This window comes from Pleurodeles waltl, chromosome 3_1 (genome assembly GCF_031143425.1).
Source record: "Pleurodeles waltl isolate 20211129_DDA chromosome 3_1, aPleWal1.hap1.20221129, whole genome shotgun sequence".
NCBI classification, from domain to species: domain Eukaryota; kingdom Metazoa; phylum Chordata; class Amphibia; order Caudata; family Salamandridae; genus Pleurodeles; species Pleurodeles waltl.
The window spans coordinates 769,737,906-770,891,338 of record NC_090440.1 but is presented as its reverse complement, the minus strand read 5'-3'; the positions used below and the strand labels follow the sequence as shown (position 1 = coordinate 770,891,338).

At 44.1% G+C, this 1,153,433-nt stretch overlaps 1 protein-coding gene across 12 annotated transcripts; it reads left to right on the top strand.

Annotated features, from left to right (window-relative positions):
• Positions 1–307,172: 307,172 nt before the first annotated feature.
• MICAL2 (microtubule associated monooxygenase, calponin and LIM domain containing 2) lies at positions 307,173–1,083,844 on the top strand. 12 transcript variants are annotated; one of them, XM_069223586.1, is made up of 37 exons: positions 307,173–307,382; positions 413,730–414,087; positions 518,681–518,888; positions 523,204–523,320; positions 535,448–535,549; positions 538,650–538,805; positions 539,025–539,125; positions 541,794–542,051; positions 544,472–544,587; positions 547,832–547,958; positions 554,630–554,720; positions 554,817–554,964; positions 582,425–582,624; positions 598,993–599,105; positions 599,579–599,647; positions 612,188–612,337; positions 629,223–629,342; positions 629,675–629,923; positions 630,448–630,549; positions 635,123–635,269; positions 639,366–639,446; positions 657,651–657,758; positions 658,047–658,118; positions 662,155–662,341; positions 663,312–663,400; positions 666,880–666,979; positions 865,103–865,289; positions 867,168–867,340; positions 889,073–889,147; positions 946,064–946,158; positions 971,575–972,892; positions 992,782–992,876; positions 1,006,592–1,006,684; positions 1,014,154–1,014,247; positions 1,050,512–1,050,611; positions 1,067,492–1,067,565; positions 1,082,185–1,083,844. In XM_069223586.1, exons 2-37 carry the CDS (start codon positions 413,824–413,826, stop codon positions 1,082,385–1,082,387), a joined length of 5,982 nt encoding a protein of 1,993 aa, XP_069079687.1. In that variant the 5' UTR covers positions 307,173–307,382; positions 413,730–413,823; the 3' UTR covers positions 1,082,388–1,083,844. The 12 variants fall into 12 exon arrangements, 10 of the variants coding, with proteins under 10 accessions (XP_069079687.1, XP_069079688.1, XP_069079691.1 ...); XM_069223587.1 differs by having other exon boundaries at positions 307,173–307,400; XM_069223589.1 differs by lacking the exon at positions 307,173–307,382 and adding an exon at positions 307,533–307,642.
• Positions 1,083,845–1,153,433: the final 69,589 nt, after the last annotated feature.

Below are 1,153,433 nucleotides of genomic sequence, written 5' to 3'. Positions count from 1 at the left end.
TGTTCCATACTAAAACAGGCAGGTTAACTAACAAGTTACTACAATTACCAAACCAGACTGTCTTGAACATCTCCTACACTGATAGATAAGCATATGCAGTCAGGTCATATGTGAAGTGGACACAGGCAGACAACATGCATCTCCAGCACCACCGTTCATGTTATCACATATGACCAGACAGCAAGCACATATGCAAATATGGTATTTCAGGAGGAGTCTGGTACACCAACTCCACTAACCTTGTGCAACAGTCACAAGGTGGGTCATGGAATATACATCAAACACTCTCCACAGTGTCTCAGGACTCAATATCTGTCACCATACATAAGTACATGACCAGAAACTCATCCCATTCTATCACAACTTTGGCACCCTACAGACTTTAAGGAGACAATCAGTAAATTTGCCCATCAGCCTTTGCTTAGTATGATAAAGTATAGTTGTGATAATAATATATTGGTGCACATGGTGCACTTACCTGCTCCTCTGGTGCACCATAGAGGACCTTCTCCACCAGCTTCTCCAGCTCCTCGGGTGAGAAGGCAGGGGTCCTATCATCTGTACGATGTGGATGATTGGTCCCAGAGGCAGTACTCAGCAGCTGAGGTCATGGAGGTCTTGCTGACAGCAGTGTCAGAAGTCAAGTGAGAGATGAAGTATGAAATGTCTGTCACATCCACCACGTCAGAGACCGTCACTGATGGCGAACATCACCATTGGCCCAAGACCACCAAAGACAGCAATGTGTTCCAGTGGCAATGTCCATCGCAGTAGTATCCGCCTACCGCCATGACGACTTCCGCTGGCGGACGTAGGGCATTTCCTAATGCCCAGTACAGTAAGTCAGGCAGCTGCCATTTTTTTAATGTCCTTAGATGGTTGGAAATGTTTATTTAAAGATGCGTCAGGAGGTCAGAAACTTTCAACGCCAAATTTTCAGTGCTGGTTTTGAGCAACCATGTATAAAAACTTAAAATTCATAGGCATGCTGTAATAATGATGATATGTGAGTAATGTATCATTAGTGGCATACTTTGCACCCTCATGGCAATTCGATAGATGGCAGTTGGTGCCCATTATATGTGAAACATGGTAAGCATGACGTCATCACAGAGACCTTCAGTGACATGCACATCCCTTTCCAAGTCATAATTGATGTAAGGGTATGACATTGCAACAATAAGCCATTGTTTCCCTAGGTATGTCCTGTGTACCATGTTTAAAGTTTTGGATATGGCATGTCCTAGCATTATGTGTGACATATGTATGTTCATACTGACTGATAGACATTCCTTCTTATATTCCTTCATCTAGTTACCCTAGAATGAGAAGGGGCAGACAACCTCCAGTGTACTGTCCACTAGCAGACCTGCAGATCATGGAGGATCAACATGTCATCCAGATCTACTGCCTGGATAGTCAGTTGGAGCCAGATCTATTGCCTGCCTTTCGTTATCCCAGTAGTATCCCAACTATTGTAAAAGTCACGTCAGTGCTTCATTTCCTGGCCACAGGATCCTTTCATGGCCCTAACTGCGTGGATGTCACAGCCTGTGTTCAGTTTGGTCTTGAAGGTTGTCTTCTCAGCACTGTTGAAACACCTGGACAGCTACATCTGATTTCCACAATGCAAAGATTTGACCCATGTTAAGGCTGATTTCCATGCTTTGGCACACATTCTACATGTGGTGGGAGCAATTGATGGTACCCATGTAGCATTGGTTCCCCCAAAAAGGCAATGAACAGGTGTAACGGAACAGAAAACAATTCTGCTCCATTAATATCCAAGTAGTCTGTTTGATGGACCTCTACATTTCCCAAGTATGTGCAAAGTATCCTTGTTCAGTTCACAATGCAGTCATCATGGGGAACAGCAATATCCCACTGCTGATGACACAACAGTACACAGAGAGGGCCTGGCTGGTTGGTAAGTCATATATGTGATTTGTGTCAGTATCTTGTGTCTGCTGCCAAATGTAAGGAAGTCCAAGATTGATGCCTGTAGACATTTAACGATTCCTTACAGGGGATTCTGGCTACCTAAACCGTCCCTGGTTGTTGACACCAGTGAGGTACAAAACCATGCCAGGGGAAGTTAGCTTCAGTGATGCCCACAGAAGGACAAGGCGTGTCTTGGAGAGGATCTATGGGCTCCTAAAGGCTAGATTTTGTTGCATTTCTAATTCTGGAGGAGCCCTCCTCTACTCACCTGCCAAAGTGTGTCAAATCACTGTTGCCTGCTGTGTGCTCCACAACCTCACCCTGAGATGTCAGATCCCATATATAGCAGATGAGGGGGAGGCAGCAGTTCCAGTGGGTGGGAATGCAGAAATCCCAAATGAGTGTGACTGTGATGAGGAAGAAGGTGGAGGCATCCGTGCAGATCTCATAAATCAGTACTTTAACTGACTCTAGGTTTGTGCAATTCTGTATAAAAACTTGACTTAGTGGGTTGTTGGGGGGCTTAGAGATGTATGAGAAGGATCTTTGTATGACCATCAGACAGCTCATCAGTTGCTTAGCAGGGCATTTCTCAGGTGTGCATGAAAAGATTGTACATGGAGTTGAGACCATTGTGATGATCTCCTTTGTTCATATTTGTTACACTGCACAATCAGTGTTACCATTGTATTCGGGACATGTCTTCATTACCATTAACTGCCTATACCTTTTTTAATTACATTTTTACTTTGCAAATTTCTTCACAAGGTCATCCTCATGTATTCAATTCTGAATTGTGTCAGATGCTGGTGGGTTTTGCAGGTCTAAAATGTGAAGTGAACATGGATAGATACAGGTACTGTATGGCATCATATTGGTGGTGTGTGAGTTCCATGCCTAGACTGTCAGGACAGTGGAATGGTTGTGTTCTGGTCCACACAATAGACCTGTGTGCCATGTTATCTAGGTCCAATTGTGCCATGTGTGTGATCTTGTGTCTCTGACACATGTCATCCTTTGCAATCCATACCCTCAACCTTCTCTTTGGTTTGAAATATATAATATTTAACTGATATGTAGCTGGTATGTAGCTGTCACTGTGTTTCCTCATTGCAGGCCACTTTGCATGTGTTTCAAGACTGACGTTAGTGAGTAGCACGCCTACCGGTACATAACCATGGTAAGTGGAAGGTTCCATGACTGCGGACAGTTGTACTGACCTCTGCCTTTATTATGGGATATGGTAATTTGGGAGGTATGGTATGGGTATGTGATAAGGCATTAGTTAATAACACATTGAACCAATCTCTTTGGCCACTTGGATAGACAAAGACTGACATGTCCTGAACTTCATTAGTATTTGGGTTGCTTGTTATTCACCCCCATGCTGAAGCATTGAATTGTGAAGCTATTCTGCACTGTGTGATCTTTGGCATGTTGGTGACCTATGTGCATAAAGGTACAATAAATGGGAGTAGGAGTTTGTCCATTTGTATCATTGTACACTACGTATTAACCAAGATTCTAGAGTACATGGGAGATGGGACTTAATTGAATTGATACATATGTCTATATCATGTGTCAGCAAAAATATTTCAGAGTTAACTGTCCACCATAGCTGAAAAACGATTCCAAATATGATATGTGATTTAGTTGTATTTATTAACAAAAACATAGAAAAATAATAGGATTATGATAAAATCATACAGTGCACACAGTGAGGGGTTCAGTCATGATGGATGTAATCATCAGGATAGCCGGTACAGCATTTGGAGTCTCAAGTCCAGTGTCTTTGTACCATTGGAAATTGGAATGTGGTTGTAAGGGAGTCAACAGGGTTTATCTGTGACACACAAGCAGAACTAACAAGTAGAGGATGACTTCCTGGCTGTGTTTGAAGTCTTGGCATCTGCTCCACCTGGATTTTTGGTGGACATCTGCATTTGCGGGGGGTTCTTCAGCTATAAAGGCTGGGGTGTCTGAGGCATGTCCTTCACCTTGAAGAGCCTCTATTCCACTGGCTGCCACACATGTAGAATGGGCTGAAGTTAGATGAACAATGGAAGGGGTCCGCTGTTGTGGACATAGCCCACTCGGGTGGAATTAATGTCTCACAGCACCCCTGTTAGGGAGGGCATGTTGGCATTGTGAGCCTCCCACTTTTGCATGACTTCCGGGTGGTTGTCTGTAGCTGCTTTATCTCCCCCATTATGGCAAGTACCTGGCCCATCATGCCTTGGGACTGTTGGTAGGCTCCCAAGACTTGGGAGATGGTGTCCTGGCCAGTTGTATCCCTAGGAGCCTCTATCTGCTGGCCCACACCATCCCTCACACGCACCGTACCCCATGTGCCTGTCCCCATGGCACAGTGTGCCTACTCTCACTGATGCCAGTTCCTTTATTGTCAGGGTTTTCTAGTGGTGACTCTGGTACCTGTACTGGGGGGCACATGATGGTTGCACTTCTCTCTATAACACAGGTTTGGGGGTGACTGGTTGCTTGGGATGTAGGTGCAACAGTGTTGGGAGGAGTTAATGTAGACACAGGGAGGCTGACAGTTGTAAACTGACCAGGAGTCTCAGATGGGCTCCCAGTGTCCTCACATCCAGGGGTGTTCTCATCACTGAGGGCTTCATCCAGGGTAGAAGTGGCTGTCTCAGGTGTCCTCTCCATGGTCACAATGGGCAGGCGACCTGCTGAAGAAGTGGAACAGACAGTTACAGATTGTAATGCAACACGTGGTATCAAACCTTGACAGGTAGATATGCTTTGAGCCATGTACAAAGAGGCTTTTCTTGAGCCACTTATATGACAATGATACCTGTATTCATATCTGTGGTACAGCTATATAGGATACAAACATTTCCTATATCATGCACCTTGCTACAAGATATCAGATTAGCATGGCAGTTGGATGTCTGTTGATAGACACATCTTGTCTGCTGTGTAGCTTTATGTTGCACATTAACTCCCAGTTAGCAGTAGTTCAGTATTGACTCACCAGACAGGTGCAGGATGTGCTGTGGAAGCTGACCTGTCCATCAGCTTAGGAGTGACCATTTTACCTGCCCATATTTATCAGGTTACACCTAGTACAGCACACTGCAGATATGTGAATTCCCCCAAGGTGAGTTTATTTCAATGGATGATGGGAGGTAAAACGGCCATTTTAGCAGAGGACGCAGTTGTAGCTGTGTGTTGGTGGTATAGTACTGGCAGATGCCCATAGCATTGCTGTCATTGCCCTTGACTGTAAAATTAAGGTTCATTCACATGGGTCTAGTTGATTGTGTAGTTGACATTCAAGGCTATTTTTATTATGGTACACTGTTCTAGTTTTCTTAAAGGTAGAACAGTGCCTGCTGGGATTTGTAGTACTGTCATTCCCTGTACTACCCACGCCATTCACAGACACTGTGCCCCAGGTGAGTTAACTTTACATGTTGAATGCCAGGGAGAGATATTTGAACAGTTGGACACAGGGGTGGTGAGTGTGTTGGCTGTTAAGATGTCAAAAGGTGATCAGTGAGCATGCAAGACAGAATTTTGAGGTGACATTTTTAGTGTTCTGACTTACTCGACTCCCCTCCCCTCCCCCAGGTGTTCCTGTCAAGCCCTCAGGATGCAGGATGTCCAAACCTTCTCCTCCTATGATGTGAATGTTGAGGGAGGTGGTGGGGGCCCACCACCATTCTTGATGTGCCAGCTGGTGCCTGGGGGCCATGGAATGTACCTCCCACCTGAGGTTGTTCCATCTCTTCCTGATATCCTCCCTTGTGCGTGGATAGGTACATACAGAATTCACCCTGTTGATTCTTTGCCACATCTCCATTTTCCTGGCAGTAGAGGTTTGTTGGGCTTGGGCTACTATTAGGTGTGACGCTACTCTGATGATTTCTTCCACCATGATCCTCAACTCATCGTCTGCCAAGCGGATGTTTTGTGGGTACGTGGTACTGGTGGATGACACGAAAAGGTAATAAAAATGGGTGATGAGCTGTGAGTGCTTTGTTGTGAGTGGGTAACGGGTTTTGTCTGATGTGAGAAAAAATCAGTTCCTAAGCAATGCGTCCCAGCTGAGGAGAGAGCCTGAGCAATGTTGTGTTGCATAGTCAGCAGCATAATAGGCTGTAATTACTTAATAGCTATAGAGCTACCATCCCTTGTGAGGAATATGGGAGTTGGAAAAGATTTAGAAATCCTCAAACAACATTCAGTGTTTCCAGATGGCATCCATGCAAGATATGAAACCAAGATCAATTCCGTGTACCCTCGGCTGATGACTGGATTTGGAGTAAATCTTTGAGTTGTGGGACACATGGAAAGCTGTGCTAGAGATGATAAGAAAGCTCTGGATGCTTTAGGTGAAATTGAAGGAACCAGGACCCAGACTGGTCGCAATCTTACTGGTACAATGGCTTAACGAGGATGAGAATTGGAAATCCTGCAGGGAAGGCAAAGAGTTCCCTGGAACCAGTAAAACTATAGTATGCTAACCCTGCAGTTGTTTCCATATTGAGATTCAAAGCAATAAAATTTATAATGAGGTGGTTATCCCCAAAGTCTTCTGGGAGAGACATATAATTGAGTACTGTACCCTAATCCTTTTTTATGAAGGAAAGAAGAGAGGTGTTTCTCTTTCTCTGTAAAACATATGGGGCCAGATGAAGCAAAGGTTTGCGAGTCGCAAATGGCTCGCATCGCTATTTGCGACCCTGCAAACTCCGAAATGGGATGTAAAAATCCCATTTCCGAACACCAAATAGTGATGTGACCCATCTCTGACTCACTAAATTTGTGACCTGATTTTGCGACCTGCAATCAGGAAGTCGCAAATTGCGAGTCACAAACCATATGCAAAAGCCAGTCACAAATTGCGACTAGTTGCAAAAAGCCCGTTTTGCACACCCAGATTACCACTGATTCAGAGCAGGTGGTGACCAGAACCAAAGTATAAAAGGAGACCCAGAAGGCATCTTGGCTACTCAAAATGGCTGCACTTTATGTGATTGCACAGAGGAGGAGGAGGAGGCAGAGACAGGAGAGGATATACCGAACCAGGCAGACACTATTTCAACAAACTGAGGAGGAGATTTATGACAAATACAGACTGAGCAGTGCTGTTATTTTAGAGATTATTGAACTGCTGAAACCTCAGCTTGAACGACAGACAATGCGTGGCAGCGCCATCCCCACACATGTGCAAGTGCTATGCTCACTGCACCTCTTGGCCTCGGGTAGCTATTGGGTTGATTGCATTGGCAGGTGGGATATCCCAAAGTGCACTCTCATGATTCTTCAGATGTTTCCTAGATGGCATACTCACTCACATGTCTAGATATATATACCTACCCAGAAATGAGGTAGAAATGAACAGCACCAAGTTGGACTTCTACAGAATTGCCAACTTCCCCATGTAATAGGGTGTGTGGATGGGACACATATACAAATTTGCCCACCTGCAAATCTGCAATATGCGTTCCGCAAATGTACCCACTCATTAAACATCCAGGTGGTATGTGATGCCCATAATGTAATTACTGACATTGTAGCTAAATATCCAGGGAGTACACATGACTCATACATATTCAGGCACAGTGGGATACACCAACGCCTCGCACATGGGGAGTTTGGAGAAGGATATTTATTAGGTATTGGTGACTACACTCTGAAGCCTTACATACAGGTCACTGTCTAACCCTGTGATGCCCTGCTAAATTTGCCTCTTTTGTCAAACAGGTGAGTGCATATGCCCTGAGACCAAGGATACTCACCCCATACCTAACACCTGGCAATCAGAACGAGAGGCAATACAACATTGCACATCGGTGGACCAGAACTGTAGTCGAGAGGACATTTGGCTTGTTAAAGTCAAGATTCCGATGCCTCCACAAAAGTGGAGGAGCACTCCAGTATGCCCCACAACCAGCATGCAAGATAGTTGCCACCTGTGCCATCCTACACAACATTGTCACCAGACGTGGGCTACATCTCACCCCTGAAGACACAGACACGGAGAATGAGGAGAAAGAGCTACCACACCGACAGCTTGGGGATAGAAGCATCGCAAATGAGGGCAGACAGAGACGGAACCACATTGCAACCCAATACTTTGACAGGTACGTGGCAACCGTGACCACACTCACTAATGTCGGACACACATAGCCCAGTTGTGTAGTCAAACAAACCAAACCTTTTTATTGCATAACTATTATGTTGATATAAATGTCCACTATGCAAGAGTCTGGTAATGAAACATTCAAATCAGACACATTATGTTCATGTGCCTCTGCACCAGTACATGTCAGTGGCTCGCAGCCTCCTACGACTGCGGCCACCATGGCTCACTCCAGCTTGGTCTCCTGAACCCTGCCATGCACTGCTACTCCGCAGCACACGTGCATCAGTGGCAGACACACTGCTGACTGTTGAGCCCTCCTCACTGTCCTGTGGGGTATCCCCTGTGTCCCTTGCAGCCTGTCCGGTCTCCAGGATATCAACCACATGGCTGATGCGGCCAAGTCCCTGTGCCACAACTCCAGCAAAATGCCCCAGTTCTATTTGCAGGCTGACAGTGCGTCTTGACAGGCAGGTTGTGTTAGTTGCCAGGCACCCTATGGATGCGGCAAGTTTGTCTAAACAGGCTGCAGTGTTGCGCTCCCTGCGCTGTGCCTGTGCCCTGTCAGCCACCAGTTCCCTGACCAAATTGTCAATGGAGTTAGTCAGGTTCCCTAGATGCGTGTTCATTGTTGTGAACCGATTGTCCACATTAGCCAGCCCATGGGTCACAGTGGTCTGCAGTCTTGTGAGGTTCCGGTTCATTAACCTCAACTGTCTATTTTGCAGGTGCTGACCCTGCAATAAGGATGCCTCAAGTCCCACAAACTCGACATCTGGGACATCCTCACTGTGCACAGACTGCAATCTGCGGCAGAGTCTACGCACTGCGCCTGATGATGGCTGTGTGTGCCTTTCCGTAGGCATTGGCCCTGGTGTTTCTACTGCTGCCTCCATACCCAGCGCAGGATCATCCATGGACTCCGGTGCCAATTCCATGGGTGGTGTTGTCCTGCTGTCCCCTGCAGTGTCAGTGGCAGCCTCCTCCTGTGGGTCTGTGCCATGTTCCTCTCCCTGCACATTGGTGCTGATGGGGGGGCCTTGTGGGAGACCTGTGGGACATAGGGGATACACTGTCAGTCTCCCATATATGTTTTTTGCCTCAAAATAAACATTTGCCTATATTTGGACTACTGTACTACATTGCCCATAATGCACTATTCTAGAGTTTGCTAGACTGGAATGGAGCTAGTCTGGAGGTGCCTGCTGCTGTGTACTGGGATTGTGTGTATAGTGCATTTGTGGGTGTGAAAGCATATATTTTGGTACTTACTTTTTGATGTTCCAGGTGCTGAGCTGTCCACATCTCCAATGCCCAGTACAGCCTCCGGCTCCAGTGTTGTCTCCACCATGGTTTCTATTGCTGTAGGGGCTGGAACAGTGGATGGGCCTCCTCCAGTGCCCTGCATCTCCCTCATGCGCTCCGCAACCCTCTCCTTGGTCCTGGAGTGAAGGTCATACCACCTTTTCCTTATTTCATCCAGAGTGCGGTGGTTTACCCTAATGGCACTGATCTTATACTGGATGTCTTGCCATATCTTTTTTTTATGGGTGTCAGGGACACTCATTGCTGCCTTGCCAAATAATTGTTCATGGTGCAGGCAGCACTCCTCAGTTAGCACCTCCAACTCCTTGTCAGAAAACTTGATTTTTCTTTTCCTGCCACCACTGGGTGTCTCCTTCTCCTGTGTAGCCATTGTTGCTGCAGCTCCTCTCACCTGGGTGTGTCTCTGTAGTTTGGGCTGGGTGGGCTCCTCCCTCCTCCCTGTTCCATTTGGTGACTTCCTGGTTCTGATGTCATCACCGAGAACCAGGAAGTGGGTATTTCAACTGTTTTGTTCCACCTGCAGGCAATTTGTGAGTCAGTCACAAGTTGCGACATCGGATCACACCCTTGGCGCAATTTGCGACCTCGCTTTTCAGCGAGGTCGCAAATTGCGACCTCGCTAAAAACGGAGGTCGCCAAATGCGGTGCGGCTCCTCTGTGACTCGCTATTTGGAATGGCGAGTCTTTCTGGCATTTGCGAGTTGGAAATAGCGATTCGCATGGAGTCGCTATTTCCAAGTCGCAATTTTTTTCCTACCTACATCTGTCCCCATGGTTCCTCTCAGTAGGCCTCCCTTTTAACTCCCTTTTAGCTGCAGCTTTTGATCAAGGTGTTTGTGTGAGGTCCAATTCCTTGAGCAGGGTCAAAAACTTTATCTGTAAGCCCCTTTCGGTGCTGCTACCAACCCACTCATCTAGTAAGTGAGGGCAGATCTAAAGAAAGCAGTCCAATATTCACCTAACCAGAGAAACTGTGGAGGCATATAGGGAGCACTAAAGGGTTCCATTGGTGATTCCTGGAGCAATCCATCTTGAACACTGTATGCCAGTCTTAACGAAAGTGAATGATTTGGCAAACAGGGATTCTGTTTCCTTTCAAAAGGCAGGGTACACAAGTGGGCCTTATATGACTTATGCATCACGTTCTCCATATTGAGAAAATTGGCTGGATCCTACAGAAGGACTGGAGTTTTGTTTGGCTGAATTAAATTGACAAATTGGCTGAAACACACAGAAGTACTGGACTGTTGTACTTCAACATGTTATACTGATAAACTTAATCAAGATACGTGAATCTGGATACTGAGTATTTTCATAGAAGAACATTTATATACATATTGAGAACTTGTAATATAGGAGAGATTATGGGCCTGATTTTAACTTTGGCGGACGGCGGAGGCCGTCCGCCAAGGTTCCGCCGCCAAATGACCGCACCGCGGTCACAAGACCGCGGCGGCCATTCTAACATTTCCTCTGGGCCGGCGGGCGCTCTCCAAAAGAGCGCCCGCCGGCCCAGAGGAAATGCCCCTGCAACGAGGACGCCGGCTCAGAATTGAGCCGGCGTAGTTGCAGGGGTGCGACGGGTGCAGTTTGCACCCGTCGCGTATTTCAGTGTCTGCATGGCAGACACTGAAATACTTTGCGGGCCCTCTTACGGGGGCCCCTGCCGTGCCCATGCCATTGGCATGGGCACGGCAGGGGCCCCCAGGGGCCCCGCGGCACCCCCTACCGCCATCCTGTTCATGGCGGGTCAGAATCCGCCGCCATGAAGGATTCCCCTGAGAAGCGGTAAGTCGGCGGGAGCCCGCCGACTTGCTGCTTCTGACCGCGGCTGAACCGCCGCGGTCAGAATGCTCGTGGGAGCACCGCCAGCCTGTTGGCGGTGCTCCCGTGGTCGGTGGCCCTGGCGGCCACCGGCCGCCAGGGTCAGAATGACCCCCTATGTCTTACTATTGTTTTAAGTGTGTGCCTGAATGTGGATTCTTGTTAACAAAGGAGTCTGTTGGCATCTTGGGGAAACGCACTTTCTTTTTCTTCCATAAACTTGATGGCAAGCTGTGATCCAATCATGTTTTGACTGGGCAAAAGTTGTGTACTTCCAAAATGTGTTGCCATCCAAGCAACTGTGATCATGTTCTTTAGTCAGCTGCCTAACCTTGAACTTTTAGAGGCACACACATGACTTTAGGAGGCTATTAAATTGTCTAGGATCACTACATACTTTATGGTGTTTTTCTCCGGCAGCAGCACAGATGAGACGGGGGCAGCCATTAACCTACAGGGATTTTTAGGTCTGACTTGACAAATGCATGTCACCTGACTTTTTAACCTATACCAATTTTATTCTAAAGTTCTTTGCTTCCATGCAAATACATCTCTTTTCTCATGCAATTTACTTGTAATGTCCCACGCTACCATACAACATTCCTTTAACCCCTTGGGTGCCGTAGACAAGCTGGTCTCAGCCATGGTTGCCGTGTGCCGAGGACGAGACCAGCTCTTCCTTCACCTGGCTCATGGGCGAGGCGCTAGCGCTCCCCCCATGAGCCTGAGGGCTTGAATGGAAGGGACATCGCTTCCCCCTCCACCCCACCTCCCCCAGTGACGTCTGATGACGTCAGTGCGCCATCGCACGCAGACCTCATCAGAGGTCGCCTCCCGTTGCCGAGGAGAAACAAATTAGTTTCTCCTCTGTACGGGAGCAGGGGAGGTCAGGGGGGCATGAAAAGACAAGGAAAGGATTTTCCTTCCCTTTTCATGTCTCTCTGAGCATTCCTGTAGCACGAATGCAAGGCGATCGTGCTGCAGGAATGCCACCAGACACCAGGGATTTTTTTTTTAGGAAATTGTCATAAGGGGAGTGGCCCCTTGGGCAAGGGCAGCTCCCCAAGGGGGGGGGGGTTTATCTAAGCCAATTTTGCCCTCCTGGAGGCAGATCGGCCTATATTCATTAGGGGGGGGCAGAAGCCATTAGACACCAGGGATTCTTTTTCTTTTTGTTTTGTTGTAAGGTAAGCGACCCCTTAGGCAAGGGTTGTGCCCCTGGGGGGGGGGGGATTGTTTTTAAGCCATTTCTGCCACCCTTAGGCCAATGCAGAAACCACCAGACACCAAGGATTTTGTTTGCAACAATTTTAAAAATGGGGAGCGACCCATTAGTCAAGGGTTTCTCCCCTGGGGGCAAATTCATTTAAGGCCATTCCTGCCCACAGATCGGCCTATTTTAATTAGGCCTATATGCCCGAGCCCGGGCAGAAACCACTAGACATCAGTTTTTTTTTGGTACCTATTTCATGCAAGGGGTGCGACCCTTTAGGCAAGGGTCGCCCCCCCCGGGGGCAAATTCATTTTAGCCCATTTCTGCCCCCCTTGGGGCATATCAGCCTATTCTTGTAAGGCCCATCTGCCCCCAAGGGCGACAGAAAGCTCACCGGAGACCAGGGAAGATTTTGTTTCAAAAAAAGAGGGTGGGGGCATGGCCATACCCTCACCCAAAATTAATGGGGACAAAGTTGTTCTGCCCACCGGTGGGCAGATGGGACAAATACCCCTAATCCACTCCCTGGGGGGGGGGGGCAGAAAGCCTACTAGATGCCTTGGAATTGTTTTAAAAAAGTGGAGAGATAGCTACCAACCAGTATGTGCATGGTTATGCCCCAACCGCAACTGAAGGGGGTAACAGTCTTTCAGCTCTCCCTCCGCACACTAAAAGATCTTGTCCCAACAGCAAGCAAGAGGACATTTGATTAGTTTTAGGTTTTGGTTTTACATTTGGGCCATGAGAGCTTGTCTAGCTCTCAAAATCGTCCCACTTGGAATGGTGAGGGCTGCACTTTTTGGACTTTGGGACGCTGCCATGTAGAAAAATCTATGAGACCTAGACACATCTGAAAACTAAACGTCTGGGTGAATCCAGGGGTGTGTGCTTCACATGCACCCACACCATTTTCTTACCCACAATGCCCAGAAAACTTTCAGCTTTGCTGGAAATCACACATTTTCCCACATTTATGTGATGGAACCCTCCGGAATCTGCAGGAATCCACAAAATTCCTACCACCCAGCATTGTTGCATCTATACCGATAGATGTCCCCTGGGCATGGCCAATTGGGCAGCGCCATGCAGGGGGCCCCCAAATCAGGGCCCCCAAGCAGGAAAAAAAAATACTTACCAGGGCTTACCTGGAATGGGACCCCATCCTTTGGTGTCCCTCTTGTGTGGCTGAGTGTGTCACTGGGGCCAGGGAAGGGCACCTGTGGGCTCTTTCCATGGTCTCTGACCATGGAAAAAGGCCCACAGGTCCCCTAACGCCTGCCCTGATCCAGCCGTTAAATAATGGCGCTAAGCAAGCTGAACGTCACTATTTAAGACCCCCATCCCCACTATTGTCGTTTTCTGGACAGGAACGCCTACCTTGCATCTCATTGACGCAAGGTAGGTTTCCACGTCCAGAAAATGGCGTAAACTCCATAACTTTGGTGCTAGACGTGTCTGGCGCCAGAGTATAATTATGGAGTTGGGATTGCGCTGACTTAGCGTTAAAAAAAATGACGCTAATTAGGCTCAAACCGAGTATAAATATGGGCCTTTATTTATTTATTTATTTATTTATATCTACTCATGCCATGAGTTAAAAAGAGGCTTCCAGGTTACAACGAGCGGGGTCTGGTCAAAGTGCGGCTGCACAAATCAATTGCAAATTGTGCACCTGTTATTTTGCACAACTGCATGGTGTTTAATTTAAGAGGTCTGCAATCTGTGACAGCAGTGTCAGACTATCTTGACCTACGGAACAACTGAATGCTTATGCAAAATATTTGTCATCCCAAGATGCGCAAACATCATATATATGCTGTTTGCTCTCACAATCTGAACCCACATGGAAGTCCTATTTAGGATGCAAACACAAATCTTCTTTAATCTAGCTACATTGTGCAAGAAACATGTTGAAACGTCAGTGATAGGCTTCATTAAGCACAGAGGGCCTGAATATGAGGTGGCGGGACGGCTGTTAAGATGGAGGCCTCACCACCATCTTATTATGATGTTTGTGCCTTGCTGACTGGCAGAAACAATGATGTGGCATTAGCCTTTGCTCCCTCAGGGAGCCGAGGACAATCCCATCGCTGACGGGGGCCTCTGCATTGCCCACACATGGTCGTGGGCAGTGCAGGGGCCCCTTGTGGCCCCAACTCTGCCTTTCCACCAACCTTTTCAGGGCAGGGACCCCGCCATGAAAAGCTGGCGGAAAGGAAAGTCATGATCAGTACAGCAATGCCAAACTCGAAACCGGTGTGGTTGATCACGACTTTCACTGCTGCCAACACATTGGGATCAATGATCCTGATGGTGGCAGTCGTCTGACCACCAGAATCATAATCTGGTGGTCGGACCGCCAGGATTTCGGTGGTCAGACTGCCACTGCAGGATTGGGAGGCTTAGGACCCCCAAACTGGTAATCAGAACCCTAATTTGCTCTCAGGCTAAACTCTACAATTCCCCAACCACGCACTGATGTAATCCTGCAATGCCGTTGCATGACAAAAGAGTTTGCATGTGAAGCACGCCTTCCCCCCATGTGAATCAAATAAAAGGTTAACAAAATGAATAGCACTGTACTAAAAACGTACAATTTACTATGAATCATTTTGGTAGCGTGAAGGTTTTTGTTCACTTTTAACTTGTGCTCGCAGGAGTTAAAAGGGGTAGGGCGTAGCATGGCAGGGGAAGGTGGAGGAGGAGAATAATAAAATTTAAAAAATAGTAAAAAATAAAAACTTACCTGCCTCGCTGCTGCTGCACAGCCACTCCTTCTTCCTGTTAATAGGAGCCACTGGATCCCAGCCTTCCCTTTGACTGGTCCAAGCGCTACTCAGAGCAGCATTAGGATTGGCTGGAACGCCCTGCCAGGGTGCTCCCAGGCAGACTAGGAGCATGTGCCTGGAGAGCACAGTGCGCATGTGTGTTTGGTCAGCCCGAGACGGCCGGCCAAACACACGTGCGCACTAAGGGGCGTGCACAGTGAACTCCCCTTATCCCCGTCATCCCCCATGGCCCCACCCCTTTAACAACCAAACAATAATAAACGTAGTTTATTATCATTTGTTTGTTAATGGTTTGCAGCAGCTGCTGTTGACGGAGGGGTAACTCTTCTATGCCATAGCAGAGAAGCTGCTGCTGCTTTTGACCTTGAAAAATCCTAACTTCTTCTTCCCCATGTTTCTTCTGTATTTAAGGTAGGAGAGAGAGACTGACACTCCTCTCCACTGCTATTTGGTTCTTTCCATCCTCATCACACATAAACAACATAATAACTCTTTTGGTTTTCCATCCATAAGTGCTCCTTGCCAGATAGCTTCTGGAGTGAAGAGAAGCCTTTAAATGAAGAGTGCTGCCTTAGATTTGGTGAGGGTACTGTCCTTACTAATAACTTATTTCCAAGATAACACTATTGCTCTTCTTCTTATCCTACCTTTAGAGTCCCCTTGGCTGTTAATTAGTCCTTTCAATAAACAATTAACAGAATTTATCTTGAAACTATAGTTTTTTTTACACTACGCAAGGAAAATGTCAGCCTATCTCTGAATGTGTTACATCTCAATTTCATATTTCAAACAAGGATCTTTAACCTACTCCATTAATGGTACTCCTCTAGAATATGCCATAGAACTGGAATCTTGTATGTCAGACAAATGAAAAACTTACTTATGTAAAGAAAAATGAAAAAATAGCATTTATAAAGGATCAGTTAAAATCCCTTCCAGATCATCTGTAAAATATCACATGAGGTTAAGTGGACAGAAGTGTTTTGTAATGTAACGTGAAAGTTATGTTGATTTCATAGTCTGACAATCCAACATCTTGTTCTTTTTAAAGCAGCACATTTATTTTCAGATAAAGTTCAAGAACCTTTTGTGCAGTCTGCTCTTTTCTGTCACAAATTATTGATACAGACTCTTCAAGACTTTAAAAGAAATTAAGAGATTGACAATAACTATTTGGCCTTCTTCCTTGCAATGTGATGAGGAAATTACTAAAGTTATATAGGCATTTTCTGTTCAACAAGAGTTTGGTTAGAGAAACAACAGGCTATTTAAAAGATGCTATAAATGGGCAATAATATAAAGCAAACATTAGAAGAATGCAGACAAAATAATACAGCAAAAAAATAAGAATAGTTTAGTCCTGATAGCGATATAAGTATCTGTCAGGGAAACAATCCATACAGGAAGGGATGAGACTGCCTCAAGCTGCTAATGATGGGTACCCGGCTGATATTGACAGATTACATGCTAATGAGTGTTGTTTGACAGGATATTGAGAAGAACGACACTATCGTGTAAAACATATTTTATTCAAAAATGTTGAAGTTACATACTTTTTATGTCAACTACCAAAATATCGAGTCAAAAATATTATGGAAGAGAATATCACCAAAAAAACGAAGTATATTGAAAAATTCTTAAATAATCCATTATATTTAATTTATTTACAATATCAAAATACAAAATATTAATATAATTAGACATAGTTTTAATACATAAAGATATGTATACATATAATTTCTAAAAATACAAAAACTACTTTTACAAAACTTTACATTAAAGATATTACCAATAACCTAAAAATAAATATTAACAAACATCTATCTATCTATCTATCTATCTATCTATCTATCTATCTATCTATCTATCTATCTATCTATCTATCTATCTATCTTCTCTGAGGGAACTAAAGGTTACAGGAATGTTAAAGTTAGGTTGACAAAATCATAGAAATTCAGCAGTTTTAGTTATACTTAGAGTTATACTTATGTTAGGAAACTATAACTCATAGCCTAAAGTTACTTAACAGCATACGTTATAGTTTCCTCAGATAAATATAACTATAGGTATATCTATAACTGCTGAATTTCTATGATTTGACCCTTTATGTATGTTTTTCAATATTTTTTGTTCACCCTGGCCTGATGTGACAAACAAAATGGCAGGTGCAACGTTCCACTTAGGTTGTGGCCAGCTAATCAGAGTCCTGCTTTTTCCCAGGATCTGCTGGTCCCCCGCTGGTGAATCTGCCTACAGCTATTCAAATGTCTTTTTCTTTGATAACTCCAAAACTACTGAAAGGATTTACACTACAACACAAAAATAGATATTTCTGGATCAAGATCTAGCTTTCTGCCAAATTTGGTGCAATTCCGTTCAGCGGTTCAGGGTATAGTCATGTGAAAAATCGCTGTGGGAAATTGCATGGGGAAAACACTTTTTGAGCACCCCCCCACTTTTTCTCAGCTCTCACCTGACAAATGAATCGAAAACTTTCAAGACAGCAGCTGCAGTCATTAGGGTATTACTTTAGAAAATTCCGTAAAGATTCATCAAATGGCACCAAAATATTGGCAAAATAAAAAAACACTTTGGCCCTCGTTACATCATTGGCGGTAAATCCCGCTTACCGCTGTGCAGAAGACCGCCAACACAACGCTGCAGCGGCGGAATTCCGCTACAGCTATTACGACCCACAGCCCGGAATCCACCAAAATCCAGACACCCACACAAGTCCGCCACACCAAAGGTCAGTGATAACCTGGCGATAACAAAACCGACACCGTCACGCCAACAGGAATACGTCCACACTATCACGACCCACGAATCCACGCAGCAGTCTTTCAACCGTGGTATTCCATTGGTGGTACACACCGCTGCGCTCAAAATACACACACTCTTACAAAACACAACCACATTGGACAATTCGAAATACACACACCTGATACACATACACACACCACACCCACACACCCAAACCAACATAAAACACACACCCACATCACCCACAAACCCCTACGACAAAAATTGAGAAAGAAGCCCAGAGAGAGACACCACCAGAAACAACAACAGCATCCACAGGCACACAACACCATCACTCACACAACATCCACACGCCTCAGACAACACACACAAACACATCCCCTCACACATCACAACACACACCACCTCACACATGACCCACACCACACCATGGCACCGCAAAGACACCCCAGGTTCTCTGAGGAGGAGCTCAGGGTCATGGTAGAGGAAATCATCCGGGCTGAGCCACAGCTATTCGGATCACAGGTGCAGCACACCTCCAAAGCTAGAAAGATGGAGCTATGGCGCAGAATCGTAGACAGGGTCAACGCAGTGGGACAGCATCCAAGAACTAGGGATGACATCCGAAAGAGGTGGAACGACCTAGGGGGGAAAGTGCGTTCCGTGGTCTCAAGACACCAGATTGCAGTTCAGAGGACTGGCCGCAGACCCCCATCTCCTCCCCCTCAACTAACAACATGGGAGGAGCAGGTCTTGGCTATACTGCATCCTGAGGGCCTCGCAGGAGTAGCAGGAGGAATGGACTCCGGTAAGTCAATTCTTAACTATTACATCCCCCACCCTACCTGCATGCTATCACATACCCCACCCTCACCCCCATCACTCCAACACCTCACATATGCCCCACTATCACAACCCACACATCCCAATACCAAGCCCTGCATGCAACACCAAAGCATGGACACCCATCACCAAAGCATGTCCACTACAGATACCCACACAGATCCCAAAACCAAATATCACACAAGCTCCTACACAAGAATGTATGCACTGGGGTACAGGGTCACCCACCCATTGCACATGATGGCACACACAGATGCAATAATCATGCCTTTACACCCCTGCAGGACCCCTAACCAACATCACCGGACAGGAGGTTCCAGACATGTTCACTACCCCCACAGAAGAGGCCCACAGTGATGACAGCAGCTCTGTCCAACTGGATCTAGATGACCAGCCCGGCCCATCTGGGACCTCTGGACAGTCGGTTCCACACATACTGGTGCATGCCACCACAGAGCCTCCCCCCCCAGGAAACACCAGCACATAACCCACCCAGCGTGCTCATACCTCTGTCCCCAGGACGTGTCAAGCAGCAGTGTGTCCACCACTACAGGGAACCCAGGCAAACCCACAAACCCAAGAACATCAGGGACCTGGGGGCAGTAGCAGCGGGCACACGGCTCAGGGGACAGAGGAACAGGAAAACCGGGGAACTGGGAGGACTGCTGTGCGACAGGGGGAGGACAGGCCCAGGGAACCCACTCTCCACGAGGCCTTCTCCTACATCATGGGAGCGTGCCATCATTCCCAGGAGACTATGGCAACGGTACTGGCCAAGTTTCAGGAGACCCAGCGGCTGCAGGAGGAACAGTATTTGGGGATCAGGGAGGAACTCAAATCCATCAACACCACCCTGGTCACCATTGTAGGGGTGCTGAAGGACCTTGTGAACACCAAGAGGGACACTGTGGCACAACAAGGGGACCCCTGACACTAGCCTGGATGATGAATAGCCCACCACCTCCGCCGGCGCTAGTGGACAGGAGACACCGCCACAGGACCACAACATCAGCACCCCACTCCCTGCAGATGGAGAACCACCCTGCAAACGGTCCCTGAGATCCAGGACAAAGACAGAGAACAATGCTAAGACCCCCGCCAAGAAATGAGACCACCCTGAATGTCATCCTTCTGTCCCACTTCGTCACCCTGTCCATCCATCAACTGCCCTAGCTCCACTTCCTATGCCCCTTTGGACAATGCACCTGTGAAACAAATAGACTGGACTCTTCCATGGACATTTCTCCACCATCACCCCTGACCATTTCACAACCCCCTCCACTAATTTGCACTGAAATAAACACCCTTGAATAACAAAACAATCTGGAGTCAGTCTGTGCTTTCACAAATGTGTATTTGCTATAACTAAGGAAAATAGCAATGTCGATTGTATTGTCAACATACCTATGTCACATAGCTCCTGTCCATGAGGTAATATAGCAGAGGTCACACAGTGGGACCCACATCTGTGAAATGGAAATGCAAAGTGACAAGTCAGGGTCCATACACTGGGTGAAAGTGACAGACATATGATAGGTTTAACAATTGTATGAGATGTGGGAGGCAGTGATGTCTTCTTACCTGTGTCTCACTGGAAGTATTGCTGGATAACGTTGTTTCTGTTGTCTTCACTGTCCATAGGCTCCACAGCTGCCACAAGACCTCCTTCTGGACCATACTCCTGCAGAAAAGGCACCTGTCGTCGCAAAGCCAGGTTGTGCAACATACTGCACACCTTCTTTGGTGAATAGTAGAGAGAACCACCTGCCGTATGGAGACACCGGAACCTGGCCTTCAGGAGGCCGAAGGTCCTTTTGATCACTTTCCTAGTTCACCCATGTGCCTCATTGTAGCGTTCCTCTGCCCTTGTCTGGGGATTTCTCACTGGGGTCAGTAGCCATGACAGGTTGGGTACCCAGAGTCACCTGCAAATGTCGAGGGACAACTGTTAGACACACACTAACCCTTAGGGACAATCCCAGACCCAGACAATCATTCACACGGTATAGGGTCCTTGTCCTCACCTAGTAGCCACACACGGTGCCTCTGGAGTTGCCCCCATCACATAAGGGATGCTGCTATTCCTCAAAATGTAAGCGTCATGCACTGAGCCTGGAAACTTGGCATTCACATGGCAGATGTGCTGGTCTGCCAAACACACCATCTTCACATTCATAGAATGGTAGCTCTTCCGGTTTCTGTACACCTGTTCACGCCTGCGGGGGGGTACCAATGCCACATGTGTCCCATCAATGGCACCTATGATGTTGGGGATATGTTGGGGATATGTCCCAGGGCACAGAAGTCACCTTTCATTGTGGGCAAATCCTCCACCTGAGGGAAAACGATGTAGCTGCGCATGTGTTTCAACAGTGCAGACAACACTCTGGACAACACGTTTGAGAACATAGGCTAGGACATCCCTGACGCAGTGGCCACTGTTGTTTGAAAAGACCCCCTTGCCAGGAAATGGAGTACTGCCAGGACCTGCACTAGAGGAGGGATTCCTGGGGATGGCGGATAGCTGACATCAGGTGTGGCTCCAACTGGGCACACAGTTCCTGGATTGTGGCACGATCAAGTCTGTAAGTGATAATGATGTGTCTGTCTTCCGTTGTAGACAGGTCCACCGGCGGTCTGTACACTGGAGGATGCCGCCATCTCCTCACCTGCCCCAGCGGACGTGCCCTATGGACGAGAACAGCGAGCACAGAGTCAGCCAACACTGAGGTATCAAAAAAAAATATTTCTTGCACACATTTGTCAATCGCAATGTACCTGTCACTGTGTGTATGCAGGGCCTAGATAAGTGTGACGCATTTAAAATTAATGCCATGTGGCCCCATGAAATGGCGGCTGCCTGACCTGTAAAGTGGGACAAGGGGATATGAGGTAACTGCGCTGGCGTTGTACACCGTCACGGTAAGCGGTCGAAGACCGCGGCGCAATCCTGCATTGGTTAACATTGGACCCTATGGCTCCAAGGAGCCAATGACGATGTACGCCGGCGGTGACGGTACGCACCGCCGCAGACATGACCGCCATTTTCTGTCTGTTCACTCACTTGATACCTGACCTTCGACAGGAGAGGACCTACACTGCAAGTGCTGGTGTGACCTCAGTCTGGAAGCGACGATGGCTCATGTGTCTGGGGAAAGGGCCCATGCCTTCACTACAGAGGAGTTGGACAAGTTAGTGGATGGGGTCCTCCCCCAGTACACGCTACTCTACGGTCCTCCAGACAAACAGGTGAGTACACTGTGAGCATGCTGTATGGGCAATGCCTGTTTGGAGTGGTGTGGATGGAAGATACGGGGGGAACTGAGGCCTGCATGAGCGGAGGGTGAGTGTATGTGCGTCAGGGCAAGGGTGGGAATGTGGGTCAATGACTGTGACGGTCTGGACGGTTAAAGATTATCCTTTTCCCCTGTAATATTCCTCTAGGTCAGCGCCCACCAGAAGAAGGATTTTTGGTGTGCCACCGCCAAGGATGTCCGGACCCTGGGGCTCCACCACAGACAGAGCACCCACTGCCGGAAAAGATGGGAGGACATTCGCCGCTGGAGCAAGAAGACGGCGGAGGCCAAGCTGGGGATGGCCTCCCAACGTGGGAGGGGTGCCCGTCTCACCATGACCCCCCTGATGTTCCTGATCATGGCGATGGCGTATTTGGAGTTGGATGGGCGCTTGAGGGCATCACAGCAGCCACAAGGGGGTGAGTACAGTCACATCCATCTGACTCTGCGCGCATTACGAGGTGTCTGGGTGGGGGAGGTGGGCTGTGGGTTCCCCTAGGCCAGGCCTAGTTTTGTAGGCAAGGTCCCTTCATGAGGCAGGCTCTGTGGCACCCCAACCCCACCAGTGGTAAGAGCCAACTACACCTAGTCAGGCTCCTGTGACTTCCATGTGTGCAGTAATCGGGCATAGGCCTTTTACCCGTTGTCCCTGTGATTAACTAGGGAACTATAAGTGCATGGCATAGTGCAGAGGGCTGCTGTGTCTGTAGTGTCCGCCAACGGTAGCGGCGTCTCCCCTCCCCACTTTTTGTGGTCTCCCTGTTCTTGTGTGCATTAGCATCATCAGGCCGAGGAGCAGTGCCACCGGAGCAGGAGGGAGCTGCATCCCACATGACCCTGGAGGGCGAGACAACGGAGTATGAAGCCACCAGGGGAGCTCCACGGCGGGGACAGGAAGTGACATCAGCGACAGCGACTCCTCCTCTGATGGGAGCTCCCTTGCGGTGGGGGGCCCCTCTGTGCCCCCCGCATCAACAGGTACAGCTGCCACCCCCCCTACCAGTACCGCCCTCCCTGCAGCCCCTCAGTAGTGAAAGTGTGCTACTTTGGAAGGGTTAGATTTGCTAGTCCCACAGCAATATAAGCGAAATCAGGGAAAGTGCTGGATTTAGGAGGGACTGGATTTACTATTCCCACACCAACTTAAGCAAAATTAGGGACTGTGTTAGACTTTGTTGGGGTAGTTATACTATTTCAAGTCCTACTCAATCAATAAAATAAAATTATGATAAAACAATGTAAAATGTGATATTACTAAAATAGTTTCCCAAATATAAAACAAAATAAATACATTTACAATAAATACACTTCCCCCATTACCGAAAAACATCAACAAAAATGTTACTACATTAAAAATAAGACACTAGTAGCATTAAATTGTAACTAAATCATGCAAATAAAATCAGAACCATACAGTGAAGGCCTTGGAGGGGTGGTTACATGGCAGTAAAGTTTCTGACTATGAAAGCCTGTATAACTTAATCCTGAGAGAGCATATTCTTAATAACTGTGTGTCTGATTTGTTGCACCAATATCTAGTGGACTCAGATCTGACCTCTCCCCAAGAATTGGGAAAGAAGGCAGACAAATGGGTCAGAACAAGAGTGAACAGAAAAGTTCATACAAGTGGTGACAAGGATGGCAAGAAGAAAGATGGTGAGAAATCTCAAGATAAGCATTGGGATAAGGGTAAAACCAAAGATCCTTCATCAAATCTTAAACACTCTTCAGGGGGTGGGGATAAAACAAATTCTTCCTCTTCTTCTCAACCCACACACATTAAAAAGCCTTGGTGCTTTGTGTGTAAAAACAAAGGCCATAGGCCAGGGGATAAGTCCTGTCCAGGTAAACCCCCTGAGCCAACCACCACTAATACATCAAGCTCTAGTGCCCCTAGCAGTAGTGGTACTAGTGGTGGGACTGCTGGCAACAGTCAAACTAAGGGTGTAGTTGGGTTCACTTATGGGTCCATCATAGAAACTGGGGCAGTCAGTCCCAAGACAGTTTCTATCACATCTAGTGGCATTGGCCTTGCCACACTGGCTGCTTGTCCCCTTACAATGGATAAGTACAGGCAGACAGTTTTAATAAATGGTGTTGAGGCCCAGGCCTACAGGGACACAGGTGCCAGTATCACTTTGGTGACTGAAAACCTGGTGGCCCATGAACAACACATCATTGGACAACAGTATAAGATTATTGATGTCCATAACTCGACTAAGTTTCTTCCCTTAGCTATAGTTCAGCTTAGTTGGGGTGGAGTTCCTGGCCCTAAGCAGGTGGTGGTATCACCTAGCTTAGCTGTAGACTGTCTCTTAGGTAATGACCTAGAGGCCTCAGGTTGGGCTGATGTAGAGTTTTATACCCATGCAGCCATGCTGGGTATCCCTGAGGAATTGTTCCCTCTCATTTCTACTGAAATGAAAAAGCAAAGGAGAGAAGGCCTGAAAACTCAGGATCCCTCTCCAACAACAGGTAAAAAGGGTATCACAGTATCCCCTAACCACCTTACCATTCAGGATAGCATTCCTGTGGTGGGAGAAACCTCTCCTGGGGCGGCACATGTTCCAAGGGAATCATCAGCTGGCATAGCTGTACTCCCTGAGGTAAAAGTACCTCTCTGTGGGATAACTAATATTGGTGAGAAAAGGAACACCATTTTAGTTATCATGGAGCATCCCTCCAACCCTCCCAGAGAAACTTTAGTGCAGAAACCCTGCACTGCCTCACAACACTTAGGACAGCATCCCTGCCCTAGTGTGGAGCTCATAGGACAGCATCCCTGCCCTGCTCCAACTAAAGAGAAACAGCATCCCTGTTCCCTCTTCCAGCCATATGGACAAAGTTTTTGCCCAGCTATGGCTTTACTGAGACAGCATCCCTGTCTGGCATTCTCATCACTACAAATAGGTTCAGTGGATAATTCCCACTGCTCTAAACTAAAACTTAGTGATAGAAACTCTGAAAATATATCTTCACATTGTTGCTTAGCTAAAAAACTTCAAACAGGATGGTTTACATCCCCACAGGGAAGTAACCATATAGTGGATGATAAAGGGAGTAACCAGTCTATTGCAGAGCTACTCTCTACTTATCACCACTTAGACAATAAAGTCTCAACTGGCCAAGGTTAGCCTTATTGTCCTTCGTTTTGGGGGGGGGGTTGTGTGAGAAAGTAGCCTCTTTCTAGCCTTGTTACCCCCACTTTTGGCCTGTTTGTGAGTGTATGTCAGGGTGTTTTCACTGTCTCACTGGGATCCTGCTAGCCAGGGCCCAGTGCTCATAGTGAAAACCCTATGTTTTCAGTATGTTTGTTATGTGTCACTGGGACCCTGCTAGCCAGGACCCCAGTGCTCATAGGTTTGTGAGCTATATGTATGTTTTAACTGTGTGATGCCTAACTGTCTCACTGAGGCACTGCTAACCAGAACCTCAGTGGTTATGCTCTCTCATTTCTTTCCAAATTGTCACTAACACGCTAGTGACCAATTTCACCAATTTACATTGGCATACTGGAACACCCTTATAATTCCCTAGTATATGGTACTGAGGTACCCAGGGTATTGGGGTTCCAGGAGATCCCTATGGGCTGCAGCATTTCTTTTGCCACCCATAGGGAGCTCTGACAATTCTAACACAGGCCTACCTTTGCAGCCTGAGTGAAATAACGTCCACGTTATTTCACAGCCATTTACCACTGCACTTAAGTAACTTATAAGTCACCTATATGTCTAACCTTTACCTGGTAAAGGTTGGGTGCTAAGTTACTTAGTGTGTGGGCACCCTGGCACTAGCCAAGGTGCCCCCACATTGTTCAGGGCAAATTCCCCGGACTTTGTGAGTGCGGGAACACCATTACAAGCGTGCACAATACATATGTCACTACATATGTATAGCGTCACAATGGTAACTCCGAACATGGCCATTTAACATGTCTAAGATCATGGAATTGTCACCCCAATGCCATTCTGGCATTGGGGAGACAATTCCATGATCCCCCGAGTCTCTAGCACAGACCCGGGTACTGCCAAACTACCTTTCACAGGGTTTCACTGCAGCTGCTGCCAACCCCTCAGACAGGTTTCTGCCCTCCTGGGGTCCATCCAGGCTTGGCCCAGGAAGGCAGAACAAAGGACTTCCTCAGAGAGAGGGTGTTACACCCTCTCCCTTTGGAAAAAGGTGTCAGGGCTGGGGAGGAGTAGCCTCCCCCAGCCTCTGGAAATGCTTTGATGGGCACAGATGCTGCCCATCTCTGCATAAGCCAGTCTACACTGGTTCAGGGATCCCCCAGCCCTGCTCTGGCGTGAAACTGGACAAAGGAAAGGGGAGTGACCACTCCTCTGACCTGCACCTCCCCTGGGAGGTGCCCAGAGCTCCTCCAGTGTGCACCAGACCTCTGCCATCTTGGAAACAGAGGTGCTGCTGGCACACTGGACTGCTCTGAGTGGCCAGGGCCAGCAGGTGACGTCAGAGACTCCTTCTGATAGGCTCTTACCTGTGTTACTAGCCTATCCTCCTTCCTAGGTAGCCAAACCTCCTTTTCTGGCTATTTAGGGTCTCTGCTTTGGGGAATTCTTTAGATAACGAATGCAAGAGCTCATCAGAGTTCCTCTGCATCTCTCTCTTCACCTTCTGCCAAGGAATCGACCGCCGACTGCTCTGGACGCCTGCAAAACTGCAACAAAGTAGAAAAGACGACTACTACAACCTTGTATCGCTGATCCAGCCGCCTTCTCGACTGCTTTCCTGGTGGTGCATGCTGTGGGGGTAGTCTGCCTCCTCTCTGCACCAGAAGCTCCGAAGAAATCTCCCGTGGGACGACGGAATCCTCCCCCTGCAACCGCAGGCACCATAAGACTGCATCACCGGTCCTCTGGGTCCCCTCTCAGCACAACGAGAGTGGTCCCTGGAACTCAGCAACTCTGTCCAATTGACTCCCACAGTCCAGTGACTCTTCAGTCCAAGTTTGGTGGAGGTAAGTCCTTGCCTCCCCACACTAGACTGCATTGCTGGGTACCATGTGATTTGCAGCTGCTCTGGCTCCTGTGCACTCTTCCAGGATTTCCTTTGTGCACAGCCAACCCTGGGTCCCCAACACTCTAACCTGCAGTGCACGACCTCCTGAGTGTTCCTCCGGCGTCGTGGGACCTTCTTTTGTGACTTCGGGTGAGCTCCAGTTCACTCTTCTTTGTAGTGCCTGTTCTGGCACTTCTGCGGGCGCTGCTTGCTTCTGAGTGGGTTCTTTGTCTTGCTGGATGCCCCCTCTGTCTCCTCACACAATTGGCGACATCCTGGTCCCTCCTGGGCCACAGCAGCATCCAAAAACCCTAACTGCGACCCTTGCAACTAGCAAGGCTTGTTTGCAGTCTTTCTGCACTGAAACATCTCTGCAAGCTTCTTCACGACGTGGGACATCCATCCTCCAAAGGGGAAGTTTCTAGCCCTCTTCGTTCTTGCAGAATCCACAGCTTCTACCAACCAGTAGAAGCTTCTTTGCACCCACAGCTGGCATTTCCTGGGCATCTGCCCACTCCCGACTTGATCGTGACTCTTGGACTTGGTCCCCTTGTTCCACAGGTACTCTCGTCCGGAAATCCATTGTTGTTGCACTGCTGGTGTTGGTCTTCCTTGCAGAATTCCCCTATCACGACTTCTGTGCTCTCTGGGGAACTTAGGTGCACTTTGCACCCACTTTTCAGGGTCTTGGGGTGGGCTATTTTTCTAACCCTCACTGTTTTCTTACAGTCCCAGCGACCCTCTACAAGCTCACATAGGTTTGGGGTCCATTTGTGGTTCGCATTCCACTTCTAGAGTATATGGTTTGTGTTGCCCCTATACCTATGTGCTCTCATTGCAATCTATTGTGACTGTACATTGCTTGCATTGCTTTCTATTGCTATTACTGCATAATTTTGGTATTGTGTACATATATCTTGTGTATATTTGCTATCCTCATACTGAGGGTACTCACTGAGATACTTTTGGCATATTGTCATAAAAATAAAGTACCTTTATTTTTAGTATATCTGTGTATTGTGTTTTCTTATGATATTGTGCATATGACACCAGTGGTATAGTAGGAGCTTTACACGTCTCCTAGTTCAGCCTAAGCTGCCCTGCTAAGCTACCCTTTTCTATCACCCTAAGCTGCTAGACACCTCTTCTACACTAATAAGGGATAACTGGACCTGGTGCAGAGTGTAAGTACCCCTTGGTACCACTACAAACCAGGCCAGCCTCTGTGAGAAAGTAGCCTCTTTCTAGCCTTGTTACCCCCACTTTTGGCCTGTTTGTGAGTGTATGTCAGGGTGTTTTCACTGTCTCACTGGGATCCTGCTAGCCAGGGCCCAGTGCTCATAGTGAAAACCCTATGTTTTCAGTATGTTTGTTATGTGTCACTGGGACCCTGCTAGTCAGGACCCCAGTGCTCATAAGGTTGTGGCCTATATGTATGTGTTCCCTGTGTGGTGCCTAACTGTCTCACTGAGGCTCTGCTAACCAGAACCTCAGTGGTTATGCTCTCTCATTTCATTCAAATTGTCACTAACAGGCTAGTGACCAATTTTACCAATTTACATTGGCTTACTGGAACACCCTTATAATTCCCTAGTATATGGTACTGAGGTACCCAGGGTATTGGGGTTCCAGGAGATCCCTATGGGCTGCAGCATTTCTTTTGCCACCCATAGGGAGCTCTGACAATTCTTACACAGGCCTGCCACTGCAGCCTGAGTGAAATAACATCCACGTTATTTCACAGCCATTTTACACTGCACTTAAGTAACTTATAAGTCACCTATATGTCTAACCTTTACCTGGTAAAGGTTAGGTGCAAAGTTACTTAGTGTGAGGGCACCCTGGCACTAGCCAAGGTGCCCCCACATTGTTCAGAGCCAATTCCCTGAACTTTGTGAGTGCGGGGACACCATTACACGCGTGCACTACATATAGGTCACTACCTATATGTAGCTTCACAATGGCAACTCCGAATATGGCCATGTAACATGTCTATGATCATGGAATTGCCCCCTCTATGCCATCCTGGCAATGTTGGCACAATTCCATGATCCCAGTGGTCTGTAGCACAGACCCTGGTACTGCCAAACTGCCCTTCCTGGGGTTTCACTGCAGCTGCTGCTGCTGCCAACCCCTCAGACAGGCATCTGCCCTCCTGGGGTCCAGCCAGGCCTGGCCCAGGATGGCAGAACAAAGAACTTCCTCTGAGAGAGGGTGTGACACCCTCTCCCTTTGGAAAATGGTGTGAAGGCAGGGGAGGAGTAGCCTCCCCCAGCCTCTGGAAATGCTTTGTTGGGCACAGGTGTGCCCAATTCTGCATAAGCCAGTCTACACCGGTTCAGGGACCCCTTAGCCCCTGCTCTGGCGCGAAACTGGACAAAGGAAAGGGGAGTGACCACTCCCCTGACCTGCACCTCCCCTGGGAGGTGTCCAGAGCTCCTCCAGTGTGCTCCAGACCTCTGCCATCTTGGAAACAGAGGTGCTGCTGGCACACTGGACTGCTCTGAGTGGCCAGTGCCACCAGGTGACGTCAGAGACTCCTGCTGATAGGCTCCTTCAGGTGTTAGTAGCCTATCCTCTTTCCTAGGTAGCCAAACCCTCTTTTCTGGCTATTTAGGGTCTCTGTCTCTGGGGAAACTTTAGATAACGAATGCATGAGCTCAGCCGAGTTCCTCTGCATCTCTCTCTTCACCTTCTGATAAGGAATCGACTGCTGACCGCGCTGGAAGCCTGCAAACCTGCAACATAGTAGCAAAGACGACTACTGCAACTCTGTAACGCTGATCCTGCCGCCTTCTCGACTGTTTTCCTGCTTGTGCATGCTGTGGGGGTAGTCTGCCTCCTCTCTGCACCAGAAGCTCTGAAGAAATCTCCCGTGGGTCGACGGAATCTTCCCCCTGCAACCGCAGGCACCAAAAAGCTGCATTACCGGTCCCTTGGGTCTCCTCTCAGCACAACGAGCGAGGTCCCTCGAATCCAGCAACTCTGTCCAAGTGACCCCCACAGTCCAGTGACTCTTCAGTCCAAGTTTGGTGGAGGTAAGTCCTTGCCTCACCTCGCTGGGCTGCATTGCTGGGAACCGCGACTTTGCAGCTACTCCGGCCCCTGTGCACTTCCGGCAGAAATCCTTTGTGCACAGCCAAGCCTGGGTCCACGGCACTCTAACCTGCATTGCACGACTTTCTAAGTTGGTCTCCGGCGACGTGGGACTCCTTTGTGCAACTTCGGCAAGCACCGTTTCACGCATCCTTGTAGTGCCTGTTTCTGGCACTTCTCCGGGTGCTACCTGCTTCAGTGAGGGCTCTTTGTCTTGCTCGATGTCCCCTCTCTCTGCAGGTTCAATTTGCGACCTCCTGGTCCCTCCTGGGCCCCAGCAGCGTCCAAAAACGCCAAACGCATGATTTGCAACTAGCAAGGCTTGTTGGCGTCCTTTCGGCGGGAAAACACTTTTGCACAACTCTCCAAGGCGAGAGGGATCCGTCCACCAAAGGGGAAGTCTCTAGCCCTTTTCGTTCCTGCAGAAACCTCAGCTTCTTCTGTCCAGTAGAAGCTTCTTTGCACCCGCAGCTGGCATTTCCTGGGCATCTGCCCATCTCCGACTTGCTTGTAACTTTTGGACTTGGTCCCCTTGTTCCACAGGTACCCTAGATTGGAAATCCACAGTTGTTGCATTGCTGGTTTGTGTCTTTCCTGCATTATTCCTCTAACACGACTTCTTTGTCCTTAGGGGAACTTTAGTGCACTTTGCACTCACTTTTCAGGGTCTTGGGGAGGGTTATTTTTCTAACTCTCACTATTTTCTAATAGTCCCAGCGACCCTCTACAAGGTCACATAGGTTTGGGGTCCATTCGTGGTTCGCATTCCACTTTTGGAGTATATGGTTTGTGTTGCCCCTATCCCTATGTTTCCCCATTGCATCCTATTGTAACTATACATTGTTTGCACTGTTTTCTAAGACTATACTGCATATTTTTGCTATTGTGTATATATATCTTGTGTATATTTCCTATCCTCTCACTGAGGGTACACTCTAAGATACTTTGGCATAGTGTCATAAAAATAAAGTACCTTTATTTTTAGTATAACTGTGTATTGTGTTTTCTTATGATATTGTGCATATGACACTAAGTGGTACTGTAGTAGCTTCACACGTCTCCTAGTTCAGCCTAAGCTGCTCTGCTAAGCTACCATTATCTATCAGCCTAAGCTGCTAGACACCCTATACACTAATAAGGGATAACTGGGCCTGGTGCAAGGTGCAAGTACCCCTTGGTACTCACTACAAGCCAGTCCAGCCTCCTACAGCCTCCTACACTCAGCACAAAGAAATGCAGCTGCAAATAACTTGAGAAAAGATGGCGCACCAGCAGAAATGATACAGACCAAGCCACCTTCAGGACAGCCCTCAACAAATACCACTAATGATCCAAAGACATGAAAAAGGACACCCTTGCAGACTGCATCGATGCAAGCTCCAAAAACACCAAGGAACTCTTCACCATTGCCAGATAGTTCTTCTGCCCAACAGGCACCAAGAACAAAATCCCTCCCTCACAAGAACTCTGCAACACACTTGCAGATCACTTCCACAACAAGATAACCGCCATCTACAGGAACTTCGAGCCCCAACCAACCGACCTCCTCAGCCTCATCATTCCAATGGAAACATCCCCCAACCAACATCTCACCACGCCAGACAGCCCAGCCATCATGAACCTCATCTACTCGGGAGCACCTGCTAACCCCTGACCCATCATCTTTTCAACCTAGGAAGCAATGAGGTCAGCCACCAACTCACCACCATTCTCAATGCATCCATCACCGCAGCCAACTTCCCCGATGCTTGGAAACACACAGAGGTCAGACTTCTCCTCAAGAAACCCTCCGCAGACCCCAACGAACTCCAGAACTACCACCCCATCTCACTGCTCCCATTTCCTGCCAAAGTCCTGGAGAAGGACATCAACCAGCAGCTCACCGAACACCTTGGGAGAAACAACCTGCTAGACTCCTCCCAATCCGGTTTCCGAACCACCACAGCAACAAGACCACTCTGATTGCTACCACGGATGACATCCACACACTACTCGACAAAGGAGAATTGGCTGTCATAATCCTTCTTAACCTCTCCGCAGCCATCACCAACATTTCCCACCACAAACTCATCAAGAGACTGCACCACTTTGGATTCAAAAGAGACCAACTCAGATGGATTGCACCATTCCTCATGGGATGCACGCAGCGAATCCACCTACCCCCTTCACCTCGGAGCCCACGAGCACCATCTGCGGCATCCCTCAAGGATCATCCCTCAGCCTAACCCTCTTCAACACCTACAAGACACCCCTAGCTCACATAATGAGAACCCATGATATCAACATCATATCCTACGCCAATGACACCCAGCTCATCCTCTTGCTTTCAGCAGACCCCGCCACCACCAAGACCAACTTCCACAGCTGCATAAAGAACATCGCAGCCTTGATGAAGAAGAACTGTATGAAGCTCAACACGGACAAAACTAAAGTGCAGATCTTCAGCAACCATGCTTCCCTCTGGAACAACACCTGGTGGCTTGCTGAACTCAAACCCACCCCCACACCAAAATACCATACCCGCAACCTGGAATCATCCTGGACAACAGGCTCACCATGAAACGCCAGATAAACTCAGTCCCCTCTGCCTGCTTCCATGCTCACCGCATTCCCAGAAGAATCTTTAAATGGCTCCCATAAGCACAAGAAAAACTGCCATGCAAGCCCTTATCACTTGCTGCCTGGATTTGGCAACATACTTTATGCAGGAACCACCGCCCAACTCATGAAAGGCTCCAGACAATACAGAACTTGGCAGCCAGACTGATCCTCTACCTGCCCAAATGTATCCTCATTACCCAGCACCTGAAAAACCTCCACTGGCTCCCCATCCAGAAAAGATGGCAATTCAAACTACGCTTCGCTTCCCTCATCCTGGCACAGACACAGCACATCTGCTGGAACCACAGTGGAGGCTGCTCTTTCGCCCACCTCTCGGCCAAGTCCTGGAACACCCTGCCTCTTCACCTCCGAATATCACCCTTGCTGACAGACTTTAGGAAGAGAGTCAAGACCTGGCTTTTTGACTAAGCCCAGCAACCCAGCACCTAGATACCCTCACGAGTGATAAGTTGCGCTCTACAAGTACCCATTGATTGATTGATTAAAAGGGCTCTGCAAAAGAATGGCCAAGATTCAGAATGATGTGCACCTTCAAGAGTTCTGGCTCATGGTTGTAATAATAATAATTATCATCATCATCTATCATCATCTCTAAATTGTAAGTAACTATGGCCCTCATTTCAACCTCAGCTGTCTTTTCACAAGACCGCCGAGGTTCTGCCGGGCCGAAGACCACAAGTGTAGGCGGTCTTTTGCCAACCATATTATGACTGCTGGTAACCCTCTGCCCTGTTTTGGACGGCGAGCCGCCAGCAGCCATACTGGCGGTCGGCGGTGAACCGGAGGCTGCTCCACCGTCACCGCCACGTCATCAGAACACCGCCCACTGTAATACAACCCAGTATTTGGTGTGGCGGTGTTCTGGTGACGGGGTGCTGGCGGCGGAGCAGCCCCCATGGATCCCCGGAGGATCACCGGAACAGGTAAGGTGATCGTCTATTAGGGGAGGGCAGTGGGGGGTGTAGTGTGTTGTGTGCGTGCATGGGGGTGTGGGTGTGAGTGTGTAGAGGGGTTGTGTGAGCGTGTGTATGTATGCGGGGGTGTAATGTGTGTATGGATAATGTAACGTGGATGTATGTGTGCATGTGTGCATGTATGTGTGCGTGTATGTGTGTGAGTGGTGTGAGTGTGCGTGTAGGGGGGTGTGGGGAGTATGTGTGTGGGTTTCCATTGGGGTGGGTGTGGGGAGGGGGTCCTACCACCTTTGGTGGGTGGTAGAGGGGTCGTCGGTGTTGGGGGAGGACTCAGGGGAGGGGGATGGGGTAGGGGGAGACCCCCAATCAGTGCCAGGGAACGAATTCCCTGGCACTGATGGTACATACCGCCGTGGATTTCGTGACGGTAGAACACCCCATGAAATCTATGGTGGTATGCTGGGTCCTGATACCACCGGCGGTCTAGTGACAGCCACCGGGCTGGAGACCGTTGTCTCCAGCCTGGAGGTTGTTACCGCCATGGTGGGCAGTGCGGGACATTGGCGGTTTGGCATATGCCAAACCGCTAATGTCATAATGGGGCGGTAATAACCGCCGGCCTGTTTGCGGTCTTATCGCCCTTATTCCGCCGTCCGCCAGGGTTGTAAGGAGGGCCTATATCTGTTCCTACCCAGCTTGCTGGAAGTAATTGTTCTACCTCAGAAGGATGAATGACTGAGTCGGTCCTGGTGAGATTCAATTTTCTGACCTGCAAGGCTTACCAGGTGCCAACTTTCTATGAGACCTGGCCAGTTAAGGCTTTTTGGGTTAGGTGATAATCTAGCAAGGAGATTGTCAATTCCTTTGTGTCACTGCATTTGTCTCTGTAAATAACCAGCTAAACTTGGACACCTTCACAAAGTCTCTCTTGGCGAGTGCCTCCAACCACCATAAATTTGATGGAGCGACTCCCTGTTTTCCTATGGAAACTTCTCAAACTCTCTCCAATTTCCACATTTACTGTAATTTGCAAGGGCAGTAATATTCCTCCTCTAAAGCTGAGAAACTGAAACATAGTAGCTCTCATTTCACTGGCAGTTAAATGGCTGCATAAGGTCTGGTAGGCCATTTGTATCTTGCTGCGCCACTTGCGGCCTAGCTTCGTACGCCCTGGCTGATGTTATTCATATTGGGCGTTTCATGATAAAGATGATTTGCGTGATTTGCGTACCACTTGCAAATATTTATGAACTGCTATAAATCAACACTTGAACCCGCTGTGAATGTGTTTAACCACAGACAGCGAAACGCTGGGTTACAAGTGTTTGAAGAATTATTGCATACATCCCCACCATTCTAACTGGAATCTAAAATGTTGTTTACAACGGTATCTAAATCAACACTCGCTCTTTAAATGAGCAGTGTGTCTTCTTCTTGTAAAGGAGGCCCCCTGAGAATGCTGCAATATGATTATTGTTCAGTCCCAGGTGACTGGGGATCAGGTGTTGAAAAACACCCTAGAATCAGCCGCTGTTTACTTGACAGAGCAGGGCACGGAGCTGGACATTGATTCATTGTGATGAAGTATTCCCTATAAAACTGACTGACGCCTTTAGAGACGGGTTAATAATTTGTGTAGAAGATCAGTATTCGGTGTGGGAAGGTGGAGTGAGATAAAAACGGATTCATTTGGACCTTTCGGCTAGGACAACACTAGATAGTGGAGTAAAACAGGCGATTTCACCATGGTGGTGGTACTGCATGCTTTTGCACACATATGGCCCTGATCATGAGTTGGACAGGAATCGAGAAATGGCAAATTTGCATGGGAATTCTCCGTTACTGTGTGATAAGCCTCCCCAGTACAGCCTACTTGTGAGTTAAGCTCCATAGAATGGGGAATTACCAGTGGGACTAATTTTCTGTCAAAAAAGATATACACATTTTCAAGAGAGAGTCTTGGTTGCCGCAGCCAGAGCCTCAAACTATTTTATCCTGAGAAATTACTGCCTGGTAAAATTAGGTCCGATATTGCAACTCCCGGGAAAACCGGGTGCGAGAATATTAATCCACTCATGTTCAGGCTGAGAAAAGCCAATTGACCCTGGACACGGTGTTGCAGTTATCTTCAAATCGACTTTCACAATATCCAACCTATCCATAGGCAAGAGAGAGTATTCAGCAATCAATAGCAAAAACTGTTATATGAAATTGCTCTTTGAAGGAGTAACTCATGTATAGACCACCTGGTTTTGATGGAAAGCTTTCTTGCTTTGTTTCTAGAAACTATTTCCGCCTCTTGTCTGGAAATCAATAATGCAATTACCTTGGTCTATTTTGATCTGCATGCCAAGATGAATGTGACACAATTGATCAAGAGGTACTTAGCTCCTGCTTTACTTTCCAGCTCGACCAATTACTTACAGGATCTACCCATCCAGGGGGACATGCCAATAATCTTGTTGTTCCCAACAATCTTTAATTCAATATGTAGCTAAACCAAAAAGTCTGATCATATGGTCGTTTTCTTTTCCATCATTAGGCCTGTTATTTGTAAAATAAATGGCAGCCTCAACCAATGTACAATTCCATTGACCTAGGCCCAAATTAGGTGTCTCAAATTTGCCTCTCACCCAGAAGTTACCACAACGACTTTTGTTACAGATGGAAATACTAATTCTATGCTTTATAATAACTAGGTAGGTAATGCCTAGCAAAAGACATTTCATTGAAACCCTTCGGGCTTCCCCCTCTGCCCATGTTTTTTTTTTTTTTTGCGGAGATCTCCATGGCAAAATATGTTTAAAAAAATGGAAATTCAATGTTAACGTTCACATAGCACTGCTGACAAAGCTGTATATGAAAATAAGGGGAGAAAATACAAAAATCCAGGACAGGTCAAATCGAAATATTAACAACAGCAAATTACGCTGACAAAAATCTCTCCTAAAAGATTTTTTTCCATATTTAATACCTCCAGTCCACCTGCTGTAATTAATGTTTCAGGGGTACGTTCTGAACAGTTCAACATTTTTCCAAAACAAGGTGGTAAAGTTTCTTAATTCATTTTTTCTGACACTGATAACACCTTTTTAGAAAATAACCTCCTATTACCTGAGCAACAAGTTTCTGAGTTGACTAACTTTAAGCCTGCCAGTGTACCGGAGATCATTGGTAAATGTAATATGATCTCACAGGGCTCTCCCCTAGACCCATGTCAGTCCTTCCAATGTATTCAAGGCAATGAATGACATCATTTTCTGCTGCTTCCAGATGCTTTCTGCGATCTCCTTGAGATTTGGTGCTGTGCCAGCCGACCGGAGAAAAGCCCTGGTTATTCCTCTCCTGAAAAATGCACAACTGAGACCCATCCATCCAATTTAAATATCATCCTATCTCTTTACTGTCTCCAACAACTACGATTACTGAAACATTTGTAAACCAACAGCTCTCCAGACCTATTGAAGAGAACCATTTGCTAAGTGTATTAATCAGGCTTTAGCACTAACTTTAGCATGGAGACTGTATTAGTCACAACTAGTAAAATATCAGAATAATACTAGACACCAGAGGATCAACTGTCCTTATTTTATTAGATCTGTTAGTATCTTTTGATACTGTCTCCTATGACATCCTTTTAGATTAGCTTGCTAAGACCAGCTTTAATAGCTGGTTAAGGACTTTAAGGACAGCGTGAATAACTTTTGTTTTGTTAGATCTGACATACTTGACATTGTTTACCCGTAACTTTTTTCCTTCAGACCTCCTGTTTTGCTGACTTAGGGGGTCATTACGACATTGGCGGGCGGCGGTGGTAACTGCCGTGCGGCCGCCAATGCGGCTGCACTCCCGCGGCCCCCATTACGACATTCCTGCTGGGCCGGCGGGCGCAAACTAAGTTTGCGCCCGCCGGCCCAGTGGGAATGAAGCCGCAACATAGGAGCCGGCTCCTAATGGAGCTGGCGGTGTTGCGGCCGTGCGACGAGTGCAGTTGCACCCGTCGCACGGCCACAACACCGCCGGCTCCATTATGCTATGCAGACAGTGAAAAGCTGGCCGGGGCCCCCAGGGGCCCCAGGACACCCCTTACCGCCAGCCTCTTCCTGGCGGTGCAAACCGCCAGAAACAGGCTGGCGGTAGGGGTGTCATAATCCCCAGGGCAGCGCTGCTTGCAGCGCTGCCCTGGTGGATTATCACCGCCGGGGCTAAAACGGCGGGAAACCGCCAGCCCCGGCGGTGCGACCGCGGCGCTACCGCTGCGGTCGTAATAGGCCAGGAAGCACCGCCAGCCTGTTGGCAGTGCTTCCGTCATTTTAGCCCTGGCGGTCTCGGACCGCCAGGGTCAAAATGACCCCCTTGGTGTTTGCTGGTCTGAGGACTCTGCACACTTTACCACTGCTGACCAGTGATAAAGTGCTTTTATGTCCCTCTTTTACGCATGGGAAGAGGGGATTAAATGCAGTTGGCATATCTGATTAACTTGTACCTCCCTAGTAAAATGGCACTATCTCTGCCTAGGGCCTGTAAATTAAATGCTACTAGTGGGCCTACGGCACTGCATGCACCACCCATCTAAGTAGCACTTTAAACATGTCTCAGACCTGCAATTGCAGCCTGTGTGTGCAGCTTTGAAACTGCAATTTTAACCTATCAAAGTACACCTTTTGTGAGGCTCAAACCGTTTTTTAAACTATATATAAGTCACCCATAGGGTAGGCCCTGGACAGCTCAAAGGGGAGGGTGTAGTGTGTTTAAAATGTTTGACACATACTTTCAGTTTTACCTGTCCTGATAGTGAAAAACTCCTAAATTACTTTTTCAATACTGCAAGGCATACCTCTCCCATAGGATAGCATTGGATCGATTGCATTTCATTCAACAAGCTTTAATTTCCAAATGAGAGTAGGTAACCAGTTCATGTTTGGTGTCTTTGGAACAGTAATGAAAAATCCTAACTTATGGCAAGGTTAGATTTAATTATTTTGTTTTAAATGCCACTTTTAGAAAGTTGGCCTTTCCTGCCTTAGCCAGTTGATGCCTGCAGCCTGCCTCTGGTTCACATGACTGGGTGTAGTTGACAGTTGGGCTTTGTGTATTGCTCCTAAACAGCCACACACAATAATTGTGTGCCTGGATGACCCATCACTGGCAAGATTGGAGGGAGGAACTGGGCCCACCCCGACCTACGCTTAAATATGCTGTGTCATGTCACCACACAAAGGGTTGCATGTATTTAGTCTGGAGCCAGGGCCAGGAAGGCAGGGCACCTGTGCACATCAAAGGCATGGCCCTAGAAGCTTCTTCTCACTTTAAAGACATACTCTGCCAGGAAGAAGGACTGCTGTACTGCTGAAAGGACTGCCAATATATTGGACTTCTGGCCAGATGCTAACCTGATGAGTGTTGCCCTCTTGCCAGGGTGAGAATGACTAGGCCTGCATCTCTTAATCCAAGGAATCCAGAGTGACTCCAAGGGCTAGTTGCCTGGGGCTGGCCTCCTGACTTGAGCATCAGAGAGTGAAGGTTCCAGCAACCTCAACCCCAGCACCTTGACTCTGCCAACTGTGAGCCTTCTCTGACAAGTGGTGCCACCTCAGTCCTGAGAGTGGGCCTAAAGTGCTCTGCCAGCCTCTGGGGACCCAGTGCAACTGTTGCATCTACTCTGCTGTGCAGCGCAACCCCGAACAGAACAAATGCGTTGCCGCTGCTGCGTGGATTGTACCTCCCTAGTAAAATGACCAGCATCGCCTTCACAGCTTCTTTGGAACTGATGCTGTGTGATGTATCCTCGGTGCAGGCCCTTGCACCCCTCATCAATGGCAGCCTCAACAACGGAGCTAGACTATTTATCGCCTCCTCGCACATCCACTGAACCGATGCATCGGCCTAACTGGAGGACACATCCTTGGCGCATCGCAAACCCTAATCAACAGGATCCTCAACTATGACACAGGACCTCGCATCGCTGCACCTCCGAACTGATGCAACACTTTGACTGCACAATGCATCTTTGATGCACAGCCTCACAATGCACCACAAACCAAGATTCAACATAATTTGTTCTGCTTGCCTAACTGGGTCTCTGTAGCCGGCCCACACTCCATCGCGGTTAGCCTGAACTTGTGACTTTGTTCTGGTCTGACTAGATATCCACTGTTGGGGATTTATGCTTTTTGGCACTATTTTGACTCAAATCCTTTCTTGTGTGATGTTTTCTCTTTATTACTGTTTGAAGTGTTTGCACAAATACTTTACACATTGCCTCTGAGTTAAGCCTGACTGCTCCATGCCAAGCTACCAGGGGGTGAGCATAGGTTCATTTAGGGATGGCTTGTGCCTCACCTTGACAAGAATTGAGATTGCTGCTTGACCAGGGATCACACCCCAGTCAACCATAACTCAATTTTCTAACATTTTGCTTTTTCAAAGTTCATTCTCAAACTGTGTGGCTTCTTTTCGCTTGGCATTTAAGACCATCAATTGAGGGGGTCTGGAGGGGACTTTTCAGAGCCTGACACTTTCCAATGTATGTGTGCCCCACTTGCCAACCTTATTGCAGCCTACCCTCCTAAGTTCTTTACATTTACCAAAGATACTCAGATCATCCTGCGACTGTGTGGAGATAGGACTCATTTACAAGTTAATTTTAAAGGATGCCTTTGTGCTGTTGCTAGCTGGCTGAATCTTACTACTCTAAGGCTTAACATAGATAAGACTGGCGTAACTATTTTTGGAATTCCATCCTTCTTGTGAATGAATTGGTGGGTGATTAGCTCTCCTTCTGCTTTCCTGAGTCTTCAGAATCTAGACATTATCTTTGCTAACGACAATTCTGGAGCTTATTAATGAGGTCACTGTTACTTGCTGGTTTATGTTGAAAATAATCAGGAAAGTCACTCCGCAACTACCTAACTATTCTAGCAAAAATGTAACCAAGACCCTTTTTACCTCTTATTACTCTATGTTTTACTTCAAGCTTTTGAAATTCAGGAAAGCACACACAGGTGATCGTGCTTTCACTGTAGTGACTGCCCAGTGCTGGAACACTCTTCCTTTGAATATTCGTTCTGAAAGCAATCATATTAAAATTTTAAAACTTTTTAAAACTCACTTGTTCTTTATGTAGGTCTGCAAAATTTTAGCTTTGTTTCCTTTCAGTGACAGGACACCACATTGTGGGCTAATTGCCCGAATACAAATCAAATCTATATACTGGTAATACCGCATGCTTGTTTTTACCACATATGCAGCAATACTGTCATGTACTACGTAAGTAGATGCACTGATGTTTGGTGGTAACTTCAATTCTGCTATTGTTTAGAATTAAAACTGAGGTCTAAATGTGGAGCAAAATATACAAAGGCCATGGCCCAGATTTATACTCTGCGCTGAATTAGAGTAATTTTTTAACATTAATTCAGCGCAAACTTAACTCCTTATTTTTATTTTGATGCTAGACTAGTTTAGCGACAAAATGTTGGAGTTAAATTAATTTCTGGATGCGTGAAACCACCTTCCGTCAATGAGAGGCAAGGTAGGCGTTCCCATCCAAAAAATCACTTCTAAGGCCCTAGCACCTTATTTATCTTCCTGTGCAAAAATGGTGCACGGAAGGGAGAAGGGCCTAAATAATGGTGCTAAGCCTGCTTCGATTTGCCTCAGAACACAAAAGCTATACCCTTTCCTCCTAATCCAGATGGCTCAAATGCTGTGCAGTTTTGTAATCCCAAGGCAGTTACACTATTGAAACAGTTTGGCATTATGCACTATTTCTTCTAGCCCCTCTAAAGTGCTCTAAAATTAGTTACAGTATTCTGCTGATCCAATACTGTCACACTTTCATCCTCATTGTAACTTTACACGTATTCCCCACCCTTGCTACAGACTGGTGCTTGGCATGTTACCCCTTTATATCAGACTTTTTAACTTTAGATTTCAAGCCATCCCCTACACTTTAAACACCAGCACTGCTTAGCCACCAGCAAGCCACACTGTGCTTCTTTGTGCGACTTGTGTTGTGATTTTTAGGTTTTCACCAGGGCTGGTAATCGGATCGTAAACCATATTGCTTATGTGTGTGATGTTTCTTGTACAGGCAGCAGTGCTTAGTTAGCTATTGAGCATTTGATGTGTAGAAGATTTTTGCGTTTGCCTGTTTCAGCATACTTGTAACCTGCTACTACCTTGTTTTCTTCGCCTAATTGACGTGCCCATCTCTGAGCCTTGGATGTGATGCTTCCTGGCACTTTGAGTGTGAAGTGTGAAAACCAGCTTGCTCGGCTGAAAGTGTGTGCATTTCTGTTACTCGTGAAAATAAACTACCAATTCCTATGAGTTCTGTTCGGCACCTGCTTGTTCTAATGGTAAGAAATTTGTCATGTGATCAATTCTCAAACCAAGGCCTTGATTTATCAGTCCTTTAAGTTGTCCTTGAGTTGCACAAGGTCATGCAAGGATAGTGCTTAGGCTCTAATAATATTCACCAATCTAAGCAAGGGTGATTTGTTTTGCCTTGCATGCCTTTGTAAAGAAATGTAACGCAACTCAGTGGCTTGTGCTGCATTACGTTACATTTCAAGACGGGAGGTGCTCCATTGCTGGATCATTGGCATTCTCACGCATCCACCCATGGATCTGGCGCATTCCCAAATTTACTAAAGTTGGTAAACCTGGGAATGTGCAAAAATGCTGCACCTTCCCCAGTGAGGTGTAATGAGGCTAAATATTTTTTTTTCTCCATGTTCCTTTCACTGTCTATGTTTGATGCATTCCGCACCACACATAAAAAGAGGAAAATACCTCTAAGAGTTGTTTTTGTGCAGGAAGGTCTCTCTTCCTGGAAGTATATATTTACTGTTTTTAACTTCACATCTATGTACCTTGACGATATCTATATTGCAAAGGAAATTATTTGAGGAGTTAGGTATAGGAAATGTATACATACTTGTAGGAAGCTGGCTCAGTATATAATATAGCAAGATGAGATATAGGGGGTCATTCCGACCCTGGCGGTTGACTACCGCCAGGGCTGGGGACCGCGGATGCACCGCCAACAGGCTGGCGGTGCATCCATGGGCAGGGAATCCCCCATGGCGGCGCTGCAGGCAGCGCCGCCATGGGGATTCCGACCCCCTTACCGCCAGCCTGGTTCTGGCGGTTTTGACTGCCAGAACCTGGCTGGCGCTAACGGGTGTCGTGGGGCCCCCTAACAGGGCCCCACCAAGATTTTCAGTGTCTGCCAAGCAGACACTGAAAATCGCAACGGGTGCAACTGCACCCGTCGCACCCCTTCCACTCCGCCGGCTCCATTCGGAGCCGGCATCCTCATGGAAGGGGGTTTCCCGCTGGGCTGGCGGGCGGCCTTCTGGCGGTCGCCCGCCAGCCCAGCGGGAAACTCAGAATTACCGCAGCGGTCTTTTGACCGCGCAGCGGTATTCTGACGCCGGGACTTTATGACCGCTATAGTGTACACAGAGTCCTGGGGTTCCCCAGAGGCTTGACAGAGGCAATAATAGATAATATTAATGCTCTATTTGTGGTAGTGTGGTCGAGCAGTTATGCTTATCAGATGGTAGTGCTAAGCATTTGTTGTACTCGCACTAGCAATAGAAGAAACATACACTCAATGACAACTCAAGACCAATATGTTTTTATATAGAAAAATATATTTTGTTAATTTATTTCTACAACCACAAGATTCAGTTTGCAGGTAAGTACATAAAGTGTAAGGTACTTTGCATAGGTAAGTTCAGAACTTTGAATGAAATCAACAATACATACAGTTTTCGTAAAAATGGCAAAAAGCTATTTTAAAAGTGGACACTGCAATTTTTAATAGTTCCTGGGGGAGGTATGTAAAGTACCGTTTCTGAGGGAAGTAACAAACTTACAGGTTTAGTCTCTGGGGCACAGGTAGCCCACCATTGGGGGTTCAAGATAACCCCAAGCACCCAGCAGCATCTACACAGGGACGGTTAGGTGCAGAGGTCAAACAAGAGCCAAAATAATGTGGGCCCCTATGGAGAATGGGGGTACTCCGGTTCTGGTCTGCTTGCAGGTAAATACCCGTGTTATTGGAGGGCAGACCAGGGGGGCGTAGAAGAGCACTGGAGGGGCACCAATCCCACACCCTCAGCGGCACAGGGGTGGCTGGGTGCAGAGTGCAAACAGGGTGTTGGGTTTCCAAAGGGACTCTATGAGGGGACCCTGGGAGTCACTTAGGCGCTGCAGGCAAGGCACAGGAGGGCTTCTAGGGCAAGCCATCAACTGGATAGGGAGGAGGACCACCTGCAGGTCATAGCTGCACTGGTTGTTGGTTTCTCTTGAGTCTGGGGGCTGTGGGAGCAGTGCTTCTCCAGGTGTCGGATATCTTCGGCCCGGGTAGTTGCAGTCAGAGGGGATCGCGGGATTCCCTTTGCAGGTGTTGTCTTGAAGGGGTGGAGAGGTCAGCCCAGGGTGGACACTCAGTTGGAATCACTTGGGGATCCTCTCTGGCTAGTTGGGCCACCTGGACACAGGCCACGGGCATCAGGTGCAGTGTGGTTTAGTACTCACGCTTCTGGAGTGAGGTGGGAGTCCTTTAGAAGCAGTTTCTTCTTCCTTCTTGTTGAGCAGGTGCGCTGTCCACCGGAATTTCTTGGTCCTCTGTAATGCAGGCAGTCCCCTGGTGGCTATTCAGAGGTGGCTGGACCTTTAGAACGCGTTGCTCTTCTTTTGCAGCTTTTTAAAGCAGGAGAAGGGGCAGTAGGGCTGTGGCCGAGTCAGTTGTTGTCTCCTTCTGTTCTCTGCAGATTTTCAGCTCAGCAGTCCTTCCTGTTCTTGTGAGGTCATCAGGAATCTGAGTAACTTGGTTCAGGAGATCCCTTAAATACAAGATGTAAGGGTGTTTTAGGGGTCTGAGGGCAGTAGCCAATGGCTACTGTCCCTGAGGGCGGCTACACACTCCTTGTGTTCACTCCCTTTGGGGAGGGGGCACATTCCTATCCCCATTGGTCCCTGTCCTCCAAATCAAGATGGAGGATTCTGCAGGGAGGGGGGTCACTTCATCTCTGGACACCTTAGGGGTGGTCCCTGCTGAAGTGGTCTATCCTCCTTGTTTTTCTTAAGTTTACCACCGAACTTGCCCCCCCAAAGAGGGGGCTTGTCGGGGGTGGCCATCTCCACTAGCTGGAGTGCCCTGGGGCACTGTAACACGAGGCCTGAGCCTTTGAGGCTCACTGCCAGGTGTTACAATTCCTGCAGGGGGAGGTGTGAAGCACCTCCACCCAGAGCAGGCTTTGTTTCTGGCCTCAGAGAGTACAAAGGCTCTCACCCCAGGGGGTCAGAAACTCGTCTCTTAGTGGTAGGCTGGCACAGACCAGTCAGTCCTACACTACAGAATTGGGTAAAATACAGGGTGCATCTCTAAAATGCCCTCTGTATGAATGTTTTAATAAATCCAACACTGGCATGAGTGTGGGTTTATTGTGCTGAGAGGTTTGGTACCAGACTTCCCAGTATTCAGTGTAGCCATTATGAAACTCCCGGACCATATACTTAATATGGCCACACTGCACTTACAATGTCTAAGAATGGACTTAGACACTGTAGGGGCATATTGCTCATGCAGCTATGCCCTCACCTCTGTTTAGTGCATCCTGCCTCAGGGCTGTAAGGCCTGCTAGAGGGGTGACTTACCTCTGCCCCAGACAGTATTTTGTGGGCATGGCTTCCTGAGGGGGATGCCATATCGACTTTGCCTTTTTTCTCCTCACCAACACACCCAATCTGCACTGGCAGTCTGCATGTGTTGGGTGAGGGGTTCCTTAGGGTGGCACAACACACGCTGCAGCCGTTAGGACCTTCCCTGGTCACAGGGCCCTTGGCACCACTGTTACCTTTTACAAAGGACTTATCTGTATTCCAGAGGTGTGCCAGTTGTGGAAACAATGGTACATTTTTAGTGAAAGAACACCGGTCTGGGGTCTGGTTAGCAGGATCTGAGCACACTCTCAGTCAGGTCAGCATCACTATCGGGCAAAAAGTGGGGGGTTGGTGAGGGAAACTGCAACAAGTGCCAGTTTCCTCCAATACTTTATGCTGATCTTTTTATCCTCTATATTTTGGCTATAATTTTAGGGTATAACGATATTCCCTAGTCAGTATTCACGACCTTCTCAAAAGCATTGTTAGCTTTACAAAATGTTTTGAAAGAAAATAATAGTCTTCTCATTATCCTGACCCACTGGGCCAGTCACCGCTCCCCAGCTGCTCTATGGCCCTCCTTCCTGCTAATGACAGCTACACCCACATTCCTGAGCCTGATTGTGACAGCTCCGCTCGCATTTCAGAGCCTGATTGCGACAGCTCTGTCCACTTTCCTGAGCCTGATTCTGTCTGCTTATGCCCTTGCGGATGCCTCATTCGCCCCACTTCTGCTCAAGCCCTCCCACTTCCCACCCCAACCCCTCCCATCTCTGAGGACATTTAATGGAGGCTGCAGCACAGTTGTGCAGTGGACGCGTGCAGCTGCTGTTCAACCGGGGTGCCGGAGGTGGGCCACAGGCAAGCCTGTCTGCCCCTGTCTGAACCTGGACTACGCCCTGCGCCAGGACCCCTGGTTCTCCCACCCCCCACTGCTACACCACCAAGTAGCTCCAAGCCCTGAACTTCAACACCCCATCAACAGCTGTGCTGCTCCAGGGACTCCCCACTTTCAACAAAAGGACCCTTAACCTGCTTACACTGCCGTTTCTCCTGCAACACGGGCCCACCTGTGCAAACTAACACCAGCACTGCACCCACACAGAAGACTACAAACAGATAACCATCACTACAGTGCATCCTACTAAACACCCACTCCTTATGCAAACGTGCCATAGAAATATGGGGCACCATCACCACCCACAGCCTGGACGTCACCTTCATCACTGAAACATGGCTAACACCCTCCTCAAACCCCGACATTCCCACAGCCACCCTTGACGGCTAAAAGATAATACACTGAGATCGCACCAACAAACATGACGGGGGCATCGTCGTCATCTTCTAGGAAACCATCCAATGCACCATTACTGACGATGACCCCACACCCTTCAGGGACTCCAGACTAATGTCAATACCACAATATGAGGCAACCTTCCATAGGGACCCCCGGAACCAGGACCATTGTTCTGCGACACCATCGTCATCCACATCGCCCCCCTCGCCATCGACTGCCTCCACTACATCCTACTGGGCAATCTCAATTTCCACTCTTACAACCCCAATCACATCAACTCCACTTCTCTCATAGAGAACCTCCGCAACATCGGCCTCACCCTACTGGCCACCAAACCCACAAACAAAGCCAGACACACGCTGGACGCCATCTTCACTTCTAGAAACAGAATCAGTTTCACCCACATGTCCGAACTCACCTGAACCGACCACGTTATTGTGCACTTTACCATCTTCAATTCCCAGCACTCCACCTCCAAGCACCTCAGCATCCCCTACCGAAGCTGAGGAAAGGTAACTGAGACCCTATGGGCACAGGCCTTAGGCACCGCTAAACCCGAGCCTACAGAGGACCCCATCCTCAACCAGGTCATTCAAAACATCATCACCTGGGTCACCAAAGCACCTGACAGAGCCACCCCTCTGAAGCCAGCTAAAACCAACAACACCTCCAAGCCAGTGAGATGGTACACTCCGAAGCTCAGAAACTCCAAACGCGGCTGCCACCGACTCAAGAAACAATGGCACATGACCACGGACCCCTCTGACAGAGCCTCCTACAAGGCAGACCTCAGCAACTACCACCATCACATCAAGGCAGCAAAAAGAGCAGCAATCATTGCATGCATCGACACCGCAGCCAATCACACAAAAGAACTATTCAGAATCTTCAAAGAATTCTCTCACCCGATAGCCGCAGAGACTACCATCCACCCATCCCAGGAATTCTGTGACACCCTCCCAGACTATTTCCACAGCAAGATCACCACCATATTCAACAATTTCGATCCCCAAATCTCCATCCCCAGCCTGGACAACATCTCTCAAGCAGCAAACATTGGCCACATGATAGCTTCCTGGTCCTCCATTAGCACACAGACCACTGCAGCCATCATGTCATCCATCCACTCCGGAGCACCCACCGACCCCTGCCCCCACTGGCTTTTCAACCTCAGTGCCAACAATATTAGCACGGAACTAACTCACATCCACAATACCTCCATCTCCATGGCAACCTTTTCGGAGGAATGGAAGCACGCAGAGCTCAGACTCCTCCTAGAGCAACCCTCCACTGACCCCAGCAACCTCAAACACTACATACTGATCGTTCTGCTCTGCTTCCTGGCCAAAGTGCTCAAGAAAGTCATCAACCAACAGCTCACCAACTATCTTGAACGAAACCACCTTCTCGACACCTAACAATTAGGATTCCGGGCCAACCACAGCATGGAGACTGCACAGATTGCTGCCACGGATTACATCAGAACCCTCCTCGACTGATGGACCTCTTTGCAACATTCGATACAGTATCCCACCACTCTCTTCAACAGATTCCACAACATAGGCATTCAACAAAATGCCCTCAAGTGGGTCAACCCTTTCCTCTCAGACTGCATGCAGAGCATCCGCCTTCCTCCCTTCACCAAGAACATCACCTGCGGTGTACCCCAAGGGTCGTCCCTCAGCCCAACTCTGTTCAACATCTACATGACCCCCCCTCGCAGATATTGTCAGATCTTATGGACTCACTGTACTCTCCTGTGCTGATGACAATCAAATAATCCTCTCACTTACCGAAGACCCTATAACGCCAAAGCCAAGTTCCGCAACGCCATGACCAATGTAACAACATGGAGAAAAACAGCTGCCTCAAACTAAACACGGACAAAAGGGAAGTCCTGATCTTCAGGAATAACACCTCTCTATGGCACCACAGCTGGTGGCCAGCAGAACCCAGAGCAACGCCCTCCCCATAAGACCTCACATGAAAAACATTTTTATTGGGAGACTTGAGGGAATGGTGGGGTGACCTTTGACCTCTGGGGCCACTGGATCACTCCCCGCATGAACAGCGACACCCAGCTGTCCCAGTGTCCTCCCCCCGCCCTCGCTGCTCCCTACTGGCCATCCCTGGTGTCTAGTGGTAAGTGCCGTCCTGTATCCACTGTGTGTGTTTACTTGTTCAGAGTTATCGTGTCTCAGCTGTTTTCTCTCTCCGTGGTTTCCCTTGTCTCACCTGTCTGTTTCCTCTGTGTTTTGCCTGGTCTTAGCCTGTCTGTCTCTCCATGTGCCTTTGCCGTGTATCAGCTCTTCGTATTGTGCCGTGTCTTAACCTGTCTGTCTCTCCGTGTGCCTTGCCTTGCCTTGTCTTAGCTCTTTGTAGCCTTTGAAGCCTGTCTGTTTCTCCGTATTTTGCCTTCTCTTCGCCTGTTAAGTTTTACTTTTTTCTACCGCCCGTGTGACCCCCTGCCCTCCCCCAGCGCCTCGGCTCCCCCGAGCCGTCTCCTTTTCCTGCAGCTGCGTCCCTGCGGCCCCACCCCCCTCGAGCCCCCATTCGTCCACGTCTCCCGCCTCCCAGCTTCTCCTCCCTCCCTCCCTCCTCCCCTTCTTAATGGCGGTCACTGCACAACCGCGCCGCTGGCGCGCCAGAGGCAAGCCCGTCTGCGCCCATCCGCGCCTGGACCGCGCCCAGCGCCACCCCCCTGGTCCTCGTAACCCCGCACCTCCAGACACCACTACACTGCCAGCGACCTCAACGCACTCAATCCTGGCCGCTCCAAAGCATGCTTCCAGTCCTCACCAAGAAATAGCCAAGGCCCCTTCACCTGCCACGACTGCAGATTCACCTGCGACAGAACCACCAAACCTCCAACAACCAGAACCAACCACCTCCACTGCATACTCCTAAACACCCGCACACAAGCACGCCATCGAACTCTGGGACCTGCTCGACACCTCAGCCCCGGACATGGCCTTCCTTACCGAAACCTGGTGGAACGACTCCTCGGCACCAGACATCGCCATAGCCATCCCAGAGGGCTACAAAATCACCTGCAGGGATTGCACAAACGGAATCAGAGGAGGAATAGCCATTGCCCACAAAGCCACCCTCAAGGTCCTCACCCACACGGACGACAACCTCAAGACTGCCGAACATATGCACTTCCAAATACACACCGACCACAACACCACCCTCAGAGGAACACTCATCTACAGACCCCCTGGACCAGGTGCACCCTTCAGCGACTCCATCTCAGACCTCGCCAGCACCCATGCACTCGCCTCTATAGACTACATCCTCCTCGGGGACCTGAACTTCCACCTCGAGAACAACAACGACGTCAACTCCACCACCCTGATCGACAACCTCGCCAACCTCAGCCTCAGACAACTCGTCACCGCTCCCACCCACGCAGCCGGCCACACGCTTGACCCCATCTTCTCCACAGGCACCCACATCACCTTCGACCACACCACCAAACTCCACTGGACTGACCACCACTGCATCCACTTCACCTTCCAGAAAAAGGTCAAGCACCACCGTACCCCACAGCCACCCCGCCGCCACGGATCAAAGTCACCCAAGACTAGCTGACCAACGCCCTTGCTCAGAAGCCGCCTAACAACCCCACCGACCCAGACACCGCCGCCCACAACCTCAGGCAGTGGATCAATGAGTGCGCCAACTCCCTCGCACCATTCAAGAAGTCCACCCACAACCAAGTCACCAAGAAAGCCACCTGGTTCACCGAAGAGCTCCAGACCTCCAAGAGTATCTGCTAGAAACTCAAGAATAAATGGCTCGCCGAACACACACCTGACAGCCTCACAGGCCACAAAGACGCCACCCGCAGACACCACCAACTAATCAGACTAGCCAAAAGATCCTCCTTCAAAGACCGCCTAGATAACAACGCAGACGACAGCAAAGAGCTCTTCAGCATCGTGAAGGAACTGTCCAACCCCAGCGCCATCATCAACGACATTCCACCCTCACAAGAACTCTGCGACTCTCTTGCCACCTACTTCCACCAAAAGATTACCGGCATCCATGACAGCTTCAACACTACAGCCGCCCCCAATACGGCAGACACCACCCCGGCTAACACCACCCGCGCCAATCGCCTAACCGCCTGGACCAACGTCCGCGACACCGAGACATGCAAAATGATGAACTCCATACACTCCGGATCACCATCAGACCCATGCCCTCACCACGTGTACAACAAAGCAGACGCAGCCATCGCTCCCCAACTACGGAAGGTCATCAACATCTCCTTCGAAACAGCAACATTCCCTGAAAGCTGGAAACACGCCGAAATCAACCACTTTCTTAAGAAACCCAAAGCAGACCCCCAGGATCTAAAGAACTTCAGACCCATCTCGATACTCACGTTCCCTGCGAAGGTCATAGAAAAAATCGTCAAAGCACAACAGACTCGCCATCTCGAAGACAACACCATCCTGGACCCCTCCCAATCTGGCTTCCGACAAAATCACAGCACCGAGACCGCACTCCTCGTCGCCACAGACGACATCAGACGCCAAATAGACAACGGCGAAACATCAGCCCTCATCCTCCTGGACCTATCAGCCGCCTTCGACACGGTATGCCATCACACTCTGAGAACCCGCCTCCTCGAAGCCGGAATACAAGAGAAAGCTCTCAAATGGACTACATCCTTCGTCTCCGACAGAACTCAGAGAATCCCCCTCCCCCCCTTCCGCTCCAGAGCCACCAAAATCATCTGCGGCGTACCCCAGGGCTCATCCCTCAGCCCAACATTATTCAACATCTACATGGCACCCCTCGCCCAAGTAGCCCGCTGATACAACCTCAACATCATCTCCTACGCCGACGACACCCAGCTCATCCTCTCCCTCACCAAGGACCCAGACACCGCCAAGTCCAACCTCCATGAGGGAATGCGGGCCGTTTGCCGAATGGATGAGAAACAGCCGCCTGAAACTGAACTCAGACAAGACGGAGGTCCTCATTTCGGACCCAACCCTTCCGCCTGGGACGACTCCTGGTGGCCAACATCTCTAGGAACCCCACCTACACTGACCACGCACGGAATCTGGGCTTCATCCTCGACTCTTCCCTCTCCATGTCAAGACAGGTCAACGCAGTCTCCTCCTCCTGCTACAACACTCTTTGCATTCTCCGCAGGATCTACAAGTGGATCCCTACAGACACAAGAAAAACAGAAACACAGGCCCTCGTCAGCAGCAGGCTAGACCACGGCAACGCACTGTACACAGGCATCCCGACAAAACACCTACGACGCCTCCAATGCATCCATAACGCATCCGCCCGACTGATTCTTAACGTACCTCGCCGCAACCACATCACTCCCCACCTGATAAAACTCCAGTGGCTCCCCGTTGACAAGAGGATCACTTTCAAGCTCCTCACCCACGCACACAAAGCACTCCACCACACCGGACCCGCTTACCTCAACAACAGACTCAACTTCTACACCCCCACCCAACAGCTCCGCTCCGCAGATCTCGCACTCGCCACCGTCCCCTGCATCCACTGAAAGACATCCGGAGGCAGATCCTTCTCCTACCTCGCCGCCAAGACATGGAGCACCCTCCCTACCAACCTACGACTGACCCAGGACCTACTCACCTTCAGGAGAATCCTCAAGACCTGGCTCTTCGGCCAGTAGCAGCGCTCCCCCCCCTAGCGCCTTGAAACCCTAACAGGTACGTAGTGCGCTTTATAAATAGAGTGATTGATTGATTGATTGAGTGGGTGGAAGGAAATTGGTGGCTTCTCTCAGATTTGAGAACTTTCTGTCACCGAAAGGTGAGGAAAAAGTATTTTTTGCCAACGTTTTAGGTTTGCATAGGATTCTGGGTAAGAGAACCTGGTGAGAGTCCCAAGAGTCACCCCATCTTGGATTCCCTTAGGTGTCTAGTTTTGAAAAATGCACAGGTTTGATACGTTTCCCTAGGTGCCGGCTGAGCTAGAGGCAAAAATCCACAGCTATGCACTTTGCAAAAAACAGCTCTGTTTTCTTAGGGAAAATGTGATGTGTCCATGTTGTGTTTTGGGGCATTTCCTGTGGTGGGCACTAGGCCTACCCACACAATTGAGATACCATTTTTATTGGGAGACTTGGGGGAACGCTGGGTGAAAGGAAATTTGTGGCTCCTCTCAGATTCCAGAACTTTCTGTCACCAAAATGTGAGGAAAAGGTGCTAACGTGCATATATTCTCTGTGTAAATTGTACTGTTGATTGGTTTATCCATGATTGGCATATTTGATTTACTAGTAACTCCCTATTAAAGTGCACTAGAGGTGCCCAGGGCCTGTAAATCAAATGCTACTAGTGGGCCCACTTGCCAGGCCTAAACTTTCTATTTTCTTACATTGTCAGACACCCCTAAGGTAGGCCCTAGGTAGCCCCAAGGGTATGGTGCAGTGTATAGTTCAGGTAGGACATATAGGCCCTCATTCTGACCCTGGCGGTCGGCGGAGAGACGGCGGTCGGACCGCGAACAGACCGGCGGTATTAAAAATGGCATTCTGACCGCGGCGGTCCCCGCCGCGACCGACCGCCACTTCTCCACTCCGACCGCCGCGGCGGTCATGACCGCGGGGCTGGAGTTTGCGCACTCCGGCCCGGCGGTCGTCCCAAGACCGCCAAGGGTATTATGACCCTGCCTACCGCCGTGGTTTCTTGCGGGCGGGAACCGCCGTGCGAACCATGGCGGTAAGCACTATCGGGGCCAGGGAATTCCTTCCCTGGCACTGATAGGGGTCTCCCCCACCCCCCACTACCCACCCGAGTCCTCCCCCCACACCCTCCACCCCCCTGCCACCCCCCAGAGGTGGTACGAACCCCCTCCCCACCCCCACCCCGACATGCACATACATGCACCCCGACATGCACACACCCCCAACATGCACATATACACACCCCCTACACACACATACACAACGGGGACACATACCCGCACACATACATGCCGACATGCACACCCGCCGAACTAAACACATTGCCCATAGGCACAGCAGCACTCCCCGCCCGCATGCACGCACTCACACACCCCCTCTACACACTCACACGCACACCCCCATGCACGCACACATCACACAACACCCCCCCACCCCCTCCCCTCACGGACGATCAACTTACCTTGTGCGTTGGTCCTCCGGGAGGCGACGGGAGCCATAGGGACGTGACCGCCAACAGAAGACCGCCAACAGAAGACCGCCACACAGAAATGTGGGTCGTAATTCTGGGGGCGGTGTTCTGCTGGCGTGGCGGTGGAGGTTGACCAGTCTCCACTTTCCCGCCGACCGCCAGTGTGGCTGCTGGCGGTATTCCGGCGGAACGCTCCCAGCGGTCGGAATACGCGCAGCGGCATACCGCCGCGGTCGGCGGTCTTTACTGCGGCGGTAACTCGGCGGTCTTGCGAAAAGACCGCCAAGGTCAGAATGAGGGCCATAGTAATGTGTTTTATATGTCCTGACAGTGAAATATTGCTAAATTCGTTTTTCACTGTTGCAAGGCCTGTCCCTCTCATAGGTTAACATAGGGGTTACCTTTAAATCTGATTAAAGTATAGATTCCCTTTGGGAGCGGATGGACATGTGGAGTTTGGGGTCTCTGAGCTCACAATTTAAAAATACATCTTTTAGTAAAGTTGATTTTAAGATTCTGTGTTTGGAAATGCCACTTTAAGAAAATGAGATTTTCTTGCTTATACCATTTCTGTGACTCTGCCTGTTTGTGGATTCCCTGTCTGGGTCAGTTTGACATTTGGGCTGGTTGCACCTCACACTGGACAGTGACCCAAAGGGAGCTGGGGTGTAGTCTGCATTTCCTGATGAGCCATCTGTGCTAGGAGGGAGGAGAGGAGTGGTCACTCACACCTGAAAGGGCTGTGTCTGCCCTCACACAATGCATCCTCCAACCCCCGGGTGAGTGCCTGGGGCCTGGGCAAGGCAGGATTTCACATTCAAAAGAGACTCTACATTGAAAGAAGCCTACTTCAAAGGAGAAATTGTGTATAAGAAGGGCACCCAAAACCACAGACTAGAGAACACTTCTGGAAACCAAGAGGAACCTCTGCCTGGAGAAGAGCTGAATAGCTGAGGAAGAAGAGCTGCCCTGCCTGTGACTGTGCTTTGTGGAGCTATCCTGCAGTTGCTGCTTCTACCAGAGTAAGAGGGCAAAGACTGGACTTTGTGTGCCTTCCATCTTGAGAAGAAATCTCCAAGGGCTTAATTTAGAGCTTGCCTCCTGTTGTTTGAAGTCTCAGGGACAGCAAAGACTTCTGTCTGCCAGCACCTGGAGTCTCTGGAGAGACTCCTACTCTGCCCTGTGGTGCCCATTCAGTTCCTGGGATCCTGAAAGGAGAAGCTGGCAGCCTAAGAGGAGGAAATCCACGCACAGAGCGCTATGCGGGGAAAAGATCTACGTGACTCCGATCTGCGGCTGAAGAAATGACGCGCCACCGGCTTCGCGGCTGAAACTCGACGCTTGCCAGAAACGCGACCGAAGAATCGACGCACAGAGCTGGAGAAACGACGTGCAGCAACACGGAGGAGACTCGGAGATCGAAACTCACGATGCGTGTAAAAACAAAGCAAGGCCTGCCTGGTCCCGAGAGTGCTGACCGGATCCATGCATCGCTCTCCTGCGGAGAGAAGAAACTACGCGTCCTGACGAAAGGAGAAATGACGCAAGGTCTCATGAGTGAGTGAAATTTATGCATCGCAAGGTTATTTTTGATGTGCCCAAGGTGTTTTAAACTACATAAAGAGACTTTTTGCTTTTTAATTGATAACTTGACTTGTGTATTGTAGATTTTTGTCGTTTTGGTCTTGTTTTGTTTAGATCAATATTCTCTATTTTTCTAAACCTGTGTTGCTTCTTTTTGTAGTGTTTTCATTAAGTTACTGTGTGTGTTGGCACAAATACTTTACACCTAGCACTCTGAAATTAATCCTACTGCTCTGCCAAGCTACCAAGGGGGTAAGCAGCGGTTAGCTGAGGGTGATTCTCTTTTACCCTGACTAGAGTGAGGGTGCTTGCTTGAACAGGGGGTAAACCTGACTGTCAACCAAAGACCCTTTTTCTAACAGTGCCATTTTCAGGGGGAAAAACACAAGCCTTCTGATGCAGCCCTTTTTCCATTGTTTTTAGCATGGGTAGCTTATGGTGACCAAAATGTTATGTGGGCCTGAGCGCAAACTTCTCCAAATAGCCAAAAAAAGGCCTGGCACCTGACGGGGAAAAGGCCTGGCAGAGAACGGGTTAATATGTTTTTATTTATTTGTTTATAAGGGTTTGTTGGTTAACACTGTCATGTTCCCTAAAGGCTACTTCTTGTTTTTTTTTCCAGGCTTGTTTGCAATTGAGGTGACCCTAAATATCGAAACCACAATTTCGATGGGACACAATATTGAGGACAGAATTTCAATAATAAAATATCCACAGGTAAGTAAGTCTAGGTTATCTATACTCCACATTTATGTACCTTCGGAGTACATATATCTTCAGGGTACATAAATGTAGAGTGAGGGATAGCAAATCTATACTTCACTGTATGTCCTTATCTTTTAATATTTTATCCCTCGTTATTCTGTCCTCGATATTCTTGGTGTCGATATTCAGTAGATACAATCATGTGAATTCAGCTACTGTTTTTACCCAATCCTGCTGCAAGGAAGCAGATGCTTTCATTCACTGAACGTTTCTTGAAAGACTGTTGTCATGTATCACAAATCATCTGACTTTATTTTTCTTATATTGCACAGATTTAGGAAGAGCAAACAGAGGCCAAGGCTTGGAAGGCTATCCTGGACAAAACCTTGTTTAATTCTTTGATGCCCTATAGTAAATAAAAGGTTGTTAGGATGAAAGGTTGGTTTTGGTTTGGTTCTCTATCTTAGTACTGTTCTGTTTCGCAGCACTCTTCAGCTTTTATGTTTTCTTCTCGAGCATTCCTTTGTGGCTCTTACTTTTAGTAATCCTTTACTGAAACCACTGGAAATAGATTAAGGGACATATTTATACTCCGTTTGCACCATATTTGCGTCATTTTTTTTTACACAACTTCGCCGCAAACTTAACTCCATATTTATACTTTGGTGCTAGACCTGTCTAGTGCCAAATTAATGGAGTGAGAGTCATTTTTGTACAGTGGAAACCTACCTTGTGTTAATGACATGCAAGGTAGGCGTTCCTGGGCAAAACATGACTCAAAGGCATTTGCGCCTTATTTATACTCCCGTGCAAAAATGACACACGGGTGGGGGAGGGCCTTAAAAAATTACTCTAAACCGGTTCAGCGCCATTTTTTAACACCTGGGTCAGGGCAGGCGTTAAGGGGCCTGTGGGATCAATTCAGTGGTCTCCGACCATGAAAGCAGTCCACAGGTGGCGTTCCCTGCCCCCGGGGGCACCCCCTGCCATCCTTGCCCACCCCTGGATGACACCCATGGATGGGGGGACCCATCTACGGTAAGTAGAGGTAAGGAAAGGTAAATATTTCTTTTGATGTAGAAGTGGCATAGGGGGGCCTAACTTGGGCCCCCCTACATGCCACTGTGCCCAATGGCCATGCCCAGGGGACAGCAGTCCCCTGGGCATGGCCATTGGGCGTGGGACATGACTCCTGTCTTTGCTAAGACAGGAGTCATTTCCATGGGGGTTGTGCGTCAAAAAATGGCACTAATCAGGTTAGAGCCAATACTCTAACCATTTTTTGGCACACAACCCCCAGTCTTCCCTTAGCCTCCGCTGCCCGTATACTGTAATTTATTTTGACACTAACCAGGCCGCAGCACTGGCTACCGTCATTCCATAAATAAGGCGCCCGGCTGGCGCTTTGGAATGGCGGTAGCCGGCATTAAACTTTTTGACGCTAATCTGCGCAGATTTGCATCAAAAAGTATAAATGTGGGCCTAAGTACGCAGATTGTCTGTTCTCAGAACCAAAACTCTGGAACCAACTTGAAGTTCATTTAAGGGAAAAAAAAAAACTTTCTTTAGGAAGTAACTACATATATATCTCTGTTGCTAATTTATCCTGGGCTCGGGTTGCCTGCATATATTTCTTTGTGGGATGATACAGCTGAGCCTGTGGTGTGCCAGTACAAAATATAAAAAATAAATCAACAGAGTCTTAATCCTCGTGGAACTCGTGAATTTGTATCTTGATTCATTTAGGCATTCTCTTGTTAACAGTCTTTCACCTGTCTTTATCCTTCTTGCAGTCACAGTTGGACAAAACAACAAACAGATAAACATAATCTCAGAATAGCAAAGGTGTGCTGGTCAGAAACATGTGTACGTAGCCTGGACAACAGGTCATTTTTCACTCCGCCAAGAGTTGTGGCTGTGCAGCAGGGAAGTTTGTGCAGAGGTTTGACATTAGGAAAGTACAAATGGGGTTCAACTGCTAACTGAGGCCCACATTTATACTTTTGTAGCGCTGCATTTGTGCCATTTTTGACGCAAAATCGGCGCAAACTTACAAATACAGGGCCAGATGTAGCAAAAATAAAAATTGCGACTCGCATTTTGCGAGTTGATGCGACTCGCAAAATGCGAGTCGCAAATTGGAATGTCAGAAAAAAAAGCGATCCGATTTTGCGACTCGCAGCCGGACTCGCAACGCTGTGTGCGAGTCTGCAGTTTGCGAGGTCGCTGTTTGCGAGTGTGCAAAAAACGAACTCGCAATTAGCGAGTGGGTGTCGCAAATTGCGATTACCTTCAAAATTGCTTGCAGATGCAGCAGAACACTCCAGAAAGCATACCAGAACACTCTGGAAACACTTCCTGGCACATGATGATGACATCACAGCCAGGAAGTTAACAAATACACCTGGGAGGAGGGCTCAACAGTGAGCAGTGTCTCTGCCACTGACAGTAGGGTGCTGAGGAGTGGTAGGCACAGCACCATGGACGCAGCAGGGACCAGCCAGGCTGGCAGGAGGGGCAGGAGATCATAGATAACAGCCAGGATAGATTAATGTGGCACATGGCGTTAATGTGCCACATGACTGGTTGGCATTTTCCTGCCCATGGACAATTTCAACTTGTATATAGTATCTTCATGACATTAATAAAACAGTTATTCTTGTTCCACTTAACAAATGGTTAATAGGTGAGTATGGTGGGAGTTGACACGTACCGTCCAAAATATTGCGTTGCAATGTGGTCCCGTCTCAGTCTGCCTTGATTAGCTAGACTCCTATCCCCATGATGGCGATGTGGTTGTTCTTGCTCTTCATCATCAGGATCTGGGTCTGCAGGGGTGAGAGGTAGCCCACGTCGGGTGGCTATGTTGTGGAGGATGGCGCATGCGACCACAATTTTGAAAGCGGTAATGGGGGTGTATTGGAGGGCGCCTCCACTGCGGTGGAGGCATCTGAATCTTGCCTTCAGCAGTCCGAAGGTGCGCTCGATCAGGTTCCTGGTCCTCTTATGCGCACTGTTGTATTGCCTCTCTGATTCAGTTCTGGGTGTTAAAAACGGAGTCATGATCCAAGGCCTGAGAGCATATGCACTGTCACCTGTTGGGCACAAAAGTACACGGTTAGGAAGTCCAGATTGTCGTGCACAGTGACCTGTGTGTATGTCTGCAAGTGTCTGTGGCTCTACCTAGGAGGTAACCGTCTCCAAATTCCCCACGTTCCAGGCGTTGATGTATCCCACTATGCCTAAAAATGTATGAGTCATGGGTACTGCCAGGAAACTTAGCTACGATGTCCGTGATGACATAATGGGCATCACAAACAACCTGTATGTTGAGTGAGTGGGCACACTTCCTGTTGCGGAAAATGTGTTCCAGATTAGCAGGGGGGCATATTTGAATGTGTGTCCCATCTAAACACCCTATGACATGAGGAAAGTGGGCAATGCGGTAAAAGTCCAGCTTGGTGCTGTTCATTTCTGCCTCATTCCTTGGTAAGTATATGAAGTGAGACATGTGCGTGACTAAGGCATCTAGGAATGCCCTGAGGAACCTTGACACTGCACTTTGGGATACCCCATCTGCCACGGCAATGACCCCCTGATAGCTCCCTGAGGCCAAGAGGTGCAGTGCGCATAGTACTTGCACATGCGTAGGGATGGCGCAGCCACGCAGAGTCTTGTGTTCTAGCTGTGGTTTCAGTAAATCTATTAATTCTAGAATGGCTGCGCTGCTAAGGCGGTATTTGTCTTAGATCTCCTCTTCAGTTTGCTGAAAAAGAGTCTGCCTGGTTCTATATATCTTCTCCTGTCTGTGGCCCCTCCTCCTCCTCTGCTGGGCTGCGTAGACTCTCCTCCTCACTACTATCAGGTATATCTCCGCCATCTTGAGTAACCCAGATGCCTTCTGGGTCCCCTTTTATACTTTGGTAGTGGTTACCACCTGCTCTGAGTTAGTGGTAAATGGGACATGCAAACTGGGCTTTTTGCGACTAGTCGCAATTTGCGAGTTGCAATTGCATATGGGTTGCGACTCGCAAATTGCGACTTGCAATTTGCGGGTCGCAAAATGGGGTCGCACCGGATGCGACTCGCAAACGGGTCCCATCGCTTTTTGCGAGTCGGAAATTGGCTTTTTGCATCCCATTTCCGATTTTGCACTGTCGCAAATTGTGATTCGGCCCGTTTGCGAGTCGCAATCGTTTGCTACATCTGGCCCACAATTTTGGAAGTTTGCACTGCTTTTGCATAAAAAAATGACAGAAATGTAGCGCTAAAAATTTATAAATATGGGCCTGAATCTTCTGTCAGTCACTGAGGTAGAGGAAATGATTGATCCTGGATTGGTTAAGACCTGATATGCTCAGGTCAGTGGACTATCCATGTCCTCGGTAAGATCTCAGTAGGCTAATAAGAGAAGAGGATCCTTGTTCTGTACTCCGATAGGATTTGGGTTTTACAGATCCTTGGCCACTCTTTGCAGTTGGCTATATCGTTTTAGACTAACCATAATCATTAGTACTGCAAATATTTGTTCACCTATAACAAGAGGAAATTGTAGTGTAAAATCATGTGGAAGCAAGTGTCCTACCATTAAGACCCACATTTATATCAATAATAACGTATTATTCCTTTTGCATCTCTTTTAATACAATCTTGCAACCTCTAAGCACTTCAAACAACAGGTGTTACTGTTCTTAAAGGTAATGGTGTGCGTTTACTGTTCTTGGATGGGAATATGGGAGAGTTGCGCTTGTCAGGATTCAAACTCTTAACTGGCTAGTTACAGTCAGTGGTGAGTGCTTAACGCTTAGACCCATATTGCCAGCAGGGCAGTGGTATGCAAAGGAATACCGGCTATTTAATTTTGATTTCCTTCAGTTTTATGTGGCATGGCTTGGACCTATGAGGGTGTCACTACACTGATTTAGAGACTCAGGCAGCAGGCTGTGAATGAGTAATTAGCATATGGTCATCATCAATTGCATAGCTTAGTTCATAAATATTGGTCAGTTCAAACTTTCCACTGGAATGACTTATTTCAAATATCACAAAATCTTTGCGAGGTAAATATAGGGAATTTATTCAAAAAGAAAAATAGGTCGCTATATGGAAAAATAAGTCCAGAAAACACACTTGTTCGGAACTACAAAGTTTGCTGGCACTGTCCCAGTGATTGCATTTGTTGGGAAGAGAATGTCCACTGCTTGCCCTGGGGGTCCCACCTCACGCAAAATAGGTATCTTGACTCTTATTTTGGTACTGACATCATGATTAGGTAGCGTGTGTGCCTGTACCAGAGTAGGGAAGGTCAAGAACCTGTTCTATGACCTTAGGTGGAGCACCAAGCAGACCTTCGTAGTATGCAGTGAACTAAAGTAGTGGTTGTAGAATATACTGTATTTTGAATCTATGGTGTGACCAGACCTTTTTCTGTGACAGCAAGACTCTGGCATACTGATCGTTCTTGTGCAAATATCTACTGTGATGTGAAACCCTGAACCTTTTGCAGGCATCCTGTGTGCATGTGGAAATGTGAAAGTGAGTGTATGCAATATATATTCTGGAAGGGCTCTGTGTGGTGTATGAGTCTGAGTGCTGGGGTCTGTGGAATCCATTTTGGATACTCATGGTTTAGCATAGTGCAAGGTTGAGGATGAGGAATGGTCCACCCAGATAGTAATGCCTTAATTTCCAGAGCCAGATGCTGACCTAAGGGGGAATGGAGACAGGGTGACCTTTAGAAATTCTGTGAAGACCTTGTTAGCAAAAGGCTGCTGATCAGGTGTTCCTGAACATTGTCATTTGGTAGATTGTAGGGGTGATTGGTGGTACTACAGTTGTTCATGTGAAAAGTAAGGAAGTTTCTAGGCAGGCCCTGCACATTGTTTCAGGAAGACTGATGACAGCCAGGTGCAGCGAACTCACAGTTTATTGTACCCATGTTTTAGGTTTGCAAAATGGTTGCACCTGGAAAAAACATGGAAGTTACATTTGGAAGATAACCACCCCAGTGAGGGTTCTGAAGCCCTAGCCTGTGGATCCACAACCCCATATCGAAAATGTGTATAAAAGTGAGAGCCACACCACTCCACTTTAGTTTCAGTCACATGTTGTTCTTGTCCAACGCAGGGAATGCCACAGAGTGTTCAAAGGTCTACTGTGCATCCAAGACTGGTGTCTGCCCAGCAACCAGTATCCCAGAGGTAAGGAGACTCCTCCTGAATTCAAAACATACTGCTGTAGGACCTGAGGGTCTGTCTAAAGAACCTAAAAGCCTGCATGTCCAGGATGAAAAGGGTCAGTGTGTTCCCAATGTAAAGCCACCCAGAGATACCTGGGATAGTGAGCCAGTGGTGATTTGTTCTGTAGTTCATGAGTGAGCTATATTAAGGTGGTAACAGAATGTATATTCCTGTGTCACCTTGCAGCCTGCTGAGAGCTCAAGAGACTAGTGCTGGTGCCATTGACGAGGAGCTGACATGCAGAGTGATCGTCCCAGAGGCCGCAGATGCCCCAAAGACATCACCTCATGGGACCCAGCCTGGAGGGCACAACTATAACGTCTGACGGCTGCCACATACAATTCAGATTTACTGTGTCCTTTCCACGAACCTTGTCTGAAGAGACACTGCATCGGCAGTCCCTGTGAAAGATGAGTCACTGCTGGGTGGCAGGCTGCCATGAATGACCAGTAGGGATCCACTGGCCTTTTAATTCAGCTGGGAACACCGGGACGGAGGCATTCAGGTGTTTCTGCCATGCCCAGTTGAGAGTATTTGCTAAAAGCAATTAAAAGAAATAGAATTGAGTTGCTCCTGAACCAGTGATAACATTTGATCCACCTTCACCTGCCCCTAATCCTGCCTAAACTCATAGGGGGTCATTCTGACTCCCGCCGGGCGCGGTCACCGCGCGCCCGGCGGGAGCCACCAAAATACCGTACCACGGTCGGAAGACCGCGGCGGGTATTTTGAGTTTTCCCCTGGGCTGGCGGGCGGCCTCCAAAAGGCCGCCCGCCAGCCCAGGGGAAAACGACCTTCCCACCATGAAGCCGGCTCGTAATCGAGCCGGCGGAGTGGGAAGGTGCGACGGGTGCTACTGCACCCGTCGCGTATTTCACTGTCTGCTATGCAGACAGTGAAATACAAGCGGGGCCCTCTTACGGGGGCCCCTGCAGTGCCCATGCCATTGGCATGGGCACTGCAGGGGCCCCCAGGGGCCCCGCGACACCCCCTACCGCCATCCTGTTCCTGGCGGGCGAACCGCCAGGAACAGGATGGCGGTAGGGGGTGTCAGAATCCCCAAGGCGGCGCAGCGAGCTGCGCCGCCATGGGGGATTCTGACGGGCAGCGGAAAACCGGCGGGAGACCGCCGGTTTTCCTGCACTGACGCGGCCAAAGCGCCGCGGTCAGAATGCCCTGCGGGGCACCGCCGGTCTGTCGGCGGTGCTCCCGCCGACCCTGGCCCCGGCGGTCTGAGACCGCCGGGGTCAGAATGACCCCCATAGTGTATTGTGGATGGTAATAGTAAGATATGAACCATAACATGAGATAGAACGATTACAGGGAAGGATGGAGGTGCAGCAACTCACTGTTATAACACAACTTATGACATCCCTGTATAACTTACCCGGATCACTGACAGAATAATGGAACCAAAAATATTGTGTGGACAGAATATTATGGGGGTCATTCTGACTTTGGCGGGCGGCGGAGGCCGCCCGCCAAAGTCCCGCCGTCAGAATACCGCTGCGCGGTCAAAAGACCGCCGCAGTAATTCTGAGTTTCCCGCTGGGCTGGCGGGCGACCGCCAGAAGGCCGCCCGCCAGCCCAGCGGGAAACCCCCTTCCATGAGGATGCCGGCTCCGAATGGAGCCGGCGGAGTGGAAGGGGTGCGACGGGTGCAGTTGCACCCGTTGCGATTTTCAGTGTCTGCTTGGCAGACACTGAAAATCTTGGTGGGGCCCTGTTAGGGGGCCCCACGACACCCGTTACCGCCAGCCAGGTTCTGGCAGTCAAAACCGCCAGAACCAGGCTGGCGGTCAAAACCGCCAGAACCAGGCTGGCGGTAAGGGGGTCGGAATCCCCATGGCGGCGCTGCCTGCAGCGCCGCCATGGAGGATTCCCTAGGGCAGCGGGAAACCGGCGGGACACCGCCGGTTTCCCGTTTCTGACCGCGGCTGTACCCCCGCGGTCAGAATGCCCATGGATGCACCGCCAGCCTGTTGGCGGTGCATCCACGGTCCCCGGCCCTGGCGGTAGTCAACCGCCAGGGTCGGAATGACCCCCTATGTCAAAAAGTTCAAGGACCAAAATATTGAGAAGGCAAGTAAAAATAGAAAAGTATGGATTTACTATTCTTAACATCAACTCAGCATACCAAGGTACATATGTCTGGAGTTATATATAGTAAAACTTTGCTTACCTATGGAAACTTACCTTCACAATATTTTTGTCCTCGATATCCTTGACACAATACTTAGTCCAGTCGACATATTTTCCCTGATACTTTGTCTAAGTACCACTTACCCATTGGATTGTGTAGTATTTAGTTCTACTGTGAGATTAAAGTATTTATTTTCCATTGAAAAAGCAAGCTATTGCCTGGATATTATATTATAGGGATAGTTAGTTGGCTGTTGAGCTCTGAGGTCTTCCTTTCCACAACCTGAGACTGCTACCCTGAGAGCCAAGTGCAGAAAGGATGGTGCTTGCCACTTTTTGTAGACTCATAGCAGGATGTACCATAGAACACCATTGGCAAACTAACTCATCCACCATGTATGGAGCCTGGTGGCCTCTGCCTATTTTGTGGCTCCTCTACGTCTGAAAGTATGATTATGTGTAAAAAAAAAAAAAAAGAGCCTGGGTTAGCTCCAGTTTGATTTTTTAATTGTTTCTTGAATGTTATCACATTTGTTCCTGGCTCTGGGAATCAGTTTAAGCATTTTCTTGGTGACACTTTTTCAATATAAACGGAGTGTGCTATTTAGTTTAGCCATTAATTGATAACTTTTTAAATGCTATTAGGAGCTGCTGAAATTATAATAATTGCTTGAAGAGCAAAATAATTACCTGCGTCATGTAAAGTATTACTTGAATGTGCAGAAAAAGATGGGCCATGTTAAGAAACAGAGCTAGGCTTTCATTGGTTTGAAATATCGTTTTCTGAACTGTTAAAACAGGTTAACTAAACAGGAAAGGGGGAAACACACAGATTTTCCTTGGCTGAAAGCTTTGATGATATCATCTAGAACAATCTAGTGAAATAACAAATAGAGATGAAGTGTACAGGAGACACACAAAGCCACAAGGCATGTCCAGCCAAGATCTCCTTGTTAAAAAGAGCTGAGAAAGCAAATATGTGCTGCCCTCTTCTGTGAGCCAATTCCTTGATGTCCCAGAGATGAAAAGTTTAAAAGGTGCTCATCAATGTCCTGGCAATACCCAGAGGTAGACTATAGGCGCCTTATCTCTCTAATTGTTTTGAGGCGTAAAAAGCTCTGCTATTAGATGGAAAGGAAAATGCACATTCTCACTCTTATGCCCAGTAATACACTTTGGTGCCTTAGTGACAATGTAATTTATTTTAAAGTTTTCCCAGAGGGTGCAAATGCAGCAGTGAGTAGATGTCATGCAGCATTTAAAAGGGATGTAGTTTTGTTGTCTGGTAAGAAATAACATGCGGTAATCACAAAAATGTTACCGTTTTAGACTTCTGCATTATGACCTAAAGGTGGGTTTTAATACATTGTATTGTAGAGCCTTCATTAAGAGTTCAGTAAATTGCTTCTGTTTAAATCGATATTAGAACATTGGAATGCTGGGGGCTCCATTGAAAACAATGGAGTGCTGCGGGCTTTTAGCCGGTAAAAGCCCGCAGCGCCAACATTCCAATGTTCGCTTTGTTCACAGCAACAGCTGTGAACAATGCCTCACAGAGCCCGAGGGGATTTTAATCCCCTCGGGCTCCGTGATTTTTTTTTTTTTTAATAGAACATTCTGCCCTGTGTGGCAGAATGTTCTAATAGCCTTAGAACCCGCCGTAGCTGGCTCTACCGGCTATTAAAGTCCCTCTCCCTTGTTAAATGCCCTCGCCTTCGGCTCGGGCATTTAACGCGGGGAGCGGGCCTTTAATAGCCGGTAGAGCCTGCTACGGCGGGTTCTAAGGCTATAGTAGATAGCAAGCAAGGAAAACAGCGGGGGAAGAGCATAGAAAAGCTCCCCTGAATTACATTAAGGGACACAAGCAAGTTAGTCAAAACCCCAAAAAAATAATAAAGGTCTGAAATTACTGAAACAAAATATCTTAAATGAAATTACCCTAGCAAATCAAACAGATCTAACGCCAGATCCAAAAAAGAGTGTAAATGGAAACTGTATTAATATCAGTACATAGGGTGGACTAGAAAGTGTTTAGGTGTTAGTGCCATGACATGGCACTGTCAAGGCACTGTATAGCAGGATCGTGAATGTTAGAACCCTTAATTTAATTTAACTTCCAAAATAAGAATGAGGCGAGCAAAACTAAAGAAGGACAATTCAGTGGGGCCAGGTACAGCATGTACAATAATATAGAAAGTGCCAAAGAAGTATACAAATCTCTTCAGAGTCACTCTTCTCTTACTTCCTTTGAAATGTTTTCTTTGATTTGTAAGATGCAACAGATGGAAACCTGCAGTCCTCGGATCCTGGGTACCACACTTGGGGGGTTATTCTAACTTTGGAGGAGTGTTAATCCGTCCCAAAAGTGACGGTAAAGTGACGGATATACCACCAGCCGTATTACGAGTTCCATAGGATATAATGGACTCGTAATACGGCTGGTGGTAAATCCGTCACTTTTCCGTCACTTTTGGGACGGATTAACACCTCCTCCAAAGTTAGAATAACCCCCTTGGTGTCAGTATCATCAGAGGAGAAGTAACAATAATGTAAATCAAAGATATAGAATGAAGTATCTTCACAAAAACACAGTCATGCTCAATAACACCCTATATGTTCACAAACAGTAAATAATTCAGATTCCAAACTATTCAGATTTGCTGGTATGTATCAGCAGAGAAAAATCTGAGATATAGATACAGAGAATAGTTATTGAGACAAATAGCATATATACTCATTCATAACCTTTCTACCTGAAACCTGCTCCCCTACATTTAGAGAAGGGTCTGTGTTACTTTTTAAATACATGATTTTATTATCTCTATATGATCAAGGAGTTAAATACACACCTTGAAAAAAATATTAAAATAAGTTTGGTGCATAACAACTGCAACAATGATGAACTAAAGTGCATAATTATTTCTATGCGGGGTCTAATAATAGTAATACTATTGCATATATGTACATTTTTGGTCTATGGATTTTAGATTGATTCATTCATCTGGGAAGAAGTTATTGTAGCTTTAAAAGCCATCAAACTGTATTTGCATATAGCTGGATTAAATATACTACTGATTGATCCTTTCATTGTTCTGATCAACAATAAGAATTTTACTGTGGTGGTCTATTTTAAAAAAAGAACATGGATTGCGTTTTAGCTCGATTATGTCTTCTAGTGCTGAGCTATTTGCAGCATGCAGCATTTCACTCTTCTGCTAGTCAGTCACCCTTTAATTTGTATTTGCATAATGTAGGATTACATATATCATTGACTGATCAACCGACTGTCTAGATGAACAATAGGAATTGTATAATGGTATTGTATGTAGGACATGCAATTGTATAATCTTCCAACCTTTTTATCACATAATTATGTGGGATGAAATTCATATAGCATCTTGTTAGAACTTCATCTGTCAGATTGCGTTTCCCTGTTTTAATTTTTGATTTTCACTTATCACCTAATACTGCACAGGATGGCACATGTGACCAATTAAGCTATCCATGTTAAATGTGAGCCAATTATTGTGGTTTGTGGCCTTGGCAAAGCTTACGAAGGAGAAATAAATGGTGTGTGGGTAGCTGTCACCCACTCACATTTATACTTTTGTATGTAAGCACTAGCATTTTCAAGATACGTTTTCAATAACATGCATTTTTTATATTTTTACATGAACATTGCATCACAAGTCCTTTTCCAGTGAAGTTCACGGAGAAATGGTGAGGGATACCTCTGAAGGTATTGGAACACGGCTGTCGTTTGTTTTGTTTTATTAAACTTAATAGTAGTGGACCAAGGAGCTCTAAGGCTGTTTATAATGCAAATCCATCTTATGCTCCAAAGGCAGTCCAGAGAGTCAACATTACGTCCAGTGGCCTAACTAAACTGGAGGGCCCCCCTGCACAGAACATTGAGGGGGCCCCATCCAGACTCTTTCAGGCCAGGTTCTGTGCCTAGGGGCCATCTGGAGCTCAGGCCCTCCCCCCGCACTGTGAGGAATGCAGGGGCCTTTGTTACACCCCTGATTACAGCCTAATGATGTAAACCTATGGGGTGTTTTCATCATGAAAGGGCATTCAGAATACTCTGTGGCCCTCTTAATGAGTTGCATTATTACCACCCAGAGGCGTACCTTTGTGTGGTATAACACTTCATTTTGAGTAGCTGGGTGTTGTGAGAGCTGAGATTTTCTTGATAAATGTTCAGTTTTTACATAATTATACTTACAGATTACTAATAATAGTATTGTGTTTATGAGAATTGTGATCAACTAAATGGCCACCATCTTATGTAAGGCTTATATTATGTCCATGCTAACTTAAGCTGATGAAAGTATTTTAGGGGTCATTACAACATTGGCGGTAAAAGCCGATAATCGCCGTGCAGAAGACCGCCAACACACCGCCGTGCCGCGGAAATCCGACACAGCTATTATGACCCACATCCCAAAATCCGACAAAATTCAGACACCCACACAAGTCTGCCACACCAAAGGTCAGTGATAAACTGGCGAAAACAAAACCTCCACCATCACGCCAACAGAAATACGCCCATGCTATCACGACCCACGAATCCACGCGGCGGTCTTTCAACCGCGGTATTCCATTGGCGGTACACACCGCCGCGCTCAAAATACACACACATCTCCAAAACACCACCACATTGGACAATTCGAAAGACACACACCTGATACACATACACCCACCACTCCCACACTCTCAATACTCTATAAAACACACACCCACATCACCCACAAACCCCAACAACAACAAAATATGAAAGAAGGCCAGAGAGAGACACCAGCATCTACAAACTACCATCCACAGGCACTCAACACCATCACCCACACAACTTCCACGCACAAAACACCACACACCACTACATATCACCACACTTATCACCACATACACCACCCCACACTACACCACCCCATGGCACAGCAAAGACACCCCAGGTTCTCGGAGGAGGAGCTCAGGGTCATGGTGGAGGAAATCGTACGGGTAGAGCCACAGCTATTTGGATCACTGGTCCAGCACACCTCCATAGCTAGGAAGATGGAGCTATGGCGAAGGATAGTCAACAGGGTTAACGCAGTGGGACAGCACCCAAGAAATAGGGATGACATCAGGAAGAGGTGGAACGACCTACGGGGGAAGGTGCGTTCCGTGGTATCCAGACACAACATTGCGGTACAGCGGACTGGCGGCGGACCCCCACCTCCTCCCCCACAACTAACAACATGGGAGGAGCAGGTCTTGACTATTCTGCATCCTGAGGGCCTTGCAGGAGTCGGTGGAGGAATGGACTCTGGTAAGTCAAATCTTAACTATCATACCCCCCACCCTACCTGCATGCTATCACAGACCCCCACCCTCGCCCCATCCCCTATCACTCCAACTCCTCACTAATGTACTAATAACACTAACCACCCATCCCAATACCAAGCCCTGCATGACACAAAAAAGCATGGACACCCATCACAAAAGCATGCCCACTGCACATACCCATAACACCCCCCTCAACCATCATCACACAAGCCCCCACACAGGAACGCTAGCACTGGGGTACATGGTCACCCACCCATTGCACACCATGACACACACAGATGCAATAATCATGCTTTTACACCCCTGCAGGACCACTACCCAACGTCACCAGACAGGAGGGTCCAGACATCTCCACCCCACCCACAGAAGAGGCCCACAGTGATGACAGCAACTCTGTCCAACTGGATCCAGATGACCAGCCCGGACCATCGTGGGCCTCAGGACAGTTGGTTCCCCACAACCAGTCACAGGCCACCACAGACCTTCCACCCTCTGGTAACACCAGCACAGCACCCACCCAGCGGGCCAATACCTCCATCCCCAGGACACGTCAATCAGCTGTGTGTCCACCACTACAGGGAACCCAGGATAACCCACCACCCCAACAACAACAGGGACCTGGGGGCAGTGGTAGTGGGCACACAGTCCAGGGGACCGAGGCCCAGGAACACAGGGGAACTGGGAGGGCTGCTGTGCGACAGGGGGCGGACAGGCCTAGGGAACCCACTCTCCACGAGGCCCTCTCCTCCATCATGGGAGCATACCACCACTCCCAGGAGACGATGGCAACGGTACTGGCCAAGTTTCAGGAGACCCAGCGCCTGCAGGAGGAACAGTATTTGGGCTTCAGGGAGGAACTCAGAACCATCAGCACCGCCCTGGGCACCATCGTAGGGGTGCTGAAGGAGATATTAACACCAGGAGGGACACTGTGGCACTCCACGGGGCCCCTGACACTAGCATGGACTATGAACTGCCCACCACCTCTGCCGGCGCTAGTGGACAGGAGGCACTGCCACAGGACCACCACACCAGCACCCCACCCCCTGCAGATGGAGAACCACCCCGCAACCGGTCCCTGAGATCCAGGAACAAGACAGAGCACAATGCCAAGACCCCCGCCAAGAAATGAGACCACCCTGATTGTCATCCTACTGTCCCACTTTGTAACCCTGTCCATATTGGAACTGCCCCAGCTCCACTTCCTATGCCCATATGGGCAATGCACCTGTGAGACTAATAGACTGGACTCTGCCATGGACATTCCTCCACCATCACCCCTCACCATTTTACTACCCCCTCCAATATTTAGCACTTAAATAAACACACATAAAGCACAAAACAATCTGGAGTCTGTGATTTTGAAAATGTGTATTAGCAATGACAGTGACAAAATGCGTTCTCAAATGTAATTTCAACATACCTATGTCACACATCTCAAGTCCATGAGGAATCTAAGCAGATAACACATGTTGGAAACCACACCTGTGAAACCATAATGGAAATGTGCAACTCAGTTACCATATACTGGTTGAAATCGACAGACAGGATAGAGGTAGAAGTGTGAAAGTACTTGTAGTAGACAGGAATGTATTCTCACCTGCGTGTCTCTTGAAATATTGCTGGATAACTGAGTCCCTGTTGTCAATGCCTTCTTCCTCTGCTTCCTCCTCATCACTGTCCACAGGCTCCACAGCTGCCACAACACCGTGATCTAGACCATCATCCTGCAGAAAAGGCACCTGTCGTCGCAAAGCCAAATTGTGAAGCATACAGCAGGCCACGATGATCTGGCACACCTTACTTGGTGAGTAGAATAGGGAACCACCTGTCATATGGAGGCACCTGAACCTGGCCTTCAGGAGGCCGAAGGTGGGTTCGATCACCCTCCTAGTCCGCCCATGGGCCTCATTGTAGCGTTCCTCTGCCCTGGTCCTGGGATTCCTCACTGGGGTCAGTAACCATGACAGGTTGGAGTAACCAGAGTCCCCTAATAGCCACACCCGGTGCCTCTGGAGTTGACCCATCACATAAGGGATGCTGCTATTCCGCAGGATGTAGGCGTCATGCACTGAGCCAGGAAAATAGCATTTACCTGGGAGATGAACTGGTCGGCCAACCATACCATCTGTACATTCATCGAATTATAACTCTTCCGGTTCCTGTACACCTGTTCACTCCTGTGGGGGGGGACCAGAACTACATGGGTCCCATCAATGACACCTATGATGTTAGGGATATGTCCAAGGGCATAGAAGTCACCTTTCACTGTAGGCAAATCCTCCACCTGAGGGAAAATGATGTAGCTCCGCATGTGTTTCAGCAGGGCAGACAACACTCTGGACAACACGTTGGAAAACATAGGCTGGGACATCCCTGATGCCATGGCCACTGTTGTTTGAAATGACCCACTTGCAAGGAAATGGAGCACAGACAGCACCTGCACTTGAGGGGGGATCCCTGTGGGATGGCGGATTGCTGAAATCAGGTCTGGCTCCAACTGGGTACACAGTTCCTGGATTGTGGCACGATCAAACCTGTAGGTGATGATCAAATGTTGCTCCTCCATTGTCAACAGGTCCACCAGCGGTCGGTACACCGGAGGATTCCGCCATCTCCTCATATGTCCCAGCGGACGGTGCCTAGGAAGGACAACAGCAACCACAGAGTCAAACAACTCAGAGGTATGTACCCACAGTCTACACAGAACACCATTCATACACAAAATGTGGCCTGTATTTGTGTTGTGAGACAAGGACTAGGTATGTGTGACGCAGTTGGTAATTAGGCCATGTGGGCCCCTGAAATGGCGGCTGCCTGACCTGTAAAGTGGGACAATGGGATGTGAGGTAACTACGCTGGCGTTGTACACCATCGCGGTAGGCGGTCGAAGACCACGGCGAAATGCTGCATTGGTTAACATTGGACCCTATGGGTCCCAGGAGCCAATGATGATGTACGCCGGCGGTGATGGTATGCACCGTCGTGAGGTGACCCCCATTTTCTAGCTGTTCAATCACTTGATACCTGATTTTCAACGGGAGAGGACCTACACTGCAAGTGCTGCTGTGACCTTGATCTGGAAGAGACAATGGCTTGTGCGTCTGGGGAAAGGGCCCCTGCCTTCACTGCAGAGGAGTTGGAGAAGCTCGTGGACGGGGTCCTCCCCCAGTACACGCTACTCTACGGTCCTCCAGACCAACAGGTAAGTACACAGGGAGCACGTTGTATGGGCTATGTCTGTGTGGAGAGGGCTGGTTGTAAGAAGGAAGGGGGCACAGTTCTGCGTGCATGAAGGACTGTGAATGCATGTGCCACATGGCAAGGGTAGGGATGTGGGCCACTCACTTTGACGGTGCAGTTGCTAATGACTTCTCTTCTTACCCTGTACATTTCATGTAGGTCAGCGCCCACCAGAAGAAGAATATTTGGCGTGCCATCGCCACTGACGTCCGGACCCTGGGGGTCCACCACAGACGGGGCACCCACTGCCGGAAAAGATGGGAGGACATTCGCCGCTGGAGCAAGAAGACGGCGGAGGCTCAGCTGGGGATGGCCTCCCAACTTGGGAGGGGTGCCCGTCGAACCATGAATCCCCTGATGTTCCGGATCCTGGCGGTGGCCTACCCTGATTTGGATGGGCGCTTGAGGGCATCACAGCAGACTCAAGGGGGTGAGTACAACATCATTCAGCGGACTTTGCGCGCAGTGAAGGTGTCTGGGTGGGGAAGGAGGGATGTGGGTTTCCCTAGGCCAGGGCGAGTTCCGTAGGCTAGGCCCCTCTGTAATTCAGGCCATGTGGCACCCCACCCCACCTCTGTAGAGTGCCAAGTACAGGTATACATTCCCCTGTGTCATCTATGTGTTCAGATGTCGACCATAGCCATGTAGGCCATATCCCAGGAATTGCATCTGTAGAGCCCAACAGCGCGGCGTAGTGCAGGGGGCTGCTGTGTCTGTATTGTCCGCCAACGGTAGCGGTAAGCCATGCACTCAACCTGTCTTTCTTCTGTCACCCCCCCCCCCCTTTTTGTGGTCTCCCTGTACTTGTGTGCATCAGCATCATCAGGCAGAGGTACAGTGGCACCGGAGCACGAGGGAGCTGCATCCCACATGGCCATGAAGGGCCACACCATGGACTCGGAATACACCAGTGGGACGGAGGGCGAGGGGAGCTTCACGGCGGTCACAGGATCTGCAACCAGCGACACAGACTCGTCCTCCGATGGGAGCTCCCTTGTGGTGGCAGCAAAATCTGTGCCCCCCACTTCTACAGGTACAGCCGCCACCCCCCTACCAGCACCACCCTCCCAGCAGCCCCTCAGCCTTTGCCCCGTGCCCGCTCACCCCGGAGGGTGGGCATCACCTTCGCCCCAGACACCTCAGCCCCTGCCACCTCTGCTGCCCTCAGTGAGGAGGCCATTGACCTCCTCAGGTCACTCACTGTTGGGTAGTCTACCATTTTGAATGCCATCCAGGGTGTAGAAAGGGAATTGCAACACACAAATGCATTCCTGGAGGGCATTCATTCTGGTCAGGCTGCCCTTCATCGAACCCTGCAAACTCTGGCCTCAGCACTGATGGCACCCATTGTCCCTGTGTCTAGCCTCCCCCCTCCAACTTCCTCCACCCAGACCCAATCCCCTGTACCCCAGCCTATCCCAAGCACACCATCAGACCAACCTCGCCCATGCATTTTGGGCCCAGTGGTCCACGGACAATGAATGGTGCATTACCTGCACTACTAATAGTCGTGTGTATTTTGTTTAATGTGTATATATATATATATATATATATATATATATATATATATATATATATATATATATATATATATATGTGTGTATTTATTTGTTTACTTTATTTTGATATATTACAATGGTTCAACTAATTTCCTTTTGTCTTTGCATTCTTCCGGGGGGATTGGGGGTTGTTACTGTAATGTTTGGATATGCATTGGTGTGTGTGCTGTTGTGGGTGAGGGTCAGGGTGGGGGTGGGGGTGTTCCGTGGTTGTGTCCCTGTCTTTTGCCTCCCCCTCCCCTATGTCGCAGGTGCAGTACTCGCCGTTGTCTTCGCCGCCGGCGTTGATGATCGTCGTATAGGAGCAGGAAGACTGGTGCAGGAAGAATATGGAGTTCCAGCTCCATGGTGTCGTCGTTCCTCGTGGAGTGTGTAGAGGTGAGCGTTTTCCCTTTGAAATTTCTGTTTCCGTCGTATTTTTATCTGCGGTGAATCCGCCCCGGAAAAGGTGGCGGATTGGTAGGTTGTGATACTGTGGGCGGTACTTTGTCTTCCGCCTGTCTGTTGGTGGTGACCGCTGCGCTGTTTGTCTGTACCGCCGTGGCGGTCGGAGTGTTGAAGTGGCTGTCTTTGTTGGCGGTTTCCGCCACGGTCATAATTCCCATTTTTTTACCGCCGGCCTGTTGGCGGTCTTACCGCCGCTTTAACACTGTCCACCAGGGTTGTAATGACCACCTTTGTCTTTACAAGAGAGTGTGTTTCTTAACTAAAATAAATGTCAGAATTAAATGTGTATTTAGTGGCCTCTGGTGGACTGAAGTAGAAGCAGATGCAAGGTCACTGTCCAATGGAAGCTGTATAAAATGTTTCTAGTGTGTTCCGTAGTCTGGCTGACTTCATTGTTTGTAGTTATGTTTCTAACTCGTATGTCTTTCCTCGAGGGAAAAAGAATGGTGTGGTAACATATTTTGTAATCGTTTCCTGTGACTTCGTATTCCGGTGGAGTGAAAACAAAGGATCCACAGATAAAACTAGAGAAGAGGAAACTCAGGATTCAAATGTATTAGTTTAGATTTTGTCGATGAAATAACAGCAAATAGAAGAGCTTAGAGTAAACAAATTGTATAATTTTGATATCTGTTAATGTTCTGAATGGTCATAACCTTCTCACCCCATGCTTTATCCAATCATTTTCATTTAACAAGTTTAATGATCAGTCACCATTGATCGTGTTTCATGGTTCTTTGGGATTTTTCTGTATCCTGAGTTCTACAGATTCTATTCTGTATGATCTGTCACTTTGATATTTCATGTTTTCCAGGTAGTCCATTGACATTCTGGTACTTTATTAGTTTATGTCTTTTCAATACTGAACCTGTGCTTAGATGGTTTAGCGTATCTTATAGTCCAAATTCTAAATCATCACCCCTACCCTTATTCCTGTTCCTGTCCTGATGTTGGTGCCTGATGTTGCTTTCCCACTGACGAAGTAGACATTGTTGCTGATTACCGTAGCGATTGGTAAATGTATGAGCTGTAAATTATTATTTGTCTTTTGTTTCTCAGGTGCCAGCTGCAAATGTTTATTTACTGCTGCTTATTTTTGATAGTGCCGTAGTTAGATGTTTTCTAAATTTGTTTTATTAAAACCTTTACATGAAGCCCCCCGTGTTGATGCTAATTACTGGTTAGTGAGGTGAAATTCTAATGCTCATGAATAGTCATTGATATTTTTGTTTTATCATTATCAGATGTATTCAATTTCTCTTCCTCAGATTCTGTTACTATGGTTTTGTGTAATAACCATTGAGATCATTTGTCTTTTTGCATTGATTAAACTTAGATATATGCAGTGTTCGAATCAGTCATTATTGTTTCTCTAAATGTATCATTTGTGTTTGAGAATTATTTTCGTTACTTTAGTGTTGTTAGGATAGAGAAATAAACCATTACATTCTTAATAAACTGGTGTGGTCACTGAAATTGAATTGATTATCATATGTTCTATGTGATGTCTGTGATGTACTTCGAATGACATTTCCTTTAAAGGAGATTTGGTTTAGTTCATCGACATATGGTGGGAAATCCACTATCTAGTCCTTAGTGACTAAAATATAGCTAGGGTTTCTCCGCATCAACAGTGTCTCCAGGCCCAGTAAAATCCCAAGAGACCCGTCACTGTTTCACCAGGTGCAAACCCATACATGGTGAAAATGCTGCAGGTAGAGCTCCTCCATCCCCCGGCCTGCAGCACCACAAGGAAAAGCAGAAAAGCCTCTCCCCTTGCTGCCTCTATCTACCCTGCCCTGATCCCCAACCAGACCAAGTCACCTCCAAAACCCCCACTGACCTTCACGCTGTTACGTTCCATGTGCTTAAAGCAGGCAAAAAATGTGAACGTTTTTCTCCCTTGTAACCTTGGGAAACATATGTGGCTATACCCCATTGCGGGAAGAAATCTTTCAATCACCAGATTTTGTTGTGGTGATACTACCCAAAATCAGGAATTCATTTCTCTAGTATCACTGCTCCAAATCCGGCCAATTTATAATTCAGAGCTTATTTGTTGCTCATAAAGGGATAATAAATCTAAAATCGTATTAATGATAAAATATGCCTGTGAGACATGTATTATAAAGGTCGAAGCCACCCTGCAGCATTGGAGAGGTAAGATTTTGAAAGATGCTAGAGCTGCAGGAAGCAGGACGAGTCAGCTCTGATGTCCTAAGCAGTGTCTGACAAGAGTATGTTCCAGGCTGCTCATGGGCTGTCAAACGAATGCTTATTTGAGGTGTGGCTAAATTATAAAGGACACAAATCTAAGCGTAAAGGACCCTATATTTAGAGATGAGTGGAAAATATTGTAAAGAATTAAGGTACCTCTCGGCTTCAAGAATTCATAATAGTTAATGGATGTGTAATCAATCTTTTGTGGCTTATGTGGCACCATATTTGCCATTCTGCGGAATTAAAGTGGATCTTATTACTCCGATTTGGGGTTTCTGTGGCACATCCTGAGGAAGCAAAAAAAGGAGGAGCATGGACTTTCTATCCCACAATTCAGTTTTTACTTTGAAACTTGTGAGAATTTTTCTTGAATTTTAGAAAGTTATGTAGCTGGTACTTGAGTATTAAATTGAATATTTGAGAACTCAATTATTAGGCCGAATATTCAGGTGGGCACCAATCAATGGACATTGTTGTGTTCTTATAGTGTGTGTTTAGGTATATCTGTCTGGGGTGAATGTCTTTCACTGAAATCTAAAGTGTTCTTACAGTGTACATGGGGAGTGCATGTTGTGCCTGTTGCACTGCACTCTTTATTGTGAAAGTGCAGAATGTTCATCACCAACATATTTTCTTGCAACACCGCGTAACTCAACATTAAGTGGAAAATGTTTTTTGTGCACTGTGCAAAAGTATGTGGGACAAGCTCTCTGCTGAAAGTGAAACCTCCTTGTGCATTCATTGTTTAGGAGTAGTAGGGCAAATCTACTAAACTAGACATGAATGTGTTATTACATAAATTAATTTGAAGTGCCTGGTCCTGATTCACAAAGGTAACTTACACTTTTGAGTAACTTACAGTTTTAAGTACGTTTGCTATTTTTTTGGCTAGTCACAAAATCCAAGAGTAAATTTACGCAAAAATGTAACTTACACTAGGATTTTGTGAACAGCCAAAAAGTAGTAAACTTACTCAAAAGTGTAAATTATTCAAAAGTGAATAGCCCCCAGGCCCTTTAATTTGGTGGAGACATATCAGTTATACTCTTGGAGTAAATACGATTTTAGAAAGACATTGCTTTGGGGAAGGAGGGAGTGTGGTGGAGTAGGTGGCAGCTATTGCTCTGGGGTTGTGCCCCTCTGAAATTCCTATATGGTTACTGCAAAAAAAAAATATATATATATTGACCGATATGATTGTATCTCTAAACAAGTCCATGTATTTAAGTCTGGACTGGCATTACCAGGCTGCCTGCCCTACCTTTCTCTGAACAACTGGAAGCCAGGCAGTAAATCATCTTTCTGCAGCATGATGCATGGTGCAGAGCTTCCCTTTCTAAAGCCCTTCTGTGCCATGGTAGTCTATGGTGGTATCCACTGAAGGCCTGTGAGTATGCCCGTGTCAAGGTTTTGGGCGTTGCAAGCTGCATTCCTGCGTGATGCCAGATGTCCATAATTCACAATTATAGATACCACCCTTTCCCATTTGTCACAGGGTAGGACTAGATGGGAGCATCGTAAGTGAGATTTGGCGCCTTGTCCTCAGTAATTGTAAGTGTTCGTAGGAAGTTGGCTCTGTATGCACTATTTCAAAGTAAGGAATAGTATGCACAGAGTCCAAGGGTTCCCCTTAGAAGTAAGATAGTGGCAAAAAGAGATAATACTAATGCTCTATTTTGTGGTAGTGTGGTCGAGCAGTAGGCTTATCAAAGGAGTAGTGTTAAGCATTTGTTGTACACACACAAGCAATAAATGAGGAACACACACTCAGAAACAATTCCAGGCCAATAGGTTTTTGTATAGAAAAATATATTTTCTTAGTTTATTTTAAGAACCACAGGTTCAACTTTTACATGTAATACTTCAAATGAAAGGTATTGCAGGTAAGCACTTTAGGAACTTTGAATAATCACAATAGCATATATACTTTTCAAATAAATCACATATAGCTATTTTAAAACTAGACACACTGCAATTTTCAACAGTTCCTGGGGGGAGTAAGAGTTAGTTAGTTTTTGCAGGTAAGTAAACCACCTACGGGGTTCAAGTTTGGGTCCAAGGTAGCCCACCGTTGGGGGTTCAGAGCAACCCCAAAGTTACCACACCAGCAGCTCAGGGCCGGTCCGGTGCAGAGTTCAAAGTGGTGCCCAAAACGCATAGGCTTCCATGGAGAAGGGGGTGCCCCGGTTTCAGTCTGCCAGCAGGTAAGTACACGCGTCTTCGGAGGGCAGACCAGGGGGGTTTTGTAGGGCACCGGGGGGACACAAGTTAGCACAGAAAGTACACCCTCAGCAGCACGGGGGCGGCTGGGTGCAGTGTGCAAACACACGTCGGGTTTCCAATGTAAATCAATGGGAGACCAAGGGGTCTCTTCAGCGATGTAGGCAGGCAAGGGGGGGCTCCTCGGGGTAGCCACCACCTGGGCAAGGGAGAGGGCCTCCTGGGGGTCACTCCTGCACTGGAGTTCCGATCTTTCAGGTCCTGGGGGCTGCGGGTGCAGAGTCTTTACCAGGCGTCGGGATCTGGGAAGCAGGCCGTTGCGGTCAGGGGGAGCCTCGGGATTCCCTCTGCAGGCGTCGCTGTGGGGGCTCAGGGGGGGAAACTCTGGTTACTCACAGTCTCGTAGTCGCCGGGGAGTCCTCCCTGAAGTGTTGTTTCTCCACAAGTCGAGCCGGGGGCGTCGGGTGCAGAGTAGCAAGTCTTACGCTTCCGGCGGGAAACACAGTTGTCTTGAAGTTGCTTCTTTGGAAACAAAGTTGCAGTCTTGAGTGAACAGAGCCGCTGTCCTCTGGAGTTTCTTGGTCCTTCTAGAGCAGGGCAGTCCTCTGAGGATTCAGAGGTCGCTGGTCCTGGGGAAAGCGTCGCTGGAGCAGTGTCTTTTAGAAGTGGGGAGACAGGCCGGTAGAGCTGGGGACAAAGCAGTTGGTGTCTCCGTCTTCTCTGCAAGGTTTTTCAGCTTAGCAGTCCTCTTCTTCTTAGGTTGCAGGAATCTGAGTTCCTAGGTTCTGGGGAGCCCCTAAATACAGAATTTAGGGGTGTGTTTAGGTCTGGGAGGGCAGTAGCCAATGGCTACTAGCCCTGAGGGTGGCTACACCCTCTTTGTGCCTCCTCCCTGAGGGGAGGGGGGCACATCCATAGTCCTATTGAGGGAATCCTCCATCTGCAAGATGGAGGATTTCTAAAAGTCAGAGTCACCTCAGCTCAGGACACCTTAGGGGCTGTCCTGACTGGCCAGTGACTCCTCCTTGTTTTTCTCATTATCTCTCCTGGACTTGCCGCCAAAAGTGGGGGCTGTGTCCAGGGGGCGGGCATCTCCACTAGCTGGAGTGCCCTGGGGCATTGTAACACGAAGCCTGAGCCTTTGAGGCTCACTGCTAGGTATTACAGTTCCTGCAGGGGGGAGGTGTGAAGCACCTCCACCCAGAGCAGGCTTTTGTTTCTGTCCCCAGAGAGCACAAAGGCCCTCACCACATGGGGTCAGAAACTCGTCTCTCAGCAGCAGGCTGGCACAGACCAATCAGTCCTGCACGGAACAATTGGTTAAAATACAGGGGGCATCTCTAAGATGCACTCTGTGTGCATTTTTTAATAAATCCAACACTGGCATCAGTGTGGGTTTATTATTCTGAGAAGTTTGATACTAAACTTCCCAGTATTCAGTGTAGCCATTATGGAGCGGTGGAGTTCGTTTTTGACAGACTCCCAGACCATATACTCTTATGGCTACCCTGCACTTACAATGTCTAAGGTTTTGCTTAGACACGGTAGGTGCATAGTGCTCATGCACCTATGCCCTCACCTGTGGTATAGTGCACCCTGCCTTAGGGCTGTGAGGGTGACTTACCTATGCCACAGGCAGTGTGAGGTTGGCATGGCACCCTGAGGGGAGTGCCATGTCGACTTAGTCATTTTCTCCCCACCAGCACACACAAGCTGGCAAGCAGTGTGTCTGTGCTGAGTGAGGGGTCCCTAGGGTGGCATAAGACATGCTGCAGCCCTTAGAGACCTTCCCTGGCATCAGGGCCCTTGGTACCAGGGGTACCAGTTACAAGGGATTTACCTAGGTGGCAGGGTTGTGCCAATTGTGGAAACAATGGTACATTTTAGGTGAAAGAACACAGGTGCTGGGGCCTGGTTAGCAGGGTCCCAGCACACTTCTCAGTCAGGTTAGCATCAGTATCAGGCAAAAAGTGGGGGGTAACTGCAACAGGGAGCCATTTCTTTACAGTGTTATTTAATGCTAAACCTGTATTAAGTATATTGTGCTGAGATGTCTGGTCATGCTGACCTCCCCCACTGTAACACCCCAAGCTGTGGCTGTGGGTTGCTGGCCCCTTTATAAGTGAAGTTGCTATATTTGGTCCCTGGCAAAGTTGATCCAAACGATGAGCCGGGCTTTTGTTCCCTTGCGAAGCTGATTCAAATTCCTGAGGTAAGCGCAAAGGGAAAAATATGTGCTTCTAATATTTTATCCACTCTCTGGGCATGCTTGGATTTTAAAGACAATTACATTATGCAACATGCTTGATGTTGGAATTGCATCATTCTGGGAATCTAACTCTGTCACATGGAGTTAAAAAAGGTCCTATCTTCATTTCCTTAACATTAATGCATAAAACACAGATTGCTTTCCGAATGAATGTTAAAATGTTAAAGTAATGCATGTCAGTGATTTCTCTTTTATTTCAAGTGTTTTACTTAATCTTGCATTCCCCAAGAGTGTTAGCTATTTTCATCATGTTGTGTTCCTGAGTTTTTTGCATCCACTCTATTACCCTTCTATAGTGCATACTCTGAGTCGTGCGAGGTGTTTATGAGGTGGCCACAATAGACAGCTCTTCCATTGAGACTGATAACAGTGTGAGCATCTCACAGTGCCTATCTGTGGGTTGGCTTCTCTGCACAAGACACAGACCAATGGTCACGTATTCCGTGGTAAACAGTTGCCAAAATATTTTGCAAAGCAAAATTTAAAGAAAAGAGAGTGCTTACATGTGAGTGAGTTCAGTGCATGTTTGGGGCAGAGAAGTGAGGGAAATACGTGGAAATGCATTTGGGGAAGAGTGAAAAGAGGTGCTGAGGAGGAAAGACGTGGTTGGAGATGTGTAGATGGACGCGATGTGGAGACAAAAAAGGCTTACATGTCTAATATAAAGTGCACATAATTAAAGACCAATACTTCTTCCGCAGACCTCAATAATATTTAATTCACATGTTAATTATTTATGGCAAATCATTGCTGTTACTCATTTATCTTAATAAGCTACCAACCATTAACAAAGCCAATAGTCCTGGCAGGTTTTAGGTATATGCCAGCTGTTGTATTATATATCTGGGTGCCATAACAGTTCATAGATAAACCAAAATACTGATCCGAGTGCACCCTATGGCAATAGGAGAAATTTATTTTACATGTCCCGTTTAGAGATCTGTCTGCACATAATTCCATATACCTGATTGCAGCCAGCAGCTGTGGATGCTTCCTGAAGTCTGTCTGGTTAGAGCATATACTTCCAAAGTCGATGCCACATACTGTGTCAGACACTGGGCAAGTACACACGTTAAAGGACCTGAAGTTGTAATGCAGTAAGGTATGGTGCAGTTTTTAGTGTGTTTAAATATTTCAAGATTATGGCCCTCATTACAACCCTAGCGGTCGGTGTTAAAGCGGCGGTAATACTGCCAACAGGCCGGCGTAAAAAAAAATGGAATCACAACCATGGCGGAAACTGCCAACATAGACAACCACTTTAACACTCCTACCACCATGGTGGTAGAAACAAACACCGCGGCTGTAACCGCCAACAGACAGGCGGAGGACAAAGTACTGCCCACCCTATCACAACAGGCCTATCTGCCACCTTTTCCGGGGTGGAACCAACGCTATCAAAAGCAAGGCGGAAACAGTACACAGAAGGGAAAACACTCACCTCTCGACACCCAACGAGGAAACAGGACGCCATGGAGCCCGAACTACAGGTGTTACCAATGCTTCCTCCTGCTCTATCAGGAGCAGGACAGATGCCGTAGATGACCGCGGTGAGTACTGCACCTACAACACAGGGGAGGTGGGTGGAAAAAGAGAGTGACACAAACACGCAACACACAATACCCCCACCCCCACCCTCACCGACAACAACATACACACAAATACATGCAGTAACATTACACCTACACCCCATCACCCTCTGGAAGAACGCAAGGACAAAATTAAATGATTGTAACAATTGTAATCATGAAAAATCTGACAGTCAAAATTCAAAATTCAGTATATACAAATCTGTACATCAACTACACAAGTCCGGACAGTATACCAATCATTGTCTGTGGATCACTGGTCCCAAAATGCACGGGTGAAGCCCACACAAGATACCTGACTGGAAACGGTGAGAACACTGCTGGGGCATCAGATCGAAAATAAACAGGCACCTCAGGGGGAGGGGGAAGGGGGCACCTCAGCCAGATGAACGCACGATGCCACTGCTGCATGATGGGGCTCAATGCCCATTGCTCTATCCTGGGGAGTGCAAAGCCACAGTCTCTCAAGTCTCTCCAGTGGGTGGTTTGCCCACTGCTTTATCCTGGGGAGTGCAAAGCCACAGTCTCTCAAGTCTCTCCAGTGAATGGTTTGCCCACTGCTTTATCCTGGGGAGTGCAAAGCCACAGTCTCTCAAGTGGATGTCATTCTCCACTGGTTCTGGAGGGGGCCTGGTGCCCAGAGTGTTTCATCCTGCCAAGGACTGAGGTAGTGGATGTCATTCTCCACTGGTTCTGGAGGGGGCCTGGTGCCCAGGGTGCTTCATCCTGCCAAGAACTGAGGTGGTGGATGTCATTCTCCACTGGTTCTGGAGGAGACCTGGTGCCCAGAGTGCTCCACGTGCAGTGTGGCCGGTACCATTCCCTCACCTGGGTGTGTGTGCCACGAGATTGCTGAGGAACAGGTAGCATGATAAGCCATGGAGGCAGCGACATACCCAACACTGCTGCGGCTTCACCTTCCACCTGCAGGTGCAAACAGTGATGGAAGTCATGCCTCTTGGAAGTTGGCCAGGGTCCAGGAACTCTCCTCCAGCCTCGGACGACTGACCACTGTGGATGGTAGCCATGTCAGCGGTGGTGCCACTGTCTGAGCACGTCATGGGGCTGGTGGCGGTGCTTGCGGCAGTGTCTGTGGCGGCGGTGCTGGTGGTGGTGCATGGGTCAGCACCTGCTGAGGGAAACAGCAGGACGTCTCCTGCAGCCTCGGAAGGCTGCCCACTGGGGAAGATACTGGGGACTGTCGCTCAGGCTGTAGACATGCAGGTGGCTGTGTAGGTGGCTGTGCAGGTGGCGGTGCATGTGGCGGTGCAGGTGGCGGTGCTGGTGGCGGGGCAGCTTGCGGTGTTTGCCGCCATACAGGTTGGTGTTGTCGTGGACAGAAGGGGTGACACTGGTCCCTCAGTCGGTGCCACTGTGCCCTGTCCTGCTCTTCTGCTTTTGTCCCTTCCCCACCTTGGATGGTGCCGCAGGTGTCTTGCCACTATCCCCTTTTGTTTTTGCGGAGCCTTTGGTGGCTGGGAGGTGCGACTTCTCCCTCTGGGATGTGGGCACCTTCTTTACCTTGGCAGATGGTGGAATGTCCTTGCCCTCGCTATGTGGTACACTGGCAGCCCTGATGGGTGGTGCACTCGATGACCCCGCAGTTGTTGGCACCATTGTGCCTGGGGATTTGGTGGCTGAGGTGCTGGGTAGGGACCTGAGACCTGGAAAGCCTGGCCCTAGGGGAGGGAGGTGAAGGGAAGAGGTCAAGGCTTGCCAGGAAAAGTTTTTTAGACACACTGGGACGGGAAGATGGAGTGGGTTTGGGAGTGGAGAAAGAGGTAGTGGTTGAATGAGGTGTACGTCTGCTGAATTTGGGTGAAGGTGCATGGGCCGGAGGCTGTTGTGAGGTGGATGGCTGTTGGGTGGGTGTGTGCCTGCGTTTGTGTACTTTGGGAGGAGGGCTCACAGACACACTGGGAGAGGACACAGGGGATGTGTGAATGGTAGTGGGGGTGGTGCGTGCACATGAGCGGTGTATGGTGATGGGCGTGCTGGTGATGGAGGTAGTGGCTGAGGATGTAGTGCATGCAGGTGTGAGTGGAGATGAGACAAGGAGGGAGGAGGAGGACGTGGAGGAGGGGGACACAGTAGAGACAGTGGCTGTTGCTGTGTCTGCATGGGGATGGTGCTTGTGTGAGTGCTTGTGGGATGTGTGGTGCTTATGTTTGCCATGTCCACTCTTGTGTGTTGATGAGTGTGCATGCTGGTCTGATGGTGTGCTTGGGATAGGCTCAGGTACAGGGGATTGGGTCTGGGTAGTGGAAGTTGGAGGGGGTAGGTTGGACACAGGGACAATGGCTGCCATCAGTGCTGAGGCCAGAGCCTGAAATGCTCTCTGTTGGGCCACCTGCCCAGAATGAATGCCCTCCAGGTATGCATTTGTTTTTTGCAGTGAGGGATCTCAGGAGGTCAATAGCCTCCTCACTTAGGGCAGCAGGGCTGACTGGGGCAGGGCCTCAGGTGCCTGGGGCAAAGGAGGTGCCCGTACTCCTGGGTGAGCGGGCACGGGACACACGCTGAGGGGTTGCTGGGAGGGCAGTGCTGGTAGGGGGGGTGACGGCTGTACCTGTTAATGCGGTGGGCACAGAGGTGCCCGCCACCGCAAGGGAGCTCCCATCAGAGAAGAAGTCGCTGTCACTGGTGTATGCTCCTGTCCCCACTCCTGTTCCCGCCGTCTTCTTGCTCCAGCGGCGAATGTCCTCCCATCTTTTCCGGCAGTGGGTGCTCCGTTTGTGGTGAACCCCCATGGTCCGGACGTCCTTGGCGATGGCACGCCAAATATCCTTCTTCTGGTGGGTGCTAACCTACAGGAATAGTACAGGGGAAAAGCAAAAACTTTACCCGTCCGGACTGTCACAGTCATTGTCCCACGTTCCCACCCTTGCCCTGACGCACATACACTCACCTTCCGATCATGCAGGCCTCATCCCCCCCATATCTTCCATCCACACCACTCCAAACAGGCATTGCCCATACAGCATGCTCACAGTGTACTCACCTGTTTGTCTGGAGGACCGTAGAGTAGCGTGTACTGGGGAGGACCCCATCCACTAGTTTATCCAACTCCCCCAATGTGAAGGCAGGGGCCCTTTCCCCAGACACATGAGCCATGGTCGCTTCCAGATGGAGGTCACAGAAGCACTTGCAGTGTAGGTCCTCTCCTGTTGAAGATCAGGTATCAAGTGAGTGAACAGACAGAAAATGGCGGTCACGTCCACGGCAGTGTGTACCGTCACCACCGCCGTACATCGTCATTGGCTCCTGGGACCAATAGGGCGCAATGTTAACCAATGCAGGATTGCACCGCGGTCTTGGACCGCCTACCGCGACGGTGTACAACGCCAGCGCAGTTACCTTATATCCCCTTGTCCCACATTAAAGGTCAGGCCGCCGCCATTTCAGGGCACCACATGGCATTACTTTTAAATGCATCACACATATCTAGGCCTTGCATACACACAAAGACAGGCACATAGCGGATTGACAAATGTGTGCAATAAAATAGTTTTTTTACTACCTCAGTGTTGGCTGACTCTGTGCTCGCTGTTCTCATCCATAGGGCACGTCTGCTGGGGCAGGTGAGGAGATGGCTGCATCCTCCGGTGTACAGACCTCGGGTGGACCTGTTGACAATGGAAGAGAGACATGTAATAGTCACCTACAGACTTGATCATGCCACAATCCAGGAACTGTGTGCCCAGTTGGAGCCAGACCTGAAGTCAGCTATCCACCATCCCACAGGAATCCCCCCTCTAGTGCAGGTCCTGTTAGTGCTCCATTTCCTGGCAAGTGGGTCTTTTCAAAAAGCAGTGGCCATTGCATCAGGGATGTCCCAGCCTATGTTCTCAAACATGTTGTCCAGAGTGTTGTCTGTCCTGCTGAAACACATGCGCAGCTACATCGTGTTCCCTCAGGTGGAGGATTTGCCTACAGTGAAAGCTGACTTCTATGCCCTGGGACATATCCCCAACATCATAGGTGCCATTGATGGGACACGTGTGGCCTTGGTCCCCCCGCAGGAGTGAACAGGTGTACAGAAACCGGAAGAGCTACCATTCAATGAATGCGCAGATGGTGTGTTTGGCCGACCAGTACATCTCCCATATGAATGCCAAGTTTCCTGGCTCAGTGCATGACGCTTACATTCTGAGGAATAGCAGCATCCCTTATGTGATGGGGCAAGTCCAGAGGCACCGTGTGTGGCTAATAGGTGAGGACAAGGACCCTATACCCTGTGAATGGTTGTCTGGGTCTGGGGTTGTCCCTAAGGGTTAGTGTGTGTCTAACAGTTGTCCCTCGACATTTGCAGGTGACTCTGGTTACCCAAACCTGTCATGGCTACTGACCCCAGTGAGAAATCCCAGGACAAGGGCAGAGGAATGCTACAACGAGGCACATGGGCGAACTAGGAGAGTTATAGAAAGGACCTTCGGCCTCCTGAAGGCCAGGTTCCGGTGCCTCCATATGATAGGTGGTTCTCTGTAGTACTCACCAAAGAAGGTGTGCCAGATCATTGTGGCCTGCTGTATGCTGCACAACTTGGCTTTGTGATGACAGATGCCTTTTCTGCAGGAGGATGGTCCAGAAGGAGGTCTTGTGGCAGCTGTGGAGCCTGTGGACAGTGAAGAAGAGGAGGCAGAAGGAGAGGATATCGACAACAGAAACAACGTGATTCAGCAATACTTCCAGTGATACACAGGTAAGAAAACATCACTGCCTCCTACATCTGATAAAATTGTTAGACCTATCATATGTCTGTCACTTTCACCCAGTGTATGGACCCTGACCTGTCACTTTGCCTTTCCATTTCACAGATGTGGGTCCCACTGTGTGACCTCTGCTATGTTACCTCATGGACTAGAGCTGTGTGACATAGGTATGTTGACAGTACAATGGACATTGCTATTTTCCTCAGTTATTGCAAACACACATTTGTGAAAGCACAGACTGACTCCAGCTTGTTTTGTGATTTAAGGGTGTTTATTTAAGTGCATAATAGTGGAGGGGGTTGTAAAATGGTCAGGGGTGATGGTGGAGGAATGTCCATGGCAGAGTCCAGTTATTTGTCTCACAGGTGCATTGTCCAAAGGGGCATAGGAAGTGGAGCTAGGGCAGTTTAACGATGGACAGGGTGACAAAGTGTCGTGGAGAGTGGGTTCCCTGGGCCTGTCCTCACCCTGTCGCACAGCAGACCTCCCAGTTCCCCGGTTTTCCTGTGCCTCTGTCCCCTGAACTGTTTGCCCACTGCCACTGCCCCCAGGTCCCTCTGTTCTTGGGTTGATGGGCTTGCCTGGGTTCCTTGTAGTGGTGTACACACTGCTGCTAGATGTGTCCTGGGGACAGAGGTATGGGCCCGCTGGGTGTGTGCTGTGCTGGTGTTTCCTGAGGGGGGAGGCTCTGTGGTGGCTTGTGACTGTGTCAGGGGAACCAACTGTCCCGAGGTCCCAGATGGGCCGGGCTGGTCATCTAGATCCAGTTGAACAGAGCTGCTGTCATCACTGTGGGCCTCTTCTGTGGGGGGTGTGGACATGTCTGGAACCTCCTAACTGGTGACATTGGGTAGGGGTGCTGCAGGGGTGTAAAGGCATGATTATTGCATCTGTGTGTGCAATGTGTGGGTGACCCTGTACCCCAGTCTTACATTCTTGTGTAGGACCTTGTGTGATAATTGTTTTGGGGTCTGTGTGGGTATCTGTAGTGGACATGCTTTGGTGATGGGTGTCCATGCTTTGTTGTTGCATACAGGGCTAGGTGTTGGGATGGGTGGTTTGTGATAATGGGACATATGTGAGGTGTTGGAGTGATGGGGTGAGGGTGGGGGTATGTGATAGCATGCAGGTAGCGTAGGGGATATGGTAGTTAAGATTTGATTTGCCAGAGTCCATTCCTCCAGCTACTCCTGCAAGGCCCTCGGGATGCAGTATAGCCAAGGCCTGCTGCTCCCATGTTGTTAGTTGTGGGGGAGGAGGTGGGGGTCCGCCTCCAGTCCTCTGAACTACAATCTGGTGTCTTGAGACCACGGAATGCACCTTCCCCGTAGGTCGTTCCACCTCTTCCTGATGTCATCCTGTGTTCTTGGATGCTGTCCCACTGCGTTGACCCTGTCCATGATTCTGCGCCATAGCTCCATTTTCCTAGCTAGGGAGGTGTGCTGCTCCTGTGATCCGCATAGCTGTGGCTCTACCCGGATGATTTCCTCCACCATGACCCTGAGCTCCTCCTCAGAAAACCTGGGGTGTCTTTGCGGTGCCATGGGGTGGTGTGGGTGATGTGTGAGGTGGCGTGTGTTGTGATGTGTGAGGGGATGTGTTTGTGTGTGTTGTGTGAGGTGCATGGATGTTGTGTGAGTGATGGTGTTGAGCGCCTGTGGATGCTAGTTTGTTGATGGTGGTGTCTCTCTCTGGCCTTCTGTCGCAATTCTGGTTGTAAGGGTTTGTGGGTGATGTGGGTGGGTGTTTTATATTGTATTGGGTGTGTGGGAGTGGTGTGTGTATGTGTATCAGGTGTGTGTATTTCGAATTGTCCAATGTGGTTGTGTTTTGTAAGAGTGTGTGTATTTTGAGCGCGGTGGTGTGTACTGCCAATAGAATACCACGGTTGGAAGACCGCTGCGTGGATTTGTGGGTCGTGATAGTGTGGGTGCATTCCTGTTGGCGTGATGGTGTCGGTTTTGTTATCGCCAGTTTATCACTGACCTTTGGTGTGGCGGATTTGTGTGGGTGTCTGGATTTTGGCGGATTCCGAGCTGTGAGTCGTATTAGCTGTTGCGGAATTCCGCGGTCACAGCGGTGTGTTGGCGGTCTTCTGCACGGCGGTAAGCGGCATTTACCGCCAATGTTGTAATGAGGGCCTTACTGTTGTAATGTCACTGAGCCCATGTTAGACTTATTCAAGAAAAACATCATTCAAAAATAAACAAGCATGACTTTGTATGACTGTGTGCAGCAGAAATAATAATTTGTGAATGTACAGGTTGGGTCAACCATTTTGAACAAGATGGTGTTGAGACCTAACTGAAGCCTAGCTAGCATAAGCCAAGAAATGACACTTCAAGACGTCATAGCCAATTTGTGTCAAAGGCAATAGTGTCACATATGTATATACCTGTGAATTTGTATGTAGATTCATATTATGTACAACGTTAATAAAGCACAATTTTAATAAATGCACAGAAACTTCCACACAGTGCCAATCACCATTGACATCACTACTTTCATGCAGTTCAACGGATAGATATTACTGTGAGCTAATAAATGTTATTGTTGCAAAGAACGTACAGGGTTCAATTAAATAAATTTGGAAAAGTATGGATGGAGATCTCTGGCTCTGCCCAAATGTACTTCTCTAACTTGTCCCTTTTCATCAACATTCCAAGAGTGTGTCCTGATCCACCACAGATATACACTTCAAAAGCTCCCCAGGGGAGGCACTTGTAGACTCCCAGGTGTCAGGTAGAGGCCAACAGCAGGATCCAGTCCAGGCCAGGTTGCCAGTGGTCAGCTGGGCGCTTCCAGGGAAAGACCTCTTGCAGTTTGTTGTTTCCCTGTAGTCACACAGGAGGACAGTCAACTGACCCTTGGAGCTCATTTCTTTGTCCTGGGTAAAGGAACGTGCAGTCCTTCAGTGCTCCTCTCAGGTCACAGAAGGAGGATCCAGTCCTCTTCTAACCCTCCGCAGGTCCTCAAAGTCTTCTGAAGTGGGTGTCTGAGGTGCCACATTTATACCTGGCACAAGTTAGTGGGTGGCGGTGACTCCTAGACCCTCCCCCAAATGATGGGGGTAAAAGTTCCCAGGGCCACCCCTACCCACTTTTATGTAGTTCCTATTACCTTAATGTAAACAGGCCCACAATTCTGTGTGTGAGACCCTTTTCAAGATGGCTAAAGTCTGCAGTCACACTAACCTTGAGTTCTGAGTGCTGGGGTGTGTAGGCAGTGAGGTATGGTAATCCTAGTGTTTTCCTACATTTTAAACTAAATCCAGCTTGGTAATGTACCCACAACAAACCCAGAGACAGAGGTCTGGTTAGAACAACTCCTTCGGCAACCAGATAGGGGATCCACAAGAATTGTCTTGATAGCCTGGTCTCTCCATTTCAAGGCAGCTCACCAGAATTGTTGAGCTCAACAGGATTAGTGAGCTGGATTCTAGGCAGCTCAACAGAATTGTAACAGAATTGTAACAGAATTGTAACAGAATTGTCAACAGAACTGTTAAGCTGGATTTTACATTGTGCTGTCCAACGGAGACCCACAACCCCTATCTTGCATATTCTGCTAAACTCAAAGGAGCCTTCTAGGCCCTTTTAGGTCAGCCTATTGTTTGCTCCTGGAAGGCTTTCACACCCCTTTCACACCCATTCAAGGCTAATCACTGGCTGGGAAAAGCTGGATAACTAATGCAAATTAGCCTTCAGGAACTTTTGGAAGTTAAAAGGTAACTTTGAAAAGTTACTTTTCTTTAACATTGATAGAAACTGACTTCACATTCAAACGCATTGAGCTGATTGCATTGGAGTGGATTGGGTTGGGGTGGATTGGATTGGAGTGAGGTATATTGAATTGGATTGGAGTGGAACGGATTTGAGTGGGTGGACTGGGTGGGACTGGATTGGTGTGGGGGGGATTGGACTGGAATGGGGTGGATTGATTTGGAGTGGGTGGATTGTGGTGGATTGGATTGGAGTGGGGTCGGGTGGATTGAAATGGTGTGAGGTGGATTGGATTGAAGTGTTGTTGACAGCTTTGGGCTATATTGGATTGGTGTGAGGTGGATTGGAGTGGGGTGAAATGGGATGGAGAGGAGCGAATTGGATGGATTAGAGTGGGGGGATTAGAGTGAGTCAGATTGGCAGGGGGCAGACTGTTTTGGATTGCAGTGGGGCAGACTGGAGTGGGCGGATTGCAGTGAGGCAGATTGGAGTGGGGCAAATTGGAATGGGGCACACTGTTCAGGGGAGCAGATTTGAGTGGGGTAGATTGCTTTGGATTGGAATGGGGCAGATTGGACAGTGGCATATTTGAGTGGGGAAGATTGTTTTGGATTGGAGTAGGGCAGATTGTTTTTGATTGCAGTGGGGCAGATTGTTTTGGATTGAGTGGGAAAGATTGGAGAGGGGCAGACTGTTTTAGATTGGAGTGGAGTAGATTGTTTTGGAATGGATTGGGGCTGATTGGATTGGGACAAATGTTTTCTAGATTGGATTAGGGCAGATTGCTTTGGACTGGCGTGAGGACGACTGGAGTGGGGCATATTGTTTGGAATTATAGTAGGGCAGATTGTTTTGGATTGGAGTAAAACAGATTGTTTTGGATGGGAGTGGGGCAGATTGCTTTGGATTGGAGTGGGTAGATTGTTTTGGATTGATTGGAACAGATTGTTTTGGATTGAGTGGGGCAGATTGTTTTGGACTGGAGTGGGGGAGATTTTTGTAGACTGGAGGAAAGCAGATTGAAGTTGGGCAGATTCTTTTAGATTGGAGTGGGGCAGATTGTTTTGGATTGCATGTGGGCGGATTGGTGTGGGGAAGATTGTTTGGGACTGGAATGGGGCAGATTGTTTTGGATTGAAGTGGGGCAGATCAGAGTGGGGCAGACTCGAGCAGGACTGATTGTTTTGGACTGGCTTGGGCAGACTGGAGTGGGACAGGTTATTTTAGTTTAAAGTGGGAAAGAGGTTGGGTTGGGCAGATTATTTTTGGTTGGAGTGGGGCAATTTATTTTGGATTGGAGTGGGACAGACTGTTTTGGATTGGAGTGGGGCAGATTGGAGTGGGGCAGATTGTGTTAGATGGGAGTGAGGCAGATTGCTTCTGACCGGAGTGGTGCAGATTGGTGTGGGGCAGATTGTTTTGGATTGGAGTGGGGCAGATTGTTTTGGATTGGAGTGGAACAGATTGTTTTGGATTAAGGTGAGCAGACTGGAATGGGACAGATTGTTTTGGGTTAGAGTGGTACTGATTGGAGTAGGGCAGATTGTTTTGGATTGGAGTAGGGGCACATTGGAGTGGGGAAAACTATTTTGGATTAGAGAGGGGCAGATTGAATTGGGGCAGATTGTGTTGGATTGGAGTGGGGCCTATTGGAGTGGGGCAGATTGGAGTGGGGCAGATTGGAGTGGGGCAGACTGCCTTGGACTTGAATGATGCAGACTGGAGTTTGGCAGATTGTTTTGATTGGAGTGGGGTGGGCTGTTCTGGATTGGAGTGGGGCAGGTTGTTTAGACTGGAGTAGGGCAGATTGGAGTGGGGCAGATTGTTTTGGATTGGAGTGGGGCAGATTGTTTTGGATTGGAGTGGGGCAGACAGGAGTGGGACATATTGCTTTAGATTGGAATGGGTCAGATTACAGTGGATTGGTGTGGGGCAGAATGGAGTTGGGCAGATTATTTGGAACTGGAGTGGGGCAGATTTATTTGATTGGAGTGGGGCAGATTGTTTTGGATTGGAGTGGGCCAGATGGGGCAGATTGGAGTGGGTTGGGAGGATGAGAGCGTGGAGATTGGAGTGGATTGGTTTGGGGTTTATTGAGTGGGGTGGATTGTTGTGGGGTAAGGTGGGTGGATTCTTGTGGGGTGAGGTGGGTGGGTTGGTTTGGATTGGTTTGGATTGGAGTGGGGTGGATTTAACTGGGATGGGGTAGATTGGGATGTACTGCACATACATCTGTTAAAGCATAATAACACATTTAAAAGAAACAATGTTGCTTTGCAATATTTAAAACAAGATAATGGTCATCTTTTGAGAACAGCACCCACGAGGAATCACAAAACAAATATGAGTGAAAAATGTGAAAAGAAGACTTGACAAAATAAAAGAAAAGAGTTATCTATAGAAAAATAAAACTTTGCACTTGTGTTTGTTCTACTGGGCACGTTTTTGCCAGTCACATGTCTTCTGTTTGCAGGGCCCTAGAAGTTAAAAAGAAATACCTCAATCACGTCAGGAGCAGCGGACTGGCATTGATTAAGTTGAATCAATCAGTGCTTGGTCCCTGCTCCACACATGGTAAACAATGGGCGGGCTCCAAGCCCTTCTTAGATAACAAGAGAGTCTGGCAAGCGGCACTCATGCACAAGCACATGCTCTCACAGGCCCGACCCTAAAAAAGGATGAAAGTACACATTCACTAGCAATACATAAAAACAGATGTCTTTACAAGATTTGTAACGATCGTATAGGGTATGTCAATATCATGTACTATCCTAAAACATCAATATAGAAATTATAACAGCAATGTATCTATTAAATTCATGTATAAAAAATGTTTCTAAGTGTGTATTATTTCCATTCAATTCAATTTTGATTTCTATATATTCTCAAAATTAAAAATATGCTGATGTTACATTAAAAACATTTGCAAACGTACAAAAAATAAGGTTCACACGGATAAGACCATCTTAGTGAGCTCCTCATCCGAGTACCCAACTGTGATGCCGCGCTCAGATGAGGCGTCTCTTTCTGTCCTCGCGGATGGAACGCGCTATTGATACTCAGAGCGCCGTTTCCCGCGTTTTTTGACTGCACATTCTGGGAAGTATATATTTCGCTCCCGGTCGCAGTACACTTACCTGTAGCCCTTTTTATTTCTTTTTGTTGTTGGTGGTGGGTTTGTCTGGTCTTTTTTCCTGTCTCTATCCATGTTGTGTCCATCTTGCCTTCTTTGTGTTTTTGTCCCAGCATGCTCTGTTTTTCTTTTATACTACTTTCTTTTTCCTATACTGGTCCACGGGCTCTTCCCAATTCAAGATGGTGTTCTTTCCTTTTCCTGTGATGTCACTTCCCTTTTCTCAGTATATAAGTCAGTCAGTCTTGTTCCACCTTGCATTGCAAACACTTCCTTCTGGTTGTGCTGTTCGCTCCTGTTCTTTGTTCCTGCTTTTTGCCTTGGGAGATTTTTGCCTGTTCTTTGTTCCTGCTTTTTGCCTTGGGAGATTTTGCCTATTTTTGTTTCCTGTTGTCAAGCCCTTTTTTTTCTTGTTTATCTTCAGGAGTTCCTGTTTAAGGCTTTTCTGCAGTGTTGTTTTTTTTTTCCCTCTGGGACTCCTTCTGGAAGGTACGGTCTGCTTTGGCGTAGCCTGTCAAGCGACACCGTGGCTACTGGAAGGGGTCGCCCTTATCTGGGAGTATTCAGAACCTGTAGAAGACTTAGGGCCTCATTCCAACCCTGGCGGGTGGAGGTCGCCGGAAGCACCGCCAACAGGCTGGCGGTGCTTCATATGGCATTCCGACCGCGGGTGTAAAGCTGCGGTCGCCCAGCCGGGTCCGGCGGTTTCCCGCCGGATTACCCCCCGGCTGGGAGAATCCTCCATGGCGGCGCTGCAAGCAGCGCCGCCATGGGGATTCCGACCCCCTTCCCGCCAGCCTGTTTCTGGCGGTTTTCACTGCCAGAAACAGGATGGCGGGAACGGGTGTCATGGGGCCCCTGGGGGCCCCAGCAAGATTTTCACTGTCTGCATTGCAGACAGTGAAAATCGCGACGGGTGCAACTGCACCCGTCGCACCCCTGCAACACCGCCGGCTCCACTCGGAGCCGGCTTCAATGTTGCAGGGCCTTTCCCGCTGGGCCGGCGGGCACTTCATTGGCGGGCGCCCGCCGGCCCAGCGGGAAAGTCTCAATGGCCCCCGCGGTCTTATGACCGGGGAGCGGTCATTCGGCGGGGTAAGTTTGGCGGGCGTCGACCACCGCCCGCCAAACTCAGAATGACTCCCTTAGTGTATTTGCCAACCCGGTATCCAGAGGTGAGAAGTCCAGCGCAGTACGTAACACCAACAGGTGAATAGCAACATTCATGTACTTAACCAAGCTGTGTGACATTTGCATGTTTTGCCACTCAATGTAAACCCCACAGACACTTTTCAAAAAGAGTGGTCGTAACCATTTTCTTCTTTCACATAATAGGTTGGGACAGGTAAATATGATATGGGTTAGTGATTCTAACTTATAGCCACAGATGCAACAACTTTCTATTTGGTGTTTGTACACAGCCCAGGATTGTCGAAATTCCAAGTAAGGGATTAATAAAAAATATTGTGAATAAAAAGGTGACTAAGGACCTGATTTAGATCTCGGCAGATGGAATGACAAATATCCCATCCACTGTATCATGATCTCCATAGTATATAATGGGATTGTAATATGGCAGATTGGATATCCATCATGTTTGTGACAGAGTATTTCCCTCCACCAAGATCTAAAGCAGGCCCAAAGTGCCTTAGACATAGGGGCTAAAAGCAAGCTTTGTGTAACATTTTCTGAATATGTGCTGTGTGTGTAGACTGTATGTTATGAAAAAAAAAAACAGTTGATTTGGGGAATATGGGATCACCACAGACCATTGAATCTGACCTTAAGCCTAACAAAACTAAAAGCCTCACTATACACTGGATTACCTAAATTATCCTCTCCCCCCTTCAAATGTCCCTCCCTCCACAACCTTAACTGCAAAGCTATACCCCCTGTTTTGGGTTAAACTTCCTCCCTTGACGCTTTCAACCTTCCATCCCATTAAAACTGCAACTATTAAAGCTGTAACTAATTTAACTTGTTACTGCCTTGCCCAGGAGTGTTCTTGCCTACCTGTTCCCTTTCTGCTTTGATTGCCGCTGCTAACAACAATAAGCTTGGCTAAGCCATTCTAACTTATCTGACAAACCGCCACCCAGAAAAGGTGAAGCACCTGGTTCCCCTTTTTCTACCACCCCCCCAGAGCTGCCGCTTTCTAGGCTTTTAAAGAATCCATGATGTTCTCAACCAGTTGCGCCTGCTGTCTTCTAATGTGTGTTTAATGTTTGTGCCAACAAATCCTGGATCAGCAATAAGCATAGATCTGTACCGCAAAATGATAGGTGCACCTCATACCCCCAGAAGAATTCTACTGCTTCGTATGTTAGATCTCTGTGTTCTACTCTGCCTACCCCATGCTCCTACAAAAGGTCCTCATTTCCTTGTTAATCTTTCTTCATGATTTCTCTATGGCTTCTGGTTTAATTCTCTTCTCAATATAAATTTAGTCCAATTCACATGGATCCCTGACCACTGCCTCTGTATCTCTAGGAGGTTGTCCTTCATCCCCCACATGAGTGCCACTCCTTTTTCGATAACTTAATTGTGTTCCCCTATAATTGATGAGCAACAAAGTGGGACACTGAGCCTGAATCGTCAATCTATTCAGACATTGCAGCAGTTCTCTCCATCTCATGCCCCCTTTCCCATGCCACAGCACATTCAACAATGCTTGTTTGAATCCCCAATTGGCACCATGATTACTCCCCTTCACCTGTCTCTCTGCCCATTTAATGAACCTGTGTCCAATGATCCATACTGATAGGGATGGCACATCCAGGCCTGGCACCGCACCTGAAAAACACTAACAAGTGTAAGCCTTCCCTCTCTACTGACACTCTCCCTCCCCCCACACGTAGTGCGGAAAGCAGTCTAATGTCCACCTACCCATCCTCAGGATACTGTCTTTGTCCCAGCCTCTCCTAGCTGCCTCTATTGCAACCCCAATCCCAAATGTGTGTCATAGCATGTCGCCTCCACCCCTATGCGCGAAGGTGCTTTCCTTAAGACAGCTAACAACTGATACGCTGTTATCGGCTGGCCAGTTTGGTGTATAAATACCTCTGCCCCCTCTGCTACTCTTTTTGATCTCAGCAGGCTGGCCCCTCTTACTGGGCAAAATGCCTCTACTGGGTATGTGCTCAGGAAAATCTCCTTGCCCTGTCTTCTCTGGTCCAACTTGGACTTGTGCAGCCAGACACTCACAGCCCCATTACACTAATACACTTCCTCCCAGACCAATCCTCATCTCTTCTTATTGCCTAGCAATTCAGACACCCTAAAGGCCCCAAAGAACATCCACCTCATTAAGGTGGAAAATAACGTCACCTCGTTCTCCCACGACACGTCAATGGCAAACTTTTTATGACTGCACACAATAGTTCCAAGGACAAGGGCTTCCTTCTAGGTCCCTGGTGTCCCCTTTTCCGAGCCCAGCCTTTCAAGATTCACACCTGAGCTCGCCAGCTGAGGGCGTATAGCCCCAAAGTAATTTGCCCATGAAAGAAATCCCTGCTAATTTACCAACGATAGAAATTCTAGACTGCCCCTTCTCAATCAATGACATACTAAATTGCACCAAGTCCGATGTCCTGTCCCACGCCTCCCCCTCCAGTGGGTCCCACTCTCCAAGAACTCCAGCCAAGCCTGTCTGTAGGCTTGTCTTGCCCACACGGCCAGGGAGTCTACGACTAGTTGTAGCATCCTCTGTTACCAGCTGTCTATAGTTCAGGTGGCATCCTGCTTCTGGCCTTCTTTGTGTCTGTATCCAACCCATGGAACCTCTCCCACTGTGAACGAGACAAAGCATCCGTAATGTCATTGTCCACGCCTGCTATGTGTCGTGCCTTAAACATGACATCATGTTTCAAGCATTGCCAGACAAAAATCTGCAGTAACTTCAAGACTTGTGCATCCATGGCAGATTGCCTGTTGACTACTTGGATCTCTTATGTGATAATTGGTTCCCCCACAGCGTCATTGCCACTACCAGAGGAAAAAATGTCAAGAAGGCAATACTCCTCCCCTGTGCTTCCATTCCCTGGGCATTCCTCTGCACACCATTGCCCTTGCCAGTAAAGCCCAAAACCAGTCCCCCCAGCAGCATCTGAGTACACTTGTATTTCCCATTCCAGGGCTGTCAAAGCAAAAAGAGGTACGCTGTTAAAAGACTCTAGAGAGGCTCCCCACATTCTCAATTTCTCTCTAGTGCCCCTGACAGCCATATGTGATGGCGTGGTGCAGCCTGGCCTGACAATGCCAAGCCAAATCTCCTACAAAAGGTCTTACCTGCTCTGACCACTCTACCCGACAAATTTAGATGCCCCAGCAGCACCTGAACTTCTTTTATCGTCACTTTGTCTTTCATCAACATGGAGTCCAGTAGCAACTGCATCGTCATTTTTTTATCCAATGGTAAACTGGTTTCCATGGCCCCCAAATCAATCTCTATACCCAGGAAAGACAACACTGTACTGGGTCTGACTGTCATCCCTTGCACCACTGGAACCCCCAGGACCTCCAAAATCTCTTGGAAGCTAGTCAACATGGAAAAAGCTCTGAGGTGGCTGCTGGTGGATGCTCAAAGAACAATGATTCAGGGATTATTTCTTTCGCATTTGGATTATGGTAATTCACTGTATCTGGGAAGTCCACAGTTTGTCAGTGCAAGACTGCAAGTTATTCAGAATTCAGCCGCTCGATTACTGATGGATGTTCCAAAAACACATTCAGCAAGTCCAGCGCTTAAGGCTATGCATTGGCTCTCCATTAACTGTAGAATACAGTTCAAGGCCCCCTCCATTGTGAATCAAGCTAAATATATCTTGTCACGATCTATTCTGCAGCAACTGATTACCTCTCACCAACTGAATAGAGATCTTAAGTCCAATAACCTTGACCCCCTAGTAGATCCTAGATCAGGGGTCTTCAAACTGGGGGGCGGGCCACCCTAGGGGGGCCTCAAGTGATCCAACGGGGGGCGCCAGACTCTGCCCATAAGAAGCATTATACAGATAACAGGCCTTTGTTTTAAGCAGAAGCATGTTATTGCATTTTTAAAAAGGTAACATTACTTAACTGCAGTGTTTAAATAAGTCTAGACATATTTAAACACTGCCATCTTTATAAAATAATTGTGAAAAGTTCCGAAGGGGAGCCCAATGATTTTTATTTTTCAACTGGGGGGGCGCGGCATTAAGAAGTTTGAAGACCACTGTCCTAGATTCAGAAGAACTAGAGGTGGTGGTCAGTCATTTCGATTTTTGGGCCTAAAAATCTGGAACTCTTTACCCAGAAAGTAGACAAAAGAAAACAATTATATGAGTTTCAGAAAAACATTGAAAACCTTTTTATTTTCTAGGTATGTGAAAAAAAGGCCTGCTTTCTGGACTTAGCAGCAGCAATAGCACTGGGAAGCCCAAATGAGTAGCCATGCGCTTTATAAAATGATGATGATGAACATGTGTTGGCATTTGTCTGACCTCTTCCGTCATACAAAGAAAAATTCACCCAGGTAGTGTGACACCTGGGTATGACCCGTCGCCCAGGTGAAAGCCCACTTCAAGAATGTGCTAAGGTGGTTGAATAAAGGGCATGAAATGGAACACCACATCAGAAGCGCCTTATCAACGTACCATTGACCATCAGATTGTTTACCCAGTAACTGAAAGTCCCCTGGGTGCACTGGCAGGAGGCGGAAGGCTGACTTCATGTGGCTTTTTTCATCCAGACGTCCCTTTTTACGCTCTCCACAATGGTGAATGCTACATCCACCAACGAATATGTAATGGAAGAAAGCTCCTCTGCAATATGATTATTGACGGATTGCCCATTGGCCAAGAGAGATGTTGGATGAGACAAAATTTCCCCTTCTCTTTTTTGGGCACCATCCCAATCGGAGAAACTATTAATTTCCCATGGGCCAGACATTGAAGGGGCCCACCATCCTACCCTCCCTGACGTCCTTCATCAAGTCCTTAAAGGGCACTACTGACTTAAAATTGTTTGCCCCTTGTCTCCTTCTGGGTCCCTAATATCCTAAACGAAAACCCCAGGTAAAACCGTCCTCCAGAATTTTGCTGTCCTACGTTCTATCATAATGAGACAACTAAGCCCTTAACCTGTCTAATTTAGTGGGAATAAGAGCTTTTTCCTTCAGCCCCTTGTCTGCTGCAACCTTGCCTGAAGTCTGAGCGCTGTGGAGGTTGCTGAAGCATTCTTTCCCCGTGTGACTATGCCCACTGAGCCGACGGTGTAGATGACTGGCCTCCCACCCCATAGCAATGGACCAGGGTGTGCCTGCCTGCACACTTGGAGCATTCATGCCTAAACTTGCAACACTCCCTCATGGAGCGCCCTTTATTAAAGTCCCAGCAGGCCCTCACATGACCATTCTGTCCTTTGGCCATGTTCCCCACCCCTCCCCAAGTGGGGCACCCTTGAAAGGGCCTATACATAATCCACAGCCCACTGCCCATGAAGATAGCCTTTACAACTTGGCCGGGCCAATCATGTGGTACTACAGGTCAGAGTCCACCTCCCCCTATTGTGTCTCTTGGTCCACTGCCAGCCATGCGTGAACCTCGTCAACTTATTGAACCCATGCATATCCCCCGTAATTTATCTGAGCTTTTTGGATGGTATCCATGTATTTAAATAAGGCGACACACCTCTCGGGGTGTTTTTCGCAATACATGCTAGTGTAAATAAGGAAGACAGCTGTCCAATTTTTGATCATCAGGTACTTTCGGACGCTTGGCCAGCTCTAACTCTTCCTCCTTTGAGCCTTCCTTTGTCCTCAATTCCCCATGTAGGAGCGTCAACATCTCCACATACTTGCCATTCCATATTGTTAAGTTGAGCACGCAAGCACTCTGGCTAGTTGTATTCTATCTGTGGGTTTTAAACCACACCCACCGCACGCCCATCACTATGACTTGTTGATGGGTTTGCCTTTTAATTTTTTTTGTTATCTTAGGTGAATGCTTTACGTTTGTCCCTCCTTGGGTCAGTTTTGTTACCGCCTGTTTTGCTTTCACTAACGACTGATCTGAAAAAAACTTTGGAATTAACTTCTCAGTTCAAAGAAGACATTTATCATTATTTCACCACTATGTTCCTAAAAAGGAGGTTAGCATGTTGAAAGCACATGTTTAAAAATAGTCACAGCATTGAAAGGAAAATATACCAAAATGATTCTCAACTGCAATGTACACAGCGAATTTATGAATTTATAATTATATTATGCAAATCAAATAATGAAGTAAAAATGAATCACCATAGGGCCTGCCAAGCTCTTCATCTTTGTCATGCCAGCAAGACAATGACCCCTTTTGACTGCAAAAGAGAAAGAGATAACCACCCTCACTGGACAGATATCAGGCATCCGACGTCAAGAATCCTGATTGCGGCCACTCTCGCTGACGCACTGAGTCTTTTATACCTTAAAAAAACAGAAGGAGCTTTCTGGAAAAAACCCTCATTTAGCAATTCAAACATGCTGGCTAATTTAGGTCAGAGTTGAAAGAAACAGGTTGGAACTGGCCAGTTTCCCACATTGTCTCTCCCAGGCCTAAGCCGTTTCCTGCATTCCTTATCATGCTGACTGCCTAACTCCTCCATATTATGTACTAGCTGTTCGGTGATAATATGTCCTAGCTCTTCGGTGAGAAAGAGCATGAAAACAAGCACAGTTTACAATGTGGAAAAATACGATCAGCCTTTAACATGGCAGTGTCTAATGCTACGATAAAGTAATTAGGCTGGTAAACTGAATACAAAAAGTAGTCTGCAACTGGTGAACACTGGACAACTAATCCAGGTGCAAATTGGTGCAACACAAAGTCAGTGGTCAAAAATACATATTTCAACACATAGTTCACTACGCCGCCTTGACACTGGTGTTTCAGCTGATGCCCGAGCTGCCCCTTTCCTGGCATATACCTCTGTGGCCTAACCCTTAGTCCCTGTTCCTCCTTATCCTCCTCTTCCTCCTCCCTGAGTGTGGCTGCACTTGTCTGATTCCTCACCTGTAAGTCCTCATGCTCATCACACCACTCCAGGAGTCCCACTTGCCTGCTCACTAAACTGCCAGTATGCCCACCCCTGGGAACTCACAATATACTTTTTTCCATCTGCTGTCCTGCCTCCCCAGAACTCTAATTAATCATTCTTTCCTCTGCAACAGGCACTTCCCTTTTTGCAAGTCCATGTCTCTGATATCCTCCTTTGAGGTCCCACTCCACTCCCTGACACCATCCCCCCACATCTCCCAAGGCTGGTACTGTGAGTGCCATAGCAGCTCCACGTCAGTGCGGAATGGAGCGTTCTCCTGTCGATCTCTCCAACTTGCTGCTCTTTTTCTCTGCTCCCCACTGACCACCCTCCTGGCCACCTCCACTGCCCCCCTTTTATTGCCAGGGCTCTGGCATTCTCTTGTGCTCCCCTCCCCACTCACTCCTCCTGTGGAGCAAACTCAGCTCCCAAAGCGCTATTTGCGCTGCTCGCCATGTTTTGGTGCCCTTCTGGGCCTAGAGCTATACCTACTGTTTCTTCCTCACTTGGCCCTGCCCCCAAAGCCTCCCACCTCCCCACTCCCCACCACCTCTCTGCCCTGAACTGTTAGGCCACCTGTGGCTCCCCTGCTGACATTGCCCATGTGCCGCCCCACTCCCCGCCTCACTGATCACATATTCTGGGCCACCCGATGCACTCGGGAGTGGCCTGGCCACATACCTCTCTTTTTTAGGCAGGGGGTCGGCGAGGCGGAGCGCATGCTAGAACTGCTGCCACCACCCCTGCAGATGCTCTGTGCATTGGACGGCTAATGGTTACGCCGCCTTCCACCAATAAATGTAGCTGCCCGGCCTCCATGAGGAGCTTCAGGGCCTGCGCCATAATCGTCGCCTGACATTGACATATTAAGTAAGCCCTCATCTAGTATGATTCCCCGTGCTATCATTGCTCGCTACCCTCCGACTTACAATTAATGTTCTCACCTGCACTAAAACGATCCTGATACTACATCAAGCCACCATGCTAGTTACTAACAAAATGGTGTTTGGCGAGATCAGATGGCCGTATAAATGGACATGTAGCCCAATATAGCTCAACTATAGCCCATAGCTCAAGGAACAGTCCCATTCCCTAAATTGGCCCAGGGGTCAAACTTCACTGTCGTCCATATCATCCAAGTCCGCATTATAGCCACCTTCTTGAAGTTCTCAACTGAGGTGGTGCAACTGTTTTTTGTGATGTCAAAATAATCCAGCCAGGAGTCAACGTTTGTTGAGTTTATTGATAGAGCAGGCCAGATCACTACCTTAAGTGTTTTGTCCCCTACATTCCTCAGCCAGTGTCAATTAACTGTTTGGAAGAGGAAAATTATGCTCATCCTAATTAGACTGAGTTCTATTATATTAGGATGCCAACTTCTGTAGGAACGCCACCTGCCACAGTTGATCGAAGGGAGGAATTGTGCTCATATGAGAGTTAATAAAGGTGCTAGTGAATCAGATTTCAAATTATTGTAAAGTCATTCCATGGCATTGGCTACTGAAACATCTTTAGACTTTAAATGCGCCTTATAATATTCTTTTGGAGAACCTCCATCATCAAAACAGGCACCCCAATAACAGTACTTTCTGTGACTGTCTTCTGTAATGTCCCCAATTTGAAAGGTATTCACTTTACAGTGCTTGTTGCTAAAAACTAACACAGAAGATTTCTGGCGGAGTTAACACAATCCGTGGCATTGAGGGATTTCTGAAGGCCTGCAGCCATGTGATCTAAGATGACTGTGTCATCTGCATATTGCAGAGACTGAAGACTCAGAGAGGTAAACTTAGAGGGTTAGGACCCTTAAACATTAATAGAGTCGGGCTAAGCCGGTGGGCCAGCACACAGCCTATTTTAGATCTTTATTGTTTTTTATTTGCTGGAAATATGCCCATAGTGGTTGTGTTTTTACTTGAACCCAGGGTGGGCGAGTTTAAGTTGAACCCAGGTGTTCCAGTAAAGAGACTGAATGGCTCTCAATAGTGGGGGGCGAATTTTCCATCTTTGTAGTTTGGACCAAAGATCTGAATAGTCTACTCCATAACACCATTCCGTAATCTATAATGCAGGCAAATAGACTGCATCTTTTTGCTTTTAATGGTGCATGTGTTGGAGTGTAAAGTTTTAGTAATGCTTTTAGTGACTCAGACATCAGCATTAGGTGACATTTATATTCACGTTTTAAAAGCTTAACATAGAAAAAGCTCACTGATGTATTTTAAAATTGCTCATGTTTTATTTTGTGACAAACACCATTGTGCCTAGCAGAGCTAACAATGTGCCAACAAAATTAAAATAATGCTGAAGTATGTTTTATGCATTAGAGTGACTGTTAGTAGTGAAACGAATTTGATTTATAATGTTGAATGTGATTTATTAGTATAAAGTTATATGCGTAGAAAAAGAAATACACTTCTCTGTCATACATAATCTGATGCTATAACAAAGATTGCAGTTATTAGTGAAATGTTTTTACATATTCTGATGGTAAATTAATTAACGTTGAGTGTATAAATTTGAACATTATGCATGATTAATTAACTGCGATATTAATGTCTTCATATTTCTTGTGTTAGCGTAACTAGGCCTGCAGACTTCATATTTGCAGTCATGTAAAAGTGAATAATTTTTCTTTCTCAATTATGTATTTTTCCATTAGGTTGTTTATTATGAATAGTAAAGGTCCCATTGATCAATGTACACGAGTTGTTTCCGAATGGCCTTGATTCTGGAACATTTAGGCCTGTGTACTAAACATTAAAGCAGTTAATACTTGGGAACTGTTGAAATCGCCTTACACCCTAGGAAAAATGTGTATTGTATCAAATGATGTACAAAATTGTTATAGACTATTGGATTCACATGGAAGCAGGAGATGACTTCAAACCAAACCTGAGATTTCTCTGTCATGTTGCAAATTCAATTTGTGCTCAAAAACTGATTGCAAAGTGCCCCTTTTTGAGTGATGTGGAACCATTGAACTGTCGAATCAAAGGCATTTGTGAACTTTACTATAGGGATGGACTTTGTAAGTTTCAGTCAGAAATGCTCTCCTTTTGTCCTCAAGTTCCCCTATTTCCCCTTGAATGTTCCTTTCTAGTTGTTTCTCTGTTCAGTCCGTGTTCTGCACTTTCTCCGATGGTGCTCCTAATGGACTTTGCTGGTGATCTACATGCTTTGCTGACAAAACTGAATTGAATGCTGACCCTAGGAGAGGTATATTCCGTTGCAAATGCTGTGTTTTCCCCTGACCTGTGTTTTCCACTATTAGAAGTTAGCATGCTGACACCTGCCTATTTTAATTTTTAGTTAAACTTAGCCCGAGATAGATGATTTTCCAAATACATTTTGACTCACATTTTGACTTTTGCCCAATTATGTTAGCCCGTTCCCACACATGCTTGTCTTAATGTAGCTAGAAGCAGGGACAACATATATCCAAATCCTGATTTCTAAATCTTTGTAATTTGATTTGACTAATGTCTTTACAGTCTGATTTAAAGTATATTTCTGTTTTACAAGTTATTTCATTATTAATATGTATTATTCTTCTTGAATGTATAATGATGTTGATGTTGGATAGATTAAAATTGTTTTGTCGATTTGGCCAACCATGAGTTTCATTTATCTTTACAATTTGATTTTGTGCACATTTTACATGACTTTGTGGTTAAAAATAAAGCTTTGAAACTTATTGATTGGAGTTTTCCTCTGTGGTCACATTGGTCATGGTGTTTAAATTTGTTGTTGGGTTTGAAATGATTGTGTATGGTTAACCACACTCCTCACTGGGTCAAAAGGTCCCTCGACCTCAGTGGAGCATTTTCAAATGCTGAGAAGGATGACAAAAACGTTTTAGCACATGCATTAACATTGAGAGACTAAGGCTGTTACCTGGAGGGTCACAAGCTTCCCTGAAGCCTGTCTGTATGGGCGATAATAAATTGTTGGATTCTGTCAAAGATTCTAATTCTTTTAAGTGGATTTTGTCATACTATCTTGCTTCTATGTTAGAGTACTGCAATCAGCCTGTAATTTGATGGTATGGAAGTGTCACCTTTCTTAAAGATTAGATGACGGCTAGAACCTTGCCAGGATGAAGGAGCTATCTAGGTTTCAAGCGAGTAAGTGAATAGGCCTGTGAGAACTGATGTACAGTAATCAGAGTTGTGTTTGAATAGAGTATGTATAATAAACTTGTTGGGGCCAGGCACACCATCAGGTTTTGAGACTATAATTTCAATCTGCATGGGACAATAATCCATGATAGGGGCCTTGTGTGCAGGTATGAATAGACAGTCCCAGTCCTTGCTATGGTCAATATATAATATCTCAAAATGGGTCACCCAAGCTGATTCTGAGATGGTGTTACCCAAGTTTCAAATGTATTTATCAACTGCCAATTTATTTCTAAGACACCTACTTACTGGTTTCTACAATTTTTAACCATTGATTTTATGTGTAGGTTTTCCTGGCGTCCAATATTTTCTTTTTGTAGTACTTACAGAGTTTTTTCACCGCTATGATAATTGTTGAGTCAAGTGTAAGGGTTTTAATTTTTTTAGAAGCCTATTTAGGTTCTTCTTTAAAGATCTGAGCATGTGATTAAGCCAAGAGTTCTGATGTTCTGCACCTAAGGTGGAACAGGGAAGGGGTTTAGGTTTCAGGCTTTGAAGAGTCAATAAAGACTTTGACATACAAGTCCATTTATCTCACGAGTCCTGCTGCAGGAAATCAGGGCTGCACTGGTAATGTATTAGATTCTTTTTGTTCACTTAAGTAATACAATAATTTATTTTGTCACTTATTGTGGTAGCCCAGGAAAGGCACTTTAAATGTTGGCACCATGCAAGAGCTCCTAATGTTTGAAAGAATTGACATTGAGGTGGGGAATCGCAAGCTCTTGCCTGTTGAGCAGCATGATCACTCTCTTACTTTGGTAAAAGGAAGTGAAATAATGAATGTGCTCCGCTGAGAAAAAAGTGTAGTTTAATAAAGCTTTTGCGTAGACTTGAACAAAGAGTATTTCATTGGGATATCTCCTGGGAGAGTACCATTTAGCAAGCAAAGATTGAAAAAAATGTAAAGTGGATAATAGTTTGAGACTGTACAGATTCCTCTGTTGCGGGGAAGAGAGCGCAGGTGGAATGCTCCATATATAGTCTCTGTGGAAGTGCGAAGGACCATACCCTGTTACATGCTAAACTTAGATTGAAGTCACCTGTTAGCATGGTACACTAATTTGTCTGCCTGTGGTGAGTGTATTGATGACCACAAGCAAATTTTTATAGTAATTGATTTAGACTTATATTGGGATGCAACTAGACGTTTGAGAGTAGTAGACTGGGGATAGACCTCCCCAGGAACCCTTGCAGTTAATTGTATGTGAGATAACGACCCATAAGCCCACTTTTGTCCTTTTCTCTTTTGTGGCATTTATATGTTAATGTGGTAACCTGGGAGAGAGGATGGAAAATAATACCATGATTCTTGAATACAAATAACATTGTTCTTTGCTAAAAAGGAGCAGGAGTCTATATCTGCGAATAATTTTGACACACCTGAGAAGTTCCAGGAAAGCAAGGTAAACACTTGATTCTTATCGTCATATGTACTGATCATAAGTGTGAGCCCCTTCCTAAATTGGCCCTCTGATCATAAAGTGTTTCATTGGTACTTTAAAAGTGTCAAGTCTTGGGAGCAATCAATATGTCCGCCTGAGCGGATGTACCCCCTCTTAGCTCCGACCGATTAATGATTCAAGTGGTTTACACCCCATCCTTGGAACGAGTTGCTGGAGCGCTGTGCCCATACTGTGAAGTGTATGGCTCTGCGGGAGGATAGGGCAGGCCATGTCTGTGCAGGCTGGGAAGTCTTGTCTGGAGCTGGGGCGGCCTTGAAGGGTACTCTGGATGCCAGCGGGCTGAGAAATAGACAGCAGCTGCACCATGTCTTGAGTATCAGGTTGGAGTCGACTGGCCGGAGAGGAGAGATTTGGGAGCAGTGCTAGGTGTGCCCAGAGCCAGGATGCAGCTTTGCTGGGGACCAGAGGTGAGAGGCATAGCCTAGCATCTTCGGCGTGATTGGAGAAGGCCACGTGTGCAGGGCCTGGTGACTAGAGGCTCGGTGAGGCTTTTCATGGGAGGGGAGGTGATCGCCCCCCCATACACAGACCTCTCCCCAACAGCAGCAACCAGCATGTGGGGGCTGTCCCTTGCTGTCAGTGGAATGGGCTTCATACAGGGAACCTGGGGCTGAAACCCTAATGTGAACGCTCAAGGGGAGGAAGTAACTGTTCTGCTCTGTTTATCTGTCAATGTTGCACAGGAGAGGGGGGCAGAGGAAAGGAGTTTGCCTTTGGATACCCCCTGTAGGGAACAATGTACCCATGTAAGGATACACATGGGGGGCTCTCACTCCTCCCCTTCTTTACCTCTGTGGGGTAGAGGGGCTGCCCTCTGAACATTAGGAGCCCAGACTGGTGGCTGGTGTTTCAACTGCCCCAACAGTACCATCTTTGCATGTGTCCACGGGCTTGAAGTGAGGATAGAAGGGGCTTGCTTCGTTTGTTTTGGTGTGAAGTGTTGCGGAAGGGTGAACTAGAGTGCTTGGGCCCAGGACTTATAGTACCACCTCATGGACGACTAATTCCACCTAAACCCAGGAGAGGAACCAGGCACGGGCTTCAAAACATGCCATCCGATTGAGGAGGGGTTGGCCACTGTGGCTCAGAGTGGAACTTCTAGTGAGGAGCCCATACTGGGGGAGGCTGCACCCCCATCCAATCTGGATATTAAAAACTTGATTCTGGAGGGCAACAAGGCCATTACAGAAAAGATTGATGGGGTAATTATTATGGTGGTATTGTTGTGCAAAGATATGGACAAGATGAGAGAGCGTGTGCAAGACTTGGGGTCAATGGCTGATGGAACAGATGTGATATTGGGCACTCATACTAGCCAACTGGCAGACCAGGAGAGATGTTTGAAAATGCAGGATGCCAAATTGGAGGACTTGGAAGATAGGTCTTGCTTCAATAATGTGTGCATACTAGGTTTGCCAGAAGGGCCAGAGTCCACACCCTCAGAATAATTTTGGGAATCATGGTTTCCTACCATCCTGCTGGGATTAGAAGGTGAGGGGGGACTGTAGGTGGACCTGACCTACAGAACCCCAGGCAGCAAACCAAAGCCTGGCACACCGTTACGTATGCTAATTGCTCGGATGCTGAGATATAAGGACAAAATGGGCATATTGGCATCAGCTTGACAGCAGGGCGATGTGGAATTTAAAGGAAACAGGATCTCTTTTTACCCTGACTATGGTGTGGCAACCCAAAAGAAAAAAGAAACTTAGCGATTGTAGACTGGCCTTTACACTGTTTCCTCCAGCACGTCTTTGAGTAGACTTGCAGGGGAAGAGAATTTTTTTCGATCATGCTGAGGATACTATGCAGTTTATCGAGAACCATTGAACAGCGTGACGGAGGAGAGCGCACACATGTTGATAGCAGGCCTATGGTTTGAAGGGCGGGGGATGCCGAGTAAGATTTGTTCAAAACTGAGGGGGGTGAACTTTAGATGACTGAGTATATTGTGGAAGTCAGACATAGTACAGCAGGAGTATAGGTACCCCAGAGCTCCCCAGTGTACATGTGGAAACAGGTTGTATGGTTCACGAGGCACCCTATACATGGGGACCACAGGAGCAATGCACTATATGGGGAAAGTTTGACTGTTGACTTCATCAGTTGGAGTGTTATGACGGGTGGATACCAATATCTCCCTAATGGTGGATGGCCACTATATATGAGTAGTGTTTTCCTGACTGATGGTGTCCTGGGTACTGCTAACCAGTCCCAGTGCCTGTGCTTTGTATAAAATGAGTATGCAAATTAGGCTAATTTTAATTGGCTAAGTCAACCTACCTACAGGTCCCTAGTATATGGTAGGGCATGTGGGTTTAGGTACCCCAGCATAGGTGGTGCCCCCACAGGTGCACTGCTGAGGTGCCCGGTATCATTTTAGAGGCAGGCCTGCCTTGCTGGCTGCCTTTAAATTAAAATTTCATGCAAATTCGACTTTGGAATTGAAAGTAGTTCTAAAGTCTTAAACTTCCTTATTTTTATATATGTCACCCCTAAGGTGTGCCCTATGTGCCCCTAGGGCTGGATGTCATGTAAATATAAGCAGGGATCTTATCAAATAGTTTTGAAAAGCCTTGGTGAGGTAAAACAGACATAATTCATTTTTCCCTCATTGTAGTGAATGACCTCCATAGGCTAGAATGGGGAGACTTTATTTTAATTTTAAAAGTACCTGTAAGTAACAGATTCCTCAAGTTTGGTGTCAAATTAATTGTTATAATAAATCCCACAACTTTCAGTTGTGGGATTTAATATAACTTGTTCAGGTAAAGAGTTTTAAACTTTACCTGAAAAGTTGCCAACTTCAGCCCCGCAGTGTTTTTGCTGCTTTGCTCTGATTGGCCAGCCTCTGACAGCCTGGACAGGCTGCCTTGATGAGGTATGAAGTGGCCTGGAGCAACACAAAGGGATGTGCCTTGGGGAGGAGATCTTCCCCAGCAGATGGAGAGGCAGGAAAGGGGGGTGGGGTTGCCATACTGGTCTTCAAAGGCAGGGAAGGACATTTGGAGCAACCCAGCACCTCCCCCACATCCTGCACCCCCGACAATTAGGAGCTCACCTGATTAGATTAGGAGAGTGCAGGAGAAGGGTGTGTTTACAAATTTTAGCCACACCAGTGGGTGGGCTCAGCCAGATGTAACATCCAAAATTCAGTTTCAACCATGATGGATTTTTGAGGAATGTTGCTCCTTGGGACTGATTTTTGCCACACTTCCCAGGAAGTGGTCATCACAGAGGGAAGTACCCTGCACCTGATTGAAGAACCAGGAGCTCCCTGTTTTTCACCCAGGAGCAAGGATACAACTTGCACCCACATCTCAGATCCCTACCAGATTCCAACAAGGAAGAACTACAGACGAAGAAGAAGGACTGCCCTGCTGGACCCCTGACCTGCACCTGGACACTGCACTCTGGAGGACTGCACCAGCTGCCCACTTGGGCTTCACCACAAGAAGGACTTTGTCTGGCTTCAGCTGGTTCAAGGAGGGACTCCCTGTTCGCTACAGGCAAAAAATTGCTAACCAGAGTCCCGTGCACCAACTCCTGAAGAAACTGACCAGCTGACCACTGTCCAGTGACCAAAAAGAAGTTTGCGCCAGCTGCATTCTGGGAGTTGTAGTCCGCACCCTCAAGGAGCATCTCAGAGCTTCTGGAACCTTGGGGTGAGCTGTGAACCTCAAAATAACCTTAAAGGAACATCTGGAAGAAGATCCAGAAGTGTGGAGAAGTTTGGAGAACTTCTGGAAAAAAGCTCCATAAAGGGACCGACCCACTGTGGCAACTCTAGCCGGCATGCCTCAACAGCGATCTGGCCTGACTTGCAGGTTCGTCCCGGTAAAGAAAATCAAAATTCAAAATCTCGAATGTAGGAAGTTGACCCGGACCTCTCAGGCAGTGTATCCGAAGAGGGCTCCAGGGACGTCGGATCAAGATTCAGGTTTGCCTCGGTCGAAGGATTTTCATCTCAAAAAAGGCAAAAATCTCCACCTAGGGCTACCATGACACGTATCCGAGGAAGAGTTCCAGGAGGTCGGATTGGACTGGCGACTTGGTCCCACTGAAGAAAATCTCCAGAAAAACGACAAAGTCCGAAGTTAAACTTTTGACCGAGGCCTCCTGCGAGCTGTAGCCTAGCAGTGCTCCATCGCAGTTGGCCTCAAACTTTGACATTGCCCTAGTCGAGGTGCGACCAGATGACCAGATTGGCACTATTCGTTTCTAAGCACTAAAAAGCATTAATTCTTTAAAAAATCATATCTCCGTTTTCCCTTCTCCAATTTTAATTGTTTTGGTGTCATTTTTAAGATAAAAAATATTATCTATTGTTATAAAATGGTGTTGGGTTTTTATTTTGTTTTGTGTTTTACTTATTTACTGTTTTGTGATTTTTAAATGCTTTTCACATATGTCTATTAAGTTAACCCTTGTCGCTCATTGCCAAGCAACCAAGGGTTGAGCTGGGTTTAATTTATTGAGACCTAACTGGACCTAAGTGGAGGTTAGTGGCCTATTGCTAAGTGTAGGTACTTACCTGCCCTTACCAATAACCTATATTCCAACACACCTAACATAGATATTCTGGATTTTTTCAAGGGTGTGATGCACCTATTGACACCATACGCACATTACAACATTATATGGCTGGGAGACTGTAATTGTGTGTCAGAAATAAATCTGGGTAGCTGGAGGCCTATCCATTGCTCAGCCTTTGGGCAGGCCTTCTAGGGCGCTATTGGAGGGTATGGATATTTTGAATGTACTGGAGGTATGAAGGGCACACCATGGTCAGACAAGAGATTATTCCTTCCATTCCCCACCACATGGAACCCTTTCCAGAAATGACTATGTGTTGTGCACACAGAACAGGCTACACACTTTGGTGCACGCCGATATTTGGACCAAACTTTGTTGGACCATTCCCCACTTGTGGTGGAGCTACAGGGCCCGGCCTATGTGCCCCGGTGCCACAGTGGCAACCCCAGGCGCTGCATGACTGAGCGTTTAGGGAAAACATTACAAAGGGCAGTGTGGGAATTGTTTGCTGTAAACACAGGATTGATTTTCATCCCCAGGAGTGATATGGGAAGCCTTTAAGTTGACCGTATGTACGAAGTAGATGACCACAACATATGAGGTGAGGAAATCACTGGGGCACACAGTTACGAGACTGGAACAACAAGTAGCGAACATGGATAGGCAGGTCCCAACTACTGCCGCAACCTGCAAATTGCACCAGAGGTTATTGGATGAGTTGGATGAGGCCCAGGACACCCTGAAGAAAAATGATTATAGAACATACACAGAAACACAGCATGAGCAGGGAGATAAATGTGGTCAATTACCGGCATTGCTGGTTAATAGGCAAAAGGGGGAATGCAGTTATACCTCTCATGGATGTGAATGGGGTGGCCCTAATGGCACAGTATGATATTCTGGGTTGATTTGAAAACTTTTACTCAGCATTGTATGAGCAGCAGGGTCAGGGTGATGAGGAAGGCATAGCTGCAGTTGTGGATGAGGCGGCACTACCTAGGGTAGATGAGGAAATGAGGGCTCTCTTCACCATGCCAGTAGATGAAACAGACATCAGATGGGCCATCAAACATGTGAACACAGGGGAGGCGGCAGGTAATAATGGGTTATCAATTGAATTCTATTGAACATATGTTAATTTACTGTGCTCACCATTGCTGGCCATGTATGAGGAGGCGTTTGAGGTGTTCCTGACATCGCTCAGGAAGGCAAATATAGTAGTCCTACCTAAACCGGTGAGGGACCCCAATGACTGAATTCTATTGACTATTATCAATGATCAATGTTGATCCAAAGATCCTGGGGAAGAATACTGGACTGGTGCTTGGTAAAGGGGGCAGAGGGGTTCATACACACAGATCAAGTGGTATTTGTATGCGGAAGTACTACCTCTACCAATATACGGAAGGCGTTCATAATTGTAGATCAGGTGGTGAAAGGGGAGGAGCCCTGTGTTCTTGCCAGTTTAAATGCCCATAAAGCCTTCAAAGCACTGCAATGTTATGAACTGGGGGCAGACTACCTGAAATGGGTGAAATGACTTTACACAGACAGCAGGGCGAGAGTGAAAGTGGGTCATAGAGTATTGGACAGCTGGCGAGTGGAGAGAGGGACACGCCAGGGGTGTCCTCTCTCCCTTTACCCTGGTCAGGTTGGCTCAGGTTATTCGGTTATTCTGCCTCGACACCTGTACTGGTGGGAGGCAGATGGGAGGTCATCTTGCTGTATTCTGATGACATCCTACTGACCCTGAGGGTGGTGACAAGGTGTGCAGTTTACAGTACGATAGCTGAGGTGAGGGCAAACTCAGGGTTCCAGCTGAATGCTGACAAACTTGTGCTTTATCCCGTACCGGCAGCTCTGGCCAAGGGTGAGAGACTGCCTATTATAAAGGTTCAGATGACTCCATTTAAGTATTTGGGGGTGTATTTGAGCTCAGATTCGACTGAAAACTATGATTCTAATGTGGGAACCCAGATGGATGGCCTTGGGTGGAAGGTGTGTAAATGGCTGTGATTCCCAATGTCTTTGATCGGGCGCATAGCTATCAGTAAGATGATTATGCTATCGGCACATGCTAATCCAGCTTTTGCCAGCGGGGAGGACTACTCAGGTTGCTCTACTGGGAGCTCAGGAGGGCATGGATCAGCTTGGAAGTCCTGAAATTACTCTGAGATGGAGAAGGGAAAAAAGCACCAAACTTCAGGGCCTACTATTGGCCTGCCCATTTGCAACGCATAGTAGCATGGTTTCTGGGGGCAGGGACTGTGAACCTGTGGCTAGGATTCTGGCATGGTTAATCCATCTGCAAGCACTCACTCTGTTTACTAAGAAGCAAAGAGCAACCTTACCACTGCAGGTCAGGACCTTGCTGGATGTCTGGGTGCAGGCCTCTAAAAGAGACAAAATGAGTACAAATACTTGCAGTAACTGGTTTCCTGAAACAGAGGGATCAACAGTCCCACATTACCTATATTCTTCAGGTGGAGGGAAGAGGGAGGAGTTCCACAGAGTGTAAGATATAATCGACTAGTAGGAACTGCAGACTTCTGTGTCAGATGGGGGGGTCACTGGCGGATGCTTCCTGGCATATGCTGGTCTATCAGCAGTTATTCGAAGGGCCAGGGTGAGTCTTCTCGCAGGAGCTGGACACCCATGACCTAAACCAAACACTGCCATTTATGGGCGGAGAGCGCAAACTAAATACACACGTCTATGCATTATTGATACCGTGCACAGCTGCCTGCATGGCAATGTTGAAGCTACAGTGGAAAGGTGATCTAGGTGTGGAGTTGAGGGAACGCAAATGAGTATCCATATCGGGCAACTGTAGAAAAGTTGCATGCAATGTGCGCTTGAAACTGATTCACTGTAAGTGTGTTTATAGGGATTATGTCACACCAAAGTGGTTACACAGTTTAGACAACTCCAGGCCAGAGCAATGTTCTAAATGTAGGAACGCAGTGGGGATTTCTATACACATGTTGTGGACATGCACAGGGAGGTTGACTTTTGGAGTGAGGTGGTTCAGGCACTAAGGGAAAAGACCAAGCTGCCACTACACTCAATGATCCAACTTTGTTTGTTAGGCTTGGTGACCCATGCCAAACACACTAAGGGGGTCATTCTGACTCCCGCCGGGCGCGGTCACCGCGTGCCCGGCGGGAGCCGCCAAAATACCGTACCGCGGTCGGAAGACCGCGGCGGGTATTTTGAGTTTTCCCCTGGGCTGGCGGGCGGCCTCCAAAAGGCCGCCCGCCAGCCCAGGGGAAAACGACCTTCCCACCATGAAGCCGGCTCGTAATCGAGCCGGCGGAGTGGGAAGGTGCGACGGGTGCTACTGCACCCGTCGCGTATTTCACTGTCTGCTATGCAGACAGTGAAATACAAGCGGGCCCTCTTACGGGGGCCCCTGCAGTGCCCATGCCATTGGCATGGGCACTGCAGGGGCCCCCAGGGGCCCCGCGACACCCCCTACCGCCATCCTGTTCCTGGCGGGCGAACCGCCAGGAACAGGATGGCGGTAGGGGGTGTCAGAATCCCCAAGGCGGCGCAGCGAGCTGCGCCGCCATGGGGGATTCTGACGGGCAGCGGAAAACCGGCGGGAGACCGCCGGTTTTCCTGCACTGACCGCGGCCAAAGCGCCGCGGTCAGAATGCCCTGCGGGGCACCGCCGGTCTGTCGGCGGTGCTCCCGCCGACCCTGGCCCCGGCGGTCTGAGACCGCCGGGGTCAGAATGACCCCCTAAATATGTAGAGGAAGTACTGGAACTGGGACTGGCCGAGGCCAAGAAATGCATAGCTTTGAGGTGTTTGGCTAACCGTCTGCCCACCCAGAAACAATGGCTGTGGAAATTTGTGAGATGGGTGCGAGCTGAAAGCGGTGTACGACACAGATTGGTGTATCGTGGCATAGGCCACAGGGACAGAATGGAATGAGACTGGGTAGATGTTCATTTACAGCAAGAAATGGAGGACCCTGCAGTGGAACTGGACGTGGATATTACAGATGATTGTTAGAATGGTGCTGAAATGAAAATGATGAGGTGTGGGGTACACCCATGTTGCATCCAAATGTTATTGATACTGCCCAGATGCTGTATACAAACAGATGGTGAAATGTAATTGCTACAGCATGCTCCTCTTTTTTTTGGTTGAGAGGGTGGGGGGCAGGGAGAAGATGTGAAGTTGTATTGGTGTATTACTGCTGAAACTAATAAAAGAAATATGAAAAAAGTGTCAAGCCTTGATAAAGGTTGTTGCGAACCTGCTCCAATCCACTATCTTATATTGGGATTGGTGTGTGTGTTCATGAAAATGCACAGGCTTCCCTGTTTTCGAAGAGCATTCATTATTTGAATTCTTTATTGGAGGGTAGAGAGTCGTAGCACCTTGGTGGCCTTCTAGAACCAAACTAGAAGTGTTTTTGCCCTTCATGGACACAGTAACGCTGCTGGTAAAAGGTTTGACTTGGGTTAGCTTGGATATAATGATTCCCAATTAGCAGAATGTTTCCTTGTATTTCAAAACATGATATAAGACTTCACTGTTTGTCCAAGTGACCTTTGTAGACTCTTTGTCCTAAAGGACAGCCCAGCCTATAAACTCAATACTCCTAATATCCTCAGTATTTGACATATTCAACTCAGTAATGTGTTTGAGCAATTTGAGAATGTTCCCTCTATTTAAAACATCCCGTTGCCCGCTTGTCATATATGCTAGTGTCAGAAGAAGTATGGAAGATATTTAATCCATGGAGCCTGTTTCCTTTTTACAGTTATCTAGACAGTCTGGTAATTCAGATTTCTTGCAAGGGCTTTTGGAAAGAGAGAGATCTGGAGTGAGGGGAGTGCGGGCTTAAAAGGGGACGTAAGTTCTCGAAAACGACAAGTGTAATTTGATACAGCCTGCTTGAGTGGGTGAAGTGAATAATACATGTAGTGTGGACTCAATTTTCTTGATGCCCAAAGATGACTTTGTTTAAAGGGGCAGCCATCCTTGTAGAGTCCACCTTTCTCAGACATAGCAGTGAAGTAGAGTAAGCAGGAACAAATAAGCGTGTGTGTGTGTCTGAACTGTTGGTTCACTTGAATGAATGTCAATTGAGTGAGATGTTGTGACAGCAACCTTCTGGATTACCTGAGCCAGAACTGAGTAAACACGAAGCTCATTATGCAGAGATGTTGATGGGGAAACTATGGGCTACGGTGGGAACAAAGATGGAAATTTAAGAATATCTTTATTTTCAATAGGTATTGAGACCTTTGGGGCTTCTTGCTTGGGGAAAGAGGAAGAGGGATCAATGAGATCTTTGGTGCAGAGGGCATCAGAGCTGTGCACAATTTACAGCAAGTGAAAATTAGGTATATTTTAAGGTTTTTAACCAGGGTTTGTGAGAGAGTTTGATAAGGCTTTTGCGCACCTACTCTTTGTAATCTTGCAAATTGTTTTCTTTTGCTTACTAGTTAGTGGTGGAAACGTATCAGCAATTTCTGACGAGGAAGTTACCCTCTACATACTCCCCTGCCCCCAAAAGGAAAAATTCCTGGCTGCCACCCCTTCACCACCCTCTGCAAATCCCTCACTGCCGGCCCAAACTGAAACATAATTACCTGGTCTCCTCCCATCCAACCCCACCAGTCTTCATCCCCTGAACGTGAGCTCTGGATGGCATCATGCAAGTGTTGTAAATGTAGATACAAATTTCGCACTTCATTTGGGTTGTTACCACGTAAACTTATTGTGTACAATGTCCATTTCTGACACAAAAACAGCAAAAAGAGCACACAAATACAATGCAGAACAAAACAAACCACATTTCCAATACAAACGTAACACAAGAAATCCAATTGCATCACAACATTGAATTGGGAATGTTATTGGTTTTGTTCTGCATCACATGTGTATGTCTTTTTTGCTGCTTTGGTGCAGTATAAAGGAATATACCTGTCAGAAATGGGCATTGTACACAACAAATTTATTTCGTAACAACAAAAATATAGTGCGATATTTTAATCTGCATTTACAACACCTGCATGATCCTGTTCACAATTCACACTTCAGAGGATGAATATTTAGCATAAATGGATGGCAGCCGAAACTAGAGGATTTTCAACAGAGAATGAAAAACAACAGCGTTGAAAGAGCTTAGTATTGGGAAATTCTACAGAGGTATAGCATTGATAGGAAATAACAATATATCCTATTTTGGACAACGTTTTGATCTGTTTGAAGCCTTTAAAGTTCCCTGGAAATACCCGATGGTTGTTTGGCTATAAGATTTGCGACTGCATGTCAATGTTCTATATTTCAAAACGTATTTTACTGTACATCACACTGCAGCTAAATAAACTGCCTGAAACAAATCCCCTATCCAGTCTCCATTATTTTCAGCAAGCTACTTCAATAATTTATTATGGATGGCATTTGATAAAATTAAGTATCTCAAAAGGTTTAGGGGTTAAGAGAAGAATGACCATTATCGGGTGTTACCTCACATCATTTGCGAAATGTAACTTTTCCCAACATTTTTAAAATAGATAATGTGTTTTCATTCAAGATATATGGTAGATTGAATTAGCCATACCTCACAGTGTCCTAATGACGTGATGAATGCTGAGGAACCAGAACAAATATGTGGATGTGTTCTCAATGGAAACTGGGCAAGGAACGAAGGGTGCTGGAAAAATGTAAGAGATTGTGAGGTTTTCAGTTACATTACCATAGTAACTGTTAGGACTGGAAGGCTGGGAGTGGTGGCACGTTCATATGTACAGCCAGCACCATTCAAAGAGCAACAATGTGTGCTTACATCTGTTTTTTATGTAGTTTGACCACACCTAAAGACCAGATCCTGCATTTCATAACATCACAATGAATTACAGCGAACAGTGTGATTCACAGGGAAACGTTATTTCAGTGGTTATGTCGTATGCATGACACATTCACCATGCATGTGTGTAATTATGTGTCATTTGTACAACCCAGCCAAAAAAGCAGTGGAGTGCTGTACAGGATCAAAGACAAGTATACAGTCAACGAGGAGTAGGAGAGGTAGCTGGATTCTGGGAGCAAAAGTGTACTTTTACTGCCTGTGATGTAGTGTTCTTTAATGAGGTGCATCTTCAACTCTTTCCTAATCTGAAGCAGTGATGCATAGCATATCTGACCAGGGCTGGTTTTATGACATTAAAATAATTAAATAGGTATAACACTGTTGGTGCTGGTGACGAGACACAGTTACGTTAGAAGAGGCGTGATCGCAACTAGAGCAATATATAATCATAGATGAAACAGTGTGGGCCATGGGGAAGAGAATTTGGTATCACTGTACTTCGAGCACATTGTCTCTTGCTGTCATTTTCAAAGAGCGGGCAGAAGATATAAATTTAGCAGCACTTCTCAAAGTGTGAAAAGGATTCTCTCTTGAGATTTTATGGGGGTCGGATTGCATCCAGTTGACATTTAAGGTACTCGAATGTTGTTCTATGAGTCACTGCTGCTAATGGAGGGTTTTCCTATTTAGGTATTTATTTATGTATTTGTGCTCCTTGTTTAAAGCAAGCATGATCCTAGAACATTTTATATTAGTTGCGCATTTCCATGGATAGAGTACATGAATAAAACAATTTTCATCTGCAGAGATAAGAACACAATGTCCAAAATATCCAAGTAGAAATGTTAAGGATGAGATGGACCGGATATAGAGGGTGTTAGAAGTTGAGTATCTGCTTGGCAGAAATATGCACCCTGTCCAAGCAAAAACCATAATCCTAGCTAAATGAGTCAAATACATGCCCTAAATTAACCTGTGCTCACCCTCTGGTAGCTTGGCTCATAACTTAAAAGGCAATGTGTAAAGTATTTGTGAGACACTCAAACAGTAAAACTGTGAAAACACCATACAGTAATAATCCACACCAGGTTACACTAATAGAGCTTAATGTAATTAAGAAAACAAGACCAAAACCACAAAAATCCAATTCTGAGACTTTTTACCTCCTCCTTAGGCCGGGGCTGACTACCATGCATGCAGGCCAGTTAAGATCTAACCACCTAGAGGGGTTGTTTCCTACTACCAGCACTTCTGTTTTGTCTACATTTAATTTGAGACTGCTGGCCACCAGCTATTCAACTGCATGTTTCAGTATGTGTCTAGGAGGCTAGAGGGGCTTTCTATTTTTTGTAAGAGACTGAAAATGATTTGTGTATAATCTGCATATGATATCGCCGTAAAACCATATATTTGTTAATCTCAGCCAATGGGCAAACGTACATGTTAAATAATGGAGGGCTGAGAGAGGAGCCTTTTGGTACTCTGCAATCCAGATGAAAAACATTTGACTGCTTGTCTTCTTCATAGGCTTGAAAAGGTCCTTTATGAAAGAAGGAGGCCAGCCACTTAAGAGCTGTTTCCGACATCTCCACTTCTGCCAGCCTGTTAATCAGAGTGGAGTGGGATATGGTGTCAAAGGTCATGCCTGGATCTAACAGGATCAAGACTGCGGTGCTTCCTCTATCCAGAATCACCCTGAGCTCTTTCATGGCTGCTAAGAGGGCTGTTTCTGTGCTGTTACCTATTCTGAAACAGTTTTGGGAAGAGTGCAGAACCTAATTTTCCTCTAGATATCGTGTGAGGAATTTATTTATGTTTTTCTAGGACTTCACTTGAACCTGGCAACAATGATATTGGGTGGTAATTTTTACATATCAAAGGATCTGTGTGTGCCTTTTTTAGTAATGACCTTACTACCCCATGTTTCCACCCTGCTGGTACCATTCCCGAATTTAAGGAATGGTTAAAAAAAATTGTAAAGATTGAGATAATGGGTGTTCCCTCCCCTTTAAGCATAATGTCAGGTGGTATCGGGTCCCTGGGTGACCCTGATTTAAAGGATGCTAAAACCTCCTGAGTGTGATCGAATGTCATCATTTTCCCTGGTCCCTCTGAGGGATTTCTTTCACTTCTTCATTACTTCCCATAGTCTGGCAAATGTTATTGACTTTTCCAAATAAACTTTTTTCAAGCGCATTACAGTGTTCCTCTGATGGAGGACGGTAACTTTATTATTTTTCATCTTCAATAGGCTATTTACTATATTGTATAGTTCTTTTGAATTATTAGGATCATTATCAATTTTGGCAGCAAAATGATTGATTTATGGCATTATGATATTTTCTTACTACCATCTTATATGTAATTTTGCTACTCTTACAGTCTTTCCTTCATACTTTTTCTGATCACTTAGCCTCTTTTTTTAGTTGCAGAAGATCTGGAGAAAACCAGGGGCTTTCCCTCCATGGTGTGCGGACTTTGGTAGCTGAAGAGGGATTGCTATGTTCAAGGTGTCTTGAATCCGTTTTTCAAAACTGTTATAAAGTTTTGCCTAGTCACCATTCATTTCAGGAGTGGAATCAGTTAGCAGATTTTCCCATTCTATTAGGTTAAGCTTAGGCCAATTCTGCCGCAACCTGACCTTCTTGGATTCAGTAGCGGAGTGGTGAGGCCTGCTCAAATGAAAAGGGATTAATTTATAACCAGACAAAGTAATATCTATAGGATCTTCTGTAACTAGGTCTGACAAATTGGAGAAGATAGAATAAGGTAAATACCTCTGTTTGTGAGTGGGGGCATGTCCCCCTAGCATAAGTTGAATGGCCTCTAAATCAGTTATCAAGTTGTTAATAGTTTTACTCTTGTTGTTATCAAAATGTAGATTAAAGTCTCCAAGCACTAAACAGTGTGCTGTCTATAGACTATGTTATGAAATAGCCTCTGGAAAGGCCTGTATGAACTGTGTGGCTGGGCTGGGTGGTCAATAGCAGCCCATAGTAAGGATATGTTGGGGACAATTCCATAGAAAAGAACATGCATTCCTCATCCGGAAGTGTTAATGGTTCAAATTTCCCCTTAACTTCCTCGCTGAAAATGACCTCCATACCTCCTCCTTTTCTGTACCGCCTGACAATAGTGTAGTCTTTAGGGAAAGTCATGGTACATTGGAACAGCAGTCTCCTTCAACCAGGCTTCGGTAAGGAACAAGACTGCTGGTTTCCTTTCTTCAATAATAGTAAACAGGTCTAGACTGTGCTTGGGCGGGAACGACCTGCAATTTAGTAGATAAAGCTGCCACAGTTTGCTTTTCAGTTTAGCATGTTGTAGGCTGGCTGTGTCAGTGTTAATTGTAATCCCAATGAGGATCAAATTACATTCAGAACACCTGTAGCTTGTCATGTTAGAGTTAATTTTATCTGTGCGTGCTTTGTCTTTAAACTGATTGAGTGACTCTAGTTCATTGGCTGAATACTTAATTCTATTAATGTTTGGATGAGCAGGGCTCCTGGCCCCTGGTCTCAGCCGGGCGAGGCTGGGTGCAGAGGAGCTCGCCTTTGGTATGCCTTCAGTGCGTCCACTGGCTTCCACACAGCAGTGCACATTAAATAGCCGGGTCGGTGGAGCGCTAACAAAAATGGCGTCTGTCTTATGGGAGTCAGAGGAGGCACTAAACACGGCCCGACCTGAGAAGCTTCCTGAACCAACAAGTTCTGCCCACTGAAAAAAAAACGTAAAGAATGTGAGTAAAGTGCAAAGTAGATAGTGTTCTGCAAAAAATCAGCAGTCAAGTTTACAATAAAAATGTGGAGTGAGTCTATTAAAATAGCAATCACAGCTGGTAGAGCATACCTTGAGGTTCTCGCATCCGTGCACTGACGCACATTAAGTAGCCGGGCCGGAGAGAACAACTGGACTCTAACAAAAATGTTGCCCCCCTTCTGGGAGTCAGGTGAGGCACTAAACAGGGCCCAATATGAAAAGCTTCCTAAACCAAAGAGTTCGGTCCAGAGAAAATCTGGTTAAATCCAAAGGTTCTGCCAGGCCGCAATGGAGCACAGGTTGCATAGAGGCCAGATAAATCCCACTGAAGATTTACCTTCTCAACAATTGGGCCAACAGTCCTGTTCACAGGGGAGATGTTCACTGGGAGCAAGCAGAGTGTCAATGGCTGTAATCCACAGGTGTGAAGTGTCAGCTGGGTTTCGCAGTACTTATTGTGTGAAGAGACAAACTTGTGGCTGCCCACTCTGATACTTTGGACGAGCGGAGTGGTTCCGATGCGAGAGGGCCCATTCATGATCACGAAGAGCCTAAAAGCTTGATGAAAGGAACTAAAAAACAATCCCAAGGTCCCAGGACTAGAGAAGTGCCTCCTGGAGGGGCAGGAACTGTTTGAAGACAGGGGCAGGAGGAGGTTGAAGACAGGTCCAGGGGCTGTAGCAGGTGAGTTGGAAATCTTTGGGTCCCTGAGACTTCAGAAAACAGGAGGCAAGCCCTTGGATCCACTTTGGTTCTGGGATGTAGACATGCAGGTCTAGTCCTTCTCACTTCCAAGCAAGAGCGCAGCAAGTCAGCTCAGCGAAGCAGGAGTCCAGCAGAGTAGCAGCTCAGCAGAGTGCCAGTCCTTGACGCAGCAAAGCAGTCCTTATTACTAGCAGAGTATCCACAGGTCCAAAAGTGAACTAATTCGGTGGTGTCACAGGTCCAGTGCTTATACCCAGTTGCGCCTTTGAAGTGGGGTAGAAATCAAAGAAAGGTCTTTGAAGTGGACAGAGGTCCACCCTTCCTGCCCTGGCTCCAGACACACTACAAGGGGGTATGCAGCCCTTTGTGTGGGTAAGGACACTGCCCATTCAGGTATGTCAGCTCCTCCATCCAATCCTGCCCAGGATGGCCCATCAGGCTGTGGCTGGCCCAACAGTCACACCTAAGCTTCTCTTTGTGGCTTGCTGTCTAGAGGGAATGCACAAGCCTAGCTGTCACCTCCCCTCCGCCCCCCACCAGATGAGTATTGAAGACAGGCAGTAGGCACCAAATGGCTAAAGTAAGAAAATGCCAACTTTCTAAAAGTGGCGTTTTCAGAACTGCAATTTGAAATCCGACTGCATAATACATTGTGATTTGAAATTGTGAGTCCAAAGACCCCAAACTTGATAAACTTATCTCTTCCAGATTGTGAATTACACTTATAAGATGTAATAAAGTGATTCCAATGTTATCCTATGGTAGAGATATGGCTTGCTGTAGTGAAAAACGATTTTGCAAAGTATGGGGGTGATTCTAACCCTGACGGGCGGCGGAGGCCGCCCGCCAGAGTTCCCCCCTCCAGAACACCGCTCCGCGGTCATAAGACCGCTGCGGTGATTCTGGCTTTTGCACTGGGCTGGCGGGTGGCCGCCAAAAGGCCGCCCGCCAGCCCAGTGCAAAAGAGCCTTTCCACGAGGACGCCGGCTCAGAATTGAGCCGGCGGAGTGGGAAGGTGCGACGGGTGCAGTGGCACCCGTCGCGTATTTCAGTGTCTGCAAAGCAGACACTGAAATACAAAGTGGGGCCCTCTTACGGGGGCCCCATGACAACCCATACCACCATCCTGTTCCTGGCGGGAGAACCGCCAGGAACAGGATGGCGGTATGGGCTGTCAGAATCCCCATGGCGGCGCAGCTGAGGATTCTAAAGGGCAGCGGAAAACCGGCGGGAGACCGCCGGTTTTCCGTATCTGACTGCGGCCAAACCGCCGCGGTCAGAATGCCCTGCGGGGCACCGCCAGCCTGTTGGCGGTGCTCCCGCCAGCCCTGGCCCCGGCGGTCCATGACCGCCGGGGTCAGAATGACCCCCTATATGTCTTGCCTATTAAATACATTGCACCCTGCCCTGTGGGTAATATAGGGCCTACCTTAGGGGTGACGTATATGCATACAAAGGGAAAGTTCAGGCCTGGCAAGAGGTTTATCTTTCCAGGTTGAAGTGGCAATGTACACTGCACACACAGACTTTGCAGTGGCAGACCTGCGCATTGGTTAGAGGGTTACTTAGGTGGGTGGCACAATCAGTGCTGCAAGCCCTCTAGTAGCACTTAATTTGCAGGCCTTGGGCACATGTAGTGTACTTTACTAGGGACTTATAGGTAAATTAAATATGCCAATTGGGATTGAGCCAATGTTACAACGATTTAGAGGAGAGAGCACAAGCACTTCAGCACTGGATTGCAGTGGTTAAGTGCATAGAGTACTAAAGCCAGTAAAAACGAGGACAGAAAATGGAAGGAGGTAGGCAAGACGTTGGGGGGAAGACCACCCCAAGGCTGTCAGGTCTAACAGAGGGGATTTAGTTCAACATATAAGCAGATTTCAGAAACAAATAGAAGCACACCTTAGGTTGCATCTAATATGTTCTGCCTGTGGGTTTCAACATCAAGAATTAGGAAGACTCTTTTTGGCAAGTTCTTATTGTTAGAAACATCTATGGAAAGATCCTGTTTCAAAGATTATTAGATCAAGTTGAGAAGTGTTACTCACAAAAAAGCTTTTTTATTTCACTTTTGGAGATTTTGTAAGAAGACTTGTCCTAATGGCCAGTGAAATGGAGTTCAATAGTTTTGGTGCATTCCCTGATAAGAATTGTTTGATTGTTCTCTTTATTTGGTATTTTGGGAGTTGAAGTAGAAGAGTATCTGCACTATGTACACTATGTTGTCCACTTGAGACGGCTAATTTACTAGCTAGGTAGTTTAGATTCTTAGAGTAGAGGGTTTTGTGTATTATGCAGCTACTTTAAGAGTGTTCCTTGGTTTTGATAGAAAACCAGTTGAGTTGGATCAAGATTGGTGTGATGTTGTGATTGGTGTGATGAGTTCGAGATTGGGGAGACCTAGGGCCTGATTCAGACCCTGGCGGCCGGTGACCGCCAGGGTCACCGGCCACGGGAGCACCGCCGACAGACCGGCGGTGCTCCAAAGGGCATTCTGACCGCAGTGGTTCTGCCGCGGCCAGAAAGGGTAAACCGGCGGTCTCCCGCCGGTTTACCGCTGCCCTTGGAATCCCCCATGGCGGCGCAGCTTGCTGCGCCGCCATGGGGGATTCTGACACCCCCTACCGCCATCCTGTTCCTGGCGGTTCGGCCGCCAGGAACAGGATGGCGGTAGGGGGTGCCGCGGGCCCCTGGGGGCCCCTGCCGTGCCCATGCCAATGGCATGGGCACGGCAGGGGCCCCCGTAAGAGGGCCCTACTGTGTATTTCAGTGTCTGCCTAGCAGACACTGAAATACGCGACGAGTGCAAACTGCACCCGTCGCACATGCCCACTCCGCCGGCTCCATTCGGAGCCGGCTTCCTCGTGGGGAGGGGTTTCCCGCTGGGCTGGCGGGCGGCCTTCCCAGCGGGAAAGCCAGAATGGCCTCCGCGGTCTTTCGACCGCGGAGCGGCCATATGGCGGTTCCCTCCAGGCGGGCGGCGACCGCCGCCCGCCGGGGTCAAAATGACCCCCCTAGTGTCTCTTTATTTCAATCCGCACATTAAATACACAATGGTTTTTTGAACGACTAAGGGTCTATAAGGCACAGTTTGGGAAACATCAAAACAAACAACATTAGTAGTCCTTCCATGAATTAAGTGAGGTTGCCAATTATAGTTAAAGCAACAAATATTTTTAAAACTTTGTTCAATATTTGAAACTTTTACAAATCAGCCCGCAAAGGAAAGCATAGGCATCTCAGTAGTGTTTTGCATCAATCTATTAACATGTGTATGATTATGGTGCCTATTGTATTCTCCTACTGAAGGATAAATAGTAGAGGCCACCCTGCCAGGGTAGGAACATTTAGTTGCACGGAATTTACAGCTGTTGATTCTCATATTGAATAATACAGAGCAGAAAGGAACCTGTTCACCACTTTTTATGGTTACTGACCTTCGTGGATTCCAAAGGTGGGTTGCTTTAGAGACTTGGCAGCAGACATGAAGCTAATTATAGTACTCTGACAACTGTTATGTTAAAAGGAGTTTCATTGCACAGTCGGATTCAACGTATTATTTTACTGTCTTTCTTGATAGTTGTTGGACTTTTGCTTTTGCAGGGTCATCCCCAGACTTTTTTGCCTCCTGCCTCCTATATTTTTCTGACATGTTGCTGTTGGCTTTTCAACTCTGAGCACTTTACCACTGCTAACCAGTGCTAAAGTGCATATGCTCTCCTGTTTAAATTGTATGTAAGTGGTTTATCCATGATTGGCATATTTGATTTACTAGTAAGTCCCTAGTAAGGTGCACTAGAGGTGCCAGGGCCTGTAAATCAAATGCTACTAGTGGGCCTGCAGCACTGGTTGTGCCACCCACATAAGTAGCTCTGTAATCATGTCTCAGACCTGCCACTGCAGTGTCTGTATGTGTATTTTTACACTGTAAATTCGACTTGACAAGTGTACCCACTTGCCAGGCCTAAACCTTCCCTTTCCTTACATATAAGGCACCCTAAGGTATGCCCTAGGTAGCCCCAAGGGCAGGGTGCAGTGTATGGATAAGGTAGGACATATAGTAATGTGGTTTATATGTCCTGACAGTGAAATACTGCCAATTTCGTTTTCACTGTTGCAAGGTCTGTCTCTCTCTCATAGGATAATATGGGGGCTACCTTTAAATATGATTAAAGTGTAGATTCCCCTAGAGAGTAGATGGACATGTGGAGTTTGGGATCCCTGAACTCACAATTTAAAAATACATCTTTTAGTAAAGTTGATTTTAAGATTGTGAGTTTGGAAATGCCACTTTTAGAAAGTGAGCATTTTCTTGCTTAAACCATTCTGTGACTCTGCCTTGTTTGTGGATTCCCTGTCTGGGTCAGTTGACAGTTGGGTTGTTTTTCACCTCACACCAGACAGTGACACAAAGGGAGCTGGGGTGTGATCTGCATTCCTGATTAGCCATCTCTGCTAGGAGGGAGGGGTGGAGTGGTCACTCTCATCTGAAAGGACTGTGCCTGCCTCTGACAATGCTGTCTCCAGCCCCCTGGTGTGTGTCTGAGGCCTTGCCTGGGCAAGGCAGGATTTCACAAGAAGGTGTGAGTCCCCTTTGAAGGAAGGTGACTTCAAAGACTAAAATGGGTATAAGAAGGGCATCCAAACTTACAAACTTGAGAAACACTTCTGGAATCAAGGGGAACCTCTGCCTGGAGAAGAGCTGATCGCTGAGGAACAAGTGCTGCCCTGCCTGTGACTGTGCTTTGTGGAGCTTTCCTGCAGTGCTGCTTCTGCCAGAGTAAGAGGGCAAAGACTGGACTTTGTGTGCCTTCCATCTTGAAGAAGAAATCTCCAAGGGCTTGATGTAGAGCTTGCCTCCTGTTGTTGAAGTCTCAGGGATAGCAAAGACTTCTTCCTGCCAGCACCTGGAGTCTCTGGAGAGACCCCTACTCTGCTCTGTGGTGCCCTTCCAGTTCCTGGGACCCTGAAAGGAGAGGCTGGCAGCCTAAGGACAAAAATACACGCACCGAGCACCGTGCGGAGAAAAGATCGACGCGAATCCGATCGCGGCTGAGAAAACGACGCGACGCCGGTTCCGCAGCTGAGAAAGGACGCCGCAGGAAACGCGACCGAAAAACCGATGCCCGGAGCAGGAGAAACGACGCGCAGCATCGCTGACGGAGGCTGAGAGATCGCACCCTGCGCCGCGGGACTTTCGGATCGTCGTGTGGCTGACTTTTTCAACGCGCACCGCCGTGCCGAGTTGTTTTCGACGCACACAGCCGTGCAGGGTTACTTTCGACGCACACCGCCCGTGCGGGGTTATTTTTGACGCAAACCAGGTACATTTTCACGCTAGCAGCGCTAGTGTGGTGTTACAACTACCTAAAGACTCTTTTTATTTTAAACCTTTAAAAAATCATAACTTGACTTGTGTATGTTGGATTTTTGTCGTTTTGGTCTTGTTTTGTCTAGATAAATATTTCCTATTTTTCTAAACTGGTGTTGTGTCATTTTGTAGTGTTTTCATTAAGCTACTGTGTGTGTTGGTACAAATACTTTACGCCCAGCACTCTGAGGTTAAGCCTACTGCTCTGCCAAGCTACCAAGGGGGTAAGCAGGGGTTAGCTGAGGGTGATTCTCTTTTATCCTAACTAGAGTGAGGGTCCTTGCTTGAACAGGGGGTAACCTGACTGTCAACCAAAGACCCCATTTCTAACATTGGTGGCAGCGGTGGGATTTGGACTTGTATTTGTACTTGACATACAGTAATTAAGTGTACACTACTGTTTTGATCTCAGACCACTACGTGACCACATACTACTTGTCTTGTGATTCTGCTTTTTGTTCTCTGATGTCCTCCTGGAAGTATTGCTAATATTTTTGGACTTTGGTTTTTGGTTGTGAAGCCTTTGCAGAATGGAAGTCAATTTCTGGCACCTATTTATGTATAAAAAGTGGCAGCTTAAAGCATTCTGCATGGAAAGGGGACTGGCTGTGAACAAGAAATCCAGAAGGGAGGATCTTGAGTCAGCCCTGTTTCAGTATGAATTGAAACGTTGTCAGGCAACACCACCAAATGAGTCTGAGGAGGATGACTACTCCGAAGAGGAGGGAACAGAAAGAGATGAGTGGCTCCTAGCTCGAATCCGGAGTCTGGAAGAGCTAGATGCAGAGCTTGAGAGGGCTGAGGAGCAGAGAGCCTTAGTCCTGGAAAAAGAAAGGATTGCAGCTCAGGAGCTGAGCTGTGAAGAGCTGAAGCTGGAGGCCATGAGGGCTGAATCCAGTTCAGATGGTGGCAGCAAAAATCTTGTATCCAGTACTGCTGAAGAAGTGCACATGCCCAGAGAGGTGGTGCCCTACTTGAAGGAGGGAGTTAACACACGCCAGGAGGTTCAGGGGTATGAGGTAGCTCCAGTGATGCACAGGGTCTCTGAGGTAGATTGGGGAACTGGCATGGGGAGTCATATTCCTACTGGTGGGAGGGATACTCTACTGACTCTAGTTGAGAGTGACAGGGAGAGGGGTTCCCCCCAGGTAGAAGTCCTGGTTATGGAGTGTGAGAACATCCCAGAAGAGTGTGGGTTGAGTGTCAGGGACAGTCAGGTACTGTCTCACCAGTCTCAGGAGGGTGATGTGGGGTGCTTTTTCAAAGCAGAGTCACTGGATGGTTGGGTGAAGGGTACTTTGGTTAATTCATGTGAGGGGCTGAGTGATGTAATTGCTGGAGAGCATATGTCTAGTCCTTATTTTCCAGAGCTATGCCAACACCAGGTGGAGTGTGAGTTCTCTGACCCCAGGGAGCTTACAATGGAGGCAGACTTCTGGGTGAGTACCAGAGAGTCTGAAGAGGCATTTGGGGGTGCTCCTGAGAGGAGTGGTCAAGGTAGTTCCCAACCAGGTGAGGTAGGGAAGGATTGTAGTGTCCCAGGTAGGTCCCAGTGTAGTGGGATGGGTGAGGGACCCCATGTCCAGTCTCAGAGGAGAGGGAATGGGGATGGGTTGAGGCCCAAGGTGCCCGAGATCCGGTCCCAGGTCCTGGAGGGTTCCCTGCGGGAACACCAGGAGGGGAGCCTAGCCTGTACCATAGGGCCATCTGTTGAGGGAGACCCCACAGTGTCAGGAGAACTTGGGGGGGCGGCTGTAGCCAGCGTCCCACCAGTTCTGGTGTCTGGCAGTACCACTCCTAGTGAGGGGGTGCAGAAGTCCAGACAGAGGGTTGAGAGGGGGTTGCGGACCCCAGTGGAGAACCTGGAGGGTCAGGGGTCAGCTCTGAGAGCAGAGCCCCCCATGAATGACCTTGGTGAGACCATTTCTGGGTTGGGGGGAATCCAGACTCTGTCAGATGGGCAGAGGTCAGGAGACCTGCGCCAGCCAGACTCTTGTGTGGCCCTTCGGGACAGTGTGTCCCTTGAGGGGGGTAAGTGTGCCCCCCTGGAAGTCCTGGTGTGCCAGGCAATGGTTCAACCGCAGGGTGGTGACTCTGGGTTGAATGATCAGGTTCAGGGGGTAAACTCTGACCTGATGGGGGGTAAGTGTGCTCCCAAGGAAGTCCTGGTGTGCCAGGCAGTGGTTCAACCGCAGGGTGGTGACTCTGGGTTGAATAATCAGGTTCAGGGGGTAAACTCTGACCTGATGGGGGGTAAGTGGGCTCCCCAGGAAGTCCTGGTGTGCCAGGCAGTGGTTCAACCGCAGGGTGGTGACCCTAGGTTGGATGACCAGGTTCAGAGGGTAAACTCTGACCTGGTAGGGGGTAGGTATGCCCCCCAAGAAGTCCTGGTTTGCCAGGCAGTGATCCAGTCTGTGGGTACAGGCCCTGGATTGGGAGGCCAGGTTAAGGGTGTCCCCCCTGACCTGGAGGAAGGGGCTACTGCTAACAGTGCCCCTACCATGTTGTCTTCTGGGGGGGCCGCTCCTAGTTGGGTGGTTCAGGACCCCAGAAGAGAGGGCAGGGGGAGGGAAGCCTCACCCCTGGCCCTGGTCCAACCTGAAGGTACAGACCCCAGGTTGGAGGATCAGTTGCAGGTTAACATCCCTGCACTGATGGAAGAATTGTGCAGGACTGCTCCTACAAGCACCCTGACAGTTTTTGACTCTGGGGGTGCCGCTTCTGCAGGGAGGGTACAGAGCCCCAGAGGGGAGGACCAGGGTCAGGTTGTCATCCCTGACCTGGTGGAAGAGAGAGTGGTCAAAGGGTGCCAGGCACCTGGGGCTACCACCCCCCACTCTCCACAGTCACAGTGGTTAGAGAGGCCTGAGGTCGGGCTCTCATCCCTGACAGTTGTCTGGGGCCACTGTGGCTTGCTGTCCTGGTGGACAGAGTTGCCCCTGGGGGGGGAAGGACGAAAGTCACACCCCAGGGGTGGAGTGGGCAACACCATTGTGTTGGCCCTGGTGGTACTATCTGCCCATTGCAATACATCTGTGAGCAAAGTAAAGTTAGGTGTTGCACAGATGGTGTCTGTAGATGTGGAGAAGGGTTCCCCATGGGTTAGCTTAGTGGGCCCTGAGAGTATGGACAGAGGGATCCAACTGGAGTCAGGAAGGCGTAGAACTGGAACATGCCCCTGCTGTTGTGGGCCTGGGTCCCTGTTCTATCGCCCCAATCAGGGAAGTACATCAAGGTATTGATTGTTCTCCCCTGGCTTTAGGCTGGTAGGGGGTCGTGTTGGACTTTTGCTTTTGCAGGGTCATCCCCAGACTTTTTTGCCTCCTGCCTCCTATATTTTTCTGACATGTTGCTGTTGGCTTTTCAACTCTGAGCACTTTACCACTGCTAACCAGTGCTAAAGTGCATATGCTCTCCTGTTTAAATTGTATGTAAGTGGTTTATCCATGATTGGCATATTTGATTTACTAGTAAGTCCCTAGTAAGGTGCACTAGAGGTGCCAGGGCCTGTAAATCAAATGCTACTAGTGGGCCTGCAGCACTGGTTGTGCCACCCACATAAGTAGCTCTGTAATCATGTCTCAGACCTGCCACTGCAGTGTCTGTATGTGTATTTTTACACTGTAAATTCGACTTGACAAGTGTACCCACTTGCCAGGCCTAAACCTTCCCTTTCCTTACATATAAGGCACCCTAAGGTATGCCCTAGGTAGCCCCAAGGGCAGGGTGCAGTGTATGGATAAGGTAGGACATATAGTAATGTGGTTTATATGTCCTGACAGTGAAATACTGCCAATTTCGTTTTCACTGTTGCAAGGTCTGTCTCTCTCTCATAGGATAATATGGGGGCTACCTTTAAATATGATTAAAGTGTAGATTCCCCTAGAGAGTAGATGGACATGTGGAGTTTGGGATCCCTGAACTCACAATTTAAAAATACATCTTTTAGTAAAGTTGATTTTAAGATTGTGAGTTTGGAAATGCCACTTTTAGAAAGTGAGCATTTTCTTGCTTAAACCATTCTGTGACTCTGCCTTGTTTGTGGATTCCCTGTCTGGGTCAGTTGACAGTTGGGTTGTTTTTCACCTCACACCAGACAGTGACACAAAGGGAGCTGGGGTGTGATCTGCATTCCTGATTAGCCATCTCTGCTAGGAGGGAGGGGTGGAGTGGTCACTCTCATCTGAAAGGACTGTGCCTGCCTCTGACAATGCTGTCTCCAGCCCCCTGGTGTGTGTCTGAGGCCTTGCCTGGGCAAGGCAGGATTTCACAAGAAGGTGTGAGTCCCCTTTGAAGGAAGGTGACTTCAAAGACTAAAATGGGTATAAGAAGGGCATCCAAACTTACAAACTTGAGAAACACTTCTGGAATCAAGGGGAACCTCTGCCTGGAGAAGAGCTGATCGCTGAGGAACAAGTGCTGCCCTGCCTGTGACTGTGCTTTGTGGAGCTTTCCTGCAGTGCTGCTTCTGCCAGAGTAAGAGGGCAAAGACTGGACTTTGTGTGCCTTCCATCTTGAAGAAGAAATCTCCAAGGGCTTGATGTAGAGCTTGCCTCCTGTTGTTGAAGTCTCAGGGATAGCAAAGACTTCTTCCTGCCAGCACCTGGAGTCTCTGGAGAGACCCCTACTCTGCTCTGTGGTGCCCTTCCAGTTCCTGGGACCCTGAAAGGAGAGGCTGGCAGCCTAAGGACAAAAATACACGCACCGAGCACCGTGCGGAGAAAAGATCGACGCGAATCCGATCGCGGCTGAGAAAACGACGCGACGCCGGTTCCGCAGCTGAGAAACGACGCCGCAGGAAACGCGACCGAAAAACCGATGCCCGGAGCAGGAGAAACGACGCGCAGCATCGCTGACGGAGGCTGAGAGATCGCACCCTGCGCCGCGGGACTTTCGGATCGTCGTGTGGCTGACTTTTTCAACGCGCACCGCCGTGCCGAGTTGTTTTCGACGCACACAGCCGTGCAGGGTTACTTTCGACGCACACCGCCCGTGCGGGGTTATTTTTGACGCAAACCAGGTACATTTTCACGCTAGCAGCGCTAGTGTGGTGTTACAACTACCTAAAGACTCTTTTTATTTTAAACCTTTAAAAAATCATAACTTGACTTGTGTATGTTGGATTTTTGTCGTTTTGGTCTTGTTTTGTCTAGATAAATATTTCCTATTTTTCTAAACTGGTGTTGTGTCATTTTGTAGTGTTTTCATTAAGCTACTGTGTGTGTTGGTACAAATACTTTACGCCCAGCACTCTGAGGTTAAGCCTACTGCTCTGCCAAGCTACCAAGGGGGTAAGCAGGGGTTAGCTGAGGGTGATTCTCTTTTATCCTAACTAGAGTGAGGGTCCTTGCTTGAACAGGGGGTAACCTGACTGTCAACCAAAGACCCCATTTCTAACAATAGTGTTTAATGCAAACATGTAGCCTTGATTCTGTTATTGGTGGAAATGGACTTTGTGGTACTCAGTTTTTCTACAGCTTGATAAAGCACGCATGGGATAAATTTGATATATCTGGTTTCATGTTTGATCATTTTTGATTGAGGTGAGTGGTCGGCAGGAGAAAAAGTGGCTGTGGCTGAATATCTGATTGGTAGTGATGTAGCATAATACATCTTGAGTTGGGTATAAGACTATGGCCCATATTTAAGAAAAAGTGGCGCATCAAAGCTGATGCACCACTTTTTCTGCGCCCCGTACTGGCACCTAACGACAGCATGGTTGCGCTGTATTTATAATACAATGCACCATGGCGGTCGTTAGCACAATAGCATCAATATTTTTGGCGCCGTTGTTGTGCCTTGCTACACTAGCATAATTTTTGCTGGCCTCCTAGTGCTGGAATTTCACTGCATCATTTTTGCGGGCCTCCTAGCGCTGGAACGCCCCCCTTGCAATCATCATGCCTGGTGCAGGCATATTGTGGCGCAAGGGTTTACGAAGAGGCACAATGCATGCATTGCACCACCTTGTAAATATGGCATGGGGGTAAAAGCCACTTTATCAGCACCTTATCGTAAAAAAAAAGATGCTATGACTGCTCTAAGGTGGCAGTAGGGGCTCATAAATATGCCTCTAAGAGAGTAAAAACACTTATTCCCAACAATTCCAATGAAAAAACAAAAAAATAATATAAAATCATTTGTTGGCGAATTTTCTTACAACACTTTGTTTGAAGGTCTGTGAGATGGGCAGTGAAGGGTGTCAGATATAAGTATGGCTCATGTAACACACTATGGCCCTCATTCCAACCCTGGCGGTCATGGACCGCCAGGGTGGAGGGACACGGAAGCACCGCCAACAGGCTGGAGGTGCTTCCAGGGCCATTCTGACAGCGGCGGTAAAGCCGCGGTCAGAAAAGGGGATCCGTCGGTTTCCCGCCGGTTTTCCCCTGGCCCTGAGAATCCTCCATGGCGGCGCTGCAAGCAGCGCCGCCATGGGGATTCCGACCCCCTTCCCGCCAGCCTGTTTCTGGCGGTTTACACCGCCAGAAACAGGATGGCGGGAACGGGTGTCGTGGGGCCCCCTAACAGGGCCCCATAAAGATTTTCACTGTCTGCGCGACGGGTGCAACTGCACCCGTCGCACCCCTGCAACTCCGCCGGCTCCATTCGGAGCCGGCTTCCTTGTTGCGGGGTCTTTCCCGCTGGGCTGGCGGGCACCCTTTTGGCGGTCGCCCGCCGGCCCAGCGGGAAAGTCGTAATGACCCCCGCGGTCTTCCGACGGGGTTACTTTGGCGGGCGGCCTCCGCCGCCCGCCAAAGTCGGAATGATCCCCTATGTATTTTTGTTGTTGTTTTGAACCATGTTAAGGTTTACCTAAGGAAAATGCAAAGGATTAGCAAGGACACAAGTATTGACCATGATTGCAAGTGGACTACGATGTTCTCTGACTTTATCTTTTTTCAGATGTAAACCAGTGGCTGTCCCTTAGTCCTGCATCTTATCTATAGAGACCAACGATTAATTAACATCATAGTATTTTCAGTTGCTATGACACCCTTTCTCCACGTTTGTCTTTGGCAGTATTAATCAGGAGCCATAATAGCAATCAAGAGGAGTTGCTCAGGAATCTTAGTTTGTGACTGTGGGTGCCGGTGGGCATCAACGTAACATATTTCTGCTCACCCGAGACTCTAGAGGTGTCCTGCTGGCAGCAGACCTGATCCAAATCTATGCCTGTAGGGATGCCTTCTTCATTAGGCCGTGATGCATGTCTCAGTCTTAAGCAGAGAATGAACAAAAATCTGAGTGGCCTTCATGTGATGTCATAACAATAAACACTTGTGCAGCCTTCCTGACCCCGACCCAGAGCAGAGGCCTAAATAATGACTATGCAATGGACCCCTTCCTAAGATACTCCTCCTTCCTAAGGTACTCCTTGAAATAAAGTTAGTCTGCCATGCTCACATTTTTCTTATCCTCCTCCCTCATTACTTTAGCAGATCACCAAAGCACCCTAATCAGTAACTCTTTGTCCAGTCTTGGCCTCAATGTGTGTGTCTCTCTCCACACACTCCAGAGTAGGTCTTCAGGTGCTGCATTGCCCATAGTGAATAAGTCCACTCTGCCCAGGAATTCCCCTGCTGAAATTGCGGGATCAGTCCCACTCCACGTCATGTGCTGGCTCACAATGGTGCTGGTACAATTTTTATAGATGGGGTGTTGGCCAGTTGTGCCATGCCACTTCACCAGAGTCACTAAGAATTGAATGAATTATGGTGTTATCAAAACATTAAGTACAGAAGGTCTCAAACCCTGTCTGGAAGATAGTGGCGAGACCTTTGTCCTCTCCCTCTTGATATTTTTGGAACAACAGGGAACAGGTGGATCTTTTAGGGACATTTTTCCAAACATGAATTCAACTTGATTTGCTTTTCATTTGTATAGAGATTATGGCCCATATTTATACTTTTTGCCACAAAACTGCCCTTATGCAGTTTTGCGGCAAAAAGTTTAGCACCGGCTTGCATCATTTCACAACGCCAGCCGGGCGCTGTATTTATTAAATGGTGCAAGACGGCACTAAACCTGGGCTAGTGTCTTACAAAATGATGCCAGCCGGATGGGGTGGCGGTAGGGAAGGAGGGGGTTGTGCGTCAGAAAATTACACTACCCTGGTTAGAGGCAAAAAAACTGTGCATAACCACCAAAAACATGACTCCTGTCTTAGGAAAGACAGGAGTCATGCCCACTACCCCAATGGCAAGCACAAGGGACAGGTCCCCATCGGCATGGCCATTGCACCCTGTCCCCCAAGATAGGGCCCCGATGGCAAGATAAAATAAAAGTAAAACAAATACTTACCTGGACTTACCTAGGTTGGGGTCCTCCATCCTCTGGTGTCCCTTTGGTGGGGGTGGGGATGTTTCTGGGGCTTTGGGGAGGACACCTGTGGACCCATTCCATGGTATTTAACCATGGAAATGGGTCCACAAGTCCCCTAACGCCAGGTCTGACTTAGGCATTAAATAATAGTGCTAAGCAAGTTTAGCACCATTATTTAGCCCCTCCTCTCACCCGTGCATAATTTTAGCATGAGAGGATAAATATGGGGCTATAGGGATAGCACCATTTTTTGGATGGGAACGCCTACCTTGCATCTCATTGACGCACTGTAGGTTCACTCATCCAAAAAATGGTGCAAACTCCTATATTTTGACGTTAGATGTGTCTAACGTCAAAATATAAATATGGAGTTAGGTTTGTGCTGAATTTGTGCTAAAAAATTACGCAAATGGGGCGCAAAAAAAGTATAAATATGGGCCTTTGTTCTATATCTAAGTGGTTCTCAATGCTATAAAATTATCACAAACAACTAGTGGAAAGACAGCTCAAAGTGTTACTGGACTGACAACCAAATCTTTCTTAATTAAAGCAGTTTACAGTGTCTATCTTTTAAGGATAGATCTGATTAATCAGAAATTTGGATCCCAATTAAAACTTTGGATGCACTTGTTAACTCGTCCTTCTATGCCAATTTATACACATTAGGACTCGTTTTAGGCCGATGAATCTTTAGACCCAGTGGTGAGACACCGTAAGACGAGGTAACTGATCAATATATCAAGCAATATGTCAATAATATTATCAATATATATCACCACAATATATTTCAGTTTAGACATTGGCTAAAACTGTCGGCGCAACCATGACCTTTCAGTCCTGAATAACCACACCTTTATTGAAGTTTTGTGAATTTTATTCCCTATTGATTACAATCTAACAGCAAATGTATTAATCTCAAAACCAAGATGCAAAAGAGCATGGTCACAATATGGCAACTGTGATAAGATTTTGACAAAGTAAAGATCAGAACCATTAAGACACTAACATAAGAGATACACAAGTCAGAATACATAGAACATCATATAAGCCCAGTTCAGCATAGTACAATGTCAGTCATGTCCATTTGTCAGTCAAGGTGAATATCTACTCTAACCGCTAATTAGCATCAGCATGTTGGGCTTCATGCAAAAACAATTTAGAACACCGATTTGGAAAACATCTAACTAAGGTCTTCTAAACAAAAATACAGCAGTTGATACCTAGAAAGGAAAAGCAATTGGACAAATTACAAGAGCAACTGTCATAATTACCCTCCTCGGTATGAGTCAGCATACAGGTTCAGACTTCGTCTTCAGGACATCAGTTGGATCGTCGTCAGTCTATCTAGTTTAAGGACAAGGGACACTTCCCTCATAAGGAAGAAAGTGTAATGGGGCGACTAAGGGTGAGGATAGTTTATTAGGTCTCAAGTCACCAAACAGAGTGACAAAGTTTCTGGATGCAATCAATATCATTCCCTACCTAGATCTCTCGAGTCTCCTGTGTCATGAGTTTTTATCCCTTTTTCGTGATACCTTCCCCCAAAATTCTATTGGATAGTCATTACACCCCATTATCTGTAACCTATCAAATTATACATTAAGTAATTCACTTGTCATTTCATGATAATTCATAACATTTTGATTGGTCTTCATAATTGACGTTTTTGTAGGTGGCACATCCGGGGTTACTTCATTCTCTGGCACACTCTTCGGGTCAAAAGTTCTCTTTTCCATGGTAGAATGTCCTTGAAAGTTTCCATATTTGTTGCAAAGCGTATAAACTTATACTAAAGCAGCTAGAATGCGGATGGGAATATAACTATCATTGTTACACAAAACGGAGAAAAAGAACAAATGCTGGGTCATGGCCTTTTGCAAGTCAGCACACTGGAGAAACAGAAAAATATGCTTTAATATGAGAGCTACACGGCTAGCTCTTCGACTCGCTCTAACTTAAGGCTTATGGATTCTAATAAATGCGATCTTCGTACATGTTAACATATTCAATTAATCACAATACAAGTAATCATTTCTTATAGTTGATATTAGTATATGCATACAATAATTCTCCACATTTAAAACACGTTTCAATGAATAATATTATTAATGCAGCATTAGTATAAACATTTCACATCTAAATAGGTAATGTTTAGATTACGCTCTCTCAGTCCCTCCTCTGATGACGCTCGTCATCACACAAATCTTTCTTCGGTCTAGTTTTTCACCTTGCGCATGATGCGCATTTCAACATCTTGCCCTTTATGAGAACTTTCCCATATTTCATTGAACATTTTCTCTCTTTCACTTTCTTCATTTCGTCTGGCTCTTTTAGTCCAATTTCTTTTTACTTTGTCATTGATTTTACATGCCCCCCATAATCCTAATAGACAAACCAAAACAATTAATAGACCCATCAAAATTTTTGCAAGTACCCCATTCCAAATATTGGTAAACCAGCTTCCAACTCGGGCAATTCCCTTTCCAAATTTCTCCCAAACACCAAGTTCTTTCAGATCCTTCAAATCTGTACTATCTCTAGTAAGGTTAGTAAGCATGCTTCTAATCTTCTTACTGTTATCTGAAATAAATGAGCAACAATGACGCTCATTAAGCATTTTGCAGACACCTCCACTCTTTGCTAAAAGAATGTCTAAAGCAAGCCGATTTTGAAGAGTCATAGCTCTTTCTGCAGCAAGTTCAGTATCCATCAGGAGTATGGCTCCTGTAAAATTTGTCAACATGTTATCCACTATAGTAGACAACTTTTGAATTTTCATAGAATTCAAGCTAACCCCTACTGATGGGATTATGGCTCCAAATATATCACCAATGACAGCCGCCACTGATTCTCGTTTTTGTTTAGAATGTTGCAATTCATACGTCTTAGGTATTTGTTTCAAGTCATCAATCTGATATATCTTTGGGAATACTATCCCCAAATAACATGTTCCATACCATCCCTTAGGGAGACGGTAATAAGCATTTAGCCCACAGATGTAATAGAGTCCAGGAATCGCTGGATCTTGTCCATTCAACATAAAGGTCCATTTGCTACACTCACTCGTACCCACAAACAAATTGTCTTGATCAGACTTTGGCCTATATACACAAAGCCTACCTACATGTAATGCATCTATAGCTAATTTGCCTTGCGTTTTGATTGCAGTATAAGCATAATAATTTGCATAGGTACGTTTTTCTAATCCTTTCTCTAACCTTTCTTTTAATATTTTGCGCCTATCATCTGTATGATCTAGGAAGCTCTTTTCTACAGGCGACAGTAAGCAAGTCAAATTGTTGCGATGTGCATAAGCAGTCCCAAATGTAAGTGTTGGCTCAAAGAATCCTCTAACTATTTTTATATCATGCTCTTTAGCTAATTTATTCAAAAATTCAGTCACAGGCACAAAGGAAAACACAACATCCAAGTTCGAATCAAAGTATTGCACATGCTCTTGATTATAGAATCTTGTTAGTAGCAAGCTGCAACTAATTCCATAAGTGAGAGGGAGGCTGTGATAGGTAACTCCCTCCTGTACAGACGAAGGAATTTTTAGTACATACAGTACATAACAATCTTTCGCATCCATGGTTTCCACATATTTGTTTAGTAAGCGATAGAACACATTAGTAGAAAGTTCCCCTTTTGCATTCGTTCCCTCATGCATATGTCTGGCGTCTTGCTCAAATCTCTCCCATGGTGTTAGTTTAGTAGTAGTCTCAGGTTTTGAAGTTGCGTTAATAGTTTCTTTCTCTTTCCATGGCATTCCCACTATTACTCCCACAACCATTACTGCACACACAACACCTATTATAAGACGTAACCAACCACACACCTTACTTCCTTTGTTACTATTTCTATTGTAAGCCATGTTTGTATAGAATCAGTATAGCAGATCAACAATCAACTTGAGGATAAACTCTTTTTTTTTTTTTCTGCGTATATTACAGCGTCTTCACTCACTCCAGGACCCTTTTCGTCAATTCAGGTTAGCAGCTTGTCGTAATCTGGTTTCTTTAAAGTCAAGTCCGGTTTTAGTGTCACTTCCAGTAGTTTCTAAAGTCTCTTTCTTTTCAATTTTTCGGAATTTTATTTTTTAGCCAGGTTTTCTCCTTTGAATTCCTTTTCAGGTACCGTAGTATTGCCCTGGTACTTCTCGATCAAAACAGAAAGCTAGGAATTCTTGTTGCCATTCGGAGGTTGTGGCATACGCCCATTCAGGACCTGTATATCTTCTGTTCACGATTCTTTTTCTTTTTAATCTTCGTTCACCTTGTTGTTCTCCTTCACTCAAATCGTTTCCTTGTGAGGTATCACTCTCTTCTATTATTGTGTCATTTGATACCTCCCTTATCTTGGGGTGTTGCTCGTCTGACCAATTGTCACCTCTATGTGTCTTGGTTCGATGTTTTCCTTCAGGCCGCTGGACAGCGCCCTCCTCTTGTAATATGGTGTTTTCTCTTGACGAACCTGCAACAGGTTCAGGATACTCTGACACGTTTTGATTTGTATCTACAACTTCTCCTTCTCTTTCTTCTTCTGGTTCTATGTTGGGTTCAGATTCTAACCCGTATTCGTCTACTTCTGGGAGAACCTCTCCTTGGCTTAGTTCTCCTGCTGCTTCAACTGAGATGGCCACTCTGTCACCTCTCTCGAACTCATTGATAGCTTGAGGGACAAGGCTGTTCTCAGTGGGCTCTCCGGTAGTCTCAGTTCCTTCTCGATTATTTTCTGACTCTGAGACTTCTCTTCCTGAAGTTGCTGTACCGGAAACTTCAAGTTCCTCTTCAACAGGACACGTTACCTTTTTCGTGTGACTGGCATGTATCCAGTTGGGAACCCCGGCACACATCACAGCAGTGGTGGTCGTCAATATTACTTGATACGGTCCTTTCCAACGTGGCTCTAAACACGATTTTCTCACGTGCTTCTTGACAACCACCCAATCTCCAGCTTGCAGAGAGTGACCTGGATCGCCAATTGGTGGCAACGTGTTAGCTTCCACGTGGTGAGAAAAAGAGCGAATCACGTCAGCCAAACCTTTGCAGTAATCCAACACCATATCATCTGTAATATTCACTAGTGCATTTGCAGGTACTGCTGGTAATCTCATTGCTCTGCCCATGAGGATTTCATGGGGGGACAGTCCCGTTTTCTTGTCTGGGGTATTTCTCATAGACATCAGTACTAGAGGTAAGGCATCTGGCCATTTCATGTTTGTTGCTGCACACATTTTTGCCATTCTTGATTTCAGAGTACCATTCATCTGCTCAACTAGTCCTGATGCTTCAGGGCGGTAGCTACAATGCAGCTTTTGTTCAATGTTGAGTGCAGCACACAGGAGTTTAATCACCTCATTGTCAAAGTGTCTTCCCCTATCTGATTCTATAAAAACCGGAAACCCGAATCTTGGTATCAGTTCCCTAAGTAGTAGTTTTGCAACTGTAAGACTGTCATTCCTACGTGTGGGATATGCCTCAATCCAATGACTGAAAACACACACAATCACCAACACGTACTTCAATCCTCCACAAACAGGCATCTCGATAAAATCAATTTGCATTTTGTTGAATGGACCTCCAGCTCTCCCAATGTGGCTCAAAGTTACCACAGTTCCTTTTCCAGCATTCATCTGTTGACAGATGACGCACCTGTGGCAAGTGATTTCTGCGGCATGTCTGAATTTTGGATTGAACCAATCAATTTTAAAGGACCTGATCATGGCATCCCTTCCTAGATGTGCCTGCCCATGGTATTGCCGGGCAAACTGTGACAAAAGGCTATTTGGCAAAACCAATTTTCCTTCTTCTGAAACCCATAAGTCATCAGCTCTTTGTACACATTGCATTCTTTGCCAAGAGCGTTTCTCCTCTTTGCTCGCACGACCTTGTAATGTTTTCAGTTCATCTAAGGTGTCAACCACTCGTAATGCCATATTTAAATGTGTGCCGTTTTCAGATTGTGGTAACAATTCCAATTGTTCCTTAAACGATATACAGTTCAATGCACAAAATCTTGCGACTTGATCTGCATAGCCGTTTCCCATAGACACAAAATCTTGTAATCTGATGTGAGCATTGCACTTCACCACGGCAATTTCATGAGGTAACTGAATCGCATGCAACAAATCTCTTATTTGTTCACCGTTTTTCACAGGAGAACCAGAGGAAGTCATAAAACCTCTCTGTGACCAAAGTTGGCCAAAGTCATGCACAATTCCGAATCCGTATCTTCTATCAGTATAGATAGTGACTTTCAAATTTACAGCTGCTGTGGCATGCTTTAGTAAGGGCAATTAATTCTGCCACTTGTGCAGAGAACACTCTCTCGAGCCAGGAGGCTTCGACAATGCCAGTTATGGTACATACCGCGTAACCGGCTCTCAATGTTCCTGCTGAATCTCTTAGACAGGACCCATCAACAAACATATTGCAATCATTTTCTTTTAGTTGAGTGTCCTGAATATCGGGACGAGGCTTGGTGCACAACTCAGTCACCTCAAGACAATTGTGTTCAAATTCTTCCCCATCTTTGATTTCAACATTTTCATTAGGAAGTAAAGTTGCCGGGTTCAGTACAGTGCATCTTTTAAGAGTGACATTTGGCGACCCCAGTATGATCGTCTCATATCTAGTTAGACGTGCATTTGTCATGTGTTGTGTCTTAGTTCGTGTCAAGAGAATTTCAACTGAATGTGGAACCATTACTGTCAGAGGGTATCCCATGACTTTGCCTTCACATTGTAAAAGGCTCTGACCAACTGCTGCAACTGCCCGCAAACAACCCGGTAAAGCTGCTGCGACAGGGTCCAAAGTAGCTGAAAAATATGCTACAGGGCGATTTGCATCTCCGTGGACCTGTGTTAAGACAGACAAAGAACAAGCATCACGTTCATGACAAAACAACAGAAAAGGTTTTTCGTAGTCTGGCATTCCCAATGCTGGTGCCCTGCACATGCATTCTTTTAATTCTACGAATGACTCAAGCTCCTCTTTTGACAAAGTTATAGTGTATGGCTCATCCTTGACTTCCTTTCCTGTCAGTTCTATTAACGGTTTTGAGATGATTGAGAAGTTGGGTAGCCACTGATGACAGTAGCCCACCATTCTCAAAAACATCCTGACATCTCTTTTTGTTGTTGGAGGATTTATCTGCAAAACAGCTGTTATTCTCTCCTTGGATATTCTTCTGGACCCTTTCTCAATCAAATGTCCCATGTATTTTACTTCTTTCTGACAATATTGTAACTTTCTGGGCGACACCTTGTGTCCATTCTTTCCCAGATGATTCAGTAATGCAAAAGTGTCGTATTTACAACTGCCTCTGGTTTTGGATGCAATTAGTAAATCGTCGATGTACTGCACAAGAGTTGAATTAAAAGGCAGCACAAGAGGTTCCAAATCCTTTTTCAGTATCTGATTGAAGATGGATGGTGACTCTGAGAACCCCTGAGGAATTCTGCACCAACTGTACACTTTATCCAGGAATTTGAAACTGAACAAAAATTGTCTATCCTCATGAAGAGGTATCGAAAAGAAAGCTTGCGATAGGTCTACTACGGTAAACCATTCAGCATCACAGGGAACCTGAAACATTATTACCGCTGGGTTGGGTACCACAGGACAACATTTTATCACGATTTCATTTATTTTTCGCAAGTCTTGCACAATTCGAACTTTTCCACAGGGCTTCTTTAAACCCATGATGGGTGAGTTACATGGACTGCTCAAGACTTCTTTCAGAACTCCTTGTCTGAGAAAATCTGCAATTATTTGTGACACCTCAATGAGAACATCTTGGGTCATGTGATACTGTGATACTTGTGGGAACACTGCATTTGGTTTGATCTGAACTTTGACTGGTTCTACTCCTTTTATTAATCCCACTTCCTTTCCGGTCAAATCCCACACTTTCTCTGTCACTGTTCCCTGCAATTCAACAGGTAAGTCAATCAATGTATGCATTGGGAATAAAGTAATCAAAGAATAGTCTTCATTTGTTCCTGCTTCTTCCTCTACAAATTGACTCTCATCTCCCTCCTCGTCACTGTTTGTCTGTACCTCAATTCCATCATTGGAACAGGTAATCGAACATTTTGTCTTACACAGTAAGTCCCTTCCTAGTAAGGATACTGGACTTGAATCGCATACAACAAATCTATGCAGCCCTTGGAAGTTGCCAATTTCAACTTGCACCGGATCAGTAATCGGGTTAGTCACGTACTGATTTGCTACTCCAACCACTCGCATAGTACGCCCTGAGAGAGGTAATCGCGGGACTTCTGCACTTCGAACTGTAGAGCGTGTAGCTCCTGTGTCGACCAAAAATGAAACCTTATAGCCCATTACTTTTCCCTCTACGTATGGGCCTCTCTGATCCACCTCTAAGGATGCTGCAAGCCTGCACTCTTCACTGTCTGAGCTATCATCTGACCAATCCTCATTCATGCCATTTTCACCTCGTAATGGGAACTGTTGTACAGTGTTATTTTGATTTGTTACCTGACCTGTGACCTGCTGAGGAAGCATCACCTGTTGCTGTCTCATTGGAGCCATTGGTAATTGCATTTGCTGTCTAGGCACCATAGGAATCTGCTGTTGCAATGGTTGCATTTGTATTGACTGAAAACGCGGCATTTGCATCTGCTGCATGGGCTGTACCCCTTGAATTTGTACCAAATTATTCTGAAAATTCAGGTTTTGATGTCTCATCTTTGGACCTCGTGAATTCTGTAAGGTACCAACATTTGTGCTTTGCTGAACTGCACCATCCTGCACCAAATTCGGACATTCCCGTTTCCAATGCCCCACGCCCCCGCACGCGTGACATGGCGACATCTTTTTCACTCCTTGAACGTCATTTTGAATAATAACATTATTCATGTCCGAACCGCAGTTCACAAACCCTCGGCCTCGGCCTCTCGGCTGTGCTTGAAACACACCATTCATTTGCAGTTGTTGTTGTATCATCTGCTGAACTCCATTTCCCTGTATTCCAGCCTGTGCAGCCCTTATCTGCATCACCATCATCTTTTCCTTTAACTTTTTCTGCTTCAACTCGATCTCATCACTACAGTACTTTGCATACTGCAATACCTCATCAATCGGTTTAGCTTGCCAACAAATCAAATGATTCTTAATCATTTGACTGACCTCCGGTCTCAATCCTTCAACAAATCTAAACACAAGGTGGTTCATGTCCTTTGGTTCAATTGTCTCAGTACCACTGTAATGTTTGAACGCTTTCAACAATCTCTCGTAATAAGCATGTATTGACTCTTTAACCTCTTGAGAGGTTCGGTCGATTTTCTGCCAATCAGTCACTTTCTGCGACACCTTCTGTTTCAAAAACTCAATCACTTTATGATAATATTTCATCACCTCTTCTGAGGGTGCTCCGGTCACCTTATCTCTTGCTGGCTCCTTCGTCGGCCAATCTACCCCTCTCTTGCACTCGAGCCACAAGTCAGGCGGAACAATGATCTCAAACAAAGTATTCAAGTCTTCCCAGAGACACTTTGCAAGTTTCACAAACCTGTCTGTTTGTTGATACCACTCGATCGGCTTCTCCCTTAGCCTAGGATAATCATTTGTAAAAGATAGAATGTCTCCTCTAGTCCATGGCACATGTACTAAAACACCACCAGCTGTCTCTCTCATAGGTAATATTTTTACCGAATCCAAATCAGGTGAGGTCCTAGCTTGATTAGACCCTGTACTATCACTCTTTCCCTTATCTCTTTTCTTTGCCCATCGGCCTTCCCATTTCTCCAATGCATCCCAAATTTGTGCACTCTGCAACAATTCTCTTAAATGTGCTTTCATGCCTGCAGATCTCATGTGTTCAAAATCTTTTGAATCGAAATCTAATCTGTAACTTCTTTTCAAATGTTTAGTGTTTCCGATATCGATATTGTATTTGTCTGCTAGGTTTGCAAATCTCTGATGTACTTTGTCTACCTCCTTGGTGATTTTGGGAAACAGGTATCTTAATTCTGCTTCTGTGTATGATTCCAATCTATTTACTCCCATTGTCCCTTCTACTAACTCGGCAGCTTCTGCCCCTAGTCATACAAGGTTCAGGTATTCGTCTTGTTTCTCTTTCTCGGGTTCAACTGTGGTCACTGTAGTCTTTTGCGAAGTATAGGTTTTCTCCAACCATTCGTTTAACTGTTGTACCGTAAATCCCTGCAGTGAAATGTTCCCTGTATGTATCATTGGAGAATGCGAAGTATTTGTACTCATGGTTTGGGGAGTTAGAACTCCCAAACCTGCTTGACGCATTGCTTCGAGAGGTGCCCCCACTGGACTAAAGTCCATTAAAGGTCTCAGTGGCTCATTTACTTGTTCTCCAGGGGCCATTATCTGTGGAGTTCCCATAGGCCCTCCTCTTATCGCTTCTTGAGTCATCACTCCCTGATCACACACCCCTGCTTTACCTTGTGCATACAATGGTACGGGGGGACCAACAGAAATAGGTAATGATATAGCGGCAGGTGTCTGACCTGGACCCAGACCTCTTGGAGCCTCAACACCATAGGTCTGTTCCAATGTACCCGGAACAGGTGCTAATGGCGGTCCAGCTACAGGATTATACCCTGGTATCAATTGCGGGGGTTGGGACATTAACTTCAGAGTCGATTCAATCTGTATTAACTTTGGCTTTGTGTATATCGGGTCTGGTGGTACTATTAAATTCGTGGTAATTTCAAGCACCGGGACATCAGGATAGATTCTCTTTATCTGTGGTGGAGGTTGTAACTGTATCGGCATGTCGGGTGCAGTGGGTACACTGACACCATTCTGTATCAAAGCTGTATCGCTAGTCTGTACTGTATCAGTAACTCCCTTTTCCTGCGTCTGGTTCCCAGGATCTAAGCTAGTGCTGGGAGCACTGTCGCTCACCGCATATGGTGGCGGACGATCATGTAACAATCTATCCATAAATTCCTCATCGTCTGAATCATCGTCCTCTTCCCAGGATCTTTTATTTTCTTTAGATTTGCCTGAGTCTTTATCAGTTTTACAGGAGGCTTTCTTTCCCTGTGTTTCTTCTCCCTGAGTTATTGCTGGGAATAATTTCAACCAATCTACAATTCCCCTTCTCCACATTTTGCTCTCGTTGTCCCACTTGGCCTCTGCATAGGATTTTTCTGCCCTTCTCAGTCTTCTCTGAAACCTTTCTTGTCTATGTTTAAGAGCCATTAAGTCCCAAATCGTTAAAGCCTCATATTGTGCCGGTCTTGGAGGTGGCTCTTGTGTTCTGGGAATGCTAAACACCCTTCTTTCTCTGTTAATTTGCGCCACTGCTTCATCCATAAACAAGGCGCGACACCTTTCTCTTCCATAACTTTATAAGCTGGTGTTCCCTCAGGTGCTGTAGGTTCCCCATCAGTTGCTACAATATATACATCTCCCTTTAGAGCGCTCTTGAATGCTTTGACAAAATTCATTTTTGCGATTCTCTTATTTTATATTTGATCAGAAATGGCTTAGTTCCCAGGACACTCTTCACCCGCCCTTTCTCAACCTATGGCCTCTCACAGACGGCAGCCAATCCGTGCGTGACCCTTCTCGACATCCGACCTATCTCAGCGCGGCACCACTGACGTCACACTCACACACACAGCAGCTGACAAAGTCTTGCGGCTTGTCCGCTCCTCACTGACCCTTACAACTCACACAAACTAATGCAAATTATTGCGAGCACCTTTAAATGACAACACAAATCTGTCGGTTTACTACAGGAAGGGTAACACATTCGCTTCAGAACTTTACAGAGATTTCACTTGAAGCCTCAGCCGCTACTCTCTCCTTATCAGTTCCTGCATATGCAAGCAGAATTCTGTTGGTGATGCTTGTGATGCTCGGTCCTGTGCCATTGTCGAGGATACTTTTGACTGAGGCTTGCAATATGAAGTACAACTGGACTGGCAGAGCACCTTCAGACCCACTTCAAAGTGTCCAACTCTTGGAATTTTATGCCCTTGCACCAGCTTGTCTGGGGCACAAAAGAGTGGGGTGAAACTCGTTGTGAGTGCGCTGAGGTGGAGTGTTTTTGATATGTAGGTGTGGTAGGTGACAGCTCCTCCCCCTATCAGGTCAGAGATGGTCAATCCTGCCAATACCTATTCCACCTATGTCTCACTGTCTGGGAGTAATACATAAAGACGAACTACCAGCTGCACCTAGCCATGTGACCCAGGATGCAGACGGCATGCACAGAATAGTTTGGACAAGAAAATGCCAACTAAAAGTGGCAGTTTCAGAATTGTGACTTAAAATCTGAATTTTAAGTCACCTGAAAAAGAGGGTTTTAAATTACAGTTCTTTAGACACCAAACTTGACATTCCCACTTGCTCCCAATTGAAAGTTAGCACTTATTAAATGTCATAAGGTAGCCCAATGTTATCTAATGGGAGAGATAGGCCGTATAGTAGTGAAAAGCAAATTTAGAGTTTTTCAAATACACTGCACTCTGCTCTATGGACTGTATAGGGCCTACCTAAGAAGTGACTTATGTGTATTGAAAGTGAAGGTCTGGGCCTGGCAAAAGGATTATTTTGCCAGGTCAAAATGGCAGGTTAAAACTGCACACACATGCTTCAATAGCTGCAATTGCAGGCCTGAGACATGTTTAAATGGCACAATGAGTGCTGCCAGCCCACTGGTAGCATTTAACTTACAGCTCCTTGGTCTCATAGTACTACTTTACAAGGGGCTTAGAAGTAAATGAAATGTACCAATTGTGTATAAGTAATTTCACCATGTTTAAAGGAGACAAGAGCACAAGCTCTGGCTAGCAGTGGTAAAGTACAACGTGTCCTAAAGTGAACAAAAAAGAATTCAGCATAAACAGGAGTAATAAAACAAACAGTTTAGGGGAGGGCCATCCTAAGGCTGAAACAGTGACATCATGGTACATTCAATCAATTCCCTTTTCCCCACAGTACAACAGGTGCTTCTCCAAACTCTTTAATATGTCCATTGAAAAAACTGTGACCCATTAGAATCCTGAACAACTGACATGTGAATGTTTATATAAAAGTTGTTGAAAATAAACACTAAGGCGGTCATTCTGACCGCGGCGGTCGGCGGTCGCCGCCCGCCAAGCGGTTCCCGCCGAAAGACCGCTCCGCGGTCAAAAGACCACGGCGGCCATTCCGGCTTTCCCGCTGGGCCGGCGGGCGACCGCCAGAAGACCGCCGGCCGGCCCAGCGGGACAGCCCCTTCAACAATGAAGCCGGCTCGGAATGGAGCCGGCGGAGTTGAAGGGGTGCGACGGGTGCAGTGGCACCCGTCGCGATTTTCACTGTCTGCACAGCAGACAGTGAAAATCTTTGTGGGGCCCTGTTAGGGGGCCCCTGCACTGCCCATGCCAGTGGCATGGGCAGTGCAGGGGCCCCACGGCACCCGTTTCCGCCATCCTGGTTCTGGCGGTGGACACCGCCAGAAACAGGCTGGCGGGAAGGGGGTCGGAATCCCCATGGCGGTGCTGCAAGCAGCGCCGCCATGGCGGGTTCTCTGGGCCAGCGGGAAACCGGCGGGAAACCACCGGCTCCCCTTTTCCGACCGCGGCTTTACCGCCGCGGTCAGAATCGCCCAGGAAGCACCGCCAGCCTGTTGGCGGTGCTTCCGCCGCACTCCGCCATGGCGGTCATGGACCGCCAAGGTCAGAATGACCCCCTAAGTAACATTAAATATAATTACAATCATACATACTGTGAAAAGAACAATAATACTACATATTAGTGTTGGCCAGTGGTATAATGCAGGTTAAAGTAGTTTGAATTCCAAAAAAGTTATGGTTAGTACACTTGAATTAATCTGAGGCGCTGGTAATTAATAATTAAATATTATAGTATAGGATAGCATGCAATGCCTAGCACATAATGTATACATTAATGCATTGGAGCAGCTGTGATATCAATAAACATGAATTGTGCCATTTTCCACTAAGAAAGAATAAAATAAAAACGGAACCGTTTAACTGGGGTTGTGCAAAGGCCCATAATTGTTTTGTAAAACTAATGATACGTTATTGATATAAAGCGAAAGATGGTTTGCAGTACCTGGTCTGACTATTTTATGTAATGGTGTATTTTGTATAAAATTGCTTGAAAAGATTCTGGGGAAAAAATATTTGAGCAGGAAATGCCTATCAGCAAAATATTTTATGTTTAAAGCTGTCTCCCGTAGATAAAAATACACAAAAGTGCATAATGTGAAATTTGCACAGAATTCGGCAGCTCAGCGTATTTATTCAGCTTAATTAAAATTCCGCTGAGGCCTAGTTTTAGCCTGCAATGCGTCATACAAACTATAGCTTTTTACCTTGCTTTCTTCGTCCTTTCTAAAAATGTCCACTTCATACATTACAAAATAATTGTACACTCTTATAAAGAAGACGCAAATATAATTTACATATGTGTGATTTAAAAAAAAAAATGAAACAATGTTTTAGTTTCGATCTATCTATCCAAGGCCATGTTATTAGTTCCAAGTTACAAAGTACTACAATTTTGCTAGCAAAGGCAATAACATCAGGAACAATAGCAGTAATCATGGACATCATTTAGGGGTCGCCAGGGATCGCAGCTGCTGTAGTGTTGCATTTCGTGACATAACGAACGCGCACTATGTCAAAGTGATCATTATGTGCTTTCACCTCAGGGGTGCAGGACCAGCCATCCCTGCGTAACTGGGTGATGTGAGCGGCACTTCTGGTCAGGTGACCAGGGTAATAAAGGCGAGTGCCGAAGGGGCGGTGAGGTCAGTATCGGTCCGCCGGAATCGCACTAACATCTTCACTAGAGTATCTGTGGCCTTTTGGCTAAGATCAGTGTTTGGTTTTCAGCCGAGCACGTGGTTTTTTGCTAGAAGGTCGGAATCCGAGCCCGGAATTCCTTTTTACTGGGCCTGCGTTTCCCTGGCTTGTCCGGGGCCAGGCTGCGTGAGGGGGGAGGAAGGGGGAGGGTTTTTGCAGGAGGACGCTTTTGGGCGAACTTCCGGGGACACTGGGCCTTCGCTCCACGGCTTGTCCGTGGCAAGGCTGCGTGTGCCTGGGGGAGACCCCGAGGCTAATTCCTGTACCTGGAGGTGATCCCCCTGATCGCCGATAGAGGGAGGGGCTGAGGATTCCTGGCATGACCGGGACCCAGCTGATGCCCAGACATCGGTGAGCTTGGGGAAATCCCTCCAGGCATCCCAGGAATTTTTTGGAGCTCACGCACATAGCTGCGTGGAGCAGGAGGTGCTGACACCAGAGTCCTGGTGTCAGACTGAGAGTCCCTGGGCGCACTTTGATAGTGCACGGCCTAGGGACACTCAATTGAAAGATTTGGAGGTGCTGGCACCAGAGTCCTGGTGTCAGAGTGAGGGTCCCTGGGCGCACTGTGGTAGTGCTCGGCCTAGGGACACTCTTTTGAGAGATTTGGAGAGCTTGCAGAAGGAAATCTGCTCACGCACATAACTGCGTAGAGCTGGAGATGCTGGCACCAGAGTCCTGGTGTCAGAGTGAGAGTCCCTGGGCGCACTGTGCAGAGTGCTCGGCCTAGGGACAATCAAGTAGTTCAATTCAGCAGCCAAATTAACAGGTATTTCACACCACCCAGAAAGGAACACCTGACCCAGGTCAGGAAAACACAGTGTTTTAAATACTGGGTACCAGAGGGTGGTGGGAGACTCTGAGAAGAGGAGAAGAGTGGTGAGAGTCCCTGGGCGCACTTGGAAAGTGCTCGGCCCGGGGACATTCACAGACCAGTACGGACCCACGTCTGGGACACCCATAACAAGGCCTAGATGAATTATTTAACAAAGTGAGGAGCCACAAAAATCTAAACTAACCATGGCAGCCTCTAAGAGCTACGCAGCAGCCGCTGGCGGTAGCAGTAATGGAAATTATGGCAAAAACCAGAGGAATGGAAGCAACACATTTACAGGGATGAAATTCTCAGTCCGCTTTGAAATTTTGGAGGAAGCCAAACAAAAGAGGAGCATGAACCACCTTATGGACACCGTTTTTAAGCAGGTATTTGGCATTAAGCCGGAACAGATTAAATGTATGCAAGACTTTAGAGTCAGGGGGCTCTTCGATATTACATTTCAGAGCGAAAATATTTACCAAGATTTTACATATAAATTAAACCAAAATAGAGAAAACAAAGAGTTAGAAGGATATTTAATCACCCCACTTGCAGCACCACGAGAAATCCCAATGACGGTGCATATGTTTAACCCTTTTGCTGCACCGTCAGAAATAGAGCATTTTTTGCGCAGATAATGCCAAAGTGTTAGAGGAGGGAGTGAAGTCAGGAATGAATGGGGGGTATGGAATGGGAAGAGGAGATACATGGTGGTACTCCAAAGGGATGATGAAGGGATTGGAGGTACAAAACACCCACCTCTAAACTTCACCATAGGGCCAAATAGGGGTTTTCTGTACTACCTAGGGCAACCCATGTTCTGTAAAACTTGTTTTCAGTTTGGACACATCAAAGAACAATGTACAGGGGATATATGCAGGAATTGTGGCACCAAAGGGCATATGGCCCATGAATGTAAGGCCCCCAAAAAATGTAATTTATGTGGGGAATTGTCTCATCTTTATAAAAATTGCCCTGCAAGACAAAATCTCTCCTCGGACAAATCAAGAGTTGAGAGTTCAACCAATTTAGATCAAACAGGGCGAAACGAGATAAGCCCAACTTTTAAAGAAGCGGCAAATGGGGAAGGAACATCCACCCTACCTGATCCTACCGTTAGCAAAATTTTAGGCAAAACCTCACAACCCCAGACCCAAATTGTCATTCCAGAGACTCCAGAAGAAAACTTGGTACAAAATATAAAAAATAAGGAATCAGGTGCTGATGCCACAAATTCTCATCATAAAACAGAAAGGAGACCTGAAATAGATCTAGATTTAGAATATAGTCAAGATTGGCTTTTTGCAACTCCAACAACTGGGTCCACTCATTTAACCCAAGGGCCAGAAACTTTCTTTTCAACAGAAGAGAACATGGAAGAAGGAGAAGTAGACAGTAAGAAAAATGAACAACCTAAAACCCAAAAAGTTACCAAAAAAACAAAAAATATTGATCTCAAAGAAAGTTTAAAAGATAATTTTCTATCTGAATCTGAAGAGGAGATGCCAACTGAGCAGGCTTTAAATGAAAGGGATTCTGAAAGCTCCTCAAGACAATCAAAGAGGCAACTAGAAAGATTGCTTAAAAGGAAAGAGAAAAGGAACCAACAGTTTTCTGAAGAGGCGGTTCAAAAAAGAAATAAAAGGAAAGCAACATCACAAAAAAGCGATACAAATTCTAAAATAACCGTTGTTCCTGGATCCAGATACAGTGTACTCCAGGAGCAATCAGACCCAGAGGACCTTCTTCAAGATGGTCCGTCTGAATCCTTTTCCAATCCTTTAGAGGAAGGGAAGTAATTTAAAGATTTTCCCCCTTTTATGGGAAAAGAAGAGGAGATAACAATTAAGGAGAGCCAATCTTTGCTCCCTCAGGAGATAACTGAAATTGATCCAGTCGAATAATAATGCAAAAATATGTATGGTTTTTATTTTCTAATGGCTATTACTTTAGCCACCCTAAATGTCAGGGGTATTAGACAGCAGTCCAAAAGAGCTGCTGTCTTCAATTATTGTGAAAATTTGAAGGCTGACGTTATTTTTTTGCAGGAGTGTGGCATTCCATATGCTGAGGATTACTCCTTTCTACAAAGAGAATGGAGACAAGGTCCATCATCCTGGTCAGGAGGTGGAAACAAAAATGCGAGAGTAGGCATTTTATGTAAAAATAAAAAAAATTATATTTTGCAGGAAAATGTAATTTCCCCAGGGAGAGGTTTGTCCTGTAACTTAAAAGTAAATGAAACAGTTTTTAAAGTCATTAACATTTATGCACATACAGACAAACAGGAAAGAAATGATTTGTTCAATGACCTAACCTTTTTTGTTACAGGTTCACAACCCACTTTTATTGCAGGGGACTTTAACTGTATAAGAGCCCCCCAAGATAGAATAGGTTCAGCTACACACTATAAATTAAATATTTCTTCTAAAACTTTAAATGACATAATTGACAATTTTTCCTTACAAGACACTTTTAAATCATGTTATCCTAACAATACAGGGTTTACATGGTTATCAGGAGATGGGAATACCACCTCTAGGATAGACTACATTTTCACATCAGAACATATTAAATGTTTATCCTCAAAATTACAAGACAGTTGTTTAACTGATCACCAGACACTCATATCCAAATGTGAAATACCCACACACAACATAAAAGGTCCAAGTTATTGGAAGCTAAACACCACTACTTTACAGGACGAAGAGATCATTGCTTTATTTAAAGGCCAATACCAGATATGGCAAAAGAAAAAAGGAGATTTCCAAAGCTTGACTTTGTGGTGGGATTGCATTAAAAAACAGTGTAAATTATTTTTTACACACATGGGAAAGCAAAAAGCAAAAGAAAATAGGAAAGAACTTTTTGATTTAAATGAAAAACTGGCACTGTTGGGTGAAATGGAGGATGCTGGGGTAAATGTTAAAAAACATGTAATTGAGACAAAAAACGCAATACGGAAATGGTATCTGCAAAAAGGGAAAGAAACCATTTTCAATTCCAGAGTGAAAGAATTCGAAGAAAATGAAAAATGTAATGCTTTCTTTTTTTTAAAATCAAAACAAAATAACACCCTGTTTTCTTCTTTAGAAAATTATTAAGGTAAACAAACATCAGATATAAATGATATGTTACTTCATACTCATGCTTTTTATTCTAAAATGTATCAAGAAAAACAGATTGAAGAAAACATTTGTGAGGAATTCCTAGAGGACATCAATCAATCTCTCTCAAGAGAGTCACAATCCTTCTTGAGTAAACCCTTTGATGGACACGAATTTTTGGAAGTTTTGTCCAAAGCCCCTAAAAATTCATCCCCTGGCCTAGATGGGCTCCCGTGGGAATTCTATAAAGTTTTCTGGGGTACCATTGCACAGGATGTTATGAAAATGTTGACAGAGGCAATTTCAAACAATAATTTACCGGTGTCTTTTTTACAGGGAACAGTTACTCTTTTACACAAAAAGGGAGAAAAACACAATCTAAACAATTGGAGACCAATCACTCTGTTGAATGTAGACAGCAAAATATTCAGTAAGCTTTTAACCAATAGAGTTAAAAAAGTGTTATCCTCTGTTATACACCCAGACCAGACCTGTGCAGTACCAGGGAGGAAGGTCTGGGACAGCCTTATAACAATTCGGGACGCAATATGGATGTCGGTAAGAAATGACTCACATTGGGAGTTCTATCTTTAGATCTTCAAAAAGCCTTTGATAGCATCTCTCACTCCTACATGTTTAAGGTTTTAACAAGGATGGGCTTTCCACAACATTTTACACAAATGATTCAAATGCTTTACCATAATGCTGCAAGTTCTTTCCAAATCAATGGTTTTTTTACAGATGGAGTTCCAATTAAAACAGGGGTTAGACAAGGGTGTCCCCTCTCACCAGCACTCTTCATCTGTGCTTTGGAACCCTTGCTGTCCACTCTGAGGAAAGACAAAGTAATAAAAGGGATTTTTGTTCCAGGAGCAGGGGGAATACCTGCAAAATGCATTGCTTACATGGACGACATAACAGTCCTACGTCCAGACATTCAATCTGTAAGAAGAACAATTTTGCATGTAAACATTTTTTCTCAAGCTTCAGGACTGAAACTCAATATGGAGAAAAGCAACTGCCTAACAATAGGTAGATGGGACAATCTAGCACATATACAGGTAAACACAACAACACAACCTATTAAAGTGCTAGGCGTTCTCTTTTCAAAAGACACTTCAGGTTCAGTCAATTGGGATTCGGTTATAAAAAAAACACAGCAGAAGCTAGGGTTGTGGAAAACTAGATCTTTAACCCTAATTGGGAAAATTTTGGTAATAAAAGCAGTGATCTTACCTTTAATTCTATATTATGCAATGATTTTTCCTCCACAGAAGCAGATTTTAAATAAACTACAGAAACTGTTGTGCGTCTTTTTTGGGGCATCCAAAATGGAAAAAATAAAGAGAGAAATTGTTTTTAAATCATTAAACAATGGAGGGAAAGACTTACCAAATTTATACCATTTTACTATGACAAATTACGTTTTTCTTTGTTTGAATGCAATAAAAGATTAAAAGAAATATAACAGCATGTTTTGTAAAATATCATGTAAACAACATTTTTAGAAAATATAAACTTGTACCTCAAGATAATGCCATCCCAAATGCCTTTTTTATCCCAAAGATGTATAATGTGATCAATATTTTTTTTAAAAACCTAAGACATTTAAATTTGGACTTGGATGATTTTGCCAACAAAAAGACTTTCAAAGCAGCCATCAAGAGGACCGAGATTCTTTCCCCAGCAAACAATCTCAACGAGGAGCAGTCAAAGAAAACATGGAAGAAAGCCAACCACACTGAACTGACAAACAGCCAAAAGGACTTATGTTGGCTAACAATTCAAAAAGGACTTCCTTTAAAAAGTTTTCAGCATAACAGAGGCCTGTCAACAACACCAAGATGCCCACGGGAGAATTGCCACGCAGATGAGACGGTTTTACATTTTCTTTGGAACTGTTCCTTTGCACAAGAGACATGGAAAAAAATTGGACCCTTGATAAAAGGGATATCGGGACAAAGATCTATTGATTATGAACTCATTCTTTATGGAATCTCTTCTTCTTTGCCAAACACAAAAGACTTATTACTGTGGAAAATTGTGTCATGTATTAAAGAAGGGTTATGGATCACTAGAAATTTAGGGATATATCAACATAAACAGATTACAATTAAAGATTGTATTAAAATAAGTTTAGATAAACTAATGACTTACTACTGGGTAGATTATAAATCCTATGGTAAAGATGAAGCAGAAAAAAGATGGAAACAAAAAAATTGGAAGGATTGGGTTTCTTAAAAATTGAAATCACAGTTTTAGCCTTTTCAGATACTTTACTAAATTTGACTCATTATAAAAATGTTACTAACTGTATGTAAATAGAGAATTATGGAACACACGGATAATTTTGAAATGTGTATTTTGAATCTTTTTGTAAACTTGACATGGACCTAACAGATAAGGGCATGACAAGTCAAATGTATCACCACCCGTATGGTTCGGGATTGGTTAAAATGTAAATATGCACTAAAATTTTCAATAAAGACTATTTTTACAAAAAAAAAAAAAAATCTGTGTCTTCTGTAAGCCTCCAGCATATCAATAAATAACTCACGCTCTGTCGTACCGCCCCCATGTCAGCCGGCACAGTACTAGTGTGGTAATAGATGCAGCCTAGCCCTCCCGACACTACAGCTGTGACTCCCTGGCTTGCCCTATGCGACCCATGGCACTGCCTTTGCGCCCCCTGATTTCAGAGGTAGCAAATTCAGTGCCAGGAACACAGAGGTAGATGGTCCTTATGGACATCAGTTTGGCTACCACTCTGTTTGTTTTCTGGTAATTGTTAGCATCCTAATAGTGAATAATATAATAAAAATGGGGTACAGTTAGCTGGGAATATGCCCTTCCATGACAGCTGTGCGTGTTTGCGGTTGACAGTGTGTTTATGTGAGTGTGAATGTGTCTATATGTGTATGTGTCTATATGTGTAAATATATGTGTAAGTATATGTGTGTGAGTGAAAATAGACGTCAAAGGATACGTGATGTCACTTCCGCTACCCCTGGCATTTTGATGAATTGACGTCCACAGCAGCAATTTGTCTTATGCTTGAAAATTGATTTCCAACTAAATGTTTCCAGGTGTTGTAAAAGGCAGCGACGTCCGATTTTTTTCCTGAATTTCCGTTATTAATATCTCACGCTTCCCTGTCTGCAGCGCCACTGCTGGCTCACCTGTGTATTGCAGAGCCCCTCACCAACATGGCCCTCATCACCGACCTCTGATCACTTCCCATAGGCTACCGTAGGATCACTGCTGATCTGCCCTTTTTAACATGTCTCCTGGGACTTTGAGTGAAGTCTCTACCGCACTTGAGCCAAACCAAGCAATCAGCTGACCACCTCGGGGCACTGTTGTTGCCCCATCTTTTTTCCTTATATGTGAGTTTGATTATTTCCGCAGGCCTGCAGAGCCCCCATGCTGTAGCATAGCTCATAACACCACCGCCCCCCGTGGCAGAGATTGAAGTAACCAAAGATAAAGAAGCAGAGTTCAGAAAGCCATGGGGGCAAAGCGCAGGGTCGGCGCGAAGTATACGGGCGGAGCGCATAGAAGGGAGGTGATAGGAAAGTTCCCTGGAAAAGCTCAGTTGGTATTTGGCTGTATGATTTTGTGACTGCCCATCAATGCTCCATGCCTGAAAGAGTTTAACACTACAATACTGCACTACATTTTAATAATAAATTACCTGAAACAAATCTCCTATCCGGTCTCCTTTATTAACAGCAAACTAATTTAATAATTTATCCATATTCGTGTATGAAACTCGATACAATTAAACGTTACACATGTGTAATAGAAAACTGACCTACATTACTACAATGACCATCATTACTGTTGTCAAGAGACCACACATCATTGTTTTTTTCTGAATGTAGATTTCCCAACATTCTTTCAATAGCTGCACGTTTTTCTTTTAAAGGTGTACGGTAGTTTGAATATCCATAATTCACAGCGTCCTAATAAGGTGATGAACAGGTAAGTCAGAAAAAATGTGCATTTTCTGGAAATGTTAGGGCACACAGCAGAGTGTGTGTCTTCTCAATTGAGATAAGTCAGGAATCGAGGGGACCTGATCAAGTGCAAGAGTTTGTGAGATTTTCAGTTACAATACCGTGTTGATGTGTTAAGATTGGAAACAGGGGAGTGGCAGCATATTCACATGTACAGCCAGCACCAATCAAGGAGCCAATGCTTGTGCTTACTTCTGGTTTTTATGTAGCTTGACCACACCCAAAGACCAGATGCAACATTTTGCAACTGCATAATAAATTGCAGCAAACAGTGTGATTTACAGGGAGTACCTGTCCACATCTTATGTCATGTGCCCCATGCTTGTGTGTATTTATGCAGTATTTGTATAACCTAGCCAAAAAGGCAGCAGAGCATTGTGCTGGGTCCAAAACAAGTACAGCGTCAATGAGTGACAGGAGAGGTGAAATGTAATATGAGAGTAGAAGCATACTGTTACTTCCCTGTGATATAGTGGTTTTAAAGAGGTAGGTCTTCAACTCTTTCCTAAATCGTAGCAATAATGGGATGGTTCTGATGGAGCCTGGGACCTATCTTTTCATCTGGGGTCCAATGGGTCTTTTCTTCCCTGTTCCAAAGGATCAAGAGATAATTGTACCCAATGACTCAAATTCACTTTCAGTGTAACTCAATAGTCATACAATAAACCTAAGAGTCCAGTTGAAGTTTCAATTGGCTTTTTTACAGACTCATAGCCAAAGTTACATAAGTGAGTATCAAAACCATAGTATAAAGTTACAAAATCACCAACAGAGAGTTAAGGCGTTGTACAGTATTAACTCAAGGCAACATATAAAAGTCCAAAACTTCAATAGCAACAATGCAGAAAATCAAGAAAATAACTTGATGTCTGGATTCTGAAATTAAGTTCTCCTGCCTAACTATTGACTCTAGTTCCTCTATTTTCCTAATACTAAAAGACAACCTGAGAAAGGTTAGCAATGGAATTTCAGTAGAAGATTCTGTTCAAAAGAGGTGCAGTGGCATAAATCCACATAGAAAGTATGACGTCTGTACCTCAGAGAGGTCCGCTCTGAATAAGGAGCAGAGACAGCCTGAGACGTAAGCCAACTAACTATTCTTTACGTCTTTGTCTCTCCAAGGATAATGGCATCACATTTCAAAACTTCTTGTTTGAAAAACAAAACCTCCAATTAATTTAATTAGGATCTACAACTACAAAAACCTCGCACATCCGACCTTGGTGTATTCCTGCTCCGAGTGATTTCAAAGGAGTTACAGCTGCCAACTTCCAAGATACTCCTCTCATCCTTGCACCAATTGTCTCAGGCTTTCTTATTTCTCATGTACAATGGACTCCTTATAAACCTCCGTTTGAATTCTAACACCTGCAGCTGGGAAAAAAAACATTCAATAAGCAAATTCTATGTTGAAGATTAACTAAAAATATATGTGGCCTTCACTCCAGCCCAGTTAATGAAAACACAAGCATACTTTCAGATTAAATGAATTGTTACTTATAGGTGAACTACAAAATTATTATATAAAATATTACTTCTAAAACATTATATATAACATAACCTCAAATGATGATTATATATAGCTTACATAAAATGTTACATCCAACAATGTACTTTATTTGTATGTATTGCAGTGCACTGTTTAGACAAATGTGATTCCTTCCGTTATGCTGAAACGTGACCACCAAATTGTGACCACCAGAACAGTGACCACCATTATACGTTCATGTTTCAGAGATGTAGTGGCACAGCCAAGCTACGCTCTTTCAGTTCTAAGAATCCAGGAAAAATGTTCCAGATCCACATTGCATGGATGGAAAAGACCTGATGTCTTGTAATTTTGTTTACGCTTGTTTGTCTCCACTGTGATTGTTTTCTGGCTGCAGATGTTTCAATAACCACCATAGATGGTGAACTTGTCCTAGTCCTATATATCAGCCTACATTTCTGTTTATGAACACCATAACTGAATAGCTGTTGATTTGTATGACATAAAAATGGTTTAGTATTCATCACCCTGATGGTGTCTGCTGCTGGTGACCAGACACAAGCAGCAATGGAGTAGTGGGATTTTGAGCCCTCCATTAAAGACAATCGACTAGCTCCGGGTTATAATTGCTCCAATGTTCCAATGTTTTTGTTGGATTGTAGTGCAATTGGCTAGTAGTTCTAATAGTGCTTAGAAACTGGGTGGAATGCTGAAGTAGATTGTGAGGTAGACTCAGTTGCTCCTGAGATCTGCCAGGGTTGGATGTGTAAATCTTATCACAGAATAAAGAAGATATATATGTGAATCATTGTGTTCCTGGCTCCTTTAGTGGCAACGAGGATGGGATGCTGACTATGAGGATCAACCCTGGCAGTGTATTTGGTATTGACTAGTGTTTTTTTTTTTTTTAAACTGGCAAGTTGAACATATTTTCGTGTTGCGGAACGAAGATTATTTTTGGGAGCACAGACGCTTAGAGTGCAACCTATTGCTAGGAAGCTTTGTGTCGTTGGTTTGGACATTTATCCATTTCAAATTTCGGATTTGCCGAAAGAAGAGGAAAGGAAGCAAAAGGGGAAGTATATTTGAGGTGCCGCAGTACAAGATGTGTGGCACAAGATGTAGTGCCGCATTATATCACAGCGTATTTGGCAGAGCGTAGAATAAATTATAAATTTGGCCTGAACAGCGGCTCTTGCGCATTGCTGTTTTCGTTAATAGCCCTCGCGTGTTTACCGTTAACACGCGTTCGAGCTGGCTGTGGCCTTACCTTGCGTGCCGACAACTCTGTACGAGGTTCGCGGGGACATCTTGAGTGCGAGCGTCGTCAACGTTGTGCAGGCGTGGTGCGTGCTGCGTGAAACACATCACGGCGTTGGTGTAAGGGAAACCATTCGTAGAAACAAAACCATCGGTTTGTTTTCATGTGAAGACGTGGATCGTTTTTTTTTGGATGCGAGGACAGCGTCTTGAGGGAGTTCCTGAGAAGGAATAGGAGCTAAATTTCTGCCGATCGCGCACTGGAATCCAGAACTTAGATGTCACTAGACATTTTTTGAGAACATTGAATTAAAAAAAAAATATATATATTTTTTGGTTGTTGTTTCCAGGAGGATTTATTATTGATCGAAGGACGACCGTGACTACTTTTTTTTATGTCAGTTTGTTATTTTTAGAGAAATGTTGTAAATGTGAATGTTTTTATTTGCTATAAGAACATTATAACTTAAAAAAAATAAAAGAGGAAAGATGCAATCCATAGCGCCGCCACCCACGTTTTTGAGTGTACCGGGTGAACCTAACATGTCTTGGGAGGATTGGAGAGAGATATTTGAGACTTATTTGGAAGCTTTAGGGGGGGCTATTTTCACAGATAAGAGGAAGCTTGCCTTATTAAAACATAATTTGGGGGTGGAAGGTAGGAAGATTTTGAAAACATTGCCTCGTGCAAATTTGTTAACTAGTGAGGGTAGAGGTTCGGATGAGAATGAGAACGGTGATGAAGACGATGTTTATACAAAGGCTTTAGAAGCATTGGAGGAACATTTTGGTCGCAAGTTGAACATTGTTGTAGAGCGTCATAGATTTTTTTCTAGAGCCCAAGCTGCTCATGAATCTGTGGATCAGTTTGTGAGTGCATTACGCACAGTGAATACATGCAAGTTTAGAGACCTACATGAAGAGATTATCAGAGATCAGTTAATCAATTGTACGAAATGTTTAAAAATCCAAGAAAAGTTATTAAACTTGAAGAATCCATCTTTGGAAGAAGCAATAAGGGTTGCGAAACAGGTGGAGAGTACGTCAAAATATGTCAAAGAATTAAGTAAGAAGGATGCTGAGGATGAACTTATACAGGCTGTAAGTTCTGTTAAGATTACTAAGAATATGGGCAGGTTGGATGACAGGAGGAAGTGTTATAAGTGTGTTAGTACAAAACATTTGGCGTTTTCAACAAGTTGTCCTGCAAGAGATGCCAAATGTTTCACGTGTGACAAGAGGGGGCATTTTTCAAAGGTATGTAATCAGAAGAAAGGGATATATAAAAGGAAAAGTGTGAACTATTTATGTGACGGTGCCCAGACAAGAGGGGAACAAGGAAGTTTCAGTGGCGAGGAGGTAAAAGATGACCATATTGAGATATTAATGCTTAATGTCATGTCTATGAATGAACAAATTAATGTTTCTGTGTTGGAACAGAGCAAGTACAAACCTCCAAAGTGTGAAGTTAGTGTAAATGGTGGAATGGTACGCATGTGGGCTGACTCGTGTTCACCATGTACTCTCATAGATAAAGCGACATGGGAGAGAGTGGGTTGTAGGGAGTTGGTTAATGTTGAAGTGGAGTTGGTGGGCTATGGAGGCAACAAGATTCCTGTTTTGGGGTATTTCCAAGGGAATTTGATGTTTAATCATAGACAGACGGATTGTGATGTGTACGTGGTGGAAAGTGGACGATGTTTATTGGGCTGGAATGAACTGTCAACACCAGGGCAGTGCGTGCTCTATTGGCGACTAGAATGCAAAAACCCAGCACTCTCAAAGCAGCGTAATTTATGCATTGTGCTGATATGTTGTTGTTTAACCTTTTGCATTGCAGAGTTCAATCCTGAAGACTTATTTTTAATATGCTTACAAATGCTGTTCATTTGCAATGTATTGCTGCAGGCTTTCAGAGTGTGTTAGGGTGTGGTCCCTTTCCAGGGCCTTCTAGAGACTTTCCCTGCAACATGCCTGGGTGTGGTTGTGGGCTGGCCAAGACTCTATAAAAAGGAGTCAGCCCAGCTCCAAGTGCTCACTACTCAGAGGTCCCGGGGCAGAGCAGCAGCTACTTCCTGAGCTCCTGTCCCGGTGGCCTATTTGATCTTCCAGACATCTGACTTTCTTTCTTCATTTGGAGATCCTTGTTCTGGGCGGTAAGACGGTGGTTGGGCTGGCCTCCCGACGCCGTTATCGAGAACTCTCATGTTCTTGGGCCTAATTCTTTTATGATTTGACAGAGTACTTTGCGTGTATGAAATATGCGTGTGAGTGTTTGTGACATTTGCAGAGTGACTTGCGAATCGGCAAGACGCGCGATTCGTTTCATGATAATTTAATCTTGTTATTCATTGCACGCTACCATATCTTGACAGTTGCATGGTGGCTTAAGAATCGGAAAGACGCGCAATTCGTTTTAGGGTGTTTTAACTTTGTTGTTCATTGCGCGCTACCATTTCTTGACATTTACATGGTGGCTTAGGAATCTGCAAAAGACGCGCAATTCGTTTCATTTTACTTTGATCTTGTTATTCATTGTGAGCTGTTATTTCTTGGCATTTACATCGTGGTTTACGAATCGGCAAGACGCGTGATTCGATTAATGATGATTTGACTTTGATATTCATTGCGTACTACCATTTCTTGGCTTTTTGCATGGTGACACTCGAATCGGCAAGACGCACGATTCTCTCCTCGAGTTTAATTCATGTTGTTTATTGTATGCCACTATTGTAAGATACTTATCATGTAATATTCGAGTTGACAAGTTATGTGATTTGTTTTTCCTGAATCCATATTGTGTTATTCATGGTGCACAATCCTTTTATGGTGTTTACTATATATATATAAATCTACAATATGCACAATTTGTGTTGAAACATTTTTTAGAGTACACAGAAGATCAGAGTGTCTAGATGCAATATTGTATGGTCCTAGTATGCATTCTCAAAAAAGGATTTATATGACTGGTTTAAAATTTAGTCAGAATGTTTTTCTGATTCTCATGTAAAGGAAAGTACTTAAATAAGAAAGTTTTCCTTTAATCCATCTTGATTCCCTTACAAGTATCCGGCCACCTTGAAACTTAGTCATTTTAAACTTAATCCTTAGATTGTTCATGTTTTCAGAATGACTATGCCTAGAATCATAGTCTAGTATTGATTTCAGGAGATATAATTTTCATATTGTGAGTTCTAACCTTTTTCTTACTACAGGTCTCCTTCTCAGCTGTTTCCCTTCCTAATCCCCTCTTCCCCTCTTGAACTCTCTTAGCCTCTGTGATTTATCTATCAGAGTCTTGGAGCTGTTCAGTGGTGGACGTGTTGGGAACGTGCACAGACCCCGAGGATATGGTGACTCTGACATGAACAAAAAAAATGGAAGGTGGTGTTGGACCCGAACAGTGAGGAGCAAGTTCTATCAATTGTGCGAGAGGATACTGAGAAGTGGAGGAGGAAGCTTCCGAATCTTTTTAGTAGTAGGTTAGGGTGTCTAAAAAATTCCAACATCGCATTGTGTTGAAGGATGTGGCGGTTCCGAGTGTGCATAAGGTGAGGAGTGTGCCAATCATACTAAGAGATGCGCTGAGAGAGGAGTTATCAAGATTACTGGATTTAGGTGTGATTGAAAGAATAGAGGCATCTGAGTGGTTGAGCCCAGTAGTTTTGGCCCATAAACCTAATGGAAAAATAAGAATGTGTGTAGATTTAAGAGACCTAAATGATGATATTTGGGTTGACAGACACCTGATTCCAAATATTAATGAATTGTTGTATGGAATTCAAGGGGGTGAAGTGTATTTGACATTAGATCTATCTAATGCATATCACCAGATTATGTTACATCCTGAATCTCGTCATCTCACATCATTTATTACACCTGAAGGGCTTTTAGGTTTGTACGCATGCTTGGGCTTGCATCCGCTTCAGCAGTTTTTCAGAGAGTTATGCAAGATCTGCTGGGAGGTGTGAAATGTGTTAGGTTTTTTAGGATGATGTATTGGTTTGGGTAGAAAATATGCATGAGCATGATCGTGTGTTAGGAAATATATGTCATATTTTGGAGGATGCAGGTTTGACAGTTGAGCTTGACAAATGTAAATTTGCACGTTGAATACCTGGGACATACTATTTCAAGGAAGGGTATTAAGCCTAAAGTCACTCTGGTGGAGGCAATTGAAAGAGCACCAAGACCTGTCAATAAAGATCAACTGAGATATTTCCTTGGATTGGCAGAATATTATGCTAAGTTTGTGAGAAATTTTGCTGATATAGCACAACCGCTGAGGGTGTTAATGAAAAACAATCAAAGATACGTTTGGTCGGAAGAATGTCAACCAGCATTTGATAAATTGAAGAAGAGTATCATTGATGCAGTCAAATTAAATCCTTTTGTGACACATTACCACACGATTGTAGTAACTGATGCTAGTATGTTCGGACTGGGTGCTGTGTTGATGCAAGTGCACAAAGGAAGAGAAGGCATAATAGCTTTTGCTTCACGTGCGCAAAGGGGGGCTGAAACAACTTACTCTGCTGTAGAGAATGAGGCTCTTGCCTGTTGGTGGGGTATACAGTATTTTAAAAATTATGTGTGGGGAAGAAAATTTGAGTTGCATACTGATCATAAGCCGTTAGTAGATATTTTTACCACTTCAGGGGCGAGTCGTGCATCTTCAAGGATTGCAAAGTGGTTATATAGGTTGTAAGAATATACGTTTACTGTGAAATATGTTCCTGGCGTGATGAATGTTAACGCTGATTGTCTTTCTAGACTGCCATTAGAAGGAATATGTGTGGAAGAAGAGGAGGACTGGGTTGTGGCTGATATACAGGACATGAAGACGAAAGCTATCAGTGAAGAAGGGTTGAAAACAGCTGAGTTGGAGGATGTAGAATTGCAGGCAGTAAAAAGAAATTTGAATAGACGTTGGTCTGATATTGGTGACAAAGCGAATTTGGTGATTAATTTCAAGAGTGTGTGGTCGGAATTATCGGTGCAGAATGATTTGATCAGAAGAGGTGATAAATTGATTGTACCTCATGGATTGAGACAGAAGGTGCTGGAAATTTTGCACAATGGACATGGAGGCATGTCAGGTATGAAAAGGAAAGCCAGGGAGGATTTCTGGTGGCCAGGCATGGACAGGGAAGTTGAAAGATTTGTCAGAAATTGCGTAAGTTGTGCTTGCAGCAACAAAACTCATCTGTGTGAAAAAACACCTGTTGTTCCGATACCATTTCCTAAACAATCATGGCAAAAGGTAGGAATGGATGTGTGTGGGCCATTTGTATTTGGTGATGGGGGGAAAACAGTTTGCTTTGGTCATGATGGGTTATCACTTTAAGTGACCAGAGGTTAGTATGGTAAGGGACATAAAAACTGAAATGGTGATTGAATTTCGTGAAGAAATTTGGAAAAGGGAGGGTTGTCCCGAAGAGATTGTAACCGACAATGGAACACAGTTTACATCACACGAGTTTGAGAACTATTTAGCAGAGTGTGGTGTTAAGCATGTTAAGACTGCTGTGGCACACCCAAGGGAAAATGGATTAGCTGAAAGATTTAACAGAGTTTTGTGTGACAACATTCAACTTTCACTACAGAATAGTTTGAACTGGAGGTCTGATGTAAAAAAAATGTTGTGGAATTATCGCACTACTCCACATTCAACGACTTTAGAAACTCCATTTGTGTTGTTGAAAGGCAGGAAGCCTTGTACCAAAGCTGTTCCTGGTTGGATGGGTAGAGCAGGTAAAAACAGTGTTGTGTAAGAAAGGTGTTGTCACGTGTGGAGAAAAAACAACAAAAGTATGATGAGAGGAATTTGAGAAAATCAAGAGTATATGATTTTGTTGTTGGTGACTGGATGCGAACTAGGTTATGGCAAGGCACGAGGAAGGGTTTGTCTAAATGGTCGGAACCTAAACGAGTGGTCAAGGTGAAGATGTATAGTGTGATGTTGAGTGATGGTAAAAGATGGAACATAGATAATGTAGTTAAGTGCTGTAATAAGGAAATGGAGGAATGGAAGGAGCATGTGCAGGAGTGTGGTGCTTATGAGAATAAGGCCCTCATTCTGACCTTGGCGGGCGGCGGAGGCCGCCCGCCAAAGTCCCGCCGTCAGGTTACCGTTCCGCGGTCGAAAGACCGCGGCGGTAATTCTGACTTTCCCGCTGGGCTGGCGGGCGGTCGCCTTCAGGCCGCCCGCCAGCCCAGCGGGAAAGAGGCTTCCACGATGAAGCCGGCTCGGAATCGAGCCGGCGGAGTGGAAGCTGTGCGACGGGTGCAGTTGCACCCGTCGCGCATTTCACTGTCTGCGCAGCAGACAGTGAAATACATTTAGGGGCCCTCTTACGGGGGCCCCTGCAATGCCCATGCCAGTGGCATGGGCACTGCAGGGGCCCCCAGGGGCCCCGCGACCCCCCCTACCGCCATCCGGATCCCGGCGGTTGGACCGCCGGGATCTGGATGGCGGTAGGGGGGGTCAGAATCCCCTCGGCGGCGCAGCAAGCTGGGAGACCGCCAGTGTTGCCGGTCCGACCGCGGCTTTACCGCCGCAGTCGGAATCCCCATTGGAGCACCGCCGGCCTGTCGGCGGTGCTCCCGCGGTCCTCCGCCCTGGCGGTCTTTGACCGCCAGGGTCAGAATGACCGCCTAAGTGTCCTAGAGGCCACAAAGAGTGGTTAAGAGGCCTGAGTATCTGAACAATTACTATACAGAATAGGAAGGAAAAAAAAGAATACTATATTTTTGTTTAGATTTGAATGAAATATGTATATAGTTAATTTGGTTTTTAAAATTGTTCTTAATTGGTTGTTATTGTAAGGGGGAAGATTTGTTGGATTATAGTGGAATTGGCTAGTGGTTCTAATAGTGCTTAGCAACTGGGTGGAATGCTGAAGTAGATTGTAAGGTAGACTCAGTTGCTCCTGAGATCTGCCAGGGTTGGATGTTGTAGGAGGGAGAGAAGGACGCCAGAAAATCAGGAAATGTTTTTCTTAAAGAAAACAAGTTTATTCTCCGAGAAGAAAGACCCACGACAGCAGAGGCACGACCATCCGATCCGAGGGTCCGACGCCAACTGACAGGCTCGGAACCTCGAACACGGATTGTCAAGCAGAGCTGCCTGGAAGGAACACAAAAACAAAAGGAAACATTGCGCGAGAGAACGTGCGCGTGAGGCAGAATGGTGAATACGAAAAACAACTAACATAACAAGCATTTAAAATACAAATAGAAATACATAACCTATTACATCACCTCCCTCTCATAACTAAATGACAAAAAACAAAGTCAATTCATTATGAACTCATCAAATCTAGAAGGCATTTTGATGGTACGTTTGTGCTTTGTATTTTGTTATTTTTCTCCACATTCCCTTGTGCTAAACTCTACATCAGTCTCTTGAGTTATAGCATTGTCAGTTTGTATGACAGTACTTGTCAAAGTATCTGGAAAAGTCTGTTCCGAAGTAGATGGCATGGGGTCAACCCGCACACAATTTCCATTGATGAGAAAGTCTGATGAATTCGAGCTATTAGCACATGAAGGAATGCCTGAATCTGGCTCAGAGTAAACTTTACTAAATATTTCAGTTTGTTGTTTAGATACTGGAACAATGCTGTTCTTATTCCACCATCCCTTCCCTTCTAACAAAAGAGAATTTTTGTTAACCTTGATGACTTTAACAGGTAAAGAGAACTTGGATTCCCCTTTCAATGTCTTATAAGGTTTTCTGATTAGAACAAAGTCCTGAGCAGCTATATTAATATCTTTAACCTTGTGCCTGAAGTCATAATTTTCTTTCTGTACCATCTGTTTCTTTGCAACAGTAGATCTTAATTTATCCAAGTCTATCAAACAATCATTTCCTTCCTTATGCTTCCTGTTCTGTAATAGCCATGAGGGAGTCAAATTGGTAGTAGCTTCTCTCCCTCTGAGAAGTAAAAAAGGAGTAAGTTCCGTAGTAGAATGAGGGGTGGTATTGTATGCCCAGATTTTTTCCTGGAGGAAATGAGCAACATCAATGTTCATGGCAATAGCTGTTTGTATACCTTCTTTTAAGATGCGGTTGGCCCTCTCTACCAAACCATTAGATGAGGGACTATAGAGTGCCACTTGTGAGTGTCTAACACCAAATTTCCTGAAAAAAACTTCCATTTTATGAGATGAAAAATGCACCCCATTGTCAGAAACAATAGTAGTAGGAGTGCCTTCAACATGGAAGAGTTTCTCCAGGAACTTCATAACAGATTCAGAGTTAGCTGACTCAACAAAAGAGTAATATATCCACTTTGAATAGTAGTCAATAAGTACAATGAGAAACTTCATTTCCCTAGGTAAAATATGGAAAGGACCAGAAAAATCAATGGCTAAGCTATCCCATGCTTTCTTTGGAAAAGGAACAGGATGCAACGGTTTGGTAGTATTCCTCCAATGTTTGTCTGATACAACACAATGTTCACAATTATCAATAAAATGTTCAACTTGATCATATAAACCAGGCCACCAATAAGACAGTTTCATTTTTTTAAGTGTGGCGGAAACTCCTAGGTGACCTGCATGAGCAATTTTGATAATTTTATGGCGTAGATCAAAAGGTGGAATGAATAGGTTTCCCCTCATGCAAACCTCATTATTGTATGACAATTCCCCTGACACTTGTTTAAAAGACCTCATGACTTTATCAAGTGTTTTCTCTGCGGGCCAACCACATTTGATGAAATAAGCTACACGAGACAATGTTTTGTCTGAAAGCATGGCTGTTTTCCATTCATCCATAGTAACATTCCCAGCACAAGCTGAAACAGCTTCTATTAAACCAACTACACACTCATCCTCCTGACAATCCAGCTCATTACCAGAATTCTCTAGTGGCATGCGAGATAGACAATCAGCCCGAACATTCAAGCCCCCTTGGATGTACTTGACAGTTAAGTTGTATTCCTGTAATTTGGATAAGATACGCACTAAGCGGGCAGAAGCCTTTCCCAAGCCATTACCACTAAGTAAATAAACCAACGGTTTGTGATCAGTGAATATGTCACATTTCCTGCCCCATATATAAGTTTTAAACTTTTCAACAGACCACGCGCAAGCAAGGGCTTCCCCTTCTATGGTACTATAGTTTTTTTCTGCATCAGAAAGAGATCGAGAAGCAAACGCAACAGTATTCTCCCTACCATTGACAATCTGCCCAAAAACAGCTCCTAAACCTTTTAGACTGGCGTCTACTGTTATAAAAGACTCACCACCCGAAATAAAAGGTTTAAGTGATGGTGCTGATAACACTAAGGGCCTGATTACAACTTTGGAGGACGGTGTTAAACCGTCCCAAAAGTGGCGGATATACCACCTACCGTATTACGAGTTCCATAGGATATAATGGACTCGTAATACGGTAGGTGGTATATCCTCCACTTTTGGGACGGTTTAACACCGTCCTCCAAAGTTGTAATCAGGCCCTAAATCTTTGATTTTTTGAAAAGTAGTATGCACCTTGGTATCCCAGACAAATTTCTGTCCTTTCTTGAGTAAAGACCTCAATGGTTGTACAATCAAAGCATACCCGGACACAAAACGGGCATAGTATTCACAGAGACCCAGGAAAGAGCGTAAGGCATCTTTATCACAGGGTGGAGGAGCATTTTTAATAGCTTCTGGATTACAAAGTTTAGGTCTTATTCCTTCCGCTGAGATGGTGTGGCCAAGATATTCTACTTGTTCAGCTAGAATCCTGCACTTATCCGCTTTGACAGTCATACCATGAGATTGCAGAATGTCGAAAACTTTGCCTAAAAGAACAACATGCTTTTCTGATGTGACACTATGAACTAAAATATCATCCTGGAAAGCTACCACATTATTCATCCCACTGAACAAAGAATCCATCATTTTTTGGAAAACGGAGGCTGCGGACGCCAGGCCGAAAGGAAGTCTGCAATATTTATACGCCCCAAAAGGAGTAATAAAAGTAGTGAGAGCTTGAGATTCCTGACTTAAGGGTATCTGATGATATGCTGAATGTAGGTCAATGGTAGAAAAATACCTTGAATTCCCTATACTAGCTATGAGCTCCTGTATGTGGGGTAGAGGATGACAATCTACTAATATGTTTTTGTTGAGTGACCTCAAATCAACACATAATCTCAAGTCCCCTGATCTTTTCTTTGTGAGAACAATAGGTGAAACCCACTCAGAAGAATCTGTGGGAGTAATTATGCCCTCAACCATTAATTTGTCCAAAAGCTCTTTCAACTGTTCTCTAATACTTAAGGGTACTGGCCTGACTTTGTGAACCACAGGTAGAGCTTCTTTTTTTAACTTAATACTATGTTCAAATCCATTTACGTTTCCCACTTTGTCTTGAAATACCTTAGAAAATTTCAGTTTAAGATCACTGAAAACTGACTCAGAAGATACCACTGACAAAACAGAAGTGGAGTTCGTCGGTAAGTTAGCTAACATAATGGGTGTACAGTGACCCGGGCGTAGAATAATACCAAGCTTAGCTAAATCCCTCCAACCAACAATATCTCTACCATTGACGGCCACATAGATTTTAGTATGTATTAATCTCCCTAAAATAGACAAATTTGACCAAAAATACCCCAATAAGTCTATATCCTGATCACCAAAAGCCTTTGGATTAATATCCGGACACTGTAACTTAGGAGGATCTTGCCATAATGCATAATAAGTCCTGTCAGCAATGATGGTCACAGGTGCCCCAGAGTCTGCTATGATCATTAATTGCTTCTCACCTATACTGGCCTCACAAAGGGGTCCTTTGATTTTCCCTTCGTCAAAACTTTGATCCTTGTGGGTACCAACAGTCAACACAACATTGGAAAGTCTGTTCATGCATTCGGAAATATCATTTTCTGACTCTGCAGTGTAAACATTACTGACACGCATTTTGGATGTATTGATACTGGGATTAGATTTAAATTTACCCATTCTGCATACTTTTTGGAAATGACCAATTTTTCTACACTTCAGACATCTTTTGTTCAAAGCAGGACAGGAAGAGCAATTCCCTAAATGATTATAAGACCCACATCTAAAACAGGCAGGCATGCTCATATTTTGACTGAGATTTCTCTTACTTCTCTGGGATTTGTCAGAAACGGTGCAGACAGTATCTTCCTCTACCAGCGAGCTAACACCCATGTGATGATTCAAACTAGATAGAGCTTTGGAAGATACAATGGACCTTTCAATACTTTTTGCAATATCTATGGTCTCTAATAAGGTTGGGTTTCGGCACGCCAGAAGGCGTTCTTGTATTTTTTTTTTAAAACAATAGAAAACAAATTGATCTCTGATGTAAAGATCAACATTGGCACCAAAATCACATTTGGCTGCAAGAACACGCAAAGTAGCCACATACTCCTCTACTGACTCATCAGCAGCCTGCTTGCACATGGCAAAGTTAAACCTCTCTAATAAAACACTGGACTCATCTGCATACTGCTTCATCATTCTAGCTTTTCCCTCTTCATACTCATTCCACAACATACCATCGGAAAGAGGAGGAGGAACAGGTGGCAAATTGTCAAAGACACGTTGCCCTGCTACACCCAAGTGATTAAATAATAGGGCCATTTTCCTTGCAGGAGAGAACGCATGGGCATCAATGGCTACAAGGTAGTTCTCAAATATTCTTAACCACTCTGACCACTTCAACTCTGGCTTCCCATTTTTTTGTAAAAAGGACGGAGGTTGGACAACATTTTGATAGGAAGCCATCACAGGAAAATTTGATAAATCTAAAACACAGGCGTGGCTAAAACTATAGCTGTTTAGATAATAGGGCACAGAATACAACTGATGACAATTATAATAAAGCACATCTTCTACTTGCCAGCAACAAGTAAATCAAAAAAACTAAATTTCCCCATTTCTGGCAGTGACACAGACGGCAGGCAATAAATATAATACTTTCACAAAATAACAGCAGAGTTTAAGTACAGTTGCTATGAAAACAATGTCTTCTAGGTAAAGTGTAGAGATTCAGTGCCTGTGATACCAGGTTCACTTTTCCTGTAGTCTAGTCGTTGACAATCGATGACGCGCGACGGCACATTCATGCAAGTTGTTCCGGTGCCAACACGCGCACAGTTTGAATATTAATGCGGAAGATCACAAGCAGGACGACGTGCGCATGAAGAAACTTGGAGAAGCCTATTCCCTGTTAACATCAACAGCACCTTCAAAGTGAAGCTGAAAGACGTCCACGTTTCCTCTCACGACAGTTCACAGAAACAGAGCCAGCTTTTTCTTTGCGCTAACGCTCCGGTGGACAAAAATCTCCAGAAAATCCGCTACACTCCTCTGAGGTATGCCTTGCGCTAACTGCGCTAACGCTCCTGTCAGCAAAATTTCAAGGAGAACAAAAAAAACAAGAACTCTCACACTCTGAGAAGCCTCTGCGCTCCAGTCAGCAAAATATAGAAGGAGCATATAAGTCGGTGGGTCCCAAATACATCTTCTGCCCCACTCCTGGTACCAAAGAATGTAGGAGGGAGAGAAGGACGCCAGAAAATCAGGAAATGTTTTTCTTAAAGAAAACAAGTTTATTCTCCGAGAAGAAAGACCCACGACAGCAGAGGCACGACCATCCGATCCGAGGGTCCGACGCCAACTGACAGGCTCGGAACCTCGAACACGGATTGTCAAGCAGAGCTGCCTGGAAGGAACACAAAAACAAAAGGAAACATTGCGCGAGAGAACGTGCGCGTGAGGCAGAACGGTGAATACGAAAAACAACTAACATAACAAGCATTTAAAATATAAATAGAAATACATAACCTATTACAGATGTGTAAAACTTATAGCAGAATAAAGAAGATATATACGTGAATCATCGTGTTCCTGGCTCCTTTAGTTTTCAAGTTTCTCCTTTTATAATTTAGAAAATTCTACCCTAGTGCTCAGAATGTGGTAATATCCTTAAAGCCCTTCTGCCTTGGGCTGTACTGGTTATTGAAGGCCCTTTCCTACATTATAGGCCCTTGCCTGCGTCTCTGGCCTATTACTCGGTTTCAGGGCCTTCAACAACCAATATAGTCTCCCGAAGCTGGCTATAAGGCTATAAAAGAAGTGCGATCTCAACTAAATTCAAAGCTTAATCATACTCAAAAGGGCCTGCGATGGAAGGTCCTGTATTGTCATCAAGGAGGCCATTAAATGAGGGGACTTGAGGATGCCATCGGTGATGGGCTTGCGGTGCGAGGACCTCGCATCGCATCCTCACAGCTCCCTGGACACGATGCTGTTCGATGCATCTCTGACCCAGACCTCATTGCCTCGACTGCGTGATGCATACGCAATGTGGGGCCTTGCAATGCTCAGCAACTAGAATTTAAGGTGCTCTTGTTCAGCATGCCTAACTGGGTCCCTGTAGCTGGCTCGGGCACCATCGGGTCAGCCTGAACTTGTGACTTTGTCCCAGTTCAGCACAACCAGATAACCACAGTTGGCGCTTTGTGCTTTTTGGTGCTATTTTCACAAAAACTTTAATATCTCCAGTTCTACTAATTGGATTTTTGTCATTGTGATCCTCTTTTAGTAATTCAAATGTACTCTATTCTTCTGAACTGTTGTGGGATTTTTCTTGTGTTGTGCTTTCACTTTATTACTGCTTGTAGAAATACATAAATACTTTACACATTGCCTCTGAGTTAAGACTGGCTGCACTGTGCCAATCTCCCCAAGGGGAGGATAGGTTAATCTAGGGTTTGCTTGTGACTTAACCCTGATAATGACTGTGGTTTTAGCTTGAGTAGGGTTTCACCTCCTCACCACTAACCCAATTTCTTACAGATGATTTGAGTGTTCTCTTTCTTTGGCATTTCAGGAGTTCAAGTAGAAAGATATTAGCACTATCTATTATCTGTTGCCTGCTTGAGATGGCTAATTTATTAGCTAAGTAGTTTGGAGTCTCAAAGTGGGGGCTTTTTGTGTTATGCAGGCTACGTTAAAAGTGTTCCTTGCTTTGATTGAAGACCAGTCTAGTGAGTTCAAGATTGGTGTGCTGTGGTGATTGATGTGATGAGATCAAATATTGGTGAGAGCTGGTCTCCCTTTATTTTCACTCACACATTAGGTTACAGTGGCCTTTTGTTCAAGTTAATGTATATTAAGAAAAGTTATGGGAATGTCCAAACAAAGGGCATTGGCAGTCCTACCATGAATTATTTGAGGCTAAATATGATAGATAAAGTAACAAATACTTTTTAAAGAAATTGACCAATATGTGAAACATTTTCAAAATGCAGACCGAAAAGGAAAGCTTAAAATTATGAGTTGTATTTCACATCAATCTATGAAAGTGCATTTGATTATGGTACCTATATTATCTATACATAGCAGAGGCCACCTTTCCAAGGCAGGAACACATGACACACTAGCTTGAACAGATTTTACAGTTGTTGAGTCACATTTTGAATAATACAGGGCTGAAAAGAACCTGTTCACAATTGACTCTGCTTTTTTATTGTTGCTAACCTTAGTCTATTGCACAGGTGGTGCAATAATTTGAGTTGCCTTAGAGATTTGGCAGCAGACACGAAGTTAATGATAGTACTCTGACAGCTGTTACGTGAAAAGGAGTTTTATTGCACAATTTTATTTGATGTATTATTTTACAGCCTGTCTTGATAGTGTTTTCTACAAACATGTAGCCTGGATTCTATTAGTGGTGGAAATGGATTTTGTGTTAGTTTTTTTCTGATGTTAAAGCACTCATGGGATGCTTTTGATATACCTGGCTTCGTGTTTGATCATTTTTGATTGAGGTGAGTGGTCGGAAGGCCAAGAAGCGGCTGTGGTTCCATACTTGATGGGCAATGACGTAGCACAATAGACAGTGAGTCAGGCATTAGGCCAAGATTGTAAAAACACTTGTTGCCAAAAAATTCCACGAGAAAAAATATGAATCTATTCAATGCATCATTTGCTGGTGAACTTTCCTCAACCAGTTTTTGGAAGAAGTTCTGTGAGATGTGCACTGAAAGGTGTCAAATATATTTATGTATCATGTAATACACTATGCTTTTGTTTATTTTGTACCATGTTGAGGTTTACATAAGGATAATGTAAAACATTAACAAGCATTCAAATACTGACAGTGGTTCCACGTGTACTAGATAATCCTCTGACAATCTTCACTCAGATTTAAACCAGAAGGTGTCTAAAAGACATCCCTTATGGAGAGTAAGGCAACACAGCATGGATTCACAGATATGAGTTCAAGGTTTCCACCGCTGTTGCATCACAAAAAGAGGCAAAACAGCAGTGCAAGGGGCTCATACATAGGCCCCTCAGGCTCCAGTTTCTTCACTAGCGCAGTACTATTTCCCCCTCATTTGACCCATAGCTGAGCATGCTCTTTTTAGCAGGCCTGCAGGGCCACCATGCTGTATCATAGCTCATTCCAGATTCCTGAGATCAGATTACCACTGCAATGGGCCAAGCATAGGCAGGTGGTAGGGTGAGCCAATTGTTCTCTGACTGGAGACTTGCAATAGGCCAAGCATAGACAGATGGTAGGGTGAGCCAATTGTTGTCTGACTGGAGAGGCCGACAGAACAGACTGGTCAGGCATGACAGATGAGACAAGAGCATTCTGCAGAGATCACTGTATGCCCAGAAATGTTCAGGGGTAGTAATAAGTCATTACCTCTGAAGGTAAATGTGCTAGCTTGAATGACCTGTGTTTTATCTAGTCTCAGTTTTGATTAATCATAAAGTAGCACAAAAGGTAATGTGGTTGCTGCAAAGCACAAAGTGTAAAATACGGATCACAGATTTGTACTTCATATAGATATCTCAGTGGGTTACTATTTGTCACACAGATTCTTTTGTTACCTGCAATTCACAAGTTCCAATCCTTCTAATATAGTACAGTGCGCTGTGAATTCTGCATTACAGAGCCACATGCAAACCTACCTTCTTGTTTTATCCAATTCTTTCATTATTTTCAGGTTGCCAAAAAGGTTTCCATTGGTGAGTAATACATTATTTTCAATATAGAACACCCATATCACTATGTTAAAATTGAAATCTTGAATTTGTGTTTCTCCCGATTAAGCATTCTTAATATATAATTCCAAATAGTGTGGATGACATGAAACTACCACACCTTGTAAACCTCATTGTCTTATGTAACATTATCTATCATCTGTCCTTCTAGTCCCAGTCCTAATCACAGTGAGGACTCCTTCCTCCCACACAGAACAATCAAGGAAGCTAACTAAAGCTTCTAGTCCTCTTTCTATTATCACATTGCGGTAAGTGACATAAGATCTGCACTTCTCCTCCCAACCTGCTGTTTGTTTGCTGGCGGGTCACTTTAAGCACCAATCTACAATTCTTTAGTGCACTTTCCACTCATTTGCTGGGGAGTGGGTGAGTGTATCATGCTAAGAACTGGCCAGACAAGGCTGCTTTGTGTCAATACTCCTGCCTCAATTTGGGTGTCGTGTTTATTGCATGCACGATAGGGGAAGGCAGCCGAGTTTGTTTGGTGACCAAGATCTTGTGTGAATGAGATCCGGTCTCCAAGCAACATTTAAAAATGCTGTTTTAGCACTGTGTTGTTCTTCCTCCACTGTGGAGCCTCTCAAGTCAGGTGGCAAGCAGCACAATGTGGATCCTCCTGAGGAGGATCTCTACATTTCGAGAGTGACCAAGAGACCCTTATTAAGCAGTCAGCAGACTCTGTATTAACTGAGCCTCAGGCCATAAGGCATAGAGCCGGCACAGATGAGGAGCAGTACTCTGAGCCAAAGGGAATATATGTCCTGGGTCTTCATCTTCCTGAAATGTTGTCACATATTAGACGCATTCTGGGCTTTCAGTAAGACTTTCAAGAGAAAGATAAATGTTATACACAGTGGTCTGCAGTTCCTGCAGATAACCTGCCACAGCATGATGTCAGAAAGAATATGATTATCAAATAGTTTAAAGATGTCGATAAGGCTGGCATCCTTTGCTTTTTGAACAAAAGATACTTGATATGACAAATGGTCAGAACTAGTCTAGGATTTATGGATTCTCTCCTTCTCAGAGGAGTGGTACCAGATTCATTTTAAACAGAACCCTCCAACTATGTGGTTCAAGTATACACCATTACCAAGAGAACCAGTGAAAAAGAACTTAATGCTCCAAGATATTCAAGATCTTTTTTGCAAATAAACAGTGGTTCAGGTACCACGGAATTAACAAAAACAAGAATTCGACTTGACATCAAGGGTCATGTGGTGCTCCCGTCATGCTCTGTGACTAAGAGCCTGAATGGGTCTGCACGTGGCTGGTAGAGAGCGAGCGCGTCAATGAACTCAGCGGTATCGCTGTAATCTTCTCAGGGAGCAGCGCCAATATTGATTTATTGCATCGGGCTTGGGCTGCAACCCTGCTGCTGGTAACGTGCAAGGAGCCGCCGGATACGGCATGGTAATGCGCTTCCTACACGGAGCTGACAGAGCTGACGAGGCGGCGCGAGCGGTATGATTAAAGGTGGCGGAGAAAGCGGAGAAAGCGGAGCAAGCCATCAACAGTGCTTCTCATCTCTGCCTGATAGAAAGGCCACCTGGAGCATTAGGCAGACGATTTCGACACCAGGCTGTTCACGGTGGAGGCTCACAGTGTTGAGCGCGACGAGAGATGCAGGAATATGACCTTCAGGTGAGGAAGTGGCTCTGTTTGAGGGCTTATACTTCTTGTTTGAATGCGCCTGGAGGCAGCAGCAGGAAAGGCGTAATCTTCAGATATCCAGGCACCGGAGGACTACAGTAACCCTATGGGGGCCATACATAAGGTACACTATCACTTAGCCAAGCATCCTGGCAGCTCGGTAGCCAGCCCGTCAGAGCAAAATATATATAAGGTTTATGCCAGCAATAATTAAGCGCAGATAGAGGGGAGCGCTTTTATCCAGAATATTGACCCAGTCTCTTCCTCAAGGGAGGAAGAGGTAGAAGGAAGAGAGGAGAGAGGAGAGAAGGGAAAAAAAGAGAGAAGGTTAAAGATTGCGCTTTGCTTCTTTTTGTCTCTCTGAGTATCGCACAACTGACATTCTACCCCCCCCCCCCCAATGAGAAGCAGAGGGTGAGGAGAGAAGGAAGGAAGGGGTAGAAAAGAGAAGGGGGGTTGAAGGTAAAATAAGGAAGGCAACCAAAGAAAATAGACAAGAAGAAACTAGAAAGCGGCAAGAGCAAGTCGTAAGCCTCATCTGGCCTAAAATCCACTAGGCACAAGGAACTATTATCAAACGCCGGGGGTTAAGGGAAGGTGATCCATCTCAACAGCACCAGTTTATATAGCAAAAGGAAAGGGGTATCCATCTTTCGGCGCTTCCCAGAGAGGGCTGGATTCAGGCCTAAATTAGACTTTTGCAGGACATCTTGCGTGCAGCCCCTCCTAGGACAATCATCTCGAGATTACTGTGCGGTATATATAATGAAGTGTATGACTCACGATGCAAGTGGTAGGTCAAGGATTATGGGCAAAAATGTTAAGGGCCCCAAGATAAAAACCTTAACTCCGGCCCTCGAGCAGGTAGAGGTCCAGCTCGGAACAACAGCTGCAAAGAGAGGCGTCTAGAGTTGCTTCAATAATACAGGACGTATTACAGGCGTCATCAACTCCCCCATTACCCCCTCCTGGATCTTTGGTGGATAATGCAGGAGAAGGACATGTGCTGATATTAGGCCAATCATGGCAACTTATAGCGCAACCCCATGGCACACCATCCGGCCTCCCCCACAGTTGCCTCTTCTTTTATCACGATAGATCCCAACAGTCTCCCCCCTATGGCTCTTAACGTCAGCTGGCAAACCAAGGAGAGGTCAATGTATCCCTTGTTCTCCAATGTCACCAACTTAGCAAAGCTACTGTGAAAATTACTGGAAAAGGACAGTGCCAAAGATCCATGGCAAGATGCTACTTATCCAGGAGGAAAAGAGGGAGTGTTGGACAGCTCTTTAGTCCCAGTCATAGCCACCAATGTCAGTTTAGACAACTCTGAGTCTGTCTTCGAATTAGCATCACCAACTTTACAAGCATCTAGAGATCCAACTCCTAGCACCCCCAGCTTCAGCCCTGGTATCCATAGCTCAACATTCAAGCCCCCTCAGACCTTCTCAATGGAAGAATGGATGGGGCAGATCCTAGAATAGTTGCGATCAATTAAGGTATCTCAGGAGATGGCCCATAAGGAGACTAAGGACCAGCTTAGCCAGCTGAATTCTCACTTCACTCATCTTTCTACAAGATTAACGCAGGTGGAACAAAGGGTTTTGGATATCGAGGACAGGAGCAACCAATCAGAGTCGACCATACCTCGGATCCAATTAGAACGTGAGGATCTTCAGCTCAAACTAGACTATTGGAAAATAGATCACGCCGGCCAAATCTTAGATTCGTTGGGGTCCCAGAAGACTTAGAGGCTGCTTCATCAGTAAATAAGATAGTCTCAGATCTCATATGCAATTGCATTCTTCCAGACCAAGCTAAGTCCGAAGCAGATCTTTCTATAATGCACGCTCACAGCGTCCCCTTTTCACATCCAGTGAATTCAAAATGCCCTCATACTATCTTAGTCAATGTTGGAGATTTCAGGATTAAATAACAGATCCTTTCGCAAGCAATTAGTAGGAGGAATTTGAAATCTGGTGACCCGTTCAGCTTTCGTGTGTTTTCTGATATGTCGATTACAGCGGCTCATCGATGATGTAAATTCGTTGGACTGATTGATGATTTTAAAAAGCTAGGGGCGCCGGCGTGTATTGTTCAATTAGCCAAACTGAAAGTTCTGTGTAAAGGTCAAATGCATGTATTTCAGCGGGTACAGAGTGCAAAATATTTTCTTGCCTCTTTGAAATGATGTCTGCAGGCGTATAGAGGGAAATGTAGAGCAGGGGGGTAATGATGTGACAAGTGAAGACAAGACTAGAGTTTCTAGGGGTAAGAGGACAAAAAGGGTGTAGATAGGATAACAGATGGTTAAATGAGGGTCAGAAGTTTCTTTACATATTAGTCTAACATTTCAATACATGTTTCCCCCCACTTTTTTTTTACCCGCCGTTCTGCGGGTCCTGGGGAATCAGCTCTTGGAGTGCCACAACAATGCACTCATTTTTGGGAGGTTTGGGGAGGGATTACAGTGGAGGGGGAATCACAGGCAGGGAGGGTGGGGCCAGGGCAAGCAAGGCCCCTGATGAAGGTGTGGTGGGGGGAGGACACAGGGTGGAGTTCGAGCAAAAGAAAAAAATGCAGGTGGAGGTTAGTCAGCCATGTTCTGTATTCAAGGATAAGCTACAAGGCGAAAGCGCAGTGAAGAGTGTAACAGCAACACAATAGGCCATGGTGGTGATGGGGTGTAATATTAAGCAATGATCGGGTTCAAGCTAAGAGTAGCTTCATGTAATTTAAATGGGGCTGATAATAACGTTAAACACCTAGCAGCTCTCAACTGACTGGAAACAGCGCAAGTACAAGTTGTTCTTCTGCAGGAAACTCATCTGAGGGCCAATGTTAAGCTACCTAGACTCCCTGCATGTATTGCTCATTCCTTTTTTGCATCGGGCGACGCTGCGGTACGAGGTGTGGCAGTTTTGTTTTCCAGAAAATTTGCAGGGAAGTTAAAGAGAGTTTTTTTAGACCCGCAGGCAAGATGGATAGTAGTTACTGTTACACTGACAGACAAAGAGACAGTAAGTTTCTATGGCCCAATAGAGGACGATATAGCGTCAATGCAGGCACAATATGTACATTTATCTTCACTTCCAGGCTATTTCATAATAGGAGGAGACTTCAATATTATACCAAATATTCAATGGGACACATCACGGAAGAATAAAACGCAGAATAAACCAAGAGCTTACCAAATGCTTTTGAAACTGATCTCGGATCTAGTTTTAGTAGATGTGCGGCGAGCTGATCATCCCCAAAAGAAAGAATTCACATGTTATTCAAAAGGTATAATACTACATCAAGAATTGACTATATTCTAATCACATTTGCACTGAAGTGGCAGAGGTCAGGAATACTTGTGAATTCTTTTTCTGATCACTCTGTTCCCTGGGTGGATTTTAGCGAGCTGGGTAATTAACAGCGCCGTCCACAATGGCGATTGGATAAATCTCTCTTGGCAGATGAAGGTTGGGTAGCAAATCTTAAAGCATCGGTGACTGAATTCTTAGAGGTGAATAAGAAGTCAGCCTCTCTTTTCAATATTTGGGGAGTCACTAAAGCTTATGTACGAGGGGAGGCAATTTCCTTCAAGGCTCATCTAGGGAAAATAGTGAAAGAAGTGATTTAGTTCAAAGGGAACTAGAGCAGGCATTAAAAAGATATCAATTACTACCCAGTCCGGAGACGGAATTAAGATTGGAAAGGGCCCAGGCCAAATTAAGGAACTTTTATCTGTGTCGGGAGATACTTGAGAGACAGACAAATTTTCAGAGGCAATATGAAGAAAGCGAGCATGCAGGTTGATTTTTGGCCTAGTCAGCTAAAAAGAGGTGCACTACTAAATTGCGGTAAGGTCCCACTTTAAGAGCGTGTCTTTTCAAGCAACCAATTGCGATATAAGGTATGGTTCATAAGCAAGGACTGCAAAAGGGATATTTTGTTCCCAGTTCAAAATTTATTGATGAGAAGTGGATAATGCCAAGTAAAAGTACACAAGGCTGAGTCACAAAGTACAGCAAAGTTTCAGCCAGTTTTAGCCAACACGTGTTTCGCCCCACATGGCATATGCGCCAGGGCTTTCTCAAGGCACGTTATTTCAAAAGCATAATTCTTCAGGCAAATTGCTGTAATTGTGTCAAAAAATCTGTTTTTTCAGTGTCGGTAGAATTTAAGATCCTGACGCGTCCATCACCTCTTCAAAAAAGGAGGACTAGGGCCCATGTCCTCCGGTTTAAGCTCCCACAACTGCAGAATAAATTGGCATTTTACACAGGAAGTTATCTCGTTTGGACCTCTTTGATGTCAGCTAAAAAGAGATCTAATTCTAACTTTATAAAAGCTATTTTCAGTGAGGAGCTGGGTATAATGGCTACCCAGCCTAAAGAGATTGAAAAAGCATTCCTCTCATATCATCGCAAGCTGTATACTGAGACGATGCAAGTGAATAGCTTGCAAATTAAACAGTACTTGGATGAAGTGATACTACTAGACTTAGATTTAGTAGCACAGAATATTCTAACATCCCCTATTACTCTTAAGGAAGTACTAGATGCAATAAGGGGAGCTCCCAATAGAAAAGCTCCAGGAGAAGAAATATTAGAAGGTCAAATCATCCAAATATTAGTAGACCTGTTTAATGAAATACTAGAAGGAGCTGAGGTCCCTTCTGAATTCTCAAGAGCTGTAGTGGTTAGTTTTGTTAAAAGGATAAACCACCAGAATATCCAGGTTCATATCGTCAAATTAGCCTATTAAATCAGGACTATAAATTATTTACCAAGATACTTGCGATCCGTACGGCTTAGGTGGCGCAAGGATTGATACATGAGGATCAATGCGGATTTTTACCGGGAAGGTTGCTATCCACCAATACTAACTTTCTGGCACAGGCAATAATGCAACAATCTTCATCCGGCGGCAATCATAATGCTTGATGCTGAAAAGGCATTCGATCTAGTTCAATGGGAAGCATTGTTTATGGTTCTAGGCAAGTTTGGCTTCCCAGGGAAGTTTATCCAGATGCTACGTAGGCTGTAGGCAGGGGCCCAAGCTAAAGTTTCAGTATATGCACAAAAAGCAAGACTGGTACAGATATCACAGGGCACGTGACAGGGTTGTCCTCTTTCTCCAGTTTTGTTTGCACTCTTTATTGACCCACTGCCTGCAGCGATTCGACAAGATCCACATATACAGGCTCCGCTTCCCTTAGCACCTAAGGTGAAGCTATTCGCCGATGATATGATCTTGTACCTTCGTGCGGATATACGTAATATTGATAGAACTTTTGCAAAGATTAAATCTTTTTCAGATTTGGGAGGGGGTACAAAATCAATAAATCTAAATCAGAGGCTCTCTTGTATAATGTAGAAATATCGGCCCTGCCAAAAGATATCCGGGCAGTATCTTCATCGTCTAGTCCCATTAGATATCTAGGTGTTTATGTGTCTAAGAACCCGGCAGACTTGTTTCAGCTGAACTACATGAGGGTTTTTAAAAAGATCCAAGGGTTATTTTTGCAGTGGCAGGGATCTACTATGACGATTATAAAAAGGACCGCACTGGTCAAAATGATGATCCTGCCTTTGTTATTATTTGTTTTTTCTAGTGTAATTTTGAGAGCTCCCAAAATGTTTTTTAACAAGCTGGATTCATTAATTAGACAAATCATATAGAACCATGAGAAACCCCGGCTACAGATAGAGAAGCTAACTTTTACAGTGGAAGATGGGAGATTGGCACTCCCCAATATTGTGACTTATTATGAAGCTACTATATTTGATTGGGCTTCAAGAGCGGTGCAAAGACCAAATTTCAATTTCTACCTCACCCAGATGTTGGCAGAAACAAACATCCAGCCTTCACGATTTCTTAAAATTCCCCGCCTACCAAAAAGGGTAAGATACAAACTGCTGATAATGATACAGTATAGCATATTGCACATACAGGCAAAATATCAAATTCATAACACTTACTCGTTAATTCGAGTTAGGGATGTATGGATGATAGGCGTAGAACTTACTCAAAGAAATGCGCAGAAATGGGAAGAGCTAGGGATTAGGACCGAGCAGATTTCTATATAGGGGATCATATTAAAACATGGGCGCAGTGTGTAACGGGAAAAAGGGACATTCCAGAAAGCTTAATATTTTCTTACTGTCAAATCCAACATTTCTTACAATCAACAAAAAAAGTAATAGATGGCTCCAATGAAGTTATTGGCCAGGCTTTCTATGATAATCGATTAGGCATTGGTAAATGGTATCAGATACTCTAGGGTGGGTGATCAATCAAGGCAATCTCCCAACTTTTGGACAGAGTAGCAAATACCACTGGGTGTAAAATAGGGATACAGCAATGGCGAAAGCACAATGAGGTGTCTCAAAAAGCACTTAGAGGGGCAAACTTTAAAAGAATTGCTCTTTAGTCCAAATGGTTGCTTTATTACAGCCCGCTAGAATAAAGGAAATGTACCCGGAGGCATCAGGTCTGTGTCCGTGCTGTCAGAAGACCCAGGGGGATTGGATTCATATGTGTATTTGATGCATGTACTTGGCAGGGTACTGGGAGAAGATCTTCCAAAGGATAGCGTGATAGCGTACGATTTAGCCCCTAGCCCATTAGTGGCATTGTGGGGTATTACGCAAGATACAGATTTACCCATTTCTTCTAGACAAATAATATTTGTCGGTTCCCTAATAGCCAAATCATTGATTCTTCAGGCGTGGAAATCATCAGTCCCCTCTACATATGCGGCGTGGGAGGCAAAAATGGAGGCAACACAGGCAAAAGAAAAATGTTATGCTCAATGGGTAGAAGCATTGCGAATATGGGGAAGATGGGGAAGATGAGCAACTCGGTGAAAGATTAGGTTTGGGGAGGGGGGAAGTTGTGGTTAAGAATCTCCCTATGGATACAGTAGTTCTGATATTACTAAGATAAAGGTATAGGAAAGAATCGAAGCACATTAAGCAGATTTACAGTAAAAGTTATAAGATCAAGTTTCCATGTATGAGGTATGATGTACGATTGACTGATATATGAAATGCAAATTACACCTGCAGCAAAAAAAAAAAGAAAAAAAAAAAAAAAAAGAATTCTACTTGATTCTGTCTTTAGTTCCAAAGTGAGATGGAACTTCAACAGGTTAAATAAATTCCTGTTGTTCAAGAATTTCAGAATGGTATTGCTTCAGACCATTGTCCCTTTGGTGTCAAAAGATGACTTCTTAGCAATCTCAGACTTGCAGGAAGCTTACTTTCATGAGCCCGTTCATCCAGAAAGCCAGAACTATCTAAGGTTTGCAATTCAAGGGGATATTTATAAATTTCATGCACTCTTCTCCATATCACCAAGCGTATTCACAAAGGTATTGGCGCCAGTGGTAGCAGGATTACAGTTGAAATGGATATCTATATTTCCCTATGTTGATGATTGGCTTTTATGTATTTTTATGTGTTTCTTCCCTTTATAAGACCCAGCAGGGTGTGAATACAGTTTGCAGCACTATTCAGCAGTTGGGCCTAATTATCAACTAGAAGAAGTCTGAGTTGCTGCCAGCACAATCATGGCATCCATAGGGACAATCTTTGATATGCAGGTGGGCCCAGTGTATCTCCCTTAGAAGAAGGTGCCCTCTTTTCAAGCAGATCTGGTGCAGTTGCTCTCCAGAAAAAAAAGCTCCAGCCAGGACATGGTGAAATGTTCAGGGGGTCATGGAAGCATCATCTGCAGTGGTACCTTTTGGCTGCTTCCACTTGAAACCTTTTCTAAATCACCTGGAGGGCTGTAGCCCCCTGAGTGAGTGACAGTGCACCAGTTTAGTGGGTAGGCAACAGTGAGGATGGGAAGAAGAATGTACCATAGTATTTAAGTTATTTTTCTAAATATTCTTTTATTATTACCTTCTGCTGTTTTGTTGTTTGTTTTAGTTGGGTACCTACGGCTACACCACCAAAGTAAACTGATCGAAGTAGACTAGCAAGGTCATACTTTATAGAAGTGGTGTTCATGTTACTTTTCAAAAACTACTCTTAATTTCTATCGCTCTAAAGTACGATATAAATGTTGAGGAAAAGAAATGGAAGGGAGCAAGAACATTGAGAGACCAAAAGGTTCACTCTGACCTTGTCGAGAAATCATTTTGGATAACGTGAGTTTGGGTAAATACACAAAGCCCATGTTAGGGGTCGAAGACAGTGATAAATCCGAGACATAACAATATCCCAAATGATCTCCCTATACTTTGACAAGGAGATTTCAGACACCACCGATGATCTCTGAAAGATAAGGAGAGCTAACATTAAGAATTATTGTGTTTATTTATTCATCTTTTACCTACCCAGTTTCCATCTCTTCTTTTGAGGGATTGACGATGGCTGTCCTACCCGGAAGACCTAGAAGAGATTAAAAAAAAGATATAGTGAAGAACCACGAAGTCTTCAAGTCCCTATCTATTCAGCTGCACCACTACCACGAAGTTAAAAATACTTTATTTTCATAACCACTAATAAATCACCATTGCAAAACATTTACCTGAAAATTCTACCAGACCTTAGTCCCGACCTGATCTCCCTAGTTGGCTAAAGGAGTGCAATTTGTTAAGAAGGGTTCTATTCCACCATTATGCTTCCCATTCCAGTGTTGTTAACTGTGACCATCCGCTTAGAAAGAACAAACCCCACAGCCAAAAATGAAAGAAGAAACGTTTTTGGTGCTGTGGATCTTGAAGAAGGTGGTATGAAAATGATGTTATTACGGAAACACGCATGTTCCTTGAGCCACCAAACCACTATGCAACTATTGTCGAAGAAATAAGTGATAACCTCCTTGTTGTTGTTTCTATGGAAGTGTTGGTGACATGGGAATAAGTGTAATGAGTATGTTTGAGGCTGTCTGAATGGTATGTTTCTGAGTTTTTTATATGTGTTTGTGATTAGTGGATTATATTCATGAATTGCAGAATGAGAAAATGGACTGTATGATATGGATTGCCCATCGAGTGTTTAGTAATATTTTTTAATGCCATAACAATTGAAAGAACTTTATATTTGTAAACGAAAATAAAGAAATCACTAATTTTTTGATAATCCAAATGTTTATACGTCATTTAATATATTTTCATTGATTCTGGAATTGAAAGTACACAGGCTAAGAGGGAGGCTTTGTGGCATATTGTTATTCCTTTTTTCCCTGGCCTGAACTTAAAATACTGTCATTGGGGTTACCCTTTGTGTATAGCTTACAGTGCATACAGACACAATACCAGTAACATACATGCACAGCCATGCACCAAAAACAAGCCAAACATTTAGGCTCTGCCAATGAGTCTGACTTGTTTACAGTATCAGTTAAGTAAGAAACAACCATTATTTCAGCGTGAATAATTAAAAGTGAAAATGTTTCAATTCTGTAAATATGAGATTATGAGTTAAACATTACTAAGGTCAGGGGAAGCGGTAATGTTTTTTCAAGTGTCTCAAACAGTTTGTTATTTTGTTTCTTCCCTTCACAGCACTTTGCAGTTCCTAAGTTAGGTACTTACACTGTTTTTCTCCCCATATCTTTCTGAATGCCACCATCTGCAAATCTCACACTTATCTCTTTCCTCTTCAACACCATTTTCACTCTCTCTTGCATATACATCCTTTCATGTCTATCACTTCACTATCGTCCCTTCATAAACAATGTGCTTACTCATCCGTAGCACTGCAATTGTTCACTTTCTCTCTGTCAGTATTTCAACAGCTGTATACCTCCTTCAAACACTGTCAAATAAAACCACTACAGACAAATGTGACCATGGCTCTGTGCGCTCTGCAGAGGGACCAAGAATTGGATGAGCATTTATTATTTAACTATCTTTATGATCCACTGACAGGTATTGTGAGAACCTGGTACTGCCTTCAGCCTCAAATACAGAGCTCTCACATGTGGCCAGTTACAAACACCCATCCATAACCTGAACTCGGAAAGACATCCAGAAGTGACGTATTTCTTACTAAAATACAAAAGTAATATTCAGCATTGAAAAAAAATGCAAGATTGAAATGTAAACTACATCACTGACATGGGTTATTTTAACAATCTGTACATTGTTCAGAAATTGGTCAGTGGTTTTGCCTGTAAAGTGATGAATATAGGGCCCAAAAGGGACCAGTCTCAATGTCAGTTTTTAATTACTGATAGATCTGTGACACCTAAGGTACCCTGCCCTCTTAAAGCCCTGCATACAATGCATCAAACATGACACCTCTGTCCTGTCCCACACTGGAAAGGAAGCCTTGATTGTATATTAAGTCTATGACCTACAAAAAATCATGGACCACGTTCATCCTGAAAGATAGTTATAGCCTGAGTTAGACTTTGGCATGGGTTATTCAGTCACAAATGGCGTCTGTGGTGGAGTATCCGTCCGCCAAACTCTAAATCAGACTACACACAAATACAACATCATCATTCAGCTTAACTTGACAGAAAGTGTTGCAGAAACAGCCCGATTATGTGCTGTTTAAAAGTTGCACTTCTGCAGTACTGTACTTACTGTTGCCTAGTTGCACTGCTGTTCCCCATAGTATACACAAGCCAAAGAGTGGCAGTGACATTTGTTGTTGTGCCCCCTGCTCCGCGCATGTGATGTGCATGTGGGAAGGAAGCTTGTGATACCTCAGTCAGGCGGTCGCCCTTGAGTTGCCAGCACTGTGTATGTGATGTGTGTGTGTGTGTGGGTGGGTGGGTAGTAAGAGTATGCAGTTACTGCCTATAATGTGCATGCCTGTGGCGTGACCTTGAGTTGCCTCGGTTGTGCCCGTGATGTACATGTGGCATTGAAGCGTGTGCAGTTACTGTCTATAATGTGAATGCCCGTGTCTGAAACATGACCTTGAGTTGCCTGCATTGTGGCAATGAAGTGTGTGTGGGAAGAAAGCGTGTGCTTTTTCTGCCTATAATGTGCATGGCTGTGTATGAGGCGTGACCTTGAGTTGGCTGCACTTTGCCTGTGTTGTGTGTGTCGAATCGAAGCGTGTGCTGTTACTGCCTATAATGTGCATGTCTGTGTCTGAAACGTGACTTTGAGCGGCCTGCGCTGTGCATATTATATGTGTCTGGGAATTTAGCTTGTGCTACTAATAGCTATAAATGTACATGTCTGAAGCTTGACCTTGAGTTGTCTGCACTGTGCATGTGAAGTGTGTGTGTGTGGAAAAGAAGAGTGTGCTGTTACTGCCTATAATGTGTATGTCTGTATCTGAAGCTTGAACTTGAGGTGTCTACACTGTGCATGTGATGTGTGTGTGTGTGTGTGTGTGTGTGTAAAGGAAGCGTGTGCTGTTAATGCCTATAATGTGCATGTCTGTGTCTGAAGCTTGACCTTGAGTTGCCTGCACTGTGCATGTGATTTGTGTGTGGGAAGGAAGCGTGTGCTGCTAGTGAATATAAATGTACATCCCTGTGTCTGAAGCTTGCACTTAGGCTGCCTCTACAGGGCCTGTTTTGTGTTTGAACGAAGCCTGCAACATGAGGAATTGAACTATTGTATAGGTATGTTTTCATTATTTCCTTAAAAATCTAGAGCATTTTAAGCAATTACATTTGGAAAATGTGCCTTTGTAAAAATCATTGTCTTCCATTTTTCTACATTTTGTGGAGGATGTCTTTCAGAAGCCAAGCCATACCTGGCTACGTCAGCTGATACATATTGACAATAAATCTGCTATAATATAGCTGTAATAGTCCCCAGCAGTCATGCATTTGTTGAGAGCATGTAATTGGCGTATGTCTATTATATATAAAACATCGGGTATCTACCCTTTAAATCAAATGAACACTCCCTTGCCAATTCTTTAGAAACAAGTAATTCGTTGGGAAATAACGGTGCTAATGTGCGTTTATTTCTTGATATATTTCATGTAAATTAAGAGTTGAGAAACGCTCATCCATTGTGCTCCCTGAGGTGTTTCATTCTCATAGTAACATAGATGTCAGAGACTAATCCCCAATGTAACCCACAAATGTAACAGAGACATTTTTCTGGCTCTGTCATAAACAGAAAGGAAGTATTTGGGCATCCATCTTTACAGTTCAGGAGGTGTAGGTGAGACTGAAAGAACATAGAGTATGTGTACAGAGGCTGTAGTCTGAGACCCATTTGCTGTAGCATCGTCTTATGCTTTAGTGTCCCAGGCCAGCAGCCTTCACCTTGTGCCTGTTCACTACACATTGGAGGCTGAACACCTTTGCTGCTGTTTTGTTTTGTGCTTACTAGTATTTTCTTCTGTTATAAATGCTTAAAACATCACCTGTTCTAGTGCAAAGTAAAAGATCAGGCCCAGGTTCACATGGTGTTCAGTGGTAAATGTGAAATATGAGAGTGTGTAGGTCCTTGGTAGTGGAAATAAATTACCACTTGAAGCAATTGCCAATCGCTTCAAAATGATTAATACAATCTATGCGTAAATGAAAATTGCCCATTGGACAGATAGGCTGGTGCAACATCTTATAAATGACTATCCTCCCGAAATTCTTTATTTTTTTCGGATCAATATCACTGTATATTCCGGCTATTTTTTTTTTTTTTTAAGAAGGATTGAAGCAACATGGAGTAGTTTCATATAGGGATGTTGAAACTACACAGGACCCTAAGATATAGGCAGTTACTTAAGTCATGGAGACTGGACCATTCCTCATCTAAAATTTTATTACTGGACCACATTTGGTAATACACTTACTAGGGCTATGGGTATAAGAAAATATGGCCCTCATTATGACATTGGCGGTAAGTCCTGCTTACCGCCATGCTGACTGCCGGCAACATACCGATACCGCGGCGGTATACCGCTACCCATATTATGACTCTCACATAGCAATCCGTCACTATACAGACACACACACAAGTCCGTCAGCCCAAAGGTCAGTGAGAAACTGGCGGTACCAAAACCCACACCGTTACGCCAACAGAACTACCCCCACAACATTATGACCCCCGAATCACCGCGGTGGACATTCAACCGTGGTAAACCATTGGTGGTACATACCATTGCACTCAAAATTCACACACACTAACAAAACAACACCACATTGGACAACTCAAACCTGACACACATGCACATACCACACCCACATTACCCACATCCCTTTACAACTAACAAAAATTGCCACTAGAGTAAGGTACAGCCAGAGCACCCACACAACCGAAGCCACAGAACACCATCACCCATACACCATCCACGCACCTCACAGCACACACCCCCAACACATCACCCCACACACCCTCACACACACCACTCACACTACACCCAGGGCACGACAAAGACACCCCAGGTTCTCAGAGGAGGAGCTAAGGGTCATGGTGGAGGAAATCATCAGGGTAGAGCAACAGATGTTCGGATCACAGGTGCAGCAGACATCCATCGCTAGGAAGATGGAGCTATGGCGGAGAATCATGGACAGGGTCAATGCCATGGGACAGCACCCAAGAACAAGGGATGACATAAGGAAGAGGTGGAACGACCTACAGGGGAAGGTGCATTCCGTGGTAGCAAGACACCAGATAGCAGCACAGAGGACTGGCGGTGGACCCCCACAACTCCTCCCCCACAACTAACAACATGGGAGGAGCAAGTCTTGGCAATACTGCATCCTGAGGGCCTGGCAGGAGTAGCAGGAGGACTGGACTCTAGTAAGTTAACTCTCTATTACTTTCACCCCCCTACCTGCATGCCATCACATACCCCCACCCCTACCCTCACCCCGCCACCTCACATACACCCCACCCTCACAACCCACCCATCCCAGTGCCCAGCACTGCATGCACCACCAATGCATGGACACCTCTCACAGCCCTGCATGGACACCCATCACCACAGCATACACGCTAGAGAGAATCACCTAGCCCACAAAATAACTACTCACACAAGGCAAAGCTGACAGGGCACTCACAACCATAGATGCCAACACACCCATGCATAAGATGTTACATGCAGAAACAATAACACTGCATTTACATCCCTACAGGTCCCCCACACAATGTCACCGGAGAGGAGATGCCAGCAACACCCAGTTCCTCCCCAAAAGAGGCCCACAGTGATGACAGCAGCTCTGCTTGCCTGGATCAGGATGACCAACCTGGCCCATCAGGGACCTCCAGACAGTCGGCTATCCAGGCACAGTCCCCCACCACCACAGAGCCTCCCCCCTCAGGAAACACCAGCACAGCACCCACCCAGCAGGCCCATACCTCTGTCCCCAGGACACGTCGATCAGCAGTGTGTCCACCACTACAGGGACCCCAGGCCAACCCACAAACACAGGACAATCAGAGAAATGGGGTCAGTGGCAGTTGGCACACGGTTCAGGGGACAGAGGCACAGGATAACAGGGAAACTGGGAGGACTGCTGTGAAACATGAGGAGGACAGGCCCAGGGAACCGACTCTCCACGAGGCACTCAGCAACATCTTGGAAGCATACCTCCATTCCCAGGAGACGATGGGCCAGATACTGGCCAAGTTGCAGGAGACCAAGTGGTTGCAGGAGGGACAATACCTGGGGATCAAGGAGGACCTGAGGGACATCCAGACCACCCTGGTCACCATTGCAGGGGTGGTGGCAGACATGGCCAACACCATGAGGGAGGCAGTGGCACACGAACGGGGCCCTGGCACTAGCCAAACTGATGAACAGCCCTCTGCCTCCACTGACGCTAGTGGACAGGAGGCCCCGCCACAGGAACAACAGGCCACCAGAACCCCACCCCCTGCAGAAGGAGAACCACCCCGCACACGGTCCCTGCGATCCTGGCAGAAGCCAGAGAACATTGCCAAGACCCCCGTCAGGAAATAAGACTCTCCTGTCACCCTTGTGTCCCACTCTGTCACCCTGTCCCCCTTGAACTGCCATTTCTCCACTTCCTATGCCCCCTTGGACAAAGGTCCTGTGATGCAAATAGACTGGACTGTATCCTGGACTCTCCTCCACAACCCCCCAGCCTATAGCAATACCCCATCCACTTATTAGCAAATGAATAAACATCTTTGTAAAAAATACAAGTATTGAGTCTCCTGTCAAGTGATTGAACTATGTATTTGTTTCACAATCTGTAGACATTGCAATTCAACTGTACAGTAATGTATACTTAGGTATGAGCTGTAGTTTGCTGCAGTCAATACACCAGGAGCCAGAGTGGGGCACACATATCTGAAAATAGACATGTCAAAGGGTACAGTAAGTGGCCATAGTAGTGGGAATATTAGCCTGCCAGTTAAAAGTTACAACACAAAACTGCAATAGTAGGTGAAGCTACAGTTAGAGAGTTGGTGAACCTCATGGCCTCGTTTGATTGGATCCTTTCAGTCACCTTGGCAACCCATTTGGCAGGACATCTCCTTGATGGGATTTTTGCGCGCCCAGAGGATCTGGAGACCGTGTCCAACATTCCCTTGGCTTGGTCTGATCACCACCTATCTTGTTTAAAAGTACGAAGGGGTCCCCTAATCAACAGATAAAATCAGGTAATAAATCATTGAGATTATGGAATAAAATTACAGAGATCCAGTTGGGCCCGGCAGTGAAGGAAGGCTGGGAGACTGTAGGAAATCCTCATTTGTCTGCCCTGGAAGTTTTCAATTCTGGTTTGGTCCGGGCCATGGATAAATTGGCCCCGGTGCTATTAAAACCAGAGGGTAAACCTAAGAAAACGAGTTGGCCATGGTTTGAAAGTAACTTGAAGGTGCTTCAGAGGAAGTACCGTCAACAAGAAAGACGTTGGAAGCTTTACCCTAACGAAACAGAGGAGAAACTAAGAACTGTTTTAAAACTATATAAGGTAGCCTGTTTTGAGGTTAATCAGCTTTTTTTTCTACTAAGATTACAAATGCACCAAATGCACCTAAAGAGCTATTTCAGGTAGTTCGTTCGCTTATCACGCCTCCGGTTCCCCTTACCACCTCCCCGAATGAGCAGGCTCCTTGCAATCAAATTGCAGAATTTTTTAAAACTAAAATCAGACAAATACATGTAGATTTCCCGGTGTTGGATCCTTGGACAACCCCCCTGGATTCACCAAGTCAGGATATCATGCTGCTTACATCCTTCCCCCGGCTGCTGCCAGACAGGATTAAAGAAATCCTTATGGAGATCAAATCCGGCTCTCCGATGGACCCCTGCCCGCCCAGCATTCTGCAGATGATCTCGGATCTTATGGCTACAAAACTAGTTACTATTTTTAAGGATGTGCTATCCTCAGGTGTCTACCCTTCTTAATGGAAGCAGGCCACCGTTATTCACCTCAAAAAGAAGGACGATTTAGCTACCTTTGATCTAAGTAATCTTCGACCTCTTTCCTTGCTACCGACATTGGCTAAGATACTTGAAAAACATATTAATCATGAACTGTCTATGTTTCTTAACCAGACAGGAGGCTTTGATCAGTCTCAGCATGGTTTCAGACAGGCTCATAGCACGGTATCAGCGCTACTAACAACATCTGACTCCATCTGGAAACTTCTGGATGAGGGACACGGCGCAGTTCTTGTGCTATTGGATCTTTCTGCGGCATTCGATACCATTTTGCCTGATATCCTGGACTCCCGCCTCTACGATGCAGGAATGAGACATGTTGCACTTAAAATTCTGGAATCATTCTTAAGTGACAGATCCAACATTGTAAGCTGGGAAGGCTTTAAAGCACCAGCTTTCCATTTGCCTTGTGGAGTACCCCAGGGCTCGCATTGAGTCCTACGCTTTTTAATGTTTATGTGGCCCCCCTGGCAAGACTCATTCGTTCATATGGCTTTACTCCATCCTCCTATGCTGATGATACTCAGCTTATCATCCCTGTGTTGAGGAGCAACTGGGAGGAAGTGGCAGAACGGTTTAATAACTGCATGCAGGATATTAATCAGTGAATGAGACAGAATTGGCTCAAGCTTAATACCAACAAGACGGAGATTGTCCTGTATGGTTGCAGTAAAGACCTGTGGAGTCCGCGATGGTGGCCGGATGAATGTGGGCAATCACCGGTCCCGTGCGAAGCTACTAGAAATCTAGGAGTGATTTTTGACGAATCACTAAGCTTTAAACCACAGGTTAATGCCTTAGTTAAGTCCTGTTTTTGGACCCTGAAAATCTTGAGGAAAATTTTACCGTTCTTGAAGCAGGAGGAAAGAGTCACGGTTATGCTAGCACTGATCATGTCCAGAGTGGATTACTGCAACTCTCTGTTACTGGATATTGATGACTGCACTTTGAGGAAACTGCAGTTAATTCAGAATAATGCTGCTCGTAGTATTCTGGCACTTCCTCGTTCAGCGTCGGCTTCCCTCTGCCTAAAGTGTCTTCACTGGCTACCGGTGGGCAAGAGGATTATTTTAAAATCTCTCTGCCTTACCTTTAAAGCACTATTTGGGGTGGGGGCAGAACACCTGGTTGACAGACTCAGGTGGTACTGTCCTGGACGCGTTCTAAGATCGGAAAAGTCTTTTCTGATCCAGGTCTGTAGAACGCGTAAAGTGAGGTGGGGAGATAAAGCTTTCACAGTGGCGGCAGCCAGATATTGTAATGGTTTACCGCTTGAGATCAGGAAAGAGCAGAATCTTTCGATTTTTAGGAAAAGGTTGAAAACCTGGTTGTTTCCACGGTGGGGACTTAGGCTTCTCTGTCGTCTTCTTTCTTTATGTCCTCTAGCGCTTCGATGCTAAGGTCGGAATGCGCTTTAGAAATGCCCTTATACATACATACATACATACAGTGTCTTCCCAGTGTCACTGGAAGTACTGTCGAATGATTGCTGTTCTGTTGTCTACATCCTCATCCTCTGCCTCATCTTCGTCACTGCCACACGCCCATCTCCAGCCTCATCCTCCTGCAGAAAAGGCACGTGGTGACGTAAGGCGAGGTTGGGCAACATGCCACGATGATCTGGCACACCTTCTTGGGTGAGTAGCACAGGGAACACCTGTTAGATGGATTCACCGAAACCTGGCCTTCAGGAGGCCAAAGGTTTGCTCTATAATTCTTCTTGTTCGCCCATGTGCCTCGTTGTAACGTTCCTCTGCCCTTGTCCTGGCATTCCTCACAGGGCTCAGTAGCCATGAGAGGTTGGGGTAACCAGAGTCACCTGCAAATACCGAGGGATACCTGTTAGCCAGACTCTAACCCTTAGGGCGAACCCCATACCCGTACAACAACATCCACTGGGTGGTGACCGTGGGCTCACCCATTAGTCACACCTGGTGCCTCGGAGTTGACCCATCACATATGGGATGCTGCTATTCCTCAGGATAAAGGCATCATGCACAGACCCAGGACACTTTGCATTCACATGGGAGATGTACTGGTCTGCCAGGCACACTATCTGCACATTCATAGAGTGAAAGCTCTTTTGATTTCTGAACACCTGTTCATTTCTCCGGGGGGGGGACAAAGGCAGTTTGTGCATCATCTATTGCCCCATTAATGTTGGGGATATGTCCCATTGCATAGAAGTCAGCTTTCACTGTGGCCAAATCCTCCACCTGGGGGAAAACGATGTAGCTGCGCATGTGTTTCATCAGGGCAGACAACACTCTGGTCAGCACGTTTGAGAACATTGGCTGTGACATTCCTGCTGCCAAGCCCACTGTCACTTGGCAGGAGCCAGTTGCCAAGAAATGGAGCACAGATAGGACTTGCACAAGAGGGGGTATCCCAGTGGGGTGACGGTTAGCAGAGACCAGGTCTGGCTCCAATTGGGCACTCAGCTCTTGGACTGTGGCCCTATCAAGTCTGTAGGTGAGGATAATGTGCCTGTCCTCCATTGTTGCCAAGTCCACCAGGGGCCTGTACATGGGGGGACATCTCCATCTCCTATTCTTCCTCAGCGGTTGTAATCTAGGGGGCAAAACAATGAGCATGTGGTCAGTTTTCAACATTTCCTAAGTGTACAGAGCATTGCATGTTGTGACAGAAACAGTATGTTGATGTTTAGGCCCAAATTGTGCCTATGTGTGCTGTGACGCAGTTAGGTGCCATGGACTCCCCCCCCCCGAAATGGCGGCCGCCTGTCCTGTGTGGATGGATAGGTGGAATTGAGGTAATGCCGCTGACGTTGTGCGCCGTTGCGGGAGGCGGTCGAGTACCGCCGTGCATCTCCTCATTGGTTAACATTGGGCCCTATAGGTTACAGTAGCCAATGGTGATGTACGTCGGTGGTGACAATACGCACCGCCGCGGACGTGACCGCCATTTTCTATCTGTTCACTCACTAGCTACCTGACTTGAACAGGAGAGGACCTACGCTGCAAGTGCTGCTGTGACCTGTGTCTGGAACCAAACATGGCTCGAGTCACTGGGGAAAGGGCCCCTGCTTTCACTGCTGCGGAGTTGGAGAGACTGGTGGATGGGGTCCTACTCCAGTACCAAATGCTGTATGGGCCTCCAGACCAACAGGTGAGTACACAGTGAGCACAATGCATGGGGCATGAATGCATGGAGTGCTGTATGTGAGGGCCTTGTGTAAGAGGGGGTGGTTTAGGGGTGCTGGGCTGCGTGCTGCATGTATGGTGGGCAATGTATGTGCGTAAGGGGATGGGAGGTCTATGGTGGGCCATTAGTGTAACAGGCCGGACGGTATGACTGATACCCTTTTTCTATGTGTATTTCCTCTGCAGGTCAGTGCCAATCAAAAAAAGGGTATATGGCGTGCCATCGCAACGGACGTGTGGACCCTGGGGGTCTATGGCAGGCAGAGCACCCACTGTCGCAAACAGTGGTAGGACCTGAGACCCTGGGCATGGAAGACGGCGGAGGCCCAGCTGGGGATGGCCTCCCAATGAGGAAGGGGTGCCCGTCGAATCCTGACCCCCCTGATGTTCTGCATACTGGCGGTGGCCTATCTGGAGCTGGATGGGCGCTTGAGGGCATCACAGCAGCCACAAGGGTGTGAGTACAGTTCCCAATACACTACTTGCGCGTGGTGGAGTGGTCTCTGGGTGGGGGATGTGCGCATGTTTGTGCCCCTAGGGCAGGCCGGACATTGCAGGGTAGGTTCCATGTTGAGCAGGGGCTGATGAACTCCACCTCCAAACAAGCTAGTGGGCATCCACTACTGGGCAGGGCTCTGTGGGTCTCATGTATGCTGCAACTGGCGTTAGGTATTACTGTCCATAGCCTGGTGACTAGCATTGTGACTGGTAGTGCATTGCCTAGTGCGTAGGGCTGTTCCCTGTGTGTTGTGTACCCCAACGGTGGTGTTGTTGCTGCCATTGACCAACTGTATCCTCTGTCTCTTGCCCCTCTTTTTGTTTTGTCATCCTGTCCTTCTGTGCATTAGCATCATCTGGCGGAGAAGCAGAGGCACAGACGACGGAGGGAGTTGCATCCCACAGGGCCCCTGAGGCCGAATTCACCGAAGGTACGGGCACCAGTGGGACAGACGGCAAGGGGAGCACCACGGCGGAGACAGGAGGGGACAGTGCCGAAAGTGATACCTCCTCCGATGGAAGCTCCCTAGTGGTGGCGGACACCTCTGTGGCCACCCCAACTGCAGATACAGCTGCCACGCCCCGTACCAGCACCGCCCTCCCAGCAGCCCTCAGCGAGTTTCCCGTGCCCGCTCACCCAGGAGGGTGGGCACCTCCTTCGTCCCAGGCACCTCAGGCGCTGCCCAAGTTAGCCCTGCTGCCCTGAGTGAGGAGGTTATTGACCTCCTGCGATCCATCTCTGTTGGGCAGTCAACCTTTGTGAATGGTATCCAGGGGCTGGCAGCCCAAATGCAACAGACAAATGAATTCCTGGAGGGCAATCACACTGGCTTGGCGGCCCAACATAGATCAATCAAGGCTCTGGCCTCCTCCCTGATGGCAGCCATTGTTCCTGTCTCTAGCCCCCACTCCAACTTCCTCTGCCCAGTCCCATGTCCCTGAACCCCAACCTATCTCAAGCACACATTCAGACCAGCATGCACCCAAGACAACACACAGGAGTGCCTCAGACAAACACAAGCACCACACATCATCCCACAGGCACTCACACAAACACCATCCAGATGCTGACATACCAACATCCCCTGCCTCCACTGTGTCCCCCTCCTCCTCGTTGTCCACCTCCATCCCAGTAGCGTCTCCACTCACACCTGCATGCACTACATCCACACCCACTGCCTCCATCACCATCATGTCTATCACTACACGCCCCTCACTGGCAGTCACCACCTCCACATCCATGCACACATCTCCTGTGTCCTCTCCCACTGTGTCTGTGCCCGCTCCTCCCAAAGTACACAAACGCAAGCACTCAGACACCCAATAGCCATCCACCTCACAACAGCATCCAGCCCATGCACCTGCACCCAAACAAAGCAGACAGACACCTCCTACAACGACTCCCTCTTCCTACTCTCCCAAACCTTCACCCTCTCCCCCCCCCAGTGTTCCTAAGAAGCTTTTCCTCTCTGCCGTTGACCTCTTCCCTACCCCTCCCCCATCCTTCACATCTGGCCAGGGTGGGCAAAACCCAGGCTAGCACCTCAGCCACCCAGTCCACGGCCACTGTAGTTTCTGCAGCTACTGCAGGTGTAAGAGGCTCCAAGGAGACACCCATCATCACTGGAAGTGTGCCTGCAGCAGCTGCCAAGGGGAAGGGAAAGGATGTACCACCAGCTGCCAAGGGCAAGGAGGCACCACCACTTACAAGGGGAAGGGCAGGGTTGCACCATCAGCTTCCAAGGGGAAGGGCAAGGAGGCACCACCAGACGGCAAGGAGGCACCACCAGATGGCAAGGGCAAAGGGCCTGCCGCTGCAGGCAGGAGGGACAGGAGGACTGGTGCTGTGACAGAATCTGAGCCCCCAATACCAATCATGGTGCTTCAGGTGTCCGAGGCTGCACGGGAAGGGCTGGAGCCTCCCCCCACCACTGCCAGCACCGCCACCTGCACCGCCATCAGCACCGCCACCTGCACCGCCACCTGCACCACCACCAGCACCACCGCTAGCAGCAGCAGCCCCAGTGGGCAGCCATCCAAAGCTGCAGGTGAAGACCTGGAGCCTCCCCCCACCACTACCTGCACCTCCATCAGCACCACCACCTGTACCGCCACCAGCACCACTGCCAGCAGCAGCAGCCCCAGTGGGCAGCCGTCCGAGGCTGCAGGGGAAGGACTGGAGCCTCCCCCCACCACTGCCTGCACCACCACCTGCACAGGCACTGCCACCACTGAGCAGCCGTCGCCGCCGGCAGGCAGTGTGTAGTCCTGCCTCCATGGAGTGTAATGCATCCTGTCCACTGCAAATCCTGTGGGTATGACACCCAGGTGAGAGACTGTGACCTTGCACTCCGAAAGATCTGCATCACTGGGCACAAAGCCCCCTCCAGAACCAGTGGAAAGAGGCATCCACTCACCCCCTCCTTGCCAGGATGAAGCACACTGGGCACAAAGCCCCCTCCAGAACCAGTGGAAGAGACATCCATTCACCCTCACCTTGCCAGGATGAAGCACACTGAGCACCAGGCCCCCTCCAGAACCAGTGGAGGAGCCACCCACTTGACAGACTGTGGTATTGCACTCCCTTGGACCAAGCAGTGGGCCAACTACCCACTTGAGAGACTGTGGCTTTGCACTCCCCAGGACCAAGCAGTGGGCACACCACCCACTAGTGAGACTGTGGCTTTGCACTCCCCAGGAACAAGCAGTGGGAACACCACCCACTAGAGAGACTGTGGCTTTGCACTCCCAAGGACCAAGCATTGGGAAAACCATCCACTTGAGAGACTGTGGCTTTGCACTCCCCAGGACCAAGCAGTAGGCACACCACCCACTTGAGAGACTGTGGCTTTGCACTCACCAGAACCAAGCAGTGGGCAAACCACCCACTTGAGAGACTGTGGCTTTGTACTCCCCAGGACCAAGCAGTGGGCATACCACCCACTTGAGAGACTGTGGCTTTGCACTCCCCAGGACCAAGCAGTGGGCACACCACCCGCTTGAGAGACTGTGGCTTTGCACTCCCCAGGACCAAGCAGTGGGAAAACCACCCACTTGAGAGACTGTGGCTTTGCACTCCCCAGGACATCGCACAGGGCATGTTGCCCCCTCCAGGACAAGTGGTGTTGTACCATCTTCCGACTGAGGTGCCCCCCCAACCCCTGCCCCCCTGAGGTGCCTGTGTATTTTCAACCTGATGCCCCAGCAGTGTTCTCTCTGTGTTAATGCAGGAGTAAGATGGGGCGTTGGCCTATGTGAAGTGGCCCTGTGGCCCATGGACATTATGGACTGGGCAGTGTCCCTCCATTTGTATATCTGTAAATACTGTTTTGAATTTTGAGGAAGTATTCCTAGAATTTTATCTTATTACACTCACTTCAATCACTTTCTTTTGTCCTTGCATTATTCCTGGGGGGTACGGAGTGAATGTGTAATGTTGTTGCATCTGTTTGTGTGTATGTTGTTGGGGGTGTTGCGTGTGTGTGTCGCTCTCTTTTTCCTCCCCCTCCCCTGTGTGCTAGGCGGCAGTACTCACCGTGGTCGTCGTCACCGGTGTTGGTATTCCTGGTGTAGGAGGTAGACCAGCATGGGGAACACCTGCAGTTCTGGCTCCATGGTAGCGTGGTTCTTCCCTGAGTGTCCAAAGGTGAGTTCTTTGACTTCTGAGATCTGTTTCCGCTGTGCTTTTGTTGTCATTGGTACTGCCCCAGCAAAGGAGGCGGATAGGCCTGTTGTAATACAGTGGGCGGAACATTGTCTTGCGCCTGGCTGTTGGTGGTTACCGCTGCGGTGCTTGTTGCTACCGCCGTGGCGGTCGGTGTGATCAAGTGGCTGTCTGTGTTGGCAGTTTCCGCTGTGGTCATAATTTTTAAAAAATTACCGCCGGCTTGTTGGCGGTATTACCGCCGCTTTATCACCGACCGCCAGGGTTGGAATGAGGGCCTATGTGTCTAAAGAAGTATGTTTTATGAACCTCCATACTTCAAAATGACCCAGTAGAAGACAGATTCAGTATTTACAATTGCATGAATGGGTTTGCAAGAATGTCTGGAAATTCTTAAAGTAACTAAGTACACTCTTTTAGGGTATCATCCCATTCTCCACAGTTTTTTTGTGATACAGGCCCAAAGCCTGGCGGTGGACGTTAAAACAGTATGTGGGACCTTTGCATGTAGGAGGAGCATTTGTTACCTTTATATAAAGGTGGAAACATTTATTCTGGTGAAGAACTGCAGCATGAATTTGAGATTCCTGGATCTGGCTTTTTAAAATGTCGTCATATTCAATGTTACCTCCACCATCTGAATAGAGAAGGTTCGGTCGTTGAACATATTCCACTATTTGAATTATTCATATTAACTGGGGGAAAAGGTTTTATCAGACAGCTTATGTGTATTGCATGCATTTAGTGAACAGATTGTCAGAAAAATTGTGCGAATTACTTTTGATGAAGTCATAACTAGCATCATGCATAAACATAACTAATATAGTCAATTTACAATTTCAACATATCGAAAACAGAAAAAGATCTTCATTATACACTACATTTCAGCTCTGGGGCATAAGACAAAACTCGAAATGTTTACGATGTGGCATACCTGATGCAGTCCTGATCCACCTATTCACTTAATGTAGTCAAATTCACATGTTTTTGGAATCAAGTATTTTTTTTTTTAATGTATGAGTTGTTGGGATCTATACTTAAGCTCTCAAAAGAATGAATTCTGCTGGGTCATACATCAGACTTTCTAAAGGAACACAAAGGGGATTTGTTTAATTCAATCATAAAAGCCAAATTGTGAATGTCAAAAATTGCCTGAGAAACCCTCCAAACTCTCAGCTACAGATAGTGGTGAACATGTTTCATGGAAGATGTCGGCACGCAGATTGCCACACTGCTCACAAACAACTTATGGCCTAACCCTGTAACAGTTAAATTTTGGTATATGAGGTTTAATCTCTTAGCCTCCCTTTCTTCTCTATTTATCTTGGAAATAAGAATGTAAATATATCAATGTAAAATAGTGATTGTATGTTTCATAAAGGTAACTAATTTTGTACCGTCTTCTCTAATACACATTTAAAAAGGGTTTATATTACAAATCTCAATGCTAAGAAGGCTGACAATTGCCTTTTCAGAAAAAGCCTGAAATGGGAAAGGGCCTATTTAGATATTTGCAGATGCGAGACATCTGTCAAAAAGTGTGAGTTCCACTATCCATCCCGTTTGGCATGCCTAGATGCCCTTTAAACTCTCAATAGGACAGTGGGACACTCACCACTGCTTGATGGAGGCCCCCATCTACCAAACTCTAAATGAGGTCCAAAGAGTTTAAAGTTCAATGTCCATGGAATACAAGAAAATATCTTGGCGAGAGACTAAAGGGAGGTTTTCAAGGTAGTTTATAACGTCTTAGTCATCCATCCACGAGGTCCTGGATTCCAAGTGATCTGTGATTCTTGTCCCAGACTCCCAGCTTCGACAGAGGTGATGTTCTGTCAGGATCAATAGAAGGGTGAATACCCCCACTGACACCCGCTTGAAAGTACAATTATTTTGTCTGTCAATGTTACATTAAGTGCCTGGTGCTAGGAGTCTCCTTTAGGAAATAGTTGTAAAACCTCTAAGCTTGGGTGCCATAGCCCTGGTATTCAGAATTGCTGGCCTCTGCTTAATCGGCTTATCACCGCACTTTGAGATGGAACTCACTTTTCTTGACCTCAATGAATAGCCTCAATGTGTCATGCAGGGGATGTGGTGCGTTCCTTGGTTGTATTGTCTTTCATTTAATTCCTTGAAGGTTTTTATATTTTCAGTCTATAAGACTGTTATCAGTATGTATGGGTTTAAACCTATTTTACAGCCCCCCAACCCCTCTCCACACCTCCCATTTCACAGACCTCCTCTCTAACACTGACGTCTTGGGCAAGAGTGGAATAGGTTGTGGGGATCTGCCCCGCTGTTCAATGATGCCTCTCTGCAGAAAGTAACAATCCACTCCCCATTCCCACTGTGCACTAAGTAGTGCCAAGGGGGTATTGGTGGTCATTATGCTCAAGAGGCGTCTGCACTGGAATACTTTGGAGGCAGCCCTTTTTGGGAATCAGCCAACACAGCTCAGTCTAGTTCTGCCTGGACTAGTCCGAGTTTATATTTCCCCACCAGGCCCGAGGTTCTTGAACAACGGAAGGCCTCACAATTATAGTTGGAGGAAGTGTTTCAGAGCCCTGGCGGCGTGGGGTTGTTGAACTCAGCACATTATAAGTGGTAATGAAGAGGGTGCAAAGCTTTGTTGAAACATCAGCTTCTTGAAACGTTGCGAGGATATTAAAAATACATTTCTTAAGGTTTGCATCACAGCCCCAGCTGCTACTTTTTCTGCTAATGCCTCCTTGGCGGATTGCCTAGTTTTGGTCTTGCGATGAAGCCCTAATAGACAGAGTGGGAGCGCAAAACACGCAGCCTCAATGATGGCAGCATCACCCACTGAAAGGTCAGTGGCTTAGCACAGTGGCAAGCAGTGGCGGGCACTGAAGCAACAATGAGAACATCGGATCCTGTTCTAATCTAATTGATCCACAGACATAAATGTTACTGCCGAGGCATTCTGGGTAGAGAAATAGAGCATAAAAGGCAGCATGAGGCCAAGTCAAACCGAGAGAACCGCCATTTATAAAAGAAGCATTCCCGTGGAGGAAGGAGATATTAAGCCTTACATGGTACCCAAAACAGTTGGCCAACACGAAGGGCAGTAGAAGGGAGTTGGGGGGGGGGGCGTGGGGATCGTGTCAAAGACTGACGCAAAATACCTATAGATGGAAAATTACACGGCCATGGTTTCAAACTGGGGGTTCTAGGTCTGATGGCTAGAGACAGCCCCTGCAGCCAAAGGAGTAACACAAACAGTCCCTGCGGTACAGGGGGCTCCCACCCTTCATGCCGCCCCACCCCACCAAATAAACCTAAAAACTATGAAAATCATTGAGATACAGGAGTCTCATTACATTTTTCGGGTGTATCATTTTGTGTTACAGTACTGCCACGAGCAGCATCGGCCAAGAGATGAAATAATGACGTGCTACAAACCAGCAAAGCGCTGGATCGAGAGACGGGGGAAGGCAAAAGTCGGCAGCGGAGGCAGACAAGCAACTCACTGAATTAGGGCAGCATCTGGAATGAGAAATCAGCAGTAGCGGTGGTGCTGCATTGGAGAGTGAAATAAGGGCAATTGCTTAGTAAATTCAAATTAACATCATTATATATCATAAGTCAAAAGGAAAATCTAAGTACAGGATCACCAAGTGGACTGACATGAACTCTACCTCTAGAAAATAGAAGGAAAGCTTGGGCAAGCATCTCAAAAACACCACATTTTGGGGCAGTGACCGTGGTGTTGGGGGCCCTAGGCCCTAATGCTGCTAATGAAGGTGACACGGACATATAGTGAGGGTCTGCATAACTGGGCCTGCATAACTGGGCTCCGGCACGTTTGCCCGACCCTTTTTATTAGCAGGGTCACCTGGTGGGTGACGTCTGTGATGGATGGGTGTGGGGAGAGTGTGTAAGCCAGCCCTCAGCAGAGTGGCTGAGAGAAACACTAGAACATGTCCAGCAGGACACTACAGTGACCACCGCAACCATGGTGTGGACACATTAGAAGAGAGCTCCTGGCCAGCCCCAGGTAGGCACTAAAACAGACCTGCTGATATACCACCCCAACTGCTTCCCTAGGTGGCGGAGGTCATGCAGCAGCGGTGGGACTGCTGAAACCAGATCCAGTGAAGAAAGTTTCTTTCCGCCATAGAGATGCTCCACCCGACTCCAATGGGCGGCAGCCATCTTGGACCTGGATTAGGAAATGAAATGGCCTATAATGGCTCAGGATATAGTGCAAGAACGACTCATGCTCACGCACTACCAAACAGCAGATTCAAGAAACCCTTGATGTGCTCTCCAGAAATGCAACTGTCTGCCTCTAAAGAATAAATAGAAATAGAAGAGATAGAAATTTCAGATGGCTATAGGACACGGGGAAATTAACAACTTTAAGCACATATCGGACAGTAATCCTAAAGACTTCCCACTTTGCCAGCCCAACATGGAGGGCAGCCACCCTGTAGCATGTGACCAGCCAGCTGCTTTTTCCACCTGACTCCCAGAAACACCTTCACCGATCCTTCAAGAAGGCACTGCTACTTTAAAGCATGCAACAATTTCAGCACCCACTGGTACCGTACCAGAGCATACCACAGACACCAATTAGCAATAGTGGGAGCAGTGCCCACCCAGGGGGTGTGAGGTTGGCTCCCTAAGCACCAGGGATATCTTAAGGATTTTGGTGGCCCTGGGCCAAACGTATTTTGGGAGTACCTGTTGGGAACAGCTTTGAATTTATGATCTATTTTCATCTCTTTAATGCCCTCTTTCCCAGGCCACTGACAGTGCACAGGCACGCTGGTTCAAATTCTAAATGTATTTACATCTAATATTCAGGGATGGAGAGGAGTGTTTTCAATATTGTTACATAGCAGCAGCTCACCAATATTACTGCAAATAATCTCTGTGACACCCTCCCATTTCCCATATGTGACGTCCTGTTTTGGTCTAACAAAAAACTTTTTATGAATGTTGCATGAAACATAAATGCAACATTTCACTGCAAAATGTCTGTAATACACTTTCACCCATCTCCCACATTAAACAAAAATTAAAGGAAAACAGCATTTAAAACAGTCCGTTTAAGAATTATTCAAGGTCATCAGGGCAAGACTCTGCAGAACAGAGCTGACTCCACCAGAAGCCTTCTGTAGGGCTGGGTCCCGGGGCCAGAGCCCACTTTGTCCATGCCTTAAAACGTCTCTGCTAAGCACTCAGTTACAATCATTGTGAGGGTGGCAGCAAGACAGCCATGGTTCTAAGAATAGCTGCATACCACTAAAAAGGAAATCATTATTAAGGAAATCCTTGTATGGAAGAAAAGAGAGGTCTTGTGGAAGGTGCCCAGGAGATTTATTTCAGGATAACAGAGAACTGATAAGAGGGCCCCATAAACACTGGGGCAGTGGTTCCCAACCAGTGGTCCTGGGATCTCTGGGGCTCCACAAAGCCTCCTCAGGTGGTCCGCAAGTACTTAGAAAATTAAATAATATTAACAGATTAGATCCCCAGCATTTAGTAATGGCTCAGTGGGGGGGTCCCCCGATTGCAATAATGATTCAGTGTAGGTCCTGGGGTTCTAGTAATGATCACGTGGGGGTCCACAGAAGTCAAAAGGTTGGGAACCGCTTCACTAGAGTGTTCAATCAGGTATGGAGGCCCATACACAAAGAGGCACTTCTCCTGTAGGAAGCAACTAAAGGGGCTCTCCTGGAGGAGCTTACTGAGGATGAACACACGAGGTGCATACAACCCACGAGGAGGTGGTTTTAAGGGAAGCTCTACAGAAGATAGGGCGGTGAGGCCAGAAGCACTTGAGTCACCCCTGAGACATCGTGGATAGTGTGGCACTAACTATCACACTCCCTAAGGTGAAATATAAAGAAATCGTCAGGAACTAACAAGCAAGACTTCAATTCATGTTGGGAAATGACTGACAAAAACAGCCACGCTTGCAACCCCAATCTCCCCCAAAACAGATGGAGCTCACATTAATATGCAGCCCCTAGGCCACAGCATCCATTGGAATAATCAGGGCTCATTTGGTAGGACTACTCCACCCAGGACCTGGCCTCTGACCCAGAGACCTGGTAGCCAAGTTGGCATCAGCAGACATGAAGGACACAGACTTGAGGACTGGGCAGCAAATGGGGTCCTAGAATTCAAAGATTGCCTGGATCCACTTGTTTTAAAATGTATCTCAAGCCACATGGCAAATATGGAGGTCCCTAACTGAACTGGAATAACTATGGGCCAGATGTAAGAAAATGAAATTTTGCATTTCTTAAATAGCGACATCATAGAAATCGCTATTTGAGAAATGAAAAATGCTATGTACAAGGATACTGATTTCCTAATAGTGATTCCTACAAAGTTGGAATTGCTATTAGGAAATTAGTATTAAGAAATCCCATTGCATTTTAGTCAATGGGCCGGTTTTGCATTTCCTAATTAGCAATTTCTCAATGAGAAATCACAATTTAGGACATGCAAAACCTGGGATGGTAATGGGAATAAGGCCCCTCTTGGTGCACCTTAAAAATAGGGGTGCACCTGTAGAGCACACATATGCTTAAGTGGCATGTGTGTGCTCTATTGCAATTTAAAAAAAGCATTGGGGTGTTTTTTTTCCTAATTTGCACCTGGTGGCAATTGCAACTTCAAAATGCCCAAATTGCATTTTGGAAATGCATGGTACATCTGAATAGGGAATGTAAATAGGAAAACTCTATATGCGTTTCCTTTTTGGGAACCACAAACTGCGATTTCTACAGAGTATAAATCGCAATTTATGATTTCCTAAAGGCCTTTGTACATTAGAAAATGCAGTTTTGCATTTCTTAACACCCCGAAATACCGATTCAGACGTTAAGAAAAGCAAAATCATCTGGCCCTATGAAACTCCGAAACGGACAAATTGAATGCAAATGTTCCCTTTGTGAACTGGAAGGGAAAACTAGAATGAATAAATCCCTGGAAGAGGAGAGGGAAATGCTAAAAATGCATTTAGTGGTCTACATCACCACAAGAACAGAGCAGATTGGCCACAGATGGGAGGGAACAATAAGGAAATCCAACAAGATTGGAAGAAACAAACTAATGACAAAATATTTTAGCTGTTGAGCAACCGGAGGAATGGATAGATTAAAGAGAGCTCAGCCTCAGGGCAAGTGAGATCTTCAGCGAGGTGGCACAGCTAATGTACTGACGGGGGCCTGTGGGCCACTAGTGTGATTCTCTGACGCAACAGAAAATATGAAAATATGATATAACTGAATGTTTGTATTTATTTGAGTTATATTTAGTTAGTAGAATATATGCCTTTCTGATGGGTTACAGGGTCAAGGGAGGGCACGGGGAGGAGGCACTACCTGCTTGCAGCACCCAAACTGCAATCTCTGTTGCAGAGTTGTAATCTCAAATGATGCTCAAGGACCCAAATGAGCCTGCTACCCAGTAGTCGCACTGGCCTAAATTATGGGTAGACTCATAACATGGAATGTTTGGGGTCTTAATGCCCTGGTCAGAAGTCACAAAATACAGAGAGCTATTTCGAATGAGTCATCTGAAATAATTTGTCTCTAGGAGACACACTTGATGCACCAAAACACCAGACTCATATCTAATAGACTCTACCCCACGCAGTATTTTGCACCCCTTACAGGCAAAATAGCTAGATGGGTGATTGTGGAATTTCACAAACATCTCCCGATTGAGGAGGAAAAAAGTTAATCTTGATACACCAGAAGGGCATTCTACAATTATCATATGCTTGTTAAGAGGGGGAGGGATTTCAGTAGTGACTCCATACACCCCTAATACTAATCATAAAGTGTACATTATCCTAACACAGAACAAGAGTATAGAAACTATGAGGGAAGAGATAATGTTGGCAGGCAACTTCAATTAAGTCCCACACCCTAATAAGGACAAACCCAACAGATCATTTTTACGGGGTCAGGTGGGGATATGTCTCAAGCTTTTGGGTGGGGAGAAGGGAGTTCACAACCCTGGCGATTCAATCCAAATATCCTGAAAGACAAACTCCACACAAAAGTGCTGAAAGACCAAATCAAAGGAATACTTCATGAACCACTAAGATGTAGTTGATAAAGATCAAATTTTACTGATACATTGGTGGCACAGAAGTTAGCATATGGCGACTTACAAATCTTCATTTAAAGCCTAACAGAGAAATTGACATGAAATGTAAAAATTTTGCGTGTTTGAATTATGACAAACATTGCGACCTCCATTTCTTTTCTAGATTGCGTTTTGCCATGAAAGACATTGTGCATTTATATTTTAGGGAATTACTGACATGAATTAATATTAAAAGTATTATTTTTAGATAAACAGTAGAAATTAAAATATATTATGAGTATTAAACGAACATGAATCAATCATACTTATATTCTTTTAAATGAATTTATTAACATGAGTTACATGTATGCAGAAAAATAAATGCATGTTTAAACTGTTTCTTATATTATGCATGAATAATAATTGCAATTAAAAGATTTGCTTCACATATTTGATTCAATTTCTAATGTTCGCATTAGGATTTATATGTTTTAGTTGCAATAATATGTATTTAGGCTTTCTTAGCTAAACTAGACTTTAGGATTAATTTCTGCAGCAGTGGCGGAAAAGTGCTAAATCATCATGTTTCCTTTGACCTGAATTATTTCCTAGGTTGCTGACTTGTTGGTGAATATCCTATTGTATCAAAGACAGAGAACCTGTGTTAAATAATAATAAATTTAACAGTATTTGTTCTAGCTGTCAAACAAGACAGAAAGTTTAATTAAATTCACAGAGAACTATTTGAATCATCCTGTACACCCTGGAAAGGAATCACAAAGTTTTAATTGATAAACAAGTGTTATATTTTTGTGGAACTGTATGGATTCATCAAGATGACTTTGCATACTCCCTGAGAAAATCGAGAATAGTTGCAAACTTGATGTCATCAATGAATTTTCATTGGATATTGAATAATTTGAGCAGGATGAGTTCACATGCAAGACCAATTAGTAACTTGTGGACATTTCTAGTAAGAGAGAGGTTTTTGAAACGTTTAGTCAGTCAGTCGAATCTTGCTCATGACCTGCTGCTGCGAAGTGAATGTCTGTTCTCTTCGATCCCTGTATCCCTTAGATTTCTTCTGAAGAATTAAATTCCTCACTCCCATCTGTCCCATCTGTTTATGCTGTTCAGTACTAATATGCTCAATAGATTCTGAACTGCTGACCTGTCCTATGCGCAGCTCATGTTCTGCACTGCCCTTGATGCTGATGTCTACTAATGCTGAGAAGCTGTGAGCGCTCTGGACCGACAAATCTTTCTTCTCTGCTGTCCCATATGGAGAGGTATATCATCTGTAATGTGTTTTTTTGTTTCCTTTTCAGCTTAGATGATTACACAAGTGTATTTTTACAGTGAGATACCTTAGTTAGATGTTTTTCCAAATTATTTTTGTCTCTTCTTTTGTTTTGCCTGCGTGTGTTAGTCCATCCCCATACATGCAAGTCTAGATTTGTATTAGGGATAAGGATGACCAGCCTCGAAAACTGATTGTTGTTAATTGAATTTTGATGATTTACTGATGTCACCATCATTGGCTTTGAAATCTGATTTTGATTTGCATATTATAGTTCTATTAATTTGTGTTATTCTTTTGGATTGTTTGATGATATTGATGCTAAGTAGGCTAAATCTCTTTAGACATTTTGGTCATCCGCAGTTTTCATAGTTTTGCACACCATTTATGTGACTTTGGCTTTGTGGTTGTAAGTCTTGTTTCTGTGGCCAGATTGGTCATGGTGTTTAAAATTGTTTGTGTTTCTCAGGTTTTTGGTTTATGTTGAATAAATCTGATTACCACACTCCTCACTGAGTCCAAACATCTAATGGACCTCTGATGGAGGTGGGACGAGTTGTGGTGTCTCTCCAGAGCATGTGTGGTTTCTGAACCTGAGGTGGGAAGAAGACCTCTGCGTGTGCTCCAGCATAGTCCTACCCATGGCAGTAGTCTGGAATGACTTTAAGGCAGTTATTAGTGGAGAAGGAAATCACAATTAATACCCAACAACAACGGACAAATGACAAGTTGAATTGGAGCAAAAAGAAAGGGAAAAGCAATGTAAGGAAACAAGAATGGTCAATCCCCTGAGGGAGGTGACAAAACTAAAAGGGCAAATAAACCTCCTCTCAACTGAAAAGTCAGAAAAAGCCCTATACAGACTAAAACAAAGCTCTACAAAAATGCTAAAAACATTATCAACCTTTTGGCTGCCAGATTGTGGCACGAGAGGTACGTGACATGTTTACCTAATGTATGGCGCTTAAATGGGTTCCTAATGGAGCCAGAACACATAATTAGGGAGATCTTCCTTGGTTTCTATAGGTGAGTATATGAAAGTCAACCTCCCTCAACAACAGAAATCACAGATTTTATATCCAGCCACCTACCCTTTGTAAAATTACTATGCAAGAATTAGAGAAGGAAATCATGATGGAGGAGGTGGGGAGGGTGATCAAAGACCTACAGCCTTACAGCCTTACAAGCCTGCTCCTTGGAGGACTAACTAATGCTTTTTACAAAATCTTTGCACTCAACCTGATTCCTCATGAGGGAGTTATTCAACTCCTTCCTGGACATGGGGGAGGTGACAGACTTTATGAAGGAGGCCATCATTAACCTCCTCCATAAATCAGGCAAGGAGCAATTCACTGCATACCTACCTACCTCACTCCTTAATTTGGACTAAAAGAAATGTACAAAAACCCTGGCTAACAGATTAGAGGAGTGCGTACCATACTTCATAGACCCGGACCAATCTGACTTTATTAAGATTCACCAGACCTTCAATAACATTCATAGAGTTTTGCTTTTAATTGAGAAGATGAATATAAGAAATATCCTGCTGTTGATTTTGGTGATTGACTCTGAATAGGCCTTTGATACCTCTGAATGGCCATTATTGACTCAGGTGTTACAGAAGATAGGGATGGAATCCCACATGCGGAAATTCACCTGAGTGAATTACAAATCTCCAGTGCTGGAAGTATAGATGAATGGGTACGATTGAGTTGGTTCTCACTCTCATGTGGAAAGCGATGAGGATGTCCATTGTTGCCACTTCTGTTTGCCCTATTGGTCAAATGCTGGAGAGGATGCAATGTGTAGGGGAACAATGTTGCATGTATGATAGTCCTGCCCAGTATTTACTGTGTTTCAGAAGGAAGTACTTAGCCATGCAAAAAGGGCGATAGGCCTGCTTATCCACATGGATTCTGCTGTACCCATCCTGGGTCTGTTCCAAACAAACATGAAATATTTGAAGGGAGCTGAGTGGATGATAATAATGCACATGCTTTTAGCAGTGAGGCAAGACGTTGCTGTATGATGGAAAGATAAGCGCCCTCCTGATGTGACGAGCTGGACCACCGACTATGGAACATATTAGTGATGGAGATCTTGACATATGACATTCATGACGAATGCAAGGGGATTGATGCAGTATGGCAACCACCAATAGACTGTCTCCAGGGAGAAAATTGGGGCCAACGATGCTCAATTACACTGAGAACCATAAAACTAGATGCCCAATAAGAAACATTTGGGGGAGGAAAACCCAAAGGTTGGCAAAGCCTTTTCTTTTACCCCGTTGTCCCAGAACATACACTTAGCTTTGTTCACTAACACATAAGATGATAATGGCAAATGGGGGAGGGGTCAAACTTCGTTTTTTGTAATGTCCATTGTTTTTACTTCTGCATATTACTAATATCTATTGAAAACAATTCAAAAAGTTTACACTTCAAAACCTCACATTTTATAGTTTCACATGAGTAGATAATTATGCCTTTTGGATGGTGTGAAGTGACACCATAAGCTGCACAAATAAATGTTACTTGACAGAAACCAATCAACATTTTAGAAGTAGACTTAAATAAATCAGGCTCAATCTAGGCGCTCTCCCAAAGCTAATAGTCAACGAGAACCTTTAACCTACGTGTAAGGGGAAATGGCATTAAGTAATTGAACAATAAAGCACTAACTTGTGAATAGACAATATAGTTACCTGCAGGCTGCAGAAGCCTTAAACATTTGCAACATTATATGCAGGCTTTCTTTGAAGCACATTAGCTAATACAGTAGAAATAAATAACATCATGGAACAAATAACATTTTCAGTTATTTTATGAAAAAGGAAAAACACAGAATGACAGTGAGAAATCAGATATGCTGTGCAACCTTTAAATGCCATGTTTCTTCAATTGTCAGTTCAACCAGGTCAAGGCCCAGTAAATTAGCTTTTGTGGCCTACATATGGCAAATTACTCACACAAAATGAGCATTAATCTTGTTTAATAAATCTGCTGTAACGATGTCAATGAGAAGTGCTTTCTCTTATTAGTTCACTGCATCTGCAAAAAGCTGCAGTCCACTATTCATCATGAGTGACAGGATGGGTGTATGGCAAGAAGCTTCAGTATTCCAAATGTATTATGATACAAGGTAATGTAGTGACCCATTTATCCAAAATTGATGCATGACAAAAAGCTGAGTACTTCCAGCGTATCCACACGTATTACATGGCATTGAGCTGGGTGGCAGTGAGATGTACTAGGTACACCAGCATGAATGGCATTACTATTGGAAATGCTTGCTTCCCAGACTACTCCAACCTCCACCACAACCTGAGATTTGACACTAGCCAAGTTAGGCCACCATCTGGATCTAGAGACTTTATTACAAAGCCTGCTTTGGTATCAAAGCCATGCTACTTATTAATACCTTCTTATCCACACATCTCTACCCCAATATTCCTACCCTTAAAACCACTTCTAGGAAGGTAGTTACTATGACTGTGTAGTATGGGACCAGAGTCCTGACAAATTTCTAAGACTTTGTTAGGCTTTTCTTGGCAGAAACATGTTGATCACATTCTAAGGGTAGGAACATTCCCCTGAATATTTAAAGTTTACTTTGAGGAGACAATGAAAGTTTAGAGTCTACCATGTACAATCTTTATTTCTTTTTAGTCCCTCTAGCTCTCTACATTCTGTAAAGTCTGGACACAGTGTTCTAACACCCTTCTTGTGCTGGTACCATTACCACAACAATCTAAGTATCTCCATGTCATTGAGCCTTTTCGTATCATAAGAAAACCTCAATGTGGATGAGAAGCAGATCCAGGGTCAAGCTTGCCACCTTTCAGAGGGTGATGGTCTGGCGTCCTATTAAACAAGAAGCCATAACTGACTCTCTGTTTTAAGTTTGAACACATGCACATCATCTTCACGAGGGGGTATACTGCCAGTGTTGGAATCTTCATAATGGTTTGTCCTTTGATCAAGAGCACTGTTTGTTCAGTAAGGAACAGTCCACCATTACTTAGAATGTCAGAAAGGTTGTACGGCAATGAATCACAGTCCAACATTCACCCATTTCATTGTCTGGCAAGGACTTCTTCTATACCTCAAGCCCTCTGTTTGCCCACAGCTAATATATAGCAAAGGACGCAATATACCCCATTCATCAAGAATAAATGTGTGGAGACAAGCTACTTATGTCCCCATTCCCGCAGAATGGGAGTATGAGAAAAATGGGTGGATCTTCCACTGACTTTGGTGCTGCCCAGGCTGCACCTGTTTTCTCATGGCCCCTCGCTGACAGGTCAGCAGCTGTTCTTAGCTTAGGTTTCATGCTGACTGTTCCAGCAGAAGATCCAAAGAGAAGTCTTAAGCTAGTTACCCAGCATCTTTGCCTCTGTACTGTAGCTTCTCACCTGCCACTTGGATTCTATTGTTTGCATTACCTTCCAGAGTTCAAGGTCACACCAGCTTCCCTGAGAATTTATATAAGAAACACATATCACCATGGTTAACAAGCAACAGCTAGGAATCTAGGTTTGCATGAAACTAGGTGGCCAAATTCACAAACATGCATGGTAGCGTGCATTTGAGGTATTGTTGCTCTGTTTTTCCCAGATGTCTTTTTATCACTTAATTCTAGACTGACTTCACCTAATCATCTGGATGTGTGTTCATCACCTTTGGAACCTTACCAGGAAAGCCCTTTCCCTTTGAGGACAGCTATGCCTTTTACATTTCCATGCACCATTAGCTTCCAGACATCATTGACCTCTTTTACTTTGACGTTTACAAATCATAACTGTGAGGCTTCAAATACAGACCAAACTTTATGAAGAATTTATCATCCTTTGGACACACAATGCCTGGCTATAGTTGTCAACTTTTATAAAGTCCCGGAAAACAAAACACGTGTCAGCTGCCCTAGTTGTTCTATGTTCTTGGCTGCTCATTTGTCCATCGCAATAACTGTACTACTGTGGCAATCTTCGAAGAACAATAAATTGATTCTTTTGGTTTTAACCTCAAGCTTGGGACTTATCAAATACGGTCTTTGAACTTCTATTCTAATACTTGATGTGTGCTACAGGATCTTTGTATCCAAATTAACAAAGCCAAAGTTTATTGGGGGACTACAAGAATCCTTCATGTAGTCATTGGAGATTAATGAAAGTTCTGCTGCTCCTTGTCATTAACATTGACAATATGGGCATTCCACAGAAGCAAGAAGTAACAAGGGGGCCATATGCCCTAATGCAACCAATGACAAGCATTAGCAAAGACAATAGGTTTGGCTTTGGTCACCAGCATCTTGGCTTTGTAAGTGCTTGCTCTGATTTCCACTGAATTTTGCAAAACGTTATTATTGTAGAAGCTGCAGAGCCTCCATAGATCTAAAAAAACAGAAAGAAACATTGACTAAACGCAAATATGATTTGTTTTTAAAACACACACACACATAATCATAGGGGTCCCTGCTACTTAACCCCTTCGCTGCCAGGTCTTTTCCTCCTCAGGTGCCAAGTCTTTTTTTGGCTATTTGGGTTAGTTTGTGCTTAGACCCTAATAACTTTTTGTCCACATAAGCTACCCACTCCAAATTTGTGTACTTTTTTCCAACATCCTAGGACATCTAGAGGTAACCAGAGTTTGTGGGTCCCCATGGAGGAGACCAAAAATTAGTCAAAATACAGCAAAAAAATTGTTTTTTACAAACAAATGTGAAAAAGTGCTGCAGACATAGCATCAACAAAGTGTTTGCAGTGCTAAAATTACCATCTTACCAGCTTTCAGGAACAGGCAGACTTGAATCAGAAAACCACATTTTTCAACACAGTTTTGGCATTTTACTGTGACATACCCCATTTATACTATTTTGTGTGCTTTTAGCCTCCTTGCAGTTAGTGACAGAAATTGATGTAAACCCTATGCTGGATCCCAGACAGCTAAACATTTCGGAAAAGTAGACAAAGTTCTGAATTCAGCAAGGGATCATTTGTGTAGATCCTTCAATGTTTTCTTACAGAAAGTAACAGCTCAAATAAAATAATATTGAAATTGAGGTGATAAAAGAGCCATTTCTGTCCACGTTTTCTTCTATAACTTTTTCTAGCTATGGCAGATTTTTAAAAGCAATATACCATTACATCTACTAAACTCTTCTGGTTGTGGGGATATATAAGCCTTGTAGGTTCATCAAGAACCCTAGGTACCCAGAGCCAATAAATGAGCTGCACCTTGTAATGGGTTTTCGTTGTATACCGGGTATACAGCAATTCATTTGGTGAAACACAAAGAGTGAAAAATAGGTATCAAGGAAAACTTTGTATTTCCAAAATAAGCACAAGATAAGGTATTGAAAAGCAGTGGTTATTTGCACATCTCTGAATTCGGGATCCCCATACTAGCATGTGAATTACAGGGCATTTCTCAAATAAACTTTTTTTTTTTATACACGGTCTTACATTTGGAAGGACGAAATGCAGAGAAAGACAATCGGCAATAGCACTTGTTCTTCTATTGTGTGTTCCCCCTAGTCTCCCGATAAAAATGGTACCTCACTTGTGTGGGTAGGCCTAGTGCCCACGACAGGAAACACAACATGGACACATCACATTTTTACATTGAAATCTGACGTGTTTTTTGGAAAGTGCCTGGCTGTGGTTTTTGGCCTCTAGCTCAGCCGGCACCTATGGGAACATACCACACCTGTGCATTTTTTTAAACTAGACACTTAGGGGAATCCAGGATGGGGTGACTTGTGGGGCTCTCACCAGGTTCTGTTACCCAAAATCTTTTGCAAACCTCAAAATTTGGCAAAAAAACACTTTCCCCTCAACTTTCAGTGATGCAAAGTTCTGGAATCTGAGAGGAGCCACAAACTTCCTTCCACCCAGCATTTCCCCAAGTCTTCTTATAAAAATGGTACCTCACTTGTGTGGGTAGGCCTATTGCCCGTGACAGGAAATGCCCCAAAACACAACATGGACACATCAAATCTTTCTTTTGAAAACGGACCTGTTTTTTGCAAAGTGCCTTGCTGTGGATTTTGGCCTCTAGCTCATCCGGCACCTAGGAAAACCTAGCAAACGTGGATATTTTTGAAAACTAGACACCTAGGGGATGGGGTAACTTGTGGCACTCTCACCAGTTTCTATTACCCAGAATCCTTTGCAAACCTCAAAATGTGGCAAAAACACTTTTTCCTCATATTTTGGTGCTGCAAAGTTGTGGAATCCAAGGGAGCCACAAACTTCCATCTACCCAGCATCCCCCACACATTCAGATAAAAATGGTACCTCACTTGTGTGGGCAGGCCTAGTGCCTGTGACAGGAAATGCCCCAAAACACTACGAGGACACATCAAAATTATCAATTACAAAACTACCTGCTTTTGCAAGGAGGGGAGCACCTGCGTTTTTGGTCCTGGGCTCAGCAGCCATCTATGGAAACCTACCAAACCTAGACATTTCTGAAAACTAGACACCCGAAGGGAGTCCAGGAAAGTGTGACTTGTGTGGATCCCCCAGTGTTTTCTCACCCAGGATCCTCAGCAAACCTCAAATTTACCTAAAAAAATCACATTTTCCCCACATTCCTGTGTGAGATCACCGCACCAGCACAAACTTCCTACCACCCAATATTTCCCTCAATCTCCCGATAAAAATGATACCTCACTTGTGTAGGTGGGCCAAGTGCCTGTGACAGGGAAGATGCAAAAACATTTCAAAATTGAGGGGGAACCAAAGCGGGTCCAAAAGGGCAGTTTGAAAAAAAATAGTTTTTATGCTGACAAGTAGGGCAGAATTTTTATCGGTATAGATGTGACAGTGCTGGGTAGTAGGAATTTTGTGGATTGCTGCAGATTCCGGAAGATTCGATCACAAAAATGTGAGGAAAATGTGTGATTTCAAGCAAAGTTTGAGGTTTGCAGGGCATTGTGGGTAAGCAAATGGTGCGGGTGAACGTGAAGCATACCACCCTGGACTCACCCAGATGTTTAGTTTTCAGATATGTCTAAGTCTCGTAGATTTTTCTAGATGGCAGCGTCCCAAAGTCCAAAAAGTGCAGCCCTCACCATTCCAAGTGGGACGCTTTTGAGTGTTAGCCAAGCTCTCATGGCCCAAATGTAAAATCAAAACCTACAGTAATCAATTGTTCTCTTGCTTGCTGTTGGGATAAGATATTTTAGTGTGCGGTGGGAGAGCTGAAAGACTGTTACCCCCTTCAATTGGGGTGGGGGCATGACCATGCCTATACTGGTTGGTAGCTGCCACCCCACTATTTTTAATTTTTTTTAAATTGCCTGGCATCTAGTAGGCTTTCTCCCCCTCACCGGGGAGTGGATCGGGGGTAATTGCCCCATCTGCCCACCAGTGAGCAGAACAACTTTGCCCCCATTTCTTTGGGTTGGGGTTATGGCCAAAAAAAATCTTCCCTGGTGTCTAATGGGCTTTCTGCCCCCTATGGGGCAGATAAGCCTTACATAGATAGGCCGATCTGCCCCCAAGGGGGGCACAAATGGCCAACAGTAATGGGCCCCAATGGGGAGCGACCCTTGCTCAAGGGGCTGTCCCCCAAACAAAACACACTCACAGCAACTCCTGGTTCCTAAGTGGTTTCTGTCCCCCCTTGGGGGCAGATGGGCATAATAGAAATAGGCTGATCTACCCCAAGGGGGCAGAAATGGCCTAAAATATAATTGCCCCCCAGGGAAATAAAATTGCCCTCCTGGGGAGCGACCCTTGCCTAAGGGGTCGCTCCCCTTGCGTGGAATTGGCACAAAACAAAAATCCCTGGTGTCTAGTGGTTTCGACCTAATAAAAATAGGCCGATCTGCCCCCAAGGTGGGCAGAAGTGGGCTAAAATAAAATTGTACCCTAGGGGAGTGACTCTTGCCTAAGGGGTCACTCCCCATCTGTAATTTTTTTTTTTAAGAATCCCTGGTGCCTGGTGGTTTCTGTCCCCCTTGGGGCCAGATCAACCTAATTAAAATAGGCTGATCTGCCCCCAAGAGCAGAAAAGGCCTTGAAAAAATGTCCCCCTTGGGGAGCGACCCTTGCCCAAGGGGCCACTCCCCTCATGTATTTACTTGTGTAAACACTAATCCCTGGTGTCTAGTGTGCATTCCTGCTGCACGATTGCTTTACCATCATGCTGCAGGAATGCTCAGAGAGACATGAAAAGAAAGTAAAAGCCTTCCCTTTTCTTTCATGCCTCTCTGACCTCCCCTGCCACCGATCCGAAGAGAAACAAAAGCTTTTCTCTTCTGATTGCGCTGGAAGCTGAGCTTCCAGCGCGATGTGGGTGACCTCTGATGAGCATAATGCAACAAACATATAAGTTCTGACTTTCGGTAAGATTCAACAACCCACTACACTCCAGTATTAATGAACATGCTTATAAATTATTAGGCATCCCAACAATTTGTATTGTGCTGCTGACCTCACTCCACAATGAACAAACCTTGGAAAAGTGGTGGATCAAATATCTTAAGAGTCTATCTTTTGCAATCCAAAAACCAGCCCAACCACATATTTCTTCTTAAAATATTGTATTTGTGTCCAGACCTTTGACAAAATCCTAATGTGGAAATGCTTAGTAAGATTGCTTTGTTGCTGGGCTGACCAGTACAGCCTCATGCACAAGATTTCTAAAGATGAATGAACATGGGTGTTGATTCACCAAAATGCCATGGGTAGCAGAAGTAACATCACACACCCTTTGATCTTAATGACATCACAGGAAGCAACATCCTATGACCCAGGCTTACTAACACGTTGCACTTCTGTAGTTGAAACCTGTTTCCAAGTGTTAGGATGGGATTTACTAACCAACGCAAATCCTGATTTGCGATGGATAGTATCCCATAATTACGCGAAATTGCAGTATGCACTGCTTTGTGTTATTGTGTGAGCATTCTATGGGTGGGATATGGGCATCCCCATGCAACTATCCCTGGGTTTTGATACAAACTCCTAAACAAACAATGAAAGAGAGGATGTTTCCATCTTTGCATCTGTGCTGCATTGTACAGCACACATAAACAATTCAAACAAGTATGAGGGCAAATTTAGGTGCATATTTATACTCTGCCTGCGCAAATTTGGTGCAAACCTAACACCATATTTATACTATGACGCCGACCCCGTGAACGTCAAAATTCAGCAGTGTGCATCATTTTCTGGATGCAGGAAACTGCCTTGCATTAATGACATGCAAGGTAGACGTTCCCGTCCAAAAAATGACTTTAAGGCCTGTGTACCTTATTCATACTCATGCGTCATTTTGATGTGCAGGGGAGGGAGGGCCTTAAAAAAAGGCACCCAGCACGATTTGCGCTGCTTTTTAACGCCTGGGTGAGGGCAGGCGTTAAGGGACCTGTGGGCTCATTTCCATGGTCTCTTGCCATGGAAGGAGTCCACTGGTGCCCTTCCCTGCCCTCAGGGGCATCCCCTGCCTCCCTCGCTCACCCCTGGAGGACACCCATGGATGGGGGGACCCAAGTAGAGGTAAGTATAATTCTTTTATTTTTTTAAAGTGGCATGGGGGGCCTAACTTGGACAGAAGTTCCCCTTGGCATGGCCATTGGGCAGGGGGCATGACTCCTGTCTTTGCTTAGACAGGAGTAATTTCAGTGGGGGTTGTGCGTCACAAAATGGTGCAAGTCCGGTTAGAGCCATGATTTTTTACTCTAACCTGAATTGCACCATTTTTTGACGCACAACCCCCATTCTTCCCTATGCCGATGCTGCCTGGTTAAAGTGATTTTTTTTTACTCTGACCAGCCCGCAGCGCCGGCTAACATCAATCCATAAATAAGGCGCCCGTATGGCACATTGGAATGGCGTTAGCCGGCTGTAAATGTTTTGACACAAACCAGTGCTGGCGATAGTTTGCGTCAAAAATTATAAATATGGGCCTTAATTCCTTATTTATATAGGTGTGACACTGGTGAGGACGCCAACATGGACACAAGGAACGTGGTGTATTCTCTAATGAAGAAATTGGAAGGAATTCTTTTGAGCAAACAAAGGATAGATGAACTTACTTTAAAATTCTTAGAGATAGCCCTAATGAAATCACTGTTCACAGGACTAAACACGTTGGCTGGGTCTTTTTAGTGTTTGGAAAATTGGTGCTAATAAAGAAATTAGAGAAGCTTGGAGTTCTGATGACTGGATTTCATGACCAGACCATACTGGAAACATAGATATGGCCTGATTGACTTTACTTTACTCCCTGGTTTGCCTATGTAAGTGAGGATTGAAATTTGCCCTCTTATTTGTTTAGATTTTTCATGAAACTTTGGGGTACTGGGTGGTTAGACCCTTCGGAGTGGGCATACAAATCTATGATACTTGGGATTACTGACCTGTACATTGTCTAGATCCCATTGCTTTGTGTTGATTGAAGTATAGGGACACCTTCCCCTCGGCTGCCAAAAACTACATCAACTAAGATATGGTGCATTGTTTCTCTCTCCCTTTGATGCAGGGCAGTGCAGTATCATTGGCGCAGTATTCCCATGTGTCAAAGATAATAAATCTGGGCCACAATCTCACCCACTACCCGTCACTGACTCTTCCTCACTTTCACTCACACACTCATGCTTATTTATACACACTCTTTCTCTCACACATAAACACTCTTACCCTCAAGCACGCACACAACATACATTAAAAATAATTTATTTACCACAGCTGCGACCAAAGGACCCATTCAGGCTAAGTGTGCTCCATGTTTTACTACATTAATAGTGAATTGGGGTAGGTCCTAGCCTAAGAATGTTACCTATGTCATGATGGAAATATTTGTGAAGGCTTTGCATAGAAGTTCCACATGAGTCAGTTGGTTTGCTGGCTGGTGGCGAAGGATTGCATGAGACTGTTTTATCCAGAATAAACTCATCTACTCACAACTGTACTTCTGGAGAGTTTGATTGAACTTCAACATTTTGGTGTTGATTACTAGCTCAGCCCTTAAAAGGGCTTGCGGTTCAAGGAGCCCATTTATATGGAATTCATCTCACTTCGAGAACATTCTCTGAGGCATGGAAAATATATTTCTAAAGAATTTTAACTAGCTGCCCAAGTGCTCGTAACCGCTTTACTATTCCCCTTGTGACTGTAATTGCATAGCTGAGCCATTTAGAAGACTGAATACATGACAGCAAGCAAGAATCCGAAACATGGCGAACAAGACCTGTGCTCACTAAGCGGCACAAGACTACTCATCAGTAAGCTACAGCAGTGCATCATAAGACCTGTGCCAGATCCCTTAGGCCGGTCAGGCGGCAGAGCGCGACACATATGTAGGCTTGCAAGCAGTCTTGCACCAACGACTGGGCTGCAAAAGAGAACCTCTCACCCCAGAATCTCCACTGCACTGCCTCAATGATCTTTCACTTCGTTTTGACTCCTTGTTCTTCAAAAAAAAGAAAACAAGGGTATAAACAGCATGAAAGTCCTAGCAATTGAAGGAATTAACAGTCTACAGAGTGTAATAGGACTACTTATTACACCAAAATATATAAAGTGACTATTTAGGCTACCAGAAAGCATTTACGTGTTACTATGGATCCCACAACCTCTTCTGGCCTAATGCCCACACCTTTGTTTTTAAAACATATGGGGTCTCCATCAATTGAATGGGAAGAATGGATAGACATACTTGAAACTTATTTGGAAGCATTGGATGGTCAGGGTGTTCATCCATTGAGGAAACAGGCTATTCTGTTGAGCACATTAGGCAAAGAGGGTCAGCGTCAGCTTGTGTTTCAATACTTACCTGTTTGCTATGGATCAGGATGAGGGAGAAATCAGGGAGATCTACAAGGAAGCAAAAAAAGATTGGAAAATGGATTTGCCGAAGATACTAATGTGGTTATGAGCAGATTCAAGTTTTATATGCAACCACAAAAAACAGGTGAATCAGTGGATGACTTTGTTTCCAGACTGAGGTAGTGATCAATCAAATACATTTTGGTGGGATGACTGATGAGTTGATAAGCGATCATGGACATTAAAAAACAAAAAAATGCAAGCAAGATTACAGGCAGCTTCAAATCCATCATTAAAGGGTGCAATTTAAATAGATAAAGTGATGAAGCATTTAGAATTCTACATTGGGAAAATGGAAAAGAGAGACCATGGAACTTGTGAAGTCACATGCATAGAAAAGAACAATGGGACAGAGGTGTTATTAGCTTCCAATCGCAATAATCCTTCTAGTAAAACAACAGCTTTTCACATGTCAAATAAATCATGTTCTAGGTGTGGTAGTAACGTTCACAATTCAGAATTTAAAGGCTTTTTCGCGGTGGGAAAGGACTGCAGGAAGTGTGTTGACAAGTCACTTTATGCATATGTTCCGTTGCCGTGATACAAGAGGAGGGTACAGGCAGTGTGGGTGTGATGTGTGGAAAAGAGGAAAGAATTTTATACTTTGCTGATTCAAATGAATGTTCAGGTGGACTTGTTAGACCTAAAGTAGACTTCAGGATCAAAGGCAAAATTGCTCCGTTCATGGTAGACTCAGGCTCGCTATACACAATAATACCCAAAAGTGTGTTTGTATAAGAGTGGCCTAATGTGTGTCTGTTACCAAAGAATATAAATCCCAGGGAGGAGGGTACCACGGTGAAAAGATTGATATTGTTGGGCAAATGTTAACTAATATTGAATTCCGGGAGAGATCTGTGGAAGGCAAAGTATATGTAGCAAAAATTGGCTCCCTAGATTTAGGATGGCAGCACCAGTATGATAGTCACATAATCATCAACCCAGGAGCTGCCAATCAAGTTATGGTGGTAGATTACGTTTCAATTGATGACATTATTGAGGGGGCTAAATTGGTATTGCTGATAGATTGGGAGAATTACATAAGATTATAGTAAAAGCAAATGCTGTGCCACATAAATTGAGGGGAGTACACGTTGTGGCAAGGAGTGAGGTCAAGAAAATGATTGATGACATGGTGGTCAAGGGAACCATTGAACCGGTTCAGACCTCTGAGTGGGTTTCTCCTATTGTGGTTACTAAGAAAGCAGATGGTAGTTTGAGGTTCTGTGTTGATCTACTCAGTGTCCAGTGTCAATCTCAACATTGTAATCAACAATTTTCATCTCCCAAGCATAAATAAATTATTGTTGTTGCTTAAAGGTGGACTTTTTTCAGCAAGCTTGACCTGAAAAGCATGTGCCACCAGATCAAGTTACACAAAGATTCCAAAAAATTAACAACCTTCAGAACAATGGAAGACATCTTTCAGTTCACTAGGTTGCCTTTTGGGCTATCTTCAGCTGTGAGTGTTTTTCAGAGAATGATGGCTGAAGTGTTCAATGGTGTGAATAATATAATATGTTTTCAGGACGATATCTTGCTGTTTGGAGAGACCAGAGAAAGCCACAACATCATTTGCAAACAAGTGTTAGATACATTTACTTAAGCAGGTTAGACTCACAAAAAAGAGAATTGTAAATTTCCAGTAGAAGGGATAGAATATCTTGAGTACACACTTTCTAAAGGTGGAGTGAAACCAAAAAGAGATCTGTTGAAAGCCACCAAGGATGCTCCAATTCCATGCAATAAAGATCAGCTTAGGTCTCTTTGGATGTAATAGAATACTCCTCAAATTTTATTAAAAACACTGCTAGCAAAACAGAGGATTTGAGGAAGCTCCTGAGGAAGGGTTGCAAATAGGTTTGGGAGAAAGAGCAACATATAGCTTTTGATGTTGTTAAGGATGAAATGTGCAAGGCTAATGTGCTGGCTCTATTCAACACAGGCCTCAAACTATTTTTACAGTGGATGCAGGTGCTGTGGGAGACAGGGTCATATTATCTCAAGCCCATGCAAGTGGAGAAAGAACAGTGAGATTTGCTTCAAAATCTCTTAGTGAGAAGAATTACTCTGTCATTGAGAGGGAATTCTTTAGTGGTAGCATAGGAATGGGATATTTCTGTACATATATTTGGGGTATCCAAGTTACACTTTGCACAGATCATAAACCATTGGTTAAGGTACTGTTACCAGAAGGGGCAGGAAAAGGGTCTGCAAGATTGGCGAGACTGGCTTCCCACCTCTAGGAGTATTGTTATTCAATTGAACATATTCATGAATGTCGTAACGGCAGGCTGAGTGCTTGTCATGTCTACCATTGGAATGGCAGATGGTGGATAAGGTCAATGTGGAAATGTGGAAGAATGAAGGCGCAGTGGCAAGTGTGGAATATGTATTTGATTGCACTCACTGTGCTGTATGAAAGGAAGAGGTGTAATGGTGGAAGAGATCAATCTAAAGGAGGCTGTGTCAATGATTAACAAACAATTGCAATGCAATGGGTCTCATGTTTGCTTGAGTTAGAGCTATTAGCATTGTAAACTCCTAACCAGACTTGCCACATAAATTGAAAATGAAAAGTAAAACAGTTTCACATAACTAACACGACTTTTCTTACCACATTAACTGAAAAGTCAAAGTTTCACATAAGTGAACCAACGGCGCCATCAGCACAAAGCAGACACACAAAAGGAAACAGAAGTGCGCTTGCATTGAAACGCTCGCAGTGAAACATATCGGCAAAAGCGCAATTATCCATGTAAACGGCAAAAGTGCAAATATCCATGTAACAGGGTTGATGTCATGCAAAGCGCTCAACTACTGAGTCAGTTGGTTTGGGTGGCTGGTGGGGAAGGACTGCGTGACGCCGTTTTATCCAGAATAAATTAATTTACTCACAACCGTACTTGTGGAGAGTTTCATTGAAGTACAACAGAATACTAGAATATTATACACTATTAGTATGAAGAAAAACAAGCTGAAAAAAAGAAATGCGGATTCTCCCTTGTGTTCTTGGAACTGATTTTGTAATCCCTGAGGCTAGGGGTTGCAATGGCAGCACCAGGACTTGCTGTTTTATGGTCCACTGGTCCGGTTTTTACTCTTGATTTCCTAATATTGCCACAAACTTTGGTTGCAGCAATCACAAATGCATGCACCTATATTTACCTAGGAATTATTTCTAACATGAGGAAGAAAGTGCACGATCTTTTCATATAGTCCATGAATCGATAGGAAAGACTGAAGTCACTATGTTTTCACCGGAAACTTCTTCCTAAAACAATTCTAAAGGCAAAAATCAAATGTTATACATATGGAACGCAGTTAAAACATTTTAACAACAACCCATTATATATCGAAGCCACTTACTTGAAATCCTTAAACTACTTTTCACTTTTGTTCGATTGTCCCCATAGAAATGGACACCTCACTGTGACCTACTCCATGTCAACCCTGGAACATAAGAGGAGTAGGAGTATAATCTTCATGACTCCTAATTTCCTTCAACACTATTATTAAACAGCCTAACACCAATACATAGATAAATTGATGTAATCCGAAATCCGTGGTAGAAGCACAACCAGTTACAAACATTAGAATCAAATACAATGTTGGAGGAATCAATAAGTTATTTTAAGCTTTAGGATACTGGAAATACTATACTACATACCACAGTCCAGGCAGGCCCAAATGAAAGGCACCATCTTAAAGCGGATTTGGTTATTTGATAGTATCTACCAAAACCTATGCTTGACAGTGTTGGACACCATATTAAATGCATTGAACTCTTGAACACTATGGGATCAGATGTCAAACAGGTGACTGTTATTGTCATGCCATGTAGGAACGAGTGATTTTCACCCAAAACTCTGCAACGCACACCATCATTCATACCGGCCAAGTATTGAACACCATATTGATTGAATTTAACTCCCAAATGTTGCTACAAATCCAATTACCTACATAACGAGGCTCAACGTATCCAGCTGTGTTACCTCAAACCAATGACAAATGCTCACCCAATTATAATCCCTAGCCCTAAATACCATGTGGGAGGAAAATCCGACTATTTCCTGCTTGTTCAAATCTCATGATCATGTACGAACTCCACCACATACCATCATCCATGGTTACCCTAATGTCAGGCGTCATCTTAAGTGGATTCCATAATTTCATTAACATGTACCCAGTGGTGTCTGGCAGCAAAATAAATTGGAGGGGCACAAAAATTTACAACATACAACATAACACAACATGCATACATAACATAACATACATAACATGCACACATAACATAATATACACACATTACATACACACATAGCATGCAAACCAATACAAATATTTTAAAAAAACACCTTACTTGATGTCCTGCAGCAGGTCCTCCTTCCTCAGCACATCCTCGGAGAATGAAGCCCAAAGTCAACTCCCTCATCCAATCAAGACACTTTTTTCATGCTGCCAAGCGGCATGAAAAAAGTGTCTTTATTGTCTGGAGCGGGCTGGCTCCATGCTCCAAAAAGCATTGTATGCCTGTACCTTCACTCCAACCCGGCTGTCCAAGACAGCTGGGTTGAAGAGGTTTGAAATGTGCATGTTGTTTTGGCTGGAGCAAGGTACCCAGCCAAACCATTATGTGCACTTCAAACAAAGGGGCCACTCCTCACTGCTTCCAATCATTGGCAGCAGACACACACTGGCCTCGCCCTGCCCTCTTACTTTGTTTGCTGACATAAAGAGTAAAAAATATAATGGCAATTAAATCACTTTATTATCATTTTTATTTTTGATGCATTCTGCACAGCAGTGCAGGGGGACAACACCCATCCGCTCCCATGGAGGAACCATCACTGCATGTACCCTCTTAAGAAAATGTCATGAGCTTTAAAGCATGTACAATCTTAGTGTGAAGATGGTTTGAAAAACCCATTAATTGGATTGGAGAGATTAATGAAATCTGAATTGTTGAAGTGGTGGGATGTACCACCTTGAAAGTGCTTAGAAAATAAATGAGTAAGCCGGGGCCTTTGAATCTTAATATTCCCTACTTTGGGTGACTTGGAGGAAGCCCTTTTAATGATGGGTGGGAATAAATTAGAGTATTTCTCAATTACTTTCCAATGAATTGCATTCCCAGATTGCCCAGTCCATCCAGGATGATGTATTTCATGACAACAATCTCTACAGAGTGTGTTTTCCAGTACCTTCCCATCTAGCCACCTCTCCCCTCTCTGTCTGCTCTTTTTAATTGCTTCCTCTTGTTAATGCTCTTTGTGTACTTTGGATAGTTCTCCTTCTGTCAACCTCAGTGTGAGAAATTGGGTTACTGGTGTATTGGAGTGTGAGCCTTGGTCAAGCAGCAACCAAAATCCTCGTCAGAGTAAGCACAAGCAAACCCCAAATTAACCTATGTTCAACTCCAACGTAGCTTGGCAAAGAGCAGTCATGCTTAACTTGGAGGCAATGTGTAAAGTATTTGTTCAACACTTCAAACAGTAATACAGTGAATACACCTCACACAAAGTATCCCACAACAAGTTCAAAACCGTGGCTATCTTGTTGGGCTGGACCTGTTCAAAATCAAACGTTTAGGCCAACCACGATAGATGGCAGGTCGGATACAGTTACAGGTTAGTCCAGCTGAAGGTTTACATTCTCAGGTTCCTGCTAAGAGTCCTTTTCAAGTTGCAGAGGGCCACAAGGAGTAGGGAGTGTGTTGTGGTATGATGTCAGTGAAGCATGAGCACCCGTGAGCAACACCAAGGTACCAGGACCTGAAAGTCACCATTTGGGGGGTCAAGACCTTGCTGCAGCTGGATCCAGGAGTTGGTCGTGGAACATTTTTTGTCTCTGAGGCTCAGATCAGGAGGCCATAAAACTAGCCCTTAGAGTTACTCCGGGGTCCTGGGTTTAAGGTGAATTTGCAGGTCGAGTTCTTCTTCCCCAGGCAAGAGGGCAGCAGGCAGCAGATCAGCACAACAGGGCAGCAGTTTCTTTACAGCAGCAGTCCAGCAGAGCCGCAGTCCTTGTAGCAGCACAGCAGTCCTTTTTCCTGGCAGAGTATCTACAGGTCCAGAAGTGTACTGAAGAGTTGGTCTCTGAGGTCCTTCTTTTCTACACAATTGTGCCTTCGAAGAGGGGAGAAGCTTTTAGAGGCATGCCTTTGAAGTGCACAGGTGCCCTGCCTTCCTGGTCCTAGCTCCAGTCTAACTCCAGTGGGTATGCAGTCCTTTGTGTGGAGACAGGACACAGACTAATCAAGTGTAAGTGGGGCTGGGCCCAGCTCCTCCCACCTATCCTGCAGTGATTGCACATTCAGTCCCACCTAAGATCCCCATTGTGTGTGGCTGTTTAGGAAGCATACAGAAAGGCCAACTGTCAACTACACCCAGACATGTGATACAGGCAACCTACAAGCACCAAATGACTAATGCAAGACAATCCCAACTTGCTAAACTGGCCATTTTCAGAATTGCAATTTACATTTGACTTCACCATAAGCTAGGATTTTAAATTGTGCTTCCAGAGACATCAAGGATGAACTGCTTATCTCTTCTCATGTGGAAATTACACTTATAAACTGTAATAAGATAACACTAATATTATTCTGTGGGAGAGATAGGCTTTGCAGTAGTGAAAGATGATGCACCCTGCCCTCTGGGCTGTCAGAGCATACCCTAGAGGTGACTGATACATACTACAAAAAAAGGTTTTGGGCCCAGAATAAGTTTTATTTTGCCATGTTGAAATGTCAGTTGAAAACTGTACACAGAGGCCCTGCACTGGCATGCCTGAGACATGGTTAAAGTACTATTGCAGTAGGTGGCACAAACAGTGCTGCAGACCCACTGACAGCATTTAATTTACAGGCCCTGGGCACATGTAGTGCCACTTTACTAGGGTCTTACAAGAGAATTAAGTATGCCAATTGGGTTTAAGACAATTTAACATGTTTTAAGGGGAAAGCATGAGCACTTTAGCACTGGTTTGTAGTGGTAAAGGTCACAGAGTCTATACTCTCCTTTGCCACTAAACTGCCCCATGGGGAACCCGTCTTCTCACCTGTGGACCTCACCTGTGCAGCACCTAGCTTTAACTTGGTCACAGATTCATCTCAGAAGGCAGACAGTACCACCTTGGCCTATAAAGTGATGTGTCTTACTCCACCCCTTGGGCCTGATTTCTGTCCCCAACCCAAGGAAAACTCTATCCATAAGGACAGTAACCAACAGAGGCCAGTGACAGCTGTCAGTGTCAAGAGCCAGGCCCCAGGCCATCAAGGCTTCTCTGACCTCCGATGATTTCCAGAGTAGGGGCAGTAGCCATGGGTGATTGGCACCCTTCTTCTACTCTACCTCCCACTAGTTGAGGAATGGTATCCTGAAACTGGCCAATCAGCCCAGGGTCTGTACCCGGAGGCTGAACAGGGAGCAGGGTTGAGTCGTCCTTCACCCTGCCCCTACATCTGGGCTCCTGCACCCTCCTCTTGGGAGTGGTACCCCCACAAAACTAAACTATGTCAGGGCACCCTCGGCAACCATCCCTCCCAGTTTGCCTAACACTGGGGGTAAATCGTTCCCTAGAATGCATTCTTAGAGCATCTGGGGACTAACTATGACCCCCCCACTGGGTCACCGCCCCACCCCATTCCAGGAATAACAGGGCCATAAGGTGGAAAAAAGTCCTGCCTATGGGCCTGTGTCATCCTACACACCTGGCCAGTGTACTGCTCTGGAGAAACTGGCCTTTTCACTACCATGGTCTAACTAACCCCGGTGTCCCTTAAGGAAGTGACTTGGACCCCATTCACTTTCACCTGGTGGAAGTGATGACGTCCGCCCTTAGAGAACACCAGCTCACCCTCTGAACCTTTCTCCCAGCTAACGGAGACCATGGGATGGCCTATGACCTGCATCTGGGGACTACTTACTACTAAGGCCACATTGGCCACCCCTGTAGAGGTCCCTCCAGTGGGTGGCTTCTTAGGACAAACAGAGTCCCCCTGCTTGTGCCCTAGGTGAGAACAATCAATGCGGGGTAGTGAAATTTGGGCACCGTGGGCCACTGCTCACCAGAATCTCCTACCTGTTTCTCAGAAAGGGCATAGGAACTTTTCCCCCCTTATTCTGGGACCCGTTTGAGTATCGCTGGACCTCCCCCTCCCTCTGCTGGGGGAAACCTGAACCACTGTTCTTGGCGTCCCTCCCAGGTACTGTCTTATGGACTCCGGTGATGAGCCAATGGTCTGTCTCCTTAGCAAGCTACCGGGATAGTGACCTTACAATCAATAAGGTTTTGGTGCAGACCTGGGAAACAAAGAATAACCATGTGGTCTTTTGCATCAAATTGTGCAGCTCTTCATAATACTTGACTTCACTTCCCTTCACCCAACCATCCAGTGCCTTGCAAAAGTGCTCCACAAAATCTACCCAGGACTGCTGGGGCAGATTCTGGCTTTCCCTGAACTTCTGCCTGTACTTCACTGGGGTAAGGCATATTTCCTGACAAGTGCTTCCTTCAGGGGGGATGCCTCATCCTGTACCCCTTAACTAGGGCCAGTAGGGTCCCCTCCCCTTGCTAGGGGTATGCTAGGGATAAGCTGCAGGGCAGTCCTCTGACAGCTGAGCAGCCCATCGTCTATAGTATCAGCAGGTTCAAGACTGTACCAAAAAGTGGGTTCCAGGGTCAAACATGTATACCTGATTCCGGCTTTGAAGTAGGAGAAACTTGTAGAGTTCTCCTCACAGATGGTTCTCTGAATTTCCTTCTTCTATGCCCTAGTCCTAACATATTCAGGGTTATAAAATGCTGATGTAAAGCCCTTTGTGAGTGTGCTGAAACAGCTCCTTTGAAATGTAAGTATGGTAGTTGACAACTCTACCCCACACATCCTCTCAGGGTGGCAGTCAGCCTTTGTGACACTGTCTGGGAGGAATACAAATAGGCCAACTGGCAAAAACACCTAGTCATGTGACACAGGCTGCAGGCACCAAATGGTTAGGGCAAGAAAAGGCCAACTTTCTAAATGCGGTATTTTCAGAATTGTGACTTAAAATTCTACATTACTATTAAATAGGATTTTCCTTAGAGAGCATACATGGACTTTCTACCTGTTCCCAAGCAAAGGTTATTAGTAATTAAATGTAATAAGGTAATCCAATCATATTGTGTTGGAGAGGGAAGGTCTTGCCTTAGTGAAAATTAATTTGAGAGTTTTTCACTACCACGACATGTAAAACTTAAAAGTACGTACTCAACATATGAAATACATCCTGCTATGTGACCTGTTGAGGGCCTACCTTAGGAGTGACTTGTAAATATTAAAAAGAAAGGTTTCAGCCTGGCAAAAGGTTTATTTTGCCAGGTCGAAACATCAGTTTAAAACTGCACAGACACTGCAATAGCAGTGCTGAGACATGTCTTTAAAGGGCTACGTAAGTGGGTGCCTCAAAAAGTGCTGCTGGCCCACTAGTAACATTTAATTTACAGGCCCTGGGTACATATAGAGCCACTTTACTAGGGACTTATAAGTAAATTAAATGTGCAAGTTGGGTGTAGGACCAATTTTATCATGTTAAAAGTAGAGAGCACAAGCACTTTAGCACTGGTTAGCAGTGGTAAAGTGCATGGAGTCCTAAAAGCCAACAAAAACAGGTTCAGAAAACATAAGGGGGGAAGGCACAATGTTTGGTGTTGATCCTGCACAGAGGGCCAAGTCCAGCTTCCCATTTTTAAAATACAATACCCGCCACCTTGTAGTCTACAAGGGCTGTATATGGGTGACATTAATATTTAAAAGGAAGTTTTTCCCCTATTAAAAGCTGTATTTTGAGATGTCAAACTGCAGGTTTAAACGCTGATACTACTGAAGCCATCTTTTCTTTGTCACATAAGTAGATGGCACAATAAGGGGGTCATTCTGACCCTGGCGGTCGGTGATAAAGCGGCGGCCAACCCGCCAACAGGCCGGCGGTCAAAAAAATGCAATTCTGACCCTGGCGGGAACCGCCAACACAGCCCGCCACTATAACACTCCGACCGCCACGGCGGAACAAACAAACAGCGCGGCGGTCACCGCCAACAGCCAGGCGGCAGACAATGTACCGCCCACCCTATCACGACCCACCAATCCGCCACCTTTTCCGGGGCGGGAGCACCGCCGATAAAAACACGGCGGAAACAGACATTTCCAATGGAAAACGCTCACCTCGAGACACTCCACGCGGAATCCGGACAGCATGGAACCCGAATTGAACATCATACCTGCTCTCGTCTACCTGCTCATCTACCACGAGTACGAACTCCGGCGCAGACGTCAACGGTGAGTACTGCACCTACGACACACGGGAGGGGGGAGGAAGAAAGGTTACGGGCATACACATATGCGACCCCCCCACCCCCCCCAATATGTACACACCAATGCAGAGCAGGAAGTCACAGTGACACCACACAAAGACCCTTTAAAAATACAATGACACAACCAAATTTGGAATAAATTTTCATGTACAAAAAAAGCACCTGGAAATAATTGAGCAACCGTGAAAAATATTTACAAAAACCAAAAAGATATACACATCAGTGTATCACTGAAGTAACAAGTCCTGCACATCCTACGAATCTAACATGTCCGTGGGCCAAGGTTCTGCGAAACAAGGGCAAAGCCCACACACGAGACCTGAGTCCTTTGGAGAGAACACTGCAGGGGCATCCGATGTCAAAACTACAGGCACCTCAGGGGGAAGGGAAGGGGGGGCCACCACAGCCACATGAGTCCACGACGCCAGATCCACGAGGAGCCACCATGCCCACTGTACCATCCTGGGGAGTGCAAAGCCACAGTCTCTCAAGTCTCTGCAGTGGGTGGGTTGCCCACTGGACCATCCTGGGGAGTGCAAAGCCACAGTCTCTCAATGTCTCTACAGTGGGTGGGTTGCCCACTGTACCATCCTGGGGAGTGCAAAGCCACAGTCTCTCAAGTCTCTGCAGTGGGTGGGTTGCCCACTGGACCATCCTGGGGAGTGCAAAGCCACAGTCTCTCAAGTCTCTACAGTGGGTGGATTGCCCACTGTGCCATCCTGGGGAGTGCAAAGCCACAGTCTCTCAGGTGGATTACAGAGTCCACTGGTCAAGGAGGAGGCATGGTGGGCACAGTGAACCATAAACAGTGCCTGAGACGGCGGGACCCAGCACAGCGGTGCATGACATGGCGATGTCCAGCGGAGCGGTGCTTGACAGGAAGGGTCCAGCGGAGCGGTGCTTGACAGGAAGGGCCCAGCGGAGCGGTGCTTGACAGGAAGGGTCCAGCGGAGCGGTGCTTGACAGGAAGGACCCAGCGCAGCGGTGCATGACATGGCGATGTCCAGCGGAGCGGTGCTTGACAGGAAGGACCCAGCGGAGCGGTGCTTGACAGGAAGGGCCCAGCGGAGCGGTGCTTGACAGGAAGGGTCCAGCGGAGCGGTGCTTGACAGGAAGGACCCAGCGGAGCGGTGCTTGACAGGAAGGGCCCAGCGGAGCGGTGCTTGACAGGAAGGGCCCAGCGGAGCGGTGCTTGAGACGGCGGGGCCCTGTTCAGCGGTACCTGTCTTCACGGCGGGGCCCTGTTCAGCGGTACCTGTCTTCACGGCGGGGCCCTGTTCAGCGGTACCTGTCTTCACGGCGGGGCCCTGTTCAGCGGTACCTGTCTTCACGGCGGGGCCCTGTTCAGCGGTGCTCTTCTGCACGGCGGGGCCCTGTTCAGCGGTACCTGTCTTCACGGCGGGGCCCTGTTCAGCGGTGCTCTTCTGCACGGCGGGGCCCTGTTCAGCGGTACCTGTCTTCACGGCGGGGCCCTGTTCAGCGGTGCTCTTCTGCACGGCGGGGCCCTGTTCAGCGGTACCTGTCTTCACGGCGGGGCCCTGTTCAGCGGTACCTGTCTTCACGGCGGGGCCCTGTTCAGCGGTACCTGTCTTCACGGCGGGGCCCTGTTCAGCAGTGCTCTTCTGCACGGCGGGGCCCTGTTCAGCGGTACCTGTCTTCACGGCGGGGCCCTGTTCAGCGGTGCTCTTCTGCACGGCGGGGCCCTGTTCAGCGGTACCTGTCTTCACGGCGGGGCCCTGTTCAGCGGTGCTCTTCTGCACGGCGGGGCCCTGTTCAGCGGTACCTGTCTTCACGGCGGGGCCCTGTTCAGCGGTACCTGTCTTCACGGCGGGGCCCTGTTCAGCGGTGCTCTTCTGCACGGCGGGGCCCTGTTCAGCGGTACCTGTCTTCACGGCGGGGCCCTGTTCAGCGGTGCTCTTCTGCACGGCGGGGCCCTGTTCAGCGGTACCTGTCTTCACGGCGGGCCCTGTTCAGCGGTACCTGTCTTCACGGCGGGGCCCTGTTCAGCGGTGCTCTTCTGCACGGCGGGGCCCTGTTCAGCGGTACCTGTCTTCACGGCGGGGCCCTGTTCAGCGGTACCTGTCTTCACGGCGGGGCCCTGTTCAGCGGTACCTGTCTTCACGGCGGGGCCCTGTTCAGCAGTGCTCTTCTGCACGGCGGGGCCCTGTTCAGCGGTACCTGTCTTCACGGCGGGGCCCTGTTCAGCGGTACCTGTCTTCACGGCGGGGCCCTGTTCAGCGGTGCTCTTGCAGTATGTCAAGGGAGTCATACCTGGCCTGGACACCCTGCTCAGTCGCCCTCCAACCGTGCTGTGTCAGGCTCCTTCGGGGAGTGAGTCCTGGGCCCTTTGGTGTCGTCCCTTGCAGCCGGGATGGGGCTTGTGGGGCCCTCCTGCTCCGCGCTCCTGGTGGTTGTCCTCTCCGCCCTGCTGTCCTTCCGCTCCTTAGATGGGGCTCTCGGGCCCTTGCCTCCCCTGGCTGCTGTGGCCGGTGAAGTGGCCGGAGTCACCTCCTTGGGGGCAGCCGTCTCTGTCCGCTCACGGCGGCCCTTCAATTTCCGGGTCCTCTTGCCTGGGGGGGGGGCTGGCTGTCCCCTTGCTGCTCACCGAAGTGTTACTGCCGCCAAAGGGTGGACTCCACATGCCATGCACCACTTGCACTGTAGTAGTTGGGCTGGTGGTGGCTGAGGTGCCCTTGGGACTTTTCCCAGTTGGAGGGGGTGGGTCAGGGGAGGGAAAGAGGTCAAAACTGGAGAGGTAATTTTTCTTGGGACCAAGGTAAGGGGTAGGAGTAGTGGTGAGAGAAGTGGAGGAAGAGGATGTGGTTGTATGAGAGCCAGGTGTGCTGTCCTTGGGTGCAGGTGACTGGGACGTAGGCTGTGGTGAGGTGGTTGGCTGTTGTTTGGGTGTCTGCCTGCGTTTATGTGTCTTGGAAGAGGGGGTGACAGACACAGTGGGAGAGGACACAGGGGACGTGTAAATGCCAGTGGGGGTGGTGACTGCAGGTGTGCGGACTGTAGTGGAGGGTTTGCTGGTGGTGGAAGAACTGGCTGATGTTGGGGTGCATGCAGGTGTGAGTGTAGACGTCACAGGGAGGGAGGAGGGAGACGAGGAGGACGGGGACACAGAGGTGGTAGTGACTGTTGATATGTCTGCATCTGTGTGTTGCTTGGGTGAATGCTTGTGTTTTCTGTGGTGCTTATGTTTGGATGAGCTGGCCTTGGGTGTTGAGGTGTGTGCAGGCTGGTCTGATGGTGTGGATGGGATAGGTTGAGGTACAGGAGACAGAGAAAGGGTGGAGGCAGATAGAAGAGGGAGACTGGAGACAGGGACAATGGCTGCCGTCAGTGCTGAGGCCAGAGCAGTGAACGCTCGTTGATGGGCAGCCTGACCCGAATGAATGCCCTCCAGGTAGGCATTGCTCCGATGCACCTCCCTTTCCACCCCCTGGATGGCATTCAGAAGGGTAGTCTGCCCAACAATGACCGTCCTCACCAGGTCAATGAGCTCCGCACTGAGGGCAGCAGGGGTAACAGAGGCAGGGGCTGAGGTGCCTGGGGCGAAGGAGACGCGCGCCTTCCTGGCCGAGCGGCCACGGAGCGAAGACTGAGGGGCTGCTGGGAGGGCGGTGCTGGTGCACTGGGTGGCGGCTGTACCTGTTGTTGCGGGGGGCACAGATGGTGCCGCCACCGCTAGGGAGCTCCCAAACGAGGACGTGTCCGTGTCGCTGGTGTCTCCACCGGCCCCCGTTGTGGTGCTCCCCTCGCCCTCCGGATCACTGGTGCCCTCGGTGTCTGTGTCAGTGCCCACCGGGGCCTGGTGACCTGCAGCTCCCTCCTGCTCCGACGCCAAATCTCCTCCGCCTGATGATGCTAAAACACAAGAAGACAAAGATTTAGGGTGGGGGGAGAAATGAAACAAAGTTGAGTGCATGCCTTAGCAGTACCCTTTGCGAGAGGACAGACACAGGTGCCTCGTGCACTAAGTCGCGAACTTGGGGTACACTACTCAGTACTTCTGACTAGGCAAACAGGTCTAGGGACAACACACGCGCACATGTGTGATGCTGGAGCATGGGTAGCTGCACTTGGCACCCTACAGAGGTGGGGGGCACAGGGCCATGCCTAAGGGAACGGACTACACTACAGAGAGCGCCCGGGCCTAATGTCACCCACAGCCCTCCTCCCCCACCCAGACGCCTCCAATGCGCATACAGATAGGAGAATGTGCGGATACTCACCCCCTTGTGTCTGCTGTGCTGTCCTCAAGCGCCCATCCAAATTAGGGTAGGCCACCGCCAGGATCCGGGACATCAGGGGGGTCATGGTGCGACTGGCACCCCTCCTAGGTCGGGAGGCCATCCCCAGCAGTGTTTCTGCAATCTTCCTCGTTCCGCGGCGGATGTCCTCCCACCTCTTGCGGCAGTGGGTGCCCCGTCTGTTGTGGACCCCCAAGTTCCGGACTTCCTCGGCGATGGCACGCCAAATATCGATTTTCTAGTGGGCGCTCACCTGTTTGACATGTACAGGGTGGGAAAGAGAAACCGTCACATATCTGCATGTTTGGAGTACATGCCCCCCCCTCCCCAACCTTGTCATGGTTCCCATTCTCTCATCTGTCGTGCGTTGCACTCCCCATTCCCTCCACACCCCACCAACTTACATCCCCCCCCCTCCACACCGGCATAACCCATTCAATGTGCACTGAGTGTACTCACCTGTTGGTCTGGAGGACCGTAGAGTTGCGCATACTGGGGGAGGACCCCGTCCACGAGCTTCTCCAACTCTTCTGAACTGAAGGCGGGGCCCTTTCACCAGTAGCAGCAGCCATTGTCACTTCCAGACCGAGTTCACAGCAGCACTTGCAGTATAGGTCCTCTCCTGTGGATGATCAGGTCTCGAATGATTGAGCAGATAGAAAATGGCGGTCACGCCCGCGGCGGTGCGTACCGCGGCGGTGCGTACCGCGGCGGTGCGTCCCGCGACCGCCGGCGCACATCGTCATTGGCTCCTGAAACCCATAGGCTTCAATGTTAACCAATGCGTCTTCGCACAGCGGTCTTCGACCGCCTACCGCCACGGTGTGCCCCGCCAGCGCAGTGACCTCACATCCCATTGTCCCACTTCACAGGTCAGGCATCGGCCATTTCAAGGGCCCACATGGCTTAATTTCTAATGCGTCACACAGGCCTAGGCCTTGCAATGGCACACATACAAACATATCAAACCATACATTTACCTGTACTGTGCAAGCTGTGTTGTACGTACCTGTGAGTGGATTGACTCTGTACTCCATATTCTCCTTCCTAGGCACCGTCCGCTGGGACTAGCGATGAGAAGGAGGAATCCTCGCGTGTACCGGCCGCTGGTGGACCTGTCGACAATGGAAGAACGCCATATAATACTACGATACCGACTTGACCGTGCCTCCATCCATGAACTGTGTGCCCAGCTGGAGCCAGCCCTGATGTCCCCCATCCGCCAACCCACAGGAATTCCCCCTCTAGTGCAGGTTCTGTCTGTCCTCCATTTCTTTGCAACTGGCTCATTCCAGACAACAGTGGCCATGTCATCTGGGATGTCTCAGCCTATGTTTTCCAAGATCTTATCCAGAGTGTTGTCTGCCCTGATGAAACTCATGCGGAGCTACATCATTTTCCCAGAGGAGGGTGATTTGCCTACAGTGAAAGCTGATTTCTATGCCCTTGGACACATCCCCAACATCATTGGTGCAATTGATGGGACCCATGTGGCTTTAGTCCCCCCAAATGACGATGAACAGGTGTACAGGAACAGGAAGAATTACCATTCAATGAATATCCAGGTGGTCTGTTTGGCTGACCAGTACATCTCCCATGTAAATGCCAAGTTCCCAGGGTCAGTGCATGACGCGTATGTTATGCGAAATAGCAGCATTCCCTATGTGATGGAACAGCTAGAGAGACAGCGTGTGTGGCTAATAGGTGACTCTGGTTACCCCAACCTGCCGTGGCTACTGACCCCAGTGAGGAATCCCAGGACCAGGGCAGAGGAACGGTACAATGAGGCCCATGGGCGTACTAGGAGTGTGATTGAGCGAACCTTTGGGCTCCTGAAGGCCAGGTTTAGGTGCCTGCATATGACAGGTGGATCCCTAATGTACTCACCAAAGAAGGTGTGCCATATCATCGTGGCGTGCTGTATGCTCCACAACCTGGCTTTGCGACGCCAGGTGCCTTTCCTGCAGGAGGATGGTCCAGATGGTGGTGTTGTAGAAGCCGTGGAGCCTGTGGAGAGTGAAGAGGAGGAAGACTCTGAGGACGACACAGACAATAGGGACAGAGTGATACAACAGTATTTCCAGTAACACACAGGTAAGAATCACCCACGCCATTTCACAATTGCTTATAGCCTCCTGCATCTGTACTTTCTGTAGTTCCCCACAGATGTTTTTCATTAATTTTTGCCTTTCCATTCCCTTCTCAGTGCTGTCTGACTCAGTACCTGACTTCTGCTTGGTTCGCCCATGAAATACAGCGTATTGACATTGGTATGTTGTCATGACTAATTGACAGAACAGAAGTTGAACAGTAATATGTAATACATTTGTTAATAATACAGCATGACTCAAAACAGATTTGTGTGCAAAATGTGATTTATTTACAGTGCTAGATATCGGTACATGTGATTCTAAGGGTGATGGGTGGGGGTGGAGGAATATCCATGGCAGAGTCCAGTTCTCAGTCTCACAGGTGCATTGTCCTTTTGCCTGTGGAAGGATGGAGCATAGGCAGTTCATGGTTGGACAGGGTGGCAATGTGGGACAGTGGGAAGACTTGAGGGGGTATGTCCTGCTGGCGGGGGTCTTGACATCCTACTCTGTCTTTTTTTTTGGTCTCAGGCTCCTCTTACGGGGTGGTTGTTCTTCAGCAGGAGGTGGGGTTCTGGGGGGCTGTCGAGGTGTTGGGACCTCCTGTCCACTAGCGCCGGCGGAGGTGGTAGGCTGTTCCTGGTCCGGGCTAGTGACAGGGGCCCTGTGTGGTGCACCATGGTCCCGCAACGCGTCCTCTATCCTGTTGAGGGCCAGGACGATGGTCCCCATTGCGGTCCCGATGATTCTCAGCTCCTCCCTGAACCCCATGTAGCGTTCCTCCTGCTGTGCCTGGATCTCAGTGAACCTGGCCAGTACCGTCGCCATCGTTTCTTGGGAGTGGTGGTAGGCCCCCATGAGGGTGGTGAGGGCCTCTTGGAGATTGGGTTCCCTGGGCCTCTCCTCCCCCCCCTGTCGCACAGCAGCCCTCCGAGCTGCCCGGTTTCCCCCGGCCTCTGTCCCCTGGACGGTGTGCCCGCTACCACTGCCCCCAGGTCCCTGTTGTTGTTGGGGTGTTGGGTTAGCCTGGGTGCCCTGTAGTGGCAGACACACCGCTGATTGAGCTGTCCTAGAGACAGAGGCATGGGCCCGCTGGGTGGGAGCTGTGCTGGTGTTGGCAGAGGGGGTCGGGTCTGGTGTGGCCTGTGGCTGTCTGAGGGGAACCGACTGCCCAGAGGTCCCCGATGGTCCAGGCTGGTCATCAGGTTCACTGTCGACAGAGCTGCTATCCTCAGTGTGGGCCTGTTCCGGTGGTGGGATGGACACTTTGGACCCTCCTGGCTGGTGTGTTGTCGTTCGGGTCCTGCATGGGGTAAGAGAGTTTGGTTATTGTTTCTGTGTGTGCAATAGCGTGCGTGTTATGGGTGCCCTTGTCCCCCAGTGCAGGCATTCCCTTGAGGGAGGTGTTGTGAGGGTAGTTAGTGGGGGGGGGGGGGGGTTAGTGCAGTGGTCATGCTTAGGTGATGGGTGCCCATGATTTGTGTTGGCATGCAGGAGTTGGTGTTGGGATGGGTGGGTTGTGCTGGTGAGACATTGTCAGGGAGGATGTGTGCTGGGGGTTTGGGGGTGAGGGTGGGGGTGTGGGTTGGCATGCTGGTGGGGTGGGGGGATATAGTAGTTGAGATTGGACTTACCAGAGTCCATTCCTCCGGCTACTCCAGCGAGGCCCTGAGGATGCAGGATGTTCAAGACGTCTTGCTCCCACGATGTGAATTCGGGAGGGGTGGGTGGGGGTCCACCGCCAGTCTTCTGGACCGCGATGTTGTGCCTGGAGACCATCGATCGGACCTTCCCCCATAGGTCGTTCCATCTTTTGCGGATGTCCTCCCTATTCCTGGGATGCTGTCCCACCGTGTTGATCCGCTGCCATAGCTCCGCCTTCCTAGCTATACTGGTGTGCTGCACCTGCGAGCCGAAGAGCTGGGGTTCCACTCTTAGGATTTCCTCCACCATGACCCGGAGTTCTTGGTCCGAAAAGCGTGGGTGCCTTTGGGGTGCCATGGGGTGGTGTGGGTGAGGTGTGGGGTGGTGTATGTGATGATAAGTATGTTGGTGAGTGGTGCTTTGTGCTACTATGTGGTGTGTGTGATGGTGTAGTGTGCCTCAGTGTGTCTTGCTTTGGATTGTCTGCTGTGTCTCTCTCTCCTTCTCTCAGTAATTATGGTCGCAGGGGTTTGTGGGTGATGTGGGTGTGTGTTTTATAGTTGGTTGATTGTGTGGGAGTGGTGTGTGTATGTGTATCAGGTGTGTGTATTTCATATTGTCCAATGTGGCTGTGTTTTGGTGCTGTGTGTGTATTCTGACCGCGGCGGTGTGTAGCGCCAATGGAATACCGCGTTTGAATGACCGCCGTGTGGATTCGTGGGTCGTAATGGCATGGGCGTATTTCTGTTGGCGTGACGGTGGAGGTTTGGTCATCTCCAGTTTCTCGCTGCCCGCTGATGTGGCGGGCTGCAGTGGAGGACGGAATTTTGGAGGTTTGGCCGTTGTGGGTCAGAATGACCGTGGCGGTTAACCGCGGCTGCGGCGGTGTTATGGCGGTCTTCTGACCGGCGGTAAGGGCCTTTTACCGCCGAGGTCAGAATGACCCCCTAAGTGCTTCAGTCAACAGGTGACATTTAAAGAGTGTAATTTCTACACCATACGCTATGGCCTTTTAGGAGAGTTGAATATGTCAATCAGGGATTAGCCAATTTGTATGTTTCAATAATCAGAACACAAACTGGCCCATGGACAGCAATGCCTCAATTGTGTAGAACCTAAAACAGCAATAGAATTAATCACAAAATCGAACAGACCAGGCAAAAAGGGTCATTTTCTCACAAGAACATTATGGAAACCCAGGTGAAAATGCGTGGCCAGGGTGGTTACATCTGCACCTTGTTGTTACAATATTACACCTATATAAAGCACCCTTCATTGATTACCATTGTATTTAAAAAAATATTTTAAGTCAAGTAAATTTAAACTTAAAACCATCCATGGCTCTGCTTTACTGCACCTGAACAACAGGCTGCAAATCTATGCCTTTAAGGAACTTCTGGGTTGGTGGGTCGCAAGGTTAGCAGTTCAGGAGAATCACTGTAACTCAACAGTTCTCCTTTAAAAAAAAGCTTCTCCCTCGTTTGGATGCAAAGACTTAGCTTGCTTCAAACACCTTTGCCCATTGGGCCAGCCACCTTAGGGCCACTAAAACATTGTGTTGGATGGCCTGCCCTACTCAGGGTAGATTTTATGATGCAAGTTTTTCCTTCTCGTATCATGATGACACCAGACATGAAACGATCAGTGGAGGGTCCCATTTGTGCATCCTGAGTATGTATTTTCAGTCTGCAGAAACAAAACCCACTTGGGGTTTCCTTCTGCAGAACAAAAAAGTGTCAACTGGCCACCATGAGATGGAATTCAGCCATCATTACATTTTTTCTTAAAGTGCTCCTGCAGTGTTGGCTGACGTACTTTCAGCAAAACAATGCTAGTCAAGTAAATGGATACTCCAAATGTCCAAGCCAGTGTCAGCCAGGATGGTGGGTACACTGGCAGGCTTTAAATACCCCACAAAAGATTTGTGGTGCCATCTTAAGAATTTTTGGGGCAATGGGCAAGACATATTTTCAGGGCATCCTATCCAGGATAAAATTCTAAATTTATTTCCCAGGTCAAGGTCATTTTGTGCCGCTTGATGCCAAAAAACGTTGAATTATAAGTTAAACTGTCAGACACAGGGCATGCAAAAACACCCAAAAGCACAAGCTGCTAAGTGTCTGCTGGCAAATACAAGTTTAAACAAGCACTGACATAGCATTGGCAGATGAGCATCGCCCCTCTGGCTAAAAACCAGCAGCAGAAAAATAAAAACGATATTTAATTATTGTTTTGCTTTTCTGCTGTTGGTTCAGCCAGCATGTGAGGGGAGGGATGGGCTGGGCCATTCGAGCGGGGAGTGGAGAGAGGGGAGAAGGAGTGGAGTGCACTAAGTGCGCATGTGTGTTTGGCCGGCCATCTTAGATCAGCCAAACAGACATGTGCACTTAGTTTTCTCTAACCCAGCTGTGTTGCACGGGCTGGAGAAACTGCACAGACCCCAGTACTCTGTCTGAGCGGCAGACCAAGCCACTCAGACCAAACCTGACGCTGCTGCTATGCAAGGTATAGCATGAGAGCAGCACCCGGATTGCTGGGGAGCCTGTGCTGGTGCCCCAGTGAATGCTGGGACACCAGAAGAGCAGAGGAGCGAGGCAGCAGGAGGCGGCGGTGGGAACGGTATGTTTTTTTAATATTGTTTGTTTCCCCTATCCCCATCATCCCTACCACCCCCCTCTTGACATTTGCAGAGGCCGCCACTGCTAGTGACAACTATATTTTACATGGAATTCAGTATCTACCCAGTCTGTTGCATCCATCGGTGGAAAGACTCGATAATGGTGACATGGATGTTTAGCTGACTAGTGAAAATGTGAAAATTAGCACATAAGCACACAGCACTTGAAATTGGAGTGCTAATTGCTAGGTGTTCAAGGTGCAGGGATAGGTTTGTTGAACTACTCTAGCAGGCAAAGAACATAGGGGCATATTTATGAGCCAGTTTACATCGTGTTTGCATTACTCAACATGATACATGTGTAATTCAAACCTTGAATCTGATTTATGAAACCACGCAAGGCCACTTTGCTTGGCCCTCAGTGGCTCCATAATTTTGGAGTAAGGCAACGCAGTGCAAATCGCTGTGATGCCTTACTCTGCCCTGGGAAGGCGATCCATGGGTGTTGCGTGGCTGCCATGGTTTCTGACACATTCCCAGATTTACCAGAACTGGTAAGCATGGAAAGGCACCAAAATGCTGTATCTTCCCAGGAGCGGCCTAACAAGGAAAAATATCTTTATTTCTCCTGGTTACTGCGTCTTTCTATGTGTGCTGCGTTCTGTAGCACACATAGAGGAATATGCCTCAGGGGATTGTTTTTGTGCAGGAAGGTGTCCCTTCCTGCGCAAAAACAATCCTGCATGCAAAGTAGGAACCCTAGCACCATGGTAGAAGAGTGCCTGCATTGGCGCTAGACTGGCAAAAGGGCACCAGCCCATGGGCAAAGGCATGAATGTGGTGTAGTGATTTAAATATGGCGCATTCCTGCCCTTTCTCTGACACGCAGTTCAGCGCAGCAAGGTGATTTGCTCTGCTACACTGGCTGTGGGTGGTTTGGGATAGATAGATGGGTGTTCCTAAAGTACGAATGGAATAAACCAACAATATTAGATATTGACTGGATTGTTGTGACGGAAAATTTAGGATAAAAGTAAGAGAGAGAAAAGGGCTGGGGATGATGGAAAATCTATTGTTCTGTCAGTCTTTGTCATTTATGATGATCATTGTGGCCTTGATGCGTGAGTCAGTGGAGTCTGTTGAGGATGAGGGCAGTTATTAACAAAGTATTTTTGAGATTTAAAGGAGGGGATGGAGGTTATGAGTGAAATGGATGATAGCTGACAGATAGGTAGAGGGGGTGGAGGCACAGAGTAAAGGAGGGGAGAAGAAGGTGATGTGTAGACTAGCAGAGAACTGGGATTTGTTGGAGATTGGGTCGCCTAGGCTGGGAAGTAGAAAGGGGGCCTTTTGGGTGGCATGGCTGGGTGCAATTAATTTTGACTAAGCCAGTAGGGGTGGGTTGAATAGGAAGAAGGTACGGACAGAGAAGGGCGTTTAGGCAGGAGATTAGTGGGCGTGCAGTAAGACACAGAGAATGTAGCTCAAGTAGGGGTTTTCCCTTAGAATGGTGTTGTCAGTTTTGCATCCAAATGATACTTTGGCACCACGCTGCTATGAAACTGTGAATTCCACCCAGAACTGGGTAGGCAAGATTCCGCACTCAGAAAAGGCACTCGTTGGTTAAGGAGTGCTTAAACAAGTCTAGGCAGAGCGAAAACTGTAGGAGGCTGAGCACTCTAGGCGTTAGGATTCTTAATATATCTAATTCCATAAAACTCAGCTGTCAGAGCCACCTGGGGCCTCAGACGTTCATAGCTTCTGTTTTGATGTTTGTTCTGTGGTTCGGTTGCTCGTGATTTGGTAAATTGATCTGGGCAGTGGAAGCTAGCAACCAGACTATGAAATACCTAAGCTCTGTTATGTGTTCCATTACAGAGTGTTGTTTAGTTCGGCAGCGGTGGAAGCTCAGCTATTTGTGTTGTTTCGGTATCTAGTGGTTTGTAGTGTTATAATTTACAGTTATACATATATATAGGATATTAGTTTTTAAGCAGTGGAAGTTCAGCTACCAGGCTTTGGGATTCTCAGGATCTTTGAGGCCTATTCCCGCTGATCCTCAAACACTGTGGCATCTAGGTCTGTAGCTCAGTATCTTTTTAGATGAAGAACTTTAGCTATTGAAGTCGTTTGGTTATTTAATAGTTTGTAGTCCTTGTAAATTCCACATGTATTTATTCTGCAATTTGAGCTGGTGGCAGGGGCGCTCAGCTAGCAATACCGTACAATGGATATTACTGCTCGTCCTCAAATATGGTGGCTGTGGTGAGCACATTTATGAAATACTGAAAGAAATTCTGCATAGCAGCATTTGAACTTTTCCGTTCCAGTCAGCTGTGAATATTACCTAAATGGCAACATTTTCTTTTTTTAGGCCAGTCACTTGTCTCCACTGGTTAACCGTAATTATACATTTTATTGTATCTGGATCCCATATAATAAATAAAGAACTGCGGGATTATCAGGGGCCATTGTTTGATCACAAACTGACGCAGTTTTCTTTCTCCTTTGGAATGTCTGTCATTTGCTTTGAAATCACATTTGGGATGCCTTCTAAGCCGCTGGAGTAGCGCCAGGTGCAAGCAGTCTTGTAATGATTTCGTCTCACCTTTTAATCTTATTTGCTCATGCTTCCTGCTAAAATCGTTGCATGACATGAACTTTACTGGCAGTGCACTGGAAAGAAGCCAAAATTCCAATATGTTGGAACGAATTGTGCATTTTCATATTCTATTGTGTTGCTTTCTGTGAATTATCTAGTATTTCTGCTGCGTATTCCCAAGCTGCGGTCTATTCACGAACCCATAAGTGTTTACAGATTTTTGCGGATCAACTTTTGCTCGCCTCCCTGCTTTGAGGTTTTAAAGGAGCTCCCTCCCTGTCACGTGGAAGCAGAAACATGACTGCTTTAGTAAATTTTTCCTGTCCTGTGGAAGCCAGTAAAGAACCGACATAGGAAATTACGGTATCTCCCTTGCGACGTAACCCAGTTGCTGATGTGACTCCAGTGTTTCTGGATAGCATTCAATTGCCTGAGATGCATTTTTATGTTATTCCTGCTCTAGGGGTCTAACGTCTTCGGAACTGTGAGAGATGTTAAAGTATCGCGTTATTTTGTGAAATCCTTTCTACAGCCTAAGAGGTTTTAGCTTTTCAGAACCTCTAGTTTGAAATTATTTATTCCTCTTCGCCGTTTTTCAAACTGTTGTTAGTGGTGGGAAGCTCTTATTGCATTGGGTTGGCACCCTCTAAACGCTAGCTCTGTCCGTGTCTCAAGCTGATCTCAATTTGATTTTAGTGGCATTGCACCAGTGGCTACCTGACTGGCATTGCACCAGTGGATACCTAACACAAGAGAAACTCATTATGCATCCCATGTCACCCAGGAATTGAATGATGTACTATGGTGGTGTAAGCATTCCACTGATTACATATCCAGTGCCATTCCTAGGATGAATCATCTCTTCTGGAAGAGCGAGCATCAACTGCCCTTACATTTCATGTCCAACTAGTATTTTAACATGCACACTAGTAGACTAAGCTTTCCACTAGCTACTTAGGGATTGCAACATGCAGGAAAGTGGACGAACCGTTCCTTTGACCACAAAATCAATGTAGTTCGGGGACTGTAACAAGCGTAACAGTTGACTAAGTGGCGCACTGACCACACATTGTATTTCACTGAGGGATTGCATTATCCACACGGGTGGAGTATGCATTCTACTGACCACACCTTGCATGTCACCAAAGGGTGGCAATATGCATGCTGGTGGAGTAAGTTCTCGACTGACCATACATTCCATGGCATGCAGCATTGCACTCTCTTTCAGTCAGCCCTCTTCATCCATTAGTCATTCACATTTTTCTTCTGCCCACTACATACAGCATGGTGCATTGGGTCAGCACACTTCGGGTGCTGGCTACTTTCACGGTGAATGACAGCCTTATCACTTTTACAAGGAGCACATTCACAAATAAAGTAGTTCCCTTAAGTGACATGGACTATAATAGTAAAGTGTGCTTTTTGACACCAAAACATATTTGTGATTTTGGACATTTTTCTTTAGATAAATGAAGGTGGGCTGCTTCCACAACAACACAGTTTTGCAAAATATCATAACAGACAAAGCAAGCATCAAACAAAGCCAAAAGCTTGGTGGCAAATCCCAGACCTACTGGCTTTGCAAATGTTGTTTTCCAATGAAAAATATTCTGGTGTGGTTCTGTTTATGGAGCATGGTTTAGTACTGACCACAAAATTGAAGACTTTGGATGTTTTTGAGCAATGTTTAAAACAAAAAGATGACTGAAAGCTTGCAGTTCACTATTTGTAGGTCTGGCATTAGCCAAGACCATTTGATTTTATTAAGGTTATGCATAGAATATGATTACTTGTAGGGGATTCAGGCAGCCCTCTTCATCCATTGTCTGTTGTTGTGTCATTCATATTTCTCTTCCATCCCCTACAGCATGCATCATGGGCCGGGGGCACTCCACTTCAGCCGTTGGCTATCTTCACTGATACTGGCAGCAGTTTGATCTTTCACAAAGAGCACAGCCGCACAGCAAGTAGTCCCCTTCCATGAGATCAGCAGCTCATTCAACAACAACATTTTACCAAGGAATATAACAAAACAAAACAAGCATTGCAATGACAAAGTGAAAAGGCTGGCAGCCAAAGCAAGACCTAGCGGATTTGCTAATCCTTGTTTTTAATATAACACCGCTCATAATCGCTTTCCGGTTAACTAGAACTGCAAATAGAAAATGTTGCTAATCTCGATTGGCTGAATTTGAAAGGATGCTTTGCCTCAGCTGGCATTCAAACTTGTGAAAAGCAGGTCACAGAATCTCCAGATAGGAATATTTTAAAAGCAATCTAATTGCCTTTTGTAACTTCCATGTGGTTTCTGCTCTGATGGGACGTATAAAACCACACAGCCCTGTTTAGGGTCAAGCCTGCAAATGCATGTGCTAGTGCAAGCGTCTTGCTTGCGAGACTCTGTTGTGTTCAGTAAAGGCCTTGGAGCTCACCATTTGTTGGTTTGCATGGAAATCTTTTTTACAGCCTCGTAATTCGTCAAGGCACACTTGTCATCATTTCTGTTCCCCTGTGTGGAGCAGGGATCAATCACTAATTGATTCAATGTAATTACTGCCCCCGCTGCCCCCGAAGTGATCGAGGTACTATTGTATTCTTTTTACCTTCTAGTGCCTCGCAAAGAGAAGGCTTGTGACTGGCAAAAACATGCCCAGCAGGACAAACAAAATTGCAAAGTTTTATTTTTTAAAGCTAGCTTTCTTTTATTTTGCTATGTCATCTTTTCGCAGTCTCCACTCATGTTTTCTTTTGCTTTTGTTCGTCGGCCCAGTTCTCAAAAAATGACAATTAACTAGTTTGAAATATTGCAAAGCGACAGAGTTTCCTTATTATGTGTAATCTCTGATATGATGCTTTAACACACATTCATGCAATACACTCCAATCCACCCCACTCAAATCCGCCCACTACTATCCACTCTAATCCAACCCACTTTACCCCGCACCAATCCACCCTACCTCAATCCAGCTCACTCCAACCTACCTCACTTCATTCCTGAAAACCCACCCGATCTAATCTGCCCCAATTGAGTTCGCCCCCTCTAATAAAAAACAATCTACACCACTCCAAAGCAATCTGCCCCACTCCAATCCACAACAATATGCCCCACTCCAATCCAAAGCTATCTGCCCCACTCCAATCAAAATAATCTGCCCCTCACCAAGTTGCCTCACTCCAATCCAAAACAATATGCCCCACTCCAATCCAAAACAATTTGCCCCACTCCAATCTGCCCCAATCCAAAATAATCTTCCCCAAAGCAATCTGCTGCACTCCAGTCCAAAACAATCTGCCCCACTCCAATCTGCCCCTCTGCAATCCAAAACAATCTGTCCCACTCTAATCCGCCCCACTCTCACCTGATCCACTTCACTCCAAAACAGTCTGTCCCATTCAAATCCACCCCACTCAAATCTGCCCCACTCCAATCCAAAATAATCTGCCCCACTCCAATGTGTCACACTCCAAACCACCTTAATGTACCCCACTTCAATCCAGTACACCCCACTCCAATCCAATCCCACTCCAGTCCAATCCACCACAATCCACTCCAATCCAACCCAATCCAATCCAATCCAACCCACCCTAATCCAGTCCACTCCACCCCCACACCTATCTAATCCACCCCAATCCAATCCAATCCACCTCGTTCAATCCAATCCACCCCATCACACCCTAATCTACCCTACTCAGTCCAATCCACCTCACTCTACTCCTCTCTGATACACTACACTCCAGCCCACCCCACTCCAGTCCACCCCACTACAGTCCACTCCACCCCACCCCAACCCATGCCAATCCAATCTACCTCACCCCAATGCAATCCACCCCAGTCCAGTCCATCAAGTCCAGTCCACCTCACCTCACCTCACTCCACTCCAATCCACCACACTGTACCCCAATCCAGACCAACCCATCACAGTTCAATCCACCACACTCCAGTCCAATCCATGCAGCGTACCCCACTCCAACACAATCCACTCCAATCCACCCCACTCCAAAACATCCCAATCCACCCAAGCCTATCCCAGTTCGGTCCACCCCGCTCCAATCCAATCCATCTGCCCACTGCATCCAATCCACCCTACCTCGATGCAATCCACCTCATTCCAACCCAATACAGCCCAATCCAACACACCCCAACCCGATCCAATCTACCCCAGCCCACTCCAGTCCAATCTGCCCCAGTCCTATCACTCCAATCCAAACCACCCACCCAATCCACTCTAATCCACCCCACTCAAATCAACCCCAATCCCATACACTTCACCCAATTTCAATCCACCCACTCCACACCAATCCATTCACTCAACTCAAGCCACCCCAATCCACTCTAACCCACTCCACCCTATATCACCCCACTCCACTTCACTCTACAACACTCTCTGCCACTGAATCCTACTCCCCTCTACTCAACTCTTTGACACTTTAATCTTCCTACTCCATTCTACAACATTCAGAAAAATCCACTCTACGACACTGTACTCCTCCACTCCACTCTGACACTCCCTGTCACTAACCTTTAGCCATGCTGAACAGAAGCCACAGTGGTGTACAACATGGCAAAACAAAGTCAATAGGTCTTGTAAAGGTGAGAACTATTGGCTTTGCCAATGGCTGTTACTTTTGCCTCTGCAGTGGTCCCTTTTTAAATTCAAAACAAAAGAGAAAACTTCTGGAGTGTGTGTACCGGTTCATTACAAATCTCAGCTAGTGCCCCTGGCTTTTGTCAGTTCTAGCTCTTCAGGTGGTACTGCCTTTGTTTCCCTACCTTTTGAATCAATGTATTGTTTTAAAAATCCATAACAATGTCTATATCATAAGGACCAGTCTATTTCTTTCGTACATCGAGTGTGAAGATTCACCTTTCTAGCGCGATCTCAGCAAGGATCTTACTCAAGATCAGAACTGTTTTATACTCCATATCCTTTAGATGACGATGCTGCCACCGGTGTTGAGTACTGTGTCTCCTGTAAATGAGGAACCCATAAGAGAACATTTCTCTATTGATGTGTTTACTTGTATTACCCAAGACATGTGTCTCAGAGTCTATTGTGACCCTCCTTAAATTGAGAAGATGCTGCCTTCTTCAGCCTTTTCTCTCCTGCAAAATGTAAAAGCTTACCCTGAGTTACACATTTAGCCCAGTGTAATATACCTCCACTAAAAGAGGACATGGCAGACATTTCTGGAGGAAATACTTTATTCATTTTCCATAGCTTTGTTTGCAGTATGTGTGCCTAATACTTTCAAACACATGCTGCAAAAAGAGAGGCACCAGGTTACTTTCACTGCACTGTGTTCCTTACCAGGGATCTTACTGTGGAGACGGACAACGCATAATGGAATCAGAACATATTGTCCATCTTCACAGTAAAACCCTGACAAGGAACCTTTTGTAAATGTGGGCTGAATTTTAAGCCCTTATGTTTTTCCCAAAATGAATGTTTCATTTGTTGGCTTTCAAAAGTCGTACATATGTGCTCCATAGAGAGAAAAATGATGATATCATTATATGCATTTTTGATTTATCCCTTGACAATGGTATCTGAAATGTTTATGATTTGAAGCTTTATATCATTATGGGCACTTGGCCAGAGATATAGAATGTAAATTTAAGAAATCAAAATTAAAATGTAAGTTGGATTATGAAAAGTGAAGTGAGGCTACAACTAAATAAATTGAATTATTGTTAAATAGGAATGTGTAGAAATTATTGAAATAATTGAATGATATTATGGGATCATTAGTAAGTATTGGATACTTAATATTATATTTATGTTAAAGAATGGTTAATTCTGGCAAAATCACATTATATACTGATTACATATTTTTAATTTCTTTTAGTTTCCATTTTTTCTCTTTCTTTTTTTCTTTTCTCTCTTTTTTTTTTTTGTCTTCTCTTTTTGGCATTAAGAAGTATGATCGAATTGAAGGATGTTTCAAAGTATTTTTACTATGTTTATTAGCGGGTGGACTATGTCTATTTATAGAGAGTGGAGCGCTATGGTGTTTATGGGCTGTGAAGAAGATTGTTTGATCGAAAGTCGTCGCCATTAAATACATTTTTGCATCTAAGAACTTTGGAGTGCGGTCTTTTTTATGTCTAGGAGGAATGGCATACTTTCAGTTTTACAATAATGGTTGCCGGTGGCCGTGACCTGCACCGACCCGAGAGGTGGAAGAACCTTTCTGATATATATATATATGTATATATATATATCGACACACACCCCCAAGTAAACCCCAACTTAATCAAGACTGCACAGGGTCACTATTTGATTTCATGAGCATTCTACAAGCATTTTGTTCATAATATTCGTGAATCCCTCTCAGAGAGGCTCCAGGGGTACATTTTTCATTATATAACTATAATGGTACGCATTATTGTAATATACTGTAAAGATACCGAACAGCATGCATTTTGATGTGGCTTAAACATTTAGTTGTAGGAATTAAGGCTTCTTAATAATGCTGTAACATGTAGGATGAGAAGAAACCATCAAAAGCATTTGGTGTGAGAAGTACCAGATGGCACCAGCCACTCCTTACAAACTCTCGGAGCTGGTACACTACAAACATATCTAAGGCAGGGCTCTTTGGCTCACTCTTTGACCCACTGAATATGAACATCAAGTTGGGTTTCAGAATGTCCAACAAATCATCAGTAATCTGTATTGAACTTCTATGTAAATTCTTGTCATGTGCATTAATTGTGAATATCCTTACACACAGCTTGAATATAACACTTCAGTGGGTAAATAAGAATAGATATAATTAATTCCAACAGTTTTAGGAGCCAGAAATGCATCCAGCAGTTCTAACTTGCACCACTCACTGCCATATGTAGTTATAACTTACACTGGGGGCGTGAGGGACATGCTGAACACCACTGATGTAGCTTATTGTGAAAAGGGCATCTGCCCTTCAGCTGGTCTGAACTTAAACCAAGGGCTGGACTGGGGAGCCAAAAGCAGCCTTGGCAAAAATGCACCAAACAGCCCCGCTCCCTTTGTTACCTTGCAGAGTCTCTCTCTTTCAATCCAAACAACAATTTTTTCTATCACCTTCTCTCCACTCTCTTCTCCCTCTCTGAAGTTTTTCTTGCTACATTCCCCTTCCCTCTTTTTCTGTCTTCTGAAGCCTCATTGTTGTGCCTGCTACAGTTATCCTCAGGAGCTCAGTTAAGTGACAGAGGCACCAGGGGAGGGCCTGGGCTTTCCAAACTGGCCTTAAAAGGTTTCAGCCCACTTGAGAAATACCCAAAAGGATAAAAGGCCAAATTCATGAATACACCACTAACTGTTCCTACCTACCAGATTTAACAGTTGTATAATTGTATGCAAAGGTCCAACTCATCCAAACCAAATGTGTTCCAAATTTAAAAGTCCAGTTTCCAGTCTACTAGCCATTTTTCTAGAAATGATGGTCTTTATGACATCATCATCAACATCATCACTTCTTTATTCAGTAAAAAAGCCAACCATATAAGATGCAACCAGAGTTTAAAAACTGCAGTCATAAAATCTAACATGGCAGAAATGGTGGTATTGTCCCTCATTCACAGTGATCATCTATACGTGACAGTTTATGCATTATGCTAATCAAAGTACTAATAGTTTGATTGTAAAGTGATGAATTTAGAAGCCATATTAGTGTGCATACACTCTAGGCTAACTGATGAAACCCATGTGGTATCTCTTGTTTAATGAATTAATTTGTCATCATGTGAAAATTAATAGTTTGTATTAAAACAATATTAATTTTTTGACAGAAAATATTTTAATTCATATGGAAAATTGAAGAAATGTAGTTGTGGACCACATTAACAGAAATATATTAACAGAGTTATGAGTATGTAGATACCATGGATGTTAGAGACTGTTAGCTGTGTACACATTTGTCTTCATCAGTAGGTGAGGTCATCTATCATAATCTTCCCTTAACCTAAGGAAATTTCTGTAGGCTGTTGCTAACAATTTTGTATCCGCAAGAATATTATCAGTATTATTATTCTAACTATAATCTTGTTTTTTCAATTGTCCCATTCATGAAACATTTGAGCAACATTGCAAAACCGAAAAACATTGACACAGTGGGAGGTTTCTTCAAGCCTTTAATGGCATTTCCTGCAGTTTATGACCATAAACAAAATCTGACCTGTGTACTTGCCTCAGTAGTGAAGGAGTTTATTGGACAGGTCGGAGAAAGGAGTAGAGCTATGAAAACTAAAGTAGAAAAGCGAGTAGTTTTACAAAATTGGGGAAAAGATGGAACTCATCTATTAGCGGGAAGTCAAGAATCCCTTTCTTTAGATTGGCAGCATGTAGGGAAGTTATGTGTATAGAGACCCAGACCAAAGACTGACACACATTTTGTAGGGACTAGTGAATGTAGACATGTGTTTCTGTTTAAATGTGTTTGGACTTTTATGTTGAATGGATAAGCCCCCACCATACCAGGTATTTATTTCATTTGTGGAAAGAACCCCTATTACACGCTAACGAAAGCTGGTGTGGTACATGTTACATGGGAGTAGTTTTTTCTAAACCTTTATCATGTGGACCATTTCAATTATCCAGTCTGGGATGAGAAATCAAACATCAAAGTCAAGAGAGTTGCTAGTGCTTCAGAGATTGTAGGAGATAACTTTGGTGCCATAATTCCATCAGTAGGTGTTATCCTGAATGATAACAAGATAAGGAAGTTTTCCACTGCAGTAGATAAGTTATCTACAGATACAGTTGGTACCTTCTTGTTGATGGACACAGAAATTGTTGCTGTAAGATCAATGGTTTTGCAAAATCGTCTTGCGTTAGATATTCTTTTCACAAAGGAGGGCAGAGCTTGGAGGGCAGAGCTTGCGAAATAACCTAGTTAGAAGAGACAGATGTCTGGGAAGCAATAGGTAATGTTTTTGTCAGCAGTTGGAAAGTGGTTTGGAAATCTAGGAAGAGGAATAGTTGAAACCATTGTGAGAACCCTATTGATAATAGCTTTGTGTGCCCTTGTTGCAGATGGTCTATACAAATTGTTCAAGAAACCATAAAAAAGGAGAGCAAAGAGTAGAAGGAGACAGGAAGACACTGAGATGGAGTCTAGGAGGAGCATATATTATTGCAACATCAAGCAGCTGTAAGAGTCCAGAAGACCTTGCCTGGAATGACCTCTGAATTATTTAGCTGTCTCATTGAAAATGGAGTTTGTGCGATGACTTGATTTACCATCAGATGGGGGTCTGATGTAGCAGAAATGTTAGTTTTGTCCCTCATGTCACAGTATCATCTATATGTAACAGTTTATGCATTAGTTAATCAAAGTACTAATAGTTTGATTGTAAAGTGATGCACTGAGAAGCCACATTTGTGTGCCTACACTCTGGACTAATTGATGAAACCCATGTGATATTGTGTTTAAATCTCATGTTTAACAAATATATTTGTCATCATGTTATATTTTAGGGTGGAAATTAATAGTTTATATTAAAACGATATTACATTTTTGATTGGAAATATTTTCAATTCATATGCAAAGGTCGAGAAATTTTATTTTTGTTTAAATTTAGTGTAACATGAATGTCAATGAAAGTTTATTAATCTTGACATTATAATTTGAGTGCTCAATATTTTATTACTATGATTTAATGTGATGTTTTAATTCACTTGCGTTAGCCTAAGTGAGGCCTGTTAGGCCCTGTATTTGTGACTGTGCAGAATATGGGAAGTCATCCCGCTAATGTGAACCTTTCTTTCAGATTTTGTTCTCATGAGAATGCTAGCTTGGTAATGGATGTCTATTGTTCTACAAATAGTGAGTATATGTGAAGTTTTCTTTGAGTAAGGAACATCCAGGACCCTTCAACGTCATGCGGAATGATGACTGATTAATTATCTTTCCCTATGAACTTGAATATAGTGTTCCCCAGGTGAACTCCGGCCAGAAGAACCTGGTGCTGAAGATGAGCTGCCCCTCTCCACAGCCCATTGCAACTGTCTGCTCCAACCAAGTCTGCTGAACCCCTTGGACTCTGAGAAGTATTGTCCTCTCTTCCCTTGCCCCTTTGAAATGCTTTGCTGAGAATTAGAGATCTTTCCCCTGACCCAAATAAAAAGACTCTTGACTGTGCGTCTGAAATTCTAACCCTTCCCTTTTTATTTACCTTTTGCCCACTTTAGTTAGTGACCCTTTGCCCAAGATTTTCTTTTTCCAAACTAGGGTCCTGTGCACTACAAAGATTTATTTTTGAAGTTTGCCTACTTCAAAGACAGACATGGGATATAGGTACTGGACCTCTGACAGCACATAGTTAGAATCCTTCTGGACTGAGGAAAATATGCCAGGAAGAAGAGCTGGATGCTGTGGGAAGGACTGCCACTCTGCCTGTTGCTTTGTTGTGTTGGTCTGCTGCTTGCTGCTTCTGTCCTGGGAGTGAAATACTGGACTTGGCTTTCTACATACTGATTCTAAAGGTTCTCCAAGAGCTTGCACTGAGCTTGCCTCCTGTTAAAATGTTGAGGGACATCAAGGACTTCATCTGCCAGTAACTGGGCTCTTCTGCTGAGAGTCCTAACTTATCAAGTGGTGCCAGATCCCATCCCTGGGCCCTTGCATCCATGCATCAATGTGTTGGAAGAATCAACACAGTGACTATCTCATAGCTGAACAATCAATGCAGCGCCTGCCCAGTGGCTGATAAATTGACACAGTGCCTGTCTCACGGCTGAAGAATCAATGCAGCTCCTGTTTCACTATGGTTCCATCTGCACGCATGTCTGCATTTTCCACACATTGTTCCTGGATACAAATCTTTCATTGACCCCGCACTGCAGTAAGGAACCAAGGTCGTGTGTCTGGAAATTGATGCATCAATTTTCCTGTGAGGAAAGAATCGACACATCAACCCCCCTGCAGTAAGGAACCAACACATTGTCTCACCTGCGAGGAAAGAAGCAATGCATCACCTCACCTGCACAGTAAGGAGCCTGCTCATCGCTTTGCTTTTCCGGTGTCCCACCTCCCCTGTGTCCCTCATCGTCTTTATTTTCTATGCATCCCAGGTACTTTGTGCTAAAGAGATACATCCATTAATTCCTGTGGATTAAGACTTGCTTAAACCTTTGAAAAGAGATATTTTGACTTGTGTATGTTGGATTTCTGTTGTCTTGGTCTTGTTTTACTCAGATAAATATTGACTATGTTTCCAAACTGGTTTGGAGTCCTTTTGTAGTGTTTTGACTGTGTTACTGTGTGTGTGTACAAATACTGCACACATTGCCTGAGATAAGCTTAACTGCTTGAGTCAAGCAACCAAGGAGGTGAGCAGGGGTTGTCTTAACTGTGTGACTCCCTTGCCCTGAATAAAGTGAGGGTTCCTACTTGGACAGGGTTAAACCACTGCCAACTAGAGACCCCATTTCTAACATTAGTGATCAGCGGTGAAGGCAGGACTTGTATTTGCACTTTACATACCGTGATTGGAATACACTACTTCCATATCACAGACCATTCTGAAACCACACACTGTTTTTCCTTTTGGTCTTTTTGCCTTCTTGAAACTTTGCAACTTTTCAGTCTTCATCCACAATCATGTCTCAGGCTGGGGAGTCATCAGCAGTTGCTGCAGATTTGGTGTTTGAGCAGAAGAGGTTGGAACCCTGTAAGGTGCCTCAGCTCAAAAGGTTCTTCAAGGAGTTCAAATGTGCTTTAAAGGCCTCACTAAAAAGGAGGGGCTGCAAAAGGTCCTTAGGGCCTGGTTGGCAGCAAAGGAGGCTGGTGAGCCCACATAGGAGGAAAATAATATTGTGGATATAGAGGAACGACATCGGTCATGGTGGTACTGTCTGTCTACTGGGTTACATCTGTGAGCGAAGTAAGGTTAAATGCTGCACAGATGGGGTCCGCAGCTGAAGAGAAGGATCCCCCATGGGTTAGCTTAGTGGGCCCTGAGATTATGGACAAAGGAATCCAACTGGGTTCAGAAAGGCGTAGAACTGGAAAGCACCCCTGCTGTAGCAGGTCAGGGTCCGTGTTCTATTGCTCTAAGCAGGAAAGACCATCAAGGTATTGTTTCGTCTACCCTGTCTTTAGGCTGAAAGAGGGTTGTCTTGGACCTGGCTCTTTTTGATGGGTTATTCCCAAAACAATTCTTCTTCATCCTTCTATTTATTCTGAACTGTTTTTGTTGCTTTAGGACTTTGGGCATTTTACCACTGCTAACCAGTGCTAGTGCATATTGCCTAAAATGTATTGGTGATTGGTTTCTCCTTGATTGGCATATTTGATTTACTAGTAGGTCCCTAATACAGTGCACGTTGTATGCCCAAGACCTGTACATCTGATTGTGCTACATAGCCCTGTAAATATGGCTCAGGCCTGCCTTTGCAGTGTCTGTGAGTGCAGTTTTAAACTGCCATTTCGACCTGGAAAGTGCACCCAATTCCCAGGCACGAACCTTGCCTTTTATTAACTATAAGTCACCCCTAAGGTAGGCCCAAGGCAGCCCTCGGGCAGGGTGCAGTGTATTTAAAAGGTAGGACATGTGGTGGTGTATGTCCTCATAGTGAAATACTGCTAATTTTGTTTTTCACTATTGCAAGGCCTATCTCTCCCATAGGGTAACATGGGATTTGCCTTGAAATATTTAAATATTTTAAGTATAATTTCCATTGAAATATTTAAATATTTTAAGTGTAATTTCCCATTGGGAGCAGTTAGAAATTTGGTATTTAGGGTCTCTGAACACACAATTTGAAAATACATCTTTTAATGAAGTTGATTTTTAATTGTAAGTTTTAAAATGCCACTCTTAGAAAGTGTAATTTTCTTGCTTAACCATTCTCTGCCTCTGCGTGTCTGCAGAATAGATGTCTGGGCCAGGATGACAGTTGGGCTGTTTGTGCATTCACTCTAGACAGTCACACAAAGGGAGCTGAGGTGTGCCTTGCATATCCTGATGACCCATCATCAGGCTGGTAGGCCTTTTTGAGCTAGAGTGGTGGGAGAAGCTGACACTTTCACCTGCATAGGGCTCTGACCGTCATACAAAGCAGTTCCCGGTGGAGTGTACCTGGGGCCAGGGCAGGGAAAGGCAGATCCTGTGCACAACAAAGACTTCTCTTCGAAGTTAGCCTACTTCAAAGACAGAAATGGGTATAAGTACTGGACCTCTGACACCACATAGTTAGAATCCTTCCGGACTGAGGAAATTCTGCGAGGAAGAAGAGCTGGATGTTGTAGGAGCCATGCTGCCTTTTCCTTTGTTGTGCCAGCCTGCTGCTTGCAGCGTCTATCCTGGGAGTGAAAGGGCCCAACTTGGCTTTCTTTATCTTGCTTCCAACATTCTACAAGGGCTTGGACTGACTTTTCCTCCTGTTAAAAAGTCTCAGGGACATCAAAGACTTCATCTGCCAGTGCCTGGGCTCTGAGAGTCCTTACTTGCCAAGTGGTGCCAATTCCCTTCCTTGGGCCCTTGGAAGTGCAAGCTGGTGATCGGAAGGAAAAAATCCACGCATCAACACGCTGCACTGGAAGAATCGATGCAGAACCTATTTGCAGCTAAATAATCGACACAGCACCTACCTAGTGGCTGGAGAATTGACGCAGCACCTGTCTCATGGCTGAAGAATCGACACACCACCTTTTTCACTGCGGTTCCATCAATACGGCACATCTGGATTTTCCATGCATAATCCCTAGGTGTTAGTCTTTCATCGACCCAGCACTACAGTAAGGAGCCAAGGCCGCATGTCCGTAAATCAACACATTGCCTTTCCTGTGAGGAAAGAATAGAGCATTACTTCACCTGCTTGTAAGAAACCAACACATTGCTTGCTTTTCTGGCAGCTCACCTCCCTTGTGGCCCGCATTGTCTTTGCTTTCAATGCATCCTAGGTTCTTTGTGCTAAAAAGATACATCCATTGATTCTTATGGATTATGACTGGCTTAAACTTTAAAAAAAAGGTTATTTGAATTGTGTATTTTGGATTTTTGTTGTCTTCGTCTTGTTTTACTCAGATAAATATTGGCTATTTTTCCAAACTGGTGTGGAGTCCTTTTGTAGTGTTTCCACTGTGTTACTCTCTGTGTGTTTTTGTGTGTACACAAATACTTTAGTCTTTGTCTCTGACATAAGCCTTACTGCTTGAGCCAACGGGGTGAGTAGGGGTTATCTTAGCTGTGTGACTTCTTTACCCTGACTAGAGCAAGGGTCCCTATTTGGATAGGGGTTTAAACCATTGTCAAATAGAGACCCCATTTCTACCAACCCTTATGCAGGCCCCAAGCATTCATTGACTTCATCAGGCATTGATTCCTGTGAAAGAAGAAATGCTTCAGCAAATCCAACATCGCAATTTTTTTCCATCTCATTGCATAGATTGATGAAACATACACTAACAATGTCTACAACTTCAAGTAGATAAAAAAATCAATTAGTAAAAGTCAGAGAACAGGAAGTCGTCATAAGATATTTCTTATTCTAATAACACTTCAGTTACTTAATTGCTGCCCAATAAACACCAATAGAAGTCAAAGATTGAATAAAAAGCATGGTTTGCTTACATTATCAAAGGTTGGCGAGTCTCAAAATTGGGACCAGAAAGTGGCCTCTAAAAGGCACATAGGCCCTCATTACGATTCCGGCGGGCGGCGGAGGCCGCCCGCCAGAATTCCGCCCTCCATAATACCGCTCCACGGTCAGAAGACCGCGGAGGGTATTATGAGTTTTTCCCTGGGCTGGCGGGCGGTCTCCAAAAGACCGCCCGCCCGCCAGCCCAGGGAAAAACTCCCTTCCCACGAGGATGCCGGCTCGTAATAGAGCCGGCGGAGTGGGAAGGTGCGACGGGTGCTGTTGCACCCGTCGCGTATTTCACTGTCTGCAAGGCAGACAGTGAAATACATTTTGGGGCCCTCTTACGGGGGCCCCACGACTCCCCCTCCCGCCATCCGGTTCCCGGCGGGAGAACCGCCAGGAACTGGATGGCGGGAGGGGGAGTCGGAATCCCCAAGCCGGCGCAGAAAGCTGCGCCGGCTTGGAGGATTCCTTGGGGGCAGCGGGAAACTGGCGGGAGACCACCGGTTTCCCTTCTCTGACCGCGGCTAAGCCGCCGCGGTCAGAATGCCCCGCGGGGCACCGCCGGCCTGTCGGCGGTGCCACCGCGTCCCGAGGCCCTGGCGGACGTAATCCGCCAGGGTCGTAATGACCACCATAGTGTGCAGAACAGCAAAAAATGCATCGTCAGATGGGGAGAACCAGAATCAGAAGGACAAACTGGTAAAACCACATTATAAGAAACAGGTATGGAAAACCACTCATAAAGTGCACAGTGTTAAATCTTAATTTTCTCAACAAAGCTGTAATAGCTATTTGGAACCCAAGCTAATTTTAATTCCATCCCATGACTAGCTTTATTTGCAAGTGTTTCCTCACAGTATGTTTATGAAACTCAATTTCAATTCTGTGAGTTGTTGCACATAATTAAAATGTTAGCATTCATAACATTCTTGCAAGAGCAGACAAACCATCGAGATTGTAAAGCAATTCTGGCATATTCAGGCTACAGCTTAGTTTCTCTATATAAGCTCACCACCGGATCTTCATGGCCTTACCCAGGCTGATACAATCTTTCAATAACAACTGAGTAAAAGATGTTTGACTTTTAGTCCAAATGGACAACCAAAAGAGAACAGGACACAGCCTATGACAATTATTATCATCTATTACTAATTGTGAGTGATACAAAAAGGTGGATATGCATCAACTTTCTGAATAACATCATAGTCCTCTATGCCACATAACCACTTAGGTTGCAATTGAGAGACACTTTGAATTGTAAACCGTAAACATTTCTCTAATTATGTGATTACTGCTGTTCGTATAATAAAGATTAATTTGGGGGGAAACAATCCTACCCTGAGAGCATGGTTAGCAAGTGCGAACAGGCGCTCACTCTTGCTATTCCTGCATTTAGCGCTATTTCTAGTGAAAAATGCATATTCACATATTTACTGTGAAGGTGCAGTGTGTGTTAACAAAATAATGCTAAATTTCTGGGAGTAAGATGGGTGAAACCCTACCTCAAGAGCACATTTAGCCCTATTTATTAGAGGAAAATGCATTCTTGCAACCATTTTGGATGTGAAGGGGCATTTTGCGCAAAGAAAATACTTCTAAATGTCAGGAGTAAGCTGGAGGCAAATCCTATCCCAAGAGTACATTTAGAGAGCGGGAGCAGCTGCTCGCGCTTGCTACTCATGTTCTGTTATATTTAGCCCTACTTCTCAGTGCACAATGATTTCTTGCTCCCATTTTGGACACAAGAGGGCATTTTTGCCCCCTTGTGTATGTGGAATCTCACAGAATTCTTAAGCAAATTCGCATTATTACCCTACACTGAAATACATGAGTTATGTCCACCCCTGACAGCTACCTCGCTTCAAGGCAAAGTTCAATGGTGCTTTTTTTGCTTCTCCCAAAAGAACCTTCCCTGATATGACCTAATGGGGTCCACTCACAGGTGTCATAAAATAGGACCCCAAAATAAGAAAAGGTAGAAACTAGGCAAATGTTAGTTTGATGAATAACATAGGACATGTGTTTGTAATTTTTCAAAATAAAAACCATAATATTGGTCTTAGACTTGATTTATGGTAAAATTAAGCTTTCCATAAAAAGTGAAAATGTCTCTGCAGGCAAAGTGGAGTTCAGGCCATAAGCACCATGTCATCATGTAAAGAAGAGCAGCTATGAGGCAGTTGCCAATACACGGTACATCAATACCAGGGTTAATTTAAAACAATTTGAGTACGTTGATGAACAAAATAAACAAAAGAGAGCCATACACAACTCTGTCATACTTTCCTTGAGATATGAAATGGTTAAGTAATCTCACCGAGTGATATCTGACATTGGCCATCACCCCACTGTGCAGTTATCTTAGAAAATGTATAATGTCATTCTCCACCCCAAAGTTTACAACAATGTCCTGCATTATTGTGGTTAACATGGTCAAAGGCCAAACTGAGGTCCATAAATGCAGTGTAGTCACCCCCACATTTCACTGCTGATACTTATTAACTAAAAGATAAACGTTGAGGCAGTGCTCAACTGTCTCCACACCCGGTGTAAAACCAAATTATAAATCAGATATTATCTGATTTACTTTGACCCATGTCTCCAATCGATCTAGAAATCTGTCCATTAGCATAGCAGTAGTGTCTATCAATGATATAACTTTGGATCACATTTGTTGCCCTTTTTGAAGATCAGGACAATAGTGGGATGGGACCAGAAACGAGACCAGAAGTGAGATAGACTAGATCTAGCAATAGCCCTCAAGACAATAGTTAGGAGAGGTGTCCACAAATCAGTATTTATGTCATACCATGTCTTTATGTTATACTTGCTCTCAAAGGCTTTTGCTAACCTGTCTGTAATGGGGCTTCACTTGCTTAAAAAATGCCGAGAACAATTCTGAATAGCCAGCCACATGAGGCAGAACGCTGTGCTCCCAAACACAGAACAGCTTACCAGAATATTAGCAGCTATTGCATTGGTGTTCATACCCATCAAATGGTCCACGCTTTACCCTCCTTTCATACTTAACAGTAATACCCAAGAGAAGACCTAGAACACTGCTGCTGCTCAAGTATTGAATGTGCCATGCGAGGCACCTGGAAGCTTCCTGGGCACTTCCCTTCATTCCTCCCAGTCAGTAGAATGTGTGTGAAAGATGTTATGAAAAGATTGTGGCACCAATGCTTCATTTTTTGACGCAAAAGCAGCGCAAATTGACAAAATACAATTATATATTGTAAATTTGCACAGCTTTTACGTCAAAAAATGACGCAAAGGCGAAACTTTTCATAAATCAGGCCCTTCGTTATTAAACATTTTGTGACTGGCCAACTCTATTCCTAGAATTTAGGATTGATTGTTCTGAAGGGTCAGTCACCTCACACTCACACTTAGTGAATAGAGTTAGGTTTTCAGCCAGCATTAAACCAATCACTGAGAACAGTTGTGCCTCATCCCTGTACCGTTGCCAGCATTCCTGCCTTCTTGCTAAGCCTGTTGCCACTGCAGGCTTCGGTCACATAGTCTGTGTTTTCATGACAGTCATCGAGTCTAGGGAAACACTGAAAGTCTCACGAGATGTGTGTGGCCATGTTTATGGCCTGTAAAGTATACAGAACACCAATGACGTGTTACAGTGCGGAAAAACTACTTTAAGCTTTCATTAGAAAGTCAAAGGCTGCTGGCAAGGAAGGCAGAGATCAACGTGACACGGTCTCTAGTGCAAGCAAGGAAAATGGGACCTGTGGTTCCTATGCGGGTATTAAAATAGCTCAATAGTCAGGGTTGAGTGGGCCTTTCAAGCCTCTGGGCCCCTGACCCTATGCACCTGCTGTTCCATTGAGATCTACAACCCTATTCCTGCCTGAGATGGTTCTTTAACACTTTTTTTTTTTTTGCGTTTTCAAAGTAGTATGACACAAAACAAGAGACAGCACTGATGCATCCGGCAAAAAGGACAAAAGCCAAGGTATAAAATCACATCAACATTAGAATCTGATGAGCAGACACATCGTGGCCCAATAACAGGTAATACAAACAATACCTTGCCAATGCACACAAAGTGTAGTTGAACAAGTGGCAAATAGCCCACGTATACATGCCCCATCAGCATCAGAAAACAAAGGGAGGAAAAAGGATAGCCAGAAAAAAGAGAAAGAAAAGTAGGAAAATAGAGAGAAGTACTCGTATCTATCACAGCCAATCCGAGCCGGCCGAGCATATTCTCATGGTAATAAAGGGGGAAAGGGTGGAGAGGAAGAAGTCAGAGGGGCCACTAAGGCAGGCAACGCTAAACACTAGTTATCTACACATCATTCTGCTGCCAACATTCAAGGAAAGTCCGCATAGGGTACCACACATCCCTTGGTGGAGAGTTGGGCGGCATAAGCTCCCAATAAGCCGCTAATTGCTCCTGGCAGTACACAGCATCTCGCAACCAGTCCTGCAACGAGGGGCCAGCTTTCTACTCCAGCACATCGCCACTCTGCGCTTCGCCAGCACCAGGAGAAACCCCACCAATCTCCCTAATATAGCCCAAAAGAGCAAACGTAGGAGATCTCGGTAAGTTGAGCCCCACCATATCCTCCAGCGCATTCAGCACGTCTGTCCAGAATCTCACCAGAGCACCACAGCCCTACGCCAGGTGCAGGAAATCCGCTCCCAGCACCACACACCTATTGCAGCGGTCATCAGACCGAACACCCATCCTCTGGAGATTGCGCAGCATGTAAAATGAAACGGTGCAGAAATTTAAAATGCAGGAGGCTTAATCTATAATTGGGGGAGCGCTCCCGCATATGTGCACAGCAATACCTCCATAAATCATCTGACAGGGTCTCCCCCACATCCATTTCCCACTGCTCTCTTGCCCTAGAGGATACCTCAGTCGCTGTCACCTGCATACATACATACAAGCTTGTAATAAGGCCGTGGGGAGATGAGGACCTATACAATAACTCCAAGACGCGACTCACCCGAGGTGCCACAGGTAAAGTGGGGTACCTGGATCGCAGGGATTCCCTGATCTGAAGGTAAGTGAACCGATACTGCATGGTGTCACACGGCGCATGAAGCGACACCTTGGAAGAGATAAATAAGTTCTCAGGGTACCAGGAGCCCAAAGTCGTCAGTTGCGATTCAGATAGACACCCGTCTAATTGGCTGCCTCCTAATACAAGCCGGTGCACAACGTCTCTCATCTGTGCCAAGGGCGCGAACGGCACCCCGTCACCAGCCTACCGCAGCAGCCCCCGCCAGGCCCGCACCGTACACGCCACCGTATTCATGCCCACAACTCAGAGCGAGGCATATCATATAGCACCCCAGACAGTCAGGCAGGCCAAATCGAGTCTTGCTTCGGAGCCAAGTGCAGTAAGTATTTTATAGGGTGCATCCAAAAATGCGCATAGTGGGCCTGTGCGCAGGTATAATAAAGTTCCAAATCTGGAGCAGCCAAGCCGCCCAGCTCGAATGGCAGCACAAGTGTCTCCCACAATATCCTGGGTTGCTTACCAGTCCAGACCATGGAAATAAGTAAAGACTGAAGCCTCTTACAGAAGCTGGAAGTGAGCACAAGAGGGATGTTAATAAACAGATAGAGACATTTGGGCAGGATCACTATCTTCGCAATGGCTATACGGCTAGTCAGCGAGAGCGGTACGGAGCCCATGCCTGACCTTGTCTTCCAGCCATCCAATGGCAATACCGTAATTGGCTGACCATATTTCATCTAGTTCCCTGCACACCCAGATGCCCAGATATCGGACCGGACCGTCGGCCCAGCTCAGAGGATACCGCGAACAATACTGCACCGTGACAGCTGACAGAGGCAGGACCACAGACTTAGACCAATTGATAGTACTCCCAGAGATCCAACTAAAACGTGCAAACTCGTTTAGAAGTATATCGAGGTGAGCCCGCGGGTCCCATACATATAGAGCAACATCATCAGCAGACATAGAAACCAAGATAGGGTGTTGTCTAAACGCCAAACCTCTATGGTTATGGTGTTGCCTCAGCTGTGCAGCCAGCGGCTCCATCGCCACAGCAAAGTGCAGGGGCAAAAGGGGGCAGCCCTGTTGGGTACCCCTAGACACCGGGAAAGGATCCAGTGTCATCACATTGATTCTCAGTTGTGCCACTGGAGCCGAATATAAGAGGCAAATTAATTGAATAAATCTGGGGCTCAAGCCCACCCGCGCCAGTATCCCAAACAAATATGGCCATTCTAAACAGTCAAACGCCCAAAAAGACAGCTGTGACTTGGTCCTCAGGAGGCACCATTTGCACTATTGCAAAGATGGTACGAAGATTATACAAGGTTGAGCGACCTGGCACAAAGCCAGATTGATCTGGGAGCACCAAAGATGGGAGAAGAGGCTGCAGGCACATCACCAGACGCTTTGCTAAGATCTTGTTATCCAGATATATGAGCGACAATGGTCTATATGAATCGCAAGAGCGGATCTTTGCCCTGCTTCAGTATAGTGACTATAAGGGCTTCTCTCAGCGACGGCGGCAGGGTGCCGCATTCAAGTGCATCAGTGTACACATATAATCCAACAAGTCTGCATATTCCTTGTAAAAGCCCACCGTGATCCCGTCAAGGCCAGGGGCCTTATCCCCGGGCAAACCGCAGATGACCTGTACAATGTCCTCAACAGAGAACGGCGCATCCAAATATTGCCGGTCCTTGTTCTCCAGCAACAGCAAGCTAATATCCTCAAAATAATCTGTATAGGGCTATGAGTCTGAGCTGTCTGAGGCAGAATAGAGGGGAGCATAGAACTCAGCATGCACCCACCCGACCTCATCCGCACCTGCCCGATGGACGCCTACGGAGTCCAACAGCTTCACAATATAATTTCTAGCCCACGATTGACGCAGCATTTTTGCCAGCGTTCTACCAGTCCGCTCGCCCTCTCCATACCGTTGTGCTTTAGCCTCTTTACCCAGAAAGCAGCCGTCTGCTCATTTTCCAACAGCTTCCCCCAAAACTCCGCCAGGAGAGCATTCGACATACTGGAGTACGGTTGTTTCTCCAGTGCAATCAGCTGGGCCTCTAAATTTGCCAATCTCTGCGTATTTCCCTAAGCATGCCATGCTGTTTTGCTGAGCAAATACCCCGGCTCACCACCTTAAATGCCTCTCACAAGGTACCAGCTGACGAGACCGAGCCATTATTAATCGCAAAGTACTCCTTTATAGCCATACAGACCTCCTCTCTGAAAACTGAGGCCCTGATTCTAACCCCGGCGGTCGAAGGGTCGGCGGGAGCACCGCCGACAGGCCGGCGGTGCCCCGCAGGGCATTCTGACCGCGGCGCTTTGGCCGCGGTCAGAAAGGGTAAACCGGCGGTCTCCCGCCGGTTTACCGCCAAGCTGCGCCGCCATGGGGGATTCTGACCCCCCCTACCGCCATCCTGTTCATGGCGGGAAAGCCGCCATGAACAGGATGGCGGTAGGGGGGGTCGCGGGGCCCCTGGGGGCCCCTGCCGTGCCCATGCCAATGGCATGGGCACGGCAGGGGCCCCCGTAAGAGGGCCCCGCAAGGTATTTCAGTGTCTGCCTTGCAGACACTGAAATACGCGACGGGTGCTACTGCACCCGTCGCACCTTCCCACTCCGCCGGCTCTATTACGAGCCGGCATCCTCGTGGGAAGGGAGTTTTTCCCTGGGCTGGCGGGCGGTCTTTTGGAGACCGCCCGCCAGCCCAGGGAAAAACTCATAATACCCTCCGCGGTCTTCTGACCGCGGAGCGGTATTATGGGGGCGGAATTCTGGCGGGCGGCCTCCGCCGCCCGCCAGGATTAGAATCACCCCCTGAATCTTTTAAAGCATTGCAAAAAAAGTCCTGCCGTGCCCACCCTGGAATCCCCAGTCGCAACAAAACCGGAGAGAGTTATCCGACAAGGTTTGAGGCATGTGTTCGATAGTGTCCATCCAGAGCTCCACATCAATTGTATCAAGCCATTTGTCAAGTCGCGACATCTGCTATGGACAGTATTAACACAAGTACCTTGCCTATCAGTGCCATGTTTTGCCCTCTGTAGATCAACCACAGCACCTTCCGTCATGTAACGAGCAAATGTGGAGGCCGCGCCGGGCTCTCACGATCCGCCTCCATATCCAAAACTACGTTGAAGTTGCCACTCCATAATATTGACCCTGGCCCAGGGAACATATCAAATGCCACACCTCTTCAAAGAACTGCTGGTCATCCACACTGGGACAATATATTGACACCAGGCAAAACGGCCTGTCGTACAGTGTACCATGCAGAAGGACAAAACGACCTTATGGGTCTTTAATCACCTTCTCAGTGTGCCACTGCAGACCATTGTTGATCAAAATGGCAACCCCTCACGCATACCTCGAATAAGCAGCCACATGGCACTCCCCAATCCAGCCAGCTCTAAGCCTGTGTTTTGTGGCAGCCGTCAGGTGACTCTCTTGAAGCACATAAATATCTACCACATTGCGCTGCATTTATGCAGAGAGCAATTGCATCTTACGCCTGTCGGTCATACAATTCATATATGCCACCCCCTTAGGAATCATCATAGCAGGCACCTCAACTGCGCCACAGCCGTTACATACCTAGACACCATACGAAACAGCACCGAGGACAAGGAGTGACAGTGATACAGAGGTAAAAAGAAAGCATATAATGCAGTAAGCAACAAGATAACAATCATCCACCACCCACGCTGACCCCCCAGTTGGGGCCGCCCTGCCCACCCTGCAAACCCACCCCACCCAACCACATGTACCACAATACAGTAACAAACAACTTGATTGGACTCATCCAGTGGGGCGCTGGCATGGCCATCTGTTAACCACCCACTTGGGGATGGGTGGGCAGGAGCTCTTGCAGCACTGGTTATACTACAAGACAGGCTGCACCGAAAATAGAGTCTCAGTCAAAACTCAACAAGCCCTAAATCACAGTGCAGAACCATCGGTGGCCCACAACAACAAAACAATTTCAATCATTGTCGCTAAGAGTGTCGCTGCCACCGCCAGCAACCTGAGAACTATCGGGGGTCACCTTTTTAGGGACAGATTTAGCATAATTGATGGCCAGTTTCGCATCAGTGAAAAAGTGCAGCTTGCCCTTGTACTGCACTTGCAATTTGGCAGGATAGATGAGGGAGTATTTGGCATCTGTCTGGCTCAAAGTGCATTTAGCAGGTAGGAACGCCCTATGGGTCACCTGTACCCATGGGGTGTGGTCTGGGAAAATGGTCAGTTCGTTGTTGTTATAAATCACGGGATGATGCTCTGTAGCTAATCTAAGTATTGTGTCTCTATCCCAATAGTTCAATAAACGCACTGGCTGCGCCAGTGTCCCAGGCGGCGGTCTCGGCCCCAGAGACCTGTGGGCCCTCTCTACCACCAACACCTGGGATAGCTCACCAGGGAAGAGCGCAGATAGCATAGTCTCCACATAGTCCTCCATGTGCTGCATAGCCGTCGACTCCGGAAGACCCAAAATGCGGATATTATTGTGGCTGGAGCTTCAAGGTCCTCATTCTTGTTCTGGATTACCTCCAACACACGTTCAATTTGTAGTAACTTCTCTTCATCTCCACGTCGACCGTCCTCCAGATAAGAAGTGCGAGAGTCCTCCTGCTCAAGGCGTGTATCATGGCCATCCACCCGTTCTTTTAAACAATCCCTTTGTTCGGTTAAGTGGTCTAACTTGGCATCAATACTGGCCAAACTGTGCTTAAGATCCAAGAACATAGCGTTCACTGAGGTCGGCAGGCTGTCCTCCTCCTGTAGCAGATCATCCGCTGACCAGCTGGCCTGGCTGCACTTCTTTTTCCCTTCAAATGTGAGCTTAGATTGCCTCTGGTCCACCTTCCCCATCGTCTCAGGGGCACAAAAAAAAAAAAACAAAGGGAAAGCGGGGGGCAGGGAAGCGTGTCGACCAAAAAAGGGCAGCTGAAGTGCCTCCCAACGTTCTAACCACCACGCCGCTGTGACCAGCAACGCAAATCGGGGGGTGCTCAGCCCTCCCACGCACCCTCAGGCACATAACTACACACAGTGCTTCTCCCATCCACAAGCCACCAGAGGCCACTGGTACGCCCCATCAACCGCGGGCACCTGCCAGAAGTTAGGACCAGAAAAAAGGAGGGCAGGCGGTCATCCGTCGCCCACCTCGTCCCCCCAAAATAGCCACCAGGTAAGGAGGGGTTGCAAGGAACAGCGCCAAACCCGTGGCCCCCTCTGTCCGACCAGCTGAGCCCACCTCAGGAAGACGGGGGGTACACAGTGCAACGGGTGCGGGCCCCCCGCCAGCCGCCGCACAGGCAGAGCACACCGCCATAGGACCAGCACAGCAGCCCCAAGTGCACCAACTCACTCGCCTTGGGTCCATGCGGCCCGACCACCGCCGTTGATCAGGCCGTGTAGGCCTCCACCGCCAGGGGCCCCAGCATCCAGCCGCGGGAGCTCCAATTATCTCCCCGAAGAGGCTGCCTACCCCTCACTCGCTGTCAACGGCACCCTCGGCCAGGCACCAGGTCACCAACAACAATGGCCTCCGGCTAGGCTACGATTCACAAGGGGGGGCAGCCCCTACCACCATGCCGCCCGCAGGATCTCCGCGCCCCAAGCAGGAGGAGCACTGCCACGTCCCAGGTGAAGCGCGCACAAGGCCAGACACCTCTCTGACAGGCCGCGCAGGCCCAGCGTAGCTCTCACCACCGAGCCGGCTCCATTTCTGCACTCCGCGACTCCTCAGGGCTTCCCAGTGTTCAGCAATTGGAAAATGTCATTCCGGGCAGCTGATCCACCAGGATTATTGACGGATTTATGCCCTTGCCCTGCAGAGCCTCACATGTGATGGCCTTCTTGCAAGACGGCCAAGCCACGCCCCCACGGTTCTTTAAGGCTTAAACATATTGGTGCTGTGCATTACTAATGAGGCATTTATGCTCCTCCAGACAGTTTAGAAACATCTCCAGTAAAAAACCTTAAGCATACAAATGCCCTCTATGTGCAGGCAGATATAATCATGTCAGATCACTACAAACACACTGTTACATTTTGTTTTACTTGGATAGGGTGCAAGCTGGGTGCAGGGCACAGGCTGCGTTGATTTGTTTTCTGACCCATGATATCTGGAGCACTTAGGTCGTTGTTGAGCGAAGCTACTGAGGGGACTGCCTCTAAATGGAAATTAGGCAACTTGAAGGATCAGGGTGCAAGGTAAGTGGAGTGTTTGGGCAAGACAGCAAGGCTGTATAAGCTGGTTGCCCACCTCTCCTGCAATGGCAGGTGCAGGGCCTGAGCATGGGCTACAATGTGTCCTGCTGACGCACTGTCAGGGTGAAAGCGGCTCCAAACTCAATCGTGTGAGGTCTCCAGATGCATTTTGATGCTCGATTTGGTCAGTTGATCCCCTTTATCAATTGTGATTGCTATGGCTACTCAATAAAACTACATAAAGTATTTCCTTCTTAATTCTGTGACAGACCATGGAATGCAAAATAGTACTCAAGAAGAGGCATCTTTCTCCTGTGTATTGATCTCATGAACAAAGTGGGAGGGATACCAGGAGTAAATCCAGGCATTCTGCAACAGCATATGAGTTGAATATGCCTGGTATGTTGTCTTCTTCAGATATCCATTTACTAATTCAGAAAGCAGTTTCCAGTGCTGCAGAATCAGAGATGGCTAAAAGAAGGAGCAGATCATAGTCTGTCAAGACATCATTATGACTGCCTCATCCTCATTGGAGCAAGACCCAAGCACTCAGGTGCTGAAGTACACAAGGAGCGATTTGGGTTTCCCTGAGACTGTCGATCTAGATGAGGCAAAGGGTCTGTTTCTTCAATGCGATAAACCCTCAAGTCTATCTATGCCTTTTCATGAAAAGACCAGACATAATATTGAGAGAATAGAAGGGTTTAGAACATATCAACTTTCCATGTTTCCTTCAAAGGATGTATGTGTTGGAGGAGGCCAAAAAAATCTTCCTCATTCATTAACAACTGATGCCATAATAGCTACACTGATTTGTTGCACTTATGTTAATCCCGAAGACCGGTCGCCTAAGGATCCAGTGGATAACAGAACTGAAGAGGCACTAAAAAGTATTTTTTTTTAAAACATCGAGCTCTCAGAATTGGGTCTCATGCATTTTGTAATGCTAAATATTTAGTTAAAGATTTTGAATATCTATTCACAACCATGCAAAAATGGGAAGACTAATCTGAATTTCTGATCCAAAGGATACAGCAGGCTAGATTCCTATCAGATTTTTCATGAACAAAATCACAGCTTCAACTTTGCCTTCAAAAGTATCTGTTCTGGTCAGGTGCCATATGTGGCTCAGAGACTGGAAAGCTTATACATCCGAAAAAGCAGCTTTGTTGAAAACTCCTTTCTAAGAGAAAAAGCAGTTCTGAGAACAATGGAATCAGATAGTGACAAAGGCTTTTAAAGTACGAAAACATGCACTTCAATGTGAAGCAAAGAATTAATTTCAATTTTATGAGGATTCCAAAATGTATTTCTACCTAGATCTTCATGCAGAAGGCATTTCCAACTAAAGAAAAAGGAGAAGGAACCGGACATGTTTGCTCATGAACCAGGTCAGAAAAGCCAGAGGTACTGACTATCACAGAAGAAGTGAGTCATCTCTTCCAGTGCCAGGTCATATTCAGCATTTTCAAGAGATTTGGAAGCTGGAAATGTAAGATTAAAGGGATGTTAATATAATTTAGAGAGGTTGTGTCACTGAATTCTATTCCACACCTTCCGAGCTAGGAAGCATCCTTACTCCAAGGCAAGGGTCAAGGTAATAGGAGATGCGTTGAAAGCAGAAATTCCATCATTGTTGGAAAAACAAGCAATTGTCGAGTCACCTGGGAAGAAAGATAAAAAGGCTTTTGCTTCAGTTTTCTTTCTGGTGAAAGAGGTATCAGGAGTATTGAGACCAGTCTGTGATCTGAAAACAGTTAATCTCTGGACAAAGGTTACTCATTTCAAAGTGGACAATTTGCAGAAAGTAACTCCAATGATGATGCCAGGAGACTTTTTGGCAGCAATATATCTAATGGATGCATACCTCCGTGTCTAATATTTCAAGGTCACCAGAAAGATTTGAGATCTTCATTACCAGTTTGTAGTTCTCCCATTTGGACTGAAGTCAGCCCCAGATTATTCATAAAGGTGTTCTCACTTTGGTGGAAATTTCCCAAAAAGATGGAGTTTTTTGCATCCATATTGAGATGATTGGCTAGTACTTTCCAATTGGGAAGATCCAGTAATTAAAAGCAGGAAAACAGTTTTTAAAATCCTACACAAATATTACTTTCTAATAAATTGGACAAAATGCCGCTTACATCAATGTCTAGATCTAGAAAACATAGGAGCAAGGTTTCAGATGACAAAGGGATTGTCTGTCTTCTGGAAAGTCAATGGAGAACTATGGAGATTTATGGAATCCTGTAGCATAGAAAGCTCCAAAAGCAAGAGAAAGGCTAATGATGTGAGGACACATGAAATTATCCCCAGTCTTGACCTCTTGCTTAGGATTTCATCTGTGTATTTTGGTCAACCAGTTTCTCAAACTTTGATCTCCAGAACATCAGAGATACAATGTCACAGTGAAGATGAACAGACACGTCAGGAAGCAGATGTCAATTCCAGATTAGACTCAAGTTTGGAGAATAGAATGCTGCAGGCAAAGTGGCCTGCCTAGAAAAGAGACACTGAACTGACTGAAGGAAGCTGAATGCTATCCGGTTAGCCCTACTAGGATTTTCTCTTCTTTTAGAGTGCAAAGCATTCTTAAAAGGACAGAAAACCTGACTGCAAATGTTTTTGTGGATGCTCAGGGAGGAAGTCATTCAAAGTACCTTTTACAAACTGTAGTGGTAAAGTTTCATTGGACAGAAATGCATCTAAAACATTTGACGGCAGTATATATTGAGGTAATTCAAAATCTGAAAGCAGATCATTTGAGCAAGACTGTTCCTCCATATCAGGGCATTCAGCTAGATCCCTTCTGTTTTCTAAAGTATTTTAAAGAAGATGAAAAACAGTGATAGACTTGTCTGCAAATGAACAGAATGCTCTTCTACCTTTGTTTTGTTACAAAGTAACCAAAAAAGGAGCTTGTGACCTGGATATTGTGTTTGTCATTGGCCAAAGGAAATTCTGTATGCTTTCTCCCAATCCCACTGATCTTGAAATTTCTTATCAGGGTGAGATCTGAGAGCATTAGTGATTCTAAGTGCTCCTTTCTGGCCCTCTCATCATGATCTCCTTTGGTGATTTACATGAAAGAGAAGATTAAGTTAGCTCTTACAATACAGGCATTCAGAAAAAAAACAAATTTAAATCAAATTTTCATCATTGGAGTTCATTCAATCAATTATTTAGATCCCTTGTTTTGTGACAGTATTTATATGTTGACTTTTCTTCAGGGTGTTTTCTCTTTCGGTTTAAATCTAAAGTATATTTCAAATGTAAAAAAGATTGTATGGATTCTGTACTGAAGTAGCATATCAATGTGTCACACGCTACGTAGAAACCTATGCTGTTGAAGAAATTAAGAAAGATATTTTGTGGTGGATTAACAAATGACTTCTACAGCATAAGTAAATACACAGGCTATGCTACATTTCTAATCCACTTCAGTACAGAGCACAAACATTTTCACATTTGACTCCTAAATATCTCTTGTTATTTGAAGTCTGTTTTACCATTATGTAATTGTTTTTAAAAATATGCTAACTTTTACTTTAGGCAAAAATTGGTATAACCTCACAGTAAATATTACATACAATGATTCATATATAATTTGTCATCAAAGATTCACATGCAATTCACAATATGCTACAGATTACACCTTGATGCATTTCTACATTTTCAAAATGAGTCATGATTTGAGCCTGATATTGAGTTTTCCAGAGGGAATACTCCACCATATATGTAATGGAACCTTCCATCTGCCAAAGTCCCTTTAAGTATCCCATCTTTTTCCATCCTTGATTTTTCACCTTGATATAACAAAGGGCATTGTAAAATGGTTTACGGAATGTGGTACTCTGTCACCAATGTGTACACATTCCTATCTGTTTAAATTCAGCAAGCTTGCCTACTAAATTCATGTTTGTTGAAACACACTGGCCTACGTGCACATTTGTGAAGGAGTAAGGCTTCATGCTAATCTGCTACTGTCAACATGAACTGATTTGAATTTTGCAGTGAAAATATTTTTAGCAAAGGTCTTTGCTAAGAAATGTTGCCATTCCACTCATGTCCCAAGTCATTTTTAACTAGATGCTCAATATTGATTGGTCATAATAACAACTCACCAATGTGAAGTCAGAAACATACACGGTGTCATAAATGCATTGGATGTCATGTCACTTGTAACAGGGCCAACATTACCTACTCACAATTGTAATAGAACATCACACCTTACAGAATCCTCAATTAGGGCCTGTGTGGTACAGCTATGTCTCATAACATAGACAAAAAAACAGGTACCTTTTTGTTCTTAGGCAGGCATGTGTCTGCTCAAAACAGTGCTTTGTTTGTGATTAGTAATCTAGTCTCATCCTTTAACACAGTTTCCAGATATTCTCTTGTGCCTGGGATGTGTGTCAACCTTTATGTTGATCCCATAAATCATTGCTGTAATAAAAATAGTTAAGGGACAATAAGAACTCAATAGACTAACTTACCCTCTTGATGCTGCTGTTGGGCTCTCAACTGCCCATCAAAGTCCGGGTAGGCCCCCGCAAGAATGCGGACCATTAAGGTGGTCAAGGTGCAACACATGCACTTCCTATGTTGGGAGGACTGGTTGAGCTGGACCTCATTTGACTTGTGTGTCCTGCGTCATAGGTCCTCGCACCTATTGTGAGAATGAAGGGTGTGTCGCTAGTAGGGCTCCAGGGTCCGCACCTTCCTGGTGATGGCTTTCCAGATCTCCATCTTCTGCTGGACGTTGATCTCTATGGATTTGAAAAAAGAAAGAACAATATATTTTGTGAGGTTTAGTTTGTCTGTATTGCTGTGACACAATTTTGTAACAGCTCTCACAGGCATTTCTAAAACGTTAGTACAGATTATTTACCAACATTTTAATTTTCCTAAGAAACACTAATTTATAGTGACCTGTTGAGTACCTTCAACACTTCCATTGTCCTGATGTTACAAATCAGGGCCACAAACATCATCTAGACCAAGGGTCTGGAAGATTTCCTGTAGTGGGAACTACTTCTGAGCAGTACAGTTCACTATGAGCTACTGAAGGCTAAACAACTTGTATATGATCAGCACACACACCCATTCACAGCTACATTGGCTTAATGCATAATGCTTTAAGAGCCCGATACTATGGTTTGAACCTCATACAATGATTTAGGGCAGTATGGAAGGGCTGCCATGTGTGTCAGTGATAACACTTTTTGGTGATGTATGAACAAGTTTGTTTAGGAAAGGAGCATACTTGTATAGGTAATTAAGAGCAGGGGTATGCTGCATAGTACAAAGGAACCAGGTGTTGACCCTGGGAAATGGGCGCACACACTTGAGATGTACAAATCTGGGAAGCAGACAACTTGCACATTGACTGAATGGAAGTTCTTCCGATTGTGTTAGACCTGTTCCCTGATGTGTGGTGACACCAAGGCAATATGTGTGCTATCAATTGCTCCAACCACAAGTGGTATGCCACCCAAAGCATAAAAATCTCCCTTCACATTTGCCGAATCCTCATGTCGTGGAAACTGGATAAGGCTGTTGATGTCCCTCATTATTGAAGAAAGACCTTTTTGAAGCCCACCACTGAAAGTTGGTAATGAAATGCCTCCAGATACTGCCACAGTGTACTGAAATTATCCTGTGGCCACAAACTGTAGTACTGCCATGAGTTTGACTATTAGTGTAATTGATGTGGAATTCTTATTTTGAGGCAGGATGTCTGGCTCCAGCTGATGACATGAATCAATAATAGCTTTCCTATTTAATATCTTTATTTGGATTATTTCCCAATCTTCCATGGTGTCAAGGTCTTAGAGCATCAAATTTGGGTTATGCATGGGTTGTAAAAATTATCTAAAATGTTGGCAAAGAATTGTAACTCACAAATGTATAACACCAATACATTGAGATTTCTATTTTTTTAAAGCTTTTTTTAAACCCCTTTGCTGCCAGGCATTTTCCCCCTCCTGTGCCAAGCCTTTTTCTTGGCTATTTGGGGTGGTTTGGGCTTAGGCCCTCATAACATTTTGTCCACATAAGCTACCCATGCCAAATTTGTGTCTTTTTTTTTTTTTTACAACATCCTAGGGATTCTAGAGGTACCCAGGGTTTGTGGGTTCCCAAGAGGAGACCAAGACATTAGCCAAAATACAGCTAAAATGTTGTTTTGTTTTTTAAAAACAAAAAGGAAAAAAGTGCTGCAGAATAAAGCATGTGTTCTTTCCCTGAAAATGGCATCAACAAAGGGTTTGTGGTGCTAAAATCACCATCTTCCCTGACTTCAGGAATAGACAGACTTGAATCAGAAAACCAAATTTTCCAACACAATTTTGGCATTTTACTGGGACATACCCCATTTTTACTATTTTCTGGGCTTTTAGCCTGCTTCCAGTTAGTGACAGAAATAGGTGTAAAGCCAATGCTGGATCCTGGACAGCTAAAAATGTCTGACAAGTAGACAACATTCTGAATTCAGCAAGGGGTAATTTGTGTAGATCCTTCAAGGTTTTATCGCAGAAAGTAAAAGCTAAAATAAAAAGGTATTGAAATTGAGGTGAAAAAAAGAGCCTTTTCTGTCCACGTTTTCTTCTATAACTCTTTCCAGCTATGGCAAATTTTTGAAAGCAATATACTATTACGTCTGCTGGACTCTTCTGGTTGTGGGGATATAGAGGGCTTGTTGGGTTATCAAAAACCCTAGGTACCCAGAGCCAATAAATGAGCTGCACGTTGCAATGGGTTTTCATTGTAAACAGGGTATGCAGCTATTCATTTGGTGAAATATGAAGAGTGAAAAATAGGTATCAAGGAAACTTTTGTATTTCCAAAATGGGCACTAGATATGGTATTGGGAAGCAGTGGTTATTTGCACATCTCTGAATGACGGGGTCCCCAAACTAGCATGTGAGTTACAGGGCATTTCTCAAATAGATGTGTTTTTTACACACTGTCTTACATTTGGAAGGAAAAAATTTAGAGAAGGACAAGGGGCAATAACACTTGCTCTCCTATTCTGAGTTCTCCCAAGTCTCCCTATAAAAATGGTACCTCACTTGTGCGGGTAGGCATAGTGCCCGTGGCAGGAAATGCAACATGGCACATCACATTTTTATATTGAACTCTGATGTGTTTTTTGGAAGGTGCCTAGCTGTGGATTTTAGCCTCTAGCTCAGCAGGCACCATATCTGTATAGTTGCGACAATGCTGGGTGGTAGGAATTTTGTGGATTCCTGCAGATTCCAGAAGGTTCCATCACAAAAATGTGAGAAAATGTGTGATTTCAAGCAAAGTTGGAGGTTTGCAGGGCATTTTGGGTAAGAAAATTGTGCTGGATGCATGTGAAGCACAGCAGGCGGCTGGACTCACCCAGATGTTTAGTTTTCAGATGTGTCTAGGTCTCGTAGATTTTTCTAGATGGCAGCGTCCCAAAGTCCAAAAAGTACAGCCCTCACCATTCCAAGTGGGACGATTTTCAGAGTTAGCAATGCTCTCATGGCCCAAATGTGAAATCAAAACCCAAAGTAATCAAATGTGTGTGGGGAGAGCTGAAAGACTGTTACCCCCTTCAGTTGGGGTGGAGGCATAACCATGCCACTACTGGTTAGTAGCCACCAGCCCACAATTTTTTTTTTTTTATTCCCTGGCATCTAGTAGTCTTTTTGCACCCCTAGGGAGTGGATCAGGAGTAATTTCCCCAGAACAACTTTGTACCCATTTATTTGGGGTGGGGGTATGGCCTTACCTCCACCCTCTTTAAAAAAAAAAAAAATCTCCCCTGGTGTCTAGAGGGCTTTCTGCCCCCATTAGGGGCAGATGGGCCTTACAAAAATAGGGGGGCAGAAATGGTCAACAGTAGTGTGTCCCCATGGGGAGTGACTCTTGCCCAAGGGGCTCCTCCCCCCCAAAAAACAAAACACACACACCAATTCCTGGTGCCTAAGTCCTTTCTGCCCTCCTTGGTGACAGATTGGCCTAAGAAAAATAGGCTGATCTGCCCTCAAGGGGGGCAGAAATGGCCTAAAATAAAATTCCCATGCAGGGGAGAGACCCTTGCCTAAGGGATTGCTCCCCACCTGTAAAAAGAAAAAAATTATCCCTGGTGCCTAGTGGCTTCTGCCCCCTCCGGAGGCAGATCGGCCTAATTAAAATAGGCCGATCTGCCCCCAAGGGGGGGCAGAAAAGGCATAATAAAAAATGCCCCTCCTCTTGTTTGTTTATTAAAAGTAAACCAATGCCCTGGTGTCTATGCGATAGGGCTGCGGGAATGCTCAGAAAGACATCAAAGGAAAGGAAAAGCTTTTCCTTTCCTTTGATGCCTCTCTAATCTCCCCTACCTCCTGATTGGAAGAGAAATGCAAGCATTTCTCTTCCGAACGCGCTGGAAGCTGAGCTTTCATTGTGATGGGGACAACCTCTGATGATGTCAGCATGCGATCGCACGCTGATGTCATCAGATGTCACTGGTGGGGTCAGGGGTGAAAGGGGAAGCGATTCCCCTTCCATCCCTGACTAGAGGAGAGGGGTGGCTTGTGCTTCCCCGTGGGCTTGGTCCAGGACGTAACGGTTAAGTCCTTAGCACTCGAGGGGTTCAGCCGAGGACGTAACTGTTACGTCCTCGTCACCCATGGAGTTGAAGTGGGAAACACATAAACTAATTGTTATATCTTATTTTTGTTTGAATCTTATTGATCAATAGGTTTTTAAAATGATGGTGGAAGGAAGACATTAAAAAGAAATACCATACTATATACAACACCAGTCGTTGACTTTGTGTTATGTGAATATATTTTAAAAACACAGATTAACTAAAACGGTTTGAAACATAAAACTGATGGAAAAAGAAAAAAGATGTACAGTCTATCATGGTGGATGAAACTATTTATGGTGAGCTAAAATTGTTTGACGTCCAATATACAAAATACAACTGTCCTCAAAAAAGGTAAATGTGTCCATGAAATAGTTCACAGGATGAATGGTAGACACACACTGGAGGAAATTAGGTTTGTTGTCTCTTGGAGGGGATGGTGGAGGTCTTGCCATCCTCTTCTGGTGGTCTGGATTAACATCCCATCCTGCGGGGGCAAGGTTGCAGGGACTGGAGTGGGTGGAACGGTTTCCAGTTGGGGCAGGGTCTCTCTGTCTGTGGCTGAGGCAGGTGTATTTTGGCCTGATGTTGTAGGACCTCAGACAGGAGTAGATGCTACAGGAAAAGCCCTGCACATATGGTGATAAATGTTAAGCATCAGCCCAGCCAGGGAGCAATTTGAGTTGTGATTCTGCATCTCTACATTGCGGTCCGTCTGCACCTGCTTCATGTCCTGGAGCTCTGTAAGAAGATGGCCCAACATGCCATGGGACTGCTGTAGTGCGTCCAAGACTCATCAATGGTGGTCTGGGTGACAGTGTACCCAGTGTCCTCATCTTGCTGGTCCAGAGATCCACTCCCACGACCCTTACCTCCACTACCATGTACACTTGAGGCAGTGAGCCCCATCCCACTGGGTCCTGGTAGAACTGGAGGTGGTGATGGTGTTAACTCAACAGCAACCAGGACTTGGGGGCACAAGATGGTTGTGGAAATCCTCTGGACGCACGATGTGGCGGTGTCCTATGGCTGAGGTGTGGTTGCAGCTGGGGTGGGAGGTGTAGGTGTAGGCTGAGTTAGACTTACTGGAGCTGTCTGTCCAGACAGATCAGATGGACCAGGCAGCTTCACATCATCCGGACGTGCAGGAGTGGTGTCCTCACTGAGGGCTTGATTTTGGTCTGGAGTGGAGGTGTCTTCAGTTACAGATGGTGGTCCACTGGCCCTGGGTGTCAGACCAAATATGAATTACAAACATTGTGAAATTGAGGGGCATATTTATACTCTATTTGCGCCAAATTCGGCGCAAACCTTGCCCCATATTTATACTTTGACCCCCACCCCCGCAGACATAAAAAATCCTCAGTGTGAGTCATTTTTTGGATGCGGGAAACCGCCTTGCATTAATGACATGCAAGGTAGGCGTTCCCTTCCAAAAAATTATTTTAAGGCCTGTGCGCCTTATTTATACTTCTGCGTCATTTTGACACACAGGAGGGGGTGGGCCTTAAAAAACAGCGCCCAGCCTGATGTGCTCTGTTTTTTGATGCCTGGGTGAGGGCAGGCGTTAAGGGACCTGTGGGCTCACTTGCATGGTCTCTGACCATGGAAGCAGTCCAGAGGTGCCCTTCCCTGCCCCCAGGGACACCCCCTGCCACCCTCACCCACCCCTGGAGGACACCCCTGGATGGTAGGACCCATCCCAGGTACGTACAGGTAAGTTGAGGTAAGTATTTATTTTATTTTTTAAGTGGCATGGGGGGCCTAATTTGGGCCCCCCTACATGCCACTGTGCCTAATGACCATGCCCAGGGGACAAATGTCCCCTGGGCATGGCCATTGGGCAGTGGGGCATGACTCCTGTCTTTGCTAAGACAGGAGTAATTTCAGTGGGGGTTGTGCGTCAAAAAATGGCGCAAGTCAGGTTTGAGCCATGATTTGTGACTCAAACCTGACTTGCACGATTTTTTGATGCACAACCCCCATTTTCCCCTATGCCGGCGCTGCCTGGTTTGAGTCATTTTTTTTTTACTCTGACCAGCTCGCAGCACCGGCTAACGTCAATCCTTAAATAAGACGCCTGCATGGCACGTAGGAATGGCATTAACCCGCAGTAAAAGTTTTGACGCAAACCAGCGCTGGAGCTGGTTTGCGTCAAAAAGTTTAAATATGGCCCTAAAAGTCTGGGTTGTAGCTCAAATGTGTCTTCAGTTTCAAATGAAGCTAAAAGTAAAAATATGATCAGTGGAACGATTAAGCCTTTGTGTGAATTTTTTTTAAATTAAGACATGCAGTTGATTTACACAGCTACAAACTTCAGTAAAAATGTTGAAGAGATGTCCTGAAATGAGAAATGATATTTAGAAAGTGTACATTACATGTACCTGGCATTCAACCGAACCCAGTAGAGAGTTGAATTGAGAACTAAATCATTCCAAGGTCTGGCAACTTAAACACAGACTTATTAGAACTAATGGCACTGATCATCACATGAGCACTGCAAAGTAAATTGTGTATCAATACTACTTAAATTCCGCATGCCACAGAACATGATTGGAAATCTTTTATTCAACAGACTATGAAATATGTAAGCAAATACATCAATTCAATGGAATAAAAAGAAGGTAACAACATACTAGATCAACACAACAAATTACATTTTCATACAGAGCATGAAATGGTGGTAGCCAAATGCATAACAGTTTGACACCCGCATATTTGGAAGAAAAGAGAGGTTGAACATCACATTGCACTATTGTTATCCAGAGACAAAACATGGCATTATGGTAGTTGTAGTCAGTTGTAACCACCATTGACAATACTTATTAAAATGTGAGTTAAATATCTACAGTCAAAATGAACACACTTTAACAATACGTACACACACATATGTGAATGTAAATAAGCGAGAAAAACACTCACAAGCACTATTTCTTCATGTGCAAATACATGGAGTTTAGAGCCAGTTTATTTTTTAAGTACAGTAACATACATTGAACTAAAGCAAGTAACTAGGCAAATGCACTGGATGATCCATGGAGAACAACGCATATTCTGACAATACATATTTAGCATCGTTAAAAAGAAAGATATAATCATAATGCCAGTAATTTGGATAAAACAAGATATTTTTATGAATTAAGTTTAGATTTATGTTTTTATATAGGTTCATCTTACCAGTCTCCACTCCACCAGGGATTCCTGTCAAGTCTTCAGGATGCAGGATCAGCAAGTCCTTCTCCTCCCAGAGAAAGAGTTGTAAGGTGGGGGCTGGGAGAGCCACCATCAGTCCTCTGGGTCTTGAGGTGACATTTGGAGGCCAGGAAATACACTCTTCTCCGCAGGTCATTCCACCTCTTCCTAATTTCCTTCTGTGACCATGGATTGTTCGCTACAGCATTCACTCTATTCTGGTCTAAATTTCCCTTTGTAACCCAAGTATATTGTACTTGGGTTAGAAGCAATTGTGTCTATACTCTAATAATTTCATCCACCATGGCTGACAATACTCCCTCTGTGAAACATGGATTCCCCCTCCCTGCCATAGTGAGTAACTAAAAAAACTATCTAGTGCCCAAAAAGTTGTTGAAAAATCAACAAATGAGAGAAAAGGAAAATAAACAGAGGGAGAAAAAAACAGAATGAACCTGTCTCCTGAGAGGCTGACTGAGCATCAGAATGGTGTTCTGCAGTGAACTGGCACAGGACAATGGTCTGAAATGGAGTGTGTTTTATAGTGTGGTTCGCAGGTGTTCCCAATTGGCCAATATCCATCAGGTGTGTGCTGCTAGCACCCATCCAATAGCCACAGCTGTAGTACAATGCTGGACTGTCCCGTGATGGTCCCCTCACGGCGTCAGGGGACCACCGCTGGTACACCACCAGCACAACTGTGTTATCTAAATTTGGTATGGACAATCCCGCAATTCCGACAGCGATGGAGTACTATATGCCAGCACAGGAGTCCACTGCTTCAGCTGTGGGCTACTGCTCACGCGACAGAGTACACTCTGTCAACGAAGATGGAGATTGAACCTGCATAGTTCTAAATATGAAGGTCGGAACTCTGTCAGCTTGACAGAGTACTTGGAACTGTAGCGGGAACGTGGTAGTCCCATCAAAATCTAATTTAGGCCCTAAGTCTTCATCTTGTGCCTGATTTGCCACATCATCTGCCACTTAGTAAATTACACAATTCATTGTGTACAGCTTGTCACGACCGAACAAATTAACTGCACCTGTGTCACAAATTATCAACTGGTGATCCTTTTCTATAGCTAACATTTTTATTGGGACATTTGCTGACACCTTATTAGTGTTTTCCTTGTTTCTAATACCAACAACTTTGACTTCTTTTCCCCAATGGAGTAGGGTTGGAAACTCCATCAGCTGAATGGTGGAGCAGAAAGCACTTGTATCAATCAAAATGATAATGGGTGGCCAGTCACCTCGTCATCTACATATGGGCCATTCTGGTTTACCTCTATGACTGCACCAGGCATGCAATACTCGGTCCCCTTCCCCTTAGGCAACGTCATTGTGTCTAGGTTTGGCTCAGTCCAGTAGGAACTATACTAGGTGTTCTGTGAAATGTTTTAGAAAGCAAGGATTCTGTTGGAAATTCTGCGTTTTATTCTGCATATTATAACTCACTGTTGGGGCTGAATGCACATTTCCATTGAATTTCATATAATTCTGCATGTTCTGTACAGAGGCTGGTAAGACTGGGGATGGTAACCCATTCTGTGCCATTCGATTCAGGTTCCATTGCATCTGTAGATCCATTTGCAGACTAAAATTCAGAAATTCCAACAGAATAGAGTAATGATTTGGTGTTGAATCCCACAAAGGTAGATGTAGATTTCATCAGTCTTCTCCCAAATCCTGAAGTAAGACCTAGGGAGTTTGCGTTTCCCCTTAACTCAGTCTTGGTGCAATATATTGATAACCTGATGCTCACATACAAAATGATAAAACATTGCAAGCTTAGTATTTTTTTAACAACATAGCCAAGCATGGTCATAAAGTGTTCATGAAGAAATTGCAATACTGTTAGAAAGAAGGTGTTTATTTGGACCATAAAATTGAGAAAGTACATTATTACAACATAAAGAAAGTAACTTTGAAAAAGAGAGTGTACATTTCTTTTGTCAAAAATAGTTCAGATTTTGGAAGAGCTGAGAGTTTTACAGAATCTGTCTGATAAGGAGGATTAGAAATGTCGTACAGCTGGTTCTGCGATGGATCAGAGTAGTGGCATTTGGAAGTGACCAATGGGAAATATGTACTGCCAGGTGGCATTTTGAATCAGATTGTTAGGTGTTTCCAGGCCATACACTCATTGAATGTGATGCTATGTTGAGCACATTTGAAAAGTGCTGGTTCAATCCTCATTTTATAGGTGCAACTGAAATGTTTGTCAGTGTTGTGTTACTTGTCAGCAATTCAATGTTGGGAAGAAGACTGTGGTGACTCTGAATCATGTGGGATAGTCATAAGGCCCTTTTACCAGACAGCAGATTGACTTCATTGAAATACCCAAGTTCATTAAGTTAGGTTACATTCTGGTTATTGTATGTTTGTTCTCTGGGTGGGTTTGTTGCGTAAGTTACGACTATGGCTTTCCATGGGTGGCAAGGGAGAACTGTGAAAGATGATTGTAGCCCCACAAAACACTATTCAATGTATATTTGAGGTAGAGGCACAGCTTTTGGGTATCTAAAAATCCCATAAAGGGATCAGGGGCACCATGGAAACAGCATCAAACCTTATTTTGTTATTCAGAGTATCACACACACTGCACTAAGAAGAATTAACACTTTTAAGTAAAAGGATGTATTACTACAGAAACCATCTGTTTCTCTGTACACTTAAAACAACTACAGAACATTTTATAACAGCAAGAAGGCACATTATAAATAACAAGAATAAAATTAACATTTCTAACATTTCTTTTAATGCCATCTAAAACTTAACATCCTAGTGCTTACATCTATGTGCTACACTAAGCGAGCAGGGAAGGCAGAGCGACTTGCACTGTAGAGTTTCTTAGGGAGAAGACACGCATTGCATACCTTGTTGATGGTAAAGGCTGTTTTTATCAGCGGTGGCGTAAAGACAGTGTTCCCCGTGAAGGGCAAACACACGCTGCAGTAGCAGTCATGGTTGCTTGGAAGGATACGGTCGGAAAACATCTGCATCTACTGGGAGACATAACAATGATTCAGCAAAAATTAGGAAAGTGGGTGACTTACACTGTTTAAGAATGAGAAGATGGTGACCTTGATTAGCCAAGATGGAGTCAGTGCCTACATAAGATGGAGTTGGAACGCTGGGGCTTTATTCCTGGTTTAAGCCTTTCCAGCTAGGAAATGCAATCTAGGAAATGCAGTGATTTGCCCGTAGCTAAGCTCTTAATAAGGGACTGGGCCCCTAGATTTGTTTTGCCAATTTCTTAGGAATCAGTTATAGGAGAACATTTTATTAATTATTTAATGAGATTTCTGTGCAACATGTTGAAGATAGATAGGTATTTCCATTGCAGTTATTGGCCTTAAGCATCTGGAGTGGCTGAGAGATGGAACACCACTCTCAAATCAAAGATTTCAAAAGGTTGCAATCCACATCTGTAAAGTGGCCAGATGTTTTGTCATTAGCTTTGATGAGTTTGTGAAGCATCCCTAATAAACTGACTGGTTTCTCTCCCCATGAATTCCTGATGGGAAGAGTGATGCAAGTTCCCGGTTTCCCTGCTGCAACAATAAATGTTATTGATAAACTTGTGTTAGTCTACTGCAAGGATTTGTATCTGGTGAAAACAACCACACCATTATCAAGGGAGGAGTCTTGCCATGATCTGGTTCCTGGCAACTTGGTCATAGTGAAGAAGCATGTGAGAAAGAGCTGCCTTGATATTAAATGGCTTGGACCCTATCAGCTTATTATTGTGACAAATATTGTTGTGAAGTGTGCAGGCTTACCTCAGTATATTCATGCATCTCACACAAAGAGAGTGAAGACGGCAGATAAAGAAGTAGTCACACCAACCAGTAATTCACATTGTCAAACTCGAGTTTGCTATGTGAATCCAAAGGTAAGACAAGAAAAAGAAGAATAACTAGTGCACAGTGCAGAACAACAGCATATCAAGCAAACTGAGTCAGTAAGTGCGCATACAAAAGTGGTTCATTTTTTAAGAACCAATGTGATCTGTCTGTCAAATGAGATTGAAGAAATCAAAATTGAATGCCAATGCTGAAGTGCTGAAGAAATGATTTTTAAAATGTTGAGTTTTTGGAAAAGTTTTAAAAGTCCTTATATTTTTTGATAGTTAAAATTTGATTCTTGTTCACAGAAGTTTTATTTTGCACATTGTTTTAGGAATCAAGGTTAAGACGGTAGGTTTTCAATGAACATTGCCTGAACAGAATTACTTTTACATAATATATCAACTTTTGGAAATTTTTCATCATGGAGACAAGCCATTTTTCTTTCCAGAGCCAGCTGAGGCAGACATCACGTCAAAGCCTTTATTACTCTGCACTTAGAATTATTTCAGAGGATTTCCTTCCCGGCCTTGATGGGAGACTTCAAGCTTGTCTATTTGTCAATCTCCAATTAGAATATTTTCATGTTCTCTCTCTCCTGCCTTCATGAGCAGTCACTGTGACAAATGATTTTTGACTCTCCTTTGCCTTGTGCTAGACCATATGCGGTGATGGCTATTGACTAGATCAGGGCTTAATTTCCACTGACAATTATGTTTTACATATCTTTGGCAGCATTTGAGTATTTTGAGCATTTTGATTTTATTAACCAATGCATTTTGCTTTCTGTAATGATTTCTGAATATTTTAATAAATCTTAATGGTTTGTATCTTAAATCTTGTCCCATGTGTGGATTATCCATTGTGGATTATCTTGTGTGGAATTTTCAATTTAGGTTTCCTCTTATTTGACTATAATTTGTGTTTAGAGCTCTTGTCTTTCAAGACTCACACATTGCCTGTTACATCAATCAGCCCTTTCGATGTAAGAAGCCCCAACACCAACAAAGGTCCTGATTACGTTCAGGCTACCCGTCTGCCAAACTATAAATCTCATAAGAAATAATGGGATTTAGATTTCAGCAGACAGGATATCCGTAACTGTTGTGACATAGTAACCTGTACGCTAAAATCTAATTCAGGCCCATAGTGATTTCATCAACTCAATACATTTAAACATACCAATACTTTTTAATAAATTATAGAATTCACACTCTTCTCATGGATTACTCTCCAAGTGTGCATAAGTAGCATGTTTACTGACCACTTCAACCTGCCAAATAGTAATACTCCCAGAGCTATTTAGTATATTAACAAACAATATGTATGAGACAGATGTGTAAAGAATACATTTCACTAAAGATTACATGCTTATTTGTCAGATGTTCTAAAAATGTAATAGCATTTTACTGTTCCATAGTTTGACAAGTCCAGCCCAACCTATCCATGCCTGGAGCCTCTTTGGTTTTAATAGTTAATTTTCTTGATGACTGTCTCACTGGGTAGTCTGTATGGTACAAGCTAAATCTAAGAATTAACCTTGATCCAGGAAGGGATGGAAGAGTCTAGTTCACTAGTATAGTTCCTCCATATATTGGATTTCCTATAAAAATGGATTATCCCAGGTGCCATTTTGCATTTTGCAATCTACTGTATGTATGTTTTATGTTTGTATTAGGTAGTTATATAGCGCGTTCCGGGCGGAGCATCGAAGCACTCAGAAAAGGAGTAAGAAAAGACTGAGATTAATGTGGGAACAGACAGGTTTTGACAAGCCTCATGAAAGCCATCAAATTTTGTTCCTTCCTTATGTCCAAGGGGAGAGAATTCCAGCATCTGTCAGCTTCCACCGTAAATGCCTTGTCACCCCATCTAGCTTTGTAAGTACGAGGGACCTGAATCAAGAAAGATTCCATGGACCTGAGTTGACATTTAGGTCTGTACCAACAAAGTCTGGAGGATAAATAATCCGGACCCCTCCGTAGCCTTATAAGTCAAGCACAGGGTTTTAAACCTAATTCGACTCGCCACCGGCAGCCAGTGCGTTGTTTCAAACTGTCACTAGCAGAGGCTGAGCGTGGACGATCCAGTATAAAGTGAGGCGCTGTATTCTGAATTAGCTAAAGCTTCTTAAGAGATTACTTATCTAAGTTAAGCATTAAAGCATTACAGTAGTCTAGTTTAGACATCACCAATGCCTGCATAACAGTGCTTCTCCACTCCCTCTGCAAATAGGGGAGACTTTTTTTTAGCAATCTTAGAGTCCAAAAACTCGTTTTAATGACATGGTTAACCTGCAGCTTGAAGGAAAGAGTGTTATCAAAGATAACGCCCAGCTTTTTGGTGGCAACAATAGGAGTAGGCAAAGTACCGCAATCTTTCCGCCACCAGGAAGAATTCCACAGACCCTTAGCAGAACCAAAACATAAAATTTCCGTTTTAGCACTATTTAATTTGAACCAATTTGAGCCCATCGACCTATTAACCTCTTGCATATACTTTTTAAAATGATCTGCCACTTCCTCGCACTTCTTAGATAATGGAATAATCAGCTGTTTATCATCCGCATAGGAGGTAGGCAGAAAGCCAAAGGTCCTAATTAATTTAGCTAATCTAAATTTGCATGCTTTATATTGAGCCGTTTAATGATCTAAAAACCTTCAAGCATCGTACTCAAATTAGTTCCATTTATATAATGCTTTTTACCCCAGGAAAGGTGCCTAGGAGCACCAGCAAAAGGGAAGCAAACTACACCATAGGACATAGAAACTTCATGGTTGAGGTTAAAACACTTTGATTTGCATTATATGATGTTTTAGAAGTGTTTTGGTACTGTTCCTGATAACAAGATTGCTGCCTTCACCCTCACATTGAACAGTGCACTTACGTGAAGAGGAGTGTAGATTTATAAAAGTATTGATGTGTCTAGATAGAAGAGTGTAAGGTATGAGTCTGATGTAATTCGGAAATATTTGGTGTAGAGTAACAGAATGGCTTTTCATCTCACAAAGATCATGTTGTACCTGCGCTTATGCCTAGGTTGGAATGAAGTGGAGTGGTCACATGTGGCAATTCTTACCATGCTTAAGAGAGAAAAAGTTTAGGATTCTTGGACCCAGGCATCGTATAAGAATATTATAAAGGGACATATAACCTGTTTATTAGTTAATGAGCTTCTGTATTACTTTTTCAGGAAGAACCAGGTTTTTAGTTCCCTCCTGAAATCCAAGAGATCCTGGAGGTATCTTATTTGCTGAAAGGGAATTCCATTTTGTTTCAGCTAATACAGAAAAGGATCCAGCAGCATACTTCTTATAGATAGGTATGTTCAAAGGAGATTCCATTTTAGAACCAAGAATATCCTGGAGCTTTACCTTGATATTCATTGTCCCTTTGCTGTGGATGCCCTCTGGGCAATGCGTAGTGCCATGAAATGGAATACCTGGTCATATGGAGTCACTGAAGTGCTTGGTTCACTGGTGAGATGCTGTTACATTTTTACTGGGTGATGCAGAGAACAGTACCAAGAGCTCACCTGAAACTGCCTGGGTTCAGAAGGGGAAAAAAAAAATCATGCACTGTCCTTCAGTTCATAGCCAGATGCCGTGCTCAGGCTGATACTGGGCATCCTTGCTGCCTGAGTCATTCCGTCACTTCCACACTCAAGGAGACTTGGAGGGCTATTTCACAAATGGTAGTGAGCGCAGTGTGTGAAGGGCAGCAGCAGGACTCCAGATTTCTGCATTGCATGCAGGATGTAAAACTGGGGCTTCTTCAACATAGTTGAATGAACGCCGTGAGCCCTCAGATTGGGGCTTAACCAAATCATATGAATAGCTCTTTCCATGCCGGTGGTTGTTCCATTGAAAAATGCCAGAGACTCCCAATCTAAGTTATTGCAAAGACATAACGATCGTTGTATGAGAGGAAAATGCATTGGAACACATTTTGTTACGTGCTTCACCCCTTGCTACTATTTTCCTCCTTAGTTTTTTTTTCCATTGAGCATGTTGAATCATTTTCTTTCTAGAGAAGATCCTTCCCGGCATAAGGAGATGTTTGTTGCCTGCTGATTTTCTGGTGCCTCCTTCATCTTCCAACAAGAGTTACAAGATTTACGTGGGTTTTTCATCCTAACTGTAACCTTCAAAAATAGACACTTGACACCTTTCACTTATTTTATTCTGTACAGGGTGGCACTGTGTTTACTAGGTAGATGAGCCCTGTCCTCAGGCAGTCTAAAAGGGTACTCAACAGACTTTCGCAGGGTCCAATCCTTGACAGATGTGCTGCCTTTGGCAAACATACTGGAGCAGTCTTATCGCTACATTTTGTACCCTTTGAAGTATTCAATGTAGAAACACAGGGACCCATTTAGACAGCAACCACTTGCACGGTCAAGTGAAGACGTGACACTAGTAGTATTAGCTTCCAGTTTTTTCAGGGAAGCATAGAATATTGGAAGATATGTCACAGAGTTTGCATGGTGTGGATGGGGCATCTTGTAACCTGATTCACTTAAAGATAAGGGGAAAGTGATTATTCCCAGATTTCCTGCTTCAGTTGACGTAGCTAGGTTCGTTTCTTTGAGTAAGATATTTGTAGGTGGTGGATACTCGACTCTCCACAGGTTAGGATCTCTATTCATTATTGGCTCAGAAGCAGTGGTAAAGTACTGAGAAGTCTAGGTCTTTTATGGCTTCCAGTTCCCCACTTTTAGGATGTCCTGTGAGTCATCAGCCTAAGCGTAGCAGGTTAATTTGAATGTCTTGAAGACCCTAGCAGTCGAGTAAGATAAAAGGTGGCCAGGAGATGTGAGATGATCAAGCCTTGAGGTACACCAATGTCTGTGGTGAAATGAGGGAATCCAGTCCAGGATGTTTCCGCATACATCCAATTTCACTTGTCAGTTGTGGAGCCTGGTGGTATTGGACTATGTCAATTATAACAGCTACATCCCAGATGTATGTCAGGCTTTATTCAGTAGCTTGGCCTGGGCAGAAGCCCGTTTGATGAACAGGTATTCAATGGCGGCAGTTTTCCCAAGAATGGACCATTGGAAGCTGGTCCGCTGGTTGCTAAATTTGTTGGTTCACTGTTCCTTTTCTTGATGACTTGTGTAATGAAGGAGGTCCTGAGGGAGGAAGAAATGTGCCCAAAGACAGCGAGTTGTTGAGTATGATTGCTCTGCAAATCGGGTGACATCCTTGAAGATTTCTGTCTGACAGGCATCTGAAGGTGAGGCAGGTACCCCACTTTCCTTGACTAGTTCATTGAATTCAAAAACAGAGAAATTGTTTTAAAGAGGTCCGGAGAGGTTGCCTGCCTGTGTCATTTCTCTTTGTGGTGCTGGTCTCAAATGCCAATTGCATTTTGCTTCATGGATGTGCAATTTGTAGTGGAGTTTTTTCCATTCTTAATGCATGATTTGTTTATCCTGTTAAGTTCTTGAAAGCATGTCTTTTTATTTTGGTTAGTTGATTTTCTCCACTACTATTGAATAGGAGCTAAATCTGCATTTAGATTCTGTATCATTTTGTTGAGCCATTAAATCTTATTTGTTTGATAAAGATGTGTGAATGTCTTCTGGAATACTGGTCAAAAACTTCATTGAATTACTTGTAGATTTGTTACACTTCTGTTGTTGTTTGGTCTTAACCTTGTTGTGATATATGAGTCGATTTCAGGGAGAGTAAGTTGATTGTGCTTCCTGAAGCCAGTGCTATTGATCAATACTGCTATCTGGATTGTTCTTGTGGGGCAGTTCACAAAGGAGCTGATGTGGTGGTCACTAAAGTTTACAGGAAGGATTCTTGTTAGTGCGATGAGCCCTGGCAGAAGAAAGATTGCATCTAAGTAGGGCAGCAGAGTGTGAAAGAAAGGAGGGAAGGAAGAAAGAAAGGAAGTAAGAAAGAAAGGAAGAAAGAAAGGCAGTAAGAAAGAAAGAATGTTTTCAGTGATGGACAAAAGGTCCGGTTTTGAGTCTGAGATCTGGAAGTGGAGAGCAAAGAGGTGTGAAGGTGGTTAACGGTAGGGGACAGAGGGCAGGCATGTATGAGGGGTGCAAAAAACAGAGGAAGAGGAAGTGGAGGAATGCTCATCATCTGTCTCCAGAAGTTGGAAGAGGATATTCACAGGGTTATAAGTGGGGGTAGGAGCAGTGAAATATGGTTGGCTAATAATGGAAAAAGGAAAAAGGTTTTAAAAGGTGTGGGCCTGTAAATTGTGAAGAAGGCATAGTGATAAACAGAGGCTAGGAAAGAGAAGTGTACAAAGAGGAGGAGACGGAGGAGGGAGAGGCCATCATCTTCTTTTGTTAGGAAATGTATGGAGGCTGTAGTACATGTTGCTGGGGATTATGGGTTTGATATTTTATGAAGTGCCCAATAGATTGTAATAGTGGGACAGGGGAGAAAAAAGGGGGTCAGAAGGGTTAGACAGACCAGGAGGCTATTTGATTGGTAGTATCTAGTGGAAAGTGGGTGTAGAGGGATTTTAAGGGCTTAGGAATGTAGAGGTTGTAGTGGCTAAGAGGTGGATCAAGTTGTAATGCTAGAGGAGAATCATTGGGAAGGGCTAGAGGGAAACAAGTAGTTAGAAAAGTGACCATTTTTGGTCGGGAGGTTGGAAGGGGGGCAGGTGGGCTAGGCAAGGTCAGAGGGTTAGGGAGGAAGAAGAAAGGAGATTTTTTGGGTAGGAGTTGAGAAGAGTAAGAGGTATTGGGGAGTATATTAATAGGATGAAGCGGTTATTAGGGAAAGGAAGATTTGGGTATTTTATGAGGATGTGGACAGAGCAGTAGGAGGATAGAACAGTGAAAGATGAGAGGATAGATGTGGAGTTTTCAGAAGCAGAGTAATAGGAGGGCACAGGACTTTGTCAAGGAAGGAGCTCTTGGGGTTAGTGGAAGTAGCAATGAAATTCATTAGAAGGGAAGTTAACTATAGTACAGAAGGTAGGTAGGAGGTGCAGTACAGTGAACTGAATATGATTGTGAGTTGACATAGCGTGTCCAGTGGTGAAGAGGGGGTACTGGATAGAAAGACTTTCCTGTTAATCGTGCAAGGATGTTTGTACATGGAGGTAACATACAGAGTATAGACACCTTTAGATTTCAGCTGCTGTTAGATTACCTTTTTCTCTGGTAGTTGAGGCTGTTTGTGAAGGAGGGAGTTGTTGCAAGCTACCTGGTGGTGTTCACTAATGTCCCTGTAATTGTAAGAGTCTCTGAGTTCTACCAGCAAGGGCATTGCCACAATCCTCCAAGAAGAAATATCTTTTAATAACCAATGATGTAATTTAGGAATCTATGGCTCCACCTAGAAATGTCATAGACGCAGCATGCAGAAAGTCACAGCTTTCAAAACCACTAGTGAAATTAGCTCTCAATGAAGTGCACCTCTAAGTGGTTTAAGCATAAGCCACAAGAAAATGCAGCTTTCAAAATCACTGGCTATTTGTGTTTATGTTTCAAAATGATGATGCGGGCCTCTGGGACCACTTAGGAGTGGAACAGGTAGAACCTATTCTAAGATTCCCCTACCAAAGCATCAGACATTTAGGGCTGTGTTTCACAAGATAATTAGGAGACTATGAGGAGTCCGTGTGCAGGTGGTGTAGGCACAACCCATTGGCTGGCACAGCTTCAAAACCACCAGGAGAGTTACGAGTATATTGGGTCTTCCTAGAAGTGGAAGGCATCTTCCAAAAATTGCCAGATAGTTAAGAGTCTATGGAGTCCACCAAGTTGTGTAGGTGCATTCCACAGAAAAACAGAGCCTTCATGAAACAGCAGTTAACTTTCTGGATCTAATAGATGCAGGGACAGTGTCTGTGAATTAACTGGTTACCATTTAGGAATGGTGGTGAAAGGTTAGGGAGTGTACTTGAGGTAATTTAAAAAGAGCACCATAATACGCTTATGGTCAGTGAGGGACAAAGATTCTGTCGGGTTACAAGACATGTTAAAGCGCAGGATATTGGGAACTTGGAAGAGATGGCACACAGGACACTGGAAAATACAGAGTTATATCTATAAAACTACAGTTCCCAGATGGAGAGGCACAGCCCCAGCCACTAGAGGACCAGCGCAGTCAGGCACACTTCTGGGTCAATAGAGGCAAACCAGGTTTTTAGACCAAACCTGTACAGAACTTCCTTTTTTCAGTAAAAGCAGTTGTTGTGACTTGTTACTACTGGCTTTAGATCCCACTCTTCTTGTTCCATCTCATTACCCTTGTAGTTTTTAATTCTTTTTTGGCTCCCTTCTGTCCTCTTGTTATTTAATGTTACCTACCTTATGAACCTCTTGTCAGTTTCTCTGCTTGGACTGGCCTCCCACCACCCCTGCAGTTATAACGTGCATTCGCTTGCACTGGGTAAGATCTGAGCTCTCTTACCTTTAAGTATAATTCCCTTCCTATTGTATCAAACTCTTGGTAACTCATGTTCTCTCAGTCTAGTAGAGCCTTTGACATTCACAGTTTGGCCTTGAGACGCTGTGTCCTAGGAATACAGTGCAGATTTTCCAAACATCATCCTGCAGGAATGTGTATATATCTCTTTAGCCACGCCCCTTTTCCCAAAATTTGGATTTTCATTAACATTTCTGACCTAATACAAGGGGTTGAGTCGACCATTAGGGAGAGACTGAAGGACTGAACTCAACATTTGCATGCCAGCATAACGTTGGCCATGACAGGTTTTGGCCCTAGGCTCTAACATATACAAATAGGGAAGACCCCACAGAAGATGGCTTTAACCTTTCTGCATTCACTTGGACAGCGTGGGAGGAGGAGATGTATCATATATGAAAGCTCTCCTTAAAGGAAAGGGTGACAGCTGGAGATGGAATGTGAGGGGCCAAAACCGAGGAAGAATCCAGCTCTGCCTCTGGACTGGAGAAGGAGAAACCAGAAGGAAAAAAACAAAGCTCACAAGCTGAAGCACTGTGTAGGTTTCAAAAGCAAATAAACAAACACTACAACAATTGATAGATTCATACTTACAATCACAAGTGGGCAGTTGATGCTCTGTATGCAGTTAATTTAAAGAAGGGTAAATACCAGGAGATGAGTAAAGTGGTGGGTGCCTCTGCTCGAGAATGGGTTGGGAACTGAAGTTATGTTTAGGATCCGGGGCGGGGAAGGAGATCCTGCCTCTGATAGTATGTCTTTCCATGGAAAGATAGCAGGTGATTTAAGAGAGGTGGAGCGGGTTGTTTGCAAGAATGGGGCAGGCCTATTAGGTGGCATAAAGCTGGGGCCAGGACCAAAACCTAGAGGAGCCTGAGCCCAAGCCTGTGAACCGGTGCAGGAGAAACCTGAATGAAAGCAGCACAATCTGCAAGCATGAAAATCCTTTTTCGTAAATGAAGAATAATTGTTTACATTTTTTTCTGTCATATAACTTATTACTGTCTTTGACACCCATGTTACTTTGCTTATCAAAGTATAATATCAAATATTAGAACAAAGTAGATCTTAAAACAAAAAGATTGAAATTTAAAATGTGAAAAAATAGTTTAAATTATCATTTTTTAGAAAAAAAAAGGCAAACTAAAAAAGTTTAAAAATATTAAAAGTTTTAAATTGCACTAGTAGTAGGTGAAGGACTAGGTTAGCTTTTAGATGAGGTGTAAGGTTATGGGTAGGGTTGTATGATACGAGTATGGTTAAGGTAAAGGTCAGGTTTAGTGTTAAGCATAGGGATATGTGAGGGGGGTTAGTACTTCGGGTTAGGAGATTTGGGTAACTATAAAGGTACATAAGAAAAGGAAATAAGGGATGGGGTTACGTCAAGGGTTGATGGTTGTTTGGGTATCTTACAGTATGGGTAAGTATGTGTCAAAACAAAATATATTATTTGAATATTTCTATAAATTCAAGCTTTTAGCTTTTTAGCTCATTGACAGTTGCCTAGACACACTAACTTTCAAACATTTGTTTGATACAAACGCTTGACTTTTCTATCTTTCAAATTCGAACTCTAAACTAAGGTAAGTTTAGGGGCTAGTGTAGTGGCCGGTGATCTGTGGCTCATTAGGTCACAGCTGAGACAGTGCATGCGCTGTCGCTTGCTAGCTTGACAGTTTGTTAACTAACAAAGGCTTGGAGCCCACACATTGTTTACCACTCGTTGGATTTCACTGTCACTCCTATTTGCTGGCCCTTGATTGGTCAGAGCTTGCCAGTTTCATTTTTTCAATCTTCTTTTCTCCCTTTTGTGGTGTATGGATCAAGTACTGATTGATTCCTTTTGATCAGTGTTTTCTGTGGCTTACGCTGGGAATTTTTTTCTTCTTCAACATCATCCTTATAATTATGTCCCCTGTCCAGACTTCTGCTTCACTATGTGTACCACCCCTCCCTACTACTACCATACCCACCACCCCTACCATCAACACCCAGTCCCTTCAACCACCATCATACTACCATGCCACGCTACCTACACCACACCTCACTAGCATAACCACCACCCTACCACCTCTCTAATCCCCACCATCCCTACCCTAACCACTACCATCACCAGCCTAAACACCACCACCCTACCCTTAACATCACCACCCTTGCCACTGCCACTCTACCACAATCACCACCACCACAAACACCTTAACCACTATCACCATAACCACCACCACACTCTTATCACCACCTCTCTACGATCACCCTAAACACCACCCGAGCCAATAACCCTAACCTCCACCCTCCTACCAACATTACCACTCTACTACTTTAGTACTATCACCCACCCCCACCCTAAACAGCAGAATCTTAACCACCACCACCACCTTACTCACCACCACCCTTTCCTAACAACCACTCCCTACCCTAGTCACCACCACCACTCTTGCTAACCACAACCAACCCAAACCACCACCTTTATTAATATGACCTTTGCAACCACCACCCTCACCCTAAACATCACCAACACCGTACCCACCACCATGACCTGAACCTAACCACCACCATCCTTACGACCACCATAACACCACCACTGCCCAAACTATGATCCTAACCACATCATCCTAATCACTACTTAAACCACCATCCTCACCACCACAACCCTAACCACCAACATTCTAACCAGCCTACCATCACCCTACCCACACCACCCTAACCACCACCTTAATAACAAGCACCACCACCCTAAACACAACCATAGACAACATAACCACCACTGCCACCCTACCCTACCTAACACTACCCTCACATAAGCACCAGCACCCTACCCAGGCCTAACCATCACTCTACCCTAACCACCACCACCACCCTTCCCATAACCACCATCACCCTATTCTAACCACCACTACCCAACCCTAACCACCACAACCACCACCTACACCTTACCATAACCACCACCTTATTAACCACCACCACTATCCCCTCCACTACTCTACCACAACCACCATCCTAACTACTAGCACCACTCTCACCATCACCACCACCCTCACTAGCACCACCCTCACTACCAACCTCACCACCACAAGGCTCACCACCACCAACATTCTAACCACCACTACCCTCACCACCACCCTCTCACCATCCTCACCACTTATCACCACCACCCTAACCACCACCACCATACTACCACCACCTTCAGCACCACGATGCTCATAACCCTCATCACCACCATTCTCACCACTTTCACCAGCATCTCTCTCACCGTTCTCACCACCACCATCCTCACCACTGCCACCATCCTAACCTCCTTACCCTATCCAACACTACCCTTTCTCTCAACATGGCTCTCAATTTCTTTAGAAACTCTTCAATTTTCACAGCATTTTTAACTCATTATTTGATTGTTGTTTTCATGGAAAGTTGTGGCCTACATTACTGTTTGCTTACACTTGAGAGACTTGTTCTCTCTGAAAGTATGCATCTCGGTCGCCAGTAAAGATAAGTCATATCAAAGATTAAGAAACATTTCACATCATCTATAGCTATCTCATGACTTGTCCGCCTTATCCATGGAAATCAATTTGCAAATGTTTAGAGGGAACTCCATGATAGGATGTTGCTGTAAACCCTAGGGGGGAGGAGGGGTGCTCGCTGGGCACGTTCACATTTGCAAAAACATCTAAGTTGATTGCCTTGTACATTTTAATTGCTGTGCAGTGGGAATAAGAAAACATAGTCTTCATCAGATTATGTGGCACTCTTTTAATGAAGGAACTTTAAATGCATTCAGTCATGTTCGAAGACTGGATGCATGGGTTTTCCTTCCTCTTTTAGTGTTTTCCCTCCCCTGAAGCATGCCCTTGTGGTTTGTGTCCTTGCACTGCTTACTTTTCAGATACCTTTTTTTTCTTTTTGGTTAAGCACTCCATGACAGTGCATGTATTTTCCAGCTGTTTGCCTCCTGTACTTTTCTTCACCGATCTACCATGTTCCATGTTGCATTCACGCATGAGCTTCTCCCTCACTCACCCTTGTGTTGTGCTTGTTCTTGTGCTTCTCCCCCACTTGGATGTCACACTGGTGTGGTTCTCCTCCGTTCCATGCTGCACTCTCTGTCACCAGTGGGTTTTTTTCACCTAAGCTCCACATTGCTCTCTTTTGATCATGCTGGATACTTCTTTTGTCACCCTCCAAATTGTTTTGGAAGGTGACACCCGCAACCTCAGTGTTGCTTCCACCACACCTCTCCCTGTCCACCTCCCCCCCCAAACTATTTGTTTTTAAGAAGCTTTGGGGAATAACTTTTTTATTTAACATTCCAACTTGAATCAGTATATAAAAAGAAAGAAAAGCCCCCACATATTTGCACTTGCTGCATGGTGTGCATGCAGACAAAATGATACAGACACTGCAGCTGCATCATAGCACCTTTTTTTTGCTTTCTTCTTTAGCAATTGGGTAACAAAGGGCCACAGCCCCCGTGGGCTGGGGGCGAAGTCCCAGCACATTACCCTGGTCTGAGAGCTCCTGAGAGAGTTCGAAGCGGGGGGGGGTCCGTGTACTCTGCAGGGGAGACCCATCAAGTTTCGTTACGCCACTGCTCTTTAGCTGCAAAGCACAGCTAAAAAACATTTGCAAAGCTAATAGTTTCTAAAGGTCAGACCTTTTGGCCTTGCCAATGCTTGTTTTTCATGTATACCGCGAAGTCTTCACCAGTTCTCACTCTTTCACCAATACCTGTGGTCAGTTGATCGTATCATGTTTTCTAAAAGCAATTGCGCGTTTGGTTCCAAGATCCTCTGTTGTAGTAATTAGTAGTTGTGAGCAGTGAGTTTGATCTGAGCTGTCATCGGACTGGCAGCTTGCCCGTACTTGGACATATTTTCTACTCTATTCTCCGCCACCACAACATTCAATAGCCTGAGCCTCCAGGTGATAAAGCAGCCTGTCTATTTGCACAGGAACAGCAAAGGCCCAGTGGAAGCAGACAGTGTACACACACTTTGACAGTCAGGCAAACATACACTAAGGCAGAGGCACATGCTCACGACAAACGCACAGTGATAAACTTAGCCTGCCCCCACAGTATCTGCCTTTGTGAATGTTTTCTGAACTGCGCAGGGCCACGGATGCAAGCCTGAGAGGCCAACGCTTAATTTGAAGCAAGGCTGACACTATCAAGAGTGGCCAAACACACCACCAGAGAGTAGACAGGCTGATACAATACCAGGGTGGAGTGGCAGGCTGGCAAACCAGACAGCTGAAAATGAGTCAGGGTGATAAACTGTCAGAAGCATGTGGATAGCCAACGGAGGGGAATGTGCAGGTCGGCAGCACCCATCAGAGAGGAGGGAGGCTGGCACACCGTCGGAGGATGAAAACAATGCTGCCACTCCACCTGAGGAGCGATTGAGGGGACAAGCCGTCGCACTTTCACCGCGTGGACAGGCTGGTACGTCATTAAAGGGGCGAAGACAATTAACATACCCCGAAAGCAGGCAGGCCGATGATTCTCAGACAGTGGACAGGCTGGCGCGTAGTACAGCACAAAGGCTGGCAGACACACCGTTGATAAGGTGACGGGTTGACACCACGTGCGGATAGTGGAGAGAATGACACATGAGAACGTAAGCTGGAACAACATAAAAAAAAGGCCGACGCACTATCAAGGAGGGTTCACAGGGTAGACTGACAGTATCAGAAAGCACACAGGCTAGCAGGGTATCAACGAGGGGGCAAAGCGACTCTCCGAAGAAAGTGGACAGGCCGACATACTGTTAATGAGAGAGACATGCAGGTACTCCATCGGGAGAGTAGTCAGGCACGTAGACATAAGTTCCGGCAGTGGACAAACTTGTCCCACTGCGAGAGAGTAGACAGAAAGACTGATACACTATCAAAGAGCAAACTACCTTTCACACCATCAGCGAGTCGAGATGGGCACGATCTCGGGTGAGAATGGAAAAGCTGACACTATTAGTACGTTGACCTATTAAGAACAGGCAAATGCTCGGTTAGACATCAAATTAATACGGGCAATCATTCCCCTGGCAGTCTACTGTAAAAAGGACAGACGGACACTCCTCCACAGAACCGACCCACTAACATAACATCAGCAACATGAGAGGACAAACCAGCAGAAAACTGTTTGCAGAAAGCTGATTTGCTAGAACACCTGAAACGAGACTGCCTGACACTGTCGGAGAGCTGACACTGCCAATCCACCCGAGACCCAATGGCTGGTATGAGGACACTCCGTGAGGGAGCAGACAGACCACGATCGGACATTGCCAGAGAGGACTGTCTCAGCTCTCAGCCTGACTCTCAGAGAGACCAGGCTCTCTGCCGTTGATTGTACGAGCTGAGTGACTGACACCAGGCGGCTGACAGCCAGGCAGAGAGGTATCAGTAGGCACGGCGTGGGGCGGGCCCTGGGGAGTGTCGACCACGCCCGACTCTTGATTGGCCCCGCCCCACACTGCACGCCTGGGCTCGGCGGAGAGTGGAGTTTGGACGGCCCGGGACAGAGTGCAATGTGCGCTGAGCCTCCAGCCCCGGGGTCCAGGAGAGAGCGCGGGACAGGGGAACAGAAAGAAGTGACAGCTCCCCCCGGGGGCAGGACATGCCTGGGAACCCCATGCCGAACCCCCCTGATGCCACAGGTGTGTGTGTGTAGACTGGTAAGAAAGCGCGTGTACCGGGTGTTAGCTATCGCTGCTGTCAGCCTGTGAGCAGGAAGTGCTTCCCGTACCCTGCCTGCTGTGTGCTCCGTACAGCCGGGTGTGACCCGCGCCCCCTGCGGCCCGGTGTCCCGAGAGCAGCGGCGGGACGGGGTTCACTGAGCATCTGTTCCACCGTTGAGGGGGGCAGCCCACGCCCACCTGTGGAGCCGTGCATTTGGAGCTACGACTGCTAATTGCTGGTGACTGTTTAGACAGCTGACGCTGCGTGTGATCTTTGGTGGTTTGGGTTAGAGCCTTTGCTATCGCAAGTGTGTGCGCCATATAAAGTAATTCATTCAGTTGAGGGTACGTCTGTGTTTATGAGGTGCATTACGCTGTCTATTGCATTGTTTACTATACCTTGTTTTTTGTTATTCGTATGTATATATAATGTTTTCTCCTGGAGTGTTTCTTATCGTTAGTTGCACCTCCTAGCCTCCCTGCCCCGCACAGTAGTTCTCAACGTGTTCCGTATGAATGAGCTTTAAGTATTCTCCTTGTTCTCTGTGTCAGGTGTCTTCCCGGTGCATTGGCTGCAGGAGTACTGTTTTCTATATGTGCGGGACCTTCTTCAATAATCCAATGTTATTTTTTTCTTATGTATATTACATATAGATTGATACTGAGCGCGTTATATGTCATGGTTTCTCCCGAATTGCCTTTAGATGGTTGTTTTCTATATTTAGTATTTTATTTAATTGTTGGTAATAGTTCCCTGTTTTCTATATTCTCTGTGTGAGACATGTGAACTGCCTCTTTGTGATTCCTTAAACTCAGGGTGACCTTTTGGTTTGGGTGTATGGCATTTTCAGCTTCTTCTCCAACTGGCAGGTGTTACTTTCTTTCCTGAAGCCTCAATATGTTACTTATTGCAAGACCTGCCCTTTTCTACTTTGGAAAATCAGTGGCTACCGAACAGAGGGCCAGATGTACCAAAGGATTTGACCCATTCTGTGTCTATGGAAAAAAGCTTTCGTACATATGGCCCAGAATCCGTTGTGGGTTCTGTCATTTAACATTGTATCCCAAAGCCACGGATATTGAGACACATCTGGGTAACCAGTTTACTCTTTTTAGGTACTGGGTCCTCCAGGACTTTAGACAGTCAAAGATTACACTATGATCTTGAAACAAACATGACAAACGAAAAGCACCCTAACTAAATATCCCGTCAGAGTTTTTGCTTTCAAGAAGAATAGTTTTATTAATTTACAAGTAAATCAAATAACAATATTGGAAAAATAGAAAAAAAATGCAAACCGCAATAGCGCCTGCTGCGGCTAAGATACACGCCTGCTCAATTTGCAGCTTTTACGCACTAGGCACCATATTTATACAACATGTGCGCTTTGGTCAATTTTAATCCATGAAGCTAGAGGTTTGGGTGCTACTGGCAGCTTTTAAGGAACTTAATTACTCTCATTTATGTATATCCAGCAGTCAATTTATTTTTATTTCTTTATTTATTGAGCACACCTCTACCTTCAGGATTCCTAGCTCTAAACCGAAAAAAACTAAAAAGACCAACAGAAGAAAGCAAACCAAAAGCCATAGCTAGGCTTGACATAAAACAACCACCCTGCACGTGGTACTTGCTGATAAAAAGATGTAATTTAGCCCCCATGAAAGGGTAGCTAGATTTCCCGTGCTCTCAAATCGAGTGGAATTGAGTTCCAGAAGCTGGGAACTGGAAAGTGGATGGTGAAACCGCCTATGTGTGCACTCTTGATGCTGCAGGCAGCAGCCAGGCACGTTTTCTGGCTAGGTTATAAGTATTTAGCATTTTGGAGATATTTTATTTCTCACGATACAGGTGCCAGACAGAGAAATGCAATGTGCACACATTTTGTGCTAATTGTTGGTGCAGAGCGGGACAGTTCAGTGCCCTCTTGTATGAATGTCTGAGTTTCCTGCAAAAGTCCAAAAAATAGCAAAAGCCCAAGAGCCACGACCCAAACAGGTACTGGGAATCTTCCAAATACCAAAGAGTTAAGTTTGGGTGCTACAGGCGAGTTCACATAGTAGTTGTGGCTAGTTAAAAGGGCTGCTGGATATCCGCTAGATGAGGGGGAAGCTGTTGTGCTGCTGTTTAGGGTGGAGGCCAGTTAAGCTCCTAAGTAGTTTCACTTTCACAAAGGGGGAGTTCTGCAGGAATGAATTTAGAAACATAGAGGTGTCCCCCCTGAGGCATCTCTGTTTCAGGGACCCGTATTATGGTGATGGTAGCTGTGGTAAAAAAATCTTCTGCATGACCCTGGCCCTCTAAAATCAGGCAACAGTACCTCCAAAGTTGTGGTGGTATCGCAACATTTGAAGACAGTGTAGACTCACAGTTTCTGCAGTTCTTGAAAGGATCCTCCAGCTCTATGACCCTCAGGTTTAGTTTCAGGATTGTGGTCTGTTCTGCTCACCTGGGTAGAAACATCAATATTGGTGCTTTGGCTCATCCAATACGTTCTCCATGGGCCTTCAGTCAGATGGGCCTAGCAGTGATCCTCGTGGCTGAGTAGCAGCTTATCTCCGCAGGCATGGCAGATGACGTCCAGCTCCCTCTTCACTTGGGCCACAGAAGCAGGCTTTATCCCGTTCCTGAAGTTTGTTTAGAACAACAGCAGAAGTTCATCGTACATCGTAAACGTAACTAGGGTCTGGTATGCGTAATCTCCACAAAACCAGAATATGAATAATTTGCTTGCAGAGGCCAGAATTAATCCTACTCTGGGCACACTGGCAGAAAGCCTATGCCAACTAAAGTGCAAATCATGTTCAAAGTGTGAAGACTCCCTTCAAATAGAAGGAAGTACCTATTCTTGCTTAGCCACGGTATTCTTCAATTTTCCATATGCAGTAACGTACAGGCATTGTTTTCATTAATTTCTAAATTGTGGAATTAAAAGAAAGAGAGACATAAAGTAAAGGGAGTATTTTTTAGGGGTGGGCGAAGAATTCTGCTCCATTCGCGAAGTAATGCGGAGCAGAGTTTTTTTCTCTTGTGCGGCTCACCATTGTTAAGTTGGCGAGTGCGAGAAATTGCTATGTTGGCAAGCGTGAGTGAGAATTCTGAATGCATGTGGTCATGGCAGGTCACACACACCCGAGAAAGCTGCTGCTCTTGTTGAGGAAGCTGACGCTCGGCTAGAGAATCTACTTGAGCTGCAGAAAGAAGTTAGCGCCCCCTGGTGCTCCGTGTGATGCCATTCGCTTTGATTTACCGCATGGGACAAACCCCTGGAGCTGAAGATCAGTGCAAACAGGGCAACTTACCCAAACTCCACAGCTCGTGGAACTCTGCGTAGCACAGCAGAGTTTTTTGGCACGTTGCGGAGTTCCACATAGCAGAACTCCACAAACTCCACCCAGGCCTAGTATTCATTCCTCTTCAATCCACCTGACACCTTTATTTTCTGTCCAGTAAGATGAGGAACAAAGGACATGCAGGTTGTCACATCCCAAGAGGATGGGATCACTCTCTTGGAAGCTACCACCTACTGTAGACCCTTACATTGTCCTCTCTATATGCTAGCCACCTTGGTGCTACTTTGAACACCACCTCATGGTACCACACAATAGCATGTACCACAACACTCTGCGTGTTTGCTAAGGATGGCAAGCGTCCTGATTTTGAGGGTGCTGTTGATATTTTACATAGGGAGAGCTTGCATGGAGCTCCCTCACCAAAAGTGCTTGTGAAATGGCCTGTGCTCTTAATTGGCTGCACCAAGTGCCAATCACTTCACAAGCTGGAGTTAAATGATGTATCCACCCTTACCATTGGGCAATGGTACAGTTTGGGCGCACTATCTGACCAGTAGAGTCTGGGCTCTTCTGTTGACTTTCAAGGGAATCAGGACAGATCTCCAATTAATATGAAGGTTATCGAGTCCAGTGGAGAGGGGTCATTAAGCAGGCCCGAAAAAGACACAGTGCATAGCTGCTATTAATTATAGGTCATGCTAGGACTTCACTTCTTACACGTGTCGATTGGCTGTTAGTTAGTTTTTTCTTGTATTTACTTGTTGCATTGCACTAAATATTTTTTGTTTGTTAATGGCCCTCTTAAAACTGCGGTTATATTTTTTGCGAGTTTTGTATATGTTCTATATGTGATGTATAGACGAGTGTTATGTGTGGTTGTATATGCATTCACTGTTTCTGTTTCATTGAACCTGCTGTGTTATTTTCCAAGTTTTCTGTGCACACAGCCAGGACTGTCTTTTGATGTCTCTCTGTATATAAGCTGTCTTCTTGAGACGCCTCTTGCCATTTTTTATGTATTGTGTGTGCACACTGTGTTGCATTGTTTTGGTTGGTCCTTTGTGTGTTTTTATATATTCACAGGCTTTTTGAACTCGTGTGAATTCTTTTCTAGGTATTTTGTGTGTACAGTGCATTACATATTAACTTTCCCTTGGTATCTTATTTGTATTTGTATTGTCCAATTGAAACTGCTGTTTTTTATTTCTAAAATGTGTGTTACATATGGGCTGGCCCTTGGTGTGCATTATTCACCGTCGCTTTAAACTGGCTTCTGTTACTTTCTATGTAGGCTGAGTGCAAGCGTGTTACATAGTTACTGGTATTTGGTGCGTTCTTGTATATTCACTGTCTACTTGAATTGGCCGGCTTTTGTTTACTGAGTATTCCGTGAGTGTTGCATGTGGACCTGCCACTGTTGCGTTTTTGTATATCCAGTGACATATGTTATCATTTTCTTTATATTTTGTGCGCACACTCTGTTGCATGTGGAATTCAAGCTCCTCGTGTGTTTCTGCATAGTCAGCTTCCTCTTGCACGGTGTCTTGGTATTTTTAGTTAGTTTCTCCGGTTCCCTCCCTGGGGTTGGGTTTCACAGATGCCGCTGGAGAACTAACACCAGACAAATCACTAAATAATGTAGCCAGGAGTCGGTAGGGCCTGCAACTGCTCGCTGGCGGGAGCTCGCACTTCATGACGCTCTCAGCAGGGCTGGTGCATATGCGCCCCACTATCAGCACTGTTTAACGCAGCGCTGTATCTCCGCTGTCAAAGGCCACGTTGTGGTGCAGTGGGTGTTTTACTGTACAGACCGGGCGTGTGTGTTTATCTGCAGAGCTGCCTGCTGGCCTGAGGGCCACTGGCCGACGGAGTATACAGAAAACTACGTTTTTATCCTAACCTTGGGACGGGCACTTGGTGGACCCTCTCAGATACAAACATTTACGCTGGAGCCTCTTGCTGCCTCGTGTGGTAAAGCGCCGCCGAGAATGTTCAAGCAGATCCCTGTTGCGTCTTGAAACGGCTGTCACATTGAAATGTATGTAGCGCTTCATACCCGAAGCTCTTAAACCGATGGGGTGCGTGGATACCCCCCTCCCTCCCTAGGGGAGAGCGTGTTTGGCGGAGTCTTGTATTTCGTTTGATCCTATGTGGGAGGCTTTTTGTACTTGAGGTGACATGTGAGTTACTAAAGAGCGGCTCTTACCTTGTCTTGGGGCGCAGCGCCTAACAGCGTGTTGGAGGACGAGGCGTGACAGGTGGGCAAAATGTAGTTCTAATTAGCAGATGGTTACAGTTTACTCTAGGCAGCTACACGGCCTAGCCAGAGGGTAACGGGGTGCAGTGTGCATGCACTGAAAATGAGGGGTAAACTGAAAAGACCCAATAGTCCATATGACAACATGAACAAAGCAGGGATACAGTCGAATGAGTAAAATGATGCCAACAGGGTAAGAGTGGAAGATGTTGAGATGAGCGGTAGCCAGGCACCTTTTTAAAGGCCTGGATACTGCCTACAGCTTCACAAATACCCTTCGTGAGCAAGGTTGGAAGTAGAAGAGGAATCAAAGTTTCCAACTTGAGCAGAAACTAACTCGTCTTTAAAACCCCTGGATTTCACCTACTCCTGCGAGCTTGAGGGAAGCTAAAATGCTGATTCATGGTGTGCGGCCAAAGTCCCTCTTATGCCCCTGAAGGCTCCCAAAGGCTCATAGGCACCAGTCAAGCTCTAATCAGGTTGTGGCATAAACTCTAACTTCACTGGCGCACTGCGGGTTCAAAGTTATCCCAAAAAGTGGTTGCTGCCCTGACAGAAGAGGAGCCAGTCAGCTCATCCTGTGCTATCCTTCTGACCTTAAGCATTCTGTGCTAGCCCAATCCATGTTCTTAGATCCTGAACGGCCTTGCTCATACTAGTTTTCACAAGGAGGCATTCTCCTGCCCTCCTAGAATTTCCTTCCAGACAACTTACTTTTTTATTATCAATAGGGAATTGTATTTCCGGCTAAAAGGGAGTATGCATTTGGTATTACTATAGTGGAATCGTCGACTGGAATCAGCAAAATGTTGCTCATGATTAGAAGTAAGCATTAAGTCAACTAGAGGAGGAAGCTGTAGCTGGTTTGTAGACTGTTGATGTATTGTAATGTGGTGTTATTTAAAGTGGATGTCATTCCAGATCCAGTGTGTGTTGATGGAAAAGGCATACAGCCTTGATTTCTGCTTTGAACACTTCTTGTTCTGCAGTCGGATTGTGTCCTGGCTGTGACAAGATGGTGAATTTGTCTGCAAGATAAACAGGGGTGGTGGCCATGATGGATTTGTAAACAATTCAGCTGGTTTTGAAGATGGTGTGGACCGGCAAGGGAGTCAATGGAGTTCCATCAGGATAGGGGTGATGTGAACATATTTCATCCAACCCTGGCTTACTGTGGTGTGTAGGATGCCCTTAATCTATCACACGGTCTATGAGAGGTCAGTGAGGAGGGCGTTAACACCATCCAAATGTGAAAGTAGAGGGCTTTGATTAGCAGTTCTGAAGAAGTGGTTTCACCTTGTTTAGAACAGAGATGACTATGTTTATCTTGATGGTGAAATTAGTGTCCAGGGAGAATGCAAGTGATTTGGCAATCAGCAAAAGTTGGAGTTTCAAGGTTTATGGTGTTGAGGGTGGCTTGTATTATTTCTTCTTTGTTGTTCTTGGCAGATAACTAATTCTGTGTTGGCTGGGTTGAGCTTCACGAAGGCACTGGACATCCTGGTATTCATGATGAACAGGCAGTGTCTATGTGACTGGATGTCTGAAACAGAGGAGACTTTCATGAAGAGTTGTGTATCATTGGCATATTGGTCAATGTTGATATTTTTATCAGCGAGTAGACCACCAAGTGGCTTTATGTAGAGACTGAAGATGACAGGGGACAGTATGGAGCCCTTGGGGATTCTACATGCACTGGGTGCCCATGTGTGTCCAACTGGTGTTAGTTGGTAAGGAAGGAGGAGAATGAGTGAAGGATATTGGAGGTGAATCTCATTCAGGACTCCAGGGAGAGTATGAGGATGGGATTGCTGACAATGTAGAGGGCAGCAGAGAGGTACAGCAACATCATGTGACAGAGTCCGTCTTTCCATGCATTAAGTATGAAGAAAAGAGACTTAACCTGCTTCCATTTTTTTGGGTAGGACCTCACTGTGGTATGGCTGTGGTGAGCCTAATTTTTTCCAATCTTAACATACCTTTCTTTGGTCTGTAACTCTTGTAAATAGCAGCTTTTACATGTCTCCACGATATCTTTCATTCTGAACTACTTTGCCTGGTCCCTTCCCACTCACATGAGCGCTGCTCTCACTTCTTCCCAGAAACCTCTGTTTGGTGTCTCATGTTTCCATTGGAATATTAATTTAAGCAGCAATTTGATTTTTGCAACGTGACAAATATAGTTAACTGTCCAAAAACCTCTGATTCAAACAGGGACTGTTTGTAGCTGGTATAGTGGACTTTCTAGTAGGGTATAACTCCACTTTGCTGGGCCTGGTGAAGGATCAGTTATGTGCTCCATATGACTTCCGCAGTTTCAGAATCACTAAAAGTGCTGGAGCTACGCAGTTCCATCTAACTGTGAAATACAACATATGTTTATTTCCACCCAAGTACGATTGTCCTCTCTAACATAGATTTTTTTGTGAGTTAGTGGGACAGCTCTGGGTTGAGACATAGGCAGCCTTTTCTGCACAAAAGTTACATTGTTAGTAAATAAAGCCAATGCATGGCTTTGAGTTGTATTTGTGTTGAGTGTTGTGCTCTTGTTTCCCATGCACCTCTCTGGTGTAGCAGCAGTTCTACCATAGGATATGCCGCCCACCCAAACCTCCCCTCCCCTGCTTGTATGGCATATACCCAGGTGATAGTGACAACATTTAAAGAGCTTCTTGAAAGATAGGCTGTGTTGTCTGCCAGGCCTACTAGAAAAGTAAGTTATTCATTTCATTGGGTCTGACTATCGTAGTTGCCAACAGGCCCCCTATCATGAAGGTGCCCTTCAGCCACTCTGATAGCTGCAGCACGATGAACACTGTGGACCTGTCCTCCTTCCATGACAAGTGCAACTACAAGTCATAGAATTCAAATCCCTGTTAGATATAAAGCCAGGACTGACTGAAGGCTATTTCCTCCCTCCCAGACATTCCCACAGACCCCCATGGAACATGTCACTATTTTTAAATGTCTCCATCCTTTTCACATCTGACTTTCTCCCTCTTAATTGTTAGTATGCTGTTTGAGAGGAATGTCGAGTGCGGCCCATGCCTTAAAGTCGATTGGTCTCCAACTAACAAATACATCTGCACACTTATTCCAGCGCTCTGAAGTTACCGTGAGGTGACATATAGAGGTATATGAAATCCCGAGGTTAGGTGCTATTCTCTGAATAACGTCTGGAGAAGCAAGAATAGATTTTTTCCACCTGTAATTACCCAATTTAACCCTTTTCCGTTGGCCGTATCAAGTCGCAAGCACTCGTATGCCAGCAGCAGTGGTTTTATTGTCAGGATCAGAAAGGGCAGGCAGTAGCTGTATTATCTGTAGTTCTTAGTTTTCTTGCCAGTTATGTTAATGCCACAGTAGCTATTTCTGCTGAATTCATCGATAATAACTTGATATTGCTTAAAGGTCGCCCAGGTTGGTATGTTGCTTTAAGCCACCTGCATGGCTGGTAGATGGATTTCATAACCACACAGCCGCTGACATGTTGAAAACCGAGTGACTCACTTCCGCTTTCACGGCACAGCTCTGCTCTTGTGTGCCAAGCGCCAGGTTCAGCAGCCAGACGAGGAACGGCAGAGGAGTGGCGATGAACAGCAGAAGTTGTGGCCACCTGGGCATATGATGTCCCGGGCACAACGAACTTACATTTTTAGCACGTGGCATAATGAAAATATGTGCTGGGGCAAGCTGGAAAGAAATAATCACTTGAATGTTAGCTATGAGGAACATTTCTTTATTTTTATGTAAAGCGCCACACTACGCTTATATTTTCTTTACTTTTTTTCTCAGTTTTTTTTCCATATTAGAATTTTGCTTGGTTTTTTTGAAACACGTTTACAGCTTACCTTTGTTTAACAGGAAGCACTATTTTGCCCCCTAAAACTGTTGCTGATAGTCGATAAAGCGGTGACTAGGTGAGTCTTACAGGGCCACCAATAAGCATCTCTTTGTGTTACTATGAAATCTAATGAGATGCCTTTTCCAGTGTGGGTTTAAAATAAAGGCATTGTGGCTCCTCGGCATAGTGATGTAAAGAACCTTTATTCTGGGGGGGGTGGGGGTGGGGAGGGGGTTCTGTATATCTTGGATGCAACGGGAGGAGTTTGTGAAAGGACTGTATGACAATATCATTTGTCATACAGGTGTGTAATGTGTGCAGTCCAGATCAGTGCAGTTTCCACAGAATGCCCATTTCCCCCTATAATACAACCCCTCCACATTAGACAAGGGCATCTGCTTAGTAGTGTCACACAATGGACACTCATGCACATACATAGGCTAAGCATGTATCCTGATTTGACGTTAGTGCTAGTGGCCGCTTGGAGGAAGGCCTGTAAAGAATAGCTGACCTCTTTTCCAGAATACATTGAGATGCTTACAAAATCACAGGCCTTAGAGGTTCTATTTTTACCACCCAATCTAACAAGGTTTTACCATTCTTATTAATGCCATGATATAATTTGGCGGTCCCATGAGAAGATGGTGTTCAGAGGCACTGCCATATCGCCTCCGCATGTCTTTTCTTTACAAATATACAGACTCCATGAAACTGTGGCATGTAAGGAAACCCTAGTTCGCCTTTGACCTCCCAGTGGGCAGGGATAGGAGGCGACATATATACATAATCTTCTGGTTTATAGACCCGCATGTGATTTGGAGAGATGAGTGTTTTATTTCTATTGCATTCCTTTGTGTTGTGAAGAGCCAGGAGATCGGCATATTGTGCCTGAACACCCATAAGCGATATGAGAGAGTTGTGTTGTACCAAATCCCAATAGATGATGCAAAGTGTTGTGTCCCTGACCATGTAGATGGCTGGCGGTCTGATTCTGAACAGTGCTGACACACAGAAGTCCTTCATACCTAACTTCCTGTGCCTGACCTCTGCTAATCGGCCCTGAGGATTTCTACTTTGCCTGTTTGTGCTGCATGCACTAGCCTCCCTGGGTGTGTACTCGTGAACTCCACAGCGTCTGTCTTCTCCTGAGGTGTGAGATAGAAGCTGTCAGTACCCACACATGCACGGATAGGCAAAATGTTAATTGCTCCTCAACCTGAAAAAAGCAATGAGTGTGAAGACACAAAAATTTAGAAGTTCCCTCTCCCCAACCTTGTTACATTGGAGCGCAGTAATGCAACTGCACTCTGTGCTTGAATCCTGCTTTGCACTTGTGTGCTTACATTAATTCACATTATGCAGTGTCTAGACATTGTAGGAGGAGTTATAGCAGATCTAAAACAATGGGTGGTGTTTGAACAAGGATCTCTAAATATTGTTGTTTCTGTCCACTTCTTCCACTCGCACAAGACACACCAGACTCCCTCTTCAGAACTCTGCATTGTTAAATGTACACAACTGCCACTGACGCTGACATCCACCCTACTTAATTAAGCCTGTCTCCATGCTCAGTTGTGATGGTTGCTTGATTTTTTTTTTTTCTTTTTTTTGTACTTCGGTTGTAGATAGGCAGATTTTTTTCTGTTTCCCTCTTTGCCACCATGTCACTGTACACTGAAGCATTTTTTTACTCTAAAGATTGACAACTATGTGAATACCAACCCGACATAGTGGAGTCTGTGACTCTGCCTCCTTCTCGCACTCTCACAGCCTAAAAAAGCATCCACTCTAAGCTACCCACGGAGATGGCCATACATGACATCTACATATCTAGGGAAGTCTTCCTATATGAATGTCTCAGGTGCTTCGCATAGTTCAGAGTGTGGCACCTGCTTACTGTGAAATGTATTATTTTCCAGAAACTCAGACCTTCACCATCTGCTTTGGTTTGGAGATGTTTCCACGCATAGATTTATTTGACCACGGTAGCCTATCTATATATCTCTACAGGGAATTAACCTTTGTCCTGAGGACCTGGTTGATTCGCAGTATTATTGGAAGACTTTGTACCCAGGTTGCCGGAGAAGCAGTACTCGCCATAATGAAGGATCTCCTTACCACCGATGGTGGATAGGCCTCAGCTAGTGTACCGTCCTTGGAGAAGGCTTGCCACCTAGCAGAGACCCACGGCTCCTGGATTATCCACCTGACCAGGGCTCTCCATAAGTGTCTCTTTTTGTCTGATTCGAATATTCCTGACTTCATGGTTGGTAATACTGGTCACTCCTCTGTGATGTAAAAATGCCATGGACACAGGGCAGCTCTACTTGACTAGAACAATCAGCTGAGCTTTTTTTTTCCTTACATGTTCGGTAATATATCGATGACGCTTTGTAGTGCCGTAGGCTTCACTAGGGTTCTCCTCACTCAGATAAGAGCCAATGGCATTTTTTCCACTGATTGAGGCGACTGCAGCTTCTGGGAGTTTATGTTTTTATAGCCAAACCCCACGCTTTCATTGGCTTCAGATAACACGACTGTAAAACAGGATCTCTGTCGGGGATTGCCCTTTATTGTTCTAATCAAAGGTGGAATGGAATTTGTATGTCCCACAATAAGCGAGCTTACTTTCATGCGACACAATCATAATAGACACCGAGCACACAGAGTATACTGTCATGTAAAACATGGTGATTTATTAACACAATTTTAAAGCGGCTCGAAAACCCGGGAACAGCGCGGGTGTACAGTTGGCACACTGACTCGTGGCACTTGGTTTGCGTGACTTTGCTCGCCGAGTGCTACATATTCTGCAGTCAATACCGCGAGCCAGATCGGAAATGACATAATTTGCTTCTTGTCTTTCAAGTTCGCTCGAGTCTTTGGAGGCCAGCAGTGTGAAAAGGATGTGGTGTGTGGTCACGGAGCAGCTTTGATGTTGATGCACTGTTGAAACGTGGAGAACGCAGTCTTAAAACCTGCTTTTGTATTTAAACAGACGAGAGCATCTGTTGGAACGAGAGACAGTGTTTTTAAGGACAGGTGCTGAGTACCTGCCTCACTTATTTAGTCAAAAGGGAGAGTACCTGCACTTCACAGGAGGTGTGCAGTGCTTTGTGAAATACCGGCCCGCAACTTTTCTGTATCATACGTACTCTGTGACAGAACCTTCCTTCTATTCTGTACTTCCATTCCAAGCACCGATGACAGGGCAACTTTAAATAATGCAAATCAGGTTTTGCTACAAAGGTCAGAGGGTAGCGTCAGCCTCCAGAAGGCGCCACGGTCTCCACCCCGAGTCTCCTCAAGTCTTAGTTTTCTGGAGTACTAGTTCATTTGAACTAAATCTAGATAGACTGAAAGTCCCAGAATGCACTAGAGTGACAATGAAAGCCTAGGACTGGAAAGTTGATGATCTCATGACATTAGGGCCCCGTGGAGAGCAGGACACAGTCCAGTCTCTCCACAGGACCTTTCGGGCGGATGTAGATGGCCGAGTTAGGGATAGGCTGGGGAGGGTCTAAGGGGAGGTTTATATGGGGGGCTGGTTTAGGGATTGGCCTCTTCTGCGCCAGCTCGTCGCGCTGCGCTGAGGTTGCCCGCCCGCCCTACATGGAGGGAAAGGAAGAAGCGCTGGTTTAGGAGAGAGTGTGTCTAAGTTTTTTTATCAGGGGGTGGGGATTTCGTGGCCAGTTTTAGGGCAGGTTGCTAGGTGCGGGCAGGAGACGAGGGAGGGCAGAGAGTCAGATGTGGGCCTGTCCACCCTTCGGGGGGAAAAAGAAGCAGGTGAAGGATGACAGACTGGGCGAGGACCGTGTCAGACAGAGGATAAAAGGAAAAGGGGGATGTGTGGGAGAATGGAAGTGGAGGCTGGGTGAGCAAAGAATAAGTGGGGGATTGAAGTGAGAATGGAAGACGGAAGTTCCAAGGTTAAAAATGAAAAGCTGTTAATTTAAAGTTCCAGTTATGTTAATGTAGTATCAGGATAAGCAAGCCTGTCCTAATAATTGGCCGCCTACACTAGTCAAAGGGTTTCGGAGTCTATGTCCTGATAAACCATTAGGCAGCCTTAGCAGAGGAGAAATGGGTTTACAGCAATCCCATCAGTTTCGCTTTCGGTTAGGATTTTGAAACATGTTGCTGTGTAGAAGTCGACATTAGATGGTCCAAGTTTTGGACATGCGTATGAAATGCATAACGGTGGAAAGATAGCTGTGGTTCGCAATGTATTATTTTTTCTTTGATGTTTAAAATGTTAACATTGTGGACAACTCAAGATGTTCTGGAGCCGAGCGACAGGAGGGGGCAATGTCCAGCTTGTGAAATCTCACATAAAAACCCTAAAACGTTCAGGTTTTGAGGCAACACGCCAGAGATACCATTTGCACGATGAGTGATAATGGTCTGTTGGAAAGCGAGGTCCAAAGTCTCCACGAGGTTGGGGTTACGCCGAGGACATCATTAATTGCACAAGTTGTGTGTACTTGTGCCCCTGTCACTGATTGACTGGCTGTCCAGGACTGCATCGCAAACATTCTTTGCCCTTCTCAGAGTACAAATGGTTTGAGCTCAACTATGAACATCTGGGATGCAACATCCACGTGGTTTCTGGGCAGTTCATTTCTTTGAAACTACCTCAACACAGTTTTTAGCTTTGTGGAATTTTCCCTCCTGCTCAAGGGCCCACTCGTCCCCACTGCAGGGTGTATAGCTTCCTCTTCTCACAGGAGAAACACTTCTTCCAGAGTCCTACAATTGGTCCTGCCTAAAAGGAAACAGCAAAATGAGGAGGCCTATTCCTGTAAAACGTTCCTCTTGCTGGTGTTAAAGAGCCTCTCCTTGAGTCCAATTGCAATACAGCCGAATGGCACAAGCAGGATAGTATTGATTCTCATCTGGGGCACTGGTGCTAAAGTGTACCATATGTGAGCTTTATTTAATATTGGACTTTATCCCCTATCCTGGAAAAGTCGATCTCTGCAGCTTTCATCCCAGGCATCTGTAAAGAGGGAAGGAGGCAGTTACCATTTGGTTAGGAGGTGTGGTTTTCAGCAGTGGCCTCTTCAGGCCAGGTCTTTCCTTTGCTAGTGATAGTTAGCACCATATTTATAGAAGGGTCAATTGGGCCAGTTGCTGGTCTTGCGATTGGTAGTATAGTGATATTTCTGACACACCCCACTCAAACTTCTGCAGGGGCTCTGAAGAGGTGGCCCCAGTAACAGCAGGGTGTAGGCTGTCACATGTGCAGAGGCCAAAGAGAACCTCCTGGGGAAGCACCAATGGAGTAACTACACTAGAGGAGCCTGAAGAATGTTGACACGTGCACATTGATGAAGCTTTGGCATGCAATAACATTCGTCCCTTCATTTCCTGACCATGGCCTTTTAAAAAAAATGCTTCACATTCGGGCTCATCATCAAACCTAGCATTGCCACTTTAAATTCTACTTGCTGGTTAATTCACTTATAATTCACATTTCCTAATTGTGGTAACCATGCCATGTTTATAGCAAAGACACTTCTGCATTCCAGCACCACTGATCTCAGGTTCTCCATAGTGGGTTTCCCTACTCTGCCACCTCTTTCATCTGCGTACTGGGTTACTTCAGATTCTGGGTACATCTCTGTGGATGGCCAAGTTGATGGCATACACACCCATGAATGAACAACATGACAGGCTATGCAACAGTTCTTGGCTCTTGCTTCAGCATGTTTACCTTTTGCAGAATCACTATGGATAGCAGAGTAAGTCCACAATTGGAATGTATTTCCAATGTGTGGCTTCCATAGGAATTCATTCGGAGATTACCAGATTCAAAATCTGATTTAGATTCTCTGGCACCACAATAGTGAAGATCAAAACTTCTTTTCCACTGTTGTGCTACTTTCAAGGGAAGAGCTCACCTCCCATTGTGTTGCCCGATTCACTTGGACTCCAGACACGTGATCAAAGTGTGAAATGGCAGATGACAGTCTCACCCAGCTTCTACCACCTCACTTTGGCACTGGGGAGAGGAATGCAGCAGGCGCTGCCACCCCACCCACGGTCAAGTGAGGGACACCTCTCCACCGTGCTGATAGGAACTGTTTTCCTTGCTAATTGGCTTCTCTCCCAGAGCCTAGTTTTTGAGAGAATGTAGATCACTTCTGAGCCACTCTATGCCAGATGTGCTGTGGGGACTCTCCTAATGGAAGGTTGGAGATCCGTTTCTAGAGGTGACCTTTCTCTGCAGTGCTGTGCCTGCTGGTTTATGGAGTTATATGGATACTACTGCTCTCAAATCAGTGATGCATATGTTTCTTCAAACAAGATCTCTTTGCAGTGGTTTACGGTTTTAGTGCAGTTGTAGAGGTTTAATCCGTATATTGATGACTTCTTTCAGCGTTGAATGTTGTTTCAGTAAGTATGTTGATAAAACGAAATCCTGTGATGTGTGGGCAAGAGAATTGACCTATTCCAGGGTGGATTCACTAATATAGTAGTGTCGAGACAAAAATGACACACACAGTGAAAATAGGAGAAAAAGCCAATGGCCATGTGAGAACAACAATAAAAAGAACATGGTCAGAAAGAATGGTTGAAAACCCTGTAGCTCCTTTTACCACTACTCATACTCCTCCATGCACTATGAGTCACGGCTGTTCTGTCTCACTTTGGGTCCCACTGTCCTGAAGGAATCTGGTGAATCAAAGAAGCGCTCCCGAGGTTGGGGTGAAGGCGAGGAGACATGGGAAGAGAGTGCTGGTGTATTACAAACCGCTGTGCTATTTCCATGGGAGACTCTTTGATGCCATTGAAGTGACTGATTGTGGTAGCAAATGTGGCGTCTGCAACGGAGTTGTCTGTCTGAGCCCGTTCCACAGAATACCTCAAACCTTTTACAGTAATTGGCTCAATGCTTTTTGTCTGAGATGGAGCAAGGGAGTATTGTTCGTTTCGTTTGCATAGTCTGTATTAAAAATTCAAGTGCACAACTACTTCAGGTTTCTGTTTACCTTACAAACGAGTGTTGGCAATGACAAGTGCGGTGTGCATTTTTCTGAAACGGGCAGATAATCAAAGCACTAAATCTGTAGTAAAACAAAGTTTTAGGTCTTGCTTTTGCACAGATTAAGCTGCGTGTAGTTGAAACCCTATTGTCTCTGTTGCATTAAAATATATACATATTGTGGGCTTTGGTCTTCATTTGATGGCTTTCTTGTCTACAATTTCTTGCTTCTTCTTCATTGGCTTTACTCACTATTCTTTCTTTGTCCTGCCTCTGGTATAATTCTTTTTATATTTGTATTGGATGACTTGTGTTACTCCAATGCTTGCATCCAGGGAACTATATTTTTCTTTTTCTTTGAGCACTTCATGGTAGTTCCTGTGATTTCCTGCTCTCTCCTCCGTGTACTGATTCATCTCAAATCTAACCCCTTTTCTGCATGTTGCTTCCCTGGTCACTATCAGGCTATTCCATTGCTACCATGTGCCTATTTGTTCTGATTTTGTTTAACTCTTAACCACCCCCACACTCCTTTGTTGCTTCTCCTGTCCTGGGTGCTTGTGTCACTCAGCGGTGTGAACTTCCTTTCCTTATCCCTTCTCCATTACTTACATGTCCCTCGCTGTTGCAATGTTTAAAAAAAATGGTTATCTTTATTAAAGAGCCTGGCAGCTTAAATTTGCTACTGGGCAACTCTTTTCTTTTTTCATGCCTTATTACGCATCTTTTTTAAAATATACCTCTCCAAGATTGGCATCCTCCATCACTGAACAATAAATAAAAATAAAAAAAATAGCCACTGCATCTTGACATATGGATGTGTAATTTTACATGCACCTGTCATGTCATCACTGGGAGGCCCATAGCGACATGACATATATGCACATATGTGGTAATGCTCATTGTGCATGTGATCATACACTATTGCGCATATTATGCTCTGTCTTGACAACATAGCTGTTTCCATACAATTATGCGAAAATCACCAGGAAAGAAGCTTTGGCTCCGCCCACCTGTTGGGAGCCAGGAATACATATTTATGGGCATATACTGTGTGCTTCCACAAAAAAGTGCCTGCACTCCACAGAGATGTGATCATTTTATTTATCCAGCTGTTGGAGGGAAACACACATGACATTGTAATGCTATTACAGTGTCTTAGATAACTAGATAATTTCTGGTGTTTTTCTCTGGCAGCACACAGATGGAAGAAAGGCAATCATTAGCCTACATGAAGTTTTAGGTCTGGCTTGATAGTCACATGACCTTTAAACCTACACTAATATTATTCAACAGTTCTTTGCTTCCACACAAATACATATCCATTCTCATGCTATCTACATGCAATACTTCATATTACCACACAGCATTCTTTTATTGCCAGACCTATTGGCATTGAGGAAACACCCTTTATCACGAATGCTAAACAATGTAAGGCCTTTACAACAAAAGGTTTACAATGAAAATGCCTTTTCACGAAAGGCTTTTACAACAAAACTATTTACAACGATTATGCCTTACAGCGGTTGCCTTTTACAACAAAAATTGTGGTTAATGTAGGTATATTGCAGGTAAGTAAAATGCTTTAAAATATATATGTATGTGTGTGTGCATGTGTGTGTGTGTGTGTGTGTGTGTATATATATATATATATATATATATATATAATAGTATTTTTAGGATTTAGGTGGGTTTTTAGGTGGTAAGGGAATGTTTAGGGTGGGTATGTGTTTTTGGGTTGTTAGGGAAATTTTAGGGTCTAGGGTGGGTATGGGTTTGTGGGTGGTAAGGGAATTTTTAGTTTTTAAGAAGGGTATGGGCTTTTGGGTGGTAAGGGAATTTTGAGGGGTTAGGATGGGTATGGGCTTTTGGGTGGTAAGGGAATTTTTAGGGTTTAGTGTGGGTATGGATTTTTGGGTTGTAAGGGAAATTTTAGGGTTTAGGGTGGATATGGGTTTTTGGGTGGTAAGGGAATTTTTAGGGTTTAGTGTGGGTATTGATTTTTGGGTTGTAAGGGAAATTTTAGGGTTTAGGGTGGATATGGGTTTTTGGGTGGTAAGGGAAATCTTTTAGGGTTATGGGTGGGTATGTGTTTTTGGGTGGTAAGGGAATTTTTAGGGTTTTGGGTGGGTCTGGGCCTTTGGGTGTTAAGGGAATTGTGGGGTGGTAAGGGGTTTTTGGTTAATATATATAAATTAATATGAATTTATAATGTTAATATATAAATACCATTGGCGGCCGCCAGCTTTAGGAGGGAGGGGGTGGGCGGAAAGCACACACACTCACACTCATTCTTTCTCACACACACACACACACACACACGCACATCCATTAACAACACTCACAGCATTCAAGCATGCACACACCAAACATTCATTTTAAACGATCACACACACACTCATTCTTTCACACACACACGCACGCATGCATATCCGTTAACAAAACTCATAACATTCAAACATGCATGCATGCGCCAAACATTCATAGAGTGGGATGGGGTCAGTGAGACTGCTGACCCCACCCCACTCTGTGACGAAGTGTCACTGATTGACACTCGCCCTGGGCGCTTCAGGGCTTAAACCTGGAGCGCCCAGGTCGAAGTCTATGGGTGACGCTTTCCTCATCACCCTGGGAAGGGCCTTGAGGCACCTTTGCTGAGCAGAGGAGGTCACGCCTATAGGAGCTGTGACCTCCTTAGCCCAGCAAAGTTCAGCTCAGTCAGCCAGGAGTCTGCGCAAATTGCGCATGTCTGCTCCTGGCTGCCTGACCTGAACATGAAGAGTGTCTGTCAGGCTGACCTTTGTTCATCCTGACAGAGACTCTTCATGAGGGGCAAAAGGTGGGGGCATGGCCCTTCCGCCCTGAAGGACGGTGTGCGCCTGATAAATACATGCCCTTACCATATGTAAGTATTTTACATGTAAAATCAACCCATTATACATATAAAATATAAAGGGTTTATACTTTCTTGTTAAATACTTACATTTTGTTGGTAAAGGCTTTTGTTGTAAAGGCATTTTCATTGTAAAAATTAAGTCGTAAAAGCCTTTTGTTGTAATGGTATTTTCATTATAACGTTTGCATTGTAAAGCCATTCATTTTAATGGCATTAGTTATTCTGTCATACTTCCATTGGCATTGCCATGCTTTTTTTTTTTTTCTCTCAGTGCTGTTCAGCATCACCAGTGACCATGTCTTTCTGTTTGTGATGATGCTGTCCAGCTTTGCAAAAACAATTGGCGAAGCCTATATACGGCTGCATGGGCTTAGCCAAAAGATAGGACCCATTTGCTTTGCCAATGCTTGTTGGCTCTTGTGAATTCCTTCTTTTTCTGCAACTATAGATTCAGAAGGTCATTTAGAGTATTGTGGATGTAGGAAAGCCACTGCAAGCCAATCCATGCCCTTCATCTGCTATACTCTTGGTTCCCCCACATTATTTATAGGGGTACATTCTGCTCCACTGGTGGAGTTCATGGAGTTTTGGACTCTTTCCATGCGGTGGAATTTTTTCTCATGTGCGACTTATCAACGGTAAGTGAAAATGTGTGTTATAGCACATATTAACCTAATTAAGCTGATTGAGTTATGTTCACTACAGTATTGACCCAACACGTATAGAACAATTGGACATTTACATCGTAACTTATTAGATGAATAAATGCTGTCTAATTGGTTGCATTAACTTGCATTGAATATTGAATGTCTGCCAATTTTTGGTTCATATTCTTTGCATAATTGGCAGCAGTTGTAGCATTGCTATGCAGATGTGTGACCCGTTTCTTTGCCAAAGATGCCTTTAGGTGGCCAGGTTACACAGACCACATTACAAAGAACTGTGTTTTATTGAGGTAATACTTACTTATGAGGAAATATTTAAAAAGACTGTTTAGATGAACCGTTAATTATTCTCCACAATAGAGTTATGAACTAATCTTCAATATTCAAATTAGAAGAACACCATGGAGAAAGCTGCAAAAATAATAGCATACAAATTATACGTCGGTACATTGTTTTGTAGAATATATGCGGTAAATCAGAGAGAGCTCAAGCAAAACACACGTGCTCAGTGAGGAGTGATCACACAGTGCCATAAAATACGTGTTGAACATAAAGGGTGCGTCCTTTTAACTGGTGTCAGAAGAAACCAAGGTACAGAGCATTCTGGAAGGCGCAAGAATGGGCCGACCTACAGATCTATGCAAAAGATGAGTATCTTAGCCTAGATTGCCAAAGACATTTATGTCTTTCTGACCTATGAGTTACTGAAGGGTCGTCATCAGGACATATGCGAGTAGGGCAGGAGCACATATATTACTCTTGGAAGGTTGTGTAGTTATCAATTTTAAATAGATCGGGTCTCTTAAATACAAAGTCCGAAGCTAATTTCAGGTAGTTGGTCGAGATAATTTGCTCATAAAATCAAATGTAAAAAAACATAGAGGTCTGAAAGGGCCTATAATCTGTTGATATTCACTAAAAGTGATTCGTTTGATGAGCATTTAATTATATGTAAGGCACAGAACATTCCATGTTCAGTCTTGGTGTTAGGGTAAGTTAGAGGAACATAAAACAACAGACAGGGTAATAGCTAAATTAGCCTGTTATGCCTAGCTGTGGCATTTGCTCCGATCCCTGTTTTGTTTAGGAATATAGGCCTAATGTTTAGATTGCTTGATTATTCGGAAGTAGTATTAAAACCCAGAAATAAATTATGCACAGAATAGTTCAGTTGCTCTTCCACAGGATAATGGTTATTGACCTGTGGGTCTAGATCAAAATACGTGGCCTGTGCTGATGTCTTTACTGTATGTAAAGAGCAGGGAGAAAAGCAAGAAACAAAGCGACTCCAACAAAAGCAAAATCAACATGTGCAAAATCCCTTTACTTCTCAAGTAGTCAAACTAGAATGTTATTTTCAAGAAAGGTACGTATGCAACTGAATTAACAGTGGATATCCCATCCATTGCTGAAATGTTGTACGTATTTCTGAGTATAATTAGTGGGACTTGAAGCAAACAGTGATTTATGTTACAGTACTATAGGATGTCCAAGCCTCTGCTCCCTGTCTGTAAGGTACTCCATTCAAGGGGCATTAACTATTTCCACTTTAACTGGGTGCATTAATGATTTACAATGCTCAAGACTAAACGAAGAGGATGACTGTCTCATTTCATTCCTTCTTGTTGGTCTTTTTTAAGAATGTTTAAGGCTATGTCTGTTTGACTGATCATCCGAACATTTCCACACTGGACCTGCCCATCTCAGCCTTTCCATTTTTTAGCCATCAGCTGTCTTCCACTGAATATTCCTTCAGCATCTCGAACCCTTTCTGTTCTAAACACTGATTTGTTTATGAGCTAATGGTGTATCAACTGTTATAGATGACTTGTATTGGAATACAGTATACTGTTGGTCTGACTTGGAACAGGAACCCTGCTTGTTCTGCTCAACTTCCAGATGACCAAATGTCCATCGGTACAACTGTTTTCCCTTTTTGGCAAGGTTCTTGGACCAAGCCTGGGCAGTCTGGTGGGATCTGTTCTTTCAAATAATCCAGTTTGAGTATCAGTTTTTCTTCTTCCTTTAGTCTTTCAGAGGCCAGGTAATTGTTATGGGTTCAAAGGCCTTCCTATTGCTGTGCTGTAGATGAAAACAATCTTCTGTTTTTCTGTTCTCTCAAACGTAAGGAATCCACATATTAGTTTTGAGCCACCATGAAACATGGCGGCGTTCATGAGGCTATTTTTATTGCACTTTATCATGCCACTACCTAAAAGGGAAGAAAGTACTTGTCTTGCAGTGCATTTGTACCGTCTTCAATATTTAGCAACTGCCTCACATATGACCTGATTGTTTCAGAATTCCCAGTCTCGAGTATCTTTAAGTCTTGAGAAGCACCACTATCAGACAACAAGGAATTGGAGCAAGATTCTATGAAGGCCTTCATACCACCAAATCACCGTGTTTTTTCCTTCCAGAATATGTAATGAGACTTCTCCTCCAGGTGTTCTAGCTAGAACCATCTGTAGGAAGCCTTCCTCATTCAACTGAGGTTCCGGTTTCAGATCTCAGTCTGGAGGGCTATTTTCATTTCTGTTGTGTCCAAAAAAAAAGTACTTCTGATTCAGACTTCCTAAAGGGCTAACAAATTTTGTAGGCCCAGCACAGGCACTATTATTTGTTGCAGTTCAATAGGTAGGACTGAAACCACTTTATGGGGCAATGTTCCACTAGACATGGAGGCCAAAGTCCAGAACCAAGCCTGTAGGAACATTGGGCAGTCACACTTTCAAGCAAATGCATACACAAATCATTGCAATCTAAATGATGCCCCTTATGCACTTGCATTCATCTTGAGGTGCAGCAGCTGCAATAGCGTCTACCTTGTAAAACAGAGTTTCAGAACAGTAGGTTTGCCGCACAATGCATGCCACCGCCCTCACCTCCACTTCTCAGGACAATGTAGTGCAGAGCCACTAATGAGTTGGGGTATATTTATTAGTTGGCCGGGTGCACTGTAGAGCAGGAAATATGTTTGCCCATCTTTGGTCTAGCATATCAGATGTTGACCTTACTAAGAAGTAATTGACTTATAATTTCATCAAGTTACTTGACTTGTGAGTCCTGTGGAAATTTTCAAGCCCTGCCCCAGATAACAGGCCCCTTCATACTACCAGTAAAGACACTTCCTCTCTGGCTTCATGCTGTGGTCAAATTGTGCCTATAAAAGGATGTTTACCTTCTTGGAACTAATGGTGAAATACAGAAGATATGCGGAAGTGTTGGGTGCAGGGCGTTGATGGCATACTGTGCACTCATGTTTCTTTGCTCCACAAAGACTTTGACTTACAACCATTTGTGCACAAAAGTCTGAATTAGATGCGATTTGTGCTGGATTTATAGCTGCAAGGCAGTCACGAAAGGTGATCAACGCTTTTACTGATGCACGTTAAAAACACATGGATGTGTAATATCATGGCTGAGTAAATCTCACTGAAGAGGTCTGGAGCAGGCTTCCTAAGGAGAGGGTTGGGTGGAAAGTTTGTTAGCACACACAAACCTGTGGGCTTGTTGGTATTTACAAACTTCTCTCCGACACCTTCCCACCCTGGAAAGGTACTCCAGTCTCTCATGGCACACTTAAGTTCCTCTTCCCACACTGAAAAGAGTTTAACATCCTTAGGGAAAGGCGTTTATTAATAGCCAACATATTTTCCCACTGAAGGATAAAATATGTCACTGCATAAAACCCCTTCGTTTTTTACCATGCATAATTGTAAAATTCTTATAACTGTGAATTGGGGAAATGCCTGGACCAAGGAGGTAAAGGAAATTTCTCTTGCTGCCCCACTCAACGCGAATGAGTGGTGATAAAATGAAGGAGCATACAGTTGGGGAGTACAGTGACGAGTACCTCACCTGATATTTATTTGCCCCTATTTAAAACAAAATGAACCTGTATAATTAATAAGCTGTACAGTTGCTGCAGGTATTTTTGTCTTTGCACTTACACAATATCGGTGACGTTTTAATACGCTTTTGTTGTGGGATAAAGAAAAGGCTTTGTGCTAAAATGATTTAAATGGACAGGGTGCAGACCGAATGTAAACACCAGCAGGAAAGCAAGAACTCAACACGTTTCTTTCCTTATCTTTAAAGGGAAACAGCGGGCGAGATTCCCTATGACCTCAGCGCCTCTAATCACTGCTTATCTGCCGCCGACATGTGAGCCACACTTGAGCCTTGGCACATGCTTGATTGGGGTGGAATAAATTGGGGCGGGAGGTGGAGGGGTGGTAGAGAGTAAGTGGGGCGATAGAGGGGTGTGGGGAGAGTGATTAGCATTCACAATGACCGACTGCTTCTAATAAAACTCATTAGCAAACCGAGGTCCCTGGCTGTCCAGAAGTGGCAGATGACTTCACCAGTGGGTCATCGTGTTTTCAGGGGCGCTCGCCAGTGTCCAGGACTATATGTGCAGGAGCCTGAATTATTTTTGAACTGTTTCCTACGGCCGCTCGAGACATGTTCATTCATAACTCGAAGCCTGGTATCCGTTGACCAATCAGCGCGGGGCGGCACACAGGCCTTGCTGCGCGCTGTCCATGTTTAGTAGCACCACACACTGCTGATGCCAGCAGGACGGTATTTGCGTCAGAGGAGGACTGATTCAGCGCACATCCCTTACCAGAATGTCCCCTTTGCCGGCTTTACACTTTACAGCGTCCTCTCTGCCGGCTTTACAATTTATGATGTCAGTATGCTACATTGGGCTTTTTGAACTTTCTTGTGTACTTAAACGCCACAAGAGTAGTTTATATTTTTAACTACGGATATTTCAGTTTACCTTGGGACTATGTTCATGTAATATGATGCTTGAAACTCTGTTTTTTAATATGTTGGGCTAAAAGAAAATTGTTTTGGATTCTAGTGAAGCACTTTCTAGAATGTACTGTCCTAAAATCAGCATTACTGTTTAGTTAAAATAAAGCAACACCTTGGATGCCACGCGGAGCCCTTTTTTCTATCTTTGGAATTTGATCATAGTATTTTTTTGAAAGTATCAGCTTTTATGTATGTGTTTGTTTGGGGAATAAGGGATCACACTGAACTGTTTTGATTCGGTGTGTCGAGAACACACTCGCTTCTTTGGCGACACAAAGATTTTGTTTGGTTTGGAGTTCAGTGGTTGAACAATACGCTAGTGCAGACCAACAGTCCGAGCGGTGTTCCCGAGTTTCTATATCTAATTTCTGGCGACCACAGAAGATGGGAGGTCTCATGGTTTGGCATGACTGGCATAGGTCTCACCTCTTGTAACCTGAGCGATAGACGCATTGCTTAAACGTACAGCAGTCCTATTCCAGTGCTCTGGATTAAACGGGGTACATGGTTTATAAAACATGAGCACCAAAACTATTAGCATACCCACTGAGCTGCAACACGTTGCCTCATGAAGGGGCACCTTGTCACAGGTCACTTCAAAGCAGACTTGCAATGTGGTGCAAAAATAAGCCACCTTATTAAATAGCATACTTTAGAATGGGGAATAACTCACCACCAGCATGTTACTCCACATTCCGACGTGGAGAAAGCGAACTTGAGTACAAGTTGCATTTCTAATCAGTACTAATCCGTACTAATCCGTGTTCTCTTGGAATTGCATTCTATGCAGATGTTCATGTAAATTTTAAAAAAACGCAGCCTCGTTATTAAATCCAGCTTCAAGCAGCAAAGTATTTTAAGATCATACCTGGAGAAAGGGACAGTGAGTGAAAGTCAGCCTTTGAACTTTGTTATTGTATTTTTTATCAGTTGTGTGTTTAATTATCTGCCAGCACCCAGATCATTCTCAGTTTGCTGGTGTGCAATCTCTCCCTGGTTTCAGCTACTACACCCTTTTTAATGGGAGCACCTCCCTGCTTGCTTTCTGCTTCACCCTGGGTGATGGCGAAATTTGTTACATTGGTATGTACAATACAACAAGTGTTGAGGAAACGTGAACAGATGGGCCAAAAAGAGAAAATGCCTGTGCTTCACTGATGGTCAGTGTTAGAAATTGGTATTTAGTTGGCAGAGGTTTGCACTGTGTCCAAGTAGGGACCACAATCCTAGTCAAGGCAAGTAAGATACACAGTCAAAGTTTACCTGTGCTCACCCTCTGGTAGCTTGACACAGAGCAGTCAGGCTAAACTAAAGAGCCAATGTGTAAATTATCTGTGCACACACACAGTAAAAGAGTGAAAACACCACAAAAGCACTCCACAACAGTTTAGAAAAATAGACAAAATTTATCGGTGCCAAACAAGACCAAAACGACAAAAACCCAAAATACACAGGTCAAGTTATGATTTTTTAAAGGATAAATCCAAATGCAGTGCTTAGAAGACAGTAGCTCCAACCAGAGCTAGCTGGTAGCTCTGGACCGGGACAAATTTAAAAGTGCAGTCTGACCGCGATGGAACGCGGGATGAGTACAGGAGTTATGCAGACCAGCTGACAGTACTTTTGTTATGTTGAAGTTCAGTGATATGATGCATTGATCCAGAGGAGGGGATGTGTCGCGCATACAGGTGATGCATCGTTTCCTGATCGGACAACGTTGTGGATGCATTGATGTTCAGAAGCATTGAATACTGGTTCCGATGTGTAGGCACTGCATCGGCCAAGCTGGGGCTGCATTGTAAGTTGGGGTCTTTGCGTCGAGCAGTCAGAGAGTGGTGTCTGCGGCTTCGGTGCAGGAAGGGACAAAGCAGCATTTCTACAGTGTGATGCATCAGTCCCAAGTGACGCGCCGGTGTTGGTGCGTCAATTCTTGGGTTGAAGCACCACACTCTCCCCAAAGGGCCCAGGACTGGATTTGGCACAACTTGTCATAAAAGGACTCATAACAGAGGAGCCCAGTGTAGGAAAGTACCATCCTGCCTGGCATGTTACCCCCATATTTCACTGTATATATGTTGTTTTAGTTGTATGTGTCACTGGGACCCTGCCAGCCAGGGCCCCAGTGCTCATAAGTGTGCCCTGTATGTGTTACCTGTGTTATGACTAACTGTCTCACTGAGGCTCTGCTAATCAGAACCTCAGTGGTTATGCTCTCTCATTTCTTTCCAAATTGTCACTAACAGGCTAGTGACCAATTTTACCAATTTACATTGGCATACTGGAACACCCTTATAATTCCCTAGTATATGGTACTGAGGTACCCAGGGTATTGGGGTTCCAGGAGATCCCTATGGGCTGCAGCATTTCTTTTGCCACCCATAGGGAGCTCTGACAATTCTTACACAGGCCTGCCACTGCAGCCTGAGTGAAATAACGTCCAAGTTATTTCACAGCCATTTTACACTGCACTTAAGTAACTTATAAGTCACCCATATGTCTAACCTTTACCTGGTAAAGGTTGGGTGCTAAGTTACTTAGTGTGTGGGCACCCTGGCACTAGCCAAGGTGCCCCCACATTGTTCAGGGCCAATTCCCCGGACTTTGTGAGTGCGGGGACACCATTACACGCGTGCACTACATATAGGTCACTACCTATGTGTAGCTTCACAATGGTAACTCCGAATATGGCCATGTAACATGTCTAAGATCATGGAATTGCCCCACCAATGCCATCCTGGTATTGGGGAGACAATCCCATGATTCCCCGGGTCTCTAGCACAGACCCGGGTACTGCCAAACTGCCTTTCCCGAGGTTTCACTGCAGCTGCTGCTGCTGCCAACCCCTCAGACAGGTTTCTGCCCTCCTGGGGTCCAGCCAGGCTTGGCCCAGGAAGGCAGAACAAAGGACTTCCTCAGAGAGAGGGTGTTACACCCTCTCCCTTTGGAATAAGGTGTCAGGGCTGGGGAGGAGTAGCCTCCCCCAGCCTCTGGAAATGCTTTGATGGGCACAGATGGTGCCCATCTCTGCATAAGCCAGTCTACACCGGTTCAGGGATCCCTCAGCCCTGCTCTGGTGCGAAACTGGACAAAGGAAAGGGGAGTGACCACTCCCCTGACCTGCTCCTCCCCTGGGAGGTGCCCAGAGCTCCTCCAGTGTGCTCCAGACCTCTGCCATCTTGGAAACAGAGGTGCTGCTGGCACACTGGACTGCTCTGAGTGGCCAGGGCCAGCAGGTGACGTCAGAGACTCCTATTGATAGGCTCCTTCAGGTGTTGCTAGCCTATCCTCTCTCCTAAGTAGCCAAACCTCCTTTTCTGGCTATTTAGGGTCTCTGCTTTGGGGAATTCCTTAGATAACGAATGCAAGAGCTCATCAGAGTTCCTCTGCATCTCTCTCTTCACCTTCTGCCAAGGAATCGACTGCTGACCGCGCTGGAAGCCTGCAAAACTGCAACAAAGTAGCAAAGATGACTACTGCGACATTGTAAAGCTGATCCTGCCGCCTTCTCGACTGTTTTCCTGGTGGGGCATGCTGTGGGGGTAGTCTGCCTCCTCTCTGCACTAGAAGCTCCGAAGAAATCTCCTGTGGGTCGACGGAATCTTCCCCCTGCAACCACAGGCACCAAAGAACTGCATCACCGGTCCTCTGGGTCTCCTCTCAGCACGACAAGCGAGGTCCCTTGAACTCAGCAACTCTATCCAAGTGACTCCCACAGTCCAGTGACTCTTCAGTCCAAGTTTGGTGGAGGTAAGTCCTTGCCTCCCAACGCCAGACTGCATTGCTGGGAACCACGTATTTTGCAGCTACTCCGGCTCCTGTGCACTCACCGAGGATTTCCTTCATGCACAGCCAAGCCTGGGTCCCCGGCACTCTAACCTGCATTGCACGACCTCCTGAGTTGTCCTCCGGCGGCGTGGGACTCTCTTGTGCAACTTCGGGTGAGCACCGATTCACTCCACTTCGTAGTGCCTGTTCTGGCACTTCTGTGGGTGCTGCTTGCTTCTGAGTGGGCTCCTTCTCTTGCTGGACGCCCCCTCTGTCCCCTCACGCAATTGGTGACATCCTGGTCCCTCCTGGGCCACAGCAGCATTCAAAAACCCTAACCGCGACCCTTGCAGCTAGCAAGGCTTGTTTGTGGTCTTTTTGCGGGAAAACACTTCTGCACGACTCTCCACGACGTGGGACATCCATCCTCCAAAGGGGAAGTTTCTAGCCCTTGTCGTTCATGCAGAATCCTCAGCTTCTACCATCCGGTGGCAGCTTCTTTGCATCCACAGCTGGCATTTCCTGGGCATCTGCCCACTCCCGACTTGATCGTGACTTTTGGACTTGGTCCCCTTGTTCCACAGGTACTCTCATCTGGAAATCCATTGTTGTTGCATTGCTGGTGTTGGTCTTTCCTGCAGAATTCCCCTATCACGACTTCTGTGCTCTTTGGGGAACTTAGGTGCACTTTGCACCCACTTTTCAGGGTCTTGGGGTGGGCTAGTTTTCTAACCCTCACTGTTTTCTTACAGTCCCAGTGACCCTCTACAAGGTCACATAGGTTTGGGGTCCATTCGTGGTTCTCATTCCACTTCTAGAGTATATGGTTTGTGTTGCCCCTATCCCTATGTGCCCCCATTGCATTCTATTGTGACTATACATTGTTTGCACTGTTTTCTATTGCTATTACTGCATATTTTGGTATTGTGTACATATATCTTGTGTACATTTGCTATCCTCATACTTAGGGTACTCACTGAGATACTTTGGCATATTGTCATAAAAATAAAGTACCTTTATTTTTAGTATATCTGTGTATTGTGTTTTCTTATGATATTGTGCATATGACACTAGTAGTACTGTAGGAGCGTCACTCGTCTCCTAGTTCAGCCTAAGCTGCTCTGCTAAGCTACCTTTTCTATCAGCCTAAGCTGCTAGACACCCTATACACTAATAAGGGATACCTGGGCCTGGTGCAAGGTGTAAGTACCCCTTGGTACTCACTACAAGCCAGTCCAGCCTCCTACACCCAGGTGCTGGTCGAAAGATGCAGGTGAAGTCTTTGATATCCCTGAGACGTCAGAAACGGGAGGCAAGCTGCGTCAGGCACATAGAGAAAATTTAGATTGCAAGATGTAGAGAGTTAGATCCAGTCCTCTCACTTCCAAGCAAGAGGTAGCAGGCAGCAGGCCAACACAGCAGAGCAAACAGCAAAGGGCAGTCCCTCCTGACAGCATAGCGGTCTTTCTTCCTGGTAGAATGTCCTCAGTCCAGAAGTGTTCTGAATATATGGTGTCAGAGTCCCAGTACCTATACCCAAAAAGGCCTTTGATGTAGGGGTAGCTCCAAAGGAAATCTCTGAAGTGCACACGGATCCCTTTCAATTCAGCCCTGGCTCCAAACTACCAGGAGGGGTAATCAGAATGTGACCTCCTAAAGATGAGTAAAAGTAGGGAACAGTTGGGATATTAAAGGGTTGTGTAGGATCTGGTTGAACTGACTGGTTCTTCCACCTATCTCTCTCATTTGATGTAAATGTACAAAAGTAGGCCAACATTTCTCCCTTTAAAAGGTTGCAGCTCTACAGCTCATGTCACCAAATTTAACTGCTGCTCCAACAGGTATTTGTTTAGTATGTTGCTATAATCACTCATTTGGCCTTTAAAATACTCTGTTTAGCCTGCGTTACTTTGACCACATGAAATACTGGTTCTGCTGTGATTATAGTTATTGAGGTCAACACACACAGGCCTTCTCTGCAACGTTTGCTATATTGCTGCTATGTAGATGTCTACAAGCATGCAAGAAACCAAAGCCCTCCTACTTAGTGGTAGTGAATGCTTTGGTGCAAGTAGGAACAGACACTCAAACTTCCAGCAGAAGATATTAGATATATCACCTTGCATACATCCAGCACAGCAATGATATGCTATGTATTTCCTTGTCACCGTGCCTATAACATCACTTGCCACTATGACATTCCACACACTAACATCCAGCAGAACACATTGGACAAGAAGTTCGAGAACATTCCCTGCATAGCCCATAAATGCTACTTAGTTTGACTAATGTTATACCAAACAGAACTTTCCACTTCGACACAAAAATACTTGCCAAACAACACCTTGCTCATCACAGTTATATGCCTTTCATAAATGAAACACGTTAGAAATACCTCCAGATATCCTCAAATGCCAACACAGTACCAAAACCATATTATTGACAAAGATCTGCCACCTCAACAGGATTTCCCGCACCATACCAACAAATATCTTAGAAACACTTCAGGGAATGTTATGTTTAAGAAACTGTCCTCATGTATTCAACATTCCCTAACATTATCTACTGAGAGTGGGAGCTGTGAGGCTCACATAGAGGACACTTTGTTCCAGTCGAGCAATGGACAACTGACCACCCAACAAAACAGAAAAATAATTTGACATACCTACTTATCCACATAAGACTAATTTCTAAGCTAAACATTGAAACAACTCTCTACTAAACCTACTCAACCAAACACCAACAGACACATTTGATCGATAGCCTTGCCAGATCTGCATGAAAGGGCATCCAGATAGACAATAGGCTTCAATGTTATAGCAATGCTAGTTATAACATTGAATACAAAATATACAATACACAACACAATACATACAATATACAACGCAAATAACATAACATGTCTCCATACGTGGTCTGGTTTGTGTTATTTTGGTTAATCACAGGTTTGAGAAGCAGATTTTATACCCCCCATACAGTGACCATAGGTTCCATTGGTTAGGAACAGGATTAGCGTATTAGGATAGGAGTGTGAGAATTCTCTTACAGGTGACAATTTGTGTTTTCCAGCCTTCTCATATGTTACAGAAGACTGGAACTCCACTGGTTTACTTCTGTCTTTGACAAATAGCAGCACTAAGATGAATGCCCAAAGCTTTAACTTTCACAAGCCTATTAGCTCAATGCTTGTTGGAGGAGGATTAGATAGTGGTTTTGCCGTTTGCCACCTTATGCCTTCCAGACAGATTCTTTCTCAACACTAGATTATTCCTTGTTCACTTAATTTCCAGTTTTTACTTGTGCCGCTGGCATCGTTTATCGGTCCAGTCCTTGGGCTCACAGAAGAACCTATGTCTTTGATCATGGCTTTGTAACCATACGTTGTAGAATCTCATTACAACATTACACTAATAGTCATGGGCTGTCTGCTTCTGCAACTGAAGTAAGTCTCCAGCTAGAACCCATATCCTCAAGACGTACAAAGAGGCAAATCCATTTCTGTGCGAGGAGCTCATCTTTTCGCTTCAGCCTCCTCATATTCTGGGAGTATTAGAAGACTGCAGATGTTTTGCACCCAGAGGACCCTTCTGTGGAATGTGTGCTGTACAAACACACTAAACTAAACTGAAAGATTTTGCATTCTTATAAGTGGTGAGGATGAATTAATCGATGCTGAGCACCATCACTAGTGTCTTTAGAGATGTCTTCTTAGTTTATCAGGTATTGAATGCAAACCTGAATGCAAGTTTCTTTCTGAAATGCAATATAATTCTTGATGCTGCTTGAATGATAGTGGCAATAAATAATTTGTTGGTTTTCAAATGAGTTTGCATGTCAAAAAATAAAATAAAAAAATTAAAAAAGGGAATGCCTTGTTGGAGGTTAATATCAAGCCCTAATTTTTTAAAACGTGACCGACTGGTTCATTTTCTTTGGTCTAACCTGCTGTCTGGGTTGAGGACTGACGTTTTAATGAAATAGCCATTTCATGTAAAAGCGTTAACACCTTCTTCAAACATCCCCTTGCTTTCAGGAGCCTAATGCAGACCAGTGCAGCCCTTGAGGGGTGGGAGTGTGTGCATTCCTTTAGAGGTCCCCTCAGCACTTCAGGGAGCCCCCATTGAGACCAAGGCCAACGGATATCTGTGAGACATGGGAGACTCAAGAGGCTCTCACCATATTCTGCAGGGGGCCTTGTGTGTTACGCCACTGCTTGCTTTAGTTGGTGAGCTGGTATGTAGTAGTACATCTTTATACTACCTCAGCTTTTCACTTGGGAAAGCTTCTGGCCATACCTAAGAGGATGAAGGGGTTATTCTTACAGGCCATAGATTTCTGACCATACCTTTTTTCTGTGCTCTTATTCTTAAGTGCTGCGCCTGAGGCATAGTGGCGAGGGACTGGCCCGCGCAATGGTTAAGAGCTGACTCTGGTCTGAAATGCCCGACTCCATGCTGCAAATTTGTACTTCTGCCAGCAGCTTGTGCCCTCTGATTCAAGTAATTGTGTCCTTTATCCGCTCTGCTAAGGGCATTTCTAATAGCATTATCCTTTGATCCACCTTGGGGCTTTGCCGTTGTTCTTTTAATTATCTGCATGAGAGTAAGGGTCATAGATGTAACATTATAAATCCTTTCCTCCTGTGCATATGTTCACATCAGGACTGTGTCTACATATCCCTTTAGCCTCTCAGTTCGCTCCTCTCCCCACCACTTTGAGTGCTGCGCTGTCAACAAAATGCAAAAGTGTTGCTTATCCAAGACTTACCATTCTCTTCTAGCATCCATAGGCTTCTACAGAATGGTCAATTGGTCGTCTGCTCATTTGATGAAAGCATGGGTTCTCTGCGGGTCATCTACTTGCTGTCGTGAAAACGTGTCACTGTGTTGGTTGTTAAATTGCTCTAATGGCAGTACGTATCCCTATGCTGGTCATCACATCGCTCTAATGAATTAAGTCATATGTTCCTGTGTTGGCTAAAGTTGTTCTAATGAAGGTATATATCCTTATGGTGTTTTTTTTCTTTGTTCTGATAAAAGCAAGCCCTTCGTGTTGATTATCTGCTTGCTTAAGTCCAATCATAAGTTCAAGTATTGGTCTGTTTTTTGTCCCTATGGAATGTTTTACTTCTGGCTGCACTGTTATCTGCTTGTGAAGAATGTGTGGGTGGGATTCTCTGTCCATGCCAATGTACAGCTCGAATCCATTTATTAGCAGGTTCTTTCTTGGGCTCTTTGTAGAAGCAATATTCCCGTAAAATCTCATTAGTTGACTAATGTCAATAGAGACGTGTGCAATGAAGCAGTAATTAAATAGCCAAGGGAATGATGGACACCGCTTGGATTCAGTCACCTGAGCCCACACCCCTTTAGTAAATTCGGCCTTAATATCTTTTATGCAGATCTAGTAGGGCGTAGGCTGCAGTTTTCTCTCCACCCATATGATTTACATGCTCTGTCGGGTGAGCCGCGAACACTACTGCTGGTGGATGCATTGTGGGCTGTGGGGCATGCTGGTCTGCCAACACTGATTCACCGCTTGATGACAAACTTGATATGTAACTGAGAGAGAGCAGTTGAAGCTTCCTTTAAAGAAGGGATACCCTGGGCAGAAGCACAGGCGCTGCATAGCTACGTTGTATGTATTAAGAGAAAGTACGTGGGAAATTGTGACAAAGTGCCAGCTGCTTACCTCCAAAACAGGGCCGGCTTTAGCGTTGGTGGCGCCCGGTACGACAGTCTCTTTTGGCGCCCCCTCATTACTCCCTGTAAAAGTGCCCCTCATCTCTCCATCACTCCTCTCTCACATACACTTCATTTGCTTTAAAGCGCTGGTAAAGGCTGGCTTTGCTAATCCACACAGCTATCGAAATGTAATACAGATCTGTTTTTTTGCAGCAGGCATATTAACCCACTGGGCTAAATTATGGCGAGTCTACTGCCTCAAGACAAAACTCTGATCTCTGTCTCTAGCAGGAACATTAATCACAAGAGTTATTGTGAATTATTTATTGATGCCTGAAAGCAGAATGCAGAAGGAACTGTGGAGCAGGTGCTTTTAAATCGTAAGGTTTTGTTACACAGCAACCCTTCACCCCCCCGCCCCCCAGGTCATTGCCCCCACTCTAGGTCAGCGCCCTGTGCGACCGCACCAGTCGCAACTCCCTGCCCCAAAATATAGCCTAGTTCTTTTATATGTTAATGTTTGGTAACTAGAGGGCTTTACATGAGCACCAGGTTCCTATACACATGGTAGTGGTTCATTTTATTTAGATAGACACAGGAAGATTAGTGATTTTCTCAGAATGTTGAACCAACACCCAGACTCGAACCTGGATCTTCAGCTACAAAGGCGTCAGCTCTGGTTGTTGGGTTACATCTCCTTCCATGAGGATTAGTGGCATAACGAAACTTAAGGGGGGGCCCTGCAAAGTACCTGTGAGGCCCCCCCACCATCCGTAGGACCCAGTCAGGGGCCTGCCTCCCGTGTACTGTCCCGAGGGGGCCCGCTGAAGCTCACTCCCCCCTTGTTACCCCACTGTTTAAGATCTTGAGTACGATTCAGTAGTATTTATTATGATGACAAAATCCAGAACACAAAATATCCAACACACTGAAAAACGTATGTAAATAAGATAAAGACAATGAGGCTCAAAAGTGGAAACTTATGTTCAGAAAGGTGACCCAGGAAACGAAAAAACAAGCCACATTACGCGTTTATTTACTTGAGCAGTTTAATAAAGCCTGAATCTTGCTAGAATGGCTAATGGAGCGCTGTACGCCAACTAAAAATGTATTACCATATCACATTACAAAGAATAGTGCAAAAAACCAAAACAGATACAACAACATTCACCTATCACATCATAGGAGGCAGCCAAACAAAGAGTTACAGGAAAGGCGGGGGACAAAAGCTTGACCTGCCATGGAAAAATCCTACAGCGTGGTACTTACCTTACTGGTCCTTGGGTGTTCTAACTGGACAATCCTTACTGTGCATTAGGCCAGCTCCTGCCCCAGAAGCCCAACTTTACTTACCATTTGGTTTGGCACGTATAATGCATCACATTTCTATAATGGTTTAGTTAATAATGTCCAAGTACTATCTATGTATGCATGACTTTCACTGACACACATTTTGTGTGTTTCAAAGTGATGCATTGATAGGTTTTGTAATGTAAAATATTCTCGTTTTTATCTGATCCTTAATGTAATCTACTTTTATGGGAGTTTCCCATATTAATTTCATTTGCTGATGTGCATTGCTGTGTTAGTACCCTATGTTTCTTTAATATAAAGGTTAGGAGCATGCGAAACAAAGGAGAGATGTGAAATCATCAAGGGTCTGCGCTGTGCATTCGAGGCCTAGATTTGAAGACTCAGTATATTCCTTCATATTGCATCTGCTGATTTGCTCATTTTTCCTACTTTCTGTGTTTCCAATTGGTAAACGTTTGTTTTTGCTCCCTGTATGTATCTGTTAGTAGCTACCGTGTTCAGGGTCTCCAGATTTGTGTACTTGACCAATAAAGGTCAATGCTGAGTAGAGAAGAAATACAGAGAGTCCTTCCACTTTTTGTATGTTTTTGAGTTTTTGAGATAACCTTTCTGTTTACACGCATTTTGTATCGTTGATAGCTGTGCTCTTTCCAAGTTAAGGCTAGTTTTTTTTGTTGTTACATGTGATAGAAACAACAGCAGTATTTTTCCTAATCTCTTAGTTATTTCGCCTTTCTCTAAACAAACAATTGAGACTAGGAGTCCACCAGATTTTTTCAAAATAAATATCCTTTTGAAATAGCAACATTATTTCATTCTATTGCAACGAATGCACAAATTTGTCTGTTTTCGTCGGCAAGCTGAATATTTGTCTTAATTTCTCCTGGAACTGAGTGTACTATAACTATGTATTATTTTGGATGACGGCGAAAAAAATCTGATATTTACTATTATTTTGTTACACATTTCTGTTCCAGTAGGATATATTTAGTATGATTCCATGTTCTGTTTTAGTTTAGGCATTTTACGGACCTAGTTTCAAGGAGCAGCCAGAGAACGTTACTGCAGAATAGTTTATTATCTGCCTCTCAAACATGGTGTGTGTGTGGGGTCCGGTTGACGCTAGATTCCAAAAAGACTTTACCAAAGCCAAAATGCCACGCCTTTAACAGGTGAGTGTGAAATATTGACTTCGCCAGTTATTTTTTCAAGGGTGCTAATTGGTGCCAGGATGCTCGCTTTCTTTTTTACACCCCTTGCAATTTATTTTGTTTTTTTCTACTGTACCATTTATAGGGGCCTTTGGCCACTTGTAAAGGTAAATTACAAAAAATACATCCTGTGCTTTGCACGACATGTGCAGACAGGTACAAGGCAGCACATTTGAAATGGTTTGGTTCCAAGATGGCCGTCATGCGCCTGGTTGCATCTGCAGGTATCACAACGTACGCGCACTAAGCCTGTGTTGCCATGCAGCAGTAGAGATCATTTCCTTTTTTCCCTTTGCCGTTCCCACAACACTGATGACTATTTCAGGATGGTAAATAAAAATAACAAACAAAAGTGTGCAGGAGCTGAAAGATGGATCCTAGCAGCGTGAAAGCTTTCAGTAGCTGCCGGAACGTGAACGAAAAATTAAATAAAATACATGGAACTGGAGAGAGCTGGTGAAGAGGACACACATCAATGGATCAGCTGGCAGGAGGTAGAAATACCAGAAGTGACCTTGGGGCCGAAGTCCTTCCTTATTAATGCAAAAATAATACCAACATATAGTGCAATTGATGGCAGTGTGTGCAAGGACCACTTTTCGAAAGTGTTTGCTTCTGCAAAATTCATCGTGTTGGTACCAGTGGAACAGCCACTGGACAACACTGTAAACCAATGCTTAAAACTAGCTAAGCTACATTAGCCAGTGGCTATATGGGGCTTTTCAAAAGCCACTTTGGTGTATCAATACGTGTAAGTTGTGTGTTGTGTGATGACATGAGCTGTTGCCTGATAGCTACAGCTTTTTCTGTACTAGAAAGCTGTGAAAATGTACACATACCATAGCTCTAGGCGGTGCGTTTATTTTTGGATCTCACCTATTTATACATCACACACATATACATCATAATAGACATACTTGGAATTTGAAGGGACTTGTTTTTGTACTCCAGGTGTGTGAGAAGAGACCCCGCTTGACCTCAATGTGAATTTTCATGCTGAGTGTTTAACATGGGGTAGCCACTGATTATTTTATTTTTTCTGAACTTCTAGACAACATTTTCTGATTTTAGGTAATTAAGATGAAATGATTGTAGAACTAGAAAGTACATACCTGCATGTGGTCTGTACAGGCTCGGAACCATACACGAAGACCGTGGAACATACAGATATCATCCAATCTGCATCAAGTGCACTTGCTGTCAGCATTAAGGCACGTTTATTTCAAGTGTATTTTAACTAGTCACAAACCACTACGTACAAACAAATCCGATGATCGAGATGAAATCGGGGCCACACTGGGTAACTAATAGCATCCTTCAGTTATGTGATCTGTTCAGGCGTAGGACCATGTACAAAGCTTTTGAAACACACAGATGTACATTTGAACATTAATATATGCAGACTTGAGGTTTGCCACCCCATTGCCAGTTACCCTAGGGTTTACCCATAGGGATAGCATATTTGGTGTCCTGAGGAAGGTGTACAGCCCATTGTCTATTTTGCACCGAAACACGTGTCAGTACCTTACGACATTCTGGCAAACAAATGACACCTAAAGGCATTCTCACTGACATTAAGGATTACAGTTACAATATGTTGGTACTAATAGGTGCTTTTACTGATATCAAAGGTTGTAGTTGTTCTGTGTAGTTGCAGGTCTCATCATGTTTTCTAAGCACATTGAATATTATCAAGTCTAGAGGTGTATAGATATTTGTTCTAAATACTAGCATGTTTTGTAGTCTATAGAGGCCTATTTCAATGTCCTCACCTTTAGGATGTTGACTGTCTTTTTAAATGGTGACAATGTGAGTGATGGTGTTATGGATGTGAGTGAATGTTTGTGGAGGGGGTAGTTGGCATATATTTTTGTGTGAATGATGTACTGACATAGGTTTGCTCTATTATGACATTGAGAAAAAGTATACTAATAATATTATATGAAAGAGGGTTTCAGTATACAAATTTGTATTGGTGATTTAGTAATTATGTGTTATTTTGAGGTTTGCTTTTGGGCTCTGCATTTGGTGCTGTATGTATTATAATTTCTTGACCCATTGGCACGTGTAAATTATATGAGGTTGGTGATTTCCCATAGTATTATCCATTATGAATATGCTTTTTAATGGATCCTGCCTTTTTGGCGAAAGAGCTGCTTCTTGCCCTGTGGGGCTTCAAGGAAAGCTGACCATGGCACTTTCTCTGGGCCTTTTGATCCCTACCAGACAGTCTCCTTACTAGTTTTGAGCCTTCACAGGCTACTTCAGAGGTTTGGCATATAGGCAATGACAGGCCACCTTCCTTGTTTCAGTTACCTCTCTCCTTTTCGGTTGGGTTTCAGGCAGGCAGTATGCAGGTCACAAGGGACCCTGATCCTCCAAGTCCCCCTCCCCTGCAGCGTCAGCCTTCAAGTCACTCTAGTTGGCCCTTAGCAGCGCACAACCACCCTGTGGGAGGCAGGATCCAGCATTTTCTCCCAGGGTGGCAATCCAACACATCAGACAAATGGGTCCTTCAGATAGCTCAGAGAGCTATGACCTTCCATTTCTTTCTGACTCACCAGAGCTTCCTCCCACATACATAGAAGCGGCTTTCAGAGGAACACTTACTTACTGCAAAAGGTGTGAGTTCTACATTCCATAGGGGCTATGGAGAGGTTCCTACCTTAGAAATAGTGATGGATTTGTACTCACTATTTCCCTGTTAAATGAAGAATGTTGAAGGCCTTTGTCCTGTTTTCAGATCTTTGCCAGCTGAATGCCTTTCTGCAGAAGGTAGCCTAAGCTCTGTATTCCCTTGATCTGGGTAACTGGATGGTAGCCTGGGACCTGCAGGACACATACTTTCATGTGCCCATCCTGCAGTCCCACAGGGTTGCGGTTCAGGGGTTGACCAAGAGTATTTTCAGTTTGCTGTGCTCCCTTTTGGCCTTACCAGTTTCCCTCTGGAGTGATAGCAATGATTGTGGCCCCTCTTTGGAAGTTCAGGATATCAGTTTTCCCCACCTCAGTGACTGGCTATTGGTGGTGTGCTCGCCACAGTCAATCGTAGAACACTACCAGACAGCAGCGAACCTTCTGACATAGTTGAGGTGCTCGGTTGACAGGTCAAAGGCAAATCTGACTCTTTTGCAGAGGTTCCTTTTTTCAAAGCTGTTTTGGACATGGTACATTTCAAGGCCTTTACTTCATATCCAAGAGTCCAGGACATTCAGGCTATGATCCCAATGTTTCTGCTGTGGTCCAGGATCCAAGTGAGAGCAGCTCTTAGGTTTCTTAGCCTGTTGGCCTCATGAACCCTGCTTTTCTACTTCGCCAAGTGGTGTATGCGAGCTCTGCAGAGGGATCTGAAGTCTCAATGGTCCCAGCACCAAGGAAACCTGTTGGATGGCATCCAGGTTTTAGAGGAGACTCTAAAAATACTTGCCATTGCAGCTGCACGTATGCAACCTAACGAGCAGAAGACCCCTCTCCTTTCCTCACTCAGAGCTGAGGGTGGAGACAGATGGGTCAGTGTTAGGTTGGGAAGTTATATGAGAGTGGCGGTGATCAGAGGACTCTGGTCTTTGGTGGAACACTGCATAGATTTGAATCTTTTGGAGCTATTCACCTGGCGTTGAAGGCCTTCCTATTGGCCATCAAGGGGAGGCTGGTATAGGTTGTTACAGACAATACCACTGCCATGTGTTATTGCAACAAACAGGATGAAGTTCGGTTCCTGAGTGTTGTGCCAGGAGGCTGTATTCCTGTAGAGGTGGTTGGAATGTCTGAGCGCCACCCTGATTGTGAACCACCTGGTGGGATCATTGAATGCCAAGGTGTATGAGCTCAGATGGAGGTACCTGACGGATCAGTAATGGTAGCCACAACTCAAGGTTGTACACAGCTTTTTCCAACAGTTTTTCCGACTTGAACTTTTCACCATACTTGAGAACAAACCATGACCACAAACATTTGGGTTTTGGCATCCCCACAAAGGTCCTCCTAAAGAGATGCATTTCAACTGTGGTGGGACAAGGGACTCCTGGATGCCGTCCTGTCTTTGCCTGTCCAGCCCTGAGTTCTGAAGATGATTGCTAGTTGGAATGACCGGGCCTATGATATCCTAGTAGTCCCAGATTGCGCTTGGAGAATGAGGTTTCCAGAGCTGCTTAGCATGAACACCTCTGATTAGGAGCAGCAGCAGTGCAGGCTTCTCCACTTAAACCAGCACAATGTACACCTCAATGCGTGGAGATTGAGCAGTGACTGGGGACTGCGTTTGACTCGCCACCTAATGTTTTCAATATTGTCTTGGCTACCAGACGTCCTTCTACAAAATCTATTTACCCTCAGGACAAGACCCTGTGTAAGCCAAGTTGTTGGATATTTTTTTTCTGTCTCAGTCCCAGCAAGTCCTTGCAGTGGGCACTCTTAAAGGTTGTTTTTGAGCCCTTTCAGCTTTTCTGCATTTACTGGAACGACTGTCCTTCCGATCATGTGTTGTGATGCTGTTTCCGAAAGGTTTAACCACATGTTTCCTCCAAAACCAATTGTGAGGCCACAGTAGGAGCTAAACTTGGTCCAAGATGTTTTTCTTGGTGGTATGTACTTGTGGTGGTATGTACTCCTTTCAAGCTGTTGCAAAGCTCCTTTTTGCATCTGCTGACAGTAAAGACTGCTTTCCTTGTCACAATCACTTCAGCTCGTCACATAAGTGAACTCCAAACTTTATTGGTGCAGCTGCCCTACGTCACCTTTTTTCTGGACAAACTGGTGGTGAGGACCAGGGTGGCCTACTTGCTGAAGGTCATGATTCTATTCACAATAGCCAATCTACTATCCTCCCAATGTTCTTTGCCCTGTCTTGCACCTCAGAAGAGGAGAGACTCCTTTGGCTGGAACCCAAAAGAGCTTTAAGCTTTTACATCAATTGCACCAAAGACCATCGGGTGGATAATCTGCTTTTTGTGGGGTTGTCTGGGGCAAACAAAGTTAAGGTGGTGCAGAAAAGGGCTTTATCAAGGTGGATGGTCCTCTGCATTAAAGCCGGCTATGCAGTAGCCAAGAAGCAGCCACCAGACGTATTGAGGGCTTATTCAACCAGGCACAAGGAAGCTACCACTGCAGAGTGCTGTTCCTCACTCATATTAGGTGGCAATTTTGACATGATTGCATACGTTTGAAGCACTACTGCCTTAATAGCCAAGTCCAGTGTGAGGGGCATTTTGCCAGTTCCATCATGCAGGGCTTTTTTTTCAGAGCCAGCTCCACAGACTCTTCACCATGGGAGTTACTGCTTCGGTGTATATTCTAAAGCTGAAAAATCTGCAGATAGAGGTATCCATCATAAGAATAAGTTAAGTTAACTTACCTTTGTACCTTTGGTAACGTTGTTTTTCGTGGAAACTCTAAGTTCCGGTGCCCTCCCACCTCCCCGTTTTGTGGAGTGGTCTCCTTTTAGCATATAAAATGTCCCAAATAAGTTGTTTCGGACTCCGTATCATAGGGTGTGGAAAAAGTCAAACAATAAACAGACGGCCCACAGGTCTGGCACTTTTATGCATCTTTGCTCCTTCACTTCCACGGTGGAACAAAGTCAACATGGAGCCACAAGGCGTCACATAGTGGTACACAAGAGCACTGTGGTGAAAATCTCAGGATGTAGTCTGGCACATGGGGAACACTCTGAAGGTGAGGAATTTATGTTTAGGTAGAGCAGGCTTCTCCAATGAGTAGCTCGTGAGCTACTGGTAGCTCTCCAGCTACCCACAAGTAGCTCCCCGTGTACATCCCAGCCCAACAAATTAGAAGCTTTTGCTTGATTGAAAAAAAATACACATATGCCAAAATTGATATGGGCGTATTTGAGACAAAATTGTGTGTATTTTCAGAACTCAAAAGGTGGTTTTTGAAGGGACTTAATATTAACTTGGTGCCAGGGACACTGCAGCTTGGATTGTTGTGTATTATCCACGTAGGGGCATTCCACATTGACAAAGCATTTTTTTACATTAATGCTAGCAACCATGCCTGATGCACTAAGGTGATCACTGCTGGCAGGCCCTCATATGGTGGGTACTAATGTAATCTTTCCTGATTCTGTCAGCATTAAAACTCTAAAAATATTAGTAGTTCAGATTGATTTTTATGGGACATAAGTAGTTCTTATTACATAAAAGGCTGGAGACCCCTGAGGTAAAGTATCCACCAGAAAGAACATTCCTGAAAGTAAGTTACTTGTTTGTTGAGCATCGCTTGTCTCATGTTCGCCTTATGATACCTAGTTCATAAAATTCATAATTAGATATCCCTCAACAACTTTAGCTTCTGCACTAAAGTTGACAACTGGTATAGGACTTAAATAGTATTTGCTATTATGTTTTGGGTTCATGACACATCTGCAGAGTGCCTTGCTTGTAGACTTTAAGATACATGATGTGCTCCCATACAAATGTACTTAATTTCTTCGGTTGATAAAGAGGAACATAATAAGCTAACTTAATTCGAGCTATGGTTTCATAAAAATGCTATATTTTGCATAGTATGCCGTATTGGAAAAGCTGGTCTTGAACTTGGGTCTTGCTACTTTCATGTTTCGTTAAACAGTTTAACATGAGCATGGGCAAGGTCAGTATACCTCGGCTTTAAATGCCTGAGCTCTTGGCTTTGCTATTCCTTCTTTGCACTGACTTTGAGATGCATGCACCAATGCATATGAAAATGCATGCCCGGCAATCTTGGAATGGGTTTCTTTTTAATGGTAAAATAAAAAAAATAAAAAAAGAACAAAATGTGCATGAAAGTGCATTTTAAGAAAGAAGCTGCCCAGCAGCAAATTGCAGCTTTCGAGCCTTACAAAAAAGTAATATATATTTATAAATGGCACAGTGGGGAGGGGCAGGGAGCAATAGTGGAGTGACTGGAAAGGTAATCACGACTGTATGGAGGGAGCTTGAGGGGGAGTTGTATCTGGGTTAAAACAGTAGATGGAGGTGAGAGCTAGGAAATACATGCACACTCATGGAGTGTTTAAAGTGAAGCAAAAATAACTCCCCCCCTCCCCCCACACCCTCATCTGAGCAGTGGAAAGATACAATTCATCCAGTCAGAACAATGTGAGACCAAACTCCTTCTGGATATGTCACCCACAGGAACAGTGAGGAAAACCATTAAATGGGGAGCAGGCTAGTGAGAAAGACAACAATGCCGTCAAATCATGAGCAAGTGGCTGACCCAACCCATCCTGTGTACATTGGAAACAATAGATCTGGCCAAGAGACAATTAAAGCTTTCATAAGCCAAGACCTGAAAAAGAGCAGGTGGTCTGGCGGCCGACCTGTGCCAGGGCAATATCAGGAAATCTGCCTTCTTGGGAGCAAGCAGGCTGGCTGCAGAGTACATTTATCTTCTCTGCAGTATAGAATTACCTTCTCTGGAGCAGGTGTGTGGTGTGTCCGGAAGTCCTGATAGAAAACGGGAGCCTTTCAGATCTGCACATCTTCCTCAAACTGCCTCCAGCAATTTCTTTGTGTGATCTCCCCTGGGGTTTGGACAAGTGAACTCCAGTGATAAGATGGGGGAGTAGCAGTAGCTTTCACTAAAATGGATCTGTTATATCTGCTTGTCTATTACAGGAGCCAGCTATGACTAAATTACACTGGTTTTCAATATGCAGGCATTATGCTGATTACTGATTACTTAAGACTAAACCATAATGGAAGACATTAATAATAGCGCTTGTGGGATAACTAATAGTCATTAAAAGAAGAAAACATAACTCGTCGAGGAACTTTATCAGCAAAGAAATAAAGAACTCAGTTATTGCAATCATTAACCAGTAGTATAGCAAAACACCAGAATCTCTATCTGTTGGGTTTAATGCTAAGGAACTTTGAGGTGTCAGAAACTTCAGAAGGCACATCAATGAGATAACTGGTGATGTTGGGTAACGCAGGCATTGCATTACACTACCATGTAGAGGAATGGGCAATTTCTTACTGTGTGTTGGAAATGGCCCTTTCTTCAGGGTTTCCTCTTGCCTTTTTGCCTCGGACCTCCTGTTTTTTTTTTTATCCTGGGCTGAACTTCGTTTTTTGCTGGCTTTAGGACTCTGGGCCCTTTATCACTGCGGGCCACTGCTAACGTGTAAGTGCTACCTGTTTAAATTGTATTGGTGATTGGTTTATCCATGATTAGCATGTTTGATTTACCAGTAAGTCCCTCGTAAAGTGCACCAGGTGTGCCTAGAGCCTGTAAATCAAATGCTACTAGCAGGCCGGTAGCACTGATTGTGCCACCAACATGAGTAGCCCTGTAAACATGTCTCAGACCTGCCATTGCAGTGTCTGTGTGTGCAGTTTTAAGTGCCAGATTGACTGGCAAGTGCACCCCCATGCCAGGCCCAAACCTTCTCTTTTAGAACATGTAAGTCACCCCTAAGGTAGACTCAAAGCAGCCCCCTGGGCAGGGTACAGTGTATTTTAAAAAAGTAGGTCATGTCCTGGTGTGTTTTAAATGTCCTGGTAATGAAATACTGCTAAGTTTGGTTTTCACTATTGCAAGGCCTACCTCTCTCATAGGTTAACATGGGGATCACCTTGAAATATCTTTAACGTGTATTTTTCCATTGGGAGTAGATAGAGATGTGGAGTTTTGGGTTTCTGAACTCACAATTTAAAAATACATATTTTGGTGAAGCTGGTTTTTAAATTGTATGTTTGAAAATGCCACTTTTAGAAAGTGGGCATTTTCTTGCTTACCCATTCTGTGCCTCTGCCTGGCTGTGGGAGACACATCTGGGTCAGGATGACAGTTGGGCTGTTTGTGAACTTGTACTAGACAGTCACACAAAGGGAGCTGAGGTGTGTCCTGAATATCCTGATGGGTCTTTCTGGCCTAGAGTGGTGGGAGGAGCTGACACTTGCACCTGAATAGGGCTGTGCCTGTCCTTACACAAAGCAGTCTCCAACCCCTTGGGCTGTGCCTGGGGCCAGGGCAGGAAAGGCAGGGTCTTGTGCACTACAAAGACTTTATTTTGATGTGTGACTACTCAAAAGTCAGAAACAAGTATATGTAATGGGCCTCTGAGACCACAACTTTAGAATTTTTTTGGACTGAGGACATTCTGTGAGAAAGAAGAGCTAAATGCTGTAGGAGGAGCTGCCACTCTACCTGTTGCTTTGCTGGCCTGCTGCTTGCAGCATCTTCCTGGGAGTGAAAGGACTGGACCTTGCTTTCTACAGCCTGCTTTTCAAGGTTCTCCAAGGGTTTGAACTGAGCTTGCCACCTGTTAGAAGTCCCAGAGTATTAAAGGCTTCATCTGCCAGCACCGTGGCTCTCTTGCTGAGAGTTCTGACCTGCCAAGAGGTGCAAAATACAATCTCTGGGCCATTGGGAATGAATACTGGTGTAACCAAGAAGAAACCAAGTGCATTGATTCCAGAGCGACTTTGGAACTGGCGCTGCTGTCTGACGGTGCACCGCTGCCAGCACCAGGAGCCATGGTCCCGCTGAGTGCAAGAACCGCAACTGATGCTGCAGGTCGGACACTGCTGCAGTGCCTCCGAAGTCCTGCCACAGTGTGAGTCCTGAGTGCCATGTCCCGACATCCAGAACTCTCGACTTCGCTGCAGCACCTGTTACCCCGTGGTGTGATTGTGATACCATGAAGTTGACGACTCCTATCTTGAATTGCTGATTCATCAAACCCACTGTATCGTAAGGAACCGCCACCTCGCCACCAATGCCACATCACCTGCCCTGTTGCAGTAAGTAATCAACGTCTTACCTCCCTTGCCTGGCAGTAAGGAACCGATGCCTCACCCACCCCCGTTGCAGGATGGAACCGACGCCGCACCAGCTCTAAGGATGTCTCACCTCCCCGACTTCATGCAACATCTTTGTTTCATGGTTTACCAAAGGTACTGTGCCTAGGGTCCGTGTGACTCCATTAGCAGCCCACACTCCATTGCGAGTTGCGCCGGACTGTTGAGTCCGACTCAGTCACCAGTGTCGTGATAGCCCCAGTTGGAGCTATTGGGTTTCTAAGTGCTTTTATTGAGATTTACCCTTCAATAATTTGTTTCTTTGCTGGTAGATGTTGGATTTTTGTCGTTTTGGTCATGTTTTATTCAGATAAATATTCAGTATATTCTAAACTGGTGTGGAGTCCTTGGAGGGTGGGGGAGGTGTGTGTGTTTATTTGTTTTGCCACAGAGGTAAGCCTGACTGCTCATGCCAAACTACTAGGGGGTGAAGAGCAGGGGTTATTTTAGCTCTGTGGCTCCCTTGCTCTGTCTAGAGTGAGGGTAAGGGTGAAACCATTTCTAACACTGTGGAACAGATTGTGATTACAGCTGTGTATATAGAGACCGGTAACAGCAAAGTACATGTGAAATCTAGCTACATTAGAGATACTGACTCATTTCTTTGGCATAAAATGTATATACTTAGAAAGTGTGGGCGAAGCCTATAACAGTGTCTTGCCACAGTGGCATGCTACTTGCGGACAGTAGTGGGGCCCAGATATTAGCAATGATGAAAGAATGAAGACGGCAACAAAAAAAAAGCAATGCATGCCTTCAAACCAAGACACATTGCGTGTTAGAAGTGCTTAGAATTACAAGTAGCAAATTCAGAGGTACTGTATGCAACATATGAAGGTCTGAATGATTGAGTGATTGATTGCACTCGGATATCACATGGTAACGACAATTTAATTGTGCCATATTGCCTACACGGTCAGGTGAAATACACCTTATGCAATAGGGTAAGCCTAAACCAAAAGTTTTACCTATTTTGGCAAGGAGTTACAGAACTTAGTATCTAGGTAAGAAAACTCCTAGCCTCAAACCTCTGGCGATGGAAAATAATAGTAAGAAATTCATGAGTTAAATATAACCAACTCTCAAAATATGGGAAGTGCCATGAAACAGGTCTCCACAAATATCAAGACAGCAATAGCACGCACTTTTCTTTACTGTGTCTGTTCCATTTCTGCTCCACTGTTTTATTCTACTAAACTTGACAGTGTTTTTGGAACATCACAGCGAAGCTTGTGCCAATTGATCAGGCAGGTTGGAGTTCCCTGAAGAAATATGTTATGGAAAAGAGTTCCTTCCCTAGCACTGCAGTTTTTGCAGCCAATAGAAGCGTTAAACAGTGTGTAATATTTGAAATCTTCAATGAGACTGACTCCTATGTGCTCAATATATGTAGAATATTTTCCTTTCGTAAGTATCTCATGGATATCGCTTAGTTCCTAAGTGAGAACTGTCTCACAGTTGGGCGCTACACACATAGGGGGTCATTCTGACCCTGGCGGTCCATGACCGCCATGGCGGAGGGCGGCGGTAGCACCGCCAACAGGCTGGCGGTGCTTCCTGGGCGATTCTGACCGTGGCGGTAAAGCCGCGGTCAGAAAAGGGGAGCCGGCGGTTTCCCGCTGGCCCAGGGTATCCGCCATGGCGGCGCTGCTTGCAGCACCGCCATGGGGATTCCGACCGCCTTCCCGCCAGCCTGTTTCTGGCGGTGTCCAACGCCAGAACCAGGATGGCGGGAACGGGTGCCCTGGGGCCCCTGGGGGCCCCTGCACCGCCCATGCCACTGGCATGGGCAGTGCAGGGGCCCCCTAACAGGGCCCCACAAAGATTTTCACTGTCTGCTTTGCAGACAGTGAAAATTCCGACGGGTGCCACTGCACCCGTCGCACCCCTGCAACTCCGCCGGCTCCATTCCGAGCCGGCTTCATTGTTGAAGGGGCTTTCCCGCTGGGCCGGCTGGCGGTCGCCCGCCGGCCCCGCGGGAAAGCCAGAATGGCCGCCGCAGTCTTTTGACCATGGAGCGGTCTTTCGGCGGGAACCGCTTGGCGACCGCCGACCGCCGCGGTCAGAATGACCGCCATAATGTGGGTGAATCTGGCTGAGCCTAACATAGTTCTTTTTGTTACATTTGATTTTTGAATCTGTCAGTAATGTGGCTCTTCTTGTCAAGTAGCGCCCCCACTGCTAATGCTGTTCGTCTATAAAATGCAGCACATATGGTCAGTCAGCACTCATTCATTGCATCTGAATGCGTAGGCGATCTAGGCAATGGATGAGTGCATAGTGACCGGCGATTATTTTCCGTGTAACCATTATTTTCAGAACCATGTGTATTTGCGTACAAAGCATGATGCAGCTGATTCTTCACCAAATGGATGGCCACTTTTGTCACATTTCATCCCTAACCGGTTCTGATCCTTGCCTCCTCCTTCATTTACATATGGGTTTGTACTTGCAAGTGGTATTTTGACAACCTTGTGATGGGACACCATTAAGCCTTCATAATGCACCTGCTCAGTGCCAGGATCCGTGGGACTCCTTGCCTGATTACTCCCATCTCTTGGCCTGCCTCTGTCTTGGCACCTGTGATCTGTGGAAGTCTGGTTGCAACAGGATAGCGAATCCAGAGCCTATAGAATGAGTGACTGCAGATGTCCCCATTGCACGTTATAAATCGATTGTCTTTAGATGATGTAACCCATTTTGTGCAATGGACTTAACGAATGAATATACTTTTGTTAATTTTGATTCCAGCAGAAGTGTGATAGGCACTGGTGCAAGCCCATGAGGCTGTGGTGGTGCATCAACACTGCAACATTTTCCTGTTCCCATTGTCAAATCTGCAAAAATGTTCCTTGTTTGTAAAGTTTCTGGTTGTGAATTACTCTGGTCTCAATACTTTGTTGGTGTTGAAATATCAATCGTCATGTCCACTTTTCTTAAATGCTGCGGTGTTATTTAAGCCTCTTGCAAGTAATAGCTGTTCTCTTGCCCCAGCTGTTTTTCCCTCATATTTAGGTCATGCCTACAGAAAGCTTTACCTATCCCTTGGCAAACAGACCTATTGTACCAAGTGTAATCTTAGAGTAGGCTTTGGCTGTACACTTGGATCAAGATTCAATTTCTTTTTAGCCTGTGACAGTTCCCGTCTCCTGATCCAATTACTTTTCTCTCTGTTCTCGTACTTGTCTCACCCAAGCAGCATTGTGACCTCATTGTGTTTTCATTGGTTGAGTTGTATCCTTCCCCTACTAATTTCAGGACCTTACATTACAGTTCATGGGTATATTATCTCTACCTCTCTATATTGGCTCTCCTTGCTCTCCCTCCACTTTCACCCGACCCACAGTGTTTGTATGTTTAATTGTTGGTTCTCTTCCAGCATCCACTGACCTCACCCAGTACTTCACTATATTGGCAGGGGGGCTGTCTTTACGGATTTTTATACCATTCCAAGATGGCCGCCCATTGCGTGCATGTGTTCACGGGGACCGCTGATACCGTGAAATGCTTTTTCTTTATTAAAAACTATTTCCAGATGGCGTCATGTATGCGCTCTCCTTTTAATGCCAGGAATGGTTGCCATCATCAGTTATAGGCCGCTTTGGCATGCAGGCAGTTGATTGGCTGGTTAAAGATAATGTTTCTGTGTAAACCAGATATATATTATTGATTGCACTGTCTGACTCTATTTAAACGGAGTCAAGTGGGTTGTTTTTCATGCTTTTCTTTTTGTAAGTCAACTTTCATTAACAGCATGTAGTGTACTTATACGGATCCGCAGTCTGCATGGGTGCATAATGCTAATTGGCTGAATGAAAACAAACCAGGGCTGCATCTCCCAGGACTTTAGTATCAGTCATGGTGTCTTCTGGTAACCTTAAGCTTCACAGTCATCTGGATTTCAGAGCTGGGTACAATCCATCCTTACTCACCCGCGGGACACACTCGTTCTATCCTTACAGTGTACTAGCAATATTTCTGTGTTTCAAACGTATGAATCATAGTTTCCAAGTGTGTCCATGACTAACCTCGTAACTGCTGCCACACACCCTTGCCTGGAATCTGCCCTCCTAGGCACTCCTCATGTGAAGAGTATCTAGAGCACACTCTTATCGGTATCTTTGCATTACGTGGAGAACATCAAACTGGTATACATTTTTGAAGCAAAGTTCGCTGTATTATAGGTTATTTTTCCTAGTATTTTTTAGCAATTAGAGCAAGTTGCACTTATCCAGGCTGTTCACAGGAACCCCGATTTCTAAACACCCATCCGTTCCTTTAGAGAAAGGGAGTTTTTGGTATTTTGATATTCAACGATAACTTACTTTATTCAAACCTAAATATGTGAATTTTCTAAAAATGTTAAGCACTGGCTCAGACTTCCATGGCGATTCCCTGCCAATTGGCCTCGTGAAGGAGTTGTGCCAGCAGTCAGACGATACATTACACTGTCAATGCCATTCAATTGTTGACTTGTCTTACTGAGGAGAGTAGGGTGCCAGAGAAGACATTTTAGGATGAGGATTTCGGTGAAGTGACCCTGACACCCACCAACACGTCACCTAACCTGTTACTGCATGCAATTGATTTTTGTTATTAAGAAGTGCTGACAGGTCATGATTAAATAGTGAAAAAGGGAACATTGCATGAAAGCTCGCAGGTGGTGTCTGGCGATGATTGCTTTGAACCGAGACTCGGTCTAATGATATCTTGTGAAGATGGCATTTATACTGGCCTAAGCACATGTTATTTCGGGTGGAAGATGTTTCATACAGTGCCTCAGGCAGTGGTGCAATGCAAAATGATGGGTCCACCATGCATAATGTGACGAGGTGCCCTTGAGTCTCCTATAGCTCATAGATTTTCATTGCCTTTGCGCTTAATGGGTGCCCCTGGAAGATTTGGTAATCCCCTTAATTGTTGGGGCGCCACTGCACCACAGGCACTGCAGGGGCCAGCAATACACCCCTAGTCTGTGACAACATAAGCAAGGCAAATTACTTTTCCCCATTCTGCTACTGCTTGTTGTTCTGCACAATTATGTATTTTCTGCTCTTGCCCCATAATCCACCATCCGTTGCATAACTTGCAGATTTCAACAAAAATGTCTCTAGCCAAATGGACTGTAAGTTACTAAAAGATGTACCTATCGCAAGTGGTGCAGAGCAGTAGCACAATGTTTACCACTGTTAACTTGGCATCTTTCAGTCGTTCACTTCTGTATTCAGGTGTTAAACTGGCACTAATGATGTGATTTTGTTGCCTAGACAGCCATTATATGTATTCAAATGACAACATAATGCAATAATGCTGCCAGAGGTTGCACTGCCAGAGGTTGTGCTACATTCTTTCTATTTTTTAGCCTGGACCTGAACCTAAGTGATCTCTGGTAAAGATCAGTCTTCATACTGAGCCTTTGGCTGGAACCCATGTGATCATTCGTGATAATTGGACTTTATATTGGGCCTCTGTCTGGAACCCAAGGAATCTGTGAGGAAGCTCATCCTCCATACTGGGCCGACATGGACACTGCCTGAAATACAATGTAATTCTGGTAAAAATCACATTTTATACTGGGCTTCCATGCAGAATGCCTTTGATCCCCGGTGAAGACCAGTTTATAATGTGCATCTGTTCATTACAGAAATGATCTCTAGTTATCAGCACAGGTTTTACTTGGCTACTGTCTCTGGTGAAGATTGCACCTTGTATTGGGCCTCTGTCCTGAACACAAGTGGTCTCTGCACTGTCCTATGTTCAGAGTGCAAGCGATCTCAGGCCCCACACTTTCACTTTCCATCTCAGAGGAATTCCAGTGATTTCTGGTGAAGATCACATCGTGTAGTAAATGCAGAGGACAAGTCATCACTGGTGTAAATCACGCTTTATAGTAAGCCTCGGTGCAGAAGTTATTTCTGGTGAAGATCACACTTTAAGCCTTTGTGCAGAGGACAAGTCATCACTGGTGAAGATCATAACACATAGTAAACTTCAGTGCAGAGGACATGTGAACACTGGTGAAGATCATACTTTATAGTAATCTTCAGTGCAGAGGACAAGCCATCTCCGGTGAAGATCACAGTTTAAAGTAAGCCTCAGTGCAGAGGACAAGTCGTCACTGGTGAAGATCATAACACATAGTAAACCAGTGCAGAGGACAAGTCATTGCTGGTGAAGATCACACTGTATAGTAAGCTTCAGTGCAGAACAAGAGATCACTGGTGAAGATCACAATGTATTGTAAGCCTCAGTGCATTAGACAAGTCATCTCTGTTGAAGATCATACTTTATAGAATGCCTTAGTGCATTGGACAAGTCATCTTTGGGGAAGATTACACTTTGTAGAACGCCTCAGTGCAGACAACAAGTGATCGCTGGTGAAGATCACACTTTAAAGTGTGCCTTAGTGCATTGGACAAGTCATCTGTGGGGAAGATTACATTTTGTAATAAATCTCAGTGCAGAGAACAAGTGATCACTGGTGAAGGATCACACTTTATAGTTGTGAGAAAGTAACCTCTTTCTAGCATGGTTACCCCCACTTTTCGCCTGTTTGTGAGTATATGTCATTGTGTTTTTACTGTGTCACTGGGATCCTGCTAGCCAGGACCCCAGTGCTCATAGATAAAAACCTATATGTCAGTGTGTTTTGCCTGTCTCACTGGGATCCTGCTAGCCAGGACCCCAGTGCTCATAGTTTGTGGCCTAATGTGTGTGTCTGTATAGTGCTTGACTGTGTCACTGAGGCTCTGCTGATCAGAACCGCAGTGCTTATGCTCTCCCGGCTTTTAAATTTGTCACTGTAGGCTAGTGACTTCATTTACCAATTTCAATTGACACACTGGACCCCCCTTATAAGTCCCTAGTATATGGTACCTAGGTAACCAGGGCATTGGGGTTCCAGGAGATCCAAATGGGCTGCAGCATTTCTTTTGCCACCCATAGGGAGGCATTGCAGCCTGCGTGAAATAACACACACATTATTTCATAGCCATTTTCACTGCACTTAAGTAACTTATAAGTCACCTATATGTCTAACCTTCACTTGCTGAAGGTTAGGTGCAAAGTTACTAAGTGTGAGGGCACACTTGCACTAGCAAAGGTGCCCCCACATAGTTCAGGGCCATTTCCCGGGACTTTGTGAGTGTCGGGATGCCATTACACTCGTGCACTACATATAGGTCAATGCCTATATGTAGCTTCACAATGGTAACTCTGAATATGGCCATGTAACATGTCTAAGATCATGCAATTGTCCCCCCATTCCAAATATGGTTTTGGGGAGCCAATTCCATGCATCCTGGGGGCTCCAGCATGGACCCTCAGTACTGCCAAACCAGCTCTCTGAGGCTTGCACTGCAGCTACAGCTGCTGCCACCTCACAGACAGGGTTCTGCCCCCCTGGGGTCTGGGCAGCCCAGTCCAAGGAAGGCGGAACAAAGCATTTCCTCTGAGAACAGGGTGTTACACCCTCTCCCTTTGGAAATAGGTGTTACAGGCTGGGGAGGGGTAGCCTCCCCCAGCCTCTGGAAATGCTTTGAATGGCACAGATGGTGCTCTCCTTGCATAAGCCAGTCTACACTGGTTCAGGGACCCCTTGTCCCCTGCTCTGGCACGAAACTGGACAAAGGAAAGGGGAGTGACCACTCCCCTGTCCATCACCACCCTAGAGGTGGTGCCCAGAGCTCCTCCAGTGTGTCCCAGACTTCAGCCATCTTGCTTTGCAAGGTTAGGGGGCACTCTGGAGGGCCAGTACCAGCAGGTGACGTCAGAGACCCCTCCTGATAAGCCCATACCTGATAAGGTAGCCAATCCCCCTCGCAGGGCTATCTAGGGTCTCTCCTGTGGGTTCTCTTCAGATTCTGCTTGCACGTTTCCTTCAGGAATCCTCTGCAACTATTTTATCATCCTCTGACCTTGGATCAAATGCAGCTTGCTCCAGGAACCGCTGTAACAGCAACAAAGTATCCACAAGGGATACTTTTCCTCTGCAACTTCAGCTCCAGCCAGCAACTGCAACAGTTTCCATGGTGTGCATGCTCTGAGGACTCCCTGTTTTCATCCTGCACCAGAAGGACCAAAGAAATCTCCCGTGGGGTGACAGAGTCACTCCCATGCTCCAGCAGGCACCTTCTAAGGCGACGACCGGTACCCTTGGACTCCTCTCACAGCGACGAGCATGCTGCTAAGGACACAGATATTGGAACCCTTTGACATAGACTGTCCTGAGGTCCTGCTGACGCAATTTGGAGGGGGTAAGACCTTGCCTTCCCCGAGAGTGACGGTACCCATGTGTACTGCGTCTTCTTCACATCCTGAGGCCTCTGTGCACTACTTGCTACATTCCTTTGTGCGTAGCCTGGCCCAGGTCCCCAGCACTCCATCCTGTGATGCTCAACTTACTGAGTTGTTCCCGGCGCGTGGGACCTTCCTTTGTTGTGCTGCACAACCACGATTTGCACCTTCTTTGTCAGAGTGTCCTGGGACTCCCGTGGGTTCTGTCAGGCATCTTGAGGATCTATAAAGTGCTGAGAGCTCCCTCTTCCTCCTCACACAGAGTTGAGGCCCCCGAGTCCCTCCTGGGTCCAGTCAGCGACATTTTGATGCAAAACGCACTTTTGTCATAACCAAGGCTTGTTGGTGACTTCTAACACGAAATCACATCTGCATCCATCTTCACGTCGTGGGACATCCTTTGCATCATGCAGGGACCTGCTGGCATCTTCCTAGGGTGCATTTCTGCAGTCTTTGACTAACTGGGGACTCTTCTTTTACACCCTCTTCTTGGTTGGCAGGGGCTCCTGTCCTTCCTGGAACTTCTTTCAACTTCTGGACTTGGTCTCCTTCTTTTGCAGGTCTTCAGGTCCAGGAATCCAGCAGTTGTTGTTTGCAGACTTGGGTGGTTACTGCAATATCCCAATCACAAGGTGTAGTGTGTCCTAAGGAAACTTGCAGTACATTACTCCTGCTTTTCTGAGCTCTGCAGTGGGGTAATTTACTTACCCTTACTGTATTCTTACTCTCTTAGCGATTCTTGAAACACTACAATTGTCTAGGGCTGAATTCATGATTCGCATTCCACTTTCTTAGTATATGGTTTGTGTTGCCCCAGATCTATTTTCTCCCATTGTATTCTATAGCATTATCTATTGTTTGCATTGTTCTATGACTATTTACTTGTCTAATTTTGGTGTCTACTGTATATATTGTGTATAATACCTACCTCCAGAAGGAGTATTGCGTCTAAGATATTTTTGGTACTGTGTCACCCCCAAAAAAATACCTTTATTTTTGGTAACACTTAGTATTGTCTTTACTTGTATATAAGTACTGTGTAACTATAAGTGGTATTGCATGAGCTTTGCATGTCTCCTAGTTCAACCTAAGCTGCTCTGCTATAGCTACATCTATCAGCCTAAGCTGCTAGAACACTACTACTTTATTAATAAGGGATAAAGGTACCCACTACAAACCAGACCAGCCTCCTACAATAGTCAGCCTCTGTGCAGAGGACAAGTGATCACCGGTGAAAGATCACACTTTATAGTATGTCTTAGTGCATTGGTCAAGTCATCTTTGGGGAAGATTACACTTTGTAGTAATCCTTGGTGCAAAGGACAAGTTATCACTAGTGAAGATCATACTTTATAGTAAGCTTGTGATGAAGATTACACTTTACGCCTCAGTGCAGAGGACAAGTCATCCCTGGTGAAGGTCACACTTTATAGTAAGCTTCGGTGCAGAGGACAAGTCCTCTTTCTCTGGTGAAGATCACACTTTATAGTAAGCCTTGCTGCAGATGACAAGTTATCACTGGTGAAGATCACACTTTATAGTCAGCTTCTAGTGATGATTACACTTTACGCCTCAGTGCAGAGGACGGGTCATCCCTGGTGAAGATCACACTTTATAGTAAACTTCAGTCCAGAGAAAAAGTCATCTCTGGCGAAGATCACACTTTATCGTAAACTTCAGTCCAGAGAAAAAGTCATCTCTGGCGAAGATCACACTTTATCGTAAGCCTAAGTGCAGAGGACAAGTCATCGCTAGTGAAAATCACACTTTACATAAGCCTTGATGCAGAGGACAAGCCATCGCTGGCGAAGATCACACTTTCTAGTAAACCTCAGTACAGAGGAAAAGTGATCGCTGGCGAAGATGCCGTCATATACTGAGCCTCTGGTGGAACAGGAGGTTCAACACTTTGTATTCCACACACTTTTGCACAAGTAGGTACAACATAAGTATTTCCAATGAAGGGAAATACCGTTTATAAAGGGTAGACATGTATTCAGCAAAGAAAAATCAATGTTCTACTGACGGATCTATGTGGAATATTAGCGAATGGCCAAGGAAAAGAACGAAAGGTGAGAGAACGAAATCACTGTACTGTTGCGGTGCGAAACTTTATCCTGTAGTTAGAGAAAAGCCTGTCGTGAGGTACAGCCTACCACGTAAGAAAGATTATGGCAGCCAGGCGAAGTTAGAAGGCTGTAATCACGCGGTGGAGGGGATTTACTCCTGCCCCTCGATGAGTTGTATAATGGGAGCTTATTGAAAACGCGCTCTTTGTTTCCTGCTGAAGGAGGCAGAAAGGGCTCAGAAAATGGTTGGGACACGAAATCTCGCATCTACCAAATGAAAGAGGTTGAATCAGTAAGCAGTGTTTATTCGGGCAAAGACCTCGTAGAAGGCCAACATTTGTTTCTAAGTTTAAATTAAAAAGGCACGTGTTTAAAGAGATTGCTATCCGGAGCGCGGTTTGAGATGTGATAAACAACTCGAGCAGTGTACCTCAGCGTGATCACAGAGCCGAACTATTCCGATCCCATTTTCAAATGACCACGTCTAGAAAATTTGAAAAAGAAAGTGTGTGATTGTCAGCGTGATTGTTGTTTTGAGAATTCCTTGGTCTCCAGGCAGTAGCAGGCCGGTCTTCGGATGTGCATCAACCCATCTGCATCAAAAATTTAGGCTTTACATTCCTAGCCAGGGGGATAGCTACCATTGGTGCAGCAGGTGTAGCGGCACCGTAGCCCAGAGCCTCAGGTCCCCCGAGCCCTCATAATTGCTGTAGGCAATACTCCAAACGTAATCATAGGGGCCATTTTCCTTGTTCACACCAGGGTCCATGGCATGCTTGCTATGCTAATGTTCATATCGCTTAATTAGCGCCGGTGGTGGGCACTAATTTTTAGAAAAAGTTACATATTTTATAATCGGGCTGTGATACAAAGAAAAACAGAAGGATAAATAAAAAATAAAAAAATTAAAAAAGAGAAAAACAAACTTACCTATTCCCGTTGCCGCAGCTGCCTGCCCGTTGCTCCTCTGCTCTTCTTCTGGTGTCCCAGCATTCACTGGGACACCACCCCAGCACCCCAGCTCCCCAGCAATCCTGGCACTGCTTTCATGCTAAACTTAGCATGAAAGCAGCTTCAGGATTGGTCTGTGCGGCTTGTTTTGCTGCTCAGACACTACATGGGAGTTTGTGGAGAAGCCTAAGTGTGCATGTGTTTGGCTGGCCTGAGATGACTGGTCAAACAAACGTGCACTCAAGAGCACACACTCCACCCCTCTTCCCCTATTCCCCCTGCTGTGGCCCAGTCCCACCCCTCCCTGATCACGCTGATGGCTGAGCCAGGAACTGAAAGATAAAACAATAATGAAATATTGTTTTAGCTTTCTGCTCCTGGCTTAGCCAGTGGGGCTATGCTCCTTCACCATTGTGAAGGAGCAGCCTCTGCCAGAACAGCTGACATGGTAGTGCCAACTTGGGTCCAGTAGGGGACAATCCAGGGGCACGCCATACGATGTGAAAGAAATCTGCCTCCAGGGAGTGGCACCGTGTACAATTGGTGTCGGTGAAGATCTGTGTGTGGCCTAGTCTCTGGGGAGTTATATAGGTGTGGTGGAGATAGTGCAATTGAATTAGTCCTAGTATGGCGGATATTGCCAGCTCTCTGGGAGCCATACAGGCCTCTCACCAATCAGCTTCATCCAACTCCTAATCTCTGATACCGTGAGTCTAATAACCCAGGTACTTTACTTTCCAGGACCTGGTATAACAATAATCTGGCTTCAAGAGGATTAAAGTCTGGAAGATCGTGCAGATCCTCACTATAAGATTCAACGGCATGTCCTACTTGCAAGTACTAATGAAACTGGGTAATTGAAAGGAAGAACTGTGTTTGAAGTTCAACAAAAGAGCACATGGAGGACCCATTCAAAATGTCAGCCAAAGTTGAAATACCAATCAGATCTCAATAATGAAACCCATGGAGCTGCAACAATTCCACAAGGGGGTCTGCCCTGTCAGGTGCCTATTCCAGCCCATATATCGAAGGACCCCCCTCTATATCAAGAAGACCACTTTGATGACCTCCGGAAGTGAGAGGGGAAGCATTCAGACCTTAGCCACTGAGCTCCAGTTGATATGCTGGGTCACTCCAACCACCTGTCAACCAGTCGTTTGTATCCAGAAGATGGAAGGCCCAATAATATAGGTGAATATCCAGTGCCCCAGTCCCTCCCTCGTAGATTGAACAGCAACGGGTGCCTTGAACAATACAGGGGGGGCGTCTGCACCAGAGGAAGGAGCGAACCCTCAAAGCCACCTCCATAGACCAAGCATTGGGAATGTAGAGCGTAAATGTATGACGGGTGTAGAGAAAGTGGGATAGTATCATCATTTTCATCAATGCATTTCTACCGAGGAGATGTAACGTGAGGTCTCGCCATGCAGATAAACTGGCTTTAGTACTGCTCAAGAGAGGCAAGAAGTGGAGGGTTTGGAGGGAGAGTCGCCACGTGCACTCCCAAGTATTTGAGACTAAGCCGACGTAGGGGGATATCTGCCTTCAAGTTAGTCGATGCATTATCGCCCCACAGAGGAACAAGGAGGGATTTTGCCCTGTTGAGGTGTAGGTCGGACGCCTTCTCAAAAAGACAGAGGAGCTCAGGGACCTGAAACCGCTGGGTTCACAAGATAAAAGAGAACGTCATCAGCATATAACCCAATTTTGTCCTCAAAGGACGTCGCCTAACACCAATCCTCGAGCTGTAGATGATGAATTTTAGAGTGTATGTATTGTGGTGTTGGTAGCGCCCCTCCATGCACTTTTCAGAGTTGTCTAGCTGTTAGTTCAGTTTTGGTCACCCATTCTTGTTTGCCCACAGTTCACCAAAAACCTTCTTTTCTTGAGTTTTATTTGTACTCTTTTCTGGGAATTTATAGACTTTTTAGGACTTATAGGATTTCCATGATGCAAGAAGATACAAATTTGCTCCCATACCTGTAGGACTGATCAAAGCAAATCTAGACCACAAACAGCAGAACCAAGGAAAACTAAATAAAACGTACCAAGCATTTGGTACCAAAAGTGTACAGGTGTCCTTCAAATGAGTAGCATATTTATATGCACCATGTAAGTACAAAGCGATCCCCACAAGCCCTTTAAATCCAGTGGAATTCCTATCTGACCTATTATCCTAATGTAAGTAGTTTTCCCAATGTGACCGTGTATAGATGTCACTCATAATGCTTTTCTTTCCTGTAAACGGACCCTGATGAGGCCCCATGTTATATGAATTCACACAGTGCAGACATCGGAGTAGACAGGTAAATAGCTTGTAAGCAAGGGTGTACAATTTCAGGAGGCCCTGGGGTGCCGAACACTTGTTTTTGTCCTTTGCCTAATGCACAGCTTGCCACCGAACCCGTCTTCTCTGCTAAACTTGCTAGTCTGGAAGTTGCATGCTCCCCGACTGAGGGCATTGGTTCTGCAAAAGATTTACTTATGTACTGATGTATTGAACTAATTTGTGTTGCAAGCTCTGCAATCCCCAAAATGTTAGGGTCTGTGACCTCAGCATGTCCTGATTATACTCATACCGATCCATTAAGAAGTGTATAGAAAGTGTCAACCCCTCCTTGTGATTCAGTATGCTGTGTACCAGTGCTTTAACAGCTTTCCCTTTAGGAATCATGTCAGGAAACATCAGAGGGAGGGATGTCTTCCCAAATGGATGGGGGCGGGGGGGCATATTTTTTATGTAGCACTCGTTCCTTTAATAAACACAACCTTTTAAAAAAAAGTTTCCCCATTGGTAATGAAAACACATGGGTGGCGGTTCGCTATTCTCTGCAGGCCTCAGTCACTGTGTTTGCAGCTAATAACAGAAGGCCGCAAGTAGTGACTTGCATAATTATCATTTATTAGGAGCCCTACTGCATACAGAGTGCACTTTCTCTGTTTGTGCCATGGCTTGCCGTGATTACGAGGATTGTCTTCCTGGAGCCCTACTGCATACAGAGCGCACTTTCTCTGTTTGTGCCATGGCGTACCTTAAAACAGGTGTGCCAGGGGCAAACAGAAAAAGTCTGGCCTATTACATTGAATGTGCTGCCCCCAGGGCAGCCGCAAATTTACGTTGCACCCACCTGTACTTTTAAGGGGGATTAGAAGGTGCAGCGAGTGATAGAACCCCCTTTCCTTTCTCCAGAGGCTGCAATCAGGGGTCACACTGATAGTGCGCCTCCTGACCGCTTCTTTGCCTCTGCACCCCTGTCTATTATGTGGCATGGGTACAGAGGCAAAGGGATTCCCTTGTTTGCATGGGTGGCTGGAGTCGAGGCAAAGTGGCGGGCAGGCACAAAACAAAAAAGACATACAAAAAAACTCCCCAAAAACCTTGCCTGCTGCATTGCCACCAGATCGCCACTCTTCTGGGTCCCTTGCTGAAGGCACAGGCTCTCATCCTGCCCTGCAGCTAATCCTAACGCGTCTCTCATGCTCCGGGCAGCATGAGAGCAGCGTCAGGATTGGCCTAAGGGCTATGATTTGCGCTCCCAGGCAGACTGGGAGCCTGTGCCTGCTCTCTCCAACCTGGCAACACAGAGCTTGGCTGGAGACAGTTCAGTGCACATGTATGTTTGGCCGTCCTGGGACAGCCAGCCAAACACACATGCACACTGAGGGGAGTGCACCTACCACTCCCACTGGTGCCTGTCATCCCCATGGCCCCATCCCTGAGAAATCAAGTTTGCAGCTGCTGATGCTGGTGGGGGTGATGACGCTCCTCTACCATAGTGGAGGAGCCGCCCCTGACCACACCCCCATGCAAATGAGGGAACACCCTCTGGTGATGAGAAGCATGGTCTTTATTCTCGGAATAAGGAGATAAGTCAAGTATCTTGAATAAGGTTCTCTATTGCTTTCACTAAAAAAATTGCTTATAGGTGCTATATTTCAGAAATGCAACATAATTCATATTTTTCTCGTAAGAAGTTATCTGCTTCCCTTTTTGGTGCTCACTCTGTATGGTTCACATTTTCCCCCTTCCTCTGGGTTGGTGAGAGAACTCTTCCCCCATTTAAAGAATGGCATTATCTGGTGGCACGTTTTTTTGGTGCTCCGGTCGGTGTTTGCATGCACCTCAAAAACACCCACAATTTCGAAAGTGTATTCATCCCACCACCAGTTTTATAATACTTGCCTTAGGCCAGGATTTCAGTGCCACTGACAGGTCCTGGGCTTCTCATCAGCTTCGAGTCTCCATATGGTGTTCCTGCTTCCGTGCCAACTGGGCTGTAAAGTATACCAGCTTCCTCATCAGCCAAGCTGTCCTCCAGTGTTTTGGCATCCTCATTTGCTGGCTTCCCCTCTGTGATCCCACCTCTCTCTTCTCTTTTTACAATTAGTCTGTCCCCCTCTCTAAGTTGGGCTCTCACATGCATCTTATTTTCCATCGACAAACCCACGTCTAAGTCTAGTCCTTGTCTTCTGCATGTGGTCACTTGGAGTTCAGAGTTTAAAAAAAAACACCTCACACAGAGGTTGCCCACTGTTGGCAAGTAACACTTCTAGTCTTGGGTACGAGGACATAGATCAGAAATCCACAGAGCCCTGTCTTCTGAAGGAAACCGTGCCTCCATCTACAGTGTCTGGCTTAAAAGTCTGGCGGAAAGGTTTATGAAAGTTTATGGTTTATGAAAGAAAAGTCTACTGCCAATAATTCTCTTCTTAGTGAGGGATGTCCTGTCACATCTCCCTTTTGTATCCTTTGCTTCTTCTGCAAGCTTCCATTGCCTACGCCTTACTCTGCTTGCTTTGTCTGTTGCATTTTTCCTTCTGTTCTGCAGAGTGATACCATGCAAGGTAAAACTGTGCCTTCTCTTTTACTCTTCCCTGTAGAAGGTCTGTCTGCTTGTCTGTTGACCCAAGAGTCTTTGATTAGAGTCTAATTTGTTAGGCCATACACTTTGAAAAACAACTTCACAATTATCTTGCTTTTCTGGACACAGAAAATGGACTTTGTGATTGGCCCCACCTTTGTGGCTTCAAACTGTTTTTAACTTACTATGGTCATTGTTTAGCAGTAGTGTAGTATTCTTGTGGTTGTACTTTTTTAATGTGTTATGGATGACATAAACCCATTTCTGCTTGTATGAGCAGGTAAGTGTGCATGGATCAGGGTGCAGGAGGGAACCAAAGCAGGGATAATGGTAGGTGATGCAAGAAACACTGGTAAAATGGAAACGGAAAGGGAAATAATCAGAGCTAGGAACAAGCTTAGGCGGAAGAGAAGCAGGGAAAACAAGGTATATTGATATTAACAATAGATATAGTGAGAACTATATGAACGGTTATGCTAAGGGTTGAGGAAAGAATAGTAGAAGGTGGTTCAGGTGGAACGTGAATGGTAATATGATAAAGGAGAGACCAGGTAAAGAGTCATGGGAGGAGGCACATATAGGATCAGATGTATTACCATGAAAAGGAGATGAAGGGGAGACTAGTGGCATGTGCATGGGAAGGATGTTTCAAGGCAAATCAAGTACCTAAGGGTGTGGTGAATGGGTGGAGGGGCTACAGGAGAGAATTTCAGTGCTGTTTTAGTAAGACAGTTTTAATTTTTGGAACAGATTCAAAGTTTCAGAAGGGGCCTTGTTTGCATCATGTATGAGACCAAGGGAGAAACATTATCTGATTTCTCGAGCATGTTGGTTTGGGGGTAATGAAGAATATTATAGCATATTTTATTGCAAATTCTTGACTAAAATCTGTTTGATCATAGTTTTAGGCTACTTATGGAAACCTATGATTCTCCAGTGTGGGTCATCGGTTTTGTGAGTGACAACAGTCACTGATAATAGGCGGTGTTAGTTCCTGGCATGGTTTGAATGAGGTGCTGGCAATATGCCGAGGTCCTGCCTGCACACATCACAACATCTGGTACAGACCTAGACACACATCATTCAGTATCTACAAATAAACACTGACACGTGTACTTGCTCAGCCTCAGGTTTTGTGTCTTTCACTCCTGGATCCAGGTATCATCCAGGAGTTATTTTAACTCCTATTGTTTAGAAGAGAAAATCAGTTGACTAGCTGAATCTATGTACCTTACAATTAACAAGAGTTCAGAAATAGACACACCGCGTTAATGAGCAGCTTGTGGAACTGTTCACCTCTTAGCAGCTTAATGCGTGGTTAAATCTAACACAAGTTTCCCTCCTTTTCCCCCTTGCCAGCTTCATCACTATTTTATTTATTTCAATGTTTCGTAAGTGTCAACAAGTCACTGAGGCACCTTTTATAGTACTGTAAATAATTGATATGAAAGTTGTTGCCATTCTGCAAGGGAGGACATTTCCTGCCCAGTCTAAAGAAAATGTATACCAGACATAGAAAACGTATTTTCTTCTAGTTCATCAAGACTTTTTAAAAGTCCACTAAAAATATGAAACATAACCTCATATTAGGACAGCCGTAAACCAGTGCTCTATATATTGAAACGTACAGTATATTATCAGAGGCAATAAAATTAGAGGAAATGTTTCATTCAGTTGTGGAGCTGCCATGTTACCACTGGAAAGCACTCTCACCTGAGAATGTTGCTACAGAATGATCCACCTCAAAGACTTACGCCGAATTCATTGTGTATCCTTACATTGTACAGTCATTTCCTTGGTAGAGTCTATGGCACAAACATTTCCTGTGACTGGAACGAACCTCCGCAGACCATGAGTCACACCCATGTCTGTCTGCCACAATATGTACTACAGTAAACTGTGCCTTTAGCAAATCCTGAGCTTCTTTCTAGTAACAGTAGAGCGTTAACCAGTATACGCAGAGCAATATTTACTTACTTGCTCAATAAGTTTCATCTTGAGCGAACCCTTAATAACTGATAGATCACTGGATGGATTCGTAACTAATTGCACTTTATTTAGGAGGAGTTTATGCTGTAAAAATACTACGGGGGTACTGGAAACCAATAATTTGTGGGAAAACTGTTTTGCTATTGAGAGTTCAATACACTTGATAAGCGGGATGACAGTTTTATGTGGTTAGTAAAACTGTCTGTGTCTGGTTTGCTCCAGTTGCATGTTTGTACTTCCTGCATTACACTTAAGCAAGGCTATTTTCCCCTATATAGTAAAGTACAGCTTCCGTGTTAATGTAGGGCTATCACTGATTAAATTTGAAGCTGAGCAAAAAAATCATTTGCACAAGCATCCTCCTTCTCATAGGTTTGGATTGGCCTTAAACAAATTCAAAATTTTCCTTTTAGGGTGAGCTTTCGAGATCTTTTAGGTATATTTTAGTATATACTTCTTTGTGGGCTTAAAGCCAGACCACTGCTTTTCATTTGTTTGTGTCCTTTAAAAATCCTTACTTGCTAGTAGGCAATCCTTCCTCTTTCTCCCTCCTTTTTGTCTCTCCTTTTTGTCTTTCATTTCCTCTCTCGGAGCAGGGACCAAGTACTGTATCTTTACACTTTGTTCAATTGGGGGGGGCTATTTTTTCCATCTGTTTCTTCCTTGTGTTTTGGTGGGGGCGTGTTCAGCTTTGGCACCTGTAGCTGCTTTAATATCTAGCATATCTCTATGGCTGCATGTAAACCTGGTAGGATAGGCATGCGTCTTCCCATCCTGCATCACTCCTATGATGAAGAACTGCCAGCAATGATTCTTGTGCCTCCCCCTTGCTCTCTGTAAGCCGTTACATGTGGAGGTAAATCTGTGCACTTCAGGCAGCAACAGTAGGCGAGCACATTAGCTTCACATGCCACCTCCTCTTCTTAAGCTGTTTCTCATGCCTCCCCTGCTGCGATCCTTAAGCGGTTCCTTGTGCAGGTACACTTGTGTGCTTCAACCAGCAGCAGTCAGCGGGCATTAATGAATCGCCACGTGCATGGCAGGCACCCCAAACTTCTTTACAGTCACAAAGCACTATCTGTTGCCCCCCAGCAGCGGTACTCACGGTACTCTTCTATGTATAAGCAGTGAATAAGCAATCAGGCAGAAGTCCGTTAATGCCACTCAGAAGCTTCGAACTGCACACTTGTCATAAGTGTATTTTTTGTTTTAATAGACTTCTCAAATGATGCAGTGTATTATAAGCCGCCAAGACCCTGGCGTTCACCCCGACACTCTGTATGAGTATTCTGACCTGCAGCTGCCTCTGTGCTAGGTATGTAGTAACGCCTTCAGAGGCACCACTTTACCAGGAAAACCCCCCTTCTTTCCTAGTTGTTTTTTTCTTCAAACCTACACTCTTCCTGATTTCCCCCTCTGCTTCTCAGCTCCTCTGTTGCTTTCGAGCCCTTTCTTCTTGAGCTTTGTTTCTTTGCATTTCTTTGCTCCGCTGCCGTTCCAGTTTTTTTTTTTCTACAAAACTTAAAAACATTTGTTTTTATATTCTTTTTTGAGGTTCTGGCATTAGCAAGTTGATGTTGCTACTTCAGAAAGCAAGTCTCCACGTCTTTTGTTATGTTGTTTCATTTAGAGCTTCAACACAAGTGTGCACCATCTTGGGATAGTAATTCCAGAACGACTGCTAAAGCATGATGTCTTATACACTCACATGTCAAATGCTGCCTGTACATGTATATATCACTCTGTGTTGGCCATTTTGACTCTGCATCAGCAACCAGAGGATGTGGTGTAACCACTAAATCGGCCAACTTTGGGACTCTGGTACCGGCTTTGAGTCTCTGCGTTGGCTCAACATTCTCTGATTCTGCGCAAATCACTTAATCTGCCTAAAAACATGAATCTATCCTTTTTAGTTCTTGCAGCAGTATGATAACTGTTTAGGTATTTCTTGCATCCCTTTGTATTTCATTTTGTAGTGTTAACTTTGAGGGGAAAACTGAATCCTACATTGATTGTGAATTTCTGCTATATTTGACGGACTTTAATAATGTTATGGGTTTGCCTTGATTTCATCAGTGAAATTCAAATAGGCATTCATGAGAATACTCGTGAAACGGACCACTGAAAGTGTCACAAGAGCAAATCAAAACCTATCCTGCTTGCTTGTCAAAGACCAAGATCAAATGTCAAATGATGTTTTCGAGTGTGCCACCAGCTGCTCCTGGCTTTGCAGTTAGTGAAGGTATTATTTGAATGCTGAATGGCTAAACACCTATAGGGTCCCAAAAGCGAGACCTATTGGCTCTGCCAATGCTTGAGTTGGCAACATTTTCGTTGCCAGCTTAAGGACGACAGTATTGCTCTGCAGGTCTGTCCTCCATTAATCCACATTCCTGACACAACAAAGGTTGTGCCTACGATGTGAATGTGTAATCTTTTTTTTTATCATGTGTAAAACACTTTGTTTATTAATAAGCACACTATGTTCAAAGATATTTGTCACCATAAGGTATTTTTGCAATATGGATTTTATTTGTTAAATCATGTAACACTGAGTTTGGAAGGGGTACGCTTTAAAAAATAAAGTTCCCACCAACATACAGGGTGTTACCAATCACAATGTTGTGCAAATGAGTACAATGCTGTTTGTTTTTGACAATGGTGCACAAGACAATTGTAAAAACGTAGACTTGACCAGTTAGATAGTTCATGAGATATAGGACCAGTCCAGGATCTGATTGTAAGCCACAGATATTGATCCCACAGGGGCTGACTCAGTCTCCAGTTCATTAGACATTGAAAAAGTGCGTTTGGTGATGGTAGGACCTGTTAGTCAAATCCACAAGACAATTCAGTTTATAGAGTGTGTTTGATAGTGAGCTTGCTCTGCCCTGTAAATGCTCTAATTCCTAATTTGTAATCCATCAGTCTGATTTGTGGGTTACGTTTCCTAAAGTACCAGATCTCATTGTGACACAAAGTTCAAGCTTTATAGCTAACTTTAGTGTTCTTCATGCTTCAGATCATGATCAGTATTGTATGTGACAATGTCTGAAAAACAATGGAAATATTGTGGAGAAAAAAACGTAATCTGCCTCTCATGTCACTAAGTTTGGAAAAAGTGTGGTGTAGTGACCTAGAGAGTTTCTACTTGTTCATTCTGGTCGAATCTCCGCTTTCTGCTCAGGAAGTAATCTTGCTTAGGAAGTGGTTTAGTGCCCTTTCACTTGTCGGTACTAAGGAAGGCCAGCCACCTAGGACCAGCCTAACTTTACAGTGGGCGCCATATTTTGGTGATGTGTGCAGTCATGATTGACTTGTTTCTGCAGTAGCTTTGAGAACCCTTAAGAGCATTTTTGCTTGAGCAAACCTGGGATAAAGCTGCCATATCTTTATACTCTCATGGAATGCAAAAGGGTAAGTACATTTTTAAGGTTCATTTTACTGCCTTCGACTTCCCAAGGCTATGATTTTCTATTGGGTAAGACTCGTGTTCATAATTTTCAATGCCTGCATAAATGAGAATTTCACTATGGCCTCCACTAAGTTTGGATAGGAGTGTCTGATGATACTGGACGGACATAGGCTAGATTCCATTTCTGGTAATTGAAGTTTACAATCTGGTATAAAAGACACATTTGTTCGTTTATAGTGACCCTTCAGCTTTAGCCATGACATCCAATACTGGAAGTGCCAGTATAGTTCAACCCAGACAATGACGGATGGAGAAAAATTGAAATAGTCAATTTATAAATAACATTTCACCCCTCAAAAACAAAACTGCAAAAGCAGCGTCCGAAGAGAAGGAATTGAATGCAAACCGATTCAGATATTTGGACTTGGAAGTAGAGAAGTGACAGAACTGTCAGTTCCAAAAACATAAAAATACAGATAGCAAACACAGTGGTACGATTCTAGATTGCTGTACAATTAAGTGAGTTGGATAAACTCTTGAGAAGATATTTGCAGGTCACAGATTGTGTTCCCCGCTGGGCCTCAGAAGATAAAATGAGTATCATTGTGGTGTGTAATAACATATTGTTTTAATCACCTAGAGGCACATACAAATTTGTTGTATGTGCTCTGTGAATACCTATTGTTATTAATATTACTTTGATTATTACAATTCAGGCATGCTATGCAGGATGATTGTGATCCTTTGTGTGTACACAATAATTGCACCACAACTCATTTTGAAATAGGACAAGCTGTTGGCTAATTATATCTTGGTTGAATGAGTTTAGTTGCACTACATTTCTGATTCTGTATATATTTGCATACCTAACCTTCAAAGACATTTTATAGGTGTATAACCTTCACGATGAGTAATTTGCATATCCGGCCAAACTACATATGCACAGTATCTTTGAAAAGTGAAATGAGATCAACAACTTATATTTTTCAGAAAATGTCTAGAACGGTAAATCTTTGTACTCAATGTGTAAGGGCTCTTGCACTGGTCTTTTCTTGTATCAAATACTCTCCAGGATTATATTGACTTTGACTGTTTCCGGCATCTGGAGTTGCTGAAGCAAGAATGGGTATGGCATATTTCATGAAAAGAAACCATTTAACAAATAAGAACAAACAATCTTCTTATCAAGATGTCTCTGTTTTGAACTGACTGGATACCTGCTGTGAGAGTCAGCATGAATTGCATGATCTAGCTTAGAAAAGGCAATTAAGCCAGGCAGGGTTTTTCTAAGAAAACAAGCTGTTTAGGGTACTTGGAACCTGTGTTTCCTCTTGGCACACTCCTCAGTAGTTTCCTAAGAAAGGTTCTGCAGGTTATTATAAAACTGAGTGAGTGGATATTTTTCTTGAATGACATATTAAAAAGCCTCCATAAGGAAACGGAGTGTACTGTCAAATTGATCAGCTACTTACTTCATACATGCTTTGGGTTTCAGTGACATGATATGTGTATGTACTAAGGGGGGGGTGAAGAAATGACGGGGGGAAATAGAAGTACTATCATGCTCCGCATCCTGCATTCTGCTATGCCTGCTGTTTGGGTATCCTTTGCCTCAACAAGAGCCATGCCCCTCCTCCTCTGAGCTACAGAGGTGCTTCCCAGCTTTAATTTTTTATTTCACTTTTCTTCTGGTCTCTTTCTTTCACATTTCAGCACCCCCCCCCACAAATCCTTCCTGGTAAAAGATTGCAGTTGTTTGACCGATAACAAGTCCTAACCCCAGTTGTTTTAAAGCAACCCTCTCTGTATCATTTCTCGCCCTTAATTCCTTTCTCAATAACAACAAGTTCACTGACTTAGAGAAATTGGTAATTTCCCGTTGGCAGTCACTTTGAGGAGTTTGAGGTGCACAAACAATATATTGAACTCATAGCTCAGCTATAATTGTAAAGAGCTGAGGGCGACATGTACAATTGTCAGGTTTTGTGACTCGCAAATTGCGAGTCTTAGCAACTCGCAATTTGTATGACGCAAAACCTGATGTACATCAGTGTCTCAAACACTTTTAGCGATTCCCAAATGGGTCGCAAGGGACCTGCCTCATTAATATTTATTAGGCAGGTCGCAAATTGCACCCCATTTGGAAATGGTCGCACTCACATGGATGGTGGCCTGCTGTGGTCAGCAGACCACCATGTCTGTGACTGCTTTTATAAATAAAACAGTTTTTTTTATAAATGCAGCCCATTTTCCCTAAAGGAAATTGGGATGCTTTTAAAAAATCTGAATGAATAGTTTCAGTTTCATTTTTTCAGAGTAGGCAGTGGTCTGTGGGACCACTGCCTACTCTGAACATATGTTTGCGCCTCCATTCACAAAGAGGAAGTGGCCCCGTGGGGACTCCTTCCAGTTTGTGAATGGGTATACAGCCAATTTCAAATTGGTGTTAACTGCAGTTGTTTTGCTACTGCATTCACGGTCACAAAACAATCATACATACCACTGCGACTCACAATTAGGAAGGGATTCCCTTGGCACGCTCCTTCTTAATTGTGACTTGCAAACATATTTTGCAATTCGGTAAATAGATTACTGAATCGCAAAGTAGCATTTGTACATACCAAAATGCTTTTCTTCTGTGTGCAAACAGCCTGATTCTGCGACTTGGGCCGTTTGCACACAGAAAAAAGCTTTGTACATTTGGCCTCATACCTTGTTTGGTATTAGTGAATGTTACAGAACTATTTGTCAATTCAACAGTATAGTTGGCTGTATTATTAAGATGCTACCTCAAATAATAACAGAAAGTAACATTCCTAAGTTTAGAATTATTTATTCTAAATGATTTCCTTCTGATTACCAGCGCTTTACACTTTTTCTTATTTATCTTTAGTTTCCTATTACAAGAAATGATCCAAAATTGAGTTACCTGATGTTGAGTGCTCTTTCTGTATGTGAGTAAAGCACTGTCTCTTTGAAATAGAGGTGACTTGGTATTGGTGTACCACCTAGATGTGGAACATCACTTGAATCAGGATCAATATTTGCAACTTGATTGTTCATGAGTTTGAAATGTGTTGCAGGCGCCTGATTAGGATGGGGTGTGAGACCATGTTAAATTGAGAGGTCCAGGAGAAGGAGGGCTGCATTGTCTCCTCTGTCAAAGATCATACGGATGCCATCTGTGGGGGTGATAACTGCTATTTCTGTTCTGTGGTTGAGCCTGAATCAGGAAAGTGTGGCATCAAGGAGCTGGTGTATGATGAGATGTTGGTAGCTTAGTTTCTCTATGACCTTGGTCGGGTATGATAGGAATGGGATGGGTCTGTATTTGGGGAGCGTGGCTGGGTCATCCAGTGGTTTATTGAGCAGGGGCATGACAATGCATGTTTCTAAGTGTGTGGGAATGTGGCTGAGTTGATGGAGGCATTGAGGATGACTGATAGTGCTTGGCTGATCGTAGCAGTTCCTTGATGAAGATGTGGTGGGGGGCAAGGATTAGATGGGGCTCGAGTGTATGGTCATCTTGGTACAGGTGGTTTGGACGGTGGTGACTGTTATGGTTCGTACTTTGGCCATGATAGGAAGTTGCGATGATGAACTGATCTGGTTGACGGTCAGAGTTACCATATATGAAGGGGATTTTGTTGCAGAAGCATTCCGAGAGCTTATCGCAAAAGTCTTGTCAAGAGGAGATGTTGGTGGAGGCAGCAGGAAGTGCAGAAACATCTTAGATGATGGCAAAGATTTCCTTGCTTCTTGTACTGGCGACAAAGCAGTCTGCCTTAGCTATATGCTTGGTGTTTCAGTACCTGCTGGTGGTAGCGTTTTAGGGATGATTTGAAGATTTCTTTATTTGTGGTGTTTTGACTTGTTGGCCATTTTTGCTCCACTTGCTTGCAGTGTCGTTTCATCATCCTGAGTTTCTTTGTGTACCAGCTGGGCTAAGTTTGGGCTCTTGCAGTTGGGTTTCGCTTGAGGGGAGCCAGGAATTTGACATATGCAGCGAACTAGCTGATTTTTGATCTCTTTCAGCAAGTTGCAAGTGTGCTATGGCCAGTGCGCAGGGAGAGCAGAAGCCCAGTCTTTTCTGTGATGCTCAGGTTGCTGCGCTGTGAGGACAGAAACCCAGTTCTTTTCAATGATACTTTTCAAGCTGCAGTGGCTTGTCCGGTGGTGTGAGGTCTTTTGGGGTGCAGATTGAGTATGCTGAAACTGGCATGGGCATGGTTTGGCTAGGTCATATTTACTGTCTTTTCGACTGTGATGTTACTGTTTGAGGAGAAAATCTAGTTCAATAACTGTCCAGTGTGGTGGGTGAGTTCTGTAACATGCTAAGTAAGGTTAAGGTTTTCTAGAGGGGCTGGAGAGTTTGAGTCATTGCATTCTTCTAGGTGAAAATCAAGTTCTCTGAGGAGGATGGAGATGCTGGTGTTGATGGCGAGGGATGCGATGAAATCTGTGATGTTGCTGGAGAAATAGATTTGGGGTTCTGGTGGTCTATATATGAGAGTTCCGTGGAGGGAGTAGATGGCTGTGATGCGTATCTTGAACATGAGGTGTTTAAAGTGGCTGGTGGGGTGTCCATGTAGATGGTTTAGCTGATGGTGTCTTCAAATATGATGGCAGCTCTTGTTTTGGGCTTATGCTGATGGTCTTGTGATTTTGTAGCTGGCAGGACTGTAGCCATGTCCAGTGCAAAGGTTGTGTTTAGCCATGTTTCCATGAGGAAAGGGCATGGAGAAAAAAATATGATGAAGTCTGCAAGGATAACTACACGAAAGCAGTAAAAAGATAGAATTATGCAATTAGTAAAGGTATAGTTAGCTATTTGTCCACTAGAATTGATAATGCATCAAAGTTGTCCAAAGATCTTTTCAAAATGGTGAACAGTTTGATGAAGCCAGCTGAGAGTCAGTCTGGCTCTCCTTCTTACGAGGCTTATTGTAATATGTTCACCAGTTTCTTTCTAGAAGAGGTAAATTATAACCTCTTTACATTTGTAGTGGATTGTGCTTTAATCAAGCTTCCCCAGATGCAGCATGTAACTAGCCTGGCTAAGGAGAAATGAAAGGCCTTTCCAGAAAATAACAAGGAGGTTGTGAAAGAGATTTTGAAATCCAATAAATCAGGCTCACCGCCGGACCCATCTCCTCTGGATATAATGTTGAAAGGGGAAAGAGCAATGCAGTCTACTTTGATAGATATTTTCAACTACTCAATAGAGTCAGGGACTGTCCCACTAGCGTGGAAACACACTGTTTTGAAACCCCTGTTGAACAATCCCTCTGTTGACCCTGTACACTGTAAGAATTACAGGCCTGTCTCTCTCATGCCAGGGGCAAGTAAAGTCCTGGAGAAGTTTGTGAATAAAAATCGCTTCTTATTTCTCGAGACAATGGCATCTTTCATTCTTCCCAGACAAGTTTTAGACTTGGAAGCAGTACAGAAACCACTCTGCTTGCAGAGACCGAGGAATTGAGAGAAAACCTGGATCAAGATGGCACTGTGACACTGATCCTACTAGATCTGAGTGCAACCTTTGATACCGTCCCCCATCCTATCTTCATTCAAAGGTCGGAGGAGGCCGGTATCTCTGGGCTGGTGCTTAAATGGCTTTCCTCTGTTCTTGAAAAGAGAACTTTTCAAGAGTGCAAAAAAATCATACTGTCTGGAGCTGTCTCCTTAAAATGAGGGGTTCCTCATGGGTCATCATTAAGTCCCACTTTAACTTGTTTGTTCTACTGCTGGTGGAGATTGTGCGGGCTCATGGCCTTTCAATTAAGTCTTAAAGCAGGGAATAGACTGGATGTTTGCAAGCAGCCTAAAATTAAATGGAGAGAAGATGGAAGTGCTAGTGGTTGGAAATAATCCTGCTTGCTGGTTGAACTAGGCTTGTCTGACAATCTTGGCGCATAGCTTTCCCCTAAATCACAGGTCAAGACCTTAGGTTTTTGGATTGACAGCAAACTTTCTATGGAGATGCAGGTCAGGAAATTGGCATCAAACTGCCTCAGCCTACTCAAGATACTGAGAAAATTGTTTAGATGGTTGCCAGAACTATCATGTAAAGTAGTAGTGCAGGACCAGAGAATATCATGGTTAGATTATGAAAACTCTTTATATCAGGGGATTCCCAAATCTGTGGTGAAAAGACTACGGGCAGTTCAAAATGCTAAAGCCCAGATTCTGTTAATTCCTAAGCTTCAGTACACAAGAAAATCCAGTTTAAATCACTTTGTCTCGCTCACCGAGCAATGCATAAGAAGGGGCCACGGCTAATACAGGGATTGTTAAGGCCCTGCAGCCCAATGAGAACATTGTACTCCACTGACCAGAGGTTGTTTGCAGCAGCTAGGATCAAGAAGACTAGGGATGGGGCTGTTCATTTGCCATCTTAGCATTTAAGCTCTAGAATACTCTTCCAATGGAGCTGAGAAAGATTGAATCAGAAATTAGATTTAGAAATGACTTGAAAACTGATCTCTTTAACTTGTTTTGTGTGTCCAGGCTATGCGGGCAATACAATGTCGGTAGTGCTGGGAGGCCCTTCTCGGTAGCTATCTGGTTTAGAAATTCACAAGAAAAGGATAGCATAGGAAGAGCAGGTCCTTAGCGTGGTCATTCAGTAGGTCACATGTCTCTGGGGAGTATTTGGTGAGCAACCAGGTGTTGAGGAGAATGCTGGGTGCTATTGGTGGGCGTGTAGTGGATTTAGTGTGTGAGAGACTGCAAGAGAACTTGCAGGAGGTGCATGTGAATACTTCTTCCATGTTGTGTGGTGCAATGTGGCAGCAGTGGGCTGAGTGTTGGCCGGGGATGAGAGCCTGGTGGACACTGGCAGGGTAGTAATTGTAGTGGGAGGCCCTGGGTTTCTGGCACTGGATGCAATCAAGGAGTGGACGGGCTTGCCTTTGGTGCTCATTTGGCGCTCCAGCAGTGCATAAGCTGTGCACTACCCCTGCATGTCTATGCTGCATCTACCATTTAATAGGTTCTTCGAGAGAGATGCTGTGGGTGGCATGTAGAAGGATGATGGGAAATTAATTCCTCTTCCGTTGCTTCTTCTTATAAAGGCAGTTTTGGCGGGAAACACGTGATGCCACTTCCTTTGCAGATGCGTAATTGGAAATGCAGTGTTGTCACTTCCTGTGCAGATTGATGAGGGATGTGTCCTGTTTAAGATGCTAATGATGTTTTTATGTACAGGAAGCCCTGTTCCCCAATGTTACATATGTGATTGATTGTCCTCGTATAAACAGAAGAATGTCTGGACATGAAGCAGCTACTGCTTACCAGAGGTGTATAGGGCATTCAGGATATTCGTTTTTTAAAGTTGATTTTATGGAGCTCAATAAATAGGTGATTATAATGTTTGCATAGCGAGGGGAGGTCTGACTAATGAACCTCATTTATTCTATGATTTTGTAATGTTCTGTAATCCTCTTTAAACTACCAGTAAAAGGAGGTATTAGTGTTGGCGCATTATTGCATTTACAGATTTTCAGAAAGCAGCATGCATTCCTTAACTTGGTTTCCTAGAACACTCTAAGTAGCTTGAGAATAGCCTAGTTAAACTCCAGTAGGTCTAAGCAGGATGATCTCATGATGTACCCTTGACTGTAGCATGCTCTCTTACTTGAGGTGTAGAGGCTCTGAGAGAGTGCCCTCTGAAGGTAACACAAACTGCTTTGTGAAATGTTTGCTGACACAGAAGCCACTGTGTTCAGGTAAAGGAACTAGCGACCCGATTAAGCCTAGATTGCTGGTGCATGGTAAATCCTCCATTACATATACGTAAACCTAAGAATCTGGTGTTGTTTCTCAGATGTTCTTCTCAGATGCTCCACAATAGATCACCCCAGTGATGAACGTGGTTTTGAAAAGCTTTGCTTCATCTGTTCTGAAAATTCTTCTTAATCTCATGCTCTGAATTGGAAGATTACAACAGGATGTACATAGCAATCTTTAAGAAAATACTTTAATGCTTCAATTTGTTTAAAATCAAGCATTGAGATCAGGCATATGTATAAAGCAATGGAATTACATAACGCTTGCCATGAAGGCCCTGCCACTGTTGGTGGGGGAGCAAAGTTTATCTGTGAAGATGCTGTGATGGACAAACATGGCAACATGGCCAGAAATTCCCACATATCTTAAGGAAGCTAAAACTTCAGAGATGTACAAAAAGACTGATGTCTAATGTAATCTCTCTTTTGAAAATGTTTCCTGACTGATCCTTGGGAAGAGTAAGCCCAGAGACAATGAATAAGAAACGGTTAACAAGCTGGACGTAGTGCTTTCTTGACATCCGGACCATTTGAGGCTCAAAAATGAACTCTTCGGATGAACCTGTAAAGGCCAACTAATCTAAGTAAGAAGCAGCCACATGAACCTTTTAAAATTGAATCTGCTTTATAAAAGGACTTTTTAAGTTGTAAGTACCCTCCTCTATTTTGTATCTGTTAAAATGGGTTTCTGGTTGGCTGAAGTGTGCACCAAAGCCAGGCAGAACCCATCACTCTAGTCAGGGCAGGTAAGTTACACACCAAAGATAACCGGTGCTCATACCCTGTAGCTTGGCACAGAGCAATCAGGCTTATCCCCAGAAGTCATGTGTAAAGCGTTTGCACAACACACTCAACACCAGTATCACTCTGCACATACCACAAAAGAGACTCCACACAGGTTTATATACAAAATATAAGATATATTGTATATAAATCGTAGACCAGAAATGACATAAATCATAAGTACTGTGCGTTCTATGCGAATCCCAAATCAGTAAGCATTATCTTGGTAAGGCAAGAATCATGATAACATACATTAGACCATCAGTGCATAAAATGTGCCTACTATGAACTCCTGAATTAGTACTCTTATCCTGATAGGGTAAGAATGAAGACGATATATGTTAACATTTAGGGCATGTAATACAGCAGGTAATGTATGAAATGTATAAATCACCAATTATGCTCAAGAGGCCATTAAGATGGTAATTTAGGGCAGTTCAGAACACAGTGGACCTGGTCGCCTCTGTTGAGTCTTCATCCCATGATGCTAAAGGTCCAGTGTCCCAAAAATACAAGACCAATGCTCTCAGATGGCAGATTTCAATGGGGAGACCTAACTGGGTCTCCCCGTGTGTAGAGAAACAGAGTGCAGCAGCCCGGGATCACGAAGTGCTGCCTCATCACTACAAATGCCAATTTTGGTGGAGACCTTGCCAGTTTCCCATGACAAGATTGGAAGGTAGCTGCTTGCCCCCAACAGGTACCTTGGATGGGGGTTGGCAATCACAGTGAACCCTGCGGGCCTGTTCATGAAGCACAATACCCCCTTACTTGCAAGGTGAGGTCGCAGATGTGTGGCCCCTGGGGTGAGAGTGGCTGAACCGAACTCCATGAGCGGCATCCTCTCCTCAGCGCTGTGGCTCCCACAGGAGAGGCCTCTTGGGGGGGAACCCTCAGGCAATGTCACTGGTAAAGCGTAGTGCCTCGCTCACAGAGGACATACGTCATGATTTCCCCAGCTTGGGGGGGTGGGCGCTGCACGAGACAAAGTGTGCTAGAATTGACCCCGGCTTGTGCCCTGGGGGCACTACAAAGTGCACTCTTAGAACACTTAGGAAAATTACCCATAGTCTGGTCTCAGGTGCCTCTAAACGTGCTGGTCCTTTCCACTCTTGGAGGGGATGCAGAGTGCTTACCATACTTTGCAGTAAAACACCAGGAGCCATACCAAGGAATCCTTTGGTTGCTGGATTTCCAATAAACAGGCTCGGAGGAAGTAAGCCCACAAGGCCCTGGGGAGCACTTGGGCATGGGCAGGGCATTCAGGCAGCAGGCCAGAAAATAAGGCAGTGCAAAGTGGTGTTCCCTCCTGCCACCACAGCAGTCAGTAGACAGCAGGCCAACACAGCAAAGCAAATAATCAAAATGGTGGTCCCTCCTGGCAGCACAGCAATCCCTGGCAATGTGCAACATATGGAGCCAGCAGTGTCTGGTTTCAAGTCCCATGCAGTGTCTCAAATCATGGGATCACAGTCCCTGTGCTTATACTCAAAATGTCTTGATCTAGAGGGAACTTCAAAAGAACCTTTAAAAGTGAACAATACCACCTTTCAACTCAGCCCTGGCTCTAGGCGTACAGTAGGAGGTAAATCAGCCCTTTGTGTGAAGATAGGCCACAGCCTATACAAATGCAAGTGTGCCTTGCCTCCCTCTCTCTCAGCCCAGGAAGACTATCAGTACTTAGATGAAACCTTGCTACACCCAAGCCTTCCTGTGTGATGGCTGCCTGGAAAGTATGGCTGTCACCAAGACCCAGATGTGGATTGGAATCAGGCTGCAAACACAAAGAGCCATAAGCACAGGGAAATGCCCACTTTCCAAAAGTGGCATTTTTAAAATAGTAACAAAAAGTCCACCAACACCAGTAAGCATGATTCCAACATACCAAACATGCCCATGTTACTCCTCACAGATCAGAAATTACCACATAGACATATATAAGGGAATTCCTAATGCAAAACTGAGAGGAGCAGCACTCACAGTAGTGAAAAACAAAATAGGCTGTTTGTCACTTCTAGGACGAATGTATGATGGAACAACGAATGCTGGAACCACGCATGCCTGAACAACGACCGCAATGTTACCATGAATGCCTTTACCATGCATGCCTTTACAACGATTTTTCATTGTAAAAGCAGGCCTAGTAAAGGCATATGTGGAATGGCATGCATGGTTCTAGCATGCAACCCCCCACCTGCCCTAAGGCCCAGAAGTACCCACCCTTAATATTAAAACTACCCTGAACCCCCACCCCTAAAACAAAACTACCCCGGATACCTCCCCACCCACCCTGAGCCCTAAACCCTTCCCCGACCTCCCCCACCTGCCCTAAAAAAAGACCCCCCACCCAACCCCTAAAAACAAAACTACTCTGATGCCCACCCCCAAAAGCAAAAGTACCCCGATCCCCCCACTCCCACCCTTAAAATCCTAACTACCCCTATCCCCACACCCCCAAAAACCTAACTACCCCGATCCCATCACCCCCACCAAAAACAAAACTACCCCGATACCTGCAGCCCCAAAAACCAAACTATCCAGATCCCCCACCCCAAAGACCAAACTAACCCGATCCCCCTCTCCCCCGTAAACAAAACTACCCAGACTCCCAAAAACAAAGCTACCCTGATCCCCCACCCCTAAAAAAAAAAACTACCCCGATCCCCCCCACCCCACACCCCTGAAAACCAAACTACCTTACCCCCCACCACCAAAAACAAAAGTATCCTGACCCCCCGCCCCAAAAACAAAACTATCCTGACCTCCCGCCCCTAAAAACAGAACTGCCCTGATCCCCCGCCCCTGAAAAAACAAACTACCCTGACCCTCTTCCTACCTCTGCCTCAAGCCCTTAATCCACCCCACCCCTTAAAAACTACCCCCCAACCCTGCCCCACTTACCTGACTGTTGCCTCTATTGATGCACTCTCCCTTTTTCTCTGCTTTACGCACGCATGTGCGTTATTCAGCACATGAGTGGTTAAGGCAGAGAAAAAGGGAGTTGTTAACGCAAGCGTGGTTCCACTTGCGTTAACGTAATCGTTGTTCCGGAGTTGTCGTTCCGGATGCTTCCCTTCTAGGACATGTCACACACAAATGTATATGTCTTATCTTTTACATATATAGCACTGTGCCCATAGTGCTATTGAGGGCCTACCTTAAGGGGTATTAGGTGTAGTGAAAAGGGAGATTAGGCCTTGGCAAGTAGTTTAACTTCGCAATCAATGTGGCAGTATACTGTGCACGCAGGCACTGCAGTAGCAGACCTCAGACAAGTTTGAAAAGCTACTTCTGTGGGGGTGCAATCTGCGCTGCAGGCCCACTAATAGCATTAAATTGGCAGGCCCTGGTTATATGGTATATCACTTTACAAAGGGCGTACATGTAAATTAAGTAAGCCAAACAGGTGTAAGACAATTATACCAAGTTTTATGTCAGAGAGTGCATGCACTTTAGCACTGATTAGCAGTGGTAAAGTGCCCAGAGTCCTAAAACCAACAAAAAGAGGGTCATTAATATAGGAGAAAGGGGGCAAATCGTTTGGGGATAACCCTGCAAAAAAGCCAGGTCCAGCTGTATCTGTTGCCATTCAACTATTTTTGTGATGATGAAACCTTCGCTTATTTGAGAATGTTTAAAATAAAGAATACATGAAAATGCTTCTTCTAAGGAATGTAGTATAACATTAGGCATGAGACTTAAGGGCAAGGGGGAGTGGAGATTCTCGTGTGCAGAACAGCAGAGAAGACTGGGGAGCAAGACATCATACTATTTGTGTAGCGTACAATCTACAATTGATATGGTTTATCAGCGCTTTCATTGGTCCGAGGTGACTTTCCATATTGTCCATCATATTCCAGAGTCTCGTTCAGGTTGTGAATATGTGCCATCTGTGGTGTGGGTGGGTTAGGTTTCTTTGGACTACATGTTAACTAAAATGAGTTCTGGGTGAATGTTCTTGTTGCTTGATGGCTGAGACTGTAGGCGTTGCGCGTCTCATAGCTTGGTAGGTATACTCGTTGTGCAGCAGATGTGTGTGTGTACAACAATTCAGTGATGGACATAGCGCGGTTGGAGGTCACATGCGGGATATTTTTGATGTTCAAGAAGCTCACTTTTAACGTGTTATGTTTGTATGGTGGCACGTATCATGTTATAGTGGCGAGTGCTGTTGAAATGCCCAGCAGTGCGTCTGTGGTGCTTTGGATCTGTGTGGATCAGAGTCACTGTTGTATCTGAAGTGTGCTGTTAGACGATGTTGATGGGACAAATATTTAGACACGTGTGTTGTTGTGAGCACAGTGATTCCCAAGTAAATAGTGTGCGCGTGTCACGTAACGATGAATGTTATACTAAGGTGTATATTCGGAGAGCTATGCTGCTATTAGCGCAGCGATTTTAAACTAGCATATATGTGCTGGGTGAATGTAAATACAATGTTTTGTTTTTTGTGTTCTGTTGGAAGCCGAATCCCTCTGCTTCTTAGGGCCATTATTGCTATCCTAAAATTAACCCAGAGCGCCATTTGCTGTTGTAAAGCAAATGTGGCGAATCTGTCATGAGAGCATCTAATGTTGCAGTGCTTGTTTTAAGAACACATGTACTCTTTTCCTAATGCCCTAATTGTGCTGCTTGTCAAAAAAGATTGCAGGTAGCTAACCTCTGTGGAGTTCCACATTTTTCTGCAAAAAGAAGCAGCACATATGCATGCTATGTAATTATTAGTGACCCCCTTGTCACCCTAGGCATACACACAGTGACCATGTCTGAAATAGCTGCAGTTTTTTTTTACCACGATTGGTGTAAACACTGAAATCCTGCATTTAACTGTAAAATGTCATTGTTTTTAAAGAACTGTAACCAAGAAGACAGTGGATCGGAACGCCTGAGAAGTTAGAAGGGAAAAGTCCTGCATGTTAGCTGCAGAACCCGGGTGTGGGTTATAAACTGACATTTTGTTTCGGAGCATGATCAGTATTGAATTGTTTCTTTATAGTTCAGTATCACCTGATTTAGGTTACTATTCGGTTACTACAGAAACCAGTTATTCTATGTATGGACGGGAAGAGAAGGGACACTGGGTGTATACTTTCAGAATGACACGGGTATGATTGTCATCATTAGACAACTTGAAAGATATTTACACCTTCGTGGACCACTTCCAAAGAGGTGCCTTTCTTGGGGTGGTGGATACCTACTTATAATTTGTAAATCCATTATGTTGCAGATTGAATGAACTGGTACAAAAGTTGGCCAGCCTAAAAGCCCTGGTTCTATTTGCCTATCTTATGGTGAACTCTGTGGAACAGTTATTAGGTAATCAAAATTAAACTCTTTTCTTGTTTGTGTCTTGACATCTCGGTTGTATCCTCTAGGAAGAAAAATATGTGATGTCTCATGAAATGCTTACTCTTGACCAGTCAGTAGGATGCATTGGCCACAGTCAGATCCGTATTCAGTGTCTGTTACTTGATTAACCCCTTGAGTATATTTTTGCATCCGTAGTATGGGTCCGGATCTATAGTGCTCATAGATCAAATTTATGGCGTGTGCTTTGTGTTTCCTTGTGCACTACAGAAACACTATGTTTAGTTTATTTTGGCCAAGTTACATCTTGAAGGCAGATCTTTCATGACGTCAGAGTATTTCTGCGTCCCCTTGCAGGTCATTTAATAACTTGTCACTAGTGTGTTGAGTCGAGAGGGCAGACATTCTACAAATGAGACATAAATCACTTAGGTAGGAGGTAGGAATTTGTTTGCTACATGGACACATTCAGTTGCATAGCTCTACTTAGGACTTTGTCTTTCACATTCGGTCACTATGAAGCAAGCATACCATGGTTCTAAGAGTGGCTTTCATACCCAAGTAATGGAGTTCATTGTAATTTATGTTTTTTATGTAGTGCTTCTTACCACACCGCTGTCATTTGTAAGCACTACAATTACCAGTTTCTACTACAAATTTAATGGCACTCAATTTACTAACCTCGAAAGAAAAGGTACTGAATTGGACATGCTGTGATTGTTTTTACAGCCTACCCCTGTCAATAGCAAATGTTTACTCACTGAACCATCTTGCCAGTTTTACTCACTAAGGGCCTGATTTAGGTATTGGCAGACAGGTTACTCTGTCACAACAGTGACTGTTAGAAATGAGGTCTTTAGTTGGCAGTCCGTTTACCCCCTTCCAAAGAAGGACCCTCACTCTAGTCAGGGTGAAAGAGGATCACCCTCGGCTAACCCCCGCTCACTCCCTTGGTAGCTTGGCACGAGCAGCAGGCTTAACTTCAGAGTGCTAGGTGTAAAGTATTTGTGCCAACACACACAGTAACTTAATGAAAACACTACTAAATGACACAACACAGGTTTAGATAAATAGAAAATATTTATCTAAACAAAACAAGACCAAAACGACAAAAATCCACAATACACAAGTCAAGTTATCAATTAAAAACCAAAAGGAGTCTTTATGCAATTTGAAGCACAACACTAACGCTGTTAGTGTGAAAATTTACCTTATGTGCGTCAAAAATAACCCAGCATGGGTGAAAGTGCATCAAAAAGGGCTTGCGATGCATCGATTTCACTCATGAGCGAGACCTTGCATTGTTTCTCCTTTAGTTGGGTCGGTGTGGTTTGTTTCTTCTCCCCGCAGGAGAGCGATGCGTCAATCCGGTCAGCCTCTCTGGTCCGGGCAGGCCTTGTGTTGTTTTTACATGCCCTGTGCTGTTTGTGTCAGAAATTCAGCCGCACGATGGTCCGAAAACCACACAGCGCGGGTTGCGATCTCACCAGCCTCCATCAGCGAAGCAGTGAGTAGTTTCTCCAGCCGCAGGCGTCGATCTTCCAGTCGCGTTGCAGGTGAGTGATGATTTTCAGCAACAGATCAGAGTCTTGTCGATCTTTTCCCCGCACGGCGGTCGGTGCGTGGATTTCTCACTCTTGGGCTGACAGCTTCTCCTTTCAGGGTCCCAGGAACTGGATGGGCACCACTTGGCAGAGTATGAGTCTCTCCAGAGACTCCAGGTGCTGGCAGAGAGAAGTCTTTGTTGTCCCTGAGACTTCAAACAACAGGAGGCAAGCTCTAAATCAAGCCTTTGGAGAGTTCTTCACAAGAAGGAAGGCAACACAAAGTCCAGTCTTTGTCCTCTAGCACAGGCAGAAGCAGCAACTGCAGGAGGGCTCCACAAAGCACAGTCACAGACAGGGCAACTCTTCTTCCTCAGCTCTTCAGCTCTTCTCACGGCAGAGGTTCCTCTTGGTTTCCAGAAGTGTGCTAAAGTCTGTGGTTTTGGGTGCCCTTGGTATACCCATTTTGCCCTTTGAAGCAGGCTTACTTAAAAGAAAAGTCTCTCTTGTTTGTGGAATCTTGCTTTGCCCAGGCCGGGCCACAGACACACACCAGGGGGTTGGAGACTGCATTCTGTGAGGGCAGGCACAGCCTTTTCAGGTGTGAGTGACCACTCCTCCCCTCCCTCCTAGCACAGATGGCTCATCAGGATATGTAGGCTACATCCCAGCTCCTGTTTGTGTCACTGTCTAGAGAGAGGTGCAAACAGCCCAACTTTCAAACTGACCCAGACAGGGAATCCACAAACAGGCAGAGTCACAGAAATGGGTTAAGCAAGAAAATGCCCACTTTCTAAAAGTGGCATTTTCAAACACACAATCTTAAATCTTTACTAAGATATGCATTTTTAAAGTGTGAGCTCAGAGACCCCAAACTCCACATGTCTATCCGCTCCTAAAGGGAATCTACACTTTAATCATATTTAAAGGTACCCCCCCAAGTTAACCTATGAGAGGGACAGGCCTTGCAACAGTGAAAAATGAATTTAGCATTACTTCACTGTCAGGACACATTAAACAGATTACTACATGTCCTACCTTAACCATGCACTGCACCCTACCCTTGGGGCTACCTAGGGCCTACCTTAAGGGTGCCTTACATGTAAGAAAAGGGCAGGTTTAGGCCTGGCAAGTGGCTACACTTGCCAAGTCGAATTTACAGTTTAAAACTGCACACACGGACACTGCAGTGGCAGGTCTGAGACATGATTACAGGGCTCTTAACGTGGGTGGCACAACCAGGGCTGCAGGCCTACTAGTAGCATTTGATTTACAGGCCCTTGGCACCTCTAGTGCACTTTACTAGGGACTTACTAGTAAATCAAATATGCCAATCGTGGATAAGCCAATCAACCATACAATTTACACAGAGAGCATATGCACTTTAGCACTGGTTAGCAGTGGTAAAGTGCTCAGAGTTAAAAAGCCAACAGAAACAGGTGGGGAAAAATAGGAGGAAGGAGGCAAAAAGTCTGGGGATGACCCTGCAAAAGGGAAAATTCCAACAGTGACGGATACCCTTATCGCTGAAATCTAAACCCATTATGTCCTATTGGATTTATATTTTGTCAGATGGGATATCTGTCACCTTTGTGATGTGGCAACCCATCTGCCAGTGTCTAAATCAGGCGCTAAATCATTGTGCTGTGCTGTCTCCGTCTCCCTCATTTTCCTTCTCTGCAAAAACTGGGAGCGCCTAGTCGATTTAACCTTGATGTGAGTTCTGTTGAGGAAATATGGTGAAGAGGCCATGTTGCTGATAACTGGATGGCGGGGCTTGAGTTTTAAATCCCGCAGAATTAAAACTGTTGGATCTTTGATAAGGTACGTATAAAAGTAGTGTTAAACACTGGGCTTACTCTGGATAAAAGCACAAATTATTACTAAAAAAGACACTGTACTGTCCAGTCTGGAGCTAGATGGTCTTGCACTACACAAGTCTCCTCACTCATTTGCTATCAACTGAAATGGCACAAGGCTTATCGGCGCCAAAGACAAAACTTTATTTTTAATCATAGTGCTCCACATACAACAAATAATTTGCTGCTTCTAGCTGCCTCATGGGGCTCTTGGCTTCCCCCTACTAGTAGCACCATCAGGCTGGTGTGTACCTCGCCTTATGGAAGTGTGTTAATTGCTTATTTATATCCATGCCGTTAGCTTCCTCTCTTTCGTTGAACGTATTTGGATTATCCAAACGCTCCCTTTGGAAAAGGATCTGTTCAAACTTCCAACAAAGTGTACTCTACCATTCCTGGAAGCTGTGGTGAGGGGGCTACCCGGCTCCATTCTAAAGAATTGTGACCACAGACGGTCTGCGTGGCTGCTGCCTGGCTTTGTGGGAAGCTTCTTGAAAGTATCAGAAAAATGACATACTTTCTGGAAAAAAAACATGTTTTTGTACCTTTACAAAAATGTGTTTTGGAACAGCGTGGACGGGCCTAGTAGCCAAAATGTTTGCAACATTGTGAAACACAACGTCAGCCCCGGCATGGCTTTAAGCTTACTACATTTAGAACTACGTTTCAGTTTGAATCCGCTGTGTGCCAGCTGAGCCTAACGGTCTATTTTTTTAAATACTACATGATTTTACGTGTTTTGTCAAGACAGAAGAGTCGTGCACAGCAGGAAAGGTTGGCTGACAGAAACCTCTAATGTTATAAAGTGGGTGTTTATCGCAGATGACGCAGACTTACTTTATTGCTCAACTGTTCACCTTGGAAACGAGTCTACAATAGAATAACAAATAGTTTGGGATAAGGAACAATGTTCATAAAATAAAATTATAACGTTCAGAAGATATTTTCTGGCAATGCTAGGTGCCTCTGTCTTTCCTCTTTGCTAGAGTTATTTCTTGTTGCTCCAGAGTTGCGCTCACTGTTGAAAGCTGCAGCAAGGTGGCTGTTATGGGGAGTGGGCACAAATGGTTGGGGGCGAGGACACAAAGGTCTCCAGTGGGCTCCAGCCATCATGTGTGGTGATCAAGCAGGTAACATTCTTTCCTCTGGTGGTTGTTTTAAGTATTAGTTGTAATGTATGTCCATGGATGTCTATTCACTAGAAGTTCAGGACTTGTGGCTATAATATTACAAACCCTTCAGCATCCAAGGATCTCACAGGATAGGTTCTATGTACCACTCTTAGCCCCTCAACATCATTCTGGGTATCAATAGTGGTACTGTACCAGAGGACAAAGCTGGGAGAAGCAGCTGCTACCCCTGCTGTTGCAATGGTAACGTGCCCTGCATGGTGTACAGTTGAGTTTCCCGGCCCTGAGTGCTCAACTGTGAATATCTGATATCCTAATGTTTGATTTTGGCCTTACACTAATCCAGTGTGTGCACGGAAGCCTAGGCCTTCCTATCGACCTGAGTGAGGTTCTGGACCTGAGATATACATATATATATATATATATATATATATATATATATATATATATATATATAATTTCCGGCTGGGGTGGAGCTTTTTTGCGCTGCCGCCTCCCATGACCTCCTCGTTGGATTCCCGCACTATCACTGTGCAAAAGTGTCCCTCATCTCTCTATAGCCCCTCTCTCACATCCATTTTTTTTTTTTAAAGCAGTGGTAAAAGGTTAGCTTTATAAATCCACTCAGCTATCCACATAAAATGCAGATTTGGTCTTTGCTGCAGGCATATTAACCCTCTGCGCTACTTTATGGTTAGTCCAAACTGCCTCTAGACAAAGCTCCACTCTCTTTCTCTTGCAGGAACGTTAATCACAAGAGTTAGCTTGACATTTTTATTGTTTCCTGACAACTGGACGCACATGAAAATCTGTGTCAGGTGCTTTTAAACTGTAAGTTGTTGCTAAATACTGTGCCCCCACCCTAAGGTCAGTGCCCTGTCCGGTTGCACTCCCCTAAATCCAGACCCGTATGTGTGTGCATGTGTATATATATATATATATTTATATATATATTTATACACAGATTTATATATAATTTTCATATGAAATGGATATATCACGTATATATAATATTTGAGTATACTGGATGTGAAAAGTACATACATGTTTTCCGTTCTCCAAGATTTTTTTTAAACAAGTCCTGTGACAAACATATTTTTTTCCCTTTAGATGTACAGCAGGGGCACAGGATTGTATTGCCAAAGCTCATCTTGCAGAGGTCAGATCACCAACTCAAATTTTTACTGTGATCGTTTTACAAGTCCAGCTCACCATCTCTGGATCTCAGTACACCAGCAGCCAGGGCACTACCAGACTGCAGACTAAGAAGTGTAAAAAGCAAACAACAATGCTACCGTTTTTTTCCATTTATACACCCAGGATATGGGCTAACATCTCCATGTTTCCAGGACTTTTTGCAACATTGCTCCAATTTCGGAAAGAGACGAAAGTGCATGTCTTTAAAGAATACTATATCACAATGAATTAACTGTCCACAAACAGCCTCCCCTACCTTCCCTATCACTAGTTGACGTTATGAATGTTTCTTGACATTTACCGTGTTCTGATGCAGTTAGGCTAGGCTTGTTCTCTAGAATTGATTCCATCATTTACACTTGTCTGTTGTAAAGAGGTGGCTTACAAGACTGTAGAGAAATGCAATGTGTATACTTGCATGGGCCATAGGGTAATTTTGTATTCATCCAGAAGTGCAGAGGAATTACTACTGTGCTTTCTGCCCTTTTCTTAGCTCATAGATATACTAAAGTCAATTTTTGTAAGAAGGAGTAATGCTACGGTAATCCTGTATTATTCCCTATTGAACAGCGGTCCATCCATGAGTATTAACTTTTGAATTCCTCCCCCAGTGGGCTATTACATCTGCTTCTGTAGTATTTTTACCCTGGCCAATTAGAGGGGACATGATGGAGTTTATAAGGCCCTAGAACAATTGTCTGAAAGTATGAAATGTTAGTGTGCGTAGAGAAGATGCTGTTTAGGATAAAAGGCATCTGTTAATTCAAGGAGAAATATTAAAGTAAGCTATTGCCAATAAGTTAGAAATGAGAAAGCAGAGGCAGAAGACCATAGCAAAACCAATACTCATTGTATCTTTTCTTTAAAAGCTCTCTTTGTTTGCTGCTCAACTTTAGTCATACCGAAACCCTGTCTTTAACACAGGACAGGCGCACTGCCATTGAATGGCTCCTAAGGTCTAGTTGACAAAAACATTACCTCTGTTACAAATGGTAAATATAGCATTGAAATGCAACACTCAAAGGCAGCCATTACTGCAACTAATTGCTGGTTAGTTGTAGCTGACCACCTTGGTTTTTGCTCGACTTGTAATCGGGTAAACACGTGATTTCAGATTTCCTTTGAATTGCTGTTTAAAACAGACCTGCTCTGACTGTTATTCCTGTGGTTTGCAACCACTCCTACTTTCATACTTTTGAAGAGAGCTGGCGGTGAGCTAGCTTCAGCCACGAAGGGACTTACATCATTTTCTTTTTTCCAGAAGAGAGCAATGTAGAAACATACATCCAAATTACCAGTAATAAAAACATTTTCACTCGTATGCATTGTGGGCTTCACATGGAACTGTGTAATCCAAATTATATTTTTTAAATTATAAGAAACTGCCTGAATGCTTTTTTTCCTAAAACCTTTTGACAATCTCTATTATGAGAAAATAGGCAAGCGCTGAAGATGTGTTAATCACTAAACATTTCTTACAAATGTTCCAGGGATCCATACCCTTATATTACTGCTTCATTTGAAACGTAATACCACAGTGTGATGTTTTATCTAAATTGTTTGCTAACAAATTCCAGACCTGTGGGTAAGTGTGATGTGTATCACCGTCATCTCTAGAAGTGAATTTTGAGGTTTGGGGTGTGTGGTTTATACATTAGGCCACAGACAAATCTAGGTGTTCTGCCTGCAAAGATCAATTGCAAGAACTGTGATTATATGCTTAAGTAAAAAGACAAGGGTTATGTGACATTATAGTTGGTTGTTGAAATAAGTTAATAACTAACATTTAAAAAGCAAAGGAACTCTGAAATTCACCTCTTATAGTTTACTGAGCTAATTTTAACTTGTGCCCCCCATGAGGCATTGCAAATAACCTCACATAGTATATCACTCACATGTTAAATTACATCACTGATGATATCACGGATGATGTCTCAAATGACAATTGATGACATCACTGATGACATTTTCAAGCATTGTGACACTGTCCTATAGGATTTGTGGACTTAAGTAATTCAACATGCTACACCTGCGGACAATTTTCTGTTTGCCATAATGCAATTACCCTCTTAAATATGTCACATGAACTCCAATTTTAAGTCAGGAGATTGAAAGGTATACGTGACACACTATAAAGGCACCTTCTGCCAGGACCAATGAGAAACACTCCATAGTTTAGTAAAATACACTATATACATAACTGAGATGGGTATAATGGCATATAACCCCCGAGCCATGCTTTCAACTCCAGTATGATATCAACTACCTCTAAGTGGGACCACCATATATACTACATTATTCAGTAACCATTGATGCCCCAAAATCTTGCCACTGCATAAGAATTATTTAGCATGGGTGCATGCCCTAGATATCCACTAGTGAAAAAAGTATTGGCCACGCAAGTGGGTAAAGTGAGCGACTGCACCCACCTAAAAGAGGATGTGTGGGGGTCTAAAGGACCCCTTTCAGCCCCTTCAGAGGGCTGCCAACAGGGAGCACAGTGATAGTACACCACCTTTTTGTGCCACACTGTCCTGATGGCTTCTTTGCCTTTGCACCTGCACCTATAATACAGCTCAGGCGCAGAAGCAAAGAGATTCCCTCATTTGCATGGGGCCATGTCCCCATGCAAATGAAGGAATGCACTCAGATGTTAGTGCTGGCTCTTTATGTGCGCCAGCACTATCAGTATTACAGAAGAGGCTGCAGAAGTGTCTGCAGCCCCTTCTTTAATACCAATGTGCCACATGGGTGCAAAGGCCTGCTGCACACCCGGGGCACTTTGTGTAATAGGGCCTCACAATAGTGAGTTATAGAGGTTTTTAGTTTGTGTGTGTATGTGTATGTGTGTGTATATATATATATATATATATATATATATATATATATATATATATATATATAATCACTTTCACATTTTGGAGCTGTAATGTAACTGAAAAGATTGGTATGCTGAGTAAGCTTATGTGGCAAGGGAATGCTGTACTTATGCAGACGTCCCCCTCATTAACTATTTTTAGCATCTTTAAAAATACTTTATGCCTCAAATTGGTTTCATGCTTCTATTAACATCGCAATGCTCATTCACTTAAGCCTGCTCTTCCAGAAATCCTTTAAAATTCAACAGCTCCTATTCCAAGAAAATTGTGTTCAGGAGTGCCTCACTTTTGTCTTGAATACAAAATGTTAGCACTGTAGTTGTTCGTTAAACCTCTGTGGTGACTCTGTAGTTGATTACTAGGAAGTTAACTGACAGGCTGCTGCTGGAGTTAGAAATGCATGTTTGACTCAGCATGTCAGACTGTTGTACTGACATGGACAAGGACGATATGTGAGAACTAATAGAAAATGTGATCTAATTGTAACTTTATAGAGTATTTCCAAAATGTTCTGTGACAGAAACAATACCCTCATTTAGTTTATTTCTAAAAGAATTGCATTACATTTTACATCTTTTTTTTCCCAGAGGACTTCAGGTGTGTCACAGTTTTGTCAAAAATTCAAATTGCTAGCACCGTAGTTGTTCATTAGAACATTGGTGGAAGGTGCAAGAGAACACTGGGGAATTGACTAGGAAGCTGCTGTTGTTGGAAGTACATGTTTTACTCAGAATGTCAGACTTTATTCTCACGTAGCTCAGGAACATAGCATGAGAAAATGTGCTCTCATTTTAGTTTCTGGAGCACCTTCCATAACCACTTTGAGAAAATCATGAGAGAAAACAGTTTTTTCTCAAAGTGCACATGTGTGTAAACACTTACACAAATTAGCTGGACACAGGCTGTATAAAATTAGATAAATAAGTATTGTGATAGTTAAGCGCCACTATGTAAACTATAAATCAAACTAACACACTCAGTTGATGTCATCAGTTGTCATCAATTATGTCATTTGAGATGTTATCAGTGATGTCATTTGAGATGTCACAGAATATGTTGTGAGTGATGTGATGTGTGAGGTCATAAGCAGTGCATGGTGGGGGCACACAGTATAGTCAGCGCTACAAAGTATAACTGGTGAATTTCTGTTTATTTTAGTTCAAAACGTTAATGTTAGCGCTGACATATTCACCTAACTATAACATTACTTTAACCTTTGTTTTTTTATTTTGCAGTAAATATATATACACACACACATACATATCTGTGTGTGTGTGTATGTATTTATATATATATGTATATATATACATATATATATATTAATTTATAGATATCTATATATATTAATCTTAATGTATACATATACAGAATCAGAGTTAAACATGTTAAGCAAACAAAACTACTTTGCAGTTAAAGATAATTGGACAAATGATTGTGACTGGCAAGGTGCAATGTCTGTTTTTCTGAGTTGCTCACTGGCATATTCAGCAGCAGTGATGGGGGCACAAAGGAGGGGCAGGGCAAATACACCTGGGGCGACATGTGACTCCCCTCAAGAGACACCAGTTGCCCTTTGAGGCTGTGTACAACCTGCGCCTCTGCATGTTGCTATAACCTAGATTAAAAAATAATCACTGATACATTCTTCTTAGATGGACTTCAATAGAGAAGTGCAGTCTACATGACCATTTAGGTTCTGTCCATTATAGAGATTTGTACAGTGTGTAGCATGACCCTGATTCAAACAAGTCACTTTATGAATCTTGGTGGAATGTACGCTTGCAGTTCACGTACCCTTAGACTCTGTTATTTAGGATTGCATTACAGACCAGAGCCTGATTTCTAATTGTTTGAGTTGGATCCACAGTGGTGCAAATGGTGTTCTTGTGGTGTTTTTGTGTGAATGATTTGGTCCTATATATTTTATAGCTCCTGGCAGTGTCTAGTGTGACCACTGATTTTTTGCATGGTTCTTGTTGAGGGCTCATATTATTGATTACATTGGACTAACTGTGGGCTGTTGGGTTTAGCGTGTTATGTGTTGTTGCCGAAGGGTATTTTGTTTTGTGTGATGTATGTTTGATAAGATTCTAATGTTTGGTACTTTTAATCTATGATAGATTCATGTCTGTTTTTCTAACATGTCCTGTTAGCAGTGGTGATTGATTGTTTATTATGGGTAGTAAAGTTGAGAGTTCATTATACCAAGTTGGTGTGTTTTTTTGCCCAGTCTGTAAAAGTGATCTACACCATCCAGATGCAGGTGAAGCAGTGATTGATAAAAGTGGAGCTTATGTCATCAGAAAGGGATAGAAGATTCTACTGTTTTGCTGCAAAACTGTTGTTTTCTTGGACACAATGTGAAGAGCGTAAAACTATGAATACATATATGCCATCAAATACATTTGGTTGCTTTGCAAATTTAGTTGTAAGTTTTTTGTGTGGAGGCCAGTGAACTTAGGTATGTTTAACCTTTTTTTAACAGATTATAACTTTTTAAAAGATTCGGGGAATGTGTGTTCCTTGTAATGCATCAGTGGTAAGAAGAGATTCTTTTAAGTAGCCCTTTTGGTCACATCTACATAAATCAGAAGTTGTTTTTATGCAGGTAAAGCTAGATTCTTGTATTTCTGTAGTTTAGACATTTTGATGTATTACTGTTGCATGAATGCTCATTTGGATACAGTTCATGAAGGGGACCAATAATTATTGCTGTTTCTGAAACCCTGGTGCAACTTAACAATCTATTAATATTGAACACAATTTTTGCAGGTGTGCTGTCTAGCATTACCTACTTACAATAGATTAGTTTTAGCTATTCCAGTGAAATATGTGTTACATGGAGAACTGCGTTTGTGACCATATTTAATGAAATTGCTCTGTCGCCATTCCGGTTTGGTCTGAACCACATAATGCTCTTGATAAATGAAAATAAAATAAATGTTGCAATTATCCTATTTCACTATTGTTATGGCTGCATCTATTGTGTGGAGTGCTGTTCGATTCAGAATAATTTTGAGTTTTTTTTATTAGGGTTATGTAAATTGCATTTTGTTCAAGATTTTATATGGTGTCAAGAAACGCATGAGCCTTGCTGTTTAGGTCTGGTGTTAACCAACCCCTTTTGATTTTATTAACATTATTTGTGTAATGTGCTTATTTATTGGGGCTTTCAGTCTGTCCTTTTCATCCATTGGTCTGTTCTTGTGTCATTCACATTTTTGCTCCACTCATTACAGCATACAGCATGGGACAGTGGGTCAGCTCTCTTCAGCCATAGGCAGCTTCTCAGTGAATGGCTGCACTCTACTCTTTCACAAGGAGCATATACTAATACAAAGTTGTTCGCATCAGGGGAGAGGATTACAATGGCAATATGTGTCTTTTGAGACCAATAAGTACTTTTAGCCAGTGTTTTTATTAAAAGTTTGTCAAGAGCCTGACAGCTCCGCCCTAAAAACCCTTGATAAAACAGAACAAGCACGTACAAAGCCAAAGGTCTGACAACCAACACCAGACCTATTGGCTTTGGCAATGCTTGTTTTGTTTTTAGTTTGAGTCTTGCAGGTAAAGAAGGGAGGTGTTAAAGCTGGAATTAGTTGTTAGTAGGTTTTTATGATTTGTAGTTGACAGGTATCAGAACCCCGTCCAGAGGGCCACGGGTCAAGCAGGAGCTACTGGGCCCAAATGTGGGAGTTAAAGACTTTCACTCCTGATGTTCTGGGGACCAGCCTACTATGGATCCTGTGCTATTGGACCAAAGTCTCCTTCAGCACTTGATTCAAAGTGGTAGTGCGGGTCAAGCAGTTCAAGGTCCCTCAGAGGGGAGGGGAGGGAGCTAGACACTGTGTGAACACAGGTTCACAACTCAGAATGTGTTCATTAGTAGGAATAAAAGAGTGTCCAGTCTTTTTATGAAAAAAGGAGTATTTATATACCAACACAATGTAAAATATGATATGGCATTCACAGACAATACACACTGTTGCCTAAAGTCTGGGCTCTAGTGCTGTAACAGGCAGGTTCCTGAGTCCAAATCCAGTTGCGCTAGCGTTAGTAGTTATTTGCCATTCACTATATACGACATTGAGTTTAAGTCTCACTAGCAGTCCGAGTCTCTGGAGCCCTTTTCAACATTACCAAGTTAAAGGTGTTTCAGTGCAAAAGCACTATGTAGGAGGCAGGTCCTCTCGGGCCATCAGGCCTGCAAATCAGTCTTACCCTCACCAGCAGGACCTGCACAACCAGAGGCTCCAAGTGCACCACTTTCACGGATGCTGAAGCTACAGTGGCTGTCTCCAGTGAGTTATTCACACATGGTCCTGCAGAGGCAGTGGACAGGGGGTTCTCAGCGCTCCTCCAATGCTGATAGATTTCCATGGATCCTTCCCACATGTGGGGTAGTTGGGGATTCCACACTGCTGGTCCTCAGTCTAGGCTAAGGCCTGCATGGGTAACCACAGTGGCCTCTTGCTCTCAATGAGACCATGTTCCTTACCTTTTCCCTGTGGTCCCACTTGGCATACAGGGTCACTGTAATCACCCGGGCTACTTTCCCCTGACTTCTGAGATCCAATTGCCAGGGTCTCCCATTGGACCTCACTCCCTTCAGCAATCTTTCTCACAGGGGCAGACTGGTCTTGGCAGGCAGTGGTGCTCCAGGGGCAGGAGGTCTTGAATTCCCTGGGTAATATCCCTTGACCTAGCTGGAATACCTGCAGGCATTGTCCTCCAATCCTGGTCACAGTCAAAAGTCTTCTAGAACTTCTCCTTGCACAGCTTGCTGCTTGACAGTTGACAATTTTGGGGGCCTCAAACTTCTCTTCTTACAGCCTATTTCCAGATACCAAATGCAATTTAGAGTTTCACCTTTGAAGTTTATGTTGGGAGTCTGCTTCATTTTGAAGTTCCAACTCCTCTCCCCTGCCATTTCTCCAGAAAGCAGAATGTCACAGGAGGGGCAATGCCAAATCTAGTAGCCCTCAATACAGGCCAGGGGAGAGACTAGAGGTTCATACCTGGATGTAAGCCAGAGCGATATGTGTATGAAAAGGTCTCAAATATCCCATGATCTCATCCTTAGAATTCTTGTGTCAGCCCAATCTCCTTCCTGAGGTGTGCCCAGGGCACACTTTGAACTACACTTTAGACCCTGGCTCTCCATTCCTCCAGTGTGTCCCATCCAGCTCAAAGGAATTCAACAATCCACAAATCTGTCTGAGGTGAATTCCACTCATATCTCCTCTAGTTAGTCCTGGGTCTTAAAAATAAAACCCAGAACTTTCCATGTATTGCATCATTCACAGGTGCACATATAATCAGCACATGCAGAGCACTACATCTTCCATGTCATTCACAGGAACACATTCACCCAGAACATGTATATAAAACACACGCTGCACAGCACTACATGCTAATCTGATGTAGAGAAATGATGAGTCAAGCACACAGCAGTGGAACTTCAAATGAGTGAGCCTGTAGGCCTCGCTCCAGTACCACATGTTAAAAAGACCTGTTCACTCCTATTGATCACTGTGCTGTATGCCATCACCATTGCCCTAGTACTTCTTGCACCTGGAAAATGCAGTAGCCTTTCATCACATTGAGATTAGCACTTTGGGTGCACCTCCGGGTATAAAAAGATCCTAATCCAGGAGATAAACCTATGTCACATGATCCATGTTTGTCACTGACATTAATAATCAGCATCCAGGATTCAGACATCATTACGTTTCGGGCACCTTGTGAAGTGCTTTTCATTCTAAATACATGTTTTTTTAGGGTAGAGCATGATACTCTTATCCCATATGATACTACACATCTTATTCTTTGAAAATAAAACACATGTTTTGTGAAAGGAAGGATATTTTTCGCAAACCAGTGTTTATATATCGTTCTACTTGTTGTTTCAATAAAATATTCGACGTGTGTCAATATGAACCTGATTTAAAATGTTATTTAAATATTTTATTGTTGAATTTGTGCTAGGTTTCTCTGATGCATAGATTTTTAGTGTAGAAGTATTGATGGATATCATCATACTATTTCAGAGAAATGGTACACTAGGGTGTGGGTGGTCTGGGTAAATATTCAGTTTGTAGGTATTGATTGTACGTGAGATTGCAATACTGTTTTTTGAATCTATTAAACAAGATGGATCAGTGAGTAAAACACTGGTTTAGAGACCTTTAAGTAACTATTTGAGTCCTAGTGGGATGTACTAGGCTTTTCCTCCTTACATGGTCCTTAAAGAGGGTATCATTAAGTTGACTGATAATGTTTTCTTGAAGCATCGCATATGATATAGTCATTGGTCTGAGTGTTTGTACAATAAGTGTGATTGGAGGTGCGAATTTTTGGAATAAGATCCTGTTCGCTATTTTTTAGACACTTTTTTATGAAGATATCTTGAGCTCCTTTTTAAGATGTTTTAGTATTTGGCATAATGAAGCAGCCCACGGCACCCGTAGAAATCCATGAAATAAAAAAATATTTTATTTGAAGGGCTCGTCGTTTGCCAAACTGTGACTAAATATGCTGAGTTTAAATTCACAACTCTGGCTGGTAATATCACGAAAACTACTTTGAACTGGAGCTCCATTTCTTGTGAGTTACTGAAAATATTACGATTGGTGATTACCAGAATGCAATGGGCAATTAATGCTTATATGGCAGCAGTGCTGCTTCTCCCCCAGTATCGCATATGTAGAGGTGCCATGGGAAAAAGACGTTGGATACATCCATGCAATTAAAGTGCACCCCACCTTCCCAGTTGCGTCTTTTCTATGCCTGACCTAGTGTAGAAGGTGAGCAGCTGACAACGAGTGCAAGAATATGTAAATCTTTTGCCCCTTTTCTAGACCATCAGATATTTTTGAGATTTACTCCTTTATGGGAGTAAACCTTAAGTACATTAATTGTTTGTGGTCCCTGCTTGGTGGATGATCAAGGTGAATTCAGTGCCAGTAGTTCACTCTGAACTAGGAGTCATCCATCTTGTAATAAGGTGTTAGGGGCGAAGGTGTAACACCACCATTATTCCTCCGTAACATCTCATGTATACCTCTTGCCCCACCCCTATGAACACTCCTATCGAATTAACAAGACTGCTTTGTCTCCTAAATCCTGGACCACAATTTCAGAGAAAATGAGTTACAATGTACATTGTTCTGCCAACGTTCACATAAAAATTGATGAGCAATTGTCCTTTATTTTGTGGCTAATGCATAATCTGCCATTTTTTCATAGTTTTGTTATACTTATGAGAATTTGGGCATGCAATGAAAAGAATGGATTGTTGTTTCCCGGGGGTGTAATGCAATTGTATCTGTGTGGGTGCTGGAAACCTAGACATTAAAAATAGATTTGGAAGGAAACAAATATGATGTGTGAATGGAGTGCATAGCTTCTCTTCGTCTAAAATAATTTCCTATAGCAGGGTTGACAGGGAACTGCCACAGGAGGAGATTCCATTGGAAACAAGCTTTGTTGTTAGGTGGATTAGGCAGTGTTTTGTTTACTAGTGGGGAGAATCCTTTTGTGTTGGGGCTGTAGTTCAGTGAGGTAATGAAAGAAATTCTAGAATGTGTAGTTTGGCAGTTGGAGCCGGTACCAGGAGAATGGAAATTTGTTATGATATGCTGGGGGGCTGCAATAAATAAAATTTGTACTACAACTAACTACCTCTGTGAGGTGGTACTACATTACTATTTAAGACTTGTTGACGAGCAGCCCACAACCACCTTCGCCATATGCCACTAGACATTGATATTGAGAGCTCATGTGAACTCATAAATTTGCTGAAATCAATATCCTCCTTTGAACTTGACACTTACCAGTGGTAAGGTGTTGTGCGATCGATCAACCTGCACAATACTGACTCTGAACTTCATATTACTGAATTTTGACCCGAACGTGTCAGGTGCACAGCTGGCACTGGTTTGGAACATTGAGGACAATGGAATCCAGCGAACTACCTCTCTTCCTGCGAAATGCACATGTATGCTAATTATGTTTTGAAGCATCATGTGATTTGTCGTGTGCAGCATACATGCCTCCTATTTGAACTGGAAACACTTCTACAGTAAATTCTGCGATTTGCTCGCATACATGATCATTCTCCAGCTTTAAGTGAGTGATCGTGTCATTTACATGAAATTGTACATCTAGAAATGACATGTTTTATTCTAATAAATTTGCTTTCTTTATTGCAATGTGAGGTGAGAATTGGGTTATGTCTACTATCAATCTATTTGACTTTATCTCCTCCTCAACCATTCCTTACTGCCAGTAAAGAAGCCAGTATGAAACGTGAATTATTCAGGGTGTATTTAATGATTATGTTTCCACATTTGAAGATGAAGATTTAATGCCAGAATGAAAAAGATGATTTTACTACACTCCCTGGGATCCGGTTGTCTGAAAATCTATGATAGCATAGACAAGAAATCAAGAAACTGAGACTAGCGTATTCTGATGATGTGTACTCTTATGCTATGGAGGATTTTAATGTGTACTTCCTTCTTTTGTGTTGCTATAGATAGGTATACATGTTTTCGCCAGAAACAAGAAACTAATGAAAAAATTGAAGTCTGTATTTCTGCTTTCAAAAGATTAATAACCTTGTCATGTCGCTTTGGAAATTTACAGGATTAATTAATTAGAGGTCAGATTAGAGATCAGATTATTATGCACTCCAATAACCCCACTATTCAGGACGGACTATGGGTAAATGGGTATTCAGAATTGAAAGAAGTGCTTGCCATTGTCAAAAAATAATTATCTGGCAGATGTGCCAAAGTGGTTTTAGCTACCAGCAAACCACAAGGATGTTATCGACAAAATAAAACAAGGGATGTATAGTAGACAGAATACATCAACTTCGGAAAGTGTCAACAAAGATACGATTGAACAAATCTGACTCAGGTGCCAAAATTCCTAACCCTTGAAACGAATGCTATAGATGTGGTAGTCTATATCACTTGGTTTATAACAAATCTTGTCCAGCAAAGAACCAAAGATGTTCTGAGAGTGGAGGTATGGGGAACTTTGTAATGTGTTTCGGAAAAGAAACAAAAATGTTGTGCATTTTGTTTCTGATGAGGATGAATGTTTCTCTGTTCAGAGAGAAGGGGACAATGGTGTTTTGTGTGTGAATGTTAGTGTTTTGAGTGTGGATGCTGGAAATAGGAAGAAACCAGTATGCAACTTAATTACTGGAGGTGTCTGGCAGGTACAAGATCACATTAAATACATTTGTAATGAGAGGTCAGGTTAGACACGTTTGTTAACAAACTTTGAAGAGATTTGGAAATGTCTGATCTCAAACCAGAAAGTTTCAGTGCGGAAGCATTCTTGTTTTGAGGTTCTGAGAATTGTTGTTCCAGTTCAAAAATAGAGAAACCTTTTGCAATCTGTATGTTTCTTGTAAAGGTTCTTCAATTTTGGGGTGAATAGATCAGGGTGAATTGGAAATGAAGTTGGACCTCAAAAGTCCTGAGCCTGTAATGGTTGTTTAAGAACAAGATTATGTGGGTGCAGTGTTACATGTGTTTCCCAGTGTATTTTTAGAAGCCATTGGGGAATTGCATGTTTTGAAACATAAATAGTACTTAAGAGAAACAAAGCTCACTCTGCACACAAAGTAAGACTGATTCCCATCTCTATTAAAGATGAATAATAATGGAGTTGGACAAACTTCAGGAACCAGGAGTGATTGAACCTGTGGAATTTTTGGAATGGGTGGCGATATTGGTTGTTGCACGCCATGCCAGTGGCAAGGTGAGACTTTGTGTGGACCTTAGGAATCTTAATAAGAATATTTTTATTAGCAGATTTCCTAAACCCAGAATAACTGAACGTTTGGCAGTTTTTAAAGATATTAAATGGTTTTCTGCCATCAGTTTGTCTGCAGCATACTACCAGGTGCCATTGCATTCTGAAAGTAGGAACTTATCCACTGTTATTACTCCCGTCAGGTGTTTCCAATTCAAGACTGTTCCTATTGGGTTTGTGTCTGTTGCTTCAATATCTCTGAGATTGATGCATCAAATGTTTAAATGGTTATCAAATGTAGATTTTTTTTCTTCAGGGCGCCATCCTTGTTATGGGGAAGACAAAAAGAACACAATTTAAACTTATAGATGTGTTGAGCCTTTTACAGCGAAAAGGTTTCTCTGCTGAATATAAGTGTAGATTTTCAAAAGACAAGGTAACTTATTTGTGACATGAGGGCAGTGGAAAAGGTATATAACCAAAGAAGACCTGGTAAAAGCTGTGCACAGTGCCCCCAAACCACAGAACAACAATGATGTCAGGTGTTTTTTTTGGGGCTTGCAGAATATTATGCATACTATGTGGCAAATGATGAATGCAATCAATCTTTTGAGTTGCTGAAACAAAAATATCTTCTGCACTTGTTTTTTTTTTTTTTTTAAACAAGACTTTGACCCTAATTGTAGAAGTCATATTAGGAGTGATTCAAGTAACAAGGTTGTAGGGATAGGTTTGACACAAATTAGCATCTTTGGTGAAGAGGCTTTAATAGCTTTTGGTTCTCGATCTTTAACCCCACCTGACGGCAAATGTTCTGTAATATGGAAGGAAGCATTGGCTTGTAATTGGACTTTAGATTACTTTACACAATTCATATTGGGCATGCCTATTATTGTGCAGTGTGATCACAAACCCCTTACTAAAGTAATAACTACTAGGGGCATTAACAATACTTTGCCAAGGGGTGAATGTATTTCTTTGATGTCAGTGGAGTACAGTTAAGAGATTGTATAATGTGAGAAATAAAGTAATGGATTGCCTTAGTTGCATGCCTGTTCCTATTGAAGATATTTCTTCGTCTTATGTTGAGGATTGGCAGGATTTTTGTGTTACTAGTTTGTGAGGTGGATTGCCATAGTAATTGTCATGGTAACAGTGAAGAGTTGTAGAGGGAGGAGTTTCTTGATAAGACAGTATTGTTGAAGGTTTCTGTTTTTACCAACAAGGGGTGGACACTCAATAAGGAATTGGCTAATGAACTCAGAAATATTTTGGAAGTTTGGGATAAAATACGTATAGATAACAATTTGTTGTTTAGAAGTGGTAAGATTATTTCACCCACTACTCTAAGAGAAATTTTGAGATTTTCTATCAAGTACATCTAGGAATTTTGAGAACAAAGTGTAGATTGAGGATGATTTTATTGGTGGCAAGGGTTGGACAGGTGTGTGGAAGATGTAGTAAAAACTTGTATTGAGTGTAATAATTTTGATGAACCTCAGTTCACTTTATTAATCCTCCTCTGCATCCCAGTGAGAGTCCCAGTGTGAGTTTGGAAAGAATTGGAATTGATGTTATGATGCCCATTTTATGGAGAGTTGTGATATATTTTTGTTATAATTGATATTTCTCTAAGTACCAAAAAAAAACGATTGTTCAGAAGTCCGATACACATGCTAATACTCAATTTGTGGTGAAGTATGTGTATAGAAAGGAATCAGCAGTGATAATGATACTCAATTCACTTTCAATGTATTTCAGACATTTTTGAAAAGGAATGGTATTAAGTATAACACTAAATCTGTGGGTCATCCCAAAGGAAATAGGAGTGTAGAATGTTTTAACAGAGTACTACATGGTTTTATTCAACTTTCTACTAATAACAACCTTGACTGGAAGAAGCAGGTTTAAAAAATCATCTGTTTTATAGATCCACTCCTAGTAAAATTACGGGGAGATTGAACCTTAGCTCCTGCTTCTCTCACAAATTCTGGAGGCCACTCTGCAATTTGTGACTAGACAACCACTCAAGATTATTCTTAGCTATGGGTATCCAACCGTACCTGTCATGAAAACAAAGGGACTGAACCAAGTAAAGATTTACATTGAGAGATAATAAGGTTATGTGGTTATGAGCAGATATTATTGTTTGTTAGTGTAGGATCACAACATATGTTCATAGTCCACTTGGACACTGTTAATGTTTTTTTCTTTTTCTCTGGCCAAGAGGATATCACAAGAAGTTATAGTGGCTTATTATTTAGTGCATCACTCTTTGTTGATAACCTACTTGGGTGCTAGATGGTTTCCTTAGATCTTCTATATATATTATTTTTTTCTATAATTTTTTCCATATGTGCTTTATAATTTTTGGCCCACATGGGGCGCCCCTTGTTTATTTCAAATAAGGGCTATGTCAGGTTTGCCACTTAGATATCAATCATATATATCATGAACAGCTAGAGTAATATCACTTGACTTTATTTATGTTTGATCCTCGTAAGAGTAATAGGACTATTGTGATCAGATATTATTCAGTGAATGTACTATAATTTCCCTGCAGTGCCCACTGTGATTTATATTATTGTTATTGTTTTATGCAAGGTTGCATTTGCTCTGATCATAGATGTTCGAAGATGGTACTTATGTTTGCAACACTTCCACAATCCTTTGTTTATGTTTTATCACACATACACCTTATATAATATCTGTCTTCACTGTTTACCATGACTCGTGATCAAGAATCTCTGTGTCAAAACACTTTGAATGCGTTGCCTCAGTAAAGCCATTGGATTTAATCATGTCGAGTGTGCGTGATCGTCTATATATATATATATATATGGTCAATGTCAAGTTTGCTGCTCATAGTACCGTGATTGATTCGCAAAGTTATGGAAAACTAATTTGAAACTTATACACTCTATTCGGAGGACAGTATATTTCATTGAATGTAAGCAGATTGTCTTTTGTACTGAAAAGCAGGGCATGGCTCGTACTCCTGGTATGAGGAGTAGGGATGCAGAATAGGTGGGCAGTTGGGTTTATTCCTTTTCAAAATGGAAATATCCTATGTTCTACACCTGGTGACCAGGACACCCAATGTTCCCCCACTTTACTTCCTCTGAAATGTTCACCGTTATTCCTCTTGACAAAACAATATTGTCCCATTGTGCAAGAGAGCCCGATTTTGTGGAAAGCAGCTCACGTTGAAGCTTTCTTCCTCTTTTTGGAGCCCTGAATATTTTCGCTTAAGTGGGCATTGGAGTGGTTGTCTTTGCAGTGCACACTTGGCAGGTTTTCAGTTATAATTGTGTTTTGTCTGCGTCTGCTCGACTACACCCTTAATATCCATTGAACTCCTGCTGCACTTGCTTCTTTCCCACTGCCCATTATACAAGGCTGGACTGGGATTTGAGCCCAGTATTGGCTACACTGCTGTTTAGCATTCTTTAGTAAAAATATTTCAGTTTTCATAGCCGCAGTGGGCGGCGACTTGAAAATGAAAATATAACTTGGGAACTAAGTCTATTTTGTACTTGAACTATGTTTGTGGAAGGAGCGTCTGGGATCTGGAATGTAAGCCCTGGGAGTGACTGTCAGGAAATTTATTTTAGATTTTTGGAGGCTAAGCAGGAATTGTATGGATGTGTATTCCATTAGATGAGCAATTGTTTTGACATCCACAAACAGCTCTACAGATACCACAGCCTATCAGTTTATTCATAGGCACTTGTGTGCCACAGGGATATTGGACCAAAGATGCAATAACTAGTGAGATCTTCAGTTTAAATTTTACCCTTGAATCTTAAAAGGAATGTATACACTCTGTGCCCCAAGCAATCATTATTTACTTCCTCACCATAGCAATTTTTCCCAAATCTGCAGGTGCTGCCTCTCAGGTGAGGCATAAATACTTGCACCAGTCCAGCAGGCAGCCTTCAATGATCATTTTGACCCCCCCCACACCCCAAATGATAGTAACATACGTATATCTGATGAGAATAAGGGCAGTCCGGTGCCTCTCTTCTGGTAGTTTCCTAGGAAGGCTAGAGACAGCGTGCCATAGGACCGGTCTGGTTTTCCGCGCTTGACTAGTGCAACTAAACTTTGATATGAGGTGGACATATTTGATACAAGGCTAGTAATTGTTTCCGAAGAGCTTATTTACTTATCTGTGAGTCTTCTTTTAGGTGTTGTTTATTCCAGTAGATCACCCCCTTGACATGGCTTATTATGTTGCTAGACACATGCGAATTCATAATGTAGTAGTTCTAATTTGTGGGTGAACCAATAAGCGTTTCCCACAGCTCTACAAATGTGAAATATTAATTGCCAACCATGCCCCTCAATTGATTGTTTTTTTGTGAGGCCAGGCATCAAGCAGGCGGAATAGGAGTTATGGAAAGTGACTTGTAGTCTCTGGGCTGAATTGTGGGTTAACTGTTTTACTAGTGTTCGCCAAGCCCCACAAAAGGTCTGGAGTGACAAATCATCAATCACATTGTGAGCGAACAAACAGATTGTCCAAAGGTATCTAGGGAACTGCCCTGTTAATTTGTGAAAAAGGCCAGAGTGGAAAGTGTGTTGGCTTTACACTCAGGGTGCGTTTACTGCTTTTCAGTTGTGAAAATACTGTGCCTCATTCATTATTCAGCATTTTATTACCATCCGTTTTAAATTAAGTACATATATCATTTCTATTTTGCCAGGTGTATAGTATACTTTAAATTTGCTATTTTTGGAAATGGTGATGACATTTACAAGTGTGTGCTACTTTTAAGCATATGCCAATACTTTTGATAAGACTTATGAACGGAACTATGGCTTGGATAAACTACAGCTGGAAATAGTTACTATTAGTCTGAGACTGTTATGTAATAAATAAAAACTAGTTTCCCATCTTACTACAGAAATTCCATCTTAATTCCAGTGGCTACCACTTGGGCAAAATCTATTAAAAATATGTAACACTAGCCCAACATAGACCCACGGTGGTTGGCTGTATGCTATGTACTGAAGATGTATATACCAGATAAATGTGTATACAGTTAATCTAAATGGAACTGATTTACAGAGTCATTGGCTGTCATAAAAATTACGTTATGGGGTTGCTCTACCAGCACATGTCTTTGGACAAACTTTCTACTCTCTTTAACACTAACACTATTAGTATTATAGTTACATCATCGGAGTGAGACGTTATTTAACAAATGCCCTTGTGGACAATGACATAGTCTATGGTGAGCTGTTGATGTAATTATGGCAAGTCATTGGTTCCTGCCTATTCCACGTTACGTGTAATGGGGGAAATAATCCATGCATTAGATCGTGCATGCCACTTACACTTCAAGTGCATTGATAGGCTCACTAGATAATGTTGTCTAGTCGAGACTGGGGCCTCACTTACAGAAATTAGGTTTAATCTTTTGTAATCTGGTGTCTTGTGGCTCCAAGTCCTGGGATAATGGGGCAGTTCGCATTGACTGTCACACCCACTATCAAGTCCTGCAAAGTTTAGTTTTGGGAGCTCAATTTTTAGGGAACATCAATGTAGGTAAATTACAAGAGGACTGCTCTTAATATATATTCCAACAATTAAATGCCTATTGGGGAAACTGAAAAGGGCAACTTTGCACAGGCAATGAACATCCATTAGTTTGTTTTTAACCAATATTTGAAGATTAGTTTAAATAAAGTAACAAAGAGGCACAGGAATTGAAGGTGAATAGAAGAAAGTACCATACTTGAACTTTCAGGAACTACTACCACTACTATTACTACTACTACTACTACTACTACTATTATTATTATTATCCTTCCTAGAGTTATTAATATTAATTACTTTTAACAGTAGCATAAATTTCCCAATGTAATCTGACTTGCATTATTCACTTGTTATTAAATTACTGAGTTACCTGTTATTTGTTTTAGGTTTATCATGCCAGCAAGTATTTGGTAGCCCAATAATCTCCAGCTGCTGTACGACAACGCAAGCTTAGTGTGGCCTCTACTTTCTGCGAAGAACATGGGTGAAAATGATGTTGGAACGCAGAGCCAAGCTGGCCGGCTGTTCGAGAATTTTGTCCAAGCATCAACCTGCAAAGGAACGCTGCAAGCCTTTAATATCCTTACTCGGCAACTAGAACTTGACCCACTGGACTACAGAAACTTTTATACCAAACTTAAGACAAAGGTCAATACTTGGAAGGCCAAAGCGCTTTGGAACAAGCTTGATAAGAAAACCAGCCATAAAGAATACAAGAAAGGAAAAGCTGCTATTAACACTAAGGTAAGAACAGCCGGTATATGGTGAGTGCAAAGTTGAACTGTGATCTTTGCGTGATGGAAGTCTATAAGTATGTAGCATATGGAGTTTAATGAACCATCTGAATCCAATATGTGTTTAACCCTGATTCAGATCATTGAATCCAGAATAGTATAGACATATAAGGATAGTCTCCTCCTAGAAATGTACTCATCTGCTGAATATGCCGGCTACTTGCATTGCTGAAATAAGTGTAAATAAGATAGAAAGCAATTTCAAGCACAGTGTAATGCATCTAACTTCACATATAAGGGTGGTTAGGTGTCTGGCACCCACAGTCGTACCAGACCTTATACAAGTCAACTGAGGATTAGAAGTGACAGACAAAACCATGCTTGCTTCCTCATCAGGACCTGGACGTTGATTCACCAAAGTGCCCGGAGTAGTGCACTATTTGAACTCTGATGCCATTAGAGGGTTGACCCTCAGTAGCCCATTGGCTTCGGTGGCGAGTGCAAGTGGCAAGGAGGGGAAGTTACACAAAGTAACCACAACCCTTAATGTCTTATTTACTTAATGTTTCTGTCACTGCTTTCATGTGTCCTGAGACCAGGAGTAATCAGGTAGTGTCGGGGTAATACAAGGGCAAGCCAGTGATAGTTGTTACACATAATTGTGTTGCTCACCGTTTGTAATCTAGCCATGTTACTTGTCCCATAAAACACACGTGCATACTGTAATTTGGTTAAAATAGGTTATGGTGTTATCTATCCTCATGCAAAAATGAGGCCAATATGATCCTCCTGTACCAAATGGCGACCCAATACTGATAGTTTGCATTGAGAATGTTTAGAACTGCCGTGCATTTGCAAGTTAATTTTAGTAAATGTGTTTTGGAAAGTTACCTTTTCTGCAGAATATTGTCACAAAGAATTGCAATGCTGCAGGTGGGTGGATATAGTCTTTCTGAGCACTTTTTTGTCAGTGCATTATTTTTCGATTTTGATTATTGTTTTTGAATTATTTTGTAATATAACAACATAAGCAATAGTAGTTCTTTACATTGGAACTCTTTTACATATCGTTCGAAAGAGCATTCTTTTTCATGAACAGCTCCTTGCCAGGGCAAGGGATTCCGTTACCTACTATGTGAGCAATTACATTTCCCAAACTATTCCTTTCAGTGGTGCAAATGTCAATACAAAAAATAAGAGTTATAGTTATCCAACAATTCCACAATTATTCAGAGTGCATTTTTTGACATCTGCAAAGAATTGCAGGTATTGTAAGACAATTTGAAGTCCGTGTAAAATGGACAACCTGAGCAGTTCACGCCTTCACTCTGTTTCTACCCTTATTTCTCTTTCTTCATGCCCGGCCTTCGGCCCGCTCTCTGACGTTTGTCTGTCATCGAGATCCTGCAGGAGGTACCAGATCACCCAGGGAATGGTGGCCCAACTGATTCAAACGTATTCATTCCATTATTTCTAGGATTCACACTGATCAGCACCACGAATAGTGGTATATTCCTTCACCAGTGCAATATATGGCCCTTGCTTACACAATTGGCCTATAGCCTTGAAAGGCAAGAAGTTTACTCAGTTTACTCCTCCTTTCTGTAATGCCAATTGGCACTTACTCTGAAAAAACAAAACTACAAAAGTAAGAAAAACAAAAATCTCAGCTTTAAAAGTACACACCAGAAAAAGGTGAATGCTGTGCCTGTTTTATATATATATATATATATATATATATATATATATATATATATATATATCCTAGTGGCAGTCGCCACTAGGTAGTTATAGTTAGGAATTTTTATTTAACCATACACAGAGCGTTTTTGTTTTGCCAATAACTTTGGCACCGCTTGATGAATCTTCACGAAATTTTCAAAACATATACTTTGGTCATTTCAGCTGTTGTCGTGAAAGTTTTGGGGTGATCCATCAAGCGTGGGCTGAGAAAAAGGGGGATCCTCATAAAGAGATGGAATAGAGTGATAGAAAGACAGAGAGATTGTTATTGCACTGGACGCTCCATATAATGACTTCAAAGAGTCAGCCTAGCAAGATGTTTAGTAAGAATGTTATAGTTATGTTTGGATGCAGAGCAGAACAGAGTCACTTCTGGCCTAATAGTCATTCCTAGTGATGGAACATTGAACTCTTTTTCCCCTCAAAATCTGTGTGTTGAATGTCTGGACACTGCAAAGTAAGGATTCACCTCTGCCCTATTGGTTAAGGTCTCAGACATGCACACTAAAGGTTAATGGCTCTAGTCTGGTGAGTCTGTAGTCATTTCCTGCTTTAGTTTCTTTTGAACTATAAATATTTAAGTTACATACTGAAAGGTGATCTCACTTTTTAATTGACAAAAACAACTTTCTTTTAAATTTGTCTGTAAATATCTTATTCTAACTATATCGTTCATGAAAGACTAAATCACTCTCTCTCAATCTCTCACTTTCTCTCTCTCTCTCTCTCTCTCTCTTTCTCTCTCTCTCTCTCTCTCAGGGTTGAGTGGGTAGGGGGCTTGGCCAAAGGCCGTGCACGGTGCAAGGTTGGGTGGTTAAAGTGGGTTTGGCCCAGGAGCCTGGCCACAGGCGGTGGATGGATTAACATATAGTAATTTAAATTACTGAATATTAAAAAACATAGAAATTCACCAAAAAACAGAAAGTTACAGGGACATTATAGTTAGGCTCACCTGTTATAGTTAGTTATCGCAAGTAACTAAAACTCGTGCCCTAAGGTAACTATAAGTTGAGCCCTGGCCATGCCCTGCTAATTACCCAACAAATTACGTCACTTGTGACATCTTTGATTACATCATTGATAATATAAATAAATGTAATATTTGTAGTAAAATTTTGATGAAAAAGTGTGCATGGCAGGGGCCCAAGTTATAGTTTCCTTAGGGCATAAGTTATAGTTAGTGGAGAGAACTCTAACAGGTGAATTTCTATGGCGTTGTACATTTAAAATGTGAGCCTAACTATAATGTCCCTGTAACCTTTGTTTTTTAAGTGGAAAAAAATATATATATATATCGGATGACATTGACGCAGCGCACATTTGCAGCACACTGCTCACCACATCATTGTGGAATAGTTGTGTTACTTGCTACCTTTGGGTGTTGCCAGCTGGCTGATCTGCCATTTGGGTGCGCGGTTAAGGATGTCAAGGAACTTAATAAACTCACTATTGTGTGTTCTGTTGTGCCTCCCTCAGAGGGTGGGTGTGGATATGAACATGCGACTGTGTGACCAGAGTTGCAGTAACTGGCTCTGTTCATGTGCTATCCGGACACAGTTGTAACTGTGCTCCTATGGATAAAGAAAGATATTGTTTCTGAAACCCTACACGTACCGTTCCAAAGTCATCTATTTTCCTGGGGGTGTTACATCCCTCCCACTTGTGTGTCATAGATGTGGACTTTCTCTCTCTTGCGTCAGTGTGGTGCATGTTCAGCAATGTGTTGTGCACTTTCCTGAACAGATTTTAACTGGAACACCTTCAAATGTAGACAACCTTCTTTTTTGAGGATGTGGGTAACGGCAGCTCCTCCTCTATGGTGGAGGAGCATTATCACCCACCAGCAGCAACTTCTGCAAATCATTAACAACGAAAGGATAATAAACTAAGTTTATTATCCTTTTGTTGTTAAAGGGGCGGGGCATTTGGGATGATGCGCACTGTGGAAAGTGCACTGTGCACTCTCCTCAGTGCGCATGTGTGTTTGGCCGGCCAAACACATATGCACACTGTGCTCTCCTCCAGCCTGGCACTGTGTTGCTGGGCTGGAGAGGGCAGGCACAGGCTCACAGTCTGCCTGGGAGCATCCTGGCTCGGCACCCCCAGCTAATCCTGACGCTGCTCTGCGCAGCGTCGGGATTGGCCGCAGGGCAGGCTGGGAGCCAGTGCCTGCCTGCTGAGGAGACTGAGGAATGGCAGCACAAAGGTAACTTTTTATTTATTTATTTTTTAATGTTATTAATATTCCCTCCCACCCCTTCTGCCCCCCCCCACCCCTGCCGGCACGCTGCCACCCCGCCCCTTGTAATCCTGCAAGCCGCGACTGGATGTGGGAGTAGTTCCAGGACATGCCCATTCAGAATAACGTGTGTTACAAAGGAGCACGTGCTGAATCCCAAAAGCCAGAATGCCTTTTCGTAGTCGACGGTATATAACATGTTGCCGCGAGGCCTAATTTTCTATAGTGACCAAATAAGATTAGAGAGCATTTTTTCCATTGCATTGCCAAGGTGCATTGTTGCGCATCCATACATTCATCCATGCGCTTTCTACATGAGACGTCCATACTGAAAAATAATGTAACAATTGAATGAACGTGATGTCATGCATTGTGGTTCCTAGTTGCTCTGCTAATATTTTCCATCAAATTAACTTCTTTATTGGATGTTAAGAGGTTGGGTATTTCAGAATTAGGGACGTTAATCACTGAATTATTCCTGGAGTATGTTATGAGGCTGCAGGCATTCTTGGCACGTGAGCCACGGTGTCCTGCCCATGCCATTATGGGAGATGTTAAATGAATGACGGGGGAAGGCAAGCATTCCAGAGAGCAACGGAGCCGCTCTTATCACGAAGTGTTCTGGAACTTCCAATTGCTGATAGGAAAATAGACACAACATTTTCCAGTTACACCAAAGCACTTCGTTGCCCGAGCTGCCAAGATGAAGTTCACACTTTATTCAAACTCGAGGTTGACGTCTTTTTCAATAACTATTTGCAGCAAAGGAAAAATCTGTGGAATTGCTGTTTGGCCCCCAAGGACACTTTTTCTTTATAAAGTGAGTTCAGACGTGCCCATGGTGTGATAACTCTCTATTTAGATGATTTGTTTCACGGGGTCTGCTTGCCTTGCCTGCTGATTTGTTTGCATTCCAACTTCAGGCACCTGACAGATGAACAAGGAAAACCTTCACTAAAGTTGCCTTTAACATGTAAAATAGGGAGCTGCAGAGAAAATACAAAACATTATACTGCGTACTTAACCTAAAATAGTTTCATGTTTGACCATTCAGTGTACTTTTGAGATGCAAAATAATCCCTCTTGCATTGCAGTTCAAGTACACTGGTAGATGTCGAATGATACACCAGTTACACTAGGTGAGAAGGAAATATTGCACTGCGCGGAGTGAAAGGCGTTTACATATATATTTTTACGATTTGTTAACGATGGTTCAGCAGTGTTGTCAAGCCGACCCATCATCACCATCCCTCCTAGTGAGCCCCACATCACTAAAGATTCATGAACGCTGCCTGATAATTGTTTTTTCTACGGGGGAGACACTTTTTAGATTTTAACTATAGGATTTGCTTTTATTTTGGTCTGCACACAAATTCTAAATTCATTTTTGAAATTCAGAAATATTTCTTTAGAGTTATTTTCTAGTTGCTTGTGTTGCACGCTTGTCATTGATTCCATGCCGGCAGTGATTCATTTTAGCCAGTAGGTGCCACCTGCTCGCATTTTTGGGGACCGGCATTTAGTTTCCCTCATCAGACATTGACTGTGAGCAAGAGAGGGAAAACCATCCATAGGGTGAAGAAGTAGGAAGAGAAAGACTTAAACACGGTCTGTTGGAAAGTGGGGGGAGCAGGAACCTGTGCAAGCAAGATAAAGGGACGGGTAGTGCCAGATAGTGAATGGAAGAGGCAATAGGTCGATTCAAGACTACACAGTCTCGGTATTTGGTGCACCGACATTTAAAAAATACAGGCCGCAGGATTCTGAGCAGGACTTTGGGCACCAGTATTTATTCTGTTACAAATTAAGCACTGCATGTAGGGTTGTTCCTTAAGTTCCTTTAGCATATGGGAGGATATGGATTGGTAGCTGTCACCGGCAGGTTAGCTAAGTGTGATCAACTACCTGAGCTATCATAACCATCTAATTTAATAATGGAGGCTCTGAAAGGATTACAAACAAATGAAGGGGATGATAGCTGGGGACATTAGTTGCCCTGTCATCCCTTAATGATCAATGACATAGGTAGTTTTAATTTTTTAATCTTCATATCTCTAGTTGATGTGGAGTGCATACTTCACACTAAGAATATCAAAAAACCGTGCTTCCACTTTTGGTGATAGAGCCCACCATGGACTCATGTGGGTCCAGGGTGTGGGAAGCCCAATGATGAAGCATGCTTCATTTTGATGTGGGTGAGTGCCCTGCATTTCCCAGAGAGATCACTGTATAAGAAAAGGCAGCACTAGTAATAACTTCCAAATCTTTTGATGTGTGTTTGTAAATACCCCAGTACAAAAATTATGTGCCAGCATAAGCTTTTGATACCCTGTGAAGACTCACCGCTTGTCTGCAGTCATAGAATCTTCATGTAAATCACCTTGGTCCCAGCACATTTCTATTCCATGTAATATCCCCCTCTCCCTTAAACAAAGGGACCTGTAAATACAGTAACATGCACATCAGCACTCAATTGTACATGTATAGCAGTTGCTTCATTTCTCCGTTCTTCCGCAGCACCCAAGTTTTGGTGTCTTGGTACCATATGGCAGCTTAGTGGAGATTGAGTGAGGGCTGGTTCACCATCCTACATTGTTGCCTCTGCACTGGAATGAAGAGGCCAATCGGTCTACAGAGTACTGAATAAGTACCAGTACGAGAGCCCAGTGTCAGCCCTAGGGACTGTATGGGAAAGCAGAGGTGGTGAAAGGCCAGGTCATGGGTTGACTATCAACTTCTGCTTAGTCTAGTCTTGGATTACTCAGTATTTGCATGGATGGAATAAAAATATAATATACTCACTTTTCAAAGTTCGACACTTAGAAACAATCGGTTTTCTTTTTATTAGTGCAATGAATATATTTGTGCTGTGTAGGCTACACGTGGCCTTTAAATATGGCTACACAATGGTAATAGACCTCATGTAGCCCTTGAGCCAACAAATCTGCTTCAGATTTTCGGAAAAAAGCTAGTCATGTTTTGTACGGCGGTACAAGGCCCATCAATGGGGGAAATTATTGCCTATAAAGTAAATCAAGTATTATTTCTTCTTGTCCTGTGAGACTGAGATGTGTGGTGATGCTGGATCACTTGGAGTGGATGCGCAAGGGAGTATCCCTTCAGTGGCACATGGAGTATCTCAGAAGTAGGGTTGAGCTACTGGTGATGTATCTTGATGGAACCTGCCCCCTTTATTCCTGTAACATGGAACATGAATGAACTAACTTGTTTTGACATCTGTATGTAGTGGATATAACACTGTGAATACTGGACCAACAAGCTTCTTGGATGGGTAATTGTTTCAATCTCTTGTTGAGGAAGAAGGGTGGTGCCTTTAAACAACACCTGAGCCCTGTAATGACCTGATACTGCTACCAGATGTAATTAAAGTGTCCTGCCAGACACTTGATCTCATGAGGGCATGACTGCATTATCAGTGTGATTACACCAGGTGTCATGTGACCTGACAGCTGATGCACATCTGATCTTTAACAACAAGGGTGCCTTCATGGTAGGTGCTCTTGCCGGTTGTGATCTTCTTGCAGCTTACATAAGGACGCATGTAAAAAATATGGCATAAACGTGGAAGACCCACGTCAACTTCAACCCTTCGGCATTGAGGTAGAGATGCCTACAGCTCTTTGTGTTTTTCAGAGAGGTTGTAAGCAGACTCAGAATTGAGCGTTGAAAAGAACACATCCATGGTCATGGAGGGTGGAGCTAAGCCTATATGTGCCTTTTGATAGGGTGTGGCCGAGATTGAAAATTGGGGTGGTCTGGTCTTAGATATCTTGTGTATCTTGTATGCATTTAGAGATTAGGTGACAGGTACTGCAAACTCTTCAGCAGGAACTTATGACTCCCAATACTGCCTAAAAGCCATGTTTCATGAAAGTTGCTGCTTTGGACCTTTTCGGATAGCCTGTTACACAGTGAAGCTCCACTGCTGCAAATAGCCACCAAGAAGTCATGTTTTTTGGAGTTTGGCAGCGTTGTAGCTCATGTCTGTTCTGATCAAAGCACAGTTGGAAAGTGTGTGAAACTTGTTCCAGTGTAACTGAAATGTTCAGTAAAATCACCAGCAACTGGCCAGGCTAGCTGCCTTAATCTCAAACAGATTGGATTTATCTGTGGCCTTGCTTGTTACTCATAAGCGATCTGTATATTTTCTGCATTCCTAAGTGCAATTTATAAACTTAGCACTCCACCATTCCTTACTCTGCTATTCAAGGTGTGAGATTTATCTTCACAAAGAGTGTCTTTTGTGCATCTAAATTCCACAAAGGTGTGCAAAAATACTTGTGACGTGAGTCAAGCCCTTGAAGTTGAAAACAAACTTTAGGACTGCATTTTTTTCAGTGTTCAGTATTATATCATGACACACCTTGAGAAAGTACGATCAGTGCAATGTTAAGCAAAATAAGTCACAAGATAACACTATAAAAAGAAAGCCTCATTTAAAATATTTCCTCATCATACCTGGGGCCGTATTATGATGGTCAGCGCTAGCTCCCCGGAACCCAACGCCTGTTTTATGCGTCTCCAGTGTTTAGAGAGAATTCATTTAACCTGATATTTTTCCGAGATAGTGTATTCGTTTCTAACAATAAACAATAACAAATTCATATAATGAATGGACTTACTGTAACAGGAAAGAAGACACCTGAAGCAGTTACATTTTAACGAAGGCTTTCTCTAAATTCACCAAGCACAACATGTCAACAAATTATTTCATGTGTGCACATTCTACTGCTTCCAGAATAGAAGTATAAAAGGGAGTCAGGCCTGGTTTGGCCAATGCTAAGAAAACATGGCTATGTAAAGTGCAATATTTTCGTTTTCTGTCCAAAAACTTCATGGCGCTAAACGGACAGTATTTACTAATTAGAAATATTCTCAACAATGTCCACTCATGCTTTAAATGAAAAAGCCTTCTTTCCAATTTAAACCTTCCTCATTTATGAACCGTAGTCCATGAAGTTATGACAATAATTTAGCTTTGGACCAGGGTGAAACTCGGAGCCTAATAAATTTGGGGACTCTAAGTTAGTCATGTATCTGGGTGTTATTGATAACATCAGTCACTGTCGGTATTACATAAGCACTGGTTTTTATTAGAGGTGACAGTCACAGAATGAAAAAGTTGAGAATGCACGACACATTATCTCTGACAGTGCTCAAGGTTAGATAACTTGTTGGATTTCCAAGTGAGATTCTGGAGATTGTCTGGTACTTCTAGAACAGTGCTCTATGCACTATTGAGCAATAGGAGGCCTTAACTCCAGGTGTCTGGTTTTGTTAATATTCACATCAACTCATTCTTATTTCTCTTATAATCGTGTTTTGATAAAAGAACTTGAGGACTTTATTGAAAATTCTGAAACAATATGTTAAGAACCATTTGGACAGTTGCAAGTTGAGCTAATAAATGAACAGAGAGGTCCGTTTCCATCCGAGGCAAATAGAGTCTGAAATGAAGTCCAAGGTCGCCATTGCAGGCCACTGAGGGAAAGAGATGTTCAAAGAGGGACCCCGTCTGAATCCCTACCATAAAACTCTGCAAAGAGCCAGATACCAGGTTGTTTTCTTTGAAAGTTTTGCTGACTGGCAGAAATGTTTTATTCATCTTCTTATGACAGAAACTGAACAATGGCTCTTTCATGGGGTAGTCTGTGTGTCTTTGTCAACGGCCCTCTGCACTCTCCAATAATCTCGATAGAATAGGATTGTTATGACTCAAAGTTCTTTGAGTCTTTCCAAGGGACTACTGTAAGTTATCTGCAACACAGGGGAGTGGTGCCTCGGGTCCAGAGCTGTCTGCACCAAATGAAATACTAGATCTTCTCGTGGTAAACAACAATCTGCTCTATATGCCTCCTTATTCCCGGCACACCCAGCACACAGAGTTTGACACGAGAAGAGGCTGCTCATTCAAAGAACACACTCGGTGTTATGACCCCGTTTGAGGACTGCATGGTTGGTTCTGACAATACTTTACTATACCGTGGCAGAGTCGAAACTGCTTGAAACTCATTTCGCTCCTACGTTTTACATTATTGCACAAGAAGGTTCACAGAGATGTACGTTTCTACCTTTAACAGAGAAGTCTTCTGTAATTGTATTGCTTGTGTTTATCATCCGTGAAGTGGAGAAGGGTCATTTTATCCTTGGAGGAAGGTCTACTCACGCACACTGACCACTGTGCTTCTTTGATTCCTTCGTGCCTCTAATATAGAGGACAAAGGCAGCACATTTGGAGGTAGGCTCAAACAGTGCTTTCTGTGAGGGTGAGAACAAACACCATTTATAGATGCAAAGCAACTTGTCCACATGTTAGGTTTCCAATGAAATGTGAACCTGGTACGTCCCTTTCTGCTGTTCCGACTGGACTACTGCTATTGTGTGCTTGTGTACTATCATGCAAGAAAGCACTAAGTCTCATTTAAAGGCAGGCTAAAAATCGGTTGCGAAACACCTTAGTGCAAATATAATTAATGTTAAATATCAAGTATACTTTTTCACACAATCATAACTCATTGGGGCACTTTTGGGTATACTGTGTGCAAGCCAACTTTACACTAATTTTGTACAATTTATGTATCCAGTTGGTGCTTCCTTTTTCCCAAAGAAAAATGTTGTGCTACATGAAAGTACAGAACAGCGATCGAATACTGTTTGCACCCATTTTCTTTTACCACCTGGGTCTAAATTGCCCTGTAGGACATCTTAATCTCATGCAAAATTGGCACCCGATCTAGTCATGTTCTCAAAGGACAGAACATATTACACTAATCAGTCCCTACACTGGCTACCTAGGAGCTGAGGCTTCTCTTCAGAATATTTTCCATGACTCATTTAGGACTGGAAATCACTTGCCTGCAGTTCCTCTCTGCCTTCAACCAGATACCTAATGGGGATGGAAGTCTGGCCTCATTCAGATCGGACGCTCGGAACAAGCTAAAGCCCAGTCTTTGGGTTAGACACTTGATATATTTTCTGGATGGAGCTGAAAATCTTTCTATCCCACCTTTCAGAAATCTTGGAACTGGAATGGCTGAAGTGGAACTGTTGCGTCTATATAATACGTCTGTATTGAAAAGTGCACGACAGTTCCTTAAGTGATGCAATCCAGTGCACTCTATCTCTGTCTCATGCCATTTGCCACGGGGCACTCAGAAACTGCTTGAGAGATGACTCCACATGAACAAAGAAGTATTTTTGTTCGTTAAAACGATCCAGAGGAGGAGCTTGTATTGCAATGAAACACATTCGTGTGGGCACAGATACACTGTATTTTCTATGCACCCCTGTTTGCACTGCAGTTTCTGAAAAGGAATAATCTGTCTTCCACTAATTGTGATGGGACTTGAACTGGAATTAGGAAGACAATTTACGTTTACAAAGTACGAATCTTCCAAAGACTGGAGCACTATACACATTCAATCACTGTTGTATGTAGGTATGGGAAATTGTGTCATTGCCTGGGTGGGCTTTCCAATTGTCTGATGCCCACCTGGAGTGTCACTGGCATGTGCAAATTTTCTTCCATGTAACCATGCTAGTGTGCAAATATGACTTACATCTACACTACATGCTGTGCATGTATGTTGCAGAAACGTAATGTGCTTCCAAGAATAAATGTAAAGGATTAAGCACAATGACTTCTCAGGGCATGTATAATGTAAGGACACCACTTGCTTCTATAAATATAGGTATTCAATACAAGAAGCTTCAGACTGTCTTCAAGTACCTGCTCATTTGTAGATGACCCAGTGAGACGCATGATGCCAGTGTGAGTTGGGTGGTGAGGATCATCATTGGCATTCCCCCAAAGAATTAAGAAATGCCAGGGAGTGAAATATTTATTTTTAGACTGTGCAGTTGTTGTGCTCTATGTTGGCGGCTAATCACCCGCTTACAAAATCACACCAATCACCACACCTCTACCTTTGTCATGGCTGCTGTGCAACCCAAAGCAATACCGGCATGGGCAGGATTAAGTTGTCGAAATGGTTACATTGGTCGCCTTTTGAAGGTGTGCATGGATTGAATGTGAGAAGGGTTTATAGTTTTGTTTCTTCCGAGTACTTCAGGAGCACAAGTGAAACAATGAGCTTCAAAGAGAGTACCAAGAAACAATGTAAAATATAGTCAAGTAATGGCAAAGCCAAGTGGTCTAGGTTTAATGTGCTTACACATGCAGTATTTACACTTTAGAGCAAGAGACCTGCAAAAGAGCCAACACGAGCAGACAAAATGGGCTTTCATTGTAGAGTAGTACCACATGCAGCTCAATGCAAGCACTAGCCTGGAGGTGGAGGGATGTAGCCAAACAGTGAATAGCATTATGCAAGAGATGGATACTGGGCTGAGCTAAGATGTGATTAACGAAGTCTGAAGACAGTGGGTGAACGAAGCTGGTTGTAGAAAGTCATGTTGAAACAAGCAGACCCAAAGTCCACTCAGTATATACTGTTAACAATTGGTCATTTGATGGGTGTGCTGGCAACACTGAGACATAAAAAGGTATGCTTCAACTGCAGTATACAAGAGCAATGAAAGTAGTTTTAAGAAGAAGCAGAATTAGTTAATAGTAAAACAAGCTTTGTCAAAATCTAAAGGTCTCGCTTATGCAAGAGCTGTTGGCTTTGTCAATATATTTTAGCCATGTTCTAAACCAGCGTGGCTGCTGTTCAGCATAACTAAAGGATAGTGGCATAGAGGAGAGTACAGAAGAGTGGTGTGGAATAACATGAAGTAGATGTCGTGGAGTAGAGTGTAATAAAGTGTTGTGGATAGGAGTGGAATAAAGAGTTGTAGAGCGGAGTGGAATGACATAAAGTGAAGTAAAGTGCCAAAGAGTATAGTATTATAGAGTGGAGTGGAGTAGAGTGTCAAAGTGGAGTGGGGAAGAGTGGAGTGTTATAGGGTGGAGTACAGTGTTAGAGAATGAAGGGACGTATTGTGGAGGTACGTAGAGTTGAGTAAAGTGTTTTACAGTGGAGCAGAGTAGAGGGTCTTCGAGTAGAACGCTGCGGAGTGGAGTAGAGTAGCATGGAGTGGAGTATCGTAGAGTAGAGTGGTGTTGAGTAGAGTGGAGTAAAGTGGCATGCAGTGTTGTAGGGTGGAGTGTCATAGAGTGGAGTAAAGTGGCCTAGTGTGAAGTGGAGTAGAGTGTTGTAGAGTAGATTGACATAGTATGCACGGTGTGGTAGCGCAGTGCCATTCAGATAAATGATTTTCAATTGGAATGCCAATTACATTTCCACGTACAGTTTTACTGATAAAATTATAGAGGGCACAAACAATAATGTGTGGAAATGGCATCACCTAGTTTATTGGTGTGTTTTAATCGTACTAAAATATTTGTTTACACCGCACTTCCAAATGATAAAAAAGTGCTTCCTTTGTCCAGTCATAGTTCTGATATATTCTGAAATATAGCACAGTTCATTTACATACATTTTAATGTTGTTGTGTGTTAGAAAAACAACCTTTTCTTTCGCAGTACCTGACAAGATTGTCACATAAATCCTCTTGGAAATCAGAGAAAGAAAAGTAAACACTAAGCTCCCTCTGAAGACAGAACCTGTCATTTGGCCTCTGTCTTTGAACGCACAGCAAATGTGATAGGATAAGAACAAAAATTAAAGGCCCTGGTTACAGAAAGCAAGAACTTGTGGAAGACTACCAAGATAGGCGGTAAACAAGGTTTGTTCCTCAGGAGCAACAAATAAATGCTCTTGAGCCTAAAACAAATAAAGTCAGCAAATAGAAAGCCAGATTATTTGAGCTACAAAATGCAAAGCCAATGGTAAGCAATGGGCGGAATGCATTCCCAGGGAGGGTTTCAGAAAGCACACAAGATGTCTTTTCACACCAACGGCGCTGTGTGGTAGCCTCCGACCTAAAGAGAACTAGTGGAACTCAGATGCTTTAGTTCACTCTCACTCCTACTTCTGCTGTTCATAAAGTTTTGTTTGCTTAATTGCTTGTTTTGTGTGGCTTCAGTGCTGCTATGGTATATACTGCCCTGTTCCTGTCTTGGCATAAACCATGAACGTTCTTACGTAGAGAAAAACATGCAGCAAAACATTGATGATGCTAATCCAGTTCAGACAGCATGAAGTCTTTAAACACAAATGACAACAAACAAAAGTCTGCACCTACATTAATGCTTCTTCAGACTCGGGTACATACCATCCTATGTCAACATGCTCTTCTTATGAACCTTTGTCAGGACAGGGAGGCTGGAGCGCTTCCAGCCCTCTGTAGCCAGACTGTCTGCAGCCACAGGGAAGCACTTCAGCAATCTGCAATCTGCGCGTTGTCAGCCATTGGGCCAAAGGATGAGGAGCCACTCTGTTCTAATTTGTAGGGTTTGTTAGTTTCCCTGCTGTTTGAGAGTTAGGCAGCCGCAACTCCGTTGTGTTTGTGCTTTTGGGAACTATGGATTGTTGAATTCCCAGTTATAGTTCATCAGGTAGTGCTCCTGGGAGGGACGGGGTTAGATGGGGATAAGGTTCTCTCGGTGGTTTAATGTTGCTGTGAACAGTTTCCCCAAATAATGTATTAAATAGCGAACCGACTTACTTCGCAGCCAATTACAAGTGTAAAGACCTTGTTCTTGTTTGGTTGCATGCCATTACAGGTCGCAGTGAGCGCTGTAAAACAAGAACCTCTCAGTGATGCTCATTCTATCGACCTTGGAATGATGAAAGAAATAATTGCCTCTGCCTTGATTATAATCCGGACTTCCACACACAGAAAGTATCTAATGTGTTGCGCCATTCTATCGAGTGAGAGGATGGTTGTGTCAGAGATGTTTTATTTTACTTTAGGAATTCATGTTTATTTCTGTAGTTTGTGCAGTATAATCCATCTCCATTTCTGGAAATAATTCTACTTTAAACCTTCCTTTGTCACCCATAGACACAATGTAAAATTAAACTGAATAAAAGATGTAAGTAAATACCTTTATCTTAATAGAAATGTCGTAAAAAGGCCCACTGCTGTAAATGTATTCAATAAAAACTTTGTAATTGCATCAACGTGACGGTGCTAATTAATTACAGTCCTTTTCAGTAGCCTAGTTCACATGTTAGTCAGGAGATCATTGTTTTCGAGTGTTGGTGAGATATATTATCTGATTACAAAGTTACACCCTCTGCCAGTGTAGGAACGCACTCCCTCTTTCAAAGGATGATTGTGTGTGTTCTTGGAAGTAGAAACAACTCATTGTCTTGTTGCACGGACTGTGAAAACGTACGTTTATAATCTCCCCAGGGCCTAAGGACAACATAGTACCGAGGCAACATAAATCCCTGGAAAGAAACTAGCTCGAGCAACAATTGAACAAAGAAATATTGTGTGTAGCTATTTGAGTTTCTAATTTCAGAGTTTGCAATATATGTGTCTATCCATGTTCTTGAGAGATAAAGAGATATCTGTGCTTTGCACAGTGTGAGTTTTTTAAGAAGTGTTACATGTGTAAAATGTGAAAAGTATCCATTGTCCTGTTGAAATACTCTCCCCATGTCCAACTTGTTTTAAATTACCGTAGTTTCAAACTTAGAAATGTACATTTCAATAATTTGAGGAGGAAGTGCTTATGGAAAATGAGGAGTCTGGTGAGCCAAAGAGTTTTATGGTTTAAAAGTCTACGAACTGCTAATTTTCAGGCTTTGTGACAAAAAAAACAAAAGTTATACTGTAAGAAAGGTTCAGTGCGAGTCAGAAAAGTATTTGTAACTCATTACAAATCAATAGGACAAGGGGCGCGAAATAGGCACACACCCTTTTCTTTGTAATCTATGATGAGATATATTTCTGGTTTGCGACCCACAATGCTGATGCAAATTTAGTTTATAATGACACCTTAAAGAGTCTGCTTTGACCTGTTGTAAGTATTGTGGGCTTTTAACCACGCCCACTGTCCCCCCATGACTTTCACTCATTCGTGGGCTTGCCTTTAAAAAATCCTTTGTTGTCATTGGGACGGTTTTTTATCGCCTTGCAGACTTGCCCCTGTTACATGGATAATTGCACGATTGCCTATACGTTTGACTTCTTTTTCTTTTTGTTCTCTCCTTCGCCCTTATGCTCATGGCGGCCATGGCGCTTTGAATTGGCTTGCTTATGTTAACTGTTTTACTTTTCATATATAATTTAAGTGGCAAGAAAAGTCCAGTTAGGAATTTACAAAGCTAATAGCTCTAACTGGAGCAAACTAAAGACCCATTGCATTTCAAATGCTTGTAATACACATGCTGTCTCTGGTCCCCTGAATTGGGAGGGGCTGCAATTTAAACATTTTGCGAATCCAAATACAGGTATACAAAATTGCTGTTCCTCGGAGGCCTTCATTACTGCAATCAAATCACTCTTTAACATCTTCAATATTTATCGAGCCATGAAAAGGCAAAATCATAGGGAATACTTAGTAAATTTTAGAAGATATAAAAGGCGATAACTTTTAAACAGGTTGGCACTATGCTATCGTATATTCATTCGTATAGTTCAATCTCAGCCACTACTAATGTCTGTAGCAAGACAACCCTGTAGTAAACGAAACTAGGCGGCTGTGTAAATACCTAAAGTGATCGTTTGTATCACGTTATTTCAGGGCGACAGGTCCTCTTCTGAGGGGCACTGCCTCCATAATGCATCCTTGTGCAGTGCTATTCCAGTAGCACCCAGATTTTGTCACGCCCCCTTCAATAGGATTCACAAAGGAAATCCTGCCTCATTAATACCCATGCGGCTGCATTTTTTTGCGAATACTGCCAAAAGCCCACTTGTACTTGCTACATCCATCTCAGTGGAAAATACACTTAGGGTCAGAAAAATGGCTTGCAATCTGAGGCTTTGTACATCAGACACACAGGGTCGTGAAACAATTAATGCACGTTCCCCCTAACATTCTGTATTATTGTGAACATAATATTGTGCTGAGAAAGCAGTGCAGAGATTATTCCAGTGGATATTGCAGTAGCTTGACAGCGAACATGGCTGCTTCCATACTTCCTCTGTAGACTTCCTCAGTGCTATGGAAAGGAGGTATGAAGTATCCACTATTTTGTGCAGTAAAGCAGTGCAGTTTGTCTGCGATGTCTGTTTGCATCGCAGTATTTGAGTCTTCTTTCCAGATTAAGAAGCATGGGTATGATAGCTCAAAATCAGAATGGCCATTTTATAGCTTGCACAATAACAGTATCACTTGCTGTATTAATGAGATTGGTTGACATTACCCATCCCTCTACATTCATCATATTCACAGCTTGCTACCTGTATCACATTGAACCTCAGCAAAGCCAATGAGGCTATTTCTGTTGCCAACGTACTCACAGGGCAGGAGTGATATCAAGTTTAAAACACTTTACTCATACCCACGGGCTAATAACTAAAACCTTGTTAATAGGCCTTACTTGAGTTACCTTTTTTTTGGCTTGCTTTTTTTTTTTTTTTTTTTTGGCTTGCTGGCAGAAGTGTAGTGCTGGAATCCATAAGCACAGTTGCAGTTGGGGTAAAGCTGTAAAGGTCCGACCACTGTTGAATATAAAAAAGTACATTTATGAAATGAAACACACAAACCAGCTGCAACAGAAAGTGTGTGAAATATTAGTGAATAGTCCTTGATGATGTTGTCATATTGAGTGTAAGCCTGGGCGAGCACAGACTCTGCCAACACCGTTCAGAAGTATGCTTCTCCCCCTGATCGAAGCACAGGTCGGCAGGACCAATGGTTTTGTGTTAGTTACAATGTTCTGCCCACTGTTTCTAGATCTGGCTTTGGTCTGGATATTCATGCCGCTGTGACTAAAACTATCTTTGGGCGGGATGTTCATCCTTTTGTGACTGAACCTGGCTGTGGATGGGATATTCCTCCCACTGTGGCTGAACCTGGCTTTGATCAGGGTGCTTATCATGTTATAACAACACAATAGCTAGATTCTTCCATTGTCTTACTGCCTTGCAGTAGCTGCACCACACTAAAACCAGGCTTAGCACTTTGGCTTCTACATGGACAAAGTCCTGTATTGACTATGTCTTTCTCCCAGCAATTGACATCTCCACCACAACAGGAACCTCTATGCTCCCCCGTGGTATATCAGATCACTTGCCACAATTTCTTTGACTGGGATCCCCAGCACCCAGAAACATCCTCTGTGGCACCCTAACATGTGTTCCCTTTTGGATGATGAACTGGTTGAATACTTGTCTGAGGAGTTAAACTCCTACTTTTAGACTAACCCTGGGACCGTTAATAATGTTTGCACTCTTTAAGCAGCTGGTAATCTAAAAATCTAGAAAGTGGTGAAAGCCTACCTTAGACATAAGGAGAGAGATAGGCAACACAACTTTGTAGACCTCGAGAGCCATATACTTCATAATGAAACCGCAATCGCTATCCATGCCACTGAGGTGTTGAGTTGACAGCTCGACCTGGGTAGAGCAGATTTACATCAGCTGGTCTCTAGTGAGGCCCACCAATGTTGGCACGCGAGCACCCAGCACCTATCCGAACATCGCTCTAAGACCAGTGTGCTTCTCTATCGGCTGGTCACCAGAAATATTGGTTTACTATTTATCGCCGTGAATGACGGATCAAGGTCCTTAGTTAACACAGACAATGAGTTTGCAGCAGTATTTGCTACTTACTATGAACAAGGCTATGGTCGCTAACTGTATTCTCCCATTGAGTGCACTCAGTCGTTGCTTGCAGCCATACCCTTCCCTTGTATGACACAGGTACAACAAAGAGCCCAGAGTTGACCATTCGTGACTTGAAGTCTGGGAAGACTCAAGGCCCGAATGGATTGTCCCACAAATATTACTCCAAACTCTGCAACATAGTAGCCCCCCACTTACTCCAGCTCTGTTTGGAGGCCATTAAAAGGGGGGGGTCCTTCCCTCACGAGTTGGATCTGGCGACTATCGTCGTCATCCCCAAGACTGACTAGCTGCTTATGTACTGCTGGTCTTACAGTCCTGTTTCCTTGATTAATACTGACGTCAAAATCTATGCTAAGATCCTGGCTACTAGACTCCAGACAGCCATCAGCTGCTTGGTGCACTTAGATCAATTTGGTTTTAAGCCACAGCACCAGACATTGCATTTTACGTTTACATGTCACCCTTGCTCATGTCAGTGATATCAAAGAGGATGTGGCCTTACTAATAATCTATCTTGAAAAGGCATTCAGCACTGTAGACTGGGATTATCTTGGAGCTGTGCTGTGCAGAGGGGGATTTGTGGTCTGTTTTTGGGCGGGTGATATCTCCTCTAATCCCATCCGGTGACCCAAGTCATGATTTATGTGTATTATTCTGTGCGTTTCCTGTTGGGTGTGGCACTTGACAGAGCTGTCCCCTCCCCCCACTGCTCTTTGCTTTAGCCATTGAGCCCTTGGTATCTTTGACCTGGTGCGACACACAGATTTGGGGAGTAGTGGGTTGGGGCTTCTGAGGATAGAATCATATTATGTGTGGGCAGGGTTCTTCTATATCATGGGTACTCACAAACATTTTCCCAGGGGCCAAAAGGTGTGGTCTGTGATGTGTCTGAGGGCCGCATTGATGCCAGTGGGGGTGTGGTCAAGCCGGGGACTGGGATGTGGGGGGGGCATTGAGGGTACAGTGGGTGTAGGGGAAGCAAAGCATATACTTGTAGTTGCTGAATTGCACAATATGAAACCAGAAAACCTGGGATTAATCCTGGCTTCCCCACTTTACCAAAATGTGTGATCCTAAGCAATAGGTTTATTTCTCTTCCCTTCATTATCACATAAAGAGGACCTAAGAAAATACATGACTTTAGGATGTCCGATGAACAAAACCTTCTTCTATGTTTGATTTAAAAAACTATAATGTTTTAATAGGAACCCAGGTCATCTAAAGGGTGCACATGGCAACCTACTTGCCACATTTCACTATTGGCATTGTCGTCAGGGTAGGGGGAAGAATTGATGTTTCTAAATTCATGTTTGAAAACTATCACTTTTAAAATAATACTTCTCAATGCGCTGATATAAGAGACTTAATCATATGTTTACACTTCACTCCAAGCTGGCTTTAAGAATGAAGGTGCTCGTAAAGTTAAGTGATGCAGGACTTAACAGTTACTTCCTTTCTTTAACACAAATTATCCTTTAAATAAACACTAGCCTGTTTCTTTAACATCTTTTTTATTGATAGCATCTATCTGAGAAAACATCAGCAGAGTGCTACTGTACACCAGAGGGCCACATGTAAAGGTCAGGAGGGCCGCATGCGGCCCCCGGGCCGTACTTTGAGTATCAGGGTTCTATATCTTGCAAACTCATCAGTTTTGGGTCCACGCACCCTTGAGCTTCGTCATCTCTTTGAAGAGGCATCCGGTCTTTGCCTAAACAAAAAGAAATCTCCTTTTACTCCATTGAGAGGGGACAGTGCTTTGAGCACCTGCGAGTGGGCATCTCCATACATCTCCTCAGCTTTAAATATTTAGAGGTGCATGTCACAACCCTATCTGATCTCACTCATGCTCTTAACCTGACAACCCTCTTGAATATGACTAAGACCAGCCAGGTGGCATGGCAAAATCTCCCTCTCAATATTTTCGGTAGGGTTACACTAATAAAAATTATGATACTGACCCAATTCCTGTACATCATGTAAAACATACCACTCCACATTCCCAGTGTTTGGTTCAATGAGGTGTGAGCGATGTTCTGATCCTTTCTTTGGCTCAACTGCCTCCTTTGCATTTCCCAGAATAAATGTCATCACTTGGTTTACAATGGATGAGTTGGAGCGGTGGACATTTGCCTCTACTACTTGGCATCCCACCTGCTGTTTATAAACGACTGTCTGACAGGTGGCTGGGATGATCCAGTGAACCATCTGGAACTCAGTGACCTAGACCTCGATGGGGTGAGACACTGTCTATATGGCCGACCACTTCCCCTCACTCTTCCAGAGGATATTTTTCAATTGGAGGGGAGCACAGTGCTTCATGGGTTAGGATGGGCACCCGGCCAGGCAGACCCCCCCTTTGAAGAGATTGCTGGTTGGGACATCTGGCACAACTAGAGAATTCTTATCGCTGGGACCTTATGGGGATCACTACATTGGCAGATGTGTGGAATGGATCCACCATGGACTACTTTGGTGATCTTAAAACCCAGTTCTCTCTCTCTTTCTCTCTCTCTCATACCTAATTCCATAAATACTTACAGATGCATCATGCCCTAGACTGTTACAGTGAACGCATACATGATCTCCGAGAATTCAGTCCCTGTAGGCTAGATTGTTGATGAGGAAACTGGGACGTGTGGGTACTTGTGAACTGTCCCGTGCTCTTATAGGCAATGCCAAGGGGACACTGGAATCGTTACAACAGAAATGGGAGGGATGGGTGGAAGGGATGGGTTCAGGAACTGGATAAGATTGAGAGGCGGGAACCATGTATGTCTCCTAGAGAGCTAGCAATTTCAGCCCGTCTACATGACTCCCCATTGACTGGGTTACACTGGTATCCTTCCAAACCCCAGATGTGCCCGCTGTCAGTCACCGGTGGTGGTTTTTTTCTACCTGCTTTGGCAGTGTTCACAGATTATTACTTATTGGTCCCAGATTAGTGTTACTCTCTCAGCCACCCTCGGTTCCCCAATCCAGCTGACCCTAAAGGTGGCACTTCAGGGTGTAATGAATGACTTTGGGGAATCACTGGGTGACATGAGTCTGGTGGGTGTGGCGGCCCTTGTTACCAAAAGGGACATAGCACAACCTTGGAAGCAATCCAACCCACCAGAATTGAAGCAGTGGCGTGCTGGTATTGGTTGGTGTGCTAACCAGGAGGAACAAGTCTACGTTTCCCAGGGGTGTCCAAAGAAATTCTCCAAAAAAATGGTGGGAGTACTATGGGTTGTCCTTGACATTGGATTCTTAGCGTTTTTAATGTGATTTGATTTGCGGGGGCGGTGCGGGGGTGAGGGAGGAGACTGGGGCTAAACATGGGGAGCTTTATTTCCGTTCAAGATGCCTTACGTTATTTGTATTTCGTTTGTCAAAATCAACTAAAATGTATTTATTAAAAAAAATAGGATTAACATACATCAATGCAAGTACTTATTGTACATTCAAGGAACATTACTAAATCGAGTGTCAGACCTTTGTGAAATGTAAAGCACTTTTCATATGAACATTATTTTTGGTGTAATGGATGAGTGCTTAAATCTTTTTATTTCCTTTTTCGAAGAAAGAATACAAATACATTTCGTGTACATCAGTTATGGTATGGGGGTTAGAGTTACAACATCTGGGGTGTATCATTTCTGCGTTCCTTTGCGTTCCAGTTATTTTGGTTGATGGTAACTCCAATTGTTATCAACAGCTACAATGTACGTTTAGGGTTAAGGTGATGGCACAAAGGATAGCGATGTACAGTTGACAGGGCTGTTATGAGCATACGACAGATGATACGTCATTGCATTATTTCATTAAGTACTTGCCGTATAGCACACAGAGAAGGAGTTAGGATTCAGCATAAATTTCATAGTCAACAGCGTTTCAGTAACAGAACAAGAACTTTGGCTAGTGCCTGCACCTCAGTCTCCCATTCCACCCCCCCCACCCAACAAAGACCCCCGCGACTACTCTCAGACATTCAGTCAAGGTTTATCGGCGCGCCTTTCCAAGGTCCCATGTTTCTTATCACATCCAACCCCACCCCGTCATAGAGCGGAGTGTCTGCTTTCCCACCCAGTCGGGATGCTGTCAATCCACCCCTTCCAGCCAACTCAGCACCTCTCCGCTGGCCTAGTCACTGTATGTACCGTATCTGTGTCAATCATTACTCCCGCTCTTGGACTCCCTGCAACATCGCATTCCAGCTAGAGGCCAAGTGAAATGTCCAAAGTCCCAGATGATCTTCTCTCTGCAGTGCCACCCCTTCTGCCTCTGCCCATGTCACAAACGACCACCTCCATGCCTCTATCAAAGGGGGTGCTGCAGATTTCCATCTCTTGGTGATAAGCCGCTTAGCCGTCAAGAGACCTAGATGTAGAAACCTCATTAACGCTTTATGCTTTTTAGTTCTGGGAAAAAGACCCGAGAGACATTCCTCCCATGTGGTCAGCTGCGGGCGTGTCATGCATTCTGACAGCTGTGCCAATACTGCCCGCCAATAAGTACCTAATGAGGGACAGGACCACACCATGTGCAGCAGGTGAAAATGCACATTATTCAGCACATTAATGTGACTGTTCAACGCAGCTGCCCATTCTTTATCCATACAGGGCCTATCCATGTCACCCTGCCAGCCAGTCCACAGCGAAGCACAGGCATCTATTGTGTGTATGCGGAGTGCGTTTGTGAGCCAACATACTAAATGGCTACGATGTCCAATAACATGCAGGTATTGTATCTGAAGATGCATTGGTGGTTCCACGGATATGTCTCCCCAGTGTCAAGACAATAACGCTATCAGGTAATTATGTAATAGGAACTGTCCTGGTGGGAGGTTTGTCTCCTCTGCCAGTGTGTCAAATGGGATAAGCATTCCCTCAGTATACAGATCCCTCAGCGTGTGTAAATCTGCACCATGCCAGGGCTCCAGTTCTGCTGAAGTTGTACTGGTGTGCCCATTAGGGCTAGCGCCCACGCGTAAGGAGTAACTGCGTGGGTGAGAGGCAGACTGCAACGGTAACAGTGGTGAGCCACATCCATCAGGAGCAGGTTCGGTGCCGGGTGGAACAGATGCAATATCTCCGAGAGTGACCAGGGCTGTGTCCCTGCCCCCATGTCCGATAGCTGAAGCCCAGAAAGCCATTTGGCCACCCATTGCAGCTGGGAGGCAAGATAATAATGCTCCATGTTTGGTACCGCTAGTCCGCCTTTTTCCAGAGGCAAGTATAATTTAGTTAATGCCACTCTACAGCAGCTTTTGTTCCAAATGAATTCCCTAATTCTGGACTCCAGTTCTCAGAAAAATTTGGTTGAGACATACAATGGTAGGTTGGAGAAATAGTAAAGCAGATGGGAAAGGACCACCATTTTCAGGAGCGCTATACTCCCTATTTCAGAGAGCGGTAGGGTCTGTCAAAAGGTCATTTGGACATGAATAGAGGACGCTGCTCTCTTGAGATTTCCATCCCGCTGGTCATCCATTGTGTGATAGAGATTATTGCCCAAGTATCGAAATGTCCTGGGCTGCCAGGGTGTGAGCATTCCCAATAGAGTGAGACCCAGATCTGTCCGATCGGTACTAAAAGGGAAAAGGCAAAATTTTGCCCAGTTAACAGGTAACTTTGACAATGTGGCAAATCGCTGCAGTATATCTGCAACTTCCTCTTGAATATTATAGATGTCCTTGAAATACAGGAGGAGGTCTTCCATGTACAGGGACACGGTATGTTCACCATCCTCCAATGGGATATTCCAGGTTATTCCTAATCTGCAGAGTTCTGCAGCCAGAGGTTCTATCGCCAGCAAGAACAGCAGTGGGGAGAGGGGACAACCGTTCCGAGTTCCCCTGCCCACCTCAATCGGCTCCGAGATAATTAAGCGTGGCAACTGGTGGAGCATTGCAAATAGAAAGGGCCATTCCAGGGAGTCAAAGGCCTTCTCTAAGTCCAGTGCCAGGCAGCCCGCATTAGGCCATTCCTGCACGGAGTACCTCATCACCCGGAACAGGCGTCTGATGTTCAGGAAAGTGCTATGCTCCGGCACATAACCATTCTGGTCAGTATGGATCAGACGGGGCACCATTGACGATAGCCGCATCGCCAACAGTTTAGCCAGGATTTTGTAGTCTGTATTAAGCATCGCCAAGGGCCTGTACGATCCCAGCTCCATTGGGTTCCTGTCCGGCTTAGGAATGGAGATCAACAGTGCCTCCCATTGGGATGCTGTCAAGGATGCCGCCAACAAGGCCTCCTCAAAGAGCATCAGCAGGCAAGGTGCAATCAAAGAGGAGTATGCCTTGTAAAACTCTGGCGGCAGACCATCAGGGCCAGGGGTTTTGCCAGTGGCCGATGCATTTATGCCATCCTGCACCTCTGCTAAAGTTAACGGTTCATCTAATGCTGTCCGTTCCTTATCTGTGAGGCAGGGCAGTGTAAGTAGGGAGAAAAACTCTGTAATTTTTGCAAGTCCAGCAAGTGCCTTCAATTGGTATAGAGTGTTATAATAACGTGTCAGCTTATCATGTATCGCACCCTGCGTGTACAGTATGCCACCTATCACCGAACGTAGCTCTAGAATAGGGGTGCGTTCTTCCTTTTGGCGAATCAACAAGGCCATTAGTCTGCCCCATCTGTCAGCAGCAGCGTGCTTGCGTGAGTGACGAATGAGCCGCATAGCTAAGATAGTGCAACCTCTCTAACAGAGTTAAGTGCTCTGCCCTCTTTTCTGTTAGCTTTTGTGCTCCTAGAGAGTCCCGGAGGGTGCCTTTCTCGTATTGCAACAGGGTTTTTTCCACTCTGTTTAGGTTGGGTTCAATGGACATACGCATGTTCCCCTGTGAACACAGGCTGTGCCCTTGTATGTAAACCTTGAATGCATTCCATTCAATGAGGCGAGACCAGATGAGGCAGTACCGGTATTATGATCAAAGTATTTGGCAATGGCTGTGCCAAGGGACGCCCTGCAGTCTCCAGGTGGGAACAGCATGGGTGGGTATGTCCCATCCCATTTGTAGGATTTGGGGATTATAGTCGGAGTGTGTGTGGCCAAGGTAGTCTGTCTGTAACATCGAGGAGCACAGGTTTTCTGAACAGAGTATTCTATCGTACATGCAGTTGGTGCGGGCTGAAAAAAAATGAATAAACTCTTGCCGACGCATTTTGTGGTCACCATAGGTCTACCAGTTTTCAATGTGGGAGCCACTCACTCAGTGAACGTGCAACAGCCGCCGTAGTAGGTAGCGGGGGGAAGGACCGGTCAAGACCAGGGTCTAGGACGCTGTTAAAGTAACCTCCAACAAGCCACAGGAGGCTGCTCCAGCGGGAGAGGACTCCAGACAGTCTGTGGAGAAAAGAGGCCTAGTCCGTATTAAGCACGTAAACAGACCCCAGCAGCAGTGCACACCCCTTTAGGCACCCCCACACAAACATATCGGCCTTCTGTGTCTGCCTCCCATTCCTCCATCACAAACGGGGTGCCTGGCCTAATCCAAACAAGGGTCCTTCTGGCATATGAGGAGAAATGAGTCGTGAATAGTTGTCCCCCAACAGCGCCGCTGCAACCGGGTGCCCTACAACAGCGTGAGGTGAGTCTCCTGTAGTAGCGCTATTTGCATCTTATGTCGCTTAAGGTATGGATAGATGGAATACCTGCACACCAGCATGCGTATGCCTCTCACGTGCCACGTGATAATGTTAGTGGGAGCCACAGTCGAATAAGCAGAAGCAAATCTTTGAATCTACCACTTCTCAAAGCAGCGAGCACTGCAGGATGCTCCATGAAGCTCTGGAGGGGAGGGGTACAGCAGGGGCCCAGACACCAGCCAATAACCAATGAACACAGCAGAAAACAAACAACCACTGCAGTATTAACACAATGAAATATCATTCGAGCAGAGGGACAACAGGTATCTGCCCAAACCATCTAACTCGCCAATTCAGCACAACTTGCATGAGAAAAGAAGGTACCCACATGTGAAGGCATAAGAGGAGGGGTCTTTACTATATCCAATAGGCTCAGAGGCAACGCCCCTGTCACGTCTCATGTGTGGACAGAGGCCAGGCAGTCGAACGGCGCAATCCACAGTTGCTCCGCAGGCAACCCTGCAGGGGAGTGTATTGAGTGGGGGGGAGTCCAACCCAGTGACGCAGCACAGCCACAAGCGCGTACCTCATCCCAAGCCATCCACTCCACATTGCAAGAACAATAAGTGTCAGAGAAATCAGAGCACAGCATTATTACAAGTCTAAATCATGTCATCACCTGTCTGAGGCATAACAGTAGGTAAGCTCATGGACCCCGTGTCTGAAAGATTTCCGCTGAAAGGGTCACTGTCTGCATCTGAACCATTGAGTACTTTGTCAGTATCTGAGATAGTTATCTGCTCCCTGATAGACACAGCAGTCTGCAGTGCGCGTAGCTCCTGAATGATCTGCTCCAAGGTCAGGGCATGGCCCTGTTGTCCAGGGGATGGTTTGCGGAGTCGGCGTCTCCTACGTCTGTGAGGTTTCGGATTCCATTGTTCCACTCGCTCTGCCGTTAATTCTTGTTGGTTGACCAATCCCGCTGATTCTAACCATTCCCACACCACCTCGGGGGTATCTGAAAAACATGCCTTTCCTCTTACAGCTCTCAGTCTGGCAGGGAAGAGGAGGGAATATGTCAGGCCGAGTGCTCGTAGTTTACGTTTCACAGGCATGTAGGATCCCCTTTGTCTTTGCACTGTGAAAGTGTAATCTGGAAACATCATCACTTTAGCTTTGTCTACTTGGAGGACCAGGAGCGAGCACACCACTCGCAGAATGTTGTTTCTGTCTACGAAATGCAGCAAACAGAACAGGAATGGTCTGGGGTCTGCACCCTGCGGCGGGGTCTAGTCGGAGCACGATGGTCACGTTCAACTGAAAAGAATTGCGTAAATGTCTGCTGGGACCAGGTCGCATATCCATTTTTCTACATAGGAGACAGCATCCTCACCCTCTGTTCCCTCCAGAAGGCCCACCACGCGAATGTTGTTCTGCCTTGTGCGTCCCTCCACATCTTCTGCCCTGAGTTCCAGAGCCGTGTCCCTGTTGGTTAATTCTCACAGTGAGACATCCATTTGATAAGTCTTGGTGGCAAGATCAGTCAAGGTACCTTCTAGTAATTCAGTTTTGTCCACCAGTTTACTGTGGTCTGCATGTAATAGGTTGAGGTCACTTGCTACTTTGTCTGTTTTATTTTCCAGCGACGTTCATGTCTGATCAAGGGCTGCACCTATACGCTCCACAGCTGCCAGTACTGCATCTAGTTTGTGAACATTGGAGGCCAGGGCTTCAGGTCTCGATGCCTGTGAGCTGTTCCCCGACGCAGAACCGAGACAGGGGTCTGGTTGTCCCAGGCTGCAGTGTCAGATGGGCAGTGATGCAGCAGTTGTTATACCTCATTGGGTGTATAGCTTCTACTGCTCCAGCTGTCTCAGCCTGTCTCACTGGGGCCACCGCGCAATGGCGAGCTGTTCACGGGTGCCGTTCCACTACGGTGAACCTTGTCGGGGGTGCTCACTGTGCAGAAAGTCTAGTGCGTGGGGAGCCCACTTGTCTGCGCCACACGTTCGTTTGCAGGCACGACAGCATGAGTAGCTCCCCATTCCAATCGACCCCACCTCTGAGCGGCTTTGCTGTCTTTATGTTGCTCTCTCACGTCAAGGTGGGTGTGGGCCAAGGCCTACCTCTTGCTGCATTACCAGGTGTCTCTTTCAGGAATTGCCCTCACCCGGCTAGAGGCTTTTGTTGGGCTGCGGTCATTTCCTGGGGTATTTTGTGCATTTCAGCCGTTCCTAAATTTGCGTGGCTTGAGGTTCATTCTGCAGGGGGCATGTTGTGTTGATAAGGCTTCGCTGCGGCTAAGGCAGTTAACATCATCTTTATTGGCTACCCAGCCCCCAGGGGACTTCTTCTGCGGTAGTTCATAAGGAAATAGTAAGGGGGGAGGAGGGAGCAGAGGAACGGAGCTTGTGCACGGGGCCATGAGTGTTTTGTGGCTCCTTGGTCTGACAAGGCCCCAGCGCAAGTCCCCCCAGAGGCCCACACCTATCCCACACCACTGCACTCCCCCCAGGAGCCCACTCACTGACTCTTCATCGTCCTCGGGCTGCTCATATCACTGCTGCGGATCACGGGTAGGGACCCTGTCAAGTCTCCACCTCGCAGTCGCCCAGCACTCGTGTGGGCCGCCCCACTCCTCGCTGTCGGTGGCTGTATCCTGTGTCTCCCGTCTTCAGCCAGCCACGATCTGTTCCCTAGGGTGTCGGCATGCCCAACGTCTGTCCCGCAGTGCCTCTCCGCCCACCTAAATGCCAATAAATGTAAGATTAGCGGGGACGCTGCCGCGGAATTCCTCTAAACCTCGACCGACATCTTGGCCAGCCAGGCCACTCCCCCCCTCAGTGCAATGGATGAGCCCTTGATCAGGCATGGCAGAAAAGTGAAACATGCCTCGTGCAAACTTTTAAAACTGTAGGAAACAACAACCTGGTACAGTATCCCTCTATCAGGTCCTGGTGTTTGGCATACCTGAACATATGAAAGTCTAAATTAGATGTGGGCTTTAACTCTCATGGTAAATGATTTAGGACCCTGAAGCAAGTGTTTTCTGTGTTTTAACATGTCTCACAGTTCCACATCTGAGACTAATAATCAAGTTAGGGAGTCACCACCATCTAGACCCCAAGCCGGTAAACGTACAAGTAAGTAGATGAAGGATGCTGGGCGGAGTTCTAGCTTTTGAGAAGGGGTTGCTGTGAAGTGCATATTGGTTGTTCTAGGATCCATCCTTCTCCACATCAGTGACTTGCAGTGCAACTGGGAAGGAAAGGCAGCCTCAGTGGAGAGAACAATGAGATCAGCAGCAGAGTTAATGCCCTATGTAGATTGGGCAACATTGAATAGAGATTTAAGAATCAAAAGTGGTGTGAGATAGTTAGTACAATATAAAAATGTAGGGCCATTCTGAAAAAGACATAGGACACTAGAGATATGAAGGTTATATAACCAGAAAAGTTAGACCATCATATACACGAATGAACTACTAGTTATCATCTTCAGTGATCTTGCTGAAGGATTTGAAAGCATGTGGCAAGAGAGAGATAAAATCCAAGGGAAGGCAGGCATGCCTAGGAGAGGGTTGAATAGCAGAAACATATATATTAGTGTTGTACATATCATATCAAGGTAAGAACTCCCTTGGTTGGTTACATCCTCTTGAATTTGGAACTTTAGGAGGACTAAGGGCGTGATTTAAATGTTGCTGGTAACCGGTCCATCACCACTTTTTTGACGGAAACCCAGTCCACCACCTTGGCGGTCCGCACATCGGATTTAGATGTTGTCGGTCCCATAGCCTGTAACTCGTCCGAGTCCTGCCAACTCCACAAAGGATTCTCATCTGCCGTGATGGTGCCACAGGACATTGTGGCTCGTGGTGGGACCCTAACTGCACTTACTGCCGTGCAGATTTGGATGTGCCTTCCTGCCAAGCAAAATGTGGTGGTCTGACCTCCGCTTCTGAGTTGGTGGCTTGGAGGGAGGAAGGGGTGAAAACTCAAATTTTTTCCCTTTTCCACTGCTGTTTCTGCTTGGACATGGCCTGGCAAAAACCTCTGTCGCTGCTGGCACTGGATCATGGAGAAAACATGACCCCACCATTGCTGGACATGGAGGTACGGAACCTGCATTGGCTTTATACGTTGAGTGGTCACTGCACATGAACTTGAGACTACTGCAGACATATACATGGCACAAATATGTGTAAACATTACTGTGACATACATATGTTGGGGACACAAGTGGGTCACACGTGGATAGGGACACACTGGTACACATATCGCACACGTACACAACTGTTATTTTGGTGTCAGTATTCATTGCCCAATGAATTCTGGCACCACAATGATGGTACAATCATACTTGTCACCCGTGTCCATGTGTGCACATTGCAAGGGGACCTGTACCTGTCATGTGCTTTGAGTTGTGTGTGTGCCTCACTATGTGTGTGTGATGCGATTGGCTGGGTGAGGTGGAGGGATTGGAGTGGGTGATGTGGTTGCATCAGTATGTGTGCCACTTGCTTATGGCATTGATTTTGTATGTAGTGTGCTGTATTGTGTTGCTGTGTGCAACATTCAGGTGAGTGCTGTTGTGTGGCTGTCATTGTCGTGATGTATGTAGTTGTGATGTGTGAGTGTGTTTGTGTAGATGAGTGTGTAGTTTTGTTGGTTGTGGTTGTGTCGTGTGTGGGTGCAGTGTCAATAGTGTGTGCATGTTGTGTCATGGATGTACGTCAGTGTGTTTGTGGCATGTACGTGTTTTGATGTGGTAGAATGGCAATGAATAATGAGGTGTATGTGGTGTGTTGTGTAATGCAGGAGGGCACATATGGCAAAGGTACTGTGTGTGTGTGTGTGTGTGTGTGTGTCAGTCAGACACTTATCTCTATTCCACAGCCGCTGCCATTGTCCGATGTCTATTGGGTCTAGAGATGTCCTCCCTCCATCAGCAAACCTCTGCAAGAACACCGCCTGGAAGTCTGTAACATCTAAATATGGAGGGTGAAGGTCTTCTCAGGTCTGCCGCCCTGGCGGTTTGGCAGTAACACCAATCTAAAACAATCCCTAAATATTTTAGGGACTGTGTAGAGGATGGCAATTAGATAGGTGCCTGGAAAACCTATGACAAGAGTGCTAGGACATAAGGTGGTGTGTACTATACACAGGTAGGCAAGGGAAATACAAACGATATTTACATGTCTAGATGCCTAGATGAGTCACATATGCACTGTGGGTTATGTGGCAGTAGAATAAGGAGTTGAGTTTAAAATGAGGAGGTCAGAAATACATTAAATTAATTATTTACAGAAAGGTTAGCAAATTTGCTTACCACCCAAAACAGAATGTTGTGGTACAGGTAAAAGTGAGTGATGGCTTAAAGAGAGAGTGGGTAGATCTGTAAACTAAAAATGCCATCTCGCTTATACAGCAAGTAATGGAAAAAACAGCCTACATTGGCCATATAGCTTTTTATATCAGAATTATCTATGTATTTAAATAAAGACGATTTCAGGATGAATTTTCATTGACATGTTTTTCTCCTTCTGTTTTTTTAAAGAACAAAAATATGAATTCCATGATCTGGCACATAAGGGCTTCTGCCGTGTTCCCTCCACAGCTTTCCAATCTTTTATTTGGCATCAGTTATCTAAAAAACAAAGGGCAGTGTGTTCTTCTTAGATGCTTAAACAAAGCTCGTGTAGTGTGCACATTGCAATTCTAAAGTGTCTGCCAGTTAGTTATTAAAGCTTGTGAATGATCTTCCAGTATAAGCATTTTAAATTTGATCGTGTTATACTTTCCATGTTGGTCAGCCGTGCCTTTAACTAATACATACTTAAAAAATTACTATACTCCTAAATGTGCCCCCACGTCTTTTTCTTAGACTCAAAATATAATGATCGGTACAGGTTACAGTTGTGATGAAATTTACTCTTGCAATTTCGAATTCCATGTGTGTAAATAATAATTATACTTGTCCCAGAACACCCCACAGCCCAAGGAAAAGGTAAAGTAGGCATGTATGTGTTTAAAGAAAACATGTGTACCCTCTGCCGGCAACCAACAACAGTTTTCCTTCAAACACTCGCACATAGACACACGCAAGCAAGACAAATGTACCCAGCAGCTGCGGCCCGTCCTTTAGGGCCAAGGGGCCATGCCGCCCCACCTTTTGCCCCTCATGAAGAGTGCCAGTCAGGCTGAACAAAGGTCAGCCTGACAGACACTCTTCATGTTCAGCTCAGGTAGCCAGAAACGAGACATGCACGATTTGGCAGACTCCTGGCTGCCTGAGCTGAACTTTGCTGGGCTGAAGAGGTCACAGCTCCTATGGGCGTGACGTCCTTGGCTCAGCAAAGATGCCTCGAGGCCCTCCCCCTCAGTGACAAGGGGAAGCGTCACCCATTGACTCCGACCTGGGCGCATTAGGTTTAATCCCTGAAGCGCCCAGGGCAAGTGTCAGTCAGTGACACTTTGTCACAGAGTGGGGTGGGGTCAGAAGTCTCACTGACCCCATCCCACTCTGTGAAGAAGTTAGGACTGCTGCCTTCCCTCATTAGCTGATCTAAGGTCAGCCAACGAGGGAAGGCAGCAGTCCCAACCCTCCTGGGACCTCCGAGGCTGAAGGTAAGAATGTGTGTGTGTTTTTAAATGAATGTTTGGTGCGTGCGTTTATGTTTGAATGTTGATGCGTGTTGTGAATGGATGTGTGTGCATGTGTGAATGAATGAGTGTGAGTGTGCATCCCGCCCGCCCCACTCCCTCCTAAAATTACCGTCCGTCACCGGTACCCAGGTTAAAAACACTCAACCCGCAGTCACAAGTAAACAGACACGTGAACACTCACTACATAATAGTGCATCACTCACACCCCATTCATCAAAAAATAATAGCAAAAGAAGTTACAATCCCTCTTCGCGTCAAAATAGACACCAATAGTTCCTTGTGTGACTGCCAATCAGATTAAGCCATTTTGCAGCAGTGAGAGGGATTTTGTGCAAGTTGTGGACATTGCACTCTTCTCAAGTAATCTCTGTCGATAATGTTCCATTGATTATTTCTTTGAGCAAGTTAGTGGGATTAAACATGGGTTGCTCTTGATCCTGGATCCCTTCACAACCTTCTAAACATCTTATTATCAAGATAACAGGTAGCATTTGTTCCAATATAAAGAGTCCTTAGCTTTCAGTATCTTCAGAAAGCATTCCTTTTTGCTTCTGAGCATGAATAGGTGTGTGTTTATTTAAGCTCTGTCCACCAATAAGGTGAATTTTCAGCATTCACTGGGACACCAGCACAGGCTTCCCAGCAAACCTTGCATCAGAGCAGCATCAGGATTGGTCTGGGCTGCTTGGACTTCCGCTCAGACACTGCCCTGGGGTCTGTGCAGTTTCTCCAGCCTGGCTATTCAACACAGCAGAGTTGGAGAAACCTTAGTGTGCATGTGTGTTTGGCCGGCCTAAGACAGCCGGTCAAACACACATGCACACTTAAGTGCACTCTCTCCTCCTCCTCCTCCTCCCCCCTCCTGTGGCCCAGCCCCACCCCACCCCTCTCTTCACATGCTGGCTGAGCCAGCAGATGCAAAATAAAATGACAGTAGGCTATTGTTTTATTTTTCATATGCTGGCTCTTAGCCAGGGGGGCAATGCCCCTTCGCATTACAGGGGAGCCGCCCCTGCCTAAATCATCAATCATGATGTTCCTCTTTGGAGCCATGTACATCTTCCCACAGTGCAGCGGTGCTTTCAGTCCATTCCCCCAATGTGCTAGATCAAGAGATGTCATTAGCTATCATGACATTCCATCAGCACAAAACTCCACAGGTTATCTGGTATGTCTGTGGAAGGCCAGGGAAAATATGCATCCCATTAAAGAAGGATCCTGCTGTCTGTCTTCCTGGAATATATCTGGGAATTTATGACACAGTTGAACCTTTGTTTCTTTTATGAAAAAAGGAGTTTCATGATTACGTCTTATTTTAGGGTAAAGTCCTTCTCAAAATAAAGCTTTCTCCATGATTATTTGAGGATAGCAGGAAATCTCCTGCTAGAACATCTTCCCAGGATTACAAATTTGAACATCCAGTAGGCTGACCGGTGGGCAGAGTGAAAAATATGTTTTTTAACTACTGTGCCACCCAGAAACCACATTGACCCACTCCCACTGAATAACTGACACAAAATATATACCAGGGGCCATATTAAGAAAAGTGCATCGGGGTCACAATGGGTCACACTGCGTTCTGCATCTCCAGGGCACTTTGGTATTACAGAAAGGGCTGCAGATACTTGTGTGGCCTTTTCTGTAATACAGATCATACTGGAGCTAGATGTGCACTGGCAGGATGTCGAGGGGATGTGTGCTTATTTGCATTGAGCATACCCTTTTGTACATGAGGGAATCATTTGTCTGGGAGCATGTTCCATATTATAGACTTGGGTGAAAAGACAAAGAAGTGCTTACTATATGTGACATAGAGGCAGAACACAGTTGGATCTCTTATGGCATATTTTATGAGGGAGCCACAATGGTCTCAGGGACATGGACATCATTTAGGGGTCACCAGGTGTTGCACTTGTGACCCCTGGCTTGCCTCTTGCGACTCCTGGCCCCAGAGGTGGCAACATCAGTGACAAGAACACAGGGGCTGTCCTGCATTCCTCATTTTCTGCTGTTTTTCATTATTCTAATAGTGAATGCTATTCTTTACTCTTTATTAGTGGAATTAGAAATGGAGCGTAATTGGGGCCTTTGGTTGAAACTGTGGCAAGTGGTGTAGTAATTAAAAATAATTTTAAATGTATGTTGTAAGTATGCTTGTGAGGGAGAGTGTGTTTATGTTAGAGAGCTTGTGTATATGTGAGTAAGTGCATCTGTATGTGAAAGTAGGTGTGCTTTAGTGAAAATGAGTGAGAGTCAGTGACAAGCACTGAAGTGAGATTGAGGCCCAGATGTACTATTTTTGGATGTATGGCAGCTCTGCACCAAAGTTGTTGCTCTGCCTTGAGTCAAAGGGAGAGACAAACAAAATGTGCCATATCTACTGAGATATGGGGCATTTTTTCTCTCCCCACCCGCTGGCACACTTCTGGCAGTCATACAGCAATGGACATACCCTTGCAATACAGTGCAAGGGGATATGGGTTCTCTGAAACATAGATTTTTGGCATAAAGGTGTACAACCTGTCATATGACAAAATACAGGCCATAAAATACTGAGATAATTTCTGACATAAGGTTCATCAATGTTGTGGCATAAATTGCAACACTCTGGCACTGGTATATTTTATGTAATTTTTAGATTTTGCCTGGACTGCGCTTGTACCAATAAAATGCCACAAAAGGGTGAGCTGCCCGTGTTCCTGCAATTAAGACTGTTCCCATATTCATCCCCAAATTATGCATTTGCACCCATATTCGGAGATCTCAAAATCCTGTTTGTGACACTCTATTGTTGCAAGAGTCTGCGTACCCCACACAAAGTGCATTTAACTTGCACCATTCTGAGCTTTGATCCTTATGGACCTCGACGACAATTATTTTTTAAAACTGATCTTCCATGTGTGAAGTTGGGCAGCCTTGAACCTGAATAACAAATCTCCTCTGGGGCACATGCTTACATTTCTCAAAATAAATGTCACAGAAATTAGGATATCTTTTCTAATTAACGGTCGTTATTATTATTATTATTATTATTATTATTATTATTATTATTATTATTATTATTATTATTATTATTACAGCACCTGTTTTCAGGCTTTTTTTTTTTCAGAATAAGTGCCACATTAACATACTGATATGTTTTTCTGTTCAAAGAATTCTAAAAATAAAACAAGCAGCATGTGGACTACAAGTCTATTCTAGTAGTCCAGTAATGAGCTTTGACACTTGTCCCGAAATAAACTAATTAACTCATTCATTCACTTTTCTTTTGGGGGTCTGCTGAATTGACCTCTGCTGAGAGAGTACCAGGGCACAAGTCCGGGATACGCACAAATAGATGGCGTCCACCCACAGTTGGGCTATACTAAGATATGCTGAATTCGTCTTGGTGTAGACACTGCAGACACTGGGGCACTTTCAGCAGCATGCACTGGATGTCTGCTTTTGTTCAGAGCAGCATCATTCAGGTGAGGAGGGGGGCTTTGTTATTTTAAAGACCTGCTGAGCTTAAAACAAAGGCCGAAGTTAAGGGTCAATCGTTTGTTAGAGTATCCAGGCTGGGAGCTATCTGGGGCCTCACACCTATATGCACTGGAGGGGAAACTAAGGCACACAGCTTATCACTTCACAGGTACTTAAGAGAGGCATGGTTTTGACTTTGATCAATCTCTGTTTATAAGAGATATGCATGTGCTGTAAGAATGTCAGGTATGTTGGTCTGTCCTGGTATTTACAAAAATAACAGTTTAAATACCACTATTCTTTTTTTTTTTTTTTAAAGAATTATAGTGCTTCTCATAACAATGCAGGGTGACAGAGCACTTTACATCACATGTAAACATTATACATTGACAATAAATCTTATGTGTGTATAAATAAATTACAGGATTGGTTACATAAGACAGTGAGGGTTATAAGGTATAGTAGTCACATGCCCTTTCATAGCTGACTGTGGTATATTAGATGGATTACAATTTATGAACTGCAAGTATGAAAAGCATCTTTGTGTTAAAAGCAGTAACTCACATACCTAGACATATACAATAATAATCTGTCACTTGCATGTTACATGATGGTCTTTGCAGAAGACATTACCCTCTATACTACTTTTATTCAAAATTGGGACTAGACAAAACATCGATCTCTTCAGCAAATGTGTTATCTTCAAGAGGTATCTTCAAGAGGTATCTTATTATTTTTAGAGATTTATTGTCACGTTTCTCCTTGTTGCCAAGTTTTATGTGGCAGCATTTAAAAAAAAAAAAAAGCATAATATGTTGTGATTGGCATGAGCCCGTGTGGCACAAGCCAGATGCAAAATCTCACTTGTTAAATCTCGTAATGCGCTCAAATGTATTAAAATCGGGGGGATGGAGGGTGGCCAGCTTCTGAATGTGATGGCCGCTTGCTGAAGCACCTCCACAACCTCTAAGGCCTTCACCCCAAATATCCAAATTGAATCTGGGTGACTGGCACTCATCCTATTGTACCTGTGAGCAAGAGGCCGGCTGAGACTGAAAACGTCGAGCACCAACAGATAAGAGTGGTGTGGTGGCCCGACAGGACCTGCGGACTGAATTCCAGGAAAGGCCCCCTGTTGGTTCAGACTGCACAGCTACCCGACGTCCAATGAGCAACAGACATCCGAGGTGGCGGGGATCACTGATGAGTGGGGGGCGCTGAAGCAGTGGGTGGGATCGTCTCCGGCTCCCTGCATTGTAGACCACCCCCTGGCAAAGCAAATTGAGGACCAGCAACCTTCATGCCTGAGCTTGGATGGTTAAAAATAACAATGCAGTGGGTGCCCGGGGGCACCACCGGTGATAATACCAGCCAGGGGAAGAAACCAACAAAGGGAAAATAGCACTGGGATCACCTGGGGGCAACATCAAGGATAACAACGACCTGAGGGAGGAACAAACAGACTGTTGGTGCCCTGTCCAGCCTATTCCTGCACCTCTCCTGATCTGCTCCCTTCCTGCAAAGCACCCAGCCCTCGTGGAGAGTGAAGGAGAATGGTAGACAGGCAAGTCGTCTGCGTGAGCTCAGCATTATTGGAGTCTTGGGTGACCTGGGAGCTGCAGCCTCATGCTGATGGGACCACTACAGGGGACTGACATTGAGGAGGGACCCTGAATTTGCAAATCTGGGCATGCAAGATCAATGAAATAGTGGCAATCTGTGAGTGCGGCCTCATACTGAATACTCTGATGCCTGGGGAGAGCAAACGTAGACCTCCTGGGAATGAAAGCTAAGACGATCGGACCCTGAACTTGCCCTTTGCCAACCTACCTTAACAAACACAGCTGTGGCTCTGAGACTTGGGTAAGCGAATACACTGGAGACTGCCGTGAATCTCATCAGTGCCTCTCATGGCAATGTGGAGAGGGAAGCTGAGAGGTTGACAGTTGCCCCTTGGCCTATTGAGTGACTTTGACAGGTGATGGTGAGAGCATCTCCCCCGAAACACAGGTGGCTTGCATATTCTCCGGGCTGCGAAGACGTGATGAAAGGGGTCCTGACCCACTCAACAGATGAAGTTAGATAAGTATACCCTCCTGAAGGTTGTGCCTGTAGACCAGACCAAAAGAGCCCCCAAAGAGCTGCAATAGGAGTAGGTGACCCCAACTCTGATGGATATAATGGTGGCCATACAAAGTGTCCATGGTTCCCAGGCACCAAACATTGACTCGGTTACCACAAAAAGTGTGCTGCTCTGAACTGACCTGCGCAACATGAGGGATAAAGTACGGGAGGCCAAAGAGGAGACTGTGATTCTAAAGAGTGAAACAAAGACTTTGAAAAGCCAAATGGAAAAGCTATGGACCAAAGCAGAGGAAGCAGACACGTGTCTGGAAGACTATGAAGGAAAGTCATGTCGTAATAATTTTAGAATGGTAGGAGCACCAGAATGTGTGAAGGGGCCCTGCTCGGACCTCTTTATTGAAGACTTGATTACAAAAAGTCAAGAATACTCTCAAAATGTTTCTCTAGGCAGTGGGCTCACAGCGGCCCGGGGTCCCTCCCAGACTGGGCGCACCACCTCCCACCATCATAGCACATCACTTAAATTTTTGAGATTGTGATGTGGTGCGCCAGGCTGCCTGGAACTGCCCATCATTAAAACACAAAGGTGCAAGCATCAATATCTTTCCTATATTTCACTCACAGTGTCCAACAACTCAGACACAACTTTACCAAAGTGAAACGTTCATTGTGACAACATGAACTAAAGGACTCCATGATGTTCCTTGCAAAGTTGAAAGTAGAAGCGAAGGACAAGACTTGATGTTTTGGGACACCTGACGAGGCATAGGAATGGCTTAAGGGGTGGAGACTGGCTAGAAACTCCAGGGCTCACAATCATCCTAGTCAATAGAGAGAATTTCGGGCCAACAAAGACTGGTGGGGTCTGAGAATGGACATGTTTCAAGTCAGTCCACACTGGACCCTGGGGGGCGGGTAGAGAAGATAGCGAGCTGTCAACCTGGGCTGATTATAGATCCTCTGAAAGGAACTGAGCATTGACTAAAGAGATCGGAGCTTTGGCTCCCCAGTGGACCTGTGTGCTTGGTGGAATTATGGCCCTATGACCATAATTGCCAGGAACGGATGTCATGGCCTCTAGACAAATGAGTGTGGGACACAGTACAGTAAGACCTGATGTGGAGTTGAGGAAAAGGGGTTGAAGGTTGTGCTGATCACCATTCCCTGTTAACATGATGTCAGTTTGGGACAACAGGTGCTGTTAGAAATGGGGTCTCTAGTTGGCAGTGGTTTGAACCCTGTTCAAGTAGGGACCCTTACTCTATTCAGGTTAAGGAGTAACAACTAAGATCACCCCTGCTCACCCCTTTGGTAGCTCTGAACGAGCAGTCAGGGTTATCTCAGAGGCAATGTGTAAAGTATTTGTACACACACAGCAACACAGTGAAAACACCACAAAAGTACTCCACACCAGTTTAGAAAAACAGCCAATATTTATCTGACAAAAACAACAAAAATCCAACATAGGCAAGCAAAGTTAGGAATTTTTAAAGATTAATTCTCAGTAAAGCGCTTAGGAATGCAATAGTTCCAACTAGACCTATCACAACATCTTTGACAGAGTTGATTCCAACAGTCTGATGCCTCTCACATGGGAGTGCCGGCCGGTCATGGAGCCGCACGGACCCTAGGCACAGTACCTTTGAAAACGATGAGGAAGCAAAGATGTTGCACGGTGTTGGGGAGGTGAGGTGTCTCTGGAGACCGGGCAGCATTGGTTCCATGCGGCCACTTGGGAGGTGAGGAATCAGTTCCTTGCTGCAGGGGCGGTTGGTTTCTTATGGTTGCAGGGGAGGTGATGCGGTGTTGGCAGCGAGGCATCTGTTCCTTATAATCTCGTGGGGTCGATGAATCCAGCAGGTCAAGATGCAAGGCATCAACTCTGCTGTGTTGCAATCACATCACAGGGCCACACATGCATCAGAGTTAGGTGTCCCGGATGTCAGGGACACAGGACTCAGGACTAAGACTGTGGCGGGACTTCAGAGGTGCTGCAGCATCATCGGGCCTGCAGCACAGGTCGTGGTTGTTGCACTCAGCGCGGCAACAGCTCTGGTGCTGGCAGCTGCGCAGACTCGGAGAGCGGTGCCAGTTGCGAAGTTGCTTGGGAGTCGATGTACTTGGCTTCATCTTGGTTAATCTTAAACTCACTCCCGAGAGCCCAGGGACTGTACTTGGCACCACTTGGCATGCTGGGTCTCTCAGCAAGAGAGCCAAGGTGCTGACAGATTAAGTCTTTGTTGTCCCTGAGACTTCTAACAGGAGGCAAGCTCAGTCCAAGCCCTTGGAGAACCTTTGGAAGAAGGATGCAGAATGCAAAGTCCAGTCCTTTCACTCCTAGGACAGAAGCAGCAAGCAGCAGGCCAGCACAGCAAATCAACAGGCAGTGTGGCAGTCCCTCCTACAGCATCTAGCTCTTCTTCCTTGCAGAACGTCCTCAGTTTAGAAGGCTTCTAAAGTTGTGGTCTCAGAGGTCCAATACTTATACTAATTTCTGCCTTTGAAGTAGGCAAACTTCAAAGGAAAGTTTTTGTAGTTCACAAGACCCTGCCTTTCCTGAACTTACCCCAGACAAGCCCCAGGGGGTTGGAGACTGCTTTGTTGAAGGACAGGCACAGCCCTATTCAGGTGCAAGTGTCACCTCCTCCTAACACTCTAGCCCAGTAAGACCTATCAGGATATGCAGGGCATACCTCGGTTCCCTTTGTGTGACTGTCCAACTGTCATCCTGACCCAGACGTGTTCCACAGCCAAGTAGAGGCATAGAATGGTTAAGCAAAAAAATGCCCATTTTCTAAAAGTGGCATTTTCAAACTTACAATTTGAAAAACCAACTTCACCAAAATATGTATTTTTAAATTGTGAGCTCAGAGACCCTAAACTCCACATCTCTATCTGCTTCCAATGGGAAATTGCACTAAAACAATATTTCACGGCAATACCCATGTTACCCTATGGGAGAAATAGGCCTTGCAATAGTGAAAAACACATCTAGCAGTATTTCACTGTCAGGACATGTAAAACACACCAGTACATGTCCTACCTCTTAAATGGACTGCACCCTGCCCATGGGGCTGCCTTGGGCCTAACTTAGCCGTGACTTACATGTAGTAAAAGGGAAGGTCGAAATGGCAGTTTAAAGCTGTACACACATACACTGCAGTGGCAGGCCTGAGACGTGTTTGCAGGGCTACTCATGTGGGTGACATAATCGGTGCTGCAGGCCCACTAGTGGCATTTGATTTGCAGGTCCTGAGCCCACATAATGCAGTATACTAGGGACTTACTAGTAAAATCAAAATATGCCAATCATGGGTAAACCAATCACCCATACAATTTAGACCGAGAGCACTTACACTTTAGCACTGGTCAGCAGTGGTAAAGTTCCCAGATCCCTAAAGCAACAAAAAAACAAAATTCAGCACAGGATCAAAACAGGAGGTCAGAAGCAAAAAGACCAGGAAAACGCTGCAGAAAGAGCCATTTCCAAAAGGGGCTCTGCATTGTTGGGGGGTGGGCAGTTTTGAGTCCCCATGCAGGGATGCAGGAAGGGGGTGTTTAAGAGGGAAATGTTCTTTATGTTTGTGTGTTTGTTTTGCTTTCAAGTGTGTTTTTCAGCAGACTAACTTACTGGGTGGGGACACACGGCCCTTTTAGTGCACGTAGGAAAGGTCTTCCCAACAGGGGAGTACTTGGTGTTGTTTATGGATGGGCTTGCGACAAGATGGCTATGGCTGAAAGAAGGAAGTGGGCAGAGGTGAACTTCATTTAATGGAATGACAGTGGTCTTGGTGACAAAATTAAGAGGGGGTGGTACTCCAGTTTCTCAAATGCCACTCTCCAGATGTGGTGTTCCTCCAAGAGGCCCATTTACTCTGTAATATATAGAGAGCACTAGATAAATGGTGGTTTAGAATGGTGACACACGCAAGATACACAACCTGCTCGAGGGGAGTTGACATACTAATAAAGCGCTCATTTGTGCTTATATCCAGCATACATGGGTGGATATCCAGGGATGATATGTGACGCTCTCCAGTATGTGAGAGGATTGGGCACTCAGTATTTGCTCAGGATACGTGCTACCACATCTGCAAAAAACTATGTTTACTGACTTAGGGGGCCTTTTAATGCATGAGGGCATGATATTGATGAGTGGCAATTTTAACCCTGTACTGGAGGCAGAGTTAGATTGCTGGCTTCAGAGAATGCTTGAGACTGCCCGTAGTACCCTGGGTGACTTTTTATCAGCCTGGGGTTTTGAGGACATATGCAGGACACACAACCCTGATGAGCGACACTACACCTTCCACTCTAGGACACATAGGAGTTTAACCCAACTAGACTACCTCCTCAGACAGAGTCACCATACACAGTTCTATTATGATATATGCCACCTGGCCTGTGGTATCTCAGATCACTCACCAATTTGGGCAAAATGCTCCATGGTATCTCAAACAACCAGACATAAGAAAAGGGCTGATAGATAGTACACAACACTACTTCACCAAAGATTTACCCTCATACCAATCGGTCCATACACCATGGGAGGCCTACAAAATGGTGATCAGGGGGGTCAGGCTATCTCTCTCATAGCGGGGCATAGAAAGGATAATCATTGAAAATTAGAAGACCTTGAGAAAGAAGTGTTATCTAGAGAGCCTCTTCCCCAGACACTGAATACGCCCAACAAGAGCCACACACTGATACAAGGATTTTCAGGATGCAGCAATAGACGTGGTTAGAGCCCTCCATCTTGCCTTGCATTAGCGACTATATGACAGCAATAATGCTGGCAAGCTATTAGTCTAGCTTGATAAACGTGAACAAACAAGACAGTGGGTGCTTGAGGTAATAATAGAAAAGGGCGGGACTATGAGCGGTACTGAGCAAATATCTGAAAACTTTGCAATATACTGTTCTCAACTTTACTCCCCTGGGGTTGCTTTGTTGAAAGCAGAGGTTGAGGAGTTTCTCTGGAATATTCACATGCCCTGTCTATCACAAGAGAACGGGCTGTTTTTGGATGGAGACATTACGGCTGAGGAGATGGGGTGACTGTGAGTAAGTTGCAGTTGGGCAAAGAAATGGATCCCAATGGCATTCCTGAGCAATTGTATAAACTGATGGGCTCCATGCTGGCCCCACACTCACCGTGTACTATGAAAGCAGGGAAAAGGGAGTGCTGCCAAGGGATCAGAGGTTGGCCACAATAGTGGTGATACACAAGGCGGGGAAGCCACCCAAAGAGTGTGCCTCATACAGGCCAATTTCACTTCTGAGCGTGGAGGTCAAAGTATTGGTAAAATTATTAACTTGATGACTGCATAAGGTAATCACTGCGCTAGTCCACCCACATCAGTCGGGTTCTATACCCTTCCGTGACACCAACCTTATCCTCTCTAAGGAGTGATGGGGCAAATGGCTAACTAGAACATACCAGCGCTGGTGCTTTCGCTAGATGCCAAAATAGCATTTGATATGTTGGAATAGCACTACATGTTTGCAGTACTAGAGAAGCTGGGTTTTGGCTCCACGTTTCTCCACGGGGCTAGGTGGTCAAATGATGAAGCATGACACTATTATGTGTGTGAGACCACCTAGTCCGTAAAAGGAACTCCCTCTTGTATATACAGCCACTACCTCAGACATTCTAAACTCAGCCCGTTACCCAGCAATTACGCGCTGAGCCAGCGCCTCTATTTTAGGGTTCACTGATCCAGTTCACCCTTACCTATCACCCCACACTTTCAGTGATATATGAAAAAAGGTGGGGATAACCATGCCATGAAAAGGGTACTTTCCTACAGACAGCCTTCTAACTGACTATATGCCACAAAAGGCAATTTTACTCCCCTATAAAAAACTAGTTACCAATGCACCTGATATTAGGCAACAATTAAAAATGAAACCGGAGAGTGATGTGGGGATTTTTTATAAAAACGACTGGTAGGAGGCCATTACATCCCCCTAGGAAATAGCTGTCCGCGCAGGCTTTCACCAGATTCAGCTGCAGACCCTACACTGTTTTTACTACGCAAGAACCACTGTGGTTTGAAGGAATGAGTGGAGGGTGATCAATGTTTAAGGGGCTGTGGTCAGATGGGCACATTCTTTCAAATCCTATTGAGGAATACCAGTATGTACACACTTATTGGGCTGCAGTAGTTGATTGTTTGAGGCTGATAGGGGGAGCGGGCATTGGCTTTTCAGCTACACAATGTGTGCTGAGAGAGGGATACCACAAGTGCCACTAAACTGTGGATAATGATGGGCCTGGTGGTGGCCATAAGGAGAATTGCTAAAACCTGGGGCTTTCCTCAATCACTGGACACAATCACAGACCTGGAAACAGATCTAGACTGGTTAGTGGAATAGGTGGTTTCTGAAAGTACAGGCGGTCTGTGGAAATGGAGAAAGGTCTGGGTGGGCTAGAACCCCAATAGGGCAATATTTGTATCAATGGATGTTTTGGAAATGCACAACACTCTAAATACTGCTAAGTGGCTTTGGAATAAGTTCCTTGGGGTGACTGGGTGAGGGTAGAGTTATGTGTTGACTTAGCAATTGTACCAGTACTATGTCTGCACACACTTTTTGTGGTTCATCTACCTAATAAAAAGGTAGTTTAAAAAAAGAAAATGTACTCAATTGATATGATAAACAGATGTCTGAAGTGTTAAGATCTGATGTCACTTCTTGTGATGTCTAGTCCTGCGAGGTCACTTCCTGTGATGACAACTTGATTAGTCTCTCCACTTCTTTTTGTAGGACTTATTCCCTGGAGAGCACCCTGGACATAGCACAATGTGACGCCTTGGCTGCTGCTGAATAACATTAGGCAAAGAGAAGGCATGGTGGTGGGGGAGGTAGTCCCTTTCAGTTCACAGGGAAGGTTGTGCTGATTATATCAGCACACTGACTGGCCTCTCGACAGAAACATCTATGTTCCTGCGTCACCTTACCCCAATCACCTAAAGGTTAACTCCTTCACACTGATACCTAGTTGTTGGTGAGGGGTGGTGGGACAGGGCATGGTGTGAGAGATAGGAGGAGCAGGGAAACAAAGGGGAAGTGCTACGCAGAGGTGTCTGTGGCCTGCAGTTAATAGTTGTGCTGGAACATTTTTCAGAGTGGAGATGCTGCCATCAGTGTTACATTCCTGAAGTCATAGGGATTGTGAAAAATTCAAAAGTCACCCAAAGGATATGAGTAGCAAATGAGCTACGCCCATTCTGCATGAGAGTGCTAAGGGTGTAGTATGTAGTCCGTGGTGCATGTTGGAGCACAGTGTGCAAATATATTACTAAAGCATGGTGTAGTAGCATACTAACATTTACAGACAGCATATGTTCCAATAAAATGGCCAAAACAAATGTGTAGCAGTGAACATGTAGTGATAAAACGACATAGGACACAAAAGATAATGTGTTCAGTGATATTTATAACTTGTGCATTATTAAGTAAAGTGATCTGATTTGTTTCGATCCCCTTAAAACCTTTGTTTACATCACAGTTCAAAATTACAGAAAAGGGTGTGTTTCTACTTTTCTAACTGTTGATGTAGTTTGAAATATGTGGGCAGTTCATATACATTTATTTTTATTTTGTTGTGTTAAAAAATGTCATGTTACAGCCTATCCTTTTACACTTCCTGCACCCCATAAAGATGATCATATAGTTTAGTTTACCAAAGCCGTCCTAATTGGTAGTCAGAGGGAAGAAAGTAAACCCTAATCTCCATGATAAAGAATAAGCAGCAATTTGTCAGAATACATAGCCAGACATTTGACCTTCATCTTTAAACGCACAATTTAAAAACTCATGTTTCCTGCTCAGTCACCTTCCCTCCTCAGCAATGTTGTTTTGGGGGGATTCAGCACCCCTTCGTCCAACCCCTGTGGAAGTAAAACGTGATTAAAAGTAGTATAGATTAATTTGAAACCATATCAGAGGGAGACCACTGCATGACCTTATTGTAGACAGGTTAGGCCGCCCTTCTGAATGCATTCGCCCTGGCATGGGCCGAGCTTACTTACACCCATGCCAAAAGTCGACCCTCGGGACCAGAATGTCTTTATTGTCTGCATAGAGCGGCCTATCTGAATGATGTCAAAAGATCTATAGCTTATTCTCGTGGGCACTTCCATTTGTCGTGTCATGCGAGACAACATTGCATCCACTGACAGTACACATCTTCTTTTGAGTGGTTCCAGACTGGATAACTTCCAAAGACAATACTAAAGCTTACTCGAGCCCAGAAACAATCGGCTTCATGGGCGGTGTTCTGACTCTATGCCAAACCTAAGAGAGGCCACATTTAGAATGCTTCAGTGTGCCCTCGGGTCCCGTGTAGAGAAAGGCGCATTGCTGAGAACTGACTTCCGGTATCAGTGGTTTTGTGTGCACTCCGGTCTTGGCTGGCGGTAGATGTTTGTTTGAAACCTTTTCGTGATCGCTTGGGTAAAACCTCCTGTCTGCTAAGTGTGAAGGATGCATATCGCGGGTGCCAGCGTGAAAATATTGAACATCTGCTTTGCTAACAGAATACATATTCGCGCACAAGACGATTTCCTGTTTACTTTTTGAAGGTGCCTCTCCCTCTTATGATGCGTATCCAGCCCCGGGCACCAGCGTTTTTATTAACTTTCCAACAACAGAATATTGCACCGTAGCATATTGGAAGAAACTAGCCGGTCTATAAAGAACACATGTAATAGCTCTGTTTTTCCGAAGAATGAGAAAATGGCCAACATTATATAGAAATATAGTTCTTATATATGCTGGTGGAATTTGGAGATCAGCTGAACGCATTGTATGGTCAGCACATCTGAAAACGATTCACAGATATGAGAATATATTTCTCTTATTTTTGATATGCAGCAGATTGAAACAGTCGTATCACTTGTTTGATTTGTCTTTTACCCACTATTGAAGCACTGCCTTTTTTTTGTCATGTTCTAGACTCCAAGGACATATGACTAACCGCCAGAAATCATTGCAGCTAAACTTACAACATTTATCAGCCACTAAGAGAAACCCAGTCTGGTAGTCCTTTAGGAATGAGGACAACCAAGGACCGGGCACTTTTGATGGCACACGGTTTGCTTGGATTTTATAGGACCATGGGGAAAGTGAATTGTGATTTGAGATATGCCCTAGTGATGATGGATGTCCATAGCAGATGGTTAGTGATGAGATTTATGCGTGATATCACTACTCCGAGTACGATTAGGACACTAGAAGAAGTGTCCATGGAGGAGGGATACCCATGTAAAATGGTTACTGACAATGGAACTTAGTTGGTATCTGAGGAAATAACTAGATATTTGGAACATGGTGGGATTTATCATATGTGCCCCTCATTGTATAATCCCCAGGGCAAATAGTAGGGTGGAAAGGGCTAACCGCATGGTAAAATGGGTTGGCCAAATGGCTTTAGCAAAAAGGGGGAATGTAAGGAAGATGGTGTGCGACTTGGTATGGGCATATCGTACGACCAGTAATGGATCTACAGGAAAGGTACCTTTTGAGATGATGAGAGGGAGGAAAGCGAACACAAAAATGTGTCCGGCCTGGATGAAGAGGGTGATGGGTCAAGGAGATTTAGATAAGGAACAAAGAAGGAAGGGAATCAGAGGAGACAGGAGACAAAGAGAGAATGAAAGCAAAATTGAAACTGGGGACTGAGTGAAAGTGAAACCTGGTAGAATTAGTGGTGGGCTAACCAAATTTTGAGGTCCATGCAAGGTGAAAGAGGTACATGAGTCGTTCATTGTTTTGGGGAATTCAGAAAAGAGGAATATGCGTAGGGTAGTGCTGTATGAGGGGGCAGGATGGAAATTTGGTAAAAGGAGATGATGCAGGCAGGCTAAAGTGCAGTGGGTTTATGTTAATGGATGATAGAGAGTTGTTAGGCAGGGAGGAGAAGGAACGAAGGACATTGTCTATCACTGAAGAACGATCGAATAGAATAAGACGTTTTAGACCGAGAGTGCCACCCAAGTATTTGGCGGGCTGTGTGTGTTGATATATTGATTGTTCATAGTTGATATCCATCTTCAGTATGGGGAATGAATTTATTGATTGTAAAGGGAGAATATATGTTGTAATGTAGAATTATATAATGTAGAATTGTAATATGGAATGCTGAGCCACGCTCAGCATCCCAAGATGCTGTGAGTGTTCTCTCTCCAATCAGTTGGCCGTTGGCTAGTGGCTGGAGAGGGAGCACTGACGTCGTCGACGTGTACTTTTAATAAATACTGCTGTTCATCATTCAGCTGACAAGGAGTGCCATTTGTTATTAACATGCCTCGGTTTGAATGTTCAGGCACCGCCGAGCTGCTGGAAGCCAGCAGGTCAATGAAACAGTCTCTTGTCCTGCAGTCAAGTGTGTTCTTGTGCATCATTTATTGAATGCTGCAAGGGACGGAACTACGCTTCAACGCGCTCTACACTTCGGTCTTCCAGATTTAAGATAGAGCGAGATCTATTGAAAGTCAAACCATTTATCAGGTGCTAGTGTGAGGGATGAGAAGTCAGGTACATGTCTTTCTGAGGAGATCCTGCCCTTCTCGTCATTTCTTTGGGTCAGGGGCATAACGCGGGGCCCCTGAAGCCCATGCGGACAGTGGGGCCCCCAACCCTAGTTTGGGCACCCCATAACACCCCAGGGCCATCTTCAACTGAGGAATGCCGTTTGCACATGTACCCAAGATCTGTTGTGCATATGGTGCCTATACAGAGCTTACAGCAGCACAGCACAGTCACTTACGTGCTATAGGAGTTAACTGGGATACTCTATGAGCCCCCTCATCACATTCTGGGATACTCTGTGAGCCCCCTCATCACATTCTGCAGGGCGCCTCCATTGTTTTGTGTTATGCCACAGCTGTGGCTTCGTAGTTAGTTGACAGTCACCATCTGTCTGTGCCGACCTTTCTAAATTGCCTGATATGATTCTTTGATTACAGTAATCAATATATTACTATTTTATATAGCATAGACAAAGCCCCATGGAGCAATGCAGTGCTTTACCTAGAACATTTTAAATGTAGCAAGAGGGTCACAATCAAAAACAAGTATTGGCAAAGCTAACAGGTCTGGCTTTGGCTGACAGCTTTTTGGCACTCTCATTGCTGATTTGTTTTGTAATGTTTGTGCAAAAGTTTGTCAGGGAAGGTGGTAGGCCCTCTTGAATTTAAAAAAAGGTCCAAAAGATATTTTTTTGTGTCTTAAAAAGCATACCTTTCCCACAATAATCCCTGGAACTGAAGGGAACTACTTTGTGTGGGGATGTGCTTCTTGTGAAAGGGTAGAATACCGTCACTCACAGAACAGTTAGCCAGTAGCTCAAGGGGGCTGACCGCTGTGCTGTAGTTGGTAGAATTAAAATGTGAATGTCAAAATAGTGGACCCATGGATGAAGAGGGAAAAAGATCGAAAAGTATCTTGTGGTTTTGTGTGCGGTCCGGTCTTGGCTGGCGGTAGATTTTGTTTGAAGCCTTTTGTGAAAGCTTGGGTAAAACCTCTTGTCTAAGTATGAAGGATGCATATAGCTGGTGCCAGCATGAAAATATTGAACATCTGCTTTGGTAACAGAATACATATTCGCTCACAAGACAGTTTCCTGTTTCCTTTTTGAAGGTGCCTCTCCCTCTTATGGTGCGTAACCAGCCCCAGGCACCAGTGTTTTTATTAACTTTCCAACAACAGAATATTGCACCTAGCATATTGGAATAAACTGGCCTCTATGAAGAACACATGTAATAGCTCCGTTTTTCCGAAAAATGAGAAAATGGCCAACATTGTATATAAATTTAGTTCTTAAATATGCTGGTGGAAATTGGAAATCAGCTGAACACATTGTATCCTCAGCACATCTAAAAACGATCATATATATTTGAATATACTTCTTTTATATTTGATATGCATCAAATTGAGACAGTCTTATCACTAGTTTGATTTGTCTTTTACCCACTGTTGAAGCACTGGCTTTTTTTGTCATGTTCTAGACTCCCAGGACTTACGGCTAACGCAGAAATCATTGCAGCTAAACTTACAAAGTTTATCAGCCGCAAAACTTGTTGAGAACTCCAGTCTTGTAGTCCTTTAGGAATGAAGACAACCAAAAACCAGGCACTTCTGATGGCAGGCACACAGCAGCACTGGTGCCTCGATCTGAATGTTTAGGCACCGCCGAGCTGCTGGAATCCAGCAGGTTAAAGAAGCATTCTCTTGTCCTGCAGTCAAGTGTTTTCTTGTGCATCATTTATAGGACCCGGAGGCCTCCATAACGGCCCCCACTCCCTCCGCCAAGAATACACAAGACGACAAGCTCTATTCGTTGGAAGAAGTATCTTTTATTTTCAAAAATACGTAATTCAAAATAACTCATGACTTCAACAAGCCAAACATCAAATAGCACGTATAGCAAGGTTAGTCAACAAAGCAAACATTTTTATTTACATGTTACTGAGAAATTCTTGTGACCATAACCAATCTGACAGGATCCCTTCCTGTCCTGAACCACCATTTGGACCACACAGGTGACCCATGTCTCACCTGTATCCATAGGAGGGACGGTTACCCTGACTACACGGTACCTTGTCCTCCAGTTTCGGGTTCCGCCCCCCCCTCCAAACACCAATCAGCCCTTGGGTGTAATGGGGGGAGCCAAGAGCTGGAGCCCCATGTTCTCCCCCAGCGATCTGAGGTCTCTTACCCCCTGATCTGGTGTGTACATCCGCTGGTTGGCTCAGAACTTCAGGATCCTATCCCAGATGTCCTCCTGGGGGCCCCACCTTGGGGACCCGCTCCTATTGTTTCTAGTCACATTTCTTATCTCAATTTCCCAACTTCTTTCCAAACTACTAAACACAAAGGAGAGGGTGGGTGGGACAATCGCGGGCCGCACGCCAGGTCCCGCCGCCGCACCTCGGAAAAGAAGGTCTAGCCTTCTTGGGGGGGCCCTTAAATAACCCCCCCACCGGTATGCGGCGGCCGGAACCGGCGCACGGCGAACGTCGGCCACACGACATGCCCCCTGCAGGATGGACTTCCGCCCCAACGCCTCACGAGGCGTCAGGGCGGACATCCGGCCGAACTCAAGCACCCCCGGCAGAAGGAGAAAAGGGGTGGAGGAGTGCCCCAGGGCCTTGGAGGCCCCGTGTCCTAACGGGACGCGCCCCCCCCACTGCGGAGCGGGCGCTCTTCCATTATATGCTGCAACGGGCGGAACTTTGCTTCAACGCGCTCTCCACTTTAATCTTCCAGATTTAAGATGGGACGAGATCTGATGAAAGTCGAGACATTTATCCGGGTCTAGTGTGAGGGATGAGAAGATGGTTACATGTCTTTCTGAAGAGATCCTGCCCTTTTCGTCATTGCTGTGCCTCAGGGGCGTAACACGGGTCCCCTGAAGCCCATGCAGTGCAGCAGGGCCCTCAACCCTCTATTGGGCACCCCATTCACCCCAAGGCCGATGAATATCTGTGATATATGAGAGACTCTGTGGCTCCCTCATCACATTCTGCAGAGAGGCCCCATTATTTTGTGTTACGCCACAGCTGTGGCTTCGTAGTTAGTTGTCAGTCACCCTTGTGTGTGCCGACCTTTCTAACTTGTCTGATATGATTCTTTGTTACAATAATCAATATGTTAACTATTTCAGATAGCAAGTTGAGAAAGCCAGGGTTGGAGCCAAAACCTAGTTGTCTGGGTTTGAAGGGCAGTAGCTTGTGTCTCTTACCGACACTCTCTCCAGTTAGCCTTGCAGTTGTAGTATCCTCACTCATTCCATGTTCTAGCAAGTCATACATTCTACTTCACAGAACCATTTTAAAGTGGGATCACAGAAAGTGATTGCCTTCAATTTTAACAAAAATGGTGCAAAGCAATATAGACATACTTGTTGGAAAGGTTTGCTGAGGTCAGAGTTGTTGCTGGGCCATCTTCAACTGAGGAATGCCGTTTGCACATGCACCCAAGATCTGTTGTGCATATGGTGCCTATACAGAGCTTACAGCAGCACAGCACAGTCACTTATGTGCTATAAGATTTAACTGCTGTAGCAGCCATAGTCAGGAAAAGGGGAAATATGTTGAATGCCTCCTTGCAGACTCGGGGACAGCACAGTTTGTATGGCTCGGCTGACGTCAGACTTCTGAGCGGAAAGAAAAGGGAAATCCATGAAGAGTCTTTTGGTGAACATAACCACGTTTATTTATGCATATCTGCAACCCTTTAGTAGTTGATTTTCCCTTTGCTTGTCAGGAACTGAGTTAAATTGAAACTGGGATTGATGATGGTAATAAGTTACCACTAAGTGCTTCTTGGGTAAAGTTTCCAACGGATATATCACCATTCTACCCCCTAACCGGAAGTTTTAGGTAGAGGCATAGGGTAATACTTATTTAAGCGTTTCTGTTTGCAGTGATGTAATAAACCACTTGAGCCATTTTTTTATGAATCTATATTTTCTGAAGTGTAGTCTGAGCCATAACTAAGGTAACTGTGACCCATTCACACATTTTTGGTGAGGTAGAGGAACTTTGGTTGCGTCACGTCTGATCTCGAGTTCTGAATATGAGTAATGCATCATTTTAAACATTTTACCCCTCATTATGAGTCTGGTGGTCCTATGACCGCTAGACTTGCGGTAGCGGTCGGACCTCCGGCAATGCGGCGGTCTGGCTTCCACATTATGACCGTGGCAAAAGCACCATGTTGGACCGCCACTTCTACTCCTCTGGAGGGGATGGCGGTGCTGGGGCTCCTAATCCGCCAGGGCAACACTGCAAGCAGAGCTGCCCTGGGGATTACGAGTCCACTCTCTGCCAGTTGCACCGCCATGTAAAAGCTGATGGAGACGGGGCGCCAGAACCCCATGGCCAGCCTCGTCGCGCTTTTCACTGTTTGCTTGCCAGACAGTGAAAATTGCGATGGGTGCGGCTGTACCTGATGAACCGCAACATTGCTGCTGGCTCAATTATGAGCCCGCTTCAATGTTGTGGGCTGTGTCCCGCTGGGCCGGCGGCGGAAACTCTGTTTCCACCAGCCCACCTAGCGAGAACCTCTTAATAGCCCTCCTGGTCAGATCACTGCACTGGCGGTTTTGTGACCGTACTGCTTTGGAGGACGAGCGTTTCCTTCCGCCGAAGTCGGAATGAGGGCCTTTGTGTAATTTTCGCTGTAAATATGAGTGGTGATGTCACTTTGCAAACACTGTCATTTTCATCTGATAACAGTGCAACCCCCGTGAAAAACATACACTTAAACAGAGAATGTGCAACACTAATTTTAATAGTAGTCCTGCTATGTGGCTACACACATGATTAGCACCACAAGCCCATACGCTGCACATTCACTCTGTGCATTGCACCTGTTTTACATAGGCTGCATGGTGAGAGTACAAATAGATGTGCATTTTTCAGCTCCTCTGACAGAACGTATATAACGAGTATTTGCATTTGGTGCACCTCATTGTGGTGCCTGGTACACAAGTAAATCACCCTTACAATTAGAGTAGAGAAGGCTGCAGAGACCACATCATGTGATGGGGGCATGAGAAGACAACCCTTTATTTGCACATACAAGCCTCCTCTCTGTAGCTAGCCTTGGACATTCGTCGGCACATGGGTCATGGACAACCAGATGCTTTCATGTTTTTTCTGGGTCAGGGAGTGTCATCTGTGGGAGCTGTTTCGGACATGATTCTAAGGCAGTTGATCTCCCTACCTTTCTAGTTGCTTACTGAAAGTATAACGACTTTCATTTTATTTGTACACTTCTTTAGGGGGCTTGGGCTTGCTTGTCTCTTCCGTAGCTCCAAGGTTGTGCTTCTGTATGTATTCCATATAGGAGTACCTGGGAAATCACACTTTCGAAAGTGAGATATTTGCAGAGCAACTCCTTCAAATCCTCAACGCATCGCACAGTGTGAAAGAGCCGCGCCAGAGCTCGGAAGTCACTAGGTATTATACATAGTTTTAAATCAAAGCTATTATAAAGTTCCAAACTGAGCTCTTCGTTCCAGGCCTGTGCTCACAAGCCAGGAATGCAAGCCATCTAAATTACAAAAATGTTAATTGACAGGTTAGGTGTTGAATTGTTGTTTACCTTGATTATATAGATTGCCTGTGTGGTAGAAAAGTACAACCTGCTTAACTGTCTGCAGCTATCCACGTGTGTTTTGACCTTGTAACAAAAGTGAGACGCTGAGGACAAAACCATGATTTCCCAAATGCGAGTTAAAAACACATATTCCATACACACATCACATGCAGACTAGATCCTACCTTCCAAAAGATTGGTTATCATGCATTCAGCATAATTATACTCCCAGTGGGGGTCTTATGTTCCAGGGTGAGCACTTTCTAGAATGTAGAGGAGGAGATCATGTTCCTGTAATTATGTTTTATAATTAATAAAAATGATGTGCGACCTTAAAACCTTAAGGTGGTGTCACAGTTACAGCACGGTATTGGCCCACTACAAGTATCTGGCACGCATTACGTTTACAGTCTAACTCTGAACGTTTGTACGTTATTCATGCGTTTTTGAACAGCTATCCCAATGTCAAAACTACAGATCTTTAACTCAAACACAGAGGACTCCGAATATTAACATTTCACGAAAAAAACATATCGATATTTGTGGGTTTGGAGAAGAGTTGGTAAGATATTTGATAACTGTGAGTTCGTCCTGTAAAAAACAGATTGGTTAATGTTGGAATATTGGATTGTAATGACCTGTGGTGAATACAGTGAGGCGATGGAGGGATAATAATGGCTGGTATAGACCTGCTTCAAAATTCCAAATCGGACATTCCTGTTTGTCCTTATTCAATTGTGAACGACTGTAAACATTCTTCCCTGAATGGGTGGAATGTTCTGAAAGCTTAATAGCCTTTCTGCTTAAGACTATTACAACCTTTAAAGTCAGTCTCCCTTTTTATATGCCTTCTTCTGCACATTGGACCGATAAATCCGTTTCAGCGCTCATTAATGCCTGGTATGGCCTTCTCTGCGGGCTAAAGTGCTATATTAGAACAATTCAATCAAAGCTGGACTACAATGCCAAATTTGCATATTTTTTAAAAACTCAGGCAAAACTATTTAAGTGGCTCAGAAATGTGAGGAAGATCACTCTTTCAGCCTGTTCAACAATATTGATGTGTATCATGCAGACAATTTAGTTTTACCCACTGATTGGACATAATAAGTTAAAGGCTGGAGCACTTTAAAAGACTGCATGTCCTGACCTAGACTGATTGATTAATTTGTGTCATACCTTTCTCAGGTACTTACCGATATTAGCAGAGGTACAAAAAATTGACATAAATTCAAGTATTTACTTTGTTTGAGGACACTGTGACCAGCTGTGCTCACATCCACCATCAATCGGGAATGGGCCAACAGATGTCCAAGCGATTATTAGAGGATGGAAATCAGACAGAGATGTGGGTTCAACAAACATATGCATGAAGTAAATTAATGGTAGGTGAGGAGCACCTTAAGAGATGCCATAAGGAGTAAATCATCACCTCACTTTCACTTCACTTTCAGGAAGGATGAGAAATTGAACTAGCATAGGAGAGAACAACATCTCTGGGAAGAAGCAAACTTCCTACCCCATCATCTAGTGATGAAGAGAGGAGTATGGATTTAGGCGACCCAGTGGAGGGGAAGTCCAAAGCAACACAGGAAGAGGGTAATGAAGAGACAGAGGAAACAAACGTGTTGTGTGCTCTAGGACTCAGCTGAAATTAGAGCTGGGTGTTGCGTTCATTCATGCTGCAATTCTCAGACTGTGCAGTGGCTTTGGCCCTAAAATCCAAGCTTAGTGGGATTAGGTGGGAATGTCTACGAAAAGATCCTTCAGCACTTCCTCCTCTTAGGCTTTTGGACCTGGACCTGAGAAGGATACTATTAGATAATTGGGCCTATACACCCATAACCCACTATTGTGTGGAAATTCAGGGAAAGTTTTTAACACTGTATTAGAGCTCATTGTGGTGTAGTGATGGATAAAATATGGGAGACAACCCTTGTCATATACACCCACCTAATGGTTACTTTCCTCACCTTCGTTTTGTCTGAGGGTGACCCAAGCCATCCCGTGGCTGAAACAAAAGACAGCAGCCAGAGAAATCACAGGGAAGGCATTACCCTGAACACCTTGTAGGAAATATTTTGGTTTTTTATTTTCCTTTCTGAAATAAACTTTAAGTGGTCAACGTATCACCGAGACCCATGCTTCTTTACCATCCGCAGGCACACAAGGATGCATTTTGATGTACTCTTTGGCTTCGGGCTGAATGAATTGTAGGCCTGCCCTAATTACCACTGCCTGGTATAGAAAAGTTGCATTGACAGGGTGAATGAGCATTTGAGGTAGTTTGTAAAAACGTTGCGCCTGTAAAGTAGAGAACACTCAGTCTAAATCATTTTTCTGTCTGGTGAACAACCACAGCTCATCCTAAGATCGATATAAACTAGTATCATTGCATTGGTTATTGTTTTTAAGTTTAATTTGGAAATGCTTGCCTTCTTTCTAAACGTTACATTATGTAACTTCATTAACATTCCAGACCACAGCGCTGTATTAGTACTTAAATCATTTTACATTCCAGTTGTAGCAGCAACACCCTTTATAATTTCACAATTGAGTAAATTATGCTAAATAGCATACTAGGGGAGATATTGTAGCAACAAGTGTTGAAAAGGAGCAGCAATGGTGCAAAGGGCACCAAGAAGAATTTGTCATGGTGCCCACTTAGCAGTCCGGCTCAGCATTCCAGTACAAATAAGATCACAGCTAGTGCTTGTGCAGGAGGAGACAGCCCCCTGCATAAACAATATGTACTTAGTCTAAAACCACAGCACTCTTCTTTAGAGTCTGGCTTTTGTTCAAGAAAAATCAACATCTTTCCTCCAGCACAGGCTGCACTGCATGTTATTGTATAAGATAAACAAGGCTGCAAATGGCTGTCTGTGAAGGATGAAATGTGGATCTTGCTCTAGGTTCATTATTTTTGTTGCTCGATTAATTTTATTGAAGCCTGTCAGGCATAATAAAATACTCTTGTTTATCCTATGTGTTGACTTTGGTGTCTTTGATCTGCACTACATAGAAGCCAACTACTTATTCAAGGGGATTCATCCCAATGATGTTATTTTACCGTGCTTGTCCATTTGAATAGTCTAATGAGGGACAATTGCTTCCCAACACGTTTAATTATACAAATAATGTAAATAATAAGCAGCATCGTTGCTCAACGAGGTGTTTTTGAGGTAGCATTGTTTCTCCCTTTTTGATCTGGTTCAGAGAGCTACAAACAACTAAAGAGGGAGAAACAAGGGTTTTTTAAATGGCAGGGGCTTACCCTCCTACAAGATCATGTGCCTAAAGCCAAACAATAGCCCAGCCCTTTTCTGTAAGATTAACTCTCTAGACAAAATTGGGAAACTGATAAGTTTCCTTAGAAAACCCTCACCCACAAGGGTTACCCCTTAGTGGCATGCTTCATCATTGGGTCCGTACCGTTCCGCTACAGAACGGCGGCGCTGCAACTGACAAATTATGTGGGAGCACCTCATATGTAATCCACTGTGAAGGTGTGTAATAGAAGTGGGAGGGGCCATAAAACTAAAATATCTGCCTCCTAGGTAAACTAATGTTTTAATATCTGCCCTAGTGGCAGTATGGTTAAAAACAGGGGGACAGGGTGATTGGAAAGGGGGGGCGGGGCGGTCCTATGAACCCACCTTCCTATTATGTGTTTCAGAGAGCTACTCCTCAGAACCTGCCCCCTTCACTAGAAACCTTCATTCCATTAGTACTCCAGTGGAATAAAAATATCCTCTGCATTTACTTTCACTCGGTTGCTGTGCAATAATCTTGCTCTTTTGGGGACAGCCACAAAAATGTTTTACATACAAAAATAACAGGATACGAAAAAGCACTTCCAGAAAGGTTTTACATTTTTTATTTATTCAATACATATGTATTTTATGGAAATAAGTTTTCAATTATTGGCAATGCTTGTAAGACTTTTGTTGTTTTTTCTCCAAAGCAGGTGTAGGAAATGTAGGGCAATGCAAAATGTTGAAACCTTCCTGTCACCCAGTCGTGGCAAGGGTCCTCTGACAGCTGTACTGAAGCTAGCTTCCCCACATCAAGGAGTGGGAACAGGGTAAGGGACCCTCATAATACAAATAATGACTTCCCACCTTCAGAGTTATGCCGTTCTGTATCACATGGCCATTGGTGTGCTGCAACCCAGTGCATACTATCAGTTCTGTTTTCTACAGGCCATATTCTGCTAGGATTAGATAACCTAATACCCAACGAAGATCAGCCACATGCAGCCTTCTGCATTTGCATTACCTTTGTATGATAAGGAGACAGAAGTACCTGATATAGTGGTTAAACAAGTCGAAATTGTCTGTCTATGGATTAGTGAACAGAATTCAAGATATTCGATATCAGTCTTCACACTGAAAAGAGATTTGATAACAGCTAACACCTGATCAAAATGTGGCATGTGGCAAGTAGTGCTCCTATTAATACCTGCGTTAAGTCACTGGTATGATGTCCAGAGCTCACTAAAGATGCTTATGGTGGCACTTTTGGTGCCAACTAGTTCTTAATGCATTCTTTCAGTTGTAATACAGAGTTTCCTCTCACTGATGGGCAGGACTTTTGACTCCCCTGTGACATTTTCTTAAATTAAGATTGAACTGCACAGCATGTTCCTTCAGCTCATGATGGTGAACCCTGTTTTCAAGGCTGAGTGCCTTCAAAGCTCCATATAAGGGGACACAATGGATGTCTTCAGCTTAGATTTGTTTTCTGTTTAGTGACCCCCCCCACACCACAGATAGATGTGCTTTAAGTAGTTTACTATTACAGGCTAAGGTGGTTTTCCTGGACTCCTTTTGTGCTGTGAAGAGGTTGCCAGAGATATTCTGGGTTCATGTTTGTGCTGAGGTAGCCGACTGTCTGATGTCCATTCATGGTGAATACATGTACAGGCTGGAAATGTGGGTGGCTCTTTGCTGGATCATGACTCAAGGTGTGGAGGCTCCTGGTATGTGTAAAATAGCCACGTCAAGGGCACCTGTTGTCTTGTTGGATGGGGGTATATATATATATATATATATATATATATCTCCAAGAAGGATAGGCAACCAAAAATCCAGAATCCTGATAAAGATATCTTATAAAATTAACATATAAGTGAAAGGTTAATGGGATAAACAACCATAACAAGTAGAAGGTGTGACATATATATATTATATATATATATATATATATATATATATATATATATATTTATAAAAATGTATAGATTTCTATTATTTTGAAGTTTTACTCTGCAACCATAGCTGCACTTAAATTGTGTTGTGTAAATGAATTTCTAAAGTTTTTTTAAACAGACGTTAATGACAACAACTTGACATGAGACGTTACTGATCCCCGACTTGGACTAGATTTATTGGGCGACTTCTTTTGGGACGCTGTACCACTTTGCTCTTGTTATTCAGGGGTCACAATCTCCTCTTTCCAAATACTCCCCTCAGACTTACTGATTTAGTACTGTACGACTCACTTCGGTAGAATACAACCCCCTGTACCTATTGCCTTACTGCCTTGAGAATGCCTGAGGCGTTTGCCCCGCAAAGTGCGAAACATGTGCCAGCTGGTCACTGTTATCAAATCTTTGTATAGCGCAAATATCTTTTCAAGACTATTCAGCACAAAAAGTCAAATAAAATACCTTATTTTACTATGACAATCAATGTACGTCTTTGTTTTCAATTCTAATTGAAGTTTGACAATTGGACTGTTTAGCATTCATGACTAACCTATATCCTCAGTTTCACTTCTGCATTAAATTGTGAGTTTATAGAGGTACAACCCACTTGAAGGTTAGCTTGGAGAAACAATTGTCAACCTTGTCTAGGTGAAGGATACCCCCTAGATTATTGCTCTGTACTAGAATCACTAAGTTAAAGTGTTTCACCCTAACCATATTTGATCAAAAAATAAATGCAACTGTTCTGCTGCTGCACAGCAGTGGTTGACCACCATTGCACCTATGGGAGCAGATCTTTCTAAATCTCAATCTCGGAGTATAATCATTAAATAAACCTCACCATTGGCTGTATGGACCTTTGCTCGTTGACGAGGAGAAATGAGAAACAATCCTTTACTTAACAATAAATCATTCAATTCTTTAAATTCAGTCAATAGAGTTAGTGTAAGTTAAGGGGTTTTATTTTCAAATCTTCTAGTCCTTCATCTATATATATTTTTAGTAGGCATTTATATTTTAAATTCCAGCATTAAAAATGAATATAATCCATCGATTGATATTTGATTATAAATTAGAACAACATGTTTGTTAAAATCATAGTTAGAATAGTAATAATAGAGCACGTGTGTTCTTTAAAGGAAATTCCCTCCTTAATCTAAATCAGTTTGGGTTAAAGAGAGGAAAAGGTGTCAGTTCAGAAACCCAATGAAGAGTTCTGATGATAGAGAGAGAGATCTATACACAAGCATAAAGCCTTTGCATATCAGACTGTAAAAAATTCACAGTCATAAATCAGCAGACGTATAGAATTAGGCTAAGTAACCTCTCATGTAGAGAGGTCTAGAAACCGAGAGACGAGCCTCAAGCAAAGAATGTTGAGGAAGGAATCTGCCCTACTTTCGGAACATACACTAATATTTGCACACACATTCCATGGTACAACATTATTTTATTTTGTCTTCTTCATCCGTCAATACAATATAAGCATTCTCCCGGGGATAGGCAAACTCCCCATTTTCTTATTGGGACATAGTAGGCTTTCAGACATTAGTCCTTGAAAAGTTACAACCTAGATTTCTTGCAGTACAGACAGGTACTCCCAAGAATCATTCTTTCTGTCACTTCCTTTCCTCCCGAAGAGAGCCTTGCTGTCAGTTGTCTAATACAAAACAAGTGTCTATTCACTGTTTAACTGTATGCTTCTGAAGTAACAACATCTGCAGTAAAGAGAAGAAAAACATCTTGCACAAACGGCTGTTCAATTGGAAAAACAGGCCTTTCAGTGTTAATTGATTATTTTTCATTTAACATGGCATCAACTGTTAGGGTAACTTAAATCTGTGCTTTTATTTATTGCAGGCATATAAAATGTAAGTATGATTACCTACTACAAAATTTGCATTTAACATATTTTTTTAAACGTAAGCTTGTGCACATTACAAAAAAGAGTATTATGACAGTGAATAAAATTCACAGCAGGACTCTCAGCCCACCAGAGTTGGCCACCCCTCCTGCACATAGCCAAATTTCTGGCACTTTGGAGGTTGGTTGTAGGGCTTGACCATAAGCTAAGCCTTTCACCTAGCCCCATCTGTGGACTATTTAAAAAAAAAATATGTAACAATGGACGGGGATTAGGGATGCTGTCCCGGAACCCCAGGGCTTCTTCACTTTTTAATCATTTCTGGGCACATCTTCCCCATGTCCTGTAATGACAGCTGCATTTTTCTTCCAGTTGCAGCAAGACAATCCGAGAGCTTGGAGTCCAGTCAGACTTGTTTATTTTAATTGTACTTTCACACCAAGTTTGGCGCAATCCTACTTTCATGCTAAGTATGCTATAATTCTGATCAGCTGTCTTTTTCTGTTTCTGTCTGCGTACAGTTTAAGATCAGCAAAACTCTGTTAAACACATCCTCACTGAAAAACACCAGAGCTATATTTATTATATAGCAACTACACCATTGGTACTCACAAACATTGTTTCAGGGGCCGCAAAGTTTAGTCTGTGATGCGACAAGGGACGCATTGATGCCAGCAAAGTGGCAGTCTTGGAGGGGGGGAGGGAGAGGAGGCAGTAAGGTGGGTGTTGTTCATGTGTAATAGGAACCCAGGCCACCCTGTGAGTGCACATAACAACTGACCTGCCTCTTAGTTCACTATTGGCAATGTTGTCAGTGTGTGGAGAAGACTTGAAGACTTCAATCAACCTTTAAAGAAATACTTGCCTGTTTATTTATTTTTTATGTAAGTGCCGAATCGAGTGAACAGCTGCCTGGTGCTGCTGTTGATCAGGGGGCCTCATAAAAAGGTCAAGAGGGCCGCATGCGCCCCCCGGGCCGTACTTTGAGTATCACTGATCTACACAAACACAGATAACATTTCTGCAGTTGGTTTTCTAACCCCTGTGTTATTGACAGCAGCTATGGATGCATGGTTGCAATCTGAACCGTTGCTCATCAGTGCAGAATGGTGATGTGTGCATGTTTGTGGAGTGGCCCGTGCCTACTTAGGGTAAGGTTACATTTACACTGACAGGAGTGCTAAAATGTAGGCTAGTCTTACGTTTGTTACCATGCTTCAATTCCATTTGATTTTGGCAGCCATTCAGATGACAACAAGTAGAACAAATGTATTCTGCATCTTATTGTGAGTCTGAATGCTTTGAGATCACTGGGCAGGAACTGGCGCATGAATCATATGTTTAGAAAGGGGAAACTGTTACATTTCTTATACTGATCGTAACAGCACCCGAGACAGTATGAGAGATCTGGCATGGCTGTCATTATTAGGAGGGTAAATCTTGTATTTTAATACTTCTGTTGTGTTTCTGTGGTGCACTGGTCCTCCTGGCTTAGTAGCGTGCTACATCCATTTGTTTCCCCTAGCAACAAGGGGTGGCTCGAAGGCCGATGCAGATACCTGAACCTTTTTCCCCAGTTAAAAGTCGGCAGCTCTGGTCTTGTGTACATATGTACAAGCAATGACTGATGCCAAAGGTTCCTTCTGGGCCTCACCCTTCAAAAGAAATCCCCTGATGTTTACACCCTGGAAATGCAACACGTGCCCACAATATGGGAGCTTGTCACTACACTACTCTGCACTTTTGGTTATTTGAGGGGTAACCAATAGCAGCTTCTGTATTATTCAAATCCAGGCCAAGTAACTAGATTTCAGATATAGATAATAATCTCATCATAAAACACACATCATTTTATCATCCACAGCCCAAGAAGGACAAGCGTCTCCCTAGGTGCACTGCATCTGCTTCTCCTCACCTCCACTAGTTAAGAGAAACCACACCTTACTCTCATTTAGTTTTGTTATGGCTTTCCATTGCTATAGACACACTTGAAGCCTACCTGGTGTTTGTTGTCAAGAATCATTGTTATGTCACTCTAAGTTGTTGGTTTCTTCATTTGCCCTTTGAGATGGTCTGCCTCGGAAATCTTAGCTGCGAATGCTAGTCCTTCAGAGCAGGTAGTCATATGGTGGTTAGTATTAAAATACAGCATATATATTTCAAACTAGCAGTCATCCTGTTTAAGTTGTCATCCCATGTATGGTTCCTTGTGTGGGGGTTCTATGGCCCTGAAATAAAACAACAATATGTACTTGGTGTCTCGGTGTGCTCCGATTAAAACCTTGTAACTAGAGATTATTGTTTTCATCAGGGTAAATGCTTGTCACCTGTGTCTTCTCTTTCATATTTCCTCCGGAGGACCAGCGAGTTTCTTGAAATAGACTAATTTCGAGACTAGCCTGTCCTAAAAAAGCCTGGAAAGGAAAGCCATAAGACAAATTTAGCAACCTATGAAACAAAATGATCTACCCCATGATCCCAAAAGGAATCCGTTTTCATTAGATGGACAGCTTTGCTGAAGATGACTAGGAGTGTATTTTCATTCTTTTAGTCGATGGCCATCAGGCAGCATTGATTTCGCTGTACCCAGTCGCAGGATACAATATGACGTAGCACAACATTCTACCTAAAAAAAATACATTGGACTGTTACCACAGGCACAAATTTAGACTGGATCCAGTAGCTCCTCCATGCTTGTGTTCCACAAGAGTAGGAGTAGTTGAATCTTAGAGTATTAGCCAGATGCAGGTGCACAGGGTTCACTGCCCTCCCTTCGACTTTACAAACATGTGTATTTACCCAGAGAGTCAGGTGTTCAGCAATGCGATAGAAAGTAGATATGCTAAGATATTGGCAGGTTCGTTTACCTAGTGCATGGCATTTTAGGGATGGTCGAGCCCTTTCAGTTTCATGTTGTAGTTTAATGTTGCAGTTGGATTATTCTTTGTTGTAGGAATGTCAGATAGAATAAAGTATGAAAAGTCATCACTGCCTCTTTAGCTCTTTTCAGTGGTTTTGCCAATATCTTAAGGTTGGACTTAAAAAGGAGCATCCAGATATTAATCTCTTTCACATTTTCTGTTGAAAAGCTTGATATCTAGGTCCCTTATGACTCTGGTTTATTCACTTCTAACTGTAGTCAGTGCATTCAAAGTAACCCGAAATGTGTATACATTTACTTTATTGTGTGCCTATGTATATTCTAGGGCCCTCGTGTCCAATGATTTCATTTAAGGAATCATAACTTGCAACCAATAATGACTTGCAATTTACGATTCCTTAAATGGAAAGTGCAAAATGGATTTGTTAGCAGTGGGCGCAGTTTGCACACTTACATCTAACAAATCCATTTGTTTTTTGAGAACCGACATATGCATTAATATGCCTACTCACAAAAAATGTTTTGTAAACATTCACAAAGTTGAAGGGGTTCCCTGGCAGCCCCTTCCCATTTGTGAATGGCTTACCACGTCCTTTGAGGTGGTGGTAAAATAATAATGTTTTGCAGCCGAGTTTTGGTCGCAAAACATTGATTCATCCCTTAAGGAAGCTGTATTTGGAAGGGATACATTTAACACCCCCCTTCCAATCACTGATTGGGTACCTAGTCCCCATCCCAATTAGCAACTGGGTAAGAAGCTGTAACATATTACTGAATCTCTAATTGGGTTTTGCAGTCAGAAAGGCTCTGACTTTACTATTCGGAACCTTGCCGACTGTTAAGTGATTCATGGGGGCTTAAAAATATAAGTCCCGTTGGACATCTAGCTTACCTCTGCTACACGCAACTCCTGTATTTTTTATTTTATTTTTCATGAGGCTATTACTTTAATCAACGCAGGGGCATAACACAGGCCCCTTCTGTCTAGATATTAGGTACCACTCAAGTAGCCATGACTCTGCCTATTGCCTTCATTAAACCAATTAGACGCATAAATCTCTGGACATTCTCATGACGGTTGTCCTGAAGGAGATGGAAAACAAGTGACTCGGTAGTGTTAGTGGATTTGTGATGCTGTCTGAAATTACCACCCTACAGTCACGGAGTCCTGACAAATGACGAAGCTGCCCCCATTCAGATACTTGAAGGCATGCCATGCGGTGTTCCACTGTCCATCTGGGGGCATAACAATGCAATCCACGTCCTCTGGAGCCTGACATCATCACCTGCTCATTTTAAGAACTGACATAATTGTCGACACTGGCACCTGCCCTGTGAATAGATGCCAAAATATTTCACCTCCATGTCACCAACTCTAGTGTGTGCCCCCCTCAGGGGCGTAGCTTGGTCAGTCTGATTGGGGGGGGGGGGGAGTTAGCTTCAGATTTCCAGACAATCACGCTGGCACATGATGTTAAAATAGATTGTACGGCAAGCAGAGCACACGAGAGGTGCTTAAGGGGCAGCGGAAAGGGAGAGAAATGTGCATTGGTAGGTGTACTAAGTGAGAGAAAGCCATTATTTAGTGAAATAACCAACATTGTTTCAGTGTTTCCAAACAGAGAGAGGGAGTGTGTGTGCGTTTTTGTCTGTGTGTGTAAAAGTTCCTGATGAAATCCGACAGACCCCTCACCATACCCGACTGAAAGCACCTGCACCAAACTATTTATCACAAAATACATTTCTTAAGGGAGGGTGTAACATTCCCCCCTGCCCTTCCCCCTCCCCCCCCCCCCCTTATTCCCCCACCCCTCCAAATCACTCAGCATCTCATTGCTGGATTACTCCTCATTTCCAGCAGCACCTTTTGACACATTGGGTGTTTCCAAGTGGATTTATAACTGAATAAACACTGAGAAGTTATTGTTTTTCTGTCACTCCGATGTTAAAATGTTCAAAATGCTGATCATTTTTTTTTTTTAACATATGACAACAGGGACATAGTAACATAAAAGGATCTGCCATTTGTTTATGGTGCTTTTCTTCATAATAAACTGGAGTCAGCAACACTGTAATTGTAGGTTTTCATTTTTCAAGAAGAATACATTCCCCTTCATAATTAGGTATGCCACAATACCTGGGCTGCTGCTATGGTGATTTTCTTCGTAGATGGCTGCGTTTGTTTTCTGTCACATTGTGCTCATGGAATATGACAAATATTCATTTCTGCAAATCACGAACCTTTATTCACTACACTTATAGAGGACTGTGAGCTCTTGCAGTTCTATGATGGCAACTAGAAGAGAGAATATGGAGATATTCATCATGATAAATTTGGATTTCTGTAAATCACATCCATAGATTCATCTATGAATCTGGGAGACCGTGGGCAAATGCATTCTGCAATTAGTCGGTCTACAGAATGACGACCTCACCCTTCGTTCAATTTCAGCTGATTAATTGGAAGAGACTGTGGCATTTACTGTCACATGCAACTTCTAGCCTTGTAGCACCACAGCCTGTATGTTATTCCCCGAAAACTCTGAATAGCTGCAAATTATTGCACCTGATAAATTCTTAACCTCAGGGAATCTGAATTGGTCTGTTGCGATAAGTTGCTGTTTACTTCCGACCCAAGCAATCGGCGCCTGCGTTACTAGTCGAACCTAGGACCATAGGACAGCACACTTTTATGGTGGTAGTTAGTAGGTTTAGTGGTATGGGCCATGACAAATTGGGAGCTCTGTAACTCATGTTGTTTCATGCATCTGTAGATCTGGAGGAGCATCAGTGTGCGCACATCTGTGTTGAGGTTCAGAAGGTCTAAAGGTTTCAAAATGGTAATTTTGGCCCTACGTAATTTATATACCATTATTTATCTGCACTTCTAGAGAACTTTGGGTGCTTCAGTCATCCACATTGGCACCTGGAAGGGTCTAAATGCAATCCAGAAAGAGCCAGCCCCTGGGTATCAGTTTTGCTAGCATTAGCCTCTTTTCTTGCACTGTGAACTGTATTCCGTTCATGACTATTACAATGCTAATGATTTTCAGTAAGGTGGAGACTTTGCCATTGGTGAAACAGCAGAAACAACCAATAATGCCTTTTGATGTTACAGTAGGTCACTATTGTCTTAAAAAGTAAAGTGCCATTTTTGGTAGCCCAAACTAGCCATTTGAAGCCATCAAGTCCCTATCACAAGTCAATCATATCTTAACCTTGGGAGCCTAGGGAATGTATGATGGAACCACACATGTAATTACCACGCATACTTTTTCAATGCCGTCATTACAATGCATGCATCTTTAATATGCATGCCTTTACAACTAAAACTATTACCATGCATATGTCTTTACCACGCATGCCTTTCCACGAACATTTTGTTGTAAAAGCATATGTGTGGTAAAACTTTAAGAGGTAAGCATAATCCTGATATATATATATATATATATATATATACATATATATACACACACACACACACACATGCATGTAAATGTATGTATATATATATATATATATATAATGCCCATGCCACACAAAAAAAAACATAGCCACCCTGAAATGAACTTTCTCTCACGCACACATATATATGTGTGTATGAATATATATATATCTATATATATATATATAGATATATATATAGATATATATACATATATAGTTCAAATCAGTAAGATTCAGCTCACCACACAGCTGCACCCCAGCACATATCAACAGCACTAGGTGTTCAATGAAGGAGCAGCCGCCTGACAAAGGATCACTATTGTTTCTTTATTTAATCAAGTGTTTCACCCAAACAGAATGTCAACGTGTTTCGGCTGATGCCTTCCACTTGACACTCCCCCATATGCAAACAACTACTCAATATAGGCTATTTGTCCATTGTTTTTTCTACTACCTCCACATCAAAAATATTGTATCCGCCATCTTATAATGTGCAAATATTACAATTAAAACACTCTCATAATAACAAAATATATTTAAAAGCATCTCGTTGTTGCCAATCCCCTTATATTATACACATAATTCGATCTTCTTCACACATAAGCAATTATTGAAGTATAAAAAGCATAATGTGAATCTAGTTTGTAAAATAGCATGGATGTCTATAGGAATTGCAAATGTCTTGTTACCAGATGTCCCCCGCTGTATACTTTTTACATTCAATAATCTGAAACCTCTAAAACTAGTAATCATGAACATAATCCAAACTGTGTCCCATGATTCCCAACGACATTATATAAACCATCCGTGTTCCCAAACTACATATGCTGGCACACAATATTAGAAGGAACACACTATAATACTGGGATATCGTAATCAAACAATAATTCAATATGGTACATTCAATTTTGTTGATAAAGTGACATATGCATGTAAACAATCATATTATGCAACTATCAATGTTCCTAAATTGCTTATTAATAGCACTGATTACTGAATGAAGGCATTGTGGCCCTCATTACAACTTTGGCGGGCGGCAACCGCCGTCCTTTTCATGGCGGTTCCTACCGCCATGAAAAGGCTGGCGGGAGCGGGAGGACTCATAATCCCCTGGGCAGCGCTGCAAGCAGTGCTGCCCTGGAGGATTACAGCCACCGGGTCGTAATTCCATGGATTGCACCGCCAGCCTGTTGGCGGTGCATCCGACGAAACAGCCCTGGCGGTCTTTGACCGCCAGGGTTGTAATGAGGGCCTGTGTCCTTTAAAATACCATGACAGGTCAAATATTATTCCCATATCATCCCTTTAGGTTCAATCATCCATATACATCCCATAAAAAAATATCAAGTGGAACATATTATGTCAGTTGGCATGCCATATCAGTATCTTGAAAATCAAAATGACACGTGCTGTGCAAACTGCAATTATGTGCAATATATCTACATTCTCATATTGCATATACTAGCGCAAAAATAAAGTGACATGTGCTGTGCAAACTGCAGTATTGTGCAAATTGTTCACATTCCCAAATTACATATACTGGCACATTATATAGGGAAAGGAGGGCATGCTGCACCAGATAAATTACTTAACATCTTAATAGCACTTCCATGTTCCAGTAGCATCCTAATTAAGCTCAATAACATCACCCCATATCATGAAGATTGTCAATATCTTAAGTCACAAAGTTGTAATGAATGGTTGTGTTTAAAGACCATGGACTCGTATATTATACCAAATAAAGTGCAAGCACAAACATTAAAACATGTGAAACCCAACCTATATAAAATACCTCATATGTCAGAATCACAACTAATACTTCATAACTAATTAATAGTATCCACTACGATAGCATCAAATATGCATCCTACATGTATCCTGTCATCACTACACAAATTAGATGATCCATTCCTTCAAGTCATAATTCAAACACATGCAGGGAGCAGACCCTTCAGAGGCTGAATCCAGAGAGACTTTCACCTCTGGAGATACAATATTCGACTCAAAAAACTGATCCAATGCTGGTTAGATATAATTTCATCCCCTATAGATGCACACAAAGCTCTGCATCTAGATTGTGCCCCCACAGCTTTTCTGAACCGAACTATGAGATCATTCTGGATTCCAGCCTTCTAAGTTCCAATGTCCTGTCTCCTATTCTAGGATCTACCTTTATATGTATTTCACCATAAAAAGTCAAACTCTTACAAACCCCCTTCATGAGCATCCCAAAAGTGTTTCACTAAAGGATAAGATCTGTCTTGATTTTTAAGCGCTCTGAGGTGTTGAAAGAACCTAATCTTTAATTTATGGATTGTACTTCCCACATATTTTTTTTTACAGCCCATCGGATAATAGATTACTAATTCCATTGCACAGGTGATTATCTCTGTGAAATGAGAAAATCGCCCCTCAAAAGATTGCATACTCCCCGCATATGTTCATGATTTGCAATGGCCACAGCCCCAGACCCCCAAACTCTATTTTTCTCAACCATGTTGTTTTCAAATTTTTCATAAACAACCTCATGGTTAACATACCTCCCAAAGATCTGGCTTTCAGATATGTAATCTGGGGGTGCTGGCCAATCTTTGTTTTAATGTGTTTTTCTTGTTGTAAAACATGCCAGTTGTGAGTTAAAATAGCTTTGAGCACCTTATGTTGATTATTAAACTCCAGAAAGAATCAAGGTTGGGAAAACCTTAGCGGCTTCCTGTTCTCTAAGTTTCTGATGTTTAAAAAGTAAATATATATATATATACATATCTATATATATATATATATATACATATAGAGATATATAAAACACTCATTATTCACTGGTGAAACAGTTACATTTACCAAAAACTTTTAAAACGCATAATCTTTTACTATGAATTCTTTAACATCGAAATTCGTTGTAAAGGCATGCGTGGTAAAGGCACATTCATTGTAAAATCATGTTTGGTAAACATGCATGCATTGTTAAGGCATGCATGGTTTTGACTGCTTTGTAATGGATGTTTCCCAGTGAATGGACACAGTATATTTACTGAAAGTGAAATATTTGGTGCTCTAGGTCATCTGCAACTGTGCAATAGAGCTCAATTTTTGAAGCCAGATTATTTATTGAAACTGCAGCACAAGCACATTGCAAATCTTTTTCAAAATGTAATTCTGTGATATTATTCCGGTTTAGTTATTGTGGTGATAATTTATATAAGCACAGATATCAATAATTTGCTTTAACGTCTATTGGCCTCATGGCCTAGCTTTACTGTGTGGCATTCTTTGTATATAGTGCATTGTTCCTGAGTACAATGCGCTTGACTTCACAAGGCACTCTTGGGGACATCTGCGCACATTGAAACACATTGGTTACGGGAGCAGTGCATTGTTGTCTTGGAACAGGCATGTGTTCATGCACCTGCAGTAAACTCAGTGCTCTCGTCCATATGCGATTAACCTTGTAGCGCAACTTGTGGACAAAATATTTGATGTCAGCATAAAGGCTGCAGTGTGCTCTTTTAGAATCCGGGAGTGATATTTCAGGGACAGGTGTTTTTCAGGGAACATTGCTGGCTATACGGTCTACCTACCATAACAAAAAAAGAAGATTTTGTGGTCCTAACACAAAAGAATAAAGTTCTCGAACTTTGCTGTTCTTAAAAAAACAAAAAAACCTTTGTGGCTTTATAATTTGTGTACAACACGCTGGCCACGAGACAGATAGTCCTCTTCACAAGATTTATTCCTTGCATCCCCCAAGATCATTCCAAACTCTACTGATGCTGATTTAGATATTGTTCAGCTTGTGGGGAAATTTCACCTGGTAGCAGTTAGGAGAAAGAGGGCTGATTAAACCCATCCCATGTCCCTGTAGCTAACGGAACCTACCCCAATAGGTGGGAAGCATGTTAAGAAGAATGAGAAGAGCTCATATCGCTTGTAAGGGCCACAACATTATGATTTGGAGTGAGCAGTGTGCAAGAGTGTACCTGGGTCTAAAAAATTTAGGTTCCGCTGTTAGAGATTAGCTGACAGTCAATGTTTCTGGCAAACGCACAGTTGAAAAAGTTACTTTTTAATAGTTGTGGTGTGGAGTACAACTCCCAAAATAGGAGGAGCTCTTGGATGTTTGTTCCCTACCCTATGCGTGTAGAATACATGGGTTAGCTTCTGCTGCTGGCGGAGGGCAAAGCTCCTCCACCCTTATGGATGACCCGCTCCTGCATAGACATTGTAATTTATTCTCAGCAACAGTAAGTTCTACACTCCATGGCACTCTATAGAGGAAAAGAGTGGCATAATCAAATAAGACTATGGCTTGAATGCCACTAAGGTGTAACCGCTCCAGTCCCTGTCTTCTCCTGTGTTTGACATGACCCCTTACTTTTTTACCACCAGTCTCGGGGGACAGGAGAATAGTTTCAAGAATAGAAAGGGACCAAGACTTTACAAACCCTGTTTTGCTTTCCATATTGTCCTCGCCTTCCCCAAACATTTCAGCTTAAAATGTGAGTATTTTGAAGGGAAAATGCTGGGCCAAGGGTCAACGCATTGATCTCATCAGGGCTCAAATGATGTATGATGTCACTTCCGCTGCCTCTGGACCACGGTGAGGCATTCACGTGGGTAGAATGATGGCGAGGTAATGCTGCTCACCACAGTGCAGTACTCTCTCTCCTATCTGTCAGATTCCTTTGAGAGCCTGTGCAGGAGACGGCCGCAGGTAAAACCAGTACGACTGCAACATAAATCTGCCACTTTGTCGGGGTAGGCCTGTCTGTCTACATTCCACCACCACTGTAGAAAGTGAAGTTGTCAAAGTTTACTTTGTTACATCAGATTGTGAAACTGCACTAATGGCGGATTTAATCATTTAATCCTCCATCATTTGGGAGAACTATTTATCTGCGCACCGACTTTTGGAGGAAAGAAAATGTAGTGACGTACTAAACTGCGCTTTTGACCTTAAAGAGGGGAGTGGCAAGTGTAATTTACACAGTGCATCCATTAATGGGAGTGTTATGAATGTGTACATACTTAGCTCCTAATTGGACCCACTGCCTAACCCGTTACGTGTGTACAGCATGGATATGTTGAGATGTGTTCTGTCATTTGACGTCACTGACACAAATGGAGCAGCTTGGTGAAACAACTGGCGACGCAGATGGATTTTTACTTCATAAAATCCAACGAATCACCTTTAAAAGCACGTCGCACACGGAGATGTAAGGCTGTCATAGAAAACTAACGAAACGTTCATTGCAAGTAGAATGTTGAAATGTAAAAGCTTCAAAACGTCTCATTTATGCAAACAAAACCATCCAGCGCCCATTGCCCAAGCACTCTCACTGCATGAAGCGTGAAGGGAGTGTGAATGTACAACAGAACACACTGTCCTTTTGAAATACAAATTCCTTAGAGTTTAAGATTGCACAGTGTGCTGTTAGAAACATCAGAACACAGCCCTTACAGGCTAAGCAATTTGGAGCATTTCTTCCTAAAATTTAGTTAGAAATATTTGTGGGTAACCATGTGTAATTCGGAGGTACAGGCTAATTAATTTATGTGGCTTAGTTCTGGTCTAACGTATTCGGCTCCTCTGACCCACAAACATTACTCATGCTGGCTAAATGCCCTGTCTAGAAGAATAAGCATTATTGCTTGAGCGAATGGCCACCATTATGTCAGGGATAACTGAGAATGCACCTGTGATTACCAATATTATGCTAGGAATGCCAACCTTGATGTCAAGTGTGTAACCAATATGCCAGTAGTGAGCCCCATAATGCAATAGAGGAATTATGCCCATTCTATGTGAGAATTGTCTACGATAATGCGAAGAAAATGTTATGAAAGATAAGGGTGCTCACAATATATCAGTACAACAATAAGCCTAGGTGTTCATTTTACCAGGCATTACCATCATTATACTCAGTGATGCTAAGGGATCCAACCAACCCCATGCCATTACAGAAACATTTGTCATGGGCCGGTCGGCAGAGCCAACTAGTTTGGGTCCCAGAATTAATGCCTCCCGAGAGCAGGACTGACAAGTCCTGGGAAGCCGCAAATCCATGAAAATTGGCCATGGTGATTGTTCCACGTCTTGGAAAGCCATCAATCAGAGGGCTGGCCAGCGGGGCTAAAAGGGGAGTGTAGGACGGCATTCCAACAAGAATCAAATTGCACCTTAGAGGGGGATCATTCCTCGCTGAAAGTAGACACATCAAATTTCTCTGCCCCCGAAGGAGTTTACCGAGGGTATGGAGGAGTTAGCCCAGCGGGTCGAGTGGACCACAGTCTGTATGACAGCAGTATTCCTTGGTGAAGTCGGCGATTGTGAGGAGCAAGGCAGTGATCACAGGACCCACATCAAAGCAAAGAAGGGGGTTTGAGGAAGCAGCTCCACCCAAGTCAGAGCCGAGGTGAGTGAACACGGCAGGCCGGGAGAGCGAACGCAGCAAACACAGCTCCAGACAGGAGATGGCTGCGCCAGTCACACCGGGTGGCCGAAACCTCCCTCCCTATGATGCAGCGGACCGGAGAAAATAATTTTCATTGAGGCTGGGGTCACTGTGAGGCATTTTATGCGTGAGATATAGATAACGTAAGCAGTTACCCCAAAGGCTGCTGAGACACAGACAAGGCAGAGAAGCAGTTTTGGAGGCAGCACGTTCTGTTTGGCTGAGTTAGGACCGTAGCAAGGAAGAAACCACCTCTCCCTCAAAGGTGGGTGATTATACTTACTCTACAGCCTGTGCTCACCCTCGGGTAGCTTGGCACAGAACAGTCAGACTTATCACAGAGGAAATGTGTAAAGCAAAGACACAGCTCTTCCTCACCACATACACAATGTGCTGCACAAAGGAAACTTCACATATGTATGTATGTATAAAAAGATTGTATTCAACACACACCATGTCATCACAGTGCGGGTATAATGTAACTCTGGCTTATGCCCCAATTTGCAGTGGAAGTCACAATATGAGGCCCAACTGTGTTAAACACTACTACTGATGTAATTATGAGGAAAACTCTACATTCCCTCCCGCACCCATATAAAGTGCCAAACGTTGTCAGCACAAACCGACCCTAGAATTCCCCACAATCTATGTGACACATAAATTAAGGGTGCACCCTGGTTCCTAACATTAACACCAAAATGTACATACAAGGGTTACAACACTTTCGCGTAGCACTGCAGCCGAAGCCACACTAATAAGACAGAATGCCAACTATAAGAACTCCCTGATAAGGTAAATGTGACCAGCAGCACCACAGTACTGCCTACGCATTTACCGGCACACTCACACACACACTCACACACACACTCACACACACACACACACTCACACACACACACACACACACACACACACACACACACACACACACACACTCTCTCTCTCTCTCTCTCTCTCTCTCTCTCTCTCTCTCTCTCTCTCTCTCTCTCTCTCTCTCTCTCTCTCTCTCTCCCTCCCTCCCTCCCTCCCTCCCTCCCTCCCTCCCTCCCTCCCTCCCTCCCTCAGCGCCCTAATGCGGTGCCCTGATACCCAGATAGTGGAGGCCACTGTGCTTGCAAGCACCCTGATTCCCAAACTGCCCCTCACCCACAAACCAGTTTCAGCTATCCCAACCCCTCCATGAGACAAATATTGCATTAACCTTTCCCTGGTTACTGGCTTGCTCACGGCTAAGTCTCATGGTTCTGGGGTCAAAGTGGGGGAAAGGAAAGACAACAGCCCGTAAACAGTTAAGGAGCAGAAGTTTGGGCTCCCCACAGGAGGTTCACTCAGAGGTCTGCAAAGCAGAGGTGGAGGGTAACTGGGGCCGCCGCTAGACATGAGGCGCCGAAAAAGATAGTTCAATGTTACCAAATAGTTAACAATTTCAGCACCTCAAAAATGGAGAGGTGCTGTTGGGGCTTGTTGACAGGAGTTGACCTCAATACTTCCAGTTGCGCACGACAAGTTACTAGGCCCATACCTACTGTACCAAGAGATGCCACATCTGGGGCACGAAGACTCAAGTGACCCCAGACAGTTACAATTCCTCTTGAATAGTGCTCAGTGCTGTACCTCCATAAAAATGAGACACACATCCAGGGTCTGCTGATTTGAGTCGCACTGACCCTATGATTATTCACAAGCCAATTCCCAAGATGGTACTTCCTTGGACAGAGGCACCCATCTAGTGAGTGATGATTTGAACTGCACAAGACCTTTCCGGACTCTTCCACAAAAGGATGTAAATCCTTCACCCCTCTGGGAGGCACATCGTCTAGAACACGGTGAATTGAGTTGCACTAGCCTATCCGGTCATACTAGAAACTTGGTTTCCGTACCTCTCTGGAATGAGACACACTGACTAGTACTCGATGGCTTGTAGTCGCACCAGACACCCGAGTCACACACTTTGACGCACGTTCAGGTGTGCCATATGAGGCCAAGTACAGCACAACTCAGGTTGTACGCCCACCCTTGGGGGTTGCAACCAATGAATAGGGCACCGCATACAATGAGCATGCAGCCAATACTCAAATGAGAGAAATGTGACTCTTCAATAGTGGGCCTGCAGCGTCCCGCACTGGGCGATCCTGTTTGCACAAAGAAGTAGTTTTGGCATGCAGTGATCCCTATGATGAAGGGCCGTTCACCTGAAGTGCGGGCAGCCATTGGCAAGTTCTGCACCAGGCAATTCTGGTCTACAGACTCAATACTTAGGCCACACTAGCACCGCTGCTGCCAGGTGAAGTAGAGGGCACCTCTCTCCTGCTATTCCCGGTCGTCATTGTACGTCCCTCTCAGGAGGTCTTTGATGACCCTGAAACCTCCTCAGAGATCAGGGGGGCAAGCCAACCTGCCCTTGGAGAGTTCCCCTTTGGGATGCTGCACAGCAGCTGGCAGTCAACCCCAGGACAGTTTCTAAGCAGGTAGGAGAGTGCAGATCCCCTCATCGGACAGTTATCATCCTGAGCACACTCATTCCTCTGGCAATGTGCCCACGTGATCCAGCAGCACGGTCCTATGTCATTGTAAAGGTTACTTTGCCTTGCAGATGTTGAGTACCCCTAGTTAAACTAGATGGTTCCTTTGAAGTCGTGGATGGTCCAAAAGGTTCTCCTTTGAACCACAGAATTTGCCCCTAAATGTCCTCCCTGTCTGCCCTGAGGCCCTGGAGTGTAGATCTTTATCTTTTGTAGGGCCATGCCCTTTCTTCGAGAGGGCGAGTGTAAAAAACCTCTCCCCAATCTATCTGTCAGGCCCCCAAATGGCAGGGATCTGCAGGAGTGGTTTGCAGTGCTGAAAACGGGTGGAGTGGCATGGGAAAGAGGGTGGAATTAATAAAAAATAAATAAATAAAATTACCTGCATCATCGTCGCTGCTGCGGTCACCACCAGGCCACTCCTCTGCTGCAGGCAATCCTGACGCATCTCGGAGCAGTGTTAGGATTGGCTGGGAGAGCCTAACCAGGGTGCTCCCAGGCAGACTCAGAGCCTTTGCCTGCTCTCTCCAGCCTGGCAACACAGTGCCGGGCTGGAGAGAGCACAGTGCACCATGTGTGTTTGGCCGGCCCGAGATGGCTGGCCAAACATACATGTGCAGTGAGGGTGAGTGCCCCTTTTACTATAAAAATGATAATAAACCCATTTTATTATCATTTTTTTAGTAAAAGGTTTGCTGCTGCTGATGCTGCTGCTGGCGGGGTGTGGATGATGCTCCTCCGCCCTAGTGGAGGAGCTGTGCCTGGGGATCTGCCACGTTGGATGTCAGAGGTTTATAGCAGTCACCTGGGGAATGCACAGATGTGCTGTACCGTTGTGACCCATAGAATGAATCCTAATTTTCAAGGCACCAGAACCATTTCAGCACCTAGAAATGCTTACTTCCTGGAAGTTGCATTTCTAGGGCATCAATGACAAAAGCACCTTTACAAGCTGAAGGGTTTCATCATTCTGAATTCAACAATGCCAAACATAACGAGGTTGCCCCCCTGCAATCCACTATTGCAGCCAGACTTAATAAGACTCATTTTACCATTTTACCTTATGGGTAAAGCAGCGCTTATAGGCAGAGTGAACACACTTGGCCGTTTGGCAGTCTCTGGGACATATGCCCTGGGGCCCATCTTTGCCCGCCGGGGCTAGTTGGGACACTTTCGTTAAGTGTCACAAAGGTGCACGTGCGCCACAACTGGCCTGTTCTATCAAGTTCAGTTCCTATCTTATATTACCCAGGTAAGTTATGCCAGCTCCAATGCCTGTATAGGAAAACCACCAGGGTGCAAGTTGCACACCCATGCCAGTGTCACTGCCAGGTGGCTGGAAGGATAGTGCTGGCATTTTCACACTGTGTTTCCAGTGAGGAAGTGACCCGGGAGGACAGGCCCTTTGCGAGAACCAGCAAAACATCCTAGAAAAAAGCAAAATATTTGGGGGAACCACTTCTTCCACGTGTCAGATCTAACAAGCAGAGAATGTGTTTTTATGAGATATGTGCACAAAGCAAAGAAGCTGATATGCAGTGCAAAATAGCTGATAGACTGCCTTAGGGCTCTAGTAGTAACCAGACGTGGGCCAAAATGCAAGAGAAAGGAGAGCTGTATTGCACACAGAGAAGGGTCACCAGCCCCACCAAGGATGGAAAAGGCTGATAATCTGGCAAGGTGGGGTAGGGAGAGGAAGCGCCTCACCCATTTCAGGGAAGACGGTGGGGTCTCAACACCAGTGAAGAACCAAATGGGTAGCAGGCACAATACAGAATCAGAGCTACAACTATCTGGAGGAGCTCTTCATGAATGCACGGCTGCTCTTGGCCCAACAGAGCAAAGACTGAATAAACAGGAACATCATTGAACCTGCAGAGCAGAGCCCAGTGGGTCAGCAGGGGAGCACAAAAGCGAGAAGACCAGGGATCAAGAAGGTGAACAAGAAGGAGAACAACACGTACCCCCCCCACTTGATGCCAGGCACTTGCAGGCAGAATGGCAGCGCTTGCAAAGAGGCGGTAGAACAAACATGGGGAGAGCCCGGCATGCCAAGTCATGGCCTCACAAAGAATACAGGAGCGACGTCTCACCAACCTCTGTGGATGGGAAGGAGTTATCTGGATCCAGCCATAAGGACCGGGAGAAGGAGCAAAACAGGGCACTTGGAGCCTGTATGGCAGCAGCCACTGGACACAGGAAAGAGCAGCCAGTGGCCAAGAATGGAGAGACTCAGGTGCAGCGAATAGACAAAGGACAGCACAGCACAATGGTTTTTGTTGGGAGCATAGCAAGCTTTGGGACACCAGTAGGGGTAGTAAACTCCACACAGCTGGACTCACCAGGGCCTCAAGATAATCCATTGCACACACTGTCCAGACAGGTTAGCCTATGGCAAGGAGATAAGAGGCTGTGGCAGAAGCAACCACAGCAGCAGCTTTCATTGTCAATCCCTCTTGGCGGTGGCCCAGGGCAGCGGCCAATCTGCTGCCAGGATTTCCCTCCTTATATTGGCCCAGCATGGCCCCCTGACAGATTAGGAGTGGGAGGGATGCAAGCACTCGGCAGACACAGAAGATGGCCATCCAAGTGGAGACAGGACCTGGAATAGAAGGAAGTAGTACAGGGGAACAGCCAGCCAAGGAGAGCCAAGCTGGGACCCCAGGGAGTGTTACCATGGCAGGGCAGGACACAGAGAGAGGCAGGACCCCCTCAAAGGGGGGACCGACCCCACAAAAGCCTGGACAGGCGGTGCAGCAAGGGGGGGGGGGCAGATGTAAAGCCAGCAAAGGGAATATATCAGACCTTCCCCTGGGGACCCACCAATAACAGCGAGAAAAACTGACCTAACTAGCCTTATTCCGCTAGCGGTTAAGGAAAGGATTTGGAGGAAAGAATTCATAGATATATTCTCCTTGTTCGAGGTACATCAGGCAGGTTTAGACCTAACTGCACACAATCTGAAAGAGGATTAGAGGAGGGACAGACGCAGGCCAAGGGTTGAGAGCTCTATTGAGAACTGGCTAAGGACCTTTAGGATCTTGGCTTGTGTGTTTGTGGAAAAATTCCCAGAGATTGCAGCAGCCCTATTTCTGCACAAGCAGATGGTGCATGCAGCGCAATTGAAGTACCAGCGGATGCCTGGATGCGTTACGATGAGGGATTCCGGGAGAGGATGCAAACCTGGCCAGTCATTGAATGGGACCAGCAGTAAGTGGAGGGCTTTACTAACCCATGGATGCTGCCAGAGAGGGCGTAGGCACACTGGAGCATAGGAGTATAGTTTTCACCCCTCACGAGGTAAAGGGAGATAGGAATGGCTTACACACGGTGGCAGGGCGAAGGCCCAGTCCAGCGGCAAGCAGGGCAAGTACCGAGCAACAACTTGTTGAAAATATGACAAGGACAAATGCAAATGAGGACAAGCTTTCAAGCTGAAGCACAGCTACAGTAATTGTGGAAGTGCTCACCCAGTAACCGACTGCAGGAAAGGAAAACGGACAGGTGAGGGAAAGGAAGCCAGCAACAAAAAAGAGCGTGGCCAGTTCTGTGCCACCAAGGGCAGGGACAGAGGGGTACCACACTCACTGCTGACATCATCCACATGGGGTGGCTGGTAGAAATGCTAAATGGGTACCCCAAAAAGAAGAAGGGGCAGCTATTGGAAGAGGGTTTGACACAGATTTCATCATTCCATCTGGAGGTCCCTCAGGCGCAGAGGCGGTGCAAGAACCTAAAATCAGTAAGAGACATTCCGATGGTGGCTAGCATTGGGGAGGGTAGCAGGCCCTTTCCAGGAACTCCCCCTTAGACAACTTCATAGTCTCCCCCTTTGGGGCGGTGCCAAAGAAGGTAAATTCAGGCTAATCCCCCACCTGTCATATCCACCGGGCAAATTGGTATGGCCTGGATCCAGGCTACTACTTGTTGTCAGGGACCAGCACCCCGCTGGCAAAAATGGATATGGAGTCTGCATTCTGCCTCTTGCTAGTCCACCCAGAGCGCTATCTTTTTCTGGGGTTTTCTACTTGAGTGATCACTCTACTAAGACAGATGTTTGCTGATGGGCTGTGCCATTTGTTTCACCTACTTTGAGGCCTTTTCTCAAATGGGTGCTGCAGTTTAGATACTAAAAAGGAGGGTGCATACATTGCCTTGATGACATCAGGAAGGAGGGCACTAATGAATGTTCAGAGGTGCTATAGGGTTTTCTGGGCTTGCGCAGGAGCTAGGGGTATCGCTGGCAAGGAAAAAGACAGAAGGGCCAACCACTCCTGTAGCACCTGGGGATAGAATTTGGACACAATAGAAGACGTTTGCAGGCTTCCCAGCTGAAGGTCAAGGAGCTAAAGCAAGTCATTGAATCATTGATTGGAAAAAAGAAGGCAACACTAGGGGAGCTGCAGCAACTCCTTGGCAAACTCAACTTCGCATGCAAGGTAATTCCAGCCTAGAGGCCACTCATCAGGTGGTTAACATGGTTGTGCAAGGGCCTCACACAAAAACACCACAGGTTGCGGCTCACTCAAGGGGTCAAAAAGGACCTATAGCAGTGGTGTTTCTTGGACAGCTTTAATGGGACACTGATATGGCGGGAACAATGGGTGTGAGCGAGACACCTGGAGCTCTACACTGATGCAGCTGGGGGAGAGGGCTTTGGACCATCCTGGGAATAGCCTGGATAGCAGGGCGCTGGCCTAAGGCATGGCACAGGAATGGCACCACTAAGAATATCACAGTCTTGAAATTGTTTCCCAATTGTTTCATATGCATTTGCCATATGATAACAGACACATCACGTTATGGTCAGATAACCACAAAGTGGTACAGGCACTGAACCTAGGGACAGCTAAGTGCACAGAAGTAGTGCGCCTCATGCGACACTTAGCAGGGTGTCAACTAAGGGATAACATTGCAGTGAGGGCAAGACACATTCCAGGATGTGAGAACACAGTAGCTGATGTGTTATCTCGTTTTCAGTGGCAGGGGTTCAGGAGCTGGTGCCTCACAGGGACCCATATATGACCCAGTTGTCTGAACAGCTGTGGGGACTAATCATCCCGACCTGGTGATGCTTGTGGAAAATGCACTATCCCCCAAGACAGCGGCACAATAAGTGCTGGGAGTTTTTTCTAGGAATCACTGTTACACAGGGACAAGGCAGCTTCACTGCAGGGGAGGTACAATTATTCAGACAGTGGGCCTTTGAAGTAGGAAAGACCAGGGCATGGGCACAAGCCCACCTCGACACAGTCTCATACTGTGCCAGACTAGCTTCAGGCATAGACCCGACTAATTCATTTTATTGAAATGTAGCCATGAAAGGGTGGGGGAGGCTATAACCTAGAAGTATGGATCAACAGTGCCCCATGGACTTTCCCATGTTGAAAAAATTACTTATAGCCTTTCCCAATGTGTGTATTTCGAATCCCAGTTTTTTGGAGCATATCGTGTGAGCGAGCTTGTAACCTTCTCCATAGCTAACCCAGGGTCAGCTTGCCTCTGCAGAGAGGACCTACTCCTGGGTGACAAATACATGATAATTCTCCTGCGGAAGTCGAAGACGGATCAAGAAGGGAGAAGGAGGTACTCACGACTAGACTGCGGGGAATCAGAAGGGGCTACCACTCTTCAGACATGAGGATGGCTCCTGCTTGAGCTGATGTCAATTCATTGCAGTTCTTAAGATGGCCCTCACCAAAACACGGCTCCCTCCAGACAGGTTCAGGTCTCACTCGTTCCGCGTAGGGGCTGCCATAGCGGGAGCAGCGGGTGGGCTGAATGAAGGGCAGATAATGAAGATAGGGCGCTGGTCTTCCGGCGCATTTAGGCAGTACTTACGACCTACAACCCTCTAAGTCATGACTTTCTCCCCACAGGTGGCCTCCCCAGCAGAAAATGCAACATTTGCATAATAGGACATTCATACATCATGCAGGCGCAGCTGTGAGCGTTGATGCGGACAGACTACAAGGGGCTGTGGTTGCAGAACACTACAGTAACATGGTTGAGTCATCCATGCATGAGATGGGCACAGCTTCTCCCTGCTATACAGGGTGCCTTGCAACGAGAAGGGAAACCAGGCCCCCTAGTGGTCCACCAGGGGGAAAATTACTTGGCTTGCTTGGGGAAGAAAGACCTGGTTGGGGAGATGGTGTTGGGGTGCACAGTGGTAGCACAGCTGTTGCAGCCCACCAACATTGTGTGGTCTGAGATAATAGCAAGGACTGAGACGAGAGAGGCCAGGGATCTCAGGGCAGTGGAAAGATCTAGGAAGAAACACAATATCTCCACGACAATGATATGCATGGCAAATTCCTGGGGGTACGTGAGGCATGGTTTTATCAACCTGAGGATGCCACGATATTACAGGGAAGACAGAGTCCACTTATCTAGGGGAGGCATGGACATGCTCCTGTTGAACATACTGGGGGCTTTGGAACAACTAGGTTTTCATACAGCAGGGAAAAGGGGAGCCACATGTGGTCGGGTAACCACAGGCAGCATGGTGGAAGCAAGACTCTGACAGCCAGAAGCACAACAGCCCAAAACATCTACTCAAACAATGTTCTTGGGATGCCTTATGACAGGGGCATGAGGGGAGTGGTGGGGGGTAGCAAAGGATCAGCAGCAGGTGGACATGGCACTTGCAGCCCAGGCAAGGCAGAGGGAGGGCTGCCACAGAAATTGGTAGCAAGGTGGGAGCCTAGCCGTCTAACGTTCATACCTGACCTTAGGCTGCTGTACACGAGGTGGTGAATAAAACCCTGGCATCAAGCAGTAGGAGCAAATAAACTAAAAAGACAATCAAGAAGCTGAGAAACAAAGAGTTTAGGCATGAAACATGTTTATGACCATTTGTTGTGATGTTTATGTACCATGTTGTACTCCAACAGTGTCTCCCCTCTTGTCTGTTGGGTAAGGGCAGGGAATGTGGAAAAGACAGGGATGGGAAACAGCCGTGAAGGGATTAAATGGCTCTTGCATGTCTGGCTGGGAGGGGTTTTGATGTGGACCAGTCAGCAGAGGGCCCACCATCAATGCTTTCCGAGGTGGGGATCGACAAGTCCTGGTAGGCCGCAAGCCCGCAAAAATCGGGCATGGTGATTGCTTGGCATCTTACAAAGCCACCAATTGGAGAGCCAGCCAACAGGGCTAAAAGTCAAGTCCAGAACGGTGCTCCAACAAGAAACAAATCATACCTTCGACCCACCTACACCTGAGGAGCGGGTGTTGCAGCCGCAGACCTGAATGGACATAGGATGAAGCAAGACTCCACCAGCCAGAAGCATGACAGCCGAAAAGAAGACTTGCTCAAACAATGTCCTTGGGATGCCTTTTGGCAGGGGCATGAGGGCAGCAGGTGGCAGGCCAGCAAAGGATCAGCAGCAGGCAGACACAGCACTTGCAGCCCGGGCAAGGCTGAGGGAGGGCTGCCCACTGAAACTGGTAGCAAGGTCGGAGCCTAGCCGCCTAACACTGGTGCCTGACCTTAGGCTGTTGTACAGGAGGTGGTGTGTAAAACCCAGGCATCAAGCAGTAGGAACAGATAAAGTAAAAGGACAATCGAGAAGCTTTAAGCATTGAACTTGTTTATGACATGTACCATGTGTTAGCGATGTAATATATCTGTGGCTGTTTATACTCCAACAGCGTCTCCCCTCTTGTCTATTGGGTAAGGGCAGAGAACGGAGGAAAAGACAGGTATGAGAAATGGCCGTGAAGGGATTGACGGTCTCTCGCATGTCTGAGATGGGTTATGCATGCACATGATCATGTGCACTTCACCTCTCCCCACACAATGTCTCAGCCAATAAACCTCACTTTCAAGACATGGAAGTGCAGCTATCTGTTGTACATCATCTAGTCCTACTCCAGCAGTGTTTGCAGACCCTGCCATGGCCCATTGACATTTTCACATGCCAATAGGCCTCCCCAGGGGTCCGACGTTTGAGCCCTGTATCTTTGAGTTATATACCTTATGTGTCAAGAATAGGCTTAAGCAGCAGCGCCCTTGTGGCAGAGGCAGAGGAAAGGTCAGTGGCTTCTGCATAGTACAAAAAGCAAGCAACAGTAAGTGATGAAACAGGATCAGTGAGTACTGCTTATTGAATGCTTAACATCCCTCACAGGTCCCAGTCTCCTCTTCCTCTCATTGGCTGAGTCTATTTTAGGTCCAGCCAGTGAGCGGAGAAGGCGGCGAACTAGGGTTTGAGATCGAGAGTAAAACATTTTCTCACCCTGAGGATGGACAGGTCAAAGCAGGACACACAGTTCACATGCAAGTTTGGGGGAAAAAGTGAAGAGATCCTTTTGTTGCATTCCTACTGTCCATGTGTGGAGTGGCTTAAACAGTTGTTGGGAACAGCATTCAAAGACATGTATCAAAAGTCGTTAAGTAGACGTTCAGTTATAAACAAGCTAAGGAAGCAGTTAGACTTGGCCTGTTAATTTATTAGAGAAGAGTTAAGTTGCATTTTTAAAACACAGTATTGTTGTCATTTACAATTGAATATATTGATCTTCATCAGCATATGGACAGCATGCACATGTTTCACTCGGGCCTTTATCAAGGCTGCATGTGTTATGAGGTAGAAAATGACAATTCCACTTCTAGTAACTGCATATTAAGTTTGTAAATAATAGTGCATAATTAAGTCAATCATGTGTACAACAGTAAAATGAGACCAAGTGTGATTGCTGCAGAACAGTCTGCAAACCTATTACCCTCTTTGGCTGCTATAGAGATATGCCCCAAATACACCTCTGTGCGAAACACCCCTCAATACTATTGCCAAAGACATGATAAAATGTATCAAATGCTAAAAATTGCAGCTGGTACTCCTTCACTAAGTTCCACCTTCTTTTGAAGAGTAATGCTTGAAAGTTCATCTAGGTCAGCAAGTGGCAGAATGCTGACCTGTTACCATCCCCCTCACAAAGGCGCACCTGACAGCAGCCCACCCCAAAGCTGCACGTGAACACAGCATCCCACCGCAGAGCCACTCACTCCAAACCCATGCCTAAACACAGCAGCCCACTCCACACCCACACCTGTGCAAAGCAGCCCAATCAGCTTCAGAAAGGACAAGCAGATATTATTTCAGCCGCACATGATGCTCTCCTGAGATGTAGGCATGCGTCCTCAGAAGACCCAGGGCTCAACAGAAAAACAAGTCCTGTGGAGTCGGAGTATACATCCTCATCTGCACACTGCGAGGGCGGACGTTGGTGGTGGTTGCCCACTGTCAGAATATCTCTTTCGTGTACTGACATCACGGCAGACAAGTCACAACACAGGTCTCTTCCGTCATGTTTGTGTGATTATTCACTTTTCTACATGCGGGTTAATATCTTTAACGTGTTACGAGATATAAGCGTTTTAAGTAATATTAAGACTGTTTTTTTTCCTCATTATTGGCTTGAAAATGAACAATTATTTCCTGAAGTGACTACATACACGCTTAAAAGGTTCCTATTTCCACTTAAAATGAGCTAATGCCAATTAGCGCACACATGGAATGCTAAACATGGGCCTGCCAATCCGTAGGATTAGAACGGGGGAATTAACTATTTGTTTTTGCCTGCAGTCGCCGTTTATTGCTAATGTGAAGCAGGGTCAACTTGCCCAAAGGAAGCCTAGGCCTCTATGTTGGGAGTGGAGGCTAATAACAAAATGCGCAATTGCTGTCACTCAGCAATCGATAATTGCCCCCTCTTCTCAATAAGTGTCCCTCCTTTTTACCTGAGAAGAGTCCAATTGTCAGCTCTTAACGCCTTCAGCAAAGAGTAACAGATTGCCCTGCAGTTGCAACACCGTTCATTAGGCTATACGGTTTTAAACATAGAGCGCATTTATAAATAGGACACAAGTTGTTATAAAGTGCATTTATTCAAGATAAAGTTGTTTTGTCCAGCTTTTTCTTTAGAATAGCCTCCCAAAATATAGACGGGCAGGAAACAGAGGATGGGGATAAACGAATTTATTTCAGGTTTAGAGTGGTCTTGTCCCTAACTTATTAAATATAGATTTCCCAGTGGAGATGAGTATGTTAATAAACAAGTATAATAGTTTAAGCAGTTTTATCATTTTTGCAAACGCCTGGGATATAGGTAAGCGGATCTTTCTTTCAGCATGTACAGCTAGCTTATCAATTACAGGCCCGTGGTTATGCCTGGAGATTGTATCACGGTCCCTGCTGATGAACACTCCTGCTTCCTGAGTCTTCCCTCCAGCTCAGGGGTAGTCTGGGCTGAGAGAGCTCTTCATCAGCAGGAACACCTCCACTTATGCCAGTTGACTCGGATACCAGATCACAACCCAAACTGTACTACATTTTTACTAATGTATGTGAGGTGCTCACCTGAATTGTGTCTGCATATAGTGATAGACGAAAGTGTCTAGTTGGAAATGCTATGTCACTCTGTAAGTGTTTCTCCTTTAATAGGGAGGCCAGGGCCTCGATGGGGAAAGCAAATAAGAGGGTTGATAGGGGATATTGAGGTCCCATGCCTCTACGAGACTCAGAAGTTACAAAAACGTAGGCATTTATACAGTGCCTGGCGGTAGGGGCAGAGAACAGCAAGCTCACCTTGTGGGAGAAATAGGTACCTAGACCCAACGTGTGGATCACTTCATGCAAAAGATGGCATCCAATGGACACAAACAAATGCCTCTTTGGTGCCCAGCAGAACCATCACAGATCTAATCTGACGGCGAATCCTGTGCATTAGCACAAATGGTCTAAGAAGATTATTCGAGATGCCCCTCCCAAGAGTAAAGCTGGCTGACCAGTTATGATCATTTGTCCCATCATCGGATTTAGCATATTTGCAATCATCAGTATGAAAAGTTTACAGTACAAATTAAATATTGAGCGTGGCATGTATGAGCAGTGGTCTAGTGTCTTTGCTGGGATCTTGAATAGTTTGTATGATATCCTCTCTAGTTGTGGGAGGCAGAACCCCCGATCTAGAATCTTCTGATACAGTGTCAACAGTTGTGGTACCAGAAGGTCCTTAATAGATTTTAAGTACTCTGCATTCAACCCATTACTGCCAGCACCTTAGTACATACAAAGCTGCCTTTAGTGCATTTTGCTTTAGTCACTGATATAGGTTCTACATATACTCTTGCATACCCCTTTGAACCACGCTGATTAAATGTTTGTTTGGTACCCCTCAGTTTACACTTCTGTGAGATACAATTTAGATTCGTATAAACTACTATAAATTACTATAATACTCGGCAAAGCAAGAAAAATGCCAGCATTGCCTGAGTCTCTCGTTGGGAGCCGAAGCAAGTGCACAGTGGCGCAGGCCACGCTATCTTAAGTAGCCAGGCCAAGGTCCTGCTTAGCCTTTCATCCTCTCCATATATTCAGTCCCTAGCGTTTTTACCGAGGTATGCAACCTCTTGCTCTCCAGTCCCTCTAAATGCAAAAGTAGATCAATAAGCTCACTGAAACCTTTAGGGTCATGTCCAACCTCATATACAACTTACCTTCTCACTTGGAGTTCTCAAGCTTGTCAAGCTGAGTAGGAATCGACTTTAATACCCTAGTTTTCTTTCACAGTGATATGCCTCTGATGTAAAGCTTAAAGGTTTCTCAAACTGTCAAGAATGTAGAAAATAACTCACACTTAATTGAAATAAATTCTGATATTGCAGCAGTCATTTCTCCACTGAAAACACTGAGTCCTGGATTGCTCTGAAGGGAAGAACCATTGTCTTTGTTGCGTTAACAGTCTGGGCAGTTTGATACTAAGGATGCCAAGGAAGACTGAGAAGGAATCTGACAAAATACACGGCAGATACAAAATTCTTGTCTGTCCAGGCCAGCCACAGATCTATACATGAGTGAGAGTCATGGATTGTGGAATAGAAGGAGTAAGCTTTAATTAACACTATATAACTGTCAAGCTATCTGAGTCCTGTATTTGACGTATTGTTTGAACATTATGGCAACTGGCTTTCGGCGATTGGAGCTGTTCAAGCCAAGACCTAAAACTAGGTTGATTTCCCCCATACCATACAATGCTGTCATCATGACACTGCCTAGAGTGCCCTACAGTGGCGTAATGCAAAATGATGGGGCTCCCTGCAGAATGTTATGAGGGACCCTGGCGTCTCCCAGATTACACAGATATTCATTGGTCTTGGGCTCACTGGGGGGCCTTCTGAGTGGTTGCAACTCACCGATCCTAAAGGGGCCTGCTCAGGAAAGCAGAGTGTCTTTCTTGAGCGTTTAACTATTTCCTATTCATGCCATTGCACACATTTTACAAGGTAGGCATTGGTAAGGGTGGTAGGACAGTGCTGCGACTTCCCAGATCTGTAGATGTATCTCCCGACTGGGTCAGAATTAAGAGTGCAACCCCATGGGCATAGGAGCTGTATGAGGCAAAATATTTTGAGCACCCCCATATTTACTCAAACTATGATTGTCTTGTCAGGTTGGCATGCATCTCCTCTAGGAGTGCAACCTCAATCCTGTGGCATTCCAGATATGATAAAATTAAACATTTCTTAATGGTGTTGCTCAGACCTCGAATGTTACTAGTCAACATTTTAATGGTCATTAACAGACATAAATGGGCTGAATGATGTGATACATTTCTCAATGTTACATAACTAGGGCTAGGATCTCCAGATGACCATAGTAAAATAATCAGCTCAGGCCATCTAATAAATAGGGAGATAACACAGTGCCTTTTGCTTCCACTACACTTCGTTCTGATCATACAGCAACATCAGTGTCTATTTCTGCTTCTACTTGAGAAGTACCTGGCCACTTCGAAAATCAACCTAAGTATTGTTACTCTGATGGCCTTCCCTTTTTTTCTTTTTTTCTTTTCCTTTTTTCTTCTTTTTTACTCTTTTCCCTGTTTTTTCCCTACCCTTTCCTTTCTTTCCTTCCCTCCCCTTTATCCATACGATAACTGCACTCTTTTCTTGAGCCTTAGAGCCAGACAGTGCGCTTCCAGCATCATGAATATAAGCTCTTAATACACCCATGCACTTGTGCATGAGAGCTATTCACAATGGGCCTACATTTCCCATGAGCTCCCTGTCCCAGGGAGGTGCTGATGATGCGTACCCTTGAAAACGCCGGCCAGATGTCTGACCGGCATTATAATTGCGCTCTTAACACCCGAGCGCTGAGAAAAGTGGCTGAGCAGGGGCCCCGAGTAGGTGTTCCTCAGTGATGCTCCCTTTGACGAAGTAAGTGCCAGGGGCGCACATCCAGGGTTCAATGGAATTTATTTAGTCTCCTACTCTGAGTGGGAGCAGGACAACGATCACCATCTCAAGTCTGCACTAGATTGTTCCAAAATTAGGCACTTGCGTGTGAGGTACACGGGAGGGCGTAGGTCAGAATTTTTAGCTTTAAGGCCACAGAAAAGATCGACAGACTGAGAATTTGGTGAAACTAACATTAGTTTATCCCGTTGATGATATAACGTGTTTTGAATGTGGGCCTCTTTTCACAAAATTAATGTATTAGGATTCTTGGATTTCTTGCTTATAAATTCATATTTCTCTTTTCGCTATACTAAATAATATCACCGATAGCCTCGGTAATCTGAGTCACTCCCTATTCCTAATCCCGCCAGAGCAAGCAGGCTACCACTTAGGCTAGAGGATTTATAGGGAAGTTGCTAGACATGTAGAACCACCCGTGGCATTTGTTTTTCCTTTTCCCCCATGATATCTTCTACAGTGTGTGACTACAAGGGGCATCACTCCTACCCCAGACCATTGGGCTAGCTTCCCTTAAAGTTTAGGTATGAGTATTCTCACGATCCAATGAGAATAAGTGGATGTAAAAAATAACACCTATAGGCACTACATCCACAATAGTGAATAGTTGCATGGTTTGTGATATGCCAGTAGCATGCAAATTGTCACCTTGTTTGCAGGGTTTTGCTGTTGTTTTATGTTAGATGTGCTCACGTATATATAGCCATGAGTGCCTGCCATCTATAGAGCTAGGTCTCATGCTCATTGGTCCTCTTTCCTTTATTATAGGTACCTCCAAATTTGAGTAAATACTCAGGAAGGCCTTGAGTATGTTGCATATGAGCCTCTCACCTTTAAGATAGGATAGGTTCTTCTCCACACTACACTCTCTAGGGATCTCAGGCCCTGAAGAATACCCCAGACCAGTTATGGCTTAGCCTGTGTGCAGAAACATGTTGGCCGTTAGGATTATAGTGACGTAATGAGTCATTACACCCAAGAAACATCCCTTTCTTGTTTTTATTTTACCAGCAGACACAACTATTAACACTATCACACTGGTAATCTGTTAGGTAATTCTATATACATGACTGGATGCCTATATTATCCAGAAAAAATAATTTAAGAACTCCCTCTGAGTTCACTTAACCACAAGGTTGAGTCCGCCCAGGTGGCACTGTCCTACCTGGGTTGGGAGTAGGTGGCCAAATGATGAAGCATGACACTATTATGTGTGTGAGACCACCTATTCCGTTAGGAGGAACCCCTAAGATATGTCTCAAATACACATTTTTCACAACCACTTCTGATTAGACTGGATCACGGCAATAGTGATACCACCACAAACTGCTCTGGTCTTCCTTTCCCCCCATACTCTTTGTGTTCATAGTTTTGATTTTGGGAGGTAGTATAGGGGTTTTAACTCTCCTTGTCTCTCTTTATATGTAAAAACATTCTAAAAGCGGCATTTTCAAAATAGTAATTTAAAATATGATTTAATCTTCAGGTTGGATTTTAAATGCCTATTATTTTATGTCCTTGAATCATGGGCCTAGCTATTCCCAAACCAAAGTTATACATTATAAGGTGTTATAATCTATTCCAGTGCTTTTCTATGGGAGAGCGAGTCTTGCCGCAGTGAAAAATGTCTTTGGTGATTTTTCACTGGCAGGACATGTAAAATTCAAATGCACATGTCCCACTTTTTAAATACCGTGCACCCTACCTTATGGGCACTTACAGTTCACCTTAGGATGACAATGCAGTATTAAAAAGGAATGTTCAGGCCTGGAAAATGTGTATTTTCAGTTCAAATTTGGAGTATGAAAACTGCACAACTAGACTGCAGTGAGGCTTAGAGTCATGTTTTCACTTGTCGCTTTAGTGGTGGCACGATAAGTGCTGCAGTACACTATTGACATTTAACTTAAAGGCCCCGGATACACAGAGTACCATATACTAGAGACTTATAGATAAGTTTAATATGCCAATGCAGTATTAGCCAATTGCACATGTACTTTAGAGGTCAGAACACATACAATGGGCACTGGATGTCAACGCCACAGTGTCCAGAGTCCGTAAGCCATTACTAAACCTAGCAAAAAAAAAGTGGGAGTAAAAGTGAGGGTTATACTGCAAAAAGGCTTTTCCTTAAGCACAGCATTACCCTGCCAGGGATATAAGGTTTATGCGATTGTTTCTGTTATATCGTGTCACTAGTTCCCCTTGCAGCCTCTGATCCCTGATTGTTTTCACTCCCAGTGGCATGTCAGTGATGGTTCCAATGCCTGTTCTGCTTAGTCCTAGCAAATTTCCTCACCTCCATAGGGCAAGTGAAGTATATTGAAAAACCCTCGACCTGTACTTTCAGTTTAGCTAGGTTGATCATTGTATAGCTAGTGTTTGGTCCCCTCAAACTTGTTTTTACCCATTAATCTCTGTCTGGCCTACTTCATGGTGACAATGAAGTTAAGGTACACTGATGATGTAGCTCCATGGAATTCTAGGCACCCCTTTTCACCTGCGATTCTTTACAGCACATCCCTGTCTCTGTAATTTAGAAGTCGTACAATTATAGGGCATGGAGAGGCAGCCAGCGGTGAGTGTAGTCCAAGTGAACTGTGAGCTCTCTCCACAACAAACATCTCCAAAACGTTTGGTCTGTTGGACATCTCAAAGAGTTTCTTGACAAAGAACTCCATCCATCTGGTCTCGGTAGTTTTAACCAAGCTGATAATGCATATATCGTTGTGCTGAGTGTAATTCTGATTCTTCTGTTTTGGCTGCTGTTTTGGTGAGAATGGTGGTCAAGTGAGATATTGTTTTCTTAACTTCTCCCCGACTCATCTACTAGACTGGCCTCATTCAGCCTGTCACTATGCTTGTCAAGCCTGTCTTTCATCTGGTATCATTGAACCATTAGATGATCAGTTGTGCACAAACTAGATGTCACATCTACCAGGAGTTTGAGCAGATCCATGTCTTGGGAGCCTGCTGGCGTTATCTCACTCACGGCATAATCTTTCAGTGGGGTCCGCTCATCAGCATTGTTTTTTGCTGATCACCTGCTGTCAAAGGCAATTTTGATCTGTTTAGGTTCAGTCTTGCCCACAATATAGTAATCATTATACACACGGACAAGAAAAGAAGTAGAAAGGACCTAAGCTAAAGCTCAGTAGCACCACAGAGCAGCCACAGCACTATCGTAGTACGTGGCAGCACCAAAGATTAAGAAGTAGCCAGTACAAAGCATCTGCCAGCCTCATGAGAAGTATGGCAACTATTGTGGCTGACATTTCTCTTTAGGTAAATCAACAATGCACACTGCTCACCACTCTGGGCTATATGGTAGATCCTGACAATTTGCACAGATCAAGGCATGTAGAGCATCAATTATAGTGCCATTAGGTATCAGGAATTTACATCATCGTTGCTAGCTGAAAGAGAAATTAAGTTTTGGTGGTCAGAGGAATTGAGGCCTTCCTGTGGCCTACCACCTGTAATTTTAAATAGGAGTTAGTTTACAGTCTCATGGACCTGGGAGTGTCCTCCCACCCCATTTTCCCAATGAGGCTCCAACACACCTCACATTCCTTCTGGCATCAAATGGATCATTGTTCAGGGCAGAGCAGGATACCCACATGCGAGGACTCTCCGCTGGTCCTCCTGGGCTGCTGTTGCCTCCAAGGCCTAGGGTCATCCCCCAATCCACCAGCCTCTTCAACTGATGGGGACTTGCTGTCATAACCACTGCAGGGTGCTGCAGGAAGCAGCTCCTAAAAATCTGAGCTGGGTGTAAGAATGCTTGCACAAAGGGATCACAGCGTAGCTGTCAAGTACCGAGGCAGGAGCACCTTACAGCTTTTCATACAGAATTGCAGCTATTTACAAGTATTCTCGCAGCTGAGGATTGGAGCGCCCACTCAAGGCAGCAGTCTTGGATGGTAGTCAGCAACTCCGCAAAATATTTCCTGATGTATTGATGGTAGACTGCAGAAAATATGTTCATGTTTAAAGCGGCAATGTTGTGGTTTCTAGAAATTGTTTGGATCCATTCTGTGGACTTACACTATTGTTTTTTATGTGTATTTCTGTTTATGTAGTAGCATCCTTTAACAAAGTGTACCACAGTAACTCGGTTAAAGCGTTTAAGTTTCAAAAGTAGCTCTTGTCAGAGAGGAATTACCCACCCTCATGAGATTTAATTTTAATTCATTTACTTCGAAAACCTGTGAGAGAAACTGCAAGTTTCTTGTTGATATGGAACTGTGATTATTTCTATGTAGGGTGGATACCTCCATATGAAAAGTTTTCTGTTACAACGGGAGAGTTGACCAGATGCTAATTTTTGTAAATCTGCAGCCTAGGTTTTTAAGATTTTGAGCTATAAATGCAAAGAAACATGTTCTACAATACAAAGTGAATGCAGATACAAGGCTGGGCTCTACATATTGTATGTGGTTGCACTGTTTGTCGAGTTGGTGTTGATGATGCTAATTTTGTATTAAATGTTCTTATTTTTCTCTTTGTAGAAGCTTTGTACTTTCTGTCTCTGGGAGTCACTAGCTGGGTCGTGGGGATGGCCGAGGGCAGGGAATCACGGTTCAAATGCTAGACCCATACATGATAACGCTACTTTTCCAGTCGTGGGCTTTCATTTGAACAAAACAGTGAGTTCTAGGACTAGTCTTGGCTCACTATAGTTTGAACCAGTCGTACTAACACCACTGGAAGAAATGATTAGTAAAAGCAAATCCCAGGACTTGAAAATGGTGTGGATGGGAAGCAAGTAATCCGGCCCCCAACCCACACCAAGGGAATGTTTGCAGTGGTTAATATTTTAGAGCGTTTCTTTAGATCTGTTTTGACAATCACACCGTAAAATCTTACGTCAGAAATCTTCTTTTCAAAATATTTCTTTAAGTTTATGTGTTAGTATGATCGAACTCTTTTTAAAAGTGAATAATAAATCACTTTTAACTTTGGTCATTGGCCATGTTCATGCTGCTAAGAACAACTCCATAGCAGCATGGTTTTACACATTTTCTGTTACAAGCATATTTATTGCTCCGAGAAGGGGTGGGGAGAATGTGGCACCATTGACTCTTCCCTGCGATGTAAAATGTGTTTTCTTTCTGTCTGACGCTGACTTTTAGGCCTGGCTTCACAGTGCAGCTGTCTCGAGCCTATCGCTACAATGTCTGTAAAATATATATAGAATATGCTTTTATTTCCCGGTAGAGGAGTAGATCTGTCACTTCCTTTTATAGTTTGTTTAGGTATCATTCTGAGTGATTACTCGGCCACGCATCTTCTGCGATAATATGCAGCTAAGCAGCCTCAAAAAGAAAGTGCCTGACAGCCACGATCCGAATGTCTGCATTTGTCATTGTTTCTTATTTTGGAAAATGTTGGACAGTTTATCCGTGAGAGAAAAATTATGAAACTAAATATAGACAATTGTGAAAGAAAAAAAAAGGAGGAGGGCGGTGGTTTCTAAATATTGCATGACTGAGACGGGACTGCCAGGGATGCATTTGCTTGTCAGAACACCGAGTTCCCATATTACTCATACTGTATTAGGCATGCGCAGAAGAACAGCGACCCAGGCCCTGCTCACATCTGGTCCTGATTCTGTTGTGGTAACTGAGTGCACGGATGTCCTACGTGTTAGTAAAGCGAATGGCATTCCATGTTCGTTGTGTAGACTGCAGGTTTTTTTTTAGGATGGCGCATTCTCATGGAAAGTGATTCATGGTGAGGAATTACTTATTTGTTGCAATTGCTTTTATAGGTTGCACATGAACTGTGAATAGTCAATAACAATGGACGTACTCTACAGGAATGCAGCTATCTTTCTGTTTCAGAAACTAGATTGCCCTTTGATTTTCTAGATCATGTTTCAAAGTTGTAAATGTTTTCATTAATAACAATACTTTTGCTGTTCAGCGGAAACTTCTAATTGACAATAAGTGGTTCAGGGAGAGGCCAGACGATAGCATTCCAATAAGAGTGAAATATAATTGGAACCCTTCTTTCTGACGTTAGAACGGAAATGGCGCAGTGCAAGTTCCTCCAAGGATGCAATCACTGTCTGGCTAAGTGTGAAGCTATGTTTTCTTTGTGACCTAATGTAACTATAGATAAAGTCGAGTACATCATTTCCCCCACAGTGACCAGAACCCTCCGATGAGGTCACGCGTAAACCATAAATCACGCCATGTGGTTGTTACTGAAATGGTTTCGTTTAAGATTTTTCTTGTCCCGGTTGAATCCTTGGAAGTGTGCCATGGTAATAGTCTGCATGTTTTGATGAGAATGCACGATATGGCCATTGCGGTCTGATTACCGCTCTTTGTGTGTACTTTGTACAGTCTACTTATTGTCTGATGGTGAGATGTAAGTGCTGGGACATACATCTGGGCATACCCGTCCCACTGAGTTACATGAATCAAGCTATGCCTGTCTGATGATCCCGAACTAGGCCGAAACTGGTCCTGGGTGCTTATGTTTTGGTCAGGGAGGACATGGCCTGCCAGTTCGGGCTGGGTAAAGACTGATTTGCAAGTGACTGAGTCCAAACTGATGGGTCATGGTGTGCAAAAAAAGGATGGATTGGGATGCAGTTCCAAGTGGTTTCCAGTGGCTGAAATTAATTCAAGTATTCCATCTATCACTTTTTTTGTATACAACATCAGCATGAGCTAATTCTCATGCCGTTTAATGGACCACGTGCTACTTTGTCAGGAGGTAGTTATTATGTTATTGCATTTGTTCCAGTGTCGTATACAGGCTTACGCAAAACCATTCTGCCACCATGTGAAGAATCTGGAGAGAAGCCAAGCAAGTCATTGGCAGAAGAACTGAGAAATAGAGTGTTGACAGTGATCTTTCCTGTCTTTGACACCAATCTGAAAACACAACATAATCTCTCAACACTATACTAAAGAAGCATTTTAATATTTGAGATTATTGGAAGATCTTTAATTGCTTGGCCAAATGTCATTGGTTTTGATATTATAAGTGAGGCATATATAGGCTAAAGCTTCGTACCTTTAGCCTACACAAATGCACAGAGCAAATACAACTGTCCAAATCATACATTTGATAGAATAAAAATGAACTTCTATAAACACATCGGTACTTTATCCTGCATAAGTAAAATTATCAATGAAAAAGTTTCAGGCCTGGTGTACAAGGCACTTTGCAATCGCTTACCATGCTTTTCGCAATATTAGAGTATTTGTGACAACAAAAGGGTTTTTCTTAATATACAAAGTCCACTTTATAAGCTGGAAAAATATTTCCAACTCATAAAAGAGCTTTTGTGATCCTTTCAAAATCACAAATTGGAGGGCCTCTGAGAGGGAAGCCCTCTCCTGTGTCCGATTTGGTGAGCAATGTGTCCATGGTTCATGCCCACAAGTGAGGTCGCAAACCAATAAGTTACCGACCTCTGAGTTGTTTGGTTAATTCATTCACATACAGAACTGTGTCCTTTTGGGAGACCTTCCCTTTTGTGAATCCTGTTGGTAGCCACTGGGAGAGCAGACTTTGCTCCCATTGGTGTTTTTCCCAATAAGATTTTTTTTAAGCAGCGCCTGTGTTTTAATGGGCAAGGGCTGTTTATTTTTTAAGTTTCCTATTTGGGAAATCAAATACTGGGACGGAAGACTGCTGTTCATGGTACGGCCCCATCTCTGTATTTGCAGCTAATCATTGGGGGGGGGGGGGGGGGGGTAGGCTGGGAGGGGGAGTCACAAACTGCCTACACCTAATTTATATTAATTAAGTAGGCCGTTTTGTGAGCATCTGAGACAGGACAATTTGTGATGCTGCCTAATAATTCACATTCGTAACCCAGCTAGTATGCAAATTGCTGTTTTCCCAAACAGAAATTGACTGTTCCCTTTCTGGAATACAAATGCAGAGACCTCTCTCATCACTTATCCAGACTGGTCAGAGGTGCTACTAACGCGCATGATGATATGAAGTTTATCTTTTCTTATTATTGCAATTATTCTCAAATATTTTATAATTTTTGAGGCAGCTCTTGACACTAGTACGTCATGGCTTTTATATATTGTAACTCTAAGTATAAACCTAAAATAATCATAAACCTTTTTAAGCATGGTGCACAATCCACTTTTGGCTTTAGGAGACTAACCAACATTTTATTAGTTCAGAGTTCGTGTAGTGGTTCTCAAATACAGAATCGTCTCATTTACAAAGTAACTGTCAGATATGTGCTCCAGTGAATTCTGGTGTGCGAGGTTCACTTTATCGCTGTATTGCATGTTTTCAATTTTTTTTTTATAAATTCTTGAACCACCTCGAGTCTTGACACAAATGCTTTTTTACATCTCAATAAACCATTCAAATACTAACACTTCCTTTTACTTACTTAGGTAATTATTGAGCAGGTCCTCTCCACAAAGACAGTGGAGTGCTTTACAAAGAACAAGTTGAAATACAGAGAACAAATAACAGTTTACAAAGGGTTGGGAGAGAATAAGGGGAACATACAGTAAGCACAGGAAGAAAACAATCTATTTGGAGAGGAGGATTGCTAAGCTGAAAATGATTTTTGCTGATATGAGTGTTGAGGTCTTTCTTGAAGGGCAGGATGTTCAGATTAGTTCTGAGGACATCAGCAGTAGACTTCCAAAGTCTCGAGGTCAGGGAGGAAAAGGCTTGTTTGGCGATTTTGCTAATCTTCATTTTAGGGATTCTGAGAGGGAAATAGTTTTTCCATCTTGTAGTCCTTTTGCTGCATGTTGTGTGGCTTTTGTCTTTTAGGTAAGAAGGCAGACCAGCAGAGGTGCCTTTTGTGTAATGTAGGCAATTTTGAAATTGATGTGAGCTTCTAGAGGGAGCAGCTTGATTCTTTTGGGCTTGACCCAAGCCGGGCTTCTGGATTTAGAACTGGTCTGAAAGTTGTAATGGAAGTTTTTGGTAGACTAGCTAAGAGAGCATTGCCTTCATAGATTTGTGAGAGTTCAAGGAATGGAACAGTAGTCTTTAAGTACACTGGAGGTGTGTAGCAGGTTTGATTTCCCTATTAAGGTGCTGATGCGAATTTTCTTAGCTTGTTGATGTGTTCATTCAGGCTGAAATTGGAGTGCATGATAAATCCAAGGTATTTCACTGACAGTACTAAGGAGGGTGTGATGCACAAAGAGAGAAGGTAGTCAAGTTATTTTGAGCTGGTTGAGGGGAGATATTTCTAAAGAATAGTAGGAACTCAGTTTTGTTTTGGTTTAGTTTCTAAGGGAAGACTCATCAATTTAATTTGCTCTTTAAGAAAGATTTTAGGAGATGTGTCAGAGGAATTGAGATTATAGCTCAGTGTTATCAGCATAATGATGTAAGGATATATATTTTTTTTATCATGGACCATTGCGCAGTGGCCCCATGTAGAGATAGAAAATGTGTGGTGATATTGGAGAGGAAGAGATTCTGGCAGATCTAAAAGTGACAAATTGAGTTTTCACCGATGGGAAGAATTTGAACAAGTTTAGGAATGTGTCTTTTATGTCCATTCAGGATGATAACATGTTTAACAGCAAGTTGCTGATGATAGTAGTGAAGTCTGCACACAAATCAATAACATCAATAAGCAGGCCTTCACATTACCTAATGTTTTAAGGATATTGTCAGTATTTGGAGAGAGTCTGTCTATGTTACATTTCTATAGGATGCTGTTGTTTGATATATGGTTCAGCAGTTAGTTTGCAACCTCCTATTTGTTGTTTTTCCTAGGAATGTTAGCTTGGCGATGGGTCTAAAATTTTCAAGATTGTTTGGATTGAGATGTGCTTTTTTGAATAGGGATGACATTAGGACGGATGCGGATTGAGTTGGTTGCTTGTAAGATGCCTTCCTCTAGAGTGAAACTGATTATCTTGAGGTGAATGGGACCAGTGTCCACAGAACATAGTTTGATTAGTGATGCTGGTATAGGTTTTATGAATGCATAGAAGGATTCCTCAAAGAGATGATCTTAGTAAGTCAAGATCTAGAGGAAGGAAGGATGACTATGTAGTTCTGATCATCAAGATGCCTCAAAAATGTAAACAGTGATTAAAAAGAAAAGGCAAAAACTGAAATTCCTTAACTAGAATGCAGTGAAGCGGCAGTTGTCAAATAATGCCAGAGGCTCCTAGTAGTGATTCCCACCACTACTATGAATCATTTAAAAGTTTGATTCTCCAGCACCAAGTAGAACTAGCAGCAACCTTGTGAAGGTGATTTATCTTTGAATGAAAAAGCAGGAAGGTAGAGCTTACCGTAAGCAAGGTTATTATATGATCTTTGGTGTTGAGATTTAAAACCTTGAAGCACTAGTGTCAGGAGGTGACTCAAAAAATGTTTGAAATGATTGGAAATAGAATCAACATGTTGGATTTCATTAGCTAGAATGTATTATCAGGTTGCACTGACATCTGAAATGATGCCACAATTTCAGTTCTTCTGCCTCATAGTCCAAATCTGTATCTGAAACATTGAAAATATAAATTTAAAGATACAAGAAATCAGATGTATAACTGCATGGGTTGTCTATTTCTGCAGCTCCATTCAAAATGCACTTTAAGAGAAACCTGGATTGATGCTCTCTTTCCTGTGACATACAAATCCTATGCTTTAACTTGAACCTGAATTGAGCTTTAGAAATTGTAATTCTCTCTAGATGTTTTCCTTGTGCATTGCTAGAATATGGTAAAGAATTGTAGCATCCTTGAACATTCAGAAATTGAGTTTAGTGATGTTGGCGAAGGCATGAGTTTGAAGTTGGTGATCGCAAACTTAGTTTTCAAATACAGGGCACACTGACAATGGGTTGTAAGCCCCAGCATTCAGCATTTTATTATGGGATACTGATGAAAGGCTTTTTACTGGCCCTTTGTAGTCTTGCTGGTTGGGTACTCAGCACAATTTTCCATACTCTTTATTATGACATTATGGTAAATTGAGTTAAACTCCAAATAGAGTTAAAGCAACACAAGGTCTATTCTATTTTCATCACCTAGTGTCTGCCGAAGATATTCATGGTCATATGGACTGGCCTGGTCTTGATGTGATCATTTCTACAGGGCACTAGTCTACAGGAACTCGTTAGCAAATTATTTTCTATTTATGTGCTACCTGGTCCTATTGCCCTCTATTGGTCCTAAGCACTCTTACCAGACCCCTGTAATAGTGTCCTAGATGAATCATATAGAATAGACCCTTTTTTACTGTTCATTCAGACACTATCAAGTTTCTCTGTAAGAGTCAATCTGGTTTTCAGGATAACTACATGCAAATTTCTTTCATTAATGTTAGTGCTGTATTACCTTTGTGGACATGAGTTATTCATCTCTGTTCTAGGTGTTTTACCTTTCAAAATCCATTATGTCTGTAACTCATTGATGTAGTTCATTGAGATACAACTTGGATAATGCCACTTTAGTTGGGATCTCCTAGTGACATAGAAAATGGAAGCATTGTCACCTGGAATCTTTCTGCTGTGACTGGTGACTCTTTATCCTGCTGGGACTGAAGAGCATAGTAGTCTGTTTAATTATAAGACCTTCATTTGCATCTATCTCCTTATGTGTTGACCATTACATTTCCACATGGTTTAAGAATGTAGATTGCAATTAAAATCCAGCAGAAACATGCATTGAAGGGTGTGCATGATTTGTGATCTACGAATAAAGTATCTAGGGCAATGCTGATCATTAGATGATGGCATTAGGAATGCATTGATGAGTCACATTAATTCCCACTGTTAGTTTAACTTGAACTGTATTTATTTATGTATGCGATATGGCATCAGCAGCTATTGATATTATAATGGTTTCCAACAGCAATAAAGGTGATGGAAAAAGTGTTATACATTTGTTTTGAAATATCTTGCCTCAATCATCAAAGGCTACCTTTGTCTCAGTGCTGGATATTCAACATATACTCATGCTAGAACTGCCCTAACGTTGATAGAAATGATTGTCTCAGGCCTTTATTCTCCCACATCCAGTATATTGATGTGATAACACCACTCTGGAAAATGCGGATTCTGTGGGCTTGGTTTTGGGTTTTCCATGTTGCAATATTATTCCACCATTCTGAGTTCCACAGCTCTTGAATTCCGAAACTTGGTAACCTTTTCCTGGAAAATAACTCCTGGTGTTTGTAGTAATTTCACAAAAATTGTAGTCCAATTTTCGCACACGAAGTGAGATTATTAGGCACTCGGCCTGCAGTCTCAAGTTGTATATGTCCTGCAGCTATTTATTGACTTGTAATATCATTACAATGCACATCCTTGGCTAGTTTTATTAATTTCACTAGTTACATTGTTTCTGGAAAACTATGAAAGGCAATGTTTATCTATGTTTGGGACTTATAAATCATAATAAATATGACCATGAAGGTCACTCAAATTCCAAATGACAGTCTTTGATATTTGGTATCCTGTGAATTAAGATATGTGATATGAACTGTTTAGATTTCTTTAGAATCCAAATGTTGCTTAAGGCATATTAAAAGCCGTCATATTGATTGCTTAGGCAGTTCCTACAGGAGGTGGGGAGTGTTGGGGGAAAAAAACTATTTAATTTTTTTATGGGAAAAAATTAAAAGGAATCTAAAGAGGGGTGTTTTTAATCTATAAAACAATAACCTTTTTTTTTGCCTTGAGACAGTTGTCCCAATATCTCTCTAACATAGAAAGTGATACTTGTAATAAGATGGAACTAGAGTCTAGTACCTTGAAACCTTTCAGTTTTGATGCACTTTTAAATTCGGGCAGCATGCACACCAAATTCAACTGAACCAAATCTACTGTTACTTGTATTACTTTTTATGAACTGCCACTGAAGCAGTTAAATAAGCAAGTATATCCTCGTAAAGAATCTACAATTTGATAACACCCAACCTTTAAACATATTCTGGTTCTACTTTATTTGTGTGGGGATATTTCAGTTAGATAAAATCATGAATAATGGATCACTGTTCTCTTTTAGCCATTTAAAATTCAAATACATATTGTAGTCTTGTGCCGAAAGAATAAATAATATTTAAAAATAAATAATTGATAAGATTAGTGATGTGCATCTATTTAGCTTCCAGCCCTAACTTTTTCAGGACCTGAAAAAGGAGGTGGTTTTGGCCTGTGTTATTCATATGTTTCTGGGAACCTATGGTGAGGGGAACTCATTGAGACCTTTAAATAATTCACAGGAATCAGGTCTTGAGGAACAAATAACAGATACATTTTGATCTAAAATGCTTAAGGCAGACTTTAGTTTCTCACTTTATCTACCAATAACTTCAATACAGCAAAAAATCCCCCTTCCAAAATATTGGATGGCGATGGAACTTTTCCACCTGGGCCTGTTAAATTTTGGACATTTCACAGCCTTGTCAGTGGTCTAATACATATGATGCATGCCTGCTAAAGAGTAAAACAGATTTGGAGAGTGAAATTCTCTAAGATCTCATTAGTTTTGGTAGTACTAATCGCTAAAACTTTGATTACTCTGGGTTATGATGATAAAATTACTCAAGAATCCTTAGTCAATTACTATGGAAAGCACTAATCATTGCAAAGAGTTTCATTTTGACAATATGTAAGATCAGTAAGCTCCCTAACGAGGATTAATAGTTTTTGACATGTTGCCCCGAACATCATTTGCAAAGTTTTTACATAAAAAGAAACAGGCTACATATTTGAGAACCTATGAAAACAGTTTCTTGAAAAGTGTGTATAATGAAGTACACATTACACAAACATTCTACAGCTCTTGCTGCTGTGTAGCTACCCCTCCTTTTACTCCTTTCCACTTTCCTTGTGTGCTCACCTACATTCTTGTACTGCCCATTTTCGGCATCAGTTGATGATAAAGATCTACATATAAGAATATATGTGATACAAGTAATGCCATATCCTATATATTTCCTTATTACTGCATACTGTAGCTATTAGATGTAATTCTCCAATATACATCGTTCATAATTTTAATTTGATTTTAAACTTAACGGTCACTATCTGTACGTTTATGTGGAATTGGTGCTAATTGTTTGAAATATTAACAGAATGTTAAAAAATCCATAATATTCTGCTGGAAATTATTTAACATTGAAGCCACCTTCTCAGAAGCATGCTAATGTTTTCTAAGTTGACAAACTTCTGCCACATTTTTATGAGTTTTTTATTAAATAAATAGCTGTGTATTTATTATAAGCAAACAATATGAAGAGCATGTGTTGATACATGACGGAATCATGAAAGCCAACTAAATAAAGAAAGTGCATTGTGAAAAAATGCATTGTGAATAAATCTTGTTCAGGGGTAGGTCTGTTTTAGTTCTAGTCTGAATTGTGTCTGTACAGGTAGCACTGGAGATATTTTGACTACTTGTGAATGTTTTTTTTTCAGTGTTTAATCATTGGGGGTGGACCATGCGGCCTAAGGACTGCCATAGAGCTCGCCTCTCTAGGAGCCAAAGCTGTGGTTGTGGAGAAGAGGGACACCTTTTCCAGAAACAACGTGCTTCATTTGTGGCCTTTTACCATACATGACCTGAGGAGTCTTGGCGCCAAAAAGTTCTATGGGAAGTTCTGCGCCGGATCCATTGATCACATTAGTGAGTATTATGCCACTTCTATTTCATTCTCAGAGCTGCTCTCAGCATTGCCTATGAGTATCACGCACAGAGGCGGGGCTAGCTGAGCCTGTGTTTTAGCCCATTGTTTGATGGTACTAAGGAGGTTCTATTTACACGTGTGGTTACACAATGTAAAAGCCTTGCAGTGGTAAATGTTGGAACTGATCATTAAAAGTTATGTCATTGACCACACTGTCCGTGTTTAGTTGTTTTCTTTAAGCAATACAATAGAAAAACGTGTGGTTGGCATTGATGGTCTGTGTCAAAAACCAGAATGACAGGCTTTGCATGGATAAGCCTGAGAGGGGCATTCTAAACCTAAGGTGGTTGGCGGCTAATTGGATGGAAACATTTTAAGTAAACAGTAAATGTGCACTAAGATGCTTCGCAGTGTGGATTTGACAGCATTGCCTTTTATGGTGGGGGATCCTGTACAGAGAAAATGGCTCGAGTCTTCCTAACTTATTTACTGGTGGTGAAGTGCTCATGTTTTTATTATTTTCTTTGTTCTTTTCTGTGTGTGTGTGTATGTATATATATATATGTATATGTGTGTGTGTGTGTATATGTGTATATATATATATATATATATATATATACACACACACATATATATATATATACACATATATATATATATACTTACCCTCCCACAAACCCATTAAAGTTTTGTGAGCTGTCCAAGCAGTGCTAAATTTGAGACCGTGATTTCCGGCACTTGTTTTGGGGGGTCGGCACTTAGTTTTCAGCATCAGGCATTTACTGTGAGCAAAAGACACATATGGGAAAGTGCTTGGAAGAGAATAAAGAAAAGCGTCTCAAAGGGAGAAAGCAGAAAGCTTCACGAGTGAGCTGAAGGGGCAGGAAGTGGCTGTAAATGGATGAAAGAGGCCCGAGATGGCTTCTGGATTACGCTGCCTCAGTATTCCCTGTGCCCACATTTAATTGCAGCAGCCGTGTGTTTCAAAGAAGAGCGTAGATCACCGGCACGTTTTATTTACGAATTAAGCACTGCTTCTAAGTGATGTTGCCAAATGTTAGTTAGTATCTGCTTATTTGGTACTTTCTTGCAACAGTGTTCCGGTGTGTGAAGGAGCTCATTAAATGCTAGTACTCTGTATCCAGAGTTCTGTAACTAATCCTTACCTGACTGGTTGGATACTTGCTTTTTAGACTGTGGCTCAGCCAGGGGTACCTTCTATGCATTAGTATGTATCCGCAGTGTTTCCACTTCTCTAGGGGCCGTACTGTTAGTTTTACCTGTGTTTTTCTTGATGCCTACGTAGGGACTGTTTGTGGCCAAACAAGGATCTGTGGACTCACAAACATTCAAATGCAAACACAGTAGGAATTAAATGCATCTTCTGTTGACACAATTGCACTTTATAAGGTTTCCCCAAAATGCAATTTCATAGCTTGCTGCCCTTCCACAATATTACCGCAGCTCAGCAAATGGAATCGCACAAGTACACGCTCCAGAAATGGTGACGATAGCTGAAAAAATCGTTACACAAGGAGGTCTTTTAACAGTGCACCTGTGGTTTTCTGATCAAGTATTTGGCTTAGTTACTTTATATTCCATCTACCCATGAAGTGGATCAATTAAAGATCTTCCAACTTTTTACATTGTGAGCACCTGGACTAGTGTTCTGTCCTGCACCCCATGTGCCATTATAGACCGTAAAAAGCAAGTTACATTTGCCTGATCCCATGGGCCTCTTCTCATTCACTTGCTATGAGAACGGGAACACATATTGTAAAAAAATCCGTCTTTAAATGTTTCACACACAATGCTTGGAATGGAAAAGGTAGTGAACCATTGTGTCTTACTTTATAGTTTATCATTTCATATGTTTATGTTTTCTAAATATTGCATAAAGAATTTTCAGATTTGCAAGTGTCACTAGAGTACAAAGTTTGCATTTGCGCCCAATGGGATATTGTCCAGCTTCTGCACCCTGCCTCATTTAGTACTCTGCGCCAAAAATATGGTTGACTCTTTCTAGCCACATAACTCTGGAGCTTGGACTGTCCTTTCACTCTAAGATTCGTTCGTAAAGGGACCTAGAAAGGAATGGACCAGAGCCTGACGGTTGTATGATGGAACCACGCATGCAGCAACCACGCATGCCTGCACAATGCGGTCGGAACAAGGACCGTGTTGTTTCCAGGCATGCCTTTACCACTCATGCCTCTACAATGATTTTTCATTGTAAAGGCATGTGTGGAAACGGCATGCTTGGTTGTCGCATGCCACCCCCGCCCTAAAAACAAAAGTACCCAAACCCCCACCCTTAAAAACTACCCCAATACCGCCACCCACCCTGAGCCCTTAAACCAAAACCCAACCCCTAAAAACAAAATGACCCGATCCCCCCACCCTGCCTGTAAAAACAGAAGTACCCCGACCTCCCACCTTGAAAAACTACCCCGATACCCCCACCCACCCAGAGCCCTAAAACCGACCCCCACCCCAAAAATAAAACAACCCAACCTCTAAAAACAAAATTACATCAACCTCCCACCCACACCTCTAAAAATAGAAGTACCCCGACCCCCCACCTCTAAAAACTACCCCGATACCCCTCACCCACCTTGAACCCTAAAACTGACCCCTACCCCCAAACATAAAACTACCCAACCCCTAAAAACAAAATTACCCCACCTGGCTTGAATACAAAATTACCCCAACCCCCCCCCTCAGCCCGTAAAAACCGACTCCCCCACCCACCCTAAATACAAAATTACCCCTACCCCACCCCTACAAACCCACCCCCAGCCCTAAATTGAAGATTACCCTGACCCCCCACCCCTAATAACACACCCACCTGCAATACAAAATTACCCCAACCCCCCACCCCCACCCCTAAAATCCCGACCTCCCCACCTGCCCTGAATACAAAATTACCCCACACCCCACCCCTAAAAACCTGACCCCCCACCTGCCCTAAATACAAAATTACCCTGACCCCACACCCCCACCCCTAATAACCCACTCCCAACCTGCCACAAATACAAAATTACCCCAACCCCCGCCCCTTAAAACCCGACCCGCCCTAAATACAAAATTACCCCGACCCCCACCACTTAAAACCTGCCCCCACCCACCCTAAAAACATAATTACCCCAAACACCTAAGTACAAAATTACCTTGACCCTCTACCCTGCCCCTAAAAGCCCGAACCCCCCACCCTCCCTAATACAAAATTATCCCGACCCCCTGCCCCTAAAAACCCAATCCAACAAAATTACACAATCCCCACCCCTAAAACCAAAATAACACCAACCCCCACCCCACCCTAAAAACCATAGAACCGACCCCCACCCCTTAAAAAATAAAATAACCTAACTACCCCAACCCCTTCACCCCCGCGCCCACCCCTAAAATCTACCCCCAACCCTACCCCACCTCTTCTTACCTGACCGCGTCCTCTCCCAATGGATCTTCCTTTTCTCTGCCTTAAACACACATGTGCGTTGTTCAGCACATGCGTGGTTAAGGCAGAGAAAAATGTCTGCGTTGTTCAGGCAAGCGTTGTTCTGCTTGCGTGTACAATGCAGGCGTGGTTCTGGACGCGTTGTTCCGGATCTTTCCCGAGCCTGACTGTTTTGTTTATTTCAATTAGTGGGAGATCTTAGGATTCACGTAGAGACATCCTCACAGTAAATTGGTATTTGTAGTTGGATATTCACTATAACATCTTACAAACAACTAACGGGACTATAGTCAGATGCTGTTAAGCAAAACATATTATAAACACATACCTTTCATAAGTGTATCTTGATTGGGAAGCATTAGAAAGTAAGATACAGTCACCACTCTCATAAGCAATGTGTTTGATGAGAAGTCCCTCTGAACTGGTACTGCTAATCATATAATGCATAAAATACTACTTAAAAATAGCCAGGTTTATAACATACAACTATATTGAAATCAATTTAAGAAGTAATAATGCATATAATGCAATAGTGCATTGATATTAATCAATTTGATTTGTATTGGATCAGTGGATATCTTCCACCTAATTAATATAGTAACTCGTAGTATAAAGGAAAGGATCTGGTAAAGAAACAGGAAAATAACAACAGGTCCATTTCATGTGTAGAGAGTACATACTCAAGTTCCTGGTTCACTATAAGCATTTTATAAACCAGGACTTCACTTTTATTATACTGCCCTGATTAAACAACAAATTTGTTGAACAGAATTACACTTTGTTTTGCTGTGACATATTGCAATTTGAAATCGTTTTGAAAATATTCAGTGTTTTTCTTTGTTCTTTTCTGTGTCTAGGTATACGACAACTTCAGCTAATTCTTTTCAAAGTTGCGCTTTTGCTTGGCGTGGAGATCCATGTGAATTTGGAGTTTGTGAAGGTCTTGGAACCTCCAGAAGACCAGGAGAACCAAAGTACGGCCAGTTTTCTATGATTACAAAAGCAGCAATGCTTAACATCTGCATCCATGGACCTCCACGGATTGATTATTATTCTAGTTCAGTTCAGCTCATGGCTAAAAGCAGGAGCACCCCCCATATTTTATGCTTTTAGGGCTTGTGATCCCACTTCTAATAAGCTGTGAAAGATTAACCCATTGTATTATGATAGCTCTCTTCATGATCCAGGAGACTGGCAGTTTCCTGTTACTACTGCCTCGTTCCATTCCTCATCCTAGTCCTTGCAAACTTGAGATGATTTCAACTCTTGCAATGTCACTTTCTTGCACAGTTTTAACTATCATGCAGGTCTCCACCCCTACTTCATGGATGGAATGCAGGATGCAAATATCAGGACGAGAAGGGAGAATGAACTGTGATAAATGTTGGTGATTATTCCAACCAGGAACCCAAAATGCATTGGCCTAAACAGGCTCTTGGCCTAGTCCCCTTACCAACTTGCAGATGTAGTGGACTTCCACCAGTGTTCAAGAGACCATTCAATGCCTCACAATGTTCCTTTTGTTTACTGTACTTTGCTCTCTGCTTGCCTACTCAACAGGGGAGTAGCTTGGTCAGTAAGATTGGTGTGTGAGGGGATGAGCTTCAGATTTCCCTTGTCCCTTCAGTCTTGTTGGTTACTATACATTATATGAGAAGGAGGGCAGGGGGGGGGGGGCTTAAGGAGCAGAAGGAAGGGAGAGGAATGCAGATTGTGAGGGGTACCTATAACTCAATATTTTGTAAAATAACCATTTTAAGACCTGTAAAACAGAGACAGAGTGTGTTTTTCTCTGCATGTGTATATATGAATCCCAAGTGAAACACCTCACCATTCCCAACTTAAAGAACTTGTACCCAACTATTTAATACAGAATACATTTACTAGGGGTGAGTAGCGGTGGTGTACCCAAAGGTACACCCCTGCTACTCGCATTCCCTAGTCATCACACTTGCAGAGTTATCATCAAGGATGTTGACTGTAGAAGTGGTTGAACCAGCAAATTAACAGAGAGAACAGAGTAATAAATAAAGAACTTGAAATTACAGCATAAATATTAGTGATAGTTTGTTTTGCTTTGTTAGGGTCTGATTGTGAGTGCCCCATGAATTCCAGTATGTCTGGTAACTCCTGTTACCGCAAATATTGGGAATCCAATAAATATTTTAAACACTCCGGGTCATCCTTAAATATGGTGTTAGTGCTGTCAGGTCATTAATATAGGAGTTACTATTTAAATGGATACTGCACAGAATAATTGTTGCATTCTGATGGGTGGGTAAGTGTCATTCTGCCTGCCCTTACCCTGTCCTTCCCTGTACCCTTGGTTAATCCTTTACGGCCAACCATGATTTGGTGTGCCAGCGAAGAAGGAGGTGATCTGTCTTCCTGGAACAGATAAACCCAAATTGGGCTTCTCCCAGACTCTAGCCTCTGGGCCTGGACTGAGGACCATTCATTTGAAACCCAACTGAAACAGCAAGGTTGCCCAACATTTGTAAATCCATATGTGCATTTTGTTGTGTGTGTGTCCAAGATGTTAATTCCGCTGACCTTGACAATGTAAAACATTTAGGAAGTGGAGCAGAGTTTGTAATTGAAATAAAGCTCACTCTGGGCCTATGTGCTGCTCTTTTCTTTGCACTCATATTGTTAACTCTTTGGTGTCTGCACCGACTAAGCCTAGCCCAGATTTGAGGATCAGATGGGAGGCCTGGTGCCTGCCCGCCTACTCTAGCACTCCTTAACCTCTCCCCCTTGGGCATCCAGCTAAGGCTTTCAAATTGAAGAGCAGAAGTGTTAATGGTTTACTGTCTGTTTGAGCCAAGAATGGCCTAGGGGAAAAATCCTGCCCTGTCCTATTCACCCTGGAATCTGTCCATTGTCTTGTCACGACCTCTCATCCTCCGGCCCTAACCACATTCTTTCACAGAGTTAATCAACAACCTTTTCCCCCTTAGGACTGGGAATCAGCCATCCTGTGGATTACATCAACAGAGACACATTTCTAAATCCTTTCTTTTTCCTCTCAACTTTCTCAAACTAATTTGCCCCACAGCATTTTCCTTCTAGTTGAAACACATACTCCTAGATGCACTGGAGACTCATTTTTTGCTGTTTCCTTTTACCCTCATTAGGGATGCTTCTCAACTAACCAGAGTAGACACTATAACGTCTAATATGGCCGCTTGTGAAATTCTCATTCCAGTCTGTCTCTCCCTGCCAGTCCTAATCGAACATCTGAGTGAAGAGTACTTCAGACTGTTTTAATAGTTGCTCCTCTACTGCGGGTGGACTTTACAGAGCATACTAAGGCTGGTTGTTTAGGACCCATTCTTAAGGGTTGCTTTCTGCAACTCTAGAGTGGGCACCTGAGAGCATACAATATGGCTGACTGCATATTGGTTGCCCTGCACCTGCTCCTGAGTGGATATCTCAGAGTATGTTCTATGACTGATAGTATAAAGGTTTTTCTTCTACCACTCCTGGTTGCACTCATCAGAGCATACAATAATACTAATGTGTAATGCCCATTTATATTGGCTGCTCCTATGCCACTCCTGGGAGGACTCATCAGAGCAAATACTATAGTTGTTGAAATATTGCCTTTGAAGGGTGATGCCTTTTGGCTCTGGACAGTATTCATTAGTTCCAATAGTCAAAGTGGCTAAACTGTGTTGTATGTACAACTTCAAAGGTGGCATGTGTCCAACTATATCTGCTCTCACATATTTCACTTAACCCCATGTTTGTGTGCAGCTACACATTTGATGCAAAATGGTAAGACCATTCTTTACAAACCGCTAACACACCAAAATACTGCCCACATATGTCACATTGCAGACACCTATGTTCTGTCCACCAACATACTGTCATCTAAGGCTTTTAAATATGCTTCTCACTTTATTTCTCTAATCTCTTCAATGCACATTTTGATGGGTCAACAAAATGGGATAAGAACACAGTCTCAGTTTCTCCCAAACACGTTTAACATTACCCATGTGGGCCACATGAATGGCACATATTCTTCCATTCAAGCACTACCATAGAGTAGTCTGCAACCTATCTGAATATGCACATTGAAGCATAAAAAACAGTGATAGGTGGAATGTGAGAATGAATCTGAACCCCTCATCATCACTCAGACCACACCCTAGTCCATCATTACTCTGCACAAAGTACTACCTAAGCTTGGACCCAGCGACACACAAATTAGTCTTGACTCTGCTGCAACCGAACAGTCCAGCCAGAACAGGTCAGGCCCTTCCTGAAACAGAACACAAGCAGCCTAGGACCTATAATGCCCACATTAGTGCTCATTATTCAGGCACAGGACCCATTTCTGGGCATACACATTCCACCTAGGGAGTCACACTGAAGCAATCAAAAAAGTGATTGATGAAAGGCATGAATCAATTCAGCTGCTAGTAATCCATCTTGGCCACATCCCAGTCCATCATTACTCTGCACACCATGCCACCTCAGGATGGACTCAGACACACAGAAATCAATAATGTCCCTGCTCAAATGGAATAAGTCCAGTCTGAACTGCCAGGCCCTCCTTAAACTGGAACACAAGCAACCCAGGACTAGTTTTTTCTGATTACGTCTTACCAGCTGGGCTTAGCTTAGCTTGGCTTGAGTGGCACACTGTGCATGGACCCACATCTGGGCACACCTGTCCCAACTAGGGTGTGACACTGGAACATATAAAAAAGTATGCTATTGGAGCTAAAGTATGTGATGGACTGGGTTTCAGCCCTAATTTATTACAAGTGGCTGAAGTTAAATCAATTATTCAATCCATCACTTTTTTGTATGCTTCAGTGCAAATGCATATGGGCACCTCATCTAGGGTAGGAGGTGCTATATAAATGCAACTACAGTACATTAGGTTCTAGGACCATTATAATAAACGCACTTAATATCTCAGTATTGAGCCTTCTACAGCGATCTATAAGTAAACTGCAGGACAAAAGTGTCAGTTCCTGCATGCCCAGTTGGAAGATTCTCTTTCCAGGATAATATGAATACATTATAACTAAACCAGGACTTTGGAGATCCTGTGCCCTGGTGCTTTATGGAGGAGAAATCTAGGGTGACTGGACGTTCATTTCAGGAGACAAGGCAATGTGGGGTAGGTTCAGTTGAAAACGGAGTAATCTGATGAGAGGAAGGGCTGGCAGAAGGATGATGCGATAAAGGAGTGAAAGGGCTGGAATTGAGGATGAGAGGAAGTGTTGAAGGTAGAAGGATGGGAGGACAGGTGCTGCAGTGAAAGAAATGAAGGGAGAGGAAGGGTTCTGGTTGGATGGTGACGGGGAAAAGCCTGAAGGGAGTGGAATATGCAGGAAAATGCAGGAAAATGGCTAAGGGTAAGGGAGAGGAAGTAACATGCAGGTGTAGGATTATGAGGGGGGCGAGAAAAGGCTGAATGGTTCAGTACAAGGGGATCATGCTCTGCATAGTGGAGGTGTAGTTAGTGGCTGTAAATGATAATGGAAAATGAAAGAGTGTGTGTGGAGGATTATTGGGTTAAGGTCAATAGATATTGCATAATATTTCTCAATCTCTCCTATGAAGGGCCCCTTAGTTTGTGTCCTGCTAGTGCATGCAGACCACCATGGAGCAGATAATCGACTGAGAAGTCCAGAGAGGGTGACCTAAAGAGAAAGAGGATCAGAGATTGAGAGATAAAGATGCCTGGAAAGGGAAACCCAGGCAGAAGGAGACTTCTAAGAACAGGAGAGAGAGTGAGTGAGTGAAAGAAACATAGTTGTGACAAAGTAAAGAAAAGTTACCTAGAATTTCAGCACAAGAAGGCTAGTGGAACAGGACGGAAAAATAGAAGAACCCAGTAGAGAGGAAGAATAAGACTCGATAGGGAGAATGATGAGGGAGCCTTGAGGGCGGCATGAGTGCTTTATTTGTTTTAAAAAAATAAAAAAAAGAGTACCAGGGTCCTCCTCAGGGTGCCACTGCAACTTGCCCCACTCATTGCCCCTGCCAGCCCTGCCAATGGCAGTACCAAAACAACTACTAACCATCACACTCCTACAATTGTGACAATTTATACTCTTCCAGGCCCTCAAATCTATGAAAATAACACAGGCAGCAGGTATTACTCCTTTTAAATGTTTATGTAATTAATAACTGTTTTCTGCTCATCTTTAATTTGGAAAAACAGTGCCACCATGTGGCAGACTGTCAGAAGTACCAGTGTTGGTAATTAAGTGCCGGTGCTGAGCAATGGAAAACACTGGCTCAAATTAAACACTACCGGCGCTCCACAACTACTAGAGCCTACCCTGCACTCTTAGAGAGTTTGTCTCTGAAGTCCCTCTCCTTTACCCCTGCCATCCTCCCGCTGTCCGTTTTGTTCCCCTCACCTCTCCCCTTAGTTTGTTTTGGCCGCAACAGCAGATATGTGCCTGATTGTTCGTCCACAGGCAACAAAGTCCCATTTCCATTTCCTAGCATCAGAGTTGCTGGCTATTGTGGGGATGAGATTAGAGGGGCTGTGAGCTTCTTGCAGCATAATGACACTGTGATGTCTTCTTTTGCCAAGACACCGAAAACGGCTGATATTTTATTGGGAGGAATCCGAGCCGCCTCTGCAATTTACAATGCACTGCAGACCCTCCTCTCGCTGTATTATCTGAGAATAATGCAGTGAGTATCCTACCTTCATCCTTCATCCTACAGACACATACCACCCAAGCAGACATTTCATCATTTAAGACAAGACACGGGGTGCCTGAGCATCCTTTAAAACTGCAACTGCTTTTTGTGCCCTTCCTCCCATCTCTGTGAGATGGGCTCGCATTTCATCATATGACACAACTTCTGGCGGAGTCTAGAATAACGGAGGAGCCGTTCCATACTATGCACAGTTACTTTTGCTCTTAGCATATCACAGTAGAAGGATTGTTCTGTAATCATTTGAAACAATCACTGAGGAAACTGGATTGCATCTAAGACAGCAGCTTATTAATATGCACAGCTTTCTCTCCTCTTCGCATATCATCTGAAAGGGGGTAGCATATCATCATTTCAAACTTTTGTGAAATAATTTGAGCTACCTCTAGCAGACCACCCCTGTAACTTGAAACGTGACCTCTGCTCTCCAAGAATCATCTGAGAAAGGATGCATTTCATCATTTCAAAATAGTGGCAGAGGAATCTGCACTTGCTCTGATAGAACTGTTTAATATGCACAGAGATCTCTTTTCCCTGCATATCATCCGAGAGAGGCTGGCATTTCAAATGATCTTACCTCCGATTCATCTGGCTGAACAGCCTTTTAACAGGCTGTCATAGGTACCGGTTTTGGCAATTAATTGCTGGGGCTGAGCACTGGAAACCATCAGCTCAAATTAAGCACTGGGCGACATGGTCTTTCCAAAGACACTGATATCTCATCAGGCAGAACAACAGTGCTTCATAGGTAGCCATTCTTATGCATCCATACATCCAAAAACGAGGGAGGATATTACATTTAGAAATAATGAGATGAAAAGAGAACTGGAGGAAAAGAGGGGAGATGGTGAGAGGATTCTGAGGTAGACAACTAGTTCGAAAGCCCTGTTGAAAATATACTAAGACAGGACGTTGGGAGCCCTTGGTAAGCAGAAGATGGTTCAGTCTCGAGCAGTCAAAGCTCTCATGAGCTAAGGAGCATAGCAAAAGAAGATGGAGAGAAGTAAACCTGGCCTTCTGGAAAGGTGGCGACCATCAGGTTGGAGATATGAGGGCTTCAAGCCCAGTTAAAGGGGAAAAGGGAGTTGAGTTAGCAGGAGGGCCGAGCTTGAGGAATAACATTCTAGGTGAAGGTATTTACTGATCGGTTTAGGTTTGATGGGCCTATCTATTGTGCCGCCTTCGTTTCTTGTGGCAACATGGCAGACCCTAGAAGTCTGCAGCTCGTAATTTACACTGATCTCTCCCCTTTCTCAAAATCTTTTTCAGATCTCTTTCTGTGTAAGCCCCACCGTTCCTGTGAGAATCCAGTCCTATGTGTTTGCCATTCTTTCTACACCAAGCTTGTTAGTTACACAACTGCTGCCTTCCCCAGTAAGGCACGTGGAATGATCCCTTCACCTCGCACAAGACAGACATTCTAGAAGACTGAAGATGGCACCCACACGTAATTTTGACTCACTCTCTGATCGTGGCTCCACCCTCACCCTTCAAAATCTGAGCCCCTGTCCCCTTCTCCACCCTCCCCGCCTTACCCCCCACCCCCCAAACAAAATTTGGTTCTGGTTACGCCCCTAACTCCAAACATTAGAGACCTTTAAAGAGCAGCAGTTCTTTGCAAGGGAGCAGGAGGCATTTCAAGCCGCCGATGCCCTCTCTGCTCTCACGCGGTTCAGTGTTGACTCGCTGCTTTTTCCCTCTGCTCCCTTCTGTTCGGGTTTGAGAGGCCTTTGAAAGGCAGGCATCTGAGCCTCGCGAGAAGCATGCTAACTGTCCTTGCGTCACTGGAGCTGATAAACATAGAACAATTTCCTGGCTCGGCAGATAGCAGCTCGCTATGTCTGGCATGACTTGCCAGAATGTGCTTAGATTGTAGTAACAAGTGTGGCATGTCCCACTCGTATCTGCCCTGGATAGGGCCTTTGGCAGCTTGGAAGAAGTGCTGAGCTCTGAAAATGATCAGATAATGACTGGAGACAATATTATGCTGAGGGCGGCTTAACTGGTGCTACTGATACCGTGTATTGCACAGCCTCCATTCAAGAGGGCCAAATTTTTGTTTGCACTAGAAAGTGTTTTTTTTTTTTTAAGTTGGAAAATGTGATCATACCTTGGGTTCCATGTCTGCCATGGCCCGAGTAGCCTAGAGTAGCACATGACATGACCCTGTTCTGTACCTATGAATTTCAACATGGCTGCATTGCTCTTCACCATCATAACCATTTACTCTTTGTAGCATGTCATGACAACCAGACTTTTTTCTAATGTAGTATTCATCATTTTATAACTCAAAAGGCTAAAAAGGTGATTTGTTATTGCAGAAAGAACCGACAGAAAATACATTGAAAGGGTAGGCAAACTCATTGAGTCAGACAGTCACCCGAGTTCTACTTATAACCGCAAAGTCACAGTCTTCAATTCTAACATGGAGGACACAGCCTTTCATTCCTACAAGGTCGAATGTAATGAGAACTATTGTGTAGAAATATGTAACACCTTGTATATTCAACACACCAAAGGACCAAACTCTTCCGTAGAAGGTGTGTATAATATAAGGAAGCATTCCACTACCATGTAAATTGTAAATGTATTTATATAGCGCTTACGACCCCTGATGAGGCGTTGGAGTGCTTTTTCAGCGAGTAGCACGCTATTCTGCAACCAAAGTTTAGTAGTTAGCAGGTTAGAACCATTGTTTTTCTTTTTTTTCAAGTGCATTAGTTGTGTTAGGTTTGTGCTCTTGATTTCATGTCTGTTTAGAAGAGTTTGGAGTAGGGATACAATGATAGGAATGGATTTGAAAAGGAGCAGGAGTACGTTTGTGTAAGTAGTGGTTGTGTGTGCTTGTTAGTTGGATGGCATGGCTAAAAAGACAGGCTGAAAGTTTGAGAGGGATGTTTGGAAGTTAATCATAGAAAGGTTTGGGATGAGAGAGAGGGAGGAAGAATGGGAAGGACTGAAGGATTTTTTTAAATAGCAAAAGGAAAATAATTTATACTTACAGATACAGATCACAGATTTTTTATTTATTTAGAAAGGCAAGTGGGCCACAGCTTTTGACACTGAGATTATTTTCCTTCCAACTTTTTTGCCTATAATCCTCCTGTTTTTCTGACTTTGTTTTTGCTGGCCTTAACACTCAGTGCACTTTACCACTACCAACTAGTGCTAAAGTGGTTGTGCTCTCTCCCTAAAACATAGTAACATTGGCCTACACCCAATTGGCAAATGTAATTTACTTGTAAGTCCCTAGTAAAGTGGAACTGCCTGTAACCAGGGCCCCCTAAATTAAATGCTAATACAGGGCCTGCAGCATTTATTGTTCCACTCACCTAAGTAGCCTTTCAACTGTCCTAGACCTGCCATTGCAGCCTGTGTGCGTGGTTGTTAAACTTCCCTCTCGGGCTGGCAAAATAAACCGTTTTGTATCTGAGTTGCAGAAAAGACAGGGAGAATGTTCCACATCATATCAAAGCATTAGTTTCCAGGGAGTCTAAGCCGAGGGTGATGTACTTCTGGAGTGCCTGTCGGGCCCTCACTCACAATGTTTTCAGATTCGGAATGGCCTGATGCTTGTACTGTATACTCCCCGAATAAAGAAGGGGTGTTAGGTTATTTACACTCTTAACTAGACGAGTCAAAAAACAATGTGGTTTTGGCAAAGCACAGCTCCCCACTGAATAATACTGTGATCTAGCGGTGATTCATCTTAAGTTAGTTTTTTAGAAGGGAATGTGGGCACAATAGCTGACTTTTCAACCATTTACTACGCTGGGCAGGGTCTCTCTACGATCTTTCCTGCTTTGAGCCCTTGCAGGGAAATGACTGCTGGATGTACATTTCCTGCTTTTTAATACACATTCTGCGTCAAACCAACTTCATATGGTCCCAAGAGATGTGAAAAACCTGTAATCAGTCAGGGAACTGAAACTTCCGTTCCATTCTCAGGATAAGGCGAGGCCTTCAGGGTAACAGCCTGCTGCACTGACACAACTTTTCTGGCTTCCTGTGGGACAGCGCTTTTCACTTTTACTCTGTAGACTGTAAGGAGACAGAGCGAGGTTAAACAGGTAATGAAAATATGTTCAAAAGAATATAATTCCTCCGCCACGCCTTCCTAAAATAACCCCCTGTGCACCATCTACGAAGGTCTCTTGCAATGTAGCATTGAGTCGAACTTTTCCTCCTTGTGCAGACATGTAACTCTACTTCCTCAGGCTGTTTGGCTTTTCCTCCCATCCCAACTGGCCCCTGGGGCTTTCATCAAGTTTCACATATTTCACTGGTAGTCTCTCAATTGAAGTGCCTTGCCCCCTTCTGGGTGGGGCTAGAGCCCAAGGGGTGTAGTTCAGGACACGGCTCTTATACGAAGTGGTAAAACCTGGGTGCTATGGGCTTTTATTCTAGCAAGAAAAATGAGCATCCTTGCCTAGGGTGGGTATGAAAAGACAGATGCAGTCGTAGTTCAAGCGGTCCTTCGCACACCAGTGGTGTACCTCTACTGCACGGGCACTGTACCTGCTTCAATAACTGTACCTACGTATCTTCTTGGACTCTGCTGCCCTTTATGCCAGCCTCGCCATTTTCAGACTATGGCTGCAGCAGCAGAGGCCGATGGTAACTATTGCTGTGCTGTCCTCTCTGGTGCCATTTGTACTGGGTACTGAGTTACTCATGTGGGATATCTGTGTGGTGATGCCTCCACCATGGTCTTTTCTAGTGGTGGAGGGTGCAACCCACTTCCACCACTTGAAGTTCGCTACATTCAGCAGCAGCATTGTTTGTTCATTTGAGGAGAGCAAGTAATCATTACCAGCTTGTGAATAGGGGCCCCATACAAAACTGGATGCATGGTACCAGTCTGCATCATTGCGCACCCTTTTTGAGAACATGGGCCTCATGGCAAAAAATTAGATTTCTCCACTGCAGGACCGAAGTTCTCAAAGTACAAACCTGTTCCGAAGAGAGCACATCAGCAAAAGGTGAAAGCAGATGTTTCAAACCATTATTCTGCCTTTTTCTCTGAGGAATACTCTGTCTGCCTTTAATGGGGGAGAGGGGTGGGTGGGATGAGATACACAATACAACTGCAACCCCAGGAGGGGGGTGGGCCCATAGGAGGTCCTTTGGACCTTACATGCTGTTTGCCAAATAACTCCTTTGGAGGCCGCACTCACTATGCATCTCTTAGCAGGTCATGGCCCTTCACGGGAGCCTTTTTGACCAACTGTCAGCATCATTATTATGACACACATGCATGGCCAATGTAGTCCCTCATTTACATGGTGCAATGCGCAGAAGCAAATGAAGAACCACCACCTTTACGTAGTACAGCTGTGAAATGTGTGCCCATGAAATAGGAATTGCAAAAGGGGCCGAACAACCGTCTCTAGCCCCTCCTGCCACTTTGAAGTGACCAGGGGGTAGAGAAAGTTGGCACAAGTGCTTGCTCCAATCAACAGTACTTCTGTAACAGTTGTCAACCATGGCTATGTTGGAGGGTGGCTGCTATCACTGCCCTCAAATGGAGAATTACACATGATGGGGAGGAGTGATGACTGACAAATATAACTGTAGGCCTTCACAGCCATAAGGGAACTAATATACATTAATTTTATGGCGTGGGAGATCGCTACCCACTCCTTGTAAAAAGTAATCCACGTCTGGTTCTATAATGGTCATGCCTTTCCAGTAATATCTTATCTGTTTGATGTTGTTTATTTTCAGATCTGCAAAATAATTGTGTAAATATTAAACACCATTAAGTACTTTCTAACGCCACACAAGTGTTGTAGCTTACTTATGCAGAAGGTAGTGGTTATAGGAGTGGTTAAGTATAGTGTGGTATCAGAGCGGGAATCTTCTGTCATTTTTTTGGTGGGCAGCAGAAGACCCAGGGCATGTCAGTACCATCACAGTCAGGTCTCACTCCCCGTTTTTTTATCTTGCTCAAGACGGACGGCATTTTTTGTGCGTTTGACCCTCCAGCCCACTACTTTTGACTTAGCACACATGTCATTTAAGTCAGTGCTATCTAGGGTACCTCTGTTCTGCAGGAGGATCTTAATGGCCATTATGGGCCCACATGGGATATGCCCACATCCCTTAATGGATGAGATGCAGAGAAGTTGGACGTCTGAAGCAAGGGTGGAGCACTGAGACGCCTGGAAAAGGCATAGTTTGAGATAGGGCCCATGAAGAGAACAGAGGAGTTGGATCACCTGTATTATTCGGTAAAATATAATTTCAATGGACACTGCGGTAGCATACAAGCCAGACATCTTTTTATTAGGCAGATAGCGTTTTATTAATATGACATTCTTCTGTTGCCTTATCGGTAAATATATGTGGCATTCTGTGTTTCACTATGAATGCTAAATACATGTTTGTTTATTTCTGTAGAAATAGGGTGGCGTGCTGAATTCCTACCAGTGGATCACCCCCTGTCGGAATATGAATTTGATGTTATAATTGGTGCCGATGGTCGAAGAAACACGTTAGAAGGTAAGCAAAGAGTATATCTCTGCAATAGTTGTTTTAGGTGCATGCTCTAGATCTACAGTGTGTTTTTAATTGTTGCATCTTCTGAATGGCCTTAGTGATTTCATATACATTCATATTCATAAACTTTATTCGGACGTAACATATATCCACAAAAGTTACTTTAAAAAACTCACACACATGACAGTTAAGAGAGAGATGCAAAAACACATATAAGCACGATAAAAATCAATACTCATTTCAACAAGTGCAGTGGCCTGACATTACTACAAAATGAGAGCATCAACAGGTAAAACAATAAAGGCCATAGGCGAATCACCAGTTCCAAAGCGCCCGTGTGCAATAAAACCATATAAGCAACAGGGGTTAGGAGAGCACGGCGTTACGTGCCTTCCCCACAGTATTTAAAAACAAACTCACATGCAAGACCGTTTCTAAATGGGATAGCTGCAGTCGGAACAAGAAGGCTAGTCTCACCTGTCTGACATCCTGAATTCTTCTTTAAAATCGATATTAAAGGGTTTTGTGTACCTTTCATAACATTTGCAGACGAAAGCCAAATCGAACATAGTTTGACCCGATGTGCCATCACAGGGACGTGGGACGTCATCTAAATGGTGCTAAAAACCGAGCTGGAAACACAGCAAAAATGTAAGTCTGCCGTAAAACTCAGGAAAAGTGAACATTCCCATCGCCCTCGCACATACAATAGATAATTAAAAGTACTATTTGGAAAAAACCTGCTCAGATACTCTGCCACGCTTGACTTAGTTGCTTCCCTGTTGGTTCGTTGAAAGGACTCATAACTTCACAGGGCTTGATGAACCTGCTTTTAACTGAAGGTGTTAGAAAATTCATACTCAATGAAAGCACAACTGCCTTGGTGATTATACAATGAGCTGAAGATGGCGTTCACCGAACCTTCCCAGGCTTCTTACCACTTCATCAGTCGCTCTGGTCACACCTGTTGTAGCGTTAGAGTAAGGACTGTGATGAAGAAGATCTAGCCTCAGAATGATGAAGCTTATCGACCAGCAAGTGGGTCATTCCCCTTTTATCGCTATCCTCATTCATTGTACTTGTGATACTGATGCACGGCCCAGAATATGGAAGACCTGACTGACTACAGAAGACTGAGGAATGCCAACCATTAATCAAGCCCTTATGGCTGGAGTCTGGCTCTTCTTTTGTGTTACTAGAACTCCATGACTCACAATTTGCAAACTCAGGTCCGAGGATGCTCTGTCGACATGACATTTTAAAAACATTGAAACCCTATTGGGCGAGGGTTCTTTTCCTTCCGTCAGTCACAGAGGTCTTCAAACTGGGTGGTGGGCCCACCTTGGGGGCCTTAATTGGTCAGTAAGGGGAGGGGGTGCCAGGCTCTGGCCAAGAGAAGCATCATGCTAATAGCAGTGTTTTGTTTTAATTATAAACAAATGAGTGGCAGCAAGCCACTTTGTAATGGGCCATCACTAACAAATTTCGGATTTATATCCTAGCTGGAAATAGGTGTCAAAGAGGAAGGGGCACCAAATATTCCTCAAACCTCTCCTCCCCACCTTTCTGATAACCACAATGTTGATACTTTTACAATTTCGTTAGATCTGGCTGACCAGAATAGTTTGCTATGCAATCATGCATTTGACTGCAATTTTAAAATGAGGAACATAACTTAACTGCATTGTTTAAATAAATATGTTCAGACATTTTTAAAAATTGCAAATTTAATAGAATAACGAGGCAACCTTCTGGGGGAAGCCCTGCTGATTTATATATATTTTTTACACGGGGTGTGGCAATATTGAAACAATGTGAATGGCCACTGGTCAGGCATTTCGAGTCCTGTAGACTCACACCTGGATCCACAAACCTGGAACAATCCAATGGGATGGATGCAACTGCACCGAGGTATTCCAGCCTGGGCAGTCCTCATCTGAACCCCTCTTGCTCCTGGGGAAAAAAGGGTTATAATATCTCAAAGTGACGGGGAGCATTCCCTGACCCCCTGGCTCATGTTGGGGGCGGGAGTAGGGAAAATACAAAGAAAGTCTCCTCAACAACAACAAAAAAGAAAAAAAACACACATTTTGCCATGGGGTTCGCAGACCTAAGGGCTGGGTTTGTGATCCCTAAGTGCTGCCCACAGATTAGTGAAACCTGGCCAGAGTTATTGAACCTACAGCATGCTTCATGGGTAGGAACCACTAACCCATAGAATGTTTCCTGGGCCTTGGCTGGACCTTTTGTGCATCCAGATTTGCAGACCCCACAGAAGACATTGCACGCCCCATGAAGTTTTCAATTAAAAAATGTAAGCCAAAAAAAAAGGACTTTCCCAAAAACCTAGCTCTGTGGATAGCTGCCATGTGCAGCAGGGGTTGCTCATCTGTGGAGGTTTGGGTGAGGGCCTGACTGTAATACGTCACTGTGTTCGGCCTTTGTCCATCCCTATAAAAAAAAAAAACACTGAAAAATCTAAGGTTTAGAGTTAGCTGTGGCTATAACAGCTAAATGTAGGTTAAAGAAGTACAGAAAATTGACTGAAGAAAATAGAAGGAAAATGAAGTCATGGTTCCAAATTATGGTTAGGACCTCAATCAATAACTCTTACAACAGACACCCAAATATTAAATAATAACACCTAAGAGGGACACATGAACAATACATACCAAAACTTATAAAAAAAAGGTACTACAAAGTTCTTTATTCACAGTATCAATGGTGAACTGTAATCTAATCTCTAGGATTATTTATGACATTTGTAACTGCATCTGCCATCTTTTACATCACTGGTGAGGTCATAAACATTACATTTCTGTTGTGCTAGTTATGAATTGCAGTCCTACCCATAACTATCTATTTTAGTGTTTTTCAGTTTAAATTCACAACCATAACTGCACTTGAGTGGCTATATCAATGTATTGGGCTTCTACATCGGATATACATGGGGCAGTTGTTAGAATAATTTCACTGTTTGCCAAAAAATACTCTGGTTAAATAGACTATGCTAGAAGATGTTGTATTGCTTGTTAGGTCATTGTTTTTGGTTCATTGTTATGATGTTTTTCTCAGTTACCTAAGTCATTTTTTTTTTTCCAAGGTTTCAGACGAAAAGAGTTTCGAGGGAAACTGGCTATTGCAATAACAGCAAACTTCATCAACAGAAATACAACGGCGGAAGCCAAAGTGGAGGAAATCAGTGGTGTGGCTTTCATCTTCAACCAAAAATTCTTCCAAGACCTCAAGGAAGAGACAGGTTGGGCCCACACTCATACCATATATCAATCCAAGTCCCAGCTCCATCTGAATGAGCCCTACTATAGAATATGGTGTTTTTAAAGTTTATTTACGTGATAATTGGGTTGTAGCAAATGTTGAATGTGCTAACTTGAACGAAAGTATATTTAAAGGCATGTACTAATGTTTAAATGGAACTAAACGTCATCTGCCATGTTTGTATCTGTTGTTCTCATAGGTATTGACTTGGAGAATATCGTTTACTACAAAGACAGCACGCACTACTTTGTAATGACAGCAAAAAAGCAGAGCCTTTTGGACAAAGGAGTTATTATCTATGTAAGTAGTGTTCATAACTTCTGTGTAGTGTAATTAATAATTTAGCCTCTTAGTACATAAATGTGAATCGTCTGGAAAGTGTCCATGAATGGAAAAACTCCTTTGTCTGCCAACTCTTTGTAATTTTCAGTCTTGCGTTATTGCACTTGGATACTTTACAGCTTCAACTGACTTAGAATCTATACACTGAAAATGCTGGCTTATTTTCTGACACTCTGGGACTTCATTTACAAACTACCTGAGTTCCTGCCTCAAAAGAAAGGCCAAGAGTGCAAGTGCACATGTGCACAGCTTACCAATGTACCAGTTAGTAAGCACCCTCTTTGAGGTTCATAATGGATTCGCACATGAGGTGGAACCGCTAGGCCCCCTTTATAGCCTGAATATAACACACCCACAGGCAGTCACATGGAGGCAGGTTCTGTGGCTCAAACACCTGCCTTGCCAGTTACACTAAGAGGCCTGCACAAGCCAACACAAATTCCACAGCATTCCATTGTTCTTTTACTCAACATACCGTTTCAGACAGGAATCAATAATATGCAAATGAGACTTGACCCTGCTCCATTAGGGACAGTCCAACACAACCAGTCAGGCGGGATCCACTCTGAATGGGAACACAGGAAAAACCAGACCGGTTCCGGCCTCTTCTGGCTTTGGAGAAAGGGCAGTGGCGGCTGCCACTCAACCGGGGTGGCGGGCAGGGGGGGGTGAAGGGGCGGGAGAGGGAAACGAGGTGAACAAAAATAATTTTAAAAAGCCTTCCTTTAAGGGGAGACGCGTTTGTTCGTCTCCCCTCCGTCCTCTTCCTGTTCCCGGGTGCACACAGGCTCCCAGCCAGTCTGCCAGACTCCCAGATTAGTCTGAGTGGCCTGCTTTACCGCTCAGACTGGGAGTGGGAGCCTGGGCATGTTCTCTTCTCGGCTGTGCTATACAGCCGGGTAGAGAACATGCAAAGTGCGCATGTCTTTTTGGCTAGCCCCACATAGCCGGCCAAACAGACATGCGCACTTTGTGTGCACATAGCCTTCCTCTACCCCCCTCCCTCCTGCCCAGCCCCGGCCCTCCCCTTCTCCCAGGAAAAATAAAATGATAATAAAGTAATGTTGTTATCCAGTGGGGCAACGCTACCCTGCCTTAGCGGAGGAGCCGCCCCTGGACAGGGTTCAACTTGAGTCCTATATCACAGTGAACACGAGATGTCACATCTGGTGTACTTTACACTTAGCATAATGCACAGAGGTACACAAAGAAATGATTAATGGAATTCTTGAACTAATCACCTTCGCTGATGGTTACTGTGGGCCACTTTAACTAGTGTAATATTGCTCTGGTCCATAACACATATAAAAACGTATCTTTACCCTTCTTATGCACTTACATTGGCAATTGTATTTTTATTTTTGCGATCTTCCTATGTAGTTTGGGATACTAACCTTATTCTTTATTTGGACAAACCAAAGAAATGTGTTTTACATATACACATAATACATTCATGTTACTATATTTCATTGAAGCATCTGTTAACATGAATCTCATACATCTCTGTAATTGAGCAATATGTTTACGAAAACATGTTTAAAATACTGCACCCATAGTACAACTGCACCGCAATACCGGAGAGTACAACTGGCTCTCTTTTTCTTATGATCTAGACCATACGGTGAGCAGAGAAAAGAAGGTATTTGAATGGATCTGTCGATTCTGCACTGAGGTTAGCAGTGATGTTACACAGGCTGGGACCATAGATTTCGACCTTCGTAGGCTAAATTGCGATTTGCCTACCTGTACCCACATACCTTGCATGGACAGCCTTAGCTACTTGAAAGGGCAATCTGCTTGCCCGGCCCGCACCGTAACATTGCTGGAGAGACATTAAGTGGATTTCAAGCCTTTCAATCGAAATACAAAATTCTCTATCTGAAAAGTTGATATATCTAACTGTGTTATGATTTAACAAGTATGTACTTAATGGTTCCAAACTCCAATCTAAAGCGGAAGTGCTCGGTGTGAGTTGATAATAACACATACATATCATGTGCATTATCTGACAAGTAAGAAGTTCACTCTATGAACCACATCAGTCTCACAAAGAGAAAGACTTTGATGCTTAAATGGGAGCGTGTCCTTTCCCATGAAACCTCCCTTGGGCACTGAGTCTGGGGTCTCTGTTCTGACATACAGAGTCCAAAAATAGGCATTGTCTATTTCCTGTTTAATAGTCAAATTCTGAGTATTCACGAAAATGTTTCTGCTAATAACAACCCATGCACAGCATGATTATACCTTAGAAAGGCCTCTTCCGATGTGTGTTTTGGGATGTTTTTGTAGTGTAAACGAAGCTGGAGAGTAAGGGATCGCTGAATGTAGTAGGTGGAGATGAAACAGGGTCATACATATAAAAGATGACCCCATAAATGTGCAAAGAGTAAGAAAACACAATTAGAAGAACTAGTGTATTTATGTAAGAAGGCACATGCAACCAACATGGAAGAATGAACCACATTGTGGCCTTCTGAAGATGACAATATCGTTGATCAATACTTGTGACACATCAGTGCCAAAGTGTTCATAATGCTGCTAAAACTGAAAGTGCATTTCCAAACAAGTGCATCGCAAGTGGGCATTGATCTGGTTTTCTCTAATCCTAAAAACTCTGTCTTCACAGGATTACATAGACACGGAGATGCTCCTCAGTGCGGAAAATGTGAACCAGGAGAATCTCCTGTCTTATGCCAGAGAAGCGGCTGACTTTGCCACCAATTACCAGCTGCCTACATTGGACTATGCCATTAACCACTATGGGCAGCCTGATGTGGCGATGTTTGATTTCACGTCTATGTATGCTTCGGAAAATGCAGCACTCATACGGGAGCGACAGGGCCATCATCTGCTAGTTGCTCTTGTTGGTGATAGTTTACTCGAGGTATGTAGAGCTATATAAATATACATATATGTACATTATTATTTTTAAAGTGGCTTATTCATAAAGTGCACAGCCTCTGATGAGTATGGCATTGCAGCGCTTTCAGTAGTCCGTGGAAAGATTTCCAGTTGGTTGTAAAGTGTCCACCGGAGTTCGACTGAGTTTGCTTGGATGTAGCATCAATAGAGTGAGTTTGTATGTAAGTGTCAGTTGGATGTGTCCGCTTTAATGAATTGTGAGTTTTAAAAATGAAGCATGAGATTTAGTACCAAGTAATTTAAATATCAACACGATTGATATGATTGTCCAAAGCTGCGGTACCCCTACTTTCCTGCTAGAAACAGTACTGATGTGGAATGCCTATACTCCATTAGAGATGGTGTGCAATATATTAATTTTTCTGAATACACAAAAGAATGCCCTGAAGGCGTAGATTTCTGTACAATATTTTGTTTATGGGATAGCAGTAAAGAATATATCTGCTAACCTTGTTAAAGGCAGTGCATAGCAAATCAAAATAGAATATATAAGATGATGTGAGACATAGTTCTGCATGTAAAAATATCAAGTGCAATTTATTAATTACATAAGGGTATTGATTTTATGAGGAACAAAATGTTATAAGCACAGGGTCAAAACAATTAAATCAATAAGTCGCACTTTCCCGTTGTATCACTAAAATCAGTACTTAAAAATCCAAAATGGTGATCCGAGGTGCAGCGGGGATCACCCAGTGATATAGTCCTCATTGTTGTTCAAAAACTAGAAGAATAATACTCTGAGGCTAGGGGTTTGCACCGCTTTATCAATAAATAGCTGTGGTGATCACTACGTCAACGTTTCGGTCCCAAATCAGATGAAAAGTACATAGGACCATCCTCAGGACGAAGTGGTGAATTTTATAGTTATGTACTCCCTTGTCAAATAAAGACACAATGAGTATCCAAAAAGGGGGTGAGGCGAAGTAGGTCACTAGAACCAGCCAATGTTACTCAGTGTTTGAATTAGTTAACGTTCGTTAGATATCATATGGTTCTAACATATCAGACTAAGCCTTGTGATGCCTGCACCACTCCTTTTGTGATAATGCGCAAGTGTTACATAAAGATGTATTCTGATGTTGGCTTGTCTGAATTGGTTTAATACCTAAAGACTACTAAATAATTCAACCACTGTGTGTAACATTGTTGGATCTAATGACCTGCTTTAGACTCACTTTACCTCCTTTAAGGATCATCGTTTTGTCTTTATTTGACAAGTGTCTACATAATTATAAAATTCAACACTTCGTCCTGAGGATGGTCCTGTGTACTTTTCGGATGATTTGGGACCGAAACATCAATGCAGTGATCACCACAGCTATTTAATGTGTAGGTTGTGCAAACCGCTCGCCTCAGAGTATTATTCTTCAACTTTTTGTACCACAAGGAGGAGTATATTACTGAGTGATCCGTGTAGCACCTCAGATCACCATTTCGGACTTTAAAGTATTGATCGACTGTTACTACAGGAAAATGCGACTGATTGATTTAATTGTTTTGACCCTGTGCTTATAACAAAGTTTTCCTTGTGCAATCAATATCCTTATATAATTTATAAATTGTACTTGATATTTTTACATGCAGAAGTAAGCCTCACATTTGATATATTCTATTCTGATTTGCCATTTATTGCATGTAACAAGGTTAGCAGATATATTCTTCACTACTATTCCCTACGCAAAATATTGTACAGAAATATTCTCCTTCAGGGGATTTCTTTGTGTATACTATTATTTACGACAGACTTAAACCTGAGCTTTTTTAACACCATAATAACATAACATTTCTGGTGTTAATTACAGTTTTAAATTTGATTCCTACATAAAGGTTGGGTTTAAAATCATTTGAAACTACCACTGACAGGGAATTTCACTGGAAGGTAGTGGGCTTGTAGAGGCATGACCCACTAAAATCTTGTCTCACACTCTTATACCACCTACTCCGGTGGTGTGGGACAGACACCAGAGATCTTTCCCAATATCTAAAGTTATGCTTTGGTTTGGAGAGGGCCAGGGATCGGGGACATGCAGTCCCTTTCACCAAGAAAGGCACAAGGGCAGGGATTATTGCATGCAGTTCCATTCCAAACCAGTGACATCTCCTGTGGAGTGTTGGGTGAATATGACGGATGAGACGGCTCAGCTTTTTTTCCTTCTGGCTCCGGTTGGGAGGAAATTCTTTAGGTAATCTTTCTTCACACAGGCGTTGCCTCCAGCCAGCAGAAATAACGATTGCCAGCCAATAGAAATAATGCTTTCATCAGCCGGCACCATTTTTAAAGTAATATGTGCCAAGGTCTGGAAGACTAATCAAATTAATGGACGCATTATGTAGGAGTTTTGTTGATAATGAAACTTTTAACCTTTAATTATTTTCTAGCCATTTTGGCCGATGGGCACAGGTTGTGCGAGAGGTTTTCTAGCAGTTTTTGACACGGTGTGGATGGTGAAGGGATGGGCCCAAGCAGCACCGCATCTGGAGCTTATAGCTGAAAGGTAAGTCGTTTTGAAACAATCATAGTTTGTGTCTTATCTGCGCTTCTGTTCAGGGGAATTACTGTAAGCTATTTTATGCATAGGACTAGGTATAGAAAAATATTCTTTAGATGGTTAGCATTTGTTAGTGAACTAAGAATAAAAAAATTTCGACCCAGCAACGTAAAGAAACATTAAATATCTGTAACTATTTTGCTCTATTTTGATATTTGTTTTCAGATTTCATATAGGAGGAAGCACCGTGATTTTTTTTCGTAATGCCACCAAATATTTTTGGGAATAACATACACATCTGAGTATTTCGGTGATATAAAGAAATAAAACCAAGTGTTGCATATTTAAATACAATTTCGTTTTCATTTGTGGTCCATAAACCTGTTCCTACAAAAGCCCAAAGCCATTATCATGCATGTTGTTGCCCTTAAAGGCCCCATTTATTCTTCCTTTTTTATTTGTAGAGCTTTCACCTTTGACAGATCGTTACATAAACTCCACCTTTAAGAAATACATGTTATATCATATTAATGATTTCCTCAGCAATTCTTTGACGATTTTCCCAAATTACAAGCTGCATACATTTCTTTAAGTGGCAAAACGTGAAAACAAAATACTGGGAAAAGGAATCATGCAAAACCCCAGTATTAGTAGTAGATTGTGTTTCTTGAAAAATAAGGGCTTGCAGGTAATTCTTCCGCAGACATTTTTTAATGGGAATTTTTAGGTGAAAATTTCTGAAGGAGACCACCTTTGCAAATTTGGGAACTTAATCAACTTTAGAATTTTCACCTGCTAAATTATGTTTTTTACATACCATTATTTTATGCTATTCAACTTGCTTGTGACCCTGGAGGAAATGTGACTTTCAAACACGATCTTGAACAGTAAATAACATAATCAACCTGGGTATTTCTATTACACAGCTTTGAAGTAAACATTTTCAGTTAGGGCAGCATTCGATCATAACCCTAAGCATTGCTCACAAGTGGACATTATAGAGAGTATTGCTGCCCCCTAATATTAGGCCTTTTACCCTTGATTTGATGTTGCTAAAGAGGCAACGATTATAACAACCCGCCTAAACAGAGAGGACCAGTCCTAGATTTTTTCATGTTCTTGACGAAAATGCCCACAAACGCACTATCACACATCCCCCAAAAGCATATACACATCTACTCGTGCACACAATCAAATTCAATGACATTTTTACCTATTTTGAATCACAAATATATATTTTCCACACTTAAAGAAATAACTGGCTAGGAGCTCATTGAAGACAAAAGTCAAGTTCACTTGATTAGCGTATTTAAAGAATTCACTTCTGGCACACCGAAAATACAACCCTCCCTTATTAACTTTATGCTGCGCTTTGACTGTGGCTCAAGTTGCTATCTCCTTGCTGGCCGGGTGTATAGTATGGGAAGTGGTGAAATCATGGGTAGCCACTTGTCATCTCTTCCTTACCAAACCCTGACTATCAAGATTTAGTGTGAAGTTTGAATTTGGAGAACCCGATTAGAATCCTGACATTGCCCATTAGAACTATGTGCTTCCTCGATATTTGTCATGAGTGAATAGTTCCAGTGGTTGAAGCATCCCTACTCCAATCATAAATTGATTACTTTAGGCCACCAAATTCCCCCTCTGAGCTCCTCCTAAATTAAGTGGTTTATTTTACACATTCTTCTTTCTACTCACCTAAAGCAGTGATCATAGGGAATACAGCACATTCAGCCAATGAGCTGTGCACAAAAGATTTTATTTGTGTAGAGTATGTCTGACCGTTTCAGTGGGAGACCCCCTTGAGCATTTTTGTAGGCGACTGTACACTCACAGCTCCCTGAAATGGAGACCTGCAGACCTCTTTCTTGCTGTATCTTCGGCCTAAGGAATTTCAGGGCTCATGTCCTGATGTGGAACTTTCAAGAGAAAAGAAAAGGAGGTTAAGGTCTTACATGCATCCAAAGCTGTGTACTAGATAGCTTCTTCTGGCCTGTATAGTCCCTTGGTCCTTGTGAATATCCTTCAGTGCTGTTTTAGTTTACCTGGGGAGAATATAGCACAAGAAGAATATTTGAGACAAATGATAATCCTTTGAAGTATCCTGTTGAAGAATTGACTTAGTAGAATTTGAATGATACCCTTAATAAGTTGTCATATGCTTAACTTTACCTCCAAATCTCCTATTTGAGAGAAGAGAGTATCTAATTGGTGTATATCCTCAAATGTAACAACTCTACTGACCCCAAAGTATCCCTGAACCTAAGTCTAAATAAAATATGCTCATTGGGTAAGTCTGCCTCACAATTCAGGCTTCGATGTGTGGCGAAAAAAGCTCCGTCAATTGGTCTGACGACTCAGTCAACTAAATTTAGAATAATGTGTGTGAATGCAGTTTTCATCCAAGAGGAATTTTCCACTACGTCGAAGGCCACCGTACATGACCTGGTGGAGTCAATTGAAGTTATTTTGGGTACAGTCTTCTTCGTTTACTCTGAAGTCTGTGAAGCTGAAGAAGTATGTAATCCTTTAATTGTCTCAGGATAAGGGTTGTTACATCAACATGTTAAGTAAAGTGTTAGTTAAATCACAGATTAATTAAAAAGGCAGCCTGGGATTGGATACTTTGTACTTCGAATATTGTCTCAATGCTTCATGGTTGCATGCATTCCCTTGATCCATCCTTTCCCATCTAATTCCTCCAATAAGGTATTTTAAAAAATATTTTCCTAGAGTAGTGTTGATTCTTGCCGTGAATTTTTTAGATTTGAAAACATCAACATAAACTCAGACTTTATAAGAAGAAGAATCTTGATAAATTGCCTGACAATGCAGATTTGATTAAAACATTAAAATGCTTAGTAAACAGTAGGGCTGAGGTTTGGACTCTGAAATAAATGGGCATCTGCCACTCTATTCATTCCTTCCTGTTGTACATCTACACATGCCACATTAAATTGTATTGTTAAATATTACATATTTTATATTAGTAATAAAATTAAATCTCATCAAGGGAGCCACCATATTTGGTGCCTTGCACTTGGTCAGTCATTCATAAAACAAAAATGGCTTCTTATATCGAGAACATGTAGTTGTTGGTGCAAGTAATCCAGCCCATGTGCAAGGTCATCAAAGGAAACCATCAGTCTACTAATAGATGTGTGCTTGCATGTGTGTGTGTAAAAGTAAACAATGCAGTCTTTGCCAATGTGTTTTGATCATTTATACCTTAATATCTCTTTCTCAGAGAAAGCTTGTATCGATTGTTGCCTCAAACTACACCAGAAAATATCAACAAGAATTTTGACCAGTACACAATTGACCCAGGAACCCGGTATCCCAACCTGAACTCTAGCTGTGTGCGGCCTCATCAGGTCAGTTCTTCATTGTCACTCAGAGTATCTGGTTTAGGAGATCCACATATTGTTTTCCTACCCCTTCCCTCCTTCACCTTTGTTATTTCCTCTCTTTCCCCCTCATAGAACCCACTGCTCATATTTACCACCTGGTCATTTCAGGTTAAATTCCTCGGAAAAGTAAATACTCCGCAAAATACACCACAATAATGCTGTGTCACCTTTCTGAGCGGTTGTACTTATAATTGCGTAGTACCTATTGTGTGTTACCACATGATAATTAGGGGTGGGCAGCGAGCTCCGCTCTGCTGGCAGAGCTAACGGAGTTTTTGGCATTCTGCAAACTCCGCTAGCCCTGCCAGCACAGCGGAGCTTGCCACGTGCACACCACAGGCCAGTTATGGGCTGCACAGCACAAACGCAGACTGTATGCTCTTGCGCTGTGCAGCCTATAACTGGGCTGCAATGCACACTCTCAGCCTGACGTTTGCATGGCAGCATGGATTTGCTGCCAGCACCAGCTCTGGACTAGATCCTCCAGGCCTCCCTCCACCAGCTGCCTGGGCTGGGAGCAGGAGCAGAGGGAGGCAGAGTGCTAAGCCGCTGGCAACAAGGACCCAGGTGAGTTCAGGCCAGGGCTGTAGGCAGCGAAAGCTGCTGTTTCAGGCCTCTTTTGCACCGGGCTGCCAAGGCCTTTTGTGCACTGGTCTGCCCCGTGTGCAGTGCACCAGGGAAAGTTCGATGCACAGGAGGCCTGAAACAGCAGCTTTAACTGCCTACGGCCCTCTCCTGAATGCACCTGATTTCAGAAGTGCTAAGCAGGGTCAAACCTGGCTAACCAGGCCCAACCCTGCTTAGTGCTTCCGAGATCGAGCACATTCGGGAGAGAGTGCCACTCCACGGAACATAGAACTCTGCCTCCGCGCAATTCCACTCAGTTTATCAACTCCACAGAATTCCGCGGAGTGGAACTCCGTCAACTCCACCCAGGCCTGATGATAATAGTTTTGTGCACAGAGTTTGCACCCCACCAGTACAGTGGAACTCGTAATCTGGGCCTGGATGGGGAGACCAGTCAGTGGTTTGTTTCCAGTCTTCCACTAATTATGTTCATATGTGAATCTGACCTTAGTCATAAGCTTCTTTGGCCACCATTTCCTCTCAGCTTGCCTGATCTTTTCCGAATAGTGCTATTGTGTGGGTTATGCTGCTGTATTGTAATTGGAATAGTATTGTTTTCTTGTGAGCTCCACCTAATGTGTCTTTTTAGCTGTGGTACGGTGTTGCAGAGCAATGTGAGTTCAAAGTAGCTATCTGACTTCATGTGCACTGTCTGCTAGAAAAAGAAGTCTTCATCAAACTATCCCTTCAAATTCCTAATTTGTTAATGGATTTTTTGGCTCCCCAAAACTCTGGCTGACAACAGGTGAGTGTTCACCTGCAGGTCCAGTGCTGTGCTGTAGCACCAGTAAGCCAAGCAGGGACAGGACTTGGGAATGGCCAACGGGTGAGGACAAGGGGAAACTTTCTCTTTGTCCATCTGGAAGTTCTGAATGCAGATTGATACTCACTAAGTATTGAATGAATTTCCACAGAGTTCTTATGGTGATTTGTGACCTGTGCCTCCATAATCTTGCTATGATGCATGTGGTTGGAGATGAAATCACAGTTTGGCAGATCTTTGGGATTTGCCCCGGTGTCTTCAGCAAGAGGTTTCTTATAACATATTTAAATAATTGTTTTAGAAAATGCCATGAAAAGTTGACTTTAGCACTTCCAGAGTGCCTATGTGGTTTGTGAGGAGCAAGGTTTGTAATTCTCTCTTATGCTTTGTGGATAGGTCCACTCCATGTGTATGTATTTAATAAATATAACCTGAAGTCACAAATAGTATTTTTTACTTTCAGTTTAACAAAGAATTTTTGAAACTCAGTCATTATGAAAGGGTTTTGTGGACAAAAAAGATAATATAGGTCTATTAAGATTTTCGACAGGAAAATCCCCAAATGTGCCATGAACTATTTACCCCAATTCGTGCGAACCTCAATAAGTGCCATGGACTGCATTCATTATATCCAATTCTTTTCTGCATCTACTAATTAGTTCTTAATGTGAAAATAATTATTGGCCCCTCAGTGATTGTTTTACAATAACGTAGATTGATAATATTAGAAGCCAACTAGACAGAGAAACCAAATTACCTTCTTTCATAGCAATGAATCGGTTAAATTTCAAAATGTACCCTCCACTGTTTAGAAAAAACAGAGAATGCTGGCCAAAAAAAGAGACAGTTTCATTAAAACTAGCTTTCTTTCTTGGAAATGGAAGGCGCTGTTTGAATGTATTGTGGACTTTTACGCAGATTACTGCAAAAAACAATCTAAACAGATCTTTCCACAGCCTTCTTGCGTTTCCACATATTTCACAATAATGTTAAGATTAGATTAACAGAAAATAAATATTGGAGCAGACCCACCGTCTTGTTCCTTAATTTCCTATATTTGAGTTTTGTGTCTGCCCATACACGGTTTAGGAAAGAGTAAATGATTCCTTGTTGTCGATACCGCTTTGGTAATACCTGCTAATGGAAACGTTAAGCTTCAGTGCCAGGCCCTGCTCACGCTGATTACCGGAGAATCAGCACGGAAGACGAGAGGTCACCGGGGGGAGCTTCGGAGCTAAATCATATTTTCCAAGATGTGATTATGTTAAGTTGATGCGATTCATGTTTTTCAGGTTCGTAAATGTGACTCCACGCAGAGAATAGGTCCAAGTTATTATATGCTTCGTTGTATGCTTTCCAGTTCTAAGAAAAACACACACACTTAACTGAGGTTTTGCAGCCTTATGTGCTAAACTTGCTGCACATCTGTTTTCTTCTCAAAACCAATCTTCTCAGACGTGTTTCCATGTTTATTTTGAAGATGGCCAAAACCCCGCATTCTGCTCATATCTCATTTTGTGCAACCTCATATATATTTGAAAATCTAGTAATTTCCTGAAAATAAAAAAGAATACAACGCCATGCCGTGGCATGTAGCAATTATCTAAGGAGTCTTTGTTATTGCTAACTGTCTGCTGGTGAGAAGTTATTTTAGCATTCCTGTAGCTGTAGGCCTCATATTTTTCTCGCGATTGGTTCTGTACTTATTGACGTTTATTTTACAAAATGCCTATGGCAGTGACGTCACACACCTTGCCCTTTCAATAACGTCAGAAGGCCGATCTCTTAACTAATAATGAATACCTAGTGCAGTCTCTATGTGCTTCTGAGTTCCAGTAAGGGCAAACAAACATTTGCAATGCAATGGGTCTCGTATTTGCTCGAGTTATAGCTATTAGCGTTGTAAACTCCTAACCCGACTTTTCTTGCCACATAAATTGAAAACGATAAGTAATGCAGTTTCACATAAGCGGGCAGATTCAAACACCACTGCATCAGCGTGAAGCAGCACACAAAAGGAAAAAGAAGTTTGCTCACACTCAAAACTATCTGCAAAAGTGCAATTAGCCATAACAGGGGCGGGGTCCAAGACTGTAACTAAACTGCCCCATGGAGGGACAGACATAAAGCATTTACCAATTAAAATAAGGGTTTTTTGAAGGGCAAACCCGTGTACCAGTGATAGTGACCGGCGTGCAGTAGGCGTGTGTAAGGAAATGCCTCCTTGGCATAGTTACCTCCTGACTTTTTGCCTTTGCTGATGCTAAGTTTTGATTTGAAAGTGTGCTGAGGCCTGCTAACCAGGCCCCAGCACCAGTGTTCTTTCCCTAACCTGTACTTTTGTTTCCACAATTGGCACACCCTGGCATCCAGGTAAGTCCCTTGTAACTGGTAACCCTGGTACCAAGGGCCCTGATGCCAGGGAAGGTCTCTAAGGGATGCAGCATGTCTTATGCCACCCTGGGGACCCCTCACTCAACACAGACACACTGCTTGCCAGCTTGTGTGTGCTGGTGAGGACAAAACGAGTAAGTCGACATGGCACTCCCCTCAGGTTGCCATGCCAACCTCACACTGCCTATGCAGTATAGATAAGTCACCCCTCTAGCAGGCCTTACAGCCCTAAGGCAGGGTGCACTATACCATAGGTGAGGGCAGCAGTGCATGAGCAATGTGCCCCTACAGTGTCTAAGCAAAACCTTAGACATTGTAAGTGCAGGGTAGCCATAAAAGTATATGGTCTGGGAGTCTGTCATGCACGAACTCCACAGCACCATAATGGCTACACTGAAAACTGTGAAGTTTGGTATCAAACTTCTCAGCACAATAAATGCACACTGATGCCAGTGTACATTTTATTGTAACATACACCCCAGAGGGCACCTTAGAGGTGCCCCCTGAAACCTTAACCAACTACCCGTGTAGGCTGACTGGTTTTAGCAGCCTGCCACACTCGAGACATGTTGCTGGCCACATGGGGAGAGTGCCTTTGTCACTCTGTGGCTAGTAACAAAGCCTGTACTGGGTGGAGATGCTTATCACCTCCCCTTGCAGGAACTGTAACACCTGGCGGTGAGCCTCAAAGGCTCACCCCCTTTGTTACAGCACCCCAGGGCATTCCAGCTAGTGGAGTTGCCCGCCCCCTCCGGCCACGGCCCCACTTTTGGCGGCAAGGCCGGAGGAGATAATGAGAAAAACAAGGAGGAGTCACTGGCCAGTCAGGACAGCCCCTAAGGCAACCTGAGCTGAGGTGACTCCCCAATAGGGATAGGAATGTAACCCCCTCCCCTTGGGAGGAGGCACAAAGAGGGTGTAGCCACCCTCAGGGCTAGTAGCCATTGGCTACTGCCCTCCCCGACCTAAACACACCCCTAAATTCTGTATTTAGGGGCTCCCCAGAACCAAGGAACTCAGATTCCTGCAACCTAAGAAGAAGAGGACTGCTGAGCTGAAAAACCCTGCAGAGAAGACGGAGACACCAACTGCCTTGGCCCCAGCTCTACCGGCCTGTCTCCCCCCTTCTAAAGACACTGCTCCAGCGACGCTTTCCCAAGAGGCCAGCGACCTCTGAATCCTCAGAGGGCTGCCCTGCTCTAAAAGGACCAAGAACTCCCGAGGACAGCGGCCCTGTTCACCAAAGACTGCAACTTTGAAGCAAAGCAGCAACTTTGAAACGACTTGCGTTTCCCGCCGGAAACGTGAGACTTGCTACTCTGCACCCGACGCCCCCGACTCGACTTGTGGAGAACAAACACTTCAGGGAGGACTCCCCGGCGACTGCGAGACCGTGAGTAGCCAGAGTTGCCCCCCCCTGAGCCCCCACAGCGACGCCTGCAGAGGGAATCCCGAGTCTCCCCCTGACCGCGACTGCCTGCTCCTCAGATCCTGACGCCTGGAAAAGACTCTGCACCGCAGCCCCCAGGACCTGAAGGACCCGAACTCCAGTGCAGGAGTGACCCCCAGGAGGCCCTCTCCCTTGCCCAGGTGGTGGCTACCCCGAGGAGCCCCCCCTCTTGCCTGCCTGCATCGCTGAAGAGACCCCTTGGTCTCCCATTGATTTCTATTGGAAACCCGACGCATGTTTGCACACTGCACCCGGCTGCCCCCGTGCTGCTGAGGGTGTACTTTCTGTGCTGACTTGTGTCCCCCCTGGTGCCCTACAAAACCCCCCTGGTCTGTCCTCCGAAGACGTGGGTACTTACCTGCTGGCATACTGGAACCGGGGCACTCCCTTCTCCTTTGAAGCCTATGCGTTTTGGGCACCCCTTTGACCTCTGCACCTGACCGGCCCTGAGATGCTGGTGTGGTAACTTTGGGGTTGCTCTGAACCCCCAACGGTGGGCTACCTTGGACCCAAACTTGAACCCCGTAGGTGGTTTACTTACCTGCAAAAACTAACAAACTCTTACTCCCCCTAGGAACTGTTGAAAATTGCAGTGTCTAGTTTTAAAATAGCTATATGTGATTTATGTGAAAACTGTATATGCTATTTTGCTAATTCAAAGTTCCTAAAGTACCTACCTGCAATACCTTTCATTTGAAGTATTACATGTAAATCTTGAACCTGTGGTTCTTAAAATAAACTAAGAAAATATATTTTTCTGTACAAAAACCTATTGGCCTGGAATTGTCTCTGAGTGTGTGTTCCTCATTTATTGCTTGTGTATGTACAACAAATGCTTAACACTACTCCTTTGATAAGCCTACTGCTCGACCACACTACCACAAAATAGAGCATTGGTATTATCTCTTTTTGCCACTATCTTACCTCTAAGGGGAACCCTTGGACGCTGTGCATACTATTCCTTACTTTGAAATAGTGCATACAGAGCCAACTTCCTACAGCGTGTTTAAAAGCCCAGATACGTACCAACACGTCAGAAAAGCAGCACTTGCTCAACCTAAAAAGCAGATGATAGAAAGTGAACATAGATCTTGCACCTTGCTTCACTTGCTTCAATTCCTGTTGCCTTCTTGACCCTTAGGCTGATGATATTAAGGATAACGCAAGGGGTAACCCTATTTATCTCTAATTGTTCACATTGGGTGTAGATGTAGTTGTGTTTTGCATAAGAAATGTTAGCACTTCATTGCTCCTGGGTTTGCTGCCAAGATGGCCGAGTTCAGGATGTTAGCCAAAGTCTACATTACTTTTCACTGTTTTGAAATGCATAGCTGTGAGTTAAACAATTTGCATGGGTGTTATTATTTTAAAGCGCTCATGACGATTGCGTGTTCTTTTCAGGTGCGGCATTTGTTCCTTACCAGTGAATTGCAGCAATTCCCTGTCGAAAGAGTGAGTTCCATCAGGAGATCAGTCAACCTTTCGAGACATGGTACGTTGTTGTAGGTGTAAAAGCTGTAGACATGTTAAGCAAGCAGTTTGTGATCTTTGTAATAGATTAACGTTGTACTATTTGTTCTATTAACAGAATCTGATGTGCGACCTAACAAGCTTTTGACCTGGTGTCAGAAGCAGACAGAAGGTTACAAAAGCGTAACTGTTACAGATCTGGCGACCTCATGGAAAAGCGGCCTTGCGCTGTGCGCAATAATACACCGCTTCCGACCCGACCTCATGTAAGGAGCATGTACAACCTTTTAGTTTCTGATGATGTGTAAATGGTAGAAAGAACATTTTTTCTGCAACGACAATTTTTTTTCCGTCTCACGTTCAGTTAAGAAGTTATTTATTACATGTATCAGTTTTAGTGAAGCGTGATATTTATGTCCTCTATTGTAATGTTAACATTTAGCATCTTGGTACATATGCATCCTGGAGGAGATACTTGATTGGCTGTCATCTTCTCAATCTGAATAGATAGACACCATTTTATTTCCACGCCTGATGGCTATTGTTAGTTGGGTGAGTGAACGAATGGCAAAAAATTTTTATTTTGCCATAAAACTTCCTTTATAGAAGCCCTGTTTTTCCAGACATACTTTGGAATAACAACGTCAATTAGTATTTAGTGCGGGGGACCGCGTGCCTCCCCCCACTGCCCTGGCGATCACTACCTCCCTGGGACCTAGTTACAAAATAGTGAAAGGGGTCAGTTTCAATCCCCCTAATGATGGTTGCCACTAGGTAATTATAGTTAGGACCATTTTTTCCATAGACAGAGCGTGTTTTGTTTTGCCAATAACTTTGGTGCGTTTGACGAATCTTCACGAAACTTTCAAACCCTATACTTCAGTTGCCTCAGCTGCTTTGTGAAAAGTTTCAGGGTAATCTGTCAATCAGGGGCCGAGAAAAAAGGGATGGAGATCCAAAACACTTTTCCCCATTCTACGTCAATGGGATTTTTCACATTGTTGAACACGACTATAGCCCGGACCCCTGAACGGAATTACACCAAATTTGGCAGAACGCTAGCTCTTGGTCCAGAAAGCGTGCTTTTTGTGATTTGGTGTAAATCTGTTCAGTGGTTTTAGAGATATTCAAGGCCCAAAAATATAAATATATAAGGACGCGGATCCTCTGTGGATCCACCGCATATTGCGCCGCAGATCCACGAGCCAAGGCAGGAATCTGATTGGTTGGCCTTAAACTGGCAGGGTAGTTGCATCTGCCATTCTTTTGTCAGGGAACGGTCCCTGGACCTGAAATGTGGAGGGCAGTGTACATGATGGGGTCAGGGTAGAAGTTCCCTCACCCCAGGGGACCATTTAATTGTGGCTTAGTTATAAATAATTTGTAAAAAAAAAATCATAACTAGTATTTTTTTGATGTTTTCTGAGATCACCCGCAGATTCACAACAGGGACCGCGCGGAGCCCCGTGGATGGATCAGCGGATCTAGGAAAATGTAAAAAAATTAATAAACAAAAATAAAGGCCATAAGCGTTTTCAACCAATTATCTACAATTTTACCATATTTGTATCAACCCCTGGGGTCTGGGAACCTCTATCCTGACCCCTTTATGTCCATTGCAAGTCTCATTTCAGCCCCGGGGACTGTCCCCCAACAAAACAGAATGGCCGTTCCAGTCTTTATCGGGGCTGAAATGTGGGCTGCAATAGATATGTTGGGGTCAGGGTAGAAGATCCCTGACCCCATGGTGTGAATAGTGGGGAATGGGCTGAAAATATCCATAATCCTCTTTTTTTATTTTAGATTTTTTTTAGATCTGCGGATCCATCTGCAGGGCTCAGCAAGGGCCCCGGTGTAAATCCATGGGTGGATCCGCGGATCTTGGAAAACATAAAATACTATTTCTGCATTTTTTTTTTTTTTTTTTACAAATTATTTATAACTAAACCACATTTATATGATGCCCCTGTGGTCAGGGAACCTCCACCCTGATTCCATCATGTACATTACTGCCGAAAAAATACTAACGCACACACTCAGGCATCCATAGAGACATTCTCACACTCAGTCAGAAACACTGTCACAGCCAGACACAAACTTACACACCCACTGTCACACCCAGACACACCCTTTCACACTCACTCTTAGACTCAGACACACTCTCTCACACCTCCAGATACACCCTCTCACACCCACTCTCACAGCCAGAGACACCTTTTCACACCCACACTGACATTCTCACACACCCTTTCACCCAGATAGATACTATCACACCCACTCTCATATCAAGATACACACTTTCACACCCACTCTCACACACAGATCCACTCTCTCACACCCACTCTCATACTCAGGCACACTCTGTGACACATCCTGTGACACCCAGGCACATCCTGTGACACCCAGGCACATCCTGTGACACCCACTCTCACACCGAGAGACACATTGTCACACCCACTCTCACACCCTCTTACATCCACTCTCACACAGATTCTCTTATACCCACTCTCATACTCAGACACACTCTCACACACAGATACTATCACACCAACTCTCATATCCAGACACACCCTTTCAGACCCACTCTTACACTCTGACACCCAGATATTCCCTCTCACACCTACTTGCGTATTCAGACACACTCACTCACACTACCTCTGACACCCAGACACACCCTGTGACACCCAATCTCACACCCAGAGACACATTGTCACACCCACAATCACACCCTCTTACACCAACTCTCACACCCACCCACAACCTCTCACACAGATGTTCTTATACCATCCTAGTCAGGCACACTCTCTCTCACACCCACTCTCACACACAGATAAATAATCTCACACACTCACTCTCACACACAGATAGATACTCTCACACCGACTCATCTCCAGACACACCCTCTCAACCCACCCTCACATGCAGACACACACTCTGTCACCCTACCACACACTCTCACACACACTCTGGCATTTAGACACATCTTTTCACATACACCCTTTCACACCCACTCTCACACCCAGACACCTCTTGACAAACCCTGCCAGACACTTACACAGCCAGTCTCACACCCTTTCAGACTCTCACACCTAGTCTCACATCCAGATAGACACTGTCACACCCACCCTCACACCCAGAGACACCCTCTCACACCTATTCTCACATCTAGAGAGACAGGCCTTGTGGCCAACGCACCTGTGCACAGCCAAAGGCTGTGCACGGCGGTGGTTGGATTAACATATAGTAATTAAAATGACTTAATGTTAAAAAACAAATGGAAGTTCAATTAAAAAAACAAAGGTTACAGGGGCGTTATAGTTCGGTTCTGAATTTACTTGCACAAACCCACAGAAATTCAGCAGTTATAGTCTGAATTCTTTCAAGTAACTAAAACTTGCGGCCTAAGGTAACTATAGCTTGTGCCCTTGCCATGCACTGCTAATTACCCCAGATATTACAGCATTCATGTTAACTTTTATAATGTCAATAAAAATACCAATGAAACATTAGCAATCACATTATTGAAAAAAAAAAACTGTGCGTCAGGGGCGCGAGTTATAGCTTCCTTAGGGCTCGAGTTAGTTACTTGAAAGAACTCTAAATATAACTGCTGAATTTCTATGGTTTTGTATGAGTAAATTCAGAACCTCACGATAATCCGCTATAAACTTTGGTTTATTAATTGTGTGCATATATAATTTTTTCTGTTAAAGAAAAGCCAAATCAATGCAGCTGAACGATATTAGAACAATTTTACTTTGACACAGATAAAGACATCAAAAAGGACAACATTTATAAACATTATCATAAGTTGAAAACGCCAGTGCAAGTAAATACAGAAATCAGAGAGGTAGTTTGGTGGCTGAAACCCTGTACATTTGAAAATGACATATAAATAACGGAAATAAAATCCATTGGCATTTGGTAGACGAAAAATATAGGATATGTACTACTTCTCATGTGTGCCCAGCTCCCCAGCCTAACAAATGTTCCCAGGTGTTACTGCCTTCTGTCACTGTGTTGACAAAGTGATCTGGTTACAGAGTTGTCCTTGTAACCTGGCACACTTTGACATTTGTGTGAGGTTGCCCAACCCCTTCATCCAAGGAAGCCATTTGATCCGAGCTTCACGCTTTTGTTGCCAGTGTTTCTCAAGGAACGTGTAAAATCTTTTCGCTTGCAGCTTGCGTCTCAATAGCAACCTATGGGTTGCTGTTTCTGAGTAAATAAAATCTACTGTATGTATTTCTTTTCAAATGCAACTGTTGTTTGCCATCTTTCACACTAGCACACAAAAGTATTTTAATTATTCACTGACAGTGAAAAGTGCATTATTTAAATGAGCTAATCAAGGGATCTCACCCTCTGTCTTCAATGATTTACTAACTCAGTTATTTCTTTATCCTTAAAAGAGATACTTGTGATTTAAAATAGGTAAAAATGGCATTGGATTTCATTTATGTGTGCGTGTGTGTGTATTCTTGTGGGGACTGTGTAATAGGGTGTATATGGGCATTTTCACCTATAACAGCAAAAGCTGTAGGACTGGTCCTGTCTGATTAGCAATTTCAAGTAAAAGACCTTATCAGGCCACAGAAACGCTCTTCATAACGTCCCGTAGGAGCGAGGTTGGGGATTATTCCAGAATTCTCCATAGATTATCCAGTGAGAATCAAGCAGTATAAATGGGCAAGTAATGTATGCACACAGAAGGGGAGAGCTTTTAAGTTGCTTGCCACCCAATGGTGGCGGGAAAGACTGTGCATTGCACTTGCATCTTTCATTGGTCTCTTCTGTTATCCTTGGTCTGAGGAATAGAGAGGCAGAAGAAGAGCAGGTGGGTAGCGATCTTTAGCACACTGCGGTTCCCACTACACCCCATCATGGCTGTCTTTTACCGCCCAACCTATGGCTCCCGGGACCATTGTCCTTGCTCACATTGGGACCACAGCACCATTGATCTATTACTCTTCCTGCAGGGTAGATACTCAGAAAGTGAATGATGAGGATTACTGCACATGTACATTGACTCGTAGAAGGCGTTTCCACGTGCATCCGCCTATCTGGCTGCTGGTTGTATGCAAGAAGTAATGCATGCCCAGGATAGGAGATTGTTTACATCTCCCCACCTACCGCGACACCTAGTCTGGTTTCAGGCTACTACCCCCTTAGGCTTCTGATTGATTAACTGCTTTACTCACTCCAGCGTCATTCCGCTGGTTCAGGGCTAGGAGATGGGAAAGAGTGTACATGTGAAAGGCTCCACACCCTTAGGCTGCAGTCCAATGAAAGCAGAGCGCTGAAGAAAAACAGTTAACATTGCAGACCACAAGCTCTTCATTGTAGACCAATAACAACTGCTAGCGTCACTCCTTACTGTGTTTTCATTGCTCCTTTTCGTTGTAATATGTATGCACCACACTTTATGACAAGGAATGGCCATGAATGCTTTAAGGCAGAATTCACTATGTTTTAACATTTTAAAAGTGGACCAGGAAAGAAGAGAGCATGGTAACAATCTTCAGTGCTTTAACATAAGTGACAACTTTCAGTCTAACAGGACAAGACGCTCTGGGCTTTTAACAGGTTTTAACAGCACTGCTGCCTTGCACAAACATACCGCCTTCCTCCACCACGCCAGTCAGCCGTCTAAATTACATTACGGATCACAAATAGGCTACTCAATGGGGAATAATCCTCAATTTTGAAAGACTTGGAACGCGCCTCTGTCTAGTTGTCACCCGAGACAGCGCCATTTCCTCTATTTTGCTTGCTAACAACACTTAAAAGGAGAAGTAAAGAAATTAACTCCTATTGTGATTATATTTCATCTTCTCCAGAAAATGATAAAACAGCTTTGTGACTGGTTCCAAACCAATTCACTGAAGTCAGGCTTCAACAGAAAAGGGAATTGATTCCAGACGTTTAAAAAAAAAATAAAAAAAAATACTACAGCCAGCACCTCTGAAAGCAAAATCACACTAACTTGTATTAAAGTGAAAAAGCCAAAATACCATTGCTAAAATGTATAACAAGATAAACCTTTAAGGCAAGTCATCTGAACAGTACCCAGACTTCACCCTGACAGCAGTCTTCAGAGGGGACTTATTTTTTGGTGTACAATAATAAGTAAATACTTTAACTGGAGATTCATTTGAAGTGATTGGCTACACTGTGGAAGGTTTCCATGGCAAAGCCCACCAATACCTTACCTGATCACTGAAGCAGTTTATGAGTGAATAAGAGCTAAGAAGTGCAGTGGAGAACACGCTTACAGTGTACTGAAGTTAAATGAATGGTCGCTAGGTGCATGCAACTTCTGGGGTAGTTTTAGAGGAGCTTATTTTTATAGGCATTGCTTCTTCAAGTTACTGTTTAGAACCAGTTAAAAGTTTGACCAAGTCAGAAGCCTGCTTCAGTTTCAATATGATGGGTTATTAATTGGCAGCACACATTGTCTCTGAGTATTTTGTAAGACCCTCGCTATGGGTGACATGGGACCACCAATGTGTTAATGCTGCACCTGAAATTACTTACACCAGGAGTATTGGTCATTTTGATTTGAGGGTACCCTGCATTATGTAAAGATGCACCCTCAGTGGCCCTCAAGAAATAGGGACTTGCTGCCACATTTCGGCATTTTTTTTGCAGTTTCCTATCTCAATATTTTGACAGTTTAGCGTTGTTGAAATTTCCACTTTCAGTGGAGCCCAAGTATCTTTGTTGTTGTTTGCCATGCTTACTAGTTTTGGATTCATTTTCCTCTTGGAATTTGAAACAGTGGTTTATCTGGCTCGCATCACGAGGTCTGAGGCAGAGCATTGATTCAATCCAGTGAGATCATTTCTCAGGCCGGTTACCTGCAGATTACTTGAGTAGGGTTCTCCTGAGATACATACTAAGGCAATGCAGCTGTTTGGGAAGTGGAGTCCTATACAACTTGAGTTTCCGCCATACTACACGCGTTCAAATTTGAATTTTCCCAAGGAATGCCCCTATATCAGGAAACAGCAGAACTAGACAACCCGAGGTGTCACGCAGGTCAGGTTATGCCATTTGGATTTGACAACAGTGTTTTGTCTTTGCCACAGTGACTGGAGTCTGATTCCAAGTGATGTACATATTTTCTGTTACGTTCAGTCTCTAAAGTGGACAGTAAACCTTCTGACACTGTGTCTTGAGGGCCCTCAGTGTAACTCTGGCATGATCCATTCTGAGTAGATGCAAGAGGATAGTTTGTCTTGCAGATCTCACCAGCAGACATGCTTGCAGACCTCTGCAGTTCTCAGAAGTACCAACCAGGGTTTCACCTCATTGTGGACCAGCTGCAGAGGGGCATGGGGTGAGAACCAGAGGATACAATTGGACTCTCCAAGCTCAAATATACTCCTAATTTGTGCAAGGGAAACTGAAGAAATGACGAGAGGGCTGGGCTTAAGATACTATGGCCCAGTAGCAAGACACTAAAACTAATTTCCTATCAATTTTACCCTGCCTCAGTATCAAAGTGCTAAAGAGTTTGATGAAAAATGTCAGGGCCTTGAAATTCCTACCTATGGATCAATTTACAACAGAAACAAATCCCTGAGACTGGAGTACAACCCAGTGGACTTAATGAAATTCAAGGCTGGGAAGGATATTCAAAATATCATTATTGTGAGGTGGGGCCAGCATAACTTCAGTTATCATAAATGTGTGATTACCAATCAGCTAAAATGGGGCTTACCTGCCCCGCTCTCTGGAGGAATCAGGCGCTCTCACAGAGAATTAACAACATAAGTAAATAGTGAAAACACCTTAGCAGCAGACAGGTTTCTTACATCTGAGACATTCGGTGGCACAGTATGCCAGCAGGGACCTCTTAAAAGGAAAAGCTTAGCTTTTGTTTCCTCGTCGTTTTCACTTTGAAAATTCTCCTGCTTTTTCACTGAGAAGCCACAAAAATGCAGGAATGGAGTTTTGAGCTGGTGCCTTGCCTCTCCTGAGTCCTCCGCTTTGTGCCACTTCAAGTCACCATGGAGCTTTTGACACCGTGATAGAACGTTTTTTTGTACATCACTAGTTATGAAGTGTTCCATCTTCACACTTGTGAATGATTTACTGATCGACAAAAGATATACTGTATATCTTTATTTCACCGTTCACTAAAAAGTGCAATCAAATTGTTGTGTTCTCGATTCAAAATGTGATTGATTTCCATGTTTTTACACCTGCCTGAGCCATGCAAGTATTTTTCAAAGGCAGGTGGGCTTAGTTTCTTTTTCCTTGAGATTACTTTTTCAAGTTTTTTTTGTCGGAAACGCAAAACAGACAAATCCGTTTGTAAATACATTGCTCCAAGGGTAAGTTCCTCTTTCCTGGAGTATATATAAGAAGGACAGGGAAGCAGCTGATGCCTCTTTTGTAAGTCTCACTTCCCTCAGTTTGTGGTTTGATTTGGCCAAAGCAAGTGTATTTGCTATTCTTAGCAAATTGATATTTTGCTTCTCTCACCTTCGTTGCTCTTGGACACTATTGTCTTCTTCTGCAGACCTCTGTGTGCCCCACTAATGGTGGCACTTAAGGCATTAGCTAACTGCTCTTATCATACCGTAGATTCAATAAAGCTTTGGTGGATCTGAGGAAGGCCTGGCATTTTAGTGAAATTTTTAGGGTTAATTGTGGACACTCTAACCTTTATGATATATCACCAGGGCGGTGCAAGTGGTCCAGCTGCACCGGGTGCTGACCTGGATGGGGGGGCGCTGACCTCAGGGTGGCGCTGTGTTTAGAAATAACTTATGAAACTTGCAATTTGAAAGCACCTATTCAAAAGTTCCTTGTGCGTCAAGAAACAATTAAAATGTCAAAATACCTCTTGTAATTAACGTTCCTGTTCGGGAGAGAAACAGGAGTTTTGTCTAGTAGCAACTTTGGATCGCCATAAAGTAGCGGAGAGGGTTAATATGCCTGCTGCAAAGAACAGAACTATATTTTATGTGGATAGCGGAGTGGACTAGTAAAGCCAGCCTTTACATGCGATTTAAAATAACTCAATATACATGAAAGGGCGGCTATGGAGAAATGAGGGGCACATTTGCCGGGTGAAAATCTGCCCACATTTTACATTATTTTTTATTGTGAGTTGTGATATCAGTTGTCGGACAACTATTAAGTAGGAGGGTGACATCAAACGGGTAGCAAGCAAGACATCACACAGATTTTGATTTCCAATTCTATGTGTCATCGAACGACATAACTTGCATGTTGACCTTTGCTGTATTCAAAATGATCCTTTTTGCAAACTAAAGGCTTTGTCTTGGTACATGTTGTATATATTGCTTTCCATACGTTTTGTAAACAGAGATTGCTGTGCAACAGTGACTTAGTAGCAACATGGTAATAGTGATTTTGGTTAAATCATAAAGGATATAAAGCAAGCAGAAATTTAGAGGTAGCAACTGCACCAAAGAACCACCTGTAAACCACTCTTCTGTGAGTAGAGCACACTCTACAAAGACTTGCAAGGATGAAGACGATGAATTCCATTCATGCGCCCTTGGTAAATGCCGGGCATGGTGGCTGTTGCACTGTTGTCCTAGCTACTTGGAGGCTGAGGTTGGAAGATTGCTTGAGCTCAGTGGTTCTGGGCTGCACTCAGCTGTGTTCATCAGGTGTCCGTGCTAAGTTGAGCATCATTATGGTGTTCCAGCGGGAGCTGTAGACCTCAATGTTCAGAACAGGCAGTGCTTAATTTGTGCTTGCTGTTTCCGGTGCGGAGCACTAGCACTTATTTTTGATGGCCGGGGCTTATTCTTCTGCTTCAAGCATTTGCTGAGAGCAAAAGCCTCATATGGGAAAGACGGAGGAAGAGAAAAACGAAAAAGCGTCACAAAGGGAGAAAGTAGAAAGCTGCAGGAGTGAGCTGAAGGGGCAGGGAGTGGCTTTATATGGATTGAAGAGGCCCGAGATGGCTTCAGGATTACAATGCCTCAGTATTCCGTGTTCACACATTTAATTGCAGCAGCCGCCTGTTTAAAAGGAGGACTTTGTGGGCACCAGCACCTTTTTATTTACAAATTAAGCACTGAGAACAGGCGAAAGCTTCCGTGCCCTTGGTACTCCCCCTTCCATCAGTGGTTGTTCATAAAAGGTTATTCTAACAAATGCTGACTGAGCATTTCTGTAAGATGCCTTGATTTGCTTTCCCGCCCACACCTGTGGCGCTCCTGTGCATTGTTGCTTTACTGATCTCCCCTGGCACTTGTGTGATGCATAACCTCCTGATGTGTTGGTGCAGGAGAGCCGTGGAAGAACTAAGTGTGGGAAACTGCTGAGCCGTGTTGTTGTATGATGGGTTGGGAGTTTAAAAAGGAAGATCATTATTTTTCCAAGCTGTCCCATTGTATAATCAGTGCAGAGGCCTTTGATATACGAAATGCAAAGTAAACATAAGAGAAATTCAGACCGCTCCCTATTACCTCATTCATTAAAGGGATGCTTCCCTGTTTTGAGAGGTTATTCAGGATAGCGGTTAGAATAAAGAGGAACCTTGCAAAGCGTTAAGATTAAGGAACAAATTCAAGCATTATCTAAAACGCGCTGTTAGGGCCCCAGTAACAAAAGAAGGAGGTAGGACAGACTTACTACTTTTTGCACTTCAGAAGTATGCTGTATCATAAACGGACACCAGCACCGCTAGTGATAGAGCGTTCCGTCCTAATAAATTACCTGTATTTGGACGCTCTTGGGTCGATGAATCTTTTGACCAAGTGGGGCTCTCTTCACCCGAGATTAGTCAATTTAATCAAATCAATAATCAATAATGAACATAAGCAATGCCCTGATCAACATAACATTTCACAATTAATCCAGAAAACATTTCGGCGAACCATGACCTTCCGGCCATGAATAACCACACCAGTTTATTCAAAGTTAATGAATTTATTTCCCTATATTAACAAAGCTAGCATGATATAAATGTGTCTCAACACCAAATGATATATGTAAATGAACATTAATAGCTGTCCATAACGGCGAAAAAGATGCAATCTATGCAGCATTTGAATAACGATGCATTCGATAATAGCAACGCAAACCACTAAAACTATAATCTGTAATGGGCTAATTGCATACATTAGTCAGCATAACAAGGTCTCAAATTGCATCGTGCAACAAATGAATCCTCATCTAACCTCAAATTAGCATCTGCATGTGGGACTTCATGCAAAAAACAATTTAGCAACATTGATTTGGAAAACTCCTAACTAGGGCTCTTATAAAAAATCAGCAGTTGGTTACCTAAAAAGAAACACAATGCAATTGTACATTTTCCTTTCATATTTACCAAATTCAATCAGCATTCAAGGAAGTCTTCGTCTCACAGGTACCGGTTTCGATCAGCATGGGACGGGGGCAAAGGGGGCAGGGTGGACGGGGCAATTGCCTCACAGCGGCAAGATAAAAGGACAAAACTACTACTTTATGCAAAGGGGCAAATCGAAGTTAAAGTCTCTAGGGCGAGAATTACTTAAAGTCTCTTTCTCTCGATTAGAGAAAGCATCAAAGTCTCATTCAAAATGGCGTCGAACATCAATTGGCATCGTAGAAGATGGCAAAATGACGAGGTCGGCAAGATGGGCCATAATGGCTGCAATGGGCAATAATGTCCTCGATGGGTGCAATGGGTAATGGCCAATGGCTAATGGCTGCTTTCTTCTTGTGCACCAGGTTTAAATAATCAACAGTTCAAATCCAGTAGGGTCTTCCATTGGAGGGTTCATAGGTTGGCTTCAAATTGTCCAATCAAAAACAACAATTCACAAGCTTCTACCTAGGCATACATTATCCTTGGAGTCGGGAACGTAAGTTGCAACATATTTTACCAATTAACTCACTTTCAGAGCTTCCATTGTCTGCACCTGCAGATTGACCTTAGAGCAAAGAAGAAGATGCCAGGCTGGCACGAAACCTTAAAGATAAGCATGTGAACCGATCTCACTGGAAAAGTACAGCTTCAAGCAAGAATACACGTTTTATTAGCACATTAGAAAAACACGAGCATCTAAACCGTGAGACAAGGCAACTAGGCCGAAGCCTCCACTAAAGTTATGCTAAGTTAAAACATTTCAAACAAGCAAATCATGGCACACGTTTACGGTTATGTCAGATTAGTACAATTCTAATACATCACGTTATATAAAGCACGCTTATAAATGTTGGCGAACTACTGTGAGGGCACATTTGTCCCCGTACAATCTTTATTAGTTCGGTTAAAGTCACACTTGATTATTGCGGCACTACGTTTATGCGCTAATAAATGTAAAACCTTCGTTTCTGCGTCATCAATCCCTCCTCTGATGACTATTTGACATCACACAAAACTATTCCCACAAATTTTATTCCATTAAAATTCTGTCAGTTCTCTTTGCCTTTTAGTTCCCCTTGTTCTTGCCTTGTATTCTTCTGCCATTCTTTTCATTATTTTCTCTTCCTTCCTTCTTTTAATTCTTGCCATGATCATTAGTATTCCCCTCTTTATTCCCCAAATCCCAAAGATGCAAATTAGTACTATTAGTATTCCCTGTATTATTTTTAGTAATATTCCATTCCAAATGCCACCAAGCCAATTTCCCACTGAAGCAACTCCCTTTCCAACCTTCTCCCAAACTCCTGGTTCTTTCAATTCCTTCAAGTCTGCACTCTCTTTTGTTAGATTTGCAAGCATTGTTTTAATCTTCACACTGTTGTCTGGTATATACGTGCAACAGTGACGCGCACCAAGCATTTTGCAAACGCCGCCATCCTTTGCTAAAAGAATGTCTAGGGCAAGCCTGTTTTGAAGAGTCATAGCTCTTTCTGCTGCAAGTTCAGCATCCATCAGGATTATAGCACCTGAAAACTTTGTCAACATGTTATCCACTATAGTAGACAACTTTCTTATTTTGATGGAATTCAACACAACTCCCAATGAAGGAATCATGGCTCCAAATATATCTCCTACCACAGCAGCTGCGGTCTCTCTTTTCTGTATACAATGAGATCCAGGCGTCTTTGGAATCACCGATAGGTCATCCAGTTGATAAACCTTTGGGAACACTATACCCAAATAACATCTCCCCCACCATCCCTTTGGAAGACGATAATAGGCATTATGCCCACAAATGTAATATACACCAGGTATGACAGGGTCAAATCCGTTCAGCATGAATGTCCATTTGGCCTTAAAGATAAACGTATGTTTACATTCACTCGCTCCCACGAAAATGTTATCATAATAAGATTCACCACGATATATAAAAAATTTCCCTACATGCCAAGCATCTAAAGCTATTTTTCCTTGCGTTTTTATTGCGGCAAAAGCATAATTATCTACTGAAGTCCTCTTACTTAGCTCTTTTTCTAATTTCGCATTCATTTGTGCCCTTCTATCATCTGTGCGATCTAAAAAGCTTATTTCTACTGCAGAGAGCGAGCAGGTAAGGTTTTCCCTATGAGCGTGAGCTGTTTCAAAAGGTTGCATTGGCTCGAAAAATTCCCTCATTATTTTAGCATCCCAATCTTTAGCAATCTGGCTTAGTTGCGTTATTATAGGAACATATGCAAAGGTAACATCATAATTTGAATAAAAATACTGTATGTTAGTTTGACCATAAAATCTAGAAGTTACTAAACTACATGTAATCCCATATGTAAGAGGCATGTGGTGATAAGTCACCCGTTCCGTTACCGATGTCGGTATCTGTGTACACACATAACAATCTTTCGCATCCATAGTCTCAACATATTCTGTTAGTAGGCGATAGAAAACATTATACGAAAGTTCCTTCTTATCATGCAAGTGTCTCTCATCTAATTCTAGTCTTTTCAATGCGGTTAGTTCAGTGACAGTAACAGGAGCAGAAGTAGAAGCATCAATTTTCTCATTCTCACCCTTACCACGCGTTGCAAGCACTATTGCCATTATTATTAGTACACATGCAGTTATCAAGCCTATACACGCATATTTACAATATTTCACTCTACTGTTTTGTGTAGCGTACTTAGTCATGATCTGTATAGAATCAGAGAGCTAGAAGCACCTATAAAGAAACGATTTAGCAATTAGTTACAAAGCTGAACGAGCGCAATGTTCACACAGTTTTCTTCAGGAGCCCAGTCACTTATCGGTTAGCAGCATTTGTCTCAATTCGGCAATAACTCAGTCTTTTATCAGTTAGCAACGTTGTCTCAAATCGGGTTTAAGAGTCAATCAGGTTATCAAAGTCTTATCAAGTTAGCAAATGTCTCATCCGGTTTAGCAATGTCTCAGCTGGTTGTATCACGTTAGATTATAGCAAGCAATGTCATTTATCAGTTTTTCAATCAATAGTGTCCATAAAACTTTTATTTTCTATTGGTATCTCTTCTTCTTCGTTCTCGAGGCTAAGAGATACAAATTCGTCGGTCCAATCGTCATTGACTACATATGCCCATTCTGGACCGGAATATCTCCTGTTTGGTATCCTTTTCCTTTTCAATTTTGCATCTCTCTTCGATTCTGCCTCACTGGTACTTTCCTCTTTGGCCAAGTCTTTTTCTTCACTTGATGTTGGTACCACGACAGATACTTCCTTTCTTTTCTCTTTCACTCTTGGCCCTTCACTGTCGTTCAACGTTTCTCTAGTTCTTAGTTTTACTGGTGATATACTTGGTCTTCTCTTTGCACTGTGTCCACTTGATGGACCTGCGATCTCTTCTGAAGAAGTTTGAACAGTTTCGTCCTGTTCTGCCTTGTCCCCTCCTTCTGGGGAGTCAATCAGGTTTTCCTTTTCTTTTCCTGTACCGTCTGCTCCTGGGAAAGCCCTCCTCTGATCAGGCTCTCCTGCTTCTTCACCTCTTTCGAGCCCTTTGTCACCGTTACTTTCTTCAGGCTCTTTGTCACTTTCAGCTGCTTCAGGCTCTTTGTTACCTTCAGCTGCTTCGTCGCTGTCTGAGGTTTCTCCTTGGTCTTCCCCAAGTGAATCGGTTGTTTCGTCCTCAGAGAATATTTCTCTCTCTTCTATTTCTGCCTGTTCGCTTCTAGTTCTGTTTTGCTCTGTCTCAGCGCTCAGCACTTTGTTATCAGGTACTGGCAGTTTCAGCGCTTCAACTTCCTCATCTGTGGGACACAACACCTTCTTTGTATGACTGGCGTGAATCCAGTTGGGAACTCCCGCACGCTTCACAGCGGTAGTGGTCGTCAGGATCACTTGGAAAGGGCCTTTCCAACGGGGTTCCAGACACGACTTCCTCACGTGCTTCTTTATCACGACCCAGTCACCTGCTATCAGTGTGTGTCCTGGACCTTGGATCGGTGACAAGGTGGTTGCTTCCACCTGGTGAGAGAAAGAGCGAACCACGTCAGCCAGACCTTTGCAGTAGTCTAACACCATATCATCTGTAATATTCAAAAGCGCGTTTGCGGGAACTGCAGGAAGTCTCATGGCCCTGCCCATAAGAATTTCGTGCGGGGACAATCCAGTCTTTCTGTCAGGGGTGTTTCTCATTGACATTAACACCAAAGGCAATGCGTCAGGCCATTTCAAATTTGTCGATGCACATATTTTCGCCATTCTTGATTTCAGTGTACCATTCATCTGTTCCACCAGTCCTGAGGCTTCAGGGCGATAGCTACAATGCAGTTTTTGCTCAATGTTCAGCGCTGCGCAAAGTAACTTTATCACCTCGTTATTGAAGTGACTTCCTCTATCTGATTCTAAAGAGATCGGGAATCCGAAACGTGGTATCAACTCCCTCAACAATAGTTTTGCAACTGTAAGGCTGTCATTTCTACGTGTGGGGTATGCTTCAATCCAGTGACTAAAAATGCACACAATCACCAACACATACTTCAGACCTCCATGCACAGGCATCTCAATAAAGTCCATCTGCATTCTGCTGAACTGGCCACCCGCCCTGCCAATGTGGCTCACGTTCACAACCGTTCCCTTTCCTTGGTTCATCTGTTGACAAATGACACAACGATGGCAAACTGCTTCTGCAACTTGACGGAATCTGGGGTTAAACCAATCAGTTTTTAACAATCTTATCATGGCATCTCTCCCTAGGTGAGCCTGCCCATGATAGGACCGCGCTAGCTGCGATAAGAGACTATTTGGTAAAACAAATTTTCCTTCATTTGAAACCCATAACTCATCTGGTCTCCTTGTACATTGTGACTTAATCCAGGAAACTCTTTCATCCTCCCTGACGCTATTCTGTAATGCTTTTAGTTCATCCATTGTATCCACGACCTTCAAGGCAAATGCTTCAGCTGGTTCGAGTTCTGGTTCACTTATCAAATTCCATTCATCCCTGAGCAATATACAGTTCAAGGCACAAAATCTTGCGACCTGATCCGCATATGCATTTCCCAGGGAAACATAGTCCTGTCCTTTTGTATGAGCACTACACTGTACCACTGCAATTTCGGCTGGCATCTGAATGGCGTGTAACAATTCCCTTATTCTCTCCCCGTTTTTCACTGGGGACCCTGAAGAGGTCAGGAAACCTCTCTGTGACCATAGTTGCCCAAAGTCGTGCACAATTCCAAACCCGTACTGACTGTCAGTGTAAATGGTAACCTTCATCAATGTAGACAGTTGGCATGCTCTTGTAAGGGCTACAAGCTCTGCTACTTGTGCGGAATAGACTCCTTGAAGCCAGGACGCTTCCAAGACACCTGTTACAGTACATACAGCATATCCTGCTTTCAATATTCCCAATGCATCTCTTAAACATGACCCATCAACAAAAACAATTTGGTCATTTTCATCAAGCTTAGTATCCTTAATGTCAGGTCGGGGTTTTGTGCAAAATTCAGTCACCTAAAGGCAGTCGTGCTCGACGTCTTCAGCGTTCTCAATTTCAGCATTTTCACCGGGAAGCAAGGTTGCTGGATTCAACGTAGTGCACCTTTTCAGCTGCACATTCGGTGAGCCCAGAATTATTGTTTCATACCTTGTGAGTCTTGTTCCAGTCATGTGTTGCGTTCGGGAGCGGGTCAAAAGTATCTCAACTGAGTGAGGGACCATGACTGTTAATGGGTGTCCCATCACTATTCCTTCACTCTGAGTGAGGCTGATACCAACTGCTGCTACGGCGCGCAAACACCCTGGCAGTGCTGCTGCGACCGGATCCAAAGTAGCTGAAAAATACGCTACTGGTCTGTTTATGCCACCATGGGCTTGGGTCAAGACAGACAAAGAACATGCATCACGTTCATGACAAAACAATGTGAAAGGCTTTGTGTAATCAGGCATACCTAAAGCTGGAGCCCTGCACATGCATTCTTTCAATTCAATAAAAGCATCCATCTCATCTCCTTTCAGCTCAATTTCATCCAAGGCATCCTTCTGGGTCAGTTTCAGTAAAGGCTTTGCTAGAGTTGAAAAGTTGGGAATCCACTGGCGACAGTAGCTCACCATCCCCAAAAACTTCCTCCCCTCCCTCCTCGTCTTTGGTGGACTCATTTGAAGTACACTTGTTATTCTTTCCTTCATTATTCTCCGTGACCCTTTCTCTATTTGATGACCCAAGTATTTCACTTTCTTCTGACAGAACTGCAACTTTGAAGGAGACACCTTGTGTCCATTCCTTCCCAAATGGTTCAGCAGAGCAATGGTGTCGGCTGTGCAGCCACTTTCTGTCTTAGATGCAATCAGTAAGTCATCGATGTACTGTACTAGGGTTGACTCGAATGGCAATTCTAACGCTTCCAAGTTTTTCTTTAGAATCTGATTGAAAATTTACGGTGACTCAGAAAACCCTTGAGGAATTCGACACCAACTGTAAACTCTGTCTAAGAATTTGAAACAAAAGAGAAATTGGCTGTCCTCATGAAGAGGCACCGAAAAGAATGCTTGTGACAAGTCGATGACTGAGAACCACTCGGCATCGCAAGGGACTTGAAACATTATCACAGCTGGATTCGGTACTACAGGGCAGCATTTAATTATGATGTCATTTATTTTCCTCAAGTCCTGCACGATTCGGACCTTTCCACTCGGCTTTATTAGTCCCATGATTGGTGAATTACATGGACTGCTTAACACTTCTTTCAATACTCCCTGTTTTACAAACTCGTCAATGAGTTGGGCGACTTTCATGAGGGTGTCTTGTGCCATGTGGTATTGTGGGGTCTGGGGAAAGGTTACATTGGGTTTTACGGTCACTTTCACTGGTTCCACTCCTTTCACCAATCCCACCTCTTTTCCTGTCATATCCCACACTTCCTTTCCAACTGTTTCCCGTAATTCAGCTGGAATATCTTCTTCAGTTATCATCGGAAAAAGGTTAATCAGAGGATATTCTTCATCGACAGTTTCCATCTCATCCCCTTCTACACTGTCCTCTTCTTCCCCATCACTGCTCGTCTGAATTCTAATTCCATCGTTCGAACACATAATCGAACATCCCAATTTGCACAATAGGTCTCTCCCTAACAGTGCTATCGGGCTTGAGTCACATACCACAAAATTATGTAACCCTTGATAGTTACCAATTCTGACTTGTACTGGATCTGTGATTGGGTTCGTCAGGTGCCTGTTTGCTACTCCCACTACTTGAACTGTTCTCCCTGAGAGTGGCAAATTTGGTACTTCAATGCTCCTAACAGTTGAACGTGTGGCTCCTGTGTCAACCAAGAATGAAACACGATGACCCATAACTCTTCCCTCCACATATGGACCCTTTTGATCAACTTCCAAGGATGCTGCAAGCACACAATTTCCCCCCTCATCTGAACTTTCACTCTCCCATACATTGTTTATTCCATTCTCACTGTGTAATGGGAACTGTTGTACGGTGCCATTTGTACTCATCACCTGACCCGAGACCTGTGGAGGAACCATCACTTGCTGCTGACTCACTGGTGCCCAAGGGTATTTGCATTTGCTGATTAGGTACCATGGGAAACTGCTGTTGCATTGGCTGCATTTGCGTCATCTGCATACGGGGCATCTGCATCTGCTGCGGCTGCATGGGCTGTAATCCCTGCAGCTGATTTATGGTCTGAAAATTTGGGTTTGGACCTCTCATTTTCGGTCCCCTCATTGTCTGGAATGCATTGACATCATTGTTTTGCTGACCAACACCTGCACCTTCCTGCACCACCATCGGGCACTCGCGTTTCCAATGCCCGACGATTCCGCACACGTGACACGGCATCACCCTTTTCATTGCCTGCACACCATTCGGAATCGCAACAGTGTTCAAATCCGGACCATTACTCCCAAAGCCTCCTCTGCCTCTGCCTCTCGCCTGTGGCTGAAACACCATATTTCCCTGCGGCTGCGGCTGCGGTATCTGCTGTGGAAACCCTTGCAACCCTTGTAACCCTGTCTGAGCTGCTTTAAGTTGCATCACCATCACTTTCTCTTTCAACCTTTTCTGTTTCACTTCAATTTCGTTGCTACAGTATTTCGCATAATTCAACACCTCATCAATAGGTTTCGACTGCCAACAAATCAAATGCGTCTTTATCATCGGACTTATATCTGGTCTCAGCCCTTCCACAAATCTAAACACAAAATGAAGCATGTCCTTCGCCTCTATTGTTTCCGTGCCACTGTAGTTCTTGAACGCCTTCAACAACCTCTCATAGTAACCATGAATCGACTCTTTAGCCTCTTGGGCAGTTCGATCAATCTTCTGCCAATCCACATTTTTCGCGGCAACCTTCGTCTTCAAATGCTCAATCACCTTATAGTATAAGCTCATTACCATAGGTGATGGTGCACCCGTATCCCTGTCTCTCTCTGGTTCACTTGTCAGCCAACCTACAGCCCTTTTGCAGTCTTCCCATAAATCTGCCGGAACCACAATCTCAAAGAGGGTGTTCAGGTCTTCCCAAAGACATTTTGCAAGCTTCACAAACCTATCAGTCTGTTGATACCATTCAATCGGTTTCTCTCTCAGTTTGGGAAAATCATCCGTAAAAGACTGAATGTCGCTTCTGTGCCACGGTACATGTATTAATTTTCCCCCTGCTGTCTCCCTCATTGGTAACATGGTTATTGCATCACTACTCTGTGGTCTTTTCTCGTTGTGCTCTGGGACACTGTCTTTCCTCTTTTCCTTTTTCTTTGCCCATCTGCTTTCCCATTTGTCTAAGCACCTCCACACTTGTGCACTCTGCAGCAATTCTCTAAGGTGCGGTTTCATGCCTGCTGACCTCATGTGTTCAAAGTCTGTGGTCCTGAAATCCAATCTATAGCTCCTGCTCAAGTGTTTTGTCTTGTCTATCACAACCCCGTTTTTGTCAGCTATTTCTTGCAACCTTCTATGTACCTTGTTCACTTCTCTCGTAATCCTGGGACATAGATACCTCAGCTCTTCTTCCGAGTAGGACTCTAACCTATTCAAACCCATAGTCCCTTCCACCAATTCTTCTGCTTCCATGTTCAACCTGACCTTATTCAGATAGTCTTCTCCCTTCCCACTGGCTGAGCTTTGTGTGGAATTCAGACTGTTGAACCACTGTGTCAGCTGTTGCGCATTCAACCCCATCAGTGTAGCATTCACATCGACTGCCATTGCGGCAACTTTTCAGTGTTCGATGATAGCGGTATCATCAGTGGGGGACTCGACCTCACCACTGTTGACTGAGCACATATGGGACTAAACTCCATCAAGGACCCAGATCCAGTTGGCTGAGCCGCTATCGGAGTTGTCTCTGGAGTGTTTTCTATGCACCTCCTTTCCGTCCCATTCTGCACCACTGATCCTTGACCGCTCATACCTGAGTTAGGCTGAATGTACAAAGGTACCGGTGGACCTACAGTAATGGGTAGGGATATCGCATCTGGGTTCTGTCCATTCCCCAGGTTCTGAGGCATGTTCATTCCCACACTATGGGTCATCATTGCCGGTATGCCCGTCTGACTCCCCGTCATCTGAGCATGTGCGGTTCCCCCCTGCATCTGCTTTTGAGGCATCAAAAACTGGGTTGATTCAGCTTGTGCCAATGTTGGGTTGCGACCATTCTGTACTCCCATTACGGTTGGATCTAGAATCATTCCCGTACTGTTGTCACTGCTGTAGTACCTTGGGACCTGCGGCTGATAATTTTCTGCTGTTTTCAATATAGGCACATCTGGATATATTCTCCTAACCTGCGGTATCTGCGGGGTGAACAGTAAACTCGGGTCCTTAGATCCCGATGGCGTTTCTGAATTCGGAGTTTCATTATTCTGTACCGGTGCCGGAGGGGCAGAACTGGTACTTGGACCTTGTTCACTCTCTACATAAGGTGGTGGACGGTCGTTCAGCAATTGCATGATGAACTCCTCATCCTCTGACTCGTCTTCTCTCCTTAACTTTTCCTCGTCCTCTCTATCTTTGGAACACCTCCTGTTTGTCTTACAGGTAGCTTTCTTGCCTGTCGCCTCTTCTTCCTTAGCAATTGCGGGAAACAATTTTATCCCCTGCAATATATCTGACCTCCACACCTTCTGTGCATTATCCCACCTAGCGTCCGCTAGTGTCTTTTCTACCTTTCTTATCCTGGTCTCGAACTTCTTTTGCTGTTGCTGTCTAGCCATTAGTTCCCAAATCGCTAGAGCCTCAAACTGTGCTGGCCTTGGAGGTACCTTCATGTCGTACATCGCGAATCTCAAATTCTCTAGGATCCTTATATTGAATGTCCCATGGATCGGGAACGCTACGCTCCCATGTCTCTCTGTCAGCTTGTGCCATTGCTTTAGCCAAAGGCACGGAGCTACCCCCTTTTCCTCCATTACAATGTAAGCTGGTGTACCTTCGGGTGGCGTCTCCTCTCCTACGCTCGCTTTAATGTAAAACTCCCCCTTCATCGCACTCTTTAATGCTTTCAAAAATTTCATTTTCTCGTCTTTTATTTCACAAAATTTGTAATCAATAAGTGACTTTAATTCCCGGAATACTCTTCGCTTGCCTTTCCCCTTCCAATCGAGCCCCACGGACTGCGTCCAATCCGTGCGCGACCCTTCTCTGCAACCAACCTATCCCAGCGCGGCTCCTAGTGACGTCACACTCACACACTCTGCGGCTGACAAAGCCTCGCGGCTAGTCCTCCTTCACTCAGCTCCTCTCGTAACAACTTCTGGCATGTATCGCGAGCAACCAAATAATAATAAAACAGATCTGTCGGTTTACTACAGGAAGGGTAACACAATCGCTTCAGGACCTTAGGGATTTTTCACTAGCCTCAGCAGTTATTCCATCTTTCTCGGTCCCCACTTTCGCAAGCAAAATCTGACCCGCAGATTCTGCTCTCAACTTGTCAGTGATCTATTCTAGTGCACTTAGAATTTGTCAAAGCCCGAAGTCGAAGTTTTCTTTCACTCCCTTAACACACGTACCGACTCGTTGACCACGCCCGGTCAACCTATTAAACCGACCAGACCACAACATAAAACAAGTGTCTCATACACTTTTCAACATACTCCGGAGTCTCTTGACCTCGCAGGGCCCGTCTCAACAACAACAACCACGTGGACCTTTTTCTGCACAAAGCGCCACATGCACATGAAGTTCGACGACTTCCCTACTCTCACACTCGGAGTCGCACCTCTGCTATTCTCTAAAATCCTCGCAACCTTTTGAAACAATCTGCGGCAATAAGCTGTGCAAGCGCAAAACCCTGACTTCACTCATACCGTCACTAGTACCGCCAACGCCGATTTCACACCTCCATTCTCTCCATTCGCAAGCTCCGAGATCCCGGGAAAGTCGCGGGGGACTTAGGGCATCATCATTCTCTCAATCTGTTTTACCCAAGAAAAATCTAATTCAACACCATATACCTCTCGAGTGGGGTCCCAAAGGGCGTAACCGTCAATTCAACACCATATACCTCTCGAGTGGGGTCCCAAAGGGCGAAACCGTTACCTCTCGAGTGGGGTCCCAAAGGGCGGAACCGTTACCTCTCGAGTGGGGTCCCAAAGGGCGAAACCGTTACCTCTCGAGTGGGGTCCCAAAGGGCGAAACCGTTACCTCTCGAGTGGGGTCCCAAAGGGCGAAACCGTCCTCTGCTACCATCTACTGATAGAGCGTTCCGTCCTAATAAATTACCTGTATTTGGACGCTCTTGGGTCGATGAATCTTTTGACCAAGTGGGGCTCTCTTCACCCGAGATTAGTCAATTTAATCAAATCAATAATCAATAACGAACATAAGCAATGCCCTGATCAACATAACATTTCACAATTAATCCAGAAAACATTTTGGCGAACCATGACCTTCCGGCCATGAATAACCACACCAGTTTATTCAAAGTTAATGAATTTATTTCCCTATATTAACAAAGCTAGCACGATATAAATGTGTCTCAACACCAAATGATATATGTAAATGAACATTAATAGCTGTCCATAACGGCGAAAAAGATGCAATCTATGCAGCATTTGAATAACGATGCATTCGATAATAGCAACGCAAACCACTAAAACTATAATCTGTAATGGGCTAATTGCATACATTAGTCAGCATAACAAGGTCTCAAATTGCATCGTGCAACAAATGAATCCTCATCTAACCTCAAATTAGCATCTGCATGTGGGACTTCATGCAAAAAACAATTTAGCAACATTGATTTGGAAAACTCCTAACTAGGGCTCTTATCAAAAATCAGCAGTTGGTTACCTAAAAAGAAACACAATGCAATTGTACATTTTCCTTTCATATTTACCAAATTAAATCAGCATTCAAGGAAGTCTTCGTCTCACAGGTACTGGTTTCGATCAGCATGGGACGGGGGCAAAGGGGGCAGGGTGGACGGGGCAATTGCCTCACAGCGGCAAGATAAAAGGACAAAACTACTACTTTATGCAAAGGGGCAAATCGAAGTTAAAGTCTCTAGGGCGAGAATTACTTAAAGTCTCTTTCTCTCGATTAGAGAAAGCATCAAAGTCTCATTCAAAATGGCGTCGAACATCAATTGGCATCGTAGAAGATGGCAAAATGACGAGGTCGGCAAGATGGGCCATAATGGCTGCAATGGGCAATAATGTCCTCGATGGGTGCAATGGGTAATGGCCAATGGCTAATGGCTGCTTTCTTCTTGTGCACCAGGTTTAAATAATCAACAGTTCAAATCCAGTAGGGTCTTCCATTGGAGGGTTCATAGGTTGGCTTCAAATTGTCCAATCAAAAACAACAATTCACAAGCTTCTACCTAGGCATACATTATCCTTGGAGTCGGGAACGTAAGTTGCAACATATTTTACCAATTAACTCACTTTTAGAGCTTCCATTGTCTGCACCTGCAGATTGACCTTGGAGCAAAGAAGAAGATGCCAGGCTGGCACGAAACCTTAAAGATAAGCATGTGAACCGATCTCACTGGAAAAGTACAGCTTCAAGCAAGAATACACGTTTTATTAGCACATTAGAAAAACACGAGCATCTAAACCGTGAGACAAGGCAACTAGGCCGAAGCCTCCACTAAAGTTATGCTAAGTTAAAACATTTCAAACAAGCAAATCATGGCACACGTTTACGGTTATGTCAGATTAGTACAATTCTAATACATCACGTTATATAAAGCACGCTTATAAATGTTGGTGAACTACTCTGAGGGCACATTTGTCCCCGTACAATCTTTATTAGTTCGGTTAAAGTCACACTTGATTATTGCGGCACTACGTTTATTGCGCTAATAAATGTAAAACCTTCGTTTCTGCGTCATCACTAGCAAGCTTCCAGTCTTTTATTAGGGATTATCATGCTTTTTATTTCTCCAGTTCAGAAGAAAAATGCGCAGCACAGCCCTACCTTGGGGAAAGGACTAACTACGCAAATGTACGTTTTTTTGTATTTTTTTATTTCTCCATAGAGAAAACGGTTTTTCTTTTGGAGTAGTGCCTTTTCCTTGACTGTCACGAACTTTTGGGGTGCTTCATTCCTCTTCCCACCCAGAAAGAGGATTTACTCCAGTCCTTCGCTGAAGCAAAACATTTGTGTTTGCCAAGTATCCTTTTTGTCATGAGGGGTGGCTGGTATTATTCGGCTTGAAAGACGTCGCCCTGCCGTTATCAGTGAAGAGGCAGAGGTGCGGAAGGAACACTCCAAGAAGCTCAGTGCACATTGCTGACTGTGCTCGCCGATGGTGTGGGCTGCTGCCTTTTTTGTAGGAGCCGGGGATGTCACTGTGCATGTACCATGTGAGGTTTTAGTTGTCCCGGAGGCATAAGCCGATACCATGACCTCAAAGGGTAGTGTGTGACCTCTTTTAGTACTGCTGCATTGGGTTTGGGGGGGGGGGTTGTTTGGGGAGGCGGGTCCTGCTACTGTGGCCGAGGACGAAGTCAGCCTTGTGCTATTTAAGCAAGGGGTGGGGGCAGGGCAGGCTGATGGGAGCAATGAGAAGTTGGTGGCAACTTTAGTAAGGCCACTTCCTCTGGCCTCCGACCACCATACACTGCTGGTTTAGTTTCTGCTCGGCGGCATCTCTGTCTCAATTCTGACCTGGTTTAACTTGCTCCAAGCTCTAGAAGGAAGAGTGCCCATTTTGTTTTGCTTAGGGAGAGGAGTATCTTCATCACTATCAAGTCATTTCTTCCGATCTGGGCCCTTTTGTTTTTTCCTCGGGCTAGCAGTGCTTGTGCTTGTAAGCTGGAACGGCAACAGGGCGGATGAAGCACTCAGAAGGCACTAGGAACAGCCCAACGGGAAAACGTTTGCAGCCTAACAAAAACGTATCTACCAATCCACGGCCGCCATTGAGATAATTCTCACCACCTCACACATCACTGCTGCTCAGTGCTGCAGAAGTAGAAGCTTCAGGGCTTGCCAGTCCCAACTAGACTCTAATCAGGGTGAGCATGGCAGCCCTGGCCTGCTGATGGTTGACATGACCCTGCTTGTTCCCTTTTAGGCCCCAAGGCAGATTCCAGGATAGAGAAAGAAAACTCCTGTCCTTTCCCTGACTTTCCTTTGCTCAAGGTGCCCATCAGCCCCACGTTCTCATGTCACCAGAGGCACTCCTACACACTGGAAACTAGACAGGGTGACATGCTGATAGCAGGCCCAGCAGTCATTCACTGACCATCCCACCAACGTTGCCTCTGAATGTGCCCACCAGACTTTCCATTCTGAGAGACAGTGGCGACCCGTCCTTTAGGGCAGAGGGGCCGCACCCCCCCAGCCCTAAGCCCCCCATGAAGAGTGTCTGTCAGGCTGAACAAAGGTCAGCCTGACAGACACTCTTCATGTTCAGGTCAGGCAACCAGGAGCAGACATGCGCGATTTGCGCACACTCCTGGCTGCCTGAGCTGAACTTTGCTGGGCTGAGGAGATCACAGCTCCTATGGGCGTGACCTCCTCAGCCCAGCAAAGGTGCCTCGAGGCCCTCCCCTGGGTGATGAGGAAAGCGTCACTAATTGACACTCTCCCTGGGCGCTTCAGGTTTAAGCACTGAAGTGCCCAGGGCGAGTGTTAATCAGTGACACTTCGTCACAGAGTGGGGTGGGGTCAGCAGTCTCACTAACCCCATCCCACTCTGTGACGAGGCTGGGACTGCTGCCTTCCCTCATTGGCTGACCTACGGTCAGCCAATGAGGGAAGGCAGCAGTCCCAACCCTCCTGGGACCTGGAGGCCGAAGGTAAGTGTGTGTGTGTGTGTATGTGTGTGATGTTTCAAACTAAATGTTTGGTGCGTGAGAGCATGTTTGAATGGTATGAATGTTGTTAATGGATGTGCGTGCGTGTCTGTGTGTGAAAGAATGAGTGTGTGTGTGTGTGCCCCGCCCATCCCCTCCCTCCTAAAGCTGCCAGCCGCCACTGCTGCTGAGAGAGACCCTGAGGCCATGCAGGCCATACCACACACTGAGGACAGAAGGATTCCGTCCAGAGGTCCAGCCATGGTACGAGTGGGATAACTTGATTTCATTGTCGCTTTCTAGCACTAAGACCATCATTCAGGTACGGAGTTTAGAGAAGGGGCGGATTGTTACACTTACTGTACAGTAAACAGCTTACCCCAGTGTGTTTCAAGAATGTTTTGTTTCTTTAGCACATTGGCGTCAATTATGCAGTGGAACGCATATCAGTGTGCCTAACAGAGAAAATATTATACTTCATAAACCATGGGTGACCTTTTACTTTTGCCTTTTGACAACAGAAATTTAATTAAAACGTATTAGAAATACGTTTTCAATTAATTTGTGCTGTACAATGAACCATTTAAGCTCACTTTTTTCCAAAATGTTCTTCCATCTCTATATTTGTAGTCATACTCCCTTCTACACTTGCGCATTAAATTCACTTTCCAAACAACCACGTACAGAATCCACCACTAGCCTTCACTGCATTTTCAGCCACAAATATAGTTTTATGCCTGGAAAGGCCTTTGTGAAATCGTCCCTTAAATTCTATTTGGGTACCTGCACAACATGTTAGTTCATTGGATTTTGTTGCAAGGAGAAGATGGGTCCATGTCAAACAGGCATTGGCTTTGGAACCGCTTGACATGGATTTTAATCTTGCCTTTGCCACTTGAATAAAGTGTGTGGCCCTGGATACATATATATATATATAATATATCCTCCACTTTCCCTCATTGCAAAATTGAAAGGGTTAGAAACAGCGCACTATGGAGCACTTTATAAAAAAAGGATATTGCCACAAATGCATTGGTTTTACTAACAATAGTGCTTACTTGACATTTTATTCATTTCGTATGTACAGTACGCTAGTAACCAGACTGACTGCAACTAGTTTAATGACACTGGTGCTTCATTGCTTCAGAGATTTTGACTCTTTGAATGAAGAAGACGCCATCCGGAACAATCAGCTGGCGTTCGACATCGCTGAGAAAGAGTTTGGGATTCCGCCAATCACCACAGGCAAGGAAATGGCGTCCGCCAGCGAACCTGATAAGCTCAGCATGGTCATGTACCTTTCTAAGTTCTACGAGCTCTTCAGAGGGACACCTCTGAGAGTGGTTGGTAAGTGACCGTCTTTTGTACTCTTTTTTAAGATATCGTATCATATCCCGTCATGGTTGACTAATCTGTCCCTGAATTCGGTACAAAGTTAATTTCTCTTAGCTCAAAAGACCCAGGGTGTCTTAGGATAGTCTGGCCCTTATTGTCTTACCGTCCGAGATAACTTGAAAGGAAAGTGCTTGATGTAGGTCCAGGATTATTATTTTTATTAGTTATCTAATACAGAGAAAATCTAATCAGGGGAAACCCGCAGAGTGCCTGCAAAAACACTAACAAAAGAAACAATTCGGACAAGCAGAAAGGAAATTCTCTCCCTCTGTTTTCAAGCGCAAGCACTCTGATCTGTTGCAGTCGTGGCTCGCTGGGGTTACAGGGGGAGGAGCGGGATGGCACGTGGGGTGAGAGGGGGTAAAGGAGTTTTAATAAAAATAAAAAATAAACTTACCTCTACCCCGCTCCTTGCTGCACCACTCCTCTCTCCCGTGTCGACACAGGCTCCCAGCCTGCCCTGTTGCCAATCTTGACGCTGCTCAGAGCAGCATCAGGAGTGGTTGGGAGCACCCAGCCAGGGTGCTCCAAGGCAGACTGGGAGCCTAAGCAGGCTCTTGTTGCCGGGCTGGAGACAGCCTACTGCGCATGTATGTTTGGCTGGCTGGAGCCGGCCGGCCAAACATAGATGCGCAGTGAGGGGAGTGCACACTGCACCCCCCTCACTGCTCGTCACCCCATGGCCCGCCCGTTTCACATAGTTTATTGTCCCTTCCTTGTGAAAGGTTTGCAGCTTCTGCTGCTGGTGGGTGGGCGACACTCCTCCTCCCAAGGAGGGGAGCCGCCACTGATCTGTTGTAATCTATCTGTGGGCTTTTAACCACGCCCACTGCACGCCCCTTGGTTGTTGGCTTGCCTTTCATAAATCCTTTGTTGTCATTGGTAAATGCTTTACATTTGTTCCTCCTTGGGGCAGTTTTGTTAGTGCCTTGGCCTTCGATCCTGTTACATGGATAATTGCACGTCTGCCGATACATTTGACTGTGAGCAAACTTCTTTTTATTTTTGTGTCTCTCCTTCGCGCTCATGCTCCTGGCGGCCATGGCGCTTTGAATCGGCTTGCCTATGTCAACTGTTTTACTTTTGATTTTAAATTTATGTGATAAGAAAAGTTCAGTAAGAAATTTACAAGGCTAATAGCTCTAACTCGAGCAAATGCAAGACCCATTGCATTGTCAATGCTTATTTTTATTGGCATGGCTTTGTGTTTATTTAGTGGCTCCTACCCTTGATGAGGCGCTGAAGTGCTTTCACATGGTTAGCAGTCCATTACGTTGCAGTGGCCAGCATCGGAAAGTGTGTGCACTATGTGGCCTATGTAGGTAATATAGGCGCCATATGTAAGGATCACAGTTACATATTTTATTGCTGCACCTGTGCATAAGAAGCTGTCATGCACGTGGACTTGCAGTTTGTCAAGTAGTCTAGTAGAAAATATGCATTAAGTAGAGACCACTCACTATTCGGTGGAAACCTTGAAATAAAGACAAGGTTGAAACCAAATTATTCAAACTGTTTTTTAACGTAAAAAACCTGGAGTGAGGCAAGAGAAATAAAAAACATAACTTTTGCCTGGTCACCTAGATAGAGATGCATTGAGACCCAGGGTCAAAATATGACAGAATGAAAAAAGAAGGGTAGTGATAGTGAAGCAGTTACATAAAACAGAAAAAATAAGGTGAGGGTGAGTACTGATGAAAAGGTAACTCATTAAAAAAAACTTTAACTGAAATGAAACCAAATATCAACCTTGCAACCTTATTTTTTCAAGATGAATAGCATCCAAACTGAGAAATTTGAATTTTTCACACAGTCTATAGATCAGTGTTGATTGTGAGCTGAGAAGTGAACTGAGCAATAGCACCTTGCATCTCTTCCCTTAGTTTTAGTCATTCTGTACAAATATTGACCTGGTCCAGATTTTGGCACATAAATATGAGGGTGGAAGTCTGGAGGTCCTGACTTTGCCTGGTCACCCCTTTTTAAAGTATGGCCTTCCTAAATGCAGGACAGAAGACAAAGCTGCCAGGTCAAACGTTTGCTTTCAAAACAACAGATTATTTTGTGTGAACACTTCCTTCATATCTGAATATATTCAGCATGCAAGCGATAATTAAAGACCTGCACTGAATTGTGAAACACAAATCAAACCATTTCTGTAAATATTGTAATGATCGGAGAACTGCTACCTCATGGCCATCTTCAAAAATTAGCATGATGTGCCACATAAATCAATGTGATGTGTCCATGAGTGAACTGCTTTATTTATTTGCCAAGTCGATCTCCTGGTCTACCAGAAACATTATTTAACAGCTTTTTTTCAACTTATCCTTTGCAAAACACTCATCGCCTCTGATCATTTTTTAGATTACCACATTTCTTATCCTACTTTGCCCTTGGACTGTTCCGTATGGTGCTTTCTAGTGGACGCAGGGTGCTATAAGTATTTCATAAGGAAACAATGGCATCCTATGGGATATTAAGTCTAGTGAACTGATATGGTGGGAAAGAGAGAGCACCCATACTGCCACTTGAACAGTCACTCAGGTACTCCAAACCCTGGCACATGGGAATGAACATTGTTACACTGTCAGAGACATTGAAAAGGGTACAGGAACAACATGGCACTGTTACACTAAGACACGAACAAGAGAACACTGAAAAACAGACACTGCTACAGTTTCAGTGTCCTAGTATCACAGTGTCATGTTGTTACTGTACCCTTTTCAGTGTTTCTGACATTGTAACAATGTTCATGCCCGAGTGCCAGGGTTTACACAGGCAAATAAACTCTGACACTATGGCACCAACCCAGAAGCTCTCAAAAGAGGCCAGATTCTCCCACTCCTAAAGAAACCTACACTAGACCCTCATGCGCTCGCCAGCTAGCAGCCCACAACTCACATACCATTCATCTGCCATATCATTGGAAAAGCAGGTCATCTTCAACTCTGTGATCACATCATACTAACCATCTTCTGCATGATTACTAGTCACATTAAGATCACATGGCAGCACATAGACCACTAACCTACACATCCTAGATGAGGCCCTCTTAGCCACAGATCTAGATGACCCCTGCCATCTGATATTTCTGATATTCAGCTCCTTCCACAGTCGACCATCCCACACTCATCCATACCCTGGAGCCTTGGATGGGATTTACTGGCAAATGTCCACTGATTCTCCTTCTACCTTTGCAATCAACACCACTTTGACGATATGGTGGGCACCTCCAGTTGACAAAAGATCCCTATCACCTGTGGGACCCCCCCCCCCCCCCCCAGATTTACATGCTGTCTCTTGTCTTCAGTTTTTCATTTGGTGATCTACTTATGAATAACAGCATCAAGATTCACCAATGTACAAATTATACATACATCTCCTTGAAAGTCTTCTCTGCTTCTGACATTGAATGCCACAAACACTGATTGCACATTATCCAGGCTTAGATGTGCAGCACCTACCTGAAGCTCAACTCCACACCAAGACAGAATTCCTGTTATTTGTCAGAACAACAAACTAGAATCAGTACAAACCTGGCTCAGTAAAATTAACTTTGACAGTTTTGAACGCCAACTTTCACAAAATGCCAGGCCACTTGGATACACCCTGGACACCAGCATCACCTACATGGAACACATTGCCAAAAAGCAGTAGAGCCTAGTACTGCCTCTGTCCCCTAAAGAAACTCAACCCATTTCTTCCTGAAAGTGGCTTTTGAACTGCTGTTCAAGTCCTCATTATTCTGGCAAATGGATGGTGGTAATACCCTGCTCCAGGGCCTCCCACTCTCCAAGCTTGCCTCCCTTAGGGACATCTTGCATGCTGCAGCATGGCTCATCCAGGGACTGAATAAATATGATTTCATCACCCCAATCCTAGTAGAACTCTATTGGTCCCCCTTGTCAGCAAACACCAACTTCATAACCAGCTGTATCATTTACTAAGTCCTCACAACCATCACCCACTTATCTTACAGACAAGCTCACCATTTCTTTTAGTTTTCAGAATACATGCAGCCAGGACACCATCAGACTGCAGACTATGAAGTGTAAAAAAGACAAAAAAACTATCTTAATCTATGCAGGCTGTGTCGGAAACAAAGTCCATATCGATTAGGACCAATTCAAGGGCTGTTAAAACTTAGGAAATACTTGAAGACCTACCTCTTTAAAGTACAGTACATTTCAACGCATTAACCATCTACAACCCAACTTCCTCTCCTAATACTCATTGGCTTTATGCTTCTCTTTGACCATGTACAGTACTCCACTGCCTTTTGGCTAGGTTTGCACTGTCCAAATACCATTTACATCGATACATCCATATATGAGAAACTGAGTCAGCTGTACCAGTACTGACAGAGCAGTGACAGTAGGACACTGGAAAGGGGCCCAGATGCTAATACTAGGACACCGGCATGAGGAAATCATAATGTGATGGGTGAGTTGCTTGAATTAATATCAACCACTGAGAATTAATCTGGCCCATAATCCAGTCCATCATTTTTTTTGCCCCCCTGACACCTTATTCAGTAATGAACAATATGCAAACCCCCTTGCACTGCTGGCAAATACATATTTGTCTCAAGGCACTGCCCTATGGTTGACTAATATGCCAAATATTGATCTCCTGCTCCTGAACCATTGGATTAAAGCTCCACCCTAAAGGTCTGGGGCTGGCTTGTTCCAATGCCCTGTTTCATTGCTTTTGATAATGTTGGTACTGCTGATTGCCTACAGTTTGTGCCACAGCTAACAGAGTATGAGAAGAGATTTGCTCTGAGCTGTTTTTTGAACTAACCAGAGATGGTTTTTGTATAGTTTGGGGTTCTTCCATTCCAAATTAATACTACCATTCCTTACAGCACCACAAATTAGCTATCATATTCAGATGTCAACACCAACACAAAAACATGTTAGGACAATCAAAGCTAAACATGACAAATTCAATCTTCAGCTAATTCCACTGGGAAAAAAATTAAGATTGTGGATTTTTTTCTGTACAGAAAATGTGATTCTGCAACATTGTTAAATGCCCAAGAATTATAGAATTCTCTAGCTAACTTCTTTTTAGATAACAACAATAAAATTTATGCTACGTTTGCTCTAAACCTCAATTTTGATTCATGCCTAGTTGTTTATTAGGAGCACCCAAAAGCCTACATATTTGACTAAATTTGACCAGATTACTTTTGTTTGAATCAAAGAAATAGTACCAATACTGAAAGCAAAAGTGGCTCATCTGAAGGCAAACCTGAAAGCCGCTGCCCAGCTTATCACAGGCACAAAAATATGCAATCATATCACCCCAGACCTCAAACGCATTGAACTGGCTATCATATGCAGCAAGAATCTTGCTTGCATGATTCACAAAACAATTTACCACAACACTCCAACCTACCTGGCCCAGAAACTAATTTTATCTGTCAGGAATAGAACCACACGAAGTACAGGCTCCCTTCTATTGAAGCTCTACAAATTCAACAAAAAGAAAACCTACAAGCATTCCAATCTGGAATTGCCCCTCAAATTTGAAGCCATCTTCAACCCGAGACCAGGTCAAATACCTGAACTTCCCTCTTCAAAACAATAAGTAAAATATCTATTAATTAAAATATTCCTTCCTCAACGATGAGCCAATTTCCGAGGCATGCCACACCAAGAGACTTTCTGCTCATACTACATACCTATTTTTCTATGATGCTACTCTAAATATTATTTTTGTAACCACTCAATCTTGGTTTTATGTCTGTCATATATGTCATATTTGTGCTATAAAAACTCTATAAATAAATAAAAACAATTAAATTGGCCTCCCCTCTTGAAGTTCTTCATCTAGGGATTGAGAAACTAGCATCTGCCTTTGTTGAATTATGTAAATGCCGTCCCTAACTCTGGTGTAGATCTAACTAGCCTGAAACCTGCATGGTTTTACATTTTTTTAAAACATCTTTGACTAATCCTATTATTCTAAGACATTACTAACCACGCTTTCTTCTCCTGGAGCCTATTAAGATACTAAAAAACATGCCATAATTCTTACTACTGACACATTGATCGAAAATTGAGCAATCATATGCCCTGCTCAATCTGCATTTAGGTCATTACATAGCACAGAATCAGCTTTTGTCACAGTGCTCAGGAAATTAAGACAAGTATTGGATCAGGGCAGCAGTGCAGCACAGATTTTTCTCCACCTATCTACTTCCTTTGATGCCATCTCCAATGAGTATAATTATTCAAGTACACAATATTGGGATCAGGGGCTCACCATTAGACTGACATGTGTTCTCTTTACAGGATAGAATGCAAGCATTACACATTTTGTCCTGTTTTTTTAATACTAAAGTTGATTAAACAATGCTTTCTACAGTTCTCTTCCCTAACACCTTTGCAGTTCAATACATACGTTTCTCCTCTTGACCATTTCACACCAACAAAGCACAATTGCTTATTCTGCTAGATGGCCTATCTGGACAACCTAAAGGAACATTTAAGTGTTTTCTGTTTGACATAGGTTAATGAGTAACAGTATCTTAAAACTGATTGTGGACAAGGCTGAGATCTTTGTCTTGGATAAAACCAAAGGGGCTTGGACTGATAATTGGTGGTTATTAGACCTAGAGCCCGTCTGTTCCTGGTTTCAGGTCTTCCTGTCTATTAGGAGAGTGCCTTAGGAAAGTGCCCTTTCTTTTTACACTGAGGTAAACAAAATTACCTCCGCCTGTTTCCTTTCTTTGCAAATCCCTAAGAAGCTTTGTCTTTTGCTACCTATAGACTGTTATAAGTTAGTATTTCAGGTCATGATCTTTTCTAGACTGGATCACTGTAATGGTGTGACCCTTGGATCTCATTAAAAGCTTACTGTCAAGCTGCAGCTGATACAGAGCATTGCAGTCCACTTGATTTTAGATCTCCATACGCTGGCTCATGTTTACCCTTAAAGGTTACAATTACATTAGTTTTCAATAGAGAAGCAACCTTTGTTTAAAGCCATATACATTGCTCATCGGACACTATTTAAAGTGGGACCTTGCTACCTTCAAGGAAAATGTGATCAATATTTTCCAAATATATCACTTCATTCATTCTCTTCCTCTACATTAGTCATTCCGTACCATAGAAGAGAAATCACACTTTTAATCTATTGGCAGCTAAACATTTCGACCACACACTCGTTTCCAAAGTAGGATTTTCATAAAGACTGTGCTCTATGAGAAACCCCTCCCAGTTTATTGCCCAGTACACTCGTTTATTTCAGTATCAGCCCCCTTCTGGGTAATAGCTGTGCTTCATGAACATTAACAGTAACATACTGGACACTAATATAGTGGCATTATGACGCACTACCAGAAAAGTGATATGGCATATGGGCATTGACTGGGGAACGCAATACTTTAGTGCTGACGTGGATACTAGAAAGGGGCATGAACATAAGGCCATTGACACTAAAACAATGACAGATGGGGGAACCAACATTGACATGGGGACACAGACACTGCAACACTGCCAAGATTACTACCACAATGGCACTGCCTGTATGCATAATCCACTGTCACTGGTGCAAGAGGACACTAACATAGAAAAGAAACTAGCATAGGGAAATTGACTTTCAAATGCTGACTTTGGCACATGGACAATGACATAGAAGAATTGACAAGAGGACATTAACCCTGGGCCATTGATGCGAGGGAACTGAAACTTGAGCACAGATAGATGAAAAAATAGGGACACTAACTGAGAATGGAATACTGATGGAAGAACCAAGCCAAGAAACACTGACACAGGTATACTGGTAAGTAGACAGAAAATACTGCTGAGACACTGATAGAGGGGTCTCAGCATTTAGCCTTGCAGCCCTGACAAAGGGATGCTATGACACGTGGACACTGACACTAGCACTGAGAAGTAACACAACACAAGAGCACCAGCATGGAAGTACTGGCACAGGGTCACTGGTACTAATGCACCAACACCGGCACAGGGAAACTGCTAGGGTTGACACACAGACATTGGGTCCACCACCATTCGCACACTAGTAGTTAAAGCAGGGACTTTAACATGGATAGTGAAAATGGAAAACTGACACATGAGCAGTGATATGGATAAATTGACGCTGGAACACAAGCATGAGCATTGTGTAGTCCATCGCTGCCTATATAGCTGAGCCGCAGGCACAATAGACACTGATGTAGGGCAGTTAAAGCCACGTGGGGACACTGACATTAAAACTGCGAGACTGTGGCCAGACATTGATATGCCAAAATATGTCTCTCTTCGGGAGACGTTTACAGCCTAAACCTCATAGGCCTAATGTTGATGAATCAAAAAAAATACATTTGAAACCAGACAGCTATTTTAATTCAATATATCATATCACAGGTGCTCTAAACAATGGCGCAGTGAAAGTGAATAGTAAGGTCAGTGAAAAAGTGGTGTCCTGGTGCTGTACATAAATCTATATACAACATATGTGTAAATTAATCTCTAGTGGTTAATAAAGTTAAAGATTTTTAGCAAGACTCAAAATTAGAGTACAGTACATAAATCATATTAAATCATATCTGTCCACTAGTTCATCTGTCAATGTTTTGACCCTATTAGGAGTGATTTATGAGGGTCATCATCCGGGCAAAAGAGTAATGGAAGCAACCAGTATGAAAAGGGAAAAAACACCAAAGTCACAAAAAATAAGGACATTACTGTAGAGTCAATAGGCAATTGCCAGATTACGCCCCAAGGTTCAAATGAGCATCTTCCAAAGATCAGTGCAGAGGACTTAAAAACTTGCTGTCTTTATCTGAGTACGCGCCGAGCTGCACAGATTTTATTGCCAACTCTACAGTCATGTCCTCATTTATTCTGCTCTTCTCTGTGGTTTTTCCCCTTTTATACCAGTTGCTACCATTACTATTTTGCCCTGATGATGGCCCGCATAAAACTCTCCTAATAGGGGCGAAATGTTGACATATGAGCTAGTGGACTGATATGTTTCAACGTGACCTATGGTCTGTACTCAAATTTTGAGTGGTGCTAAAATCTTTAACTTTCTCAGCCTGAGAGACAAATGTACATATATGTTGTATATATATATTTGTGTACAGCACCGTGACACCACTTTTTTACTGATGTCACTATTTGCTTTTACTGCATTGTTGTTTGGAGCACTTTAATGTAATATGATATATTGAATTAAAATAACTGTCTGATTCCAATAGTGTGCTTTTGAATCATGAACAATAGGCCTAGGAGGTTTAGGCTATAAACCTCTCCCAAAGGGAACCATTGTTTTTTCACGAATTTAATAGTCCACGTTCCCCGAGTTACAGGGTTGCCCTTAATAGTTTGTGTGTCTGACACTGATATGGGCATATTGACACTGAGACACTAACACAGGGACATTGAAGCTGGCAAAGGGAACAGCGTGGACATGACAAGACCAACAATGATCCAGGGCATTGACATTTGGACATTGGTGTGCGGACACTGGCACCTTAATATTGTAACACTAATATTGGGAGACTTGCACTGCAGCACTGACACTGAGCCATGGCGATGCAGGGAAACAAGGTCACTGGCGCAGGCTCTGAAACTTATACAAGGTCATTGACATTAGGACTGGAGGAACACAGGGACATGAATGCAAGGTAACAAAGATGAAGCCAGGTAGACAGACCTGGAAACCACTGACATCCAGATAGACCAAAAAAATCTGCATTCCAGCTAAACAACATTCTTTTACAACTCCATAACAAAGACTGCATGACATTGACAAATGCTGTTCAGGGGCAATTGTTCCTAACATTTATTCTTGAAATAACGAGGCAGACTATCAGCTTCCACGCACAATAACCCCTCAGCACTGTCCAAAATAACTCTAACCCCAACCCCTTCCTCATCTGATTAGAGTTGCTTGGATACACCATTTTGGTTTCCAGCACTTGGACAAGGCCACATGCTTTCTGCCACCACAATGAAGAAAAAAGGGACTTCACTCAGGTTAGGTCTGCTGCATGTGGAGGAGTAGAGCAACTGTGTTTTCCCTTGTTAAGTCCAGCCCTCTTCATCATTTAAATGGCACTACCTGCCACCTTCTAAGTATATTTATAATCACTGTGGATATAGCCACTTATATTGAACGATACCAGTACTTTGTGAAAGTCTTACCACCACCACTCACTGTCGGTGGCTTGTGCTCCAGGCAGTGTAATTTGGGGAAAAAGGTAGAATACTAATGATTCCTTTAAAAAAACACAAGATCTGTTGTATTATTTCAAACCTCATGCTGTTGTTTTAAAAGATATTGGCCCACATTACAACTTTGGCGGTAACTGCCGGCTACCGCCACGGCGATGCCCGCCAACATACCGTCGCCGTGGCTACCAGCCGGCCACCCGCATTATGACCGTCAACGGAATTCCGCCAGAGGGCTGGCGGAATACCGTAGACAGTCATGGCGGTGGACAGTGGTAAGGTGGCGTTGCTGTCAGCAGCAGCGCCACACCAGCACCACACCGTCTACCGTATCATGAGCAATGATACAGCCTGGCGGTTTTTTGCTGGTGGACGCTGCTGCTGACAGCAGCGCCGCATCCAGTCTCCTGCCGGAGGACTGCCTGTAAGCAGGTAAGTTGGATTCCCTGGCAGGGGAACGCGGTGGGGGGGGTGTTGTGTGTGTGTGTGGGGGGGTGTCTGTTTTTGTATGCGTGCATGCGGGTGTGTGTCTTGTTGAATGCATGTGTGAATGACTGAATGTGAGTGTACGTGTATGTTGTGTGTTGTGAATGCTTGTGTGCGACAAAGTATGGTGGTGTGTGTTGTGGTGTGTGGGTATGTACGTGTGCATGCGTGGGTGGATGTGGGTATGCGTGTGTGTATGAGTGTGTATGTTTGCACGTGTGGGTGTGTAAATGTGCAGGGGAGGACTCTGAGGATGGGGCAGGGGAGACCCCTATCAATGCCCGGGAAGTATTTCCCTGGCACTGATAGTGCCTACCGCCATGGTTTTCATGGCGGTACACTTGACACGAAAATCATGGCAGTAGGCAGGGTCATAATCCCGAGGGTGGGATTGTGAAGGCTGCCTGGCTGGAGACCGAAGTCTCCAGCCCAGCGGCCGTTATCACCCTGGCGGACGGAGTGGTACATTGGCAGTTTGGCTTGAGCCACACCACCAATGTCATAACTTGGGAAAAGGTACCGCCAGCCTGTTGGCAGTACCTTTCCCCAAATTAACGCCGACTGCCAGGGTCGTTATGAGGGCCATAGTGGGGTGAATCAGGGAATCATGCCAATGTTTAACCCCAAAAACACGTTTATGTAATATTTATTCCATAAGGAGATACCACCTAGAACATATACCCCTTGTTACAGGAGCAACTATGTTTCAAAGGAGAACATGCATTTCTCTCACATTTGTCACCCTTTACATGATAATCCCTCTGTGTAGCATGTAACAATTGATTTGGACCAATAAACAGAAATAACATCTGAGAGGTACCCCTGCCTCCTGCCAAGTCCCAGTGACATATTTCTGTTCACTGCTCCTCTGCATATTTGTGTACACTTTGTCCACTGGCTAGGTATGAACATTTAGATATGTTATCATTGATCACCTGCATAATGTTCAGACCGTCATAAGTGGGACATCCTGCATCAGGGAAACACCCCAGTTGTGCAGGCTTTCAGACGGTAAATGCTTGCATCAGCAAAATAAGACGACCACATAGACTTTCCTGATGCAAACGTTTCTAAGTCCACTACAGTTTGTACACCTTAAAAGAGTGGGTAAATGCTAGCATAATGATATGTAGTCATTTTTCATTGTCAGCCAATGTCCATGGATTCCTCTATGCTTGAAAGTCTGTGTGTATTAGTCGCTGCAAGGATGTTGGTCTGTCTGTATATTGATGTGATGCATGATCTATGTCATTGTGTGCACAGTGTGTCAATGCTGTACAAAGTCTGTATCTTCTTCTTAATAGTGTTTATTTCTTTAGGGTTCTCAGTTCTATAACATGCCAATTTGATTTCTAGACCTCTGTGATACTGGCTCAGCATTTATGATAAAGTTTGCAGTTCTTTTAGTCTTGATATTACAATATTTTGCTTGCCATTTTAATCATTTTTAGGCCACAGCCTACCAGACAGCTCAGCTGTCTGGTTTGCTAAAGACATCTTGGGAACATTCAGAAAGCTGACCTAGGAATAAATCCTGCCCATTGCTTGCCATTGACTTTGTGATTTGTAACTCACATTTTCTGCTTTCCATTTGCTGTCTTAGTTTGTTGAGTTCATACTTTCCCTTTTCCAAACTTTATTTACAATATCCTTCCAAGTGCTCTCTTTCTGTAAACGGGCCTGTAAATCTTGTTATCTCATCACATTACCTGTGCATTCAAAGACCAAGGTCAAATGTCAGGCACTGTCTTCTGAGGGCTGTTGTTTACTTTTCTTTCTATGACTTTAAAGTGAATGGATTTATGTGGCAATCTTGCTGGATACTGGAGTAGGAAAGAGTTTTTACTAGCACACAACAACATTTAAATGAAATGTGTAAGTATTTCAGAATATATCAGAATTAGGTACAAAAATGAAGCACATTTTCGTAATTTCTGAAGTGTGTTGGAAACAATGACTTTAATATGATCAAAACACATCATAACAGTAGGTGATACAATTTATACACATTTTCATGTGTGCATTGTATGGATTTATTAGAAAAACTGTATGCCTGTGCAAATGTAATAGTAATTTCAATTGAAAATGTGTTGTCTGTAATGGCAGTGTGCTACCACACCATGAATACTCTTCTCTACGCAACTCCACTCTACTCTGTGCCACTCCACACCACTGCACTCTACTCTGCATGACACCATTTCACACTACTGCACTATGCACCACTCCATTCAACGCTACTGCACTCTGTGCTCCTTCACGCTATGCCTCTCTACTCTACCCTGTACAACTCTACTCTATACCAATGCACACTTCACTACTCCAGTCTAGGTCACAACAAACTACTCTGCAGAACTCCACTCATCGCTGCTGTACTGTATGCCACTCTGCACTCTACACCACTCCACTCTATGCCAATACACTCTGCTCCAATGCACTTTACTCTGTAACACTCAACTCTAGGCCCCTGCACTCTACTGTAACCCACTGTACGCCACTCTAATGTACTCAGCACTATCTGCCACTGCACTCTATACCACTTTACTCTGCGTCATTGCACTCTATGCAATTACACTCAATGCTGCACCACTCCACTGTATGCCACATCACTCTACTCTGAAACAATCTACTCTATGCCACTGCACTTTGACACTCTACTCCTCTCTGTACCACTCTACTCCATGCCACCGCACTCTACGCCACTCTACTTTTAACCACTGCACTCTGCACCAATGCACTCTATAGAGTTGCACTCTATGAAACTGCACTCTGGGCCACTGCACCCTACTCTGCATCACTGTACTCTACACCACTGCTCTCTAAGCCACTCTGCTTTTCACCACTCTACACAATTGGACTCTGGCACTCTGCAACACTGCACTCTTCACACTGACCTCTGTGCCACTCTACTATGCACTACTCCACTCTACGCTACTCTACTCTATGCCACTGCATTCTATGGCACTACACTCTACTCGTCACCACTCTATGCTACTTTACTCTGCACCACTCTACACCACTGCACTCTATGCCATTCGACTCTACTCTGCACCACTCCACTCAGCATTCTACGCCAATGCACTTTACACCAGTCGACTCTACTCTATGCCGCTCTAGTGTATGCTACTCTATGCGACTCCACACTGTGCCACTTCAATGTATGACATTAGCTGCCCCTCCACTCTACAGCACTGTACTACACTCCACACCAGTGGTTCCCAACCTGTGGTCTGGGGGCCCATGGGGGTCCATGAAGCCTTCTCAGGGGTCCGCGACTGCTTAGAAAATTAAACAAATATTAACAAACATTAACAAATTATGTCCCCAGGTTTCAGTAATGACTCAGTTGGGGAGAGGGGGCAGAGTCCAACGATGATTCAGTGGGGGTCCCTGGAATCCAGTAATGATAAATTGGTGGTCCACAGAAGTCAAAAGGTTGGGAACCACAGCTCTACATCATTCCACTCAATGACACTCCACACCAGACCTATTGGCTTTGCCAATGCTTGCTCTTTTACCTTCCTTGTTGAACATGTATTCCATTTTGGGTGCTATCTCTAGTAATATGAACTGGTGTCTTTCCCCGCTGTTGTTCTCTCCCCCTTCTACTTTCTCAAAAAGCTCCTTCCTGCTCCTTTTACTTATTGTTATGTATCTGATGACGAGCCTAAAATTTCTTCTTTTTATTTCCTATCTCTGATTTACTCTGCCGTTAGCAGTTCTCCTTTGTTTTCCTTCACAGCTTAACGGTATCTCTGCTTTCCTACTATAATGCAAAATAGAAACCAAGCATTCTTCCTCATTTGAGCATCTTTTTACCTTGAGCAGCAGCCACCCTGCTGGGAAAGCAAATTGAAGGCGTTCATTCTACTGGGTGTATCCATTTTCCAAAAAGAGTCTGCATATTGCAGCACCTATTCCTTTCATTCACAGTTTTGTCTGGCCAAGTATAATTTTTAGCTATGAGAAACTGGTTTTCATCTTGAGATCCTCATAGGAATGACTCGATGAGATGCCATTCGCACACAGAAGACTATGGTGATGGTAGATGTTTCTCCACCCAGCAGCCGAGATCTGCATCTCAGAAGGTTGATGACCATCGGAGTTTTCACAAAGTATCATGTCTGCTGTGACAGAGGCTGTTACTTTTTCTATCACCATCATCCAGTCCTTTTCATGTGGCATCTCAAGGCCATTCTGATACAAATCCCATATATTTTCATCCACACCTTTATTATTCAGCGCTCTACCGAATTGCTCTTCAGTCGCTCTGCAGTACTTTCTCATTACTGCAATTCACCGTTGCCTTGGCTCCAGTCCGGGCTCCTTTTTGCATCTGACCGGTTCTTTGTTTTTTTTATCCTCTTGTGTTTTTTGTTGTTGCCTATTTACGTTGCCGCATCTTGCTCTCCCAGTACATCTTATGGCACCTTAGCCCGCCTCTGTCAAGTAATTACATCATTTTAGTGGCTCTGGCTGCTCTCCAGGTATTTTCCTTTCTGGTCTCCTTCGGTTAACATTTCTGCTCTGGTTTGCAACAGCCCTGTCTTTTAAGGGATGGATTTGGAATATGTTTGTGCATCACTTATAATCCCCAATTTCCCTGCCATTTTATGGTGGTGCTGCAACAACATGGCAGTTATAAGCTTGTCTTTTATGCATCAATATTTTACATGTTTTTCCTAAATCTATTTGGCTGTGCAAGCTACTGTGCGTTATTATTGTGCATTAGGATTGCTTTCAGTCCGCAGAGGAACACCCCCCTAGGTGGGTGTCCGCTATCAATTTTGCCCTGGCATGTGGAATGTGGCGGCTGAGGGGAATGTTGCCAAGGCATGGAAGCACAGACTGCAGGTTGTACAGAAGAGGGTGGGCACCAGGCAGTGAGACCCTGAGTCAGTGAACTGGGAGGAGTTGAGTTGCTGGATTGGGAGGAGTCTAGGAAGTGAGGGAAATAATTCGTCTTTGTGGTGCTACTGAAAGCAAGATAATTTTTTTTAAGTACTTGGTGAGAAGGGGATGAGCAGCCTTTTGCTGTGTAGCCTAATAGGATGTGGGGTTTCCGGCAGAGTACTGACAGTCCGATAGGGTTCATAGAGAAACAAGGGTTGGCACAGCCAAAGCCTTGCCTTGGAGTGTTGTTAGTCACTGTGAAATTGTATTCAGGAAAATGCTGCCACTTACAATGCAAGAGAGCCAATGGAAGAACTAAGCTGATCCATTGCCCCCACTGCTTGCTGTTGTGTGTGGTAGCAAAATGTGACTAACAGTTTAACAGACCAATTAATTGATGAAGAAAACTGACTGAAAGCCCCTGTATGAATGTATATATGCATGTATTTTTAATATGAATTGTTTTAGAAAACATGAGGCTGGTTAGACAGGTAATAGTGTCTCTGGTCTAGGTTAAACACCAATTAATTAATCTATCATCTAATTCACATTATCCCATAGCGTATGTCCATGCAACTCTGTAGTTACTATTCAGGCGAACCGACTTGTTTCAGTAATATGTGATGCTAGACATATGTTTGTTGTACATGTCGTATTCTCATGTTTTCTTTGCTGTAATATGTTTGTGAATGATGGGTGTAGTTCGTGTAGAGAAGATTAACATTGTTGTTTCTTATTCAAACAGACAATGCTTGCAGAAGAACTGGAGAAAATGGTGCAGATTATCCGTTAAAAACATCAAATGGAATTTATAACAACCATATAAACTTAACATTACCTAGAAAGCGTGTCCCGAAAGTAAGTACCTTGCTTTATTTACTTTTTCGCTAAAAAGTAGGGGGGGGGATAGGTACTCACACTATTTGGTAAACTGAATATTATTATTGTTCTTTTCTTTGGAATTTAAAGCACAAAAACAAGAAGAGGAGTGTTTCTTTAAAGATGACCTTGGACGTGCTTGTTTTTATATTTAGCCAACTTTGTTCTTTGAGATCATGCTTACCAAGGATGTTGACGGGCACCAAAAATCACCTTTCAGATTATTACAGTCAATTTTCTCAGAGTATTTTAATGTTTTTTTAAATATATATTTTTAGCCCCTTTAGGTACAATTTACACAGCTTTCTAAATATACTTTTTCTCATGTATCAATACATTAATGCCTGAGTGGGCCATTTGATTTAATCTGCTGTGGTGGAATTTGTTTGTGTCCTGATTGTGTAGGCATATCTAAGCACTACTGACGGATATCCTGTGCTGTTGTACCCTAGGTTGAAAGGAAAGCTGAAGAGAATGAGCCAAACAAGAGAAGGAGGAAAGGCCCTTATGGGGATGAGGAGGTTGGTACAAATCTGTTATTTTAACCCTAGGTCCTACCCAGTGACCGCTTCATTTTTACATTATTAGACTGCATTATGAACATCCCAGGCTCCTCCCTCCAAATCTTTTTTTTTTTTAACATGTTAACATGCGGGAAAACTACCCACAGCTGTGATGAAAAGGGCATTTTATTTGGTCACTAAAGTTTCCTGATAGAGTTGCGCATTTTGATATAATAATGTGTAGGTCACACTAAAAAGCAGTTCAGGCCAATTTATGATCCCGTTTTTTCCTAGAAAGATGGTGGCCTTGTTTGTAATTGCAGAGCATCTTCCTGAGAGGTGGAGCAAGGGAAAATAATACCCCTCCTGTGCTGAGCAGTTACTTCTTCACACAGTTCCCTTTCAGAGCAGGCAGTGTGTCCGCCTGTGCCCCAGAGGATATCATGTTATCAGGAAAACCTGCCATTGTCCCTGAACCAGATACTGAAGTTTGTGCATGGTGTTTTCAATTTGCGAGAGTGCTGATATAAATAAGTATGAGAGAGTGCTGCAGTACGTTAGTACGGGAGAGTGCAGCGAGATGTTAGAATGGGAGAGTGCAGATACACATATGTTTGTCTACAGTGAAATGCTGATGTGACCTGATACCAATAACCTGAAGATGGTTATTGGAAGGCTTGCTTCCAATATCCTCAGATTACCAGTTTTAAAACCCAAAACTCGCTGACAACTGACATCCATTGAAAAAGGGGTGAACTATGCGAATGAAGGATGTTGTATTTGTACGCCCTCCCCGTTTCCCAATAGGGCGGTAGCCTATTAATTACTGCTTCACAATTTGAAGTTGTTAGCATAAGATCAGTGTTCTGAAGTGACCGAAAGGCACTGTGCAACAATAAATAAAACGAATTTATACATCATTAAGACAAATAAACCCACTTAGATCAGTTCATGGACCATGCAATGTAAACAGCACACTTATCACATAAAAACCTGCTCTCTGTGACTCTTAGATTCTGCTGTTTAAACACAATACCACAACAGGATTGTGAAGGTTCAGTTTTCAAATACCAGTAACAGGGCCTCCAACAAATGTCAACTTTTGCATTTAAACAACATGTTTATATGAGATGCCCATTTACAGAAACAGAAATTTGCTGAATGAAGACTTAGTTAAGAATGATGCATTTCTTTTGCATATATTTATATCTGCCGCCAGTTGAATTGATCAATAAGTTTAAATAGATATTGCAAGAACCAAGAAAGCAATTATTAATTACCGTCTTGATCAGTTTATCGCCCAGGCATTATGACTGTTGCATGGGTTTTGGATTAGTTTTTTCTGAGAAATGAAAATAAATCCATTAAATAATAAAGATGAGGTGGGATCTTTTACATCGTTTCCAACAGATTGACCCAGAAGAGTTTGGAACTGGTCAGGCGAATTATATCATTTGATATCATTATATCATTAAATATTTTGTTTGAGGTTAATCGATTGTGCTATAGAATGCACATTTAAGAACAATTCAACATTTAAGTTCATGGTTATGTTGAAATATTCGGTACCACTGATTTCACCATTTAGATAGAGGTGTGTTGAAAGGTTTTTGTGTTATTAGGCATGATTTTCAAACCAGTTTCCCTTACATAACTACAGGTAATTTGAGGCCTTAAATTACATATTACTAGATCTGAAATATATGCTCTAACTTTTAAACAGTTGAAGGTCGTGCCTTGAATTCCTAAGCATTCTAATGAACTACTAATGGAATTCAATTAGATCATTTAAATGTTAAAAAAGGAAAAAAAACAATGCAACTGTATCATGTTCTCTGTTTTTCTGTCTTGCTGGCCTACTCTTTACACTATTTACCTTGTACAATGCCAGCTCTGTGGAACATGTTATTTTTTTGAAGTAGTATTCCTCTTGTTGTAGGACTGTTTTATGAACGTTTTAAGATCCCAGCTATTTCAAGGGAGTGACATGTAGAGATGCTATTTTCTGTGAAGTTATGAGCCCTTAGTTGCCCTATTCAGAAACCTTACAACTACATAGTTTGGATCTAAACATTCGTAAAGCATATGATATATTTCAGTAGGACACAGTGTCTTTCTTCAGACGACTGCAAAAAGGATATTAAACAAACCTTTTAGCGTTGGCCATTAGGAGTCCATTCGAAAGGATCAAGTTTCTTGGGAAAACAACTCACAAAAAGCACAGTAGTACTTCCATTTATGTAAACAGCATTTTTCGTACACCATTGTTTAACTGCACCCAGTGAACCCCGCCAGCATATGCATTGTCGGTTTGTCGTAATACCCTCCAAGAGGTACTATATCAAAGAACATGGTGTTAAAAAAATCAAGATGGCTTTTGGAAGAAAACATTCTCCATAGTGCCAGATGTGATGGCCATCTTATCATTTCGGCATGCTCTACATCTCAGCTGTTGTCTACTCCCCATCTGTGATGGCCAGTGTGGGGACTTCATGTTCCTGAGAGGAAAATGATTTGAACCTTTCAACTCAAATTCATAGAACCATGTAAAAAGTTGCCCAAGTAAGATAGCACTTCAGTGCATACTAATTATAGAAGTCACTATAAAAATAGACATAGCATACCATTGCTATTAAACCTCGCATTTACTCTAACACTACACTGCGCCAGGATGTAAATTTCTCCATGGCCACATAATCTGACCATTTCATTTGTAGGCTGGTGCTTGATGATTTGTGTGTGGGAGTCAACAATGCCGTCCTCTGCATAGCTCCAAGGGGCTTCTAGAAGCACAAGAATTCCCAGAAACCCTGGTGCTCACATGCCCTGAAGGTTGTGTCCCAGGCCTTCTGGAAAGAGGCGTCTGCTATATTTGTTTCAGCCTTGATGGACCAGTTTGAAATTGAAAACCGGCCCCCAAGAGCAGGATCATTCTTCCACCTGTGCCTACAACTATGGGAGCTAAACAGGAAGAGGGGAATGTATATTTTGTTGTTCACTTAAAGCTCCTAAATCACAGATGTATACATCTATCATTCAGTTCACTAAAAGAAGGGTGAATCCTTAAGATGTTGGTATAATGCAAAATTAACCACATCACAGCTCCCTTCAGGCCAGAGGAGAAGCAATGCTCAATCAACACAGGGCTTGTGAGTTACCATTAGGGCATGCTCAAGCATGCTGAATTTACAGCCCATCTCAGCCCTCTTAGCCTAAAGAGTAAAATGAAGCCCCCACCAAGGTGGGGCGGGGAGATGGTCAAGAAGATGATATGGCCAGAAGCACACAACAAGGGTTTTATTTATGTGATACGATTTTGTGAAGCACCACAATGTTGTCTTGCAGTCTTTTAGGGTGCTGGTTGTACAGCAGGGTTAGTGGACGCCAGATAAAGGGTATCGAGAGTCTCACTGATGCCCAGAAAGATCTACCTTCCAATATTCTTCAGTCCCTGATTGAAGAGTGTGGGCTGTAGTGTGCGCGAGTCAGATATCAGTATTGTATTTTCTGTACACACTGATGGAACAGTGATTGGTGCAGTGTACTAAGTCGCAATGTTTTGTAAATATCCTGAGCCTTTGCACTAGGAGACCTTGGTTACAGTGCATAGAATTTAGTGGGAATGTAATTCTTAACTTCACTGGGAAAGAGTGGAGGAATGTCAAGACCTGTTACACATGTTTTCATTCTTAGGGACCGAAAACGTAACCTATCAATCTGATTCTCCACTTTCTGAATTGTCCCTAAGTGTTTCCTGGATAGTCCAGTGTTTTTCTGTCAGTGTCCTCTTTTGGGGTGATGAGTCCTCACATTTCGGCAATTATACCAAAAGCACATTTAATGTTTATCCTTCTGGCTGTAGAGATGGTGTCTTTGAGGACATCAGTGCATGCTGATCAGTGCACCCTGCAAAATGTGAGGACTGCGTTCAGATTTCCAGGAAGGCGTCAAAAACGTACTTAAAAGAGTCCTCGATATGACACGGTGACTGAATGCTCCAGTTGTTGCGTTGTCTGGCGGTGCTAAGAAGGCTTTGGGACTGTCTGATCATTTTTGGGGTGGAAAGCCATTGTATATTTTTTTCAGGCATTCTTTGTTTTAATTTTCGCTTTATGTGCCACTCTTTTCTTAAATGCTAAAATGAGTTTAGTCGCATTTAGTCTGCATTTTAAATGCAGAACCCGTCGATTGTTTTTCTTTGGTCTGCTTATCTCTCCAAATACTTTTGGGATCAAACAGTACTTATAGGAGATAAACCACATTTACCACAATTTATGTCCTTCACTTATGTTATAGCGTGTCTTGACATTGTATATATAGTTTATTAGACATGAATGTTAAAATGATGGTGCTACATATTATTCTCCAACGTTTTTATTGGGATTTAATCTTGGCCTTTTCCTCAATCTGTAATTTGTTAGTTGACAGACTTTAAGATCTAAATATGCCAAACATAATATAACCGATAATTAATTTAGTGTTACAGTTCCCACCAGGAGAAATGCTGTTTTCTATCTTAAATTGATTTCAACTCCACCGAAAGCAGTTTTAGAACATTTAATTCCATCGCCAGTGCTTTCCCTTCCCAGGCTGCTCTTCCGGTGCCTGCTACAGGGGTGTCGGTGTACATCTGGCCTTTCAGTGCTGAATCATGTTTGAGTTTTCGCTCCCCTCGGAGGTGGCCGAGTTTGTATTGCCAACAATAACATTCTGTCTGTTTATTCTCCAAAGTCGTTTATTCAGGATGATCCAGTGCCCGTTTGAAGTCCGTGTGGCACCATGACAGATTGTTGAGCTCCAGCTTCCGGACCCCTGGGTTCCACAGAATAATTCTCGTATACCATTTCCCCTCTGCTGTCTGTAGGAGGCAGTTACACTCATGCATGTAAATGAGAAAGTACAAGAGTGGGCATTTGGGATACTGCGAGAGTGCCACCAGCAAGCAGGTCCCCACCTCTCTACGAGAGAAAGGATGGAGTGGAATGCAGGAAAACTGATGTGAATGCCCCATGTCTTAAAGAAGACATTAAACATCCTATTTCACTGCCCAGGAACTCATGCCATCAGAAAGCTTTATCTATGGTCTTTATATTCAAGCTCTGCGGTGGGGGATGGAAGCATTACTTTGTTACCAGATGATGAATTCGAGGGCTCTACAAGGAGTGTGGAGCTTTTCTCGTAGAACTGTCGAACAGCTTAGATTCGTACCTTAAGAGAACGTGAACAACAAGGAGGTAGAGAAAGTAAAGTTATGCAAGATAATCCCTAAGCTCATAAACAAGAACAATGAAGCCCCATTAGAACATATAACATATCCCTGCCTATTGCCTTGATGCTCAGGTCTGTGGGTCATCCTGTGACCACTGTCAGAGCTGTGTTTGTTCTCATCTAGCAAGAGCACAACAGCTGATTCAGTTTGCACAACTTTTCAGACCTCTGGGAAGTTTCGAAATGCACCATTACTGACTTGGTGGTATTGAAATGTTGACTTTAAAGCTTAAATGCATATTGGGGGTGTAGGAAAATGCCTCTTTTGTTACCCCTATTTTTTAGTTGGAGCCTAGCTAGTGTGCATTTGCTGTCTGCAAGACCTGCTGTATTCAGTAAAAGGACTTTGATCCCCCCTGCTTCTTACAATAGGTTGACTCCAGTGCTGCTCTTCTTTGATATCTTCGAACTGGTTTGCGCAGTCTATACGACACTTTCGTTATTAGCTTAAGAGCACTGGTCAAGTACTATATTCTTACACTTTAGGTGTTTATCTGTTCCTTTCAAGGACTACTTTTTTTTCTTTAGGTATCAGAGCGCAGGCTTGGAAGCGGTTCCTGAGCTTCAAAGTCGGTCGCTCTAGCCATTACTCCGTGTCCTCTTCATTGCCCTGTTCTGTCTGCTTCCTCCCTGCTTCCCTAAACCAATCACAGGATGTTGAGCCTCCTGTCAGAAAGGAACGCTATTCCCAACTTCAACACTCTCCCCATCACCATGATATTTACATCTCCCTGTTTGCCCTTGTTTTTTTAAAACCCATACATACATTCAATGATTAACCACGGCTCTGAAAAGTGCGCTGTATAATGCACCTTATTTACATCTTTTGTCTAAAAAAATGTATTGTGGTTGTCAGACTCACTCGACGCACGCATTATGAGAGCGTTGGTCGCCCAAATTATCCAGCCTGCTTTTAGTTCCCAGTCCAGCCAGTCGTATGGGTTGTCTCAGACCCCATGAGAAATGCTGTGCATGAGTGGCCTTTAAAAGTCGTGCGAGTGATCAGCAGCAGATCTGTAGTGGGAAGGGGGCTTACCATCGGCTTTACACCTCCTCCGTCTGCCGCGATGGAGTGACACATGTGGTGCTGCTGAGTGCTTTGCCTGCAGCAACCTGCTGAACCCAGGACAACAGCACTGAGTCCCACCCCCTGTGAAACCCCCCCACCCGACTCGTTGACCCCTTTTCAGACGTGACCACGACTTCCCATCTTAGACATTACCCCGCCCAAGCCCCACCTGGTATAGGGAAAGCCCCTCCCACACTCCCACCTAATCCACGCAGACACCGGCCTCCGCGATTTCCCCATCTCCCTGCTTAGGCTCCCTCCCAGTCTTTACACTCTCTGGCACCCTTCTCAAAACATCCTGGAAAAGAAAATCTCTGAGTTCTGCTTCCAGGATGAGGCCCTCCCCAGAACCACAATAGTGAGTACCCAGGTGAGTAAGCAAGGGGTCGAACTGTCAGTGCAGATGAGTGGCCATAGATCCCGAAACGCTGTTCTTGTGAGATTTACAGTCAGATGCATTGGACAGGTGGAGTTGCTTTGGCAAGCTGGCTGTTTATTTTTAAATACTAAGATGGTGAAATGAGGGTTGGACATTGGGCACTCCAACTGAACGTCACCTGACAAGTATGTAAATGCCACGGGGCGCTCCTGTCCTAAATCTTATGCACGTTTCCTGCTCGCCATTTGGTATAATTTACATACTTTCCAGGCACCCAATTTCTGTTTTAATTGTGCTGACTATCCTCATGTATAGATGGTTGTACAGGCCTGAGCACAGTTCCCAAGCTTCAAAGTCGACCGGCTCTAGCCATTACACCGTATCCTCTTCATTGCTCTGTTCTGCCTGCTCCCTTCCTCCTTCCCCGCACCAATCACAGGATTTTGAGCCTCCCATGAGGCTAAAACCTTATTCCCCAGCTTCAAAGCACTCCACAGCTCCATTATATTTACATCTCCCCATTCACCCCTGTTCTTTTAAAACTCATACATACAATCAATGATTCGGCTCTATAATGAAAACTGTGCTGTATAATGCACCTGATTTACATTTTTGTCTCAGAAAATGTATTGGGTAGAGAACTGCTCTACAACATCCTTGTAATGGTCATGCTCACTAGATGTGCCCAGTATGAGAGCGCTGGTCTGACAAAATTAGCCAGGCCTGCTTTTGGTTCCCAGTGGAACGGGTTGTCTCAAACCCCGTGAGAAATGCTGTGTGTGAGTGGCCACTGCAAGTCGCACAAGTGATTGTCGGCAGATGTGGAGGGGGGCGGGGGCTCACCATCGGCTTTACATCTCACCCATCCGCCGCTGCCACACGTATTTATTCACCATCCCACATACACTACACAAATACACTACACACCACACAATACCACCCCACACAATTCCACAACTAACCATTCCAATCCAACCCACATAATTCCACTCCACACCACATAGATCAACAACACTCTAAATAAAAACACATGGGTGAAAGACATTACCATTTACAGATGCAAGGCCTATTGCATTGCAAATGTTTGTTTCTATACTGATGCTGCTGTTTTTGACTCAGCACTAGGACACTGCTATCCAGGCCTCAATGCATGTGCTCTGAACCCTAGAACATATTAAAAGTGGCTGCCTTCTTGATTGGCATATTTAACTTACCTATAAGCACCCAGTGTATGGTACAAAAGTGTACCCAGGGCCTGTAGATTAAATGTCACTGGTGGACTTCAGCACATATTGTCCCATCCCTAAAGTGACTGTGCAAAGCATGTCTCCAGTCCTGCCCTTGCAGCCTGGGTAGCAACTTTAAAACTACCAATAGGATCTGGCAAAATAGACCTTTTGGCCTAAACGTTCCTCTTTAATCCTTATAAGTCAAGAATAAGATAGGGCCTAGATGCCCTTAGGTCAGGGAGCCTGGTATTTAAAATGTAGGACATGTGCATTTTCTTTTATATGCTACAATTTAATTCAAACTTTAAAAATTCATATCTCAATCAATCAATCAAAGAAATTTGTAGAGCACGCTACTCACCCGTGAGGGTCTTAAGGCACTGGGGGGGGGCAGGGAGGGTCACTGGTCGAACAGCCAAGTCTTGAGGTTCTTTCTGAAGACCAGTAGGTCTTTGGTTTTGCGAAGGTCGGTGGAGAGGGAGTTCCAGGTTTTGGGGGCGAGGTAGGAGAAAGACCTGTCTCCTGTGGTGTGTGCTGGATGCGGGTGGACTGTGGCTAGGGCGAGGTCAGCTGATCGGAGGTTGCGTGTGGGAGTGTGGAAGTTTACTCTTTCATTGAGGTAGGTTGGGCCGGTGTTGTGGAGGGATTTGTGTGCGTGGATGAGGATCTTGAATGTGATTCTCTTGTCTATGGGGAGCCAGTGTAGGGATTTGAGGTGTGGTGAGATTTGTTCGTGGCGGGGGAGGCCAAGGACGAGGCGCGCGGCTGTGTTCTGGATTCTTTGGAGTTTGCATTTGAGTTTGAGTGTGGTGCCGGCGTAGAGGGCGTTGCCGTAGTCCAGTCTGCTGCTGATGAGTGTGTGGGTGACTGTCTTTCTGGTTTCTGGGGGGATCCATTTGAAGGATTTTTTTAGGGTGCAGATTGTGTGGAAGCAGGAGGAGGTTAGAGCATTGATTTGCTGTGTCATGGAGAGGGAGGGGATCGAGGATGATGCTGAGGTTGCGTGCGTGGATTGCGGGGGTGGGTGCGGGGCCTAGGGTGGTGGGCCACCAGGAGTCGTCCCATGTGGTTTTGTTGGGGCCGAAGATGATGAATTCGGTTTTGTTTGAGTTGAGCTTGAGGTGGTTAGTGGTCATCCAGTTGGCGGTGTCTAGGAGAGCGGCGTGTAGGTTGGTTTTGGCGGTGGTGGGCTTGCGGGTGAGGGAGAGGATGAGTTCGGTGTCATCTGCATATGAGAGGATGGTGATTCCGTGTGCTCAGAGAATGTTGGCTAGGGGGGTCATGTAGATGTTGAAGAGTGTGGGGCTGAGGGAGGACCCTTGGGGGACTCCGCAGGTGATCTTGATAGTGTTGGAGTGGAAGGGCGGAAGGCGGACTCTCTGGGTTCGGTCGGTGAGGAAGGAGGTGAGCCAGTCTAAGGCTTTGTGGCAGATTCCTATGTTGGGGAGGCGTGTGCGGAGTGTGTGGTGGCAGACGGTGTCAAAAGCTGCAGAGAGGTCTAGGAGGATGAGTGCGACGGTCTCGCCTTTGTCGACTTTGGTCCTGATGTCAGTGCATGCGATGAGGGCAGTTTCTGTGCTGAGGTTCTTGCGAAACCCAGATTGTGAGGGGTCAAGGGTGTTGGTTGCTTCGAGGAAGTGGGATAGGCGAGTATTGACTAATTTCTCTGCAACCTTGGCGGGGAAAGGGAGGAGGGAGATGGGGCGGTAGCTGGAGAGGATCTCCGGGTCAGCTTGGTTTTTTTCTTAGGAGAGCGGTAATTTCCGCGTGCTTCCAGGGGTCTGGGTAGGTGGCGGAGTCGAAAGAGGAGTTGATTATGTTGTAGAGCATGGGGGCGATGGTAGAGCTAGCTTTGTTGTAGATGCGGTGTGAACAGGGGTTGGAGGGGGAACCGGAGTGGATGGAGTTCATGGTTTTTTCGGTTTCTTCGTGTGTGGTACTGGTCCATGTGGATAGTGTGGTGGGGGGGGTCTTGAGTGGGGGTTGAGTTGGGTGAGAGAGGGGTATGTGTGGTGGGTGTGTGTGATATGAAGCTGTTGTGGATGTCCAGGATTTTGTGGAGGAAGTGGCTGGAAAGGGCGTCACATAAGGGCTGTGTGTGTGTGTGGGGTCTATGTTGCTGGCTTTGGGTTTGGCAAGTTCAGTGATGATGGTGAAGAGTTCTTTGCTATTTTGGGAGTTGTTGTCAAGGCGTGTCTTGTAGAGATCTCTTTTGGCGGTGCGTATGAGTTGGTGATGGGTGCGAATGTTGGTTTTGAGGGTGGAGAAGTTGGTTGAGGAGGGTTCTAGTCTCCATATTTTCTCAGCTTGGCGGCATTTGCGCTTGGAGTCTTGGAGTTCAGGGGTGAACCATGGGGCGTTCTTGATGTTGCGGGTGATGATGTGTTTTCTGAGGGGTGCTAGTGTGTCTGCGCAGGTAGTGATACATTTGTAGAGGTTGTGTGTTCCTGCGTTGGGGTCGTTGGTGTTGGGGGGGGGGGTTATGGGCCAGTTGGGAGTTTAGTCGTTCTGTGGGGATCTTGTTCCACATGCGGTAGGGTGTGGTGTGCTGATGGTAGTGTGTGGGGGGTTTGGTAAAGGAGAAGTGGACGCAGCGGTGGTCTGTCCAGAGGAGTTCGGTGGTGTGGGTGTAGGCTATGTGTTGGCTTGAGGTGAAGATTGCGTCCAGCGTGTGTCCTGCTGAGTGGGTGGGTGCGGTGACCAGTTGTTTGAGTCCGAGGTTGTTGAGGTTGTCTATGAGGGAGGTAGTGTTTTGGTCTTGTGGGTTTTCTAAGTGAAAGTTTTAATCACAAGGATGATGTAGTCTGTGGAGGTGAGGGCGTACGGGCTGATGCTGTCGGCGATGGTGTCCCAGAAGGCGGGGTGTGGTCCGGGTGGTCTGTAGATTAGTGTACCTCTGAGGGTGTAGGAGTTGTTGATGTGGATGAGGAAGTGCATGTGTTCAGTGTTGCCGATAGTGTCTTGGGAGCTGGTGGTGACTTTGATGGTGTCTCTGTGTAGGATGGCTATGCCCCCGCCTGGTTTGTTGAGGCGGTCTTTGCGTTGGAGTTTGTATTCCTTGGGGGTGGCTATGGCTATGTCTGGTTCTGAGGAGGGGTTGGTTCAGGTTTCCGTGAGGAAGGCGATGTCAGGTGAGCGTGAAGTGATGAGGTCCCAGAGTTCTATGGCATGTTTGTGAAGGGAGCGGATGTTGAGGAGCAGGCAGTTCAGGTGGTTGTGGTGGGTGGCGTTGGTGTGGTGCGTGAGGGTGTTGTTGTGAGGTGTGTTCTGGTTGTGGGCTGGTGTGCTGCGGGGTTGGTTGGTGGGGGCAGGGTGGGTGAGTTTTGTGTTGGGTTGTTGTGTTTGTTGAAGGTGGGGTCGCTATGGTTGGTGTGTGGTGTGAGGGATGACGAGCAGGAGAAGTGGCAGGTGTAGCAGGTGAAGGGGCGATGAGTGTGTGTGGGGCTAGATGTGGTGCATGTGGGACGGGCCTGGGTTGAGAGTGGAGGGTGAGGGGGGTTCTGGCACTGGGCGCGGTCCAGGCGCGGACGGGCTTGCCTTTGGTGCGCCTTTGGCACGCCAGCGGCGCACCCGCTGCGCGGCCCACCGCAGCTGCCATAAGAGGAGGGGAGGGTGGGAGTGGCAGCTGGGAGGCAGGAGGGCATGTCCAATGAGAGGGCTAGAGGGGTGGGGCCGCAGGGGACGCAGCGGCAGGAAAGGGCAAAGAGGAAAACGGTGAGAAAAGGAGGGGTAGGTGGGAGGGGCCGCAGGGGACGCAGCGGCGGGTAAGGGCAAAGAAGGAAACGGTGAGAAAAGGAGGGTGAGGGGCCGCAGGGGACCCAATGGTGGGGAAAAAAGCAAAAGGGAGCGGGATGGGAGGTGGCGCGGAGGGCGGAGCGGGGAGTGACCTACCTGTAAGCAGGGTCAAAGGTTGCTCCTCTGGTATATTCAGCCTTTTCCAGGGTACATTCATAGAGAATGTTTATTGAACCTTTCCCCAGATGCTACATGAGCGAATGCTTGTGGAATATTTCACAAGAAATAATCAGAGAGAATGTACTTTGAATCTTCCTTAAGACTCTTTCAGAGATCAATGTATTATTGAACCTTTCTTAAGATACAGTTGAAGAGAACGTAAATTAAATACTTTCCAAGGTACTTCCAGAACCTTTCCCAATGTAATATTAGTGAGAATGCATAAGAAACTGTTCTCAAGGTACCATCAGAAAGTATAAGTAATTGCCCCTTTGGCAACATGCAAACAAGGTGGATACACATTGAACCTTCCCCAAAATAGAAAAAGAGAGAATGTAAGACCGTTTTACAGTAGGTAATCACAGAGAATGCATATTTCCAAAAGATTATATATACCTGTAGTTATATTCAGCCCTTTCCAGGGTTTAATCAGAGACTGGATTTTGAACTTTTCCCTATAATATAATTGGAGACAAAGAATATTAAGCGTTTCCAATGTATAATATCTATATTGAACATCTGCCAAAATTTACTTTGCAAGAATGAATACTAAAGCATTTTCACAAATCATAGCCCCCATTCATTGGTTACACCTCTGGACTAAATATTGTTCAAGCAATTATAAAAATTCTTGACACTGCTCTGCTTTTGCTCTACAGCCTATGGGCTTTTCTAGCCAGAGTGCAAGTTCTGGAAGTGAGTATGGAGATTGCAGAGAAGGTACTGGCCAAAATAAAGTCAAGTCCATGGCCACACAACTGCTGGCGAAGTTTGAGGATAACGCACCAACCGGTTCCCTTCGAAGACAGGTAAGGTGGTGCACAACCTTAAAATAAGAGCTAGAAATGTTGGAATATTTAACATTTATGTTGCACATATTAGAGTGCATCCAACATATTGATTTGTCAAAGGATTTGGGATTGATAAGAACAAAGTTGCAAAAACAAAAATGTATTCAATTCGCTTTGCCCCTTGGGATCCCGGACAACTCCTAGGTGTTGAAAGTGAAGGAACACCACTTGTGGTTCTTTCGTTTATGGACATTTAATATGATATCGGACAGAACGACAATACTGACTGTAAGTTGCAGGCGAGAACATGAGATTCATATTTTGATAAGTATATGGTGTGCATGTAGGGGTTCGTATGTGGGCAGTTAAATCTAAATCAGATTTACCAGAGTGCTGTATAATGAGGTGGGCTATGAGACACTTTGAGAAGATTGCTCAGGTTTTCCTTTATTAGACCAACGTGGACGGTGGTCATTGGTTGGCTCCGTATTGATGGAAGATGAAGTGAGCTCTATAAAGATGTTATATGGACGTTGAACATTAAATAAATCATTACATACTCGTTGTAGCCCCCACTGTAAATCATATGCCTGTGCATTGATGTATATGAATAGCTTTGTCACAGGAGTTCCGTTACTTCAGTGGTGTTAACTCCTAAGGCTGGTGCTATTCGCAATATTTTTTTTTAATGTAATTGTGTGCTTTTGTGTGCACTCACTGGAAAATGACTTGTATTCCTGGTTATTTTGCCTACTTAAAAGTATAGTATCGTTGCCTGGTATTCGTTCAGAGGGGAGCATTGAAATAGAGTGCGGCATAGTGTTAAGGTAAAATGTCTTCCCTAGAAAGGATTTATCTGGACAGTCTAGTCATACATTTTGTTGCTTATGGCGACGAAGATGGGGAAGTCTGAAGGTTGTGGCAGCATGTTTTATTTGTAAAAGTAGGGTATAATGGGCCCGTGCATTCCCTGTCCAAGACCAACCCCAGTGGTCTTTATCAAAGGTAAAATTCAGCCTCGTAGAGGTATAAGATTATCTCACTTTCTTTTAGAAGTTACTGTTTCACTGAGTATCTTGTAATGACAGAATAATCCACATAGGCCATTGCTGTGTGATTTTTTGCAAAATTCATCTTTATTCAAAATTATTGTACAGCTAGCCAACATTTGTTTTGAAGGATAACTCTCTTTTTCAGGGCTGTAAACATTAATTAAGCATAAGTGTATCAAAATTAAAAAAGTAAAAGTTCAGTGTAGAGTACAAAAATGCTTGTTAAATCCATATTATATCATATAGTCACAAACCTATTTCAATAAAATCTATGCAATACACCAGTTCCAATGTCTGACACAAGTTTGTAAATAACTCAAACGAAAATAATAGTTCTTTTAAAAATATTTTACATTGGACTGCATATCCATAATAATAATTTCCAAGATCAAACAATGAATCATGGGAAAAAAAGAGATAACACCTTGTAATTGTGTTATAATAATTCCTCTGTGGAAATCCTTGATAATTGATAATCACCTGATATCCGTAATCTATACCAACACCATAACTATTAAATGTGTCTGTTAATTACGTCTCAAAACATATGTGTACATCACAGCAACACAACAGTTTATTCACAAGTTCCATCTTACTTTCACCAGTTAACCATAATCCTATTCATAAATAGCTTGAAGGGTCAACTACCATTGGAACATCCAACCTATCCTTATGCTAATCCAAATTATTTCAGAAATGTCCTTTCTTCAACAACAAAAAATGTATTCTAACTTAAAGTCTTAAATAACTCTTTTCACTGAGAACAAATATCAACATGTTTTAATATCATGGTGAGTGTGGCTTGGCCACTCTAGATGGCGGCCCGAGGCTAGGAGAGCTCCTCAGTGCAGAACGGGAAAATTAACGTTTGTCCTCCATATCTGGAGCCATCCCCCATGGAGGACAGTGGATAATGCTCCTACCAAGCCAGGGCTCTTGTTAAAGCCAAAACATTGCCTAGAGTGCTGTGGACTGAGCTCACAGGGGACATCTTGACATGACCTCAGTAGGGAGCGGATGGACCCGTCGAAGAAATACCTTAGGTGGGCCCTAAGCTGGGGGTTGCTTGGTCCCCATTGCAGTGACAAGCCTAAAACCAGCTGCCTAAAGCCTGAGCGGAGCCTCATAGTGAGGCCTCTCCCTGCCATCCATAAGTGAGCCCCCCTGCAACCAGAGAGGGAACCGGTGGGCCAGAAGACCCAGGCCAGAAAATGAAGAAGGGCCCCGGGTGCGAGGACTTCCCAGGTTGTCATCATGCTGGCCGGGCCCTCCACGGGCCATAGAGGACTCTGTAAAACCTGAGGTGAGCCTGTGCTGAGGAAGGAGTTGGTGGGCCTCCAGCCACCCATTGTGGATCCCGTGGGGCCAAATTTGGAACTGTGGTGGCGGAAAGCAGAGCATGCCATTTTACATGTGATCTGTGAGACCTGAAGGGAACAGTCCCTCCTGGGACAAACTGGATGTCATCTTACAGGCCATCAAGATGTCTTGTTCCTCCGTGGAAACGAAAGCGGAGGATCTCTGTGTGGAGTTTGGCATCCACTGTGATGACCAATGGAAGCTGGCCTTCAGACACAGAGCGCACCATAAAAGACATTGCTCCACAACTGAATGATCATGGAATGCATGCTCAAGACCTCAAAGATAGGGTTAAAAGACTCAAAGACTGAGCGGAAGCTGAAGAGGGGTGAGTGCACCGAAACAACATTCAAGTGGTGGACCTTCTACAGGGGTCAGAAGATCCTGTCACAATGCTTGTCTTTCTGAAGGACTGAATATGTCCATGACCTGTCACCGACTTATCGCCTGAGCGTGCAGAGCAGGTCCCCACCCATCACCTGGCACCTGACTTTGCACATCATCTTCTAGTGGCCTGATTCCCCCACTACAAAGACAGGGATGCTATTCTAGGGGCGGCTCGACAGGCAGGCCCTCTTATACTGGAGAACAGCAAGATCTTGGACTACACCATGATGGTGCAGAGGCAGTGCTCTTCATTTCTTGGGGTCAAACAATGGCTCCGGGACCTCCATCTGCAATACACACTGCAGTATCCATCAAAATTGATCATCCAAGATAACCAAACGTACTTCTTCACCGACCCTTCTTGAGCATGTGATTGGGTTGAGCAACAGGAGTGGGAGACTGTTCGTTGGAGAGGTGGCAGGCAAGGCTGCCCGCAAGCTGAGGCAGGGCTGCCTTGACGCTGCCCGGCCACTCAGCTGTCAAATACTCCCAGAACTCCATATCAGCAGGAGCTGAGAAGAGATCAACAATCAGCCGTTGCTGTGGCCCCGGTGCTTCAGCGGTCCATGTCCCCTCCAGACTCAGAGGCCAGTTAATTTGCAGGAGAGGACAATGAAGCCATGGACTCCTCCCACCATTCCGATGGGGCCTTAGACCCTTTGGGTCACCTTGCAGACAGCTGAGAAGCTGCTTTAGGATGCCCCCTCGCTGCCCTAGTCTAGCAGTCACAGAGTAACGTTGTTGTGATGGGGATCTGGGAAAGCCCTGGTCACCTCTGGGCGGTGGGAAGCCCCTTGGGACCGGTTTAAGGGTATCACCCCCTCATCATCCAGTATAGCTTGAATCCAGTGGCACAGTGAGCAAGGGACCCACATCTGGGCATACCCTGGCCACTTAGATTGACTTTAGCAACACAAAAGGATGATGTATGGAGTGCTGAAACTTTTCAAGCACTCACCCCCAGTCACAGATCTGGGTTAAATCCATTGTTTGTTTGCTCAGCATGCCACCCCAATTTGGAAACAGCCGTATGCAAATCAGTCTTGACCCTGCTCTCGATAGGACCAATCCAGCCCAAACTGCCAGGCCACATTCCCCCTGGACCGAAAACAAACATCCTGGGACCAGCCAGGCTAGTTTGAATCCAAGGGCACAGTGAGCAAGGAGCCCATGTCTGGGCATACCCTAGCCACTTACGGTGACTTTGGCAACACAAAAGTATGATGGACAGAGTGCTGAAACTTTTCAAGCACTCACCCCCAGTCACAGATCTGGGTTAAATCCATTGTTCTTTTGCTCAATATGCCACCCTAGCTTGAACCTACCCATATGCAAATAAGTCTTGACCCTGCTCCCCATGGGAACAGTCTAGTCCAAAGTGCCAGGCCAGGTCCTTCCTGGACCGGAAACAACATCCTGGGACCAGTTTCAGGGTATCACCCCGCATCAGCCAGGCTGGCTTGAATCCAGTGACATAGTGAACAAGGGACCCACGTCTGGCCATACCCGTCCAATTTAGGGCAACTTTAGAAACTCAAAAGGATGATGGACATAGTGCTGAAACATTTCAAACACATCCCCCAGTCACAGATCTAGGTCAGCCAGGCTAGCTCGAATCCAGTGGCTCTATGAGCAAGAGACCCTCGTCTGGGCATACCCTGTCCACTAAAGGTGACTTTAGCAAAACAAAAGGATGATGGACAGAGTGCTGAAACTTTTCAAACAATCACAGACCAGGGTTAAATTCATTATTCTTTTGCTCACCTTGCCACCCCAGTTTGGACCCATAGGAACAGCCCAGCATGACCTGTCAGACGAGGACCCCCCTGGACCAGAAATAGGCATCCTGGGACTGATTTCAGGGTATCACACCTCATCAGCCAGTCTAGCTTGAATCCAGTGGCACAGTGGGACCCACATCTGGGCATACCCTGGCCACTTAGGTTGACGTTAGTAACGCAAAAGGATGATGGACGGAGTGCTGAAACTTTTCAATCACTCACCTCCAGTCACAGATCTAGCTTAAATCCAACGTACTTGTGCTCACCATATGGACCCAGCCATTTGCAAATCAGTCTTGACCCTACTCCCCGTGGGAACAGTACAGCCCGAACTGCCAGGCCAGGTCCTCCTGGACTGGAAACCAGCATCCTGGGACCGGTTTCGGGATATCACCCCTCATCAGCCAGGCAAGCTTGAATGAGCAAGGGACGCAAGTCTGGGCATTCCCTGCCCACTTAGGGGGACTTTAGCAATGCAAAAGGGTGATGGACAGAGTGCTTAAACCTTTCAAACACTCACCCCTAGTCACAGATCTGGGTTTAATCCATCATTCTTTTGCTCACCATGCCACCCAGTTTGGACACAGCCATATGGCCAGGTCCTCCCTGGACCAAAATTAACCATTCTGGGGCTGGTTTCAGGATATCACTCCTCATCAGCCAGGGTAGCTTCAATCAAGTGCCACAGTGAACAAAGGACCCACATCTGGGCATACCCTGGCCACTTAAGACAATTTTAGCAACACAAAGGGATGATGGATGGAGTGCTGAAACTTTTCAAACATCACCCCGTCACAGAACTGGGTTAAATTAATCTTTCTTTTGCTCACCATGCCATCCCAGTTTGGACACAGCCATATGCAAATCAGTCTTTATCTTGCTCCCCAAGGAGTGATGTACCTCAGGCAAATAACCCTTTGTCCTGATGATGATCCTAATAATTAAGGGGATCAAAACATCGTTGACTACAGTACATGACTCAAAATGATGTAACTGTGTAATTGTGAATATGATTATGGCTACTTGCTAATAGTGACTTTACTATTTGTTTCTCATTTAATGTCACATATGAAGTCCTTGACTGGAAAATGTTTCATGACTTTCCTTGTGGTTGGTTCCTCACTTCAATACACCTATTTATGATTTAATACATTTATAGAATTGTCCATTCGGATATTATACATAGATCTCATTGTATTTCTATGTTCAGTTGGTTGTCCCATCCTTACACTTTAGGGACCATTGTCTCTTTAAAACATTTATACCTCTGGTCCCTGAATACCCATAGTGTGCCCTTGTTCTTCATAGCCTTCTACATTGAGGCACTCAAAACTGGAACACTCCTGCCTTTCCTACAGGAGTTTCTTCTTCTTTCCTCCTCAAGCCCCAGATAGACCCCGGCTGCCTTTTTCCAACTAGCCTATCACTATACTCAGCGCCAATTATAAAATACTAGGTAAAATACTGTCAGATCATTACCTCCATATTCTGCTCAACATCATACATTCAGACCAGCATGGGTTTGTCCCTGACCATAACACCTCCATTAATCTTAGGCAAATCTTTTATGTAATGGACTAGGTGTTATTGTCTCACTCGTGTGCTGTGAACCTGATCCTTGATTTGGAGAAGGCATTCGATCAGTTGTCATGGGAATATTTATTTACAGTGCTGCACATACTTGGCATTGGTGGGCATCTCTTAGCATACACCAAATTGTTATACATGAATCCCTCCTTCAGGGTGTCTGTTAGAAATGGGGTCTCTGGTTTGCAGTCAGTTTGCACTCTGTCCCAGCAGGGACCCTCACTCTAGCCAGGGCAATAGAGATACACACTCAAGATAACCCCTGCTCAACCCCTTGGTAGCTTGGCACAAGCAGTCAGGCTTATCTCAAGACTATGTGTAAAATATTTGTACCAACACGCACAATAATACAGTGAAAACACTAAAAAATGGACACCAGACGAGAAAAATAGGGAATATGGGCCAGATGTAGCAAAGGGTTTTACCCATTCTGTGTCTATGGGAAAAATATGTTCGTACATATGGCCCTATGTTTCTAAATCAAACAAGACCAAAATGACAAAAATCCAACATACACAAGTCAAGATATGAATTTTCAAAAGAAAAAGAGACTTACTCCATAGAAAACAATAGAAATGTTGATTTTACACAAAGTACCTGCTTTGCTTAAAAAATAAAGCTGCACAGCCGAGCGTGCGTTGGAAAAGTCAACAAAGCAATGATTCCTTACTCACAAGTGAGTCTGTGTGTTGTTTCTTCTCTGTTTGTGTCGGCGATGCATCGTTTTCCTCCCCCGCAAGAGAGCGATGCATCGATTTACGGACGGGGGCACCTCAGGTCTGCGCACGTTCACAATGACTTTGACGCCCAGTGATGATGCATGAGAAATGTGGTTGCGTGAGGTTTGCGTTGTGTCTCCAGCCGCGATGCATCGATCTCCTCTCCGTGATGCAGATGGAGTGTTGATTTTAGCCGCAAAGTGGGTGGTGTGTCCCTTTTCAGCCACGTTGCAAGTGGTGCATTGAAATGTTTCCTGCACAGGGCCCAGGAACTGAATAGGACACCACTTGGCATGGCAGGAGTCTCAGCAGAGTGTCCAGGTGCTGGCTGAGGAAGTCTTACATGCCTTACATGTATAAAAAGGGAAAGTTTGGGCATGGCAAGTGGGTACATTTGCCAGGTCAAATTGGCAGTGCAAGACTGCACACACAGACACTGCAGTAGCAGGTCTGAGACATGTTTGCTGGGCTACTCATGTGGGTGGCACAATCAGTGCTGCATGCCCACTAGTAGCATTTGATTTACAGGCCCTGGGAACCTGTAGTGCACTTTACTAGGGACCTACTAGTAAATCAAATATGCCAATCATGTATAACCCAATCAACAATACAATTTACACAGAGAGCATAAGTACTTTATCACTGGTTAGCAGTGGTAAAGTGCCCAGAGTCCTAAAACCAACAAAAACCGGTCAGAAAAATTAAAAGGTAGGAGGCAAAACATTTGGGGATGGTCCTGTAGAAAGGGTTAGGTCCAACAGTTTGAATTAGCCACCTTATCTCTGCCTTCTTCCCCATAGGCCAGGGAGCCCACCAGGGATGCCCCTTTTCCCCTATTCTATGTGCCATTACCAGTTAGCCTCTGGCCATTCGGCTTCAGAAGGAGGGGGAGTACTGAGGGATCCCACTAGATGGAATAACACATGCAGTGTCACTGTATTCTGATAATGTGCTACTTTACCTCTGGGATGCCGGCACTGATGTCATAGATGCCACTCTATGGGCATTTGAGGCTGAAGCTGGCCTGATGGTGAACTGAACAAAATAATGTATAAACCACTTCACCATGATGCACCACCAGGGGCACTGAGGCTTGGCGGCACCCAACTGGCTTTGAATGGGGAAATGTTTGGCTCTTAGGAATCCACCTATATCACTCCCAGAAAGATTTATTCAAAGGGAACTGACAGCGGGCACTCACAGACATGAAATCTCAAACCAAATTCTGGAATGTTTTACCCCTGGCACTAACAGGGAAAATAGCTCTCTCAAAAATGGTAATCCTCCCCAAATTACTATATTATTTTGTCAACATACCTGTATACCCCCACAAATCTTTTTCTATGAACTAGACTCGTTGCTGGGAGAATTGTACTAGGACGACAAACTTTGCTGCATTGCTCTCAGCAAACTCCAACTACCTGTGAGGGATGGCTGACTAGGAGCCCTATCCTTTGAGGCATACTACCGTGGTGCCCAGCTTCAGTTGATGTCTCACTAGTTGGCTGATATTAACTTGAACGAGACTGGTACTGGAGATGGGACTTTATCGCCTGACACACTCTACTATGTCGTCCAACCCTTTGTCTTGCTAATCATGGTTCTTACATGTCTGGGTGGCCTGCAAGTGCCTTAGCTGTATCTTTCAAATAATGTACTAGGTCCTACCGTATGCACCAAAGATTCCACTTCGAGGTCTGCCGTGACTTCTGGGGTTTTTCAGAGCTAGGGACCTGTCTGCCTGGCAACACAGGTCCATTGACACAGTGGGAGATCTATTTCGAATACATCAATTACTAACATTTGTCCAATTGCAACTGGATCATGATATCCCTCCCGGGCCAGTCCTTATTACATGGCCAACAGCTAGCCACACTCTGACATTTGTGGGTCACAATGGACAAGGAACCCCCCTACTCATGCTACATGACACACCTTGCTAAGCTAGGCTCCACTTGATTACATGGCTAAATAAGGCCATTCAGGAACACAGAGAGGTTCCTCTATCATCCCTACAGCAGAAATGGGAAGATTACATTGGATACCCCCTTCATGACTCTGAGTGGGCAATGGCCCTGGAATCCCTACAGAATATATCATGCAACGCAGGATAAAAACATACAATATATTATACTACACAGGGCATACTTAACCCCATCAAAACTAAATCGCATATTTCCTACAGCACAACTCACTTGCCCAAGATGTCAGTCCAACAAGGTGGATTTCCAACCTATGCTATGGTTCTGTCCCACCCTGGTGAGTTATTGGCACGTAGTCCACAAAGCCCTCACCGCGGTCTCTGAACTCTCAAACTTGAATGACTGGGCAGCCACCTCCTTAGAGATGTATAGGTAAATGAAGACACAGGTGATACAAGCTCAGTTTGTGAATTTGGCCCTTTTACTGGCCAAGCGCACTCTTAAGCTTCCTACACTTAACCAATGATACATGACAATGCTGCGCTGGCTAGAGGCAGAAAGCGCTAATTTCCATTATGAAGAGGAGCATTATCTCTGCAGAAAACCTACAGCCACAGCCTGGGATGCAATGCTCATAAAATTCCAGAAACTACTGCGCGCGGCTACACCTCCCTGCACTGGTTAGGCATAGAACTTCATGCCACGTTACCACAAAATCAACCTCCCACAGCACAGGATACTAAGCGCATCTATGACCCCTATTAATGCACTAATACACAGTGCTAACTCTGCACTGGTGAGAGGTAGACCTGCTTGATGGCTTGCAGTCCCACTACTGACCCCTGGCATGTTAGGGCTCCCTCAGCCTACTTCTACCCCGACATTGTCTTACATACTTAACTCATGCACCCTTGCCACGATTAAGCTCCCCCCTTACCCACAGTTTTGTTCTCACAGAGGTACATGCATTCCCCGACTCACAGCCAGCATACAATTCTGTGCAAGTCACAGATCCACTTCACACATCCGTACGTTACATTAAGTATCCTGAATGGGACCAAAGTTAATATACCACCATCATGACCTACCTTCTGTACATTTCTGACCTACCAGGTAGTACTACATGGCTGTACTCACCATGAATTTTAAGTACACTGTTCTGGCTTGACTTTGACCCTGATAAACTGTGTAAATGCCAAAAACCTCAGTAAAAAAGAGCTTAAATTAAAATCACATTTTAATATCATACCTGATATTGTCTAATCATAGTTGCATCCATGGAATATTTTTACCAGTCAATTTCCTAAATTTAGTTCAAAGATTGCCCCATTCAAGTATGTACAAATAAAAATAATAGCTTATTGTATGCTGTTACCCCATTTATTTATAAAAGCCCAATCAATATGATGATATTCCTATTGCTCCATATATTAATATGTGTGAGAAAGTGCCTCTTTGGACATGGTTAGTCCCCACATTTTGCATGGTATTTGATTTGTTTACAAAGTTGTTAGTGCCCAGGGCCCCTGCTCACCTGGTTCCCTGGGCCAGATCTCTTTCCCAAAACTGTTGTGATGCATTAACACAATTGGAAACACGTCTAGCTGTCACTATAAGTCCCTAGTAAATGGTACTTCGGTACCCAGGGAATGAGGTACTAAGGGTAGGCCCTTGAGGGCAGCAGCACAGCTTGTACCACCCTCAGGGACCGTGCATCCAAGTCTACCCACCACTGCCACTGCAGTGTCCTGGTGTAATCCTAAATTGCAAAACTGACATGGCACACAGCATGCAATATAGGTAAGTCACCCCTCTGGCATGCTTTCCAGCCCTATAGTGCATATGTGCCAATAGATGCATGAGCAATATGCCCCTACTGTGTCCCTGCCAAACCTGGGGCCTAGTAAGTGAACAGAGCTATCAATTTTACATGCATGTGCTGGGCACTGGTCAGTATGAGTTTCACAACTACATGATGGCCACTCAGCACCGTAGGTTGTTTGGTATTAAACAATTCAGACTGATGAATGCAATCTGGTACCAGCATTGGATTTATTACAAAATGTACCTAGGGGTCGCCTTGGAGGTGCCCCTTGCAAAAGCTAACTAGCCTGGCATGGTAGCTGACAAGATTCTGGAACCCTAGGGTGAGAGTGTGTGCTTTCTAGGTCCATAGAACAAAGCCCTTCCTGGGCTGTGGTGTTACCCCTTCTCACCCAGGAATGTGCACAGCCCTGTCTATGAGCTTCAAATGGCTTACTGCCCTTGAAACTTGACCCCCAGCCCTGCTGGTAGCAGCATATGTCTGTCCCTGTTGCAAACCTTCACTTTTGGTGGGAGCAACGGTGGGAAAATGCTCAAAGGAGAGGAGGAGTGGCCACCTCGAGCTTGCACCACCCCTAAGACATTGCATGCAAGGTGACTTCTCCATTTAATTTCCCTCCTTTTACATGGTAGGAAAATAGCCTATCAGGGATAGGGAAGTGACCTCTTCCTAAATGAAGTGGTCACGTAGCTGGTACAGCCACCCTCAGGTAGATGAACCATTGGTCATATTTAGTAGGCTCCCCAAGACCTGCAGACCAGATCCCAAGGACACAAGAAGAACAGCAACAAAGAAGACCTAATGCTCCTGCTGCGCTTGGGACTCGACAGTCATCACTGAGGGGTTGCTCGGCCCTTGGACGGACTCTAAATATCCCCTGACGACCTTCACTCTTCTAAAAATCATCAAAGATCTCCCTCCAGAGTGAAGGCATCACTCTTTGCAACAAAGACCCAAAGACCAGTGAAGTCCAGTTCACTGACCGGCTGCTGACCAAGGAACCAGATGCTGCAGCTAGACCAAATTCTACCCAACAGACCCGGGGGACAAACCCTGAAAGTGTGCCACGTTTGGTGGCATTGTGACCTCCAGTGGCTGAACAGAGCAAAAGCCAGGGGTACTGGACCCTCAACGTCAAAAACCCAGAAGGAAAGTCCACTCCGGACTCCAAAAAGACATGGAGCAAGCCCCAGTCTAGGGACTTTAGGAAACAGAAAACCAACTTCCCAGAGAAGCCCTGCTAACCTGCAAACTACCCTCAAAGTGACCTGCCTCCTACTTCCAAAGGCACTTTTGTGCACAGCTCGTGGCTTACCTTTCTGCTCTGCACCTGGCCTCCCTGGGCCCTGCACTTGAGAACCAATTGCACTCTAAGGGTCCCCCACCCCTTGCAACTTCTACAGTCCAAGGGGACCCACCGAACTCACCTTGAAGACCACCTGTGCATTGCTTTTCCAAGGGGTCCCTCGCAGAAGTCCCGCACCAGCTCCAAGGACTTTTCAGCAGCGCTTCCCACCAAAACTGGGAACCGCCCAAACTTTCTTGGCTGGTACACAAGACTTCTTGACGCTCTCGACCTAAAAGCAAAAGGGAACAATGGTAAACGCATTGCCTGATTTTATATGCATTTTTCAAATTTTCTCCCATTGATTCCTATGGTGCGTAATTACGCACAAAAACAAGACATTTTCTAAAGTTTGAAAAGTCATTGCTTAAAAAGTACTTACCTTATTTTGATGATCTTGGTCTTAAAAATGTTTAGAAAAATTTGAAGTCTTTTTATAAATTGGTCTCGATTTATTCCTTTAAGAGTGTATCTTGCTTTATAGATATTGTGAATACAGCAAATGCTTTGCACTTCTCCAACTGGCCTTACAGCTCGACCAAGCTACCATAAAAATTAGAACTTTAGGTGGTCTAGTTTTTACATCTGTAAACCAACATGTGATTGCCCGCACTCTCTGCACAGTGTGCCTGGTTTTGCACACTACATAGAGAGCAGGCCTCTTACAATATTATGTAGCATACCATGTTTTTGTCATGTGTTAAAATTCAACTGCTTAATTTTATATGCAACTCACAATCAAAAGACCTCATCCTTTAACTTGTATAATCCCCCAAATGGTAGATGCTTTTTCATCTGCACCTTACTTCCAAATCACTCAAAGGAGTAAAAGATAAGCAGTCAAATATTATATCCGGCTCATTTAAGTCTTAGGGTCTGATTCAGAAATTGGTGGAGGAGTTACTCCATCACAGCGGTGATGGATATCCCATCTGCCAGAATCTAAATCCCATTACATCTTGTGATGGAGTAACCTGCCTGCCAATATCTAAATCAGGCTCTTAGTCTACAGTCCCGCTTTATTGTGCATCGTGGTATAAATTGTCATTTTACAAACTGCAGATTACTTATTATTTTATTTCTTTAGTTCTTCAGTGTATAGCTTGTGCTGATAATCGCAAGAAGGACAAGATTGACAAATAGTATAAAATATTATTTTTATCAGATGTTTATATCAAATTTGGATCTCTATTTGTGAAATAAAAGTCTCTACTTGGACTTTTAACAAAAATGTGCCCAACTTTTCAGTGTGGAACTGTAAGCTATACTGTATTATGACATGTATTGTCCACTAGCAATGACCTGAGTTACAATGTAATGACAGGAAGTTAGGTGCAGGAGTGTGCTAAAGCTCAATTGAATGCACACATAATGCCTTATATCACATACTGGAATTCTTAGCTGGTAAACATTTAGCAAACCTTGAGGCACAGGCTGGGATTAGAAATCAAGTTTGACGCAGTTTGAGCACATTCCTGAAGTGCAGTGTCAAGAGTTCTTTAATTGAAAAGTGCCTCCACCACATGTTTATTGCTTAGGACTCCAGTAAAGGGAAGTATGTTTCATGTTCAGAGAGGACAGGGTGATGTACACTTGTTTGTTGCAATAGTTGCACCTTTTGAATGTCCATCATCCGTTCTCGGAGAAGTTTTTGTCCTATCTGGATTAACCTGAAGACAGCTGCAACATTCCAAATATCCAAAGTCTGTTGTACCTTTTTTTTCTATACTATTGTTCTCAACTGTATTACTAGTTACTTAGCAACTTTGTACTTCTTTTTTATCACTTTCAGTTTTATCCCATTGAGTCTCTTTTTTTTTATGCATTTTTGTCCTTTTTTTTCTACCATTTCCCCTTAAATAGCAACCCTGTTTTCCCTTTTCTTCCTTTCCTTTATTTACTCCGTTACTTTTTTTTCCTTTTTTTTTCTTACTTGTAGAACTCCCATACACCCATGTTCCTCTTCTTTCCCCCACTTGGTTTTCATGTTAACTTTCAGTTTCATAATTCCATTCCTTCTCTATTTTATCTCGATGTTTAATTATGTTTGTCAAAATACTGAATAATTCTCCTAAGAAGTAATGGTTTTGAAAATGAAGTAGAGAAGTATTTATTCTGAACTATTGAAGCGGTAGGCTAAACTAATGCGACTGAGCTTTAGCACAGCAGAATTCAAACTTCAAAATGTATATGAACATATTCGAAAAGAAAAGATTTATTGGTGTTTTGCTAAACGAGAGGTAAGAATCACTAATAAATTACTTACATTACTTTTTACATATTATAATCCCCCTTAGAGGTCTGTTCCTTTACAAAGCACTGAGGCACATAAATTCTCAGCAACATATCTACGTACCATTCTTGTCTAGATGAGGGGTGCATTAGCTTGTGTTTGAAATGTTCTTTACCTTTTCGTTGATCAGTGAGATGTCAGGTGTCCATGACTTTGACCGAAAAACAAGAGATTGAGGAAAGTATATAGGCATCGTTATTTTTCGAGTTTGTTTTAAGTGTATCTCACTGAATGGATCTTTATTATGAGATCTAACCAATAGTTTGAACTACGCCAAAAGAAAAATAAACTGTTAGCTAAACTGTTCTATTGTGTCTACAATCTGCAACGTGATATGTTTAGTTAATTTTCAGACAGCCTTCTCTGTACCATTGTTTCTGAGTGGCAATTAAGAGTTATAGTCAGCATTTCACTACTTCGACTTTCAAACACAGTTAAAAGAAAGTAAGATGCATATTTTGCTTTAAAGTATGCATCTGATTTATTCACAAGGTATTCATTCTGCTTCTTGCATGCATCATGCATTTAATCTGCTAATTCAAAATTACCCAGAAGCTACATTGTGTTTTTTGTAATAAGGTGCAGTGTTTGTAATGAGTTCCCACCACACATAGAGCCGATTTCAGAAAGATTTTTTCTGTGGCAATATGTGACTAACTTCTGGAAATTAGTATGTTGGACCACTAATGAGTTACCCTTACCCTCATGCAAAGCTTTGCAAATCTAACTCTTTGATCTTAGTCATTCATGCGGAGCATTCAGACTCCACTGAACTTAAACAGAATTTTTGGTGGCATTAATAATCTTTATCGTACAGAAATTACATTGCAGGTTCTGAATTACAAGTTTTTGCCCAAGCCTTGCAATCGATATCAAAGTGGAAATTTAAGTTTCCCAAGGTTTATGAGGAAAAACATTGGTTTCCAAAGAAACTTTTTTTTTCATGAAGTTCACTTGAATTTTTTCAAAATTCTTTATATCACATTTTAGTCTGCTCATTGCTTAAAGACTGGCAAATCTAGAAGCTCATCATGGGATCTGAAATCAAGTTTGATTTGCGTGGGGCTCTTTTAGTGCTGAATTGTAGTTGTCTTCAGCCGATATTAAAAGCCAGGAATATATTCCCCCATCTCCCAGTGGATAGTGGAATGCAGCCATCATCGTGGAGCTGTGGACCTCTCATAACCAAGTGCCACTGCATATTCTGCATTAGTGTTGGTTATGTCTCGGGCACACCCATGAAATGCAGGCTCAGTGTTCTTTCATATTTAGAGATCACAGGGATGATGTACACCAGGTGTTCGCAAGAAACCATATCCATAAATTGCCTGTGAATTTCATGTTTGACTCGTGCCAACAGTGATGAATCTTGTACAACTTTACCAGTGCAAGATTTGCACACATGCTCCAATTTTGTACCTGTAAAAGGATGGTGAAAGAGTTTTGTCACTGCATAGTGGACACACCATTCTTCTAGAAGTATGCCTCCTTGCCCACCACATTTCCTTTTAGCAGTTTATTAGATATGTTACCACCATTCTTCAGTCAGCATTTGGTTAATGCATAGATTCTTGTTTTATGTGCAATTGCCATCACTATTCCCATGGTTAATTAGGTCCCACACATACATACAAGCTGTTAGATGCCCTGTAGTACTGAATAGCAATATCATTACCTTTGCCTTCCTGAAGACCTGCTGAACTTCCCACCTTCAAGCTCAAAAGCCATCTGTTAGCCAGGCATAAAAACACTGAGTGCTACCTGTATGAATCCTCGATAGGTACTGCAGAAATTAAGCAAGAACTTAAACATATTCTTTCATATTTAGGGGAGATAAATGAATGTCTTCTACTCTCCTAAAAGTAAAGAATCATTAAGGGATGAATAGCCTCACCATTGTTGATTCTTTGGGCTGTTGTTTGTGATATGATACTTTTTTGTAATAACAAGATGGCAGATGTCTCCAGTCCTGCAAACAGTTCTTAAATCTAAGCTTGAGTACCTGTAGACCCAACATCAAACCATTGTAACCTTTCACATCTATTACTACCATTACGTAGACTGGTATGCAAAGGACATTGACCTAGAACACCAATACAGAACCTACAGCCCCTTTTTTTAGTGTTCAGAGAGGGTTCATGGTGTGCCTAACAAAACCTAAACAGGCATTCCGGTGAATTCATAGTCAATGTGTCACTGCACTTTTGTCTTGGAGAACAAACCAAATGAACTGGTCTGTAATTCAGTGTGTGCGCTCCTTTATGAGCTCCAAGAAGTGCTTCTGACACTGTGGTCTTTAACCAACATTCTGTCAGTGATAAGGCATTGCCAGTGGCAATTAAAAGTAGTTGTGGTAGTTGCAGGCATCAGGGCTACTTAACAGGGCAGGTAGATGACCATCAAGGTATTTCCTATTTTGAAAAAATACTTTTGTTTTCCGGTTCTTTCTTTTGGGGTTTACAGGGCTAGTGAGTCCGTTTTCAAGAGAGGGCTGTGAATTAGTGCAAATAACTGTCTAGCTAGAGGTAACCGTCCCTATATTGTTTTCTTCTTTTCTAATATGACTTTCACGCTTTTCTGCTTTGCCAAGCTTTTTCTGCAACATATTTGTGGACTAAACATGTTTATTCCAGTCACTAGTCCTGCCTGATGTAGATAAGCCAGCACTATCTCCTGCTGATCCGCCTGTTAACCCTCGCTTTGCTAAACCAAAGGACCCTCCGCCGAGTCCACCAACTCAACAGAAAAGGCAGGTACGATTAATGAGAAAGCCATAAATGGGCCTCGTTTGTACCATAAGGAGTAGATTTGGATATTGAAGATGCTTGGGTTTTTAAACATCTTAATCTAATTTGTATAATTTTTATCGCTGTGTGTTAAACATTTTTCTTGGTCCTATTAAATTGATCTGTACAACAGATCACATTTGCTGATTGAAGAAACATTTTAATTAATCAGTGATATAGATGTTGGTAAATGTACGTTTCATTCTGCCATCTTAAGCTGATGCATGTAGTGTGTTTTGCAGATATGTGTGCCATATGTAGAAAAGAACAAGACTTTCTTCATTTTGAGTGTTTCCCAGTTTCAGGCAGTAGGTAGGGCTCCTTTTGTGGCCCTAGAGCCCAAGCAGCCTGCTGCCCGTGTGACACGCGAGTCCAGAATTCCCCCAAAAAGAGATGATTCAAGAAAATCACCACCAATTCTAGAGAAAGCTGCTGTGCAGCCCACCCTCTTAGACAGTGAAGAGGTGTTTTCATCTGTTTGTCCTGCTGCGCTCGCCATTGCTGGCATCCTTGACCGCCTCCAGCACCTTGAAGAAAAGATCAACCAGGTGACAAGCTCTTCTTCTTTTCTTTTCTATGACTCTTGTTTCTTTTGTATTATTTCTTCTGTGGTTTTTCACTCATGCTACTTATGTAGGGTGACCAGTTGCCCCAGATTTGCCAGGAAAGTCCCAGGTTTTCACCACTTGTCCTGGCAGATATCTGCAAATTTTGCGTGTGTCCCGGTTTTTAAAGAGGGTCGATTCAAAACAGTGGGAGGCACATTTTTATCTGCTCCACAGATGGTATAAGAAAGCAATTTAATTAATTTTACAGTGTTTAAGAAATTAATTTTCTATTTCTATGTTGATGAGCGCTATCATTCTGTGGCGCTCGGATAATGAAAAATTGTAGTCCCTCTCCTATTTTTAGAAAATGTCCCGGTTTGTGGTTTTTAAAATCTGGTCACCCTATACTTATTGTGAAAGTCTCCTCTTTCCTCCTTTCACTCAACCTTGGATCTTAGCTCTTGCTGGTGTCTAACTGAGTCTTTTCTCTTTGTCTTGTTTCATTTTCTTTCTCCTGGCTATAGAAACGAGCTCAGTCCTTAGCAAACAGGGAGTTTCACAAAAAAAGTATTAAAGATAAAGCAGCGCACTTGGCCTCATTGTTTGGATGTGACGACGTCCCGCAGGTGAATGTCACTTTTTTCTCTTAGATCAATGCAAACAATCCTAACAAAGCAGGGGATTTTATTGTGTTTTAAAGGGTAATATTAACTATTTGATAACACGTGAATCTTAACAGGTCAGCCAATTTAATATTAAAGAACTCAAATTAAAGGCAGTATTGCAACAAAAAGAGCGTGCAAAATTGTTAAGATAAGTTGGACTATGTCTGTAATGAGTGTAAAAGGTGTATTGAGCGAGGGAAATGCTAAGAAGTATTAACAGTGAGAGAACTTGCAGACTCTGAACTGTTGGTCTCGTAGTAGTTTTAAATGAGGGCGCGGTCAAAAATCTCTCTTAATGTTCTGTGGCTCAGAAGAGCACAGATGGCCCGGAGCAGACATCAAGTAGCACTGGATTGAGCGGCACCTAAGCTTGCACCCGCCAAAAACTGAAAGGTGTGTCTGCCGAACTGTTCTCCATACCATTGCAGTGACGTATTGTTTTAAATCCTAAATGCGCTTGTTAATCACCAGGTTTCAGCAGACATGTATTTATTTTTTAAGCGGCCGATAAAGCACAGACACCAACTACATAAACTATACTGCCGAGTTCCGTCATTCACATGATTCACACCTTTCAGTACAGTACGTTTGTAGAAGTAACATACGCATATATATATATATTTATTTTACGGAACTGAAGCAAAGGTTGACATGAAGTTATGGTTAAAGATGGTGTATCACATCAACGTATGTTTAAACATATGCTTAAAAAATAAATTACCTCTCTAAAAACACAGTTAAAGCGTAGTTATGCTTACTAATTGGAACTGGAAAAACACTAAAATTCACAAGTTATGGTTAGGAGCAAAATCCATAACTTGCACAACAGCAATGGAAAACAAAACTCGCACCCCAAATGCAGGGTTTATGACCTCACCATTATCGAAACTATAATAATTTACAACGTTGTAACTCATTTTACAGATAAGATTACATATCCCATTACTCTTACCACTTTAACAGAGACAACACTATGTATGTAGTGTCATTAATTGGTTTGATTAAGTGGTATTGTTTAATCACATTTTACTTTCAGTAGCATTTGGTGTGGGAGTTATGCTTTGCATCGCTGTTGTGCGAGTTATGGATTGTGTTGGATTGACCCCCAGCGAGCTTATGTAGACTTATTTCTAGGTTTTGTTTCATGATCATAAATTTAACTGATTTTTTTCAACAAAAAGTCCAAAACATATTTAAGAATATGTTATGTTTTCTGAGCAAAAGAAACAGTAACACTCTTCTGTTTTTTGCTGATATAAAGTAGTGAACTCCCATATTTTTCTATTCCACTACTCCCAGCACTGCGTGATGCCATCCACCACTGTTTAGGGCAGTGTGGGTTGGTCACAAGACCGGCACCCAAAGTGTAGTGCAGCCATTTATGGCATAGACATGTTAACAATATGGGGGACATGTTGCCAGGCCCTAGGCTCATTCTCCACTGCCTATGGCCAATGGATGTGCTCAGTTGAGTATGTCCATACAGAGGCACGAAGCTGAGCCTAATCGTAGGCCAAGCCCCGTGTTCAGTTTGGACGGTTTGGTGACAGAACAGTCTAGACCAATAATGCTGCTACCAGCCCTCAGAAAATTGACTCCTCGTAGACAAGCAACTAGTGCACTATTGATCACGGGAATCTTAGCCTTCATCCCACCCATGGTACAGAGACAGCTCTTACTCTGGGTCTTTACGAACTAAGATCTATCCTAGAGCAGGGCAATTCAGGAGCCTGACCCTTCTGTTCATTTTGTCGTACTCCCATGCAGGCAATGAAAGTTAAATTCTTATGGTTGTTGTTTATACAAAAAAAAACTTTCTCTTAAAGCTTAAATATAAATTCAGTTTCCTTGGCATGTTCTACTCAATCAGAGCCCAATTCACAAACTGTATTTTACAGAACAGAAATTAGGACTATAGTAGTACTGCAAAATGCAATTCACAAACTTCTGTCTGGACACCTCTGTCTCTCTTTTGTTTTCTGTGCTGAGATATCCACATACAAAAGTATACTAGTTTCTACTAAATGTGAGAGGGACTAGAGTAAGTAGTGGGAAAATGGTGACTAATTACTCAAAAATAAATGAGGTTTAAGGAAATTAAAAAAGAGGGTTTTAGAGGGACATTTTAATACAAACCTAACATCTACAACTAAGTAAGACCATTGCAATTCACAAAACAAACTTATAAAGTTACTGCAACCCTACTGCAAACCTATACGTGTCAAAATAGGTCTAAGCGTATTCCAAAAAGCTTGCAATACACTCCCATAGAAATCACAAAAGGCAGCAAATTAAAAGATAACCCTTAAAGAAATGATTTAAAGATTTCAAATATATAAATATGTATGTGTGGTGCTAAAATATTAATATGTATAGTTATTGAGTATTTTTTCTAAATTTAGTAATAAATTGAAACATTTCTTTTTACTTTGAAACATTTTTGTTACAAAGCAGTGTTTTATTTAAATATATAACTTTTAATTGGGTTTACTAGAAATTAAATAAAAAAAAAAAATGTTAAACAGGGTGGGTACGTTTATGTAAAATCTATTAAAACATATATATTTATTACTTAAACTATGTGGAAATGTAATGCAAATTTAATTTGAGATATTAATGTGCTGTAACCCATTAATGTGTTAGTTCTAGGTTAATATTAATTATTTAAAAATATTTTACATTAATATTGTACATTTAAATATTTTTAACAAAAATAAACTTTATTCAGTTTCCCCATACATTCCCATTAGGAGGATCTGTACCCTGATGGTGGAGTCTTACACTAGCAGGTGAAAAGTTACTTTTAGTAACTTTACGCTCTTACATTCTATTGTAGGACACTCCATTCATTTTTTGGAGTGAGTCGGGTCATGTAAGTCTACAGCTAAGTGTAAATCTTCACTTGTGAGTGTGAATAGAAGAAAAGTGAGAATTACATCTAGTTGTAGTAATAGATCTACACAAGAGTAAATCTGCACATGTATATTTACCTTTGTGAATTCGGCCCTAAAACATCTGAGAAAACTCCTTTCATTCTTGCCACATCAGCTGTAGGCTTATGTATTCTCCATATGCATTTTGTAAACAATTGACTATTGTGGTATTCTCTGTTTTGGTCTACCTGAAAAATTCTTAACTAAGTTACGGACGATGCATTACTTTGCAGCCTGGAAAGCAAACCATTTGGAGAAATGTGACCATGTCTCACAAGCCAGAATTCAACTCAACTGACTCCCTACTAATTAGAGAATTGCCTTCAATACTTGTTTCCAAAGCTGGGAAAATCCCCCCTTGAAGTACAGATCAAACCAATACACCATTGTGCGAAATGTGCATTTTTGGTTTTAAACTGTCCTCTACCTCTGAGTGGTCTTCAGCTCTGGTATAATCTTCCTAGGCACCTTAAAACATCCATTCACACCTTGCATTCAGAAAAGCCTTAAAACATGTTTATTATGCTAATTCTCACTTACATTTTTATCTGTTCTTTTAGGTTCCTGTTAAACCGTTAACTATCCTCTTGTTTCTACAAAAAATATACAATCGGATCAATAAATGAATCCCTCTGGCATGTGGGCAAAAGCCATTGGGGCTCTAGGCATATGGCCTGGCTTCAGGCTGTGCTGCCATCCATTAGTGCACACACTCAAATGCACTGTGTAGTGGGTTGTGTCCAAACAACAGCTGTGGGCAGTGCTTGGGCAAAGGTGAAGCTATATAAAAGAACTGTGAATAAAATCATAGAATACAGGTACATCAGTAAATAACAACAGACGCAAATAATTGTGGATCCATAGGGATGCCATTGATGATGTCAAATGTGAGGTGATGTTTGATAATAAAAAGTGATCAGCACAAAAGCCACACTTATGGTGACATGTTCATTCCATCCATGCTGTAGGTCATTACAGGAAAGATAGAGTCTCTGCATGTTTCTGCGCATTATAAGGTACCACATTTTTTAATCTGACTGAGAACAATTGGAATCCTTGTGCACATCTGAGTTTGCACATGGATCTGTATTGAGGTTGTGCCAGGATTATCGCACCCTGTTTTTGCCTAACAGATTTCAACAGGGGAAACCTATCAGATTGTATCTGGGAAAGCTGTGCCATAAAGAGACAGAGGGTATGAATTGATTCCATTATGTTAAATTCTGGATCTGCATGTCATGGCTGTTATGCTTTATTTTTCACTTAGAACCTCAAAATAAGATGTATTTGCAGCACCCAGTAAAATGTCCCTCCAGTGTATCAGGTTTTACCAGATGTAGCCCTAGTCCAATGCACTTGTAACTGAGGACTAAATGTTCAAGGAAACATTGAAACCTCTCCTCAAATTGAAATATGCCAATTATTTGACCACATATTTGTACACTGTTACTTCTTTTTGCATGGACCAGTCCACCAACGTGAGAATGTATCATTTGCTTACTTTCCTAAAGTTCATAACCATGTTCTTAGTTTTTTTTCTCAACCCTGTTTTCCATTTTCTGCATTATCTGATACTTTTTCTCCCATTATGCTCTATACAGAATAAACTGCCTGCCAGTCATCTGTCGCATTGTCAGCTTAAACCTTCCTATTACCCTTCTCTTCCATCATCTCCTAAATCATCTGCTTCTCCATCTTCATCATCTCATGCCTCTGAACCTAACTGTGCATCTCTTCCTTCAGGAAAGGTATCATGCTGTTAGCTTGTATTCATATCAAACTTGCTCTGTACTCAATTTGAGTGGTGCCATTGTAAGAAGACTAACAGACAAAGGAAGAATTTGTAATAAGCTAATATTTTTTTATATGACGCTTTATACCGCATCTGCCTTGTCTATTCACTCTTGATACCAGGTGCTGCTATTACCCGATGTATGTTGTTCAGTTTGATATCTTTGGATGAATGGAAGGCTGAGTTTGCTTTACTGACATTCAAACTCGTGCCACCAGCCCACCATTTTTGAGGAATGGTGTGCCTTAGCTCACTAAGAAATTTTACCAGCAAAATCTTATCGAAAATATTGCAACTACATTTTAATTATTGCTACACACGGCCTATGACTTTAGGAAATAGATTTTGAAGTATTTTCCTATGCAGGTTTTTCATGCCCCGGGATTAACTGCTAAACACTCAGGGGTCAATTATGACTTCGGCAGATGGAAAAGGCCATCTGCCGAAGTCCAGATGGTCAGGTTGCCACCAGTGCGGCCGCATTCCCACAGGCCCCATTAAGAGTTTCCCGCTGGGTCAGTGGGCGGAAGCGGTGTTTCCACCTGCTGGTCCAGCAGGAAACAGCCTACAACATTGACGCTGGCTCATAGTAGAGCCTGTAGCAATGCTGTAGTGCATAGGGTGCACCTGTCGCGATGTTCACTGTCTGCAAAGCAGACAGTGAACTTCCTTGCAGGGCTGGCCAGGGGGGCCCCTGCACTGCCCATGCCAAATGCATGAGCAGTGCAGGGGGCCCCTGCGGTGTTACTGCCATGTAACCACCGGCAGAGAAGGGACTCGGAACCCCCAGGGCAGTGTTGCATGCAGTGCTGCCCTGGCAGATTAGGACCACCAACACCACCAGTCCCTCCTGGAGCAAAACTGGCAGTGCTGGAGGTCATACCATGGCGCTACCACCAGGGTCGTAATGTGGATGTCGGACTGCCAAATTGGCGGCGGTCCGACTGTCACCGCAACAGAACACCAGGGTATTAATGACCACCTCGGTGTTTGATTCTGGTAATTTAGTACATTTTAATAATGCTAACAGTGTAGTTCTTAATGTGCTTGTTTTGTCAAACAAAACATACCTAACAGAGTTATGTGACATCTCTATATTTCTTAATTACCCATTTTTTTAATAACTTGGGAACATTTATGAACAGAGTTTTGTGTCTTTGGCTTTAAATGCCCACAAGTAATGCAATCGCATAAGGTCAATTCCCCTTCCTGTTCATGTAAGTAACATTTTTATTTTCTACCCGTCTCCTTTATTGCTTTCTCCCCCTTCGCTTGCATAACACTCAACTCAGATACATCATTTTGTTCTCCTTTGCTTTCTCACTTTTCTCCTTCTCAATATCTAGCCCCTTTTTCCTCAACTTTTGCAGTCTCATTTTGCACTCCTCCTTTCTGATTACATCTCTTTCTCTCAGCTTCCCTTTTCTTGCTTCAGTCTCCCTATGTCTTCCTTCAGCATCCTCCTGCTCTTTCCCCACCCTTCTCTTCTCCTATCATCTCATGCTGCACTCCACACTACACTTTCTTTCATTGTTTCTCTATCTGAGTTTGGTTGATGGTTTTGTAGATTGAACCAAATTTCTTTTATCTTCACGAATCCCTACAAAGTTCGCTGTAGAAGTTCAAAAAATATGAGAAGAATAATTTTAGAAAATGTGTTCGGTTGTATTATGATAGTCCCATCACTCCTCACTCAGTAGTTCTCTCCACTGCTTGCTTAATACCTAAAACATGAAACAGGTTCTACAGGTTCTTCTGTCTCTTTTGGGCAGGGCTGACTAATATTTCAAAAGCATTGATGTGCAGTTGACAAGTTTTCAATCAGTTTTCTTTCCTCACTGTTGAGGTGCATCTAACAAGAGGTTAATGATGCCTTGTCCATGCAGTCAGACGCACCACCACATCCCCGATGAAGCCCAAAGTGGCTAAACCTTTTGAAGGTTTCCATTCAATCCTGTAACCAGGTGTAGATGAGCATTGCTGTATCCTTTCCACCTTGAGGATTTCTCGTGTGCTATGATCTAGAGAGAAATTGCACCAGTGAGTCATGTTTTCTTGTTATATTTTCATTTCACTACCTGAATGACTCTTGCCCTGGATTCACTGTGAAGCGTTGTAGAAAAAAAGCTATGCATTCAGAAACAAGTCATACCTCTGCCATTATAGCTAGCTGAGTTTCATTATTATCTCAAACAGGATAAATAAAAAATAAAGAAACAGAACACAGTTGATTTGAAGTAATGGCAACACCGCTTGCGTGACTAAGCAAGTGAGATGTTTTTTCTTGTGATGTGTTCGATTCCACTCTGTCTGGCCGTAGATACTGAGGAGCTTAGAACAACAGCTGATGGAGAAATAAAATAGTGGAACCCTGCTTGATCAAATTCGTCTTTACCCTGTTAGCATCAAAACAATAAATTCAAAGATGAAAAAAAAAATAAACAGTACCTCTTGCTTAGGCCTGGAATGGATAATAAATAAACTCTTTTAAAGCCCCCTTCTAACAAAAGACAGCTAATGAAGCAATGAAAAAGACGTGATATTGCTTTTTGGTTCACAGGTAGCTCCCATAGGAAGGCAAAATGTGTTTGGCCCACTCAGCTTGAAAAACGTCTAGTATTCTGCTTTTATAAATTACGACCAGTCGGGGTGCTGGCCTATGGATGTTGCCTTTCTGCATCTGAAGCATGCAGCCTGTTCTGATTCGTGTTAAATGGAAGAGCAATCTCTCCCAAACTCTGATTATTTATGTGATTTATTACTCACGTAAATTGCAACAACACACATTGAACATCATACAATTTTGTTGATGCATACATCTATGCGAATACATACATACATGCGAATTTCTGAAAAAGGCAAAATGGACCAATTTACCACAGATCCGCCCACATTTGTATCTTACCACTGATTCATCTAATGAATTGTTTCAATCGCTTTGCATTGGGGGTTTGAGGTAAAAATATCATTATGGTTTAATGGGTAGAAAAGATACTCATCCTGTGTTACACAATGTGTACTGGTGTTCTGAAATGAATTTATAGCAATGCCTTATTTTGTACTGGAAATGCTGTATAACAGTGGTTCCCAACCTTTTCATTTCTCTGGACCCCCACTTTAACATTAATGGAGCCCAGGGACCCCCCACTGAATCATCATGGGAATCCAGGGACCCCCACCTGAGTCATTAATGGAAGCTGGGGACCCAATTTGTCAATATTTTGTAATACTTTTTAATTTTCTAGGCTCTCGTGGACCCCCTAAGATGGCTTCGCGGACCCCCAGGGGTCCCCGGACCACAGGTTGGGAACCACTGCTGTATAATATCACTAGGAACATGTGTATTCTGTCCCCAGTTGCGCACAAGAATCAAGTGAAATTAACTGAGGAACAGAAGTAAGTGGTGCCACGGTGTCTGTGCAATGCAGAGATTGCCTTTCTTCCGGGCAGGCAGGCCTACTATTGATGCTGTGTATATCACTGAATTCTTTACATAGCTGTTTCTTGTGGAATGCTGGAGTTCAGCATACCCTAGGACAGCTGCTGCCCTACCCTCCCCAAACTTTCCGGCATGATTGCCTGTTGTGCTGAGAAAGAAACATTACTTAACCAAGGGCACGTTGCTCTACACTTGACAAATAGGGCTTTCTAATGTTCAGGTATTTATAGTCTTTCAGTGGAAGCTGCAGTTAGGGGAGTACCTGTTGTTTAATGGGTGTTGCACTATGGATCAACAATCTTAATCTGTACAGACACTTCTGTATTGCTCTTTAAAAGAATGCAACCGACACCAAGATTACGATATCGTGGTTTTTCTTCCCAGGCTGACAAATGTTTTATGGTTGTCTGAAGGTGTTGAGTCTTCTTTTAACAGAGCCACGCACTTAATTGATTATTCTGAACCCATAGCCAGGCATAAGCATAAATTGTATTCAGGCTATAATGGGAAGTCATTACGTAATTTATACAGTATAATATTACACATGCTGCTATTTTGATAAGATTTTTTCAGATAACTAATTTCATTGTGTTCCACTTTCTATGTTTGTTAGTCAGTACCCATTGATGATAGTGACTTAAGTACTCCTAAGGTTGCAACAAAGAACAGTCCATTTGTGCCTGATCCCGAGCAGGTATTGTTTTGTCAGACATGGTGGATGTATTGGCTACCTTGTGGTGCTTGCATGATCTGCATTAACTCATCATTTTTTTCTGCTCACCCTCACATGGCATATGCACGCTCTCTGCGAAAAATATTGCTAACGGTGTACTGCTAACAGTGATTCCTTTGTCAATGATGAATTAAGTCTGTAAGAACACCTGCTATAAATTGCTTCCTCATGTTATCAAACAAGCATTGGTCAATATAATAGGTTTCGCCTATGGGATTAATAATATGTTTTTTGTTGTTGTAAGTTTTAGCTTGGTGAGAAGTTGACATGTCATAGAGCTTTTTTAAGCCATGTTGCAGAGCAGCCCGCTGCTGTGCAATATGTTAAAAAAAAACTGGCTGGGGAGCAATATAAGGGAGACTCAGGGGAGGAGGTTGGGAGCTGCAACAATGGGAGAAGGGAAAAGCAACACAAGGGAGGTGTGAGGTTGGGGGAGACAGCACCAGGTGGGGCAGCAACATGGAAAAGGGAGGAGAAAGAAACAAAAAAAAGTACGGCAATCACAGTGCGAACAGTGGATGAGCACTAATTAAACTGGTTCAATCTGTGCTTTGTCCATGCTGCGCAGAAAGGAACGTAAGTGATTCTTGGCCTGTGCTGGCCACATAGGAAGCAGCAAAGACTAGTGACACTGAAGCCAACAAATGGAAAGCAGTGAGGGAGCTCCAAGCCCAGTATTGTGAACAATACTCTCACAAGCATGCATGCATGCAGCACATGAGCTGTCGCAGGGTTGACCTAAAAATTCAGGTGGGAAGAGTAGAATGCAGAAAAATGGAGAGGAGAGGACTGCAAAAGAGTGCAAAGTAGACAGCAGTAAACGGTAGGAGGGGGCATCAGAGTAGGTATCAGGAGAGAGATGGAGGGGAAGGAAAGGGAGGAGAGACCAAAACAAGAGGGGAAGATAAAGAGAGAGGAGAGTTCAGGAAAGAGTAAAATGAAATTAAGGAGCGAGGGAAAATAGGGCAGGAGAGAGAGAACAGAGTAAAAGGGAGGTAGAGTGGGCACAGAAAGAGAAGTGTAAAAAAATGGAACGAGACACTAGAGTTGAGATGTAAGATGGGTGCATAGGAGAGAAAAATAAGGGTAAGACATGAGATGGGGAGAGGGAGTGCCACTGCAAAAAAATGATGAGCAAGTGGATTTAGGGGAGAGATGAGCGAAGAAGGTGATGGGGGGATTGCAGGGTTAGGAGGGTATGCAGATTGTATAAAAACATTGTGAAGAGCCCTGACAATTAAACAGTGCTGATGACTGCATTACGGGCATACGTCCTACTGTTTAAGTTTTGGACCTAGGCTACTCGTCTCGCATACTTGAATGAGCTTGAGGGTCAGGGGTCACCTCTTGCTGTGTTTGTTCAGAGTATGGCATTGGATTGGTGAGAGAGCTTAGATACAAGTGATAATAAATTAAGGCCAGCTGAAGTCTGTTCGGAATGTGCTTAACTGTATAAATAACAACTATGCCTTCACGATCTGTGAGCATATTGAGAGGGTAACATGCTGAATGTCGCATTTGGTACCCCCAGTGGGGAAATCCATTGTGTATGAGGTTACTTTCTGTAACCGAATATGGCCATAGAGTGGTGGCGACAAAGCCATGAAGTTATCAAACGAGTCCGTTATATAGTGATGGTAAAGCTGTGAAGTTTTCCAACATAAAGTCCCCGTCGATTTGTCAACAGTGGAAACATTTGTATGCACATGCAGTGTTAGTGAAACGGATTCAGCCGTGGAGCAGTCCTAAGCGCAAGAGTATCCGTGACTCTCTCGGTTTTCAAATAAACCACTCAAATGGAGCCACTCGCTCCCCGTCATTGAACCTTGGGCCTTTGCAGAGCCCTTCCACCAGGACAATGGCTAGTAGACGGATAACAGCTATAGAAGACTGATATGCATTTCTAGCTAAGACTGGAACTCAGATAGAGGTGAATTTAGAAACTGAACCTCTGCTCTCTCTTCCAGCAGGAATGCCGAAGTACTTTAAAGGTGAGAGATACTTGGCAAAGAGGGAACGAGTCTGGAGATTGGCCCTCCAAGCCCCCGCCTGTTGCAACACCTGTTGAAATGTCTCACCATTATATAAACACCTGGTACAGCATATGGAGGTTCAGTAATAGATAGCTACAGCACCGTTAGTAGCCTGGTTGTTGAATATGGAAAAAAAACAACACACACACCAAGTTTAATGTGACCTTCCTATCTTTAGTTAACTGAGGGTATAAGTTATAACCTGATTGAGAAACATGCATTCAGCTGCTTCATTCTGGGTTGTGGGACTCTCCCCTAATGTTATTCGATGGATGCTTCGTTCATAGAACTATGGCTTTGGGGAAAAGGCTGGGTTGTTTTAAACTACAGTCATTGACTGCAGTGTAGGAATTCAGGCTTGGATCAATGATTTATCTTAAATCCCAGCATGAGCTAAGTATTCTAGATAAATAACCACATTCACTTAATTTACCTCTCAGAATGTTAATGGTTTTCTGGCTAAAATTAAACATACAGAAGGAATCAAATAGCAAACAATACAACTCAGAGGTTCTGGTGCTCTTGAACACGCCCCTGATGAGTACTAAGAGCACATTCCTTGCAAGGAATGGATACTACTTAGTATGCCAGTCTGACTTTACCTAGGGCCCAAGGGGGGGTAGCCACACTGTTAAAGCTAATGGAAACAAGCATTTACAATGTAACGGGTCTCGCGTTTGCTCATGTTAGAGCTGATCGCGTTGTAAACTCCTAACCCGACTTTTCACCTATCGGGCAAAAGTGCATTTATGTACATAACCCGAAAAAGTGAAATCAAGTATGTAAAGCGCTCGACTTCTGCCAAGCGAGATCTGGCTTGTAAATTAGAGAAAAAAAAGTCCACGAGCCCGATGGAAAACAGCGAGCCTCGCATGTTTTCTGTACTTGGTCGCTGCGCTGGAGGAGGGCTAGCCACCGGAAAAGGCATGACATATGCGTGCCTTCGACTAATGAAAGCAAGCGGATTTTATTAGGGAAGCCCACGAACCAATAAAAAACACTGACATGAAGTTGACAGGGCTCCGAGCCCTTTTCTAAATACAAGAGTCTCGCTGCGAAACGAATGCGCGAGCGCATGCAACGCAGGCTCGACCCTAAAAATGATATGCACATGCAATGTTAGTGAAATGGAATCAGCTGTGGAACAGTCCCAAGTGAACAAGTATCAGTGAACCTCTCAAGTTTCAAGTAAACATTCACATGTTTGACATACCCTGTTGCATTAAAGTGAATAGCGTGCCAACTCTGTGTATTCCAGTGCACATACAATTATCAAAACGAACGTTGAAATTCAAAAGTGCCATGCAGACCTCCGGCTTAGGTATCTCTACGCATGTGCCAAAATCAAAACCTTTCTGTTCTTAATAAATAACTCACTGTGTGTTAAATTCTAGGAGTATTATCGAACCGTCTCTATTGGGCGTCTTAGTCAACCACCATGTTGGAAATGTTAAATACGTGCATTGATGTCATTACTATACTTGATTACCTAGGTGCCGTAAACATGAAAAAAGGTCTAAAAGCAAGTATCTTAACATTAAGTGCTATTGCGGAAAGGTGACGGCTGGATGTATGTATACAGAAAATGACAAATGTGAAATATCCTGAGTGGCCGGGGTGTAACAATATATCTGCTGTGTGTGTGTGTCAATGTCATTCTATTATCTTCTAAGCATGTTTCTAAGAATGTGTGAAACAAAAAATAAAATGCTAAATACGTGCGTTGGTGTCATGAGTCATGAGTCAGGTGCCGTAAACATGAGATAAAACTGAGTGCCTGGGATCGTGCTACGCAATTAACATTACCTGTGCGGAGATTATAACAATCTGTGGGAGGAGTGGTAGGGGTGGGTCGAGGCCGCTGTGCCTGGGGAAGAGCTGTGCAGGCAAAACATCCCCCCCAAAAAATCTTCTGCTTCAAAAGTGTATGAAAACAGTACTTGGTCCTCTGGACATTGGCAAGAGCAAACACACAAGGAAAAACAGGAAATAGCATGCTACAGCCAATAGAAACGGAAGAAAAGTAAATGTCAAGCACAGAAACCAGTGAAAAGCCCTTTTAAGATCTATATTAACAATAGATTTCACAAGCACAGCACTAGAGCTGTGCAGGTGAAACTTAAAAAGACGTAAACAATGAAACGCCCAAGTGTTGAGTTATGCATCTCTGGGGCTAGGGGATTAGAGAAGGACCAGAACAAACTGCCCTTTAACTTTTCACTACTGTATCCCCACATTTCCATGTTAGGAAACCGCCTTTTCAAGTTTTTTTGTGTGTGATTTTGATTACTTTCCACTTAGGTGATATAATGCTTTAGGCTTTCAAAATTTGATCTAACATTTTCCTAGTGTGGTTCTGGATTCCTGACTCGTCACATTTCTGCAGTTTTGCATATTGTTTTCCTTATCCTCTGACAGTGTGGACTGCCAGTAACGTAGATGAGCCCCACACCTAAACTCTTACCAAAAGCAGGCCGTGGCAGATCAAAAAATAAATATTTTTATTTTGGTAGTAGGTCTTTGTGATGTGAAGGTGGGGACTCCACTAAACAACATTATTAAAACAACCATGTAAAATATTAGAGAGTGTCTAGACCAGCAGTTGTTAACCTGTGGTCTGCGGACCCCTCGGAGTCCGTGATACCTGCTCATGGAGTCCGCGACCATTTAGAAATGTAAATAATATTATGAGAGTAATAATGTATACATACATAGAAAAGCAACATTGAAAATTTAACATTTTAAAGCTCTTTGTAAGTGTAAATGAAATTGAAATTGAAGGCTCTAAATGAAGTTAGAATCCTTATAATGATTGTTGGAAGAAGTACAGTTGCAGCAAACAGAATCCAGTATGGACTATTGGTGGCCTGATTTGAAGAGTTGATAAGTGCTGACAAAGAGAGAGCATGCATTAGGAAAAAAAAGACAGTCATATGTTATAGTCTATCATATTGCTTCATCTTTTGAAATTAAAAGTCAGTTATGAAAAGCTCCAACCATCCCATTAAAATCAAAACTTCATTTTTATACTTGTTTCTGTATTTTTGTATATTGTTTTGAGGTATAATATGTAGAAAATTCTTAGGTAGGGGTCCACAGGTTCCATTAGTGATTTAGTGGGGAGGATTCCACAAAAGTCAAAAGGTTAAGAACTGCTTCACTAGACAATTTAAGTAAAAGTAAACAGAAACTTGAATTGCCCTATGAATAAACAACCATCATTGTAATGAAAAAGGCTAGTTAATAGATGTTCATATTGCCTGATGAGATGCACATAGGATCAGGAAATTATGGTGCATTATCTAAGTTGTGAGGTGCTGCTTTCAGAGAATAGGTACCTGGGAACAGTTGTGTGGGGGTCGCTAAGCCTAAACATTTCTTTAGTTGGTTGATCTCAATGGCTTCCCTTTAGTAAGTAGACCGCAAAGGGCCACAATTTTGTTTCTTCAAATGGTTGAAGTTTGATAAACATCTGGGGGAGCCTCCTCCTCTCTTCTGGAATTTGGCAGGAAGGCTGAGGACCTGACTCTTCGGGTAAGCCCCCCTCCCAGCCTAGCCTCACCTAACAGTAAAGCACCTGGACATCCTCACGGGTAATGATGTGCTAAACAGCTCACGTTTGGCTGTAGTGAGAAAAGGACAATAAACTGTTTGGGCCTACTTTTTGACCTATCGTCAAACTCTAAATCACCTCCACCCCACATGGGTACTGGCTTCAGCCTGTGAGTTTTAAACCTTTTTGAGTGCTCTTTTCGCTGTCTGTACCAATTTGTTAGTGTGTATCATCACATCTGCCATTTTCACTTGCCTGCAGCTCCTTTTGATAGAAAGACCATTTCTAGGCAGAGTTTCTACCTCGAGCCCTCTTCACATAATCCAAATGCCGGAGCCTGGAATAATGACGTCAGGATGAGTACTTATTGGGTTCATGCCTTGTGTTCCAGCTTGCTGGTACTATTTGAGTATAAATGGAAGGTTAGGGGCTACTGAGTGTCTCTACTTTATGAGAAGACTGATAACTGGTCCCTGTCCTTTTTCTTTAACTCTATTTTGTGTTCACATTTTTGATAGTACTTGCTCACCACTTGAAAAAGTACAATCTGGGTATTTAGTGGCAATTAGTGTCTACATTTAGATGATATGGTGATTCCAAACCGAAGTCCAACCTATCTATTCTTAACATATTATTATTCAAACAATGAATAGAAAATGATACAGCTCAGACCAGGATCATACAGTTGTAAGTTGTCTTAACGACCCTACTCGGATGCTGTTTATAGAAATCAATTAAAGAAATCCGAGTTATCTGCCACTAATGGGATGATATTTCCGTTTTAATCAAATGAAATGTCAGTGTTTTCTAAACTATTTATAACTGTTTCAATTCACTTTATTATTCAGGCGAACCCAATTTGTATGACTCGCTCACATTTTTTAGTTAAAGCCTATGATCTCATTCTCAAACAAGATCTCTCTCTTGTCCATTCTTCGCCAATAAATCCATATTTACAGCAAAATAAGATTAGTCTCCGAAAAAGAGCCATTAACAGTGCCTTAGGGGTTTAAAAGCAGCAGTACACCTTCACGTTTCTGTCTCACACATCTTTCCCTGTGGATCACACCCACCCAGAATAAACCCGCCACACATCCTAATCCACTATTTTGAAATTTGTCAAAGCTCTTAAGGAATCTTCCAATCACAGCCTCGCCTTGGTGTCCACCTCTTACACAGATACGTTATACTCCATCTCCCCAGCTTTATTAACAGATCCTTCTTGAAAAGGGGAGCGCACAAAGCCCTGAACAATTCACTTCTGTGCTCTTGCCTTAAAAGTACTGTCATCCTGCCAGATCTTTGTAACTACATGCTCATCATTATCCTCAAGATTCTCGAAAACGAGGGAATAAACATTTTTCCTCACTTTGGGCAGCATATTCATTCTGGTAGGCTAAGGCTGCCTTGCCACTTCCTGACTAATTAACATCTCTGTTAGTTTACAGCACAGTGTTTTACAGTATACTCCATGAAAGACCCTCTAGAAACCTCACCTCCCACGAACAGTGATCACATATTGGAGTCCCACAAGTACGCCCACAGCTCCCTGCCCCATCTCTGCTCTTCAACATCCAGATTTGGCCAATCATAAAACTCCTACCTCGGCACACTTTACCTTTAATTTTGGCATGGGCATAATTTAAATTACACCAGCGTAATTTATGTAATTTTCAGCTACACTTGTTAATCAAAATTCCTGAAATTCTGCCATTACCCCACCTTACGTAATTATGCCACAATTCACCACAAAAATATAGTGCAAGAGCACAGGAACAACCAGAACGTGAGTAACTGTTGTTCACGAGGATTGTGTTTTTGTCGATTTTTTTAAGTTCCATTTGGATGCTTGAGAGAAAATGTGCCTCGAATATGCATTTTCTTCTATGATATCGTTTGAAATGGCAGATTTGCATTAACAGAATTTCATGTAATTATGCATAATTGCTAGTAATTTTCCTGAAATTTCATGAAGCAAGTTCACACACTTATTTAATCTGCATCCCCCCTCACACACTTATTTATTCTGCATCCCTCCTCCAATGTGCCCATACTTAATCATCATAACCTACTGGACTTGTTTCCTGTTAGGTTCCTGATCACAAGTGAGTGTGTGCCTACCCAAACTCTCACTTTCACTTGCACACCTGTTCTATCAAGCTTTTTCGATTTACACACGTATACAGATTATACCGCCAGTGCCATTACCAGCACCTGGTGGTTGTTTGGCATTGTGGAGCTATGTCATGTAATGTGGATTTTGTTTGCATATATTTTATTGAGATTTCAAATACACCATCTTCAAATTTGTACCTGCCATATCAGAATCATAAACTTTATTTTGGTGATAAGCTACAAAAGAACATATAAAAATAAGCAGACTAGAACTCAAATGATTGCAGCAACAGTTGGCACTAACACAGACAAATTGAAAGTATTTCGATGCAGACAAGGAGTCACAAAATAGTAAATTAACATCGATAAAATATGAATAAAACAATGCAGCTAATGCAATCATATGCACAGTGAAACAGCTGAAAAAGTATGTGTAGTGGCTTTCTTGTCCAGTGCAATAAACTGAAATGCCCTATAAAACCCAAGAGACGTTGCCATTAAACGAGGTTTTGCTAAAGAAACAGTGCAACCAATCCTTTCTTAAATCATGTTAGAGCTTCGAAAGACATAGATGTATTGGCAATCTAGCCCAAGATAATAAAATACAAATATTCCCTTAGGGGCAGGATTGGTTGGGACAGCCTCACTCTCGGGAAACTGAGGCAGTATTTGACAGGCACATCTTTTGCCTAATCCTCATCATAGTTTGCAAATTCCTATTTCAAGATTCGGAGTGCCTCAGTATTTTTCCTGACTCCCAAATTCCGACACAGCAGAACTGTCCACCTCCTTCTCCCCTTTACGGATGCTGGTCAGAAGAGCAATGCATGTTCCTCTGTTTCCTTGGTATCCCCACAGGAGGGGCAAGCCTATCAGACATGGTCACCTATCTGGTCCTAACTGTGTGTAAAGAAGGAGAGGGGTAGTCTGCCGCAGCAGAATTGAAGGTGAAGTTTCCGGGCAGTCATGGGTTCAATTTCGTCCATAAATGGTTCCGCCATATATCTTGCATTATCTTCAAGCCACCATTACTTTCTCATCCATTCCTTCATTGTTTCTTCATTCGTTTTCCGAGTATCTCTTGCATTGTCTCTTGAACATACCACCTCCTCCCCACGAAGTTCAGAGAAAGCTACATATCGGGCCCACCCATTCCAAATTTGTCCCCATTTCTGGGTACAGCCTCTACCCTTGTACATTACTTGCTCTGCTGTCATGCACCAATCCATGTCTCGCATCCATGCCTCCACGTCTGGGGCCTGGGTGGGTCCCCATGACTTTGCTATATTTTGCCTCGCCACCACCAGGCCCAATGTCATCTATGTGTGTTATGCCCTGCCAGTGTCCGACTCTCCTAAGATATTAATAATACATTGCTTTATAGAGACACTTACACTTCCCCTACCTCATTTAGGCAGTCCACCACCATAGACCAGAATTCCTGAAATATTGGGCATTCCCAGAGAATGTGGTAAAAGGTCCCTTGTTTGTCCACAACCATGCAAGCATTGATCATCCCTCGACCTCCTCAATTTCACCAATGTCGTTCGGGTGAAGAATCTGTAGCTGGATCAGCCTAATCCAAGAGCGTATGGCCACCTCTCAGTGGGCCGCTGCTTTCCACTCTCCATTTTCCAGTCACCCAAACTCTTTTCCCACTGCCCCGTAAGTATTTTAAGGCATTAGGTGTGTGGTTAATTTTTTTAAAAAAATGTTTATAGGTCAGTGACTTGGCCTTTCAGGGCATGAATTATTCTAGTAGCCTATCTTCAAGTGGAGAGAACTTTAGAAGGTCCGTCCCCCTTGGTATTAGCACGCGAAATGCATGATGAAGTTGCATATATCCTTATGTTTCAGAGGGTGCTAGTTGATATTCCTGTTGCAGGTCAGGCCAGGGGGTAACATCACCCTGAGTCCAAATGTCACCTACTGAGGAAATTCCTATAATGCCCCATTTGTCAAATCTTGCCTGCTTCCTCATTGTGCCCAGCAGGTCCATGTCCCAGAGTGGAGTCATTTGTGTAACCGTGTTTTTTCCACCCCAGAAATGCCACAACTGCGTGCCAGAGGTGTACTACAGCCCGAGTGGGGTCCAGACAACCTCTCTGTCTATACCCCCATTGGGCTTTTAAGTATCATGTGATCCCAACACATACCCATCCATTTGGAATGCTGGCTCTGTCTGTGGGAGGAAAGTCTGGTTATTGATTATACTCAGCTGTGCCACCCAATAGTACTACTGAACATTTGCCACTGCAATGCCCCCATTGTACCAACCCCTTGTTAATTTAGGTAGTGCTATATGTGCCAGACTTCCTACACATGAGATTTGGGGACCTCTTATGGATTCTTTTGTAAGGCATACAGACAGCAGCCTAGTGTCATCATTTTAAAGAGGGCTACACTGTCTAGAAGCAAGAGGTAAAAACCTCCAATGCTACACATTATGTCACAACCTATCTAGTAATGGAGCTAGATTGCTCCTAAAAAAAACAGGTCAACATCTGGTGTGATGTAGATCACCAGGTATCTGAAGCCCGTAGATGTCACACCAAGCAATCCAGTGGGAATCGTGGCATTGACCCTTAAGCGGATAAATAATGGATTTGTACCATTTGATGGCGTACCCCAAATATTTACCAAAGATTGTGATAATTTGCATCGGTTGAGCTAGGGTGAACTCCGGGTTGGTCACATATAGCTAGCACATCATCTGCATATAGGAATATTTTGTCCTCCCACTGTCCCTCCCATTGAATGCCTCTGACTAGGGGATCCTGGCTGATCCATATGGCCAAGGGCTCTATTGCCAGGACCTAAATAAGTGGGGAAAATGGGCAGCCCTGAATGGTACCTCTCTGGAAATTGAGTTCCTCGGAGCACCCGCCATTCACCTTAACCTGTGCCACCAGGTCTATGTAGGGGATTCTAATCCAATATATGAAAGGCAGACCAAATCCCAACTTGGTGAGTGCTGTCAAATGTAGTCCCATCCCACTGTGTCAAGTGCCATCTTGGCATCCTGCGACAGCAAGCAACATAAGCCGCTCTCTTACATTGGTCGCCTGACGCCAACAAGCCATGGATCCATTGGAGGTTAAGGGTAGTTCTTCGGTAGGGCATAAATCTCAATTGACCTGGATAAATCAGGAATTGGATTACTCCAATTAGGCGCATGGCTAAAACATTAATAATTTAACCTCTGCATTTAAGAGCGAGTTAGGCCAGTATGAAGTGCAATCTTCTTACGGTTTCCTATCTTTATGTAGGACAACAATGGTGGCTATTCTCTGGCCATGTGGCTGAATACCCCATTGTTTTCTCTCCTCGTACATTTTTAGTAGGTGAGGGGCTAGTTTGGTGGGCAGCGAGTTGTACAGTTTGATTGGAATTCTGTTTGGACCCATGGCCTTTCTGAAGCGGAGCTCCCTCAGAGCCTTCAGCAGTTCCTCCTCAGTAATGTCTGCCTTCAAGAGGTTCTGCTCTTTCTTTGACAGGCTTTGTAGGCGTAAGGTGTGGAAAAAGGCCTAGCGTCTTTGGGTGTGGTCAGTAAAAACCATGGAGTATATTCCGGAATAATAGTAAGCAAACACCTCAGCTATATAACTTCTGCCCTTACTAGCTTACCCTCACTAGTCTTAACCTCTAGTCTTAACTTCTTGTACCAAACATCTGGATTGATCCCTTTATCGAGCCATCCCATCAGTTTGCAGGCTTTATTCCCTACGTCATATAGGCAGTGGTTTGTGGCAGGATGTATCCACCTGGCAGCCTCTATTGCCAGGTATATACATTTTCTCTGTTTTAGGGCTAATATGTGTTGTGTTTCAGGGCAGTCTGCTGTCTTGAGGAGGCGCTCCTGAGGCAGAATGTCCTTCTGGAGTTCCTCCAATGCTGTGCTCTTGTCTTTTTATAAACCCCGAAATAAAGGAAACCGCCTGGCCTCTGATGAGTCTGTGCCAGTCGTGATGTGAATGTTTAAACCTCTTGGTGCTGTGTTATGGATGAGGGGCTGCTAGCTTTTCCTTATTCACTTGGGTAATTAAAGACTGACGGATACTTGTAAGTGTTTCCGCACATTTGCCATTGTACGCGAAATGTCCCTCCTACCCTCCTCGTTGCGTGTTTTCACATGGGTGTGCTGACTTTCCAGGCCAGGAACCACCCTTTCCTGAGATTTTTTTATGAATGATAGGATAGTTATCTCTATTCTATAACTTTTCCTTATTCGTTGCTTTCTTATTATAAACAAACACATCAGAGCGACAATTTCAATTGTGACTATTCAGCGAATCTGCTGAGAGATTCTAATCTATTTTAAATATTTAGTTTGTTTCTGGTGTTTGTTGACTTTCACCACTTTTTCAAACTCTCACTTTCCTCTTATTTTAGGTTTAGGAAAGGCCTCTGGCTTAATGAAAAGGAGGTTCGGTTTCTCCAGCCTGTGTTCGTAATCTTGGCAGTGCCCTTTCATGTTTAAACTCGCCCCGCACAATAAATGTCGAGTACTCGAAATGGAGTTTTCGTGCAGAGCCCCAAGGTGCAATGCACAATCATACTCCTGCCATGTGTATATTTACGGACAATTTTAGTTGTTTGTCCGAGGCCTATTGTTACCAGTACATATGTATACTTTGAGTGGGCTTTGGGTCAGCCTCAGCTCATGAATGGATGCCTTTGTTTTCTGTCTCAGGTCTCTGCTCTTGAGTCTGTGTCTTTCCATCCTGTTCTCGTGATTTCCTACCCAGGGGCATTTTGATTTCGGTGTTGTGATTTGATGAGGTGTGTCCTTCCATTGCTGACTTTGTTCCCTCTCCTTTTAGTACTCCATGGGAATGTGTGTCTTTCATTTGTCTTCCCTCCTGGCAGTAGGTGCCCTCTTGACATTCCTGCCCGCCACTATCGATTTTGTCTCTTGTCCTTACACCCATTAATCCCTGTTCCTCATTTAATTATCTTCACTATAGTGCTTTTTAGTTACTACACTATTCCTCCCGTCCCCATCCATTTGTTGCCCGGTCCGACTCCTGGTTGTAAAACATTTTTTTCCCATTTTTTTCTGAGGGTCTGGCAGCTCCGAAGTGCTACTGGCTTGCTTGCATCCTATTTTAGCGGATCCGTGCACTTTATATTTTATATTTAAACTATCATTCTAATGTGGCTATAAGCTAATTTGTAAAAATAAATTAAAAACACCAGTCCTCTGGGTCGCCGTGGATGCGCATGTGTGCTTCAAGATGCATATGCATGCATGCATGTGCATCAGTGACCATTTTAGAATTGCTTCATTTGCAACGTGTACAATATGACACATGCATGCGTCTGTGACCATTTTAGTATGGCTTATCATAAATAGGAAACCCTTTCACAAATGTATACCTATGTGGCCGCATGCTTGTGTTGGGATGGGCATATGCATTGTGATGCACTGATGACTATACTGGCATTAGCTTATGCCAATATCGTGCCCTTTTATAGGTAAGATATATTGGATTTGCCAATGCTTGTTGACATCAGAAAGTCAGGCTGTGAAGATTTTCCTACTCAAAATCACATGAACATGTCCACTCCATGGGGAGCATGCACACTTGCACAGAAACCCCCTTAACATTTTTCCTCACTGGAGTAGGCAGAATATTATTGAGCAAGTATCTGTTGGTGAGACAAGATCGAACTTTCACTTACAGTGATGAAGAGGTTAAGCTACAGCTTTCCAAAACCAGGAGAAATTTACAGGTGGTGTTTTTTGGGGTCGCCATTTGTGTCTTTTAATTCGTCCATAGGACGGGGTCCTAGGCAATAATGTATTTTGTTTATAGAGAAACATTATTGAGTCCACTCAGCCATAAAGAGGCTATATCATATGTGTTAAAAATATCAGTACCAAATTTAAGGGGAAATCATTTTTGGAGACAAGAATCTGTGCATCAGAGGTAAAGACACCATGAGTCAATCTATTCTAATAAAGGAGCAAGTTAAGAGCATATCCATCCCACAGTATGAAATACATTCTCATAGAGTAGGCCAGTTTACAAGAGAACTTGAAGTTATGACTTCTTATCGACGTCACCTACATCAGATAGGTTGTATAATTTCTTGCCCACAGGTTTACAGCTTCATGGAGACCAAAAGTAGGCCGAGGTTTCAAATGGTGTGATGCAAAAAGCCATTGGGTCTTATGAAGAGTTTGCAAAATGATGGTGTTAGGAGTGTATAAATTAACATATATGGACTTAAACATTTATGTGACTTAATTTTACAATTGGCCAATTATGTAGAATTAGTGGAGCACAAAAGGCGTGTGGAAAATGCCACAAAAATAAATTTTGCAGGAAAAAGCAAGACACGTGCAAAGTTTTGCCAAGCTCATAAACTTTGCAACTTGTTAAAGCAGTGATTCAACACCTTTGTAAAACATTGCTGGGAGAACCAAAATTTTACAAGAAACTAGTAGTTCTAAACCATGGCTTGCTGTTAAGCTTCGAACAATTTGATTGAAGGGTATTTTTTTTAATTGTTATCGCATGCCTCCTACATCTAGGCTCCAGGATCTTGGCAGCCTCCACACCATCAGTAGTGTGGCTCCCATCCTTCAAAAATTCATAAAGAGCCTGAAGGTCAGCCTTCTCAAAAAGATGTATTTGTCCGCAGGACATCAACACCATCTGTAGCCTTTCCCTTTAATGACTTTAAATCCAAACTCCAGGGTCACATTGACTAGTAAAACCATTGTTCCTAAGAAACAATATGTAAACACATTTTGCGTCTCCATGAGAAACAGGTCCCCCGTCGGAACTTTGTCTTTTAATCAGTTGCCCGTACACTAACACAGGCTATGTTGCCTTCGGTAGCGTCTGATGAAAACCACTATATTTTATGTGCTGATTCCGAGAAAGATGAAGTCCTTATTGGCTTACTTTAGAAATAAATAGGACACAGTGTTACTGTCAGCTAGTTGAAATCATGCGAACGAAACTTCATTTTGGCGCATTCCCAAATTGAGTATTTACCTTTTCTATAAAAATCAAATGAAAAAATTTACTAGTGTGTGAATCCCTGTTCTACTGTACGCAAAAAAAACTAATAAAAACGTCTAACTTTTCCTAAAATTTAAATTATAAAAAAAAAAAAATCAATAGTCATTCTTGAGGGGCTACCACGAGTGTGGGTTAATAGAGGGGACAGGACAGAAAGAAAAAGGCCACTGCTGGAAAATTAAGAAAAGTTAAATTCAGGAAAAAAGTGAGGGTTGAGCAGGAAAAGGTAGAAATGATATTGGCATCTATATACAAAGACGTGAAGAGGATCAAGGGCAAAACATGTCTGGCAACGGGGTAGAGGGAGGGGTGTAAGAAAGAGAGCACCGGGCACCTCCCCTGTTTAGGGAAAAAAATGAAGGTGGAGGGTGTTCTGAGAAGAAATAAAACAAGCATTTGCAATGCAAAAGGTCTCACATTTGTTTGAGTTAGAGCTATTCTCATTTTAAACTCCTAACCAGACTTTTCTTGCCACATAAACTGAAAAGTAAAACAGTTTCACATAATCGAGCCCACAGCCCCAATGAAGCGTGTTCGCTCGTAGTCAAATGTATCGGCAAAAGTGCAATTATCCATGTAACCGGCAAAAGTGCAATTAGCCATGTAACCGGCAAAAGTGCAGTTAGCCATGTAACAGGGTTGATGTCCTGCAAAGCACATGACTACTGCCCAGCGAGATAGCGCTGCTTGTGAAATAAAGAGAAAAATGAGTCCAGAAATCATGCGGAAAACATGGTGCCTCGTATGCTTTCAGTAGTTGGTCGGTGCCCTCGAGGAGGGCTAAACATTGGAAAAGGCATGATGTATGCATGCCTTTCACAAATGAAATGAAGTGAAATGTAAAAGGCAAGCCCACGAACCAACCAAATTTAGGGGCATGACATGGGTGTGGTTACAAGCCCATTGAGAGATTACAACAGGGACAGAGCGCTTTGCGTGCTCGTTCCTAAAAAGGAAATGAGGAGGGAAAGGGCTAGATGTGAGATTCAGAGGGTACGGAAGGGTGACATCCCCCCCCAACACCCCCACTCTCCAAAAAAGCAAAATAATAATTCATAATGAGCAGGCAAAAAGTGACTAAGAAAAACAATCTGCAATTAAAACATTTCATCAAGAAAGACAGTCGCCAGTTTGGATTCCTCACATTGGTTAATGCCTTTCATGGTGACATTTTCAAGAAAATAGATTCGACAACAATAGCTCATCAGAGCCGATTTCAGCAAGATTGTTTTTCATAATTTACACTTAGAATGTGGCCTGTAAGCTTCCAGGCTCGGGGGGGGGGGGGGGGGGGGACTGAGGCAGACAAGATACGTTCCCAGCCCCATTAACTCTTCTCTTGTGTGGCAATTGGGTGTAAAATGGCTGGAAAGGCACACTGGTTACGGGGCTTTTGGGATGGCACACTTCGGCTCCTGCCGTAGCAGTGAGTGGACCAGGAGTTTGAGGGCTGCTGGAATGGGTGGTTAAAGGAGCATGTGCAGGAAGGGAGGTAGTGCGGGGAGCACCAAATTGCACAATAAGAGGGCAGGAGATGGAAAGGAGGAGCAGGGCAAGGATGATATTCAGTGTCACTAACGAAACTAAAGTAGTTTCAAGTCATTAGATGAGCAGAGGAGGGTGCAATAAAGTGAGCATAGAGATCGTGGTGGAGAAAATTCCAGATTCCTACATTAAGGAGAAGGAAATAAAAGGGCGGAGATTCTGTTTAGCAAAAGGCCCAAATGTAAAGCAGAAACTTACATAGTCAAGAAGAGAAGGAAGTCATGATAAATGGAATCCATGACACAGTTGATGAAAGGAAGTAGTGTGATGGGGTATTAGTGCACAATGAGCAACATATCTAATGACAACAAAGACATTTTGGTAGCCTGTTGGCGCTGTTTTGCTGCATGTGTTTTTGCACAGCTGTTTTGGTAATGGAGCATGGAACGACGAGTGTGGCATGCTCTGGTTTATTGGCTGCTGAAATGTTAAGAAAAAAGTAATTTAGATTATTAAAGGAATTCATTAAATAATTAACGATTCTGTTAATGCAGAAAGAATTTTAGTAAGTTTTATGTTAGAGTCAGGGTCTTTCTACAAGGGACCATGTGTACAACCAGGTCATACGTCTCGTATAACAGGTCATGTCATTGTTGCGCCGAGATTTTATTGAACCACCGTTTTTAATTTTAAAATGTATTTTTTTGTGATGTGAGGAAATTAATAGAAAATTACAATTCGACGAACGCATGAAGAAGAAAGTAAGGCTAGTGAACGGCTCTATGGTAGGCTGCAAGGCGAGCACCAGGTACCGAATAGAATAGAATGCTAAGTAATATAGAAAGGGACCAAGAGTTGAATGAATTTCTGAAGGGTCGTCTTATTTGATTGATGACAGAATAAGTAGGTGTATGTATGTTTTCAGTAAGGTTTCCTTGTCACATTTCGTTATTGGTGATAGTGGTGAGGGAGTTGGGTACTCACATTGATTGATCGGCTGATGACCCTGCTGCCTTCTCTAGCTATACTGTATATATATATGTGTGTGTTCACCTGAGTGTGCCGTTGTCAGTTGGAATCATGTTTGGAAGGGGAGTCGGTGGTCTGGGATCAGGCCATTTAGGTAGCAGTCATGCGCCACAATGGAATGTATGCCCGAAAGTGCACATCCCAGACACTGAATTTCATTAGTGTCAGAGCTGTAGTGAGGGGGGTATGTGGCTGGGGCAGCAGTACGTATGGAACATTGTTCAGAGGATTAAAGTTTGTAAATGGTATGTTCATATGTGTAAATATATACACTTGATTCCGTCAGGGAGGATAAGCTGCTAGCGCCCCATCTATGACATTGACAAGAAGGGTGATTGATGCTGGTGTTACTGATGATCCACTGGATGAACTGTTTAGAACATGTGCTATCAGACTCATGCCGGGTTTGATTAGTGACCTGTTACTAACATTATTAAACATGGTTAGTAGGATGTAGGACAGACTTGTTTAACGCTTGCCTGCAAGTACTGGATGTGCGGATGTCTACTACCCTAGCACATACATACTTTTGGTGTTCGGTATATAAGTACATATTCACATGCATAGCAAGTTTGGTGGTGTTCCTCTGAGTCATAGCCCTAAAAGGCATAACCAGATTTTACAGGTTTCTCTGCTAAACTTATTTACTCAATATTCTTCCCCTCATATGTGGTGCATAAGTACGTTAGTGGCTGGCCACAATGTTTTAGCCAGCTATATTTTTCTTGTGGTTCTTGCATGACTGCTTTGCACTTTGTGCCTGTATACTCATTACACAAAAAAGGGGTGCATGCTCACTTTTCTGCTTAGTTGTCACTCATTGCTTTTCTTATCTTCTAAAGAGCTTGTCTTTTTGTCTTTTACTTATGAAAATTCCTTTCTCTGTTCTTCATCTCTTTCCTTTCCTGGGCAGATGACTGTAGGGAAGGTGTCAAGAGGAGTAGGTGCAATGGCTCAAGTTCTTATCAATCTTTATTTGAATGATCACAGACCCAAAGCGCACTCTTCTTCTCCAGAGCGGGTAAGAAGAAGGCTCCACAAGTGAACACACTTTAGGTTTGGAAATGCAGGGTTCCTGTAAAAGCTCGAAGCAGTCAAGGAAAATGTGCACCACCAAACAATTGTGGTACTGGAAATATTTTTAGATAAAATTGATATCACCAATATCTATCACTCTATATTTATATTTAACGTTTCTTCCAGAGGTTGAGATATATGTATTTTTAAAGTTGGCTCTGTGCATTTTCAGTGTTGTTTTTGTGATGCGGTATCAATTCTGCTTGATCTTTTTGATTGAATTCACATGCAGGTGTTAGATGGAGCCGCCATTTTGTCTGATTCTTCTGCCTCTCCCTGTACCTCTCCTCTCCATAGTGGGAAGGTATTGATGCATGTTTTAATGCGTGGATTTTGTGGCATGAGCAACAATATCTTCACAACATGCATTGCATTCTCAACCTCTACACTACAGCTAACGCATGTTTAGCATTTTTGAACACTAATAGCTCATTAACAATGGTGTCGTAACAAAAATGGCTTGTGTGGTAGCCAGTTTTGTGTATTTCAATACGCAGGTTAGATATCTGTTCATTACTTAATAAGTAGGTGCCCATATGCCAACACTATTGAAAATAAATAAATATATGTTTGCCTCAGCTTTGTACGTTGCAGGTGCTATCATTGCATTGATTATATTCAAAGGATGATTCAATTAGCAATTGGATAGTCGCACACAAATTGCTGTGATAAGTATTTTACTGCTATTGTTTGACTGGTTACTGTATTTGTTATGTTTCATCACTTCACTGTCTCCCAGCCCCAGTTTTCTAAATTATTTATGACAAGTGGTGGTCTTAGCTAAGATGTTTGCAGGGTTTTCTCTTAATTATTGTCTTTATTGTTAAAGTTTTTTGGGTTTTCCTGGTAAGGCTAATATATGATGCATGCAGCACATTAACATTTGATTAGATCTCTTTTGCCTAAGGGGTTTCATAAAACAATTGTTTTAGAACTTGCTAGTCGAGGTGTCCCATGTAGGTCTAAAAAAGCTCTCTCCAGAAGGGATTTTCAGGACGATCACTGACTATGTAAATAAGCTGCAATTCATTTGTGCATTTTTTAAAATATTATTACAACTTGGCATGGATCTGGCTCTCATGAACTTACTTCAGGTACCCGTGATGTAACCAATGATTTAAATAAAGTGGAAGACTTAAAAAAACACATATCTCTGGAACTTCAGTGTGATATAGTCTGGGAGACATGCTTGGGCTTTGTAGAGCTTCTAAAAAAGGGATCATGGAATTTTATTTGGAAGAGATGGAGTCAAACCAAATGTATGGTTCCACATACTGCTGTGTATGGTATTCATATCTATATCTTCTCTGTTAAGATGAGATTTTTCAAAATAAACAGTACCCATTAGTACCTCAGTAGCACGCATACTCTGGCCGTAGCCTCATTATTCCATGGCGATGATTCAGTAGTCATTGTAGGCATATAATTGTGCTTCTGTGGAAATTCACCAATATATTAGATGTTGACCACTATCATGCATCAGATCAAGAATTGCCCTCAGATTAATGTCTGTGTTTAGTAGTCCATATGCTCATATATCCCATAGACTTAGAATCTCGCGAGACAGTTTAAAATGACCACTTTTGTATGACTCATTGGAGCTGTTTATATCGATGGGGATGAAAACATTGAAAGAACAGCCATGCCTTTGCGAAATATAGCCATTGGTACTCCTGTATGTTCTGTTTGTCTCTTCTTCTTCCTCTTTCACATGTTTGGGATAGGAGTGTGAGGGGCATTGCCCTAAAATCATGCCATATGACGGAGAACACAAGCCCTAAAATCTTACCCTTTTATTTTTTTTATTGATGGTATTATGAACTCTATTGTATTATGTTGTTCCATAAGGTATAGTGACCACAGGTCAAAGTACACTGGGAACCTAAAAAAGCTGCATTTGAGATTCTCCTGGAAGTGACAACGAATGCTTCAAGATCTGAGGTCGTGTGGCAGGGATGTTCCAGATTTGTGATACTGCTGTGGTGATGTTTTGATTTCCTTCTGTTAAACCAATCAGTTATTAATTTTGGCAGAAGGGAGAGTGAGACTTGCTCAGAGTATGCCTCCTCTTCTTGTGTCAAAGTCATCCATTCCCATGTGTATGGTAAAACGCATTTTACATTTTATACATGCTTTTATAGGGATCCAGGGAGGGCCACTGAGGGTGGTTATTTTGATCCTACAAGTAACGGATCTGTTTTGGATGTATCAATGTTCAGCAGACATTTCACCATCCAGTAAGGTACATTGTTTTGAGAGTTAAAAATAGAATGTGCAGCGTTGGAGGAAATGCTTATCTAAAGATACATTTGGCAATGGTTTGACTAGAAATTGAAGGAAACTCTGTAAAAACAGATTTGAGGAACACAAGGTTTTATGTAGCTATCTTGGACTTAAAATGCAAGAGAAAGGTCCTATCAAGCTTGTCTGTTATCTCAGTCTAATAATACCCACGTTTGCTAAAAGGATGTTCATGTAACTTGCAAGGAAGGAATACAACCAACGAAGTTCATCATTTGACATTTTAGGTATGTGGAAACAACTTTTCAGGATTAGGGCATATGCTACACAATTTTTAAAACTGTTGACAAGTATTGTATGATGATAGTAAAATGTCTTATTTAAGCATTTCATTTGGAATCACCCTAGACATTGGAAAAGGTAGATTAATTGCTGTGCATGGAGTGGAACCTGGATTGCCTTGGTTGTGTATGATCAAGTTTTCAAGAGCCCCAGCTGAACTTAGGTTTGGTCACAACAACTCTTTGAGGTTCTTAGGAAGGATAGGGTGGTAGTGACCGAGTGAAAAAGGGGTGAAGTTGTTTTTTTTCTTTTAGAAAGAAATGGCAGTGGAAAGGTTGAACCAATGAGTGGCCATTGGGTTAGGGAAGCGTGGGATGGGTGTGAGGTTGATCGAACATTAGATTGAAAGAAGTGCCCAGTTTTAGAGAGTTTTCTATCTGTATGCAACTCTGGGCAATGAATGAAAATTCAATGTCTGTGCTTTGTGATTTACTTTAATAAGTAGAGGTGGATGCAGCGTTTTTAGCTGCCTGATTGTTTGCTATATTCGGAATATTTTATCCTGAATTAATATGCAGGATTACTACAGAAGAAATCAACAACGTTTGGCTGCCGAATGAGACCATACAAATGGAATTGCTTTTAAGCATTTATTTTGCTATTTGACAATATTTTTCATTGCAGAAGGTTTGCTGGCGAATCATATTTTTGAAAAGGGCTGATTATATTTGAAAGTATAATCTGTCGCAGACACATGATCAAGGTGATGTGTGATTTATGCCACAAAATGTGGATGCCTCGGTCTGCGAAAAAATGTTTGGATGAGTTTAAGAGATTTGTTCTGGAGTCTTGTCATACCTTAGGAAAAGCTAATTGTATTATCATTGAATTTGGTTAAGAATAAACCTTCATAGTGGTAAAGCAGGGGGCTGAGTTTCTGTTAGAATGGATCATGTGTACAGCAGCATGGAGAACATCTACAAATCATTTTGGAGCACATGATCCAGTGTTTGCACAGGCGTGACATGATTTATGAACTAGATGAAGCTTCAGAGCCCTCGTTCCATAATAAAATTGTTGACTTGTCAGTAATTGGAGTGTAGGTTACAATCACCCGCCACAATATCATTAATTGATAACTGGGGCAAGGAAACTGTGCTGGGAAATTGAAAGCAGATGGTTCTTATGTGTTCTAGAGCATTAGAGGTTTAGAAAAGTTTGACTCTAGATTGACTCCATTTAGTAAGTATATGTAAAGTTTGTAAAGCAGGCTTTACCATTTTGACTTATGAATTTTTATTATATTTGTCTGAACATTCTTAATTGCCGGTTTGACCTCGCTAACACATAGGTGGATTAAACTGCTGCATGCCTAACGTTTACATACATAAATGTGACATCGATTTGTTTCCTAAAAAGTTGCAACTGCAATTGCCATGTTCATAGTGCATTAGAAATTTGAATGAAAGTGCTTTTTTTTATTCGGACAGACTGCCCACCTATCAGTGGGACGTTTACATACATAAATGTGACATCGATTTATTTCATGAAAAGTTGCAACTGCAATTACCATGTTCATAGTGCATTACAAATTTGAATGAACGTGCATGTGCTTCTTTTTATTCGGACAGACTGCCCACCTGTCTGTTAGGTAAGTGCAGCATGCAAATGTTCTGGTGTTTTAATACATACCTAGGACTGTGGAGCTGAATGTGATATTATGGACAAAATGTTCACCTGTGCTAATCAACGGCCAGTAGGCCTGTCAATTTCCATCAGCACTGTTCATCAGCATATTGTGTTATACTTCTTTTCAGGGATCTCTTCGAAAAGAATTCCCAGCTAACATTGGAGGGAGCGATATATGTTACTTCTGCAAAAAGCGTGTCTATGTGATGGAGCGACAGAGTGCAGAGGGACACTTCTTTCATAGGGAGTGCTTCAGATGCAACTTTTGCTCGACAACCCTTCGCCTAGGAGTATATGCCTTTGATGTAGATGAAGGTAATGTTAAAAATTGTCCAGTTTATGGTTTCTCAGGCGAGCTCCCAATGGGGGTTCAGGAATGGTCATATTGTCTACCATTTTCAGGAAGTGGACGTATTGATAGGAATTCAGACTTCTTTTCTTCTTGTTTGTACATAAACAAAATAGTAACATTTTCAGGGCATTATACAAGAATAGGCTTCAGGGAAACTCTGGTATACCAATAAATGATAGATCAATTAAGTGTGCAGTTTTGCCATCTTTTTATGATCCTCGGGGAAGCATAACTGTCTGGATATATTTCGCTAAGATAAATGTCACATTGGTATAATATATATGTAATCACTTGTATAGAGAAGGGTGCTAGCAAAATATAAAAAAAATGAAGTAGCCAGGACAGAAAAGAAACAAGCATTGGCAAAGCCAATAGGTCTTGGCAATTCGAGAGCTATAGGCGTTGGCAATGTAAATGTATTTGTGTACGGCTCTGGGGCTGGTTTTACTGATATACACAAATCCATTAACATTGCCAACACCTACGGCTCTCGGATTGCCGAGACCTATTAGCTTTGCCAATGCTTTTTTTTTCTTTCTTACTGTGTCAAAAGCGCTTTTCCATTTTAGGTGACTTATTCTACCTTAAAATCACTGAGAAATTCCAAAGAAAGACACAACCAGCCACAGGCTGCAACAAGTTATTAACCTGTGACACTAAAAGGCAACCCTATTAACCTTTCACAGCAGCATAGTGGGTGAGAGCAAGGTACAGCGATATTTAATATGAAAACGTCTGACACTGTACCAATCTACACCAAAATTCATAAATAAAAAATGGCATATATAAATGTATATCTTCTGCACAGATTATCTATCTATATATCTATGAGAAACCAAGTCATATAATGTATGTGATTATCATTGTGAAGCTTTAATAAGAGACTTAGAAGAGATGTCAGTGATCTTGATTCTATATGATTTTACTTTTCAGGTAAATTTTACTGCAAGCCTCATTTCATTTACTGCAAAACAAATAATAAGCAGAGGAAGAGACGGGTGGAGTTAAATGCACGAACCTTCGTAAGTTGCTTGGTGTGAAAACTTCTCTTCTTATGTTATATTTCTGTATTGGCCAGTGACTCCTAACTCAGGCGTACATTTCTAAGTGTTTGACGCAGAGGTTATATGAAGATGACTCATTGTAAGGCTGGCAAGAAATTTGCACGTCACCGTTTTATCATTGTGATAGGCAAATACCTGGCAATTCCTGGAACTGTTGCCTGACTTCTAATCTCGTCAATCAATACAAAGCAAGTTGGTGCTCACCCTGGTAGGGCTGGAGAGAGAACCAAGGTCATGCAAGCACCGTAGAAACAAGCATTGATTTTAAATTGTCAGGCTATGGCATGAAAGGATACAACTCATCCAGTCAGAACTGTGAGACCAGTTCTCAATTTGTCTTGGTAGTTGCAGGTGAGGCCCACTGGCCCTCATTTTTAGAGACCGGCACTTATTTTTCTTCAACAGACTTCTACCAAGAGCAAGAGAGAGAAAACACAGATGGGAGACAGAAGGTGGAATATAAAGATAGAAAAACTTGAAAAATAACAAGAGAAATGCAGGATGAAAAACAGAACCATCAAGAGTGAAATGAAGAGGGAGGGAGGGACTGTTGGGTGGTGGAAGAAAGAAGTCTGAGGTGGAATCAAGACTACACAGCCTTGGTATTCAGTACCTCAACCTTCGATAGTGCCGGATGTGGGCTTCTGAGCAGAACTTTAGGCTGAGGCATTTATTTTACAAATTAGGCACTGTGTGAGAAAAAAAAGATCCCGGGTCCTACAAACACAAGAATAAGGAGGAAAGCCATTGAATTAAGAGAAGACGAGTGAGATAAATAGCAAAGCCATCCAATCAGGGGCAGAGGGGTGACCCAAAGTTCACTCTGAGCATATGCTACATATTGGAAACAGTAGGTCTGCCTACAGACAGCTACCACCGCCTCTAGCTGAAATCTAATGAAAATGGTTCAAGGTTGAGGGCAGTGAAGTAGGCAGGGATAAGTGAATAGCACCTATGTATAACTGGAGTAAATGCTCCACTTCCAACGCTCGACCTGTGGATTTGAGGCTTCTCTTTTCCTATGCAAACATAGTAAAAAGAAAACGATGTGCCATGTTAGCAGTTGTTCCAGTGTTTGGTGCCTTCTAGTGGAGGGACTGCCATACAGACTCCTCAGAATATTTTACTTTGAACTTGAAATGTAAATGTGTTTGCAGCGTGGGACACTTTGAAGCATGGTTTCAGGGCAAACGACCCTGGCTGCCACTCTTGTGACAACCCTACGTAGGGTCTTAAAGAATTTTCTTGTCTTTTTTTGATCCTTTAATATCAATTTCATTAACAATATTTGGAGGCCCCACTATAGTAGACACCCTAAATGAAATCTTTCTAAACGCAGATTAGTGATATAGCATCATATTGAGCAGAGCAAGCATGGAAACATAGGTTGACAGTGCTTTAAGGTTACAGCCCTAAAATAAGATGTGCCTGCAGACTTTTTTGGTTCAGAGCACCATTTGAAAATCAAGAGTTCTGAAAACATAGTGCACATTATTGGCTTTAGTTCCATTTTTCCTTAACTGTGACTCTAATGTAAATATTGATACTAAAGTTAAGAAGGTGTTGTTTTAGCACTTTCTACCTTTTGTGAGTACTATTAATAACAGTTGTTAACTATTACTCGATTTAACTACTCAATACATGACCTTTGTAAATATGAAAGACTGAGTCGCCTTTGCTGGAATTCCAAGTTGAAGTTCACAGTCTCTGCTAATTTCACTTCGCTACTGTGCCATTCATTACCAAGATTACTAAATATGTTAATTAATTGTGCACAGGATTTACTCTAAAATAAGGGACTGCAGTGCTGCATATTTTGCTAATAATCTGGCTGTGGTTTGTGGGCGTTTATCTGAACTAGAAAAAAAGGTATCTAATGTCAGGCCCAGTGTAATATGTTGCCACCACATCACCTGCTGTCATTGTTTCCAACCCCTGTGGTTTAGTTGTTTGCTGTAACCTCAGATGCAAGACTGCTGTTCTCCGATAATGCTAGCTGCTACTGCCACAGTCATGACATTACTCTATGCTCTAGTCGCCATGGATTGGTTGCACCCTTACAAATATCAGGGCTGGAAGTTCCTTTCACCGCTGCTCAGAAGCCTATCAGTGTAGTTGTCATTGGTAACGTTTCTCACAAGTTCTGTAGACATTTTGAATTAACCTAGCTACCTTTTGTGTCAGAAATATTCAGTTTGCTCCTCTTTGAACAACTGTACCTCGGCACATAGATGCCACAAAATTCTCAAAATGAAGCCGTCTACAAAGAACCTAGAGGCATTTTGAATAAAATGTTAACAATCATAGGTAGCACATTTCCTGAGAAATTTGAATCATCTCTACTGGGGACTCACCATTCAGTCACATTCCCCTTGCATCATTCTGGCCACCAAAACTAAGAGTTAAATGTCCGGATTTGGTCAAGGCTGCAGTGTTCTGGAGGCCCATTTGACACTTAAGGTCATGTCTCTAGTCTCTCACGCCTTCACCAGATTGGCCAAGACCTTCCAGTGTCAGACTTGGTATCAAGGGTTCCGAAAAGCGAATGTAGATGATGTCAGTGCTTGTAAAGTAAACACGAGTTATTCATTTCAGGGTTGGTGGTAAAGCTTCTTTACTCTTGCATGGTCAGCCAACAACTAAGACATAAAGGCGGTCATTCCAACCGCGGCGGGCGGCGGTAGCCGCCCGCCTGGCGGGAACCGCCGAATGACCGCACCGCGGTCAAAAGACCGCGGCGGCCATTCTGGCTTTCCCGCTGGCCCGGCGGGTGACCGCCAAAAGGCCGCCCGCCGGCCCAGCGGGAAAGACCCAGCAACGATGGAGCCGACGGAGTTGCTGGGGTGCGACGGGTGCCGTGGCACCCGTCGCGATTTTCAGTGTCTGCAAAGCAGACACTGAAAATCATTATGGGGCCCTGTTAGGGGGCCCCTGCACTGCCCATGCCAGTGGCATGGGCAGTGCAGGGCCCCCCAGGGGCCCCACGACACCCGTTCCCGCCATCCTGTTCCTGGCGGTAAAAACCACCAGGAACGGGATGGCGGGAAGGGGGTCGGAATCCCCATGGCGGCTCTGCAAGCAGCGCCGCCATGGAGGATTCCTGGGCCAGGGGAAAACCGGTGTGAAACCGCCGGTTCCCCTTTTCTGACCGCGGCTTTACCGCCGCGGTCAGAATGGCCCAGGAAGCACCGCCAGCCTGTTGGCGGTGCTTCCGCGGTCCCCGGCCGGAATGACCCCCAAAGTGTACATTCAAGAAACTTAGAGGCAGGATTTCTTCGTTGAGTTTACATTTGCTAGTACCACGCACACAAAATTCCATGCTAATATCTTCTTTCTTAATATTATACTTTGTGCATAATTATTATTATTTTACATACTAAGTGCGCACAGTGTTTTATTGAATTCTTTACAGCCCCATTTTACTTTCTGATTTATAGGACGACCCCCAAGAGTGGACTAGTGAAGAGGCCCCGAAATCAGAGTCTGTCGCGGCCAGTGCTTTCACAACAGTTAGCAGCGCTGTGGACAGTGCCCCAGGTATCATGACTTCCTTCTTTAGGAAAACTGTAAGCTGGCCTCTAAAGGTGACCAGGGATCTGCTTGACCTCCCAAGACGCCTGTCTAACTGGATGCATGGGTTTCTGCACGCTGCCAGTCGCCATTTCAGGGACAATGCATACAACTATGGCTACATGTATGAGCTCTTGAGCATTGGCGTGCCTTTTCTGTGTGTGCTCTGGGAGGTTCTCAGCGACATGCGCAGAGAGATGGAGCCAGTGCCGGAAAACCTGCTCATGTGGGTGCAAAATTCTTTGGGGGTTAAACTCCTATGAGTGTCTCCATGATGTGTGCCATTCAGATTTCCGCAATTAACAGCTGAATACTTCTTGAATATATGATGCTCTGGCAAAGAGCTATACATTTCCCTACCAGTGATATGGTAGACTATGTCATGAAGGCCAGCGTCCATTCCATTACATTGAGGCCAAATGAAGGATATTCAACAAACTTGCACTTTTCTAAAAATCATTTCCATGATCCTTTTTTAGAGGCTTTATTGCTCCAAATACCTGCTAGTAGGTTTGGGCAATGATACTTCCCCGTCCCCGTGGCATATGAAGTTGATTTGCCGAAGTCTGAATATGCACACACCTTTGCTTTTGCTACTCTTTTGCTGTGGGGTTACAAGGTATATGGTTGCCTTCAGCAATTATGTTGTTGAGTTGTACATATGTTCATGTTGCCTTTGATAAAGAACTTGAGATTTTCTGAATTATCAAAATGTTTTTTATAGAGTACAATTCAATGTTTGCGAAATATGTTGTTGATTTAGTGTTTAGGACGAAAGGAGAAATGTGTAGGTTTAACCGCAATGCTCAGAATAGGGCCAGAGCCTTAAAGTACATTGTGCTGAAGTTGAATCAGAGAACCTGTGTGCTTCAGCAAATTCTCGCCTTGCTGAGCTACTTTACTTTTTATGTAGAACCTTTTAAGTCTGCATTTTTTAAATCTTATATGTTATTATATTAGTATACTAGAGCTTCTGTGAAATATTTCACCGGTTGTTTGATGTCCATGACCCTTACATTTCAAAACTGTGCCATTCCACAAAATGGCCACTTGAAGCTTGACGTTGATAGTAGACTACTAAATAGATTTTTTTCATTCAACCTTTCAAGTCTTTTTAGGGTGACTTTTGTAACTATGTGCAGACTGACAAGCGAAAGAGCACTCTAGAACATTAACCATTCAACAAACAGCACTGAAGGGTATGCCCTCAAGGAGGGTCTGTGTACCCATCCATAATCAATGTTCTTTTAATGAGCTGTATGGACAGAATGCAAGAAACCACATTTGCATGTAGTGAAACACTGGCGACCAAACAGCAACAGGGAATGTGGCAACCAGGCCCCTCAAATATTTTGTACATTTAAAATAATTCATTTACGATAATTTTCATTCTCTGTACATTGGTAGACAGCAATGTGAGAGGCTGGGAATATAGGAGAAATCACAGCACTTATGATGTCCTGCCTCTGCCCTCTTTGCCCGAAATGTAGTTCACAGCTGTTTATAAGATTCCAGTTGTCGCATTCTGTGTCAAGAAAATCTCTCTTCAAGCGGACATCTAGAATCTGACAAAAATACCTTGGGTAATATTACATAACTATTTTATAATGGAATGTTGCTGGGTGTGTGCTTGGAAGCAGGTAGCACTCTCCATATGGTAGCATGTGCTTGTGTGCTCAGCCGCTGCAGGGTAAAAACTACAGTACTTACTTACATGTCATATGTTAGGTGTCATACCTGTTGGGATGTGACACAATAAGCATTCCTGGAGTAGTAAGGTTTTGAATCACTTCCTGATGCTGCAAGGCATGGAAGCCTTTTCTGAGGTGGTAAATCATGGAAGCTTTTACTGATATTCTAAGGTACAGAAACCACTCCCAACGTGTTGAACCATAGAAGTCACTCAGGTTGTTAGAAGGTGGAATAGCTCTTCCTTATGTGGTAAGGGATTAAAGATGTTACTGATGCACTTAAGTGATTCCTAATGATTAAAGACATTGTGGCCGTTCCTATTGTGGCAGGCATGTAGGCCATTTCTAATGAGGTAAGAAATGGAATCCAATACTGATTTAGTAATTGGGCACTGTGTAAGATGTGCAAAGGCATGGTATTCATTTTTGATGTCGTAAGACAATGTAACTAACACTGATATAAAGCATTCAGATCCTGATACGTTGCCAAAGACATTCAAGGTGTGGTCGTGCATCAAATCTTTTTCTTATGTGGAAATGAACTGAATACATATCTGATTTAATAAGCCATAGATAGCTTTCCTGGTGTGGTAGGGTACCACAAGTTGTTGGCTTAGGAAATCAGTTAGCTGTTCCCGCTTTAGTGAGATATGGACACCGCAATCAGAAACGATGCAGAAGTGTCAAGCCAAAGATGCTATTTATGATGTTCTAGAGGGTAGATGTTACTCTTGTGGTGAGAACTAGAAGTAATTCCTGAGATAATAAAGCATGTAAGCTGAATCTTTTATTGGCCACTCCTTTTGTGATGTTGCCTAGTGTGACCAATTATTATAGCAGTTTGGTACATGAGTCGTGTTTCATTCTTTTCTGTTTCTGTACACCAGCTTTTGCTTTTAAAATGACTAGTACATATTCAACTTTTTACTTGCCGGGTCTGTCAGGGTTGGTCGCTGAGTTTAAGCAGATGACACCTTTCTGTGGTGGTGGCAAAATGAGTTCCTGCCACTTCCTAGTGCACTCCTAGCAACAGAAGTATCGGGAGGGCTTATAAAATACTCCTTCCTTTTGAGGCATAGTGGCCTCATAATGTTTTTGTGTGTGTCGGAGTTCATGTCTGCATTCTTCTACTGCCTTACTACGTCTAGATCTGTCTTATTGGGAACATTCTTTGAATTGGTTTACCAGGAGCATGAGGATAAATCCTGCTCCTCTACTTTCATTTATGATATAAATGGTCTTTTGGAGGATGTAGAGTTCACATCAGTGAAAATAGTTTTGACTCAAAGGAAATATCTCCTATTTCTAATCTTATAATTAAAAAGAGCCTCTGAAAGTAAGCAACCATCACTTTTATTTATACAGTATTATGACAAGCACTGCCTGTGTTGTATTGCATCAAAATAAGTATTAATGAAGAAACGAAATATTGAAAGAATAGTTGTATTGCTTATTTTCATCAATATCAGTTTACTGCTTTTTCTCACATAAATCAATTTTTGCCTATCGGTTTCTTCATTAAAATACACTTTTATTGCATACAAATTAAAAAGGACATGTAGTACTATTGTCCACATTCTAAATGTTAGAAAAGTCAAAAAAAAATATTTGAAATATTAAAGTGGTACAACCTCTAGATCATGAAGAAGGTCCTTTACAACTTGTGTACATATGCAAACCTCATTGTGTGTGTGTAGAAGAGAGAGAGATAAAGTCAAATGGCGAGAAGACAAAAGCACATCATGATCCCCATATATTATGCACCACAGACACATTATGGATGTATCTGCATATAATTGGTGCTAGAGTAACGCAGAGTAAAACGTTTCTAAATCTTCATCACTGAAGACCTTAGTGTAACAGATGTTGGCAGAAGTTTTGAAGAGCATGTTCTGTAGGTTGTTTCATTAGCTTTGTATGTTGCTATCAATAGCCTGTAAAGGGGGGAATAGATTGCTTGTTCTCTAGAAAGCATAACTTTGAATTATATCAATGCACTCTATTGAGACCTGCTATTGATCATAAACACAGACCATGAGATTAACCGAATATCTGTGCCGTTCTGGCTCCAGTTATTGTAACTTCTGGGATATCTACTTGGGAACTTATTGCCCTCTTGCTTTAGCAAATCTGACTATTCTCTAAGCAAGGGTAAACAAACAATGAGAAGAACAATTTTCAGATATTGTGTCTTCTCTTGGAAATGTACTGTTCCCTCTTTTTGTGAATAATTTGTTTATTTAAAAGAATGATGCTCTGACGGCCATTAGTCTTCATATGACGTTTGTAAGACATTTTGGCCTCAGATTTTCATGATGGCGATGTCTCCTTGGACATTCCTTTAGTCAATTAAGATTTATGTATGTGCTATGCAAACATATCACTTTCTCATGTTATATGATCAGCAGATATTCTGGAGCAGAATTTCCAATTATCTATCACTTTATCTGGCATATGGTAGTCTCGTGCCATTCTGACGTTATTGCCAACAAAGCACTATTTCAAATTTATGTCAGATGAGCTTAACAAGGGGCCTCTTTGTGTGTCTAATAAAATTGCATTGAAAATTAAGGCTCAGAGTTCGCAAATTGAGCTTGTCTTCTTTTAGCTCAATTTCACACTATCTCTACCACAATTTTCAAATGACTAGTCAAAGTACAGCACTTAACAACTTTTACAACTTCTAACCTCCGAAAAAATGTGCAAACATGACCATGCCTATAAAGCCTGTAGACCACGGCAAATCAATTTAGGATCTTCCAGGCCACATAATGACATTTCTGTCAGAAACCAATTAACTAAGGAGCTTTATTGCAATATTGTTTACATGAAAGTAGTTTGAAATCTGTGGCTACCTTTACAAGTTGCATATCGTTTTAGTGTGGTAGAGCCTTAAAAATGCCAAACAAGTGCAAATGACTACTTAGATGTAAATACAACTTATCCCACTGTGTTGATAATGTACGTTTTACCTTTACCAGAGGGCTCAGTTCACTTATGCAGTACACAGGCTTTAATGATTGTTCTGCAGTCATCCGAAGAATAAATAAGCAGGGCTCTTTGACAAAACAACCAAATGTATCTGCAGCTTGTCAAAGTATCGATAAGGGTTATTCTGAAAAAAGCGAAAAAATGTGTTATTTACATTTTTATGTGAATACGATCAGCATTATAATTTACAGCTTTTCTCCTTGAACACTTTCCCCATCATTCTTGAACTTTTTGCTGCAGCCCCTTTATTTCGGTTTTGGGAGTCATCCCTGCTCTCTAGTGGGCATTAAAATAGTCTTGTAGTGCTCTCAGTGGTGAATCACTCATGCAAGGGAGCTTTGATAAATCAATATAACCTACCAAGGTGCAGCTATGTATGACTGTCCAGCCAAATGCCTTGGTAATGCAATGTAAAGTCTTACAGGACAACAGGTCTGGTTTAATACCCCTTTTACCTATTTTGTTTTTATGAATAAGGGTGCTGATACAGAGAGTCCAAAAATGATTGAGTTGATGATTGTGTCCATAGTGGAGATGTGCAGTTTTGTTTACTTTACATTTCAAAGGCAATCGCAGATGCTCCTGAAAGTTTTAAAAATTGAGAAGGCCAGTTGTGAATTGCAGTATCAATAATTTTCCACCATATGTATTTTTCCTGATGTACTGTAAAAAAAGACCTTAAACTGGTTGAACCACATAAGCTTCCTATCTTTCCAGTTGAAAAGCTAATTTAAGAGCACTGTACAATTGCAGGGATAAAATGCTTCTTGCCACTACTTCAAGCGTTAACTGTAGTGTAAAGTTCTACTTTACCAGTGAACCACTTCCATATAATGTTACACGCCTTCAATTAGATTAGATGCTTCTTGTTGGTGTGCAACAAGGTGTAGGAGCAGTTAGGACACAGAGTAGCACATGTGCATTAAGAATGCCCTTGTAGGTTAATTTGCAAGGAAGGAGCTCCAGGAAAGTCATGTGTACAGAGTAATGTTTAAAACTGAGATATTGACATGTTTTGCAAAATCTTTAAAGTGACCATTCTGTTACAATGTACATCTTGAGTGATGGTGCTTTAATGGAAATGTGTACTATGTGCAAACAATTGTGTTCACTTGAAATGAAATCTTGTGACAGCCATGACTTTACAGATAATGTTTCCTCAATTTCAAGATCTTTCTGGTATCTTGAATCTTATTCACCTGTCACCTTAAACTACACTAAGACCTTCCTTCTGAACATCTTTCCTTATCTCTTTTACATTGCGTTCAGCTCAGTTGAACATTCCAGTGCTACACCCACTCATTGGCTGAACCATTACAGCTGTAAGGTGATTTGCTTGGCTTGCCAATTTTAGGATTTAGTGTCTAACCTCTAACACTGTTCGAGTTTGATAACACTGTCTGGTTTTAACAATATTGGAGTAATCCCTGTGTGCCTGCGTATGTTAATTAATGTTTTTGATCTTTTTTTAACAAATTCTGCTGCTATAATACACATCATATGTGGTTTCTCAACTACTTTATATGGTTATTTAAAGGATTTATTTTTCAAACCCATTGATAAGTTTACAGAACAAAAATCAAACTTTCCACCTCGAGATGTCCTTTTCTAGCACAGCCTCGTCTCTAAGTACGTATTTTTACAACCCATACATAGTTCTATAATTCTAATATGCATTCTTGTGATACTTTGTCAGGGCAATTGCACCTGATAGCTAATGGGCATTGAGTATTGCTACAAGAAAGTGAAGATATGGGATTGTTAAGGCTAAAGCTTTTTACATTAGTTTTGGAAATATGAGTAACTCACCTCACACATATATCTCTTAGTCGAAAATGCCATCTGTGAGCAGTTTTGTAGTAAACATACTTAAATAAACATGCAAGTGAGGCATGCACTGAATGTTGACATCCACAACGTTTTTGAACTATGTTGCACAGCTATATGAAGATGGGTGTTTTAATTTTCGAACACCCTTCTCAGTTTGTTACTACCAATAATACAGATTTATGAATTTTAAGGTACTACATTGGCAGTACATGCTTCTAATAGGGAAAGATCTTGTATTGTCCTGGTGAGTTTGGTTCCAAAGAAGGCGCAGGTTTTCAAGCTAGTGGTAGAGCCATAGGTGACTACATCTTTGTATGATTAATAGTCTTTAGGTTTCTCTGTATTCTCCCAGGCAATGAGTCCTACGAGTAGGACCTATCTATATAAATCAGAAGATTGCATAAATGTAGGAGCAACATTTTCTCTGGTCCTTACGGTTGATCCAAATGTTTCACTGTGTGACTTTGAGAGGAACATAGTCTGGCTTTGATCAGACTAGGTGCTACCCATACGTTTATAGAGTGGCTGATCTGTGTGTTTAAGACTTTATGCCATGGCACTTCAGCTGAAGGCTATCTTTCCTAAGCTCTTAGCAAACTCTGGGTCGATTCACATTTCCTTTACCCATCTAAGCAAGAATAATGACTGTTCTGAGAACGTGCCATGGACCATATCTCATTTTTATGGGCATTTATGGAGGCTTGCTGCAAAAGGACTAATGAATGTATGTATCAAAGAATGTGTCTGTCTTTTCCATCTCTTTTAGACAGACTCATCCAGATTTGTGAGATAACTGATACCTCTAGGCAGGTGCATGTGTAAGACTTAAAAACACCGTAGATGGAGTTACCTCAGTTACCTACTATCTTCCTGAAATGCATATTAACAAGGGTATGGTGTCCTGGGCATGCCGGATGTGAGGGATTATTGAGACCATACAAGGTGTGGCAGATTGGTACTCATAGAGGACATAAATATTGATTGTTGACATGTAGGACAGCAGCATAGCTTTTGTGAAGAGCTTTATTTATAATACACATCTTGCAATGGAATTTTGTCTTTGTTGTGCTAAGGCATATTTCAGCATCTAATATTAGTTTGTGACATTGGGATTCTAGCGATACAAAGGGGTGCACAGTGCTTCAACAGTATTGTAACCTCATTTTGGGGTCTAGAGATGACAGTGGACGATCCTAGTCAATAGGTGAGTTATAGTGAAATTTCAGCAAAGCAGAGTTAGTATCATTAATTGAGCATTGACACTTTACAGTATGGCATTGAAGCTTGATTCCTTGATGTGCATTACAACACATGCAGGTATATAGGAGCTTAGGTGAACCTTGCAACCATAATTCATGCTTAAATGTTATGACTGCCACTTCCTTCTTCGTGGTCTTTTGTGTACAAGCTCTGATTTTGTGCCTTTGTCAAAACTTCATCTATGATCACTTCATACACACTTGGTGTTTTAAATTGGAGCTGGGTTAGAATACTTGTTTGTGTTGTATGATAATTACGAGGTGCACACCCCCTGTCACTCAGTACTCCTGAAATTACAGATGTAACTCAATTCAAACAGTGGAATAGAGACCTAACCTTAAATCGAAGAAAGATAAACAGAGGTTAGAAAAGGGCAGGTTTGTCTTTAACTTTTCTAGTAGTGTGGCTTCATTAACCACCAGAGCATTCAAAGTGTAAGCTTGTCCATCACAGGTGTATAAGTATACGGATGCAGTGACTAAAATCTTTGAACCCTGAAATGTGCCACATTTATAAAAAAAAAGGAAATGGGCTGAAGCCTCATCAATTAAACAGGGATGTTTTATCTGTCCTGCTCCCCCGCCACTACAGATATCCACCAGTTCATTTCTTTATTCCATGAGCTAAGTAATAGTGGGAACGGTGTGCCACAAAACTTGTCCAACAGGTCTTTCCATGTACCTGTTTGGAACAGGATCTCAAGAACGAACAGAGCTATACAGCTTACACTCTCCCATGATTGAATATTCTCTTATGAAATTGAGTACTAAAAGTCAACATAGACTGAATTTGTATGTTTAACATACGCTTCAAGTTATTTAAACTTAGTATGCTTGCTCAGACATTGATCTCAGCTTCGCAGGGTCATGACAAGTGTTGCAACTGAGACCTCACCCAGAAGAGGGTTATTCTGGCATGTTATACAAGTTGATATTAACCTAGTGCAATCCAATGTAACTAAATTAAGTTATTACATATATAGTACATGAATTCCCAAACCACCCAGCCTTTGATTGAGCCTTATGTGAGAAGCTCAGGTAAAAAAAAAAACAGAATGAATGAGAGCTAGCTACCTAAATGAATTCCAACATTCAAGACTAGCAATAGTGGACAATTTGAGCGACCTCCTAAAAAGATATATTTTGTCATACAGGACATGATTCTCAAAGATTGTTATGCTGTAGTCAAGACTTTAATTTTTACTAGATTATAGAAAATCTGTTCTTCGTGCAAAAGGTCCGTTGAAGTGCTGCACTAACATTTCTGATAAATGTTTTTGCCACATGCCAAAAGTTGTCTAAAATATGTAGGTGATTATGCTGGATAATTAAAGGGAATTGAACCTAGCCTTATTTTGGACAACTCCTGACAATAACAGGCACAACTTTAAATGTTGAAAATTCTGAAGTGCGCAGCAGAGTAATACACGTGTCAAATACTTAAGACAAAACTCTTAAATCCAAATACTATTGAATGACGTGAAACTAAGTATCTTTGAACCCAAGTCGCTGCATTGGTATTTGTGCTGTGTTTCATGAATGGAATGAGCAAGGCTGCTCATGACGGCTTCCCTGCCTTACTAATCGATGCATGCTGCATTACAATTTCCTGCCAAAAGAATAGTCTTTATCATTTCAAATCTACTGTCCTTCCTACATCTTTCTTTTCCCTTCTGTTGCAGAATCTACTTTCCTTCAATGAATCTCAAGGAATCCTCTTATCTTATAATTCTCTCTGCCTTCAGATCTTAAATTAGCCCACTTTATACGAGTTACTGCTTGTTCAAATCTACATTTCAAATTGTTAAATTGAGTCTTGTATTTTGTACACATTGAAATCTGTTGACATTTATTTATGGTTTTTGATGTTGTAAGCAGAAAATAAATTTAGTACTTTATACGTTCGGTGTCTTCCTCTTTTCTGCCTCCATTTCTCTTGTCTTTGTTCATTTTTAATACTTTGTAACAGTCACAGCTACATTTGTCATAGGACCAAATTAATGAACATTGGGAAAATCAGTTTTGATGAAACTTACTTCCAAAGTGTAGTCAGTGCGTAATCACATTTCAGTGAGTGACTAGTGAAAAAGTTAATTGTTGCGTCAGAGCTGTACTGTTTTTCTGAGAAGGCAGGTTGTAGGCGTGTAAACTGTCTTCAGTTTTGTCCAATAGGTGCTAATAACCACAGTTCAACAAGCTACACCAAAACATTGAAAGCAAAACTAACCTGAGATCAAGAATTTACACAAGAAACCGCACAAACCAATTAAAGGAATTATTATGCTACACAATTATACATGTCAAGGATAACATCACATAAAAAAAATGAGTTAGTATACTTTTCTGAACGAGTTGGGCACACTTTTTATAAGCAACACTTCCTACATTTGTTAAAGTTCATTGTGACCATGTATATAGGTTATAATAACGTTTGTTGGAAACGTTTAGCTTTTGGGAAACCGCACAGGCCCCCTGTATGGATGGAAAATATTTATATGACTCCAGGTTTATACTATTTATTTTTTTACATTTCAATCTGTATATTTATCCATTTTTATTTTGTTTGTCATATTGATGTTTATCCCTATCTATGTTCTGTTTTGTGCAAAAACGAAGTTCAAGTAAACGTGTTTTCACATCTATGTAACCAGCAAATTTACACTCTCACTAACAGGTCTGTAGGGGTTTAGTACCTTACACCGTCGTATAAAATATTTCTAAAATACAGTGACACACCTACCTGAAAACAAGACCAATGCAAACCTGGCACATCTGTAGCTATTTGAGCTTCTTTACCAAATATCATCTCTTTTTTTAACACTGAGTGTTGTCAATCTGCACAGCTAGCGACCTTGCAGGCATCACTGAAAGCTTTCAGAATCATTCAATTGAAGCGATATTTAACCTTTATCAATATTTAAATGAACACTGGTAAATAAAATATTTGTTACCTTCTGGACTTCTGCATAAAAAGTAGGTAAAACAGAAAGCTGGAAGACTATTTTCTGATCGAGTCAGTGCGCTTCGATATCCCAAATAGTACACAGTTTTGGAGACAGTTTACCATTAGAAATAGACTTAAAGATATTTAAAACTTTTCGGAGAAGGAAGACAAACGCGTTTGCAATTAAAAAAGTTAAATAGTAACTGAACATATTTGCAAAACACATTTCGAGAACCATTTACAAATTGCCTTGAACGGCCTGTCAGGCGCACACCAGCAAAGGCGTATTGAAAATTAGCAGAAAGATAATGGTATATTTCTTTTTTAATTAAGAAAGCCACCTGACAACATATTTTTCTAGTACCTAATCCCATCAAAACACAAACCAAATCAAAACGAAAATACAAATGAGAGTGATATATGTGGCCTGCGGGAGGGGTGTTTGCACTTCATGCAATATTCTTAACACAAATATATTTATTTCATCTACCCATGGATAAGGAGAATTAACTTATTCCCATTCAACCTTGCCTTCGGATGAAATACCTAATGAAATCTGGTCAGACGTCCTCCACAGTTCCAAACAACTTTAATTATACAAGTATCATCTGTCATTTATTTATTAACCCCTTAGCTGCTGGGCCTTTCCCCCCCCCCCCCCCCCCCCAGTGCTGAGCCCTCTTTTGGCTATTTGGGGTAGTTCGCGCTTAGGCCTTCATAACTTTTTTTCCACATAAGCTAACCACGCCAAATTTGCGTCCTTTTTTTCCAACATTCTAGGGATTCTAATGGTACCCAGAGTTTGTTGTTTCCCCTGGAGGAGACCAAGAAAATAGCCAAAATACAGTGCAAATTTCTTTTTTTCCAAAAAAATGGGAAAAAAGGGCTGCCGAAGAAGGCTTGTGGTTTTTTCCCTGAAAATGCCATCAACAAAGGGTTTCTGGTGCTGAAATCACTATCTTCCCACCTTTCAGGAACGGGCAGACTTGAATCAGAAAACCACATTTTTCAACACAAATTTGGCATTTTACTGGGACATACCCCATTTTTACTATTTTTGGTGCTTTCGGCCTCCTTCCAGTTAGTGACAGGAATGGGTGTGAAACCAATGCTGGATCCCGGAATGCTAAATATTTCTGAAAACTAGACAAAATTCTGAATTCAGCAAGGGGTCATTTGTGTAGATCCTACAAGGGTTTCCTACAGAAAATAACAGCTGAAATAAAAAAATATTGAAATTGAGCTGAAAACAACAGCCATTTTTCTTTATGTTTTACTCTGTAACTTTTTCCTGCGATGTCAGATTTCCAAAAGCAATATACCGTTTTCTCTGCTGGACTTTTCTGGTTGCGGGGATATAAAGGGCTTGTAGGTTCATCAAGAACCCTAGGTACCCAGAGCCAATAAATGAGCTGCACCCTGCAGTTGGTTTTCATTCTATACTGGGTATACAGCAATTCATTTGCTGAAATATGAAGAGTGAAAAATAGGTATCAAGAAAACCTTTGCGTTTCCAAAATGGGCTCAAGATAAGGTTTTGAGGAGCAGTGGTTATTTGCACATCTCTGAATTCCGGGGTGCCCATACTAGCATGGAAATTGCAGGGCATTTCTCAAATATACGTCTTTTTTACACACTCTCTTATATTTGGAAGGAAAAAATGTAGAGAAAGATAAGGGGCAATAACACTTGTTTTGCTATTCTATGTTCCCCCAAGTCTCCCGATAAAAATGATACCTCACTTGTGTGGGTAGGCCTAGCGCCCGCAACAGGAAATGCCCCTAAACACAACGTGGACACATCCCATTTTTTTGACACAAAACAGAGCTGTTTTTTCCAAAGTGCCTACCTGTAGATTTTGGCCTCTAGCTCAGCCGGCACATAGGGAAACCTACCAAACCTGTGCATTTTTGAAAACTAGAGACCTAGGGGAATCGAAGACGGGGTGACTTGTGGGGCTCTCACCAGGTTCTGTTACCCAGAATCCTTTGCAAACCTCAAAAAGTGGCTAAAAAAACAAGTTTTCCTCACATTTCGGTGACAGAAAGTTCTGGAATCTGAGAGGAGCCACAAATTTCCTTCCACCCAGCGTTGCCCCAAGTCTCCCGATTCAAATGATACCTCACTTGTGTGGATAGGCCTAGCGCCCGCGACAGGAAATGCCCCAAAACACAACGTGGACACATCACATTTTTTGACAGAATCCAGAGCTGTTTTTTGCAAAGTGCCTACCTGTAGATTTTGGCCTCTAGCTCAGCCGGCACATAGGGAAACCTACCAAACCTGTGCATTTTTGAAAACTAGAGACCTAGGGGAATCCAAGATGGGGTGACTTGTGGGGCTCTGACCAGGTTCTGTTACCCAGAATCCTTTGCAAACCTCAAAAAGTGGCTAAAAAAACAAGTTTTCCTCACATTTCGGTGACAGAAAGTTCTGGAATCTGAGAGGAGCCACAAATTTCCTTCCACCCAGCGTTCCCCCAAGTCTCCCGAAAAAAATGATACCTCACTTGTGTGGGTAGTCCTAGTGCCTGCGACAGGAAATGCCCCAAAACACAACGTGGACACATCCCATTTTTTGACAGAAAACACAGCTGTTTTTTCCAAAGTGCCTACCTGTAGATTTTGGCCTCTAGCTCAGCCGGCACATAGGGAAACCTACCAAACCTGTGCATTTTTGAAAACTAGAGACCTAGGGGAATCGAAGACGGGGTGCCTTGTGGGGCTCTGACCAGGTTCTGTTACCCAGAATCCTTTGCAAACCTCAAAAAGTGGCTAAAAAAACAAGTTTTCCTCACATTATGGTGACAGAAAGTTCTGGAATCTGAGAGGAGCCACAAATTTCCTTCCACCCAGAGTTCCCCCAAGTCTCCTGATAAAAATGATACCTCACTTGTGTGGGTTGGCCTAGCGCTCGCGACAGGAAATGCCCCAAAACACAACGTGGACACATTAAATATTTTCATAGAAAACAGTGCCTACCTGTGGATTTTGGCCTCTAGCTCAGCCGGCACCTGGGGAAACCTAGCAAACCAGCGCATTTTTGAAAACTAGAAACCCAGGGGAATCCAAGATGAGGTGACTTGTGGGGCTCTGACCAGGTTCTGTTACCCAGAATCCTTTGCAAACATCAAAATGTGGCTAAAATAACACGTTTTCCTCACATTTCGGTGACAGAAAGTTCTGGAATCTGAGAGGAGCCACAAATTTCCTTCCACCCAGCGTTCCCCCAAGTCTCCCAATAAATATGATACCTCACTTGTGTGGGTAGGCCTGGTGCCCGCGACAGGAATAGATCACACAACGGTCAATGTTGGTCCTTACGTGAGGGAGCTGTTGACCCTGGGGTGATCCATTCCTGACGCAGGCACTAGTTGTAGGCAATCAAGTGGGGTAGTGTTTTTATCAGGACAGGTGAGGAGTCACTGGGTGGTAGGAATTTTGTGGATCCCAGCATATTCCTGTAGTTTGTGTGACAGAAATGCGAGAAAATAGAGTTTTTATTCAACATTTCAGCTTTGCAGGGTATTCTGGGTAAGAAAACTTTGGGGAATCCACACAAGTCACACCTCTGTGGACTCCCCCGAATGTCTAGTTTCCAGAAATGTTTGGGTTTAGTGTGTTTCTCTATATGGCTGCCGAATCCAGGACCAAAAACACAGGTGCCTGCCTTACAAAACCAGTTTGTTTTGCCATAGATAATTTTGATGTCTCCACAATACGATTTGGGTGGTGGAATTTGGGGCTGAACTAAATTGGGGAGCTCCCAAGAGAGCACTCTCTCTCTCTCTGCTTGCCGCCGCATTCACCTGCTCTCTGGGTTGGGCTATCCCACTATTACCCAATTGCACAAACAGCTTGCGAAGGGACAGCAGGACTGTCCTCATCACCTCCCTCATAATGTACTGGAAGAGGAGTTATTGAATGGGACTCCTACGACTGAAAAATCACTCCCAGAGTCTGCGCCATTGTCCTATCCCTCAGATGCTGTCTCAGTATCTGATGTCTCAGTCTCTGATCCTATGTCAGAGCGGTCCTCTATAACCCGAGTGCAGGCAGCAGTCATCCATCAAGATGCCATCTCTGCTATTGGCTAAACTGTTGCTCTAAAACACTAACCTACGTAGACAGTCACAAAATCGATGGTGTGTGTGAGATACGTGCAACAGTAGAGGCCACCTTACCTGCGCTTCTTCCCTCAATCAGCACGTTCTTTCAAGACACTCAAAAAACACCTTGTCACATACCATTCGTCAGTCTTTAGCACCTCCTGCGCCCAGTCCAACAATCATTATTGGTGCTCCCACTCCCTCATCCTGGGATTCCCTCATTACCACCCAGCAAAAGTGCCCTTCATCTCTCCATAGCCGCCGTCAACCCCGCACATACATTTCATTGGTATTATAGCGCAGGTAATGGCTGACTTTACTAATGTACTCAGCTAGTTACATAAAATACAGATTTGCTCTTTGCAGTAGGCATATAAACCTTCTGCGCTTCTTTATGGCACTAAAACTGCCACTAGACAAGTCTGACCCTTTCCCCCCCAGGGAAACCACACACATATTGACAAAAGTGATATATATATGACAGCCAACCACCTGAAACTCAACTCAAGCAAAACCGAAATAATCCTCTTTGGCCCACACAAAAACACCTGGGACCCCTCATGGTGGCCTACCACGCTAGGCCCTGCACCCACCCCCGCCAACCACGCACGCAACCTCGGCATCATCCTAGATTCCTCCCTCTCGATGACCCAACAAATCAACGCTCTCACCTCCTCATGCTTCAACACACTCCGTATACTGAAAAAAACATTCAAATGGATCCCCACCCAGACCAGAAAAACTGTCACTCACGCACTCATCAGCAGCAGACTTGATTACGGAAACGCTCTCTACGCCGGCACCACTCCAAGACTCAAGCGCAAACTACACGCATCCAGAACTCAGCAGGACGACTCATCCTCGACCGCCCCGGACACGAACACATCTCTCCACACCTCAAATCCCTCCACTGGCTCCCCATTGACAAAAGGATCACCTTCAAGATCCTCATCCTCGCACACAAATTACTCCACAACACAAGCCCTGCCTACCTCAACGAGAGTCACCTTCCACACCCCTACACGAAACCTCCGCTCAGCTGACCTCTCTCTCGCCTCTGTCTCCCGCATCAAACACACCACCACCGGGGGCAGATCCTTCTCCTACCTTGCACCCAAAACCTGGAACGCCCTCCCAACCCACCTTCGCAAGACCCAAAACCTACTTCTTTTCAGGAAGGGCCTCAAAACCTGGCTTTTCGAACAGTGAACCTCCCAGCCCCTTTCCCTCCCCCTGCCCCCCCCCAGCGCCTTGAGACCCTCACGGGTGATTAGCGCTTTATAAATCTCTTTGATTGATTGATATATATAGATCTATCTATCTATTTATATATATATATATATATATATCTCTACATAGATATATCTATAGATATATCCATGTACATAGATATATCTACATAGATATATCTATATATATATAGATCTATATATAGTTCTATTTTTTTTTAGTTGTTGTATGGTTCCTTGGGGGCCAAAATGGCCCCCAGGGACACCCTACAACATCTAAAAAAAATATTGCCCCCACAGGGGGTCACCCTGCCCACGGGCGACCCCCTGTCTTTTTATTTTATTTTATTCATTTAAAAAAAAAAAAAATCCCCCGGGGGGGCAACTACCTTTTTTTTTTTTTTTTTTTTAAATATGCCCCCGTGGGGGGGGGCAGGCCGTTTTCTGAGGGGGCCGACCCCCCCAAGTGAAATCCCTGGCGTCTAGTGGTGTTTCCTGGCCCCCGATCGCAGCACATCTGCGATCGGGGGCCAGGAAACAGTTTCAGAAGGCCTCGTAAAAAAGGGGAGAGTCTCCCCTTTCTTACGAGGCCTTTTGAAAGTTTTCCTGGCCCCCAGATCGCAGCTGTGCTGCGATCGGGGGGCGAGGAAAACTGAAAGTGTTTCCTGGCCCCCGATCACAGCACAGCTGCGACCGGGGGCTAAGAAACACTTTCAGGAAGGCCTCGTAAGAAAGGGGAGAGTCTCCCCTTTCTTACGAGGCCTTCCTGGCTGCTTCCTGCTTTGATGGGGAAAACAACTTTGTAACGTCATAAATTTGTGCGGGTGGGGTGTGGGTGTGGGGGTGGGGGGGGAGACACGGAAGTTTCCGTGTCTCCCGGGGAAAGAAAAAAAAAAAAAAAAAACCTCGGGTGTGACGCACCGAGGATTTATTAATACCCTTCCTGGTGTCGGCCACTGGTCGTGACCCGCACCAGGGAGGGAGTGTGGCCGACACCCGCACTAAAAAGGTTAAGGTAGTTTCACCAGTGTAGGCTTGTCAGGACAGCCTTGTGCCTCATTTGCTGCAGGTCTCATAAAGTCCTAGTGCTTCTGTTGAAATGGAGCCACTCAATTGCTTCTTTTTCCCTGTCCCAGGCCTGCATCTTGCTTATTGAGTTTCACTGAATCTGGAGCTTCTTGCATATCCTGCAGTTCTTGTTTCTATGTTGTTGCTCCCTAGCCTGGGGAGGTTCAATTTATATAATACGTAGTTGTTCCACCTCTTCCCATTTTCGGTAATGTGAAATTTTCGGTTCAAGTGATAATTCATGATTGCTTCAGCAATAAGGACATGTGCATTCCTGTGCTTGAATGCCTTGTGTTTTAGAATGAATTAATATGTGTACGTGCCCATTATTCTTCTCTTTTCTTCCAAAGCGGGGCAGCGTTCAGCTCCAGGTATTCTCTGTTAGTACGGCATAAGTGTAAATACAAATCAGTTTTCTTTTTTTTTGTCAAACACTTCATATACTAATTTGAAATGAGAACTTTGAGTAGTTATCACAATTAAGTATTTGGCACTAACTACACATACACATCCTTTTGTTAATTTCGCCATTTTTTCAAGAAATTGCACTTGGTTGAGTTTTTCCCAGATTTCTCAGTAACTGTAATTCATTATAACTCTCTTTTCAGAAAAAGGTGTTTTGAAAATATTTTTACCTTGTGACCCAACACTCAGTGACATGACTTACATCTTCCTAGTGGACGTGCTGTAATAGATGCCTTGGGCCACTCTAGGTACCTGTTGTACTCAGAAATGTAGCTTGTGAATACTTGGAAACAGGTTCAGAAAACAGGCACAGTGGCTGGCAGGATACCAATATACCATTCAGTAGCATTAGGTGTCCCTTGAATTTGTGGGTGAAAAGCAAGAATGGGCAGAGGCAGCAGTAGCGAACTAACACAAAAGAGCTAGGTAACCCGAGGTTAAGACCTTGAAATGTTATTGGGCAGTATGGCTCCTGTCCTAAAATGCAACAGCGACAAAGCAAATTAGGCTTCATTATCAGAACCTGCACTTGAAAACAGGAATTGTCTGCAACTACTGTGCAGGATAGGGCTGCAAGTACTGTACTCTTCTTGCTATGTTGAACACCTTGCTTCTATAGTTGTCTTTATTAAGACGTATTTGGAGGTCTTAAACTTGGAGTGCCCTTTGATGAGCATCCTCTTTGGAATGATTAGCCAATTTAAACTAAGTCACATCTTTTCTCAAATGAATGTAGCATTTTATCAGCAAAGCTATGTTCAATCATTCTATACAATGCCTCATCTAAAAAATTATAAACTTAGGTCCGCTGCTTTAAAATTAAATTTACAGATAATCATTACCTGTAAAACACAGCCTGGCAACAAAAGCTTTTGCATCTAAAACCCTTCTAAAAATAACAAAGCCCAACATCATTTTGAGTGTTGAATACAGAGGTCTACACTCACAGAAGAAACTCTAATGAACTTTAGGAATTTGTGAATGTGTTGAAGCCGATAATCACCCAATATGTTAACCTAACATATACAACACTTCATTAAAGTCACTCATATTGGTCTACAAAAAGATGTATATCCTACTGAAATAACATACCTGTGGTCCAATCTGTATATGTAAGACTAACCTTGCTACAAAACAATTCAAGATGATTTCAAGTACAAACCGGCTCAGGGCATGCATTCACATTTGAAAGAAATGATATGAAATGTCCAAATGACCTGGCCTTTTAAGTCTAATTAGCAAGCATAACCACTTGTAACCATGATAAGATTCACAAAATGAAAAAGCTGTCTATTCAATCTTTTGACAAACCCAACAGCAAAACTTGCATTCAACACACAGGAATTATTGGAAGCATTCATGATAGGTTATTAAGGACCACGCTCAACTCAGTTGTTTCTGGTTCAAATATACAGTTTAATAAAGACTGGAGCTATTTCAACGGTCTTTTATCAAAGATTGCTGTGGTCTCTGGGCCCCACGGTGAATAACACTGAGTGAAATTCCAAATGCTAGAATATCATAAGTACTGCAAATAACACTTTGCTAATATTTTAGAGAGGCCAAGAAGGGAATGCACCAGTATGAAGCCTGCCATACAGCCTTAGGATGTTTGCCAATGTTTTGAATTAATTCATCTGGGGTGACTCTATAAACAGATCATACGTGGTGTAGTAAGCAGCTGAGCATTATCTTTGGTTCATTGCTGAGAACCACACTGTGAGGTTGGTCCACGTGTATTGGACCCAATAGATTTATGTAGCTTTTGTTAAGTTTTACAGCCTCATGTTTCCTGATGGTTTAGTGGTGAAATTGTTTGCTAACTTTTTATAAATAGAGTATCTGACAGAGACGTCTATTTGAAGATTCCTTACCTTAGAATTTTCCCCAGGCACCATTTTTCTCAAGCTGTACCCCTGGGTACCGTCAGGTGGTGTCTGTTGGCTCTGTGTCTGTGGGCATCGTGTGCGCCAGACATGACATTGCAGGTCCTATATAGGCGCCACCTTGGTGCTCTAGTGTTGGTTCTTTTCTTTCTGTGCCAACCAGTGCTGATCCAAAGAAGAGCTACCTCTCAATCACTTTGTAACTGGTCATCTTCAACTTTTTGTCAAAGAGTTTTGAGTGTCTACACATCAAGGATGTCATCAAGTAAGACTGGGTTCAAACCCTGCAGATCCTGTCATCGGGCAATGTTCATGAATGATCCACACCTTGTGTGCTTGTGGTCTTTGAAGCAAGACCATGACCCAAAGTCGTGCTCTTAGTGTCGAGCCATGAATCCAAAAGCTTTGAGGGAGCCATCAATAAAGCTACTTGCGGTCCGGTGCTTGGCTTTGCATCGCTCCCAATCTCAGTCATCAGGATGGCCCTGTGAATGGTCATGGAACCCCCAATTCTTCCTCATCCCACTCCAAGTCCTTGGGTAAGTTGGGTAAGAGGCACAAGAAGAAGTTGAAGAAGAACAAGCATTCTTCGACTTCATCCCGTCCACCGGCTGACAAGACAAAGGAAAGAGAGCGTTGTTGCTCAAGGCCTCTGTCCTTGGAAACCTGAATGTGGGTCAGCTCTGCCCCTCTCAGAGTTTCCAAGAGCCGGAGCGACCCCTGCCCAACTTGGAGAGTTTTATGAGGACATGCGCCTCATCTATGGGCAGCTCGACTCCACTGGAGCACCTTCAGGCCATTGGGGTTCAGCAGGGGGCCTCCTTGGTTTCTACAATGGCAGCTTCGACCCCGGCTCCAGGGAGCACATGGGGATCCATTCCCAGATCTGAACCAGCATCAGTCATACCACCATCTTCCTTCCCTGACATGGGTTCCGACGTCTACGCTCCCGATGCCACCCATGCCCCTGGGTGGCATTGAATCCATTTTTATTGCTGACTTCGACATGTATCTGTGCCACGCAACACAGACACCAACTTTGGCAAGGGCCTTGCTACCGAAGTCAGATCCTGACCCTTATTCTTATGGTTTATGATATAGTGAGGGATGGGAGGGGTGGCTGGACCCTTTAGAATCACAGCTCCAAGATCCTATGGACTGGAGGATGGACCTGGGTGAGGCCAGTGAGCTAGATACTTCCCTTGACACTGGCATGGTTTCTCGCTCTACCGTGGCTATAGAGCAGGAAGAGTCCTATTCAGTGGTGGTGCAAAGAGTGGCTGAGGTCCTTGACCTCAGGATACCTTTGGTGGCGGTCAGGACCTACCTCATGATAGAGGTGCTTAGCCTGGGGCTTCATCTTCTAAACCCCTTTTGCCCTTCAATGAAGCCTTTAAAGATGTCCTGCTGGATAGCAAGTCCAAACCCAGCACTAGGGCTCCTGTGAACAGGAAATTGCCCACTGCCATAGACCTGCTCTGAATGACCCAGCTTTCCTGACGCAACACCCCACCCTTGAGAGCTTGGTTATTCAAGGTTTATGTCTCAGGGCGCATTCCCTTCTGCACCCATGGATTGGGAATCCAAGAGGCTGGACCTACTTCAAAAGAAAATGTCCTCTTTCTCCAGCCTGGCATTGTGGTCTGTGAACCCAGCATGCCTTTTGGGCCGCTACACCTATACTCCATGGGACACGGTTGCGCAAGTGCTGCCACAGATTCTGGAGGAGGCCCAAACCATTCTCTCCAAAGCTGCGGCTGATGGGGGAGACGCAGTGAAGTTCATAATCAGATGTGGGCTGGACACGACCGACTCACTGGGCAAAGCAGCTGCATCAATGGTGGCCTTGAAGCATCATGCCTGGCTGGGGATGGCTGACTCTTCAAGGGATGTCTAATCTACCCTTTTGGACATGCCCTTTGATGGCACTCATCTCTTGGGAGAGAAAGCAGACTCAGAGCTCATGCGCTTCAAGGACTCTAGTGCTACGGTCAGGTCCTTGGGCCTTGCAGCTGCCCCTCACCTCTTCTGTCTGCTTTTCACCCCAGATGGGGCATCCCTTCACATCCATTCCCCACCAGCCACCATGCAGCACATGCTATCCAGCCTCTGTGTGGCAAAGGATGTGAGATCCACCATCCCTGTGGATCAGGGAGCAAGTGGTCTAGTCAGCCCTACCCCCGCAGCTGCCTCCAAATCTTCCTAGTCTGACGCTTACCCACCAGGGGCAGGTCAGAGGCAGGATTCGCCATCACCTACCCTGCTGGTAGTCCATCACATCAGACAGGTGGGAAGGTGCTACTCCCGCCACTTCGAGACTGCTCCTCCATCCATGCCACCATCCTATGATTATGATTGGATGACGGAGGATCACTTAGCACTTATTGGAAGCATTCATGATAGGATACTTAGCACTTATTGGAAGCATTCACTTAGCACTTATTGGAAGCATTCATGATTGGTTATTAAGGACCATCCTCAACTCAGTTGTTTCTGGTTCAGATATACAGTTGACTAAAGACTGGAGTCATTTCAACAGTCTTGTATCAAAGATGTCTGTGGTCTCTGGGCCCCATAGTGAATAACACTTAATGAAATTTTGAATGCTCGAATATCGAAGGAACTGGTTGTTGAAGGGGGGCTCTTTCCAGGCTGTTGTCTCCCACCCTCAGACCACTGTGAACCTCCTACATTCACTGGGGTTCACTATAAATGAGCCAAAGTCACACCTGACTTCCTCTCAGATGCTCCCTTTCATCAGAGCTGTTCTGGACACAGTGCAGCTTTGGGCTTATTCTCCTGAGCAGTGAGTCCAGGATATTAAGGCTATGATACTTATGCTTCAGTCTCTATCCTGGGTTTCGGTGACAATGTCCCTGAGACTACTGGGCCTCATGGCCTCCTTCATCCTGTTGGTGAAACATGCCACATGCCATATGCGAGCTCTGCAGTGGGACCTGAAGTTCTAGTGGGTATAGCATCAGGAGGATTTCCCATACGTGCTCCATATCTTGGAGGGAACTGTGCAAGATCTGCAGTGGTGGCTAATGAACTGCAGTTGGGTCTGAGGCAGACCCCTCTCCCTTCACTATCCAGATCTGACAGCAGTGACGGATGCATCACTCCTGGGCTGGGGTGGCCACCTGGGAGAGGTGGAGATCAGAAGCATCTGGTCTCTGGCAGAGTCCGGACTCCACATCAACCTTGAAAGACAGGCATTGAAAGCATTTCTTCCCTCTCTCACAGGGAAAGTAGTACAGGTGTTCATGGACAGCACCAATGTCATGTGATACTGCAACAAGCAGGGCAAGGTGGGGTCATGGACCCTTTGTCAGGAGGCTCTGCACTTCTGGACATTGCTGCAACATCAGGGCATTTCCCTGGTGGATCAACAACGGGCAGGCTCTCTGAAGGCCAGACCGAACTAACTCAGTCGTCAATGCCTAGTCAATCACGAATAGCATCTCCATCTGGAGTTGGTGTAAGATCTCTTTCAGAAGCGGGAGAGCTTAGTAAAGATCTGTTCATCTTTGCCGTGAACACGCAATGGCAGTAGTTTTACACATTGGAGTTTCCAAGGCACCACTTGCTCTGCAATGCTTTTTATCTTGAGTGGAGCTCAGGCCTCCTCTACGCCTTTCTGCCCATACCACTTCCGCCCAGAGTTCTTAGGAAGATCGAGAATGACTCAGCCCAAGTAATCCTTGTGGCTCCAGACTGGGCACAAAGAGTCTGGTATCCCGAGCTGTTGAACATGGCCATTAATCCTCCGATCAGACTGCCTCTTCAGGAGGATCTTCTGTCGCATCAGCAGGGGAGGGTTATCCACCTTAACCTGTCCAGTCTCTGCCTTCTTGTGTGGATATTGAGCAGTGGCAGTTGACAGCTTTTGCCCTCCTGCCCAAAGTCTGTAACATTATCTTAGCAACCAGTCGTCTCTCCACCAAATGCCAGTTGTTGAAACAAATTTGTGGCTTGGTATTCAGACAAGTATGTTCTCTTTCTCCGCCCCTCTTTTCGAGGTTCTCTTGTTCATACTTTCTTTAGCCCAACTCAGCTCTGCTTTGGACACCATCAAAGGTTATCTATCTGCAAACTCAGCTTTTTTGAAATTTCCAGATCAACCCTCTTTGTTTAAGTTTCCTGTTGTTAGCAGTTTCCTTGAAAGTCTAACCCACGTTTCTTCCATCCCATTTCATCATGCCCGAATGGGATTTGAATTTGGTTCTGACCTTCCTACCTGCTCCTTTTGACCTGCTCCAAAATTGTCCTCTCAGGCTTCTGTTGTTAGAAACAGCCTTACTCGTGGCCATTACCTCTGCTTGCAGGGTGAGTGAGCTGCAGACATTTTCATCTAAGCTATACTATCTTTCCATCTATCCTGACAAAGTTATGCTTTGCACTAGGGCTTCTTTCCTCTCTAAGGTGTTAACGTCCTTTCTTTGCAGGTCAATCCAACACCTTGCCTACTTTTTACATACCCCCACACCCTTAAAGGAAGAGGAGAGACTCTACTCTCTGGACCAAAAAAGAGCGTTGGTCTTCTTTCTTGATCAGACCAAAGAGTCCTGGATGGATGATCAACTCATTATTGATTGTTATTATTGGTTGTGTGAGTGAGAAAAAGGTTGGGCAGTGTAGAAGAGAACCATCTCCAGATGGGTTGTTCTCTGCATTAAAATGTGCTACATATTGGCTAAAAAGCAATCCCTGGAGGGTTTGCACGCTCACTCTACCAGAGTGACAGCTGCAACATCTGCGTTAGCACGCAGAGTTCTAGTCCTGAACATCTGTTCTGCAACAACGTTCGCATCCTTGCACACGTTCACCAAACACTACTGCCTGGACAGTCCGGTCCGAAGGGACAGGTACTTTGTCCATTCGGTCTTGCAAGACTTCATAGTATGATCTTTTTTCGCAGACCCACCTCCGAGGATTGTATTGCTTGGGTATCTATTCTAAGGTGAGGAATCTGCAACTAGAAGTTTCTATCAGATTAACAAGTTACTTACTTTATCTTATTCTAGTTGCAGATTTCTTTATGATCCACCCATCCTCCCTGCTCTGTAAACTGATTTCTAGGGACAGGGACTTCCCTTTCAGCACCCTAGTTTTGACTCACCAGTTGTCAGCATTCTTCATGGCTCTGCACTTCTGGTCTGGAAAGTCGTGAAAATAATTGACGTCCGCGCACCAAGGTGATGCCTACATAGGACCTGCAACATCATATCTGGCGCTCATGATGGGGACGACGAATGCAGAGCCTACGGACACCACCTGACGACACTCAGGGTATCTGCAAGTGAAAAATCTCAGTATCCAGACTGACGCCTGGGGTAAATTGTATGGTAAGGAATCTGAAACTATAATATGTCTCTACCAGATAAGGCATTACCAAAGGTAAGCAACATGTTCATTAGGCATGTAAGAATTTAGTCAGCAAAACTCCAAATCATGTGAATTTTGTGGCTCATGGATGGTTTAGAGTTCGGTTCTCTTTACAAACCTGCCCCCATTAAATATATACATTTATTTTTTAAGCCTTTCAGGGGAGGACAAGATGACAGTACATTTTTTTTTAATGCATATTAACCTGTGGGTGCAGGGTAGCCTCGTCACAGGGAAATGGGTCTTTGTTTAGTTTTGTTAAGGGAGCAGGCCCCGTGGGTTATTATTACTTTTCAGTACATTTGCTGTTCTTATGCCTTAGTTTGGCTTGCAACTGGCTGGATAGCAGTATAGTTTGCTTTCTATTTCCGTAGTAAACAGTTTTAGAAATGTAGGAATTGCCAACTGCTATTTGTCACAGAGTAGACAAAATACTGGGCACTACATGTTTAAGGTGCTCATATTAAATCAACTGCAGTCTTCCTCAGAATACTGATATTGTAGAAAATGTACCTCTGGGTGGGTAGTCCTTATCTTTGTTGGGTTAATGCCATTAATTCTGATAGTTCTATTACTTTAAAATCAGTGAGAAATAAGATTAGACCCCACCACGCCTTACATAAAAAAAAAGCCTGTGTACTTGGAGGAAACTTCATATTTTCTTAGTAAAAAACAATGGTTCTATACTGTGGCTCATAAGTATTGTGTTTCTATAACAAAACTGAATTATTTGGGCAGACAAATTAGCACAGCTGAAACAATGAAGGATAACACCAACACACGAGGCATTTCAATTAATGTGCTCACAACTGAGAACTGTACATGTAGAGGCATACGATAATGCAGACAGTATAGTGCTCAGTAAAGTTAAATTTCTCTAAGTGATGAATGGAAAGAATGCAAACATAACAAACCTTCAGCATCAACTGGTAAAGCATATTTTTCCAAAGGGAAGGAAGGAGAACATGATGTCAAATGTGTAAGGCTTGGTTAGTGCACAGTGTGTGTATCTCTGAGTACCTAAAGCCACTGAAGGTAGATCTTTCTATATACATATAGACATACATATATCCACCTTCAGTGGCTAGTCACTCTGGAATATATATATATATATATATATATATATAAATATATATATATATATACACATATATATGTGTAAATATATATATATATATATATAATTTATCCTAAAAATGACAAAGGCTACATGGGTGTATATTTAGGTTCAGATATTACACACACAAACCATAGAAATTCGGCAGTTATAGTTATATTTATCTCAGGAAACTATAGCTAGTGCCCAAGGTAACTATAACTCACTACATTTTTATTCAATTAAATACTCACCCAGGAGTTCAATTCTTTGTTGTTGCTTTCTGGCGCCACTCTGTAGTTATAGTTGGGATTCTAAGAGATAGGAATTTCTTGTAATTTTGAATGATAATAATTTTGCACTGTTATGAAGCTCCACAAAACTTTGCAGACCTATTCTTTTTTTGATACATTGACTGATGATGCAAAGTTACATAGTGATTAGTTAAGGAGGTGCAAAGAAAAAAAGTTGGATCTAAAAATATGTTTTCCCCCCAATGCATTTTGCATAGACTTTTTAAACAGAAATAGCTGAAAAATGGCTGAATAGATTTTTCATGGTGTGGAAATTATCCTTTTTCTTAATTGATCTAAATTGGTTCAGTAGTTTTTAAAGTTATAAGAGACAAAAACGTAGTGATATATTAGGCTGCCGAATAATGCTGTACCTTTGTGGCATACCGCAGTACTTGGAGATGACAAAACACAATATGATATGTTAATTAAAGCCCTTGAAAAATTGAAAGACATTTTGTTTAGACCACACTTAGCCTTTGTTTTTTTGCTTTAATGTGAGAATATAGGTTACTACTCTTGTTTTCATGTAGAAGAAAAAATGAGGCAGTTTAGCAAACTCTGTAGAGGGTGTGTGAAAGTAGTTTTGGTGATTTATAGGGTTTAGAGTACTGCAGTACTTTTGCACAATTATCTAGAAAGTACTGCCACACCTATTCAAATACAAATATATACATACATATGTATGTGTGGCAGAAGACACTCTGACAACCTGCTCCACTCTACACAACTCCATGTCACTCCACACTATGACCTGCCCCTCCATGCCACTCCACTCTAGAACAATCTACTCCATTGTATGCCCTTCCACTTTATGCCACTCTACTCCATTCTACGACATGCCACGCCACGGCACACCACTCTACTCTATGACATGCCACTCCACTGCATTCTAGAACACTCAACTCTACTCTATGCTCCTTCACTCTACCCCACTCAATTCTACTCCATACTGCTCCACCCCACTCTGAGAGACGACTCTACTTTGACACGCCGCTCCACTCTGATACTCTAGACTAGTCTACGACATGCCACTCCACTGTACGCCCTTTCACTCTAACACTGTATGCCACTCCACTCTAGGACACACCACTCCACTCTGTGCCACTTGTCTACTCTCTACTCTATGACATGACAGTCCACTCTACACCACTTCACTCTATGCCAGTCCACATCACTCCGCTTTACACCACAGCATACTCTGCCATGACGCTCTTTGCCACTCCGCTCCACTCTATTTCACTGTACTCCACAACACTCTATGCCCCTCCACTCTAGGACACTCTTCTCAACTCTGTCACTCTACAACATTCTACTTCACTCTGTGCCATTCTGGCACTCTACGCAATTGCCTCTATGCCTATCCAAGCCACTTTACCCCACTCTACATTGACACACTACTCAACTCTGCATTACTCCACTCTGGAACACTCTACTCCACTGTATGCCCCTCTACTCTGTGCCACTCTATAATATACCACTCCACTCTGCAGTACTCCACACCACTCTATGCCACTCCAGTCTACTGCACTCCACTACTCACCAGTTCACTGTACGCCACTCCACTCCACTCTAACCCCCTCCACTCTAAGACACTCTACGACATGCCACTCTGTGTCATGCCACTTCACTCACCGGCACTCCATTCTACTCCACTCTATGCCACTCCACACCACTCCACTTACGCCACAGCACACCACGCTACAACGCTCTGAGCCATGACACCCTGTGCCATGACACTGCATGCCACAATGCTCTGACATTCAACAACACTCTATGCCCTTCCACTGTACGATGCAGTACAAAACTCTACACCCCTCCACTTGATGACTCTACTCCACTATGTAGCACTCTGATACTTTTCTCCCTCAACGCAAGTTCTTCTACACAACTCCATGGCACTTTACTCCACTCTACTATTTGACACATCATTCCACTCTGACACTCCACTCCACTCTAGGACATGCCCCTCCATTCTACAACATGCCACTGTACTCCACTCTGTTACATGCCTAATGCACTCCACTTCAGTCCAGTCTACGACACTCCACACCACTCCACTCTAGAACACTTTACTCCAGTCTATGTCCCCCACTCTGTCACTCTACTCCACGACACTCTATAACACTGTACTCCACTCTACGACACTCCACTGTACGTCACTCCATTCTACTCCACTCTGCCACTCCACACCACATCACAACACTGTGCCATGAGACTGTGTCCCACAATGCTCTATGACACCTGACAACGCTCCACTCTACGCCTTTCCACTGTACGATGCTGTAGAACATTCTACACCCCTTCACTTGATGACACTCTATTCCACTCTGGGGCACTTTGATACTTTACTCCATTCTATGCAAGTTCTTCTACACCACACCATGGCACTCTACTCTGCTGTACTATTTGACACAACATTCCACTTTGTCACTCCACTCTATGCCACGCCCCTCTAGGACATGCCCCTTCATTCTACAACATGCCACTGTACTCCACTCTGCCACATGCCTCTCCACTCTGCAACACTGAACTGCACTTCAATCCAGTTTACGACACTCCTCACCACTCTTCTCTAGAACGCTACTCCAGTCTATGCCCCTCCAATCTCACTCTACTCCATGACACTGTACTCCACTTTACGACACACTACTGTAAGACACTCCACTCTATGCTACTTCACTCTAGGACATGCCCCTCCACTCTACAACATTCCACTCTACTCCACTCTGCAACATGCCTCTCCACTCTGCAACACTCCATTCAACTTCAGTCCAGTCTACGCCACTCCACTCTATGCCACTCCATGACACACCACAACACTCTGTACCTCGACACTGTATGCCACAATGCTCTATGACACTCCGTTGCACACCCTTCCGCTATACAATGCTGTACAGCACTCTACGCCCCTCCACTTGATGACTCGACTCCACTCTGTGGCACTTTGATACTTAACTCCACTCTATGCAAGTTCTTTTACACCACTTCATGGCACTTTACTCGGCTCTACTATTTGATACATCATTCTACTCTACACCACTCTATACCACACCACTCTAGGACATGCCCCTCCACTCTACAACATGCCTCTCCACTCTACAACATGCACATGCCTCTCCACTCTGCAACACTCCCCTCCAGTTCAGTCTATGACACTCCACACCACTCTAGGACACTCTACTCCAGGGTATGCCCCACCATTCTGTCACTCTACTCCATGACACTCTACAACACTGTACTCCACTCTGACACACCTCTGTACGACACTCCAATCTTCAACACTCCACTTTATGACATTACATAAGATAGAAATTCAGTGAAAAACCAATTGCCATAGTGAAACTGCCTGTCACAATCTGATCAGAGCTTCCCGCCACTGCTAGATACTGCTTCACTATCCACAGTGCCGATATACATCTAATAGATATATTTGTATATACATATAGTGGAGAATAAGAAAACTTGAATTATTTATTTGCATACAAAACTAATTTAAACTACATAAAACTTTGAAATTCTAAAGTGGTAGTTATAATTTAAAGTTAGAATTTGTGCACTGCCCAAAAGTTTCTGTAACTGGCGCACCTCTGTACACAGTGCTGTCAACTTGCAAGCCACCTTACATTAACTCTAGCTCGGTCTGCTACCATGCACAGTGTTCTTTGAAGTGATGTAATTTGAGATGTCATAAGTCTTATTATGAATGCTGTAGTGTACCATGCTATAAGTGATATAATATGAAAGGGTATAAACTGTATAAGTGGAAGGCACTATGGCATTTCTGAAGGGGTTTTATCCAGATTTACTCATGCATCAATTTATTATTTCCCGCTGATCAATAAAAGTAGTTTTAAATAAATCTGGTTTCAGAGTTTTTCATAGACAATAGGGTATTTTGATTGTGCATTCAAAGATGTGCTTGAGAGAATCCAGATCCTGTTCTTCTGGAACTGTCAAGATTTACCCCATTAATGTCACTAGCTTTTCTGTTGATGGAAAGTTAGCCTTGTGCCCTGCCCAAAACTTACTATAACTTGCACACCTCTGTACACAGAGTTGTCAATTCGCTAGTCACACTACATTAACTATAGCTCGCATGCTACAATGCACAGTGTTCTTTTAAATTATGTAATTTGAGGTGTCATAAGTCTTGTGATGAATGCTGCCATTTAACATGCTATAAGTGATATAATATGAAAGGGTATAAGCTGTGTATGTGGAAGGCACTGTGGCATTTCTGAAGGGGTTTTATCCAGATTTACTCATGCATCAAATTATTATTTCCTCCTGATCGATAAAAGTAGTTTTGAATAATTCAGTTTTCAGAGGTTTTCATGGATAATAGGGTATTTTGATTGTGCTTTCAAATATGTGCTTGAGAGAATCCAGATCCTGTTCTTCTGCAACTGTCAAGATTCATCCCATTAATACCACAGCTTTTCTGTTGATAGAAAATTAGTTTTGTGGCCAAGTGGAGGATCCTTGTTGGTGCAAAGTAATGACAAGCTTCATTAGGAGTCTTGGAACCTTGTTCCACACACTTTGTTTTGTATGTTAAGCTTTGTTCTTCATTCTTGCTTGCAGTGGGATCCAGTGGGTTTGATGTGGCCATTGTTTCTGAGAACACAGGCAGCGTGAAGATCCTTTTGGTATTATAAAAGTGAATTTGTTGAATTGTCGGCTTTCTCCAGGCTTCGAACATGATAATATTTTTTGACCTACACGATTGGCAGTTTATATGTCTTACAATTTGAGGTAAATGGGTGTTTATTTGTGATTGACATGAGTTTTTCAATGTCTTTTAGTTAGTGGCGTTTGCCCTGCTTTTCGTTCTGGATAGGTGAAGATAGCACAGGGATGGCTTTTTAGTGATGCAACGATACCTCTGATGGTTTGAGGTGCATGGTTACAAAAATAATTTAGTTATTCTGATCTGAAAATGAGCTGGTGCCCCAGGAGGCGGATTGTTCATTATATTATACTTTCTTGCTAGGCTTGTTTCATCATTTTGTTTTGTTTTCTAGGTGTATTATGGCGTGGGTGAATGAGTCATCAGCACAGTTTACTGTGCTGGTGTTAACAGCTGCCACTAATAATCCACTTTAATTGCAGTCTGACCTTTTGAGTTGACAGTGTGGGTTAAGGCACCCTAGACCCCTCCAGGGAACCTCCAGGGTGACATAGGGTGTCGTATATCAGGTCGTGCAGTAGATGAGAGAGGCTGCAAGCCCTCTATTTTTGGTTTAAACGTGCTGTCTGATGCACACAGACTATATATTGAATGGCAAGCAGTTTTAAGTTGGAAAATGAGAACAGAACAGAACAGAACTCTAGTCGTAAATGTAACACAAGCAGGATGCCTACTGTTGTTGTTTCATATTATTGTGGTGTGATATGAGTGGTTATAGGGCCTTTGGCTTTTTTTACTATAATTATTTATTCATTTTCACCACATGACAAAAAGTGTGCCAACCAGAGGTAAGATGCCAAACTTAGAAAGGAAGAGACGGAAAAAGAGGAAGGAGGATCCCAACTCCCCTCGAAGGACGTAGTGTTGGCAGACATCTGATCCCATGACTTAGTATTGAGTCAAGCACTAGAGTATTTAGAGAGACTTCGGGATTAGAGATGAACAGGTTTGTACGCAGGTTATACACAGCAAGGAAACTGTGAAATAGAGTTGTCATAATGGGGTTCCTGGGGAGGGTGAGTGTACAGAGGTGGTAACAGGATCAATACCATTACCGCAGAACCCATGGATGGGTTCCTGAGCATGCTGTCGCCAAGTGAGGTGGTTGATGTCTTGATGTGTTGGTGCTTTGGGTCCACCGGGGCTTTGTCTTATTATCAGCCTGTAAGTTTATGTGCACACTAGGAGATGGATTAAAGGGTGTGATTTGTCAGATGCATCTGTGTTCTCCAGAAAAGGACCCCAGATATGACCAAAAACAGCAAACTGATCTTGACCTTCTGAAGCACCTGTTCACATATCATAATGTGAGAGTGCTCAGTTGATCATTCTGCCATGGCAAGGAGCTGACTTCTCCAGTGCTGGAGAATGCAGAGTTTTGTTGCCTCCATTAAGGTTACAAGTCATCTGTATCAAGGACATATAAGATCTGGTAGACCCCTCATATCATGCAGGATGCTCAAGTGTGCCAAGCTGGGTGAAGGTATGTCAGTGGCAGAGGATAATGTAGCTCAGCCATCTGTCCAGGAGTGATCTAAGTTAGGACAGAGCCACAGAATATGCAATGTCACTCCTCAGATGGGGACAGCATTGGTATTCCGAATATGGCCTTTTGCAAACTTTCTTAGGTCCAACCTCAATTGCGTAATATTTTTCATATTTTGAAGAACAGGAATTTTAATGTTGCTTCACTAGAAAGGTGAGCATGGATTTCCAGCAAAACGTAAGTCTTTGATTTTATAGTCCCTCCATTGGTCTACCTGCCAGTACCTTCTAGACTCTAGGGCAGTTTCGTTTGATAACAGATGTTCCATAAACACATTTTAGAAGCCAGAGACTGCTACTATTGTAAGCACCCCATGTCCCGGTATACCTTTGGATCATGTTTTTGGGTGTTCAATGAGTGCAAAGGCTGGTACAAAGAAGGCAAGACAGGTAGGGAAAGGGAGGATCACATTTCTGGCTATAAGCAAACTGTAACAAAATCTTGAGGCCATCAAAGTGGTCCAGTAGTTGGTCCGAGTTCTTTAACCAGACCTTTCACATATGACTAGAGATCTATAGGTCAGGAAGGAAAATTCTCTAGGCCCTACTTCAAGGAGGAGGACAGCATACGTGTAGCAAATCTGTAGAAAGAACGTTGAAACTAGTCCTTCTGACTTTCTACTGTTAGGGATACCTAGTTTATGCACCTCCATCACACTTATAGTAATGTGCCCTTTTTCTCTTTCACTTTTGTGTCTCAGTTGCAGACTTTGTATTACTCTCAAACGATTACTGACACTTGTTGCTGGTAGGTAGCCCATTGAAAGCTTTGTTTACTAATCTGGCATTTTGGTTAGCATACCTTTGTCCAATGCACATAATACTCTTAACGTTATTTTCCTCATCAACCTCAAACTAATGTGTGATTGTTACCTGTCCCTTGAGACAATGTTCATTTCAGACAGGTTGGCACCATGTGAAATTGCACATTGCATGTTGTGCCAAGACTGAGCAGGCCTTTAATTTCAGTGGGTGATTCCCCGGTGTGTTAGATCCCTCAGAGGCTGGTTTTGAAAGCCCAGGGCCACTCCTGGTGCCTCTGCCACTTCCCCAAACTCCCAGAGGTTAATAGAATCAGACATGGGAGGCTTCAAGACGGAGAGAGAAGCAGAGGCAGGGATTGTAAAGGTAAAGAGAAAGCGATCAGAGAAGAAGAGAAAGCTAGATAATGGATGGATGGATGGAAAGAGAGATATTGCAGGAGAAGACAAAGGGTGGGGGCTGGTTGTACCATTTTTGCGAGGGGTGCTTTTTGGTTTTTCAACTCAACTCTGGTGACAGCCCATGGCACTAGGCAGGCACACCACAACTAACTATACGTAACTTAAGAACATTGTGCTAATGTTCTTTGTATAGTTTAAAATTGAGTCATGATCACTGTAATGGTTAGCAAAGCACGAAACGCACACACCATAATTTTCGCCACCTCCCATGTTGTTCTCCTTTTGCCCGTTCTTTTGCTTCTGGGATGTGTGTGCAAGTTGTGGTGTGTGTTGTATGCTTTGATAATCATATCTGACAAATTTCACTTGTTTGAGTTTGAACCTGAACAATACCTTAGTTTTAAATGTGGTTTTAACAATGAATTTCATTGTGTGTTAAAGTACTTAACTTCCAACATCCATAGTGCACTGTTTTGGCCGAGTGAAGTACAGGTTGGATGCAGGACTCCTTGAAACCTTTTGTCAGTGGCCAATCACTTGCTGTTAGCTACCTTCGCTGCTTAGGGTCTTTGCCCATGCACAGCGGGGGTTGTATGCAGAGTCTAACCACCTGCCTGCCACACAGCCTCTGGACATCGCAGGTGGGGTTTGGCATAAAGGCTTACTCCTTGGTCAGACGTAAAACTCTCAAGTCAGAAGTGAATCAATAGTCATGAAACCCTCAAGGCAGAAATCATTTGAGAGTCAACCATGAAATGGCATTCAATTCACACACATAAAATGGCCCCCATGACTCTCAAATCTTTTGTGACTGGAAAGTCACATGCTGATGCCGGTGTTTCTCCTGGTGTGGAAGTTGGGCTCTGCAGATCTTTGCACGAGCTTGTTACTATTTGTGAAGTTGTTGTAACCACAGATGTACAAATTAGGATTTCCTGTAATATCTCAACACCTGCAGAATGGATTTATGCCAAATAACCAAAGGCACAATCTGCATACCGAAATCTACCTTTCTGACAAATTTGGTGTAATTCCGTTCAGTGATTTGAGCTATAATTGTGTTAAAAATGCCTATGGGAACTAACATGTGAAACACACGTTTTTGACCCCCTTTTTCTCAGCCTTCACTTGAAGGATCACCCCAAAACTTTCCGTAAGCAACAAGAATCATGGCACACTTTTTGTGGGAACATTTTGTGAAGATTCGTCAAACGGTGCCAAAGTTATAGGCAAGTCAAAAAAAGCCTTTTCTATGGAAACATGGTCCTAACTATAACTACCTGCTGGTGACCACCAGAGGGGAATAATACACTGAAAAATAAAGTAAAGTATATAAAATGAATTTATAAATAACATTTAAACATGTTTATGTAACCCTTGTCTGTGTGTGGACATTGACAGACATTTTTGCACATGCCTATTTAAATCTTATAGTCCTTCCTTAGTTTCAGCAACATAAGTAAGATGTTAGAAAACACGGCGGCCATATTGTAACGTGGTTATTTTCAATCCAAACTGCTAAATAACATCCATATAATTGAATCAGGATCATATACACTAATGTTGTATGTCTACCATGGCACAGTATGTCATCCCATTGTAGAGACAATTGATTTTCAACATCTATTCTTTCAATACATAGGGAAAATATGTTCACAAATAGATATTATGAAACACTTTCAGCACCTATTTAAGGATAATTTATATATAAATTAATATATAAATTAATAAATATTAGTCACTTCATCAATAGAAAAAATATATGTTCTTCAAATAAATATTATAAATAATTTCAACACATACATATGAAGTACTTATATAAATCAATAAATATTAATATCCTCATCAATAATGCAAAAAATGAAATTTCCCAATTCATCTCAACAATATCAAATTCATATATAGAATATATAATCATTAAAAATCAATTGATTCCCAATAAAAAATGTAACCATGCTCTATATTCATCTAGTGCCAGTAGAGAACATCATATTCTAATGTTAATCATATAGATCCATCAGATGGTCCCTATATATGGAGTAAAAAAACAATTTAATATGAATATGTGGATTGAAACCTGACCGCCTAACAATTACTCTAAAGTGCTAATAAAATTTGTTACTGATAATATACAAAATACTAATCTAAATGTGCAAAAAGGCAATTAAAAATACTAAAAACCAACTGTGTTCTATAGTCAGGTTCTAGTACTCACGGTCAAGAATGAAAGATATAATTTACAATGTCTGTGACACTTATTCTGTGCAAAGAATCCATTGTATATAGGTCAAAACTAGATGAGATACAGATTTTCACAAATGTACATAGAGTTCCGCATCTAGATTATGTCCCCACGAATTTTCAGAACCTAATGATAAAATTATTCTGGATTCTGTTTGTCTTAACAGTGCAGTTCTGTTTCCACCCCGGGGGTTGACAGCAATAGTTTTTATCCCATAAAAAGTCAAAGAACTGCAATTGCCTTCATGAACATCTGAGAAATGTTTGGCTAAAGGATATGATCGATCCTGATTTTTAATTGCTCTAAGATGTTATAAAAACCTCACTTTTAATTTATGGATAGTGCTGCCCACATATTTTTTGTGGCAGCCACATTCTATCACATATACAACATACTTAGTGTCACAGGTAATACGATCAGTTAATTCACAGACCCTGCCCTCAAATGTGGTGTATGAATGAGTGTTGTACGCATATTTACAAGATTTACAATGACCACATTTTCAGAAGCCCAAACTTTTCTTAGATAACCGGGATCGATTAACCTTGGAACAAAATAGACTCCTAGTGAGATGATCTCCTAATGACCGGGTTTTACGATATGTAATCTGGGGATGTGAACCCACACTCTCTTTAATGTAGGAGTCATATTGCAAAACTTGTCAATTTTTTTGTATAATATTATTCAATTCAGAATGTTGTAGATTGAATTCAAGAAACAGCCTCGGAGTAGATCTATTATCTTGGGAGATATCCTCTTTGCCTCCCGATTTAAAGAGTAATTTTTCTCTGGACATGTTCAATACTCTCAGATGGGCATCATTTAGGATCTTCCAAGGATAACCTCTATCTAAAAATCTTTGAATCATAGTGGCAATTTCAATGTTAAAGCATTCATCATCAGAACAAATTCTACGAGCCCGCAAAAATTGACTCTAAGGAATGCTCCATTTTAGAGCTTAAGGATGACCACTATTCCCATGCAGAATGGAATTGCATGCAGTTGGTTTGCGAAATATAGTCGTCTGCAAAGTCTCATTATGGACAGTTATATGAACATCCAAAAGTTCAATGGTACAGGCGCTTTATTTAAAATCCAAATGAATGTTAAACTCATTATTATTGAGTATATTAACATATTGTACTAAGGAATGTTCATCACCATCCCAAATGAGAAAAAGGTCATCAATATATCTGACCCACAGAACAACTCGTTCCATATGGTCCTTATTGGAATATAACCAAGCTATCTCCTTTTCCCACCAACCCATGAACAGGTTTGCGTAAGTGGGAGCAAAAGAAGAGCCCATTGCTGTCCCCTGTTTCTGAAGATAATATTCATTATCAAATAGAAAAACGTTATGGGTAAGGCAGAATCTCAACATGATCAGAAGCATGTTTGTGTGTTGGAAAAATTAAATTTATATATATACACACCCACACACACACACACACCCACACACACGAGGGTTACATAAACATATATATATATTTACATATATATATATATATTTACATATATATATATATATATGTATATATATATATATATATATATATATATATATATAAATAAATAAATACATTTTACCTACTGCCAGTCACCAGTAGGTAGTTATACTTAGGACCTAGTTTCCATGGAAGAAGCGTTTTTTGACTTGGCTATATCTTCAGCGCCTTTTGACGAATGCTCAGGAAATTTTCCAAAAAAGTCTCCTCTAGGGTCTTCTCTAGGGTCTTGTTGTGCATGGAAAGTTTTGGATGATCTGTCAAGCGGGGCCGAGAAAAACAGAAGGTAAAAAAAAGTGTATTTCTCTTGTTAATCCCCATAGAGATTGTAGACATGACCACAGCCCGAACCAGAGGACAGAATTACACAAATTTGGCAGAAAGGTAGCTCTTGGTCCAGAAAGTGCCCTTTTCAGGCTAGGTATAGCAGTGCGCAAGCGCTCCTCTTTTTGACATGTTGTAATTTATTCTGTGGGCTTTAACCACGCCCATCATTTTCATACATTCCTGGCCCTGCCTTTCAAAATCCTTTGATACCGTTGGTAATTGCTTTGCATTTGTCGTGCCTTGAGGCTGTTTTGTTACATCTTGCAGACTGACCCTGTTTCATGGATTATTGCACGATTGGCCGTATACTTTAGTGTGGGCACACTACTATTTTCTTTTGTCTGTCCTTTTTGCGCTCCAAGGAGCTTTGAAGTTTCATTAGTCGAACCATTTTTATTGCCTCACAGTGGGGGTCACAAATAAAAAGATGCATAAAAGTATAAAGTACATTTCAATCGATAAAAAAGAATGGTTTATTTTCCATACCCGAAGTGGCTATTAAATTCAATTTTGCAAAAACAGATCTAATCTGCAACCATCAGTTGCTAGGTCGATTATGCTAAACTCTGCAATGTAACTGTCACAGCAGCTACCATTCTGAGGTAAGGACAACTTGAGAATGTTCACTTAATTCTGCTGTTTTAAAGCCAAAAATGGCCTGGAAGCCAGACAGGGCCCTACAGCCTGACTGCTTGTAAGTAATCTGTAAATGGCTGTCGAGTCAACGGCCTCTGCGTAGGTATGGGTGTTTGTCTGTTTTGGGGCACTCACTGTGCATTTTCCTCCAGCAGCGGGTAGTGGTTCACTATTTGGTGCACGAGAGCCCTTGACTGGCTCTTTCTGTGGTGTTGTAGAGTTGACACTTTGGCACCACAAGTGTAGCTACTTGTTGGTTCCTCATGTTCTTCTCAACTTGTGCAACAAAATAATAGTTGTTCGGTGCGCCAAGAACATCTACATGTTCTTTGTGTGGGGACTACATTAGTTTAAACACCTCAGTGGAGAATTGTTGTTTACTAATAAAATATAATTTAAAAGAACTCTAGGCCTGACAGTTGCAACAGAAGTGGTGTGGATTTGAAATGTAGATCCAAGCTTGACATTTCCATGGGTTTTCTTTGTCCTCTAAACCTGCATTAATTTGTCATGTACTGCTCTTTTTGCTCCTATTCACCTTCTTGGCAAACACAAATTATCTATAGACTCCACACCTCACCACAGAATCCTACATCACACAATTCCAAAACAACACATCTCTAACTCGGGCTTCCATCAACCCTATCATCTCTCCCCCACACACCCTGCCCCTGTTATCTGTCCCTCACTCTGCCGCTACCCCCTCTCATCTCACAATTCCACTACCACCTCTCATCTCTTCTTCACACTCTGGCCCTAATTCTAACCTTGGCGGACGGCGGAGGCCGTCCGCCAAGGTACCGCCGTCAGAACACCGCACCGCGGTCGAAAGACCGCTGCGGTGATTCTGACATTTGCCCTGGGCTGGCGGGCGGCCGCCAAAAGGCCGCCCGCCAGCCCAGGGCAAATCAACCTTCCCACTAGGATGCCGGCTCAGAATTGAGCCGGCGGAGTGGGAAGGTGCGACGGGTGCAGTTGCACCCGTCGCGTATTTCAGTGTCTGCTAGGCAGACACTGAAATACTTTGTGGGGCCCTCTTACGGGGGCCCCTGCCGTGCCCATGCCATTGGCATGGGCACGGCAGGGGCCCCGCGGCACCCCCTACCGCCATCCTGTTCCTGGCGGGCGAACCGCCAGGAACAGGATGGCGGTAGGGGGTGTCAGAATCCCCCATGGCGGCGCAGCAAGCTGCGCCGCCATGGGGGATTCTAAGGGCAGCGGTAAACCGGCGGGAGACCGCCGGTTTACCCTTTCTGGCCGCGGCTGAACCGCCGCAGTCAGAATGCCCTGCGGGGCACCGCCGGCCTGTCGGCGGTGCTCCGGCCGACCCTGGCCCCGGCGGTCTATGACCCCCTCTGTGTGTCCTTTCTATACTGATGGCTCACACATGCTTCCTTTCTTCGCCACCTCATGCTGTGCAAAAGTCCACCTCTAATCCCCCCAGCCTCTGGTGCCCTTCCTACCTGCCCCTCTCTCTCTATCTCTCATACTCTCTATCACACCTCTCTCTCACTCTCTCATGACTCTTTCCACCACTCTCATATTAGTTCACTTCAAGCACAATTTCTTTCCTGTGCCTTTTCAACACTTTCGTCCCTCAAACCCATGCTCTCCTCCTCTTAAGATTTCTTCTGCGTACACAGGCGCTCACTCCTTATGCATCTGTGACCTGCCCTTTACTTTCTTTCTCACACAATTACTGCTCCTCTATCTAGAGTTCATTCAACACTTCAAGCACCTACTACCTATCCCCCTCTATCTTCATTTCTATCCATTTTGTGCAGCTCTTACCCCTATCTATTCACTATGTCACATAATTCCACTACACACATACACTACACACCATACAACTCCACCCCCTCACAACTCCACAACTAACAATTACACCTACAGAATTCCACTCCAAACTACATACATCCACTCCACTCCAAATCAAAACACATAGATAAAAGACATTACCATTTACAATGCAAATAGCTCTAACTTTCGCAAATGTGAGACCAATTGCATTGCAAATGCTTGTTGTTATTTGATGTAAATCCCTTCAGTAGTTTTCAAGAAATTAAGGCAATCCAAGTTTGTATATCCAGGGATGCGGAGGCTCCGCAGATCCCAGAAATCTCATGCTGAGATCTGATTGGCTGTCAACACTTCTACCAGGAAGTGTTGGCAGCCATTTTGGGACTCTGCTTCAGCTGAGTCCCAAAAGAAAATGTAAAAAAGGAAAGGGGCAGGTTAGAAATACCGTAACCCCCTAGCTCTGGTGTCCCCTTGGGACTCTGCCAGGGTGGGCAAAAAAGCAATTTTTTTAAATTGTTGGTAAAATCTGTGGAGGATCCACAGATCTGCCAGAAATTAAATAATAAAAAAAAAACAAGCACAGTTTCCTGTGCTTGTTATCTTAGTTCCTGGGTGGGCTAGATCCCAGTCGCATGCTGATAATGTAAAGATGGAGGGGCCGCATGGGGCCCCATGGGGCTCCCTCCAAGGGCTTATTGAAGTCCAAGGGATTGAAGCCCCGGGGACCACCACCTCACTGGGGCTAAACACAAAAATGTTTATAGGTGTGCTGCGCAGACCCTCCTGGGCCCCAGAGACCACTACCTCCCTGAGGCCAATACTCAATTTTTGTGGGGGAGGCAGCATGGACCCTCCAACACACCGGGGATCACCACCTCCTCATGGCCTTTCACATTTTTAAAGTTGGGAGGGGTACTGCGTGGCTCCCCTCCTGGGCTATGTACAGCCCCAGGGACCACCATCTCCCTGGGGCTGCCCCATGCAGAACAAAGGAGGGGGACCACACTGCCCTCATCATGGAGCCATATATGGCCCTGGGGGCCACCACCTCCCAGGACCACCTCCTGCTATCTCCCGAGGTGCCCACCCTCAGCAGATAGCTATTCGCTCTTGCTTGGTGGGGGCTGTGACAGCTCCTGCCAAGCAAAAGCAAACACTCTGCTTCCAGCAAGTGGGAGCTGTTAAAATGATCGTGCTTGCTGGCAGCTGAGGTTTAATCTTTTTCCCTGCCCCCAGACATGCAGGCACGGAAAGAGATGAGGTACTGCTTCTGCACGGAGGAAGCTGCATTTCCAGGCTCCCTGTGTGCAGGAGCAATGTCAGCTCCCACAAAAGATGGGCAGCCGGCTGTGACAGCTGAGGCCTTGAGGCTCTCTCCGCAGTCCCTGCCATTTATTTAGAAAAAATGAATTATCCTTCCCTGTGTATTTATCTCAGATAAATACGGAAGGCAGGATTCATTGTGATCCAATGCTCATTTCGCAGAAATTAAACATCAACGAAAAGTACTTATAGATATAAACAAAGCAGGTGCCCAAGTTGAAGATTCGCTTCAGTGAATTACTAATCATCCTAATTTCTTGGGCATGGTCAAGGCAAAGCAAGTGTTTTTCCCTGCATTTCTATCTAAAAATGTTATCTGTAAACCTTGATGAATGTAGCTGCATCTTTGCTTTTTTCAAGCACAATATCTCATGTAGTGATTGTGACGAGTGGGTTCTTTCTTGTCATCTGCTGCTGATACCAGAGATTGTGTTCGCCCTTTTAAAAACTACAAGTATGTAAAATAGCATTGATTCCTTAACCATTTTGCCCCCCCCATATACATTAGTGGTATGCAATGTCTTCCTGTCCTTTTCCCAGGATGATGAACAGCTTACTAAAAGTCTCCCCCCAAACATGTTTCCATCCAATATTTGGAGACGCGTTCTTGATGCAAAAGAATATGATCACATCTGCACCAAACAAAGAACCACTTACTTCTGTAAAGTACATATCATCCAAGTGTATTTTCTCTGTAGTTCCCCCTTGAAGCGTTATCTGATGAAGGCACTCGAGGAACAGGCACATTGGCACACAAGGTCACTGGAAACATTACCTCAGCGTCCTTTACACAGCTGTAGTGAGGGAGATGCACTATAGTTACCCAATTAGGTAGCATTTACTAATTAGACAGTAGAAAGTACTCCAGTTGGGATGACATTCTGCACAAAACAGTGGTCTCTTCTTGGATAAATACATAGGGCAGGATTCATTGTGGCATGATTCTCATTTCACAGAAATTAAACCTCAACGGGAAGCATTTCAAAATATAAATGAAACAGGTGCCCCAGTTGAAGCTCGACTTCTGTAAAGTACTAATCATCCTAATTTGTTGCGCACGGTCAAGGCAAAGCAAATATTTTTTTTATTGCATTTCCACCTTGAAAACACATCTCCAATCCTTGATGGGGCTGTTTGAATTCTTACTTTTTTGTAGCACAGAATCTCATGTAGTGACCGTGGCGAGTGGGTTTTTTCTTGTCATGTGCTGCTCGGACCAGTGATCGTCTTGTCCCTCTTAAAAACTACATGGTCTCTCCATGCAATCACTCAAAAGAGTTAGTCTAGCAAGATGTTTGGCACAAAGGTTTTAAGTAAGTTTTGATGCACTCCAGAACAGTGTCTCTTCTGGCCTACTTGTAAAGCTCTTGTACAGCTACACAGTAAGTGGAAGGTTCAAGCCCCAATGGTACATGGTAGTGTCTCTGTTTATTTACTAGTGTTTTGAGTTTTAAACGCTCTGTGTGATGGGACATTTATATCCTTTTGCATTCAGATTCTTTGGGTTGAATGTCAATGTCTGGATTCTGCAAAAAATAGTCTCCTGTGGCCTAAAGGCTAAAGTCTCAGTCCCCCATTCGGAAGCTTGAAGGTTTCAGCCTACGTGTGTCTTCGATCATTTACCTGTTTTAATTTCTTTTCAATTTCAAATATTTAAGGTTCATTCTGAAAGGTGATCTCACTATTTTTAATTGACAAATACATTTTTCTTTTCAATTTGTCCAGAAATATCTAATTCTAAGTACATCATTCATCAAAGCCTAAAAAACTATTTTTCTCTTTCCCTCTCACTCTCTCTCTCTCTTTCTCCCACTCACACCCCCACTCAGACTCTTTGTGCACCCACTCGCAGACATAATCAGACACTCACACACCTACTTTCAGACCCACTGAAACTCTCAGGCACCCCTTCACAGACCCACTCACACACCCGCTCAAAGACCCACTCACTCTCACACACCCACTCACAGACCCCCTGAAGCCCTCACACACCCACTCACAGACCCACACTGATGCACCCACTCACAGACCCACTCAGACACTGGAACGCCCACTTACAGACCCAATAAGACATTGACGTACCAACTCTCACACCAAGACGGCCACTTTCATAGCCACTCTTACACTCAGATACAACCTGTCACACCCATTATCACACCCAGAGAGACAGGCCTCAGCCAACTCCTGCTGCGTACGGACAAAGGCCATACGCAGCATGGGGTTGGCTGGCTAGGAGGGGTTGGCTGCAGCATCTGGCCACAGATCAGTTAACCCCCGCTGCGCATAGCCAAGAGCCGTGAGAAGCGCAGGGTTGGATGGATATAGGGGTTGTGCACTGCACACAACCAAAGGCTGTGCACTGCACACAACCAAAGGCTGTGCGCGGCAGTAGTTGCAATAACGTATAGTAATGAAAGTGATTTTATGTTACAAAAAAACATAGAAATTAACTGAAAAGAAACAAAGGTTACCAGGTCGTTATAGTTAGGAACTAAAATTTTAAAAACCATTCAAAAATTTATTTTAAAAATAATGATTACATTTATAGATTTATAGATTATAGATAGGGTCACATTTTAAACGTACAAAACCACAGAACTTCACCTGTTATAGTTAGAGCGATCTCAAGTAACTATAACTCATGCTCTAAGGTAACTATAATTCGTGCCCTCACCATGCACTACTAATTACCCCACAAATGATGGCACTCATGATAAAATTATTGATAGTATCAATGTAATATTTGCAGTAAAACTTTTGATGAAAAAACTGTGCATGGTGCGGGTGCGAGTTATAGTTACCTCAGGGCACGAGTTATAGTTACTTGAGGTAGCTCTAACTATAACAAGTGAATTTCTATGGTTTTGTACATTTAAAATGTGAGCCTAACTATAATGTTCCTATAACCTTTGTTTTTTTTAAAGTGAATTTTAATGTGTTTTTAAAAATTCTACTTACTAACTATAACGTCCCTGTAACGTTTTTTTTTTTGCCAGTGTGTATATATATATATATATATATATACACACACACACGTAAGTACATATATAAATTCAAACAAATTTACCTGCAAATTTGCAATGTAAAGGTACTGCTGATGTAGTCCTCCTTATATGGTGGCTGCAGTGTAATGACTCCCAATAAACTTACTTGCACTGTAATGACCAACAACCAGTGCCATGTAATAAACACTTTAATAACAACGTGTAATGAGCACGGTTTTCCCTGTGGCTGAAGAAGAATGATTTCGGTCCGCAAGTTAGCTTTGGTGCTTCTGTGTTCTCCAATACGTGTTGGTTATATTGAAAGTTGAACACTTGGGCTACTTGTGAATTTGTTGAATCAACTGCCTCAGAGCCAGATAATCTTTTTTTAAAGAGGCTGCGTTTTAGGATGGTATGTGGTGTGAGGTCAACGGATGTTCTTGGGTATGTGGGTTGAAGGTCTTCTTTTGTCTTGCTGGATGGCAGTCCTTATATATTGATTGCACTAGCTTTGTTGTCCTTTAAATTAACTTTTTTAAGTTCAGAGTTTGTTTTCATCTTCTGGGCTGGGATAGCTTTGATCTGTGTTGGGGGGTAGGGGTGCTGTTGTGATACTGTTAGCTGAGGGTAGATTGATGGCAGCGCATTCTAACTGGCATAATGCCAAACATTATCATAACTTTTCCCCAAAGCTTGTCAAACATAGCCACCCACGTCTTCTACCCCAAGGAACTATATTCAATTTGAAGAGTTTCTCACATTGTTAAAGTGCCCAGAACACTATGTAATGGAGTCTCTTTATTTTAAGCATTTTTAAGCATTTTCCCTTTTGGAACATTCCACCACTGTTGACAATTGGTCCACTGCCACCAAATGGTTGAACCTCATTTCCAATGCAGGATTTGTTCTACTAAAAGTCCTGCATTTAAAAGCACCCACTGCCATGCTCTCCCAGTGCCTTGCCATTTTATTTGCATCTATCACACATGGTAAGCAAGGAACAATTACCATGTCAATCATGAGAGATTTCCTTCCTCCCTAGCAGATTTGAGAATTGTAAAAGAAAGTAGGGGCGCAAGTGCAGTAAGGAATGTGGTAAGAAGAGGGCAGGACATAATTATGTTCAAGCAAAAAGCACATACGGGTCTCTTTCCGAGGGATGTGGACTGATCTCTACTTGAAGAAAAAGTGGCTAGTGGAACTTATGCAGAGAAGTGGTTGTACATGTGGAGCATCTGCTAACAATGAGACTGTTAAGGGTTGTAATGAGAACCAGTCACAGGCTAAAAGGGTCGTGAGTAAAGCACTAAACTTGGAACCTACTACTTTAGTACATTGCAACAGTTTCTCCTGTCTATATGCAAAGGTCATATACCCTAAAAACTCTTTAGTGGTGAGAAGTTGCTGTGGAAGGCTCAGTTAGTGCAGGTACAGAAATAAGTACCTGAAAGTGGTTCAGGAGAGCAGGTTTCTGAAAAAAAGACTAAGGTGTGAAAAGATGGAATTCCATATCTCCTCTTGTACAGAAGCTGTGCAAGTGAATAAGAACCCCGAAATGGACCACAGAATGGTGAAATTTATCTTGACGTTTTTGGTATGTGCATTGTTATGGCTTTTATGAACCCCTTAATATGATTTGACGTTTTGTTGAAAGGATGCGGCAGCGTAGCTCTCTTGCATTACACCACAAGTGTCTAGCTGATTCACAGAGCCCTATGTAAATCTCTGCACCACCCATTTAGTTGTGCAAAATTCAGACCTATCAAGGATTGGTTTGTCCAGCCAATCCTACAATTATTTTGTTTATATTGTACCGACGTCCATTAGCACATAGGGAAATATCTTCATAACATTGAATCGTGACTTTCCTCGAGCTTTGAAGAATCGTTTGTGATTAACAATGTGGCATAGTGTTTACTTGCAAATTGCAAGAGAAGGAGTACGTAAAAGGGCCATTGCCCATATTCCTTGTGTTTTTCGAGGAAATGCATTGATGAGTGTAACAGTTCCAGCAGGTATGCACTATTGAAAGGATACCCACTGGTCTTGACAGACAGCCATTAATAGAGTGAAAACTGCCGACAAGGTTCAGCTACTGCATAAATGCCAGCTGGGGGCTTAGAGTGGGGCAGACACCAGTCTCATTGATTGCTACAAGGTCTTCCTAATGGAGCTTTATGAATGCACCAAAGTTTTGTGTTGTAACCATACCCCTTCAATAGCTATCTCAGTCACTACATTCAATGCTGATTCTAGGGATTCTCGAAAGAATCCTGCTTTATTATAATGAATGATGCAGGAAGACTTGCCACCAGCCATTTTACACTGCTATGGATTGATACACCTGGCATGGTGCAAACAACTGTACATATGCCCCCATGTTTGTGTTTTCTTTAGATGATGTATACTGTGGCCACCATCAACAAGCAACATAGCTGAAAGAAATAGTATAGAGATGGGGAAAACATCCTACAACGAAGCTGGACCAAAGGAGAGATGTCTATAATTCCGAAATCTGTCCTAATAGTGGGGTGAATTGGGGTCATGTTTCAGTTCTAGGATTTTAACATTTATTATACTTGATGGTCTTTGGGTGCTCTTTAGGTCTAATGAGGGAGATGCAAAGCAACACTTAATCAGCAGACACTACAACCCATTAGCATCCATTTGTTTGATGAATGAAATGCCGGACTCTCGTACATCATGCATGTGCAGCCTTCCTTGTTCTGTCCATTTCCTACATTTTAAAAGTGGCATGATGATGATCACAGCCTTTACCCAATTCCACAGATAATCTTAATCAACCTCTGTTATCCCAGCCTTGGCTGCAAGCCGAGCATGCAGTCTGCTTCTACGCATGACTATTGCGCGTGCCTATACTTTAGAAGTTGATTCCGTATGAGCCTCTGTTGGCTTGCTCGTCATTGCCTGGCCATTTTAATACTCTGACCTAGAATCAACCCTTGTGAGCAGCCTGTACTCATCCTTACTTTGTTCAGAGGCAAGAACCAACATGCAGTAAGTTTCTACACTTGTACTTACGACATAAACTATATTGCCACAATGTCAAGCCAATGCGGATGTAGGTTACATTTCTCTGCCATCTTCATCCAGAAATGGCTAGTGTGTCTCCTCTGAACAGCTACCACTGGACAGGCAGCGCTGATCCATTGTGTATCTTCTCCAACTGTTTGCCACGCAAAGACATTTGTTTCTTCCTGTCTGTTTAGTTTTGGCTGATAACCATGAGGGATCTTACATCTGCATTGCCCAGGGCTGCAACCAGTGAACTGGTCTGAGACTCATAAACTGTACTTAAGTCTATTTGTGCGGAGAGTAAATAGCACACGCCGGAGAATGACTCAAGCCAAGGTTCCCTATCCAGCAGTGTTTCCAGAGAACATTATGCTGGCTAGCTCAATAAATGTTTAATAAAATCCATGCAGGCATGACTTAGGGGAGAAGAATGCCCCGGAGTTCCTAAACAATATTCGTCAAGCTGATTCCATTAACTTCCTATACATCAGAGGATGAAGGCTTAGCTGTCTAAACAGTCATATTAATGCACTCCCTGCACATAACTTAGCTCTAGTAACCACTTACCAGTGAGAACAACATTTCCACTTGGCTGCGGGAGGCATATCTAATCTTTACAATACATTCTCGTCTACACTGAATGTTGCCGTGCAACAAAAAGGGGATCAGCCTGCACTGATGACAAGTAGTACATTTCCTTAATTTAATTATTCGAACGGCCTTTCGTTCACCTCACTTCTTGTTATGGATACACGGACTGTTATTTTCCTCTCTCGGAGAATGTCTATTCTCATTTTGGACCCATTTGTCAATCGAGACACATCCCAGAGACACAGACTTTCAGTTATTTACTTGAGCATGATCGAAATATAAATCTTGATTGTGCATGTCACTGTATATTACATATTTGTGTATTTTTTTTGCAAAAAACAGTGGTGTAAAAACCGATATTTTATATTGCAGAGTGAAATATGGAAAATATTTAATAGGAGCCGACGAAATAAGTGCCCTCCTCATTATGGCAGCGCCAAACCACTTTGCAAGCCTTACCATTGCTTAACTGTCTTTAACAGTCTATGCATGAAAGGTAAATAAAACCATAACACTCTAATTCCAATCAGTGCCCATTATTAGCTGCACACTAAGTCACACTATGGCCCTCATTACAACCCTGGCAGTCGGTGCTGAAACGGCGGTAATACCGCCAACAGGCCGGCGGGAAAAAAAATGGGATTATGAGCATGGCGGTTACCGCCATGCAAAACTGCCACTTTCACACACCGACCGCCAGGGTGGTAATGATCGCTGGGCTGAAGACTTCGGTCTCCAGCCCGGTGGCCATCACTAGACCGCTAGTGGTAGCGGACCCCGCATACCGCCATGGATTTCGTGGGGTTTTGTACCGCCACGAAATCCATGGTGGTAGGCACTATCAGTGCCAGGGAATTCGTTCCCTGGCACTAATTGGGGTCTCCCCCTCCCCTGAGTCCTCCACCAACACCCACGACCCCCCTATCACTGCCTAAAAGTGGTAGGACCCCCTCCCCACCCCCACAGAAACCCCCACACACACACCCCCCACACCCCTGTACATGCACGCTCACACCACTCACACACATACAAGCACACATACATGCACACATACATACACGTCACATTTCCCATAAACACATTACACCCCCTTCATGCATACACGCACTCACACACCCCCTCCACACACTCACCCGCACACCCCCATGCACACACATGCCAAACAACACCCTCCACCCCTAACGGACAATCACCTTACCTGTTCCGGTGATCCTCTGGGAGGGAACGGGATCCATGGGGGCTGCTCCGCCGCCAGCACCCCGTCACCAGAGCACCGCCACGCCAAATACTGGGACGTTATTCGGTGGGTGGTGTTATGATGACATAGCGGTGACGGTGGAGCAGCCTCCACTTCACCACCGACCGCCATTATGGCTGCTGGCGGCTCTCCATCAGAAAAAGGGAAGAGGGCTGCCAGCAGACATGATATGATTGGCGGAAGACCTTCACAACTGGCTGTCTTCGGCCCGGAGGAACCTCTGCGGTCTTGGAAAAAGACCGCCGAGGTTAAAATGAGGGCCTAAATGTCATGCGGCTAAATCTTAAACTAAAACAAAAATGAGTCAATCAAGAATTGAGCAGGTTAAATCCGAGTATCGCCTATCTACAAGAAACACGTCTATCTAAAAAAGGTAGGTTACTATATAAACGAGTTAGAGCAAAACCTATTCATGACATCTCTGTTAACACATTTATTGAACGTACCGCAATCCTCTTTATATGAACCCGATTTCAGATTATTAATAATATTGTAGAGACGGGAAAGACAATTTCATTTAAAGTCAGTTCAGTCTTTCTAAATATATTTTCTATGTATGGATCCAATCAAGATGATCCCATATTTTCACTGAATTATATGCATTTATTTTGAATAAACCTGTGGAACATATACTTCTAAGAGTTTAACTGTTTATAATCTCTGAACTTTAACACTTCCAACTGAAGCGTCAGTTCATGCATGACAAAAAACAGGCATGCCATCTCATTATTAGGGTCTCTTTTAGTTCTAACTAATCCTTGGGGATGACATAAATCTTCCACTAATGCCTTCTCTTTTTATTCCCTGTTCCACTGCCATTAGTCAAAGATTGACTATTTTTAATAAGTAATTGTTTAGCACCTTTGTCCGTTGTTATCTTCTACCCCACTTGGATATCAGACCACGCTCTCCTAGACTATGCTTCCCTACTTTTGGATTTAATAAACCCTACCAGACTACCGACAATGTGGATGTGTACCTTTTCAAAGTACCTTTTATAGGAAATAGAATATGTCACTAAACTAAAGGCTCAGGTCATAGAATGTATTGAAGTCAATCAGGGGACAGTCAGAACTAGAGCGGTGTAGGACACATTGGAAGCAATTATTCATGGGTGCACCCAGGAATTTTTAACACACAGACGTCGACTAAGACAAGCAGGTGTGTATAATTTTAGAGCCAATGTTACCAACCTGGAAAAGATACATGTGCAATTAGTTTCAAGCTCAGATAACCAGCAACTGGCAGTATGGCAGGAGATACTCAAAGCACATCCCTTAATTAAAATGGTAGCTAATCACATTTACTGCCATTACGTTAAGAAACGTAGATATCTTCAATTGGGACATAGAGATAAGATAGGTGCCCTATTGGCTGCACAAATATGGGCACAAATGGCAGCTCGGAGGGTCATGAGAAGACAATCGCTAAAGGTGTAATTGTATACCTGCTTCGCATTGTTGAAGAGTTCCAGGGACTTTATTAACAATTATATACTTCCAAGCCCACTAGCTCTGAGATTAGCCAGAAAATTTTTAAAATGTTCTGAAAAATTTAGAATCTACTTAGTCTCTCCCCTCTCGGGACCAGACCAAACTAAATAGTCCCATCATTTTAACCACGTTCATAGTCGGGATGTATTCTAATGATCCGGTAAAGTTGCAGATAGTCAAGGAAAAGTTAATATTAAAATCTAAAAGGAGTAAGAAAAAGGAGCCAATACAGACTAGATCAACGGTAATGTGTGCCAACGGTAGATACATGTGTGAAAAGATGCTGTTAAGCGCATGTTCATAACAGAGGACGGAAGTATGTTTAGACAGGAAGTTGCTGTTATGGACGGCATCATATTGAAAAGGAGCCAAATAGTTGTGTATAGGGGCAATAAAGAGCAAGTAATGGTAAGGGGGATTTAGTATATAAATAAAACAAGCATTTACAATGCAATGGGTCTCACGTTTGCTCATGTTAGAGCTGATCGCGTTGTAAACTCCTAACCCGACTTTTCACGTATCGGGCAACAGTGCATTTATGTACATAACCCAAAAAAGTGAAATTAACTATGTAAAGCGCTCAACTTCTGCCAAGCGAGATCGCGCTCATAAATTAGAGAAAAAGAAGTCCACGAGCCCGATGGAAAACAGCGAGCCTTGCATGTTTTCTGTACTTGGTCGCTGCGCTCGAGGAGGGCTAGCCACCGGAAAAGGCATGACTTATGCGTGCCTTCGACTAATAAAAACAAGCAGATTTTATTAGGCAAGCCCACTAACCAATAAAAAACACTGACGTGAAGTTGAGAGGGCTCCGAGCCCTTTTCTAAATACTAAAGCGTCTCGCTGCGATACGCATGCGCGAGCGCATGCAACGCAGGCTCGACCCTAAAAAAAACTATATAGTTTGTGAATACGTGTTATTGGAAGTGATTATCTGTGGTACAAGGTGAGTCAGGAAAGATGACATATATAGGTATTTTGTTGAAATAATCAAAAAGGAAATTATTGTTCAAGTTTATTTTTGAGGAACTCCATTTAGTAGCACAGCATGTATTACTGTTTATACATGCAAATAATATCAAATTATGCTATTTGTGCTTTACATATATATTTGTGAACATGCAATATAGAGGATATATATGTGTGTATTAAGGTTGTTTTTTACAAGAAGGGGAAACAACCCTTGAGTTTTCTTTATAAACTACCTATACGACGTGTGGGTGGTAAAATCAGGATATATTCATATAATATGTTAGAAAATGGCTTGACAAGAAGATTAACTTTAGAAGTGATATAGTTTGTAAGCAAGTCCCCATTGAGGAAAGTTAAGCATGGAGAAGTTGTGATTAATTAGGGTGAATAGTTCATTTCTGAAAGTTCTGGTAAAATGCTTTTGGTCATATATATATTTCGGGTTAATATATTTCAACATTTCATTTATAAAATTGCTTATTCACTCTCTTATTCTTTTTTCCAGATAGTACAGTACTATTCAGAGGCAGATAACCATTATACTAGACATATCTTAGAACAAACATTCATAGAAAAGGCAGAAACATATTTTTCTCATGGTTCTGAGCATTCTATAAAGTTCATAATTTTCTCATATTAATTGTGCAGAATTCTGCAGAGAAAGTGGTGTAGTTCTTGATCATGATTTACCCCAATGTACACTAATCTCAATTTATTAATCCATGTTGTTTTAGGGCCTAATTACAACAGTTCTCAGACTGCCAAACTCATGGTGGCAGTCGGACCCCCACACTCCTAGGGGTCAGACCGCCAGATTACGATCCTGGCAGTCGGACCGCCAGGAGACCGCCGCCTTCGCCGGGATCATGGATCCTGACAGGTTAGTGGTGGTCAAAGTCATGGTCAGCCACAGCGGTGCCGAGTTCTGCATCGTCGTGCTGATCTCACCTTTGCTTCTGACAGTCTTTCATGGCAGTGTCCCCACCATGACAAGACTGGTGGAAAGGCAGTGCTGAGAGCCACAGGGGCGGCCCTGCACTGCCCATGACTATGTTGTGGGCAGTGCAGGAGCTCCCCGGCCAGCACCCTCAGAATACGCACTGTCTGTTATGGCAGACAGTGTGCATTCCGAGGGTGTGGTATGCAATGGCATTCACCTTGGCTCCCTAACAGAGCTGAGGCCAATGCAACCGCACTGTTTCCACCAGGCTGACCGGCAGTAAAATCGTAATACAACATTTCTGCTGAAGAGAGCGTAATACAGCAATGGTGAGGACGCCGCTTCACGGCCGCCTCACCACCGCTGTATTGGGGTTGTGGTGGTTCAACTGCCCAACTCCTATTCTGGCCCTTCGTTTTTTTAAATGTACAGAAGAATCACCACCTCAAATGCCTGGCTGAATTAGAGCCAATCCTTGAAAGCCAATTTTGATTTGATCTCTATGTCCATGTGTTTCATTGTAATGTTTGGCAACAGGGTAATTGACATCACCATTTTGTGTAGACTGACATGTTCTTGAATGTGTTGAGCAGACATACAGTATTTCCTTCATGCATTTTTTGGCATTAGCAGACTCATATCTATACCACATACTTTTTATTACAGACAATAAAATCACAAGTCATGTATGCATTATTGCTGTTGCATTTGAACTTGGTCATTTTGTTATAAGCAAACAAGCAGATATTACAGTTACCACATTTGAAAAAGCCTTTAGAAAGTACTGGGAGGCAGGAGTTTTCCCTTGGTCTAATTACGGGATGTCTTCTTTTGTGGATTATGCATAAACAACAAGGTGATGCATGTAATGCCTGAATTAATCTTAGCCACTTACGATTGCTCAGACCACATCCCAATCCATTATTTTTAACCCACCATGCCACCTCAGTTTGGACCCAGTCTGATGCACATCAGTCTTGACCCTGCTCCTTATGGGAACAATCCAGTCTGAACTGCCAGTTCAGGTCCTCCCGAACTGGATCACAAGCAATCTAGGGCTGGTTTTACCCTAGTTAGGGCGCTTCAGCCACCTATAGCTTGTTTCTAGTGACAAAGTGAGCCAGGGACCCATGTCTGGGCATACCTAGCCCACTTAGGACAGCAAATGCAAAAACAACAAGGTGAAGGATAGAATGCTTGAATTAATCCTTGCCACTGGCGATCTCCCAGGGCCGCATCTCAGTCCATCATCTTTTGCCCTCCATGCCCCCTCAGTTTGGACACAGCCATATGCAGATCCATGTTGACCCTGCTCCTCATGGGAACAGTCCAGCCTGTACTGCCAGGCCAGGTCCTCCTTGAAGTGGAACACAAGCAACCTAGGGCTGGTTTCACCCTAGTTAGGCCCCCTTCAGCCAGGTATGGCTTGGTTCCAGTAGCACAGTGAGAATGGGGCCAATGTCTGACCATGACTTTTGATTGGACGACATAGAGCAATACCTAATACCATTAATATGATATATAAAATACTTATCATCCCAATATTTAAATTTTTGCTGTGCCTTGTTTCATACTGCATACACCTAATAGAGCAATATCTAATACTATTAATATGACATATAAAATACTTATCATCCAGATATTTAAATGTATTGTCGTGCCATGTTTCATATGGCATATCTCTTTACGTCTCTTCCAATTTATTCTTTGGCCAGTATTACCTACTATCACAGATAACTCCACAGAGACTGAACAGACCTCTTTGTCTGGAAATGTCAACCTTAATGGAAAGTGCATTAAGGCACATATAATCTTGCCTTTAAATAATTAACTGTGAGATCTTATAATATATGTTTTCCAGCATACATGATCCACTTGTACAGAATCGGTTTTTACATAGTTAAATAAGTGGTGGCACTTTGAATTTTCTATTCTCTGCTATACTTTCTTACTGCACACTGTGCCAGGGAATCCACTTCCATGCAAATAGCCATAATATCACAATTATATTCTTGGCATCTGGGGGTTATTTTTGACTCTGAAAGCAAGTAAGGTATCACCTATATTTAGGAACACCTTCTTTGTAACGTAAACTCCTCTGCGCCACAACTAAGCTTCTCTTCTCTTACAATTTTCAAATTCATTACATTACTTAGTTAACTAATTGATGGCATCTATCTTTACAGCCTTGCTAGATAGAGTCTGGTTGGTGAAACCTATTTGCTGTTTCTCCAAAGGCATGATGTTACGATTCTGCTATCTTTTACAAGGAAACTACGCTGTGAACCATAAATACTGGTTGTTGTAGCAAGTAGGAGTTGTCTTTCCTAATGATATGATTGGCAATGAAATGGGATTGCAACAAAAGACTTCATTTGAAATGACATTGAACTTTACATATAAATGTTGATTGAGATCTCTATGAAAATGCAAATATATGAAGTCGAGAAATCCCCTGACTATAAACCATGTCAATGCACTCTTATGTTGGGTATGTGGGTGAGGGGTTGGCGCTGGGGGGCGGTTCACTATTTGGTGGGGTCATGATGGGTTGGACCCGCCAGGGAAGGGAGATTCTGCCTCTGGTAGGCAGGGGTGTGCACTAGGGTGGGGGAAAAGCGCAGAGGACAAAGTGGATGACAAAGCACATTATAATTGGAAAAAATGATCTGTACAAAGAGTCCACATGGGAGGCACCCATGATTGTGATACAGGATGACTGAGTTTAGTAAAGGGGGGCCAGGGGATGAATTAAGAGTAATTTCTTGTAATATTAATGGCGCTAATAACCAAGTTAAGTTTGCTGCTATACTAAATTGGCTTAGGACTTCACAATAACAGATGTTTTTTCCTGCAAGAAACACACTTAAAACACCAGAATGAGCTCCCAAAGCTTCCCAAATGTATTGCTCAGGCTTATTACGCCTTGGCTAATGCCGCCGTTTGAGGTCTCTCTATTTTAGTGTCTAGAGAATTCCCTGGGAAGGTATATCGGATCCATCGAGATCCGCATGCACGTTGGGTTGTAATCAGTACTTTCATTTCGAACAAGCATATCCATTTCACAAGCTTTTATGGTTCATAAGAGGACGATCCAACCCCTCATCAGAGTCTTTATAAAGTATTGAGTCCACTTCCCGGCTTCTTTATCATTGGCGGAGATTTTAATGTTATTTTAGATGTAGAGATGGACTCCACTCGCAAAAAAAAAAAGCAGAATAAAACTAGAGTCTCCCAGTGGTTGGGTAAAATCATCATGGATCATGCTTTAGTCGACACTTGGAGGGCCGATCATCCACAGGACTACCATTATAAGTATTTTTCAAAAAAATACACTACGGCTTCTAGAATAATTTTCATTCTAACTTTGTTTCATCTCCCCCGTAACAATTCTTATATAAATGCTAATCCTTTTTCAGACCACACAGAACCGCAGGTCAACATTAATGTATATTGCGAGATGGGTGGCCGTCGACGTTGGAGCTTTAATGAATCTCTGTTAGTGTACGAAGGATGGGTACAGAGTCTCAAAACTTCTGTTACCAGCTTCCTGGAGATTAATAAAGATTCAGCATCTCCATTCTATATCTGGGAAGCACTCAAAGCGTACTTAAGATGTGAAACTATATCCTATAAGGCTTTCATGATAAAATCTAACAAACAAAAGGTCAAGGAGCTCCAACTGGAGCTTAATCAAGTGCAAAGTGCCCCTTTGACTTCACAAAGCCCAGAGGAGTTTTCAAGATTGAGCAGGGCAAGGGCCAAGTTAAGTGACTATTTTTTATCTTGAGAGATAGTCAACCAACAGACAAGTCTGCAGACCTGGTATGAAGAAAGTGAACATGTAGGTAGATTTTTGGCCAGGTCAGTAACGAAAAAATCTCAAAATGACACCATTACATCTATTTTTGATAAGGGGTCAGATACGCTGGTAAGCCATCCAGAAGATATTGAAAGAGTATTTGTTTCTCACCATTCAAAAATCTATTCTTATTCTATTCCAACTAATGTCCAGCAGATTAACCAATATCTGGATTCAGTAACTGTGCCCAGTCTAGATGCATCCTCAAGGGTAAAACTCACATCTCCTATCTCACTTCTTGAGGTAAAGGAGTCAATCTTGACCTCTTCAAATGGGAAGGCTAGTAGGGAGGGAGAAGAATATAAACCCTGTGTTGATCAAATTGCTGGGCATCTAGTCGTTCTCTTCAATAGTATTCTTCAGGGGCAGATGTATTGGCTTCCTTTCCAAGAGCCATTGTGATCTGTTTTTTAAAAAAAAATAGGCCATCTCAGCATCCGGACTCATATCGTCCAATCAGTTTGTTAAATTTTGATTATAAGCTTTTTACAAATATATTGGCTCAAAGATTGACTTCAGTGGCACAAGATCAAATTCATGAGGATCAGTGCGTCTTTCTTCCTGGTAGACTGCTAGCGACAAATACCAATTTCTTAATTCAAGCGATAGATTATTATTCTTATCATAACAAACCGGCGGCTATTATAAAGTTGGACACTGAGAAGGCTTTCGATTTAGTTCAATGGGAGGTGATTTTTCAGATCTTAGCAAAATGTATGCTTCCTAGTCAGTTTATTCAGATTTTGTGAAATCTGTATTCCAAAGCTCAAGCAAAAATTCTTATTAATTCACGTATAGCAGGAACGCTTCAAGTTCAGTGAGGAACGCACCAAGGATACCCCCTGTCCCCTGGGCTTTTCACATGGTTTATCGAACGCCTAGCGGTGGCACTGCGCCAAGACACTTCTATTCTTCTTCCTATAAATCAGGCCCGAAACTCTAATTGTTTGCTGATGACATGATTCTCTATCTTTCAGCAGAATCTTCAAATATTGCTAGGGCTTTTGCCAAGATAACTGTCTTTTCATAATTGGGGGATATAGGATCAATCATTCTAAATCAGAAGCCCTCTTGTTTAATACCACCAATTATGTTCTTCCATTGGGGATGCAAGTCCAGAATCGTCTTTCTCGTCCCACTAGATATCTGGGTATCTATGTTTCACACAATGTCTCTGATCTCTTTGGCCTAAACTATGTCCCCACTTTCAAGAAGGTGCAACACCTATTTCAGAAATGGCAAGCTTCTCCGTTATCTATTATTGGATGTGTGGCTTTGGTCAAAATGATGATTCTTCCTCTTCTTTTGTTCATCTTCTCTAGCGTGATTATCAAAATCCATCACAAATTCTTTAAGGAACTTGATGCTGTGCTGCGACAATTTATATGGGCCAATAAAAAAAACAAGGACCCAGCTGGAGATCCTATATCTTTCTGTTGAAGATGAAGGACTAGCTTTTCCAAATTTTAGGAAATACTATGATTCAGCGTTTATGGATTGGATCTCTACAGTAACCACATCCCCCAACTCTAGTTTTTATCTTAAATCCATGCTAGCTGAGAATTGATGCCAGCTAGCACCATTTCTCAAGTTTCTGCGGCAGCCCAAACGTTCTAGATATGAAGTCCCTTCTTTAATCTATACTAGACTTCTTCAATTTTGGGAGAACTATCAAATTCCCAGGTTTCATCCCGAAATGCCATTGATCCACTCAACGATAATGGGTTTAAAGCTGATGCCTGTGCATCTGAATTAATGGCTGAACTCAGGATTTACAAGATGTTGTGACTTTTTAGTAGGAGACCAAGTCAAGACTTGGGATCAATGTCAGGCTGGGGTGCCTATTCCAGAGTCTCTAAAATATTCCTATCTTCAGATTTTGCATTTTTTGCTTCCTTATGTCTCCTTAGTCCATTTACCCTTCTCTTCTATCGTTCAGGCATTCTTTGGGAATCAGAATGGGGTGGGTAATTGGTACCGGATCCTCAACCCAGCAGATTCTGTCTTGTTTTTTATCAAAGATCGAGGGTACTGGGAGTAAAATTGAGCTGAAAATGTGGAGGACTTTCAATAGCTTGTCTCATAAGGCAATCAGGGGGTCTAATTTTAAGAGAATGGCTTTCTTCACTAAATGGATGCTATATCTTACTCCAGCTCATATTAAAAAAGCGTTCCCGACTACCTCCGGTTCTTGTCCGCGATGCAATTGTAACCCAGGAGACTGGTTACATATGTGTTTTACCTGTCCCAAGCTTATGGCCTTTTGGGATAAAGTTTTTCAGCGGATTAGCTTTAAGTTAAAGTGTGTACTTGTTCCAGATACCCTGTAGGTTTTGTTTGGAATTTCGGAACACCCTGTCTTAGGGATAAGTGAAAAGCAGCTGTTATTCATAGCTTCATTGATTGCGAAATCTCTAATTTTACAAGCTTGGCAATCACCCCTTTCGCCTACATTTAAATCTTGGGAGGCAAAAATGAATTTGGTACGTTCAAAGGAAAATTTATATGCACAAAGAATAGGTACAGGCTGCAAATTTAAGGCTGTTCGGGGACCAACTTTTGAAGGAGAGGATGCATCTATGACTTAATGAGAGAGGTAAAAATCTGTCACAACCGCCATTCGTAGTAAATTGATTAAGTATCAATCCAGCTGTTTGATGATGAGGTGTAACTTTGTTTTGCTTTGCTTTCTGTAAATGTTTCGAGTTTTGTATCTGCTCAAGATAAAAAAAATGCAATATAAATTCTATGATATGTGATTTATCCTTCTATTAAAAGTTTATTGCGAATCACGAACAGCCAGTGACTGACATTTTGGCATAGATTTATATTCTATTAAATACCAATCAGCCTATGGCAGTGCCTCCGGCATGTTATGTACGTTTAGGGAATGACTGTTTTGGAAGTCACTCCAGCCTCACATACAGGTAGAAAAATATACTCCGGTAGAGCACCATATATGTATCCTTTCGAAATACTGTCTTCACATGGAACATCTGTACCATTTCTTTACTCCCAGAAACATTTGTTTGCATGTGCAACATTGTGCCATTAGCTACCATTGTATTAGTTAATAATGATGGGATGCAGCAGGGACACAAACAATGTGTTTTTGTTGCCATATTGATTGCACGTTTACACATGGCACACACTTGGAATGAATACTGTTCAGCCTAAGTTCTCTCTATGGCTTAGTAAGTAATTAATATCTATAACTTTGAAAAGCAGCACAAGTAACCCTTCTAAAAGATTCAGTCGCATATGAGGCGATGTGTGCATGTTAATATCCTGGTTTCATTCCTTTAAAAACCCTATGAAGAATACATTTACATGGAAGGCCTTAGTTTTCATGATTTAATATATAGTTCAATGCTCAAATCATTTGGTAGATATTTTTGATGTTGTATTTTTATGATTCTGCCCAAAAAAATAACTGTGATCCTATTTTGCCATCCTGGGTAATTGGTGACATTTCCATAACTTTTAATTTTGTGCTTTTTACTCTAATGTATACAGTGCAAACCTAGATTATTATTACTGTATGTGTTTCTGCGTTCAGAGATCTATGTGAAATGTTGCACAACATCGTTGTGGACATTTTTAAGCAACACACCTTAAACTGAACACCAATACGTGGATAGCGACTGAGGAATGTTATAGATATAGGTTCATGTCTTAGATATGATTGGATCCTGACTGACTTAGAAAGATTTAGAATTTCTGGTTCTGGTGACATTACAGAACAACAGAACAATGAAATTGTACAGTTATGCCATGAGCAGCAAGAAAGTGCAAGGGATTGTTCTGAACATCATTTTGTATTATTGATGATTCGAAAAGTGATCGCAATACATTTTTAGGATGAGCATAGCAGCACGCAAGCGCTGCTTTTCCGACGTGTTGGTATCTATGTGTGCTTTTAGCCACGCCCATCACTTTCACTTGTTTGTGGGCTTGCCTTTCAAAAATCCTTTGATGATATCTGTAAATGCTTTACGTTTGTTCCGTTTTAGGGCGGTTTTGTTACTGCCTTCGGGAACAACCTTGTTACATGGATAATTGCATGTTTGGCAATATGTTTGACTGTGATTGAACTTTTTTTCCCTTTTGTGTCTCTCCTTCGCGCTCACGCTCATGGCAGCCGTGGCGCTTTGAATTGACTTGCTATGTCAACTGTTTTACTTTACATTTTCAATTTATTTGGCAAGAGAATTCCAGTTATGAATTTACAACGCTAATAGCTCTAACTCGAGCAAACATGAGACCCATTGTATTGCAAATGTTTGTCCTCTTTTTGTGTCGATAGCCAGTTATAAATATATTTGTAAATATGTTTTAGTCGAACAGACTTTAACTGGTTCTTAAGTAGGCGACAGGCAAAAAAGTTTGCCTGCACAGCCCTGCATATTCTGAGAAGGCAGGTAAAGATCCTCGCCATCTGAGCAACACAACTTATTTGTTTTCCAGCATGCATGGTATCCCACCTCTTAACAGGGACAAAAGATTGAAGCCTGCTGTACAGCGGAGATCAGCAGTTTGGCACTTTGGGGCTAGACACATGGTTTTTCCTAGGGAAGGAGATTCTCAAAGGTGGCAAAATGTTAAAGAAAAGTAAGACGTTTATAGTCGGGGGATCTCTCGACTTAATATATTTGCAATATAATTAAATTGATACTTAGAACGAAGTAGCAAATTTTATTATTTCCTACTCGGTATAGGGGCATTGTACTGACCTCAAATTATGAAGGAAACTGGCCTGATCTTGTTGGGATTTTCGGTCTGTGAAACACAGTTGCGCCGATCGAGCTTGAGTCAACTGAGGCGCTTCTTTCTGTTGGGCAATTAGTATTTCAGGAAAGCAACCAAACTTGAGGGGGCTCCCGCAAAGTAACTGGGAGTGCCCCTCCCCCTTGGACTCAGTCAGGATCCTGCCCCGTGCACAGTGTACTGTGCTGAGGGCGCCCCGTGGAGAGATCAACCCCCCCCCCCCCGTTCCCCCTCACGTGACCCCTCTCCCCCCGCACCCATGGGGCCTTTGTTATGCCACTGCGGGAAGGTCACCGTTTATTTTGGTGCAGCTATGCCTGTAGAATATGGGTTGTTGCAAGACTGTTTGCAGCGAACAAATGCGTGGTTGGAGACACACGCGCGTGCACCTCGACACCCGATGGAACACGCTGCTAAGTCACTGCTTTCGGATACGATGCTTAATTATCAGGTCTGTTAAGTGGAAGCACTTATAGGCTTAATAAGAAACGTTTGTTTTTCATAAACATTCATGCAGGCGTTGAGGGAAAGATTCATACTGGTTTATTAATCACAGAAAGACTTGTCCCACCGGGAAATCTTCCAGGGTTTGCCCACAAATTCCGTGCAATCCTGACAGGGGTGGGGGGCCAGGAACTTTTTCAGTTTTTACAATGAATATTCAAGACCGCGCAACATGTTCGTGAAATGCATGTTCAATCTAAAAATCAGTTTACAAAACCCTTTCAAACAAAAGTTATGAAAACAGCAACCACTTCAAAATATAAATGTGATTGTTTTTAGTTTCTCTGAAGCTCTGAGTGGTCTAAGCACCTGTCAACACATAACAAGTTTTCGTATTTAATTTGAAATTATTCACACTTTAAGTGTGATAGCTTTTACCTGTGACATAAATAAGGCCTCAAGCCTAACCAAGAAGATCAGAACTTTCCTCCAGTCATAGTTTTACTTACAAGTTACACAGTCCTCTGCTGCACCATCCGGGAAGGTCCCATGCTTCCCTTTTGATGGCTTGCCTTCCTCTTCTTGTGTTCTTCCCTCCCCTGGAGCAATATTTTTGGTTAGCTGACTTGTATCCTTTCACTGTTCACATTTAAGAAATTACCTTTTTCTTTTCTCAGTCAACACTCTAGCTGTTTTCCTCTTGTGCCCCTTCACCCTTCAAATACCCTCCATGCACTGTATTGGTCCCCGCTTTACAGCTTCTCTGTAAAAGCACAGAAACTGATATTTTCAGTTGGGGAAAAGCAGACTGTAGGAAGCTGGCTCTCTAGCTTGTGCACTAAAATGAAGTACACTCTGCAGAGATTCCAGCAGATCCCCAATTGGTAGTGCACAGGCAATAAATGAGACATGTACTGAAAAAATTAATCTGAGACCAATTTAGAAAAATAACATTTCTTTTTATATATGGTTCAAACCCCAAAAACTTTTCAAACATAAATACTTGGCAGTTTAAAAAATTAACACTTTTTTCAGTTCAGCAATGTTAACCTATGGGAGGAAAACAAGAATGCAGTTTTGCAGGCAAGTACACAACTTAGAAATCCAGTCTTCAGGGTTTTAGGTCAACACCAGGCAAGGTTCAAATCAGTACAAACAGCGTACCCACAGTGGCACAGGGGAGGCCGGGTGCAGAGGTCAAATTTGAAGTTGGGTGCCCAATGTTAACCAATGGAGACTCGGGTGAACGAAGATTCGCTTCTTCTGGGTGAGTTAAGTGGTGTCAGGGGTCAATCTCTTGGGGTTGAGGTAAGCATAAGGGGGACCACAAGGCAGCACTAAGCATACAACCTCAGCGGCACAGAGGTGGCTGGGTGCAGAGTGCCAATGTAGAGTTGGGCGCCCAGTTTTAACCAATGTAGACTGGGGGTAACCGAAGTTCTGCTGCTCACAGGTGAGTAAAGTGATGTCAGGGATTGATCTCCTGTGGTTGACGTAAGCACAGCAGGGCACCACAAGGCAACACCAAACTTACACCCTCAGCGGCACAGGGACTGCCGGGTGTAGAGTGCCAATACAGTGCTGGGCGCCCAGTGCAAGTTAATGGGGGATATCAGTTTTGGGAAAAGGCTGCAGGCTCGGGCTGAATAAAGAAAATGCACAGCTGCCCAGGTAAGTTCTAATGCTACAGCACATAGGGACATTGACGGTCCAGCTTCACAAGGCCAGGGGCTCCGGGTGCAGTGGTGTCTTTTGGCATCAGGAACAGCTTACCTGGCAGGTCGCGGTTAGGGGCTGCAGACTTTGAGGCAGAGTCCATCAGGAGTCAGCCCATGGTGGACTCTGACTCAGAATTGCTGGGGAACCTTCACAGGACTGGTGGTCCACTTGGACTTGGGCAGTGGCCATCAGATGCAGAGGCAAGTCTGGAGGCGCATTCCTCAGGGCAGAGTTATTTTCTTTTAAAGTTGGTTTCTGCGGAAGATCTTGATCTTTGTCAAAGACAGGCAGTCTTCCCAAAGCTTTGGAGGTCAGTGGGCTGCAGGACAGCTTGTCTTTTGGTGCAGGATCATCGAGGGCTGCAGACATGCCAGGAGACCTGGGGCATGGTCAGTTGGTGTTTGTAGTCTTCTCTGCTGGTGTGACTCTGTAGTATTCGGCTCTTCCTAGGTCATCAGGAATCCAAGTTCTAGCGTTTAGGGGTGCCACCTAAATACTCAATTTAGGGGCATTACGGGGAGTGCCAGGTGGTAGCCGATGGGCTGACCACCTTCAGGGTGACTACACTCTTCTTATGACCACTTCTGCTGGGAAGTAGACATAACCCTAACCCTAGTAGCCTAATTCTTTCCAAACAAGATGGGCGGAATTTAAAAAGTAGTGTCCACTTAATCTCTTCGACGTTAGGGGTAGGACTGCCATGAAGTGGGAACTCCTCCTAATATAACACATTTTCCCACCAGTGCTCCTGCCAATAGTGGGGTCAGGACAGTTAGGTTGGTCATTTCCACCATCTGGAGAGATCTGCATCACATTAAAAAGGTTGCAAGGCCTTTGAGGCACCCCGCCATGAAATATCTATCCTACCTGGGAGAGAAGGTAACACCTCGGCCCAGAGCAGGTTTTTGTCTCTGGGCCTCAAGAACACTGGCTTTTACCATGGTGGTCCAGAAATGTGTCTGTGGTGGCTGAACTGGTCAGACCAGTCAGCCAGCAGTCTAGTAGCTGTAGGTTTTCAGGGGGCATCTTAAAGGTGCCCTCTGTATACATTTATTAATAATTCCATCACTGGAATCAGTGTGGGTTAATATTCTGAGATGTTTGATTCCGAACATCGCAGGTTTTAGAGAAGCCATCATGTAGCAGGGGCACTCGTAGTACCCAGTGTCCAGCACATGCATTTAAAATGGCTTCCCTGTACACTTACTATGTTTAGGAATTGACATCGTAGAGGCATATTTTCTAATGCATATGTGCCCTCGCATGTAATATAATTCACCCTCCCTTAGGACTGTAAGGCCTGCTGGAGGGGTGACTTACATACATTGCATGCAGTGTTAGGGGACATGGCACACAGACTGTGTGCCATGGTGTGTTTTCAATTTTGGGAGCACCTTCTCACACAGCCTGCAATGGCAGTCTGCGTAAGGTTGGTGCTGGGTCCCTCAGAGTGGCACAAGTTGTGCTGCACCCTGAGGGTCCACTTCAATACTCATGCTCTAGGTACCAGGGGTACCATTTACTAGGGACTGGTAGGGCGCTGAAGGACCGGGTCATGTGGGGAACATGTGACCAGGTGTCTTGTTTTAGGGAAGGAACACTGGCACCGGGGACCCGTTATCAGGAACCCATTGCACTTCAGTAAAAGTTGCAACTAAAAACCAGGCAAAAAGTGCAGTGGTACTGCAACCAGAACCCAGCTCCCTACACAGACTTTAAGGGTTATTTTGGTTTTATTTCCTGCATTCTACATATTGAGTGAAAGCTCAAACCTTGTCACTCAAAGGCTTTCATGGCACTGCAGAAGGGCCATCTGCTGCAGTCAGTTGACCTCTGAGGTGTTAGGTGTAGATAGAATGATAATTGGCCAGGAGGCCCAAAAGTATGCTTCTTAGGCTGGTGCAGAGAAACTAATGACCAACTCCTTTGGAAAGTCAATTGACCCTTGAGAAGCTTTTCCCTTTAAATTCTAATGCTTCCTAATTCTTTTTAAATTTTGTTCAGTTTGCTGAGCGAAGAGTATTTGAAAAATAATCCAATTCACCCTCTGGGGATGCGGCGAGTGCGGAGGCCAGACTGGCCCTGAGGGCGACAGCGAGGATCTCCTTCTTAGACCTTCTGAGCGTCTGACCAACTCATTGGCCTCCTGCGATACTCACAAGACAAGAGGGAAGCCCCAGTCCTGTTTAAGCTTCCACTCCTCCTTAACATTTCACCCTTACTGCTACAGGGACCCAGGAACTGGCACTGGACATATATACTGGACCTGCTCAGTGCTCTGCGTAGAGCCCAGAGGACAACAGGACCCCCATCAGACTGAATGTTCTCCCACTGGTTGCCCTGCACTGCAGGCCACAACAGACTTCCCCTTGCGTTCTCATCTCTTGCCAGTCAGGCACCTCACCTCTCCACCACCTTGCCAAGCCCTTCCCTGGAAGTCAACACCCATACACTGGAGCCTCTGTGGGCAACTGTAAATGTACTGGTTGGCTGGGTCGGTACTGCACTACCCTAACCATCATGGGGAAGGACAAGATGGGAAGACCACTGTCCCCATCCCAGCTCTGCATCGATCAGTTCACCTTCTCCACTGGACCAGTTGGGAGTGAGGCCCCAGATGGGGGGGAAAAAAGGAGACCTTGATAAAATCCTGCAAGCCATCCACACCTCTCAGATGGCAGTTGAAGCAAAGATAGGGGAGGTGCATGTTAATGTAGCACTCCTCCGCCAAGACCTGTGCAATGCCTTAGACTGAATCACTGAAACAGAAGGTTGCGTCTCTACAGTTGAAGTTACCAACCTTAACGCAAAGGTAACCCGCTTCCTGACCCATACAAATGAACTTCATCACCATGCCAATGATGCGGAAAACTGCTCCCACCAAAATAATCTACACTTTATGGGGTTCCTGGAGGATGTGGGGAACTCCTGACCGGCTGAGTTCTTGGAGCAATGGATTAAAACTTGGATGCCAGTAAACTGTCCCCATGGTTCCAGATTGAAAGAGCTCACAGAGTACTGACACCTAATTCTCCTCCTGGAGTGCAGAGACCACCCGTGATTGCTATATTCCTTAACTTTAAGGACAGGGACAGCATCCTCAGGGAAGCCTTTCCAAATTATATGAGGGAAATCCAGAATCCGTGCCGATCCTACAAAGGTGTCAAAAAGAAGCTCCGAACCCTCAAACTATCTTACATGGTTCTTTTCCTGGCCTGATTCAAGATAATTTATGAAGACAAATCCAATTTTTTGACACACCAGAGGTGGCCTGGAAATGGCCAACAGAGGAGAAACTGCTCCACCTCATTCCCCAGCCCTTGCTCCCAAACAGCTCACACTCTCTGGTGTGGGAACATCCACTACACTGACGCAGAAAAGGGATTGCACTCACTCCTGCCCCCATTGATGAACAACTCGTACCACATCACCCTCTCCAAACATGGGCTCCCTGACCCCACCACCTGCACAAAGACCCTCCCAATCACTGGAAGCTGAGAAAATCATGCTGTCACTGCCTCAGCCCAAGGAACAGCTGAGCCAGGCCCCTTCACCTCTTTGACTCCGCCTTGACTGACTACATCATATCTCTGGTGGGAGCACTACTCAAACAACACCAATATCTTAATGCCCACATCCTTCCTGAACACTTACAGGCACTGTATTGTATTGATCCTATTACCTGGAGGGGTCCACCACTACACACCTATTCAAGAAATGTTGTTTTTGAGTTGGGATTCAAGTTCTAGGGTGACATATGCTTCTGGGAGGAACGTATGGGGTCAGAGGAGAGTTGGGGTGATTGGGATGTTTGGGCAGGAAGAATATGCAAGTTTGCCCTGCTGTTCGTTTCAAATGTTTTCTCTTTTCAGATGGTCACATCGGTTTGTCACTATCACACCAGGGATGTATTCCACGCTCTCTCATGCGCACTTCAAGTACCTGGTCCAAGAGAAATCATACGTGGCTCAGGGAACTCCCAAGTCTGCACTCTCTGACACTCTCCATACCAGTCTGATGCGTACAAAATGATGTCATGGAATGTCAATGGTCTCTTGGACAAGATCAAATGTTCCTCGGTCCTCCGCTTCACACAGCCCTTCCTTCCCTCAGTCCTACTGCTACAAGAAACCCACCTAATGCATACTAGGTGCCCTATGCTCGCCCGTCAGGGCTAGGATAGAGTCTATAATACAGGATACCCCACGGGTGACCGAGGAGTGGCAATACTGCTGCAGCTCAACTTCCCCATGACTGCGACCAGCACGTGGTCAGACTCCCATGGGCATTACATTGCCTTGGCAGGCAAAGTTGAAGACCCTCCTTAACATTCTTTGTCTCTATGCCTCCCCACTGCATTCATATCCTTTCTGGACACTCCTTGGAGTAGTTTCACAACTTCCACCAGGCCTAACAGTCATTGGCAGTGACTTCAGTGCTGTCCTGAATCCATCCATGGACTTTACAGGTTCCTATTCGAAAACCCATTGCATCCACTGTAGCGTGCTCCACAAATGGGCCACCTCCCTTGGCCTCTGTGATGCCTGGAAGGTATGGCATCCTAGACAATGGCAATATATGCACATGTCTGAATAGAAATGCTCTTTATGCCAGTTGACAGATATCTGTACTGTGTCCCACGTTCAGATCCTCCTGCATTGGATATCTGACCACGCTCCGATTCTCCTGCATATTAGCATCTCTGACTCCTCTAGGTGCCCCATCTAGAGGCTTAATCCTTGGCCCCTTCAAGATGACTCCTTCGCCACCACACTGGAGCAAGAGATCATGCACTATTTCCGGACAAATACTGGAACAGTCCAGTCAGCCAGCACCCTATGGGTGGCATGTAAAGCCACCATTCGGGGCTATGCCAAAAGTACCCTCAGACAGGCAGAGAATGAGCAACACCAAAATATATTGCACGAATTGAGGCCCATGCTCTTCACCTGGAGGCACAACTTTCCCCCACTACCCACAAAGCCACCACCCAGCAACCAGGAGGAGATACGTCTCCTTTGCCTTGAAGCAGCCAAACAGATCTGGTGTGCCTCTACGGCGTGTCTATGGCTGGGGTGACAAAATTGGGAAACTGCTGTACTGACGAGGGTCATCCTAACCGCACCTCCTCCACAATTGCTCAAGACTTTGCCAATTACTACTCCACACTATACATGCTGCACCCACGTCCGCCAACAGAAACAGCTTCTCCCCTCCTAAGCAAAGTAGCATTCCCACGATTGTTCCAGGTTGAGTGACATGAGCTGGAAGAGCCTATAACTGGCAGCAAAATAAGCAATGCCATCTCTACAATGAGCTTGGAGAAAACTCCTGGCCCTGGTGGTTACCACAACAGAATTCTACATTAAATACAGAGACCTGCTTATCCCTCACTTGTTGGGAAGTCTTTCTTCTGGAGCTTGACAAAGCAACAATCGTAGTCATTCCAAAGACACTCCCCCCACCTGTCTCATGCATGGCCTACTGGACCGTATCTCTTATTAACTCAGAAGTCAAAATCTTTTCCACTATCCTAGTCAACCATCTGTGCCGTGTCATGCGACCCTAGTTCATCCAGATCAATGTGGCTTTAGGCCCACCAAGAACATGCAACACTGTCTCTGGTGCCTTCAAGCAGTGCTGGTGCATTGCCACTTCCTTTCACCTCATCTAGTGCTAATCCTCATAGATTTCAAAAAAGCTTTCGATACAGTTCACTTTGGATACTTGGCCCAGGTGCTGGAGAAGGCTGGTACCGGACCCCCCGACTCCAAGCTATGAATCGAGTTCTGTACTCTACTCCGACTGCGCGGGTTCAGGTTAATGATGCAATCTCTGCTGCTTTCCCAGTGAGGCATTGGACCCGACAGGGCTGTACCCTATCCCCACTTCTTTCCACCTTGGCCATGGAGCCTCTGGTGAGAATCTTGCAGGATGATGCTCAGATAAAGGGATGGGCTTGGCCCACTGGAGGTTTGGACCGCATCGCTCTATTTGCAGATGACATCCTTTATACCTTCCGGACCCAGCCACCAGTGGCCCATGCTGTTTGCAGATCTTGGACCTTTTTGCAGAGGCCTCTGGACTCACCGTGAATCCAACCAAGTCTGTACTGTTCCTACTGGTGAGACTGCATAGACTTGCAAACCTCCTTTCCCATTCACCGACTCAGTTTCTGCTACCTCGGCATCCAAGTAGCCTAACGTCCCTCACTGACATGGTCCCTCAACATAACACCACTCACTCGTAAAGTCAAGAAGGATCTTCAGAAATGCAGGGCCCTCCCTCTCAATGTTCTGGGCAGGATTGCCCTGCACAAAATCATGATCCTACCTCAATTCCTTTACCTTCTGCAAAACATTCCACACATAATTCCCTGACACTGGTTAAGAGAAATAGACTTAATGGTGATAACATTTCAGTGGCATGACTCTCTGTTGTGTTTAGCATTCATGACCTACCAGCAAGCCCCAGGTGATGGAGGCCTTGGCATGTCGTCCATTCTATATTTTTACTACCTGACCTCACAGCTTCTGGTAATCAATGACTAGCTCAGTGGAACTTGGGTTGACCCGGTGTATCAACTCGAGCTCCTGAGCCTAGGATTCCCTTTCATAATGACAATACTTTATGGCAACACTGTCCCCTGTGCCCTTCCTGAAATGACCTGCGCAATCTTCACCATGTGGAAAGCAGCACTCTGACAATCCGGGTTGTGGGCTAAACTCATGCTACACACACTATGGCATGGCACAGGTTGCGCGGGTGGCGAGGCTAGAGAGGTTTGATCGCTGGGACACTATTGCATCATGCTCCTGGGAAACATCTGGAGGAGCACCCATATGTCCTCCTTCCAGGAGATCCTGCAGACATACTTTCTGTCTAAAACACAATTCCACAAATACCTACAGCTGTGTCATGCACTACATGTGCACGTTTCACCCGACACACTGTTACTAGAATTCAGTCCAATGGAAGCCAAGGTAATGATGGGCCCTTTAGGTAGAGGCGCATATCCCAAATCTATCACACATTGGTCATCTACACCTTTGACGCACTGGTCACTCTCTGGACCGTCTGGGAGGGCTGGTTGGGCCCCATTGAGGACGACAATTGGCGAGATGCTCTGATGGACCCTATAATTACTAACCATCTCCTCACAGCTCCACTTTGTGCAGACATACTATCTTCAGGGTGCTTAATTTACCCCAAATAGGTTATTCAAAGCAAACCTTCTAGCTAATCCGTCATGCTTTCACTCTTCCCAGACCCCTGCTGACTTCTTTCACATGATATGGTCTGTTCAACTATAATACTGTACTGGGAATCTGTGGTAGCGGTTACCTCAGACATTTTAGCAATTGAAATTGCCATGTCCCCTCTTATGATCCCACTGGGTCTAATGGAAGGGGTGGGGGGAACTCGGGCAGATCACACCTTCTTGTGGATAGCTCTTCTGGTTGCTAAGTGACATTGCTGCACCCTGGAAGGCATCCAGCCCCACTCACACTATCACAGTCTAGACGCAGAGTAGACTGGTGCACCCAAAAGGAAAAGCCAGTTTACGCTGTGCGGGGATGCCGGACCAAATACAGAATAATTTGGAGCAGATGGAACAAGCCCTCTTGCATGGGAATGTTGTAGCACGCAGATTGAGCAATCCAAAACGTTTATTGCATGGACCACTGATGTTCATCCGCTATGTATTAAGAGAAGCACTGTGTATGATTTATGGTATGTTCCTAGACCGTATGTGACCCGTAATTATTTTATTAAAACAATAAAAAATTGTTTATCAAAAAGAAAAAAAAAAGAAAAACAAGCCACACCATTTATAAAAATTGAAAACAGTGAATTAACTGTACACCTTTGGACTATCAAAACATAACCATTTACTTTCCCTCTGTTATTCTGAAAAGTTTATTTCTTTTACTTTTTTAAACAATTGCTACAAATACAAACATTCAAGCATACAAAAAAGGATGGATGGAATGCTTAAATTAATCTCAGCCACTGGGTATTATGTTAGGCTACATACCAGTTTATTGCTTTTTTGCACATCACGCCATCTCAGTTTGGACCCAGGAAGTTCGGACAGCCTGTTCCCATGAGGAGCAGGGATGGTACTGATATGTATAACAGAGGACCTTTGTAGAGTGGCACTATGGGTGAAAGACAATGGCCTTAAATGTGGCCTAGGCAACTTCCAGAGGCTGAAATTAATTCACGTATTTTATCATCACTTTTTTTGTGGCATTTGATGCCGTTAGCATGATGGATATTCTCAGACATGTCCTGTGCTCACTGTGCTATTGGACTAAAATTGCACCATACTGACGGGCCCTTAGTAGGTCTAAACAGGTCTTGGATTGCTTTTGGTCATTTCTGAAGGGGGTCTCATCTAGCAGCTCAGGACAGAGTGTTCCCATATTACTGATTTATGTAAGGTAGTCCTTTGTCTAGAGTGGCATTCTGGCTGAAAAAATTATATCCTGGAATACATACAGAGTAAATCTTAACAACTCATCTGGACATAAAGTCCCACCTTTCTCATTTGGGCCCAAGGTCAAAATACCTTTTTTTATTGATGCGAGTAATCAGGAGCTGCAAATCAAATCACCTTATTCATCATCAGTAACCAATTAGGTTTTCTTGGAAGTCATTGATGAGATTTTGGTGTGCGTTTCCAAACTTTAAGTCTTTTGGTAAGCGTTTCTTCATTAAAAAAGTTATCAATGTTAATCAATCAAGTCACAATACAATACAATACAGAACAAAACATAATACTCATTCCTTTTAAGTTGATTCCTGTTGCGAATCTAAGGCTTGAGAGAAAAGCATTAGTCAGAGCCCATGAAAAGCTCCAAAAATGAGATGTGAAAGCACGAAGCTTTAACAATTCTAAGTCTGTCAGAACTTCCTATAAAGAGAGGTTCAAGAAGACTCTCAGAGCAGCATAGATTCAGGCAAGGAAAATGAATGGGTCTCTCAGAATGAATCTGAGAAGTATCTCAACAAAGGGCTCTGCAGAGAATCTGGAACGTGAGAGTTCTCCCTCCAAGCCTACTCTAGAAACACGCACAATTATATTTTCTCATATCGGTGGTTTACTATAACTTGTTGCCATCTCTCAGCAGCTCATCCAATCAGGCAGCGATATCATTATGGGAACAGGATAGCTTCATCCTCCAAACAGTCTAAAACAAAAGGCTCCTAGACAATAAACCCAAATTTGCTACAAAATGTAATATAACTATCAAGTTGAAGTTGGTTCCTAGCATCTCTTACTACACGACAAAACCAGTTCATGTTTCGGCTTCAACATTATTGCATTAGGTAATACGTTTACCCATCTAAATTAACACGCTCATTGTTCATATGAAACATTCTATAGAAATGAAACCGAATATTTTCATACATTAAGTTTTATGAAAACTATGCCTATGAGAAAGTTGAAGTATAACAGTTTTCTATTAAAGCTTTTTTCTCAGCACATTTGCATCATTGAAAGTTTTGCATTTTACATTCCCGACCTAGGGCAGGGTAAAATGAAGGACGAAAATACATTCTATTATCTTTTTAGCTAAATGCATGTAACAACGAGAGTCTGCTACTCACAATTGCGTTTAAAATACAGCTTTTTCGTTTAAGGCCTACCCGTTTATTTCTCCATGTTAATTGCATTAATGTTTCATTATTGAAATGCTCCTACACTGGTGCATATTCCAAACATCATTGGACCAAGTTGCCTCCTTTGCGAGATGGCCAATGCAGCCCACCACAAGTTCTACATTTTGCAATAACTCGCTCTCCCTCCTCACAGTTGCACTTTTGGCTGTGGAGGGAAGAGGGAAGAGGGTTCATAGGACAGTATCTGTTTACTTGGGAGGGCACTTAAGCCCTGCTTTGTAAGGTAGGCTGGGGATCGAAGGCGAATGCTTGCTGTTCCGAACTGATCAATGCATTTCTCCAGGCTTGTGAAGCTGTACAGGGGTCATTGCCACAAAATGTATTAAAGGCTGCACAGAAAAGATTTTCTTAAACAACAGCTACATTGATATGTGCAGTTTGCAGTGTGGGACACTCAAAGAATGACTCTGCGCCATATGGCTTTTTGAAGTGACGATCCATATCGGAGTATTGTCCAGTGCATTTGCTTCCTTGTTATACAATAAGCTGTGAATAGACTGCGGGTTCTTCTTTCCAGTATGTGTGCGTGTTTGTCCCACACTCTGGGGAGCGGAATGGTCCTTACAGAGATGGTAGTGTCTGCCTGAGCCAGACAAACTGGAATCATGAAAGCAGACTGGTCCCCTTAGGGTGTTAAAGTAAGTGGGCGTGGTATTAAAATGCACTCTTCGTTGAGGTGAATGGTCAGTTCTCGTGTGCCTTTATGTTTGTGTTTGTCGCAGGGCTTTGCAATAAATATGAAAACTCTGGCCTGATAGTGTTTTAATTGTGAGTCTGGATGGGAAGATAACTCTACCGTTAATATTCATGAAACTCGGAAACATCCTCATCCACATTTATCTTCTATGAGTTTTGTGGGTGGTTAATGTACGTGCAAGCATGCATTAGTATATGTCACTATCTTGGAACTTTTCTTGTGTCACAACACCCCTGATCCTTTTCGTTTTGAATGGGAAGTGTATGCTTGACTGGAATAATGGCCTTGGATATGCAGGTAACTCTTACTTCTACAAACAATACGTGGTCCTGTTGACTGGACATTTTTCTGCACAATTCAATTCATAAAGCTTTATTCGGCACATATAAATGACCATAAAAGCATGAACAAAGAAGAGAAAAAAAAAAAAAAGACAACAGTACATATTTACAAAGACATTGCAATTAAAACTTACAGTTATTAATTATAGTTAATGGCTCATTGAGTAATACATATGGTCATTCATAAATATATAAAAAGAATAATAAAATACATTAAAAACTCATACTTTTCCTGGAATTGATGCACTGATTTAAAAAGGTGGCAGTATAAAAACAAATATCTGCCGATTGCAGATTAAAAATTAAAGCCATGGCATGTTTAACTGTACGTGTTCCGTATTTAACAAACAGAGGTTTAAAAAATACTATACGAAAACATGTATACAGTTTACAGAACAGCAGAAGGTGCACAGTGCTCTGTGTAGATACATTGTCGCACCTACATGGCCCAATCGGGTGTTTCTTAATGTTTGGATGGGCTACTAAACAATGTGCCATCCCAAATCTTAGTCTGGTTAGCACGAATTTATGTGAATTCCTAGTCACCATGGTTAGGTAAGATGGAAAACCCTCCATTAGATTGTATCTTTTATAAAAAATGACGGAGGACAATGATCCGGCTATAGTTGCTCATTTCCTTTCTGCATAAGTTAGAAATATACTTTTCATTTCTGATTTGGAGATCGTGGTTGCTGCACTAGGATTATTTAAAATATTCAGATTAAAAATGTCTGAAAAACAGACAACAACATATTTAACCCAGGGAATATCTCGATATTTATCCAAACGTAGGCAATCCTCAACAATAGTTCTGTTAAGTAGCTTCTCATCGCCAAGCCAAAAAGACCGCCAGACCATCAATGGTTTAAGTGATATCAGATCAGTTAAATAATTGATGGCTAATTCGCGATGGCTTAATTCAGTTGAGGCAGAGATGGGCAAAAACAGGAGCTTTTTTAAAAACATATTTTCCTCCAACTGTAAGTTGTAGGTACAGCTATAACCCCATACTCCTGCCCCATACAGAGCAATAGTCACACATCTAGCTTGGTAAATCTTGAGCATATCCCTGGTTTGACGATCCCCAACTTTTGCAGCAAATCTATAAATACCATAAGCATTTTTTGCCATTTTATTCCGGATGTTATTAAATTCATTGTTCCATTTCCTGTCGTTAGATAAGGTAATACCTAGGTAACAAAATGTATCCACCTGTTGCACCTTTTCGCCGTCTATAAAGAAGGCATTTAACGTTTTGGCTTTAGCTCCGCAGGTCATGGTATGCGTTTTTCCCTTATTAATTACTAGTTTTCTATCTTTAATAAAGGAGGAAAAACTATCCATTAGTCGTTGTAATCCGACAGGTGTTCGAGAGAGTAAAACAGCGTCGTCGGCATATAGTAACACCGGCACCGGAACACCGTTGATCTGAGGAGCATCAGCATTAACCTTTTTTAAAATATCATCAATTCCATTAATAAATAAAATAAATAAGAGAGGTGCCAAAACACAACCCTGTCTAATTCCTCGTGTAACACAGATTTTTGGAGTACATTCTCCTCTGGTTCCAAAACGTACGTTAGTTTTCAATTTATCGTATAACCTAGCGAGGAAAAAGATTATGCCTTCTGGGGCTCCTAAATTTAACAGAGTTGGCCATAAAATGGAATGATCTACCATATCGAATGCGCTGCTCAGGTCAGCAAAACAAAGATACAGGGAACCGGGTTTCGCTTCAGTATACTTCCCGATCAGTAAATCAAGATTGATGCACTGGTCGAGCGTACCTCGTCCCTTCCTAAAACCATACTGGCTACCAGCCAGTATGCTATCCTGCTCAGCCCATTCCTCTAATCTTACTAACATCACTCTACTCATAACCTTGACTGAAGAGTCAAGGAGAGAGATCGGGCGGTAATTCTTAGCATCAGATCTACTTCCCTTTTTATGAATTGGCACAATGATTGATTCACCCCAAGTTACAGGGGCCTCGGCACACACGGCAACATTAAAAACAATGGTTAAAAGGGGGCCCCAGACATCTGGCGCAGCTTTATAAACGTCTATAGGTACCCCGTCCGGGCCCTGAGCTTTCCCTCCTTTGCTAGCCCGTATACCATATTTGACCTCACTAACGGATATATCCAAAGGCAGAGTAGGCCACTTATTGGGACTAGGATCATTGTCTTTATCAGAGTCAAAAATGCTGGAGAAATGTGCAATCCAACCCTCGCTAGAAACATTAGAAGTCAACTGTGGTGTTTTTTCATCCCTTAGAAAAGGCGAGTTGACCGTGGCCCAAAATAATGTACAATTTGATAATTCAGCAGCTTGGTTGAGGGAATCCCAAGCCTGTTGCTGCAGTTCACCCTTCCTCTGTTTGAGCGCACATTTATATTCCATTCTTAATTTATTTACCAGTTTTTTGTCCCTGGGCCTCGCTGCTAAAGCCTGCTTGAGGCCAGTTAGTGCGGAAGTGCAAAGGTGATTAAACCATCTCGGTCCGTTCCTACTTTGCCTACTATTGCGACTGGTAAACTTGGCATCAATAGCTTTATTAATTTGGTTAAAACAATATAAAACCCTCTCAGAGTCAGAACTATTTTTTAAAATAGAAGCAATGTCCAGCAGGCTCTCATTAATTATGGAGCTAGTTAAATCATCGGCTCTTTCACCAATCCATCTTAGCCTTACACCGTTAGTCCTATGTGGTTCTACATTAGAAATAATAATTCCCACATCCACCGAACTACCGGCCCAAAGGGTAGTGTCCAGAATAATACGGTTGTGGTCACTTAGGGTAGTTACTTCAATTCTTGGTGGATCACAGTAAGAACTAATATTAGAAGATGTGATCACATGGTCAATACCCGAGCTGGTGTGCCAATTTTTAAAAGTGGGAATGGGTAAACCATTAACATCTTTACAGCACTCCACTATTTCCAGGTCATAGCAGCCCATGAACTTATGCAGTGCTTCCCCATAACTATTATGTCCAAAATGCGGGACATCCCAGCCGGCACTGTTAGTAACCCCACAAACCCTTTGTGTAGACAAATCGCACAAAGTAGTATTGAAGTCCCCTACCCAGATGAAGTCAAATACAACATTCTGTTCCAGACATAGATTTTCGACAGCGCCGGCTAAGTCTGTTACTACTTTGACCCGGGTAACATCAAAAATGTTATTATAATAGTTAATCAATAAAACATTATGGTCTTTGTCATCCACAAGCCAGAGGATCTGCACAAGGTCCCCTACAGGTATATACTTTTTAACCACAATAGGACGACAGATCGTTACAAGTATAAGGAGACCGCCTTTCGCTCTACCTATACCACCTCCCAACGCCGGTAAATTGTAAGAAACGAATCCCTCATAGTTAACTTCATCTTTACACCATGTTTCTTGAAGACATAAAATGTCATGGGCATTATCAAACGTTAACCATCCCGGATCCCTCTCCTTGATTTCAGCCCTGCCACATTCCAACAAACAATAGTAATAGTATCCTTACCCCTAACACAATTACTATCAGGCACCATACCATTGTTTCGTCCCCAATTCGCATTCTGGTTTGAATTGCTTATGTCCCCACAGTCGGGCGGTGCCCTTATATCCACGCCAATTCAATTTCTGTGTTTTTGGGCATCTCTTGGGCCATGGTATTGTCTATACCGATATCCACACAGGGAATAATAATCACCTGGGATAAGAACTGCCCTCCCTCATTAAGTCAATCATTTGCATCCAGAGAACTTAGGGGTTGAAACCGGTTTTGCATTGAAATATCAGGGTATAGCCTGTGTGTAGCAGGGCATAATCTACTTCCTCTACTCCCATAAGGGGCATTATTATGATGGCTGTAAAAAAAAGCAAGCGAGCGGGCACACACATTATTATCAGTAATTGGTAATAAGGCAGCTCTTAATAATACAGTGGCAGCATGTTGAGGGTGTTTAAAGTTTATAATGACACAGTCACCACTAAAACTTTTCTTAGAGCTCCCTATCCAATTTACCCTTCTGGTAGTCAGAACTTGATCTGAAAGTTCAGTTGGGAATCCACAATACCTGTGCATCCAGGAAACGTTTTTATTTTTTAAAGACTCGTGGGTTTCCTGATGATTCCCCTTTGCAACAGGGGGAACATTAGCTAAAACTACCACATATGGTGCCCAGTCAGGAGGGAGATTAATGGCGCGCCTTCGCCTTACCTCAGTCCAATCCTCTTTTCTATCAGGTATTAAAACAACCTGGCTATCATTACAGGCTAAGGACTGTGCTGTCGGGTAGTTCTGTACAACACTCCTACTAATATCTAAACCTGTAACATCACCGGGAGGAGCAACCTGAGTATCATGATTGCTTATTGCTATTGGGGCTGACACACTATCTGCTTCCACCAGTGTTTTTTTGAGGAGATCGGTTAATTTATTAACCTCCGCGGTTAGCTGATCAATTTTTACCATAAGAGGTTTGACAATACCCTTAATCTTTAAGTCAATAATACTTACTAAGTTTTTTGTTTTTTCTACATCTAGTTTAACGTCGTCGATATTTGCCGTATTATCCTCATCCTTATCTGGATTCTTGAGGGGGCTAACTAATCTTTTTTTTGCGGGCCGAGCACCCCCACGTTTAGTCTGGGTCTTTCTACATGCTCTAACCACTCTAGGTAGTGGGGTGGGTGGATGTTGCACTATGGGATCAGTAGAAACCTCTAGATCGGCTAAGGTAGAAGTATTCTGCATAATCATTTCCCTATCAGGAACACCGGAATTAGTGCAGACACTACTACTGTCATCCAGAGCCAATGGAGCAGGTGAAAGTTGCACACTAGATAATGGGGGGGGGCTGCTAAGCCCTAGGGATTGTCTCCTCTCGCAGTTAATTTTACTAACAATCTTCACTAAATAATTATCCAATGTCTGGGGTATAGAGGGGACTTTTTGCTTTGACATGCTTAACAGTCACAAATTATCACTTTAAAATCGAATAAGGCTTTTCCAAATTACACACGAATAATAAGATAATAAGGGCTGCTTGAAAACAAAATGTGATATACACAACCTACATACAGTCCCAAAAAAAAAAAAAAAAAACACTTAATGAACTCTCACAGGGTACAGGTATACAGGTATACAGGTCACAAAAGTCAGCAGCCTGTATAAACCAGAACCTCGTCACAAACTGTCCACCCTTTATCCGGGCTTCGTCCTGGGCGCAGCTGTAGGCTACCTGCAATATAGGGAGTCAACAACCAATGGGCAGATGGACGTACACGGCTGAGACTCCCCATGCGCTCCCCATGCGCTCCTGGGAGCTGTAGTCCCGTGTAGCGCTTCACCAGCTCCTTCCCAGCAGTCTCCAACAATCGCACCCCCTCTAGGTACTACGGCGACACAGGTATCGAGATGACTCCAAAAGCGCTCTGTCCTTTGCCGCCCACCTCGGCTGCTTCCTCACTCTATGCGGCTGTCTCGACGGTACACAGACACCGACAGAGCCCGCTCTCGACGGCACACAAACACCGGCTGATCCCGCCGCACAGTCACCGAAAGAGCTTGGTCTCGGCAGTATACAAACACCGACAGAGCCCCTTGCTCTACTCCGTCTTTGCCTCCACACCTCGTCACTGTCTCGCTTCCCCTGCTCGGAGCCCGCGATCCTCGCAGCCGGCCTCGTCACTCAATCAGTTTGGCCCTGCACATACTAGTCATTTCCTTGTGTTTATTTTGTGTGTCTCAACATGTATGTATCCTATTTAAGATGCTGCTATGTATCACTCCTGATAACTTTAATGCCCCAGACATATTCATATTACTTCACCATTTACATATGGTGTCTTTAAGGTATTCTGAATAACGTGTGTATGACAGAAAACGATCACTGTACTTCTGAATGCACTTAAAAAATATTACTCTGCTTCCTTTAGGTCTGGCTTGACAGTACTGCTGTATGCTGGACCTGTTGATACCAATGCTTTAAAATAAACACAGAAATGTTTTGGCTCCTCCCAGGGGAGTAAACCTCTCTCACCACAAGCTACTGGTTATTTGGTGCATAATTCTGTCGCATATAGAACTTGTATTGCCATGAGGCAATATTTTACACCTCAAAATTATACTAACTCATCGACAATTAAAATAATTAAACAACACATTGTATACAATGTTTTCATTTTGTTTTTTTTCACCTCCGCAGGCTTATTACATATTTTAGTTAGTGCTTAACCTGAAAGCCAGACCTACTGGGTCTGCAGTGCTTCTTAAACTTTGCGACTTTATTTAAAACACTTTTCAGAAAGCTGTGGCTAGGTCAGCTGTCACTGCCTGTTCCAGCAATTTAAGATTTACTCTGTAATAGTGATTAACGTTTAAACTTCAAAGCAGAAAATATGTGACGCATTACCTCACTAAATCAAACACATCGGAGGAACCAGATGAATTGTTATGTTATGACATTTAGTTTGCTTTATTACTGTGAAGATGCAAGAAATAGAAACACAACCCCTGCTCCTTCATAACCTACAAATCTCAGTAACAGATAGAAATACTTTTCATGGTCATGTCTGTACTGAGGTCACATCAGATTTTCAGAGTAAATCTGTGGACGGTATGCCCCATATTTAGGAGTTTCTATCCTCTATGGGGATGACTTTCTAATGGCAACATAATTATTTCCTTCATGCCTGGAGTTCACAAATTGGGGAAGGAGAATCTCCGATTCCCTTCTGAAAATCAACCCATTTTCATGCCCTACTTTTGTGTACGGGACGACTATCAAGATAAAGGAAACAAGCATTTGCAATGCAATAGTTCTTGCATTTGCTCAAGTTAGAGCTATTGGCATTGTAAATGCATAACTGGACTTTTCTTGCCACATAAATTGGTCAACCCTGTTGCATAGTTTGGTCCTCTCTGCCACATAATTCCAGTGGCCCTGCATATAACTAAAGTACTTCCATTTACCTTCTTCCTCTGCCTGCAGCAAAAAATGAAAATATTGCCATTATTTATTATATTTTTTGATATTATTATTTTGGGGTCCACCCAACCTAGTGTGGGGACCCAGAGAGGACCTAGACAGAAAGAGCACATTGTGCGGTGAGTTATTTGCAAAAATAGTTTGTAAAAGGAAAGCCCATTATGGGGCAAGTTTTTAAGTGCTGCGAACATTGTAGTATTTTGACTGTAATGATCAGAACAGCCCCAGGAGGGCATTACTATAAAAATAATATTAGTAAGAAACATGGTCATGTAACCATATAGTCAGCATCTAGAGAGCATTACCACATGAAAACAGAATGGCAGAACATACTGCAGAGTAACCATATATTTAGCCCCTAGAGGGCATGGTGCATTACACATTTTCAGGCCTAGCAGGCCTACTTGAATAATATTAAAAACAAGGCCCTTAGAACACAAACTACTCCCAGATGTAAAAGAATGGTCCCAGCCATAAGAGAACTTAAAAAGACACTGACTGGTGGGAGGGGTTATTATTTTGGGGTCACCCTAACCTAGTGTGGGGACATGGAGATGCCCTAGTCAGAAAGAGTGTGTTGTGCTCAACAATATGATGGTGGCCCCATTGTCCTAAGACCACCACACAGTGACTTATGGGAAAAAAATGTTTTGTAAAAGGAATGCCCCACAAAGCATTATGGGTTGTTTTCCGAGTGCAGCAAATATTCTAGTATCTTGACTATGCCGCCCAGAAAAGTCCATAGAGGACACCATAATACAAATAGCATTTGTAAGAAACATGGTCATGTAACCATACAGTCAGCCCGTAGAGGGCATAACAACATGAAAACAGAATGGCTGAAAGCAAAGCAGTGTAACCATATATTTAGCCCTAGAGGGCATAGTGCCTTACACATTTTCAGGCCTAAATGGCCTACTGCAATTCTATTACAAACAAGGCCCATATAACACAAATTACTCCCAGAGTTCCAGCCATGAGATAGCTTAACAAGACATAGAATGGTGGGAGGGGTTACTATTTTGGGGTCCCCCAACCTAGTGTGGGGACCCAGAGATGACTTAGAGAGAAAGAGCGTGTTGTGCTGCACATTTTGATGGTGGTCTCATTGTCCTAGAACAATCACACTGTGAGTTATGGGCAAACATGTTTGGTAAAAGGAATGCCCTGCAAAGCTTTATAGGGCAAGTTTCTGAGTGCAGTGAATATTGTAGGATCTTGACTGTAATGCTCAGAACAGCCCCTAGAGGACACCATAATAAAAATAGCATTTGTGAGAAACCTGGTCATGTAACCATTTCGTCAGCCCCTAGATAACAACATGAAAACAGAATGGCAGATTTAATGCAGTGTAACTAAATATGTAACCCCTAGAGGGTGTAGTGCCTTACACATTTTCAGGCCTAGCAGGCCTACTGCAATACTATTACAAACAAGGCCCTTAAAACACAAACTGCTCCCAGCTGTAAAACAAAAGTTCCAGCCAAGAGAGAATTTAAAAAGACATTGAATGGTGAGAGAGATTACTATTTTGGTGTCCCCCCAACTTAATGTGGGAACCAAGAGATGACCTAGAGAGAAAGAGTGCGTCATGTTGAATGGTTTGGTGGTGGTCCCATTGTCATAGGATCACCACATTCTGAGTTATGGGAAAAAATATTTTGAAAAAGAAATTCCCCACAAAGCATTATGGGGCGAGTTTCCCGAGTGCAATGAATATTGTAGTATCAGCTCTCCCACTGTGCTGCAAGAGCCATTTTGAGAATTTCTGTGGTGTTTCTGTTGTAAATGCTCCAGTTTGTATATTTTTCAATTGCTAAATGTGTACCTATGTGGTACTTATGTAAAGCGCTCCTCAGATCGAGGTTGTGCTATATTAAACTTCATCTTCTCATGTAAATAGCTCTTCCGATCAGGTTTGTGCTATGTGAACCTTTAAAAAGAAAAAAAAAAAAAAATGACCCCCCCCCAGCTTGCAGCCTTTGTGCGCAGGCACCACAAAGAAACAGCAGCATGCCCAAAAGAAGAAAGAGGAAGAAACAACATATGGCCATGAAGTGCAAAGCAGCGAGGCAAAAGAAAAAAGTAGTGTGCTACACTAACGTATATGGCTGATTATGCGATAATCCATGTAACAGGGTCAATCTCCAAGGCGGTAACAAAGCAGCCTGAAGGCAGAATAAACATAAAGCATTTACCTACCAAATCAATGGAATTTTGAAAGGAAGGCCAAGGAACAAATGAAAGTGATGGGCATGAGATGGGTGTGGTTCAAGCCCACAGATGTAAATTACAGCATGTTGGGAGACAGAGTTTGCGCACTGCCTAGGCTCGACCTAACAACGGAAAACGTTACTGCTATGTTAATTTTATTTAAATAGTTTTTGATTCTAACGTCCTTCACACCCAGTGACAACGTACCAGGTACATCATAATGCACTACACAGTAGCCCACATACCAAAGTGCTATGATATATGCTTTTCTCTATAGATACTGCACACAACCATGACACAAAGTAATGCTCCACAATAAGCCACTTTTGCTCCACTTTCATGAGTGCCCACCATAAGACAGTAATTTACATGCATCAAACAATGTGAATGGCTGATTTTCACCCATCACATCTCACATCAGACCTTTTGTATTAGAAGCACACCAGCACTATACAACACTACCCAACAACTCTCTCCCACACCAAACACCTCTGCCACATTACTCTCTGCAGAGCCTCTGAATACAACACAGAGCTCTGTAGCACAACACAGACCATTGGTCCAACGTTTCCATTGGTTGAGGTAGTGAAGGTACTGCTGGTGGAAACATAATGATCCTTTTTACTCTAAATTGAGTAGATGGTCCGTCAGTTTGGTAGGCAGGGTACTCTGCCATGTTTGTGGTGGAGTACCCTGTCTGCAAAGCTCTCAATATGTTCCTTAACTGTTTTTACAAACTAATGCTTCAGCTATTTGTATGGGTACACTTTTTATCCCAAAGGAGCAAGAATCTACAACATCCAGTGTTTTTTTTTTTTGCAGTGGGCGAGCGCTCACAGAGTTCCACTCTGCAGAATTCCACGGAGTTGATTTAAAACTCCATGGAATTCCACGGAGGCGGTGTTCTGTGAGCTGCGGAGTGGCACATTGAAAGTGCTTGATCTCAGAAGCGCTAATCAGGGTTGGGCCTAGTGAAGCCCAACCCTGATTAGCGCTTCCGAGATCGGGCGCATTCAGGACAGGGCTATAGGCAGCAAAAGCTGCCATTTCAGGCCTCCTGTGCACCGGCCTGCCCCATGTAAACATGGGGCAGGCTGGTGCACAAGAGGCCTGAAATGGTAACTTTCACTGCCTATGGTCCTGGTCTGAATTCTGAATGTAGACGTCCTCTTCATGCTCTAGGAAGTGTTTTTGACTGCCTCATTTCAATCTGTCAGATAGGTGCCACATTTTAGGTGCAGTAGCAGAACACTTAAGTAGGGTGAGTGTAGCTAAAGTATGTTATATTTTATACTGATATGGTGATATGTTATTAGGTTTGGAAGCATTGTGGGTGATATTCTGGGGAGGGGATAGACTCTAGGCATGGTTAGCGATGGTGACACACTGCACGGATTTGGATAGAAGCATAAGGAATCTAAATGTTGAAGGAACCTGTGTTAGCTACCCCACCTGTCTTAGGAAAGAAGTTTTTATTTTTTTTATTTTTTTTTATTGAGTTTTAAGTGCATAATAACAATGACATACACATTACAAACAATCCGATATCTTGGAATAGTATACTTTGGCAGTGATCCCGCTTTCAGTTCTCCTTCATGGCCATCTCCTTTCCATGACTGGGGACTACTTTCTGTCGTACCTCTAAATAAACGATACACCCAACATCTCTATTTTTGCCATCATCTTATGCCCCTCCAGCGTGATGCAGTGCAGGCCTACCCTGGTTATAGCATGTGCGCAGCTTGACAATAAGCAATCACACAGTGCAGATACAAAGCCTGTCTCCTCTTCATTCAGACCCTCGCCAGTAGTAGGGGTGTGGCAGGCCATCCAATCTCAGCTCAGTCAATAGGTGCTTCTTTCGCTCCCCGTCCCTGCAAGTAAATCTGAAACAGGCCCCAAATGTCCCTTGGGCGACTGCAGGCTGGAAGGAGCTTGCCTTGTGTGTCAGACTGCAGGCTGCAATACGTCATATCCCTTATCCATTCCCCCATCGTTGGCAAGGGGCCCCTGTCCCAGTGCATAGCTACGAGCCTCTTTGCCAGATGAAGCCCCACAGTGATTAGTTGTCTTGTTTTGGGTGGTAGTCACCTAGCAATGCCATCATAGGGTCAGGCTCCACCAACTCATCTGTGATGAAACCTAACTCTCTAAGAACTGCCTGCCAGAAGAGCTGTATGCCCAGACAACCCCATGCCATGTGCAGAAAAACAGCATCTTCCTCTGAGCATCTAGAGCACTTTGCGCTATTGTGGAGACCATACCTGTACAGCTGGGACGGGGTATAATAGACCTGATTGAGGTATTTAAAGTGTATGAGCCTGTGGCGCCCTTTAAAGGAAACTGTTTTAGTTACAGAATAAGAATATTCCCATTTTTTATCATCTATAATAATGCCTAAGTCCCTCTGCCATGCTAGTTGAGCTTTGGACACCTCTGGCTTACTTGCTTCCTGTGTTGCAGCGTACAATTTTGATATTACATGACCAGGAGCTGAATTCTGCAGCAGCGACACCAGAGCAAGGACCAGAAGAGGCTCAGCAACATCATCCCCCAATATCTCCCGCAATGCAGCGCATGCTCTATAATAATAGAACCTAGTTAGTGAAGTGATATTGATCCTATATTGCTGCATCTCATCCCAACCTTGTAAATGACTGTCCTTAAACATATCTCCCATAGTAACAATGCCCAAGTCCTGTAGTGCTTTGCCAGCGCCCAGCTCCTGCAACAATGGAAGCCAAGCGCGCCATTCCAGGGACATGGTCGTTGAGTATAGTAAAGACACCACCTGCCTTTCTGTTAATTTCTGCCAAGTGAACTTTGTTGAATTGAGTAAATCCAGCATCCTGTATCAGCCCCTTGGTCTGTCAAGCAGAATCCAACGCAGTTTTGCCGGTGCTGCCATTCCCCGCACCAACCGAATATGGTAGATCTGACGGTTAATGTACCCAGTAGTGCGCAAATTGTGCCTGGCAACCTTGTAGTACGCCTCAGGTCCCCCACATCATACGGGAGAGTCAGTGTCTGCCACCTTACTCTGGGCTGTTCACCCGCCCATACCAGCCTAATCAGGAGAGCTTTTAACCTACCAAAAATAGTGCGGGTAAGGATGATTGGGATATTTGAAAAACAGACAAAGGAACCGAGGCAGCACTACCATTTTCTTAATCACCAGTCTTCCACCAAGTGAGAGAGGGAGACGAACCCAGTTCTCAACTGCCTCTGACAGCCGCTGCACTGCTGTGCCATAATTGTTCAGCAGCACAACAGCTGGGTCGGAGTAAATCTTGATCCCCAAATAATGAACAGATTCATCCATCCACTGTAGCGGATACTCAATCTGCACCGGGCCAGTACTAGTGAATGGAAATACCAGCCATTTATCCCAGTTTATGCGGAGTCCTGCATGACAACCAAACAGTGCCGGTGTAAGGTTTCGTTCTGGGTCCCTGACATACAGCAAGCTGTCAAACGCGTATGCAGACTCTATCAGGGTATAGTATTGAAAATGTAACCCTCTATGTGAATGGTATTCCCTGAGCACGCAAGCTAGCAGTTTGGCAACGAGTGCATACAAGAGAGGGGAAAAGGTGCAACCTTGGCTCGTTCCTCGCTCTATCAGGATAAGGGGAGTCACTATGCTGTTTAAGCGCAGTGTAACAACTGGTTGAGTGTACAGCACAGTAACCAGTTGAGTAAATCTGTCTCCTGCACTAACGCAGCGCAGAACTGCTTGCATGAATGCCCACTCCACTGAGTCGAATGCCTTTTTGATGTCTAGAAAAACAGTGAGTGCTTTAACACTCTTATCTATGTGCTGCATTGCGTTGAAGAAGATGCGCAAATTGTATGATAGGTTATGTCCTGGTATAAAACCCGTCTGTTCCAACGCCACCAGCTGAGTCAAAAGGGGGTCCAGCCTATTCACAGGACCTTAGCATACAGTTTGGCATCCACATTCCTGAGGGTCAGCGGTCTGTATGGGGAGCAGCGATCAGCTGCTTTACCTGGCTTCATTAGAACCACCAGCAGGGCCTCTCCCATCGTGGGAGAAATTCAGCAATCGGCTGCCATCTCCTTGAAAAGTGTAACCAGATGAGGTATCAGCACATCTTGGTACGCCTTATAAAAGGCTACCGTGAGCCCATTAGTGCCGGGCGCTTTTCCTATGGTCACCCGTAAGCCATGGCATGACCACGTGAGTGAGGTAGTCCACAACTTCAGTTTCATCAAGCTGCAAGCGTGACTTATATGAGTCTGTGTAGTAATCACAAAACTGCCCCACCACAGACTCAGCATCACTCCACACGCTCCCAGCATCATCCTATATATATATTTGCAATATTACATTAGTCTTGTGTCGGGGGCGAAGGAGGGCTGCCGCTGTAGCACCCGGCCGTTCCCCTTCACCATAAACTCAGGCCATCGCATACTTTCCCATGTGCAGCACTTCAGCCTAGGCTACCTCTTGAAATTCTGTCAGTTTGCCGCGTATCTCATTCATCACCGCATCAGTACTTCCCTCTACCAGTCTGCCTTCCAGGTCTGCTATTTCTGTTTTCAACATTGCTAAGTCTACTGTGCCGCACCCTCAGAACTCCCCCATGCTTTGCCATTGTGACCTCATGTATGCAGACCTTTAACGCCTCCCAGACTGTGGCAAATTTGTCCACCGTCCCCACATTCAAGTCAAAATATTCTTTTATATCCCGACCAAGTTCAGCCCTAAATACCTCATCTCGTAGTGAGTTTGGGGGGAATCTCCAAGAAAAAGCAGGAGGCTGTACACAGAAATCAATCCCCAGAAGTATCGGTAAGTGGTTCGAATATGTATGTGCCAAGATCTCACAGACCCGTATGTGAGGGGCTAATTGTCGTGAGCATACCCAGTAATCTATGCGTATATCATGCACTGTTGAGTGCTCCCAACATCCACCATCCCCTCTCGCATTAATATCTCAGTTAGAGCCCGAGCTGCCGATGATAACCGACTTGGAGGACTGAACGAAACGGTGTTGGTCTGGATTGAGCACCCAATTTAGATCCCCTCCCCATACCTGCGGTATGTCATCCCATTGCCGTAGCCCACCAACAGCCCCGTGAGGGTCCCCATCATACATTTAGTCACTACATAACGACCAGCCGGATCCGAACACATCTCGTGCAGCTTGACCCCTGCCTCCTTCCTGGCCCAAATGAGCACCCCTCTCGCATGCGTCATGAAACCAGCTTCACATACCAATCCCTGCAACTTTCGCTGCACTATATCTTTACTACCTGGTGCCAGATGTGTCTCCTGGAGGATTGTTATATCTACAGTGTGCTGATGCAGATATACAGCTACCTTATGAATCTTTCAATTATCATTTAGGCCACGGACATTCCAGATAAGTCCATAAGGGCATAGATATCGCCTGAGCTCTCATAGTGAAAGGTTGAGTGTTAGGCATAGGGTATCTCTGTAACGTTGAATAAGTTACAAGCATACTTTACAAGAATCAACCAGGACAAATGCCATCTAGGAGTACATTTAACCCAATCCCACAACTATTCCCCCCCAATGCTGCACTGCCCTCAACTTGTGCAATCTACAAGGATCCCCCCCCAAATCACCTACAATTCCCCATACCAACAACACATAACACAATAGCGGAGCACACGCGGGGGTCGATAAAGCCAACTGCTTCGCGTTGCACATGTCCACTGCTATGGCTGAATCCTCCAGTTCTAATATGTGTCAAGGGTCTCTTATTGAACGGGTTCAATGTCTCGCTCCCGGTTCCAACATCTCCATTGGAAGCTACCTTACAGATTCATGCAGTTTCCCTAATCGAAGCCCCTGTCTCACTGACTTGCCAATCCCATACAGACCGTTTGGTCGGCAGCAAAGGTCCATGTTGAGCAACGAGGCAGGTCCTTACTGACTGCAAATTAAGCTCAGCACCCACCCCCACTTTTGAGTGAGCTGACAGGACGGGCAACCTCAGCAGTTCATCGATGTATCCCGCCTGTCATAGCCCCCAGTCTCATTTCACAGAATCCATTTCCTCCTCCACATCTCCAGCTGCTTGTGCGATCCATTGTTGTCCCTTGGCCTCTTTCTTAGCGATAAATTGCTGCAGTTTATGTGGATCAGTGAAGATCAGGACTTTCCCTCTAACTATCACCCTGAGTCTTTCAGGATAAAGCATGTTATAGTCTAATTTCAGATCTTAGAGTTTCCGTTTGCCCTTTAAAAACAGTTGTCTGACTTCCTGCACATGTTGGGTAAAGTCAGGGAAGAGGGATATTGTGGAGCCCTCATGTTGTAGTGTACCTTTATGTTGGGCCCTCTGAAGCTCCACATCTCTATCCCTGTAGTTCAATAGTCTCGCTATAATGGGGTGCGGCGGGGCCCCCGGCGGCAGTGGCACCAATGAACGGTGTGCCCTCTCCACCACAAACATATCTGAGAAAGTTTCACGGCCCAACAGATTGGACAACAACTGTTCCACGTATCACTCCATATTGTCAATTCAAGTCCACTCCGCCATGCCTACTATGCATATATTGTTCCTGCTAGCGTGAGCCTCCAGGCCCTCTGCCTTTGCTTGCAGCATATGTAGATGCTTATCCACTTTCTTCCTGGCTGTTACTAGCTTGTTATGCTCATCTTCCGCCTCCGACATTCTTCGCTCCACTTGATCTAAATGTTCAGCGTGCCCATCCAGTCTGTCCGACATTTGATCCATCTGGTACATGAGGGCATCAATCTTCCCAACACTCTTAGTGAGGCTTTGTTGCATAGATATCAATATACGTTTCAGATCTGCATCTGTCTCCCCTGAGGCTCCCTTCACAGGGCAGTCACTCCTTTGCTCAGTACCTTAAGAGCCTCCCTCGACTCGAATTGTAGTTTGGTCTGCACTCTGTCTGATTTACCCATAGTGCCCCAATCCACTTGTGGGCAGTGGTCCCCTGGTCAAAGACCAGTACTGGGGAATGACACCTCTCTAGGCAAATCGAACTTCAGTGAGGCCCCGGTGCTCTGATCTCCGTGGCCCTCTCCTGCCCCATAGTTTGCACCTAGCAGGGAGAGAGCTCGACTTCTCTCTACTGGTCCTTGCAGGTAGGCCTGGTCTCTGGGTGTTATCAGCTGTCATTGGCTGTCTTTCAACTGTTCACCTCTAGGCTCCTGCAGCCACCCTCAGATCATCAGCTGTGCGTGCGTCACCTATCCTAGGCTCCAAGTTAAAAAATGGAACCTCGCTCTGCCAGTCTGCCTCCTAGGCCCAACAAGGCACTCTCTGAGTCAGACACACACGTCTCGAGGGCCGAGGACTACTCGTTGCTCTCTGCCTAGGGCACCTCAGTTCACCAGTCAGACCACTGAGTCTGCTCACCTTCGCTGTACTCATCTCACCATGGGTCAAGGCTGGTTCCGTCTTCACCTCCCGGTGGGCCCCTCCATCCTCCAGGGTCCCATCGCTCACCACCACGCTTCACGGGCTGCCTGGTGCCACCAGCAGACCGTGCCCTGCCCGGGGCTCCCCGGATCAGCAGAACTCCTAGGCCTGACCAGGCCGCTTCACTGTTATCTGCCCCGCCTCTCGAAACCAGAACGTGGAGAGCTTTTCTTGTTCACCGGGGCCAGCCACACTGCCCCTGGGAGCGTATGCTCATTTTAGTGCGTCCTTGACACCAAGATTGTTCAGGATCATCTTCTCGGCCGGAGGAGCTCTCGGCCTTTGCAGCCATTTGGCACCTGGCAAGCTCCACCCTGACTTAAGGAAGTTAGGGGATCTAGAAGAACAGGAATTGTTTGAGTGGCACTAATAAATAATTCTGTAGGAGTTAGAAAAAATAGGCCAGCCTTTTGGGGCTTTCTCAGTGGTCCAGTTGCCAAGGTAGCTGAGGATCTCTGTGTTAGATAGTCTCTTGGCAAAATGGAAGATGGCTGTTGGGCACGTTTCGCTGATGGCAATCAGGTAGTAGATGGCAGCTTAGGTGATCAGAGAAATCTTAATTTCGCTTGTGAATTGAGATCTGTGATTTCAGATTAAGGGTTGAAGGAAATAGAATGCATCATGAAGGATGTGTGGAGTGAAATAGTTTTTAATTAGTTTTGAATGAGTTCAATGAATGGAAGACGATTATCTTGCCATTGGTTGGTTAAACTTCATTTTAGTTATATTTTTTTTTAGAAACTGCGCATTCCCTAAAGTCATTTAATTGTACAAAAATAAATGAATGTATGATCAGTAAGATCAGTAAGATGAGAGCCAGGAGAAGAATAATATCTATGATAACAAATTATGTCTAGCCTCCTCTAAGTGTAGTATTTTGATGAGGTGGACGAAAGCCTGTCTCTCCACCTTTATGACATTTGATACGTCACAGTAAATCTGTAGGCAGTATGCCCCAAAGTTAGGAGTTCCTATTTCTTATGAGAGAACACCCTATTTTATATCACCAATATACATTGAAATACATAATTTGTGCGACCTACTGGAGCAGTCCTTCAGCTTGTGGCTTTTGCATGAGTTAAAAGAGTAGTATACATCAGGTATACAGCAAAATATGCCTCAAATCCATAAAAGACCTCTCAATAATTTTTATTAGATGCCCATCATCATTCCTAGTCTTTCAGGCCTGGCTTCTTTTGGATCGCATTTTTATTGATTCACATATATTTGGATAAATGTCTGTGCGGAGGAATGTTTGACCAGTTGGTTTACATTGTAACAGGCTGAGAAAGTTGACTAAATTCATAGACCCTGTCACTTTCAAATTACGTTTTTTTCAGCTAATCTATACATTTTTTAAACACTTTATTTTTGAAAATCTTCTCACAAAAATAGATATAATTGTGATTCCTCCTCAGGCTATCAATTGCAAAGGTGCCCCACATTGACTCGGACTGTAAACATAGAGAAAGCAGCAGTGATGTGTGAACATTGAAGGAGTAGGAACAACATCACTTCAGAAGCAATTTTCTTACATATGGTTTGGTGCAGAGATCAATATCAGAAAGTATCTGCCCATATCTTAAAGGAGGGGCAGTTGTAAAACCCATGAATGTCCAGAGTGCCACCAGATAGAGAGAAGATACAATGATCATGAAGCCCACGGGCAATAGGGAACCCAGGAACTGCAGAAGGAAGAAGCAAAGGAGGGAACAATTGATAAACGTCCAAAAACTAAAAATAAGGGAGTTCTAAAAATAAGGGTACCTCCTCGGAAAAACCCACATTCAGTGTGGCTGATAGATCATACCCTGCAAAGTGGAAAGAGATAGACATCAATACTTTTCATGAAGGCTGCCAGTTAAACCAGTAAATAATATCTATCAGCCTTTAATGTGGATCCAGGGAGGAAATGAAAGTGAGGAAAAGAGATAGCCCTGAGTGGTACCACCAGAAGAGCCCATCATTTCATCTCTAGTGTCAAGGGAAACATCTGTGGAACATCACATGACATGTTACCACAGCCTCCCACTTCAAGCTTGAGAGCTATCAAATGCATCAATTTTCAGCACAGGAGAGACATTCCAACAGATATAAAGTCACTACTGTATCAGGTGAGACACTGATCTCTTAGTTCCAGGCTCGGTTTCATAAGTGACTTGGCCATTGTTACTCAACAATCAATATTGTTAATGAAATACAATCACTATATCAATGCCTGTGCACCCCTGTAGCCTGTGTGAAAAGTGTATATTTTCAGGACACTAAAACATACAGTCTAAAGCCTGAAAATAAATTACCCATAAAGTAACCCTAGGTCTTCTGACTGTTCGGTGAAAGTTAAATTTAAAACCACTGTACACATCAGGAAGTGGCCCTCTGATGTTTGTATGCGCTCTGCAAACACTGTAGAAATTATCAGGAGAGCACAAATGCCCTGGCAGACTAGAATACATAGAAACTCCTTTTGGACAGGTTGCTAAGGTCGTATGAATTCTAACTAATGAATGATATCATATTTTATAAATTAAATCTAATGCCACTATAAATTTGCATATTCTCAATATTTAAAAAAAAAAATCCTCTTGTTTCCTTCCTGTTGCTTACGCCAGAATCCCAACTCCTAATCCCTCTGCTGCCTAAAACTGAACTACTGCTCTGTGCAGTTAAACATTTGGCATGGTGGGCCATTATGTACTGGATGTCAGGGAGGCAGTCAGTCAGACAAGCACCGAATGCCACTGTAAGGAAGAGAAAGGAGAACATCTGAATGTCAAAGTCAATAGGAGGAACAAAACAGAAATATGACGTTACAAAAATAGTCTACAAGAAGAAAGAGGAATCAAACCCTGAGCATTGTTCAAGACACAAACAATGGTGATGAGGCATTTGCGGAACTCAAAAAGTACCACAGCATAGAGAAGAACTTGCCTCAAAGCAGAAGGAAGGACAGTATATTAAAGCATCATGATTGTCAAGAGAATATCATGATTATTGGTATCAAAGTAAGGGGAGAAATCAAGGATTAAGGTGATGATGTTGTTTAAGTGAATTCTAAATTTTGGTGGAACACTTTAGAAGTTTGGAAATATGTTATTATGGCAGTGAAGCAAGTGGCAAGTGGAAATCAATTAATGTTTTATGGATTATATCAAATGTTTTGAAGTTGAAAGGGCAGGTACTGGATCTTGGAGGCAGGCTGATTATCTAGATTAAGTGTTTCCTGGATTAGGGGGTGTTGGTGGAGAAAGAAGAGAATTCAAATATTTGTTGACTAGAGGACGGAGGGAGTTGTCCAACAGAAGCATAGGGTATGTTCAGTCAGGTCAATGTGACAAAAAGTGGGATGATAAGCACTAGTTGAGCGACTAAGGAGGTGAATGTGTATGATAGTTGGGAGGATGGTTGAAAAGGGGGTATAGACAGGAAGCAGTTATCTTGATGCTTGTAACTTTGGTGGAGGAGAATTAAAAAAGAAGAGATATTTTGGGAGAACTACTTAAGGTGACAATTGAAAGAGATGAGAAAAAGGTATTGACGGGGCAGGTTTAGCAACATGACAAGCCTTAATGGAGGTAGAAATACAGTGTCTAAGGTATGTGGAGATGAAAGGAACAAAATTCTCCATTTATAGAGATGGGTGTGCCTTTGAGTGACAAGTGGATGACTGAGCTGAGGCAAAGATGTTGAGAAGCAAGCATGTCAAAGATGAGGCTCCATTGGTGCTGTCACTTTGAATAAAATCAGCAACTGACAGCAGAGAGGAAAATGGGATCAAATCAAAGAGTTAATTTACATGAGTTATGCATTGAAGAGAAGAATGAATTTGGGGCAGATTTCCTTGTATATTTGGGTAGTTGATGGGGAATTTTAGTTATGAGAGTAGAGTGTCTACATGACAGCCATTGCTTAGGAGGAGGAGGTAAGCAGCCCAATGTCTGGCACAGTTGCATGAGAAGTTAGAAGGAAAGCAAAGATGGCTTGGTAGTAGTACCCTTGTTGGTGCATCAAACCTTAATAAGTAAACTTACAAGGGGACGTGAATAGGTCTGTCGCATAGGTTCTTATTACCCTGATAAGACTACTGGATGTGGGCAGCAGAATCACTTGTACTGCGGGGGACTGAATCTGAACTCACACCAGGTGACACCTGTCTGCCTAATCTGGATTTTCTTCCGGCTAACTAGCAGTACCTTGTCTCCAAACGAGAGCAGGGATGATTGGGCATCCAGGCGCATGACACAAATGACTCCTCAGGGAAATCGTGGTCACTCAGATCTCATTAATTTCTCTCAGTTACATTAGTCTCACATATGCCAGGGCAATCCGAGGCAGATTATAGTTCCATAAGGTTTTATTAAAGTAACTGCATCTTAGATAATAATTCATGTATTGTAATACCTAGGACGATGAAGCACAATAGGATTAAAATTGTAGCAAGGAGAGTGAAACATAAAGATAACGCTACCATATTGTTACTAAGATCGTTAAGGATTGTTCCTACCTAGGCTATGTTAGAGCACAGCATGTTAAGCTCTAATTCTGCCCTTCAGATTCCCCTGGGAAGACATCATCCCTCATACCTGAGTAAGAGGCCTGTAGTCTCCATAATCAGCTACAACGAAGCGTGAAGCAATCAGCATACAGTCGTGGTCATCTGGCTGGAATCTCCCTCTAATGTACATGGGTCAAAGTAGTGTTTTTGTAATAAAACAGCTGATGTTCCAAGAAAGCATCCCCATGTAAGAGTGTGTATGTTTCTGTGAACATTGGAGACAAAGCGTACCACTTTTGCTGACAACCTATCTTACTACAGCCTTGAGAAAAGCACATAGTAAAGACATTTCTTGTTAAAGAATGTAGTGCTGACTTAGGCGAAAAACAGCTAGATAGAGAATTAGCTATTGTTAAAATAATATAACCGAGCTAGAATAAAACATATCTAGGTTAAAGTGCAGAGCGGCAGGCCACGTTTGCTCAAATAACATGTCTGAGTCTATAACTAAGATGGCTACACAACAGGTCAATGAACATTTTGATTCACAATTAAGATGTTCCCACCATAACTCCAGTACATGCAGATCAATAAACAATCAGTAACATTGATAATCAATTACATTAATAATCAATGCAGCCAGTAATTGTCACACACCATGACCTTTCAGTCATTAATAACCACACCTTTAGTAAAAGTTAGAATATTTATTTCCCTATATTAACAATGCTAAGGTCACGTAAATTAGTCTCAAAATCAAATGATACCCATACAGAAACAACCCTGGCTGTCCAATGCTCCGAAAGAAACACAATCTAATCAAAGCTTGAACTATTACACATTCTAGTTACAGTGCAAATCAATAACAAGAACAGTTTCACAAACGATATCACATACATTTAGATTCAGCAAAATAAAGACATCAACAGTTATTCTCTGTAGAAGACGTTCATTAGTGAGAATCCTTAGCTAACACCAGATTAGCATCAGCATGTTGGGCTTCATGCAAAACAATTTAGTAAACACAAATTTGGAAAACATCTAACTATGGGCCGTACATACCAACTCATTTTACCATAGACACAGCATGGATAAAACCCTTTGATACATCTGGCCCTATGGCTCTATCAAAACAGCACAGTTGCTACCTAGAAAGATAAAGCAAACATACGTTGCAAGTCACATTTAGTAATTCATATACCGATCCTCAATTGGATTGGCAAGCTAGGATAGTCTTCATCAGCAGGACATCAGTTTGGTCAGCAAGGCATCAGGATTCAGCATCAAAGTTCAGAAAACGCAAAAACTTTAAACAATTCAAAAGAATAGAGGGAAAACATCAAGAAGAATGGGGAAAATGGCCTGTCTTCTCTTGGTGCAGTCCTGTTAAGTTACATTTCCTAAAACTAATTCCCAAGTCCCTATTGGTCAAGAGATCACATGTTCACACTTTGTCCAATAAAACTAAAACTTCAAATCTATTAATTCTACCACTACTCTGTTCACATGTCGCTGATTGGCTTCTCTTGTAATGTCCTCATCATCCGGCTCATCAGGTAACAATATTGTTGCAGCTTATACTCCAGTCTGTGTCCTCCATTGTTCTCCTCCTGAGAAAGTCAGTCTTACACACATTACATTCATAATGTTACATTCAGCAAGAACAGCATCTTCTAGCAGTCGGTTCTCATGAGAAAAGTCTTCTAGCTACGAGACAGTACAGTAGAAAATCACAGTTTAATTCTCTAAGCAAACATTTTATTAATCAGTTTAGAAATACAGCTTAACATGAGGCCAAGCAACTAGGCCAAGACCTCCGCTAAATTAAAGCTTATAATTTATAAAACTAAATACATAATTCATAACCCTTAATATGATATATTACTACATTAATCAAACATATGATTCAACAGTTCATATTATTAAGCCATTAATAATTACACTTCGTGAATATTGTGATCACATTTTCAAATGTGTGCATTATTTTCCCATGGTATTAAATTTTCTATGCAAATCCGTTACTCATATTACATGAATACTCATTAATATTTTTATTAAAACACCTGCGCAAGCAATCCCTCCTCTGATCACTAAATATGTCATCACACTAAACTAACACTCACAAATGTTTGCATCAGGTAAAATTCTGTCATTTCAATCTCTTTATACTTTTGTTTCCTCCTCAAATTTTCTCTAAACAATTTTTCCCTTTTCTTCAATTTAATCCTTTTTACACAATTTACATATTCCCCATATTCCAATTAGGCAAACCATGACAATTAATATCCCCTAGATATAATCTTAAATAAGATTCCTTTCCCAAGGTTGCTGAGCCAATTTTCACTGAAGCAAAACCTTTGCCAACTTTTTCCCAAACACCTGGTTCTTTTAATTCTTTCAAATCAGCACTTTCATTAGTCAGGTTAGTAAGAAAGCCTCTAATTTCTTTACTCTTATCAGGAATGAATGAACAACGATGCCTAGAATTAATCATCCTACAAACTCCACCATCCTTCGCTAACTGAATGTCTAAAGCAAGGTGTTTCTGAAGAGTCATAGCTCTTTCAGCAGCTAATTCAGTATCTATCAGGAGCATAGCCCCTGAAAAATTTGTCAGTATGTTATCCACGATAGAAGACAACCTTTTAATCTTTATCGAATTCAGAACAACTCCCATTGAAGGAATCATTGCTCGAAATATATTTCCCACTAGTCCCTCCTCTGTTTCATATGACGTAATTCACTTTTGGAATCTTCTTTAAGTCATCCATTTGGAAAGTTTTTGGGAAAACTATTCCCAAGTAACATGTCCCAAACCATCCTCTTGGAAGACCGTAATAAGCATTTGGACCACAGATGTAATATATCCCAGGAATTGCCGGGTCCTCTCCATTCAACACAAATGTCCATTTACTCTGAAACAAAAACACATGTCTACATTCACTCGTTCCCACAAACAGTGTCAGTACGTGATTTAGGCCTAAATATACAACGTTTCCCTACTTGTTGCGCATCTAGAGCTAATTTCCCTTGTGTTTTAATTGCACTATAAGCATAATCATTCTTGTAAGTCCTTTTCTATAAGTCTTTTTCTAACTTCTCCTTCAATGACTTTCTCCTTTCATCTGTGTTATCTAAGAAGCTCTTTTCTTAAGGTGTAAGCAAGCATGTCATATTATTGCGGTGTGAATTAGCTGTGCCAAATGCCAACGTATTTTCAAAGAAACCCCTAATACTATGTCATTGTCCTTAGCTATTCTACTCAAATACCTAATTATAGGAACAAGCAAAAACACAACATCATAATTGGAGTAGAAATACTGAATGTACTCCAGGTTATAGAATCTTGTTAGTTACAGACTACAACTTTTCCCATAGTTTATTGGCAGACTATGGTAAGTAACTCCTTCCTCAACTGAGAAACAAATCTGCATACACACATAACAAGTCTTCACATTCATTGTCTCAACATGCTCACTCAATAAGCGATAGAGGACATTAGAAGAAAGTTCCCCTCGGGCATTAGTACCCTCATGCAAATACTTCTCATCTAACCTAAACAATTGCTGTTAGTACAATAGTCGTGTCAAAAGCAGAAGTATGGTTGGCTTCACTCTTATCAAGAACAGACGTACCCACAATCAATATCACAAACAATATCCCACATACAATCGTCAAACCAATACTCATATATTTACAGCGCATATTATTCCTACCCTGCTGGCTAATGTTGCTCATGATCTGAAAAGAATCAGAAAGCAGAAGAAAAATGTATAAAAACTGCAGTAGAAATCAAAAACAAAATCTTCTTTCAGCAGTTATTTACAGTCAGGATCCCATGTCAAAATCAGTACGCAGCTTGTCAAAATCAGGTCACAAAAAGTCAAAGTCTTTTCCAGTTACTTTCAGCAGTCTCTTTCTCAAAAATGTTGTCTCAGATTGTTTCAACAGTTCAGTTCATCCGCTTCCTTCAAGTGCCAAAATATTGACCTGAAATGTCTTTCAAAACAAAAAGATAAAAATATTTCAGCTATTCACTTGTAGTAGCATACACCTATTCAGGACCTGCATCTCTTCGACTTGCTATTCTCTTTCTTTTCAACTTTCGATCACCATTCAATTCTCCTTCACATAGATCTTCTCTCCTTGTTGTATCCACTTCTTCTTCAGTTGTTGTTTCAACAACTACTTCCTTTCTCTTTGCTTGTGACTCCGGCCACTTATCTCCTTTCAGTGGACCCTTAGTCAATATTCTTTTCAGTGTTGAACTTGTAATTTCTCCTTGCTCTGTGGCGTTTTCTTTTGACTGACCTGCAACTAGTCCAGGAGGAGTCAGATCACAGTGACTTTGATCCACCTCAACTCCCTCCCACTCGGGGTCTGGCAATTGCTCTGTTTGTCTCTCAAAATCGTCTGCTTCTGGGAAAGCCCTCCTCTGACTAGGCTCTCTTGCAGCCTCAATTGAAATATGCTCTCCGTCACCCTCCTAAAGGTCTTCTATTTAGTCTTTCACAGGAGTGACTGAACTGTCCTCAACAGGATGTTCTTGTTCCAGCCCTGAGACTGGTCCTATCGTTGTTGGTACTTTCAACAACTCATTTTCATTGTCCAGAGGACATGCCACTTTCTTCGTGTGGCTGGCGTGGATAAGGTTTGGAACTCCAGCGCACTTCAGAGCTGTGGTAGATGTCAGAACTACCTGGAAAGGTTCTTTCCAATGAGGCCTCAAACACGTTTTTCCTCATGTGTTTCTGGACCACAACCCAGTCACCGGCTCTCAGGTGGTGCCCTGGGTCATGAATCGGTGGCAGTTTGGTGACTTCCACCTGCTGAGAGAAAGAGCGAACCACATCAGCCAGACATTTGCAGTAGTCCAACACCATATCATCTGTAATGTTGACAAGTGCATTTGCAGGCACCGCTGACAATCTCATGGCTAGGCCCATAAGAATTACATTCGGCGACAATCTTGTCTTCCTGTCAGGTGTGTTTCTCATTGTCATCAGAACTAAAGGCAGTGCGTCAGGCCACTTCAGATTCGTGGACGCACACATCTTTGCAACTCTTGACTTCAAGGTACCATTCATTTGTTCCACTTGTCCTGATGCTTCAGGGCGGCAGCTACAGTGCAGCTTCTGCTCAATGTTCAATGTTGCACACAGTAATTTAATTACTCCATTGTTGAAGTGACTTCCCCTATCTGATTCTAAAGAGATCGTAAACCCAAAACAAGGTACCAGTTCCCTAAGCAGTAGTTTTGTTACTGTGAGGCTGTCATTTCTTCATGAAGGATAAGCTTCAATCCAGTCACTAAAAATGCAAACAATCACCAACACATATCTCAAACCTCCACACACAGGCATCTCAATAAAATCCATCTGCATTTTGCTGAATAGACCTCCCGCTCTTCCCATGTGGCTCAAATTAACCACTGTCCCTTTCCCTGCGTTCATTTCCTGGCAAATGACACAATGATGGCAAACTGCTTCAGCAACCTGTCTAAACCTTGGATGAACCAGTCATGTCTGAACAACCGAATCATGGCATCCCTCCCAACATGTGCTTGACCATGATAATACCTAGCTATTTGAGACAACAGACTATTTGGCAAAACCATTTGACCCTCTTCTCAAACCCACAATTCATCTTGTCTTTGCTTGCATTTTATTTTACTCCATGAAAGATTCTCCTCCCTGTCAACATTATTCTGCAACATTTTTAATTCTTCCAAGGTGTCAATTACTTTCAATGCAAAACTTGGACATGTTTCATATTCTTCAGGTAACAGTTCCCACTTATCTTTGAACAATATACAGTTAAATGCGCAAAACCTTGCGCACTCGATCTGCACATCTATATCCCAATGACACGGAGTCCTGCGACTTCAGATGTGCACTGCATTTCACCACAGCAATCTTTTCAGGCATTTGAATAGCATGCAACAAATCTTTAATTCTCTCACCATTTCTCACAGATGAACCAGAAGAGGTCAGAAAACCTCTCTGTGACCACAACTGGCCAAACTCATGGACTATTCCAAATCCATACTGGCTATCTGTATAGCTTGTAACTTTCAGCTGAGCAGAAACATGGCATGCTCTAGTAAGGGCTACCAGTTCCGCTACTTGGGCAGAGTAGACTCCTTGAAGCCAAGAAGCTTTCAGGATACCAGTAATTGTGCACACGGCATATCCTGCTCTCAGTGTCCCTGTATTGTCTCTTAAACAAGAACCATCAAGAAATATAATGTGGTCATTTTCTTCCAATTGAGTATCTCTAATGTTAGGTCTCGGTTTTGCGCACAAGTCAGTTACTCAATTTCAACATTTTCATTTGGAAGTAAGGTTGCCAGGTTCAGCACTGTACATCTTTTCAATTACACATTTGGTAACCCTAGAATACTCATTTCATATCTGGTCAATCTTGCACCAGTCAAATATTGGGTTTTCGTCCTTGTAAGTAGAATCTCATTAGAGTGGGGACCATTATAGTCAAAGGATATCCTGTCACAATGCCCTCACACTTTGTAAGGCCGTGACTAACCGCTGCAACTGCACACAAACAACCTGGTAAGGCTGGGTCCAAAGTAGCTGAAACCTCCATGGACCTGTGTCAAGACAGACAAAGAACGTGCATCATGCTCATGACAAAACAATGTCAAAGGTTTTGTTTAGTCAGGCATACCAAAAGCTGGAGCCTTGCACAGACTCTCTCTCAATTCAGTGAACGCTTTCATTCCAGCCTGGTCTAACACTATGGGATCAGTGACTTCCTTGTGAGTCAGCTTCTGCAATGGTTTTGAAATAACTGAAAAATTGGGACTCCATTGGCGGCAGTAGCCTACTATTCCTAGAAACATTCTGACATCTCTGTGTAGTTGGAGGATCCATCTGCAATATTGTTGTAACCCTTTCTCTAGATATCTTTCTTGATCCCTTCTCAATTTGGTGACCCAAGTATTTCACTTCTTTCGGACAGTATTGCAATTTAAGCGGGACGTTTTATGGCCATTCTTTCCCAAATGGTTCAATAAAGCAATTGTGTCATACTTGCACTCGTCCCTTGTTTTGAATGCAATCAGCAAGTCATCAATGTACTGTACCAAGGTTGACTGGAAAGGCATCGCCAATGACTCCAAATTATTTATTTTTCAAGATCTGATTGAACATGGAAGATGACTCCAAAAACCCTTGAGGATTTCTGCACCAGCAGTAAACTCGGTCCAAAAATGTGAACAAAAGAGAAATTGGCTGTCCTCATGAATAGGCACAGAAAGGAAAGCTTGCGTCAAATCAATAACAGTGAACCACTCAGCATCACATGGAATCTGAAACATTATCACAGCTGGATTTGGCAGAACGGGACAACATTTGACCACAATATAGTTTATCTTTCTCAAACCCTGGACAATTTAAACTTTCCCACAGGGCTTTTTCAAGCCCATTATCGTTGAATTACATGGGATGCTCAATACTTCCTTCAAAACCTCTTGTTTCACAAAGTCTGCAATTATCTGGGTGACTTTTATAAGGACATCTTGCGACATGTGGTACTGGGGTATTTGAGGAAAAACTGCATTTGGCTTTACAGTAACTTTAACTGGCACAACTGCCTTTATCAGACCTATCTCTTTTCCTGTCAAATCTCACACCTTCTCCTTAACCATGCCCTGTAAATCAGGATGAAACTCCTTCACTGTGAACATTGAGAAAAATGTAATCAGAGGATATTCCTCATTTGTAGTCTCACACTCTATCTCTGGGGCTTGGTCATCTTCATCATCACTATTTGTCTGAATCTCAGTTCCATCATTTGAACAAGTAATTGAGCATTTTGTTTTACACAGCAAGTCTCTTCGCTGTAGGAATACTGGACTTGAGTCACAGAGTATGAATTTGTGCAATCCCTGAAAGTTGCCAATTTTAACCTGAACTGGTTCTGTAATCGGGTTGATCAAGTACTGATTTGCTACTCCTACAATCTGAAATGTTTTACCTGAAAGGGGCAAGTTTGGGACTTCAGCTGATCTTACTGTAGAACGTGTATCTCCTGTGTCAGCCAAGAATGAAACTCTGTGACCCATGACTTTTCCCATCACATAGGGACCTCTCTGATCTACTTCTAAGGAGGTTGCAACCACACATGGCTCCTCATCTGAACTTTCGCTCCTCCAATCATCATTTATTCCATTCTCACTGTGTAACGGAATTGGTGCACTGTTATTACTTTTGTTAAGCTTCTGACCTGTGACCTGTTGAGAAAGCATCATTTGCTTCTGTTCCATTGGGGCTTGAAGTATTTGAATTTGCTGTCTAGGTACCATGGGAACCTGCTGTTGCATCGGCTGCAACTGTGTCATTTGTACACGTGGCATTTGCACCTGCTGCATGGGTTGAAAATTCTGCACTTGATTCATATTATTTTAAAAATTTGGGTTAGGACCCCTGATTCTCAGTCTTCTCATGTTCTGGAACAAATTGATGTCACTGGTTTGCTGAACAACACCTTCCTGCACCAACATCGGACACTCCCGTTTCCAATGTCTGACGGCTCCGCAAACATGACAAGGCAACAATTTCTTCATTCCCTGCACATCATTCTGAACCCCTACAGTACCCAAATCTGGACTGTGATTCATATTACCTCCGCAACCGCTACCTCTCATCTGGGGCTGAAAGATCATGTTTCCCTGCTGCTGCTGTGCTAGCTGTTGTGGAAAAGTCCCTTGCATGTCTGTCTGCACAGCTTTAATCTACATCACCATTGCCTTCTCTTTCAGCTTTCTCTGCTTCAACTCAATTTCATCACTAAAGTACTTTGCATACTGCAACACCTTATCAATCGGCTTTGCTTGCCAGCAAATCAAATAACTCTTAATCATCTGGCTAATTTCAGGTCTCAATTCTTCCGCAAATCTAAATACAAAATAAAACGTCCCATGCCTCAGTTGTCTCTGTACCACTGTTATGCTTGAATGCCTGTAACAATCTCTCATAATACGCATGCATCGACTCCTTTGCTTCCTGAGCTGTCCTGTCAATCCTTTACCAATCAATATTCTTGGGTGAAATTCTCATTTTCAAAAATTCAGTCACCTTATAGTAATATTTCATTACCTCAGGAGATGGTGCACCAGTATTTTTGTCTCTCTCTGGTTCGCTTGTTGGCCAATCTACACTCCTCTTGCATTCTATCTACAGATCACCTGAGAACACTATCTCAAATAAAGTGTTCAAGTCCTCCCAAAGGCATTTTGCAAGTTTCACAAACCTGTCTGCCTGCTGGTACTACTCCACTGGATACTCTCTCAGTTTTGGATAATCATTTGTAAATGATAGGATATCACTTCTGCTTTATAAAATGTCCTCCTGGAACCTCTCTTATTGGTGAAATCTTCACTGGATCTTGACCTTGCTGTACATTTGCAGTCAGCTCAACAGAATCCCTTTTTCTTTTGTCTCTTTTCTTTACCCATCTGCCCTCTCATTTGCCTAATACTCCCCAAGTCTGGACACTTTGAAGCAATTCCCTGAGGTGTACCTTCATTCCGGCAGATTTCATGTGTTCAACATTTTTAGTCTTGAAATCGAATCTATAACTCCTTTTCAAATGCTTAATTTTCTCTATTTCTATGATGAACTTCTCTGCCAAGCCTGCTAGCATCCAATGCACATTGCTCACCTCCCTTTTAATCTTTGGGCACAAATATCTCAACTCTGCTTCTGTGTAGGATTCTAACCTGTTCACACCCTTAGTTCCCTCAATGAGCTCTCCTGCTTCTATGCTTAGCCTAGCATAGTTCAAACACTCCTCTCTCTTAGGAACACTCTGCCTGGTATTCAGCTTGTCTCACCATTCATTCAACTGCTGAGCTGTTAAACCTTGTGATGAAATATTACTGGCTTGGACAGGTGGCATCTGCTGTGCAACTGCATTCGGATTCTGCGATGTCAGCAATGTCAAGCTCTGACTAATGTTTGACCCTATCGTAATATCTGGAAGTGCTCCAAATGGATTAAGGTCCAACAATGTGAGGTACTGGGTTTTTCAGAACCGGTACTGATCCGGTAACCCAGCGGTGCCAGGGTACACCCAAAGACCTCGGGTACTTTCCTGATTCAGACTACAGAAACTCAGAGTCTTCTAGGTGAAGTCAAAGATCGAATTTATTGGCTGCAACCAATTGACAAGTGTCCTAGAAGTACAACAGCACGATTTGTATGTTCTCAGGAGACTGTGGCCCTGATTCGAGGGTCGGCGGGAGCACCGCCGACAGACCGGCGGTGCCCCGCAGGGCATTCTGACCGCGGCGCTTTGGCCGCGGTCAGAAAGGGTAAACCGGCGGTCTCCCGCCGGTTTACCGCTGCCTTCAGAATCCCCCATGGCGGCGCAGCTTGCTGCGCCGCCATGGGGGATTCTGACCCCCCCTACCGCCATCCTGTTCATGGCGGGAAAGCCGCCATGAACAGGATGGCGGTAGGGGGGGTCGCGGGGCCCCTGGGGGCCCCGCAAGGTATTTCAGTGTCTGCCTTGCAGACACTGAAATACGCGACGGGTGCTACTGCACCCGTCGCACCTTCCCACTCCGCCGGCTCGATTACGAGCCGGCATCCTCGTGGGAAGGGAGTTTTTCCCTGGGCTGGCGGGCGGTCTTTTGGAGACCGCCCGCCAGCCCAGGGAAAAACTCATAATACCCTCCGCGGTCTTCTGACCGCGGAGCGGTATTATGGGGGCGGAATTCTGGCGGGCGGCCTCTGCCGCCCGCCAGAATTAGAATGACCCCCTGTGTGTCAATGCAAAATCAGGTTTCCTTATATACAGTTTTTTAAGCTTCAGGCAAACATTCTTGACATTTTGGTTGGTCATTCACATGTTTTCACTACAAAGGAAAAACCAGTGTCATGATGAAACCTCATATTTCATGTCATCCAGCCCATAATAAATTACCCGGCAAGGCCTAGAATTTCACATCAGATAAGTGTGGACCCTCAATAAAAACGGGCACCTCCCCCTCGTAAAGTAAGAAGAAGAAAAGAGCAGGTGCAGGTGTGAGCAAGTTAGGCAGGGTGTGTGAGCGATAATAAGGGTTTTATGGCCTGGTGTGCCTTGATGCTATCTGATTCGGCCACTGGGAGAGGGACTGACCAAACAGGTTTGGCCTGAGGCAATGGTTCCAGCTTGCCCAGGTCAGAGAAAAGTCAATCAAGGTGTACGTGTCCTTGGAATCAAATCTGACTGTATTATAAGCCTATGTGAGGGCAACTTTTAAAAATGGCTGCCGTGTATAAAATGGGAGCCACGAGTGCAGGACGAAAATGGCGATTTCGAGGTGAAAACGCTGCTGGAATTGAGCGAAAATGCTCATGCTTAGTGTACTAGTCATTATCGGTCTTTTGATACTAAAATCGTACTGCTGTGGCAAAGTAAATTACATGGGTCCAGAATTTTTAGAACCACAAACCCTCCTTTTGCCCTTACATAGGCAATAAACCTATTCTCATGCTAATCTGAGTCCAGGTCTATGTTTATAAGGCCATGGAGATGTTGCTGGAGCAAAATTCTAGTACTTGGTAACTCTCTCTGGACAGGTCTCCTTGAACATGAAGTAGCACAAAAGGCACATATGGCAGGACAAAATAAGGAATACCTCTATCTGCAGTAGGTGGCATAAGATCACGCACCCAACAATTAGTGATGTTCACTACTAACTAGTGTTGATGCAGAAGCTGTACAAAAGAATTGCTTACGAATTCTGATCTTCTAACCTGCTCATGTTCAGGAAAAGGGTGAAAAGAGTGCAAAGAAACAATAGTAGGAAAAGACATAGGTTGGGAAGTGGGTGCAGAAGTCAATTGAGTAGAGAAAAACAATCCTACCCATAAATGACAACGTCATGTTTAAAAGACACTAGAAAACACGTTATTAAGAACATATAGACAACGGGAGAAAGTAGTGACCACTATGAAATAATAATTTTTCACAACCCTAACCAAAAAGCAAATCCTAAAATTATCTAGTAACATTTTTAGGGCTCCTCTGCATTTCAGTAATTTTTGTATGTTCAGGTGGAACAGTGGTGACTCTCATCAATGCTCTAAGGTGAAAAGGGGGTACTCTTTCCACAGAAAATGGACTTTATTCTGCTTTTACTAAACAGAATAGTACTTTAAAACAATGCCAGCAAAACAATCAGTCTCCTAACACCTAGTCTATACAATCACACGGAAACCTCTTGTGAAACCAACTATGCCCAGAGTCCGTTCAAAAAGCCTCTCTGGCAGGCTTCTATTGTCCATCAAATTCTCTTTTGTTGTTTTCTTTCGCATGGGCCTCTCAATTCAGGCCTCTTCGTGAGAAAAGTACTGCTTAGTTGGAGTGCCCTCCTGGCAAACACCCACAGCTCACTCGAAAGTCTCAATGTCTTAAAGCAATGCACCAGTGTCTCTCCTCTGTGGCAGATACTACAAACAATGTGCTCTTCATTGATCAAGGGCACAAATCATCTCGTGCAGACCCAAGCACCATTAATTGGGAAATAGCTCAAGCTCAGCAGCACTTTCAGACTCCAACACTCATTATTTAGTGTCAGAGGACGCTCAAGCTGCTCTTTCATGGGCACCAAAATATAGTGCCTTTTTCCAAACTTGAAATCTCCGGTGCACTGCCCTTCTTCCGTTGGAGCAAAGAAAAGGGGGTGTGTGGCCAAAACTCAGGCCAAGGGGCTCAAGGGATTGCACACTGTCAGAGGTTACCAGCACATGACAGGTAGAGAAATGAAACCTCAAAACAGCTCTGCCATCAACAACAGGAATCCTTCTCTTTAGCTCTTTTACACTGAAACTTTGGTTTTGTGATGTCCAACGCCGTCTGATGGAGCAAGTACGATACCATGCGCTGGCGATCGCTGTCCAGCTTTGCTACTTTCTGGGTGCTGAGACTGTAGGGCCAAGACGTCCGTCTTTCATCTGTAGCTGTCACTGATGGGAATTAGGCTTAAATCAATGTCCTGCAGGTTATTATGACTTGATACCTGCAGAATCTAGTGACGTAGGAAGTGTGCCACAGCTGTTAGTTTCCTTCAATTTAGTACAAAAACAGTTCATGGTTTTTAACAAGGGGACTGCAAGCAGGTGGTCTGCAATCTTCAAAGGAGTAGCCATACACCATGGGTATAAAATACAAAGACAAAGGTAGAAGGGCAAAACAGGGTCTCTAGCATCTTTAATTGGGTTCTCTCCATTATTCTCTGCCATCTATAGCTACATGAGAATTCTATCTGAATGGATTTCCTCACACAGTGGCATTGTCTAATGGGGTAAACACATATTTGCCTCAATGATTAAGTCTAGGTGTTCCTCCTTACCTTAGAACATCTCAATAGAGAAATCACATGATACCGATTATCAGGGACATGTAGAAACCTTCCTTTAAAAACTGTGCATCAGGTGCACTATGCAATACACAGGCTAATAGTCAAATGTGCAAACAAAAAGACAAGAGCTAGAGGGTCCTGATATTTGCATGATTAGGACACATCTGATCCAACCAAAAATTAAAGTAGCAGGAACAGAAGGGAACCGAAAACCAAATTAAAATAGACATTGAAAATTCGTCATGTTCAAAAAGGTAAACATAAGATATCTCCTATTGAGATGGAAAACTTGTCTTACTATAATATTGAGTCAGTTAACCAGTCTATCGCTACCCTGACAGTCAGGCTGGAAAACATTGAAGCAGGCCTAAGGCAAATTCTTGAAAACCAGTCTGGTCATACCAAAGGGAATTATACATAACATGGGGGTCCCTGGTATATCACTGCAGTCTGGAAATGTGAACCTGAACAATACATCAATAATAATAAAAGGGCTGACTGGTGAAAGGAATTCGAAAAAGAGAAATGGGACTAGGACATAGCTAAAATCTCAATAACTAAGCATGATGCGACATTGGTCAGGGGAAGTAACAAAAGAAAAAATCTATAGGAAGAACAAAAAAAAATTATTTGGGTGATAGTCAGGCATGTGACACAACACCGAGAGTACGGGTGATACAGAAAGGCCAAAGTTACACAAATTTTAACTCTACCGTTGGCGGCTACAACATATACGGTACTCCTAGCTAATGTTTCAGTTCCTTCTTCAGGAAAAAATGAAAACCTGGTTTTCTTTTAAGGAACGAAAGCCATATGCTACTTAGGAAACACAACATCAGTAACTAATGTAATATAGAAATTAGGCCACCTTGAGTCACAGATCTATAATTTCATCCTTAGGTCCAATCAAGGATACATAAATGTAGGGCTGCCTGTTCCTTTAAGGGAAGGGGCAGTAACGTGACTAACTGCAGGTGACACACTTTGATCCTGTATATCTCTTTTTATTTTCCTTCAATACCATTATAGCCAAATAGACATTCACTGGTGAAGTGTTGTCTTTTATGTTCACAGCATGAAATATCATTATCTGTGGAATTTAGAAACCAGAACAAGTTCAACCAACTGTTGCGTAGCGATGGGCATCGTCATGACCATCCCCTCACAACACAGGGGAGCTTGTAATAGTATCAAAAGCAGCAACAAACATGCAAAAAACAAATAAAAAATAATAAAAACGCACAAAACGTCAAGCCATCAGATATACTTGCTGTGTATCAAGCACAAAAAGCATAGACAAAACAATAGCATGTGTGAATAAGCGGTGGCACACAACACCATGTCATGTACTTTATGCACTGTAAACCTGCAGCCCAAAACCCAATATTTGGGCCTGTTTAATTTGTCAGGTTTAAAATCCTTACCCTCCTTTTGACAGTAGATCACCAGGCAATGGAAATCTGCTGTCAAATATAACTTTACTGTTTCTCGTCTAACATACAGGACCAGCAAGAACAATTCATGATAGGACCAAATACATGAAAATAAATTTCCATTACTTAACTGTTACCCTCTTGTCAGTTACTTCGCAACATCAAGCCACCTTAGTTTTACCTTTCTAAAAGTAAAAATTGTTACACTGACACTCCATATTAATTTGGCACCTACAATTTCCACTGTAAAAAAAAATCATCTCTATTTCCAGATTATTAAACTACATTTACTGTGAATAATTCACACCTTAATAACACACATACCAGTTGTTAGAATAAATGCTTGTTGCAATCCCATGCAATGGTACATATTTCATCAACCTCGAATGAATGAACGTCTCAGTAGGCCCAGCTGAAGTTAGAACCTTCAACCTTGATATTAAAACAAGCCTTTGTACTGGCACATTGACTCATTGAATCATAAGAAGGCACAACCTGCAAATATATATCAAACCTAAATGTATGCATTTACTGAAGCCTGAGACACTTTAAAAAGTACTCTGAATGAAAGAAAATGCAGTTTAAAAAGTGCTTTTGCCCAAAATCGACTTTGATATTTTAGGCATTAAAAAATCAATATCCTACAATTTTCTTGCATAATATGCATTACCAGAATGTCTATTACACAATCCATGAGTCAGCCATTGAAAATATTAACTTATACTTTATAGAAATGAGCTTGTTTGCTCCTGCGCCAAGGGAAAATTGCACATACAAATGTCATTTTAGTGGTGCAACATAACTTGAATTAAATTTTAATGTTAGAAGGTCATAGTATAGGTATTAAGCTTTATAAATATTAAAAAACGATTTTGAAAGGAACTTATTTTTTTAAATAATTTTTCCATAATTAATAATTTTCTTTTAAAAAAAAATAAAAACCCATTTTTTTTTTTTTGGGTGATAATTCCACATATAAAAGCAAGCTGCATCCCTTGCCTATTATTTGGGATACATTAACTCACAAGCCTAAGCGCATAAGCCTAACTTGAAATGCGTCACATTTTTGCGCCACTTTCATTTAAAAGGAAGGTTATGCAAAATTCCACCCATGTTTAACTGGGAAAGTGCTGGCTGAATTGAAAATAGATAATTTCGTTTTTTTTTTTGGGGGGGGGCCCTATTTATATCTATTGAATGTGTTTTCTAATTTATTAAGCATTTAACGGCAGTTTTGTATATGTGCACAATTGCTCATTCTATAAATTAAAGAGCAACATATAGCTATGTTAGCACATCACATGGTTCATTTCTGGATTTTTTCTAAGTTTCTACTTAATATTAATTAACCAACATTTTACTTAACAAACTGTAAACATCAAGAAGACCCACAAACACACATTGAGCTCATTTCAGATATAAACAGAAAACATTCAGTACACATAATACCGCGCGCTTTAGCCATTTTTCATAAATAGCGCCGTCGCAATTTACTTACAGAACCGTTTGCAGATCCTAGTTGTAAGTCATATTTACAAGGAAAAAAAAGAAAACTTTTCTCAATTATTTCCAAGAATAGCGGACCCATACTTTATTAAACGTGATGGGGCCCACTCCGTGCTTCACATATAGTTCATAGGTTGGAGTTCCAATCGGAGGAACCGGACATGAGTCCTCCAACCGGGAGTCCCTTTTACAACCAAGACAAAACAAATTTCCAAGTCTGCTAAGACCAGGCATCTTCGCTCACTAGTCTAGCTTCAAACTTCAAAGGATTATCGTTTACGATAGTCTCGTGAATACACGAGTCCTTCGGCTTTGGTACTTGCAAGTTCCAAATCAAAGTGATCCCAAAGGGATACCAAACCAAATGTCCAACTAAGGACCAAACCAAGTGTCCAACTAAGGACCAAACCAAGTGTCCAACTAAGGACTGGGAGACGCTCCACTTATACTTAACTGAAAATATCAATGACGTCACCAGAAGACTCGTCTTATCGTTTCGCTCTACCAAAAAATCAAGGGTCCAAATCAGGGCGATAGCCAGGGCAGCAGTCCTTCATAGCCGTCGGGAAGCGGGGAACCTCGCAACAAAGACTTTCGGACCACGTCGACATGCAGGGGTCGATGAAGTGGCGGCCTTCCTCCAGAATTTTCACACGAAGCTCCCCACGGACCTCAGGCTTGGACCGGTAGCGCTGGTATCGCCCCACGTTGGGCGCCAACTGAGGTACTGGGTTTTTCAGAACCGGTACTGATCCGGTAACCCAGCGGTGCCAGGGTACACCCAAAGACCTCGGGTACTTTCCTGATTCAGACTACAGAAACTCAGAGTCTTCTAGGTGAAGTCAAAGATCGAATTTATTGGCTGCAACCAATTGACAAGTGTCCTAGAAGTACAACAGCACGATTTGTATGTTCTCAGGAGACTGTGTGTCAATGCAAAATCAGGTTTCCTTATATACAGTTTTTAAGCTTCAGGCAAACATTCTTGACATTTTGGTTGGTCATTCACATGTTTTCACTACAAAGGAAAAACCAGTGTCATGATGAAACCTCATATTTCATGTCATCCAGCCCATAATAAATTACCCGGCAAGGTCTAGAATTTCACATCAGATAAGTGTGGACCCCCAATAAAAACGGGCACCTCCCCCTCGTAAAGTAAGAAGAAGAAAAGAGCAGGTGCAGGTGTGAGCAAGTTAGGCAGGGTGTGTGAGCGATAATAAGGGTTTTATGGCCTGGTGTGCCTTGATGCTATCTGATTCGGCCACTGGGAGAGGGACTGACCAAACAGGTTTGGCCTGAGGCAATGGTTCCAGCTTGCCCAGGTCAGAGAAAAGTCAATCAAGGTGTTCGTGTCCTTGGAATCAAATCTGACTGTATTATAAGCCTATGTGAGGGCAACTTTTAAAAATGGCTGCCGTGTATAAAATGGGAGCCACGAGTGCAGGACGAAAATGGCGATTTCGAGGTGAAAACGCTGCTGGAATTGAGCGAAAATGCTCATGCTTAGTGTACTAGTCATTATCGGTCTTTTGATACTAAAATCGTACTGCTGTGGCAAAGTAAATTACATGGGTCCAGAATTTTTAGAACCACAAATGATCTTGATCCATCAAAGGTCTGTCCCACAGGAGAAACTACTTGAGTATTTTCGTTTTGTCCTCCCCGGTATGTTCTGTGACATGACACCCTGTTCACATACACTAGGTTTCTTCTGTGCAAATAAGGGTACGGCTGGACCAACAGTAATAGGTAAAGATATAGCATATGGGCTTGGTCTGGTACTTAAGTTCTGTGGTAATTCCCATGTTGTGATTCATCACTGAAGACATATCTGACTGTGTCTCTGTTACCAGAGTGAATCTCTTCATGCCTTGTGGCTGCGCTTGGGGCAGTAAAAGTGGAGTTGGTTCTGGCTGAACTAACATCAGCCTCAGGAAAACCTGTTCCATAGGCACCATTAAGTCCGAAGTCATTTCCATAATGGGAACATCGTGGTAAATTCTCTGAACCTGTGGTGGTTGCATATGATTTTGTACCACAGGAGTAGTAGGCATGTTAAGTCCACCCTGCATTGAATTCTGTGCCAGGCTAGTATTAACATGCACCGGACTCAATGTCCCATTAACCTATGTCAGAGCTGAAGTATTAGCACTGGTGCTCAGATCACTCTCATGTGCAGCATATGGTGGTGGGCAATTTCTCAATAACTGTAAAATAAACTCATCATCATCTGATTCTTCCTCCACTGTTGGGCTTCTGTCAGCATTTCTAGTAGCTTTCCTTCCTTCTTTTTCATTGTCCTGCGTAACTGCCAGAAACGACTTAATTACGTGCAGAGTATCCATCCTCCAAACTCTCTTAGCACTGTCCCACCTACCCTCTGTTAAAGTCCTTTCTGCCTTTTTCATTCTCCTCTCGAATTTCTGTTGCTGTCCGGCCACTAGTTTCCAGATCGCTAATGCCTCGAACTGTGCTGGTATCGGAAGGGGCTTTGATTAATACAGCACCATCCTTAAATGCTCTAAAACCCTCAAATTGAACATTCCATCTGTCGGAAATGCTAAGTTCCCATCTTTCTCTGACACTTTGCACCACTGCTTTAGCCAAAGGCATGGCATGACACCCTTCTCTTCCATTACAATGTAAGCTGGTGTACCTTCTAGAGGTGTAGCCTCGCCTATACTCACTGTAATATACATGTCTCCCCTTATAGCTTTGAAAAATGTCATCTTTTCGACCTTTTTGTTATTCAAAATCAAATCAGGAAGTGACTTTTAATCCCAGAATTCTCTTCACTCACTTTCTCAACCAATTGCCTCTCACGGACAGCTGCCAATCTGTGGGCGACCCTTCTCACTAACCGACCTATTCCAGCGCGGCTCCAATGACATTGCACGTACTGTAGCTGACAAAGTCTTGCGGCTTGTCCTCCCAAACTTTGATTCACACAAAACTAATGCAAAACTTGTGAGCACTAACCCCAAAATCAAAAAACAGATCTGCTGGTTTACTGCAGGGAAGGTAACACAATCGCTTCAGAAACTTTACGGATTTTTCACTGATGGCTCTTGCGCTTGCAGCTACTCCTTCTTTCTTGGTCTCCCAGATTCTCAAGCAAAATTCGACCTGCAACTTTTACTCTCAACTGATCAGTGGGTCTGTCCTGGTGTACATAGGGCTTGCCAGATTTCAGTCGAAATTCTCTTTCACTCACTTTGACTCATACTCTGACTTGTCAACCACGCCCTATCGACCTACTAAACCAGACAAATTACAACATAAATCCAAGTTTCTCATATACTTTTCAGTATACTCTGGAGTCTTGGACCATGCAGGGTCCGTGCATCAACAACCACGTGGACAGTTTTTTAGCACAAAGCACCACACACATGTGAAGTTCAATGACTTCCCTACTCTCACACTGCTGAGTATGCGCCCTCCTTCTACAATGTTATTTGGAGTACGCAAACTCCCTAAAGCCTCACAAACATCACAATTAACCTGCGATTTGCATAAGCTGTGCAAGCGCAAAACCTACTTCATTCACCCTGTCACTAGAACACCAAGAACATCCTCAAACAACCATTGGCAGGCTCCAAGATTCTGTGAAAGTCATTTCTGGACTTAGAGAAACATTTTCTCTCCGATTAACATAATTGAAAAATAAAATCCAAATCTCAGTAATAATTAACTCTCAAAAGGACCAAATCATCAAGTTACCACGACCTCCATTAATCTGTATGTCTTTCTGCTACCATCTCTAGGACCCCTATAATAGATTTTTAAGGAGACAAACCGTCAAGCTGTCACTATCTCTGATCTATGACGGGCTCTTAAGGAGACAAACCATCCATCTCTGCTACCATCTCTGTTGGCATGTCAGACCTTAATAAGTAAACTTACAAGGGGACGCAATTAGCTCGATGAACCTTTTGACTCACAATTAAGATGTTCCCACAATAACTCCAGTACATGCAGATCAATAATCAATCAATAACATCAATCAATGATAATCAATTACATTAATAATTAATGGAGTCAGTAATTGTCACACACCATGACCTTTCAGTCATGAATGACCACACCTTTAGTAAAAGTTGGAATATTTATTTCCCTATATTAACAATGTTAAGGTCACGTAAATTAATCTCAAAATCAAATGATACACATACAGAAACAACCCTGGCTCTCCAATGCACCGAAAGAAATGCAATCCAATCAAAGCTTGAACTATTACAATTACTAAGGCTACAGTGCAAATCAATACCAAGAACAATTGTGCAAACGATATCACAGACATTTAGATTTAGCCAAGAAAAGACATCAACCATTATTCTCTGTAGCAGACTTTCATTAGTGAGAATCCTTAACTAACACCAGATTAGCATCCGCATGTTGGGCTTCATACAAAACAATTTATTAAACACAAATTTGGAAAACATCTAACAATGACTCTATAAAAACAGCACGCTTGGTACCTAGAAAGAAAAAGCAAACATACATTACAAGTCACATTTAGTAATTCAAATACCTATCCTCATTTGGATCGACAAGCTAAAATAGTCTTCGACAGCAGGACATCAGTTCAGTCAGCAAGGCATCAGGATTCAGCATCAAAGTTCAGAAAATGCAAAGACTTTACGCAATTTGAATTAAACCCTCAAGAAAAATGGGGAAAATGGCCTGTCTTCTCTTGGTGCCGTCCTGTTAAGTTAAATTTCCTAAAACTAATTCCCAAGTCCCTATTGGTCAAGGGATTGCATGTTCACACTTTGTCCAATAAAACTAAAATTTCAAATCTATAAATTCTACCACTACTCCGTTCACATGTCGCTGATTGAGTTCTCTTGTAATGTCCTCATCATCCGGCTCATCAGGTAACGATATTGTTGCAGCCTATACTCCAGTCAGTGTCTCCATTGCTCTGCTCCTGAGAAAGTAATTCCTACACACATTACATTCATAATGTTACATTTAGCAAGAACAGCATCTTCCAGCAGTCGGTTCTCATGAGAATAGACTTCTAGCTAAGAGCTCATTTAGACAGTACAGTAGAAAATCACAGTTTAATTCTCTAAGCAAACATTTTATTAATCAGTTTAGAAATACAGCTTGACATGAGGGCGTGGAACTAGGCCAAGACCTCCGCTAAATTTATGCCTACAATTTATAAAAGTAAATGCATAATGCATAACCCTTAATATGATGTATTACTACATTAATCAAACATATGCTCAACATTTCATATTAATAAGCCATTAATAAGTACACTTTGTGAAAAATGGCGGCCACTCATCGTGATCACATTTTAAAATGTGTGCATTATTTTTCTATGTTATTACATTTCCTTCGCAAATCCATTACTCATAATACATGAAAACTCATTAATATTTTTATTAAAACACCTGTACTAGCACCCTCAAACCTACTGAATATGCAAAGGGGGCAGAGATACTAATTGACTCACATAATTCACACATTGGAGAGCACTGGCTAGTATGTGAGCCACTTAGAAACACAAGTTTGAAAACAAAGTGCATTAATTTAGATGAAGGGTTGAGTCAGAAGATATACAGCAAAGGGTGCAGAAAGTAGGTTTCTCCCTTGATTGTGTACAGTGCACAATGGGAAAAGAAAAAGGAAGGAAGCAGACATTTCAAACCATTTCTGTGGAGTGTTGTATGAGGATGTGAAGAAGAATGGAGATCCTGAATAAGAAGGGGAAGACCCAAGGCACTGAAAGGTTTAAACTGTTGGTCATGCAGTTTAGAAATGTAGCGGTCCAAAATTTAAGCTTCAATCAACTGGCAAAACTGTTTGAGGCGGATCATAATAGCAACCCTCCGGTAAGCACCCGTTATGCTTGGATGCATCTGCTCTGCATCTGCAGGTGCGTGACGGAACATGCCTGGCGACTCTGGAGTCTCCATTGTTGGCGGCTGTCAATAAAACCTGGGAAACATGGCAGCACAACAATGGGAAGTAAAGGGGGCTGAGGAGATGTCAACCAAAGGCTTTTAAAAATGTGATGCATTAGTTTTGTTTAATCTTTGGTGAATCTATTGCTTTAGAATATGTATTCGTAGCTACGGGGCACTTGATAACAAAAGGAGCTTTCTGTTAGTCGATCTGGAAAATGTCCAGAGGATAGAAAGCTTAAATCAGGTAATCACGATTCTTCTGCATAATGGATGAAGTATAACTTAATAAACTACTCTATAATGCAGTAATAGGCGAAGAAATACAGAACTGAACCAAAGTGTAGCATTCTACAGAAGACCATGTTATGAAACTCCAAGCACAACATATTCTGCTCTGAGCTATCCTGCCAGTTTCATCGAGTACGGGTCTGGTGTTCCTGAAAACCCACACAGGTTCGAACAAGAAAGGCTGTCACGGGAGAGGGCTGCAAACAGCTTACACATTATCAATTGCGATTGCAAACTGAAACAGCATGCTGTAAATTCGGTCGCCTCAGTACAGAGCAATGCAGCACTGCTTATCGCGGGCAATATTTCGATATGTATGTTTCATTGGTACCAACCGCGACGCTGGCATGAACGTTTTGATGCTGTACTTCCTAATGTTTCGGTAGACTAGTAATACCCAAGCTGGTGGAAAGCGATGGCACACTGATTGGTCCTCCCCAGCTTGTCCTCTTTTTCTGAATGTTAGAGTTTTGGCCTCTCTCCACATTCTTGCCTGGCTCCGTTTGTCAATTCTTAGTGGAGTTGTATTGGTGTAACAGTGGTGGACGTACTTGCTTATTGACGATGGAACCAGCAGTCACCGAGTTTCCTCTTACAAAGGGACTGCATACTCCTGTATAGGTTTCAGTGGTGATACAATGGACCATCTGTGATTGAAGTGATCCTTTAAAGCTCTTATAAGCCACTCGGTAGTGCAAACACTTATTGTGGCAGCAATGAAAAAGTCTCAGTGGATAGCACAATGTCTGGGCTAGAACACATGCCACAGAGATCTGAATGCACCTTGAAAATTTACAACATTAGGGGCCATATGTATCAAAGGGTTTTGCCCATTCCGTGTCTGTGGGAAAATATGTTCATACATATGGCCCTAAATCCCGGAAGTTTGTCTACTCATCCTTTCAAGATCATAACACGAGCAAGCATAGTATATTAACATGAGAAATCAGGAATGTTTGCCCAAACTAGTCACTCATAGAAGCTTCCTTGTTCATACTGTGACAACTCACATTCAGTTTCAACCATAGTTTAGCCCGAGCAAAAGGCATTTTAGTAGAAGGATCTTGCTTAGGTCCAAAAATAAACAGCTCTCACCTGAAAGACGTTTCTGGGGTACGTCTTTGCTTATCAAAACAAAGGACTTCTGGGCCACATTATTCACAGGGATGCACTTTACAGGTTGCAATTTGTGAGTCTTCTGTTATTCATGATGTCTTTCAGATGCCTCAGTGTTGAACCGCAAAATTTACAAAAATGGTTACACGGTACCAAATATAACCGAAACACCATATATCCTCTGCTGTCATACCTCCAAATTTAAACAGGTTCTTTGGCCAAGTTCTACAATGTCTGTCATTCCAATTGTCAGCGGCTTTTTCTATTCTAATGATCTCCTATGACATTATTTCATAATCCTGTGGTTTGGATGTTCAGTCTGTAACATCTATCAGATGCATTGTGTTATGACCTTCCCAAGAACAACTGCATCTTTCAAACGTAAAGCAGTTCTCCATTTGTCCAGAGAAAACCAGCGGTTTAGTGATGATTCTTAAATCAGTAGCCGAGACAGAAGGCTTGATTTGAATTCATTAATTTAATTTGGTAGGTACAAGAAGTAATGATTTAATAAACATTGAGCCTAATAGTGTGAAGGAGAGAAACAATTTCAACGCTTAGTGGTTTAGCTGAAGGCAATAGAGAATAATTAATAGTAGTAAGTAAAAACTATTCCTGGGCATACAATTAGAGGACTTTTAGCAAATAAATACAGTCAGGTTATGAGGATTCAGTTTGACAGCATGTTCTTAGAGATCGGTCTTACAACCAGTTTTCTTTCACTGATTTTCATTCATTTATTAATTTAGATGCACAAGGTACATTGTTTCCAGACAATAAGGATATTGACCTACATTATTATTATTCTTATGTATCACTGTAGAAATTCTACCTTTTTGGTGTAGATACACTTGATTTTTCGCCTTTTGCTGGACCCTATATTTTTGTTGACTTTCGAGCTCTGTGCACTTTATCCCTGCTAACCAGTTATACAGTGCCTGTGCTTCCTTCTTTAAACATGGTCAAATAAGTTTACTCCTAATGGGTGTATTTGACTTGCCTACTAGTCCCTAGTATGTAGTGCAGAATGTACATAGGACCTGGAAGTTAAATGTCACTAGTGGACTGCAGCATCTATTTTGCCATCCACCACAGTGCAGGGAAAAATGACTTTAGGTCTACCATTGTAGCCTGACTGTAGCAGTGTGAAAAACTGCAATTGGACCTGTCAAAATGAACCCTTTTTGACAGGTAAAACCTTACTGATAAATGTGAATAAATCACCGCTATGTAGGCGTTGCAGACCAGAGGGCAGTGTGTATGCTAGTTAAAGGTATGTCATGTAGAAATTTAAAGTTAACATGTCCTTACAGTGACTAGCACTCCAAATCTATTTTTACTGTGGGAGACCAAGCTGTTGAATGTAGAAAACCAGAGTACAGATTGAAATACTAATATTGTGCCTAGGGAAAGTGACCAGCTAGAAAAATAAATAAAGAACTATTTTAATGGTTAGTAAAAATTCCATTCAATGATGAAGTCGGATTTAAAAAAAATAAATGTTAAGGAAGAGTACAGTTTAGAAAGTTACTTTTTCCCTGCCTGAAGTTCTTGGGGGCGAATTTGCATTGGATTTCTAGCTTCTCCCAGTCAGTAATTAGCCTTATATAGGTGTGAAATGCCGTTTAGGAGCAAACAGTTGGCTGACCTAAATGGGTAAAGATGATACCTCTGAATATGCAAGGTGTGGGCTATGGGCATCCTTTCTGACACTGCAGCCCCAAATCCGGCTTGAGTGTCAAGTACTGCTTGTGAGTCTTCTTGGCTCTCTAATAACACTTCAGACACATTAGAAAGTGGAGAGAACAGAATGCCAAGCCAAATCTTGTGGATCTTTTATGAGGTTGCTGGAGAACTCTGCTTTTCTTCAACCAGACCTTTACCTCTGGGTTTACAGATAACCCTTGGAACACACTTAAAAGAAGAGGGTACAAGATTCCAAGACCCTTTTTGTGGATCCACTCTTTGGTTACTGAAGGACTCTATGTTTTGCCCTACCAGTCTTCCGTTTCTGGTTTTATTGTGGGTACAGTGGCTGCCTCAAACTGGATTTTAGTGTAAGATATAGGAGGACACTAGGCACCCCAACACAAACCTCCAGCCATCAGAGCCCAAGTTTAGTCTAGCCAAAGACTTTTGGCATCTTGAAAATGCCCAAAGTTCAAGCTACAGTAATACAACAAGTTGCAAGAGGCCTTTTCCAGGAAGTACCCAGCTGACTAGTGATAACTTGACCTGGACTTGACCTTGCTTTTGGCCTCTATTTGACACTGTGTAAGTCTCTAAGTGCCTCCCCTTAGGGGCTTTAGAAGTGTACTCTTGTGGTGGATTAAGACATACCCGATTGGTGTATGCAACCCACGCTCAAGCCTGGTCTGCTTGAAATGTGTCTGAATCCCTGTCTACTATGACCATTGACTATCGTTTTCTTCTTTTTGGTGCTATTTCTATCTAAAACATTAAAATTCATATCTCCGGTTCGTCCTATTGTATTTATATAATTTGGTTTCCCTTTATTTATTGAATTTTACTTTATTTTTCTAATTCTGTTAGATACTCTTATTGTTTAGCATCTTGACTTAATTGCTGTTTTAGTACTGCACAAATATTTTACTTGTTGCCCTAAGTTGAGCCTGCCTGTTCTGTACCATAGTCACCAGGGGGTTGACCTCAGATTAGCTTAGTGACTTTAAGGGTTGTGATTAAAACTTAAGGTGGGTAGTCACCCACAATGATCAGGTTTCTTACAATCACCATTTGCAAGCCTTCCTCCTAAATATGCTGCTCTTCCTTCCTTCATTTCACTCTCCTGGCTACTCTTCACCCTTAATCCGTGTCCCTCCACAGCCTTAGCTGGCATCAAGCAGGACACAATCAAAGTATCCCACCCATTGAACAAGCAGATTAACCCACTTTGCAAGTTGCAAAGCTGTAGCATTAAGTTGCAAATGATCTAGCACCAAGTTGCTAGGGAATACGGTAACGTTTATGAATAGAAAAATGCTAGGAAAACCATTACCACATCAGTTTAGGTTTTAAGTGCAGTTTACATATTGAAAACATACATGAATATAAAATATATGTTGTTTTATTTCAAAAGCTGCTAGTGAAGCACACAAATTCAAATTTTCAGTTCTCCTATTACTGTACAACAATCAATATTTCACCTGCATCTCTATTATTCAGCTCTTTTCTTCTTAAATGAGTTTTACGTGCCTAAGAAGTTGCCATCCCCTAAATAGTGCCCGTTTTCTTAACCTTTATTGCGGCGCTAAACATTGTCTTCAAACCCTGGTTGAGACCAATGTATACTTCAAATCAGACATTCAAAGACATGATTGTCATCAGACATACATGCAGCATTTTATTAATGTCAAATATTAATAGGTGTTATAAAAAAAATGTGGTAACTTATACAAACTAATATAACTGTTATTTCTATTATATACACACTATTATTTGCGCACTCATTTCTATACATATAGGTCCATGGTTACCAGGGACAACTCTGAAATATCCTGTAGTACCATCACGAATTGACCTAAAAACTGGTAGGGTTGTACCAAATAGTATAGGTAGGATTTGGCTGAAAACTTACTTTAGGTTAAGGTTTAGTGAAATGAACATACATTTCAACCACAGAAGTAAAACGCTCATTCCCTTATCAGTCCTACTACAATGAGTCAAATGTGTGATTGTGTTTTTAAAACATGAGAGGAGCTAGACCCATCGTTATTTGGGTAATCCTTTGGGACTGGGGCTGAGCGGGAGAGGAGATTAAAACTAAAACATCCACCCTTAGATATTGTGTAAATATGTGGACAGGTTTGAACCCAAAGTGACTGCAGTTCTTCATCTTGTATCACATCCTATCTATCCAACGACCCTTAACTCAACTGAATGAACCGCCTCTAGTCACAAACTAATGTACAGGCAGCAAAAAAGGAGAAGCAACACAGTGTAGTACTCATCATAAAAAGGAATAGCAACAAATTAAATTTCAAAGACTAAACCCCAGTCACCTAAAATATATGAAGGATGTATGTGCAGATGGTGTGAAATTGGACATTCCCTTCCTTCAGTTCAATCTTCGCACAGTTTGAAAGGAAAAAGATTTCCAAAAGCATAATGCACATTTTATTTATGTGAAAGACCTGACCAACTGGAGTGGTTGCTATAATTTGTTAAGTCCTTTAGGGAGCAACTGTCAGAATATTTACAGACTGCTGAATCTAAGCGTCTAAAGGTATGGTGTAAGGCACTAACATGGGAGTCAAGGAAGCAGCCATATGGCAAAATGGCAATAAATGTAAATATTTCAAGAAAAAGTAGTCCTCCCTCAACACGGGGCAAAGAGTCAATGTTCTCTGTTGCTCACCGGGTGATAAAGAACTGTAGTGTTTCAGCTTTTTCATTTAATCATTAAAGGTAAAGGGGCAGAGCAGCACGCAGGGGTGGACAAAAACATTTAATTTCTTTTTTTTTTTTTTTAAACTCACCTGCACCTTCTCCTCTTTTCTGGTTACTGCAGGCAGACACAGACTCCCAGCCTGCCCTGTGGCCAATCCTGACGCTGCCCAGAGCCAAGTTTAATTATTCTGCCTTGGTAGTAAAGCTGGCTTTGTATTATTGCTGTTAAATGCCTTAAAATGTTTATATGTGATTCTTAGGTTTGACCAAACTTTGTCACGTCATCAAGATACTGAAGTTTGTAGCAGATCAGCAAGGACTGGGCAGTGGAACATCCCATCAGCAGTTTGTCAAGGCAGAACATCTGAAGATGTGCATATCACAAGAAACTTCATATTTTTTAAGTGCGTAGTGTTCTGTGCAAATTCTCATCATACCTTCAGATTTCAGTATTAAAATAAGCACATTCTCCTACATTTCGAGCTACAGTGGCCATGCCCAAGTTCAGCATCTCTTGGATCTTCATCAGATGTCTGCCAACATATCCAGAGAGACTTTGTATGAGACTTGTGTGCAGAAGCTCACGACATTCTCAATTCAGACTATTCCAGCCCCTGAGTTAAGCCAGGGAACTTGGGAAAGTTGAAGATGAAATCTTTCAATTACATCTGTAATTGTTGGCACTCTGAGATCTCCAGCTCAAATTGACCATTTTCCAGCAAAGCCTGAACTGCAGTAATATCTTTGCTGTCTTATCATAGTTGCTTTCTTCTTCTCCTCATTATTTTTCTACTCCTCTGTCTTGTTTTTCTTGACGTTCATCATGTTGTTTTTCTTGTTCTTCTTGGTTTTTCTTCTCTTCATGCTACATTTAATCTTGCTCTTTCTCTTGATCTTCTGCTGTCCAATCCTCTTACTTTTCTGCCCCTCTGCTTTTTCTCATCTTTTCCCTCCTCCTCCTCTTTTTGTGTGCTTCTTTTGCCCCTTCTCATCTTTCTCCCTATCATATTGTTTCCTTTAATACACCTCTTCCTTCTCCTCTACCCCTCCTTTTCCTTTACTTTCAAGATTTGATTACACTACATTTGGCCTCAAATAGAAATGAATTGAAAATCTGAGCAATGCACAAGGAATAACTCAGCAAAAAGCAGATCATCAGTTGTGTAAATGGAATCCAGCCTAATGGTAACAAATTCCACAACTAATAAGACACTAAAGAGGTGACATCTTGTGTCATCTCAAAATAGATGAACCACAAGGAAGGTTTTGATCACATAAAAGCATACTAATAAGACATGTAGCCGACCACAGTGCACCAGCTGATAAATCTATACAAAGGTATAGACGAGGTGCTTAGCCCATGAGGCTTCAGTTCTTTATTGTTAGAAATTGGGTCTCTAGTTGGCAAAGGTATTGCCCGCTCTCCAAACAGGGAACAGAATCCTAGTCAGGGTAAGTCACAACACAAGCTAAATTCTCCTGTGCACACCCTCTGGTAGCTTGGCACAGAGCAGGCAGGCTTAACTTAGAAGACAATGTGTAAAGTATTTGTGCATACAGTAACACAGTGAAAACACCATAAAATGTACTCTACACCAGTTTAAGAAAAAAGATAATATTTATCTGAATAAAATAAGTCCAAAACAATAAACATCCAATATGCACAAGTCAAGATATCACTTTTTAAAGGTTTAGATGAGTCTCAATCCTTAAGAATCAGTGGTTGTCGCCTTTCAACACACAGTACCTGGGATGCATCAAAAATAACGAGACAGAGGACGAGATGCATTGGAAAGTAAATCAATGCATCAGTTTTTCCAGCGTGTCGAAGGTGATGCATCATTTCTTTTCACGCATCAAGGTGATTCGTTGATTTTCAGACGAGCAGCCTTGGTTTCTCACTGTGATGCAGGGATATTTTGATGCCCATTGGCGATGTGTGGAATATCCAAAATGCATTGTAAAGAGGCAACAGGTGCTGTGTTGATCTGGCAGGCGCTGCAGAGATTTTTCAGCCATGAGACAGGTGCTGCATCAGTTCTGCGACATTGCGTCAAATTGTGCAGACGTTGCGTCTGTTTTTCAGGCGCTATGGATTTTCTCCTTCAGATGAAGTCTTTGATGGTCCTGAGACTTCAGAACAGGAGGCAAGCTCAGTCCAAACCCTTGGAGAGGGCTTGTGGGGGAAGGCAGAGTCCTTCCAGCAGATTCAGGGGCCAATTGGCAGCAGGGCAACAAGCAGGAGAGCAGTCCTTCCAGAAAATCAGTCCAGATGAGTTCTTTGGGCAGCACAGCAGTCAGTTGTAGGTTCAGAAGTGTCTGATATTAGGGGGTCACAAACCCAGTATACACACCCAAATGTGTCTTTGAAGTGGAGGAAATCTTCAAAGCATGGTTTTGAAGTGTACCAGTTCCCCTTTCAACCCTTTCCTGTCTGCCAGGAGATCTGTGGTGTGTTATCAGTCGGTTGTGTGAGGTCTGGCCACTAGCCTTTGAAGTGTAATGGAGAGCCCCTCCACCCTCCCTGCCCAGGAAGACTCATCAGAATGCAGATGCAGCTGAGTGTCCTGTGTTTATGGCTGTCTGGGTGGAATGCACAAGGGAAGCTGTCAACCAGCACAGACCAGACGTGGGTTGGAGACAGGCTGTAAGGCACATAAAGCAGTAAGTGCAGAGAAATGCATACTTTCTAAAATAATAATGTTAAATCCAACTTCATCAGTGAGCAGGATTTTTCACTACCTTTCCAACCATATCAAACATGATAATGCCACTCTCCTCAGATCAGAAATTACCACTTGAAAGCATATAAGGGAATTTATAATGCTTTAACATGCATGAGAGGAGCAAACTTCTCTGTAGTGAAAAACGAGTACATGTCCTGCTTTTCACTTACACAGCACACTGCATTATGGGCCACCTGGGCCTACCGTTGGGGTGACTTATATGTAATAGAAAAGGGGTTTAAGGCTTGGAAAGTAGTTTCAAATGCTGGGTTGAAGTGGCAGTGGAATTACACACACAGGCCTTGAAATGGCAGGCCTTAATCATGGTTAAGAGGGTACTTATGGGGGTGGCACAATCAATGCTGCAGGCCCAATAGTAGCATTTAATTTGTAGGCCCTGGGCACATGTAGTCCACTTTACTAGGGACTTATAAGTAAATTAAATATGCCAATTGGGTATGAGCCAAAATTACCATGTTTTGGGAGGGAGCACAAGCACTTTACCACTGGTAAGCAGTGGTAAAGTGCGTAGGGTCCTAAAACCAGCACAGTTGTGATCAGAAAAATGGAGGGAGGCAGGCAGGCAGGCAGAAAGTTGGGGGGAGACCAACTTAAGGCTGTTAGGTGTAACACATAATTTTCAGCAGGCCTTTTCTCAAATAGATTGGTAGTGTTTCCCAACATGAGTAAGTGTATAAACCATTTAAATAATTTACACCTTTGTGCAAATGTGAGAGAGGACATACAAATTATGCTGCTGGACATTCATGAGAAAAGAGGATGGCAATTTAACAGAGAATTGAAAAGTATATATACATATTAACACAGTGCCCCCACATGAGCCTCAACGAACCGAACAAATGTGTATACTCTGTGAAAGGATAACTCTACATGAATCCTGGACACTTGCTGGGCGAGCGCAATCTTCAGATAATTAATTATGGATAATTTGCTAACATAGAGCAGGGTTAACTTACCATTGATGCCCTTCATGTTGGATCTAAACAGTGTTAGGGTGTGGAAAACCTGTTGCAGAACATGGTTGCTTCAAAATATGTGTATAAAGAAGGAAAATGCATCGGATCTGAGGGAGCCTACCCCCAGATGGGTGGAAGCATTATGTTTAGCTGTATGGGAGAGCTGTAGAGGATATTTGGACTTCTGCCAAAAATGCTTTTTCGTCATCCAAATATGACAACACCAGTGCCAATGCCACTGACCTTTTAACATTGTTTGATTGGCATGAGGCCTAATAATGGCCTTGCTGTTAAAAAGCTATAAAACTCCATACGGAGAATGGTATAAAGACACCTTCAAATCAACTCTCAGTTCATCAGTGGTAAAAAGAGAGAAAGTAATGGACAGAAGGCAGAAAAAGGGAGAGGTATGTCGAGGAAAAGTAGGTAAGTAGAAAGGCAACATCTAAGAAAAATACACTACTGCCCATTCCTATCCCTTTGTTACAGTGTGAACATTTCCTGAAATCAGAATTATGGATAAATCTCATAATATTTCTGAAAATGAAAGAGTTGAAAATTAGCTGACCTTTTGTCAGCGTTTGGATCGCTCCCTCTGCGCAGCACCACGTGTTGCTGATGCTGCCCTGTGTCCTGTGAGCCTGCCTGGCTCACTGTGTTCGAGGCCCTCCTCCACACGCAGGCACCTGCCTGCACCTCATCGCTTGTGGCCAGTGGTGGCCTTTCTTTCTTTCTCTCTGCTGCCTTTCTCTCTTCTTTTTCTGCCTTTTTGCTTTTTTACTTACCTCCTCTTTCTTGCCTCCTTTCTTTCATATTTCTCGCCCTTTCCTGTGTTTTCCCCTGCCACTGCAGCCCCTGCACTCCTGCCCCCCCTTCTAACTCTGTGTTTCCCGCCCTCTCACCTCCCAGCTGAGTGACCCCTGCCAGCTCCCTCCCCTTCTTAATGGCAGCCACTGCATGGTGAAGGGGGTGACTTCACTGACCTTTGGTCAGCGTTTGCATTATTCCCCCGGTGCAGCACCATCTGCTGTTGCTGCTGCCCTGCGTCCTGTGTACCTGCATCACTGTTCGAGGCCCTCTGCCACCCGCAGACACCCACCTGCACCTTTTCCCTGTTGGCCAGTGGTGGCCTTTCTGTCTTTCTCTCTGCTGCCTTTCTCTCTTCTTTTTCTGCCTTTTTGCTTTCTCACTTTCCTCCTCTTTTTTGCCTTTTTTCTTTCTTCCCACCCTTTCCTGCATTTTCCCTTGCTGCTGCAGTCCCTGCAGATCCGCCCCCCACCTAGCTCAATGCTTCCTGCCCTCACACCTCCCAGCCGGGCGACCACTCCCACCTCCCTCCCCTTCTTAATGGTGGCCATTGGTGCACTAAAGGCATTGTCAAAGGCAAGCCCATATGTGCCCAGACAGCGCCCAGTGCAACGGACCCTTGTTCCTTCACCATCCTTTGATACAATGCCAGTACATTGTATGCCCTCAACACCGAAGACTGCCCCCCATGCCACCGTACCTCACCTAAGGAAACCCATGGCCGATTCTCCTGCCGCAACTGCACCTTCTCCTGCCATCACACACCAAACCTCCCCTCCGCTAGACCATTTGGACACCTCAGACACAGACTACTCACTCCCTCATCAAACATGCTATAGAAGTATGAAATCTACTCTATTCCATCACCCCTGACGTAGCCTTCTTCATGGAGACCTGGATTACCACCACCTTAGCGCCGGACATCGCCACTGCCCTCCCTGATGGATAGAAGATCATACATAAAGACCGTGCAAACCGACCAAGAGTCGTCACCATCGTCCACAAAAACACACGCCAACTGACAACCAGCATCGATGCCCAAACCCCTATTGCGAACACCTGCACTTTCAGATTCAGACAAATCCAAAATCACCCTTTGTGGCCTCCTTATATACAGACTCCACGTACCCTGCCCCCCCTTCAGCAAAGCCCTGACTGACTTCATAGCTTCTGATGCCCTCTCCTCAATGGACTATATTCTCCTTGGTGACCTCGATTTTCACCTCAACAACCTCAGTGACCGGAACACCTTAACCCTCAAAGAGAAGTTCGCCACCGTCAGGCTCAAACAACTGGTCAACCTCCCTACACACTCAGTAGGGCACACCCTTGACCCTGTCTTCTCCGCCGGAAACCACATCTCCCTCTCACACACCTCCTAACTCCACAGGACTGATTACCACTGAGTCCATTTCTCCCTCACCAAGACATGGCACCATGCCCACCGCCCCTCCCGCAGAAACTGGACCAAGGTTACTGAAGCCCAGCTCACTGCAGCTCTACGTCACTCAACACCACCAGACACCATCAGACACCATGGAAGCCAATGCCTCAGCCCATAACCTCTGCCAATGGATCGCTGACTGTGCCAACACTCTAGCCTCCCCCTAAAGAAACCTGCTGGCAAGAGACCCAGCTGGTTTTCCCTTGACCTCCAAGAATCCAAGAGCACCTGCAGACGACTCAAGAGAAGGTGGAGAAGCAGTGAGAGCAAGATAGACCACAAAGTCTTCAAAGATGCCGTCACATCGCACCACTGACTCCTCAGATCAGCCAGAAAATCAGCCATTCAGGAGCGCATCAACACCAACACACACAACAGCAAGGAACTCTTCACCATAGTCCAAGAATTCACAAAACCCGGCACGGATGCCGGAGACATCTCCCCCTCCCAAGACCTGTGCAACAACATCATCACCTTCTTCCACTGAAAAACCTAGGACATCTATGAAGGATTCATCAGCAAAGACCAAACCCCCTCGCACACAAGCACCACCACCACGGACCATAACCCCCAACGACTCTGGACCACTGGACCCTCTTCATCCGGAAGCTTATGCGTACCATCCACTCTGGGGCACCCTCTGACTCATGCCTCCACCACATCTTCAATCGAGCCAGTGCCCCCATTACACCCGAACTATGCCGTACCTCAACTTCTCTGTTGAGATTGCCACCTTACCAAATGAATAGAAACACTCGAAGATAAATCCACTACTGAAATGCCCTCCGCAGACCCAATAGAGCTGAAGAACTACCGACGGATCTCACTGCTCACTTTTCCTGCCAAGGTAATAAAAAAAGCAATCAACACACAGCTCACCGATGTTCATCGAGACAAACCACATCCTAGAACCCTCCCAATACGGATTCAGGAGCAACCACAGCACTGAGACTGCAATCCTAGCAGCCACGGATGACAAACACCCTATTTGACCACAGTGAAACAGCAGCACTTGTCCTCCTCGACCTCTCCACCACTTTCAACACCATCTCTCAGACCACCTTGTGCACCAGACTACACAACGCCGGCATTCACTGCAAATCCCTGGAGTGGATCTGCTCCTTTCTCAGTGGCCGAACCCAGAAAGTCAGGCTCCCACCTTTCAACTTGAATATGATGGAAACCAACTGCAGAGTACTCCAAGGCTCCTCTCTGAGGCCCACTTTCTTCAATGTCTACATGATCCCACACGCCAAGATTGTTGGACACCACGGGCTCAACATTGTCTCATAAACCGATGACACACAGCTAATTCTCTCCCTTACCGACGAACCATCGACAACCAAAAGCAACTTCCACAACAGAATGGAGGCAGTCGCCGACTTGATGAGACAGCCGCCTCAAGCTCAACTCAGATAAGATGGAGATCCTCTTCATGGGCCTCACCCCCCACTGCCTGGGAGACTCCTGGTGGCCCACCTGAGAGACCTACACTAGCTTCCTGCCAACAAATGCCTCACTTTCATACTCCTGACACAGTCTTACAAAGCCCTTCACAACATCGGACCTGCCTACCTCAACCACTCCCTCTCTTTCAATGCAACCGCCAAGCAACTCCACTCTGCTCAACTGGCCCTCACCACCATCCCTAGGATCTGGAAGAACATAGCTGGAGGAAGATCCTTCTCCGACCTCACCGTGCAGACCTGGAACATGCTGCCACTCCACCTCAGGTATTCACCCTCGCTGGCTCAGTTCAGGAAGGACCTCAAGACCTGGCTCTTTCACTTACCTGCATCCCCCTTCAGCACCTTGAGACCTCCTAGGTGATAACTTGTGCTCTACAAATATTTGATTGATTGCTTGAAAGATGTTTTAATAGGTTTTGATATAGTCAATCTAGAATCAAGTCATTCCTAAACATATGCATGCAAGAAGTGATGCCAAGCAGAAAATTAACTACATCACTGCTGAACGTGAAGAAGGGAAACAGAATCAAAGTGGAGAAGAATCTTTTGAGGGTTCCATATAGTCAATATTCAGCAAAATAGTTCTGAATGGCATGAGAGCCATGTAAATCTAAGATATCTTCCAAAAACATGCTTGAAGATGTAACTAGGTGTCCACCACAAACTTTTGGGCCCTGCTACTCATGGTGTTCAGTTCTCTCTGTGATTTCTTATGAGTATTGTACAAGGTTAGTAAAAAGGTTGATCCTAGTGGTATTTGGGAGTATATCAACACCAGTGCCAGACTGGGAACACAAATTATTAACAGCTGCAATCCAACACTCATTGGTAAGATGTACCAAATGGTTGATGATGCCCAGGGCTAGCTTTAGCACAGGTTCGACAATCTTTTTTTTGGGCCACCTCCCCCCCTTTCCCCCCCCCCCCCCAATGACCACCTCCTCGGATTCCCTCACTACAGCCCAGCAAGGGGACCCCTCATCTCTCCATAGCCCCTCTCCTACATACATTTCATTTGCTTCAAAGCACTGGTAAAGGTTGGCTTGACTAATCCACTCAGCTCTCCACATGAAATACAGATCCTTTCTTTGCAGCATACATGTTAACCCTCTGTGCTACTTTATGGGGAGTCAAAACTGCCACAAGATAAACCTCCATCTCTCTCCCTCTAGCAGGAACATTAATCACAAGAGTTATCTTACATTTTTTATAGCTGCCTGAAAGATGGACGACAAGGAATTCTGGAGCAGGTGTTTTTAAATCTTAAGTTATAGCGAAACACAGCGCCCCCTCCAGCCGCACCAGTAGCACTGCCCTGAAGCCGGGTCTGATGATGCCAAAAACTGCTAACAGTTTGCAGGGTAACGGGGAATATGAGCTACCTCAACCTTTCCTACAAACCGAGAAGCAAAGGTTCTTAGAGATGTCTTTATTGCTATTGCAGCCTGTGACACGTTGAAACGGTACGCACTCAATAAGCTGTTATGGACAATATATATAACGGGAAGTTGAAAGCTATATTGCATTCAAAACGTGTGTTTAGGACGGGGAATCTAGTGTTTGTTAAGATGTTGATCCCTTGGGTCCTTGGTAAACTGCTTAAGAGTTGGAGGCGTTTGCCAAGTGTATAACGAAACGTTAGAGATTACTCAGAGAAGGGGTCTTTTATCAAATGTTATTTAAAATGGTAATGGTGGAAAGGGCAATAGTTTATGCACTAAATAAGAATAATGGCATTGAAAGCAGCACGCTGCTTTTAGAGATGCAATACCGTTAGATACACCGGATTCTGAAAAGTATTCACTGAGCAACACCTGTTCTGCGTTTTGGTGGAAAGCCCTTGCAAAGAGCCAGAAACTGGACTCATCCCTCCCTTTTGGAAAAATTACAGACGCGATTGAATAATAGTCCGCTATGTTTTCAAATATCTGATAATTGTCAAATTATTTATCGAGTTGATGACCGAGTAGATTACAAAATGCCAGTACGACGTCTGTCCAACCAGGTTATGGCAGAAGCATCATTATTCCTTTTGCAACCACTGATCCAGTAGCCAAGTCTGGTTCCGTTATCAATATACTGGTCTTTTGTTTTGTGCGCACAAACACCGTGAATGCCCCAACATTACCCTAGTGCTGCTATCAGTTCTGCTCAACCAATTCATTGGAGAGGTAAATAGTAAAACATTCCCAAAAATATAGTAATTCTCTTGATTCCCTCCTCATAAATGTGCTCATGAGCATTTGATAAACAGACACCTGCTGAGGATCGAATACAAAGACTACTGGTTGTTTAGCAGCAAAAATGCAGTCCACGTAGTTGTCAGGTCTGTACCCTGGCAGTCTGTGCCCTAGAGGCACAGCATTATTCACCATACTTTCCTTATCCCACTGCCAACCATACAGTGGACGTTATGTTGCTCAGCATTGGACCCAGTGAAAGGGAATTTGACATGAGAGGGGAGCAGAGATACTGGATATCTTCACTTTGGGCCAGATGTATCCTTTTTTACAATAGCGATTCTCTAATTATGATTTTTAGCAAATCGCAATTAAGTAATCACTATTGGAATGTATGAAACTCCAGTTTTATACTGCGATTCGCAAGGGCTCCCAAATCAACCTACCTCATTAATATTCCTGAGGTAAGTCACAATTTGCGAGCCATTGCGAATGGCTGCAATCACAGGGATGGTGGTCTGCTGGGCTCAGCAGACCACCATGTCTGTGATTGCTTTTCAATAAAGCAATCTTTTTGTTTTAAATGCAGCCCGTTTTCTTCAACGGAAAACGGGATGCGTTTACAAATGAAAAATTTTAAGTTTTCTTTTCATTTTTTAAGAGTAGGCAGTGGTCTGTGGGACCACTGCCTGCTCTTAAAAAAAGTTTTCGCATGCCTTCACAAAGGGGTCCCTTGGGGACCCCTTCCTCTTTGCGAATGGGTTACCACCTACTTGAAGTAGGTGGCAACTGTGATTGTTTTGCGACTGCATTCACGGTCACAAAACAATCATACATACCTCTGCGATTCGGTATTAGGAAGGGACGCCCCTTCCTAATACTGAATCGGTATGTAGTCGCAAATCCATTTTGCGATTCGGTAACAAGTCACGGAATTGCAAATTCACAAAAAAATTTGATACATCTGGCCCTTTGTTCGTAAAACTGGGCTCAACTACAATGCAGAAGTGTTTATATGCAAAACAAAACAAAAAATATTTTAGCTTTTCTCTACTTGAATTCCAATAGATTTCTCCTAATGAGATACCTTGTGACAGTTTCTGTTATTTCTGACTCTCTAAACGTGGCTGAAACTCTGTGAGTTTCTAAAGCTGAAATACAAAAAAGCCTCTCTGATAGATGCAAGAAAAACCCTGAAATATAATACACATTTCTCAATGGATAACTACATTAATCAATACATAAATTAAAACTGTGATCTGAATTACTCTCAATATGACAAATTCATCAACTGTTACATAATGAATAAGCATTTATATTGTACCTGTCAATAATCAATCCTGCCAGTAACCAATCACTTCCCCACCATTATCAGTACCTTAATAGCACAAGTGATCAAATAAATATAAGCAAGGTATACAAAAGATAAGTAGTCTTCTTCTTTCACGTGTGAAAAAATAAGTGCATATTTAGAGTTCACACTCTGGAAGGATGTCTCGGGTAACAGTGTACAAATATCAAAGCATATATCTTTGATCTCAAGAATTATCCCAGTATACTTCTCTGTATCCATTGCATCTTGCTAACTCCAGGCAACAGCGATTTCAGTTCAAATCTCTGGCAACAAGGGTTTGGCTGCAGCAACTAAATATCTTGATTTCCCAAGAAGAAATGCTTTGAAACACAAGGAACTTCCATGAATCCAACGTGGCTGAAACTATTGCAAGCCTGGGTCATATAGGGGGTCATTCTGACCCTGGCGGCCGGTGGCCGCCAGGGCCACCGACCACGGGAGCACCGCCAACAGGCTGGCGGTGCTCCCACGAGCATTCTGACCGCGGCGGTTCAGCCGCGGTCAGAAGCGGCAAGTCGGCGGGCTCCCGCCGACTTACCGCTGCTCGGGGGAATCCTTCATGGCGGCGGAGCGCGCTCCGCCGCCATGAGGATTCTGACCCCCCCTACCGCCATCCTGTTCATGGCGGGAAAGCCGCCATGAACAGGATGGCGGTAGGGGGGGTCGCGGGGCCCCTGGGGGCCCCTGCCGTGCCCATGCCAATGGCATGGGCACGGCAGGGGCCCCCGTAAGAGGGCCCCGCAAAGTATTTGAGTGTCTGCCTTGCAGACACTGAAATACGCGACGGGTGCCACTGCACTGCACTGCTCGATTACGAGCCGGCATCCTCGTGGGAAGGGAGTTTTTCCCTGGGCTGGCGGGCGGTCTTTTGGAGACCGCCCGCCAGCCCAGGGAAAAACTCATGATACCCTCCGCGGTCTTCTGACCGCGGAGCGGTATAATGGGGGCGGAATTCTGGCGGGCGGCCTCCGCCGCCCGCCAGAATCAGAATCACCCCCATAGTCTGTTCTGACGGCACTTGTGCATTTTGCATCATGCAAGCATTGCAGATGCAATGCCTAACATCAAAGTTATGCCCACACACTGCTATGGAAAATACAAGCACCTAAGGAGTTCAGAGGAGCGCCTCTCAGTGCTTGCTCAGTGTATACAGGTGAGCACAGACCATGGCTCATAACACTAACTAACCAAGGTGATGGCCACATTTTCGTGGCTCCCTCTAATCTTGGTAAAATGCCATACAAGCATGCTGCTGCCTTTTGGCTAGGTTTGTGCACTAGAAATGCCTCAGACGTAGGTACATACCACATCATCAGTAACGTACTCATGCAATTTTCAGTACTGTTATTAATGTCCAATATACCTTACTAACACACACACACACACACACACAAAACACTTGTACTTGCTCACATTTTTCTGATCTGTGATTCTCTTCAAATACTGCCGGGACTCAAAACGTCCACGAAAGTTGGCGATTTAGATTTTAAAATTGTCGTGTAGCGAAATTAAGGCCTTGCATATACACGTGAATGCCACTCACAAGAAGAAATTAAGAGGAATGGCACTCACAAGAAGAAATTAAGAGGAATGGAAATGAAGGGACATGGGTCTAGGGGCCGGTATCAGAAGGCTGTGGGATGCGGTGCATGTTACGTGCAGAAGTATATTATGAATGGAAGTGCCGTGTATGTTGCAGTGAATTTTCTTTGACATGAGCTTCTTACCAAGCGTCTTTACTGCTGTAAAACACTTTTCTGGCTTCCAATGAAGTTAGGTAAGGCATAGTAGGGAGTTGATGGTTTCAGGAGAAACACCTCTGTGTACCTAACCTAAGCCACTCCTTAGAATCCCAACATCTCTCAGAAGAGCTCCAGATAGTAATGGGCATGAACGTTTGCCACAGTGTACGCAGGTTGCCAGCTACCATAACCTCTTCCAGTAAGTAAACAAGCTTTGCCAATCTAGAAATTCCCAAAAAGTGACGAATGTTGAGGGCCCAAAAAATACGTTTGTTCAGATCTGCCAGCAAGGATATCTCTTTAAACTGCACCCCAGTCGATAATATTGGTATGCCCTTAACATATCAGAAAACAGCGACACTAGATTCTCGGCTTACTTCATCCCGATGTTTGCTCAAAGGCATGATGCACATCTGCAGTCTTCAAAAATGGGGCAGTGAAATGGGTACAGATGGCAGCGTGGGTGTCCCATTCACGCTCCACATACCCCTGCTCCTTCAAATTTACCATGTTTTGGAACACACCTCAATTAGAGAATTACAATACAGTGATTGTGAAATTAAACCTAGTCATTAAGATTTAAGTTGATGCTTCACTGTTAGTTCAGCTACCCGTGGTATTGCGATGTATGAAAGCTGTGCAATGTTTGGAACCTGTCACCTCATGGTTATTCTAATCTCTGCAGTGTGTGAACAAATCACTCTGGTATCTTACCTCTTAGTGCTGACAGATACTCCATCGATTATAGTCTTACAATTCACTTAGAACGTTGAGTAGAAAAATAACTCCTGTCTTTATTCAATCTACGAATTGAAAAACACACATACTGATCATGTATCCAGATTAGAACTGAATCTTCATCTGTGTTGCTGCTTTATTTTTTCTAGCACTTCTGATGTCCAACTGGTGCTCTCACTGTTCCACTGCAGAAATGTTAAGTGTCCACCTTCTGGAATTATCTATTGCTCTGACAGAATAAAGTTCTATGCCTTCTCTATTCCCTCACACAATCGACTTGACATGGAGCTCTTAGTTGCCTCAGGCAGTGGCTTAACGAAACTGGAGGTGCCCCCCTTGTAAATATGATGGAGAAGCCCCCCCCCTCTATCCCCTCCGGACTTACTTGGGCCAAGTGCTTGCTGAGAGGGCCCCCTGCAGCTCAGCAGGCCCGCTGCAGCCCCCCGGGTTACGCCACTGGCAGGCCTATTGTGGTCAAGCAATGAGCCACCATAGACTCTTACATGCAGTCGTTAGCAGACGTAATGTCTGATTATGGTTACCCAGTACAGAGGGCACTGCAATACTAAGTGTGGTGTTACCATTACTCTCAATATTCCCAACTCTGTATGGGGCAGTTACAAGTTTGAGCCCCGAAATGGGGAATAACATGCAAGCCCCAGTATTACTAGGGCATTTACTGCATGTTTTTTTCTTGAATCCGTAGACATTTCTCGCTCAGATATTCTTCTTGCTTCTAGCATGTGGTAATACCAAGTTGAATTCTGCACCTTGCAAACTAGCACTCAGACGGGGTGGTAAATCCACAGAAAGCCTGCAAAATTGCCACTCCGCACAAATGGCACTCAGCCCCATAGAGGAGATCACGTCTTACTCAGACTCTCAAACCACATTGGTAGAACAAACCATAGAGTTTTTTTCACATTGTTATACTTTTACTCCTGTGGATATGTTAAGCTTGATCAAAGCATTTGCCACCAAATCTTCACCTTTTGTCTAGATCAGTTTAGTGTTCCAGGAAGGTTAAATCTTAGGTCTTTTTTTATACATGCCACTAGTAGGATAATATGACTAGCACATCCCTTCGGCTGAACCTGGACACTGTTCCTACATTACCATGGCAAAATTCTGTCAATGACAAAAATACTTCACTATATACTCATTGTAGTCTTAGTGGTCTCTTTCAATTCACGAAGACTGAATCTGTGTTTTGTATGCCAATTCTGTTTCTCTTTTGTGCCACAGAAAGGGCTCGGGATCCAGTTGTCTGTTGCATTCTGTTTTCCATTTTAGAGCTCTTTTTAATCTACTTTTATGTGGCAAGGTTCTGATAGCACCTGGTAGGTGCATAGGCAGGCTCTCATTAACTTATCTCTCCATTGGTATTAATTACATTCTTAGATGCAAGTACACCCTTTCCTACTACAATGGCAATGTAACTTAATGGGGGACATCTTCTTATTTGGGAAATTATTTTTCATCTTTGATAGGAATCTTAATGGGGGGGATAGGTATAATTGGTCCTTGAGTTTACACTAGTTGATGTACTAAGAAAATGCAGTACTGTGGAACCTTATATTTGTATATGTTTGTTTATTTCTTTAGTATTTTTTTAGGGCCCACGTGTGAGTTGTCCTTGTTAAATCTGCCCTTTTATATTCTGTAAACTTCATATGTATGCATTGTTTATATTGTATACATGTGCTTTCCTGTTTTTTTTATTTTTTAATAAACCGAATAAAGAGATTAGTACTAATATTACTTACATTCTCCTATTCCACCACATACACTCAGAGAACTCAATAAAGAGAAGAATTTAATAAAGCTAAAGTATCCAAATCACAGATAACCCCAACATGTCCACCTCAATAGCACACTCACCTTCACTATACTTTAAACCTTGCCATTGAACTAAGAGAAGAAGCCCTTGAGGTCGTCATGCCTGGGACAGGATGCATGGGCATAAAGACGAGTAAAAGTGTCTGACAAGTGGCTGCATTAAAAAGTAAGAGCGCTAACACCATCCATGAGGGCCATGTGAGGGAAGTCCAGACCTGGACTGGATGGATGGAGAGGTGTCTATGCTCATTTAAGGTGTGCTGCCAAAGTTCTCTGGAGCCTGGAGTCACTGGAGTGGCTGGGATCTATAGCCCACTTTGTGTCTCAGGCGAAACACTCCTCCTTCCAGTTTGTTCCAGCAAACTTTTCTTGAAATATCTCTGTAAGCAGGGTTTTCAGGGACCTGAGTTCCTGCCTGCAATGTAAGGTGGCAAACTCTGTGCAAATCCTTGGATAAGTGGACACAATCACACCACATGACTGCATGACCCATAAAGTGAAGGGATAATTTATCCCAGCAGACTGACCCAAAGCATGACAGGTCACGTCTGTTCACAGCTTCTGAGACATTTGATCAAGTGTGAGATGTGGCTGACAGCAAATTAAAATGATATTTAGCCAGTCTGAGAGGCCCTTTGTGAAAAAAAGACAATTACAAAATGAAAAAGTATTAGATGTTTCTGGAAAAGGGGAAATATAAATGTGGAGATTATAAACAATTGTACATCATGGATAAAAAAGGTGCGTAGTGTTACTGTGAAGAAAATTGCCATGTTGATATATGTAAGGCTCAGGATGCATTACCATTTGCTGAGACTATGTCTGATTAGGCCAAATCCATCTACAGAAACCAAGTATTACTTCGATTTAGGTAGCACCCCAACATCTTTCACCCTTTTAGTCATTAAGGTGACTCCAGGGATATCAATGCCATTGATCAATATTCCTTAATTGCTATGTCCATTCAGACTCCCACGTCATTTCCTCAACACCCCGGGAAAAAGAGAAATGACCTCCAATGCCCAAAGGAGATGTTTTTAAAAGTTATTACAGGCATCAGGTGGTTAGCAGGTTCACATACAGTAGGTACAACGTCCATGCACATGCTATACTTTGCAATACTCAATATCAGTATAGCAGAATCATTGCAAAGCCTTTTTGTTTGTAAATGGAGGAAACCGCTCCGATTGACTTGGAAAGAAATCGACCCCTAATAGAATCTCCAACCAAAGAGAAGGTAACATAAACGCTGAACTCAAGGCACCAAGTCCCGGCTTAAAGGTGAAACATGCACCATCGCCTCGAAATATGCTCCAGTTAATATAGAGAAGGGAGAAAGGGGAAACATGGGGAATGCACATCACAGAAGCACCATGGGGAACTCCCCCTGGTTGATGCCCTTGGTGGCAGGAGGAAGAGCCAGGGTCGTGGTATGAAGGTCGAGCCACAAACAGCTCAGGACAGGGCCTCTAATGCGGATGGAGTTGGGCATCTGAAGTAGCCAGACTGTCAATGCTCGATTGAGTTGAAGGGTGGCTGCCATCATTTTGAATGTGTGCTGTGCTTGTAGTTGTGCTAAGAGTTATTTCCTGCGGTGTGCTATCGGGTATGTGCGCAAGCCCCACAGTCCTCAGTGTGAGGTGTAACTCTCCGCTGTCGCCCACTGTCTGAGCTCTCCGTACCGCTTGAGAATAGAAGGAGGTGCAGTACTCTTCCGCGCAGTAGTAATATTGTGTCAAGCAAGTAAGAGGGCCACCATATCTAGGAACCACATCATCACCGTGTCAGTTTTAGGTCTTTTAAAAGGTCCCGGCAGGCAAGCCTCCGTGGAATATAGATTAGATATTCTAAAACTATCGAAGGGAGTCTCCACAACATGCCCTCAATATGGAGCAAATAAGGGCAAGCCCATAGCCTATGAAAGAACCTGTCACTGAATAGTTGCTCCTAGGGCAAAGACCAGAGGTCCTTGGAAAGATTTTGCCAACCTTGCCTGGGGTAAAGTATGCCCTATGTAACACATGGAGTTGTATCAGCTAAAACCCGGAATTCCATGAAACTTTATAAGGGTATTGTAGCACCCTCCCCCACTCCTTAGTACAGAATGCTCTTCAGATATTTGTTTCCCAACTATCGCTGAGCGAGGACAACTCCTTGGCAGTTGGCTGCAGCTGAACTCTCTAAAGCCACCAAACCAGTTTATGGCCGTCACCAAAGCTACACATAGTTTGGAGAAGTTCATGCTTGAGGGATTCCTGTTGTACAGTTGGAGTGTGTGCAATGCAGCAATGATGCATCTGTATAATATGAATTGTCCGTTATGAATATCGTAGTCATCGAGGATCTCATGGAAAAGCCATGAAAGTGTCTTTACTAAAGAGCTTACAAATCTGCACAATGATTCTAACAGAGCACTGGGACAAAGCCTTGGGAGAGGGCCATCCCCCGCCTAAAGGGAGGTCCACCAGAGGCAATGCTGGGGAATAAGGCACATGCAGCCGGGTCAGCTGAAGCCTGCATTTTAAGATTGTCATTGACACAGACATGAACCTGGAGCCTTCAACAGTGGGATGGGAAGTAGGGAATAAGAGAGCATATAGTGTCCCAGAAGCAAGGTCCATCCCAGCCAGCGTGATTTGAAACAGCGAGTAGTTTGCCAACCATTGAGTAGGCCATTGTAGTTAGATGACCATGTAATATTTAACAAAGTCTGGGACTCCCAAACCCACTCTATCAGTAGGCAACGGAAGCCTGGCGAGGCCCACACCTTGCTGTCCCTTGGCCCAGAGTAAAGCCCTAGCAACTGGTGAAACCTCTTTAACAAAATTATATAAAAGTCTAGGCAACATGACAATTTTGCCAATCACGGCTAAACCCCTCATTTAGAGGGGCAATGTAATCCATAATTGTATCTGTGCTTTCAACTAGTGCACCACTACAGCCAGATTACCCTTGATGATGTCCACATTCGAGTGGTAAATCTTTACCACAAGGTAATTGAAGCATTTCTGTGCCCAACACAAGGCACTCAGCCCATTAAATAACGGTCTTGGGATGGTGCTTGCACATTGGCGGAAGACACATGAGTTATTCCAGTTAATTGTGAGCCCGTTTACCTTAAGGAAATGCTGCAGGATCTCTTCCACCCGGGTCATGTCAGCTGAGATGTCCCTGGTGTAGACCTGTAATCATCTGCATAGAATAAGGCCATGTGCATAGATATCGGGATGCTAAGGTCTGCACCAAACCCAAGTCGCAACTCTGTGAGGGTCTCAATAGCTAACAGAAAAAGCAATGTGTAGAGGGGGCATCCCTGCCTTGTCTCTCTGTGCACTTTAAAGGAGGTTGAGATTCAGTGATCTGTCTTAACCCTCGCTGTGGGGTCTGAACATAGTATTTTAACCCAGGTGAGGATGCTCCTTCCAAAGCCGCCTTACTCTGCACTCAAGATAGCCTGCTTATACATCCAATAAATGGAGTTAAATGCCTTTTCTAGATTAAAGGTGAGACAGGCCAAGCCAGAGTAATGTTGGGTTGCATTGTCTAGGATAGAGACCAATCATTGTATACTGTGGTATGGTCTACACCCTGGAACAAACCCACACTGAGATGTGTGGATCAACGTCATGGGTTCAAGGAAGTATTCTGCCAGCTTGCAGTTTGCTGAGGATTTTATAGTCGGCATTAAGGATAGAAATCCGATATAAGGCCATCTCCCAAGTGTCTCAGTCTGGCTTTGGAAGAGACATAATGAAGGCCTCACCAGTTGAGGGGAGAGACAACCCTCATCATAGTTGGAATTAGTGGACAATGCAGCTAACCTAGCTGCCAGTTGTAGAGAGAATGAAGAGTAAAGCTCAGTAGGGATCCTGGCAGCGCCTAGGACTTTATCCATTGCTAAATCTTGAAGCATCCCCCTAACTTGCTGTTTTTTGATGGGCTCATCAATCACAGCCCGTTGGTTAAGGGTTTAACGAGGGAGGCAAATAAGTCTTAAGAAGTCTCCTATATGTTGGGCGAAGGATCAGTGGCCTTCTGATAGAAATCATAGTAGTATTGAAAGAAGGCAGCATTGATATCCATCTGTGTGTGCTTTTGATGTCCTTGATAGTTCTTGTCCTTGATAGAAGCTAACATGTTGAGAGTGTCTTTGGGTTTAATCATGTGCACCAACAGCCTGCTAGCATTATCGTCTTCAGTATGAGCATTCACAAGGTAAGCTGCATAATCAAGACAGCTCAATTTCTCTATATAGGTTGCATGCTGCTTTTGAAGTTTAGGAAGCGACTCCAGAGAGTGTATGGAGGTGGCAGAATGGGCCTCCCTGCCGTGCATGCCAAGTTTAGGCAGATGCAAAGTGTTTAGCAATGTCCTTCATGCCAGACAGTGGTTTGAATGCATATCCCTCTGATAGAAACCTTGAGGCTTCCCATTCGACCAAAGGCTAAGAAGTTGTACCCTCATTTTCATTTAAAAAAAAAAGTTAAATGTGTCTTTATGCTACGCCTGAAGGCGGTGTCATCTAGGACTAAGATTTGCATGCACCACTCATAGAAGGGGGTAGGAGCCGCCCACATTGAAGGGTAGCCTCTTTTGGGTTGTGATCAGATAGAACTTTTACTGATAGTCACAAGTGCCCTGAGGGACTCTTTTTTTTTTTTTTAGTGATACCTATGCTAAACTAATTAAAGGCACCTTGAAAACCAGCATTATTAATTGTAGTAATTAATACAAATAATAAGCCTCCATACTATAAATACAATTCTTTTTAATCTGTTATTTCTAATCACATAGGCAAAAGACCTATATAAATAGGGTTATCTCAGAAAGGGCAGACAACGCAGTGAAGGTGAGTTGCACATGTGAATATGTACAGTTAAAAAGTGACAGTAAACAAATAATCCCTGGTCTTCTTCAAATACAGATGCAATCCTGTTGACAATCACAGTTCATCTAGATGCCAATCGCTTTTTGTATGAAATGACAATAGCAAATCATCAATCACTGAACAGAAAATTAGCAAGGGTAAACAGAAAAAAATAATCATGACCAAAGCGTTAGTTAAATCAGCTTTATATTGATTAAAAAAATACATAATTGGGAAGTGGAGACATACGCATATTGACACAATAGTTGCTGTTTGTGAGAAATTTTGCTGTGGGAGGTGAAACCCTACTCTTCCAACTGCCTCAATACTTGTCACGGTAAAACAAAAAAAGTATTTAGATTAACCAGTACTTAACCCTGTGGAAGTATGGCACAAAAGCAGTCTGGCTCAAATTAGAGGCAATGTGTAGAGTATTTAGTTAGCACACAAACAGCAATAAAGTGACTACACAACACGAGAAAAAATCTCACACCAATTTAGAAAACTAGAGTAAAATGTAATAAAATATTTGGCACCGAAAATAACAAAAATCCAGTCAGTAGAACTATAGACATGCAATTTCAAAGATTTAAGGTAAGTATAGTGCCTAAAAGCACAAAGCTTCATTTGTGGTTATCTGGTCATTCGAGACCAGGTGAAAGTCACAAGTTCAGGCCGACCACGATGGATGGTGGGCCCAATACAGGGACCAGGTTGGACCAGCTGAAAGAGTTACTCCTAAAGTCAACAGCGAAGAGTCCAGTTCACAGTGGAGAAGGCTGTGAGGAGTGGAGTGAGAGTAGGATGGTCATTGCTGCAGTGTAAAGAGCAGGCTTGGCATCACAGTCGGCTATTGCTGTGGTGTAAAGATCCTGTTGGTCATTACTGGTGGTCGTTGCTGGAGATTCACATTGGCGGTCACCATGGGCTGTCGAAGCTGCAGCATAAAGTGCAGATTTTGTATTGCCAGTCGTCACAGGAGGTCGCTGTAGCATGATGAGAGTAGTGTTATGTACCTGTAGCTCAGAACATTAGGTCAAGTCAGCTGACCCTTGGTGTCACATCAGCCTGGGATGAAGGGTGCAGGTCCAGTCTTCCTTCTCACCAAGCAGGGCAGGCCTCAGGAAGCAGGGTAACAGGATGTCCTTGTCCTGTAGTACCCACAAGTCCAGGAGTGTAGTCAAGAGTGGGTCTGAAAGTCCCCTTTTTTGCCTGGCGCCCACTTTGAAGTGAGAGAAGCTTCTGCAGTTTCTTCCTACAGAGTTGCCTAGGATCTAATGCCTCCCTGGCCTGGTCCCAGTCTGTCTGGGGGTACAATGGGATAGTGTGAAGTCCTTTGTGTCTGAACTTGGCCAGTGCCTTTGAAGTGAAAGTGTCGTAAGTGACAGCCCTGCCCCCACCATTAAGCCAGGATGGCCCATCCTGCCAACACCCAGACCCTCTATTTTGATGCTGTGTAGGAGAAATACACAAAGAACACCATCAACCACACCTAGTCATATGACCAAGGAGCAGCACGCAGGCACTAAATAGAGCACAAAAATGCCAACTTTATAAAAGTAAACAAACACAAATGATAGATGGAATGCGGAACCAATCAAACATTCACCCCAAGTCACAGATCTGAGTTTAATCCATCAATTCTTTTGCTCACCATGCCACCCCAGTTTGGACCCAGCCATACGCAAATCAGTCTTGACCGTGATCCCCATGGGAACAGTCCAGCCCGAATTGCCAGGCCAGGTCCTCCCTGGACCGGAAACAAGCATCCTGGGACCGGTTTCAGAGTATCACCCTTCATCAGCCAGGCTAGCTTGAATCCAGTGGCACAGTGAGCCCGGGGCCCACATCTGGGCATACCTGGCGCACTTATGGCAACAAAAGCAAACAAACACAAATGATGAATGTTTGATTTGCTCTGCATTCTGTCCATCTTCTATTGTTTTTGTTTTTGTCACCCCAAGTGGGAAGGGTATGCAAAGACATGGGTCCCGTGCTTGCTATGCCACCAGATTCAAGCTAGCCTGGCTGATGAAGGGTGATACCCTGAAACCGATCCCAGGATGCTTTTTTCTGGTCCAAGGAGGACCTGGCCTGGCAGTTTGGGCTGATGGGAACAGGGTCAAGACTGATTTGTATATGCTAGGTCCAAACTGGAATGGCATGGTGAGCAAAAAACCTGATGGATTAAACCCAGATCTGTGACTGGGGGTGAATGTTTGATTTGCTCTGCATTCTGTCCATCATCTGTTGTTTTTGCTTTTGTCACCCCAAATGGGAAGGGTATGCCTAGACATGGGCCCTGTGCTTGCTATGTCACCAGATTCAAGCTAGTTTGGCTGATGAAGGGTGATACACTGAAACCAGCCCCAGGATGTTTTTTTCTGGTCCAGGGAGGACCTGACCTGGCAGTTCGGGCTGGACTGTTCCCATGGGGAACAGGGTCAAGACTGACTTGCACATGGCTGGGTCCAAACTGGAATGGCATGGCAAGCAAAAATACTGATGGATTAAACCCACATCTGTGACTGTGGGTGAATGTTTGATTTGCTCTGCATTCTGTCCATCATCTGTTGTTTTAACTTTATAAAAGTGGCAGTTTTAGAATTGTCACTTAAATTTCGGCTGTACTATTGAAGATGGTTTTGAATTACAATTCATCTGACACCAAACATTTCATTCCCACCTGCTCCCACACAAACGTTATCACTTATGAAATGTAATAAGGTAACCTAAAGTTATCCTATGGGATGTAATTGAAATAGTGAAAAACAAACTTAGGAGTGTTTCGCTACCAGGACATGTAAAACTTAAAAGTACATGTCCAATCTATTAATTACAACACACGCTGACCGATGGGCTGTTTAGGGCCTACTCTAGTGGTGACATATTAATTAAAAAGGAGGTTTTGGCCTGGCCAAAGGTTTATTTTGCCACATCCAAATGACGGTTTAAAACCTGCACACACAGGTCCTGGTCTTCTAGTAAAGGAATACTTCTTGAACCCAACTATGTATTGTGATACTATGCTTATGATACACAAAGGAGTCCACTAGGCACATCACTTGCTAGTAGGAATAGCACAGAGGAATTCCCACAAGGGTGGCTTTGTCTGTCATGGTGGTGCTGGGAAAGCAAAATGCTAATTACATCAACCCACTGTGCAGCAGTATTCATGGACCATTTTATGGTAGTGTGACATTAGTACAGATCATGTGCTGCATGAAGAGAACACTAATTGGCAACCCCCAACTCCCAGGCGCAAGTCTCTCTTACCAGAAAAGGATGGACCAACCTATAATGTTGCCTGTTGCATCAAGTAACCTTGCATCAGCCCACCTAACTGTAGGATTTTTTTCCTCCAAAAAAGTTACTTAAAACTTATAATAAAACAAACAAATGTTGTAGCATCAGGCAGTATAGATCTCCTGTGCATTGAAAGATAAGAAGCGGGAGTGAAAGAAAAAAACACGTCAATGGAAATATTAATTTTCAGATTGGCATGCGATTTATTTAAAGAGCGACAGTGGGGAAAAACAACACTCCACAGGTGCACACGCTTTTCCACAGTTATTAAATTTTAAACATTTAAGCATTGTTGTGAATTTCTGCTCATCTGGCTCTTGCAGAACCTACTAAACCACCACAATGATATCGCGAGCATGTCTGTGTGACAACTGATAATTTGCTGATACAATGTTCTGATTTCATAGCAGGCGGCTCGGTTGTATACAAGATTTGAACGGCTGTAAAGTGAAACCTTTATTGATTATTGTGAAAGACACTTGAGTGTTATGTAAAACAGCTTGACAAATAACACCTGGGATGACATGAGACTCCGCTTCCAAGGCCTTCCCACACTTCCTTGACAGCGGACGTGTAATTCATCACATTAACGCCTTCTGATGGGGTTTGTTAGGTTAGCACGCAAGCTGTCGCTATAGGGAAGGGGAAGTGGAAGTGTACGACAGCCACGCCCCATGCCACACCACGAGTTAATTCAGTCAAACCCCAGAAACAACGACGGCGTAAGGGATACTGTGTTGTCCATGTGCGTGTTGTCTCATGTGTTCATAATATGTTTGGACATAACCTTTCTCATGAAAAGTAAATGCACTCGCCAATCCGAGGTTATTTCTCCTGGTTCAGCTGCCCTGTCCTGAGGCATGGAAATAATCAGTTGGTTTTACAGCTGCGAGAGTCTTTCAGAGTGGAAAGATCTGTGACAGGTGTGAACAAAATACATAGAAACGCTTGTGCGTTAGTTAAAATTGGTAATAATAGATTTTCGTGAAGAGAGTTACAAAGTGAGGTCCAGAAAAAAGAAATCTGACCATTGATTGCCATGGTAATACAATTTATGCATATGGTTGTGAGACTGACATGGAGAAAGACACGCGTATGTGTATATATGCAAAAAACACTGAATGCAACAGCAACACCAGCAGTCACGGTCCAAAGACAGACACAATAGCATTGAATCACTCAATATTACTTAAAAATGTATTCTCTGATAGCAATGTGCCAATAAAAATCGTAGAAAACTGCAGATTACCAAGTGTATGACAAGTTCGACGTGTCTCCGCCTGCCCCCTGCCATTTTTAAAAGAGATAACATCAGAAGTCATATTGAGTCTGCTGTTTATGTAGTTATAGCATTGTTACACATACAAAATTAAATACAAGATCTGTAATGGATCAAGAGCCCAGCGTGTACCGGTCGTAAGCCAAAATGCACCATAACCGTATGCAATAAGTATTGTATATTACATCTCTCTCATCAGGAAAACGTAACACCAGCTGTAATGGGCCTTGGAAGCAAAACATAAATCAAGAATGTGTGGATGGAAGTAGCACAGGCTCTCATTTTATTGAATCATTAGTCTTATTTATTATTATTACTCACTAGTTTGTCACTGTCCCTCAAAGTAAAACATTTAAGCCCTCCTCTGCATTGAGGCCACCCATAATTTTGGCCTGAAGGTGCATAATGACACAGGATTCCATTCCTCTAAACACAAAGGCCCATATTTATACTTTTTGACGCAAATCAGTGCTAGCGCAGATTTGCGTCAAAAAGTTTACAGCCGGCTAACGTGTTGTAATGTGCCTATTTCTTATATGCTGGGATTACTTGTATACTAGGCCTGGAACCTCGTTGCCTTCTATGTTTCAGGACTCTATTCTGGAGCCTGGAGGTGTGGAGGTTCCAGGAGTGACGGTTGTGAGTGGTGAAGATGATAGTGAGACGGAGCTCGTACGGATCCTGTTTGGGTTAGCCATTTACTCAATAAACCTTTCTAAATATTGTCTCTTCCACCTCATCGTAACACTGGCGACGAGGGGCTAACCCTGAACCCACGGAATTACCTGCGCTGAAGATTTTCTACTGATCTGGGATCCGCGTCTTTCCGTCAGCTGTGTCATTTCTGCCATCATCTTTTTTTCTATTGTTCCTGTTATTTCGCCTCACGTCACCTCCAGGAACGAAACAGGCTTGTGCTCTCCTCGCACGCACGTTCTCCTCACTTTACCTCCAGGCACAAGACAGGCTCGTGCTCTCCTCGCGCGCTCTCGTGCTCTCCCTTGCACGCTCTGACGCAGCATGTGTTTGACAGCCATCATACTTCCTTCCTGTTTCTGCGGTTTGCGCTTGGAATCTAGACCGCTCACTACGCTACTCTTTCAGTGGGAAAGAAAGACTATAACAAGCAACAAGTTGCTTCATTTTTTCTCTTCGCGATCACCGCAACACGTGTCAGTTTCAATTAAGGAAAGTCTAATCTGCAGTTCTGCTATTGTTGCTTGTGGTTCTTTCCATTTCTTCACCATTTGACTCCAATGTGGGAGAAACATTATTTTGACCTCTCTTCCACGCTCCTGCTATAAAAAATAAATAAAAAAAATGTTGTTTTTCTGTGAGTTTTTTTTTTTTCAGGAGATTTGTGGACGATCCACTATGTGCTAACTTCTTCACTTGTTCTGATAACCTTTTGTTGTACCACCATGGCTACACCTACTATGTCACAACCAACTCCTTTCTTATCGGACAAAGGTGACCCCATTCTTCCATGGAAACAGTGGAAGAACCTTTTTGACTCTTACTTAAAAGCCATAGGTGGAGAAAAATTCTCTCCAGCGAGGAAACAAGCGGTTCTTCTACACAATCTAGGAATCGAGGGCAGAAATATATATGATAGTCTTGAACCCTTGAGCATTGGTGGGGCGGACAGCGAATCCAGGGATGTTTATGAGATGTCTGTAGCAATCCTTGCGGCACATTTTGAATCCAAACTTAATGTGGTGTTGGAAAGACATAAATTTTTCGCCAGATCTCAGGGTAGTACAAAGAGCGTAGGGAATTTTGTCGCTGCCTTACGCACATTAGCACGCACTTGTGATTTCGGTGAAATCACAGATTGTCTGATTCGTGACCAACTTGTGCGTTGTACCAATAATAAAAAAGTTCAAGAGAAACTGTTGACGAAGAATCCTGACTTGAGAGAAGCAATTGCTATTGTCAAGGGAATGGAGAGTACCAGCAATTGGATCAAAGAAATGAACCATACTGAAGGGGACAATCTCTCTGTTGTGCAAATATCCAGGAACCAGGAAGAAGTTTTGAGAATTAGCAATGACAATAAAGTTCAAGTGTCTTCGCAAGAAAAGAAGAGCGACATTAAAGTTTTACGTTGTTATCGCTGTGGCAACATGGGTCATACAGCGAATAGTATCAATTGTTTTGCACGTAATTCCTTATGTAGGAAGTGTGGGAAGAGGCGCCATTATGCTAGGGTTTGCAATAACGACAAAAGTAATATAGATCTTGTCACTGAAAATGTCAATAAGATGGTATTATAGGTAGGACAAGAAATTGACCATATCGAGCATAGTACTGGCATGGTAGATGAGGGACCTGTGATCATGCCTGAGTGTACCGTTAAACTTGATAATAGAACCGTTACTGTTCTAGCAGATTCGGGTTCTCCCTACACTATGGTTTGTGATAAGAACTGGCAAGCTATTTTTGGAGAGTCTCCTGCTTCCCTTATTAAGCCTGACATCAACCCAGTCAGTTATGGGGTGCCAGAATAGAGGTGATTGGTTACAGAGTCATGAAAATCCAATTCCAAGACAAAGTTACCATAGGTAGCCAAACGTGGTAATAATCTGTTAGGTTGGCGACACCAACGGGACATGGGTATTAAATTAGACCCCAATTCTGACAATCAAGTGATGGTGGTAAGTGATGCAAATGACTCATTGGAGATTTGCAAATAATTCCCTGTTGTGTTCAGTGATAACTTAGGGTGCTTGACTAATTTTGAACACAAGATTATCCTGAAAAAAAATACTGTACCCATTGTGCACAAAGTCAGAAGAGTACCTAGGATGATGTTGGAGCCTCTGAAAGCAGAACTCAATAGGTTACTTGAGGCCGGGGTTATCGAGGAGATTGAATCTTCGGAGTGGTTGGCCCCAGTAGTTTTGGCACCTAAGGACAATGGGAAGCGTATCCGCATGTGTGTGGATCTCAGAGACCTTAACAGGAACATATGGATAGATCACCAACCTTTACCTAACATAACAGAAGAGTTGTCATGTTTGAGTGGTTTGAAGGTGTTCAGTGTATTGGATCTATCCTCAGCATATCATCAGATTGTTTTGCACCCTGAGTCCAGGCACCTCACTTCCTTTGTTACACCTTTGGGGACTTATCAGTTTTTGAGGATGCCTTTTGGTCTAGCCTCTGTTGCTGTGTGTTTTCAACGCATTATGAAAATAATCTTGGGAGGAATCTCTGGTACATTATGTTTTCAGGATGACATTTTGGTTCATGGCAAGAGAGTGGATGAACATGACAAAATATTAAGGGTAGTTTTGAGCAAGTTAGCAGAGGCCGGGCTTACTGTTAAGAAGGAAAAGTGTAAGTTCAGAGTCACCTCAGTGACGTACCTGGGAGATACCATTTCTGGTGAGGGAATCAGACCCAAGTTAGAACTTGTTGATTCTATAATCCGTGCACCTGAACCCAAAGACAAGGACGATGTGAGGTCGTTCCTAGGGTTGGCGGAGTACTACTCCAAATTCATTCCCAACTTTTCCAGCGTGACACAACCTTTGAGAGCTCTCTTGAAAAAGGGTTGTGAGTTCATCTGGGGGAAGGATTGTGTGACAGCTTTTTCTTTTGTAAAAGACTGTATTGGAATGATGCCTACCTTAGGGCATTTTGATGTGTGTGCAAAAACTTATTTGTACACTGATGCTAGTGTCAAGGGTTTGGGGGCTGTACTTTTCCAAAGAGTAGGTCAAGAGGAGAAAGTAATAGCCTTTGCTTCCCGTTCCCTCAAGGAGGCTCAACAACACTATTCGGTCATAGAAAGAGAGGCACTTGCCTGTATGTGGGCAATCAGACACTTTAAATTCTACTTGTGGGGCCTACCTTTTGTTGTAAGAACAGATCACAGGCCTCTTGTCCAAATGTTTTCTCCCAAGAAAAATGAAGAGCTAACCCCGAGAATTCGAAGGTGGACTGAGGGGTTGTTGGAGTACAATTTTGTTGTGGAATACGTGCCTGGGCCGAAGAATGTTATAGCAGTCTTCTTGTCCCGTTCTTCGGTTGATAGTGAGGAGGAGGTAGAGCATGAGGTTACCATCAACTGGGTAAGAAAGATGGCTATCAACAAAGAGGAGTGGGAATTGGCTGTGGAGAGAGACCCGGAGAGGCATAAGCTTAGAGAATTCATTGTTAAAGGATGGCCAGAGTTTAGGAATGTTCCTGATTCATTGAAGGGTTATTGGAATGTGAGAGATAAACTTTCTTTAAATGGAAGTGAATTATATAGGGGAGGCAAATTCGTACCTCCTAAGGAATTTAGGAACAAAATTTTGAATCTGGCTCACGAAGGGCATTTGGGCAGGAGTTTAACCAAATCTAGACTTAGAGATTTATTGGTGGCCAGGGTTGGATAGTGAAGCTGAGGCGGTTGTAAAGGACTGTTTGAATTGTGCACGTAGTGACAAGAGCAAGATTGTGGTGAGAGCGCCACTCTCCCCTGTTGAGGTTCCGGAAAAACCCTGGGTTAAACTTGGCTTAGATTTTATGGGTCCTTTCCATCTTTTACTACCGAACGAACGATATGTTATACTCATGGTGGATTATGCATCCAAATGGGTGGTGACCAAATGTGTGAACACAGTTGATACCCGTACGGTAATTGAGTTTCTGAAAGAAGAATTCTCTATAGAGGGTATACCCAGTCATTTAGTCACGGACAATGGGGTACAATTGACATCACAGACATGAAACAATTTTTAGATTCCCTGGCTATTGTACACTTGAAGACAGCTTTGTATCTGCCACAAGCTAATGGTCTGGCTGAGCGGATGAACGGGATGGTGAAAGCTTGTGTGCAAGAAGCTATTGTAACCAGAACTCCCTTAACTAATCTCCTCAGGGATTTGTGGTGGGCACATCGCAACACCCCAAATAGCGTTAACAATATAGCCCCTTTTGAGCACATGACGGGAAGGTTGGGTTGCACTAAATTGTTCCCGGCATGGTTCAGTAACACCTTAGCACAGGTTGATCTGGACCTGGGTAAATTTGATAAGGTACCAAGTCTCCGGGAGAAGTACCAACGGAACTACAAGTTGCGTTTTGATGGCAAGCATGGTGTTGCTAGAGTGTGGTGGAAGGTAGGTCACCTGGTGCTAGTAAAGGACCCGTGTTTTAAAACCAAAGGTAGATCATCCTTCAAGGGCCCTTTCCGCATCAGAGAGGTAAGGAAAAACATTGTGATTCTGGACAATGGGGATGCGTGGAGCATATCCAGAATTGCGAAATTGACAGGCTCTCCAAATTTGAAAGATCAGAGAAGAAATCATGTCACGGAAACTTCCAAGGAGCTTCCACGCGCCAGTGTATCATTCACGATACGTTCCCAACCATTCTGGATGAATGACTATTTACCTTGACTCATTGTTTTGTGAGTTTATTTCTGTTGTTTCTACAAATCTGTTCCAACTGCGTTGGAATTAATTTTAGATCGTTATGATATTAATGTAAGGGAGGGGGATGTGTTGTAATGTGCCTATTTCTTATATGCTGGGATTACTTGTATGCTAGGCCTGGAATGGGCTAGGCCTGGAACCTTGTTGCCTTCTATGTTCCAGGACTCGATTCTGGAGCCTGGAGGTGTGGAGGTTTCAGGAGTGACGGTTGTGAGTGGTGAAGATGATAGCGAGACGGAGCTCGTACGGATCCTGTTTGGGTTAGCCATTTACTCAATAAACCTTTCTAAATATTGTCTCTTGGCTAACGCCATTCCAAAGCGCCAGCCGGGTGCCTTATTTATGGAATTACTTTTGCCGGCGCTGCGGCCTGGTTAGCGTAAAAATAAATGACTCTAACCGGGCAGCGGAGGCGTAGGGAAGAATGGGGGTTGTGCGTCAAAGAATGGTGCAAGTCAGGTTAGAGTAAAAAAATATTGACTCAAACCTGACTAGCGTAATTTATTGACGCACAACCCCCATGGAAATGACTCCTGTCATACCAAAGACAGGAGTCATGCCCCCCTGCCAAATGGCCAAGCCCAGGGGACTTCTGTCCCCTGGACATGGCCATTGGGCACAATGACATGGAGGGGGGCCCAAGTTAGGCCCCCCATGCCACTTAAAAAAAATATATATATATATACGTTTACCTCTACGTACCGTAGATGGGTCCCCCCCATCCATGGGTGTCCTCCAGGGGTGGGCGAGGATGGCAGGGGGTGTCCCTGGGGGCAGGGAAGGGCACCTGTGGACTTCTACCATGGTCTCCGACCATGGAAATTAGCCCACAGGTCCCTTAACGCCTGCCCTGACCCAGGCGTTAAAAAATGACTCTAAACTGGTTTAGAGTAATTTTTTAAGGCCCTTCCCCTCCCGTGCGCCATTTTTGCACAGGAATATAAATAAGGCGCAAAGGCCTTAGAGTCATTTTTTGCCCTGGAACGCCTACCTTGCATCTCATTAACACAAGGTAGGTTTCCACGGTAAAGAAATGACTCAAACTCCATAAATTTGGTGCAAGACGGGTCTAGCGCCAAAGTGTAAATATGGAGTTAAGCTTGCGCCGGATTTGCGTGAAAAAAAAGACGCAAATCCGGCGCAACCAGAGTATAAATATGCCCCAAAGTTTACAATTACTTCTTCATTCATGGCTCAGGACTTTATAAAGACCTGCTATCTTCTTCAGCCTTTCTGGTTTCCCATAATTTTTTTCCAAGAAATGCATAGCCACACTATACATCTTAATGATAAATGTATTTCACTGACATTCAAAGATAACTCATTTGAACCATTTACATTGTGTAATCTTTTCTTGCTTATTTCATTTGCTTACTATTGTAAGTTGGCACAAAGATCTGATATTAGTCATAGAGGAGACTGTTCCAAACAGATTACAGTGTGTTTGACAATTAACATACAGTGTAAATTCGATTCTGGAGGCAAGTCTCCAGACAATAAACACAGAAGTTAGGCAGGCAACAAACCTGATCATAGTTTAAAACTACAAGCCCTGTGTGTAGGGGCCAATACGAATGTTGCTATGTGTTCTTATAACGCTCATGTACGGCAAGATACCTTCCCTCCTGAACACATTGGAGGGAAAGAAAGGATGAATATTCTGATTGTCCTAAAGTTACAAATAGGTGGAAACTGTGCTAGAGTCATTAAAATACAAGAATTGGAAAAGCCAATAGATCAAGCCTTGGCAACTGTCCAGTTGTATTTATTTAAAGATATATGGACAATATGCCCTAGTAATGATATTGCATGCCTTTCATCCAGCTGTGCGCACGTGATCAGGAAAAAATGGGGGGGTGATATTTGGGGGGGGTCTGATACCTCCTGGCTGGCCACCAAAACCCGATGCCATCCTGCAAGAAATCCAGAATCCCTGGCATGGAGATGGCATAGGAGCAGAGGCTGCTAATCTATAGACTTAGAAAACAAACTGAGGCATACATGACCTACAATAATGTAACCCCCCAGGACACGCTGTAAAGATGGTGGCCTCACGCGGTGAAATACTTGGGCTGTGGATACAACAGAGAGTCCTCCCACAGGGGTGCAAAGCATTGGGATCGGAAACTAGTGTTAGACTTCGAACAGCTAAAATGGAATCAAACATGGTGGCGGAGATTTATTCACAGACTCTCATCTTCAGGATGGCCAGCCTGGTCTTGCAGATGGAGACGATCCAACATGATGACCTCCATTTTATGATGAGGAGAGGCGGCTATAGTGTCAGTGGTTTTCCCTGGGATGCAGAGATTTCTGGTTGGCAGCCTCCTGCAGTCACACTCTGTTGTACACTGCTGGGTTTTCAGAGGCCCATTGGAACATATTACATGAACGTGGTGTCCCTTCCAGGCCCTGGAGAGAGGACTCAGACTGGTGTAAGGTGGCAGTGGAGGCTGTGTACGCTAGTGACTGAGTTTGGGGCTCTGGGGTCGCAGCCTAAAGCATGCATGGAAGAATATAGGGCATCAGGTGGATCAGATTGAATGTTAGTGATTCTTGTGGTGCTAATGCGAGGTGGCCCATCTGACTAGTGTAATAATGTATGCAGCCTGGAAAAAACAGATTGAGGCACCATCTGCAATTTCCTGTATCTCTTTCATTTCTCAGGGAGTTGAACACTCATTTAGGGGCAACTACTCTTTAGAGTCTACATATTTTCTTGCATGCAAATCACAAACATAAGTTACACCCACCTTTGCTACACTCACCTACAGTAAGAAGAACCAGAAATGTAAGGAGTGGCAGGAGCACTGGGGATTTGCAGACTCTTGGAGGATGACAACACTGAGAGGGATTATTCATATATCTCTGCATTGCATGAACTCCATGTACAAATCAATGCATTCACCTGCACCCCAAACATACACATGGAAATAACCCATAGTGACTACGGGACCAGAACAGTCTATGATCAGAATACCCTATTGATGGCACTGACATGGGATAAAACTCTGACTGTTTTGCCTAAATGGCGGCTGAAAATTTAAGCCATAGAAGACAAGTTATGGGTACAGTTATTCAAGACTATTTTGTGAATAACGAAGGTAGAGCATCCTCTATTCTGATAGAGTTGGGGCCTTTAAAGTTGTGATCGGGAGAAAATGCACCACAAAGGGGGTACTAGTACAAGAAATAGATGGTTAGTAAGAAATCCTCAAAGAACTAAAAAATCAAAGACCTGAGACACTTGCCCATCACCCAAAGTCGATAGCTGAAAAGAAAAAACTAGCTGAAAAAATAGAAAAGGTTAAGTTGTTTTGACTATAGGAAATACATGACACAAGCCATTAGGAAAGGTATATTGATGGCACATTATTGTCCTTGTTAGTGAATGCTCGTACCAGATGCACACTTATTTTAGGATTAAGAATAGAACATGGAGACGGGACCCATACTCAGGTGGGCATGAATGATGTATTAATGTATTATAAATGGCTTTACGTTTGGAGGGGAGCAGTCATAACAGATAAATTAGAGAACTTTAGAGAAGGGATACTATTAGCACAGATATGTTGTGAGAATTCTGACCGACTGGGTGCAGATATCACTGTGGAAGAGATTAAATTGGCTGTGAAGGAGATGGCACATAGAAAAGTTCAGGGGTCTGATGGCCTCTCCATATAATTGTATGTAAGATATATAGATCAATTGGTGCCGAAGCTAGCAAAGCTGCAAAAAAACAGCTAAATATATGAATGTTCTCCCCCAAATGACCAGTGAAGTTCTGATGGTCTCCCTACATAAACCAGGTGGGAACTGAGACAAGGTAACATCTTAAAGGCCCCTGTCAATGTTGAACATGGGTTATAAGATTCTGAGCAGGATACTCAAATGCAGCACTTATCACAAATATGGTTTTTAATATGCTCAGATTAATCACACCCACCATGAATTTACAGAGAATGATAGGTATGTTAGACAATATCTTGAACCTATCAAAATATGCAATTGTCTTATCGATACATGTTGAGAAAACATTCAACACTTTAGAATAGCCATACATACAGACCAGTGGTTCCCAACCTTTTGACTTCTGTGGACCCCCACTTTAATATTACTGGAACCCAGGGACCTCCAATGAATCATTATTGGAATTCGGAACCCACCCTCCCCCACTGAGTCATTGCTGAAAGCTAGGGACCTAATCTGTTAATATTATTTAATTTTCTAAACAGTCAGGGACCCCTGAGGAGACTTTGCGGACCCCCAGGGGTCCCTGGACCACAGGCTGAGAACCACTGATATAGACTGTTATGGATAGATTGGGGTTTAGGACACAGTTTTGGTTAATGGACAAGGGTCCTCTACACTTCCCAGAGGCAAGAGTTAAAACAAGTTATTTATGAGACATATATTGTAAAGAAGCAGGAGGCGGGGTTGCTTACTGTCTCCTTTCAGTGTGCTTTGGCAGTGGAACTGCTGGCATGTAGGACATGGTAAGGGGTCATATATAATAATGGGATAACATTTGAGAGGTAACACATCACATGTCCCTAAATGCTGACGACATGTCAGTAATCCTTAACAGCAGGCTGACAGACCTGAAACCCACTATTCAGCTTTTGAATGGGTTTGACAATCTGATAGGACTACACATCAATTTGCAGAAAACGAGTGTGTTTTTGTTACAACAGCCCAGGATGGGAGATGGCCCAATGCAGTTCCTACTATACTGAACTAGGAACAAACTACTATAAAATACCTGGGGGTTTGCATTCATAGATCTAAGACTTATTTTGTTGAAGGTAATACAGGAAGAGCAGTGTCAACAACGTAAGTGAAGTGGCCTTTCAGAAAAACCTGCCAGTTTCTGTGGTGAGGAGAGTAGAGATTGCTTTAATGATTGTGCTGCAGCGTCTTTGATTCCACTTCATCACACTAGCAGCAGTGGTATCCAGGTGATGGTTTGAAGAGATGGGCAAGTTGCTTACAGAACGCATCTGGGACCTGGATAGGCATCGAGTAGCTTAATCTAATTTGCAGTTATCCTTCGAAGAATGCGGACTTGGACCTCTGATATGGAAACCTTTTATTTAGTGGTTCACCTGCGGTGGGCAAGAGATGGGAGGCACCTCAACTTACAAGAAATGACAGCAAGTTAGATCTTTGACTGGCCAGCGGGATGGAGAAAGTTGGAAATCTTTTTAGGGAGGGAATCATTCTATCCTATATTGATAGTGTTGATGACTGAGTTTGGGCTATCTGCCAGATAATCCCTAACGTAGTAGTCAGTGACAGCAGCTATTAGAACCACATGGAAAAACAGGAACTGTAAACCTGGCACATAACAAGGTCTGCATACTATCCTAACCTCATCAGGTACATGTAAGGCAACAACCCTGTTGTATAGAGTGCTAAGAACACATATTAATCTCCTTGGACTCTCACAGAGCAAAATAGGAGGAAGACATACACAGACCAATAGTAGATGCAAAATGGGTAAACATGTTGGAAAACGCCCACAAGGTCTCTAGTAAAGCACATTTTAAGGTAATACATTTGTATATTATTTATAGGGCTTATTTCACACTTTTTATAATTCGCAGATACTTTCCAAATGAACAGATACAGTGCCCCAGATGTCAAGTAATCGGGGTTGATTTATACCATATGTTGTGGGCATGCCCCCAGATCAATACTGTCTAGATGTTATGTCTCCCTATTGACTACCTCGGAAACATGCATCCTGGCTTCTAAACCCCAGACCCCAAAATCACAAAGTTATGATTAGATTAATAGAGGTGGCTCTAGTATTAGTTAAAAAGCCATAATGATTAAATAAAAGTCAACATGAGGCCTTAGTTATGTTGTATGGAAAACAGAGCTCATCAGCGGGTCCGGGTATGAAAGTAGCATACTGCTTCAAGAAGCTAAATGAAGAAGAGGCCAAATGGAAACAGTAAGAGCAATACTGTTCTCATTGACAGAAGACAAGGACTGGTCAATGGCGGACACTTCTCCTTCCCCTATGACCCGACAAGGGGTATAGCCCTATACCTGTAAGAAGGCCTTATGGTGGAAGCCTCCCTTTTTGGGGATAATGATGTGGAGTGGCTGAAATGGTTGGGCCTGTGTTGGGTTTCTTGCGGCTGCGTCTCTTCTCCTCACCCCCACTTATACACTTTCCCAGAGTTGCTTCTTCTTGCACCTGTTCCTTATCTTGCTTTGCACTGGGCATTTGGTGAATGGCACTGGGATAGAATATCGGCATGTCGGCTGGTTGAATAGCTGCCTCACAGCTGTTGAGTTATTAAATAATCATGTTGCTGCACTGGTGTATTATTGGTGTTTGGAACATGCTAAGAAATCCTAACATTAAACTGTTCGATAAGAGAAATGTTGAACTGTACTTACTGCACATGTATCTGAAACGTACGAGAGCGCATTGATTCTCAAGTCGTCATCCAACATCTTTATTATACTACAAATTTGCTCTCTCAAAAAAATTAACTAACTAAAAATGTATTTGCGAAGAAAAAAATGTGACACAGTAAAATACTGTCACTTACAGTGCACGACAGCCAGTGGTTGTAGAGGGCTAATCCAAAACTCCTGTATGTGTCTTGGTGTTTGTATTTTTATTGTGAATATTTGTTTAAGAAAATATGAGGCTGGCGAGACAGCTGAACCTACCTCTAGGCCGCCCTGATTGAAGGCAAAAGAAAAACAATGACGGCAATCAGAATAGAGAGTCAGGGTCAAGAACACCATCAAAAATATGCACTAATATAAGATATAATGCCACCAGCTGTCTCGGAGCAGGACTAGTAGAAACACAAATAGTTGAAAAATACATTTAAAAAAATTCCCAGACACTCAAATGAAGCAATATGGCTACCGAAACTCAACCATCAGGCAGATTCACCAAGGATTTTATGCTGTCAAAATAGGATTGACACATTCAAATTTAACATGTGGACAAATGGTGCATGTTTTCCCAGGATATTTGCATTATCAACCATATGCAAAATGCAGACGTGTGTCACAATGCAGTACATTAAGTATGAATGCTTGCAATTCTGTTTGTAGGTCTTCCTGTAATTGCACCTTGATTCATTGATGAACAAAAAATATTAATCAACGCAACATATACATTAAAATATCATCCTGGTTAAGAAATAAGATACAATTAATCTTGCTAATTTAATATTAAGAATATTTAATTCAAATATAAATAGGGAAGAAAACTCCAAATATAGATGTGATGGGAAATTTCAGCCAATGCAAGAAGTTCAAATCAGTTGTGCTGCTCATCTTTAGAGGAAGCGTGTCGTGCGGCTCCAAGGTCAGGCTTGTTGTTCTTGTATTGAAGCAGCAAAGACACTTTAAGGTTTTCATTACGCAGAAGGTCACCTTCTCATAGAACAGCATTGAGGAAAGCTGTGGACTGACAACGAATATCTTGCTTGACAATTCAAGAATAGGACACGTTTCTTGTAAGAGGACTGTGAGTACTTCCTTGGGCATAGTAACCATTACTCAAACAAAGATGTGACATCTTCATATGATAATTCACATCTACTAGGGCAGGCATATGCTGCTCCCTTGTGATTGTAAAGTTTTATACTTTAAAATCCAGAGAGCTAGAGTTCAAAATGTTATTGTGGAGTTTTTCAGTGGCACAACACGTGCGAAAGAGAACAATTCTTTATTAGTTGTTTGCTTGCAGTACTGAAATATTTCCACAGGATTCTGAGTAGCCACGTACACGGCATCGTTTAATGTAGTGTTGATTGTCTGTAAATTCTGCATGCAACATTACAGGGAATTTTCTTTACTAAATCCAATTTAAGGAGATTTTCCGTCAGTTCATGAAAATGATGTTTATCCGTTCAAGTGAATTTGGGACGATGGCGTTATATATCTCAAGTGAAAGGGTTGACCACTTTTTGTCATGTTGGCATTCAACATATAGGGTGTCATTATTAGTTTGGCAGGCGGAAAACACCGCCCGACAAACTCCTGTGGCCAGGTTGCTGCCAGTGCGGCTGCCTTCCCGTGGGCACCATTACGAGTTCCCCCCTGGGTCAGCGGACGGAAGCGTATTTCCGCCCGCTAGCCCAGCGGGGAACAGCCCACAACATTGACATCAGCTCGTAATTGAGCCGGCGGCAATGTTGCGGTGCGTAGGGTGCAACAGCACCCATTGTGCTTTTCAATACAGACAGTGAAAAGTGCAACAGGCTGTCCATGGGGGCCCCCTGTACCCCGTCTCTGCCAGCTTTTACATGGCGGTGCAACCGCCAGGCAAAAGCTGGCGGACAGGGGACTCATAATCCACAGGGCGGCACTGCATCTGGCGCTGACCTGGCGGATTAGGACCGCCAGCATCTCCAGTCCCTCCAGCGGAGGGAAACTGGCAGTGCTGGCGGTCCAACCGTGGCCGAACCACCACAGTCATAATGGAGTGGTCATTCCTCCACCATGGCCCTGGTCGTAATTCGGGCCACAGTTTGTTTAGTCTTTATTTATCCCAGGGTTTCCTATGACCAGAAGTTTTTGCATTAGTAAAAAGTGGGCGAGTGCAGAGGTCTTGGAATTTATGTATTTTCCTGATTGCATCACATTTTTGAATGTATAATTGTGATATGTTTATTTTTAATGGATTTATTGGTAAACACATTTTTATTGTGTTTTATCAACAATAGACATTGGCAGTTGTAGGAGGATGAGAAAAAATGGGTGGCATTCTTATTTAGTCATTAGCAATTGCAGCAAGATAAGAACAAAACATATGTAGCAATCTTCAGATACATTTCAATTTCAGTACATGAAAGAAACCAAGGCTCAGTACTTGCACAAACAATGGACTAGGAGTGAATTTCTCTGGCTCATAATTATGTAAAATGTCAGAATCCTTCAGCTACGTGGGTTGAGGGGGACCCAATGAATAATGGGGATGGGTTGCAGAACGTGGAAAAAGAAACCAGGGAGAGCATGAGTGGTAATGATATAATGCTGCGAAACAGAATTTGGGGGATTCACAGAACTGGTGTGAACTCTGGCGTATTGTGATGGAGGGGGAGGGTAGCAAGGGAACTGAGGGACACGGTGAGGGACAGAGGTTCTTTTCAACCAGTTCCTTGTACTGTAAAAGCGTAGTGTGCCAGGTAGTGGCTGTAGGGCTCCAGAGTATCTGCAGAGCTTTATGACTTTACCCATCGAAGTAATGCCTTACGCCACTGGAAGAAATCTGGGGAGTGTTGGGCCCACCAGTGTATGGTTAGTAAACACTGGGCCAACAGGAGGACAAGGTTCACTAAGCAAACCTGTACCCTGTGATTTTTTTGTCTTTGGAAAATATCTAAGGTGGTAGCCTCCCATGAATTTAACATGGTGACTTCTGTGACTGTGTCAATGAAGCATGTACTGCGTGCAAAAAACTTGGTAGGCTACGGCAGGACCAGAGCATGTGCTGAAGACGGGCAACCTGGGTGAGACATCTAGGACAAGCGAAGTTGCCTGCACAGAACATACAATTTAGTTGAGAGGGTGTAAGTTAAGCCATGTGAAGGATCATATATTGGATGCTTTAAAAAACAGCATTCCTCGAAACAGTTTTAGGGGACTGCAGGGCTCTAGACCACTCTGTGTCGTGAAGAGGTCATGCTAAGTCCTCATCCCAGAGGCTTCGAAGGTTTCCTAGGGAGATTTCTGCGTTTTCCCTAATTGCTTTGTATAGCCACTTGATGAGATGTCGCCCTCTCCGATGAGGTATAAAGTATGAATCACCACATGGGTAGGTAGTAATTCATCTAGTGCTTCACATAATGATCGAAGTGCCATCTACAATTGTTCATATGTTAGCAACTGTCCCTGGGGATTGACATGCATACAATGGATTGATGAGTTTTGAATTGTACAAATTTATGTGGGCACAAGTTGTCTTAGTGTAAAGGAATTGTATGCTTTTGTATAAAATAAAAATCAAGTAAAATTAATCTGAATCATAATCAGAGTATTGTTAACTGCTTCAGTGCGGGTGTCGGCCACTGGCCGACGCCCACACTACCTCCCTGGTGTGGGTCACAATCAGTGGCCGACCCTAGGGAGGGGGTTAAAAAAATGATTTATTTATTTTTCAATTCCGGGAGACACGGAAGATCATCCGTGTCTTCCCCCATAATGACGTCAGCATGCCGCAAGGCACGCTGACGTCACTATCTGGCTCCGGTCAGGCGAGCAGGCCCAAACGGGCCTTCCCGACGTTCGGGAAGGCCTCATTTGAAAGGGGAGATTCTCCCCTTTCAAACAAGGCCTTCCTTAACAGGTTTCCTGGCACTCGATTGCAGTAGATTAGACCCCACTAGACACCGAGGATTTCACTTGTGGGGATCGGCCCCCTTGGAAAACCGGCCACCCCCCCGGGCAATATATATTTTTTTTAAGGTAAGTTTACCCCTGGGGGTGTGGGGTGCGATCACGCCTGATCGTGCCCCCCAGGGGATTAAAAAAAATTAAAATATACATTTTTTTTAAAATGAAATGGACAGGGGGTCACCCGTGAGCAGGGGACCCCCTGTGGGGGCAATCATTTTTTTAATAGTTGTATGGTTTCCCTGGGGGCCACTATGACCCCAAGAAACCATATAGCTATTAAAAAAATATATAGATGCCTAATTTTGAGGTTTGCAAAGGATTATTGGTAACAGAACCTGGTGAGAGCCCCACAAGTCACCCCATTCGGAATACCCCTAGGTGTCTAGTTTAAAAAAATATATAGGTTTGCTAGGTTTCCCTAGGTGCCGGCTGAGCTAGAGGGTAAAATCCACAACTAGGCACTTTGCAAAAAACACGTCTGTTTTCATTGGAAAAATGTGATGTGTCCACGTTGTGTTTTGAGGCATTTCCTGCTGCGGGCTCTAGGATTACCCACACAAGTGAGGTACCATTTTTATCGGGAGACTTGGGGGAATGCTAGGTGGAAGGAAGTTTGCTGCTCCTCTCAGATTCCAGAACTTTGCAGCACCGAAATCTGAGGAAAAAGTGATTTCTTTTGCCACATTTTGAGGTTTGCAAAAGATTTGTCGTGACAGAACTTGGTGAGAGCCCCACAAGTCACACCATGCTGGATTCCCCTAGGTGTCTAGTTTTCAAACATGCCAGGTTTGGTAAGTTTTCCTAGGTGCCGACAGAGCTAGAGGCCAAAATCCACAGCTAGGCCCTTTCCAAAAAACACATCATATTTCAATGTAAAAATGTGAAGTGTCCATGTTGCGTTTCCTGTCACGGGCTTTAGGCCTAATCACGCAAGTGAGGTACGATTTTTAATGGGAGTCTTGGGGGAACACAGAGTAGCAGAGCAAGTGTTATTGCCTCTTGTCTGTCTCTACATTTTTTCCTTACAAATGTAAAAAAGACGTCTGTTGGAGAAATGCCCTGTAATTCACATGCGAGTATGGGCACCCCGGAATTCAGAGATGTGCAAATAACCACTGCTTCTCAACACCTTATCTTGTGCCCATTTTGGAAATACAGAGGTTTCCTTGATACCTATTTTTCACTCTTTATATTTAATCAAATGAATTGCTGTACACCTGGTATACAATGAAAATCTATTGCAAGGTGCAGCTCCTTTATTGGCTCTGAGTACCTAGCCTTCTTGATGAACCTATAAGCCCTTTATATCTCCACAATCAAAAGAGTCCAGCAGACGTAACGGTATATTACTTTTGAAAATATGATATCGCAGGAAAAAGTTACAGAGTAAAACATGGAGAAAAATTGCTTTTTTTTTTTTACCTCAATTTCAATATTTTTTTTATTTCAGCTGTTATTTTCTGTAGGAAAACCTTGTAGGATTTACACAAATAACCCCTTGTGGAATTCAGAATTTTGTCTACTTTTCAGAAATGTTTAGCTGTCTGGGATCCACCATTGGTTTCGCACCCATTTATGTCACTAACTGGATGGAGGCTAAAAGCACAAAAAATAGTAAAAATGGGGTATGTCCCAGCAAAATGCCAAAATTGTATTGAAAAATGTAGTTTTCTGATTCAAGTCTGCCTGTTCCTGAAAGCTGGGAAGATGGTGATTTTAGCACCACAAACCCTTTGTTGATGCCATTTTCAGGGAAAAAAACACATGCTTTCTTCTGCAGCCCTTTTTCCCATTTTTCTGAAAATAGCTGTGTTTTGGCTAGCTTCTTGGTCTCCTCCAGGGGAACCCACAAACTCTGAGTACCCTTAGAATCCCTAGGATGTTGGGAAAAAAAGGATGCAAATTTGGCGTGGATAGCCTATGTGGACAAAAAGTTATGAAAGCCTAAGCGTGAGCTACCCCAAATAGCCAAAAAGTGCTCAGCACTGGAGGGGTGGAGGGGTTAATATTCACATGAAACCTAACCTTTATTACTTACACCGCCCAAACACTTGGCTTGATGTGCCAGTGTCAGTAAAGCACCTTACTTGTCCCAGAGAAATAGTTAATCTGTTAAGTAGTATTATTCAGGTACTTTTTTAGACATATATATTGTCAAGACTATCTGAAGGTAATCAATGGGCTGAGCTGTGAATGTTGGTAGTTGATCACACATGAATGATTCCAAATCATAGGTGGATTGAGGTGAGTGTGAATATGCTTAGCACCAGCCGTGTTGCACATAATTTACAAAATGTGTAAACTAAATCTTAAAAAGACCCTCGTTCATCAGTCATTGGTAGGCATGCTTTAGTGCTCATAAGTGATGTACACTTTTAATGAGTATTTGGTCTCTACGTTGTATCACACTTCTTCGAGGTACTGTATTTTTCTGTGAATAATTTTCATATTTCAATGATTTCCTTTCTCCACAGTGTGAAACTAGCACTGATACAGTAAAATGCTTTACAATAAGTGGGAAGTCCATGAATTTCACATGATAACTCATCCCGCTGCCATGTAGTCAAACCTTTATTTTTTGCATGCCATCTGCTACAGGGTGTAATGGGTATGGCGGGGGTGTTAATTATGGTGTGCATTGTGTGTTTTAAACCATAGGTGGAGAATATTAGGGCTCTTATGGTTCGTGTTCATTGAACCCCATCTAATGTTTAATTGTTGTTTTTCAGTGAATCTCATGGTTATAGTGTACCACATGCATCTCACGTATACCACATCTGCACTATGTACAGCCTTCAGGCAGCCTCTGGGCCCAATCCTATTGGGCAACACACAACGGGTTTGGATGCAGATTCTGTTGTTTTCATCTGCAGATTCATTGAACAGTGTCAAAGTCATTCATCAATGAAACTTTTATTGCCGCTCATTGATCTTTTTGATGGATCTGCTCAAAACTTGACATAATGTAAACAACTTCCAATTCGTCTGCGTATTCAACAAACAGTATCGAAGTTGTTAAAAACTATGGAGAAAATAAACACCCCTTTGACCACTTTACCCAATTAATAGATCTGCATTACAGTGCAAAACCTAAAAGTGGGCTAAACATGCCAAGTCAGATTTCATGCAGATTCATCAAATCCAGTCAAAGTTATTAGCAAATTAAAAATTGTTTTGACCCCAGTGGATCAGCACACAAGCTTAACCCCTTCGCTGCCAGGCCTTTTCCCCCTCCTGTGCCAGGCCTTTTTTTGCCTATTTGGGGCAGTTCGCGCTTAGGCCCTCATAACTTTTTGTCCACATAAGCTAACCAAGCCAAATTTGCATCCTTTTTTTCCAACATCCTAGGGATTCTAGAGGTACCCAGACTTTGTGGGTTCCCTTGAAGGAGGCCAAGAAATTGGCCAAAATACAGTGAAAATTTCGTTTTTTTCAAAAAAATTGGAAAAAGTGGCTGCAGAAAAAGGCTTGTGGTTTTTCCCCTGAAAATGGCATCAACAAAGGGTTTGCGGTGCTAAACTCAGCAGCTTCCCAGCTTTCAGGAACAGGCAGACTTGAATCAGAAAACCCAATTTTTCAACACAATTTTGGCATTTTACTGGGACATACCCCATTTTTACAGTTTTTTGTGCTTTCAGCCTCCTTCCAGTCAGTGACAGAAATGGGCATGAAACCAATGCTGGATCCCAGAAACCTAAACATTTCTGAAAAGTAGACAAAATTCTGAATTCAGCAAGGGGTCATTTGTGTAGATCCTACAAGGGTTTCCTACAGAAAATAACAACTGAAAAAGAAAAATATTGAAATTGAGGTGAAAAAAACATAAATGTTTCTCTACGTTTTACTCTGTAACTTTTCCCTGCAATGTCAGATTATCGAAAGCAATATACCGTTACGTCTGCTGGACTCCTCTGGTTGCGGGGATATATAGGGCTTGTAGGTTCATCAAGAAACCAAGGAACCCAGAGCCAATAAATGAGCTGCACCCTGACGTGCGTTTTCATTCTATACCGGGTATAAAGCAATTAATTTGCTGAAATATAAAGAGTAAAAAATTGCTATCAAGAAAACCTTTGTATTTCCAAAAAGGGCACAAGATAAGGTGTTGAGGAGCAGTGGTTATTTGCGCATATCTGAATTCCGGGGTGACCAAACTAGCATGTGAATTACAGGGCATTTCTCAAAAAGATGTCTTTTTTACACACTCTCCTATATTTGGAAGGAAAATATGTAGAGAAAGACAAGGGGCAATAACACTTGTTTTGCTAATCTATGTTCCCCCAAGTCTCCCGATAAAAAAGATACCTCACTTGTGTGGGTAGGCCTAGCGCCCGTGACAGGAAACGCCCCAAAGCGCAACGTGGACACATCCAAATTTTTTGAAGAAAACAGAGGTGTTTTTTGGGAAGTGCCTACCTGTAGATTTTGGCCTCTAGCTCAGCCGGCACCTATGGAAACCTACCAAACCTGTGCATTTCTGAAAACTAGAGACCTAGGGGAATCCAAGGAGGGGTGACTTGCGGGGCTTGGACCAGGTTCTGTTACCCAGAATCCTTTGCAAACCTCAAAATTTGGCTAAAAAAACACATGTTCCTCACATTTTTGTGGCAGAAAGTTCTGGAATCTGAGAGGAGCTACAAATTTCCTTCCACCCAGCGTTCCCCCAAGTCTCCCGATAAAAATGATACCTCACTTGCGTGGGTAGGCCTAGCGCCGGCGACAGGAAACACCCCAAAGCGCAACGTGGACACATCCTAAATTTTGGAAAAAAACAGAGGTGTTTTTTGCGAAGTGCCTACCTGTAGATTTTGGCCTCTAGCTCAGCCGGCACCTAGGGAAACCTACCAAACCTGTGCATTTCTGAAAACTAGAGACCTAGGGGAATCCAAGGAGGGGTGACTTGCGGGGCTCGGACCAGGTTCTGTTACCCAGAATCCTTTGCAAACCTCAACATTTGGCTACAAAAACACATGTCCCTCACATTTCTGTGGCAGAAAGTTCTGGAATGTGAGAGGAGCTACAAATTTCCTTCCACCCAGCGTTCCCCCAAGTCTCCCGATAAAAATGATACCTCACTTGCGTGGGTAGGCCTAGCGCCGGCGACAGGAAACACCCCAAAGCGCAACGTGGACACATCCTAAATTTTGGAAAAAAACAGAGGTGTTTTTTGCGAAGTGCCTACCTGTAGATTTTGGCCTCTAGCTCAGCCGGCACCTAGGGAAACCTACCAAACCTGTGCATTTCTGAAAACTAGAGACCTAGGGGAATCCAAGGAGGGGTGACTTGCGGGGCTCGGACCAGGTTCTGTTACCCAGAATCCTTTGCAAACCTCAACATTTGGCTACAAAAACACATGTCCCTCACATTTCTGTGGCAGAAAGTTCTGGAATGTGAGAGGAGCTACAAATTTCCTTCCACCCAGCGTTCCCCCAAGTCTCCCGATAAAAATGATACCTCACTTGCGTGGGTAGGCCTAGCGCCGGCGACAGGAAACACCCCAAAGCGCAACGTGGACACATCCTAAATTTTGGAAAAAAATAGACCTGTTTTTTGCGATGTGCCTACCTGTAGATTTTGGCCTCTAGCTCTGCCGCCACCTAGGGAAACCTACCAAACCTGTGCATTTCTGAAAACTAGAGACCTGGGGGAATCCAAGATGGTTGACTTGTGTGGCTGGGACCAGGTTCTGTTACCCAGAATCCTTTGCAAACCTCAAAATTTGGCTAAAAAAACACATGTTCCTCACATTTCTGTGGCAGAAAGTTCTGGAATCTGAGAGGAGCCACAAATTTCCTTCCACCCAGCGTTCCCCCACGTCTCCCGATAAAAATGATACCTCACTTGTGTGGGTAGGCCTAGCGCTCGCGACAGGAAATGGCCGAAAACACAACGTGGACACATCACATTTTTTCATAGAAAACAGTGCCTACGTGTGGATTTTGGCCTCTAGCTCAGCCGGCACCTGGGGAAACCTAGCAAACCAGCGCATTTTTGAAAACTAGAGACCTAGGGGAATCCAAGATGGGGTGATTTGCGGGGCTCTGACCAGGTTCTGTTACCCAGAATCCTTTGCAAAAATCAAAATCTGGCTAAAAAACACTTTTTCCTCTCATTTCGGTGACAGAAAGTTCTGGAATCTGAGAGGAGCCACAAATTTCCTTCCACCCAGCGTTCCCCTAAGTCTCTCCATAAAAATGGTACCTCACTTGTGTGGGTAGGCCTAGCCCCCACAAAAGGAAATGGCCCAAAACACAACGTGGACACAACATATTTTTTCACAGAAAACAGAGGTCTTTTTTGCAAAGTGCCTACCTGTGGATTTTGGCCTCTAGCTCAGCCGGCCCCGGGGGGGGGGGGAAATGCCCTAAAATAAATTTGACCCCCCAAACCCCCCCTGCCCAGGTGCGACCCTTGCCTACGGGGTCGCTACCCCTGCGTGACACTGGCGCCAAAAAACAAATTCCCAGTGCCTAGTGGTTTCTGCCCCCTTGGGGGCAGATTGACCTAAAATCGACCTTGGGGGCAGAAATGCTCTAAATACAGTTTGCCCCCCAGGGAAGCGACCCTTGCCTGATGGGTCGCTCCCCATCTCTAAAAAAAACCAAACACAAAAAAAAATTTGCCCTGGCAATAAGAGGTTTCTGCCCCCAGGGGGGGCAGAAATGGCCTAAAATAAATTTCCCCTCCGAACATCCACCCCCCGCCCCCGGAGCGACCCTTGCCTATGGGGTCGCTCCCCCTGCGTGACATTGGTGCCAAAAAACAAATCCCCGGTGCCTAGTGGTTTCTGCCCCCTTGGGGCAGATTGACCTAAAATCGACCAATCTGCCCCCAAGGGGGGCAGAAATGGTCTAAACACAATTTGCCCCCCAGGGGAGCGACCCTTGCCTGATGGGTCGCTCCCCATCTCTAAAAAAAAACAAACAAACAAAAAAAAACACAAAAAAAAAATTTGCCCTGGCAACAAGAGGTTTCTGCCCCCCCTGGGTGCAGATCGGCCTAAAAATAGGCCGATCTGCCCCCAGGGGGGGGCAGAAATGGCCTAAAATAAATTTGCCCCCCGAACATCCACCTCCCGCCCCCGGAGCGACCCTTGCCTATGGGGTCGCTCACCCTGCGTGACATTGGCGCCAAAAAACAAATCCCCGGTGCCTAGTGGTTTCTGCCCCCTTGGGGCAGATTGACCTAAAATCTACCAATCTGCCCCCAAGGGGGGCAGAAATGGTCTAAACACAATTTGCCCCCCAGGGGAGCGACCCTTGCCTGATGGGTCGCTCCCCATCTCTAAAAAAAAAAAAAAAAAAAAAAAAAAAACCACACAAAAAAATTTGCCCTGGCAACAAGAGGTTTCTGCCCCCCCTGGGGGCAGATCGGCCTAATAATAGGCCGATCTGCCCCCAGGGGGGGCAGAAAAGGCCTAAAATAAATTTGCCCCCCGAACACCACCCCCCCCCCCCGGAGCGACCCTTGCCTACGGGGTCGCTCCCCCTGCGTGACATTGGCGCCAAAAAACAAATCCCCGGTGCCTAGTGGTTTCTGCCCCCTTGGGGCAGATTGACCTAAAATCGACCAATCTGCCACCAAGGGGGGCAGAAATGGGCTAAACACAGTTTGCCCCCCAGGGGAGCGACCCTTGTCTGATGGGTCGCTCCCCATCTCTAAAAAAAAAACAACCAAACAAAAAAAAAAACACAACATTTTTTTTTGCCCTGGCAACAAGAGGTTTCTGCCTCCCCTGGGGGCAGATCGGCCTAATAATAGGCCGATCTGCCCCCAGGGGAGGCAGAAATGGCCTAAAATAAATTTGCCCCCCCCACCCCCACCCCCCCCGGGGAGCGACCCTTGACTACAAGGTCGCTCCCCTTGTGTGACGGCGCAAAAAAAAGATCCCTGGTGCCTAGTGGTTTCTGCCCCCCTTGGGGGCAGATTGACCTAAAATCGGCCGATCTGCCCCCAAAGCGGGCAGAAATGGCCTAATTACATTTTGCCCCTCCAGGGGAGCGACCCTTGTCCAAGGGGGTCGCTCCCCATCTGTAAAACAGAAAAACAAAAAAATCCCTGGTGCCTAGTGGTTTCTGCCCCCCTTGGGGGCAGATCAGCCGAATCAAAATAGACTGATCTACCCCCCCAGGGGGGCAGAAATGGCCTAAAATAATCCCCCCCCCCCCCCAGGGAGAGACCCTTGCCTAAGGGGTCGCTCCCCTTGCGTGAAATTCAAGCAAAAAAAAAACTCCCTGGTGTCTAATGGTTTCTGCCCCCCTTGGGGGCAGATTGGCCTCATCAAAATAGGCCAATCTGCCCCCAAGGGGGGCAGAAATGGCCTAAATATAATTTGCCCCCTAGGGGAGCGACCCTTGCCTAAGGGGTCGCTCCCCACCTAAAAAAAAAAGAAAACATAACAAAAAAAACAAAAAAAAGAAAAAGATCCCTGGTGCCTAGAGGTTTCTGCCCCCCCTGGGGGCAGATCGGCCTAATAATAGGCCGATCTGTCCCCAGGGGGGGCAGAAAAGGCCTTCCCAAAAAAATGCCCCCCCTGGGAGCGACCCTTGCCAAAGGGGTCGCTTCGTTGCGTGACATTCGCGCGCAAAAACAAACTCCCTGGTGTCTAATGGTTTCTGCCCCCCTTGGGGGCAGATTGGCCTCATCAAAATAGGCCAATCTGCCCCCAAGGGGGGCAGAAATGGCCTAAATATATATTGCCCGATAGGGGAGCGACCCTTGCCTAAGGGATCGCTCCCCACCTAAAAAAAAAAGAAATCATCACAAAAAAAAAAAAAAAAAAAAAAAAAGGTCCCTGGTGCCTAGAGGTTTCTGCCCCCCCGGGGGCAGATCGGCCTAATAATAGGCCAATCTGCCCCCAGGGGGGGCAGAAAGGCCTTCCTAAAAAAATGCCCCCCTGGGAGCCACCCTTGCCCAAGGGATCGCTCCCTTTTGCCAATTTCAAGGAAAAAAAAAAAAATCCCTGGTGTCTAGTGGGGTTTCAAAAGCCGGATTGCAAGCAATCCGGCTTTTGAAACCTGTGAGAGACTTCAAAGGGAAGGAAATACATTTCCTTCCCTTTGTAGCCTCTCGGGGCCTCCCCCATGGGATTGAAAAAGAAATGCAAAAGCATTTCTTTTTCAATCGCGCTGGAAGCTCTGCTTCCAGCGCGATGGGGGAGACCCTGTGACTAATCAGCGCGCGCTCGCGCGCTGACGTCACGGGGGGGTTGGGGGGGTCGGGGGTGGAAGGGGAAGGGCTTCCCCTTCCATCCCTGACTTGGGGGGGTTGGGGGGGAACCCCACAGAGGGAGCGCTAGCGCTCCCTCTGGGCTCTGTGCACAGGACGTAATGGTTACGTCCTGGGCACAGCAGCACTGTGCCTCAGGACGTAACCATTACGTCCTGGGCACAGAAGGGGTTAAATACCTGCTGCATCTGATGCAGATTTATCAAACATCTAAAGTTATAATCAGATCAAACAAATATCGCCCCCTACCCTTTGACTTCACACCCCTGATGGATTAGCATAAAATGACCCTTGCCTATGCACTGCTAATGACCTCATGTTACGTCACTCATGACATCTTCTATGACATCATTCATTAAAATCACTGCAACATTTGCAATTAAATTATTGATGACAAAACTGTGCACGGGGTGTCATAGTTACCATAGGGCATGAGTTATAGTTACTTGAGATAACTATAATGGGAAATTTTAGTTGTTTAAGTTGTTTTGTATGTTTGAAATGGCAGGTTTCAACTTACATTTTCACCTAACTATAGCTTCACTATACCGTTTTTACTTTTCAGTGAATATGTATCTATTACCCAGTCTCCGCTGAGTAGTTATAGTTAGGATGTCTTTCCACTAGACAAGGCGTCTTTTGTTTTGCTAATAGCTTTCGCACAGTTTGATGAATCTTCACAAAACTTTTCAGCAAAAAAGTAAATTCACCTCAGCGCCTTCCTGGAAATTTTGGGATGATCTATCAAATGGAGGCTGAGAAAAAAAGCGCGGCTAAAAAAAACTAATTTCCCCATGCATATTCCATAGACTTATTTAAGCAGCACTACCGAAAAAATGTCTGAATGGAATAAGATCAAATTTAGCAGGAACTTAGAGCTTGGTTCACAAATTGTTCTTTTTGTGATTTGGTGTAAACACATTCCATAGCTTTTGAGAAATTAAGGTTTAAAAATATTTGTATATCTGGACGATTGGGTCCATGGGAGGCCCTTTAGAGTCTCACTGGAGTGCCAGTTTAAAATACAGCATTCTAATTAGCCCAGGGAGTTTATTTTTCCTTGGGCCATATCGCTCCTGTGAGAGTCAGACTCCCGCAGGATCAAGCGCTCTGATTGGCTGCCAGCAAAATAAGAAAAATGTGGCTGGCACCCACTCCAGAACTTAGGGACTTATGGCCTCATTATGCCTTTGGTGGTCTTTACAGAAGACCTCCGAAGCCGCTGCAGCTAGCATACCACCTGTGCTGGCGGTATGCTGGCCGCCCTATTTGGAGTTTTCCACTGGGCAGGCAGGCGAAAACAGCATTTTCGCCCTCTGGCCCAACGGAAAACTCGCCACAACATAATCGTAATCGAGCCGCCGGCAATGTTGTGATGTGCCGGGTGTGACAGCACCTATCGCGCATTTCACTGTCCATCATTCGGGCAGTGAAAAGCGCAACAGGGCTGTCCATGGGGGCCCCTGCTCTGCCCAAGCCAAGTGCATGGGCATTGCAGGGGCCCCCATGGGGCCACAATGCCCCCTTTTCTTCCAGCCTTTGCATGGCGGTCCTTGCAGCGCTGCCCTGGTGAATTGCGACCTCCGAGAGCGCCAGGCTGTTGACAGGTGGCAACCAGCCGGTGACAACAGTCCGACAGTGGCGGTTTCTTCACGGTGGTAATGTCGACCGTCTGGTGACCGCCAGGGTCTAAATGAGACCCTTAGTCTCCTGTCCTGAAGTTTTTTTCAAAAAATGATATAAGGGGGCAGGGTAGGTATACCCTGCTCCTCTAGGTCCCATGGTGAGGTGGTTCACACTTCGAAACAAAATTTTGCCGTGATCCTGCAGGATAGCAGCAAAAAAAAAAAAAAAGTGATGGATACAATTTTTTGACATGTATCAGTAGGGCCCCCCTACCTGACCCAGTTAGGACAATGGAGACCCCATGCCACGGGGCTGAGTTTATTTAAGGAGAGGGGACGCTGGACCCCCCTGGCCCCCGTCATTCATTTTTGTCTCCAGGGCTCCATCCCCTGGGGCCCAATGTGTTTCTTAAGGAGAGGGGGCACATGCCCATATCCCCAAGCCATTTTTGGCCCTTGGTGACCCCATTCCCTGAAGCCCAATGTATTTATTAAAGGGAGGTGTGCGCAGCCCCCTCCCCAAGCCGTTTTAGGCCACAAGGACCCCATTCCCTAGGGCCTAATGCATTTATTAAGGGGGGGGACCATGCAGCCTGAGCCTTAAAATGGTCCTGGGGCCTTATCCCTGGTGGGCTTTGGGACACAGTAGTTTGCTAGTGTGGGCAGGGAAATGTGTTTGCTCCCACCTGGCAGGAGCACTTTTCAATCTCCTGCCAAACAGGAGGAAACACTAAGTCCCTCATTACGACCCTGGCGGTCGGCCGTAATATGGTTAAAGTACTGCCAACAGGCTGGCGGTACTTTCCACCATATTATGACATTGGCAGTTTGGCTGAAGCCAAACCACCAATGTATCACACCGACCGCCATGGTGGTAACGGCCGCCGGGCTGGAGATATCAATCTCCAGCCTGGTGGCTGTCACTGTACCACCTGTGGGATTACAGCCATGGTTTTCGTGGCTCCCTTACCGCCACGAAAACCATAGCGGTAGGCGCTATTAGTGACAGGGAATCCCTTCCCTGTCAATGATCGAGGTCTTCCCCACCCCTACTCCCCTCCCCAGAGTGCCCCCTCTCCCCTTTTCCTTACCAAACCCCCCCTACATTCACGCCCCACTTCACACATGCATACACACCCAATCCTACATTCATCCACGCATGCATACATCCATTCACACACAGATCCACACACACTATCATACATACAAGCAGACACACATTCACAGAACACAACATACACACACTCACACCTCCATACATGCACACACATTCAACACGCAACACACACCGGCATACACGCACGCACAAACATACACACACATCCACACACACACACACACACAACACCCCACGCCCCCTCCCCTGTCGGAGCACCCACTTACCTGTGTTTAGGGGGCCCTCCAGCAGGAGATGGGACAGGGCGCTGCTGCCAGAAGCAGCATCCACCAGCAGAACACCGCCAGGCCGTATTATTGGTCATAATACAGCCGGCGGATATCTACTGGCGTGGCGCTGGAAGCAGCGCCACCTATCTGCCGACATGGCCACAGCCAGATTCCCACCGTCCTTCTGGCGGAAATCCGGCTGTGGTCATAATACGGCGGACGGCTGGAAGCCACGGCCACGGTCTTTTGGCAGCCGCCACAGCGGCGGTAGTCGGTTTTTACTGCCACTGTCATAATGAGGGCCTAAGTCTATTCCCAGTGGCAGGAGATTTAAAAAAGCTCCCACCAGCTGGGACCAGACTTGTGTTCTTGTGTGAAACAGAACCCATAATGCTCCTGCCTGGAGGGAGAAGCAGAAATTGCTGCACCACGCAAGGGGCAGCGGGGGCCTAAGGCTCCCCCACGGCCTCCAACATGTTGTTTGTGGGTGCCTTGGTTGGGCATCGTGTCACTCATCTTTATTATAGCAAGGCCTTGGGCTGGGTTCCTTTGAAACAACCAAAGGTTAAAGTAATGTTATAGTTGGGTGTGATAAAAAGATTTGTTTCGTTTAAAAAAAAAAAAACTGAGAAATTCACTGAAAAAAACAAAGGTTAAAGTGATGTTATAGTGTATGTCCGGGACAATATTAACATGTTTGACTAAAAAAGAACACAGAAATTCAACAGTCTTAGCATATGTAACTATATCTTGCACACTTGACATGCACTGCTTATGACATCACATATTACATCACTCATGGTTTGTTCTATGATATAATTTATGACATCACTGATGACATCTCAAATGGCATTATTAATGATATCACTGATGAAATTATCCAAAATTCTTCTGTACACATTGCTCTATAAATGGGTATGGCATTAAAGCTCTAAAAGTAAGTGCAAAGTACCTCAGAATAATACGAAGCGTCATTACTGCTATCATGCATGCAGCCCCCATAGGTGAAGCAAGCTTGTGTTATGTACAACGTTTACCCTATGTCATACACTTCATGGGTAGCCGAGCTTATGTTGACAAACATCCATAGACAAAAGGGTAATCTCTACTGCACACGGTGCTCAATCTGAATACAACTATTAAGGAAAAAACAAGTTTGTCTAGATACTCAAGCTCTGTTACATAACTAATGCCCTGGGACGAACAGTCTTTATCTGTATCAAACCCCTCATAGTCACAGAACCTACAGTGAGAAATTAAGTAGATATCAGTAGAAAAGTGGGTACTGTAAGCTGTTTTTACACTATGGAGACAGTTTACTCTGTACCACACTTTCCTGACAGTGAAACTCCCATGAGACAAACACCACAGAGTATTTGAAAGTATCTACTAAAAACAATGTACACACTAAACAAAATGTGTCCGAAGAGAGACTATTCACTTAAAATAACAAAGGTCTGCAGGCACTAAAGAACATAAAACCTGCAGCCTTTATACTGTGGTGAAAACTTACAAAACTTACTAGATGATACACAGAATCATTGCCCTGTTGGAAACTTTTTCTGCAGTACCGAAAAACTTGTGTGGAACATACTGAACACAATTCGTCAAATGTCACGTGGACACAGAGTTACTCTTCACTACAAAGATTTACAACATGTTCAATACCTCTGCACACCTATGATGCATTAGGAGCTCATGCACTTTGTAAACACTTACACCCATTAGCTGGACATAGGCTGTACAAAATTAGGTAGAAAGGTAATATGTTAGTTACCCACCACTAGGTAAACTATAAAACAAACTAACACCATCATTGGATGATGTCATCAGTCCTTCCATCAGTTATGTCATCCGTAATGTCATTTGAGATTAAATCAATTATGTCATCAAAGATGTCATAGAACATGTAATGAGTGAGATATATATATATATATATATATATATATATATATATATCACTATATATGTAAGTAGTGCATGGAGGGGGCTCAAGTTGTAGTTAGCTCTGTAACTACAACTAGCGAATTTCTTTGTATATAATGTAGTTATATAAGAGTTAGAGCATTTTTTTGTTTCACTAATATCGTGGGGCACTGTATGACTCCCAGCATGAAATGTTCCAAAAAAAGTTTATCCACTTTGGCTTCTTTTGGTAAGTTTTGTACTGGTCTGTCAAGAGGGAGCCAAGAAAAAGGGGGGGGGGGGTCAAAAAGTGGAACTTTCCTTCTTAAGTCCCATAGGAAGGTTGATCTTTGTTACAGGACATAACAGTTAAACAGAATTACACTAAAGTTGGCAAAAATGTAACTTTACTCAGAAGGCGTGCTCTTCTGATGTGGTGTAAATCCGCTTGGCTGTTTTTGGGAATTAGCATTTAATGATGGGCTCCGGTTGGGCATGAAGGAATTAGTATATCTACACTTGTTGGTGTCCAGATATGCTTTGATTGGCAATGTAAAGCGGTGTAGTCAATCCTGATTAGCTAGCCACAACATGAATAATATGTTGTGGTCACAATTGTAAGACTCACATATCTGATCCCGCCACCATGAAAATGAATTGAAAAATTATAAGGGGGCAATGTGAGAACACCTTGAGCCCCATGGGCATGTGTGGGATGGAGGTCCCAGAATATTCCCCCTTTTTTTTGGGCTTAGCACAACATGGACATACTGAGGCACCCACTAAAGAACCCCAGGACAATGTCCCCATTGAAATGCATCACTGGGTACACCAGTATTGGTTTTCCAGGGTTGGCAGCAGGATCTGGTCTCTGAACATGCTCTGTGGATGTGCCCAACTCCCCTAGGGTGCCCACCCTCTTGCCAGGTCCTGCTCCCAACACCCTGCCAGGCATCCTGTAGGAAGCTGGCTCTTTATATGATATTTCAAAATGAGATATATCTTACAAAGAGTCCAGAGGTTCCCTTACTAGTGGACAGGGGCTTTTTTTAGGGGTTAATATGGTCAAGCAGGCATAGACTTATCAGAGAGGAGTGTGAGACATCTGCAAATACACACACAGTTAGTAAATAAAACACACACGACTCAAGAAGGAGACTTAAAGCAATTTACGAAAATAACAAGTATCTTTATGTATATTTTGGCACAAGAATCAATTTGCTCAGGTAAGTATATTTTACAAGAAAAATCTTTAGTGTTGAAAAGTCAACACAGTGCAATTTCTGGAACCTGCAATGTTATCTTATGGAGGAAAAAGAAAGATGGCAAACAGGTACAGTACAGCGACTTATGGGACCAATCTCCTGGACTTAAGGTGAGTATTGGGAAAGGGGCAGGACCACACCAACAGGTCACTCCGGGCGGCGCTGAGGCAGCGGGGCGCAAAGGTGAAGTACGGCAATGGGTGCCCAATGTTAGTCAATGGGGATTGGTCTGGTCGAAATGATGCTGCAGGTTGAGGACTGGGGATTCAGTTGAAGGTAACCAACAAGTGGGTTCCAACCTTGGGATGTCCAGGGACATGGCAGCACCAAAAGTCCTCTTCCCAACAGACCAGGAGTGGCGGGTGGAGAGGTATCTTGAGGCGTCAGGTTTTCTCCACCGCAGCACTCGCCGTTGAGGGGCCCTGTGTGCAGAGGCTGCAAGCTAAGTTGATGAGTCCACATTTGGCAAGTTCAAGGTGGGCTCCATCTCTGGAGGGCTGGGGAACCATGCTGACACAGTTGTTCCACTTCAACTCAGGCTGTGTGGCACAGGTGAGGTGGCTCATTCAAGTGTCGGGTTTTAGGTGGTTAGAATTCCTCGCAGTTTGTCTTGGGGTGCCTGCCAGATGCAGGGAAGCAGCGCTGCTGCTCCACTGGAATTCCTGGGTGTTTGCTAAAGGCAGGCAGTCCTCCCAGGCTTTGGAGGCACAACAGCTGCAGGATGAGACAACTTTGGTGCAATTCCACAGGAGAAGCAGACAGGCTGGCAGGGCTGGGTCCATGCCAGGTGCTTCTTTCTTTGCTTTTACAGCTATTGAGTGCCCTTCTTCTTAGGTCGGTAGGAATCTCCTTTCCTGGTGCCCGGGGCTCCCTGAATACTGACCTTAGGGACACTTCAGGAGTGTAGGGTGGTCTACTTACCCTTGGGGTCACTACACACCCTACTTCCTGTGGGAAGTGGGCATAACCCTGTCCCATAGTTCATAAATCTACCAACTCCAAGATGGCAGTTTACTGAAAGTTGTGTCCACATCAGGCAGCACACCTTAGAGTTGGAACACACCTCCCTAATTTCTAAATTTTCTGCCTGTCTAGGTGCCAAATGAGCTCTGGGTCAGTAATTCTCCATTGAGTGTAGCCAGGTCTGCATACCAAGTGCGGTGGGCTTCTACGAAGCACCCTGCCTTGGAATGCAGATTCCAAGGTTATCCTATTGGATGGGGTGTGCAAGCACCTCTCCCAGACTAGGCTTTGCCTGAGACCGCCCGAGAGCAAAGGCTCTCTTCCTGGGGTGTCAGATGCATGCCTGATGATGGCAAGCTGGCTAAAATTAGTCATTCCCCACATGGGTAGCTGGTAGGTTTTCAAGTGGCACCTCTAAGGTGCCCTCTGGGTGCATGTATTCATAAATCCATCTCTGCCATCAGTGAGGGCTTATTAATACGAGATGCTTGATACCCAACATCCTTGTTTTCAGTGAAGAAATCATGTAGCTGGGAAACTCATAGTGACCAGCGTTCAGCACATGTACTTAAAAGACATAGCAGGGGCGTTTTTGCTTGGGCGGATGTCCTCACAAGTAATATAATGTACCCTCCCTTAGGGCTGTAAGGCCTGCCGTAGGGGTGACTTACATATATTACATACTGTGTTAGGAGACATGTCACACAGGATGTGTGCCATGTTGTGTTTTCACTTTTAGCTGCACCCAGAAATGCAGGTTGCAATAGCAGTCTGCATGTATTGGGTGAGGAGTCCCTGAGGGTGGCACAATACATGCTGCTGCCCTTGGGGACTCTCTCTGGTACCCATGCCGTAGTTACCAGGGGTACTATAACTGGGGACTTACAGGAGGACCAAAGGCATTGCCATTTAGGGAACAATTGCACAGTTTTAGGGAAAGATATCTGGTGCTGGAGACCTGATTAGTAGGAACACATTGCATTTTCAGCTAAAATTGCATCAAATACCAGGCAAAAAGTGGGGGTGACCTTGTCAAAAAGGGGCCCTTTCCATACACATCCTACCCCTTGTGGGTGCCAATCCCTGCTGTCCACAGCCTTGGATCATACACAATGGGGGTAGGACACAGCTCCTTGTCTTCTTTGAACCACTGCGCCCATACTTTCAATAGGTGCCCAATTTCCTGCAAACATAGACAGCAAAGCAGGGGTTGGTCACGGGGTCTGGCATCCATCCTTGCCCTGCACCCATACTCCCAGAGGTGCCCAACTCTCTGCTAGTGTCAATCCCCTTCTGACCTGGCCTGTACCTAACCCATAGTGGGTGGCCAACCTCCTTCTGTTAACAGCTTTTGGTTGTGCATTGTGGGTGGTTGGCCACAAGTGCAGGCTGCTGGCCCAGACCCCCCCCCACCCCTAATATGCCCAAACCCACACCAAAGCCACAGCCCCCTTCTACGCACAGCCTTCAACCATGCATAGTGGTGTGCTGGTCTCCCCACTGCAGACAGTCAGCCTGCACTGCATACAGCCTACAGCCTGCACAATGGCTACTGGCTGCAGGGTGTGGGCTATGACCAGGCTCTTCTCAAAGTTTTTTAATGTTTTAATGGTTTCACGGTAAAACACTGCCATGGCTGTTATTCCTGTGATAGTACTATAAAGCATACTTTTTGGGTAAAGTTGTAACTTTTTGCCTAATTTTGTATAATTCCATTCTGATGTTTTTTTCTGCACTGGAAAATAAAGTTTCCCATGGGAGCTAAAATGGGAAATTGCTCCTTTCAGATCCTCCTTTTTCCTGGGCCCCAAATTGATGGATGAGTGCAAACCTTGTCACGGAGGAGCCAGAGTGTATGAGCGTTTTTGTTGGAAAGTTGTGTGCAGATTCATCAAAAGGCACCAAAGTTCTACGCAAACAAAAAAATGCCCTACCTAGTGAAAATCTGACTTAAATATAACTACCCAGTGGCTACCTCCACTGTGTAATATCATGTATGTTCATTGAAAATCAATAGGTTAAAGTGGTTACTACACCTAAGCTATGCTTAAAATAATTAAGACATTTACTCAAAAACTCATTTAAAGTGCAGTTAGGAATAGCAATTAAAAATGGAAGCCATTGCAATTTGCATGTTTTATTTAGTCCCCCAATATATCACATGAACAACAACCACGCAAACCATATCCCACACACTAAATGAAATGTACCATAAATACTGTGAAAGAATACTATAAATGCAATATTATTTACTGGTTTAAGAAGGTACTGTTATTTAATTACGTTGTACTTTTAGATGTTAAAGAAAACCCAGCATACAAATAGAACTTAACTCAAGGAAGTGACTTTGATTGCTTTATGTAAATCCATTCAGTAGGTTTCAAGAAATACGCATTTAAAAATGTTCATTTGGACTTAAAAGTATTAAACATTTGAAGCATCTAAAGCTACATATAAGAAGAATAGGAATAGCGATTACCTAATTCCAATTTCTTCCAAATTGCAATTAGGAAGTCGCTATTTTTAATGTATGAAACTATTTTGAGTTTCATTAGCAATTCGCATTGGGTTACAAATATGCCTACCTCATGAATATTAATGAGGGAGGTCACAATTTGTAACCGTTAAGGAATTGCAGCCATCACAAGAACGGTGGCCTGCTGGGGTCAGCACACCACCATGTCTGTGATTGCTTTAAAATAAAGGAATATTTTCTTTTTTATTAATGCAGCCTGTTTTCTTAAAAGATGCAGGACTCAGTTCCAGCATACTAAAACAATGTAAGGGGCAATAAGGGAACAGGGATAGTATCTTATGACACCCTCCCTCAAGTGGTGGAGCCTCAAAGGGTCTCCGACCTAGATTAAAATAAAAAACGCATTTGGTCACTGGGTTTGTGGACCATATGGGGCAGTTCTCAGCCCCAAGCATGGTTCTTAGATTTATGACCTTTGACTGGGATCCATAACTCCTGCTAAGGGGTTAAAGACCCATGTTGGGTTCCCCTTCTGGTGGACCTGATACTGGATTTGCACTCCCCGCACCATCTTCTCACATCGGGAATGTCTGAAATACTCACATATGTTTATCCCTCTCAACAATCTCCTCAAAGCTTTGGACATCTCCTTTCTCCTGTGGTGCAGGATGTCACAGAAGTAAACAACAAGAAAAGACACAAACAGTTAGGAGCGCACCTGCCTGACATCCCAGCAATTAATCTGCCCCATTGCATCATGGTAGATGTAGTATCTTCAAAAAACGAACTCCATTAATTTTTAAATATTTCACCTTTAAGTAGGTACAGCCTTTACTGTGCATCTCTGGACACGTGTTTCTGGGTTAGTCCCTTCTTCAGCAGAGAACATATTTGCGGGGTGCTGGGAATGCTGCCATAAATCACCCGGTTTCAGTACCTCTTCCCTGGCCTGCTGGTGCCTGCTCCAGAGCTCGTCAGCCCAATAGCTCAAGGGAGCCTTTAAAGTCACAAACAGTTAGGAGCGCACCTGCCTGACATCCCAGCAATTAATCTGCCCCATTGCATCATGGTAGATGTAGTATCTTCAAAAAACGAACTCCATTAATTTTTAAATATTTCACCTTTAAGTAGGTACAGCCTTTACTGTGCATCTCTGGACACATGTGTTTCTGGGTTAGTCCCTTCTTCAGCAGAGAACATATTTGCGGGGTGCTGGGAATGCTGCCATAAATCACCCGGTTTCAGTACCTCTTCCCTGGCCTGCTGGTGCCTGCTCCAGAGCTCGTCAGCCCAATAGCTCAAGGGAGCCTTTAAAGTCACAAACAGTTAGGAGCACACCTGCCTGACATCCCAGCAATTAATCTGCCCCATTGCATCATGGTAGATGTAGTATCTTCAAAAAACGAACTCCATTAATTTTTAAATATTTCACCTTTAAGTAGGTACAGCCTTTACTGTGCATCTCTGGACACATGTGTTTCTGGGTTAGTCCCTTCTTCAGCAGAGAACATATTTGCGGGGTGCTGGGAATGCTGCCATAAATCACCCGGCTTCAGTACCTCTTCCCTGGCCTGCTGGATTTTATCTTGCTGCCAGCCCAATCAGAGCCTTCAGTTATGCAGTCTGAGTTCTGTGATTGCAGACCTGGAATGGAGTACAGAAGCAAAATGAGACACCTTTATTTTCTTAATTTTAGTCTGTGGACTGACCATGTACTGGGCCCAGGGATTGTCTGCAGTCTGAAAACGCTAAGAGATACAAATGTGATTACCATTTCAAGCCCATCTGAAATGTCTTTAATTGAAATATCTCAAAATGTACTGAATGATTTCCAGAAAAAAAACAAAAGCATGCTTTGTGAGTAAAATTCTGCTCTTATGCTGAGTTTGGTGTCCATCTTTTTAGCAAATGTTGCTGTTACTGCGAGCAAAAATTCCAATTGGGGTTAAAATGGGAAAAAACATATTTTTGACACCCTGTAACATTTTTCCCATGCACGGAGTTGCAGAACGTTTGACACACTAGACCTTAACTACAGTAAGCAAGTATCAAATTTGGTGCAGATCTGTCAATGGGGTAAAAAAAGTATAGACATATCAAAAAAATATTTTTCACTGGAAACTGCAGCCTGTAGCTTTTGACCACGTACATGGGTTGGCACCAAATTTGTCAGCTCCTGGCGCAGTCAGTACCAGCAGGCCAATTTTCATGTAGATCCGTGCAGGGGGGAAAAGTTGGAATGTGAGAGTGTACGAAGAACTGTACCCTGGATGCGTTGTGCCTTTACTGTTGCTGAGGAGTCTTTTTAAGGTATTTTCACGGTATCTAAGATTTTTCAAAATTACAGAACCTTTCTCTTTAATGATCCTCTCTAAGCACGATGTGTCAGCCCCCATGTCCTGTTTTTCAACAGTGACTCATAGGAAATTTCAGTGTTCGTCGTGAATGTATGACTCACTAACTTTAAAAGTAACTTTTTATTGGTTTTCTGCCTGGGAGCATAAATAATCTTAAAACTTGGCTTGCTTAGGGCTACTGTGGGATCAATGCGTCACATCTGCAGAGCGCATCTATATCCACCTGGGCACCTAGTCAAGAAACGTTGGCAGCAGCTCAATGTGAAATATAGTGGGACTAAAGCAGCAGCATGGTTTTCTCACCGTTGATATCCGCAGTGATCAGAAAGTCACGAGTTCGACTCCCATTAAGGGATTCTCAGCCTTTCAGTCATCTGAGGTCAACAAATTGGACATTATTAAATTGCGCAGGAGCAACATCTGTGATTTACGGTTGGTAAATACAGAGGGAGCCATTATGAAGTGAAGTATGTCAAACCAGTCTTTATTTTTGCCAATTAATTGAATGTATGACTAATAGGGTCACAGAAACGCTACGGCCATAAGACAAATAACATGAACAAGAGATGTTCGTCCCATATCAAATACTTTTTTTCAGACTGTTGCATTTCTCTGCCTATACATTTGACTTTTGAAAAGGGTTTTGGCAAGTGCACCAAACGCGTGCACTCTATAACACCTCTGCTAGAGCAATGTGTGTTGCATTAAACAATTGCACACATTTGTTCTTACGTTTGCACATTGTTATCTTTCCCCGTTGCATCTATGTCCATCCTGTTCACATTAGAGAACTCACCGCCACTGTTTGGCAAACAATAATCTATTTATTTTCATTGCTATGGAAGTGCAGATAGTAACTACCATTCGAGATTTCAGATCTGTGCAGCGTCCAATTTTGTTTGAGTCTGCGAAGCACTTGCGCGTCGTTGTTTACACAAATTGGCCAACAGTTTACGTCACTGCTTTTTATACCAATAATTTGCACTGCATATGCCAAGACGTACTGCCGAAGCATATTCCATAGAAGGCATAACACGATCCGTGGCAGGCTCGCGCCACAGGCAAGGTCGTTCATATAATTTCTATTCTGGGAGGGGGGGGGGGGCTCTTAAGAAAGTACACTATTTGACAGTAATTGCTTTTAATGATTTAAGGGTGTCAATGTTTTATTAAAGCCGGAAGGAGTTTTTTTTCGTTTTTCATATATATTTATTATTATTACAGCCTTTTGTTACTCATATTCCCAAAACTTCTGCCGAGTCACATTACCAGATGGTGTTTCTGAAAAGGTCTTCTCATCACATCTCCGGCCTCTCCTTATTTTTGTCATGCTCTTTGCCTTCACTTAACTCCGAGTGTAATATGTGTTCTTTGTAGTATTTTCAGTTGAATCTGCTGGAGGACTGCCTGTATGGCCGTCTGTTTGGGATGTGTCTGCGCCTCCTGGCCACCTGTCTGGGATGTGTTAAAACCCCCTCTTCCCCCATCCGTGTCTTCCACGCTTCCGGATCCCTTTCCAATTTGAAATGCGTTCCCTCGAAACGCTCTGCGGTATTATACATTAGAGAATTTACAGTGAAGCGATTGGTTTTTGGTCAGTTCTTCTGTCGGCTGTCCAATTATTCTGGTGCGCATGGCGTGCCTAATCTGTACTTATTAAAAAAAGCCCGCAAAAGTAATTAAAAAAACATAAGGCAGGAGTCTTGGATATTAAACTATATTGTGTGAATTACTTAAATTCCTATTCAAGGTGAATGTAATTAGTGTTTAAATCAATTTAAAGGGACTTATTTAAGTGACCTCAAATTTAGAAGAAAATTAGTGAGCCTGCAAAGCTTCCTCCAAGGAAAAACAAATCTCTGCAACAAGTGCAGATGTCAGCTGAGCTATCTTGCTGTCTTCTTTCAGGTCCGATGCCACCTAGCAATCTACTTAGCTGAATGTCCAGTCAATGAGTTCTCGAATTCTAATGCAACCTGATATTTGTAAATCAAGTGCATCTTGGCAGGAGTTTAACATGCTTATGATTAAAGCCATGACAAAATCTGAGCATGGCAGCCAGAATTCTTCTCAGAATTCCCAGCCGTGAACATGTGAAGGAGCCTTGAGGAAACTCCACTGGTTGCCTGTCTATGCAAGAATTAAGGGCCAGATGTAGCAAAGGGTTTTTCCCATTCTGTGTCAATGGGAAAATGTGTTCGAACATATGGCCCTAAGTTCGAAGCTCTGTGCTTGGCACATAAAACTTTTTGCAACAAAAATCCAGCAAAAATCTGGAACCTCCTCTCGCTCTATGCTCCACCTAAACCTTTAAGATCATCTCACCAACAGCTCCTAATAATGCAGAAAGTGAGGAAATCTAGGTGGGACAGTAAATCTTTCTCCCATCTGGTACCCAAACTCGAACCCAATGCCCCTCCAGTTAAGGTATTTGAATGCGGTAACCAGCTTTAGGATAAAAACTTGGCTTTCCTCCCTGTAAATTCAGCTTCATGCAGATGTCCAACTACGTTCAGTTTGCACTCACCCAGCATTGAGAAGCCCTCGCGCAGCAATGCGCTCTACAAATAGGGTGACCACCTCGCATTGAGGCAAATTCTGGACAGGACTGTAAAAAAATCAGGACAAAGGGTCAAAATTCAGGACAAAAATTCTGGACAGAGGGTCAAAATTCAGGAAAAAAATTCAAGAATAAACGTCAGTTTTACAGACACACGCAAGGGAGGCCATGCCTCACTATGTTGTCAGTGCACTTATTTACTCTTTTTTTTAACATAGCACTGTTTATTCACTGTGGTCTTTTTGTGATTGCCTCCTTGTATGCTACATTCAGGTCTCACATTAAGTCATCGTTCAGTAGTAAATTAATGCCCTTCAGAACTGTGTCTAGGCCATCACCCTTACCCAAATCTACCCAATCGTTCTTGAAGAGAAAGAAACAGCAACATTTTGATTATGTTTCTGAACATTTTTAAACACCTGGCAAACAGTTTGGGGAAACATTAAGGTAGTTAACCTTATGCTAGTTTAAACAAATTGAACAAGAATATCTGGCTCACCCCAACTGCCCATGGACTTTCAACCAAAATAAATTTAATGAGGCAGGGCGGATGGTGTGGGCGACAGTCTTACACCTAATGTCTGGATGTGAGATACCCACAACTTGTCTGTAGTCTCACAGCACTAGGGTGTATGTCTGGGACTCTACATTTATCTCAGAAATGGGAGCCCGGACTACCAATCAAAGATAATTAAAGAGGAGGATAAAATCGAGATCAAATGTGAGATCCACGGCAAGTGATTCAAGGGGTTGTTTCTAACAACTGGATAAATAAGGAAGAGAAGAACAAGGTGGGACAATTCCTAAAATGAGATACAATGGGTCCACCAAGATTATCAGAAGGGTATTGGGCATGTGGGGAGTTGTCTCTGCACACAGGAGAGAAACAGAAGAGGCACTGTCAAGTGGTTGAACAAGCAGCTCCCATGCACCTTGGCAAACTCTTCTGGTGCAGTGGTCCTCTGCTCGCTCTTGCAAAGGGTGAGTAGGGGCCAGCCCCCTTGCAAGGTTGTGCAAGGCAATTGCCTGCTTTGTCCATGTCTTTAAATAGTTTTGAAATTGATGAAAAGCCAAACTAGTGATCTGGGTTATCCCTAAGTGTCAAGTACATATAGAATCTTCAGAATATTTGGGAAGTAAATTGCACGAAGAAAATGTAAACATGTTAAAATGTAATTCGTGTTTCTTTAACATATGACACTGTTTTCCCCTACAATTAGACCTCAGATTAAAATGGGAACCAGTTACCTTTTGATACCTAGTGATTAATATCTACCATACTCCCACTGATTTGCAGGATGGAAATCTCAGCAGAGGGTCACGGTCCCTCCAAACCCAGTTTGCGTTCTGGTCTTCTCTTCTGCTTTTTGTAGTGGGCCAGGTGGCACTAGTGAAGATGGTGTGCTACCCCAATTATGGTATTATTTTGCAAACCTTCTCCTGCTCATGCTTCATTCCTTCTTCAGACATGCTACACATCTGAGTTGGTCGCTGTGGAGCCGTTGGGTAGCTCTTTCCACTGTAAAGCTACCAGTGACTGCGGGTGGATTAGGTCTTGTGGACTCAGAATGCTACTGACTTTCTGCTCACCTGACTGCATGAGATGGGGTTTATCAGTAAAGACTTTTAAGGAAGGCTTAATGCACTGTGCATTGTTTCCTACTGACCATTCTACGGATCACCATCTGGGGTTATCATGCATAGCTTTCTCTTGCCTTGCTAGAACCTGTAAACTCACAGACATGAAAAACCATGTGCTCCTGCACTACCTTTGCTAAGCCTTCCCACTCACACAGGACGGCTGTGCTCAGAGCAACTCCATCCTTGGTATGCTGCAGGTGTCTTAAAATTGGAGGGTTTGTTTCTCGACAGTGAGCTACTAAATTTCCAAACCCTTGTGCAGACTACCATCTTCACCCCGGTCAACTCCTTACTTACAACCACCTTAAATAATCATTAAATGCCCTATCTCATGTCTGCCACCTAGCACTAACCCTGCAAGAAGTGTGTCAGAAGTTCTACACCGTAGGAACTGGTGACAAACGGATAGAATGGGTGTACAGACCTTTCCTGCAACATGGAAACCACTCCAGGTCTTCTTGTTATACTACTTGGGTGATTGATGTGGCCAAACCTCTGCAAGATACGGACTGGACTAAAATACTAGACTTTACCTACAAAGTATCCCACTGCTGTCATTTTAAGTACATTCATAGAGCTTCATTGGGAATCCATTCCACCCGTTGCTTGCCATTGGCATTGTGGTTTGTAACTCACATTTTGTTGCTTTCAATTTGCTGGCTTTATTTGTTTTAGGTTATGCAGCTTGAGTTCATTCCTTTCCTTGCCCAAACCTTATTTACAGTATCCTTCCGAGTACTCCCTTTCTGTAAACAGGCCTTTGAATCTTGCTCTCATCTAATCACATTTGCTGTGCATTCAAAGAACAAAGTCAAAGGTCAGGCTCTGTCTTAGGTGGGGACTTAGGCCCTCATTATGACCTTGGTGGGCGGCTGAAGCCGCCCGCCAAGATCTGACAACCCGGGCGGCCGCTAATGCGGCCACACTCCCGCCGCGGTCATTTTGAGATCCTCGCTGGGCCGGCGGGCGGAAACCTGGAAGCGGGGATCTCGGCCGCAACACAGGAGCTGGCTCCAAATGGAGCCGGCGGTGTTGCGGCCATGCGACGAGTGCAGTTGCACTCATCGCGCTTTTCACTGTCTGCGCAGCAGACAGTGAAAAGCTGCATGGGGGCCTGTCAGGGGGCCCCTGCACTGCCCATGCCGCCAGGAAAAGGCTGGCAGTAGGGGGACTCGTAATCCCCTGTGCAGCGCTGCTAGCAGCGCTGCCCTGGCGGATTAGAACCGCCGGGGTCATTGTGGCGGTGCAACCACGATGCTTCCGCCGCGGTCGTAATGACCCGGAATGCACTGCCAGCCTGTTGGCAGAGCTTCCGTCACAACAGCCCTGGCGGTTTTGGACCGCCAGGGTTGTAATGACCCCCATAGTGTTTTCTTTTCTTTCTCTGACTTCAAACTGAGAGGATTTATTCAACAATCTTGCTGGATAATGGTGTTAGGAAAGAGTTTTTTCTATCACGTGGCAACATTTAAATAAACTTCAAAATATATCAGAATTAGGAGTACAAATTAAGTACATTTTTATCAATTCTGAGCTGTGCTGGAACGAAATACATTTATATGATTAAAACAAATCATTGCATTAGGTGATGCAATTTCCACACATCATCGTCTGTGCACAGTATAGTTTGATTCGAAAAACTCTATGTCTGTGCAAATGTAACAGTCATTTCAATCAAAAATGTGCTGTCTGTAATGACAGTGTGTTTCCACACCTTGCATACTCCACTCCACTCTACACCACTCCACACCACTGCACCCTACTCTGCATCACTCCACTTTACACCACTTCATGCCACTGCACTGCACTCTTCTCCATTCTGAACCACTCCACATTATGCCACTGCAATCTATGCTACTTCACCCTATGCCTCTCTACTCTACTCTTTACCACTCTACTCTATGCCAATGCACTTTACGGCTCTCTACACCACTGTGCTCTGTGACACTGCACGCTAAACCACTCCAGTCTAGGCAACACCAGTCTAGTCTGCACAACTCCACTCTATGCCACTCTGCAACACTGCACAGTACGCCACTGCACTCTAAGCTAATACACTTTATGCTAGTGCACTTTATTCTGTAACACTCAACTCTATGCCCCTGCACTCTACATCAATACACTGCACGTCACTCTAATCTGCAGCTCTGTACACTGTGCCACGGCACTCTACACCATTTTACTCTATGCCATCACACTCTATGCCACTCTATGCAACTCCACTCCACCCTGCACCTCTCCACTCTAAGCCACTTCACTCTACTGTGAAACAATCTACTTTACGCCACTGCACTCTGTGCCACTGCATTCTATGCCACTGCACTCTACCCTGCACCTCTCCACTCTATGCAACTGCACCCTACTCTGAAACAATCTATTCTATGCCACTGCACTCTACGCTACTCTGACCACTACAGTGTAGTTCAATGCACTCACGCCACTGCACGCTGACACTCTACTCTGCCAAACTGCACTGGCCGCCACTCTACTCTACACCACTCTACTCTACACCACTCTACTCTGTCCTACTACATTCTGCACCAATACAATCTATTCCACTGCACTCTATGCCACTCTACTCTGCCCCATGCCACTCTATGCCACTGCACTCTATGCCAGTGCACTCTAAACAACTGCATTGTATGCCACTGCCCTTTACTCTGCACCACTGTACTCTTTGCCACTGTTCTCTGTACCACTCTACACCACTGCCCTGACACTCTACTTTGCAATACTGTACTCTACACACCTCTACTCTGTACTACTGCAATCTATGCCACTGCACTGTGCATCACTGCACTCTACACCACTGCACTCTAGGCACTTTACTCTACACTGCACTGCACCACTCTACAATACTCCACTCTGCACCACTCTATGCCACTGCACTCTATGCCACGTGAATCTACTCTGACACTGCACCACTCTGCATTACTGCACTCTCTGCCACTCTATTGTATGCCAGTCCACTCCACTGCACTCTATGCTATTCTACCCCATGCCACTCTCTGCCACTGCTCTCTGCGCCAATGCACTACAAGCAATTGTACTTTACGTCACTGCCCTCTACTCTGCACCACAATATGCCACTGCTCTCTGTGCCACTCTACATCACTGCACTGACACTCTATTCTGCAACATTGCACTCTCCGCCACTATACTGTACACCAATCTACTCTGTACTACTGCATTCTACATCACAGCACTCTTGCCACTCTACTCTGCATCAATCCACTCTACGTGACTGCACTCTACAGCACTATACTCTACTCTGCACTGCACCACTCTACACTACACCACTGCACTCTGCCACACGGGTCTACTCTGCACTCTACGCCGCTGCACCACTCTACACTACTGCACTCTCTGCCACTTTATTGTATGCCACTCCACTACACTCTATGCCACTCTACTCTATTCCACGCCACTCCATGCCACTGCACTCTAAACCACTGCACTCTATGCCAATGCACTCTAAACAACTGCACTGTACCCCACTGCACTGTACTCTGCACCACTGGCCTCTATGCCACTGCTCCTATGCCACTCCACTCTACTCCACTCCACACCACTATGCCACTAACTTTTAGCCATGAACAGCAGCCACTCTGGTGCATAACATGGCTAAAACTCATTGGCAAAGCCAATAACTCTTGCGTAGACAAGACCTATTGGCTTTGCCAATGTTTGTTAGTACTGTGAGGTACTGAGGTCCCTGAAAGAACTGTGAATGTGTAACTCCTTATTTTAAACATGCATTTGACGCCTCGTCAGGAGTAGTAAGCTCTATATAAATACAATTACATCATAGTATAGGCAGCTGTAAAATGTGCAAATACATTTTGGTTAAATAAAAAAGTGCTTCTCAAATACAGATTTGAATCATATACAGTTTATATCTAGTACTAACATTTTTTATAACGCTCCATTAAAACCACACACTCCACAGCTCACCTTGGAACACCCTTAAGGTACCTCTCTAAAAGAAATTATCTTTGCCATCAGAAAGCATCAAGTGACTCCTTTGATTAAAGTCAGTGCAGTTTTCAAGCCCCTTTGCGTTTGCAGGTTTACCAGTTGTGCACATTTGCATTTCTTTAGGGAAGGAGACACCCTGGCAAGAAGGCCTTTTCTTATCTATCCTCCCTCTGAGCACAGGAGACTCCCTGCCTTTCAATCCAGTTGGGGAAACTGATCTGCCCATAAGTGTGCCCTGTCGTCCATTGTCCTTTAGGTGAATGGCTAAAATTATGGACAAATGCTGTCCGTTAGGCCTTTCATCACGGTCAACGGACGGCAGGTCGAAATTATGGGCAGCCCGTGAAATTTACGGACGGGTGGTCACCCTATCTACAAATGCCTTAACAAAGTGCATAGTGAGGCATTGGGCAAAAATAAATGAATGCCACTCGAGTTGAAAAAAGACTAGTGTATACTAGTGTTGAGTATCAGTACCCATGGCACTTTTGGAATCTCTGTTCTTCAGTAGTAAATGGAAAAAGCATCGTGGCTGCACCCGGTGCCGGACTGGCCATTCTTCCACTCTGGCTTTTCCTTATTAGGCTGCGTTCTATGGGACTGGTTTTAGGGCAGCATGGGCCGCCATAACGCAACAAGGCTACCCTAGTTCATTCTAGTCATGGCCTCCTTCAGTGCCAGCGCTGATTTTGTCCTCTAGTCTGTCTGGCCCTGCCTACTTATTGGCTCTAAACAGCTAAGAGGAACGATCACGTGGGCACGCTCCATGCTATAATATTAATCAAACTACAGAAAACTGGTTGTTTTAATTTCACTTTGCAGTGGAAGTTTATGTCAACAGACACCATACTTTATTTTTTACATGCATCACATACCCGCATTGTTGTAGATGTAAAATGTTTTTGTAGTTTCGCGTATATAAATGCAATTGCAATAAAATACAAAAGGAACGTGAGGTTTGCCAAAAACTACCATACAGAATGGCCGCATGGGGCCACCTAAGGGGAGCTGAATGATGCGTTGCATCTATCAATGTTAACATTTGGAATGTGCAGGGAGCCTACGAAGCTCAGTGATGTAACAAAATGGCGGGGCCCCCTGCAGAATGTAATGTGGTGTCCCTCAGACTTAAAGATATTCATAGGCCTTCAGATGAACATGCGACCACCTTGCGCCATAAGGGTTTGTGTTACGCCCCTGACAGAGCTATGTACCTTGACCTCACACAAATTCCCTTCCCTTTCCCGTGACGGGACACGTTTATATTTAGCGTGTGCTGAGGTAAGTCACAAACGAGCAGCTGTTTCAAGACTCAGACTTCGGGTGCTCTTCAGAAAGCTTGCATGGTTTTCACAGAACACTTTGCTCTGCAATGTCTGCAGTGAGCTTGGATATTTCAAGTGCACGGTGAAGACAATTAAATGACCTGCTAGCCCAACTGACCCACCCATTAACATTTGAATTTTAAATTCATGCACTTTATCACGATGCTATAGAAGTGCTGTTCTCAGTGCTTAATTTGTTAGTAAAATAGTGCTGGTGCCCAAAGCTCTGCTATGAAACACGCAGCTGGTGAAATTAAATGTGCGTACGCAGAATTGCAAAGCTGTGTAGTCCTACATCCACCTCATTCATCTTTAACTCACTAAAAAGACACCCCATTTGCCGTTCTCTCACTTATGCAGATTCATGTTTTCTTCCTGTGTGACGGTTTTTGTCTTTAGCTTCCTTCGTCTTTCTGCTTTTTTTTCCATCTCTTGGTCTCAGTAAACGTCTAATGCAAAAATAAGTGCGGTGCCCCCCACTGGCAACCACCGGTTTAAATTAAGCACTGACTCTGCCACTTAATGCCTTGAATTGCCTCCTGAGAAAATGGCTGTACTTCTGCAAGAATAAAACCTGAAAGTTAGCTGTCTACTGACTGACTAACCAACTGGCGCTGGTATCAATCGTAAGATTAGTAATTATCATAGAAAACTTACAGGAAGACTCACAAACTTCTGTATTGTCTACTATTTCAGGGTTGTGTACATCCAGCTGAAACTACTGAGGCCCCTATTCAATGCCCCTTCTAACTGCATTCATAGCTATGGCCAGGGACGGAATGGGCTCACAATTAGACTCAGGCATGCCCCAGAAACTGGCCCACATTCCTGGATCGTTCAATACATGGATTACTGTCTGGTTAGCCTCACTAGAATCTGGCCAGGTTTTTTTTGTAGTTTTAAATAGTGTGAACGTAGCCCAAAGGCACTGGAGCAATGTACATGCACACCAGTTACATTACACAAGATGACATTTATTTTTATTCTAGGTGAGATGATTTTCATTTAGGGGAGATTAAATATTTTTGCCCAGGATCGCGGGATGTTGAGCAGACACCGGGACTTGACGCTAGTTCCAATGTCAGCAGCTCTGACCATAATGTTACATCCAATTTTTTTTCCCACTGGGAAAGGTGGCCTCACAGCGAGGCTTAGGCAAGCATCCTCCTCCTTCACAAAACAAGGCCTATAAGACACTGGATCCGAGCTGGCAACACCTGGCCCTTAGGGAAGCCACTCTTGTTACTCATATCAGCCGCAAGCCACTATTGCCTCAGGGCGATGACCTGGGAGGGCAGCGGAGGGTCCAAGATCAAGAAAAGCACACAAGTGCTGCTTGCCCAATGGCACAAAATCCCTCCCCCCCCAGCAAGGTAGCTGCATAATCCCACCCTCCCCACACCCACCATGGCCTAAACGTGATCACCTGGTGAGGGATGACACTGTTTCTGGCAAGGCAGACCACATGAGGCAGGGAGCCGAGGTGAGAATGCCCCAAGGGTCAAAGCAAAACCTGGCCCCTAGGCCCAATTTACAGCATGGCAGGGGAGTGCCCAGAATCCTGGCACCACATTTAAGTGTCCAGGTAGGCATTGGGACAGAAAGTAAGTCTCTTGGGTTGGTTTTCCAGAAGCTCTATGGAGCTCTAGGAGGAAAACGTTATACTGGTTGTAACAGTAGACTGACAGCGGTGGCTTTGATAGGCGGATTTCAGAAATAAGTACATTTTCACTTATCTGTAGTCTGTGGTTCATTACATATTTCTGCTGTGAAGGATAGTTTTGATCCAATACTTACGAGCTGGGTTTGGTAGGGAAGGACTGTATAACTTACAACGCAGTACCCGTTGCATCTGATCCTGAAGAAATGGGATCAATCTCTTGCAGTATTCTTGCTACCAAAAGACCCACTGGGGGAAGTACTACCAGACTTCCTTTGTAAAAAAACAAAAAAAAACATAGAGGTTCTCCTTTCTCACCTATTGGTCACTTCCATTCTTATTCTTCCCCTATGTCTAAAGACAGGGTCTCAATAATGTAGAAATGTAAAAGTTAGTACAATTTCTTGCAGTTGCCTAGTTTACTTCTGTTCCAAAATATTGATTTAATGTAGAAGATTGGAAATAAGCCTTCAGTTAGGTAGGCCATAGTGGTCTGCAATATGTATCCTTAACAATGCAGTGACCTGGAGCAGAGGTCAACAAGACCCCTAGTTGGCTGAAGGACTCATGGAATGTGATTTGTATAATTCCAGTTTGTGATCTGCAGCTGATTGATAGCAGCCCATTCTGTGTCGGAGCGTGTCATGTTTTGGGCGTTCAAAAGTAAGATGACATTTGTCAGAATTATTTTAGGGCCCTTCCTCCCCACTAACTATATTTCATCATTGAGATAGGTGTTTATCAAGCTCTATGCAGTTTATAGCATGAAGAGTTTCCACTACTGACTCGAAAACTTGAGTGCTTAATGTTTTCTGCCATTGGTGTTTATCCTTCTGCTACTGATTATTACATGCTTTATATATCCCACCTTAGCTGCACAATGTCCTAACGAGGTTATTCCTTTTACACATTCTGGATCATTGCAACTTCAGAAATATGAGCCTCTGCATTTTGTCTGCTGCTCAGAAATAACAAACATTACTTACTGCCCTTTCCTACAAAGGTGTTTTGTGGCTGTGGATGGCCACAGCCATTGTGTATACGTATGGTTGAGGTAGCGACAAATGCCACACTATCTTTGTCTCTATACCTTGTGTGGGTATGTTTACTGTAGAAACAGTGCATAGCATGTGGTTGTGGCCCATGTATGCCACTAATGGTGAATAGCACAAAAGTCTAAAGTTATCACTAAGTACAGTCTACATGTGTATGTTGACCTTTGTGAATAGCCCTCTAGTGCCTGGGTGCCACTGTAAGGTAGCTTTGTGCAAAATATCAGCCCAAACCCAAAAAAGAGACAAGGATCTTTCCATTTTTTAGATGATCTTTCTAGCATTTTAATGTAGTGCGTAGTCAGTGCTTCTAAAATGTGCAAATAAGCCAACCGAAGATCCGGAGATTGCTCAAAGAATTTCAGCTTCAGAAATTTCTCACAAACTGATTGTTACAATAATGTTTATTGATTAAACAGAGACCCCTGTGAAATGGCAGCTTTATACTCCTGGAGGTACTCTGGGGGTATTTACAGTAAGGTGCCATATTTGCATGGTTTCGTGGTTGTACACCCAAAATAAGGCGGCTAGATCCCCTCCCAATTTTTGGGAGATCTCTTGTATCTCCACACTCTAAATAATCCCTTTTCTCTGTAATGCAAAGCGCAGCTGACACATTTTATGATATAAAGTACATGCCATTTTCTTTCTGTTTTAGGCATATTAGTCCAGTCGCTGGATGAAGCAACCTCGCCCAAAAAATTCAGAAATGTATCTCAGTCCAATGAGAACATGTGTTCATCAGTGTCTTCAGAGTGGGCATCTGTCAAAATTATTCCTGAGGAAGAAATGACAGATCACAACCTGCTGGCAGTTCGGGTCATGGTGACTACTGATGGGAGCAGGTACTGTTATTAATATCATACACAAGAGTGGCCCAGAAGCTACCGCATCGTAACTAAAAGGATCACTTGCAAAAATCTAAAACTATGTGTCACATTTAACTTGCAAGCAATAAAGACAGGTCTGTTTAGGATGCTGGATAGCAAATAATAGACTTTTTGGTGGTTTGGAACAGGGCATAAATATGTAAAACAGTTTTCTGACATTTCTGTTGGCTTCCAGACCACATCAGTAGTAAGAGATCTTATGCTTTTGAATGTTAGTAGATGAATGACTGTACGATTGTCCATTGAACACGTCTAATTAATTTTCAGCATTGTAAAAATGGATGAATGCATACAAACTATTTTCTTATGGGCCAGCTAATGAAATGTATCACAAGACGTCTTGTGACACGATCTAAAACTATCACTGGCAAACTCATTCAATCTCGCTTTGCCATGCATGCAGCATAATTGGTTTTATCAATGCCCCACTAACCTTGCTAAAAGTAAAGAATATACTACTTTCTATACTTTCAGTATGGCCGTTCCTTTCTGCAATGTGCATTGGATCATCCTCTTACGCCATGAAATGCAGTAGCCAACTTGAAAGTATCAAAAATATTGTTTTCTGTACTTTCAAAATGGCTGCTATTACGGTGACATGGAAACCACATCATATCATGCAACTTAGCAGCCATTTTGAAGGTGCAAAAAGGATGCTGTAGGCAGATGGTGTTTGGTAGTCTTATTAGTGAGCATACAATCCCTTGGATATCAAGTCAATGTGTGTTACATAGAAAGATTGTGTGTGTGCTTAATTTGCAAGCAGGAGTAGGCTGACCTACTACTGGTATCCTCCATCAAAAGCACTTTGTGTCATTCTCCACCTTGCCCTTGGCCCTCTCATTTCCAAATTGGTGGGTGGAGCCTACCACAGGATTTATAAGTTGGTGGTGGACCACTATAGATTTCAGAAGGGGAACTTACTGCTCGGGCCAGTTCGGGGTAATGGAAGATGTATGTGGCCCTTCTTCGTTGATCTGTTGACGTTTTCCTTAACACATATTTAAAATCTTACTTCACCATTGAGCTGGGCTTTTAACAAATATTAAAATAGTGGTTTAATCATATTTATAGCTGGTCCCAATCCCAGGGTAGCATAATTATTATTTAATATTGCTTCCCAGTGTTTCTTTATGGGCCAGCAAGCTTTACTGCAGTGAAAATAGTTTTTGGATGCTAGTTACTGTAAGGGCATGTTACCATTAAAATTCCGTATGACATGCTTATAAATACCATGCACCCTACCTTGTGGGCTGCAATGCCTTCTCAGGGGTTGGCTAAAAGGAAACTTTTTCTACACTCAAAAAGGTTTATTTTTACTGGTCGGGCTGCAGGTTTGAAACTTCAGCAGCCAGGTTATAGTTTTAGGCCTGGATTCATGTTTGGCTTGTCACTCCAGTGGATGGCACAGTAGTGCTGTATTTTATGGGTGAAATTTAACTTTCCATGCAATGGATATTTTTGGACGCCATATACTATGGACTTAAGAAAGCTGAGCATGCCTATTAGGTGTTAACCAATTGCGACATGTTTTAGGGGTGAGGGCACATAACTGTGCACTGGACAGCAGTGCTCCAGTGCGCTGCGTCTAATTACTACCAATTAAATTCAGAAAAACAAATGGGCGTGACTATGCAAAGGGGGCATTTTCTCACAGCTGCCATTAAGGTCACATACCATAGGCATCAAAATAAATGAAATGTATATAATGTATGTCATTGCCCAAATATGATAATTAATAATTTAATGCAATCGAGCGTGTGAGCATCTTTGTAATTATTTTAATTTGGATCCCTTGTTAATTATATCAATTTCTTATATTTGCTTTTGTAGTTCAGAAATGGAATCTGACGTATGTGGATATATTTCAAATTCTGAGTCTAATGAAAACTGGGATAATCCGCCTGAACAAAAGTTAACCAGAAGTCCTATAAGAAGACATTTTTCTGTAGACCAAAGTAAAAAAATGCAAGATGATGGCAGTATAGCGTCCAAAGCTATTGATGGTAAGTGACGTTTGTCTGTGGATTTTCTATTGGTGTAAAGTATTTTAACGCCATTTCTTTCTTACCAGTGTATCCCAATCATGTCTGCCAGTCCTCAACCATACTGTGAGCCATACTTGATTTTCATCCAGCTCAGATTCCACAGAATTTGGAAGTGTCTCGCTGCTTTTAAGCAATCCTCAATATCAATTATTTTCTGTGGCTTAAAAACTTTCTATCAGAGTTTCTTCTGATTGAGGGCTGATTCAAGAATATGCTTACTATAATGCCAGTAATTAATGTATTCTCTCCATTCGCACAATCTATTTACTATTATAACATAACTGCCTAAACATAAAGAAAGAAGCAGTGCTTAATTTGTAAATTATTGAGTGCCAGGTGCCGCAAGCATTGCTCAGAAGTCGGCGCTAGTAAATGTCAGTTCCCCGAAAACCAAGGCTGTGAAGTCCTGAATCCACTTCCGGTCTCTTTAATCAGCTGCCAGACACTTCCCGCCCCTTTATCTCACTGATGCAGGTTCCTGATTTCTCCATTTGCAACCGTTTTTTAGACTTTCGTTTCAGCCTTCTTTCCTGTATGTGTGTTACCTTTCTTGCTCATGGTCATTGTCTGATAAGGAAAATGAAATGCCTTCTCCACAAATGAGTGAATCTAGTCGCCACTGACAGCCACTGACTCAAATTAAGCAGTGGGAATCAGACAGTTGGCATGTCAGAACTATATGATTTCTTTAAATACAGCTCACAATTTCACATGTTCGCTAGAATGTTTCTTGTTGTTCTATTAGGCTGTAAAAAAAAATGAGGCAACATAACTAGGGTCTATATTAACTTCTACACTGCTGTAATTTCAAAACAAAAGACATTTTTCGGAAAACTGCAGTCTTCACCTACTCTTAATACACCTTGTTACTACTTGAAAAACAGCATGCTACTAGTATTTTTGATGTCTGTAGAACAGAGTGCTCCCATTTAGTACATTCTAAGGACATTGTAAGTCAGTCAGATGCTTTATAGGTCACAAATCTCCTCACTGATTTGTAAAAGCCTGCGACTGCGTAGTTTTGGATTAATTATTCCTTGCATTTTGTGTCTTTCAAAGGTATCTAATCAAAGGTTGCTGTATCCTTACTGTTGGATTTTGCCCTTTTGCAGGGTCATCCCCAATCTTTTTTTGCCTCCTTCCTCCTATTTTTTCTGACCTGTTTTTGTTGGCTTTAGAACTCTGAGCATTTTACCACTGCTAACCAGTGCTAAAGTGCATATGCTCTCTGTGTATATTATATTGTTGATTGTTTTCTCCATGATTGGCATATTTGATTTACTAGTAAGTCCCTAGTAAAGTACACTAGAGGGGACCAGGGCCTGTAAATCAAATGCTACTAGTGGGCCTGCAGCACTAGTTGTGCACCCACATTAGTAGCCCTGTAATCATGTATCAGACCTGCCACTGCAATGTCTCTTTGTGCAGTTTTAAACTGTAAATTTGACTTGGGTATGCATATCCACCCGGTCAATGGCAGCCCGTCAGGGTGGTCAAGAGCCCCTGGAGCCTGAAACTGCCAAAAAGAGGAAGAGCAAGGAGCGCGGGACATTGGCACCAGAAATTCCCACGGTCCGGGAGGAGGCGGAGCCTGAGGGTGACGCCCTGGAGCCCTCAGGGAAACAGGTGGCTGAACTGGGGGAGGTCCCTGAGCTGTCGCAGTGGCAGCATGAAGGGGGACCCACCAGGGAAGCATTCTGTGCAGCACAGAAAACATGCCCTACTCTGGAGGGTTTGCAGCAGCAGGCTGCTGACCAGGCGGCTGGCAAGGAGCCAGGATCTCACCTGATCTACTGGGAGGATGACCTCCTGTATAGGGGGCCTAAGGTTCCTGAGCCTGGGTCAGCCCTTGTGCTGGTGGTACCCCAGTGCTTCAGGGTCTTCCTACTGGGGTTGGCTCATGATGTGCCTTCAGCTGGACATTTGGGGCAGGACAATACCTTTGAGAGGCTTGTCACCCACTTTTACTGGCCCCTAATGCGCAGGTACTCAGATGCACATTGCAGGTCTTACCAAACTTGTCAGGCAAGTGGCAAGAGTAGGGGGAAATGTAAGGCTCCCCTCCAACCTTTACCTGTTGTCAGTAATCTCTTTCAGAGGGTAGTGTTTGACATTGTGGGGCCTCTGGATCCCAAGACAGCCATGGGCAACAGGTTCATCCTGGTCTTGGTGGACCATGCCACCCGGTACCCAGAAGCCATTCCTCTGAGGTCAATCACTTCCCCTGTGGTGGGTCGTGCTCTGATGGGGTTTTTTAACCACATGGTGTTCCCCAGGGAAGTGGTATCTGATAGGGGTACCAACTTTATATCCACGTGTATGAAGTCTCTGTGAAAGGAGTGTGGGGTAAACTACAGGTTCACCACCCCTTTCCACCTCCAAAGTGATTGTCTGGTTGAGAGATTCAACCGCACCTTGAAAGGCATGATTATGGGCCTGTCAGAGCCCTTGAGGCGGAAGTGGGACGTCTTCTTGCCATGCCTTCTGCTTAAAGGGAGGTACCTCAAAAGGGACTTGGGTTTAGTCCCTTTGAGCTGATTTATGGCCACCATGTTAGAGGACCTTTAAGTCTGGTCAAGGAGGCTTTGGAAAAAGCTCCTAGTAAACCCCCCCAGGATGTATTCAGATACATGCTGGCTCTGAGAAACCAGACTGCCCACTTCAGCAGTTTCGCACCTGGAAGCAAGCCAGGAGGACATGAAACACTGGTATGACCAGAATGCCACTCTGGTCGAGTCTCAACCTGGACAAAAAGTGTGGGTGATGGCACCAGTGGAGCCTAGGGTACTCCAGGACAAGTGGACTGAGCAATTTGAGGTGGTAGAGTGCAAGAGTGAAGTCACCTACCTGGTAGACTTGCAGTCCCCAACGAACCCTTTATAGGTCCTGCATGTCAACCGCTTCAAGCCACACTTTGAGTGGACTTAACTGTCCATGCTCCTTGCAACAGATGATGGGGTGGAGGAGGAGAGTGAGGCTCTTCCTGACCTCCTGTCTGCAGGAGAGAAAGATGGGTCTGTGGAGGGAGTGATCCTCTCCCCCTCCCTGACTGAAGAGCAACAGAGGGACTGTCGCCAGTTGTTGGGACAGTTCGCCTCACTGTTTTCCCCGATCCCAGGGGTTACACACCTGTGCGCCCTTGATGTGGACACTGGGGACAGTCCACCCATTAAACAGAAAGTTTACAGAGTGACTGACAGGGTCAGGGCTTGCATTAAGGATGAAGTATCCAAAATGTTAACCCTAGGGGTTATTGAGCATTCCAGCAGTCCTTGGGCCAGCCCAGTGGTATTGGTCCCCAAGCCTGCTGCTCCTGGTGCCACTCCAGAACTCAGGTTCTGTGTGGACTACCGGGGACTCAATGCGGTCAGCAAGACTGACGCACACCCCATCCCCCAAGCTGATGAGCTCATTGACCGGTTGGGAGCTGCTCAATACGTTTGACTTAACGTCTCGGTACTGTCAGATTGCCTTGACAGAGGGGGCCAAGGAGAGGTCAGCATTTTCTTCCCCAGATGGACACTTTCAATTTAAAGAGATGCCATTTGGGATGAAGAATGCCCCTGCCACCTTCCAGAGGTTGGTCAACCATGTGTTGTCTGGGTTGGATGAGTTCAGTGCTGCCTACCTGGATGACATTGCTGTGTTTAGTTTCATATGGGAGGAACATCTGCAACAGCTGTATCACTAGGGGGCACCCCTACAGCCAAGAATTGACACCATTCTGGCTTGGGAGCCTCCCAAGACCCAGACTGAGGTGAGGGTCTTTTTAGGCCTCACTGGCTATTACAGGACGTTTGTCATGGGCTATGGTACCATTGTGACCCCCTTTACCGAGTTGACATCTAAGAAACAACCAAGGAAGGTGATCTGGACAGAGGCTTGCCAGACCGCTTTTGATGCCCTGAAGGCTGCCATGTGCACAGCACCTGTGCTGAAAGCACCTGACTACTCCAAGGAGTTTGTTGTGCAAACAGACGCCTCAGAGCATGGATTTGGAGCAGTACTCTCACAGCTTAATGAAGAGGGCCTAGATCAACCCGTAGCCTTCATTAGCAGGAGGTTACTTCCCAGGGAACGTAGGTGGAGTGCCATAGAACTTGAAGCGTTTGCTGTGGTCTGGGCACTGAAGAAGCTAAGACCCTACGTGTTTGGGATTCACTTCCGGGTTCAAACCGACCACAGGCCCCTCAGATGGTTAATGCAGATGAGAAGTGAGAATCCAAAGCTGTTGAGGTGGTCTGTTTCCCTAAAGGGGGTGGACTTTACAATTGAACACCGCCCTGGTACAGAACATGCCAATGCTGATGGTCTGTCCAGATTCTTCTTCCTTAGTGATGAGAACCCCCATGAGGTTCGGTAGTTGCTCCCCACTTTCAGCTGGGGGGACACGTGTTAGACTTTTCATCCTTGGCGTGGTCTCCCTTAGCTTTTTACCTCTGTTTCCCAGGTTGTTGATGTGTGCTGGACTCTGTTTTTGCTGTTTTTGTTACTCTGGGCACTTTACCCCTGCTAACCAGTGCTCAAGTGCAATACAAAATGTGTATGTAATTGGTTCATCCATGATTGTCATATTTGATTTACTGGTACAGTGCACTATTGGTGCCCAGGGCCTGTAAATCAAATGCTACTAATGGGCCTGCAGCACTGGTTGTGCCACCCTCCTTAGTAGCTCTGTAAACATGGCTCAGACCTGCCACTGCAGTGTCTGTGGGTGCAGTTTTAAACTGTAAATTCGACTTGGCAAGTGTACCCACTTGCCAGGCCTAAACCTTCCCTTTTCGTAAATGTAAGACACTCCTAAGGCAGACCCTAGGTATCCCCAAGGGTAGGGTGCAGTGTATGGTTAAGGTAGGACATATAGTAATGTGTTTTATATGTCCTAACAGTGAAGTACTGCTATATTTGGTTTTCGCTGGTGCAAGGCATGTCTGTCTCATAGGTTAACACAGGGGCTACCTTTAAATATGAATAAAGTGTAGATTCCCTTTGGGAGCGGATAGACATGTGGTTTTTGGGGTCTCTGAGCTCACAATTTAAAAATACATCTTTTAGTGAAGTTGATTTTAAGATTGTGTGTTTGGAAATGCGACTTTTAGAAAGTGAGCATTTTCTTGCTTACACCATTTCTGTGACTCTGCCTGTTTGTGGATCCCCTGTCTGGGTCAGTTTGACAGTTGGGCTGGTTGCACTTCTCACTAGACAGTGACACGAAGGGAGCTGGGGTGTAGCCTGCATATCCTGATGAGCCATCTGTGCTAAGAGGGAGGGGAGGAGTGGTCACTCACACCTGAAAGGGCTGAGCCTGCCCTCACACAATGCAGTGTCCAACCCCCTGGTGTGTGTCTGGGGCCTGGCCTGGGTAAGTCAGGATTTCACAAACAAGAGAGACTTTCCTTTGAAGTAAGCCTACTTCAAAGGGCAAAATGGATATAAGAAGGGCACCCAAAACCACAGACTTTAGAACACTTCTGGAAACCAAGAGAAACCTCTGCCTGGAGAAGAGCTGAAGAACTGAGGAAGAAGAGCTTTCCTGCCTGGGACTGTGCTTTGTGGAGCTATCCTGCAGTTGCTGCTTCTGCCTGTGCTAGAGGACAAAGACTGGACTTTGTGTGCCTTCCTTCTTGTGAAGAACTCTCCAAGGGCTTGATTTAGAGCTTTCCTCCTGTTATTTGAAGTCTCAGGGACAGTAAAGACTTCTCTCTGCCAGCACCTGGAGCCTCCGCTGAGACTCCTACTCTGCCAAGTGGTGCCCATCCAGTTCCTGGGACCCTAAAAGGAGAAGCTAGCAGCCCAAGAGTGAGAAATCCACGCACCGACCGCCCTGCGGGGAAAAGATCGAAGCAACTCCGATCCGCAGCTGAAAAATCGATGCGCCGCCAGCTTCGCGGCTGAAAATCAACGCTCACCTGCAGCACGGCTGGAAGATCAATGCACGGGGCTGGAGATACGATGCGCAGCATCGCTGACAAAGGCTGGTGAAATCGCAATCCATGCTGCATGGTTTTTGGATCATCGTGCGGCAGGATTTCCGACGCAAACATCACTGTGCGTGTAAAAATGACGCAAGGCCTGCCCGGACCAGAGAGTGTGGTTCGAATCGATGCATCACTCTCCTGCGGAGAGAAGAAATGATGCACACCTACTCGACTGAAGGAGAAACAACGCACGGTCTTGCTCATGTTTGGTATTGACGCCTCGCAAGCCCTTTTTGACACACACTCGCCCATGCGGGGTTATTTTTGACGCACCCAGGTACATTTCCATGTTAACAGTGTTAGTGTTGTGTTTAAAATTACATGAAGACTCTTTTTGGTGTTTAATTGATAACTTGACTTGTGTATTGTGGAGTTTTATCGTTTTGGTCTTGTTTTGTTTAGAGAAGTATTTTCTATTTGTCTAAACCTGTGTTGTGTCACTTTGTAGTGTTTACATTGAATTATTGTGTGTGTTGGTACAAATACTTTACACCTAGCACTCTGAAGTTAAGCCTGCTGCTCATGCCAAGCTACCAAGGGTGTGAGCAGGGGCTAGCTGATGGTGATTCCCTGGGTTTTGTACTGTTTTACTGATGAAAGAGATTACCATAACTCCTTGCTGCCCCGTTCCTTCCAGATCTCACTGAATTTAGGTTTGACTAGGTTCATGATTCTACACTTTGAGAAAACGAGGTAATCTTCAGTTGAATAGTGTCATTGTAATTGCTGAATGGATTCCCTGTTATCAAATTATGATCCATTTGCTGATAAATGTATTACCTATTTATGTTTGAGGCGTTCATGTTCATTTGTAGTAGAGCGCATTCAAATTTTGCTCTCTAAAATCTTTCTAAAGTATGTTTGAGGCACATATTTAACATTATGCATTATTTATGTGTTCAATCCATTAATGCTGATATTTCATTTTTTGAAATAGGGGCGGGATTTGTTTCAGTCACTAGTGCTCAATGCCTAACAGCATTTGAAGGGTTCGTGCATTTTAGTTTTCTGAGCAGACCCTCTGCCCCTTCCTTGTCAGGATGTGCACACATCTTGCAGCTGCAGGCCTATTATCAAACATTATTGCGTCAGAGGAGCTTTTTCACATACATAGTCATCATTATAATGAGAACTATTCTCTTTTTTTCTTTGTGTAATGTACATTTCTTTTTGTGCAAGAATTGACATGATGGGCTAATGTTTGATCTCTTCACATAGATCAGCTAACATATATGTAAATGTTCCCTACCATTGTCTTTTACTGTGGCAGGTCTGTGTGCATGTGTGCTTTGTGTTCTCATACCATCTCCTACTGCTTCAATCCTGTTCTGGGATGAAGGTAGACACATCACTTAGATACATAGTCACTAATATGTAAACAATAGTTACCTAGTATATAGGGCTTTCTAGACTATTGTAATCAATAACCCAACAATGTTTGACTTTGAGTGTTAGTACCCATAGAAAGCAATAACAACCTGTCATAAATAAATAAGAAGCGTTATATGTAACGTAAATGAAATCACAATAAAAGCAATTTAATTCGAAATCAGCAAAGGACAATAAAATTGCTAGTACTGGTGCTCAGATGGGACAGGTATGGTTGTGCGTCTCTTTTTCAGACCAACCGAATTGGCGGCTAAAAAGAGGTAGTGATATCTATTGCATACAGTGTATGACCAAGGCCCCCCTAAGAAACACGAGGCATGCCTCGTTATTTTACTACACAGTGAATACTCTAGGACATTGGTGTGTGACGTGTATACGTAATATAGCCTCTTGTTTCGTTTTTCTACAAGCCCCCTCCACTTACCAGACCCCAGGCATAGCTCGCCCTGCCTGTGTGTCTATCAAGATCCCCCATGTCAACATATTGGATGTGCCGGGAAGGATGGCTAATCCGCACATTCTATTTATATCAAAAGTCACAGTGGGTCTTTCAAAATAGGGGCACTAACATTTGTAACGCTTGTAAGACTCCACAGTGGCTGTCAGTTGGCTCCGTGAAGTTAGTGACGTTGCAGTTCGTAAAAAAAAACTGCAAGCACTCAAAGTTTGGAAATCATGAATTTAGTTTGCTTACTAGAGTCAACCTACATAAATAAATAAAAAACCTTGAAACTTATTGAATATCAGCATGTAGGCGTGTGAGGCTGTCCACAGTGTCAGTTGTAGGAATGATGCAAGCGGCCAAGAAGAAGATGTTCTTAGGCCGGCGGCCAGTGTGGAACAAGTGTCTGAGACTTGTAGAAAAACTCCATTGGAAAATGAAAACTGCTGACCTGTGACATAGAATCGTTCGCCATATTTAATCTGATACAGTTGGTTTTGTTAAATTAAAACGCAACATGTCGGGAGGCCCAAAAGGCTAACATGCATTTAGAGCAAAAAAGAAAGAGCAAGCTGGCCAGCAGAAAGGTATCATTTCACAAGAGTTCTATTAATGAACATGCCCTTACTGCTGGAGGATAAGACGACATCTATTAAACTGTTATTGTGGTAATGGACTATTAGTGTATCCCTAATTCATTAAGATCCTTTTGTTTTTTGCTGCTAGGAAATTCGGATTTACGTATCACCTATTTCTAGCATGTGAATAAATTATCAGTCATTGCTTCTATTTTAACAGATGATTTCTATACTTTTCTTTCTGGAAAATATGTAAGGGTTAAAGTACCCCCTGCAGAACATTTTTAGGGTATTGCAAGTCAATGAAGAATTCCCTAATCATACAGAGGAATAAGGCCAAATGTCAAGTTCCTTTATAAGGTTATGGAACTCTGAGGTGACTTGCAATATCCTCATCATGTACACCAGAGGTACGTTATTCCATTTAATAAATGGTCACACCATCACCTTTGCTGAAAGATTCTACTTTTTCTCTATTTAAAGAGTACAGAAAATAAACATATTCACTCTGCTTGTCATTGTAAGCTATTAAAATAGGGCAGAAGAAAGAAAAGCAACATTCTGTTATTGTTTCTTAAATCAGCTGCTCAAATTATGCTCCGTGACCTGCCTTTCACCTTGGCTGCTGGCTCTTGCAGCAGGCATTGTGACATCAGACGTGCAGGGGTACAGGGGTACAAATGTACAGGGGATACTGATCCCATGTATTTTATAGTAAATATATGCTAATCATGTAGTGGTACAGTTTAAACTGCCAAGACTTCTGTTATTGAAACGGACACTGCAGGAATCCGTCCACAATTGAGGCCAATGAGCATTTGTATTGTTAGCCAGTGGAATTACGGCAACATTTAGTTCCTTTGTACACTGGTGACATCAGAAATAGTAGTTGTCAGAAAACAATGATATCTTTGGTGACTTTGCATATCAAATCACCATTAAGATCATCAGTAGCATCAGTAATACTGTAAATAATTGCTTACTTTGTGTGCCTAGCCCTGCCTATGGTAGGGTGGTTAATTGAAAAGCAAGGTCTTATGCTTCTTGCAGAGTCGAAGAAGGTATGGGGGGGCTCTAGTGTGGCCATTCCACACATTAGGAGCATTGTAAGAGAATGACCACCCTGCTGATCTGTGTCTGTGTATGTATAGGATATGCGAGTAGGAGTCCTACAGAGCAGAGGGGTCCGAGTGGTTGGTGGAAGGAGGGGTGACTGTTCAGGTAGGTAGGGCCTAAGTTATGTAGTGCCTTGAATGCGTGTGTAAGGAGTTTCAAATGAGGGTGTGTATGTATCAGGAGCCAGTGAAGCTCCATGAGATGATGAAAAAAGGGTATAAAATGCCTCAGATTTGCATCTCAATAGCTGGGAAAACACAGGTCTGCCAATAAAATAATTCACCTTGTTAAGTACTCAGCAGCCATCCAGGTCATTCTTTGTTTGCAGTTCATCTTTAACAAAGTGTGCTGCATAAACAGGGACAGTGTACCATTTTAAAGACAAAGTGCTAGCCCTAGGACAGCAGGAAACAGAAGCACATGCCCGTTGTATGCCCAGGGACACTGTATGTAATATGACCCCAGTTGTAAACTTGTGGTCACAAGTAGAACCCTAATGAGTCCCAAATAACCTTTCAGCCCTCAGGTTGATGCATTGGTGAAGTACAGAAACACAAATAAAGCTTCCAACTTTCAGCTACATGGATTTCTTTCAAATGAAATACTTTTTTAAAGATAAACTATACTAGGCCTTCATCAGTATTATAAACAAGCTAGTGATCCAGGTGGGGGTGAAGTCCCTTCTAGTGTATGTTTTGACCAGTTCATCTATGACATCTCCATTCTTTCTTGCTCGATCATCTGCCGTCTCTTCTAGAATGGCCAAACCAAAGGAACAGTAAGTTCTACAAAAATTCATAGCCACCAGAATCCTTTTAGTAAAAATGTAGTTTTATTTTCCAGTCTGAAACTACATCACAAGTACATCAGAATGCAATTTAGGTTCACAGACTAACTAACAATTTAGTCCTGTTTTTTCTATGCTCTGGGTGAGAGCTTATCTTCCTGTTCTATTGTGTCTTTATATAACTCTGCCACAATCACCTACCACACACTCCTAGACAAGCACAAAAATCAAATGAGCATTGATGGTAGGGTCATAAATGATTCCAATCATTCCTCATTTGGAGGTTGCAGAGGATAGAAATTGAGGAACGTCTCTCAACACTGATGGCAGTTGAGCAATGGCTCCTCAGCGGTCCATCCTTGCCTCAACCCTATTAACCTGTACATCGAGCCACCTTAAGAATACAGGGATTTTCTATCATCAAATGCTGATGACACACAACTGTAACTTAAGGTCTCTCCACCAAACAACACCTCACCTTCACCCTACACTCTGTTCAAAACTAGATGGCTTCTCATCACCTATCCCTTCTAAACTGAATTTCACCTCATCTCCATTTCGAAATTGACACTTCCATTACAATCTTGGTCGGGCACACTCAACACCCTTAACAGTAAACCCACCATCATTGACAGTACCAAATCCATAGAAGTCATCCTAAACCAGAAGCTGAACTTGCAGACTCAAATCGTTACAATGACCAGGAACAACTGCTATCAACTGGATCTCCTCTGGGGAATCTGAAATCTCTTGCTCTTACATTGGTGCACTACTGAATCAACTATTATACCTCTATATTGACTGGTCTCCCCAAAACCCATTTCATGCCCCTGAAATAAATCCTATATTTTGCAGAAAGCTTTGTCTATGGGCAAAAAGGAATGACCACCTCACACCTATGCTGGTCTCTTTCCGCTAGTTGCCTACTGAAACCAGGATTGTATACCAGTCTGCTTTCATCAACCAAAAGGCCCTATTCTCAAGCTTCCAGGATGTTCTAGACCATTGCCAAACGCCGATGCATTGCTGCTAGTACACATGACATTTAAAAAAGAACATCTTCTGGCACAATCCTTCTCAGGTAGCGCAACCAGAATCTGGAAACCACTACCTCCAAATCTTTGCCCTACCACCTCAGTGGTGACCTTCAAAATGGATTTGAAAGCCATCCTCCTTCAACAATTCATTAGTTAAGTCAGCGTAGCCAGTTCCCCTCCATCGAGAGCATGTTTAGTCATCTCATGGAACAGAACACTACTAACTCCACTTCATCAGGTTCTTACAAGTCTTTCACTAATGTATATACCTACTGTATTACTTGTTTCCTTTTTCTATAATGAGTTGCCATTTTTCTAGAGCCCCCATAACTATATTAACATAGTATTTGATAGTATTTGGTAGTTCTTGAACCCTCTTTAACAATCATGTCATGACATATGCCTACTATAGAGTGCTCTGGCACCTTTGGGTAATGTTTGTGCTAAATAAAAATGCAAAATAAACCAACATTTGCGTTCAAATAAAATATTAATTAGGTTAACTTGTTTTTATATAGCGTTTACTACAATAGTTTCTGTGTTTTGAAGCACTGTAAGTAACATTCTGTTTTAATGATATTTGATTTAACAACAGAAGAATGACAAAGGCTATGTTGGCTGGCCTGTGTCGGATTTCAAGCCCCTAAGCTTCAGCTCACATCTAAAGGCCGCAGCAGAGTTGGATTGGGAAAGTGGGCAATCGGGTAATTCCTGAAGCTCAGTGACAGAAACCAACTGTGAGCTGGTTTCCCAAGATTGTAAACCGTGAGTGGGCTTATGTGAGTCTGCATATAGTGCCTCTAGAGTCCCTCATAAGCTAAAGGGACCCAAGTGCACGATTATTGGGCCAGCCCATTGTCAAGCACAGATTAACAATGAGCCGGACCATGCAGACACCGCATGTGGCATGCCTCCTTTAGGATGACCAGATGTCCTGGATTTCCCCGGACAGTCCCGGTTTTCCGAGGACTGCCCCGGTGTCCCAACGCTTTTGTTCATTTTAAATAAATGTCCCGGTTTTTAGGTTAAAGGTCAGGTAAATCTGTGAACGCTACTGTTAAATTTAAATAAATGTCCTAGTTTTTGAGACAAAGGTCAGGTCAACCTGCGAGTCAGAAGTGAATGGTATGCTCACCTTTCACATGCAGCTCTAGGGTCTTAAATAATTGAAAAAGTAATTTATTGTTTTTTGCTCTTCTGCTGCTGTCCACTCCCTTATATGTGTGTGTATGTGTGTGTGTGTGTGTACACACAGAGGACAGGCCAGATACAAAAGTGAAACTAAAGGCTTTAGTCCTACTTTTATGCCTGACCTGTCCTGTTTTTTTTCCTTTTCAAAATCTGGTCACCCCAGCCTCCTTCCATCACGGCCTGGGGCCATGAAAGCGAGGACTTACTGCAGAAACTGCTTTTATGAGCAGCAAAGTTTGTACTCTCTTTGCAAGAAGGGTACATACGACAGTGAAACTACTGTGCCCCATTTTCAGGCCCCTTGATGTAATAGAAAAAAACAAGGATCCATTTCTCAAGAATGAGTGTTTACATTCATGTTTTATTTCACCTTGCATTCTCTAAGGCTATGTGCTTTTTCCAGCTCTACTTTTATAGGTGTTTTCCATGCAACACATGAATTGCATAGTGCGTGTTGTGAACTGAGCGGCTGCAGATGTTCCGTGGGAGTTCAAGTTATGGGTGTTCATGAAATAGCATGACTGAGAGCTCTGGGGTTGAGGCACAAGGCAGTGAGAAGCCCACACAGGGACAGTCCGATGGTCATAAGGATGTAAATATAACATGTTCATCCAAACCTTGGCCTCTCTGCAGAGTGCAGAGTGATGGTCACACGTGACAATTGGAAATGCAATTCTATGGCAAAGTGTGTGAAGAAAGTACACCTCTGTCATAATATTGGGAGTAACAAAGAAAGGGTAAATATAGAGTTTACATGCGAGTAGGCAGTTTGTGTCTGAAAGTGAGGATAGTGAAGTGGAGGAGATAAAACAGAGCACATGCAGGAGTGACAAGCCAGTGCTGAAGAGTAAAGAGATATTGTGAGATGTGCAGATAGATAATTTCCGAAGGATGTGGGGAGTAAAACTATTTATGGGTCTAACAGAGTGAGAGCTGCAGAGGCAAGTGGTGAGAAGGGGAGAATGGCAGTGATGGAGACAATCTGAAGCAGCTGTGGCCCATCTTTAAAGGCAGATGAGCCCCACACGCCCAACTTTTGACACACATAGAGAGTGTCCATCAGGCTGAGCAAAGATCAGCCTGACAGACACTATTTATGTTCAGGTCAGGCAGCCTGGTGCTATGCATGCACTAAATACACATGTGCCTAGCTGCCAAAGCTGAACTTTGCCTTTCTAAGGGTTTCACAGCACTATGTGCATGATTTACTCAGCCCGGCACAGGGCCTTGAGGTCCCGCCCGCATGATATGGGAGAGTCACCCAAATACTAGCCAAGTGGCACACGGTGTAAAGCACAGGATTTTAAGTTGCTTGTTCCAAACCCTTAATCACATACATGTCACACCTCATTGAAAGGCCTCAGAGTTATGCTTCGTTCACCTTTTGGAAGCCCGCTCCACTTTTTCTGCTGCACTTAAAGCCCTGGATTTAAATGAAATCTACATTTCCTGGTGTATTCAGTGTTGTCCTTGGCTAATTATGGAGGCCACCTTTGTTCTGTCTACCGGTTCTCCTACTTCTAGCCCGCCTGTTTCTTATAGTGTTAGTGCACACCACAAACTGAAATGTCTCCTGATTTCTAAATAGTAGGTTTTGTGATTATGAACAAAATGATACCTTTTTGAAATATCCTTCAATGGATGAATGGCAGAGTCCAAACGTTTGACTTGCTCTTTACATACAGACCTCTTCCACAGACACCCAAATCACTGAGTAAGTTTACTGACTAGTGCAATTAATGTAACCACCTGTGCCGAGTCAACTCCTGTTTCACTAAAGGGTTAATCTTTCACTTTGAGGCTCAGTGTGTCGGCGACGATGAGTGTGTTTTAGTGCTGGCTGCACCTTGACCCTTGCTTCACATCAGGCAGTGGTGCTAAAAAAGAACAGAAGTGAACATTGCCAGTCCCGCTCTTGGCCACTGTCTGTTGCCTCAATTGACTTTAGCTTGACTTGGGAGCATCCTTTTGTACACAGACAAGTAGAAGGGCCAGAAGCCAGCAGCTGTTTAATTTCATAATTTCTTGAGGGAGGACAGAGAGGGTGAAGTTCTTCAGCACTGCTGCATTTGTGGATGACCAGAAAGTATTATCATTCCATTAAGTGAACGTTTCAGTCAAGGCCTAGAACCAAAATGCCTAAAACAGTACTTTGTAAAACAAGGCAAACCTAGATACCAACCATGGTCCACATGTAAACAGCAGTGTAGAAGTGTAAGTGGTCCTTATCGCAACCAAGTATTTGTTTCTGTTTTCTGTATGTGTAAACAAGTTTCTGACCCCACCTAAGATCTGAAATGTATAATTTAAAGCTGCAAGTCTTTATTTGGCATTGTTTGCCTTTTGGTATGCAATCACAGGCATTTTAATTGTGTTCTTCAATTGCCATCTCTTTGAGCACACCTTCTTCATTTCACTAAAAACATGAAAGAGGTAAAGCCATTGCTAGTCAGCTATGAAGATGCTGCAGGATCTTTCAAATGTTGTGTCTTAATACATACACCATTTTTTGTTTTACTCCCAAGGTAGCCTCCTAGTAGTAACAAGTAGTGCCTCATGAAAGGCTGTAAGCCTCAAATGGTTGCGGTCCATGTATTTGGGCCACTTTTGTTTGTCAGGTACCCGGTCCTATTTCTGGTCCCAATCCGACCCTGGTCAGCAGTGAGCGCTTAAGCATCTTTCCCGCTTCAAGGTGCATGGACTACCTCGTAAGCGCGAGAACCACGTGTTCAACGGCAGCTTTTCCCTTGAAAGGAGGGCCTTCTCGTACCTCACGATGAGCCATGATGAAATTCTACTCCCGTTACTTCCAGGGAAGGTAGAGGTACCTGCATGGTAATACATATATACTCTCAACATTAACGTCCCGAATCACAGTTTGTATTTATGCGCTGTGCCCCTCTGTTGATCACACTGGCCTGGTGTGAACACATCGTATAGCAAACACACCTTATTTTTTGTTCCGTTTTATTGATACAATGTATAATATGCGACGAGGTCAGTCAATGGACACAGTGCTTCCATTTATCTCTGCTTAATATTGTCCTCTTCTTTGGATGTGTTACACGGACACATGTTAAAATAATTTCACATCTGGGCCAAGAACTCATAATAAGAAAAACTGTTTCGTGTCACAAATATTTTAGAGATGCTCTGCCATAGTTTCACAGACAGATACTGGCAGTTTGGAATATCCGACGGCGTTCACACTGCGAGAAAAGTGCTGGATTATTTTATCTGGTTCGACAGCCATACCGTGTGTGTATTATTAAAATGCACATTGTTAGTGAAAGGTGGCATCACGTTAGTGAAAGCAGGTGAAATAACAGTCAAACCGACCAAGAAACTATTTCAGTGCTTTGCAACTTATTGAACAGTGGTGCCCTCTAGTGGCTACACTAAGTGACAGTACAAGTTGGAAATGTGCAATCCAAGTATGTATTATTTTATACTACAAAAAGCAAACGTGAATGACCACAATGCTAACGAGTTCCAATAGAGCATGCAAGAGTTAATCGGGCTAATAATGGTAATAAACCCCTTTGTCATGTAGTTGAACTACAGCAGAAAGTATATATGACACCCCTGAGTTGGTTTGCAGACACGGCAAGGGAAAAAAAACATACACAGCAGGCACACGGAAAACCAGCCGACCAAACTAAAGCAAGAATCATGGACAATAAAGGCCAGTGGTAGTGGAACAATTTCCAGAGTGGGGGTGTTGACATCAATCTTACGTCACTTAAGAAATACAAGCGCCCCACAGCCAACAAGTGCAGCAAATGAGCCACGCCCCTTCAGCAGGAGAGATGTAAGGGTGTGCTATGTAGCCCGGTGGTGCATTGTAGAGTTGCTGTCGCGAACACATTACTTCAACAGACAGCACATTTACAATTGAAATGGCCACACAACCTGCACTGACGTGCTGTTGTACTGATAAAGCCATAGGACACAAGCGATGATGTGTGCAAATTGGGTTTCTTATTTATCATTTGCATGTCAATAAAGGCCTGATTTAGAGTTTGGCGGAGGGGTTATTTTATCACAGCTGTGACAGACAGCGCTGTATTACGAGTACATTATGGCCAATAGCACTTATAATACAATGGACAACATTTCTGCCACGTTTATGATGGAGTAACCTGTCTGCTGAACTCCGAATCAGACCCTAAGTGTCTAAATGTGTTTTGATCCTATTAAAATCTTTGTTGTCATCACACAGTAGAAATACAAAAATTGCAGAATTACAATTTTCCTTTCCTAACTGCGGATATATTTTAAAATATTTGTATAATAATTCATTTACAGGTATTTAACTATTCTTTTGTGCTAGAAAAAAACTGATTTTACACAGCTTCTCGTTTCACTTCCAAGTGGTCGAACTCTTACACTTCCTCCAATGTAAAATCATTGGATGTAATCGTTTCTTTAAATGAATTATAGGGATTAAAATCCATACATTTGGATTTAATAGCATTCATTTCAATTAATGCAGTATTAAAAAATTATAGAAACCATTCAAATCGTTTTTTTGTGAGAGTGCTGCTTGCACATGAACACATAGGGTTGTAACATGCATACCCTTAACACATTATAGGATAAGAGTCTTCTGAATGGAGCTCGAAAGAGACCACTGGTATCTAGCAAATACTATTGCCCTGTTCACGTTTTCCAGTGCCATGAACCATCAAATACCAGTTGCACAAAAGCAGCAGTAGTACTGAAGGAAATCATGGAAAGAGGTGTAGGGGTAATGTAGCTCTCATGCAAAAGACAGCAGGTTGTTTTTGATTGAAGACACAACTGGCCGTGAAGTAGGATTTTAGGAGTTAGACAGGCCAGGAGTCTATTTCTATGCAAAACCAACATCACACGCTCCAAGAAGTTAATTAGGAGACACGGACACACCTGGAAGCTCTGGCATTTCAATAGATACAGGCAAATACCTAGAATTAGGCAGATCTGGGTGTGTCTGAGAGTGGATAGAGGGCAGTAACATCCAACACTGGTGGAGGAATCGTGTGGAATGGATGTTCAAATGCTTTCTGGTTTCAAGACTGCAGCAGTGTCTGCAAGATGCCTGCTCTAGGGTGTTAGTTAGACAGATCTTCCAGGGTTAAGAATAAGTGCCTTATTACAAGTTTGGCAGCCTTGCGACCTCCAAACTTTCGGTGACGGTCAGACTGCTGCACTCCTGGTGGTTCGACTGCCAGATTACAATCCTGGTCGTCGGACCGCCAGGGAACCACCACCAGGATCATGGATCCCAACAGACTGGTGTTGGTCGAAGTCGTTGTCAGCTATGGCAGAGCTGATCACAACTTTCCTTTCTGCCAGCCTTTTCATGGTGGGGTCCCCACCATGAAAAGCTGGCAGGAGGGCAGTGCTGGCACTGGTGGAAAGGCAGTGCTAGGGGCCACAGGGGGGCCCCTGCACTGCCCATGACCATGGTGTGGGCAGTGCAGGGGGCCCCTTCCCAGCACCCTCAGAATGAGCACTGTCTGCTACAGCAGACAGTGCGCATTCCAAGAGCGCTGGAGCACCCTCTGTGCGACGGCATTAGCCTTGGATCCCTGAGGAGCCGAGGCCAATGCAGCTGCACTCTTTCCACCGGGCTGACCGGCAGAAACCTCCGATCAAGGAGGTTTCCGCCGGTCAGCCTGGTGGAAACATGTAATAGGGTTGGGAGTTAGATCTCCAGCTTTGCAGTGGTCTCCTCCCCCATGGGTCTGATGGGCGCCAACCGTTGGCCTGCCAAACTATTAATGAGGCCCTAAGTTTATTTAGGAGGGGGGATGTTAGCAAGGCCTGTTTTATCTAGATACGTAAATAATTCTCCCAAAATAATTTATTCAAAAGAGCTGCAATATGAGATGGCACCTCCCCTGCATATTCCTTAATATGAAAAAATGACAGCAGGCCAATTGGTCCCATCCTTCAAGTTTACAGTGCCAAATGTATTTCTAGAGTGACCTATGGGAGTAAAATTTGGGGATATGTTAACCAGGGTGAGCTGCAAACAGTGGAAAATAATTTTTGAGGCGGCTCCTTTGCATTTCACAAAGCACCCCCATATTTTCAGTACATGAGGAATTAGGAGTAGTCTATTTAATGAACAATCTGGCCTTCTCTCCTCCCATTCTTTGGTTGATCATCTGGCTAATGTCTGGCATTAAACTTAGCAAGGAGATTTTAAAAGATTGTTTAGCCCTCGATCATGCTCTACAGATCCCTTGGCTTAAGTACATCAGGGTCTCCTTTCAGAACTTGGGGATGGGAAATTTCTGTAGTATGTTAGAGGGGATACACAAAGCGGATTTTCAATGGGTGAAATAACACTTTTTTAAGCAGAGGCTCATGTATAGAGAAGGGCAGACATTAGCAAGGCCTTGTGCACAACGTCCCTTTATGTTAAAGATGGTGCTAGCTACAGAACCTTACCTTCTTGTTGGTATGACCATTTTTTGTTACCCAGGTTCCAATTTGATGTATTGCCCTTTTTGTTAGCCTATCCTGGGGGCAGAAACAGGGACCACCAACTCACATCCTGTGGTTGTGACAGTAGGTTCCCGCAGGATACCCTGCATTTTACTATGGTTTGTAGTTTTTATGAAATGGCCCGGAAGGCATATATTGTTCCAATCCTGAAAAGGGCAAATTTCTCCCAAGTCAGACCGGCTGTTATGTTTTTACAAATGGTTTCAGGGGATATCATTTTTGGCGTACTCTGGTTTTTTAAAGTTGCTGTAAGGCTGAGGGACAGCAGTGCCTACGTATCCTACGAGACTCGAGGTGAATAATCCCCTGTCAATATGTATTGTTTCAGCTCTGTTTGTACAGCTAGAAGAGTTTTTTATTATGTTTGTTCACTATTGTATGTTTTATTTTTATCTGCATTTATAGACGCTTTTAATCTGATGTATTGTATGTTTTATGTGCTTTTATGCTTTTTTTGTTATCTTAAAACTGAATAAAGCTGATTTTGATTGATTGATTGATTGATTGATTGATTGAAAATAATGATGCAAGTTGGCTGTGCAGCTGGATATTCTATGCCCAATATTGCTTCAACAAATGATGTTGTTTCAAGCGTAGCTTGGTGTCATTTCCCCTTAAACTGTCAAACTCGTACCTGGCCTAGGTCACGTTCCTGGTCAGAAGATAATCCCCTAATCTTCAAACTACCTTCTTTTTCCCTAAAAGAAGAACATCATCAGCACTCCTCCAACCATTCCAGTAGGGCTCGTGATTTCATAGGCAATTTAAGTGAGCAGCCTTAGGATCCCACCACTAGGTGGAGACAAAAAAAAAAAGAAACTTGAAAATTGCTGTTTTATTAGCAGCCAGGGAGTGCACCAACATCAACTGCTACTTAGCCTGTAGTGCAAAAATATATGTGCACTGTGCCTGCCTCCATCTCTAAAATATGTTATAAAAAAGCAATAATTCTGAGTCCTACAATATACTCAGAATTATCTGACTTGTCCATTCCTGTACATACACAGGTAGCATCTCACACAACATTAAGGCCCTCATTATGACCCTGGAGGTCTTCTGATTGCCAGGGCCATGGTGACGGTTTCACCGCCAATAGGCTGGTGGTGAAGACCGCCACATTATGAGTGTGGCGGGTTAGCCTCTGCCAATCCCCCACATCCCCGCTCAGACCCCCAGGGCCGATGGACCCGCTGGGCCGGAGATAAGCATCTCCGACCCGGCAGTCCACAGAAGACTGCCGGCGGTATTATGAGTCACCTTTCCACCAGGGTTTCTGCGACGGTAGCACAGCCATAAAAACCCTGGCGGAAAGGCTACTGGAGACAGGGACCCCCAGCAAGCACAGTACCCTGCTCCCACACCACCTCCAGGTACAGCACCCCGCATACATGCGCGTGCACACAGACACCCACATGCACTCTGCATACACTCATTCACCAACACTGACATACACGCATTAGCTCATATGCATCCATACACATATTCACATCAACACTCATATTCACATTCACTACAGCACTCATACTCACATTCACTACAGCACTCATACTCGCATTCACTACAACACTCATATTCGCATTCACTTCCACACTCATACTCGCATACACTTCAAAACTCATACTCACATTCACTTTAACACTCATACTCGCATTAATTTCAACATTCATACATGCATACACACATGCATACACACACACACGCATACACACTGGCATTCATACACACATGCACTTCAACATTCATACACGCATTCAACCATGCACACACGCAGACAACACCCTCGCACACACAACACTCCCCACCCCTCTCCTCTGTTGGACGATCGACTTACCTTGTCCGGTGAGAAGGTTGTCCAGCAAGGAACGGAAACGGGCGATTCCACCTCCGTCAGCGCCCCGGCATCCTTCTGGCTGGGCGGGGCCAGTGGAACCACCGCTGTGCCTCCGCCCGCCAGCACGACTACTGCTGGATTTCCACCCAAAATATAGCGGGAATCCAACAGTACTCATAATATGGTGGGCAGAAGACCACCAGCACTGGCGATCTTCTGGCGCCCGTGGCTTTGGCAGTCTTACAAAAAGACTCCCAAAGTCATAATGAGGGCCTAAGTGTCTCAATGCTGTGGTGTCTTTTAAAATACCTCATCCTGTGCCTCTTTTTGCAAATCATACCCATCATTACCAACAAAAGATTCTGTGAAGGCTACACTTCCCCATCAGAAAGACACCCACATAGGAAGAAGTTTTGTTAGTAACTTCATCTCTATTCACTCAAATACTCCACAGAGTCCAAAGGACGAAAAGCAGCACCTGACCAAGAAAAAACATCTATAAATACTTTTTGACGTTTGTTTTGTTTCTTGTGCTCTTTCAGCCCCCTCCATGTCTGTCCTTCCCCACTAGGATTAAATGTCCATTTTTCATAGCGTTCTGAGAGGCTAGCTTGTGGCATAACATATTTGAAAAGTAATAAATGATAAATATGCATGTTCTGTTTTGTATGTTTGAATGTAATCTCCGTCTGATCAAAACAAAGGAAGTTTTAAAAGAAATGTGTGATGTTACAAACTACTGCTGTACACTAAGGTCTTGTGCAAAAGAAATTTGTGATGTTACGAACTACTGCTGCACACTAATGTCTTGTGCAATACCGGTTTCTTTATATTTCTCATCAGCGCTACATCGGGCTGGCAGCTTTCAAGCTTCTCCCTCTAACATACAACAGAACTGGAGGAAAATCATTCGCTCAAGTAAGATCGTGTCTGCATAATTTGAAACATTTTTTGGAGCTCTCTGTTTTTTTGTTGTAAAAATGCAAAGATGTTTTCATGTTTTAATTAATAAGATACTTCGTTATCATTTATGCTTAAGAGGTTTTACTCAACAAAATGTCTATGCACGTTGACTATTTTCCGTTTACGATTTTAACATATGCACATTTTTGCGAGTAAATGGATACGTTCCTATATCTGGAACCGTACACTTTTCTCTGAAACTTAGAGGAAAATGAGAAAGTTTGTTCGCAAATATAATTATCGTAGCAATGTGGAATTGAAAGAACACGAATATATTGCCCAATGAACTGGTCTGGTGTGGCTCTCAAGACATGGTCGCTGGCTGGAAGGAGCATACCAGCTAAACCCTGTGTGTCCTATTTTATTTTAAATATCTGCAGCTTTCTGTAGTGAGAACAGTTTCAACACATAAACTCTGCTTTGCTGAGGGTTAGGTAACAAGCAAGCAACAAAGGCTGGTCAAAATGTGTTTCTTTATCCATATAAAGGCCAAACACTGTCTGATGTGGACTGTCAAACATGGAGTCTTCCCTGTCGGTGGGTGGAGGCATCCCTCACCTAGTAGCTGCCACATCTGCTGAAGTTCTCTTTCCACTCATGCTGTTGAGTCTGTGGTGTCGGTGATTATTTCTTAATCCAGGCGCTATAGTTTGCCAGCGCTTGCCAAATAAACACACCAGACACTTTGGTTAATACTATAGACTGCAGTCCAGCAGGTCACCCCACGTATCCTTCTCTTACTACCCGCCTAGCCGCCTGCCAGACCTATCCCTTTTATTGGCCTCGGGTCATGTGACTACTGGGCTGAAACAGAACAACACCAACACAGTGGTACCTCAGTAAATACCCCTGTTCCATCGGGGCTTAATGGTAGTGCTCGCAACCTCGTTTCGTCACGGGCTCAACACTACATCAGGGTAGGGTCAGGGGGGAGGAGATTTATGCAGAGTTCAAGTTGAGTCATATTTCAGGCTTGCAGTCCACAAGAATTCAAAGTGAAGGTCTCAAGCAGCCTTGCTTAGGCCCACCTTTCACAGCTCTTGGCGTGGTTTGTTCTCCACAGCAAACTCTGAGAGGTGAAGACCTCTCCTTCAGTAAAATCCCCCTTGATTTGTTTCCCAGTGTTTATCCCATCCTCTCAAAACTTTTTCCTACGTGGTTTTGAACATGGGCCATAATGTGGGATTCCACTGCATTTTTGTAATATTTACTTAAGAAGCATAACTTACAAACAGAAACACGTTAACTTCTCACCTGGAGGTGCAAGGTGAATTAATCAATTGCCAAAATTATTATGGAACACTTCAAGAAGTTTAGAGTGTCATTTATTTCCGATCTAAAAGTAGAAATTAGATAAACATTGTCTGAGTGGGAGTTCAGAGTTCTAGATCACCGTGCTTTGATGTCGTGTTAAATTTATGGAGTGCACAAGCTTTATTTTAAGTATGTAATTTGATAAAGTAATGATGATTCCATATGTTACCCTTCATCAGCATTCCCCAATCAAAACACACTTGTAATCAACGAGAGAGTACATAGCCGGTGTGTTAATTCAAGAATGCTATTCTTATGGGGAATAACAGGCTATTGTAAACGAAAATTCTTAACCTGATTTTTTTATTTTCATGTTGCAGGGGTAGCTATTACAAAGTTGCTATTTGCATGTGTTTATGACATAAAAAGTTTGGAATAGTTATGCAAATCTTGTGTAACCTTCTGCAGTGCGCCAGTGGTATGTTCGTTTGACATCTATTCCCTTGCTGGGAGAGTTGTTTTCCTCCCTACTGATCTGAGTTTTTCAGGAATAAATAGCTTCCTGCCGCGAAGCCTTCTTTAATTTGCCAGTCACATATGAAAGCCTTGCTCAGGCAACTGTCTACCAGCTCGTCATTACATTCTATCCTGATAGAACTCTGCAAAGAGAAGTTTTACCCTTTGACCACTGTACATAAATGGTCCCATGCCTATCACTGCACTTATTGTTTGGCAGCTTTGGATGCAATGGAAGCCACATCCACGTCCTTTGATCCTTTTTAATGCATAGCGACTGCAGACCTCAACTATTCTTCCTCTGTAGGATAAGGGTGGGAAGGGTACTTAGGAGGTACGTGTTTTGCTTTGATTCTAGGTTGACCAGATCAGATTGTCTTCGAGTCAGAGCCAGGAAGTGAAGATGAAGAAATGTAGGCAAGGGTTTTCACTCCACAAAACATGCAGTGCAAAACATTATGGGATTGTCTTGGCCAAGTGCATTTTGACATGATTTGTCTCTGCCAGTCACTTTTGGGTTAAACTTATTTAAACTGCTGACGACTCTAGTACTGCTAGGAACTGAGAAAAGATCAGAAAAGAATCGACGTGGAAATATTTATGTCTGCCTGAACGAAGGCTGAGGAGTGTGTTTTACAGTCAAGGAGGTTAAACTCATGATGGCCAACTAGACTAGAAGAGAAAGTATGGGTGAGTTGAACTGAATTTGCTTGCAAATTGTATCTCATTTATTTCCTAAGTGTAAATTTGTTTTGTTGTTGTTCAACTTTTTTTCTTGAGGAAGGCCTTACTGCTTGTACCATGTTACCAAGGCGAACCCTGCATTCCTCTGCTGTACGTCTAGGCGTTAGATTGTTTTGACAGTGCATGACTTCAGCTGCAGCTCCTTTCAAAACGTAGCCCTCTCTCTACCATAGTCTAACAACCCAGATTACTATTGCACTGAAATCAAATACTCAAATAAAACAATACCTAGAACACTCCTTCCCCACAAATATATTCTGCTGCTGCTATCTTCTGAGTATCTTAATTTTTTTTAACTTTAAGATCTTTTAAATCACATTAATCCTGCATGAACACTCCAATGAAGCAACATCATGAACTGTCAATCTTTAAAATAACGTTGTTTTAGTACAGACTCTTGCAAAACTGAAAATATACATCTGAAGGAAGTCCCTGGACTCCCAGGCGCAGCTGTATGCTGGGACTAAAGTGGATCCACATATAATGCTTTAAGTCTGGCAAAGCTCTTAAGGTTCTTTTTCAAATACACATCAAGAGCATGTAAAGAAATGAATGCAGAGAGAACATGTGTTAACTCTTTAAACGTTTGTACTACCCTAACTCCTTATACTACTAATTCACTTTTGTGTCTCTGTTCACGGACACAGGGATGCATGCTATACTCTTTATTGACACAACATTCACTGGCCACATCATTTAGTAGCCTACTATTTGAGTAGAGTAATACATATGAGAACCGAGGCTACCCCTCCTTGCGAAGAGGTCTCACCCTATCATCAAGGAACACGCTAAATCTGCGGCTATATCAATATTCCACAAGGGAAACCTTTTTTAACTCTATTAATGTCAAACAAATGCTTAAATCAATGTCTACCTGTTTGAGGTTTTTCTATATTGCGAATTGTTAGACCTGTCAGCTCTTGGCATGGTTTCCCCTGACTTTTTCACTTCTGACCTCCTGTTTTTGATCCTGTGTTGAATTTCATTTTTGCTGGCTTTAGGACTCTGGCCACTTTACCACTGCTGACCAGTGCTAAAGTGCAAGTGTTCTCTGTCTAAATGGTATCGGTGATTGGTTTATACATGATTGGCATTTTTGATTTACCAGTAGGTTCCTAGTATAGTGCACCATGTGTGCCCAGGGCCTGCAAATCAAATGCTACTAGTGGGCCTGCAGCACTGAATGTGCCACCCTCATGAGTAGATCTGCCATTGCAGTGCCTATGTGTCCCGTTTTAAACTGCCATTTCGACCTGGCAAGGGCACCCACTTGCAAGGCCCAAAACATCCCTTTTACTACTTGTAAGTCACCCCTAAGGAAGGCCCAAGGCAGCCCCACGGGCAGGGTCCAGTGTATTTAAAAGGTAGTACATGTACTGGTGTAGTTTACATGTACATGTCCTGATAGTGAAATACTGCTAAATTTGTTTTCATGATTGTAAGGACTACCTCTCCCATAAAGCAACATGGGGATTGTCTTGAAATATCTTTCAAGTGTAATTTCCCATATGGAGCAGATAGAGATTTGGAGTTTGGAGTCTCTGAACTCACAATTTAAAAATAAATATTTTGGTGAAGTTGGTTTTTACATTGTAAGTTTAAAAATGCCACTTTTAAAAAGTGGACATTTTCTCGCTTAACCATTCTGTGCCTCTTCCTGTCTGCTGAATACATGTCTGGGTCAGGATGACAGATGGGTTGTTTGTGAATCCACTCTAGATAGTCACACAAAGGGAGTAGAGGTGTGCCGTGCATATCCTGATGGGTTTTACTGAGCTAGAGTGGTGGGAGGAGCCGACACTTGCACCTGATAGGGCTGTGCCTGTCATTACACATAGCAGTCTCCAATTCCCTGGAGTGCCTGGGGCCAGGGCAGGGAAAGGCAGGGTCTTGTGCACTACAAAGACTTCTCTTTGAAGTTTGCCTACTTCAAAGACAGAAATGGGTATAATTACTGAACCTCTGACCCCACAAAATTAGAACACTTCTGGACTGAAGACATTCTGCCAGGAAGAAATGCTGGATTCTACATAAGTGACTGCCACACTGCCTGTTGCTTTGTTGTGCTGGCCTGCTGCTTATGCCCTGGGAGTGAAAGGACTGAACATTACTTTCCATATCCTGATTTCCAAGGTTATCCAAGGGCTTGAACTGAGATTACCTCCTGTTAAGAAGTCTCAGGGACATCAAAGACTTCATCTGCCAGTGCCTGGGCTCTTCTGTTGAGAGTCCTGACTTGCCAAGTGGTGCCACGCCCAGTCCATTGCAAGTGTAAGCTGGTGACCGGAAGGAGAAAAACCAGGCACTGATGTGCTGAGGAAGAAAAATCGACGCAGCGCCTGTCCAGCGGCTGGAGAATCAATGCAGTGCCTGTCTCGCAGATGCAGAATTGACGCAGCACCTGTTTCACTGCGGCTCCATCAACACAGCGCATTTGGATTTTCCACACATCATCCCTGGGGTGTCAATTTTTAATCGACCTCTCACTGTAGTAAGGAACCAAGGCTGCTTGTCTGGAAATCAACGCATCGCCTTCCTGGCGAGGAAAGAATTGACACATCATCTCCTCTGCCAGTAAGGAACCGATGCATTGACTCTCCTGCGAGAATAGAATCGACGCATCACCTCCCCTCTGCAGTAAGGAACCGATGCATTGCTTTGCTTTTCGCATCTCACCTCCCCTATGGCTTGTATCGTCTTTGTTCTTGATGAATCCCAGGTACTTTGTGCTAAAAAGATGGATTAAGACTCATTTCAATGTTTAAAAAGTGATATCTTTACTTGTGTATGTTGGATTTTTATCATTTTGGTCTTGTGTTATTCAGATAAACATTGACTATGTTTCTAAACTAGTGTGGAGTCATTTTATATTGTTTTCACTGTGTTACTGTGTGTGTGTAAAAATCTGTTGATTTCGATGGATTAAGACTCTTTTTACTTTAAAAATGCATATCTTTGCTTGTGTATGTTGGATTTTTGTCATTTTAGTATTAATCGATTTAGATAAATATTGGCTATTCTTCTAACTTGGTTTGGAGTCATTTTGTGGTGTTTTCACTGTGTTACTGTGTGTGTTTGTACAAATACTTCACTCACTGCCTCTGAGATAAGCCTGAATGCTCATGCCAAGCTACCAAAGGGGTCAACAGGGGTACCTTCACTGTGTGACTCCCTTACCCTGCTTAGAGTGAGTTGTCCCTATTTGGACAGGGGCAAACCACTGCCAACCAGAGGCTCCATTTCTAACAAGAATGATTTTCCATTGATATTGACTGGATTTGTTACCAGGTTCTGTAGGGTAGGTGTGAAAATGTGGATTATTCTTTGGGGTAGGTGACTACACACCTTCAGGAAAATTCACAACCCTTGCCAGGGTGAACCCTCAAAGTCACTAATTTAACCTGAACTCAACTCCCTGATAGCTATTGCACAGAGCAGACTGGCTTAACTTTGTGCAATGAATTAAGTATTTCTGAAGCACTTCAAACTGTAATAAAGTCAAAATGCAAATCAATATTATCACAAACTGAATCAGGGACAGATAAACCAACCAGTTTTATCTGGGTCAAATATTTTACTTTCTGACATAATCCTTTAAATACTAATCCACCTTAGGAGCCCACTTCTAAAGCCCTCAGGACCACCTCAAGGGAGCCACTTAGAGATTCACAGGGTGTCAGACAGAGGCCAACAGCAGGTTCCAGTCCAGTTCCATTTATCGCTGGTCAGCTGGGTAGTTCCAGTCAAAGGCTTCTTGCAGTTTGTTGTATCCCTGTAGCTTGAACAGGAAATTAGTTTTATGACTCCTGGATTCCACTTCTTTGTCCTGGGTTCATGAGGGGGCAGATCTAGTCCTTCAGGGCTCCTCTCTGGTCACAGGCAGCAAGGCCAGTCCTCTGCCCTGATCTTCCACAGGTCCAGAAAGTATTCTGAAGTGGGTGCCTGGAGGTGCTACTTTTTTGCCTGGCGCTAGCAAATGGGTGGGAATGACTCCTTGGCATGCACTACACAATGGGGTAAAAGTTCCAGAGGTCAAACCTACCTACTTTGGGCATTTTCAAGATGGCAAAAGTGTTTGGACACACTAAATGTGGGCTCTGAGGGCTAGTGTAGGAGGCTGGCCTGGCTTGTGGTGGGTACCAATGGGACTTACACCTTATACCAGGTCCAGTTATCCCTTATTAACAGAGTGTAGTAGTATTCTACCAGCCTAGGCTGATAGATGTAGCTATAGCAGAGCAGCCAAGGCTGAACTAGGAGACATGCAAAGCTCATGCAATACCACTTGTATCATATAGGTACTTTATCGTAAGAAAGACAATACTCATAGTTACTAAAAATAAAGATACTTTATTTTAGTGACAATGTGCTAAAAATATCTCAGAGAATATACTCCCTTAGGAGGTAAGTAACATACACAAAATATACACAACTAACCAAATCAGGTAAGTAAAACAGTCAGAAAGTAGTGCAAACACTGTAAAACACAATAGGATGCAATAGGCCTAGGAGCAACACAAACCATATACTAAGAAGCTGGAATGCAAACCACGAATGCACCCATAGGCTAGGATAGTGTGTTGAGGGTTGCTGGGAGTGTGAGAAAACACTAAGGGTGTAAAGGAGACCCTATCCAAGAGCCGCTAAAGTGTCCAGAGGGTGCAGGAGCCCACTAAACCCCAGATGAAGGTGCAAAATGGCTGCCTCTGGTTGGAAGAAGCTGCAGGTTTTGCAACAACAAAAGGCGGTAGGAAGTTCTTCTTCGTGCAGAAGATGTCCCACTGCGTGCTGGAGGATGCAGAGTTGTTTCCTTGGAAAAATACCACAAACAAGCCTTGCTACCTGCAAAAGTCACAGTTGGAGAAAAAGGGTACTGCCCGGGCCCAGGAAGGACCAGGATGTCGCCACTTGGGAGAGGAGACAGGGGGTCCCTCAGCAATGTAGAGAGGCCACAGACAGGAAGGAAGCACCCACAGAAGTCCTTGAACACGGGTTCAAGAAGTCTGAACATGGCGGTCATCTCAACACTGCAAAGAGAGGTCCCACGACACCGAAGGTCAACCCAGAGAGCTGAGCATCGCAGGACAGAGTGCTGGGGACCTAGGCTCAGCTGTGCATGCAGGATTTCTTGGAAATTGCACAGAAGCCCTGTAGCTGCAGATCAGTGCACAGGATTACTGTTTGGGGAGTGGAGGCAAAGACTTACCTCCTCCAAATTCAGACAGTTTGACCTCTAGACAGTCTGGGTCACTTGGGTCCACCACCTGTGTTCCAGGGACCACACTCGTCAGGATGAGAGGGGACCCAGAGTACCGGTGAAGCTGATGTTTGGTGCCTGCTGAAGCAGGGGGAAGAATCCGTCGACCCACAGGAGATTTCTTCATGGCTTCCAGTGCAGGGTGAAGGTAGGCAGCCCCCAGAGCATGCACCACCAGGAAACAGTCGAGAAAGCTGGCAGGAATAGGCGCTACAATGTGAAGGTTTGTCTGAGCTCCCTATGGGTGGCAAAAAAAATGCTGCAGCCCATATGGATCTCCAGGAACCCCATTGCCCTGGGCACCTATGTACCATATACTAGGGACTCATAAGGGGGGTCCAGTATGCCAATTGAAATTGGTAAATGTAGTCACTAGCCTATAGTGAAAAATTTAAAGGCAGAGAGAGCATGAGCACTGAGGTTCTGATTAGGAGAGCCTCAGTGACACAGTTAGGTACTACACAGGCATACACATTTAGGCCACAAACTACGAGCTCTGGGGTCCTGGCTAGGAGGATCCCAGTGAGACTGGCAGAACATACTGACATACATGTAAAATTGGGGGTAACAAGCCAAGAAAGATGATACTTTCCTACAGCTAGGAATATATGTGGAAAGTGCATTATGGTAATCATAGTGTCCTCCCACATCTAACAGTAAAATCCAGTTTGAGACAGCCATTGTAGATATAATAATCCCAGAGACAGACGTCTAGTAGGATAAAAGCAGAGTCTTTAAGGAGCCATACAGAAGATCCACAAGAATAGTCTTGGCCCCCTGTTCCCTCTTTCTTCAAGTGTGCCCCAAGGGTTATATGACAACTCAGAGACAGAAGCCATGCCCTTCAGCAACCAGAGAGTGGGTCCACACTAATTATCTTGCCACCTTTTCTCTCTCTGTTCAAGCATGCCCCAAGTATTATATGTGAACCCAGCAAGACTTGTCAAGCAAGATTTGATACTTAAGCAGGATTTGACACTGTAGTGTCAAAAAAGATCCCCATCTCTCCCACCCTGCATATTCTAAGGAGTTCAAATAAGTAATTTCTGCCCATTCAAGACAGCCTATGTTTGGCTGCTGGGAGGCATTTCACACATATTCAAGGCTGGGAGAAGCTAGAGGGCCAATGCCACTTAGTCCCCAGGAACTTCAATAAGGGTAAAAAGTAACTTTCTAAAAGTTACTTATCCTTAATATTTATTAACAATCTGACGTCATCATCAAATTTTATTCTATTAAAATAGCTATTAATTATTTTGCTAGGTGGTCCAATTCACAAGCTACACTATTAGTATTCAATATCTCTTTCCAGTGTTTCTCTATGGGACAGTGAAAATAGCCCTTAAGCGCTAGTCAGTGTAAGGACATGTTAACATAAAATGTCTACATGTCCCAATTTTAAATACCATGCACCCTACCCTGTGGGCTACAATTCCCACATAGAGGTGACTTACTAATGTTTAAGAGGGAGGATTTTACCTGTCACAAAAAGGTTTATTTTGAACGGCTGCAGTGCATATTTTGTACTGTTACTGTTCCTGTCAGGCGTTTGCACTGCCACTGTAGTGGATGGCATAATAGGTGCTGTAGTCTACTAGTGGCATTTAACTTCCAGTCCCTGGGTACACTTTTCACCACATACTAAGGACTTATGCAAGTTAAACTTGGCAGTAATAAGTATGCCATTTCAACCATGTGTAAAGAAGGAGCACATAAACGTTACTACTGGTTAGCAGGAATAAAGTGCACAGATTTCTAAAGCCAGCAAGAATATAGGGTCCAGCAAAAGGTGGAAATTCTAGGGTGACCATGCAGAAAATGTGTATTTCCTACAGCAGGGCCTTTTCATGTGAATGTCTGCATTCTGATTTTAGGGGTTTGGTTTGCACTAGGTCAATTATATGTGCATTTATTACACATAGGTAATGACAAGTGATTTCAATTTAGTTTTCCATTCTGTGTTCTGACAATCAATCAATCAAAAGAATTTTAAGCGCACTACTCACCCGTTAGGGTCTCAAGGTGCTGTGGGGGGGGGGTTGCCGGTTACTGCTCAAATAGCCATGTCTTGAGGTTTCTGAAAGTTAGGAGGTCCTGGGTCTTGCGCAGGCTGGTGGGGAGGGAATTCCAGGTCTTGGTGGCAAGGTAGGAGAAGGATCTGCTGCCGGAGGTGGTGCGTTGGATGCGGGGGACTGTGGCGAGGGCGAGGTCAGCGGAGTGGAGTGGTCGAGTTGGTATGTGGAAGTTTACTAGTTCGTTGAGGTAGGCCGGTCCAGTGTCGTGGAGGGCTTTGTGAGCATGGACGAGGACTTTGAAGATGATCCTTTTGCTGATGGGCAGCCAGTGTAGGGATCTGAGGTGGGTGGATATGTGTTTGTGGCGAGGAAGGTTGAGGATGAGACGTGCGGCTGAGTTTTGAATTCGCTGGAGTTTTCTTTGGAGTTTGGCGTTGGTCCCTGTGTAGAGGGCGTTGCAGTAGTCTAGTCTGCTGCTGATGGGGGCATGGGTGACCGTTCTTCTTGTTTCTAAAGGAATCCATTTGAAAGTCTTGCGTAGCATGCAAAGGGTGTTGAAGCAGGAGGACTATCTGGTGTTGATTTGCTGGGCCATGGAGAGAGATGAGTCAAGAACGATGCCAAGGTTGCGTGCATGGATGGTGGGTGTTCGGGGTGGTCCGAGGTTGGTGGGCCACCAGGAGTCATCCCATGCTGTCTTGTTGGCGCCGAAGATGATGACTTCTGTTTTGTTTGAGTTAAGTTTGAGGTGGCTTGCTGTCATCCATTTGGTGATGTCGAGGAGTCCGGCGTGCAGGTTTATCTTAGCGGTAACTGGATTCCTGGTGAGGTGAGATGATGAGCTGGGTGTCATCTGAGTAAGGGATGATGGTGATTCCGCGGGGGCGGAAGATGTTGGCGAGGGGGGCCATGTAGATGTTGAAGAGGGTGGGGCTGTGGGAGGATCCTTGGGGGGCCCCGTAGATGATCTTGGTGGCTGGAGACCAGAAGGGAGGGAGGCGAACTCTTTGGGTTCTTTAAGGGGAGGAAGGAGGTGAGCCAGTCCAGGGCCTTGTGTCAAATTCCAGCATCAAAAAGGCGTGCGCGGAGGGTCTGGTGGCATACAGTGTCAAAAGCTGCGGAGAGGTCTAGGAGGATGAGGGCGACAGTCTCTCCCTTGTCCACTCTGGTCCTGATGTTGTCTGTGCAGGCGATGAGGGAGGTCTCAGTGCTGTAGTTCTTGCGGAATCCAGACTGGGAGGCGTAGAGTATGTTGTTTTCTTCTAAGAAGTGAGACAGTTGGGTGTTGACTATCTTCTCAGTGACCTTTGCGGGGAAGGGGAGAAGAGAGATGGGACGGTAGTTTGTGAGGTCTTCCGGGTCTGCTTTGGGTTTTTTGAGGAGCGCGTTGACTTCGGCGTGCTTCCAAACATCTGGGAAGGTTGCGGTGTTGAAGGAGCTGTTGATGATGGCGCGGAGCTGGGGAGCGAGGATTTGGTTGGCCCTGTTGAAAATGTGGTGGGGTCAGGGGTCTGTGGGGGTGCCTGAGTGGATGGAGTTCATGGTTTTTTTTATTTCTGTGTAGTTGGTTGGTTTGGGAGGGCGTTGTGTTGTTGGTCGTGTCGTGGTGGTAATGGTGGGTGCTGATGCTGTGAAGCTGTTGTGTATGTATGTTGTGTATGTCCCTCCTTCTGAGTTGTTATTGCTCTTGAGTGACCAAATCAAACTTTCAAATTTAACTTTCATTTTTCACATCTCCCTTGGAAATAACTGCAAAAAAATGGGACAAAAAGCTTTACAGGAAAACAGTTTTCAACATTCCTAGTAAAACCTGTTAATCTTCAGTCTCTAGAAGATGTTTTACAATGTCATTAAAAGGTCACACATCTTTAGTAAAGAGCTGAAAGCATGAGACAAGCAACAATATGTGTGTGGCATGTCGCACATTTGTACCATATCATTTACTAATATACACTTACTTTCAATCCAGCATTCACTGTGGTGGCTCTCCCTTAACCTCTTGCCACCCTCAGATTACAAACCTGTCAGGTGGCTGCACCGAAGTAACACAAAACAACAAACAGAAACTGTATCTGGTCTTCTGGCCCAGATCTTTAAATTGGAGTCTGCAGACCAGGGTTCTAATCTCACTTTTGTCATTTGATGAAAATGTTTGTAAATCTGGCCAAATCACTTTACCTCTCTGTGCCTCAAATAGAAATGATGGGCAATAAAAACCAATAAAAATGCAAATGCCGGTCACACCCTGGTTTCTTTAATTCAGCCTCTAACACCATAGTATTCCCAATGCAAAACTTCGTGCTCAAACTGCTTCTGCTACAATAAAGAAGCATTTACCAACGATAACAAATGATTTTTTAAAGGCAAGCTCATGAACCAGTGATAGTGATGGGCGTGCGGTGGGCATAGTTAAAAGCACACAGATAGATTATAACAGGCCAGAGTGCTTGCGCACTGGATCCCAAAAAGGGTTGCTGTACAGTGCTCAGCTGAATTGTAGAGCGAAGTCCATGATATAGTAAATACCCCCAAACAAATCCTATTTGGTTTGAGCAGTGAGCAACCTTATGCTTCATTCATCTTGCATTCATCTTGTGTTCTTTAGATTGGCCAATAATGGATAACATCGGAGCTTTCTGTAAAGATAGGTATTGTTTCCCTGTGGTTGAATTACAGCAGGGGGTCCAATGGAGGCGCCGGAGGACAGGGATTATACCATATTTTCAAAATCCTCACTGACTGGGAAACTGTTTTCCGTTTAGATTTATTGTATGAAAATGTGACTTGGGGATACCCTGAGAATTTGGCAATGATCTTGCCTTCGTAGACCTTCCCTGGACACACGTGAAACAGAACCTCTCTGGCTAAGAGGGGGGGGGGGGGGGGGGGGGAGGGGGAGAGGGGCGGGGTTGGACTCTTTACTGAAAAGAAACGTGCGCTGAAGAAAATATGGGCCTGTAAAACTGAGCCTGCTGATGATGCAACGAGAGTGTTTGTCCCTGCGGCTGCTGGAAATGCTCGTAATGATCCATCCATTATTGATGTGGATGCAAGAGCAACAAAATGTCATCATTTTGGAGGACATTTATTTGATTTCTGAGACGAACAGCGATACTTTTCGGGAAAGCACGTTGTATTAATTGCTTCAAAATGGCTGCATGAAACCCCATAAATAACTGGCGCAGAGATCGTCATTCTCTGATTACAGGTCAAGAAGGCGAGCTTCCAGACGAACTTAACATAACCGCTGCTTTGTCGAGTTGAGGAATCTGATAGAAACCACAGCGACTGTGAGTAACAAAACCACAAGGGAATCAGCCCCTGTCCATGGCAGTTCCCGCCGGATTCATACATATGCCAGTTAGCAGGCCAACTTTATTTAGACCTTATATAGACAAAAAATGCAACGCAGGATTTCGCACTATTACAGCCTCCGCAGACTTGTAAATGTGACATTTACAACAATATGAATTTCAAAGTAGAGGCTTCCCACATGAATATACGTTTTTTTGTCACGAATGCAAACCTAATTTTCAGGCGTTGACGACATTATAGTGTGTTTTATATCTGTTGTTGTTGAGCATGCATGTGCGGTGTAAAGTCTGGCTGACTTTGTCGGCCTCTGGTTGGCCAACTTCCGAAATGGCTCAGCTCCATCTAACTTTAAGAGCCTGGAAATGTTATTCAAATGACTCGCTGAGACGGCAATGTTCCTCTTGCCGTCGCCCTGATGATTAATGTACTTTAGTATACCACCGATTAATGTGCCGGAGGTGAGTCACTTAGTACATGCTGTGCAGCTTTCTATATAACTAAATAGCCTGCTGTATACCACCACCAGTTATGACGAGCTGCGGCCATGGCTGCCTGGTATGGCAATAAGGCCAATGCAGGCTGCTGTCTAATGGTACCACCAAAAATGGCCACAACAGGAGTCAGATTACAACACATGGTCTAAAATTCACTTCGTTTTATACAAAAGGGAGCAGTGAACAGCAAAATGTAATTTTTCACATTTTGTATGGGGCTCTAACAAACATTGTCTTTGAGCTGATGTATATTCAGCTTCCGAAGTACACCAAGCAACCCACCCTCCTAGCCGGTGGTCTAGCTGGTATTCAGCCGATCGGTGGGCAAAGAACTGGTAACCTTAAATCTACGCCATCCTGGTGGGTAAAACACTGTAAAATGCCAAGGTACCAAGTTTACGATAAAAGGTGGATTACAAATCGATCCAAAAAGAAAATAACACTTAATCATAGAGTACTCATGCACTAACACACCGAGATGCAGGGATTCTGCAGGGATTATGGAACATAGCACACACAGGACCACCTGTGCATAATTTCATGCAGAACCTCTGAATCATGGGGATGGGGCGCTGCTTGGCTGTATAGGCTTGGCTTAGACATCAGTGACCTGCCACTAGCTGCTCTGAAGGGCTGATGGAAGAAAATATAGGGCACTCACTAGGCGACAATTTCTGGGAAAAGATTTTGGAGTATCCTAGAAAGGTTTCCCTGTATTGCTCGGTTCTAGCAGATACAACATTACCAAATGCATCGAGCATCCATGTCCCCACATGTGGTAAACAAGCTCCCATCACATAGACCTGTAAAATACCCACTCTGTCACAGAGATAAAGCAGATTATTTTCATATGATGTGGGACTGCGCAGTGAAGGCAACATTTTGCCTAGAAGTTAACAATGCACTTGCCAAAGCTATCAACAGGAGTCATTATAACACACCTGAATCCTGCCTCTTGGCACTAAATTTGCAGACTTGGTCCTGATTTTGGCCAAAAGGTCCAGAACAATGCATTGGAAATCTGTAACTGGCCCTGTCACTTGACAATGGAAAGCAGGCTTTTTGACATTCCTTAGTGGGAAAAGCACGGGATTGCATAGGGAACAAGCACGAGGCCTCAGTAAATATTCTATTGCTAGGGTGTGGGACGAGATAGGGGTAGGATATACTGAACGCAATAAGGACGATACCAAGCCTCACACTTTGCAGCAGCAGCACATTTCTTTTATAGAGGTCCTCCTAACGAACAATAAAGAACTGGTTATGTCCTATTTCATACGTATAACCACAAAGAATAACTTCTCCTTCACCAGGCCCAGCCCCCATACAGTACTAGAATCGCCTAGTGTCCATGTCTAGGCTAGCTGCTTGGGTGTTACGGTTATGATTCTTTTTTTACTGTTTCAAGCAATTGTAATAAATTAGGTATATCTTCTTGCACTGGCAGACAAGGCAACATAAACTATTGCTCCAATACACGCCGCCGTGACTATCTCATCATAAGCCAAACTTTAAATAATTTGCTGATGAAAGATCCCTTTAATTAATTAGAGCAATCAATTCCTAATTGTAGTTTTGAAGCATTTGCTGTTTTCAATAATGCTACAGGGTGGTCGTTGTTCAATTGGCATCTTAAATGTAGTAGTCTGTGTTATAATCACATTCTAATAAAGTTGTTTGAAAAATAGAGTATTCAAGGACATGCATGTTAAACAATTAGGGCATAGTCTTCAGTAGCGCAGATGTGAAGGACCAACTCTAGCACAAGTATGGCTGAGTTATATTCATCTGTGTATTGGGGAGGCCCATTTAGTGCCCATGTCACTCAATGCACAACTCAAAATAATTCAGAGGTATTCCTTCCAGCTCCACCAGTGTCATAATGAAACACGGGTTCTCAATTGGACATGAACTTAGGAACTGCTTACATCTAGATCCGAAAACCACCAGCACCTCTCCGGTCTTCCACCCTGAAAGCCGCTGGTATATCCACCGTATTACTGGCTTGCCAGGCCCTAGTGAGAAAATAAGGGACAGGCATAAGCATGGTGGTGTAGGAACTGCTGGGCTGGTATCTTTGTTTTACGTGGCAAACTGGAAAGGCTGCCTCATGGAAACTGGAGCTGGTGGACACCACATCAGAGTCCTGAGCTTCCAGGCACAAGGCAGTGTCCAAGATGTCCCATCCACCTGACATCGATAGCCAGAAACACGGGGAATTCTGCTGAATCCTTATAGTTGAAGGACCATAGTAATGCGTAACATTGCCTCCCCAGCAGAGGGCATACTTCCCCCAGCAAAAGAGAAATGCCAGGGAATCCTCTTTTGTCAGGTCTTGTTTGTGCACCACAGGGAACGGTAATCAAGTGCTAGTGTGGTACCAAAAGTGCAAGGGTGATATTAGCCACCTATCACCTTCCTTAGACCCAGAGAATCTTGATGGCTTTCATACCTGGCCTGCTTTGAAGGCATTCCTATCTGGTGGAATAAACTGCCACCCCACCACCACCCTTCCTTGTACCTTGGCCATTTCAAAGTCTAGTGGCTGGGTCAGAGATGGGATGTGTGTTATCTGACCAGTTAAGATCTCTGCCTAAATCCCTGCCCTGTTGTTGGCTGTCATACAAGGAGGTTACTGACTCACTCTGTCAGGGGCTCAGATCACCTAGCAAAATTGAATGATAATCCGTGTAATTGTAATATATCAATGTTACTTGCCTAAGGAGAGGCCGAGACAGACACTACAGGGGCTATATTACAAATACAGCACATTTTCCTTGTTTGCACCAGGGCACACCTTTTATTTATTTTTTATTACTTTCTTTATTGATTTTCAACCGTAAGCAATCATACGTCAAATACAAAATACAACAAGCCCATTATAGGGCCAGTAACATGTTGATTCTGACACAGAGAAACATGCAAAGGTATATTGATGTAACCAACATTGGCTGAGAATATTGGTGGAACGGGCCAGTCAGAGAGTACAAATCATGAATCTGCCCATGTTTTCGGCTATGAGTAGACTGAATTTGATAAGGAGTCCTACGCCAGGGGGTTCTAGTCTAGTCCGAGGGGCTACCATGGTCCTGGGTGTTTACCAGATTAGAGTCCTCCAATGTCAATAAATAGGCACGGAGCGGCTGCCAAAAATCCCTGGGACAGGAGCTGGGTGGTTGCAAGGAGTCAAATATCTTGCTAGTAGTGTAGTATATGAGACTGTGGAGCTACCTCTTTGCTGTAGAGTATGATTTGGACCCCCAATGCAGCGCTATTTCTCGTTTGGGTAATAATAAGGCCATTGCTGCAAATCGTTGGATTGGCTTAGGAATTGCCGCTACATATCCCATAAGGGCCATCTGGGGATCCAGTGGAACATTGATATCAATCATAGATGAAAGTATAACAAAACCATCCCTCCAGTATTCTGACACCCGGTCACATGTCCATGCCAGGGTAGGCAAAGTCAGCATGTTCGGCATTACATTTCAAGCAATTAGAGGGTTGGTTGGGATCAAACTTGGCTACGGCATTGGGTGTCACATATGTTCTACGAATTGGTTTATAATGCAAAGCTTATATCTATGGTTGAGGGACATTGTGCATGTTTGTGCGCAGCATGCATACCACATCTTGTCAGAGATATCTTATCCTAGGTCTACCCCCCAGGCCTCATCCACCGGCCGATCATCAAGTGGGAGTTGTGCAAGGGAAGAGTAGTAGAGTTTGGATATGAGACCAGCACTAGAATCTGCAGTAATAATGTCTTATAAAAGACACTTGTGAAGCCATCCGACCCAGGTGCTTTAGAGCCATCCAGCACATCTATGGCTAATAAAAGCTTCTCCTCAGTGAAGGGCTCACTGAGATATTGTTGTTGCACCAAACTTAGGTAGCCCACAGCCACCTCTTCCAAGTATTGTAGAAGAGCGGGGGAGCTGATCAGAGCAGTGTACAGCTGTTCATAATAGTCAAGGAATTGTGCTGGAGCCCTGCTCAGTGCATGGGCAATAGAGGGGCAAACGCGATGTATAGGGGGACAATTTCCCCTCACTGTATGGCGAAAGGAGCGTTGGGGAAATGCACCTCATAAATTCCTGCTCTTCCCCTTTGCCATCATTGCAGTGCGGTCTTGATGGGCACTCACCGATCTCAGGCCCTGCACCTCTCCATATTGGGCCAACCAGGTGGGGGGGGCGTGGGGCACACATGTGGGACCTGTCGCACCCCAGCGGCAAGCCCAACAAATTAGGGGGCCCAGCAGTGGGGCCATAGTAGGCAACAGCGAGGGCCCAAACAACAGCCGCCAAGCAGCAATCTTATGCCACACTGTGTGGCCAGACACCTTACCACCATTGCTCAAGTCCCTGCCACTGTGTCCCCGGTATGGCATGGCAGCAGCGCTGGGTACCGATCCTCGGGGCAGGCCCAGGCTTGTTGGGAGGAGAATGTTGGGGGGGACCTGCTGACGCTCACGAGCCGCAGTGCGTGGCTCAGGTGGGCCGCACCTCAAGCCCCCCTGCAGCCCCTGTTGCTGTACGGTTTCCGAGGTGCGGCATCCAAGCATAGGCCCCAGGCCATCAGCGGTCCCCCTGGTCTTCGAGGGCCTCTGTTTCATGCCTCCCTCAGCCACAAGCTGTCCATCACCCGGGTGCGCCATCAAGGTGTAGCTTGGAGCCCGATTCACGGGGCTCTGCCAGTATTGGGGTCCGATCCTCCTGGAGCTTTAACGTTTTATGGCCATCTTGGTCGCCAGCGTAGCTACCCCCCAAGGCACACCTTTCTTAAGGGGTGACCTGTGTAAGCAAGAAAAGTGCATCATAATAGAGTGAATGCGCTGACCCCTGGGCAGCCATGAACTTGTGCTGCCCAGTGTGCAGCACATTCAAATGAAATGCAGAGTGGCTTTGAAGCAGCTGCTCTTTGTTTCACTGTGAAGGTGGAAACTCACCTGCACTTTAAAGAGGGGAGAGAGATAGCCTTGCAGACAGTGCAGTGAGTGACTAGGCCCACCTGCAAGAGGATATCCTGGGAGGGTCCATAGGACACCCTAGATCCCCTCCAGAGGGCTACCATCAGCCGGCCACCTTGTTGTGGCGCATTGAAGGCGCACTACCTGACAGCTTCATTGACTTTGAGCCAGCATCTATAATAAGGCGCAGGCATACCCCCATGCAAATGAAGGAACTCCCTCTGATGATAGCAGTGGCACTGCATGTGCACCAGCGCAATCAATATTACAGAAGGGGCCGCACAAGCGTCTGTAGCCCCTTCTGTAATACCAAAGTGCCCCGGGGGCACACAAAGTGGGTGCAAACACCCATTGCATCCCTGGGGTAGCTTGTATAATAGGGCCCCGGTGCGTTAACTTCTAAATCTAGAATTTGGATTCATTCTTTCTCAATCCTGGCATATAACCAAATTGCGAAATTATTTCTATTAACGACATAAAACCTTACTGAAGCTGTTTTTATATTGTGAACGTTTGTTGACTTTGTTCTACAACCCTCGAAACATTCCATTGCCAGAGTGGATGTGGTAAGAGAGGGCAAGGGACAATCATGTTCTGTTCCTCTCCTCTTTCTAGAGTACTCATTGAAGGACAGATTTTTCTGTGACCTATTTTAGGGATTACCACAAGGCCTATCCTGCTTTTAATAATCTACCATAAAAAAATCTTGTCTGTACTATCAGCCTCTGGTCAAGATCATTTTGCATCATATTTGATTGGTCAAATTATTCAATGAAGGGTGTCAGTGACCAGTGATCTTAAAACAGATCTTGGGTACACTGCCACAGTTATCTTTAATCTACTCTGTAATGTTCAAGTTGGCCATGATGGACTTTAATGTGTTGTAGGTAATGGACCATTGTAGCAATACAACATCTGTAGTGTAAAACTATGAGAAGGAAGAAAAGATATGGGACTCCGACTTTGGTGTTTCTGGAACCACAATTTAAAATCACAACTTATGGTGAAGTCAGATTTTAAATTGTAATTCAGAAAATACCACTTTTAGAAAGTTGGCATTTTCTTTAACTATCTGTTGCCTTCTGTCTGTCTTTGAATAGATGTTGTGGTGGGAGGGTGACAGCTGGGCCCTTGTGCATTCCCTTCCGACAGCAACACACAAAGGGAGCTTAAGTGAGACTGATGGGTCATCCACAGCCTGATATGCCATTCTGGGCAGGATGGGAGGATGGAGCTGACACTTACATCTGAAGTGGCAGTGTCTGATCCCACACAAAGGGCTGCGTAGAACCCCTGTTGTGAGTTTGGAGCCAGAACAGGAACTCTGTGCACTTCAAAAGCCTCTCCCTGAATTCTACACCACTTCAAAGTCTCCACTGGGTGTAAGAACTGGACCTCAGACACCACCACCAACTCGATACACTTCTGGACCTGCCAGGAAGAACAACAGCTGTGCTGCTGAATGGACTGTCACCCTGCTGTACTCTTGCTCTGCTGTCTGCTGCCATCATTGCCTGGTAGGGAGAAGGACTGGACCTGAATCTCTCCAACCCAGAACCAAAGTGACTTCAAGGGCTTGCTGGCTTGCCTTTTGTTCTTCTGAAGTCTCAGGGACATCAATGACTTCTCTTCATCCTGCAACTGCACCTGGACTTTGCTTGCTACAAGTCTTGCACTGCCAAGTAGTGCTAATCCAGTTGTTGGCCCTTGGAAATGGGTAAAAATTGCTGCAACTGCCAGAACCACCATCGCGTCATTCTGAACTGGGACATCTCCATCGACACATTGGTGCTGCTGCTAGTATCGCGGAAACTCCATCGCTGTCATTGCATCACCGCTACGGCAGAGGATCAAGAGCACCACATTGCTGACTGCCTCCATTCCGGATGCATCTCTGACTTTGCGCAGTTCGGAGCTGATGCATCGTCTACATCTGTGGGATCGATGCCAATGCATTGCCTCCTTTGCTCCTCACATCTTCTTGATGTCAATGCAACACTGAACAAAGATACTGTTTTCAGTGGGCCTTGCCTGTTTCCTACATTCGACCCATGCTACATCGCGGTCAGCCTGACTTTTCAAATTTGGCTCAGTCAGACATGGCCCCGGTTGGTGCTTTATGCTTCTAAGCACTACAACTAAGTTTATTCTTTAAACATTCCTATCTCGAGTTCCATTAAATAGATTTTTATCATTTTGGTCTTGTTTTATCCATTAAATTAAGATCTAATTCTCTAACCTGGTATCTTTTTGTGTAGTGTTTCTACTGTTAAATTGCTCAAAGTTTTGCACAAATAGTTTACATATGTCCTCCTAAGTTAAGCCTGACTGCTTTGTGCCAAGCTACCAGGGGGTGAGCACAGGTTAATCTGTGGTGTATATCTGACTTATCCTGACTACTATTGTGGTTCCCGCTGGGACAAGGTGCATACGTCTGCCAACCACAAACCCAATTTCCAACAGAGGGAAGTTAGACAAATGTTTTATACGTGAGGAACCTAAGTTCCCAAGTTCCAGCAACACAGCTGGCCCTCCCCTTCCACACCTTTCCTTGCCCCCTTCATCCTTCCATGCTCAGAACTTCCTAGACCCACAGGTGATTGCCAGAGCATCCGTGAAAGTCTTAATTAGCACCTGCATTATCCTTGAAAGCTTCTGAGAAGCTGAAATAAGATCTAATCAGCTGCAGAGTCTAACACAGTTAGCAGTGTGTGCCAGAATATTTACTGGTATGTTGGTGCAGGGACATAAAGATTTATTTCAACACATTTTCCTTAATTGTGCCCATCATAGAGCTGACACCTGTTCACTCTAAAAAACATATCCACAGTTTGATTGGTCATTCTGAGTTCACAGACACTTAAAAACGAATCTACCATCTTGTGTGGTGGCCATTTTAAACATGCTGTCTCCACCCGCCCTCCTCAAATTGTAATTCTCTGGGACTGCAGCTTGAAGCTGGATTAATTTAACTATAAGTACATCCCTCCTACCTACGTTTATTTCTGACTGATTTCTCACAATCAATGAATTATGCACTCCCAGCCACTGTGTCATAATGTGTCCAGGCCTAATAGATCATTAGGCCTAAAAATTAATTGTTGAAATACTTTCATCTCGCAAGAGGTCAGTGAGAAACTGTCACTCGTAGGAGACTCTTTAATCCCATCATTCTCTAAAGAAGAACACATGGAATCTCTGTACATTTCCTTAATAATTATGACAGCACAACCAATAAAACTTAACTAAGAGCAGTTAATAAATGCTCCCTCCACAAGTGGCAGTGATCTCATAATAGAGTTTCACTTCTAAGCTCTTTCAACTGATACTATCTAGATACAAGCACAAGACAGCTAACATCAGCTAACAACCAACCAATATTCACTGAAATAGTATGTCTTTGTCCATTGCTGCTTCCAGGAATTGGATAGGCTGATAGTTTAATACCTCCCAATTAACCTGAATTACACAGGGATTTTCAAATGATATTCATATCATTAGTTTGTGCCAGAAAATCATGAATTAGATTGCATAGTTCCCTTTATACTATGTGTGAAATATTGTTAAATGTATGCATTCAATTACTGTTCAATTGATCACACCGTTAAAGAATTGGTCAAAGACTCGATGCAGTGATGGTGTGTTCAGTTTCCTTTTTGATTGTCTGATGAGTGTGTGGCTCCTCCCAGTAGCAATAGTGTCATTCTGCACAACATAACACACTTGAAGGGTGTCAGTTGTCTCCTTAAGAGTGTCCCGGTTAGGGGTAAAAATAGCATTAAGGTAAAACCCCCTTCACAACATTATAATGCGTGATTGGAAATGGAGAGTTATGTTGCAGTAGAGAAGCCAGACACCAATGTCTTGTTGATTTGAAAAAGAAAAGCTGCTTCAAGCTATTGATCGAGGAGTAGAATCTAAATGGAATCTAGCTGCAAAAAGCAAAGAATAAGGGACAAAAAAAGAGAACAAGTGAGCATGAACATGACACAAAATAGGGGAGGAATGCATTGCAAAACATCTTCCTCTCATGATTGCTACCTCCTTTATATAGGGTTTAAAGAGGAACTGAAACCCCCACAAGCCCTCATACTTCATCATGGGCAGGCACCTTAGTGATATCACAGGGAGAATTCACAATTTGATAAGGGCAGTTTATAGGCTTGACCATGTATCTACCTTAGATTCATGGCTCTAGCTAAACATGCAAAGAAGACCAATTTTGACATCCTATAGCCACTGACAGGTTCTGCCCTTCCACAACTGCCTATGCTGGCTAATGCCTCCAACTAGTCACGGAGCACCCCTCTAGGTGACAGAAATCACACAATTATCAGTGGAAGGATGCCCAGCTGGGGTTGGGGTACAGGAATATGTCATCTTGGTGTGCAGTTGTTCACAGTCTTCCTCTCACTGGGACAGTCCGAGGTGAGTCTTGGGCCTTGTTTTGGCCATGCATAAGTGTTAAGCAGATTGATAAAGCAGTATTGCAAACAGGTTTTTTTGACACCTAAGTTATGCTTAAATAGGCAGCGTTATTGTGAATTGGGCCCAGAATCCAGATTTTGTCCAATTTTACCATCATAAATTACTCTTATACATATTAGAAAATCTGCAAGTATAATCAATTTTTTACTATTGTAAATTAATGGTTAGGTGGGGAAATTGGTGTTGGTCTGGCATCTTAGCGTGCAGGGAACATCCTCAAGCTTGCACTTTTTTTTATAATCACATACACTTTCAGATAGATTTCTAGACTTTAAATGGACCTAAATTTATTCCTGAAAAAGCCAGAAATTAGTCCCTATCTAGGGACGAAAAGGGAAGAGAAGACCCCTTTACCTAATGAGGTTGGGGGACATATTAACAATGTATCAGTGCAGAAACAAAATAAAAATGGCATTGACTCTGTCATTATTTTAGACGATACTGTGAAGGCACAGGCAGAGATTGAAGATCCTCCTGAGGAAAGTAGCAGAGCCTCCATGGGGGAAATGCACCCTGATGATTCAGTCTTACAGAGTACCCTGCTACCCAGTCCTCTGGAAGTACCCTAGCCAATTTGGAGGCCTCACAGGGTTTAATAAGATGCACTGAATACTCTTAACAGAATTTTAGCCTCAATTCCCTTGCTTCTGGAGAAAACCTTAGGTGGATCTGATCGGATTGAAACATTATTGACCCCGATCCTTTGTGCAATTCTGCCAGCTGACAGGAAGCACGATGTAGCCTTGCAATCGGACTTTCTGATGGGCTCTCAAAATATGACAGAAAAATTGATAGCTCAAAAGGAAACCTCCACTATTCAACCTGTCAAATCTGTCGAAATAAGCTCAGCGTGTCAAGACATTCTTAAGATGTTTGCTGGCACTTCAGAAAAATTAAACGAGGAAACTAAAACTAGTATTTCTTACAGTTGCCCTAACAAAGCCTCCAGGAGCCAAAGGACGGAATCTACTCCTGTCTCAAACGCAGAAGGCTGTGAGCTGGGGCCAAGAGGAAATGGAGTGGGATACTTTGGTCATGTGATGTGTACTCAAGGAAGTCCCGTACCGTCACCTCCTAAGGATAAAAGTACGAGCCCTGCTACAAAATCCACAAGTACTGGGAAGAAGGGCAACTCCAAAAGAAAGAAAAGGATCGATCCTACTTCCTCAATATACTCACTCAAGTGGCTTTTTTTCCAAATCTAAGTGGAGCAATCAGGACCTAGTCCCAAGCGAGTCTGGCAAATACTGAAATGACGGAGAGTGCGATCACCCAAGACGTAACTTCTATCCGTACACTTGGAGGAGAGTATGATCTAAGCATTGCAAATAGCACTATTTGCCTGGAAGCAGATGTGCCTGTGCAGAATGATGGTGGCCAAGGAGCCACCATCACAGCACAAGTGAAAAAGCACTCTACACAACCCAAAAGGAAAAAGAGACCTAAAGGAGAAATCGATGTGCTAACAGAACTACTGCGGTGTCCCAACCAGGCAGGGTATCAATCACTGGAACTTCTATGTCCCCTGCACAAAGCCTAGGTGCTGACCAGCTGGGGAAGCGGGGTGATGGCCATACAGGGGAACCCAGGCCAGTTCCAAGCCCTACCCCTCTAGCCCCAATCTTTGTAAGGACTGGAGAGGCTGGGGAATGACAACTTGGAGAAGAAAAAATAACCATCGGACAGATAATGATACAATAGTCAACCGGGAAGCAGTTGATTGGTGCTTGGAATTTACTGACCTCTTCCCAGATGTAGGCTCAACAACATTTTTAAATAGATCATGATTGCTAGTCGTTTTTTATGCTATTCCTGAATTAAGAGTGATCCTGTCAAGTGACATGAGGACAGTGAAAATGATCAATCAGCAACTCAGGCTGGGTTCACTAGGCATTAGTTTTTCGCTCCAAGGTTGAATTTACATTACCAAATAATGTCAGGCTGGTTCTTAGCCATTCAGATGGTTTTCATATCATGGGGGTCAATGTTCTGCCAAGCCCAAGATTGGTCTTGGTTAGCAGCAGTACTGGCATCTGGAGACCCTTTCAGCTGGGACTCTGGTTGAAAACGGGAGGGCTTGCCCTTCGTGTCTACTGCCTTGATTCCATTTGGGTTATCCAGGATTGCTATAATTGCAGGCTTGGGCAGGAAAATAGAGGATGAGGACTGTCTGAAATTTATTGTGCAATATAACATATGCTGTTTCCAAGAAACTTGGGCCCTCAAGGGAATTAGTGTGCATAGGTTTCTTGATTACAATATTCAGGCCTCATGTCTCCAAAGGGGTCGCCCTTCAGGGAGGCTTACTATATGGGTGTTGTGTAAGCTGAAATGCAGGATTGAGCAATTGGGAGCAGCTGTACTGTCCGCTAATGTACAACATGTGAGAATTTGGCTTATGGGCCCCAAAGGGAGTGTGGTTGACATTGTGAATGTTTAAATCCCACTGGGGTGGTCCTCCAAGGTGCAGGTGATCTGGGGTAATTTTGTTTCTCACATTGGTAGTATTAGGGAGGATGATGTTATCCGCAAGCTGGCAGGGGTGGGTAAAGGGGAGAAGTATATGCTTTTGATCTGTGGCGATTTCAACACACAACAATCTGATTCTATTATTATTAATGAGGTCTTAAGGAAAGATAGTAGCCGAGGTATCCCTGAGTCAGCTATGAGTAACTTTAAATCCACCAAGAAGGGTAGAGCATTCTCTGAGCTCCAGGTAAATTATCAGCTACGTTTTATTAATGGCTGTACCTCCTGAGATAGCAGTGCTAGGACAACCTTTAATAATGAGAGAAGTTTGTCATTAATTGAGTTTATCCTAGTCAAAATAGAGGCATGGGACCAAGTGCATGATATGCCCATTTCTAGGGACTAACTCCTAGGTCAGCTTGACAAATATTACAGTAAACACTTTCTCCCCGACATGAATTTGTAAGAGATCATGGTCGATAGTCCCTGTACAGAGCCTAAAACCGGCTTACACTTCTGTCATAATATTATGAGCATTAACACACCCCTGGGAGGCGATTAAGCAAGATTTTCCCTAAGATTTTACCTGCACTATCCAGGAGAGAGATCAGGTCTTCATTAGAAGGGCTAGGTCAGTCTCCCTTCTTATGGATTGGTATGATAATAGCTGAGCCCCATGAAGGGGGCACAGCGTTCCCAGCGAGCTCTGCAATGAACACTTTGGTGAGAATCCTGTCCCACAGGTGGGGTGTCTCACAATAGATATCAAAATGTATGTATGTATGTATGTTAGATTTATAAAGCGCTTTCCGGCTCATGAAGAGCATCGAAGCAAAAGGCACCAAATCTGGGCCTGGGGCCTTATGTTTCTTCATATCAAAGAGAGCTCTTTCCATCTCCGGTGCTAGAATGTTAATTGCACAAACCTCAGTACAATCATTCTCTCGGGCTAGCCTAGGGACAATGGAGGTAAAACTATATAATACACTAAAGGGACTGATCCATACAGAAGGCCCGATATAGGTTTCTATGGTATTTACTGGTCCCTTCTTCACCCAAAATCACAGTTCCCAGAATAATTTGGAGTTTTTTTTTTCAGACAAGGCCTCCCTCAATTCCTCCCAGAGTGCCAATTGATACAGTGACTTCTTGGTTCTCAAAAGGTGTTTGTACTCACCCCTATACTCTCAAAATAACGATTCACTTTATGGGCTACAGTGTCCATCTACTAGGGCAGATGAAACAACCCCCTACATTCTACAGTATTCATTGTCATACCAGTTAGCCCTTGCGCTCTGTTCCCCTCCAACCGGCCTAGTGAAATTGGTACCAATGTGCCTAAACCATAAAGATTTCAGCTCATTAACAATACCATTATAGGCTGTTAAAATTAAACTGTTATCATCAAGGGGGAGTTCAAGATAGCAGATCCATACTTAGTCATTATACACTCTAGCAGTGGGAGTTCGCATGAGTATTTCTCACTACCCCACCTTATTCTCTTTCTGCTATTAGAAGGGGTAAACACATGCCCGTAGCTCTCCCTTAAGTTGTTTGTAAGGGCTTCCCTCCTCAGGCATGTTTTCAGGCAGAGTGCCACGGGATTGTGGTCACTCTCCACTTTCCTGACAACAGACATTAGGGCTTTGCACTCCAGTAATACGGCTAAAGTATGGCACAGTCCTGGCGGGGAGTGTACAGATCCCTTCGTGGTTGAAAAAGGTGTTTGGCAAGGTGTGTGTTGGCTCTCTTCCTTTTCAGCCTTTTCCTAAATATTGGGAGATTCTTCAGATATTCCCACCACAGATGGGAAGAGGGTGCTGCTATTACGATATGCAAATTATGCTATCCTGATGGCCGGGACAGAAAATTCCGCCCATAGGTTATTAAAATAATTTGAGGAATATTGCAATAAGAAGTCATTGACCATAAATGGAAATAAAACATAGGGTATGGTCTTGAGGCCCTATCCCAGCTTTAAGCGGAACCCCTCAGTCGAAGGTGCTCTCCTTGAAATTGTCAAGCAATTTGACTATTTGGGAATTTGATTTCCAGAGAATCTGTGTTGGGGCCACCATATACAGAAGGCAACATTAGTATTGAAACAAATAGCAGGCGCAGTTTTAAAGTTTAGGCATAAGGCCGGAGCTAGAAGCATTAGTGCCATTTTACAAATATATAAGCAGAAGGCAGTGTCAGCTGCACTCTACGGGGCAAAGCTATGGGGGTACACAAATGTCAGAACACTCCAGGTAGCTGAAAATATTTTTTTAAGAGCCTTACCAGGGCCCAGACCTGGCACCCCTGTAGTGGCACTCCATGCAGAACTGAATTTTACAACAATCTCAGAAATTGTAGCGCTCAGGACAATTTTTTATTGGATTAGATTACTAATAAACTCTCTGCCCGCATTTTATCTGGATACTCTAAAAAAAAGTTACAGACAGTGGTATCAGCTGGGGCCACACATGGCCGTCCCATGTACATAAAATTTGAAATGAACTGCAGATGGTGTCCCTGTGGGAAGCCCTGGGCAGTGTCAGGCAGGACAACCCAGATTTAATCAAAGAGCAGTATTATGAACATGTGCAGTTAAAAAAATGCCTGGCTCTGAAGCCAGGTTCCATTCTGAGCAATTATTTTAGTAAGACCTATGGCCTCACCTGCTCTGAATACCTGGACATGATGTATCCGGAAGTGAAGCGAACATTGTACATACAATTTCTACTAGGTATTTTACCAACTAGGGATTATCTCATACAAACCCACATGCTTGATTCTAGATTTGACCAGTGTGATTGCAGCATTAGAGGTTTAGACAACTTAGCCCATTTTATTTTGTTTTGCAACAAATATGATTTTGCACAGCCGTGATGGCTCTTTCCCCATTTTAAATACTTTGTGGTTAGATGTGTTAAGCTAGCCATAGTGCTATGCATCAAATCAGATGATGTGTACGTGATCAATTATGTAGCGTCATTTCTCTGGGCTACTTGGCCTCGTCTGAGAGAGCTGCCTACAGTATTAGACATTAGCTTATCCAGATAGCTTTTGTGAATTTGTACGCATTACAGGTTGTAGAATCCTGCTAACTCCTGCTTTAATCTAAGTCCCCAATACCTCCATGCACTTGCACTTTTTTATCTTAGGTGTGTGGCAGACTGTCTATACCAGGAAGGAATACAGTTCCTGAATGTTTTTCTGTTATTGAACTGTTGATGATGTGGATGTTTTTGCCAGACGCCTATGACCAGATTGTATATTTTTATTATCTTATTGCATCTGCACTCTTACATATTTAATTAATTTGTTGATTCTCCTTAGGTTGGGAATGTAGTGTTTTGACATTATTCCGCAATTCCTGAGTAAACAGAGATGTTGGAATGATTTCCCTAATGGAAAATATAGATGAGCACATTTTGCAAAGTTGAAGTTTTCCTCAAAATCTAGAATAGGCCTGGGCGGAGTTCACAGATTTCCACTCCGCTGAGCTGACTTACAACTCTGTGGAATTTAGCGGCAGCAGAGTTCCGCAAGTGGCCGAGTGTCACTGCCTTCTGCCTAGGCCTAGTGGCACCCTGTCCTAAATGCGCCCGATCTCGCTTCCGAGAGGAAGGGCCGCAGGCAGCCTAAAGCTGTAATTTCAGGCCGCTTGTGCACCAGTGTGCCAAAAAAAAAACCAAGGACTTACCTGGGTCCTCCAGGGGGCCCTCGACATTCCCAGCGGCTTGGCTCTCTGCCTCCCTCTGCCCCCTGCTCCCGGGCTGCTGGCAGAGGAAGGCCTGGATGCATCACCGGCAGCAGCTCCATGCCAGTTGAGAGTGCCCACTGCAGCCCAGTTTGGGCTACACAGGGCTGACTCTCTGCGTTTGTGCTGTGTGGCCCATAACTGGGATGCAGTGCGCAGCGGTGAGCTCTGCTCTGCTGGTAAGGCTAGCGGAGTTGTTGGTCGAACTCTGCACCCCAAGAGGAGTGTGGAGTGCCAAAAACTCCATTAGCTCCTCCAGCGGAGCGGAGCACACCGCCCACCCCTAATCTAGAACTGTTCTAGATTGACAGGAGTACTTCTGGGTTTATTTATAAATCCATACATGATGGAAGACTACCACAAATATAGGGAGAAGTCTATCAGAGTCAATTTCAGACTGCCAAAACCTACAAATCAAACTGATAGACCTCCTTTAATCCTTAGCTTAACATGTTTGCTAGGAACCAAATAGAAAATGTACACCTTTGGATAAGAAGGAAAGAATAATGGTTAAAGTTGCCATCCTTCAGAGAGTAAGCCAAAAACTGTGTCATTTGAAGGATGGAAGCCAAGCAGTATAAAATGAAATGAGGACAAACAAACCCTTCCTTTCGTCTTCATCAACACTGTTTTTTTGATGATTTTTCCTATTAAGGTGAAAAATGTACTATGCAGTCTAGTTTCTTGAACAATCTAACAGGAATATGCATGTTTATGAGGGATGACAAAAACCTGGTTTGGTCAGATCATCATTTTTGAAATAGTAAATACTACAAATGACAGATAGATACATTGATTTATGGCTAGTGGTCTTAAGATATCCTTAGTCAATGGTGGATAATTCGTTTGAAAGATCTGTTTTTGACCCAGTGGTACCATCCTTAATGGTTTTAAACTATTTCTTACAAAGCATAATGATACTCCAGACCATCTCTGTTTTACTCTGATTGAGCATGTCATGGGAAAATGTCCAAGAATATCAACAAAAATTGGGGTTGCCTCATCTTCATTGCTAATTATATAAGCTAATTGTAAATGTATGTTTTTGACAGTGGGCTGAGGTGTATGAATGGAACTAGCAAGAGGCTACACAGTGAAGAGCATAATAGACATATTTGACAAATATCCCAATAAATCACAAATGGTTCTGCAAGTAATCTTAGTCATAATTTTGCTATTTTATAAGGCATTGAAAAATTTGAGATGATTCTTAGACATTACTATTGATAACATTACTTCCCAAATTTGTCCCGTTCTAAGGTATTGAATGGCTTTTTGCATCATTATCAATGGCAGGTAAAGGGAATGGCTCAGATGTGGCGCGATGCATGATAAACATTACATACAAAAATATTATCATTTACTTAGGCCCCTTTATAAATGTCTTTGAATCTCCTATGTGAGCCAGGGATGTCTATTATCTCATCAGTTTTGTGATAATACTGTCCAACTCATTAAGAATGTCAGGTGACATGCAGAATCTCTACATTTTAACTATGTTAAAACCGAAATGTTCAAAGATGGGTCTTTTTTGCACTGCGGGAAGACACATAGAACTAGTTCAATTATCTTTCCTGATTACATGATATCATATTTTACTAAGTTCCACACTGTTGGATGCATCTCTGCAGGATTCCAGTTTTGTGTGTTTTTAATAACTTCCTAAATTCATGATTCAGAAATAGTGGGGCGAAAGGCATTTTTGGGTATCTAAAATAACAATTCTGTTGAACAACATGATGTAGGCCCTCTCTTTGATTAAAATCCCTTGGTGTTTAAACCAAAATGTACCATTTTAAGGATCTTAGCTAGGCTTAACACTAGATAGTAATAGTTATGGCATCCTAATTCTTAAATAGTTCAACCTAGGATTAAATAATTGTGATCTGTGACTAGCAAGCATATTATCACTATTTTTGCCATGCTTATATGTTTTCATACATTGGGCTTTAGCTGGTTTATTTGTTTCTAACTCAAGGCATTGTGTTTGATTGCTATTCCCAAGATCAAACTACTTTGTTCATTTAGGTCATACAGTCAACATGAAATGTATATGATCTAAGAAAAGGTGTGTTAAGATCGTTTAGCTCTTATCTCTTCCTTAAATAGAAGGTCTCTTTTTTAAATAAATTGTAGGTCCTCCGGATTAGAAAATGACCATTCAAGGTTTATTTATTTGCATTTTCTCGCTTATGTCCTAATCATGTGTGTCTAACACAAATGTTCTACATTTCTTTTATTAACAAAGCCCCTCTGGGCTACGCTAATGAAAAATTAAAATATACTACATTGTAAAATAATATCCATAGGACGTGGAAGCCTTTTAATTTTGGTTTGCTGTGGGTAAAAACCCAATTGGTCTTACTGATGCACTACTTGATTAAATTCACTGATAATGACACCTATGATTTCAAGTTTTGGAACACCAATAGAATAGCATCCTCTCTATGGTATATGCTACCGTTACACAAAAAGACAGCCACTTTATCTTTTTATGCGTGGCAGTTTCACAGAAATATTGATGGTGATTGCGCAGCGATGCTGTTTGCTTTAGAAGCAGCTGCTCTTTTTTTCAACAAACTCATCTATGTGATGTACTAAAGAACGCTGCTTGGAAATGATTAATAATTTATCACATGAAAATGTAGATGTGATACATGTGATACGGTACCACATATTGTACATTATAAAGATATTGTAAGTCACAGAGGAGTTCAGTGGCCATATAGATGAACGAGGCTGAAAGTCGAGTTCCTTTCTAAAGACCTGGAACTCTGAGGGTCAGTAAATCAGACCCAAAAATCTCCAGTCCTCATCTGCAGTTACCTATAGAGGACATCTCTTGCATATTTCGTCCGAAACTGTACACCACATTTGCAGCACTTTATCAAATAATAGAGTACTCATCAAGGTGCTGTTCTGAGTGCTCGAATGGGCAGCTGGACTAATGCTCATATTTACCACCTGCTTTTGCAGGTGGTAAATGTTAACTCAGGTTTGGGTGCCTGGTGGGGTGGAGGGAGGGTTTAGGGGGTTGGAAAAGGAATCGGAAAAAAGGTTCCCTTGAAAGGGGTAGCATTACATGTCCCCCCTGCTAAACGAAAATGCTCTTAGAGGGATGGCGACATGGCATTGGCTGTTTTGCAGACGAAGCCTCATATGATTTTACTGGACAAAATTTCCTGCTCTAAAATCTGGTCTTGTGTTCCCACACTGGGGAAACTGGATGTGGGAACACAGTGTTGGTGTGATAGGGCAAAGCTACATCTCACAGAGAGGATTCCTGTCTGCGGCCTCGTGATGGGGGCCTATGTGCAGAATGTAGACATTTTAGAGGGCAAACTAGAATGGCATAAAAAGATAGTTTTTTACATGCGCCTGGTAAGTGAGTTCCAAATGACTTGAAAAATAACCTAATTCTACTTCATGATTTTGAAAACTTATTTAACCAGCTTATGATATTGAATGGTCTGATCTTGGAAAGGGAGACAATTCCGAAATCTTACTGCCTGGTATGTGAACAAAATGCCAAAGCATCACAATGGAAACAATATTTATTGTGTAAGATATACTTTGGTTGATCATGGCACTTAGACTTTAGAAATTGTGGCTAAGCTACTGGCACATTTTGGCACAATTCATTCTGCTATTGTTATTATTTACTTTTATACATTGTAAGTGGTACAGAACCATCAACTTTATATATCAAAAGAGGAGTTCAAATAGTCAGTTGCTGAATGACGTTCCTTGGTTATGGCTTTTTAGGTTTGACACTGACAAACCTGATGTCATTCCCGTACACACCACACTGAAATGGTCCTACGCCAGGTGGTTTCAGCCTTTGACTTGTTTGGGCGAGCCTACCTTGCGGCTTTGAATCATTGGGCCATCTATCACGTTTTGGATCACCCCACAGTATTTTTGTAGATGTGTATGGTTTTTGCAGCTTAAAGTGGGGAAAGTAGTCCAATTATTAACATTTTCATTTTCCATTTATTGCATGATTTTTTTTTTAAGTGCTGTCATTTTTTAATACTGGCATACGCTTGGTGCTGTAGGCTTTGGTAGTATGATATATTTTCATTTGCATGCAGTACAGCAATGTCTGGAGTCACCTTGTTTTATCAGCGATATTTGCACCCGCAACAGGAGCTTACAGTGTAATGAAGCAAACGTTTGTTTGACGTGGTTCCCAGTACCACTGATGGCCTGCACTGGCATACTGAGCCAGTGTATGGTGTGACAGTGAATCTCTGGTCCATCCATACCACCTGCACCGGTATTCTCTGTGAGTACTTGACTGGACAGTGAAAGCTTGATGAGTGGCAGGCCGAGACCAGTCTGTGGTTGCTTCGTTCCCGTCTGGAGGTAGCTTTACCTTGCAGTTAGGAATGGACCCATGCGGAGCAGGATCAGTAACGATTTGCATAAGGCAAGCACAGTGGATGAAAAATGATAGTTTGAAATGCTATCCAGAGATCTTGCCCATTGTTAAACTATTTGTAAGCATTTCTTCCATCACCTCTTGTGCTCATCAGACACACATTATACCACTACACATTGTGTACTCTCAGAAGCTAGGAACTATGCAGGGTGACAGATAATTCAGCATCTGTGACTCCTGGTGACCTGTCCCCTACTTGTGGCATCCACAGTTGTAGCAGGCCATTGTTCAATCAATGCTGGGCCCCATCCGACTCATACCCTCAATCCTATCCCATGTGGTGCACTCAAGGAAGCCAGAGATCACCTACAAATAAATAAAAATGTCTCCAAAAGGAATTCCAGATCTGGTCATCTGAGAGCAAGTTAGAAGGACCATGAGACAGTCCAGAGCATTTTGCATTTGCATTGTTACTGTCCCCTTGATTACACTGTAGCAGATTGAACTGCCTATAACTCCATGTATCAGAAGGATTAAGCAAGAATAACAACAGTTTATTTCTTTGTATGGATTCTGCATTACTGTGTCCCTCATTTACTGTCACTCTCTCTTCTTGGCCATCTAGTACAGGAGCCCTGATAGACCATTTATGGTTAAATTACAGTCATAAACAATATTTCTTCTCTATAGCACTGCAAAAAAGACAATCATTGGCAAGCTAAGCCAGCTAACAACTTTCTATAATGGCAAGATAACTACATCTAACTTCATAGATATGCTCCTTGTGATGCTGAATGAATTAGGTTTTGATTTGTTTGTTATGGAGCTGGAAAAGATAATTAACTTATATTAATAAACGGTGATTCCTATCCTTAGCAAAACATTACTACTTACTAAATAACACTGAAACCTTGAATGAATATAAACGTGCCAAAAACAATGATATATTTCTACATGATCTTGGTCTGTCCCCTCATGAAAAAAACAAATGCTCAAAAAATGAAAATGTAAACTACTAAAGCAAAGTATACAAGTTCAAAAAACATTCAAAGTTAATTTTACCAACAGAACTTGAATTCCATAAAACTTTTCTGTATTCAAAATTGCTTTTCAGCAAACGCCCAAGGAAATAACAGCTCTTTCAGCATAAATGGCAAATCCAAAAGCAAATGTCATGGCTGCAGCAACATTATAACATGGTTGGCTAGCAAGAATGCCATGTGACAAAAAGAAAATTATAATGATAATCCAAGATGGCCAGTTCCATCTCAAAACATCATGATACTTCCTAGGAAGCATATTTTCATTCTCCATACACAGAAAGCTTTTCGACAGGCTCCACTGACACTCTATAATCGCCACCAACCCCTCTTGAAACAAGTCTGGTGTGGACGGGTATGAAGTATTGCAACACCCCAGCTGCCATGACATCATCTGTAAGCTCTGTCTCCAGATCTGCCTGACAGGTTTTAAAGATCCAAGCACCGTTATCAGAAGTTCTACCTGCTTTGGACTTAGCACAAGATCCAGCAAATAAACTCTCTCATTTGAATGAATGGCATCGAAGAATCAAAAATGTATTTACACAGGACAGACTCCCGTGTTGGGTCACCAGCCAATGGCTTTGACTTGATACCAATCATAGATTATCAATTCCTCCCAACTGTAGCCCCATCAAATATTGCCATGTGACAGGTTAACACATTTACAACATGTATGAATTAATACATTGGTAATTCAAGATATCTAATCATTCCGTCTGGCAGATGTATGGAATATTCTGCAATTGAAAGTCAGGGAGTTCCCCCTGGCAAATGCATGGGACTACATATGAAACAGATATTTGAGAAAACGTAATTATTAAGTGAGTTGTTATTACAAAAGAGCAATACTCTAAACTTCCTTTTATGAAATATAAATTTTACTCTGCAATACGAAGGAGGCAGATGAGTTCTTCGACAAGTTTAAATGAACACATGCTTCATATATCCAGTTGCCCAATGCCATGTTCAGTATGCTTCAATCCACTATTAGTCTACGGCTGAGAATCTCCGAATCAATAACCGTACATATTTTTCTGCACATCAGTATCATACACAGATATATACTTAAATTTTATTATTGAACAGGTTTAAATTGACAAGTGCATATCTTTCAGCTCTTGTCCGTAATTAAAGCGGTTTAAAAAAGGATCATGAGCTACAACAAAGCATTAATATTTGTTTCAGGGGAACATACCTTACGTGAAACTGTTGCAACAGAAAATCTGTATTTAACTGAAGAATAGACAGATGTTGGTATTCAACTGACAGTAGCAAAAGCCTCTAGGCCAGCAGTCATAATACATACGTGTTGCTGTGGGTCTGATAAAAATGGAGTACATCCACTTTAGGCCATGGTTGCTACTTTCTTAATTGGGGACGGGACAAACAGATGTTGTACTAGTCCGTAGTACATAAACATTTTTAAATCAGTACAACTGAGTAAAGAGAAAAAACGTTACACAAAAAATATGAGCGTTGTTCTGTTAAGTGCATTCATATAGCACATTTCCACTATTCATATGGTCCCTAAGCACTTTTGAGTCTGATTACCTAGTCAAAGTGGTCTGTTGATTATTGTATTGGTTTTTGTTTCTCTATTGTTTAGAGCTGAGTAATATTGGATAGTGGCTAGCAAAGGTGGAACATAGTCATGAATTTAGTGGTCAATTGTAATGGATACTGGCAAGCTAGAGCCTTTTGTGGATCTACTTGAAGTATTCTGTGCATGGGTGTTTGAATTGAAAGACACTGATGTAAGAAAGTGGTTTATTCTGGTTGCAAAGAACGTTAATCCTTCCGAAATAAGAAGTCTGCAACCTTATTGGGGATCAAGTACCACATTATAGCACTTCACTTTCTCAGGGTGGCAAAGCAGAGGAGTCCAAGGCCTACTCAGGGGAGGTGATGTGGGCTAGTACTGGTACACAGCAAACAATTCTAAATAAATCATTTCCCAATCATTAATTTTTCTAATCAATCACACATTATGGAATATTACATGTTAATTTACAAATATCTACAGACAGATGGAAATACCTATGGTGACTCCTTTCCCTAATAATTGCAATTCCCCCGGCACAAATACTGTAGATGAAATGGAAGATAAAATTATGTCTCTACTCCCTCCCCTAATAAAGAACCTCTCAACAGATGAACTTAAATTGAACTATAACTCTATGATGACAGCCATCCTTGACAAAATATCTCCTAGAAAATTTAAAAGACTCTGGAAAAAAAGTCTATAACCCATCTTGTACAGCTCATAGTGAATGCAGGAAACACAAAAACCCCATCATAAAGGAAAAAGCCACCTTCTTCCGCAGAGCGCTTGAGAAAGCAAAAAAATACACCAAAGAACTTTTCAATGCCATTAAACAACAAACCTGTAAACAAGCAAAAAAGATACCTAATGTCACAGTTGACCACAAGCTACTTTTAGAATTCCTCCAGACTCGGAATGGAGCAGATGGCATGGTTCTGAAATGGTTCAACTCATATCTACATAAACGCTCCCAACATATAAAAATAAACAATGCAACCTCAGATACGTCCTCCGTAACTAGGGGTGTCCCCCAAGGTTCAGTGCTCTCACCTACACTCTTCAATATCTACATGGAACCCCTCGCCACCATACTCCATCAAACAAACATCCCTTACCACCTTTATGCAGATGACACCCAGCACTACTTAGAAATACCTCACTTGAGGACTTACAACGGCTAAATTCCACTCTTGTAAAAGTCCAATACTGGCTATCACACAACCACCTAAACTCAACCAAGATAAAGCTGAAATCCTCCTCCTATCCAACAATGAACAGACAACCAAGGTCCAAGAGTGGCTAAAAACCATTGACGCTTTTAAGTACAAATTGTCTCTAGCTGACTCCGTCAAATCTCTGGGGATCACCCTGGACCCAAATCTGAGCATGAGTCCACATATAAAGAATACAGCAAAGAGTGCTTTCTACAACCTAAAACTTCTTCACAAAATCAAGCCCTTCCTCCCCCCACCACTAGATCTAGAACTGCCACGCAAGCTATAGTTCTGTCAGGACTAGACTAAGGAAATGCCACACTCACTGGCACTGCAAAGTCGCACCTAGACCCTATAAGAGCCACACTAAATGCTGCAGCAAGGATGGTCACTAGAATCAAAAGATACAATCACATCTCACCCTCTTTAAACAAATCTAAAATGGCTCCCAATTGAAGCCTGCTGCTGCTTCAAAACTGCTTACCTCACTCACAAAATCCTTCACAACGGAAAACCAGCATACCTTGCATCTAAGCTCACAAAGGCAGTCCTGATGAGAAATTTAAGGATTACCAATACTTTGCTTCTCATCCCCCCAAAAACATAAACAAAAAGTCCTAGCATGCTTTTTTTTCCAGGCAATGACCCTAAAATCTGGAACTCCCTCCTAGTACATATCAGGGACGAATCCCTTTTTCATGAGTTTCAAAAGACAATTAAAAGATCTTCTCTTAAATCGGCACCTTAACCTTTCTGGCTCCCATGCCTATCACACATCTCAAATCCGTCCTGGAATCTCTTCCCAGAGCTATATTTATGTCTATTTCCTCTACAGAAAATACTTTTTTTGATTTTTCAACAAGACTTTACTTTGTAATAAATGCCACCTAACACCACCTTTACTAACGCGTAGCACACAACTGGTGTCTCATCTGGGATCTCTCACCTGTGCTGTACATCATGCTCATTTCATCTGGAGGAAATGCTTTGATTGGCTTTTCAACAAGAATTTACTTTGTTAATCATTGTTTCCTAACGCTGCCTTTGACAATGTTTATAAAGCACTCTTATATCATTGGATTTTGCCAGTGCTAAATAAAACGCTTTAAATAAATAAAATAAATAAACACATTATAATACAAAAAGGCAGGCCTACTGGCTTTATCAGAGTGTCACTACATTAATAAAAAGCAGAAAAACATAATTTAAAAGTAATGGAACACAATTAAAATCACTTTTATAGTACCACCTTACAATAACTTTAACTAAACCACGTAGCATTTCATTGTCAAATTCATCATTGTCAATAAAGTATTATAATTTCAATATAAATATTATGAGAGTCTTTTTTTCTACTTTTAACATGGTGCTGCTCTAGCCATTGGACCAAACAACAAAGGTCCCCACACTGCAGAACCTATGTGCAAAAGCACCAGCTGCAGGAGTGCTCAAAAAGACATCAAACTTCTCACAGGAGCATCTGGGAGACTTTGAGCCCTGTTCCAGACAAACATTGGGGACACTTTCTGAGGGCTGCTGCACTTCTGGCAAAACGTCCTGGTGCTCATCTGTGTTTCTCATCTACTATGGAAATCAGGTCCCCTGGAACAGTTTCAGCTGAATCAGGAATTTTCTCTTGGAGGGAACCTCACACACTCCGTCTTCCATCTTTCAATGCATGCATCGACCCCTGTGGTGGGCCAGGGCCTGGGGGTATCTTTAGGATTTACAGCAAAGTGATAATACTTTGTTTCCTTCCCGGTCTGCCTGAGGGACAACATTTCATAGAATTTTTCCTCTGCCCCTATAGGGCCCATTTGAATGGGAAAGTGTTGGTTTGTTCCAGTGGATGGGTTCTAGTCAGAAGGAATAGTTTCCTCAGGCTTCTTGGCTTCTAAACGTATTTTCCCCTGAAGCAGTGTTTCACTGCTGCTGAAGCTGGACCTGTCCTCTGTTGTGACTCCTGTATCCTATCTTCAGCCAGGGGGTTCCTCAGTAGCCCCTGTGTAGCCCTTCAGCAGGTTACCCTTCCTGCTGAACACCAGAGTCCCTATCAATGATCTCAGGGAGGGGCCTCCAGGGCTCCTTCATGCAGGTTCAACCCTCCTGTAACCCTTAGACAGCATAAAGGGGTCACTGCCAATTGGCCCTGGAGAAACACTTCTAGCCAGCTGGAGTCAAGAAGCCCTTAGGTCCATCCTTACAGTGGAGTCAGGTGGCTTCTACTCCCAGCTGGGCATTTTTCATTTTGCTGGACTTTTGCTTTTGTCACTTTCTAGTCCAGAACGTTCTCTACAGAATCTCACTTATGTAGCTTTTGTTTTCAAATGGGAGTGGAAAGTTCTAGAAGCTAAGTACCTTTGTCTAACTCTAGGTTGTTATATCATCATGCCACCCCTACCCCGACCCTCCTGCACAGGGCCATTTCAACCTGGCAGCTTGAACTGGTCTATAAAATGTCCTGCCATGAGAGCCTCAGCACTGCCCCAACTGTCATAGCTGCATGATACCTTCCACCAAAACTTCAAAGAGAAGCCCCTCAAGTGTTTGGGTCAAGAGGTTTGTCTGACTTCCTGTGTTTCTGTAGGCTGGGCTAAGAAGAGCTGATTGGCACCTGCAGACTTCCTTCCCACCTCTTCCTTTCACAGGAAGAGGGCTAAGCATTGGCATATGGCCCTATTTAGTAGAGAAGCCTTTCATCCTCCTGTGGCCAGCAGAGTAATTAACATGGCCCAGTGGGGGAGGACTGGAATTATGAGCTGAACCAGGTAAATATGACAATTCTCAAAATGCATTAGGAGTGCAGATATCACAAAAATGACTTTGGATTTGAAGTCAGAGTACATTTTACCCTGGGCTTGATAGCTGATCAGCAGGCTTAAGTAAGGCCAAATTGTTCTTTGATGAAGATTTCACGCAAAATGCACGAAACAAGTGTTGAGTAGCGCAAACCACCCTCACTCCAGGACTGGGGCCTCTGAGCGGTGCTAACCATCCACAGCTACAATTCTTGAATCTTTCTGATCCTAAGACGACCTGCCTACCTATCAGAAGAAAAGCCTAGGAGGGATCGTTGGCTCATGGTAACCGGGACCCACCAATCTGTTTTTGTAAGTCATTTTGCATTTGTAATCAAGCTTTTAAGAACGATATCCTGGTCCATGCTTAACCTTTGTACAAAAAACTGGAATAAATAGATTGCCTACATTTTTTGCTTACGTAATATTTAATGTTATGTGGTAAACAGATTTTTAAAGGCAACTGTGATACTAAGGAATGAACTGGTTTAGACTGTATTAGTAATGGGCTTCAGGTCATTTGTGGATTATAAGATCTGTGCTTTTATACATCGATTTTAAACTCTTATTAAAACAGGCCGCCTCAAGAATTAATTAACTTTTGCCGGTATTTGTAATGCTTGTCATATATGTGGGGGTCTGCACACCCACGAAACGCCTGTTTTCAGGCAAAATACACTGCCTAAGGGGGGCCCAGCTACGTACCGTGAAGCCATTACTTGTTAAACGGCGCCTGAAACGAGAGACGCGTGCGAGTGCATATAAAAGCCTATAGAGGGAGCAAAAGATCTTCGTGAAAAGCTCCTTTCAGGAATTAAAAACCTGAGTACTCGTAACTTTCTGCAACGTGCCCAGAAAAGCGTTAGTTCTCCAATTGCTGAATGTTTTCTAACCATGTGAATCACCATTGTAGACTATTTGCCGCGGACACGTTACTGCCACCATACATGCAAATAGACCCGAATCAGGCAGAAGACTCCCGGCTTTTCATACAAAAATGGCTTCATTTCGGTTGTCTCCGCTTGAAATTGCCTCTGGTTCAATAGAAGTCAATGGGAGAAATATTTATTCCCGATTAGTATTTTACAATCTCCCACTTACCTCTTCTAAAATGTAGGCATGCATGTGCTACATTTCTTTGTTTAAAGCGCCACACCTTAGGAGCTATTCGTTTTGTGTTTTTAAACATTACTTTCACTTCAGACTACAGACTAATGCAAAGAGGTACGACGTGGAACAGGGTGCAATTTTCAATTTTACACAACGACTTACTTTACATTCTGCAGAGGTTCCACCTGTAGCCCAGCTTGTGATTGTAAGTGATCATGAAATATTTCACTAAAAATTAATCCTTTTGTAAATTAAAGCACATTTCGACCTCTCCTGCTTTACATTTTTCTTTCCCACGGGGAATGTCTATTTTCAGACGTTGTAAGGAGGGTGCACCCAGTTCCAGAGTTTGTTGGGTCCTGCTGTCCAGTACGTCATTAAAATGCCACGACCCTAATTGGCAGCAAATTGACTGGACTTGAAATCAGCGAGTTCCTCTACGAAAATACTCAAGCTCCTAATTCCCATCACTAATACTACTAAGAAGTATGATAATCATGATGATAATAACAGTAATAATATCATGCAGATATATTTCCCTGCCTTTGGTGGATGCGCTTGGGTTGCAGCACTCTTTGGTGCACTAAACACCTGTGCAGGAGAGCTTCAGAGAATGCAAACTGAAAGGAATATTGTTAGATGTTGATTCACCAGATGGCTTAGGGCTGGAAGTGACGCATCATTTGTAGAGATGGCGAGCCAATGAAAGCTCGAGCCTGGCTCTGGCTTTGGCTCAGCTCGAGGTCCTCCTGGACTGCCAATGACACCAAAGGTTTGGCCGTCTGAACAGAAGCCCTAAGTAGTTTTCGATTTCCTGCTGAATAGGTGTAGATACATGAAGAACTAAACGGGGCTCTTCCTCTCGCCAGAGCCGCGTCCTTAACCCCAGGAGTAGCAAGAGCAGTGCGTGGGTACTGAAGTTCAAGACAGAGGAAGCAGTTTCTACCTACCGATGGATTGCCAACTTCTCCCTAGCGGCCTTTGGTGTTCTAAAGCAAGCTAAAAAGGTGAATGTAACTGAATCTATCGCCATTTTGTAGCTCCTAAGCAAAGATGAACTACAAACCCCACCACTGCTTCTGTTTATTTATTAAGATTTCCTGCTTAGTTAATGTGGTGTCAAATTAACCATTAAGCCCAAAGTGATGAACATAGGTCAAGGATGGCTGGATCCATGCTAGAATTCTCGATTTTTTCGCAAGATACATTTACATTCAAAGAGAACATAGGATTTGATTATCAAAATGTTTTACTTATTCCTTGATACATAAGGGTATTAGTATCATAAACGATATCCTGAAAATCTGACACGAAATTTGTCCTGAGGACCTTCACTGGACATCCCTGCTCTTAGAAAGAAAGAAAGACAGAGGCTGTATTTTTTTGGTAATGATATAAGACTTTACTCAGTTCATATTTCACTTCTGTTCTATCTGGCAAATTCTAATTCAGGGAATCATTTCTATTTGATTATTTCAAGTTCGTACCTGTTTAGGATGTTTTGCAAAACTGAACAGAATATTCTAAAGAGTTGTTCCTCGTGTTAGTAATTATGATCTGAAAAAAGATCAAATTATTTTTTGTGACTTGCAAATTGTGAGTTTGCAAGTTATGTACAATTGCCATGCCTGCATAGTGATTCCGTAACATTGTAAATGGCATAACAACTCAGACTGGGGCCTTGGTAGTTATAGACAACATTGCATGTCCAGCGACTGCACCAAAAGTGGACGTCAGCGGAGGTGTAGACTAACGGATAGGAGGAAATGTCCTGCCGAAAGCATTCATGCTCCATGTTAATCCAAGAACCACGTGAAAGAAAGAGGGCATTCGCAGACCATGGTTTTTAAACTGTTGTGATGGGGTGTGTGCAGAAAAATGAGGGATTGTTTGAAAAATCTTCCCTCCCTGTTCCTGAAACCACCACAAAACACTTCAAGCATCCTCTGCGCAGAGAAGCAAATCTCTGGGTGTGATCAGAGAACAATGGGGGAAGTTGAGAAAAGGTGGCATAACCTCCAGCTACGTAGCAATGTGAGTGCAGCTAGCAGTAGCCAGGAGACTACTAAAACGACTGATGGACACAGTACACATCTACCCTGCCCCTCATGGAGGATCTCTTTGAGGGTGCTTTGACACCAGAGGCAGTTGCAAGAATTAGCAAAGTAGACCTCTCTGTCCAGGAGACAATAGGTGACACCCCCCTTCTTTGTAGCAATAGTAGTTTCCACCCTAGGGTGCATGCCCAACAAAATGCTGGCACATGCAATTACTAAGAAGATACATACAATTACTTTTATTAAAGATTGCATTAGTAGAGTTTATTACATGATACTTGTGGTCCAGAAACATGGACTTTGACTGACAGAAAGTAATGTTTATGAGGAATTTGACAACAGGGGCAGTGCTTCTGTCCGCTGATGTGCTTTGCGCATGCTGTGTCATTGAAGTAATTATTGTGTCTTCAAAAGCATGAATGAGGCTATGCCATGTGGCATGCCTGTTCTATCGTACTGTACTGTATTTTATTGTATTGTTATACAACATTTATATATTGCTTACTACCCAATGTGGGCTTGCCTACATGAGTAGAATGTACACCACTTAGGGTATGTGGCGTATTGGAAAGATGTTGTTTTCGTTTTGATTCTATGTGGGAAGTGCTTCCATGTAGTGGGTGATGAGCACTGAGGTATGGCCATCATGTTATGGGGTGCAGTGCATATCAGTTTATTGGATGATCAAGGGTAAGAGACATTTTTATGGATTTTTGACAGTATTATGGTTTTCAGTATGCTGTTAACTTTGAACTGCTCTGTAGGTCTCTTTACTGTATTTCATATGTTACAGTCTGCTTTTCTGGTTACTGGATTGGGTTGTCCAATCTGAGATTGTGTGTATAGTTGTGGTCATGAGATGGCATGTTTGGAGGGAGAGAGAAGTGGATATATTTAGAAAGTTGGGCACTTTATTATCATCCCATATCAAAGTGTCTAAGTGAGATGTAAAGACGTGGTCAGATTGTATATATACCTGGGGCCTGCAGTGAATGAACTATATTCAAGTCATCCAAAACTGTCCAGTAATGTGTGACAGATCTCTTCAGTTATTCCATGCCTGTTCATTGGGTGATGTTTTATTGTTTTTTTGGCTGTACACTGCTGGCAATGGAAAACTCTCATAGCAGATATCTAATGTATGAATTTAATAGTTATTAGTTGCAATTTGTTGCTGACTGCTCCGTATTATAGTTTCAGTATTATTGTGGGCCATTACATTTATATATGGAGGTACATCCCTATATAATGTCACGCTGACCCATAGGTCAGTCCTTTTTTGCTTACCTGCTAAATGAATTCAGTTTGCTGGTTGCGTTGTTTGCCCTTTATGGAATGTAAGCTGAGGATTTTACTTGCGGGTGTGACTGTTTTCTGTGCTCTGTTGCCTGTCTGCAGGTAGTGCATTTACCTAAGAAATATCAAAGTTTTCAACTGTCTTCAGAAATGTATATGCCCCTAGGTGCTTCTAATGCTGGCTGGTAATGAGTTCCAAAGCTTGGCCGCTTGTACTGATAAAGCAGTGCCTCCGACGTATTTCTGATGGTAAGGTGGTGCAATGATAAGTAGTACAAGCCTGGAGTGCCGTGCTCGATTTGGTTTGCATTGCTAGAATGTAACTTGTAGGTATAGCCATCCTTTCCTTTGGAGGCCTAGTTGAAAATGCAGAGTGCCATTAACATTGCCCTTCTAGCTATAGGTAGCCAGAGAAGCAATTGCAGGACTGGGGCCTTGCGTCTCAAGGGTGAAGGCAGAGGAGAAGACTTGTTGCAACATTTTGGATGAGTTGTATTTTAGGTATAATGAATGGGGGTGCATCAAGGTATAGGCTGTTGGCATAGTCAACCTTGGAGATTACAAGTGTCATGATGTCTTGCGGTTTATCTTCGTATGCAAGGTAAGAAATAATGTGCTGTATTGTTTTCATTGTCTAGAAGGCACTCTTTGTGATGTTGGTAGCATCCGGTATTAAGGATAAGTCTTACTCCATGGTTCCACCAGGTGTCTAACTTCTCTTGATGTTGTGGAGGCGCTTCAAGTCCCTTATGCCATATGGCTGTAGGCTGGTAGTTTTGCATTGTCCACATGTAATAACCTCTCTCTTTGTAATTTTGAGCTTTAGATTGTTCATCATCATCCATTTGCTTATGGTTTGAAATCAGTCACTGGCGTTCGAATTGTAGAGGTCTTTTAAAAGGATTTTTTTTTTAAGGATTTGGGTGTCATCAGTATAGTTGTAACAGGTGAGGTTGTAATATTTAATTAGATTTGGTAAGGGAGTTAAGTAAATGTTGAATTTTAAAGGGGATATGATGGATGCATGAGGAATGCAACAGTGTTGTGTGAGAGGAGGTGATGTGGAAGGGATAGGTAGACTGCACTTTGTCTATCTGTGTGATAAGAAGCAATCCATTTTAAAGCACTGTCACAGATTCCAATATTTTGAAGTCTTTGCAGTGCAGTGTGGTGGTGGTCAGTGTTCAATGCAGCCAACAATCTCAGAAGTAATAAGGCAGCTAATTCGTTTTTGTCCACTATGAGTTTTAGATCATCCCAGATATAAATAATGGCTTACTCTGTGCCTCTGCCTTGTCTGAAACCATACTGTTGTTCTGGCAGCAAGCCATGATGTCCTGTAAATTAGAGAGTTGAGTAAACACTGCTCAATCAACATTTTTTCCTAAGAATGGCCCATTCGATATGGGCCTATAGTTTGCTGGTTCAGATCCAGGTCGAGGAGTTTCAATTTGAAGAGAGTTCTGATGCAGGCATATGGCTACTTTTCCTGCACAGTTTGAGCGAAAGTTATCTCTAAAGGTTCTTGGTGGTGCTGGGTCTGATGGTGATCCTGATGGTCTGGCTGAAGTGATATTGAGGAAATCTTTTTGTAATAGGGTGTTTGAAGGTATGTATCAATGGATGGTTGTCTCTTTCTGTGGTGGTTTGGTCATGTATTGTTGTGGCATTGTCTGTGTTCTCCTTCAGGTCATTTTCAATCTTTGTAATTTTTTAGATTAATTCATTAGAGTTTTTGTCACATAAGTCTTGCGATTGTGGTGTGTCTGTGTTTTAGCATCCTGGATTGCGGAATTCTGATAGAATATTATGGAGTTCTTTGAAAGGGCAGTCTGCTCCAGTTATGCATGCGGTGTAGTGATGTCTTTTTGTGCTTCTGATGGCTCTTTTGCAGGCTTTGTTATAGTGCTGTAGCATGCTTTTACATGTTTCATCTGCTTACTTTCACCATTTGCATTGTAGTGTGTTGAGTTGGGTTCATTCTTTTTAAGTAGTCGTTCTCCCATGTTGTGTTCCTTTTCTAGTCAACTCTGGATGTGTTTTTTGTTGGTATCCGTTTGTCAAGTGCAGTGGATAACCAGTTGTAGAATGTGTATATGTCTTTTGGCTGCATGTTTTTTGGGGGTTTTCCAAGGTGGGTGTTGGGTTGCTGGATGTCTCGTTTTTTCTATTGTCTGTGTGCATGTTTGTTATTATTGGTTTTTGCTGTCTTTGAAGTGGTCTTATTGATAGGTATGTGGATTTTGAAGGTGATTATGTTGTGGTTACTCCAGCTTATTTGCAGAGTTGTCTATAACTTTGTCTTGTCCTAGGGGTACAAAAAAACATCTGGAGTGTGTCCTACACAGTGATTGGTTCCAGAGAAGATTTGGTGTAGGTTGAAGGCATCAAGATTGGATGTGATAGCTGTGATTGTTGCTAGATTCTTGTCAAACCATATGTTGGGATCTCCTAGAATGCATAGGTTTCAGTGGTACAGATGGGTGTTGGTTACTGTATCAAGTAGGATATTTTTTTAATTGTTATTGCTGTGTGATGGTCTATATATGAAGAAGAAGGAATAGGCAATAGTTGGAGTTGAGTGACATCTTATCACCAAAGTTCACAGCCATCCATGATGAGATTTTCAATGATTCTTATCTGTAGTGTTTCTTTTTTTTAAATGACAACTAGGCGTCTTCCAGTTTTGCCAATACGATTTTTGCTAATAATGTGGAAATCTGGAGGGATGACTTCATGGCATGTTGTTGCAGAATCTTGGCTGAGCCATGTTTCTGTAATGAAGGTGAGGTCTAGAGTTGTGCCTGAGAGTAGTACAAAGATGTTACTGTGATTTTTGTTCATGGAGCTCGGGTTGAAGAGTAGACATTTTAATTGTGTTTCTTTCTTTCTCATGTCTTGTACTAAGAGTGGAGGCAGAAGGGGATAGGGTATTTTGATGCTGCTGGTGCAGAATGTATATATACACGTCATAAGTAGCACTGCCCTCTGACATGCACCATACAATCTTCCTTCCCAACAGATCCACTTGTTTATCTTGACAACAACAATGATATGCAGACATGTGTTGACAACACCAAAACTGCAGGAACAACTAGAAGTGGACGACTGGCAGTTGCTCATCTGCTGACACATGTGACTCCTGCATCACTAGCAGTCCAATCTCCAACGAAAGGTGTATCACCTACCCCACCCGGGGCAGCAAAACCATCTATACCTGCTCTCCCATCCCTGGCAGAAGAACCAGCTGTATCACCTGTCAACCCAAAACAACAATTAGCCAGGAGATCCAGGCAGAACGTAAAGGCTAACCGAGCATTGCAAGTTGGGGATGTTCGAGGAAGACGAACAGCTGGACATTTCAGGGGGATTGAGAAAGCAATGCATCACATGCAGCAGATGCAGCTCAGTGCTATGCAGTGTTTGGAGAGAAGTGTGGGCAACCTCAACAACGTCTCAAATGGATTAGACAACATCACATATGGTGTTAGTGACATGTGTCAGTCTTTATTTTCTATATGGGGAAATGTACATACACAGTCTGGGGCACTGCAAAATCAACAGCAAAGCACCAACAGCTTATTACACACCATTGGTTGTTCTGTTGGCAAACAGACCCCTTCTACCTCTGGCCTATGCAGACATCCATTCAAACTTACTAATGAGTCCAGGGAACTTGTCCAGATCACATCAGCATTGGGGGAGCTGCAGATGGGCAATGCCTCCATTGGGGCTGCACAGCCAGCTAAAGTGAGAAAGGTGGTCTACAGTTTGAGTAGCACATCTATGAAGGAGGGAAGAGCAGGGCAACACACAAGAGTGCAGGGCCGTGAAGGTCCACGCCCTGACAGATACCCCACAATTATGCTGAATCTAGGCAGAGCGATGAAGTGATGAGTCATTCCTCTATTTCCTTTATATGTGAATACATTTTAAATTACAGTTTAGTGTGTAATGCTTGATTTTATTATGTACTCGCAGTACAATTCTTCACAAAGTACAGGGTACAAATGACACTTTGTTACGTTGTTTTGCACTTATGAATAAACAGAAACAGTATACAAACATTTCTGTCACACTTCAGCATTTATTTTCTAACCTATGTATGTTTCTCACCTCAGACGTAATAATAATAATTGGTTACATCAGTACAGCAAGCCCTGTAGCTGTCAGTGTATTCATACCGGAAGGGGGCGGGGGGGGGAGGGTATTGAAGCTCAATCATCGTCATCATCCATTTCAAGCAGTGGAGCATTCCTTGTTGTGATAAGTTTGCACACATGGTGATGGTTTTGTAATAGGTCTTTGGGTCATAATGCAGGGACTATTTACCTTTGTGTTCGAATCAGAGTAATCTTTCTTTCAAAATTACATTCTACTACTGACCTAGTTTGTCTGATGCACTGTGTTCTCTTTGTTTGGGGGATTCGTGTAGGATTTCATTTGGCATGGTCACATGGCATAGATATAGTCACCTGCATGTGTGAAACAATAAGAAAGTGTTGTAAGTGATATTGGCCTACTTAATTATAAGCCATTTCCTAGATCTCATAGTCATGTCGGCTGAATAATATGTAGAAGCAAAAGTCGCATGTGGTCCCTTGATAATGTGCCACTGGGTCTTTGATGACATGTCATGCTCTTCATTGCACACCACTTGCATGTCGAAATAGGGCGATCTCTTCCTGTTTCTGAGGTTTTCTCACAAATTATTGCATCCAATATATCGTCTGTCATAGCTTTGTGAAGGTACCTAGGTGGAGATAAATAAACATTTTCTATTCTTAACGCCATATATTTTCATAGATATGAAGAATAGTAAATGTATACCGTTTTATATTTACTTACATCCACAATATTGTGGTAGCCGGTATTCTGGAAATGAAATTACAATAGAATTATAGTGACTCGATATTTTGATACCTGTTTCTAAGTATGCACTGAATGTTGGACGGATATCAAAATGTGCATCCCATAAAATATCACATTTGTGTGCCCTAAATCTGCTAGTTTGCTTGGAAAGGCAATGTACCATGGAGTCTAAAGGATCTTGATGAATGTTCCTGAAGCACACTGTGCTGTATGCTACAGCCTCATTGACAGTGGATGGGTGGCGTACAGTGCCAAGTGTAGTGCGCACAGGAACTGTGTTTGAATTTCCTGACTGTATTGTTTTGTTTGCCTGTTATTGGCTGCGCTTAACAATGTTGTCAAATATTGCTGGCAGAGAAGGTACTTCCTTTAATCCTCCTCACATTGGCATGAGATAGTGACTCACATCCTACATATTTTATGCATTTTGTTCCTCCTCTGCTGAAACTTGCATCAGTTACATGGTTTAAGTAGTCATTACATTTCGGGTGTCCTTTTATACTTTGTGACTGGCTACTACCTGGTTACATTTTGACTAGCATCAGCGTTTCAGTTTATGACCCGTTTGTAAACCGATAGTGCTTTCTGTGTCTTACTCTGTCTTCCTTTCTTAGAGGAGCAGAAAAATCTACATACTAATAGGAGGTCCTTTTGAGGTGTTGTAATCAGGTGGGAAAATGTGTTGCCTACGGATTTGGATGGGGATACACCTGTGAACCCAAATGCCATTCCGATGTTGCAGATTTGGAATGCAGTCCTGGGCCAAACCCACTTTTCAACTTCCATCAAAGGTATTGGTTGCTGCACTACGAGTGTCGACTTCTCATCGTTAACCCCCAGGGTGCTGTACAGCAGTATTCAGTTTTGGTTACTTTTATTCTCTATCCAGGCTTATTTGTGTACTTGACACGTTGATATGTTACCTGTTTTCTGTAGTAAGCTGTCCATTTGATTACCATTTTCATGCTGCTCCTTAACTTTCTCTGTGAAATGGATTTGCAGTTCAAAAAAACGGGAAATATTTTGAAATTCAGCTCGAAGGCTATCACAACTTTATAAAGCCCTTTCTCCTTAAGTAGTTGCTTAGATACAACTATGGTCATGTCTTTTTTTTTTTACTTAAGTCGTCATTTCTTGGGAACGTGGTTGAATTGTTTAAGTCACACAAATTCTGTTGTTTTCTCTAGCCACCACGGGAAGGCGTTTGTTCTTTTGTTGTGCTATTTGTGTGTCTAAAATCCTCAAAGAGCGATGGTTAGCCCAGAGAGCTGATGGGATGCCAATCTGCTTCCCGCGAACGGCTTGTGTGCATGGCGTACAGTTTTGCGGTGATACATCTTGTGCGGTGCGGTGCAGTCCCGGTTTCGAGGCCCGCCATTCCCATCTAACCCTCACAACATGCCACCTCAGGATCTATCAGCACGTTTGAATAGCGCGGGGATAAACAATGGGTGTGTGAAGCTGTGACAATTTTTATAGCAACCTCTGTAAAGTTTTGTAAAGTTCACAAACGTCACAAAGTTTTGAAGCTTTATGTTTTGGCACATTTGCATGAAAATTGTGACTTTTGTGACAATTTATGCTGCAAACAGTAAAATGGAGAAAAAAAAGTCAGCACACATTCTTCATCCTGGCTGAATTTTATTCGGGTAAAAAGTAATTTGCAATGTACTTAAAATTATACCCTAATAGACAGAAACGCTTTGAAAAAAAAAAAAACACACATGAAACTGGGAGCGTGCATGAAATTTTAAAAGTGAAAATCAGGAACTTCGCAAAATGTTGTCAGCTTAAAAAACTTCACACGCCCATAGTAACTATTACTCAACGTTTTTCGTGCCACAGTTTTCATGGGTAGATAGGAGAACGTGAGTTTAAATTGAATATTATCACGTGGATTATCTATCTGTCTATCTATCTATCTCTCAAAATATTTATATACACTAAAAAAAAAAAAAAGGCATAATATTTTGGTGACAATGTCAGCCATAATGTGACGTTTTAAACTCTAAATACCACTGAAAATCACTGGTTATAGTTTACTGAGCTAACTATAATTTGCACCCCCGCCATACACTGATTATTATGACCTTACAAATTACATCAATCATCACATGTTCATCATTAATGACATCCGTAATGACATCATCCAATAATGATGATAGTTTGCAATACTCTTAAAGGTATTTAGTAAGGTTCATCAAAAGCAAAATGTATATACCTTTTCTCCTTTTAATGATTATTAGTTATTACACCATACTTTGCCTTTTAAAGAGGCTTGGGTGGCTAGAGGGAGGGGGGCTCCATCGAGAGCAATACACATTCAGAAGGCTGTGTATATCAGGTGTTTGGCACCTAACGGAGCTTGCGTGTGTGGAGGGAGTAGGCTCTCCATTATGAGCTGTGCACAGGGTGAAAACTGAGCATAGTGGGGGTTGCCCATGTAATGGGGCTTGTGTGCAAGGCTGGTTAAATGGACATCCCCAACTACAGGACAAAGGATGTGTGTAGTATCGCAATGGGCACCTAATAGGGCTTTTGTGTGGTGAGAGACTTGTTCCTCCATAAATAGGCTTGTGTGTGTGTAGAGGGAGTAGGCTATAGTATAATTCTATTATATAAGTACATATGTTGACGTAACTTAAGGTTTACATGACTTTACACTATTTAGTAATTGTATAGTTAATTGAACAGTAGGAGGGTAGATTATGTCATCACCAATGTAATATATGATGTCATAAGTGAATCCCTGAACATGAGTGATGTATTATATGAAGTCATAAGAAGTGCGTGGCCAGGGCACAAGTTACAGTTACAGCGCGCTGAACTATAACTGACGAATTTCGGTGTTTTTTTCAAATTTAAAACTTGGTGTTATGAATTACATTGTCATCAACTATAACATCACTAAAACTGTTATTTTGTTCACCCAATTGTTTTTTTTACCTAATTGATATTCTGTTTTTGTGTTTCTAACTAAAACAGCACTTTAAACTTTGTTTTTTCCCCAGTGGATTTCTATTTATTGAATGTAAGTTATATTGTATTTTGTATATCTATCTGTAATCTTACTTTAACCTTGTTTTTAGTGAATTTCTAGTTTGTTTAATCAAAATGAAAATGTATTTACCAAATCTTCTATGATAACTTTGCCTTCACGTTTTGTTGTCCGTTGTTAATAATTAATGTGTGTTACCAGGTGTATTTATATTTTTCTTAGCTTACCATGCTCCTGCAGAAGTCTGTCAACCCATGTAAAGAACCATGCAGAAACCCTGTGTGGATTTTGCTTCCTATTGTGGTTCCCATGGGAGTCCTGTGAGCGCACCAAAAAATTAAAAAAAGTTTAGTCAGTATGAAAGAGTGTTTTTTATTGATGTTTGAGCCTAGATGTTTTCTAACTGGGTCAGTTAATGAGGATCTCTTGACTTTTCAAGTGTAAAAATTGGCCGGTTTTTAACTTTCACGATCCTGTGAAAGGATTGTGAGAGTCCCATGTGAGTGGTGTCACACACATTAAAGGCATCTGGTTGGTTAAAGTCAATGTCTTGCTTCATTTATAGGAAGTTCCCACCCTTTCAACCTCATTTCAGGTTTGCACTTCGCTGTGAGAATATCTTGTTTTGGCCTTCTGTTGTGATTTTGAAATTTTTATCAGGCATCGGGGGATGAAAGGGAGTGAGAGTTCCAGGAAGAAGTGGAGAAAACTTCTCATCAGGGCAGTTAAGAATCTTTAATGTGGTAATTCTTCTCAGTTCTTGAGTATTCTCAATTTCTTAAGGCTCTAAAAAGGTGTCATCACACTTCATAACTTGCAACAAATGCAAGAAGGAGCTTTCAAGGGGGTCAGATAAAAAAAAAGTAAAGCTATAGTACCACTGGGATGTGGATGCACATGCGGGCTATGCACCCAGGCTGTCCTGCATCTGCGTGGAGCAACTGCAACATGAGGATGAGACCTCCATCTCAAGTTCTGGAACCTCATTTGGACTGGTGGAATTCTGTGCCTCAATAACTCTTCCAGGCCTACTCCCACCTTGATCTGGCATATGTCATCATGACCTCTTACTGCAATAGGTGCTTCAAGTTGGTCGTAGTGATGAGCTGAGCACCTCTATTTGCAACAAGTTGGTCAAGGAGTGCAAGTGCCAAAAGAGTAATTTATTTCTTCCCCTCTTTCCAATTTTATGTGCCCTGTTTTTCTTTATTAAGTTGAACCAAATGAAAAAATAAAAAACAAAAAATGTAAAATAATGGGAAAATTGTTACATTTAACACAAAAAATGGTTCTTATCAGAACCGCCTTTGCAGGTATAAAAGCAGAAACATTTAATTTAGTCTGTCATGTATATCTCTTTGTTGCTATATTACAAGAATCTAGTACAGTAGTCTATACATATTAATTAAAGGTACATCTGTTGCTATAAGTGTAAAAAACAAAAGACTTCTAACAATGGGCTTGTCTTACATTTATAATATTTTAGTATTGGGTTACTTTTTTAAAATGTTGACCTGCTATATATATATTTATATATATATATATAACACCTAGTGGTGGTTGCCACTAGCTAGTTTATAGCTAGGATCTAGTTTGTATAGAAAAATAATTTTTACTTTGCTAATAACTTTGGCGCCGCTTGACGAATCTTCATGAAATTTTCCAAAAAACGTTCACACTTACATCAGTTGCTGTCTGGAAAGTTTTGCAGTGATCAGTCCAGGGGGGTCCCACTATGCATTTTCTCCATTTATTTTTCCAAAGGGATTTTGAACATCGATAGCACCAAAACTACTGGGCGGAATTACACCAAATTTGGCAGAAAAGTAGCTCTTGTTCCAGAAAGAACTATTTTAGTTTTTTGGTGTAACTCCGTTAAGTACTTTTTGAGAAATTTAAGGAAATCCAAATTTGTGTATATATATATATATATATAGTGGCGGGAAGGACTTGTGATCTTGTGCTGAGATATGATTGGCTGACAACACTTCTACAAGGAAGTGTTGTCTACCATGTTGGGACTCAGCTTGAGCCGAGTACCATACAAAAATGTTTAAAAAAAAGAAAAAAAAGATAAGGGCCAGGGTACAGACACCCTTACCCCTTAGCTCTGGTGATCGTGTCCAAAGGGCTAAAAAGCATTTTTTTAAATTTATGGTGGGAATCGCTGTGGATCCGCTGATCTGCCATAAATTGAAAAAAAAAAGAAATGGGGGCTCACGCAGACATGCATGCAGGGAACGGAGATGGGAGTATTGCTCCAGCAACAAGGCAGCTGCCTTGACCCCCCCCGCAGTCCCATATAGCCTTGAAGGGCATATTACAAAATAAATCTAAACAAAATACAGTCAGGTACCACGGGGAGGCCTTGAGGGCCCCCAGTGGTCCCAGATAGTCTGTAAGGGTATATTACAAATTAAATAAATCATTATAGTCGGGGACCTCAGGGGAGGCCCTGACATTTTTTATGAAAAAACTGTGCATGGCGGGAGTGCGAGTTATAGTTACCTTAGGCAATGAGTTATGGTTACTTGAGATAACTCTAACTATAATAGGTGAATTTCAATGGGTTTGTACATTTGAAATGTGAGCCTATCAGAAACGTCCCTCTAACCTTTGTTTTTTAAGTGATTGTTTTTTTGCTTTATTAGTTGTATTTCCTAACTATAATATCCATGTAACCTTACACACACACACACACACACACACACACACACACACCCACCCCAGCCCCTTAATACTTATTTTTTCATTTCATGACATGGAAACTGATTCCCCATGTCGTTAATGATGGCTGCAGCATTTTCTTTCATGGTGTGGTACGTCAATAAGATCGCTACGTCCTGTGGGATCTAATTGAACAACAAGAAAAAAGCCCTTGCAGCCAATCAAAATGTTCTATTTTTTTAATTTGTGTAACCTAAATGTTTCCAAAGTGGCTCAGCAGACTTAGACCAAATCACAAAAAGCATGCTTTCTGGGTAAAGATCTTGCTTTCTGCCAAATTGTGTGTAATTCTCTTTAGTCTTTTTCTCTGTATTGGTGTTCAAATATCTCCTTTAAAAAATTGTGTTTTAGAATTCCCCCCTTTTTTTCAGCCCCACACTTGAGAGATTACCCCAAACCTTTCTGGGAAGGAGCTGGGGTGGATGAGCTTTTCTAGGGGAAATTCTTTGTGTGGGTTTGTCAAACAGCTTTAAAATTATTAGCTAAACAAAAACATTCTTCCTATTGAAATTATGACCTAACTAAACCTAAACAGTGGCGATTGCCACCGTGTAATATATATAAATACAGCTCTGGTATTAGCTTATTGTTCCTTTAGTGTACAGAAAGCAGATAGGAAGACCAATGTTTTCTGTCCACAGCGAAAATGTTTTCTGCGTGAATGGAAATGCGTTGGGCTTGCTATCTGCTTCCTGCACAATAAAGGCTCTTTATTGCCTTTGAATGTGCATCTACTAGTATCATATATTGTTTAGAAATGCATTTTTTCTATGATTGGTCCAAGCCGAAACACAACAGCACAATGCAGCTACACATCAACGCAACACAGCTCTACAAAAACGACACAAAACCATATAACACCACGCAATACAAACAACACAACGAAATACAAATGTAACACTACAGTACAGCACCTGCTACATAAATATACATTACACAAAAATGCAAAAGAAAATACCGAGGGGTGCCAGTAAAACTATAAAATAATAATTCAATGGTACAACACAGAAAGTCAACAAATTAACACAACACAGTAATAAACTCCACAGACCAGCCACCTCCGTCTCTGACTTGTATCAAGTGGAGATGTATTACTGTTTAGTAAGGGAGTGTAAGATACTTGTTGACATCGAAAATATAAACTGGGGGCGGGGGGGGGGGGGGGTCAGATATGAATTATGTACCGCACTTTTTGCATACATAGATCACATCTATGGACCTTCGGGGAGTCACAATGTTCACATTGACCAAGACATGTGACCTTGGTCTTTATGAGCACGGTGACCTCGTCCTGCTCCACAGACGTATGTTAGATATCTCAACTAAAATTCATACGGTCAATATATATAAATTGTGTCAAATAGCGAACACATTATTAGGCCAAAGCGGTCTGACTGACAGCTATTTATGAATGTCGGGTTTCAATAATTGCGCCGGTTAATAAACTAATTAAGCAAATATGTTTCTTTTACTGCATGTTATATAATCAGCAAAAGCAGTAATATCAACGTCAGTTTTAGAGATTATGTAACGTGTTTTGTTTTTGTTTTTTTCTAGCATTTCCTATGCTAATTGGAAAGAAAACAGAGTTAAAGGAAAAATCCTCACTGACTCCTAATCTGTGTGACCACCAAGATCTTTCTCATAACGAGGTAAACTGAAAAATTGTACCTTCATGCCTGGGTTTATAAATGTGGTACTATTGTGCACTGAAGAATGTCTCTCAAGACCTCCACACCTATTTATAAATTTGAAAAATGTGAACCATACACAGGGATAGTGTGGTCATTCTTTCATTTGAAACAAAATATATGCTGTATTTCCAGACATTAGGTACAAAGCAGCCACATAAAATCTATTGGATTAATAAATTAATCAGCACCTTTGTTCCAAGCAGTGCTTAATTTGAGCCAGTGGGGACCGGCACTTATTTTCTGCATCGGATATTTACCAAGTGCAAGAGAGGGAAACACCAATGAAAGGAGAAAGAAGGAACCTGCAGGAGCAAGAAAAAAGGGCAGGAAGTGTCCAGTAGTGGATGTAAGACTGCCAGCCTTGGTATTCAGCATGTTGGTGTTTACGTGCACCGGCTGTGTGCTTCTGAGGAGAGCTTAGGAACCGGCACTCTTTTTTTCACAAAACACGCCCTGGCTCTAAGCAAACATTTTATCTCACAAAATCCAAGGGATAACCAGAAAAATATGCTCTAATCACTGATGGTGCATTATGATGCAGAAACACACAAACGGTGATGGGAGGATGCCTGCAATAAGTAGAACCATTGGCAATTGCTCTGGGTACCATTACAATCCTTGTTCCCATCATCCTCTCCTGGCCCTGAACTGGTCTTGTGTTGCTTGTGTTCTGGTCTAGGGAGGATCTAGCTTGGCAGTTGGTGCTAGACTGTTCATATTAGAGCAGAATTGAGAGTGATTTGCATATGGCTGGGTCAAAACTAAGGTGGCGTGCTGGAGAAAACGAATGATTCCCAGGCAGTTGCAAGTGGTTATACTTAATGCAAGCATTTCTCCATTCATATCTTGTGATATAGTGCATAGAGCAAGAGGTGTATCTTTGTATAATAAGCTAGAATGAGAGACCCTTTGATGGGGAAATGCAAAGTTTAACAGAATTTATCATTTGCTACAGACCTGTTTGATTTGTTTAAAAATAATTATTCATGCTCAGATGGCAAAAACATTATCTAAAACCAACCTCAAACACCCTTTTTCATTTTAATAAACACCTAATTAATATTTAGGTGTTTTAAATGCCATTTCCCATCAAAACATATAAACTCACATAACTACTCTACAATATACAAAGGAATTTCACAACAAGATCATAATGTGGGGAGTGTGTTACTGGGCAAAATCTACCTTTGACAAAAAGAACGCCTGTTTATCTATTGATGGTGAAAGAAAATGCAGGCACCCAACCATGGTCATTGTAAATTTGAGAGACTACAGAATATAATGTAGCCAGACACAGGATTAAAATGAGATGTAGTTAGAGATGAAATGTATGCTATGAATATTTTTCGAAAGATATTTAGTAATGTTGACCCAATTCTACAGTTGCACTGATAACCATATTTGTACCAGCCGGATATTCCCTTTCTCTTATAACCTAGAATGATTAACAATGGTTTCTCGATATACCTATGTCTCCCACCTTTTTAATTACTCTGTCATTGCCCATAGTGTCTACTTTCAAAGAAGGTTAAGGTAAACGGAACAAGGACTTTTTCTTCTAGATCACTGGTGCATTCTGAGCCTCAAATAAGCAAGGTTAGATGATTGTCCTCGTTGTTTAGACACATAACAGTAATTTACAACCACTTCTTACATCTCCAATGTTCACAACTCTTTTGACCGATACTTGTGTGGGACCAGGTTTTTCATGCTAGGAGGAGAGGACAGGAGGAAGGGGGGTAGAGTTTCCAATGCAAGCCCTACACGTCTTCGAGGTCTGTAAGACATCCACACAAGGATCGCTCAAAAGAGTTATGTGACTGGAAGACACATGAATAGTATGGTCTAGAGAATCGTTTTGGATGATGGCTGAATAATACATGTATCTTACGATATTTAAGTAGCAAAATCCTTGGAGAGACAGTTTTAGAAAAGTTGTGGGACCAACACTTTGTGGATTTTCTTTGATGGTGTATAGATAGACATGACTGCTTGTCACCATCTAACAACTGCCATATGGATGTGTTGGGTGATGGTTTCACGATATCAGTAGCCAAGAACAGACCTCCTAAACCGTGTCTGAAAGAAAGAAAATCTGTACTAGGCTTTGAACAAGATGGTTGTAAATTACCGCTACCATGAAATATGCACTGGCTGTGATTGTCCCTTAGCCACGGTGCAAGGGCAACAGAAGAAGAAATAATTACGTTGTTGCTAGCTCGAGAAGGACTGGTTTTGGGGACAGGAGTGTTTGAGGTTGTATGAGTGTGATTCAAGTCGTCTGGGTGAGAAGTTGTGGATGAAGAAGGGTTTGTGTTGATGAAGTATTGTTTATTATTCTGTCTTGTATTGTTAAATCTCGTACTTGTATAAAATGTTAAATAGTATTTGATGAAGTTATCAAACATGCGATGGGACAGTGCACCTTAAGCAAACAAAATGACATAAATACTATAAAACAATTGAGAATTGAATAAATAGAGGTAATAGTATGTGGGTCAGTTAATATCTGTTTGATTTATTCAATGTGGGGACAAATACAGGTTAGGCAGGAATATATCAATTATTTGTTCATGGTTATGCAAATTTCGTGCAATACCTGCCATAAATTGAGCAAAGAAAGACAGACTACCTTCCTCAGGGAATTCTCCCTCAAAGAGAAGTTTGAAAAAACAAGCATAATTGCCGCTTAAGATGCATAAAAAGGATAACCACACTTTTGCTATGTCCATACTTCCGTGTCTTCATGTAGTCCTAATATATGTGCATGCAGCATGTACCAACTAAGCAGTGAAAGCAGAGGGGATGCACCTCAGAAACATGTGGAGTGTTTTGGAATGTTGCCAGACAAAGTTCATATCGATGACAGCATTTGCATTATAAAAATGGTAATATCAAAACATAGCATAACAAAATTAGATGGCATAAAAATTGAAGATTTTATGGTCCTATGTGCTAACCAAGAATGGCCTACAGCAAGGACTCACTGTGGCCAAATTACTTTAGAGGTACATAGTACCAGTAGCAATACGTGCCCAGACCAAACTGTGCACTGAATTAATAAGCAAGCATTGACTGAGCCTGCACTTGGACACGTGCAAACTGAGCAAGACATTTACAGTATACCATACATACACCTAGCCAACACACAAAATATATCTGAGCAAAGCATTGCGGGATTACAGATATCCTGCCAGATTGTGAGGATATTGATATCCTGACACCCTCTGGCTTTGCTATGGGCCTAATTAGGAGTTTGGCAGTCCGAGGACAGCCAAACCTGCGGTGGCGGTCGGACCACTGCACTCTTGGCAGTCGGACCATCAGCGGACAGCCGCCGCCACCGCCAGGATCATGGATCCCGACAGGATGGCAGTGATCACAGTCTTGGTCAGCCACAGTGGCGCTGAGTTCAGCACCACTGTACTGATCATGAGTTCTCTTTCCACCAGCCTTTTCATGGTGGCATCCCCACCATGAAAAGGCTGGCAGAAAGCCAGTGCTGGGGGGGGGCACCGTGGGGGCCCTGCACTGCCCAAGCTCCTGGCTGCACTCTCAGAATGCACACTGTCTGCATAGCACAGGCAGTGTGCATTCCGAGGGTGGTGTTGTGCCACAGCATTAGGGAGACGAGGCCAATACCGTGGCACTGTTTACACTGGTCTCACTGGCGGAAACCTCATAATACTATGGTTCTGCTGGTCAGCCCGGTGGAAACATTGTAAAACGACTGGAGGCCACGGGTACGACAGCAGCCTCCTCCCCGTGCCAACCGCCATAGTCATAATGAGGCCCTGTGTCCTTACTTTTACGGATGACCAATGGACAGAAGCATTGTGACCTGCTCTGTCTAGAAATTGAAAGGATTGACGCTGTCTGAGACACTAATTTCAGAGCTGAAATGAATCAACGTATCTACCAAGCCAGCACGAATATGACACTGTTCAAGTTAACTAAGACATGTACTTACCTTACACAAAATGTTTACTGTTCAAGGGAAACAAAGCCTCCAGCTCTCAAAAACATATGAACTTCTTTCACCAGAACAGCTCAAAACTCTTCTTTAACCTGCATGATGGGAATTTTATACATCAGGAGAGTCCTTCAAAAACTGGTTAGCAACTAACGAAAAGTTGTTTGAGGTGGGGAAGACGCTCGCACCCTTGACAAACCTGAGCCGCCAGTAGCAGCCGAGCCAAATGACAGGTTGGCAATCAGGCTGGCATACGCATTCTCATGGCCAATCTAGATCCAGTGACCAATCAGTTCTCTTGCAAACTTAGGTTCCTCCCCTACTCTACTATCTACTGCCAGCAGCGCTTCATGTGAAAAAAAATGAATATATAAAATAACTGACAGGACTTCATTTTTTTATCAGGGGGATGGTGGCAGTGCCACCCACACCCACTAACCAATTGCATATTATTATGTGCTAGAGCTAACCACACCAACTGGAAGTCTGGTGAGAAGGTGACAAAGTCTTTTGAAGAACTCCTCTGCGTAGTCCGTTTCTGACATCCAAGTCAATACCTAGTTCTGAAATATAGCTGTAACTAGGGAATGATTTTGGAGCAGAGACGTGCTACTACTTTTATACCCACTGCCATTGGAACATGTCTGCTTTGGTAATTTCAGCTCGGGTTACTTGAAGCTGTGTCAGCAGCATGCAACTCCATGTATGATTCCTCATTCAGTCAAGATGATTTCCCATGTTCACTATTGTATTAACTTACATTATAAACCCTTCCATTGGTTCTGTTCTGCACCCAGGTCTCAATAAATAGATACATTTTTATTGTTATTTGAGCCAATTCATCAAAAAGTAGAAGCACATAAAATACCTAAAAAATAATTTGCTCATAACTAGGTGGAATAGGACAAGAAGAATGTGTTAGGTTTAGGCAGTTGAATAGCAATGAAATCAAGCTAAATATCTGTATTGTTACTAAGTAAAGTTAATTGAAATGTTGAGCATGTTAAATGTATCAACACAGTCGCACCCCAAGCTCCTATCTCACCACAAGCCTTTAGACAGCCCCCTTCCTCACCACCAGGATATTGCGGCATGGCTTAGCAAATATGGTGGTATTTCTGTCACACAATTTTGTTTTTGTAGCATTTTGTGGCACTTCATTTCATTTACCTTTGTTGGTTTTGCCGTGTTCAGCAGCACACAAAGGTGCAAGCTATTCCTGGAGAATATTACCCTTTCAAATAAGCATGTGAACAGTGATTGGGAAGGTTTTTGTTATTTTGTTATGCATCCCTTCGTTTATAGCTTCCTTACTAGCTACTGAGGTTTGGTCTCCATTATTTTGCTAAATATGAAATCTGACTTTCTTCGGAGTCATCACTGGAGCCCCTACTTGTATTGCCTCAAATGAAATGAAACCCTTTCCGGCAGAACATTGTCTATGGGCCTCAAGATACTGACTCCAACCACTGGTTCTATGCAGCTCACACACTCACAGCCTACTCCCCTGCGGCACACCTCAGTAAACCACATCTTGAGCCTGAGCTTTTTATGCAACATCAATTACATTTTTGTTTGAATTTGCAGTAGAAAGCAAGAACACTTTAAACATTTCTTATGCATATAGTGAGCAGCAATAATTTAAAAAACTAGTATAGGCTCTCTGCAACGTACACATAAGGATCAAGAGAGAGAGAGAGAGATTTTTGAACTAATTTTAAAGAAATATGAACAACGTTGGCATTTGAAAGTTTTACGCTGACTGGCAAAATATTCATAGAAACATGCATATTGACGGGCAGAATAGCGTCCCAGTCCCTTTAGTTTGCCCATTTCTCTTTGACCACTTATGCTGCATAGTCTCAAGCTTTGTTTCTGCTCTGCTTTGCTGTTACTTGGCTCTTTACAATGTAAATTTTAAAATATTTGTGAATGACCTTCCTGGACACCACTCCAATTGACCCTAGATTTAACACACTTAACACCCTTGAACCAAATGAAAATCCACCGCTCCAGAGAAGGTCATGTCCTATGTGTATTGTCCTGCGCGCTGTGTGGGAACAATGGATAGAAAATAAACACATCCACCACTCGAACCATACGAAGCCCGATGCGTATAAGTGCTTAATGTACGCATCTTACTAGGTGAGTCACGCAGGTTACTTGGTGAATCTTAGAAAACAGAGATTTCCGAGTGCCTCTCTCTGCCTCGCTCGCGCGGCTATGCCCGCAGGAATGAGGGCGAGCGGGTGGAAGCCATGTCTCCGAGGCAACGCCAGGCCCCAAGAGGAGATGCCGCTTTCTGCGGCGTGAAGACCGGGTCGGCTTTGGTGAGGCAGTCTTTTTGGGCACCACCCATGACCTCCTCCACGAATTCCCTCACTACAACTCTCTAACAGTGCCGCCCACCTCTCCATAGTCCTTCTCTGACATACATTTCATTTTTTTAAGCGCTAGTAATAGTTCACTTGGACTCAGTTCTGTGATCTGCATTGTACACGATCTTTGCATAGGCACATTAACTCTTTGTTCTATTCTATGATGAATCAAAACTGCCACTAAACAAAATTCTTATCTATCACCAGCAATAACATCAATCACTAGAGTTATCTTCTATTTTTTATTGTTACTTCAAACTGCTGGATTCACAAGGATGTTCACGTCTTTTAAAACCATGAGTTATTTTTAAACATAGCACCTCCCACCAAAGTCAGCACCAGGTGCAGCTGCACTGGTCGCATCGCCCTAAACCCGGCCCTGCATGAAGAATTCTGCAAGTGCCATTGTCTGCTGTCCCTCCAAACTACACATCAACGAGGAAGTCTGAAGGCAGCACACATAGCATGCTGACACAGAGTATGCATCGCCAATAGCATGGAAAAGCTTAAAAAAGCAAAAATGAAACGCCAATATAAAACTGCAGAATTTGCGGGCATACTGATTTTCAGCTTGCTTTGCACAAAAAGTGCGATTTGCAAAATGTCTCAAAATGCTCTTTAACTCTTAAGTGATAGCATAAAAGGAGAGTTAGTTACAGTCAGTGGAACTGTAAATATCTTGTATGCCCAGTTCTGTTAACTGCCCCAAAATAGTTGAAAATATCACAAGACGAAATCTGAGTGAAGAGCACAAACAGGATAGTGCAGAATTACAGATGAGATGCTTAACATTGCTGTACTTGTAATATGCATGTTATGGGACTAGAGGCATAATGTACTGAGAACCAACCAGCAAAAAGGGTTCACGTTGTGCACTGTTTGCCTACCTGCTTCTGATTTTGCAATGTGACCTACATTCCACGTGGCGTGTTCCACATCTAATTGGCTACAGGTACAGAGATATTTGCTTGCAAGGAGCAGCAGACCACTATCCTTTGTTTGTATTCCCAAAGTGGCAGCTCATGTTCCTTAAGGGAACTGGTGCTGTTGTAAAATTTTTTTTTTTACCAATTTGGGAACACACCCTGGGCAGGAGGCAGTGACTCCTGGAACACTGCCTGTTCCTCCTGAGGCCGTCCAGCACAACTCATTAGTGGTGGTTCTTTCTTGGCAGCAGGGGAGCGTCGCCCCCTTGCACTGCTGTGCAGAAAGTGCCAAAAATAAATTGATTTATTTATTGATTACCATTTTATTTTTTACGCTTTCTGTCAGCAAACAAATTGTGAGGGCAGGGCGGGGCCATGGCATCACTGCTGCCAATGATTGGCAGCAGTGAGGAGTGGCCCCTTTGTCTGAAGTTCGCATGATGGTTTGGCTGGCTACTACCAAACCAACATGCGCATTTCAATCCTCTCCAACCCAGCTGTCTCGGACAGCTGGATTGAATAGAAGGCACAGGCATATGGTGCCTTTTGGAGCATGGCGCAGGTCTGCTCCAGCCAATCAAGACACTTTTTTCATGCTGCTTAGCATCTTGATTGGATGAGGGAGTTGGCTGTGGGCATCGCACTCCAAGGATGTGCTGCAGAACGATGACATGCTGCAGGACATCGAGTAAGGTAAGTGTTTAAAAAAAATATTTAGACTGGTGTGCAAGTTATGTGTGTACGTTATGTGTGTATGTTTTGTATTGTTAGAAAAGCGGTCTCTAGTTGTCAGTTAGTTTGCACCCTATCCAAGTAGGGACCCTCACTCTAGTTGGGGTAAGGGAGATACACAGCTCAGATACCTCCTGCTCAACCCCTTGGAAGCTTGGCATAAGCAGACAGGCTTATTTCAGAGGCAAGGTGTGAAGTATTTGTACAAACACACACAGTAACACAGTGAAAACACCACAAAAGGACTCCACACAAGTTTAGAAATGTAGCCAGTATTCATCTAAATTAAACAAGACCAAAACAACAAAAATCCAACACACACAAGCAAAGATCTGAATTAAAGTAAAGAGTCTTAATTCATAGAACTCAATGGATGCGTTGTTTTAGCTCAGAGTACCTGGAATGCGAAAAAATAAAGCTGCACTGGCGAGCGTGAATCAGAAAAGCAAGTGATGCGTCAATTCCTTACTCGTAAGTGAGGCAGTGCATCGATTCTTTCTTCCCAGGGTAAGCAATGCATCGATTCTTTCCTCACAGGGACGGATGTGTCGATTTCTGGACGAGTAGCCTCAGGTCTGTGCAGTGATGTTGAATATTTTGACGCCCAGTGTCAATGCATGGGAAATTCCGATGTGCTATGCGGAGGGTCCGTGTTGAGAACAGGCACTGTGTCGATTCTCCAGCCTCTAGGCAGGCGCTGCGTCGATTTTTCTGCCGTGCACACAGGAGCGCGTGGACTTTCCCTCGTATGTTACCAGCTTCCACTTCTAAGGGCCCAGGGACTGAATTTGGCACCACTTAGCAAGTCAGGACTCTCAGCAGACGAGCTCAGGCACTGGCAGATGAAGTCTTTGATGTCCCTGAGACTTCAGAACAGGGGGAAAGCTTAGTCTAAGCCCTTGGAGAAACTTCACAAGGAGGTTTTCAGAAAGCGAAGTCCAGTACTTTTCCTCTTCTGGCAGAAGCAGCAGCAGCAGGCCAGCACAGCAAAGTAACAGGAAGAGTGGCAGGTCCTTCTCAAGCATCAAGCTCTTCTCCTTGGCAGAAGTTCCGGTTGATCCAGAATTAATCTAAAGTTGTGGGGTCAGCAGTCTAATACTTATACTAATTTCTGCCTTTGAAGTAGGCAAACTTCAAACAGGAGCTTTTGTAGTGCACACGACCCTGCCTCTTCCTTACCTTGCCCCAGACACACTGTAGGGGGTTGGAGACTGTATTGTGTGAGGGCAGGCACAGCCCTTTCAAGTACAGGTGTCAGCTCCTCCCTCCCACTCTATCCCAGGAAGACTTATCAGGATATGCAAGACACACCTCACCTCCCTTTGTATCACTGTCTAGAGTGAATTCACAAACAGCCCAACTGTTAGTCTGACCCGGATGTGTATTCAGCAGCCAAGCAGAGGCACAGAATGGTTATGCTAGAAAATGCCCACTTTCTAACAGTGGCATTTTCAAACAGACAATCTAACAACCAACTTTACTAACAGATGTATTTTTAAATTGTTCAGAAACCCTCAAACTCCATATCTCTATCTGTTCCCAATGGGAAACTGCACTTGAAAGATTTTTCAAGGCAATCCCCATGTTAAACTATGGGAGAGAAAGGCCTTGCAATTGTGAAAAACACATTTGGCTTATTTCACTATCAGGACATGTAAAACACAACAGTACATGTCCTACCATTTAAACACACTGCACCATGCCCATGGACTACCTAAGGCCTACCTTAAGGGTGACCTACATGTAGTAGAAAGAAAAGGTTTGGGCCTGGCAAGTGGGTATACTAGCAAGGTCGAATTGGCAGTGCAAAACTGCACACCCAGACACTGCAGTGGAAGTCCTGAGACACGTTTACAGGGCTACTCATGTGGGTGGCACAAACAGTGTTGCAGGCCCACTAGTAGCTTTTGATTTACAGGCCCTGGGCACACATAGTTCACTTTACTAGGGACTTACCAGTAAATTAAATGTAGCAATCATGGAAAAAACAATTACCAATATCTTTAAGACAGAAAGCACTTGCACTTTAGCACTGGCTAGCATTGATAAAGTGCCTAGAGTATCAAAACCAGCAAAAATGAATTACAACACAGGATCCAAAAACAGGAGGTCAGAAGCAAAAAGGTACAGGGAAACCACTCCAAGAGCTGCCAGGCCTAACATGTGTCCCCTCCTGCTGAAAGTGGGGAGAACTACCCAACCCCTTGGGAGTTCTCATCACTAAGGTGGAAAAACCCTGGAAAGACCATCAGTGTTGGTGTGATCTTTTCCAGGGCAGTGTTCACCGTAAAGTCCATTCCCTGTAGGGAGCTGGGCCACCTCAACAGTTTAGGATTCTCACCCCTCATCTACATTAGCCATCTGAGGGGCTTGTGGTCTGTCTGATTTTGGAAGTGAGTCCCAGATAAGTAGTGTCTTAGCTTCTTCAGTGCCCAGACCACAGCAAAAGCTTCCCTTTCTATTGTGCTCCACTTGTGTTCCCTGGGATGTAACCTCCTACTGATGAAGGCTTCATGTTGATCTAGGCCCTCCTCGTTCAGCTTTGAGAGCACAGCTCCAACACCATGCTCTGAAGCATCTGTATGCACCACATACTCTTTGGAAAACTTAGGAGCCTTGAGCATGAACGCAGTGCACATGGCCTCCTTCAGATTGTCAAAGCAGTCTAGCACACCTCTGTCCAGATCACCTAATGTGGCTGCTTCTTGGAAGTCAGCTCTGTCAAGGGAGCAGCAGTGGTGGTGTTAGACCTGACAACCTTAGAGTGGTCATCCCCCAATTTTCTTGGCTGCCTCCCTTCACTTTTCTGACACTGTTTTTGCTGGTTTTAGGACTCTGTGCACTCTCCGACTGCTAACTAGTGCTAAAGTGCATATGCCCTCTCCCTTAAACATGGTAACATTGGTTCATTCCCAATTAGAATATTTGATTTACTTGTACTTCCCTAGTAAAGTGCACTACATGTGCTGAGGGCCTGTAAATTGAATGCTTCTAGTGGGCCTGCATCACTGGTTGTGCCACCCACATAAGTAGCCGCTTAACCATGTCTCAGGCCTGCCATTGCAAGGCCTGTGTCCAGTTTCACTGCCACTTAGACTTAGCATTTAAAAGTACTTGCCGAGCCCTAAACTCCCCTTTTCCACATATAAGTCACCCCTAAGGTAGGCCCTAGGCAACCCATAGGACAGGGTGCTGTATAAGTAAAAGGCAGGACACGTACATATGTGTTTTATATGTCCTGGTAGTGGAAAACTCCTACATTCGTTTTCCACTACTGTGAGGCCAGCTCCCTTCATAGGATAACATTAGGACTACCCTCATATACTGTTTGAGTGGTAGATTCTGATCATAAAGGGGTAACCAGGTCATATTTAGTATGGCCAGAATGGTAATAGAAAATCCTGCTTATTGGTGAGGTTGGATTTCATATTACTATTTTAGAAATGCCACTTTTAGAGAGTGAGCATTTCTCTGCACTTAAAATCCATCTATGCCTTACAGCCTGTGTCCAATCACATCTAGGCTGGGCTGGTTGACAGCTCCCTTGTGAATTTCACCAAGACAACCACAAACACAGGATGCTCAGTCACACCTGCACACATCTGCATACTGAATGGGTCATCCTGGGCTGGAAGGTTGGAGGGCCAGACACTTACATTTCAAAGGCTAGTGGCCTGCCCTCACACAATGGACTGCCAAACTCCCTACTGGGACCCTAGCAGACAGACCTGTACTGAAAGGGCAACTTGTGCACTTCAAAGTCACTCTTTGAAGTCTCCCCCACTTCAAATGCATTTTGGGCATATAAATTGGGTCCCTGACCTTACCAACTCAGACACTTCTGGACCTGAACCTGCAACCTGTCAAGAGGAAGTGCCTGGCTGTGCAAAAGACTGCTTTGCTGAGAAGGACTGCTGCCCTGCTGCCCTCTGACTTTGCTGAGAAGTGCTCTCCAAGTGCTTGGATTGAGCTTGCCTCCTGTTTTCTGATGTCTCATGGCCAAAAAGACTTAGGCTCTTATTAGGACCTTGGCAGTATATACCTCCTACTGCTGCGGTGACGGCTGCCAATAGACTGTCGCCGCGGCTACCAGCCGTCCGCCGTGTCATGACCACAGCCGGATTTCTGCCAGAAGGATGGCAGAAATCCAGCTGTGGCCATGACAGCGGATGGCGGTAAGGTGGCAGCAGCGCCATGGCAGTAGACCGCCTCCAGCCATATTATGAGAATTAATACGACCTGGCGGTGTTCTGTTGGCGGATGCTGGTGCTGGCAGCAGCGCCTGGTCCCATCTCCTGCCGGAGATCCCCCTGTATCCAGGTAAGTGGGTGCTCCGACAGGGGAGGGGGTTGGGGGTGTTGTGTGTGGGTGGGTGTGTGTGTATGTGTGTACGTTTGTGTATGCGGGTGTGTGTTGCATGTTGTATGTGTGTGCATGTTTGGGGGTGTGCATGTATGTTGAGTTGTGTGAATGTGTGTCTGCGGAAGAGGGGTGGGGAAACATGGGGAGGGGATGGGGAAGACCCCTATCAGTGACAGGGAAGGGATTCCCTATCACTGATAGTGCCTATCGCCATGGTTTTTGTGGTGATAAGGATGCCACAAAAACCATGGTGGTAGGCTGGGTCATAATCCTGCAGGTGGGCAAGTGACGGCTGCCGGGCTCGAGATTGAATTCTCCAACCTGGTGGTCGTTACTTCGTTGGCGGTCGGTGTCGTACATTGGCGGTTTGGCTTCAGTCAAACCGCTAATGTCATAATATGAAGGAAAGTACGGCCAGCCTGTTGGCAGTACTTTCCACCATATTAACGCCGAAAGCCGGGGTCATAATGAACCCCTTAATCTCTTCAGAAAACTCCTTGTGCACAGAATATCGATGCACAGCTGTTTTGCGACCCAGAAATCGGTGCACAGCTGAGCCGGAATGACACAACCCAACTTCCAGAGTGAAGATTTGATGCAGCACCTGCCTTGCAGCTGGAAATTCGATGCACAGCCCTACCAGATCGATGCACAGCTGAACCGAAATGACGCAGCTGATTTCCCGAGTGGAAACTCGACGTGGTGCCTGCTGTGCACCAGAAAAATCAATGCATCGCCACACCGGATCGACGCAATGACTGTGACTTCTTCGTGCACGCTCAGGATTTCCCCGCATCATCCCTGGGTGTCAAAAAGCTCCCCGCATCGCAGTGAGGAACCAAGACTGCGCACTGAAAAACATTGCAAGGCCCCTTGCAGCATGGAAAGAAACAACGCATCGTCTGTGCCGTGTCAGAAAATTCAACGCACACCCTATTTTTCACGCATCTCCTCCTCTGCGGGTTCCGTGCGTGGTATTTGTTGCGCAAAAACAGGTACTTTGTATAATCTAGAGACAACTGTTGATTTTTAAGATTTAAGACTCTTCTTAAACTTGTAAAAGTGATCTCAACTTGTGTTTATTGGATCTTTATTGTTTTATCATAAATTAACTCAGATAAATATCATATATTTTTCTAAACCTATGTGGTGTATTTTTGTGGCGTTTTCACTGTGTTACTGCATGATTTATTGCACAAATACTTTACACATTGCCTTCTAAGTTAAGCCTGAGTGCTCAGTGCCAAGATACCAGAGGGTGGGCACAGGATAATTTGGATTGTGTGTGACTTACCCTCACTAGGATTGTGGTCACTACTTGGACAAGGGTGTATACCTCTGCCAACAAGAGACTCCATTTCTAACAGGTGGCATATCACTTGACAAATTTCCTGTAGTAACTGGTGAGTCCTAAGTAGGCCCTCACCTCAGTGTGGGTCTTGGGGATGTCCAAGCCAGAATGGTGTCGATTTTTGCCTGTAGGGGTTCTACTTCGCTGCTCCCTACCTGGTGTCCCAAGTACACCACAGACCCCTGCCCTATTAGGGACTTACTGGCCTTAATAGTGAAGCCTGCACTGTGCAGGGCCTTCAACACTTCCTGGAGGTGGTGCAAGAGGTCCTCCTATCTGGGGCTGAAGACAGCAATGTGGTCTAGGAACGCTGCACTGAAATTCTCCTTCCCAGCCAGGGCCTGGTTGACCAGCCTCTGGAATGTGGCAGGGACGTTCTTCAACCGAAAGTGCATGACACAAAACTGGTAGTGCCCCTCTGGTGTTGGGAACACAGACATCTCTTTTGCCCCTTGATTAAGGCAATCTTCCAGTACCCAGATGTCAGATTAAACATGCTGAGGAATTTGGCAGCTTCCAACCTGTCAATAAGCTCATCAGCTCTGTGGATGGGGTGTGCATCAGTCCTGGTGACAGCTTTGAACCCCCGGTAGTCAACACAGAACCTAAGCTCAGGTGTGACACCAGGTGGAGCAGCCTTGGGGACCAGTACCACAGAACTGGACCAAGGGCCGTTGGAGTGCTCAATCACTCCTAACTCCTGCATCTTAGAGAGTTCCTCCTTGATGGTGTTTCTCACGCTGACAGTTAGCCTGTAAGACTTGTGCTTAACAGGCATGCTGTCCCCAGTATCAATGTCATGGGTGGACCAGTGGGTGACTCTAGGGGTAAGTGAGAATAGGGAGGCAAAGTGTCTCAGCAACTGTAGACTGTCCCTCTGCTGATCTAGGGTCAGAGTAGGGGGGAGGTTCACACCCTCCACTGACCCATCCTGCTCTTTGGCAGACAGGAGATCAGGGAGAGGTTCACTTTCCTCTTCCACCCTATCGTCTGTGACCAAGAGTATTGTCAACTCAGACCTCTCAAAGTGTAGTTTGAGGTGGCTCACGTGTGGGACCATCAAAGGGTTCCTAGGAGTCTGTATGTCCACCAAGTAGGTGACATTACTTTTGTGCTCCTTCACTTCAAATGGCCCAGACCAATGTTCTTGGAGAGAACGAGTCTTTACCGGAGCCATCACCCACACCTTCTGGCCAGGCTGAAACTCAACCAGAGTGGCATTCTGGTAATACCAGCGTTTCTTGTCTTCCTGACTGGCTTACAGATTCTCTTGGGTGAGTTTCCAGAACCGGGTTGTCTGGTTCCTTAAGGTCAGCATTTAACTGAATACATCCTGGAGGGGCTTCTTGGGAGCTTGCTCCCAGCCCTCCTTCACCAAATTGAGAGGCCCTCTCACAGGGTGTCCATACAGAAGCTCAAAAGGGCTGAAGCCAAAAACAGGCATGGTAACAAGAAGTCCCACTCTTGCCTCATGGGTTCAGAGAGACCCATGATCATGCCCTTCAGGGTATGGTCAAATCTCTCAAACAACCCATTGCTTTGTGGGTGGTAAGGCATGGTGAACTTGTGTGCCTTCCACATGACCTTCATGTACAGCAACATGAAATTAGTACCTAGGTCAGATATCACCTCCTTGGGGACACCCACACGGGTGATGATCCCCATAAGTGCCCTGGCCACTGTGTGTGCAGTCACTGTCCTCACTGTGATAGCTTCTGGGTACTGGGTGGCATGGTCCACCAAGACCAGGATAAACCTGTTGCCCGTGGCTGTCTTGGGATCCAGAGGACCCATAATGTCAATGCCCACCTCCTCAAAAGGGGTGATTGTGACAGGGAAGGGTTAAAGAGGAGCCTTGCACCTCTTCCCAGATTTGCCACTTGTGTGGCAGGTCTGACAGGTCCTGCAGAATGCATCTGAGGCCTTCTTCATTTGGGGCCAATAAAAGTGGGTGACAAGCATATCAAAGGTCTTGTCCTGCCCCAAATGATCTGCCAGTGGCACATCATGAGCCAGACCAAGTAGGAAGGCTCTGAAACACTGGGGCACCATCAGCACATGGGTGCCCCAGGTTCAGCAACTTTAGGGTCACTATACAGGAAATCATTCTCACAGTAAATCAGGTGCGATCAAGAGGTGACACCAGTTGCCTGGGCCTCTGCCTGTTTCTGAAGGCCCTCATTGGTGGGGCATGTTTTCTGCACTGCGCAGAACTCCTCTCTGGTGAAGCCTCCTTCCTGCTGCGGGAATGGGTCAGCTCAGGCAGGTCCCCAGTTCAGCCACTTCTTTTCATGTAGGCTCCAAGGCATCCCCCTCAGATTCAGCCTCCTCTCAGGAGCATGGGACCACAGGAGTGGGTTTCACATGCCTCTTGCCCCTTGCTTTCCTGGCAGGCACAGTGGACACTGTTTCAGGCTCCAGGTCATCTGTGTCACCCTGTCTGGTGACCATGGACCGTGTGGTCATGTACGCCCACTCTGGAAATCCCAACATTCCCAAGTGGGACCTGAGCTCTACCTTCTTCCAGGCAGTACGCTCAAAGCCATTTCCTAGCAGACAGTCAACAGGCATGGATGGACTCACCACTACCCTCAAGGAACCTGAGACCCACCCACCTGATTCAAAGGGAACCTGAGCTACCATTGGCATTGGCACTCACTGTTGCCTACTGCTACAACTTGGTGGACCACAAAAGGGATTACCTGCTATTGAGACACCAGATGACAGCAGGCTATTATCATACTGGCTCCTGCGTCTCTAAGAGCCTCCACCCGCCTCCCATTGATGGTCACCCACTGCCTGTACTTCTTTGTATTATAAGGCATGAGGGTTCTCTGGACCCCCTCACCCAGGAAGACTAGGGTTAACTCAGCTGGCTTCCCACCACTAACTGGGGCCAACTCCTCCCCAAGCTCTACAATGGCCACCCCAAGTGACTGCCCATTGGTGGAGGGCTGTGCCTGCTTAGGACACCTGGGACTCCCTCTGATGTGCCCTTCCTGGCCACAGGAAAAGCACTTGATGGGTCCCTTCCCTGGAGGCTTTCCTGAAGGCAACCAACTCTTCTTCTCAACAGTGGTCTGGGAATCTTTACCCTGGAAATTAGTTTGTGGACCTTTAGATAACTCCTTACTTTTATCCTTGTACCCCTTATCATTCTTCTGTTGGGGACCCTGCCCACCCTTGGCAGAGTCACCCCCATACAACTTCTTGTGGACCCTGGTACTCACCCAATGGTCTGCCTCCTGAGCAAGCTTCCTGGGTTCAGGAAGCCTGCTCTTAATCAAGTGTTGGCACAGCTCTGGAAAACACAGACTAGACAAGTGCTCCCATACAAACAAATTGCACAGTCCCTGGTTATCTTTTACCTCATTGCCCTTCACCCAACCATTCAGTGTTCTGCAAAATGAATCCACACATTCAAGCCAGGTCTGGAAATCAATCATTCCTAATCACTCTGAACTTCTTCTTGTACATTTCTAGTGTCAGGTCATACCTAGTGATGTGGGCATCCTTCATGTTAGAGTAGGTGATCTCACTACCTGTCCTTAGTGCTAACCTAACAAGGTGTCTCTCGCTTCTGCTGTGAAGTAATTCCACAGGCCCAACCCCCAATCTCTCCCAGGAATCCCAGGCATGTGGAGAGCTGCCTCATAGCCCTGAAACCACTTGTGGATGTCATCCTCCTTAGTGTACTCTTTCCCTACACTCTTGGGAAGGTGCACTCGTCTCTCAGATTGCACTGAAGAAATGTTGCCACCATCTGTGCTGGACCTGCTCCTGCAATCTAGCTCCTTCAAGCTCAGCTCCTGAGCTATATGCATTTTCTCCTTCTCGATAACAATTCTCTCTTTTCCATAGCAATTTTGTCTTCCTCCTCCTCCCTTGTCATCCTAGCCAGCTCTAGCTGAAGCTCTGTTTCATGCTGTAGCTTGAGCTTCTTCATTTCTAGTTGATGCCTCCTGGTTTCCCGTCTGTCCTCCAGTTCCTCATGGGTCAGGCCTTTGGAAGAAAAACTACTGCATGCCCTGGCATCCCCCCCTCCAGGCAGGCCTTAGTTATCCATCAAAACATCATGGGTAGTCTGCACATCCACAGCAACTTTCTCCTCTTCTGTGGGCACATCAGCCTCCTTTGCTGCCAGCCAGGCCCTGAGCGCCTTTTGCAGCTCCTCCTTTTAGTGAGGTTTTTAATAGGACATTTGAACTCTGCAGACATTTCTGAGCTGAGGCGCCATATAGGTCTTTAACCTCTCCTGCGCAAACACTTCTGCAGCTCCAATTGATGGCTCACCAGACTGAGACATGATTGTGAGTAAGGCTCAACAAAGGTGCAGGGTTTCAGAATGCAAGAGGTATCCAAAAAGGAAAAAGCAAAAATCCAAGAGGAAAAAAAAACAGTCTGTGGTTGTGTAATGGTCTACAATAAAACCGTAATATACACCAATCACTGTATGTCGAGTACGAATAAAAGTCCTATCAGTTCGCAGTCAGATGGCACCCTGTTCAAGTAGGGACCCTCACACTAGTCAGAGCAAGTGCGATACACAGCTCAGATAACCCCTGCTCATCCCCTTGGTAACTTGGCACAAGCAGTCAGGCTTATTTCGGAGGCAATGTGTGAAGTAGTTGTACAAATACACACAGTGACACCATGAAAACTCCACAACAGGACTGCACACTAGTCTAGAAAAAGAGCCAATATTTATCTTAATCAAACAAGACAAAAGTGACAATATCCAACATACACAAACAAAGATATGAATTTTTAAAGTAAAAAGAGTATGCATAGAAATCAATGGATGCGTTGCTTTAGCACAAAGTGCTTGATATGCATCAAAAATAAAGCTGCACGGGTGAGCGTTCATTCTTTCTGTGCCGGGTAAGCAATGCGTTGAATCTTTCCTCGCAGGGAAGGGATGCGTCAATTTCTGGACAAGCAGCCTTAGGTCTGTGCGATGATATTGAAGATTTTGATGCCCGGGGTCGATGCATGGGAAATTCCGACATGCTGTGAGAAGGGTCCGCATTGAGAATAGGCACTGCATCGATTCTCTAGCCATTAGGCCGGCGCTGCATCAAATTTTCAGCCGCGGGACAGGAGCTGTGTCGATTTGTTTGATGCGCACACAGTGGTTCATAGGTTTTCCCTCGCAGGCTATGAACTTCCAATTCTAAGGGCCCAGGGACTGGATTTGGCACCACTTAGCAAGTCAGGGCTCTCAGCAGAAGAGACAAGGAAATGGCAGATGAAGTCTTCGATGCCCCTGAGACTTCAGAACAAGTGGCAGGCTCAGTCCAAGCCCTTGGAGAAGGTTTACAAGCAGGATTTCAGAAAGCAAAGTGCAGTCCTTCCCTTGTTAGGGCAGAAGCAGCAGGCCTGCACAGCAAAGCAACAGGCAGAGTGGCAGGTCCTTCTCAAGCATCAAGCTCTTCTCCTTGGCAGAGGTTCTTCTTGATCCAGAAGTAATCTGAAATTGTGGGGTCAGCAGTCCAATACTTGTACTCATTTCTGCCTTTGAAGTAGGCAAACATCAAAGGGGAGACTTTGTAGTACACTGGACCCTGCCTCTTCCTTACCCTGCCCCAGACACACTGTAACGGGTTGGAGACTGTATTGTGTGAGGGCAGGCATAGCCTTTCAAGTGCACTTGACAGCTCCTCCCTCCCACTTTAGCCCAGGTAGACTCATCAGGATATGCAGGACAAACCTCACCTCCCTTTGTTTCACTGTATAGACTGATTTCACAAACAGCCCAACTGTCGGTCTGACACAGATGTGTGTTCAGCAGTCAAACAGAGGGACAGAATGGTTAAGCAAGAAAATGCCTACTTTCTAAAAGTGGCATTCTCAAACAAACAATCTAACAACCATCTTTACCAAAAGATGTATTTTAAATTGTGAGTTCAGACACCCCAAACTCCATATCTCCATCCGCTCCAATAGGAAACTGCACTTAAAATATATTTCAAGGAAATCCCCATGTTAACCTATGGGAGGGATAGGCCTTGCAATAGAGAAAACCACATTTTGCGGTATTTCACCATCAAGAAATGTAAAACACAACAGTACATGTCCTACCATTTAAACACACTGCACCCTGCCCTTGGGACTACCTAGGGCGTACCTTAAAGGTGACTTACATGTAGTAAAAGGGAAGGTTTGGGCTTGGCAAGTGGATACACTTGCCAGGTTCAATTGGCAGTGCAAAACTGCACACCCAGACACTGCAGTAGCCGACCTAAGTCATGTTTGCAGGGCTACTCATGTGGATGGCACAATCAGTGCTGCATGCCCACCCGTAGAATTTGATTAATTGGCTCTGGGCACATATAGTGCACTTTACTAGGGACTTACCAGTAAATCAAATGTGTCAGTCATGGAAAAAACAATTACCGATATCTTTCAGACAGAGATCACTTGCACCTTAGCACTGGTTAGCAGTGGTAAAGTGCTCAGAGTATCAAAACCAGCAAAAACGAATTGCAGCACAGGATCCCAAAACAGGAGGTCAGAAGCAAAAAAGTAAACCACGCCAAGAGCTGCCAGGTCTAACATGTATGTTTTGTGTGTATGTTATGTTATGTGTGCATGTTGTAGTTTTTTGAGCCCATCCCATTTATTTTGCTGCCAGCTGCCACTGAGACTCCTAAAGGCAAGCTGCCCAATGGGGACACCTTCCCCTTAGTAAATGAATTACACCAAATTGGTTTAGTACATAGTAAAAAACAACTTTGCTATTGCAAATTTGTGACTGTAAAATAATTTTGTCCATCAGGACCAAAGTATGGTTTGCTTTTGTGCGAGCAAAAAATAAATGCAGTAGATCACACACACACAATATGTGTATAAAGATAAGAATATTTGCAGGTAATGATTTTCCTGCCACAGTCCACTGAGGTGACAAAGCATTATAAATCCTACCAGAATCTCTCCTGCTGTCTGGCAAGAGCGATAAGTGTTGCCTCTCAATACATGATTGAAGAACAGCTTTATATGATACAAACTCAGCAGACACATGTCAAGTGCAAATCACCAGGTGGTGGAAATCTTTAATTGTATGTACCATCCAGTTGGCCCCTCCTGGCCCAATAATTTATACTTTCTCTCTCCCCACACCCATGACTTAATTCAGTGAGACAAAAGAAGAGACAAAGGGCCTGATAACGACTTCGGCAGAGGGGATTACTCTGTCCCAAATGTGACGGATATCCCGACGGCCGTATTATGAGTTCCATAGGATATAATGAACTCGTAATTCGGCTTGTGGGATATCCATCACATTTGGGCCGGAGTAATCCCCTCCGCCGAAGTCATATTCAGGCCCTAAATGTCATAATAGTTACTCAAAGAGAAGTGCAAAAAACACACAAAATTGGAAAGCTGCTAACAAGGTAAATAGAAAAAAACAAGATCCTGACAATGAAAATGCAACGTAAACTCCTGGGATTTGGATGAATAGCTACACCTAACAGGGGCAGCTCCTCTGCTGTGGCGGAGGAGAATCACCCCCCCCACAAGCAATTTTTATAGTAAAAACATATTAAACTCTGCTTATTATGCTTTTAGTATAAAAGGGGTGGGGCCATGGGCATGACAGGGACAGAGAGCGAGTGCACAGCACTCCCCCTCAGTGCGCATGTATGTTTGACCGGCCGTCTCGGGCCGGTCAAACACACATGCGCACTGTGCTGGGCTGGGCTCCCAGTCTGCCTGGGAGCGCCCTGACTGGTTGCTCCCAACCAGTCCTAATGCTGCACTGAGCAGTGTCAGGATTGGCCACAGAGTAGACTGGGAGCCTGTGCCTGAACTGCAAGACGGAGCTGATGGAGCGGTGGGGTGGCCAAACACACATAAGAGAATTATTGTGTGGTCTGCTTAAAGGCTGAAACAGTGTGCCAACTTTGCATATTTCTCATGAAGTGTACGTGCAACTTTGTTTATTATGTTCCATATGGTGGGGAAAGTTTTAATTTATTTTGAAAAAAATCTATACAATGAATGCATACACCATATTGATATGGGTAAATAATCACCAAATTATCATGGTGAACATGAAGACGCACTCATTGTCTGCATTTGATATAGGAGCATTTCATATATTTATAGTGATCATCCTATCTAGACTCTCAAACACTAAACACATTTTTCTTTGTAGAGATACCTAGGGAGACAATATTCTGAACACATCTGACGTGTCCGCTAAACTATTGTAATGGCTGAGAAGACATCATTATAACTCAAATATTATTCAAGGGTAATCATCCTCACTGTGTAATTTAGAGAAAATAAATAGTTTCAAAAACACAGATGGGGACAAGTGCTCAATCTATGCTTCTCTTGAGCAGTGGAATTCCTCAGTTTAGATTCTGCCAGAGTCTACTGGGTAAACAAACTCAATTTTATTACTCATGCTTCATTGTCATGTTTTAAGGCACACGCTGCTTTAGAGTGTGATGAAAAGTTGGCACACTCCCAAATTCCAGCCTTGTGCTAGCTCTTCACCCACCACAGTCACCCTGAATGTCAAACGTAGTTAGTACTAAGACAGAAGGACTCTGCACGAACAGGGCTATGTTCTCTCAATCTTGGCCCATTCATAGTTTGATGCATAAACAGGGGCCTAGCTTGATCAGTAAATTTCATGGGGGTGTGAGCTGCAAATTTTCCAACAATCATGCTGGCATATCATGGTAAAATACATTGTTTGAAAAGTAGAGAATGAGAGGGCTTAAGTAGCAGTGGGAAGGGAATATATTGTAAAATGACTAAAAGTATTAAGAGCTTTAAAACAGAGAGGAAAGAGAGAGTATGTATGTATGTTTTAGGCTTGATGGACGTTTTTCCGAGGAAGTGGCCAGGGGAGGCAAATCTTGGGATAAACAACAACATAACTAGCCACCAAATTATGGGCCTCATTAAGAGTTTTACAGTCCCACCGCAGGACCACCAAAACTGCAGGGACCGGCAGGAACATTGCAATAGAGCATTCCCACCAGTCAGACTGGCAGGAACAGTGCTACGAGATAGCACTTGGCTCCCTTAAAGGGGCCAAGTGCTATGTCGTAGCACAGAGGGGGCCAATCAGCACCCTCAGAATGCGCACTGTCTGTAAAGCAGACAGCATTCCGATGGTGCTGGGCAGGAGGGTCTCAACACACCCTCACCACCAGCCTTTCCATGCCGGTCAGTCCGCCATGGAAAGGCTGGCAGTGAGGGGAGTTGTAATCAGCCAGGTGTCGCTGAGCTTAGCGCAGCCCTGGCTGAGTACAAATCTGACCACAGTCATGCCATCAGCAACCATATTCATGGCGGGGACAGCAGTCCCCTGGTGAGTCTGCTTGTCAAGGTTGTAATTGGGCAGTCATACTACCTGGGATGTGGCGGTCAGACCGTCAGTGTGAGTGTGGCGGACCTCGGACCACCACCACACTGTTAATGAGGCACTTTGTTTGGAATTGTTGATCCAAATGTTCTGAGTCCAGATCATTAAGGTGATAAAATAATCATCAAATAATAGCTGTGTGTGGAAAAACACTGCAAAACACACTTCTAGAAATTAAGCAGACGTTGCAACGTAAGAGCTTAATGTGTCTGAAAAAACAGAACACAAAATGCTAAAATCAAAATAGGAGATTGTAAATTGTGTTAACCTTTATTACAACTATTGGTTGTACCTTCCTTTCCGGTGTACCAATCTTTAATTTTCTTTTTTAGTTGTAGCAACATTTTAGTAAATATTTAGCTAATGGAAAACATCCCCCAATAAAAAGAAACTTCCATGTTAGGCAAACGCAAGTGATTACATGATTCCAGCTCAAGCTGCATAGTAATGTATTGCATTGGCTGGAAGCATACAGTGGTACAGCAGGGTCGGACTGGCCTGCAGGGCAATGGGCAGTAACTGATGGGCTGGTCTCACTGATCACTGTGTCGGCCAGTTTAGTTTTTTAGCAGTTTGTGGGCCTGTTTTGTGGCTAGGTGAGACGGTTTTACCATTGAACTGCCTGATATTACCACAAACATTGCCCACAGCAAACTCAAATGTTTGCAGTGCACCCTATCATTCAAAACACCCATAAAGTGTTTCTTTACAAGTAACAACCTGCCATGATTTTCAAATATGGACCACTTTTTTTTAGCTATCTGGTTCGCTAATGGGGGCCACTTTTATTTTGATACCTGGGCCTACTTTTTGCCCCATGCGGACTCTGGCATACAGTATGGTGCATAATATGCAGGTTTGAAAACTAGGTTGAGTAGCAGGGCAAAAGAAGTGAAGTGAGCTATTACATTACAAAGTGAATGTGCCTTGTGTCATTATATCAGTTTTTGACAGGGACCAGGGTAAGATATTTTGGTGAGGCCCCAGAACCCAAGCATTTTATTGAACATAGAAGGCTAAAAGGGTGAGTTTATCTGACAGCTTTGGAAAGTTGGAAACTGTGATATACAGGTTGCAGTCAGCTGAACAAAGCGGGCACCCATCTGGCCTCTTTAAGAATTTGGTGGTCTGAGGACCACCACACTTGCAGTGACGGTCGGACTGCAGCACTCCTGGCAGTCCAACCGCCACTTTACAACCCCGGTGGGCAGACCGATCATCGTTCCTGATGGGCTGATGGCGGCGCTGTACTTGGAGTCCCTGCTATGGAAAAGCTAGCAGAAAGCCAGTGCTGAGGGCACAGGGGACCTCTGCACTGCCCATGGGCAGGTACTCTTGGTGGTCAGCCCGGTGGGTACGCGTAATACAATGTTCCCGCTGGTCATCATAGTGGGAACATTGTAATACGCTTCAGGGGGGACGCCACCATTATGACAATGTCGTCCTCACTGCAGCTTTAGCGGACCCGTGGTGAAACGCCAAAGTCATAATGAAGCCCTAACTCAATAACCTATAACTTCAATGCACACAAATAAAGTGTGTGAAACAAATAGAACACCAATTTTTGTACTTTATATACGACTTTGTTTCTTATTTTGAACCATGAATGTGACCAGATGACAATTGTTCTCCTGTTGCACACTGCGTGGTGTAGTTACATTGGTCCTATCCCACTGAAGGATTCTCCTACCTTTTTGTCCTTTCTCTCCTCAAAGTATCCTTTCTCCACTAACATGTCTGTGTTTGTTTGTGTATATTGCAATGTGTGACTGCACAAGAGTGTGCCCATTTGTCCTGCAGTGCTGCTTTTTGCAGGGAGACCCATAAATTCTTCCCTGCTTCAAAAACTGAGCCTTGCTACGTCCAAAAAAGCACCTTTACTTCGGAGCTTGATATCCCAAAATCAAGGTTAGACTTCCTTATGTTTGTCTTGCAGTAAGCCATCACTCTCACATGCTGTGCGGTGACTTTCCAAGAGCAGGGACTGTCACTTAGCTCCTGTTACACTTTCATGTGGTAATCTTGGTAGTTTGATAGACATGACTGTCCCCCAAGGTCTGAGTGAATACCGGTCTTATCAGCTTCTAATTATCATCCTCATAAGTTGTTATTGGAGTAAGAGCATGGTTTACTCGCAATGTCGCTGTCTCATGGTGTATCATGATACTACAAAAGTCTAAGCTACTGTAGTCATTTTACTTTTGCTATTAAAGTCAATTTGCAGTTTGTTATGATGAAGTAAATAGTCATATTTTATTCCTTTGCAGATTTCTGTGACTGCCTCGACAAGAGGACCTTTAAGTGCTTGTACTCCAGCATTCGAAGGAATGAGTAACGAGTCCCAGCAAGACTTCCCCGCTTATGTGCCTCACCACCATGCAATGACAAATAATACCAAAGAGCCGGAGTTTCACCTCCATGGAAATGTCCAGCCAGATCGAGGGCTAGCGGAAATTTTCTACAACAAAGAGGATGATGACAAAACCAAAAAACAAATTTCAGGAAGAACAATGGATCCACATTTACAAGTCCGGCAACAAAAGGATAACACTGATCTGAGACAGCACAGCATGGCTTTGGAACAAGACATTAACGAAAATCATCATTTGAAGAAACTGGTTCTTTCAGACGAGGAACGAGCAGGATTATTGGACTGGAATATAAAAAACACCCAACGAACTAGTTCACAGTACAGAAGAAGCCCGTCCCTGGACATGTCCGTGCCAACACCTTTTAAACGTAACTCTACCCGAAGGGAGAGCAGGTTGCAGCTGCCACAGTTTTCTAAACCATCTCCGGCTGCACAGAACTCTTCTTCGCCTTCACTGGCAGACAGTAAACATGAACTAAATGTTTCTAATGCAAATCCTGCTGAAGAAAATTCACAAAGCCGACCTAAATCCCCATTTCAAATCATTGCAAACGCAATAAAAAGATCATTGAACTCCTCAGAAAGTAATAAAAATACCTCAACCCATAAACCACAGCCAGGTTCTCCAAGCAATATTTTTGACTTTCCTAAACCTACTAGCCAGTTTGGTGGTTTAAGGAGAAGTCAGAGTAACATCGAAAAAGTCACACGTCCACAGATCTTAAGAAAGGCTTCTGACTTCTCATTTAAAAATGCGCCTACTTATTTCAAGACTGATGAAAAGACCACTCTCTCTGAGGAAAGACCATCTGAAAAACATTCTCCACCTCATAATTTGTACACCCGGCACGTGGGCTCCTCTAGTGTACTGACACATGACAAGTCTTGCAATAACAAGATGGAGGATCCCATGCTGGAACGCCTGGAAAGGATTAATATCAAAGACAATTCCCCGAAGGACCTAGGAGGTGAAATATTTTTGCGAAACAGAAAAAATAGTTTATTTTCCTCACTGAGGTTTAGTAGAGACAAATCTTCAGACATCATCACAGATGGACCAAATTCAAAAAGTGATATCTGGAGCATTTTTGGAACGTTACGGAAAAAGGTCAATGAAAGTGATGTTAATGGCTCTATAAAGAGGACGACAACACCATTTAGTGCCTTTTTCACTGAAACTGTGTTAAATAACCCATCTACTACACAAGAAACAGGTAATGTGCTTTCAATTTATGAAGGCGAAAGGTTGGTTTTATTCATTAAAATACAATTGTATAGCCACTTCATATCCTGGTAGTTGACTTTAGACCTTATTAGTCTATATCCTGGGAAAATATATTAGATTCACAAGAGGAGGTCATAAGGCAGGCATTAGTAAACCAGTCTCCAGCATTCTACATCCTGACCCATGCATGGCTCAGTGCTACTTACTCTTAGCATTGTTTCTATCTTCTTTTCCAATACCTTTGGGAAGTTTTACTGATTTGTGAATACTGGGAGTCAGTGGGGTGGGTCTTTTCTTCTTTACACTGCAGTAATGCTCTCTCATTGAATCTGTAAAAACTCTCATTTTGTCCATTTGACATTGTGGGGGGCAAATCACAAACTACATGTTGTAATACTTTTTTGTAGAACCAAAAAACGTACTACAAAATGTGACCCACAAACCAAAGTGTGAAGTTTATGCCCCTCACTCTACTGTGCCTATATGCCCAGAGGTCTCCACCCTCACTGTGTGTATCTGCAATTGTAAGTATACTTTTTAGAAGTAAATGTGGAATCGACACAGGGGAGTGGCTGGACAATGAGGAATACTTATGAAAGAAACGGAGGGATGTAGGAAGAAGCAATGAGAGGTTTAACGAAGTCCAAGGAGGAGCTTTAAGGAGGGATGTCAACCACCCACAAAAGTGTAAGCATATAGCTATTCACAAACTGCACTGCTTTAGTTACTACAACCAAAAAGGGACCCATATAGTTGTAAAGCACTTCAACTCAGAGCTAGAGTAAGTCTAGCAAACACAGCCAACCACTTTTACTGCAATCCCATCCATATAGAAAATAATGGATTTAAGGGTTTAGAATAAGACCCCATAAGAGATTATTATTTTTACTAAATTATTAAAAATAGGAAGGAATAAACCTCAATATAAATATTAATGTTATAGAATTATTTATAAACACATTACATATTTGTATTTAATTTTAATTATAACATATGTGAGAATTTTTTTTGCATTAAAAATAAAATACCATACAAAATAATAATAATATTATTAATGAGGAATGCAGCTAAATATAAACTAATGTTAAAGGTACTTTTTAATTTAATTATAAAATATTCTAACATTTTTCAACTTAAAAGTAATGACATGTTTAAATATTTTGAACTAAAATATAGTTACATTACTTTTAATGAATTCTGTACATTTATTTAATAATTATCAAGGCACAAACCAATATTTGTTTTACTTATGTGGGAATTCGTTTTTAATTTGAACTTCTAAAAACATATTGTTAATTTATTATACTTACATTAAAGATTTAATTCAAAATTAGGTTAATAGTGCTGTAAAATGTTATATGTTGTTTGGAATTTAAAATAAACACGGGCAATTACTTTACTCTAATATTCATCCTAAAAATATTTTTTTTTTAGTTAATTTTTAAAATATTCCCTATACATAGGGTAACTCCTCTGTTAGGTTGGGCATCTCTGTATTGTAAAGTGTAGGGAATGTTCCCTATACTTTAAAGCTCTCCACTTCAGTTGTGTAAATCGGTGTATGGTCAAATATATGAAAAGAGTAAAAAAGTTTATTCAACTCTGAAAAGTTTGTTAAAATATTTCTATGTTAAATATTAATGTGAATTATTTTTATATATTTGAAATGTAGAACTAAATAAACATACAACACAATTAACTACATTTTAAATTAAAAAAATAATTATTTAGAATATATTACATGACATTAAATATTTTTCTCATATTTGCATTAAAAAGTAAATTAACACCTAAAATTAAAATATAATATTTCTGTATGCATTAATAATTCTTAACAGTGAAACATAGAGTTAATATAAATGCATTTATTTATAGGTAATAACGGTAGTTACTATAATATTTTATATTTAAATTAAAACCATTTTCTAGTTTAATCATTTTTAATATTAAATTATATTTATTTATATTTTTACCTATTTAAATTAATTTAACTTAAATTAACATTATTTCCTAGGGGATTTACATTTAAGTATCGCCTCCGTTATTTTCTACGTTACAGTGTTGCACTACCAGTGGTTGGCCATGTGTGGTGCTAGATTTACTACTTTTTTTTTTAGTAGTTGCTTAAATTGTAAGTTAGGTTCTACCCTCTATTTTTAGGGAGTGGGGGGTAGGGATGTGTAACACTACACTTCTAAGTAACTGTACACTTGGAGTTTGTGGACAGGCAAAAGTAGAAAAGTTACTCAAATGTGTAGAAGTAAACTTACATGTATTAATTACTCACAAGTGTAACTTACTTTGTGAATAGCCTCTATGAATATTTAACATCTATTAATGCACACTGACTGATGCACTAGACACCAGACTCTCTGATACTGTAACTATTCGTGTCCTGTGAAACAGTACTGATCCTCACCTCCCATCATTTGTCTGTAAGATTCTGAAAGAATGAGACCAGGCAAGAGCAAATCTCAGTCATAGTAAGGCTAAGTGAATAATGTTGTGCTCTTAGAGCTAAACCTTCAGATTTCAAGAAATGTGTTCCTACCATGAGGTGGTGCTTTAAATAGTAAACTGAAGTTTAAGCCTAAACTAACAACCATAACTGGGTTGGGATATTTCCTATTTTCAATTTAAACTTCACATGACAATTAAGAATTTTTTACCAAAACAGTGTACCACAAACATCTGCCCAAGGTAATATATTTTACCTTGGTTAACACTAAGTGTGATAAATGTTCATGGTAAAAATGCTGCTCCAACATGATAACCTCTATGCAACTTAAAACACATTGCGGACTGTTTGTATCATCTCAGTTTTGGCATAAGTGCAAGAAATGATTTGATACAATCTCTTTTTCCATAAGACATGGTAGATGCAGTATGTTTGCTCTGCAAAGTGGCACACATGTCTGTGAGCACATGGGTACTTTTTGTCAGTGGTAAAATGTCAGGTACACGTTAGTGGTTGTTTATCAGAGTAGAACTCAGGCCTGCAAGTAAAGGGAATGACCTGAAGACAGTGGTCAGAGAAGTATTTCAATATGGTCTATGTGGTATGGGTACTATTTAATTACCAGGGGCTTTATTATAGAAAGTGACCCTGATGCACAACAGGCATGCGTGCCCACTTTGTGCCCCCCCAGGGCATTTTGGTGTTTCAGAAGAGGTCACAGATGCTTGTGCGCCCCCTTCTTTAATACTGATAGCGCTGGCACACATGTAGCACCACCGCTATATCAAGAGGGCATTCCTTCATTTGCATGGGGGTGTGGCCCCATCCAAACAAGGGAATCTCTTTGCCCTTTGGGGGATGCGGAAGCAACATGGGATGAGGAAGCAACATGTGGCGGTGCACCTTGGGACATGGGGAAAACCAGCATAAAGGGTGCGATTTGGGGGAAACAGCAACGGGGAGATAGAAGGAGGGTGCTCATGTGGGGAAAGCAATGGGGAGAAGTAGACGAGTGAGCCAACAGGGTAGGGGCAGAGAGAAGCACACCAGTGACCAAAAGTAACAGGGATTGTAGGGGCACAGAAGTAAATGAGGGAGACAGCTCGAAAACACATGCACACTCTCATGGAGTACTTAGCAAAAATGTAAAAAGTAGTGGAAGCATACATTACAGTCAGTTAAAGAGATTGTAAAGAGGCAATGCTACATGGGAGGGACAAACACAAGACTGACAAGTTTGGACATGAATAAAGAGCAGGCAAATGAGACCAATGCTAAGCAATGAACAGGCTCCAAGTCTCTCTGTGTTCTTGGCAAGCCACAATATGCCTAGCATGCACTGTCTATCAGCCTCGACCTAAAAAGAGGGAAGGAAGTGTCTTTTTAATGATAGTGTTACAAATATGTATATTAGTTTCATGAGGGAGATTGATCAAATAAATTTTTATCTGCTATGGCGCAACTACATAACATCCTTCTTAGATGAACTCTCAAGGGTCAAAACTAATGTTCCAGAGCAGCACCCTTCCTCATGCATTAATTATGTGAGGTCTCATCAAGACATACTCTGGGTACTTTTGATATGGATGCATGTGTGCAACAACTCAAGTAAGAAAACAGATAAAAAATAATTAATGTAAAGCACAAGAAAATTAATTTTAAAACTGCAGTATTTGCCGATTACAATAAAATTAAAGTAAAATGATAAACTCAAAGCAGGCAGTGCAGGAAACAGGGCATCGCCGTCTGGCTTCAGTCGCAACAAGTAATCTGCCTTCTTCAACCATGTCAATGAAGTTCAGGTCAAAAGGGAGCAAAATAGCAGACTTCATGCTAGTAAGAATGGATGCATTCTTCAGCAATCAGGATTGCTACAAGGCTAATGGACTCCAGAGAGGCACTATATTGGTTCAGATGTGTTTATATTGGTGCCTTTTAGGAACTTAAATGTAAACAGGTGTAAGTTGTTTGTATTGTTACTTCCTCAGATATAAAGTGACCTCGTTAAACTTTTGTGGCAGTTGAATGTAGGCCACTAAATTGTCACATATTAATACTTCCGTTAAATCTAGACAGTGGAGGACTCTGGATTCCCTCTTGCACTTCAAAGAGAAGCATCACTGTAAGGTAGAACATAGGTAGAGGATTTCTTGCTTATCTTGGAGCCAGGAAGTGTGCATTTCGCCTTGAATGGATGACAAACACATGATTACCTACTTACTGGTGAAGTCTAATAGTTATTTCCTAGCCAAGACCAAAGTGAAAGGTGTTAATGGGGCCTCTCCCAAGGAGGTCAATTAACCTATCACTACCTCTCTTCAATCCTTTCAGGAAAGTGATGACTTTCTCAGACACCATTTGCTCTACGGCTGATATGGTTGACTATTTCATGCAATATGTTATAACCTGCTGCTAAATATTGTGAAACAATACCTCACAAAGTAAATGTAGAATGTGTTAATGTAATCATAAATGACTGATATTTTTCACAATTAAATATGTCATCCGCTGCCACCAAGACAAAATGTGTTTATATCATAATTAATAGAATTGGTTTTCTGTATCTTTGCACTGGTGCAAGGGCACGAAAAAAGGACAATGAAGCAGTATGAACATTTAGCTACTGTCATTGTTTAACTTAGCACAGAGCCTTGCAGGACATTTAAGCCCACATAATCTACCCAAATTAAATAAGTCTAGTGTTTAAAAAAATAAGTCTTTAATACATGCCAATTGGGTTGAGATATTGTAGGCTACTTTACCCTTTCAGTGTGTAAAAGGGGTTACTCATTTTACCTGAAATACATGAGGGTTGAGGTACACATGCCCCAGTTCTAAGTTGAGTTTAAAATTAGGGAGACAAAAAGCAAGATGACTAGGGCGTACCTAAAAGTACTAAATCAAATGGATACACACATGCACTCTGCCAAGCATAGAACGCAAGATGGACCTTTGAGTGGGTTTCTACCAGCTTGGCACTATTGGGAAGGAATCAAGATTACCAGTTATGAGTTGAAAAACAAGGAATGCAAACAATACAACATGGTCTTTGATTGTCTCAAATAGTTAAATATGGCAGCGGTACATTGTACGTACGCACATTTTGGCACATTTCTTCCTCCCAGGATTCACTGCCTGACAAGGTCAATGGACCTTTGGACCCAGCATAAGGGTGTGGAGAAGCCGTCATTACATTTCAATACAAACCAGTGCTATTATACAATATGACCAATGTGGCCACACAAGGAAAACTCCAGTTTGAAGTAAAGTTAATGGGTTTTATTACAGTCTTAAACTCAAAGTCATGTAGACATTTCTCAAGACAAAGCTATAAAGATACAGTATCACCCAGGGTTGCCAAGGAAACAAAATATATTCAGGCGAACTAACATTAGGAGAACTATGCACTCCACAGATACGATACAGATCATCAGCACAATCACCTGATGTACAGAAAACAAGTCTTGCTCTGTTTTAATAAGCATCAAGACAATTTAAAACATGGGTACTCACAAACTTTTTCTCGGGGGCCAAAATTGCAGTGTGGTTTGCGGCCGAGGGCCGCACTGAAGTGACAGCGGGGGTGGGGGGGGGGGGGATTATAGGGGCACAACCACCCCACCCCCTTTTTCAAAACATTGCTCCCCCAGTAACACACACAGCGCTATACACACACAGCACCATCTGCACACAGCGCCATCTGCTCTCACCCCTACCCCAGTAACACACACAGCGCCATCTGCACACAGCGCCATCTGCTCTCACCCCTACCCCAGTATCACACACAGCGCCATCTGCTCTCACCCCTACCCCAGTAACACACACACACAGCGCACACACACAGCGCCATCTGCTCTCACCCCTACCCCAGTAACACACACACACAGCGCACACACACAGCGCAATCTGCTCTCACCCCTACCCCAGTAACACACACACAGCGCCATCTACTCTCACCCCTACCCCAGTAACACACACACAACATTAAAAACAAATAGATAAATAACCAAAGAGCCTTACCTGCCTCAATAAAGCACTGTAAAGATGCCACAAATGTAGAACGGCAGGCAGGCGGGCGGCAGACGTGGAGCCGGTGACAGGAAGCAGATGAAAAAGCCCTGTAAAAGTTAGCTGCAAGCGCTGACTTTTAAGGGGCTTTGGCTTCCAGGATCGTCATGGAAATGCCATAAATAATGGCCGCCGTACGTAAACATAGAGGAGGGCCGCGGGAGCATGCGCAAAGAAGCCACTATTGCGCATGCTCCCGCGGCCCTCTTCTATGTTTATATTCTGCGGCCATTATTATATGGCGTTTCTTGGACGTGTCCGTGGGCCGCCAAGGTAGGTCCGTGGGGCTGCTGGCGGCCCGCGGGCCGTACTTTGAGTAACATCGATTTAAAACATCTAGGTTCAGCTGAGTTTGGGCAAGGGAGAACCTTACAGGTTAGCCATTCAGGAAGTAACATGTGCTGAGCGGAAGACATATGGGCAAAAGACAAACAGGGCAAAAGAATCTGGAAAAAGGAAATCTTGGACATCAGATCACTAACTAAGGTGGGCGAAAAGAAATAAAAATGAAGGCATCAGCATTTCTGAAGCTTGGTCAAGTGTTTTCTTCTTTGGGTCAGAGGAAAAAATCTATCAAGGTGCTCATTACAAGTTTGGCTGTCGGAAGAGACGACTGCCAAACTCATGGGGATGAGGCGGCTGTCACCCTGGCTGCTTCACCCCATCTTATTATGATGTTCCCACCAAACTGACCGGGGGGAACATCGTAATAAGATAGAACAGTGCTGAGGCCAATATCACAGCACTACAGCACCCTCAGAATGCTCAGACAGTGCGCATTCTGAGTTTGCTGGGCAAGTGGGCCCCTGCACTGTATTTCTGCCAACCTTTTCATGGCGGGGCCCCTGCTATGAAAAGGCTGATGGAAACTGGACTTGTGAACTCAGCGCTGCCTTGGTTGACCACGACTCTGACCACCATCAGTCCGTCGGGAACCATGTTCCTGGCACGGACGGCGGTCTCCTAGCAGTCAGACCGCCAGGGTCATAAAGTGGCAGTCGGACCGCCAGGAGTGCAGTGGTTTGTCCGCACTGCGACATTGGCGGTCCTAGGACTGCCAGTGTTGTAATTAGTCTCTAAGTCTCAACAAGGCATTACAAAGGGGCAAGGGAATAGAGGACAATACCTCTCATAGCCCCAAGATTTCAGCAAGCAGTGATGAAAGGGCAAAAGGATTCTGATTCTCCTTTAGCTGGGCAACAGTATATTAAGGTCATAGGGCAAATGTATTTGTCAATTCGTAATTCCACATGATGCTGAAAGTAATATCTAATAGAAAACGATCATGCTACTTAAACTGAAAGATTAGTGAGGATTCTCAGGTTTGTCATGAGTCCATCTGTACTCTTCCAAGCAAGATTGCAACAATTATGTATGTTGCCAATCCACAGTCCCAGATGTTCCATCATCAAGGACGACTTTCCACGCTAACTATGTGTAAAACAATAGACATTGTATTACCAAGCTAGCATTCTCATGAGAACAAAATCTGGAGGAAAGGCTCACGTTAGCAAGATGACTAGACATTTTCTGCACAGTCACAAATACAGGGCCTAACAGACCTCACTTAGGCTATTTCAAGTGAATTAAACAGCACATTAAACCATTTACATAAAACACATTTCAATACGCAAACTATAAATTAAGCATTAATAAACTTCTATTAGCATTCATGTTACAATCATTTTAAACAAAATAACTCTTAATACATTTCTCTAAATATGGCGCAGAACTACATTTCCCTGCTTTTGCATACAAATTTAAAACACTTCTCATCAGAAATCCAATATTGTATTTATGCAGACTAATAGCTTATACTCTAAAATATAACAAAACAACAAATTCATTCTTCAAACATGAAATTTAATCTCAATAGCACATGGGTTTCGACAGCTAATCTAGAGTAAATGCACACTGATATGGCTTCTCAGTGCATAACTTTAGAATCAAACTATTAGGACTTTGGTTAACATAGTGCACAAACTGTCATGTATAGATGATCACTGTGACGTGAGGAGCCATATTAAAATTTCAGCTACATCACACACTTTTTGTTGAAGTTATCACTGGCGCTTTAGCAACAGCAATCACATATGTATGTTTGTCAAAGCCTGTCTGAATTAATCATTAATCAGTGTCCCTTGTGGACAAGGCCTACTCCACTGCACACCTGGAGCAGCTTCACGTCTAATCACTGAGTACAGCCAGTTATTGGAATTATTAAATTTGAACAATGGAATAAAGCTATAAAGGAAACAGTGCTAGACTGACGGTTATCCAGGTGCTAGCTACATTTTGTGTAGGAGACAACTAAATGTAAAGCTCACAAATGCATGTTATAACTCTACTAACTTGTCTTCTGTCTTATGAAAGCGTTTGTCTTTTCTCACTTTTACGTAATGTGACATTGTGGACCTGTTAGAATCACAACAGTGCAGGTAAATACGTCTCACGCATAGACCCATAATGCCAGTGAAGGTCTCCTCTACAGTGCAGACCAGAATCGAAGCAATACAACATTAAAATCACACATATATTTGTTTGACCAGAGCCATTGCCTTCAAACCAAATTAAGAAACACCTTTTACACATTCTAGAAAAAAAGAAATCTTTTTGCAAACTCAAGCAAAATCTATAGTCAGAAAGTCAGTAAGTCAATCGGGTCAATCTCTGGTCAACCCCGAAGGATCTGTATCCAAGAATCTTTCCATGTGTGCGTTGCAGTCAATTTGTATCATAATTTCTCTGGTACTTTTGAAACCATTATTGATAACTTGGTATTTCAACCAATCCCCAAAGACAATTACATTGACATAATTAATGCTCTCATCCTAACTAAAAAATATAATTTAGGTGAAAGGTCCACAATATCTTTGCGCTGATTGAAGTGTGTACTTGGACTAGGCGTTGCTCACAAATGAGTTGTAATTCAGAAAACTACTCAGAATAATAAACTCTACAACGATTCTGACATAGGGTCACCTGACCTATTCGATCTGATAGCTTCACCTAAACAGAGCTTTTCAATTAACTACCTGTGTGTAATTTGTGCATATTTATCTATTTCTTTAACACCTCTCTCTGAAATATTGTGTAAAGGACTTGAACAAATAGGTAGCAAAAGGTGGTACTAAGGAATCGGGTTAGAGTTTAGAATTAATCCTGACACCCGAGGTTGCACATTCAATGAACGGCAGAAATTCTTTGTTTGGTAATTTATAAGGCCCTAAAGCACAAGGGGGCCCGATCACTATTACCAAAACAAGAGGACAGTGTATCAGTAAAGGGTATCAGCAAAATATTTGGTTTTTAAGGTCTCCTAAAGTGTCACGTCTCTCTTCAGCAGCCCTGATTCCAACTCCCGTTGTTGGATATAATAATTATGGAACCAAGATCTGGTAGGAACCGTGTTCGAATTGATTAGGGGCACTAATTATAACCTATATTGATTTTTTTGGAGGATAACATGCAGACTTATGTCTTGGTACACGTGGGTCTGTTTCCCCTGTTCATTGTCATTGGTTTGACCGACCAAAATTTAATGGAATGTGCGAACATTATTGCAATTAGTAATGACCTGTGATAAACATCACATCACTTATAACTGTGATCCCTGGCACAAACCGGTGTTTCCACAGTAAACCGGACATTTTTAATCAGCCCTTTAGTAGAATAGCCCAGCTTTTTAGTGGAGGGTCTTCCAGTTGGTAGACAGTTAAGTACCTCTTTCCAGCTGAACTTCTTGTTCTTCCAGGGTGGACTATTGTAGTCTGTTTCCTAATTATTAGTGGCCTCTGTCATGAAGAGTGTTAGAGAGCAAAGTGGCAATTTTATATCGCCACCTTTGGATGGAAGCCAGTGTAACAATTCCACATCTGGTTTCATGAGTCATGATGAACTACCTAAAAACACACAAAAAGGAATTTGTGTGTGATATTTTGCAATAGCAAACCAAGCTTTCTGGCTGTGCCACTTAGAGTTAACTCAGTTCAAGCCACCAATCCTGTAACATCTAGACCACGCTCACTTATGCAGGACCTTTTTCTAGAATGTTCTTCTTTTCCATCCCTTTGAACCAGAAACTACTTGCCCTCGTTTTCCTGTTCTTTGGTACCTCTTCTATAACTTTGATGTTATACCCAAAGAATGTCAATCGTCCTTGTAATGGCCTAGGTCTCTGCTTCTCATTCACAGTTTTTAGGTTCGCTGGCCATGTTGGCTCTCCCATTACCTTGGATTGATTTGTTCTAAATGGAAAATGGACTTGTGTCTAAAGAATCTCTTTGCATGAGGCCTTTGCCACAAATTGTTTAAAATGCATGTGTGACCAAGTAAATGATATATTTAAAGCCACTTATCTTGAAAAATGTTCTCGAGATCGTTTTTTAGGTCGAGACTATGAGAGCATACGCTCTTGCTTGCAAGACTCTTGTAGTAAATATTGGGCTTGGGACCCACCCATAACATTATTCGTCGGCATAATTGCCAACTCTCCTTTACTGCCTTCTTATTAAGCAGCACTTCTCATGCATCACGTCATTTGCTTGGTCTGGCACTAAGTACAGATTGATTAGCTTTTGATTAGTGACCGCATGAGTTCTGCTGCTCTATAGAAAACACCAGTTCAGGGACAATTAAAGCATATATTGCATGTGCACTGAAGTAGGCTTTAAGTGGATGAGACACAATAGTGTTCTAGCCCGAGACCAAGTGGATGTTAAAGAACACCAAGGGAAAGCCACAAGAAGCCATGACAGAGCCCAGACAAAATTTTAAGACCGATTTTAGTTTAAAGGTCATGGAGCACTACAAGGTGACTGCCTCACAAGATCATAAAAGTGGCAGCTGAGCGCTATTCAACTTCAATGCCAACACAAGCTGCAGTAGACCCCGTCACCCACCCACCACTCCCTCTGTTCCCCCCATCCTGATAGGAATGTGGTTTGGATGGTCCCAACCCATCCTTCCCGATGCATAAGCCACAGCAAGCATTTGATATAGCTTCCTTTATTTAACACAGTGTAAGGAACTTACAAAACTATCTTCCTCATTCACACAGCAGTTAGCATGTGTGAGTCTCATGTACATGTAGGTGTATCCTTGTTTATAAGTAGAAACCGTTTTTCAATTGACAGAAGTCAGTTCCACACTTGATAGTTTATACACATGGAATTACCCCTAAGGGTAAATCTCTGCGGAGGTAAGTGGAAGGTACAGGCAGAAATTCCCAGCAACAGCCAAATGTTTCTGAGCGCCAATAAATGTTTTTGCAATCTATACATTTGTGTGTTTTCAAACGTAAGGGAGGAATTCACAAAAACACATTCAGTATTGTTTGTGGAAAGCTGTGACAGCCACTGATATAACCTGGAAACATTTTGTGAATTCGTAACAGATAGGAATCTGCACCCAGGAAAGCTTGGACTCTTGCCAGTGCAGATTTTTAGTTTTTTTTCCCCAAAACTCAAACCCAGAGCATCTGATAGTTAAAGAATATGGTAATTCTGCTACTGAAGTCTATGCACTCTCATATTTCCAAATGTGTAAGTCTGAGGATTTCACTAAGGTCTCCAGGCACGTACCTTGAATCCTACTACAATTATAGATTTCAAGCTTCCTCTGCTGTCATGGACACGAACCTGTAGGAGCTCTGTAGTCACTGTGATAGCTTTGCTTTCAGATGACTGGGCATTTAAGATATGTCCTCTAATACATAGCCTTACTTTAAAAAGCCTGGGGTGGGAAACCTTTCTAACCTGATTGGTAACTATTTTATCTAAGAACTCATCATGTATGACATGCGTAACTGACAGATGCTTGAGCCTATTTGATGTCTGTAAACTAAAAGATATTATCACAGGTCTTCACCTGCAAGGCATGGTTAACCTGTCTTACATCATGGCTCTCAGTTTCTTAAGCCTGTAAAAAGCATTAGACTTTTTGTCTGGTGGCTGATATTTTAAGACTTGTGGAAACTAGGGAATATATTGGCTGTAAAATGGCTGAGCTTGTAAAATATGTGTAAATTAAGGGATACCTTTGCTCCTTAAGCATGAGACTGTCAGATAAGTGTAACCTGGTGGATACGTCTTGTATCTGATTGTCTCCATATCCTGTGTGAGACGTTTAATGCTGATGTCTGAGCCTGTACGATCTGCACAGCATTTGGTAAAGGTCTGCCTTTTGATGTAGAGCCTTCCAAATTTCTGTAACTTAAGGGCAGGTGTTACATATGTGGTGCACGAACATGATATGTGTGCATGCTCGTGCCCATTTCGTGTTATCTTTGTTTTCAAATCACACTGTTTTCTACACATGAGTGCAGTATGAGTTATAAACGCTCCTGTCTATTGTGTTGTTTTGAATATTGTGGCTCAATGGGTGGTGTAGCTGGAGGAGCTGTGATGATTCAACACCGGGGGATTCACAGTTGATGAGCATTGTTATCTTGGACGTGATGTTAACGCTTGGACTAGAGAAATAAAGTTGCGCAACATTTGTAATACTCACTGGCCTGCGAGGATTATTTCTTTTGAGTGTGTGTCATTTCACACTTTTGCAACACTGGCGACGAGCAGGCTCGGATCGATGTGAGTGGAAGGAAGTGTACAGTCTCGTTCGATGAAAAAACCCCGTTGGTTTCAGAGTTTTACAACAACAAAGCATACCATTGGATTCCAGTACTTAAAGAAACAAGGCACAGCATTGGTTATGTTATTGCTGCTTCGTATTGATGTTTCACTGTAGGAAAGTGCCCTGTTTGGCATGGTTACCCCCTACTTTTTGCCCAATGTTGATGCTGACTTGACTGAGAGTATGCTGGGAGCCTGCTAACCGGGCCCCAGCACCAGTGTTCTTTCTCTAAACATGTACCATTGCTTCCACAATTGGCACACCCCTGGCACACAGTTAAGTCCTTTGTAAAAGGTACCCATGGTACTAAGGGTCCTGGGGCTAGGGAAGGTCTCCCAGGGCTGCAGCATGTATTATGCCATCCTGGGGGACTCCTCACCAAGCACATGCACACTGCCATTGCAGCTTGTGTGTGCTGATGGGGAGAAAAAGGCAAAGTCGGCATGACACCCCTCTCAGGGTGTCATGCCCACAAACCACTGCCTGTGGCATAGGTAAGTCACCCATCTAGCAGGCCTTACAGCCCTAAAGCAGGGTGCACTTTACCACAGGTGAGGGCATAGTTGCAGGAGTAAATATGCCCCTACAGTGTCTAAGTCCATTCTTAGACATTGTAAGTGCAGTATGGTCATACTGAGTATAAAGCTGGGATTTTGTCATTACGAACTCCACAGCTCCATAATGGCTTCACTGAAATCTGGGAAATTTGGTATCAAACGTCTCAGCACGATAAACTGACACTGATGCCAGTGTTGCATTTATTAAAAAATGCACCCAGAGGGAATCTTAGAGATGCCCCCGGTATTTTAGCCAAATTTCTAGTGCAGGACTGACTGGTCTGTGCCAGCCTGACACTTCCAGATGAGTTTCTGACCACATGTGGCGAGAGCCTTTGTACTCTCTGTGGCCAGAAAAAAAGCCTACACTGGATGGAGGTGCTTAACACCTCCCCTTGCAGGAACTGTAACACCTGGCGGTGAGCCTCAAAGGCTCAGGCCTCTTGTTACAGTGCCCGAGGGCACTGCAACTAGTGAAGATGCCTGTTCCCAGGACAAAGCTCCACATTTGGTGGCAAGTCCGGTCGGAAAATTAGGGAAAACAAGGAGGAAGTAACCACTTCAGCTGGCACCATGCCCTCTGACCCCTGTAATGCCCCTAAGTCCAGGATTTAAATGCTCCCCTGAACCTAGCTTGTGAGATTCCTGGCTACCTCAACCAGAAGAAAGAAGAAGGACTGCTAAGCTGACCCCAGAAGAAAAGACTCCAGACACCACCTAACTTGGCCCCAGCCCTACATGCCTGTCTCCAGCTTCTGAAGGCCTGCTACAAAAAGGTGACACATCCTGCAGGACCAGCAACCTCTTAAAAGGTCCAAGAGGACTGCCTGCACCCTAGAGGACCAAGATCTCCTGTGGACAGTGGCCCTGTCCAGAAAGAAACTCCAACACAAGACTCCAGAATCACCCCCGAGCCGTGAGTCTTGCCCACTCTGCACCCGACACCCATGGCCCGTGTCCAGGTGGCCCAACTGACAGAAGCTCATCCCCAGGTGATTCTGACATAGCACCCACCCTGGGATGACCCCTCCTGTCCAACACAATGATGCCTGCAGCCTAAATCTGTAGGACCCCCCCGACCGCTAGAGAACCGGATGAAGAGACCCGACGCACAAAGGCACTTCTGCAACTGCGGCTCCCTGGCCTTGGGGAATCTGACCAATGGTCCAGCAACATCCAGCAGGCAGCCCTCCTCCTTGTCCAGCCTATGGGCTTCCGGAACTGACCCCCCTGGACTTAGCCTGAAGCATCTTTGTGACCCCCGGGTTCCCCTTTTGGAAAGCATTGCGAACCCGATGCTGTGCTTGCACCCTGCACCCAGCCGCCCCTGCACCGCTGAGGGTGTGTGTTTGGTGCTGACCTGTGGCCCCCCGGTGCTCATCTAAACCCCCCAGGTCTGCCCTCCGAAGACGCTGGTACTTACCTGCAAGCAGGCCTGATTCTTAGTGCCCCCTGTCTCCTTAGGACTACATTTTAAATTCTGCATCATCTTTGACTTCTGCACCCAGCTGGCCCTGTGTTGCTGGTGGTGGGTGTTTGGGGTTAACTTGAACCCCAACCTGTGGAAATCCTAACCCCTGGAAACTGGAACTGTAAGTCTGGTACTTACCTCAAAACGGTACTAGCTTTTCTTCCCCCAGAACTGTCTTTGAAAATTGCAGTGTCAACTTTTAAAACAGATATTTGCTATTTTCTTAAAAAACATTTAACTTGCCAAATTGAAACAAAGTGGTGTTGATACATATGTTTGATACTTACTTACAAACGTACTTACCTGCAAACTGAATCTTGTGGTTCTAGAAATAAAGTAGCAAAATATAATTTTTCTATATAAAAAAAATTGACCTGGAGTTAGTCATTGAGCGTGTGCTTCATTTATTGCTTGTGTGTGTACAACAAATGCTTTGCACTACCCTCTGCTAAGCCTAACTGCTCAACCATGCTACCACAAAAGAGAGCATTAGTATTATCTACCTTAGCCTCTGTTAAGCCACTGGGGAGCCCCTGGACTCAGTACACACTTTATCTCATTTTGATATTGTATACACAGAGCCAGCTTCCTACACAGACTATTGGTGAACCAGCATTCAGGTGGCAGGAAGTACTTCAGCGAACAGCCTATTGGTTGTACCCTGTTCTGAATTTGTTGTACACATGAGTGCTGACTATTTTAGTGCTCTTGATTTGTTGGCACTATGCGTAGAGGGAGTGGTCTCATTGCTCCCAGAAATCCAAATGACGCAAAGAAATCTTGATGAACATATTTCTTCATTAAGCAACGATTTACACAGTATTGTAAGTGTCCAAATGTTCTCCCCCTGGGAGCCCACTCAGAATTGCAGTAATGTGAAACATTTGGTAGGTCGACTTACATCTTGCCCATTAGTTCAGGATCGACTAAATCTCACCATTCATGCACAAGCCCTGCCCCTCGCCCTGTTCAAGTTGCATATCTGTTGTTCCTTTATCATTCAGCTGCGTAAGGTGCAACTGATATGATATTGCCACATCCAAATCTGAAGAACACTCACCCATAGAAGTGCCTCCTCCTATTTAGAGTACTCCATGTCCCCCCCAGAGGGGCCGTTCCTCCAGCCACTGATAAGCCTCCTCTGGGGTAGCAAAGATGTAGGCATTAGCATGATAAAGCACGTTCAGCTTTACTGGGAACAGTAACATATTTCAACTGCATTGCGCAGGGAGCCATGCTTTAATTCCGTCATAGGTCCTGCGCTGCTTCTGTACCTTCCTGGACTAGTTTGGTAAAATCAGGATGCTGAAGCCTTCATGCTTTAGGGCCCTTAATTGTCTGGCCTCTTTGATAATCATATCAAGCTCTCTGAAGTTAAAAAACGGGCTATGACTGCCCACGCGGGGGCACCTTCATTAAGACTTCCGCCAATTGCTCTATGTGCTCTTTTGATAACAAAACAGGCAGAGAATTTGTCAGCTGGAGACGTGGCACAGAGACAGGTGTCCAGGAATTCCATCATGTGACTTGTCTCAACCCCCTCAGGGAGCCCATAAATTGTAGCTTATTCTTCCTCGCCCTTTTTTCAGCATCATCAACTCTCCAGGCAAGATAACTCGTGGTAGCCCGAACCACTGAAGCCCCTTGTTGGATGGAGTGGACTGTGTCCTCCAATTCCAAGAGTCTACCCTCCCCACTGGATACTCCCTCAACCTCATCCCGTAGATCCTGTTGGAGGAGTAACAATTCAAATGCACCTCAGCAGTCCTAGACTCCATGGCAACTTGGGATGTTTGGATTGCAGCCAAGAGTGCTGCGTTATCCAGCAGTTTAGGGGATTCCCCAGCACCTCTGGGGGAGGCGATTCCACTAATCTAGTTTAGCACCAGCTAGTCGCGGTGTCAGTCTGTAAGTAGTTTTGAGAGAGGGTAAGTGTGCCCATTCCCCACCACCCCCAAGGTGGAGCGCCGCCACTGAAAGCACTCACAAGGCCCAACGGGCCACAGCATCAGCACCCCCCAGGCAATACCACCACAGCACAGGTGTCCCTCACTGTAGAGTCGTGGCTATCTCCAATGGATCAAAGCAGACCAGGCAGTCTCCAACACATAAAACGCCTTCCAGCGGCAGCAGTCATATCCCCTGAGAGATGGGGGAAGGGGTAACAGGAGGAGCCCCACTCTCAAGCCAGTAACAAGGTTCGGGTGGCATGCAAACATAAGCCGGGCAGGCGAGGGGATGGGGAAAGGAGATAACACCTGTCACAGGCACCTCATGTCCACGGTGACACCAAGCGCACTGAGGAGCTCATCCTGACTCATCGCAGCAGAGGCTCAAGGGGGGGCGGTGCCACAGGATATATGGAGAAGTCAATAAGAGCTCCCCCAGGGCCCATAAGGTCAGATGTGCACTCTGCCTCCCATCCCCAGTCCAGACGTCACTAAGCCTCAGACCTCGGGTGTCCCACTGGTCAGGGCAAGGTCTATGCCCTCCTACCTCCTCCACACATGGCAGCTACATTTCTCTGTCATACTGCTGGGGCTCTCAAGCACAGTCCCATATGGTGATGCTGCAGTCCCAGGACTCCGCTGCTGGTCTTCAGGCACCTCAGCCCATCACCACACCACCCTCTGAGCCAGACTTAGGGTAGTCAATGTCATGCTGGCGGAGGGAGGGAAGAAAGGAAAATCAGGGACTCTCAGCTGTATCTCAAGCCCCCCACCTCACACAAGGGCATGTTTGTGGTGTCAGCTGCAGCTTGCAGTCAGGTGGTCGCCATCTCAGGGAGCGCTGCTCACTGGCAATCTCTTGGTCATCTCGGCGAAGCACTGCATTTCCCTCAGGGCAGGCACATCTCAGGTATTGCCCCACTAGCAGAGAGGGGAGACGGAGCCTCTTAACCAGATCACAGGCCCCAACAACACACTGCCCGTTTCCAGTCTCCGCTGCTGGCTAGTATCAGGCGGCTGCCATCTTGCGAACTGCTGTGCTCTGTGGCCCGACCACAGCTGCAGATTTCAGCACCCCCTAGAGAGACCCCAGTGGGGAGGGGCTGAGGGTAAACAGGGCCTCTTATCCAGGGTTGCGGGTACCAGCCACACACCGGGCCCACCTTTGTGCTCCACTGCCGGCACCAGCCAGTTGGCCGCAATCACCAGGACTGCTGCTATTTGTTAGTCTCTGGGCCTCCTCAGCCGATCACCGCAGCTCCCTCGGAGCCTGACACAACATGGTTAGAGTCCCGTTGGCATGGGGGGTAGATGGGAAGAGAGGGTCTCCAAGCCAGATCACAGGCCCTCTCAGTACACAGGGGCCCGTCTGTATTCTCCACGGCCAGTCATAATCAGGTTGTCGCCATCTTGAGGCCTGCAGTTCTCCCCAGCCCGACCAAGGCCACTGTTTCAATCACCCTCTAGTGCTGAAGAATGGTGATCACCAACTCTCAACACTGACCCCAAGCACCCAGGGTCTCCAGCACGTGGGCTTCGGGAGGCACAGGATTAAGTCAGGATGACTGCGCTTAGAGGGGAGCTCTACAGAACTGCGTCTAGCCGCCAACTTGCTGGCCACACCCTCCCAGACTAGTATTCTTGAGCTAACATCATTTCCTTCTGACTTTCAGTACCATACGCTGTACGGATATTCTTTGCCACAGAAGAGAGATCACTCCAGTCCTTGTGTGTTAAAGAAAAGATGTACTTAATGAGGTAAATAAATGGCTATGCTTTGAATTAACATACATTCTACGTCTTAACTTCACTGTGGTTTTGAGGTCTTCGCTCTAGCATTAGGTCTGCGTTTTAGATTTAAATAAGAAAAAATAAAATAATAAAAATAGTGGTGTAGATGGGCACTGAGAACAAAAAAAAGCATACTTCTTTCGTGCAGCTGCTCTGAAAATCATAATTGCATTGTCTTGTAAATCAGATTGTATTTATCTGCAGAATCAGCTTGCTCTAGCGAATATCCTAGGACATGAGCACCACGATCCGCCTCATGTATTTCGCCGGTGTGATGTATGCATTTTTCTTTCATTTATGACATTTTAATCATCGGTTCAACGAGGTGATAACACTCTCGAGCTTGAAAAATAAAACTGACATTTGTTTGGACATTATTAATGAAATATTTATGTTGTAAGGGGCTGTGTGATAAAAGCTTGGCCTCCGAGTGCATTTGCTTCTGATTACATGTGATTTTTTTGATATGACCAGACTTTCAGACGCCAGCTATTTTACAGTGAGCAGATGTCATTTACTAAAAATGGGTGCCAGATGCTGCAGAGCACAGAAGAGTAATTTGTTTAAGGGCTGGCACGGAGTTTTTGCCTTCAATTACACTGTATATTTGGTCTTGCACAATCATAGGGTTGCCCAGCTTAAGCCACACACTTACAGTCTTGGGTTTCAATTCTCAAAGCATTCGTGCACTATCATCCTGCCTAATTGGTGCTGAGCATCATTAATTTATGCACCACGCTTTGTACGTTAAAAAAATTATGAACACACGCAATGAATCTTTTAGAAATGGACATGGGCCATGGATTAAATTAACAAACCCTGCCAAGTAGAAGATTAGCTCTCAGTGCAGCCGGAAGAGTTGGGGGGCATGTGCGCCATGCATGCAGAGGCGGCATCGTTCCTGAGCCCAAAATAGCTTCATGGATATTTCGTTCTGTTTCTATTTTTCAGGTTCAAAACACCTCTCTGCCAGAGCCTTTGTAAATGGCGATTTCACCAGCTCATCAGATGATGAACGTGAAGAAAAGACTTTATCGTCACTGAAGGTAATGCTTTCTCAGCACCAAACGACTGCACGTCTTGTACACTGAAGCATCCATGTTGGTACTTCTCCTATGAAGTGGCTTTCCTTTGCTAGTGCCGACCCTGTCCACAAGCTTCCAGCTGATAGGTTTTACCAGTGTAGCTCATTCATGCACAGTCCTCTGCTATGAATTTACTGTTTATTAAATCCTGGCAAGCGTGATGCCCTTTGCGTAAAACCTCATTTTTGCTCACGTCTATTTGATGCATCCTTCTGGTACCCATATTGGTAACCTGGGTACAAGGCCAGATGCTTTGGGTTGTGATGGAGCTTTACCTCCAAATGTGTTCCTACAGAGGAGCTGTTGATAGCGCACACATTTTGCTCTCTGCAAGGCACATGCAGGGAAACAGAGAAGGACTTGCCAGTGCTGAGGCTGAAGTTCTATCATGTTGGAGAATTGACTAAAGATGATCCCTTGGCGACAAAGGCTCTACTGGCAGAAAGAGGTGAGTAGGTTGGGAAAATCCCACACAGACTGATGTAGCCGCTGTGGTCTCCACTAGAGAACTATCTCTTGCGTGCAGCTGGCTGCTGGGGGCATCACTGTAAAGGCCAGGTAGGATATCCCTAGTGGCTTTTCCAGTCTCTGTTATCAGTCATGGCTGAGGCAAAGAGATAGACTTTTCCGTTGCCTGGCAATAGGGATCTAGGAAAGGAAAGTGGGAAAGGTGAGCCAGACAACAGTTTTCGAAGCATGCCACAGAAAGATTGGATCAGGAGGGAGCACTCTACAGTCACAAAGCTGCCTTCGCTGTAAGTGGAAAAGAGCAGACATCAGGTATGGTTCTGAAGGAAAAGCAGGAGAGGCAGTGAGCGGAGGAAGGCAGGAAGGTGGAATTGAGCCAACAAGTCTCAGAGAGACATCTGGGTGTTTTTGCAGGTGTGCAGTCTGGCTGGGTGAGTGCCTGTTCATGACTACCCGTCTGCTGGTGCATGTCTGAGGGCACATGATGTGGGCGTGTGCAGATGTCACGTAGAAGGAGAACCTATGCTTGTGTATGCAATAACTGTTATGGCAGAAGAACTATCCATGGCACCTTAATCCCTGTAATCTTTGTAGTGGGAATACTAGGCAAGAAGAAGAAGTCCCTTTCTGAGTGTTATTGTAATAAGTATAATATGACGGCTGCAAGATGACACAGTGGCAGTTTTTAAATCTGTTTTATAGCAAACACATTTTCATCCGTCATTTTAATTTTTGGTAGGTTCGTGTATTAAAAATGATGTAATTAGAGTGTTTAATCAACACCCAAATGTACATTGAAGTGGACTGGACTATGTTGGCAGCACCCTGGCATATGATAACATCTATTCTGAATTTAGTAGGGCTATACACTGGAGCACGAGCAGCTGTGGGTGTAATATCTTCACAAATAGCCTTTAAAGCAGTTTTATTTCATACTCATACTATTTAAACCCATCACTTTTTCAGTGTTCAAGTGACACCTTCTATCAGGAGTTCTTCTGTCTTGCAGCAGGGGTATTGTCTACTGTGTATCTGTGCTGATGTTCGACGCCACTTTTTTTCCGAGGAACTCTTAAAATATTTGCTGCTGCAGTGAAGTAATGCCCCCACTTACTATGGCAAACATGGAATCATTGGAATACTCCATAGTTTCCCATTCTTGATTGCCTACCAAACCTATGCCTTTTTATCCATTGTATATGTTGTTTTTACATTATGCTGTAATACATTGAATATGACAATTTATTTTGCGGGAAGCCATTCCGAAGATTCCTTGGAAAAGACAGGCTTCCTACGCTCTATATCCTGATGGAATTCGGTCAGATATTATTTGACAATCACCCTGATTTAAAGTTCACCTGCCACAATTGGTGTTTTACCGTAGCCACTCATTACCACCCAAAGAGAAGGCCATGGTCTTGTCAATTGCAAGGCTATAACAACCAACTTTTCACAGCAGAAGACCTTTTCTCGTGATGTATGTGCTCATTAAACGCATCAAAACGTTCAAACACAAACTCATCGCGACAAATACTTTGTAGACAATATGGAGATGCCTGTATTTGACAATCGTACATTGAGGTGGAAAGATCGCTTGTAATTGCTTTAATACTCATACTTTTGTATGCAGCTTTGCAGCATAAACTTTAAGTGAACGTTTTTACCCGTTCAATGAAGATTGTGTGTTTTTATCACAACCCCAGTGAAGTTTTCAACGTTATTTAAAAGTTCACAGATTAGCAATTTGAACTCGACAATGGCATTCACTGCAACAGTGTGCGATCCTTTTAATTTAGCGGGAAACACGTTGCCCAATATATCACTTTGAAGCACGTTCATTGTTCCCACTTAATCTCTCTCGGGCTAAGAAAAGTAAAGAATCTGGAGGAGGTTGTGGGATTAGGCGCCTGGTTTACGTAGAAACACACTCGGGCTGCAGCATAATGAAAAACAACCTCACTATTTACCAGCTTTAAATATTCTGTAAATTAACCTGTTGCTGTGCTTGTTGCTATTTAAGCCGCTCATCGTATGCGGTATGTAGTTGTGAAGGAACCACAGTGCCAAGCTTTATACCCATTATCGGGCATTGAAGGATGACACTGTGCCGTGTGGCAGCAGACTTTTCATTTTCAAGGAGGCCAGGTTTATTTTCGTGGACACTGGTACATAGCCTAAACATCTCCTGCGCCCTGTTAGGGTACCAAAGACAAGTACCCGCCAAGTTTCCATCTCTCGGTTCCATGGAATGGCTAGATGCAGGACTTCTTTGACCACAAACATGGAAATGTAAACTGTATTTGTCCTAAACTGTATACGGCTAATAGTTGCCGAATTTGGCACATATGAGTACTTCCTACTTGCTTTGGATCCTTGTAAACCACCGCGTTCTTAGATTATTTGTAAACACCCAGACATCTTATCGGAGCCTGTCAATGCTGAAGAAAAATCCAAGACAATGAATAAATACAGTTTAGTGCCATCTAATAGCACGTTTACATTTAAGGGCAAGCAAATAAAATAACAACGGATTTGGCACCTCGGTGCTCTATGGTGTCTCTTGGGTGGCTTGCAATCCTGTACAAATGATTGGTACATCACCATCTGACTGGATAAAATCTGGAATTATTCATGTAATACTCTCAAATTCCAGTTTGGGGACAATTGCGCTAGAGTTCTGTCCGAGGGATCTATGAAATGGTCACTGTACCTATGTGCTATGGGTGCGGCTCAAAATACCCGTCTGTCGCGGGTGACCATTATTGCACAACGAGACCAACACTCCTCACTGTACATGGAAACTCCTCACTGCTCAGGGTGCTGGGACTTTTGCTTCAGATACTAAACTGGCACAATCTGCACGTTATGCTGAGTTGACTATTGTCAGAGGATCAGACCTCAGGCAGTAGAGTTGTACATTAGGTTACAGATCCTGACATGCAACTACTGTTAATATTGCTGCAGTATGAAAAGGGTTCATTGATAAACCAGTTTCCACATGCCCCGCCCCACAATTTGCAGAGCCTAGCACCCAGACAGCCTCCACACTGTTGCCTTCATTTCAGTAATGCCCTTTTGAGAAAGTCCCCTTGTATTACCAGATTCCATTTCCTTGTTGATTAATGTACACTGCTTTTGCGTGCTTAATTTTCCCTTTCTCAGATTTCGCAGTTCACCATTATTGTCTCCGTTGCCACATATCTCTCCTCTCAGACCCTTTTTGTGAGTTGGCTGGCAATTTCTTGATTAAACAAAATGGCTGAACCTCCCGTTTGACGGTAGTGTATTTCAATACGCAAATTCAGAATTTGATCAGGTATGAGTGACAAGGAGTAGCGGTAGATGGAAATGCCCCCTCACACAACCCATCCTTTATAGCCAGCTGCCCCATGCCTGTGTCACGGACACAATCCCACTGCTGTACCGGTCTCAACATGTGCTCCTTTCAAATGGTGGCTTTTCGTCTAGAGCTGTTATCTAAGGTCACCATCTTCCATCCCATAATAGGCCCATCCTCGTCGCTGTCGTCATAGCCATCGCATTCAGTTTCAAGCAGCAGGGCTGGGGAGACTGCCATGGCAATACCGCTTCATTCCAGAGGCCCAGCCGCAGATGAAATCTCAAATGTAAGCATGCCTCGCAGATGGATTTTTAAAGAGGTTTTGGCAGAGACTACAATCATCAAACCATTGAAAACTGAAAACAAACAGATGAACATATCCCTGGAGGGCCCACAACTTCATTTAGCGAGCTACTAAAAGCAGACTGCATGGAAAATTATATATTTATTGGAATCAGAGCTCTTAAACGAAGCATGCAGTTGAAAACAAATCCCACCGTATTATTAGTTTGGGGGCCATTGTTTGCCCTCTGTTGGTCTGATAAAAGCTCAAATATGCGTAATACAATTTCCACATCTGGGGTTTCTTCATGTACTTACAAATGTACTCAATCGATAATGTGCAACCACTGGATCGGCGGAAAGGGTTAATTAAAAGAAACCAAACTGAAAACCTGAGACAATATACCGGGAATAGTTAAACCCAAAGTGGATACGTGCAGGGAAGGGAGAAGCCAGCACAGCGCTGTAACTGAAATAGCCTGACTGCCGGCACCGGATTCATTAAAAACTTAAATGGTAATGGAAATGACATCTCACTATCTTGTAACCCATTATGACAACACAGGACGAAGCATATTAATAGACTGTCTACCTTACTGCATGTCACCGTAGACAATGTTTTTAGTCCAATGATTTTAACAGGCGAGGATTTGCTTTTGGGCGTGTTATTCTGATTAGTTAAATTGGAAGTTAGCCAAGACCACACACCCAAAATGCATTAGGTTGTCACCTGGAAGCCCAGGACTGGAGACCTTGTCCTATAGTGACCTGCAATGAGGCAGTCTCTCTGTGTTCCATGGTCATCAACTCACTGGCATAACAAGTGAGACCACATGGTATTTGGCCAGCGGCGGCTCTTCTGCTAAGGCGGAGGAGTGTCTCCCCACTGCTCTGAGTAGTGCAAAAAAGGAAAAAAGAAATGTTAACACAATGTTATTATAATTTTATTTTTTAGTGCAGATCCAGGTTAGGGCGGGGCAGGGTGGCTGTGTCACAGGGAGGAGAGGTGTATGAGCACCATAAGTGCACATGACAGTTTGGCCGGCCGTCTTGGGCCGGCCAAACAGACATGCGCACTTAGTATTTCTCCACCTAGCTGTATTGCACAGCCGGGTGGAGAACATGTACAGGCTCCCACTCCCTGTCTGAGTGCCGAACCAGGCCGCTCAGACCAATCACAACACTGCTGTCATTCTGGTGACAGTAGCTTTGTGATTGGCATAGGGTAGTCTTGGAGTCTGTGTGCTTCCATGCTGCTACCGGTAGTCGGGAAAGAGAAGAGGATGTAGGAGAGATGGCACCCGTAGCGAGGCAAGTATTTTTTTTTGCATCTGCTCCACCACACCCATTCCATAGCAGCTGCCACTGTATTTAATCCTAATAAATTAACAGAAATGTGATTCAAACTGCCAATATTTTATTTGCCAATATTGCAAAAAGAATAAAGTTCAAAATCTCACAGAAATAGATACGAGACAAGCTTGTAAATCAGCAAAAGAAACATAGGTGTCAGAGCTACAACACTTCAGGCAATAATTAGTTTCTTTATTAGCCACAAACAAGGGTAGTAATATGAGTCCATTCTGTAAATATCGATGAAGCGGTGGGGTGGTGAGTTCAGTGGGAGAACGGGATTTGGTGAGTAGATTGGGACTTGGTAATATCAATAGATGCCTGAGACAAGAAAATACTTGCACCCACTAAAGAAAAAAAGTAGTATACCCTTTACCAACACGATTCGGGTGTGGCAGTTACGGGTGTGAAATAGCTTTTATTAAAGGTAAATGTGATGTTACATGTGACAGCCGTTGCTGCATATTAACATACGCCTGTTTGTGATTAAACATATCTCAGAATACATGACAGTAATTTGGGGTCTTAAAACTCGTGCCTGTTTATTAAATGAGACTTTTATCTTTTTACAATTTGTGCTCAGTTGTCACATATATTGTGTGCTTTTCTGTAGGTCATGTTAACAACACATAGCTGGGACTTTTCTTGTAATATGTTGACCTTAGTGCCAGTAAAATATAATTTGCAGACCGACCATTTGCAGCTGCGGATAGTTTTGCGGTGTCTCAGCAACTATAGATAGCTTTCTAGGGAACTGACCAGGTATATATTTGCATGTTCTTCCTTAAATCTGAATGAAACTATTGTACATCATTCAAAGTAACTGAAGCAAAAGTCAAGCATGAGCAGATGCCTCCTCCCTCCTTAACCTACTATGTGAGACACTTGATAATTTTCCTTTTCTCTGAAAAAGTCGCTATTTCCTTTTAGGGCCTATAATATCTACGGGTGTGATCTAAATTATTTTAAGGGACAGAAATTAGAATTTAGATAATTGAGCAAAATTAATAAACTTCAAACATAGAAATCTCACACAAACAGATAAAAGGGTACCATGTGAATCACAAGGAGAAGAATAAGGATCCAAGGGCAAGATTATCAAACTATTTTGCATTCCCAAATGGTGTGAATCACAAAAGTCCACCTTTTGTGAATGCAAAATAGCCTTTCACGATGTATGAAAGGCATCACAGTCCCATTTTAGGGAATCCCAATTTCAAGCGACTCCCTAAAATTGCGACTTTGACTAGGGAATTCCAATTTGCGATTCCCTAAATAGAAAAACACAAATAATTCCTATCTACAATTCCCTATGCACATGTATCAAGCATTTCCTAAATGCGAACTAGGCATTTATGAAATGCAATTACCACCAACTCAAGTTGGTGGTAACCTTGAGCAATTTTTAAAAATGCTTTAGAATTCATTTTTAAAAGTGCCATGCAGCTCACACATGCCTTAGGACATGTGTGCACTTCACATGTGCACAATTACATCTTGGGGTGACTCAAAGTGAACCTTTGGCCTTCAGCACCCTTGGTGCATTTCCTAATTTGCAGTTCCTTAATAAGGAATCACAAATTAGGAAATGCAACAACATTCTCACCTATGGGCCTGAAGGCCCATGAGAACAAATGGAGGAACATTTCTTAATAACGATTCCCTAATAGCGATTACGACTCTTTGGGAATAGCTATTAGGGAATCACTATTTTCTTACATACCATTTTGCATTTCTTGAATAGCATTTTCTTAAAATTCGCTATTTAAGAAATGCAAAACAGTACTTTGATACATCTGGCCCTCAGTTACAAAAGCTGGGGTAAGTGTAAGCCGTTGCTTTGTTAGCCACAAATTGGGAGAAATATTGCTCCAAAACTGTCATGACTTGTCAAGTGGCAGGATGTTGAGCACAGACAAAGTTGGAGACTGGCTAAATGAAGACATACATGAGGTGGGAAGTATGCTTGCACCAGTCAAAAGCCACACAAAAAGTATTCCAGCTGTTACTAGTGAACTTTGGGTGAGATATGAGACAATGAATGGTGGTGAAGGAGATTTGTCAGAATAAATTGACGTCTAAATGCCTCACTTCCCTCAGGAACACAAGGGAAACAATCAGCATCAACGAAAGTATAGAACAAAAAATTGACGAGGTATGATTTAACTGCAGAATCAACAGTAAATGTGAAAATAGTGATTCAAACGAAGCTGTACTATTTAAAAGTGAAGTAATGGAACTCATCTAAGTTACTGTGAAGGCAGATAATATCCAATCACAAACTGAATTCAGTACAGTATATAAGGGCAAAGGTGCAAACCAGTTTTCATCTGCAATTCAGTGCTGGGCAGGGGTGTGTGACGGAAAAGGGAGCCACACCACTCTTACATGCTCCTGAAAGCAGCGTCTTTGCACTTCTAACTTCTCTAGGCAGTTAGAACACACTCCTGGTTTCCAGTGACAAATTATTCCTTTTACTGTCATCTTTCTCTCATTTAGAGGTTCAGATTTAACCACAATGTCCCAATGAAATTTGAAAATTTAACAAACATCACTTGGTTAATTCTCTATCATGCAAAAATTGTAGAGATTCTTCTGTCATTTTGAAGATTTCTGTATCACATGCTTTACGCGTCATTGCATTTCATGAGATATTTTCTGTGACATGAGTTTGCATAGTGTGTTGAAATGTTTGAGGTCACATCTTAAATTTCCTATCTTGCAAATTTGATGCCCCCATGCTAACAGTCAGTTGAGTAAGTGCTCGCTGTTTGATTTGCCCATAGAACATGTCACGCGTTGTAAGCTGATTGAACTATAGGTACTGCAAGGGAAATAGCCTGTCTTTTTCCACTATTCTTCTGAAAATCCTGACACTTTTTGATATCCGGAGTCCCAGTGAGTCTCCGTGGATTGATAGTTGCGATAATAAACCCACCATTTGTGTGTAAGAAGCTTTTGCCCTAGAGGTCCCTTGATGCATCACATAAGTCTGTTAAGTACATGTTGGATCAGCAAAGAACAAGGCCCAACAGACATGCCCTCATCTATAATTTTGCCAGATGCTAGTTATCAGGTGAAAGGTAAAGCTGCAACACTAATTTGAAGCATAGTTATTATCACAAACCCGTGCTTTTGATAAACAGCCAAACCCCTATGAGTTATGTTACCGAGCATTAATGCTCAAGACAAGGTTGTATTCAAGTAGAAAACTTTATTTTTATTCAGGAAATAGTTTGATAAGGCATTCCTATATGGAAATAAGGAAAAGGGAATGCCAACAGTGAATGTTCTAGTACATAAAGCTTCAGTATTATTAATAAAACGTCAGTGAAAACAGACTATCAGAGTACTAAACCAGATTATTGTCTTTCTGAAACATCGTACATAATATACATGCATATAAGGCAATTGCGGTCAGTGGACATCATTTTTTGATCTGGTAAATTTTCATTTACATTTGACTTCAGCAGTGGCAAGCAGCTTGGGGCAGTGGGGCAGCCCACTTTACGCATTAGCTCACTTCACTTTGTGGCCTCAAAATTCCTGTGCACATCGTTCACATTCATCTAAAATAGTTCCTTTCTCCTATGTGGCAATGCTGATTCAAACTGTGCTTACTTAATTTTTTGTTATTATTAACTTTAAATACTGGCTGTGTATTTTTCCTGAATTTAAGGTATCCAGTTAGATGATCATTTATTTACAGTCTCCTTTTTGATGTGGATATTATAAAATATTTACTTGACTTTGTAGCTGTCTGTTATTTGAGTGCTTGATTACGTGGCAATTTATAATTATCTGCTTCACAAACAATATTGAAATGTATAGCACACCTGGAAAGCTTATTATTTAAAATCTTCTAGTAAAACAACTGCACCAGTGAATTCTTTATTAAAAGTAACAATTTTATGCCAGAACATTTTCTTTTTTTACTTTTATTTTTGTGGGATAAGTGTGCAATACAAATACATTAAAAAAAGCTCATTGCACCAACTTGCCAACGCCAGACCTATGGGCTTTGTACTGTATGCCAATTTTAACACTCAACCACTCCGGTTTAGAAAAGCCAAGTTTACCGTGGGCCATACCATTTTTTCGCAAAGCCTGCAGGCCCATCTTTAATTCATATGCTCAAGTGAGTCAGCCAGGTGCCACGTTGTGTGTCACAGAAGAATACACATATTGCTTGGTAACGCCTTTATCATTACACAGAAGCCTAGCAAAATATGGACTTTGACTCAACGTCAATAAGCAGTGCAGGCCACATTTACATTAGGAATTGCCAGTATTGCCAAAATACATAGAAAATAATTAAGTGACAAAATAGTTAACTGAGGCCTTGAAAGTTACAGAAATATAAAAGCTTAAGGCTCAGCTGAGGGCATTTGGCTCTCCTAGACAATGATCATTGATTGAAGTGTATCATTGTATAGGTTTATTACTTTAAATGAAGCACTGAGTAGCCAACGTTAACTCAAAAGTGACTGTAGAGCTGGGATGAACTTTACCCTAATGTAGTTTGCACATTCCTTTGGTGATAGACATTAAAAGGTCTGATGTGCACCCAACAGCATGCATTGTAGACACATTTGCTGGTGATAACTTAACATGTCTTAAATTTACATGCTCATCGAAACCGATTTTTTGTAATTTTCCAGTAATGTAATTTGTCAGCTGTTTTTGACATTACAAATCAATACACGCTGCTCTGCAGGTAGAGGCCTCTGCAAAAGGGGAAAAGGACCACCCCAGAGTGATCCAAATTATTTTTTGGTCTTGGTAGCAGAGAGAAGGACCTGGGTAAGTGTGTGTCACTCCGTAGGCACTCTACAAGGATGGCAATTTATTTCAATGTTGATTAGTAGAGTAACTGCAAGGAGCCACACAGGGCCTTATTGCGAGTTTCGCCACCCGCAAAACTCTTTAGGTCAGAAGTTTGCCACTCTGGTCTTCCGCCCCCTGGCCCTTGTATGAGTTTCCGTCCACTGGCCCAGCAGAAAACTACCCACAACATTGAAGCTGGCTTGTAATCAAGCTGGCAGCAATGTTGTTGTGCGTCAGGTGCAACAGCACCTGTTGTGCTTTTCACTGAATGTAATTCAGGCAGTGAAAAGCGCAACGGGGCTGTCCATCAGGGCCTCTAGACTGCCCATGCCAAGGCCTGTCCATCGGGCCCCCAGTACCCCATCTCCGCCAGCCTTTGCATGACGGTGGAGCCTCCATGCAAAAGCTGGCGGACATGAGAGTCGTAATCCCCTGGGCAGCCCTGCTTGCGGATTAAGACCGCTGGCATCATCAGGCTGTTGGCAGGCGAAAAAGCGGCAGTGCCGGTGATCGGACCGTGGCGCTTTCGCCACGATCGTAATGTGGAGGCTGGACTGCTGCTTTGAAGGCGGTCCCACTGCCACCGCAAGTCTGGTGGTCCTAGGACCGCCAGTCTCTTAATCAGGGCCACAGTGTTCTGTAAACCTCATGAATAAATAGGTAATTAAATAAATAAATAATTTCAATGCTGTGTTCATTAATTACAAACATTTAAACTGAAGTTTTTTCACAAAAAGAGTGAGTAGTTGCAGAGTAACATTATAAGTTGACTTTTACAATGAGTGCATGTCCTTCTTTCCCACAGCGTGCATAATTGTTGTCCCAAAATCCCATAATACAGTGACCTAGCAAACAAATGCAGTAATAGAAAACATATGGGCTTGGGACTTTAAGCAAACCTCATCCGTGGGAACTGTTCATGGTGTGATATTCTAAATACAGGGCTTAAATGCATCACATCATACATTTAATTATTCACATTTGAAAAAATAAAACCAATAAAACAAATTACACAGCTGTGAATTAAAGGTAGTGTTGTGGTGTGGCAGAGAGAATACAGAAAGCAGAGGTATAATTGTAGTTGTAGTATTTATTCTTGTCCTATGAAAAGCAGCATGAAAATCGCAGGGCAGTGCCACTGACAACATAAAGCCAAGAAAAATATTCTAGCAATAATATTCCAATCCAAGCAATCAGACCAATACGCCCATAACAGGTAGGTGTCATCTCTTTTCAAGTGTAACAAGCATTGGTTGCACCAATAGCTTTGCTATTATTGTGTTATGCATCTGTGAGAATTTAGTCTGCTTCTCACCTGCACAGGTCTTAGGTGAAAGTCACACTATGTAGTTAGTGCCTATTGGTTGAACTTAGAGGGCGTAGACGTTATTAATAATGACAGTGGTGATGTCACCAGTGGTGTCGATGAGGTAATTGTGACAGCATCTGCGACAAAGTCAAGGTTTCCTTACTGCACACATTGGTAATGTAAGAAGTCCGTTCAGGTAGTCAGTGCCTTTCTTGACAAAAGCTAATGTCATTTATCCTGACTACTGCAATAGTGCTAGCCCCCCACCAATCCCCTTATCATATAGCTGCTTGTGAAAGCAGATAGCACCGAGAAACCACATATATAGCCTTAAGCAGGTTATCTGTTAGTGGAGTATTAAACAAAAGAGCTTGGCTAACCTAAAAGGCACAATTTGTGCAGTAAATCATAAGAACGAGGTTAAATTAAACTTCTTTTATTTAATTAGAACAGATAACCATACTTTTGTGCATCATGACTTTTATAATTACACCTTGGTGACTGCAGCATAACCTCTGCAGAGGGAACCAAAGGAAAAGATCAGAAGACCAGAAGCGTCACATAATAAAACCATAGTGGCTTAATTGAGATGGAACCAAAAATGCCGGCCAACTATTCTCGACTATGTGCTCCAAATAATTAAATGTAAGAATAAATGATGTGGAGTAAATGCATTGATTATAGGGTAAAGGTCACACATCTGTGGAATAAAGTATCTAATAAAATCTTCAGGAATAATGTAAGGGAGCGAACCACCAAAATAGTCACCTGGTAGAAATTCAAATAAAAGAAGCACCCTCAAAGTGCTAGGCCAGTGGCTCAGAAACTCACTAACTTCCTATGTCTGATTCTTCAGCAAGATCTCCCTCTCCCTACAGGGACGATGGCCGAGTTCGGAACCGGCCACTTTCACAATCCACCAGAGGGGTGGTCAGAAGTGCAAAGCCTCTGGAGTGATGGCCATTAAAACAACCCCTACACTCATAGTTTGCACACCAGCTTCCAATTAAATCTGACTTTCTGTGTTACTTGTTCTATCTTTCCCACTCGTTTTAAATTATATTATTTTCAGAATCATAAAAGCTACAGCATAGCATACGTGCGACTCTGTGTGAATTGCTTTTTGCCCATGTCTCATTCTCACTACTACATTTCCATGTTTTCCTGTGGCTACTTAGACTTTGGTGAGCGCTTCACTGCTCACCATGACCCACTCCTGCTCACCTGTGGTCAGTATTGCATTGCGTTGTTAGTTTTTGGGTATATGAAAAATGTTAATAAAACCTTTTGAAAACGATCCATCTGGTTTCTGATGGGAGTAAGTGTAAGGATTTGTTGGACAGGATGGATGTGGTAAAACTGCTTGGAGTCAGAACATAAATAATTCACTGCATTGGCGATTGTTTTTTAGACTTCAGGAGATGCTGGTTGGATCATTAAGGGCCAAGTTGCTCCGAGCACCCTTTGAGTCAAATAGTATGGGCCTGCTTTCCTAGCAGCGGACACTATAGTCAACCATGTGACAACATGATTCATCCAATATTTCACAAGTCATCTAGTGACCTCTGCAGCTTTGACATACATATATTTCCTGTAATGTGGGTGTTTCCTTTTCAGTCCAAATTCACTTCTTTCCTGCACCATTCCCTCCTCCTTTTTGTTTCTCCTCGCCCTCCTCCAACGTCCTCCAATTTTCAAACACCTTCTAGCCAGTAATATTGTCTCTGCATCCAATTATAACCATATTCAATATAAAACACCCTAGTAACCCCCCCAGGAGGTGCAGCGCGACATAAAGTAAGCGAATAATGCATCGATGAAGAAAAGAGCGAAGATGAGTGTGCGGGAGATTGGACACATGCCACGAGAGCAGGCAGGGTGTCTGAGACGGTCAAGGATGCTTAAACTGTAAATTGATGTCTATCCTGTGGGTAGAGTTCGTACGATGCTATTTAGCACTGGGTCTTGTTCCTGTTTCAGCAGGTGTCTGCTGGAGCACACATCTTCAGTATCTATGCGATAATAATGTCGAACATTGAATGAAAGGCTATTCTCCTAGGAGTTCTAATTGCTAAACTGCGTTTCCTTCCGGTGCAGATGAAAAGGCTTTCCAAACGAAGACGAAAACTGGAGCGAGAAGCAAAGCAGAAGATTAAACAAGAGGAATTAAAACGGCTTCACAAAGCCCAGGTAAAATGACTGCCACTTATAAAAGGAGTAAAGATCTCCAGTACCGAAGATTCAGGTGTGAACCCTAATAAAGAATAACCTGTTCGATAGAACCGCTAATTAAAGCTTAAATAACCAAGACTATGTTTCTAAGTGAAGGGGGTGGAATTTATACTCATTAAGTAGAACAGGTAATAATAGTGGGAAAGCCACGTGCCCAGAGCAGCCTTGTTTGGATACTAAAATAAAAGGGGGCACTACATTGATCACAACTGTGGAGATGCCATTTATTTCGAACACTTTGGAGAACATATATATCTCTGCCAGAGATGTGCACTAATATTTGGACAATCTGTGGATTACATTTCGAGCGGATGAATCAATGCAAAAATTGTTTTTACATTTATCAGGGGCTGTAAATTAACATCAGTGCAGTCTAGGCAACCTGGAAATGGCATTGCAAAATTAGAGAAGCTGAATTAGTGCAAGGTCTTCTTGTTTGAGAAATATAGCTCTAAGTTTTGTTCTGAACCCAACGTGCAAACACAGTTATATAAAATCTTGTCTAAATGAAACATAGGCTGCTGTGCCTGAAGCTATGCCATTTTATCTGCAATTTGTTAGTCTTTAGTTGCCATGCAAAGAAGAAAAAGGTATTCTTTATTTAAAATGTAAATATTTTTGGATTCCCGGGAATAAAATGCAAAACACAATTTTGCCAAAATATTAATTCGTTAACATTTAAAATTCATGAGGATTTTTTCTTGGAAAATCTGCATGTTTGATTGAAGATGATCTGCGAAATATTCTGTAAATGGCCGTAGAATTCTTCAAAATAAGTGTGCATTCCTATCTTTCAAAATGTGCACATTGCCAGCAGTTGTGACTCCCACATAAGGTGTTGCAGATGTCAGAAACTAGCAGGCACATACTGGTGATGATTCTAACACCTGCAATGCTGCATATTAGATACGTGCTAAATAGCATTAAATATGTGCTTAAGAGCGTAGAACACAAAACTGTATTTGAATCGAGGGACTGGATTTCTTTTTTTAATGAACGTTCTTGTGTAGGAAGCTGGCTTTGTATATACTATATGAAAGTGAGATATAGGTCCATATTTATACTTTTTGACGCAAACCAGCGCCGGCGCTGGTTTGCGTAATTTTTTTTACCGCCGGCTAACGCCATTCCTACACACCATACGGGCGCCTTATTGGGGAAGATAGGGGTTGTGTGTCAAAAAATGATGCAAGTCAGGTTTGAGTCAAAAATCATGGCTCAAACCTGACTTGCGCCATTTTTTGACGCACAACCCCCATTGAAATGACTCCTTTCTTAGCAAAGACAGGAGTCATTCCCCCTGCCCAATGACCATGCCCAGGGGACTCCTGTCCCCTGGGCATGGTCATTGGGCATAGTGGCATGTAGGGGGGCCAAATTAGGCCCCCCCTATGACACTTAAAAAAATAATAAAAAATACTTACCTCAACTTACCTGTACTTACCTGGGATGGGTCCCCCCCATCCATGGGTGTCCTCTATGGGTGGGAGAGGCTGGCAGAGGGTGTCCCTGGGGGCAGGGAAGGGCACCTCTGGACTCCTTCCATGGTCAGAGACCATGGAAGTGAGCCCACAGTTCCCTTAACGCCTGCCCTGACCCAGGCTTAAGAAAACGGCGCACATCAGGCTGTGCGCCATTTTTTAAGGCCTGCCCCCACCTGTGCGTCAAAATGACGCGGGAGTATAAATAAGGTGCACAGGCCTTAAAGTCATTTTTTGGGCGGGAACGCCTACCTTGCATTTCATTAATGCAAGGCAGTTTCCCGCATCCAAAAAATGACGCACACAGAGGAATTTTGACGTCCGGGGGCTCGGGCGTCAAAGTTTAAATATGGTGCACGGTTTGCGCCAAATGTGCGTCAACATTTTTGACGCACATTCCGCGCAAACAGAGTATAAATATGCCCCATAGTGTGCAAAGAGTCCAGGGGTTCCCCAGAGGCTTGATAGAGGCAATAATAGATAATACTAATGCTCTATTTGTGGTAGTGTGGTAGAGCAGTTAGGCTTATCAGAGGGTAGTGTTAAACATTTGTTGTACACACACAAGCAATAAGTGAAACACACACTCAATGACTTAACTGAGGATTAATAGATTTTTATATAGAAAAATATATTTTGTTAATTTATTTGTAGAACCACAAGATTCAGTTTGCAGGTAAGTAGATAAAATGTAAGGTACTTTGCATAATAATACTTAGAACTTTGAATGGAATCAACAATGTATACAGTTTTCTTTAAAATGGCAAAAAGCTGTTTTAAAAGTAGACAATAACATTTTCAACAGTTCCTGGGTGAGGTAAGTAAAGTACAGTTTTTGAGGTAAGTAACAAACTTACAGGCTTAGTCTCCAGGGCATAGGTAGCACACCGTTGGGGGTTCAAGATAAGCCCAAGCACCCAGCACCAGCAAAAAGGGTCCGGTTAGGTGCAGAGGTCAAACAGGAGCCAAAATAACGTGGGCGCCTATGGAGACAGGGGGTACTCTGGTTCCGGTCTGCTTGCTGGTAACTACTCGCGTTGTCAGAGGGCAGACCAGGGGGGTTTAGAGGAGAACTGGAGGGGCCCCAAGTAGGAACAAAAACCACACCCTCAGTGGCACAGGGGCGGAAGGGTGCATAGTGCAAACAGGGCATCGGGTTTCCAATGAAACTCTATGGGGTCTCCGGTGGTCACTTAGACGCTGCAGGCATGGCAAGGGGGGCTTCTCGGGCAAGCCACTGACTGGGTAGGGAGAAAGGCTTCCTGCACCAGTGGTCGGGTTCTCTCGAGTCTGGGGGCTGCGGGTGCAGTGCTTCTTCAGGAGTCCGATATCTTCATCCCAGGGCAGTCGTGGTCGGGGAGAGCCTCGCGATTCCCTCTGCAGGTGTCATTGTGGGGGCCTGGAGAGGTCAGCCCAGGGTGGACAGTTGGTCAGAATCACCTGGGGATCCCCTCTGGCTAGTTGGGCCACCTGGACATGGGCCGTGGGCGTCGGGTGCAGAGTGGTTTTGGACTCACGCTTCTGGAGTGAGGTAAGAGTCCCTTGGAAGGAGTTTCCTTTTCTTCTTGTTGGACAGATCCGCTGTCCACAGGAGTTGCTTGGTCCTCAGTGATGGAGGCAGTCCCCTGGAGGCTTTTCAGGGGTCGCTGGTCCTGTAGAACACGTTGCTTTTCTTTTGCAGGGTCTTTGAAGCAGGAGATGGGCCGGTACGGCTGGGGCTGAGTCAATTGTCTCTTTTTCTTCTCTGCTGGGCTTTCAGCTGAGCAGTCCTTTTTCTTTTCTTGAGGTCATCAGGAATCTGACTAGCTTGGTTCAGGGAGCCCTTTAATACAAGTTTTAGGAGTGTTTTAGGGGCCAGGGGGCAGAAGCCAATGGCTAATGTCCCTGAGGGTGGTTACACCCTCCTTGTGCCCACTCCCTTTGGGGAGAGGGGCACATTCCTATCCCTAATGGTCCTAATCCTCCAAAGCAAGATGGAGGATTTCTCAAGGAGGGAGTCACTTCAGCTCTGGACACCTTAGGGGTGGTCCTGGCTGAGGGGGTGTCTCGTCCTTGGTCTTTTTCCTAATTTTCCCTCTGGACTTGCCGCCAAAAGTAGGGCTGTGTCCGGTGGGGTGGGCATCTCCACTGGCTGGAGCGCCCTGGGGTATTGAAATCTGAGGCTTGAGCCTTTGAGGCTCACCACCAGGTGTTAGAGTTCTTGCAGGGGGAGGTGTGAAGCACCTATACCCAGGAAAGTCTTTGTTTCTGACCACAGAGTGCACAAAGGTACTCACCCCATGTGGTCAGAAACTAATCTGAAAGTGGCAGGCTGGCACAGACCGGTCAGTCTTAAACTAGCAGTTGGGCTAACATACAGCGGGCATCTCTAAGATGTCCCCTGTGTGCATTTTTCAATAAATCCCTCACTGGCACCAGTGTGGGTTTATTGTGCTGAGAAGTTTGATACCAAACTTCCCAGCATTCAGTGAAGCCATTATGGTGCTGTGGAGTTCGTAATGACAAACTCCCAGACCATATACTTAATATGGCTACACTGCACTTACAATGTCTAAGAATGGACTTTGACACAGTAGGGGCACATTGCTCATGCAGCTATGCCCTTACCTGTGGTATAGGTCACCCTGCGTTAGGGCTGTAAGGCCTGCTAGAGGGGTGACTTACCTATGCCACAGGTGGTGGTTTGTGGGCATGGCACCCTGAGAGGAGTGCCATGTTGACTTAGCCTTTTTCTCCCCACCAGCACACACAAGCTGCAAGGCAGTGTGCATGCTGAGTGAGGGGTCCCTAGGGTGGCATAATACATTCCCTGGCCATAAGGCCCTTGGTACCATGGGTACCTTTTACAAGAGACTTAACTGTGTGCCAGGGCTGTGCCAATTGTGGGAACAAAGGTACAGTTTTAGGGAAAGAACACTGGTGCTGGGGCCTGGTTAGCAGGGTCCCAGCACACTTTCAATCAAAGTTGGCATCAACACTAGGCAAAAAGTGGGGGGGGGGATAACCATGACAACAGTGGCATTTTCCTACATATTGCATTTACAAAAATACTGTTATCACACATAGGATACTGCAGGAACATCCAAAAGTAATAATAATATTGCACATAGTTTTACCAGAGGAACTCTGTTTAATGATGTGGTGATGCTTCCATATCAGGTATGCTGTGATGAGGGACAGCTCACTACGTCTCCTTTGACGTGGGCAAGACTGATCTCTATCCAAGTTGTAATATAATATTAAAATGTACTATACCATCTATGACTCAGACACATTTTAGTGTTTATGTGAACATCCCTTTGCAAAATTGAAGGGTGCCTCAACACCATCCATCTAACCTGAGACACCTTCAACCCCTGGTGCATCTCTGTTCCTTAATTTATTTTAGCAATGTCCTCTTGGCAGAAATTAACCCATGATTTTTCAGGGACTTCATTCCTCTGGCAAGCTCTAGTCCTCAAGAAGCCCTAGGGTTGCAGACTTCAGGATGAGCTCAAGTCACCAGTCTTGCATCTCGTGCAAGAAAATAAACACCTCTCCTTAGAGGACCTGCATCATGAATAATCCAAAAACCACATGAAAATGCTCCTTCTTGCACAAGAGGCATCTGTTGCAATCTGGTGTGAAACTGATGCATCCTCCAGAGCATTTCATTCATATTATACTCACAATGAATGTAATTATATTGAATTGACCCTACTTGACTGCTAAAAACATCGCTCTCGGGTCCAGTTTGGCATCTCTCCTTTTCACTTTAGTCTTGGGCTTTAATCTTCATGATCTTGTAGATATAAGAACCACACTTACAGTTTTGCCTGTCAACATATGTGCTGAAAGTAGGGGTGCTGCAGGATCCCCAAAATAACTATACTGGAGTTCAGAAGGTGAATGAGCAATATTTGTTTTATCTTGTCACATTTGCTGAGCTTTTAAAGATAGAGGTCAGTAGTCTGGCTACGTATTTTGACAAATTGCTGTTTTAAAATGAAGATTGGTGTTTACTTTTCTTTCTCTGACTGCAAAGCTAGAGGATTTTCTAAAGTGAACTAGCTGACAACCTTGCCGAAGGGAGGGTTGCCACATCTTCAAAAGAAAAGTACTGGCCATTTGTTCATGTGTTTGGGGTCTGCAAAGGCTGCATATGATACATATATATATTTAGATGTTCATATACAATCATCTATATTAATTTGTAAGACACCTTTTCTGTTTTTGTTTACCTTACTTATCATTCAGGGATCTTTAAGGAAGCTCTAGTGGAAAAAAGAAGAAGGGGAAACCACACCAAGGATGCCAGGCCTAACATGAGCACACAACAACATTTAAATATCTGTAAATGAACTGTACACATATTTTGAAGTATATCAGCAGTTAGGAAAACACAAATGAAGCACATGTTTGTAATTCTAAAGTTTAATGGAAACAGAGTTTAAAAGGATCAAAACAAATCAATCCACTTAAACGTGATGAATATTTATTGAAAACTAATTTCCACACATTATTGTTTATCTGGTAGTTACATTGTTTTATAAGTAATACAGCATGCCAGTGTGAATTTCTGGATTTTGGGGCCACTTCAATTGCAAATGTGCATCTGTAAGTTACAGTGTAGTTCGACATCATTATTTAGTAATATTTTTTTCACACAGGATGCTACTAACTCCACTGCCAGCTGCATACTGTACTCTTACCACTCTTCTGCTGAATGGGTGTGGCTCATTTGCTATACTTGCTCTGTTTGTGAGCTTCAGATTTTTCACAGTTATTTTGACTTCATTGATGGGATTCTGATGGCAGCACCCTGACTCCGAAACTTGCTCTCACACCACTGCCTGTCATGAGCAGAACCAACAAGACACCTTTCTTATCTCAGAGAGCATGAACAAGCTGTAGGTATTTGCAAAATTGAGTGGTGCAGAGTGCAAACTCAGCTCAGTAAGTAATCTAAACTGCACACCAGTGCAAGATTGGTACCCTGTTTTGAAATTCAAATAAGCTCCCAATCACTGAAGTTGGCTAAAGCCATCACTTGGCAAAGCCGTGTCCCCCTCACACAGAGGCATCTCCTATAAAGGTTTGCCTTCTAATCCCATCATTCTTAGAGCCTTGCACCGCTCTAAATAGCACTCCAGTGGCAGGAACGTTCCAACAATAAAGAACATTCATGAGGGTCACCTGGATGAACATCCTTCACTCCTGGCTATAAGCAGGGTCCTCTATGTGCTCGAACACCCAATCAATTGCAGCTATGAAGTGCGCACACCAGTAGTTGGACTGAATGTTAACCATGCCCATTCACATATATCTTTCTGTGCAAGTCCCTACACGGCAAAAGCACATCTAGCAAGGGTAGCATTGTACAAGCCCAACTTACTTCTTTACTCTAGGAAATGAGCATGCCAAAGTATTTAGTGCTCCCTTAGCCATCCACATCCCAGTCTTCCAGTGTACTTCAAATTTAACTCCCTTCAAGGCTATCACAATGTTAATGCAGTCATTATCTTTCATCACTCTGATACCTGTATATATTGTTTTCTTAAGTGTATATGCAGGCGTTAATTTTCAGTTGGAGGACAGTATCGTTGTTACTGTTGCGGTGGCATTGGCATGTAGTGCATTTCTGACTGTTTCTCTAATAATAATTACATTTAACTGGAACAGCTGGCCTGGTTAACTTGTACATCCTTATTTCTTGCACATTTCACCATGGTCTCTTGACTGGGTAAAGTTGGATTTTCTTGACATGTTTTGGTTCATAAGCTCCACTTTGCTAAACATCAAATGTCCTACTCACTGCACCCCACCTCTGTTAGTTGTTCTTTTCACAAACTAAGTAAACTATTAAACAATGACTGATGGGCACATCAATAAATGTCTAATTGTTCGACTGTGTTTCATTACATGTATGTATTTAGCTATGCAATTAAATGTTCTTCCATTTTACAGTCTATCCAGCGTCAATTGCAAGAAATTGAGGAGCGACAAAGTGCAATCGAAATACAAGGAGTTGAGCTGGAGAAAGCACTACGCGGAGAATCAGGTACACATATTCGTAATGGATATTCACAAAAATGATATCAAACATGTCTGCTAGACTGGCCTACATTCCTGGTGTCCTACTTATCGAAAGGAAGCTAATTGTGTTGAAGGTCTTTTGTGTCTGAGGAATCCCTCTTCCATTTTCAAACATATAATTTAGTTCTCTATGTGAATAGTTTTAGTGCATGGCTTCTTTCTGTAATATACTCTAGTGTTCAATGAGGGAATAGTATACACACAGTTGCTAAAATGTGCAGTTGGCTACAGAAGTACTTGACAGTATTGACATGCTATATACCTACAATTGTATTTCAAAGAACAACTGCACTAGTTTTGCACCTTTCCGTGGAGGATAACAGAGTAATATAGCATGTTTCCCTGTTCAAAGGTGTAGATTGTAGAAAGTGGTAAATTTTCCCTTCAGAAATGCCACCAGGATCTAAAAAGAAATTTGTGTGCAGAGATAAATAGTGGTGGTATCACACAAATTATAATTGTGAATGGAAAGAAGGCTTAGGGAGGACACTGATGCCCTCATTACGAGTGTGGCAGTCTTAAGACCGCCACACTCACAGTGGTGGTCTTACCACTGCAGTCGTGATGGTAAAGACCGCCACATTGTGAGATCTGCGGTTTGGCTGAGGTCAAACTGCCATAACGCCGCCTGTCACGCTGGTGCGGTCAGACCGGAGTGGCTGGCATTGAGCTCCTCCAGGCCGGCGGCATGCCTAAGACCGCCGGCCGTATTACGAGGCAGCAAACCGTTAGTCTTTTTCCAGCGGTCGCCCTGCCATGAAAACCCTCGCGGAAACGCACCTGGCAATAGGAATCCACAATCCTGATGCCGGCACACACAGTCCCACACGTCCACACATTTGAAGACACACATCCACACACTTGCAGGCACACACCCCACCCGACTGCATGCACAGACAGACATGCACCCCCACCCAACCGAACACAAACAGACACTCACCCCCACCCAACCAAACACAGACTCGCACGCATGCGCACCCCTCTCTGCATACATTCACCCACACCCCCCGCATACATTCACACACACCCCCCTCCACATACATTCACACACACCCCCGCATACATTCACACACACACCACCACGCACGCATACAGTCACACACACATGCACGCACACCCATTCTGACACACACACACAGATGCTTGCACACATACACGCACACACCACACACATGCACCTACCACACACATCCCACATCTTTCCAGTCAGTCCACCTACCTGCCTGGGACGCACAACAGCCCATGTCGAGGTGGTCGTCCAGGAGGGGGTGGATGTTGGCGGTTTTACCGCTGTGCAAGGACTGCTGTGTGCCCTTAATGCTCCTAATATGGCAGGCGGAGTACTTCCAGTGTGGTGTTGCTGGCATTGGAAACATCTCTCACCCACTGTCAGTCAGGCCGACAGTGTTGGATTTCGCCTTTTTTTTATGGGCGGAAACCTATTGGTGACACGCCAACACTGGTGGTCTTTTGGCACCTGCTTCCATGCCGGTCTTCACAAAAAAAAAAACAATGTCGAAATGAGGGCCTGGATTTTGATATCTAGGATATTGGAGCACATTGGATTGCCTGGACTAAACCTCTCCCTGTGATTGTGCTGTCTCAAAGAGCCCACATCATTACCATATCCATTAGTGTCTTTTGACAACTGCTTCATTTTTTTATTCTGGCATTTCTCAAAATGTTTGAGAGGAAGTGTGGCAGCCACACTCTACCCTATGGCACCATATGCCAGTGGAGGTCATTAGGTGGAAGAAATTGGGCTAATGGCCTGTACCATGGCCCAGTGCAGAGCCATCTGCCATATTTGTCCATCTGCCATGTATTCCATGTCCGTTTGATATTTTAGGGCTACCAAATCCACTACATACTGAAGAGTAGCTGTGGATGCTGTTACTTGCTATCAGGCATTACTCAGTTTTAGCCAGGGTGCAGACAGCTGATTTATGTGTCCAGCACATGCCAAAGATCTTAGTTGAGGTCAGTCATGGCCTCTTTTAAAGTTTGGTGGAGGGGGTTACTCCGTCATGAACATGACGGATATCCCGTCCGCCATATTACAAACCCATTATTGTCTATGGTGACCGCAATATGGCAGGCAGGAGATCTGTCACATTGTGACAGAGTAACCCATCCACCAAACCCTAAATCAGGCCCAGTCAGTCGCCTCCTATCTCATGAACATACTCTCGGGAGGGGGAGTGGCATTATTGTTAGAGAACACAAATTAAAAACCTGTACCACAGCCCCCTGCAAAGGAGTGTGTCCCCCAAAGTTCATATTAACCCATGTACCAAACATATGTTCAAAGTGTGTTTCCCTTCCACCCCCACCAAGGAATGCTGTAATCATATGACTAAAAAGGGAGTAGGCGATGAGGCACCACAAAGGCAGAGAATGCTCATTTTCTGGTTGCTGCAAAGGTACTGACATAGTGTAATTTGTGTCTGGTATCAAATTTTAACCAACTTCTGACATCCAGTCGATTATTTTTGCCATTAGTGCAGGTAAGCATACCGTTGATATGATGCTTTTCATATCAGCTTTAAGAGTGTGTGGGCCTAATGCCAATATTCCCAAGAGCGTTCGGAAATACTTATTATTAGTTAACTATTTTGTTGTACTGTAATATGTATGAGTAAGATGGTTTTTCTCAGCACGCTACGAACAGAATCACCCTTCGACTCTCCTGAATTTGGAAGATAAACATTCTAAGGCACGGAGTGGTAACGTGGTTTGCTCAGTATTAAGAGGTTGGTGAAAGCAGATTTTGGGTCCAATTCTCCTGGTTGTGCAGCGTCCACTCTGTCTACTCTGGCCTCACCCTACCCGTCTGTGGTTTATTGCTCTGTGGTAAATTAATAAATGTAGGTAACACAATTTACTTTTAACAAGTCTTTTCTTATGAAAAATAATGGTGGGACAATTAAGATAAATCGAAAGTAGAGTGCAAAGGTAGCTATCAGGACCGAGCAATTGTTTCGATTTTTTGACAGACGTTTTATGGGGACCCTTAACAACCTCAAAGATTTATTTTAGTAATTTCTTTTTCATTATTACTAATTAAATTCCCCTTGTTAAGCTTATTGCTTTATGCTGGCGTTGATTGCGCCAGCTCAAATGCAGATAATCAGGCGGATGCCATGCACAGCTGCGCTGGAGGTCGCGGTGTGCTGGACACAGCTCACAAATGAACAGTGCCAAGAAGGACAAAAGGTATTAACAGCCCCTCTATACATCAAAAGCACACGAATGTGAATTTTCAAATAACAGCCTCAAAAACCTACTTGAATCTTTCTACCTTGTAGATATTTCATTCATCCCTTGAAAGCCTTGCACGCGCTGTCTAATGAATTTTCAGTCCTTATGAGGTTAGATTTCTCGCGTCTGCGCTCATAAAATTAAATCTACTTTACAAGCCTCATTCAGATAATTAGAAAATTATCACATTTAAGCAATAATATTGAGCTACAATGGTTGTGAATAGCCGAATTTAGAGGCAGGGCTGCAAACACTAGTCCGCGGTGACATTTATGCAATTCCAGTCTAATAATTACGGGAACACGGCTTGAAAGGGCCCTTTGTTACTGGGAGTTATTCATTTACCAAAGTGCGGAATTAAGACAGAACATACGTGGGCACAAAACAAAACGCAACGAGGAGAGATGAACGGAATGAGGTTTTGATGAGCCCTGTAACTAGGTGACACCAATTCAGCCTTTCGTCTCAATTATCATATCACAGGCCCAGTCACGTGGCTCCATTTTATTTCAGTGTTCTTTTAAATCTGTGATATGAGGTTATTGGGAAAATAATTAGGCTGCCTTTGGAATGACAAATGACTTTAATCAACGGCGACAGTGGTATGACCTGGGCTTTCGGCGTACTTCGACATCGACGGTGTGAATTGTTTTTAACTACCAACCGGAGGTTGGGAGAGAGGCCGCCAGGAGAATTTACTCTATCACAGCTGTAAGGAGGGGAAATACAACTGCTTTTCACGAAGCATGCATTCTCCTCTGAGGTCTGCCTTGCACGTCTTTATGTGTCCTTTTATGAAGTGTCTAACATTGCTATTGGTTCCTTGGCGATTGCCTGCCAGAAATGTTTATGACATGGTAAATATGCCAACAGATTATTCACATTGTGTGGAAAAAGGGAATACAGCTAATTGTTTGTTGAAGGATGTGTTACGTTTCTGAAAAAACCCCCCACAAACTACTTATTACCTTTTTAAAATGTATATTTTAACACTTTATGTGGATGGGGGTTTGCTTTCTTTCCAAAACGCCACTGTCTTTATTTTTGTTATGAAGGTAGTCCAGCAGTTTGAAGAATTAATATATGCAAATGTAAGGTTTCGTTGAAATGTTGCTTACTGTTATACAATGATTTTTTGCGTTTATCACAGACAGGCCTTAGGAAGCCATCCAGTGATAAGCTTTTCTGTATCTGCCACTCGTCCCAAGAGCAAAGACCTAGTTTGACCAGAGACGTTTTAAGGCTTGACACAGTGGGGGCTGCCCCAGGGCCCCAGTCTTTTAGGTGGTCCACTGACAGAGCGACCTCTGTTCGAACGAGAGTCCTGTCCTAAAGACATGAATAATTTTTCACTAGATTGTTTTAAATACTGTTTTCCTTTAGTTTATTTTTTATGTGGGCAATGTATGTCAGTCTATTACAGAAGTTTTGCAGAGAAATGTTGTGTTTACGTTGTTCAGCACATACAACATCCGTACAAATCACACATGAGGAATAGAAGGGGGCCACAGAGATTATTTGTGATAATATCAGTTATCTGCCACAGTATTACAATTCTGAAAACACTCATCACGATCCCTCAATATTAGATTTAAACATATTTACAATTTGGCCCAGTGTGCTGCCTGTGCACAGTCGGTGATCTGGCCAAAGACCACATGAAGGAGGTGAAATTGGATCATAAATTCAGAGCTGATCTGAGCAGAGGCCCCCGAAATACGTTTGACCCGTAGCCCCCAAAATCCTTAAATTGTCCCCGAGTTTAACCACTTTGGGTAAATCCTTATTTAAAGGCACACATAGCCATACGAGTATATTCTGATATTGCTTTACTATATATTTCGACACTGTCGAGCACAAAGTCGAACAGTGACTCTCCAACAAGACCCTCTTTGTTGACTAGCACACCCTATTGGTTATGCAATGCAGGGCACTGCTTTTTGTAATTTCCCCCTCTAAAATGGTTATTTCATTGTAGAGAGTGGCACCTGAAGTGTATTTGTATCTACACATTTAAGGCCACAGATCATAAAACCCACACATCTTCTAATTTATGTCTTAGGTTATTTATAAATGACAATTCAACCAGAAGGGTGTCAGATGGCTGTACATCAAAAAAACACGGAGCCACAAGGCAACCCCTACATGGAACTAGCATGAACAGAAGATAAGCAAGTTGTCACATACAAACGATAAATCATCAGCAGCAAAAAGCACAGGGAGAAAGCCACCAGAGATGAACATATTAAGATGGCTCTAAGCCAATGGGTAGTGTATGCAGAATGAAACCGTGGAGGGAGATGCCTTGGCTCACAGACTGAGACTCATTGAAAAGAGAGCGAGGAGATGAGAACGGGGATTAGGCTGATAGGTAAGGAACGGGAGGGGAAGAGGGAGACAGATACTTATTCATGATCATATTGCCACAATGCATAAGGAAATCCGTTGATGGGCTATCCGTGCAGCAAGTTTTTGGTGGGGTGAGAGGTGATAGAAAGGAAAGATTAAAGAATGATATATTTTTTTGACGTGACACTCACTACAAAACACTCTGTCAGAGCTCTAGCAGAAAGAAAAATAAAAAGGCCAAACTCTACGGATGTAATCAGAAAGTGTTGCAGGCTGAGGCAATGACAAGGTTTTAAAGGGAGGCATGGCAAAATCTAGAGAATACCTTTCTCATAGTGTTTCTGGAGTTTCACTAAGTCATCCTGTCTAGGTCCCGTTTAGTCCGGTATCCCTAAACACCCATTGGCAGACAACAGAAACCGTTTTCATTACATGAGGGCAAACACTCCCCACCCCAAAGCTTTTTCAGGCTCTGAAAAGGCTAGTTGGTGAAAGGGAAAGTTGGAGCATAGAGGAAGGAGTATTTGGATTTTTCGGTCTTTATTGTCCATTTGGATGCAAAATAATTAATAGATTGGTATATAAATATATTGCAGCTTGTTCAGCACTTTAGTTAAATGCCCTAACTCTTTCTAGCGTTTGCTCAATTGGTAAGGATTTGTAATATAGCTAAGCTTTGTTTCAAAACGTATGTATGGCTCGCATAGAAAGCTATTAGCATAACCCTGGCTCGTCAATGCTCTGTCAGAGCACTGAAGTATCATGTTGGAAGTACATGATCTATGTGGCAATGATCCGCCGCCTCCCTTAGGTCAGTAGCATTGGAGAAATGTGAACGACTTCCCTGCACTGGTAAATCAGGAGCAGATGTCTGCAGGCCTGTGCTGTTAGGGAAATGAAGGTAATGCTAATGATGGCTTTCACGCAGCAGTTATCACTGTGGCTGTTGAACCCGGGCCTTGTAGCAGGTTCATCCCCTGACTTTTTGCCTCCTTCCTCCTATTTTTTCTGACCGCTCGCTGTTGGCTCTAGGTCTCTGAGCACTTTATCACTATTGATAAGTGCTAAAGTGCAGGTGCTCTCCCATCTAAAGCTGGTATGATTGGCTTATACCTAATTGGCATATTTAATTTACCTATAAGTCCTTTGTATAGTGGTATCTCTATACCCACGACCTGTAAATTAAATGCTAGTAGTGGGCCTACAGTGCTGCTTGTGCCACCCACTGAAGTAGCCTTTCAAACCTGTCTCAGGCCTACTAGCGCAGGGCCTGTGTGTGCAGTTTTCTGCCACAGGGACCTGGGATCTAAACTTACTTGCCAGGCTGAAAACTCCCCTTTTACTACACGTAAGTCACCCCTAAGGTAGGCCCTAGCTAGCCCCATGGGCAGGGTGCTATGTATGTAGAAGGCAGGACATGTGCCACGTTGCGTGTCCTGTCCTGGTAGTGACAAACAGCCTAACCTGGTATCTCACTGCTGTGAGTGCTGCCTTCCCGTAGGATTGCATTAGAAATGCCCTGCCTTATATATAGGGGGTATTGTCTGAGGGGTGGCGTAGGCATCTTTGGTATGGTTGTAATGGTGATGAGAAATGCTGCTTACTAGTGTAGGTGTTTTTTAAAATTATTATTACAGAAATGCCACTTCAAGAAAGTGAGCATTTTTCTGTGCTTATGACTCTAGTGTTTTGCTCCTTGACTCCAATCCATGTCTGGGCAGAGTGACAGTTGGGCTTTGTGCATACTTTTCAGACAGCCTGTACACCGGATGGAGGTGTCACAGAGGTGCATCTGCATGCTGAATAGTCTTCCTGGGCTGAGAGAAGGGAGAGGAAGGGCACACCTGCATTTGCATAGGCTGTGCCCTGGCTTCACACAATAGGGTCGTTTACCCCCAACTGATATTTGGAGCCTGTGCTGGAGGAGATGGGGGCACTCCCAGAACCAGTTGTAACTGGTTGGAACCTCCTCTCCCCTTCCTTTGTAACACACTGTAAAATTGAGTATAAGTACAGGGGAATTTTCACCACAATTTGGGAACTCTTGGTGACACTTTGGAACTTACCTTGAACTGGACACAGAATGCTAGAGGGACTCACAGGGAACTGCCAAGGACTGCTGCTGCTGCTGCTGTGCTGACCTGTGACCTGCTGGGTCAAGAGGAAGAAATGCCATTGACTGCGTCCCTTGTGGTGGCCTGCTGCTGGGCCATGCCACCTGTGCTCCTTTGTCCCATACTGCTGTCCCCCAGGGGCAGGGTGCCGTGGCCGCTGACCAATGCAATTCCAGCTGAAGCGCCTGAGGAGCGCTTCTTCTTTGTTTTAATGTAGCGCCGTGAGAGGACTTTTGAATGGTGCTGTGTAGCACATCATTTGATTATTGGAAGCATCTGGGGAGCACTGTGGCTTTCCCCCAGGTTCTGCACTGGGAAGTGCTCTGCTGCCGGAGATCTACGCCGTAACCTGGGTGTGTCGAAAACCAAACGCGTCGAGAGCACACTTCTTGAGGTGCCCCTGGGGCACGAGTAAGACCTGAGAAGGACCGAGCGTGCTCCTACCGTGCCCATGGGGTGAAGCGCGCTCTGCGGAGCACCCCTGGGCACAAGCAGGCACTCTCTTCAGTGCCTGCCCACATTTGGAGATTCGTTTCTCCGAGGGAGCCAGGCGGGAAGGAAGCCTCATCAGAGGCTTCCCTGCCCCCTCAGAGTCCCTCACTAGGAGTCCTGGCGACGGGCGGAGGGGGAAGGAAGCCTCATCAGAGGCTCCCCATGCCCCAACGGAGGCCCCCTTTCTTTGCAGAGACCACAGGAGACAGAAGCCACGCTGGAGGCCCCCCGCACCGCCACAGTCCCTCTGTGACCCTACTTGTTATTGTTCATTGTGTGCGTCCCCTTGTTGGAGGGCCATTGGAGGCCCCCGGGGGGGCCCACAGATCGTGGGCCCCAGGAGGGGCCTGTTATAAAACCGGAGGTGGTGCGTGCTGCCCCCCTCCTACTCCAATCCTCTGAGTGGCCCCCAGTACAAGCGCACAGAGCACCAGGGGCCCCATTTTGATCTTTCTGGCACTGGAAGTGCCTTTACGTCATAAAACATGAATTTTAAAAAGGACATACACATTCCCGATGGTCCTGGTGTGGACATTGATTTAAATGTTGCCTACCTATTTTTATGATGTGCTACATATATGTTTTGCTAATGTTTTTTTTATGGACATGCTCTGCTAATATGTTTTCTTGACTTGTCATATGTTTTATAATGTTCCTGATATGGGCATTTATGACATTTCTATGACAAGTGCATTGGTGTAGTAATGTGATTCCTCACTACTGCTTATGTTGCAGAATACTAAGTAACCCGTGTGTTATATGTGGCTACTGCTGGCTCTGCAGACTAAATAATGTGTAACGTTCTGACAACTGCTAAGGTAGCAGGATATTACTGAGGTGTTGTGTTTGGTCTAATAATTGCGTTGTGTACAATACAGTATATTTTCTTATAACTTGGTGTTGTGTTTCCTTTGTGGTGGGGTAGTGCATCATGTGTGCTGTGTGTGTTGTGCAAACGCTTTACACATTGCCTCTGGGATAGGCCTAACTGCTCATGCCAAGCTACCAAGGGGGGGAGTGGGGGTTATCTTGGATGTGCAACTCCCTTGCCCTGACTAGAGTGGGTGGGTTCTGCCTGGCTTAGGTGCATACCGTAGCCAACCAGAAACCCAATTTCTAACAGTGGCAATTTCTCTGCTCTCTCAATGTGAAAATTTAGTTTGCAGCTTTGAGAGGGGAAAGGGGATGTTCAGTGGTTGGTGTGAGCTAGTGGCATGGTACTAGTGCTAATTTTCTTAATGGGAGAAGGGTAATGTCAGGCATTACCAAGGGTGAAGTGGAAGGGAGGTGGGATACAAGGTAGACGTTTTTATTTTTAATTAGGGAGGGGTGGGTACTTTCAAGGGAAATGGGGAGTGGGTGATAACACACAAGGCTATTTTTAAAGTATTTGGGCAGGATGGGCGAATACAAAAATAAAGGGTGGTGGGGGCATCATGTAATGCATTTGAAGAGGGTACTGGGAGTGAGTGGAAGGGCACTCCATTATCTTTTAACACTGGGTCAGGGTATGGAAGGGTACAGTAGGGTAATGCAGAGGGTGGCATAGAGGCCATGCTATGGAAGGGGCACGTTGCACCACAGCACACCCTTAAACAGGTGTGCCTGGAGCAAACAGGGACAGCGTGCCCTACTATATTGAAGGTAGCGCCTTCATAGTAATATGAAGCAGCTGCTTCAAAGCTGCTTTTTTTTCACAGTTCAGGTGGTATGCTGCCTTCACTTTAAAGAAAAGAGAGCGATCCCTCTGCAGGCGGGTGTAGTCAATGACAACACCAGCCTCAGTGGGGATGTTTGGGGCGTCTATGGGACTGTCTTCCCCCCTTCAGAGAGCTGCCTTGAGGGGGCGCACTGACATTGCACCACCTTTTTATGACGCAGTGAATGCACCTCTTAAGGGCCTGGTTGTGTTTACGCTCACATCTATAATATGATACAGACGCAGAGGCAAATAAATTTCCTCTTTTGCCTGGGGCCACACCCCCCCATGCAAATGAGGGAAACTCTGTCTTATGATAGTGCTGATGCTACATGTGTGCTGCGCTAGTAGTACCACAGAAGGGGTTGCACAAGTGTCTGTGGCCCTCTTCTTTAATACCATTGTGACCCAGGGGAGCGCAAAGCTGACACACACCATTTGTGCCACAGGGCACAATGTACAATATGGCCCTTGGTTATATATTGCTTCTCCATGACTCTTTCCACTGCCCTGTTCATCTAAGCAAGGGAAAAGGCCTTGGGGTCATACTTAATATAAAATTGTACAGCAGTGAGTGTGATTCTTAGTGATATCAGAGAAAACACTAGTTTGCTCTAGGCTGTTAATGCCACTCAGAGTGAGAAACATCCCTATTATTCGTGGTTATCTATCTATGATTCTTTTGCATTTTCATATCACTAACAATTTCTAGTTTCTGTTACCATCTTTCACTTACTGTGCTAATGATTAACAGACGTCTTTTCTAAGATTAATATACATGATACAATATACTACATCTGACATCTTTTGCATATTTATTGTCTTATTCTTGGCCATGAATTATCAGTTTATTGGGAAAGCTGTCTGACAAAAATAGGTACTCACATGGTTAGGATACTAATTTATACACAGTCGGTGCAAGGCTAGTGAGTCTAACTAATTTGGAAAACCTCTTTGTAGACTTATTATTAATTACATTTTCTCATTTACAAAAAAGGCCTAGGTTGCCAAAAGGCCTCCTTTATGCAATGTAAATAATTTTATGAATGCATTTTTACATGATTTAGAAACACTATTTATGTTATATGTCCATATCTACAGGGCCAGGTGGAAATATTGAGCTCGTCCTAACATTTCTTAAGACCAGATGAATAGAAAGAGCATTAATATTCTAGTGGTTGTTATTTATTAGCAGTGCTAATATATTCAGACTAGTTCCCGTGATCTGGTTATTATATCTCGATTTGGTGAAAATTCAGAAACATTGGTCAGTCTTTGGTGTTTTTGACTTCATGAAAAAGATACTAAAACAGAAATCTGTAATGGCAGACAAACACGTTTCCAAAGCAAGAAATGGTGAGAGAAGACGACAACAAGGAATTAAACAGATCCCATTTTGTGTATTATGTTGGTATTGAACTTAACGACTGAACTTGAAAAGCATGGGTGATTAATGTCTTCATTAACTCTACATGACAGGTACAGACTGGTGACCCAGAATGATCAATCTGCACACATTGTGATCTTCCTGCTAAGTTGGAAAATGAACCAATCAGAACCTTTACCTGTCATACCCATGCTCGTGGCGATGAGCATAATCACTTGATTAACTATTTGAAAAGGAGCAGAGAGGTTAAGGAACACTATTAAGTGAGCACTAACTTGATAAATAATTTGGAAAGCGTCATATAATTCCGAAGGGGTGCAATTTTTAAGCTGCCCTTTTGCCTGAAGCCATGTTAGGAGGTGAAGAGGAGTTCATAGATATAATGATGGTTCTGTAATTGTAGCACTATAGATTTTCCAATTATTGCTCCCAGGAGCAAAACAGTAATTCATAGTAAAAATGTGGAAGGCGGCTGCATTGGAAATAGCAGCCCTGATGTCAACAATGAACAGAGAGGCAAGCATTTGTGGTGTGACGGAATGGTGATCTGAGGAAAGCAAGAAACGTTTTTTTCTGAGCAATTGTAGAAATATGTTATAGTTAAGTGAAATGTTCAGTAGCAAGGTAACATTGTAAACTAAAAAAACATGGAAATTAGTTATAGTTATTTCAAGTATCTATAACTCGTGCCCTAGGATAGCTATAATGTGCACCCTAGCCATGCAGTTTTCTCATCAATAATTTGCAAATGTTGCAGTGATATTATCACTGATGTTATAGAAGATGTCATGAGTATTGTGATATGTGGGACATTTAGCAGTGCAGGGTGAGGGCACAGGTTGTAGTTACTTGAGATAACTATACCTGGTGAATTTCTGTAGTTTTTAGAGTATAAAAAGTTACGTTGGTACTCAACTTTTCACCCAACTATAATGTTACTTTAACCTTTCTCTTTTTTTTCAGTGAATTTCTATGTTTTTTCTTAATGTAAACTAATATTGTATTACCATACATAAAGCTAATCTCTGGCTGAGCATGGACAGGTGTTGGCCGCAGGCATGGGCATGTTACTGTGAACTAGGCTACCTGTGAAATGTATGATATGGGGTCAATGTTGCACATAACACATGCTTGCTGCACCTAAGAGATTTGTATCTGTGATTACATTAATTATGCAGTTACTTTCATAGCCTTAATGCCATACCTGTTTATGGAGCAGTCTGTGTAAAAGAAGTTTGGATGATGTCATCAATGATGTCATAGTACATGTCAGGAGTGATGTAATATGTGAGGTCCTAAGAAGTGCATGGCGAGGCTGCAAGTTATAGTTAGGTCTGCTAACTAAAACTGGTGAATTTTTGTGTTTTCTTTTAGTTCAAATTGTTACCGTTGTCACTGACATTCTCCTAATCATAAAGTTACTTTAACCTTAGTTTTTTTCAATTAATTTCTAAGGTTTTTTTAAAAGCAAAAACTGATGTATTTATTAGACCTAAATATAAAATTACTTTAACGTTTGTTTTTTTGGTGAATTTTTAGGTCTTTTCTAACCTAAAATAATGTTTTCTTACCATACGTAAAGCTAAACCCTGGCAGTGCACAGCCTTCAGCTGTGCTCAGCATGTGATAGGCCACAAGCCAGGCCCTGCATCTAACTCCCAGCAGGCAGCCAACCTCATGCTGCACAAAGCGTTTTACCATTCACAGCACGTTGTTGGCCACAGGACTTGGCCTCCCACCAGGGACTGTGGCTAATCCTCCAGCAGGCTCCAAATCCCACACTACGCACAGCCTTTGGCATGCACAGCATACGGTTGGCCTTCGGGCCCTAACGACGGCATCCCTTGGGACAAAACATACATAATAAGTGGAGATGGACATGCATCCCCCTCCCTGATCTCGAATTGGCCTTGGGCACTCAATCCCTGCGGGCAACTGCCACAAAGGCAGCCAACCCCACACTGCAAAGGGCCTTTGGTCGTGCATGGTGGATGGGGTGACCACAGGGCCTAGCTGTGGATGCAGCCAACCCCATTCTGCGAATGGCTTTTGTCGATGCGCAGTGGGGGGCCTCATTCTCCAGGACTAAGCATTATTGTTAAGATGAGCGGGTCACGTGGCTCCTTTCCCTTTGCCGATTTCTACCCTGGCAACCCAAACCCATCAGGGCAGCATTATTGTTGAGGGAGTGGGCCATGTGACCCTCCCTTCCCCAGAACATTATGTGCCCTGAGTACCCCATCCTCTGGGCCCTGAATGATTATGAGGGGGAGGGGGCACATGGGCCCCCTCTCTGGGCAGATTTGGGCTCAGGGACCCCATTCCCTTATCATTAGGAGAAGGGAGGCATACAGCCCACCTTCCCAGTTCAATTTCGGCCCCAGGGACCCCATCCTTCAGGGCCCAACATTTATGTTTGGGAAGGGGCACACAGCTCCTCTCCTATAGATGATTTCTGCACTGGGGATACCATCTCCCAGGGCTGGCATCATGAGTAGGGGAGGAGTCTATGAGGCCCCTCCGTCTGGTCTGATTTCAGCAGGTGACCCCATCCACCAGGGCTCGGCATTAAGATTTGGGGGTAGATAGAGTTCCTCTAGAACCTTACTACCAGGCCCAGGGTGCCAGGGTATTCCTACTCTACCTCCTTGTGTCGTATCTGAATCCTGAGACCTAAGATGTCTGCACCACTTCCTGGTTGAGGTGGCGGCAGCCAATCAGATCTTAGATCAGAATCAGTATTCTCCAGTAATTAATGGACCAAAGATTAAGTAGAAAATCAAAAATCCTTAACATCTCCTTGTCTAATCAAGGAGATGTTAAGGATTTTTGATTTTCTTCTTAATCTTTGGTCCATTAATTATACCTATTGTCACTGATTCCATCATCAAAAGCAGACCAGTACAGATCATGCTTTCTTCATAGTAGACCTACTCCTAATTACTCTGTTCATAAAGTGTGCAGAATGTGGTAAAAGCCTTGCAGTTTACACCGTCTTGATGAATATGACCTACAGTAATATGTCTTCAGATTATGGATGCCTGCAGCCCATTACCAAGGCTTGTACTAATGTATTCTCTCTTTTGGGAGTATAATACATTTGCCATAGTCGCAGGAATTCATAAATTCGAAACATATTTTGTTTAGCTCAATACCAGTTGGTGCATATGTTCTTCAAATATACTCATTTACTACTCTAAGAAGAACCAAAGATCTACGTGGCTAGCTAGGCCCCCTACTGATGATATCGTAAGCTACTCTAGATGTTTTTCTTCCTTGTTTGGCTTGATTAGTGCAAGGAGGCCTTGGGATTTCTAGCCAGAAGCAGCAATAAATCAGGGTCTAAACATATTCCTTCCCACTTATGGAAAACGAAATGGACTTTACTAAAACATGATATAATTGTTTGAGTCAGTGCTTCTTGATTACTGCACTTATCAGCTTTGTGTCCTTAGAGTACTGTTATTTTTTTTTAGCTTTTTTCTCATGATAGTTGGTGACATTATGCAAGTTGAAATGATAGTGCAGTACGGGTGCTTTTCAGTGCTCAGCTACTCTCTAGCTAGGTTTGTTCTTACAATAGCCTCAATCACTCTGCAAACTCTGCAAGAATTCTGAAACTTTAAAGGAATTTCCATTTTGCTCACACTTTACCACCTAATGCTTACGGCGTGCAACTTCTTCAATCATTCAATGAGGCTAATATCCAGGCCACTTTGGCTCTTTGTACCTCATCCTCTTCTTGTCATTCGAGTTGTTTTTTTCTGTACCCTTTAATGTTCAAAATTTCTCCTGCATTCTAATGGATTATTGACTTGTTTTTAATGATTAGTGAGGCTTCTGTTAATTGAGGAACTGAAGAATGGCAGTCTACACTTCACTTTTCACTCAGCATTAGCCAAGACATTTTGACTTTACTAAAATTACACATACAACATACTTTGAGGGGCTTTCAGCCAGCCGCATCATCCATTGGCCTGGTGTTGTGTCATTCACTTTTTCCTGCCACCCATCACAGCATGGGGCAATTGATCAGCCCACTTTATCCATTGGACTACTTCACTGAGAGTGACGGCATTCTGTGCTTTCATCAGGAGCATAGAAAATAGTTTTCCTTATAGTTATTTTCTTTTCATATTGTCAGGGCCCAGCAGTTCCATCGACATTACATGTTTACAAACACCATCTCAAAATAAAATGGACATTGACAAAGCTAAAACCTAGTCAATGCCAGAAATATTTGCTTGGCCAATGCTTGTTTATTTTTTCTCTTAAATCAGACCCTTTATTTCCTGATTCATGGATATCATATGGCTAAGCCATCGATTTCATCAGTGCATACATGATCTTCAAAACACTAGCTTGTGTTTCACAAATGCTATGATTCGGACTAGAATGAATTCATAATAAATGTCCTTTGTCTATTTGGAAAAATATTTTCTAATGTGAACCATTAGCTCACAATGTTGTAGCATTAAGCTGGAGTTAAACCCATGTAAGAGGTGAAGAGTGGACAATCCAAGGTATGGTTTCTCTTCAAAGTTTTTGAACATCCACAAACAAATGAGTACCCAATTATTTATAATTGACTGTGGTTTAAAAGTCAGGATCAGATCAGGCAAATCGTTTACATGCCAAGTGATCAATGGTATCCCTCAATGATCATCCATTCTGTGTCTTACACCATCAGCTCAGCTTCTTGAGTAGTACTAGGTGACCTTCCAAATGACCACTCATGCACTACATGCACAAATTGTACTGTGACAATGAAGTGAAGTGAAGTGAACCTTTGAGACCAAGTACCGGAATAGATTCAGCAGCATGCACCAAACAATAATAAAATATTCAAATTAGGTATATATTTGGTGGGCTTGTGCATTTCAGGGATCTGTTCTGCTGAACACCCTGTCGTTTGTATGGGCATCAGTATAACAGTTCTCAACTGTTTCTAGCCAACAGGCAGTATTACATCATATTTACTTTTTTATTTAACCAACCTTTCCCATTAACCAGGAAATCCTTGCAGTGTGCCATTCTTGATAATAAAACTGTGTCAAGGGGGCTCCTGTATGATGTTGCAACACAACGTTAGGCTGTAGAGACACAACTCTATCTCAAGGTGTCATTGGCAATTGACAATCCACCCTGAGACAATACCTGGCACCATTCAATCCTGGATGTTTACAGTCTATCTCAAAGTGATGTGTTCCAGTTCATTCTCCTACCCATGTCAAGCAACACCACCACCCTGTAGAACACCTAAGCAACATGCAGCTCCAAAGCATCTCCATCACCCTCACCATGAGAGACAGTGTCCCGAGTTTCTGCACCAACTCTCGACTCTCCTTCAAACATAATATAAAAGACACAGATGTTGTGGTACCAAATCAGCCACTTTTGCTCAATTAAACCATTCATCCTAAAGCACACCCTCCAATCAACTGAATAAATCCTTGACATGGCATGAATGGATGTGAGGAAAAGCCCACTCACCAGCATTTTTGATTCTGCATATCCCTCTGGGGCGATCTTTCCTGCTGAGACCACCACCCATCAATGGCTTTTGAAATTTGAGCATATCACCCCTGCATGCATGGATTTTCACTGACCCCTCTTTTGGTGCACATAAAATTAAACATTTCTGTGCAATATTTACAAGGTTACCCAGTGAACAAGCCTGACTAACTGTGTAGAAAACTTAGTTGCTGCCGCTGTGCCCGTACCATCTGCAGGGCTAACCCTGGTGGTACCGAAGACAAGGATAGAAAAAAACAGGAAACATGCTGTTGCATGGGAAAGGAACGGAATGACCACCACGTCGAGGTAAGGTTTAGATGCTTTTATTATAATCGTATAACAAGTGTCTCTCAGCGACCAGCGTCTCGGAAGCCAACAACCAACTGACTTCTTCAAGAACGCCGACGTACCGCCAAGCAACAACATTCCAAACATACTGACATAACCATGGCCATACTGCGCTCGTGCACCACGGATCCATGGCGCTCATGCCTACCCCATAGTAAGACGCCATACAAAGTAATTCAAATAACATTTAAAACACAATCTCTCTCTCTCTCTCTCTCTCTCTCTCTCTCTCTCTCTCTCTCTCTCTCGCCACTACCTTACCTTCTCCCATAATGCATTCTTTCACTATTGTCATGAAAGTATAACTACCCTGCTGTTGGTGGTAGTGCCTTGATAAGAAATCTTGTTTTTCTAACACATGACACATAAAGAAAGAAGGCAGGAATTTGGAGCTCTCCAACTGCTGTTGCACCCTTTCTCTTTCCTTCGAGCTAAGTTTCTCTAGATCACGACATTCAATACCCTTTTCAATGTGTTTACGGTGTTCATTTTGGACAACAGGCTGCTGTGAAGCCAACATCTTTGAACATTTTGCTGTAAGTGTCCTGCCTTAGGATTTTGGATCTCGTTTATTTCTACTGTCCCATCAAAATATAATTTTCTCTTATCATTGAAGAGGAGTCAAACCCCCACCACCCTTTAATGTAATTCAGTAAGTCAATCAAAATTACTTTATTGCGGTGAAGAGCCATAAAAGCGCATCATAAAAAGAGAAATAAGTAAGTGCATAATATATAAATATAAAACATACTTGACTTAAAATTGATCAAAAACAGTACATCTCCTTACAATAAAGATAAAACACTGTGCAAATCTCAGGACACTGGTTGAGCTTAGCCAATTACAGAATACACCATAACATGAATAAAAATCTTCATACCGAGAAGACAATTGGTTGCCAAGTATTAGGTTTTAGGATTCTAAGAGCCTCCACATACTACCTGATGCCCAAATACCTGCATATCGAAAGTAACCGCTTCCTTCTCGTGTGGGCATAGATTTTGCAGAAGTAAAAACCATGGGCCTCAGACTCCTCACCTGTCCCACAAGCAGGACAGGTCTTTTTCAGAAAGTTATTGCCACTCCTCTACTTACTTGTAAACACATGGAGGGGCAATGAACCATGCCTAAACTGTACAAATAGTTTGCGTGCCGACAACGGCTGTATCTCACTAGAAAGGGCTCAAGTCCAAAATGGTTCTTGAACTCTAAAACTGTTTGGGCCATTAGGTCTAAAGATCCACTCTCAGGGATTGTCGACAATCAAGAATGCTCGTATAAAACTACAAGATCGCTCTTGGACTATGACTGACAGGCCACCGAACGTTCCGCCCACAACTTGGGTTTACCCAGCTTGGTCAATGGATCCCTAATGTAACACAACCAAGGAAAATTTCCAGCCCCAGGTAGGCTAATCATTTCTTCCAGTCCTCTCCTCCATGGTTCTAATTCCGGAGTGGCCCCAAAGTCTCCTTCAAAATAGGAGAGGTCTGAGCCCCAGGTCTTCCGTAATTGGTCTTATTCCCATATCAAGCCTCAATGGAATTAAGGGTGTGCATAATGGAAGGCTTAATAGCTGCCTAAGAAAAACATTTTCAAGCTTTTGTATCCCAATCCCTGGTTCGTGCCCCCAAAGCTCTGCCCACTATAGAACTGCCCCCAACTCTTGTGATCTGTACATTTCAATCACAGGACTGATTGGTTTGAAAAAAGAACCTTTGGAGGCCCTCACCGAACCACCAGTAAACTCGGACAATCTAAGCTTTTGCCTGTCTATATGTAGGGACCAATCCATACACTCCCCAAGTAAAATCCATAGGTATTCAAATGCCTTCACCCTTCCAAAAAAAAAACCCATTCAACTTTGGGCCTTGGCTAGTAGTTGGTAACAGACTCAAACCATAAACTTGGTTTTACTCACAGTAATTTCCAATCCCCTAAGTCTACAAAAATAATTAAAACAATCAAGAGTCCTTTGGGGACCCATCGCTGCCTTAGACAGCTATTTTCGGGGCATCATTGCTAACATTATTAAGTGAGTCAATAAGACCAATCATATATAATAGAAATAATGTAAGGGCCAAGACACAACTCTGTCTCACACCATTTCTTACAGGGAAAGGGTCTGAGAGATCCCCGAATTGAATCTCTGGATGATATTCGAGAGATATCGGGGAACCCTCAGATTGGCCAAAACCTGCCATAAGGCGCCTCTGGGGACCAAATCGAAAGCTGCCCATAAATCAACAAATATTAAATAAAGGCTAGAGCCCTCCAGAACAACTGTCTTCCAATACGGAAGCTGGAGGCGAAATTCCTGATCTACAGTGGAAGTTGACTGCCTGAAGCCCACCTAAAGGGGGCTGAGGACACTACTATGTTCCATCAATCCCTGCTGTCTCTCTAAGATCACACGTACAAACAATTTTTGCATTGTGTCAATCAGACTAATCAGTCTGTAATTTGCAGGAAGTAGGGGGGAACCTTTCTTATAGATTGGGATTATTTCAGCAATTGCTCAAGACGCGGGCAAAGGCATCCCCTCCAAAACCAAAATGGTATTTTAAAAACTTCGAGGTACGGGGTCCAGATTTCTGGCACAGAACAATATAAGTCTCCTGGGATTCTATCAAGTCCTGGTGCCCTTCTAGGAGCTATCAGTTTGTTGGCCCTTGCCACCTCATTAATTGTGATAATAGGGTCATGGGCACTAAGAAGGACACAAGGACTAGGACCCACCAAGATCCCGTCCCCTGCCTGTAAATCATACAGGGAACTGAAGTGGGTGATACATTTTTCAGCAGAGATGTTGTTCTCTATCCCTCCCATAGACCCCGGACACCCCGAGGCAACAGCTTGCCAAAATAGCCTATAATCCTTGTGCTTTAGTGCCCCATGAATGGCCTTCCACTTTTGCGTTTCCCACTTTTTCTTAGTAGACGTTACAAAAAAGTGCCTAAGTGTTTCTACCATATTGAACCCACTCCACATTCGTGGCTTTAATGGCCTTTTTAAGTTCAGTTTTGGCCTTGCAGCACTGCTTATTGTACCACCCAATTGGGATTTTTCTTGAACTCCCTCAAATCAATTTTTTAGTTCCTCCACCAATTCTTGGTGTGTGACCATAATCCCATGCCATCGATTTGATTTCTCTGCCAAGTTTAATCACTTCCCCATACTTTCCAGAGCCAGACCTACAACTTTGTAGAGCTGCTGCACAGATTCAGGAGACCGAATAAACTCCTCCCATCTGACTGTAGGCCTTTTTGGTGTCAGGTTATCCTTTGGTTCAGTCCAGTTTGACCCCCCCACCCCAAGCCCCAAAGCACCAAGTCCCCAATTCAAGGGTCAATGCGTTATGGTCACTATCATGCCTCAATATAACTTTCATATCTATGACACCTGGCCATAACCTGACCTCAACGGAGATGTAATCAATAGTGGAGAACCACCCTATACGGTTGAATTATGGGACCCAAACTTATACGATTTGGTACACCCATTGAAAGCCTGAATAGAATGGTTTAATACAGGACCATTAACTTGGATTGCTAGTGGTGCCCATTTCTTGAGTGGATCAGTCAACAATGCAGGAATGCCCGATAGCCTAGCTTCCTCAAGAACAAAACCATCAGTAAAGACACTTAGTGGTTCAAAATGGCAATTGAAATCCCCACCAAGCAATTTATAAATCCTTCCTAGAGTGTAGAAGGGAAGTCAGCTAGATAGTCTATCACCAAAGACTCACGGCCAGTGCTAGCAGGTCTAGAGTACACACTGACTAAATACAGCTCACTAGCATCTGGAAATAAAAGGGAGAGGCGTAGAGCATCATCACTTGTTGTCTCCTTCTGCTTGACCAGGCAGCCCTGGTGTGAAGCCACCCATGTTGGTAGGCCACTAGAAGGTATTCCTTTTCCCCAGCATCACTCTTTGCAACTTAAGAATAAGCAGCATACACTTGGAACTTTATTTCTCTTGCAACAAACAAATATTGTGCTTCTTTTTAAATGTGACCCAGTCAAGGCTTTCTGTCTTTCCCTTAGACCAGCTACATTCCATGACAAAAGCCTAACAGACTTTGATGCCTCCACCAAAGCCTCACTATGTCTATGTTCATTCAGTAATGTGGGTGCAACAGGTTTGCCCTTGACCCCGACATCATCCTGGGGGGCTTTGCCTTGATTAGAGATCCTTTGCTGATAGTCAAACACTTCAATATCAGCCCTATTGCTAGGGACCTTTGCCTGCAAATCCTGACTTCATAGAAAAAAATCAACCTTAGAAGTGGGGCTATCAGTTAATTGATTAGACGGGTCTAACCGAGGAACTTGACACCTGCGACCAGTTAGTTGTTCCATAGCAAAACCTGCCCTCGAATGTACCACTCGATCCCCTTTACCATGTTGACTGGAATCGCCCATCGTGGCGATAATATTACTACTAGCACCAGCCAACAAACCCGATGGGACACAATTAGACCCCACTGCCCCATTACACATGGAGCCAATAGAGTCCTGGTGCCCTACAGTAGGCAGTCAATCGTTCTCATCTAATATGTCAAAACAATTCTTCATAGGAACTGAATATGAGGCACCCCGCGGACTACACAAGCTAGGTACAGAGGAGATTGCCTGCCTATGCTCAGCAGGATTCAAATGGGGGCAACAGAATTCTGGGCAGCAAGGGATCGATAGAAGTAACCTATGGAGAAGGGACTCTATACTAGACCTATCTAAATGCTCACCAAATAGAACATGTTTTGCCAGGAACGTAGATCTGAAATTGATGATGACGCAGATACCATATCGATCCACCATACCTAGTCCAATCCAAGCCACTCTCCTCATGTGGAGCAGCTCTCTTGTGAGAGCAAGGGGAAAACCTCTAAATCGCGCTAACCACCCCACAGTTTTATTAAACAAGGCCTCATATGTTTCAACACTATCGCTTAACAGGGATGGAACATCTGCAAGAACCACTACATAGGTACATAAAGCTGGTGGAAGATTGATTACTGACAACCTTACTCCCCTCTTATTTTTACTAGAGTTAGCAATTACAGGGTCTGCCTTAATGGTGCCAGTGTTGCTAGAATCAGCATTGGGAACAGAGGTGTTTGAAGCCAGAATGTTCCTAAATGAACTGCCTACAGATAACCCCGTAGGTGTACCTTTTTCGGGATAGGATGGATTGGGCGGTGACTTTTGATCACAAATGGGGGATTTTCTTCCCCCCTCAGATGGAACACTGCTGTTTTCCTTGTATACCACAGGTTTGGCAGTTATGGCATGTGACTGGATTTGTAACACAATGCCGTCTGCCAGCTTATTCTCAATGGTCAGAAGGTGAGCACAAATTGGAGATAGGTGCTCTATCAATAGTTCCTTAACCCTAGAGATAAGTTTGCCCAAGATAGACCTATATATATATATATATATATATATATATATTGGATATGCCCAATCTATAGGACACTCAGCACCTCCCTTTCCCACTGAGGTGGGGCTGTGACTAGAGAAGGCAGCCCAGCTTTCCTTTTGCCCACAACAGGCTGCCTACTCTTCCTTGCTCTCTTTTTAGGTTGATTAAAGTTAGCTGGGCAAGAGTCACTCAGACAGGTGGAATCTAATTCACTGGGGCCTACCTGATGTAGGGGCATTAGCACCTAATCTGCTGTAGAAGGACACCGTGCTCAAATCTATCTTCCAAAATATCCTCAGAGTGCACTGACAAATGCTTCTTTGTAAGGGTTATTTCAGTGCTAATGACTCCTAGACCTCTGTGGAACATTCTATGAATTGAGGTAGGTTTGGCAGGGGGCGTATGGGCCAGCTGACCATCCAGCTCTTTCCTTTTCTCCTTCCTATCCTCAGCTTAAGCACTTGAAACAACCCCACAGATTCAAGTAACAAAAACCAAATCAAAATGCGAAAAATTATTAGCCCACCAGATCAGGGCCCAAACAAACCCAAGCCTGACAACTCAGTAAATCATCGGAATACTTGATAAACGACGAGTTTAAACAAATAATCTCTAGCAGCGTCAATTGTTCCTAAAGGCCTTCTTAAAAAAGAAAAAATAAGAATAATAAAAATGAATCTAAGCCATCAATATTGCTGGTAGTGCGGGCCCAGGCCAAGAGTTAAGTTAGGTGCCACGGTCAAAAAAAGCTCTATACAGTCATGTAAATACCTTACCAACAATGTCTGACGGGGTACAGCCACAGGGTTAAGGGGGGTGGCCATGAATCTTCCGGGTGCTGACAGGCTCAGGCGGGCCCGCCCTTGGCCCACATGCATCCCGCACAGCGGGAGACTGACTGCAGTTGATGTGCCCACTAGCACCAAAGCGTGATGAAAGCAGCTCCTGCCTCAAATCGCTGTGGGTGCTGTGGTCTGTCACGCCCCCCCCGCACACTCTGGGCGTTAATGTAATTTATCTGATTTATCTGGACAGACAAGCCCCCACCCATCCATTTTTATTGCCCCTTCAAAATATTATTCCCTCTTAACATTAAAGAGGGCGGTCAAGCCCCCACCTTTTAATTTTTATATTGTATATGAACCAGAACCCCCAATATCCCTCTGCACTTTAAGACTACAAGTCAAGAAAAGCCAACATTTCACGTCTCTGTAGTGTACCTGATGGAATATCATTGGATACTACTCGGGCACTTTTAGCTCGGGGCTATGAACCACCATGTGGACATTGTGTAGATATGTTTTGCAGATATGACTGCATTTACTTTTTTTTGCTTTTATTAAAAATTATTTGTAGATATGTTTTGCAGATCTTACAGCAATTACTTATTTTTTTGCTTTTATTAAAGTTAATTTGCCATTTATCAAACAAACCATTGACATTTTGTGAGTATTGACATATCATAAATCCATTACAGTGTAAGTATGCATGTCATCACAATGACATAACACAGACCAGATGCTGCTTGGTTTTATTATCTACATAATTCTGAAGTATGCTCTCTTAGCAGTTAAAGCGGGGGTATAGTCAAGCGGAGCACAACGAGTTGACCGAGCTTGGCTGGATTATAATGGGGAAGCATTCAACACAATACAAGGCATGGCATACTCAAAGCACAGTAGGTGCCATCCTCCAGTATCTAATAGAGATATCTGAGAATGCTCATGAGATAGGACAAGCGGAAAGCTCAGTGTTCTGTTTTGGTACTCCAAGTTTGTGATGCAGGAGATTTGGCTGTGCCGGCTCCAGAAGAACAAGGTAGGTAAGATCATAGCTGGCCCCAGATGCCGCTTAGGCTGCAAATTGGGGGGTTAAAGTTCAGCAAGTTTATTAATCCTGCCATTTCAGATTGCTAAGTCTGCAAGCCAGTCACTCCTGTGGGGAGCAGTTGTTGGCCGCCCCCATGCATGGCAGTCATTTATTTGGCCATCAGGAACGCCATTGCAGACAGGTGGAACACACCAAATTGGATTTTTTTTTTTAAATAAGCTTAGCAAGAGATTCAAAGGCTGCAGATCAAAAGTGCACTCAATCATGATAGAAGGTGTATCCAGTACCTCCCGCTAGAACTGTCTGATGGGGGGGGCAGGCCCAAGCTAAATGGTAATACCCAGTGGGGGGTGATTCTAACTTCGGCGGGCGGCAGAGGCCACCCGCCGAAGTTCCCCCACCAAAATACCGCTCCGCGGTCGAAAGACCGCTGAGGGTATTTTGGGATTTGCCCTGGGCTGGCGGGCGGCCGCCAAAAGGCCGCCCGCCAGCCCAGGGCAAATCAACCTTCCCACTAAGATGCCGGCTCAGAATTGAGCCGGCGGAGTGGGAAGGTGCGACGGGTGCAGTTGCACCCGTCGCGTATTTCAGTGTCTGCTAGGCAGACACTGAAATACTTTGTGGGGCCCTCTTACGGGGGCCCCTGCCGTGCCCATGCCGTTGGCATGGGCACGGCAGGGGCCCCCAGGGGCCCCGCGGCACCCCCTACCGCCATCCTGTTCCTGGCGGGCGAACCGCCAGGAACAGGATGGCGGTAGGGGGTGTCAGAATCCCCCATGGCGGCGCAGCAAGCTGCGCCGCCATGGGGGATTCTAAGGGCAGCGGTAAACCGGCGGGAGACCGCCGGTTTACCCTTTCTGACTGCGGCCAAACCGCCGTGGTCAGAATGCCCTGCGGGGCACCGCCGGTCTGTCGGCGGTGCTCCCGCCGACCCTGGCCCCGGCGGTCTGAGACCGCCGGGGTTAGAATGAGGGCCTGTGTGTTTGGTATTACATTGAGGACAGTGATGTAATGATGTGACCTATCAGGATCCTATCCAGGCTTGTTTCTCAGATGTGAAATCTGCCAGATGGAGGAATTTGAAATGGATCCATTTGTGTCAGTGGTTCATGGACGCCATTTTGGTTGTGTGCAACAGTACTTTCCTTGTTCATCTGTTATGCTGGTGCAGAGATCCCTGTCCTATGCAAGTCTGTTACATGTGTTATGTTGTTCTCACTGTGATATGCATGAAGAATTCAAGTGCCAATTTCATGACAACAGGGGAGCCAATGTTTTGGGTTAGAGAGGGAAATTCTTTGGGTTCAGCTGGGAACTCTGGTAAGCATTATTGGACTGTGTGTGTGAGTTCTATGTAAATGTAATAATCCACTAGGGGTGAGTCTAGTCCCTCCCTCTATCACACCTAATGACACAAACATTCTGCAAGTGTAAAGGTCTCCTAGTTGCTTAAGCCCCATCTTTACCCTAGTATTTTTGACTGATTGCTCTATTATTAAAGGCAGTAAGAGATTATGGGCCTCATTCCGAGGCCGGCGGGAACCGCCATATGGCCGCTCCGCGGTCGAACTACCGCGGAGGCCATTCTGGCTTTCCCGCTGGGCTGGCGGGCGACCGCCAGAAGGCCGCCTGCCAGCCCAGCGGGAAACCCCTTCCCACGAGGAAGCCGGCTCCGAATGGAGCCGGCGGAGTGGGAAGGTGCGACGGGTGCAGTTGCACCCATCGCGAATTTCAGTGTCTGCTGAGCAGACACTGAAATTCTTTGTGGGGCCATCTTACGGGGGCCCCTGCAGTGCCCATGCCATTGGCATGGGCACTGCAGGGGCCCCCAGAGGCCCCACGACACCCCATCCCGCCATCCTGTTCCTGGCGGGCGAACCGCCAGGAACAGGATGGCGGTATGGGGTGTCGGAATCCCCATGGCGGCGCAGCAAGCTGCGCCGCCATGGAGGATTCCTGAGGGCAGCGGAAAACCGGCGGGAGACCGCCGGTTTTCCCTTTCTGACCGCGGCCAAACCGCCGCGGTCAGAATGCCCTTGAGAGCACCGCCAGCCTGTTGGCGGTGCTCTCGTGGTCGTTGACCCTGGCAGTCATTCAGAATGACCCCCTATGTGCCAGAGGCTTTGCCAGTGAGTATAATGGGCAGGCCATTTTAGCACTGAGTCTCTTCAAGGGCCAACATGTAGTCATAACTGTTTTAATTTCTCTGGGATCCCTGTGGATACCTGTGGATAGCAGTGTTGTAAGGGAGTGTCATTGGTTTGATTGTATTCAGGCTTCAGATAAAGGAGTCTTGCATCTGGGTGGGACCAGTACTGAGAAAAATGGCACTGTGCTTCTAAATAGTTTAGCTCAATGTCTGGTACTTTGAAGCCCCCTTTTTCATAGGGCAATACAATTGTGTCCCGGCTCAATCGGGGCTCTCATCCCGCCCAAAGAAATCTGATCAGTGGTCCTCTTAAGATGGAGAAAAAGCGTTTGGTTAGTGTGATAGGTATATTAATGAAGAGGTAGAGCAACCTTAGAAGGACCATCAATTAATTATGTCAGTTCTTCCCACGAGGAACAGAAGAAGTTTTATCCAGCTCTCCACCTGTGTGGACAGTTGTTTGACCAATGTACCATAGTTCAGCCAAAGGATTGGGCCCTTATCCTTGTGTAATACTATACACAGGTATTTGACTTCATTTGATGCCCACCAAACCAGGTAGTCTAAATCAATTTGATCAGTGCATGCCATGATGGGGACTATCTCTGACTTGGCCCAGTTGATATAAATCCCAGAGTAGCATCTGAATCTAACAACATCTCAGACCATGAGTGGCAGGTTGTAGAACAGGTTTTGACAAATAGCAAAATATTGTCTGCCCAGAGTCAGAGCAACAACGGCCCTGTACGAAAGAACATGGTGGGCAACTCATGGCTTCATGTTCGCTAATGTCCCCTAATGCCACAGGGCCTCTGAGGTCCACGGCTGTGCTACTACAGACATGCAGAAGGCACCTTCCAGCTAGGCCTGGGCAGAGTTCACGGAGTTCCACTCTGCGGAATTCCACAGAGTTAAATAAAAACTTCTTGGAATTCCATGGAGGCATAGTTCTGTGACCCGCGGAATCCTGAAAGCGCCCGATCTCGGAAGCCCCAAGCAGGGTCGGGCATGGTTATCCAGGCCCGACCATGCTTAGTGCATCCAAGATTGAGCACATTCAGGAGAGGGGCATAGGCAGTAAAGCTACCATTTCAGGCCTCTTGTGCTCAGGCCTGTCCCGTGTACACTGCACACGGGGCATGCCGGTGCACAAGAAGCCTGAAACAGCAGCTTTCTTTAGCTGCCTACAGCCCTGACCTGAATTCAGGTTCTTTTCCTGCTAGGGACACTTCAGCCTTTCATCCAGTAAACCATGAAGACTGAACTGGATAATGATAATGATTAGGCCTAACATACACAGTGGTTAGAAAGAGCAAAAATGCAAATCGAAATACTGTATAAGAACATGCTGTTATTATTAGCTGTAATATAATAAATATGCAGCCATCTATTAATGATTACTTACATTGCAGCCTTTTGCTCAATGTAATCTTTTCGAGGAAACCTGCCAGCTGTCTGGAAAACTGTGGTCTTTAAATCGCATTTCATAACTCTGGCTACAATAATGTTGTTAGGCAAGCTGTTGGTGATATCATGAGTGACGACTTTTATGATCTAATGAGTGAGGTTATGAGCAAGAATTGGCGGTTTTATTTCATAGCTTTTTAGGGCTTCAGTTTTGGACTGAAGCAATAACCTGTTTTGACAATATTTCATTTCCTTTATGACATACAATACGTTGTGGTCATATGAGCAAAAAATAACTTACAGTAAATGTCTTTGCCTTTCTAATTATATATTTTGTCTTGTCCAGTCCTTTGCAGGTTTATGCCCGGGACTCCAGCCCTCAGTGTTCATCAGCCTGATCTGCAGTCTTGCTAGAAATAGATCATGGTCTTCAGCCTTGGTCTGCAACCGTGCTGGTAACAGAGCATGGTCTTTAGCCATTCACTTTACCACTTGCCCTCAATATTCTCTAGTTACAGCTCTTATGCAAGGCAACCTCAGGACATAGGGTACTGTCTTTTGCAGTGCATCATGCCGAACACTTTGCCTTTAGTTCCTAGAGTTTGCTGAATGTATTTAAAAATTTCTTTGGAGAATTCTTAAAAAGAAATACAATTTTTGGATCATCATATAACTTCTCTTGCACCTTTTTTACCAATATGCTCTACAACGTTGTAAGATCAAACATAGTTGGACACATTTTGGGCCTCATAATGACCCTGGCGGTCACCAGACCGCCAGGGTTACGGTCGCGGTCGGACCACCGCCAAAGTGGCGGTCTGACTGCGACATTATGACCGTGGCTGAGCCACCACGTTCCAACTGCTGACACCGCCAGGCTGCCACCAGCCTGCAGCCTGGCAGTCCTGGTGGCTGTAATCCAGGGATTACGAGTCCCCATCCGCCAGCCTGTCCATGGCGGTTTACACCACCATGAAAGGGCTGGCGGAATGAGGGACTCGGGGTGTCCCTGCACTGCCCATGCACCTTGCATGGGCAGTGCAGGGCCCCCAGTGCACAGCCACATGGCGCATTTCACTGTCTGAATTACGGGCCGTGGAATGCGCGATGGTTGCTGCTGCACATGGTGCACTGCCACATTGCAGCTGGCTCCATTAGGAGCCCGCTGCAATGTTAAGGCCCTGTGGTGAGCTCCTAATAGGGCTGGCGGGGTGCAGGCCTCACAGGCGGCCTGATGGTGGGAAGAGTTTGGCAGGCGGCCTCTACCACCCGCCAAACTCATAATGAGGCCCTATATTTTTGAAAATATTTGTGTGAATGTTATTTAGGTCAATCTTCTAAGCAAATCAAAAGTGTTTATGTCTGAATGCATTGCCAGCATTTACCAGTAGTTACAGAGTCTGGGAGCAGATGCATGCCATGTGGACGGTGCACACTTGTACTGGAGAATTTGTATGGATTAGGATTGCAGCGAGGATATGAACATTGAATTTGTAACTCATGTGTTCAAAAGAAGGGTTTTCGTTTGATCAAATGGCATTTTCCACTCACCTGAGAATCGCCTCAAACCTCTCTTCAGGTGGAGGTCCTTCTGCACATACATGGCACGGAGATAGCATGACTTGTAGGTCATTTTTGTTGACCCATGGTCAGTATCCAGGATTTCTGGAGTTTTATGCCAATCAGGTTACCTCATTGAATTCACAATAAGACTCCGATACTGAAATGACATGCATCGTTATATGTTTATCAGTCATTTTCTGCATTTCTCCTGAAAACAACTGCCAAACTAAAAATTATGGAATTAGATCTACTTACTGATCTGAGTTCCATGTGAACTGGCCCAGTATTTATCTTCAAAACAATTCTCAAACTCATGTGCTGTCTCTGTGATTTATGTATATTGTATTCATGAGGTAGCTATGCCCAGTCCACCTTTTACCACAAATTTCTGGCTATGGTCTTCGATCTGGGAAATGGGCGCAGGCACATCCATTACCATTAGCCATGTGCTGCTTCATGAATGCAGTGTCTTAATTTTGAGTATTTTTCTGATGAGTTTTTTCACTGCTTGGGATGTACCATCTTCACCTTCATTAAGCCAGGGGTGCTCATCTTACCTCTGAGCCAGGGTTGAATATCATAAGATTTATGAACCAACAGCAGATGCTTGTGAACAAAGATAATATAAAAATGTATCAGCCAATCAGATATGCATTTCGATTTAAATATGAATTGTGAACAATCTCATAAACCCAGCTGTTTCTACATTGCTAAAGCATTGTTTTGTGAATATCGCAAAATATGCATTGATTTACATCACTAAGGTTACAGCAGTGGTAACCAAAAGAGAGATTGGTCTGGAGATGTACAAAATGTGATGGAACCTGTACATTTAAGAGATAGATCTCCTTTCCTTGTAGAGCACCTTGGATCCATCTTAGGTGGGCTACCCTGACTTTTTATTCAGTTTATGTTTTAACATTTGCACCTTTTAGTTCTGTTCACTTTGTTTTTCGCCAGTATCTCCTACCTAGTAGGGAAGCCTTTCAGGAAGAAGCAGAGCTGCTGGGCTCCAGTTTGTTTTTAGTTGCCCCGGTTTTAGCACTCACTTTTCATAGCCACGCCCCTTCTTGAGGTGGGCTATTTAGCTATGTCAGCTGCTTGGCTGCTGTGGATTTAGCTTCTGCAGGAAGCTTTGGAACAGCAGATTGTGGCTACAGTGTTGCTGTGGTGACATCCCTTTCATTTCCTTGTAAAGCACTGGAGCGCGCTTGGAGTTGCCTGGCTCCATCACCTTGGAGCCATCTTAGGTGGACTACCTGCCTTTTTATTCAATTTATGTTTTAACGTTTGCACCTTATTTCTGTTCACTTTGTTTTCATCAGTATCTTCTGCCTGGTAGGGAAGCCTTCCAGGAGGGAGCGGAGCTGATGGGCTTCAGTTTGTTTTTAGTTGGCCCTCCCTGGCTCTGGTGCTCACTTGACATAGCCACGCCCCTTCTTGAGGCGGGCTATTTAGCTATGTCAGCTGCGCAGTGGCCATGTCACTTGGGCGCCAAAGTCGCACCTAAGGCAAGCCCGTCTGAACCCAGCAGGATAGACCATTGCAGAGGGGGCGTGGGATCGAAATTATTTTTAAACAATCTTCTGCACTTTTTCAGAGGTAACTATTGAGGGCAGCATGGCTATGCTCTTTTCTCTTGCGCTATTAAGTAACTTCTCGTTAGCAGGGCTTCTGATATATCGCCCGCTGGGCTTGGCTACAGAATTTTCAGTATCTTTAGCAGATGCCTTACTGGCCTATGTCCTGAGGTACTCGAACTTCTCAGTCATTTTAGACCTCAGTCTCCATTATGAGGATGTGAGTGCCGAGCGGCAGCCGCATTGATGGCGGACTTCGACACTCTACATGTTGTACAGTTGGTTCACGCCACTACAGATAAACTAGGACATACTTTGGATCCTATTTTTTCCAACTTAGCCAATTTAGAGGGTGGATCCCCTCTTGCCCTCCCTTGGACAGATAATTTTGCACTCCTTTTTCATATTTCCATTTGAACATGGCTACTTTTACCAGCCCCTGGTCAACCAGTCAAACCTAGAAAATGTGCCAAGGTGACTTCTTTCACCTTTAACCAAGCTCTAGAAGCAAGATGTCCTGTCTTGGTGGATTTTGTAGGCACAGCTAATTCACAACTGGTAGATTGGATAAAAGGGGCTTTGGACCAGGTTGCACTGCAGGTCCAGTCTACTATTAGGAGAATAAAACCTTTGGCGGCCTGGTTCAGTTAGGAGTTATCTGTCCTGAAAAAAAACTGTAAGCATCTCGAACGGGCTTGGCATAGAAAATGTGATCCTATTGATAAAGCTATTTACTCTGTGGCCTTTCAGGAGTACCACAGGCATATTAGAACTATGTGCCATGACTCGTCCCGTGAACGCTTCACAATAGTGAAATGACTTACCTCTCTTGATCGTGTGTCAACATCAACTCCGCCTATCTATGAGACATGCAAAGCTCATGCAATTCAGCTGTAGTCACACAGCACATACACACATGAAAAAAAACACTCAGTTGTACAAAAATAAAGGTACTTCATTTTTGGAGCAAATCACCACAAAATACTAGAAGGGTAACTCACTGTTAGGATGTAAGTAATACACTAAATATATACAGTAGCAATCAGAAATAGGCATAGAAAAGGTTAGAAAACAGTGCAAATAGCAATAACCAATAGTGACCCCAGGGTGGCACAAACCCTATACTAAAAAAATGGAATGCGAGCAAGGTACCCCCACCTAGGTAAGTAAAATATGTAGAGGGGAGCTGGGAGTACTAGAAAACCACAGAGGTAAGTAACACAGTGCACCCCTGCGACCAGGAATGCAGGAGTAAATCACTGGACTTTCCCCAAACCACCCAAAGGAAGAAAAGAAGAAAAAGAAGACACCCAGACAAGACTGCAAGAAAACCAGCAGAAGAAAGAAGACCTGTGGGGAGAGAGGACCAAGTCCAAGAGTCACAGTGGAGTCCAGGAGGAGTAGGAGCTACTACCCACACAGCTTAACTTGCAGGAGTTGGTCGACAGTGATGAAGAACAGGTCAGCACTGCATCCTAGGAGCTGTAGAAGAGTTCTAGTGCTAGAAGGAAGATTGCAGATGGGTGTCGGTGCAGAACTTTTTCCAACAAGCCTTGGCAAAAGCAAACTCGCAGTTAGTGGAAAAGCAGTGCTGCGAGGGACCAGCAAGGCCCAGGAGAACTCAACCCAGGAGGGGGAGTCGCAGGGGACCCTCAGCATCACAGGGAGTCTACAGGAGCAGAGGCAGCAGCCACAGGAGTCTCTTAGGACGGGGACACAGGAGTCGCAGAAGAAGCCCACACAGCAATACAAAAGAGGATTCCACACCACAGGAGAACCACATAGGAGGCTGTGCTTTGCAGGATGGAGTGCTGAGGGCTGAAGCTACATGTCCCCTGAAGATCCCTTGGAGGCGATGCAAACAATCCTTGGCAGCTGCAAGAGACGTGGTTCACGGGGGTTCTGTGCTGCATGGGAAGGCAAAGGATTACCTCCACCAAAGTTGGACAGCTGGCAGAGAGCACCAAGAAGACTACTCCAGCCCACCACCCATGATGCAGGATCCATGCAGTTCAAGATGAGGGGAGATCCACACTACCGGTCGGTGCTTGTTGTAGGTGCCTGCGGTTGCAGGGGCGTGACTCCTTCACTCCAAGGGAGATTCCTTCTTCTTTTTGTGCAGGCTGAAGAGTTCCATTCTTCTGAGGATGCACGGCTGGGGAAATGTTGCAAAGCTGGCAGGAGATATTGAAACAAAGTTGCAAAAGAGTCTTCTTCCTTGTAGCAGCGTTTGTCGGTTCCTGGAGGATCCAGTCACTGTGCCAGTGGGCCAGAAGCCAAAGTGGAGGTTGCAGAAGGAGTCCTGGTGGAATCTTGCAAGCCGACTCTGAGGACCCACCCAAGAGAGAAACCCTAAATAGCCCTGAAAGGGGGGTTGGCCTCCTAACCAGGTAAGCAGGGGGTTCTGACATCACCTGCCTGGCCTGGCCACTCAGATGCTCCCAGAGTTCCCTGCCAACTTTGGAAACAAGATGGCAGAACCCACTGACCCTCTGGAGGAGCTCTGAGCACCATCCCTGGGGTGGTGATGGACAGGGGAGTGGCCACTCCCCTTTCCATTGTACAGTTTTGTGCCAGCACAGGGACTGGGGTTCCCTGAACTGGTTTGGACTGGTTTATGTATGGAGGGCACCAAATGTGCCCTTCAAAGCAAACTTTGGCATGGGGAGGCTACCCCTCCCAAGCCAGTCACACCTATTTCCAAAGGGAGAGAGTGTTACCTCCCTCTCCCACAGGAAGTTGTTTGTTCTAGCTTCCTGGGCTTGATCAGATCAAGCAGCAGGAGTGCAGAAACCGGTCTGAGGGGTGGCAGCAGCTGGGCTGCCCAAAAAACCCTGTAAGATGTGGTAGCAATGCTGGGGGACCTCTATGGAGCCCCCAGAGTGCATGGAATTGTACTTCCAATACTTGCAACAGTATTGGGGTATGATTCCAACATATTTGATACCAAACATGCCCAGGTTCAGAGTTACCATTATGTAGCTGGGCATAGGCAGTGACCTATATCCAGTGCAAATGTAAAATGGCGTCCCCGCACTCACAAAGTCCAGGACAATAGATCTAGAATTTGTGGGGGCACCTCTGCTAGTGAAGGGATGCCCTCACACACAGGTACCTGCACCTTACCCTGTGGGCTGAGAAGGCCTACCATAGGGGCGACTTACAGTGACCTGGTGTAGTGACCTGCAGTGAAAACGGGTGCATGCACCTGTTTCACACAGGCTGCAATGGCTGGCCTTCAGAGCACTTTGCATGGGCTCCCTATGGGTGGCAGAATAACTGCTGCAGCCCATAGGGATCCCCTGGAACCCAAATGCTATGGGTACCTAGGTACCATATACTAGGGACTTACATCTGGGATGCCAAATGTGTGGAGGAAAAGGTACAATTTACAGGAGAGAGCAAAAATACTCTGGTCCTGGTTAGCAGGATCCCAGTAGACGCAATCAAACACACTGACAAACGGGCAAAAAATAGGGGTAACCTAGCTAGAAAGAGGCTACTTTCCTACATGCCCCCAGGCGATATCATTGAGCATTACAAATTTAACATCATTTTGTATGCCGATGATACACAGCTGATTATCACTCTTTCAGAGGATGTTGACCACACAGCAGCTCTTCTAAGATCTTGCCTGTCAGAAGTCACTGTGTGGAAAAACGTCAGCTTCCTGAAGCTGAATGCTGGGAAAACTGAGGTCCTCATCCTCGGCAAGTAGCCTTCGATCTGATCCTCGGCATGGTGGCCGGATTTGCTGGGGCTTCTACTTGTAGCTAAAGAAAAAGTCAAGAACCTAGGTATTTGGCTTGACTCAAGGCTTTCATTTGACAATCAAATCACTAGCCTTGCTGGTCAATGTCTTGGGATTTTAATAGAAGCTACTAGGAAGACTGTAATCCAATCACTAGTGCTTTCCAGACTGGACTATTGCAATGTTCTATATTTGGGGGTCTGTCAGTCTCGTCTGACAAGACTCCAGCTTGTGCAGATTGTGACAGCTGGTCTGCAGCTAGATATACCAAGACTTACCCATATGGCCCCTGCCTTGGCGCAATTGCACTAGCTTTCTCTAAAGGAAAGGGTCTCCTTTACAACCATGTGCTACTGCCACAGAATTCTCAATCACAAAGGACCACACTAGATGCACCCACTAATCAAACGATACATCCCTAGCAGAAATTTGAGATCATCTGGGGCCTCGCTGGCTTGCATCCTCATCTATGAAAAGGCGCGTAGCTGTGGTTGTTCTTTCGGCGTTTTTCCCGCCAACATGTGGAATTCTCTCACCCTCTCACTCAGGCAGGAAACCTCTGAGCCATCTTTTTGGAAGAATTTGAAAACTTGGTTCTTAAGACGTATTTAACTGAGCCCCTTGGTGGTCTCTGGTTCTGAATTCGGGGAGAAAATCCTTATCGCGGGAAACTTCTTGCAAAGCACCTATGCGGAATACAAATCAGTTTATTATTATTGTTATTATTATTATTATTATTATTATTATTATTATTATTATTATTATTATTAACATTTCTAAATAAGGCCTGAGGTGTTAGTTATTCGTCACAACTTTTAATTAACAACAAAAGAAATATTTTGGCATCAACAGCCCTGAGTGAGGTATGTCTTTTGAAGATCAGAAACACAGATGATAGAAATATATAAAAACATCCATATTGCATTTTTAAAGTATTGAGCAACATAGACGACCGCAAAGAGATGACTTAGGTTGTAAATGTTTTCTGTTTTGAGAATGCTAGAAACTAGCAGACATCATAGTGTTTAAAGTGTCTTACACACTCTTTTCCATAAAAAGTGTTTTATTAAACATCAGAATTTCACTTGGTATCGTTCGAAGCATGCATATAGTGCAATGATTTCCTTTTTACCTCCACAAGTTGCTGATGTTGATGTGTTACACCGGAAACAGGTGCTGGTGTTTGGCAAACAGCAGTGCTAATCAAGCTTTCAGTAAAACACCCCACTCTCGTTTCCAGCTAATGTGTCTATGTATCGCATGTCACTTTCTCAACCATTCACTGTCTGCAGGGGGAGGGAGGGCACTTGTCATGAATAAAATCACCCATTTCTTCCTATGTTTTATTTTCTAAACAGGTTCATGCGCACAGGATGAAGCCCAGCTCTTACAGGAGTGGTTCAAGCTTGTCATGGAAAAAAATAAATTGGATCGTTATGAGTCCGAACTCTTGATCATGTAAGACAAACCGTTTACTGTTTATGTACAGATTTCATTATTGTGCTAGCCGGTGGGATGATTGTTCAAGTCTTGCATACACTCTGAGCATTAGATTTGAAACTCCGTTTTATTAACTTTATTGAATCCTGTTGGCGAAAGGGACCACACAAAGCAGCAAATTCATATATTTTCATGACACTTGCGAGAAGTAGCCAGTTTGTATGATTTTATCAAAGGTTTGCGAAAAACAAGTGCAGGTTGGAATTGTGCAGGGTGAGGGTTTCTTTGGATGCTGAAAGTGACTCCCACGTGCAATCTATTGCAATGTTTACTAATCCAGCAACTTCAAATACTCATTCAGAGTGTTGCTATACAATCTCACTGAGGCTTGCAGACCAGCCGCATAGCGAAATCCAGCTGGGTTTACTTCACAACTAACAAGCATTTACAATGCAACGGGTCTCGCGTTTGCTCATGTTAGCAGAGCTGATCGCGTTGTAAACTCCTAACCCGACTTTTCACCTCTCGGGCAAAAGTGCATTTATGTACATAACCCGAAAAAGTGAAATTAACTATGTAAAGCACTCGTAAATTAGAGAAAAAGAAGTCCACGAGCCCAATGGAAAACAGCGAGCCTCGCATGTTTTCTGTACTTGGTCGCTGTGCTTGAGGAGAGCTAGCCACCGGAAAAGGCATGACGTATGCGTGCCTTCGACTAATGAAAGCAAGCGGATTTTATTAGGCAAGCCCACGAACCAATGAAAGACACTGACGTGAAGTTGACAGGGCTCCAAGCCCTTTTCTAAATACAAAAGCGTCTTGCTGCGATACGCATACGCGAGCGCATGCAACTCAGGCTCGACCCTAAAAACTAAGCAAATAATCCCCACCGATATTAATCGTTTATAACTGCACTGCAGAGGCATTCATCATGCATATTTTAAAAGTCTAGAACTAGAATCTAATATTTGATATCGACTACTTCAGTTGTAGATTGAATTTCTGTTAATCCCAAAACTGAAAAGGCAATTTTATCTCAACAACCATTTTACTAAAAATATTCCCTTAGAGCCCGCCCATTGCTAGAATCGGTTGGCTGTCATCACTCTCATTTCCTTGCTTCTCTTTAGTCAATGTGACCCAACATCACTTCCTCTTCAAGCGTTGTCCCTTCCCTGAAGCATAGCTTAAGTACTGCTTTGGTGCCTCGTCACCTTCCACTGCTCCTGTTTTTGGAGCTACATTTTTTCTCTTGCTAGCAGCACTCCATAGGATTGTGTGTGTTTGCAGGCTGTCTCCCCCTGTCTCTCCACACATTGTTCCTTTCACCCAGCCACTCCTGAGTTGTCACATGGCCCTTCCTATTCCATTGTTTGCCACCTCCTGCATTGTTGCTTGAAATGACTCTCCCCACTGTAGAGAGCCACCCGGACTCTCCTTTTATTTGTATCCAGTTCCGCGTGTCCGGATGTAACGCGGAACCGAGTTTATGTAATAAAGCTGGGGCTGCGCTGACCCAGTTTTCCCCTTAGACCAGCAACTGAGTGTACATGCATTTATTTCTCTCGGGCCATAGGTAGCCCACACGACACGTTACACCCACCACCTTCCTGTGTCATTGCTTTCCCCGCCAATTCTGTCCTTCTTGTTGCGTGGCCCCTTCCACCCTCACATTCATCTCCATGTTGTTACTCTCAACCCCACTCTGACCCCTTGTTTTCCTCCTCCCATCCCTTTTCTTCCCATTACTGAAGGCTTGCTTTTCACCAAAGACATCCGTTGTTGCATGTCCACAGTTCGTCAATCTGTTTAGCCACATTTCACAGCAGAGAGAAGACCGAGCTTTGCTCCAAAAGTAATGCTTCTTTGAGGTGTTAAAGAGGAAAAATATTTTAACATCTCGAAACAGTTCTGATTTTGCATGTGTGCTGTACCATGCAGCACGAATTCAAACTGGGAAACTTTAATGTTTGTCTATACATAGTATTTTTTACTGGAAGCTTCCAGTACAAAAACCCATAATAAACATCCTGTATTAGACATTGCACTAATGATTGTGTGTGATGCTAGGCAGTCTGATTGTGCGATAGCTCTAGGAAAGAAAGCAGGAACATTAGATCTTATTAGATATTCTGCTGTGGTGCTCTCTCTCATGAAGTGCAGCAACTTTGGTTGCTATGCTGCGGTGCGTGACAGCTTTGTATATTTGTCCCTAAGTGTCTCTGGGAGTGGAAGAAAGCATTATGAAGTAGCTATAAACAAAGGTGCAAGGGGCAATTTATGGTGACCACCTCCCTCCAAGGCATTACAGACACTATTGCCTGTCTTTGAGCTTTATGTAATAGCCTAATGTCTTCTGATTGGTGTAGTCTTATTTTGCTTCAATTGAGCAAATTACAGTAATACACCTGAAATCAGTATTTCCTACGTGGTGAAATGTTCAATACTGGGGATTGTGTCCATTATGGCCTGCATTGAGGTAGTCACCCTTGACATATTACAATGCAATTTTAAAAGATACAGATGATAGACGTGGCAAGAAAAAAATGAGGCTGGAAGAAGAAAGTGTCAGAACATTTTGGTTCATAATATGATGTATCATAATTTCTTTCTAGCTCAGTCCCACTCTGGGAATAGGAAGTCAATGCTAATACCATTAGTAAGCAAGTGGGACAGTAACAAGCCAGAGGGGTGTCCTTAGCTGTCTTGCCAGCTATACTTATATACAGGCTTACAGTTGCTTTGTTTCACCCATTTGCATCCGCCTACACATTCATTTGTCATTCTCACTATGCTTCTGCACACTGCAGCAAACAGAGTTGGATGATGGGCTAGCCTACTTCACCCATTAGCTTTCTTGAACTGGAAGGTGTGTAAAGGCATTCTGTGTGATCATTTTCCCATTTGCCTAAAAAGAAGTGAATTTTAGGGCCTGTGGTAGTGGGTGAACACTTTACTTTGCCACTTCCTTTTCTTTTCATACTTTATGAATATATATTTTTAGTCATTATTGAGTGTTTACATCATTTGAGATGTCATCAGTGATGTCATCAGTTATATCATTTAACATGTAATATGTGAGATAGTACGCAATGCATGGCAGGGTGCAAGTTATAGTTGGCTCAGTAAATTACAACTAATGAACAAGTGAATTTTAGCTGTTTTTGTTTTTTTGCATGTTAGGTTTAAATAGTTTCAACACTTGACCTAACTATGAGATCACGTTAACGCTTGTACTACTGCGGTCGTTCGTGAAGAATTTCATGAATGCTGTTACTGATATATATATATATATATATATATATATATATATATATATATATATATACACACACACACACACACACATATATATATATCCATATCCTAGTTATAGTTAGGACCTAGTTTATGAAGAAAATATTTTTTTTTACTTGCCTATATCCTTGGTGCTGGTTGACAAATCTTCAAGACATTTTCCAAAAAATGGGACGATCATGTGAACTGCTGTCTGGAATATTTCTGGGTGATTGATCAAGCGGGGGCTGAGAAAAAAGTGGTGGTCCCAAAATGCTTTTTCCCCATTCATTTTTCCATAAGGATTTTAAACTGCGATATCGCCCAAACCAGTGGATGGAATGACACCAAATTTGGCAGAACGCTAGAGCCTAGTCCAGAAAATTACTTTTTTGTGATTTGATGTGAATACTTTAAGTGGTTTTCTATTTAGTAAGCATAAAACAAATTTGTATATATTGGGACACAGATCCGTCGTGACTCCTGCGTGGAGCTTCGTGGCTCCACGAGACAGATGAAGTTGTGTGATTGGCTGCCCTCAACCTGTGCAGAAAGTTGCGGCTGCCATTTTATGAACTGGGGCACGGTCCAAGAGGATGGTATTAGAGGCTGAAAATAATAGAACGGGTCAGGGTAGAGGTGCTCTGACTTCATGGAGATTATTAATGGGTGTCTCGGGACACACTTGCTCACACACTAATGCACGCTCTGTCAGACTCACTCAGTCACTCATAGACCCAGAAAGACACTTGTACGCTGTTAGCCTGCTTCAAAGGGCAAAATAGGTTTAAGAAGGGCACCCAAAACCACAGACTTTAGATCACTTCTGGAAACCAAGAGGAACCTCTGCCTTGAGAACAGCTGAAGAGCTGAGCTGTTCTGCCTGTGACTGTGCTTTGTGCGGCTATCCTGCAGTTGCTGCTTCTGCCTGTGAAAGAGAACAAAGACTGGACTTTGTGTCCCTTCTTGCTTGTGAAGAACTCTCAGAGGGCTTGAAACTGAGCTTGCCTCCTGTTGTTGAAGTCTCAGGGACAGCAAAGACTTCTCTCTGCCAGCACCTGGAGCCTCTGCTGAGACCCCTGCCCTGCCGAGTGGTGCCCTGTCCATTTCATGTTGCCTAGACAGGTGAAGCTGGTGGACCAAGGTTGGAAATCCACGCATAGATCGCATGCAGGGAAATTTCCGATGCAACCTCTGAGAGCAGCTAAAGAAACGATGCGCTGCCGGCTCCACGGCTGAAATTGAAGCATTGCTTGCAGCACGGCTGTGAAATTGACGCACGCGGCTGCAGAAATGATGCTCGGCATCGCTGTCGGAGGCTGCAACATCGCTGGGCGCGGAAAATCAACGCAAGCCTGCCCGGACCCAAGGTGATTTGTCCAGATCAATGCATTTCTCTCCTGCGGGGAAAGAAACAATGCACACCGATCGGACCGGAGAAGGAGAAACTACGCACGACCTCGCTTGCGGGTGAAACATGGACACACTGCTTAACTTTTTCGACGCTCATTCACCCGGGCGGGTTATTTTGACGCGACCCAGGTAAATTTTCACGCTAACCGCGTTAGCGTTGTGTTTAAAAGAACCTGAACACTCTTTTTGCATTTTAATTTGTAACTTGACTTGTGCATGGTGGATTTTTGTCGTTTTGGTCTTGTTTGTATTCTCTATTTTTCATTTTGTCATTTTGTAGTGCTTTCATTAAGTTACTGTGTGTTGCTACAAATACTTTGCACCTAGCACTCCTAAGATAAGCCTGCCTGCTCGTACCAAGCTCCAAGGCGGTGAGCGGGGGTTAGCTGAGGGTGATACTTTTTTACCCTGAATAGAGTGAGGGTCCTTGCTTAGACAGGGGGTTTTGAGTTCAGACCACTACGTGACCACATACTACTTGTCTTGTCATTTTTGCTTTTCTCTTTGGGACTTCTTTTTGTTCTACTTCTTGCTGATCCCTTGATTGTTTTTTTTTTTTTAAACTTCATTTGGGAATTTGTTTTTCTGCCTTTGGAACCTTGCACTTTTTTAACTCTTCATCATGTCTCAATCTGGAGATGCATCAGATGGAGCTCCTTTTGACATAGAGAAATTGGAGAGCTACACAGTTGCTCAGTTGAAGCAGTTCTGTAAGGATTTTGCCTGTCCCATTAAGAGCTCATCCAAGAAGGAGGAGCTGCAAAAGGTGCTGACGGCCTGGGTGACAGCCAAACAAGCTGACGGGGACACAGAGGAGGAGCAAGAAGGGGAGGAAGGGGTGCAAGTCACTCACAATGATGTAGTGGGTGGGCCTGTTATGTCCAGGGAGAGAGTCTCCGGGGCAGGTAGCAGTGTGTCATACAAGGGTCTGACCCCTGAAGAGTTACAGGAGAAACAGGCAGAGAGAGAGTACCATTTGAAGCTGGAGAAGCTCAAACTCAAGATGGAGAAGGAGGACAGAAGGATGTCCATTGAGGAAAATAAGATACTACTGGCTCATTACCTTAGCTTGAGGGAGCTAGATCAGAGGAGCCAGTCCACTAAAGAGGGTGGCAGCAACAGCACAGTGCAGCCTGAGAGAAGGGTACACATCCCAAAAGACCTAGTGAAGGATTGCAAGAGGGAGGATGACATATACTTGTGGTACAAGGGGTATGAGCCTGCTCTCCACATGAATCTGGTCCCTAAAGCTCATTGGGGGGAGGGACTGTGGAAGCACTTTGAGGTAGAGGGGAAGGATACTCTGACATCCTTAGGGGATTCTCAGGGGCTCACTTACTCTAGCATGAAGGGTGGCCTACTCACAAGATGTGATCTCACCCCTGAGCAGTATAAGGACAAGTTTAGGTTCTATAAGAAGAAGGAATCCCAAAAATGGTTGGAGTGTGTTGATTCATTCTGCAGGTCACTGGATGATTGGGTGAAGGGCAGTAAGGTAACAACGTATGAGGAGCTTTACAATTTGATTGCTTGGAAGCACGTGTACAGTTTATGTTTTCCAGAGCTGCGCCAGCACGTAATTGACAGCAAGCTGACTGATCCCAGGAAGCGGACCACAAGGAGAGCACCAGGGTCCTCAAGAGGTATGCGGGAGACTATGCCAAGGGTGGGCAGGGTCCCTCTCAGAAGAAAGGGAGGGCACAGGTAAACAGGGGGAATTTCTTTTAAGGGCCCCAAACTGATTCCCAGGGTAAGGATTCCCAGCCCGCCGGTGAGAAGGAGCCATGGTTCTCCAAATGAAGCCAGTCGCAGAGGGACCCCCATGTAAGTGTTATGCATGTGACCAGGTGGGTCATGTGAGGGGGGACCCCAAATGCCCCAAGAGTACACTGACACCAACTGGTACGCCGTCCTAGGGTTTGGCTAGTGTAGTGCTTGGGGAGGAGTTGGTTCAGGTGGGTGGGAGCCAGCTGAGATTACCCTTGTCTCACTAGGGTACAGTGAGATGGTCCAGAGAACCCTCATGCCTGAAAACACTAAAAAGTACAGGCAGTGGGTGACCATCAATGGACAGAGGATGGAGGCTCTAAGAGACACAGGAGCCAGTGTGACTACAGTGAGGAGTCACCTGGTGTCTTAAGAGCAGATTGATCTCCTGGTACTTCACCAAGTAGTTGCAGTGGACAACTCAGAATGCCTGTGCAGAGTGGCGCAGGTTCCCTTTAAATGGAGGGGTCTCAGGTTCCTTGAAAGTAGCTGTGAGTCCAACCATGCCTGTAGATTGTTTGCTTGGCAATGAACTGGAAGATTCCCCTTGGAAGGAGGTGGAACACAGGTCACACTTGGAAATGTTGTGTCTTCCAGAGTGGGTATGCGTATCCACCATGTCAATGGCAGCCTGTCAGGGTGGTCAAGAGCCCCTAGAGCCTGAAACAGTAGCCCAGGGGACTGCCAAAAAGAGGAAGGGCAGGGGGCGCGGGAAACCGGCCCCAGGAGTTCCCACGGTCCGAGAGGAGGCACAGCCTGAGGGTGACACCCAGGAGCCTACAGCGGAACAAGTGGCCGAACTGAGGAAGGTCCCTGAGCTGTTGCATTGGCAGCAGGAAGGGGGGCCCACCAGGGAAGCATTCTGTGCAACACAAAAGACATGCCCTACTCGGGAGGGTTTGCGGCAGCAGGCTGCAGACCAGGCAGCTGGCAAGGAGCCAGGATCTCACCTGATCTATGGGAAGATGACCTTCTGGATAGTGAGTCTAAGGTTCCTGAGCCTGGGTCAGCCCTTGTGCTGGTGGTACCCCAGTGCTTCAGGGTCTTCCTACTGGGGTTGGCTCATGATGTACCTTCAGCTGGACATTTGGGGCAGGACAAGACTTTTGAGAGGCTTGTCACCCACTTTTACTGGCCTCTAATGCTCAGGTACTCAGATGCACATTGCAGGTCTTGCCAAACTTGTCAGGCAAGTGGCAAGCGCGGGGGGAATGTAAGGCTCCCCTCCAACCTTTACCTGTTGTCAATAATCTCTTTGAGAGGGTAGGGATTGACATTGTGGGGCCTTTGGATCCCAAGACAGCCATGGGCAACAGGTTCATCCTGGTTTTGGTGGACCCTGCCATCTGATACCCAGAAGCAATTCCTCTGAGGTCAATCACTTCCCCTGTGCTGGGTCGTGCTCTGATGAGGTTTTTTACCCACCTGGGTTTCCCCAGGGAAGTGGTATCTGATAGGGCTACCAACTTCATAAGCATGTTTTTGAAGTCTCTGTGGAAGGAGTGTGGGATAACCTACAAGTTCACCCCCCCCAAAGTAATGGTCTGGTTGAGAGATTCAACCGCACCTTGAAAGGCATGATTATGGGCCTGTCAGAGCCCTTGAGGTGGAAGTGGGATGACTTCTTGCCATGCCTTCTGTTCGCTTACAGGGAAGTGCCTCAAAAGGGACTTGGGTTTAGTCCCTTTAAGCTGATTTATTGCACCCTGTGAGGGGACCTTTAAGTCTGGTCAAGGAGGCTATGGAAAAAGCTCCTAGTAAACCCCCCAGGATGTATTCAGTTACATTCTGGCTCTGAGAAACCAGACTGCCCGCTTGAGGAGTCTCGCACAGGAGAACCTGGAAGCAAGCCAGAAGGACATGAAACGCTGGTATTATCAGAATGCCACTCTGGTCGAGTTTCAACCTGGACAAAAAGTGTGGGTGATGGCACAAGTGGAGCCTAGGGCACTCCAGGACAAGTGGATTGGCCCATTTGAGGTGGTAGAGTGCAAGAATGAAGTCACCTACCTGGTGGACTTGCAGTCTCCGAGCAACCCTTTAAAGGTCCTGCATGTCAACCGCCTCAAGCCACACTTTGAGTGGACTGAACCGTCCATGCTCCTTGCGACAGATGATGGGGTGGAGGAGGAGAGTTAAGCCTCTTCCTGACCTCCTGTCTGCGGGAGAGAAAGCTGGGTCTGTGGAGGGAATGATTCTCTCCCCCCCCCTGACTGAAGAGCAGCAGATGGACTGTTGCCAGGTGTTGGGACGGTTCGCCTCACTGTTTTCCCCGATTCCAGGGGTCACACACTTGTGCATACATGATGTAGACACTGGGGACAGTCCACCCATTAAACAGAAAGTTTACAGGGTGACTGATAGGGCCAGGGCTTGCACTAAGGATGAAGTATCCAAAATATTAACCCTAGGGGTTATTGAGCATTCCAGCAATCCTTGGGCCAGCCCAGTGGTATTGGTCCCCAAGGCTGGTGCTCCTGGTGCCACTCCAGAACTCAGGTTCTGTGTGGACTACCAGGGACTCAATGCAGTCAGCAAGACTGACGTACATTCCATCCCCCGAACTGATGAGCTCATTGACCGGTTGGGAGCTGCCAAGTACCTCAGTACGTTTGATTTAACCTCTGGTTACTAGCAGATTGCCTTAACTGAGGGGGGCAAGGAGAGGTCAGCATTTTCTACCCCAGATGGGCACTTTCAATTTAAAGTGATGCCGTTTGAGATGAAGAATGCCCCAGCCACCTTCCAGAGGTTGGTCAACCAGGTGTTGGCTGGGCTGGATGAGTTCACTGCTGCTTACCTGGATGACAATGCTGTGTTTAGTTGCACATGGGAGGAACATCTGCAACACCTGTACCACCAGGGGGAACCCCTACAGCCAGGAATTAACACCATTCTGGCATGGGAGCCTCCCAAGACCCAGACTGAGGTGAGGGCCTTTTTAGGCCTCACTGGCTATTACAGGAGGTTTGTCAAGGGGTGTGGTACCATTGTGACCCCCGTGACTGAGTTGACCTCTAAGAAACAACCAAGGAAGGTGATCTGGACAGAGGCTTGCCAGACCGCTTTTGCTGCCCTGAAGGCTGCCATGTGCGCAGCACCTGTGCTGAAGGCACCTGACTACTCCAAGGAGTTTGTTGTGCAAACAGACACCTCAGATCATGGTATTGGAGCATTACTCTCACAGCTTAATGAAGAGGGCCTAGATCAACCCGTAGCCTTCATTAGCAGGAGGTTACTTCCCAGGGAACGTAGGTGCCATAGAACGTAAAGCGTTTGCTGTGGTCTGGGCACTAAAGAAGCTAAGACCCTACTTGTTTGGGACTCACTTCTGGACTCAGACCGACCACAGGCCCCTCGGATGGTTCATGCAGATGAGTGGTGAGAATCCAAAACTGTTGAGGTGATCCATTTCCCTACAGGGGATGGACTTTACAGTGGAACACCGCCCTGGTACAGAACACGCCAATGCTGATGGTCTGTCCAGATTCTTCCGCCTTAGTGATGAGAACTCCCATGAGGTTAGGTAGTTGCTCCCCACTTTCAGCTGGGGGGGACACATGTTATACTTTTCATCCTTGGTGTGGTCTCCCTTAACTTTTTGCCTCTGTTTCCCAGGGTGTTGATGATTGCTGGACTCTGGTTTTGCTATTTTTGTTACTTGGAGCACCTTACCACTGCTAACCGGTGCTAAAGTTCAAGTGATCCTATACAAAATGTATATGTAATTGGTTAATCCATGACTGGCATATTTGATTTACCTGTAAGTCCCTAGTACAGTGCACTAGAGGTGCCCAGGGCCTGTAAATCAAATGCTACTAGTGGGCCTGCAGCACTGCTTGTGCAACCCACAATAGAAGCTCTGTAAACATGGCTCAGACCTGCCACTGCAGTGCCTGTGTGTGAAGTTTTGAACTGCCAATTCGACTTGGCAAGTGTAACCACTTGCCAAGCCTAAACTGTCCCTTTTCTTACATTTAAGACACCCCTAAGGTAGGCCCTAAGTAGCCCCATGGGCACGGTGCAGTGTATGTTTAAGGTAGGACATATGGTAATGTGTTTTATATGTCCTAACAGTGAAATACTGCTAAATTAGGTTTTCACTGTTGCAAGGCCTATCCCTCTCATAGGTTAACATGGGGGCTGCCTTTAAATATGATTAAAGTGTAGATTCCCTTTGGGAGCAGATAGACATGTGGAATTTGGGGTCTCTGATCCCATAATTTAAAAATACATCTTTTAGTAACGTTGATTTTGAGATTGTGTGTTTGAAAATGCCACTTTTACAAAGGGAGAATTTTCTTGCGCAAACCATTCTGTGACTCTGCCTGTTTTTGGATTCCCAGCATGGGTCATTTTGAAAGTTGGGCTATTTGCATCTCTCTCTAGACAGTGACACAAAGGGAGCTGGGGTGTAGCCTGCATATCCTGATGAGCCATCTGTGCTAGAAGGGAGGGGAGGAGTGGTCAGTCAGGCCTGACGGGCTGCGCCTGCCCTCACTCAATGCAGTCTCCAACCCCCTGGTGTGTGTCTGGGGCCTGGCCTGGGCAAGGCAGCATTTCACAAACACAAGAGACTTTTCTTTGAAGTAAGCCTAGCAAAATGGTTATAAGAAGGGCACCCAAAACCACAGACTTTAGATCACGTCTGGAAGCCAAAGGAACCTCTGCCTGAAGAAGAGGTGAAGAGCTGAGGAAGAGGAGCTACCCTGCCTGTGACTGTGCTTTGTGAAGCTATCCTGCAGTTGCTGCTTCTGCCTGTGCAAGAGGACAAAGACTAGACTTTGTGTGCCTTCCTGCTTGTGAAGAACTCTCCAAGGGCTTGAAACTGAGCTTACGTCCTGTTGTTGAAGTCTCAGGGACAGCAAAGACTTCTCTCTGCCAGCACCTGGAGCCTCTGCTGAAACCACTCCCCTGCCAAGTGGTGCCCTATTCAGTTCCTGGGGCCTTGACAGGTGAAGCTGGTGGACCAAGGTTGGAAATCCAACCACAGATCGCCGTGCGGGGAAATATCTGACGCAAACTCCGAGAGCGGCTAAAGAAACAACGAGCCGCCGGCTCCGTGGCTGAAATCGACGCAGCACTTGCAATGCGGCTGTGAAATCGATGCACGCGGGTGGAGAAAGACGCTTGGCATCGCTGGCAGAGGCTGCAACAATGCAACATCGCTGGGTGTGGAAAATCAACGCAAGCTTGGCCGGACCCGAGGTGCTTTGTCCGGATCAACGCATCTCTCTCCTGCGGGGAAAGAAACGACGGACGCAGATCAGACTAGAGAAGGAGAAATGACACATGACCTCTCTTGTGGGTGAGAAATCAACGCACCACTTACCTTTTTTGACGCACACTCACCAGTGCGGGTTATTTTGACGCGACCCAGGTACATTTTCACGCTAACAGCATTTTGTTTAAAAGAACATGAAGACTCTTTTTGCATTTTAATTTATAACTTGACTTGTATATGGTGGATTTTTGTTGTTTTGGTCTTGTTTCGTTTAGATAAATATTCTCAATTTTTTTAAACCTGTGTTATGTCATTTTGTACTATTTTCATTAAGTTACTGTGTGTTTTGGTACAAATACTTTACACCTAGCACTCTGAAGTTAAGCCTGCCTGCTCATGCCAAGCTACCAAGGGGGGGAGCGGGTGTTAGCTGAGGGTGCTTCTTTTTTACCCTGACTAGAGTGAGGGTCCTTCCTTGGGCAGGGGGTAACCTGTCTGCCAACCAAAGACCCCATTTCTAACATACACATACTCAGTCACTCATACACCCACTCACAGATATTCTGACACACACATGTACCCACTGAGAGACACAAATACCCATTGACACACTCATACCCTGTGGATCAAAGTCCATGAGCAGCTTGGGATTGGGTGGTTCTAGGAGTTGGCCATGGGCCCTTTGGCCAACCATTGGTGTGCACGGATTAATGTGTAGTAATGAAAATTACTTTACATTAAAAAAAGTTTTAGAAATTAACTGAAAAAGACAAAGGTTACAGGGACGTCATAGTTAGGAAATAGAATGAAAAAACATAGAAATTCACTTAGAAAACAAAAAACTCATGCCCTAAGGTAACTATAGCTCTCACCTTTGCCATGCACTGCTTGTTACCCCACAAATTACAGCACTCGTGACATCTTTGATAACATCATTGCTAACATCAATGTAGCATTTTCAGTACATTTTTGATGAAAAAACTGTGCATGGCAGGGGCGCTAGTTATAGTTACCTTAGGCCACCAGTTACAGTTACTTAAGATAACTCTAACTATAACATGTGAATTTCTAAGGTTTGGTGCATTTAAAATGTGAGCCTCACTATAATGTTCTTGTAACCTTTGTTTTTTTAAGTGAATTTCTATGTTTTTTAAATTAATATAATGCCAATGTAACCTTTGTTTTTTAAGTGAATATATATATATATATATATATATATATATATATACATACATATGTAGATAGATAGATAGATAGATATGGATATATTTATTTATATTACCTATTGGCAGTCACCAGTAGGTAGTTATAGTTAGGACCTAGTTTGCATAGGAAAAGCATTTTTTGTTTCGCTGATAGTTTTGGCGGCGTTTGAAAAATCTTCAAAAAAAATTTAAACTAGTTTGCCACTCACTCCACCTGCTGGCTTGAAAGTTTTGGGTCACTCGTCAAGTGGGGCTGCGAAAAAGAGGGCCCCAAAATGTGTTTTTCCCATGCAGTGTCCCACAGGATTTTCTCTACCACTTCAACCGAAGTGCTGAACAGAATTACACCAAATTTGCCAGAAAGCTAGATCTTGGTCCAGAAAGATCTTTTCGTGATTTGGTGTAAATCCATTCATTAGTTTTGAGATTATTAGAGAAAAAAGATTTTTGCGAAACCTCCATGGATCTACACAGATCTCAGGTTAGATCTGATTGTCTGCCACCATTTCGCCAGGAAGTAGTGGCAATCATCTTGGAACTCAGGCTCAGGGGGATCCCAATAAATAATCTTTAAAATCAAAGTTAAGGGGGCAGGGTAGGAATGCCCTGACCCGCTTAGCTTGATGGTGGCATTTCGCAGGGAACCTGCCAGGGGCCAAAAATGTTTTCTTTTAACTGTCAGTGGATCTGCGGATCAAAGTTAAAATTTAAAAAATAAACATGCTTCCTGGGGAACCTATCCTCATGACCAGCTCCTGCTATGTCCAAGGGTGCCCATCTCCGGGGCAAAGCAGTTTTCTTGACCTCACTGGCACGGGCAGAGAAACCTATGCTTACTCTCAGAGCAATGTCAAAGCTCAAGCTAAGTGAGAGCAAACACGAAGTCTGCTTCCAGTGGGTGGGAGCATGAAAAATTCTCCCTCCCGCTGGGAGTTGGCTTTACATCTGTTTCTCTGCCCGCACTGAAGCAGGCAGGGAAACAGATGAAAATATTTCTCCTACCCACAAGCATTTTTAGCTGCTCTGTGAGGACATGAGCAATGCTGTCTCTAGCTTGAGGCCATGGGGGGCATTGGGGTTCCCCTGAGGCCCCCAAAAAGTGGTAAAGTGGCTCCCGTGGGTGGAATCCAGGGCACCCACCCTTTATAAGTAGGTTATAGGCAATAAGTCCTCCAGGGCTGAAATCAGCCCCAGGGAGAGGGTTGTGCTGCCCCCTTCAGTAATTAGCATAGGAGGAGTCCCCCTCCCACATAAATTGAACAGGCACCGGGGCATGGGGTCCCTGGGACCACTAATGGCCTGGAGACCGGGACTGCATGCCCCCTCCACATAAAAAAAAATTGGAGGGTATTGTGAGATGGGAGATGGGGTCTCGGGGGCCAAATTGGCTAGGGGAGTAGGGCTGCCTGCACCTCTTTCCCTTAACAGTATGGCTGGGCCCTGGAAGATGTGAGGCTGAAATTGGCCCAGGGAGGGAGGCCATGTACCCCCTCCCCTAAAATTATGTGACGTGCTTCAGAAGGTGTGATCCTCGGGCTGAAATCGGCCTGAGGAGGCGGGCTGCATGCCTCTTTCCCAGGTTGGTTGCCTTTGTGGGGTGGCCAGACCCTGTGCCCAACCCCCCCATCATGCATCGGTGAAAGTTGTGTGTGGTGTGGGGTTGGCTGCATGTAAGGGTCATTTGAGGGCATGGCCGCAGGATGCATGTGGGGGATTGGCCTCAGGGCCTGGCAATGGTTGGATTAATTTATGGTAATTGAGTATTACTTTACGTTAAAAACCCCTAAAAAATTACTGAAAAAATCAAAGGTCACAGGGAGGTTATAGTTAGGAAATAGTATTACAAAAACCTTACAAATTCACTAAAAAAATCTAGGTTATGTTATAGATAGGTTCAGATTTTACACATAAAGTCATAGAAATTCACCAATTATAGTTATATTTATCTCAAGAAACTATAACTCGCACCCTCACCATGCACTGGAGTTCGGTTCCTTTCGGTCCTGGGGGTGCAGTTCTTGGTCCAGGCGTCGGGTTCTTTGTTCCAGGCAGTCGCGGTCAGGGGGAGGCTCTGGATCCTCCCTGCAGGCATCGCTGTGGGGGTGCTGGGGGGGGTAGTCTTAGGTTACTCACGAGGTCGCAGTCGCCTGGGAGTCCTCTCTGCAGTGTTGGTTCTCTGGAGCTCGAGCCGGGGGTGTCGGGTGCAGAGGGTGAAGTCTTGCGCTTCCGGCAGGAAGAGTGAGTTCTTTAAAAGTTGCTTCAAAGTTGCAAAAATGTTGCTGTAGGTGAACAGTGCTTCTGTTCTCTGGAGTTTCTTGGTCCTTCGGTTCAGGGCAGTCTTCTGAGGCTTCAGAGGTCGCTGGTCCCTGTTGGATGCATCGCTGTGCAGGTTCTTTGAGTCTGGAGATAGGCCGGTAGGGCTGGGGCCAAGTCAGTTGTCATCTCCGTCGTCTCTGCAGAGCTTTCAGGTCAGCAATCCTTCTTGTTGGTGTAGGTTGCAGGAAACTGATTTCCTGGGTTCTGGGTCGTCCCTAAATACTAGATTTAGGGGTGTGTTTAGGTCAGGAGGGCAGTAGCCAATGGCTACTGTCCTGCAGGGTGGCTACACCCTCTTTATGCCTCCTCCTTGAGGGGAGGGGGCCACATCCCTAATCCTATTGGGGGAATCCTCCAATCTCAAGATGGAGGATTTCCAAAGGCAGGGCTCAGCTCAGGGCACCTTAGGGGCAGTCCTGACTTGTGGGTGACTCCTCCTTGTTTTCCTCATGTCCTCCAGCCTTGCAGCCAAAAGTGGGGGCAGTGGCCGGCATCTCCACTAGCTGGGATGCCCTGGGGTGCTGTAACAAAAGGCATGAGCCCTTGAGGCTCACCGCCAGGTGTTACAGTTCCTACAGGGGGAGGTGAGAGGCACCTCCACCCAGTACAAGCTTTGTTCCTGGCCACAGAGTGACCAGAAACTCATCAGGTTGTGGCAGGCTGGCAGAAACTGGTCAGCCTACCACTAGGAGTCAGACTGGTATTCAGGGGGCATCTCTAAGATGCCCTCTGGATGCATTTTGCAATAAGTTCCACACTGGCATCAGTGTGCATTTATTGTGCTGAGAAGTTTGATACCAAACTTCCCAGATTTCAGTGTAGCCATTATGGAACTGTGGAGTTCGTGTTTGAAAAACTCCCAGACCGTATACTCTTTATGGCTACCCTGTACTTACAATGTCTAAGGTTTTGCTTAGACACGCACATATGCCCTCACCTGTGGTATAGTGCACCCTGTCTTAGGGCTGGAAGGCCTGCTAGAGGGGTGACTTACCTATGCCACAGGCAGTGTGAGGTGGGCATGGCACTCTGAGGGGAGTGCCATGTCGACTTACTCATTTTCTCCCCACCAGCACACACAAGCTGTGAGGCAGTCTGTATGTGCTGAGTGAGGGGTCTCTGGGATGGCATAAGACATGCTGCAGCCCTTAGAGACCTTCCCTGGCATCAGGGCCCTTGGTAACACGGGTACCATTTACAAGGGACTTATCTGGTTGCCAGGGCTGTGCCAATTGTGGGAACAAAGGTACAGTTTAGGGAAAGAACACTGGTGCTGGGGTCTAGTTAGCAGGGTCCCAGCACACTGTCAATCATAACTGGCATCAACAAAAGGCAAAAAGTCAGGGGGTAACCATGCCAAGGAGGCATTTCCTTACACTCATTAATAATGGCTTTGTTATATTTAACCTTGTTTGTCTCATTTTACATAAGCAAACTAAAGTTGTAAATAGAAAACATGGTAATTTATGACATAAAGACTAATTGAGTTTAAGCAATATGAAATATCCGCACTGCTGACGTAACATTTCTATACTTCAATAGCTAGTTATTTCTGTTGAATGTTTCAAGGAAGCATGCTTTACTTTTTAAACAGATTTTTTTGTGCTGTGTTACTAAGCATGTCACCAGCGATGCACCTTTGTAACTCTAACACAGTATATCTGAGCAGCGTATTGAATTACCTTTATGCATTGCAGAGCTCAAGGACTAGAGCTGGAGGACCATCAAAGCAGATTGGAACAGAAACTAAGAGAGAAAATGGATGTTGATGGTAAGATTTTCCTATGATGTACTTTACAGAGAATTGTTTTCTCCTACTGTACTGACAGCTTTAATTAAAATCGAGGTTAATTAAACTACAGTGCTGTGTGTGGATCTATGGTTTGCATCATACAAATGAGTTTTGGTTTCTTCTACCTGCAAGGGTGTCAGGGAGTATACGCTTTGGGGTTTGCAAGTTCTTCAACACCCTGATCTTTCAGCATACCTTACTCCTGTTTAAAGTGGAGTCATTTTGTAAACTATAGAAAATATGCCTTTTCTGCATGGTTGCTTCAAATTCTCCACCTATTTCTTCTCCCTATTTTTGCTGGGTTGTGACCTCTGTGCACTTTACACCTGGTAACCAGGAGTAAAGTGCATGTGCTTTCCTTTTAAACATAGTTAAATCAGATTATGCTTAATTCACACATTTCACTTACTTATTAGTCCATAGTATATGGAGTAGAGATCAGCCTATGGCTTGGAGGTTACATTCCACTTGTAGACTGCAGCAGCTATAGTGCCAACCACAGACTGAGGCTACAAAACATGACCTCAGGCCTACAAGTGTATCCTGATAGTAGCAGCTAGAGCCCTGCTGCACAGACCTGCAAAAACACCCTTCTGACAGATAGGGAAACCTGATTTAAAATATTAAATAAAGCACATCTTGCTGCCCACAAGGTGGGGTGCATAGCATTTAAGAGTGTAATATGTAATACTAGAAAAGACATGTTCTCCCATGACCGAGGCACAAAGTAACACTGTTACTGGTCAGACAGTAACCAGCACATTGGAAAGGTCAAAGTACATATTTTTATATTTAATTAATGAATTGCCAATCTAATGGTGAAGCTGACTTGTGATTCAATATATGGGAAATGTAACTTATAGAAAATTATTTTTAGCCTGCCAGAAGCTTTTGGAGGCTAATTTGCATTAGCTCTCTAGCTACTGCCCACTCTGTATGTGCCCTCAATTAAGTGGGGAAGTGGTTTGAAAACTGCTTCCAGTGGGGAGACAATGACCTGGAGGGAGGAGGCATGGCATGAAGATCACCTTGGTTGGGCACAGGAACTTAATAAACTTCAAAGAGGCCTGCCTTGTCACAGTTAAATGGCAGGTGACAACCGGAGATGTCCCAGCCTTTGCCACATTAGTAAGGCTGTATCAAACTTAGTAGGAGGAAAGCTACCCTCAAAACTAGGTTTCTCTATTTTGAATTTTGGCAAAAAGGTGCATTGTGAAGTTGTTTGCAGTAGGGCACAGGAACTGTTACAAAAGTGAGTAAGGTTGCCATTGGAAACAATTACCCCAGTGATTAGGGAAGAGCCATGAGTCACCCCCTACCCAGTAGCTGGTGCCAGTTTTAAATGTGGCACACATGGCACCATTTTATGAACAGTTTCTGGACCGGCAGAACATCACAAGAGAACTGGACCTGCTGTTGGTGAACTGAGGCAAGCCCTGAAGAGCTGAACCTGCTCCTCTTGTAGCCAGGACAAAAATGTAGACTGTAAGGGTCAGATGGCTATAGGGACACAGCAAGCTGCAGGAGGCCTTTTCTTTAAGGATCCAAGCTGTCCTGGTCTGGACGTGTTGTTTGTGTCTGTCTGAATCCCTGATAGGCTCGAAGTGCCTTCATCTGAGATCCTTATCGTTGGGCACTAGAAGGATTGAAATTTGCAAAAACTATGCCTCCAGATGGCCTTCAGCAGGACCAGTAAAAGTATCCAACTGGCAATTCCACAGTGTCAAACTGAATATCAGCATTGCCTTATCCATATACGTCTGCACCTCTTGAAAAAAATGACAAAGTCCCATTCAGTGAGAAAATATCCAGAGCTTCAGAGCACCAGCAGGCCACTTGGCCTTCAGTTCCACAGTGGTGACTACATTTTCAGTGGTGTTCACTCGGGGAGGATTTTTCTCCTCAAGTAATAAATAAATAATAATCTTTATTGTTTAGTTAATAAAAACCATAACAATCATCTCATGATACAACATGTTTAAAGATAAAACATCTCTAAAATTCTATAAAACTCCGTAAATTCCTTGGCCATGAAACCATGCGAGGATCTAAAATCAGTTTCTTAATTCTAAGATGCAAAAAAAGAGCGTGATTAAGTATGCATCCCGGATGGCAGGTTTACGTCTTTGGTGTGTGCAGTCAAGAATTTGATAAATTTGCATATTGATTGTGCATCATTAGGATCAAACATTGACATCACCGCTGACCGACAGGAACGAGTCCCATTTCTCATAAAAAGCGTTTTTAATAGTTGTCTGCGGGCTTCTTTTAAGGCTGGACAAATACAAATCAGGTGAACCATATCTTCTTTCGGGCCTTTGCATAGCCTGCAGGAAGTCTCTCCTCTATTCTTCCACGATGGTTGATCCGCTCTAGCAGGAGATGCTCCCAAACGCAGAGTCAAGAAGCGATGCTTGATGTGAAGTGCAAAGGTTTCGGCCAGGTATTGTGATGGGGCCATGGTGGTATAAGTGTGCATTACCAGCCAGGCGTGTGAGCGTTGCGCACGTTTAGCTTTATCATCTGTGCAGGGGAAGCAGAGCGAGGAAGATTGAAGACTTGCTTATAGATTTTTATTTGCTGCCTTTCCAGAAGGCTAGCATCTTTCCCATATTGGGCTGCGCTTCCGTATGTAATTGCTGGAAGGAATTTGGCCGACATAACCGACATTAGTGGTTTATATGATGGGCCCTTTAATCTTTTAGCAAGTGTGCAGAAAGCGAACGCCATGGCTTTGGACTTCTGTAGAATATACTGGTTTTGCGGCACAAAATTGATCTTATTGTCTACTGTAAGTCCAAGATATTTGTAGCTGCAGATCGTATCGAGAGTGAAACCGTTCAATTTTATTTTGTTTGCAGGATTCAAAGAGCAGCCTTTTGACATTGTTTTTGTCTTTGAAGTGTTAACCTCTGGTTTGTTTGTCTTTGCAAATTCGCCCAAGGCAGTAACCAGTCGTTGCAACCCTATTTTTGTGTGGCTTAACAGAACAATGTCATCAGCATACAATAGATGTGTTATAGCCAGACTTCCCATCCTTGGAGAATGTGAGTTGGTTGCGTCTAGTTTTGCAGAGAGATCTGCCATGAAGAGGTTAAAGAGGTGCGTGCCAACACACAACCTTGCTTTAATCCTATATTTGTTGGTATTCTCCTGGAAACTTTTGAGCCATCTGCTACCTTGATTCGTATCCAAGTTTTGTCATACAGCAATTCTGTACACCTCAAAATACATTCTTGCGAACCCCAACTCCGTAGTTTGTTCCAGAGAATTGCTCTGTCCACACAATCAAAAGCACTTTTGAAATCCACAAAACATATGTGTAAATTTTTCTTTAAGCACTTTGCTCGGTTGGCTATATCTCCTAGCGCAAGAATGTTAGTCACTGTGCCGTAGCCCCTCCGGAAACCAGTTTGATTCAAAGGCCCCAAGTTATTAAAATTAGACCAGGTGAGCAGGTCTGCTAGGATTAAAGAGGCAAAGTATTTGGCCACACTGTCAATTAGAGCTATCAGCCTATAGCTAGCTGGGTTTGCCCTGCTGCCTCCTTTGTATATAGGATTAATGATGGATCCTTTCCAACTATCAGGAATGGTACTGTTACGTTCAACTTCAGCATATAATATTGACAGAATGGCTGACCAATAATCGAGATCCGCCTTAAATATGGCTTGGGGGAGACCATTAGGGCCGGGAGCCCCGTCCCTACGGCTCCTTCTGATCACCTGGGCTACTTTATTGGCACTGAATCTCATATCACTCTGAGGAACGTCTGTAGGTTTTAGTGAAGCCTTCAGTTGCTGATTTTCTACAGGAGAGGTTGGCTTAAAAAAGATGTCTGACAGGTAATCCACCCATTTATCTTCTGAAATTGAAGTACAGTTTATTACTCTTGCTTTTTGGTCTATTTCAATCAGTGACATCCAGAAGTCTCTAGTATTAGCCTTTCTTAAGTTAAAAAGTAATTTGATCCAGAAATCATCCTCTTTTTGGGTTCGTATTTGCCATAGCTGTTTCTTATAATTTTTCCGAAGGGTTTTTATTTGGGCACATAAAGATTCTGTAGGAGGACTATCTTTTGTGGATCTGAGTTTACGTCTCAGATCCTTTCTTAATTCTAAGATATTTGGTGGCATAGTTAGTGGCCTCTGATTATGATTTGGAGCTTGACGCCTGGCCGAGCCAAGTGATGGCACTAACTGTAGAAAGCTGGCCCACACTTCCCCAGCTGAGAGATATTGGTATGCCGTTGATTGAAGCAGGGTTTTTACATTTTTGCATAGCTGTGGTAAAGAGGACTCCGTCCAAAACAAGCGGTTTAGATTGACAGAGGTTACTGTTACTAATTCATTTATGGCTGGAAGAAAACACGGAGCGTTCCAAGCCAATTCTATGTGCTGAAGCGAATGGTCACTGTGAAGAGTAGGTATGATTTCAAAATTTTTAACATGTGCCAGCAGGGGAAGAGAGACGGCAGTATAGTCAATTGTAGTTGCAGATTTTGCACTATGATGAGTAAAGCTGGGCGGGACATCGCCTTTCACCCTGCCGTTTAGCACCCTCATACTCAGATGTTCTAAGGCCTCAACCAATTGCTTGCCCCTTATATCCAGTTTCATCTGTATTGATGGTAACTGTGGTAGTACTGACCAAATTGCGTTTTCTGCTGCCAATTGCTCATTCCGGTTCTGGAGATTATATCAGGTTGCTATTAAAGTCGCCTGTTACTAAGATGTCCCATGCTGGATTAGCGCACCGTATTTCTTCTACCTTTTGTAGTAACTTCTCGAAGAGAAGCACTTTGCGATGTTTCCGCGGATGGGCGTAGACATTAAAGATAATTAGTGGAGCGTGACGATTGAAACTGAAATTGATTTTTATTGCCTGTAAGTCCGTTGATGAGAAGGCCAACTGTTTTGTTGTGACCTGAAGTGCCGTAGAGATGTATGTGGCTAGATCACCGCTTGCCCTGCCTGATTTGTTTGATTTTTCAGCTCCAATGTGGTGTAGAGAATAGCCTCCTAGTTCTATCGGGTCTACCAGCCATGTTTCTTGCAGCACTATTATCAAGTAGTTGCAACTGGACATTACTGTAATTCCTTCTGCAATAATTGCTTTTGCTCCCGCAATGTTCCAGGACATAATAGTAACGGTCGGCCTTTGATCTGTATCTGGTGCATTACGTATGGTGGGTCAATTACTTCTCCTTGAATTTAGGGTACGTGCCATCCATCTCCATTCGTCTTGTACTCCATTCCCTACAATTTGGGGGTCAATAGAGGTATTTGAATCTTTTTCCCCCCATTTGGATTGACGCTGTTCCGCTTCCCCGATGTCCGGGCCCCAACCGCGCTTGCGGGCCCGTGATTCAGTTTTTTGAATTGGTTCACTTTTCAGATTTAACAATATGGGAAAAGGATAACGTATGCTGGTTGGTTGTGATAGCCGTATACCCCAGTTTTCAAACTGTTGCTTAACTGCCAATATTAAAGCAGCGATTTCGCTTGTTCTCCACATAGTCAGAGTTTGTTCCTGGTCATTCTGAGTGCTGTTGGAGAGGAATTTCAGTGATAGAAAATTATGTCCCCAGATTTAATTAGTTGAGGGAAGCTCTGCCAAAAGCCTCAGAATGTTGCCCCTGTTCAGGCTATCTTGTTGGCCGCGTGAGTCATAATCTGGGGTTAGAATGACCTGCCTTGATTCCCTATCATTTTCAATAACATGACTAGATTCGGAATGCTCTATAATTCTATGTGGCATAGGCCTGTTCCGTTGACCATCCTCCGACTTGTTACTACTTGGGGCCCTTTTGAGCGTGCATGATTGTTTGCTTAAAAAGGCTTTGTTTTCAAGGTCTGTTGCGGCTATTTGAGTACTTTGAATCGTTACTTTTGTCTTTATTCGTCCATCATGATGAGTAGTTGCGACCTCCGTGGAAGGATGTTTGAGATTTAGGGTCGTTGACAGGTGTGTTTCTCTGGTGCGAGGATTGAGACTGGATTGTGAGTCGTCTGCTAAAGGAGTGAATTTATTGTTCTTTGTGCCTGCGGGGATTACTATAACCTGCCCCGCATTGACCTGGGCGGACGGTCTTTGCCTGGAAGATGTTTTGAGACTCGACAAGATGCCCTGGGTCTTGTCCGGAAGGGTTATTGTAGATAGTGAGGAAGTGGCTTGTGCGACAGTTGCATAGGAGGGTGGCTCTGGTGGAATCTTCCCTGGTAATTGGGCATCTAAATGGATTTCAGATTTATCCTTGTAGATGCACTTTCCTGCCCTTAGGTCTCCCTGACAAGGAGCTGCCAACCTCGTGGCAAATGCGTGCCCGTTCAATTGGTCTTGGGATGTTGGGTGTGGCATGTTATATTTGAGCGACACTGGCGAGTCAGCAGGTAGATGTTCTCCAGTGAATTGTTGTTCTGGACTGGTGACTACCCCCTCCCTTATGGCTTTGAAGCTATTTGAGATTTGCATGCTGCTTGCGGTACCTAAAGCTCGATTTTGCGGTTGCCGAAGCGTTGAAAATATGGGATACAGATTGTCATTAATAGCTTTGGCACATGTTTGTTTCTTTGACTTTCTTGCTCGCTTTTTTTGTCTCTTTGTTAGGGGTTTCAGTGCTGGAGCTGGCTGTTCAATTATACTCTCCAAATTGGTAGATGCTGTTTGTTCCGACTGTGAAGATCTATCTGATCCGTCTGTGACCATTGGGTTAATGCACTGAATGTTTGCATCTTTTTTTGCTGGGCTGTTTACCCCAAAGGCTGGTGTCTTCTGAGATGTATCTTGGTTCCTGGAGATGGCCTCATTGGTTTTCCTTGCTTTAACTTCCTGCAGAATCTCTACTAAGACTTGTGGTAACGTACACGGTTTATCTAATATTGGGCCACAATTACAAGGAAAGTGCTGGTGGTTGCAATTTTGTTCAGTTGAATGAATGGCCAGCGAGTCCAGTTTGTGATTGATGCCAACTATGCATGTGGCCATTACCTTCATTATATCCATTTGCAAGTCTAGTTTATCTGATTGCATGTTAAGAACTGCTGTTGAAGTGTGTAGAGCGTTCAGCAATGAGGTGTGTAGTCGCGTTAGATCTCCCATTTCACAAGTAGGGTGGCCTATGTGAGCGGGATTTTTTAATAGAATTTCCCTGTTAATGGACTCTGAGGGGATATTATTGGAAGGTGAAGCAGTCGAGTTGCTTTTTACCATTAACTCCTCAAGTGATTGTATTTTGGACATCTCGCTAGAAATTTCAATAATCGAGTTGAAAGTTCTTTCTTGTTGGTGCGTAGTAATACTGTTTTTAATGCTTCCTACCACCAGAGGATAGCTCGACTGCTGGTCCTTAGGGTTCACTAGATCAAAAGTTTTTAAGTCCAGCGCTTCTCCCAGGTCTTTGTTATTTGTTATAGAGAGCGACTGTAACCAGGAATCTTCCAACCCTGTAAATACTTCGGAACCAATGCCCAGGCTCTCATTGTTCCCCTGGGTGTTGAAATTTGACCACAGGATTGGGGTAGATTGTTGGTGGGTTTTCACATACCCAGTGTCATTATGTACCTCTGTCGCATTACCCGTAGAGATTGGAAGCTCGGTGTTACTTGGGATTCCTGTTAAAACCTGTAGATGAGCACCTGGAGAAGCTTCCCGCTCCTGGGCATGTACCTGAGCCATAGTCACGATTCTACCTTCTTGCAAATTTTTGTGCGCTATGGGGCTACTTAAGTAACTGAAGTTGATTTGTTGCCCTTGGAGCAGGGGATCACTAAGCTCTTCTGGAGCTTGGTCCTTTGATGTTTCCTGACAGGGGAGGGCTACCCCCAATTGTTGTGGCGGGTTTGTTAACAGCCCGGGCCCCAGCTGCCCCGTGATCAGAGGTTGTGGAATCAGTGGGGTTGGAAGGCCCATGTTGGTGTCGGGATTTGAGAAGAAAGGCGCCGCTGGATCTTTCAAAAAGTCCGCCTTGTTATTGAGTCCTGTTTGTTTGAAGTAGAGCATAAAAGGAGTGAGGGGTGCTTCCAGCTGATCCTGTCTGCTACTTTGCGGACTTGGCGCTGAGCGCTTCGCTGAGCACTTTCCCTTCCCTTGCGCCCTCCTTTGGGGTTTTAAAGGTTTGACTTTGCCCTCTGCTAGAATCCTGAGTCACCCCGATCTCATGGTGGCTATATCTTGGCCCAGATTGGTGAAAGAGAAGCGTAATTTGCTTTTTCCTGATGTTTAGGATTGCAGGATTACAGTGGCTTACAGCGGCAGGTGAGCGGGGCACCCGAGGGATTCACAAGCCGCATCCAACCTAGCGGGCCGCCTCCGTGTAACCCCAGTGCACTCTCTCGGCAGCAGTTTACAAAAACTGCTGCGCTCACTGCAACCTGTAGAGAATGGAGGGCCCTGGTAGGTCCTGAGCACTACACCTTCTGCTTAGGTAATAGTAGGTGAAGTTGTACACGCGACGACGTACGCTGGGTGTCTGAGGGCTGAATGTTCGTAGGTTTCGTAAGTGAGGAGGTAGGTGAGGAGCGAGGTGCAGTTGGGAGGTGCGGTGGGTAAGCGGAGCACACAGGGCCCACAAGCTGCACCCAGACCTGGCTGGGCCGCTTCCGTGTGGCCCTGGTGCACTCACTCCGCTGCTGTGACTGACACAGCTGCGCTCACCCTGCCTCTCTCAGTAGCCTTCACGGCAACAGAAATGGCCGCAACGGCAGCGGATGCCCTCATCCATGTCAACAGCGGCACCCTTGTTAGCACGTCAGCTCCGTTTCGCTCGCTCCGTCTCACTCAGTGCGTCTCCTCAAGTAAGGACAAAGTTCCTTTCTGCACTGAACCCTGGAAGAAGTGTCAATCTGTTCCTCAAAGAAGTGAAGACAAAGTCCATTTCTGAAGTGGCATGTTGCACTTTTTTGAGCTTTTTGACTTTCAGACTTTCACCACGGCCAATCCACTTAGCATATTTAACCAGGGCCTTAAATTGTGCCAAGGTCCTGGTCTAATGCTTCCAATGACTGTCATTGGCACTTAGTGCTTTTTGGTGCTATTTTTCCTTAACACTTTGAAAACTCACATACCTGGCTCCTCCTTTTGATTTTTTCTCCTTTTGGTGCCATTTTGTTTATTAATTTTTACTTTATTTTTCTAATTTTATTTTTTTAATTATGTGGTGTTTTGATTTTATTAATGCTTTTCTGCTGCATTAATAGTTAATACATTGCCCCACGTTAAGCCTTTCTGCTCTGTGCCATAGCTACCAGGGGGTTGATCTCAATTTAATTTAGTGACTTTGAGTGTTCACCAGGACAAGGAGCATTATTATTCTTTGAGGTGGGCAGTCACCTACCCCAATTATAAATCCACTTTCTTACATTAAGTATGACATTTGTGGTCTATTATGTCCTCTTTCATTATAAGCTCCTTGAAACTCTGTCTAAAGTTACCCAGACCAGGTACTGCGCTATTGCCATTTATAATGGAAAGTGTCCTGCAAAGGAAAGCATCACTGAAGTAGCCCTTACACCCTGCATTGCCACTTGTGATACATTTTTATCGTTCTATCCACTAGCTGAAAGAAATATACTGTCCAAAGATGATAGAATGAAGGTGGGTATTTGCTCATAACAGGACATCATATAGGAAATTAGAGCATTACTGATTTAGGTTGGCAACTTTCCAAAGCTCAGTTTTCTGACCTATTTCCTTCATAACACTTAAAAAAGTGATGACTCAGTAAACTGTTTAAATAGAGATATCACAAAGTTCGCAATTATCAGTTGAAATATATTTCAAAGATTTGCCAGCTTATGTCAGGCATCTTCTATTACTTTTTTTCCTGTCAATGCCGCTGAGAGAAAGAACGTTAGGCTTGCCCTTTAGTCTTCACACATACCTTATAAAATATATTTTCTGTCTAAAAAACTAAACAACATGCCTGATCACTGATGAAGTGAGTATTGCCACAGGAAGAGCAATCTTCTCTTAATTTGTAGTACTTTATTGGAGGCAATGCAATAGAAGGTGTGGTGTCAAAAGCTTTATTGAGGAACACATTTTCACCAATAGTTACAGGATAGATGCTTAGACGTATAGCTAAAGTCCTCAATATCACCCAGGTGAAGCCTCAGAACATGACAGTTACCAAGCTCAGGTAACTTTTCGTGCATTCTAGAAGTCTGGCAAGAAGGCAGTTAGGAATAGTAGGGTGTGATATAGAAATCTGAATTCACTGAGGGTCTGAATGATGGAAGAGTGTGGAGCACTACTTTGCCCTGTGGAAGACCATGTATGATTCTAAAGCAGATGTAGCTTGGAGTTCACTAACTCTGTGAAACTGTATGAAAGGTAATTGAGCGTTCATCTTCTAGGTCAACAGTTTCATCTCATAGAAAGCTATTGCTTTGAATTACATTCTTAGCATATACATAAAGGACAAAATATCAGATTTCATTATGGATGAAGTAACCTCTTAGTTGAAAGCAGATGGTGCTGTACATTTTACTGATTACATTAGGTAGCATGCAGAAAATCATTGAGACATTGCTTCATGTCTCTGATGTGCTCAATAATGATCAAAGAAAACAAAGAATACCATCAAACAAGAGCTCATAATTATCTCCCAAAAGAGGGTATTGACTCACTGTTAGAGGCATACAATTTACAAGTAACTCCAACCATGCCTCAACACCCACAACATTGTGGTCACAGAGGGCAAGAGGAAGTGAACATCCCCCCAAATGAAGCGAAAGCTTAATCCCAAAAATCTACTTTAAGTTTTGATTGTTCCCTTCCAAACAACTACATTGATACAGACTACTCTAAAGTGCATATTACATAACTGCAGATAGGCAGCAAAACAATACACTAAGATTGGTGAAGCTAATCTCACCTACAATATCAACATCCAATTCTTCGCAGAGGCTTGGCTACATGAATCCTCTAAACTTCTGATCAACTTACAGGTCCTCCAACTTTATGACTAAATGTGTAGATTGAGAGGGTGTTAAGGAGGAAGAGTTGCTGTTACCCACAGAAACTCTATTCAGCTCAATGTTCAGTGTCAGCAACTATGTTCAAATGCCTGGGTGTGTAATTTCATGATGTGGAATCCAATTCTTCAAAATCTACCCCCTCTGGGAGATGACTAAGTTTTCACTGAGAAAATAATAGAGGTCATCACTGGAAAATCCACAAAGAACATCTTTTTAGGGGATTTCATCCTACACTGGAATTACTCTATGGACTCTGAAGTAGCCCAACTGAGATGCTTTCCGATCTGCATGAGCCAGACTCATATGAAAAGATACACTCTACACATTTTGATTGCAGCAGAAATGCTCCTTTCAGGTGACTCCTTACTACTAATCGGACTGCTGCCTCATGTTTTTCTTCCTTACATCAGAAAAAAACCACAACATGAGGCCAAGTTTACAGACCAAAACTGTGCTTCAGAGACAAGAGAAATCAGCAAGCACTAAGGAGTTCATCTCCAAAATCAACACAAAACGTTGACACCTAAATGAACAGGAAACAGCAACACACATGACCAATCACTACAATGTGAAGATATCCAATACAATGGATGACATAGTCCCTTTAAAACATAAGAGGCAACACAAAACCTTCTTCCATGGGTAAGAAAGGGATCTAAGTAAAGGAAACAGACAATTTAGATTGCTGGAACAAAGGTGGAGATAAATCCTTTCACCATAAAGTTTACTAAACTTTGAACTGAAAGAAGAAGGTACAAAAACATCTTCAAAAGAAAAGCCTCTTCCTTCAGATCTCAATTAGACTAAGCAAACTCTCAAAGAAAACATTTTGACAGTATCAAACAATACACCTGCTTAGCAACTAAAGTCAACATCAACACCTGAGAAGAAAGTTGTGTGCACCTATCAGAATTCATCACAGACAAGATTAAGAAGATTCAGCTACCACTTCCAGCTCAGTTAATATATAGACCTACCTTCTTTCCAACCCTAAATTAGCAAAGCAACTGACAGTGAGTGCAAGGAAGTCAACGAAAGCAAATTTATAAAGAAAATAGCTAATATGACACCAGCTTCGCACTTCACAGATGTGACCCCTCATACATTTATAAAAAGGATCAGCACTTACTGGATGCCATTGATGAATTCCTTGATGGCATAGGGCAAAGTTCTGAACTGTACTCTTGGAAAACAGGACCGGTCACCCCATTCTTGACAGTTTTTGAAAAATCTGATGCCAGCCCAGAAGACCAGAATAACTTCCAACTAATCTCCCATCTCTATTGAAAAATCTTGAAAGCTGTCTCTTAACTCAACTCAAACAATAGACCAAAAACCACAACCTTCTAAACTGTATTAAGTCAGGTTGCAGAACTGGCGTTATCACAGAAAAAGCCATATTGCAGATCTTGACTATGCTCTTCAACTTTTAGACAAAGGAGATTCCTGCCTACTCATACTCCTTGACTTGTCTGCAGCATTTAACACTGTCAATCATAACACCCTACACAACACTCTAAAGAAGAAAATGGAGATTAAAGGAACAGACATAAGTGTCTTCTTCTCATATTTTGACAAACTAATTCTATCAAATTATACTGAACAGATCTCTTTCAACTATAGCTCCAACTACACAAAGGGACACATAGGATCTATATGATTCCCAACTCTATTCAACCTGTACATGGAAGCTGCCAACAATCTTAAAATATTTAAACCTCTCCTACCTTCTATATGCTGACAATTCAGATACATATCTAAACGTTTCTTCACTAGAAGAAATACTCTTTCCATAACAATTTCTTATGCACCTTAAACTTGGTTGTACTGAACCACCCGAAGATGAACCCATACAAGGTGAAATCCTTCCTAATCTACCCCCTAATAGCTCATACCCAGAGCAAACTTGCTAGACCTATTTAATATTCTGAAGTGGAACCCAAAACAATTTATTGAAAGTACATCTCTGAGGATCATCCTCAACAAAAATGTGAATTTTCAAACATACATAAGCACCTCTACAAAGAGTACTAATCACAATCTCAGGCTTAGAAATATCTAATCTTTTTTTCAGAATTGGATTTTTAACATGTAATACAAGCCTTAGTCATCTCTGCAATCAGTCCTCAAGGTGCAGCTAGCTCAATTGAAGGGAACTCTTGATACAGCAGTGAGGCAAATCTCTGAATAAGATGCTTCAGTTACATTACTCTAGTACTAATCACTCTAACCAAGCTTCCATTAGAAGCTAGAAGTATTCAACGTGGCCTTCATCACTCACAAATTCCTACATCGAGGTAAGCCTATATGTCTGCCACAAATTCAATGGATTAAACCCATATCTCTGTGACTTGAGGTGAATGTTTGCCTTGTTCAGCATTACGTCCATCTTCTGTTCTTTTTTGCTTTTGCCGTCCTAAGTGGGAAGGGTATGCCCAAACTTGGGACCCGTGCTCACTGCACCACTGCTTTCAAGCAAGCATGGCTGATGAGGGGTGTACCCTGAAACCGGTCCAAGGATGCTTGTTTCCAGTCCAGGGAGGACCTGGCCTGGCATTTCGACTAGACTGTTCCCATGAGGAACAGGGTCAAGACTGATTTGCATAGGGCTGGGTACAAACTGGGCTGGCTGGGTGGGAAAAAAAGTGATGGATTAAACCCAGATCTCTGTGACTGGGGTGAATGTTTGCATTGTTCAGTATTCCGTTCATCATCTGTTCTGTTTTACAAAAAAACATCTGGGCACGCTAACTGGGGTTAGCCACTCCCTTTGTATTATAGGATCCCTACTTCTGGAACCACCCTAGTTAAGGGAACAAAGATTAATCCCTTTATCCGAAATTAGACTTTTTTTAAACTTGTCCCTTCAGAGATGTACAATAACTCTTCATTGAAAACTTCAAGAAGCGACTAAAACGTCTATTGATACAGAAATACATTTACATTCTTTTATGCGTTGTTGTTTTGTGAATATAATTCTGTATTTTTGTTCTCCAGTTGTTGCAAATTAATTGAATAACTTCACTTGTATCTGCTCTTCTTTTACAATCAGAGTAATATTGTAAACCATTTTGACACCTGTAGGTCAAATTTGCATTATATAACTGCAAATAAGGATGGAGATTGTTTTTCATGCCAGACCCGCCTTTACATTGGCTAGCACTGCTGGTAAATCCAGCAACCCCTGTTTCAAAAGTTAGGAACTGAATTGGGACCTAGCACCTAGTAATTAGGTCTTGTATATGGTGCTGTATCATTATATTACTCATATAATAGGTTGCTTCCAGCAGAAAACAGCACACTCCTGGTGCGGAGCAAGGCCCCTTTCTTGTCCCTATTCTTTTCAACTTTAAATTTGTGGATCAATCGATTGTGGCTTGTGAAGATTAAAAGAATTGTGAGTTGTGAAGTCTAGGACTTTGTAGATCCTTAGCGAACAGACCAATTTGTTAGGAAGTGTAGGCTCAAGCATTTTATGCCATTTAATAGATAAAACGAATATAGCAATGACTTTAATTCTATGTGGCAAGAAGAGTCCCATAAAGCAACAGATGCGTGGGAAGTATCATGCAGAATTAAGGTGTATCTTGATCAGATGTTTTCTTTCTAAATCTTTCAGAGAGCCAAAGAGATGAAAAAGACCTGCAGGAGGAGCAAGAGACTCTGTGCGAGATGATGCGTGTCATTGAAAAAAGGGACAAACTCGTGTCATTCCTTGAACAGCAGAGGCTGAGGGAAAAAGCTGAAGACCAGAGCATTGAAAACTTCATGTCATCCAGGGGTTATCACCTCAACGTGGACTTAAAGAATGGTGCTTTCTAAAGAGGCAAGGCTTCCGACGGTCTGGTAGAAGCAGCGTCATAATACATGAACAGTAAGAATCAGACAGAGAAAATGGACTGATTTTAAAATGTATTTAATAAAAATACAGTTCAAGGAATTTTCCGCCCTGCTGGCCACAACGTATTGCAGGATCAATAACGTGGTGTTGCATGGTGGAGAACCCAATCACGCTGGATGTTGTTATCCTAAGAATCTCAGGCACTGAGTATATTTAAAGCAATATAATGTCCGTTCCCTGGAGAAATCTCTTCAAAACAAACTGCAAGACAGTGTAAATAAGCTGTGCTCATGCATGCCTGAATACAATTGAGTTTAATTTACATTTAGAATAAAGGTGCAATATAAGCATAGACATATTTATAATGATGCAGAAATGAGGCATGCGGTGAATGCAATTATTAAAGCTTGTCACAAAGGTGGAAGCTCGAAGTGACCCTGGCCTAAAAATTGGACTAATCGTTCTATTAGATTTAACGCAAGCAGAGGTTTTCACGGAGGAATAAATACTGCAAAAGGGAAACAAACAGAACCTCTCATATAGGTATATATATATGGAAATCTGCATTAGGTTGTAGACTCGAGGAAAAAATAACTCTTCTGATGGGTTAATCTAGCTATTTTTTTTAAAGAAAAGATTAGCCTCATTCACTTCTTTTAAAGGCTGCACATTATTTGAAACGCTGCTAATAAACAAATACGAATGTATAAAAATAGAAAGGGTTTATGCTGCTTTTTGTGAAATATATTTATATTAGACAACCAGGGAATGTTAATAATTTTATACTGAAAAGTCTTAACTGCCGTGTACTCTACAGATAGTTGCTCCAACATAGTAGTTGTGTTGAAACCAATAAACACTCCAGTGTATTGGCGTGGGCCCTTGCCCATGAACGCCAACGCATTCCCACTCAAATGCACTGATCATTTTAAGCATACAGCTGTGAAAGGTTTTTAAGGATGAGGGTTTTGTGTAATTTTACTCGACGTATTCTCATCTGTATACTTTTTAAAGATATTATAAGATAACAATATACAGTTAAAACTGTTTACCTGTTTCCATTTACCTCATGTTTTGAGTAGGTAGAAGCAACTTTATTTCCGAAGGAGACCCTTAGTATACATCTTGTTGATTCTGCTAGGGTTAGTAACTGTGAAGGCGCTCTATCTTTAAATCTGTTATTAGCAGAGAGAGAAACTAGAAATGTTTTCCTTGAACGTGCTAGGCCCCCAGTTTCCCAAGAATTGTTAAAATACTAGTACAAACTACAAAGGAACACTGTCAATCTGTCAGCGCACCCGATGCCCACAAATGTGATGATTTTAACAGCTAAGTGTAAAAAATGTAATGTGAATTCTGTTTACTGTAAAATGTCTTTTTTTTACGTATTCGGACTATTAATTTGGATATTAAAGAAAAGTAAATGTGGTGCAAAATATCCAATTCGACTGAATTTCTTGCACATCAATAAAATGAAGTAGCAATAGCTTGGAATGGTTGAATGTTGGCGTAGTACAGTATTATCAATTATTTTGAACACCGCTGTATTATTAACTTTACGCATTGTAAACTTCACATTGGGTCTTTATTGGTCACTGGATCCTTAAAAAATATACTCTTTGTCCTTAAAGGTCACTCATTGCGCATGTAGCTACAAAGATGGTGGCAGGCAAATAATGGCGAATGAGCCGGGCAGTACAGCATAAACTAATGGCCCTGATTTTATCCACACACATTGCTGTAATCCTCCGCGTATACAATTGTATGGTGTGATGTTGTGATACAAATGGATGTTGGCACATCTGCCCGGTTTACTAAAGTTTTTTTCAGCTGCTCGTGTGACTTAAAGCATTGCGTGCAATAGGGTTGATCAACTTTCTTAGGAAAATATTTTATGCACCAATAATCTCGGCAAGAATAATACCAAGGGCCCGATTTAGATCTTGGCGGATGTAATTCTCCCTGGCAAACGTGACCGATATCATAGGATCAATGGGATCGAAATACGATGGACGGGATTTCTGTCACGTTTGTGATGAGTAATCCCCTCCACCAGGACCTAAATCAGGCCCTAAGTTGAATTGCACTAAATGAAGCCTCTTATGATGTATGTAAAGTTTGGTTTCTGGGACTGGGAATGCACACACATGCATAAGAGTCAACAGAAACTCAGACAAAGCAGAACGACCTAGCATTGTGTGAAAGAGTAACGTCAAACAAGAACTGCTGCAAAATATGGGCAAATTTGGGGTGGGTTACTTCAAGTCTTAAAGTATGTTATTTGACACAAAATGTTTGAGACCTGATTATGATGCTAACAGGTAAGTTTAATAGGAAGCTATGGTTTACAGGAATGGAGTGAGAAGTGCTGTATATGCTGATTATGTTCTTCTGACATGCCTCGCTCAGAACTGTCTGCTCCATGAAGAGCAGTATAAAGAACTGTGCCTCTGTTTCATGGAACTACCTTCATCATGACCAGTCTGAATGATTTCCCATAAGAAGAGACCAGTTTACACATGTGCTAATCAGGCAGTATTTATGTAGTGCTGCTTCTCACCTGAGATGGTATTCAGGAGCTGTGCTGCAGTGTTGAAGAGCCAGGTTTTGAGTCCCTTTCTGAAGTGGGTCAGCAAGGGTGAGGTATGGAGGTACAGGGGGATGGCATTCCAGGACTTGGTGGCGAGGTAGGAGAAGGAGCAACCTCCCATGCAGCAGCGTCAGATGCGTGGTATCTAGGCGAGGGCTTGATGAGAGAAGTGGAGGTTCCTGGGAGGTAGGTGGAAGTTCAAGCGCTGGTCCAGGTAGGTGGGTCCTTGGTCGTAGAGGGCTTTTGAGGCGTGGGTCAGGAGCTTGAATTGACATCTTTTCTGGATGGGGAGTGTGGGAAGCTGGCTCTATAGATAGTGCCCTAAAATGAAGTACACTGTGCAGAGAGTCCAGTGGATCCTCAATTAGTATTGCAGAGGCAAAAGTAGATAGGACTAATGCTCAACTTGTTTTAGTGTGAGAAAGCAGTTAGTATCAGTTAGTTTGAGGGTAGTGTTAAACACTTGTTGCAATAAATGAGACACACACTCAAATAATAAATCCAAGACCAATTTAAAAAAATAGCATTTCTTTTTCTATATGTTTCAAGCCTGAGGACCTTGTAATCAGGTAAGTAGACTTTTAAGCATCAAGATTTTGTAGTTTCAGAAATAGACACTTAATACAATTTTCAGAGTTCTCTCAATGTTATCCTATGCAGGAAAACAATGTTCAGCAAACACAGGGTTAACAACGACTTAGAAAGCCAATTTCAGGGACATAAAGTAAGTACTGGGCACTGTTCAGAACCACACCAGCAGGTCACACCGGTCGGCACTGGGGCGGCCGGTTGCAGAGATGCAGTAAGGTGTCGGGTACACCCTGGGGAACTGAAAGCCTGGGCACTGGGAGGCTGGGGGGCCTGTAGAGATCTGCTGGTGATTCCGATGGGAGTTTGTTCCTCATTAAGACAGGATACTGGCTCTGGCTAGGATGCCAGTAAGGGGCAAAAAAACAGGTAGGTAGTAGGCTTGAGGTGCTCAGGGATGTAGGCGCATCCTTGGTCCGCTTCGCCTGTGCCCAGGGGTGACGGATGCAGGGGTGTCCTTAGGCATCGAGTTTTCGTGTCCAGGAGAACTCACGGTCAGGGGGTCCTGTAAGTTGAGGCTGCAGGCATCATGCGGTAGTCCAGCAGGTGTGGACACAGGGTGGACTCGAGCTCCTAGGAGCCGAGGGACATTGTTGGCACTGATGACCCACCTCAGCTGTGGTCAGGGGTCTGGGTGAAGTGGCTGCTGTAGCTGTCAGATTTTCTCTCTCCACAAGCCTGTGGGAAAGGGGGCCTGCGTGCAGAGGCTGAAGGTGTTTCAGGGGAAGCCAAGATGGGTGAGACCATACTGGACTCAGTCTCTGGGAGGCTGAGGACTCGTATTGGCACTGTCAGTTGGCTTCACCCTGGGTCGTGGATTTTGGGTGCAGTGGTCATTTCTGGCATTGGGTTTCCAGGGATCCAGCAGCTACAGTTTCCTTTCTTTGGAGTTTCTTGTTGCAGGGCAAGTCTGGTGCCCACGGGAGACTCGAGTCTTAATTGAAGGGTGGACGAGTTGTTTTTTTTGTGCAGGATTCTTCGAGGTCAGCAGGCAGGCCCGGAGGGACTGGGTCCAAGACAGCTGCTTCTTCTTTTCCTCTTCTGTGGGTGCAACTCTTCTTTGCCTGAGTTTTCTTAGGTTGTCGAAATAAGAAATCTAGGGTTCAGGGGTGCCACCTATATACTCAATTTAGGGGAATTTAAAAAGTAGTGTCCACTTCATGCAAGTCCACCCCTAAGGTGGATGAGCTGAAGTGGACACTCCTCCTAATTTAACTAATTTTACTGCCTGTGCTGCTGCCAAAATTGTGGCCAAGATAGGGGTTTCGTCATCTCCACCATCTGGAGAGACCTGGGTCGCATTACGAAGGTGGCAAGGCCACTGAAGCTCCCTGCCCGGAAATGTCTATCCTGTCTGGGATGTCACACCTATGCCCAGTACATACTTTTGTCTCAGGCCCTCGAGAACACTGGCTCTCACCTTAGGGGGGCAGAAGTGCATCTGTGGTGGTTGAAGTGGTCAGGACCAGTCAATCAACACACTGGGAGTTGGTAGGTTTTCACGGGGTACCTCTAAGGTGCCCTCTGTGTACATCTTTTAATAAATCCATCAGGGTCAGTGAGGGTTTATTATTCTGAGATGTTTAATATCAAACATCATAGGATTCAGAGAAGCCATCATGTAGCTGGTGACCTCATAATGACCAGTGTCTAGCACATGCATTTAAAATGGCTTTCCTGCGCATTAACTATGTCTGAGAATCAACAAAGACATAGCAGGGGCATAGCTGCTCAGACAGATATGCCCTCACTTATAATATAATGCACACTGCCTTAGGGCTGTAACGTCTGCTAGAGGGGTGACATACATATTGCATGCAGTGTTTAGGGGACATGGCACACATGCTGTGTGCCATGGTGTGTTTTAAATTTTGGGAGCACCTTGTCAGGCAGCCTGCAATGGCAGTCTGCATAAGGTTGGTGTTGGCTCCTTCAGAGTGGCACAAGTTGTGCTGCAGCTCTGAGCGACCCTCTTCAGTACCCATGCCCTAAGTACCAGGAGTACCATTTACTAAGGACTTATAGTGCCTGAAAGGCTCAGTCACTTGGGAATAAAGGGACCAGGTGTCTTGTTTTAGGAAAGGAACACTGGCACTGGAGACCTGGTTAGCAGGAACCCAGTGCACTTCAGTTGATTTTGCACCTAAAACCAGGAAAAAAGTGGGGGTACTGCAATTAGCACCCAGCTCCCTACAGGGAACCAGTGGTGTTTTTTTAAATGATCGGTGATGTGGGTCCTTTGGGCAGGTTGACGATAAGTCTGGCTGCTGCATTCTAGATTGTCTAGAGTCTTCTCAGGAGTTCGGTGGTGGTGCCAGCATAGAGTGTTTTGCCATAGTCCAGACTACTGGTGATGAGTGCCTGCATCACAGTTTTCCTGTTGTTGAGGGGGAGCCACTTATAGACTTTGCAAAGCATGTGGAGGGTGTGGAAGCAGGATGAAGCGACCATGTTGACCTGGCGTTTCATGGAGAGTTCACTGTCCAGGATGATGCCAAAGTTGTAGGTGTAGTCTTTCGGAGTTGGAGTGGGTCCAAGTTCCGATGGCCACTAGGAGTTGTTCCAGAGGAGGTGTGCCTGCTGAAGATCAGTAGTTTTGACTGTGTTGAGCTTCAGGAAGTTGTTCTTCATCCATGCTGAGATGTTCTTCATACAGTTGTGGAAGTTGGTCTTTGTCATGGTGGGAGTCTGCTGAGAGCAGGAGGATGAGCTGGGTGTCATTGGTGTAGGAGACAATGTTGATATTGTGGGTTCTGATGATGTCTGCGAGTGCTGTCATGTAGATATTGAAGAGGGTAGGTATGAAGGAGGAACCTTGAAGGATGCCGCAGATGGTATGCTTGGGTTGCGAGGTAAAGGAAGTGCGACAGATTCTCTGGGTGTGCCCTGAGAGGAAGGATGCTATCCATTTGAGCACATCATCAGTGATTCCTATCTGTCGCAGTCGGTTGAGGAGAGTGTGCAGTGGGAGACGGTGTCGAAGGCTGTGGAGAGGTCGAGCAGGATTAGGGTGGCTGATTTTCTTCTGTCACGTGGGGAGAGGGTGTTATCAGTTGCAGTGATAAGGGCTGTCTCGGTGCTGTGGTTGGCTCTAAATCTTGATTGACAAGGGTCCAGTAGGTTGTTTGTCTCTAGGTGTTTGATGAGTTGGAGGTTGATGGCCTTCTCTAGGATTTGGCAGAGAATGGGAGCAGGATGATGGGATGGTAGTTCTGAAGTTTGTTGGGGTGTGTCGAGGGTGTCTTGAGTGGTCTGATATATGCGTTGTTTCCAGGCATCGGGAAAGGTGGCTGTGGCAATGGAGGTGTTTAGGATGGTGGTAAGCTCGTGTCTGATCTAGTCTCTTCCAAGGTTAAAAAGTCAGAGGGGGCATAGGTTGATGGAGTTCATAAGCGCAATTGTGTTCAACGTACTGAGCTGTTCCCATGAAGTGAGTGGGTGGTCGGTGACTGTCGTGGATGGGATACAGAGGGGGTCGGTGGTTTGGGGATCAAAGTTTCTGTAGATGGTTGTTATCTTGTTGTGGAAGTGGTCGGCGAGGGCATTGCAGAGTTCCTGTGAGGAGGGGATCGGTTTTTCGGTGGCTGACGGGCAGGTGAACTCATTGACAATGGTGAAGAGTTCCTTGGTTTGGTTGGCACTGGTCTTGATCCGCTGTACCAGGGCCTCCCTTTTCATGGCTTTCAGCTGGCTGTGAAAGTTAAGGTCCGCTTTGAAGGTGGCTCGGTCAGTGCTGTTCATGCTGGTCCACCACTTTCTTTCCAGTTGCTTGCATCTGCGATTTGCTGTGCTAAGATCTGGGGTGTTCCAGCTGGCTAGTTTGTTGGATCGTTGTGTCCTGGCAGTTTTGGTGTATCCGACTAGGTCGGCAGCGTTGGTGATCCAGGAGTTGAAATTCTCTACTGCCTGGTTCAGGTCTGTGATGATGTTAGGTTGCGTAATATTGAGGGCATCTTTCCATTGGTGCTGAGTGACCTTGGCCCAGCTGCAGCAGGGGATGCTGTGGTTGTTGGGGCTGGTGCTGGGAGGTCCAGTGATGGTGAAATGCATGATGGAGTGGTCCGACCAGGTATGTTCCGTGGTGTGACTGTACCTGATTCTGTTGCTGGGCATGAAGATGGGATCCAGCGTGTGTCCTGCTTTGTCAGTGGGGTCTGTGACCAGTTGCCTGAGGCCTGTTTTGTCCATTCATTCAAGGAGGTCTGTGGAGTTGTTGTCCATGGGGTCGTCAAGGTGGAAGTTGAGATCTTCCAGGAAGAAGTAGTGTTCTGATTCTATGGTGAGCAAGGGGATAAATTCAGCGATGGCATCACTGAGGCCGGTGCGGGGTCCCAGGTGTCTGTAGGTGAGGGTGCCTTTGATGGTTTCATCATCAGGGCAAAGCTTGAAGTTCATGTATTCGATGATTGGCATGGTCTCATCAGTGGTGGTGCAGACAATTGATTCTTTGTGAATGATAGCAATGCCACTTCCATGTCTGTTGGTGCGGTTGTGGTGTTTTATCTTGTAACCAATGGGTGTTGTGGTGGCAATGTCCAGGGCAAATGTGGGGGTGAGCCAGGTCTCTGTAATGAAGGTGACATTGGGGGCGAAGGATGAGATGGTGTCCCAGATTTCAGTGACGTGTTTGCAAAGGTATCTGGCAGTGATCAGGAGACAGCTGAGTTGTAAACCAGGCAGTGAGTGCAGGTGAATGGTCCCACTGTGGAGGAAGGTGATGCAATGCAGCAATTTTTGTTTCATCCAGGGTTCAGGGTCAGATCAGCGGCAGAATATCTGTGGGAGTGCAGACAGCCAGGGTTTCTGGCACTGGGTGTAGTCCAGGTGCAGATGAGCTTGCCTTTTGGCACTCCATTGGCACACCCTACATGCGCAGCCACTCTGCAACCTTCATTAAATAGGTGTACGGGAGGGAAGAGGGGCGCTTGGGAGCCGAGAAGTATGGGAAGAAAATGGCACAGTGAGTGGTGAGGCACCCTGGAGAACTGAAAGCCTAGGCACTGGGAGCCTGGGGGCCTGTAGAGATCTGCTGATGATTGACTGGCAGCATATGGGAGCTGGCAAGACCTGCTTGCTAGCATTCAATAAAATAACACACTGTTATGCATCTTTTCCAAGAGGTAAGCAAGAGTATAACAAAAGGAGGCAGATAGCTACACATGAAAAGAGGGTCCTAACAATGCCTAATTAGCAGATGTGAATAGTGAGCTGTTTAAGGCAAAGAGGAACAGTTCCTGTCTGAGAAGTTAATTTTTGATGGTTCCGAGAAAAAACAGCGATCAAGTTGACCACATCTTTTAACAGCTTTATTTGGAAGGAGGAAAGAATCGAACTAGACTGTAAATCCAAAGACATTGCTAGAAGTTGAAAAACATTTATCCCCATTACAGTTCACTTTTTGGGGCATATTTATACTCCGTCTGCGCCAAATGTGCGTCAAAAAGTTTGACGCACATTCAGCTCAAACGTTGCCCCATATTTAAACTTTGATGCCCGAGCGCGTGGACGACAAAAGTCCGCCGTGTGCGTCATTTTTTGGATGCGGCTACCCGCCTTGCGTTAATGATATGCAAGGTAGGCTTCCCGCCCAAAAAATGACGTATACGGGCGAGCGTCGTATTTATGCTTTCGGGCAAAAATGACGCATGGCCGGGGGACGGACCCGGAAAATGACACACAGCCCAATTTGCGTCAAAATTTAACGCCTGGGTCAGGACAGGCGTTAAAATGGGGCAAACACACCTGTATTTAATCAGAACACACAGAAGCAACAGCAGAGCAGCAAAAGGGAGGCATGGTGGTGATTCTTATCCAGCCTGCATGCAGACGCAGAGCCCAGCAGCTACAACAGCAGCTACCACAACAGCAGCTACCACAACACCAGCTACCACAACACCAGCAGGGACCCCCAAAGGCAGCGCAGAAGGCAGGAGAGGATATTCCGCCCCAGAACAACCCTTCATGGCCTCAGGGAACACAACATCATCTAGAGGTACAGGTTGAACTGGCAGGCCATTCAGCAGCTGCTGCGAAACATTGAGCCGCAGTTGGCACCCACTTTGCTGACACCCCGCACCATCCCAACAGAAACCAAGCTGCTTGCCGTACTTCACATGCTGGCAAGTGGCTCTTTTCAAACAACTGGAGCCCTGATTGCCGGAATATCACAACCATCATTCTCTGCCATTTTGCCTAAAGTACTGGATGCCATCATTGGACTTACATCCCGCCACATCTGCTTCCCTAACACACTGCAGAAGCAGCAAGAAACAAAACAGGGGTTCTACCTCATTAGTGGCTTCCCACACGTCCTTGGTGCAATCGACTGCACTCATGTACGCCTTGTGCAACCTGCTGCAACTGAACACCTCTACCACAACAGGAAGCACACACACACTATCAATGTACAGGCCATTGTCGATCACCAAGGATTGATCACCAACATTGTGGCTAAATATCCTGGGAGTGTCCATGACTCATTCATCTTCCGTCACTGCACCATCAATTAACACTTCCAGGATGGACGGTATCGCAATGGACTACTTGTTGGTAAGTAAAAAAAACTACTTATATACACACTGTACAGCAACCCTCTAGAGCACACAACACATACACCACAACAGCAACATGTGAACAGGAACACACTGAGGTCGTGACATCGCTAGCCATGTTTCTTAGGTCACCATTGAACCTGTCACACATCGGAAATTAGTGAACAGTCTAATGTTAAGACGTCAAAGATCACAACGTGTGGAGTGGGTTGCCTAAATGTCACCTTGCAAATTGTAAGTGTCCCAATGACGTTTACATTAATCCATTGCATAAGTCTAAAGGTATGGGATGTGCAGGGTACATTGATAGGAACGTGTTAACAACACTGTCAAAATGAATCTGTGTATGGAACTATCATCTCACCCCCAGTGAAGACACACGGACACCTGCATCACAAGTGACAATGTTAGGGACGGCACACTGTACTGCAAATCCCAAAACATACTGCTGACAAACGGTCAACAGCCAAACACTCGTTCAGCCAAGGAAACAACACGATGCAGATGGTACATACTACAAGCCTAGAATGCGACACAATAACACAAAAGAGTCACAGACAACACAAGACAACTACTGCAATGAAAGTTGATTTCAATGGGGCAAGCTACATCAACATGATCCCATTCATTTTCTCTTGCAGCTGATCAGGGGTAAGTCATCCAGCCATGGATAATGACACCTATTGGCAACCCAAGTACTGCAGCAGAGCATGCCTACAATGACGCACATAGGAGGACACACACCATAGTCGAGAGGACCTTCGGCATCCTCAAGTCAAGGTTCCGTGCCTCAACATCACTGGTGGTAGCCTCCTATATTCCCCGGAGATGGTCTGTAAGATTATCCTAACGTGCTATTCTGCACAACATTTGCATCAAAAGGAACATTCCCCTCCTGGAACCAGAGCCACACATGCCTGAAGAGGAGGAAGAGGAGGATGCTGGCCTGCAACATGAGGGGAAACTACAGAACATGGCCGCTGGTATATGCAGGCGGCAACATATTGTGAACAATTGTTTTTAAATATAATCACCATCACCACTATAATGAACTAATTTAAATAAACACCTATAATAATCACCATATCAGGGTCTGGCTAATCATTTTTGCACACCTTCATCTCTAACTATCAGAATAAGAGTGTTGCCTTATGGAGCATTGCTGATATACCGATTAGGACACTGAAAATCCCAGAGCTAATGTGATGCGTAACATACAGTGGTCACATACACACACACTGTAAATGACATATATCATGTACATTTCTCCTATGAAGGCCAATAGCAGAGGACCACACCTATTTCACACATACATGTTGAAATCAAGGTCCAACGCAGCATATGGCACACAGCTAAGAAACCATCACTCAATAAGGGGAAAACAAGCCTCATACATGAGGCAGTTGATGTGCTTTTGCATCAGTAACAGGAATCTCTGACCAGACCCTTGACAGCAGTAAGTACAACTGCATCCAATATTTGCAAGGACTATCTGTGACCAGAGTTCCATAGAAGCAGTACATAGACAGCACAAGTGCCACACATATGAGCAGCATTGCGCACATGACATTCCATGTACATGTCAGCCCATTTCTTAACTCCTGACACACCCATGCACCTGGTCACAACCCACCTGTCTGAAGAGGTCCCTGGAATACTAAGATGTGTACCCTGATATTCCCTCCTCTACACACACAGCCTGTCAATAGCAATCCAGTGTGCTACACCCTTTCCTATGGTATGCCATTGTCATAGAACATCTGACTGCATGGACATCAGGTCAATTAATACACTGGCTTCTAGTTTCAAAGCCCTGTTAGCACCTGTAGATTGCTTCCCTTGTGAAAATGTCTGTTGGCCATTAGAATGCAAATCTCACCTACAGGACTTGTGAGAACAGATGCACCCCACCCATTACAACAAGCACTGCCCCTGCTGATGTCTGGAACAGCATAGGAGTTGCCATTTTGTCAAATACACCGTTAAGCATTGATACTAATTAAGTCGTGTAACACAGCCCTTGGGTTCATTTGTCACCTTCAAAAACACAGGACATACACAGTTAGACATGTCAACTGTCTAGTTCATCCTCCAAACAGTCTTAGTCAGACCACTGATTATGTAACTTGTCAAATTGCTGTATCCTAATTCACCCTACATTCTGTCAGCCTGACTGGCATCTGTCACACTAAAGTATCCCTGTGTCTACATATGTATCACACTTGCGTTAGCAAACCTCTCATTCATCAGGGGGTATTTGGGCATGTGCTTCTTTAATGCATACCCAAATACATTGTGTAGCATCATCTGCCTTTAACTGTGCCATATGAGTTAAATCCTCTGTGAAAACCAAAATTCATGGCCCATCCCTTGTCTGGGTCTCATTTATGCATGAATGACAAAGTGGGACAGTGTCCCAGGGCCCTATGCAGGGATTGGGTACGGGGCCTTCAGCAGAACCAGCAACCTCTGAAAATGTCCATGAAAAATCCACACGTCAGGACCTTGACAGTTCAAACAAAAAATTGCATTGCTCACAACATATTGATGGGCCGTGTATGGTGAATAGCTGCCAGAATAATCAGCACAGAGGCTATGATGTTCCCAGATGCAGTGGGAATTGCAGAGGCTAACCTGTGTACAAATGTTGTAATGACACCTGCAGGAACATGACACCTGAGACATTATCTCACTCAGCACACCAAGGTTGCCCTGTTGACTGTCTCATTACACGTCTTTAGTGACAGGGTGAGACCATCCCCATGTAGGTTCTCATGTCCACATCCACTTTACTCACATTGATCAACAAAGGATACTCAGTTGATACAGGAATAGCTGCCACTGACTCATGATGAGTCCTGGACCGAACTGTGACAAATTTCACCCCAAAAATATACAGGATCATCATTGGACCACACACATGAACAAGACACCTATGTGCAATTGATCACTGGAAATATGTGGACATGTGCTGCCTCGTCTGCTGGTCCACCACAGCCAGAGAGTTGTGGCTCATTTCTATGACCTCAACTGTGGTGTCATCATACATTTGTGATTCACCTTTGTCTGTCTGGGCAAACAACATGGTACCCGCTTCCTCAATGCATGTGTATGACTCACTGTGGGATTCACCAACTAGTGCCTAGGAAGCTGTTACCAAAACTCTAGGACATAGGATGTTGAAAATGTGGACCATTGACATGAACAAGCGTCTGCCATCTATCTGATGCATGCTTTGTCATATGTGGTGTCTACGTTACCCTAAATCTTGGAAGTCCACATTACGGATGTTGCTACATGTATGACTAACACATGTCCTCTCTCATTTCCACAATGACTTGCATCTAAGGTTTGGACACATGGACGTCACATTCATACAAGCATATGTGCATTAATGCATCATGTGATACACACACATTTGGTCAACAAATACATTAGTTGCCACAGCACACACATTAAGCCAAAGGCATTTAGGTATTGTACATATGTGCGTCACATTGCTATCCTCTCCTTATGCCAAACATGCCCAATTTGTGCAATACATATATGTAGGCCACACGTATGGCCATCTAGTGCGTCAGCCAACCGTAAAAATACTGTGAAGGAAGTAGAGGATCATAGTACACTGCAGTATGATGTCACACATGTGAACATACACCATTAACACCATAGTGGGTGCCATCAGCCTATCTCTGATGTGTCCCAAATGTAACATAACACAAAAACAGAAAAAAAGCCCCAAACCAGTTCATGAAATTCTGACGTTGCTAGCGTTATGCGTAATTTTTTTGTACACCAATACTGTATGTGCGTCATTTTTTTTTGATGCACAGGAGTGAACATTAGGCCGCATCCAGATAATTGTACACGCCATGTACTATTATTTGGATGCGGGCTAATTTTCACTCCTGTGCGTAAAAAAAAATGACGCACAACCTGTATGCGTGAAACAATTATGACGCATAACGCGAAAAAGGGCAGACATTTTATACAGGAAGTGATGTAATAGGATATCCTGTTTACAGATCATGTACAGTGGGTGTACTTTCACTTTGCAGTCTATGATTCTTCTAGACTGTGTGGCTGTGTAGAGAGTGGTGTCCTTAGATTTTGTGCTTTTGTGTCCTGTGTGCTGCCTCTATTGTCAATTTGTGAAATAAATATTGTTGGTGTATACTGTCCTACTGTGTTTTGTGTACATTTGTCCATTTATCTAGTGTTTTTGTTGTTTCTAGGATTCTGTTGTGGGTAGTGGTAGTTTGGGGATAGTTGGGCTCTTTTCTTCTGTATTTGTACGCCTACTTTCCCCCTTTTCCCCTTTCTATTTCTTTAACCCCTATTCCCTTTCACATTTCTACAATGTCTGGTAGGCCACGTCTTGGCAGGATGGGTGAAGAGGAGTTGGGGGGCTTCATATGGCTTGTGTGCCATTTCTTGCCACTGATGATCGAGGCAGGGGGCAGGGTGATACAGGGGTATCACATAGAGGCGCGTAGAATCCAGTGGGGAAAGGTGCTGCATCACCTGCAGCGTGTGTATGCCAGCCAGAGGAGTGACCACCAGCTGAAGCACAGATGGGCTGACCCTATCACCAGGGAGCAGGATCTCTTGGACCACCTGGGAATCGTGATTGGTGGCCCTGTTGGTGAGTTCTAATCATGTAAATGTGCATGATTAAATGCTCTGTAGTGACATCAGATGATTTGTACTATTTCTGCCACCTAAGTTACTGACTGTGTGTAATGCTGGGGAAACATACTGGGATAATTGATGCACTATGGGAAGGATCATAATTGCTAGCTGTCAGGTAGCACGTGCTCAGCAAACTTACAGGATACTTTTCCGTGAAGTAAATTGGTGCTGCCTTTGTGTCAGACAATCAAACAAAATAGGAGCCAATTATGTCTATATAGGGCACTTTTGCCAGAGAAGTAAAGATGTACCAACATATTGGCTAACTTTGTTGATGCAATAGCTAGACTGACTTTAGAATCACTACATGATGCAGAAAATGAGTGCTGGCTTCACGTCAATTGATTGTAGCAAAGTGGCTCAGACATTTCTCTCATGTGAGTCTGGTGAGTGTGGAAGGAAAGCGTTCACGGAAGTACTATGAATGTTAAGGATTATTGTGGTCCTTTATCTTTTTGGATACATGTCAGATCTGTATTTGGAAACATCGTGAAAAGGTGTAAGGTGCCCTCAGCTAACATCTTAGAATGCTTGTTGGAGTTAGTTGTGCCACATTCCAATTAGGGATGGCAGTCCAAAGGTATGCACATGGGTTCACATCTCCATGGGTGGTGCAAATCACTATAACTGGGCCACATCTAATGAATAAACTGTAACAACACGAGGGCTTACAAAAGTCCATGTCCCTCTGTACATTGTACCTATGTGTAATAAATGTGTCATGGCCACATAGTCTGTTTGACTGGTAATGCAGTCCTCAAGTAACCAGGCTTTGGATGTCTCTCTTGGATGCACATGATGAGACGATTACACTCCATATTTGTTTCTGGTCACCAATGACGGGGCATGTTTGCCACCACATGATAGGGCCAATGCATGTGTGCAGATATGTGTGTAACTGTCACAGGAGACCCATGCTATGTACAAGTTGGCCGTGATATATCAGATGCAGTATCATCATGTCTGAATGGCTGCCCTTTCCTTATTCAGCCTACACATTGTATATGTTTATGAAATTGTTGGGCAGTGCACAGATTTTGAGCACATTTCTTTCTTCCATGCCTTGCAGGTGGACCTGCACCCTACACTGTGGGAGAGGTGGCTACATTTGAGGACCCCGACCACTCCAGTAAGTGTTGATATGTCTGTTATGTGTTGTGTTTGCTGGTGATGTGTGATGGACTCCTGTGTGTTTAACATAGCAAGGTGTGATGCATTGTCCAATCATTTGTCTTGTTCCATGAGTGGGATTTCAGTTTCTCAAATGTTTTGAGTTGGCCAATGCGTATCCTATTGTATTATCTAGGGATTGTAGGCCATTCCTGTAGGCACCACAATGAGTACTGGGGTGAGTCATGTGGATAACACTTGTATCAACAAGAGTCGCACTGGAACTCAGCTCAGATTTAGGGGCATATTTATACTCCGTTTGCGCCGAATTTGCGTCGTTTTTTTCGACGCAAATTCGACGCAAAACGAACTCCATATTTATACTTTGGCGTTAGACGCGTCTAGCGCCAAAGTTCAGGGAGTTAGCGTCATTTTTTTACGTGAACACCTTCCTTGCGTTAATGATATGCAAGGTAGGCGTTCCTGTCTTAAAAAATGACTGCCATGCATATGCGTCGTATTTATACTCCCGGGCAAAAATGACGCCCGGGAGTGGGCGGGACTAAAAAACCCGCATTTGCGCCGGATTTTAGCGCCTGGGTCAGGGCAGGCGTTAAGGGACCTGTGGGCTCAGAATGAGCCCAGAGGTGCCCTCCCCTGCCCCCAGGGACACCCCCTGCCACCCTTGCCCACCCCAGGAGGACACCCAAGGATGGAGGGACCCATCCCAGGGAAGACAAGGTAAGTTGTGGTAAGTATTTTTTTTTATTTTTTTTTGTGGCATAGGGGGGCCTGATTTGTGCCCCCCTACATGCCACTGTGCCCAATGACCATGCCCAGGGGACATAAGTCCCCTGGGCATGGCCATTGGGCAAGGGGGCATGACTCCTGTCTTTGCTAAGACAGGAGTCATGTTAATGGCGTCTGGGCGCCAACAAAAAATGGCGCAAATCGGGTTAAGACTATTTTTTTGCCTCAGCCTGACTTGCCCCATTTTTGGACGCCCAAACGCCATTTTTCCCTACGCCGGCGCTGCCTGGTGTACGTGGTTTTTTTTCACGCACACCAGGCAGCGCCGGTCGGCTAACGCCATTCAATAAATACGGCGCCCGCATGGCGCTTCAGAATGGCGTTAGCCGGCGCTAATTTGTTTGGCGCAAAACTGCGTTAGCGCAGTTTTGCGTCAAAAAGTATAAATATGGCCCTTAGTCAGCCTGTCAGACCCACATTCTCCCAGATTGGTACAGCAAATTGCTTTCCAATAGACCTCTGCTTCCCTATTTACCAAGGTACTTATTAAACTGTAGGTAGAACCTCCTAGCAGCATGTACTTCCACATGTAGTGCTACAAGTATGTGGAACTTGAGTGCAATGGCCTAGGTGTGCATGCTGATCATGGGTGTTCTTGCAACTCTGTGTCTGATGTAAGTCATGCCTTACTGGAAGTATATGTTGTGTACCAAGCTCTGCATTTCCTGACATGTGTGGCCCTATGATTGGTCTAGGGTTTGCAGACTCCTAATTCTTGATAGACCTTACCTGTGGTGTATGTGTAGAGCCAAACATGTGTGGAGTTTTCTATACACTCCTCGGTGTCCATGTTGTTTGAAATTGATAGTTGTTTATCCACCCCCCCCCCATCTGCAAACACAGGCACGGGTTTGTGAATGGGGTACCTAGGACTGATGCTACCAGTATGTTACACATATATGTGAAAAAGTGACTGGTTGGAACCTAGTACACACATTCAGGTTTGGCACATGGGTACTATACTGGCAAGTCCTGTTACAACTTGCAGACCATGTGGTTTTAGTTTGGCATTACGTACACTGACATTTGTAGCCCAGGTATTGGCGGAGGATATGCAGCATGATTGTTAGCTGATAACTGGCAGAACTCAGATGGCAAGGCAAAGCCAGTTGTTACCCATCTTGTAGGTTATGGATGTACTATGTGTGATGTGACCTTTGTAGGCTGGCCTGCCATGTACTTCCTCAGGGACATTCAATGATCTGTATTGTGATATGAGCAGATCAGATAAGTACAGTAGATGTATTGACATCTTGTGCCATTTGACACAATGCAGTTCCTAATGTAGATTATTTGCATTTGTCTTCACAGCTGCAAACATGACTCCAGACCAAGTCCGTGGGTTCCAGCGGCGGGCTATGAGATACCAGCACATCCTGCTGGTGGAGTCGGGATTCAGGAGGATGGTCCATTGATATCACCATGAACGGGCCTCCGGGGCATGGAGGGCCTTCCCACAGGGTGGCCCTACTTTGCCCACCAGCGCCACCACCAGCATAACCACCACTTCAAGCCAGGTGGCCCCACCCACAGCTGGGACTGTTGTCCCTACATCTGCCGGACTTCCAGACCCAGCATTGCTACAGGTGCAGGACAGCCCACTGGCCTTGGCTCCACACACACCCACAGACCTCCTTCACCGGTACCCGGCTCCATCTGTTGACCCTGCAGCCTTCCACAACATGGAACGGAAGGTGGACCGTGTGCTGCGCAAATTAAACCATCTGAGCCAGGATGTGCGCCACATCAACCAACGTGTGAAGTCGATCAAGAGGAATCTCCGCAGGGCCAACCTCTAGACTGTTTTTGATATGGACATGATTCCCTCCCCTCCCTCCTCTTTCCTTGTTCTTATACTTAGTGGGCTTAGGGGGCTTAGTGTTAGGTTAGTATAGGCTGTTAGTGTTAGTGGGTGGTGGGTCCTGATTGTTTCTATTTTTACTTATTACATGTGTGGGTGGGGGGCTATGTTGGGGTTCTTGTGTGTTTAAATATTATTATTTTTTTAAATTATAAAAAAAAAATATTTAAAAGAAAATACTTTATAAAAAAATATATATATTTGTTTAGTATAGGATAGTATGTGTTTAGGTTAGTATGTGTTGTCCTCCATGTGTCCCATCTCATAACGGGGCTGGGGGGGTGGATGTTTAGAACGTTTCGTTACATGTGATAAGTAAGTTTAGCTTTGGTTAGTTAAGGACAGTTGTGGGTAATGAGTAGTCAGGGTAGATTAGGGTAGGTAAGACTTTTCCCTCAGTTTCCTCTTCTGTGATTGGCATTTAATAAATATTTAGTTAACCCTTAACAGTATGTGTTAAATGGTACTTGATCCTGGGCTTGGAATCAGTGTACCTGAATGTTGTTCTGTTACATTTGTGTCCTATGCTACAAACAAATCCCAACTGAGCTGTAAGATTGGCAGCTACCCCAGAGCTACATTGCAAAGTTTCCACCCTTCGTTTCAACCACCAATCACAGTTAATATGGATCACAATATGTTTCTGTTGATAAGTGTGTTTTCTACATCACAAACAGTGCTTCCAGACTTGGTATTGGGGGAACAGTTTTAGGTCTGACTGCAGTGTGATAATCAAGGACACCCTTATAAGATGAGTTCTCGTAGGCACTCTAGTATTCTTGTCTTCATGACTCACATACATCATTTGTGAAACAGTTCAGCATGATTACCTATTTGTATGTAAACTCAGATAGCTTCATTCATGCATTTTTTGTAGTGTTTGCTTAGATTAGTGTGCACTGTTATATGTGTTAGTATTGCATGGTGACAACATTTTGCGGCCACTATCTGATGACTTGGATATCCCTTGAGGAAGCATTATTCTGTCCAACACAGCATGATGGTGTATGGTTTCTCACTTCATCAGATATGTCCCTCAGGATGGGCAGAGTATGATGCAATCATGGGCACTGTGCAGATTTATCTGACTACATAATATCAGGACAGTTGTATTGACAAGCTACGTAATTTGACAGTAGGCACATTTCAGTTATCTACTGCACAGTTATATGTCACATTACCCAGAGACAGATTTGTTGTGTAAGTGCTATTTATTGAAAAGTGCTGTAGTGCTATCTGTACATTGTCCATGATTGTGAGTCCATAAGAGTGGCATCTTACATTGTGATCCTACACAAGGGCTTACGGAAATGCTTTTGACATGCTGGGGTGATGTTTGAGACAGTGCAGAGGGACAGGATTTGCCAATGAGTAAGAGAGACAATCACTGGGCAGGCTGGCAAGATATACAGTGGTAAGCAGAACAGTCATTAAGTAGAGTTGTTGCAAGACTGGCATGTGAAAAAGCGCAGGACCTTGGTAATTGTTGGCCATGTGGCAGGGACTAGTGCTTCTGGGTACTTTTCCGTGTGAAGATGATCTGTTCCATGTCTTCTTCTTCTGATGTGTGTGTTGCCTCCTCTGTTCTTGGTGGTAGTGGTTGTGAAGGGGCAACACACACCTCAGTGTTGGAAGACGTGGAGTCAGACATCCCGGTTGCTGCTACCTGTGAAGGTCTTAAGGGCAGTACTGCAGCAAGGAGGATCTGCTGGGTCTTAAGAATAGCAGCCACATCACAATGGTAGGCAGCCAGGTCGGCCCTGAGGGGTTCAATGTTGCATTCGTGCATGCGTTGACAGGATTGCTGTTGTAGGTGTTGGGTCAACTGTATTACAGCTGTGCTGATTTCCTTCTGGTTTTTTTGCTGTTCCTGCAAGATATATGTCAGGGCTTGCATGGCTGCTGCCTGATCTGCAGATGACATCATGCACGAACGCACCCCCTCTAGGCTGGCTGCCATAGTTTGCATCCCCACCCGCACCTCCTTGGCTAGCTCCCGCTGTACCCCCAACTGCAGTTCTCTCAAAGCTGGTGCCTGTGTCATCTGAGTCCTCAGCTGTATTGGAGCTGGCAGGTCTTACAAATGGGGTGGTGGCTGGATCCTCTGCGATGGCTGCTTGTTCTGTGCTCTTCCTTGTGACTGAAGGTGGGGTCTGGAGGGTTTCAAGGACCTTTTGGATAGTCTCCTGGGGAATGTTTATCAGCTCGTCATCCATGTCATCAGGGTAATCTGGGACAGGCATATCCGCAGGAGATCCATTGTCCTCTGCAATGAAACAGGGTACAATTAGAGTGTCTGTGTTGTGGCATGAGTGATGTGACATGCCTGCCTTGTGATGAATTCACATTGTGATCTTGTTTCGTGTTTATTGCTCCAGTCTTTCAGATGGGCATTCTCCCAGGCCTATGGCCCACCTACATGTCACATGTATGTTATTAGACTTGTCGGAATCATCTCTTCTAGGTGTTGGTTTTGGCCAAATAGTGAATTGCCACCTTCTTGTCCTACTCAACCCTCCGTCTACATCCATTCTCATGGTGAGACCTTTCACTGGCTGTGGGTGTTCTGATGGCACTGGCAGCACACTTAACAATCTGGACCTGCCCCAGTCTCTGATATTTCTCATCCACTTAAATGTATTTGACATGTAGTATGTCCTGTGTATAGCAATGTTATGACACAATATGGATGTTGGCATTGGTAAAGTGTACAGCTGATGTTGGGAATGTGTGGTACATCGGATTGCCCTGATAATCGTATCAGTGTCCTATTTCCTCCTCTGACTTTGCAGGTGTATTTCAGTGACCAGTTACATGTGTCCCCCCCCTCAATGCTGTTGTCTGAGCAGTATGACATTTGGGATGTTACATTGCGACCCAGGCACAGGATGGACCCTGACATATGCAGCATGGGTATGTCCTTAGTGCTGTGTAGCTTCTATTGTTTACATTGGCTGATGTTTGCAACAACTATGGGCATTGACATTTGACAGTACTGGGGTCTTTGTCTTTTTTCAGGGGATTGTTGACGTTGTCATCCTCAATCCCTCTAATTTAGGTGTGTATGATCCATGGGGAGGTTACTGCCATTGGCTACTTGAGCTGCACACAGAGCGGAGGTGGTAGTGGCAACTGTTGTCACTGTTACATTCCAGTTGTCGGTATGGCTAGAGGTTGTTAAGAGGACCCTAGTTAATGTGGGGGGTATGGTGGCTGACGTGTGCCGGGATGTCAATTTGACGTTGTGCCCTTCCCTCCTGGCATGGCTTTCCCTTTGCTCCATCGTTGGCATGGCAGCATGCCCCCATGGGACTGTTGTTGGTGTAGTGTTATGGCGTGCCCCCAGCTTCTGTCTGTGGAGGCCATGCCCCCATGCCGTGCCCCTTTACCCATGCCACTCCATGTATATGATGACTTACATGCAATGTGTAGTGGGTATTCCCCCCCAGTTGTATATGACATTAGTGCATTTCAATTCCCCATACGACTTACCCTGCAGGTGTGTTGTCTCCTGGTAGTCTGCGCTGTCCTGTCCTTGAATCCCTGTGACGATCTCCTCAGGTATGACGGCTGCGACCATCTCCTTCATGTGGTCCAGGGCCTTCTGGTGTGCTGGACCCACACCTCCAGTCTGCAGTGCTGCCTTCCTGTTCCTGGGCATCTTTTCCTTGGTCCTGCGCTTGCAGTCATGCCAGGGTTTCTTGCACTCGATGACAGTTCTGTGTACTTCTGCCACACTATTAATCTTGTCAACAATTTGTTGCCATATTGCCTTTCTCCTACTGATTGGCAACTTTGAGGTGACAAACAGTTGGTGCTGGTGTTCCGTCACCTCTTTAACCAGAATTTCCTGCTCCTCTGCACTGAAGCGACACTTTTTCTTCTTATAAGTGTCCTGGTTCTTGTGTGGGTCCTCCTGGCTGGTTCCTGGACTGTTGTCATCTTCCTGGGGTCTGTAGTGGCATCTGGGATCCATTTTGGCTCTCCTCTGGTGAAATGGCAGTGTTCGTGTTTTTTTTTTTACTCTATTGTGTCAAAAAATGGCACATATCCGGTTCGCGGGGTCGTAAATCGACCCACAGTAATTTCCGCCGCGTTAACATCGTTTTACTTTATGACTAGACGCTGCGGTGTGCGTCAAAATAAATGACTCCCACCTGTGGTTTGTGCCGCAGTGCGTCAAAGTATAAATTTGATGCCCGCACGGCGCACCAAAATGGTGTTAGCCGACGGTAATATTTTTGACGCAAAACTGCGCCGGCGCAGTTTTGTGTCAAAAAGTATAAATATGGCCCTTATTTTCAATCTATGACCAATTTTCTAGTTAGCAAGCTAGTGAAACTTAAAGGGGCTCTCTTTCACATTGCGAAGGGATTTAACATCTGCTAATTACTGAAAGAAACTAAGGGACTGTGTTCCTGCAATGCATTTATATGTTGGTTTTAATCAAGATCATAGCATCCAATTTAACAGTGAATTATTGCTAGGTCACCTTCCCATCAACACAGGAAGTGACATCACTAGATCTTTGTATGAAATTGTGTTACTAGATGAGGAGGATGAAACCCTTCTCAAGCAGCAACTGCAGTTCTTCCTGAGATGAAGTCACAAGCAACCCCTTAATTAACCTGTGCTTAACCCTGGGGTAGCTTGGCACAGAGCAGTCAGGCTTAATCCAGAGGCAATGTGTAAAGTATTTGTGCAACACTTAAAACAGTAACACCATGAAAACACACCACAAAATGATCCCACACTAGTTTAGAAAAATAGGGCAATAGCAATTGGGTAAATAGCACTAAAAAGCCCAAAGCACCACTTGTGGCTATCTGGTCATGCAAGACTAGGAGAAAGTCACAAGTTCATGCTGACGAGTCCTGTTCATGGCGTTTTGGGTGGCAAGGATCAAGGAAGTGTTGCAGATGGTTGCCAATGCAGCTCAAAGAGGAGGTCTGGTGTCACGGATGGCATTGCTGTAGCATGAAAACCATGATGTTGTCAGTCGATTTGGTGCTTTGAGAAGGTGCTCTCCATGAGGGACTGTTGCTGTAGTGTGAAGAGTTGGGCTGATAGAACTTCACATTGGCAGGCTATATGAGTGACACGGTTTCGGTGAAAATTGACCCATTTACTGTTACAAAGAGCCCAAAACTTCAAATCAGCCTCTTTGAGGCCACACCATGGATCCCAGGGCCTGAGAGGTACCACATAGTGGTCAGGGGCTTGCTCCAGATGGATCTGGGTGCTGGTTCAGGTAGTTGCAAGCCTGTTATGTCCCAGTGGCTCTGAACAGAAGGCCAGCAGACTAGCCCTTGGAGTCACTCTGACTAAAGCAGGAGGGCAGGAATCCAACAAGGTGGCAGTTCAGCAGAGGGACAGTCCTTTCAGCCGCACAACAGACCTTCTTCCTGGCAGAGTCCAGAAGTGTACTGAAGAGTTGGTGTCTGAGGTCCAACATTCATACTGGGGGCCATATTTATACTTTTTGACGCAAAACTGCGCTAACGCAGTTTTGCGTCAAAAAAATTAGCGCCGGCTAACGCCATTCTGAAGCGCCATGCGGGTGCCGTATTTAATCAATGACGTTAGCCGACGTTAGCTGCCGGCGCTGCCTGGTGTGCGTGTAAAAAAACGACGTACACCAGGCAGCGCCGGCGTAGGGGGATATGGGGCTTGGGCGTCAAGAAATGGGGCAAGTCAGGTTGAGGCAATGTTTTCGCCTCAACCGGATTTGCGCCATTTTTTTCGACTCCCAACCCCCATAGAAATGACTCCTGTCTTAGCAAAGACAGGAGTCATGCCCCCTTGCCCAATGGCCATGCCCAGGGGACTTATGTCCCCTGGGCATGGTCATTGGGCATAGTGGCATGTAGGGGGGGCACAAATCAGGCCCCCCTATGCCACAAAATAAAATTTAAAAAAACACTTACCTGAACTTACCTTAATGTCCCTGGGATGGGTCCCTCCAGCCTTGGGTGTCCTCCTGGGGTGGGCAAGGGTGACAGGGGGTGTCCCTGGGGGCATGGGAGGGCACCTCTGGGCTCCTTCAGAGCCCACAGGTCCCTTAACGCCTGCCTTTTGCAGGCGCTAAAAAACGGCGCAAAAGCGGCCGTACGTCATTTTTTTTAACCCGCCCTCTCCCGGGCGCGAATTTTGCCCGGGAGTATAAATCCGACGCACATGCCTCGGAGTCGATTTTTTAGACGTGAACGCCTACCTTGCATCTCATTAACGCAAAGTAGGTGTCCACGCTAAAAAATGACGCAAACTCCATGGACTTTGGCGCTAGATGCGTCTAACGCCAAAGTATAAATATGGAGTTAGTTTTGCGTCGGAATTGCGTCAAAAAAATGACGCAATTCCGGCGCAAACGGAGTATAAATATGCCCCTGGGTGTCTTTTCTCAGGAAGGTGAGAGAAGCTTCTAGAAATTCCCTATGAAGTCCCTAGGCATCCCAACTTCCTTTTCCTGGCTCCACAGTAACTACAGGGGGTATGTACCACTTTGTGAGGAGGCATGACACATCCTATTCAAGTGTAAGTAGGGCTGTGCTCAGCATATCCCTTCCCTCCTGCCAGTGATGGCCCATTTAGGCACCCCTAAGCTCTCTAGTATGTAGCTGTCTAGGAGGAATACACAAAGCTCAACTGTCAACTACAACTAGTCATTTGACCCAGGGATAGGCTACAGGCACTAAATGACTTAGGTGAGCCCTTCTTAATGGCAGCTGCAACATGGATGCACAGTGGCCGTGCTGCTGGCATGCCAAAAGCAAGCCCACCTAGACCACGCACAAAGGCAGAAACCCTATTCCACTCACCCTCCAGCAATACTACACAACGCTCCTCAGGTCAATTGACCAGGGATGCTGCTCCCCCTGCTGCCGCTCTGCACCACACACTACAGTAGGTGCCTTCACCTGCACCCACTGCTGGTTCTCCTGCAAACACCTACCCGCAAACCCCATGCAAGCACCAGCAACGCTAGCAAACTCCCTGGAACAAAATCACATGCCACAGCAAACCCCCATTCCAACTCTCACTCGCATGGCCTTCTCAATGCATGATCTCTCAGCAAACTCATGACTGAATTCTGGGACTTGCTGAGCAGCGATGCACTGGACCGCCTCTTCCTCATGGAAATCTGGCTCAACTCTACATCGGCATCTAACATCATCGTACTAATACCAGCAGACTACAAGACTGTCCTCTTGGCTTCTTAGAGTGGTTCTGTAGTGCACACACAGTGTGCCAGCAGCACGGCCACTTTATCAAGTGGTGAACATCCACATAGGGCGCCACTCTATTCTTGAAATATCTGCACTTCAAGCTGCAAATGTCCAAGAACTTCTTCCTGAATGGATCCATCGTCTACTGACCATCCAGACCACGTGCCACCTTCACCAGTCTCATTACCAACTTCATTGCTCCCCTTATCATCAACTCCAGAGTCTATATACTCTTCTGCAACCTCAACTTCCACCTGGAAAATGGAACCAACTCCTGCTCCACAGCACTCCTCAAAAGCCTGAACAACATTGGGTAAGTCCAGCTTGTTGCAGGACAAACACACATTGTAGGACACACTACCAGTAACAGCGTTAAATACAATGGCACTTCACTGGTCAGATGGACAGACAAAGGCATCATCCACTTCCAAACCAACACACCGCAAGTCAACATACTAACCAGCATCAGTATGCCAAGATGCAGCTGGAGAAAAATCTCAGAAGCAGACTGGATCAATACCCTCAGCACTGACCAACCCAATACCACAGCCAAACTCAATGAGGATATCACCAACCTTAAGAACTGGATCAAGAACTGCACAGACTCCCTCATAGCAGGCCAGCCTGTACACAAAGGACCTTTGAGATGTCAACAGTACTGTAAACAGCTAGAGACAAAATGGAGAGCCAGCCACAAAACCACCAATAAAACCGCTTAGAAGGCTGCACTTAGACAATACCACCAGCATTTGAGAGATACTAAGAAAAGAACACTAGCTGAACACATTGAAGGGAACTCCAGCAGTTTCTAGAAGATCTTCTCAATTTTCAAAGACGTCACTATACCCTCAGCCACCATCAATAAAATCAACCCCTCCCTCAAATATCTGTCAAACGTCTTCCATAGAAAAACACCTAAATCAGCTTCGTACAGCAACTCTACCCCAGAGATCCCAAACCATCACAAACCAAGATGGCCCCTTGACCAAATGAACAACCCTCACCAGAGATTTTATTGTACAGACCATCCAAACAGGAGCCCCATTAGATTAATTCTCCTTCCATGTCAACAATCTGCAAGCATCACCAATCAGCACTGCCCTCACTTGCATCATCAACACCTTGATCACAACTGTAAGATTCTGGGAAGACCGTAAGCATGCAGTGGTAAAAGCCCTCCTCAAGAAGCAATCAGCAGACCTGAACCTTCTGAGCAACTTCCATTGATTTCCCTGCACCCCTACCCAGCAAAGTAATAGAGGCCATCAATGAGCAACTCACAACCCACATCAAACTAAACCACCAACTGGAAAACACTCAATCAGGATTCAGAAAGAACCACAGCACCAAAACAGCACTCATCGCAGCCACTGATAACAACCGGACCATCCTTGACCAAGGAGAAACAGCAGCCCTCATCCTGCTTGACCTCTCCACAGAACTGAAATCAGTATCAAACAACAATCTTGTCAGAAGACTCCACAAGATTCGCATTGAAGGACCTGCACTAAAATGGATCGACTCCTTCCTCATGGAGACCAAGAACCTGATCTGTGGGGTCCCTCAGCGTTTGCCCCTCAGCCCCACCCTGTTCAATGTCTACATGACACTGCTCGCCAACATCATCCAGTCCCTGGCATCAACATAATTTCCAACACACAACTCATCCTCCCCCTAATGGGCAAGACAGGTACCACCAGAACCAACATCTCCAACTTCATGACCATAGTAGTGGAATGGGTAAGCCCCAGCTGCTTAAAGCTCAACTCCAACAGGGCAGAAGTAATGGTCTTCAGAAACAAGAGCTAGGATCAACCCCCAACACCTACTGACCACACCTGGAATCTGGGGCTCATCCTGGATGGACTGCTCCAGGTAGGGTGCTTGTGAAACTCTTCATTTAGTCTTGATTTTTAACTCCACATAAACCTCATCTGAGACTTTTGTGAAACCTTTTGATTTTGTTTAAACTGTGCGAATTATAGCCATTTGCTTTTGGTGTTGGGGGGGAAACTGTTTGTATTTTTCTTTTGGTGTTACTCAGAGCGTGGTAGCGCGAGTTTGTGTCCCACTCGAGACTGCTTCAAAGCAGCTATGATAGGGACGGCTGCATCCCACAATTAGCAGACTAGTCTTTTGATCTTTTGCTACACACCCCAATTTAGGCTTGGCCCAGTCTCTGACACGCAGCACCAGGTAGGATGCTTCTGAAACTCTGCTTTTAGCCTTGAGTTTTAACCTCACATAAATCTTATCCAGTGCTGCCAAGTGTCACACATGTTGCATTAGGGTAACGCAATTCAGGTAACATTCCTGCACGTTTGGTAATTTGTCACTCAAGCAAGATGAAGAGAAAGCTAGACGGGACAGCTCTAATTCCCTGCGATGTTGAGAATGTCTCTACTCTTTTCAATTAGCTGCCTGACAGTGACACCTAGTGGGAGCAAGCTCCATTGCTCAAAACAACAGCAAGATTGCTCCAAAAGGTTACATAAACCTCTTACCCGACCAGGTCCGAGAGTATTGCGGAACTATGTTGCAGCTGCTGGTAAGAGCATATGGGACAAGTAGATGGGGGGACTCTACACTTGCTGGCTGTAGTGCATGGGAGGCAAAATAAATCCAATACCTTATCACTGCGCTGCTCTCTACAGACTAGTACCTTCTCCAATCCTTATTTAATTTACTTTTAGCTGGTAATGATCATGGGTCTAAGTAAACTGGACACTAGCATAGTGCCCTTCCATTTCTGGTCCTTTACAGCACTTTTAAGATCTTCTTAGAGATGATCAATGGTCAAATGGTTGTAATTTCTGATATTTGTATATTTCCCTCGCCTTCATTGCTTAATTTTTTGTCGTAAGAAAGTGTCACTCATAGTTGTTGAATTCCACTCATAAATACACTGAAATTATGCAAATTTCACACGTAAGCAATCTGAAACCTTGGCAGCATTGCACATCTGAGACTTTTGTGAAATCTTCCCTATTTTGGCATGGCCCAGGCGTGAATGCGTACAGCGGGCATACCAGGGTCCAGTAACCCTTACCGTTTTGAGGCGCCTCGCTAGATCTAGAAAAAAAGCCAACAAACCTGTGCGTACTGCAGTTATGCATTCAAGGCCCACGACTACTGTCCATATGCAGCAACAGACAAGGCAACCCTCTCAAGATCATCTGATGGTAGAGGAACTGTTGGCCAGTGGCAGCCGGCAGCTTTAGGAGGGAGGGGGCTGGCGGGACACACACACACACACACACACACACACACACACACACACACACACACACACACACACACACACACACACACACACACACACACACACACACACACACACACACACACACACACACACACACACACACACACACACACACACACACACACACACACACACACACACACACACATTAACAACACGCATAACATTCAAACATGCACGCACCAAACATTCATTTTAGAAGAAGATCACACATATTTATACTTTTTTTTTAGCACCGCATTTGCACCACTTTTTGACGCAAAAACAGCACAAACTTACAAAATACAATTGTATGCTATAGGATATTTTTTCAGATGCCTTTTAGGACAGGACAATAACAGGTGACCTGCATCGCCATAATACAAACACTCACCAGCCTTATGATGGAACTCTTGTCATTCTCAAACAATAGTTCCTACTTGCATTTGCCCTTAATGTAGAATAACTCCATTTAGAATTCAGATTCCTAGATAACAAAGCTTTTTGTAGAGTAATGTTATAGCAACTAGGAAGGGGACTGTAGCGGTTTATAATATAATTCCTCTGCTTCTAATTAGGATCTCTCAGATTGGCCCTTGTTTCTGAAGACAGCCAGGCTTGTAAAGAGATGTACCATTTTGTCCATAAGATCAGACAGTGAAGAGTTGGAGAACTGAAAACAGTCAAGGAATATTACTAAGTGTACAGAACAGCATTTTGTTATTCTGAAAAATATGTTTCTTATGTGCTTAGGACACACTCTCAGAGCCTTTATACTATAGACTTGTAGCCCACTGCCAAGGGCTACACCTGTTGTTAAAGGCCCTGAATACAATTTAGTAATTTGACTCACATGGTTTTTTGAACTGGTGTTTGTTAAAGTGGATGTGGATAAAAATTTTTAACCCCTTAGCTGCTGGGCCTCCCGAACACCCTCTTACACACAGTGCTGATCCCTTTTTTGGCTATTTGGGGTAGTTCAAGCTTAGGCCTTCATAACTTTCTGTCCACATAAGCTATCCACACCAAATTTGCATCCTTGTTTCCAACATCCTAGGGATTCCAAAGGTACCTAGAGTTTGTGGTTTCCTCTGAAGGACACCAAGAAATTAGCCAAAATACAGCTAAAAATTCATTTCTTTTAAGACAAATGGGAAAAAATGGCTGCCGAAGAAAGCATGTGTATTTTCCCCTGAAAATAGCATCAACAAAGGGTTTGCAGTGCTAAAATTACCATCTTCCCAGCTTTCAGGAACAGGCAGACTTGAATCAGAAAACCAAGTTTTTCAACATATTTTGGCATTTTACTTGGACATAACCCATTTTTACAATTTTTGTGTGCTTTCAGCCTCCTTCCAGTTAGTGACAGAAATGGGTATGAAATCATTGCTGGATCCCAGACAGCTAAACACTACTGGAAAGAAGACAAAATTCTGAATTCAGCAACGGGTCATTTGTGTAGATCCTTCAAGGTTTTCCTACAGAAAGTAACAGCTAAAATAAAAATATAATAAAATTGAGGTGAAAAAAGAGCAATGTCCGGCCACGTTTTCTTCTATATAACTTTTTCCACCTATGGCAGATGTTTGAAAGCAATATACCATTATGGGGGTCATTACAACCCTGGCGGATGGCGTAAAACCGGCGGTAAGACCGCCAACAGGCTGGCGGTCTTACTTTGGTGTATTATGACCATGGCGGTTACCGCCATGGTCATCTACCGGTTTTCCGTCCCGCCCACCAGGGCGGAGACGACCGCCAGGCTGGAGACCTGGGTCTCCAGCCCGGCGGCCGTCAGTATACCGCCGGCGGTATTTGGACCCGGCTTACCGCCGTGGATTTCCAGCGGTTTCAATCGCCAAGAAATCCGTGGTGGTAAGCACTATCAGTGCCAGGGAATTCCTTCCCTGGCACTGATAGGGGTCTCCCCCACCCCCACCCCGTCTCCCTCCCCTACACCCCCCGCCACCCCCCAAAGGTGGCAGGGCCCCCCACCCGACCCCCAACATAACATTACTCACACACACCTGACACGCATGCAGGCACCACCAACGCACACGCACACACCCCGACATACATGCCTACATCCAAACACAGTCATACACGCACACCCACATTCAAACATACACCCACACATCCATACAGACATACCAACAGACATACACGCACTCACACCCCACTCTACATACACACACGCACACAACACCCAACACCCCCCACCCCCAACAGACGATCAACTTATCTGGTCCGTCGATCCTCCGGGAGGGGACGGGAGCCATGGGGGCAGCTCCGCCGACACCACACCGCCAACAGAACACCACCGTGCCGAATCACAGGACGTGATTCGGTGGGCGGTGTTCTGTTGACATGGCGGTGGAGGTGGAGCAACCTCCACTTCCCCGCCGCCCGTCACTATGGCTGTTGGCGGCTCGCCGTCGGAATAACGACGGAGAGCAGCCAACAGTCATAATACGCCGAGCGGCAAACCACCTGCACAGGCGGTCTTCCGCACGGCGGTCCCTCAGCGGTCTTGCAAAAAGACCGCCAAGGTTGTAATGACCCCCTATGTCTGCTGGACTCTTCTAGTTGCGTGGATATATATGGCTTGTAGGTTCATTAAGAACCCTAGGTACCCACAGCCAAAAAATGAGCTGCACCTTGCAATGGGTTTTCATTGCATACCGGGCATACAGCAATTAATTTGGTGAAATATAAAGAGTGAAAATTAGGTATCAAGGAAACCTTTGTATTTCCAAAATGGGCACAAGATGAGGTGTTGAGAAGCAGTGTTTATTTGCACATCTCTGAATTCCGGGGTCCCCATACTAGAGTGTGAATTACAGGGCATTTCTCAACAAATAGACTTCTTTTTTTCACACTGTCTTACATTTGGAAGGAAAGATTGTAGAGAAAGACAAGGGGCAATAACACTTTTTCTTCTATTGTGTTCCCCTAGGTATCCCGATAAAAATGGTATCTCACTTGTGTGGGTAGGCCTAGTGCCCACAACAGGAAACGCAGCATGGTCACATCACATTTTTACATTGAAATCTTATGTGTTTTTTGGAAAGTGCTGAGCTGTGGATTTCGTCCTCTAGCTCAGCTAGGCACCTAGGTAAACCTACCGTGTGCATTTTTTAAAACTAGACACCTATTGGAATCCAGGATGGGGTGACATGGGGGGGCTCTCACCAGGTTCTGTTACCCATAATCCTTTGCAAATCCCTAAATTTGGCAAAAAACACTTTTCCCTCAGATTTCAGTTACAGAAAGGTCTGGAATCTGAGAGGAGACACAAACTTCCTTCCACCCAGCATTCCCCCCCCCCCCCAAGTTCTGGCAACAGGAAATTCCCCAAAACACAACATGGACACATCACATTTTCCCCAAGAAAACTGACCTGTTTTTTGCAAAGTGCCTAGCTGTCGATTTTGGCCTCTAGCTCAGCATGCACCTAGAAAACCTATATATTTTTGAAAACTAAACACCCAGAGGAATTCAGAATGGGGTGACTTGTGGGGCTCTAACCAGGTTCTGTTACCTAGAATCCTTTGAAAACCTCAAAATTTGGCAAAAAAAACTTTTCCCCCACATTTTGGTGATGGAAAGTTCTGGAAACTGAGAGGAGCCACAAATTTCGTTCCACCTATCATTTCCCCAAGTCTCCCGATAAAAATGTTACCTCACTTGTGTGGGTAGGCCTAGTGCCTGTGTCCGGACTGGATCACACAACGGTCAATGCATGAGGACAACTTTTCACCCTGGGGTGATCCTTTCCTAACGCAGGCACTAGGTACACGCACTCAAGTGGGGCAGTGTTTTATCAGGACAGGTGGAGGAAACACTGGGGGGTAGGAATTTTGTGGATCCCCGGCATATTCCTGTAGTTTGTGTGACAAAAATGCAAGAAACAATAGAGTTTTTATTCAACATTTCACCTTTACAGGGTATTCTGGGTAGGAAAACTTTGGGGAATCCACGAGCCACAACTCTGTGCACTCCGCGGGGGTCTAGTTTCCAGAAATGTCTGGGTTTGGTTGGTTTTCCTACATGGCCGCCGAGCCTGGGACCAAAAACGCAGATTCCTGCCTTACAAAATCGGGTTGATTTGTGATAGATAATTTTGATGTCTCCACAATACAATTTGGAATTTGGGGCTGAACTGAATTGGGGAGCTCCCAAGAGAGCGCACTCTGTGCTTGCCACCACATGCACCTGCTCTCTGGGTTGGGTTAACCCGCTACTGTCCCGCTGCACAGACTTTGCTTGCGAAGGGACAGCAGAACTGTCCTCATCACCTCCCTCAGAATCACTGGAAGAGGAGTTATTGGGGAAATCACACAGAGTTCGGGCTATTGTCCTGTCCTTCAGATGCTATCTCAGTAGCTGCTGTCTCAGTCTCTGATCCTATGTAAGAGCTGTCCTCTATACCCCGAGACAGGGCTTGAGCAGCAGTCATCCAACAAAACGCCATCTCTACTACTGGCTAAACTCTTGCTCTAAAGCACTAGCCTACGTAGACAGTCTCAGCATTGCTGGTGGGTGTGTGAGTGATGCGTGCAACAGTAGAGGTCAGTCACCTCTCCTTTGCTTCTTCCCTGAATCAGCACGTTCTCTCAAGACACTCCAAAGAACAAAAAAAAAAAAAACACATTACTTCACCTTGTCACATACCAATGTCACAGTCCTTAGCGCCTCTGGCGCCCAGGCCAACAATCATTATTGGTGCTCCCACTCCCATGACCTCCTCCTTGGATTCCCTCACTACCACCCAGCAAAAGTGCCCTTCAACTCTCCATAGCCCCCCTTGCAAATACATTTCATAGGTATTAAAGCGCAGGTAATGGCTGGCTTTACTAATCCACTCAGCTATTTACATAAAATACAGTTTTTAGTTTTGCAGCAGGCATATGAACCTTCTGCGCTACTTATGGCATCAAACCTGCCACTAGACAAAAGTCAGATCCTTTTGTAGCAGAAACCTAATCACAAGAGTTACTTGACTTTATTACTGCCTAAAAGCTACAGTTGAAAAGCATCAGTTGACGTATGTGCATTGCTTTGAAGACGCAAGCTGCAACTACAAGAGAACTGGTAGCGAATATATGTGTATATATATATGTAAAGAGATCACTTTTATATATATATGCTCTCTCTATATATATACACACACACACACACACACACGTAGAGTATCTATATATATATATATATATATATATATATATATATATATACACACACACACACACACATATAAATATAGCGCCATGGTTTCCCTGGGTGCCATAGTGGCCTCCAGGGAAACCATACAGCTATTTAAAAAAAAAAATTTCCCCACAGGGGGGTCAGCCCTGTTCACGGGCGATCCCCTGTCAATTTCGTTATTTCTTTTTAAATGTTTTATTTTTTTATTATTTTTTAACCCCTGGGGGGCGGGCACGATCACCTTAAGGAAGACCTTGTTTGAAAGGGGAGAATCTCCCCTTTCAAACGAGGCCTTTACAAACAGTGGGGAGGCCCGTTTTCCCCAATGGAGTAGAAAGCTGCCTTACCTGCTGCTTCCTGCTCTGGAGGGGAAAACAAAGGGGGGGGGGGGGGCAGGGTACATTGAAACAAATCCTCTGGTGCGATGCACCGGAAGATTTTTCAAAGCCCTCCCTGGTGTCGGCCACTGGTCGTGACCCACACCAGGGAGGTAGTGCGGGCGTCGGCCGACGCCCCTCCTCTAAAGAGGTTAAAGGATCAGTCAGTTAAGAAGAGTAGGTAATCTTGACACAGGGGACGTATATCTCTAATGGTACAGAACAGCATAAGATTATTCTCTGGAAATATGCATGTTCTGATTTTACTGATGTCTTTATGTCATATGCTGTGTTTCCTTATGATTTAGTGGTAAGTCATGTATTTTTCAACCTTGGATCAGTGAATGTAGATAAATAAATTAAAAGGTCTGGCACCTAAAATAGGGATTTGCACAGGACTTTGGTTGTACATATAATGGCTGTACTGAGGGTATACAATACTTTGTGATCTCCGTGGGATCACGCTAATGACACTAGAAATTATGTGCTCTTTCTTCTGGGTATGGTTGTTTTAAAAACAATAAGTTAATAGGATGTTTAAGCAGTCAGACCTGAAACTATTCATGTCTGACTGCTTAAATAATTTATGTGTAGCTGCAAATAGAATGGTACAAATAAATATACACAGATAATGAGAAAATAATTAGATTTACATTGACAATCCATGGTTTCGATAAAAATGGTGTACAGAGAACATTTGAACATAGTCAAGGACTGTTGTATTTTATAATGTACTGATGCAAACATATATGGTTACTATAGAGATGTAACATCTTTTTTGCATGCTTCAGACATACCGCCCTTGGTGAAGGAGATAACGGTAATCCTGATGATGGCGAAATTGAACTACTTTGTTAGCTGAAACTCTGCATTTATATATTAAATGCTGCCTGTTTACATTGATTAACAAAAAGTTAATGATTTATTTGAGACAATTGAAAAGTCAACTAACAGTATAGATCAGGCTGAGAAAATATTTGAACTGATTTAAGGATATTGAAAAGATACAGTTCTATTTCGATATTGTTCTATTGTGTGTTTTTAGATTTTTTACAGTAATAAGTGATGTCACAATTAGGTTAAGAATGAATTTGAATTCATTAAAAAGAGCCATAAATAGTGTATTATGTCTGTGATGCTCTGTTTTACATCATTTTTAAGAAGTAATACCTTTAAACTGTGACACTAAGGTCTGTTTTAGAGTTTAACACACCATCGTATAAGTCTTGTAGCAGGTCCTGAGTGGGATCCATGCTACTGCAGAACCTACCAAATCATTTGCATCTATAACTGTCAAGCACTGTACATAAGTAGACCTGTTAAGTGGCCTTCAAAACTGCCCATGGAAAGGGTGAACAGAAAATTATGCATGAAAGATACAGTACCATTTGGATTGGGAATCCTGCCTGGTGAACAGATAAACTTGCCTGCCTACTTCTTTCTGTCTCTCCTGCAAGAAAACTAGGAATCATTCTTGACTCCAAAATACCTATCAAGAATATAGCTCAAAAATGGTCTGTACTTGTTTTCTATCCCATATAACACTCTGAAAAAGATCCTCCCTTTCACTTCAGTTAAACATAGGAAAACTGTCATCCAAGCCACAATGACTTCTAGACTAGACTACTGGAATGGGTCAAAAACAGATACCCATCTACAAGCAATCCAAAATTCAGCATCTCGTCTATTACTCTGTTAATCAAAAAATCTCAAGTATCTCGTTACCTGCACATCATACACTGGCTTGAAATAGAAAAGAATGCTAAGGCAAAGCACCCTGCTTCTATAACAGAGTGATAAATGATATAGGACCCAGATACACCCAGCAGCATTTCAAACATTATCTAACTATCCTTCTTCTCTGCTCAAGCTATCTTTCTCTCAGTTCTGTTACCTCATGAATAAAGACTAGGAGGTCTCTCCTTTCAAAATGGAGCAGCTTGCAGGAACACGCTGAACAGTTGTGCAAAGACGACTTCTTCCCCAGCATGATCTTGGGTAAGCAATGATCTTTTGTTTATTTCTGGACATTAATATGATAGTTACAAATATGTAAATATATTTGTGATTGCAGAAGGAAGACTTTTCGAAGATTAATGAATGGCACTTCATTCTGTTGATTACTACAGCAGATAGTCCCAACCCTTTGAAAGACAGCTTTAATGGTAATGGGCTGAGCAACAGCATGTTGAAGTGGTGGAGCATTTTCATCCTTCGCAGGAATCAATGCCCTTCGAGGTTCATGAATCTTTGGAACCAGCGTAGTGTGTGGCAGAACTCTTAACAAAATTTCAATACAAAGCCAATTAAGTTACACACCATTACCAATATGGCCACGGAAGGAAAACTCCAATCAGAAATAGAGTTAAGGGAGTTACTACAAACCCAAGCTCGAAGTCATATAGATAGTTGGCAAGACCAAGTTAAAAACATACATAATCACCGAGGGTTGCCCACGGGAACAAAATAAGCTCAGGCAGACTAACATTAACCTCCTCTGTGCCGCGGACGTAATGGTTACGTCCTGCGGCACAGTGCTGCTGTGCCCAGGACGTACCCATTACGTCCTAGGCACACAGCCCAGAGGGAGCGCTATCGCTCCCTCTGTGGGGTTCCCCCCCCCCCGCACCCCCAAGTCAGGGATGGAAGGGGAAGCCCTTCCACCCCCGAGCCCCCCCACCCCCCCTGTGACGTCAGCACGCGCTGATTGTCACAATGCCTCCTCCTTCTTGATCGGAAGAGAAATGCAACGCATTTCTCTTCCGATCACGTGGAGGAGGCAGAGAGGCTTCAAAGGGAAGGAAATTTATTTCCTTCCCTTTGAAGTCTCTCTCTGCGTTTTGGCAGCCGGATTGAAAGCAATCCGGCTGTCAAAACGCCCACTAGACACCAGGGATGTCTTTTTTTTAAAGGAAACTGATATAAGGGAGTGACCCCTTGGGCAAGGGTCGCTCCCAGGGGGGGCATTGTTTTTTAAAGGCCTAGGCACCAGGGATAATTCTTTTTTTATTTTTTTTATTTTTTTGTTTTAGGTGTGGGGAGCGACCCCTAAGGCAAGGGTCGCTCCCATAGGGGGCAAATTATATTTAGGCCATTTCTGCCCCCCTTGGGGCAGATTGGCCTATTTTTATGAGGTCAATCTGCCCCCAAGAGGGCCAGAAACCACTAGGCACCGGGGATTTTTTTTTTGTTTTACAGATGGGGAGCGACCCCTTAGGCAAGGGTCGCTCCCCTGGAGGGGCAAATTTTATTTAGGCTATTTCTGCCCACTTTGGGGGCAGATCGGCCGATTTTAGGTCAATCTGCCCCCAAGGGGGGCAGAAACCACTAGGCACCAGGGATCTTTTTTTTTGTGCCATCACGCAAGGGGAGCGACCTTGTAGGCAAGGGTCGCTCCCCGGGTGGGGTGGGGGGCACATATATTTTAGGCCATTTCTGCCCTAGGCGCCAGGGCTAAATGTTTTTTTGTATGTTTTTTTTATTTTGTATTTATTTTTTTAGAGATGGGGAGCGACCCCTTAGGCAAGGGTTGCTCCCCTGGAGGGGCAAATTGTATTTAGACCATTTCTGTCTCCCTTGGGGGCAAATCGGCTGATTTTAGGTGAATCTGCCCCCAAGGGGGGCAAAAACCACTAGGCACTGGGGATTTTTTTTGTGCCGTCACGCAAGGGGAGCGACCCTGTAGGCAAGGGTCGCTCTCCAAGGGGGTGGGGGGGAGCAAATGTATTGTTATTAGGCGATCTGCCCCCGGGGGGGCAGAATCTTCTAGGCGCCAGGGCAAATTTTGTGTTTTTTTTTGTTTGTTTTTTTAGAGACGGGGAGCGACCCCTTAGGCAAGGGTCGCTCCCCTGGAGGGGCAAATTGTTTTTAGACGATTTTGGGGCAGAAACCACTAGGCACTGGGGATTTTTTTTTTTTGTGCCGTCACGCAAGGGGAGCGACCCCGTAGGCAAGGGTCGCTCCCCGAGGGGTGGTGGGGGGGGTCAAATTTATTTTAGGCCATTTCTGCCCCCCCTGGGGCCGGCTGAGCTAGAGGCCAAAATACACAGGTAGGCACTTTGCAAAAAACACCTCTGTTTTCTGTGAAAAAATGTGATGTGTCCATGTGTTATAGGCCATTTCCTTTTGTGGGCACTAGGCCCACCCACACAACTGAGGTACCATTTTTATCGGTAGACTTGGGGGAACGCTGGGTGGAAGGACATTTGTAGCTCCTCTCAGATTCCAGAACTTTCTGTCACCGAAATGAGAGGAAAAAGTGTTTTTTTGGCCAAATTGAGGTTTGCAAAGGATTCTGGGTAACAGAACCTAGTCAGAGCCCCACAATTCACCCCATCTTGGATTCCCCTAGGTGTCTAGTTTTCAGAAATGTGCTGGTTTGCTAGGTTTCCCCAGGTGTCAGCTGAGCTAGGGGCCAAAATCTACAGGTAGGCACTTTGCAAAAAACACCTGTTTTCTGTTAAAAAAAAAAAAGTGATGTGTCCATGTTGTGTTTTGGGCCATTTCCTTTTGTGGGCGCTAGGCCTACCCACACAAGTGAGGTATCATTTTTATCGGGAGACTAAGGTGAACATAGAATAGGAAAACAAGTGTTATTGCCCCTTGTCTTTCTCTACATTTTTTCCTTCCAAATATAAGAGAGTGTGTAAAAAAGACGTCTATTTGAGAAATGCCCTGTAATTCACATGCTAGTATGGGCACCCCGGAATTCAGAGATGTGCAAATAACCACTGCTCCTCAACACCTTATCTTGTGCCCATTTTGGAAATACAAAGGTTTTCTTGATAGCTTTTTCCTCTTTATATTTCAGCAAATGAATTGCTGTCCACACCGACCCCAGAACCACCCTCAGAGGAACTCTCGTCTACAGGCCCCTGGGCCCACACGCCCAATTCAGCGAAACCATCACAGATTTCATCAGCCGCACACCCTAGCTTCTGCAGACTACATCCTCCTCGGGGACCTGAACTTCCACCTGGAGAAAAACAACAACACCGCTGTTGGACTTTTGCTTATGCAGGGTCATCCCCAGACTTTTTTGCCTCCTGCCTCCTATATTTTTCTGACATGTTGCTGTTGGCTTTTCAACTCTGAGCACTTTACCACTGCTAACCAGTGCTAAAGTGCATATGCTCTCCTGTTTAAATTGTATGTAAGTGGTTTATCCATGATTGGCATATTTGATTTACTAGTAAGTCCCTAGTAAGGTGCACTAGAGGTGCCAGGGCCTGTAAATCAAATGCTACTAGTGGGCCTGCAGCACTGGTTGTGCCACCCACATAAGTAGCTCTGTAATCATGTCTCAGACCTGCCACTGCAGTGTCTGTATGTGTATTTTTACACTGTAAATTCGACTTGGCAAGTGTACCCACTTGCCAGGCCTAAACCTTCCCTTTCCTTACATGTAAGGCACCCCTAAGGTAGGCCCTAGGTAGCCCCAAGGGCAGGGTGCAGTGTATGGATAAGGTAGGACATATAGTAATGTGGTTTATATGTCCTGACAGTGAAATACTGCCAATTTCGTTTTCACTGTTGCAAGGTCTGTCTCTCTCTCATAGGATAATATGGGGGCTACCTTTAAATATGATTAAAGTGTAGATTCCCCTAGAGAGTAGATGGACCGGTGGAGTTTGGGATCCCTGAACTCACAATTTAAAAATACATCTTTTAGTAAAGTTGATTTTGAGATTGTGCGTTTGAAAATGCCACTTTTAGAAAGTGAGCATTTTCTTGCTTAAACCATTCTGTGACTCTGCCTTGTTTGTGGATTCCCTGTCTGGGTCAGTTTGACAGTTGGGTTGTTTTTCACCTCACACCAGACAGTGACACAAAGGGAGCTGGGGTGTGATCTGCATTTCCTGATTAGCCATCTCTGCTAGGAGGGAGGGGTGGAGTGGTCACTCTCATCTGAAAGGACTGTGCCTGCCTCTGACAATGCTGTCTCCAGCCCCCTGGTGTGTGTCTGAGGCCTTGCCTGGGCAAGGCAGGATTTCACAAGAAGGTGTGAGTCCCCTTTGAAGGAAGGTGACTTCAAAGACTAAAATGGGTATAAGAAGGGCACCCAAACTTACAAACTTTAGAAACACTTCTGGAATCAAGGGGAACCTCTGCCTGGAGAAGAGCTGATCGCTGAGGAACAAGTGCTGCCCTGCCTGTGACTGTGCTTTGTGGAGCTTTCCTGCAGTGCTGCTTCTGCCTGAGTAAGAGGGCAAAGACTGGACTTTGTGTGCCTTCCATCTTGAAGAAGAAATCTCCAAGGGCTTGATGTAGAGCTTGCCTCCTGTTGTTGAAGTCTCAGGGATAGCAAAGACTTCTTCCTGCCAGCACCTGGAGTCTCTGGAGAGACCCCTACTCTGCTCTGTGGTGCCCTTCCAGTTCCTGGGACCCTGAAAGGAGAGGCTGGCAGCCTAAGGACAAAAATACACGCACCGAGCGCCGTGCGGAGAAAAGATCGACGCGAATCCGATCGCGGCTGAAAAAACGACGCGACGCCGGCTCCGCAGCTGAGAAACGACGCCGCAGGAAACGCGACCGGAGAATCGACGCCCGGAGCAGGAGAAACGACGCGCAGCATCGCTGACGAAGGCTGAGAGATCGCAACCTGCGCCGCGGGACTTTCGGACCGTCGCGTGGCTGGCTTTTTCGACGCGCATCGCCGTGCCGAGTTGTTTTCGACGCATATAACCGTGCAGGGTTATTTTCGACGCACACCGCCCGTGCGGGGTTATTTTTGACGCAAACCAGGTACATTTTCACGCTAGCAGCGCTAGTGTGTTGTTACAACTACCTAAAGACTCTTTTTATTTTAAACCTTTAAAAAATCATAACTTGACTTGTGTATGTTGGATTTTTGTCGTTTTGGTCTTGTTTTGTCTAGATAAATATTTCCTATTTTTCTAAACTGGTGTTGTGTCATTTTGTAGTGTTTTCATTAAGTTACTGTGTGTGTTGGTACAAATACTTTACGCCCAGCACTCTGAGGTTAAGCCTACTGCTCTGCCAAGCTACCAAGGGGGTAAGCAGGGGTTAGCTGAGGGTGATTCTCTTTTATCCTAACTAGAGTGAGGGTCCTTGCTTGAACAGGGGGTAACCTGACTGTCAACCAGAGACCCCATTTCTAACATTGGTGACCAGCGGTCGGGATTGGACTTGTATTTGTACTTGACATACAGTAATTAAGTGTACACTACTGTTTTGATCTCAGACCACTACGTGACCACATACTACTTGTTTGGTGATCTTTTGATTTTCCTCTTAAGGACTCTTTTTATTCTACTTCCATGATTTTGCTGATCCCTTGACTGATTCTTTTTACTTCATTGGGAAATTATTTTTTTCTGCCTTTTTGGAACTTTGCACTTGTGACCATCATGTTTCCATCTGGAGATGCAACAGCTGGAGCTGTGTTTAAAATGGAGAAACTGAAGGAGTACTCAGTTGCTCAATTGAAACCGTTCCTTAAAAATCTTGACTGTCCCACTGAGAGCTCCACCAGGGAGGGGGAGCTACAACAGGCACAGAGGGCTTGGGTGACAATCAAGAAGGCTGGAGGGCACACAGAGGAGGAGAATATGGGTGGGGAAGTGCAGAGGATACACAGTGGTGTAGTGGAGGAACCTGTTACGCCTGGGGGGAGGGTCCCCAGGAGGGATGGCAGGGTGTCACCCAAGGGTCTGACTCCTGAAGAGTTACAGGACAGACAGGCAGAGAGGGAGTTCCAATGGGAGATGAAAAAGCTCAATTGGGAGTTGGAAGAAAGGAGGAGGAACTTAGAGATTAAAAAAATGATTTATGCTTACGAGCTTAAATTGAAAGAGCTGGAAGTCATGAGGGCTGAGTCCAGCTGGAATGGTGGCAGCAACAATTGTATATCCAGTGATGCTGCAGAAGTGCACATGCCCAGAGAGGTGGTGCCCTACTTGAAGGAGGGAGTTAACACACGCCAGGAGGTTCAGGGGTATGAGGTAGCTCCAGTGATGCACAGGGTCCCTGAGGTGGATTGGGGAACTGGCATGGGGAGTCATATTCCTACTGGTGGGAGGGACACTCTACTGACTCTAGGTGAGAGTGACAGGGAGAGGGGTTCCCCCCAGGTAGAAGTCCTGGTTATGGAGTGTGAAAACATCCCAGAAGAGTGTGGGTTGAGTGTCAGGGACAGTCAGGTACTGTCTCACCAGTCTCAGGAGGGTGATGTGGGGTGCTTTTTCAAAGCAGAGTCACTGGATGGTTGGGTGAAGGGTACTTTGGTTAATTCATGTGAGGGGCTGAGTGATGTAATTGCTGGAGAGCATATGTCTAGTCCTTATTTTCCAGAGCTATGCCAACACCAGGTGGAGTGTGAGTTCTCTGACCCCAGGGAGCTTACAATGGAGGCAGACTTCTGGGTGAGTACCAGAGAGTCTGAAGAGGCATTTGGGGGTGCTCCTGAGAGGAGTGGTCTAGGTAGTTCCCAACCAGGTGAGGTAGGGAAGGATTGTAGTGTCCCAGGTAGGTCCCAGTGTAGTGGGATGGGTGAGGGACCCCATGTCCAGTCTCAGAGGAGAGGGAATGGGGATGGGTTGAGGCCCAAGGTGCCCGAGATCCGGTCCCAGGTCCTGGAGGGTTCCCTGCGGGAACACCAGGAGGGGAGCCTAGCCTGTACCATAGGGCCATCTGTTGAGGGAGACCCCACAGTGTCAGGAGAACTTGGGGGGGCGGCTGTAGCCAGCGTCCCACCAGTTCTGGTGTCTGGCAGTACCACTCCTAGTGAGGGGGTGCAGAAGTCCAGACAGAGGGTTGAGAGGGGGTTGCGGACCCCAGTGGAGAACCTGGAGGGTCAGGGGTCAGCTCTGAGAGCAGAGCCCCCCATGAATGACCTTGGTGAGACCATTTCTGGGTTGGGGGGAATCCAGACTCTGTCAGATGGGCAGAGGTCAGGAGACCTGCGCCAGCCAGACTCTTGTGTGGCCCTTCGGGACAGTGTGTCCCTTGAGGGGGGTAAGTGTGCCCCCCTGGAAGTCCTGGTGTGCCAGGCAATGGTTCAACTGCAGGGTGGTGACTCTGGGTTGAATGATCAGGTTCAGGGGGTAAACTCTGACCTGATGGGGGGTAAGTGTGCTCCCAAGGAAGTCCTGGTGTGCCAGGCAGTGGTTCAACCGCAGGGTGGTGACCCTGGGTTGGATGACCAGGTTCAGAGGGTAAACTCTGACCTGGTGGGGGGTAGGTATGCCCCCCAGGAAGCCCTGGTTTGCCAGGCAGTGATCCAGTCTGTGGGTACAGACCCTGGATTGGGAGGCCAGGTTAAGGGTGTCCCCCCCTGACCTGGAGGAAGGGGCTACTGCTAACAGTGCCCCTACCATGTTGTCTTCTGGGGGGGCCACTCCTAGTTGGGTGGTTCAGGACCCCAGAAGAGAGGGCAGGGGGAGGGAAGCCTCACCCCTGGCCCTAGTCCAACCTGAAGGTACAGACCCCAGGTTGGAGGATCAGTTGCAGGTTAACATCCCTGCACTGATGGAAGAATTGTGCAGGACTGCTTCTACAAGCACCCTGACAGTTTTTGACTCTGGGGGTGCCGCTTCTGCAGGGAGGGTACAGAGCCCCAGAGGGGAGGACCAGGGTCAGGTTAACATCCCTGACCTGGTGGAAGAGAGAGTGGTCAAAGGGTGCCAGGCACCTGGGGCTACCACCCCCCACTCTCCACAGTCACAGTGGTTAGAGAGGCCTGAGGTCGGGCTCTCATCCCTGACAGTTGTCTGGGGCCACTGTGGCTGGCTGTCCTGGTGGACAGAGTTGCCCCTGGGGGGGGGAGGACGAGAGTCACACCCCGGGGGTGGAGTGGGCAACACCACTGTGTTGGCCCTGGTGGTACTATCTGCCCATTGCAATACATCTGTGAGCAAAGTAAAGTTAGGTGTTGCACAGATGGTGTCTGTAGATGTGGAGAAGGGTTCCCCATGGGTTAGCTTAGTGGGCCCTGAGAGTATGGACAGAGGGATCCAACTGGAGTCAGGAAGGCGTAGAACTGGAACATGCCCCTGCTGTTGTGGGCCTGGGTCCCTGTTCTATCGCCCCAATCAGGGAAGTACATCAAGGTATTGATTGTTCTCCCCTGGCTTTAGGCTGGTAGGGGGTCGTGTTGGACTTTTGCTTATGCAGGGTCATCCCCAGACTTTTTTGCCTCCTGCCTCCTATATTTTTCTTACATGTTGCTGTTGGCTTTTCAACTCTGAGCACTTTACCACTGCTAACCAGTGCTAAAGTGCATATGCTCTCCTGTTTAAATTGTATGTAAGTGGTTTATCCATGATTGGCATATTTGATTTACTAGTAAGTCCCTAGTAAGGTGCACTAGAGGTGCCAGGGCCTGTAAATCAAATGCTACTAGTGGGCCTGCAGCACTGGTTGTGCCACCCACATAAGTAGCTCTGTAATCATGTCTCAGACCTGCCACTGCAGTGTCTGTATGTGTATTTTTACACTGTAAATTCGACTTGGCAAGTGTACCCACTTGCCAGGCCTAAACCTTCCCTTTCCTTACATGTAAGGCACCCCTAAGGTAGGCCCTAGGTAGCCCCAAGGGCAGGGTGCAGTGTATGGATAAGGTAGGACATATAGTAATGTGGTTTATATGTCCTGACAGTGAAATACTGCCAATTTCGTTTTCACTGTTGCAAGGTCTGTCTCTCTCTCATAGGATAATATGGGGGCTACCTTTAAATATGATTAAAGTGTAGATTCCCCTAGAGAGTAGATGGACCGGTGGAGTTTGGGATCCCTGAACTCACAATTTAAAAATACATCTTTTAGTAAAGTTGATTTTGAGATTGTGCGTTTGAAAATGCCACTTTTAGAAAGTGAGCATTTTCTTGCTTAAACCATTCTGTGACTCTGCCTTGTTTGTGGATTCCCTGTCTGGGTCAGTTTGACAGTTGGGTTGTTTTTCACCTCACACCAGACAGTGACACAAAGGGAGCTGGGGTGTGATCTGCATTTCCTGATTAGCCATCTCTGCTAGGAGGGAGGGGTGGAGTGGTCACTCTCATCTGAAAGGACTGTGCCTGCCTCTGACAATGCTGTCTCCAGCCCCCTGGTGTGTGTCTGAGGCCTTGCCTGGGCAAGGCAGGATTTCACAAGAAGGTGTGAGTCCCCTTTGAAGGAAGGTGACTTCAAAGACTAAAATGGGTATAAGAAGGGCACCCAAACTTACAAACTTTAGAAACACTTCTGGAATCAAGGGGAACCTCTGCCTGGAGAAGAGCTGATCGCTGAGGAACAAGTGCTGCCCTGCCTGTGACTGTGCTTTGTGGAGCTTTCCTGCAGTGCTGCTTCTGCCTGAGTAAGAGGGCAAAGACAGGACTTTGTGTGCCTTCCATCTTGAAGAAGAAATCTCCAAGGGCTTGATGTAGAGCTTGCCTCCTGTTGTTGAAGTCTCAGGGATAGCAAAGACTTCTTCCTGCCAGCACCTGGAGTCTCTGGAGAGACCCCTACTCTGCTCTGTGGTGCCCTTCCAGTTCCTGGGACCCTGAAAGGAGAGGCTGGCAGCCTAAGGACAAAAATACACGCACCGAGCGCCGTGCGGAGAAAAGATCGACGCGAATCCGATCGCGGCTGAAAAAACGACGCGACGCCGGCTCCGCAGCTGAGAAACGACGCCGCAGGAAACGCGACCGGAGAATCGACGCCCGGAGCAGGAGAAACGACGCGCAGCATCGCTGACGAAGGCTGAGAGATCGCAACCTGCGCCGCGGGACTTTCGGACCGTCGCGTGGCTGGCTTTTTCGACGCGCATCGCCGTGCCGAGTTGTTTTCGACGCATATAACCGTGCAGGGTTATTTTCGACGCACACCGCCCGTGCGGGGTTATTTTTGACGCAAACCAGGTACATTTTCACGCTAGCAGCGCTAGTGTGTTGTTACAACTACCGAAAGACTCTTTTTATTTTAAACCTTTAAAAAATCATAACTTGACTTGTGTATGTTGGATTTTTGTCGTTTTGGTCTTGTTTTGTCTAGATAAATATTTCCTATTTTTCTAAACTGGTGTTGTGTCATTTTGTAGTGTTTTCATTAAGTTACTGTGTGTGTTGGTACAAATACTTTACGCCCAGCACTCTGAGGTTAAGCCTACTGCTCTGCCAAGCTACCAAGGGGGTAAGCAGGGGTTAGCTGAGGGTGATTCTCTTTTATCCTAACTAGAGTGAGGGTCCTTGCTTGAACAGGGGGTAACCTGACTGTCAACCAGAGACCCCATTTCTAACAACCGCCACCCTGCTCGACAACCTCGGACTCAAGCAACTGGTGAACACCCCCCACCCACCCCGCTGGCCACACGCTCAACCCCATCTTCTCCGCCAGCAACCACATATCCTTGAGCCACTCCTCTGAATTACACTGGACCGACCACAGATGCGTCCACTTCACCTTCAAACGGGAGACCCACCACCATCGCACAAAACAAATCCCCCGCAGACACTGGAGCAAAATCTCCACAGAGCAGCTCCTCTCAACCCTGAACCAAAACCCACCAGCCATCACCACGGACGCCAACAACGCAGCCCTCAGCCTCACACAGTGGATCACCAACTGTGCCGAAAACCTCGCTCCACTTAAAAGCCACCCAAGCAGGACCAGCATCAGGAAACCCCCGTGGTTCACGGACGTCCTCAAAGAATCCAAGAAATCCTGCCATACCCTCAAAAAAACCTGGCGCAGAGAACGCACCACAGCCCTCAAGATCGCCACCCGTGAACACCACCAGCTGATCCGCTCCACCAAAAGGACATCATTCAAAGAGCGACTAGACAACAACACCCACAACAGCAAAGAACTCTTCAACATCGTCAAAGAGCTCTCCAACCCCAGCGCCAGCTCCAATGTCATCACGCCCTCACAAGAACTCTGCAACTCCCTCGCTACGTTCTTCCACCGAAAAATCGCAGACCTACACGACAGCTTCGGACCCCAGACCCTGCCGCCCACCACCGAACCAACAGCCCCCACCACTACACTCAACGCCTGGACCCCCATCAGCTCTGAGGAGACTAGAATCACCATGAACACCATCCACTCCGGCTCCCCCTCGGACCCGTGCCCCCATCACATCTTCAACAAAGCCGACTCCATCATCGCCCCCTATCTCCGGAGCATCATCAACAGCTCATTCTCATCTGCCACCTTCCCCGAGAGCTGGAAACACGCGGAAGTCAACACCCTCCTGAAAAAACCCACGGCTGACCCCAATGACCTGAAGAACTTCCACCCAATCTCTCTTCTCCCCTTCCCGGCCAAGGTCATCGAGAAGACAGCTTCAAGAAAACAACTCGCTCGACCCTTCCCAATCAGGATTTCAGGCCAACCACAGCACAGAAACCGCCCTCATCGCAGTCACCGATGACATCAGAACTCTGATGGACAACGGAGAAACAACCGCACTCATCCTCCTGGACCTCTCGCCTGCCTTCAACACCGTGTGGCATCGCACCCCAATAACCCGCCTCCGCTCCACTGGAATCCTAGGATAGGCCTTTGACTGGATCATTTCGTTCCTCTCCGACAGAACCCAAAGAGTCTACCTCCCGCCCAGAACACACCAAGATCATCTGCGGTGTACCCCAAGGTTCCTCGCTCAGCCCAACCCTCTTCAATATCTACATGAGCCCCCTCGCCGACATCGCATGCAAACACAACATCAACATCGTCTCCTAAGCCGACGACACCCAGCTGATACTCTCCCTCACCAAAGACCCAACCACCGCCAAAATCAACCTACAAGAAGGAATGAAAGACGTCACGGAATGGATGAAGCTCAGCCGCCTAAAGCTGAACTCAGACAAGACGGAGGTCCTCATCCTCGGACAATCCCCTTCCGTCTGGGATGATTCCTGGTGGCCCACGGCTCTGGGCACCGCACCAACCCCCTCAGACCACGCACGCAACCTCAGATTCATCCTGGACCCCCTCCTCACTATGACCAAGCAAGTCAACGCTGTCTCATCATCATGCTTCAACACCCTACGCATGCTCCGAAAAATATTCCGATGGATCCCCGCCGAAACCAGAAAGACAGTTATCCATGCCCTCGTCACAAGCCGTCTGGACTGCGGAAACACCCTATACGCAGGGACCACCGCAAAGCTACAGAAACGTCTTCAACGCATACAGAACGCCTCCGCACGCCTCATCCTCGACATTCCTCGCCACAGCCACATATCCGCCCACCTGAAACACCTGCACTGGCTCCCCGGCAACAAGAAGATCACCTTCAGGCTCCTCACCCACGCACACAAAGCTCTCCACAACATGGGCCCCGAATACCTCAGCCGACTCTCATTCTACACGCCCACCCGACCGCTTCGCTCAGCCAGCCTCGCCCTCGCCACCGTCCCACATATCCGCAGAACCACCGCAGGAGGAAAATCCTTCACCTACCTGGCAGCCAAAGCATGAAACTCCCTCCCCACACACCTAAGAACTACCCAGGACCATCTCGCCTTCAGGAAGCGCCTCAAGACATGGCTTTTAGAGCAGCAGTAACACCCCCTCCCCCCCCCAGCACCTTGAGACCATCTCGGGTGAGTAGCGCGCTCTATAAATGCATTGATTGATTGATACCCGGTATAGAATGAAAACCCAAGGCAGGGTGCAGGTCATTTATTGGCTCTGGGTACCTAGAGTTCTTGATGAACCTACAATCCCTATATATCCCCGCAACCAGAAGAGTCCAGCAGACATAACGGTATATTGCTTTAAAAACTCTGACATTGCAGGAAAAAGTTACAGAGTAAAATGTAGAGAAAAACAGCAGATTTTCTCACCTCAATTTCAATATTTATTTTTTTCAGTTGTTATTTTCTGTAGGAAACCCTTGTAGGATCTACAAAAATTACCCCTTGCTGAATTCAGAATTTTGTCTACTTTTCAGAAATGTTTCGGTTTCTGGGATCCAGCATTGTTTTCATGCCCATTTCTGTCACTGACTGGAAGGAGGCTGAAAGCACACAAAAAAAAAATCGTAAAAATGGGGCATGTCCCAGTAAAATGGCAAAATTGTGTTGAAAAATTGGGTTTTCTGATTCAAGTCTGCCTGTTTGTGAAAGCTGGGAAGCTGGTGATTTTAGCACTGCAAACCCTTTGTTGATGCCATTTTCAGGGAAAAACACAAGCCTTCTTCTGCAGCCCCTTTTTCCCATTTTTTTTAAACAAAACAACATTTTTACTGTATTTTGGCTAATTTCTTGGCCTCCTTCTGGGGAACCCAGAAAGTCTGGGTACCTCTAGACGCCCCTAGGATGTTGGAAAAAATGGACGCAAATTTGACATGGGTAGCTTATGTGAACAAAAAGTTATGAGGGCCTAAGCACGAACTGCCCCAAATAGCCAAAAAAAGGCTCGGCACAGGAGGGGGGAAAGGCCTGGCAGCGAAGGGGTTAAACAAGCTAAGCATTCAAGGAGTACAATACATATCATCAACAAGAATAGCTGTGTTACAGAAATAAAGCATTACTCAGGATTAGCAATCACCAATCAATTCAGCAGTCATAATTTAGCTGGACACAGGGAAACCCTACAGTTAACCAAATTTGGGAGATACATGTGTGGGGTGGATTACATGTGGGCAAAAGACAAAAAGCACAAGAAGGGCAAAAGTAATTTGTACAAAGATAGTCTCAGACTGCAAGTTGCGAGCTAAGGTGGGGAAAAGATAGGTGAAAAGAGGAACGGAGGAACATGAGCATGCCAGAAGCTCAGACAAGATTCTTTTGAAGGGGTTTAAGAAAAAGGTTTCAAAGTCTCAAAGGGGCATCTCAAGGGGGCACAGGCAGAGAGAAAGATACCTCTTCAAGGGGCACAGCATATGGGAATCAGGAAAAGGGGATCAGCAGTGCATCTTCAGGCATCTGTCGGGAAGCTGGAAAGCATCTGACCAAAGTCCAACTGGTCATCGCTATATCAAAGTTCATAAACCATTTTGATTCGCCAAAGTTATAAATCCAATTTACATTGAAGAGGCATCATCCAATAGAGATCAATCACAATATTCCAATTTAAAACAGTTCGAGATTTTACCAAGTCTGTAATGGGAACCTCTTCCATCCATGTAGCTCTACACAGGTTGAAACATTTGTGAAACTTGTTTCTCGATCTATTCGTGATGCTCCAATTCAAAGGACATAATTACACTTTCTCTCTATGTCTAAACAACAGGGCCTATTACCAGAAACTTGTCTTCTGATGGGAATGAAGTCTGAAAGAAAGCTCATGTTAAAAAAATGAGTCAGCATTTCCTGCACAATTGTGATATACAAGTTTAACAGACCTCACTTAGGCTAGCCCAAGAAAATTACAGAAATACATTTCATTAATACAATTTTACAAAAAACATGTAATATGCAAACATCTGACTTTAACATTAATAACACTTCATTATTATAGGTAACACATTTCATTTTAAAGTAGGAAAACATTGTTACTTCAGTTCATTAAATATAACAGAAGTATATCTCTTTCATTTTTGCACGCATTGTTTAATTATTCATTAGAAATTCAATATCTTTTAAATGCATTCTGTTATTTTAAAGACTAGATTACACCACAATATCAATTTAATCCTTCTAACATTTCATTTAATTTTACTACCACCTATATAGAACTCTACAATGCAAACAAATGCACATTAATAAAATGTTTCAGTGCGGTTTCTACATTTAAACAGTTAGTGCTTTGATTAACATAAGGCATAAACTGTCACATTTTGGTGAATTTTGTAACACGAGTGACACTACTAACATTTTCAGAAGCTAACGGTTTCCTTCGTTTGAAAAACTATAGGAGTGTTGGGATTTTGGACAGCATGTTTTATTTTATTGCTCGGCTGAGCCTATGTTCTGTTCTTTTTGTGTTGAAAATCTAAGATAAAGACTGCAAAAAATAACAATAAATGATAAAAAATACATGTGATGAAGGACCTGATAGGATGATATGTTATTCGTAAGTTTAATGCTGCTTGATAGTCTATACTGTCTCATACATCTTACAATTTAGAAAGATACCCCAGATTTTGTCACTTGATTTCAATCACAACTAGTACATAAAGGGTTCTCCGTGAGCAATGTTGGTTGTGCTGGCGGCTTGGGTTTATGATGACACATTAGCTTGTTGTCAAGCTAATGTAGCGGTGTTCCTTCTGTTTAACATTACCTTATGACATGGCAGCATCAAAATCCCTAAAAATCTGCTTGTTATGAAGAAGGGTTTGATCAACTTTACTGTGGGGGCAAACTGAGGATTTTGTGTATTCTAAAAGGTTTACCCACACAGCTACTATCAGGCACTTAGGGGTATATTTACTAAGATTTTGCACCACAAAAGTGATGCAAATCGCTGAAAAATATTTTCTTATTAATTTACCTACAAGCACGAGGGGAACAATTGATTCCCTATTAGGGGGTCTCTGACGAGTTAGCGGGGGACTCCTCAAAGGAGGCTTCTGTTTGTTGAGACTGGGTGATACAATTTATAACTGACATACTTGTGTGGATTGCATGAATGCTCAGAGCTATTTGGAGGTTGGGTCTGCCCTTGCCCCTACCTCTCCTGCACTCCTTCTCCTCCCCCCCCTTTCTCCGCCGATGGGTTGTCGCTGGAGGGGAGATGCCAGTCTCTCCACCTGCCTGCATGGTAGCACCTGTATGTGATGCTTGGTGTTGTTGTTGGGCTGGATGGTTCCTCCGTGGTGTGTTTTATAGGCGGGGTGGGTCTGGCCCAGGTCTGTACATGCCCTTCTGACTCAGAAGTTCACACTACCTCAGGGACAGTATTGCACAGTGGTTTGTCCCTGACTCGACGTCCATGTTGCAGGGCATGTGGTGCTTGATAAGATATCATACCGTTGTCCAGGTGGTGCTTGTCTGGCTGCAATTGTTTTGGCAGGCACATCGATTAGTCTGATCTTTTGTCTTCTGTGTGGGTATCACTTCAGGCACCACCACAGTTCATGCTGGAGATGTGTTGTGGTCACTATAGGACATATTTATACTCTGTTTGCGCTGAATTTGCATCAAAAGTTTTGACGCAAATTCAGCGCAAACCTAACACCATATTTATACTTTGACGCCCGACCCCGCGAACGTCAAAATTCAGCAGTGTGCGTAATTTTCTGGATGCGTGAAACCGTCTTGCGTTAATGACATGCAAGGTAGGTGTTCCTGTCCAAAAAATGACTAAGACATGTGCTCCTTATTTATTCTTCCACGTCATTTTGACGCACAGGAGGGGGCAGGCCTTAAAAAAATGGCACACAACCTGATGTGCGCCGTTTTTAACGCCTGGGTGAGGGCAGGCGTTAAGGGACCTGTGGGCTCACTTCCATGGTCTCAGACCTCATTCCACTCGGCCAGCCCATCCGACCAGGTCTCTTGAAGTAAGATGAAATCATAGTGTGCCACAAACTTCAGCCAATTGCTGTCCAAAAGCTTAGAATCATACTCTGCTACATTCCATGAAATAAGGCAACACTTTGCGTGTGAACCATCCCTACCTTCAGTGATTAGGGCATCGGAAGGAAATACCATCACCCCCTCTTTGTGTCTCTGTACATAGCATCAATCCACCCTCTCCAGATCATAACCCATACTATTTGACTGTAAGGCACCCTGCCCTGGGTTAGAATTCCTAATTGAAATATCATCACACAACTGAGTATGGTTATAGAAAAAACCCAAAGGGACCATACCAATCTTACTCTTCAGCTTGAATGCCAGACTTTGTGACAAAAGGATCCTCTGGGCCAGACCTGGATATCCACAATTTACAATTACACAATCCCCATCCTTTGCACGAGGCCCGACCCAGTCAATTCTTCTGACAAACAGAATATCCTCAAAATCTTTACAGGCAAAATCACAGTTTTTACTCAGCCAATGGCAGGTCTTGTTCTTCAGTTGGACCGTGGATTCGCTGATGCCCAACGCTAAGGGGGGGGTGGGGTGGGAAACATCGGTGAGCACCACCACATAGGGTGCACAGGCCGGAGGAAGCTCTAAGCAAAAAGGGGGAACCCTTTCACCAAATATTGATTTTGAGTCACACTTCTATCTTGTGTTACTCCCATATTGTCCATATACCTACTGCCAAGTATCTGACCACCCCCCTCCTGTCATTTATCCCAGCGGTTGGTGAGAAGTCGCCCATAGCAGTCTCCACACACTGTCCAGTGGCCCTCAAGGTAGGACAGCTTAAAGGTTCTTGGATCTTTCTCAACAGGGGGCTAGGGTTTTCCTCTTGTTGAAGCACCCCCTCGATTAAACTACTTTGACTCCTGGAATCCAAGAGGCCCCCTTTGGCAGAAGCCAACCTTGGCCTCTCTTTACAGCTCATCCAGGAAACTGCAGTTTCAAGCGCCTGCAGTTTCTCCATAACCGGGGCCACACATGACTCAATCATGACCTTGAACTTTGCCAATATATTTTCCGAACAGAGACCTGGGCACTGACCCACAGAACCCAGGGGGATCGGGTTAGGGTTGGCAGGCAGGGGCAATTTTGTTTTTTTCCCTACATTTTTTTTTTTTTAATCTTGTTCTTTTTCGAAGGAGGGCTACTGCTGCCAGGAGGAGAAACCATTAAAAGCCTCTTGCTCTTTCTTATACCTCCTTCCAAGCCCTTTGCCCCTGAGTCCCCTGTTTCTGCAAGCGCTGGGGTTTTGGGCAGATCCCCCCTGGGCAAACCGAGGCTGTCCATCCTCAATCTCAGAGATCCCCAGACCCCCATCTTCTGTGGAAGCTTGTTGCCAGTCACCCATCTCCAGCGAAAGTCTCCTCTCTGCCAGGTCGATCTCCCTCGTGACTACCCCAACAGCACGCACAAGAAAGGAATCCAAAGTTGAATTTGTTTTCACCTTCTCCCCTCCACTCTGATCCCCATTAAGCAATGACCTTCTCCCGCCCATCCTCACGGATTACCACTGGGGCCTCTCAAGTCTGTCACAGATCGAAAAGCACCCACAATGTGAAATTCTGAATATCTCAAAACAAAGAGCTTCTCTCCTCCCTGGGGATTAGCTGAAAGATGGCTAGTGCGAAAGGTCCATATAGAATCTTAATTTTAGCACTTACCCCCTACGCCAGAACTAAAAGGAGAGGCCCGGCCTCCTCTGGGCAAGGGACGGGCCTGCCCTTGGCCCGGGCGTTGCCCGTGCGCGTCCCACGCAGCGGTGTTGTGGCAGCACTAAAAAGGGTTTCCTCCTTCCGGCTCCACCAGCCTCCTCCTGGGACAGAGTCCTGTGCCGAGATGTGCGGGTCCTGCACAGCGGTGTTGTGGCGCTAAAAAACGCTTCCTCCTTCCGGCTCCGCCCCCTCCTCCACCAGCCTCCTCCTGGGACACAGAGTCCCATGTTCCATGCCAAGATGTGCTCGTCCCCTATTTACTAAAAAAAAAAAGTAGACAGGATTTGGAGTAAAAAAATAGTGCCCACTTCAAGTAAGCGCTATCACAATGCTTTTATTTCTCCTTTCTTTTCATGTGGGCTGCACTGTCCAGCACACATACAAAGTGGGAAAAGTTTTAAAGTTAGTCTAAGCATAGTATTTTGTACTGGACTAAATCTACGCTAGACTCACAGACATCCTTGCACTATAGTGCAAAGGTGTGCGTGGTGCATGGCAACACATTTCTGAGTCTGATAGGGAGTGGGGTGGAGAGTGCCATATCTCTGTAAATGTAGCGCTCTCCTCCTCCTCACTCAGTGCATACAGCACATCATTTTTGGCTGCTGCCCTTTGTGAGAATTTCATCTGTGCCTTAGACTCCATCCATTTGGATGTGAGGTTATATTCGCTGAAAAATGGAAAAAGGCAGGCCACAAACACTTAGGGCCTGATTTAGAACTTGGTGGATGGAATACCCCATCGCAAAGATGAGGGATCCAATCCGCCGTATTATGATCCCCATAGGATAAAATGGAATTGTAATACGGCGGACGGGATATCCTTTATGTTAGTGACGCAGTATTTCCCTCCGCCATGTTCTAAATGAGGCCCTTAATTGTTTAGGACCCTGGCTCTAAAATTGCTGGTGATAATGTTCAAACAGTGTACAATTAAAATTAGTTGGAATAATCGGCTCCGCACTGACTTACATGTCAAAAAGTGAAAATTATGCTGTACAGGAATGCTGACAAAGGGTTGTCATAATTTTAATAAATTATCTGATGGACTTTTACTTAAACTGACTTTTGAACATTACGTGGTTCTCTCACTTAATTGAGCTATGACCAGTTAATCCTTCTTTGAATACCACTAATTATAGAATTGCACTCTGCCGCCACTGGAATATAGATGACTTTCATGCTAGGCTACAGCCAGTCACAATATAAGCCAATATTGTGTACAATGGACCCACTTCCAAGATCTTTCTTTGTAATATATTTAAGTATGCCCCTTATTGTTTTCATGTCTAGTATTTATCTTGTTTTCCCAAAATTGGCAACACCCTGTCTTGAGAATGAGGCCAACATGTTATTTGGTTAAACAAAGGAGGGTGTACAAATTGGTGTACAGCCTATGAGAGAGTACCATCATTTTAGGGCAAATACCTACATTTTTCCAAAATTGTATATTCTATATATAGCTCGTATCTGAGTGTATACATATTTTAACAGAAATACCGCCTCTCTTTTCCCACAAATATAAAGTCTCTTCCTCTAGCAATTCAGGAGTTATACTTAGTACATGAAGGGTAAATAGTGTATCTCTTCTCTACCATTAGTCCAATTTGTTTATAGAACTAGTGGTCATGCTTTTGTTCCATTATTAATTGACTCTTGAACTTTGGATGTTTACTTCTGACATGTTATCATTGAACATTCCACTACAAACCAACTATATGGCACAAGCATAGTGTATGTTTCATCCCTAAAGATGTACTTAGAGATTGCACACATCTGTACTCCTTGATTAACACCAACATAAATGTTAAGATTGACAATCCTGAGGCTTTCCATTATCTTTGCCTGCACAGTTCTTTGTTGTAACTAGTGATGTGTCCTCCAGGGACCTCAGCAGGGTAACACCTAACGTTCACCTTGATTTCTGGTATTTGAGGCATCTGAAGTCACCTGTTGACTGGATTTGATATTCACCCTTGGTTGCATACCATATGCAACTGATTCAAGTTATGATGTTTCAAAGGAGACATTTCGGGGACGAAAAGGCCAGTAGGCTAGTTTTTTATTCATTGCTTTCAATATAGCATTCCCATTTAACCATGTTCACTTTGTTCTGGCTCACTTGGGATGATGTGAGGGTTTTCTCAATCTTCTATGGACAAAAATAACAGATGGTGACTTAAGTATTAGTACAGTGAACATAGCACAAAGATGAGTTTAGATTTCCTCCAGTAGGGTAACAGAAGGCGGACTCTCTGAACCCAGCTATCCCTCTGATCACTCATTGACCCTTCACTGTGCCCTGCTGACTTTTGACTAAACAGTGTTAAACAGATTCCAAACAATGAAGGGAATAACAACCATTTTCTGAAGGAAAGGTCATCTTCAATGTGGTGTCAGCCCTAATCAGGTGTAAAAGGGCTGTGGAGATGAAGAATGTGGAGATTCCCTGCTAATGAGTTTAGCTAGAGCATGCATTGCTGCTTCCTTCTCCTTGCTGCCTTTTTCCATTCATGTCAAGTGAATCATACTGCCTGGAGTTTGCTCAATGGAGATCCAGGTGCTTTCTTGGGCTGACTAAAAAGATGCCACTGAGATAGTATGATATCCGGGATGCTGGTGTTCATTTGTGAAATTTATGTCAGTAATACAGTCTCCATCCCTGTGAAGTGCAGTATGTTAGGGAGACTGACTATCCATCATCAGCAAAAGTGTATGAAATGAGGGGAGTAGCAAAAAAATGGATAGGACAGAGAACTACATTTAGGGTGGAAGTAGATGGGAGGAATAGGATTGGTTAGTCAGACATTACAATGTTATGCCTGTGAAAATGCAAATTTTTAAGAGTACTATTAATCACTCTCTATGCCCCATATTTATACTTTGACGCAAAACTGCGAGGCGCAGTTTTGCGTCAAAAATATTACCGCAGGCTAACGCCATTACTGTGCGCCGTGCGGGCGTGAAATTTATACTTTGACGCACGGCTGCGCAAACCACAGGTGTAAGTAATTTTTTTCATGCACACCGCAGCATCCCGTCATAAAGGAAAACATTAACTCGGCGAAAATGACTGTGGGCCGATTTACGACACCGCAAACAGGATATGCGGTGTTTTTTTACGCAATAGCGTCAAAAATCCCCGCAAACAGCCATTTCAGCATAGGAGAGCCAAAATGGATTCCAGATGCCCGTACAGACCCCAGGAAGATAACAGACCAGGAACTAGCCAGGAGGACCCACACAAGAACCAGGACAGGGAGAGGGAGAAGAAGAAAATAAATTGTCGCTTCAGTGCAGAGGAACAGGAAATACTGGGTAAAGAGGTGACAGAACACCAGCACCAACTGTTTGTCACCTCAAAGTTTCCAATCAGTAGGCGAGAGGCTATATGGAAACAAATTGTTGACAAGACCAACAGTGCGGCAGAAGTACGCAGAACAGTCATTGAGTGCAAGAAGCGCTGGCATGACTGCAAGCGCAGGACCAAGGAAAAAATGGCCAGGAACAGGAAGGCAGCACCGCAGACTGGAGGTGGCAGTCCAGCACGGCAGGGGTCCCTGGACCACATGGAGATGGTCGCAGCCATCATCCCTGAGGAGATCGTCACAGGGATCCAAGGACAGGACAGCGCAGACTACCAGGAGACAACACACATGCAGGGTAAGTTGCATGGGGAATTAAAATGCACTAATGTCAACTGTAAGCGGGGGGGTGGACATACCTACTACACAATGCATGTAAGTCATGATATTCAGGGAGTGGAATGGATAAAGGGGCTCGCACGGGGGCATGGCCTGTACAGCATAAAGCTGGGGCACACCATAACACAACACCAACAACAGTTCCATGGGGGCATGCTGCCATGCCAACGATGTTGCAAAGGTAAAGCCACGCCAGGAGGGAAGAGGTCAACGTTAAACTGACATCCTGTCACACGTCAGCCACTATATCCCCTACATTAACTCGGGCCCAATTAACAACCTCTAGCCATACCGACAACTGGAATGTAACAGTGACAACAGTTGCCACTACCACCTCTGCTGTGTGTGCAGCTCAAGTAGCCAATGGCAGTAACATCCCCATGGATCATACACACCTAATTTAGAGGGTTTAGGATGACAACGTTAACAATCCCCTGAAACAAGAAAAATGTTCCAGTCCTGTCAAATGTGAATGCCCTTAGTTGCAGCAAACATCAGCCAATGTCATCAACATTAGGAGCTACACACCACCAATGTCATACCCATACTGCATAAGTCAGGGTCCACCCTATGCCAGGGTCACAATATCTCCAATGGCATCATGCAACATCCCAAGTGTCATACTGCTCAGACAACAGCATTAAGGGGGAGGACATATGTAACTGGCTACAGAAATGCACCCGCACAGTCAGGAGGAAATGGAACACTGCTAGGACCATCAGTGCAATCCAATGTAGCACACATTCCCCAACATCAACATAACACACTACGCATGCTGACATATGTAGTGTGCGATGCCAATGCTATACATAGTTATGCTGGGTCTCAGCAACATATTGCTGGATGTGAAATATCAGAGACTGGGGCAGTCTGATATTTCCAGATTGTTAAGTGTGGTACAAGTACCATTAGAACACCCACAGCCAGTGCAAGTCCTCACCACGAGAATGGAAGTAGACGGAGGGTTGAGTAGGACAAGAACGTGGGACTTCACAAATAGGCAAGAACCAACACCTAGAGGATGTGATGCTGACAAGTCCCCAAACTGCCCACACTACATGTGACATGCAGGTGGGGCATAGGCCTGGGAGAATGCTATAATGAAATACTGGAACAATGAACAGGAACCAAGATCACAATGTGAAACTAATAGGAAAGCAGGCACATCACATTACAAATCCCACAACACAGACACACTAATTGTACCATATCTCATTGCAGAGGACGATGGCTCTCCTGTGGATATGCCTGTCCAGGGCTACCCTGATGACATGGATGACGAGCTGACAAACATCAGCCAGCAGACCCTCCAAGATGTCCTTGGGACCCTCCAAACCCCACCTTCATCCACAAGGAGGAGCACAGAACTAGCAGCCATCACAGAGGACCCACCCACAACCCCAATTGTAAGACCTGCCAGCTCAAATACAGCTGAGGACTCAGACAACACAGGCACCAGCTTTGAGAGAACTGTAGTCGGAGTACAGCAGGAGCTGGCCAAGGAGGTGTGGGGGGGATGCAAAATATGGCAGCCAGCCTTGAGGGGATGCGTTCATGCATGATGTCCAGTGCGACTCTTGCTGATACAAGTGTTATCCACATGACTCATCCCCCTTCACATTGCGGGGCCTACAAGACTGACCTAGAATCTCTAAATAAGACAATAGGATAAGGATTGGCCAACTCAAAAATTTTGATAACATGAAATCCCACTCATGGAACAAGACAAATGATTGGCCAGCGCATCACACCTTGATATGTGTTCAACACACAGGAGTCCATCACACATCACCAGCAAACACAACACATAACAGACATATCAACACTTACTGGAGTTATGTGGGTCCTCAAATGTAGCCACCTCTCCCACAGTGTATGGTGTGGGTCCACCTGTAAGGCATGGAAGGGAGAAATGTGCTCAAATTCTGTGCACTGTCCAACAATTCCAAAGACAAATACTATGTGTAAGTTTACATAAGTAAGTAAAGCCACTCAGACATGATGATACTGCATACGATATAGCAGGGCTAACATGTACATACCATGGGTCTCCTGTGAATTTTACACACATACAGTGGCCCTAACTATCATGTGGTGGCAAACATGCTCCTTCATTAGTGAGGAGACATAATGGAGTGTATTCGTCTCATCATGTGTATCCAAGAGAAACATCCAAGGCCACTTTCCTTGAGGAGTGCATTACCAGTCAAGCAGCCATTGTGGCCATGACAAATTTATGACACATAGGTACAATGTACAGAGGGCCAGGGACTTTTGTAAGCCCTCATGTTGTTACATTTTCTTCATTTGATGTGGCCGAGCTATGATGATTTGCACCAACCATAGAGATATGAACCCATGTGCATACCTTTGGCCAGCCATCCCTAAACGAAAGGTGGAACAACAAACACCAAATACCAGTCTAAGATGTTAGCTGAGGGCAGCTTGAACTTTTTCCCTATGTCTCCAAATCCAGATCTGACATGTATTCTAAATGATGAAGGGCCATAATAATCCCTAAGATTTTTTGATTTCCGTAATCGCTTTCCTTACACACTCACCAGACACAAGACATATGTTTGGGCCACATTACTATCATCAATTGACGTGAAGCCTGCACTCATTTTCAGCCTCATGTAGTGTTTCAAAAGTCAGTCTAGCTGTTGCGTCAACAAATGTAGGTAATGAACTGGAAATTTCTATACCTCACAGGCAAATGTGACCTATATCTATACATAATTGGCTCCTGATTTTATGTTGCTGTTTGACACAAAGACGGCACCAACTTACATTAAGCAAAAGTATTCAGTAAGTTTGCAGAGCACTTGCTTCCTAACAGCTAGCAATTGTGGTCCTTAACATAGTACATAAATGACCCTGTATGTTTCCAAAGCATTTCACACACTCAACATTGCCAGCAGATATTGTACAAATCATCTGATGTCACTACAGAGCATCTAATCGTGCACATTTACATGATTTGTACTCACCAACAGGGCCACCAATCACAATTCCAAGGTGGTCCAGCAGATCTTGCTCCCTGGAGATGAGGTCAGCCCAGCGGTGCTTCAGCTGGTGGTCATTCCTTGGGGTCCGATATATGCGTTGCAGGTGATGCAAGACCTTGCCCCACCGGAGCCTCCGTGTCTGTGTGATACCCCTGTATCACCCACCCACCTGCCTCAATCATAAGGGGGAGGAAATGACACCAGCCGTATGAAACCACCAAGCTCCTCCTCACCCATCTTTCCCAGACAAGGCCTACCAAACATCTTAGCAGAAAAAAGGAAATAGGGGATAAAGGGGAACAAAGGAGAATAGGGGGTGTTCTGCTTTCCTTCTCTTATCTTATGGCCGAGCTTACAAAACCTCTGGAATGCACTTAGCTTAAAGAAGACATTTAGGACCATATGTATACTTTTTGACGCAAAACTGCATTGGCACAGTTTTGATAAATAATAATATCACCGGCTAACACCATTTTGGAGCGCCGTGCGGGCGTCAAATTTATATTTTGACGCACGGCGGCACAAACCACAGGTGGGAGTAATTTATTTTGATGCACACCACAGCGTCAAGTCGTAAAGCAAAACAACGTTAACGCGGCAGAAATGACTGTGGGTCGATTTACGACTTCGCAAACCGGATATGTGCAGTTTTGACGCAATAGTGTCAAAAAAAAACACAAACACTGCCATTTCACCAGAGGAGAGCCAAAATGGATCCCAGATGCCACAACAGACCCCAGGAAGATGACAGACCAGGAACCAGCTAGGAGGACCCACACAAAAACCAGGACACTTATAAGAAGAAAAGAAAGTGTCGCTTCAGTGCAGAGGAGCAGGAAATTCTGGTTAAAGAGGTGACAGAACATCAGCATCAACTGTTTGTCACCTTGAGGAAATTCGGGGCCATATTTATACTCCGTTTGCGCCGAAATTGCGTGGTTTTTGTTGACGCAATTTCGACGCAAAACTAACGCCAACTAACGCCATATTTATACTATGGCGTTAGAGGCGAATAGCGCCAAAGTTCCCGGAATGTGCGTCATTTTTTAGCGTGAACCCCTTCCTTGCGTTAATGATATGCAAGGGAGGCGTTCCCGTCTAAAAAATGACTCCCAGGCCTTTACGTGGTATTTATACTCCCGGGCAAAAGCGACACCCGGGAGTGGGCGTGGCTAAAAACGGCGCATTTGCGCCGCTTTTTAACGCCTGGGTCAGGCATGGCGTTAAGGGACAAGTGGGCTCAAAATGAGCCCAGAGTGCCCTCCCCTGCCCCCAGGGACCCCCCCTGCCACCCTTGCCCACCCCAGGAGGACACCCAAGGCTGGAGGGACCCACCCCAGGGACATTCAGGTAAGTTCAGGTAAGTTTTTTTTTTTTTTTTTTTTAATAATATTTTGTGGCATAGGGGGGCCTGATTTGTGCCCCCCTACATGCCACTATGCCCAATGACCATGCCCAGGGGACAGAAGTCCCCTGGGCATGGCCATTGGGCAAGGGGGCATGACTCCTATCTTTACAATGATAGGAGTCATGTTGATGGGGGATGGGCGTCGTTAAAAAATGGCGCAAGTCGGGTTAAGACGATTTTTTCGACGTAACCTGACTTGCCCCATTTTAAGACGCCCATGCGCCATTTTCCCCCTACGCCGGCGCTGTCTGGTCTACGTGGTTTTTTCCCACGCAAACCAGGCAGCGCCGGTCTGATTGCGCCGTCTAACGCCATTCCATAAATACGGCGCCCGCATGGCGCTTCAGAATGGCGTTAGACGGCGCAAAACTTTTTGACGCTAAACTGCGTTAGCGCAGTTTAGCGTCAAAAAGTATAAATATGGGCCTCGATTTTTAATACGATCGTATCGACCCGCCATTTTGTGGCCCGCCGCCATTTTATGTTGCCTTCACTCAGGCAGCACAGCGAACGAAGTCCATTCTGCCTTTTCTGCTTATTCTGCAACATGGTGTTCAAAACAGCCTTCTGCCTCTATCTTTACAAGGCTGGTATTAAGGTCTGACCGAGTACACTAATCCCTGTCTGGTTTTCTAATCCTTGTTTCAACTATCTGTAGGCTCACACTATTCTCCGCCGATCTTATCTTATCGTCTGGCCTTCGCTGTCCTTTGCTAGTATTCTCTCATTTCACAACTGTCCTCCAAACGCACACAAACTTATCGCACCACATGCAACTTCGTTGTGGATCGGTTAATGAATTAGTTCAAGGGAGGGGTGACAAACACAGCTGGAGGGGAGGCAACCTTAAGTCACTTGATACTTTGTTTTCCAATTCCTTCTATTGGTGCTGTCTTGTTTTCCGACATTTCTATTGGCTCTGTTCTATCTTTACATTATTCTTACTGGCTCCTTTCTATGTGTTCTGGGAGTGTATGTAGTTAATAAATGGTTTTTATACGGTATATAAGATTGTGCGCCACAAAGTAAAGTGGCAGTCTCCTGAGAACATACCTTGTGTACTTCTTGGACAACTGTACTAGCTGCAGCTAATAAAATCTGATCTTTTACGCCTGACAGAGTGTCCCGTGTCTCTGTTAGTTGAGGCAGGTGAATCCAAGGAGATTTCAGGCGTACCCTGCGCCGCCAGGCCCATAAGGTTCTGGTTCTTCAACTGGCGCCCAACGTGGGGCGGCTTCAGCGGTACCGGTTCTGCCTGAAGGTCGTGAGGAACCCCGCAAGAAAATTCTGGAGGAATCGCGAGCCACGTCAAGCGACCCCTGTATGTCAAAGTGGTCCGAAGGTCTTTTTCAGCGCGGTTACTCCTTCCTGACGGCTACTGACGACTGCTGCCCTGACTGCCGCCCTGCCTTGGCCCTTTCTTTGATGATGTATGGTAAAGCGAGACGATAGACGGGCCTCTGTTGGTGTAAGAAGACATCCTTAGTTAAGTATTTGGTGGGTCGCGCCCACAAATTTTGGTCTTTGTTTTGTCCTTAGGTCCTTAGATTTGGCCATTGCAGTGGCCAAAGCCGAGGGGTAAGTGCATTTGTGCTGTGTAAACTGAAAGTTTTACCCCCTTGATGTTTGTGAACAGCCAGTAAAAATCGTGAGATGTCTGGTCTGACTAAGTTTGGAAAACTTTGTTGCTTTGGTTGTAATAGGGACTCCCAGCTTGAGGACTCCTGTCCGATTCCTTCGGTTGGAACTCCCACATATGAGCTCTATTCTAAACATGGTGTTGGTCCTATTGCCTTTAATAAGACATGGACCCGATATACAAAGAAAGATGGTGTTTTAAAATGGCCAGAAAATGGTAGTTTCGAAACTGATGTGCTAGATAATTTAGAAGCAACGTTATTTAAAAGAAAAGCCCGGCCGGCAATGTTTGACTCTTTTCGCCTTTGGCGTAAGGAAGCCAAACAGAGAGAAATTAAACAAGCGAAACGAGATAGGAAAACACAGGGAATGACGATTATACAGGCTGCTCAGCAATTCAAAGATGATGAAATAGATAATGCAATGGAAATTTCAGACAGACAGCATCGAATGGCAATAGATAAATGCTATCCGACGTTGCCTATCTCTTCCCTTGATAAGAGAAAAGATTTTGAGGAAGATTCCTTAATGTCCCACTTATTGAAATTGCCTCCGCCCTATGTACAAGGTGCTAATGCACCCCCGATGTTACAGCCTGTTCAGCCGCCAGTTGTGCTTCCGCCTGCTCCAGCTTTTCCACATTTGCCTCCTCAAGTATTGCCTATGCCAGCTTTGCCTTTAACTCCTTTGCCTTCTGCTCCTTTGGCAATTCCTAATGCTCCTTTAGTTAATTCACCTAATACCTTGTCCCCTATCCTTATGTCAAATTCTCCATCTATGCGTAAGCGATTTGCAGATACTGTCTCTGGTCTCTTATCACCTTTCTTTGAAGCTTTAAATGTGTCTCCAGCTTTTTCTCGAAGACAGTCTCGTAGTCAATTCCCAGACTCCGAAGAGCGAGAAAAATTGGACTCACTTGCTTGTAGATGGATCAAGAAGGGTCCCCAATATAGTACGTCTGATATTATGTCCACCTTTCTGCAATGGAATGCACCTACGCAGAGATATGTTTTTAAAGTTATGTGCGATACTCTCGCTAAAGAATGGGAGGATATGAATTTGGGTTCGGTCCCACAGGATCTGTTAGATGTTCAGGCTGACTTTGACAAAGGACTTATTGTGGGTCCTAAGGTTGAAAACGCTGTCAGAACACTTATTTCTTTCAGATCCCTATTGTTCTCACAGACTTTTCCTGATTCTGATCCTTCAGTTAGGACAGCACTGAAAAACTATCCCATGAGAGAGGTTTCTCCAATATGGAAGGAAGAAGTTGCAGCAGCAGGTGCTAATCCAGCTATTCCTGCGCATTTTCAGCGCATATGGATACATGTCCCCTGGAAAAGGTCTGAAGTTTTAGCACTTAAACACTCACTACCAGATTCACGCAAAAATCCTGCTGGTTACTATAAAGAGTTGTCGCAAACAGTTGATGCATGTACTATGAATCTAGCAGATATTGACATGTTGATGGGAAATGTAGTTCCACAGACAATATGGGCTAAAATTCGTAGAGAGGATCACGCTCAAGAATTAGGCGGCGATTGGAACGCTATTATTGCCGCAGATAGAGGTCAAGTAGGTGGTGCAAAGCCCGACGCTTTGATCTCAGAACTCCCTGGTAGGATTATTACATTAATGAAAACAATGATGCCTGCTTTGAGAGTTAATTGGGATAAGCTAGCAGCATGTAAACAAAAGAAAGATGAAAGTGTTTCCGATTTCTTTACCCGATTCGAGGAGACATTCATTGATCACAGTGGTCAAGATATGGCTACAGAAGGGGGACAGCGATTATTTGTGGATAAGTTCGTATATAACTTGCTTCCTGAACTATCACACAAGCTAAAAGACTCCGAGAGTTCATGGGCAGTTTCTTCTTCCGCCCAGATATTGGCTACTGCACAATATTATGAAAATAGAGACAAAGAAGAAAGGGAAAAACAAGAGAAAAAGACGAAAGAATTAAAAACTAAAGTTCTCTTGCAACAGGCTTATCCTCCTCGTTATGTTCAGCCTCAGTTTCAACAGCCTCCGCAGTTTCAGAGGTTGTATCAAAAGCCTGAACCATTCATTCCAAGACCTTTGCTAGGTCCCAATCAATGTGCTTATTGTAGGGAGGAAGGTCATTTTAAGAACAGTTGTCCGGCATTGTTGCAGCGTAATGGAGCAACATCTGCTTCACGAGGTCGTGGTGGTCCTCAGTCAGCAAATAGAGGTAGAGGTCGAGGTGTGTTAACCCAAGAGCAGCGTTCTTTTGTTCCTCCAAATTCCGGAAATTACTTTGACCAGCAAAATGTTAGGTCTACACAGTATTACAGTGAGGATCAGTATATTGAAGGAGGGAATGAAAGTCTTCATTTTGAATAGGACAGCCATGGACAAAGTAAGGGGGTTACGTCAATTCCAGTGGATCAGAATGGACCTTATGTTAATGTCACTACAATGGGTGTTTCAGAGCCATTTCTTTTAGATACTGGTGCCATGAGAAGCTCTATCATTCATTCTAAACTCCCTGGCGCACCTTTGTCTGGCTTAACGAATGTATCTGTAGGATTTTCTGGCGCCCCTGTTCGCAATCCAGTTTCTTGCCCTTTGCCTGTTTCAATAGGCCCTTATGATTTAGAAGCTCCGCTTCTTCTGACGAATGGTTGTGGTGAAAATCTGTTGGGTTTAGATCTATTAAAAAGAATGCATGCTACGATATATTGTTCACCTTCTGGTGTATACCTCACTCTAGGACAGAAAATGACTAGTCCAATGTACTTATCAAAAGATCAATTCCCACCTGAATTGCTTTCTCTTCCCGAAACGCTTTGGGCTACGGGTCCGAATGACGTTGGTTGTCTTGAGATCCCACCTTATGTTGTTACTCTTAAGCCCAATGCTGAAATGCCACGTATTCCGCAATACAGAATCTCTACTGAAGGTGAGAAAGCACTTCTGGAAATTGTCCATGATTTGATTCAGAAGGGTGTGGTTGAGGAAACGAGAGGAAATACATTTAACAGTCCTGTTCTTCCGGTTCTTAAACGCACTGATCCTTCTCAGCCTCCTGTTTATCGTTTTGTAATTGATCTTCGGGAGGTAAACAAGATTGTCGTACCGCAGTTTCCTGTAGTCCCAGATATCACTGCTCTGTTGACGATGATACCTTCTACAGCGACTTGGTTTTCAGTTATTGATCTAAAGAATGCTTTCTTTAGTATTCCCATCGCCGAAGAGAGTAGAGATATTTTTGGTTTTTCCCTCGGAGGCCGAAGCTTCCGGTTTAAACGCGCACCTCAAGGTTATTGTGAAAGTCCCTCTATTTACAGTCAAGCTCTAAAATGTCATCTTGATGCCTTTTCCTTACCGTCCGGTGCCGCTCTCATTCAGTACATGGATGACTTATTAGTTGCAGCTGATTCAGAGGAGATTTGCAAAAACGTGACCGTTGCACTGTTGCGTCATTTGTTTGATCTGAATCACAAGGTTTCTCCTTCTAAATTACAATATGTCTGTCGCGAGGTGACTTATTTGGGTCATCTCTTGTCAAAGGAGGGACGACGATTGACCCCCGAACGAATTCAGGCAATTGCACAAATGTCAGTGCCATCCACACAAAGAGAGGTACGTGCCTTTTTGGGCATTACTTCTTATTGTAGACAGTGGATTCAGAGTTTCTCTTTATTGGCTAAACCGCTGTTGGCGCTAACTTTAAAAGATACGCCTCAGCCTCTTCCGTGGACTGACGAGTGTCAGAAGAGTTTTACTGATTTGCGTATTGCTTTGTGTTCTGCTCCTGTATTGGGTACTCCTGATTACAGTAAGCCCTTTACGCTCTATGTCCACGAAAGAGAGGGTTGTGCATTGTCAGTCTTAACGCAGCGTTTTGGAGATCAACAGCGACCATGCGCATATTTCTCAGCTACGTTAGATCCAGTAGCTAAAGCATTGCCTAGTTGTCTTAAGGCAACAGCGGCAGCAGCAATTTCTATTCGACAGTCTGCTGGAGTAGTGCTAGATAATACTCTCATTGTTATGGTGCCACATGCAGTGGATACTTTACTAAATAGGACAAAAACGCAGCATCTTACGAGTGCTCGGTTGTCCGGATATGAGCTGACGCTTTTGGCTAGTCACATACACATCAAACGATGTAATACCCTGAATCCAGCTACTTTGTTGCCTCTTCCAGAAGAGAGAGATGTCTCTGAACAGCATGATTGTTTTCTCCGTACTGAAGAAGAGACTAAGGGTAGAATTGACCTAAAAGACACGCCATTAGTGAATCCAGATGGAACACTATGGGTAGATGGTTCTTGTTTCAAGCTCCCGAATGGAGATACAGTTTCAGCCTACGCTATTACTACTTTGCATACGATTGTGGAGACAGCACGCATTAGACATAATTCAGCTCAGGCAGCTGAATTGATAGCCTTAACTAGAGCGTGTGTGTTATCCAAAGGAAAAAGAGTAAACGTGTACACTGATAGCCAATACGCTTTTGGTGTAGCGTTTAACTTTGGGCGCTTATGGAAGGAAAGAGGATTCTTTACTTCCCATGGTACTAAGATACAACATGGTCAATTAGTGACTGAACTTCTTGAGTCACTTACAATGCCTACTCAGATAGCGATCGTGAAGTGTAGTGCACACAAAAAGATTGTGGACGATGTTGGTCGAGGAAATGCATTTGCAGATGAGGTAGCGAAAAAGACAGCCAGAGACAACACAAGTCGAATGTATGTTGCAGGTCCCGCAAACTGCGTAAGAGAAAAGGGAATGTGTGAAGATACAGTAGAGAGTGTGAAATCAATTCAAGGAGAGGCTACGGAGAATGAGTTGAGAAAGTGGAAGGAAAGTACAGGAATGTTAGATGAGATGGGATGTTGGGTTGAATTATCAGAACATCAACGTTGGCTGTTACCAGATGCTTATGTACTACCTGTAGTTACTATGGCACATGGTCCAGCTCACCTAAGTGCAAAAGGAATATGTAAACTTCTGGCTCCAGTGTGGCAAAATGAGGGGATCCCAAAGTGTGCAAATAATGTAGTAAAACATTGTATTGTTTGCTTGATGTACAATCCGGGAAAGGGAACCCCAACTCCAGCAGGTCATTTTGCTCCTCCAACATATCCATTTGAGGTGTTGCAGATCGATTATATTCACATGGAACGATGCAACAACCTCAAATATGTTCTGGTGGTAGTATGTGCTTTTTCTAGATGGGTAGAAGCCTACCCTCTGAAGGACAATACTGCTTTATCAACTGCCAAAATACTTTTGAAAGAATTCTTCCCTAGGTTTGGTTTGCCGCGCATTGTCTGGAGTGACAATGGGAGCGAATTTGTGGGTCAAGTCATGCAAAAAGTTTGTGCAGGTCTTGGCATAAAACAGAAGTTCCACGCGGCGAATCACCCACAGTCGGCTGGTTTAGTAGAATGCTACAATGGAACCTTGAAGCTTAAAATTGCTAAGGTGCAAGCTAGCACAGGACTTAATTGGCCTGATGCTTTACCATTGGCTCTTCTGTCCACCAGAACAGCAGTACACTCTCGTTTGGGGCTTAGCCCTTACGAAGTGATATTTGGTCGCCCAGCTAATGTATGGGGAGTTCCTCGCCCTAAGAAATACTCAGACTTGCCATACCCGATGTTGATTGACTACTTGCATGACCTTACAACTAAATTGCGTGTTCTTCATCAACAGGTTCAGAGTGCTCTACCAGAGGCTTCCACAGACCCAGGTCATTCCATCCGACCAGGTGACTGGGTCTGCACGAAAAATTTCCAACGACAGAGAAATTTGGAGCCCAGATGGAGAGAGCCACGCCTGGTTCTTTTGACCACAAGAACAGCAGTTAAAGTCGAAGGAAAGAAAAACTGGGTGCATGCCGTGCACTGCAAGAAAGTGCCTTTGCCCTTGCCTTTCGATCAGTGGGTCCGTAGAGGCATCAGTGACTCTGAAAGTGAGTAAGTTCCGCAATTTGTACCATTCAGTGATGCGCGTCTAATTGGAACACTTTCTGAGAAAGAGGACGACGACATCCTTCAAGAAGCAATACCATCGCATCGTCGCTTGAACACGACAAATCCAGGAACATTGTTTCAAAACCAGACTGCCTCTGGACAGGAACGCTATAATTTGAGACCAAGACCAAAGAACTTGTAAATTTCTCTCCTATGTAGTACTCTATCCCGGTTGCAGGGTCACGGTAGGAGTCTTAGTTACGACCTGAGTAAGTGGCAATAGGCCTGCAGGACCTCACAGTGTCATAGGACGGTAGATAATCGTGACTACAGTGATTGAGGAAGATTGCCGTGAGCATCCACTTAGAAAGATGGAGGCTACATTAGATAAAAGAGAAAGTAAAAATGTAAAGAATAATTGTAAAGAAATATGTAGTCGTTGTAGTATTGCTCTATGCGTCATTATATTGTCGTGTATTCTTTTGGCATCTGTAAACTGGATCATTATTACTCTGCAGCAAAAAGTTGTCTCTTCTCCTACCTCTACATCTTCTTCTACTATCTCTCCGCACCTATTTCACACTCTTCCCCAGCATGAACTCATCAGAAGAACTGAATACTTTAACAATTCCTTCGTCCAGTTGTTACATCAACATCAGTTAGTGATCAATACAACTGACTGTTGGGTGTGTGGACTCATACCACATACGGTAGAAAAAGGAATGCCATATTTAGTTCTTCCATTCTCCTATGAAGGTTCCGCTTGGGCTTATTTTGTCATTTTCAATAATGCATATCAAAGTAAAATTAAACAACCTGTCAGTTCACATAGTGTTGGTTCAAATTTCAGTCATAGTTTATTGATAAAGGGAATGGTAGCTATGGCTAAAATCATGGAAAAAAGTGAAGCTTCCATAGA

Bases quoted from the DNA above. Each gene is read 5' to 3' on its own strand.
- MICAL2 (XM_069223586.1), top strand. From the start codon at position 413,824: ATGGGTGAAAATGATGTTGGAACGCAGAGCCAAGCTGGCCGGCTGTTC. The intron at 599,648-612,187 runs GTTGGTACAAAT...TTTGCTCTACAG, and splicing joins GCCCTTATGGGGATGAGGAG to CCTATGGGCTTTTCTAGCCA. The intron at 946,159-971,574 runs GTAAACTGAAAA...ATTCCTTTGCAG, and splicing joins AAGATCTTTCTCATAACGAG to ATTTCTGTGACTGCCTCGAC.